At 38.2% G+C, this 1,153,433-nt stretch overlaps 43 protein-coding genes, 6 long non-coding RNA genes and 5 other non-coding genes across 104 annotated transcripts; 33 read left to right on the plus strand and 21 right to left on the minus strand.

Moving 5' to 3' along the window:
* Window positions 1-2,767: 2,767 nt before the first annotated feature.
* On the plus strand, window positions 2,768-11,517 carry LOC114150506 (collagen alpha-1(XI) chain-like). The gene is made up of 8 exons (XM_028026926.1): window positions 2,768-4,388; window positions 5,284-6,474; window positions 8,157-8,210; window positions 8,508-8,627; window positions 9,786-9,824; window positions 10,600-10,653; window positions 10,935-10,988; window positions 11,272-11,517. Exons 1-8 carry the CDS (start codon window positions 4,344-4,346, stop codon window positions 11,440-11,442), a joined length of 1,728 nt encoding a protein of 575 aa, XP_027882727.1. The 5' UTR covers window positions 2,768-4,343; the 3' UTR covers window positions 11,443-11,517.
* Window positions 11,518-11,885: 368 nt separating this feature from the next.
* LOC114150352 (collagen alpha-2(XI) chain) lies at window positions 11,886-30,385 on the plus strand. Its single transcript, XM_028026706.1, has 55 exons — window positions 11,886-11,937; window positions 12,133-12,186; window positions 12,263-12,307; window positions 12,421-12,474; window positions 12,642-12,686; window positions 12,788-12,841; window positions 12,924-12,968; window positions 13,050-13,103; window positions 13,766-13,810; window positions 13,901-13,954; window positions 14,043-14,087; window positions 14,237-14,290; window positions 14,375-14,482; window positions 14,556-14,609; window positions 14,708-14,761; window positions 15,349-15,393; window positions 15,476-15,529; window positions 16,471-16,515; window positions 16,722-16,775; window positions 16,879-16,932; window positions 17,427-17,480; window positions 17,585-17,638; window positions 17,956-18,009; window positions 18,108-18,152; window positions 18,272-18,316; window positions 18,489-18,596; window positions 19,283-19,336; window positions 19,447-19,500; window positions 20,301-20,354; window positions 20,487-20,594; window positions 20,758-20,811; window positions 20,899-21,006; window positions 21,164-21,214; window positions 23,227-23,280; window positions 23,414-23,467; window positions 23,581-23,634; window positions 23,718-23,825; window positions 24,013-24,066; window positions 25,324-25,377; window positions 25,500-25,553; window positions 25,650-25,703; window positions 25,790-25,843; window positions 25,938-25,991; window positions 26,069-26,122; window positions 26,355-26,408; window positions 26,498-26,551; window positions 26,641-26,694; window positions 26,841-26,858; window positions 27,047-27,109; window positions 27,797-27,958; window positions 28,061-28,190; window positions 28,289-28,395; window positions 28,499-28,573; window positions 28,672-28,881; window positions 29,823-30,385. The coding sequence occupies exons 7-55, from the start codon at window positions 12,939-12,941 to the stop codon at window positions 29,973-29,975; spliced, it is 3,321 nt and encodes a 1,106-aa protein (XP_027882507.1). The 5' UTR covers window positions 11,886-11,937; window positions 12,133-12,186; window positions 12,263-12,307; window positions 12,421-12,474; window positions 12,642-12,686; window positions 12,788-12,841; window positions 12,924-12,938; the 3' UTR covers window positions 29,976-30,385.
* A 1,044-nt stretch (window positions 30,386-31,429) lies between these two features.
* On the plus strand, window positions 31,430-38,896 carry soat1 (sterol O-acyltransferase 1). 4 transcript variants are annotated; one of them, XM_028027179.1, is made up of 16 exons: window positions 31,430-31,584; window positions 32,015-32,154; window positions 33,004-33,062; window positions 33,945-34,093; window positions 34,233-34,292; window positions 34,445-34,552; window positions 34,685-34,970; window positions 35,082-35,160; window positions 35,357-35,441; window positions 35,528-35,573; window positions 35,668-35,797; window positions 35,895-35,992; window positions 36,079-36,177; window positions 36,281-36,416; window positions 36,495-36,640; window positions 37,174-38,896. In XM_028027179.1, exons 2-16 carry the CDS (start codon window positions 32,016-32,018, stop codon window positions 37,261-37,263), a joined length of 1,710 nt encoding a protein of 569 aa, XP_027882980.1. In that variant the 5' UTR covers window positions 31,430-31,584; window position 32,015; the 3' UTR covers window positions 37,264-38,896. The 4 variants fall into 4 exon arrangements, with proteins under 4 accessions (XP_027882980.1, XP_027882982.1, XP_027882983.1 ...); XM_028027180.1 differs by lacking the exon at window positions 31,430-31,584 and adding an exon at window positions 31,649-31,771; XM_028027181.1 differs by lacking the exon at window positions 33,004-33,062.
* A 926-nt stretch (window positions 38,897-39,822) lies between these two features.
* Window positions 39,823-70,688, plus strand: abl2 (c-abl oncogene 2, non-receptor tyrosine kinase). 4 transcript variants are annotated; one of them, XM_028027175.1, is made up of 11 exons: window positions 39,823-40,499; window positions 55,224-55,355; window positions 59,716-60,011; window positions 60,112-60,384; window positions 60,540-60,624; window positions 60,728-60,905; window positions 60,994-61,178; window positions 61,457-61,609; window positions 61,961-62,050; window positions 62,282-62,440; window positions 65,514-70,688. In XM_028027175.1, the coding sequence occupies exons 1-11, from the start codon at window positions 40,283-40,285 to the stop codon at window positions 67,310-67,312; spliced, it is 3,567 nt and encodes a 1,188-aa protein (XP_027882976.1). In that variant the 5' UTR covers window positions 39,823-40,282; the 3' UTR covers window positions 67,313-70,688. The 4 variants fall into 4 exon arrangements, with proteins under 4 accessions (XP_027882976.1, XP_027882977.1, XP_027882978.1 ...); XM_028027176.1 differs by having other exon boundaries at window positions 55,227-55,355; XM_028027177.1 differs by lacking the exon at window positions 39,823-40,499 and adding an exon at window positions 54,819-55,036.
* A 1,650-nt stretch (window positions 70,689-72,338) lies between these two features.
* osbpl9 (oxysterol binding protein-like 9) lies at window positions 72,339-106,678 on the plus strand. Of its 5 annotated transcripts, XM_028027620.1 has the most exons (24): window positions 72,339-72,494; window positions 74,621-74,671; window positions 78,274-78,352; window positions 85,497-85,573; window positions 91,009-91,104; window positions 91,620-91,667; window positions 93,207-93,236; window positions 93,340-93,390; window positions 93,837-93,875; window positions 98,024-98,114; window positions 98,526-98,630; window positions 100,070-100,229; window positions 100,456-100,568; window positions 101,361-101,479; window positions 101,572-101,657; window positions 101,750-101,930; window positions 102,117-102,201; window positions 102,354-102,464; window positions 102,549-102,612; window positions 102,686-102,826; window positions 102,927-103,005; window positions 103,721-103,812; window positions 103,897-104,032; window positions 104,968-106,678. In XM_028027620.1, the coding sequence occupies exons 1-24, from the start codon at window positions 72,384-72,386 to the stop codon at window positions 105,040-105,042; spliced, it is 2,220 nt and encodes a 739-aa protein (XP_027883421.1). In that variant the 5' UTR covers window positions 72,339-72,383; the 3' UTR covers window positions 105,043-106,678. The 5 variants fall into 5 exon arrangements, with proteins under 5 accessions (XP_027883421.1, XP_027883422.1, XP_027883423.1 ...); XM_028027621.1 differs by lacking the exon at window positions 93,837-93,875; XM_028027622.1 differs by lacking the exons at window positions 72,339-72,494; window positions 74,621-74,671; window positions 78,274-78,352; window positions 85,497-85,573 and adding an exon at window positions 88,057-88,349.
* A 1,472-nt stretch (window positions 106,679-108,150) lies between these two features.
* Window positions 108,151-111,313, plus strand: LOC114150329 (uncharacterized). The gene is made up of 11 exons (XR_003596718.1): window positions 108,151-108,461; window positions 108,551-108,598; window positions 108,774-108,816; window positions 109,630-109,661; window positions 109,848-109,893; window positions 110,069-110,096; window positions 110,286-110,323; window positions 110,498-110,546; window positions 110,751-110,800; window positions 110,977-110,995; window positions 111,199-111,313. It is a non-coding gene; the product is annotated as an uncharacterized LOC114150329 (long non-coding RNA).
* Window positions 108,643-108,708, plus strand: LOC114151649 (small nucleolar RNA SNORD75). Its single transcript, XR_003596979.1, has one exon. It is a non-coding gene; the product is annotated as a small nucleolar RNA SNORD75 (small nucleolar RNA).
* LOC114151643 (small nucleolar RNA SNORD79) lies at window positions 109,700-109,781 on the plus strand. The gene has a single exon (XR_003596973.1). It is a non-coding gene; the product is annotated as a small nucleolar RNA SNORD79 (small nucleolar RNA).
* Window positions 109,931-110,004, plus strand: LOC114151647 (small nucleolar RNA snR60/Z15/Z230/Z193/J17). Its single transcript, XR_003596977.1, has one exon. It is a non-coding gene; the product is annotated as a small nucleolar RNA snR60/Z15/Z230/Z193/J17 (small nucleolar RNA).
* On the plus strand, window positions 110,134-110,215 carry LOC114151646 (small nucleolar RNA snR60/Z15/Z230/Z193/J17). Its single transcript, XR_003596976.1, has one exon. It is a non-coding gene; the product is annotated as a small nucleolar RNA snR60/Z15/Z230/Z193/J17 (small nucleolar RNA).
* LOC114151645 (small nucleolar RNA SNORD47) lies at window positions 111,054-111,130 on the plus strand. Its single transcript, XR_003596975.1, has one exon. It is a non-coding gene; the product is annotated as a small nucleolar RNA SNORD47 (small nucleolar RNA).
* A 2,765-nt stretch (window positions 111,314-114,078) lies between the features above and the next one.
* tor3a (torsin family 3, member A) lies at window positions 114,079-120,276 on the plus strand. The gene is made up of 6 exons (XM_028028877.1): window positions 114,079-114,422; window positions 114,525-114,647; window positions 115,763-116,028; window positions 116,759-116,934; window positions 118,242-118,366; window positions 118,932-120,276. The coding sequence occupies exons 1-6, from the start codon at window positions 114,257-114,259 to the stop codon at window positions 119,177-119,179; spliced, it is 1,104 nt and encodes a 367-aa protein (XP_027884678.1). The 5' UTR covers window positions 114,079-114,256; the 3' UTR covers window positions 119,180-120,276.
* A 1,624-nt stretch (window positions 120,277-121,900) lies between these two features.
* Window positions 121,901-128,813, plus strand: calr (calreticulin). The gene is made up of 9 exons (XM_028027061.1): window positions 121,901-122,180; window positions 122,647-122,748; window positions 124,952-125,155; window positions 125,291-125,385; window positions 125,607-125,816; window positions 125,895-126,008; window positions 126,145-126,288; window positions 127,443-127,535; window positions 127,633-128,813. The coding sequence occupies exons 1-9, from the start codon at window positions 122,087-122,089 to the stop codon at window positions 127,849-127,851; spliced, it is 1,275 nt and encodes a 424-aa protein (XP_027882862.1). The 5' UTR covers window positions 121,901-122,086; the 3' UTR covers window positions 127,852-128,813.
* Window positions 128,814-130,871: 2,058 nt separating this feature from the next.
* eps15 (epidermal growth factor receptor pathway substrate 15) lies at window positions 130,872-159,773 on the plus strand. 3 transcript variants are annotated; one of them, XM_028027058.1, is made up of 26 exons: window positions 130,872-130,965; window positions 136,175-136,216; window positions 136,911-137,000; window positions 137,091-137,138; window positions 138,323-138,418; window positions 138,520-138,582; window positions 138,859-138,984; window positions 140,206-140,265; window positions 140,680-140,910; window positions 141,158-141,303; window positions 141,719-141,875; window positions 142,446-142,525; window positions 144,454-144,525; window positions 146,296-146,368; window positions 147,745-147,906; window positions 148,042-148,239; window positions 148,496-148,888; window positions 149,044-149,121; window positions 150,465-150,627; window positions 150,741-150,785; window positions 151,608-152,011; window positions 152,842-152,911; window positions 153,030-153,100; window positions 153,846-153,981; window positions 154,074-154,267; window positions 157,685-159,773. In XM_028027058.1, the coding sequence occupies exons 1-26, from the start codon at window positions 130,912-130,914 to the stop codon at window positions 157,823-157,825; spliced, it is 3,393 nt and encodes a 1,130-aa protein (XP_027882859.1). In that variant the 5' UTR covers window positions 130,872-130,911; the 3' UTR covers window positions 157,826-159,773. The 3 variants fall into 3 exon arrangements, with proteins under 3 accessions (XP_027882859.1, XP_027882860.1, XP_027882861.1); XM_028027059.1 differs by having other exon boundaries at window positions 149,047-149,121; XM_028027060.1 differs by lacking the exon at window positions 144,454-144,525.
* A 942-nt stretch (window positions 159,774-160,715) lies between these two features.
* ttc39a (tetratricopeptide repeat domain 39A) lies at window positions 160,716-189,022 on the plus strand. 3 transcript variants are annotated; one of them, XM_028028033.1, is made up of 21 exons: window positions 160,716-160,969; window positions 162,644-162,694; window positions 162,841-162,891; window positions 163,195-163,251; window positions 169,910-170,014; window positions 179,169-179,300; window positions 180,446-180,486; window positions 180,733-180,800; window positions 180,886-180,950; window positions 181,106-181,205; window positions 181,482-181,547; window positions 182,878-182,986; window positions 183,072-183,139; window positions 183,217-183,276; window positions 183,616-183,777; window positions 184,057-184,148; window positions 184,788-184,908; window positions 185,479-185,590; window positions 186,131-186,245; window positions 186,405-186,521; window positions 187,223-189,022. In XM_028028033.1, exons 1-21 carry the CDS (start codon window positions 160,953-160,955, stop codon window positions 187,335-187,337), a joined length of 1,824 nt encoding a protein of 607 aa, XP_027883834.1. In that variant the 5' UTR covers window positions 160,716-160,952; the 3' UTR covers window positions 187,338-189,022. The 3 variants fall into 3 exon arrangements, with proteins under 3 accessions (XP_027883834.1, XP_027883833.1, XP_027883835.1); XM_028028032.1 differs by having other exon boundaries at window positions 160,716-160,965; XM_028028034.1 differs by lacking the exons at window positions 160,716-160,969; window positions 162,644-162,694; window positions 162,841-162,891; window positions 163,195-163,251 and adding an exon at window positions 164,698-164,868.
* LOC114151110 (uncharacterized) lies at window positions 162,898-164,540 on the minus strand. The gene is made up of 3 exons (XR_003596880.1): window positions 164,132-164,540; window positions 163,746-163,833; window positions 162,898-163,264 (listed from the first exon to the last, which is right to left on the minus strand). It is a non-coding gene; the product is annotated as an uncharacterized LOC114151110 (long non-coding RNA).
* LOC114151111 (uncharacterized) lies at window positions 166,868-169,902 on the minus strand. Its single transcript, XR_003596881.1, has 2 exons — window positions 168,033-169,902; window positions 166,868-167,938 (listed from the first exon to the last, which is right to left on the minus strand). It is a non-coding gene; the product is annotated as an uncharacterized LOC114151111 (long non-coding RNA).
* Window positions 189,023-190,283: 1,261 nt separating the features above from the next.
* Window positions 190,284-202,073, plus strand: rnf11b (ring finger protein 11b). Its single transcript, XM_028028479.1, has 3 exons — window positions 190,284-190,837; window positions 198,491-198,660; window positions 199,840-202,073. Exons 1-3 carry the CDS (start codon window positions 190,715-190,717, stop codon window positions 200,009-200,011), a joined length of 465 nt encoding a protein of 154 aa, XP_027884280.1. The 5' UTR covers window positions 190,284-190,714; the 3' UTR covers window positions 200,012-202,073.
* Window positions 202,074-202,388: 315 nt separating this feature from the next.
* cdkn2c (cyclin-dependent kinase inhibitor 2C (p18, inhibits CDK4)) lies at window positions 202,389-210,204 on the minus strand. Of its 4 annotated transcripts, XM_028028952.1 has the most exons (5): window positions 207,411-207,594; window positions 207,065-207,140; window positions 206,079-206,205; window positions 204,198-204,566; window positions 202,389-202,518 (listed from the first exon to the last, which is right to left on the minus strand). In XM_028028952.1, exons 3-4 carry the CDS (start codon window positions 206,202-206,204, stop codon window positions 204,204-204,206), a joined length of 489 nt encoding a protein of 162 aa, XP_027884753.1. In that variant the 5' UTR covers window position 206,205; window positions 207,065-207,140; window positions 207,411-207,594; the 3' UTR covers window positions 202,389-202,518; window positions 204,198-204,203. The 4 variants fall into 4 exon arrangements, with proteins under 4 accessions (XP_027884753.1, XP_027884754.1, XP_027884755.1 ...); XM_028028953.1 differs by lacking the exons at window positions 202,389-202,518; window positions 207,411-207,594 and adding an exon at window positions 209,993-210,204 and having other exon boundaries at window positions 203,712-204,566; XM_028028954.1 differs by lacking the exons at window positions 202,389-202,518; window positions 207,411-207,594 and adding an exon at window positions 207,601-208,311 and having other exon boundaries at window positions 203,712-204,566.
* A 10,269-nt stretch (window positions 210,205-220,473) lies between these two features.
* faf1 (Fas (TNFRSF6) associated factor 1) lies at window positions 220,474-292,036 on the plus strand. Its single transcript, XM_028028110.1, has 19 exons — window positions 220,474-220,533; window positions 223,413-223,481; window positions 226,213-226,259; window positions 228,352-228,617; window positions 229,147-229,238; window positions 229,501-229,592; window positions 238,311-238,416; window positions 245,822-245,908; window positions 256,896-256,991; window positions 257,093-257,216; window positions 257,308-257,371; window positions 257,485-257,566; window positions 265,926-266,080; window positions 271,588-271,724; window positions 271,803-271,891; window positions 275,610-275,690; window positions 276,851-276,928; window positions 281,008-281,223; window positions 291,090-292,036. Exons 1-19 carry the CDS (start codon window positions 220,474-220,476, stop codon window positions 291,171-291,173), a joined length of 2,025 nt encoding a protein of 674 aa, XP_027883911.1. The 3' UTR covers window positions 291,174-292,036.
* A 15,476-nt stretch (window positions 292,037-307,512) lies between these two features.
* On the plus strand, window positions 307,513-310,777 carry dmrta2 (DMRT-like family A2). The gene is made up of 2 exons (XM_028026798.1): window positions 307,513-308,691; window positions 309,494-310,777. The coding sequence occupies exons 1-2, from the start codon at window positions 308,232-308,234 to the stop codon at window positions 310,381-310,383; spliced, it is 1,350 nt and encodes a 449-aa protein (XP_027882599.1). The 5' UTR covers window positions 307,513-308,231; the 3' UTR covers window positions 310,384-310,777.
* Window positions 310,778-319,052: 8,275 nt separating this feature from the next.
* Window positions 319,053-780,581, plus strand: agbl4 (AGBL carboxypeptidase 4). 4 transcript variants are annotated; one of them, XM_028027774.1, is made up of 15 exons: window positions 319,053-319,161; window positions 319,264-319,408; window positions 435,635-435,747; window positions 475,301-475,423; window positions 495,854-495,978; window positions 593,010-593,104; window positions 637,658-637,874; window positions 673,712-673,751; window positions 742,367-742,456; window positions 743,587-743,701; window positions 747,615-747,726; window positions 763,245-763,397; window positions 768,454-768,616; window positions 779,104-779,197; window positions 779,286-780,581. In XM_028027774.1, the coding sequence occupies exons 2-15, from the start codon at window positions 319,335-319,337 to the stop codon at window positions 779,392-779,394; spliced, it is 1,623 nt and encodes a 540-aa protein (XP_027883575.1). In that variant the 5' UTR covers window positions 319,053-319,161; window positions 319,264-319,334; the 3' UTR covers window positions 779,395-780,581. The 4 variants fall into 4 exon arrangements, with proteins under 4 accessions (XP_027883575.1, XP_027883573.1, XP_027883574.1 ...); XM_028027772.1 differs by having other exon boundaries at window positions 319,110-319,408; XM_028027773.1 differs by having other exon boundaries at window positions 319,110-319,408; window positions 435,635-435,699.
* On the minus strand, window positions 375,700-468,156 carry elavl4 (ELAV like neuron-specific RNA binding protein 4). 7 transcript variants are annotated; one of them, XM_028027777.1, is made up of 9 exons: window positions 467,307-468,154; window positions 466,602-466,742; window positions 432,136-432,222; window positions 426,718-426,964; window positions 412,525-412,628; window positions 409,010-409,163; window positions 390,744-390,978; window positions 382,053-382,091; window positions 375,700-376,859 (listed from the first exon to the last, which is right to left on the minus strand). In XM_028027777.1, exons 1-9 carry the CDS (start codon window positions 467,352-467,354, stop codon window positions 376,532-376,534), a joined length of 1,383 nt encoding a protein of 460 aa, XP_027883578.1. In that variant the 5' UTR covers window positions 467,355-468,154; the 3' UTR covers window positions 375,700-376,531. The 7 variants fall into 7 exon arrangements, with proteins under 7 accessions (XP_027883578.1, XP_027883579.1, XP_027883580.1 ...); XM_028027778.1 differs by having other exon boundaries at window positions 390,744-390,969; window positions 467,307-468,153; XM_028027779.1 differs by lacking the exon at window positions 382,053-382,091 and having other exon boundaries at window positions 467,307-468,156.
* On the plus strand, window positions 694,580-711,502 carry bend5 (BEN domain containing 5). Of its 2 annotated transcripts, none has more exons than XM_028027784.1 (6): window positions 694,580-695,187; window positions 696,144-696,274; window positions 698,011-698,506; window positions 701,019-701,167; window positions 704,918-705,131; window positions 705,264-711,502. In XM_028027784.1, exons 1-6 carry the CDS (start codon window positions 695,004-695,006, stop codon window positions 705,458-705,460), a joined length of 1,371 nt encoding a protein of 456 aa, XP_027883585.1. In that variant the 5' UTR covers window positions 694,580-695,003; the 3' UTR covers window positions 705,461-711,502. The 2 variants fall into 2 exon arrangements, with proteins under 2 accessions (XP_027883585.1, XP_027883586.1); XM_028027785.1 differs by lacking the exon at window positions 694,580-695,187 and adding an exon at window positions 695,239-695,368.
* Window positions 780,582-781,229: 648 nt separating the features above from the next.
* spata6 (spermatogenesis associated 6) lies at window positions 781,230-797,351 on the plus strand. 3 transcript variants are annotated; one of them, XM_028027786.1, is made up of 12 exons: window positions 781,238-781,396; window positions 782,352-782,489; window positions 783,218-783,266; window positions 783,378-783,419; window positions 783,551-783,675; window positions 784,968-785,048; window positions 788,787-788,907; window positions 788,996-789,213; window positions 792,328-792,415; window positions 792,961-793,001; window positions 794,135-794,316; window positions 796,787-797,351. In XM_028027786.1, the coding sequence occupies exons 1-12, from the start codon at window positions 781,313-781,315 to the stop codon at window positions 796,890-796,892; spliced, it is 1,275 nt and encodes a 424-aa protein (XP_027883587.1). In that variant the 5' UTR covers window positions 781,238-781,312; the 3' UTR covers window positions 796,893-797,351. The 3 variants fall into 3 exon arrangements, with proteins under 3 accessions (XP_027883589.1, XP_027883587.1, XP_027883588.1); XM_028027787.1 differs by having other exon boundaries at window positions 781,328-781,463; XM_028027788.1 differs by lacking the exon at window positions 794,135-794,316 and having other exon boundaries at window positions 781,230-781,396.
* Window positions 797,352-797,803: 452 nt separating this feature from the next.
* Window positions 797,804-804,194, minus strand: dnttip2 (deoxynucleotidyltransferase, terminal, interacting protein 2). The gene is made up of 7 exons (XM_028027771.1): window positions 804,040-804,194; window positions 800,760-802,585; window positions 799,626-799,764; window positions 799,340-799,435; window positions 799,067-799,231; window positions 798,826-798,935; window positions 797,804-798,133 (listed from the first exon to the last, which is right to left on the minus strand). The coding sequence occupies exons 1-7, from the start codon at window positions 804,112-804,114 to the stop codon at window positions 798,040-798,042; spliced, it is 2,505 nt and encodes an 834-aa protein (XP_027883572.1). The 5' UTR covers window positions 804,115-804,194; the 3' UTR covers window positions 797,804-798,039.
* A 955-nt stretch (window positions 804,195-805,149) lies between these two features.
* On the minus strand, window positions 805,150-814,187 carry gclm (glutamate-cysteine ligase, modifier subunit). Its single transcript, XM_028027789.1, has 8 exons — window positions 814,049-814,187; window positions 813,730-813,913; window positions 811,480-811,542; window positions 809,997-810,081; window positions 809,582-809,638; window positions 809,294-809,496; window positions 807,225-807,339; window positions 805,150-806,368 (listed from the first exon to the last, which is right to left on the minus strand). Exons 2-8 carry the CDS (start codon window positions 813,865-813,867, stop codon window positions 806,199-806,201), a joined length of 831 nt encoding a protein of 276 aa, XP_027883590.1. The 5' UTR covers window positions 813,868-813,913; window positions 814,049-814,187; the 3' UTR covers window positions 805,150-806,198.
* Window positions 814,188-824,750: 10,563 nt separating this feature from the next.
* ccl25b (chemokine (C-C motif) ligand 25b) lies at window positions 824,751-827,529 on the plus strand. Of its 2 annotated transcripts, none has more exons than XM_028028516.1 (5): window positions 824,751-824,926; window positions 825,266-825,366; window positions 826,553-826,670; window positions 826,882-826,993; window positions 827,077-827,529. In XM_028028516.1, exons 2-5 carry the CDS (start codon window positions 825,303-825,305, stop codon window positions 827,083-827,085), a joined length of 303 nt encoding a protein of 100 aa, XP_027884317.1. In that variant the 5' UTR covers window positions 824,751-824,926; window positions 825,266-825,302; the 3' UTR covers window positions 827,086-827,529. The 2 variants fall into 2 exon arrangements, with proteins under 2 accessions (XP_027884317.1, XP_027884318.1); XM_028028517.1 differs by having other exon boundaries at window positions 824,826-824,918.
* Window positions 827,530-838,611: 11,082 nt separating this feature from the next.
* Window positions 838,612-847,192, minus strand: LOC114150478 (serine/threonine-protein kinase NIM1). The gene is made up of 4 exons (XM_028026882.1): window positions 847,014-847,192; window positions 844,171-844,473; window positions 843,611-843,879; window positions 838,612-839,981 (listed from the first exon to the last, which is right to left on the minus strand). Exons 1-4 carry the CDS (start codon window positions 847,033-847,035, stop codon window positions 839,229-839,231), a joined length of 1,347 nt encoding a protein of 448 aa, XP_027882683.1. The 5' UTR covers window positions 847,036-847,192; the 3' UTR covers window positions 838,612-839,228.
* Window positions 847,193-849,202: 2,010 nt separating this feature from the next.
* On the plus strand, window positions 849,203-851,394 carry pole4 (polymerase (DNA-directed), epsilon 4, accessory subunit). The gene is made up of 4 exons (XM_028026724.1): window positions 849,203-849,586; window positions 850,144-850,228; window positions 850,956-850,997; window positions 851,128-851,394. The coding sequence occupies exons 1-4, from the start codon at window positions 849,338-849,340 to the stop codon at window positions 851,139-851,141; spliced, it is 390 nt and encodes a 129-aa protein (XP_027882525.1). The 5' UTR covers window positions 849,203-849,337; the 3' UTR covers window positions 851,142-851,394.
* Window positions 851,395-861,628: 10,234 nt separating this feature from the next.
* Window positions 861,629-867,466, plus strand: ccl44 (chemokine (C-C motif) ligand 44). Its single transcript, XM_028027804.1, has 5 exons — window positions 861,629-861,785; window positions 862,439-862,568; window positions 864,023-864,170; window positions 866,426-866,502; window positions 866,608-867,466. The coding sequence occupies exons 1-4, from the start codon at window positions 861,722-861,724 to the stop codon at window positions 866,462-866,464; spliced, it is 381 nt and encodes a 126-aa protein (XP_027883605.1). The 5' UTR covers window positions 861,629-861,721; the 3' UTR covers window positions 866,465-866,502; window positions 866,608-867,466.
* A 943-nt stretch (window positions 867,467-868,409) lies between these two features.
* On the minus strand, window positions 868,410-886,169 carry slc1a6 (solute carrier family 1 member 6). 6 transcript variants are annotated; one of them, XM_028027799.1, is made up of 12 exons: window positions 885,982-886,169; window positions 885,780-885,869; window positions 876,016-876,282; window positions 875,771-875,908; window positions 875,393-875,600; window positions 874,189-874,231; window positions 873,968-874,090; window positions 873,681-873,865; window positions 873,297-873,530; window positions 872,012-872,206; window positions 870,598-870,732; window positions 868,410-870,314 (listed from the first exon to the last, which is right to left on the minus strand). In XM_028027799.1, the coding sequence occupies exons 3-12, from the start codon at window positions 876,236-876,238 to the stop codon at window positions 870,116-870,118; spliced, it is 1,683 nt and encodes a 560-aa protein (XP_027883600.1). In that variant the 5' UTR covers window positions 876,239-876,282; window positions 885,780-885,869; window positions 885,982-886,169; the 3' UTR covers window positions 868,410-870,115. The 6 variants fall into 6 exon arrangements, with proteins under 6 accessions (XP_027883600.1, XP_027883599.1, XP_027883601.1 ...); XM_028027798.1 differs by lacking the exons at window positions 885,780-885,869; window positions 885,982-886,169 and adding an exon at window positions 878,616-879,481; XM_028027800.1 differs by lacking the exons at window positions 885,780-885,869; window positions 885,982-886,169 and adding an exon at window positions 877,111-878,600.
* Window positions 886,170-889,707: 3,538 nt separating this feature from the next.
* Window positions 889,708-895,786, minus strand: tax1bp3 (Tax1 (human T-cell leukemia virus type I) binding protein 3). Its single transcript, XM_028028337.1, has 4 exons — window positions 895,566-895,786; window positions 893,573-893,692; window positions 891,213-891,290; window positions 889,708-891,088 (listed from the first exon to the last, which is right to left on the minus strand). The coding sequence occupies exons 1-4, from the start codon at window positions 895,602-895,604 to the stop codon at window positions 890,891-890,893; spliced, it is 435 nt and encodes a 144-aa protein (XP_027884138.1). The 5' UTR covers window positions 895,605-895,786; the 3' UTR covers window positions 889,708-890,890.
* A 1,147-nt stretch (window positions 895,787-896,933) lies between these two features.
* On the minus strand, window positions 896,934-901,784 carry hsh2d (hematopoietic SH2 domain containing). The gene is made up of 6 exons (XM_028028330.1): window positions 901,660-901,784; window positions 901,167-901,295; window positions 899,652-899,741; window positions 899,410-899,575; window positions 898,988-899,248; window positions 896,934-898,164 (listed from the first exon to the last, which is right to left on the minus strand). The coding sequence occupies exons 2-6, from the start codon at window positions 901,289-901,291 to the stop codon at window positions 897,718-897,720; spliced, it is 1,089 nt and encodes a 362-aa protein (XP_027884131.1). The 5' UTR covers window positions 901,292-901,295; window positions 901,660-901,784; the 3' UTR covers window positions 896,934-897,717.
* A 3,898-nt stretch (window positions 901,785-905,682) lies between these two features.
* On the minus strand, window positions 905,683-911,736 carry LOC114151242 (ras-related protein Rab-8A). Its single transcript, XM_028028336.1, has 8 exons — window positions 911,507-911,736; window positions 910,086-910,146; window positions 909,624-909,684; window positions 909,206-909,283; window positions 909,008-909,097; window positions 908,863-908,928; window positions 907,623-907,673; window positions 905,683-907,519 (listed from the first exon to the last, which is right to left on the minus strand). The coding sequence occupies exons 1-8, from the start codon at window positions 911,628-911,630 to the stop codon at window positions 907,430-907,432; spliced, it is 621 nt and encodes a 206-aa protein (XP_027884137.1). The 5' UTR covers window positions 911,631-911,736; the 3' UTR covers window positions 905,683-907,429.
* Window positions 911,737-912,361: 625 nt separating this feature from the next.
* Window positions 912,362-914,604, plus strand: LOC114151245 (40S ribosomal protein S27-like). Its single transcript, XM_028028338.1, has 4 exons — window positions 912,362-913,299; window positions 913,715-913,823; window positions 913,904-914,014; window positions 914,112-914,604. Exons 1-4 carry the CDS (start codon window positions 913,294-913,296, stop codon window positions 914,138-914,140), a joined length of 255 nt encoding a protein of 84 aa, XP_027884139.1. The 5' UTR covers window positions 912,362-913,293; the 3' UTR covers window positions 914,141-914,604.
* On the minus strand, window positions 914,404-941,615 carry tpm4a (tropomyosin 4a). Of its 5 annotated transcripts, none has more exons than XM_028028334.1 (9): window positions 932,545-932,843; window positions 932,265-932,421; window positions 921,223-921,356; window positions 921,003-921,120; window positions 920,467-920,537; window positions 920,276-920,351; window positions 918,426-918,488; window positions 918,081-918,150; window positions 914,404-915,488 (listed from the first exon to the last, which is right to left on the minus strand). In XM_028028334.1, the coding sequence occupies exons 2-9, from the start codon at window positions 932,394-932,396 to the stop codon at window positions 915,406-915,408; spliced, it is 747 nt and encodes a 248-aa protein (XP_027884135.1). In that variant the 5' UTR covers window positions 932,397-932,421; window positions 932,545-932,843; the 3' UTR covers window positions 914,404-915,405. The 5 variants fall into 5 exon arrangements, with proteins under 5 accessions (XP_027884135.1, XP_027884134.1, XP_027884132.1 ...); XM_028028331.1 differs by lacking the exons at window positions 932,265-932,421; window positions 932,545-932,843 and adding exons at window positions 939,055-939,180; window positions 941,313-941,613 and having other exon boundaries at window positions 914,414-915,488; XM_028028332.1 differs by lacking the exons at window positions 914,404-915,488; window positions 932,265-932,421; window positions 932,545-932,843 and adding exons at window positions 916,864-917,509; window positions 939,055-939,180; window positions 941,313-941,615.
* Window positions 941,616-946,539: 4,924 nt separating this feature from the next.
* LOC114151547 (uncharacterized) lies at window positions 946,540-952,691 on the plus strand. Its single transcript, XR_003596953.1, has 3 exons — window positions 946,540-947,483; window positions 950,179-950,287; window positions 951,733-952,691. It is a non-coding gene; the product is annotated as an uncharacterized LOC114151547 (long non-coding RNA).
* A 695-nt stretch (window positions 952,692-953,386) lies between these two features.
* On the minus strand, window positions 953,387-955,924 carry LOC114151545 (gastrula zinc finger protein XlCGF57.1-like). 5 transcript variants are annotated; one of them, XM_028028820.1, is made up of 3 exons: window positions 955,774-955,924; window positions 954,446-955,361; window positions 953,387-954,361 (listed from the first exon to the last, which is right to left on the minus strand). In XM_028028820.1, exons 1-3 carry the CDS (start codon window positions 955,835-955,837, stop codon window positions 953,818-953,820), a joined length of 1,524 nt encoding a protein of 507 aa, XP_027884621.1. In that variant the 5' UTR covers window positions 955,838-955,924; the 3' UTR covers window positions 953,387-953,817. The 5 variants fall into 5 exon arrangements, with proteins under 5 accessions (XP_027884621.1, XP_027884618.1, XP_027884620.1 ...); XM_028028817.1 differs by adding an exon at window positions 955,431-955,494 and having other exon boundaries at window positions 953,387-955,361; window positions 955,774-955,887; XM_028028819.1 differs by adding an exon at window positions 955,431-955,494 and having other exon boundaries at window positions 953,387-955,350; window positions 955,774-955,881.
* Window positions 955,925-960,633: 4,709 nt separating this feature from the next.
* On the plus strand, window positions 960,634-994,077 carry LOC114150800 (disintegrin and metalloproteinase domain-containing protein 10). 2 transcript variants are annotated; one of them, XM_028027498.1, is made up of 15 exons: window positions 960,634-960,867; window positions 961,357-961,504; window positions 962,233-962,351; window positions 962,663-962,815; window positions 969,499-969,578; window positions 970,368-970,487; window positions 973,287-973,379; window positions 973,616-973,784; window positions 983,499-983,662; window positions 987,106-987,277; window positions 987,357-987,501; window positions 988,173-988,356; window positions 990,328-990,427; window positions 990,707-990,927; window positions 992,326-994,077. In XM_028027498.1, exons 1-15 carry the CDS (start codon window positions 960,807-960,809, stop codon window positions 992,461-992,463), a joined length of 2,067 nt encoding a protein of 688 aa, XP_027883299.1. In that variant the 5' UTR covers window positions 960,634-960,806; the 3' UTR covers window positions 992,464-994,077. The 2 variants fall into 2 exon arrangements, with proteins under 2 accessions (XP_027883299.1, XP_027883300.1); XM_028027499.1 differs by lacking the exon at window positions 961,357-961,504.
* Window positions 994,036-1,002,227, minus strand: lpl2a (lipoprotein lipase 2 a). Of its 2 annotated transcripts, XM_028027501.1 has the most exons (11): window positions 1,002,112-1,002,227; window positions 1,001,306-1,001,424; window positions 1,000,219-1,000,412; window positions 999,925-1,000,104; window positions 998,681-998,792; window positions 998,344-998,577; window positions 997,146-997,388; window positions 996,821-996,941; window positions 996,370-996,582; window positions 995,362-995,466; window positions 994,036-995,284 (listed from the first exon to the last, which is right to left on the minus strand). In XM_028027501.1, the coding sequence occupies exons 2-11, from the start codon at window positions 1,001,403-1,001,405 to the stop codon at window positions 995,263-995,265; spliced, it is 1,524 nt and encodes a 507-aa protein (XP_027883302.1). In that variant the 5' UTR covers window positions 1,001,406-1,001,424; window positions 1,002,112-1,002,227; the 3' UTR covers window positions 994,036-995,262. The 2 variants fall into 2 exon arrangements, with proteins under 2 accessions (XP_027883302.1, XP_027883301.1); XM_028027500.1 differs by lacking the exon at window positions 1,002,112-1,002,227 and having other exon boundaries at window positions 1,001,306-1,001,528.
* A 4,724-nt stretch (window positions 1,002,228-1,006,951) lies between these two features.
* On the plus strand, window positions 1,006,952-1,008,436 carry LOC114151514 (piggyBac transposable element-derived protein 4-like). Its single transcript, XM_028028777.1, has 2 exons — window positions 1,006,952-1,008,084; window positions 1,008,159-1,008,436. Coding segments are annotated over exons 1-2 (960 nt in total). The 5' UTR covers window positions 1,006,952-1,007,125; the 3' UTR covers window positions 1,008,160-1,008,436.
* A 12,398-nt stretch (window positions 1,008,437-1,020,834) lies between these two features.
* lpla (lipoprotein lipase a) lies at window positions 1,020,835-1,029,190 on the minus strand. The gene is made up of 10 exons (XM_028028262.1): window positions 1,028,909-1,029,190; window positions 1,027,992-1,028,197; window positions 1,026,518-1,026,697; window positions 1,025,937-1,026,048; window positions 1,024,982-1,025,224; window positions 1,024,319-1,024,561; window positions 1,023,591-1,023,711; window positions 1,022,348-1,022,530; window positions 1,022,151-1,022,258; window positions 1,020,835-1,022,052 (listed from the first exon to the last, which is right to left on the minus strand). The coding sequence occupies exons 1-10, from the start codon at window positions 1,029,012-1,029,014 to the stop codon at window positions 1,022,001-1,022,003; spliced, it is 1,554 nt and encodes a 517-aa protein (XP_027884063.1). The 5' UTR covers window positions 1,029,015-1,029,190; the 3' UTR covers window positions 1,020,835-1,022,000.
* A 12,766-nt stretch (window positions 1,029,191-1,041,956) lies between these two features.
* safb (scaffold attachment factor B) lies at window positions 1,041,957-1,051,422 on the minus strand. Its single transcript, XM_028027732.1, has 20 exons — window positions 1,051,120-1,051,422; window positions 1,050,793-1,050,883; window positions 1,050,424-1,050,485; window positions 1,050,103-1,050,327; window positions 1,049,505-1,049,538; window positions 1,048,338-1,048,689; window positions 1,047,976-1,048,019; window positions 1,047,805-1,047,893; window positions 1,046,250-1,046,399; window positions 1,045,577-1,045,650; window positions 1,045,369-1,045,415; window positions 1,045,181-1,045,266; window positions 1,044,884-1,045,026; window positions 1,044,685-1,044,778; window positions 1,044,381-1,044,574; window positions 1,044,171-1,044,297; window positions 1,043,880-1,043,944; window positions 1,043,739-1,043,797; window positions 1,042,766-1,042,820; window positions 1,041,957-1,042,659 (listed from the first exon to the last, which is right to left on the minus strand). The coding sequence occupies exons 1-20, from the start codon at window positions 1,051,270-1,051,272 to the stop codon at window positions 1,042,542-1,042,544; spliced, it is 2,262 nt and encodes a 753-aa protein (XP_027883533.1). The 5' UTR covers window positions 1,051,273-1,051,422; the 3' UTR covers window positions 1,041,957-1,042,541.
* Window positions 1,051,423-1,052,600: 1,178 nt separating this feature from the next.
* malt2 (MALT paracaspase 2) lies at window positions 1,052,601-1,063,943 on the minus strand. Of its 2 annotated transcripts, none has more exons than XM_028028891.1 (17): window positions 1,063,752-1,063,943; window positions 1,063,261-1,063,429; window positions 1,062,920-1,063,086; window positions 1,061,528-1,061,658; window positions 1,061,284-1,061,440; window positions 1,061,015-1,061,193; window positions 1,059,813-1,059,909; window positions 1,059,568-1,059,618; window positions 1,059,298-1,059,393; window positions 1,059,013-1,059,216; window positions 1,057,862-1,058,039; window positions 1,057,713-1,057,787; window positions 1,057,486-1,057,613; window positions 1,055,827-1,055,976; window positions 1,055,575-1,055,732; window positions 1,054,133-1,054,270; window positions 1,052,601-1,053,367 (listed from the first exon to the last, which is right to left on the minus strand). In XM_028028891.1, the coding sequence occupies exons 2-17, from the start codon at window positions 1,063,380-1,063,382 to the stop codon at window positions 1,052,936-1,052,938; spliced, it is 2,463 nt and encodes an 820-aa protein (XP_027884692.1). In that variant the 5' UTR covers window positions 1,063,383-1,063,429; window positions 1,063,752-1,063,943; the 3' UTR covers window positions 1,052,601-1,052,935. The 2 variants fall into 2 exon arrangements, with proteins under 2 accessions (XP_027884692.1, XP_027884693.1); XM_028028892.1 differs by having other exon boundaries at window positions 1,059,298-1,059,390; window positions 1,063,752-1,063,942.
* A 1,522-nt stretch (window positions 1,063,944-1,065,465) lies between these two features.
* Window positions 1,065,466-1,067,726, minus strand: mrpl54 (mitochondrial ribosomal protein L54). Its single transcript, XM_028027966.1, has 3 exons — window positions 1,067,500-1,067,726; window positions 1,067,258-1,067,414; window positions 1,065,466-1,066,147 (listed from the first exon to the last, which is right to left on the minus strand). The coding sequence occupies exons 1-3, from the start codon at window positions 1,067,624-1,067,626 to the stop codon at window positions 1,066,015-1,066,017; spliced, it is 417 nt and encodes a 138-aa protein (XP_027883767.1). The 5' UTR covers window positions 1,067,627-1,067,726; the 3' UTR covers window positions 1,065,466-1,066,014.
* Window positions 1,067,727-1,067,811: 85 nt separating this feature from the next.
* On the plus strand, window positions 1,067,812-1,070,896 carry fam32a (family with sequence similarity 32 member A). The gene is made up of 4 exons (XM_028027967.1): window positions 1,067,812-1,067,969; window positions 1,069,186-1,069,333; window positions 1,070,416-1,070,469; window positions 1,070,686-1,070,896. The coding sequence occupies exons 1-4, from the start codon at window positions 1,067,896-1,067,898 to the stop codon at window positions 1,070,752-1,070,754; spliced, it is 345 nt and encodes a 114-aa protein (XP_027883768.1). The 5' UTR covers window positions 1,067,812-1,067,895; the 3' UTR covers window positions 1,070,755-1,070,896.
* A 77-nt stretch (window positions 1,070,897-1,070,973) lies between these two features.
* Window positions 1,070,974-1,073,019, minus strand: fh (fumarate hydratase). Its single transcript, XM_028027965.1, has one exon. It carries the CDS (start codon window positions 1,072,807-1,072,809, stop codon window positions 1,071,310-1,071,312), a length of 1,500 nt encoding a protein of 499 aa, XP_027883766.1. The 5' UTR covers window positions 1,072,810-1,073,019; the 3' UTR covers window positions 1,070,974-1,071,309.
* A 1,648-nt stretch (window positions 1,073,020-1,074,667) lies between these two features.
* Window positions 1,074,668-1,081,718, plus strand: hdgfl2 (HDGF like 2). The gene is made up of 16 exons (XM_028028561.1): window positions 1,074,668-1,074,924; window positions 1,075,344-1,075,420; window positions 1,076,330-1,076,471; window positions 1,076,825-1,077,016; window positions 1,077,255-1,077,377; window positions 1,077,474-1,077,542; window positions 1,077,646-1,077,820; window positions 1,077,933-1,078,017; window positions 1,078,129-1,078,426; window positions 1,078,518-1,078,648; window positions 1,078,750-1,078,817; window positions 1,079,231-1,079,301; window positions 1,079,385-1,079,486; window positions 1,080,169-1,080,325; window positions 1,080,396-1,080,513; window positions 1,080,651-1,081,718. The coding sequence occupies exons 1-16, from the start codon at window positions 1,074,853-1,074,855 to the stop codon at window positions 1,080,748-1,080,750; spliced, it is 1,980 nt and encodes a 659-aa protein (XP_027884362.1). The 5' UTR covers window positions 1,074,668-1,074,852; the 3' UTR covers window positions 1,080,751-1,081,718.
* A 1,044-nt stretch (window positions 1,081,719-1,082,762) lies between these two features.
* ap3d1 (adaptor related protein complex 3 subunit delta 1) lies at window positions 1,082,763-1,109,848 on the plus strand. Of its 5 annotated transcripts, XM_028027398.1 has the most exons (35): window positions 1,082,763-1,083,117; window positions 1,086,229-1,086,324; window positions 1,087,062-1,087,142; window positions 1,087,290-1,087,370; window positions 1,087,482-1,087,589; window positions 1,087,780-1,087,909; window positions 1,088,663-1,088,802; window positions 1,089,199-1,089,272; window positions 1,089,375-1,089,424; window positions 1,089,650-1,089,699; window positions 1,090,006-1,090,054; window positions 1,093,043-1,093,188; window positions 1,093,653-1,093,801; window positions 1,093,898-1,094,128; window positions 1,094,215-1,094,446; window positions 1,094,539-1,094,684; window positions 1,094,813-1,094,954; window positions 1,095,301-1,095,372; window positions 1,095,691-1,095,766; window positions 1,095,941-1,096,140; window positions 1,096,806-1,096,879; window positions 1,097,682-1,097,705; window positions 1,098,902-1,099,067; window positions 1,099,254-1,099,403; window positions 1,100,839-1,100,892; window positions 1,102,126-1,102,221; window positions 1,102,481-1,102,636; window positions 1,102,775-1,102,822; window positions 1,103,442-1,103,462; window positions 1,103,828-1,104,017; window positions 1,104,097-1,104,185; window positions 1,104,562-1,104,647; window positions 1,105,077-1,105,198; window positions 1,107,131-1,107,210; window positions 1,107,483-1,109,848. In XM_028027398.1, exons 1-35 carry the CDS (start codon window positions 1,083,022-1,083,024, stop codon window positions 1,107,576-1,107,578), a joined length of 3,801 nt encoding a protein of 1,266 aa, XP_027883199.1. In that variant the 5' UTR covers window positions 1,082,763-1,083,021; the 3' UTR covers window positions 1,107,579-1,109,848. The 5 variants fall into 5 exon arrangements, with proteins under 5 accessions (XP_027883199.1, XP_027883200.1, XP_027883202.1 ...); XM_028027399.1 differs by lacking the exon at window positions 1,103,442-1,103,462; XM_028027401.1 differs by lacking the exon at window positions 1,100,839-1,100,892.
* LOC114150754 (uncharacterized) lies at window positions 1,091,537-1,106,224 on the minus strand. Its single transcript, XR_003596830.1, has 3 exons — window positions 1,106,214-1,106,224; window positions 1,102,838-1,102,842; window positions 1,091,537-1,091,837 (listed from the first exon to the last, which is right to left on the minus strand). It is a non-coding gene; the product is annotated as an uncharacterized LOC114150754 (long non-coding RNA).
* A 704-nt stretch (window positions 1,109,849-1,110,552) lies between the features above and the next one.
* On the plus strand, window positions 1,110,553-1,124,774 carry cdc34a (cell division cycle 34 homolog (S. cerevisiae) a). The gene is made up of 5 exons (XM_028027993.1): window positions 1,110,553-1,111,016; window positions 1,120,408-1,120,494; window positions 1,121,038-1,121,135; window positions 1,122,034-1,122,168; window positions 1,122,263-1,124,774. Exons 1-5 carry the CDS (start codon window positions 1,110,834-1,110,836, stop codon window positions 1,122,483-1,122,485), a joined length of 726 nt encoding a protein of 241 aa, XP_027883794.1. The 5' UTR covers window positions 1,110,553-1,110,833; the 3' UTR covers window positions 1,122,486-1,124,774.
* A 4,087-nt stretch (window positions 1,124,775-1,128,861) lies between these two features.
* On the minus strand, window positions 1,128,862-1,130,472 carry LOC114151082 (uncharacterized). The gene is made up of 2 exons (XR_003596878.1): window positions 1,129,854-1,130,472; window positions 1,128,862-1,129,083 (listed from the first exon to the last, which is right to left on the minus strand). It is a non-coding gene; the product is annotated as an uncharacterized LOC114151082 (long non-coding RNA).
* Window positions 1,130,473-1,132,231: 1,759 nt separating this feature from the next.
* Window positions 1,132,232-1,144,316, plus strand: LOC114151384 (C2 calcium-dependent domain-containing protein 4C). The gene is made up of 2 exons (XM_028028553.1): window positions 1,132,232-1,133,659; window positions 1,136,591-1,144,316. Exon 2 carries the CDS (start codon window positions 1,136,643-1,136,645, stop codon window positions 1,137,900-1,137,902), a length of 1,260 nt encoding a protein of 419 aa, XP_027884354.1. The 5' UTR covers window positions 1,132,232-1,133,659; window positions 1,136,591-1,136,642; the 3' UTR covers window positions 1,137,903-1,144,316.
* Window positions 1,144,317-1,153,433: the final 9,117 nt, after the last annotated feature.

Here is a 1,153,433-nt window from a genome sequence, read left to right on the forward strand (position 1 = left end):
GCTTGATTCAGCTGCATCTCCTGGATCTCCATCTTCTCCTCATCCTTCATCGCTCTGTTCTCAATCAACTTTCTGGAAAAGCTTTCCTCAAAGTTTAGGAGTGTGTTTACAGGATTTTTAAATCGTTCTTTCAAAAGACCATTAGTGAGATCAGACGCTAATGTTGGACTAGAAGGCCTGCCTCATGCTCTTTGCTCTAATTCATCCAGCAGGTGTTTTTTTTTTTTTTGTTGCCATCTGTGCTGACCAATTGTTCCACACCACACTCGTTCACCGATTTCACAATTGTTTTTAGTTTGCTCTGGTTTTATGGGTTTATTGTGATTCTTTAGCTTTAAGATTCTTCATGCTTTCTGTTCTGCATATTTTGCTTGTTTTTATATTGTTGGTTTCCCTGATTCTCTGTGCACGTCAGTAGTATTTTGAATTTCTGTGTATTCCTTGGTTTGCCTTCTGTTGGCGTTCACAGTTTATTTATCCAGTACCTTCCTCAGTGCCTCGGCGTCTGCTGTCCATAGCTCATCTGCTCATTAACTCATCTGTCTTGCTTTCCAGTAATCAAACACCCCACCATAAATATTACTTGTTTTTTCTCATTCTGAGTCAGGTCCTCTGTAATTGATACCAGGCTGGTTTGTTTCTTGTTTGTAATTTTCCTAAGAAAAAAGAATGAAGCCATTTACGTATTTTCACCTGCCTACTTCTTACTTTCTCATCTGCTACCATTATGTCACAGTTTACGTATTTCCATACCTCGCTTTGTGAATCCCAATAATCATCTTGCCATTTCCAAACCATTCCTATGAAGTTGGCAGTCTTAAATTGTCCAACATGTCTTGTTAGGGTGAAGTATTAAAGATTAATTTAAACGGAATTAGGAGGCTGACCCAAACTCCTGAAAAAACACAATGCACACAAATTTTGTGCCTGAGTTGCAGTTGCTTGCAGTCACGTCACTCTTGTGAAAATTTCATGACTGGATTCGCTGCACAGATTGCGTTCTGTGCCATGTTGAATTCATGAATTTCCCAGTTGTTTGTAGAAGCAGTCTCAATGCCTTGATGCCTTTAATACTCCTACGAGCTGAAACGTCAGAACTCACTGACTGGGCTGGGTGACCCAATACTTTCAGCAATATAGTGTATTTGTTTCTCATTCTCAGCAATCACTTTCCACATACTTTGAGCATTGCAAAACTTCAAAAGGTTTGTTGTTCCCTCTGATTAAGATGAATATTTATATCATGTGCTGTTGTGTTGTTAAAATATAATGAGTTTGAAATGTGAACCCAGTACCCATTGAGACCAGGAGCTCTCTGAAAAAGACAAAACAAGTTTTAGCAGAAAAGTCACTGAAGTGTGTTTTACAGTAAACCGGTGAGGTTCACTGTAAAATCTCCCTGTAGTATATACATCGCATAGAAATGTCCTACACATGTACAGCTCAACTTAGGACTTAACTTGGATGTCGGTCTGTACAGACAGCCTAATCTGTGCCTGGGAAAGCTCCCTATCAAGGCTGGATTATTTAGATAGACAAGCCCTCTGGTAAATATGTAGTATAAGATGTACAAAATCCATCTTTCATTTATAATACCTTTTGATTTCTACTGTAATTATCATGCCTGTTTATGACTGTTTACAGACACATTAAAAAGATGCCCTGTCTTTTCTGTGCCGAGTTAAATTAAATTAGTATGATTTGTTAACACACCGGTCTGTTGACGTGTTTTTGTAATTAAGATCATGGTGATGCTTTTTAGGGTACAGATTTACGAAGGTCTTGCATTGACCCTTACAAAATAAAGCTGAAACAAAAAAACAGTAGAGCAAAATTTGTCTAATTTGTGTCATAAATGAACTAACTTATTTAGAAATCAATCCATCCATCCATCCATTCTCTTCCACTTATCCGGGGTTGGGTCGTAGGGGTAGCACCAACAATTTTTGCATGTTTGTAAATGTTTTTGTAGTACATATACAGATATAAAGCAATGAACCTGCGAAACAATTTTACAAACTTGCACTTTACAAAGTAAACAAATGATCATTTTATTTGTGGATTCTAGCCTTTGGTCATATATAGGCAAAAGATTTTCAGGCTGAAAAACCTTAATGTACTAAAATAGTTAAATACATCCAAAAATAGATTGACATATACTGAATTTTTTGTGACCTAAGCTAATCCACAAACACAAGTTGTGTTTTAGCACTGGTGGGAAGCTAGTTCATCTTGGTTTGCTGAAGGCAAACAAGAAAAGCTGAAGAGAAATTGGGCCTTGGAACTTAGAAATGAAGATTTCTGAAGATAGAATAAAATAAGATATTGTCAACTCCAAAATACTCCTAACAACCCAATTTTAGCCAACTTAAACTAAGCATCTTTTTAATATTTTTTAGAAAACTTGAATCACTGAGCATTTTGCTTTGTTCCATCACAATTGATGAAAATTCATCCCCATAAAGTTGGTTCCGTTTATTTGTGGGGCTGGCTCCAAAATGTTATTAGATTATGTAAGAAAAGTAGGCTGTCACCCATATCTTCTCTCTGGAATATTATCTTCACATGGCAGTGTTTGCAAACTGGAGTAAAGAGTAATTTCTTCTCTTTTTCCTGTAGAAAGTTTAAAACTGACCTGGGTTATTTACACAAAGCTCTACTGCCGTCTGAGTCTGTCAGCTTTGTGACACAGTTTACATTCACTTGTGAGTTGGCTCTATGTGGGAAAGGTCTTTAGTTTCTCAGAAGAATATTAATATATGCATTCTTAATCTGTCACATATCCACTGGCCTGTTTTAAACATTTAAATTCATGGTCCAGTTGGAACATTTAAGAAGCTGTATGTATAAGACTTTTGTCTTTTGACAGTAGGGTGGTAATATCAGATGCTAAGAAGTCTTTTTGTAGACATTCTACTCTTTTATCAAGACTGTTGAAAATAACTTGATTTATGTAAAATATTTTTATTCCACACGTTGTCACCATGAAGCCTTTTCATGATTAACTGTTTTTAGATACCTGGGAATACATGTTAAAGTATAGTGAAGCCCAAACCTATTCATACTCTTAGCAGCATTTAAAGTTATTTTACCAAGAAACATGTAGGAAATATTAAATGTTCATGTTACAGCCCTTTAGCATAAATACAGTATGCACAGAGATGTAAATTTGTTTTTAAAAAAACGTTTTTGTTTCAACACAATAATTTATATCCTTTTTAATAGTCAATATTTATTGGCAGTTCCGTAACAACAGCTTCTTCTTCTATTAGCCATACTATTCCATAGTTTTTACAATTAATTTGTCAGCGACCAAGACCAACTAATCCAGTTGTACTTTTATTACCATTTAAAACTCGGCATCAGCGTCCAAGTAAGGATCTCATCAAGGCATCCAGAGGTGAATAAATGCTGGCCAGTCTGATTGGTAACAACAGCAGTGTGTTGAGGTATTCCCAGTTTACAGTTTGGACACTTGTAAGTTCTTCTCTGTTGATCTTTATAAAATGCTGACCATACTCACCCCTGACCTGTCTGAACATTTCGCTTTTAAGTGTGATCCTGCTGGGAGGAGAAGATTCCTCTCATCACACACGCTTTCCTGTAAGCTCCAGCCCAACCCTACACACACTTCTTTATGTAGTCACCTATTGCTCTTCTGATGTTAATGTGACATTTCTCACCTGGACATCAGGGCTCCACGTCTCTCTCCTGACAAAATGACAAGAAAATGTGATTTAATGAGAATTTAGGTGCAAGTTAGACTGATTTATGAAACACATTGAAAAAAAAAAAACTGTGCTACATATCAAGAAAGTCTTTCATTTAATGTCTGGGCTAATTCAAGTCTTCTATGGAGGCTCCTTTAAACACTTTAGCTATTTCAAACTTAAATTTCTCCTGCTCATTCATGCTCACCCACGCATGCAGAGCAGTTGAGTTTCTCATCTCATCCGATCATGTGCTCGGATCCAATAATCTGCGCTGAATAAATAGAAAAGCATTCACGCCTTCTGTTTATCAGCATGCTCACATAAGTGTTGCTCACACTCTCAGGCGTGAGCCACTTGCAGATTTGTTGAAGAGGATAAACTGCTGGACAGCCACCCGTCTGGCACAGCAATGCTACACTGACGAGACGGCGTCCGCATCAATATGTGTCTGAATGTGCTTTCACCTTGGTCTCCTCTTTTTTTTTTTCTCCTGGTTGCGTTGAGCTGTAACTGTCAGGCCAGACAAAGTTTTACTTCAGGGTTTTTGAAGTAAAACGTGGAGTAGTTGGAGGTCTTACAGACACAAACGACTCCAAGAGAGGAAACAGTTTTTTATCTACACCAGAGGCCATGTCTGCAGCTCAAGTTTCGGTGCTGATATTTCTTCTGAATTATGTAAGTCTTGTTGTTGATATTTTTTTCCGCCTCACTGAGTCTCATTTAGAATAAATGAGATGTAAATAATGCTATCTACAGGGGTAGCATTAACAAAATGCTAAAAATGCTGAATGTCACTATTGAACATTTTTGTCTCAGATTTACAATCAAATCTAACTTAGTTATTGTTATTTTATCAAAGATGATACAGAACTGCCTTAGATACATTATTTTTAAATGCACATGAATGAAGCCTAGTTTTAATATTACAGTACAACCCATAAAGCCAAGAAGGCTGAGAGTTTATATCCGCAATTGTTTTTCTCATTTTTTATGTCAGTGTTTCCATTCAGTCTCCTCATTGTTGTCCTTTCCCCTAATATGTAATTAATAGACCTGGCCAAGAGTAAACAGGAGCAAGTGACATCATAGCTAAATTTCTCATTTCTTTTTTTATTTTGTAAGTCTAATCTATTTATGATAGGAATTTGTTTTGGATTTATGATCTATTCTTTGATTATATCCCTGGTTTAAATTGATTTCTCTTCAGTTTTCATGCTTTTTGTGAATTGTCTGTACTCACTGATCTTTTTAACCTAAAGTCAGCTGTTACTACTGTTGTTATTCTACATTATTGAGTTTTCTTCACAGTATCTTTATAGATTTAATGTCATGCTTGCTGCACAGTAAGGATTTCATGTTCATCATTTTAAAGTCAAATAAGTTAGAAGACAATGCAATCCTATCACATATTTTTCAGAGAAATTTTTCATTTGTGGCTTTACAATTCTGACCTATGTAGTAATTTCTGCATACAGCTGTTTTGAGAAATGTCCGTATTGTTTTGATTACAGTTCTCAGAAGATGTATGAATAAAACCTGAACTTCTTTATGTTAAAAACATTCCAAACAGGTCGGATCTTTTCACGGGATAACCACTCAAGCTGGATTCAAATCAAGCCCAGAAAACCGGACTGGTTTCTCTGAGCCAACCGTGAGAACTTTCCCTGCTTCACACATACATGATGGACACATAAAAGCTTTACTACAAACCCAGAACATTGTGGAAACAATGTCTATAAGCTCAACCAGTGGAGATGGCGACAAACCAGACATTGAAAGAGACAAAGATTATGAAGGCAGGAATCCTGAACCACATCCTGTGTCTTTGACTGAGGAGGAGCTTTTTAAATCTGATGTGGAGAACCAGGGGAGTCGATGGAGCTCTGAAGACAAGACCAGGAGTCCGACTCCAGGGAAACATCAGTATGAGTTTCATGCAGTCGATGGCAGCTTCACAAGTGGTATTGTGTCTGTCGCAGACAGTGTTGAGGCGACTCTCTCAAGCCCTGATATTCAATCTGAGAATCCCACAGAAACAATCATGACAGAAGTTTTTTCTAACAGACCGCATGTTGCTCCCACTTCTACTTCTGTTTCCACCACTGAATCAGGCCCTCTTGTCTCCAGCTCACTCCTCTCATATAAGAGTGGAGGAGACATGAAGGAAGTAAGAAAGAAATCACCATCATCACTTATCACATTGCCACTTTTTGCAGGCACAACCTCATCCCCAGAAGACTGCAGAGCGAAACAGGAGCAGGAACAAAAAGAAAAGGCAGAATCAAAGGATTTATCTGCACCTCAGAAAGATCCAGCTTCAAACCTGACCTTTATTACTAGCAGAATATTAAAGGGAGAAGAACTGAACACTACTGACTTTGACGCTAAGTTGGATAATACTTCAGCCAGTGAGAGAAGGGAAAAAGTAAAAATGGGTAATCATCTAGAAGCTGTTTATCCTAAAGTGAATGCAACACAACTTCCACAAGCAGGAGGAAATGAAAGTGCAGATACAGATTATGGTGATGAAGAGTTAAAGAGGGAGGAGGAAGATTTGAAACATCCAACAATGGAAGCTACAGTATTTGACAATGAGGATGTCAAACCTCACCATCAGTCCTCATCTGATTTAATCTTTAATTCTGGAGTCAAATCCCAGACTGAAACGCCACAACAGGCTGCTCAAGCAGCCAATCAGGCCTCAGACATCAAATACAGAGAAGTACAGGCAAAACCCAGACCAGGAATCAGAGGTCAAAGGGTAAGACTTTAACACAACTTTTCAAAAGAGGTTTTTAGAAATGTAAAGTTCATCCCTGATAAGCAGTTCTGAAATGCTAGGCACTGCTGTCTCAGTGCCTAGATGATTTATAAAACAGCCACTGCAGAGATTAAAGGACCCTTGTAATGTAACTGATTTTTTTTCTGATTTTAATTTTTTCTGGCCAGGATTCTGGCAGCAGCATTTTTGATGAGGTGCTGCTGCCTGGGGTGATTTTTATTTTTAAAGAGACTTATAAAGACCTGAAAACAATAATATTTTCCTCTAAATATAAAAGCATGTAATATTTTGTCTTGTTTTGAAAGGAAGCCTTTTCTTCTCTGAATGTTTTAAAGATTTATGAATCAGTATCATAGGGTAAAGTTAAGTGCTGATTTCTAAACCTTCCCTTTTTGGGAGCAAAAACAATAAATTATTTCTCCACTTCACTACACTGAAAGAAAATATAGCTCCACAGCAATACTTCACAGACTGAGGCAGGGTATCGTGTTGATGTTAAATAAAAGTACTTCAAGAATTGAAGATGTGACTTTTGCTGTGATTTAGTGGTGCCTCTCTATCACATAAAGTCTGACTTGGTTTAGATCAGTACCAGACAGATCACATCCACTCTTCCAATCTAACAAATAAAATGTTAGTTAATTTTCCAGTTTAGTTCATTTTAATTTGTTTTCATTCAGTTTGGTGTTTTTCATATTAATTTCAGTACCACTGTCAGTCCATTCTGGTTTAGGTTTGCTTGTTGTTTATAGAGTTCAGTTTAGTTTAAATTCAGAATTCACAAAAAATGCAAAAGAAACCGCACATCACTGAAAGGTTTTTGTAAATCCTCCACCTAAAAACCAATATTGAGAGTACATACAATAGAAATAATTAGAAACAATAAAACTATAAATATTTTATCTACAAATAGAAAGGTTTGTACACAGCAATCAAGTTCTTTCTTTTCATATTTTATGGGGAAAAAAACTGCAGTAAAATATGTACGATCCTAAAAAGTGGCTCGTTGAATTTTGTGTGCAGCAAATTAATTTACTTTTTTTTTATGCATTACTGAAATTTTCCATTGTAGCATTTGAAAATAAAAATCAAATGGCACTAAGACAGATGAAACCTTTTTCTTTTGGAGATTCGACGTTGTCAAATAAAGGTTGGGTTTGTTTCTTGATTGAAAAGCTTTGCCTCCCTCATGTGGTCAATCTTTGGTATTGCAAATGATTCTGACAGCTTTTGCCTTTGCGTTTGAACAACTACGATTTCCTCTTACATCTTAAGAGGATATTATTTATTAACATAAATAATATATAAAATATCTGCACTTCTTGGAAAAATCTAAAATTAATTTTTAATATGCATAAAAAAATCTTTATTCACTTTTTTGGCTTAGTTGGTGTTGGAAATGAAATATTTTGTAGTTTAAAAAAAAAACAAAATATGTAAGGATACAATAAAAAAAATTTTGTTATCACATACTTTAAAATATAAAAGATATTGAAAATAGTGTATAACTGAAACATTTATGAAACCAAACCATGAACAGGTGTGAAAAAAATAATTATGCAGGATTGAGATTTTTCTTCCTGTTTTTCCAGGTTACAAGTGAAAACATTGTTGTAAAGTTTTTGCAAGCAAAATAAATTTGTACCTTATTCTTTCTTTAGGGACAGCAGGGTTCACCAGGATTACCAGGGCCACCGGGAACTAAAGGAGACAAAGTATTGTGTTCATTTTAAACAGTTTGCTTATATTTGTAGCAATGTATTTTCTTCATACCTTATTCTAAGCACATTAACACTGGGTTAATGGCTCTGGATCATTTAGAGTCTGAGAGTCTTTTGTTGTACCATCTGAAACTTTACAGGTTAAATTTACATAAAAATGAATCTTTGATCTACTAAAAATCCAGCTGTTTTCTTTTTTTTCAATAGAGGCTCATCTAAATGATGACAACATGATCTAAAATTAGACATGTTTTCCTCATCAAAGAAACACATTGTTCTCTGGCTTCTAAGGGCTACCAAGGCGTCATGGGCAGGACCGGACAGACCGGATACAGAGGCCCAGTTGGGCCACCTGGGATGTCCGCCATTGTTGTGTTCAAAACCTCTGAAGACGAGTGGGAGGCTTTCAAGGTAAGTGTCCTCTGTGGATTTCCACCAGCAGTAATCAAACCCCATAAATACAAACAACAGGCAGCCAAAATGGTCTGGGACAGAACAGATAAACCGAGGCTGTGAGCTAAGTGAATATGAATTGAAGTAAAATAATAAAGATGTAAAAGATACAGCAGTGTGAATGGGTCAGTAGAAGCTACTGAATTACTGACAAAATAGATCGAAGAAATAAAACAACTAACAAATGTCCTGCTCATATCTATTTACTTCATTTCCATAGGATGCATTCATTTAGCAATCTTTGCAGTTCTGTTGGACGTCTTGAGGTAATTTTATATCACCTGCTGATTTATGACATGATGGAAGATGCCAGCCCTGCATTCATAAAACTGCAGGGAACAAACAATTGACTGATTTCTTGTAGTTTATCCTAAACTAATTTGACAGATTACATCAACAAAAGATCATTGAGGTATTTTAGACAAATGTGAGAAAGGTCTTTTGTTTGTCAGCAGTGGTTTTCACCTTGGAGTTCTCCAAGAGATCAAATTTTTGCTCAGTCTCTTTGATATTAAATCACAAATACTGATTTTGAAATAGAAAAGTGAGACCTGCTCTGTTTGCAGATGTTTTTTATATGGGTCTTTTTGTGACCTGCTGGATACATTAAGTGATTTTATGTGGCACCTTTCCAGTCATACTCACCACATTCACCCATTTTCTCTCACAAACACATTTATTCACCTGTTTGCGGATTTGTATGGGTACTTAATAGGCTGAAGCTGAAATCAAACCTACAACCGTTCAATTGCTCTGCAAAAGTACTACTCTAGCACTAAGCTACAACCACAGTGGATGGGCTAATGCTCTTTTAGAATAATTTTGGTAGGCCAGCCACTCTTGCTCCTTGTTTTCTCCATGTGTGGATAATGGTTCTCACTGGGGTTTACTGGATTCCCAGAGTCTGTTCTTGAATTTCTTTTACTTGAATTTTTACTTTTTTGGGATCTTTTAGCCTACTTTGTGTTGTCTGACAGATTTTATTTATAGATTGATTCTACAAGTCTTTTTCACACTTCTTCTGCCCTTGATAACTATATCATTACTTAACTTTGTTTGGTCATGTGATAATAAAAATAGTTTTTCACAACTGTTTTTTGTCTCATTCTCTTGCAGGAAAAAAAAATCTACAAGAAGCTTGTATCTTCTTGGCCGGTAGGCGACTGTTTTGTCACTAGGATGCATTTACGTTATACTACTATCAGGGAAGTGGCTAGTGCTCAAAAATAAAATCAAAGTATGGGAAGATAGAGATGGTTTGATGAGAACTGTCTGATAAACCCTGATAAGGAATTAAGGAATTGGTTTTATTTGCAGTTTTATAGCATCACTGACTGATCCAGAAGAAGAACTCAGTATTGTTTTGGGTTTTTTTAAGTTAATATGGACTGGACTGTATGAATGTCTCTGCACGATAAACTGAATGTAACAGATTTAAAGCAATGTACCGTATTGTTGGACTTTTAAAACACATCCATGTGTGTTTTAGGCATTTCAGAAACTGTGAAATGATTCAACTATTTCTGCTAAAGAGCTAACGTTAAGTCTGTCATCCTTGTTAAAGCCTTTCATGAAGATGTTTATCCACAAATATTACCTTCTACAAAGCACTCTAGTTCTGTACAAATGTAATCTTTCCTCTTTTATCATGAAATGCTTTGTTTTTATTGTACTTATCTAAGTTTGTTTGTCAGTCTACCATAAATTAGTCCGGCAGCAACTCAGCTGCTGATTTAGATGGTTGGTGTGATAATTAACAGAAAAATGTTTGGGTTTTTTTTTAACATTTCCTCTAAAGTAGTGACAGTTAGTACAACTTTGTGGATTCATATGCTATTTATCAGTACATTCAGATTTTTACCATATTTAAAATGTTCAGTAAAAGGAAAGAAATGTTATGCTTATAATTTTTGTATCCTTTGTTTTGCAGAAACGTAAAGGACCTCCAGGCCCACCTGGACTTCCTGGAGAAGAGGGACCAGTTGTAAGAAAACAATCAATTTTTTTCAAATCCTTATTACATAATCCACTTCCACTCAAATAACTTTATTTGCTTCCGAGGGGAAATTTCAAGACACAGGAGTAGCACAAATAAACTCAATAATGATGGCTCAGACAATAAAAATGATCAAATTCTCACATATACTAATGAATATCTAAATATACTGATAGTAAAAAATTCAGTGGGATTTTGTGCATTTTGCCTAATAAAATTATATCAAATGAAAAATAAACTGGAATAAAAAATGTTTTCTTTTTTTTCAGGGGCCACCAGGTATTGCTGGGAAGCAAGGACCAAAAGGAGTTCCAGGGAAAACTGTAAGCACCTGTTGTTAAACTCCTTGTTGGAGACTGATGCTTTAGTTCATAACCAAAACGTCTGTAGATCCAGAGCTACAAGTGGCATTTTAGCTCCTCTGGCTCCAAATAATTCAGATCAAAAGTATATAGACATGAGTTAATATATATAATTAATATTAATATTAATTATATATATTAATTATATTAATTAATGTAATATAAAAGTCTATTTTCGGCATTTGTTCAATATTAAAAATAAACTTTAGAGACTATTTTTTCTTGAAACATTTTGTTCCTACAGGGGAGACCAGGACCACAAGGTATGCCGGGTCCACAGGGTCGACCTGGAGAAGACGGCACCCCAGGACGAGATGCTGAATCAGGCCCCACAGGCTTCCCTGGAGAACAGGCACTGACGCTCACAAACATAAAGTTTCTGGATTGTGTTTTCGCTTTTCCACATAATAAGTAGAAAAATGCTTTGGCACACTGGAAAAGCTGCTGTGAAATGATAAATAGTTACAGTTAATTGTGTTACATGCACAGTATAAAAACACCCATTAACATGTTTCTCTTACTGTTTGACATAAAATCAAAGTAAACGTTTCCTGTTTTAAGTTGGTTAAGAATTCTCAAAATTATTTGCATTGGCTTATTAATTTGTTTGTGAATGTCCAGATGACGATGTAATGGCAAATGGATGATTTTTAAGGCAACCCCTCAAACACACTGCTGCCTTCTGTGATATTATAGAAAAAAAATCCAAAGAAATCAACCAAGAAAGAAAATGTGCACCTTCACAAGTCTGTTTCATCTAAACTCAAAAAACGTTAAATCATGTACCTATAAAACCTGTGTTTGTTTAGTTATGACTTTGATTGTTCTGTATGGTTGTTGGTTTTTTTTCATACAGGGTCTTAAAGGTTACGATGGAGAGAAGGGAAGCAAAGGGGAGCTGGGTGAGTGGGTAAGATTACAGTGAACTTCATGTCTCACAGACATTAAATGTCAAAATTGTAATATTGTGTTTTCAATATAACACAAAAAATCAAAGTATAAATGTTTGGGTGTTGCACATCTTAAAAATATCAGCTCTTCCTTACATATCCATTCATATTTTACTCTTTTCTTTCCATTTTAACACAATGTTCTCTTCCTCCAGGGTTATAAGGGAGAAGCTGGAGCTCAGGGGCAAAGAGGAAGAAAAGGAGCAAAGGTCATATTGAATATTCAACCCTTTAAATTTCACCAGGTGGACGTGTCGTCTGATTTGTATTTCTTGTTTACATCAGGGAAATAAGGGAGCCAAAGGCTTTGATGGGATTCCCGGCTACAGTGTAAGTTTTAGCTTGAAATGAACAGACTTTGTCTTTCCTTGCTTTTGCGTTGCATAATAACATCCATGACTGTACTCTGACTGTAAGTACAATATGTTGTGTTCAATGTTCAGGGTATACCTGGAGTCAGGGGACCTCGTGGTTTCCCAGGACCACCAGGACCTCTGGTTAGTGTCACACAGCTGACTGGATCAGTCTTATTGACACAGTACCTAAAGATCACTCAAAGTAAATGATTTGTGTCTTTCAAAAACTTTCACAGGATGCAGTGACTTATCAAAATCCAATCACATGTAAACTTACACCTTGATTACAATCACTGTTGCTTTTTTAGGGAGAAATCGGAGCTCCAGGCTTTAGCGGTCCTCCTGGTCCACCTGTAAGTCAGTAACGGCATCGATTCGCCACATCACACACCAGCCATCATCTGAGTAGTGCAAACTCGGTAAGATTCAGTAAATGAATATTCTATCTCATCAGGGGAAAATTGGCCCCATAGGATTAGTGGGACTCACTGGAGTTAAGGGGCCTCCTGTAAGTAAGACAAGTTTTAAAGCAGGTGATGTTGATATGGAAATAAAAAGACAGTCGTCAAAAGAACTGTTTATGCTTTCAGGGTCATCAAGGACAAATGGGCTCCAGGGGAGCAGCTGGACCACAGGTGGCGGGACATTAACATGCATGCTCTTCAGGCTAATGTTTAAGGAAATGTTATTTGCTAAAAGACTGTGGTTTTATTCAGGGAGAGCCTGGTCCAGATGGAGCAGTGGGGTTTCCTGGTGTGCAGGGCCCTCAGGTACAACATGTCAAACATTTGATTGGAAACTATCTTTCCGTAAAACAAGTAGTTGATTAAGCATAAGATATAATCCTGACTCAATGGTACTGGCACCTCTGATGAAAATTTGTGACAAGCATTTCATGTTTTATTGTAGTAACATGATTTCACACTGAAAACATAAGAAATATTCAATATAATTTTTTATCTTAGTGCATTTTTTCAGCAGGGGGAAAACTCAAATTAGGACATAATTTCAAATTGACCAGTAATCCCACTTTAGAGCACCTGAAATAATCCCTACAAAATAAATGTGATCAAACTCCTGAAAACTTGTTGGATGAGCTGAAGACAAGAAACCATAAGAGCAAAATGGAGGAAATGGATGGAAATGATCTAGAAAGTTTGTGAAATGTACTTACTGACAAGTACTGACAGCAAAAATACCTATGACGGTAGGACCATTGATTATTGATTTTTGTTAAAAGCAGCTACGTTTTTATTGTCCTAAGTCACTATACGCTTATTAAAGGTTTCATTTCTCAAAGGTTTTCAGTGAGACGATTCAACTGCAATAAATGTATATATTTTAAGGCTTTTCTGCATGTTTATCAGTGATACCAGTAAATGAAAATAAGGCTGTGATGATAGTAAGCTAACTTCTACTTGTTTCTTCAAAGGGAAACCCTGGACTAATTGGACCTATAGGACCTAAAGGTGATCCTGTAAGTATGTCTAAACAAGCAAGTGAAAACAAAATGAATGTTGTCATTGATTTTCACTTTGATTTTTTATTATTATTATTATTTTACCAGGGAGATCAAGGAGATGAGGGTGAAATTGGTGAACCTGGACCTCCTGGACAGAATGTAGGACAGCTTTGACAATGTTTAGAAGTGAAAATGTGCTAACTTTATCCACGAACTTGCCAGAATATTGTCTTATTTTCCTTTTTAGGGGGACATTGGAGAATCAGGAAAGCCAGGACCCTCAGGTGATCCTGTAAGATTACATAAAGCCATTTAATTTTTTACTATAGCTAAAATGGGCCCAACATGCATGTTTAATTCCTTCCTGCAAAACTGCAACAATTAATTTTTGAAACTTAAAATCTAAATGTGGACTTTTATGTTTGTGTTTGTTTTAATCAGGGTGCCAAAGCCCGGAAAGGTGAGAAAGGAAGCACAGGGTTTAATGGAGACCTTGTAAGTTTGACCCTTCCAGGGCAGGTCTTCTTAGACGGTCAACCAGATCAGTGACTCTGTTCTTGGACTTTTGTTTGTGTTCAGGGACCTCCAGGGCCTCCAGGAAAACAGGGAGTGAAAGGGCGAAAGGGCCCAATAGGGCTACAAGGACTGGAAGGACCAAGAGGACTGATGGGTCTTCCTGGACCCTCTGTGAGTGAAATTAATTAGATGAATGAAGCCAGAATCACTTCTGATACTAAAGTTGAATCTTTCTCTGATTAAGGGAGCTGATGGCATTATGGGAGAGCAAGGGAGGCCGGGAAAAGAAGGATCCAAGGTGAATTTAATAAAATCTCTGGATTTGGACATTTAAAGTGGAAAAATGAACATGAAAAATATCTTTATTTCTTTCTGTGTCTATGTTCTCTAATAAAGGGAGATCAAGGACAGAGTGGCAATCAGGGAAGTCCTGGTTCAAGAGGTGACAAGGTAGAACAAAGACGTATGCTAAGCTGTCATGATTTGTTCAGGAAGTGTTTATATGTAATAGTAATATTAATAGAGAGTAATAGAGATAAGATCAGACTTTGGGTGAGTCTTTGCCTTGCTGTGGCTATATAATGATGTGGTGTGTCGTTCAGGGCTCTTCTCCTGACTGCGCTCAGAGAGACGGGTCTTCGAAAGCTTTTGCCTTCGATTAAAGAAACTTGAAGACAAAGATTAATCTTTCTCTTATTATTGAAACAGATTCCCATTCCTTAATAAAAAATTCTACAACAGTCACTGCTAAAGAAAATCCTCCTGACAGCATGATACTGCCACTGCCATGTTTCACTGTGTTTTCAGAACGATTGCAGTATCTGTCCCCTACATGGCTTTCAGCTGACTGCAAATGGGATTTCTTGGTTTCTTTCCATACATTACTGGGGACAACTGTATGACCCGACCGAGCCACCCATAAAGACATTAGCCGCAGAAAAATCTAATCTGATTCAAGCCCAGAGCCTTTTGATGTAAAGTGAGATTACTGCGTGAATAATACATCCATGCGACTTATGGTTATTGCTGTGTTTTAGGGCCGAGGCGGTCGAGCTGGATTTTCTGGACTGCCTGGACCCATTGTGAGTCGGAGTAAGAGAAGGATTTGTTTAATTTAAATGCTGATGGCTGATCTGATGCTATGATTGTGCTTTCTGCCTGCAGGGAGAGATGGGCAAATCAGGAGAGAGAGGACCTGAAGGAGAACCTGGTATTAAGGTTCCTGTGTGGCCATATTTTCTTTGACTGTTCTCACACCTGACAGCAATATTCAGCCTAAAGATAAAGAACTGCTCTTGGCTTTTTTATATATATAACTTCCAAGAATCAACTGCTTTTATTAAACCTCTCTTAAATATGCAATGTAAAAGCATGAAAAGAAGTGGAAAGTTAACCATTTTAACTGCATAAGTAAAAGAAATGTTATCGCAAAGTAGAAATTGTGGCTGAATGATGAGTAATTCAGCAGAGCACAAAAATCCAAGATAACCTTATAACACATCACAGTTGTCAACATCAAGTTCATTTTTGTTGAAGTATGTTTCCTTTTGTTGTTTTTCTAAAAAATCCTAAGGAAGACTTTAAAGACTAAATATTAAAGGTTGCATTTAATCAGGAGATATTTTTTTTATATATTTCCTCTAAAATATAACAAAATACAAAAGTCATCTGGTACAGCATGTACTTGGTCTGACAATTACCACATCTGTGCACTATTACAAATATTCAAATACCATCAGTCATCTGCATAAAGTGCAGGTGGAATCCTTCTTCAGATTATAGTAAAGAAATTTCCAGTGTGGTTATTCAAATAGTTTTTAATTAAACAACTTAAACAACTTGGTTACAGAAGCAGATTTTATATTGTTTTTTTATTTTTTGTGCATTTTGATGAATTTATGATCATTTTTTTTCATCCAGAAACATTCACCAACTAGGGTACATGAAGAATAGCATCCCATATGTATAGAATAGGCTTTCAAAAATATGCTAATAAATGTGATAAAGTTTATTATGGAAAACGTAATAATCTATGCTTTCCATAAGCATGAAGATTTCCACACTGAAAATCTTTTGAATGTGAAAAGATTCATTAACAGATGTTTTGCTATTTGCAGCAAATGTAATGATTAAAAAGTCATGTTATCATGTTTGTGCAGGGATGGGAAGGCGTTCCAGGGGTTTCAGGACCAAAAGGGATGAAGGTTATTTAATTTAAAACTGTGTTAAAATTTTTTTTATTTGAAACTTTTTGCCCCTACAGAAAATATATCCTGACAAAGTTTTTGAAGCAACAACTGTAACCTGAAGATCCAATTTTTATCAAAAGCCAAGTTTCATCCACTAAATACAGATGAGAAATAGAAAAGTTAGTTAGATTGCTTATTGTTGCTGTCCTATCCCATTTTAGGGTTCTCAGGGTCATTCAGGCAGCAGAGGGCAGGATGGTGAAATTGGAGCAAAAGTAAGTCATTCATTAAACGACTTACCTTTAAGTCAATTTATGTTTTAAATTGAGAACTTGGCTTTTGTGTAATAAACTGCTAAATGGCTTTTTTATATTTTAGGGACCAGCTGGTGAAAACGGAACCACTGGGGATGCTGGACCTCAAGGACCAAAAGTGAGCTCACTCCCAACAACATGAATGTTACTTTACACTTGTTAATGTGTTGAAAGGTTAGCTGAAATGTTCCAGCTTCCTCCTCAGCTGGAACATTTTTAGCTGAAAATAGTCTAAATGATTACAGAACACCAGCAAATGCTGACACTTCAAAACATGAATTGACTGTACTATGAATATTTACACTGTACTGCTGAGTGATGTTAATAGTTCTGCATCCCAGCTAAAAGGTATTGGGTGTAAATCTTAACCTTTCTCTGTAGACTCTGCATTTTGTTCCAGTGTTATTGTAGGTTTTCTCAATGCGCTAAAACATGTACGTGTAGTGAACTGGAAACTCACAGCTGTTTTAGCATCATTAATTATCAAACATCTTTTTTTATATATCACTTATTAGATTTAAACGAGAAAGGCCTCTTTCTGGGCTTCCAAGTGATAAACTTCTGCTCAGCTGTTACTGAAATCATTGTTTGATGATTTGGTGTTTTCCACAGGGATCTTCTGGAAAATTAGGGTCTCCTGGCATTCAAGGGCCTGTAGGAAACAGTGTGAGTATTTAACTGGAAATAGAATTACCTGAAGTTATTTTCTTCATGAGAAATTATAGATCAAAATACAGATCATGTTTAAATGTGTTTGTTTTCATAACCAGGGAGAACCTGGCAGCACAGGACTGAAGGGGACACCAGGAAGACCTGGAGACAGAGTACGTCTGATCACCATCACCATTGGAAATCTATAGACGATGAAAAGCAGAGGCCATTGTTTTTTTAAATATCTGAGCTCTCATTGGTTAGCTAAATTATTTATTTTATTTTTCTATTTTAAGCTTATTTGATAGGGAAAGACACATCGACATAGACAAACGGAACAAAACAGCAGTCCCATGTTTGCGTCATAGTGCAATAGCAACAGCTAATTCGCAGCACTTGTCCCTAATAACTAAATTAGATTATTTTGACAATTTGTGTGTGCCATTGATCAAGTTGAAATACTTAAAAGTACATATGTTTGTTTCTTCAGGGGGTTAAAGGTAAACCAGGCCTCAGGGGGCAATCAGGAAATGAGGGATCAAAGGTAAGGATTAAGAACTCATATTTTAAGTATTCAATTACATATTACAGCCACAGAAGATAAGGTACATTTTAAATGTCAAGTGATTTTGATTTTTAAAGGGCAAAAGAGGTGAGAAAGGGCCAAGAGGAAAGCAAGGGCATCCAGTGAGTAATTTAGCTGAATTGCTGCTATTTAACATTGAAGTATTTTCAAAGGACAAATATTGAAAGTCTATTTGAGATTCTGAGTTTATTTTTTTATTAATTAACATTTTATACCTCAGGGAGAAATTGGCGCTCCTGGACCAAAAGGATACACAGGACCTCCTGTAAGATATTGGAGTTTCATTAATTAGATAGTATACATGAAATAAATACTACTAATCAATCACTGACCCACATCCTTGGGTTGTGCAAGCAATTTTTTTCAAAATTATCACATTTACCATAATGATTAAAAACCACAATCTCTCTGTTAAATTTCTGTTTTTTTTCTCACAGGGTATCCAGGGTAACATTGGGCGCTGGGGTGAGGAAGGACCACGAGGTCCTTCAGGTGGCACAGGACTGCAAGGTTCAGTTGGGCCAGATGGAGTAACTGGTTATCCTGTGAGTTTAATCTTTATTATCTACTGCTGGACTTCATTTATTTGGTTTCATTAGTTTCTTTCTCTTTCTGCCAGTCAAAATGTCTGGCTGTCTCTTTGACAGACACCATGTTGACCAAAATATTACTAGAACTAAATAACAAAACACTTACCTCATTTTTTTCTTTGAGCTCTATTCAAATATGCAAGAGAGTGTTTCTATGATGTAGAAACACAACCAGTGTATGCAGCGGTCAACTTCATCATTTAATCACTCTGTGCTTTGCAGAATCACACCATATGATTGAATGCCTCAGTCTCAGACCTGAGACCTAAGCTGGTTCAGTTCGGAGCTGAAATGTTGGCTGTGGGGAAAAGTCAAATATCATATAACACAACAGTAATTATCTTTAAATGTTTTTAATCCTTTGACTGACAGAATGTCTCCTAGGATATCTGCTGACAGCATCTTACGTGAACAGAAAACAGCATGTGTCTTTCATGTCAGTCTGCTGAAAGTCTACGATTTATCTTGGTTAGTCACCAGATCAGCTCAGAGCCTCGAGGCTGTAGTGTGAGAGAGGTTGAATAAAAGCAGAACTTTCTTATTTTTTTAATCGTCATTGCTTCACTAAATCTTAGTTAGTCATAGTGTTACAGTAAGCAAGATCTTTGCAAAGCCATATTAATTGTATTTTCCCCACACAGGGTAAAGATGGGCCTCCAGGACTCATAGGATCATCTGGTTTTAAAGGTGACAAGGTCAGGAATATCAAAGAAATTCTCCTCTATCACATTTTCTGTTTCTGTTTTTATTGCCTGTACACAAGACTAGCAGGGTAATGTAAAGTAATGTAATCATTGTATCTTAGGGACTCAGAGGAGCTGTGGGTCAGGAGGGAGTTTCTGGTCTCGATGGTGAGGAGGTATATTAATAAAACTCTGCTGATCACATGATTTCTTTTTATTGTACTGGTAATTTAACCACTACAAAAAATCTGAGTATCTTCGATGTGCTCCAGTCCGTTGGGATTTAATTGTTAAAACCTTAAAGTGAATCCAGATTTTATTCCAGTACTATAATCCCAAAATGAAAAAACAAAAATTGAAAAATTCAGCATTTAATTTTAGTCAATTTATTCAGCAGGCAACAGAATAAATTGTTGTTTTTTTATCAAAACAATCATCTCCACATGCTCACCCAACAAATTCCTACAAATTAACACAACTGAATCCTTTTCATATTTTCTACATTTCATACCTTGTTTAAGTTGATTGGAGTCAAATTTAAATTATTAATCCATTACCTTTTTTTTCCTGGTGTATAAATATAATGTGACAGACAGGTCTATGTCAATTAGCCACTTACTCAAATCAGGAAAGAAAAAAGTGCATGCCATTTTGAAGTGTATGATATGAGATATATGTCTGACAATCTTCATAAATCAGAAAATGGCAACAACAAAAAAAAAGTCGTTCTCCAAAACACACACGCTTTGGTGCGATTCTTTATGTTATTTTTGTCTGTTTCCATAATAAAGCAGCACCATACAGTAAGAATTTAACTGGTGGTGGAAACAGCCTCCTGATTACGTCAGACCACCGTAAAATGGCATACCCAATCACACCTGTTCACAGCTAGATTATACTACAGCATGTATTTACTTAGGGAGGTAATAATATTGATGCTTGTTGTATAACAGCAACTTACTACTTTTGTGATTAGGGTAATATTGGACTTATGGGACCCAGAGGACCAGCTGGCCAAAAAGGCCTCCCTGTGAGTAAACCTGAATGCAAATTTTAATTCACTTTTATTTATTTATTTATTTAGTTTTGGCTGATATAATATTTTGAGATTTGAAAATCCATTACAAAGTTCTTTTAATTAATCAATTTATGAACTGTTTAGGGTGACAGGGGAACAACTGGACCGACAGGGCCAAATGGACTAAAGGGTGACGAGGGCGAAAAAGGAAACCGAGGACCACAAGGACCAAAGGGGCCTCTGGGCAAGCAGGTTAAGATACTGATACTCTTGTTGCTCCTGACATCCCTGACACAGGATACAAAAGTTTTCAGGCCACAATGTCAGACATATTTGTTATGAGCAGTGCTCTGGATAATTGCATGAGGTTTAAATTATATAGTTCAGTTTTGCCATCATGTGTTGTCCTTTGCAGGGATACAGGGGTCCTTCAGGAGACATAGGGCAACAAGGTCTTCCAAGTCCAAAGGTTGGACAGTTTATGTGTGATAACCTTATAAATAATGCTGCATGTGTATCAAGTCAGTGATAAAGATCTGACATGATACATCCACAGGGAGAGGCAGGCCCCGGAGGTTCATCAGGAATCCCTGGACAGTTTGGACCTGGAGGCAAAACTGGAGCAGCAGGGGCCAAAGGGCAGAAGGGGACCCAGGGACAGGCTGTCAGTGTGATGATTTATGTTGTCAGAAACACTGAGAGAGACAGAGGGCATTGCAAACCCTACTGTTACATTTAGCATGATCTGTCACAATGTAAAGCATAAATGCATGTTTGGTTGTGAAACAGCAGAGAATAATAGCAGTCTCTTTCTATTCTAGGGCCCTCCTGGTAGGACCGGTCCCACTGGGAAAATTGGACTGTCGTTGTCTGTATGTAACATTGATTTTATTTATGATCATTGATTTATTGCCAATATAAGACAATGTCTATATTTTGTACTCCCATTAAAATATATGATGCATAGTTACTCTCATAGTTTAGATTTACTAGGGCATAATGACATTTGTAACAAAACATTTACAGAAAAAAGATAAATTAACTCATTAACTTATAAATTAATATAATATCAGAAATAATATTAGTTTTAAACTGTATATTATGTTTCCCATCACCTGCCTCAAATAACAACACAAACAGTTGAAGCCAGATATTTACATACACTGTTTAAAAGAAGTAAGACCCTGGAGTCAATTCAGACTGAACTTTTCTGTTTTGATCATAGGGTCACCAAAATAATTTCTGGTCAGTAAATGTCAGAATAATAGAAGGGGTGTAACCTTTTTCTTCAAATACTGTGTTGTTTATATACACTAAGATACTATGTCTTTATTTGGGAAACCAACAAGATGTCATGAATTTGTAGGCTCCCGATTGGTTAATTGATAACTTTTGAGTTTATTAGAGGTACATCTTTAAAGTCAGACAAGCATCAACCCCACTGCTTCCTTGTGTGATATTATGAGAAAATCCAAACAATTCAGCAAAAATATCAGGAAGAGAATGGAGGTGCTGGTCTGGTTGATAATTGGTTCAAACGATTACACCCAAATATAAACATCATTGGGGATCTTCAGCCATCGTGAGTTTAATAAAGATGTCAGATTCCTCAAGGAGAAAGAATCCATTTCTCCTTTAAGCAAAATAAAAACCAGTCTAAAGGATGCAAAAGTACTCAGAGAGAAAAATCCTAGTTTCTAAAAATAAGTCATATAGTCGGATAAAGCTTGATTTGAAGTGTATGTCATAATAATCATTTTTAAATTTTGAAGAAAAACAGAATGCAGGCCTAGGAACACCATCCCAGCTGTGAAGTATGTTTCATAATTCCATGGTGTTTGGGTTGGCATCTGTGTATGTATTTAGATTATTTCTTTGTTATATTTTTTCTTAAGCACAGAGCTGGCCTCCTTAGTTTATTTCCTTGTATTTAGTTTCTCTGTTTGTTCTTATTCCTTGTGCATTTAAATTTTCATTAGTATTTTAGAGTTCTATATTCACTTGCAGAACACTGCATTCCTTCCTCCATAATTACTTCCAGTTGTGCCTCGTCTTCTTGACAAGGCACAACTGGGTGTATAAATATTTTCACCTGCGCCATTGTTATATCTACTCATATGGGCTCCAGTGTGCCTTGGTTTCCTGAGTTGACCTGTAAGTGTTTTGGAGTTTGGCTGCCAGCCTCTTGTATGCACTTTAGTCTGCCACTCATTTGTAACAAATTGTGAAAGTACAAAGGTGGCAGCATCATGTTTTGTGGGTGTTTTGCTGCAGGGTGTACTGGTGCACTTCCCAGAATAGAAGCCATCATAAAAGAATAATGTATGGAAATATTTTAAGCAACATCTCAATACGTGACCCAGAGAGCTTAAGGTTGGGCTAAAGTTGACAATGATCCTAATCATAATGCTAAATCAGTCACAAAGTGGCTTAAGGACAGAATAGTCAAAGTTTTGGTGTGGCCGTCACAAAGCTGCGATCTCAGTCCCATAGAAAATCTGTGTGCACAGTTGAGCGCATATATGAGACCTAGACTGCATACAAATCTCACTCGGTAACACCAGTTCTGTCAGGAGCCCTGGGGCTGAACTCCAGCAAGCTGTTGTTTAATTAACAGCTTGTGGAAGGATAAACAAAACATATTCTGCAATTTAACAAATAGAAATTATTTGGTGATCCTCTTGCCTAAAACTGAAAAAGTTTGATCTGATTTAATGTGAAACAGAGGAAAAGGGATGTCTTTTTATAGTAACAGCCTCGTTTCAGCTGTATTTTCTGATTTCAGGCTGATTAGTAAACTTCTTCACTTTGTATGTTTACATCCATAGAATAATCTACTTGTAGTTCCTTAGCACAGAAGAAACATAACACTGTTTGTTTTCAGGGTTTATCAGGCATAAAAGGAGAAGAGGGTAAAGCAGGAAAGCCTGGACAAAAGGTGAAATGTACCTTTTATTCTCATACATCTTGTAGAACTTGTTAATCTACAAACATGACGATCCTACTTCTGTGAATGTGTCTTCTGTTTTCTGATTAGTTAGTTTCTGTCTCTGCCCTTTGCTTTAATTCAGGGCAGTCATGGGGAGAAAGGCATAACTGGTCCTCCAGGCATTAAAGGAGACATGGTGAATTTTCATCATTTCTCCCCCTGTGGCAACTATTTGACTGGTCAGGTTTATTTGATTGGTCTGAATGATGACAAACTGGTTCAATGATTCTGTAATTGTGTCTTTGCAAGGGAGCAAGAGGCCAACAAGGTGCAAAGGGTGAAACTGGGAAACATGGCGCAGTGGTAATTGTTTCCTTTTAACCGTGAACATGAAACCCAACCCACATGACAGTGTCCTCACTTTTTGTGCAATAATACTCTTTCAGGGCACTGTAGGAAAATTAGGATTTGTTGGGTCTCCAGGATCTAAAGGTCGACCTGGACCTGCTGGTCTTCCTGGTTCTCCTGGATCCAAAGGAATTCAGGGACCAAAAGTAAGACAAGTTTCAATTGTGAACCTGAATTAAAATAAAACAGATATATAACAATTACAATAAATAGTTTAGCAAATCAATATTTATATTTCACCTGTTTGGTATAACAGCTGTGGTTTTCTCATCCTGTTTGAAGATTGATATTTAAGGATGTGTTTGTGTGGTGTTTTTTTATATATATATAAAGGGAAAAATTGGCCAGTCTGGAAGGAAGGGAACCAAAGGAGCGCCTGGGAAAACTGTGAGTTTCATTTTGTTGAGGAAAAACGAGATCTCATCCAGTTGAGCTGATCCGGAAGTCAAAATAAATCTGCGTTCTTAAAATTAACATCAGTTTTTTCTTTAAAATGATCTTGTGAACACATTTATGTTGCATCCTACTGGTTACAAAATGAAAAACTTATCAAAACACAGAACTGAAGTAAACTGCGAGATTCTAAAATATTTTGATCTTTGGATAATTCCCCCAATTTTACTTTAATCTTAGTAAAATTATTAGACTTAATTTAAAATGTCAAGACTTAAAATCTATAAGATGTGGCATTTCTTTGGAAAAATGGCAGAATATCACTGAGACGATCAATGAGCAGCACCCCATCAATCAGGCAGAAACAGAAATATAAAATCCAGAAAGAAATAATTTGTCTCTTAAAATCCTAATATTTTTGTTGTGCAGTACACACATTAAAGATTATGACCTGATGAAACAAATTACATAGGCTCTATTCTTTTAAAGTGTGTGGGTGAAATCAGAAACTGTAGATTAGCTTAATAAAATATGTTTCCATAGTGAAACAAGGTGGTGGCAGCATGTTTCTGTGGCAATCCGTTGTTTCATCCTAGTCTCTAAAATGTACAATAATTTATGTTTTACAAAAATAAACAATAAAGAAACTATACTGTAGGTCTGTAAAAAATCCTAAAGCCAAACAGAGAAACTCCATGATTACTAATAATTACTTTGGCCTTATTAGCTCATGGGAGGATTACTCTGCTTAAGTTGATTTTAGAAAGGTGTCTATATAGGTTTGTGGTCAGACTTAAAGAAAAAATAATTTTGTTTACAAATTTCTCAAACTGTTAAGCCTTTCAGAAAGTTTTTGGTTGCATTATAACGGTGATGCAGTCTGGTGATTTTTATATTAAAGATCTAATCTGTGAAAGACAGACAAGCTTATGTAACAATTGATAAGACTTTTAAATGTTGTTTACACATCAAAATCTTATTACCTTCAGGAAATATTATTTGCCCCAAATCAATCATTGATGAGTATGAAGGGTAAATTATTCTTCATAATCAATGACCCATCTACTGTATTTGACCTATCTGAAGACTATGTGATGTGTTTATGCAGTTGCTATGTTTTTATGATGTAAAGCATTTTCAACTGCCTTGTTGCTGAAATGTACTATACAAATAAACTTGACTGCCTGATTTAACAAATTAGATATAGAGAGTTAAGCTCCATAATATATAAGTATAAAAATTGCTTTATAGGGATCTGATGGCCAAAAAGGGAGGCCTGGACCTCCTGGAACACCTGGAAAACCAGCAAGTATCTTAACTGAATAAAACACAAACACACATCTTTTAAACTGACATCATGCATAAATTCATTTAAAGTGTTACATGATTTGTCATGCAAATGTAAAAGCTTGTTTTTTACATGTCAGGGCTTAAATGGCTTGGATGGTTTGCTGGGGGTTGACGGAAATGAAGGGTATCCGGTGAGGAATGGTTTTTGCTTTTTACTTTTCAAATTTCTATTTCAGATGATGATTAAGGTGATTAAACACTATTCTTCTCTTCTGCTCATTCTAAAGGGGGCTATTGGTTTGAGAGGAGCTCCCGGGGCTCCCGGCAGCCTTGGAGAGACAGTAAGTCCTTGATAATGTTGAATCTGGAACAAAAAAAAGTGTGGCGGGGATTCTGCCCACTAGAAATAGTTTTATGTTTATTTTAGGGAAAACCTGGAGCTCCTGGGATTAGAGGACACCCTGGAGCTATCGGGTTTAAGGTATGTTATCCATACATATGCAGACTAATTTGATAATGCAATAACAATATAAAAACATATTTGTCTTTATTCTTTTTTTTATTATTATTCTCAGGGTAAAACTGGTTTAAAAGGAGCAAATGGACCACTTGGACCAGTTGGGTCAAAGGTAAGCGTGTTCCTTTTAAAGAAGAATAAAGAGATATTTCTGAGCATCTTTAACACTAATGGTCACTTATTATTCAGGGAGTCCCTGGGCTGAGAGGAGAAAAGGGTGAAACAGGCAGTGTTGGCACTGAGGTAGAAGACATATAATATAGATCTTACATGATCATCACCTCACAAGCAATAGGCTAAAATATTTCCAAATATACCTCTGTATTGTCTGCACTGCAAAAGATAAACTACTTACACTCACAAGGGTGACGTTAATACTGTTTTTACAAAACAGTGTATTGTGCATGAATAGATTCTAGACTTTCATTGTGAACCCAGATAAAAGTATGCACAAGATTATTATTAATATTTACAGGGTATTTTGGGTGAAATTGGGATACCAGGTCCGGTTGGTCCACTAGGGCCAAAGGTAATTTGAGTTTAATGCAAAATAATTTAGGTGCATCCTTTATAAGATTTTTTTAAAAATCCAGACTTAATTTCTAACTTTGTCTTCAGGGGAATCCTGGTTTGCAGGGGCTAAAAGGCCAAACTGGTCAAGAAGGAAATCGTGTACGTTTTTTTCTTCTTTTTTTTTAGGTTTGTTTTCTAATGTTTTAATAAGTAGTTGAACATTAAAAATCAATATCTGTTTTCTATAGGGAAACCTGGGTGCTTATGGTCCACCAGGGCAGAGAGGCTCTCCTGGATTAACTGTATGTTCTTGACATATTACACTATTTAAAAGTGAAATTTTGACTTTATGCATTGTAAATAATGTACTGGGGTTTTTAGGGGGGGGGGGGGGGGGGGGGTTAAATCTCATTTCTACAATAACACTATCTAACCATCTTTATCACAGGGTCATCTTGGAAAAAAGGTGATTTTCTAAAATATTTATTTATATTCTTACAGCTTTTAAAAAAAAAACATTATTGAAGGTGAAGGAATAGTTTGTTTTATCTTTAGAGTTTGCATTCTGTTATTTAGGTCGGATATGTACTTATATTGTTATCATTTGGACATGTTAATAGTTTCATTGCCATTAACTTAAACTGATATTTAAAGGGGATCAAGGGAGTCCAAGGAAAAAGAGGACCAAAGGGAGCTGAAGGCAAACCTGGACCTCCTGTAAGAGACATTGTGTTGATATATGCACCGTGCCTGGCAAAAAAAAAAAAAAAAAACTTCATACACTTTGAACATTAAACCTATGTAGGTGTTACAACCACAAATGTTAGTGTACAACTCAAAATAGTTGAATCATCACAGTAAACACACCATTCCCACAGTTCTACATGGTAGTAGCAGCATCATGCTGTGGAGAAGCTTATAAGAGTTCATAGATGAGTACAGCAAAATCTTAAAAGAAAATCTGAGAGGTTGCAAAGGACAAAGAATGGTTTAGATCGAAATGAGTTACAATGGCCCAGTCAAAGTCCAGATATAAATCCAATTGAGAATCTGTGGCTAGACTTAGAGAGTGATGTTTACTGGTTTTCTAAGTTGACTGAGAAGAATGACAAACTTTATATTTCTAGATTTCAAAGCTGATAAATATACTTTAAAAGCCTTGCAGCTGTATTTGCAGATAAAGGCGTTTCTAGAAAAGATGCATGCCACACTTTTCACTTTAGGCTGAAGTATTCGAAAACCAAATCCTAATAAAATGTGCTGAAGTTTTTGGTTACTAAATCACAAAACTGGAAAAAGTTCAAGGGGTATGAATAATTTTGCAGATTGAAAATTAAGTCTGATCATGGAACATCTTATTGTAATGCAGCTGAATTAGTTTGTATTTTCCTATTTTCTTCCCAGGGACAACCAGGATTACCCGGCAGACTCAGACATAAACAAATACAATCTGAGTCAGGACCTGATCTACCAACTGAGCAAAGGCACAAGTCCAGAACCAGTTCAAGGCACAGACTGAAAAATTCCCAGGATTCTCCTAATCTACTAAAAACAGATGAACAAAAGGTTGCACAAGCTCTCTTGTCATATAGATGCTGTGTTGAATGATCTTTCTGTCTGTCAGTCACTGTAGTTTCATTTGTAAGAAGGTTACTGACTCCTCTGCAGCAGAGCCGGTTGAGGTCACTGTCTGCAGATGAGCAAGCTGAGGAATCCTCCAGCTTGCCTTTGGGAACAAAAGATGATCCAGGCACCACCTGCTATGAATTGAAACTTATCCATCCACATCTGGAAGATGGTGAGCACCTGTAGGGCTTTAGAGTCATCAAATTCAACAATATGTGTCTGTTATAGGACTGATGAGGTTTTCTGTTTCAAATTATTCTGAGCGTCCAGGTTATTTTTATATGGACCCCAATCAAGGCTGTGCATGCGATGCAGTGAAAGTCTTCTGCAACTTCACAGCTGGAGGAGCAACCTGCATAGATCCTCAACATTCACAGGTTTGTCAGAGGAATAAGTGTTAACCAATTAAAGGTGTGTGAAACATATGTATAAGTTTAAATATTTGCCTTGCATTCATTTAAATGAGTGTCATTTCCGTAGATCAAAATGAGTTTGAAACCAGACATGAAGTCAAGAATGCCGGTGCAGTGGTTTACTCAATACAACAAATACGGAGTAAGTCTCAGAAATTTTCTTGAATAATCTGGACAAATGAATAGTTGCTTCTTCTGTCTCTTTCCTCTACATTTCTTTTGTTCTCTGTTTTTGGACAGTTGGAGTATACTACTGTGGACATTGTACAGCTGAGGTTTTTGAGGTTCCACAGTCACACTTCTTTCCAGCACATCACTCTCAGATGTGCAGGAAACCAGTCCAGTCCCACTGCCACTGCAGATTTAGCCAAGTGGATTGTAAACTTGCAGGGGGATTCTGGCAAAATCATCGACACAAGCTTCATTGCAGTGTCCAGGAAAACCTGTGAGGTGAGCGAAAAAAAAATTGAAATTGCTGCAGTCGAAAAGGCATTCTTTATATGAATGCATGTCAAGGCAGACAAAACAATATTTCTTGGTGCTTCTATTTAAAAGAATTACAATAATGAATTTAAAATACCTTTAAATGTGACTAAATGATGGTTACTGTATATTGTAAATAAAAGATGAGTTTTCTGGATTGTCAAGCATTTGAACACAAGAGATCCAATAGCAGTGAAGAAAAGCCTGGACCATCTCCTTCTGAAAAGTGAGCTGCAGAACGTTCACCACTAGTGCAGAGCTTGAATTGATAGCAGAGAGTTGTGAATGCACAGAAAAAAAGACAAGAAAACCAGCAAAGAAGCCACTTTCTAGTTTTTGGGGGAAAAAAACTAGAACTTCCTACATTGAAGTACTGTACATGGATGGACTGAAGAAAACTGGTGAAAGGTTATTTTCTCTGAGGAATCGTCCTTCTGTGTCTGGTGAAGAAAAAGTCTGTTACCATAAGCAGTGAATTATCTTTCCTTAATCATTGTGCAGATTGTTTCTAGTGTCATAATGTGGGCTTCTTTACAATTCTGATTGATTATACTGAGATGAATGAAGATTGGAATCATAACATCCCCCAAGACAGCTCCATTTTGTAATCAAATTGGGTGAAGCCATTTTATAAATACAGTCAAGTCTCAAAAAGTAAATGGGTGTGCAGAAGGAAACAATTAGTTTTTTCATAAGTTTAAAAAAATGGTTCACAATGTCTATAGTGACTTTTTGGTCACATTTGATATATTTGAATAAATGGTTTTGAGACAAATTAAATAATTTTTTCTTTAGTCACCATTATAACATGGAAAAAACAATCCGAAAATGCTGTAAAAACCTTTCCTTGTGTACATGTTTGTTTTAAGAAGAAAGCCAACATCTTTCCTTTCTGTCTGTTTTTCTAGGTGCACATGGTGGTGAAGGTTCGAGGTAGCACAGAGTTGCATCGAGGGGATATGGAGTTACTTCCTGTCAGAGATTTGGGAATAGAGTTGAGCAGTACACCCAGCAGTATCTCTGAGATCTTTGTAGTTTTGGGACCTCTCTGCTTCTTGTGAGCAGTGTTATGTATAGGATTATATTCCTCATGGGTCAATAAAATTATGTAAGTTATTGTATACAATCCATACTATATATGTCAAGAGGGTAATTTAGTTAGATATGATTTAGTTTCAATTGTTTTTGTATATTTTGTAAATATTTATTTGGATGTAAAGCTATTATTTGCTCAAATACATCATTGTTTGATATTTGATTGATAGTGTACAGTTATTTTATATATATTTTTCTCCATTCACATTGATATATTTAATCCGGATATACATTTTATGTATTGAAAGTGCTAACAATGTAGAGTAGATGCTGAACTTTGACAAGTTAATGTTATTTTCTGATGTTTATTTCACTGTTGGAAGTTGTTCCTTGTTTGTGCACACAATCTTGTCCAATAAAGCTGATTCTGTTTTTAGCTTCTTTAAACCACCTCATGTTACATCTGAATGCATTAAAAAGGGTTTTGTCTAATTCAATGGGAAGATATTTAAAATCTCATGTTTTTAAAAAATAAAGAATGAGTCTTTTTTTATCATTAAAATATAACATCCTTATACTGTAACTTCATTTTATTGCCATAATACTGTTAAGTGTTTCATTCCTGTCCAAAAACATACAACATCCATACATCCATGGAAAAGATTTGAAATTTTCTGCAGCTGTTTTACAAAAGGTAAATGCTTCATGAAAATCCTTTCTAGATTTTTTTAGTAAAGTGGTTTGTGAAATATATTCAATTAAATATTTTAAAGTAAACCTTTACCTTGTTGGTGACCAATACTTGTCCAGGCGAAAGACAAATTCATGTTCGTAAAATTATTTTTTGAATAAAACTGATAGGTTTTAGGTCGATGTCAATTACATACAGTACAGACCAAAAGTTTGGACACACCTTTCTAATTCAATGGGTTTTCTTTATTTTCATGACTATTTATAAGGCAAGAAATCCCACTTATTAACCTGACAGGGCAGGTTGACCTATGAAGTGAAAACCATTTCAGGTGACGACCTCCTGAAGCTCATCAAGAAAATGCAGAGTGTGTGCAAAGCAGTAATCACAGCAAAAGGTTGCTACTTTGAAGAAACTAGAATATAAGGGGTATTTTCAGTTGTTTTACACTTTTTTGTTTAGTGCATATTTCCACATGTGTTATTCATAGTTTTGATGCCTTCAGTGTGAATCTACAATGTCAATAGTCATGAAAATAAAGGAAACTCATTGAATTAAAAGGTGTGTCCAAACTTTTGGTCTGTACTGTACTTAAAAAATGCAGTAGCAAAATATGAATGCCTTTAATATAAATGTCTTTTTTCTGGTGTTTATATTTGTTCCATTATACTCTGTGACAGCCTGATAAAAAAAAGTTGGGATTGCATAAAAATGTATTCTCACTTTTCTTATGAAACCCCTTTCCTCCCCCGCCGCCGTTGTTGGTGACGTCAAAAGGAGGAGAGATTCCGGCCAATCACCATCGAGGGTCCGGCTCATCATCTGGTCGGCGTTTGCACAGTGGAGTAGGTGAACTCACGTTGTCGATATTAGACCAAGACAGCTGCCTGTCTGTTTAGTTGCCAGGGAAAGACTCGACAGAGAGGACCAGGCTGCGGAAGCGAGTAAGTAAGTAATTGAGGAAGTAGACATTTTTACACGTGTAATCGGTGTCAGGTCGCCTGTGGTTGACCATAGAAGGCTAATTTGACTAGCTCTGTCATTCATACAGCAGCGATATTGTTTCAGTGAGCTAGGTTATGGTAGTTGTCCATTTGTAACTGCATGTTATCTTCGATAAGCTGACGGAAGGTAATTAGTTAGCTATCTCTCTGTCCGCTATTGAGAGGCTGCTCATGTGAGAGTGATTTCATTGTGAACTGAGTTTGCTTTGTCCGTCATTTAAAATCCTCCTCATTCCTTTCACTGACATGCGAAAGGTGATATGTTTGCTAACTTGGCTTCTTTATGGTACCTGATCTCTCTACTTCAAAGCTGCCTCAAATAAATCCAATTTTTTTTTTTTTTTTTTTTTTTTTTTTTTTGCTTCTGTAGGATGGAAACCGGAGGAGAAAGTTTGCTCAGGTCCCGCAGCCGAGCCCTCAACAATCTGTCTACCTTCCCAGACCTGGATGGAGGATCTAGTCCTGGGAGACATCCGCATGGGAATGACGATAACCGTGTCACAAGCAATGGTGAGCAAATATCACACACACCCACACACACATCTCAGGCAGATTGTGTAAGGGGACACTAGCCTCTGTTGCAGATGATTCACATCCTTCTTTTTAGCATCAGTATATTTCCGTTAATGTTTTTTTTTTTTTTTTTTTAAAGACTGAATTGTGATGATCTCTTCCTTTTAAGTGAACACTTTTGACCTTTGGTACAGTTTGTGGTAGCATACAGTAGGAAGCAACAGTAGTCACACTACCTTGCAACGACTTCAACAATGAAGTCTTTAAAGTTTTTTCTGTTATGAGGCAAAACTTTACCAGTGTGGAAACAAATGAATTAAGAAACTGTTCTCATTGTGTATGTCATTCTAATATATTTATACCATCCTGGAACAGTGAAAACAACAAACTAAAAACATTGTATATCTTGTGTATGTCATTTTCAAAAATAATTTTCAGGTTTTCACATGACAGACGTGGGTGTAGTACTGCTCCACCCATGCTGACATCAATAAAAGAACAAATGTGTCAATCATCAGGTTGCTATTGACCTACAGTAACCTTAACTAGGAGAAGTTGTGACGTTTTGGGATTTACCGCTTTTGTTATGATTTATTTCACATTTTGTTTCCCCAACTCAAATTAATCATTGTTCCTCTGAACGGTTTTTTAGCTTAGCTGACTTTGATGATAACCGACTTGAAGGATTGCTCATCGGAAGCTTTGTTGATGATTGAACATGCCAAATTTAGGTCTGTTCACAGCACAAAGCTGAATTGATATTCCAAATGTGATTATCAAATGGTTCATGGTGTTCTTTTTTGTGTTTGTTTTTAACGGCATTATTATGTGTTATTTCAATTTCAGGGAAAATTGAAGTGGAGCATGTGATTAGCAAAAAGCTGCAACTAAAAAGGAAAGCAGAGGTTAGTTGGTTCCAGAACTAAGCAATATATTCATAATCACCACATTAACATCAATGGGTGAATTTTTTGCTATTCCCAAGGACCACTTGGATGCAGTATTTGGTTAGGCTTTTGTATTTCAGTTGCAATACATTCAGTTGAATTGACTTTGATTGAGCTTGATGCCCTCAAAGAGCAGTTTTTTGTTTGTTTGTTTTTTGGTAGATGAGCTGTGCTCCTGTCATATGAATGACCACAGATTTTTATATTCAAATCCTAAGACTGTCTTAGATTTCTTTCACAACAGACTGCGAGTTGAGTCGAGGTGTGGACCCAGCTTTGCTCACACTTGAGTTAAGATTCACTTTTGGACTTAGATGTACATGTGAAAATGCAAAATTCGTTATAACAAATGTGTTTGTGATTGTATTTATATCATTCAGTGGTTGGATTAAGTGTATATTGTAAACTGTAAAAATGGAATAGGAGCTTCAGTCACTTCTGAGCATCTATGAACCCTAATTGAGTCATTATGGATAATTTTGATTATCTGTCAACTTGATAAAATGCTATTGTGACTGAAACAACAGAAAGAGATCATTTATATAAACTGACATTCAGTTAATTTTCTGTTTTCTGCCTCATTTTTATAAACCAGCTTGATTAATGTCAAACCAGAGCAGAAATGCATACGGGAAGGATGATTACAAAAGATGTATTCAGTTTGGCTAAAGGTTGAAAAAGTCCATGACACACTGATCCGTTGCAAAACACTTCAAGTTATGCTGATTTAGTATGTCTGCTCTACTTTGTGACAGTCACAGTGACACCATGAAAGAATGTTATCCCTATCAGTTTAAGCACCTAAAAAGGATTCTTTATGTCTGCTTTTTGTTTGGCCAGGGCCTGAAGAGCGACCTGATGCGTCAGTTTGAAAGCCAAGTCCATGATTTCATGGACAGTCTTATTGAAGAATCAGCCAGCCTTGAGTCCACACCTCTACCTGCAGCCTTCTCACCACCACAGTCGGACAAGGAGAGGAGCAAACTTGGGTATTGCATTTCCTCATCAACCCTGAACCTATATAAATGTGCAGACCACTTTCCTTTGGCCTATTTTCTTGTCATGATGGTAATCCTCTGACAAGAAAATACAAATTTAGCCCTTTCTTCCCCACTTTCCCTTCCATAGGCACGTTCAGCCTCCTCAAGGCCACGGGAAGCACTTTGTTACTCAGAGATCCCTTCTAGAGTAAGTTCATACTTCACTATGTAAGTCATTCAAATGAGATTCTCTGTAATTTGAGTGCTGTATGGTAATTTGGTTTTCCTAAAGACTGCAACATCTTTTTCACGCAGCTGCACTGTGCAGCCACTAGATTTATGATGTGTGTTTTTCCACAGTGAGTTGTTTGAGGTGAACCACATCAGGACCATCTACCACATGTTTATTGCCCTGCTCATTCTCTTTATTCTCAGCACATTCGTGGTCGATTTCCTTGATGAAGGCAGGTAATACTGAATAATGTGAGCACTTTGTATTTGTGCTGAAAGACACTTTCTTTTGTTTTTTTTTGTTTTTTTATTATTCCTTATACATCATAATAAGTCATTTGCATGTTCTCTTAATCTCTTCTGCCTTAGACTGGTCTTGGACTTTGACCTGCTGGTCTATGCATTTGGACAGTTCCCTCTAGTGGTGTGCACATGGCTTTGCATGTTCCTGTCCGTACTGCTGGTTCCCTACACCTTATTCCATCTGTGGTCACAAAGCCAGTCGGGCTCCCATGGCCAGCAGAGGCTGTACACTTGGCTGTTTGGCTCTGCGTTCCTGCTGTACCAAGGCCTGTGTTTGGGGTTCCTACCAACATATGTGGTAGTGACCAACAGTTTGCCGCCTGCTTCTTGCTTTATCGTCATCATTGAACAGGTTGGTATTTTGGTGAAGGTTGTTTTTATTTGGTCTGAAATGTTTACCTTCATATTTGGTTTTCATATTTCGATGTGCATATTTTATCTTGGAATATTTCTCTTGTTTCAGGTTCGCCTGATGATGAAAGCCCACTCCTTTGTCAGAGAGAATGTGCCAAGAGTCCTAGCTTGGCAAAAAGACAAGACAAGTATGTTGCTATTTCACTTGCACTTAATTATTGTTGTGTAATTTATGTATTAACTTTGCAGTACAGACATATTTATATTAAGGTGAATTATTAATATTATTATATTAAGATGAAATGTTTACTAGTTGGATGACTTCAGAAGGACTTGCACTGGACTTATTGTCCCCTTTGTCATTCTAATTGCTGTCATTTATAGGCAATGGACCTGTGGTTCCTCAAGTTTCCCAGTATCTCTACTTCTTGTTTGCACCAACTCTTATTTATAGAGACAAATACCCTAGGTAAAGTGATTTTCTTAGTTATTTGTCTAGTTTCAATTGTGACTTCCTTCTAGGGCATAAAACAAATCATTTTTCTCTTCCACTAGAAACCCGGTGACCAGATGGGGCTATGTGGCCGCAAAGTTACTTCAGGTACTGAATTGTACTGCTGTTGCATAACATTTGAAGTAAAAGAAAAGTAAAAGAAAACTGTCTTACATTTCCGCCTTCCTTCAATGTTCCACAGGTACTTGGCTGTCTCTTTTATACCTACTACATATTTGTGCGGTTGTGCATCCCACAGTTTCGCAGCATCAGTCTGCAGCTGTTCAATCTGCGCGCCATGGTACTTTGTGTCTTTAACTCTATACTGCCAGGTAAATTTTAATCGGATTTGTATTGAATTAAACTATTTAATGAACTCTTGGCTTGAAATAATAAATTGTTGTGTTTTTTGTTTTTTTTGGTTTGCAGGTGTTTTGGTTCTCCTGCTGGGTTTTTTTGCTTTTCTCCACTGCTGGCTCAATGCTTTTGCTGAGATGCTTCGCTTTGCAGACCGAATGTTTTACAAGGTACTGCTGTCACTCTCAGACAGATGTTACCCAAGTACTCAAGTTATAAATAAAATGTGCATTAATTTTGCTATTGCACATTATAGGACTGGTGGAACTCAACATCTTATGCCAATTACTACCGTACTTGGAATGTGGTGGTCCATGACTGGCTGTATTACTATGTGTACAAGGACTTCCTTTTGGTAAGTGGGTTTTATGTTGAAATCCAGAACATTTTAGTATGATATGTTTTTAGTAAATGTAACATAGTATTCATTTCTTGTCTTTCTGTTATTGTCCTTCCAGATATCTCAGAAGCGTTTCCGACCAGCCGCCATGTTTTTTGTGTTTACTGTGTCTGCAGTGGTGCATGAGTACATTCTTGCAGTTAGCTTCGGATTCTTCTATCCGGTGCTTTTCTGCCTCTTTATGTGCTTTGGAAGTAAGAGGGAAAATAGTGTGTACGGCTCATTTATCTTGTTGTTTCCAAGCCTCCTCTTAATTTTTGTTCTTTCAACAGTGATGTTCAACTTTATTTTCCACGATCGTAGAAAAGGCCCCATTTGGAACATATTAATGTGGACGTCCCTCTTTCTGGGTCAGGGGGTCATAATGTGTCTGTACTCTCAAGAGTGGTATGCCAGACGGTACTGTCCACTCAAAGAGGTAACACCAGGACTTTGAGATTTTACACTTTACCTCCTGGGTATACATTGCTCATTACTAATTTTAATGGCATTTTATATCACCAAGTAGACCAAAAATATGTGTGGAAGGAGAAAAATATACATGATTTTCAAAGCTTTCCATCAATTTAGATTGATGGGGAGTGTCTGTGAACACCATTTTATAATCCTTACCTCAAAATTATTTTAGGTCTGGACTTTAACTAGGGCATTTTAACATGTAGAAGCTTTGATCTCAACCATGGGTGCCCCAGTCGAGGCGTAATGTCTTGCTACTTTTAGATGCATAGCTTTTCCAACACACCTGAATATATAATTTTCCTTACACGGTTATTTTGGGCAACTTTGTTAGTCTATCTTCCCTAAAATCCCAGTAAAAATCTTAAAGTTTGTGGTTTGTTACCTGACCACAGTAGAAGCAGTTTGAAAAGTGTGAACAGTTTTTAGAGGCACTGTTGTTGTTTAGCTGAAGTGTGAACTCAGTGCAGCTATTCATAATTGTTTCTGTTCCAGTCTTCATTCCTGGACTTGCTGAAGCCTCGTTCATGGAGCTGTCAGAGAGACCTAATGGCTGGACCTGATAAGATAAAATGGGACTATTGAGAGGAACCCCATCACCAATCAAGATGGACTCCACCAGCTCTCCTCTCTCTGTCATTCATAATTTATTGCATTTAAAAATTATGAGTCCTACAGTGTGTGAATGAATGTATTGGAGAGTATCTGCTGAGATGCCAAAATCGCACCAACAGTGCCTTATTTATTGTGTTTTCAGCTGCCATTTCTCAACAGAAGTTCACACACACATATACATATATATATATTAAAAAGAATTTGAAGTGCCAACTTGAATTTTCTTTTCTCATGGGCCCATAATGCTTGGGGTCCACTGTGAAACCACTCTTTGTGCAAACAATGACATGGTAGCTTAATACAAACATTACACAATGAACACATTATCTGCATGTGATGTAATGGTTAATATTTACCAAGGTAGTATGTTGTAACTGTGTTAAACTGTGAGTTATACTACAAGAAAGTACCTTATTTTTATTGCCAGTTGGACTTTTGTTTTGTTAAATGATATTTTGGATATCAAACATTCTCACTGGATATCTCTTAGGGATATCTCACTGTAAATGAGATATGGTGGTCTTTGTATTATTGGGTGACAGGAGTGTTGTATTTAATTATTAACTTATTAAGCAGATTGATTAAGCACAAATGAACTCCTCTGTTCATCTACAATGTCACAACAATAAGATGTTTTGGTCACTTTAATGATATTTTTGCAAAACTCAAAGTAAATACTTGGTTTACAAAATATTTAAGACATGAAGGTTGCTGTAACTACTGATATTTTGCTGAATAAACCTCTAAATTATGTAAGCACTTCAAAGTAACAGACTAGAGAACATGTTTAATATTTTTGATATGCCTTGGTTATAAGTATTTAAATCTATATACAGTGGTTTATGACTTCTTTGTGAAACAATTGTCAGAATTGCAGCTGGCTGTTTAACTGTCACAACAATATTGCAACTTGAAAACCTTGAACAGGCTTGCATTTTCAGATCTGTTTATTTTTTTGTAATGAAAATTTTAGTTATAAGAGAAATGCCGTTTGCATTTCTCTTACTAAAATCAGAGAAATGTTCCAGCATCCAACATGATGCTGGCATATGTTTTTAGGGTCGTTGATAAACTACTTTACTGCAGCGATTGTGGGTTTGGATGCTTGTGAAACGTGAGTTGCACAACTCAAAGTAGAAACCAGCAATGCAGAACTTGAGACTTTCACAAAGAAAACTGGATCACCACAAGGTGGCACTCTAGTAAAAGTCTTAAACTGCTCATTTGATCAAGAACAGATTCCTAGGATTATTTGGATTCCTTAATGTGTAATAAACAAGTACCAGAAAAATAATTTTATACCATGCATGGATTAAAATATTTAAAGTTTCTGTTCTAATTTAAATGTTTTTTTTTATAATGCCACTATAGGCTGCTAAGCAGTAGAATTATTGTTTACAATATAATTATTTTTGAAAGCAGATTTGGCTACATGCCACTTTTAACTTTAATTTGATTACCAGTAGTTTTTGATCTTAACATTGTAGACATGTCTGAATTGTTCCCAACACAACAAAATGTAAAAACTAAAGAATTTTCATACGTGCATGTTCTTTAAATGCCATTTGCTGTGTAAATTTATATAAAACAGTTTTGTGCAACAGTTTGGATTCATCTCTCATAGTGATTGTGTACATTCTGTGTTTGAAAGGGGTAGGAAGTTGCAGATTTATTTATTTTTTTACATTTTTTATTTTGCATTCCAGCAGCTGAGTTGTTTAAGCAGCATAACTGAATGAATAAGAAATTGACTGAACTCTACGGATGAGCCTGTGTTGTTTAAATCTAGTGGGGTGGAAATTTATAAATTCAATTACTTTAAATTAGATCTTTTGTGATTTTAATACCAGCTGATGAATGACGCATCTCTAAAGTTCTGTACCAACTTGTATTTTCCCCCAGTACGTCTCATGTTCTGTGCAGACGTCGAATATAATTAGATACCAGTAGATTGGTTTTGGGGGAGAGAGGCATCCTCCACATATCCAGATTTTTTTGAATTCATGCTGCACAACTATGGGGGAATTTTTCTACCATTATCCAAGAGCACACATGTTCAGTCTGAGAGCAAGTTCTCCTCTCAAAATAAACATTTTGCAAGCAAAATTTGTAAGCAAGAGTATTAAAAGTTTTGAGAACAAAATACATGAAATCTTGCTCTCAGACTGAACATGTGTGTTCTTGGATAATGGCAGAAAAATTTCCCCATAGCTATACCATGTGGGATTGAAGTTGTGTAATGGGGGTGTAGTATTAGTGTATATTAAGCATATCCTATTATTCCAGGTGACTTTCGCAGTTCGGTGGATACATTGTGGCTGCGTTGCATTTGATGAAATCTACAACGGATTAATACGCAAAAAACTTTTTTGCGGTGATCTGTATTTGTAGATGTCTGTGTTTAATTTAATTCTAATAAAACCCTGTTTCCCCTGTCTGATACTGTTTTATTCTGACGCGTTGCACTGACAGACTTGGCTATCTATCCATGCTACAATGGGGAAATCTGACGAGGTAGCACAGATAGTCAGAACACCGGTGTTTGCGCTGGAGCTGACAGGGGGCCGAGGCGAGCCCCCCGCCTTGTGCAACACATCCTTCTATTCTGCGGTAAAGATGGCGGCGTCAGAGGGGGCGCGCAGCGGCTCGACAACGGGAAAACGGCTCTGATTCGATCCACTTTGACTGCTTAAACTCTTCGGAGAGCCTTCGTTACTCCTCATAATTCATCTGGACCACCCGGATAGAGAAAATCGCTGTCACACGCCAGGGTTGTGATTTTATTGTTAAGAGGCAGGCTGGGTGGGTTTCGCTGGTAGCTGCTATCGTTAGCCGAGCCAGCTAACACGGGCTAGTTCACGTTCGTGGAGAACGCCGAAGAGAGGATTCGGGCTAGGCCGCTGCAGCTCGGGGGAATGTGAACCGTAGGGACACGGTGGGGGGAGGTTTGCTTGCTTGGTCCCAAACGTCCTCACGCAAAAGTACCGGGATGGGACAGCAGGTTGGCCGCGTCGGTGAGGTTACATCGACCGCACTCCAGCCGCCACAGCCCCATGCGTCCCAGCCACACCAGGGGAAGGGGAGCCGGGGGAGCGTCGCCGGGAGGAGACCCCGGGAACCCGGCTGCAGCACCATGATGCCGCCGGTCAGGACAACCGCTACCAACGCACCCGATCCAGGGATAAATATATTCACGCAGCATTCAGGTAAAGAGACAGCCATATCTGTAAAGGTGTGGGTGTTTTTTGTTTGTTTGTTTTTTTTATCCACATATTCCTTTTGCTGCTGTTAAATCACTGCTAGCATTTCCATGCTATTTGTCAACGACGCCTTAGCGGAACTAGCTTTAGGTTCCAACCTTAGCTTTAAATACATCCTCTATTTACTTCTGCTTTTATCTATTTTTTGTAAGTGTGGACCTTAAGCGGTTTGTTCCAGCATAACATAATAAGGCATGTGGTCTAATGATCCTCAAAGCTTGTGAAAACAACTATGGTAGTTCAGTGCTTTCTGCTGTAGGGTGTTCGCCCCTACAGTTCTTCAGATATCTGGTTGGGAAACACTGATTATTGCTTCCGGAGGTTGACATGCAATTCCACTCCATTTAACACACAATAGGATCCACATACCTCAGGCTTGTATTATAATAGACAGTGCTTTTCAAAGGGTCACGTGATAGTGCTTAGTTACTTGGTAGAAATGATGCCAAGTTTAATCCAAGTAGATCAGTAAAGCTAAATTTTGTCAAATCAAAGATTAAAGCTTTCTGAATATTATGTAATGTGTCTATGACACAGAAGACCACATTCTTAAACTGATTTGAGCAAAGGTAGGTCCAGTCATCTGACTCAAAACCACAGTTTTTCTGTCACAGTTCTGCCTGAAAGCTGTTTTTGTGCATTGGCAGTGAAATCTGCAGATCTTATCTACGGATGCATTGATCAGGCCTTTCCTGGTTGATACAAAGTTCCAGTTTTTGTTTAGGTTTAACCTTCTGATTTTCTTTTACTTTGTAAAAACATATTAAAGAGAAAAAAATTGTTCCAGGTCTTTGGTAGAGGTTGTAGTTTTGAATCTTAGTGAAAATGAGTTACAAGATTGGTCCTGTTTATGTATTAAGATGTGTCTGTAACTTTTATCTGGTTTATTTTAATCTTTAAAACTGTGCATTAGACTCCATGCTGATGGTTGCTGCACTTGTGGATTAAAAATTATTGGAGTTTTGAGTTTACACGCATAAAATAAGTTGTGGGAAAATATTTTTTGTAGGTGATGTACCATAGAGCTGATCAGGTGGAAAACTGTGATTCTGGTCTCTGGCTAACTCATTTCTGCATCTCTAATCTACAGGATTTTCTCTTTGAACTCTAGAAAAGCGGTGAAACCGCTTGCTCTTTTCACTCTGTGTTCTTCTTTGTTATTTTACTGTTTGTTCTAGGCTTTTAAGTGAAGATGACAAAATACCTGCTGCATGATTTGTGTTGATCATCATTTCATACAATATGTACAATCTTTCTCTTAACATCCTACCAATACATTTGTTTGCACATTTTAAGGATTCAGCCCTTTTTGAGTGACACGTTTCTTTATATAAATTATGGTAGCTTCATGTAAAATATGTAAAAAGACCAAAAAAAAGTAACATTTGGCATAATTTGTCTAGTTTCCACTGATGGCCCAGCCAGTTAGGACAAACAGAAAGTGCAACCTTTCGGAATGGAAAGCATTTTCAGTTCTTGGCTCTCAGAAGTCACAGTCCTCTCAGACGGCCAGACAAGCCCTCTCTGAGTGGAGCATGGCTCGCTGTCTGCACTGTTCTGTTTTCTCCAATGTTGAGGCGAGAGTAGCCTTTTTTTTAGCTACCGGGGTGCTGTCACACAGCTCCTCTGCAGAGAGACTGCAACTCTTCAAAGCACACAATAATAGAACAAAGGCTCTTTAAGTGGGGAAGCTTGCTACTGTGCACTGAAGCCTCCAATGCATATCAAACTAATGTTGTATTCTGATAGTCTATTGGTATAGCTGTGATTAAGCAGTATCCCATCCATCTTTGCAAGTGACAGCAGTTTCACTTTGGGCTGTAGTAAATAATACATATTTTATATGTGTTTATATATGTGAGTTTTTACTGTTACGTTTGTCATGTCAGTCACAAACACAAGTTCATATAACCTAAACTTCCAAAATAACCAGATGTATTTATGTGATGAGCGCAAGACAATGGTTGACTGTTCTTGCCCAACATACATTTAAATAAATAAGCCTGGCAGACAGGGGTAGACAGTACGGGGGTATTCCCAGGTAAAAAAAGGTGTTCATGTAGTGTAAAAGTAATATGCTGTATTTAAAGAAAAAAAATATATACAATGAATAGTTGCAAGTTTACATTTAGTAAATGTGGCATATTATATGCAAAATCTATAATGCTTGATGTAATGATTTCATGGAATTGTTTTATAATTAGGTTTTACTGTACAAAATTGGAATATATCATCTTAAAAGGGACTATAGGTGGCTTGAATGTAATTAAAATTTTACTCTAAAGCTGGATTAAACTATATTGTATTGATCTGAACTCTATGAGTTTGAACCAAGAGTGCATTGGCATTGATTTGGATTGCACTTGACTATTTTGACATCAGTTATGTTGTAAGTAAAGCAACAAAATATTGTGGAAATTATATGGGTATGTAGCAAAACATACAGCATTTGCATAATTCAGTCCAGGTTTTACTAGTACATAAATATGTAATGGTTTTCCAACTTGTGTTATTCTGGTGATTCTCCAATATATTGAAAATACAAATCATAAAAGTTAAAGTGGGGTCATGGGAAGTTCTTTAGAGCAGAATTATCCAGTTCAGACTTGATTGGGCAGATTTCTGTCTTTAGATTAGAGTGGCTAAGTTGCAGTTTAGATTAATTGAAAACACTTGAATAATTCTTGAATTCTGTACTGATGGAAAGCTTTGAAATGTACTAAATTAAACTCTGCTTATTACTAACAATTAACCCTTTGGCCTGCTTACAAACTGTTTATCCTATCTGTCACTGTTATCATTTTCTTCTATCAAATTCTCAAAATGCAGCCACCCAAGCTGTTTTAAAATGGGTGAATGCTTCTTCAGTACTTTTTTAACTACTTCCCTTTTCACTTCAAAATAAGAGTCTTTATGACCTGTCATTACCCTGCTCCTGACTTATCTTGTCCAGTTTGATCTGTGTGTGGTGTTGGCTGATAATACAGCCTCACTCTCTCCAACAGGTTGAAAGTGTTAAATTATTACAAACCCTGAATTTACAACTCTTGCACTATAATTGCGAATAAATACTGGATTCCAAGCAGCCATTTACGAAACATGTCGGTGCACACAATTTTCAAGACCTATTTGATTTAGTGTTTTTACATAAATTAACAGCTGACCCTACTCTAAACTAATTTTGCTGCTCAAACTCTAACATGAGTAGCCTTTGTGTACGAACTAAAAACAAGGTCATGCTTTCTAGCATTCCCAGCTAGAAAGCATGACCTTGTTTCCTGCTTGGGTTTGCATCAGTTTTTACTCAGCTCATCTTTAACTCAGCCTCTCTGTCTTCTCATTGTATTTACCTGTAAAGACAGACAGGTCAGTTCAAAACCACTGAGCTAAACAAGGACAGACGAAGAGCAGACCACCTCTGTGGTGAATCAAACGGCGCCAGTCAGACAGCACCCTCTTGGTGAATTGGGTCGATTGTTATTGGTGGCTCACGGGCCGCGACGTATTGATGGTTTCACTCCTTTTTGCATTGTCAGGATGTCACACATTTCAATGACTTCACCTGATATTGTCACTGCAGTGTTGGGAGACCTTTGCTATTAAAAGCAGCATAACTTTTCCTAAAATCATCTCATTAGCAAATCCTTCATACTTGCTCCCTAAGTTGTTGCTTTTCCTTATTTGCCACACTTGATTAGATTTGAAAAGAATCTGGATTTGTATTTAGGTACTCTGTCTGGATGGGTTCGGTAGTTGCAATTATGGCATAAAATAAAACACTTGTATGGTACAGGGTGGGTTTTCCTTCTTTTTTTTTTGCTTGAAAAATAATCAAGAGTGATTATGATTTAAACAGATCATAGAATTTAGGGCAGCTGAGTGGATTTTCATTTTTAGGCTCTTACTACTGAGCACTATACACTGTTAAGTCTGTCCAGAGGAGAAGAGAGGTTCCTGGATCTGGGTTTTAACAACCTAAGCTGATTTGCATCGTGGGTGAAATTAGATTAGTGGCAAATCCACTTTTCTGTTGACTCTATGGCCTGAAGCCCCAACTATTAGGATACGTATAGCCAGCAGTGTAGAATTAGGGAAGGGAAATTTCAAACACTTCACTGGCTACTGGGTAGATTGTAATGGACTTTATTGTCCATTTTTTTATTGATATTTTTTTTTGACTGTTAAGGTGTGGATAAAAGGACACCTATCTATCATTAAACAATGCCACCCACCCTCCTCTGGTTAGGAGTGATTAGAAGTTAGGGCAAAACAGGAGAGTCCAGCTGATGAAAACGGATAAGATCCACTAGCAGAAGCATAAATTGTTGTTTCTCACTACATAGTGTAACCCAGTGTTAAAAACACAAGCAAAAGTGAATAGATATTGATTTAATATCTTCTTCTACAATGAGATTAAAAAGTATAAATAAATAGATTTCATGTCTTATCCTACAATAAGATTTAAAAAGTAATAAAGTTCAAAATAAGTTCATAAATATGTTCATAAATATATATATAAAGTGTTAAAAATGGGACAATCAACCTTATTGGCTAATGTGAAATCAGACTGCACCAGCTATTGGTTGTTTAAGCTGTCACTAAATACAATCACTAATATTTCACAGTTTTTAAAGATTTTTAGCACTTTTTATATGTATTTATGAACTTGTTTTTAACTTTATTAATTTTTAAATCTTATCGTAGAACAAGACATGACATCTATTTATTTATACTTTTTAATCTCATTGTAGAAGAAGATATTAAATCAATATCAATTCACTTTTGCTTGGGTTTTTAACTCTTTGTTACAATAGACACTTGCAACAAAGTGAAATATGACTTATCTTTTTCTATACAAGGCATACACTAGTATTAGTTTGTTGATAATTAAGCCTTCATACCCTCTGCTGGCTTGCAGTGTGCAGGAACATGTGCATAAGAGGAAAAGCTGTTATTTGACGTTTCTTACAGACAAAGACAAAGAAAAACATCTGCTCACTCAAAGTTTCTCTGGCAACATATTAAGACATGTTCAATAGTGTGATTTTAGTGGATTTTAAATTGTAACTTTTAAAAACCTTTGCATTAAAAGTGTCATCATTTACCAAATGACACTTCATGACAAAATTCATGTACATTCATAAAGACTCCTTCATGTTCATGACAGGTGTTATGTCATGTTTCTGAAAGTGTCATGTCAGTCTTATGCACACCCGTCAAATAAAGTGTTACCAAAAATACTTCAAAGACCTCATGCTAAAAATGCTATAAATCAGAGTTTAGCTGATTTGCAGCTAGTTTGAACTAAATAATGGATACACAGTTATTTTAAGTTTTAAAGTTTACCTCTTTTAAATGCTGTAATGTTTTACTGAATGCATCCAGCAGCATCTCAGCCCCAGTTACAGCCTTAAGCCTTTGCATCTGCTATCAGTCGACTCTAATCGGTAGTTCGCAGAGCTGCAGATCCTAGTGTCGGTTTGTTGGCTTCGTCTCTATAGCTTTTTTATCATTAAAGAGTTGGGATTAATCAAAACACTTAATGATTGGCTGTGCAGATGGTATAGCAATGCTTCCATCTGTCAGCCTGAAAACACTCCAGGGTTTTAAACTTCGCTGGAGAGAACAAATTATTTGTAGTGGCCTCCAGTTTTCACTCTTACACTGTGGTAGTGTTTCAGGGCGGGAGTTAGATCCAGGGAGAGAAAGAGAGAGAGACGGTCTCAGTGCCAAGCCTGTTAAGCACTGGTTTGCTTCCAGGATGAGTACTCTACTGCTGGCATTATCACTGCTGCTTATCTTGTGGGTTGCAGGCTGAAGACTTGGCTGGAAATGCACTCTTGCACACACTTAACCGTCACATACATCCACAAAATCACACAGACGGTTTTGAATGTTCTTTAACTCCTTACAGTCTTTTTTTTTTTTTTTTTTTTTTTAAGGAACATGTAAAATAGTGCAGCTTTTGTTGAGGATTAAACAGCAAGTCCGGCTTCTAATAATCATCCAACAAGCTGATCAGTTGGAAAACCTTTAATCCTGTCACTGTGTGGCGTTACTGCGCTCAAATGTTCAGTGAAATGCTTGTGATTATTCTAATAGAAAAGGCTGTTATCTTTTTTTTATATCATTAATTTTGAAAAGTACTGGAGATATAAAAAGAACCATCCTTGCATAGAAGTAAGAATTCCCACCTTTCCATTTTCAACAGAAAACATTATGCACATTTTTGAATTTAAAAATCTGTTGGACTTGCGCTTTGTTGCATGAATAAGGATTACCTTATATTTTTTTGTTTTGGGCTCAAATCAACTACCTCAAAGAACCTGAAGCACATTTTTAATGTTTTGTAGTGCAAGGAAATATAATCTGTTAAAATTGGAATTGGCCAGTCAAGCCCCAAAGAATGCCAGAAATCTGTGTAAATCACTAAATAGTGCTTGAAGATAAAGTGAAATTATCTTATTAAAATTTGAGCTTGATCAAGGTAGAATAATGGTAGTTTTGCAGATTCACAAAGAAATTGTTCAGAAAAGGTTAGTGCTCTTATCTGAATTAGCTTGAGTCTAGTTTGGTGACTTGAAACTAGAACAGTACAAGACAAAAGTGAAGTGAAGAATCTTTGCTTGGCAGAATCCACATGCAAGATCAATGTTTTAGACTAGGAAGAAAGAACATGCCGCCATTCCCCTCACCCCGCCCTCCTTTTTGTGCTTTAGACTCCTTAACAGAGAAATCTGAAATGATCATAACCTGAATCAGCAGGTTAAGCCTCAAAGAAAAGGCAGTTGGAGTCAACTACTAAAACCTCATCTGTGAATCTTTTCACCTTTCATTCCAAGTAAATGTGATGATTTATTTAGTCACCTAAGCAAGTGATGTTCATTGAAAATTCTCTTTTACTCTATAGCTTGAGGCGTCTTTATTGTGTGCTTATTTAAAGGGAAAGAGTTCGCCTTTGACTCCAATTTTTTTTATGATGTTAGATACAGATTGATGGCTTAGAAAAGCTTCACCTCAGAGTTTGAAGATGCGTAACAAGGTGTGGAACATTCCTGCTCAGCCTTTGAATTAAATCTGTTGTGGTGAACACTCCTCTCTACCTGTGGGGACATGGCACCGTGAACACCCCACGCACAGATGTTTCTCTAGAAAGAGAGGAGGGCTTGTCATGTTGTCAGGATCTTTCAGATTTTTGGGAATGAAGACAATCTTACATTACACATTAAAGTTGAAAGTGCAATTATACATACCTGTCGTAAGAGCGGGAGTTGGAGGGTGGGGCGGTGAGTAACGTAACAGAGGGTATTTTGGGGAAGGGGCGTGGCGGCACAGTACGGGATATTTACAGGAAAATACTAATACGGGAGGATAGCTGGAGAGGGAGATAAAATACAGTAGTTTCCTGGAAAAAAACAGGAGACTTGACAGGTATGGTTATGTTAGGAGAAACTAAGCAAATGTTTGCTGCAAATACCTTATTTGTATTTGAGGGCTGAAAAAAATCCCTCACAGGGCTCAATTATAAACAGCTTTTTAGGATTGTCTTGAGGCAATGCATCATGTAATTCACAGGCTTGGAAGAAGATGAGGATTTCCATACATTTGAGCTTATCTCAAGGAAATGCTATGGCCCTAATATCCAGTAAGTAGGACAGAACATAGCATTAACCCAGAGCATAAGTAAAACTTGTATGTTATGTAGATTCATTACATGCAGAATGATTTTGTCCTTATAGCGAATGAAAATCCATAATTAATTTTCTTAGAGGATTCAAAATTAAATAAGAGAATTTGAAAAAGAAATTTGTGAAAAGTATGTTCTTGAAGACCCACACTCAGTACTTGGTCGGACTTTTTTTTTGCATTAATTACTGCATCAATGTAGTTTGCCATGGATTTGATCAGCCTGTTGTTCTACTGAGGTGATAAGGAAACCCAGGTTGCTTTATTTACAACGTGTAGTTTTGAAATTGACTTAGTTTTCCAATCCTCTCACATTCTGAGGGTGCCCCTGCCACTTGCACACCTTTTTTCCTTCCACTCAACTTCCCATCAATACAGTTAAGAGATGATCTGACATTGCATTCATAGATATACTGCTTATTGCGACAGACCAAAGCAGATGCAGGGCCCTGATTCATAATGTTTGAACTGGAATGAGGTGTTAAAAAAAAGATTTAAAATAATTATCTGCAAAATTGCACAACACAGATGAAACAGTGGCCATGTGTCATTATACAGATTATCCACAGTCTGAGAGAATAAACTAGGTTCGGTTTATTGATCCTAGTTTACTGTGTTAGGTCATGAGTTAGTGAACAACCTTCAAATTGTTTTGGTGTCAATGCGGTTCAGTTTGTTTGTAAAATGCTAACACATCACAGATTTCAAGACACTTGCAAGATGAATGAATCCAGTTCGTGTCTAAAAATATGTGAGTAAATCTGTCCAATACAGCCACATAAACATATTAAACTGTAACTGCACAGATTCCAGTTCAGTCACTTGTAACATAATGCAGTCAAACTTAGATTATAATGCAAGTTAGTAAAAACCTTTCTAAGAAAGCCAAATGAATGACGTCAACTTACTAGTGGCAATTTCTTCTCCTGAGCAAACATGTGCGACAGAAAGGAAGAACTTTGATCAGTAGATCCAGTTGTGAGCTGGCAAAGAAATATTTTTTAAAATTTTAAGAAATATTTTTTTAAATGACAAATGGAAGAAGTTTTGAATTATCAACTGAACTTTTGGACTCTGGCTCCTTCATTTGAGTTTGATGGTGCACCGTCATTTGACTTTGCCACCTTGTGTGAATAAACAAGAGCTCTTATTATTACAGGCATCCTCTTATCACCTCTCTGGATCAATTTAAGACCAAGATGGCTGTTGGCTCTTGTGTCCTAGTAAGACTTTGTATTATAAATAAAAAATAGTGACTTGAGTGTAGATGATGCAGACATACTGTATGTACGTTAATGTTGTTGTACTATGTTCTAATTTGTTCTGCTTGTGGATTTGAAAACTGGACCTTAAGGAAAAACTCTGATATCTGCTATTGGATGCTTCTCCAAATAATTGAGAAATTGTTCCTGGGACTACTTGATAACTAAAATATTCCATAACTGCAGCCTTGTTTATTTGAAACTAACTTTTGTGAGATCTTGGAGGAGTTTATTTTGGTTTAATAAACATATTAAGCTTTACATTATATGTAGATATACCGGTAATTTGTGTGTATAAGCTGAGTGGGTGAGGTTTTTTTTCCCTGGAAGTCATCATATGCTAGTCATACACTCTGCTGTCATATAAAGAAGCACTTAGCTTTGTTTCCAGCACACACAGAGGGGAAGCACTTAAAGCCCATTACTAAGCCATAACAGGCCCAGAGAGGGGCAGCCCGGCGAGAGCCGGCTCCTGTTCTGATCCACTCCTGGAGGTTTGCTCTGCCCCATAGGTCACAGCTGATATGTCTCTCCTCTCAGGCTTTATTTGTGTATTAACTTGTAGATAGCCGACGTGAAGGCCATCCAAAGGGCCTGTGTGGTCATGTGCAGCTATATATTTTTTTCCAGACAGGTTTGGAACATCAATGAGGGAGTTGTGAGTCTGCTCTAAGAAAGTCAGTGAGAAATGCAGAGGACATGTGCATACAGGTTTGGATGTGATGTTCATGCAGATCTCTAAGAAGTATTTTTCCTGTCTGTATTTCTAAGATTTGTCAGTTTCAGAATGTTATGTAAGTTTTCAAACTATAACCATGAAGTAGGTCTTTATTTGTGAAGTGGCTTTATGGAGACTATTGTCCTTTGTCTGATGCTCAACTGACTTCCTCTCAGTCGCTCTTTGTTTATCCGCTTCCCAAAATGCAAATGGTAATCTCATAGGGACTGTGGCAAGGTAATTGAAACCAAATAGTTTTTCTTTTTGTGCTTGTTAAATTTGGTTGCTCCATTTAACATCTGCAGAGGGTTTTGTGTCATTCTGAAGCAATTGTTTGACAATGTGTTAAATCGCTTTGTTCATGTTATCTACTGATCAGTTACTGGTAGTTTTTTCTTTCTCTTGGTTATTAAATGCACATAAACTTTTTAGCTCTACAAAGGTCACATTGATATCTGCATTTTTTGAGTTTAGCAAAAATCAAATAACAGATAAACATTAAGGACACATGGTTTGACATATAAGAATAATACAACACAAGTTTTGAGTTTGTCCATCAGTTTATGTGTCACACAAAGAGACAAAACCAGAATCAGCAATTTGTACAAAAAGGAAACTAGAAATTTTCATCACCCCGTATTAACCTACCCTAACTATTTTTTTTTTACTGGCACCGTTTTAGCTTATGAAATGCAACAAAATACACACAATAAAAAATGAGCACAAAAGGTTAACAAAGGGAATCTAGAACTGTTGTTGGATTGTTTCTTGCCACACATTTTTTGGCATGTTAAAAACTTTTTCTTCCATGTCTCTAAACTTTAAAAAGTAAAGTACACTTTGTGAAACACCAAGACCTGTAATTAGGGCTGAAAATTAACTGTTGTCACGACCACTGAAAAGACACTGAGTAGAAAATCTGGAAGTCACTCAAACCACAACATGATTATCTTTCTTGTAATATTTGTCTGGAATACATTAGAATACAAGTTTAACTGTTTTGTTGTAAAATCTTAGTCTGTTGTTTTGTTCTATAAATGAAACCCAGCAATATAAAGTACTTTAGGGTTCTGTTATGAACCAAATTAAGAAAAGTTTATATATATATATATATATATATATATATATATATATATATATATATAAAAACTTCAAGTTCAGTTTGTATTGTTGTTTAGGTTTTGCAGTTATTTCCACTGATGGGTTCCTGTAAACAAGTGGTACATTTCAAGAGTTCAATAAAAAATATAATTCAGCTCAAATAATTTTTGTTTTTTCAAAGCTCTTAAAAATGTTTCTCTGAGTATTTCTGTAATTAAAAAGTATTTTTATAGTTTAATATGAAAGTAAAGAAACAATACAAGAATTTGGCTTAAAATAACTCAGTCCATACATTTCATCAGTCTTGCAAATTACATTTTTATCTTTTATTTGTATTTTAACAGCAGCTGATATTTAGACCCCTCAGGGGTTTTTGGAGAACCTTCTCTGTTCCAACAGATAATTATTATGTCATTATCATGACAGAACTTGAACTAAAACACCAAAAGCTTTGTCTTTTATTCTCTAAAACCCCTCTGACTCGCCAGTGCACCTCCCTGAGCGTCCTCAGTCTCATGCGTCTCTGACCCACCTATATTTCTCTTCTACATTGTCTGTGTATGAGTAAGTGCGCGGATACGATAAGACCTGTCCATATAGGCTTATGGAACGTCTTGTGTACGTGGGTCTCATCCGCAACATTGTCTCAGGGTTTTTGTTCATGCTTCCTGCAGGCGGCCGACCGATTATCTCAGCGCCACAATCACTATGTGGAGAGTTATTTCTGGACGTCTTTGCTGCCATGTTTTCTTCTCGAGCAGCTAAAAATACAACCTTACCTCTCCACTCTGTGCACTTCAAATACAATCAGTATTGTTTTTGATTAGGGTGCCGGTGTTTTAATTCTTTTTCCCATGGCTGCTGCTTGGTGGAGTGACAGTTTTATTGGCACTGGGAGGCACCGACAAACAGCTGCAGGGACGGCCAGGGAAACCGGTGTTAGCGCTGATTTGTGCAAATGCGATGCAGGTATGTGTCTCTGCATGCTATGTGTGCTTTGGGAGCAGGGTCACCTCTGTCGCAGCTGTCCTGCGCGAGCGGGCCTGGCATTCCTCTCAGACTCCCGAGCACCCTCTTTGCTTTGTTCGACACAATACCGTGGTTTCTCCACAACACACACACACACCGAAGCACCCGGGCCGACACACGACAAACCTCACGCAGGCCAACTGCGCCCTCAATCAAATGTTTCAGCACATTAGATACCAGTTAAGAGTAGGTGAATGGCATCTTGCTTCTAATCTGTTTTAATATTATTCAAAATGAAAATGAAAAAGTAATTTAAATGTTGCTAAATAATCTGCGACAGAGCTTTTGGTTAAACCTTTTTTCTTTCTGTGATGACTGGAATTTAGATTCTTCAGATTGAGGCCTTTGACAGCTATGACTGGCACAATATCAGTATATCATTAAAACATTCTTGAGAAGAGTGTTGCGATATGTAGTGTGTAACGGGAGCAGCTCTGACAGTTGGCTTGGCATGGCTGCAGCAGTTGCAGGCGTGTGCAACACACACACGCGCACACACACGCACACACACACACACACACACACACTGAGAGAACAAAGCGTGGGTCAGTGGTACCTCTCCCCCCCCAGAGGACCAGCACCAGCCATCTGCCGTTGGCCACAGCACCACTTCAGCCCTTATACAATCTTACATGTGCACACGCTAATCACACTGGGCTTAGTTTTCCCAAGTCTGCACCCCCCACCCCAACCTCTGTGCACACATGCTCCCCTCAACCACACTTGGTTCAGCACCCTCCCTCTGCCACTTTCTGCCTCTCTGAGCGCATTAGACTTCAGATACCATAAGTCACGATTGTGTGCTCCACGTGGACCTTAGAAGTCTCACTGCTCCCAGGGCACATTAAAGCTGGAGAGGAGGCCGATAATCACTGCTGTAGTGTCGGATGTTTAGACGTCCTGATTCAAGGACATCTGGAAATAATTTCTTTCACACAGGGTGCCGTTGTGCTTCGCCATGAACAAAATGATCTAGAGGAGTGTCTCCCGCCTGTCATTTTTTAAGAAGACTGTTAAAACTCACCTTTTTTTTTACATGGATTAGTAGCTGATCACAACAAAACAGAGGATGTACTGGGAGTTGTGGCTGAGCCAGGTCACGGCCACTGCAGTAATAGAGTGTATGCTTCTTCAGAACAAAGGTGGGCAAATGCTGTGGTGACATTGATAAGAAGAAACTTGATTTAATACGTATTGATCTGCCAAAGAAGGGAGATCATTTTGTCTTTATGGTACAATTCACGGTCAGTATGACATCCTCACTCTAAGAGAACATGTAGCAGGCAGCCTTTCAGCCAGCTGAGTAACAGGGAGCAGCAACAGGTAGGGGAGGAACAACGCTATGGTAAAACTTTATCACTTTCTATAGGATATCTTTTAAAATGACTAAACCATAAGGATGTTATGTGGGAATCCTTTAGCTGTTCTGACACCATAACCTTTCTAAATCTTGGTTACTTTGGTAACCATTTTATATCTATACATGGTAAACTCTCTTAATTTCAGCTCTATGCTGCTACATACACTCAAGTTTAATTTCCCTCCTTTCCCTTTAGCTTCATAAATAGTTTTTTGTAGAAAAGTATGAATATGAGTGAGTATTCAGTATTATTTGTTATCTATTGTACTAGACACATGTTGGAAAAATTGCACAAAAAAATCAGAATATGTTCAAACATGTTGTTTAGCCTAAACCATGTCTGTCTTCAGCTCTAGAGTTCAATGTGGCTCTTAACACCCAACACTGATATTCAATCATTCTGTCCAAAAACAATACAGCAATATTAACTACAGATTCTTATTTCTTATTGAGCTTTTGCTGTACTCTGTTTATCTGCCCGTTTCAAAATAAACTTGGTTTTGTGAGCTCTCCATTGACGTAAAGGCAGATCAGCTGATCAGTGTTGATCAGCTTGAAAACAAATACGGTAGTAGCAAGATTATCAGGTTTGAAGATTACGGAATAGAGTTTGACTAATCGTCCAGCAGGAATCTGTAATGAATCAGCCGGTTTCAGGGTTGAACCTCGTTCGGTTATTGGTATAATTGTTGTTGGACTGGGACTTTGAAAGTCATTAAAACTTGTTCAGCAAGGTTGTGAGAGTTTTAACGGTATTCTTTGTATCTTTTAGTTATTTGGTTAAAAAAAAAAAAACAACACTTGTTGAGGTTGTGTTCTGTTGAAGGGATTATGTGGATGTGTTTGAGACATCTATGTTTGAGAAAATTAAACCAGTATTTCTATATACACCACTATTTATTTTTGCCTCAAGTAATTTGCTCTTTTAGTGATTGTTCACTTTCCTCAAATGCAGTCCTCTTCTAGTCATTGAGCAGCTGTTCAGACACGCAGGAACTCCAGCAGCTGCTGTACCAGCTAATCATCGGGTGGGTGTGTGCGTTTTGGCACCCATTTAGCGTTCTTGCTCCTCCCTTTTCTTTCTTCTTCTCTTATATACACACAGATGGAATACACTCCTACCTCAGATCTTACCTGGCTCAGGCCAGATGCAGCAGTCTTTTTGTGTGTAGTCGGTGATAACAGAGCTCTTTGTAGAGCACATTGGGTAAAGTGATGCTTTTGAGGTGCCTTCAGGCAAACAGCAGCTTTGAAGATGAATGGGCAGCTCTGAGCGGCCTGCAGCTTCGCACAGGGTTTAGTCAGGGGACTGATGCAGAACAGAAAGGTAGTCAATCAGAAGGAGAGTTTCTAAGGTCAACAGACTTCATACCACAGCTCTGTATTAGAGAAACTTACTGTGTTACGTTTCTCTGACCTTTTTCTACATTTTCAGCACCAGATGCTTATTTTTAAAATTTTTTGAGCCATTGATTTGTGCCACTTGCTAACCCTTAATTTCTCCTTTCTCCCAGAAGTTCTGACCGAGGCAGTGCGATGGAGCTCTAAGGAAAACCTGCTGGGGGCGACTGAGAGCGACCCCAACCTCTTCGTTGCACTTTATGACTTTGTTGCTAGTGGGGACAACACACTCAGCATCACCAAAGGTAAAATAATTTGTAACGTACACTGAAAATGTGTGTTTATATTGTGACTAGGGGTTCACCTACCAATATTTAAGAAGCCTGACCTGCCAATACCAATTTATATATATATATATATATATATTTTTTTTTTTTTTTGGGGGGGGGGGCTAAAATGTTGCTAAAGATAGCAAGAAACAGTGCTACAGTGGGGTGACTGTTAACTGCAGAGGTGACCTGGTGGTTCTGTCAGTCAAATCTTCCTTCAGCAGAGCAGAAGAGGAAAATGGCTGATTTTTAGACCTGTGCAGAGGTAGATAAGATAGTTGCATTTGATCGGTTTCACATGTAAGTATCAGTCGATCCCCCAAAATTAAGGAAACTAGAGCCTATTTATCAGTGCACCCAGAATAATTGTATTAAACTGCATCTAAATTTACAAACTGAATTTATTGTAATGGATAGAAACTCAATTCTCTCACCCTACGACATTCTTTGATTCCGTCATCCCATAGGTTTGGTACTTAGCAACATCATTGACATGTATTTCAGGTATTTGTTTTCCATGACTACTTTTGTTCAGCACCCCGCCCTTGTAAGAAACACATACTGTATGAATGTTGTTGCCACAGATCAGAGTGAAGCGTCATCACTGTAATCATCCAGGCTACAGTATTACAGTGTTTGCCATTTAGACATAATTATGTCAGATCAAGCTCAACTTAATCCAGGGGAATGTTCTGTATCAGTCACACCTACACCTCATTATATAAGCAGATAAGAAAACTAATGTAAAGCTCAATTTATTTACTCCTCCATTGAGCTTTTCTTTGTTTTATAATTTACTAAAGTTGAAAAAAACTTGTTTTTTTGAAGAGGTAATCATATATTCTCTATTATACATCCTTCAGGGTGTATAATAGAGTATATATACTCTATGGTTAGGTTTATGGTAATTTTCTTCCCCTTTTTGTTCATTTTAATCCAATAAAGGGTTGAAAATCCATTGAGATTAAAAACCTTTTTGAATGAAGCCCTGGCCAAGAAGCAGCAACAAATACAACACAAAAAGTTACCCAGTTAAAAGAAAATGACAAACTATGAAAAACAGGTACAGGTCGTTGAATTGGCCTCTAGAACATTTAGCAGTAAAGGAGTAAATAAAATAAATTCAGTAAGAGTGAGATGACTTAATTGGTCATGTTTTAGTACACATTTAATGGCATAAATGTCAGTTTATTTCTCCCAATTTTCTTATATTATCGTTTTTTTTGTGTGTATTTTCCTTAAATACATATACATGAAAATATTCTCCCAAAATCTGAGATGTATAAAGTGACTAACTAGAAATCAGTACTTGATGTTTTTCGTCAGTTGGCTCTGATTAGTTACTTGTGAAAAAGTTTATTTTTATATCTCTGAAATTCTTATCCATTAATTGGATCAAATACATAAATGTCTGCATTTTTATTCAATTGAACACCTTGACCCACTATATTTACTTCAATACATTTTCTTTGTTAAATAAAAATCTAATACTAATTAGTTATATATGTAGGCCTGTTACAAAATTGTCCCAGTAATTGTTGCACTAAACAACAATTGTTTTGAGACCATTTTCAAATAATATTAATAATGACATAGTAATGCTAGTTCTCGCTTTTTCAAAGACCAACGAAATATAATTTTATAAAGAGCGCTCAACACTGGAACTGGAATATATCTTAAATATTCAGAATTAAACATAAAAGCAATAATTAAAATGGAAATTTAAAAAAAACACAACTGAACCCACAAATAAAATGGATTATGAAACCTTTGTAAAAAATATTGCCCTTCAAAAATATTAAATCATTAGAATGGAAATTGAGCTTGTTTTAATTTATCATACAAATAATTGCTTATTGCATCAGGCTTAGATATGACTTAACGAAGAAAGAAGATCCTGCAGCAAATGTTCTTTTTTATAGTATGTTTTAACTAATAATAAGTTAACCTTTGAACTGGCCGGTTTGACCTCATAGAGATTTGCACACTCTGTTCAGTTTTCTCTGTAATTGAGCATCAGCAACAGAGATGTTCTGTTACTGATGCAGATTCAGTCAGATTCAAACACAGGCAGGCTCATGATACTAACAGATCTAAAGCCTTAAACGTGGCAGTCTGTTAATTCATCATTTTTAGGACTTTCTGTGCCAGCTGCCCGGGATGGAAATGATGTTTAGACCCTGACTCATGGAGTGAATCTGAGATTTCTTCCCACATGCCAGCACATGTGTCCTCCCAGGCTTGGCTGCACATGGAAACTGGCTGGCTCTAATGGCTGAATTAACATTAAATCAATTCAACTGTAATAATAACAGGTGAATGAGCAGTGGAGGAGGAGGAGGAGGACAGAGCGAACACATGTCTTCTGCTTATGATTTGTCTCTTCTTCATGCCAGCTGGGGCAACTCTTCCTTTTTGAATACAGGAGTCAGTAGTTCCACTCTCACAAAGTTAGCGCCGCAGACAGGAAACCACTGGATGGGGATGATCAGTTGTTAATTGTAATTTTCTATAGTCCTGGTACATGATCATGTGTCATCTTGGTGTCACTATGTGCACATTCCTTATATAATTGTGAAAAGCATGCAATATGATTTGTTTTCCAGGGTTGGATCAGTATGTTAAGAGAATAGAAATTTGATTTCCAGAATTTATTCCCTCTGCCGTCATCCACCTGAAACTGATCCATTCCTCCTCCTCTCAATCTGTCATTCATTCTTGCCCGTACCTCAATCCATACCTCTTCCAATCTTTGCTCTATCCATCTAGCATCCCTCCATCCTTTCATCTGTCTACCAGTTTGTCCATCTATTCTCTCAGCCTTTCATGAATCCATCTATCATCTGGTCCATGTATCCATCCTCAACATTTGCTTCTCAAAATTTGAGTATGGAAAAAAAAAAATTGTAAAAAATCTTGTAAGCAGCAGATACCCATAGTGATTTTTTTCTCAGTGGATTTATTTGCTTTATTAGAATATGTTGCTCTTAAAGGAGACCTGTTATGCAAAATAATTTTTTTTTTTGTACAATTCCCATTTGGGTTTCTACTTCTTCTAAAAACAACCTACTGTTTTATGGCAACAAGTTAATATATTTTGGTGCCTGGAAAACAAGCCGTTTCAAAAACCTCCCGATTGCTAAGTTACAATCAACGGGCACCGTGCCGTTACCTAGCAACCCCAGTTGAGTTCCTGCTGGTTTTACTGCTGTATGTGTTGTACAATGGCTACTGGAAAAGACAAATGTTGTACTGTTGACTTACTATTCAGGAACCACTTGGTACATTGTTGTTGGTTGTGCAGGAGGCTCTACTTTTGCTTTTCAAAGATGTACGGTTGTATAATTGTGGATCTGTTTGAGGCCATTTTCACATGCGAATATAAAAGTTGAGTTAAGAGGAGTGACCAACAGCGTCTTATTTAGATTTAAAAAGACAGGAGCTCCAAATAGGCAGAACTGATCACACTAAAATCAACTTATCCAAGGATTATTTTGTGCCAAAAATGTAATGAACATGGTTTGTATAGAAATATCCTTACCTGTTTAAGGAAGCATAATACATCACCTTTAAATCTCTTAAAAACTTGCAACTGCTGCTTTTTTTAAGGAAATACAAAACTTATTACCACAGAAGACTACTAAAAGTCCAATTAAGTAGAATGTGATAAATTACAGACCTCCTAATTGAATGAGGGCACTGAGTCAGTGTAGCCAGAACATTTTCTAAATGTCCTTTCTTTTTTGATATGTATGATAGTCATTGTAGATTTAATTGGATCTAAAAATTTATCATTTGATTTTTCCTATAGGATCCACTCAATCTGCATTCTTCTCATCTCAATCTATCTCTTTTAATATGTTTTCATTTTAACCTGCATCCAGCATGCATGTCCCAACCTCTGTTCCGTTGAGTGTTTTGGCTAACCGATGCCTCCTTTCAGCACATTGGCGTCTACACTCCCTTATATGCCCTGCACTGACGTCAGACAAAGACAACAAACAAAGTCGCTACATGCCTGGGTTTGCCTAGCCCTGTATGACTGATGTTCTGTTCTGCCATCTCCATTGTTGCAGCAGTGTTTGATCTAGTTTTACAGGCAGGTGTGTCATCTCCATGACACCTTCTGTGTTAGACTAGCATTTAAAATGTTATCACAATCTGGACTGGAACCACCTCCAAGGGCCAAAAAATGGCAGAAATAATTGATGTCTGATGCTGCTGAGACTAATTCAAATCCTGACTTGTTCTCTGGTATTTTTAGAGGTTGTTCTTGTGATGCATCCTGTAATCAAAGCTACTTTTGCTAATTTCACCTAATTTGTTTTGTCTCCAGGTGAGAAGCTGCGTGTGCTGGGCTACAACCAGAATGGAGAGTGGAGTGAGGTGCGGTCGAAGAACGGCCAGGGTTGGGTGCCCTCCAACTACATCACGCCGGTCAACAGTCTGGAGAAGCACAGCTGGTACCACGGACCGGTCTCCCGCAGCGCTGCAGAGTACCTGCTTTCCTCCCTCATCAACGGCAGTTTTCTGGTCCGGGAAAGTGAAAGCAGCCCTGGCCAGCTGTCCATCTCTCTGCGATACGAGGGGAGAGTGTACCACTACCGGATCAACACGGCCACTGATGGGAAGGTAGAGGCATGACTATTTTCATTTAATGCTCTTGTTTTTGCATCTCCAAATCGTATTTATCTAAATTCTGACCTTCGCTGCTTTCCACCCTTCCCCTCAGGTGTACGTCACATCCGAGAGCCGTTTCGCCACCCTGGCTGAGCTGGTCCACCACCACTCCACTGTACCTGACGGCCTGGTCACCACGCTGCACTATCCTGCACCCAAATGCAACAAGCCCACTGTGTACGGCGTTTCCCCCATTCACGATAAATGGGAGATGGAGCGCACAGACATCACCATGAAGCACAAGCTGGGAGGAGGCCAATATGGGGAGGTTTATGTTGGAGTTTGGAAGAAGTACAACCTCACTGTGGCTGTCAAAACGCTCAAGGTTGGAATTGAGTATTCATTCATATGTGAAAACTATTTGTAGTGTCTGAAGTAGCAGAGATGGATAGAGCGTCCTAAGAATAGCTATAGATCACCACCTGCAGGTGGTTGTAGGGATTACACATTTAATAATCTTTCCTTTTTCTTAATGTGCAGGAGGACACTATGGAAGTTGAGGAGTTTCTGAAAGAGGCAGCGGTTATGAAAGAGGTTAAACACCCAAACCTCGTTCAGCTACTTGGTAATTATTAAGCAGCTCGTTTGCTTCAATGTTTTTCATGCTGGCAGAAATGCCAAATTTTTTTCAATGAAAGATTGTGATTCGCTTATTTTTTTCCCCACAGGTGTGTGCACATTGGAGCCTCCTTTCTACATTGTGACAGAGTACATGCCACATGGCAACCTCCTGGATTACTTGAGAGATTGTGAAAAGTCTGAGGTGAATGCTGTGGCACTGCTCTACATGGCCACACAAATCTCCTCTGCTATGGAATATCTGGAGAAGAAGAATTTCATCCACAGGTATGGTTTGGTTCATTTGCAGATATAGAAATGGATGGATTGTTTTCCTGGCATATCCTCAAATTCTACTCCTAAACTCTTTCCTCAGGGACCTGGCGGCAAGAAATTGCCTGGTAGGTGAAAATCACGTTGTTAAAGTTGCGGACTTTGGTCTGAGCCGCTTGATGACCGGTGACACTTACACTGCTCACGCCGGAGCCAAGTTCCCCATCAAATGGACGGCACCAGAGAGCCTTGCATACAACACCTTCTCCATCAAATCTGACGTCTGGGGTGAGCAAACCCTGTGCATTTATCCATGTTTAGAGGATTTCAACATTTTGTTCACTTAGTTTGTTTTATTTATGTAGCTCTACAAATGCCAGGTCAAGTTTATTTCCAGTCATACAAATCCAGTTTAGTTTAAATCAGTTAATTTCAATTCAATCAAAGACTCAGATCAAGTTGCATATTGTCCAACCCAACTGTAATTATAATACTGTGCAATAAAGTTAAAAAAATAATCAATCTAAAGATGTGCTATGTTATCACTGACCTGTCTCTCTCTACAGCATTTGGTGTGCTGCTGTGGGAAATTGCCACCTACGGCATGTCTCCATACCCAGGCATAGACTTGTCTCAAGTGTACGATCTCCTGGAGAAAGGCTATCGCATGGAGCAACCAGAAGGATGTCCACCCAAAGTTTATGAACTAATGAGAGCATGTAAGTACCATCTGTTTTACATATGACCTGTTGGTTAAATGGTTGTGCAATACATTTGTAGTGTTGCACAAGTTTGAAAAAGAGGCACAGTAACAACTGCATTCATTGATTTTGCTATGCCATGCAACATCTGCAAAGCTGAAACAATAACATAAAAACTTGCAAAAAAAACTGTCTTTGAACTCAAAACTGTGGGTAGAAATGTGGGTTTACAGAAAATACTGAGTTTAGCAAATACAATCATTATAGTGAAACAATATTTTTGACTACTGCCTTTTTTGTATCTAATTTTCTACTGCTTATATCGCAGATTTTTTGTATTAAAACCATTTATTGTATCTTTTCTGACAGGCTGGCAGTGGAGTCCTTTAGATCGACCATCATTTGCAGAGATACACCAGGCCTTTGAGACAATGTTCCATGACTCCAGCATTTCAGAAGGTAATAATCACTTTTTCTCTGTTGCTAATCAATTTCTTAAGCTTGAAACTGGTTAGCTGAAGCCTTAAAGTCATCATATTGATTTGTGTAGATACAAAAATTTGATTCCATTAGTGTTTACAGACTATCTCTTTGAGAAATCTGGTGATTGGTCCATATTTTTTCCTGGAGAAAATGTACCAGTAGCAAAAAATGGGCATAAATGTAATCTAATTTCTTTTTCCTCTGCAGAGGTTGCAGAGGAGTTGTGTAAGACGGCGCACTCTGTGAGTCACGACATGCCCCTGTTGCCTTCCAAATCCCGCACACTCCACAAGCACACGGAGAACAAGGAAAACATCGAGGGTGGACTGGACGGCCACTCTGACCACAGCACCCACAGCCACTCAGGTACATCCAGGCATGCCCACGCTCTCCCCACACCACATTATGGTTCTGCAGGTATGCCTGACAACAACGCTGCCGACACGCAGAAGCAGCTGCAGCGCCGCCAAGCACGCCGGCTCAAAAGACAGGCTGTGATTTTTCTCACCAGCTCGTCGCTTTACCCAGAGTCTTTCAGAGCTTCAAAACGCCTTGATGACCAACACTTCCAGTGAAATACAAAATGTTGTGTTCAAACACACTGTTTTATGGTATCCAATCAACAAAACTACAAATCACATCCTAATGTGTAAAAATGTAACATATTTGATAAAATTGGTAAAGATCTGCAATAAAAGAATTGGAAAAGTGTTGAATTGTGTTTTATCCTTGGGATAATGGAGAGGAAAATGCTTTATGGAAGCTTCTTGTTCTCATTACCCTTTTAGAGCATATTAAATCAAAGCTCCCAGTAAATCTGAGGCAGTTTCTGTCTTACCAGCCTCCTAAAATTTTTGCTAACTTTTTCAGTCTTTTGGGCTGATATGTCTCTGCTGTACCTTAAGGGACTCTCATCTAAATCCTTGTTTAACTGAATGTAAAAATGTAAAAATCTCCATGGCTTTCCTAAAGTCCTCTACAATCTTTTCTGTGTATATTAAGCAGTTGAACAGCTTTTTTCTTAACAATGGTTTGCACACATGTATATGTTCTGTTAATCTAACTTGATATTTATTTGTATTTGTTGCATTATTTTATTCATGTTCCTAACCAATGCTTTGTGACTGTAACAAATGTGTTCCAGATAGCACGTCTAATATTTAATGTAGATAACTCATTGCTTATGTATTGTATTTAAATAACATTTTGATGATATTTGCATGTTTTTTCTGCTGGCTCATTTATGTGTTAATAACAGCTATTTAATATTCTTCCCTTTTATGCATTTGAGATTGTTTTTATAAAATCAAGTCAAGCACAAAACATGGCAAAAACAAATGTCATGTCTACTCAACCCCAAAATCCTAACACCCATGAATCAACCCAAATAGCAAATGATGGTTGGAGGAGAATAAGCACAGTAATAAGGATACATTTGCAAGATTTTGCCTTTGGTTTTATCTTTCAATAAATGTGAAAAAGAGCTACAAAGTTGTACAGAATGCTGATGCAGAACCTTGGATAGAATCTGTCCACTTCCATTTGAAATCCCGGATGTCTTTGTGATCCACTTTAAAAATCAGGGGTCTTCCCATTGAGACAGTCTGTCTTCTTGCTAGCAGGGTTAAAAAGGGACAGAGCTAGGTAGTGATTAAGCTAAAAGGACACTATATATAAACACACTTGACCTAATATCTCATATGTTGTGTAAACAGTTTGTCAGTTCTCTAGCACATATTGACAAATATTTTTCTCATGCTTATTGGGGAAGATCAAAATATAAAATGTACCCTGGTCCAAAGATAAACTATAATCTGTATAAAAATGCATTTAGAGTAAAGGCCAAGTATTTCAAATAGATTAATAAAAATATGTTAAATGCATGTTGTAAGAAATTTTCACTTGAAATATAATTAATTTGACTGGTTTGAATTTGATATACATTGCACAATTTTTAATTTGATTATCATATAAGAATACATAAATATAAACAGTGTTTTTCATTTTGATTTATGTGCCAACCTATCTATATATAATATATTTCATTTTATTTGCTTGCTTAAAAACTATTAATATCAAAACTACACAATGTTAGAACCTCGTATACTATCAGCTGCTTCTCTGATGAAATGTTTAGAAAGTCTCTTCTTTAGAAATTGGGGGTTAATGGCTAAGATGAGGGGCAAGGAGTGAAATGGGACTGTTTTGTTTTTGACCAGCGTCATCAAGGTAGTGTTTTAAACTCACAGCTTGTTTTTAGCTGAGAATTTCCCATTAGATTTATTCAGATGTTTTTCTTGTATCATAAAGTCAAATACACTAATCGTCATCAATGAATTTGCATTTATAAGTCACTACACCTCATTAACTCATCACTTAGTTCAGTTAGACCTTCACAAAGACAAATACTTCTCTTAAAGGGTTGCTTCACAACAATTGTTGCATTCTGTGAAGCATTACAACACAATACTTGCTTTTATTCTTGTTTTGAAACAGATGCTGCATTTATTGATATCATGTAACCGAAACTGGAAAATATGATCCTACCACTGAAGTAAGAATCTCATTTTATGGGGTTTGGAACCATAGTTAATATCTGCTTTTTCTCCATTATTATGAAAACTTCTCTTGATTACTACCTATCCCTGCTGATTTAGTAGTACATTTGCATCACTTTATGCAGCAGTTGAATGGAATAACCTAGACTTTTAGAGCACTATTTGTTGCTGCTAGGCTATAACTATCATTGTAAACCACTAATTATCTTACAAATGCTTTTGATTGTCACATTTAATCACTTGACATGAACCACAAACTATACTTTAAAAATTTAGGTCAGTATTGCCCATCACTCATTAATGAGCACCACCGCTGTTTGTGACTGGTTCTCCAAAATAATTGCTTATGTAATGTAGGATGATTCATAGTATTTGTATTAATGTAACAACATTATTTTGAATCTGCTTTAACCACATAGTTGACAATGTTTCTGTAAATATAACGGCCACATCTTGCAATTTCCTTTTGCATTTTCTCTGACTCATTTCCTGGCTAAGGCAATTGTTCTCCACTCTGTGCTTGCATAAAGGTCAGCGAATACTGCTGCCCTTTGGAAATGTTGGATCAGAATAACTCATCCATCAGATTTCAATTTTTTCAGGATTTAATTTGAGGATGTTTAACTTATAATGTGTTATGCGAACAATCTGTAAATCATTGAATTGGTGTACATGCAAGCTGGCGTTGATTCATAATTTCCATTCACTCTTCTGCCATGCTTTTTATTTGCTCATGAGTCCCAGAGAAGAGAAAAGCTTTTCCTAAAGCTAATATGAGTGACATTAATGTATAGACATCGACTAAAATAACTTCCCATTTCTTCCTTCTTCAATCAGATATGTATGAGATTGTAATTTATTTGTTTCCCCTTCCTCCTCAGGTTGGACTTCTTTGTTCGGAGGGGACGGCCGATCAAGCAGCTCCCCAGCTCTCCCAAGAAAGCAGCAACCTCGAGATAAATCTCCCAGCAGCCTCTTGGAGGATGCGCAGGACATCGGCACATTCACACGAGACCGCAAAACTGGCTTCTTTAGCTCCTTCATTAAAAAGAAGTCTACCTCCTCTTCCTCCTCATCCTCTTCGCCATCTTCCCAGGTGCAACAGAACCTTCCCACACCTCCCAAGAGGAGCAGTTCCTTCCGGGAGATGGAGACGCAGCCTCACAAGAAATATGAACCCACAGCCGACTTCAGCGCACCTCCGCCCTTGCCCCAGTCGGACAGTTTAGGGGGCTTCTCTGCCTCTCCCTCTCACTCCCACGGGGAGGCCACCCAGTCCCAGTCTCGCTGCTGTGGGGCCGCTTTCGGACAGAAACCTTCCGCCGGGGGCCTTGGTTCTCAGCTGACGAGCGGCAGCAGCTGGAGTGGACTGGCTGGTTTCTTCACCCCCAGACTCATCAAAAAGACCCTGGGGCTTCGTACTGGAAAAACAGCCTCTTCAGATGAGAGTGGTATAGTTGGAGGACCGAAACCTTTCCCTAGGTCGAATTCTACCTCCTCGATGTCATCTGGGCTGCCGGACCTGGAGCGCATGGCTCTGACTTTACCGAGAAACCGCAGCGCAAAGTCGCCTCTGGAGAGAACTGCCTCCACAACATCTCAGCTGGAGAACGGGGCCGCTCGTCCCTCCGAAAATTTGTTGAGGAGGATGGATGAGGGAACCGCGCAGATCAGGGATAGGCCAAAAGCCAAGCTACTACCCCGGGGTACTGCTGTAGGGGTGAGGGCACCTGGGGTCGGGGGGGAGGTCGGGGAATCAGAAAGTCTGTCTCGGGTGAGAGACAGCAGAGAGGAAGGTGGAGGGCTGGACAGGCAGCAGAGTTGGTCGTCTCCTTCCAAGAACTCCACCTCAACTCATAACCACAAAGTCCCGGTCCTCATCTCCCCGACGCTGAAGCACAGCCCAGCCGATGTGCACCTGGTCGGGCTGGACTCTCAGGGGAATCGCTTCAAGCTGCTGTCTGAGCACCAAGGCGAGCGGGACAGGCCACGGCTGGTAAAACCCCGCTGTGCTCCTCCTCCTCCCCCGACTCTACGTGGTCTGCAGCAGTCCTACAGCTGTGACAGCGAGGACCAGGTCAGTGGAGCCCCTGTGGAAGTGAACGGAGACGCAGTAAAAGGTCAGAGGTCAGGGCGAATGTCAGGAGGAGCAACGACAGGTAGACCATCAGTGCCACCGCCACAAGTGCCTCCTGCTTCTTCATCCTCCTCCTGTCCTGCGAGCACCAACACGACTCCCACCAAAATGGCCAACGGAGCTGCTACCACCGCCTCCTCCTCTTCACAAACAGCACCATCTGCTGGCTCCAAAGTGGCACTGCGGCGAACCAGGCAGCAGGTGGAGAGGGTGCCCCTGGAGAGGGCTAGCCGCGAAGCCCTGCTGGAGTGCGCTGAGAGCCTCAGCAGCGTGCTCAGCTCCAGCTCTGACAGCCCCTCCAGCAGCCAGGTTCTGGACGCCGGCCACCAGCTGCTGGACTGCTGCTCAGGTTATGTGGACTGCATCCCTCAAATGAGGAACAAATTTGCCTTCCGAGAGGCAGTGGGCAAGCTGGAGCTGAGCCTGCAGGAACTGAGGGCCTCTTCTTCTGGAGGCGGGTGCCTGAGCAGTGTGGGGTCCAATACTGTGCTGGACAACCTGCACAACTGTATCAAAGAGATTAGCGACGTAGTACAGAGGTAGCCACTGTGATCACACAAACCACCACCTCTACTACCAGGCAAATCACTTACAGTATATTCCAATTTTGTTTTTTGTTTTTTTTTGTTTCTGGTTCAGCTATTTGGGGCACAGATTGAAATAAATCTCTACAGTACCTCACAAAATTCACTACAAAACATGTTTTTATTGTTTACAGAAACCTGTTTCCTAAAATGCCAGTGTGGTCACTAAGTTGTTGCTCTTAGCTGTAAATATTTTGAGAAATATTTCACTAAACTAAACTAAATGTGGTTCAAGTCACACTTTGCAATGTTTTGCTACAAGTTTTTATTTGGCCAAAGAAAGCCTCTTTGTTACCTGAATGAGTGTATGAGCTGTGTGTGTCGTCAGCCAACCGGGTGGGGAAGAACTCACCCTGCTTCTCTGTTGCATACTTAGAACAGACAGGGATGGTTGAGGGCAGTCTTAAACTCATTGTTTCATAAGTATGTGGACCATCAGCTGGATGTATTGTTTCACAGTGAGGAATTGTGTGACCATAAGCCATTTTTCTAAAGCCATTGGGAATGTAAGGATGTGGAACCAGCATCAGGATTCAGTAGCATTCAAAACTTGGGGTGTCAAATTTAGTGTTTTCTTTATCAGTTTTCAGCTCTATTTACATTTCAATCAGTAGCCAGGATTTTGGGGGATTTTTTCCAACGTGTCATAACTTTTCAGAGCAACTGAAGGGACACTTACTTTATGCTCTAATCTAAGCAGGTCAAAATAAAGACCAAAAAAATAAAGTATGTCCTGATACACATACAGATCCCAGTGATTTAAGATTACGCATTTCCCCAGACATAATATCAGCCTGGTTCTTCTGCTATTATGAGTGATATCTTTAAAAGAACAGTACATTTCATCAGTTACTCACTAATGACAGACAAGATACTGAAGTCTGATCCGTTTTGTCTCCCAGAGGCTGCTCCACCTAGAAGTTAAGGTAATGAAATATTTTTGACAAACCGTCAAAATATGAGTGTGTCACTTGAAACACTCATAGCACATCTTTTGTTTATAAAGATATATCTGGCCCGATACATACAGGTACAGTTCTTTACAAAAGCTTGCTATTTTCATTTGGAGCAGTTTGCTAACATAGTAGCCTAATTTCCTGTTTTTATATGTCTCTTTCTTAACTGGGCTGGTAACAAATTCCAGTTTACAGAGGAAGTATTTTTCTGTACTTCTCAAATCAATGCTTTGCTTTAGACATCATAAATGTTAGGGACTGGTGTTTCAGCTGCTCTCTACTAAACTGTCTTTATGCCAAAGTTAACTTTGGATGCACAGCAGTCATGTGGCATAGGCAGAATGAGGGTGGAGCAGCAAATGATATAAAAGGTAAAAACACTGGGATTGTTGGTATGTTGAATCAAAAACATAATGTCCACATAAAACTGTGCATATGAAAACAGGCATAGCTCACTATTTTCTGAAGACTGTAGATCGACAGCTATCAACAGTTGAGTTTCTTTGGGGAATCCTAATATAGATCATTTAAAAATCACTGAGACAGGTAGAATATCTGAGATTGGATTGGGACTATAAAGGAAATCCCGTATTCATTATTTAACCATTATGACTGAATGTAACTGAGGTTTAGATGGTGACAAATCCTGAACATCCCTGAAATATTTCAATAAATTTTTTAAAAATTTTTCTTTATATTCAGATCACATAATAGTTGGGAGGTGGAAAGCACAGGATGGCAGCAGGTTGACCTGGACGTGTTTTCTTTAAGTGTCCTTCACAGGATGGGCAGTGCTGGATTCCCTGTAGCCTTGTAGGGCCCCAGTGCCTCAGATTATTTAATGAGTGCAGAGACCTACTTTACACCTGTCACACAGGACTGAACTCTCACCAGACTAAACTGCAGTACGTCTTTAGCACATGAGCGACACATGGATTTATTTGACTTGGAGAGAGAAATGCTTTTTAGAATGTATGAATTTTAACTAAATTATTTTTGTTCAAAGCACAGGCATATTTTGAGAGGAAAATTATGGAGATTTTTCATTTATTTCTTCAGATTTAAAGAGTATGTGTGTCGATGGCTTAAAGAGAAATGTTGTGAGAGATCTCTTTGAATGTATTAACCCTCTTTCCTGAACCTGATAAAATGTTTGACTTTTGTCTTTATTTTCCTACAGTGCCATGTTTCTTTTACACCTGCAGGCCCATACTCTTAATTATGACCAGTCTGAAGACAGCTGCTCTGTTTTTAATGAACACTCACAGCGCGCACACATACTTCACTTCTAACAGTTTTCTAACATGATTTGGTTTTGTTGCTTCAGTTCTCACCTTGATGTACACTGGAAAAGTCCTCACCAGTTGAGTAACAAATGGCATATAAATACAACTGAATCTATAAGCACCGAGCTGCATAACTCTAAATACTTTTCAGTAAACCTTAATTGTATTTTATGAGTTTCATTCTAATCCACCCATATCTTTGGGGAAATAGGATACTTTATGATAAAACTTTCATTTCTATTCACTGTGCGTTTTAAATAACATTTTTCATCATTTTTGGTGCCTTTTTGTAGGGGAAACAAATATGTAAAGGACACGATGATTGCAGCAAATCACAGCATATGTCTGCTCTTCCATTATGAATTATAATTAGATCATCACTACTTTTAATTTTATTACTAAATGGTCAGATGCAAACTGGGAACCAAATGGTGCTCTTTTTGTTACAAACACTTTTAATGACGCTGCATAAACAAATATACACACAACCATGCTGCACTAAACCCAAACTGCTGTTTTTGTCTCAATCTGAATACCCAAATTTGAATATGTATCAATATATTTCTGAATGACTGCCATTCTGGCTCGCTTTGCGTCCGTTACTTTGTTTTGTGGTGTCACCATGGAGCAGATTTTCTAAAAAGGCCTTATTGAAAATAGTCTGTTCATGATGGTTTTTTTCCCTTCAGATCCTACATGTTTAAATCTCTATATTTTTCCTATCCGACCACTACAATTCCGCTAATTGTCATCATCTGTTTTTATCTGTTGATCTTTTATGCAGTGTGTCTTTTCTTTTCTCCTGTCTTCTCTGTTTTTGGGATTTATCTCTAAAAGGCGTGCGTTCACATCATTATACCAAAGGCCACGTCTTCAGTTGGATGAGTGCAATGTAAAATTAACACAAAAACACCAGAGTGGAATATGTGAATCTAAACAGGGATAAAATGTCAGATGTTAACATGACTTTTTTATTGTACAAAAATATATTTTGTGTTTTTTTTTTTATTTTATTTAATGCTCACATTATATTACTGTGAAGTTCTGCTTATCAGTGTTAAGCCTATTGTAAATAATAAAGATATTGATGAATGCTGTTGTATTTTTCCTTTAAAATGTATTCAGACTGAGCTCTTTTAAAAGCAAAACATAACATTTTACAGTTTAACAAATTCTGTATGCTTAAATGTTATAGGTTAAAGAAGTAGAGAGATTTATCAAAAACAAAATTAGTACCAGTAATTACAGTACCTATACACCATATTCTTGAAATTCCTATTTCAATGAAATGATATAGAAAGGTAGTATACAATTATAATTATCCCAATGGGATTGATCTGCAGATAGCAGTAGCAGCAGACATGAAATAAAATGCAATTTACAAAATACTACATTAATGCATTATTACTGATATTTTAAAGGCACTATAAAGAGTGGTCAGTGTCAGGTTGTCTGCTTATTTAAAGTCACAATGGAAGATGGGAAAATCAGTGCTGGAGTTCAAACTGAGACTATCTTATTTTAGCCGTAATTAGCCCAGACTAGCATCAACCAGAACCTAAATGAAAGACAAAAAACATATCTTTACATACAGCACTCTGCACCAGCACTGGTGCAATTCATTTCAAGTAAAAAGCCTTGAAATAAATTAATAAATTTGTGTTATTGCAGTAGAATCACCTCACGTTGATCAAACTAGAGAGGGTGTCCCTAGTTTAGTAAAAATAGTAATTACAAAAATGTATCACAATTACAACACTTACAAGCACCCTAAAAATCACAATAAAAGTGAATCTTTTTCAAACTTACTATCATAAACATAAATTTTTCAAATCATTTCTAGAAATTGAACTTGCCAGGTGAAAACTAACATTTTCAGCTGTAGAGATGCAATGTGGCTCTAGACGAATAAGCGGAAAAGCACATTAATCCCTACTGTACAATGGTGGAAAGTCAGTGGAAGAAAAATTCAAGTAAACACATAGTGGCTACTGCCTGTATAAAGTAAATGGATTTTCAGCAGGATATAGTATACACGGACAAATCAATACAGAAATGATTCATTGAACCAAAACCGCTTACTAACTTAAATCTTATGGAAAGCCTGCACTATGTGATTTATAGTTCTATGATTCCAGAAAACCTCCAAAATTCTGAAATGCAATATTATTTTAAATTAAGGCTAAAACCCATTTGCTTAAAGTCATATTAATAAAAAATAGAACTTCATTTTAGTCTGCATTGAAACTTTTCATTACTTCTCTTTAGCTTACCACTGCAATCTAATGTTCTGGTCTGTTTATCATGTTGTGTTTATATTATGTAAAGCACTTTGAATTGCCTCATTGCTAAAATGTGATATAGAAATAAACTTGGCTAGTGGAATCATTAAGGTAATAAGCAGGTATCTTAATGTGCAATTCCCCCACTGAATTAATGTTTGCAAATTTTCTAAATCTACTATACATGATTATGTTTTTGCAATAAAACGTGAATTTGTTTCAATGCTTTTTACTAATTTTTTGCCAAAGTCAATCTGAAAATGTAATCAAAGTGTATCATCGCTGCTTCAAAGTATTTCAGAACATGCAAGTTAAAGTTAAAGTATGATTTGTAATTAAGAGCTATATAGCTCTACATACTTTTATTGAAATGTGGAAACAAGTGAGTTATCCCTGGGGATAATAAAGAAGTATCATCATCATCATAATCATCGTCACCCTCCTCTTCCTCAGCATCCTGGCCCTCACCATATGCGGCTCCTCCCCAATCGTAGCCTGTTGTAAAGATGGCGTCCATCATGGAGGGGCCGCTAAGCAAGTGGACTAACGTCATGAAAGGCTGGCAGTACCGGTGGTTTGTTTTGGACTACAATGCCGGGCTCCTGTCGTACTACACGGTATGTTCAATTCCACCGCTCGGTAACGGTTAGAGTGGCCGGCCGACGGTTAAACATGTCGCTGGCTGCTGAACAGAAGTGAGACAAGGCCTTATGTTTGTCAGGAGTTGGGAGTATCAGCTGGCTTGCAGAGGCGGGTCTATCTGATGACTGAAACGGTCGTTGGCTAATAGCAGTGAGCTTTGAGGAGCAACTGACGAGTAATGTCGAGCGTTTGGTTGTTACTTCCGCTAATGCAGCTGGTTAACAGGGCTAACAGCAGGAAGGCAGGCAGTAATAAAATCATTGCCAGAGTCATTTAGTAATAATAAGGCTGGTGAAGAGGTATCTGTTCTCAATAATTAGTTAAAAGTCCAACACTCACTGGTTTGGAAATATTCTATTGTTATTTTAATAAAGACTTCTATGTTCAACGACTAAGACGGTGGGAGGAGAGGCTAGTTAGTTTCTGATCAGTTTCATTTCAGTGCGCTTATTGTTTAGATTTAAGTTTCATAATTTCAGATCACGTCAGAGTTGTTAACCGTTTAGTTGTCAGATTTGTCCTTGCCGCTCAGAAAGTTCCTTATGTAGCCTTTTATCTTCTGTACACCGAGAACCACATTGGCTTCAAGAAGTACACGGAATACATAAAGATATAAACTACTGCATGGCAGAAAGGAGGGCAAACCAATTTGACAAAAAAGAAAAAGCCAGGTTAAACTTTATATTTAGGAAAATAACACTACAGACTAGAAACTAAGGGTCATTAGTGGCTTGACGTCTAAAGAAAATATTACAGCCAAATGTGATGATCTGTTGCTTTAAAAAAGGAATAAATATTGGGTGTACATACAGATAAATATATTGTTTCCTTGGCTTTTACTTTATTTAATCTAATGTGGAGTTTATTGGTGATATTTTTATTGACAAGTTTATTTGTCTACATTTAAGATGCCATTTGGTATAGAGATTGTGAATTGGGTTACATTTTAATTTCATAGTAAATAGGACCACAAACATTTTTAGAGATCTTAAGATGACCTAATTAAGTTCATTTAAAAGAAAACATGCAACAGTTAACTTTGATTCTACTAAAACAATGTAACATTCATGATTATAGTTGACAGTGTCATGTACAGCAATTTATTTGGACCTGCATCAATTGCTTCCATGCATTTTTATGCTATTTTATAACATCATAATTTGGTCATGTCAGTTGTATTAAATTATTTTAATGAATGCTGAATAGTCATTCCCAACAATAGTCCTCTTTTCTTTCTTTTTTTTTTTTTTTGCTTGAGTAACTGCAAACAAAAATGTTGCAGTAGTGTAAAGAAAGCTTTTGAGCATTTTTATTTATCATCCTTTCTTGAAAATGTCTCAGGAATTGAACAGGTTCTCTCAGGTGAACCTCAGCTTTCATTGATGATGTTGTTTACAGTTGTGCACAGCTTTACCCAAAGGATGTTTGTTTACTGTTTGTACTTTGCTTTTTGACAATAATGTGAACAAATCAGGAGTTAGAGTAGCTACAGTATGCAGTAAAAATGTGAAGGGTCATATTTAGTGTCTTATATTCATTTACCTCACTTACTTTAACTGCAAACTTCAAATTTCATTGTAAATAATGTCTAGTGCTGTCTAGAGAAAATGTGACTTTTATTGCATTGGGAAACACTTCCAGAGTGAACAATCATAATGAAAACATAACAAAGGTTATCTTAGTAATAATTAATGGTGGCCTTTTTATTTTCATGACACTTTATTGACACAAATACTTGCTTTAGAAGAATGAACTATCTATTTTGAGCAAGTGATTCACTTTTGCAGATTATCAAATAGGTCTTGAAGTGTGTGCTAATTGTTTTGAGAAAAGCACTAGCTGTTTTGTAAATGTTAATACTGATGTGATAAATGCACCAAAGCAAGTGAGAAAAATGAGTATACGATTTTAAACCATTGGAGTGGTATGAAGGAAAATGTTCTTGCCTTTTTGAAACAAGAGAGCCTTAGTATAGCTTACAAGCAGTCCATTTGAATGAACAAACCCAAGCTGTTAATCAGGTTTGAGCATCTGTTAATGGAATCTAAAATTGTGCAGTTTTTGTCCGATGCAGTAAGTTGTTTTTGTTCTTGTTTTCCAGTCTAAGGACAAAATGATGCGAGGATCCAGAAGAGGCTGTGTGCGGCTCAGAGTAAGATCCTCAAAGTCTTTTTGCTTTTGGCTGATGGCTTTTCTGTCTCTGCATGTTAGACTGCACTTTCCACTATATAGATTTATTAATAAAAAAAAATCCAGGATAAGAGATAAAGCCAGGCTTGACAAAACATAAGTTCATCCTGACTCGTTTCAGAAAGGTCAAACCTGGCTCAGGGGGTGTGACTATGTCAAGCCTGGTTTAAGTGAGTCAGGTGAATATGTGTCCACAGATTTCTTCAGAGACCATGAGATCGATCCCAGCTTCATTGATTTTACAACAGATAAATTGCATACACAAACCAAACGAGCAATATGTTTTAATGGAGGAATATGAGGAATTGAAGTATATTATACTCCCAGAAGGAAACACTGACACTAGCAAATGATAGCGCACCAACTGAATGCATAATTTGCCTTAAACATATATTTTCTAAGCACAACTTTTAGCTAAAAATGTTACAGCCATACTATTCAATGAGGTACCTGTCATTTGCTCAGGTCAAACTTAAAGTTATAAATAACCAGTGGAAGTCAATATTGTAATGTGAATTTGATAGCAGATTAATTAATGTCATTTTTTTTGTTACGCATCTTATATTTATACAGAACAAACATGACTGGACTACTAATGAGAGATTAAATATAACATTTTGCAATATATGGGAAGTGTGTGGATAAAATGTTGTCGATTAGAAGGTGCCTGTACATAGTAGTAGTAAACTGCTACTTACATTAGCAGTTTAAAAATACATTTTTACGTGTCTGGATACATGAACATTTGTTCAGACACAAATGGCACAAATCTTGACCACTCGATATTGGTCAAGATGCAGTCTGCATCACAGATGATCTGAAGCAATAGGATGTGTTAAGGTAACTTATTGCACATAATAATGGAACAGGTGAAGCCACGGGGTGTCGCTTTTAGTGTTTATTGCTAGTTTCACCTATGGTAAACTTCCTGTTTGTGTTTTGGTGCTTTTGTTTTGAAATGGCAACTTCCTGTATAACTGTTAACAAAGGCAGCTTAACGGCAACCAAAAGACAAAATAAGTTGTGTAAGGGAGGGTTACAAAGTGTAGCAACCCCTTGATAGAGGCACCAGGTATGTTCATGTTATAAATAAGTACTTATTTAAATATTATGTCACTTAAACTGTTGGTTTGTTATATGCCAAAACTAAAGTTATTTTAAGCTGTAAACGTTATTTTAAGTTAAGAGGGTTTATTGCCATTATGGCTAAAAAGCCGTCAGTAAGGTGTACGCTACAAATTAAGTGACTTGACTTAATTACAACTCCTTTGCTTCTTTTTCACGCATTTTTCAAATACTCTTAACGCGAAATAGTCTATTAGGCCTTTCTGTCAAACTTTGTCAAACTGATTTTTTTATTTTTAATTTTAGTTAAAAAAAAAAAAAAAAAAAAAAGACTCCGAAATCACTGACCAAACAGATTGAATCGGCGGGACCGCTGACTGAACAGACAGGGATTAACTAACCCTGGCTGTTTGCTTGGTCAGACACATGGACACATGATAAATCGTTAGTGTAACTATGTGGTACTGCTTTGGTGAAACCGAATCCAAGTTAATTGAGCCAGGATATCCGGAACATTCCGGCTTAATCCGCTCGCCTGGTTTTGTGAAACAGTCTCCATGGCACGCTGCAGTGTTTTCATGGTTCATCTTTATCCACTAGATGGCAGCAGATGCTTCACTACTTTCAATGTTTTTTTTTTACATAAGAGGATTTTTTTTGTTTTGATATAACACGCTACCAAGTTTTAAGTCTTACAAGAATGACTACTAAATGAATAATGACTGTTTCTCACCGATCTTCACTTGTTTTAATCTCAAAGAGTATTGGCAATGATTTAATAAAATAAAATGTTCGCCACTTTCATTGTGTTACTGTTTAGTGTTCTGCTTTAGTCTGGTCATCTCTGAGAATTATGTCAGTCATTTGGTGTCAAGGTGCCGTGTACAAAGATCAGTTTGTTAGTCAATATGTTGTGTGATCTAATTTTATCTATTTAAAATGCTTGTATACAGGAGTGTAGATCACATTCAGCAGAATGTCGGCCGCTGTAGTGTGTCAATCAGCCAGTCCACTGCAGTTTGTTGAGCTTTTTCAGCTGAACCTGTTTATACTGCATATTGTGTTGACACTACTTTGTAAATAAATATATCAAAGTTCAGCATCAACATTTAAAAGCTGATCATAAGCTGCTTTATCACTTTCAAATCTCGTCACTTCTCGTAAATGGGAGGAAGCATCTTCTGTAGTTTCTGGGAAATAGACAGTGTAATTTGTTTTCATTTTTTCCTGGGACAAAGTTTTAAGTTGGAGCTGTAGCAAAGGTTTGATACTCACCATTAACATTAGAGACAATATTTTTAATTACTCCACAGGAAGAAGAACTAATTTATTGCTTAGATACTTTTTAAGATTCTGGTTTTCTTGTAGGCTGCTAATCTCAGATCTAAATATGTAAGTTTTGTATTTGGAGGTGTAAAATATTGTTGTTTCTGGTCGTAACACTTCTCTTTGGAAAAGCTCCCTGAAGTAGCCTAATTTTGCTTTTAAATACTCTTGTTTAATTTCAGTTTTCAGTCTAACTACAAGAATCTTTAAACTGCACAGAATCTTAGGACTAACACGGATTGATTGACGCCTGTCATTAAAACAAGCTATTTTAACTGGGTGCTAGCTTTCCACACATTTTCTAGTTATTTAATAGTCACAGCATTCATTGTGATCTTTTTTTTTTAGCAGATTAAACACACTTAAAGAGGACTTTCCTCTCCACACCGTCACCACACGCTCGCTCAGAATGAGACATTGCTCCAAAGTCAAACAGTTGGTGCAATCAAATAGGCTTCCTCGGATAACCTTTTGCCACTTGGTGTTATAAAGTGAATTTAACTGTGTTGTTCTTATAGCTACAAAAGTATTGGAAAGTATTCATTTGAATTTGTAAATGTTTCTACACATACGAATGGGATGTGTCTTGCTATGTGAATTAAAGACATTTGTTACATACCCATTACATTTTAGATGTTTATTTTTGGTGGAACATTGTAGAAAAGTGAACATATTTTCTTTTAACTCAACCTAAATTTAAAAAATATTCTACAACCTTCTAGTGTAATTTCATCCACCGTGTCCAATGGTGCTCGATCCCTTATATTATTTCGCTTTGGGTCACACCCGCCCTGTTCCTATTGCAGAATTGAATGTCCCAGCCAGCCAGTGGGCCGGATCCCTGCGGTACTTTTTTTTTTTTCCTGCCACCGTCTGTACTCCTCCTCCCTACCTCTGCTTTCCTCCTCCTCCCTCATTTTCCCAAATCCCTTCTCTCTCTCTCTTTCTCTGTGCCAGGTTCCAAAAGGCTGCATTCATACGCAGAGAAATGGGAGAGAGGAAAACAGTTAAGAGTTAAAGATTTTTAGTAGGATAGAGCGCGTTGCTGAGAAGGTTAATTGAGTAATAGGAGCTAATAGAAGGCTGCTGGGACATGTGGAGGGAGGGCATGAGTTTAGGAATGGAAAGTGGAGTATTACATGACTGCCTGTGTTCCTCTTCCTATGTGCCCAGGGAGCTGTGATCGGCATAGATGACGAGGACGACAGCACATTCACCATCACTGTGGACCAGAAGACTTTCCACTTTCAAGGTGAGGTGTCCTCTCTCCCTCGCCTTCTAGCTGCCTTCTCTGCCTCGCTCTCCGAGATCTTTCTGGCATCCATCTGTGCTTTTCATTTAGTCCCTCTCTCTCTTTCTCTCTCTCTTTTTCCTCTTTCCCTCCCCACCTTCTAAAGACTTGGATTGGATTGCTCTAAAGCCAGGAAACGCGTGAACGCACAGGCATCTATACTGAGTCGAAGCGGGTTGCGTTTTGTCTGAGCAATTTCCTCCTTTTCTAAATAGCCGTCTAGGTCAGACTGGCATATCTTTGTAGATGAACAGGATCTTTTGAGCAAGTAAATCCTTTTTCCTTGTCTCCGGCTCTGTCGACCGTGAAGGAAGACTGCTGCTCATGTGTCTCTACAGCTGAGCCTGTGGGAATAACGAGGGAATAGTGCTGAGCCTGGAGCTGAGCTCAGGTCTCTCCTGGCTGCTGCTGATGCTGCTGCTCACTGTTTTCTGCACCACTGCTGCTGCTGCTCACTTTTGAACAACCATTCACCCCAAAGGAAAGGAACCAGCCCCTGCTGTTCCGTCAATCTTTCCCTTCTTTTTTTTTTTTTTTTGAGGCTGTCCAGTCCAGCACACTGCAGACACTCCGTTTTCTTTTCTTGTTTTTCAAACCCTAACGCTTTGTCAGGTCTTTAACTAAGTTCCTCTTAGTTTCCTTCATCACTGCCCTTCCATTTGTCCATCTGTATACATTTTGCCATCATCTTCACACCCAGCATCCTCTTTTCACTTCCCTTCCGAGGGTCCATGGGCCCCCGTCTCCCTCACCTCCTCCATGCCCTGTCCCATGTCTGTGTTCCGAAGCTGTATGCTGTGGTTCTACAAACGCAAGGGTAAGAAGGAAAGCGTGCACGTCTCATGGTCTGAATGCATGCCAGCGGCGGGGGACGAGGACATTGAGGAGAAGGAGGCGTTGTTTGTTTGTCTTCTGGGATGGGGAGTCAGGGTGGAGCGCAGAGTTCTGTTGCTCTTGGGTGTTTTGGTCTGTGTCCCAGGCTGAAGGACAATTTAGAGCACAGCGAAGCGGGCTGTTTAAGTTGGTTGTGAAGGCAGACAGAAACAGACCAGGTTAATTTAGGACAGGATAACTTGGGTTACTGACGCCTGTTAGCTGTGCTAAACAATGTTCTTGCAAATTGCATGCATATTATGAGACTTGAGGATTCATCTTAAGGTGGAAGTAGCACAAATATTGTCATTCTAGAAGTTTTTGCTTTTGTGCTGTAGTCATTCTGAGATGCGGTTCTGTGTAATTTAAGTGAATGTTGTGAGTTTTGAAAATTTGCCTCATCATTCTCAGTATGGTCTTGTTTTAGTTTGGTGCTCAGATCACAATGAGAGTACAGCAGTTGTTTTATACCGAGGCACTTCTTCAGTAATGCATCAAGCGGTCTTCAACCGCCTGATGCTGATTTCTGTTTTTTTTTTTTTTTTTTTATTGATGTCTTCCTTGCAGACTGTAGTTTTAGTCTATTTGTTCAAATAAATTGAAAGTTGTATCAGACTGCTAAAGTAAAAGTAACTAAGAACAAAACTGCTGCAAGATAGAGGAGTTTTAGCAGCAGCAGGAACAATAACTGAATAAAATAGTTGTTTTATTTTATTCTTTTAAACTTATAAGCTTGATTGACCATTGGTAACACAGAGTTTGAAATGATGGCAGCCTGTTGGGGATTCATTATCCAAAATTCTGATGCGCTAATGGCATTACTCGCTAAAAAATAGTATTTGGAAACCCTTTAAAAACATAATCATCTGTTCATGACTTTGTTTCACTAAAATAGATCTTACATCTCGGTATGTTCTTAAGTCTTGTGGATAAACTTGGTGTAACTTCATTTTAGCAAATGATAAGAAACATTTACAAAACAATTCTGTTATCAGGGCATTTTGTTAAAAGCTGGAAAACCTTGTTTTGAATCAACGTTTAACTTAAACCCCCAATTAAAAAAAGTTTTAAGCAGCAGCTTTTTAAAAGCAAAACAAATGTGACAACTGGACCGAGTTAACTCTGTATTAGCAGATGTTTCAATTTTTAAAAAACCCTGAAGTTTAGGTTCTCTGATTACAGCATTCTTACACAGGACTGCAACATATCCTATCCAATCTGTGTAAACATTTTAATTCAAACTTTAAATCTTAAAAACAAAACCACAGCAGCCTGAAAAGAAAATTACATGCATTTCCCTCTTGGATGTTTTCTAAGCTGTTTTCTGAGACAAAGTAATTTTGAATCCAACAGAAACTGAAGGGAGTACAAGATTTTTCAAGTTCATGGATCAAAGCATATGACCCTGAACTATCAGATTTTTTTCCCCTTTCTATGCATAAAACATGCTGGTTGTTAATGTGTTCATAGACAAAAAATGTTGACATTTATAGCATTTGGACGCATTTAATAAAATAAAAATTCAGATATTCAGTATTTGACCTGCTGCCCAGCAGTCAGAGCTGATAAAGGGAAAATTTACAGATTTCTGTCACTGACTGATAAGTTGGTGCAATATTACCACTATCAGAGTCTAAGCACTCAAGCGATCTCATTTCATGACTGTATCAACTTTGTAAACAGTATATCCTATGACATTCTGTTCATCATTTTGTCTGAAAAACAACGTAATGCCACCGTTGTAAATATCAGGCCTACTGATGATCATCTGGCCCACGTCCACTGGAAGATGAGCATGGAAAGTAGCTCTTAATGAATGTGGAACATGAGATTCTAGCTTGTACTGTATGGAGCAGTGCACAGGATGTTGAGCAGGAGCAGATTTCCCTGTTGACGTAAAAGAGTCTCAGTCATCTCATGTTATGCAGTCAGTCTCTTAGGATGGAAGCGCACTCTGGGTGTGTGTATATATATATATATATATATATATATATATATATTCTTCTATGCTATTATGTTTGGGCCGGTGCGTGGGCAAGGTGTTTTTAGATATTGACTGTGTGAGGAGGAGGACAGCAGCACTGCAGAGAGAACGAGGAAGATGGTTTAGAAAGAATCCAGACCTATAACAGAATTTCCTTTTCACATGCTGTTGTTCAACTCATTCTAACTGTAGCTTTTAAGTGTTAAGATTTACTTTTATCACATATGTATAATGTAAGCTGTAGTCTTTCACAAGGTAAAATATCTTTTAGAACCTGCAGGCCACTGTGCTGGCCAGTTCTTTCGCTATTTGGAGGATCATCCATAATTCATCAGGGCCGCTCCCCCAGCGGTGCATCATAGATGCCTGAAAGGCCTCTTCCCTCTTTGCACTTTGCTCACTTCGTCTTTTCTGTTGTACCTTACCATCGCTTGTCACTTCCTGTCATCATGTCTAGAGCATCAGACCAAGTTTAGACCTCCGTCATGTCTTTCGCTTCTATTTGATTCACTCTTTTCAGTTTTCTAGTACTCTATCCAGTATGCAGATAGTCCTTATTTTAACCAGATAAAAACCTCAGAGATCTACAATCTCTTTTTCAAGAGGGACGTTGCGAGAGAAAACCACTGTTTACAGTGTCAGCATTTCATTCATCCAGCGACATACTACTTAGTTTAAAAGCATAAAATGATAAAAATAAGAAAGCAATTGACAAAACTCTTCAGTCTTTCAGTAGTGCTTTTAGTTCACCAAGCGATTTTATGTTTCTGTCAGATGTACTCATACACTTTGAACTCCCGCATTTTGTCAGATTAAAACTATAAATGACAACATATTTAATGTATGTTATAAACCAATGCATAATTATGAAATAATAAGAAAAAGATGAATGGTTTTTCAAACCTCTTACCTATAAAATCCTCAAATGTGTGGTTGAATTTATATTCAGCCCCTCTACATCAACACTGAGTCACTTTTCACTTCAACTGCATCAGAAAGTCCTATTGGATTTGTTTCTCCCAGTTTTGCACATCTACAAATGGAAATTTTTCCCCAGATATATATATATATATTTTTTTACTTGTTTATTTTACAAAAAAAGCTCAAACTCTGTCAGATTAGATGGACTGAGTTGTGAACAGCAAATGAAGTTTTGCTACAGATTATCAATTGGTTTTAGGTTATCTTGACTGAGAACAACAACTGGATATGCTGTCTTCTATGAGATCCCAGTGAAATAGATTAAGGTTTGTAATTGTAACTTGAAAGGTTCAAGGAATGTGAATAATTTGCACATTTCATTTTGAAATGTGTCCAAACTCCAGTAGAAAGAGAGGGTTTGAAACTGGGTCACATTTTGTCCGGACCTGGAAGAAGGAAAAAGAAACGTGTCGCACGACTCGCAGAACTCTTTTTGATTATGGAGCTTCATGGAAAACAGTGCAGCATTTAAAAAGAAAACAAATATAATGAGAACCTCAGCCATTCACATTTATTTAAAGACTGTTTTTTTTTCAATAAGTCAGTCATTACTGATGCTGTTAACTGATGGGTCGGTTTGGATGAGTTTGTAAGAGCAGGAGCTTGTCTTGGATGACATTGCCCTTTGCAGAATTTATACCGTGGAACTTATAATTACTTCCATGTCAGAGAAACTTTTTAGCATTCACAGATATTAATTAAACACCATCTGAATATAAACCCCATATCGACAACAGCAGAAGTTCCTCCTCTGTATACCACTTGTATACCAAAATAGACAAATGTTCCACAATAGAGCTGTGGTGTACTTGGTTTTGCCTAAGAACAAAAACTGCTTAAAACTCTTAATTTAATTAATTTATTCCAATATTTAGCCAAAGACCGCCATAAACACATCAGTGATTTAAAATCTTATGCTGTCGAAGTAGAGCTTTGAACGATTTTAAACTAACATGGTTAAATTTTAACTTTGGAAAAAAATCAACCATGTTGATGTTTGGCATCGTCTTCTTCGCGACGCATCATATGTTCCTGCTGAAGAAAAACATGCAGCTTCCCTCCTAGCGGGAGTCTTTTGTTAAGGTAAATATCTATTTTGGAAGCTTATTGTTACAAGTTTACAGCACAGATCCATGTCACCAATAAACATCAGTGCAACTGCTACTGTAAGACATGCATTATCCTTGCATTAAACTGTGAATATGTAAAGTACCAGTAGTTTTTTGTATGATGTGTGTCAAACCACTATGAGGTTTATCTGTTTGATGTAAACAGTCTTTTCTTCAAGAGTTGAATTTGTAAATTTGGTGTAATGCCCTATCCGTCGTCTAGATCATGCCAGTGTGTTTGGCTAGTTAAGGTGAGATGAGTTGCATTCTGTGACAAGTGACATTAAACTCCTACCCTTTTAAGATGTGTTTTTGTGTCTGTGCAGTATCTGTTCCCCATTCTGCTTATTGAAGTGGGATCTACTGTAAGGGCATATTGAAGCTAAGCTCTGAGAATGAGAGCTTGATTTACTGCAGCATTCAGCTTTATAGAGTATTCTTAGTTTCTCCTGCAGTTTTGCAGTATTTTATGTTGTGTTTTAATTCATCTTGTATAATTTAGACAAGATTTTACTGTTTTACTGTCATTTTTAGGCAACTGTGACTGAAAACACAGTAGCTTCTCATGTTTTGTACAATTCTTCTTCTTTGTGTTCTTCTGAAAGCCTCACTGTACTTGTCTTTATCAGAGGGGCATCAGAGCCCAGAGTAATTGGGTTTACTCTGCACACAGTCCTCTGTTATGGCACTACTGCAGCTGGGCCTTAAGACCGCCTTACATACTTGCAGATTTAAAGCTTCACCTTAAAGCGCTGGTGTCTTGCCGAGGCAAAAATACTAAACTTGGTGACTTTAGATTTTTTTTTCTGCTCATATAATACCTGAATATTATTGCAAAGGACAAGAATGAAAACACACATCATTTAATTTCCTTTTTACCTTTGTGTGACCTACATCTGTTGACTAACGTTCACCAGGCTATTGGATAGTTGGGTCAAAGTTATAAATCTTTGGCTAAATCAGGTAAATGTTTAAATGACCCGTAATCTATTTGAATAAGTAACTCTTCAGGTACCCGGGGGTGCTTCTCGTGTTGCTGTCGTTTCTGACGACAGCAAACATGTAGGTGGTTGCAGTTAGCTACTTAGAGCATCAGTGCAAACACCTACCTCTGAAAGTAATTTGTAGAATGGATGTAAAACACAAACTAGATCATTTCCTGGAGTTTGGGTCTTTGTTTTTCTTGAATGGCAGTGCCACTGTCTCGTCTTTGCCATGAATAGCAGCTAAACAACGTTAGCTTCCCTAATCTGCTTCTTTGGTGAGTCTGTTTGGCAAAGGGGAAAAGTGAGAGGCCACTGAGGCAGTGTCTAAGTGGATTGGAGTGAGCCTCAGCTGCCTTTTAATGTCTTTAAAAGCTTTTCAGCAATAGCATGGCTCAGCCTCCATGCTTGCACAGTCATTCATCTGTTGTAGTCTTGCTTTCATTTGAGTGAAAAGTGACCTGTACGCAGTTATCCAGCCAGTGTTAGGGGCAGATTACAGCTTTCGAGTTGAGGTTTTATTATATTGGACAACCTCCTGCTTGTGGAAAAGCCTGATAAAAGCTGCCTTGGAAGTTTTACAAATATATGAAAGAAACATGTAAGATATGTCCTGTTTAATAAAAAATCCTGAGAACATTGACATGCATGAAAAATGGACAAAACGGACACCACAAAGTAGCCAGGAAGGGTGTGCAGTGAGCCCTGCATGTACCACAGCTTCCACAGAATCCCTGTTTAATGTCACCCGTAGCCTGTTTGGTTTCTGCTCAGAAGCTGCAGCCTATCCATGCAAACAAAGGATATATGTTAGAAATCAACACGGAGATTAGGTTGACTTTAGGCCTTTCCGTGGAATTTATTGCCATTTACATGCGTCACCAGAATAACATTTTGCTATATCAAAAAGTTACTTTTACTACTTTATTTCGGTTCAGAAAGTGACGTCCGTGTTTTATTTTGGGATTGGACGTTCTTCTGCAGTAAGAGCTAGAAAAATGCAAAGCAGATCTTGTAAATGTCAGCTATAGTTTCTTTTCATTTCAGTGTTCCCCAGTGTTCATATCATCTCAGTGTTGTGTCATTCCTGTTTGACTCAAACACAGCTTCTGATATGACCATCTTTATGGAAAATATGGCTCACAGGGTGTGTTTCTGTACACTTTTTCCCTCAGCTCGAGATGCAGACGAACGTGAGAAGTGGATCCACGCCTTAGAGGGAACCATCCTACGTCACACCCTCCAGCTCCGGGTATGTAGCAAACCACCTTGTTTGTATGCATATGGCTGTGTGCTGACAAGCAAAATCAACACTGGTGTGGGGATCCTTGATGTTCACTTGCCTGTCAGCACTAGTGTGTGCAGTTTGAAGGAAATGAAGCTGGAGGATGAACGTAAATGTGAGTTCTAGATATCGGTCTGTTCCTTTTTTTATATTTACTTTGGGCTACATACAGTTTATGGTTGTAATGTCATAAACATTTACTACCACCACAAAATGTGTTTAAAATGCATATCAAGGGAAAAAGGTTCTCTTGGCAAGACCTTGTTATCTTGCATCACTCGTGGTGAATTTGACAAGATGTCTAATGATCATGCATGCAATGTCCGAAATCAATGAAAAAATCTGTTTTTAATTCCTTAATTCAATATTTTTGCAATGCCTAACAGCTTCTATTAACTTTGCCTCGTTAAGGATGAACCTGTTTGGAGCAGGCAGTTCCATGATCCGGTTACCTTGATCCTGCAACTGGATCAAGGCAGGATCAGTTGCAGCAGTCTCGCCCACTAAATTGTGACACTTGTTGCGAATCGGAGCACTGCTGGGTTTGTTGGGAACTATTATGTGCAAAAAGGTGTTTCATTTCTTGTCACTTTAACCCTGAACCATTAAAAATAGATTGAGTCATTCCTACACACAAGGTTCTGCAGATACATTGTTGGAGCGCATACATTGCAGATTGTGCAAAACACAATCTTTTGCACAATCTGCAAAGATCGAAGTGTCGGTATGAGTTGCTAAAGCTGCTTATAGAAAATCTTTTTTTTTTTTTTTTCCTTAATCATTCTGGAAAAGTAGACAATATAACTGCACAGATGTTGTCTTGAGAGTCTTTGAGATTTAATTGTGCTTTGGCAAAAAGAAAATATTTCACTACAGCAGACCTTAATCCTTATAATGCTTGAAAGCAGTTGCAACTGAAGCCAAAAACCTAATGGAAAGAACTCGTCCAATAAACTGACACCAGAAGCAGCTTTTTTTTTGTAATGTTAACTATTAAATATGCTTTCAAAATGATGGGAGAGAGGCAGCACGATGTTACATTTTGGTGCCAAACCACTTGCAAACGCAGTGAAATAGTATAAATTAATATGAAAATAAGAGGAAATGTTATCTATCAACATTTCACTACCTTAACAGACAGAAAAAAGTAAATCTGCAACCTTTTTCATAGATAAAATTGTTTTGAACTAATGTATGTTTTCTTATCTGTCCCAAAATAGCAGATTCAAACATGAAAATTGTCATAGCAAATAGATTTTATGAAAGAAGGATTAAAAAAGAATATTTCAGGTCAAAATCACAAATAAAGCATCGCCACATTTACTGTGTAATTCATTAAAACTTTTAAAGTAACGCGCTCTCTCCTCGTGGTCTTACGCTGCAAAGTAACCAAAGTTATTCCATGGCAAAATGCAACATAATGCAAGTAATACTATAAATGACTGAAAAGTAGAATAATGTCACACCTCTAATTTTGCACGTCTTTACTGGGGCTATGGGGGGAGGGATGGTTGGGATTGTAATGATGTTTATTTTCTACATGTTGTCATTGGACCAATCAGAGCTGCACAGTGCCACTGTGTGCTTTCTATTTCCAAAGAAATGCTTGGATGAAGTATATTGCTGGCTCTAATATCTCATCTCGTGATGTGCATCCAAATTTTCACCTCTCTTTGTTGTATAATATGATCCAGTTAAATTTAGTATGGGTAAGCTGAACCTTGAACTAGTTGCTGTGAGGTTTTGAGTTTTTTTGGGGGGGGGGGGGTTGTAGCTGAACAGAAAGCCAAGAGGTTTTGAAAAGTTTGTTATATAGCGGCATCATGAAGGATGGTGTTAAGGCAGAACATGTTAAGCACTACATCATCTTTCTTTGTTAGTTTATTTTAGAGTCCGGTTTATATCTGACCCTATGCCTGCCTTGTTTTGTCTTCACTTGTGTGTTTTTTTTTGTTATTGGCTAGGCTGGTGTTATATTCTGCATCTTTACTTTTTCTCTTTTTTTAAGCTACCTCTCAGCTGTTCTCATTTAATTTAATCCATCCAGGAGTCTTCCCTCCATCCTCTGACTATATTCAGTTCTTCCAGCTCAATTTCTCTTCTTTTTTTATGCTTACAATCAGCCTTGTCATTTGCCCTTTCCCTTACCTCCTCTGTCTGCTACTCTCCCTTCTCCCTTCACAGCAAATCTCTCCGATGTGCTACGTATGTCTGCTCATTTACCGTACATGCACATACACAAACACACACGTACGTGCATTTACGCGAGTTGCTGTCGTATGATCATGTGGCCGGCGCTAACCAATCCCTGATCTGGTTGCTTGATCAACGGCACATCTGCCTCTGCTGCAGCAGCCAATTAGAGTTTCTCTTAGTGCTTGTGTGCTGTGTGGTTTTCCTTCTGCCTGTGAGAGAGGAAGTGTGCCCTTCCTGGCAGGGGAGGGTCTTGGATTAACTCAGCTCTGTCTGCCTCATACCAAATAGTCAGCTGATACCTGCTGCTGAAGAGTATTTCGTATCCAGACTGGCTGCACTCTCTCGAAGAGAAGGAGGGTCTTTGTTTCTGGGTCTGAGAGGAGGAGGGAGACATAATGCTAACTTCACTAGAGGTCCCGGTTTGTCGCTGTGGGGGAAAAAAAAGCTCATAGCGGAGAAGGTGGAGGGGGAAAAAGGCTTGTCAGGCTAAATGGCCTGAGAGATGCACAAGCTTTGATGCAGCATGTTCATTGGAGCGAGGCGCCCTGTAAGTAAAACACACACACACAAACAAAAACAACACACAACTCGATCATCTGCCGCGCGCCGCTGGGACAGCAGCGTTTTAAAGTGGGTCACACAGTGTGGAAAGATAAATACATAGTGAGGAGAGGTGGGGGGGGATTGAGCTGTGGAGGCAGGGTTGTTTTCTAAAGCCAGATTGGGTGGATGATTATAAGTGTGTGTCCTTGCTTTGAAAGTTTCCTTCTGTGGGACAGAAATGAGGAGCCTGGCTGGTGGGAATGAGTGGGAGTGGAGGTGCAGACGTCTGGGAATATTTCTGGAACAGTGAAGGAGTGACGTGGCCTTTCAGTGGCTGTTTATAAACCAACCACCTGCAGCTGACTTTCTGTTCCTGAACTTATCAGCTCTGTCTATAAAATACAACTTCCCTCCCCCCGCCTGCCGTCGTGCATGTTGACAAAACAAAAGGTTTAGTTTGCCGCATAATAATAGTGGTATATGTTTATCACGGTGTTTAACCTCAGAAGTTTCAACTTCCTGACCTATATAGGTTTGTTTTTATGTTTACATCCGAGGTCAGCACCCTTTCCAGTCTAAAGAGACATTTTAACTTTCTAAAGAAAATGTTCTGAACTCCAAAACCTTTGGAAACCATCAAGTGCCTACTAAATAAAAAAATTAATGGGTTTGTACTTCTGTTAGAGAATCTCAAATTCATTTCTTCTTTTAGGTTCTGAAAATAAGAAAAAGCATTCTTTAGACAAAAACAGAAGGAATATGTTTTTGAAATAGAAAGTTGTATAGTTCTGGAAAATTAAGAGAAAATTATGTAATTTGTTGCTTAATGTTCAAATGAACGACTTCGCAATAAAATAAACTATATCAAACTATGTTTTGTTACTCTATAAAGATACAGCATCAACACACACAAAAAAAATATAAAACTGGGAATGTTCTGTTGTTCTATACATTTCAAGGTACAACATTTAGAGCCAGTACTGATTTCTGTTGAAAGCATTACTTTACATCGGAGGGTTTTTTTCTTCTTCCACAGAAATAAGTGTGCTGAAATTGACATGATTCTCCTGAATCATGTCACACAACATGACATGATTCATGTCATGTTGACAAACTGAAGTTGGTTTCAAATTCAGTCATCATGCATTACTGGAAGGATTCTCCTGAATCATGTCACACAGGATGAGTTTATTTCAAGGCTTTTCCCACATTTTTGCCAGGGGTGCCAACAGAATTGTCCATGTAGTATCTGTATTAGTTTAAGTTGTGTTCATGGCTTTATTTGGATATTATACCAACACACCTAGAATCACCATTTTGTAATTCATTCTAGGTCACTTTAGTTCACTGCCTGCGCTTGTTTGATCACCTGAGATCATTTTTACACGGTTGTGTATTGATCCCTGCCTTGTTGGTTTCAAATTCAGTCATCATGCATTACTGGAAGGATTTTCGACTCGTTGTCATTCTTTAATGTAATATTTAGATTTTTTTCTCAGGTCCTCCAGCAGGCGGTTTGTTTTCTTATTTTGTAAGCTAACTGAACTAGCAAAACATGCACCTTTGATCCTTTCAGGAAGATTGTCATGAAAAGTGCATGCTTCAGGGCTGCAGAACGGACTTTGCTCTCTGTAAAGCTAGCAAGTTTAAACCTAAGCAGTTATCAGGCCTGGACAGATGTTAATGTTTTGCTCCGGTTTAATGGCTTTTCTTCATGTTCCCATGAAATCCCAGACTGTAAGAAGAGGAGATAGCAGGAGTATGCGACGCAGCAAGTCCCAGGCGAAGACGGCTGCTCTCTCAATGGTTTGATAAGAGCTTGACTTCCTAAGAAGATTTAAGATCCAGTTGATTCCCATTTACTCTGAGACTGGTCTGCTCTGGAATTGTCTGCTCTTTCTTTTTCATACCAAACAGACTGCTGTTGCAGTAAATTGCTCTGACACAGGCCTTAGTCATCACCGGGGTTGCCTGATGTACAGGGGTTATTGTTATCACTGCTACTAAATCCGGGTGTTCAGCCTCTGTAGCTTTATGCCAAGCGGATCTTCTTCCTTGTACTTTTACTTGTCAGACTTTTTCATGTCCCCAGTGCTTGGGTGAGCTTGGACGGATAGAAACTCATGTGTGGTCCTCTGTTTTGCCTGTAGTTCAGTAATTGCCTTTTAATGGATCTTATGTAATGAAATGTTCTCTGTGTGCGTGCATACGTGAAGGCTAGAGGCTATTAAGGGAAACTAATTAACAAACAATAAATTTGAGTGCACCTCAGCCCATTTGTGCTCTGTGGCTCGGCTCTGCAGCTGTGTCTGTCTTGGTTTTTAGTTTTGTTGAAGCCTGACAAATGTGGGCTGTCACATATGTTGGTTATTCACGCAGGCTCGCCTTTTGACAATATTCCTGGTATTGTATTTCAGGTAGTACAGTACATTGCTGGAAGATTCCCCTGAACTGTTGATGTTTCCACCGTTTTCTGCTCCCGTTTACAAAACCCGTCTGGTCATGAGATGGTGGAGTCGAGCCATTATTTCATGAAAGGACAGCTCTTGGTTATTGATCCAGGCTGAACATTTTGCTTTGAATATGCAAAACTAGCAGGGCTTTGCCACAAGTCTCATAGAGTTTGCATTAATTGTTGGCTTTGTTTGTTTTCCTGTCTGCAGGAGGCTGAGACAGGAATCGTTCCGAGTGTGCAAGACTTCGACAAGAAGCTAGCTGAAGCTGACGCCTACCTACAGATCCTAATCGACCAGTCGAAGGTAGGATGGAGCGTCCGAGCTGGAAGGTTTTATTTTTGGCAGAGATGTGACAATCTATCTTGAACTTTGTATATCAGACTGAGAAATCAATATGTCCCATTTTATAGATTTTTGATCCAGTTAGAATATCTTTGACCATCTAAAGTATCCTGAATGATCACATTGTTCCATAAGTAAAGCAAGGCTTTATTCTATAATTTGTTCATACCCTTTATGAACTCTTTCTCATTTTTAAAGCAGAGATTTTATAAAACAGAGTTGTGGTGACACAATGACAAGGCAGAAAGTAGTGCAGCTGTACAATCTCTCCTCCGCTTGTTCAGTGTTTTTATTAAGACCCTTTGTCTTTATAAAAACACTTCACGGCTCCTTTGTGTCAGTGACCACATTATCTAAAGTCATCTGCAGGCTGCAGATACTCTGTGATCCTTCTGAATACTCTGTTGACTGGAAACATCTCTGCTCATATCTCATCTGTCCCCTTTTCCACCTTTTCATCTCTTGTTCTCAAACAGCTATTTGATGAGAAGATCAAGGACTGCAAAGAGGATGAATCGCGCAGAGTGAGTACCAGCAGTGCTCTGTCTCAGACCTGTGCTCCTGTGTTTTCTCTTTCAATAGACCCCTGATGAATTACTTAATGCAATTTAGAGGCTGTTACACCTGTGCAGATGAGCTCTGGTCTCCTCTGTTGCAGGTTGTTTGGTAGCTTTGATAAAAAATGATTAATAAAATGTTATATTATGACCCATTTGCACTGACAATTTGATTGTAGAATAACTTTCAACAACCAGATATTATTTGGTGAAAGATTATCTGGAAGGCCTTTGATCACTGCGTTTAAATTGCAAGCATGTAGATAAATATTCAATTAGCTTATTCACGTCAAATACAGTTGACATATCGTCTGACCTGCCACGTTTCTCTACATCATTTGATGCAGAAAAAGTTGGTCTTTGACATATTCAATAATGTATTTTGAAGCTCTGTAATAGTTTTATTTTATTTGTTGCTGTATTTCTAGAGATAAGCAAACAGCTTAAGAGCTTTTATTTCTTTCTGATTTTTGTTTCCTCAGAAAAACCTGGTAAACATGTACAAAAAACCTTACATGTTTTATATATTCTTGCAGTGGAAAAATCTCATTCTAAAAATGTCAACAGTGAGCGTCACAATGTTTTTAGTTGATGTTTGTTACCTCTGTTACATATTCATACATTTGGGAAACAAGAAGTTATGTATTATAAATTAAGTTTCTTTGCACTTTTTTTTCACTAAATAAATATGCTCAAACATATTTTATTGTGAGATTTATGCTATTTCAGTAAAATATTGCGATACATCTTTACCAGGGATGACTTCTAGCCACAATAAAGTTTTGAAAAATGCAGAATTACGTCCAATCTTTATCACTTCAAGTTCGTTCAAAAAGGGAAGGAACATATTTCTTTTACTTTAAATAAAAAGAAGAGCTGCAAGTATATCAGACGACAATACCACAAATAAAAATAAACAGCAAATGAGAAGTGTTGGTCACAGTTTTTTGTATTTCACAAATTAATAAACTATTATGATTGTGACAGTCAGTGACTGTTGTCAAGACAGTTTTTGCCATATCTGTTTGTCTGTTTAAATTTTTACTTTTATGATCTAAAATTTTAAAGTTTCGCTTTCTGACCTAAACAACATAGAAATATCAGGGCAAATGGCTGCCATTTTGTTTGAGTTTATCCTGTTTTATTACATGCTTTTTCCTAAAATGTTATGAGTTCTGGGAAATGGTATTTAAAGTTGGAAGCTGTTCTAAGGAACCCCTCTTGTTGGAACCTTTATAATAATATTCTGTTTTTGGTTTTGATGGGGGTTCCAGATGTTTACCACTATTTTCCACCTGAAAGCTGTGAATAAGTGACATCAGATCTATTTTTCTTGAAAATTATCTTGTTGAAGCAAACAAAAGAGTGGCTGCTGTTGGACGTATTTAAGCGTGGGATTTTTCTCCAAATGCTGCCTGATGCTGCCGTTTCAGGTTGCATCAGCATTCCTTCTTTAAGAACCTTGTATATCTAACGGTATGCTTTCTAATTTCTTTTTTTTGTTAGAAAATAGAAAATTTGAAGGAGACTACTTGTGTAAGTTAACTCGTGCATATTTACTTTTTTGTATTTCCAAACTTCCTGTTAAGTTTGGAAGTCAGTTCCTTTCTAACGGATTTTTGCTTTTTCTCTCCTCCAGAGTATGGTAGAGTCCATCAAGCACTGTATTGTTCTGCTGCAAATTGCCAAGGTAAACCGCTTGACTGCATGTCTGAACACCTCTCTCTGTGGGCCGCCATGACATTGGTCTTTTTTGTAATCACTTCTCTTATGAAAGCACGCGGATGTGTATACTCTGTGTCCGGTCTGTAAGGTAGTTCCCCGCTCATAGTTGCTATCTGGGTCGGTGAATGACAAAGGGTGTGGCCCAGTGCTCGTTTCATCACATGTTCCTTTCAGCTGTATGAAAGGAAGTGGGGGGTTTACCGGTGTTTCATGTGGTCGATAGGTGTGACGACTTGTACTTTTGGAACTTGGAAAAATGGGACATTGCACGAAAGGTTTAAACATGTGATAAAATGATCACTGCAAACGACAATTTACTGAAGCTAAGATTCTCAGTCAGGATGCTTTTTGACTTGACTCTTGAACCTTTGTACCCAAAGCAGTCTAACGCTGTCTTCTTAAAATTTTAAGGACCAAAGTAACGAACAACAACACGCAAACGGACTTATAGTAAGTTTCAACGTTTTCCTGTCCATGAAAAACAATTAAAATCAGACGAAACTTCCGACTTTTTTTTCTGACATAATCTACCCTCTCTTTTAGCAAAGCTGATAAATCAGATCTTTAGAGCATGCCATCTAATTTGGACATAAGCTCTACCTTAAGCTCTTTCCCCTCATGTCTGCCGCTGCTATCTTCTTGATTAAAACTTTCCTGTTTTAATCTGAGTTTAATTCCTTTTAGCAATGGTTGGGAACTATCCTTCATCACAGCACGAAATATGCATGCATGTAACACTGAGTTTTTTTTCCCATATGCATTACCAAAAATTCCATAATCATTGAATCATTGTTTTGCTTTTTGTCACAATAAATCCTCAAACTTTCATGTAAATTACTGAGATTTTATATGGAAAAACTGACACCAAGTAGTGTTTAATCAGGTCCTGGATTTTTATTTAACTCCCTTTACTCTGATTTTGGAAATATAGCTGTGTTCAACTAAGTGGAAGACTTGGTAGAGTTTTGTATATTATTTGCATAATTGTAAAGTGGAGCAACAGGGATCCAGGTTGGGTTTTCTAGCACGTTTTTAGAGCTGATCATCTGACAAAATTTGCACCTGGTGCCACTGGATTTTATTTATTGCTGTTGTAGCTTTTCCTTCAATTTCTCAATAATGAGCTACATTTGTGTTGGCCTATCATATACAATCTCAACAAAAAATACATTGAAGTTTGGGGCTTAAATTTGACAGAATGTGAAAAAGTTTCTAATTTATGATCCTTTTACAAAACACTGTATGTTAGTGTATGTTGATGTGATGCATGCATGCTTTTTTTGTTATACCTGATCTGAGCATGTTACACATCACTTCACCTTGAAATTAAAGCCAGCATCATCCAGCATTGATTGAGCCCGCTCACACTGCTTGCTTATTGAATTTCTGAGCACTAATAGCCAGTAAAGCCATCCAGAGAGCACTTTGCAGGCTCTGCAGGTGCACCGTGTTCACATTCTAGGCCATTCCAGGACTCGGGCATGTTTACTTACCACTATTCTCATTAGTTTTCCAAAGCAATCACTTTAGGCTTTTAGACTGATTTCTCAGTCTACACGCTCAGCTTCATGTCCAGCCTCCTGTTAGGATGAAGTAAGGTGGAGTAAAAATATAATCTGTCACAAATGATGTTGAATTATAGGCTAGATGTGAATGAAACCTTGCTTACCTGACCATATATAGTCTATGTGGCTTATTGCATTGTTAAAGCAGACCTCAAAGACTACAACCACAGTGCTTTCAATGGGGAACTCCGAAAAGTGGATATTTTCCACTCTAGCTCACAGCTCACTTTCTATAATACATTTGTAAGAAATGGAAACTTTTTTCTATTCTTAGTTAGGTATCATATCGTATAAGGTGAAGTACCATGGAAAAGGGAGGGCAGAGAAAAGGAGAATCATCCAGTGGAAGAGACATGAAGGTGAGGGAAGCAGAAAATCAATCTGAAAGCTCTTTGAATGGTTTGGAAAATGCTAACAGTTTGTGCATAATAGTTTAACACAGAAAATGTCCGGTATCTTCTCTGATTTGTGAATCCCACAGAGGCTGGACTGCTCGTACTGTGGGAGTCTGCTCTTACAGCAGATATAATCCCATAGTCATTAAGTAAAGTATTATGTGATATAAATAGCACAGCCTAAGCTCCGTCTACCCCTAGATCTGCCCGTTTTATGTTTCCTAAGCTTCCTGCCTGAGATTTGTCTGCAGCTTTTTCACCACTAGAAGTATGCCACGTTGTCTGTGTTTTTATAAAGTGGAGAAAACAATTAATGCATTGCAGCTTGAAACACTAACAGCATGTTTGATGGTCCACGTTGTTCTTACACTGCAGGACATATGCTATAAATTTAAGAGATTCTTTAAACTAAAAGGAGAAACAGTAGATTGTATTTAGCCATCAACATCATATAGTTGGTTTAACTAGAGCTGCTAGCTGCGCTGATATTACACTCGCATCCAAAAAAAATGAATTATGTCATGGTTTATTTAGCTCTAACTCTACTTGAACTACACGTCTCCACCTGCTTTTGAGTCATCTCCCGCTTGCCGGAGCCAAAGATTGACCACCCATATCATGACAGGCTAATATTTCTTTGTTTGGCTATAATTAATAGCCCTTGACTTACTTTTTTTTCTCTCAAAGGCATCAGGACAAAGGCGTGCAGAGTGGAGGACGAAGCATGAACTCAAATGTGTGGAGCTCTGATCACATTTTGAGATCCTGGAGTTCTAATTATTTTTATGTAAAAACAAACAGGCATATAATATTGAGATATCACATTATATTTTTCTCCTCCTCAGCTTTATCTGAGGCAAAATCAGTATGGACTCACCACATTTGTGGCAGTTATTCTTTCTGTAAATTTCAACAGAAGAAAAAGCTGTTTAATTTGCTATAGGTCAAGTTAAGGCAATAACCTCTCAGATCGTAATGACAAAAGGCCATTTTATTTGTGACCAAGAGCCCTGAGGGTGAGCTGTAGCTGAATCATGGGTCGATATGATCCTGTTTTCCTGTTTGGGTTTGTCCATGCTCCAGTCAGTGAGGATATTGGATGCATGGACTATGTTAAACTAAGAAGGCGTTTCAAAGTATTATGCATAGTACTGTAGAATAGGTGGAAAACATCTTTAACTTAATTGACCCTAAATTATAGTAGCAAAGTCTAACATTGAAAATTTTGGACAAATCCAACCTTTAATTTGAGGATGATTGCTTACTGGATATATGGATGTAACAAAAATCTTTACTTAATTTATCAATTTTTTAAAGTTGATCGTGAGTTTCTAATAAATTATCAATTACGTTTTCCCTGTGGTATAAATATGACAAAACGGAAGAGTTCCTTGTCTCATTGTCAATTGCCACCAGACTGGATCAGAACCCATAATTACCGCACACAGGGAGCAGGACGGTAACATGTGCAAAATAAAACCTCCAAAACTCAGCATCACCTTCAGAGTCAAACAGTTATTTGGGATTAGTAAGCATTTTCTCTCTTACCATCAAAAACGTAAACGCTTGAATTTTGCCCAATTCTTCTTGGGCTTTAAATGGAGTTTAAATTACACAGTTTGAGCTTTTCAGCTACAAAGAAAAAAAGCACATCACCCCTTCTATCAAGTAAAGTGAAGGATCCGTGTTGCTGTGGGCCTGTTTCTCTCTAAAAGGCCTTGGAAACTCTGTGTATCACTATATGAAATCTTTGGAATACTGGGACACTTTAAATACCAATCTGATGAATTCTGCCATTATATGGTAATGATCCAAGACATGACCAAATCAACACAGAAGTGAAACAAAATCCACCTTTCATGATCGTCTCAGTCCTCAGACCTGAATCCTCTAAGATGTGAGCTCAAGAGAGGAAAGCATAAAGTGAACTCATGACTCAGGATGATCTAGAGATATTAGGCAAAGGAATGGACAAAGTCCCACCCCCTGAATGCTCAATCCTTGTGAAATTTGATAGGAGACTAAAGTAATGATTTCCGAATAAACATTCAAACTTTTTAAGTTTTAATTTTGTTAGATTTGTCATTGGAAGATCATGCTACTGCAGTAAACGTTGCACTTAGTTGCCTGCAATACATCTAACCTCTAGTCATCATGGCCACATGATCTGAAACGTGTTGCTGATTTTTACAACAGGGAAATTATGAGATGGAGTATAAAATCTCTTTTTTTTTTTTTTTTTTTTTTTACACTGGAGGCATCCTCGTTATTGTCCTGCTGGTTTCTATGTTGTCATGCAGCCAGGTTGGCTTCATATTGATTGCAGTAGTTAATCCCGTCATTCTCTCCAGTACATTGGATGAAAGGGAATCGATCTCTCCGGATTAGATGGGGCGTTTCAGTGCAGCACTCTTGTTAATGCTTTGGTCTACCAATAATCTGATCTATAACCAGCTCACATGTTTTGTCCAGTCAATATTAAGACACACGTGGTAAAATAATGCCCAAGTTGTTTAGCATTGTTTTAGCCATAAGCAGGTAGTGTTTGAGGTGCAGTCACTCCAGCAGGTAGTGTTTTGACCAGTCAGGCAGGTGTTTGTGTTGCTGAACTTGGGTTTTTATTCCCTTATTTTCGCAGAGCACCATCAACCCAGTGGATGGGATCTACCAGCCCCCCCTGGACCCTGTAGTCAACACCACAATGCCAACACAGACCACGCTACCTATAGGTACTCACACACAAGTCACACTCTGATAAGTGGTTTATATTGCATGATCAACTCAAAGGTGATAATACTCCCCCTGTTGTTCAGTTTTTAACTAAGCTGCACGCAAAATACTTGCTTTTTTTGATTTTACAATAAAATCGGTGAGATGTAAACTTTCTTGAAACTTGAGGTTTTTTTCTGGTTTTATTGTATAAAATGCTCGGATGCGACAAAGTTTAACTGGAGGACTCTGACCTGGCTGTTAAAACTGCTGTGAAAACAAAAAGCGCAAAATATCAGCTGCCCCAAACGCAGCTGGCGTCTATGTCTGCAGCGTTTCTCGTAATGAGATGCTGGTTTTAATATCATCTGGCTTCCTTCTAGGGCGTCTGTTCAAACTCATTTGCTTTCTTTTTTGTTTTTCTGCAACAGACGCTTCTCAGGTGTGTAAATCAGACCAACGACCCTCCACGTTGCCTGTTGGTCCCGTGGTCACAGTGATGGGGAGTCTGCAGACCCCAACTCCCAACAGCACAGGTAGGTTTTCATTGTTTGCCTATTCTCACAGCACAATTGATGCACAATATGTTATCAATTGTGTATCACTTGATAACATATCATTTGTTATGTTATGTAATTGATAGCATAACAATTATAACATAACAATTCCAGGTATACCTCCTGGTATAACCTGGAGTGTACCAGGTTTTAGCATGGTATTCCTCAGTAGCAAACAACAAAAGTGCTCAAAGTAATTCCATATTTTATTGAGTCCAAAGTTAAGAACAACAGAATGAGAATTGCAGTTTGTGCTCCTATCTCCTGCTCTCCCAAGTTGTGAAAATGAATACCATTACTAGCTTTAAACCTCAATAATCTTTTATTTTAACCTTTACACAATTTATAAAAATTCTGTTACCTTACATTATGACCATCAAATAAAGAGGTCATAATAGCCACATGCTAGCTCATATCCTGGTGACCTAAACTGCTGAATTAAAAATTTCTTTCTCGACTCTTTTTGGGATCATTTGGAATGCAACCCCTTTTACTGTAAAAATAAATAATGCATTAAATAAATAGTGATAACAATACATATTTCTGTGTGTTGATTGGTTGAGGAAATTACTGTATTTGAGATGCAGTTGTCAGGCTTTTTTTGGTCATGACTCTCAAGTGTACAAGTTTATTTTTTTGTTTTTCTACATTAAAATTATAACACAGATGAAACATTGAAAACTCTTATCCATGTTTAAAGATTTTAAAAATGTTAAATCTCTCTAACAAAGGGGTTTTCACAGTAATAAAATAAACGTAAACAGTGATGTCAACTTTTGGTTGACATCCCACCAAACTTTGAATTAATCATGTTTTTTATTTTTATTACATGGTTAAATTGCTTAATTTCTGACAGGTTATTTCTTTGGTGCTACAAATCAATAATTTTAATGTGTTTTTTACTAAATTTACTGAGTCTTTGAACATTCAAAATAACCAAAGCTCATCCAGACTTTTTAATTTTCAGATTTTAATTTTTAAACACCTGGATCCTCTGAGTGTTTGTTTCTTAAAGGATCCTACAGTGAGTTTATTTTAAAATATTTTCATGTAATGTGATTAAATCGTTGAACAAAATGAGAAGGAAACCACACGAGGAGAAAAACGGTTATTATTTATTGTTGCGCGCCGTCGGCGGTGAACATTAGGTAAATTAACGAAGCCACGTCCAGAAGCAAAGTTTGCAGCCTGTGTGTCTCCTGTGCTGAGACAGCAGTATTAAAACGCTGTGCTGTGCATTAAGGATGCTCGCTCCATGCCTGACTGTGCAGTCATTATGCTCTGCAGAGGCAGCAGTCACTATGTTAATGCTTCTGTGCGCTGCTTGCTCCTCTTCTAGCTGATTTATCCATCATAAACAGAGCCGAGCCCTCCATCATACCAACTCTGATGTCCGCTTTGTGTTTTTGGTCCATCAGGGAGTGGCCCGTCCGGCCCCAGCAGCGGCGTCGCCTCGCCAACTCACATGCCCCTGCCCTCACACTCAGTGCCAGACTTCTCCTATTCCTCCAGCGAGGATGAGTTTTATGATGCTGATGAGTATTACCAGAGCAGCACTTCACCCAAACACTGCGCAGAGTGAGTGTTTTTGCATCTTCCACCACCCACTGTGGATTTATTTTGTGCATTGAAAGCAGGATAGTCATTTCAGGTGGGGAAATTTTGCTTAGTTTCCTTAAAAGTCCCACTGCATCACCAGCTTCAGTATGAACGGCTTCCTCTAAGATTGCCTCGGTACTTCAGCTTAATCACCTCATTCCTCCATCTTTTTTTTTTGTCCTCTGTCTCCTCGTCTTGCCCCCAGTCCCTCAGGGCCTCCTGCTGCCTCCACCGCCACTAACGAAGAAACATCGTTAAAACGGCCCACAACCACAGAGTCCCTCATCTCAAGCATGTCAAATGGCACCACAGATGCAGGTAACAGACAGATAGTAGTGAAAAGATATTTAAAAATACATTCAAAATGTTCATTAAGCTTATAGCTGAAGCGCCTGTTAAGTAATGGAGGGTTGTAACAAATGTTGTTTTCAACGTGTCAAAAGTACAGGAGTAAAATAAAAATATTTTATACTGTTTGACCATTTTGACTTTTTTCCCATTACAACCACAAACTTCAATTTATTTAGCTACTATTTTTATATAACAAATGATCATGAAGTAGATTCTAATTATGAAAGAACAGGAAAAACACATGATCATAAATTTTTCTTTTATGTTTTTTTACTAACAAAAATCAGAAGTGTGGCAGACATATCCCAATGGACTGCCTGTATCTACTGACATGTCGGCCACCTTTTGCACTTCTGCTGGCTGAAGTTTTTGCTGATTCCTTTTTTACATAATGACTCAGGATCAGATTAGATGGCGAGTGCCTGAGAACATGAATTTTAAAGTCTTTTTAGGCTTTTATTTCCAGATTGCCCCATGTTTAGCTCAATACATTTTCTAATAAGCTCTCGCTAGTCTCCTTCTTGGGTGGTCACTCACTTTGTGAGGATGGACTGATGATCTATGAAGATGTTCGTTTGCATCCATGCTGTAATGGTATCCAGAAGTACTGCTTAACCAATCACTTGAGATACAGTCATGCTTGGGTGAATACTTTTTATAGGCACTGTATACAAGGAGATTTGCTAAACTCACTCAATAATAAGATAAAGGTAGATGACTGATGTTCCAGTCAACTAAGTGATCTGCTGCTGTTCTCAGACATGTTTGACAGCCATGACGACCGTGATGACGACGGTGAGGGAGAATCTGTGGAAGAGCACAAGAGCGTAATCATGCATCTGCTCTCACAAGTCCGTTTAGGCATGGACCTCACTAAAGTAAGCACCCGATACTCTGCTGCGCCATCCTGAAGTTTTGTGCTGTAATATAAATGTTAAATGTATCTCGTCCCTGTTTCACTCTGTGCCAGGTGGTCCTGCCTACTTTCATCCTAGAGAGGAGATCCTTGTTGGAGATGTATGCAGACTTCTTTGCACATCCTGATTTATTTGTAAGGTGCGTACATCGTGACGACTCTTTCTGCAGAGGAACCATGATGCAGAACTTGTAACGGTCTTTTAACCTTATTGTTCTGCATGCCTGACTAGTATCGCTGACCAACCGGAGCCCAGAGAACGCATGGTTCAGGTGGTGAAGTGGTACCTGTCCGCTTTCCATGCAGGCAGGAAAGGCTCAGTGGCCAAAAAACCTTACAACCCGATCCTGGGTGAAGTCTTCTTCTGCCACTGGGATCTTCCAAATGGCAAAGAAGAAGCTTCTTCACCTGCGGTGAGAAAATCCTGACTTTATTTTAGAATTTAAAAAGGCCTTGCAGAAATATTTAAACTTTTTAAAATTTTATCTACCAGGAAATTTAAAGTCTGTATTAGGATTTTATGAAATAATCCAACACAAAGTAATAGGTTAGTGTTTAATGTTCCTTCTGTCTGACTTGTGCTTTGTTGGACTTTCCAGGAGACGGTATCAGATGGTCCAGTTCCCTGGTCTTCTCCCAGCAGTGTATGTTTTGTGGCAGAGCAGGTCTCTCACCACCCACCCAGTAAGTCACCAAGCATCCTCATCTCAGCATTCTCTGCTCAACCTTTCAGTGATTAAGATCCAGGAAACTGAGACATTTTGCCTAAAGCAGATTTTTGTCTGGCTAGTTTTTCATTCACTTCACCATCATCTTGTTTTTTATTCTCCATGTAGTTTCTGCATTTTACGCGGAGTGTTTAAGTAAGAAGATCCAGTTCAACGCTCACATCTGGACGAAGTCAAAGTTTCTCGGCATGTCTATAGGTGTCCACAACATCGGTCAAGGTAAAGGAGACTCCTCCTCAAACACAACATGCTTGCACAGAATAATAATTATGTATTGATATTTATGTTCTGGTTGCTACCTAGGTTGTGTGTCATGTTTGGAGCATGATGAGCATTACATCCTCACCTTCCCTAATGGATATGGCAGGTATGTGCTGCACCATGCCGTCTCTGGACGTTTGTTGCAGTGGACCTCTCTGATCATTAGACCGTCTCCGCAGGTCGATTCTGACAGTGCCGTGGGTGGAGCTGGGTGGAGAGTGCAACATATCCTGCTCCAAATCAGGCTACAGCGCCACCATCGTGTTCCACACCAAACCTTTCTATGGCGGGAAGAAGCACAGGGTCACAGCAGAAATTTTGTAAGATGAATGATGAAGCTTTGTAACACCTTTCAAACTCATTTTTTCCAGAGGTATGGGTCTATATTTTAACATTTTTCTGCATCTTATTTTCTCCCAGTGCGCCAAATGACAAGAAATCTTTCTGCTCCGTGGAAGGAGAATGGAACGGAGTGATGTATTCCAAGCTGGCAACTGGAGTGAGTTGTTGCTTCTTTTTTTCTTTTGCTCAGGAATATTATTGTTGATTTATGATATTTGCTTATAGCAACAAATCCCCTCCGTGCTCCGGGTGGAGGGGCCGGTAAACTTGCTCATCATGATTCTTTAACAAACTCTTATAGTAAAGCTCCTTCGCAGTTTTAGCCCTCCTGAATTTATTGAACTCAAATTCTTGTCAATTTGGAACAATCTCGATCTGGAAAAATTTCCTTTTTTTCAATTAAGTCTGGAAATAAAGGAGTTAAGAGTTTAGAAAATCTCTTTTTTTGTGGACTGAAGAGAATAGTGGCATTTATTTAAAAAAATTGAAAGTATATATTTGTACAAAAACATGTAGCCATCCTTAGAAGACCACTTGTATTCAGGTGAGAAATTTGACAATTTCAAACAACTTGACACAGAAAACAAGAATTCATCACAATTGATGTTGCTGCTGATTTGTAACGTTTCCACCTCAGATAAAACCCAGGCAGCTTTGTATTTGTTACTTTTCTAATAAAATAAACTGTTACAACTTCTTTCCTAAACTAAAGACTTTATATTTATAAAACTGAATGCTAAAACAATACACCAGTTTCTGGCACAAAAAAAAGACAAAACATGGTTTCTCCTGCCAACAAATAAGCATTTATCCTGCCTTATCCCTCCATCACATTAAGTAACATCTACCATAAATGTTTTCTATGATCCCAGGAGAACACGCCATTCATAGACACTAAGAAAATTGGCATCATAAAGAAGAAAGTGAGAAAACTGGAGGACCAGCTTGAGTACGAGTCCCGGAGGTAAAATTGGCTGCAAATTTTAAGTGAACTATTTAAATATCTCTATCCAGACATGAGCATTTTTAACCCTGGTTTGTGCTCTAGACTATGGGGAGATGTGACCCTGAACCTGAAGCTTAAAGACATCGATGCAGCAACAGAAGCCAAACATCGTCTGGAGGAGAAGCAAAGAGCTGAGGCCAGAGAGAGGAAGGAGAAGGAGCGGCAGTGGGAAACTAGGGTGAGGCTTTCTGCCTTTGTTTCCATGGCTTCTTGCCACAAATCCACAGCTGTGGTCAAAACCTTTGATTTGATTAATTTATTTCAAACAGGACAGAGAAAACATGTGCATGCATAACCAAGAACGAAATAATTAGTTAACCACTACTTTTCTGTTTGAAACGGAGAAAAGAAGTGAACACTTATTTAATCCTACCTCTTATCTCAATTTGTAATTACAACCACATTATAATATTCATCTGCCTGTTCAATATACTGGGCTAAAGAGCCAACAAAATAAATTATATTACATAGACAAAATGGTAACAAACTCTCATAAGACAATAAAATCTATTGATAATAATAATGGTAATAATGACAATTGTAAGTAACAACCGGACATACTCAATCAGAATAATTACCAACTTTAATTACCCTGACACTTAGCAGAAATACAATCTGGATGTTTTACTGTCTGCACAACAGGAGGCGCTGTAGCGATCATCTTTACTCCTCTGGACAGTCCTTTTCCACTCGTTCTATACAAACATTGTACTTGGTAAAGAGAACTGGCTTCATTTGATTTTAGCCTTCTGGACTCCAGGCCCACATCCAAAAGTCCAGAGCAGACACACACACGCCTGTCTGCTGCCATTCCAGCCTAGCTTTGCCCTGGTGGCAACCCAGTGTCTTAGTTGAATCCATTTTATCACATAAAACTTCAAAGAAATATATTCAAATGTATGATTTGGATGTGAAAAACTTTAAGTTTTTTAATTCTTTTCCGAGCCAGTGACTACGCCGTTTTCTCTCAAAGTGATTGGTAAAAGTAAAATTTGATGTTTTAGTTGTACAGGAGATTTAAACTGTTGTAAAGTGTTTTTGTTAGTTGCCTTTTTAAGATGAGATCTTTATATAGCTGTTTAAAATAAATGATTTGCCTCATGTTTTCTCCAGCTGTTCCATGAGGACGGGGAGTGCTGGGTCTACGATGAGCCGCTATTAAAGAGATTAGCCTCTCAAAGGCACTGAGAACGCCACGCCGCTCTGATGAACACAGAAGTGCAAAAAGAAATCTGCACAGACACAAGAGTCTTCATAAGAACTCTTTTGCAAAAAAAAAAAAACAACACTTCTTATTCAAGCCTTGGGATGACTGATTGAACCTGTACACTGCTTTGCATCTGACTGTATAAAAAATGGAAATGAATGAAAGCATCAAAGATGTAAACATGAGCTCTTCTCCTTACTTGGGCAATTTCCTCTTCGCTGGCCATTGATCCCATCCCTTTCTCTTCTCCCTTATGTGAAACTCGGCACCGCTGAGAGGGGACACAAGAGTCGACCATCAGCTTTAGATCCACACTCTCGATGATCCAGAGGAGCACTTGTTTTCCAAAATACATGTTTTTTTTGTTTGTTTCATTATATAAGGGGGAGCAAGAGGTTTGTGATTGATGGTGTACAATTCAAGTGAAGCTTGATAAAATAACCGGCGCTCTACATCTCAGGGAATCTGACTGAGGAAAGAAAGCTGCTGCACCCTCCCAGAGTCTGACAGCCTTATAGCAGTGGAGCGGATCGATCCTAAAGCGGCGGGAGAGAATTTCTCTGCTTGCCTGCTACTAGTTCTAACTGATCTTTATATATAGATATACATATAAGGAAAATATATATTCTTTTTATTTCCAATTTTTTTTGTTCTGTTTTTTTCTGGCAATACTATAAAACTATTGGGGATATGAACTTGATGGCTTTCCGTCTTTCGGAGGCATTCCATTTTGCTTTTCATCGTTTCGTTTTCATGTCAGTGTGGCCAATTTAGTTTTTTTGTATCTTTAGTGTTAACCAGAAGCAAAACATGAGCCATGGCATCTAAATCCACTGATCAGGAGAGGTGAGATATATATATTAAAGGAATATATGCAATTCAAAGTTTCAGCTATGCCAAAAAAGAAATATGAAGTTTAAAGAAAAAGAGAGTGGAGGGATTTTGAGCTGCACAGCAAACGGTTACCTGAAGGCATTCCTGAACAAAACAGATTGTTTACATGTTGTTCTTTCTCCATAGTGAGGATGTAAAGTCTCCCATTTGTCCTGCAGATCATCTTCTCATCTTAAAGTGAGCCAACAGAGTAGACTCATCCGACTGGTTTCTGTTTAATATTTTTGTGTTTTTACATCCAGAACCACATGTTGGTCGATGCTAAGCCTTTTGATCACTGACTCACTGCTGATTTTAATATTTAAAATTGAATTTGGGGGTAAAAAAAATCATCAGAACATGCCGAACAATGACAAAAACTATGCCTCTTATTAGTAGTTGAAGACTTAATTATCAATTGATACAAAGACAATAAAAAAAACTTGAAATGATCTAAAAACTTACTGCTGATTCTGAAATTTCAGTAACATCAACACAAATGAAAGGCCTTTGTAATTGTCCACCTGGTCTTAAGCTCAATTTGAAGCTTTGCTTGTCTTTTTTTCTCTTCATGTTTTTTGTATAAGTTGTTGAATAGAGGCCTTGCCTTTCATTTCAGTGTTGCCTGATAGAAGCAATCAAAACAAATGTATTTCTTTTTTTTTTATTTCCTTCTCATCATAACCATTGATTGTATTTGACTCTCCTGATTATTGAAGCATTATATTAAATCTTTGAGAGTTATTTCCTGTCAGATTTGGTCTATTTATTTTAGGTCACCTTCTTTCATAACTGCTGTAAAGTTGTTTTTTATATTTTTAGTGTTGTAAGACGCACTTTCCTTCTCTTCCTTGTATAATAAGTTACAGCATAGGTCAACTACGGTAATTGGGCAATAATACAAATAGGAGTAGAAATAGGAACTGTTCAGGTTGAATGCTGTAGCCGTTGCTGTAAAACCCAAAATTATTTATGTCCTTGGCAGATTTGAAGTTGTTTTTATACCACTGAAAAGATGTTTGATAGTAAATGAGAACAGCATCGATCTAAAGATAATGAGACCATGCTTAAGAGGGATCATCTTGCCATTTTTTATGATGTCATTTACTTTGGTCTCAGTGGCTGAAAAACACCCACAGCCTTATGTTCCCACCACCATGCTTGACTGCAAGGATGCTGATCTGGGGCCTTTTGTATTTTAAATGAAGACCACCTCATTAATCAGCCAGACGGATAAATCTTAGCTTCCACTGACTAAAGACCAGAAGTCGTCTTCTTAGCCCAGGAAAAATTTCTCTTAAGTCCAACCAGGTCTTCATGTTACTCGCTCAGAAAACTGGCATCTTCTGATGTCCATTGGCCTGGTTGGGGAAAAAACTGCAATTTTTCTAAGGTGCTCTTGAAAACAAAGAAATATGTTTGCTTCCTTAGAGGCGTCTCTGCAGCATCACAAGAGTTGCCTCCATCGGCTCTTCACAATTTACTGGTCTAATTTTAAGTGCTCCAATATATTAATGTTGGTGTCACTGTTAATTACTGCTAATCAGTTAAAAAGATCTTTTTATGTAGAATATTTTAGCTCTACAGTATCCATGAGTGAGTAGTTTAATGCTTTCCAGTGTTTTTATTTAGCACTATTTCTTTTTTAAGCAAATAAAGAAAACGGTAGTATTTAATAAACATAGCACAACAGGAAAAAACTGTAATGGCTAGTATGTTTGTATTAGAAATAAACATATAAGTAATGCATAATGTTGGCATAATGTATGCTTGCATCAGTATCTTACGCGCATCATTGTAAGTATTTTTGTCACACTTCAGAGAGTCAACATATTTCAAATATAGACTTCCTTTTAGACTAGCTTTTTGTTCTTGTAGGAACGTCATGAGGGATAAACTTGTGCTTCCGCAGAAATTGTAATCGAAAGGCAGTAGATGGCGCTAAATGTCTTCCTACTTTTTTCCCATCAGCCTTTGCGAGATTATCTATATAAACCTCTCGCACCGGTTTCTTCCTCCCATTTCGTCTCTGTCCGAGGTAAGGATGTTGCAATTTAGCCGCTGCAGTTTTAATTTAATTAATTGACTGTTTGACCACATTAATTATTTGTTTGTAGTTTTGCTGTTGTTGATGCAGCTTTAAGTTTTTTTTATTTCTTTTAGTTTTAAGTTTTATTTTAGGGGGAAACTCCTGTAGGCCTCAGCCACGTGTTGGTGTTAGCATGTAGCTGACTATGCCAGCCTCGCTGCACTTCACTGTAACTGTAAATAGTCGTTGTCCCATAGATGAATGATGTAATTTCGTGTTGTTAGGGACATCTGAGTTAATGTGATGCGACACAACACTCTGACTCAATGGGACAGTTTGGCTGCAGGCCTGAGATGTTAGCCGTGCAGCTCCTCCTAAAGACGGGGCTTTCTAATTGATGCAAAAATAAGTTTAGCTCAGTAATATTTATTAAAATGCTGCTTTCTTGTTTGCAGGGCGGTGTACGGGATATGCCGAGATGGGAAGCCATGTGGCATGGTGAGCAGTTATCTTAAAGTTAGCTTAGCACGAGTTTGCGCCAAAGCTAAATTGTGTGACGATTTTAATTGCTTATATTTTCTGTTTAGGGAAACCATGGATCATCCGACTACTGTAAATCTGCACCTTATGCATAGGTGTGTACGTTTTCCCTCACTGAGTAGGGGTCATCCTGTGTGAAGGTCAATGATTAAGTTGTAAGAGTAGTGGACAGAAGTGATTTCTGAGAAACGTTAACAATGAGGCCTCATCAGTTCAGCTTTAATGTGTAATCTGCTAAATTGAACAGTGCTAATGAGAAATCATCCACAGGTTATGGAATAATTCAGACAGCTGAAGGACCAGTAGGATGGAGGTAAGGCTCTACAGCTTTGTAACATATTTGAAGGCAGAATAATGCATCTCTCTGGTGTGTACTGTGAATTTGAGCTGTTCCAAAATAAGTTGACTAGCAAAAAATAAATAAAAATATTGCAGACTATGTAACTGAACCTTTTTTATTATTCATGTCATTCATTCATCAAAATGCAGTGGATTGGATTGCTTTAACTGATTAATGTTCTGTGCTAGTTTGGGTACTGAGATCCAGTTAATCTCGGTGCCAAAGTAGTTATACAATGCATATTCATGTAATCTAGTGTCTCTAGCTAAATATGCTGTGAGTTTAGGCCACAAGCCTAATGAACACTGGCGTAAATCTGCAGCTCTGAAAGTAAAACGTGACCATCATGAAACGGTTCATTTCAGACATTGGATTAACTGATCTACTAAATGTGAAAGAACTGCATTCAGATTTTAAAAATGTAAAAACAAAATGTATAGGTACTCACCTGGACTAAACATTGTTAGACTAGGCTACATTTTGTAACTTGTTCCAATAAAAGTCAGTTTTCTGATTAAACTGTTAATATTTAGATGCAGTTATTCCTAGGTCAGGATTGAGGAAATTTCCACTGTAGCCTGGAGCAACACCTGAGTGAAGCATTAGTCTGCCTCTGATCACCGTCTCAATAATCTTGTGCTGCAATGATGACAATTATTTGCTACTCTCGACTGGATGGATGACGATACTCAACCACCTATATTTATGATCTGAGCCACAAAGAACTCGATGCATTTTGTCGTTGAATCTGAATCCTTTTTTTAATTGCTCATCTTTATCTTTCAGGTACGCTGATCGCTTCAACGACTGAGATGCAGGTAATGACCAAACTACATATACTCCATGTTTTCTGGATGACTGTCTGTGATGAATTTTGTTATAAAACAATGGGAATCTCTCTGAAAAAGAGTGAAAGAGGACTTTATTCTGACACAGCTTGAGCTGAAGGATGGATGTCTGTGCTTAAACCTCAACTCTTAGTAATCAGCCTGTTTCTCCTGCAGGTGTTTGGCATCCTGGTGCTCTCTGCTCCAGGTTTTGAATCTGTTGGTGAGTTTTTATTATAATTAATAAGTATACACTTTACCTGATGCAGTGATGATCTTATAGTTCAACAGATCACTGTGAAGAATAAACTTTCGCTCCTATCTGATGCACCAGCTTCCCTAACCTTCCATACAGTAGCTCAGTGACCCTTTTACTTAAATTTCTTTTTGTTTTTCAGGATCCAGGGTCTGCAGCAGCTGATGAAGGTGAGCTTTATAGTGAAGATGCATCTTTCGGTAACATGTGATACAATGATGACTGCATAGTTCAGCAGATTATCCCATGAAGAACTCGTATTGTCTTTCACCCCTAGCTGATGTATCAAACACAAATATCTGAATGTTCTGGTTGCTTAAAGTCGCAGCTGATCAGTTTTATCTCCTGCTTTCTGATAGGAGTGAATGTCATCATGCGACTCCCTGCTGCTTCACAGGTAAGATTTTTAAGTGCTGCAGGTTGAAGCTAAAGGAAGTTCAGGTGTGATGAGTTTGAATCAGGTCGCTGATCCCGTTGAGGAAATAAGTAACTCTCTGATCTGAAGTTAGGATTTATTTGAGGTTTGCACAGTGCCGTGTAATTTTAAGACATCTATTTTTCCCATTTATAGAGCCTCTGAGGGGAGTGGCAGCTCATATTGGAGGAAGCTGAACTGAAAGGTGAGTAAAAATGACATCTTTTGAGCACCTGGTTGAGGAGAAGCCACACCTTTACCTGGGATTGATCATAATCTGACCTGTGATGACAAAATGACGACTGATTAACCATGACGTGTTATATTAGCTCTAGCTGATGTGGTCAGTTCAGTGGTAGTCCTGTTCCTGCCTGGGTTGTTTATCTGACTAATGCTCTTGTCTCTTCAGGTCAACAATACTTTTGGACTGCAGCGTGAAAGCGGACACTTTAAACTTTGGTAAGGAATGAGTCACTGTTGTGAAACATTAAATGTGGGTTCGGTGATGTCCAAACAAATGTCTGACCTGAACTGTAATGTAGACAAATGCAAAATATTACTGAGCGACCCAGTGAATGGAAACATTTTAAAATCGGTTGCTGACCTGTAATAAGGTTCTCATTCATTCTTTACAGGAGATGAACTTAAGCAACGGTAAGGATTTAATTTACTTTTTTAACACATTTTAGGAGTTTCTATAAGCTGACCATTTAACCAGTGATGAAAAGATTCTGCCAAATGAATATAAGCATTGATTATAACCCTTACTGTTCCATTATTTCTGAGGTTTTGTGGTCAGTTGGAGACCTGCATGTTCATTAGAAGAGACTTTGGTCTGATGAGCTGCTTTCTTGCAGGCGCCGACACGAAGATGATTGGAACCTTATCCTCGATTTACTGAACTGATGCTGTGATCTGAACCTGTCTGAGCTTCTGGAGTTTATTTATAATTAAAGATTTGAAATGAACCCACTGTTATGGATTACTTGTCACAAGTCAATGAAGATATAAAATGTTTAACCAAGTTGTACTGAATTTATTTTTGATGGCACATAGGTGAAGCATTAACACTTAAGAAAATGTAGTCGATGCTAAAAAGCAAAGGGATAATTTTCCATTGGGGTTAAAAAAAACTAAAACAATGCTGAATGTGGTAAAACCCACCATTAATAAAGTAATAGAAGTCTTATGCAGTCCATGGTCTGGAAGTATTTGCCTGACTTGAACTAGTTTTAAGTTTAAATGAAATTAAGATGTTTAATGTTAATGAGGTTCCCTGTTTCTTTTTCTTGTGAATCACCACAAAAGTTTAAAGGATTTATGGGTTATGTCCTTTTTTACTGTAACTTCAAATTGAAATGATCCTGGTGTCAAACTGGGTTGATGCCTGTAGAGAAGGAAATGGCCATTTTGTAGGGATTGAGCTGGAAAGCTGTAGAAAGCTCTTTAAAGTAAATTTGGGAAAGAAATTTTAAAATGAATCTGGTTTAAAGCAGTTCTTCCCAAAGTGTCACAATGAGACTTTATACTGCTCAGATAATCGCTTTTATAAAGCCAGTGGTATACTGACAAGTTAATTTGATAAATGGCCAGTAAATATCTTGGATTTACCTGAAATTTCTTGAATTGAGTTCAGGGTCGGCCCAAGGCATAGGCAAACTAAGCAGCCGCTTGGGGCCACTAAGGTCTCACAGGAGCTGATTTTTTTTACTTTTTTTTTTTTAGTAATTTCTATGTCAACACACAATTTCAATATTAAGTGATTGGTTTCACCAATAATATATATTTGATCATGTATGTAGAAATCATTTTATGGATAAAAAGGGAAAAAAATGCTTCTGGGGCCCCCTGGTGGCCGCGGTAGGTACCACACGCTTTGCCAGTAACGAGAATGTCATGAATATGTTGGTATGTATTCCATGTTAAGTTGGGCTGCACCGATTGCAGTTTTGTGGCCAATCCCTGGTTACCGATATTTAAAAAGCCTGATCTTTTGATTTTGGTTGATATGAATATTTTTTGTCTGAAATGTCGCTAAATATAGCAAGAAAGTCACTGAGTTGGCAACAATGGGGGTGAATATTGTTAACTGCAAACTTGCAGACCTGACCTGGTGGGTCGGTCTGTCAGTCACACCTCTCACTGCAGAGCAGAAGAGGACAGAGACTGATTTTTAAATCTTTGCTCACAAAGATAAGATTAGGGGATAAGATGAGCTTCACATGGAAGTATCAGCCGATCACGATCCCCCAAAATGAAGGAAATTGGTGGCCAGAAATCAACTGGTCGATAAATCAGTTGGCCAATAAATGTATCCTATTATACATGTATAATGTAAACAGCACTGCCAGAGACGCAATAAGTTTATAGCAGGTGTGAGAATGACCTAATGATCGGACTGCTGATTGCAGCTGGTCCACATTGTTAGCAGAACTAGAGGGCCCCAAAACCACATTTCACTTAGGGCCTCATGGAGGCTAGAGCCGCCCCTGACTGAGTTCATGTCTTTATGAAAATGACTCAACAATTGATTCCAACTTCAAGAACTGAAGGAATTTTGTATTGGAAACCCTGGAAAAACCTATTACGTTAAATGTATACAAATTAAAAATATGCAGCTCTTAAGGTGACTTGAACTTAAGTTTTACGTATAGTTTTGTAACGGGTTACTTTTACTTTGACCTAGTTGCTTTGGCTCCACTTAGTGGCCCAAATATACAGGACGTCGACATTGAACAACATATAGCCTCTCCACAAGATATAACTAAACGAGCCCAGAGTTTAAGTAGTGACAAAGGTATTACAGTAATGATGGTGCAGATGGTTAACATGCAAGACCTTCTACATAAAAACTGTCTTGTTAAAACAAATACTCTGAAAATATCGTCATGGCAGAAACTTGATTGCTGATCAAATTAAAGGATTTGTTTATACAGTTAAATACTTTTAGGTTCCTAAAAATAGTTTTTTCATTTTATCTAAATTTCATGTTCCGTCATCGCAATTTTCCTAATAAACTCCAGCAAATCTGTCATGGCTTTTGGTTTTGGTTTGTCACCGTCGTTAAAGTAGTCCCCATGTAGAGGAGCCAGGCTCTACAGTGGTAAACAGTTGGTTGTATTATTGTAAACAATTATCTACAAATAAAATATTTATTTTAATAAGACATACACCTGGTTGAAGAATATGTAGAAATTCAGATTTTTTTCTAAGGATTTACAGTTTTGGTTTGTTATTTTAAAGCATCATATTAAAGTTTCAGTTGTCCATATTATTGCAGTTATCAAATACATAGGTGGAAACATTTTAAGTCAGTCAGTTATGATGGCCAGCATGAGGTCACTGATTATTATTAATCACAGTCAGGGAGGGGTTAGAGATGGTGCGTCATGACGTCTGAGCATGTCATAAAAATGAGTTAATTTGTACATTATTTAAACGTAGATGCAAATTGACATCTTTTTCATTGATATTCATAAAATAAATATTGCAATCAATATTTATCCCGGTAAGCAAAAGAGTAAAATAATACAACAGCAGCTTCCTTGTAAGGAAGTCTAGTAGTGAGGAAAATAAATCGCTGCTGCTGTGATGTTAGTGTTTTTCTGTACCAAATGAGGAAGAGAAAACAATACACCTCTTTATGTAAAGCTACATGTGGAGGGGAAGAAATCAATCTGCCGCCGCTGCTTTTCCCCTCTTTTCTGTGTGGGCGGAGTCAGGCGGAACCGGCTGGGCGAAGCTAGTGCTTTCCCGGACATAATTTACAACTGGTACCGTAGCGTGGGTGGAGACTGGACCTGTACGCACCCACAGCAGGCTGTCACGTAGCGAGCTGGTGGTTTAAATAAATGGGAGAGAAGCTCCGCTGCCCTGTATCTGCTCTGCCGCCGCGGCTCTCCGCCCTGCTCCCCGATGTTTGTGCGCTGGCTGCTGCCTCTGATCTGCGCTCTGTCCGCAGAGGCCGACATCTTCCCCCTCGATAGCATTAGCAACGTCTCCTCTTACTATTTCAACTACTTCTACTGCAACATCTGGGAGGGGGAGTGTCAGCCCCACCAGGATGATGCCACACAGCAAGGTGAGCAGGATTGCACAGAAGTTTCCGTCTTTGTTTTGAAAGACGATCAGCGCTTACTACAGTGTTATAAACCCGGGTTTATGTCTCTGTTGCTGTGTGAAGTTCCTGTCGGGGACCTCTGGCCAGGCTTTCCTCAGGACTACACCAGCCTGCTGCATCAGTGGTACTGTAGCCTGGGCCAGTGCTGTGAGTCTGGAGACTGCAGGATAACCAACAACATCACAGGTGATTTGTTTGTGTGTGTTTCACCTCTGCTTAGTCTGTGGGGAGAGACAACCCGTCCAACCACCTTCATTAGCAGTAATTTGAAGTATTGTTGGAGAGAAAGTTTGAGTTTCTCTTTAGCACCGTTTCTGTTGTGGACATTCCTTGAGTCTGGCTAGAACATTTTGCTTTTGGTATAGGTCTGAACTTTAATTAGGCCCTTGCAATATTTAGGGGCTAAGATTTAATGTTTACTGTAGAATAATTCTCAATGACTGCAAGTTGCTCAGGTCCTTGGCCCAGATGATCATCCCTCCACCAAACTGCTTGATTGGTGTTAAAGGTGCACCAATTGATCAACAAATTTTTCCTTTGATCAGATTGCAGATCATTTCATGCAGTTTTTGAGTTTTAAGGTTGGGGAGATATTTGTTGATGTGTAAATTAGTGTAATTTATTCGCTACAGAAGTCACACTGCCACATTCCTTTCAGAGAGAAAAACATTTCTCCTACCTAGTTGACTGTTTTTTTCTGATTGTGCTTCCGTGAACGTCAACATTTAACTTCACCAAAACTTCTGCTTTTACAAAGGCAGTCGTGCTCACTGACCATCAGAGAATCAAGTGTGTTTGGTGAGCAACACCTGGCTGCTACTTTCCTTAAAATCTCCCAAGGAAGGAGGAAGAGAAAACATAGTTTTCTCCATGACTCTCCTGACTGTCATGGAAACTTTTATCTTTCCAGTCACTGCGTTTCGTTCCAGCTCTAAGAAAGTTGGCTGAGCCTCTTTATTGTTTTCTGTTATCTCATTTTATTGTTAGTTTAATGTAGTGGTTTCTCGCCAACCAATCAGTGAACATATTTGTAAGGTCCCCAGGATGACTAATGTTCCTGTGATAATCTTACGTTTGAACAGGAAGCTTGATTGGGAAATAGGTGTTTAAACTGATTGGTTCAACATTTCAAGGTCTTCAAGAGACCATGCACCTTACATTTACAGAGGAGAAATATTAGTTTGTTAGTATATATTTTTTTAATCTAATTGAATTTGTAAAAACTGGCTAAGAAATAATAATAAAAACAGAAAAATAATTCAAGTGCTGTATTGTGTGTCTGTTGTTTTCTCCCCACTCAGGTTTGGCCAAGGACCTGCAGACGAAGCTCCACGGCCAACATCTGGTCCAGTCCGTGGTTCTTAAAGCCATCCAGGGTTTCATCAACAACCCAGAGTCCAACAAGCCTCTAACACTCTCCTTCCACGGTTGGACCGGAACCGGCAAGAACTTTGTGGCCCGCATCATCTCTGACAACCTGTACCGGGACGGGGTGAAGAGCGAGTGCGTCCGTCTGTTTATCGCCCCGTTCCACTTCCCCCACGCCAGACTGCTGGACACGTACAAGGTGAGACGTCCAGAAAACCAGTCGGCCCACGGAGCTGGACGTCGTGTTCCAGGAACATGGTAAACGTGTTCGTGGGTCGGCTCCCTTGCTTAATCAGATGTTTAGTCTGCGTGTTGAAACCCGGCTCGCGGGTGAACGGTCACAATCTGGACCGATGCTTCAGGTCAAATATTGGTGCTCCAACACCACAGATATGCATGGATTTTTGGAACCTGGCACGAGTCCAACTGGGCCACAATGGCTCAAATGGGTTCCTCATTTTTACCCAATATCTGTTTTAATACTAAACTTTACATAGTGGATTGATAGTAGGAAGAACAGTATTCGACTGGGTACTGTAAAAATCTACTGTGGCATGTATTGTCATGGAGATAAAAACATTGTAATAGCATGAGTTGAAAAGAAGGTAATTTATTTCCATTTGGAAAAGTCAGAAAAATGAAGGTCTGAAGGTATTAAGTTCTTCTCCTATAATAGCTTCATTTATCTCTCTTTTAATTCCTCGTTATTAGTAGTATCATTATTGTTTTTGTCTTTGAATTTACTTATTAGTTTTGTGTTTTTAAGGCGAGTGCCTTTATTTATTTTGTATGAGTGTCCTGTTAAAGCACTTTGTTGAAGACAACAAAGTGTCTTCACTTTGTATAAAGTGTAATAAAGAGTGATGTATAAATAAATTTTGATTGATTAAATGTGTGATATTGAATTTGCTCCTCTTCGCTGGGTCCAGGGTCAGCTGAGGGAAGCCATCCGAGATTTGGTGCTGCGCTGCCCTCAGACTCTGTTCATCTTCGACGAGGCTGAGAAGCTCCACCCGGGCCTCATCGATGCCATCAAGCCCTACATGGATCACTATGACAACGTGGATGGGGTCAGCTACCGGAGAGCCATCTTCATCTTCCTCAGGTTGGTGGATCAGGCTAAGGGATGTGAAATCTGGGTCACAAGCTCAGCTCCACTTACTGCTATTCTGACAGCTCATTTTCAGTGAAGGGTGGGTTTTCTTCTTTATGTATTTTTCATGTTTTTAGTAGTTTATGTCTAAAATCTTCTTGAAGTACTGACCAGCAGAGGTTTGACATCCTCAAAATGTTTTATTCATTTCTAATTTATTTTACTCCATTTTCATACCCAAGAAAACATTTCTCAAATTTTTTTTTAACTAAACATTTTGTAACACCCATCATACGTGAAACTATTTAAAGTCAACAAAATAACTTTTCTAAGCAAATATTCAGAAATTATTAGCATCTAAGTTAATTTTCCATCAATGTCTTCATTAAAAATTCACAAAAACATTGAATATGTTCTTCAGTAATTAACCCCACCCTAAGCTCATTTAGATAGTGATGTATGAGGTTGTGGGAGTTCTCATCTGCATGTTTTGGACATTCTTTGTGGTGTCCCTCAGGGGTCAGTATTGGGCCCAATCTGTGAATTAATGGAAATCATAGACCTTTTGAAGAGAGTTGAGTTTTCTGATTATATATTTCTATCTGGGAAAACTGATGAAAGCTAATTTTATGTGTCATTTAAATGCTCTTCTATAACTGGGAGAAAACTAGACTAATTCTAATACGGTACACATACTGAATTGCTCAACATGGAGAGAGTAGGAAAAACCAAATCCTTAGATAATATAGAAGACAACAAGCTCAATTAAAAATCCAAAATTCGTCACATAGAAACTAAACTGTCATAATTTCTTTCAGTGAATTTCACGTTGGTCACTAATTTGACCATATTTGACATGCAGCATTGAGGTCAGAGGTAATGATCATATTTTTTTAAATGACCTTCAAAGAAGAAAGTCTATATTGTTTTACAATAAATTATAGAATTATACATAGACTAGTATTGTGTTGTAATATATCAGGAAAAGTTTAGAATTTGTAAATGAAAACCTAGTAGGAACTCTGAGAGGTCACTGAGATCAACCAGGTTTTTATTAATAATATTCATGTTTTCATCAACACGAATAATCACCAAATACATTTTCACTAATTATTTAAGTGGATATTTATTTTTAAGAGTCTTTTCCTTAAATTGTGAACTTCTGACTTTAGCAATTGTCTTCACTATAAGCGTGGTTAAAAAAAAAAGAAAAGAAAATAAATAATACAGTTACAGAGTTTGTTTGTTTCCACTCTGCTATTCTTGACCCAAAGTGTGCAGAAATGCAATAAACATGCCACTGCTTTTCATCACTACAGCAACATAGGCGGTGCAACGATAAATGATGTGGCGCTGGACTTCTGGCACTCGGGTCAGAATCGTGAGGACATTGGTATGGAGGACCTGGAGCATCGGCTTAGAGCTGAAACTCTGGAGACCCAAGGTACGCGGCTCAGCCAGGTTAATGTTCAAATAGTCAACTGTTTGTTTTCTCTGCAGCTTGCAAACTGAGTGAAACTAGGGCTGAAAAGCGTATTAGCGTTTTATACCAGTCAATATTGATAATTATTGTTGATTAGTTTTGTGTTTTAAATATCTGAAATACTGCCAGTCTGGTGGAATGACATTTCCTGGTTTATCCACAGTTTTCACTACACTGTTTTTATTTTTAAGCAGATATGAGCAACAGGTTGTTGCTAGGTAACCAAAGAGAGGCTGAGCTAGTTGTTGCTAGGTAACCAAAGAGTGAGTGAGTTAGTTGATACCACCAACCTTGCTTAGCTGGCTGTGAGAGGTTTTTCTGCCTACATCCCCACAATGCTGTGCGGCTCTTGATCAGAGTTCAGCGAAATTATTGAATATTCTGTCACACATATTATCTGTGTCTGATTTATTGTCATAAATCAATCATTGCTATTGGTTTATTTTGTTTTCAAGACTGTAGTTAAATTTTAATCCTGTTTTTATTCTGATTTGGTTGTTTGTACTTTTATTATTCTCTTTCGTAGGGGGCTTTGCTCAGAGTGAGCTGATGGCGGACCACTTGATTGACTTCTTTGTGCCTTTTCTGCCTCTGGAGTACCGTCACGTGAAGCTGTGCGCGCGAGACGCCTACACAGCGCGAGGTCTGGAGGCAGATGAAGCAACACTGGATGAGGTGGCCAAGGCAATGCTGTACGTTCCCAAAGAGGAGAGACTCTTCTCAGCCCAAGGATGCAAATCCATCCCGCAGAGGATCAACTTCTTTCTCCCCTAGAAGGAAAGAGAGAGAGAGAGACGCAGCAACCTGGAGGAGGTGTTACGATTGCTTTTCCGGCCCATCTGCATTCAGAGCCACAGAGTGTCTCCTTCGCTCTGTTCTGTGCACTAACCCCCTCCCCACACAGAGACACGCCGTGTCTGTCCAGGTCCCTGGGAGACGGCCAGGCAGCAGGGCAGGTTCAGGATAAGAGGAGGGAGCAGCAGGAGCCGCCCTGCAGGGATCAGGAGCGTTGCTGGAAACACTCATTCCAGACGGTCGTTAAAGGAGGCATGGCTGCTCTCCCTTATCTGCCTGGTTTGAGTATCACAGCGTCAGGACGAAGACGTGAAGAAGTCTTTGACAGTGAAAACTGATGTATCCTCTCACTATTTATGTTAGTTTTTTTTTCTTTCTGCAGAGTTACAACTTGTACTGATTTTTATGTGGTCTTAAAGGTTCACATGTCATGTGTTGATATTTGCAGATGTGCTTTTCTTCACGCCGTTATTTATTGAAATCATTTGTGCCATAGTTGAACTTTGTTACTGTGCCATGTGGTGTTTCTTAGTAAAGTATAAAACAGACTTGAGATCATTTTGTATTTTACTCTTCTATCCCAAGGTGAATACACAGCACTCTATTACATTATTATCAAAGGTACTTAGCACCCTTATTCCAGTTCTTCTGAATTGTTTCTACCTTACTTTTCTCACACAACCCTTGTGTTTTGTGTAATCATAGAGCGAGCTTTGAATGAGTATTGTGCTATAAAGAAAATGCCATGGCTTATGTTCAAGAACAGTCATGTAAATGTTACTGAAAAATGTTACCTTAAGCTCATAAGTGGAAGCTAAAAAAAATCTATAAAAGTTTTTAGTAAATGTCTTTTCCTCTAAAGTGAAACTGTGAAAGGACTTTTTTTTTATGTGAACCCAACATATAATTATGCTTTTATTTATTTTATTTGTTTGCTGTCACCATGAACTACTCACTCTGATTTAGGTTGACGTAAAAGTTTTGTTGTTTGAAGTTGAAATCACTTCACATATATTGGATTATTGAAAAATGTAATAAAACATTAAAATATTAAAAATTGTTATTTTGGTTCTGAATTGGTGGTCAGTCATGATTTATTTATTGTGTGAATGAATTTCAAATTGATGTGTTTTTGTTTGTGCATAGATTTAGGAATAAATACAATTTTCACATTAAATTCAATCAGCAGTGTGGCATTAATTTATTGCTATCATGACACAATGTCTCATATAGTCTTCCATGGTTTAAAAGTATTCATTCTCACTGAACTTTTCCTGATTTTTTTTTTTTAGATTTCACAACTACAAATGTCACCGTATTTTATTGGGATTTTACAGGATAGACCAATGCCAAGTGGTGGGGGAAAATATCCATGTTTTTTAACAAATACAAATCTGAAAAGTGTGGCATCCGGATTTATTTTGCCTCCTTTACTCAATTGGCAAAAAAAATTAGGTGAAAATGTTTCCTATCTGAACTGATCAAATTAACAGATTCCATCTGTGTGTAATTTAATCTTGGTTATATTACATGTGCTTTGAAGGTTTACAAGCAAACCTTTGTTCTCCAACAAAGGTTTGTGAGAAAATCTTACAGAACAAACAGAATGATGACAACCAGGTGACACAGCAGACAGATTTTCAGTTGGTATGAATACTGCTGCAGGTACTGTAGCAAATTATTGTGAATTATTTACATAACAATTACACATTTCAATAAAAAGCTGCAGTCTTTTTACATTTGGACACAGTGGTTCCCCAGTATTCATGCGTTTTTAGTATTACAGTCTGCTGAAATCTGCAAATACTTCAGATTCCCTAAATACATTCCTATAAATAAATTCATATAAATATATTAAATATTTGCTACAAAAAAGTGAATAATATAAAGTTATGTAGCGTACCACACAAAAATCTGTCAAGGTGGGGGTTAATTCTGATATTTTCCAGTCTAATCAGACATAACATACAGAGTATGACATTTACTATTTTGTGACGAATATGCACAAAAACCGGTGAGAGAAAAAGAAAAATGTATACAGACTGAAACTCACATGTAACTAATGCTTCATATGTCAAAATCTGTCAAAAATAGTTTTTGCCTCTTGTGATGTCATCAACCCAAAAACGAACAAAGCGGAATTGTCACGAGTTTTCATCTGTGCATTTTTCAAGCGCTTTGTTGTACTTTGTTAAATTGTACAGAGAAAATCCATAATTTACTGTGTTTTGTCTTTTTGTTTTGTTTTTGAGAAACAAAAAAACAAATGTAGATAGTTTTAAGATAAGGATTAAAATAATTCCGAAATCTCGTAAGGACTGTCTCTCCCCCCCCCCAAGATATATATTTCCATAAATATTCTCAAGTGTTCACTTTTAAAATCGACCTAATTCTAAACTTTGAATATGCACGGTTTAATTAAGCATTATAGAGAATGCTGGTTTATCTTTCTATGGTTTATCTTTGATGGTTATTCTGGTGGAGAGTTCTATGGTACTAATAAAATCTATTCTTCCACCCTTTTCTTTTTTCCTTCAGCCATGTGATTCATCCAGGAGCATCATTTTCCTTGGGGCGTGTATCAAGCAAACGCGTGGTCTTCCCCTATTGGCTATAAAGCTTAGCGTTCAGATTTTCTCTCCTCCGATTGGCTGAATGACGCGACACTAGTTTGGAGCCACCGACCAATCAGATTCAGACATCTGTTCCGAGCAGAGAGGAGAGAGGCTGGTGCTCCTCGGTGGCTCGGTACCGTATTATGACTGTATGAGAAAGACTGGACCAGCACCGCCGACATACAGAATAGAAAAAGCAAGAATATCCACATAGGCGTGTATTTGTAGTTTGCTGTCTTTATTCCGGACGGAGTGCTTTTAGCTCGTAACCATGACAGCGCTGTCGCTGATTTTGGTGGCCGTGTCTGCCGCCTCTGTCCTGGCCGAGTCCTCTATGTATTTCCGAGAGCAGTTTGAGGATGGCGGTAAGGTTTTATCTTTATTTTAATATTATGTTGTTACTAAATATGGATTCTGTCCACTTTTCGTTTATTTTACCATTAAATAATAATAATAAAAAAAGATGCTTAATTGATAGAATGGGGGTTCATACTTTGAATATTTTTAATGCAATATTTTGCACGCATCAGTTGCTCGCTATAGGGATAAATCCCATTTAATCTATAAGATGATCAGTCTTGGAGCCCCTTCTTCTTCTGCCTCAGTCCTTCAGCTATAGTCCATCTGTTTCCTGCCCCCAGTTGTCTTCAAAGCTCTCCCCCCACCCTGCAGCTCATCCCTACCTTGGTCATTCTCTTATATCCACCTCATCCCTCAGTAACATGCACCTGCACAGATTTTATCATCATTATCATCAGCAGTAGCACAGGTGCTTTTAGCAATGTGTGATGCTTATCACAATGAATGCTCAACCTGATCTTGTCTGTGCAGATGCCTTCAATAGTCGCTGGATGGAATCCAAGCACAAGTCAGACTATGGCAAGTTTGTGCTGTCTGCAGGGAAGTTCTACGGAGACGCAGAGAAAGATAAAGGTGAGTGAGAAAAAAACACACAGTGATGTGGAGCTTGTCTTGTAAATGTAACTAATAAATGAAGGAGTTTAGATTATCTAACAGTGGTGAGCAGTTGACACTGGGTGAGCCACACACCTGGTCCCTCATTGACTCCATTCAGCAATAAAAAAACAAGTAAACAAAAAAAATCATTATATAGCAGCCACAGAAAGAACTAAAACAATTGATTTACCAATTTATTTTAAGAGATGGACAAATTGATGAATAGTATTTATGGGCTGCTATGGGATTCTCATTACTCTTTAGTAAAATCACAGCTGCATAATATTAGTTATATATAATGTTAACCCAGATATAACTTATTTTATATAAACAAAAACAATTGTTATTCCTGTTTTACTAAAATAATTTACCTTACTGTTTATTGCAGTTTAATTAATGTTACTTATCACATGTATTTCTTGTGATTTTTATATGTTGACTTAAGCAAATACATTGCATTAAAATCCTCTAACTTCAGTTTGCACAGAATATTAAATAGCTATTCTGCTCTTTATAGAGAATTACATATGTAACTAGCAGGTATTAGCTGGTTGGGTCGGCATGCTGCAGTCAGCTGCCTACAAGTTCTGAACCTTTCAGCTTGTTGGTTTTAGTTTTAAAACTGCAATACCTCAATAAAAATGCTGGAAGTGTTTTGAGGATGTTTTTACTGCTAGGAAATATTCACAAAACATCAGTCTTCTAAGAGCAAGAAAGTGTGGTTGTCTTTTTTCATAGAGCTGACTTGGCAGTGTGCAGCAGCTCTTGGCTGATGGGCAGTACTGCATTAGTATGTGCATCGTTCAAGTGAAGAAAAGGTGTGAGATGCATCAATAAATTCCTACTTGGAAACTTTTTACCTTTTTATTTGTAGTATTTTTTTCCTCTCTCGTTAAATATGAGGTATGTAACATTTATGTATACAGTATATATATATACAGTATATATATATACAGTATATATATATATATATATATATATATATATATATATATATATATATGGTTTTTTTTACATATTTATTAAACTGTCACTGTGTCCTGACAGTATATGATGAGACAAATAATCTGTGAATGATCAAATTCCTCCACCTCCTACCAGTGCTACTATTACTGTCTGAAGAAACGCACCGCTCCCGGTCAAAAACAACCAATAAGAGCCACAAAAATGGTCTTATCACTGTCAATCAACCTTGTGTACACAGTGCTAAAAGTGCTAATGGTGGAGAAATAGTTTACCGTTCCAGGAAAACAATTAATCCTCCATCATCAGTCGCAATGCTAACGAGCCTGAGCATTCGTGACAGGCTTTGGTGATGAGAATAAGATGCATCATGGAAGCTTAATTTGTCTTCACAGATTATCTGTCTCATATTATATTGTCAGGATGAAGGGATAGTTTTAACAAATATGTAAAACACATTTTTTATATATAAAAGTATACCTTTAATCTAAGTCTGATGTCGTCCTAATACCTATAGAGGAGTGGGCTCAAATCGCATTCTTCAAGAGCCAGAGTCCTGCAACTTTTATCTGTGTCCTTTGTCCCTCTCACTTGAATTAAATGGTAAAAATGCATCACTAGCATTCAGTCCAGCTCTACAGAGCTCTGCTGATGAGCTAATATTGGAGCCAGGTGTGCTGAAGCAGAGAGGCACCTAACAGTTGCAGGACCACTCTGTAAATCATTAAAAATCTTTTTTGTGTTTGTTTTCCACTTTGAAAATAATGTTTTTGTACAATTTACCTGGTGTTAGTCAAAAGCAGTTCAGACTCAAGACACGATAAAAGTTTTTTAATTTAGCACCGGATTATATGCTGAGTGGACATGACAGCAAGCTTGTTTTTGCCTTTTCACGCTGCCCTCTTGGCCATGCCGCCCTGAGCAGAAAACCACACGAGCCTATATCAGAACCACCATTGTTTGTTTTTTAAAATAATCAAATTTCAGATTTTCTTTTTAAATTTAATTTACCCAGATGGCAGCTTTTGATAATTAATCAGCATGCCACTGAAAACATTTCGGCCTAAAAATCTGCTTTTATCATTCTCGGCTCATAAAGCAGTGCCAGTGTTTTTCTGTTACTCATCATGAAAGTGGCTCTAAATAACTCGGGATCAGCCTATTAAATTCTGCCTCAGCCGGGATCTTTGTCACGAAGATGCTGTTTTTACCGCAGGTTTGCAGACGAGCCAGGATGCCCGCTTTTATGCTTTGTCAGCCCGTTTCGATGACTTCAGTAACAAAGGCCAGCCTCTAGTCATCCAGTTCACTGTGAAACACGAGCAGAGCATCGACTGTGGCGGCGGATACATCAAGCTGTTCCCCTCTGAGCTCAACCAGGAGGACATGCATGGAGACTCCGTCTACAACATCATGTTTGGTAGGACTCTGAGTTTTTGTCAGATTATGCTTCCTTAATCATTTACAACATTTATTTATGATAAAATGCTTTTACAAAGTTTTGTAAACATACTTTAAGGTACTTAAAACTTTATTTTCTTCATGCCTCCTTCAGGTCCTGATATTTGTGGCCCAGGCACAAAGAAAGTTCATGTGATCTTCAACTACAAAGGCAAAAATCATTTGATTAACAAAGATATCAGGTGCAAGGTATGGCATAGTTGTTTTTTTTTTAAACTTATTAATAAAACTAGTTTCAGTTCTAAGCCAATCTATTTTTTGGGAGGGGGGAGGGGGGGATAGTATTGAATGATTACCAATAATTACTCTCAGTTCTGACTAGTTGACCTAACAAGGAAGGAGGTAATTTTTAAAAGTTCAGTTTTTAGAGCTCCTCCTTCCCGGTTCTATCATCTCGCTGTCCTTTGCAGGATGATGAGTACTCCCACTTGTACACGCTGATCGTCAACCCTGACAACACCTACGAGGTTAAGATCGACAACAAGAAGGTCGAATCTGGCAACCTGGAGGATGACTGGGACTTTCTCCCCCCCAAAAAAATCAAGGACCCCAACGCCAAAAAGCCAGAGGACTGGGACGACAGGGAGAAGATTCCAGACCCCGTTGACAAGAAACCTGAGGTTAGTCTGCTGTAATAGTGGGATAACTTTGTGAAGGCTTTATATTCTCTTGTTTTAACCTATCTTCATTTTTTTAAGGACTGGGACAAACCTGAGAACATCCCAGATCCTGATGCCAAAAAGCCTGACGACTGGGATGATGAGATGGACGGAGAGTGGGAGCCGCCTATGATTACCAACCCTGACTACAAGGCATTCTTACACAGATTTTCCTACTGCTGTTATAAATATACCTGCCAAATAAAACTCTTTCACTTACATTTGTCCAGGATTATTTCTTTCAGTTTTTTTATTTACATGAGCCTTAATGTGTTTTTTGCACGTGCAGGGCGAGTGGAAACCCCGAGAGATCGATAACCCTGCTTACAAAGGCAAGTGGGTTCACCCTGAGATCGACAATCCAGAGTACACAGCTGACCCGGAGATCTACAAATATGACAGCATCGGCGTGATTGGACTGGACCTGTGGCAGGTGGGATGGTCTTGCTGATGGTGTTCAGTCAACGATAAAAATACAGCAGCTAAATTAGAAAAACTCTCAAGGTTCCTACAGAGACTGTAAGGAAAGATATAGAACTGGATTGAAGTATTTTAGCATGTCTGAATAATTACTTGCAAGCAAATAGAGCATAGAATATTTTTAAATATTCACTTCGTTCTCCGTCCATCATCAATCACTCAGATCACTTAATTTGTCCATTATCGGTAATTAACTCATTGATCGAGTCACCTGCTTATTCGTCCTTTCACTTATTCCCCCTAAATTGTCAAGTTAGGGGGCAAATGGCATAATAATGAAATTTACTCTCAAAACTAATAAACTTTGTAAAGAACACTTAACACTGGAAGATATTTTAAATATCCAAAATAAAACAAAAGCGATGAATAAAAAGGGAATGAAAACCTCTACAACCGAAACCCAAAATAGAATGCATTATTAAGCTTTTGTAAACAAAAAATCATCATAATGGAAATTGAGCTCATTTTTAATTTATCATGCAGTCAGTTAATTTATTAATTTCTAATTGCGACAGTCTTATCTGTCCCTCCGTCCCTCCAAAACAGTCTCTGGTTTCCATATTCAAACTCTGACCCCATAAATATTTGTATAACTAAACATAATCAATACATTTATTTATAACTCTAATATGTTTTGGCTGTCTGAAGCACATCTGCTAACTTAGCTATTTAATAAAGAGATCTTTGCATTATCATCATTCTTTGAACAAGCTTGGCAACCAAGACAGAGTTTTGTTTCCTCAAAAGTACATCCTGGTGGTTAAAAGCTGGCCTTTGTTACTGAAGTCATCGAAATGGGCTGACGAAGCATAAAACCACTCCATCCATGGAATTACATTTTTTGTAAATATTTTGTAAAGTGTGGGAAACTTGTTTGGTGGCCTTCTCAACATGCCTTGTAGGCTGAACACCATACTGTGGTGCATGACACTCAAATAAATAAATAATCAAATCTATACAGTGAAAATGAGCAAAAATAACTTAGAATAGAAGCTCGTATCTAAGTTTCTTGGAAGTGTTCTGCGTTGGGAACAAGAAATGCTCAGGATCTTTGTTAATAAAGCATTTATACTTGATCTGGACTGACTGACTTGTGTTTTTGTAAAGGTCAAGTCTGGGACCATCTTTGACAACTTCCTAATCACCAACGATCCCAAAGTGGCCGAGGAAGTTGGAAACGAAACCTGGGGAAAAACGAAGGTATGTTCCCAGTTCTGTCTGTTTGCAAAGACTCTTTGAATCTGACTTCATCAGTTTTGAATGATTTTTTTTAATTGCATGTTGTCTCCATTTCCAGGATAATGAGAGAAAGATGAAGGAAAGCCAAGAGGAGGAGGAGAGGAAGAAGCGAGAGGAAGAGGACAAGAAGAGGAGGGACGAGGTGAAGGAAGACGAGGAGGAAGAAGAAAAGGATGAGGAAGAGGAAGAAGAGGAGGAAGAGGGAGAGGAACCAGAAGAAGAGGAGGAAGAGGAAGAAGATGAAGGCACAGACTCTCAACTCAAGGATGAGTTATAAACTCAGGAACGGCTCTGTTTGAGTCTGTGGTTTGTTGAACGGAGACTGAAACGAAAGACCCTGATGAGCGTCACTTCAGGGTGGATCTGGGTGGGACGGACTTTTTAATTTGTTTGTTTACAAAACAAAAGGGATAGGTCAATAAGGGCAATTACTGTTGTGTTTCCTGTTTCCATGAGCCACTACTGCTACTATTAACATGATTATTGTTATATAAATTGGAATAATAGAAGTGATCCGCTGGAACGAATGTCAAGATTAGTAATTATAAAGCTGCAAGTTGTTCTCTGCAGAACCGTATAAACTATCATTTGTTTAATGAGAATCTAGGTTTATGTGAAGCTTTGACAGGAAAATGTAGTTGCTGTATGAATGGTGCCATGACAATGTTTTGTTTACCTCATGTGGTTTGTGTGTTATTTGTTTGTTTTTTTTGTACATGTTTTACACTAATTCATGTCAGTCTGGAAGGATTGGATTGAGTTCTGCATCTTAATGCAGGCAATCTGTCCTGCTTTAACGTTAAATTAAAACAAGGTTTAATGGGAACCACCATCAGGACTAAGACTTTGTATTTTACACCCTGCTCAGATCAGCCTTCTGTCTGCGGCTGGTTAAATAGGCTACTTTAGAATGAAGCCCCATCTGTAGTTTTCTTTCTAACCAACTCTTCCACTTTGGTGCACCTTCAGTCGTCTTTTTATCATAATTAAGAGTTAGTTGTACATTAGGTCCTCTCCTGTAGCAGTGAATCATCTGATACCCAAGATGATATAACGAGTTTCCTCCTGTCTGATTTCAGTACATCTGCACTGCTGCACCCCAGCACATTGTCCCATACACAATGCTCCAACAATGCTCCTTTTGTAAAGCACACATTTTGTACTAATGGTCAGAAATGAAGTGGGGGGTCAAATTTTATGTTGCTGTGCAAATAATAAAAACAATCTGGAGAAATCAAACAGACATGTATTTATCTCTAAATGTTACATTTGCATCTCTTATTCTTTTCTTCTTGCCGTTATGGCATAATGATTACTTAAGATTTTGTGGCTTTCAACGGTGACGAGTGTGTTTTTTCTCTTTTTAAAATCATGAATGTGTTTTTGAGAAAGCTAACTGATGGATTACAATGACGTAGCTTATTTCCATTCTGTGCAAGACTAAAATTCTGCATATTCTTCACATTTGATTCCCCTAGTAAGTTTTAAACCCCATTGCAGCACCATAACCTGACACTGAATAAATATTTAGGAATCCGACCTCCAATCTGACTTAATTTACAAAAATGAAGTCTTGACTGCATGCCTGACAACTGCTTTAAATCATTTTCATACATTTTTAAAAATGTATAATTTGGATGAATAATCCACAACTAAATGCTAGTGATTATTAATTATGAAGTTTCATGAAGGGTCATTTCCTTTATGGGAAACAAAAGAATATGTCACTGATGTCAGTCAAATATTGTTTTTCCCTGCTCACATACAAAGATGGAGAGCAGCAGTAAATTGAAGGATTTTGATCACAGTTTCTTTAAAACACCTATTTCACTACACTTAAAGTTGAAACAAGATATTTACTTGCACTGAAAGTTTACATATAATTCAATATTTACTTACATTAAAACATATATAGCCTTTGGTCAATCATTTTACCTTTAAATCAAACTGAACTTTTCTGGTTTTAGGTCTGTTAGAATGATCAAAATAATTTCCTTTTGCTAAATGCCAGGTCATTTTAGACCTGGCATTTAGCAAAAGGAAATTATTTTTCTGTCCCAAAAAACTGTCCCAAAATTATTTTGGGACAGTTTTTTGTAAGAGAATTTAATTTTATTTACTTGGATTGATAAATTTTTGTATATCTTCTTGGTATTGCTGACTCCCACACCGACACAACTAACACTGCCTTAAAATGCTAAGGGACAGTTAAGAAAGAGAAAAGATGAAAAATGCATATTCCACACCTGATATCGTCTGGAGATTGCTCTTGGAGAACTATTGTAGTACATTTGTGTAAAATGATAGTAATAAATAAGTGTAATTAATCTTAGACTTGTTTCTTGAACAAGATAATGAGTACTAACGGACTCCACAATTACTAGATCCTAATCCAGTAAAGCCCTGGATTTACTGGATTCTGGGAGTCCAGTAAATCTGGGAGACTGATGTGAATGTGAAGCCAGCAGATCTGAAAATGTGTGAAGCTACTGAAGCTCTGAGGAATGTGCTTGACACATTGTTGATTCTATGCCATAAAAATAGGAAGTTCTGAAAGACAAAAAGAGGGTCCAACTTGGTACCACCAAAGTGTCACTATTAAAGTGGTCTGTGGGAGATTATACCAATGAATGCATAACCAACTTGTTCGAGTGCAATGAAATATGAGTTTTGAATGTGAGATTTTATTCTATTCAGCTGCAGCACAGTAGAGGGAGTCATTGGCTCTGTTCTGCACTTTAGATTATCTCTGGTTTTGACATAAATTTGCAAAAACAAATCAAGAATATCCATGTCAAATGTCCCTACTGCAGATACTAAGATATATTTTAGTTAGTATTAATACTGAAGGTATCCTATAGTTGCGGGCAGTTATTATTTATATTTATTGCTACAATTACTTAAGTAATGGGGTAAAACTTACTTAAGAGTAGTTTTTACTGTACTTTTGACCTTTACTTGAGTTATATTATTATGAAGTATAGCTACTCTTACGTGTTTAATCCCAATTTAAAGGAATCTGTTAACTCTTGAAATAGTCTATAAAGAAAGGGAGTTCATACTTCCTCATATTTTTGCAAGGACCCTTTAGGGGCGTACAATCTTGTAAAGTTGTAGCGTATCATCTCACAAAGCCGATATGGAAAGTTGGGGCTTGGGCGTTTTCCCTGAGATGAGAGTGAGTAAGTCTTAATGATCCGGAGAGGGCCCATTTGTTGTTTTTTAATCACAACTTGCGTTTAAATATAAAATCAATAGGATTTCCCATCATTCCCTCATGTTTGTGTCCTGCTCCAGGTTTTCAGCGCCCCCTCTTGGTGTCTGGAGGTATCGCAGCATGAAAGCAGTGGGAAACAGAAACACTATGGCTGCCACTCTGTCTCTTACTCAGGTAACACTGTCTGTACAACTCAAATATATCGACAGCAAACGTCGCCGGCTTGTGTTTGTTTCTCTTGAAAACACCTCGGAGGCGTTATTTAGACGGGGCGGGTGGAAACATGAGTCCTTATCAACCGTGGTGGCTGCTTTTGAAGTTTAGTCCTGCTGTGACTGGGAAAAGTTTCTGCCTAATCTCTTTGGGGACTGCGTAAGGGCGTAGCTAGCCAGCTAGCCTCTGAGCTAACAGCTAGTTTTGTGTCACTGTTGGGCTTTTCTGACGCTTCTTTGTCAAACTGCACACTCGTCGTGTAGCTAACGTCACTTGGCTTCGTTTCATTTGTCGCTATTTCTCATAATTTTTTGCTGCAGGCTAGTCGGTCATTGCCAAAGTGATGGTAATACGTGACACCCATCTGTGGCTCAGTCTGTATTGTCGCTTTACTGTCACATTTCTGTTGATCAAATATCAGTTTTTTACGTTTTATATCCAGTGTTTAGGACTGCCTCGGTGTTCGTGTGGTTTCCCATATGGTTAGACTGAATCTCCAGCCTGAAGATGGCTATTATTAGAAGTAAACATGCTACAGGGAGATTGAATTAGTGTTTTCCTTATGAACTTTTTCAGTGGGATACTGTTAACTGTTAGCCCGTTAGGTCATTTTGTATCCATGGTGTAGCACTATGGCAAAAAATATATAACTGTCTAATGTTAAGAGCTGCTTTGCAAACATAAGAGGAAGTGAACCATAGCAGCTACTAGCCTTCCCTGCTGAGGGAAAACGGCCAGCCTGTTGCTGTTAAATGAAGAACTACAAATTTGTGTCATGTTGTTGGTTTAGAGGTCTGATCAGTAGGTTGCAGTCCCAGGCTTGTCACCTGAGCCACCGTGGGATGTAACTTCAGATAGGTGGTTTGACAGTGTTAGCTTATTGTTTGACTTAATACTTTGAAAATTACCCGTCTGTTTGTTGTTGGTTTTAAAATTGGAGTTGCACAATATCATGAATTGTAGTCAGCATCTTTAATGTGCAAAATCATAATAGCAAAGATGTGCTCACAAGCATTATTTGTTAGGCTTATAGTATTTCAGGTACCTTGCCTTCAATTTATGCTTGTCTATAATATATGAACAGTTAAATGGACTTTCACTGCCTTTTGTGCCTCCATTATATAGATCCTAGTGATCAAGATGCTAAAGCCCGAGGACAATGATGGGGACATCAAAATAAATCTTTTTTTTTTTTTTGCTTTTCTATCCCAGACATATCTGCTGCCTGTTTTATGTTTTGAGTCTTCAACAGACTACTGGACCAGAGAGGCATTTTGCTATGTTAAAATTTGTCTGCATCTAAGTTATACAGTAATCAGGGTTTCTACAAAGCCTTAAAAGGTCTGAAACAAACTTCATTTTAGACCTTCAGATGTTAGCTTTTCTCCCTGAAAAAATGTGGTAATTGTAATTGTTGTAAATTTGTACATTTGTTTATTCATCGGTTCTTCCATTGTTTGTTTTCTGAAACTTGTTTGTTTTATGATTTGTTGTGTCTGAGGAATAAGAGTGTTTTTACAGTCGGAGGGATGCAATATGTAAGCTGTAAGCTGTGTCAAATTGAATTTATACCAAACATACAGTTTTCTTTGCAAACCTGAAAAACTATATTACTTCTCAAACTGTCTTATTGTGTGTTTAGGCAAATAAATTGACCATGTTCTTGTTACTTTATTTGCTATTGGCTCCTTTGTGATGGAGCAATTATACATTTTCTGTAGGTGGCTAAAATCTGTTGTCAGTAAATTGTCTTGAGCTTAGTTTTCACTGTAGATGTTCAAATTAGGCAACATTAGTGTAAGAGCACCAACATTACATGCTTAAAAGCACTATTACATGTGTGTTTAATTAAATTATTAGAATATTATTCTCCATCATTCAAGTTGGTCTTACAAAGTCTCAAATTTAACTTTATAAAACTTGCAGAGACTCTGATAATTGAGGCGTTTTCTTGTTTCAGCTCTGATTTAAAGAGTCACCAGTACAATGATCACTGTGTTACAGCCGTCAACAGTTCCTGGCACACGATTTTGTGCATCCCATAGAAGAAGTTGCAATAGTGTGTGTGAGAGAGAGAGAGAGAGATGGATAGATATATGTGTGTGTGTCAACAGTTATCTCAGAGGCAGTTGAAAAAGCTGACAGATAACTGCTGATGACAGCCTTCAGCGTTCCTCCACCCCCTCCACGTTTCTCATTGTGCCAGGATCTGTTACAAGATTGACACCCGAGCAGATATCTGCTGTCGTCCTTCTTGTACAGTGGAGACTAAATTTGCACAATGGTTGTTGGCCTTGCAGTGTTGAAGAGCTCAATGGAGGCGACTCATTTTGTTCACTTCTGCTTTCCTTTCCTGCACCCGTGAATTGAAGCTCTCGATCACCATGTGTCAGGCCTAGCTAAAAGAAAGGGGAACGCTGATTTGTTTCCTGTGAAGCACTGAACCGGTCAGAGGAAAGAAGGGTGTTTACAGAGGTTTCGAGTGAAGGACAAATAAGCTGTTGCTCTTAATGCAAGCGTCTAGCGCTTTGGGAAGCTCTGAAGAGCTCTTTCTAGACAAATCAAAGTCATCAACATCGCAGTAAAGCAAAATGCAACAGATCTGTTCGGCCTCACTGAATGTTATCAGTCTGCACGATACAACAGTAAGTGGTGTCAAGTATCTAAAGCCATTTTCTACATAATGTGCACATACAGTATATCTATATGTAGAGAGGGACAGAATGAACTTCTGTCAAGTAAGAAAAGCAGCTAATTGGCCAAAAAGAAGAACAGCTGATTCCCAAAAATCAGGATGCTAAAAAAACGCTAAAATGCTAAAAAGAATCGCCTGTTCCTTTAAAATGTGGCTATATGACATGTTGCTTCCTTGTTACATTATTACCAAATGCATGTATTAAGGGTAGAGGCAGCTGTTTGGTTGTCTGTGTTTGAAAGGCATTTTTTATAATTTTGTTGGTCTTTTCAATTCTTGTGACTCACAATTCTGGAAGAGTTTTGAGTTGAATGCCTTGAGAGGAATTATGATAAGAACCTGACTCAAACAGTTCTGTCTGGAGTTGCTGTGTAAAATACTAATAAATCATGGACTTTTCATAATTACAAAGTCAAATAAGGATTGTTGCTTCTTAAAGATACTTTCTTTTGGCTCAGCAGTCTTAAAATATTTATGGACGACTGCTGTATGTTAGATTGGATATTTCAACAAGATATTTTAATGTTGTTTTTTAATCTATATATTTCCTTCTTAATATCCAGCAGTGTTTTTATTCTTATTTCTGTTTCTGGTACTATTTGGTTGCTTGAGTTGAAAAATAAGGTTATTTATTGGGAAGTTTTTCAAATTATGAGCTAGAATTCAGGAGGGCAAGTAAGTAAGTTTTGCAAAGCCTTTTCTTACAAGAACATCACAGTTAATTTGAATATTCAGAAGTTAGGTTTGCTCTTAGTAAGACTTATGTTAAACTGGTTTACTACTGCTACTGCTTCTGTGTTATCAAAACCAGAAATCCAGTCTCTCAAATTTACATGAGACAAATTGAAAAGGATTTTAATTCAGAAATGTTTTCTCTATTCCCTGCTATGGCCAGCTTTAGTATAGGGAAGGCTACTTTCGATCTTGACACCTTCTACAGGAAGGTTAAGCTTATGAAGTGCTCTATTTAAGTGGATTAATGGAAAGTTGAGTGAGAGAAAAAGAAGTTTTGTTTAAACAGATAAAAGTGCACAAGCAACAGTTGAAACTTAGCCCTGTAAAAACCAGCCCCTTGTTCTACGCTTTGCTTCGTACAGAAGATTTGGACCCTCTGCTACTGAGAAACGATTGCTTGCTGGAGGCATAGACTCTGTTAAAGTTTTAAATTTTACCCAATTGCTAACATTTAATGTGAAAGTTCGATGCTATGAAGCTTACTGGAAATTGGGAAATCGAGTTAAATGGGAGAAATTCCTGACGGAGCCATGAAGGGAAATGAGAATTGAGCGGAGTTGAGTAGGCTAGGTAAAACTGCACGGATTATTCAAGGATTATGAGACAACACCCTTTATAGAGTTATAGGTGGAGATTTGCAAGCAGGGAGCTGTGTTGTCGGCCCTTTAAGAGCCACCACAGTCAGGTGTGTCCATGGCACGGACTACGACTGTCAGTCCTTTGGTGAAGCGCCTTCTGAACCAGAGACAGCAGGTGCTGCTTACCTGGTTAGGAGAAAATGCTCATTGATCTGAAGTTCTATTTTTAGACTGAATTAAATTTTGCATTTTATTTGGAAATAAAATTCCCTAAGTTTGGCCAAGTGGTGAGCCCAGTTCTAGTGTGAATGTCCCACAAACAGTAGTGATTTGTGGAGCTGTGTAGTCGGCTTGTGTTGGTCCAATATGTTTTCTCAGTCTAAAGTTTTCCACGGATGCTGATTTCATTTCCCAGTAGGGCTTGGCGGCTGCCCACTCTGTACCAGTAGCTGCTTTTGTGACCATGGTATCGCTGTACTTCACTGACCAGAAAACCTCCCTCACCTAAATCCCACAAAGAAAACTATAGGGTATTGTCAAGAGGAAGATGAGTCAGCAGGCTTAACAATTTAGACAAGGGAAAAGGATGCCACTAACGCAGCGTGGGATTCCTTCACATCTCTGCAGAGCTGCTGGCCCTCCATGCATTATGCAATACTTTATGCAAACGGAATCAGTGATCAGAACATAGATCTACTTTTCAGAAGGAAGACGTTGCTCTGGTCTTGTAGATCTTACGTAATATCCCTTTTATCTACTGAATTTGGAGTTTTCATTCGCTGTAAGCCATAATCTCCAAAATCAACTTGAAGATGCGCTTGCTAATCTGAAGCTTCTTGTGATTTCAGATATGAAGCTGAACCAATGGAGGATTTAGCTTTTTAAATGGTTTTTAGTCTCTTATATTATTTGCATAATTATTTCGTGTGTTGTGTGCCTTTTAATCTGTTGAGTATATGTCTTACATTTCATGACTTTGCTGTGCAGTCTGATGGTTGGCAATATTGTTTTGAACTAAATAAGTAGTCGGGTTACTCCATGAAGATATCTGTATAATAAGTATAAATATGGGTTTCAGATTTAAATTTTTCTTACTGACTTTAATTAACTTTTTGATGATATCCTAATGTATCTAAACACAAGTTTTTTTTTTTCTTAACAGCTTTCCAGTGGAAATCCCATCTATGACAAATATTATCGACAGGTAATATCTTCCCATAAACAACAGCTTGTATTGCGTTTTATTGTATCAATATTTTTTATTTGTATTTTTTAAAAAGTTGTATTATGTATCAAAATAACTTAATGTATCTTTTTTTAAGTTGTATTATGTTATAAACAGTTTTTATGCCAATGTAAATGCAGATGGTTTCTCACTACCAACACTCAGAATGATGTTGTAATACATTCCTGAAAATGGAGACATTAATTTCTAGACTGTGTTACTGTTTAAACTCTGAACTCTCTCTTGCTGCTCTGATAAAGTGTTGTTGTAGTCAGCTCTGATCTCTGGTCTACCTTCACAGTCAAGCCTTTGTGTCCAACAAAGGAAGTATCATTATGAATTATTAATGTTTCTCTTTGCCAACCAGGGAGGGAAGCTTCCCCTGAGCTCTATAAAAGACTACTAAGCTAATAGACTTCTGAAAAAAAAGCTTTATTTTATTATTATTAGTATTGATTTTAGTGAGTCAAAGGCTCCTTTCTTCCAAAGAGTGACTCTCCCAGTTTATTTCTTCATTATTTCACTCTCTCTTTATGCAAAAGAATTGTTCTGTTCTGTTTTGTTCATATCATAAAACAATATAACTGTTAGATAAATTGCCACATTTCTACTGATATCTTGCTTATTGTTGTTCCTGTTTGTAACATTGTGAGCATGCTCATGTGTTTTTCAGGTGGATCCCACAGGGAGCGGGCGGGTGGCGGCAGCAGATGCGGCTCTTTTCCTGAAGCAGTCGGGTTTGGCTGACATGGTTCTGGGGAAGGTGAGTGAAGGTTGAAAATGGATCAGAAACATCACATGTGTCTTGGTTTTAGATTTAAAATTAATCTGTAATTTCTTAATGTCTCTGTAGATTTGGGATTTGGCAGACATTGAAAGAAAGGGTTTCCTTAACAAACAGGTAACAAACGGGTCTTGGAGTTGCATGGAAACCTCTTATGCCCCCTTTGGGTGTGTTTGTGAATTTCTTTCCACCTCCCTTTTTTGTTTGATTATTTTGTTTGTGGTTTGAGTTTTCACAGAAACTGTCGGTAATTACATTTTATAAATCCAGTCATTTAATCTTACATGTATTTTATGGGTCAGTGATGAATTTGCAAATAAATTCACTACGTAATTACCACTGAATTATTGTACAACACTACATTTTCTGCTGTATTTCATGAGCCATCTAAATAACATCAAACCTGCTCAAAACTACTAACACTTTTATCATCTAATGATTGAACAGCTGTTTAATTGCATGAATTATTATTGCAATTTATGTTGAATAAAATAAATAATACAGGAATGAGATTTTGGTGGTGATGAAAGTGTTGGATGTGTTAAAGATTCACAACAAAACTAATTTATTTGCATTCAGTAAGTCAAAGATTTTTAAAAAACATTGTTTCCAGATGATTGCAGTTTTTGTTGTGCAACAACAAAAAAAATCTCAAAATCAGGGGAAGATGTACTGATATTCACTCTATTGTAAGAAGGGCTTTAAAATACAAAGGAGGAAAAGAAGCAAGACAGCAAATAAACAGAAATAGTAAGTTTTTAAAACTACTTTTAACTCAAAAAGGCTTATAATCAACTGATCAAAAGTCAGTCTGTGCTTGAATCCGACTTTCATTTTATTTTGTGTCTGATATTCACAGATGTCTCTGATATTTGTTAGGCTCTGCAAGCAAGACCTGTCACAACATTCTGTCTCAAGTTTGATGCAACAAGACAGTCATTTTTAAATCTGAAGGTTACGGGGAAAAACAGTCAACGCAATTAAAAAACGCAATTAACCTGACCAGACTGCATCCTCGACCCAGATTTAGTTCTTTTCTAATGCTGACTATAACACAGTGACCAGATGACATAATCTGAGAAGGGTTAAAAAACCCCCCTCAAAGTCTGCATCCTCCCTTATTATGAGACAAATTTGCTTATTTGGAGAATCAAACATGGTATTAAGATTTTTGGTTAGAGGTATATTTAACAGGTAGCAAATCTAAAGAGGTGAATAAGTATATTTTTATGTGTTTAATATGATGTGGTTTAGTATGGCATCCTTCAGGGTTTACATGACTCTGCCTCTTCTCCCCTCAGCAATTCTTCATAGCATTGCGGTTGGTTGCTTGTGCTCAGAATGGCCTGGAGGTGGCGCTTAAGAGTCTTAATGTGGCTGTTCCTCCGCCCAAATTTGTAAGTTTGCTGCTTTGAATTATAATTCAGTGTTAACAATTTTTTAGTAGCATTAATACAAATTTTGAATATTAACATGTATTACTCTTCTACATCTGCAGCATGATACAAGCAGCCCGCAGTTGGCAAAAGGAGTGGCTGCTGATGCACCCTGGGTAGTTAAGGTGTGGAAGTTTTCTGTGGGATTTATTTGTTATTTACAAAATGGGAACATTGGTTTTATTTTGAGAGGTTTGTAATCTTTTATTGTGAGCATATGTAAAATAAAAAAATGAGGTAATAACGTTTTTTCAAGGTCAGTTTTAATTGTTTGAACTTGCTGTGAGTAGAAATATTATTTCCTGTTTAATTCCAGTTTAGTCATTAATTCTTATGTAAATACTGCCTAAGTATGAAGTTTTATGGTGAAATCATTGAACTTCTGTTTTTTTATTCTCTAGCCAGAGGAGAAGATGAAGTTTGACGCCATTTTTGAGAGTTTGGGTCCAGTTGGAGGGATGCTGTCAGGAGACAAGGTTAAACCGGTTCTGCTCAACTCCAAGCTGCCTGTGGACATCCTGGGCAGGGTAAGAACCAGTTTTAAACTTTTAAAGTTTTATTTTCTTATTTCTGAAAATGCACTGTAGTTTTTTTGTTTGTTTGGAAACATTGAAATAGTTTCTGCTCTGGTATTAAAAACACAAAGAAATTCCAATACTTATATTATTCAATTATATATATAACTTTAACTGAATTTCCTCCTTGTTTTACTTTACAATGATAGGCAGTACATATGAAGTTTCAGTAATTCAGTTTTCTTTCTTCATGAACTTGTTCTTGTCGTACTTTCTTCATGAAAGGCTGTGAAGCCTCTGGAAAAGAAGGCGTGGTGAAGGTTAAATGCTTTCCTTCATCAGTTTTTTGTGACAAAATTTGTCACACACCTCATCTTTTTAATCTGCTGTCTAGCCTGTGTTTAATTAAGTGTAAATTTCTTACCTTAAGTAAAAGACGTCAATATATGATGCACAAATTGTCTGCAATTATTTTAATGCTAAATTATCAAAACTATTAAATAAAATTTGTAATTCTGTATTTTTTGGACAATAAGCAGCTACTTTTTTCCTACGCTTTGAACCTTGCAGCTTATAGCCCGGTGCGACGTTTCTGTGGATTTTTCTTCATCTGCCACTGGACTCTTTAACAGGAAGTGAATCATTGGAAGTCAAAATTGGAAATCAAAGAAGAAAGTGCTTCTTGCTGATTTTCATTTAGAACAGGCACATGCTAGCAGCAGGCACGACAGAGAAATGTTTTCAAACTCATACACCCTCATCATGGAAACAGCACGAAGAGGTTCATATGATGGAGCTTTTGAGTTGAAAGCTATCGATCTGGTACTACAGATCGATAGCTTTCAATTGATAGCAGCGGCTATCGATCTGGTACTACAGATCGATAGCCGCTGCACGTAAGCTCGGCGTGAACGAATCCATGGTTTGGCGTTGGAGACGCAGGGCTGCGACCTTAATAGCAGATTTATTAAGTTGGAAAACCGAGAGCGGCGGAGATACCAGCGGCTTATATATGTACGTTTCCAGTTTTTAAAAAAACAAAACTTTGTGGGTGCGGCTTATAGTGAGAAAATACGGTAAATATTTTCAAATGGACTAACACATCAATGATATAGTTAGTAATGTCAGAAATGTTGATTTAAGAACCAGAATTGAGTCAGTGGTTTCATTGGTAAGTTAACATGTATCATAACATTTTTTAAAGCTGAGTAATGTTGTCTTTGTGTGTTGAAGGTGTGGGAGCTCAGTGACCTGGATAGAGATGGCATGTTGGATAGAGATGAATTTTCTGTGGTAAGACTAATAATAAAGATAGTAGAAATAGTAATAAAGAACACTTACACCGGAACTGAAACACTGACTTTCAAAACTGTATTTATGCCCTGAATTTTTATTTATTTTTACATTTGTCATGTTACAACAAACTTCTCTACATTTTTTATATCTTCTAAATCACTGTTTTGTAGAACCACATTTCACTCCAATCAAATCTCTTATATGGGATGTCTCTAGACAGTTAGAAAATAACTTTTCTTCCACTTTTTCTTTGCAACATTGTTCTGTTAATGTCTATGAACGTCAGTTTACAGGTTGTATAGCTGAATGGAACAAAATCATTGTGAATGGAAGAAATGCAAAGATTAAATCACTGCTAGGTAATTATTGTTTCTGATGGATTTTTCTGTTTTCTTTGCTACTCTTTCTCAGGCAATGTTTCTGGTTTATAGAGCACTAGAAGGCGAGTCCGTTCCCATGTCCCTACCGCCTCCTTTAGTTCCACCCTCTAAGAGGAAAAAACCCGCGGCGGCACCCATGATGCCCCTGTTACCCTCACCTCCCTCTGTGAAAGACAGTCGCTCCTCCCATACCAGCGCGAAGACCCTTCCCCACCCTCCCAAACCCGCGCCAGCTCCTGCCCCAACACCAGCAGCTGCCCCTGTGAGTACAGCCTCCGTCTCTCCTGTGCACGCAGTACCTGCTTTTGTGTTTTTACTAACAAAAAAAACTTGAGCAACTCAATTAAAATGATCTCAAACTGGCTCGCTCAATGTGTTTTTCAAAAGAAGAAGAGTGGGAAGGTGAGTGAATATTTGTTGGCTTGATGTACAGTGGTCGCACGATCATTCGTCTGTGGTGTGTTTTTGCTTTTCTGGAGCAAAAAGTGACGTTTTTGTTGCCTACGCAGTGGGTTGTATCGGCGGCAGAGAAAGCCAAGTACGATGAACTGTTCAGCAAGACGGATGGCGACATGGACGGCTTGGTGTCTGGAGCAGAAGTCAGAGATATTTTTCTCAAAACTGGGTTGCCGTCTGCCACTCTTGCACGAATCTGGTAAGCAGAGATGCTAACAACACACAGTTATGTGCAGACAAGATTTCAGCCAATTTTTATCCACTGATTTGTTCATTTCTTTCCATTATGGAAATAGAAATGCAGTGTTATTGATAAGTAGATTAAAATAGAAGAAAATTTGTTTAATCATAAACACTGTTTTAGTTGTAATTTTACCCTACAAAGGATCTTTACAGGGTTACTACATCCTGGTGGCACGTTTCTTTTTTTTTTACATAAGACCAGTGACATCATTGATTTTTACCCTCACACGGCTGGTGACCATCCATCCTGCCGTGTCCTATCGGTTTCCATAATGGCATAACATGATGGATCTGTTGGATCATTAAAAGTAGTTATTGCCTGAGGTGGAAATCATTGGCCTCTTACGTAACTTGTGTGTTCTTGCTCCCAGGGAGCTGTGTGACATTGGAGACATGGGAAAGCTGACTCGTGAACAGTTTGCCTTGGCACTTTATCTGATCAATCTGAAGCTGACAAAAGGCCTGGAGCCACCACAGACTCTCTCCCCGGAAATGATTCCTCCGTCTGACAGACAAAACAGCAAGCAGGTGAGGCCCACAAGTACACTCAAGTCTGTTAATACTATTAGAAACAAATACAGAGGGTTTTTGATTGATTTACAGAAATTTATTTTTCAAATTAACTTTTTATACCATTATGAAAGACATTTTTTTCTGAATAAATGCCCCAACAGAAGACATTTCCTCTTCTTTTTACTAAGTATTGTGCCCAAACATGTTTCTATTTCAAGTAACTGTTTGGATGCAGATTACTATTGAACACGTAAAGGCAAGAAAAATGGATGAAAACATCCAATAACCATGGACAAAGTTAAATATGAGCTTTGTAGGATATTTTCCTCCCACCGTAAGTGCTCTCACGTCATTGTTCTCTGAACCAAAGTTTATTTGTAACATCAATAGTTTCTTAAGAGTTTTTGTCATCAAATATTCATATAGTTCTTTCCATGGCGATGCTGTTTCTTAACTTTAAAATGTTTTTTGTGTCCCATCTTCTTCCATCAATAAAGTGGTTGTTCTTTCTGGGTTTAAAAAGTCCTTCCTTACTGTGTGTAGGTAAACCTATGCACATTTTGTGATGGTGTTTATGTTTTTCAGAACAATGCAAACCTGGCAGCTGACTTCTCTGCCATTAAGGAACTCGACACCCTCAGCAACGAGATTGTTGAATTACAAAGGTAAGATATCTTCCTGATATTTACATTAAAGAGATGTGGTGGACCTTCTTGTTGAACACATAATAGTGACGGATGTGGCACTGCTATGGAGGAGTAGAAAAAAATCTGATTATTGCTTAAAAAATAAAGAAATTAAAAAAACGTTTAGAACCCCAGGGAAACAAAAGTCATGGATTGTTGATTAGAAGTTCACAAATGCTCTTATCAACTTAAAAAGTAAAGAATAAGTTCAAAAAATGCTTCTGTTACATGTATTTCAACTTGATTAGTAAGTAGTAGCAACAGTTTACAAGAGTACCAATGTTTGAAAATTATTTCTTAATGTGGGATTGTTTCTGCTTACTAAATAAATCTACTTACATTAAAGGTTTGAGGTAATTAGAGCTTTTTCTGAAAAGTGGGGGATCATGTTGCTGCAGTACAGGATTGAGTTGTTTTAAGCCCTTCTGTGGAAAGCTAATAATAAATCTCCTGAATAGTTTTATCCTCAGTTCACCAGTAGGATGCGATATTCCTATCAAACTGCTAAGCTGGTTTGTACAAGTTAAAGTTTAAATTTGTGAGCTAGATTTTGCAATGAACATAGAGTTTAATGCATGATAAAATCCTTTAACTGGTCCAGACACTTTTTGTTCATCAGTGGAAATAAATAAACATTTTGTGAGGGTTTTGGGAGCTGCAAAGTTCAACATTTGCTTTTAAAACTAAATAATCTAGCTGCTTTTTGATTGCAAGGGAGGAAATGTAGAGTGAGAAACTGCAGAGAAATCAAGGAATTCACCTTCCTGTGCCTAGATTTGCATAGTTCCTCATTTCAAAGAACATTCTTGCTGTTATTTGCACATCCCCGTTGATGTTTGCACAGTATTTTTTTTCACTTCTAGTAAAGTGGTCGGTCGATACTTTCTATGCACAAATATACACACATTCAAATGATTTTTTTTAAAGCCCTGCTCAGTTATATCTGAATATGTTATTTTTCATAAATGTACAGTGTTATGCTGTCTTTTATTGCGTTTTTGTTTTCTGTTTACCTGTAACTTCCTGCTGGTACATCTGAATTTCCCAAAAGTGGGATGATAAAAGGATATTTTTTATTCTGTTTCTTATTACAAAAAATACTTTTCGGTCACAGCTGGAGTGGTTGATGCGTTGTTTGTGTTTGCATGAATTGTATTTCTAGAACACACTTTGTTTCGGTTGCTGGCTGCATCTGTTGTTTTGTTTTAAATGGAAAAGAGAATTCAAGTTCCCCAGTCATGAAAGTTGAGAGTGAGAAGTGAGAAACTGTTCAGTCCACCTATATTCTTTATGTGCAGACAGTCTTAAAAGTACACTTGTGGCAGCTGTTAAAGGTATTCATATGTGAAAGTTGAAACAAGCCAGAGATCAGATTTAGATCATCAGATCAAAACTAGGGAGCGATGTTGCGATTTTGCAGCTGCTTCAGATGTTGGCTGCAACCCGCTCCTCAAAATGAAGATGGCCGTCAAAATGAAAGCAGGTAAGAAAGGACGAGGTGTACAGCTGAAATATCAGCAGATAGTTTGTGTTTTGGCGTGTGGCAAGAGACAAAATGTGAAAATAGTTGCTGTGTTTGAAACGTATTTTTAGCTTGCATTGAAGACAGACAGCAAAGACGACTGGCTTCAGATTGATTTATTTTTAAATAAGGTGCCTACAAGTAAAACTAGTTTTCTTTAAAACGAACAAGTAAGTTGAGTAAATCTACTGCATGCAGATGTTGTTGGCTAAATTGTTACTAGAAGTCCATGCTGATATAATCTTAACATGACAAACTTATATCATGTTAAGCTTGTTTTTTTTTTGTTTTTTTTTTTTACAATCTCAGTTCTCTTTAATTTATGTACAGAAGTTGTGCTCACTGTTGCTTTCCACATATTTAAAAGAAATCTTTGTTGTCACAGTAAAAAGTGCAAAGAGTCAGGAGACATTAGACCAGAAGCCAGCAGCAGGACAATGAGGCAGGGATTTCTCAGGTAAGGAGGGTTTATAACTTGAGAAGAAGAGAGGGAAAGGGAAGGTTATGTGCAGTAATTTCAACTTTTTTGTAAACGGTGGAAGTTTTAACCTTTTGAAAAGATGCCGCAAAATTAGTCATTTTAAGCTGCAACAACCACAAAAAACATTACAACATCCTGGAGGGACTAATTAGTCTTTTTAGATGCCAATCAGCTCCCCGTGGTAAAAACAATAAATAGTTGCCACATCATAATGTGGCATCATAATGTTACACATCATAATTATGTGGATGTAAAAAAGTAAGAACCAAAATCCTTCCAGCTGCACATCATCCAAAACCAGAGGAAATAATTGTCCAAAGGTTTAATTAAATTATAGCTTTAGTTTAAGGGCTGAATCCAATTTTCCTTTTTTAAATTTCAGTTCTGTAGTTTCAGTGTTTTAAAAGAAAAACATGACTTCGTAGCATTTTTTCCTATTTTAAACTGAAATTTAGCTTGCCATTAGTAGGACGTCTTTATATTAGCTACTTCTTCAAGCTGTTGGTGGATAAAGCCACGAATAAGCTGGTCCACACCTCATGGTTTTTTGTGGAATAAACCAATTTTGATACGGCCAAAAAAAAACCTTATCCAAGTGCAAAAGAATTATAGAAAAATGAGGTTTTGCTACATTGGCGTGTTTCCATTAAGCTTATTTACTTTTAAAATGTCATGTTGCGCAATTATATGGTTTGATGATGATTAGTCTAGAATTAGGGTTTAATTATCCAAATTGCTAGAAAACATGTACAGTTAAAAGCGGTTGGATTCAAATTTAATAACTGAGCTTGGTCTAGATCAGGAGTGTCCAGCTGCAGTCCTCAAGGGCCGGCGTCCTGCCATTTTTATGTCTGCTGATTAAAATCCTTCAACTACCTTCCCATCATTTTATTCAGCTGTGTAAACCAGGAAATCATGCCAGACACCGGCCACTGAAGACTGACTTTGGGTACCACTGCTCTAGATATGACTTTAGGTATCTGTCCTAATTTTTCAGATCTTGTGGCAGACAACATGCCTACTCAGAGAGAGACAGGTGGTCCTATTGGTTTGACAGATGGATGTATTTCATGCAGTGAGATTCAAAGTAGTTAATTTGTAGTGTTTCTTTTTAGTGTTTATCATTATTGTGCTGATTCTTTTCAAGCTTCCTGCTTTAAAAATACACATATTGGTCTGTAAGTATCATAAAAAGCAAATCAAATTCGTACAAAAGGACCTGAACTTTCTGACAACACACCACCCATCTCTGATTTCTCACTCCTGGTAGAAATAGCAACATAAAATGGATGAGCAGCCTGGGAAGCACAAATGATAGATGCTGTATCACAGCTCCTCATGACTCATCTCTCCTCTCTCTCCGCCTTCCTCCATCCTCATGCAGCCATCTGCTTCTCGCTCCTCACTTCCCACACATTTCACTGTCCAAGCACATGCTCCCTTTCTAAAACACTTTCTCTCACTGCGATTACGGCACCGTGCCTCCTGGAAATCTCGCGCATTTGATCTGACACATCTCCACGCAGCTGCTTTCGCTCTGGATTTTTGTGCAGCTCTTTGTTCCGTGAAGTTGTGATTCGGGGACGGGACCATGGTTGTTCAGGGAACCGAGGTGGCGGTGTTTGAGAAGCGGGGCGCAGCACCCTCAGCAGACACCTGGCTGTGGCTGGGTGGGGTGGGGCTGCAGAGTTTAACCTGTCTGTCCTCCGTGGCTAACCACTTCTGTCTCCTCTGCTGGACACCCAGAGAGAAGATCTCTGTGGAAGAGGAAATCAAAGAGAAGGAGGAGGCTATCCGACAGCAAACAGATGAAGTACAGGTAAGGTTGGACATTTGCTGGTTTCCTGTGTTTTGAGTAAAAGAATATTTTTTAAGCAAATAAAAACATTTAGTGCTGGCATTTACTGATGTTTAGCTGGTGTTAAAAGCATGACTTTCCCCTTTTAAGTACTTTTTTTAATTAAATTGAAATGAGTAAATGATCTCTGCAGTCTGAGATGCTTCCTCTGAAATTCCTTTAATGTTGTTCTGAGTGAATCAGGTTATAATCCTCCTGAAGGTGTGTCCAGCCCCCTGAACCCTAGAGATTGTCTCTATTTTGGGAGCTGTCTACTTAAAGGGCTAGACTGCTCTACTTTTAAAAATTCAGTCTTGAAGCAGCGAGGGTAGATCTTAAGGGAGTCTCAAGCTGAAGCAGTTTGATTTGTTCAGCTGCATTTTGCTGTTTTTACAGTAATGAAAGTTTAATACAGAACAGCAGAGGCTTATAGTTGAAGCTTCTCATAATCCGAGTGCAACACTGTAGTGGACTTAGATTTACATCAACATGGAAAGCTAATCACACCCTGTTAACCTTTCCGCAACAAAAAACTACTTTCATTATATTTTATTGCCACAGAGTCTAAATTAGATATGGGTCTGGACTTTGACTGGGCCATTCTAACACATGAACTTTCTTTGGTCTAAACTGTGTGTAAGAACATTTGAGATCACAGGACTTAATTTCTGTCCTATTTTTTTGTGGTCTGTGACTGCAACTCAAAAATGATCGTTGCTGCAGTTGGAGACTCTTTTTATGGAAAATTAGTACAAAGTAAAATATTGGGTAGAACACAAAGCATTTTCTTTATCAATAAGTAGGTCCACATTTTTCCACTCACTTTTATTCAGAAGCTGACTTTGCTGCACCCAAAATCTATTTTTATTTGATTTTATTAAGTTTGGCCAAATTTAGGAAGAGTTTTTAGATGCTATTCTTTGCCTACAGAAGCTTTGGCTCAACATTGATTAACACGTAAAATCTGATTACTTTTTTTTTTTGTTTATTAAAATGTTGCATGTTGCAGGTAAAAAGTACTTTTCTTTTTCTGTGATTTTTCAAAAAACTACATATATATGTTTTGGAAAGGGATTATTTTGGTCTATGAGACATAAACGTTTGGACACCTCTGATCTAAAATATTCCCTTATAGCTCTGCTCTCAGAGTAAACAGGTCGCAATAAAAAAAAACAACCATTTTTATTTTTACAATTTTTGTTTGTAACAGCTTAAAAAAAACATGTATTGTTTTTCTTCCACTTAACAATTGTGCATTACTTTGTGTTGGTCTGTCGCACACTATCCCAATTCCATCAGTAATATTTCTTGCAGAAAAGCTGCACCAGTTAATTTTTTGATCTCTGCTCGGGTGTCAGGACCTTCAGGATGAAGTGGCGAAGGAGACCGAGGAGCTTCAGCGGCTGCAGTCTCAGCGTCAGAAGGTCCAAGAGGCTTTAGACGAGCTCGACCAACAGAAGAACACCTTGGAGGAGCAGCTCAGCCTCATTCGACAGCAGACCAGCCAAGAGACACAACTTGTACGGTTCACAGTTTGTAAATCATCCCAACTAAAAGTTTTTGAGATCCTGATACGTTTTAATGGAAACATTCTTCTTTGAAATCAGAAATGTCTCCGGTCCTGTGCAGCTTCACATACACTTACATCTTTCCAGATTTCGTCGCTGCAGTCTGAGCATGAGGAGCAGGAACAGAAGATCTGTCAGTACGAGGAGGAGCTGGTTCAGGCACGAGAGGAGCTTCTGGCCCTGCAGGAAGAGAGCCGGAAGCTGCAGGAGAAAGTCCAAGCTGCTCAGGAGCAACTCACCCCTCTGCAGGAATCTGTGCGGGACTCCTTCACTCAAGTTTCTCAGGTCAACTCAGTTAAAAAGGCTTAAGTAGTTAAATAAAAAATCTGCAGAATGGGGATTTTTAAAAAAAAAATTGATTAATCATCGAGAGAATACTTCCTAAAATAATCATTTGTTGCAGACCTAGATGCAACTCATAGCTACATGACATTTACTTATCTGGCGACATCTTGGTTTTAGTTTTCTCATCTATGTGCTTCCATTGAACATAGGATACATAGGATCACCATGTAATTGTTTTTATCTGCTTGCTCTTTAGGTTCAGCAGAAAGTACAAGACCTTCGCCTGGAAGAGAGGTCAGTGACGGCACAGCTTAGCTGGAAGAGAGCGCTAGAGGACAGCTCTCCGGTCATGGTCAATGGATCGGCTGGCTCCATGGCAGAGCTTGACCTCTTCAGTGACGACCTGCCCAAGGAGCTGAAGGAGGATGAGCCAGCTGCTGTCAGCAATCAGCAGAAAGAACATTCAGACAAAAAGGAGAGGGAAGGAGTCGATGAGAAAGAAGGACAGAAGGAGGAACAGAGTGCAAAGGCTACAGAGGAGGAGAAGAGTAAACCTGATGCCCTGGATGACCTCTTCTCCTGTCTGGCCACCACGGATATGTACAGCAGTCTGTCGTCCATCTCCAAGACTCGAGATAATCCAGTTGGGGTAATATAGTCACAGGAATTTATTACATGATTGTGTTTCAGATGGGGCGAACATATTTACAAGGATTATACAATTTAACATAAATATAATTTATCTGTCGAGTGTTATGTCTTAACGTTGCTCTGCTCATAAACTATGTTTTTGTTTAAATTCAGCAGGAAAACAATATTGTGGCACCTGATGTCTCATCTGACGCCTCCGATGTTGAGTCACTAAAAGAGAGTCCACTGAAGGTACAAAACTTGATTTTTAGTTCAGAGTTTGATACATTACCAAAGCAAAAGTATTGAAACATAAATCCCAGGTTTCTTTTTTCACTCCTCCTAAGCAGAAACCAACTCCCTCAGAGAGAGAGGAATTAAATAAAACCTTGCAACAGAGGGAGCTGTTAGCAGAAAAAGGATTTGTCAAAATTGAAAATAAAAAAAAAAGTTTATCCAGTTTGAATTAAATGTTGCCAAATAATCACATTTTTTTAAATTAATAACTGACGGGCCCCTTTCTCTCCTATAAAAACTAAATAAATTGTTTTAATTTTAACTGAACCTTCATGTAGCATAAAAGGTAGCATGAAATATTGAATACTGAAACTCTTAGTCAACTCTTTGTCAAGAACAATCGCAGCCCGCACAAAATTTGACATCACTCTTTGTAATTAATTATTTAAGCAATGAAAAGAAATCCAGTTGGGAGCTGAAAGAGTCGTCTGTCTTTAAGAAATCTGAGTCGTAAGAGCTGACTCACTTACAGATTCATTTTCCGCCACAAGTACAGAATTTAATAGGTTTGAAATGTGTATGCCGTTTCTCTCCTGCTGTGACTCAGTTTGAACAGAAGGTGGAACGTTTTAGAAACCGGGTGGCAGATTTGCTAAGTTTGTAAGGCAAACTGGTTGGAAAAATGGTCTGCTACATCAAAAATGTGGAATAAATACACAAACAGATTGCCATAAGTACAGTGGTAGACAATTATTTCATTTGTCATGTCTCCCTTATTCTCTACTGCTGCTTTATACCTAAAAGCGCAACAGGATTCTGTTCACTACTCATTTAGAAAAGGCATTTTTAACCACCATCATGTTCTTACCAGCAGTGCTTGCATTAGTTTGGTGTGAACTGCTATTAGAGTACCATTAGATATCCGTAGTTCTGTCAGTAAGAAACATTTCTCTATCCTTATTTTGCTCAACTGTTCAGTTTCCCATAAATATCGTCTCTACGTGATGTCACATTTACCCAAACATCAGATCTTTTCTTGATCTTCATCCTTGTCAGATTATCCCCTGTAAAGCTGTTTAAACTAACCACACATCATGTGAGGTGAAGGTCAGGCATTGTCAAATGTGTTTTTATTTAAGTGTGACTAGAGTTAATTTATGCAGCAAAGAAGAATTTGGAGTAAAATGAGACTAAATCACATCTGATAATCACAGATCCACAAAAAGATGTGAATGACTGAGCTGAACAGGCTGCAGAAGGCTATCTATTTAAGGGGTTTAGCAATGTTTACTGTAAATGAATATGGTATTTTGTGATGCCTACCAGCTTCTCCTCAGAGCCATGTGGCCTCCCAACAGGTTGACTCTCCAGAGCCAGAGAGCCAACAGGACCAAACAGAGTCTACAGAATCGACGCCCTCCCCGTTGCCTCCGCAGGCCGGCGCTCGCTCCCTGCCACCACAGACAAGCCCCCCCTCCCTGCCAGAGATGGACTTCTTCCATTCAGACCCTTTCACCGACCGTAAGCCTTACAATAGTCAAACGTCATGTCTAACATTATATATTTTAGGCAGTTAAGTTGTTTACATAAAGTGGCTCATGCTGGGTTACTATGTTTTTTCCTGTCTTTTCTAGACGATCCATTCAAAGAAGATCCGTTTGGAAAAGCAGATGTTGCAGGTGGTTCTCCATTTCAACATCCTCGCTTAAAGGAGACCTATTATGCAAAATTCCCATTTTGCATGATTTTGTATTTCCATTTGGACTTGTACTGCTTCTGAGAACAGCCCAAGTTCTTAAAAAAAAAAACAACAACAAAAAAAACACAACCAACCAGTTTTGGAAAAATAGTTAATGTTTTTTGGTGTCTGGAAAACGACCCATTTCAAATACCTCTGGAATGTAACGACACTAATCAGTAGGCACTGCTCCTGACCTAGCAACCCAGCAAAATTAAACCTGTTACCTAGCAACCCCAGCCAAGCCTTGGCTGCAAGCAAAGCTCCAGCACGTTTGGTCTGATGGTTTTATGGCTGTATGTGCTGTACAATGGCTGCTGGAAAAGACAAGTGTTTTGTTTCTGACTTTCCATCCAGAAACTACTTGCTGCATTCTTGTTGGTTGTGCAAGAGCCTCTACTTCTGCTTTTCAAAGATGTACGGTTGTATAATTGTGCATATTTCTGCAGCCATTTTCACGTGAGAGTTGAGTTGTGGAGCCCGGTCAGAAGCAGCTTATTTGGATTTAAAGTGCACCAAGAGGCCCTAAAGCAGCTTCTTCTGAAAGAATCTCAAAGTAGCAGAACTGAACAGACTAGATCTCATCGTCTAAGAATGATTTTGTGCAAAATATGCAATGGACATGTTTTGAAAAGCCTTTACACCTACTCTAAGATGTTGAAAGAAGCATAAAAGGTCACTTTTAAGTAGAACATCTGTTCATCTAAAAACTTTTAAGTAAGAAATCTTAATTAAGCGAATCTGTACTTTTTTTTCTCCTTAGATCCCTTTGGAGGAGATCCATTTAAAGGCTCAGACCCTTTTGCTGCAGACTCTTTCTTCACCCAGCCCTCCAGCAACACTTTTCCCTCAAAGGACCCATTTTCAGCCTCAGGTGACCCATTTGGCACTACTCCTGGAATACCAGAACCGGACCTCTTTGCAGCCAAGGCTAAGGATGAACCTGCAGCACCTCCACCACCTTCAACAACACCAACCCCAGACCCATTTGCCTCCAAGACCACCAATCCAGCATCCAGTGATCCCTTCAGCTCCACAGGGGACAACTTGGATTCAGACCCATTTGGAAGCAAACTGAACAACGCCGGGGAGCCGGATCCGTTTAGTTCACAAGACGGAGGGTCAGATCCATTCAGCTCTTCTTCCACGAGCTCCGATCTGGCAGTGGTGCGTATGGCCCAATCCACTGGCTGCCCAGTCTGATAATCTGATGGTTCAGTCTAACTATGGGTTGAATTTTCTAACCCATTCAGATCCAAAACTTCATAAGCTTAAAAAAGTCTCTAAAGTGTTTAATTTCATATTGATAATTGGGTTTGGGGTATTTAGGTCTGACTTTTTAGGCTTGTATCTCAAGAAGTTAAAAGAGAAAGGCTTGTTCCGATTTACAAGTGTTTGTAATGCAAGATTAAAGTTATATACAGAGAAATATTTGTAGCTAAAAGCAAGAACATACAGAAAAAAAAATCCTTTATAAAAAACACCTGCATGTTTACTTTGCTCTTTAAATTTGCTCAATCGTCCTTTAAAATGCTGTTAGCCTGGAGGTTGAGTGCAGGTTCTGTTATCAGAGTTCAAATTTGTCCACATTTAATTGATGCTAATATTTACAATTTGTTCAATAATTAATGCCTTCTAAAATCAATGCATGAATTATAACACTTATAATTAGAACTGCTTTGTTTCTCATTGACAAGCGTACCAACAATCCAATAAAACTTTTATGTCTTTTACAAATTACCACATATTCATGCCTCTGATTCATCATCATTTAAAATTGGATATGGAGACCAAACATTTCTTGTTTTAGTCAGGATGGGTATGCCATAAATGAGTAGTAAAAAAGGGGTTTATAGTGACAACAGAAAGCAACAGAAGATATGGGAGGAAATTTTATCTTGGCCATGTTTCTTTTCTTTTTGAATAACTTTCTAGTCTGGGACAAGAGATTTTTTTTCTATCATGGACGTTATGAAGTTTCCATGTTTCTGTTTTAGAAGGACTCGGCGCCATCCAATGATCCCTTTGCTCCAGGAGGCACCACAGTGAGCACCACCTCAGATCCAGGTATGGCTTATGAAATGGCGCCACCCTCTGGCAACAAAAATTATTCCAGTTACTACATTTAAACAAGTGTTTTCTGGAAACAGTGAAATGCACTCAGCCATTTTTGTTCACGTTTCAGATCCGTTCGCTGCTGTGTTTGGCAACGAGTCGTTTGGAGGAGGATTTGCAGATTTCAGTGCTTTGACAAAGGTGAGTTTTAGAGTTTAGGTAAATCCTGCAGCTTATAAGATGGAAATCTGATGTGCAACATATCAAGGGTTCTCTGATTGATGGTGCAAACAAAAGTTCTTCTCAAATAAAAAACAGAACTTAAAGTGACTTTGTGATGGCAAATACAGAACTGTGACAATAAAATGTGAATATACCATAAAGACAAATGTCTTGACAGGAGTGGGTGGCTGGAAAGATGTTCTCTACCTTGCTGCAGAAATGTTCTTCAGTCTTTCCAACTGTGATTCTAGCAACATATTTTTACATTTTGTCACTTTACAACAACAAACTTCAATGTATCTAATTGAGATTCTGTCGGGACAGAGCAGCACAGATCAACATAATCTCCTTTACTCTGAAGTCACTTAATCAGTAACCAGAGTCTTTCTGTTTGTAATTTAATCTCCGTATAAATCCAGCTGTTTACGCCTTAGAGGTTTGTTAAAAAACAGCAGTGAAAAAAACCCACATCACAAAGAACAAGGAGCACAGCAGACACGTCAACTATTCACCCAGAAGTTGTTTTACTTTTGTTATGCTTTCATTTTTCTGCTGCTGCTGTGTTGGTCTGCCAACACAAATATGGAAAAAATTAAGCAGTATGAATATTTTTACAATGCACTGCACTTCTGGATTTGCCACAAAATTACTAGCATAATGAAAAAGCTTGATGTTTGCGTCTTTGTAAGCATCGGGATGTATTTATGTGAACCATCTGTTCCAGGCAAACGGTCCTGACCAGTTTGGCATCAACAACAAGAACCTGTTCCAGGAGGACAGCCAGCCTGCCAACTCTGACGTGCCCCCTGCCCTGCCGCCTAAAACGGGTACGCCAACTAGACCGCCCCCCCCACCTCCAGGTCAGTTCAGAAAATCATCCAGATTTTACTCATAATTGGCTCCACCTCTGGTGTGGATGGATTAACACTGTGAGTTGTCTCTGCTTCGTCAGGTAAGAGAGCGTCCGTCTCTAGGACAGAGTCCTCCGACTCCTTCCAGCGACGAGGACACTTCCTTCAGACCTCTGGAGACTTCTCCTCCTCTTCCTCCCTGCCTGCCAAGGACCCTTTAGCCGACCCCTTCGCCCCCTCCTCCCCTCCTCGCCACAACGTGCGGGAAGCTGATCGATTTGCCAGCTTTGACAAAGTGAGCACCTCCCTCTCCCCATCTCCCTCACCTCCTCCTGAATGTCAATAGCCACACCCTCTTCTCTTTATTTTTCTGCTCATTAATCACATCTGGTTCTCCAAGAATGTGCAACTAAGCCTTCATGAATCGGTCCATTCACTGCCAACAGATTCCCAGAGAAGACAAATAAACATTTTATGTATCAATGCACAAGGTTGCCTGTATTCTTAATTATAGATATATTTTTATGTTTGCCAACATTTATTAAAGCTAGCTACAAAATCTTGTGTATTTTGAATCCTGCCTGCTGCTGTTTTTTATATTTTAGCTACCTAATAACAGTGCTGTTGCTTTGCATTGTTAAAAATATTATTTCTGATTTAGTTTTGGGATTCCACTTTGTTTAACTCTTATTTTGTTATAAAGATTATAAATAGTTTAATATATTTAATCTGCAGTTAGATTGTATTTATCTGTAGTCACAAACACAAGTTGTGGTGCCAGCAGTTATTGACAAACGTATTGACTCGTGTTTGGCAGTGAATGGAAAGATGAAAACCTGCTTGAATGTGACTTTTGTTTGCCATCCCAACTCAGCACATTGACTTTACACCATGTTCATGTGCGAGCAAGTTAAAGTTATTTACAAGGTAAAAACATATTTTGCATTTAAACTGCCTTTTTCAAGATTTTATTCCACTTTTATCCTTGAAATTGACTCGACTGAATTTTAATAGCTACAGTATTCATTCAGCAGGTTACTCTATTTTATGCAGCATCAGGTCAACAGTGATGAAAATGTTTCAGTAGTCACTAACCTACAAGCCTCCAGTTCGGCATGAGGGAAACACTCCCTCACACCTCAGCCTGTGAGCTTTGATTTAACTTCTATCAAAACCAGAGTAAAAAGCTTCACATGGAGCTGCTGAGGCTGTAAGGGCTGCATTTTTCAAATGAATCATATTTAAAACATTTCGAATTTTAAAAATAAAACGACTTCATTTGAGCTTTCACTGTAGCTAAATAAGTAATTTTCTAACTGTGCCATTTTACTAACTACAGCTCTGTTCCTGTAACGCAGCATAAAAATGGGTGGTCAAGCTGTGATTTTGGGATGGATGGCTGTATTTCAATCTTGATTTTTGATGCCTCTATTATCACATTACCCCACCTGCATGCCTCTGTCGAACCCTAACCTCCACACACTAACCGTCTCCGATTGGCTGCCTCAATCATCCCCCAAATCATTTGTTTTCCTCTTCACCCATGCTGCTGTTCATTGATTCATGCATCCCCTCTCGCCTGTCCATCCATCCGTTATCCATTCATCAACTTATTTCACTCTCAGCTGTCATCTGATCAGCATTGTGTGGTTGCTTGTATTCTTTGTGTGTTTATGTGTTTGTTATAAAGAAATGTTTAATAAAGTGTTGAATCATAGCCACCATCTCTGGCTTTTATGTGCATCCATCACCTCTGTACTTGGAAAAATCCAAAGTTTCTCTGCATTTTTAGTTTGTTTTCAGATACGTGTGCCTGCACTTCATATTGTTTTTCCAGAGCATGACCCAGGAAGGAATGTATGACGGTGACAAAACCAGAAGCTTGTTGGGGATTTGAAGTTGAATGATTAGATTTTCAACATGTTTTGTGAGTGTGGAGGTTAAATGAACGTTAAAAAACTCAAAATGAATTGACTAAAAAATAACAGCCTTTAATTAGAGTACAATTATGAAGAGAGGGAAAGTGCAATTGTTTTCTCGCAAATCCTGTAAAATATATTATACCCTTGGGATAAACTTGTGTTTTCTAGAGGATTCAGGTTTTGGTGCTAACATGGCCTTGGAAGAAGGTTGATTTATTTATTCATTTTTGTTAATCTGGTGATCCACTGTTGTATTGATATCACATTAGTTGAAAGACCCAATGTCGTCCCATTTTCAGTTGACTAGCGGAGTGTCACTTTATTTTAATTGGCTGGTATTTTAAAGAGGCTCTGTAGCCTACAAGAGTTTTTTTTAAGGGAAACAGCATCACAACCCTCTACCACATTGAGCATCACATGGTTTCCTCTCAAATTTATGCTATTTTTCCCAGACCAAACCCACCTGGAATGTTTCTTGCTAAAATATCCTGTCTTGATCTCTTCACTAAACCACACAATTAAAAAAAAAAAAAAAAATTTATTAAACTCTCCGTGTTTGTTTGTGATGGTTGAACAGAAAATTATTTTTTTTCATCTGATTAGTGTCTAATGGCTGTTCTGATGGCCACAGAATAAAATCTTTTAGAAGTGATACTTTTCTTAGCATCCTGCTCACTGCTGTTAGTCATAGTAAAATCAATCTGGGTTCTCATTTTTAAAAGCTTAAGTTGTTTTATGCTTTAAAACTATTGCTCTGACTGCAGGCACAGGTGTTTCCATTTCCTGAGCTATAAAGTATTAACATGCATCCAGAATGTCATGTTTTCTTGTCTTTTCTATTTTGAAGACCAGGTAAAAGAAATGTCATTTCATATTTAAAATCCAGGGAAACAGAAAGTCTAGGATTACAGAATGAATGTGCTCAAATTAGAGGTTGTAGTTTTCTGTAATTTGTATTGTGAGATTATGTAACCTCACTGAACAAGGATTTACTTTTAAAGATAAAAAAAAAAACAATTAACTGAGATTTGAGTAAATTGCCAGTACAGATAGAAAATAAAAAATCTTAATGCCATGGGTTTCATTTAGCCTGCACCCAGCACCCTTCATATATTATTGATCAATCGGATGTGAAGACTTTGTGAAGTCTGCATGATCTCTCCTGTCTCCATTTCATGTTTCCACCTCTGCTCATCATGCATGCTCTCTTTATGTTGTGGTCCTGATCATGGCTGCTGTGTGTTGGTGAACAGATTGGTCATTTTTCTTTGCATGCCTGGAAACAAACAAACACATTTCAAAAAAATGTGATGAATCTGTGGCTCCTTTCACTGAGAGTGATGAGCGACTCGAGTCCAATCTGGGGCAGTGACCTGATTATTTCTAAAGCTCCTGTCCAGCTCCCGTTGTGGATCTGTAAAGTGGGTGTGATGTTGATCATATGACTCAGTGGAAATCCCAGCTTGCATGCTTTTTACCCACATTTCGGCCTGTTGATTTTTATCCCGACCACATGTCTCTGTGAAATCCACGCTGACAAAACGCCCAAGAGGATGTCACTTGTGGATGTTTCTTTTTTTTCCCCCCTCCCTTCCATGAAAAGTGTATTTCTTTGGCAGCTGTCGTTTTTGAGCTTGTGATGGTGGTAATAGTTGTCTGTCGGTGAAAGAGAAGCGTGACCTTTGTGAAAATGAACATTTTGGGTTGACGAGTCAAAATGTCCACTTTGAGAAAGATTCTCCACCCAATGTGTCCTCTGTGTTTGTTCTTACTCTGTTTCATGGGTGCAGTATCCAACCGAGGAAGACATGATAGAGTGGGCAAAGCGCGAGAGCGAGCGAGAGGAAAAGGAACGGCTAGCAAGGCTCACCCAGCAGGAGCAAGAGGACCTGGAGCTCGCCATCGCTCTAAGCAAGTCTGAGCTCTCCTGAGGAGGCGGCTCCCCTCAGCCGGGCTGGCGCCGCACAGCCTGACCCGGCCCGAAAAGCACCAAAGCAACACGGGGGACTTGCACAGGTCTGATGCAGCAGCTCCTGCGGAGACTTCAAACTGTTCCCAGAAACATTCAGCGCCTCTCTGCCCCCTTCGACCTGCTCACTGTTCTCACATCGCAGTAAAACGCTTCTCCATTCTGCTGGTCTGCACGGGTTTGACTGAAGGAGAAGATGCAAGAGTTAAGAGACACGGAGGAGGAAAATGAACCGAGATGGCTACAAACTCCCCTTTAAGCCTGCAGAATCTAACTTATTTTAACATGCACTCAGAACTAAGCTGAGATGGTCCGTTTTCTGCCACTAACAACACTACTCCACTTTTTTCTTTTCTAAGGGATTCAACATTCGCGTACTGTAGTACCCAGAAATCCCCGACTTTTCTCTGCGCTCTCCAATCATCCTGTAAAAACCACATTTGGCTGTGAAAATTTGAGGTTTTGTGTAACAAAATGTAGCGTCTGTAAGTCTATTTTAAGTAGCCCTTTTAAACTGAGCGATCATGTATTGCTTGGAGATCTGATCAGTTTTTTTTCCCCTATAAGTGAACTTTTCTACATGTATTCCCTGAAATCCTGTGAAATGTAAACTGCATGTAAAGAAAAGAAGAAAAACAAACATGTCCATTATATCAGTCTTCTGCAGGAAATGATATGTTTCATGTTTTTATTCATTTCTCTTCTTTTATGTTTGATATGTTTGAAGATTAGGGATTAAAACTACTTCCTTACAATGGCATTTAATGTTTGGAACACTATATTTAGGGTTGCTGAATATTAAAAGAATCATTTTTGATATAAATGTAATCTATTCCTACCTGATTACTCAGTTTTATAAATGGTAGAAACATTTCATAAATGTGGCATAGCTGATTTTTTTTCCCCCCTTTAATTTTTGACACAACCAGAAAGTTTGGATGCTAACATTTAAATTTGAAACATTTAATCGTTTCTGGGTTTATGTTGGTGTCGTTTAGATTTTCTCAGTGAAACTGATCTCCCTAAGGGAAAGTCTAAAAGAAAAATTGTTTTAATTTTGTTTTGATAAATCTCTCATTTGATCAGATTTCAAAGCGTTGCTGTGGTTGGTGCTCATTCTCTTGGTGTTCCCAGGTGTTTTTCAGGAGATTTCCATCCTTTATGTCCATCAGTCGTTGCATCTCAGTGGATTTCTTTTATATTTTCAGCAGATCTTTCTCTGAGTCAATGTTGTGTTGGATCTCTGTGAGGATTTAGCTCACCAGCTCGTGCTGTGACGATAAATCCTCACATTTTACTCCATCTTCATGCCTTATCACATCCCTTATCGCACTAACAGCTGCCTGGGCTTTTTTTTTTTTTTTTTTTTTAAATAATCTGGTGTTTTCTCCCAGTAGAGGTACTTGTCACACGTAAAAGCTGGATTCTCGTAAGGGAAGATTTGGCTGAGAAACAGACTGCCTCCATTTCTTTTTAAATCACTTGTTGATCAAATATACCACAGCATTATGGATCGCTTCTGTTATGACTTTTACCATGAGTCCTGTTTATGTTTAACCCAACTACTATCTGTGATTAAAAACAGCACTTTTTAACAAGTGCAGCATCGTGTTGAAGTTTATTGTATATACAAGATTTGCATGTCTGTTTCCTGAGTCTGTTATGCCAGTGTTAATAGTTTGTTTCTTCTTTTTTTTTTTTTTATAAAGGCCATCTTACTGTCCTTTTGTACAGACAAATCCAGAACCACTAATGCTTGTAGACTTACTCTTAAAGTCTTTTTAAATCTCGAACTTATTGTATTTTATTTTGTATTTTCTAACTTGTAAGAAAGATCATTATCGGGAGGCTTAACCAGAAAAAGAATTGTAACACATTTAATTGAAACTGAATAAATATTAAAATGTGTAGTTTTGTATAGTTTGTGTGCTTTTTTGTTTTCTTTTCTTTTTGTTGTTGTTGTTGTTTTTCCTCACTTACAGCGACTCCATGCAGGGAAAATATCCAATTTCAGTGAGATGTTTACTTCGACTCAGTCTGGATGTCTTGTTAATTTGGTTTGTTGGTGTGAACACACCACAACTAAAGAGATTTACTCTAATACACTCAGAGTCAAAATTATACATGGAGGCTTAGATGCTGTATATATTGATTCATTTAAATTTTCCTTTTTAAGCTTAGTTTATACATTTTGAATTAGGTCCATGCAAATTCACCTCTGACGTGTTTTTGGGATTAGTATCCTAAAAATTTTTAATTATGTCCAAATTTCAACCACCTGACTCAAACTGACACCCTCAGATGAACAGAAAAGATTAAGCAGCTTAAAAGATCTTCAATACGATCCATAGTGAAATAAACTATCTATTCGACTCACTGTCTACCTTTTAAATTTGAATATTCTGACACCATCAAAACCACTAGTAGCTCTGTAGCAAATTAGACAATTTAATAAATTATTTGCACAGTCTGCCTTTCTATTTTGAATATTTTGGCAGTGTTGAAAAGCTGTAGCAACTAAAATAAAATTATAAAGCAAGTCTTAATAAGACGTCTATTTCTGCTCTTTTTATTACTTTTACATCATTGTAATAGGTTCCAGAGCTCTAATGTCTAGAAAATATGTGATATTATTAATATTATTGCAAATGCGTTAAAATATATCCATTTGTGTTTAGGATTTTCTTTTTATTTTAATGCTTAAATGAAGAATTTAGCGATGATGAGCTTTTTCTTTGTAGTTTAATCGTCTGTTATTAACAGGTGTTTTAACTTGGAGGGCTTTAGGACCGTGGAGCCACATTCCTGTGCATTTAAATCCAAAAGTCTTTATTATGGTGATGAGAGCAGCACACCTTTCTACCACGTCAGGAAGCAGGAAGAGCCTCAGCGGCTGCACTCCGCCGCTCGTGTCCGTGTGAGGTGACAGTGAGGCGGCCCCTGTCCCGTCCTGTCCGCCGGTGTGTGTGTGTGTCCCTCCATGTCCACTGTGTAAAAAGCTGCTCTGCTCGCAGTCTTCAGCTGTCCCACCGGACCCCAGCGTTGCGGGATGAGTTTCATCAACAGCTTGAGGCGAAGCGTGAGGAAGGATGACAGCAAAAAGTGAGTATAGAGACAGAAATCAGTGCAGGACCGGGCCCCGGTCATACGGTGTTTTATGACGCTCATCATGTGTTTGTCTTATTTAGTTTATCACACGGGAGATAAGACCGAGCCGCTGTGGACGCATCACTTTGAATATAAACTCCTGTTCTGCTGATTGTGTCTCATTTCGAGTTTTAAGCTTGAACAAGTAAATACGGCTTAAACTTTTAAACCATTTGAGGCAGAAGGAAGCTCATGAAAAATGTTTGCGTTTATGATTTCTGTCGCAGTAACCAGTCTGCAGCCTGTTGGACGGCATTACTTTCATGATGCGGTAAATGGGGATTATAGTCAGCAGTGCTGACGTAGATCAAATGGAAATGAACACAATGCTGTCTGGGTCAGTGGTTTTATACATCTAAATACATAAAACCACATAAACTGCAATTACTTCACCTCCCTATTGTGATGTAAATTTGATATTCTGGTTGACAGACTTTTTGAACGATAAAGTTGCCATTTTACCTCATAAATTAGGGTTTTGGCAACAAAAATAATAATTTAAAGTGTGTAATGTATGTAGTATCTTTGAAATGTTCTATGACTTTGACTAGCTGCATGTATCTGCATAACTAAAACAATTTATTTATTTGCAAATATTTTTTTATTAAAAAGATGTTTTGGTTATGTCAACAAAAACGCACCACGAAAAAGCATCTCTAGAAATACATTTTCAACATTTGATTTCTTAAAAATTTATTTATAAGAAAATTTTAAGTAATGAGAGGATGAGATATATATATGTACACTGCTCAAAAAAATAAAGGGAACACTTAAACAGGTGTTTAACACTTAAAGTGTTCCCTTTATTTTTTTGAGCAGTATATATATATATATATATATATATATACGTATATATATATATATATATATATATAAACTGATTTCTTGACAGGAATCATGACTTAATTCTTCTTATGTTTGTTGGACTAATGTCTTCTCAGCAAATCATTCTTTAAGTTTAACCTGTGATCCTTTTCAAAGTGCTGCACCTTGGGTTGGTTGGTGATCTGCACGATAAATTGAATATATTGAATTGCAGAGTCAGATTGTGCAATAAGACTACTCATAGCCACTATGGATGTTACATTTAAAGTGGCAGAGAATCGCTGTGCATATTGATAATATGTTTTTACTGTTGGATTGACAGTAATTGCCCTTAATGCCCCACCTGATCCATTTCTTTAGCGTCTGAGATGTTAAATCTCGGAGTGGTGCTCAGATCGTTTAATGATAAAAAACTGAAAATTATTAGAAAGATAGAGGCGATAATACCTGGTATTGATATTGAAATTTTCAGCAATAGCATAGTCATTTCATATTTTGCTAATTTCGTGATATTATTGGCAGTTTGCATGTTATACTTTGTGTGAAAACACTGCAGCCTTTGCAGGCATATTTGTTGATTTATAAAACAAGACAGGTTTCTATATTTGTGTGGCTGCCCTTTTTCTGAATGTTTCATTTTGTTAAAACCATTATGTTTAAGGTTTGTTGTCTTCCAGGAGGCTTTCCTTGTAAGCATTTGATTTATCTCCAACAATCTTGTAAATCCTTATTCCTGAGATCTCCTCCCTCGCCTCCTCCTCGCTCCATCAGGAATTCATGTCTTACATTTTCTGTGTTGTCTTCACAGAGTCGCTGAACAGGCACAAGATATCCCCGACAGCCCAGACTCACCGAGCCGGTATGTTCGCATTCATTCATTTCTTTTTGTTTCATCCAGTCACAATGAGGAGTGGAACTGCTAAATTAAAACGTTGCTTCTCAAAAGCAACCCCGTAATGATGATGCTCTGGAGGCGATGCGGCTGATCCTTTTTTCTGATTCCAGGTTGTCCATTTTAAGTGGTCCAGAACTGGACCCCATCATCACCGACTTCAAGTAAGTTTCTTCTGATTCTTCTGAAATATGTTAGTGAAACTTACAGAGGATCAAAACTAAACTAATAAACTAAAAATCAGGCCATTTTCACCCAAAAATGTCAAGTAAATATTATCTAAAAATCTCCCCTTAGATTGTTGTGAATACCTTTGCAATATGGGAGTGTCTGCATCTATCCCTGCCTGTGTTTCTGTGGCTCTCACGCTTGTGTTTCTCAAACAATAGCTGTGCTTTCAGCTGGTTTTATCCCTTGAGAGTTGCTGCTTTTCTCTGAACACCTTCAATTTTGTTCCTGTGTTTCAGGTTACAGCTGCCAGAGAACAGCGACACTCAGGGGTCAATGGACCCGTCATCAAATGGGTAGGGCTTCACTCTGAATGGGGAAAAAAAAAAAATCTGGGTTGGATTGCAGAAATTCAGGCAGTATTTGCTACAAATAAATCAGCAAGAATTGTTTTGATTGCAAAAAACACCCAGAGAATAAAGAAGCCAATAGTTAAAGAAAGCCATTAGAAGTTATATTTAAAGTTTGTGGGGCTTAGCAAACATGTGGAAGAGGGGTTTTTTTTCTTTGTGCAGCATTCAAAATGTTGTATGGTGGGAAAACTAGCATATGCTGGTAGCTTTGTGGTCAGCAGAAATGGGGAAGCTGGTCAGAATATATATAAAGATGGATGGAGCTAAATGCAAAGTAGCTCTGTTAGAAAAGCTATCAAGAGGCTGCAAAACAATTGAGGCTGGAGCAAAGGTTCAACACAACAACTAAACATGGAATCGGAGCCAAAGACTCCATGGTTTGGCTCTGACTCCAAACAACCACATCCTGATTCAGGTGTGTTGAAACACGAAGGCACCTGAAGGTTGCAGGGCAGTAGCCCTCGAGAACTGGAGATGGAGACCTTTGGCCTAGTCAAAGCCCAAGGAGCAGAAATTTGCAAATGTCTGTTCAAAAGAGATGTCATTTCAGTCTGGCTGAACTTGAACTCTTTAGTGAAAAAATATAATGAGCAGCTGTAACTGCAGCAGAGCATGGTTTGATGAGTTAATTTCACCAGCATGCCACACTTTTCAGAGTACTTCTCCAACTTTACACCATATTAGCAGTGAAGAGCTTTTCTTTCAGATATTATATTAGTGAATCTGACTGCAGCAGGATGTTATATTAACCTGAATCCTGTCACAGACAGAATCCAGGCTGTATAAAAACCAAACATTTGTCATTCAGAACATTTCTATTTACCAAAGCAGGAGAGCAGAACAGCCGTGTGAGGGTAGATGAAGTCAGTCTCTTCCTGCTCTGCTGTCTGCAGAGTGGCGGCTCTTCATTCATGACCAGTGGGAGCTGCTGAGCTGCATCTGTGGCCTCTGCTTCAGGACACGCTGCAGCCTTCACTCTGACACTGCAGCACACTGAACTATATAGAACTATATGATGTAACTCTAACTCTTTTTTTCCCATATTGCATAAAAGCCCTCAGGCTCTAAACCTATGGGCATTCAAAGCCCACCCCTCTGTTTGCTTTGACCAATCAGAGCAGAGACTGCAGTGAGGCCGGCGGCCAGGGGAGGTGGTCCCGGCTTTTTGTTTGTGTGTTTGTGTGTGTTTGGGGCAGCACAGACAGGTCGTGTATTCCCTCCTCATGTGTGATGGTCATGCCAATCTCATTAAGGGCTGCTGTTGCTGCTGCCTCCGACCTTTTTCTCCCTCCCTCGCTCCCTCCCTCGCTCCCTCCCTCGCTCCCTCCCTCCCCTCCTCTCTCATTCATTCTTCTCCCTCTCCTCTCTTCTGCTGCTTCTGCTCTAGACTCTGCAGCCACAGAAAGAAGCGCAGATCATTATTACTCTGCGCTGCCCCCGGTGAAGGCCCGAGGCTCACTTCTGCAAATCTTCTGTGTGTTGTCTGCTACCTCTGTGTCTTTCCTTTAACACACTGTGCCAGATGAAAATGTCACAAGAAGAAGAGAGTCTGTCAAATGGGTAAGATTTCTGCTGCATGTTGCATGCGCCGCTTCATCACATGAGGGGAAATGTCTTTTTAACTATGACGCTTGGGCAAATGGGCGAGATCACTCTTTTTTTTACCTAAAAAAAAGCTTTTGAAATTGTTATTTCAGCTGGAATGAGAAGGGCGAAAGCTCTGAGTCGACAAACTAATGCTTCGTCACTGCTGTGGAGCTGCGTGGGCGTGCGTGTTGGGGTGTGTGTGTGTGTGTGTGTGTGTGTAGGTGGGCGTGTGTGTGTGTGTTATTGCAAACTGGTGTTGCCAACCACATGGTGTGATGGTTTTACGTGTGCATCTGCCTGATAATGAAAAGCATTGTGCAAGTTGCTCTCTGGAGAAATTAACAGAATTGCTGACTTGAAACCCTATTGAATTATTGGGACAATGTGTGGTATGCACATCCTGAAGCAAATTGATTCTTTTTGTTCGTTTAGCCCCTTCTGCCTGCAGCTCTTTCCTTGTTTCAAAGGTATTCGTCATTCACTTAATGATGATTTTTTTTCTTCTTCTTTTTTTCATTTGCTGTGGCCTCAAGCCTGAAAGTGCCAGAAAGTTGTTTTCCCAAACAGGCAGTTCCAGTTCTGTTGGTTTTAGTCCTGATTTAGGTGACACAGTGACTTGCTGGTTTGAAGACGAGGAGTCATTTAAACTATTTAAATAACCTAAATAAGTTATCAAGCATCCTGCAAATAATCAGCCTTATCTTGTAGTTGATTCACAAGAGACTTGGAGTTAGAATAAACACGTTAAACAATCCCTTTACTTAAATTAAAATGCACATTTAAATCTACAGATTTGTGCTCATCTGGCTCAGGCTTGTTTCAGGTAATAACTTTGTCGTTTATTTAATGGTAGCGTTTGGTGTTAAAATTGACAAAACTAAAGAATGACTTAAAATCCTGGATAATGAATTGTTTCATCTTTTTTGGGATAAATAATTTCTGAACAGAATTTAACTGAATTGGACTAAACTGAAAAAAAGGATTTGACTGAAGATGATTTAATGACATGGGATTGAATTCAGTTGAATTGGATACATAAAGTGTGAACTGAACTTGATTGGTTACAAAGAACTGAATGGGATTGAATTCAGTTTAATCAGATTCAGTTTTATTGAATTCAATTTAATTGAAACCCCATGGAAATGTGAGATTTTTAAGGTGAGATAACTAACAATACATTTTTTGAGTCATATTATTGTAGCTGTGCAGTGTGCTTTCTTGTTCCTGTTCTGTTTAGCTGAGGTCACTGGTCACTTTATCCCTTCGCAATTTTGTACCTTTGCTGTTTTGCTCTTTTCTTTGCTGACTTTTATCAAACTAAATCTTTTTTCATACCGACTGTGCAAGAATTTGTACTGACACAGGAGAAGTTTTGACCTCCTTGTGCAACCAGCAACTTAAAGTAGAACATATAGTCCTGCAAGGAAATGTTTTTTTTATTTCAATAAAGGTATTATTTAACAATATAAACTTTCATATTTCATAAATCAAGTTGCTCAAAGGGATCCTGGATTCATAAGTAATACAAATGTATAAATGTTGTGAAAATAATGATTATTGCCGCTGTAATTTATCAAAAATATTTGGCTTCCAAGAGAGGTGAACTTCTCTGTAACAGTTAATTAAACAGCTATGAAATGTTTGAAGTTTGGCAGCACATGAACATTAAATGGGGATAATAATTAGAAAAGACACAAACTGACCTGAAGACTTAGCAGCTGCCTCTGATTCAAGTTGAATCTTTGTTGTGATCAAAAGAGGATTTTTTGCGATCATCATACAATAGGTTATTATATTGGAATGAAATGGTAAAAAATAAACTTGCAATGTTGCACACATTTAAGCAAAGATAAGTGTACATTAAGTTCAGACTGTGCCTGTGCTCTTTACATCTCCGAAGTGTTTAAAATAGTGGGCAGCTTTTTATTGCCATTAAGTTCTGGTCATTTTATGAGATATAGCATTTTTAGCAATAGCAATTATTCCTGATAAATCAGCTTTGCGATCTTTATGTCATTTGTGTTAAGTGGTAGCCTGTTTTTGCAAGCAGTGCTCTCTAGAGTCCAAACACTCTGTGTCCAGGATGTGTGGGGTATACAGATGTATTGGTTGCCATTTTCCTGACCCTAGGACTGTAGAAATTCCGTGTGAAGGGAAAAGTCAGCACTGATGACCTTCTGTGCAGACATATTGTCTGGTCCTGTCTTGTTTTGTGAGTGAGCCAAACCACACAGTGATCGACAAACACAGGATGGACTGAATGATGGTGTAGAAGATGACCAGCAGCTCCTTGGGTAGGTTGTTCTTCTTGAGTTGCTGCAGGAGCTACAGTTTCTTCTGGGTCTTATTCCAGCCAGTATCTATGTGAGAGAACCATCTCAGATCCAGAGAAAGGTTCAGGTGCCATCATTTGTGTGAAGAGAAGAGGAGTGGGGAGAAAACACAACCCTGAGGGACGCCAGTGCTGTTTACAAAGTCTGTTTACAAAAACTTTAAAACTGTTTCAAAGTTGTTTTCGAGAAGCATACTTTTAACACTTTGAAAGCTATATATGAGCTTTAGTAACTAATATGCACACACTGCATATCATGAATTTGAATATACAAAGCTTGTGTGCAGCGAAGAGAATTTGGGTATTGGCTGCTGTGTGGTTTCTGTTTGCAGCCGCGCTTCTTTCTAACAATCGCATTAGTTTACGCATAAATCCTGTGTGAAGATCTTAACAATGAAAATAAATTATCTAAGAAACAATCTGAAGACCCAAGGACGTATTGTTTATCTTCTTCTTCTTTTTAAGAAAAATATTAACAGTGAACAAACAAGCACGAGAGGTCACAGCTTCACAACTATCAGGTTACACTGAAAGTCAGAAAAATAAGAGCTTAGGTCAGCACACATTAGCTGATGAGTTCAGACTGGACTTATTGCAATCACATTTTGTAAGTCACTTTATCTAAATCAGATAAACCAAACTTTACTAAAAGCATGTAATACTAAATGAGGTGAAACTCACAGGGTCACAGTAGGCTCGGTTTATCTGCGCCTGTAGATCAGACCATAAATAATAAATTTTTACAGAGTTATAAGCATTAAGCGGTGAGATTTATTAAAAATAAAGAATGAAAGTAATACTGTACGTGTAAACGTTGCTGCACAGAGTAAACATGAGGGAAAGTGCAGGTTGGACAGGCGTGGTGACGTCTGTGGTCACATGTTGGAGGACATGTGACATGAGTGCTTGTTTTCTTTTTTTTTTACACTTTTAATGGTTGTGTTATTCATCCTGTAGAAAACAATTAATGGTTTAAATTGTTTCTTAAAATATAACATACTTGCAACACAAGCATTAATGCTTCATCAACACAATATGACTTCAGCTTTGTTGCCTGCCACACTTTGAGGCATATATATGATTAAAAAAAAACATGGTTCGTATGTGTGCGTCTTTACTTTAGAGCAGCTCAGTGTGTGTTTTGGTTTTAGGAAACTGAGCTTTTTGCTTATTGCTGGTCATACGGTGAAGGCGGCAGTCACCCGCATGTCATTAGCCCAGCCTGCACAGAGCTGTGTGTGCTCCTCCATCATAGTGTGCCTTCATAACATGACTTTATTGTTCCTCTGTGCGTCCAGCAGACAGGAATGTAAAAATTTATTAGCCACCACTGTTTGGGTCTGTCACATGACCAGCTCCTGCTCTGTTTTAGGTTTGTCACTGAGACTGGAGCTGTTTGTGTAGATCTGAATGTTGCCTTCACCGCTGACTGAGGCTACACCATATCATTAGAAATCAATTATAAAGTGGGGGGTCTTTGCAAGGTCTTGGTGAAGTCTCATTAAATATGCAATGCAATCCTATGGAGTGTGGAACAGTTTGGGGCAAGCAGAAGCTTCCTGTCTGTAATTTTGCTTACTCATTGTGCCTTTAGGAGCACATCCTGCATGGAGGAAGCTGATCCAGTGGCTTATCCATGAGGTGTGTCCAGCATGGGCTGGTCACACTGGTTACATTCCAAGAATACAACTTCATCACACCCTCACCAGGCCTCCGAGCACTCCAAGTGGCCTAACTTATTAAAAGGCTTTAGCCACTGCAGCTGCTATGTGCAAATGTGTCTGCTATAAACAGCTCAAACAAACAGTCCACAATCTGTGAACAGGCACAGTGCTGATTAACAATGATACATCCACAGGTGCAACAGGGATTCCAGCTTGGGAGATGCGTGCATACCCCCAAATCGCACGTATAAGTTGCTTAAAAACAGAGAAAGTTGTGAACCTTCCAAGCTGCAATTCAAATGTAAAATGTACTTTCCAGTCAAGTTTAATATGATTCAGCCATGTTGAAATGGACTCAGAGATTCTGCAGTCTTGGTCTGGTGTGAAATAAACCGGCTGTAATAAAACTGATAAACAGAAAACCTTGCCAGTGGTTATTAGTCATAACGTGTGCTCATTTGGAGGAACATGTTCATCTGAAAAATTTACCAAAAAGTGACTGGTTCGTGAAATTATATGACCAGCTTTCTTTGTATGTATCAGACTGGGGTCATGTTTGAATCTAAACCGTAAGTGTTTCTTTAAAAAAGGGGTAGCTTTTCAAGAGCTTTAATTTTTGCTGATTTCCTCTGTAATTTGCAGCATAATGCAAACCCATGCTTAACAACACCCTCATTGAGTCGGTTCATCTATCTGTCTCATGCAGCCTCTGTTCCTGTTTCTGTATCTTATGCACATTTACTGGTGCAAAATGCAATCAACAGGAAGAGCATACAGGTCAGAAGTGACTGTCTGATTTAAGGGAGAACACAGAAAACCTGCAGAAGAAGAATTGTTGCTGTTTTTGTCCAATAAGATGCAGATTTAAGTCACTGTTTTATCAAGACTAACGTGTTTGATATGTTAGTGAAATTGCTGTATCAAAAATAAACTGCTCTGCTGGTTAATGTAAGATAACACATATTGTAAAACATTTAACTGTGAGCTAGGTTTAATGTTGATGTGTCTGGTCCTGCAGGTGCTCTCGGTCCGACCTGTCTGTGGCCCTGGAGGACTGCATGGCTGCCCTCGATCTGTTCCTCAGAAATGAGTTTGAGGAGGCGCAGGCCCGCCTCTTGAGCAAGTAAGATCACAGCCTAAAACCGACTTTGACACATCTTCTGTACACACCAGGCTTTCAGCTTTAAAGGGGAAATATGTAAAAACTTTGATGTTTCATAGAGAAAGATGATCTTTGTCTGAGATTTATGTCCTGCGATGAAAAGCAACACTTTGAACAGCAGGGAGTGCATATGTGGACGACCTGAAAACTAACCTCAGTAGACAGGGAAGGTTTTGTGATTTTTATTGGACTTGTCCTCTACTTTTGAGGCTGTTGGTACTACTATCTGAATGAATTACTAATTTACTCTATTGATATGTTTCAAACACATGTTCTCTTCCTGGTTCATGCACATCCTCTGGATTTTACTGAAAATGGCAGCTCTGTCTTGTGGGATTCCTCAAGGTTTTGTTCTGGACACAGCTTTTATTTTATATAGAGATTAATATTCTATCTGCTGTTTTTATGCTGATGAAATTCATCTGTACCGTTCTCATGGGACCTGAGAGCTTTGGTTTAAGTGACTTCCTGACAGAAATCACGCAGTGGTTAAATGACATGACAGGATTTATATACAAAAACTACATTTTGGTGTGATGGCTTCCCATCAGAATAAGATATTTTTGACAGCTCGTTATCACTTGCGCATCATTCTGAAAAGCTGATGGATATATGAATGTATAAGGAGTGAAGATGCCACTCAGTATTTTATAAAGCAGCTGAAACTTTCTAAAATTAAGTTACAAAACTGTCATGAACACGAGTTAATTTCGCTTTTCAAAAACTGACTCTTCTACATAGTTTCCAAATGGATAAACATTTCATTAAGAAGTTGTGGGCAGATTCACTGGAAGTTTTTCCACTTTGAGTTTTCCAGATCTGAACAATGGAGATCTGTGGTTGTGGCCCATTTTCTCTACCTGCGTTTTTCAGATGCTACGTTTCCTCATTCCTTCTGCTGCTGTTTTATAACAGTAACCCTGTTATAAAATGGTCCCTAAAAGAACAAGTTCAAATGTGGTAAACATGGTAGGTTAGAAATGTTTTTTTTAATTTGAGGTTTATCTGAAGATGACTGTGTTTTGAGATCTCTGTAAGTTAAAGCTTAAATACTAAAAAGTAAATTTTTTAATTTCTAAAATGTTTGCCTGGTAGAGCCTGATGTACAGCATATGACATTCTATCTTCCTCATGAATGTCCACTTAATATTTGTCATACGTTTCTGTCTGTCGGTGCCTCACAGTGTTTAACTGTGCATTCAGAGGAATATTTCCTCTGAATGTGTCTTCCAAACAATGACAGAGATCAAAACCCAGATGAGAACAAGAGCTGAAATTATAGAAAGGACACACTGGATTATTCAGTTAATCATTTTAATAATATTTAAATATTAATTTTAAGACATTTCAGCTGCACCAAATAAAATATTGCATTCGTCACTGTGTGCAGTACCGCAGTGCTGAGGATTGCTTAAATTACATATTTAATAGGTCTTGATTACTCAGTTGTGATGCACTCAAGCTCTGCTGGAAAACAGATTTTTCCAGTTGGGGAGCGTTAGTTACATCGTGGTGACAGCAGAAATAGATAGAGAAACATGTAAGGTAATCACAACCAATGTTGTCATAGCAAAAGTCAAAATTCATGCTGTTATTTATGTAGGCTGGATTAATGGACCAGCACCAGATATTTCACTCAAAACTGGAAAAGAAGAACTTTTTGTGATTTCCATTATTCAGCAAAATCTAACTGGCAAGCAGAGTTTAAAGTGGGAGTTTTGACCCCATGTGAGGAAAGAAGACGCATTAATCAGCGAAAAATGAACTCATGTCACATGACTGCAGTAGCTGATGCATTTCTTTAATGACTTGCCTTGCTTGCATTTGGCTGTGCTGGCACATCGTTGCTTTTTATGACTAGATGGAGTGTTGCACCTGATTATGTTTTTGATCCCAGACCGTTTTCTGCAGTAATGTCAGGGATTGGCCAAATTCAGATTCACCTATAGGTATTTAATATTTCAGTGTGTTGTGTATTTGTGAGCTTGCCTTGATGGCCTCTGTTTTTATTTAGATAAGTCGAGATCACTTTGCAAACTTAAAGCTCTGCTATTGTGCTGTATTTGTTGCACAGCAGAGGTGTGTTGTACAGTCTGCTGTAAAGTCTCCAGTATTTCTGCTTTGCTTTTTCAAAATGAAACAACATTTTCTAAAGTTATAGCCAAAATGTCCTAATTAGAATCTTGGATCTCCTCTTTTTTTTTATTTTAAAAAAAGATTATTTATTTTATTTCAGTAAGTGTTGGAAGAGTCTATGACTTTGAAAACCAAAAACAGTCCTGGCCCTGTAACAGATACAGCAATGATGGCTGCAGGTTTTCCATGATTCCTTGCTTCAAGTTGCATTAATGAAGTTACAAGGACAGAGTGCAGTCCCACCCAGCCTCATGTTTTGTTCTCTAATTCTGTCGTCAAGTTACTCTACTGTTTGCTTTTTGTTCTGTGGGCTATTATCAAAACTTTTATCACACTGTAACTAATATATCCCTTTCAATAGAAGCTTTTGAGGGCTGTAGGCCACTCCTTTGTCCCAGTTTTTTTTTCTTTTTTTACTTTTCTGTCCTATTTTATAGTAAGAAGAGCTTTCTGTCCCCTGGTACTATGCATTTGTAATTTTGTCTTCATTTATTTTACTGGTGCAATTTGTTTATGCACAGGAAAAAATTTAAATACTACTTTTTCCATATTTCCATATTGTTAAAATTACATGTTTTAGATGAGTTACCACAATGTTTTCCTACGTAGCAGAATAATGAGTAAGAACAGAAAACAATGAGGGTGTCCCAAAGATGAATGTGTTGTGTAAATCCACCTTAGAACAAAAGCAAAAGACCTTGTAAAGATGCCAGCTGAGTAAAACAGCCACTCAAAACCATCCATCACTGAAAAATCTCAAATAGTCAAACTTCAGTTTACAAATTCACACAGAGACAAAGTTAATAAACAATATGACCATACTTGATCTTGAAAAGAAAAGAAATGACTAAGTACTTGGTGGCAGCATCATGTTTTGCTGCAGTGGAACAGCTACGCTTCACATAATAGATAGTATCATGAGGAAGCATCACTATAGGGGAGCATTAAAGCTGCAGCTTAAGACATAAAAACAATAAACAGATCTTCCAAATGTACAAAGAAGCTGCTAAATTAGTTACAAAATGGCTTGGAGACAAGAAGGTCAATGTTTTAGCGAGACTGTCACAAAACTCCCAAAAATCTCAGCTTCACATGTAATTTGTGGCCAAAGCTGAAAAGTTGCCTGTGAGCAAAGACGCCTACAAACTTATTTCTGTTAGACCAGTTCTGTCAGGAGAAGTGGGTCAAACTTCCTTTAAACTAAAACTATTCTTCCAGTTTTGCAGAAGGATACTCAAAATATTTGATAAAAGTCATTGTCAGGAGGTGCGGTGTGAGGTGGTGAGGCAGACGCTGAGAACCCAGGTAGAAAATAAAGAAACGATTTAAGGATGAATTCAGAAAAACAACAATCCAAAGTCCAAACAGCACAGATAAAGAGCAGAAGGCTAAGGCTCAAAAAACTGGTAGCAACTGGAAACTCAATGGACGGCAGTAACAGACGCAAACCAGACAGTATGACAAGACAGATACGACAAGGAACACAGGTGGGATTAAATACACTGAGGGTAATCAAGGAGACAGATATAGCTGGGAACAATCAAGAGGTAGACAGGACAACACAGAAACTCTACAGAACACAGAAACCTAAATAAACACACAGAAAACCCAAATCATTACAGTCATACAGTTTTTAAAAGGCAATTCTACCAAATATTAAGGAAAAGTATGTAAGATTTTGAATTCAAAGAACATAACTCCCAAAAATCTCTCATTGTTTGTCAAATAGAAGTAATTTCGGTAATCCTAAATGGCATAAAACAGGAAAAGTTCAACCTAATTTAATGTCAGAAAGAAAAACAATATTAGGTGCCTATTTACATGGTAAATAGTTTTTAACAACATGAATTTGTGCTTATTCATGCGTCATAGTTTAAAGCTTTTTATGTGAAAGAAAAAGTTTAACATCTATACTTCTTCATTTCTTTACTGTCAAAATAATTAAATAGATGTTCCTATGTCAAAGGTTTTATTTGGAAGTAAAGAGCCTGACGACTCAGACGACTTTGCTTGATGTTAAGTTGTGTTTCTGACAATATGAAAGAGTATTTTCTCATTTCTTGTTTTCCGATCTCTCGCTTCTCCATCTGTCCCCGATCAGCTGGGATGAGAGCTCACATGTGCACACACTCAGTCACACTGAAACTAACAACGCATTAAACACGCCGAGTTTGAACGAGTGTTCGTCACAGCTATGGTGACAAGAAGATGCAATGCACTGTCTTTAATATACACAGTTGTAATTAATAAATCAGAATATTTTTGAAAAATTCATGTATTTCAGTAACTCTGTTTACTTAGTGAAACACGTGAAATAATCATTTGCACACAGAGTCATGTCTTCAAGCCTTATTTCTGTTAGTTATGATGATTTTCTGCTTACAGCTAATTAAAACATGACATTTAAGATTATAGTACTACATCAGACCAATAATAAAAAAAACAACATTTTAATACAGGCTTAATTAAACTATGTTTAACACCTGCTTTGAGGTTTTTATTTTAAAAAGGAACTTTTAATCTGACAAACTTAAATATAACCATAAATCTGGTCTATGTTGGTCCTAAATGTATCAAAAGATAACTTATAAAAGATAAAATATCACAGATTGAACCAGAAGCAAACTAGTAAACTAAGGAAAACAGAAGTTTTTGGAAGATGAGACATATTTTATTGTTAAGCTGCAGTTTGGCTTGTAACGGATCTAAAATTATTCATACAGGCAGGATTTATTATATGTTTTAATTATAATAAATAAATCCTGTTAACAAGTTGGAGGTAACTTTAAGAACCGGCCGTTATGGGTGAAAGGTTTATTTTGAGCCTTTGTTCATCCTCATTAACTGTGTGCTTAACCATGTTACTTCTCACAGTTTAGTCCAGTTTGTTGATAGCTGATGTTTCTAATTTTTGCTCTGCAATTGTTCCACCTTTGACTTTATCTGCTATGTGCACTAATGTTAATAACTCTGCTTCTAACTCAAACTTATAAAATTCAATCTACTTTGATTAGATTTTCTTTATTTTTTTTATTGAAGATTGCTAATTGTATTATTGGCTTACATGAAAGCAGGTCATTTTGTGTACTGTAGGTTGATTTATTGTATTTCTTTCTAAGTTACTCATTTGTCAAAGAGAGGAAGTGAAGTTACAGTGATGACAGAGGTGCTGCGTCCATGTAATGGGAGGAATGAGTCATTAGTCCTTTAATCTGACTGGTGAAGTACTGCATTGAAGAGAAGAGTGAGGGGTTAATTCAGTTTTGCCAGAGCTAATTCAGTGAGCGTATAGAGAGCAGCCCAACAAGGGATAGTCAGCTGACAGGAAGGCTCATAGCATTACAACATGACAGGACGTACAAAACAGCAAATATTTGGATGGGTTTACAATGATGCTACCTAAGTTTATTTACAGGTCTGGTTGAAATTTAGCAGAGTTAGTTTTATTAAAAAGTTACAGTAAAAATATCGTGTGTCAATTGGGTTTATTGGCAAATTTGAACTGTTTAAAATGGTTAAATAAAACTAATATTATGAGGATTTCATTCAAATTAAGATCAAAATATTTGTACTTTTTTTTTTACTGCAGTGCCAAAATTATTGGTACCCCTTAATTCTTTACAAAAGCATTCATTGGATATTACGTGTGGTCTCAGACCACTGATTGAAGACTTCCTTAGTTTCATCAAGTGAGACAGATCAACTCCAGAACCTGGACTGAGTGATGGCTTATAAGGAATAGTTCATAAAATTTAGAGAAGAGAAAAGGATTTAAAACATAGCAAGCACCTTGAATATGTTTAAACATATAGTTGGAAGAAACAGACATGTAACAAGACTTGGCGACAGAGGACACTGAGGTTTCAGTTTCCACAGTGAGGTGCATGTTAAATAATGAAGCATGTACCCAAAAGCACTAGAAAGATCAGCTCCGATTTGCTCACAGCTGTATACATAAACCAAAGCAGTGACGAGATTGAACCAAAGCTGTAACTTTTTATGCCTGTGGGTTCGAATGAGGAAGACTAAAGCACACGGTGAAAATAACGCCCTGTCTGCAGTGAAACATGGCGGGATCTTGGTGGTGCTCTGGAGCTGCTTTGTCTCCTCTGACTCTGGAAACATGCAGCGTTTAAAGGGCAAAATGAATTCAATCAATTCATCAAGAAAATGCCACAGTGGTGGGAAGAAAGCCGAAACTTCAGTCTGGTTGAAGATCCAAACAATGACTCAAAGCACAAAGTCCATCTAGGCACATCGAGTGGCCTAGATGGACCACTCGACTCTGACTGTCAGAGTCACCTGCCTAAAACTCCATTCAGAATCTCTGGTGGGATTTGAAAAGTTGGTTTCATCACACAGAAATGTGAATATTAATGAACAGATTGCTCAGGAACTCTGCCATGAGCTGAAGTCTGGCTAATAATGCCATCTAATAATCACATCTAATAATCCCATCTAATAATCACATCTGCAGCAGGTTGTGGCAGCCCAAGGCTGCTCTCTTAGCTACTAAAGATGCTTTTCATGAGCAGTTTTCAGATTGCAGTAGTTTTGAGTATAATACGGAGAAAGGTCTGGTGATTTTTAGTTGAATTTAGTTTTTTTTTTATGTCACCATTATTTTTACGGTCAAACCTCATTTTCGAGGGCGAGGTGTTTTAAATATATAGGTTGTATGCGAAGAAATTCTGCAGCTGGGGATGAATAGTTTTAGGTTCGATTAGGGATGTCTGTGCACACATAATTTGATTTTGACTTTTGAATATTGTCTGTGCAGAATCAGGCAACATTCCTTACTGGGGATACATAAAAATCACACACAGTAAACAAACAGGACAAGATTATTAAAAATGCCTTAATTTGGACCCCGACCCAACATCTGGGATGAGATCAGAACTTCCCTAATGGGAATAGATGCAAAAATGTTTTTCAGTGGTTTCTTGTAAATAAATTGGACTGTGAAACTGTAATAGTTTGATTGTTAATGTACGGAAGGTCAGTTTAAACAAACAGCCATCAAAATTAATTCAGAAGAGGATGAGCTGCTGATCCAAATGTTTGGTCGGTTTTACTATCAGATACTTTATTTTCAGTCGTCAAATAGGGAGCTTTGCTATTTCTCACTAACGCATTCATTATAAGTTACAAAATTTTATTTTCTGATTTATTTCTTTTTTGCTTTCTACTAGAAACTTGGACAGTCAATTTACCACATAGAGATGTGTCCGAGTTTGGACTATTTTTGCTAAATAATCAGTGTGATCCAAGAGCAGGATTATCTGTATTTATGAGGTCTTTCTGATTTTGTATATTTCTGCTGTCTTAATTTCATCCATTTTGTAAAGAATGAACTGTCTTGCGCGTAGTGATGCTCTGACTGTTGTTACACTTCCTGAATCGAGTTGACGTGTGCAGAGCGGAGTCCAAGGCGTGCCTGGAGTGTTTGAAATAGATTACATTACAGCTCCTCCCTTGCATCATGGAACATTGTGTTAAAAACAATCAAGTCCCTGTTTTTAAAACCAGCTGTGTCAGACAGCTAAGTTAACGTCTAATACTTAAAGGTTTCTGAGTCGGGGTTGCCATCCTGCTTATGTTACTCTGGGAAAATGTAAATGTAAAGCAAATGCCAGTGGTTGAGCCTGTGGCCCAGTATTGTCTGGTCGCCTGCTGTTTTTACTTTCTGGTTGTCACACAGGTCTGACATGGTTGGAACGATTTAAAAGCATTTCAGATATTTAACTTTGCTATTTTGCTATTAACTTTTGGGCATGATTTATATTTCAGTTAACAGACATCTAAAAGTATGTGAAAGAGGACAAGGTTGTAGCTTATTCTTCCGGTTTACAACATTTACAAACAGAGCTCCGGTTCATTATGACTAACTCTGATGATGCAAGTTCTGCTTTGTGCTAATTTTCAGTGATCTCTGAAAATCAGTTAATGCAAACGTCAGTGTACGACCGGTTGGAGCTGACTGATCACATGGGCAGGTCACATGACTCTGTGGTGCGGTGAAGTGTAGTCAGAGCAATCCGACTGCATTCCTGGCTCAACACTTTTGTCAGCAAAACAAGCAAAACAAAACCACAACTTTTTACGTGCAAGCAGACTGTATGCTACACATACAGTCATGGTTGTATGCTACTGTATGCTACACATACAGTCTGCCACTGGGACCACCAACAAGGACTACTCCAGAGGAATAGCTCTGCGGTGGACCGTAATTCATTTAATGTATATTCATGTGGGAATTAGTTCTGATAATGGTTTAAAACTGGAGCAACCAGATTCTGAAAACCAGTCCAACAAGAAGATGCACAGAGAAAATGTTGCTGATGTTTTCACTAAAACCCATTGGGTCAATCTTTGTTGAACAAAAAGTGGCTCAGATTCAGTCAGACTTAAAAGATGTTTCTCTACTCTCATTTTTTCCCCACTATCTATCGTATCAAGAAGGCGCTCCAGAAGGTTGTTAGGGCAGCAGAGAGAACCATAGGCTGCCCCCTCCCCACTATGGAACAGATTTACACTTCCAGGCTCCACAAGAAAGTTTTGGACATTTGAAATGACTCTTCACACCCTGGCCATGGTCTCTTCCAGCTGCTGCCATCAGGCAAGAGATACAGAGCAATAAAAACCAGGACAAATCGCCTAAAAAAACAGTTTTTACCCGATGGCAATCATGGCACTAAATTCAAAGGCATAAGAACTTCTGCTCTTGACACCACTTTGTTAAAAATGTAAATTCTGGTGCGACACCTCCAGGCGCTGCAACCATCTTCTGATGTCTCTTTATTTCTCATTTTGTACTATTTATTTCTTTATCTTTGTATATTATGTACAGTATATACACATAACCTGCATCTTAACTCGAGTCGAGCAAATCTCAATCTCGTTGTAATCTGTTGATGACAATGACAAATAAATCTTATCTGATATAAAGTTCTTTATCTGCCCTGCCTTCATTTCACAGATCCAAAGACAGCATGTACCACGCTTTGACCTACGCCACTATTTTAGAAATGAAGGCCATGATGACCTTCGACCCCCAACACATTCTGACTGCGGGCAGTACTATGAAGGAGGCACAGACGCTCTGTCAGCGGTAAGGCTTTCCCACAGCTTGAGAGTGAAATACAGCTGTTTGACCTGCGATAAATAAATGAAAAAGCAGAATGTAGTTCCTCTCTACATTAGTCAGTAAACGAGGTGAATATTGTCTGGAGCAGAACACCTTGCCTGAAGTTTTTGTTGGATGACTGATATTAAGCTGCTGATGCTTCTTATTAACGGTGAATTTTGTGGTTAACGTCAAGCCAAAGCCAAAGAACAAGCTGAGATCATCCTGACCAATTAGCAGAAAAATGTTACAGAGATCTGTTAAAGATGGTCTTAAACTCCTGTGAGAATCCAGCATGACTTTCACACCAACACGAGATCAAACCTACACTTTTCTTTTTGTAGACTTTTAGCATTACTAAAGCACTTGACACATGAGAACTGAATGACAAGCAGTGTTGCATCACTGAGCATTTCCACATTTTGTCACATTACCGCCGTAAACCTTAATGTTTTTATTTGGATTGCACGACACTGCTGTGCATTGAAAGAAAACTTGCATGCAGATTTTCAATTATTTTTACATTTATTGGCAAATAATTAAAATAATCTGAAAAGTGTGGCATGTATTTGTATCTACTGATTGCCGTTTTCTGGCCTAATATGATCTTTAAAAAGCCTGACTTGCAAATTTCTATTTTGTCCTAAACCGATTGTTTGTCTTTAAATGTAGCAACAAAGTCACTAAGTTGGCAGCAGTCGGGTGACTATTGTTAACTTTACACATGCAGACATGACCTGTGGTGGGCCGGCTGGTCGGTCGGTCAACAGAGAAAAGGGGTGCAGTGGCTGATTTTTGATAAAACTGATGGATTGGTTGAGATTGGTTTCTCATGTATCAACTAATCTCCCAAAATAAAGAGAGTCTGGATCAACTTATCTACCCCTAAAATGCACATGAATTATTTTTATATTTGTAAATGCAACTGAAAACCTTGTTAACCTTTTATTACACTTGACAACAAGATAAAGCTCAGTTGTATGTCACATAAAATCCCAATATACACACTGACTTGCAGTTCTTATGCAACAAAATGTTAAAAAGGATTATGAATACTTTTGTATTATTCTGTGATTCCAGAGTGATTAGTCAATATTTTAAAACTTGGTTTTGCCTGCTTTCCATTTTAGATACAGAAGGAAGTCAAGCTTCTCAAAAAGCTTCACAGAAGGTCAGAGAGTTAAAAATGTCACCTCAGTTTGTCAGATGTTAGCATTTTGCATGTTTTTGTCTTTTGAATGTTTGTGTGTCGGTCTAAACTGAAAAAAGTGTGTTGGTTTTAATTGTGTGTGTGACACTAGGGTTCAGATGTGTGTGTGTGTGTGTGTGTGTGTGTGTGTGTGTGTATTCTGCTGCTACTCAAACTGATGAATTGCATTGATGAAGGTAATTTGTAATGCAATCATGTTCACCTCAGAGGAACTGCATGCCGAGGTCTGCTATGCAGAATGTCTCCTGCAGAGGGCAGCACTCACCTTCCTTCAGGTCAGCCGTCACCCATCAAACACAAACACTGCAGTGTGCAGCTGAATCTGTCTGTATATAAGCTTTTTGCTCCATTTCTGTCCAGGATGAAAACATGATTAGCTTCATCAAAGGAGGTATTAAAGTGAGGAACAGCTACCAGACATACAAGTGAGACTCTCAACCATATCCATACTCTGACTTTTAAATTTTCCTGCTTCTTTATGAACTTTTTGTTTTGTTTTTAAATGTGTTATTGCACACTTTTTGGCAACATCCGATAATGAGCATCAGTTCTGTTTTCCCGATTTATCTTGTCCTCTCAGAGAGCTCCACACCGTCCTGAAGTCGACTGGATACACCCACGGCGACAATCACGGCCATTTTGAGGGCGGTGTGAAACTGGGAGTCGGAGCCTTCAATCTAGTACGTGTGGGGAAAATACAACTATCAGAGTCTAAAAGTGAATGCAATGTTTTAGAGATCCGATCCAATGTTTAAAACACAGATTTAACATGTTCAGATTCTTAGAAGCAAAAAGCAAAGCAAAAAACCCCATAAAGAATCATTATGGTCTGACGTGACCACGTTCAAGTCCTAGTTTGGAAATTCAGGATTTTGTTGTGACTCATTCTTACTTTAATAACAGACCAATGTCCTGTGGTCATCTGAGCGTTTCATGTACTTCTCTGCCTCCTGTAGATGATTTCCATGCTGCCCACACGTACGCTCAAGCTGCTGGAGTTTGTAGGATTCTCCGGTAATAAGGTGAGTTAAACTTAACCAGTGACTTGGTTCCTATTGATGAGTCCATTTTCATACTCAACAAGGGCAACACAAAGGGCTCCACATTATATAGAAACAAGCTAACTAAATTAGATAACCAAGACTAAATTTAAAGTGTACAGTAATGTGAGGAAATATAATTTTTGCTGATGACGATCAGGAAACACCAGAGAGCATAAAAATCCTGAGGGGCATTGTTTTGTAAAGTACCAATGAGGGGCAACAGGAAGATCATAATTCATAAAAAGAGGAATAAAAATAATTCAAAGTAATCTAACATCTTCATTTACAGCATTAAAACAAAATAAATACTTCAAATACAATCAAAATATAGTTAAAGTGCACTGGATCTACAGGTATAATTAACTTTAAATTATAAAAAAATCCTAATTGTTGAAATTCAACCAAAGGCTAAACAAAAAAGATAAGTCTTGTGTTTGCTTTTAAACTCATTAGAATCTAAAACTCTTGTACCATAAAACTGTCTGATAAATGTAAGTGATTAAATCCTTTAATAATTTATAGTCAATAAACATTTATTAAAGCAGAGACTTAGCTGTGACTTGAGCTCTTTTCCTAGTGTTTGTTACAAGAAACCAGCAGATCATTTCATCAGACTGTTCTGTATGTAATGAATATGTTATTCAGTTGATCGAACATCCTTTTGGTAAAATTTTTTCCAGCTTTAATATCCTGTCTGACACAAGAGAATATTTGTTGTTAAGTTTTTAAAATTGCAGAGGATTCTACTGCTCTCTTTAACATACTTCTGGTCATTATGTAATGAGATGGAAATAATTAGTTTAATGTAGCAATAATAATTTAGTGGTAAATTATGATTTCTGGTGAAACAGACTGATGTGACGGTGTTGGACCTGACACATACAGTGAAAGTGTGAAATGAAACTCCTCAGCTGCAAAATTGACTTTGAATCTCTGATCATGATGAGTAATGAAAGTGCAATTTCATCACTTTATAAGTTTCTCTTTTTATGACTGATTCTTTCATGATTAGAATCAGTGCTACTAATGTCTCAAATTTCATTCACGTAACCAATATAAAAATCAACCCGATGATGTTCAGAGTTTGATTTGTGACTTGACTTCTCCAGCAGAGGGCAGCGGTGCAGCAGACTGGTTTATCAAGCTCACGTGTTTAAAACCAGACAGGCGGCATCCTCTGCCCTGCTGTCACAAAAACCTGAATCAGTGTGTTGATCATGCTTTGGTTTTACTGCTTGTATTCCAGTTGACCTTCCATTATCAGAAACTTGACTCACGTTTAGTTTTATCTTTTTCTGTTTGTGTGCAGGAGTTTGGTCTTCAACAGCTTCAGGAAGGCTGTGCAGAAAGCACCTTCAGGTCGTTCCTGTGTAATATGCTCTTGCTGTGTTATCACACATTCATGAGCTTCATATTGGGTAAAGCCAAGACACACAAACACCAGGCTGCAAAAAAAAAACTGCAAACAAACCAAACTGAATTAGTTTTGAATGTTTTTCACAGGCACTGGGGAAGGAGACGTTGAAGATGCAGAGAGACTTTTGCAACCATACCTGAAAAAATACCCCAAGGTTTGCAATACTACTTTTGATTATTTTGTTTTTGACTTGTGTTGTTCCATAGCATATTATATTTTGCTTTTCTACAGGGATCCATCTTTTTGTTCTTTGCTGGTCGAATAGAAGAGATTAAAGGCAACCTGGATGAGGTAAGTATCTTCGTTTTGCCTTAAAGCAAAGGTCTTAATATCACTAAATTACCTGCTTAGTAATCAGGAGACATATGGTGCTTCAACAAGACAACCACTCTGTTTCTATACTTTTTGTGCAATGCTCAACACTTTAAACACAAAAAAGTAAATAACTCATTTTACTATGTAGGAAAAATCCATTCAAATATGTAACTTTTAAAAATTAATTCATACAATAGATAAAATTGGTACTAATTAGCTTGAACCAGCGTAATGCTGGAAAGAATTTATTTTTGCAGGACTCAACAATTTACAAAATGCACAGGCTCAGTGAATTACGACCAGTGTTGTGTGCAGGCTATCAAGCTCTTTGAGGAGTGCTGTGAGGCTCAGCAGCAGTGGAAACAGTTTCACCACATGTGCTACTGGGAGCTGATGTGGTGCTTCACATACAAGACGCACTGGAAGATGGCCTATTTCTACGCTGACCTGCTTAGCAAGGAGAACTCGTGGTCCAAGGTCTGACTATGTACTCTGAGAAATATTTGTTTGGAAGAAAAATACTTTTTTTTTAATCAACTTCTGGAATTATGAGTGAATTATTTTCATGTTGATGCACATCTATAAATATTCCCACTACAGATTTAGTTAAGCTGTTGTGAATCTATTCTTAGCTCAGGAGAGAAACATGAAAAAATACATTCTGTTGAGATATCCCAGATCTTTGTGGGTTTATTTTTCCTCATTTCTAAAGGTCTGATGACATTGCTGTGGTAAGCATGTTTTATTTTCCCTCAGGCCACGTATGCTTATATGAAAGCAGCCTATCTCAGCATGCTGACTGAGGATGACTGCCTTACCTTCGGGGAGAGTGCGCTAACTCTTTTCAGGTATGAACCCAGATAATGCTCACATTACTCACAGCAGAGTGAAACAGATAATTCATCCTGATAGGTTAGAGATACGTAGAACCATAGTAAAGTTTTTTTTTTTTGTTGATGTGTAAAGCTGAGAAAGTGGATCATGAATTAATCACCTAAACCTATGGTCCTTAGGTTTGATTAGTTTAGTTTAGTGATATTAGCCAGGGATGTGGTTTGTTTTGTCTTTATTAGCATCTGTGGCTCTTTGGAGATAGATATATCACCTTTTAATTGTAGTCAGTACTCTAAATGTACAAGGTTTGGAGTTGGAACAATGGAACAGAGCAACCAGTGAAGTCCTGGAAAATCCTGCCTCTGTCAAGAGTTCTGCATCCAAAATGGCTGCTACACATGTAAAACGTAGTCAAAGCTGCAGGAATATATTAGTTATTTGCACTTCAGTTTGTCTATATTTAAACAAAAAAAAAGCTCGTCACCCTCTTTCTGTTAGGATGTTTCTTTTGTTCTTCAATATCCACAGTTAGTTGAAAAAAAAAAAACAGATTCAAGGATAAATGTGGGATATTTTAAGAAGTTCTGACCTACAGTTTTCTCACATGGTCTCCATGTTGCTGTTATTTATGTTCTTTTTGCATCATGTTTCAGGCAGGTCCCTGGGCTGAAACAGAAAATTGCAGGAAAATCTTTGCCAACAGAGAAGTTTGCGATCAGGAAAGCCCGCCGCTACTTTGGGGAAAATCCAGTTCCTCTCCCAGCTCCTCCACTGGTCAGTACTGGAAAATCAGTGTGCTGCTTTAAAAGTCCCTGTGGTGTGTCAAAAATTTCAACAGAGTTTCATTGGTGATAAAGCTTAAATGTTTGTCAAAGACATCCTGCTCGATAATTTTCCATCAGTAAAATTTCACACGACATTGCTCTTGTCCAAGAAAGTCATCAACTAAATGAATCAAAGCTGCAACCAGAATATTTGCTCTCATAAGCTGTCATTTATTCTTTAATGAGACCCAAATCTAGCTTCTTAGAGAACAAAAGTGCTCTGTAATGTTAGACCTATTAAACCCAGTTATATAAGCAGAGGTCCAGTCCTCCGATCAGTCAGCTTTTCCTCACTGGCATTATGGCTGTTAAGTCAAGATACTTATGCAAGGTAAATATTGGAATAAACCAGTCAAAAATTCAGATATCTGCAGTAAGCATTGTTGTGTTTAGTTTCTAAAGTAGTTGTAATCATAGTGAGTTTTGGTGAGCTGCTGACAACATACTTTGTTCTGACAATAGGAAATGATGATAATTACTACCTGTAAATCATTTTGCCTTTTTTTTGGATGATGTCCAGGAGATGATGTACATCTGGAATGGCTACACAGTCATTGGAAAACACAAAGACCTGACTGAGGGCATGCTGAAAACCCTGGATGAAGCCCAGGCAACACTTGAAAGCTTTCCAAGTATGCAAAACTCTACAGTGCCATAAAGTAATATCAGATTTAAATTAAGATAATTTTTAAAACTTAATTTTTTTAAAACAGTAGCTACAATTTATCCAGTATATTTCATGCATTGCCTTCTAAAGTTTAACCTTTGCATAATTTATGTTCCAACTTCAAATTCAGTTTAATGGTATTTCTATAGAATAACATCAAATAGTGAATGATTTCAAAGTGGAAGGAAAGTGATACTTGTTTGTTTATAAATTAAAATCGGAAGAGTTCAGCATGCCTTTATAATAAGCTCCTGTGAATCAATACATTCTAATTTATCCTGCAAGACTTTTTGGCTTCATCTCTCCCAGGTTTGCCTATTTGGATGAGAACTTTCTGCCCATTCAAATGTAAATTTTCAGATTTTTGCTTGTGAAAAATCTTGAAAACCACAGATTATTTTCTTTCCATATTAAGACAATAAATACTTTCATAAGGCACTATATGGATCGTTAAATAAATGACACGATGACTCATGTTGTGTTTTTGGTGCTTGGTCTTTGTCAGGGACTGAATACACCGTAGACGATCAGTGTCTGTTGAGCCTATTGAAGGGCCTTTGTCTCAAGCACCTGGGACACCGAGAGGAGGCTGAACACTACTTTATCCTCGTCCTCTGCAAGTAAGCCTCATACACAGATGAAGTATTTTGCAGCCAGCAGAAATTGAGAATAGCATCTTTGTGCAACTAAACAACAGGATCTTTCTAGAAGACAATAAGCATAGAGCCACACAACACAACACTTAAACTGTCATTGTTGTGTTTTGTTGTTGTCTGCAGTGAGACTCAGATAAAATATGACCACTACCTGGTTCCTAATGCCCTACTTGAGCACGGTCTGCTGTGCCTGGAGCAGGGGAGAAGAGATGAAGCTATTAAACTTCTAGAAACGGCAAAGTAAGTGTTTGAAGTCACCAAATATTTGCAGTAGAACCCAAATGATTTATTCCTGTGGCATATTTAGGTTCAAAGTAACCTTTTAATTTTAGCACCATGTTTCTTCTGACTGAAAGTAATATTGACATTTTGGAGCGGCCCAGCAAGAGTTCCAAATTGAAATGAATAGACTCTGTGCAGAAAGCTGAAAATTAAGGTGATGACAAGGAGGCCTTTCAACCTCAAAGTCTTGGAGATCATCACCAAAGATGAATCTAAAAAATACTAATGAAAAGCTGATCAACAATTATAACAATGGTTTGATTTCTGTTATCCGGTATAGGTTTTTTCATTAATTACTCAGAAAGGCATTTCTCAATAAAATATAACTAAAAACAGATCAATAAAATTTTTAAGTGTAAATAAAAACAGATCAGTAACCTTTTTAAACAGATAAACACACTGGCTTTTGAGAGAAATGCTTCTCATTACGAATAACATTTTTGGTTGATTTAAATACATTTGAAATCTAAATCTGCGAGTGGTAACAATGTTGGGCTTAGCTGTACAACTCATCTACATGTAAAGAGAAACGATTTAAATTACCTATTTTTGTCTCATTTAAACAGAAAATATTTTTATCCATTACATGCCTATAATTTACACAATAATATCATTTGACATATTTTAAGTTGGCTTTTTTTTCTCCTGCTCTGTTTTAGGCACAATTACAAAAACTACTCCATGGAATCACGGACGCACTTCCGTATCCAGGCTGCTTTGCACAAAGCTAAGGGGACTGGGGAGAACGGCGCCCATGTTCCTTCCAGTCCCTAACGGGTAGAGGAGGGCACACCAGCGCAGTGGCAGCTTTCTGCTTCTGCAACCCCACAGCGCGACATCCAGCCCGACCAGTTGCAGCCCGTTCGGGCTGACGTGTTTATTTTATTTGTTCATCAAATCTGGAGGCAATTGTTTATTTTCTTGTTGTTGATTTTTGGTGTTATGTGTCAAATTAGCGTGGACATCTGCAGCTCTGACTGGCCTTAACTGACATCTTCCTCTGTTTTCTACATCCTCTTTTAAGAGGATGTAAATATTACATGGAGCTTCACTTGCTGATCTGACTTGAAATAGAAACAAGTTTGGAAGTCAGTCATGTGTTTATAAAATACTGTAGTCTTCCATCATGGCTGCTCACTAAAAACATAAGAGTGGCAAACAAAGTCAAATTTGTTTATATATAAACATATATATACGATATACAAGCTTTCCCCCCACCATCATATAATGTACAAATGAACAAAAGTTTTTATTTGAGTTAAGGTAAGACGTAATTATTTGTTATAAGATTCCCAAAATCTTTTCATGTACATATATTTTGCTATGTATAAAAATTCAGAGCCAACTTGACCAAATTTTTTAAATCCTTTTTTAATAGGTTTGTGTGTGTATAATTATTGGTTCACTGTGTTTTCCAGAATGAAGGAGCCTTTTATTGGAAATTTCAGGGGGGGCTTTTCAGTTTGTCAAATAGTGGTTAGTAAGAATTATTTTAGTTGACTCATTCAGTCTTTTTGTTTCCAGACATGAGGCTGAAACTATCGGTTCTGAAAGCCTCTATTTTCTCTTTGCATAGACCAAATAACTCGCCAAAGTCAAAAAGCCAGCAAGACTTGCAGATGTCCTGTAGATTTATCTACTGTAAGCTGCACCTTTTTACACAGATTGTCCTGTTTTAAGAGGACAGATAAACATGTCTTTTAGAAAGGCAGACTCCCTCTTTGTTGCCTCATGGTGTGTGGGACTGGTTCCAGGGCTACTTGAGCTTGAACAAACCGGCCTTTCAAAGTGATCAGGGCTGTTTGCTTGTCTGCCTGCTGCATCCTTTTACATGTTGAAGGAAACTCTTATTCACCACAAACCACTCCAGCCTGTGCATATTGTGAGATTTATCTGTTGACACCCCTATGCTGCTCTCCGTTGAGCCAACTCCTTCCTAGAACTACCTGCAGAAGGAACCAAAGTTACAACCACATCCTGCTGAAGAGTGTCTGTGCACAACAAATATGGTTTCTCCTCATAATTGATTGGTGGATGGGTTACTGCGAAAGGCTGTGCACGTCTAACAGCCTTTCATGAACTCCAATGGGGTCTGAAGAGTTGAAAAAATTATGATTTATTTCTATACAAGAGAACATAGGGATATAATTTGATTACTTGGAGTCAGTTGCAAAACTTATTTTAATGGTGGAGGAATTGTAATCATATAAATGTAAATCCAGTCAGTTTATGGAATGTTTCTGTAAAATATTACATTTTACACAATTAGTAAAAAGTATATTTTAATTTTCCCTCTGATTTTACATATGCTGTAGATGGATAAAATTCTAAACTAAAAGTTGTAGGTGTTTACTCTCTGTATATTATATTGGGCATGGTTACCCACTGAGCAGAATGACTCATGTAAATGTTTTTGTTGTAATTTATGATGAAATTATAATGTCTTACTGAACACCCCATTCTAAACTGTCTTCTTTTTTCCATCTAAGATCATATTTGAAAGTACACAGTACAAAGTAGTATTTATTATAGAACAAAGAGGCACAGCTTGCGTCTTTGTTGTCTGCTTCTTATTTGTCTAAGAAGCCGACAAATATGTCGATGCTCTTGCTTAATTTATATCCTTACTGCAGTAGCATAATCTCAACTTTGAATTTTAGCAAAATCCAACCTTTTACTTAAGCTTGTTAATGCAGTATTGGGGGAAGAAGGTTTTAACAACATGTCTGCTGTTGACTTTCAGTTAACTTCTCATCATGTATTGAACATAGCCCTCACATTTATATGTGTGATGATAGAAACAGTTTGTTTTTTGCTATGACTCCCCAGTAACAGGTTGTCTAATATGTAGGGCTTGATGACCCCAAAATACCACTCTTTAGTCCTAGATGCAGTCTTCTAATAGTGAGCTTGGGAAATGCCTCTTTATCACTGTTTTCACTGTGAATCCAGCCAAAATTGGTTCCTCATCCAGCTTTGCAGCCAATGGCTTCTGTGTTTAATCATACTAATACCCCAGGGAAACAGAAAGTTGACAATTAGTAATAAGAGGTTTGTAGATATTCTGATGATGGTAAAAACGTAAAGTTTACAACAGAAAACATGTTTTAGATACAATTATTTTTAAATGTACCAACAATTGCCACCAGAGAATTTATTTTTTACAAATGTCAACCACCTTTAACCCTCACTGCACTGATTTTTGAAATTTCTCCAACAAGAGCATTATATTAATTATGAAGCAGAAAATTTCATCTCTACATCTAAACTCAACTATAACACGTAGCTCTGATTTTGATAGTGTGTTTGGCTTTTCAATAAGAAATTTCGCCATGACACCCTTAAACGCAGATAAGAGAGGGAAATTAAAAAAATAAACATATTACGATCTCTGTCTCAATTCGACAAAAGGTATAATATTCATCTTTAAACGTTGAGGTTTTTGTCACAAAGGTAAATATTGTACAAAATTTAGAATTAAGTCCCCTTATTTATTTAAAATACGGGTTTAAAGTCCGTCATTTCTTCCAATTCATAATAATAAACAGTGTATTCCAGAAAAACGACTCATTTACAGATTAAAGGTCTATGTTTATGTTTTCGACGTAAGCCAATGTGACCACAAATCTGATTGGTTGTTGCCAAGATCATCGTGAGTGTAAGTCGTCGCCTATTGGTTAGTTTTTTAAAGGGGCGGTGTTTGGCGTTGCTACATCACCACCTTTGTCGTTATTCAGCAGCTGCTCTCAAATTGGAAAGTCCCTCTCAAGCGGACAGCTTTCAGGCAGGGAAAATGCACCTTCCTCTGTCACTTACAACAAGAGACTGGAATATTTTCTTCTCTTGGTTGGCTTAGTAGATATAAAATATTGTCAAAGCTTTTTATTTCCTGTATCTTGCGTATAAACATTCTCGTTCGGAGTCGAAGCTGGTGTTAGCTGGCTAGCTTTTTGTGCGGCTAGCTGCTAGCTGAAGGATGTTTTGTTGTTGAACAGGCAGCCCTCCCATCGTCTGGGAGAGGATATTTCTCAGCTGTGAATGGGAAAAACGCCCCGTTGACGCTTCTGCTGACCTTCTCTGTTAAAAGTGAGCCGTGAAATACACCGACACAGACAGGGGGTGGAGGTCCAGTTTGACAGAAGAGGAAGGAGATGGGAAACTGTTTGAAATCTCCGACCTCGGATGATATATCTTTGCTACATGAATCCCAGTCGGACCGAGCCAGTTATGGAGACGGTGCTGACCTGGATCAGGAGCCACCGCCCCCTTATCAGGTAAGTTTATAACAAACCTAAACCACACAGTATGTTAAGTGCTGAACTTCAAATAATATATAATAATGTTTTTTCAGTTTTGGACCATCTTAGAGATCTGTCACTGTGAACATACCTGTCTGTAAAGCAGCTGATGGCTGTCTTTATTTAAACAAACATCATGTGGAGCTGTATCAGCTGTTTACAGATCTAACATCACCCTACAGGAGGAAATCCAACCCACTGGCCCCGTCCCTTCACAGCATTGAAACTAATCCTCTTATCCCCAGGTCCTTCCTCCGGGCGTAGTTTTAATAAAGCAATAATTCCCTTTACATTCATATGCAAAAGTCATTTTTAAAAAAATGAAACAAACCATACCACCACAGACATTTGGTTGAAGTGAAGAATCATAAAATAAATACGTGCTTTCAGTTTTATTATCTTAACATGGACAGTTCTGAACTTGTAATATTTTAGTTTTATAAAATGTTGACTGAAGTTACTCAACTCTTCATTTGACTGACAACCTTCAGGCACCAACTTTGTTTGCCTGGTGACCTAATTTCTGTAGGCTTATATGTTGTCATCTGTAGTGACAACATATCAGAGCATGTTGTCACTGCAAATATGTTTGTTGTTGTTCGTGTTATTATCTCTGTCCATTTTGGGATGTAGCTATATGACTTACTCAGTCAACCCAGACCTTATCATTGGGTTTAGAATACACATTTTTAAAGTATGGGAGACAATGTCGGTACAACATAAACTTGTTGTATTATTGATCATATGAAAGAGCGTTTCAGATGTTCAAGATAAAAGAACAAATAAAAAATGTTGAAATGTATGAAAAGCAGCTGTCTCCCACCAGACATTTCCTACCAAGTAGGGGAGCTTTACTTAAGTTTTTGTTGGCTTATTGGTCAACCATTTTGGTTACTCTCTGAAGAGTCTGGGGTTTTCAGACATTCTCCACATCTGAACAATCATAATCATATCGCTTTCCAACATGTTCTGCTGTCAGGTTTTGTTGTTTTTTTTGTCGTTTTTGTAAGCTTATCCGAATTTGTACTTCAACACCATCTCATCTCTGAGGTGACTTCTACATCTTCCTTTTTGATAAAGCTTACAGATAGCGTCTAAGATTATCCTGGGTGGTTGTTTACCAGTTCATACATAACAAGAACTAGTTAACTCTGTTCAGCCAGGTTTAAGTAAATTGACTCATGATCATTGTTCACCACCTAACTAATTTTTTATGATCTTTTTAATAAAGTTTAAAAAAAAGAGAAAAGAATCATGATGTCATTTAGCAGCACAGTGGAGTAGTAAATAGCACTGTTACCCTACAGCAAGAAGGTTTTGGATTCAAATCCCAGCCTGGTGTCTTCCTAAAGTTTGCATGTTCTCTCCGGGTCCTCTGGGTTCCTTCCATAGTCCAAACTCATTACTGTTGGGTTAATTGGTCTCTCTAATTTGAGTTTAGATGTGTGCATGATCTTGCATTTGATACACTTTAAAGACAATTTTCCTACAACATTTCTACATGTTTAGATGTTTCTGGTCCATGCAGGACAGGGCGGTTTGAGGATCAGGTTTGTTAAACACTGGATTATGCCACAGTCTATAATCTGTTTTTGTTCTTTCCTGCAGTTTCTGCTCAGTATTTTACAATGTCTGGATTTCCAAAATACCCAGGTGAATTCTGTGGTGTTTATTTCCACACATTTTAATAGTTTAATCAACAGAAGAAAAATTGACTGTAAGGTTTCTAATTGGACTATTTTTAAACTGAGGTCAATTTTACTCCCCTATTACCATCAAGTAAGTGCAGAGTGGATTTGCTGGGTTTTTCTCTCTCCTCCTTTTAATGTGTTATTGAACAACCCTCAGTATTACTGAATAATTACCAAGTACAGAAAGTTGCCATTGTTATAATTTCTTTACATTTCTTTATTTGACCTATTCTTTGGGATTTGCGTTTTAGGTAATAGGAAAAAAGTGTGACTTGACTATGTAGTTAAATATATTTTGTTTCAACACGAAATTACTGAACACACATCATGTAGTCAATAGGTGAAACGTTTCAGGCCAGAAGTATTGACTTCAGCTTTTTGTTTCATGTCTGTCAAAGCAATGTAGATGACGTTCCCCATTAGGAGAGGCTCTGTTTTGTTTTTATCACCCACCCGTTATTATACACGCATATCCCTCCCACTGTGTAATTAGGTCTGTCAGCTGTGGTCAGAAGAGGGATGACAAAATAAACACATGAGTTGTGCAGCTTCTATAACAGCCCTCTTATACAGTATTTATGTTCTTTTGAAGAAGTCTGTTTATAGTTTGGTCTGGTTGAACTGACAAAATTTCATAAGAGGTTTTCTGAGTTAAGATCAGAAATGCTCCGATTTCAACTCTGTCAAATCTGCCAACTTTTTAATGGTGACTCAGCACTTTCACAGTCTGAACCATGAAAAACTTGCACACGTTTCTCTGTGCCTAAAGTTCAGCTCAATATATTTAAGAAGAGTTTTTTTGTAGTTAAGAATCAAGTATTTTTCTTGTTTTCTAATTGAAGTTATTATATTTAGGCAGCTCCTCATTGTGCTCTTGATTCTGCCTCAAGACATTCAGTGGATCTTTTTTTATCTTACAATAATTGATTCTGAAAATCAAAAAGTAGCTTGCCTAAGCTTTAAATTTTCTTGGTATGATTCTATAACTGTGTTATTTAATTGTGTAGATTGCTTTTGTGTTTGCGATAGAGTTTCTAAGATATCAGGTGCAAAGACGCCCGCCCTCTTTGGGAGATAATCAAATTAGAAAGCTTTCAGCCTTTGTTGGACATTTTGCCAAAAATGCATTTGGAAAACCAAACATTATCTCTGTAAATGTAGGGTTTTAAGGTTTACCCAGAATTTGATAACATTTTTAACATTCAACCCATCACATCTAGGGATGTCTAGCTCTTAGGCACAAATGACCTAGTTTACTCATCAAAAGAAGAAACTGTAGTTGGTTTGATTTTATGTCAGAAGCAATACTGGTGTGATGGAGCAATGTGTAGACCAGCAACGTCTAGCAAGCTATGGTGGATTGGAGAAATGAGGATTATGTTCTATGTAAATTAAGCTTTTTAATGTATGTGCTAAAAAAACATAAATTAGTTCACTTGTTTCCTAAAACAAATTCAGATTTTCAGAAAATAAAAATGAAACTCATTTAGAGTGGCAAGGGTTATGATGCAGTCTTTTTGTCTTGGCTCACTGAAATTATGCAGTTAGCTAATCTGAATTACAATTCTAAAATAAAATGTAATCGCACATCAAAGAAATAAACCTTCCGACAAAATTACACCCCACACTTAGACAAATGGACCTTAAAATGATGCTACATCCAGGGATGGTGAACTAAGTTTCAGAGTCTGACCCAAGTCACACCACAATCACAAAAACAAATAATTTAGACTTGACTTAGGCTCGTCGTCTGGGACTCAAGTCTTTGTAACTATCTTTATCTCTTGTAATTAGGGGTAACAGTGAGCCATTATGTAAGCAACAGACTGCAGCTCATGCGTGTGTGTGCTGTCAAACGAGGGCAGGCTGCCTAATGATGAGGCATTATTTGTGTGACTAGCCTGTCACAGAATTTAAACAATACTAGAAATATGTTCAGACAATAAGGTGTAATGTATATAATTTACATTTGAATTATGTGCTTGACCTGCAACATGGTTATGTCACTAACTTTGTACGCCATTGCTCTAAAAAGGAGTGTACAGGACTTCAGATGCACATTTAAGAATTGTGCTGACATCAGTGGCCCTGTGGTGCCAAACTCCCAGCTTGTTCCTTCAAAATTTACAGCTTCACTTTTGAGTGACCAGAGGAAGCTCAGGACTGGCTGGTCTTGGTGGTTTTACAATAGAATAGTTTTGTGAAAGAGACTTCAGAGGAAGAAGATTTTCCAAGGAAAAGCCAGAAGTCGTTTTTTTGCTGAACGATTACAAATATGCATAGAATCTCAAGTCATAAATCAATAAAGACAGATCTGTGTGTTAACACTGTTGAGACTGCCTGGTTACACTGCTACAGTCCAGTTGCTCCTCTTAGTGAAATTAAGAGCATTTTGATTCTAATTCAGTGTTTTGGCTGTAGTGTGTTAACTGTGGTTTGACCATGTCTCAGATATGTTGAGTCTCTGATATTCATGCTGAAGTGACAGATTAGATAAAATTTTCTTTAATGTTGTGATTTGTTTAAAAGAGTCACCGCTTTCATCACCATCCCCCTATTTACATTACTATTTCTCAAATGAGGTTAGAAAAACTCTTCGTGGATGGCAAGGACATTGCGCTGCAGGTCAGTGACACATTTTCTGTCATCATTCAGGATGGATGTTCCAGACGAGGCCTGTGTTGCATTATTTTGTTCTCCCACATCTATCCATTGCCCTTCATCTGACATTTACAGCCCTCATGCAGACATTTGTAGCCTTTTAGTCATGCACATTAACCTGAACTGTTCTGCCAGTTTTAGCTTGTGAAAAGTTTTATAACAAAAATAAATTCTTTCTTCATATTTACTTCATATCCTCTCAAATAATTGTCTGTATTTTATGCCCAAGTTAAGGTTTGCATCATTTAGTACAACATAGTGTATACAGAGTGTGTATCTTTGACCAAGCTTCCTAAATAGATTATGTGATGTCATACCGTACTGTAATGGTATTGTCTGTCCTGTTACCATGTTGACAAATATTTCCTGTGACGGTAACGTCCGTGGGCTTTGCATCTGATTTGAGTGCTTTCCTTGTATTGTCTGCAGTGCAGGTGTCTTGTTCAAACAATCAGACTCTGAAGTGGCCAAACTAAAATTGTGGATGTCAGAGTTTGCAACCTCTTTATGCTTCAGTTGTTTCATTCCTTAAGTGCTCACTGATATAAATTATGAGGTTGCAAGAAAATATATTATTTCAGCAAATGGATTTTATTTTTTGCAATTGTATTTGAAAATTGAAAAAGATTTTTTTAAATTTTTTCAATTGAAAAAAACCTCACCCCCTGAGGTCTTTTAGATCTCACCCCATGAGGTCTTTTAGCATATATCTATAAAATGTATGGACATATGTGAACTCACCTCCATTATAAGCAGACGTTTAATGTTTTACATAAGTACAACAACATCATTTGGAGCGAGTAATAGTGTAAACTGGAAGGATTTGCATGCTTGAACACGATTCTTGGTTAAACTAAGTCACATTTCTCACCAGAGTCTTGCCCACTGGGGAAGGCTGTATCAGTTTGTTTTCCTTTCATTTTAACTGCATGCGTCTGCCCTCTTCCCACTCACCATTAGCAGCCCGGGTCTGGCAGGCTGACAGTTTCTAAATGTTGTGTGCTTGGTTCAAAAGCCTACAGCATCTTTAGCAGACGAGATCAAAATCTGCTCTTCAGCTCCATCCTTCACCTCCCTCTACCTTTCTAACTCCTCTTTGGTTACCCTGACGTCACTCAATTAGCAGCTGTCAGTACAGCTGACGTGCAAGGCAGTAAGTGGGACAGATATGTGACAATTAAACTGCTGACCGTCGCATAGTTGAGCACCCAAGCACAGCTGCTGCCCACTGTGAGGCCTTGTTTGTAGCTTTTATCCTAGCCATACTGTCAGCCTTTTTTTCTTCAATGTAAACTAAAGAAGCCGGGGGAGCAGTAGACAAGCTCAGCCAATTTAGAAAAATCTGCTGACTTGTAGTTTTAGATGCTCTGCTGCTAGAAGCTCAACTAGTAGCTGGCATGTTTTAACAGCTGACTCTAAAAAAAACTATTCCCCTCTAAAAGAGCATCTACTATAAATAAATGCTCAATTTGCTCAAAATAGCTACAAACATTACATTAAATTGGGATTATTGATCTGTGATTGGATGTTGGGGCCTTGCATTGGCATTATGTGTTGGTTCTGTAACCTGAAAAAGAAGAAGTAAACCGTCAATTCATTCAAGTGTAAGAAGAGGAAGCAAAACATGCACCATAAATAACAGCTGAGCGTTTGATTGTGTGTGAAGACGGAGGGGGAAAGGAATCGGTCCAGACCACAAAGTCAGTTCAGTGAATGGAAAACAAGAATTAAGACACTGTGTTCAAAAATGTGGATAATCGGTTTCTAGCAGAGAACACTGTGCTATGGCACATTTATCACTTTAATTTCTGTAGCATGTAAACATTACAACCACGTTGTTGATGCATTTTTTAATACATTATTGTAAAGTGGAAGGAAAAATATATATATATATATTTTCATCCGAGCAATACAGCATAATTTGGAGTCTTTCCTTTAATATTCCTAAATAAAATGGCACCAGTTTCCCCCTGAAGTCACCTAAATGGATTCCACCTGAACATAAATGAACCCCAGTATAACTTCAGCAGTTCTGTGGAGATTAGCGAACAAACGGCATCATGAAGACTAAGAAGCACAGCAAAGTGGTTGAAGAAAAATCTGTGGAGAAGTTTAAAGCAAAGTTGGATAATAAAACAATATCTAAAGCTTAGAACATCACATAGGTCGCTGTTCAATCTACTGCAAAGAGTATAGCAAGCCTACCAAAACATGGCCGCCCATCTGAACAGGCTGGCTTTCTAAGAAAGGAAACGGTGAAGAGTTCTCTGGTAATTCTTGAAAATCTGCAGATTTCAATCTCTGATGGGGGAATTTGTTGACACAATGGTTATTAGTGTTTTGTGACAATTTTGAAAATGTGTAAGCTTTCTTGTGTGTTTCTTTGTTGATCTATCAAATGAAGTGTCAATGAAATCAGTCTGTGGTTTTAAGCTGACAAAATGTGGAAAATGCTAAGGGGTGCGAATACTTTTGTGTGAACTGATTAGAAAGTCTTTAAAGATTAAGACTATTGCAGTGTGACAGTAAGCCAAATGAGGGCAGAGTGGCCACCGCTTGTTCAAGCAAGCTCTAGGGAAACACTACCACCTTCTGACTGATTTCCACCTACAGCCTCACATTATGACTGGAAGGTCTGTCTGCTGACAGCAGTGACCGAAAATATTTCACAAGTCATTATAGGACGGTAACGGTCATGCTTACAACAAAGGCTTTGTGTTGGGTTATGACACTTAAACATTCAACTGAGTATTTTCATTCGTTTGTAAGTTCACTCTAGATATTGAGGAATTTCACACATCAGTGCCTTTAAACATGTTTGATTTGTAGAGATATTACTGTGATTTTGGTATTGTATATTACCCAATTATACACCATTTTTATGCTTCATTTTACGCATGGCCGCTGTCTGTTACTTTATCTTTGTTGCCATTGTGAGTTTCATAAAGTGAGTAGATATTAGTAAACCAAATTTATTGTCAAGTTAGTCTAACCTCCGGTGATAAAGTTTAGTTTTGGAGGCTCACTGCCAGTTTAGCCAGTCTTGGCCAGTGGTGGGGGATGTGAGCCAAGCAGAAAAAGATTGCGGCTTCTAAAGTGTGCGTACAGGTTGAGGTGGAGGGATTATGGGCTACTTTGACTGGGTCTGTCTCTGAAAATTGACTGTAAAAATGCAAAAGCAACTTAATTTACTACAAGTCTTTCCCTTCACTACCCACATTTATCAAGACTGTTAGATAGTTGTTGGATATATTTTAATGAGAGTCTCTGTCTGCAGGAGCAAATCCACGTGCCTATCTACCACCCAACACCCAGCCAGGCCCGGCTGGCCACTCAGCTGACTGAAGAGGAGCAGGTCCGCATCGCTCAACGCATTGGACTCATCCAACACCTCCCGAAGGGTGTGTACGACCCAGGCCGCGATGGCTCTGAAAAGAAGATCAGAGAGTGAGTACAAACCTAACGCTGATCGGGGTAATATTCAGGTTACCAAACTGTAATAGCACTGCACATCACTTTGGTTAAACTATTGTTGTAGTGACACACGGTGGTGGTGGCAGCATCACCTGGTGGGGATGCTTCTCTTCAGCAGGGACAGAGAAGCTAGTTTGATCTCGTCTGCTAAAGATGCTGTAGGCTTTTGAACCAAGCACACAACATTTAGAAACTGTCAGCCTGCCAGACCCGGGCTGCTAATGGTGAGTGGGAAGAGGGCAGACGCATGCAGTTAAAATGAAAGGAAAACAAACTGATACAGCCTTCCCCAGTGGGCAAGACTCTGCTGAGAAATGTGACTTAGTTTAACCAAGAATCGTGTTCAAGCATGCAAATCCTTCCAGTTTACCCTATTACTCGCTCCAAATGATGTTGTTGTACTTATGTAAAACATTAAACGTCTGCTTATAATGGAGGTGAGTTCACATATGTCCATACATTTTATATATATGTATGCTAAAAGACCTCATGGGGTGTGTGTGTGGAATATGGTGGAACTGTATACAGATCAATCCTGGAATAAGACAGTTAGAGGCTAAAAAAGGCTTGGAAGGAGGTTCATCTTCCAGCAGGATAACAACCTTAAACACACCCAGAATGAGTATTGTTTTGGTTCAGTGGTTCAGTCAAAGTCTAGACCAAAATCCAATTAAGAATCGGCTAACGACCGTCATTTAATTACTGCTCACCTCTTCCTTGTGCTCTGAGAGTATAACTCTGCACCATCTATGAGCTTTAGAGGAGATGGAGATGAAAAGACTAAAAGCTGATCTGTATGAAAGTTGTTTAATTTTTTATTAAAAAAAATTTTTTTTTTATGATAAATCATCTTTGACAAATATTTCATGTCAAATGTGATTGATTTGGCTGCACCTGGTGATTTTCCCATTATATCGTTATTGCAAAATCAGAGTTAGCAATATTCATGTTGAAAAGACTGTGTGGATCTGGATTGTTGGCTAATATGTTTTAGGAGTCCTTCACAATATTTACCAATAATATCACCGTCGCAAGATTTTCTAATATTGTGCAACCCTAGAAACCATTCTGTTGCAGTAATGGGTTTGTCAACACAAACTCAGTTTAGTAAGCATACAGGCTGTTACCGAGATTCTGTGTTCACCTCCACAGGTGTGTCATCTGCATGATGGACTTTGTTTATGGAGACCCCATCCGGTTCCTGCCCTGCATGCACATCTACCACATGGACTGTATAGACGACTGGCTGATGAGATCCTTCACTTGCCCCTCCTGCATGGAGCCTGTGGATGCAGCACTACTCTCCTCCTACGAGACCAACTGACCGCCTCCTGGATCACGCTGGACCAGCAAAATCTACCCACACATTATATAACCTAAACCTCCTCACTTCTAACTTATATCCCGGATTAGTAAGATTATGAAGTTTAGGTCATGATTTGAGGAGGGTTAAAAATGTTGGCTCAATTCTGTTTCTGTGCTGATATATGTACTTAAATGTGAAGGCATATTAATGACTGTGTTTGTGCAACATTTCCTCAGTTAGCCTGCTGGACAGGACTGTATCTGAGAAAGGACTGATGGAGTAAAGACAGTAGTGCAGACAGCTGGGGTGAAGGTAGGAATCGGAGAAGAGAACTGAAGCGTGCCTGAGCAAATGTCATGATTTAGAAGACTTTAAGCATATAATGTGTGTGTGTGCATACACAAACACGCCCACACACACAATTCCGTCATTGACCTCCAGCCTCAGAAATGTGTCCACAAGAAGTGACAAGAGACATCTGACCTTCATCACTGGGCTGCATATTATGTCTCGTGGACTGCTGGTAACTGATAGAGTTCATAATAAAAGCTAAAAGAGATGATCTCCAGCAGATATAAGAACTGCAGAGTCACATTAGCTGAGAAACTGTTTCTGATGCAAAACGGACTGCAGGTGGGATAATTTGAGATGGACGTCCAACTTAAGACTACTGATGTTTAGTTCTGAGATACCACAGGCCTCCACTAGTCGTCTTCAGCACACAGGCCCAGTTCTGTTTGTCTGTACTGATCCTTTCTGTCAAACATGACTGGTTAACGGCTTGATTGACTGTCCTGTGGTTTTGTGAAGTGTTTTTGTTTTCCAACTTAAAGGGCTTTGTTGAATCTGTGTTCACCAAGAGTGTGGACATAACAAAAGGACATGCAGTGTATGTTCTTTATTTACTAATGTGATGGATTGCTGGTAAAACTGTCCTGTCTAAAGTTTGGATTCATCCCTCAGATTATTAGCGAAAGCACAACTCAACAGCTTTCTGGTTTTGTTGTTGTTTTTGTTTTTTTTGTTGCACATTGTAGTCAGATTAGAACAATAGACTCAACATTTTTACAATGTGATCAACAATATCTTCTATATGAAAATCCCCATAAGAGTTGTTGCATCTATAAACTGGCAGCAAATACAAGAGAAAATGTTTTGAGGCCTCATCAAAACAAAGACAAAATATGTTTAGTAGTTTGCATTTAGAACCAGTTGTCTTTTATTTAATCATATTTCTGTTTAAATGTAATTTTCCCTTGTGGCACAAATAGGTCTCAATTTTATTGATCTGCTACATTTTTACATTTCCATTCTCAATGTCCCCCAGTTTACCTGAAAGAGCACAAACAAATTAAATGACTTTGTTATATTCTCCTTCTGCCCTGCTTGTATAAGTTGGATCATGTTTTAAATAAGAAAACAAGTAAGCTCTCATTGAGAGTTAAAAATTATGTGTTACAGGCTTTAAGGCTTCCCACCCTGAGTATTTTTGGAAACCTTCATAGAAAGCTGATCAACCATCTGTACTTTTGTTTTTTGCACACTACTTTTTATCTTTGTTGTACATATTGTCCGCCATCCGCTAGGTGGAGCTTCTTGGCCTTATACTTTACACATGTGAGAGACTTCTGTATGGTGAAACTTTTCATTCTTTTTTTGGAAATAATGTGGCAACAAAATGCCCTCTGCTTCAATTTTAGTGCAGCTGAACTGACAAAATTAGAGGTTTTCCAGCTACTTTATCTCAAGTTTTGGCCCGGGATTGGAGTCTGTATACAGACTGAAACATTTCCTTTGTCTCCACGTCTTTGCACAAGACGTTGCTTAATCACAAAATGGAGTGCTGTTGGACTCTGACTCATTATTTTTGCTGACCTATTTATTGAAATTTCACCAAACTCATGTGACTGAGTGTTTTTAAGGTGGTTCCTTTTTAATTTCTAAATAACAAAATGGCAAGGTGTTCTCACATGTGGATGGAGTATGTATGTGTTTGTGAATGCTTGTAATAACTTTTCTTGTAAGATTACATATGCATATGCTCTGTATTAAAAGCAAATAAAAATGCAAAGAAGCACAACTTGCTGGGGGCGCTTCACTGCTTTCCTAAATTTCCGTTTCAGGTCATTTGAACACATAAAGCAGGGGTCTCATACTCCAGTCCTCGAGGGCCGCAGTCCTGCAACTTTTAGATGTGCCTCTGCTGCACCACCTGAATAGAATAATTAGGTCATTAAGGCTCTGGAGAACTGATCTACACAAGGAGGAGGTCATTAAGTCATTTCATTCCAGTGTTTTGTACCTGTGGCACATCTAAAAACTGCAGGACTGCTGCCCTCGAGGCCTGGAGTTTGAGACCCCTGACATAAAGGTAAGCACAGAACAGAGGGGAAAATGAGAACATGGCAAATTTTATTTGGTCTAACAGTTAGACCAAATAAAACTTGTTCATGTAATGAAGACAGATGCTCTGAAATAATTTTGTTTGGTTGCAAGAGCCAGGTCCTGGTCTTCACATTTCAAGTCTGTAAGAGAGAAAGAGACAGGGATTTATTTTAGATGTCTCAGTTTGCAAACTTCAAATTACTACAGTTACAAGCAGTCATTAAATATGCTTAACAGAAAACGTATTTGCTTGTAAGACTGCTTTAAATGCCGTCTCAGACGCAGAACAGACCACTGATAGGTCATCCTGTAAACACTCTCCAGCCAATTAAAACCCTGAACGTGTGAGTCCACGTCAAAAATAACTGCCATCATAGAAGTCCATATATGGCTGAACTCCTCCCCCTCTTTTCCTTTTTTTCAGATGAGAAATTTCTGCTACCGCCGCAGAATAAAGGGTCTCCGCACGTCAGAATATAGTAATACCCCGAAACGCGCTTATTACTAGAATTAGCTCTCTAATTTGCATTTATTTCATAGTTGTTTCTCCTTTACCTGAAGTAAACAAATGTTAAGTGAATGCAGCCGAAGTTTTACTCGAAATGAAACCGAGGCCTACAAGTTTTACTAACCATTCCAGGTCGAATTGCTTGCAAAGTCTTTTACTTTTCCTCGCATTACAATATAGTGGATCCAGTTCTGCAGTGGGACATGCCCCGTTTTCAGAAAGTTCATTCAATAGTGTGGCTATTAAATGACTGGTGGAGAGAATAGGAGGCCGCAAAAGCCATCATAATTCAAACAATACAAATAGACTTAACGCAACTAGAAATAGTTGTGATCTGCATGTATGGTGGAGAATCTGCGATGCAGTGGCTATTTTGTTCTTCCAAAGGCCCCCAAAAGATGGTGTATTTAGTTATTTTAATTTCCATTTCGGATAAATTAAGAATTTTTTTTTTAACTGAATTGAATTGAAAAGTGGTTGTACAATGTAATAAGAGCAGGGGTGCCAATAATTAGTTAATTGTTTCTACACAACTAAATAAATGTATTTGATGTTTTGCACAATTTTCAGAGTGAGATTATGCTCCTGCAAAAAAAAAAAAAAAAAAAAAAGAATATATTTTAAGGCATTTTACACATCTTTACAAAAATATGAACAGCGCTACCTGGTCAGACTTAATCGGCTTCAGAAAATTGCTTTTGTCTTCTTTGTTTGCGGCGCAGACTCGAAGAAGACAACTACTTATTGCAACATGTGTCACTTTTTAATTGTCGTTTTTAAAATTCAGAAAATAAAGTGATTGAAACGTCAATTAACTGTAGGCCCTTTTTTTTTTTTTACAATAGACTATATTTGAGAAAACTGAGCACAAAAATGACACATGCGTGTCAGTTTAAGTTTATTTCTTGTTTTTACAATCAGTATTTGATGTCACATGATATTTACAAAGCACTTCGGCACAAAGAAGAAGGGTGCTGTAGACCCAACAGTAGCTACAAACAAACTTTTATTTGAACAACCAAAAACAATGCCGCGCCTCGGCTGGAATCTTCACCTGCGTAAGGAAGTGACGTCTTGTTGGGACAAGTCGTCGCAAAAGCCCTTTTATTAAACATTAACGCAGGAATATGGTGTGACACTGAAGACTTATTCACCTCTAATGAGCAGAGTCTGGTCACCAAAGGTGACTCTGACTCTGATAAAATAACATTTTCATTTGCCTTATGACAATTAGACTGTTATACCTCTACAAGAGCTGCTCTTCCTCTGAGGGCCCATTATAATAAACACAAATTAGCAATAAGACCTTCCCTCACGTCACTCAGGGTCCAGATATTGCTCAATGAAATCAGCCGTCTCTGCGCGATTGAAGTCTCGTGCCAGCCACAGCGCGGTGTGTCCCTGCTGATTGGTCCTCCGGGGGTCCTCGGTGAGGTCCAGGAGAACCCTCACCACCTCCAGGTGCCCCTCCCTTGCGGCCAGATGCAGCGGCAGGTTGCCGATTGCGTCCGCGAGATTCACATCCGCTCCGTGATTTACCAGCTCACGCACGGTCTCCGCAAAACCTTCGCGTGCGGCGTCGTGAGTCACGGTGAGGTTTAGGATGTGGTCTCGCGCGTTGGGATCAGCTCCCGCCGCGAGTAGAGCCCGGACGAGCTCGGTGTTTCCGAGCATCGCCACCTGGAAACATGAGGAAAATAAAAGACAGACGAGTGAACTGGTGGGATGTTTCACAACTATTTTGTCAAACAACTTTGTAAGTTTATTTAAATTTTGAACTAAATCTAGATTTAGTTTTGACTCAACTCAGAACTCGTGGACACATATGGCATAAATATGCGAGTCATTTGCTCATGAGTTGAGTAACCTACGGCTTTTACGTTTGCCCTTTAAATAAACTGAGACGAAAAAAGTGGGAGGCACGTCAATGAAAATGAAATAAACACTGAGAACTGAGGTTTTTTATAGTTTAATTTGAATTTCTAATGTAAACTTTTTCCTGCAACATTTGCATGCCAGTATTGAATGCGGATTCTACAGAGAGGATACAGACTCCATATCTTTAAGTTGTCCCTTCTTTTGTATATGTCCAGACCTGTGAGGTTGTGACAGTATGTTTTATGTTGTTAAAGTTTTTTGAATATGCCAGTTATTTTCTTTGGCTACATAGTGCCCTATAGTTATTGTGCTTCCTTAGTTTATTTGATATTGTGAAATATCCCCATTCTCTCATTCATTAATTCATTAATTCATTCATTCATTCCACATTCCCCTGGGAAATGGGGAATGACTGGGGATGCCTTTCTCTCCACATTGCCTCAGCCACTGTGGCTAATCAAGTGGAAAAACACAGGCCTCCTGTCAGAGGTGAAGTTTTACCATGCTCTACCAGCCACAGAAGCTGGTGGGGAACATTTTTAATTTCCACCCCTAAATGAAAAATGAATGGAAGTCATTGTAAAGTCCCTGTAAAGATTGAAAGAAATATAGTGTGTGTGTGTTTGTGCAGATAGTTTAACGTTTACTTGTTGAACATGAAAAAAATAAAGATTTAAACATACGTTATTAATGGCAGTGCAAATGTTCCCTCCCATTTAATCTGGAGCATGGTAAGACTTCACCTCTAACAGGAGGCCTGTATTTTTCCACTGAGAAACAACTTCCTACTTTCTCTGTGCTGTTTCAGTCAGCACTAAAACATTCATCTCAAAAAATGTTTTAGTGCTGACATATTTTTTTATAAAACAAATAGTAATAAATAATAAAATCATTCTCTCTCTCTTTGTTATGACTGAGTTCACAAGTCTGGGGGGAAAAAAACTGCTAATTACTTTAGGTTAGACATTTTTCATTTGTAATATATAACAAATATAATAATAATATCGAATAAATATAACTCCAGCACACAGTTTAAAAAAAAACTTAGCTTACTTTTGAACATAGAGAGAGAAAAGGCAGGAAATGACAGAGTTAAAATCAACACTGTGCTGTGTCTATGGAGCCTTTAGAAATGGTATGGTTAGTTTCAACAAGTGATTGAGTAGCTTTAACTCTTTCAAGTGTTAAAACTACCCTCTCTTGTCAAAATAACTCTGAAAAAGTTACATTTACACAAATTTAAATACTCAGCACCGTGTTGATTTAATGCTGCCAGTTTTTACTAAATAGGAGAAAGTGAACTATTGGCCAAACCTGCAGAGGAGTCCTCCTAAACTCATTCAGTCCATTAACATCAGCTCCAGCTTTCAATAAATCCAACACCTCTTCCAGCTTCCCACACGCTGAGGCATTGCAGAGCAGGTCTGATCGGCACGCCATCCTGATAGAACAAAGAAAAAATGTCTGTCTTAGTGGTCCTATCAACCTGAGGCCACTCCTCCTGTCTTCCTCTCTCCCTTCTCTTTCTGCTGCTCTGATTACCTCAAAATGGCATATTTTTTTGTGTAAAAAAGAGGTTGAAACAATTTTAGGGGTTTGTTATTATTATTATTATTTTTAAATATAATTTCATGCATCCAAAGCTACATCCATTCTTCATCACAAGTCATACAATTGCAAACTATGAATTGGTGTAATTAACATTTTACTTAATCTCACAGTATACCTAGAAACTTATAGTGTTTTAGAACATAAATATAATATTTTTAACATGAAAATAAAAAGCAGAAGGCAACACAATGTTTGGTAGTGCACCACTCAGCAATCTATACATGTAAAAAAAAAATAAGCCACAACCTACTAAGTGTATTTTTTTTCTTCCATGGACTCTATATGTATGTATGTATGTATGTATAATATTAATTTGTTTCTACCACATTCATGTGGTCTTAAAATGTCTGCCAAAAGTTGATGGGCTCTTCCTGGATACATGTGCAGACAGACAGTGCTTTATTTGTGTTTTTCTCAAATGCTAAAATCTCTCAAATATGCCTAAGATGAATGCTTTAAATATATATATATTTTTTTCTTTAGCCTATGTTTTGCTTAACTATAAATTCATGTTAAAATTTTGAAGGCGTTGCTCATTTATCTTTGGAGAAAACACCTGTTGGATACGAGTTTACCACACAACAATAAATATGCTCTTTCTTTTGTAAAAAAAAAAAAAAAATTAAAATAGAAAATGGATTTTAAAAGAAACAAAACTACAAACACAACGAAAAAAGTGTGGAACTTACCTGAAATGAGGTTTGAATCGCAGCACATGTCTTCCTCTTATTCAGAAACTTTAGAAACTTCTGACATGTAAGCAAGCTAGTCAGTCAAACATGGGGGGGGAAAAAAAACATAAACTGAATTAAAATCAAAGACTTGACCAAACAATCCTGCACCATACTGTCATTAACAAACGGCTGACGTTGCAAAAATAAATTTATGACCGGGCATCACCAGGTACGACCAGCAGTCCAGGTTGGACTCAAATATCGCTGAATCATAGAGAAACACCTCGTTTCCAGAGATTACAGCGCGGAAAACCACAACCCGAACGAGAAATTGCAATATGAATGGTAGAAATAGAAATACCCTGTGATACAAAAACGGTGAATTTTAGGCTCAAAGTGAGGAAGAGAAAAAAAAAAGTGCTCCTTTTTGTTTTGACTTCAAAGACAAGTTTGACGTTCAGGCGCTTTGTTTTAAAAACTATGAAGTTGGCCTGATTGGGTGAAGCCCAGCTACAAGACAAAAAGGAGAAGAAGAAGAAGCGGACTCGCACCATTTTGTCACACAGAGGAGCGACTGTTGCTCCGGGTGGGTGTGGTCTGCGCCCAAGCTCAAACTGGACCACATGATTGAAGTGCATGATTGATGCGCTTCAATCATGTGACTGACATTAGCCAAACACAGCAGTGCCATCAGCAGTATACGATCAAATATGCTCTTAACTAGGATTCTGAATAAAGTCAGTGTATATGTATAATATGCTATAATAGCTGTCAAGGACCTCTCAGATTTTAGAAGTTATTTTTGCTCAAAACTCTTAACATATCGTGGTGTCTCTCTTTCCTCTTTGTCCTCATCCCTTCAACAAGCGCTACGTTACAGGAAAGCGATGCCGCCCCCGCTTCCTCGTAACCTCTAACCAGTTCAACCGCCGGCGAACTGTGAAGGAGCGAACCAACGTAGCAGCCACATTTTTTTTATTATCTCCTCTATAAACGTGGCGGGTCACGAACTTGATGGGAGAATAAAATCCGGAACACATTTCAAATTCAAACTTTACCGAATATGCTGACAAAATGGGCTCTGCCCGCCTAACACTCCGCACCTAAAGCAAGGATTTTAATGTATTTTTAATGTTCACGTTCAAGTTTACTTAATTATAAAGCACGTTTAATAATTCGCAAATGTGCTGCAGAGAAGTAATAACGACAGTAAAAGCAAAAATAGCCCTAAACAGTAAAGAGCATCCTCGCCCCTCCACCCACACACACACACACACACACACACACACACACACACACACACACACACTCTTTCTTACTGTTCTCTCTTTCCACAAAATGACTTTCTGCAGCAAGCAGCCCTCTTCTCCACATTCATCCTTTTTCAAATGGAAAAAGCCCCCAACAATCCAGGGTTTTGTTATTTCCTGCCGTTTGTCTTTATATATATATATTTTTTAACAAAGTGTGATATAAAAGTAGCATTATTTTAGGGCAAACTTTTTTTTTTTTTAATTGTGCCATTTTCAATTCAGCTCTTCGGGGCTCCGAATAGGCTGCTTAAAACATAATTAAAATCGACAGACTTTCTTTCATTTTTTAAAATTCATTTCATTAATTGTGAAAAAAAGTTAATTTAAGTCATTTTGGGACTTTATCAATGAAGGTCAAGCTACAGCCAGTTCCTGAAATGGTTGCAAAAAAAATAGTCTGCACACACAAATGGGCACTTCTCTCTTTTTATAACGCAGCTGTAAAATTTTACTTTAAAATAACCACTAGCTACATGAATGGGTGACTTCTGCATGAATGGGGAATTATGACTCTAACCATTTTCTTGTGTGTGTGTGTGTGTGTGTGTGTGAGCAGACTATACCAATGAAATTATTTCCGATATGTAAGCCTGCATCCACTTTGTTATTCATAGATCCCCTTTGTTTGCTACTCAAAATATTGTCCTCCAGTAAGTGTGAGGAGAAGATAACTGGAAAACGCTCTGTTACCAACAAATGAATCTGCAAGGGTGGCTTAATAAGACCTTGGGAATGAAGATGAAGTAGTTTACTTGGAAAGCTTTCATAATGTGGTAACTGACTAATTAGGCAAGAAACTCATAGCAAAATGCAACTGAACTGAAAATAATGAGTCTGTTATACATATTTCCTTTGGGGAGAGTAAATAAGGAAGCAGTCACTCATTACTTCCAATTTTTAGTTTCGAAATCAAAAACTAAAAATTCAGTTTGTCTCATTTAGATTCAAGCTTGTTTTGTTGCTGTTGACATTTAACAGGTTAAAATGAAGTGGACTTCTGATGGACATAATGATCTTCTTTATGTAAAGGGTGAGATGTATACATTTAATAAACTCTAAAAATCCTTATTTTCAGTGGCAAATGATCGTGTACACTGACATCAGTCTGCATATTAGTGTCTTAGAGGGTTCCTTACCTCGCCTTTACCAAGAGCTTTATATTTAGAGATGCATCCTTCAACAAACTAATCTGGGAAGTAACTTAATCTAAATCTAGACTGCATAGTGATTATTTGTAAGCTATATTTAAAAAAAGACCAACAAAGAGATGCTGTTCCAACAAGCAACACAAGATCAAATATTAGCAAACAGGAATGTTGTAATCACCTGCATGTGTTTCTGTTAAAGCTAAAGATAAGGGTCAGCTCGACTGCAAAACTTTGGTGAAATACCCACACGTACGCACACACAGCTCTGACATTTTTTATAATCTCAGCAGAGGAAGTCACTTTCACAATTCATCTTTCCTGTTGAATTCACAAGAAGTAAAGTTTCTCTATGCTAAAAGCTACAAGGCAATTGTCAGTGAACCTAATTTTTCCCTAACGGAATATGTTGCACTATGTATTTTATTAATGGAAAACATGAAATATTGTCAGTGATATTTGGACCCATCAAGTGACAATCGTACCTGATGATGATTCTTTTCTCATTTGTTTACGGCATTGTTGCAATAGCAACAGACGCATAGTGAAAGTTTCAATCTGTGGAGACAACAGAATATTTGTCACACGGTCTTGAGTGGGGAATGAGGTTTCACTGGTTCACTTCCAGTCTTCTGCTTCGCCTTACTGGTCCCAGAGCAAATGAAAACGTTCAGAGGTTGTCCGAGAAGATAGAGCTTATTATGGCTATAATGTCATAATGAGTGACATGATGACTATATATAGTCATTATAGTCATTATGACTATAATGTGCAGACTCATTATAGTCATGAGTCTACAAATCCACAGCAGGATTTGTTTTAAACTTTCAAAGATGTAAAAAAATGAACCTCTTGCTTTAATTTGTAAAACACACATTTACAGTTATATATTTTAATCCATGTGTAAATGTCAGAATGTTTCTGACAACAAACTCCACGTCCTGATCTTCACTGACCTTTTCTTAAGTCTGTAATAGAGGGAAAGAGAATAAAAACTGAATTAGATTATAAAACAAACGTTTAGAAACTATACTGTAATGCAGTAAGAAATACATGGGAAACATACGTCATTCATATCATGAACAAAGAAGAATGTTTTGCTTTTTTGTTGCTTATTGATCCCTGGGGAAAATAGAACAAGTTAATGGGAATGACATTTAGATCTAGATCTGACTTAACGGTTTATTATCTTTATTCCCTGCATTGCGACGTCGTGCACTGTTTGCTTTTAACAGACCAGCACTACGGAGATTAATTTGTAAAAATGTTTTTACATTATCAGACGGGAAGCCGCTCCTGCAGAGCGGTTGACCTCAAACTTTTTAAAAGTTTAATATATAAATATGTTTTAGCGCAACATTTAATATCGAATCACGTTATGCATTTCGATTTAGACTTTATATGAATCTGTTAGCTGGTCACAATCTGCACATGACGCTTTATAGATTAAAAATATCTCACCAGTAAATGGCGGCCACTTATGTAGCTGTGTTGATAATCACAGCCTAAAAAATACATAATCTTATCTTCCAGAATTAAGATAATTATATTCTCTACCAAACTTCCATTAAGGAAAAAAACCCTTTGCATGCGTGTACAAGTTTGGTGCGTACATTGTTTATATGTACATAAAGGTAATGCAACAAATAAATCGCAGATTTCTGCCCTGGTCCCTCTTACAAATGAGATCTGGATGTCAATGGGGTTTTTACCTGATTTAATAAATTAAAGAAAATAAAAGAAAACGTACCGCTCGCTTTAGTAAATGTCCAGTTCATTAAATTTATTAAATTTCTTTGGAGCCAGAATGCAGCGCAATAATCAAGGGGTGCAGGTCACTGCGACTCTCCACCGTTTCTAACCTTTGCAATGTTGGTCACTTTAAGAGTCGGCGGACAAAATTGACCACTGGACGCTTCTTACAGGCCAGTTCAGGCCCTCACAGCGAGTTTCGTACTTTGGCGACCAGCGATAAAGAAATATTCCACCTCAAGTTTTAATAATAATTTCTGATTTTTCTGTCATCTGACCCCTACAAGGATCAGAGCCACAAGTATCATTAAACACAAAGTACATGTCATAGTAGGTCAAAAATGATCTTACACTTCCCAAAATAAATTAGTTCAAGACGGATTGCCAGACACATTGATGCTGGCAAAAACCAGTAGGCAACTAGGTTGATCAATGGAGCGAAGGTAAAGGCACCAGGACATTTACACCAGGAAGGCGGTACGAGGGCTCGGTATGACTAAAAGCTGTACTTTCAAATTGAACAACACTGTGGCATGCACTACACAACACTCTCGTTTCCACAGAAATAGCAGCTTAAACATTTACATGTATTGGCATTTGTGACGGCCATTTGTTGTAGCATAGAATTATTTATTTTTCAAATTAAGGTTTACACTTTTTTTTTTTTAAATCCGCGTTTGTGACATATATGGTAGCTACCATGAACCTCCTTTACAGTGCTCGATTCAGCAGTTTATAAGTCTGGGCAGCCCCGTGTCCAGACGAGTTTAACAGGGGGGGACATCGGCTTATTTTTGGGAGAGCAAAAATTAATCTACGTAGCAAGAATAATGTTACTCAAGTAAAAGAAAAAGGTACAGTGCAGTAAAACTACTAATATAAGTACCTTTTTTCCAAAAAAGGTACTCAGATGAATGTAACAAGTACTACCCACTTTTGAACATAAACAACATCAGTAGCCTACAGGCTTAAGGTGCTGTATTGGTATTACCTCGTCATCATTTAGCAAACATTACCTGCATACAACAACTTTACTCAACTCAGTCGGTTGGTGTGTGTGTGGGCGGGAATGTGCAAAGTTCTTTGCGTTTTGTTGTTTTGCTGCCATGATTCTAACACACCTGAGTAGCTCTGCACAGCAGCAGGTCTCCATCGCTGCTGCACAGGTGTATGTTGCGTTTAAAGGCGGCTCGGAAAAGCAGGTTACGACGTGCTAACATTAAACAGTTCTAACAACTGAAAAAAGTGACAGAAAGCACAGACATGGTAAGTGCGGAAGCCCCTACTGTATCAAATCTAATAATAGAGAGTTGGCCACTTTAGGGTAAAAACAACAATCAGCTGACTTTGTGGGAGGGCAACGCTGAGTCTGGGTACATTTAAAATCACAAGCATCAAGTTTAGACCTGACCTTGACAATCCCGTTTCTCTGCACCAGTCACGCCCAAACGATAAGAAGACATGAGCTACCCTGAACAAAGAGCTACTGTCGGCTACAACACCAATGTTCAATGATCACCATTGTAAAAAAACAAACAAAAAAAATAAAACAGATTTTCTCCCCACTCAAATACCACAGCACCAAAATTCACACCCAACAAATCTGCTATATGATTTCATCTTAAAAGTGTCTGGGTGTTTTAATCTGCGTTTCAGACAGGCCAAACTGTGTGAACAAGACGAGCTGCAGTGTTTGCAGTAATAAAAGACTTAAGAAAACACACAAAACCCCGCATTATTTATATATATATATATGTATATAACAATAGTAAAGGAGACCGTGTTTAATGTATAACCAAATCAAGAAGAGGTACACACATCACCTAACACAGCGAAACGAGAGACCCTATTTTTTAAAACTGAGCTTAATGTATAATCCATTTTCAACTTTCCAGAAGCAAGTTGGTGAGGATAGTTGGAAAAGGAGGTCAGTTGTGACCAGAGAAAATATTCTGTAAGGACTTTTAACAGAATCCAAGTACCACTTCAAATATTTAATTTTGACCAAGTCGGTTCATACATTGGCGCAGTGGTGATAAAATGTGACGCAGTTTTGCAGCCGCAGCGAAGTTCGACTAGGGACATTTCCTGCTTATTCCGTTACGCTAAAGCCTATAATTCTAGCATCGTTTCATGCTTCACTGTCTTATAAATGAAAGGTGGATCTTCGCTGGTACATTTGAGACACTCATTCTCGATACTTTAAAGCTGCCTAACAATGAATGACAAATAGAAATGTAAAAAATATTCTTCCAGTAACAATTTGGAAAACTTTTCTAATGCACTTTTATTAAGTGTCGTTTATGTAGTTGGTAAAAATCAATGTTTTACTTTTTAAATATGCCAGGAAACATAAAAATCAACAAAGTACGCAGCCGAGGCCTCAGTGTACATACAATTGAGATTTTTGTGCCGTTTGTTACTTTATCAATTTTTAAAACTGATTTTACTGGTTCCTTTATTTTTGCATCATTATTCGACTAAACCGCGCTCGTTGTTTTTAAAACCGCGTGCATCAAAGTGAAATGGACTGAAGTTCAAAGTGTTCAAAGCTTTTCTATTTTAAATAATGTGTCAATTGCGGCGAGAAACCGCAACGAGCTGATAAACATGAATAACTTTACAGAATATTTGCGGCTCTTTTTTCCGTTTCTCTTTTAAAATTACTGCCTTTTTTTGCAAAGTAAAATTCAATGCACGCTAAATAAATACATTATTTTTTAAAGCCATGACGCCTCCGCTCGACAGCGTCCTTAAAAAGTTTTGGTCCAGGCCTTATGCCAACCCCAAATCACTCATTCGGGAACAGGAACTCTCTTACAAGGCATAAGACATACTTTCTTCAGCTTTTTAGACGTCTTTATCCCCCTGGAGTCCTGCGACAGCACCATAGGGTGTTCTTCTTGACCCTCCGAGGATCGGTAGTGGTCTCCAGATGCAGATTAACTACCACCAGATGTTCCTCCCTCGCGGCCAGGTGCGGCTGCAGGTTTCCCTTTTGGTCATTGACGTCAACCCACTTGTCAATCAGCATGCTATACAACTCTGGAAAAAAAAAAAATTAAGAGACCACTGCAAAACTATCAGTTCTCTGATTTTACTCGTTTGGAGTAAAATTAACTTTGTATTTTGTTTTTTTTTATTCTATGAACTACTGACAACGTAATTCTGAGCAAAAAATGTTGGATGTATTTGCGGAAAATAAGAAATGGACAGAAAAACAAAAAAGATGAAGCGCTTTTAGACGTCAAATAATGCAAAGAAAACAAGTTCATGTTCATTTAGAAACAGCAATACTAATGTTTTAACTCAAGAAGAGTTCAAAAATCAGTATTTGGTGGAATAACCGTGATTTTTTTATTCACAGCAGTCATGCATCTTGGCATGCTTTCCGCCAGTCTTTCACACCACTTTTGGGTGACCTTATGCCACTCCATTGAGCAGAATGAGCTGTACTTGGGCTTTAATTCCACTGAGACTGGAATGGAATGGCTGTCATACATGCAGAGATGCTGATTTTTGGAAAACCATTAAGTGGTTTCTTAATGTTTTCCAGAGTCCGGGATTGAGTCACGATTGGCCTCTGGCCCCGGTCGCGCGAGTTGGGGGCAGCCCCTGCTTCATGGAGCGCCTTGACCAGCGCGTTGTGCTCCAGCCTTACCACCTGGACACAAAGAAAAAATAAATAGAAATAGAAAAATATTAGATCACTTTTGCTGGGAAAAAAAAAGTTCGATAAAGCCCTAGGCCAGGGGTGCCCAAAGTCGGCCCTCGAGGACCGGCATACTACATGTTTTAGTTCTCTCCCTGGTTGTAGTAACAACCTTTTCAGCAGGTCATTGTTCTTCTTAAACCTTCTAATGAGCCATCATTTGATCCAGGTGCGTTAAACCAGGGAGAGAACTAAAGCATGCAGGATGCCGGCCCTCGAGGACCCACTTTGGGCACCCCTGGCCATGCATGTTTATCTGATAATATAATTTCAATCTCCATTACAGACACTATCATGACCCGTATTTCACTGCCAACAAGTACTTTCAAATCTGCAAATGAGTGTTAGCTAACGGTATGATTAAATGTGTTGGATAAATCCTGCTTGTGGTTTGTAGTTTCCTGTGAGAAAGACTTTGCCCTTTGTTTTCATCCGGGCGCGGCCGATCTGGACCCAAAACCCCCTCCATTGTCTCATGTGTGTTCCTCAACAAGAAGTTAGTTAAAAAAATAATCCTTAGCAGTATAGTTTTGGACATAATCATAGTTTGTTGGATGATCTAAATTTATATTGGAGGTGGTGCCTTATTTTGCAGTGCATTAGCAATTTATTTATGACTTTTAAAGTCATATTTCTTTTTTCCATACAACTAAAAATGCTCTGTATTTTAGAATGGATCAATTCAATCTTAATGTATTTTTGTTTGTTTTTACAGCGATAACTTCCTGGTTCATTTAGCTGAAATACTTTTTGTTTTATGGCATGTATATTTCCTATTAACCCTTTATTACATTTGACTAGCTCATCTGCAACATCACACTCTGTCTCAAAATAATTTCTTTACATAGCTACTTGGACGAATCTGAAAAATATATTCAATTTATATTTATATGCATTCATTTGAATTGAAATGAACTGACTTAAAGACATCTATCTTTTTTCAAACTGGTATAAAAAAAATAGGTTTAATGCTGAACAAAAAGAGAAATATCCCTTATATTGCAGCAGAAACGCAGGACGCAGTGATTCAAGTTTTCAGCAGGCCCAAAGAACACACACACACACACACACACACACACACACACACACACACACACACACACACACACACACACACACACACACACACACACACACACACACACATAATTATATTCTAAATATAATTATCACCAATAAAAATGAACCACACTGTTGGTTTTTGCAAACACTTGAAAGGGTGTACTACCGTCACATAAACCACTTTTAAGACAATAACTATAGCGGAGAGACAGTAGTTGTCCAAACTTTTTTTCCAAACCAAGCCGCACGGAAAAACATTCCCTTTAAGGATCCAAGAACTAAATTAGAAACACATGTGTTTCTACAATATACAACTGAGAAGCTTTCTTTTAATCTATTTTGGATGTAAAGAAAGACGTCATCAAGAACAGCGGAAGTCCAGTTGCCTTCTTAAGCATTTAGGATTTTCATGTCCTGAATGACAGAACACAAAGTCATTCAAATTGCTGCTTGCGTGATTGGAGGCAAATAACACAACACAAAAAAATATTCACACAAGCCATTAGGCCTTCAAATGTTTACACTGTAGGTTTTTATAGGTTTTATGTCCAACTTATAGACGTAATAACACCATAAACACAAAACAAACAGACTTTCACCTCAAATGACCCTTGAACGGCAGCACATGCATCCCTGCCCAATAAACTGTGAAATATTGTGACTCTACATTTAAATAGCTAAATGTCAAAGACTATAAACAGGTGAAAGCAAAAACAAACAAACGAACAAAAAAAAAAAAAGAACCCCACCCGGCTACGGTGACAGGAAAAAAAAAAAAAAGCTGCACCGATCACCAGCCAACGTGATGTCATTAACCGTCACTTCCCGCTCGTTTTCAAAACAGTAATCACAATAGAGGGAGCCACTTTCTTACTGTATTTGGGCATCATCGTCATGGGAGATCTTCACTTTGCGACGACGATATTGCTGAATAGGTTTCCTTTCATTTCCAAAAATGACTCGTCCGGGTGTCAGATGATGCTTTCACATCATCATCGGACTGAATTATCTATAATAATAAGGCTCACATCCCCGCTGAAGAACCCTCCTATATTTAAGATGAGCTAAAGAGAAGCTTGCCTCTGTCAAACGTTTAGATGCGTTTGAAATTGTCACCAAAATAGGCTCAGATGGCCTGATTGGACAGAGCAAATTTAAATAGGAGGAGTCATAACTGAAAACTATCAAAAAAAGAAAAAAAAGAAAGAAACTGGGAAAAGAAACCATCTTGACGCTACGTGACTGTGTGGATTTCAGCAAATGGAGGATCTTGTCCACAGAGCACAGGCCCCTCGCAGCTTGCGCATAGGAAGTTTCATCAACTCCCTATTCATCACATGGTATAAATACAGTAAGCTGAACATGTACTGCTGTGACGTTGGAGAGCTTTTCTCCTTTCTGTTTCTGTTTTAGCGTCACCCTCTTGTGGCCATATGTGGTATTACTCCCTCAAAATCTGTTTTACGTTATATCTATAAAACCTATGTATTGATAAAAAATAATAACTTTCCAATTATTCTTCATGTATTACTTACCGAGGAGTTCAAATTTAGCTTTTCTTCTGAATCAAGGAAAGCGGCCTGGTGCACCTTGAGATGACTGTACTGTCGGAGTGTTCTTTATCTAACCAGTCCAGTGGGCCTCTCTTTTTATTTCAGCGTGCTATTTTTGTTTTATTCCCCGTTAATTCGACTAAATAAATGAGACTTTAGATCCAGTCAAAATAGACAGTGGAATTGTATTCAGTCCATACCTTGTCAAGTTAACCTTTCACTGCATTTACAAGTGCAAAACTCACATACATTTTAGACTGGGTGTTTCTTCAACATTTTAGAGATGACATTTTCCCCCCATACCTTTTTGCAAAACACCTCAAACTTTTTCAGAATGGACGAAGAGAGTTTGTAAACAAAAAAGTGTTGCATCTTATTAAATACTCAATTGGATTTAGGTCCTTAGTTTGACTGGGTAATTTTAACATATGAAAATGCTTTGATCGTTGTAGCTTTGGCTGAATGTTTAGGAGACTGAGGCACCACTGCCTCAGTCTCCTTTGCAGCCTCAGCCTCCTAAAGGTTTTCCTCCAGGACCATCATGTCTGTGCCTCAGTCCATCTTCCCATATGATAACATATGATAAACATAAACATATGATAACACATATCGGTGTGAAAATGGAGCCCAGCCTAAAACTTAATTCGTTTGTCAACACTGTGGCTAAGTCCTTTAAGGCACCTGTCAGAAATCAAGCCTCTCCTGTCTGGATGCCACTTAGATAAGTCATCCATGCTTTTATCACCTCACGCATAGATTATTGCAAAAGTCTTTTGACTGGAATTATCTAGGTTTCCCTCTCACACCTACAGTTGATATAAAAGCTACTACATATCACAGGCAAATGAGGACACATTACTGTTTCCGAACTTCTTCTTCAGCTGTGAATCCACTTCAAAATTCTTTTAATTGTTAAGTTTTTTTGAAGGGTGTGTCCCAACTTATTTGCTTGAGTTACTTCACCCTGACATGCCATTGCATGCTTATGTCTGGTGACCCAATACTTTCGTTTATAACATTTTATAAAGCCACGGATTACAGAGACTTTATTGTTTTTCTTCGTGGTTTCAATCCAGTATGAGTTGTCATCTGCGTCTTCTTCTTTTACCCTTGATATGTATTTTTGCTGTGGTTAAATTTTCTGTGACTCCTCTGTGGAAACTTATATCTGCTTTTTGTTCTGTGGTATGGTGGGTTGGTTTCTAATCCAACAAATTCAAACATCCACTGAAAGCTGATTTTTATTATGTATTACTGATATTCAAATTTGCTTTGTGATCTGAAACAAGTGAGACAAAAAAAAATTAAAGCAGTTGGTATGTGTTTGCTATTTTTACAGCACAGTGAACCCGTCTTTCACCTTCCCCATAGCTTTGTCTCTGACCTGTGCATGCTGTGGATACTTTTCCATATTGAAGTACACACTTTGACTCATGAGAATGTAACAAAACTAGGAAATTAAACTAGTCTAAAATTGACATAATCTGTTTCACTTCCCTTTCTATAAGGCTTTGCAGATTAGGAAAGGAAAGGATGAAGTGACTTATCGTGTAATAAGTTCAGAAAAAAACAAGCATATGTAACTTTATGTATTAAAAGTTGTTTAAACTTATTGCTTATCCTGCTTTCACATGTGAGTTTAAATTTTATATTTTTGTACCATACAAGATTATGTTAATTTACACAGTTCAGCACATATTTTCTATATGTATTCAGCACTTTTTGTGGTCTCATTTCAAATGGGTTTAAATTCAGGATTGTCCAATCAGGATTTTTGCCCTGTATAGTGCTCTTCATCATACTTTACGGCCATTAAATGAAGCTTGTTATCTTATAGTAGAACAGGCTTGAGCTTCTACGACTTGTACAGCTCATACCGCAATAAAACAGACACCGATTATGGTTGATTTAATTGAGGGGGGAAAGGACAGCTTGAAGAAAAAGTCTATTCATACCATTTGTCCTGCATTTCTTTGAATAACATACAGCAGGCAGCAAGGTCATCATTTTAGGGGTATTTCAAGATTGTTTGTAGGCATTGGCTTTTACCAATGTTTAGTGAGTCATAGACATATTTATCTAATTAATGGTTGTCATGATTTAGTAAGGCAGGACAGAAGGCTATGAAAGCCAGCTTTTTCCACAATTTATTTTTTGCCTTAGGTTGAAATATAAAGGACTTTTCTTTACTGTGTGAAAAAAAATAACATTTCCACTGTAAGCATTAGTTTCATAGGTTTTATATGGTAAAAAGAAATCAAAATGTGTTATTTTTTAATTATGTTATCTATTTGTATCAACTTCTGGTCATTTGCATTGCCCATAACTTATACTTTTTTCACTCTTGAGTAATTTCTTTAACTTGAGTGAAATATGTTTAAGTATGTTCCTCTATTCATCCCAGGTTGCTGTGATGAACAACCAGAACCATATCATTAGTCGTATTAGTATTTCATATGCACACATACTTATGTTTACATATGAAGGTTATTTAAGGAGTGGTACTGAATAAACAGTTGTTTGGGAGGGGGAAGAACCGTCTCTTTTCATCTTTGGTTTGAGCAACATAATTCGAATCACGGAAAAGACCCGAAATTCCCATGATTTACTTTCAAGCAGTCTCTCGAACGTTTTACGACAGTCGAAATCACTTTACGCCAGCGGTAAAGCAATGGGCTAGCTGACAATAATGATTTGAGATAACCGGGCACTGTAACGTAACTTTCCTGAACTTTGTCTGTTTTGAGGCTGTTAACTCCACGTCCACTTTAATATCTACAAATAACTAACATCACACTGACAGCCGCCTGTAAGTCTCCATTTTTATCTGTATTCAGCGTCTGTCTGTGAGCCAGTGGAGAGGTATTGCTTTTAGCCAGTCATTGCTATGGCCTCCGACAGCGGCGAAAGCAACATGGATCGAGAAATGATCCTGGCCGACTTTCAGGTGGGTCCCCGTTTGTTTGTTTGTCTGTGGCATCGTTTACAGCTGGAAGCGTTTTGTCTTCCGTGTGCTGAATTAAATTACATGTCTGGCGTCAGAAACAGCAACCCTGCTCGTCGGAAGCAGCAAGGATCTCCGAGTTAGCACGCAGAGCTAACTTACTGACAGCTCGGAAACGGACTCTGAACACACTTACTAACCAAAAACTCGGTGTTTACGTCGCAGTCTGCCGAAACTGTCGGGCCAAGAATGGGACAGTACTGGTATTCAATTCCAGTTTAGCTGAAAATGGAGCTGCTGCACCCGATAAAACTATCAGCTTGTTTACATACCGTCCCTTGTTGTTTCTGCAGTTTAACACTTGACGCTAAACGTCGACACATTCAGGATTTCTATTTCCAGTCAACTCCAATCTGGATTCCTATTGTCTTCTTTTGAGTCAACTGGTTATCTTCCCAACAACCCTAATCTGTGATCTTCTACCTATAAGTGCTAGCGAGACAAAGGACTGATCGCTTAATGTCAGACTTATTTGTTTTTTTTAAAAAAGGGGTTTCAAAAAAATAAATAAATTAAAAATCCAGGACAGCAACATTTATAGCAGTAGTATTCACTTTAGTATTATTGCTTCCTCATAGAATAAAGAGCTACCTCTCTTCATATAGTCATAAAAAATCAAAAGTAGAACTCTATTCTAGGGCTTTAATACATTAAGGAATTGGCCAGAAATTGTAAACAGTTCTCCCATAATCAGCAAGTCAGCTACCTAAAAATCATAGTTTCTGTTTTTATTCATTTAAAAATGCATTTAAACTAAGAATTCCTATTATAATTTACAATAAATGCCTCAACTAACAGAAGGTAATTTAATGCAATCTTTGAGTTTAATAAAATCAGATAGGCTTTGATGTGTAAAATTGGAACTCTTGTGGCAAATTTACATCCACTTTATCAGACAATATCTCTTCTCTATTTGGTGTTAAAGTCCTTATTAAGCAGTGTGGGGGAAGGTGAAAGTCTGAATCATCAGAGAAGACATCAAAGAAAACCATAAATCAGAATCTGCCTGAAGAAAACCCCAGAATCTCCCAGTACTCTGTAGTTTTAGGATGAAGTCATAGTCTATTGGTTTGTGGACTTTGAAACACTGTTTACCCTAACTTTCTCTTAATCTATAAACACAAAAAAATAAGACTCAAAATTTGGATAGCCAGTCCACAATACTGACTCCATTATTACAGGTTCCTGTCAATAAATCTGAATATTTTTGAAAAGTTAATTTATTTAAATAACTCAGTTTATAAGTGAAACTCTTTATATAGACTAATTACTCTGAGATTGATGTTTCCAGGGCTTTGCTTCTGTTATGATGACTTACCCTTTTATGTTTTTACACAAGATTAGAATATTACACCAGGTTAGTAAGAAAAAATTGGTTTAATGAAAGTATGTTAAAATTACTAGAATCTTGTATCAAGATTATGAAAATGCCTACTGAGCAGATTTCACCATGTCATAAAGAAAAGTGAGATGAAAGTGGGAATGTTTGTGAAACCTTAGACATCAAATGCAAAAACGTAAGAATGATGAAGTGCATTTTTTTTGTAATGTAACAAAGGATCACTTGGAGTAACTACATTCAAAACCATTGTAACTAGATTATCTGCTGATAAACCACCATTATAATCACATAAACCCCTTAAAAATACACACATTTATATAGCAGTTTGACAACGCCCAATAGTTAGTGTGTTGGCACTGAAGTGAATATTCTCAAACGTCTGACATCATCTTCAGAGCAAAGATTGTAATTACAAAACATCACAAGTGATCAATCACACCTGTGATAAGCAATAATAAAAAATGTTACAATGGAAAGCATGTCCCAATATTCAAAAAGACAATATTATGGGACTGGTCATGGAGTGGTTATTGGTTTTGAAGCTTACCATCCTTACAGTTACAGTGTTACAGTTTCTAAAGATAAAACCAGTTAAGGCGCATAAGAGCGTAATTATTTAATATTTGTCAAAGTTGGCGCTAATTTGTTTGTTTAGATTCCCTATTATTTCAGGTTAGAGTTAAAAAAAAAGTTGTGTTTGAATAATATGCTTTCAAAAAGATGAAAAATGGAAATTTTCAACTTATGAGTCAGTGTTTGTTTCTTCTTTCACACACAACATTCTTTAAATGTTGAGTCGGGAATGTTTGACATCGACAGTCAATGCTTAACATGTTTTAAGCTTTTCTGGATCTGGATCCTTTCTTCACTCATACTTAATACATTTCAAAACCTCTCAGTTGATTTATAATGAATACATAATTGTTTCATGTGAAAATGACTTCAGTATTACAATGTAATATTTTGCATCAAAAAAATTCTAATGAGCTGAAAAACCAGTTCACGGAGCTGAAACAGGTTTTATTGCTGGCTACCTGATAGTTATGTGTGATTGAATCTGAAAAGGGCTTTGCAGTCAAAAGGGTCATTGTAGAAAATGAAACCTGCTGTTGAAATTACAAACAAAGGATGTTATTAAAAAGATCCTGCTGCAATCAGTTCATCTTATCCTAAGGTGGTAAGGTTTTTAACATTACTTCTGTAAGTATAGGTGTTTAGTCCGAGTTACAAAAATCCAAAATAGATGCTTGATTCAAGGAAAAAATCAGCAACTGAAAACTGATTCTTGCAAATTCCCAAGTCTCTGACAGGATCACCAAAGGCTAGATTGGACAGATGTTGTGAACTGTTTTTTAAATAAACATACTCTGCGGTAAAAAAGAGAGCACTACATTGCAGGGGACCTTAATTTTTCACGTTTCATGTATCAGCAGCTGAATTTAATACAACTTCAATTTTCCATTTTTCTGTCCTCTCACAGGCTTGCACTGGAATCGACAACATCGCGGAGGCAATCACTCTGTTAGAGCTTAATAACTGGGATTTAGTGGTAAGTTCGTTAGCTTCTGGCTCTGGGCTTTACTCTTGTACATTTAGTCTTCAGTTCATCTAAAGTGCAAGTTCCCAGAGAGGCTTTATCATCGAGGAACACACAGTTTGCAACATTCCCCTGTTTAGGGAATGCTTCTTGCAAGCAACCTTCATGTCAGCAGGAAGGTTGTTGTGAGACAAAAGTGTAAGTCCTGTATTGTGTGAAAGAGAGACTGTAGTGGCCAGAAAGATCAGGTCCAGTCGGGTTTAGATTAATTCATGATGAGCCCCTTGCAGTGACGTCCCTTTTGGAAGGGGTCAGTCTATAATTAGATGCATGCTGGCAGCAGCAGAGCAGACTGTGGGGACTGGACTTTCTGCTGCTGTGGATCTGATGACTTGCAGTTCCTCTGCAGTGGGTGTTGGTTTTTGTAAAACAAAAAACAAGCCCGTGGTCTTGGTGAGGGTCTGGAGTGCATTTGGGAAAACTGGATATGTTCTCATTTTCCCCCATTTAAGAGACCAGGAAACAATAAATGTAGTAAATTACTGAATTATTTTGTTTATAATCTTTTCGATCTTTAGTTGAACCAATGTCAGCTCCAAGGTTATTGAACGACAGTGTCATCGTCCAAAGTCCTCAGCTACACTCCAAGTCTATAGCATTGTTTGGAACTGTGAATGCCTCACTTTCTGAAACTAGAACAGCTGCTGCCGCATGATAAAGTCTTGTCTGCTTATCTCTTTTGACATAAAAGTTTACATGTCACTGTAAACATTTACTCTTTAAGACTAAAACTAAAATAAATGTGGCTACTTGTCTTAGTTAGGTTGCAACACAAACTCTACTGTTTTGCAGCATTGTAAAACCTGCAACAACTACATGTGACATTTTAGTTTTCCTACTATGAAGTCTGTGTAATTCTTATTGTTATACACACAGCTACTGCTCTCAGTATCCCAGTAGGTGAGGATTATAACACTCAGGCATCAAACATGCTTAAATAAAGCTTAAGCTTAATAAATTTAGTTTATTGTAGGTTATATTTGACAGTTTTTTCCTCATTAATTTACTTTGAAGATAACAGAGCCTGATTAGGCAAACAATAGGTTTAAAACTTCTTTTACTTCTAAAGTAGGAAATATTTTTAGATAACTGTGTCAGAGTTTAGGATTTCTCAGGAGGATGCCTGTTTATTTCTGGACTGTGTGTATGATTAATTACTACTGTTGCACAGAGAAGTTAATAGACCCACCACAAGATCATGACTAGCTTGTCAGGAGATTTAAGCAGGCAGTGTTGGTCTCTCTAGTGCCTAGCTGCACCCAGGAGAAGAGGGCTTCCTGATTTAAAGGTTTTTTTTTTTTTTTTAGAGTAATGATTTTTGTCTTCCAAAAACACACTGTGGAGTTATGCCAAAATCTCCAGCCTTGTTTACACAAGGGAGACCTTGAGCTCTAAAGCAAATGCTCTCCTAGTTGGGTTTGTTTAAACCTTAAAATTATTACAAATAACTTTCTCTTGCTCACTATTTGGAAACTGCCTCACTAAACATGTGCTTGTGCAGTGTTGTGTGAAAGGGGCATTAACATGGCCTGAAGAAAAGAGGACAAAACAAATATGAGAGATACACAAGATGCTAACAGGGTTTCTATGTAGTTTGGAGAAGTCTGGAATTTAATTTCACTTTTTTTAAGGTCTGGGTAAATATGGAGGGAAAAAAGTATATATTTTTTTTGCATTTTCAGACTTTTCTTCCTTGTACTTCCTTCCCTCATTTTGATCTTCTTTGTCCTTCTATTCATCTTTCCTTTTTTCTACCTTCCATTTTGGTCTCCTTCTTTCCTTGTGTCCTTCCTTTCTTCCTTTCGGCATCCTTTGTGTCTTTACTTTTTTCCCTAATTTTTGTCCTCCCATTTTTGTTTCCTTATTCATTCTTAATTTCTGTCCTACCTACCTTGTGTTCTTCATTCTCTCCTTTTTTGTTTGTTTCTTTTTTACTTCCTGCTTGTCCTCTTTTTGTGTCCTTCATTTAAAGCTTCCTTGTGTCCCATCTGTCTACATTCCTTCCTTCTTGTGTTCTTCCCTTTCCTTTCTCTCATGTCGTCCCTTGTTCCCTTCTTGTTCTTCTATTTATTTTATTACATGTACCCCCTTTTCTCTTTTCTTTCCTTAAAAAATAGACATTGGATTCTGAAATTGCATGAACATTTTACATGAAAACCTTCACCTGTGTTGAACAATACAACAATGAGAATGATCATCTTGGCATTGATTAAAAACCTCTTTCATTTTAATTTAGAAAATGTTTTTGCTTCACCTGATGCTTTCAAGCAGCACAGCCTGCTGCTGACGTTACATAACATCCCCCTGTTGTCTTGTGTACAACAGTGATAATTGGATTGAATCAATTGTCCATTGAAACAAAAGTTCACCTGCAAAGCTGACAGAGGTTATATTTGTCTTTTCAGTGCATCTTGTCCAGGCCAGCCTCTCTGAATATTCCAGCTCATACATTTTGACCTAGTTGACATTTCTGAAAACACTGAGCCAATGATGTCACAGTGTCCTCTTTCATATGACGACACACTGTCTCTCATCTTTGTGAAATAAGCTCCTTTAATAGTTGCTTTATTTTTTTAGATAATCAGATCGAATGTTGAGTGTTACACTTGGTGATTTGGACATTACATAAACACATTGATGTAATTATATTTATTTGTAAAATGTAGTTTTGCTCTTGTTACAGGCAGCCATCAATGGAGTGATACCACAGGAGAATGGGATCTTACAAAGGTAACGACTGCTGACTCTGTTAGAGGAAGTCAATATTCCTAAGAGTTATTGGTAGAAACTAAAATGATTTGCTTCAAGTTAATAAGGGAAATATATTTTTTAAAAATTCATCAGTCATTATTAATTTCAAATAAATTGTTAAACTCAGAACCTCAGATATTATATTGATTCATTAGGTAGAATACTATGAGTATTTACTGATGTTAAACTTTATGGTTATGTCTCTTGAAAACCTAAAATTTAGTTTTACAAGATTATACGAAACCTTGGATTGTCAAAATAAGTCAATATTCCAATACGATCGACACTATAAAAATGTATTTTACAAAGATGCTCATTTGAGTCCAAGTTGATATAAACTAACCCATCCTCATTTGCCCAAATTGTTGCAATTCTTCCATCAGCAGCACAGCAATAACAGAGACAGCCCTCCTGCTCTCTGCAGCCGCTCACCTGACCAAAACAAGGAAGAGATGACTTCAACAGAAACAGATTTAGGGTTGGATGCTATGGCTGAAAAACGCATCACAATATAAAAGTTTCATATCGGTCAATATTGATAGTTATTGATAATTTGTTTTATATTATATATGCCTCAGTAGTGAAATTGATTTGTATGAACATGAACATGACAGGCAAATGGAAGCACGCACTTAATATAAGCAAATATATTAAAATAGTTGTATGAATAAATCAAACACACACACTTTCATAAAGAACATTAACATTTATACTAAGTGTTACCTACTAGTTTGCAAAATGGGGAAGTGACACTTTCAAATTCTGCATTTTTCTAAGTGAGGGCTGAATTGCCCCTTACTTAATGGTGTTACCCTTATGAAGGTAGTTAAAATATTGTCATATTGCATGATTGCATAATGATATTTTAGTTGGAAGCAAACCTTGTGTTTGCAAATGATACTTTGACGGTATTGAGTATCTTTTTAAACATCGAATTTGACATTTTAGTATCATGACAACACTACTAAGATTGATGAAAAGACTTTCGATCTAACGCATTGGAACAAATCTGTGTTTTGTGATGAGCTGATGGCATTTTACAGTAGGTAAATGTAAATTACAGTAGGTCCTTTTCTGGCTTTCTCGAATGCATTGAAGAGATACTAATAAAAAGACATGAAGGGCTTGAGGCCATGAGAATACTGCAGCTCTCTGTCGAGGACAAAGATTACTTTGAATGGAGGCTGGTTGGCAGTGTGACTGGTGGGCTACACATTTACTAAATGGCTGGCTTTATTATGAGAAGACTGCTGTTGACCAGTAAACAGTGATGATGTCAGCAGGGGCCAGTCGTGAGGCACACCAGCACTAAAATCATTTCCCTTTCTGCCTGTGATCTCTTTTCCAGGCATTAGCAAAATTAGAAAAATGTCCTTGTTAGTACGAGCACTGAAATAGATTTTTTTTCTGTATAGATGCAGAAGGTTTGGTTTGCTTTGGGATGGTGACATTTTGAACTGTGAACTTGTACTGGTTACAGATATTTCCATGGCCTTAAGTTTTATTGTGCCAAGTAAGGGTAAAGGTACAGACTGGATATGCCTCTTTTTTCCTGAATCAGATGATTCAGTAAGTGCTGACCTAGGAACAAATTTTTGCATTAACTCAAAAATAATGAACTAATCTGCAGAATTCAAGCATATAATGCAGCTCATGACAATGAAAAGAAAAGTGTAGGTTAATAAATAAGTGTGTAATGAGTATGTAAATCTCTTGGTAGCTGTTGTATCATGTGGTTGGGTTTCTTTGTTGGTGGGTCTGTGAGTGGTGCAGATACACCTCCAGGCAGAAACATTGTTACTGAACTAAATAAAATGGAGTCTTTATGTAAAAATCTCTATCTACCTTCTTGGAATACAGTTCTAATAAATGTGAACCATTGATCATCTGAGAAAGCAGCCCCGACAAATAAACGTATATTATAACAGAAAATACGGGAAAAAAGAGACGTTTTGCCTTTTTATCACCTCTTCATACTGTTTTTGAACTGAGACCCTTTTTTTGTCTTTCTAGTATTATATAAATTTGACACTATAAATTACAGTATCAGTAAACTGTGATCTCTGTGCAGTGACTTTACCAGCGAGGCGAGCCAGGCCACCATGTACGGACCCCCCAGCCACTCAGAAGCAGCCGACGCAGCAGCAAGAAGTGCGGGTCCACCCCCTTCCTCGTCATCTTCCTCCTCCTCTCCTCCATCGTCCTCCACTTCAGCATTTTGTCCCATCAGCCCTTCTACCCGACACATTGTAGAGCGCCAACCTCGCATGATAAACTTCAGGGTGGAGTACAGGCAGAGATCAGTGGAGCTTGTCCTCGAGGAGAGCCGCACAGTTGGTGAGCACCAGAAGCATAACCTCACACTCTGAGAGAAAAGATTGTTTGATAAAGATATGTCAAATATATATCAAATATATAATTAAAGCAAATTCAATAATTTGCATGATTTATCGTTTTCCTCTTTTCTTTCTCTTTCTACCAAAAACTGGATGACAAAAGTCTTCAGTCTGGTGCTTTGGTCTCAACCGGCCCTGTTGTGTAACCAGAATTGAAGGATATTTTGGATATTTAAAATGTCTTCCACTTACAATGTTAATAAATGTTCTTTATCATTTAAAGTTTGATATTTGAGAAGGTGTACTTGTATTGCTATGCCATTACCATTATTTTTACTTGAAAATGATTTCAAAACAACATAATTGTTTATTGCAATAATTTCTGGGACAATTTATCAAGTGCATCTTATTCTATCAAATAGTGATTTTTTTGTAGAGCTATTAGTTTTGACTTCAGCAAAGAAAAACTTACAAGGTTGTCCTCATTTTTACATCCCTGACCATCCCTTGAATTATAATTAAATCCACAGGAGAAATTAAAGGAATCCTCCAGACAGAACTCGGCATTCCAGCGTCCAAAATGCATCTGAAGGGATGGAAGAGTGGAGACGTGTCAGATACTGTGAGTTCGTGATCTGGTTTTTAAAATTTGTTTCACTAGGAATTAAAACAACTCATGGTGGCAAGAATGAACTAAAAATGTAGCTGAAATGATTCAAATCTGCGCCTCCTGTTTGTCATTTTCGTGCATAGATTGGATTTCAGCGTTTTTTTTGTGACATTCATGTTTTTATCAATGCTAATGAAAACACAGTGAGGAAGAAAGAAGGTGTAATTAGTCTGCTTCAGTTAAGAGAAGCATTTTTGTCCTTATGTGTAATCAGACGGTGCTGAGAAGTTTACACCTTCCCAAGAACAACAGCCTGTACGTCCTGACTCCAGACATCGCCCCTACTGCCAGCACCAGCAAAAACAGGTAACGTTCATTACCATTGCTCAGCATCTCTGCTTTTTCACGCTCTTTCATTAGAAGTCAAATTCATTCCTCAATCCTGCCTCACAAGCAAAATACTGATTATTGTACATGCAGTACCTGCTAGTGAACACCAGGTGGCAATATTTGTCCACTTATAGAGCAGAATCCAGCCAACAAATATCCTAGTCATTGATTTATCAGGATACGTTTGACCCTGTGTTGCACATTCATTTTCTCCCATCCACTGTGACATTTTGAAAGGAGCATCAGCTGCCACAGTCCTTGTTATGTAAATAATCATTTCATCCCCTCCTTATGTACTAGTATTTTCTTTCAGCAGAACATTGTTTCTTGTGTCTAGCTTTATATCTTGCGCTTCAGACATTTTGTGCAATATCCATACAAATCACTAGTTTTTGCAGTTTCTTTTTTACACTCCTTTAAATTCAATTGTAGAAATGTATCTCTTTATTTTAGCCTCTTATTGTAAATTGATCAAGATGTGTTTGAACTGACAGTGAACAAATAAAAGTGGACTAGTAGATTACGCAGACCTCACTGACTGGAGGATAATTTTGCTTGTTTTTATGATCTTTTTTATTATTTTGCAATTATTACATAGTTTATGGCAATTTTTTATGCATTGAAATTCTTGTGCTGTTAGTCACATCAGTAGACATATTTGGTGAAATAAAAAAATTAGTTCCCAAGGACATGATCAGAACAATAATAATGCATTTTTATATCACACTCTATATGATGATAGTAAAATAGGAAATAATAATCAATTCTGTATATTAAAATATTGTTATTTTTAAAGTGGGTTAAATCACTATATATACCCAGCTCTTCTTTTATTTCATCCTTTGTTTAATAATAAAGTCATTGTCCTGAGTTAGTACTTGGATAGGCTGTCATCTGAAGCCATCCTCTTTTTGGCACAATATGTACAGTTGTAAGACAGTGTTCATATTTAACAGTGAATTTAAAACAACAACAAAAAATGCTCCTTAGTTCTCACCCAAACAAGCATCCTCATGTCAGCAGAACCCTTGTGTAAGTAATTTGGCAGTTTGCCTCTTTGCTTGCTAGTTAGGCTAAGTGGTAGTTATATTGTGTTGGCAGCTAATGGCCCTCATCTCCCCGGTTTTCCCTCCCCTGCGCTTTCCTCATCTTCTCACTCCCCCTCTGACTGCTGCGTCTTTTTAGCAGCGCCGTTGCCATTCCTCCAAGTGTTATCGATATCATTTTGGGTGACAGGAGCTCATTATTTTGCAGCAGCTATTTTAGCTGCGGACAGTTGGGGCTGAAAGGCCCGGGTGGGCTCCCATTGCGAATGTACATACGTTTGTGTATGTATGTGTGTGTGTCTGATGACCCTGCTGTCAAACAGGGAGAGGATGGGTGACAGATCACAGAAAATGAGGGGAGCGGCCCCCTTGGTGGGGGACCAAACAAGCTGTTAGCTTGGAATAAAAATAAACTGTTCTCACACCATATATCCACAGTGCGCTGACAATTAGTTTGCAGTGTCTGCAAATTTGTTGCAGTAAATACAGGCAGTCGGCTAAGCTTTCCAGGTAAACTGGGGCACATTATTAGCAAAACACCAATTCGACGCTCTAATGTGTTAGAATAAACATTATTTGGACTTTGCTAATAGTTTATCCCAGTTATTATTACAGCCATAATTAGTAAGCTCAATTCAGTGCTAGATATGGGGCAAGATAGCAGTGAAAATATCATGTTATTTACACAAAAAGGAGCTAATTTAACTTTCCAGCTGCTTGTAAATCATATACCATTAATTACTACAGTTTTAATGATGTTTTAATGACATCAAAATAGAAATGTTTTGATGTTAGTGCAAGGACTTAACCTATAGAATGAACACAAGCTAAATAGTAATAGTTTTCATATGTTTATTGTTCAGAATGTTGTACCTTTTCTTGTTCTGCTCTTTGTACAGTGATGCTAGGAGTCTACCAGGCTGAGTTAGCTGGTTAATTAGTCAGGCTATCTGCTCAGGTAGCCAGCCTGCAGTCTGTTTGACTGCTGCTTAGGAGTCCCTGAAATGTTTACACACAAGAACTGTCTGAGTTTTTCATGTCTGGGAGTATTTCTGTGTTTCTTGTAAGTGTTGGAAAGTAGCTGTAGGAGCTGGCTTTCATCCAACTGACTGGCAGTGTGCAGAAACAGGTGTGGGAGTGGCAACTCCATGTTATTCTGCAGTGTCAGTACTTTCTTTGCTTTCTCATTAAACTGACTTTACTCTGTGGGAATGTTATGATGAAAAACTTTTACTGGTTTTCAATGTTTTTATAACGTCTGTACCTAAAATCCAGTAACTTATTTATTCACTTGTCTCTTAATGTTTTGTTAAACAATACCATTAATGACACCTTTTTTTTAAATAAACAGCTTCATGGAATTTACTCAGCTAAGTAAAAAGCTCAAGTTGTAGTAACTGGTTTCTAAGACATCAAAACACCTTTGCACAATTTGTGTCGATGTCAGCAAATAGTTTTCACTGATGGCAAGCAATAAGACTGACAGCAACTCTTATTGTTAATGTTTTTAAAATATATCTGTATCCCTCTGATATCTTATATTAGACCATTTTTTATGTATTGTGTGATAGTTTTGCTATTTTAAATAAAGCATAAACCTAAAAGAAAGTGGTCAGTAAATGAGGATGTGTTGGCCTCTTGTGAAAAAGTAAAATTGGGCCAACAGCACACTAAAATTTAACAAAACTGAGTTTAAAAAAATCTATGCAATATCCCTGTAACAAGGCGGCCTTTTGCGGCTGGATTTTACAGTGAGGGTGAAAAGTTGAGGCAGAGTCAGGTGGAGCAGCGGTGGTTTATTCTTCTCACAACTTCAATAACCATTTCACAAGTGAAACTGCAGCCTTAAATAGTCCCAGCTGTTTCAGATCAAACCAACAGCTGGGAGATCTAAATTCACCGGGGGATCTAAATTCACCAATTTCCACCTATTGATATAAAATGCCTTTTACTAAATACAAACATTTCCATTTACTTTTTATAAATATTTTATGTTTTATCATTACACCATAATGAGACACCACAAAACCCTTTTTCAATGGCTTCTCCCGGAACCTATAAATGGTGTCTGGACCCCCGGGGTAGTATTTGTCCAAACATCCGGGAGAGGACACAGAAAAGACAGGTGAGTCACTTCGTATTAGCACTCCACACTTAACAGATTATGCACAAACATTTGCTCAGTTTTACCCATCAGTAGCTCATTAGTCTGAGTAACAATTATCCTCCCTTCACAGGCAACCACCTCACTTCTCAATGAGGAGCAGCTATGCAGAGCCCAGAACAAAAGGCTACATGCTAATCACTAAAAATACTCAATAAATACAATTAAAACTTCTTGTGTGCAAATTATTTATGCGCAAATCTATGCTTAAAGTTCAGCGCTAAAGAAAGTGCTTGTTAATAAAGTGCAAAAAGTGCTTTTAAAGTGCTATGCAGTGACTTAAGTAAAAATAGTCCCAGTAATGAAGATGTCTTCATTACAATCCCTCAAATTAGAATATGGTCACTTGTGGGATTATTTTAGGAAAAGTTGACTTTATTGTATCTCAAACATAATGCTTGTTTTCTTAAAATGTATTATTATTGTACAAGTTTTATTTTACTCAATGCATAAATACAAGGCTTTTCATGAAATAATTAGATGATGTAAAAACTCAGTTCCAGTATAAATTGCTGAGTTACTGTTAATCATATCACGTGAGCAAGCCCACTTTTTTTTGAAGTAAGACGTTACTTCCCAAACAAAGTTGTACATCTGCATTAGTAATATCAATACAATTACTCAAATTTAGTTTCTTGGGTTTAATTTGCTTTAAATTGTTGCTGAGTGACAATGAAAATGTCCCACGAACTGTGTCTCCGGTGATCACTTTCACTTTGTAGTGCCTGGTTCTCACCGCACACACCTAAACCGAATGGAGCGATTATACGGAGCTGCACTGTCATTACGGTCGCGCTGAGCAAACTTTCCTTGTTCGTCTTGTTTGATTAGAAATAAATCTAGAGGCTTTGGGAGATTTTCCTTTGAGCACCAATCCTCCTCAGGTAGTTATTTAGTTAGCGATGTGATGTGCAGTTAGCAGTGCAGTGTGAAAGCCCGGGGTCTGAGGACGGCCATGTCAATGACTCTCTGTGAATACAAGAGAGTGTTGAGGAGGAGCTAATCTCCTGCATTAATGATGAAGGCCTGATGAATATTTCAAAGGAGCCTGTTTCCTTTCTTGTTTATTCTTCGCTCCAGCTCCCAGCAGGCATGTTTGCCAATGAAAGGTTATTTTAATTTGAACTCGCACAGAAGTTTAAAATCGCAGAAGGACTCATTAGGTTTTATGTTTGTGTTTTTTTGTTTCTTTTTTAAAATTTGTCTTAGCTTCTTGTTCACTCAGCTCTGTGAGAGCGATCTAGATGCAGAAACATAGAGCTATAGAGGGAGAGCGCTTATGAAGCTTGATGGAAAGGATTCAACAATTAGCGTCTTATGTCATTTTCGGACAAAATGGCAGACCAAAACAGAGCAGAGCCTGAGTGGTTTCAAATTTTTCTGCTTTGTTGTGGATGTAAAATGTGGCGGAGGTAAGAAGACATCATGTGTACTTCTTGATGCCCTCTGTGAAGGTATGACAGGCTAGCTTGCATTCTCAGTGTGTTTTTAAGCAATCTGAGAAGTAAAAGCACATGTTGCCAGCATATTTATGAAAATTTAAGAGAGATCATGCGTAGTACAATCTCTCAGTGCATAGTGTGTGCTAGTGTTTTTCAGTCACATGTCACATTGTGTGCATGCGTGTGCATCTCTGTGTCTGGCAATACTTCTTTAATAAGGTCTGGAGTCTGCTCTGTGCCAGTGGGAGCCGCAGCTGAGACGACGGGCTTACCTCAGAATGAAACCAATCTGTTTAGCATGCTCTTCTCCCCTGCACAACGCTGCCTTTTTGCTGTCCATAAAGTTAAATGACATTTCCCTCCCTCACCCTAATGCCCACGTCAAGAGCCTCCAGAGATGTTGCAGGCTGACCTAGATGCCACCGACTATGTGTGTTGAGTGAGAAAAAGACCTCTGTTGGCAGAGGCAAACACAAAGACATCCGTATTTCAACCCTGGACTTCTTTGGGGGCCTGCTTCAGGGAGAAAACGCCCCAAACTACAGATGCATCGACCACAATTTATCTGTGCCAGGTTTACGATTTTCGTAGAACGTTAAACTTCTGATACTGACTGTAGATCATTCTGATTCATTGATTTAAGAGGACATAAGAAGAGTATTCAAAATATTTACTTATAGCGTTTCTGTCGTGAGTGGCTGTTGGTTGCATTGGAGAAAAGGAGATTTCACACTGTGTGTGAGAGAGAACAGTCACTGTAAAACAAGACTATTTAAAATATAAAAGGATTATAGTTTAATTTTTAAACTATCTTTAGGATTTTATATTTGCATCTCTAGTAAAACTGTCCTGGTGTATTCAATAGCTAAATCATTTGGACCCTTATCTTAACACTCACATTTCCAAAAGTCCGCCAGCATTTCCAAATCTTGCATTTTCATTGACAGACTGAGGTAAATACGTTTGAGCAAAAAAAATAAAAATAATTTGACGTAAAATGTTCTGTCGTCCTGTTATCTGCTGAGTTTTGCTCTCCATTGCAGCCTGAAAGAATCATAAACCTGTCTTGACATGTCATAAGAAATGCTGTTTCATCTAACTTTATTTTTTAGAGACCCCTCTAATACTTAAAATAGCAAACTGCTGAATAATCTCTCAGAACAACTTTTGAACTCCTTTGGGTCGAAGTTGTTAATAGTCAAGTCAGTGAGATCTGGCAACATTTAAGAATGTTGCGTTTTGAAATGCTTAAACTCACTGATTGAAAAAAAAACGTCAGACCTTTGAGTTTGTAGCCCAGCTGGACACCGGTCAGGGCTGATCATTGTGGAAATCAGTCGACTGTGGTGAACATCTCAGCTCATCTTTACTTGAAGCACGCTTGTCTGGTTCATATATATATATTTATTTATGCAGCAGACTTCTTTAAACAGATGGCAAATTACAAAAAAATGACTCATTATGTATGACAGATTTTTTTATATTTCCTGCAGAATGCATTTGATGTTTGAAGTGACTATATTTGTTGTATAGAACATAACAAAAAAAGTAAATCTTGAACAGAACTCTACCCACAAATGCACCAAATGTTTTGTCAGCCTGCCACAAATGACTGATAAGATGTTCCTTCTTTGCTCGGAAGGACAGAGTAACACTTCCTCTCAGTTTACCATCTATCTCTGCCTATTTAGGAGTTTAGCTGCCTGCCAGCAGCAGCTCGGGACCGTGTCCAAACATAATCATGATATTAGCTAGATCCTTATTTATGTGTCCCTACCCCTTCTATTTCTCCTCATTCTCTCTCTCTCTCTCCTTCTTTTGCAAGCACACATACACACCCATCCTTCATCCTTCTGCTCAGCCCCATTACATATGCATCCATCCTTCCCACTTCCCACTTTTCCAATCTTCTCCAGTTAGCTACAACAAACATTACATTTACATATTGATTTCGTAGTTTTAGTCAATGTAAATATGCTGTCATTACAGTAAATTTGAGCTTCTGTTAACATAAGCTCGTCCAGATCTGCACAGATTAAGGGTGTGATTGCATAATTAATGTGTGCGCTACATATTAATTCCCTCATCCTCCTCTTTCTCTAAAGTCTTCCTCCTTTCCTTGGTTTCTGAGCCCTGATTAAATGCCTGTTTCGGCCTTTAAGCCTCCCATTGCTATTCACCCTCACAGACCCAGCATTTGCTCAAAACGCTACTTAACCTCGCAGCTTGTTGTAAATGAAGCCTCCAAAAGTTGAATCCCCTCCATCTTCGCTTTTTTTGCTCTGTTTCTCAGACATTGCCGCAAGTTACTTGGCGAGTTATTGGTGCCGGTCCAGAAAGAACACATCACCACAGAGATTACCTATAAACACTCTCTGCTGGCTATATTCAGTATTTCTATTGGTCGAAACAAAAGCTGCAATATTTTGCCGTTACATTTTATTAGTAGAAGATCAAATGTTTTCATTTATAATAAGCAACTTAGAAATGTTTGATATTTTGCAGATGTTATTTTGAAGTTTTTTTTAAAATAAAAGCTTCAAAAGTTTTTATTTTGAAGTTTATTGGTCACCTTTATTGGGCACGATAAAGGTTTTTAAGCATTAAAAAAAACTTATTCACTCCAGTTCTACTGGATCCATCAAGTGTTCTAAAAGTGATGGCTCACAAGTTGAGACATATCCAGTAGTACTTTATCTACCAAGTATGTTTAAATTTTTCTAACACAGACTTCAATGCCTTTTGTTGGGATTTTATGTGATGGGCCAACAAAAGGAGAGTGTAAATGTCGCGTGAAAGAAAGGTTAGGTGTTTTTTAAATATTTTTAGTGAAAGTTATTTTAAAAAATCATTATAAAATCCTCTTTGCAGTTTTCCACAAAAACACAGGTGGCACAGGGGAGAAGATGCCCTGGCCAGGTGAGGCCAAAATTGAGCTATTTGGACTACATGCCAAACTAACATTACGCATCGCTTTGAACAAACCATTCCCACTTTAATTCGCATGATGCTTTTCTTCGTTAGGCAGAAGGTCGCCGGTTGGCGGTGAAGGTAACATAAATGGAGCTAAATAACAAACAATTATGGACAAAAATCTGTTGTGGTCAAACATACAATCAAAACTACAGTGGAATGCTTTAGATCAAATGTATTCATGTGTTTAAATGGCCCAGTGAAAGTCCAGATTCAATTGATTATCTGTGGCAAAACATGAGAAGAGATGTTCACACACGCCTTCTGTCCAATATAAGTGAACTTGAGCAGCTTCTACTAGAAGTGTAAAGGTAGTAGAGACCAATAGAGGCAATGTACCGCTCAATATGCACTCATAGGGATTGAAAAAATCCAAATAATAAAAAAAGTAAAACCATGTATTTTTTGTTTATTTTACTGACTGCTTTGAGTTCTCCTATGACAAAATAAATTCCACTAAAATTCAATATTTGAGGTTGCATGTGAAAATGTTAAAGGGGTGAAAACGCTTTTGCATGGCTGTGTAAGCAGATTTAATATATGTAAGAAGAAAGCATCAAATGAGCAATAATGCATACATTTCAATAATTTAACCTGCATGATAGTTGTTGGTGCCCCACCTAAGCACATCATTAAAAGATGGTAAGCTACTGTAGTTTGTGTTACATTCAAGTCTACTACAGAGGGATCATGGGGTTTTGGAGATGAATGGCTGAAGGCTCTCCTGGGTTTGTTGGCGGTAATACAGGTTGATGGGCTCCATGCTGTTACCGTGCAGGTGGTCATGTTGCGAGAGCCTGCTGTGCTGAACAGCGCTCCGGCCAGACTTGTTAAAACAAGACCAGTAAAATGGCTGACGGGCCCCTTGAGGAGGCACCCACTTTGCTGGGGGCCATCAGGTCACTCTTGCTCGACAAGTTTCAGCTTGCCTAATCTTTGTCTCAGAGATAATGTTTGTTTTTCTTGCATCTGTCTTTTTTTGTTGTATGTCATTATTATGTGTTGCCTCCTTTGGTTTAATTAGCTTAACAGTTTTTTTTGACAGCTTTTTGTTTTTCTTGTCATTCAGTGCACTTCAAGATTCGCTAAATCAGAACTTCCTGCTGGTCATCAGCCACCGTGAGGCTCAGAGGGACTACAGCCTCAATTTTCCCGGCTCCAAAACTATACAAGAGGTAAGACGCCACAACAGCATGCAAGCACCGACCGTGAAGCACCCTCACAGACTCATACAGAAGTTCTCTGTAACGCACCCGCAGGTTCTCACCTCCATAATATTATTGCACCTGATTCTCATTTCCCCATAACATGGCTTTCCTTCTATTTGCCAAACATTGCTAGTCTATCTCCGCCATCGATTCATTATTCATCACAAATGATCACATTTCGGAGCACATAATTACTCTCACAGCTGTGGTCTGGTACAGCCCCCTCTTTCCTCCTGCTCCCAGTATACACTGCGTCTTTTTCCCTTCTTCCTCCAACCCTGCAGACTGCTGAGGCAGAGGCAGTTTAAATGACTGAACATTGTTTGATCAAGGCATGCGGGAGCACTCGAAGAGTCCGTTCATTTTCTTCATCTGAAACTAAACAGTAGATTTGGCTGCTTATGAAATATTAATCCTGGACCCTGTGTGAAGGCACAGCTTGTTCTATCTGCATTGAAAGTAGTTTAAAGGTTATGAAACATGTGGGTCCATGTGCCTATGCAGATGAGTGTGTATTTGTGTGTCAGTGTTTGTGAGCTGAAACCGTCTTGCCTGCACATACATACATTACTGCCCTGGTCTCACCTCATCTGCAAAAGGGAGACCTGAGTAGACGTTATTCATAATTAATGACACATACTCTGCCGTCTCGTTTTTGTAAATGCACTTCACAAAGTAAAACCAGGTGGAATCATCACTCTGCAACACTAAATTAAGAAATTCATCTCTTTTTTTTTTTCTTAGAGATGCACCAATCAGAGTTCGAAGATTTTCTGTTATATGTAAAAAGCTGACCTGCTGATGCAGATTTTACCAAACAAAGTTTAAGTTTCAAAGTGTGTCCAGCATCTTATTCTAGCAAGTTGTACAGAAAGCATTATCAAAGCTTCTGTCTCTGTGTGCATGCACTGAAATATGTTGGTGTGTACAATGAGAGGTTGAAACTCAAAAGCCGAACCTTTGCTGCTTTCAGTTCAGTGTTCAGTGTTTTTATTTTCTGGGTCTCCGAATGAAAGCTTGGTTCAAAATGTTTGATTATTTTTTGTTTTGGATTAAATTGATTGATTGACCTGCGAAAAATATCAAGCGGTGTGGGATAGTCATGCAACATGACTGCTGCTCTAGCAGATATCTGATTATTATCCGCTTTTTCTAAGTTAAGAAACCTCCCACAGTTGTCTTCTTTTCCTCCTCTCTCCCTCTTTTTACAGTCTGAGTCTAATAAAAAGCAAAGATTACCTGTTACTTTGCTTCCCTCTCGTTGAGATTCTGTCTCTGATGTGAGTCTGCTTCAGCAACAAATCACACATTTTACATCTCCTGTTGCACAGTTTGATGTTTAACTCCCAAAATCATTGGAATAACACTGTGTGTACCAGGCTATAGAAAATGCTGTTTCTTTTAATATATCTACTTACATGTTTTTTGTTTCTGACTTCATTCTGAAACAACCTAATCAGCACTGAATATCAATAACTTAAGCACTGCTTCACTTAGTTATAACTTCCACTTTGAGGGTTGTTGTATGATCACTTCGGAACTGTCAAGCTGGAAATTGGCTAATTCCCATCGCCTGATATGTTCTTTCTCTGGTTAGTATCAGCTGCTTCTGTGTCTTTAGTAATATAATTAGGAATCAGGTGTTCTCTCTGGTTGTCATGTTTTACATCCAAACTAATTATTTAACCTCAAAGCAAAAGTCGACCATTCATCTGTTTTGCTCTGTGCAGCCACTGTGGTTAATTCATGGACCCTCCATAGAGCGGAAGAACACATGATTAATAATCAGGCTTCTAGCGGAGCCTGTAATGGTGCTAATTGATTAAATTAGTTTGACTAGCTTCTTAACTGGAGGCCGCCTGCCTCCCTGGACGTCCTTCACGCTCTACAATTTTCTCCCCATTTCATCATCTTTTACTTTTTTTTTTTGTACTTTCACTCTCCTCTAAGGCAGATGGTTTTGATGAGCACCCACTGTGAACCTTAAGTGTTTCTGCTGGGATTACAAACACAGGGGAGGGGCCCCTGTGGTGTGGGAGTGGGAGCTGCGGTCACAGAAAAGAGACCGAGGAGTGTTAGCTTGGTGGGGGGTGCCGTAAGAGGCAAGAGGGGACAGAGAAGGGACAATGTGGGCTTAAACAGGCCTCCATGTCATGGTCTTTTCCTTACACATGTTTGTCTTTAGACATCTGAAAGTCCCCTGCTGAGAAAATGAGACCTAGAACTTTAACCTGCACACATGAGATGTACAGGCAGCGTACGCATCGTCTCTAAAAATGCTGCTGCCCGCAAGATGTGGAAAAATATTCACCTCATGTAGGATCATGTTCAACAAGGTTGAAGCTGCTTTGTCTGACTTTTTTATGATAAAGATAATGGATAAGAGAAAGTTCTGACTGATAAACAAGAAAAGTAGGTACATGGAACTATGTTCTAGAGCTAAAGTTATTTCTTTTCGCTTCCATTAAAAAAGATTGTAACATTTTCAGCCTGTCTGAGTCTGTTTTTCCTCACCTCTGGCTTTGCCATAGGATTTTTTTCCCATTACTAGTTTCTTATTTTTTTAGCTTAAGATCTTCAGTCCTGTCTGTGCATATCAGTAAAGAAAGACTCTTATCTTCTCCTTTTATTTATTTTGGCCATAGAATCCCAACAATCTTCCCTTATCCCTCCGCTTTCTATTTCTTCTTTCTTTACGCCTCCCCCAGCGGCTCCCCTCAACCCTTTTTTTTCTCCCTCTTTTCCATCCTTTAAACCAAAGTTTGTGTTGGTTCTTGATTGGCATAACCAGACAAGAGTTTGGGGTGGGGTGGGCTATGTTGCTGGCTAGCTTCTGGGCTAAGCTGCAGAGCAAATGTTTGCCAGGGGAGTACCGGGTAGAATAGGGATGGCTGCTGGGTCCCAGTTTGTCCGTGACCAGACCAGTTGTACTGGGGATTCTTCCCCCATTCTCCCCCTGAGGCCCCATCCCTTACGCTGCAGCTGAGAGACATAGGGGACCAAACGCAGACAGGGGCTACGAGACTGAGAAAAGCAAGGCTGGATGGGAAGCAAAATGAAAGAAAGGCATCTGGTGCTGAGATGGGATGAAGATAAAGAACAAGAGAGACTGAGAGAAAGAGCTTGTGACTGTTTAATGGAAACCTTTCCTTCTCTTTGATTTGCTTCCAGCAAGGGATTATAGGCAATTGGCATTTACAATGATCGGATCGTTAATTTTGGCGTTGGGTGTATTGGCCAGATCTGAGTCTCCTTTATGTTGGAGAACTCGGACATACATACGGCTCTGAAATAAATACAGGCCACTATGCATCTATGCAGACATTTATGACGGCCATTTCATTTCATTACCTGCTGAATTCCTGCAGAAATGCTCAACATTTTACTTGTAAAGGGACTAATTACCTGAAAGACTGCATTCTGATGATAGCTGTGGAAGTCAGGAACTGAACTCTTTCTAATTGAATTAATACTTTGACTTTTAAATTATATCAACATGATTTGTTTGTTGTGGATCTGAAAACACTACCTTTTTTAATAATTCATTCATTTTTTGTTTTCAGCAAATGGACAAAATATTTTAGTTGCAATTTGATAGAAAATATAATTATTTATTGAAACAATAATTTTTTAGAATTCTGTTTAAACACCAATTGTGTTCAATTTGCTTTACAGATTGCCTTTTCAGATTGCGTAAATAATCACAAACAGTTTTCTTGAACATTTTATAGAATGCAGTTAGAAATATTTGTTCCACATTTTTATGATTTTTATTTTCAGGCTTTATTTTCTCTGATTGTCCTCTTTCCTTTTGATTTCATATTCTTATCAAGTTTATTTACATGTAAAATGTGTGTATTTTTATATTTTTTATTTTTTCAATTTCATGAACCATATTGAATCTCTTCATGTTGGAACGTGCTCTAAAAACGTTGAAGTGGAAGAAACAAAAATGTAAAATTTGTCTCAGTATGTATTTCCACAGCGTTATAAATCTGCATTTAAAATACCACCATAGACTTTTTAGGCTTTTAAAAAGTCAGTTTGACTTGTCGCTCTTGGTAGACAGGGGGCAGCATTAGACAGTATTGCTTCATTTATGGTGTTTGTAACAAAAAAAAATGCAGTTTACCTGCAGTATTTCAGAAAAGATGTCTGTCTGCTGTTGCGTTATTTTGTTCCAAATTCCTTTTTCTTAAATAACATTTTGTTGTCATATGGTCTCGAAAAACTCTCATAATTGCACCGTATTTTTGCACGTGTCAGGAGAGGACGGCACATATCCTCGCTGTGTGGTTTCAGGTGGGCAGGCCGGCTGTTTCGCTGTGTTTTCTTTCAGTGCTGGGATTAGATTGTCCTCCACCAGGTGTCTTTTGCTGTCTGTCTCCGCTCCACTCCGCCGCCACCTCTCACCTTCGCTCTCTTTGTGGTGGGCGTCAGTTTGTTGTTTCTCTGATGCTGCTTTAACCTCTGACTGCAGCTTCTTCATTACTAGTGTTTATGCCTCTCCTTTTCCTCCCTTTCCCCCCCGCCATTCATCGGCCGGCCAGCCGGTCAGTCAAATCCCTGTAGTCTGGCTGGTCAAACATAGATATTACACTCTGTAATAACACTGGCCACCCGCTTTGACCCCAGCCTGCTATCTTGGCCAGGATGTCTCTTCATAAGGATGGACTCGGAGCGGAGTGATGTGGGACTTACAAGAGAGAAGCAAAGTGCCACTCATTTATCATTGTTCTTTTAAATTGTCTCTCCTTGTTTGTACTGTAAATTGCTTCACGCTGTCAGGTTCAGCACAAATATAATATATTTTCTCAAAGGGATTGATAACTCAGATAAAATATTTACTCATCTCGACAAAAAGATATTCATATCCAGGTGTGATTACATGGACGTAATTTGTAATAAGAACAATGTTTGTCCCCGAAATTAATACATTGTTTTGCAGATTCTTTCCTTTACAGCCTAAATTTGCTTTCGTGTTTGTAGCAGTCTTTAAACTTCCACCTCCATGAGCTGCAGCCCAAAGTTCATAGAAGGACTTCTCTATCTTCGGTACACGTAACAAAAACAGGATTTGCTCCATGTATGGTGGGATCTTTCCTCTACAATAGGTAGTTTTTTCAGCGTCGGCGTCCTGCCCTGCAGGGCCCGAATGTCAGGATCCTCCCGAATAAACTCACCAGCACCCACCATCATCAGAGCTCAGGCGCTAACTTGGGGCTTTGATCTGCTTTGACTGGCGCACATTCGGGCTGGCGTGAGGGCTTTAAACCAACAACCCACCAGAGGGTTTAACACGGCTCTTGGTTAGAGAGCCGCTGCTGGCTGCTAACTGTTTAAAACCAAGGAATGTTATTAAGTGATGCTGATACAGGGTCTGCACATGAATGGGAGAAGAGAAATACTGTTCATTTCAGAGTGTGTGGCTGTTGTTGCTGGGAATTAGCTGAGGCATCTGAGGAATGCTGACAACACTGGCTCTATTTTTTTTTGTCTTGTCTTATCCTTCTCTGCTCTCTGCCTCCCCTCTAATTTTTCTATTTAACCTTTGAATGGCAGATTAGTAATAAAATCTGAACCCTATTTGTTTATTTATCTTCAGGAAACAATTATAGCCACACTTTCCAGTGAAAATTATTCATATATATGTATATGTTAAAACAGATAAAAAGGCATAGACCCAGAGACTTTACAGGTATGGAAATGTTCAGAAGTAATAACTCAAGTACAGTGTATTATAGTATTTAATCAAAGATAAAAAACCCCCAACTAAATTAACATGATTTTCTTTTTATATATTTTTATTTTATGACACTAGAGTTCCTTATTCATTAGTAGCTGAACAGGAAGAATAGCAGAGAGAAAAAGGGAAAACATGCAGCAAATGTCTCGGGGCCGAGTATCAAACTGGACTTTGTTTTTGGCTTTGGTGTAGAGAGCATGATTTATTTGCTACCGCTGCAAAAATAACCCAACATATTGGTTATTCAAATTGTAAAAGTGTTGTGATATATGTCTGCTAAAATAAATTCATATATTTGATCTAAAATATAGAATGAACACAGGAATAGAACAGCACATTGATCCATTTCAACACCTTAATTAAATGATTAGTGATCCAATTACATCAAGACAAAATGAAAATATCGATTGAATTGTAATCTTTAAGATGTTTCAGGATGATCGAACTGCATTTGCACTTTGAAGAAGTGATGGCCTTTGTTAGATTCTGTTCAGATGTTTTGTTTGAGGCACTAAAAATTGGTGAAGGCTGAAATTTTGCTTTGTCTATAAAAAGGGACTTAAGTGTTAATTTTTTAATGTGAATTCAATAAAGCTCATTATCTGTTTGTTTTTTTGACTGAAAGGTCATCAAGGGTACTTTTAAGTTAACTGATTACAAAAGTCCACTTGTTGCTGCATTTGTTTTAAAAGTTGGTTGGCATTTGTTGCCATATCCCAGCATCTCTTTTCATTGGCTAACAACAACATGTGATTGGGCTGGTAATTTGTTCACATTACCCAAATCCAACCAGATCCACCTTAAAAACTGTTCTCTGTCTGTTCATCTCTCATGCTGACTTTTGTTCCCTGCTGACTCACTGCAACTAGAGCAGACTGATGCAGACTTCCCCCACTTTGGAGCTGAAGGGAAAAGTTAATTAAAAAAACATGTTGTTTAGTTTTCCACACAATTATATTAACTCACAACCAGAAATGTTTCCAAATAACTAAATTTGTCTGTTCTGTAAGTAAGGGAAAAGTGTAGGAGCCTTCTCTAGACCATCTGATCAGCAGTGTGCAACAGCAGGGTGGGAATGGGCTTCATTCAGCCAGAAACAACTGGCTACCCTCAGGCATGTTCTCTGACATCTCAGTAAATGGAGCACAAATCTTAACATTGATTACTTTTTATACCTTTGGTAATAAAGCTCCTTGTTTGAAGTTATTAATCATTTTCAATTTAACTTGTCTAGGGTGCATGATATTAGAAATATGATTATGATCATATTTGTAAATATTGAGGTGACGATAACAATTGCGACATTTGCTTATTATCTTATCTGTGCTTCCATCACCCTTTGACCTTTAGCGTTTTGGGGACCATCATTTGTGTTTGGTGTGAACATCTGCAGCGGTAAGATTGCAGATTTAGCCCAACAGGCTAAAGATTACATTAACATGTAAAATGTGCACTTAGAACACTTTGAATAAATTAGCCAACGATTATTCCACTCCAAGCAGTCCTTTACAATATGAATATTGCAGTGACGAAATATTCACAACATAACCTGAAGCCCTGAGTCATTGACGGTGTGAGTTTTCCATTGTTCATATTGTTCTAATTTTATTTTATTTTTCTTTCTAGGTCAAGAGGAACATTTCAGACTTGACCAACATCCCAGTCAGGCATCAGCAGTGGGAGGGATGGCCTGCGTCGGCGTCCGATGATTCTGTAAGAGCCACACATGGAAACAGTAATTAATAAATGAGATTTATCAATTCAGTTCAGTATAATTTTGTTTTTTAATAAGCAGTTTACAAAGAAATGTGACTGTGTTTCCCTGGGATTATTTAACGGATTTGTGTGAAGTATTTTTAAATAAAAACAAAACAACTGCAATACTGTGATTTTTACTTTGTGCCTGATGGTGACTGTTCAAAAAGTTTATGCAGAGTGTGTGAGGAGTCTCTGATATTCTGAGAGCCCGTCTCTGAAATATATCCTGCACAAAGAGTTCAACACTCAACCACCTTTTCATCTACTTTAATATTGTTATCAGGCATAGATCGCTACAATATTCAAACCGTATGATCAACGTCTGGATTAAAATCAAAATGTATGAGATGATCTAATTGGTTAATATTTTTTGTTGCTTGTGAATTAATGTCAAGCACACAAAATATGAGAAAAGTAAAAAATAAATCAGTATTTTGATACATGTATTGTATCAATGTAATCAAAAATAGATCAAACATCTGCAACTTTGCTCTATAGAGTACGAGATAACCTGACTTGACCTCTTTCTATTGCAGCACTTTCTCTGGTCCTTGTCTATAAGGAATTTAAAACATAGGAACATTTTCAAACCCTTGAATATTTCAGTAATCATCCCACACCTATTCCTCCTATTTTTTATTAGTCGGATCTAACAATGTGGTTTTAATTGATATTTCTAATCTCGGCTCAAAGTTTTGATTGGTGTGTAGTCGTACATTGCTATGTCAAGCCTTTTTAGAGTAAGATGTTGAAGCTAATTAAGATGTCAAAGACCATTCCTGTCCCCTGTCCCCTATCTGTGGACATTAAAGCTCACATCATTGAGTCCCGCTGACCTCTCCGTCCCACGGTTGCTCTTCCCAGCCATTCACTCTGCGCAGTGTCAAGCTGATCAGAGGTCAGACCCATACAGCATGTTGAGGAACCTCTGACCCCTTTTGTCTCACCCCCTCTTTGACAGCGTATGTGTTCCCATGCTAATTGTTTGGGATGGTTTATCATGCCACATTGACAAGCTGTTGGACACACATTCTTGGGTTAACCCCCGGCTAGCATTTTCCCTTTAGTTATGCGTGGCTGCTGTTTGGTTTGGAGTATTGTTGTTGACTTTGCCGTCTTTTAAATTCATACTTTGACACATGTGACCTATGCCATAAAAACAGACTGTAATATCAGTTCACATTGTGATTAATAAGAACAAGCTGTTTCAGTGTATCCAGTGTTTTTGTTGAATACAAGCTATTTATACCTGGTACCCATTGTTCATATTTCTAACGCTCAGAGGAGAACAATAACTGCACCTGACTTTTTTGTTAAGCTTTGAGCATTAACAGTAAAAGCAAATACCTTTTATGGTGCACACATGGACTGAGAATAAAAGCATATCCACCCTTTTACTTTACAGAAAATTGTTTGCTGCTTTTTTGTCTATCAAAGCTATGAGAAGCCAATTGTAAATCCATCAAGCACCAAGCAAAATATGCTGCGACAGTAAAGGCTGATTAGCAAAAAGTTAATAATCCATGACTCTTCTCCGGATATTAAATAAAATGTCACAGACATTCCCATTCTTCCATAAACCTTCATCATAATGGCCAAGACAAGAGAACATGCTATTTGGTGAAAATGTGTCGATAGCCATAAATCAGCAAGAAAATTGCTCCTGATGTAAAGTTGCCTTTATCTACAGCTAGAGCAATAATTTAAAAAGCACAAAGGTTGGTGAACTTAACAAATACACACATTTATCTTGCCACCGCACACATTGAGGAGGTTGGCAGAGGGAGGAAAAATAAATTTCAAAACTCCCAATCAGAGAAATGTAACTGATATTTGCTACAACAAGGAAGCTGATTAATCTAAAGGATTTGTACATATCTTTGCCATGGAAGCCTTCAAATGTAGAGTTATGTGCAGTTTCTTTTACTTTCTCTTCAAATTGATAAACATAAGAAAATGTATTTTGTGCAACAAAATGAAACCTATTATTTCAACTTAAAGTTGAAAGTTTTGACCATTATCATTATCTGAATATTTTCTTTTCCTCTGTTAATCTAAAAGAATTTAAGACACAAAACAAAACCATGTATGTTTTCATGCAAAAACGTTTTAAAGCTATTAATTTCCAATTACTTGTTGCTTATTCACCAACAACTAGAAAAAAAATCCCTTTTACTCCCAATTTCACACTAAGATTTATTTGGAAATCATATATTATTTGACCAATTTCTTTTAGTTTTTGCTGGGACTTTAGCTCATAGCTGTAGATTTATTGGCCAAAGATTATGAATAAATTTGAGCTCTCTGTGCCAACAAAGGCCTGGTCCTTGGCTAATGCATAACTGCAGAGTCTGTTTTTTTTTGTATGAGAAGATATTAAAAAAGCACAGCGAAGAGAGAGACAGAAATGTAATAATGGCCTCTGCACTAGCCATAGCCCTCTTATTGAAACATCTGAAGGTATTAACAGAGAAAGCCCGGGGCTTGGCTGGCCTAGCGGGTGGATGGAGAGCCAATGTTAGTGTCTAGCTCATTAGCCCAGTCTCATCTCTCGGGGTTTGGACCAATAAACATGGCAGCTACAGCCCCTAGATTACTTTTAGACCCACATTCTCCTGATTAAAGTTGATTTGGTTGTCACTTTATGTTGATTTTCCATCAAGTAGGTAATATTTCTATAGTTTTTACATTGCTGTACCTTTTCAAAGCTTTCTGCATATGAGGTATTCCAAATATACCACTGGTTATTGATTCTAATGGTGAATATTGTACATCAGTCCATCACTACTCCATGTAGGGTCTGCAACAATAGTTGGGATTCAGAGTCGATGTATTTCAAATTAGATGGAGTTCAAGTTGTTAGGATTATCTTGAGTAACTTTGACGAACACTATTTAACCTAATGTCCATCATGTGTTTCTGTGAGAAATTATTCAATGAAGCAAAGCATTATTATTGAAGCGTTTGTCTGTCAGAGCTAAGAAAAAAAAAGACTATCTTGGTACTACACGAGGAACTTTGTTGTTCTATATGAGAATCGAGATTTCTTCATAACAAGAACTTTTCTTACAATAAAGAGTTTCTCTCTAATGACATACAATTATATTCCTTTAACAGATTTTGATTTTTTAAAAAGACACTAAGAGTCTCTTTCTCTTTTCACTCCTTCTACTCCTGAATTGATTTTAAAGCTCTGATGGCTAAACTGTTTTGTACATTGTTGTGAAACTTTTAGTTTCTGTAACTGACTAAATAATATATAGTGAGTTATATTTGTATGCTTAGATAAATATTCATAGGGTGTAATAATCAAGTATTTGTTGTATTAAGTTTTCTTTGTTTAGTAACGACTGCTGCCTGGTCCATTATTTTCATTTGCTGGTTATAATTGGTTGTTGCTTATTCAAACAAATGCAGTATTGCAAGAAATACTCTAAAAGACCATCTATGACTGACTTGCGGTGTGATTGATTTACATAAACTGTATCAAGAAATATGCGCTCACATCAGTCTTACTGCACGCTCAACACAAATAGCGCAACTATAACCCTATACAATAGCACTGACAAGATAAGGCAAGAATGTTTTGTGGTTTTAAGTGTTTTTTATAGGTTATTTTTTTTACTTTCTTTGCATTGTTCTACTACTTATTCATGGTTCCTGAGAAAGTTCTTAAGTTGGTGTGGTTTTAGTTTAATGAAGTCACAGATTGTGTGTGAAAGAAAAGAGGCTTGTAGAAACTCTCGTCTTTCAGTGAGACTGGTAGTTATGTGTTGCATCATCCCTTCTGACACTGTCCGCTAAATCTGTTTCATTGTTTATTGCGGTTGGAGTTTTTCAGGCCCTGATGAAGGATTGAAACTGGATCAGGATGCATAACGCTCAGTTGGCAGCGAACAAAACATTGGTTTATAGACTTTACTCCAGTTGTATGGGGTGTTGGACGTGACTGGTGTGGCTACGTTCAAGTGATGCTCATTTGGAGCAGATCTGGGAGACGTTGTAGCTTTAATGTGTTCTACTGTTTTTCTACAAATCCATCCCAATTTTTGAAATATTTAGAGCTGTTTTGCCATCTCTAGGTCTTTGACTTAAAGTACACTCAAAGCTTTTGATTTTTAGCTTTGTAGCTCTTAATGAATTTCTAAAATCTTCCTGTAGCTATTTAATTTCCGTTCCAATGTTGTCTGCTCTCTAGATTTGCTAGAAGACAGTTTATAATGTTTTCCAGAGCAGCCAAATAGAGGATCACGAGAAGACGCATGCTGTCTTTGTGTGAATGTTTACTTTAGCATTTGTTTTCATTTTCCTTGGGTTTACTGCATCACAGCGGTCTTGAATAGTTCTGGGAAAAAGTTCCCACTCAGATGCAAGTATTTTGGACTTTGCAATAGTTAAAACTTGATGAAGTTCATTTTACTCCAAGTAGATTAAAACAAATACTCTGGCATTATTTGCAAATACCACAATGTTGCTCTGCCTTCAAATTCCTCTTGATTCTTGAGGCTTTGGCAAAGCTGTGCTGAACAGTGCTGAGGATGACAAGAGGTCTGTGCAACAGCTGATTTGCGAGGCCAATGGGACGGTAACGTCCTCTGCTGTTGGGGATGATTTGAGCAAGCTTGGTCTGTTTCCAGCCGCGCCTCATCTCATTGGAGCTGCTTTGATTGGCAGCGCCTCCTTCACACCTGTTGTAGTGATTGACAGCCAGTGGGACATCCTTATTGCATTGCCTCATCCGTCCATGCCCCCTTTCCACCACCAACACCCTCCGTTCCTCCCGGCCTGTAATTGCTGACATTTAGGCAGTGTTTCATGGTGTTTGCTAATGTATTAATGCCGAGGAGCCTCTGAGGTGCCTGGCCTTGTAGGGCAGAGCCTCTCTCCGTTTCCCAGCTGGCATTAAAGGAATCCTTCTCAACCTGATAGGCGTGTGTGGAACCAAGGGTTTATTGAGGAGGGCCTGTTGGTTTCCAGAGCAACAGGGCTCAGCATTAAGCGCAGGCACTCCACCACCTGCCTTTCTTCAGGTGACATTCAGAGCTGAAGAAGCCCCTCTGACTGAATTGTTTTTTCCTTCTAAAGAAAAAAAAAAGTTTAGTATAACTCCTCAGTTGCTTCACTGTATCTTCACTTTAGGAGGTAGGTGTTTGAAACTGGCTGCTTTTAAACATCCTGTTGATCCAACAGATTTTTCTCGGTTTATTCATTCTGTGCCTAGAATAACGTTTCCTAAAATAATAAAGCTGGAATAAAAGACTTTTCTTGCTCTTCTTATGAAATGATTGTAAAATTTCGATATACTTTTTTGTAAGATAAAGTTTATATCGTGGCTATAATTAACAAAATGCAGAGGTTGCAAATTAGCATGGACCATACAGATTAGAAAAATGGAGAGTTTTACCTTCCAAGTTGGAGGTTTGGACTTTGACATTTTCAAAGCCTCTAATAAGACACAGATGAATCAATGGATGGGAAAGTTCACTATTATCAGAACTTCTTTTGGAAAATGTGTTTTTATCTCCCCATTTCTGCATTGACTCTTTTTCTGAAAAGTAAAAAACCACCTCAAGTAAACATAAAAAACATGATGCCACCATGCATGGCACAGGAAGGACCTGTAGCAGCAGCTCCTTCATCTCACAGCCAAAACGAAGCTGAGTGTGAAATATTGATGCTCCATTTATGTGCAGTGCAACCATATTGCACAAAATAGAGAAAATTACACATGACCCCGAGCAGCCTTAAGAGACTCTTATGCAAATGTCTTCAGTCAGAGGCTTCTTCCTCGCCAATCTGGCACAGACTGCTGCAGGACATCCTTTCTGCCCACAGCCATCAGCATCTCCAACAACTCTGAAGAAAATAAGATGATGAGTCACAACAATATTGAATTTTCCTTTTGGATTAATATAATACAACTTAATTTAATTGCATTTTAAGGCGGAAAATGTCTGATTTTAGATAGATAAAAATTAACTGGAGTACAATTTATTTATTTTTTTACCCCCAATTCAAAAGTCATAAATTCTTAACTTTCATGTGCAAATGGCCTGCAGCACAACGGTCGCTCTCTCCATCTTCTTTTTGCTTTGTATCTTCCTGTCAGCGTCTTGGTACAAACAAGTAAGAGGGGTATTTTTCAGCCTTGTTTTTCTTCTTTTCTTACTCTTTACAAACTCATTTCGTCTCCTCCTCGTCTGTCTCTGTTCTCCCCTTGCTCTGTAACTCACATGCTGGTGTGAGGTGGTTTGGTTTGCAGTGATTGTGGTTGCCTTCAGTGCAGCTGTCAGTGGTAATTATCTCACACTCATAGCCAGACACCTAATCCAAACACTGCCTACTCTAGAAAAGAAGAAAAAAAAGAAACAGAGAGGGAATGGGGGGGAAAGAAAGAGAAGAAGAGGAGCAGGGAGGGGAAAAAAGGTTGAAGGGAAGAGGCACAGGATAGGTAGGGGTAAGAGAGGGAGAAATTCTTTCCCTGTATCAGCCCTTGAATACCTAGAGCCTCAATGCAAGTGTTAATTAAAAGAATCCAAAAAAGAGGAGCCAGTTTCTTTTGTGTGGAGATGTGAGAGAGGGTCATTTAAGGGGGGTGTTACCCTCATCTTCCCCCCGACCTAATGCCCTACGGCGCTTCAACCTTGTTTCCACATTTTATCACTGAGCCGCCAAGCTGCACTTATGTACTTCAACATTGGTGAAAGCCATCCGGTCAAAGCAAGAAAGAGGACTGAGAGGCACTCAGCTCATTTTTTCCCCATTTTCAGCTCCCCTCTTGGCATCAATGTCAACTCCAAACCCCTCAGGCTGTCCTTTTGTGGGGAAGTGATCAACTTGATTTAAACACTTATTAGGTTGTTAGACAAGAGCCTCTCATTGTGAATAGCGGCGTAAAGGGTTTACAGAGATCCTCTCCGTACTCGCTGTCAGGATTCTCACATTTGATTGCCACACAATTCAAAGAAATGGTCTTGGGGCCACTCCTTGTCTTCCTCCAGGCTTAGACCTCGTATGGCTTTCATTGGCTCTGCACCTACAGCCATCTGCACTAATTCAACTCTTAAGGCTTAGTACATATGAGGTCCTAATTGGCCATGGCTTTTCTTCAACCCATTAAGACCTGATGCTACTTGTGAGAATACCTGTTCTCATATCAACGTCATGCTTTAAATATGGGTTCATTGCACCTAGTCCTTTCTTTTATAAATCGGAGTCTGTTGCCCACATACTTTGTTTTACTGTTAAAGAGATTGTACTTTTTTCATTAGCGATGCATAAATCAGAGTTTTGCAGTCCATTTTATTGGCTGTTTTTGCGAAGCTCTGACTTACCCATGGCCCCTTCCAGTAAGAGCTATAGTATAAGTAGATATCTTTATTTCAAATAATACTTGAGCTAGTCTTCCTTTTGTGAGTGGTATTAATAATTTAAATTAGTACAAAATGGCATCACTGCAAAACAGGGTTTTATTTTTAATTATTTTAAAAAGACAATGATTATGGGGTTAACATTTTTTCCTGACTTCATAATCTTACATGAGCAATTAGTTTTGTTTGCATTAGTAGCAGTTTGTTCCTTAAACAAAGCAGACTGTTAGCACAAGTCTTGCCCTGTTCAAATCATTTACAATAAATCACCACCCCTCCCTCCACATTACAGATCAGTTTGTCCTTTCACATCATACAAGGCAATCAGCTGGGATCACTGACAGCCCTTGATGCGGCGATTGCCGAATCAAAGAGTTAAGGCTTACAACTTGCAACTTTTGCCTGTGGAGGGTTTTCCCCTATGGGAATGATAAACATGTGTGGATCAATGATTGACAGAATTATATGAAATTGGCATCTGAGATCACCAAAAGGCTAATACACTTCAAAACCCAGCTCATTACAGATGGTTTGAAAGTTTAAAAACATAAAACAAAGCAACTTTACTCTGTTCAGCCTTCTTGTTAGTTATTAGTCTTGCTCAATCTCACTCTGTTACAGCCTCCTGTCTTTTCTTCCTTTGACATATTTGTTGTTGTTTTTTTATTTTATTTTTGAACAGTCTTGCTTGACCTGACAATACTTGTACATGTGTATCTGTGGTTTTCAGGAGAGAATAGCTGGTTCAATACTATGGTTCTTTAGTACTTAATACAGCTGCCTGAGTGAAGACAGACTTTGCTAGTTGTTGTTGTTCTTAGCCATTCTTGATTTAATTTACTACTGATCAATAGAAAATGGGAAACAGAAACTCTGATGCTTTTTTTGGTTTGTGTTGTTTAAATATTGTAAATGACCCTGGTCAATGTGCTCCATACAAGAGAACTGCTCACCAGGATATTATTCTGTCACTGATACCATGGGTAATACTAGTTTTCCTGTATATTATGCTTCTTTTTTTTTTATTATGGTCAGTGCACATCAGTCAATATTAGAAGTGGTTTCAGAGTATTCTCAATCAGTTTTCTTAAGACCCCAGAAAATTTGTTGCCTACTTCTCCAGGATCATTGTGATAATTTAAACCTTCTTAGTTTAGCTTAAAAAACCAACATGTTAACAATTGGATGGTTAGAAATTAGTGTGCATATGAAAGGCTGTTACAAAGTGACTGGTTGCATCTCAACTTTATTTTTTATATTACAGTGTTTATATATGTATTGTGGGATTTTAAATTTCTGTGGGGGAAAAGAAAGTGATTCAACCTCAGTCAAAATGATAGGATATTATTTAGCCCTTCTGAAAGACATATGCATTAATGTCCTTGTTTCACCAGGCAGGTGGTTCAAACATTTGAAAACATTTCTCTTGCTTCTGACTAGTGTGACAGACATGACAGAAAGCAGGGAACTTTGGCAAATATGTCTTATTTATCTATGCAATTCAAACAGCGGAACATCTGGGTCCATGTTGCATTCAAGGTCTGATGGCTACACTGATCTCTCCTATTGTAGAAGTTGAGGGCGGCATGGGCAGTCGCTCCAATTCAGAGAAAAGCTCTGTTCAGCCTGTTTGGTCCTTTTCAGATTCAATTGGCGTTGCATGTAATCGTCTCTTGATTCAGCCGTGTCCAGCTGGTCTTTGTGTGTCTTTGCACCTGACAATAGAGCAGATCACAGGACCTCTGCAGGGGACGCTCAGTTTCTGTGTCTCCCTTATCACACTCAGCTTGGCTGCCCTATGGCTCCGCTGTGGTTTAGAAGTGCACTCTCCCAGAAAAGTCTTTACATCTGGTCTTTCTGATGGACTCCTAACAAATAGTGCATCAGTGAAAATATATTGTTACTTTACGGTGCAGTATCTCTGCAATCAGGAACACATGCATAGACAATGAAAAATCCTACTTTCAGGCGTCACTGTTGATTAAAAACAAATATTTCTTCACTACCAGAAAATCTTGATATGAAGATACTTTCTTTGGTTTTAAAAACAGCAAAGTTTCTTTCTTCTTTCTTCCTAAAACCTGCTTGGCTATACTGTTGTCGTCCCTGGAGGCCAAACCAGGAGACACTAGCTGTAATGAGTCCCTGCTGAACGCCAACATTTTCAATGCCGGCTTCGGGTCTGGGAGCTAATTAGTCAGTTGCTCCTTTTCTACAGACACAGAACCTCAGTGGCGGCTGTTGCAGGTGTACAGAAACCACAGCATAGTCCCTCCTCGTTATGGTGAAGAGCATGCTTTTGATTTAATGGCAAGAAAAAAGTGATGGCTAGGTCTGAATTTATATGTTGTGTTTGGAAATATTCCTACTTCTTCAAAGTTTTCAGATTTTATGTTAAAACCACAAACATAGTGTATCCATTCTTTATGCATTTAACTGGATCAGTGTGGTAAAATGACATAAAGTGAAGCTTTTTTTTTTTTTTTTTTTTTTTTACAAATAAAAACCTTTGATGAAATCTTCTGCACCCAGTTGTCTTGGAAGTCATCCATTTAGAAAATGGTCAATTTAATATCAATATAAATGCAGTTGTTCTGTGAATGCCATCATCATGTTTTGTTTGTTTTTCTGTGTTCCGGTGACATTTCCTTGCCAATTTTACCATCGCCTCTTTGTGTAACGACAATAAAATAAGTGTAAATAGTGTAATAGTCAGCTCATGAGTAGGGTATGAAATAATTCAGTTTTCTGAGGCATTTTCCTAAACTGACAGGACAGGCAAGGGGAGTAATAACCAAACTAAAGAAGTAACTCTGGAGGAGCTGCAGAAATCTACACCTCAGGTAGGAACAGCCATCAGCTGGATTGCCCAGACTTGTACACAAATCTGACATTTTGTGGAGGAAGAGCAAGAAGTCATTATTGAAAGAAAAAAAAAACTGTTTCACCTAAAGCATGTGATGGAAGCGACTAACATGGAAAAAGGTCCTTTACTCGGTTAAGATTGGAGTTTTTGGCTTGCATTCAAAAAATAATCTTTTGCAGAAGGCTAACACTGAAAATAATTATTTGGACATCACTGTAAAATATGGTGTGGGCAGCATTGTACTGTTGGAATGCTTTTCTTTCCAACAGGACACTGGTAAGGTGGTCAGAGTTGATGGAAAGAAGAAGAAAACTATTACAAAAGACTGAAGTGGAGTAGGTTTCGCCTCGAGCAGGACACAGACTCTAAAACGTGTGTCAAGCTTTAGTAATCGAAGACAAGTTTCAGATGATCCAACTATCTTGGATAGTTGGAAAGTACAACCAGAGCTGCAATGAATAATAGATTACTCAATTAAATTCCAGCCTAAATCCAGAAGATAATCATGGAAAATGTTTAAAATTGATGGTCAAAGACGTCAAAGCATCTCCTGCCAGCCTGACTGAATTGGAGTTATCCTCACCACACTTTTCAGATATTTCTGCAATTTTTATAATTTTGATTTATTTGTTCAGATTAAGCTGGTTAATTGATCTGTAAAACTAATGGCGCTCCTTTGTCCATGTTCCTTTTTTACTACTTTTAGATGACATTAGCCCTGTCTGGAATCAGCTACCCATGCCATCACCTCAGTGTTTGTCGAAGATCTTCACCAGCCAACGCCCAGGAACCCACAGAAGAAGTAAGTCAACAGAAAAGATCTAGCCTGGTCCTCACCTCTCTTGATTACTTCAGCAGTAGTGCCTGCAGGTTAACTAACATTTAAAAACTGAATGTTTACAGTGCACAGATGTTCATATGATCAGTGACAGCGAGGGGGACGATTTTGAAGATGCGTCAGAGTTTGGTGTGGATGATTCGGAAATGTTTGGAATGGGCACAACAGGCTGTCGGAAATCACCTATGAGTACGTACAGAAAAACGGGTTAAAAATACATATTAGGCTCGTATTACAGCTTGGTTAGACAGATTAATTAATTTTCATTTTCATCTTGCAGTGCCAGAAAACAGTGAGAACGAAGCGGATGCCTTACTTCACTTTACTGCCGAATTTTCTTCAAGGTGGGCATCTTGTCAAGTGATGATACGAAGAACCGATCTAAGCAAGAACCAAGACTTTATTGTTGTAATGTCCAACCCAACTGATGAACTATTGTTTGTCTTGTGTGTCACAGATATGGAGAGACCCACCCAATGTTCTATATTGGGTCTTTGGAGGCAGCGTCTCAAGAGGCCTTCTACGGCAAAGCCAGAGATGTAAGTGAGCTGTTCTACTGTTCAGACCTCTTAGGAACAATTGTAATTTAAGGCGATACAGTATTTGGTTATATTGGACATAGAGTGTCCCTCAGCGCTGATGTCATTCTTACTTCCTGTGGTCTCATCCCAAGGTTATTGAGAAGTTATCTTTACTTGAAGTAACACAGAGCAGGATATTATTCATTCTACATCCATCAGGGGATGTACAGCTTGACTCATTTCTTTACTTTTGTTACTGAGCTCATGGGAACTTAAAGCTTAATAGTCATTGTTATAACTAAAGTCTGGACATAGCTGACTGAGTCTTTTACAAACCACAGCAGAGCTATAGTAAATTATTTTATAAATGTTTTGTAATTTGAGTGATGTTGGAAGTGTGACTTTGTCACAAACGTATGACATGATCACCACTGTTTGCTTCTGACCTTGTGTGACAACAATGTACTAACACTGTAGTATATTGCTATAAAAGTGGGGGAAAAAGCAAAAAGACAAAACTCTAAACAAGATTACTTGATAGGTTAAATAAAAACAAGGCAATTTTAGTTACAAATGCCATGTTGAATTTTAATCATAACAAATCTTGCAGAAGATTAAAAGTTCGCAAATTCTGGAGAAAAACTTCCTCTGTGTTTTTGCATAGTCTGAATTTAAAATTTTAATTATAAGAGCTATAATTTTAAATATTTTTTTTGGTTTAGAAGCAGGTTGTTTTGCTCACATGGCTAAATAGTTTCTGGAAAAAAAATTACAAAATACTTTTTTATTCCTCTACAAATTTAGGAACAGACGAAAGAATCCAGAATTTGTTTTTTCAGCTTCGCACATTTCAGTCTATTTTTGCATCTGTTCCACGTTTTTTGAAACTTGGTGCTTGGATTATATTAAATAAATATAGACAAATAAAAACCCCAGAAATTTATATTTTCATAATATTAGTGACTTTATATAAATTATATAAAAATTTTTGGAATAGAAGGTTGTCTGATAATCTCAATATGGCATCATATTTAATACAAATCTTAATAACTAATCATGTTAATATACATAACACACAGAACTCAACAAAAGCCCCATTATTAAACTCAAAGCAGAATATTTGACGGCTGTCCACACCTTTTTTTTCTCCACATAATGCAACATTGATTTGATTTTATCAGAAGTTGCATTAGCATTTCAACCTGAAAGTTGAGCCTTTGTTTTTGCTGCCTTCTTTCCCATCTTGTTTTTCCGCTTTTTTCTTTTTAAGGACGCCTGTATCAACTGACAGCTTGTGTGGATTACGGCCTTATTACACTGAGAGGACACAGGAACATGTTTGGGGAAGAGGGAGGGTTCACATCGTCAGGCACACAAAGAGCGATGGCGATAAAGATGACAGTGATGGCGCATTATTAAGAACATGTGAAATAAGAGAATGAGGCCAAAATGTCAGCTGGAAGTGAGTCAGATGGGGAGGACGTGAGTTTGGAGGATGAAAGATGGAAAGAGAGTGAAATAAACAGAGAAACTAAGAAAACATTTGGCATCCTGCCTTTTTCCCAGCTGATCCCTGCTTCTAAGCCAGCACAATATGGCTGATGTCTCTGGTGTTCGTGCGCTCCGCACCAGTGCTCTGTGCAGCGAAGGGGCATGAAGTATTTATTTTCACAGTATTTTCTGAGTTTCATTTAGCCTGCCAACTGTGTTGTGGTTAAAACGGTTTATCGATGGTGTTTATGTGCAAGACAGTTTCTGAAAAACTGAAGCAATTCTGCGTTTGTCTTGTTTTGTCAGCCTGGACAACAGGCCAACACATGCTCGTTTTAATGTTTTCATTACACCGTCTAGTGCCTCCAAATTACACAATTTCTTCTTCTTATCGATTCAGCTACGTCATCGTTTGCTTCCATTTAAAAGGAGATTCAGGTTTTTTGTCATCATGGGAGAAAAGCCTACTTCATTAAGAGGATATTAGAAAAGGGCAGATCTGGCTGAAGAGAGACAACGTCTTGCTTTATAAACAGAGGAATCAGTCTCAGTCGCTCATAGCCTGGGAGAGGCTAATCACTAAGCAAAACACTACATTTGATGAAGTGTTTCTGAAGGTCTGTGTTGGGGCACTGTTGAGATAGACTCAATCCATCCTTAATGAAAATGCTTTGGGCTGCAGAGCTGAGCCGAGCTGAGCTGAACTCTCTCGGGGATTGATGGTTAGTCGGAGCGTACAGAGTGATAGGCCACCCATCACTAACGGCGATCCTCGCTAAATCCCCATCAATGCAGTGGCTAATCACTCTAACCCCGCTCTCCTTCGCTCCTCTCTACTGTCTGCCACACACAAAGACACATAAAAATTCATAGCCATGAGGAAGAGGGAGGCTCGGGGATTTATCTCTGCCAAGTATCCACTTCAGATCCCAGCGATCACCTTGAGGACTTGAGAGGAAACCGCAGCAGTCAGGCGGAGCAGAAATATGGATCTTACATGTCCTTATATTCATCAGACGGAGAAGTGAAAACCAAACCACAGCACTAAACTGTTTAACTCCATATGAAAAAATCAAATTAATGAAATCATCGTAAATATAAACTTTTTTATCTTTCGTTATTTCACGTGGAGGGATTTTTATATTCCGTAAGATGCAACATGGAATTATTGCAAATTATATAAATGATATTGCTGTTTAAGATCAATAACTTGTAATAAACCTACACATTTTTTCCACCTTCTGACTTTTATCCATCATCGCAACGTTGCTGAGCTCCAGCATCTCTGCCTACATTTCTGTATCAGGTCTGGGCATCAAAGACAGCAAAAGTCAACCCAGCAGGCAAAATGCAAGGAACTTGAAATATGATGGCTAAAAATTGCATCCAAACAGTCTTTTGAAATGTGATGTTGCACTGAAGAAACAGATATATCGTTTACTTCTAATGCAATTCAACTAATTGTTTCATTGCAGCAAAGAGAAATGGTTCTGATTGAAGTTCTGCTTGACATTAAGTACTGTTAGTTCATTTAAGGTTCTTATATCTATGTGAATTTTAAAATAATCCTTTTTTTGATATCAGTCACAGATTTAGTCAACATTAGAGGTGTTCGTATGCATCTCAGAATTGACAAAAAGAGGCCAAATTTCAGCTTAAATACCAAAAATACAACATCAAAATTATAACATTGACAACATACTGTAAATGTTATTAGTGTTAGAGAGCTAGTAACTGTCATTTTTAAATGATTTACCGCTGGACAATATTCTTCAAATATTGTTTGGCTAATATCCTAGCGGACAGCAAAAAATGGTGAGTGGGGAGGCAGGTATTTATTTATTTATTGCTCCTAGATTAACAGCAACTCTTGAATCATTTGTAACTTTGTGAACAATGAGCTCCAGCCAACAAGTCAACAAACCATGAATGTCTCCACCAGACAGCAGCTCTGAGAGAGGATTTTTAATTTCTCTAGCATCTCTGCTAGAGATGTTAGGATTTTTTCAGGCTGTTCTACACAGTATATTTTGAAGACCCTTTTTCTTGCCCTAAAATCCACAGAAAACAATCCATTCATCAAACTGAAAGTACCGTAGTCGGTATAAAAAAAAAATCCTCCTCGAATCCCTTGTAAATACAGCTCTGAATCACACAAGTGTCAAGGAAAATATAGAGCTCAACACTTTGGTAGCGACTTTACAGCAGCTATTTTGATAAAAGAACAATATCAGCTGGTATTTTGGTTTCATTAATATCAGCTTTTTCTCTAGTGTAGTGTGGAGCGCCCCACCAGCCAAGATTGTGTTCAATAACTCGTGGTATATAGAGGGAGGTATTAGTTTGGCTGTATTGTGGGATTTATGCCATTTTTCATGCACAGTGTATTTTCTTGTCTTTTTGAAAAGGGCACTGTGTGGGTATGTATACGTAATAATGAAAGTTAGTACTGTAGACAAGAGGAAATCTAGACAGGTTTCACACCAAGTTTTAATGCAGCATGGAAGAAATGTAGTTTCCCTCACCATTAATCTTCAGAATAGCTCAGTGGGATACATTCTCATCTGCAAGGGAGTGTTTTTTTATTACACACTGTTTTCTGTTTGAATTTATTCAGGTTTATGATTAGGGATATTAAGAAAATATGCTATTAAAATAAAGCAATTATTTCTAGGTGTTTCTCCCAACATTCTCCCATCATGTTTTCCATCAGGAGAGAAACATTGTTTGCTGAAACATGTGACTTTTTTCTTTGTTTGTTTGTAGTCTCTATGTAGTCTAGCATTTCTAATTGCATAGGGCTGTGAAATTATTTCTCATTCGTGTCTTGTTGGTTTTCCAGGAGGCTGTGTTCACCTGCCTGCAAGCTGTTAAATGGAAATGATTTTCTTCCATATAAATGCCAAAGAAATGACAGATGTTCTCTCTGTCACATTCACTTCAAATAAAATTATTATTACTTACATTGAATAATTCAGTTTCTTGAGTCAGTTTGACCCACCCACCACTGAGTGGGGCTGGGTGTTGGTCCAAACATTTTAAATTATCTTATTTCATTTTCAGTAAACTCAAAAATGTGGAAGAATTTCGCATAAATTAGGTCTGTTGACAAGATACTCCAAAAATAAGTGTAAAAGTGCATATAATTAGTTAGAGTGAAGTTGACAAACGAGGTCAAACACAGAATTAGGTGATAATTTTATGCTACATTCTTCACAGTCAAACCACAAAGGGAACAGTGAACTGAAAAGTTTGAGTTTATTTTTTGAATACTCGTCTGTGACATTTCTGCCTATGGATTGTTTGTCTACCTTCTAGTTTTAGAAGGCAGATAATATCATGGCACTATTCATGTAGCTCAATCCCTTCATATAATCTTAACAAAAAATATTAATGAATACTACCTTTTTTATAATCAACCAGCCCTATAACTTCTGATATAATTGACAGTGAAATGGATTTAACATGCCATTTTTGTGATTTTTAAGTATGTTAAAATCCTGTTAAATAGCAGAGCTGTGTGACATTGGCTGCTCTCTCTCACACATTATGTCTCTGCATCCAATATAAAAAAATAATGACAGATGGCAGAAAGCCTTGTTAAGGCACCTGTATTGTTAAAATAAATATATGACGGGTTGAATACAACAAATTTGAAGTTGGACACAACTTAAAATATATGGTGCACTTCTGTATTATAAAGTGTACAAAAAGATGCAGAACTATAAGTATAAATGACCTAATGAGATGTGTGGTGATTGTTTTTGTTGGATTCTATTTGCATTAATACCTGTTGCCCATAACCTGCTTTAGTAGATCTCCTGGAATGAAGATGGAGACAACTATGTGACACATTATCCCTTTTGAGAAAATCAGTGTAAACATTATTAAATGTTCAATTTATCCACGAAGTAGAACAGCATTGAAACCAGTTAGTCAGTATCGGCAGCTTCATAAAATCAGAGGTCAGACTTTGGTCTCAAATTTTCTTTTTGGTGCAGAATCTTTTTAATGTAATCTCTGTGGCGGGCAACCAACCTGCTACCATTTCTCCTAGACCTGATGTAGCTGATATCTCTGTTGTGCTCTTAGCAAAACGTTTTACATTGAGGTGATATTGTAGTTTTGAAGTTTTTAATTTTCCCCTGGGCGTCTTCTTCACACCTGACCTCCAAGTGCCTTACTGTCCCCTACTGGCTGGAGTTTGTTTATCTGTTTTACCAGTGAAGTTAGTTTTCAGCCTTCAGTCTTATTTTTTTATAATCTCTCTAAATATCAGAATTACTCTTTTATTTATTTTTTTATTGATATACAGTACAGACCAAAAGTTTGGACACACCTTTTAATTCAATGAGTTTCCTTTATTTTCATGACTATTGACATTGTAGATTCACACTGAAGGCATCAAAATTATGAATAACACATGTGGAAATATGCACTAAACAAAAAAGTGTAAAACAACTGAAAATACCCCTTATATTCTAGTTTCTTCAAAGTAGCAACCTTTTGCTGTGATTACTGCTTTGCACACACTCTGCATTTTCTTGATGAGCTTCAAGAGGTAGTCACCTGAAATGGTTTTCACTTCATAGGTCAACCTGCCCTGTCAGGTTAATAAGTGGGATTTCTTGCCTTATAAATAGTCATGAAAATAAAGAAAACCCATTGAATTAGAAAGGTGTGTCCAAATTTTTGTTTTGTACTGTACATCTTCTGAGGTACATTTTAACTGAATGTCATTGCAATGTTGTTGGAAGTGAAAAAGGCCTACCTAAAGACATAGACATTTGAATTGTGTGATAAAGTTGTTTGGATTGATAAAACAGGCTTAGAAAGGATCATTTTTAATGAAATTTCTTCAGATTAATTTCTGAAAGGATGAAGTTTAAATTATGCACATAGACCTAAGCGTGATCAGCTCCGTACTGTGTGAAATCTTTGGTCACCCACTCTCACAAAGCGAGCTTAGATTGCGTTGAACAGGTGTGAGGAAGGGCTATGGGGTCGCTATCTCGCTCAGGTTGGACCTAGTAATTTAGCTGTACGGAGGGATTTGCTCCTCCCTGCTAAGACAGGCGACACAAAAGATCTCACTTTGAAAGTGGAGAGGGAACAGAGGGGTATGGACAGTTTAACTAAGATGAAGGAGTTCAGTTGGCCAAAATGCCTACTTTGATTAGTCTTTACACTTGGTCTAATTGAGCATGCATGTTTGTGAGCATAAATCCTTCTTTGCCTGTGGGTTCAAACCTAAATTCAGGTTGGGACACCAGTATTCGAGTGTGTATCAGGTTCTTTTTTTCCCCTTCCTCTCTGGTTGTAAAACTCTCACTATCCTCAGACTCATTCCTCCCTCTAGGCTGAATTTGCTTGTCTTCTCAGCATGAGTGTTTAATCTTTTCAGGCTGGTGAATCGGCCCAGTGAATGAGTCCCCAGGTCCTTCTCTCTAGGAGCCCTGGAGATTATTCTAAAGCACTAATCGTTGAGCAAACACAGCAGTGCTCTCCCATTCCCATTCTACACAGGCCACAGTATAGCACAACTTCTTCTTTCTCTTCTCTTCAAATCTTACGCCCTGTGTAGATTTCTTTGCTTTCTGGCGCACGTAGCCTAGATTACTGCTCCTGAGAAACAGGCCCCTTAACTCCCACCATCGCAGCCCTGCTTAAAATGAACCAGGCACAGATTGAGAGTTGTTCTTGTTTGTTCTTTTATACGGCGCAAAGTGACATGTAATTTAAAGAGCATTATTTCCAACATTGTCCCCTCAAACCTTTTACGTTTGTGGGTGTGTTTGTTTTTTAATTAGATTGTCAGAAGGGAAAATCTAGCGGGCTTATATGTTGGTGTCAATATCCTCGGATTTGGAGCTTCGTCAATATTGTCTGGCCTTGCTGCTACTAACCTGAGCAGGCTGCTGGCATTTGGTATAAAATAAATAGAGTGATTTGTCTGTTTTGTTTTTGCTATATCTGCCTCGCATCCAGGAGAAGTTTTATTTACACCGCTTTCCACTTGATTGTGTCTGCTATTTGCTGTTTTTGTCGGCTGTGCCCTTGTTATGAGCTGCTCAAATCTCTTCACCTAATTGTCTTTAATGTCGATTCATGTTCCCTCGCTGTCTCTTCAATATGGAGGCACCCATATGTGGTGAAACGATGGCAAATAATAGATTAACCTAATTTAGAGATGCACCAGTTGACCGTAGATTATGAGGGAGTAATATTTTTTTGATCAGTAATCAGCAGGTCTGATGCTGTTCAGCACATTCAAACTAATAAATTCCTGCCATTTTCTGTCTATAAATTTAACCAAAATCTGTGATGCAACCGGATCACGGTTTTGGTTGAGTGTAATAGAGGTTATAAAAATGAAGGACATGCACTATATGCATGAATGAGATTAATGTGTTTCTTCATTCATTTTCTCTTGGAGTCAAACATAGTATGACTGTAAGTATTATGTGACATCTCTGTCTTTGAACCGGTCAAAATCAGCCCAATCACTGCATCTCAAGACTAAAAAAAAACAAATTTATGACTCTGTGTCATTCTATTTTTTTTAATAATATATCCAATTGGGTTTTATTATGTAAATGCCAATGACTTTCTCTGTTTTCATGCAAGTTAAACATTGTTACTTCAGAATATTAGTTTTACTTGCTTTTTACAAATGAATAAAAAAAAATCTCTGCTGCCCATGGCCACTACACTGTGTATGTCTGCTTATTCTAAAAATGAGTCTTCTTCCAAATTAGAAAAAGAAAAGTAGTCTCATATCACTTAGGCAAATACCCTGAAGGCTTAAAGGATACACTCGGCTGATATTTTTTTGTCTTTTTCAGCCTCTAATTTCTTTTCTTTTCTTTTTTTTTCTTTCTTGCAGAGAAAGCTGTTGGCCATCTACCTCCACAATGACGAGAGCGTCCTCAGCAACGTCTTTTGTTCCCAAATGATGTGTGCCGACTCTATCGTCTCCTACCTGAGCCAGAACTTCATCACATGGGCCTGGGATGTCACTAAAGAAGCTAACAAAGCCAGGTATGGCATCAGAGTCTTCTTTGTTTCCATGGTTATGGCTTGTCCACTCAGAATTAATGCCATATATGCATTTCTTGTTTAAAGGTGATATAATTGATTTTCATTGATTTACTTGATTCATTTAATTTGAAAAATGTTGCATAAAAGATCTTAGTTTTGAAATTTTAATGAAAGTTTAAAAAGTTCACGCATTTTCTGGTAAGCTTCATAGCGTAGCTTCCTTTATGATCAAGCTCATTATATATGTCAAGGCCAAACGGTAAGACCGGATAAAAATCAGATCCAGTCGTTTTAAAGTTTAGTAAAAGTCATGCCTCCAGCAAACAGTCACATAATTTACCAGGCTAGTCCTAAATTGAAGCCTCTTTCCAAAACTTAAAGGGAGCTAAACTTGTACAAGCTGTGATTAAAAAAAAATCCTGATTTCGCTCCAGTGATCCTGCCTCCTGTAACAGATGGAAACTCAAGTCTTAGACTTGGACTCTAGATCCACTTAATCAAAAACAAAATTGAAGTCTTGACTTGGACTCATGAACAATCTTTCTCTCTACTGATCAGGGGGGAAAGTTACCTTCCACCTTATTGACAGACCATCGCTCTGATGGGAACACACACGTCGTCAAAGTGAGACGATGTGTTTGGTTAATCAAGGATGTTTGAGTATCGTTAGTGGCTTCCAATCATCTGTTTATGTTTTAATTGCTGCTTCAAAATAATGACCACACTTTTTTTCTAGTTGGACTGAATGGTAAATGTTTAGCTGTATAACTAACAGCTATACAGCTGTTCCTGGCTGCACCAGGAACTTTTGGGAATATTAACTCATGGACTGTTGATGAAACGTCAGGTGTCACAAAATGTGCAATAGAAATCAGTTAAGATGTCTTCACCAGTTTCACTCTCTCTTCAGCTTCATTCTGTGTTTTGAAGCTTGGAGGTTGCATGCTAACAAAAGGCGTTGTGTTTGCACGGCGAGGCCACTGATTGGGCATTTTGACTGAGCTGTCTGAATAGAGGGTCAGTGGGAGATGAAGGACTCCCTTGGAATCCAAACATCTCTATCACTTCATTTATCCTGAAAGTCCAAACTTCTGTGCCCTGTTTTAGTAAAGTGCTGTTTGGCTTTTGTTTCCAAATCTTTTTTTTTTTTTGTATTAGACAGTAGATTGTTTTTTTAAATGCATTTTTTTCTATTTCTCTTATTTATTTCTCTGGTCTAACATTCCTCCCCTCTCCCTTAAACTTGCTGAGTTAAGCCTGCCCTCTGGTAGTAGCCACTTAAGAAAGACTCGCACCCTGACCTTTTCCCTCCATTATTTCTTTTAAGGAAACTCCCTCCTTCCTTCATTCCGCTCTCCTTTCTCTCCGATTGGCCTCCTTTGCTTTTTGCCCCAGCTGAGCTTTTTTATCGCACATTAAAAGAGAGGCAACATCTGGAGCTTTTCAAGGCACACAGCTAGTCGCAGCTATGCCGCTAACGCATGCATGCACTTGTGCAGGCTAACCCGCTCACAAATGCACGGCTGCTCTGCATTCTCACGCTCTCTGGCTGATCCAGACTGACTGGTGATTGGCATTAGTCACACAGGCTGTTAGAAAGGTATCCTAATTGTGTGAGTGATAAACCTGCTGATACTGGAATGTGCTATTCTTCACAGGTTTCCTTGGCAAATGATTAATTATGCATAAAAGCGGGGCTGGTGATTGGATGCTGGAGTTTTTTCAGAAATGTGGGAAAAGAATTGTACAGTCAGTATTCTGTCTCACGGGGCCTGGCAAACACTATAATACCCCGTTTAAGGTTTTCACAGTTTGTCATGTTACTGCCACAAACCCCAAAAGCATTTTTCATTTTGTATAATAGAACTAATCAAAGTAGTCCATAATTATGAAAGGAAACTAAAACAATAAATGGGTTTCCAACATTTTTAATAAAAATCTGAAAAATCTGACATGCATTTGTATTCAGCACCCTGTTCCCTGTTTCCCCTGGACTCACTCCTGGTTAGCCAAATGGCTTCAGAGGTTTGTTGGAGAACATTAGTGAACAAGAGGACGGGTTTGGGTGAAAGACATGAAGACATTACATCAGAATTAGATTTTAAATAATATTCTAAGCTTTTAGCATTTCTTGGGTTAGGGTACACACTGAAGGACTCGTCGGGCAGGTAGAGTATTAATTATACCAGCAGCCTGGCGGCCCACCGTAACTCTGGAGGAGCTGCAGAGATTCACTGCTTAGGTGGTAGTATCTGTTCTAGGGGAAAGTATTAGACACAGACTCCACAAATGTGTGCTTCACGGAAGACTGGCAGAAAGAAAACAATTGTTGGAAGAAAGTCGAAAGAAATCCTTTTCGCAGATTGCCACCGACCATTAAGGGGACACGGCAGACGTGTGGAAGAAAGTGGGGTCAAAGTGTAATTTTTGGGTCATTTTTTTTAGTCTGTTTGGAAAAGCCACACCTAAAATATGAAAGGTAGTGATGGCAGTGTGGATGCAAGAGTTCAGCAGTGACATGGAAGGTCACTGTGTTGTCCACAGGACAGGAAGAAAACCTGAACACATGAGGCTGTGTTGGAGGTTCACCTTCTAGGAGAACAGAAGCCCTAAATTTACAACCAGAACTACAACAGAATGGCTCAAACCCAGAGCCAAAAAAGAGGTGAAAATAGTACAAAAATACTGTACCCATATTGTCACTTTGATTAAAAAAAATACCTCCTTTAAATGCTACTCAAATAAAAGTAGAAAAGTTCCTCATAAAATTTTACTTTACGTAAAAGATACTTAGTTACTTTTTTATGGGCAGAAAGAAGTTCTGTATGTGTATTTGACAAAGGAAAAGAGGGGCTATTGATCACACACTAGTTATAATTAAAATGCAACACAAAATAAAACAGTTATCATATAACTTATATGTTATATTAGTTATCATATAACTTCATGAATATGTGGGAGGTATTATGTGGGATTTTAATGAGACATAAATTTCCGATATCTTCTGTCAGCTGCTGCTGGTTCTGATCTGTGAAGCTTCTGTGGTTCTCTTCCTCAAACTGGCATTCTGATCTCATCCCATTTTTTGTTCATTACATCCACATCATCCCTCCAATCTAATAGTTTTAAAAACCTGACTGTTGCCTTTCTCATACTAATAAACAGGTCCTTTAATTACAACCATGGGTTTTCTTTTTCTCAGAGATTAAATTTAGCTATACTCAATGGGTTTTTCCCGGTGCCTCTGTCTTCCAATTGATGCAAAACCATGGGATCTGATACAAAGTCAAGACTTTGATCTTATTTGACTAAACATAAATTAATTTGCACTTAAATTAATGGAATAAATATCAGTCTCTAAGTGGACAAAGCTGGTAAATATACTATGATAAAAAAAAAGTAAATTCTACATAAGGTATTTCTGCAAAGAATATTACTAGGAAGCATAAAAAACATTTATTTACTTCACTGTATGTGAAGTAACTTGTTGGTCTAGTGATATAATAAAAAAAATAAAACTTTGCCATTAAAATTATAATCACAGTCTCTAAAAGTTCAAAGCTATAAATACTTTTTCAAGGCACAGTATTTTAAAGGCTCTAACAGGGATATATGTTCATATTAAAAAAAATTTTTTTTTTGTTCTTCCTCATATTTAACCCACACAGTCTTCTGACAGTGTAATTATTCTGTAGTCCTAAAGTGAAAACTGAAGGCTTCACTTCTCACAGACCAATTTGCACACCTGTTTAGTATACCTGACTACTCTTTTTGACATACGCCAACCTGAAAACATAACTGGTTTAGAGGGAGAACCAAATGTCACATTCAAATCAAAACTTGTCCATGTTTTTTAGCAAAGTGTGTATGACACAGTGAGCTATCGGAGCATCCGGTTCCCAGACTGCTCCCATACAGGTGGCTTGCAGAAACATTCCCCGCAGTGCTACTGTACTAACCTGATTCATCAGCTGCTCATTGGAGCAAACGTCAGCTGCTCCCTGTCAATTCATATCTTAATGCGTGAACTGGGCCTGATGAAATGTGAGGCGACAGCGCGGGGAAACATTAACTATTTTTGCTGTAGAGATAAGTACAAAGAAAATAAGATGGGATGGGGGACAAATTAGAACCTGTCAATCACGTTGTCCGTTGACACGGAGTCTTAAATACGCTCGCTGCAAGTTTTGTCAGGTGTTTTCTTTCATGTTTCATGGAGTTGTAGTGGACTTTCTATGGACTCAAATACCTTCTTTACCATGTTAGATTAATCCTGGATGATGTTGCTGAACTGCTCACCTCACTTCCTGGAGCAACTCTGCTTCCTCTTAACCTCAGTGTTGTGTCCGTACTTGTTTTCTACCCGAATACAAAAGTGTTTTAAGTTCTAGATGCAGCTTAAATCACAGTGGAAATGTAGTCGATGTCTGTTAGTTGTACAGTTTTGATGTTGCTGTTTTGTCTGTTTTCATTTGGGAAGACTGACTTTCTTCGATTTTGTGCTGGAAACCAAAGCAACTTGGCTTGTGCTTGGTTAGAGCTTTAAGATTAGGTTACCCTTCAAGTTGTTGTCCATTGTTCTCTGGCCTTTCATTACAGGTTAGAGTTTCCCTGTGGGCTATTGTTATGGTGCGGCTGGGTCGAGGGCTGAACAGGGACAAATGTCAGATCAAAATGATCCATAAGATTAGAGTGACCCATCTCTTTCATTGCAAGTCAAGGGTGACTCGGAGTTCATTTGGGAAAGTTCTGACTGAATTACAGCCTGAAGCACTTTTCTTCCCTGGTTTTTTACTATTACATCCTAGTTTTTGGAGATTATTACTATCACATGGAGATTTGGTGCTCAGTTTCTCAGCTTGAAAGTTGGTCAAGCAGCTTCTATAGCTGTGACTTCATCTTTAATGAGTTACACCCCTATCTCAGGCAGCTGCCTTTCTATCTATGCTCTCTCTCTGACCTGCCCCCCCTCCACCCATTCCATTACTTCTCCATTTTACCACTCAGTTATTAAAGTAGATCTTATTAAAAGGCGGGAGAAAAAGCTAATCTATATTTGCATTCAGTCTATAGCAATTCATTAATATTATGACATTTACAGGGAGCTTGGCGGGGCCCCGGCTGCCGGCTACCCTTTTCCCTCTGAAATGTTAATTTAAAAAGTTCTGTCTTTGTAATGGAATAAGAAATCCTCTCTTGCCCTATCAATTCTGGGCGCCTGGTGAGGAATACTAATTCATCTATGCTTCCAATTGAGATAGCATGTCACTCTGATGGAATAAGAAAAAGCCGAATTGGTTTTAAAGTCCTTAATACCATGAATTGTGTGTGTTTTTCATTTCTCAACGCAGCCTAAGAAGAGCGTACCAGTTCCATTTGTTGTGAAAAATACGTGTGCATACTTGTGAATTTCGTACTTCCTTTTCGTATTATTTAAAGTTACAAATTCTGATAAGATGATTGCATTTCTAAGCAAATAGGCTGGAGTGTGCTTCTTTGTTTTTCAGACTTCTCACCATGTGTACGAGGCACTTTGGCAGCGTGGTAACACAGACTATACGGACATACAAGACAGACCAGTTCCCCCTGCTCCTTATAGTTATGGGCAAGCGCACATCCAACGAAGTTCTAAATGTTATTCAAGGTGAATTAAAGAGAAATGTCTTCATTAACTTTAAAAAAAACATGTGCTGGAGATTTTATTTTCTTAATTTTTCTTCAGGCAACACAACGGTGGACGAGCTGATGATGAGGTTAATGGGAGCGATGGAGATTTTCACAGCACAACAGCAAGAAGACATCAAAGATGAGGTACGACTGGAGCTTGAGAATTTGATTCCAAAGTCGTCTTCGGTTTGATCTCAGAAGTGATTTTTAAAAGACTGAAAATTAATTACCGTACATCATTTAAAAAGCAAGTCTAAATTCAAGTTTGTTTGCTATTCTTCCAGTTTATGAAGCCTTAATAGGGATGTTTCAATTTGTTATGTTTTGGAGAAGTATTAAAGTATGTTGGGAAGGATTTAAGTCATTAACTGTGGTTCAGTCCTACATACACAACTTTTTGCCAGGCTTTCAAACTCATTCATGACAGTTTTTTAACTACAGTATCTACAGATGACAGCTTGTCACTCTGGATTAGTTGTTAAATATTAGAAGAGTCAGCCAACCAAACTGATTCACTAACAATGCGGTTGGGAGATTCATAACATCTTTGTTGCATGAGTTATGATCATCTAATGGGTCTCTCGCTCACACACACACGCCCACACGCATATGCACACACCCTGAGGGTTAAACTTGTTCCAGTCACTTCCTTGGTACTGAGCTGCAGCTTTTGTCTCTGTGTTGTTAATATTTGAACAATTTACTGGCTTCTTTTGGATTTGTCACTGTTGGTGAAAGACAATCATTAGTGACAGCTTATAGCAAGAGGAATGTACGTTCAGTGTCGCCTACGCCCAGAATGGTTAGTTTGAGTTTTATTATTATTGTTGCCAAAGGGAAAGCAGTTTATTGACATCAAGAGGATACTTTTCTTATTTTCAAAGACATGAGCGTGTTTTTCTACAATATCCATCCTCTTTTTGGGTAAAATGCTCTGCAAGCAAAAAGTCTTCAAATGTTAAATATTGTTCAAACACAAGCTGCTGCACCAGAGAAGTGCAGAGAGTAAACACTCTAAAACTGGCATGAAACGAAGACTTAGCATTTCACAGAATGGTTAAGAAGATCTTAGTAGACATTTGGTGCGGGTGGCACTTGGTGGTATGTACACATTTTTGTTTCAACCAAAGAGCTATTGACATGTGACATATTCAGTCTGGCAGATTTTTCAATTCTTTTTTTTCTCCAATTAATTTGTTTTGCATTTTTCTATTATTACTACTTCCTGGAATGTGAAAGCAATCAGTTTTTCCATGTTAAAAATGTAAATCAAAGATATTCTGAGACAAACGATTGTTACTGAGAAAGGATCTTCTTTGGGGCAGACGAGAACCTTTCCCAAGTTCAAGTGTTTTGGGGTCTTGTTAACGAATGAGATGGATGAATTAATGGATCTTCTTTGTATGAGACATAACTCACAAAATGAAATATTTAAGAAGATAAGTAACAATGACGAAATAGGTCATTGTTACTATGTTAATATGTTCATTAACCTTATTACTTCAGTTTCCTTGAAATGAAAGGACCATATTCCTTTCACCAGTGAATGAACTCATCTTCACCTTTGCTCATTCTGTCATTCTTGCCAAAGAACGTATTGGTGAAATTCGTTGTTTTCTTTGATTTCTTCACCTTCTTTTCCAGTGAATACTCAGACTGAGACTCACTCAACCCAGGCATAACTCCATGACTCTTCCTTCAGTGTCTGTCTGAATCTGTAGCAGCTGCACTTTGACTTCAAGCAGCCTTAGTGAGACAACAGTCATTCCTGGGGTTGTCTGTGTTTTAGCTTAGCGGTTACTAACAGGGTGACTATTCAGGTTTTGTGGACTCCATCTGTCAGCGCTACAAGTTTTTTCAGGTCATTCTCAGGTCATGTTGCATAAACATGTTATAAAGTGTGAAAATAGTCTCCACACATTACTCGGGAGGGCTCTTGTACTGCACATGCATATAAAAACATTCTCTGTTAAAGGAGTCTTAAGAAGTCATTTTTGTGATTTTATGATGTAAAGCACTTTAAAATGCCTTGTTTATTTGCTATGCAAATAAAATTTGATTGATTGATTAATAAATTACTAATCAGAACTTCTTAAAAATTTGGACTGACTTTTTTTTTAAAGAAAAAAGTAAGCTGGTGCTTTGTTTACATTTATTTTGAAGAATTTTGGGGGGTTTCAACAAATATGCAGCTGGTAGCTTTATAAAAAAGTGACGTGTCAAATTAATGGTTATAATTTGGAGAACGCTACATTTTTCATAGAGATTACTCTACCTCAGTTGTTTTGGATGAATGAATGAAAATATTTATTTAAGCTTTTGTTACACATCTTACCCAGAAATTGCAGCAAACTTGTTTGGATTTGTACATACACTAGAGTGCTTTGTTGACTCCACTCGTTATGAGAACAAAGAATTTGGGACCTGAAATTGATCTTTAATTCTGTTTCATCGTCATTTATCATAATGCATTAGAAACAATTTTTCAGGCAGTCATATGTGCTTTCCCTTCTATACTTTCTATACTTTCAGTTTTGGTGGTAAGCTGTGAATAATGGTATACATTTTTTTCTATCAAACTTTTAGTGTTCAGAGCTAAAGAAGCATCCTTAAGCAATTAGTGAATATGTCACATAAAAAAAGAATAACACTGAAAAAAGGCCTAATGTTGTTTTCCACAAAGTAAATAAAAATTTTCCAGATCGGAGTGTCATATGTACACTTTAAATACTATGCAAACCATTGTATTCTTTTATTTATTTACATTTTCTCCAGCATCCCAACTTTTTCTGGAAGCAGCTTAATCTCTGAGCCACTTGGTCCCAAAATTGAAAAGCAAATTAAGAAGAGCCGTTTAAATTTCTTATTTTGTTTGCAAACATTGAATGTGTGACAGCTTGATTTTTTTTTTCCCCCTCAATACCAAGTGTATCATCAACACTAAAAGATGCCACATGTTGTGCCAACTTGAACAGTAGCCATGATTTAATTGTGGAAAATCTGTTTCTTTTTTTTTCTTCTCCAAAGTTAAAGCTCTCAGAATCACAGTGTTTGTGCTGATACATGCTAGAGGAACATTATGCCTCATGATTCTTCTAATTAATGCGTTAAAAGCATTTGTTAACATATTTAACAAATGCTAAAGGGAGTATCGTACGTCATACACTCTGACCTGTTTGCGTGACTTGGGGTCAGTGTATTGATGGCAGGCACTTTTGAAGCTTTTGTCCCTCTCTGCCATTCTTTTACAGTTTCCTTTCACTATTCCTCTATTATGTCAACCCAAAGCACAAATGTATCGTTGCATTTTCTGATTCAATGCGACAATAGACGCTGCCATTTTGCTTAGCCGCCTAGCTGCACAGTAGCCATCTGATCGTCACAATGAGCGTACTTTGCCATATCCGGGTCGGCACACAGCATGGGCCTTCAGAAAACACAAAACTAATGGCTGTGCAGTGTTAACACAATGGGACACTCGTATTTAGACCGAGTCTTTATGAAACACTTTGTAGCCACAGCAGGTAGAAAGAGAAAGGCCTCCTGTCCCCTTCCCTCTGTACAAACAGGAAGAGAGGGGCAGAATGAATGAAAGAGAAAGGGAGGGTGAAACTGAGAATAGGAAACATAAAAGAGGTTCGGGGTCTGGTAAATGACAGCCCAGTCACAATGAAATCCCTTCTACTGCTACTCTTTCATACCTGATGTTTGTACGTAACCACACTTGACATGCAGCATTTTCTTTTGCCCCAGTTCTTCCTGGCTTCTATACCGGCACCTCAGCTTAGATGCTTTGTTCTCGTTGTGCCCTTTATTATGTTGTTAGTTAAACAGGCCTAACTCTCTTTCTCCCTCCACCCAGGACGAGCGCGAGGCCCGGGAGATGGTGAAGAGGGAACAGGATGAAGCCTATCGCTTGTCCTTAGAGGCTGACAGAAAGAAGGTACGTCCAGAACAAAGAGGATTTGTTATTTTCTGACTTTGAAGTGTTTCCACGTTTACTGTGTATTTGATTTTTTTCCCCCTGCCAAGGCACTCTTTTTGAGGATTTTGAGAGTCTGAATTTGTTGCATGATGATATGCAAAAATATTTATGCCCCTTATCATGTTTTTTTCTTAATAAAATAACAAATTTGAATATACTTTATTAGGATTATATATTACACAATTATTTTTAAAATGTGTAGTTAATAGACAATAACCCATTTTGTTTTTAAATTTGATATGTAAATCCGTCTGGAAATTTTTTTGGGTTTTCAAAAGTTTTCTTCAGGCAATACAAGGATGGACCAGCTGATGATGAGCTTTTTACATCTTGAGACAGCAGTTTTTAGATTTAACTTATAAAACATTCTTCCACTACAGTATGCATCAGAATATACCAGACCAGAAATCAAAATGTTTTTTGATTAAAAAAGAAATATTACTCAGTTTTTTTTTCTCTTTTCTTGTTGAGAAGTTAAACAATAGGCATATTTACATGGATATAAGTAATGCCACCACTTTTCTTTAAGAGTGCTTTTAGAATGACTTTCAGTGTTGGTTTTCTGAAATGCGGCACATTTTACATGTGGGCTGAAAAGTACTTTCTTCCAAATAATATGATCATTGTGTTGTTTGTGGCAAACTGCAAACAAGACTACTTACTGCTTTCTTTCAACAACAGCTTGCTTCTTGCCACTCTTCATATTTACTAATATGTCCACATCTGAGGTCAGTTGTTTGCACGTCGAGGTATCAGAGTAAAGGAAGCTAAAAAAAAAAAGCACATCCCATGCTTTTTCAATTAGTATTTGTTGAAATTTTGAAAAACCACGTATCATTTTTCCTTCGCGCCACTCTGTCACATCAGATCTCAATGAAACACATTGAAATCGGTAGAAATACTTTTGCAGAGCACTGCATTACTTCATGTGTAATTCGATTTGTGTATTCTGGATTAAGGACCTTGTGCATATCAAAGGGGACCAGGTGGTTCAGATCACTGATAAAACATGATTAATAATTAAACAAGGCAAAGTGACACAGTCTTGGGAGTCAGTATAGCAGCCACTTGTGTTTTGTTGACCCATTTAATGATTTTTTTTTTTTTTACATTCCCAGAGAGAAGCCCAGGAAAGAGAAGAAGCGGAACAAGTCCGTCTGGAACAGATGAGAAAAGAGCAGGAGGAGGAGAAGGAGGTGAGAACAGAGTCTTTCCACCTTATTTGTATGCGTTTCTGAGCGTGTGCTCTGATCGGTTAATTAGATTGTGGTTTCGGAGAACCCTGCCAGTCAATGGACCTTGTGTGGTGAGGTTTCACAGCCAGATATCTATTTCAAATGAAGGAAATATCCTAATTATATCCAGTGCTTGTTAATGTCACCTTCCATAAACACTGTCATTGTTCTGCATAACTGCTTTCTATTGGCAACGCAGACGACACCATATTCAAACCTAGTGGGACAAAAGACGGCAGCAGGTCGAGGAGACTGGCCGATGCACAAACAAATGCACAACCTAAGCAAACACGCATATTCACTTGAAAACAATTATTGTCTGTAAAATAGGGGCAAACACACACAGGCAGACACAATGCCATGCACACAGGAAAGTAATAATTGTCAGTAATGAAGGCAGCGATGTTGTTCAGTCCAGATTAATACAGTGTAGTCCTCACTGATTGTTGTTTACTCAGCAGCAGAAAACCCAAGGCAGGCACAGGTATTGGGTGACCCGGCTCGCTCAGTTGATTCGTCACTTGAGTTAAACAAATGACAACAAAAGAGCTCCTGACCGGGGCTTCTTAATTATATCACTGTAGTGTGCCAACAATGCACAGTGAAAACAGTACATAATACCACGAATGGTACACCTACTGTCCTTCATGTAGTTCTGCCGAAATTAATTTTCTCCTCACCCAACTTCAGTGGTATTTACTGGCACTGCTCAGCTGACAGACTATTAAATGGCTTTTTACTTTATCTAACCAGTAGACAAAGGGTTGTTTTTCTACATGTATTAATAAATCAACTCTACTTATGAGCTAGATGGTAAAAGTCTTTCTCAACCCACTAAGAAGTGTAGCATACATTTGATTACTTAAAACGCAGCATTAAATCACAATTTTAAAGACATAAAAACATCCATTTGGAATAAAGATGATCTGATCGGAGTTTTGTGATCAAAATCTCTCCAGTTTTGTAAACCTGCCAATACCAATTTTAGCTATTTATGATTTTTCTTTTAGAACAGTGTGCTGTAAAAACACTGTAAAACAGGGTTTGTTATTCTAAAACAGGACATTAACAATTAGCATAGTTAGCATAATTAACTGTAAACAATAGACTCTGTTTCTCTATGATTTTTGGTTTTTATATATTATATACAGGTTTAAAACTTTACTGTAACACATTCAGGATTCTCTGGTTGGATTTCATTCCCTGTATCTATTGTCAACCTGAGTAGACAATAGATACAGATACAGTTTACTGGTTGTCATACCTTTTGCATATTTTTTTAAACTTCTCACTCATAGTGAGAGTTGCAAACTTTGAGTCTTCAGTCAGTTACAACTTCCCTCCAAAGAGTGTTGTTATTGATACAACCTGTTAGTAACTGGATATTGTGTTCACTGATGGGAAAGTGACCTGATTGGAGTTTATGATCAGCTGATAGTCAGTGTAACTGAAAATGAACCGGTTCTAATCACCACCACAAGTCCCATTTATAATTCAGAAGGATTTAATTCATAAATACGGGAGGAAATCTATTTAACAATGATAGATGATGTTACAACTTTAATGGCTTTTTTCATGTTCTGCTCAGCTGAGAAATTAATCTGCTTTACGTTTTATTAAAAGACAAACCTTCACCTTAGTAGACTTTACATATAAAATAAGTGTATGTGAGTAAATTGATATGGCGACATTTTAATTAAATGCCAAATTTATTCTAACCTTTAATCAATGTAAAGTTGCTTCCCCTATCAGAACAATTAATAGTGGCTACTCTGTTGAAATGCTTATATTTTTTTTCTTAAGCAGTAATTACTTTTGTTCTATAATACATCTGCATTGTGTCACCTGACTCTTGAGAATGAACGAGTGAGGAACAGCGTGTTCCACCCTTTTATAATTAGCAATTATATATTTTGTTAGTTTATAGTTTTCATTTGAGCCTTATGAGGCTCCGATCTGGCGTGCTGTGGGTTGGAGGAAGTGCAGACACAACAAAAAGCTCAAGCTGCCACCAGAGAGAGGGCAATGCTAGAGGGAATGCTTTCTCTGTGATTTTGTGCCTTTGTGCAAAGAAAAGGGAGATGAAAGTAAGAGCCTCTGAATTATGGGCGGGGTTGTATGTGAGCTGGCATTATTATTTACCTCCTTCATGGGGTCTTAGCATACAGTTGTGTGGCTGTCTGGTGCTCCTCTTCCCCCGGCTCGTCATCTGTTTGCTCTCTGCGGTCAGCCGAGCGGAGCTGCTCACGCAGGTGAATAGACGGAGAGATGCTCCTGATTATTTGTGCCGGGCTTCCTGGGCCTGGCGATTGACCAAACGCGTGTACTGTGGTTTCTTGTAGGACGCTGTCTCCCTTGTGTGGGTGGATATGCTTCTCTGTGGTGCTCAGTCACTGCATTTAAATGTCCAAAATGCACACTTCTGTCTGCTCTGTGTGGGTGTGTGTGTGTGTGTGAGTCCGTCCCCGGGGACCCCTTTAACTCAGTCAGCATCAGTTCGTGTACCTGGGGGAGCTGATGGCGGAGCGGCACGCGCCCTACCCTGCCCACCCAACACCAGAAGCTGCTAATGAGCTACTGTTGTACACTCTTATGAAATATAATTGCATTATGGTGTGTAAATAAAGCCGGGGCTTGTTGTCACAGCGTATGCTCCCCGGCTGGCCAAACAGGAACAACAAGCGGGAGGCGGGTGAGGAGGAGGTGAGGGGTGAGGAGCAGAGAGAAGTGGGACGCTCAGGGGAGCAGCTGAAGCACGTTTTTCTGGAAACTCTGGAGAATTGATTAGCTTTGCTGTGAAAGATGACAGTTGATGTTTGTCTTTGTGCATTTTGATCCACACAGAGTCTGACGTAGAACATATTGCCACATTTATGTGTCTCTTAAAATGTATTTAACTGTATCAAACAAAACTCAAAACTGTGTTTTATGAAGAGATACTGAGCAGCATCAGTCTCAGTTTAGTAGAACAAGAAGTCAGAGAATGAAGAAAGTTCACAGTTGGTGCTTTTTTATCATACTTATTTGAAACTTGGCAACCTTCAGAGCTACACGAGGCTTTGGGGAACAAGGTGAGACACAGGGCAGCTAATTTAATAATAATCTAAATACAACAAGGTTGATTAATTAATGTCAATCTACAGAGAATCAAACAGACTTTGGACTTTATTTTACATGTTTTGATGTTTAAACGGGAAAGGCATTGTAGGCTGAACATCAAAGTAACATAAGATATTCCTAACTTTATAAATGAGTCTCTGCTGACAAGGTTTCACTGACAAAATTTGCCTAAGAAAAGAAACTTCACTACACAAATTACATTGAGTAGTGCTACTGTGCTGCTAAACACTACATATTAATTACTGTCAATCACATTTTGAAACGTAGAGATTTTATTTAAGTTATCATGGAGCAAATAGTTGAACAGCAAAGTAAAAACCCTGGACACGTTTTTGTTTTTTCAAATATTGTCCATTAAAGTTTATCATTATCCTGGTAATGAGTGGTAATGAGTTATCACAAAGTTTGTATTATTCACCGGGTACATGATGAACAATACGTTATTTCCCGTCCATATTATTGTTTGAACAGGTTTTTCTTTTTTGCTTAATTTTTTTCACATATAGGTTTTCATATTAAGTGTCTTTTTACATGTCTAAAATGTGCAACACCTTAAATTAGACCAGCCAGTCGTCCCTCACATGCCTGAACTTCGTTTGATATACAACTAAAGGTAAGTAAACGCTTGTATGATTGTAAAACGCTAAAAAGGTTATCAGTTTGTATAAATTGTTTTAATAATTTAATTGTTTTAAGTCAAGATAATGCAATCTATGTTAAAATTGCTCTTAAGCTGTTAAAATTAAAATTTCTCAAAACAAATGTGATTGGCTTGTAAAAATGGCAAGCTGTAGTTGAATCCAACAAGTACCTGAATGCAAACTTGTCTGCTCTCCTTGAGCACCGTCAATAAAATCATGTAATTACAAATTATAATAACTCTGAATTAATTTTTTGTTTGTTTGTTTGTTTTTTTTCAGGCGATTCGTTTGTCGTTGGAGCAGACTTTACCGCCCGAGCCCGATGAGGAGTCAGTAGAACAAATCAGCAAACTGAGAATCCGCACGCCGAGCGGCGAGTTTCTGGAAAGGCGTTTCCTGGGCAGCTGTCAGCTCCAGGTCCTCTTTGACTTTGTGGCCTCCAAAGGATTTCCCTTCGAAGGATTCAAGATCCTCACCACCTTCCCTCGTAGAAATGTGAGCATTCTGCATATTTCCTTACCAATGTGAAATAACAGTGTGGAAACTGACGCTCTTGCTCATCTTGGTACATTTACAAATTTAATTTGGAGATCATTCGCCACTATTTACTGAATATATATATATTTTTTTTTGTTAAGCAGTTTTAAATTGCAGGAAAGAAACAAAACAGAAAGAAACCCATTATATTTAATCGAGTTTATGTGTTTCACTTTTTAGTTTTTTTATTAACCTCAACCTCAACAAGATGGCCTTTCTATTCTCATATTGTTTTGAGATTTCACCTAAATTAACGCAGCATTATCATTTGATCCTTGTATTATATCGAATTTAGCATATTCAGCTGCAGTTTGACTTAAATAATGTCACATTTCTATCCTGCTGACCATGCTTCTCTGCAGAACAGTTTGCCGATGGACCTGGCTAACGTTGGTGTAGTACAACTTGATGATGATTTAGCTTGGTAGCAGATTTTAATGTGTTTCCGCTTAATTGTCTCTAGACAAATCTTTAGAAAACGTTCTCTTGTTTTGCAAACTTTGTGGGGAATGGGAGTCACGTTGTATAACTTTCATAGATCTAAACTTTATCTACAGCCTTAAATTTAACATGATGAAATGTGTAGAAACTGTGATGGCAGTACAACAACAAGAGAATTTTAAGTTTATTCAGGGATCCTGTTTCAAACGTTTAAAAATGTCTTTATCAGGACCCAAACTGGTTCAAAACATCCCTTCGGTACATTCATACGGTGAACATGTTTTTGCTTGCTGGAAACAGCTCAGATAAAATGCCTTAGTTCTTTTGTATCCTGCAAAATAAATAAGGTCTAGGTGTTTTGGCTCATCATGAAGCCGCAGAGGGAATTTGGCATTAGCGCTAAGGCTAACTGAGGGAGTAGCATGTTAAGCTGTACATTAGACATTACCAATAGTGCAGAAACTCAAATGGTTTGTTAAATTTGATTGAAAACCGCTATTACAAAGATGTAAGTGCTTTAATCCTCCTTTATGTTGTCCACTAGAACAGAGCTACACAGCAGGTTTTGACATATGTTAAGTTATAACGATCATCTCTGCTGGAAAACTCTTCCGCTGTAATTGGCTGTTTCAGTTGGACACGAGATAAACCTCGGGCAAACAGCAGGGATTATGGTAAAGATAATCCGCTGTAATTTTCTGATGATTCAATTTTTCTATCTCTTTTTCCTCTTTCTGCTTCCATCTTAGTCCTGCTGTTTTACGCCGTTGCAGTACTGCTGCACCGGTGCCTTTGTTTTCTTGTTTCTGAGCTATTAAAACGTTGAATCTGTCTCTGCGTCCTCCTGTGTCCATGCATTATTTAGTCAATATTAATTATTATCGGTCCATTGTCCCTGCAATACAATTTGACAATGTTAGGACACAGTTGTCAGCACTAACAGTAGTAGTTTCCTTGGCACTTCTGTTGATGCCTGGCAGCAGTCAGCTAGCTGCAACCAGTCATTAGAGGGCTTGGCCGCCACGCTCCGTGGTAGCGAGCTAATGAGCGCTGCTCTAACTACCAGTTTAATTAGCCATGCTGCTAGATTTCCATTAATCAGGACAGGAGTGCATGTTGAGGGGTGGTAGTTTTTGCAAAGAGATGTGTGAGCGTAGGCTTGCCCAGGCAGAGCGCCATTGCCGTCTGCAGAGACCGTCAGGGCACAAACACCTAACACACACATTAACGCGCAGCTCACACTCCCGTTTCGTCGGCCTCGCACAATTCAACACATGCACAAATATTTTCAGGCAAACACATGCCCCGCTCACAACTTTGTCACTTAAAGGATTCACAGTTGTCTCTTTATAATCAAGAGTAAACATGTGTTTGAGACAGAGATAAAGATGTGCCTGCGTCGCAGATGAAATTCCAGCAAAAACAGGATGGCAGGATTAGAGGAGAGCGGGGGGTGGGAGAGGAGTCGGAAGAGAATGGTGATTGCAGAGCTGGTGAGGGAAGAGAACAGAAAGGACAAACGCTTGAACAAAGAAAAGATTTAATCAGAGAAACAGTCTGAAAGACAAAAGGATAGAGAAGACAAGTGGCGGCGATATTAAAAAGTAGAAAACGGGAGATAATTCCAGAAAACCGAAAGGCAAGCAGCCGAGTGTTAGTGCCAGTAGGAGGCTGCGAACACAGGCCCCCGTCTAATCCGGCAGCTCTGTGTTGTAATTAAATGAGAGGGAGCATAGAAAGCTCCCATCCCGTCCAGACGCTCTCACTGTTGCTCTGCCAGGCTCAGAGGATAGAGGATAGAGCACTATTGCATTTGTAAGACCGCACAACTGTTGAAACCTTCTTTAAGTTTTCCGTCGCTCTTTGTGCTGCTTCACTATTTCTGTCTTTTCAGCTCATTTAGCTTTACAGAATCCAACTTTAGAAAATTAGTTGGAGCTGAATTATGATGGTGTTCTCCAGGATAAAAAGCTCACTTTAGTTTTGCTTATGTATATATCTAGTTGCAGACCTTGTTTCAGCTTGAATTTTAATGACTTGAATGTTTAAAAATGTCTGATTTACGCTTCTGCAACCTTCCTTCTCCCTTAGCCAGTGTCTATTAGTCTCCACATTTTGGACTCAGTGTCTTCGTCAACATTTGGTATCAGAGGCTTATCTCTTCAGCACTACAGCAGGCCTTACACTGGCATCATTTGTACCAGGCTTAGCCGTGCTCAGGGAACTAACCCTTCCTCCATTTCTATGACTGTCAGCGGGTTTGACGAAGAGCGGGAGGGGGGGGGGGTTGAACGGCTCAGTGTTTCAGTTTTCAGCTCTTCATTCAAGAATTTCCCCTCCTTTGATACTTCTCAACGAGAAAAAAAGGTCTTCTTCCTTCAGCATGTGGCAAAAATGTTTAGGCTGCCATTAAAACGGTTTGCAGTGGGCGCTTCCTGTGCGGACGCTCACACAAACCCAAACAATGTCAAACAAATGTATTGGGTTTTCTCAACATGTCACCTCATCGTAATACTCCATCCAGCGCTGGACTCCTATGTAAAACGAGAGATGGAAAAAAATAAACGGTGACAAAGAAAGACGCTGTTGTCTGTGCTGAAATAGGTTTTACATCTGCTACAAAACCGCGTTTTGTTTTTCTTGTTATCTGAAGGTGTCCTGGGACGACACATGGGAGGTTAAGCAGCCTTTACTTTTAATAGTTTGTTGTTTTTTGGGGGGGGGGGTTCTAACAGTCTTTCCATCTTATATCAACACCAGCACTAGCATAATTCAGTGTTTCTTTTTCTGAACATAAAGACGGATTTTGGTCTTAAAATCGCTTTTCACTCAACATTTCGTTTTGTTTATTGTTGCTTTGCTGAAAGATTTTTGGCAGTTTAGCACACTGTTACTGTTATCAGAGGAATCTGCGATAGGAGGAAGTTTATTCTGGATTAGAAGCCAGTAGATGGCGTTTTGTAAAGATTTGTGGATTTTAGATTTAGAGACACACCAACCAGTTGGCCAGAGATGGGACAATTTTCCTCAAAAATCTGATTAACTGAAGTTTTTCTTCACCATTTATTAAACACGTCAAAACTTAAGAGCTCCCACTGTTTTTGTTCTATAAATGCTTCCAGGACCATGGGAAACGTTTGGGTTCAATAAGTCATTTTAAAGTTTGGGACATATACTTTGATGGAGAAAAGAAGACTATCTACTTATTTATGTATTATTCAAAGTTACCACCTCTTTTAAAGAAACGGCAACACATTTTTTATGTGATAATGTTGTAAAGAAAAAAACAAAAACATCTGAATTGTTCAATATTCCAAATCAGTCGGTCATACCTCATTAAACATAAACAGAAGAAACCTTTGTAGGATTCTCTACCACTAAATTATAAGTAGTCTATTTACATCTAACACAAAGTCAGAGTTGAAAGCACAAACTTTATAGAGATTAAATGTTATGTAGCAGATGGTGTGGCTCATATTGCTCTCTGTTGTGAAGACTGTGACATCTGAATGTGCTTATGCGACTTCCCAAATCACTTAATTTTATCGCAATATTTTGTGGTATTTATTGAGTTAATGACAAAAGTTGCAATGAAAAGGAGAAACAGGATTTTTTTCTGGGAATTTCTTGGTGAACAGCAGCTAAATCAGGTGCATCACAGCTGAAGAGCATCAAAACTAAAACAGCAGAACAGATTCATCGTGTCTCCAGTGATTCTCTAAACTCTCTGTAAATCATCATATACAGTAAAGAATGCAATGTTGCCCACATTTCCAACTAAAAAAGACCAGATTTGTGTGAAAATATATCTGAAAATGTCTACCGTTTTAAAGACAAATAGTTATTGGGGCTTTGCTTTGATTGTTCAGTTATATTTTTGAACAGAAACATTGCGAAGAAAAATCGCTTGTTCAGCGCAGGTTATTTTAAAATATCTTTAAACATTTGTAAAGAGAAAATTAAGCACTGAACTCTGCGTTTTTAGCTTTTATTGTTTTTTTCCTCATCCCTTTAAACTTCCCCCAAACTTAGCTTCTTAGAAACACTTCTTATTCACCTTTAAGTTGATTATTTAAGAACAAGCTGCCTTCTCCTCGCTCCTCTTTCTTTCTCTCCTCCTTTTTTCTAGTTTTTTTTTTTCTTTAAATCTTCAGTCCTCCCCCAGTCAAGTCTTTTCCCTCCGTCCTTTGAAGTGCCGTACTCTTTTCTGTTCTGCTCTGTTCACGCCCCAGCACTACATGCTGTCAACGCTCCTGGCAGCAGATAATGATCTCCCACTGCTTTTGTAATTGGCCAAATAAACACTTGACAACACTAGTTTAAAACAGACAAGTTATTTGGTTTTAATTAACATAGCAGGGCCTGTAATGGCTTCATTAAAAATGCGTTATTTCAGCTGCACGTCTGATTGCGCTGGAAACGGACATCTTGAGGGCCCTGTGTTTATTTTGCCTTTCTTCTCTTTCACAGCGGAGCGTTGCTCGGTGTCGCCTCCTCTCTTATCGGCCTGCTTTATTCATTTCTTTCCAGTGACGTACAATCGTGCTGTTTATTTTAAAACTCACATTAATAGCTAATTATGCGGTTTTAACTGTGTTGAGACACCCTGTTCCTGTGGTGGTAAATACACAGATTTTATTTATTTATTTTTTTCTTCTTAAATAAGTGAGACAAGAGAGAGAAAATTAAAGATTGTGGAAAAGCCCCCATCTGTTTTCTTGTTTGGATCCAATTTTTAAGTGAGGCTTTGTAATGCAAGGTATCACATTTATCTCTCTTATTATCTCTTTAAAATTGATCTCAAGTTTAAAAACAAAAAGTTAATTTAGCTCTTACTGTTTTGATTTATGGGATTTATCTCCCCGTTGTTAATTAGCTCCAGATGTTATTCTTCTAATTGTTAGATGAGAAGCTCAAAATTCAGAAGTCATATTTTCAGCCCTCCTCTAATTCCACTTATTGATTTCACTGTCAGATTTAAAAGTCATATTGACTCGAGGTTAGATGTTATCTCTGTCCTGTTTTGTATGACTGCATGTGTTTATGAATGCATGCGTGGCTGCATAGGCAGGAGAAGAGAGAATATGGCTTAGGCAGAGCAGAGGAAAAACAACAGCTTTGTTTGTTGACAGATGCCTCCATGCTTATGGTCTGTTAATTGGATAACAATGTAAACAATCACCGATGGCGCCCGTCTCCTGTGTCAGTGTGGCATGTTGTTTCCCTGCTTCTCTTTTTCAGAGTCAGATGCTGCTCTCCCTCCCTGGTGCACTCTCAGGCACAAACCCTTTCCACCCAATTTTACTCTCAGAACACACGCGCACACACCCCGTGCCGATTCTGCACACACACCTGCTCCACCACAAAGCCTCATTTACTCCTACCTGATGCTGTGGTGTCACAACAGCCTGTCGGGTTCATTAGCATGGCAGCCATTTGTGACGCGCCGCTCCTGAGGTGGGAAAAGGAACGCAGCGATCCTGTTCGCCATTTTTCCTCCTCCCACCTTTGGAGGCTCACGCACGCAGGCTTCTCTCCACAGCCCAGAACCCTGCTGGGGAGTCAAGAGTCTAAATGACACATTGAAATGAGGACGAGGCGATGAAAACACGATCCCAACTTCCACACGGAGTGACATTTTCAAACACCTGTGGGAGATGGAGAGTTTATCTCACGCTGATATATCCTGCCAACCTTCCCCGTTGTCTCTTGGCCTCTTTCTATTTTCTCACCCTTTCACAGCCTAAAGTGGGTCAGCACTGTAGGAAAGGAGAGCATAAATGATAGGTGGCAAACTAATATAACAGTCAACTACATAAAAAAGAACATATGTTTTTCTCCTGAATGTTAAATAATCAATTGAACATCTTAGTTAAATACATGCTATTAGATGTGTCGTTAACTTATTTTCTACAATTCATAATAGTGCTTAGAAATTAATTCATAATTGTGGAAAAAAGGGTCTATAGGAGTATTAAATGTAACTTATTACAAAAGTCCTTGTGTAATATCATGCACTTTAAAGCTAAAACTATATTTAGCAGGTGTTTAGTCTAAATTTTTTGGTTAATCCTACATATCAAAAAACAAACTGCAGTTAATAAATGTTACACAGGTGAGCCCAAAATTATTCACACCCCCGGCAGATTTAGGTTTAAAGAAATTTTTTAATGGTACCAACATGTTTCTTCTCACTGTAAATAATATTTCTTAAGCGGTTCAGGTATAATCCTGGCTTGAATCTGATAGAGATCAGATCAAAGATCACAATGACAAACGAGGAGAATATTTTTTTTTACGCATTTGGGGACTAACGTTTATCAGCCGTTCATTCTAAATGTTTAACCCAGTCAATAAATTTGATCTATTTTATGATTTGAAAAGTTATATTCAGTTCTCCATATTCAGCAGATTTATAAGTAATATTTCCTCATTTAGTTTTAAATAAATGCTTGGATCATACTGTTTGAACTCGTTTTAAAATTTTTACCATTATTTTTATTAAAGATTATAATAGAGTAATTACCACATACCATCCCAAGCCTTTTTAGACACATTTTTTAACCCAGAAATCCTCCCTAACTGTGACTGATCCACAACTCTAACATTAATAATAAAGATCTGTGTAATTAGCCTGTGGCTGGTGAGAATAAGTAGAGTTGTGGCTCAGTTCACGGTCACTGCTCATATTTCTCTGCCTACGACTGTCTGTGTGAAGACTGTGACTTTACTTGTTGGGGGTGTGACCTTTACAGCACTCGGCTTGCCCTCTGACCTTTCTACAGCAGGTACAGGGAACCGGCTAATTATCCCGCTGCGAGGTTAGGAAAGGATTCCTAATCAGACGGAGCTGATGCAGCAGTGATCAGATAAGCCCCGGACACATCTCGGTGTCACACCACCTCGCCCGCTCGGCCCAGGTGTTAGATTGGCCCAATGTAACACTAAACCTCCAGTGATTAGCTCACATAAGCTAAGAGGCCCACAGGGGTGGCTGATGTCAGGGAGAGTCGGGTTGTCCTGTTTGGTAAAAAACAGCTCAGAGCCCCTTTATGTGAGCTAACCTGATCAGTGGCGCTGTGGGTGGTACAGCGTTATTCCTTTCTACAGAATTGCTTTTATGAGGAGCATTCAGCGCCGCTAAATGTTTCTCTCCTTTACACCATTAGCAATGCTTCTCTTTGACCTTTTTCACTGCTTAAATTAGTCCTTATTAGTCGTTTAAAAACACATTGGTTAATTCTCTCTCTCTCACTCGCCTCTCTTGGCCTGTAATCTTCATCAGTTTGTTCTGGATCGGAGCTCTTTTAAGAAAACAAACCAAAACGTTCTCTCAGGGTAACTGGAGTCTCACTGCTCACATTTCTGCTTAAACGTTTTTTTTTTTTTTGTTGTTTTTTTTTGCAAACATTATGTTAGAATAATACACACACACACACACACACACATAAAACTACAGCTACACTGTTCTCCAGTATAAATCCCAGCAGATCTCTGACCAGTCAGTCACAGAAAGATTTTAATGGCAGTGAATTGAATTGGCTGAAGCAGTTCTGACTTAATAAGGATAAATCTGAAGAGGCTTCTGATACGTTTTAGATATGGTGGGAAAAGAGATTTGCAGTCAACATTTAGTTATGTTACAACTTCTAATTCTAATGTGTTTTGTTAGGATTTATTTGTGGTGCCTATGAAGAGCAAGAGTTTTCACCCCCCCCCCCCCCCCCCCCCAATTAGAAACTATGAAAATTTTGTTGTGCATTCATATTTAGCCAAGTCCTCTTCCTGTTTATCACATCTTCAGTAGGGGTGTGTGATTTGAACTTAGAATACAGATGGACTCCAATAATTGGTTTGAAGACTTCTGAGGTCAAGTGGTTGTACTAGATTGTATTTTGGGCTGTCAGAGTAGAGGAGGCTTGGTAAAAAAAAAGTTTACTTCACTTCAAAGTTTTTGGTGTTTTTTTTGCAAAACTGTAACATCTTATTGTTGTGAAATGTGGGAATGTTCAGTTGGTATGAATAACTTTGCAAGCCTTTTGCGACTTTTATGGTCCAGCTTTCAGGGCAAACTGGTTTGAACTTGTTCTAGTTTAAAAAGTAAACACTCTAGGCACTGAGAGAGAGTATTATTTTGCACACACTCTAAAAAGTATATTTTGGGCTGTAGTTCATGTTAATCTCACTTAATTCTTTTGGTTTAGTGATGACAACTTACTTATTTATGTTGAATTATCTCAAAAGCTAAAAATTTTTAACTTAAAGAAACTTTTTACATTGATTTTATAAAAATAAAAAATAAAAAAAAAGTTTGATGCTGCGTTCATATTTTACATTTGATGTCATGACTCAAGCTTCATCAGGACAGATCCTGTACCAACCAGATTCTGTAGTGGCACAGCGTTAGCACGCAACCCACATAAGGACGCCTTAGTCCTCGACACGGCTGTCACAGGTTCTCTTCCCGGCCTGATGTCCTTTGCCTCATGGTACTCTCTCTTTCGTTACCCACTTTCCTGTCTAATTATTCTCAAATAAAGGTAGCCTGAGGGAAAAAAAACTTTTTTAAAAAAAGGTCCTTCATTAGTTTACTTGTTTATTTGAAGCAAACTAAATGATTTGAGTAATACTGACTTAAATTTGTCAAGTTAAACCAACTTAATAAATTATGTTGGATAAACTTAATTGAATTACTTGTTACCATGTGAAGCAATTCAGTTAAGATGGTTCGACTATTATTTTTTCAGTGTAGATGAGTATATTTATATTTAAAATGCATGGTAAGTGTAGTACATTCATTTTGTACTTTTATTTACATTTGCAAGAATTGTGTTTGGCAACACTTTATTTGAAGGGGTGTGACTAAGACTGATATGACACTGTCATAAACATGACATAACATCTGCTATGAACATGAAGGAGTCTTTATGAAAGTCTATGGCTGTTGTCATAAAGTGTCACTCGGTAAATAATGACACTTTTAATGCAAAGTTGGTTTAAAAGTTGCATTAAAAGACCATTAAAAGTGCCAACTTTGCATTAAAGTGTCATTATTTACCAAACAATGCAAATTTTGCACTTTTAATGGACTTTTAACGCTACTTTTAAACCAACTTTGCATTGAAAGTGTCATTATTTACCGAATGACACTTCATGACAACATTCATAAAGACTTCCTCGTGTTCAGAACCACTTCTTTGTTATATTTATGACAGTGTCATGTCAGTCTTATGAACAACCCCTTCAAATAAAGCGTTACCTTGTGTTTTAATTGTGTTGAAGTAATGTTGCTTATTTTGACCAGTATTGAAATGAACCACTGGCTTGTTCCAGGACTTTTAATCTGAGACGGCCCAATGTTCCCCACACCTGTTTCTCCTCAGATCACCCAGTTGGATCCCGGGTCAACTCTGCTGGAGGCCAAGTTGTTTCCTCAGGAGACGCTCTTCCTGGAGGCTAAGGAATAGGAGCGGACCCTCTGAATGCTGAGAGAACCCGCTCACTGACTAATGAACTGGCTGGACGCACACTAGTCGCAGAGCGTGGCCCCCTCCTCCTCACAGTCTGGGCTGACCATTCAAACACACATATGCTACCATCTCTCAGACTACCATACACTGGCATGCACATCCAGTGACACACACACACACACGCAAACACACACGTTCAAATAAGCTGTTCTGCCCACGGCCTGTTTTGTGGTACATGGAAGTCTGGTGTTGCACAGAGAAGAAAGGACAATGTCACAAGCACACAGCCAAATTTTCACCTTCCCCGAATCTCTGTCCATCTTCCTCAATTGTTCACACACCTGACAACTTCACAACTCCAAACTGCTGTGTCATGGTTCTCTCTCACAACACAAAGAACAATAACAGTGCTGAGAGACTAAGTAGACAAATCTTTGTCACAGAAAAAAAAAGAGAATAAATAAAAATTAAGGACTTCTTCCCCTGTTTCCTCATTTGACACACCAAGGCCGCTTTTTTTTTTTTTAGGTTTTTGTGTTTGAAATACAACTGAAATGCTAAGATTGTAATAAAATGAATATCACAACTAGATGTTGCCCTCTGAAGGTTGGGGTGCCTCATCTCCACCTGTATTTTACCCCATTAGCCTTTGCCTAACTCCATGTTTTGGCCTCTGCAGGGACGGGACTCGATGTCTCTCTCTGCTTCCTGGGGTTTTAACATGCACTGCCCCACACGCCAGGTTGATTCAGTTTTCTTTTTTTTTTCTCCTTAGTTTTAATTTTTTCTGACATTTTTCAGTTTGATGCTGTATTAGTTTTAGTTTGATATACATTATATAAAATCTATGAATACAAACACCCGTTTGTCCTGCCCAGAAATCTGTTTAAACTTGTCAGACACACACCCACCTATCATTTTACTTACTTAACTTTTTCAGGAAGACATTCATATATTTATCCTGATAATTCAAGTGGGAATGAGGGATGTTTTGTACACCTGTGATAGACATGAATGTCATTAATTTAGTCTTTTCATTATCTTTTGAGCCGTTTTGCTTTCAGACACAACTTCAACTTCTTTAAGACAATAATTGGGCTCACAAATAGAATTGATGGTTTATTTTCTCGAATGCACATAATATACATACTGTAGATCTTCTAATAAATGCATTGTTAGGGCACCAAAACAAAAATGGTCACACACTGTAATATTGCCTTTCACTTTGATTATAGCACATATTTGCTGTGGCATAATCCCAAAGTTGTGGTGTTGACTTAAAAGTTTTAAGTAGAAAACAAACCAATTAAATAAATACACAAACTCTCACATTTCCACAAAAACTCAGAATTATGCCGTTTGTGAAAAGAGAATGAACAACCTAAAATTTAACCAAATGTTACTGGATATATTTGAGGCTGAATGTCTGCTTTTACCCCTGTGGATTACAGAAACTTAATTGCAAATTCAAACTAGTGTACTCAATTTTTTTGTTGAAAAGCTACTTGCGTCAATTCACCCTGGAAAAAACCAAAATATCTTCAACGCATAAAAAACAAACGAATGGCATTCGAGTCGTGGAGGACTTCAAAATTCACCTGGAATAGTAACAAGGTTCACATTCCCAGGAACGTTTTAGTTTCCGTAAGATGACACAACTTCCTGGATATTTTTTTATGTTGATCTTGTTAATGTTGATGATAGTTGTCTGGGTCAGAGAACCATCATGCCAACTCTTTCTGGAAAGAGTAAACTTGTAATCATAGTCATTCTTATTTTTTACAATTATTTTCCTGCTTTAGTTTGCGCCAAAGTTTGAATATGCAAGACCACAACTACATGCAGACCTTTTGTTTACCTCTCTTAACAAATGTTTTAATATCCTCACTCTCACGCCACCTGCTAATATCAGCCACTACGCTCGATGCCTCCAGCGAGCAGAGATCACTGAGGCTTAGCCCTCCATCTGCAGCAGGGCTCCTCTGTCAGCCGAAGGCAAAGTTGGAGAAAGACGGGTCCAAAACTTCCTTGTAGAAAATGTAGCTCCTTCATTTAATAAATCCCCTCATCTGTAATATACTCTCACGTCTTAAATGAGGTCAAGTCATGTCCACTTTATAAATTATATAGCTAATTTTCTTCTCAAGTGTACTTGGGAGTGAAAAATTATGTTAAACAAGATCAGCGAGATGGACAAGATATAACTTTTTGATTTTATTCTGACACAATCTAGGGATATTTATGATTTTTAAAAAAAATAAAAACTTGTTAGTTAGCTTTTTTATTCTTTTATGCTGACTGTCAGTTTAAGATGGTTTTCCACCAACGTTCTCACTGTAATAAACATTTTGGCACTTTCAGTAACATCTCAGAGGAAAAGTGTAAATGGTGTTGAAGATAGGGGAAAACTGATGAGCCACTTTCTTTTATGTAAATCTTGTTCTTGCTATTTCTTAAATTATTTCTTTAAACTTCTAAAAAAAAAAAGAATAAATCAGAACGAGATTTTAATTTAAATTGGCAATAAATATTTGGCCATTTGTACCTCCCTTTCGTACCCATTCGGCTCCATTTCATGCCTATTTTTTTCTCTTTTATTTACCCATATCACTTCTTGAAAATGTAATTTAGTAGTAAATTTTTCTAAAGATTTTATATAACACCCTGTTTCAACCGATTAAGTGTCTGATCATGCTTTGGGTCAACTGATAATTACACAAATGACAGATTATGATCAAATCTAAGCAACCTCCTAGTGATGTGTATTTATAGTAATAGTAACACAACCACATTTTGTCGCTGTAGATTGTGTATAGATTGTAAAAACAAACGAGAAAAACCTTCAAATCATCATTTGTCAAAGCAGGTGTGACCAGAACTTTAGTCTCCACACTGATGCTGCAGTTTTCTGCTTTTTCTTCTAAATAAGTTCAGTAGCTTCATGCAGAAAATGGCTGAGTTAAATAATGCATCCCATTGTTACCCAATGTTTTTACTGTGTAATCTAATACACACTCCGAGCTCTGCATTTATTAATTTTTATGCATCAGTGCACCAATGAATGTCAGTCTAACTTCTAATGAGAGATCTGGTGACTTTTCCTCACTTCAAGCTGCTGTCTTGTAGCTCTAATGTTTTTTTCAGAGCTATTTAATATCATTTGTAAGGTTCTTCAGTTATTAGTGCATTAGTCAGTTTCTGTGTGGCTGTCGCTTCTCACGCAAAGAATGAGTCGATCTAATGCGCTCAGTCAGCCTCACTTCCTCGGGTTCAGTCAGACAACTTGTTGCCTTCAGGCCCAATTAATACACTGGGGTGTAAATCCTGATGATGCACAAGAAAAAAAAAAGTTTTTCACCTTTGCTAGAATCCATAGTTAATAAAATGGGAACTGGTTTTCATAAGTTGTAAAGGTTTGCTACTTTTTTCAATTTATACTTAAAGGAAAGCAGTTGCAGTGAATCTCGACTGATTTATCATTTGAACACTCAGATGATCAAGATTAGTTTCTTTTATCAATCATTTCCTACCAATAGACTTCTGTTCTGTGTGATTGTTGGACTGTCTTCCCTTTTCTACATGTTTGCTTGTTGAAAGCTGTGTGGGGTTTTAAATGCTTCTGTCATCACTTTTAAACTTTTTGTTTCGAAGCTGTAACTTTGGTAAGTTTCCGCTTTGTGTGATGATTCTTTACATAATATAGTTATCTAAATGTTGAGTTAGTAGCAGGGGAAATCTGAGAAACATTTTGCAAACCATTGGTGATGTGGAAGGACATTTCAATGGCATATTACTGCAGGAGCATATTTTACTGGTTTTGATCACAAACGTGCATTAGAAAGTTAAAGTAGGTTCAATTACTGCTGAAACCATTAGCATCATTGGGTCTCTTGGGACCCAAAACATCTGACAGGACTTGTTCATCTACAAATTGTCCCTCATGTCCTCAGATTTAGACACACCTAACACTTGTTAAGACACCAACATGGACGGCGAGATGGGAAATAGTCTGACAGCCAGCTCCACACAGAGTGAATCCAGTTAATGTTTTACAACTTCGTGTTGAACATAGAAAGCGTTACTCTGTCCGTCTTCTGCATGATCACACGGTGTAAAGAGATTTTAGATAAAATTCACAATTTTGCAAAGTTGCAGTTGAAAAAGTAATGTGGCTAAATGGTATTTGAGTGATTCAGGTTTTTTCGCAACGTTGTGCTGTGGCTGCAGAGGCACGCGCGGCTAGGGGCGAAGGCGAGGTCAGAACGGGCTGAGGAGTTCAGTGAGCGTGAAGCTGAATGTGGTTATGAAAGAGGCAGACAGGTGCATGTCTGCGCCTCTGTCAGAGTGCGTCGTCCTCAGGGAGCGGCACGCATAGTGCTGCTCCTCTCAACTGTGAGATTACAGTTTCATGCAGCTCTCTGGATGAATGTGCACAAGCATGTTTGCACATTTCGCTTTCGAACGATGATGGTGATGCAGTCGGATAAGCCCATGAAACATAATGATATTCCTCTCTTATACCTGACAAAACTTGTCATAATATATTTCTGTACTGCTGGTAGAAGTCATCAGGTTTATGTTGACGTTTATACAAAACAGGTTGGTCTATACATTAATGCAAAACAGAGATTTGATTCTCAAATTACAGGCTTCAGGTCTGCTTATGTGGGAAAGATGCTAGTTAATTTAGATCCATTTAGCTGTTGTCTTTTGCTCATCAGTCATGAATGGAGACCCTGATGCAGACCCACAACTTCCAAAATATTTATAATCCTTCCCCCTTTTTCTCATTTTTTGAATGAGATCCTAAGGTACTCCCAGGCCAGAAAGGACATTATTCATAACCCAGCGAGAAACTTCAATGTGTTTATCAAGTTTTTACATGATTGACCAACACAAATCATTGCATAATTGTGGACAGAAAACTATTCGTAATTTCCACAGTTTATTACCAATAAAATAAAAAATGCATTTATATTTAGCCCATTTTGCTCTGTCACTCCTAATATCTACTACGATAGAAGGGCACCACTTTAGCTTTGCAGTTTTATCTATTCCCTGTAGTCTTACATTGCAATGAACAGCATGCCACGATTTGAAGTAAAAAACAGGGAAAGAGACTATTTTATGTCCTGCTGTAATTTATTGGCTCAATGAGCTGAATCTAAACGTTTGCCACACTTTTCAGAAATTTTGCTGAATAAAAATGTAAAACCCAAATGTAATTTTCAACCCCCTTCAAGTGATGCTCTAGTTTGCGCTACACACAGAATCCCAGTAAGATACTTTGAAGTTTGCAGTTGTAACAAAAGCAGAACTTTAAGGATTATGAATACTTTTGCTCAGCTCTAAATTTTCCCTCTGGTGTCCTGGGAACGCTTTGAATGAGCTGGTGTGCTTGGGATCCCTGGGCTTCCATGTTGAACATGTTGTGACCAAAAGCCTGTTTTCATATAAATCTAAAATGATATTTAAGGAAATAATGTTTCACTTTTAGATCTTCAAGACTCATTGTTCAATTTCAGCTTGCACAAATGGTTTGTCTTTCAAAACCAAGAAACACACACAAAAAAACTGTACAGCACCAACTTTCACATTTCAGAGGATTTGAGCACATTATGTTGACAAACACCAGGCATTTTCTTTTAAAGTGTGCTCTGGCTTTAGATGGATGTCTCAATCAGTGCCTGCCTAAACTGATCGCCGTGGACGAGGGTCAGGAGAAAGCGTGATAATGAGCTCACTCTGCCGGCTACCCCAGCTGCAGATCCATGATGGCAACATCAGGTTGCTGTCTTGCCTCTGTGACGACAAAAGAGGAAAGCGTCGATGATGTTTAACCAGCCCCGCCGGGGTCAAGAATGCAGCCCACTGGCGACGAAACAAAATTCCCCGAGTGCTCTCCCCTCCTTCCTTTTGAAGTGAGACCCTCTGAAATCTCAGAGGCCGGCCGATCCTTGAATCGACGGATCCTTGCCTGAATCCCAGACCGGCCTAACCTGGAGGGTCAGCCCCAAGTTTACTTTCTCAGAGACGCGGGCCCCGCTCAAAGAAACAGAATCTATGCAGCTTAAACTGTTGTGCAGACACAAAAGGAGGGTCATCTCGACCCCTCCGTCTCCTTCTCTTCACAGCTCTGTTTGTCAGCGACACAATGGACATGAAGAGACTTTGATTTTTATCCTGGAAGGAAAAACAGAGGACATTTTATTCAGCCATGTCACAAATCTGATTAGGTTTGGCTTTTAAATGGCTCTAAATTCTTTAAAAGCTTAAATGTGTGGGACTGGATCTTGTTTTCACATTTGAAGAGAGACGTTTTTGTGTTCCAAGCTAAATTAATATAATTCAGTACATAAAATGAGAAATTATAGCATCCTAATTAAATTAAATACCATACAGGCAACAAGTAATGATTGCTGAAAGTGGTTTATTTTCTCTGTTGGTTCTTGGATTAGTGAGATATTAGCATAATGTTTTAGTAGCTTCAAATATTGGTCCAGATTTGCTGTCAAACTCTTTATTGTCCCTAATATTTTAAGACTCACTACCATCATTTATCATATAAATAGTAAAATATAAGTATTATCAAAAGATGTTGGACGCTATGTATAAATAATGAAATTTTATAGTTTTGTTTTAGCTTTAGGTCTCATAATTACTAGAAGTGGCATTTTGAAAGAACAGTTTGGATATGGTTTTCATTTCTGTTGGAAAAACTCAGTAATTTCCAACTAAAGTAAGCCAATAATTATTTCCATTTCGGACAATAAAGACTCAATATGACCATTTCTCACTTTAATGCAATTTGTGCCACAGTTTGTGAGAAGACATTGGTCACAGTATAATGGATTGGTTATTCTCATACTGACGACAATCTGGAGGCCAGCACTTTTTTTTATCAGAACAATATGTAACCTTTTTTCATTACACTTGAGTAGAAAAGTTAATATGTTGCAGAAATTCATCCGACATGTTTCTGTGCAGTAGAGTTTAGTGATTTTGTCGTATTAAATATTAGGGTGATGGCGAGGAGGCCTTCCAACTTCAAAGACAAAACAAATCATATAAATAGCAGTAAAAACGTGGATTCTTTTACTAGTTACTGGGAAGGAATTGCATTATTTTCCATATGCTTTAAAAAATGAAGTAAAATTAGTTAAATTGCTTTTATCAAAACTTCTTCTACTTTTAAATTGTTTTATTATTTTTTGAGAGATTTCTATCAGAAACAAATATCTTGGTTGAATAAAATTAACTTGCAATACAAAATTTGGCTGAGGTATAAAGAATTTGTGTATACAAATTTAAGATCAAATTTAAATAATACCAGAGCAAAATGTAAGATAATCATATAAAACAATAGCCTACAGTTGTGTTTTTTATGTAAATAAAGGTTTAAAGATAGTTAAACCTTTTGTTTCCATCAGCCCTGTGAGTCATTTGGTTTCATTTCACTGAACCATTAATGCAGCTCGCCCTGATCTGGACAAAGTACCAGCTACAACTAAATTACAACTAAATTACCACTTTCTGTAATCTTTCTAGTGAATAATAAATCTCCTTTAGGGTTAGCAGCAAGTCTGTTTAATGAAACGGATTGAACAGCTGCAAAGGTCTGACAACTGGAGTCAAATGTTTAGATGTCTTAGTACTCGTTCTTTAATAGCAAAACCTTTAACTTAACAACGGGAAGCTTTTTTGTGTCATTTTCACTTTTTATGGTTAGTAATGCTACATGTCTTATTGAAAGGGAAACTTGTAGAGATTCAACTTTATACCATGTTTCCTCCCACAGCATCAGGTCCACCAGGTTGAAACATCTAAAGATCCTGCATCCACCTGCTGATGCATTAAAAAAACTATAGAAAAAGACTCGTTTAAGCTATGATGGAGAATAAAAATACATTTTTTGGTTAGGCGCAGGATTGCTTAAAAATGTTCCTGAGTTTTTAATTCCATCCTATGTAAAATGCAAAATTACAGCCAGTTGAGACATCAGTCTTTTTTTATTTATGCAATTTAATACGATCATGCAAAAGGTCCAATGATAAACCAATAAAAATTGTCACACATTCCATATTTCATTTGGTGACATTTTCATTAATATTTTTGAGTAGAAGTTGAGTACCATTTAATAACTGCAGGGAATTTAAATAGATTTTATGAATCTCAGCTATTTTTAAAGTGTTCTTGCTCAACTAAGTTAAATTTATTTAAAATAAATAAATTCTGCGGTATCAGATCGCAGGCTTTCCCTATGTTTAAAGTAAAAAAGTGGGTTGTGCTGGTTTTGTTCCTGTAGCCAGCAGGATGCTGCCAGAAACGGTATACTGATGTGTATTGGTTACTTTTTTCATTAATGCAATTTAACTATTTCTTCTTCTTCTTTTTTTGTTTAAAGAGCTCAAAATACATTCAAAAGCTGAATTGAAATAAACAGAAGGAAACATGATGGAAATCTTTTGCCACCTGCTAAACTGAAACAGGAATTTTAAGTGCGGCTTCCACATTTGTACATGTATAATCAAAATTCATCAAATGTTTTAAACTTTTATAACGCATTTCAAGGGATTGTTGTGTAACAGAAGGCCATCCCACCGGTTTATTTCCCCTTTCATTCAGATTTTTCTTCCAGACATGCAGCCTTTCTTGAAATCCGGCAACGTTCCACAACATTTCGTCGAAACCTTAAGACGTTTTGAGTTTTCAGGAAACTTTGAGTCCTATAAATGTGTCCAACTTTATAACTGGACACACAATGAAAGTTAGAATAATGATTGACTGAGCAAGCACCTTCAATTAAGCTCGGATTTATGACCAAATAAAGTATCTCTCGGACTAACTAATAATCAACTAACAAACTAATAATTCAAATTTGAATTACTTTAATATTTAAAAAATAATTTTGGAGGTGTTTAGCCTAATTAACTGCTGCACAACCGAGGGGACACTGATCTCCTCTCAACTGTTATTAATGCGCTAATGGAGACCGGAATTAATAATTAAACGTTTAATAATAGCGTCTAACTTATTGTTGCGTCGCCTTTAATCTCTCAGGGCTGCATCCTTTTATTTATATCCATGTTCAGGTCCGTCTCCTTCAGCGCACCGCTGAGGCCCTAGAATAAAAAAAGGTGGTATTCGGATTATCAGCCGCATGGGATAAAGCAATAAATGGGCCGGTGGGGTCCTGAATGGGTGCAGCGGCGTGAAGGGGAGTAATTACAGCTTCATATTAATTGTGTTTTTTTCTCCCCTTCTCTCTCTCTCCGGACACACATACACACACACACACACACACACACACACACGCACACACCGGTGACATCTAGGAAAGCCCTGTCTTTGTGCCGAACACTTCAAGTTTCAAAAACAAGGCCAATTGAAGCGGCGCAGCTCAAAGCCGGCACCATTGTCGGAGAACACATTGAGTTTTGATTGGGGACAATGGTGTTTCTCAAATTTCGAGCGAAGAGAAAGCCATACTCCATCTGTGATCTCAATGAGCGCCTATTCATGGGCTTCCTTCTTTTCTGCGCCATTCGGCAGCGGAGAAAAGGAGGCAGATGTGGAGGGATAGAGCAGGGGAGAGTGCATTTTAATTGGCTGTAGTATGTAGCTCGCGCTCTCTCCCTCTCTCTCTCTCACACACACACGCACACACACACTGGAGTTATATGCCACTATAGTCTGTGCAGAATGGGAAGCGAGGGAGCCCAATAATCTCTCCGTGTTGATGAATACTTGTAGCCCATTCATTAAACAAAGATAATCCTTGCCAACCTACCTCGGGGGCAGAAAAACGTATTTTGTATTTGTGTGTGAGTGTGAGCAGAAAGTGGGGGGAGGAGGAGACGGAGAGGGAGAGAAGGGGGGTGCCGGAGTGCTGCTGGCCAAGAGCTTTGGCAGAGAGAGACCCTTCAAATCTTTGAAATATTCATACGCCTCTCTGGGGTTATCCCCCGTTTATAAATAAGTGTTATTCTAGCGGCTGAAGAGCGACGCTTGAGGGACCTCTGTCTGCCTCTTCAGCTCAAGTGCCTCCTCGTCTCATGGCCTCACAGCCCAGCAATCACAAGGACGAAGCTAAGGCCTAAATACACTATATATATATGTATACACTGCTCAAAGAAATAAAGGGAACACTTAAACAACACAATATAACTCCAAGTAAATCAAACTTCTGTCCACTTAGGAAGCAACACTGATTGACAATCAATGTCACCTGCTGTTGTGCAAATGGAACTTTGTACAGAACAAAGTATTCAATGAGAATATTTCTTTCATTCAGATCTAGGATGTGTTATTTGAGTGTTCCCTTTATTTTTTTGAGCAGTGTATATATATATATATATATATATATATATATAAATATATATAGTACAGACCAAAAGTTTGGACACATCTTTCTAATTCAATGGGTTTTCTTTATTTTCATGACTATTTATAAGGCAAGAAATCCCACTTATTAACCTGACAGGGCACCTATGAAGTGAAAACCATTTCAGGTGACTACCTCTTGAAGCTCATCAAGAAAATGCAGAGTGTGTGAAAAGCAGTAATCACAGCAAAAGGTTGCTACTTTGAAGAAACTAGAATATAAGGGGTATTTTCAGTTGTTTTACACTTTTTTGTTTAGTGCATATTTCCACATGTGTTATTCATAGTTTTGATGCCTTCAGTGTGAATCTACAATGTCAATAGTTATGGAAATAAAGGAAACTCATTGAATTAAAAGGTGTGTCCAAACTTTTGGTCTGTACTGTATATATATATATATATATATATATATATATATATATATATATATATATACATACGGTCATTCACTTCACACCGGGGAACGCGACTTTGAGTTAGAATAAATAATATTGCAAAATTTTTAACATTTTAATTGAAGGATTATGATCTGATTTGATCCAAATGAATGTTTAGACCAGGGACGTCAACAGGATTAAGAGGCCAGGGTGGCTTAGCCCTAAGGTTGGAAGCCATATGGCCAGAAATGCCATCCTATATAAATAGGACTTATTTTGTAAACTATTTACTGCTAATCAACTGGCAAGACGCAAAATAAAATGCGTTTCATTCGATCAGAAAGTTTGTGAGATATGAATTTCTCAGTGTATCAACTTTAAAAATGTTTTTGTTTCCGTTTTAATGAAAGTGAGACATTTAAATTCCCAATAGTTAGTGGAACAAAAATCCTTATTGGCACCACAGGAATCAGTCTCTCCTTATAATTTCCGAGAACTTTTCTACATGTTTCCACTGGTGAATTTTTTTTTTTTTTTTAGCTTTGATGCTCCAAATGTTTGAGGTTGGAAATCCTCCTCGCTATCACCCTAATCGTTTGCTCCCTCCACAGCCAATTAAATAGAAAACCCTGACTGAGCCGTTCCGATACGTTAATATTACTTCCAGTCAAAAGAAACATGATGATAAACTTTAAAGATTACTTGTAACTTAAATCTGCCAATGCATGAATAATTTGGGGCTTTCTTGATTAGAATATTAGAAAAGAAGAGTAGGTGAAAACTATCTGAGGTGATACTGTCAAATGCTCTAAATTGCCTAAATTAGCTGTTTTTGTAATCTGTTGTTTTGGCCCAATCAAACTCCAGACCCCAAACTGATCGAAATGCTGCATTGGGACCTTACCAGATATATTTAGGGACAAATATCTGCAAGCTTAACCCAAGATAATAATAAACTCAAAAATGATTAAATGCATAAAATAACCAACTGATAAATATTGCTGCTAAATGAGGACCCCAGCTGTTGGAACATAAGATGCACTTCTGACTTTATCTTTGTTTCATAAATAATGGCAGCGCCTGAACAGTTTGTTTTACTGTGTTCAAAGACTTAAGATGATTTACTTTCTTTTTCTCATAAATGTATGTTTTCATAATATTACATATCCCTATGCTGGTCAACATGTAGGCAGCATAGAAATACAATACAGTACAGTTCGTCCATATTTTATGATCTTCACCCAATGAATACTGAAATTCACAAATTATGGAGAAGTAGAAAGAGCACAAGAATGACCATTTTAACATAAAAATAAACTTTTGTGTTCTTTATTTAAATTCATAGTCTTGCTTCCTTATGTAAACTGCATGTGTGCATTAGTTAGAGACATGAAAGTCATATCCATCTATATTATTTTAGGGTACTAGCAGATCATCTTAGTGGCATTTTACTCTAGAAGGTGAGATACAAACTTTCAGGTTTGTGCTGAATATGAATGTATCTCCTAACAGGGCTGAGCTGCCCCTGTTTGGCTTTGACTGATGCCAGGCTTTTTAGCTTGTTTGTTTTTTTTTTGTTTTTTTTTCAAATGAAGAACAAATTAATTTATTAATCAATCACTTCCAAAATCGATCAATTTGCCTAAGAATGTGTTCTCTTCAATTCAGTTTATGAGAAATCAGACTGTCTACTGTAGAGTTACAGCGCCCTGAGTGACGCCACTGCACTTATTTTATAAGTGTTTGAATGTTTCAGTCTCTTTTCTAAAACAGAACATGAAATACATAATTATCCTTTTTCATTGTAAATAGGGATATTGCTCTTCATGTAATGCAGTGGAGGCACTTTTAGACAGATTCCACGTAACACATTCATTAAAAAAGATAATTCTGTTAAATTTTGTTTTGCACTGTAGTGTTATGTTTAGCTGCTTTAAGGGTAAATCTGTGGTTGACGCGCTGCCTGCCTGCCTGCCTGCCTGCCTGCCTGCCTGCCTGCCTGCCTGCCTGCCTGCCTGCCTGCCTGCCTGCCTGCCTTCTCCCCTGGGTCTGCCTTATTTGAAGGAATGCATTTATCCTGATCCATTTCCCCGGCGCAGTGGAGCTGGTGTGAAGTGGCAGGTTAACAGCCTCTTGTCTCTGAGCCCGGGGCCTGCACTCGGTCTGCCCGTCAAGCGTGTAAATACTTGAGTGAACCCCCGCCCCTCTCCTCCTCCTCCTCCTCCTCCCCCTTCTCCTCCTCGCCGCTGCTCCCCTCCTCCTTGTCTGTCCGTTTTCTTTTCTCCGCAGGCCCTTGTCTAACTGCTACTCTAACCTCTGCCTCCACGGGACAGAGGCGGCTGCAGCGGCGGGGCGACACGGGAGGGGATCCGGGCCCCGCCGAGCCGCAGGCGGGGCGGCGGCGGCGGTGGAAGAGGCCGCTAAAGAAGAAGGGGAGAAAAGCTCCACCGGGGTGCGTGGGTAGCGGAAACATGCTGCTACATATGCTGAGTCAAGCACGGCCTTTGTTGTGATCCTAAAGGGTGTTAAAACTCCACTCATCTGTGTAGCCTTCCTGAAAGAAATGAAAGCATTGCATGTTTTTTTTTTTTTTTTTAATGCATATGGTGCCTAATGAAGTGGGTAAAAGAATGTTGGATTTTCTAAATGCCCACAGTCACTTTTTATTGCATAGGGGGCATTTTTAATTGGAGCAGGAGGAATAGGGAGCTTAAACCTCATCATAATGCCTATTTCTCAGACATGAAATTTCCGTTGCCGGACCAACTTTGTTAAACCAAAGCTGAATTAATATTCACCCATTAACCCTCGCTTTTAATCACCGACCCTTTGTTTCTGAGGAACCGGGCGTTCCTGTTGTTTCAGTGCAGTAAGTGGAGGGTTAAGGGCCAGGACTCTTTAGCTCTTTGTTTTTAAAACAATTTTTTAGGGTCGTATGTGACGTTTTTTCAATTAACGTTTTTAACACCAGTATACTCAGCCAGCATTAAAATTAGCAGAATTTTTTTTTTAGCATCACAGTAGTGACTGGATGTGATGTGGGCTCTCTGCCCAGGGCGGTATAGTCTTGGGAGCAGCCCAGTAAAGTTTTCTACAGCTTATTTTTATGTCCCAGTGCAATCCACTTCCTCCAGTTTCTGGCACAGCAAGAAAATGTTACTATTTACCAGCTGCTGGCTTAAGTTCTCATAATTTTTTTATTTTTATTTTATTATTATTTTTTGTGTGTGTGAATTGAGACTGTATTTCATTGTCCAAAGTTCAAAATCAGAGGTCTGGAACTCCAGGCCTCAAGTGCAACTGTCCTGCAACCTTTGGAAGCTTCCCTGCTCAATGGGCCTGAATCAAAATGTTGAACGACCTCTTTGGCACCACGTTTTGGTCATCAACCATTAATTTGATTCAAGTGTGCTCAAAATTTTTTTCATTTATCCCAAAAAGAAAATTAAATTGTTAATGTGTTGAAGCAGAGATACAGCCAAACGTTGCTGTCCTGCGGCACTTCAGGACTAGAGCTGCAGACCCTCGTTCTATATCTAAAATGTTAAATCAAACTTGACCTGGGTTATTTATTGTTGTACTGAGGTTAATAGGAACACAGTTTAATATTTATTAACATTTTTTGTAAAGTCACAGACGCACACAAAACATTTTCGCTGCTTTTTGGCGCAGGAAAAAACCTCAAATTTGTGTGGGATCCAGGAAAACAAAAGCAACCATGATGTTGTGTGCTTTAATGCAAATCTCTACCCCCAGCCCCCACTCAAAAAAATAAAAAATAAAAACATTTATTAGTTTATAATTTCCAGTTTTTGTCAATCCCGTTTGTGCAAACAGGATGCAAATAAGAGGGCAATTAGTGTAGTGAAATAAAATATCTTAAAATACATTCATTCAACTAGGTGTATTTTTAGTTCCTTTAACAGTCAAAAAAATAATCATGCAACAAACAACACCATACGGAATGTGTCGACTTATTGAAGGAATTTGCTATTTCACAATATTTTAACCTCTGCATAGAGGAGGTGTGGAGAAAATGGGATTAATCCCACGTCAGAGTTATCACCGGGAAAAGCTGTTTACTGAGAAGATGAGACTCTTTTTCTTTCTCTTCTGTCTCAATCTAACACTCAGACCAAGTCGCCTTTTTTTGAAAGTTTCTATTCCTGAGTTGAAAATCCACCATCTTTCCAATAAGCGCCGGGCCCTCTCTGCGTTTTCCATCCGAGCGAGATCAACGCCCATGCAGATAATTACTTTGAATGTCAAAAAGATGTAGTTTTAATATCGTCTCTATTAGCCCGTTGGCAAGGTAATTAAGGTGCAGATGACAGCGGCGAGGGAAACAGATGGCATTTGCTTACAGTGATTCAGAAAGTAAACAATGAGCCTGGGAGGGGAGAGGCAGGCAGGCGCTCTCTCTGCTGCTGCAGCCATTTATCTCGGCTTTCAATGCGTTGATCACCAAGGCTGTTGTTGTCATCCTCGGAGGCATTGACAATTGTTGATTAGAGAGAACACCTAGAAGTTTGCTTTTAATTTAAAGTCCGACAGCAGCACGCGCGCTGTGCGGCTCCTGCGCGAGCAGGTGAGGGAGCAGGTGTTGCCCTTTGGAGGCGCGGCGCGTCGCGGACCTTTTAAATCTCTGCGAGCGTCGAGGCATTATCACTCGATAGTTAATAGTGGAGGTATAATCAGAGGCCAGAGCTCCCAGAGCAAAGCCGTTGTATAGGCGATAGTAATATATGTATTATTATTATTATTATTATTATTAAAATGTAAATAAAAATAAATATTAAATTAAATAATATCAAAAACAAACGAGCAAAAAAAAAAATAAAAAAAAATCCACAAATAGAACAGTGACAATAATAATTCAAACCAACTCTCATGCGATTTTTAAAGATCACTAACTTAAGATTGCCTTAATGAACTGCTTAAACAAACATGTTTATTTACTGCGAACTCTGCAAGTTTTCAATTTGATCTCGGCATTAAAATAGTTAACGAAACACCGTCGTCGTAATTAAACGTGAATTCTGCTCCACTCTTAAGTTTTTCCGTGGTGGTTTTGAATATTATTTTGTTGAAAAATGACATTTTAAAAAAATAAATATGTAACACAAAACATTTGACCAGCGTGTTTATTCAATCAACAAGCAGAATTGGACAGATTTCGTTTTTCAGCTTCCAGTAGCGTTAATTGTTAATATGTTAAGTTAAGCCGTATAAAACGTTTGTTAATATTATTATTATTATTTATGTTTGTTTGTTTTGTTTTACTTTTTTTGTTGCACATTCTTATTCATTTGAACGGTTTAAACAATCGCGTTAGATGAGCGAACCCTTGGACAACCATGCAACCTCTTCTCCAGACATGCAGTCAATAACTGGGAGTAAATTAGTTGTTTCCCCCTTCAGATAGTAAATCTGACCTTTTATTAAACCAACAAAATAATTAATACTTACCTCAAAGGTGGGATTAAAGACGCGCTTCAGGTTTAATTTGAATTCTTCTTGTTTTTTGTTTTTTTTATTTAATCTCTCATTGTTTAGACAAAATAACCTAAATAAAATAAAGTATTTTCAAGATAATAGACAAAAAAAAAGTAATTTAAAGGGATGTTAAACTCCCTTTATTAGATGGTTTAAATTGTCTTGTTTTGGACTCTTGAGATGCCACAAGGCTGCATCAGTTGAATTGATAACAATTGTGCTGTTTAAAATCTATAAAATTCATTTTTGGAGGCATAGTGCATCGATTTGAGCTTTCCGGGAACTCCCTTCAGATTCTTAACACTTCATATTTGGAAAAAGAACTCAGGTGGACACAGTTGAAAAAAATAAAGAGAGAGACAAACCAATCAGATCGCTCCCTCTCCCTTTGGCCAATGACAGACGCCACATTGTTGTCAAATTTGTCTAATGAAAACGTAGGCGCAACAATAGAGAGAGGGGAGAGAGGGATCTGTATCCACTGACGATCTCTGGAGGAAGTTAGTGTCTCAGGCTGCGGCTTCTGGACACTTTTTAACTTCTGATCGAAGAAGATTGATCTCTTCTCCTCTCGGCTCGGAACTAAACTCGCCTGTTTCTCTACATTTGTTTTCTGGATAGCTTCTACCAGAGATATATATTTTTATTCTGTCAGCAGAAATCGCTGTTTTTACTTGTTGAGCAGAGATGTTGCTGCAGATGTGATAAGCTCAGGGTCAGTTTAACTAAAACAGATCGTTCCTCCAGCGTCGCTCTCTCACTTAGTTTCTATTGCATCATTGACGGCATTGAAGACGGCATGGATCTGAGACCGGAGCTTCCCACGGTGTCCTCCGCCTCCCAGGTTCACCCGGGAGCGGCAGCGGCTGCCGCGGCTGCCTCCATCCCTGTGTCCATGGCCAGCAACCTGCTGCGTGGCCCTCCGCTGCTACTGCGCGCCGCGGACAAGTACCCGCGGACGCCGAAGTGCGCCCGCTGCAGGAACCACGGCGTGGTCTCCGCCCTGAAGGGCCACAAGCGTTACTGCCGCTGGAAAGACTGCATGTGCGCAAAGTGCACGCTGATTGCCGAGCGGCAGCGGGTGATGGCTGCGCAGGTGGCGCTGCGGCGGCAGCAGGCGCAGGAGGAGAATGAAGCCCGGGAGCTGCAGCTGCTTTACGGCACCGCCGAGGGCCTGGCCCTGGCCGCGGCTAACGGCATCATCCCGCCGCGTCCCAACTATGAGGTGTTCGGCTCTGTCAACAGCGAGAGCAATTCAGGTGAGTGGAGGGAAATGTTTTTAGTTGGAGCAGGTGGATTCACCTGTCGACAGGACGTCACCGATTCCTTGTATAATTTACTGTTTGCTGTATTTTTACTGACACTTTAAAAAGATGCTTATTTTACATTGAATATCGCATAGTTTTTCATGTTGCTGGTACTGTCCTAAAAATATTACGTCACATTTTCGCTGTTCCTTTTTCACTTTCGTACCTTTAAACATACAAATTCTAACCCTGGAAAAATACTTGGCTTTTATTTATATTTTTTATTAACTTTCAGAACAGTTTGCTGTGGCCTGTTCCCTATTTCCATTTATTTTGGATTCTGATGCTCACTTGGGCCAGTTGACTCTTACGAGATGCGACTTTGTGTCTCCTGAAACCACACTGACTATGAGCGACCTCCGGATGTTAGATATAATATTTGAGATTTAAGGCACACTTCATTACACTAGCCTGAGCAGATTGTAGAGAATTTGTTTAAATCATCAAATCAGACAGATCGTCCTCAGGTCGAGAATCAAAATGGACATTATCGATACGAAACAGACGACCATTGAAGTTCCATTCAATACAAAACGATCAAAATAGCAAAAGCACGAAATGGCAAATTAGCAAAATGACAAGCTCTCCTGAGGTTAAACTTCTTCACTAATTTACTCTGATGTGTTATTTCAAATCCTCTTTTCATTTCGCACCTATTACAAACATCTTCAAAGCCTTTTACTAAAGGTTATGTGAGCTGAAGAAAATCCGTCCTGGTCTTCATTGATCTAATCGCTGATATTCGTGTCTGCAGAGTCCAGTATCCAGAAGTATGAACTGTTTCCAAAGACACAGCTGTCCGGGTCAACCACCACTCAGAAGTCCGTGGGGAAACCAGCGTCCACCGAGAGCGACTCTGCCCCAGGCATGTCTTCCCCGGACGGCCGGCACGGAGGAGGCTCAGGGTCAGAAAACGGAGACAGTGAGTCCTTCATCAACTCGCCGGTGTCAAAGCCTTTGAAGGACGGAGAGGAAACTCCCGGGTCGGTCAGCTCCCTCGGATCGGACTCCGGTTCCGAGACCGACAAAGAAGAGCAGGAGCCCTCTCCGTCCTCCGCGGCCTCCCGACACATGAACGCCATCGACATCCTGACCCGGGTGTTCCCCAGCCACAAGCGCAGCGTCCTGGAGCTCGTCCTGCAGGGCTGCGGGAAAGACGTGGTGCAGGCCATCGAGCAGATCCTCAACAACAGCGGCGCACAGGCCCCCAACAAGGCCGGGCCGGAGGAGACGTGGACCGCCGAGCGGATGCTCCAAAGCGCGCAACAGCCTCCTGCTGGATCGGCAACCGCAGCCACCACGACGAGGCCGATGCTCCCCGGAGCCATGACGCTGAGTAACCGCTCCGCGTTTTCTCCGCTGCAGCCGAACGCCCCGCACTTCGGAGCAGACCCCGGCACCTACCCGCTGGGAACCCACCTGGGACTGAACCCGCTGCGGCTGGCCTACTCTGCGCACAGCCGGGGACTGGCTTTCATGACGCCCTACTCCACCACAGGGCTTATGCCCACCTTGGGCTTCAGGCCCCCCATGGACTATGCTTTTAGCGACCTGATAAGAGACAGGACAATGTTGCACAAGGAGCAAGGCTATGCCAGCGGCCTGTACGGGCCTTTAGTCAACAACACGCCGGACAAACAGTGAGACTGGTGGACATGAAAAACACATTTCATTGTATTATAATAAATCTGTGATGTGTTTTGGCTGCACTCTGTGTATATTAGAGTTATCAGACTTGTAGACAATTGTTCTAAGGCGGAGAAACTAAACTGAATTATGTGTAACTTTGAAGCTTATGTCAAATAATGTTAAATTACAACATATCTGGACGATTTTCCCCGCTTACCAGCCTCATAAAATCACAACGAGTTCCATGCTAAATCGAGCTTGGGGGGGAACTCAGACCTTTAACTTCAGGTTTTATGTAATATTATAATGAGATAAATATTTATCCCTGGGTTTGAATTTTTATAGCCTGTCTTATTTCAACGCTGCCGGGTACAACTAAAAATCGGACAATAAATGATGCAAAAATGAATAGTGTGTACAGACCTTGTTTTTTCTCTCTTTTTCCCCTATAATTCAGCAATCTCACTTTCTGTCTGTATTATAAACTATTGCCTTTGGCAGCATGAAATGCTGTTTGCTGAATTTATAAGTTAGTTACACCCCCTTTTCAAATGTTAAAAGATGTGATGTCACATAAATATGTTGAAAATAAATGTTATTTTAAAAATGTGTGTAACTTGACTATTATTAATGTTTCAGCGCTGTCCAAATTGGAAAACTTTTTTGCATACAAAAACGGCAAAAACAAAACCAAACAATTGTTGTAGCTTCAAACTTAGGTACATTTAGATTAAGTGTTCTAAAAGAAGAAACTAGAATAATTTATCAAGATAAAAATGAGACCAAAATAATATAAGAAAATCTTCAGGGTCTACTTTATTTTTTAAACATAACTAAATTAGACTGGACACCGCAGGTAAAGCGCTTAGCTTAAACTTAAAACATAGTTTTAGAACAGAACATTTCGAAGTTAATCTGGTTCAAAGAAATACCACACCAGTAAATTTGACAAATTTTACCCTCAGCCTGTTTAAAAAATACCCGGAATCTTCGACAAACGATTTAATCAATTTTCAGGACTAAAAATGGCGGAATACATTTTTTTTCCGTATTTTTGCACTAAATGGTCTCAAAACCATTTAGTGCTACTGCACAGTTGTTCCAGTAGCTGCTATTATTATTATTATTATTATTATTATTATTATTATTATTATTATTATTATGTTGTTGTTGTTGTTGTTGTTACTACAACAACTACTACTACTACTACTGCTACTACTGCTACTACTACTACTACTAATCATAATAATAATAATAATAATAATAATAATAATAATAATAATAATGTTGTCGTTGTTGAATGAAAGCCACCGTTTTTTCTGAAACGGATTAGTTTTATTCTAATCCATCTCAAATTCTAATAACACAAAATACGATTAGAATAAAAACAAACACAAAAACAAACAAAAAATGTTTATTTGACAAATTTAATAAATTCAAGGATGATGAGAATGTTAGTTTCTATGGTTAATTGAACAGTAATCACTAAACATAAAAATTAAACACTCGCTGAAAAAATAGATATATACTTGTTTTTCTCATTTAGCAGACAGTTGTTTTCTTTCTTTAACTAAAAGAAAGTCAGGCTTCACTTTGTGTGATTTTGCCGCATGATGCCGTCGATAAAACGCTGGATTTTGCTACCTGTCAGCTCTTCATCCGCTCAGGTATCCTGACAACCATGTCAAAGTGCATTGCGCCCTCTGCCGGTCATTCATATTCAAGGCAGCTCGATTAGAAAACGCGTTTCCACTCCGATTCTTTACTGATTAAAAAAAATATCCATTGAAACATGTTCTCACCTATTTTTTGTTGATGATCATCTGAACAGACGCGTTTGTGTAACACAATATTGGATTCAGATGGAAAAGTCAAAGGGAACATGTTGAGTTTATATTCTGCTATTAAAATTATGCTTCTGTCTTGCTGTGCTGAAATTTATTATCAAAGTGGAAATAAAAAATGAAAATAAATGTGACCAACATAATTTAATTCTAATTATTGAACCCTTATTATTGAACAATTTAGGAGCTGATTGTCGACACGTTCACTCAGAGTCCTGTGTGTGACAGACATTACCACTAGGTGGGAGTCTCATAAAAGGAATGGCATCCTCAGCATCACTAGGACGATGTGAAAGACCGGCATCAGCATGTCCAAACATGTGCAGGACCTCGCAGAAGTATTCATTAATCGTTTTTACGTTTTGTGACATCATAACCACACAATTTAATACATTCATTTGGATGTTATGTGACTGACCATTGCAGATTTGTCCACAGTTGTGAAGTGCAAGGAAAATTATACATCTTTTTTTTTAAGAGTCGTGGGGTTTTTTTCTGAAAGAGTTATGTGCATTTGTATTATTTAAACTCCATATGTGTGCAGTTAAATTTCAGTAAAATATAGCTGTTCTGTGAAGGCATCAGAGATTTAATAGAGAACATCGGAGAAGAAACAGCGTAATAAAGACCAAGGAACACAGGAACACAGCAGTCAGAAGTTTAAAGCAAGTAGCCTACAGAATTGCACAAATTATAATTTGAACAAGGACATGCATGGACATTTACCTAAATTGAGAAGCCAATCAAGGAGAGCATTAATCAAAGTTCTTGTAAGAAATCCACACCCATGGTTAGAAAATTTTAATTTACATCCTAGCTGTTAGTCAGCTATTCCAGAAATCTGAGTTTGGAGGAAGGGAGGCAAGAATAAACTGTGCTGAAAAAAACAAACAAACATTTGCCACAAGCCTTGTAGGTGACAGAATGTGTTTTGGTAAGATGACACCAAAACCTAACAATCTGACTTACATGCAAAATCATGTGAGTAGAGAAATGCTAACACTGTGCATCAATTTTGACTATACAGCAAGAGGCTGCTGGTGGTGGCAGCATCTTGCTGTGGGGGTATTTTGTTTCAGCAGGGACAGTAAAGTTTATAGGAACTAAGGAGATAGTTGATGCCCCATCTCTGAGGACTGAACATCTCCCACTGTACTTTAGCAGCAGGTTATAGATACTTTTTTATTTTCTGCCTTTCCTTTGGTGTTTCAGTAGAATGCTGAGTGGTTCTGATGAAGAATCAGAACTGAATTCGATTATCTCTATCTTAGACTGGTCTTCTCTAAACTGGATAAGTCTGCACTACACACAAGTTCCTGAAAATGTAATTTGACATGTACCAGTCTTTCTGCCAAATTTTTGAAAACAAACTCAAAAGTTCACAACTTTATTTGCATAAGGACAACCCTACATGTTTTTAGCCCATAGATTAAGCTCTCATACAGGAGGTTATGTAACTATATGGAAATGTGTAAGAATAGCACTTTCAAAGTCCAGACTGAAATCCTAATGAGAATCAGTAGGAGCAGGACATGGAAATTGCTACTCACAGACATTCTCCATTCAATCTGCCTGAGGCTGAAGTAGTTTATGAAACAAAACAGTGCAACACTTTTAGTCTTTGGATGGGAAACATTAGAAAAGACATGCAGCTGCAAATGCGAAATTACAAAATGTGACTGAATATACATGCATACCTCACTTTTTTCAGATTTCTGTTTGCAACAAAAATTGAAAGCCACATATTATTTTCCTTCCACCTACCAGAAATGCATTACTGCGCTGTCTACTTAAAAATTTGTCATTAACATGACAAAATTAACAGGACTGTCATTTACATATACAAAACATAAAGCATTATGTTTTATTCTGTCATGTATCCATAATTTCTATAAATAAAACGGCCACTGATTATGTCACACCAGCTTTCACCTACACTTACTGTGAATCTGGTCTTTTTAGGAATGGTAAAGTCTTATAGCACCCTCTGCTGGTCATCCATGTGCACTGGGTTAAAACTTTCCTTTTTGCAACATATTGAATTGCAGATTAGAGAAAAGCTTGCTTATCATGTGTGCATTTGCAGTAGCAGACAATAACTTCCAAGCATTGTAAGACGTAAGCATGTATTTGTTAACAATTCTGTTGCAATGTTATACCTCCAATAGAGATGTTGATGTGCAGATCTCAGTGAGTGCAAATCTATCTCCAAGTGTGCCAGTTGGTTCAGAAATATGGAAAGGAAGAGCCAGGAGCACCAGCTTGCAGAGCATTTCTGGTTTGTGCAATCATATATTCACTGCTCTTTTTTCTGTGTTTACTAATGAATAATTAGACAAAAGCAGATAAATAGCCACAGGCTTACAGAGTGGTGCAGAAAGACATGGGGGAATCCATTTATGTTATTACTCTATACATAAAATCCATTTTCATTTTCTGAAACACTGTTCGGCTTACTGCAACAATAACAAATAGATAACAGCAAAACAAACCCGCACCAAGACAACAACAATTGTGCACAGTGTGGAATGAATTTAGTGCCTCCAATCTTACAGCTCAGTAAACTTGTAGCAAAGCAGATAAAGCAAGAATTAAAGTTTTGTTTTGCTACAGTATGCACTAAAAGGTTTTATAGCTTGCCTGAATCACCAACAGTGTTTCATAAACGAGCTGCCAGTGATGAAAATAACTAAAATCCTTGCCTGCAGCTTCACAAATACCAACTGCTCAGCACAATAATAAAACAGCAGATAGATTAGCTGTAGTCTACCAGTTCTTACTCCTTTTACTTCCTGAAAAATAACGCCAAACATTCATGAAAACTGTCAAAGTGTTTTTCAGAATGCACATTCTGGCTTTCAAAGGAGCTCAAGCATATTTAAATCATAAGTTTAGTATTGACTGAAACACAAAAGAAACAAATATTTTTATAACATTTCTGTTAATGAAAGACGACAGAAAATTAAAAATCTAAAGACCCGTCCGTCCATCTATCCATTCTTACCACCACTACAAATGTAGTTATTTACAGACTGTTTCTTATAATTCCAAAATCATAATAAAACATAGTTATTTATCTGTTATAAAATATTGTGGTCAGTCATTGCAAATGCAACTTCAGGATTTTGAATCATTTTGGAGATTATTTGAAACTTTATGGCTGAATAGTTTAGTTATGGTCATGGTTGACTAATTTTTGGTCCTCACCTTCATTCATGATACCATCTGCAGCTAGACACCCTCAGCTAAAGACAACTTCATACAGGCAGGTCATTTTGGGAATCTGACAGAACATGCAGTCACAGTTTGTTGTTGCTGCCAATTTAGCTCCTTCCTCTGTTTCTTATACCACTTAACTATCATGGGGACATCCGTGTCCTCAGAGGCTCGTTGACTTGCGTGTAAGTGTTCTGAGGGTGACAGTAAAGGGGTTAAAAGAGATTACACAACTGTTTAAAAAGACAATAAACTGCTGATAGAGTCACATGGTCTTTTAATCAAGGATTGAAGGAATCATAAAATGCTCTAAGCTTTGTCTCTTTTACCCAGAAACCACACAACAATAAACTGCGTTTTAATGAAAAATGCAAATTAAGATTATTCTTTTATGACCAAAGAAATGATTACTCTGGTGCATTTCTATGTACATTCATTGGATAGTTAAAATGTTTTTCTTTGATTACAGCCTCTTTAAGAGACTCCTGCTTGAATAAAGGTGAAGCTGGAGACGATGCATGTGTTGTGTGCTGTGCAAATCTCAGTTTGCAGGCCAGAGGGTGTGCATGACTTTCCTGACACAGCAGGAACACACTAAATCTCCTCACGTGCAGAATAATAGTTAATACTGCTGGGACACATAAGGTGTGCTGAAATATGACAGTATTCATCTGTGAGCATGATCTATGTTTGCATGCTGTATATGCACACCATATTTTTTTAATGTGTATGTACAGCATGGCTGAATAAAATTCTTGAGGAGGTGGGGTGTGTTTTAGTTCTCCCTGAGGGCACTGCATTAACTTGGATTTATTACCCTGATAATTATCCACATTAGGCGTTCAGGTCATTTTCCTCCTAGTAGTGCCAACTGCCACGTGACTACTGGAACAGGAAAATGTCCCAAACAGCCCTGATAAAAAAAACTATCATGGAAAATAAATGAATGAATATTGTGAGATGTGAAAATAAGCAAATGCAAGTTCTCACACATACACAGAATGCGCAAAAAGCTGCAGTGCTTGTGAGTGTGAGTAGAAAGAAAAGCACCGACAGATCACTTGACACATTGTTTTTTTTCAATTCCACAAAAATGGTTACATTGTTAGAGGTGCATATTAGTTTTTACTCTTTGCATACTCACACTTATTGATGAGTGGGCAGTGAATGGGCTGCGGTGAGAAAAAGGTGTATAGCTGTGAAGGATACTCCAAGGTGATACATTTCTCTTTCTAAACACAGAACTGCAAGACCTTGCAAAAGCATTGAATCTTTTGAATTTTGCTCCATTACATTTTCAAATGGGCAACACAAAGTAGACTATAACTGTGAAGAGGAATTAAACGTATAAATAATTTTATGCCATTTTTTCAAAATTAATAAAAATTTTTTTAGATTATGGTGGGAGAGTCTGTTGTCACAACAAGTATCAGTCATACACTCTACAGTGTTACTCTAAACGAAGGAGATAGTTATTGGAAAAAAAATCCATTAAAAGTTCCATTTAAAGTTTTAAAACAGGAACAGTGCAAGCATGTAGAAGAAGATGATCAAGTCTGGTGTGAAACAAATGGAGCTTTCTGGGTTACATGCAAAACCCTACATTTGGTGGAAAACTAACACTGCATGTCACCTCAGTCAAACCTTTCCCACAGTGAAACACGGTGGAAGCAGCATCAGGCTACCAGCATATAGGGACAATCTTGGAAGAAAACCTTCTAGTGTATAAAACAAACAAAAAAAAAACAACAACTTGATACTTGCTTTCCCACAAGACTCATATAGTCAGAGCTATACTGTCTAGATAAATACATATTCATTTTTAGCTCGACCCAGTCGAATACAGACCTAAATCTAATTCAGAATGGAGGTAATTATTGACTATGATGTTGAAAGATGCTCTCCATCCAGTCTGACTAAAGCTTATCTTTGTAACATGAAAAAATGTGGAAATGTTGAAGGAGTGTGAATACTTTTCAAGAGACTACGTATACAAAAGAAGCACATGTGAACTTGGACTTCTTTGTGTAACAGATGATTGGCTGTTTTTATCAGAGTCCTTGTATTTGTGGTTAAGTAGCTTATTCCATCATGAACGTTTTAAAAAATCTGAAAAAGCTAACATTTCAAAGTCTGTGAGCTGCTGATCTTACAGTTACTAAGAGTAATAAAATCCATACACTCACTAATACCACCCCTGTCTGCACCCCCATAATATACATATAGAGCACCATATGTGATATGCTAATAAATTCTGAACACACATTGAAATGTTGCTAGCCTCTCCCTGAGCCCCCATTCCTCGCTGTTCCTCATCGGTGCTTTCTGCTGAAACGTACAATTTGCAATGTGCAGTTAATGAGTTGTTGAAGGCTGAGAATGAATCCCATTCTAGCCGTAATTGTGTAAGGTTTCCCAAGGGGGGCAAGGCAGTGTGCATGTGTGCATACAAGGAAAAGTTCTGCATGTGTAATTCAGCATATATGTGTGTCTGAGTCTGCTGCCTTTATGTGTGTGCTCGTATTCTCTGGTGTGTCTGTGGGTGTGTGTGTGTGCGCGCGCGCTATCATGTGAAAATACAAGAGTATTTAATCTACATTTGATGACTGTCATCAAGAGCAGGCAAGCAGAAAGTGTAGGAACGAAGGAAAGAAAGAAGGAAGGAGGTGAATCAATGCAAGAAGGAAAATTTATTAAAAAAAACTCTTAATGTGATTATGGCCATCAGGATTTGGAGGCATAAACCTTCCTATTTCTTTACAAAAACAATAAAACAAAAAAATCAACAACTATAAATATATTCTATATACAAATAATAGAAATATTAAATTTAAATAACAATAAAAAAACATTCTTTTTTTTCTATATCTGGTATTAAGTTATTTTAAGCTTTTTTGTTTTAGGTTAGTTCAGGTTGCAAAAATTATTTGTATTTGCTAATTGTTAAAATGATCAGGAAGCACATTTTACAGAATTTCTTTATTTCTTCAAAGTCAGAAGTTTGGCAAAGGCGTAGGTGATCATGTCATGGCTTATCACGCTTCTGATTGGTTAATACTCATAGTTTCAAACATACAGTCTCCACGTTTTTTTTTTTTTAGAAATATTCTGTAAGTCTTTGAACAGTGGCCTATTTTATCTTGCTATAAAACTGTGTGCTCTGGCTTTGGCCTCCTCCTGGACTGTCCAAAATCAGTTCTCAGGGGTCAGTATGCTGCATGTTTTCGTTCTCCCTCGGGATAAAAACCCTGGTAATTATGCTGCGTTCCAGTTGTAGTAAGAACTGGGAAATTCCAACTTCCCAGTCGGAGAAATTAATTGGAACGTCTTCCGAAGTCCGATTTCCCATTGGGAAAGTGGGAGCAATCCCCTCCCCACAGTTATGATAAGGAAGGCGGGCTTTCCGGGTTCAATATGGCCGCTCCTAGCATCAGAGGTAATGTGATGGAAACATGCATTTACAAGACACAGATGCAAAAATGCATCTTAATTCAATGTCACATAAGGGCCTAAACAGAAAAAAATACATAAAAATGGTGTTTGCTTATGGAAAGTAATGCTTAAATTATGTTTGTAAGAGCTATTACAAATAAAGTTTATGGGCGGCCATGTTGAAATTCAGACTTCTTAGTTAGAACACTGTTACCTCGGGTCTGACGTCAAACCCAGCTCCGAGTTCTCACTTCCCAGGTAACCGGAACGCACCATTACTACGAGCCCTCATTTGATGCAGGTGTGTTGAACCAGGAAGACATCTAAAACATGAAGGATAACAGCCCTTGACGACAGACTTCGGACACCCCTGGCCTACTCCATCTTATGAATCATGTTGCAGAAGCTGAATATCCAAGGACCTGTACCAGCGTGGGTCAATCTCAGCACCGAGTTAAACCCCACTGCACCGTGATGCTCCGTGTTGAAGCCATCGGGATCACCGGGATGCTTGTACTGCTTGCTGAAGCCTTCTACTCTACACCAAGGTCAGTGCTGCTAACTGAAGTTGTCCAAGCTGAAGCTTGTACTGTCTGAAGCCTTTTCTACCATTTTAGGTTTGTACAGCTTGCTGATATATTTCTGCATTTTGCTTTGTGGATAGTAGCATTTTTATTTGACTATATTTTGCTTAGTGATTGTGGAAGACTTTGAGACAATTAGTTATTCTAAGGTGAGTACATTTAATATTGTGTTCAGTCTGAGACATTGTGAACAGGTCCACTTGTATGATTGCTCATGTATATCATGTACAACTTTCAATTCAGTTGGCACAGGACATGACCTTATCACCTGACTTACCCAAAGATTTATCTCAACTTCAAAACCTTCATGCTTTGTGTGATTACCTCACATTTTATGAGAAATTCTGCTTAGCTGCAACATTCAAAAGTCAAATTTGGTGTATAATGTCAGACTACCGATTGTCTTGCTATTGATGTTATGTACTATTGTGCAACCTAATCCCAGTTCAGACACCATCTGAAGTTAAATACTCAATACTCAATACTTACGTCTGCTAAAGCTTGTTCATCTTAATGTGCACAGTTTATCCAAGATGTGTAAGGATTTGGGTTCAATTAACAGATATGAATATTGTTAAAATTTTTGAAATTTGGTTGTGTAAATCTATATTTGGTGAACATGTTTGGCATTGCTGGATACAATATCTATCATACTTTATAGGCTTAAGAAAGTTGGTGGTGTTGCTACTTATGTTGAGTCAAAATTTGTTGACAATATAGTTCAAATGCAACTTCTATTTATCATTTACATACACAATCTTGAACTTAGGGTGTGACAACTTCTGTATTTATGGTGATGATATAGTCATTTACAGCTCTGGATCCCCTGCAGAAGGCTTTTGTTTCTGTCTAGCACTCATTAATTTAGCTAGGGCATGTTCTCAATGCAGACAAAACAAAGCTGATGTTTTCCAATTGAATCACAAATGATTTCTTCAGTGATCCCTCTTGATCATAATAAAATGGAGGCGGTTCACATATACAAAATCTGGGCGCCTTGAATGATGACTCACTCAACTTTATACCAAATGTTCACAAATCTACGAAAGCACCGGAGGTAAAATTGGGTTTTTACTATCAAAGTAGTAAATTTCCATACAAAGAAGCGGCTTGTTGTTGCAGCAGTTTTACGGAGGATTATGGAAATGCATATAAATTCTTTCTGCTCATTGTCTTCGAATGGTATGTATTAGCACTAATCAAATATTTCTGACTCATCACTGAGTTATACTGTTGAGTATAATATCTAGCTCTGGCCACTCAGAGCATTCATTTGTATTGCTTTATATAAAAGGCAATGCTTGAATTGTTGTCATTCTATACATGCTCCTTTCTTCCAATGAAAAATGCTGGACATAATTTGAGTCTACAAGATCACTTGTTGTTTTCTGTTCCATTTGCATGCACTGAATTTGGTAAAAAAGCTTCTGTCCAATTAGCTCTCTTGGCTTGGAACAAGCAGCAGAATGTCTGGAAAATTATAGTTAACTTTTATTGATTTTTTATTTTAAATCAACACTAAGACTCCTTGAGGCCAATTCCATAACAGGCAAGTGTTTCATTTAGGTTGCTTGTAATTTTAATCGAATGTTAATATAATTTCTTTCCATTTTGCTTGTGGTTAATTGTGTATTTTTTTTTGTAACTTTGTGGATACTTGCTGCTGAATATCTTGAGTCGGTCTCATTTAAAAATGAAGTTTTTAATCTCAGTGGGATCTTTCAGTTAAATAAAATAAATGGTGTATTGATGCTCAATGGACTCTTATAGAGGCCTTGGCAATCATTGTGGAATCCAAAGACTTTCACAGAGTAGCCAAAAGCAGACTTCTATTAACACAAAGACATAAATCAGTAGAATTAAAACTAAATCAATCTTGATAATTTTGATGGTTTACTTTTCTAGACCACATTATTTTAAATGCAACATACGCTCCAAAAATGACATTTCAAAATCTGCCCATTTTTAAAGCTTCCAACATATCAAAAAGTTGACTTTCATTTATTGTTTGCCTTATATATTTACACTGTTTTTCTGACAGTTGCGTGGTAACAAAATAATTAAGATGTATGAAATTATGTCTAGCTATGACAGCTTATTATCGAGACTCGCACAGGAACTGTTTTGATGAGTCACACTCTGAGATTAGCACAAAACTTCCCATCAGTTCTACGCTTAAAGGCAGAAGATGTGAGGATTAACAGCATTGTTCACCCTTTACCAGGTGAAAGATGGGGAGGCCGCTCAGAGAGAACTAATGAGTGAAAAGTGAATATTTTCCACCTGCAGCACTGACTCTGCGTCATATCTGAAATCTGCTGGCATTGAAGAGTGCTCTGTGTTTACAGATAATGTTTTAGCTATTTACTGAGCTATCTGCACAGAACTTGTTAATTATTCCTATTAAATTGTATGTTGTTATAGTTGAAAGTGCATGTTTTGAGCTATAAAGATTTCTACTCAAACAGCTTCATTTTTTTTTTACTATACAGAGGTTTCCTTCTTGTGCACTTGCAATGAAAGTTACATTTGTGTCTCTTTCTGAGCATACAGACATGCGGTTTCACATCAACAGTAACATGGCTTGGAACAAGCAGCAGACTGTTGAGAAGTGTCTGGAAAATTAACTATAATTTTCCAGACACTTTTAGTATCTAAAAGTACAAGATGCTTTTAGTATCTTGACAGCTTCTTTTAGAGTGAACTTGCTTGTACATGTTGGTAAAAATGTTCTCCACCTGAGTGAAATGTCTGACTTAAGAGGCCTGAGATCTCTTGGAATACACTAGACTCGCATGTTGCCACAATTTTTTCTGACGTTCTCTGATAAATATCTGATGTTTAAATAGGGCAAATATCCTTCAAATCGCAGATTAGCACTGTTTTAGACATGTGCATTTCAAAGTTTCCCCCAGGAAACGTCCTAAGTGCCGTGGGTTAGGTCACTCAGCAGTCATTCATCCAGCGACTCACTGTGTTTCTGAGTTAAAAAATGTTTAAAATTGACAGGAAATTTGAAAATATCACTTGATAATTATGTGTTATTGGAAGATTATTATCTGAACACCAATTATAAAGTCTTAAAAAAATGCAAACATTAAAAGTAAATAAGCAATGCTAAGCCTGGTGGGGGCACAAATAAAGCCGGGTGGCCCGCCAGGCTCATAATACACTGGGGAAACCCTGGCGCTTGATGTGAGATGTTTATGTGATTTCAGTTATTTTAAGTGGGAATAAAAGTTTGTTTTATTGTCTCTCCAGCAACTGATCTTAAGATTTTTAGGTTTACTTGAATCTTTAAGTATTGTTGGACTAAATTAACATCCATTTGTTCAACATGTTAAGCTTTCACACAGGCCATCATTGGTTGTCTCAAGGAAAAACTGAGGTTTCACTTTTAATACTTGTTAAACTATTAAATAACTTCACGGTGACTAAATCAAGTGTAAATTGTAGCATATGCATCATCATCAGTAGACACATTAACAGTGATATGATTACAAACAGAAAAACAGACGTTAAAGCTTCACCAGGATAAACAAGAAAAAAGACCCCTGGCCCTTCCAGGCACGCCAACATAAAATCTGAGGGTAAGAGTGATAAATGAAGTTGTTGTGGTCTGTAGATCTTTGTAAATTGAACTATGAGGGGGAAGTGAGGATGGCAGGAAAAGTGAGAAGAAAGCAGATGGAAAGGAGGAGGTGAAGAGGAGTGAAAGAAGTAAACTGGGTCAGGCAGGAGAGTAGGCAAGAAGGGAGGAGAGGGCGATACCCAAGAAATTTTATTGACGTCCCCTTATCCCCCCTTTGGCTCCCTCTCCCACTGTCTGACCAGCAATTACAACTCTCCAAATTATGATCTATACCATCGAAGTGGACCTGACCACGGATGGAGATAGATGGAGATAGATTGAACTCTATCTCCTTCTTCCTCCCTGTTTTTTTCCTTTTAAACCCATCTCTCTGACTTTCTTCTCTTTTTCCCTCCCAATGGTGACAGATGGTGTGGGGTCCCCTGGCCTTGGCCCTAGCAGATTGATTATTGATCAGGGGGACAAAGATGGATAGAGGAGAAGGAGAAGACACCAAGGAGTGCCAGGGTGAGGGCTGTGGAGCTGCTGCAGAGGTGGGAAAGTGGGAGGATTTCAAGGAATTTATGTTTGAAGAGAGGGACTTAAAGTGTGGCAGGTTGGAGAGATGAGGAGACCAAGGATGCACAGCAAACATTTTCTTTCTCCTTCAGAGGGAGCTATTGACTAAGCTCTAGATTTATGGCAAAAGTGGTTTCGGATTCTGATCAGGATTTTGAGTTACCGCTTTTTTTTTTTTTTGGTCACTGAAAGTCACACACTGACTCTAAATAGATGTTAGTCAATAGGTGCCTACACAAGCCAGGCTTGCAAGAATGGAGGAAAAATACTGTACAGTAGCAACATGCAGTTTGAATTCTGATCAGTTTCAGATTTCATTGTGCAGATAAATTTATCCAAGCTTTCATTTCGGTTAGATAAACAAAAACGGCTCAAAGTCACTCTCAGAATATCTTCTTTTACTTATCGTCTGTAAATGCACATTGGATAGATATGAGTACCTGCCCTTGTGCTTGCAGTATGAGTGTTTGTGAGCGTGCTGATGTGTTGGAAAGGTAAAAGTGCCTTTCCTTTGCCAGACAGATGGCTATCAGCGAGGTTTCTGCGAGTGAGTGGTGCTTTACAGTGGAGCCGTGAGGTTAAGCTGCAATCTTCACTGTCTCTCATTCCCCTCTTCCTTTTCTGCTCAGTTCCTGTACCTTTCATCTTCTCAGTGTGCATCCATGTGTGTGTGCTCATTTACTCCCTTTGCACTGCTATGTGTGAGCAGAGTTGTGTGTGATAAAGGAACAGAAGGAGCCTGTTGGCTGCAGAGGGTGAGTGTGCTAGAGGCAGATACTGGAGGAAATAAATGGCATGCAGGCAGCACACAGTTTTCACTGGGCGCCATCGGTGATTGCTAAACCTGACTGTGTGTCCTCCAAAACTCATTAATTAAAATTAAAAGGACCAAAATTCACCCCCAGAAAGGATGAAAGTGCCTGCAAAGTCCAGAGATGTTTAAGACATAAGAATACCATTTATGCAGTAATTTTGGCTGTTAACTTACAGAAATGAATAATTTCTTCAACATGCGGTCCAGCCTGCATGCAGAGAGATAGAAGGATCCCATTAAGAAGCAGCTTTGTGAGTATTGTTTTCAGCTGGAGGAGCGGATATAGACAGGGCAGTGGTCTCATGGATGAGTTTGTCTTTTGGGGCTTTATTCAAAATCCTCACAGCCTGAAGGAAAGAAAAAGAATTGAGATATGTTTTACTGTTTGCCTACAACTCAATCTGATTATAAATGTGTCAAACTGGAAACAATTAATAGAAACTGCTAAGCTGAGTCAGGCAGACTACAAAGCCAATTTACTCATCTACTGTCACTTGCATATGAAGATGAGAGACATCCCATTCTTAATCCATCGGATTAGCATGATGTCAATCCAACCTCAACTCTTCTGGAAAGACTTTCCTGGATGTTTAGGAGTTTTTAAGGAAATTTGGATTTGGAGCAGAAGGCCTGGGTCACAGTATCCACTCAAATTCATCTCAAAGATGTTCTGTATTGACCAATTAAGCTCTTCCATATCAAAGTTGTGCCTTGATATGCAGTTATGTTCAAACTGCATGCTCCCACAAATTGGTTGCATGAAACTGCCCAAAATGCGTTTATATTCTGAGACTTCTGGCTAAAGCCAAACCCAGAGTTGTGAGCTGTATTGCCAGACATTGAGGCATGGTGCATCACTGCAGAGAACACATCTCCACCACTCTAGAGTCCAGTGGTGGAGTGTTTTAAACCAGTGATGTAACATTTGGATGCAACTAACTTTATTCTGAACTTGTTACATTGATCTGTACATTCATCCGCCATCCATCCAGCAGACAGTGATTATCTGAAATATTACAGCAGTGGATAGAAGCAGATGACATCCTACATTTATTTTTTTTTACCAATATCTGGCGTGTGTGTATGTTTTACACACAAATGTTCAACTGCACTACTGGAAAGAAACTGACAAAATGGTATTTCGAGGACAATGAAATACCAAGTTTCAAGTCGGTCTACAGCAAAACCTAAACATGTTGCCTTACAACATGTAACTATTAACTATGTATTATGATACATCTCATAGCATGCTGCTTTGCTTTAAAACTGCATTAAATCTAATGCCATACATGTGGTGGGTGGAACGGAAGTTAAAATAATGATACAACCATTGCTCATTTGGCTTGAAATTAAGTGAGTAGCTGTTACAGCTCATTATTCTGGGTAAAGAGGCAGGAGGAATGTTTAGAGAGAGTAATTTTAAAATGTTTTAATACAGTAACATCTTGACCAATTAACATTTTGTACTGTCAAAAACAGCAGCAAGGTTATGACTGAACTCAATTTAATACTTAAGAAACATTATGCTCACAAACAATACTTGTCATCTCTTTAATGGTCTGGCTTGCAGACCCACTATCAACTATTTATCATCATTGTGTATAAACCTTCTCCTTGGGCCTCAACCCTGGATTGTTCCTTAGCCTAAAGCCTATAAAAGCTGCTTTATAGTCCTAAGGTAACAATTATTTCAATCAGAAGAGCTGAATGAGATAAATGGCTTCTTGTTAATTTTCAGAAATCTCACCAATTTTTCTTGTAAACAACCTTAAGAGTTCTCACTCTATTTACTATATTGTTAATAACCAGCCAGATATTCAGCTACATATCCGCTCTGCACAAAAGTGTCTTTAGATGTTTTTAATTTCCATTAATATTTTGAAGATTGTTAGGTTGGAATTATATTCGACTATTAAATTTGGAGAAATAGGCGGATTCCCACCAGAACTGCCTGCACAGTCCCTGGGTTGAACCATTCTTTACCCTTCAAGACCATAAACGGTACCTAACAGTATAGATAATCAATAAATGTATTAAAGTTGATCAGGATATAGTGTTAAAGAAAGTGATTATTTACATTTCATGATTAATGTCCAAATATTCAAATGATAAACATTTATTCAGTAATTCTCTTTTTTTCTGGTTTTCCGATTTGTACCCTGTTGTTTCCCATCTTCCAACAGTAATGATGGCAGGCAGTTTTTTTTCTCATTAATTTCTGTATTTAATAATCATTAGCAGCAGGATGAAATTAGATTTAGGGGTTTCTTGAGGTTATTGGCAGTTAAATACCTTCATTAATTTTTACTTTCTTTCTCATCTCATATTTATTCTTACTGTAAATGCAGCACCAGGTTCCTCATGGAAGACTGTGAAGCATTAAATGGATAACGAGACAGATATTTCTTCAAATAAATGGTGACATCATGCCAAAATAAAACATACCACCATGATTTATTTATAACAGACGGATGTGCAAAAAAAAAAAAAAATCTCTGCCTGCACATTATAATTTCACAAAAAGCGAACCCAGGTTATTTGTTTTTACAGCTTGTTACTGTTATCCTCGAGGGGCTAAGAAACTATTGTGGCTAATTTGAATGCATTGAAATGACAAGACAGAACTATTACTGGGTTTACAACATTAATTTGTATTGCCTTAAATTTCCCCCTTTGGCACTTAAAGCAAAACTAAAGTGTTATATTAGTGCAATTGTAACAAATAAGTGTTTCGCAGACTGTGCGAGCGGGGCGAGTTTATTATTGCAAAAACTACACATCTGCATTCATGTCATATTTATCACGTACTTTTAAGATTTATCCACAGCCCATGAAACCCAGTCTTGTAGACGAGTTCTCGACAATTTACTCGAACTGTGTAATACATCCTGACGTCTAGCAAGTTGGTGTTTACAGCATTAAAAGGCTGCTTACAGCCACATTACACAAGCACATCTCTTGAAGTGGATGTGTGGCAGAGGGGTTAATGAATTTTCTCTCTGCTGTGCTGCAGAGGAGAATTATCTAGTGAAGCAGGAGGTGGCTGTCTCTCTGTCTGAATGTCAACAAACACTGGTGGGTTCTTCCACGAATGACAAGAAGCTGTTAAACCTCTGTCTAACCAGTATTTGGTAAAAATGTAATGATCCGTCCCTCAAAGATTCATATTGTTCTAAGTTCCCATTATTGGGACACATTTTCTGCATATTTGTGCCTTTCTGTGTAGATTTAGCACGGGGGTCTGCAACTTGCGGCTCCAGAGCCACGCGTGGCTCTTTACATACAAAATTAGAAATGTTTTTAGTTAAAAAGGCAACTAGAAAAGGTGGTTTTAGCAGTTTTTTGCATGTTTTTACACAATATCAGCATAGAGTTCCTGCAACAGAACGGCACCAATGACACAATGCTTTTAAAAGTGATTTAATGTTTCTCAGCTTCAAACTATGTGCTTTATATGTCGGATGCAAATTAATGTTAGCTAATCGGGTTGGATCAGGTTCAGATGCAATATTTATGGGCCAGGTTGGGTTTTATAGGCCTGATCTAAACTCTACAACTATTGCAATCAAAACATTTCAAGTTCTCTTCCAAAAATAATTGATAGAAATAGTTTATTAACCCATTATGTCACAAATTACATCTTTTGTCAATTCTGAGTCGTCTTTTAATCACTGCTTGCACGTGTTAACAATACTACAGAACAGAAAGTACTGAGACGTGCGCAGTCCCTCAGCGAGCTCCATGGTGCTTCACTTTCCTCAGAGGGTTTTTAGTGTCTAAAAGCATCATGAGTCGTAGCTTTATATCAAAACATGTTAAAGTGAAGTAGTAAACAAACACATGTGTGTATTTATGGTTGTTAATCCCTTTATAAGAACATGTCTTTCATCTTTTTTTACACATCATTAGTCTAACTATGTGTCTCCAGTGCCTGTGGTAAAGTGCAGGTAAATCCCCATAATTGGAAAATTAAGGTAAAGCAAAATTGTAACTGTTGGGTGGTGCAATTCTGAGCACTTCCTCTCAGCAAGAAGCCAGGGCTTTTTTGTGTGGATTTTCTCAATCTGTGTGCCTTACCTGCTTTCAGCTACCCCGGCTTCCTTCTCAGTCGTAAACATTTGCAGTATCTCCTCAAGCAGGACTGCCATGTTTTCATCTTTATAGGTCATTTAGTGGAAGGAGGATTTAAAAGAGTAAGGATCTCTTCAGAGAGATTCACACTGAAGACAGGTGAACACTTACATCATTTCTTTCAATAAACTATGCAACAAGAGAATGTTAGAGACACTCATGTTTTATTTGGCAGATTAACTTTTTGGAGATCAATCACTTGACCTTTTTTTTTGTCTCAAAAAGTTAAAGTGACCATTTTACTGAATCCAGCATCACAGTGAAGGAGCCTTGCTCGTACAAAAGACAGAAAGCCTTTTTTCCTTCTCCATCAGGGTTGTCATAGCAATACTGACTGATGTATCTACAATGTTTTACATTTTAAGGATAGTGGTCTTAAACTTAAAATGGATACAAAAAGGAGTTGAAACCTAACTCTTATCTACATTTTTAAAAATACAGATGATGGCTAAGGCTAGTTTCCTCTTGCTGCTGTTCTTTCATTTTCAAGCTCCCCTTGAAATTTCTTCCCCATTCTTTAGCTTTGGGTCAGGACTTTTTCAGTTACAGATAAATGCGTAATATACTAAATAATAAGTGAGTTTCGTAAATGTATTAATTTTAGAGGCTTAAACGTTGTTGGAAAACATTCATGCAAATGTACAAAAGTCTCTTGGATTTTGGTGAATCTACAATAATTAAGGACAGTATGCAGAATCTTCAACTCATGTAAGCAAAACAAAATACTCTCGTATTCCAAAAATATTTTAAATAATTTGATTCAACCTAAGACAATTGCATCAAAAAATAGTTCAACAGAAAAAACAACAAATCCTACGACATGTTTGTGTGTTCATGAATGGGCGTCTTGTACCTGACCCTCAGAGAGGACAAATTATTTCTTACACAAAAGAATAGTAAGAAAAAAAGGCTCCCTCAGGAAAGTGTGCCGTGTCAGGGAGAGAAATCCACTAATACATTCTGGATGAATACAGACTATGCAAAACTCAATGCATCCATTTTTGGAGAAAAAAACCCAGTAAATCTCCAGCTCACCATTCAATGCATTTAACAATAAAGATGATCCATTCTATAAAAAGGACTTTGTTTTGGCAAACCAAGGACTGGGGTTAATGTTCCTGAATGGACTATCATTTGTAACTGTCGGCAGTAAACGGTACACATGGCTGGATGTACACAGGATGGCTGCAGCACTTAAAGCAGAACAAAACAACCCTGATTGATGCTGCTGCTGCTGCTGCTCATCTTCCCCATGATACACCCACAGTGACGACGGGTAATGCTCCCCTCACTGCTTATTGTTGCTTGTTTTGGTAAACAATAATTTGACTGTAAACTCAAATCTTTCTGTAGCCTTTGTCGTCACATTTTTCCTCACATTTTTCTTTGAAAATAATTGTGATCAAATTACCGTAAATGGTGAAATCTATGCATATGCAAGCTGGCCTTGCATAACAGGTAACATCATTCTTTCCATTTCCATGCTGCATCTCTTCTTTTTTAAGTTGTTTTATTTATTTTCCCTCCATTTTACTTCTAGTAAAATGGAGATTTAAAAAAAGAGAGGTGCAGGTGTCCCTTAAAATAAACCTTTAGGAGGAGCTTGATGTTGTCTGTTTGGCTGGTGGAAAGGAAACCCTGTTGGGCTAATTACAGGTGTGAGCAGAACAGAAGAAAGGGAGTAAAAATAAATTGTGAATAATGTTTATTGCCGGACTCCTAATGCCTAGCTGTTTAATACCGACCTAAATCCCTCAACTTCTCGTAAAAACTTCAACAATTTCGCAGCCGAGTAATCTTCCGATTTAATAACCTTAAGCTTCCCGAGCTCCATAAATCTGACGTTCTTACGCCTTTCCTCCCCAACCTCGTCCCTCCTCTCCTCTACCCCCGTTCGTCCTCCCTCATTCCGAGCCTCTGTGCATTTTATCTCCATAATAGCACAAAGCGGAGCGAGCTGCCTCGAAAGAAGAGATAAGGGAAATTCCTGCCCGTATTTTAATAGCTTCGCTCAGCTATCTCTTCCTACCAACTCCTCAGGAGCTGCCAGCCAGCACACTCACCTTGGACGCAGCACCCAGAGGAGAATCCTACAGAAAGACATGGCTGCTGAATGCCTGCTCTCCCTCTCTCCCCCTCACTCTCTCTCTCTCTGTGTTACAAAAAGTGTTTGTAACATTTCTGTACATGTCTGTGGGTTAAAGTATGCCTGAATATTTGTATGGATGCCCATTTGTGTCAAAAAATGCATTTGAACCTGTGCCTACTTTGTATAGAATAATGACTCTGAATGCAAGCTGCAGCAGCTGAAGAAATCAGTCACAGGGAACAACAATGGATTTATAAAAGGAACAATCTGTGTGTGCAGCTAAACTGGATAAACAACTTTTACTGCAGCTAAACACAAAATAACACAGCTAACTAATATCTCCATCACCTATATTATAAATAGCTTTTCAGATATTTTCTTAAAAAGAAATGTTAGCAAAAACAATGCTGAAATATTTAGCACTCTGTGCTTTGAAACGTTTTTTAAACGTTAAAATCAGTCGTGATTAAAAAGGTTTTACAACGAAATAATTGCAATCTGTTTATCACTCACCAATATACTAAACTTTAGCCAAAGTCAGTCAGTTTAAAAAAATACAGTTTGTATTATGAGTATACAGCAATTTCTGCCATTAGTTAGTGGAAACTGGGATGCTGTGGTTAGGCTTTCATGCTGGTTAATCCAACCTTACAGATCCAGAATCAGCTGCATTCAAAATGTCTTTACGTTACACTATCTGGTCCTCTTCTACATGACAATATTTGGTTCTGGTTGTATTTTATTCATCGTGGCAAGGAAAGAACCGTTAATACTTTATGATCTTTTAACTTTTTGTAGTTTTTATTTCTCCCCTTTTCAATCAGCGGATCCTGAGGAAATACACACATAACTTAGTTAAAGCTAACTTTTATAAAAAATTGTTTTTATTTTTGTTTTGTTTTTTTACATTTGTTAAAGCTGTCACTATGTCTTGACAATATTGTATGAGACAAATAAGCTGTGAAAAAATAAGAGCTCCTCTGCCTTCTCCCAGTACTAACCACAGAAACATACAGCTCAGTCAAAAACTACCAACCGGAGCCGACAGAAGGGTCTTAGTGCTTTCAATCACTCTCATGTATGCGTTGCTCACAGCCTTCTCCTTGCTTTCTGCTAAACTACAACTTGTCCCCATCAGCAGAGCCTGCCATGAATGCTCAGGCTGTAGTTAGCATGGCCACCCATGATGGTGAAGAAACTGCTTTCCTGGAACAGTAAGTTGTTTCTCCACCATTAGCATTTAAAGCAATACTTACACGAGGATGATTGACAGCGCTAGGACTTCCCTACCTTCCTCATTTAAACTAATGCAAATTAAATGCATGATTGTTTCCATTTCAGCGCTTTGTGCGTAATTGAAACACACCCTAGTAAAATAATTCCCCCATCCAAACTATGGACATTCAGTGACATCTTTTTTAAATGGCTATTTAAGGATGTTATGACAATTTTTCAGCCCAGACTAACCTGTTGAAAACTTATTTTTAGTCTATCTCTCCTGTCCAAATTTACCCTGAACAAAGATGTCAAGTCAGGACTGCTTAGCCTGTTTGATGAACCCTAACCATGTTCAGACATCTCTACTGTGGCTCTTAAAAGCCTGGTGAAATGTCAGGTTTCATGATGTTGAAAAAATGAAACTTAGTGTATACACACACATTTTGTTTTTGTTTTATTCATCTAAGACTTTTCTGAAACACTTTTTGACTCTAATTCTAACATTCAGTCTTATTAGGCACACACCTAACATCAATTATAATAAATCATACCATTCGGTGGTCTGAGAAGGATTTTTCTAACCTTTTTTTTAATTTGCAGTTATATCTGCTGGTTACAAAGGAGGATGGACATGAAGTAGGAGTAAATCTCAAACCTGGAGAATATGTTATGGTCTGGTGAATTTAAACTTGGAGTCTGTCGGCAACTCATTGTGGACATTTGTTGGTGGAAAAATGACCCCTTATGGGCCCCCCAGTGACAGTGATAATTTTCTTTGATAGCCCTACTTAGCCGGATTGGAGTATTCCAGTTTTAAGAGTCAGTGACAGAAACAACAGAGTTACTTCATTTCTGTGCTCTTAAGGGTCAAGTCCGGATCAAGGTAAAGAGTATTTTCTCCCAACAGATTGTGCCACTAATGGTGTTGCTACCTTCAGGGGCCACTTAGCCTAAAAATGGCTCCTGTTTTGGAGTCTGGGAACTTAAATCAGTTTAATCTCCTGCACTGAGAAATTAATGAAATCATCAGAGACAAAATTGTGTTTTCCATTTTAGGAGCCCCGTCTAATGTTATTATCTAGAGTGGCTCGCAGTAGGTGGGAGGAGAGTGGCCTGCTAAAGGAGACTTTAAAATGAATGCAAACAGCTGAGCTCAACGGTATTCTAAAAGGTGACATCATATAGCACATCATAAAAATATAATTTAATTTTAAATACCAAAAAAAGGCTAACATTTTCTTTAAAATAACACCTTTCTGACGACGTGTGACTGAACAAATACAACCTTTGGAGTTTTATTTGCTGTAGATGACGCAGACTTTATTTACCTTGGCTAATCAAAACTTCAAAAGGAGGTTTTAAATCCTATCACATTGCTTTTATGTACGCCTGCCAAAAATGTGATCATCACACAAAAGCCCACATGTTCTAGTGAGTTTTAATCCGTCTGAGTCAATAGACATCAAGGTGTTTGTGAACGTTGGTGTCCTCGTTGTGGAGAAATTCCCTAAAACAGCTGGTGAATCGTTTAGAAGTGGATAAAGTTGATCAGGCTCACAGCAGGAAGTGTGGGCTGTTGGATTTTGATAGGCTGGTTGCCAGTGAGTGACAGAGTGAGATGCTGCATTGACACCCAGCCTCAGACAGGGATGCTGCAGGACAGTGTGTGTGTTTAACACTTTGCACGTTCAAAGGAACCCATGATGGTTTTTGCAACAGGTGTCGGCATAAGTTTTTAATGAAAGCAGTTTTTTTGTACATCTGAAGCATGTCTGTGTGTATTGGTTATAAAATGTACACAACTTTGTTTTTATGGAAACACAGAAGCCTGTTTTAAGCACGCACGTTTTATTTTTAGAAATGCGCCGATCAAGATTTTACTGCCCAATAAAAACTCCCATCTTCCTTTGAGGTCTGACTTGCAAATGGAGATTTTATGTAGCTTGACTACAAAATCTGACCTAATTTTTTTTCAACTATTGTGGAAAAATTTATTTATCCAAGCACTTATAAGTTGAAAACCACTCTGTCATGTTTATTTGGCACCTTGCTCAAGATGAGAGCCAGTGTCATAAAAGCTCCATCAGTGTGTCAAATTCAACTTGCAAAGTTTAAAACATACCTAAGCACAAATGCTTAGGATGAAGGAAGCAATGTTGTCAATTTATCTACTTTGATATATTTACACTTTTTTCAGACTCCTCTAGTGACTTTTTTCAAAAAAACTGTGTTGTTTGAGACTTTTATGGCGACAACACTCTGCAGCCTTTCTGTCCAGAGTGAGCAGCGAGAGTTGCAACCATTAGCAATAAATACATGTGTGATTTATTTATTGCAAATAAATCACACATTTGTGAAGCTGAGTAACGCTATCGATCAATGCTTGCCAGTCGACATGGCAACACTCGCTACTCCAACTCCCGTCTCGCCTCTGGGCGGGAGCGCTGTGCTTTTATACCCAGGTTGATGAAGTTGTACCAAGCCATACTGCTGCAACCAACAGGAAAATTCAACTCCCTAAGAACTGTTTGACCGAACAGGCCAGGTGTGACATGGTTTAAGATAATTGCACGAAAATGTATGTGTGTGTATATATATATATATATATATATAGTTTTACTTTAATCTGGCTTAGTCTTGTCAAACTTTCATACAATACTTATAATACCACTGAAACCTTAAAAAATGTCCAGGCCTATCTTAAGTAAATATGGAAAAATCTTTTGTATCTTATGGATAACCAGTTTCTTTTTCTGTTCATATTTATTGTTAACCTTCATTTAATTCAACTGTTAAAGGTCCTTCTAGGGATGGGAGCTGCGAATCACTCTTGGCTTTAAACACTGTGATACAGGCATCAGATTGTTTTGATCTATTTTTATTTTATCTGTCTCTATCAAATAGGATTAAATAACTAAATAAATGAGCACCCACCATCTACACCCCATTCTAGCTTTATTTACTTTCGACTAGATGTTTTTAGCTTTCTATAATTTTGTAGGAATAAAAAAAGAAAGAAATTAAGCCAACCAAGAAAAAAAAACAGAAGGAATTGAGTAAGGATTAAATGCTGTCGCTATTTCTTAGAGCCCAAAAATACATCATCTCTGTCTCCCTCTGTCTGGTTTGGCAGAGTCCTCTGGCAGTTTTGGGTAAAAAAGTGACTCAGCTCTTATGTAATAGTCATTTGCAGCTTTCTACAGAGGCATTTGTGAAGATTTGGTTAAACAAAATTGGAAAATTTTTAGGAGGAAGTTTCTGCTGGACAAAGGTGAGAGCGAAAGATGTGATGAAAGGAGGAATAGCTTAACTGTTTCTGTTGAATCAAGTAGCATGTGTAAAATCTGTCTTTTTCTAACCCATCTCAATTTAAAAGCCAGGCACTGGTCAGATATCTGCTGTTTTACATGAATCCTCAGCACTTCTTAGTTGTGATTGTTTTTTTTAAAGAACTTTTCACCACTTAGTTGTTTATTTGAACCTGTTAAGTTGCCATAATTAATTAACCCCTCCTTCCACACACACACACACACACACAAATACCCACCTGTATACATGTGTCATGCAGTTGAGGGGCATCATGTCTTGATATCTTTTTGCAATCTTTCGCTTTAAGGGCATCTCGTAAAGGCACCAGTCGGCTTTGAACAATGACTTGGCTGGTTAGAAACTTAACTTTGATCACTTTTGGCATCCCTGAATTTTAAATAAAATAAATCGGCAGACAGTTTGTGGAAAAAATGTGGAACACTTGTCTTAGATTGACGAGTAGTGATGAAATGTGTGCTTAGATAAACTTTAACCAAGATGTGTGAATTTTCTGACATGTGGTGAACATTTCAGTACTTACTAATTTGAATCTATTTGAAAGATTATGCTTGAAATGTTCAAAACCACATGAAGGACACACTCCAGCCTTCATGACAGTCACGTTAGCATGATCTGCAACCCGTCCTGCTAAATAAGATGGATGGCCTGAGGAGATGTGGGAAAAGAATACATATGAAAGCTTATTGTGCACATATGGTCCATTAAGCCCTTTCCTGCTTGTTTTTATGGCTGGTTTAATCTATTTTAATCTGTCAGAAAATCAATTTGTTCACGTCGCTGCCAGGTTGTAGAGTGGAGTACTCCATCACACGTCCACGGACCTTGCCTGCCTGAGCTCGGCATTGTTCTGGATGCTAGTCATCAGAAAAAAGCTATACAAAGATAAATGAATGCACTGATGGATGGACAGAGCGACAACGATGGAAAGAGACTGTAAAAGTAGGCTACACGTTTCTGTGAACGAGGGCGGAAAGAAACATTGATAGACAAATGGGGGAAAAAACTTCTGAAGAACTAAAACAGACCGATAGCCAGGATCTGATGTTTTAACGATGGTCGTTTCAATTTATTAAAACATAGCGCAATGCATATTAATGCACATTTACATGTGAGATTATAGCCAGGTGTCTAATTTCCATTGTCTTGTTGTTAGGCTAATGTTAAAACACAGATAATAAAAACAAGGATGGTAACTAGAAGAGCATCAATTTATTGGCCTGTTGATTTCCTTAATTTTGGGAGATCAATGATCGACCGATATGTACATGTGAAGCTGATCTTATACCCTGAACTTTTAGCAGTGGATGTCTAAAAATCAAATGCTGCCCTCTTCTGCTTTGCTTTAAGAGAGGTTTGACTGACAGATCGGCCCTCCAGTTCATGTATGCATGTTTGCAGTTAAAAATAGTCAACTCAGCAACTTTCTTGCTATATTTAGCGACATTTCAGACAAAAAAATTGGTATCGGCCAAAATCGGAATCGACAGCAATCGGTGCACCCCTAATGAAAACCACAGATATAACACAACTAAATAAGGAATATACTGTATAAGTGACCACAAAACTCATTACAATTTTTGGCTTTTCAATAGCCAGTTTTGAAAATGCTTTCTAAGTTGAATGAAAAGTGAAACGACTCTTATGTTGAAATTGGTATGAGTTGCATGTCTGGAAAAAAAGTGGTGTTTCTGAGCGGTACTGAACGATTGCCCCTCCAGTCTGCCCTCGTTCCCTGGGATTCTTTCGAATAAATTGCTGCATTAGCCGTGGAGCCAAGACAGAATTGTGATATTTTAACATGCTGCCCAAGTTAAGCCTTTTATGTTTTTGAAGTATTTGACAATGATGACACGATTTAGGATTTTTATCACATTTCATGCTTCTTTATAACTACCGTAATTCAATTGATTTTAAAATTGATTTTCTACTCGATGACCAACTTGTTATACAGTATGTCATATGAGTGGCAACTATGGCATTAAAACATAACTTGGTTTTCTCTAAGGCTAAATTTAATTCTTTTCATAATCCTCTGCTGTCTCCCCTCACAAAATTGAGTCAAATATGACCCCTATATTTTTGAACTCTTGTACCAATTCTATTTTGTTTTGGATAAAAATACTGGAATCACTTAGTATTTGTGTTTTCTGGGAAAAACATACCCACAATTTAGCATATGTTAAGATGCAAGTTTCTTAGACCTGTATGTTGGGCTTACCAGTGAATACCAGAAGGATTCAGAGAAGATCTGGTCAGGTGAGACCATTATCAAGCTCTTTAGCAAGAACAAGATTCACTTGTCAGAATTGTTATGTCCTAAAAAACAGCATCAGCATCCCCACAGCTCCGTGTGTGTGTCTGCACACATGGAGCTGATTCTAACCAGAGGTGGAAACAATTAGGGTTTAGTGCTGTCTTCTGGTAAGGAGTACAGGAGTTTATTGCATTGAACAGGGTCTGTATGGGATGGACAGAACACTGTATGCATCTGCATATTTCATGTTGAGCTTAAGGTCAGTCTTAATGTTTGTCACAAAAAAAAGAAGTATGAAAATGTCCTTTAGTGGGTACATTTATGTACAGTGAGATTTGTATTTATTTTTTTGAGTCTTTTGGTGGTTGCTATGTAAACAAGAATATTTAATTTCAATGAATTGCAAGCAAAACCAAAACGAGACACTGCTTCTGCAAACCCAGATCTACATCCTCGCTCTGAACTGGTGATTATCTTAAGTTGAGCAAAAACCAAAATAAGTCCTGTAATTTCTCCAAAGCCTTCAGTGCTAAGAAAGCTGACTTGACAGAACGACTGAAAGCAGAAAACATATTTTCAGCAATAATCTCTGGATTTAGAAAGGGAATGAGAGATACCTGGGTTAAGGAGGTTTGGCTAAATCCATTACACCACTGCTGTGGGATTATTAGCATAGCCAGGAGAAACTGGAACCAATAAATACCCATATGAAGACATTTCAGGGGCAGTGCAATGTGTCACTTCCACTCCTGATAGCACAGAAAGAAAGAAAAAACATTAAAATGGCATTTATTCCTCAGCTTAGAAAGAAGAAAAACTCTTATCTCATGGAGTTTTTTTTTTAAAGGCAGAGAGGCTATTTTCCCCTTGAGCTGCTTGAAAAAGGAATACGCCTTATTAGCCCCTGCGACACACAGAGCGTTATTTGGTTATGCAGTGAAGCCTAAAACAGTGTCGGCATTTAAAGCCGCCTCGTCTTCCCATCTCACTGAGTGATTACCTCTGTCAGGACTTCAACGAAGCACGCAGGACACACACAAATGCACCAAAACAGGCAAGAACGCGCAGACATTCCTGTAAAAACCATGCACATGCACACCCCCCCACACACACACGGAGCATTTAAACACCTGTCCCCTAAAACGCCCGAGAGCTCTTATCCTGCCTCTGTGCTGCACCTCAATGTGCAGTAATTCTGGAGAAAGACCTCTTTAAGATTTGAGGCCATAAAAAAGAAACGCAGTCAGAGACATTAAATGGTTGCTGTGGGTGCTGGGATGCATCTACAGCTCAGAAAGGAAACATTCCTACCATTATCCTAAGACTCGATTTGTAAGCAACAGGGAAGGAGTTACTTGTTAAAATGTATTTGCTTTGTGATGCAAATGTAGTAAATGTTACTGTGTAAGTGAAACATATTGAACAGTTTTTTTGTGACAAAGAAAAATAATGGCGCTGAAATAACACTGCATCGTTTACGGTTTCTGTTCAAACGTTGGAAAATGTTGGCCTGTAGCTCCTCTACTCGAACGTGACAAAACTCGCATTCAAGAAATAAACTCAAAGGTGGATGAAGAAATGTAAGCTATACCTGTTGGGACGCTGATCTACTGGCTAAACTTGTCACAATTAAAATGGCATCAAAAAGTGAGTAAAAAGCAGGGAAGTAGAAGCTGAAAATATTACACTTCACCGTTCTCCCTGTTTTCCATCCAAGGACATCCACCGAATGTTTAATTTAAGATCAGACAGTAGCATTTTAACGGATTTCCACTGGAAATACTAATAAACAACCAGCAAGGACAGAAAACCAAGATGGTAATAGATGGAGAGGAAAAGCATTGCAGCTTTTATTGTCCAGTGTTGTGCATACTGCACTGTAGCCCTAATAATCTTCTAACATATCATTCAGACTGGATTTAGGATGACATATTACAAGTAATTTTGCTTTATTTTGGTGTAAAAACACCCAAGCTATGTGCCTTAAAAGAAGATTCATTTGGCATCTTGGGAACACAAATGTTTAAGAATAAAATGAAACATTTTTGTAATTTTATTTGAACTTAATAAGAAATTAAGTTCAATTACAGTTAGCTGCTTTCAGATTTCATCACATTTTATTGTCAAATTTAAACATCTTCAGGGTGCATCCACCCAGTAGGAGGAGGAGAACAGCCTGAACAGAGTATTAACATTGTTTTGTCAAGGCTCAAATTATTTTCGCTGGCAGGATCTGCAAAATCATTAAAAAAAATTAACAGAACTTGTCTGACAACATAAACTAGGCGAAAATATCTCAAAAAGCAACATGTTATACACATATGCCAAGAAATGTTAGAGAGACAATACTTTAAGAGAGAACTGTTTCAAGCCACTCAATTCTTAATTACTGTAAAATACGGTATGGTTTTCAAACATGTATTGTGTATTTGGGAACTGAAATGTTGACGGCAGACTGTACCACCATCAGGCAACTTTAAATTGTTGAGTATGTATGTAGGCCTATGTTTGTTTTTTTTCTTAACTCAAACAAAGTATTTTACTATTTTAAAATGGGATTAAAAAACTTTCTTTCTTCACCCAACTTTCTTACATTTATTGTAGCAAATATATATGATTTCAGACCTTTCTAAGGACTTGGATTACAATTATTACTTTTAATGTCTATAGGGAATAAAACTGTGAAATTATATAGCTAATCTGCACTTATTTTGTTTTTACTCTAGGTGAATGATTTAAGGTAGAATTATATATTTAACAGTTTGCCCATAGCAGTCTCTAATGTAAAAAATAATTGACTCTAGATAGTTTGGGAGATCACTGTGTTTATGTTTAAATGGTTTCTACATTCATTAAAGTTTTCTTGTCAGTTTGAGAACTTGAAAAGATTTTTCTCATCTCTCTGGTGTATTGTTATGTGACCTCAAAAAATGACTTCATCATATTACACTTAAGTGAACTCTGGTTAGACACAATAAAGAAATGGAAAGCAATAGCGCCCCGGGTAAGACGAAAACTATGCTGAGAGCAGTACTATCATTAGCTGTCAGATGAAAGAGATTGTTCCTTTGAAAGAGGGGGCCCTGCTTCATATGATTTATGCTTATTTGCACCCTCATATCCCTGCAATTCATCCATCTCTTTTTTTTTCTTTATGCATTTTTCCCTCTCAAGTCTACTTCCTTGAGGCATACATTTTCTCCTCTCCATTCACATGTCAGTTCCTCCCTCCACAATCCTTTCCCTGCAGATTTATTCAAGAATACAAATGAAATCCTCTCCTACTTTTGACTTGTATTAAATGCCTTCGTTTAAAGGGAGACTTGTGAAAATACTCTCACAGAGAAGATGTCAAGCCCCAGAGTCCTTAACATGCAGAATGTACACTCAGCTTTGTCCCCCTACTCAACATATGTGACCGGACCAGTCAGAGGCCTGGATGAACAAAATAAGAGAGCTTGCTGACGTGAGGACATTTTGTACATCTTTACTTTTGCTACTGCCCTGCAAAAGTATTCACACCCTATGTACCTTTTTACATTTTTAAAATTTTTTATCTTTGATTCCCAAGGACGCAAATTTTACATAACATTTGTCCTCAACATCACAAAGCCAACTTCAACATTTGAGAAAAGGAGGACAAGTAGGACCTTATGATAAACAAAACAAAGATACAACTCCACTTCCCGGAGAAAGGAAAAATAAACAAGAATACAACCAAAAGCATATTGTTAAGTAATTATAAGGTAAGGCTATTATAGGACAGTGGACCATCAGGGTGGCTTCATCAAGTTTGGTCTCTGAAAATAAAATCAGATCTTTTAGTTTTTACATCGTCTAACCCAACTCTGTCACCATAGACAAAACTGTTTGGTCTGCTGAGGCTGTTATTTTTGCCATTTTATATATGTTAAATGTTATATCCATCCTCCAGTTGTCTAAAGTTGGATTGTCCTGTGATAACCATTTTATTGTCTTGTTCTTTTTATTTACTATTCATAAACTTTTCACATTTTGTAATGTTACAACAAACCTTATGTGTATTTTATCAGGATTGTGTCTACAGCCCAACACAAAGTGCAAAGTACAACACGGTGCATAATTGTGAAGTGGAAGTGTCTTCTAACAGGTTTTATTAAAAGATTACTTTCTCTGACAAGATTTTCCATTTCTGCTGTAAAAAGCGTCCCCACAGAATTATTTTGCCACTGCCATGCTTCGTCATAGGAAACTGTGTGTTCAGGGTGATGAGCAGTATTAATTTTCCTCCAGTTTTGAATGTAAGCCAGAACATTCAGTTTTTATCTCATCTTTCCAGAGCACCTGCTTCCATGTTTCTTTTTTAACCACAGATGCCAAATTTGTGGAGTGCATGACTAGTAGTTGGCCTGTCAAGATTATTCAGGTTGAGCTGGGGATCTGACAATTGTAAGTGCACTACTTATTGTTGGCCTGTCGCATATACCCCCCATAAATACGCAGCTGTTCATAGTATAAGAGAAAGAGGTGCAATTAGTGGGGAATGATTACTTTTGGGGAGGGACAGTAAATTTTTATTCAGGGTTTAGTTCGGTGAGACTTGAGGCAATGAAATGAAATGCCTGCAATTTTCTCCCACCAGTGGAGATTTCACATCTGGGTGGTTGTCCTTCAGAAGCAGAAGAGACAAGTCATGATTAAAACTATTCTGATTCACAGTGAGCAGTGGGAGAGAAAGGAGAGAAGTTTTCCTTTTCATTTTATGTCAGACTTTTAGTTCTGATCATTGAAGATTGAATTGGCCATCAGATTGAGTGTTAAGGGCGTATAATGACATTAAATCAAATGCACCCCTCAGTGGATTTATGAAACATCTGACTGGGACTTTAAGATGAGGTCTGTGTGAGAGACTGATGAATCGGCGTTGCATTCAGCAGTCAAACAGATGTTGTTCCCCTCCTGTTGCAGAAAAATTCCTATGGTGTCCTGCACGGGACATTTGGCACCCTGATGTCTGTCATTATTCATCCCGAGATGGTTTCCAATAACAAGGGCAGGCAGGGGGCATTTTTTCAGCATATTATCCAGAGAAATGCGTACATAATGCATGGCCCTAACATGGGCACACAGAGCACAAAGTGGCCTCGGCTCAGTATGCTCCCGCCTGGAGAGCTGAACCAAAGCGCTGCTCAAAGTGCCCTTGGAAAGTGAAAGTATTTGGATGCTGATACAGGCCTGTGGGTGGCGGACGTCAGGAGCTCTTAAAGCTGACAGGTTTTATCGTATTCCTCAGCATGGACTAAGGGCAAAAGATAGAAGAAGATGTGAAATAAACTTTATTGCTAGAAAAGGCTGTCTTTAAATTTTTAGTAGCTCAGAAAGTTTCTGCCAGAGCCGTGTTCACAGCGGTGCTCTGTGGGAGAAGCAGCAGGCATTCACTGCAAAGTGTGAGGGGAATATTTTACTTTATCCTCACGCTGCTTCCATACGACATCCAGAGAGCAGCAGCAACGGGGAGAAAATTGAGCAATGGACAAAAAGGGAAACTCAAATAGTATGAAATATCCACACATCGACACAGCTCCACTTTGAAAAAAGTTGTAAAAGAAGATGACCAGTGTCTTGGGTTTCTATCAGCTTTGGTATGCATTTATTAACATCAAACATGTTAGTTAGCCACAAAATATGCTAAATTAAAACTGTTAGGAAGGTTTGATTGTAGTTCAGTCTGCTTAATCATTTAAAATAAAAATAAATGCTCAGGTTGATGAAGATTCCGATTAGCCTTTGTCTCCTAATGTTTTTTTTCAAGCCTCTGCTTTATTATTTGGCCCTTGTCACCTCAGAACCAGAAGTCACATAAAGGTTTTTTCCCAGCAGTTTTTTCCCCCAAATTAAATGGAAATCAAGACGAACAAATAAAAGGAACACAAATCTAAACATTTAATGAGTTTGAACATGGATGCCTGTGTTCAAAATCTAGATTTTCTAATTGCATTTTTAATTGGATGGTAAAAATGCTCCAATTAAAAATGCTTAAATGACACAGCGGTAAGACAAAATGTTTACGCAGAGAGGTGTATGCAGATGTTGTTTGTCAGCACTAAAAAAATATTATTTTGCTAGTTTGTTTTGTGGAAACTACACCAAAATGTTTTGCTGCTGATATTTGTGCGAACATTAAAGGATGGTGTGAAGATACACAAACTAATCAGTGTCTGTCAAAACTCCTGACGCCAAACCAGCACCCTTCAATGTCAAGTTTGGTTTTAGCTTGTTGATGTGCTACAAATTCATGTCGCATAAATAAATATGCAGGCATACTCCCAGTCTGTCCTGTAACCTCCAAAAAATTGATTTGCAAGTTAACACTAAACCGCACAAGCAGAAAAAAAAGAGTTTGTACTGTAAACTGCCCTGTTATCCAGTGCTTTTAATACTGGATAAAAAGCCACTTCATTCAGTCCTTTCACAGTAAAATATGAAGGGCAATAATCATTCTCAGCTTATTATTGTTGTCCGTAGGTGTCCGGCTTCTGTCCCCAGCCAGTGTCCTGCCAGGTTGAGATGTCTCTGCTCCAATGTGGCTAATTTAAAAAGTCCCACAACTTCCTCATCATGTCAAGGTTCTGCAGAGAGACCTGCAGATGAACCTCCATTTGATATAGGTATTTAGAAACGAGGAACAAATTAAAACTTGTACGATATTGGCCCTCAAGGACTTACTTTGGACACCATTACTGTGGTCATAAAGAACAGAGTTAACGAGCATACTGTAAATGCCACTCGACTGTGCTGTATGGTTACATACATGAAAAATTATCAATTATATTTATAATGAAGTCTTTAGATATAAAGATATTCCTAAACACCTGTGAATCCATCATTTAGTCTTATGAAATTACTATAAATGGCAATATACCAATTAACAGGAGAATAGTATCATTCAGTTACTCAGTCAGCTCAAGTTTCCCAGTTTTGTGGCTCATATATCCCCTCATGTGTCCAGACAGCTCTAACATCCTCTTAATTTCTCCCGTTATCTCTACTTGTAGTATTCTAGCTGGTTTTCCTCCCATTGCTATAGTTTTAGCTGAAAGCCACCACAATGCCAAGTGTGCAGCAGTACTCCCTTCCTCCTGCTACACTGCCCCCTGATGGCGACCTTAGATATAGAAATTAGATTGTCTAACATTGTATAATCGGATTTGAAGGTGGCTGACTGCAGTGGACTGAGTTATACAGGAATAAGTTGGTTTGAAACATTCTTGCTTAATTTAATGTTTAAATTGGACACATGGAGATGAGCAAACAAAAAGTGTGCACCTTTTTGTTTTAATGTGGTGCAATATATTTGATAAGTTATTTTCAACTTTATTAGTTTCAGCAAACTGGATCCAAATCAATGTTAATTGTCTGTGTGAGTATAAATTGTCATTTAGACTTGATCAATTCAAGCCAAAGACAATTTTTTTAGTACTATACTTCTCAAAGGCAAGTATTGCATTTAAAGAGATTATGCTCTGCATAGGTGCTCCTCAAGATTAGAATAACAAAAACCACCAATTCTGTTTTATTGATACTTTGTTCAGTCATTTAAATAATTGGCCTATATTCTACATGATTATGACTGACAAAAACACACATTGACTTTGCCGTCATTGAATTGATAAATGAAACTCTGGAAGGTCAGCAGTGTGGTTTATTAGCTTTCACTCCAATCCCAAGACTTTCTGTTGAGTTGATTTTAAAGTTATGCATTGTAAGCTAAATGCTGCATTAGTGGAGCCTTGGGGAGTAAGGTTTGACATTGATGACTTTGTTAAGGGGAACATATGTTTGAACAGATCACCCCTCTTTAAATATAGGCTGGTATTGAATCCCCATGGCCTGAAGGCTGGCGGCAAAGTACGTCTGCATGACATTCTGCAGAAAGCGAGCGGGCTGGGTGGGTCTGCAGGAGTGGATGATGGAGCAAAGACAGAATGGGGTAAGAGAGGACGTCAGTATTAACATTTTAAGCTCAAATTGAAAAAGTATTGTTGGGCTGAAGTGATGCATTTGTTCTTTTTGACTTTGAAAATTATGACATTTAAATTTTACTCATAACTTTCCAGATGAACATTTAAAGACCTTGGTCTTAACTGTGGCTGTTTTTCATCTTTATGATAAGGTTAGGATCATAAGGTCATTGTTTACAGTGACCTTATGTCACTGTAAACATAAGGTTTACAGTGACCAACTCATTCCATTACAGTGGAATGTGTTGGTGCAGATTAGCTATTAACTTATCCTCTAATTTTTATATAAGAGTTATATGTGTTGAGAAATTGCACTGCAGCAAATGATGAAAATGGAAAGTGGAAAGAAACTGTGAAATAATATTTAAGGACAACTGTTTAACAGTGAGAGGTAAATAACAAGGATGAATAATTATGCAGGATTGTTTCTAGTAAAAACAATGCTGACTTTTGCACATGCGGTATTTACATGTTGCCTAACTGTTTCCCTGAGATTGTAATTTAGGCACATTTCTGTCAGCATCAACCTTTTCTTAGGAGTCTAGAAAAATTCAGACAATTTTCCAGCTTGAGCAGATGGTAAGCACTGAAGTGCCTGTTGACAGGTAGCCTATAGCGTGTTGTCTGGGCTGGCGGTATCACAGGCGCAACAAGGCACACACATAAAAATAAGGAGAAAACACACACTTATGCACACAAACTCCAGCAGCTTTAAGCCCTAATTGGTGCCCAGAAGGGTTTGAGGGAGATGGAGAATGATATGAAAGAGGAAATCAACATCAAAATGCCGACCAGCTGGTCTACCGTGCAAGCAGAGAAGAAAATATTCACATTAAATGTTCAGTTTCACTGAGAATGGAAGTGGAGCAAATTGAATTAAAGAAACAAATGTGTGACATGCAAGATGAACCATTGAGGTCACAAGAGAGCAGCATCAACAGAAACCTTTCTTCAAAAGAAATGTACATCTCATCTGCAGTACCTGTCTCTTGTTCAAGTTTTTAAGCAAGTCATTTCTCAATCATATTTGGTCATAACTGGATGATAAAATCTTGGGAGAGTATTTGTCAGTTAACTAGTGAGTATTTTTTTTATGCATTTCAATAAGGATCACATTAAAAATACAGGAGGGAGTTTACTATGGGAGCATATCTAAGTCTTTTGTTTTTTTTAAGTTTGCTGCTTCAAATCTAAAATCTAGCACAGATAATGTTAAATTATTTTTGACATCCATCAGAAAAATGCAGTTTTGCAGAAAGCGACAGCAGATCAGAGCTTATCAGAGTAACAATCAAGAGACCCCTCAACAAAATAAGTTACAACAGAAAACAAAATATGTCTACTTTCTTGTTTATGAAAAGGACAAAATGTGAATGAAACAGATTAGAGATGTGCAAAACATTCTGTATGTGATGAGTAGAACAATTATGGCTGAAGGTTAGTTAAATTAGTGTTATGAGGCTTCCTCCAAATGCAACAATGGTCTTCATGGCCAAACACTTTCATTTTAGTTTTGTCAGACCACACAATAGGTCCATAAAAACTAAGGGCTTTGTGCCTGAGTGCATTTGGAAACTGTAGTTTTTATGATTGTTTTGGGGTAGTAGCTCTGTCTGTTGCCCGTTGTCGCATATCTGTAGGACTTGTTTTACTGAGGATAATGACACTTTTACCAGCTTTAGACAACATCTTCATAATGTCATTTGCTGTTCAGGATGTGATGTGCACATCTTGCTTCTCAACAAGTTTGTTTCTGGGACATAGAAACAAACTTCCCAAACAAACTTTTTTTTTATTATTATTTTTTTTTATATCTTGTAACCAGGTTGCTATGTATTGCAAATTTTTTTGCCCAGGTCCCTCTTGAAAATGAGATCTAGATCTCAACGGGGTTTATCTGGTTAAATAAAGGAATATAAAATAATAATATAAAAAAAACAACATGATGGGTGGACATTCCTGCAGCCTTTATATTCACATTTATTCTGGAAATGGGCGTGGCACCTTCAGGCATCTGCGGGTTATGTTTGAGTCATTGCCTTAACATGCATCCGCAATTAGCGATTTTATGTTTTAAAACCATCAGTCCGGATGAAAAAAGTTATTCGTTTATCACTGTAAATCAGTGAGATTATTTTTCACCCAATTAAACAGAGCTAATAATTTCAGAAGCAACACTAGCACAAAACTAAAGCAGACTTCACACAGGCAGTGTGAAATGTGCATCGCATGCAGAATGGTTTGATTTTTCCACTTTGGCTTCCATGTTAGCAGGTTAGTTTTCACACCAGCAGCACATCAGGCACGTCTCAGTTCACCTAAGCAGCTTCAACTCATCATCTATCCTGACAGAGCTGTGAACAAAATGCTGCTGCCACTTTTTGAGCCAGTACAAGAGTAAGGTGTGACATATTGTGATGGGCTCTGCGAAACAACAAAAAAAAGTATCATTCAAGAAATACTTACAATACTTGCAAAAAACTTATATTTCAAAAAAATCACCATTTTCTAACTCTACTTATGTATTTGACATGTATAAATTAGATTGTATATTGTCTTTGTGTCCTTAGTGTTTGAAGGATGTTTGAATTAATGTAATCTCTTACTACAAAATCGGTGTATTAGAGTACTATAGCTATTTGTGGTGTTTTTAAAGCAAATTTAATAGGAATAATCAGCCACTGATCTCTACAGTCAAACTCGTATTTTTTAAAAAAGTGAAATCATAATCCTCTTCCACTGTAATATCAAATAGCCTTATATTGTTTTTAGAGTTATTTCAAAGATAAAAGAAACAAAAACTCTTTGGTTTCCCAGCTGTTAAACTGCAAGAGATCTGCTCTGCTTTCATGCCAGCTTCCTTGACCTTTGTCAGACTTTACAATTGTGTCTTTTGTGCAAGTGTACAAGTATGATTGCATTGACAAAAAAGTCAAACAGCGAAGCTTTGTGCTGGTTTGTCCTTTAGTGTGTGCAAGTTAGAACTACACAATCCAACCAATGGTCTGAGGCCAAATGGTGCATGGAGAGACTTTGCCAGCATAAGTGGCCACTGGGGGCAGTGTTAAGAGTCCTGGAGGGATACACCCACGCACACACACACCACATTTACTAATGTGCAGAGACGAACTCAGAAATGAGTGTGTGTCCTGGAGGGAGTGTGGGGTCGTTACCCTACTAATGGGGCCATATGGTCACAAAACAAACACAAACTGTTCCTCCTCTTTGCCTGTAATAAGGTCATGAAGATGCCGCTCTCATGCTGATGGAGAAAACCAGTCGAGGAAAATGTGCCACTGGATGTAGTCTGAACTCAATGGGTGGAGGGTCAATAACCTGCAGCATTACTCTCCCATACCAGCCTGAGCAAAGGGAATTCAGTTATTTAACAGATGGGACCACAGTACTTTTATGTGAATACTTATGTAACAGTACTATTAATAATGCTACAATGATACAGGGTCATTGAAGCACTTCTGTCCAAACATGCCAAGTTAGTATGCCAGGTTATTTTTTACTCTGTTAATCTTCATCTAGAGCACTGACCATAGTCAGATACTGTGATATGTTCTGAGATCTAATTTATTAATGTGTGCAGGATTCAATTAAAGTATATACATTGTCAAAGTGACATTATGATAAAGATTTTAACATTTTTTTTAATGGAATGACAAATTATTTGACTGTATTCTTTTATTTCACAATTTTTTTTTACTTTTTATTATTTTTCTGGTTGAAAATTGTATTCTTAGAATTTAATGCTATTCTCTAAAGTTGGTACTGAAGTGGTGCATTTGTTGCAACACTACGATTTGTTTGCGATGCAAACTGTACATCCATTTGTCTACATCTGTTTCTTTAATAATTTACTTTTTTTGCTGAAGGTGGCACAATAGAGTATTTGACTTCTATTAATCACAAACTATAAGATAATGTGCGCATGATGAAATACACACTCATAATAATGTTGAAAAGGAAACTGGTTAGAATATTCCGGAAAAACCCATGGAAGGTTAAGCTCATCATAAAGTGGAAGCTACTGGGACACCATTGTGATTGTCCAAGAGTGAAGCTCCAGCTCAAAATATCTCCTATAAAGAGATTTTATGGTCAGATAAGACAAAAACTGAGCTATTTATCCTGCAGGAGAATAAATGTATTCAGAGGACAACATAAGAACTGCCAAGAATGGTATTAACAGTATTGTTGTGTGTGGCTGTTTGTTTTTTTTCTTTTTAAATTGCCTTTCCCCAAACTCGACTCCACTGAAAAATTCTGGATCGTTTATAAACTTGGTTCACACCAACTGATTTAATCAAGAAAAAATTTGAAGTCTATAATAAAGAATGTGATTCAGTTGTAGGACAGTGAACAGAGCATAATAGTGTCAGTATATTTGAAATCATGCAACCCAGCTGTTTTTCAATTTAAAGGTCGTTTTTTTGTACAGGAGGTGTTTCAAACACATCGTTAAAAGCTTAAAATTAATTCCATTTGTGTATATTATGCGTGTAAGCATGCATCATGTCGATGTATATATCTGCTGTAGCTAGATTTGATCCATCTTGCAGAGGATGATGCCGTTTGTGTTGAGATGCTGAGTGGATGTGCTGTTAAAAATGGTGAAAGCGGGAATGTCTGCAGTGGAGAAAACTATCATCTATTAAACCTTCCTCTGCAGCACCTTTACAAGCTTTACAAGTATATGTGAAGCTAACTGAATCAAATTAATCTGCAGAGAGCAGCCAAGTAAAACCAAAAAAGTAGTGAAAAATGAATATTTTTATGCAACTGCATATCTCTACTTCTCTGCAAAAATCTTAAGACAGACTCATCTTGCCTCTTGCTTTTACTGTTTTTACTACTCTTTTTACGACTTTCCACATTTGTCTCGCTGTCTTGTTAGGAAACTAAACAATTCTTTGTTGTGTTTTATTTTAAATGAACACTGTCTCATAATTCACTTCATAATCCAAACATCATTTTGGGGTTGGAGGAAATCTTTCTGGAGATTAAAAAATAGAATAAGCTCAGACAATCACTGCCTTGAGTGCCTTGTTGGCGTTGAAACGTTGTATTCAGGACTGGACAGGGATCAAAAAATGGCCCTGGCATCTTTGGTCATGGCTGCCCCTGGTTCTCGACATCTATCAGAGAATATATGTGCACGTTGTGGTGTTTCAAAAGGTTTGGATAAAGCTCAGCAGCTTACATGGAAGAGAATTACCGTGTTAAAAATTGATCTGCCCTCTCACTACTCAGAGATTTTCATCTTAAGAAAGATGGTTTCAGTCTCACAATTTCCATCTTGAAATAAAAGTGGATGTCTAATAAACACTGGTAAAGATCTCTTTACAGTGTGTTATAAAATATACTGTTTAGACAAATTCACATTTATGCCCATAGTAAGACCATATATCCATGTGAAATAAAGAGCTTCTCATCAAAGTAGCATCTTTTAAAGAATGAAAAACAGAGACTTTCACTGCCACTATTTCAGCAAAGCAATGTTTCACTAATATTACATGATAACTGTGAGCTGTAACACCTGCAAACTGGAGCACATGTGACCTCTTCTTCAATCTGTCCTGGGAACATGTCTCTCTCCTCATCCTCTGACATATCCGTCTGACCCACCACTCCCTCTTTGTGGCTTATCGATTTCCACTCACTTCTCTCCAACTCTGGTCAGATCAAATCGCAAAATTTGATAACATTGGTCAAAGGGGAGTCAAGGAGTGGGCCAAATAGGGTTGAGAAATCTCATTGGAGGAGCCCAATGTAATTCAAGAACATTGACAAAAAAAAGAACTATAATTTTGTTTTCTTTTTGGTAAATTATTATTATTGAAAAATTATCTTATTCTCCAATAAATTTTTAACAGAGTCTGTCGGCTGTAAGATCAAGAAATCATCCCTGAGTTAGATATATGATATGTTATAAAACAGTTTTATTTATGAACATCAATACAACCTAAAGTGGTTTAATAAAGCTGCACAATCAGACGTTGTTTAGAGTTACTTATTAGCTTGGCTTGATCTTTAGGTGTGAAATGTTGAACAATATATGAAGTTATCCAACAGAAAGATAAAGTTTATCCAGCTGCACTTGGTGCAACTCTCCTTGTCAGTTTTGCCCCACCAAAACTTTGATTTCAGCAGCTTAAACCAACATTAGTAAAATCTTGAATTTTGGAAAGGGATATGACGCACCTTACCACTTGGTGGGGGTGTTAGTCCAGCTATCTGGAGCCAGGTGAAAGGGCATCGAAGCACTACATATAGTCCAGATGTGCTTAGACAGATTTTATTTAAAGAATCTCATCTGTTACCAAAGTGCACATGGAGATAAAAAATAAAATGTAATGTGATCACACAGTTTCTGTCCTCCAACACTGCAGGGAGTGTCCCATGAGTCACAGAACCAGAGAGCTGATTTTTCCCTCCTGAATAATTTTGTTATGGTGAATCCCCTGACATAAAAAGCCACATTACATCAGTTCATGATTATTAAGGATTTGTATCAGAAACGACAATAATATCCTCTGAGGAATACTTATTTAACAGCACTTGATACCATCTGTTTCTCCAAAACAAGGTGAGCATGGCCAGAAAGGACACACAAATACATTTATTATCAGACAGAGAGATTAGCAGTGATTAATGAGAAGTGACAGCAGATAATCATATTACTATTGCGCTATTCATATTCAGATTTTGTTCTGTTCCAGCCCAGGAAAACAAAGTGACTAATCACAAGCATGTCATAGGCAGACTTTAATAGATGCATTAGAATTGATATACCCCTGGGGTGAAAGGGTTATTGCTCATACATCAGAATAGTTTGCACCGGCAATTAAACCATACAGCCTCACAGGTTCATTTAAGAGACCTCTGCATCATGCAGCCATAAAAGAAAATGGTCAAATACGTGGTAATTGCAGCAAATTTAAGTGTTTGAGCGAGAATATGTTAACGGGATTATCAAAGTTGTCTTTGTGTCTGGAGCAGAGGGGAAAATCAAGCTGTGTTACGTTCGTGACCTTTCAAATTAGATTCACTTCATCCACAGAAGAGATTAGAGGAAAAAATATGACTACTGTATTCTTATAAAAAATGTTCTCTTGCTCTGTGGAGTGATCTTGTTTATATCATTTTACGCAACATGTTTGTGATATTCTAATGTCAAGTAAAGCTATATTTTACTGTACTTTTGTTATTTAAAGGAGCATAGAATATATTTAACATGCAGTACCTTGCAAAAGAATGTTTTACTCTTAATATCCTGACATAATAATGGATTGCAACCAGTTTTGTTCAGCAGCCAGCTAATCAGAAAATAAGGCCCAGCTATGGACCTCAGTTTAACCCAAACTGCTTTGTGATGGCCTCCGAGGTTTAATGGAGAACATTAATGAAAAAACGGCAACATGGGGTGTAAGATAAATTGGATAAGTCAACATGACACGCTTCAAACATCTCAGATCTATGTTCACTCCAGCATCCCGAAATGGGAGCAATACAGAGCAACTACAAACATCCTCAGACACGACCCTGAGCCTAAACAGACAGGACGAGGACGGCATCAGCCTGACAAGCAGCCAAGACCCACAACTCAGGTGGGATCTGTTACCAGGCCGACTATTTTTCATCTGCTCCAAAAACCTGCCCTTTACAGAAAAGTAGTGAGAAGAAAGCCCTTGTTGACAGAAAGTCCTTTTGAAAGTTTGCCATAAGCTATGTAAAATAATCCAACATCAGTTCTCCCCAGTTGGTCGTGGAAGATTGTGCTGAGTCCGGTTCTGGTGGAGGTTTCTTCCTGTTAAAGGGGAGTCTTTCTTCCCCACTGTCGTTACATACATGCTCAGTATGAGGGTTTGCTGTAAGGTCAAAGACACAACAAATATGATTTTCTGCTTTCGCTGTCTGCTTGTCCAGAAGGAATGAATGAAGCAAGTCGATGACTCAATGCAATCTGCTGAGTTTTAATACACTGATTTTAAGACACTGTAAAACCATTGCCAGGTAAATTACACTACATATTTATTTATTTTTTCATTTGTAAAGGGAGGAATTGCAGACTTTAGCTTATTTCTTGTTTTCCCTGGTTTATTTTTTTGTTAATGACATGCTAATTCTCAAGACTTGTTGAAAATGTGTGTGTGGTTACTACTGATGTTTAGCTTTTGCTTTGTCTAGTAAAGCTGTAACACACTGTCTTCTCTGTGCATGTGTGAGAGTTGAGGAGAGACATGCAGAGATGGGGAGCAACATTCAGAAAAAGGTGATCTGTGCGTTTTTACATTGGGAAGAGTAAATGTTCAAATACACTATTGGCATGCATGCGTGTGCTGCTGCTGCTGCTTTTTCACGGCAGATTAAAGCCTCCTGTGGTCAATTTGCTTTCCCTAATGTCAGGTCCCCTCCAAAGTCTTGAATCGCTCGTAGCCTAGCAACCGTGGCTACAGCTAAGGGAAGCGCAACCATGCATGCAAAATCCCACCTGCCAAGGTGTGTGTGTATGCGTGTGTGTGAATATGTTCTGTGCAAGCGTCTGAATGTATGATTTGCTCATCCTTTATGTATTCAAATACCAATTTGTGTGCGCGCGTGCGTTTGTGCCAGGTGAATAGCTGAATGTGGAACAAGTATGACCACTGCAGGTGGCTCCAGAGGTGATTTTTGTTTTTCCCAAAATTGTCTTTAGAGTTTCACATTTCTCAGTAATTCTGAACTGCACATATACAATTCCTCTCATGTACCAAATTCACTTCTGCTCTACTGAGAAACCAGCTTTCGGTAAGATTACAACTCTTTTACAGTGAGTCTGACTCATACAGGATATTATGTTGGATCTTTATGTTAATCAGGGTCACATTGTCATCAGATACTACAGTGAATCCAAAATGAGAGAGCAGGTGAGTGAGAAATTAAGAACCAGCATCAAAAACCTGTCACCAAGATCTAGCTAAATGTAGATGTCATTGTTGTAATTTATTCTTTATTTGTTCAAGCCCTGGTAACGTTGCTATGAATGATTTATAACGCAGATACATTTTAACAGTTTAACAAGTAGTTTTATCAATATTTTCTCCCACAACCGGCCCTTTGAGGACATTAATTATCTTTGATATGGACCAAAATGAAACAGAGTTTGACACGCCTGCTATAGAGCGTTAGCTTAATGTGTTGTGTCCTCTTCCTTTGGCTTTTTAATGGGCCAAAAATTGTTTCCAACACCAGCATAAGGGCCAGGACAGGAAAAAGACGATGGGTAATGATGCCCTTTGTTCAGAATAGTTTAAAACATGGCCAAAATTTAGACAAGCTATGGCAATACAAGGGACATTTAAGCACGTTTGATTAAAATATTATTAAAAGTACTTTTTATAGGGGAATTGACTAAAATCACGTGGAAATAAAAAAAACTTGTCCTTGTTTAATGCTGAATTAAAAATATTGCGATGAATGAAGAATGAAACGGAACATATTTTACGTGATTTGGGACTAATATTAAGAGTCTGTTTTCAAAAGACGGCATTAGATTGGACACTTACCAAATATTCAGGGGTTGTTTATGATTAATTAGGTCATATGGCTCCATCTGTGACCAGGGCAACATCTAAAAGGTGTCTCTGGCCATGAAATAGTTGAACAGTGAATAGGAGGGCGCTGCAGGGAGGGAGACATGAGCCAGCAGCAGCACTAGATTACATTAGCAAGGCATGAGGCAGCGAGAAGGTCAGTGAATCAGATACCGGTTCAATATAGCAGCCCGGCTGTGAGGGCAGGAGCTGAGCTGGTCTGCTATTCTAGCAGATTGCTGAGGAAGCCTTGTCTTTGCGAATCTGTTTAAGAAATTTGAGCATGCTGGGAACGGACAGAAGAGCTGACTCCTGAAAATGGCAGCACGTCCATTTCATCTGTGTGGGAGGAGGAACTTTTGTTGCTGAGTAGATATGTATTAGCAATACAGAAGACAAGCAGTTTCTGTCGTTTTTGTCTTTGTGTTTTGCATAAATCAATTCACACCTGCATACTTGTTTCCTACAGCATACACAGATATTTCCACAATTTTGCTTATTGTGTAAAGTGTCCTTTGCTTTTGTGAAAACTTTCTGGCGTTTGATAGATTACAGCATCACAGTAAAATGATATCCACAGCAAAACCTGCATTTTTGTTTTGTTTTGTTGCACTGCCATTTATAAAAATCAATTACAGCTACATCTACGCCGGAGCTGTGCTTCGAATGAATCTAAAATTTGAGTGGCTAATAGATCACACAGACTTAGATATGGTCCCTCTAACTTTTAATGGCTGGCACTTACAGTAGATGACGAGTTCAGCACTCTTAGCCCATTATACTGTTAGTGGACACACAGTGCAATCAGGAGGGTCAAAGATTTTAGTGTGCTCCATCAGTCAAGTGCACCACTCAGTTGGATTCTAATTGACCTGCTGTAAAAGGAGTGGACGAGCTAGACCTCTCCCAGTGAGAAGTAATAACTGTTAATTGGCAAATTGGCCAGTAGGGGAAGCCATACTACACTACAGTCCTATTAAACAAATGATGTCCAAATCACAGAGACAAAATTGTATAAAGACATTTAACGAAATTAGCTCAGAGTAAAATTCTTCGTGGCAGAATGGCACAAACATTAAACACGGGGATGTGTTTGGGATTCTTATACCAAGTAGCTACTAATAGCATATATTCTGCACAGCAAAAAGATAAAAACAGCGCTTTCTAATTTTGTAGAGAATGAACGATAATACGCAACAAGCACCCAGAAAAAATATACGGCAGACTTTTAAAATAGCTGATCAGAAATATGCCTGTAATACATAATGCTTAAAATAATATTTGATGTTCTTGGGTTGGTATTCTCTGTGAAGTCTTGCTTTACAAAATGGATTTAGCCTAAAATCACTGCCTTATAGCCTTCTGCCTCCTCGCTTCTAACTGAGAAAAGATGTGGGTGATCTCCCTTATGTTGACTTTAGCAAAAAGGGGTTGGCTTTGAGAGCCATCCCAAAGCCGTAAACTTTATCGTTCCCAGAAAAAAAATCCTTCTCTCATCAAAACCTAAAAGCAAGCTTGAGAAAGTCAAAGGCTTGGAAAATGCAGAGTAAGTGTTATCTAGAATTAAAGACACAACATTGTTAGACTAAAAAGTAAAAGAGAAATCAATGTCTTCAGACATTAAATTTGACTTTGAGATTTTCTCTGTTTAGGGGGAAAAAATAGTGCGTAAGTTTGTGTACAAGAAGTAGGTTAGACATTTCAAGTTGAAACATCTGCAATAAACTAAATAAAATCAGTAAAACTATTAAGCACTTGTATAAATATGTTATCCTGCGTTAAAAGTGATTAATGCAAAATAAAATCAGTACCACTATGTAAAGAGAAACATTTTTCATGGTTGACTCCCCAGAAATCCATCAGATGTCTTTTTTTCATACTTCAAAAGTAAAAAAAAGTAAGAAAACATTACTAGTTGTACGAAAATATCTCAGGAAGTCGTACCTCATCCTCTAACTCGTCGATTCAGAAGATGGCAGGTGTTTCACTGATTCATTGTTGTATTCAAAGATCAGTTCTTTCCTTGCAGTGTGATGAATTATTTGTGGTATGTCCCATCATCTGCTTGGTATGCCTAAATACATATGCATTTTATGATTAGTCTATTAAGTCCATGCAGCACTTTTGTTTAAGATTATTTATGGTAATCTGTGGTAAATATGGCTCTTGAAAAGATGAGCAGATTTTGCAACTGGAAAGTAGTTTGTCCACCAATAAAAAAAAAATTAAAAAAACGTTGGTTCACAAATAAATAAGGAATGCATTCTTATTCCGATTGTCTTTAAATATTCGGTATTTTGAAAGTTTGGATAACACATTTTGAAAAAAGTAAAACGGATAGCACATTTTCTTCACAGTTGCTTCTGCTTTTGCAACCTCTTTACTGCAAAATGTTGAAACCAAAGTTCATAGTGAAGGAACAAATTCACTGCTTAAGACGTACGTCTGCTGTCATGTCTTCACGTTCTGCGTCTCATCCTTGAGGAGTCATTGAGGATTGCACTGTCATGGAGTCACTTGACTTTCTTTGGTTTTGTGACAGAATAAAGTACTTAGTAAGTGTTGGAGAGTTTGACATTGTGTTTCTCTTTCACTTTGACAGGAATTCACATGTGAACACACACAGCTTTGCTATTTTACCGCCTGGATGAATACACTGACTGGTTGTTTTGACAGTATGGACAGATGGACCTTTTCAATGTCAAATCCTTGTTTTGGGAACTTTATAGGCCAAGCAATGTATTTAAGCTGCCTTTTACTTAATGAAACTGTTTATGAAGCAATTTACCTTTTCATTTATAATGAGCATGCGTTATTATAACATGTGTGTTTGTGGAATCAATGACAGAACATCTTTGAGGAGAATGAAACACAAGCATTGCACAAGAATAGAAACATTTTATGAAAAACAAATCCTTATAAAATTAATCTTTGAATCTTTGAAACCTCATGTACAGTCAATATGAGGTTTGTGCACTTATTTTATTATTTTCTTGAGAATTTTGACAAAAAAACAACTAAAGTTTGTGCTAATTGTTTTGTAGTTAACTATAGCTGACACACACAGAGAGAGCTGCAGTCTTACACATTTGTTTCATAAAAAAAGAGCATCATTAAGGTCAAAGTCTTTAAAAAAAAACCAACCCCTGCAGAACCCTAATTAAAGAAAATAACTATATAAATATGCACCTGCCTTAGAAAAAAGTGTTGCAGCTATGTTATTTTTTACATTCATAAAAACTTTAAAGCCAACAACATTTTTCTGAATTATCCATTTATTAAAAAAAGCAATGTTTTCTTGCTACTGCTGCTGGTCCTTTGTAGTTCAGATAAAAGCAACCTTTTCTCTAAGAAGAGAGAGTCTTCCACGAGTTCTCAAAGACGACTTCGCTGCAATTGTTAGGTATGTCTGCCTGCGTGTGTGTCTTCCTGCTGCCTGATAGGAGCATGTGGCAGACGTTATCGTTGTTTGTGTGTGAATGTGTATTTGGCGTGCCGGACCGCAGTTGGAAAGCGGAGCGAGAATCCTAGAAGCTGTTGGAAGGAGATGATTGGCTTCAGAACATGGTGGCCCCTTTGTGACAGATGGTTGGGTGCTGGACTAGCAGAGCCGAAATCACCCACTCACACATATGTGGGCTCCCACAAGCCTGCACACACAAACACACACATGCATACACAAGGCAACATTTTAAAATTCCCTTACATAATCCAACATGCATGTCTACATGTGAATACAAACACGAAGAGCATGTGGTCTTTACATACTTATTATTAGCACAAATGGAAAACCCAGAAATCGAAAACCGGATATTTACGGAGGTCTTCCAGTGAGTAAATATGGAATAATGACGCTCAAAATGAGGCAGATAAACAGGCACACAGCTTGACAGCTAGACAGATGCACAGACAAACGTTTAGGCAGACGGGTGTGAATTTGGATAATGGCATAAAAACAATATGTACTCTAACCAGTGCCAGTGTTTTGGTTTTACGGGGGGTTTGCAGCCTTGGGTCTAACACAATACAGCTTTGCTATGAGTCTCCCTGAACAAACAGGAGGGGATCTGCTGCCTACTGTTTCTGCTAGCCAATACTGCTCTCACTGTCACTGCCACCACCATCACAGCCATCAGTGCTGCAGTAACAAATAACACCACTTCGCTTGCCATAAAAGCACATGCTGTTAGAAATGCCAAAACTAAACATCCATTCAGATTTGGTGAGGCAGAGCAGAGGATTAAAGGGAACACTACAGCAGTCGGTCTCATTTTGATGACCCTTCAAATGTTGTCGACCTCACGCTTGCTGTTGTGAGGTGATACAAAACTTTAAAGTAGGTACTTGGTATAATATATCAATTTCATGACAGGATGTTCCCAGAAAGGAGAACGCTGCAACAAGATAAAGTTAGTTTTCCTTTCTGCCGCTCACAGTGGTATGACTGATTGTCTCAGTTTCATATCAGAAACTGCATCAATCTCTTTGTTAGACTTAGAATTTCAATGCTCTGATATGCAAGCTCCCTTTTTTGAGGTAATAGCTTATTTTTAAAAAATAAAGAAGTGCTATGGCCCTTTAGGATGTAGCTGCAAAGTGGAGGGACTCAGCAAAGTTTTCTGGAGTATAGAGCAAAATAAGTTGAGAATAAGTACCTCCTAGTTGTTTTGCATTGTTTTCAGCTGAATTTCTAAATTAACCACTTCCAGGTGTACTTTTTGCTCTGCATGGAGCGTTTGCAAAATGCCTGGCAGCTATTGGCTGCATGGATATTAGTGACGGCACACCACGACACATCACAAGCTTGCGGAGCTGCTTGCTGTGAATTTCTTTGCTTGAAGCAGCAGGAACCATTGTTGTCAACTCAACAGCAGCTGTGCTGTTGTTGCTTTTATAGTTTAAAATGCTCACAATTCTTATTCCAGGTGCAAAATTCCCAGCTGAAAACTGCCACAGTGCCTGGAAGGGTTAGCACTTTTTCGTAAGACCGACTGGACCACAAGAAAAAGAAATTTTAACCTGATCGGTTTAAAATCCTGTTCCTCTGGTTTAAAATCCTGCTCCTCTGCTTTGCTGAGAAACTGCATCAAACACGAAGAGTGGTACTAAGAAATGACATAATTTACTCACATTGATTAAAGACATTTGTGCAAAAACATGCAAATCCCAGAAAGACGAGGCTGGTAGTTAGAGGTCTCCTAAGTCCCTTCAACAAGACACAACAAAGAATATTGTGTGTTGTCTTCTCAAAAAAATGCTTCTAATCAGGTTTGAAAAACTCCTAGATGCCATTCTTTTTCCTCATGAGGATAAAAATCTGATTCATGGATTTTATCCAGTGATTCACATAATTGTTACTCATCTTCATCTTTTACAATTCAGAGATGGCGTAAAAATTTTGGTACATCTGTAAACGAGTCAGATTGTATTAATAAGGTAAAACTGTCAAGTGAGGAAGCTCTCCAAACTCTATATAGTGGTTTAGAAATTAAAAATAATGACAATATGAAGACAGTAATAACAAGTGTTAACTTAGACATCACAGAAGTGACAAAATACTTTGATTCATTCAGAAATTTAACACAAACACAGTTTGATCACTTTCTATTGTTGGTCTTTGAGGATAAATGCCTCTTTATATTTCTAGAGGGGCAAATATTATATTATTTATGACAAACACTACAGATTTGGATTTCTAGGCTATCAGTGCAGGGATAGAGGGATCTGAATACAAAGTGTTCATTTCAGAGAACTGAGACTTGACTGACTTGGGTGGGGCGTGGGGGGGACTTGAAGCTTCTCTTAGACTTGGAAGATTAACTTGTGAACATCTCTGACAACCACACACTGAAGAGTGCTGTTCTGTGTGCAACATGATAGTAGTTGGACAAGATCAGATGTTTTAGTTGCTGACTGGCCGTTCACGATCAGGGCCGATTACACTGTAAATATGCCGATTCCACTCACTGGGAAGGTTCTTGCTACATCTCCCTATATTTCTGTAGTAAGGTTAGGCTTTCTGAGGTCATCACTTGTATTTGGGGTCACTCCCAGTGGGCCATTTAACAACCTCAAGTCTGAAATTAATTGAGCCATCTGTCATTTTATGGTTCTTCTAATTAGTGTAAAATCTATGAACATGACTCTAGAAATGTGGTGGCTCCAGAAATTTCTTTAGTGTTGGTAAAATAATGAGCTTGGGGCTTATGTTGAGCCACTAAAAATGATCTAGTCTGTAACAAGTGCACGTTGTTAATAGAGAGAGAGCTACCGTTAACAAGAGTGGTTATTGAAGTTATGCAGATGCGAGGGCTACTCGGCTGATTGCTTCTTAACTGAAAAGGGTCATAACTCTTGGATTGTAGGTAGTTAAAGGCTAGATGAATCTCCCTCAACACCAGCTTAGATAGATTATCTCTCCTAGACCTGTCCCAGGGTAAGACTCGTGGGTTTAGAGATTTTCCGGACCCGTTAGACGGAGAGCTGGTCAGTAGTCAGTCCATGGGAGTTGTGAGGTTTAGCTATTGAGCAAAAACAATAGTAACGGCATGTTTATAGCTAAACCATGTCTGGCTGTTTACAAAGTGAAAATATGCATGAAGGACAGAGATCTAATCTCCTTCTGACTGATAATTCAGAATATTTTAGCATTGCCATAAATCTTGGCTAACCACTCCTAAATACAGTATGATTCATGCTTCCAGTCACATCACAAGATATTCTTCCCACAAAACTTTGATGTTTAAACTCATCCCAGTCTTCATTATGTAAATCCCCTCGAAATTATGCTTTTTTCTCTCTTTTTTACAAACTAACTCTTGTAGAGCCATGGCTTTTTTTTAATTTTTTTTTTTAATTTATTTTTTATTAGGTTTTAACATCAAAATACAAAATGTACAAAAATATATGAACAAGATATGTAAACTTTTTTTCTATAACAGAACCGAACATAAGTCGTACAGAACACATGGATAAGCCTTCCCAAATAAAATCCAGAGGAATAAGAAAAGAAAACAAAAAAACCCCAAAAAGTAGATATGTTAGAAGAAGAAATAAAAAAGACATTAGTCTTGTGTGCAAAGTACAATGATATAAATATAGGTCTTAATAGAGCCATGGCTTTTTGCACTGTAAAGCAGTAATGTTCGTCATCAGATGCCGTTAAGGCTCCATCACGACATAAAGGTGGGATTAAGGTGTATACACATCAACATAATGTGATTAAAATCAGAATAATTTGCATATTTTAGCTTGATAAATGTTATTTACCAAAAATATGAGCTTATTCAACATAAAGTATTCAGGAAATGCTGCTTACATGGAAGTGTGTTATTGAAAATACTGCTTTGCTTTGGTTAATACAGCAGTTTTTCCAACTTCAATTCATTCTAAATTAAGGAGAGAACTTCCATAAAATGAAAGGAAGAGGGACGATGACTAACATTGCTGTATTTACCGAATGAAAACTCTCAAGGTCAAGATCCAGAAAGCATTAGGTGTTTCTGAGCTCAAGCTGAATTATGAGACTCATGTTAAGGGCTGAATTCGACAAATTTGTGACCAAAATGTTAAGGCCACACCTGTTAGTCGGGAATCTTAAATTGATATTTTTTTCTTCCGACAATGTGAATTGTGAAATCCAGTTTGCTTGAGACATTTTTTTTTTTTCCCCACCATTGAAAATAAGCAGTTTTCACATCTACCGCGGCAGTGGTCTGTAGAGAGCTGGTTGTGTGTAGTTACTGTGTATAGAGACAAAAAAAATAAATAAAAAAATACACGTTGAGGATCTCATTACTGCTTCCATTATCTGTCCTGGCAGTTTGCTTTATTGGGAAACCACACTGTGACTGGAGAATGCCCTCATGATGACAAGAACCTACCCAGATGAAGTGCCCTTGAGAAAGACATTGAATCTTTGCCAGCTTTAGGCAGCAGGAGTGCAGCTCTGAACCGTGAATCTGCCCCCTGATTTTCCTTTGAAGCAAAGCAAATGAAAAGGGAATTTTCCACCAGGAGTTTCTGCGTGAGTATTTTTTTATTTATTTTTTTTCTTAAAGACGATGAAAAGCTCAGATCTATTAAAAACTACTGAAAGAGAGCAGTAAAGGTTATAATCAATACACGCCAAACTGGAAAAGTAAACATTTTTAGTGTAATCTTTTCCTTTCCTGTGAAGAAAAATGTGCAACAAAATGTTTTAATTTAGCATTCAGTCAGCTCTTTCATCAATTTTATCATCAAAAAGAGCAGTTTGGTTCAGTCTTCAGCATCCAAAAGGTCACTTTGTGTCACGGAGAGAGGGTTCGATGCATCAAACCAAACGGAGACAGACTCAGATGTTCCCATGAGACCACGTACATTATTTACACACCATCTGTTGGTCCAGTCATCAGCCGATGAAGTCCTATCCTGTTTGCCTCCGCTGCATGATTTACAAAACAGCTTAGTTAATTTGACATTGCTGGTTCACGCACACAAATCAGGTGAGTGAGTAAGAATCGTTAGAATGGTGAGCAGGTTTTTAATTGTTGCATTTATTTCTTTAGGTTTAATTGTTGTAGTCCATGAGATATTATTTGGACAAACTAATTGCTTGGCCTTGCTACCATTGCTTTTTATACTATAAATGTCTGCAGCAGTGGGACTAAGCCAGTAGTTTGAATATGCAGTAGGCAACACATTTGGAAATGCTCTGACTTAAACAAGCCACGATTTCACACACAGCCTATAAAGCAACAGCTTTCATCTTTTCAGAGCTGGCCTTTAGGAAAAATGCTTAACATGTGTTGCTCTTAACATTATTTTTTCATGCATGATTAAGTCATGAGTTTATATGTGTCTTTTTTGATTACTGTTTGGTTTGAGAGTCTCTACTTTAGTGGTCTTCTAACGTACTGTACCTCACTTGATCTGCTCGATATGTGGCCCACCATCACGCTGTGAGTAAACCCTTCTTTAGCATGTATCATGGAGTGGCTTGCTGTTTTAAATATCTTTCAAAGACATAAAATCCATTTTGATCATAATTTATTGCAATACACTGAGATTAAATCCACATGATACCATAATGTAATCAAATTCAGTTGATGCTAAATGGTGAAATGCATTTTTCTAATCTAAGGAAGGCCATCTCATTGCCTTGAAATAGAGTTTGCAGCCCTCCCGCCGTTTGAGGAAGCACAAGGTGACAGTGGAGAGGAAGAACTCTCCATAGATCGAAAGGAAGCTTTTATCGAAACCTAGTTAGTGATCTGCAAAACATTTTTGACAGCCTTTGGTCTTTTGATATAATCTTTGTCAAACTGCGAATGGGGAATAATATTTAATTTGAGAGGGACTTTCTCTTTGAAGTCCTGCTTTGCATGGTTTCATTTGGCTTTCTATTAACGATGGGATTGTAGGCATCAGACATATGCCCTTGTAGTCTTTCCTTTGTGAATAATAATTTGCTATTTGATTGATCTTTGTGGGTGAAAAGTATTCAGCTGAACAGAAAAGACTTGCACACAGCAGGACTCAAATCCTGACTGTTTTACTGCATCTTGTTGCTCTTCATCAGACTAGTAAACAACATATAGTTCCCTCCTAAATCATGTGTGATGGTTGAAGGAACGCATGGGAGCAAGACAATGCCTGTTCATAAAGGTTATAGCAAACATTAAGGGCAAAGCGAACTTTGTGATCATATGAAAAAATTAGGAGGGAAAGAGTTTTTGGTTAAAAGGCTGAACAAGTACTAAGTATCCGTTCAAATCATCAGATTTAATTTGAATTTTTTTTTAAAGCAGACAGACAACAATATGTACAAATTCTGGTAATTTGCGTAATAAAATAATGAGTAAAAATAAATGTAAAAAATCCAGGCAAAAAAAACATAGACGTATTAAAGCCGAAGTTTACAGTAGGGTAGCGTATATGTTTTAGAACAATGCAAAGCACTTCTTCTGACAATGTATACTGTTCATTCACTTGACCTCCAAATGCAGGCTCAACAGGTAGAAAATAACATGAGAACAATGAAGATTGTGTAAAAAAAAAAACAACAAAAAGCCTGAATTTGCATTTAACTTTATATATTTTAGGCCGTCTGATGCAATTCCACTTCATTCTCATCTCTCTTCAGTGCTCCATCAGGATTTTCTCCCATTTAGCTTGATTTATAAGGATTAATTTCATCTGAGCCAATCAGTGAACAGAAGGAGAAGTTGTGAACGATATTACGTCAATTTTCCACACTTTTTTTTTAGAATTCCAGTTGCTTCTCAACAGTCAAAGGTTTTGCTTTATCTGTGTAAACCAGGCTAATGGAAACACTTTTAAGATTAAACTTAATCGAATACTGACTGACAGTGTAAAAATAATTGTCAGAAACTTAAGGAAATTACTTTAAAGAAGAGAAACTAAGTTGTACAGTTGTGTGTTGCTTCACCATCTTTGATGTGATAAAAAAAATTCTACTTTTTCTACCTGTCAAACATGTGATAAGTGACAGAATGAGGACCCAAATATGCTTCACTCTTGCAAGTAAAATTCAGCATGCAGGTTTATTCAGAACTGTGAGGTCAAAGCCAGGTTATCAGTCAATGACATTACCTCCACAGAAAAACAACTTGGAAGAGACAGAACCCAGAAACAGCAACAGTATGATTCAGATAGGAGATGGAGGAAACAAGCTAAGATCACAAAGCTGTGCTTAAAGAACTTAATAAATAAAATAGAAAGTAAGTCATGACAAATGAGACATTTATATTAATGTATTGGAACTGGGGCTATGTTTATTACTGTTTAATTTTTTTTCTTAAAAAATAAAGCTTTCCCAGGTTAACTTTGGCAATTTTATTTGTCACTGGCATAATTCTACCAAATACAATAAACAATTTTAGTTTTTGCACCCACAACTGCGTGGAGATTTTACTGATTTAATCCACCTTAATAACATTACAATTACACAATTCACTAATATACTAAAGACACAAAATATCAGGCCATGGTATTACAGAGGTCCTGATCATCAACATCAAGTATCAAGTGATTGGATTTCAAGCGACCTGCTCTGAATTAGTCAGACCTGGTAAATAAATGCGTCTGGAGTGGCTGCACTTACTGTGCTGTACATGTTCTGATATTGTTTTGCACATACAATGATCTTTACACAGCAGTGATATTGAGGCGTGCAGAGAGGAGGATCCCACATAATTTATGCAGCGCTGTTTATTCATCAATTAGCCTACTAATAATTATTGTGTGTTGAGAGGGAATACCATCGTTTATTGAAACAAAGAAACCATGTAAGACGATGCCAAATCTCTACACTACAGTCACAACTGTGCCATGTATATGTAAATAACACTTTCAGTTGCTGGTTATTTCTTTACAGACAAAAATGAACCTCCTCTATTTACACAGGAAGACTTCAATGACTGTCACAGAGCTGATATCTGAGTTCCAGTCCCATTACGTTATTTTCTATGAAAATAGAGTCGTTTCTCCTGTCGTATTCCTGGATTACATTTTTATTCACTTGATGGCAGAAAATGCAGGTTGGGATGCTGGAATAGCAAGGCAATGCGACTTTACACACTATTTGTTGCTGTTTGCAGTCAATCCAGGAGCACCATTCATTTTCATTAGTGGTTACTGTTCTTAGATGAGGTCTTAGATATTATCAGTTTGTGAACCCAAACCCTGCAAATACCAGGGTATCTCCTTTCACCTAAAGTAAAACTGCATATGAGAACTTGTGCGCAAACATGAAACTTTCTTTCAGGTTCAGAAATCCCCAAGTAGAAAAGTGAGATGCAGCTATCCGATGAAGATGACACAGATGTTTTCAAGCACTGACATGATGGACATACTGCAAAATACCAAATGGACTTTATGATTAAACAAACAGCTCATTGAGTCGGATTATTATCTGAATACCAAAGCAGAAAATTAAAAGGACCACGTTCAACTGAGAGGAACCCAGTTAATAAATACCTTGTGGAGTAGCTGTGTCTCTTTTGATTAGGCAGTGTGAAATCAATAAAGTGGACAAAGAAGTGAAGAAAGGTATCCCATTAATGTCAGGAATGTGATCCAAGGAGAGCTAGAGGGCAACAACAGCCCCCCACTGCACTTATTTGACTGTGGATGATTTGTCAAAGACAAGAAGCTCCTTATAAAATAATATGCTTCCGACTGTGCGGCTCATGCTTGTCATTTGGCAGCGCAGCCTTCTACATCACAGCTCGGCAGGATGCTGACATTCACACCATGCAGTAAGCGTGATCAGCTCTCACCCAGGCAGACGAAAAGTGGGTTTATATAGAAACTGAGAGGCAGTTTCATATGGTTGCACCTGGTGACAGAATATGGTGAGAACTGAGCCATATTAAACCCAACAACTCCCTGGAATGAGAGCACTTTAACTTCCTTTGCAATTTAAGCCTCTTGTTTTCATTAGATATTTCCTCTCATGAAGCATTTTGGTTTTATCCCATTATACAGTAGATAAAAGTGTTGGCTTCTTTGCTGAAATTAATTTGAAGTTGAAATCTGCTGCAGTTGTGCTTCAAAGTAAGTGCGCCTTTTTAACTGCAAGTAATTTCAGAAGGATGAACAGGTTCATTCCCTATTGACTTTGGCCTCAGCAAGAGATGCAGATCATTAAGGCGTTTATAGGACATGGAAGAGGAGCAGCTGAACACATCACAACCTAACAACCATGATATTCTTCCCAACTGCTTTGACTTGCATCTCATAAGACATTACTAACTCAGAAAAGAAAAAAAAACTATTGAAACTAGACGTTTATACACACTGCATAAATAGACACAATACATTTTTTAAAATTAAATTTAGTCTGACGATATATCAGACTTAGCTATGTTAGGATTACCAAGGTTATTTTGGTTCCCACCTAGAAATGGGTTCTGTGTCCCAGAGTTGAAGGTAATATGGGCTGAAAGAAAACTCGGGGAGGAAGAAGCCATTACTTCAAAGCAACATAAAAGTACAATGTGCATATGCATCTCGGCACAAAGACATTGATTTGTGGAGACAAGTCATGTGGGCTGATGAGACTAAAATCAAAGTTAAGTTTGTTGTTATAGTAGGTGTTTTGCTGCAGGGGGTACTGGACACAAAAGAGAGCATCATATGGAAATATTGAAGCAACTTTTAAAAACATCGGCCAGGAGGTTAACGCTTGGGCATAAATGAGTCTTCCAAATGAACTATGAACCTAATCATAAGCAAAACAGCAGTGAAGTGTTTTAAGGACAGTATTTTGGCAAGTCTAAAATACTGTTGTTTGCTTGTAACACTTGTACAAGTTGGTGTCAGATGATGTTAATATTCTGAACGTGACTGCTTGTGATTTCTGTTATTTTCTACTATAATGGATAATTTTACACTGTGCTCCTCATTCCTTCTTTCTCTTACATTTTCTAAGTAGTCTTGGCAGAAGGTTGGTCATTGTAGACATTCCTCTACAAGGTCACAAAACAGTAGAGGATGGATCCTTGATGCTCGAGACTGTTACCTTCCCGACCCAGAACTTATCAGGATCAAAGCTTTCTTTTCTAACATCAGACAGACAACCTCCTTTTCTTAACAAAGGCAGACGGTCTGTGTTGAGCTCCACAAACGCCAGGTGCAAATTCACACCTGTAGTTCAATCAACTCTTTCTTTCCTTTGTTGGGAAACACCCACAACCAGTGACAACCTTTTATCTCAAGATCTACTGACCAGAACCTACAAAAGACAGCCAGAGTCAACTGTTAGCTACAACAGACTTGACAGACTGCTTTGATTTTGCATTTTTGTTCTCACATTGTAAAGTACATTACATTTGTTCCTACTTCTCACCCAGACTCTTGTTAAAGTGATGTCTTACACAGCAAACATAAGGCTGGGAATCTGCATCTTCCCAACTAGTTATCCCAACATTAGATTTTTCTTATTTTTCTGGAATATTCTGATCACAGAACAGTATTTAAATCAACCACTGTGGTCTTTAGACAAGACAAAGTTTTACTTGTTCAGGCGAGGAGACACTCCAAAGGTAACAAATAGGTTCAGTTTTTAAATGGAGACTTTTCAGCTTTTTACATAGTCCATACAAGAAAAGTGTTACGCAACAGCCATTTGCAGCACCGGTGAAGTTCAAATGAGGTCACCAAAGATGCTAAACCTGTTTAAAATCATCCTGCAAGAACAGAGAGAAACCAGAGAATACTTGCTGTTTCTGTAACCACATTGCCCTGCCTGTGTTGTTTATGATCACAGAAAAGGTCAAAATGGAACAGAAGAGAATACAGAATGAACATTAGATGCACACAGCCGGATAGGAAGACGGCGGTTATGTAAACAGCTCATGAAGTTCTTTGAGCGGCCCGGGTCTCTCTTGAACGAAAATAACCAACCTTTCAATTCTTAACATCACCAGTGCCACATCCATCTCCTTATATTGTGCAGGTCCCAAAATACACTGCAGAGCAGCATTAACCTAAGACAGGAATCACAACCAAACATAAGAAAACGTTAACTTGTGGACCAAGGCAGTGTTAGGGAGGGGTTGTATAAATAAGTGACAAGGCAGAAAATGTCCTCTGATGGACGGGTGACCTGTCCAGGTTGTAACCTGCCTCTTTCTCATTGACCAGCCCCCAGTAACCCTGCAAGGACAAGTGGGTAAAGATGATGAAGGGATTTTAATTAGTCTAATGGTGAAATGTTTATCATTGCACTTTTCTACAGCAAAACTTTCGATTTTATCATCTCTGATGAACATCATTTGCTTTCTGCTCATAATTCATGTCTCAGCTTTTTTTTGTTCACTTTACAAATAGACATTCATATTTATTTATTAAGAATTGCTGGTGTTTTTCTTCCTGCTGTCCCCCCAATGACAATCTCTCTATCCAAATGAGACTGATCACAATCCTTTATTTCCCATAAATGGATGGGGCTGCAGTGCATTTACAGTTTTGTTTATGGTTTTGCATTATAGTTATACAGAGAATAATTGGAGGATTAGGGACAACTGTGGGCTAATCTTAAATGATGCAGCTGCTGTTTGTGGGATTTTGTTGATTGCTCCATTTGTTGCACTCAATACTCACTGCCAGAAGAGTTAGTAAAACCTTATAAATAACTTGCGCGTCTTGCAAAACTTCTTCTCACCATCTTTTCTAATTAAGGATGAAGAACATGGTGGCACAAAGGTAGAAATGCAGGGGGCAGTGTTATCTCAGTGATGTAGCTGCACTTTATTTCTCCCTTTTGTCCTCCAGCTTCTCCTCAGAGGGCTCAGTGAGATCAGCGGTGCGTTTTATGTCTGCACTGTTACTACCTCACAATCATGACCGTCTCAGTAGCTTAAAGGTCACACTCAACACACATTAAACGTGTGATTTAATGTTGCACTTTTGGTGTGTGGTAAAACTAATTTCAAACCTTGAGAGACAAAAAAGGGTGAATGTAACAGGGCAGCAACTTTAATGTCTCCTTATTAACTTAAAAAAAAGATATTTCAAAATACCAGAATAGCTTTTAACCTTTAAACCGAGCCCTTAGCGTGATTGTTTTTGATTAAAAAGGTTTTTGGTCAGTTAGATGAACAAATCTTAGCTTTATGTTTTATCATTGTCCAGTCAAAAGTTTACATACATACTTAATCATCATGAATGTCATATTCATCTTGGGTTTTGATGATTTATTTGAACAAATAACTTCAAAGCCAAGATTAGGTGCAAACGTTTATTGAAGAGGTTTTCTTTAATCCAGATGGGGGTAAAATTATAGAAATGGACTTAAAAATACATTCACTGCCACTGATATTTGGATGAGTATCATAGCAACTTACAGAGAAAAATCGTGCTCTTGTATTTGATTTGAGGGAACTGATTTGGTTTGGGCACAGAACTGTTTCTTGATTATTGTCAGTCAACATGCAACATCATTAAGGTAGAAAACTTAATAATATTCTGTCATTCTCCATTGCAGACCAGTTGAAGTGAGTTTGATTTTATAACACTCAGTTGTGTGTCCGTATTTCAACCATCTTGGCGTTGATTTTAGGTGAAGTTAAATAATTTGTAAGTAGTCCTTCTTTTGCCCAACTATTTTGTGGACTGCACAAGTACCACCACACCACAAGGCTAGACAGTTGGTACAAGCCTTGTACCGACTGCAGGGAGCCTTGAATTCCCTGCAATTTAGTCCTAAAACATTTCTTGTCTTTGTGGCTAAACATTTTTGTAGCCTGTACATGTGAAAAGTGGAGATTTCAATTGTACAGTATAGTAGAGATCTTAACTTCTGTCACTAACTTCTGATACCTTGTAGTCCTACCATCTTACAAAGTGCTGATACATCTAGAACTATTAATCTGGTCACTAGCAGAGCTCTGTGAAAATAATGAAATGCCAAGAAGGTAAATCAGTCCTTGGTTCATATGTTTTGAACATATGTAAAAGGTCCCAGATTCTTGGTTTTGAGGACAGTTTAAGATTCATGCTTTGAGGAGTCTGGTTTGGAGCAGAGAGTTCATTTTTGCTCAGGTCACGGTTTAACTTCACTTCAATCTGGACAAAGCCGCTACTGCTTTAGCATCTCCTAGTTTACAACTTTGGGATGAAACAAAATTTCATCCCATCTTCTCAGGGTGATTTTGAAGCACTAAACAAGACTACGATCTACACTCAAAATTTGTTCAGTAAGTCTTTCAAATGACCTTGCCAGACACATGGGACTCATTAAAATTAAATAAAATTGTAGTTCGTGATGATCCTATCTTTAAAACTAAAAAGTACAAAAATGTTCAAAGACCAGAATTATTTACGCTCATACCAAGGATTAATGTATGCAACGTTTTCACTTGCAGTGTATTCATCATCGGATGGATTATTCTACTTAGAGGAATGTTTCTGTGAACTGATTTCAGTATTTTAGTTAGACTGAGATATGAAAAAAACACAACTACATAATGAGAAAAAAAATTTTCTGTGAAAACATAAAGATTGTGTCACAGAAATATCTATGCAATATCAGGGCAAATATTACCTGCAGAATCTACATTTTCATAATGTATTTAGCTACTTGCAGGGAATTTCACTAGCCTTCGTTACCACACCTGATCTTATGAACTAAAGTGCAAAAGCTCACATAGACTGAATAACAAAAAGAATTCAGAGAGAGAGCAGCATGTGATTAATCACAACAGATGCGGTCAATATTTGACACAACTATGGCAATCCAATGTTTTTTTTATTATTAAGATTGTTCAGCCCTAATGTAAATTAATGTTCTATTATGTAATGGTTGAATAATTTAAAATTGTTAATGACAAGCAACCTCCCAGTTTTTAACACCTCATTTTATTGTCCCAACATTCAAAAGTACAAATAATTTAAACACAACAGTTTTATGAAAAAGAAAAAACAAACATTTACAGCAAGATTTTTATTTTGTTTCCAGTTTCAGAAATGACCTAAACTAGCAAGGATAACATGAAGTCATTCATCGCAATAATTGGATTAATAATAAGAATACTAAGAATAATAGCAATAATAATCATAATAATCATCATTGATAAGTGTTAAGTAATAACATAAGCAGGAGAGAGTAGAGAGAGCCGTGGTCACGGGGCCCTGTGAACATTTTTTCATCTTTTTTGTCTTTAAAGATTTTGTTTATAGATTTTTCAGATAGTAAATAAACACATCTCAGGAGAAAAATGAAAACTGACAAGAAGAGCCTAGTTCCTCTGTTCACCTTCCCTCCTCCACTACTGGCAGCGTTGTTCCTACTGGCAGGCTGCCACTATAAGGCGCTACAGGGGGATGGTGTGAGCCATAGGGGTCGGGCATAGAGCGAGGTGACGCAGCCCCATGTTTCAAACACTCACACACACGCATACTCTAAACAATCACCCTTTGACATCTCCATCACATACTGCAAACACGCATTCAAGGGTGTGCACTGAATGAATACATTTAAAGCATTTCCACTTCACACATAAATCTACTTCGGTATGCCGACAGACACGCTCACGTCGACGTAAAGGAACATGCGTACAAACGTGCGCAGATGTGCGTCCACACAAACGTGCACACCGTGGTTTTCAGGCGGGAACACAGGCACGCATCCTAAGAGTTGAAAAAGTCACGCAGAGTACGAAATCCACACATCAGAACATTCTACTGGGGTCGTTGCATAATTCAGGCTCCCGACCGGCGGAGGGGAGCGTGAAGGGGTCTGGTTGGTCTGTTGCTGTTTAGACGTGATCGGAAAATGGGGATGACGATAGAGAGAGATGACCCGGTTTTTCCAGATGGGACAGAAGGATGTAGCTACGCGTGCGAACGTTTCAAATGCTCCCCAACACACTTCCTTCATGTTTTCAAGCCTCAACAACAAACAGAAAAAAATCCAATTCCTTTTATTTATACTTCTGGAACCTTTCCCTTACCTATCTCCTTTCAAAATATATAATATATATCATATTAGAGTATATAAAATATAGACTCAGCACAATCCCCTTTTATACCTCCAGAGTATTTCTCAAATATAGCAACAACTGCTGCAAATAGCAGTTTGTGTGCAATGGTAACAACTTTTTAAAAGATTTGTTGGTGTGTCATTTGAAAACATGATGAATATTCTTAAAAATAAGTTTTGACTCTTGAGTGACCTGTTTAGTCCAGTGCAATGAATGACAATCAAATAACAATTTCAAAAAATGTAAATCTACCCAAGCCTCTAAGAGCTGTATATTGAATAAAAATGTTTTTTTTTTTTTTTTTGTTATTTTTGTTTTTTACTGAAAACTGAAAACTATGCTTTCAGACCCACATTTTTGCATAAGGTTTCATCACAAAGCGGTAGTAAGTGGAGGGAGGGTGTGGACGGAGTGGCTTTTTTTAGAACTACACAAACTTATCACAGGTTATATTGAACCAGAACGACTGTTTATAACATTCTAATAAGACTAAACTTTATTGAAAAAGATCTAGAGATTTCATTTTTAACAAGACAAGGAAAAAAGCAATAGCAAATTTAACTATTAACTAGGTTATGCATAGCGAGTAACTGTTTCTAGTAATAAGGGAAGAGCGTCCCCCAACCCTCCAGACATTTTTTTCAGTTTTCTTGACTTTTAGGCTTTTTTATATTGTAATTTTGATATATTGGTACAAAGCACAAACGTACTAAAAGTTCTCTCAGTGCAGTGGACTACTGGAAGAGCCTCTCCACTAGTCGCTTTGTTCCCTTTTGCTCAGAAACGCCCCCCCTCCCTGTACCAGAACCACGCAAATACACAGACAATGAAACAAATAAATACATAAATACACAGATAAATTAAGCAGTTAATAAATATAGAATAAATACAAATAAATAGAAAAAATAAATAGTTTAAAAATAGATAAGGAAATAAACAAATACACTTCTATTCTTCAAAATTTTGTTCAGTTTCTTTTGCCGCAGTAGTTAACTTAAAAGTTAATCCAATTTTTTTTTCTCCACAAGCAACATGACAACAATTGAACAGTTTCCTCACAATTTTTTTTCTAAGTAACTGAACCACCACTTCATAATAAACTGTCATATGAAAAAGACAAGCTCAAACGAAATAACAGTGACAACTCAGATAAGTACAGTAGATATTGTAAAACAAATGTAGACTGTATATATTTATATATATCATCTATTTGTACACAGCAAATAAAGACACAGTTGTCATAGATCCTTTTTAAGGAAAATATCTAGACTAACAGAACTAGCTAATCATCATTAAGTTTTGACAAACGTTTCACGCTCAGCGATTAACCTAAAAGTCAGCAAGCCAAACGAAACAAACAAACAAAAATAAAATGTACAAATTTGTTCAGTGATTCTTACAAGGCCCCAAGCTAGTTTAATTTCCGCATAGAAATGGTGTCACCGGATTTGTGGGCCGACATTAAACAAATGTTAAACAAAGAACAGCAGCTCAATTCAATGCCAACATCAAAGTATTTTTTTTCTTTAAACAACACATAGAACAACAAAGTTGAATATTTAAGATATGTGAATAATGTAGTATAGCACCTACGGTTGATCGCTAAAAGGAAGTTCTCTTCATATGTTAAGTTCACAAACGCAGAGCAAAGGAAATGATATAGATAATGTATAGTAAGCTCTTTAAATGGATAGATGTGTATATATCTATGTACTGATATATTGACTCGTGACGAAACACAAGAAAACAAGTGGACAAAAGGGTCTTCTTGCTTTGGGCTCTGGACTATAAGGTTTGTTAGGCCTTGGAAAGACCCCATTCCCTTCCCTTTTGGGTATCGCTGTTGAATAATTATGCACTAGTACACATGTGAAAAAATTACCAAAATCACCTGCCTTGGTTTGCATCCTCTTTTTCACAAAATCCTCCTTTCTACAAAATCCCGACCGACTCGGCAACACCAAAAAAAAAAAAAAAAACAACAACCTCTGATCCTATAAAGTACCACAGCAGAACAACAAGACAAGGTGGTGCCCCCTCCCACCCGCCCCGGCCCCCCCAGTTAGCCAGTCAAAATATTTTTCTCTTTTTTTTTCAAATCCAGATTCTTGTAAAAATTCTTCAATAATTATTATTTTAATCATCATTTATAAAAATAGATCTTTCTATTTATTTTTATCTTTTTCTAAATGCATTTTTTTCAAGCAAAGAGATCTTCTCTTTGGCAACAGTGTTATTGTTTTTTTATTATCTTAAATTACTGAACATGTCATCAGGAAAGCTAACCCATCCCCTCCCTCACCCCATCTCCCTAAATCCCAGTGAGGAAAGACATTATGTTTTGTTTGCGATACAAAACAAAAACAATGTTAGAAATTCTCTTTTTTTTTTTTTTTCTATCTGAGTTTCAGGGATCGTAGAATCCCATCTATGATCAATAAGGGGAAGTTTTTAAATACACGCTACAAATGAATGAATGGTTTCACTAATTTAAAAAAGAGCCCCCTCCCTTTCATTGACAGGGGAGGTGTATATAATATTAACGACAGTGGATCCGGATTTATAAAAGAAAATTAAATCCTGAATCAAAGACAGAGAAAAGGTTCCGATCTTAAAAAGGACGACCTCTTCTCTGAAATACGGGGACTTGCTACTGTTTACACAGAAGAGAAAAATTTTTTAACAACCACAACAAATGAAAAGAATATACAATAAAGAGAAGCCTGCATTATCACAGGAGCTTCGAAAAAACTTGTCAACATTTTCATCATTTAATTTTTGTAATACTCAGGCAACATTGGCTTATAGGTCCAAAGTTATAATATAAGCCATTTCTAGTTCAATTTGTTAGATGGTTTGTTGGCTGCTTTCTGTTCCAGGAGTTTGATTCTGCTGTGTTGGATGGCTGTAGGAGGGTGGTGGTGGTTGGAGGGACCTAAGGGACGAGTGGAGGTGGAGGGAAGGGATTGGGGGGCAAATTTAGAGCAGACAAAGTCGCGGGGCATCTGCTTCTGCCTGTCGAGAGTTCAGGACTTGTGTGTCTTGTTAGTCTTGAAGGAGACTTGCAAGACGCGGTCACCCAACCTGTAGCCGTTGAGGCTGGCGATGGCCATGGCCGCCTCGTCATAATTCGTCATGGTGACGAAGCCGAAGCCTTTGCACTTGTTGGTGTTGAAGTCACGGATCACCTTGACGTTGTTGACCGCTCCGAACGGGCCAAACAGCTGCCAGAGCACGCTCTCGTCCGAGTCCGGGGACAGGTTGTACACGAAGATGCACCAACCGGTGCCTGTGTGCCCGGGGATGTTCATGCCCACCAGGCTTGTCATGCTGTCAATGGTGATGGGGGAAAACCTAAGACAGGAGGCAGAATGGTGGGAAACAACATAAGTAATAACAAAATAATTTAGAACCCATAAGGAAGTAATCTGCAATTAAAGGGATAGTTCAGGATTTGTGAAGGAAACTCTCTTTGCTTGTTTATACTAAAATTTACAACTGAAATGTTAATTTCAGTAATTCAGTTTAAAACGTGACATGAAATTGATTTAGTACACAAAACGTGCTGCGTTTCATTTTATTTGATGATGCAGCACAGCTAAAGAAAACTACAAATTCAGTTTCTCAGAAACCTTTAACATTATAGCAAACCAATAAAAAGGGATTTTTGATAAATAAATTTTATGTTGTAGCTATTTTATGATTTGCACAGTTGTCGGGAAGACTGTTTATGTGACAGCAGTTCAGCTGACAGTCCCTGACACCTTCAACAAGCAACAAACGAGTTACCTCTATGTAAACTGGCTATTCACAGAGATCTGTATCAAACATACTAATGGAAAGTTGAGTGGAAGCAAAAGGTTTAGTAGAAAATGGACAGCAATAACCAAAACCTTGAGAGCGCTGTCTGGCGAAACTCTTTCTAGAGATTTTTTCCCCTAGGTTTAAGATTTCTAACATGTTGACTTCAGCAGGTCAGAGTTTTAAAACCTGCCACATCCATCTACTAATGTCACATTTTGTGTGTTCAGCCTCTTCTTAACCAGAGAGAGTTCAGAGAAGCTGAAATACTTGAAAAATATCAATCTATTTGTAATATATAAAAACATATAAACAAATAGATATATGATTAAATTTTTGGCTTGAATTACTTGAATAAATGATTGTTTTCAAATATATCAAAAGTCATGATTGGGACAAAAAGAGCCCAAGTTGTAAGTTGAGATTAGCTGGTTTTATAGGATAAAACTAACGACTAGCATAAAAAGAGTAAAGTCCAAAGTGTATTTCTGATGTCTTAAAAACCTCCAACCTCAAAAATATCATAGTGGTTCATACGAAGGCATTATAACTGAACTTTAATTTACAAAAAAGCTAATAATTATTTACACAGAGGATGGCAGTAGAAGGCAGCCTGCCAGGCAGACGATCTTCCTGTGTGAACCATATGTTGAGTAAATGCCTGATCGAAAAGTCAGAAAGTGAGAAAACTTAAATGAGAAAACATTTCCCTGAGTCCCAACTCACAGCACTTTGCTTTTCTATTAGGCCGTTAATGGAAATGCTTTACATGTTCTGTTCTCAGTACTTTCTACACAGGAATATCGCTGATGGTGCAGAGCCTCCTACCTGCAGCTATGCCTAGTAAAACTTAAACAAACCCCTGGCAGATTTGGATAAAAAATTACGTTCATTTAGTCAGGAAGGTTGCTTTTGTTAGACAAAGAGGCAGGCCTCTCTAAGAAGACAAAACTATCTATAAAGGTGAGTTTTTGTGAAAATAACTTTTGTGCTTTTTGGACATTAAATTTTTTAAGAAAGGTATACGTAAATTTTTTATCTACTTTCTCAATAATTAGCGGAAAAGTCTTTCATGGCATTGCAGCAATAAACTGCTGACGATCTTTTTGCATATCTTCACCGATATGTTGATGATTTATCTTCAGTGATGAACTCAAAGTCCTTGAGGTTGGAAGACCTCATTGCTATCACCCTAATCTTTAGCTCCTTTAAAATAATTCTCTGTCACCTACCTGCTCCAAAACATTAATATTAGTTCCAATCTCAAGAAACATGTAGATAATACTGTTAGAAATGTTCACATTAATTCAGAATTTGCCATGGTTATGAATACTATTGTACCTACTATTGTAACTGCAAATGTGATGTTAAAGGGTTAAAACATACTGTGTGTAGAAATGAGCTACAACATTTCTGAGACTGAAATCGTTGTCAGACTGGAATTGTTTCATCTTGGAACATGTTCGGACAGATCTAATTGTTTTACTTTCTACTACTAGCTTATAATGGTTTTAAACAGATTATACTTTAAAAATTCTGAACTATTCCTTTAAAATTGTTATAAACTAGCACTAAATGCTGATTTTATTTTTTACTCCAACTGTAATAGCTTGGACGTTAAACTCTATGACATCCTTTTCTCAAGAGCCAATTCCTCAGTGAAACACATAGGGTCTGATTTCAGACAAATTCTGTTAAATTACAACATCCCATATAGATCATGTACGGTAATGTACAGGTTTGTAGCGTACGTACAAAGCTGTCACTAAAGCCCTACGGAGCTTATCAGATTTGAAAGCTCCCCTGTCAGCACTGACTGCAGTGCTTTCTGTGCTGAGCTGCACTTCTGCTGAAGAAGATGCAGATGAACGTTCTCTCTTTGTGTCCTCAAGTGGCTTCTTTCTGTGCCAAATTGCAGGAAGTTGTTGAATTAAACCATAGCCAGAAATTCATCAAAGATCATGCAGCAGCCTGCTAAATTTGGTCTCATTCGGCTCATAATCTTCCCCCTTTTCCTTGTGATGCAAGAGATTTGATTCCTCAGTTGACTTCACTTAATTGCCTTTCCGCTGAAAGGAAAAGGGGGAAGAAGAAAAGAAATCCCACCACTTTTAAATAAAAGGTAAATGAAATAAAAAAAGGTTCATTTCTTATTCCAGCTCCCTACAAGAAACTACTATAGGCATTATTGGGAGTGCTTTAATCGAGATTTCCGCTTTGCTGCAGCTGTCTGAGAGAAGGCAGCCTTCTCAAAGAAAAAAGGAGGGGGGGGGGGAAGGGAGGAAACTAAATGGAAAATGGAAGCACTTTACAGCCCAGTGGCATTAAGGTACAAAGTGTATTCCTCCCCCTCCTGCAGGGTGTTCTGGTCTCTTCTATTTCAGAGCTCGTGGCACTGATCGATAGCGCTGCTTGCCACTTGGACCCTCAAGCCTTCTCTCTCCCGTGTCTATATATGGTCGACAATCACTGCGACCTTCCTGCATGACTTTGGTCATGCAGAGTCTGCCTCTGGCCTTTTTGGGGTTGCTTAGAAATCTAAAGCATGCATTGAGATGGGGTCGCTCATAGGTTGTGCAAGAGAGGGGTTTTATGATGTAAGATCTTTTTTTAAATTATTTCTCTGTATGTCAGATGAGATGTAGTACAATGTCATTTAAGTGTATTGTATGTGGCTTGCTGGCAGATATTTTTGAACTTTGAATACAGAAAACACTATGAAATAAAATAAAAATATTATATGAAGTTGAATGTCTTTAAAGATAAACATTTAATTTCAATAATTCAAATCAAAATATAAAATGCACGTTATATTGATTACTCACGCCAAGTATTTCATTCTCTGTTTATGATAATTATGGTATACAACGCAAAATTTAGCTTCACAGAAACTAAGAGCTATAGAAACGGATCTTACACAGAAGGTGTACTCTCAATATTTAGTTGGGGCTTCTTTTGGATTAATTATTGCAGCAGTGCAAGGCTGCATGGAGCTCATCAACCTGTGGTTCTGCTGTGGTGTGAAGGAAGCCCTGGTTGTTTTATTAGCATATTCTACCTTATCTACATTGTTGGCTCTGCTTTCTCTCATCATGACAATACTCCACAGGCTCTCTGTAGGGCTCAGGTCAGGCAATTTTGGTGACAAATCAGTGATACCATGGTCATTAAAGCACCTACTGGTACTTTTATTGAGCACATTTATCTACAACATTTTCCCCTTCCACTCAACTTGTGATTAATATGCTTGACTACAACACACTGGACAGCCAGCTTCTTTAGCAAAGAATTTGACTACCTGTTGCTTGTTGACAATCAAGTCCTCAGCCTTACCTTGAATGTGTAGGCCGCAACATTGCCGTAACATAACTTTTTTCTGTTTTAAAAATCCCTTCTCATTGGTCTTTAGCAAAATTCTGTTGAATTGGATTCAAGTCATATTCATCAAATTTAATATAAATGATTAATAAATCTGTGTGAATAAAGAATGTGTATATGAGTTTCACTTTTTTGAGCTGAATTATTGAAATAAATCAGCTACTTGATGTTTGAATTTATGAAGTTTGATTATTATATTCTCCTAACTGAAATGTGTGGAGGCCTCTGAGTTTCAATCAGTGATGCTTTAGAGGTTTCTAAACTGCACTGCTGTGGGGATGTGGCATGTGCCTGGATGTGTATGTGGAAACATGTATGCAAGTATACCAATCGGAGTGGGACGAAACGCTACCCTATGTTACAGATGAGACCAGGGGTTGCATAGCAACAGTGTAGCTGACCAGATATCTATTTTGTCCCCTCTAACGCAGAACAATCCCAGCTCTTACCACTTTAGCTTACTGAATAACACGTCTGATTCTGACATATTTAGGTAAAGGGATTTAACATTTTCTCAGAGCTTTTCAGTCAACCGACTTCTGTCCCTTGTGCTTGCAGCATGCAAGATGGCATTGTCAGCACGTCAAACATCTATCACCACAGTAGCTGCTGCTCTGAGTTATGTAACACCACCTTTGGTAGCAGGACAGCAAATTGAAAGATGGGAGCCGAAAAGAAGGAAATTGAGAAGAGCGGTGCCGAGCAAAGCTTGAGCTGTCTGCAGTGAAACAGCATTTCCTGTTTCCAGCAGGGATCCAAGTTCATCCAACCTTATCTTGCGTCTCATTTCCTAACTTCTGTAGAAACTGCTAAGATGTAACAGATAGTTGTGTAATTTTCTTCAGTCGTACACAGTGCAGACGTAAGAGACTGTGTACAACTACAGATTATTTGCTTATAATAATAAAAAAGGGGCATCTTTTAGAGTTACTGTAAAATGAGAAGGTAGGAGAACCTGAATCCCCTAGAAGTAAAAGAAAAAATAATAAATGCACACACCTAGAAATTATAACCAGAGAACAAAATCTGTTGAGTACACAGAAACAACCCAAAACAATTCAAACACCACTAGCACTCGTCATAATCAAAACAAAGGGATTAAACACCACTGAAAACAAAGACTGACAGTTTTCTGTTCGTTACACCTGAGGGGGTTGATAGGGAATCAATTCAAACCGACAGAAGAAAAAAAGAAATCAAACAAATTTCAAAAATAAAAATGCTTTTGACCTTGAACAAATTCAAACTTAAAGTGACTGCAAAAACCACAAGGAAAACTGAATTAGGAAAAAGAAGAAAAGAAAAAAGGAAGTTGAAAAATCATTGAGTCAACATGGACATCTGGCATTGGGTGAAGTTTTTAATTACCTCTTTACGCCATAGGCCATATTAAGCAAATTGTCCAGCCTGTAAAGAGAAGGAGGGTTCTGGGGTTAATGGTGGGCAGATGGTCGACTCAATCAATGGAACTAATGTTAAGTCCCTGCAGGAACTGCATGGACCTCCTCACTCAAGAACAAACAAACCCATCTAAAGTTGGTCCATTACACTGAGTAGCCCCAGCAGAAAATGCTATCATCAGTCCATGAATCTACAGTATTATCAGTATGGCCTGTACTTGGTTACTGGCTTGCTGAGCAGGCACTGCACATGCTAATACCAAAGTAGTGTGCTTCAGGAACATTCAGAATAATTGTAGGAACTTCCAATTACTTATTATACAAGACTACACAGGTAAACTGGTAATTGTTTAGCATTGCAGTTACATACAGAACATTAACTGCAGGCAGAGTGTGAGCGCAGCATTGCATTAGGCATCACTGGCATGATAGTAAAGCCAGAATGCCACACCATTGCAAATCATTATCTCATTATACATGCAATAAATTGCATGTGGGTTTCTGCACAAGTTACGCCACCACACTGATGGTTTATTAGGATGGAGATAAATGAATTTTGATTATACAGGGTTTTTAATTTGTGCTGACTTAATTAAGAGAACACCTGAGATGGCAAGGAAATGATCCAGAGTTCTGTCAGTGTAATGGTTTGGCATTTGAATGATGGTGAGTGAGAGAGGCGATGATGATTAGTTGGTTTTCTGTGTGGCAGAACAACAAAAACATGACTGGATGTTAAACTAGCCATGAAATTGTGGATGTCTGTCTTTGCGGTCAGGGTCAACCCGTTAAGTGATAACAGGTCAGGTGGAAAAGCTGAGTGTTAGTCAGATGGTGTCCTCCGTCTAAAAGGGTTAGCTTTTGGGAGATGTTTTGGTTTCATGATAATTTCAGCCTGTGGGTTTCATCTGTTGCAGTCATCCAGTGTAAATTACAGTTTGTGTCGGCGCGCTGGGCTTCAGAAACCTGTGGGCTGTGTGAAATGTTGGCCCTGGTGGATGGATGCAGTCTGCTTGGTGACTCAATGACCTTCATTTTTCACTTGGGTCTGGCCTGTTTCATGTCTTATTAACTCCTCTGGCCTAATGGACAGAGGCCACGGCTTATTGAACAACAGCTGGGCAGCGACGCCTCATTCCTCTTAAAATCACTACAAACTTTGACTCAACCGTGAAGGTTGTTTCTCCTTGACTTTCACAGTCAACGATTCTTTACATATCTTCTTCAAAATTGTACTCTAACAATCATATTTTGCAACATAATCACACAATGGCATGTTTCAAATTGCTTCTAAGCTTTAAAATAAACTAACTTAACCTGGACAATTCCTCCTGTTTGATATTAAAACCCATGCAAGACAGTAATTATTTGCATTGTTTGGAGTGTACAATGTTGAATAAAAACATCAATATAAGGTAGATAGTTGGAGTGCAAATGACTTGATCTTTGGCTCCATAAAGTTTGAGTTATCTGGAAAGAAAAGCTGAGCTGAATACAAAAAGCAAGGATAAACCAACTATTAAAAAACTTCTAAACCAGCATCTTTTATAGTCTCTGTGAACCGAGACAGTTTGTCTTTAGCTCAGCATTTCATTTCGCCTATTGCAACAGCGCAATGGTTTAAGGTGATAATGTCCAGATCCCAACGATAGAAATTGGTGACACGGCATTTATTCCAATGAACAAAAAGGAATAGTTTATCTTGATTGGTCACATGGTTTGATGCATGAATACATCATTTTGCACTATGCTTTTAGTTTCCTTTGCATTTGAAATTTCTATCTCTATCAGGGAACTCGCAACTCTTTTTCTTTTACTGTCATTGTTCATCACATTTAATTATTAGACTAAAAGAACATTTAAACAAACAACTTTGCATGGGTTACAGAAATAAATTTATAAAGAGCAAGTCAGAACTCGGAAAATCCCAGACATTGGTATTGGCCACAGAAAGCCAGATTGATATTTGACTTAAATTGCTTTTCCGCAGCCAGAGAGCCACTGTCACAGAGCATCACAATGCACATGTAACAAGATTACCTAATATCCAAATATTATATTTAACATTGTTTTAAATAAATTACAAATGCTTCATAATTAACCAATACCAACAGGAAATTTAACCCAATTCCTAGAAGCCAATTTACTAAAACCACCTTGAGATATTTACAAACCATATATAAATAAACTGATCGTTTTAATTTGAAATTACTCCTGTCCATCTTCCTAGTAAGAGCAAAAACATGTGCTCCTTCAAATATGGATTAAAATGGAACAAAACATCTGACTATAAACCATATGGTGTTTTAAATCCAGCATCTAGGCATCAAAGCTGCTTCTACAAACATTTAGGTCACCTTCAGGAGCTCGGTGAATTCCAGGATTGTTCCTGAGAAGATGCCATCTGCACTCACAAAATTCTTTCCCTACTAAATTTTACACAGTCGGCTGTTAGTTGCTTTATAACAAAGTGTAAGCGAGAACAACTACAAATTTGCGCTAAAGTAGAAGGTAGCATAAAATCAGTCAGCAGGGTCAGCAGGCTTTGAGGCACATAGTCTGAGAAGTGGACAACTTTACGACGAGTCAGTAGCTACAGACCTCCAAACTTTATGTGGCCTTCAGATTGGATCCACAGCAGTGTGTAGAGTTTTTTTTGGATTGGGTTTCCAAGGAGGAACATTACATTCAAACCTCACATCACCAAGAACAATGCAAAGTACTGGATGAAGTGGTGTATCTGGCTACTCTTCAGCAGTGGGGACATGGTTTCTGGAGTGATGAATCATGACTCTTCAAGGATTCAAATGGACAAATCTGGTTTTGGCAGTTGCTAGGGGAACAGTTTTTCCTGATTACACTGTGGGAAGTGTAAAGTTTGGTATAGAGGGGATTATGTTCTGGGGCTGTCTTTTAAGTGACCCCTAGTTCCAGTGAAGTACTCTTAATGGTTCAGCATACTAAGACTTTCTGAGCAATTTCATGCTCCTGACGTTGTAGGAACTGTCTGGGGATGTCCCATCTATGTTCCAGCGTGACTGCACTAATTAAGATCCATAAAGATGTGGATGAATAGGGTTGCTGTGGAAGAAGAGTCCTGATCCTCACACTTTGGGATGAAGAAGAGACTGTGAACCAGGCCTAAGAGTTGAAGCTGATTTAGATTTCAGAGACACATAAACTCAAGTTACTTTGTGTGTCTGAAGGCTGACTAGCAAATACCTTTGGCAATCTAACTTAGTGTATCATACTTTGTGGGAGACATTTCTCACTTTGTGTGACTGTCTGGTTTCTTGACAGATCAGTTGCTTTTGTACAGGAAGGTTACCTGCACCAAACAAGTCATTGTTTCAGGCCACCCAGTGTTGACTCTGCTCTGTTAAATTTGAGACCAGCCCTAGTAAAGTTGACAACCCGAGGAGATGAATTCTCATTTGTTCAAAAAGGACCAAAGCAGATAACAGAATTATGTATTTAGGTGTGAACACCATTTGTTTCAAACTGGTTATAATCACCCAGTTTGATGGAGATGTGCAAATTAATAACAATTATATCTTACTATTTTGACTAAAACTTTCCTTAGAGAGAAAAATAGTTTAGCAGTCGTAATCTTTCAGGGACAATTTAATATTGATAGTTTTTCACTGTAATTAAGTGGCTTGCAGATTAGAAATCCTGCAGAGAATTATCTTTTAGCGTAGCAGTTAATTAAGTCAAATATTTTGAATTGTAAATGAATAATAATTAAACACGAACAATATTCGTGTTTAATTAAAGGGACAGGTTTGCTATATTGTAGCAAACCTAATTTTAACAGTTCAGTTAAATTTTGTGTTATTTCTAGATCTTTTTATTCCAAGATCATGGTATAGTTACTCTTCGTTGTAGCAATTTTTCTGCCTAGAATAACCGTAAAATATAAAAGCAGCCTGAAAACAAAGAACTACAGAGAAGAGAAGGATATGCGGAATCATTAAAACAGTAATTAGCCCATTATGTGGGAAGGGAACGAACAGCCTGCTTTGTGGGTAAATGAGTCAATTGGAGAGGAAACTCAGAGGAGAGGTGCTCCATCCCTAGGAGCATCAAGACATCTGCTGGCCGTGGGGCCACAACAAAACAACCTGCTGCTAAAACTCACTCCCTTCCCCTTGTTTCCCTCACATATGTATGAACACACGCGGATGCAGACTCACTGTGCAAACACTCTGCCAGCTCTTCACACTGCCTCTACAAGCTCCGCAGAAACAATAGGGCTTTTGTGCTCCCCATCAATGCAGTCTAATGGAGGAAAGGGCGCTTTTTTTCCTTTTCTTTTCTAAAACAAAAATCTGTTAAATTAAAATTGGCTCCTGCCCTGGATATAATGAGGCTAATTTGCTAATTACTAGCATTGGTTAACAACTGAGGATCAGAAACAAGCCCAGAATGTAGGGTTTGGTGTATTGTGTTGGAGTCGATTATGTTTTCTGTCTTGGAAATAGACTGTACAAGTACAATATACATTAACACGTGTTACAACAGGCCCATGTGATTTTGTCACAAACGTTATAGGTCCTTTTCGGAGCTTGAAACATTGTCTTCAAACCTGGGCAGAAGTCCATCACTACAGTGGATTTAATAAAGGGACATTTGTACATGTGACTTCAACTTAAAATGTTATGCTGCATCAAAGTGATATTTAGTGTTGTAAAAATATTAAACCTATTAAGGCAACAGTTACTGCTGTAAGATACTACTTTCTAAAAAGCAGTGTCTGATTAGCTTAAACTGAGTTAAAGCATTTATTATTTGCACAGTAATTAGAATCTTTTATTTAGATTTCTCTATGCCAAGCTGGATATATTTTAATGCTTTTTGAACTTAAGCATATCAGGCTACACAGTTTATATTCACCTGGCAAAATGGTCTAGAAAAGAAGCTGAACTGACTGAAAAGTCAAAAGTTAGAAAGAGTCTTTAAGGGGGATGTAGAACTCTAGAAGCTGTCAAAATATTGGGACTAATCACATAACCATCAAACACTTTGTTGTCAACAGGGTAAAAGGAGTTGAGAAAGATCTGATACAATCAAGAGTGAAGCTACAACAAACCCATTATTCTTCAGTAATAATGGGTGAACAGAATGTCAAAGTGTTCAAGGCTCAGACATGACCAGGTAATTAAAGCTGATAACTAACCACCACTGAAGAAGAAGATTCTTCAAAGCTTTTACGAGCTGATGAGATGAGTGACCCTTGACAGAGCAGAGTGATGGACCTCTGGTTGGATCAGTAACAGAGTTCCACTTAGACTCAGACTGGGAGTAGTTATAGGTCGGTATTGCTAAAGATGAGTTAGCGCAGTGTTTCTCCATTCCAGTCTTCATGCCCCCCTTAACTGCAGGTTTTAGGTGTTTCCCTTCTGCCACACACTTGGATTGGGTGATTATCAGGCTTCTGCAGTTCTTGATGGCCATGCAATCATTTGAATCAGCTGTTCTTGAATAGAGGCACGTCTAAAACATGCAAAGCAGGGGGTGGGCCTGAGGACTAGAATTGAGAAGCACTGAGTTAGCGGGACCTTTTTGTACAAAACCTACAGTTTTAGAATACACATTCTTAAGGCATTGGTACAGCAAAAGGTTAGTATCTTTCAAAAAGATCATGATTTTCTTGCAGGGTAGAAGGAGTCCACTGTGTGACTAGCCAATAAAGGGATTAAAGATGATCAAAATAACAACATAATGTCCTAAACCCTATTGAGAACTTGTAAGAATGTTTCTTACATGGAGAAGGAATGCAATGTCTTATCAGTGTCAGGGGAGGCTTTTGTACTGCTGCACAAATAATCTTCAACTGATCAACAAACTGACAGACTATAATCAAAGTTGTGACTGTTATTGAAAATAATGGTGCTCTGGTCAATGTTTATTATTCCAAATTCTTATTTTTATATTTCATTCTAACTTGTAACTTAATTAAAATAAACTGAGGTGGAACAGTTTAACTAGTTTCATTATGATGCTCCACGTTAAAAGTTGCCCAATAATTATTCAGAAATGGGTATTATAAGAAGCCTCAACCTCACTTTTATCTTCTCAAATATTCAGGTCTGAGGTTTATTAAGATCTTCAATTGACTGAGAAAACTGGGGTTGTTAAAAAAATGCAATAAAAATACAACCTGCCTGACATTTGTGCACAGAGTAGACAGTTGAAACTATTAAAAAATGTGACCATTTTTTTCTTACTCTCTGATGTTGTACCTGTTTCTAACTTTACTGATTTAGGTCCCTTAGGATTACCAAAATTATTTCTCTTTGCAAAATGATGAAAGATTTTAATTCATAACTTAAAAAAAATATTTTTTTTTACCGTACATTTAAAAAAAAATACATTTCAAACATTGGTGAAAGCAACATTTTCTATTGGGCTTAGATGGGGGCTTTAGGTTAACCACTCAAAAACACAGACTTTATTATCCTTAAGGCACTTTTTAACTAACTTGGTGGTATACGTAGGGTCATTATCCATTTGGAATACTCTGCTATACTGAAGCTTTTCCTTAGCATTGTATGATTTGAGATTTTGCTTCAGTATGTTCCATATATTCTTCTTTTCTTATGATTTAATCTGTTTTAAGTGCACCACTCCCTCCAACAGCAAAACATCTACACAACATCTACTTCCCATACTTCACAGTCAGGATGGTTTTCCTCAACATCTGGAAATTTTAGCTAAAGATTTTTCCCATGATTTCACACAAGAAAGCGGTATGTTTGAGGTGGTGGTCAAAAATCTGTGCACAGACACACATCCACTTAACAAATACTGTCAATTAACTGATTGAAAGCATATAAAATCCCTGATATAGTCATCTGGGCTTTCCCAAATTTTTTAAAAGTAACGGTATTCTTGGACTATGTGAACTTTTGATTTTGAAGAACATATTTAGCAAATAACTTGTAAAAGTCATTATTTTAGAATTTTGCAAGTGATTTGGTAGTCCCAATCGGTCCTTTAATATGGCTCTCAGTTTTAGTCGTTTTTAATAAGTTAAGTCATTTAAAAAAAATAAGACATTAAAACACAATAATACTTTTTTTTTTGCAGTTCTTTTGTTTAGGCATCAGTTTTAGAGAAAGGGTAAAGTAGTGCTCACCAAGCACATTTAAAACTTGTAAAGTGTTGAGGTTTCATTGAGGGGCTCGGGAGCAGAGAGCAGGAGCAGGAGGACACAGTGAGGAAGTGTCCTGTGGTTGTGAGTTGTGATGAGAAACGACAGCTCTCCTGCGGAGCCTGTAAATTGGCTTGGCGTATCACAGACACACAGCCACGCTACATCGCTCAGGTGTCGCACCAGGGAAGCCGCTGCAGAAGAAAAATACCTTCCAAGCTCTGACTTTGATGGAGAGTAAACAGCACGACCGGCTTAGTGTTATTGTAATGGAGAAGAAAATGTATAAACACATGTTCTGTCTGTAATTCTGAACCATGTCTGACGATGGAGCGTAATGAATGTCAGCGAGAAAGACAAAACCATCTCTGGATGTGGTGTGATATAAAACAACTAATCAGTTTCAGGTTAGTGTGAATTGTAAGAAATGATTAGGTGTGACATCATTAAGGCAGTGGGTTTGTGTATAGAAAATTAAGCCATGGCTTAGTGTGAAAGTGACCAACCTGTGCAAAAACAACTATTGGAGCTGACAACTGCTTAACATCCTATTGAAACCCCATTTTGATTTAGGAATAATTTTACTTTCAAATCTTCTGTTCGGAGCATAATAAAAAAAATAAATTACAGCCTGCAGGGCAGGAATTGTGCCATATGAATTTAAATTACCAGTAATTTTAATTCTGGCACTTGCATTGTCCTTTTGTGCAGCTAAAAGAGCGGACAACATTATTAGGATTCATTACGAGTGTGTCTGTTATGTTATTTATGACTCTAACGTAAAAGAAACGTGTGGCTTTTAAAGCTTTTTAACGCCAATACATGTTTTTGCCCAGGCAAAAAAAAAACAACAAAAAAAACGATGCAGTGAAGAAACTGTCATAATGGCAAGGAGGTGAAATGACAAGACATAGAAAGTTGTGAACGACAGAACCCCACAGTCTCTTCTCAACAGTTTCTCTCTGATGGGGGTGGACACACCCAGAGCTCTCATTGGTCTATCAGACACCTGCACCAGGTGCAGAGCTCACAGCTGCTGTTCAAACAGAGGACATATTTGGCAGAATGACTGTTTGCAGGAGGAAAATGAGCCTCGCTAGTGTAACAAAGAGATGAGTCATGCTCTCTGTGTGTAGGTGTTGCATCCTCTGTTTAAAGAATCTATCAATTTCATTTAATGCAAATATTTTCAAAATCATCCTATTATATATAGCAGATATATTGACTAAAAACAAATGTCAATATTGAAGCTTACTGCATTTCTTCTGCTGACTAAATATTTAATTCTTCTTGCATTCTCCTGGGTTTATATAATATACATCCCAGTAGTGATGAAATCCTTAAATAGACATACATTAAACAGTTTCTTCTAGGGTTGCACGATACATAAAGCACATATTGATACTGATAAATTTGTAAACTCTGCTTGAAGCACATTTTTAAAATCGCATTTACGGTTTAATCTGCCTGAACTCTTACCAGACCTATCCTGGGTCAACTCACCTGAACCTCTGAGCCTGGTGGTGAAGGGGGCCGGGGTATCGGCGGTTGGGTGACTGGTAGAGCTGTGACAGGAGGGCTTGGCTGGTCTTCTGACTTGGGTTGTTGGCAAACTTGACCGTGATTGGCTCTGCGGCACCAGAAGGTTTCTGGCCGTTCAGGCCCTTGATGGCCTCCTCCGCTTCTATCCTCTTATCAAAGCGGATGAAGCCCACACCTCGGGAGCCACCTGCGGGGCCAGCAGATCAAAAACAGACAGAGGGCTCCTTTTACTTTACAGGTATCAAACAGAATGTTAAAGTTTAACCTATGCATGCATGTATGTTTGTATCGTAAAGCAGGCATCACATTTTGCAAACTCTTGCATTCTCCTTTCTCACTTCAGTGATTTAATCACAGAATAGTTCTTTGGAAAAACCTTTTCTTTGTCTGCACCTTTGGGCTTGTATGAGTTTCAGTAAATTCAATCTAAGATTTTTAAGGTCATTTTGAAAAATGTCTAAATTAAGTGTCTTAGTAACTTAAACAAACATAAACCCCAGAATTCTAAATGTGTTTATTGGCAGAATAATCTGGTATTTGTTTGCAAACACAGATGCCACATTTGTCCTGAAAAAGAAGTCTGACTACAGATTACTTATTACTCATTTAAAAAGTACTGTAAATTTTTCAGGTGTTTAGAAGAGAAATTCATTTTCTGCGGATGATTTTTTTTGTTTTGAGGCATTGCCAAATGCAAACATAAACAAGCAAAATGGCATCTCCCAGAGTGAATGAAGTGACTGTGGACAAATCTACATGATAGCACAGCCACTAGCCAGTTAGGAGCACTTCATGCTTAACATTATTGTTTCAGTTTTGTGCTAACTTGCCCCTTCAGCCCTTTTACACTTGATTTTCATTCGGCAGCTATCAGGACAAATTGCTCATCTTCAAATACGCTTGCAGCACATTTCTGCTCTGTATGGATTCATGGTGCATCTCTGAGACAAAACCACACTTGATACCGGGATGCTGTTTCAGCATCAAGTGACAGATCATACTGTTCTTCAATATTCCAACAAAAAACAAGCAAAGCAAACTAAAGCCATGTTTTTTGGACATTCATTTAAAAAAAATCATGATCCCTCAAATCTTCTCAATTAGGACAGTCGGTTTTGTCTGCAATGTAATTTCCCATGTATTGTAGAGATGAGCGTTTTTCATACCATTCTTTAATTTAAATATGAATAAAATATTTGCTTTTAACATACTTATTAGGCCAAACTTAAGGTTTTGGCTGTGTTTTTATATTTTATTTATTTATTTCTGTTTGTGTTGTTCTTTAAAAAAAGAAAATTGTTTAAAGATGTGGTTTAAAGTTGGTCTTGTGTGAAGAGCCGGCATCTCCATTTCATAATTAATAGCAAAATGTTTCAATGTTTTTAACATTTTGAAGTAGGGAAATATCTAGGAGATAAATCCATCTCCTAGATTCTTATTTCCAAAAAATCACAAAAACTGATTTTTTGGAAATAAGAAGCAACTGGTAACTTTTAATGTATAAGATTTCACAAATACCATACCATGACTATTATAAGAACTCTATATTCCATAAATAAAAGTCTGGCTCTTATAAAGACCTGCTCCACTCAAGAAGTCATTTAGCATAAGAATAACTCGCACTGTAGACTAATTCCTCAGTTTAAAGCTGCATTGTTCACTCTTTTCTTTTACTGTCTGCAGTCACGGTCACCACACACTCTTCGTGCATTGCTCTCAGTGACATTTAAACCGTTTCCTTGGCGACACTTTTTTGACTGCCACCTAAGAGGAACATTTAGAGATGTGCTTCCCAGGAGGTCCTTTATTGGTGTCTGTGAATGCTTTGTGTGTTTTATTGACTGTCTACGTATGGATGTGTGTGTGCACACGTGTACATGCACACTGGTATCTATTAATGGATGCTGTGCCTCGTTTTAATGAGGTTGCCTGGATGGCCCAGAGGATGCTCACTCAGTGACAGCAGCACTCTGCCGAAGAGACTATTTACATAATACTGTGTGCACACAGACATGCCTGTGTGACTGAAGCTGAATAAAAGAAAGGCAGTAAGAAAGAAGCCAATGTTGTGTTTGAGGCATCATTGTGTACTGCCTCTTTCTCACACTTAAAAAGCTCTCCTTATTGTTATTCCACATTTTTGTACATGCCATCCCGCTCCCTATTTCTTTTTTATGTACACTTCCTGTTGGCTTGTCTCATGGCACTAGCTCCCCTGAATTCTTATTCAGAGAAGCACCTTGACCATCTCACTCTCTTTTGTTCTCGTTTCCTCAGCAGGGCGCAGGCATCACAAGGTTATTTAATTTCCAGCCAAGCTGCATCATAAAAATACACTCTTTGAAAGCAAGTCATTAATTAAATATGTCTTATCCTGTTTCCACTCTACTGCTGCACATAGTAATAAGTCATCCTCTGGTTTTGGATTTACTTTTTAAAGACATGAAATAAGAAAATTTTCTGATATTTTGGGTAAAGTAACGATTTTGTATTAAAGGATCATTTACTGACATTTAGTGGCAAAGAAGGTTCTCAATCTGAACCCTGGCCATGTTCTGGATTGAATTTGCATGTTCTCCATGCATACATTGGTCAACCTTAACTGTCCTTAAGTGTGTAGATTAATAGTTGTTTTTCTTGTTATCTCTGTTGCTCTGTGTGTGATAGACTGTCGACTTTTTCAGGGTATACCCTCCCTCTAATCCAATAACTGCTGCAGATACGCTTCTTTAAACGATGTAATATAATTGTGATATCAACATAAATATGTCACCCTGAGTAGTTGCCCATATCACCCGTATCAGAAACCACCACTAGATATGATTCAGTTCACTTCTCAATAATTATATAGTAGTCCTTCTTAACAGAGCGCTGTGACATGCTGCTGTTGTCTTCCTGAACTGTAGGAGGTGCCACTGAGAACATAATGCTGCTCCACAGTACCGCTGGCATCAGAATAAGACTTTTGTCAGTTCATTTACAAAGACAATGTTAATCAGTACTTAAGTGAACAGATTTTACTGATGTAAGAAAAAAAACAATGCATCTAGATGTTTTTCAAGAACTGAGTCTCATCCAAGCTTCATTCCTCTCATCCAAATTAGATTATCTCCACAGCTCTAGCATACATACAGAACATTTTTTCTGCTACAGTTCTGTTTTAGAGCAGATAAATCTTTTTAATATTCCTCCAATTTTTTAAAGTAAAAAAAAAATTATTTGGACAACAGTGCACAGTGGTGTACCATTTGAAAAATAAAAATAGATGTTTTAAATAGAATCAATAAATTGGTGATTAAATGTACTTTATGTTAAATATGAAATATGTAAAAATGCTCATAGTTGATGGAAGTTGGCAAATTTTCATAAACTGATGTTGAAAAATGTCATCCTGATGCTTTTCTTTAAGTGCTTTAATTTTATGATAAACTCTTATTGTGATTTAGAAAAATAATATTAGCCAGCTTATATCCGTGCATGTAAAACGGCTCTGCTGTCGATTTGCTTTATTCATTTATTTGAACACAATTTCTTGTTCTTCTAAACACTTTTCAAATAAGCACTAATCTTTGAGATTTATTTTTTAAAGTCAGCAAAGCTCCAGCTTTGAATTTCAGTCACAGATCTTACCAGAGCTGAGCCAAAGTATTTTAATTTTACCTGTTTGACAATTTCATTAGCTTTCCACTGCAAATTATTTTCTGTCCCACATTTAAAGATTCTGGTTCCCTCTTCTCTGACAGGCTTTCACAATTTCCCCTCCCTTTTTTTTTTATACCTTTGTGCCAGCTCTGTACCTGTACATTTTAATTAGGTTGTCACAAGTAGAAAATAACTATTCTAATGGGATCTGCACAGTGCAAACAACTACCACTGCTGATCCAACTGATTCATTTATTTATTACAGTTTTTGGCGAGTGTGAGCAGAGTGTGAGGTAAAATTAGGGGCATTGCTGTCTCTCTAGAGCTCCGTTTGGGCGACAGCCATTTACTGTCCTTGTAATGGGCATTTGTAGATTATTAGATTTCTCCTAAGCACTAAATACTTCCCTAGCAGCACGTTTCTCCCTTATAATTGGAATCAGCACAATTTCACAAAAGTATTTTGCTAAAAGACACTTGGACACTCCAAGAACCTTGCTCAAGGGCACCTCAGTGTTAGTTAAAGGAGTGGAGAGCGTTGCTCATATTCTTCCTCCACTGCGATGAGAAAGAAGAGAGGACTCTGTATCGTCCTTTAATCCTCATACTTGTTTGGCCTTGAGCTCCTCCTAAGCTGGTTCTCACTGGAGGCCCTCCAGATAAATGCTTGGCATACAGATGAAGGCCCGGCGCAAACACACACAGGAACACACACAATTCTGTTGCGACTTGAAGAAAAATGCTTCTAAGCATGACGTGTGAACAGAGAGGACTTGCATTTAAGGTTGTGTAAAAAAGCACACAATTGTATCCCTATTATGTGCTTATGTGACATAGATCCACATGTGAACCATTAACCTGCAACAGAAACTGAATAGTAAGGAGGCGAGCGAGCCAAAGTGGATAATAAACCAGGATTTTGCTCCACATTGAGTGTCCACTCACAGGGGTGATCATGTTTCTTTTGCATTTCCTTGCTTAGCTTTGTAACAAGGGCATTCTACAGCATGAATAATGATAAAGGTTAATTAGGAACGATGTACGACTTAAAGATCCAAAGGTCTTGGATGCATAGTGATATACTTTTACACAACAATGAGAAAAGGTCTAACTCGTAATTTTTCATTAAGATGTTCAGGTATGTTGGGCCCTCTGCATGGAAAAAAACCACAAAACTCCTCAAATCTTCAGAAACTTAGACATATTTAAACTTGTTGAAACCTCAGAAACATACATCTTCCACACATCTTTGTGCAGTTTTCACTATCTTTTGTGTTTTTATTGTTGGACAGTCTTTCAACTGAAGCTGTTTTTGAGCTGATACCTTCCTTAGTCAGAATGCTTTTGCAAAATAAGTCTTTGATCTTAATGAGTCCCTTTCTGGTTAAATAAACATTCACAATAAAACAAAATATCTAAAGTTTCCATAACCAACTGCAATCCAAACTGAGTGTATTCCCTTGTTGCTTACTGCCATCTGAAACACATGAAGTAGTGCATAGTTGTAAGTGGAAGAAAAAAGAAGCACGTTTTTCAAATTGTTCCACACAGAAAATATGAAAAGCATGGCCATGTATAGTGATGTCTCTAAAAAATATCCAGTACAAGCAAATGCCTTCAAAAGATGCCTGATCAATAACTGGAATCCATCTGCCTATAATTTCGTCTCGGTATAAATACACCTGTTCTACGAAGTTCACATAGGTTTGTTAATGAACATTAGTAAAGAAACAGCATCATGAAGACCAAGGAACAGGTTTTACATAAACGTTAGATTATGAAAAAATAACCGAAACGTTTTTTTGAATCATCCATAAAGACACAAGTATGAAAAAACTGCAAACAGGCCTTGAAGGGACAACAGTAAACTAAGAAGCAGTCAAGAAACCCCTGGTTACTCTGGAGGAGCTGCAGATCCAGAGATTAGGAGGAAGAATTGTTGACAAGACTACAATTAGTCACCCATTACACAAATTTCACTTTTCTGGAAACAAAGCAAGTGAAGAAGGTTATTCACAAAAGAAGCCACCGCATATGGTGAATCATATGGAGTGGCTGGTGATGGTTTTTGTCAGCAGGCACAAGAAACCTGGCAGAAATTGAGTGGAAAAGGGAAGAAGGAGCTAAATCTGGAAACAAATCATGTTGTAAGACTCAAAACGTGGACCTGCCAGTGCAGTAAAGGGTGATTCGTTAGAGTCAGGGGAGCTGAAAACAAATGCCTGCCACACTTTTCCAATTTTTAATTGTGAAAATGCATATGAAAACAATGTTATTTTCCAAGCCCTTCTTTTATCCAAAATAAATAAATATATAAAAAGAAGAATACATGGCATTTGAAGCCTTTGCATTATAAACCTCTAAACCCACAACATGTTGAACTCTGTACTTTTTCAAGCCTCTCACCATTTCAATGAGCCCCTTTTCTATCTAATACTAGTGTTACACATCAGTTGTATTTTATTAACATGTCAGGTTAATTCAGATTCTTAGAGTTTGTATCTTTTAAACTCTTTTTTCATTCATTTTTGCTGGAAACAGGCAATCCTGATTGTTCTTGTCATGTTTCATTGTTGCTTTCCTACAACTCAATGTTGGAGGTAGAAAATAGTTTGTCTCTACTGAAATTCAGGTATCAGACAAAAAATCTGTTTGTCGCAAAGAAAAACAAACAATTGTCAAGATAAGCACAAGGTTCAGGGCGTTGCGTTGAACCTTAGAAATGCCTAACATTTCTAAGGGGAACTCGCCTTTGTGCTGCTGAACCCATTTAAACTGTACATATTGCAAACATGCATAGTTTGAGCCAAATCTTCAGCAAACCTTGCCATTTTCAGAGAAATTGATGGCTCAGAGGTTGTCATTTCCCCTAATGATAGAAATTTTGAAAACTATAATTCCAGGAAGCAGAGGGGGAGGAGAATGCTCCCTAAAATGAGCAGGCAAATTACAGACTAATCCAAGAGATCAGCAGGAAGAAGGCTTGATATGATAAGACTACCTGAGGAGCTCTGTAAAGGAGCAATGCCGAACGGCAAGCATTGATGTTCAGAAGAACTGATCTGAGGCTGTTTGAGGAACTCTCTGCAAACTAATAATACATTTAGAGCTTTCAGTCTGATTTACTTTAGTTTATTTGTCTGGCAAAACAAATTTTGCTGTCTTCCTTAATCTCTTTGGTGTATTGCGGTGTAATTTGTCCCCATTCTCGTATGATCAAATAATGTTTTTACTTAAAGGAAAGTACACAATGCCCCTATTAGTATTTATACCCCAGTTAGCCACCATTCTGCTCCTTATTTCTGTCATCTACAACATATGAAAGGTCAAGAGGTCAGTTACCTAATGAAGTTTAATTAGCTGCCTCTAAATTTATAGTATGTATGTTTTACTATATTTATGTTGATGAAATGAATGCGCTTACTGTAGTGCCCAAAATGGAAAGATGGACAATAAGTATGTAAGGTTTTGTTCATTCAGAAGGACCTTGAACCATCATATGTTTAGGCTTGACAGCAAATATTTAAAATGTAGATTCAGAGCATAGTTACATATAACATTAAAACAATGTTAAAAATCTTCTGACTCAGAGAATGCTGAAGAAGACAATGTGAATACATGGATGGACAAATATTAAGTCATTAGAGGAAATAAAAAGTACAATGTTTAATTCATTGAAAATTCATATTTTGTATAATTTTCCTTTGAACATAAATTAATGGGACTCCGGAAGCAGCTGATGGGTACCGGCGGGCGAAGTGGCATGCGGCTCGGGCGGTTGCTGAGGCAAAAACTCGGGTGTGGGAGGAGTTTGGAGAGGCCATGGAGAAAGACTTCCGCACGGCTTCGAGGCGATTCTGGTCCACCATCCGGCGTCTCGGGGGGGGAAGCGGTGCAGCACCAACACTGTTTATAGTGGGGATGGTGTGCTGCTGACCTCTACTCGGGACGTTGTGGGCCGGTGGGCAGAGTACTTCGAAGACCTCCTCAATCCCACCAACATGCCTTCCACTGAGGAAGCGGAGCCTGGGGACTCTGGGTTGGGCTCTCCAATCTCTGGGGGCGAGGTCGCCGAGGTGGTTAAAAAGCTCCTCGGTGGCAAGGCCCCGGGGGTGGATGAGATCCGCCCGGAGTTCCTTAAGGCTCTGGATGTTGTAGGGTTGTGTTGGTTGACGCGACTCTGCAATATCGCATGGACATCGGGGGCAGTTCCCCTGGATTGGCAGACTGGGGTGGTGGTCCCCCTGTTCAAAAAGGGGGACCGGAGGGTGTGCTCCAATTATAGAGGGGTCACACTCTTAAGCCTCCCTGGCAAGGTCTATTCAGGGGTCCTGGAGAGGAGGGTCCGTCGGATAGTCGAACCTCGGATTCAGGAAGAGCAGTGTGGTTTTCGTCCTGGTCGTGGAACACTGGACCAGCTCTACACCCTCAGCAGGGTCCTGGAGGGTGCATGGGAGTTCGCCCAACCAGTCTACATGTGTTTTGTGGACTTGGAGAAGGCGTTCGACCGTGTCCCTCGGGGAGCCCTGTGGGGGGTTCTCCGGGAGTATGGGGTACCGGGCCCTTTGATAAGGGCTGTCAGGTCCCTGTATGACCGGTGTCAGAGTCTGGTCCGCATTGCCGGCAGTAAGTCGGGCTCGTTTCCGGTGAGAGATGGACTCCGCCAGGGCTGCCCTTTGTCACCGATTCTGTTCATCACTTTCATGGACAGAATTTCTAGGCGCAGCCAAGGTGTTGAGGGGATCCGATTTGGTGGCCTCAGGATCTCATCTCTGCTTTTCGCAGACGATGTGGTCCTTTTGGCTTCATCAGATCGTGATCTGCAGCTCTCGCTGGATCGGTTCGCAGCCGAGTGTGAAGCGGCCGGGATGGGGATCAGTGCCTCCAAATCCGAGGCCATGGTCTTGAGCCGGAAAAGGGTAGAGTGCCTTCTCCGGGTCAGGGGGGGTGTCCTGCCCCAAGTGGAGGAGTTTAAGTATCTCGGGATCTTGTTCACGAATGGGGGAAGAAGGGAGCGGGAGATCGACAGGCGGATTGGCGCAGCGTCTGCTGTCAAGCGGGCGCTGTACCGGTCCGTCGTGGTGAAGAGAGAGCTGAGCCAAAAAGCGAAGCTCTCGATTTACCGGTCGATCTACGTTCCCACCCTCATCTATGGTCATGAGCTTTGGGTCATGACCGAAAGAACGAGATCGCGGATACAAGCGGCCGAAATGGGTTTTCTCCGTAGGGTGGCTGGGCTCTCCCTTAGAGATAGGGTGAGAAGCTCAGTCATCCGGGAGGGACTCAGAGTAGAGCCGGTGCTCCTTCACATCGAGAGGAGCCAGTTGAGGTGGCTTGGGCATCTGGTCAGGATGCCTCCTGGACGCCTCCCTGGTGAGGTGTTCCGGGCACGTCCCACCGGGAGGAGGCCCCGGGGAAGACCCAGGACACGCTGGAGGGACTATGTCTCTCGGCTGGCCTGGGAACGCCTCGGGATTCCCCCGGAGGAGCTGGAAGAAGTGGCTGGGGAGAGGGAAGTCTGGGCCTCCCTTCTGAAGCTGCTACCCCCGCGACCCGACCTCGGATAAGCGGAAGAAGATGGATGGATGGATGGACATAAATTAATATTTTTTTTTATTTTTAATAGGGTAAAATGTACATTGTGTACATTTTCAAAACAAAGTAAAGCAGCTAGAAATGGGGGTTTACATGTTAAAGGTTGGATATTTATATATTTTTCAGCCTTTTCATAGCTGCCATATATACCATTTTTAATTATTATGAAACTGGTGTTTATATCAAGCATGATTTAAAAGAAATTACTTTGCACTACAGTCGTATCTGACTCCTTAACATTTTAGTCATTCAGTAGTTTATTAGGTAAAATAGGCTGGAGGCAGAAAACAAGGCATTCAAAATGTTTATTTAGTTAATTTCAAACTTGGATTTGGGAAAAATTACTTGTGATACTAATTTAATAACAAAACGTACATCACTTTAGTAAACATCTAGGATTAGATCTGATTATTTTGTTTAGAACTTTGACTAAAACCAAATGAAGCTCATATTATAATCACTGAGCTGCTTTGGATTAAAAAAAAAAAAAGAAACAAGCACAGCTTACAAAATTCAGTTTGTCCTGCCCTATGTTTGGTTTTTTTATACCCTTGTCATGCCTTATTAGTGTAATATACCATGAGAGCAGTTTATTTTCCTCCTTTTAAACACAACAACATAAACAAACTAGCAATCTAAAAAGCCAAATCCTGTGACTGTCCTTTCAAGCAGCCCCAGAAGCCTGGCTCTACTTATCAAGCACCTGCCAGCCATACCGCTGACATTAGAGCACAATGTACTTACTAAAGTACAGCAGTCTGTCTTTCTCACTCACTTTCTCCCCCTTCTCACTCTTTTTCTAGTCTCCCTTTCCTCCACAGTAATCAACAGGAGCTTACGTAACTCTCTCTACCTGTGCTTATCTCTCTATAACACAGACCGACAGGCACATTGTCTGCCTTACTAATAACACGCCACCTCAGACTAGGGCAAGGGGAAACAGGAGGAGAGAAAATGGGGGAGACGAGGAGTGAGTACCGGGGTGGGGAAAGGCAAGACTGAGAAGAAAAAAGGGAGAGTGCAAAAAGTGGAGACAGGGAGTAAAGGAAGGAAAGGACAAAAGGAGAGAGAAGGTGACAGAGGAGAATGTAAAGAGGTGACAGAAAAAAGGATGATGATGAAAGGAAGCTGTGCTATTCTTGCTCGCTCCTTCCCAAACAAAGCCACTATTTCTCTAAAACCCACTATCATTTCCCCAAACAGTGACTGACTGACAAAGAGAAATGACTGCTCCTCTGAGAGCACCGGAAAAAAGGAGAGGTGAGAAAAGTGGCTGCCGGGTAATGAAATACGCACACTTTCTGTTTCCTTTTCAAACACACACAGACCTTCATCCATCTAGTGAACTCTATCCTTGTCATCAGGGCCACACAATTAAGAAGACAGAAACAAGCATGAACACCTGTGTCTACAGCTGACATATTGTTGTTTTTAGGGGGTATTCTACTCCTTCATTTAAGGACTTTTATCTTTTATGTAAGAAACTACGGTGTGCCAACAGTAATAAATAATTAAACTTACCTTTCCAAAGCATTTTATAATATGGCAGAGTGAAAAAGAGACCCTCTTCCTGCTGGCTTCTAATTAGAGGCAGAAAAACTGCAATGTCCTTGTTTTAAGTAACATTAGTGAGCCTGGGTACAGATGGCATTTGAAAAAGCAACGCGAGGAAAGGCGAAGAGACTTTGAAGAGTGGAGGTGCCCTGTGCTTTAGCCTCTGTCAGAGCACAGCTCCAACCATCTGTCTGGTGTGTGCATATGTAAGAACTGATACACAGAGCAGTATGAGGTTTTTTTTGTATGTGTGTGTTAGCTTATTGCAGAGATAGCATGCACTCCAATGATTAAAGAAAAAAAAGGCAGAGATGGAAGGGACCTCTCCACTCATTTTACCTTGACCGCTTTTTCTCAGATACTTGGCCAGACAGAGTGGTGTCATTATTCAAACTGAGAAAGAGGAGAATAACTACTACATGAGAGTGATAATAGTCTTTCAGAAATCATTTTCTATCTGATTCACAACCACAAAATTCAGACATGGATTGCTTGAAAACCAAAGGAAGCGAGGAATCCAAAGAGCATGTAGACAATGTTCCCGTGTTCACAGCACTTGGAACAAGCTTCAGGTGTAATAAAATTCAATTCTGGTTAATCGTATTGCAATACAAGCTAAGACTAAGTTTAGGACAATCTACTACAGATAGGCTCTGGAAAGAAGTCTATATTGTATGTTAATAAATCATAAAAAGTTCTGTTCTTAATGTTTGCGTTATGCATCTAAAGTCATATTTGATTCATTCATAAATTAATTGCACTCAAACAATGAATGTGTTCTTCAAACAAGTGCTCAGACTTTACAGTATAATCCCAGATTTTGTGTTTAATAAACTTTAAAGTGATTACAGTAAAAGGTTTTGTCCTGTGGATGCCTATAATCATTTATCCCAATATTAACTGAGAGAAACTGCCTCTAAACAAAATACTTCAGGACCAAACCCAATCTAAAAAAAAAAAAAATAGAATAAAATGTATAACTTCTTAAAGCTTCTTTTTTTTATTTAACAGTTTACTTTAAAGCAGCTTTTCATTTATATCTCAGTCAGATCATTTGTAAATGATTTACAAATATTGATACTCCCCCCACCCCTTTTTGTTTTGAAAATTTTCTACTATTCATTTGTGGAGGTGTAAGCTAATTTAGTACCAAGGTGACTATAACAAGTATGTGAAACAAACTACACCTATTGGCAGCACTGGCAATGATCACAGTGAGCTGGTTTATAGTACGGATGCTTACCACTTGTTTCCATGGGAATCCTTCCCATTAACACCTTCCCTCTCACAAAAAGAATGTGGTTTCAGCCTTTTCACAGTCAATCCTTACACAAACTGAGCAGCAATTTAGTCTCACATTAGAGCTGTCGTTTGCAGAAGCCACGTCTGCAAATCGATTATATTTGCAGCCATTGATCAGGTAAGCACTGACCTCTGCGTGCATGCAGGTCTGGGAGAAGAACTGCGAACAGTCCGCTATTGATCGGAGGCTGCCGCTTATATTTTGTCTGTTTCAAATTGAGGCTTGCCTACACCAGCTGGAAGAGCACTAAATCACTGCCTGACTGCCTCCCTGAAGGTTAGAGAGACAGACAGGGGAGGGAATCTGGCACTATTTGCACCGATAAAGGATAGAAAAAAAATATGCTTATCCATTCAGAGGCAATCAATACTCAGAGGAAGAGAAAGAGGAGGGTAAGGAAAAGATGAAGAGATTCTCTTGTCAAGTCAATGTTGCACTCGCTCCCTGAGTCTCAAGGGCAATTTGGCAGTTTTAGTGGATTTTGTTTTCGGCATGCTTCTGACTGTGAAAGATGCTAAGAGTGATGCTCTTTAAGATGCTTCTGGTGTTTGCGAACAGAAGAATGACTGCAGGGTGCATCCTGTTGATGAGGAGGTCATTTAGAGAACAGACTCTGTGTTCCCAATTTAGCAGAACAGGAGCTGCGGATCATCAGCCCATCTGCCAATGGTCACTAGAGAGCACCGCCATACTTCAACAATGTTCTGTAGCATTGCTTTCAGTTTTATTCCTGTCTGTGCATCAATCCATTCTGAAGTCTCCCACATAGACAACTGTGTGTCTTTATAGGAAGTGTTAAAACCAAACCAAATTAGATTTACTTATTCACAAAATATGCAGAAACACGCCAGAGAGAATAAAGTTTTAATTACTTTGTCTTCTCAAGAGACGTCTATAAAATAGTCAGAATGGCGAAGCGGGTATCGGGTCATTTTGTGCACAATTAACCGAGCCCCAAAACAAACTGATGAGGAGGACAAAACATGTCATCGACTGCCTTTTCCTCTGTTTTCCTTTATTCCTCTTTCTTATTCAGTGCTTACATTTTTGGCAGTCGCAGGAGAGTATTAATTTGCAGCCCATTTCTCTCTTAATGGCAGTGAGTGTGTGGGTGGGTGTGTTTCTTCTGTCTCCACAGTATCGGAGAGAAGAAAAAGATGAGTCAATGATGCCAGCATACTACTCTCAGGGCCGCTCAAAGATCCTCCGTGTTTTTAATCACCAGCAACTCTAACATCTAATTAATCATTAACATTTCTCCTGCTGATCCGCGGCCCTCTGGGGGCACCTTGCAGAACACCCCTCTCTCACATTATCTTCGTCTGTGTGTGTGGATGTGCAGCGAGTGTGTGTTTCACTTCTGAGGCAGGTGGATTGGGTGGTTGTTAGGACAGCAGTGACTATAGGTGAGGCTATTAGTATGCTGAAAAACATCTCTTGCTCTGCAGCAATTCTGACCAACGGCACATGCTAACGTCAGGATTGTGTTGTCGCCAGTGACAGACAGGACCGCATTGCAAGAGGCGACATAAACAGAGGAAGGAAAGGGATATTTCATCTGCTAACTGAATCCACCTGTTTGTAAAACTTCACTTCTCAGCACAGCCGCCCAATTGCAGTCCCAAAGCAGTTTACAAGGGTTACGCTTCTTTCTTTCCAAGTTGAGTGGAAACATCTCAAGATTTGGTGACTGCTCACAACATTTTCAGTTGTTGTTGCTGTTATAAAACTATTCAAGCGTAAAAAGAAACTGTAAAATTTCTTCTATAACCGTTCCTATTATTGAAAACCCGTCTTGCGTTTCAATGCTGTAGACGCATGCAACACATGGGTTTTAAGCAAATAAAAACCCAGGACCCACTTTCTATGCATATAAATATAGTTGTAATCGAACTTCCAGTTGAGCATGGATGCCACATATTTTTGGGTAAGCATCAAACATGATTTAAGCCACATTACTGCATCATATATATCCTATTTTATTAATGTGGCAGTTTTGATTTTAGATCCCTAACCCAACTACACTAAACTCGTGGAAATCTGAAGGCCCGGTCACAAATACGTTTCAACAAAAATGAAGTTTGAATGAGGTTTGATATAGTGATCCTCACAGTATATATAAAACTGAATACCTCAGCCAGGACTACAAGAAAGAGAAATGAATAAACAAAGCCGAAGAAGGAAGCAATTAATAAACAAGAAAAAAAAAATATTTTAAAAAGGATACTTTAAAATGTAGATGTTTTAAAATTTTAAGATGATTCTTCAATGCTGTAGAAATATTGATAGGAGTCCACTAGCATTGCAAGGTTCCTAAAAACTTTGCACAAATATAAAGTCTTAAAGAGGTTAAATGCATTTTTCCATTTGATAAATTATGCCAATAAATATAACCTCCTGATAGATTAGCATGCTTTTAAACTTGGATCACTGAGCGCTTTTATATTCTTGAATGTACTTTAGCTTTTTTTCCTCTTGAATCATTTTCTTTGCTGGTGCATTCCTCCTGGTGTCACACAAAATTAAGCAAAACCACATACAGATGCACATCTTAAAATTAAGGCTTTGCAGTAGGTAGGCTGCATTCACTGAGGAAGTATTCGGATGTTAGATGTGGGTGGACACCAACTGGAATCAATGCTTAAATGTTAATGGATTTGGTTTCTTATAAATAAAAAAAAACACATCCTGACTGTAAAATGTCAGCATGTGAAAAGAACCTGCAAGTGAAACAGCTTTTTTTTGTTTCTTCAGATGAGCTCTCCATTTTTGTACTGAGTGTTCATATTATACTCGCTGTGTGAATTAAATATTGCAGGATTTTAAACAGACATGTGAAGCCTCTTCACTTGAACACAGTCAAGATTGAACACAATGAATTATTGAACCTCTTGTGAGCTGTAAATGAAATGAGTGCTTGAAAAACCTTGACTTTTTGTAACCAGGAGTGCTTGAGCTGAGCTGGTGTATTCATGGAATGTGACCTGCACCTTTAAAGCTAAAAGAAAAAAAAATGGATGTAAATGTGCTTCTAACTGAAAAATACGCCATAGTTTGGCAGTGGTAAGACAGTAGCATCTGTTGAAAATAGAGGGATAGGGGATTACCTCAAGTCATCTAAATATATTTAAAAATGTTTCTCCACTTCTATCATCCCCAGCTCTTTGTTTCCATCCTCCATCCCCTCATTTCCTGTTGCTCCCATAACTCTGCTCGTCGACGCCCTCTCTCAATTTTTTTCCTCTCTTCTTTCTCCTCTTCTCTTCCCCTTGCTCAGTGTGCAGAGGACAGGCATACACTTCACTGCCAGCAGTGATTTATACCGCTTAGGCAAATGAGTGTGGCTTACAGCATGTTGCTCCTTTTTCTGCTTCATCAGTACACATTGCGCATAACGCTGGAGCAGGTTGGAGCCTGTAGGCAGACATACAACCACTGAAATTGATCTAAGAGACATGCTGGAGGGGTTCCTCCGCAGCACAATGGGCTGATGTGACTCATTTGTGTGTTTTGGATGTAGTGCGATGTGTAAATGGGGGTGCCGGTTTTGTAGTTTGTTCTCAACAGATACTCGTGTTTTCCACCGCGACTAAATTTGCAAGCTAAGGTCACTCATTGACTGACTAGCTAATCACTAGCAGCACTAGAGTTGGTGAAAAAATTAATTTACTATACTTTCATCATAGATCAAAAAATTCTTCTGCTGGTGAAAGATTGGGGATGTTTAAGAAGTCAGATGAAGAAATATTAGCTTGGTATAGTGAGACTGGATGGCACAACAGATATGTCACATGGAAAACTATTGGGAAAACCTCGTATTGAAGGACATTACTAAAACTTTGGTATCACCTTTACGTGAGACCTCCCTCTTCTAACAATCTCTAAACCATTTTAAGACCCATTTGAAAGAGGTTCCTGCTCAAAACATTACTGAAAGAAAATTGTGAAAATATTTAATATTTACTGATGAGGAAGTAAGTTGTTTTGTCCAATTTTGCCAGCAAATTCCATCTGAATCAGTCTAATTGTTGCCAGGAATTAGACTGCACCACACCATCTGCAGAGGGCTTCAGTATCCCAAGTAAAGTCGTGGCTTTATGAAGTGCCAAAGTTTGCATAATCACATTCCCCTAGCAGTCCTTACTATATCTGTATAAGGGTACATGTATATATTATATAAGTCATGTTTCATTGTCAAAGTACGAGCATGTAAATATGATTGCGTAAGCATGAATACATGCAGTATGTGAAAGTACGGCTATGGTGTTTGTATGCACATGCAAACATATGAAACAATGAAAAAACTGAAAACACATAAGCTAGGCTAAGCTAGAATAAAATAAGTCAACTGAAGATTATTACTAAATAGAAGATGTGTGGTTAGGTAAAAATTAAACTTGGTAGGCTCCTTTAACACATTTTTGTACATAAAAAAATATATATATTTTTTATTTCACGTCTAAATAGAAAACAAATTCACTTATTCATTCATGTAAGATGCCCAGATCATTCAGGTTCAAATGACCAATTGTTAATGGACAGAGAGAATACTATCATAAAAATGTGACAATATTTGTTATTTAAAAATAATAATCTGGGCATGAAGCTGCATGCTTTTTCTTTTTAGATAACCCTGATTGTCTATAAAGGGTAAAACAAATGACTTATAATTCTTTAGTGCTTTGGGTGTAACAAGTTAGGGGCCATCTTTCTATTACACACAACAAAATACTTAGTTTTTGACTTTGAAACTAAGTAGGCAATAGCTCAGTGGGCTCGAGCAGACCTGAGCATTTTATGGCCCATGGGTCACATTTTATATCTTTGAACTACTAGCAGCAAATTTTTAAATCCAACAGGCACAAAGATGTACTTCTGCACCAAAATCCAGAATTGTTGCTTTTATTAAAAGTATATTTTTAAATCCGGAAGTTACATAAGCAACCTCGTCCAATCTTTCAGTTGAGCTGTACAGAGCAGGATCTGTACCAGTAAACAAAGAATAAAGTGAGAAATAAAGAAAGAAGTGTCAGCTTATAGCTAAAAATGAGAGCATGATTCAAAATGGAAGTCTGCAACAAGATTAGGACCCACGTACTTTCTTTTTTACTGAAGTCAAAGTTAAAGTGCTGAGCTCAGTTTTGTAAAGATTAAATATTTGTGTTAAATAAAAGCAAAGTTTCAGTGTAGGGGGAAACCTTTTATTGATCAAATGCAAAGCCTACTGTTATCAGAAGAATAAAATATATTTTTAGATTATGTATACATGGAAAAATTGTGTTCATCCTACAATTTGGTCTTGTCATCAGTTACAGATGCCTCTGTGTAACTTTGAAAAAAACATCTTCCCACTTCTGATGTAAAAGCATCCACAGATATGAGAGTTGACTATATTTTTAGGTTGCAATATACAGGGATGTTATCTTAGTTAGAGAAACCTCTTCACTTTTACAAAATAATTACAGCGTATTCAGTACTTGTTGTCTACCACCAACATTGTTTGGTTCTAAAAGTTTGGGTCTCTGGGTTTTTGCTATTATGTTTCTATATAGAAATAAAAGACAATTCAAAGTCTGATTAAAACAACAACAAAAAAAACTTCAGCAGCCTGGGAATTAGCTTTGGACAATACATTTTTCCGATAGAATCATTATGTGTCTAATGTGAAGAAGCTTTGTGATCGCATTATCTCTGTAAGTATTTGTTTTTAATGTTCATTTTGTAGAAGTATTGCACAAAGTGGAAATTATGTAATTTCTTTTCAGTCACATCGGCGTCCGATGCACAAGAAAATTTTTATATTCTTCTTAACTGCAGAATTTGTGCAGATTGAGTAGAGAAACTGCAACATGTCTGAGTTTGCTGCAAGATCCTTTGCTTTATTTTCTCAAAGATGCTACGCACATAAAGTAAAAATAATTTATGGTTTTATCGAACAAAGCTTTTTACAATTTTATTTTACTGTGAAATCGCAGCATTTTATAAAAAAAAAAAAAAATCAAAAACCCCTCCCAAAAAACCTGACCTGCAGGTCCGATCAACAAGAGGATGCCAATTTCATACTGATTGGTTGTGTGTGTGTGTGTTATGGAGTCATATAGTTGGGATGAAAGAGGCGCTGCCCCATGGATACCTGTGACCTGGTCGACAAGGATACGGGAGGTGATGATGCGTCCGTACTGGGAGAAAAGCTGCTCCAGCTCCTTCTGGGTCATGGTCTTGGGCAGGCCGCTCACATACAGGTTAGCGTCACGGATGGAGGCTGAGCTGGGCCGTGCATACGACACCTGGAGAGGAACACAGACAGGTTTTTAATGACTGCTCAATATCTTAAAACCAAAGTTTTAAATGTACTGATCTTGTGAGAGTGTGTGTTCTGTGATTGGAAATTGATGTAGATCATTAGATCCACAGGGAGGAAAATGAGACTTTATTTTCCTCCTTGCCTTGGGGATTATCATTGTTAGGAAAAGATTTAGCTGCTTTGAACCCCAGAGAGGAAACACTTCATGCCTCAGTCAGTTGTTTGCAGGGAAGGTATAGGAAACTTTGCCCTGAAGACAAAAAAACGCAGGTGGCTCTACTTTGAAAACACATCTCAGGATAACAACAAAAGTCTCACTTTACTATTTATTTTCGGCATTATTCTGAATGAAAACATGTCTGAATACAAAAGAAAAACATTAATTTCTTAGGCTGTTATATATCCTGGTTTATTAGACAACAAAGTCATTATTAGACCAATGCTTCATACAAATTATTGCATTAATTTTTTTTCTGGTGAGTTTCCATGATATCTTCTACGTTCTGGTTGTGATGCATCATGAATCCTGTTACAACTGCTGCTGACTGAAGCAGCTTTACCTTCAAGTACGTTCATAACCCTGACAAGCAGAGACACAAGTTATCAAATAAGGTGAAAATAAGACAAATATAGTGGAGATGTGGTCGTATCCTTGAGCAACAACATGGAAATCCTGCTTGTGAGAGAATAGGATTGGGAACAGCTGGCTTTCCCCAAGTCTCGCTTCTTTTTCACACATTTCCCTCTTCCGCCTATCTGCTCAGCTCCTCTGTTTTCTCCTTCCTCCCCTGCAGCTCTCTCCCTTTTCCCTGCCTGGTTATTTTCCATCGGCTTCCTTCCTGCGTGCTGCCTCACTAAACCTTTCCAGAACGCCTCTCTTTTTATCCCCCCCTACCCTCACTCTTTTTTTTTTTTGGTTTTTCCTCTTTTCTTCACTGTACAGCTCTCCCTCATTTTCTCTCCTTGTCAGCCAACTCCAGATGTCTAATCCATCAACACCTCCTCAAGCTGTGAGCAGCATTGTGCCGTGCGATGCATGTGTGAAACAGGAGTGTACGTGTGCTGCTTGTGTGCAGGAAAAAGTTTGAAAAACTAAGTGTGAAGATTAAAGTAATCACAAAGCAATCACAGGCGCGCGCTGGATAAACGTGTCTCAGATTGTGTGCACACGTGTCACTGTGAGCTCCTTGCATCTTCAGTGCGCAGCTTCCCCTCACACCTCGGCGGGAAAGCAGCACCGCTGACAAAAAAACGGAGGTGTCACGACGAAGGAAGCTGCATAAGTGAAACCCAGTCAAAGGCACATTGCCCGGGAGAAAGTGACTCTCCGGACTGAACACACTGGCAGCGAGTGGGAAGGGTGTGACATGAAGAATGACAAACATAATTTTAGAATTACTGCACTGCCTTTTAATTAACCTTGCTGCCTTCAGGCGGGAGGGGGGCTGAGTCTGTTGTGAAAAAGAGACAGTAAGGAAAGAGGGTAGTGGGAGGAAGGAAATTAAGTGTGAAAGAGTGATAGTGTCAGATGGAGATGTAGTGTTGTCTTCTGTCATGACAAAGAACCTCCTTTATCTCAGGAACAACTTGAGGCAGTGTCTTGCGTCACCGAGAGTGTAAAAGAGAAAAATCTGTTAACGCAGACTGTAGCACTGTGCAAACAGCCTTAAACTTCCATTTTTATCCACTGAAAACACACGTTTTCACTTACTTCTCCATGTTGACTGCTTTGCATTGTAACCCCCCTCCACACACACACACTTGTATGTGCTGACCACTAGATGGCAATTACATGCCTCTGCTTCAAACATTTTCTGAACTAAAATAAGTATCCGAGGGCCTGTGCTGAGACAGAGTCCAATATTAGGATTTTGTTTCTCATGGAAAAAATAAGAATTTTTATAGATTCAGATTTTGCTCTGCTATTTTTCATTTTATTCTGAATATGTTATGACATAAAGTACCCATGAAGTTGTTAAAATATATATTTCTATAGTGGTTATAGTGTAACCAGAAAAACAGTGATACAAACATGACAAAAGATTTGCAACAGTCACATGCTTTTATACAGAATGAATGGATAATAGACAAACTTGTGTCTCCATTTATCGATAGATGGTCAAAATGAGGAATAAATGAATGAACAAATGGACTGATGGATGAATAAATTTAATTTTCAGGCAGTTGAACAGAGATTGAATGTCTAAATTCATAATTTTTTTCTTACTCTTTTCTCGCATTCAACCAAACCTGAAAAATGCTTCAGTCAGACTCAATACTTCTATGTGCTTTTCCAGACTGGCCAAAGCAAATTTCACTAAATCTCTTTGAAAACACTCACAGTAAGAGGCAGATTAAGTTTGTGTCACTTGTTAATATTACTGTATGGCTCCTGAGACAACCTCAATTAAGTGCCTTTAATCTTAGTTCAGATTTGATTATATTACATGTTATGTTTCACAGAATTCCTGACATTCATTACAAACATATTGACTCATTACGAGTCTCGCAAATGACAAACAGCGACGTGAAACGACAGAATCCTTCACTGAACAAAGGCCAAGTCAGGCTGTTTATACTATCAAGGGATTGAAAGGAATCTCTGTGGGATTTCCCACATGCAAACAAGATAATCCCATCCTATTAGATTACATTAGACTGGACTAGACCAGATTAAATAGGATGACAGAAAGCGAGAATCCAGGGATTGCAGAAGAGCAACAGATTACGGCCCCTCTTAACTGCAACACATCAGCGGGCGCTGCTCACACAGGGATGTGAGATGGGAAAATTAGATCAGCCTCATGTTGTGACAGCAGCTGCAGAAGAAGTGCTTTCAGGTCTTTGCTTTTTTTGACATTAAAGTGTATTTGAATGCAGGACTGTGCTGTTTTGTTTTAGACCCATCCATTTTACCTCGGTGACAACCAAAACGCCAGGCTAATTATCCTGAAAAACACTCGGCGATAAAACAGGTTTAGAGTGAAATGGATGTTTGATACATTTCTTCTATTTCACTCAATGATATCTGTATAATTTCACCTTTACAGATTGACATTTAGGAAGGTAATTAGCACATCAACCACAGTCACAAGCTATTTAAAAGGTGTCACTTTGATTTAGATGGTCTTTTTATTTCTCTTGGCTAAAGCACATTAATCCAATCTTGCCCGGCAGCACATTCTATTCCAGCATATCGGAGAGGCCTCTCAGACAGAAGAAAAAAGCATTGCAATTTAGCATGACCTCCATAACTTTGTGAAGCGCATGCTAAATAAGTTGACTTCTTTTCGCTTTGTGACTTATTGTGTCAGATGTATATAAATGAAGACGGTGTTAATTACCTTGATTGTTTTCGTTTGAAGTCTGAGTCCATTTAATGTGTTGATGGCTTTCTCTGCATCCTTTGGGTCAATGTAGTTGACGAAGCCGTAGCCAAGACTCTGCCCTAAAATTAAAAAGAAAAACAATGGAAAGCAAAGTTTTATTGACATTTTTTGTTGTTTCTCTGACATTGAATTTAAAATGGTTAGTTCAGTTCAATTTATTTTGGTAAATTGACAACATTACAGGAAACAAACAAACAAATAAAAAACAATAGACAAACCCATTTACCCCCCGCCCCCAAAAAATTAATAGGCTGAAGCCAAAGCCTTTACTTATGTACCCTGTTCATTAACTTAGCAGCCTGTCATCATAACAGATATCTTCACACAAACACACATGTATATATATATATATATATATATAAATATGTGTACACATACACGTTTTACAAACATGATTACACAATACATATATACATCTACATAACAGTATAAGATTTTATCATTTTAAAATTTAAGGCTCTTTTAACCTAAATAATTTTTGAATGCCATAAGGAAGGCTTCTGTTCAGTGCTTTATTCATTATTTCCAATATTTAAATGGTGCCTCATCATCTTGACTCAGACCTGTGTTATTGCTTCTTCATTTCCTGTGAACCAATAATCTGAAGAAGGAGCTAAGATTATTGCCTTTGCAAAATTATTTTTGGCACATTTGTAATTTAAATGACTAATTCACAAAGGTAGAAATATTTAAACTCTTTGTATTGCACTCATAAGCTTCAGTTTTCTGTATTTGGTGACACTATTTGTAAAAATATAATGGCTCACTTTGAGTTAAAATAACAACTTTAGCTGTGTGATGAAAGATTTTACAGTATTTTGTTAACGTTATTGCCAAAAGAAAAAAAGCCAAATCCCACACCTCTTCTCCTCTGGAGTAAGTGTGTTTTAAACGGCGGACTCCCTCTGAGAGCCAGGCAGGCCTGACATCTCTCAGTGTTTCCCCTGTGGATCAAGCCTTTCAACAGGCTTAGGACTTTTAAAAGCGGACGCCTCCAGCCATCAGAGGCTTTCCTCTGCCGATTTTCAGCAAACACCCCCCCATTCACTAATGCCACACACAAGCTCCAAGATTCCCAGGCAGTTCAAGCAGAGCAGCATGTGCATATTCATTGCTAATGGGAACAGACAGCGGTTAGTCAGAGACAAAGTGAATCACAAAACATGGAGCATGGCTCTTTCACAAAATAAATACTTTTGGGCTATGGATATCACAGCGCAGAACAGCTCAGTAGAGAGCAGGGGAAGAGCCAGAAGGGACTTGTAGTCCTAACATCAAACAGCTGATGATTTTTCTCTTCTTCTTCTTCTTCTCCTCCTCCTCTCCTCCATCTTCTCTGCTGGATTAACGGTGGATTATCAGACACTCTATTGTTAATTAAAAACCTGCCATCCTGGAGAGACCACTGCTATTTTTATCGAGCCGTTCTTCGTTCACTCTTCCTCTTGGACTCTCGGCTCACTTCAGGTGTTGAGTTTGGCAGTTTAAATATAAGTCTGAGAGAGCCATCCTTTCAGCTTCGGGTTTTTATTAAAACATGCACACAAGAGCTGGGGAAGGACAAAGCAAGGGAGAAGAAAGAAAATCGTGCATAAGAATGGATGATTTAAGAATAACTGTTGAAAAGTTGTGGATTAATGTATGAATTTAGAGTTGGGTAGCAAACAGGATAAATGAATTTAGGATTCATTTATCCTATCCTAATTTATCCTTCTCTTTATTTGTTTAGTTTATAATAAAAATCCAGATGAGAACTGCTGAGTCTTTTGTCCACTACTTTGCACATTCGTGGCCCTTTCTAAAATTCTTTCTCCCGATTATAAACATCATGAAGTTCTGGACAAATCACTCCAATACACCAAAACGATGGACTCACTGGTGCAGACATTCTGGAGCTGCCCAGTCTGGGATGACTGTGGACAACACTGTTTTGTCTAAAAATATCCTCGTTATGGTACTCAGTACTGACATGTAAATGATACTGGCATATATACTTTATTTATGCCTCTATGTTTTATGAATGGGAATACTAGATGAGGATTTATTCCTTCCCCTGGAAGTTTAACACCCTGTAGAGCTGAAAATACCAGGCTGGCTGCTATCGTTTCTAAAGTAAAGACAGAGAGAAACATCTGCCTAAAGCTTCAGACCAGCCTACATCTAACACTTCCTGCCCATAATGGAGTGGCTCACAGTAGGGGTCCACTGGCAGACTACTTGCATTCACATGAATGAGTGGGAGATGGTACAACAACAATGGCAGATGTACACACATTCGTATATCTACTAATCATTTAAAAGGGTAGGAAACAATTTAAAATTGCAGTTTTGACACTAAACCTTCTCCAGGTCTGTGACAACAGGGACATGGTTAAAATTTAAAGTACAATGGTCTGTGAGGACCAGAGTCAGGAACCAGCAGGCTGCAAGGTCAGCGCAGTCTTTAAATGTTTTGTCTATTTCAGCCCAGGAAACATTGTCATCATAAGCTGATTGAAACAAAATCTGATGCATTCTGACACCTATCTGTGAGAAAATCTTCATCAATTTGAGTTGTCTATGTCTATATATCAGACCAGGCAGGCCAGCTTTTGTTCCCCATGTACATGAATATTCCTTGGATAGCCATTACAATGCTGCCGGTTCACTGTTGCTTCTTCCGTAGACTATTTTTGATGGACACTGACCACTGCAGACCAGAAGCACGGAACAAGAGTTACAGCTAGGGTCAATTATGAAGAGGAAATAGCCTTCATTGTCCCCAGAAGTGGAAATTCAGATGTAACAGCGGGACCAAGATGTGTAGATTCACACAAAAAGATCAAAAGGTGTCGAGAATATACATAAAAAGACAAAATTAACCATAATAATAATAATACATTCTACAAGAATATACCACTTAAAAACTATTGTGCAGTTATTAGAAATAAAAACATTCACAATCCATGGGATGTGCAACTGAGAATTACTTGTGCACGTGTATTAAACATTGAAAACTAAAAACTGTTTACAATATAGTATATCAGTGCAGTTCAGAAAAACAGATGTGCAGTAACAGCAGAAATGTTATTTAAAAGTGAGCAAAACAGTGCTATGCTAATGACAGTAGGGATGTAAATACATTGATTTGGTTGTAATGCTAATAGAGTCTAACAGCTGCTGGGAGGAAGGATCTACAATACTGCTCCTTTGTGCATTTGGGATTCAGCAATCTGTCACTGACGGAGCTGTCCAGTTCAGCATCAACTTCATGCATGAACTGAGAAACAATGTCCATCAGTGATGTTGTTTTAGCCAGAGTCCTTTTGTTTCCCACTGCATGCTAAATTTACTGTGGGAAACTTGCACATACAGCATGTGTGGTGAAATTTTATTATCTGAAAATTATATAATTGTAAATGATAAGAACCACACCAATACTTTATAATTACAGAAATTATGGCTGCATCTGAGGCGGCATGAAGCAGCTAATGGAAAGCCTTGATATATAGCCTTTAATGGGATTTTAGCTAACGGAAGACCATCCTTATGCTTATCAATTAGCTGAATAGATACATTAAGTTATATATTTTAATCATCAGCTGAATGGTAGAACTCGAATGAAGCTTTGCTCTTGAAAATGGCTTTTTAATGAGGTGAGATAGAGACTTGTTTTTGATTTGTTAGCCCTTTATGAGCATCATTTACAGCACCCTAGACGAACTTGCTCGGTAGTAAAAAACTGTTTTTTATGGGGAAAAAGTTTTAGACGTAAATATGTAAATGCACCAATGGTATAGAGGTCCTCAAATGGACCATGTGAAGTATATAATCCCTGAGCGTACAGTAGGTTGTTAATGATAGAGTGTGTGCAGTTCAGATACTGCAACAGAGCTGCAGTGCTTTATCACAGAGTGGCACATGTCCGCCTTCACTGAGAGACTAACCACTAGGGGCTGGAGGAGTAAAGAGGTGGGGGCTAAGCTCCACTCCTGTGTCAGACCTTTTGTGCAATTGGACGTAAATTGTAAAGGAAGGTGGGCATGTTTTTCAGTGGTAAAAATCACTGCTATTTCTAGTGAGACGCTCTTTGGTGTGTTGGCGAGGAGTTACGACTAAGCCATTATTTGTTTCCTGAGGAGCAGCAGGATGCCCAATGTGCGAGATGAGAAAATGAGTGTACTTTGAGCTGGTGTCCTGCCTGCTGGCACCAATATGTAATTTAATTTTTCCCCCCTAGTTCCCGTCTGTGTATACACACATTCATATACAGTAGGTAGGAAGGAGTCAGTAAACACTAATGCCACTTTGAAAAATCCTATATCTTTATATGACCGGCATAAGTAGATACATGCAGAGCTACGTGGGTATCCAATCAAGTTTTATACAAATAACATTTTTATGACGCTGTGTACTGTATAGTATACAATCTTATGCAAAAAAAAAAGAGATTCAAGCGCCTATTGGCTGTCATTGGTTTTTGCCTTTTGTTGTATTATGTGACTAAGAGCCATGAACTGCAGACATGAAAGCTTCTCCATCTCAAGCCATCATCAGGCAACACACTATACTCCCTTTGATCTAAAGTGGGAGCTACCAAATGAAACACACAGCTGCGAGAACCTATTTTACAGTGTACCTTACTGCACTCTATTGTTCCTAATAACGCTCCCTAAAATTGTGCAGCTATTAATCAAAAAAGTTCATTTGAACTGTAGATGCTGCAGTACAAACAGGTATTGTATGGCGCTGCAGTTGCATGTAGGTGGGAGAGGCAATTTGCAGTGCCATCGTGTTCAAATTGTATTTAAATTATTCATTTTGTACTTTCATAAAAATAAGAAATGCAACACAGCCCCTGCATGAATCTGCAAAGATGTTTAAAAATATATAAATATAAAAAAATCAATTTGTGAGACAGGATCTTTACAGACTATCTATTTCAGTTTCCCATTGATTCCCATGTGCTGTCAGCAGCTGAATTTTCTGTCACTCAGAGGTCAGGGAAAGACACACAATTGAAAATGGCAAAGAGGAGCAGCAGTGTGCACAGATCAAGAGAGCTATGAGCAAATGATGCAAAAGCATCTAATGAAGACCAACTCTGTTTCAATGTAACAGAATATCTAGCTGAATTGCTACAAAATTTTAGATTAGACCAAAAAAATTTTATGTCGCATTGCTTCCATCTCATGGTTTCCCCTTAGCAGCTTCAGCAACTCCAGGTAGAGCTATTTCTGATGCTATGAAGCTCTTCAAGATTTAAAAAGGTACCCTGTCACCAACTTTATGTCAAGCCCCATCTCACTTGCCTCAAAGACTCTCAACCTCATGAGAAATGGGAAGAGGGACTAAACACAAAGAGAACAAAAGACTGCAGGGCCTCCAATACCAGCAGTACAGTAAGAGCATCCATGTGGCATGTATTGAGCCCATTTAAATAACTAAATTCATAAACAGAACCGCATCCCCCGCACATGCATCTACTGTAGATCCCTCTCCCACTCACTCATTCAACACATCTTTTCCTCCTGGGTTGCCAAGGTAGCAGCCACTGTTGCAGTCAGGAGGCTCCCACTTTCAGTTCCCAAGGCCCTGCTTCCACCAACACAGACACACACTTGCCCACGCCGGAGCTCAGGGACAAACACGCACACACGCGCAAGTAAGCCACCCCCTCACGGTGGCTCCCAGAGCCTCGGGGCCAGTGGATGGCCGCCTGCAGTGTGTGGGCTTGCTGTTTAGCAGTGTAGCTGAGAAAAAGGAGGAAGGCAAGCTCACACACCAGACAGAGGAGCCCCCTTCGAGTTGAGGATAACCCTGTTATGTCAGGACAGAGAATTATAACATCCTGAACCGGCCTGGGTCCCCTCCGAGTCCCTTTACCCAATTCAGCCAACACTCTGGCCTCTCCAACTGCTTGCATAAAGTAAATTAAAAAGTGAAAGGTTGGAGGGCGGGGATCCAGCCTGGAGGCTGTCTCTGCCTTTAGGTCCGGGGCTAGCACAGGGGACAATCGCAACCCCTGTGCTCCATGTAAAGGCCACTCAGAGTGAAATGAAAGGGGACAGAGGCTGTCTGACGTGAGGGTCACAAGAGAAACAGTGCAGCCACGCAAGCTCAGGACGGCCAGTTCTAGGTATAAAGATAAAGCAGGGAAGGGAAACTGAAGGAGGGAGGGCGCTGAGAGGGGAGACAGGACATTCTCGGGACTCTGAAACTTTAATGTGTGTCTGCCTGCTTGTGCATGCACCTCTGAGCCTGTCAGCTCTCTTAATACCTGGCTTTGGAGATGTCAAATCCTTTTTTCATCTCTTTCCATGTCAGCTTTGTTCACACTGTCTTCAGCCTTCAGCCTATTTTCAGGCTCAGATAAATGCAGCCTATATGTGGGATATAAACACCAAACTAGATCTCACACAGCATGATTTCAGCAAGGATTAACAGCAGTTTGTAACAGTTTGTAGCTCCTGGGAAAAATATCAGATAGCTGTTTAAAAGGTAATGTTGGAGGAAATAGCTCAGATTTTAACTCTAAGCATGAACATACTCAGCTTCACTCACGATCATGGCGTGAATATTAATTTTTGATGTACCAAAACAGAGCTGCGTATCAGTGAAAGGATAATGTAGTGAATATTACCTCCACTGATATGTTATTGTACATCAAAACAAGATATGTTTCACTTCTAAAACAATTCCACAATAAAAACTAATTAAGGTCAAACCTTCATATTCAGTTTAGGCAAAGCAAACTGCAGTGCCTTAGTACTCATACCCACTGAACATTTTGTCATGTTACAACCACAAACATTAATATTTCACAGATAAAAATCTTAAAAACATTCTGTACATGTGTCTTCAAGCATACTTGGTCAGGCTGCAATTACAGCTGCAAGTTTTCTCTGTTTTCACCAGTTTCACATATTTAGACACTCAAATTTCTGCAGTTATTATAAACAGCAATTTGCAAGTCTTGCCACAAAGTCTCAACTTTGGCCATTGTAATTAATCAAGCTTTCAAACCAGATTTTCTTCCTTTACTTTTCTCTATCAGTCCATCAACACTGACCAGCCTAATTGTCCCTGCTGAAGAAAAGCATTGTAACAACAGGATGCTGACCATATATCCCAGTAAAGATGGTGTTTTCAGAAAACTACTACCAATGAACAGTGGTAGTTTCTCCATAAACATGGCATTTTGCTCTGGTCAGTTTTGTGTTACTGACCAGACCTTCTTCTCATATATGGAAGATGAATTGAGTAAAACTTGAAAATGTTTCCAAATATTTTGGTGTTCTTCTTTATGCCCTTGCTTAGAGACTGGATTTGTGATGTGAATCTTTAAAGGTTACAGATCACTGTATGTTTCTTTGTTTCACTTAAAACTCTCCTTGGCTGGTCTTGTTTGGATGCCACTCTCTGTCCATTTTTGGGGGATAACCTCATCATGCTTTAAACTTTTCAATAATTTTCTCCCTGGCCATTTGGGTGTGTTCACTGGACTTGAATCTAGTTCTCTAACAGACATATTTGGCCTTTACTGAACAGCTGCTTTTATGAACAATTACATTCCCACAGTTTGACAGAATTTTATTTTGGGGGTACTAATGGTGGCTGCATATAAATACATTCCACACTTTTCTGATGCTTATGAATCCCTTTTCTTCTACTTCACAATTATGTCCTTCGTTTTGGTCCATCACATACAATTACAATAATACACATTGCAGTTTGTGATTATAACATGACAAAATGTAAAATAACAGTGAATAGAAGAGTAAGAACAATATCTGTTAGAAGCAGTTTGTGCCCACAATAAATGAATAAAGGTTTTACCTGCCCTCATGTAAGAATGTATCCACTGTAGGTTTTCATGAAAAAGTGAAGCTGCTGTCTGTCAGAGGTGCTCCAGCTTGAACTACTCCACATCTGACATCACTCTCTATCTATTTTTCATGGCCAACATCTGCTTGGCTTGCTACATTGTCACTATAATTTGCATCAGTTCCCCAGGTTCCCTGTATAAAACCAACACATGGAAGGTGACTAGCGTGCACAAAAGGACTTCAAACAGTGGGCTTTTAGATGATTTCCTTACAGGGTTTGATGTAGAAATAAGAATTACTTCAACTGCAAAAACAGAATAAATGGTAAGTAGGCTTTGATGCAGAAGCTTTGTAAGTGCTATTACCTGAGGAACATAAAGGTGACATGAGCAGGCAGAAAAAGGTTATCACCATTGTAATTTTGTCGGGCTTTTGGCTCCGGTAATAATCAACAAGATGCTGGAATGCAAAAAACCGTCTGGCCATAAAACTACAAGCCCCCTTACCCAAACTGCTACTGCCCCATCGAAGCAGTCAATTCTCGCTTCAGCGTAAAAAAGTTATTTTCTTCTCCACATCATTATAAAAACAAATGTGTTCTTTTCTTCTGCAGAAATGCAGCTGATGCAGGAAAATTATTCCGTGAAATGACTTGCTGACAAGGATCAGTCAATTCAATTTCTGTGTGCACTGGCATATGTAGATGTTTGGCAGTGCTGATTCAGTACAAGGTCCACATGAATTTCTCTCAAGTGCTGAAAAATGTTTTAACTTGTGTCTAAATGAGATATCACTTGGATTTAGCTCTCAGAGTGGTTATTTATCCGTCATCATATATTTGATTTACTTTTCCTACGATTTAAAGACGGATGGAGGGGAATATGAATGCAAAGTGCTGTAAGGGGGAATATTTTAGCTCGCAGATTCTAAAAGCTGTTGCTGCTGTGATAAAAGTACATTTTATCACCGCAGGAAAACTTTGTAAATTCACAGCACTGTGTATTTATATTCAGCTACCCCCTACTGACTTTGAATGGGACAGATTCATGAAGTCTCCAGCTAGTTGCAAAATCAAGACATTTTTCTATCTGAGCTGTAGATCGCTGCAGCTCCTCCAGAGTGACAATAGCCAGTCTGTCAGTGTAGTTGGACAGTCATGTCTTGGTATGTTTGCAGTTATGCCATACAGACTCCACCATCTTAAAAAGTGAAAATGTTCAAGGGACCTGAATTCATTTTCAATGCACCACTGTGTCTTCTTCACAAGTACAGAGGCAGGCAAGGCATGGACAGGTGGAAACCAAGGGCCTGTGTGCAGGTGTGTGTTTTTGTGTGGATTTGCAGTAAGCTTGCTTTAAATAAAAGATTAACCTGCATGTCCCTGGCGTTTTATGAGAGCACCAGGCAGAAGTAGTTGCGTAAGCAGGCATGAAGGTAAGCGAGCAGGCAGCCGTGCAGGGAACAAGAAAGACACCCAGGGGTGGCTCTTCTACTGGCTGAAGTCAGCCAGGGTGACAGACAAAGCTGAAGTGTCTACGCCTGCCAGCACTTGCCTGAGCCTCACGCCATTCTGGCGTCATTGGATTTGACAAGAGCAAGTCCACAGGAAGCAGCGAGGATGCTGAGGACCTGTCTGTCTCGCATACCTCTGAGAAGTTCAAGTGCTAACACCTTGTCAGCAGGTTAGTCAGGACTCAAACACAGCTGGAAAAACAGAGGTGCAGAAAAACACATGCCAATTATCGTTTGCTTGAAGTGTGCCTGATCACATTTTAAATAATAAAGCTGATACAAAAGTAGAGCCGCTCTTACTAATAGTTAGAAAATGTACATCAAAGTGCTTTTGTGAATATTTTTGTGAATTTTTCTAAGAACTAAAAACCAGTTCTGTACTTTTCACTCAGAATAACAGAATAAGAAAGCAGACGGGTGTTATAATTCCCACCAGTATGAATAATTTGGAACTACTGAAATCCCTAACCCTAAAGATTCAACATAGCAAGAAAAATACTCTCCTCTTTAAATCTTGACACAGTCAGAAATTTTAAAAGAAAGACTCTAAATGTCGATCTTCCTCACATTCATTTGCACATTTTAATGATAGATGAGGAAAGGCTTCTAATGTACGCTTCAGCCTGGAAAAAAAAGAGAGATCTCTTTAGACTTACCACCCTCCCTCTCCCAAACCTGGCTTAGTCTGTTAATGATTTGGATGACTGTTAGAGAGCATGAAGCCTCTTGGCGTTCCCTGCTGGAAGGAATCAGTGCTTTGTTAGCCTAAAAGTTTGCACGGCAAAATTGCACCCATGGGAGAGCAAAACAGGCATACACCGCAGGGGGAAACAGAGGGAGGGCAGAATTTATTTATAACACTTTTTGCGTCGATGCTAAGTCATCACATAGTCCTTGTAGTGCAGAGCAGAGAAGCACCATAAACAGCTAAGAAGTGAGCGAACAAAGATTCTCATTCCTCTCAGTCCCCGTTTAGGAGCAGAGCAAATTTACAGCGATGCTCGACGTTTCTCAAACTCTCTCCAAGTATCTGCCGCTCGCTCGGTTCCTCGCTGTGCCTGCTTGGCAAATCACACTTGAAGCAAGGGAGGGGAGAAAAGAACCAGGTGGAGAGAGAACGCGGTGATAGCGATGATGATAGCATGTGGTATCCCGGGGTTATTTTTGCACACAACATCCACCATTATCCTGACGTATCTGACTCTCAGGCTCCATTTTGTGACCCATTATGGCATAAGAGGAAGATGGTCTTAAAGAGGAGCCACGAGCTGCAGAAATATGCTTCAAAGAGCGAGAGCCCAGGAGGAGGCAGCAGTGTTCGGCCTGCAGCAATCCCCGGTTAACAGTCAACCTGTCATTTCTGTTGGACTTTTAGTTAAGAGGAAATCAAATTTAATGATTTAGCTCACACAAGTATCTATGCATGGGTGTGTTTTTTCCCCCCTCCCCACTATGAGTGCCTGCTTGCTATCCTATGGCTTGGTGATCTTGCCTGCCTGCCTGGTACTCTTTAATGAGATTATCAGGAGTAGAGTGTCAGTAAGTAGGATCTAAAATGAAAGCCATTATGGAGCATTATCAGGGAGCTGCACCACCCCCCACGTCCCTCCCCCACACCCACCAAAGATCCATCTGCCGCATGGCCACCCACACAGCCACTACGCCCAGATTACAGCCGTGATTAGCACCGCAAAGTGCTGCTTAATTTAAACACCTCTGGAGAACATGTGGCACTTTGCTGCACGGCTGAGTCGCCATGCTTCAACACGCTGAGGACAAGGACGCAATGCGCATCGCTTAAAACAAATCTTCTCTAGCACCTAAACTGTGAGGCTCGCACACAAGTCCAATCAAGCCGTGTGACATTTGATTTCTTGAATAACAGAATCTTTATGTTAACACACACCTTGAACAAATGCAGCTTCTTACTTACCTTTTCTCAACCAATCTGATCAGTCATAAGGTTTTTGTTAAAATAAAATGCATCACTCTCCAACCAAGTAACCATTATAATACTTCTGTTTTAGTACAAATTAATACCATTTGAAAGGTAGTAGGTTTAGGAAAACATCTTTGCCTTTAAAAAGAGAATAGGATTTTGAACTTCAGTCCAGTGAATACTTTAGACTAAAAGTGCAACTCTTCAGCGTCAGATGGACTTTAACCAACAAAACCACCTTCTGCTAAACTTTCCTTCTCTTTCATTTCACCAAAGATGTTCTTCCATATATACAGTAGCTCTGTTCAAAATAACAGCAATCCAAAATCACTAACCAGATCAATCATGACCGTTGGTAGAAATGAGATTTTGACATGGCCAGTAACATAGTGGTAGGCAGAGGAATATAAAACCTGCAGTGTAGAGAGAACACGCGAGCTGCTGTTTTTGGACACCTAAAGCATTATTAAATACTAATTATTATGCAAAATAGTGGCAGTAAAAATGGAAAACAATGAGGTCAATCATTCTGTGAAAGAAACATGTAAAGAGAATGAGAAGCTGTTTAATAACTGGCCCGTATGAGGCAGAAAATGTTCTACATGATGGTTATAGTGCATTTCTCTGTAAATCTCTCCTTGTTTATCAAGGAGTCGATATCACATTCTACTGTTGTTATAAAGAAATGGGGGAAAGTACATTTTGGAGTTACTTGTCAAGTTTAAAGCAGTCAGAAGCCTCAGGTCTTCAGAGATCTGATTACTCTGTTCCAGGGATCAGAACTAAATGAGACAAAGCAGTTCTTAGTTTTGGTATTCCTCAACTTGACAACAAACTCCCTGAAAACTTGAGATGTGTAAAAAGTGTTGGTTCCGCTAAATCACAACTGAAAACATGTTTGCTTACAAAAGCTTTTGATCAAACAAACTGACTAATGAACTGTTTGGTTCATTAGTCAGATGTGGTTCTTTTATGCTTATGCTTTTCTTATGATTTTCTTTCCGTCTTCCCTTTGATGTCCCGTAAAGCTCTTTGAATTTCCTTCTGTATAAATGATTTTATAGAAATAAGCCTGCCTTGCACCTTATCCCTTATTCCAGACATTGATCAGATACAACATACCATCAGTAAAAATATGAACGAAGAGAGAAAAACAAAAAAAGCAGTGCAGAAAGTGATAGGTTAGACCATAAAAATTTGAAAACTAAGAAAACTATCTTTCTAATGAATTACAGAATGGCCAAGATGGCAAAGACTCATTATAAGCAGACTGACTGAATGTCTACAGTGAGTACGGTAACAATTAAAAAATGCATATGTGAAGACAAGCTTTTGATAAAAAGCATCTGCGAAACTACATTGCTTAAAAAAAGTGGTGGCGGAGAACACACTGACTGTAAGAAAAATGATGCAACGTTTTATGAATCGATGAAAGAGAGGTTATTTTTGTGGTCGAGGACCTACAGACAGTTTATCAGATGACACATAAAAACTGAATTCAAGCCCAAATGCACTGTTATGCATGGTGGCTCAGGCATTACGACATTGGATATTTATTGAAACCTTGGTATCTGGTCTATTTGTTCGAGTGATCAAATCATGGATCACTTTGAAACCATCAAAACACTCCAAAATGTTATTGCTTTACTGTTGCCTGATGCTAAAGGGGAAGCGCCAATTAAATGGGTGTTTAAACAGCCTGATTTTGTGGCTTTAGTTGAAAAGGAAATATGCAGGTTGACATAAAAATGATGTTTCTATGGCAAAATCAAGACATTTCGAGGAATCATTGAATGTCGTCTGGTCCTTTTGGGTTGGAGTTCCTTCTGTCTGGTGCAAGTTGGTCAACTCCTTACAACAAAGCTGTGATTTTACAACTACATGTATGATTTGCAGCCAGGCTTGCATTTCATTTACAAATTAAAATGTTTACTTCACGAACAAAAATGCTTTGACACTAAAATAACTTTCTCCTTAATTTTTGTACAGTGATAATACAACTAATAAACTTCTCAGTGGCTTGATTTGGCATGGATGTTCAAAATGTATTTGTGAGAAGGCAATTAAAAAGTTTATAAGTGTTATTGCTTAATTTTTTAACTTGCTGGAATTATTTCAAGTGCAGCTGTAAGGTAAATCAAATCATATCTTGGTTATATATGTTTACTGCACATAAAATGCAGAGATCAAGCACATCAAAAAGCACAACATAGTATTTCAAAAGTACAAACATGTTGTTCAAAAGTATCTTTAAAACTGACTTGTCCTATTGTTTATGTTGAGAAACTAATATATTGCAATCTATCACAGCAGATGTTTTTTTTTTTTACTCTGTTAAGGCTCCGCTTATGACAATAGCTGACAACAAACATAAATAAAGTAAATGCATCCAATGCTAGCTATCTCAAATACTTGCACTTACAACAATAGTAATTTCCTCTTCACTTCAAGATTTCTTATCATCTGAGCAGATGTATTTGTACTGAATCTTCATGTATTCTGAATGACTCGATGAGCTTAAATAAATGACCCTCTTGCTATTGGCAGAAGGTTAAATTACAAAAAGAAGGGCAATGCATTTACACAGACAACCTTTAATATGGCAAAATAGTCATGTACCTCTAAACAAACTCAGTGTTAATAATACTTTGTTTTCTTCTTAATGTATAACTAAATGTCTACCTAGAGTGGCATAATTTTTCTTCTACTTCAGTTTAAGCATGTTTGTGAATTATTTGTATCAAACATATAATTTTTATGTTTTTAAGACTTAGTTGAAAAATTCCCAAATTGCCTGGTGATTTTCTATTTTCTTTTCTATTACTTATAAATCTATAACCATAAAAAAAGCAATCCTCCAGTGTGATGCAGCCAGGACTCCTTCCATACCTGTGATCTTATCACGAACTAGCTTGCAGGACTCGATTTCGCCGATGCTACCGAACAGGCTGCGGAACTCCTCCTGGGTCATGTTCTGGGGCAGGTAGTTCACTATGAGGTTCGTCTTGCTGTCGTCGTTTGTTGGACCGGTCTGCATGGGCGAGGGGCAGCCACGGCTGTTGGTGGTCGGGCCGTTGGCTGTGTTGCCTCCACCGCTGGGGCCGTTTGTCACTGGAGCCTCCATGTTACTGATGATCTTTGAGAAAACGCAGGAGGAGAAAAGGGAAGATGAAAAGAGGTTCACGAGAGAGGAAGGACTGAGCAGAAGGAAGAGACGGATGGCATTCAATAGGAGGAAAATGACAAAAATGTCGTCATGAAAATCTTTTTACTTGCAAATAAGTTTACTTAATTTGAAGACAAAAACAAACACTGTAAATCAAGAGAAAAAAATACATATTTTCCCTACATTTTTCTCCTCATTTCCATAAGAATGGAAAGTTAATTAAATGTAAACTTTTGATCCATGAGGTTTTTAACAAATGTGTACCAGAAGCATTTGATCCTCTTTGAGTTAACTGCCAACCAATAAGTGCCACATATTCTACATTAAAAAGATGTCGAATAATTTTAAAGTTAAATTTATTCAACTCTTCAAATTCCTCAACATTGTCATACAACCCATTGTTCTTTTTTTAATTAAATCTCAGCTATGAGAACTTGCTGTCTAACTAAGGATTACCATCTTCTTTAACGGTGTTATTCTGCCTCCATATTTTAACCCAGAGTGAAGCAATTTTTTCAACTATAAATCAATGAAAAAAGATTATCTCCTTGGTGCAGAATGTAGCTCTGAACCATAACAGTTCCACCACTGTGGCTCACAATTGACATGAGATCCTTTTTCTGAGGCTGCCTTAATGTGTCTAGTGTATTACTTCAACAACATGCAGTATTTCCTATTGGTACACATTAACTTCTACCAGCTACAGCTGCAGAGTTACTTGCAGAATAAATCCTGGGAATGTTTCCATCTTCTGGTCTTGGCCTCAAGTTCCCTCCTAAAAGGTGATTTTATTTAGACTGGAAAGATTCTTTCATTGGTACTTTTTCCTAAAGCTTTCAGAGAGCTCTGTAAATCTTGGCATGGCAACACCTCACACTTCAAACGCAAAAAAGGAACACCAGGTGCTAGTTAGAGGTTTAAATAAGATGGGTTTCATCTGTTACCACATACGGAGGCTGTGATCACTGGCAAGTAGTCTGCAGCAGAAGCTTTTTGAAAGTTAAAGAGAAAAAGGTCTAGGATCGGTTAATTTTTTGTTAACTTTTTTTTTATTACTATTAAAGTGGAAATTACAACAAAATATTAGATTAAGCTGACCTTTATTTGAGAATGTCATTTTCAGTAAGAAGGCAGAATTAAAGAGGATAAAAAAAACTATATGCATATATGTGCATGTGCCATAAAATGAAACATCCTAACTCATTTAAATCTTCCCTTTATAACTATGAATCTTAATTATGTTAATGAAGGAATTAATATAATTCCTTAATGTTACAAAGGAAAATCTTCAAGAATGAATGTAAATTGATTATTATCAAATTGCTAAAAACTTTCATCTTTTGCATAAATACAGTAGCAAACACATAAATCACGCCACACACAGTACATTTACCATCTCTAAACATTCATAAATACAACAGACACAAAAAGTTAAACAAGTTATCCCTCATAATCTCTTTGTAGTTCATTGATGTCTACTGAGGACTGCAGGTAAGGACAGTATCAGAGGGAGCCCTTCAGCTGGCAGTCTGATGGCTGATGCTGCTGCTGTGACAGAGGGAGGTTTGCATATTTATATAGGAGTTTTTTGCAGAGCATCTCAGGATCAAAGTGTTCACAGAGTGACTGTGAGGTCGCTGTGAGTGTGAGAAAACGCAGACAGAAGTGCAAAGAGATGAGAGCCAGGGAGAGGTGATTTCCACCTTTTCACATTTCCTACCAAAACTGTCTGACTTTTGATTATTTCAACATTACGAGGAACTACACAAACAGTTAGATTAAACGTGTTCACGTGATCAAGTGAAACATCTGTTGTGTACATTAGGAAGAGAGTGTGCATAAGATAGTAAATAGCCTGTTTTCCCACTCAAGCAAAAAACAGAAGAGGAACAGAGACTATTTTTACCACAGATCTTAAATCCTCTGTTTCCCGTCTCTGATGGACTGCATTGATGGTGATTCTGCATGAAGAGTCACGAAAACTAAAAGGTGTACTTGCGTCCTGTCATAAAACAGCAAAAGCTCTTTCTGACCTAACATTATGACACAAAAAGCTGATGATGCAAACGCCCTTTAATCTGATTACATCAAATTTGTAAGTCATCGCTCAGATCTCTTCTTTCCCCTTGCTCAACTATTCAGCTTTCGGTCTATTTTTAACTATCCTTAAGTATGAGCAGAAAGGCTCCACTTGGAAGCTGGCTGGTTTTAGCAAAGGAGAAACGACAAGTCCTGCTTCTCTATTTCTGGATTATCAAAAGGCGGGGCTGGTGTTCTAATAATATAGCTCAAAGCACAATTTAAAAATTTCCTTCTGACTCCAGAAATAGTTTCCAGGGGAAAAAGACCAAATTACACACTTACTTTGTGCTCATTTCTTGGCTTTAATTACCTTTTATCTATATGTGATACAATAAATTATGCAAAGGATTTTATTATTTAACAGAAAAATGCTTATGCATATTTATATTTTTTATTTTATTTTATACTTTTTCTAACACACTTTTTCATTTCAGCACCTATTTGCTTGCATATGAGCACCCAGTAATTTTTAGCAATGACGTTTTCTGGTGTTCTTCACTGAATGTCTCCTGGACAACTGTCAAGTAATCTGTCTCTCCTATGATACCGTAGGTCATTACAGAATGTAATAATTTAGAATTTTCTGAAAAACAAAATTTGGGGTTTTCACTAGCTTCAAGCCATAATTATCAGAGAAATACAAATAACAATATCACTTTGTGTGATGAATATTGATGGAATCATTTGTGTTTCCGACATGACATGTAAAACAAATACAACCTATTCCTAATGTTTGGTTTATTATAACTAAACTAACCTTAAAATGAGTCCTTTAAAGTTCAGACAACTGCAGTAAACTTGTCGTCTAGTTTAATTCTGTCAGACTCAGATGATCTCTCCCAAATAACTACGTCAGCAATGTTACTCGATAGATTACCTGGGGCTCAATATCCATCCTTTCCCTGATTTCTGGAACAGCCTTTAAAGAAAGGCTGGTTTTTCTAACACCCTTCTGTTCCTCCACAGAAAACATGCCAGCCTTCTGCTTCCTGTTCCCAACACACAAATGCACGCACAGGTTTGCATCCATGTATCCGCAGTGAGTGGAAGAGCACGCACTCAAAAGGCAGCGCACACATACGGAGAGAGAACAATGGCTCAGGCCCACAGCAGAAAACAAACAGACAGGGAGATGTCTAAAAGCTCTTAAGATGAGAGCTGCATGCAAATTGTTCTTTTGACAGTATCCTTCCCTGCTCACTCACCGCTCTGCCACAACAGAGATACCGAGACAGGCTGAGAAAGACGAGGGGAGAATGGCGTCTACTGTAGCCATAACAGAGTTGATTGGAGAGGGCCTTATTAAATCTGTTTACATTCCCCGCTGAGCACCATTCTGTCAGAGAGACTTTCAACTCCATGGGACATATTCTGAGGAGTTTTTACACCAAAATGGCTGCCTCTAATTAACAGGGACATGCCGAGTCTCAGCAGCCAATTATATTGCTCTCCTCATCCCTGCCCACCAGCGTTGGTGCTGCTCAGCGGTCCACTTCATGTTGGTTGTGAACGCTCCAGCTGTCCTGGCTCTCCCACTGTGGAGCCTGGTGCTGGGGACACAATTCATAGCATCCACATCTTGCTGACTGTGCACAAATACTGCAGCTTAGCTTCAGGAGTTATATTTCAAGCCCTGCATGGGACATATGGCATTGGTCTTTTTTCAAAGTAACACACCCACTGAAATCCTACATTGAAACTTGACATAAAATATATGTACACATATATTGCTGCTCATCTTCGGAGAAATAAAACACCATTAGAACTATGAAGCCCTTAGGTTTATGGTGATCTTGAAAATTTAAATTGGACATTTTATCCCTTTAAAACCTCAAACTTCACTGTATTTTATCCTTTTATGTTGCATATCATCTGTAAAATGGAAGGAGGACACATGGATGAAATGTGCATTCTTTTCACTAAGAATACATTGTTAAGCTGCCTTTTGGTGCAATTACAGCTGCATGTCTTATGGTGTATGACTGTACCAGCTTTGAACATCTAGAAACTATAATTTCTGCCCATTTTCAATGGAAAACGTCTCAAGCTCAGTCAGATGGAATGGAGACCATCAAGTCTTATCACAGATTCTCAACTGGAGTTATGTCAGAATGTTGACAGAGCAAGTCTAAGGCATCAATATGGTTTAATCTAAACTATTTCATTAAAGCTCTGGCGGTACTTTTAAGGTCATTGTCCACCAGAGCTATTGATCTCTGCAGCCCCTCCAGTGTTACCATTGGGCTCTTTGCTGCTTCTCTGATTAATGCACTTCTTGCTCAGCCTGTCAGTTTAGGTGGACGGCCATGTCTCGGTAGATCTGTAGTTGTCCTGTACCTTTTTATTTCTGGATGATGGACTAAATTTGAAAAGCAACCCAACATGGAGTAACAGAGTAACTTTAGTTATTTTTATTTTTCTGCTGTTGTAATTTTTGAAACCATGTGTAATTTTGCTTCCACGTCATAGTTATGCATATCCTTTTGCTCGTCTGTGACTTAAAGCAACCCGAAATAGGTCAAAGTTTATTGCTGTAATGTGACAATAAGTTGAGAAGCACAGTAGGTATTAACATAAAGCAAAGCAGTGAAAAAGCTCTAAAGAAAAGTGCATCAGAGTAATACTAAGAGGTTTCAAAAGAACCTGAGTGCTTAAAAATAAGAACGAAAAGCAAAGTAAAAACTTGAGAAAGTTTGAGTGTCTTAAAGGAAGAAGATGAAACATCACAGGAGACATGTGTGAATCATTTTATCCACTTGAGCATGAATATGTAGAAAGAAATTTAAATTTAAACTAAGTGACTGAATATCTGCTGAACTCCCTCAAATAACTACAAATGCTGAAAACATCAGCAGCAGGAACAGCTTCCTCTGCCACACATTCTCCCTGCTGCCTGCACTATAAAGCCCCCATCCATCAATCTCTCCTCTAGTTCCAACTGTCTCAGTCAGCAGCATCACCAACCAGTGTGCGTTATGTACACAGTGAAATATCAGATCATATCACTTTATGTGTGTAAAATGGCTGGGCCATCCATTTGGCAGAAGTAGTCTCCTTACCATCTTTGGCTGTGTCAGCAATCCCTTCTCTGCCCAGCCCTGGAGCTGCGGGAGCTCTGCTTGACGCCACTGTGTCTCTGTCGACCCCTATGGAGCGGAGCACAGGGAGGGGGGGACGCACAGCCCGCCGTCAACATCATACACTCACTTTGCAACGTTAGGGTTATGGTGGGATTTGGGGAAGGGAGAAGGTGGGGTGACTAGGGTGTTGGGAATGTGGCATCGTTGTTGAAAAACACTCTTGTACCTTTACAGTCACCAGCAGTTGAACTAAAACAAAATCAGCTCAGGAGTGTGAAAATGGAAGTAAACACTGAGAACTGTAAGACTTAATTTCTGTAAATGCTCAGAATTTTCGCAGCCAAAAGGATAATAAACGTGTTGAAGCTTGTAGATTGGTGTTGTGGCTGCAATGACCTTGGCAGAGTTTATAATGAGGGCTTCCCTCTTGCTCTCTGAAGGTAAACAAGCCTCTGGTTGGAGAGACAGAGCCGCCACAAATGAGCAGGAGCTCCGCTCACTGACTCTCCAGAGCGAGGGGGAGCTTAAACGCCCGTAGCTACCTATGGATGCTACAAGAGCCAATTTAGCAAGAGAAGAGGAAGCAAGAAGGTATGACCTCTGCCTTCATTTACTCCCTCAGAGAGACGAGGAGCGGGAGTGAGGGATCAGTTGGGAGGATGAATAAAAAGGCAAGGGTTGAGTAATGGGGAAGACACTTCCAATTGTTCAAAGGAAGGGAGAGGCAGAGGTGGGAGAGAGGAGACTGAGTCTGTACATGTTCTGTTGTCAATGTGTCTTGTAAACTAAGGCAGGAATGCATAATGGAGGTCTAAATGAGAATGAACTGTCAGTTAGAGAGGAGGGAAAAAGAGAGGAAGGGGCAGAGAGGTCAAGGTAGAAAATAAGACATGACATCTCCGAGCTGACAGGTGGAGGTAAATATTGAGATATTTTTGGCATCATCACAAAGACAAATCATTGGAGCCAGCTCTTGTTTTCAGTGTTGTGAAGTTCAAAGGATTACTGTTGAAGTGGGGTCGGGAATAACATGAACTTTATTGGGACAAATAAAGTTTGGATTATTTGTGAGGATTTAAATTAGTGGAGAATAAAATTCTTCTTTGGATGAAAAAAAATCTATAAACTTCAGTAAAAAGCCAAATGTTTGTGAATAAATGAACATATTCACAAATGTCCTCCCATAGTTAAAGCTGTGAAAGGACAATTCATTTCAGAGCTTTTCAACCTTTAATGTGACCTATAATAAAATTGAAGACAATAAAACAAAATAAAGTTCTGCCTCTGGTTAAGTCATAAGTCACTCTTAACTTGATGTAAGCTTTTGGTCACCATCCTGTTTAAAGATGTAGTTGCTTTTCATCCTCTGGGTTACAGCTGAGGTTTCCTATCTGGTTTTGATTATTATGTAATCACAATTTTCTTCAGCATGAAAAGTCCTAGCTGAAGAACAAACAACCCTGAAGCATGATGCTACCAACACCATGCTTTACTGCGGGTATATTGTTTTTTGGTAATGCCTTTTGTACGTGTTTGTGTTTTTTTGGAAATTATGACCAGAACTCTCAACCTTCATATTTTTTAAAATAAACTTTCAAAAGTGCTGTTGAGGAATTTTGTTTGGCTTAGATGTGTTTGTTTATAAGAAAATTATAGCATCTTCCCACCATACCCAGCGAGGTCCCTGGCAGGAAAAGCTGAAATTTATTTTGAGCTACAATAAATAATGGCAGATATGTACTGAAGATTTTTTTATTTTTTTATTTTATTGCGTTGCACAGATTATTGATCACATTAAAGGGGAAAAAAAATCTGATTTATCTTGGTCTTCTGTTTAGATCAGAGGTATGTAGAATTTATGTGAGAGAGTGGACTGTAAACAATGACAAGGATAGTTAAATCCCAAGAGCCTAACATGAATTTGAATCCAAATAAATACAATATAGCATAACTGACCAACATCCTTTAAATCAAGAGGAAATGCAGGGCACCAAAGGGAAAGGCATGTCTATGAAGTATGCATATCAAAGAGATTTGTCCCATCCTTTAAATGTAAACTTGAAAAGCTACCCTGAAAAAAGGAAATGTTAGGCAGAGGTGAAACATCAAACACAATTTTTACCCACTCTGCAAAGCCGTCACTTTACATACTAAGTGAATGGCGTGCTGCAGCAAGCAGACAATGCAGGGGTTTGGTTGTATGTAGAAATGCGGTGATAAAAATGTAGGAAGCAGCAAGCAGATGCACATGAATCTCATTTCCAACATCTAACGTAGCACAGGGGTACAGAATGTCGGGAAAATGAAGCTGACGTTCTTCAAGGGAGAGTTTGTGAGACTGCATCTCATTTCGAACTCCTTTTTGATGCTCAGTGCTCAACCATTTGATTAAAACAAAACAGTTACAGGTGACACTCACACACAAACACCCACACACAGCTTAACCTTGCTTCATATCCTCGCTATCCTTGTGTTTATCTCACAACAACACACGCGTGCTGCTTCAGATAGAATCTGCAGTGCAATTACACAAGCCAACCACCGAGATGAAAACCCGCTCATGGATACATTTTCAATTATTCAGGGAATACATTTCAGTCGGCTCTCAGATGCTGGAAAAAAGTTATTATATAATCAATACACTCTATAAGATCGTTAATATTTGATGCCACAAAAGTGCTTCCTGTCTCCTTGGGCTTCCGGCCAGTGGGATCTGGGCACTGCCGTCAAAATAGGACAAGCTTTCTCCGCCTACAGCGAAGAAACATTTGCTTTCCTCTAATATTTAAAAAACTCTCTCACTTAGTCACCTGGAGCGCATTTAGACTAAAATTTAACATGATCATGGTTGAGAGAAGATCTGCTTTCCTTCCTTCCAGCGTGGTCAGTGTTGTCTCTACTCGTCTGCTTTTAGTCAATAAAACTACCATTTTATTATTGCTGGCCTGGTGCAAGCTTCCCTCTCCCCCCCTTTCTCCTACAGAGCTAAGACAATCAATTTACCCTGACTTGGCCAGGATAGATGGAGGCAGGAGAGACTGCAGAGCAGACGCTGGGATCACTTCACAGATAGACAAACTGCCAGGCAGCTACAATATGGAGCCAGTACTCAACTAATCTGACTTGATAGACTTTGTCTCCCAATCTTGCCTGAGGTTTTATTTGTGTGTTTTCATCAGTTTTTAATTAAACCTTGATCCTAAATTTATTGCAGGTGCAGAGATAGCAGAAAGCATGCGTCCCCCTTTCTCTGCACCCCAAAGCCGATACCCGCTCTCCTTTAGAGAAAGTGACTCTGAATTGCAGTTTCTATCAAACCGACTGAGACACAAAGAGATTAATACGACTTTACTATCTCAGTTCCTCGGCCGGTCGAGTTGCGTGTAATGCTCTCTGCGCTATTGATTTTTATATTTCTCTCTCCTCTCCCTCTCTTCCTGGCCGTCTCTCCCTTTCACCATCGCTCCACCTCCACCAGCCTCTTCCGAGCCTCTGAAATGTCCTGCGGGTCAGACGGATGCTGGGCCGGATCAATCAGGAAAAGTAATCTGGGACGCCTCGTGCACGCAAGCAGACACACACACATCACAGGTACTGACACAAACACACGCTCTTCCTGTGATGCTCTCTGGCCTGCCTGCCTCCACTCCCATCGATCTGCATCTACTTTACCAAATGGATTCTTCTCTTCTATCCTCCTCCACTTCTGTTCTCCCTGTGTGACTCAGAATAATAAATGTTCCAGACCGCGCAAGACGTGTATGTAAGCAATTTTTCATTTAACTTTGGCTTGACTTTTTTTTCCCTCTGCCTCTCCCTCCTCTCTTCTATTTCTTTTTTCCTTTTTGTGATGTTTCAGTCGTTTATCGGGATCGATGCAGCTTTCTCAAAGACTGCCTTGCAGTTCTTGGTAATACTTGCATGCTTGTGTGAGGTCAAATGTCATGATAGACTGAGTCCTAAATTACGTCAGGCATCCTAAACAGAATCCAAACTTACCTAGGTACTACAGATCTTGACATTTTATGCTTTTTTAGAACTAAAGTTTCAAAGGTCTCAATGTGCCATGTTCATTTTAAAATGTCAACTACAAAAACATGAATTTATGCCAGATATTTCTGCAGAGGATGTTCTGTGATTATGAAACCTCAAAAAAATAGGAAGGAAGGAAGAAAAAAGAAAGGAAGGAAGCTAATCAAGCAAGGAAAGAGGGACATGTGGAATGAAGGAACAACATCTCAAGGAAGGTAGATAGGTAAGGGTAGGCAGCGAGTGCTTGACATTTTGCCCTCTTTCCATTCTGCACTTCTAAAGTTTAACTTTTAAGATGCAAGTTTCACCACCCACTTTAAGAAGACATAGTTTATCTTCAAGGTAATATTTTATTACTTACTAAAGATTTTCCTCGCTTATTTTGGTTTCATCAGGGAACATTGTCACTTTTTAGAATCAGCTGCCTAAATCATGAATCACAATCTAAAACAATAAAAGCATGGTGTTAAATAAAATCATTGTGAAATAAATAATTATTTAATAAATTTACCCTTGAGTGGGAACTTTTTGACAGATATGAAATCGAATGAGGAAGCAATGGGGAGCCCGAATTGGCAAAGAGGTGAACTTACCCATAAGTATTATCAGCAGGCTCACACAAGCGTCAGTTTGTGCAAGACTCATGCATAACTCAACCCCTTACAGATGCCAATTTCATACTTATAGATTGTAAATTTGTTCTTTTCTGCTTCTATTTAAAACCTGTAAACTAATCATTTCCTATTCATGCACCATTTTTCCAGTTATGGAAATTGCCTGTTATTTTGTCTCTGATCCCTAATTGACATCAACTGACTTGCAAAATATGATACAGATCATGACTCCTGATCAAACATAAGTGATTGAAAGTGACCTTTTTGCTGGTAGGTTTAATTTACTGGAGGGTGGTAAGCATTTTTTCTACAGTACACTGTTGGATATTGATTAGCATATTACCAATATATCAGTTCATATCATTTCTGCAGGAACATCCTGCAGTACATGGCATCATTCCCTGAAAAGTCAAGTATGAAACGACTGAAACTACGAGGGCAAAATGACCAGGATGCATTTTTTTCTTTTTTCAGAATTCAAGATGGATAACCAACAGTTTTGTAGTAAATACATTTAACTCTTTTTACTATTTTTCTTGGAACCAAGACTGAGAGACCGACAAATTTTAATGGCTTATGCAAGTTTTCCACCAATGTTGAAAACTAAAAAGTATACTCTCTGGTGGGCAGTCAAATCAAAGAGCATCCGATGCTTTAAGCACAATGACCAGTCGTTCTATATGTATATTGTAAAGAGCCACATTATGTCTGTAGCACACACATATTAAAGCCTTCATTGCTCAGCCAAACTGTAGGCGGAACTGGAGCCATTTGTCCACTGGCTGAACCCCAACTCTGCACCAACGCAGGCAGAAAATTGGTGAGCATCTTGACTCTAGAGATGACACTTCAATTTGTGCAGCCCCAGTGACTGGTGCTCTGCAGTTCCTCCCCTGTGGGGGTGTGAGATCAGCTGGACACCTGCCTGGCCGCTTGGCTGGAGCCCGGAGCACAAGGGACCGGACCTTGGAAAGGAAGGCCTGGCCTCGCCCGTCAGCCCGATCCCTGTCCCTGAGCCCCTCAGCCCTGGCCTTGGCCTGGCCTCTTCGGCCCTCATCACTGTTCCTCTAGCTTCACTCCTGTGCCAGTAACAGTCCCTCACCCTCCCCTCTTTACTCCTAATTCCTGATCCAACTGTCAGCTGTGGCGCCATTCCTCCTCTCAGACATTAAATCCCCATCAACAGCTTGCCAGCCTTTGTCTCACTTCTTGCCGCTGCAGCTTGCACCTCGACTTCCAGCTCAAGCCGAATCAGTAAGATGTCTTTGCTGTGAATCAGTGTCTGTCCTGTTGTAATCCTGGGGTGTGACGAATGACAGTGGTCGGCCCAGGCGCTAAGGACATTTTGTGGATTAAAGAGGCTAAATCATTGTCCCCTTCCGCACTTTACCCGCTCTAATTAAATTTAAATATGGGCAAAGGTTTTAGTGGAGGTATCTTGTGTCTGAACAGAGCTGCAAAATACATAGAAAATGTACAGCAATCACAGTTATCAGTAATACTAATATCGCAAAGGACAATTTGAAATGCAAAATATGTCGTCAATTATATTCCAAACGTCATAAATTAACAATATGCATTGCACTACCCAGTCTGATGCATTCTTACTCTGGTGCATAAATCGAACAAACGTGACAGAGACTGATATACTGAAGGTCCAGATCCTAAACATCAAAGTAAAAGCATACAAAGAGAGGAATGATAAACAAAATATATATAAATAAAATAACTCAACAATTATATTTAGGGCTTAGTGAGCTTATTCCATGACTAAAAGTCATTTTTATTTAAATTTAACACCCATGTGAATTACAAAAAACAACCAGATGACTTACTCAATACTTTACTTCAATTTATTCTACTTAATGCTTTAAGTAGAATAAAAACATTGTGTTTTTATTATTCTGATGAGTTCCAGTCAACTATAAAACTGTTAAGTGGTTTTTTCAAGCCCAACCTAATAAAAAAAACAAAACAAACAATTTAAAGGTTTGAATAACAATTTTCTTAAGAAGAAAAATCTTTTTGTAAAAGGCATCCTGATATCTGCCTCTTGCACCTTTTGTACTGATTAGGGATTCTGTTTACTGGTTTTGTTTGAGATCTGATCTACCAATTCCAGCCAATCCATGAGTTTTTTTCAATGGGTGACAAATAAAACAAACAAAAAATATATGCTTCAGATAGATTCAGGTGTTATTAATTCAACAGAAAACAATAATAATGTATAAAAGTATATGTCTTAACTTTCTTTATTTATTTGAAATAAAACACAAAAGACACCATCAAGTGTTGGCTGATGTGCAACAATTGTGGGACAAAGTGTTTAATTAATAAGGAAAAATATTTATTTTAAATATCTGGCCTACTGATGATCAGTCGGGGACAATCAAAGGAATATTGGCATACTTTGATATTTTTGATTGAATAATGGATGCATATCTAATAATTTATTAGGTTAATCACAAGAAAAACATGATGGACAAATCAATAATAAACTAATGTAATGATTTAAGGCATAATTAAATTAATTGTAAGACCTAGCCTAAAATTAAGAAAGGACTTTTCATGAGTTTTTGAAACCTTGCAGAAACTCATCAAAAACAAATAATTTTGCAATATCCTTGTCTCTAAGCAAGATGCATGACTTATTATGTTTGTAACTCCATTGCTGTTATTATAAGTAAGATGAACAAGCAATACATCTAAGAGAGCAGATTTTAAACTGTAAGACGGTGTGCTGACTGTATCAGAGACACAATTTTCTCAAATTTTAAAATAAAACCAGGTTTTCCATCTTTCCACATTAATCAAAACAGAAAACAAACTTTTGTTAAAACTCCACTAAGATTAGGTGACACTTACTGTAACTGTTCTTTAAATAAACACAGTGTATGGAACAGGCCTGCACCACTGCGAGATGCATTTTAGTGAATAGCAAGCACATTTCTCCAGTGCTCATTTCTGTGTTGCGCTGAAGTTGCTTTTAGTTATAAGCTGGGACACTGTGTGGAGGATGTAAGAAAACAGCCTGCGAGGCTGGTCAGGCTGATCCGACTGAGTCAGCAGCATCGTGTGTCATGACAGAGGACACCGCTTCCACAAACGGCATGCAGGTGAATGGGGCTGTGCACCTGTGCAGGCAATCAGCCGTAAGAGCGAAGCTGCACCCTATCTTTAGTAAAACGCACCAAGATGCGCTGCTGCACATTATGCACATGTGTGACTATGCTCACAGTTACAGTGTCCCACTGCATGTTTTGGGTCAGAAATAAGCAATTCAGCAGGGTCGTGCTATTCTAGCCAACTACAAACATCCACACATTGCTTAAGCCTGCAGTTATGCTCATTTGTTGGCAGGCTTAACAATCCCTAAAGGCGAACAGAGCAGAAACAGAAACTTCCAGCTCCTCTGATTGAACTTAATTTTCAGCATAACACACAGTAGGAGTTCTAATTAAAACTGCTTTGAGGCTGGAAGTGGTGATATTGGATTTGTTGAAACAGTTGTTTAAAAAAAGAAAAAAGAAAAAAAAAGCTCTAAACAGCCTGAAGGTATACGATAAGAACAATACCTACAGCCCAGCTCTACTACTTTAGAGGACGAGAGTACGGCAGGAGCAAATATCTGGCTGCTTAGCAGAAACAGAGCTCTACCTAATCTAATCACTGCTCCACCATCAGACACATCCTGATTGTGTGTCTGTTGGTGAGAGTGTGTGCATGTGTGTCTGCCCTGCAGCAAAGGCATAGAGCTGCAGCACATAGACATTAGCTGACCATTGTACTCAAGAATTCATTTCACAGCCTTGGGTATTGTGTGAGTGTCTGTTCGTCTGTGCAGCAGTGTGTCTGTATAATCTGCTTATTGGTTTCCCTCTGAACCGGAGCTTAAATAATCTAATAGCTGCAAGGGAAAGAGGACAGCCGTCCGTCATTTGTCTTAATGACTTAAAATTTTGATAGAGGCAATGAATAACTCAAAACTACATGTAGCTGCAGAGAAAGCAAAGGCTTTACCAACAGCGCAACAAGCTGAGCTTTAACTCCCTTCCTTTCAAGTGATGTGATGATGCATCAAATATTCTAATCATAGTAGGTTTGAAAACTATAGGATTGCAGCACTATAAAACTGAGAGCAAAGTCTAAGATTTTATGATTTTATTTTAGCAAATAGGGTGACTGAGAGTCTCCATAAGTATTCCAAAGACGATACGGATCATCGCCGTAAATTATGTTTCATGACAGAGGTCATCTCAAAAGAATAAAAGTTTTTATATTTTACTGGTGAATGTCTTGCTCTCTCTTACTCTATTTCAGCATGAAATAATCCTAGAAAAGTCTCAGTATGTCATAGAAAATACAGCTTTTTTTAATAGCTTCTCTGTACTTAAACATCTCACTAATGTTGAAAATAAATGATTTTGGGTGTTCATTTCTGAGCAACAGTGTCTGCAGCCTACAAATGGGGTGTTCACTGCATTACTAACTCAAACCCCAGTAATCTATGCAAACTTTGTATCTTGAACGTACAAATGTAATGTTTTTTAATTAATATTTAAAACCAAATGAACAATATACTAATATACAATATTTTATTGAAATAAGGTAGTCTGATTTTTGTATAAACAAGATGTGTAAATCATTGCAGATCTGAAACAAAAAGTTTTTTGCATGTTTGACTTATTTGAATGAAATAAACAAAAGCTTTTGGTTTGATTATTTTTTAATGTCTTATTCTATCAAAAACAATTCTTTGTAACAAGAATGGCATATAGTTCAGTCTGTCTAAAAACACATTCTCTATTTAGCCTTAAAATATTTGTAGATCCAAGGCTTATTTTCAGTAATTTTACCTAGACTTTTGTTATCCTATTAATAAAGAATTTAAAATTAAAGCTAAAAACATAAACAAGGTTGATTAAAAACAAATACTTTTTCTTAATGTTTAACACTTTAATATGTCAGATACGTTTTCAGATGATCATTTTCTTTAAAAGTGTATCTGCATTCACCGCCTGTGGTGAAACAAAGGTCCCCGTAAAAGCCGCCTTTCCCAGGTTCTTACAGATTCTACTTATACTTCAACTTTCACATTTCTAACTGTAAGACCTTCACATTAAGTCACATCAAGTTTGAATTCTCACAGAAAAACCGATTCTGCAACAAGAGGAAGAGAGTGAGAAACAAAAGCTTTCAAAAGATGGAGTGTGCAGCTAACAGGCGAGGCCTGTGGCAGGCCAGCTAAACCATTAAGAGTGGCATGTATTCAAATGAGCAGATAAATCCCCCCTGCTGCTGTATAGTGCAGAGTAATTGAAAATGCCCACAGGAGGCAATCTCTGCTCGTATACTGTGGCGTATGCCATGGAGACAACACAGAAAGGTGGTGGTTGATTGCTATAAAAGAAAAGAAAAAGTCCTACAACAGTGTGTGATTCTGACAGCGAAAGCAAGAGAGCCTTGAGACACAGCATGTTTCTCTCTATTTTTCTCATTTTCTCCATCCCTGTCTTTTTGTCATCAACCCCAAATATCAATTTAACAGGTGCTGATCATGCCTGCTGGTGACGTTTATCTGAGGCGATAAGCACAGGATATCACTTTTCCTGAATTTCCAGCTTCATTTCCATGTGAAGGATGGGACACAATCCTCACAACTGGAAGTGGATATGAACTGATTGTTAATATTCCACATTCCTCTCAGAATAGACTCAACAACAATAAATATTCTCTGTTGTCTGATAGCCACGCAAACAACCCATGATCGTAGACTATATTAGAGAGGCGGAGGCTTTTTGATACAGTAGGATTTTCATTTTAAATTGAGTCAACTCTAGGATTATGATCTTTATACTGGGTGGACCCATCTTTACGAGTCATCGACCATAGTTTGACCTTTCATATCACTCCTACTGCTGTCACAGTCATAAAACTCTGCCATGATTTTAAATAGTATGTATTATAATTGTATTAAAACAAGAAGTTTGTTGGGGATAGGAAATTAGACAAGCATAGCCCAGCATTTAATAAAACAATGGAAAAGGAATATCATTTTGTAAAAAAGAAAAAAATAATAATCTGCATAATTTTTTCACAGATCGACCAGTTTTTTGCATGTTTCCACATTTTGACAATTTATCTTTGGGGTGAAGCTCCAGATCCTTAAAATTGGAAGGCCTCTTTATCATCACCCTAATTTTTAGTTGCCTGCACAGGTGTTAATCTTATATCTAGTCAAAAGAAACATGCTGGTAAAATTTAAAGACAGTTTTAAATTTAAACCTGCTATGGATAATTTAGAATTTTACTGTAGATGACGTTGAAAGTGTGAAGAACTTTCTGAAACACTCTACCATCACAAAAAATATGTGTAACTAACCGAATACATGAAAATACATTTTAAAATATATTTTTTCCTAAAAATAAGACTTTGTTTACCCACCCATTGTCTGAGCAACATCCAAACATTAAGCATCTACAGGTGCACTGATTGACATCTATATAACTCTCAACTTTAAGTTAAGGTATCCTGATCTGTGGATCTCTAACTATGACCTCATATCCTGGATGATTAATTTCATGTAAAAAACAATAAATTAGGATGGCCTTCACAGAAACTGACTATAGCAACAAACAATATTTCATCATTTCTTTAAACCGGAAAAATGTTTCAGATATCTTATTTACCTTAAAAACTAACAACCATCTTGATCTTCTCATTTCTCTGTCCTGTCCTGATCATATTTCAGCATGCGGAGGCAGCTCCTATAGGGTTTGGCTTTGTTATGACAATAAGCTAAATTATCTGATCCTAAATGAGAGAAAAACCTGAGTTCATCAGTCTGAGAACTCATCAGAAACTTTTTTTGACATCATAATCCTAGAACTTTTTCTCTCATTTTGAATCAGTCTGAAAGCAGGTAAGATCATCACAGCTGAGTTTTTCCTAAGTCAGACTCTTCTTGACAGGTGGCTCTGTATTACTGTCAGAAAAATGAGACTGAATTTCCGACAAGCAGTTCCCTAAATCATGATGCAAATCTGACTGGGAACCTGCCACAGGTATTTCCCACGTGTCTGTCACTCTCTTGACCAAGATGGATAAATCTTGCAAACCTTCTCTTCACTCCACACAAATCTGCATACATGTTTTTCACACCACACCCCTGCTCACATTATTTATAATTACTAAATGACTGTGTACTGCAGTTTACATCATTTACAATGCTTGATTCAGGACACTGCATCTACTTGCTGGTCTTACTGCAAATATTGATCTATGCCCTTGACTTGTGACATCTTAATCCGAAGCAATACAGTGTAGCTACATTTATTTTTACATCACTGGAACGCCATAGACACACTTGCTATAAGGTAGTTATATGTGTAAAAGTTTCTTTTACACTTTTCATCAGTATTTGGTATGTGTGCCAAACATAGCAGGATCTTTGACGTTACAGCCTCGCTCCACTGTCCAAGCTCTCCAGTGCTGGTCTAAGAAGGGCAGTGTCCACAGTTTGGGAACCACGGCTTTAAAGGAGCAGTGATCACAGCTGATGCACTAAGAAATGCAAGAATATAAAGTTTTCAAATTAATAATTGGTTGCCAGCATTTTTCCATCTTTACTTGAAACTAATTCTAGTGACATCTAGAACTACACTCTTTCTTCAATTATCTCCAACATTGAAGTTACACAAGAATCGAATGTCTAAATTCACAAACCTTTTAAAATCACCCATGAAAAAATGTCTACATCTTGATAGCTTCTATGTAAAAATGTTCTTGGAGTTAATTTTTGTTTAAATATCAAATACTAAAGTTCACCATGAAATAAGGAAGGAAAGAAGAACAGCAATGAGGGAAAGACAAAAGAAGAAAGGCTGCAGGGAGGAAAGGAAGGAAGGGAAACAGAAGACAGGAAAGATGGACGCATTCAAATATTTTTCCAAAGTCATGTTTTCTTTTTCCATGATTATCCAGACATGGAATACTGAAACCCAGTATCCTGGTGAATGTGCTTGGATATATGTTTTAGGTCTAATTTATTTTTCTACACACCAACTAGTGATACTACATAGAAGACAGAACACTGCATGCTTTCTTTGTAGGCCCAGATGTGTCTGTTACCAACCACAATGCTGCCATTTTGTAGCATGTTCAGTTGCATGGTGAATCTATAATTTATCCAGCTACAGAAATACATGAATGTTTAATACGTCAGAGGCGGCAGGGGCCTGTCAAATGCATGACCTTGAAACGTCCTTTAAAACATCACAAGGCAGCAGCGCCTGGGCCAGTAAAGCTGCCAGCGCCAAACAACAGGCAACACGACACGGTGGAGCTCTAACTCGTACTTGTACACACAATTCCTGTCTGTCTGCTCATCCTCTTCGCTGCTTCCTTGCCCCCGCCCTCCTCACTTTTTCTCTCTCTTTTTTTTTTTTTTTCCAGGGATGCAAAATGCAGATGAGAGGAGTCAGCCGTTTGTGCAGTCTCGGGAGAAACTGCCAGTCAAATCCAAACATCTGTACGAATACAAAAATGTGCAGGGTACAGTCAAGGATGCTAGAAAGGGAGCGGGAAGGAGGAGGGGGAGACAGAGGAGATGAGTGGATTGAGAAGAGTGAGAGGAAAAGTAGATAGGAAAGCCAGTGTTCCTCTTCCTTTATGTGTTTTTGACTGAACAAAGAGATATAGACACATTCCTTCCCCCGTATTTTCCATCAAGATATTTATTCTAAAAAGCAGCACTGCACAACAAGGGCTCGGTCCTGTGTTTGCTAGTGGGCTGAGGCGCTAACACTCCCCAGCTGATTATGTGTCTGTCTGTAGCAGTTTGAGCTGCTGCCAAAGGAATTAGGTTTAGTATTTGTGAATGCTGCTCCCCTCGCAGCAGAATGCCTCGCCGTGCCTCTCAGATTTTGAGCATTTTTAAAAGAGAGCGAGGAACAGAGAGGGAGAGAGAAAGAAAAAAAACATTTTAAATAAATGAAGAAAATCACTGTGGAAGCCTATTAAATTTTTAACGTAACCATTTTGTGAGTCTTCATGTGTGTTTAGGGTTCACACAAAAGGAATATTTAAAAACCAAAGCGTGCTAATTGGGACAGGAGATTTTTTTTTTCTCTTCAGCAACGTCTTATTCAAACAGGCTTTGGGCTCATTAACTGCTTCCATCCAGCTTTTGTTTGAAGGAAAGTGGAAAAGACATTTGAAGATAAATAATATTTTGCAATATCTACACTGACACTGTAGTGCTAAAACGCTGATAGGCATTATTTGCTCATAAAATTAACTAAAGCTTGCTTAAAGTTTGAGCAAAATAATCTCAGTAGATCGGTCATATTTTTGAAAATGCAATTTGTTATAGTAGTTGAATTTTTAAACACAAATCACACATATTACTAATGGGATACGCCATGCAAGATTAACATGTATTTTCAGCAAAATAAAAAAAATGTATCTAGCTTTATATCATGGCATTTATTTAATCATCAAATGAACTGACAAACTAGTTAAAAATTAATGTACATTAGATGTCGATGACTGTGCATCAGTGTGGGATGAACATAATCATGGATACATTTACTTTGATCTTTCGTAGGATTTTAAAAGCCACCAAAGGAGATGCAGCATTTCCATTCATTCTTGCATAACTTTATCGTCCATATTAGACATAATCCAACTAAATAACACAGGAGTTATCGTTGCCGCTATCTATAATCCGCTGTAAAGCTCTGCACAGTTAGTTGTCATTGGTAACATACCGCAGACAGACTACTGCCCACATGTGTCGGCTCCAATGAGTTCTTCAAACAAAGTCACTGTCATACACATACAGCTATAGAGACGGTATTTATAACAACTGCATCAATAACACAAAGGCACAAACTCACCCAATGTGACCATTTAAGTTCATTTAAAACTCGGTGCTCTTAACTCAAAGTGGAAGACTTCTCAGAGAGGGTGTTTACCTCTTGTCCTTGTCTGAGATGCACTTAGTGAAAGTCAGGAAAACAACTATTCTGCATGTTGATGAAACATTATCTTTGCTGCTCTCTGTGTATTGTGCATTAAGTCGAATCAACAAAGTTGATTTTGACAAGAAACATCCACCCTTAAAAACATGCCACTTTTCATCTCTGCTAATTTTTGTGAATTACAATTCAAGTCAGAAAAACACCATTCTATAATTTCGATGGAACAGATAATAAACCCTGAAGTAGTCTGAATGGAGAGGCTTAAAGTTAAGTAAGGAGTTTCTCATCTTGATATTAGTTTAGGAAAGTAGAACGCTTGGCTACATGGATTGCAAGTTAGTTTTATTATCAGAGGTCTGACATGGTGAGGAGGAAGATTTGCTGCTTTAACTATCTTAAGACATTGCATTTTCAAACTGAAATGTAAAAATTAAAAGAACTAATAAAAGGGATTTTCAATTTACAGATTGATTAGAGAAAACTTGTGTTATAATCCTTTTTGTTGTTATTCACTTAGTGGTGGTGCCCTGGGTTTATGTAGATCTCAGCCGGGGCCTTTCTTTGTTTTCAAACTTTAAATTAAAAGTGGAAAAAGCACCTACTGACCTGCACTGATCAGAGCTGATCAAGGAATCATTTTCCAATCTGAATTTCTGTTAAGTGATTGATGAAAAATACATCAATCACTTCTTTATGATGTCTCAAATCATCTTCATTGCTCCTCAAAACAAAACTCACCTTTGAAACAACACAAATGTCTACTGTTACCTGATATTTTTTTATGTGGGGTAACATTTAAATTTCTTAACAGCACACAGTTTGTGGGCAGCAGCTAATAAATTCCTAACACACCCCATCTTATTAGTTCTGATGTGTAACCTTGGAGCAGATGATGTTATGCCTGAGGGTAGTATAGTCAAAGCACACTTGTGTGTACATATATTTAAATAAATATATGAATAAATATTACAGATACTCACACTACTGGGTCCTATCAGTCTTCCTGATAGGAAGCAGTGTCCTATTCATTAAAGCATTTAAGACCAATGAACATTTCCTTTTTTTCCCTCATCTCTTCCACTCTTGATTCATATCCTGTTTTCACTCTTATTTCTGTCAAACACTGCACAATCTTACTGATGTAATCTTTAGATACAGCCTACACATTATATACGGTGTTCTTACATCAGTCTTGTGTTCCTTTGCATGCTGACATAAGGCTGAAGGCCTCAATGTTTCATAACTAAGTCAGCCCGAAAGGAATTGCCTTCATTTCTGTTAGCATTTCGATGGCATTTCACTAAAAGTAGCATGAGCACAAATATTATTCATTGGACAGTAAAAGTCAGCCACCCATCATGAAAACAAATGGATGCACACGCGATTCCAAACAATACTATTGAGTGCATTCAGAGAGAAACAAGGTTTTCTATTACAGGTATAAAACACAGGAAGATAAATGGTTTCTGGTTTTATTAGTGAACCTGTCACTTGGCGGCCAGGATGGAATGGATAGATAGATGTGACAATGATTCTGAGGATGGTGAGCGAAGCTGATAACTAAACCATAAAGTCCTCATGCTGGCAGTGGACATGGGCTGGTTACCACTATCAAGGTTTTAAAAAGCCACTAACATTTTTCAACAAATTGTTTAAAGCTTTTTTACTGAGAGGCTAGAGAAGGTGCTGCACAGATCAGTTTTTTAGTACATGAACTGAGCACAGAGTAATGCGATATTGCCCCTCCTGCACTTATTGCTGCACACTACAAGCCAGCAGGTTTAAAGAAGTCTATTGCACTTCTTCTTCCTGCTGGGAAACATGCCAGAGTGTGTTACTAAGCAGGTGACACCCATCACTCTTGCTAGACCTGCACAATATAACAAAACACTCAATTGCTGGAATATTGTTCACTGTTGTGATGATGTTATCAACTGTGGCTAACACAAGTTTTTCTCTCTCTTCGATATTTGACGATCACAATGTTAAACTCCTCTCCACAAACTTTAGTGTCCCACCATAATTTACATCAGGCGAGCATCAAGAGTAGGAAAAAAGTGAAAAAAATTGGATGAATATTTTAACTGAGATGCAGAGTGAATGCAGGGAATCTCAAATATTATATTCAATCCAGTAGTGGCTCTTGCATGAATACTGTCCTGGATGAGCCACTTTACACCAAAGAATGTAATAAGAGATTTGTTTATCTAACTTTAGAAAACAAACCACTACTTTTCTTTTAGGTTTTTACAAACCCAAATTGTGTGTGGTATGACAATGCATTAAGGTTTAAATGCTAGTCTCAATTTAAGGTTGTCTTAATGTCTAGAGAAAGGAGAGGATTTTTTGTGTTTTTTCACAAAAACAAAACATTTAACGAATCTCAAACACTGATGTAAAGAATATGTTGAACTGTAGATTAAAAAACAAAACACTTGTTTTAGTCCTGATTTGAAAACTAGATGCTGATACCAACTTTAGTTTGAAAACCAGCAGTCTGTTACAGTCATGTTTTGAATGAATGGACATAACAGTGACCAACAGAAAACTATTTTAGAGCACTGTTGCTAATCCTCCCAATTTTATTCACTACCAGATCTTTGTGAATGTGATATTGTAAGTATTATTGTTGCAACAATGGCAGTGATTCAATGTATTGTGCAGTACCAAGTCTTCTAAAGGTAATAGAAAGATGGCTAGCACAATAGACAACCCAACTGATAAACTAGCTAATATCAGCTTGTTTATACTCCCAGTGTTACTATGCAGATAGTGGGACAGTAAAAGTCAGAATACTCTAAACAAGAAGCATTCTTACTTCAGAATGAAATGCTGACAAACTTTGACAGCATGTCTTTATAATTTTGCTAAATGTTATGTATTAAAATCAAAATGTTACAGATTACATTATTCTAACTAAACTAATGAATGTGTCATAATATGTTAGAAGCCATATAGGTTCTATATATTGAATACACATTGGCTGTGTATTCATGCTTTTTAGTTAAAAAAAAACATGGTATTTTACTAAATGTTATCCTACCAGCCCAAGCCTACTGCCCAGTAGTCATGCAAACACGTTAACGTATTACTAGAAAAACATAAAACTTGAAGGCAGTCAGTGGATGTTCAAAATTCCAGCATATATATTTGGTTTTCCTTCCTTTGCATAGGCAAACAAACTCCTACTGTGTGCACATTGCCCTGCTTGGCAGCATCTCTACTCATGCAACTTACATGCAATACTTTGGATGCACTTTCTCTCACATGTTTAAATCCACCCAGTTTATTTATTTATTTATTTTTACAAATGTACAGTCCACAATGCTGCAGGGGAAAATCCTTCTTGCTGCAGAGTTGTGCAAAGGCAGCAAAGCGGCGGGGTGGGAGACACTTACAGTCATGGTGTTAACATAAAATGGGTGCTATCTTCTAGTTAAACACATCCCTTCCCTTTTTTTCTCCAGTTTCCCCATTCCTCTACACACACCCACACAACTCCTATCATCAACATTTTCTGCCTCCAGAATTTTGAAACTAACCCCCTGCTGCAATCTTCTTCGCTGCAAGAACCTCACACGCTGCATACGAAATAGTTGAACTGTGGCACTTCATTGGCTGCGTATAAAACACAAGTACTATAGACACTGACAATACATGTATAATAAAACCTGCTTTAGCTGAAGAGAAACGCTCAAAATGAATTGGCAGCCTTCCTTACCATCTTAAACCCATTCCACTCCATTTGGGAGATGCCAGCCGTTGTTTCACAGTCCCCTCTCTCCTCAGTTACACCAACGCGTCAGAAAGGAAACCCCCCTTCCTACACTGTTTAACTCTCTCCCTGTCTTCTCTGAGACTGCCTCCTTATTTTTTCACCTCTTTTTCTTCCTCTTCTTATCCTGAATCTTAGCTCACGGTGGAAGAATTCGCAGCTGAGCTGTGAGGAGCAGACATTGCCTTCATCCGCAGATGCTGTGAGGAGAATGATGAGTCTGGAGGAGAGCGCTGAGCTGCAGCAAGGCGCTCTCTCTGGTTCGCTCTCTCTCTTCCCAACCCTCCTTGCCCCCACACCCCTCCCTCACTACAACCTCACGCCCAGTCGCCTGCTCAGCTGGACGGTCAGAACCCGCCCTCTTCACTCCGGCAGCTCTCTCTGAAAGCCTGTAATTGGTTTGTGGCATTGCCTGTCACCTACCCCTCCCTTCAGCATTAACACCTTCGCTCTCTGGCTGGCTCCGAGCCCTCTTCGGCACACGCCAACCTCTGGCTGTTTTGGCAGAGAAAAGGCTCTCTGAATCCCAGCAAAGCAATCAATCGGAGCTGAAGTCTGTGCTTGAGTGAACTGAGCAGAGCAGAGCGGAGTGATTGCAGCCTCAGGCGTTATGGTAATAGGATGCCTGTGCAGCACAGTGTATATAAATTAGCTATTACCGGGCACATGTTAAATCCTCTGTACATTACACTGCTGTAGTCACAAACCATATCTCTTCATTCTATACTTCTTGTCTCTCAAAGACATAAAGACTTTGATCAAACAAATGGATTTTCTTTATTGCAAAGCAACAAATTAAACTCTGTCTTCATGTCAATTGTTTTGGTTGCTCAGTAATAAAACAACCCAAATAAATTCGAGATAAACATGATGTATCATTGATAGGCAGATTGTTTCTAGTTTTCCTTTATTTCACTTTAATGTGCTTTCACTTTCAATGTGCATATTTGTCCAAGCAGCTTTAGTGACTCAATATACATATCCCCATTTCATACCCACGCATTGCCATTTCATTCGGAACATATTTTCATAAATTATGCAAATAAATACAGGGGCGCCTCCAGAAAGTTTTCAAAGTGATAGCCTGTTGGGGGCCACTTTTAATGTTGAGGTGAAACACCAAAATGAAACGCATTGCGATATACAAATACATGCTGGGGTAGGCTCTACAGTTTTAAGCTAAAATAAGGCAAAACTCAAGCTGTAATAATATGACTGGATGAAAATTACTGTGTCCCTTACTCACCATGACTATTATCAGTCAGCCAGCTGGTTGTAGGGAGCAAGAAAAAAGGCCGTTCCCAGCCCACAAATTAAAAAAAAAAACAAAAAAGCTAGTAAAAGGCGAGAGAGTGTTGGAGAAGATGAATGAAGTAAACTGAACAAAAGCGTGGGAGTGGATGTCCGTATAGCCCCGTCCTGTGATGTACAATAGGGAAAAAAATATGGAAGCACTAACCAGAATCCACTTTTTCTCATGAAAGCTAATTAAGAAATGCCTAGCACAGCTCTGTGATTGGCTGAGGAGGTGAGGAGGGGGGGTGGCGCTCTGGGATGAGCTTGGAGGAGAATATGTGAGCAGGCAGTAGCAATGCATTATGTGAAGGGGAGCAGTTAAAACTATTTTTTATTTGTGTATGTGCAGAGTAAGTGTCACCACGCTGGTTGTTTTTATGCATAAAATAGATAGTTTGGTCGCTTGGCTCCATGTCAATTTTTTTTTTGTTTCACAGAAGTTGCATGGATTTATGCTCACTGTTACTGTAATTCACGGGAAGCCTCTTCTTTCTTTTCACAAGTAATTCATTCTGCTTCTTTGTAAACCAAAATCTAGGACCAGTTCTGATTTGGCAGCCGACCTACTTTTCATTTTATTCCAATCCAGTTGCTCTTTGAAAACTGTTCCTACTCCTATAAATAGAGAACCACGCTGACCTGTAAATGTTCTCTGTTCATTTAGTTGAACTAATATATTGTGATTAAAAAAAAAAATCTTGAAGTCATTTTTAAAGAAATCTTTCATAACTTGGGTACAAAGCTGCCTTTCACTGAAATCATCCACCTTCCTTTTATCCCATATAGACAGGAAGAGGGAGCTGTTACCTCCTTTTACAGTTATATTCTTGGCTGAACCTTGAAATGTAGATTTGCTCACATGCATAAACCCACAAGGTACTGAGACGTATGTCGCTTTATGTCCTTTACGTTACCAAATCATGGGAATTAAATTACACACCGGTTTACAAACAGATGCATTTAACCTATAAAAGCTATTAATAGAAACAGATAGTCATTTGAGTTACATACAGAATTATGCAGGCATGGTATCAGTCTAACACCAAAGCAATAGTCAAACAGAAAATTTGCCAATACTACCTTAATTCTGAATATTAACTTTTAACAATAATTACTATCCTTCTGTAGACCTACAAAAATGTTCAAAAGTCTGAGAATGTTTTGAAACTTATGGTAGAGTTGAAATTTCAAATCACATGTAAAGGTTATTTGTATCGGGGGGAACAAATCAAAAAACTGAACTGCAGCACCTTCCACAGTTACAGACACCTATGGTAAAGATGGGCGAAAAGCATTTAATACAATATTTATAGATAGCAATAGCTAACGCTATCAAAGATTTTTACACACCTTCACTTGGGTGCAAATAAATATGGGAATTCCTTCAAACAATACACTCCTAACTTAAAATTGTCTAATTGAATATTCATCATCGGCTGTAACCCTTCATAGTGATCCATACTCCTATAACACACACACTGCATGTCTATGTAGTCCACAATTAACATTTCATCATGTAGCCTACAAATGTAGGAAGTCATGTATTTCCCAGGGTTCAATAAGCTACTCAAATTAATTCAAAATGAGCAAACAAAACCTGGCAGAAAAAATTGGGGCAGACAAAAAGGCAGCTCCACAATGCCTCTGCTTCCTCTCTGACCTCTCCACCTGTCTGGTTAGCGGCAGCTAGCAAGCTAGCCTGGTGGAACCATGTCCCTCACATACTAATGAGACTCTCTACTACGCCCTCAATTAGGGCAGAGTAGTACACACACACACACACGCTGCCAAGGGAAAGGCGGGTTGTACAAGCTTCCTATTGTTTCATATAGAAAAAGGGAAATATGCTGGCACTTGTAGTCTAGAGGCTAGTAGCGATCGTACTTTATTTTGACAAAATAGAGGGAGAGTAACGCGGAATGAATCTCAATGAAAATGGATTAAAATAGAAATGTGTCTTTGTCTCGCTTTCCTTTGTCACACGCTTCTTTATCTCCTCTTCTTGAGAGGGAAGCTAAATTTGCAGCTGAATGCTACAGACAACAGACCCTCAGCTTTCCATCCATCTCTTATCCGTTTTGCTCAGACCTTTTTGTTAAAGATTTGGGTTGGACCTGAGAAGAAATAGACTTTGTACCAAATTCCTTCCAGACTCATGTCTTGTATTGCTTTTTGTTTTTTCTAATTTGATTCTCCAAAGAACACATTGACTTAGTCACACATCACCTCGGATAATTTTGTTTTTGTTGCGTCTCTCTTTACAGTAACATAACATGGGTGATTGTTTTTCTATTTCATAATGGACAGAGTTGTGAGGTTGTTTTCTCTGCCTCTGATGTGATCTAAATAGGCTTTTTTCTAAATGAGAATATGATTTGAAAGGGAAAATAGTCTCTCACAGTTTTCTTGCATGGCGTGTTATTTCACTAGATTGCTCCGCAGGATCGTGATTTTAGAAAGCAACAACAATGACTGCCACTACTCAGTAAATTAGCTATAAATGCAATCTGTTCCCAACAGTGTGTCGCACTACATAGTGCTTGTTGTCGTGACATAAAGTTGGAGTTATATTAGTGCCTGTGCATTATAATGGAACAACATGGGGACTGTTCCATTAGAGGAATCCATGTTGAGATACTTACAAACTTCAATGTCAGTAACACTGCAGTATAGGGCTTGGCTACTTTCTCCTCCTTTGCATGATCAAATGCAATATGGCAATGAATAAAAGCAAAAATGTCAAATAAGTAATTAGGCTTAATGATTAAGAGGTCCACTCGTTTAGTGGTATTTCCATTTAATAAAAAAAAGTGCATAGCATTGATTGGATGCATTATTTGGCCTTTAAGATGATGACTGAAGCTAAATCGGGTTTTTTTTAGAAGATAAATTATATTTCTTTGCTCCTGCAGCAATACGAAAGTTAAAAAGCTTTTGTGGCTATAGCCCAGGAGAGCTGGACACCCTGTCAGCAATGTGGAAACCCCATCTTACTTATTGGCCCTGGCTTAGCTCCACAAACACACACATACATAAGACCAAAGCATTGCAAATAAATAAATAAATACACAAACACATGCACATGATTCAGTATGAGACTCTGATATAACCTTGAGAACAACATACATAGACTTCAGTAAAATGAACACCTGCCACATTTAGGCAAGTTTTCTAAAAGAATTATTATATTTACACATTGTTGCATTTCCTACCCTTTATAGACAAACAAGTTTGCTGCCCTGCAAATGTAGGTCTAACAAGCTGTGATTAGCAAGGTAATAAGTCAAGTTATCTGCTTGGGGAGCCAAGGCTGCAGTCTGCGGTTTTCTTGACCCCAATTATATGAAAACAGACACATTTGTCTTTCTTGTAAGTAAGGCAGAAATATAATGGTGGAGACCTTTTGTATTCACAAGATGGATTTTCCTAATTCACAAAAAAACGAACAACAATGGCCCTTGACATGAGAATTCTGACTGGGAAAGTCAAAGTTCACTGGGATGCACTGAGTTCAGTATCCATTATGGCTGCCACCCAAATAGAATATAGTTGATGGTTTTAACCATTTATAGGCACAATTGGTTTATATCTCACTAAACCTGTGAAATACACTGTAGAAGTAATTAGCTCCATAAAAAGTCCTAGTCAAGTAAAACATCATCACTACATTCAAGCCCAAACTTTTAAGACAAGGCAAAAAAAAAAAAAAACTAGCATAAGCAGACTTATTGGCACATACTTAATTATGGATAAAAATACAGTCATCGCATCAGTAAGTGGCATCACTTAAAGTACAAAGTACTTTAAACCTTAGGAACAATATGATAGAAGCATTATGCATATATTACACAGTAACTATACCTACAGTTTAATTAAAAAAAAAAGATTTCTAAAATGTTCACAGCTTCCCAACTCTCTTTGTAACATCATCTTGTTTTAACATCTGGATGTATTTCACAAAAGCCAAATTTGTCTTTCTCAAACATGAAAACATAGGAACCTTTCATAGAGTTGATGCCAGCGCACAGAAATAGGGGAAAAAGGACATCGCTCCATTATTCTATTCCCCACAAGCCAAAGCCATGGAGATCTCACTGCCCTTTGACATCTGATTAGAAAGACTTTAAACCTTGAAACTGTTTTTGAAAGTCATCATCTTTTAAAACCTCAATATACTTTGAAACTGCTAACCTGTCTTTGGCTAGCCCTCATTTTCAACTCGTGTCGTTCCATGACACTTGTAGCAGCTGCCAATGTGAAGCATTAAGGCCAGGATCATAAAAATGCTTTCAGCTTGTGCTTCCAAGATGCTGCTTTGGAAAACAAAGTCCCAGCTAATTGTCATGAACTCCTCTTGCCCTCCAATCGCCCCAGCTTCCTTAAACCTCCCAATCATAGACTTTAATGGATTAACTGCAGGCTGTGTTGTTCCTCTTATGCACTGAGATGCTCTTGCACAGTATATCTCTGTCACTTCCTGGCAAATTGGTTTGTTGATACTGAATCTAAAGGTCTGAACTGTGGTTGTGCTGCTTGGGTAGCAGCCGGTTCTGATAACAAGTGTGAAAGAGAAGGTAAAGAATAGCGTGTGCAGTGTTGCAGGTTTGCTTTAAAAAATGCAGAGTGCAGGCAGTGATAATTGTGGGCGCTCCCGGTGTGAGTCTTGTTAACTGTCAGGCGCAGTGTTTCAACACCTGTCTTATGTTTCACTCTGCATAATAAGGCTTCTATATAAAAAGTGAGGATGCCGGTTGAGGTGTTACCTCAGTCCGCTGAAAGAAAATACCTCAATTATTAACAAGGGGAATGAAAACTTTTTACTTGGTTGATTATTTATTTATTTATATTTTTGTTTCGCGAGAAAAGCTCATCTTTGCAATTTCATATCTGGTTCAGATGAAATTAATGCAAACAGGGACATGAGGCCGAAAAACACATTTTCAAACAAAATTATCACCATTCCACAGAAAGGCTGCAACACATTCACCGGAGACAAAACCATATTTCAGCAGAGCTCAGGAGAACAATGAAATCCTTATCGGGTCTGAATAATTTCATTTCAAAATATCACCTAATTTACAGCAGCTGATGCACCAGAACGGCTTCATACATTTATTAGTGCAGTATTTTCTCCTTTACTTGTTTTTTTTCTTCTAATTCGCCCTTGAGGGATGGATTTAGTTAGTCTATTGAAGTTCTGGCAGAAGTAGCATCTTGCCGGACTACTCAGACTGATGACTGCCCTTTTTCCTGGCAGGTGTCCACCCTCTGCCGGTAACAATCAGCAAATGAGAATCACAGACTTCAATGTGTCTGCGTCCCCTGACAGTGTCGAGCTCAGCGTCGCCGAGCCCCAGACACCAAAAAGCTGTTCACATGATAACACGTCGCCTTCTCCGCACAACAATAGCTTGTTTGGACTCAGTTGACTTTTGTAAATAGCACATTTACAATGTTTCTTTAGGTAGTTTCATGATCAGAGGTTTGTGAAGCAGCGGCTTTGGTGATGCGTGTTGAAGCTACAGCCTTTCTTCTGCTTAAAAGCACAGAAAGATGGGCGTGTTTCTGCCACAAAAGCTGCTTTTCAAAGGACATGATGTCCGAGATAGGAACATGTTCGAGAAGAAACTAAGATATTGTGGTTAAAAACTAGTCAGGAGTGCATGTCAAGCACGAATGCCTTAAAATCCATTCACAAAACTCAAATTTTTCTAAATGGTAATAATACATTTTCTTTAACATTGAGGCTCACTATAAATGTCACACTTGATGCTCTAATTAAAGCCTTCCCCTGGAAATTGGTCCACTATTTAATAAAATCCAAGAATTTTCTTAACATTTAAAAGCTATAGATTTGAAGCTCGTACAATCAGAAACATCCTGCTGACTGAAAATATGCCAGTCATTATTGACAATGCAGGCACAATTAAACAGCATCAGTGTATTGTATGCAGAACAAAAAGTGGATATATTTCACATTTTGGATAGTCTATACACAAAGAAATACACAATAAACCCTCACAATTTACAAGTACATCTCTGATTTACATGTTGTATAAATCTACACTCCTTTAGTATCTTTATTTGGTAATAAAAAATAAAGCTAATCTAGTTGGAGCGCTACTCTGCTCTAACATCCTATTTCCTGTGTGACAGTGGGCATGACACACAGTCAGCTTAACCCCTGCCTGTGTCACTCTCCCTGCTAGAAACTCCTTAGATCAGAAGTGAATTCTTCACGCTGATCCCAGAACAAGGCTCCGCTGCATTTGTCACAGCCACTTTCTTCAACTTTAACTCAAAGCTGTTTGCTTTGGCTGGAGCTCTGCAGACTGCGCATATGTGACAGGGGGCTGTTTGAAAGCCACGACTTGAAAAGCTGTGTTTGATAAATGGTGAGCGAATGCTTCACTATGTAGGTTCTGCGTGACGTCCGTATTTAAAATGGGCTCTTTAGGCAGCTGCTTTTTAAAATAGTTTGCCTAGTTGGATTTAGTTGAATTTGAATCATATAAGAAGGGTAAATGAATGCAGATTCTTTGTTGTTGTTAGGTTTTATTACTAATAGTCTAATAACAGTGTCGTACATCTGTATTCCGCCACTTTTACTTGATTACTCCTGAATAAAATGATTTCCAACAGAAATCCCATAAACGGTGGTTTAATCTCTTTTTAAATACAGCTGCTCTGTCGAGGCTTAAAATGTTACAGAATAGGTTTCTAACAATGTAAGCAATTAAGAATATGCAGAAGAAATAACAAGCTTCAGCAGGCTGAGATGGAAGAGATGCTGCATTTAAACAACTGTTGCCAGGGTTCTTCACCAGTCAAACCTTTATGGAAAAGAGAAAGCCACTGTTGAAGAAAACTCAAATCAAGACTAAACTACAGTTTGGGAAACTCCATTGTCAAGTGGAAGAAGAATGTTCTTTGTTTTTTATGGCCACCAGACAAGATGCTAAGTTTGGTCCTTACAAACACTGCACTTCACCAGAAACACACTATCCTCACTATGAAGCAGAAGGAGTGTCACATTTATTTTCCAGCAAGACAATGACTCAAAGCATCCAGCTAAAGTTACACAGAGATGGTTTGAAGACAACAAGGTGGACATTCTGGCCCAGTCAAAGCCCAGACTTCAATCTGACAGAATTTGTGGCATAACTTGATAAGAACTGTTCACAACTGATCCTGCAAGGAAGGGCGGAGCAAAATGGCAGTTTCCAGATGTGGAGGCCTTACTGTCCGTGCTGTGACTGGAGTTAAACATTCATCTACTAAATACTGACTTGAAGGGAGTGAATATTTATACAATCACTTGTTCTATGTTAAATATTTTTATGTAATTGTCATTGTTTTGGTAGAAATTAGTTTTAAATTTGACATTATAGGGTTTGTTTTTGTAAAAAACAACAACAACAAAAAAACACGTTGTTGTTTGATTATTGATTTGTAAAAGTAATACGAAGGATAAAACATCCAAGGGGATGAATACGTTTTATAGACACTGTATATGCTGAAGCAAAGTATAACCAAAGCATAATTCTGCCATTACCGTGTTTCACCTTGGTATTGTTAGTTTTTTCCATAGATTTCTGTTTATAGAGATATAACATTTTAAGTTTGTTTAATCACAGTACCGTCTTGCACATATAGGCTGTGCAGTTGTAGCATAGCCTTTCCATTTTTAGTTGACACATTTAACAGTGGTCTGTGAGGTAATATATGCTTGGGATAGTTTTTAGATATTAATGGTTAATGACAAGGTCTTTACAAAACTCGCTGACACCCAAAGCAGAATTTAAGCTTTTTGATTCAGGAGCAGGAGCAGGAGCAGAAATGGATTCAAAAGTTGCAAAACTGTGGTACTCAAGGAACGGGGTCTGCAAAAATATCACAGTACTAAAAAAAACTAACAAAAAACCTTGATGTTTATGGTTGTAATGTAACAAAATGTGAAAAAGTTTAAGGAGTATGATAAGTATTGCTGACTATTTTAAACAACAGATAATAATGTTAATAGCGTTTAAGGCTGTAACCGAACAGAAATGCGAGGCGGCTTGTGTGGAGCCCCGGAAGGCTTAGAGATGCATTCACTGTTAGATCTGGCATGTGTTCTGGCACCGAGTGTGTATTCTCAACAGGACTCTGGTGGATTAGCATCCATTTGGACGACAGAGTGGTCCGCAGCTTGAGGTGACATTCAACTTCAGGAGGCCAGCAGTCCTCACGTGGATCATAAAGTTCTGTCTTGCTTTTGTGTTTTAATTACATGTCATGGGCATACAGGCAACATTAGCTTCATTCTGATTCACTTCAAGTGTGATGAAAAAGAGAACAAACATTTTACTGGAACGTCTTGTGGTTTGAATTGGGTGTATGATAGGTGGCTGTAGTGCTGTGGGTCAGAGGATCATGAGGGTTTACTGGTGGGCTCGGGGCTGTGAGGACGGCAGCCCGTTTCACGTTTGATCCCGGTTGGGGTACATCCATCCTCACAGGGTGACTGCTGTGGTCCATCTGGTGCAGGCTTTAATCACAACTCCCTCAACTTACACAAACACAAACACACAACACTAACACTAAACACCCAGAGCTTCCCACCCGAGACTGCTGCTCTCTATAAGATGCTTTTATTTACATTCTTTGTTTTCTGATCTCTCCATAATTTCTCTATGGAAATGATTCCTATTTTCCTCTTTCATAGATTCTATTGCTTAGACCTGAAGCTGAAAAAAAGTAATACCTGCTATCTGTCATGGTGATTTAGACCCCATCAAAAATCTTGCTATCAGATCTGCATAAATGACTGCACCGTGTGGCTTTTGATAAGGGGTAACCTTTCAGAAATTAGACGCATCCAGAGTCCTTTACAAGGCTGGCCATCGGCACAGGGGACCACAGCATGCCCACGCTGCAAAAAAATCCATCTCTGAAAATGTCACTTCATGCTTGAAGAGAAAAGGGTGTAATGCACCAGAAAAAACTCGACTGGTTTCGGCTTAAATGCCTACATGCTTCTAGACATGTTTCAGTTATTTTGTGTTGTTGAGATGTTCGGTTGATTTAGGGAGGAGTCAGGGTGGAAAGCACACACTGTACTATGCAAAAACTGGTTGCACTCTACAGTACAGATAGATGGACTTTGTACAAAAAACCTCAGCAAAATTTTATTTGAAATTTGCTATACCAACAACAACATATTTAAAAGGGTGGTATTATGTATTTTTCAGAATGATAATGCTCTTTTATAGCACAATCAAGTAATCAAGTAGGTAACTATGTTCCACCAGGTGTATGCTAATTTCTGTGACGCTAGTCTGGTGGAGCTGTGAGGGAAGGCCCAGGGGAAGGGTTTTCACCTCAACTATATAGAGCACAAAATAATGGCAGACCTCGCTCCTGTCACCATTAGGCTTGTTAGCTGGCTGAAAGAAGGCATCTATGTTTTTCTCACAGTAGTGAACAAAAGAAGTACTGATGCTCACGTTCTAAAACTTTCTGATGTACCGTTCCTTCGGACCGAGGTCCTTTAATCACAATGAAATGTGAGTTTTCTTAAGCTGTACAGCTTGCCAAAAGAAGGCAGACATACATTTCTAGCGGTTAGGAAATATTTACATTACTCTAGGTTACCATGGATGGCTGGATGGATATTTTAAAACTAAAGCTGGCAGTTTATGAGAGATACAGTATGTGTCTCAACCAGCTGACTGCAAGCTAGCTACCAGAGCACATAGCCCCACTAACTGACCAGCTAATATTGGTTTGCTTTACCCCGTGTAAGTCTACAAAGAGCAGAAAAGCAAAAGGGGAAACTATTCTAAGAAATATAAAATGTAGTTGCAGTTCATTTTTTAATTTTTACTTAATTCTATCTTACAAGATCAAAATAACTACATTATTATTATTGTTATTTTAGCTGAAAAAAAGTTAAGCTTTTGCTTCAAATAAAATTAAATAGATCACATGTATATATATTTTTTAAAGAAACATTGATTACCTGTATACCTGTACTTTGAGTACAGGTACACAAAATGTTGGATATGTTTGAGGGCACTGCAAGTGGGTTGCAGTGACTTTAATGGTCTCCCTTTCTTGCACTAATGCACAAGTCCTCTTTGCATCATTTATTCATGGTAACGGCAGATACTTTGCCTCATCCCCGGCAATTAAAGAATCAATGAAAACGAACCCGGCATTGGAACTATCAATTTTAAGACGAAACAGTGTTGTTCATCAATGCGCCACGATCGCATACGCAGACAATCGCTCATCTATCGGCAGTATTGTCAGAGCCTCTGCTTCAACGCGGCGCTCAGCTTTGAACAAAAAAGCAGGTTTTTCTTCATGTGACTGTTTTTAAAATGACAGTAGTGTATTTGTCTGTTCAGGCGTGACAAAAAAGAGCATCTGTTATTAAATAAGGGAAAAAAAGACCACGTAATGTCCTTTTAGACAGGAGATTGTGTTTGCACTGTGGATTTTTTGGTCTGAAGGAGAGGGCTGAGCAGAAGCCATCTGAGTGAGATTATCAAAGACGAAGACAGGTCAGTACAGGGCTTGTACCAACCAATACCTCTTTTGTTAGGGTCTGAAAGGTTGGCATACAGACATAAAGCTGTTTTGAAATCCCTGTCAGTTTTACAAGAAAAGCTTAGTGATCTAATGCATCTTACAAAAATGTCTATTTTATTCAGGGAATAGGACTGTCTAAATGTAGCTGTAAACGTGTCAAACAGTCGCAGAGATATTGTTTTCATAACCAGTTTTTGTAGATAAAATATCTCGACAGATTTGCAAACACAGTACTATTTTTTCTTCCCAGACTTATCTGTTTCATTATTCTCTCTGCATTTATTCCCTTTAAACAAAATAACTCCAACTGGATGAGAAAACATTGCTCCATGTTGGCAACAAATTTTTTCCTAAAATTAAACGTCTTTTCTTTTCTAAGACACTAAAACAAGCAGCAGGAAGTAAGGCTGTTTTTTTCCACCTATTAAACTGCAACAATTCACAGACACACTATGGACGTTTAAGCCGCTACTACATAAACTGTGATAATCACAAATTAGTTATGTTAATCCATACATTTAAAACAAGCTGTCAGTGTGGAACTAATATCAGATTGACTTCTACTTTGGCAGTTGTTGGTGGATGTGACCCTTTTGTTCAGAGATTATAGATTGTGTTTTTTCTTGTAAAGCACAATCTTATTACTTATAAAGAAATAAGTATTTCTTTATTAAAGATATATTAGTTTGTTTTAGTTGTCTAGTTCTGAATACACATTTAATCTACTAAGAATTAAATGTCTTTGATCATTTAAGAGATGATGTAAGAGATCTTTCACTGGGTGTTGAACCTTCTGTTCATGGCATCTCATACTTCCAGGTTCATATACATAAATCACAGGCACAACCTTTGCACTATCATCCACAGAGCGGATCAACATAGAACATAAAGCAAAATTGCCACATGTAAGAAATCCCTGGGGATAAAGTGGCATACTGAAAAACTACAGACAAACGAAAGGAGAACGTATAGCCGGCTTGCAGCATTTATGTACAGTATTGGAAGAAAAGGTGTACATGAGCATGCAGACACCTGCTTCATTCTGTAGTGATGGCTCCCAGCGGGACGCAGGCTCAGCTGCTGATCACTAGGCCCTCCCTGCAGCACTGGTGGCCAACACGCGCACATCTTCCAACAAATGTGAGCCCCCTCCCCATGCCTCTTTGTAGCGAGTGTCTGTGTGTTTCCCGTGGCCGACACACCACATGTGCTCACATCAACCATAAACATGACACGATGCACTCGCACAAGCTGCATAGCCCGAGCTCGTGTGATGCTGAATGTGAACTCAAATGTGAAGCGGGGTGGTCATAAATCGCTCTACTGTAGTGGGAGATATGCTATAGGCGTGATATGGTTCAGTAGCGTATCTTCTTTTCTTTTTTTTTACCCCTCTACAAACCCTGTAGCTGAAAGGTTTTTGCTGGACAGAGAGCACTGCATCAAATAATTTGCGACTGAAAGCAGTAAAAAAAGACCATCTTGTGTTTATTCCCTCCAACTTTTCAACTTTTAAATTTTCAGCCGATCACCTAATCGCTCTCATCTCACAAAAGCCACGTTTGTTATTTTATGTGCCAGCACTGTGTTAATCAAGCGCCATTGTGCTCATGGCCACGATTATCATTTCTGATCCCACAATTTGCACATATCTCCATTTCTGTGTTTCTCCGTCTCTGAGCGTCTCTTTCTTTTCAGTGTCGCTGTTCACTGTGCTTGCACCTGTTTGTGCCTCGGTGACAGCAGGGTTGTAGAGCATAAATGAACTAATTTCCTGGATACAGACAACAAGGCAATCAAGGAAAGGGGAAATGCACTGAGAAGCACAGATGGAAGGAGCTAATTATTGTTATGAAATAGAGATGACCTCTAACTATCTCCTGGCTGCTGAGATTCTGTGGTGACAAATGTTTGCCGGAGTCTGTGCCACCAACCGCCATTTTTACCTCCCCTTTTTTGGATGGGGTTGTTGTGGGGTTTGTGCAAGCCTTCGTTTTGAATGTTGAAACAAAAGATTGTAGTTGTCAAACAAAGCCTAGTGTCACATGGAGAACGACAGCTGCCTGCAGTGGGTAATCAGTGGAGCTTTCCTTAAATTAACAGCATTCAGCTCTGAAGCATGGAGCACACCATGTTCATAGATGTGAGGTTATAAAAATTGGGTGTCAGTGTCAGCAGACAATTTCGCAATTAGACTTTTTATCATTAATTTCCCATAAACAAATTTAACTTCTTCTTTTAAAATAGTCATCGTAATCTCCCTAAAGCTACAAACTGAACCTGCAAATGCTCATTGTGAATGCTGGAATATTTGTCATTAATCATGCATATCTCCGTGTGCTACCTGTTAATCGCTTTTGAAATTAATTTCTTTGAATGCTCCTTTAAATGCACTGCCCTACAGCTGTGACCACAGGATGCCCACACACTTAATAAGCAGCTTGTTGCACAAACACACGCGTACTGCCGTACAAATCTCTGAAGAAAATGACATTTTGGTGTTTGTTCAGAATACCTATGGATCAAATGTAAGTCTCAATAAATTAACAGACATCAAAAGTGTTTCCTTGACCGAAAATGTGCTTATTTATTGATGCGCCGCAATATTTAAATGGTACTAAGCAATATTGCACCATCTTAAAAATACAATGAAATCCTGCTTTTCAGACTCTGCACACCAAAGCAGCCAGAATCTTCCAGCACATTTATCTAATGTATGCAAATGGTCTTGCTATGCTTAATGAAGGCACCATTAATCACTTTAACGATGCTCTTTTTTAACCAGAGTAATCATCCAGACATACACACACACACGCACACCCACCCCAACACGCACACATTTTTAAACAAATACACAAACAAATTCGCTTACACAAATGCTCACACAAAAACGTAAAATAAATCCCCAAAATAACCCATTAACAAGCCTTTTTTTTGCCAAAAATCTAACTGTGCAGTTACTAATAACAATGGATTGAAATAATGTTATCCTACTTTCGTCTAATCTGTTTATGATGCTCCACCCTGCTTAGTCAGTTACCTGAAAATATTATCTGAAAGGTTTCTGACAAGATTAATCAAAAAAGTATGATCTCAAATGCATTTATGCCATAAATTCAGCTAATTTGTTTCGAATAATTTATGATCTAGCACCTTTATGAAAACAGCTGATAACAGTGGGTCAAAGTAGGCAGTCGAAAGCACAAGGCTTCCGACAAAACGCCCTGCACCGATGTGCTCAGATTTAAAGAATTTTAAAGCAAATGTATGGTTTCACTGCCAATATTTCACCGCGTACCCTCACCCATTGCATTTGCATAGACTTGACGGGAACCCCTAGGTACAGTCAGCAGCAGCAGCATGACGGTGGGTTATGAAGGCTTCCGGGAGGCTCCAGGGTGTGGATCTGAGCCAGTTTGAAGGAGAGCCCGAACCAATGAAGAGCTTGCAGCAGATTAGACACCCACAGCTTCGTGTCGCTTTTTATGCGGCCAGTCAGGGATTTTCTTACAACGCTTTTTTTTTTAATGCCTGAACACTGAAGATTTTCCCAAGCCGCTTTTCCCTCAAGTAATTTTCTTTTTACTGTGTAAATTGCAGAGTAATGTTGACTCTGGTAGCAGAAAACGTTCCTGTTTTTTTTCTCCTGCTTGGTGGGAATTTAACTGACATGAGAGTTGCAATTAAACGTAATTGGAAATCCGTCATCTTGCTGATGTTTAAAGGTTATTCTGTTATTTTATGTTTTACTTGAAGTTTTGGGAAGCAGATGCATGTAGAAAGATCTGTAACATTTTAACAAGGACAGAAAATAAATGTTTAACATATTAACCCACTCATTCACACATGCATGCTCACGCAAACACCTCAAATTCCCCTGATAACAAGCTGACTGGCAGAGGCTAAAGACGGAGTAGGCGGCCGTAATTGAACAAACATAACAATGTAAATATTTGCTAATACAATCCACTGGGGATACGGGCAGAATCCCACAATTGATTTGCTCTCTTTCTACCTTTTGTTTTTTGCTGTTTTCTTCAATACACACAACCCAACAGTTTTTTTTTAATCTAAACTCCTATCTCCCTGTTTCTTTTGTGGTAAATATGCTTCCCTGTGTTCATTAAATATATTTAGATACATTGTTCTGTCTACTATCCTCTTACCAGGGGTGACCTGTAGCCCATCTGGGCGGGCGATGACAGGGGATCCCTGGAAAATAGCGGCGAGTGCGTCTCGGGGACGGAGCCCACGCCACTGGCTGCCAGTCCCGAGAGCTGCCCGTACCTCGCCATCATCTTGAGATGCTGCTCACAGAACACACACGCTCATACACGGATACGGGAGGAGAGGGGAGGACAGGCACAGAGATAACAAAAGGGAGGAAAGAGAGGGAAGAGGGGTGTGAGAGACGGGAAGGAGAGCAGATAACAGCAGGTATGGGAAGGATGGTGGGAATGCTGGAGGGGGGAAAAAACTGAAACTTGGAAGAAAAAGAGGGAGGTAGACGGGGATTTACAGAAGACTTTGCTCTCGCACAGAAGCATGTGTGTGAATGTGCACACTTACACTTGCACACACAGTTTCAGCCCAAGGTGCGCAATTTCACAAGCAAGCCTATGTTAGATGGGCTCGATGGCTACCTTGGTTTTGATGTAAAGTCTAAGCACTGGCTCTCTGTTTATGATTACAAAGCAGAATGAGTGAGACCCCCCATACCAACCAGCGTACTGCTATCAAACACCCCCCCTCTATCTTTTGGGTGCAAAGACACACACAACACACATGACAGAATGGTTGGCAGCAGACGTACACAGGTGAATGTGGACAATTGTAACGACAAATAAAGGAGAGAATCCAGAAATCTTTACCTCGTTGCTCAACAAAGCAGCGTTGAGTGTTCGGCTTATTTCAAACATGTTCAGATTCGATGAGGTTTTTGTTCTGTCCTTTAATTTTTTTTTTTTTTTTGGATTCGCTTGAGTTTCTCTGCTCCCTCCTGATTTCTTCTTCAGAATCGGGAGTCAGTCTCTCTGTCCCGGGAACACAGAAAAATAAAGAAAAAAATAAAATCAATTGAAAAAAGAAGAGGATATAAAAAAAAAATCCTCTTTAATTTTTGATGTGGGAGCTGTAATTTTTCAGTCCTGTTTTTGGGTTAGTTTTTTGTTGTTGTTTTGTTTTTTTCTTTCGCTCCCTTGTCTGCTGATGCACTTCTGGCTGGGCTGTGGCTGTTAGTTGGAGGCGTTTGAGCCCAGGGTCTCCGGCGCGCACGCACAAACACGCGTCTGAGGAGTCAATACGCTGTCTTTTAAATTCTCCCCAGAGTCAGCACATTAAAGGCAGGCAGTCGGTAGGTCTGTGGGTCGGGCTGGCTGGCTCCCTTATCTGTCCCCCGCACACTGGCTCATACAATACGCTCCGATCCTCACACTGCTCGCTAGCAGATTAGCCTGTCCCAAAACATAGCACTTAGTTTAAACTCCCCTCCCTTTTTGCTCTCTCTCGCTCTCTCTGTCTCGCTCCTTCTGGCTCCCTCCCTCTCTAACTCCATCGCTCTCCTCCGCATCACTCTCTCTTCCCCCAGTTGCTCATGCGTTCAGGCAGCTACAGTTCACTGTGTGACCACAAGGTGGGAAGACTGTTCTAGCAGCTCCGCCGCCACATCCTGTCCTCTCTGGGCATCTCCCGTCATTTAGATTTTCCTCTTTTCCTCCTTCTTTTGAAGCGTCAGTTCCTAAGACACGCAGGAACACCGCACGGACGCGCTCTAAAGCTTACCTAACAAGTCATAGGGTTTGCGGAGCAATGTTGTCAGTAATTGGTAAAAGTGGAAGTAAAGTAACCACCTGCAACCACGTCACAAGGAACTCCAGGAGAGTTCAGTTTTAGGATACCTCTGAGAGAAAATCTGGCTGGGCTGAGCGTGAAGGTCAGGTGGTTGTCCTTTCTCCTCAGCAGGGTGTGGCGGGGGATGACGAAGCAGCCAGTCACAGCCATGGCAGGAGATCCCAGCTCCTCGACAAACAAGCATAGAAAAAACATGAGTCACTCTTTCATTAAGTTAACACCTTTGATATTTTTAGAGCTCTGATTTCATCTGCATATCTGCAGACTCCCATGGTATGATAAATCTGGGCAAAAATGTCATGGTTTTAATATAATGTTTATGCTGCAATGTATGACATGAATTAACAGAAAAGAAACAATTACTCCTTAAACTTAAACAAAATACCAATAGTGTGTACATTTGCACATGCTCTATTAAAACATAATCCCTTTTCAGACTGAACCTTTCCTGTTTTAGGTAAGTTTGGATCACCAAAACTATTTGTCATAATAATGACAGAGGGAATGGCAATTTGTTTTTAGAAAACTGTCAGATTCATAAATTTCCTTAGTATTTGGTAAAGCTGAAATATTGTGGATCTTTAAACAATGGTTTGCTGCAATTTCACCCAGTTTCTTTTGAACATAGCTTATGTAGCAGAGATGGATCAGTTGCCTTTGCCTAGACAATTTCAATGGGGCTGGAATCAGAGCTTTGTGATGGCCACTCCAAAACACTGAGGTTCTTGTTGTTTTGTAACTAACGTGAAGGCATGCTTAGGGTCACTGTCCATTTTGAAAACTGATTTGGGTGATGTCTTGGGGAGTTGCTTTAATATCTGTGCATAGTTTTCAAAGACAACCAAACAGCATGATGTCACAGCCCCCATACTTCACAGCTGGGATGATGTTTAAGGATTGCAAGCGTCCCCCCCTTTTCCTTCAAATATAACAATGCTCATTATGGCCAAACACTTCAATTTCAGTTTCATCAGACCACAGGACATGTCTCCAAAAATGAAGTGTCTCACACATTAGCAGTATCAGACATGTGTCAAAAAATAAGAACCTATTATTTTCAATCCACACTTGCTGGGTCTGGTCATTGCTGGGTGTTGTGCTCCTAGGCACAACACCCAGCAATCCTTTAGAAACCTGTTATATTAGGAAGCATCAATACTACTGATAAAGCTATACACAGCTGGAGTCTAATACTCTGTTCTTTCTTGGCACAGTGTGTCACGACACATGTAACTTATGCCAAGTTTGCCGAATGATGCATATCATTGGATGAGAAAAATGGAAGCGCTCCTAATGTGTGCCCCCCTTTAGAATATTTGTTCCTGAGTGCATTTCCAAATTATAATTCATCTTGTTATGTTGCTTCTGGAGTTATGGCTTCTTCATCACTGAGTGGCCTTTCAGCCTATCTTAGTAAGGGGTTGTTTCACTGTGAATAATGACAGTCTCTTACTACCTTCTGGAATTTTCCTCACATTGTCTTTAGCTTTTGTTCTGGCTGTGATTTGCATTTTCTACCAAAACACATTCATCTCTGGGACCCAGAATCGGTCTCCCTCCTGAAACGCAAAAAAGATTTTGTAATTATGCATACATTGTATGAACAGATGAACCTGGCATCTTCAGGAAAATTGGCTAAAACCGACTTTTGAGGGTCCTTAATTCTTTCTCCTTTAGGTTTTACTAATTATTGTCTACATTTGTCCTGACCAGAATTATTTCTAGCTGTATTTGTATTTATTTTAAACAAAGAAAAACAGTAGTACCTTATTTCAGCCAGCTGACCTTCAGGTGGGGTTTTACGCTCATATGAAACAGGATTGGTTTACTTTGATGCTAGAAGCCAACGTATATCTAATCTGCTGCAGGAGAAAGTAAGTATAAATGTTCTCGAAATCAACCAACACTGACTAAGGATTATATTCTATAAATGTTAATAGGATCATTTTCACTAATCAAACCTTTGACCTGTCTTACTCCTAACTTCATCTACATGGCAGAGGACTGGTTCCCAGTACTTTAAATGTGCTTTTCGCTGTCTTGAATTAGAGTCAGGGAAGTGGCCAGTTAATAGCAGCCTATTGACACTGGACCATCTGTTTAGGTGGCTGCTGTCCAGCACATGTGATGGAGGAGGGGGTTGAGCAGAGGGATGGAGAGACAGAGAACATGATGGACAAAAAAAGTGAAAAGGATGAAAGGATTACGGAATTACAAACTGAACTGTTAACAAATTGCTGGTTTAACCAACATTTATGTCAACAGAGAAGGTGAAAAATATCACAAAACTCGCACCATATAAAAGTGTTTACACGTTTTAAATTAGCACGTAGTCCTGTTTTTGTAGCATTTTCATCTGCTGCAGAATATGTGAAAACATAATCAACATCATTGCTGTGTTGTGGCACTGTTGTACTGATTCGGCTCCAATTCAGTGTTTTTTTTCTTTTTTCTTTTTCACTTAGAAAAGAACTGCTTTAGCCACATCTCTGTCTCGTAAAGCTCATGGTCTCTGGGGACAGCTGGTCCGGCACAGCCCTGGGGGGAGCTGTCAGTTGAATCATCCAAAGTGAGGGCTGATTCCTCAGTCAGCTGCCTCTCAAGCCTTCCTCTCTGACCCAGCCTCACTCCCCTGAGCTCCCTGATTGCTGTCACCATAGTGATTCTCTGTGTACCGCCGCCTGGTCTCTGCACCCCAACTGATCCTGCCACAACCCCCCATCCCTCACACTCTCGACCAGTCTCTCACAACAGCCTGTCTCCAACTCTGTGCCCCTTGTCCTCACTTGTTTTGATTTTTGCATGACTTGTTCCTTCATTGGTGATGGACTTTAAGTGTGAAAAGTGCCCAGCATGGCAGGGTAAAAGGGTTTCCCTGTACTTGGTGGAATATAAATGCTAAGACACAGATTTGCTTCCTTTAAACACACAAACACACTAGGCCTGAGGACAGAGTCGTAAACGGGACATTCTTTCTGATTTTGCCTTTTGACGATTATAAAGAATGATCTATTTGATCATTTTACAATTTAGGAGAAAGAAATTTCGCTCTGAAAGAAATGTTTGCTGAGCCAAAGCTATGCTTTCCCAGAAGGCTTTATTTAAATGGATTCTTCACAGGATTGTGATAATGCTGAGCACCCTCCAGTCACTTGCAACCTGAGATTAAAAGTGCCAATATTTTTTTTTATTGACGTTAGTAGAGATCTTATTTTAACCACAAGATGTGAAACAATGTTCCAAGTAATCAGTGGTTTAAAAAGCTTTTATGAATGGGAGTAAATCTTCTCGCCTGAGACACAATTAAAATGTGAAAAACCATGTTGTTGAATTTACTTTTTATACTTCTATAAAAAGTTTAGATTCTGTTTTTATGTAAACCCCATGACAAGAAGTAACCACTACAGCATTATGTAAGCTCTTTATGTTATTACGTGTATGCAGGCTGATTTGACCGATTCAAAAATTTATATGCTCATTTTTATGCAAGTTTTAGCTCATTTAGCGGGTGATAATGGTTTATACATTCAGAAGAGGCTAGGAATAAGAGAAGAGAAAAAAACAGTATAAAGTGTCCTCTTTTTGTTTCTTTGTTGTACTTTTCCTATCCCCATTATCCAAATCTTGTTTTCTCCAAGTGCTGTGTGCCACTCTCTGACTGGGGTTACAATTACCCATCATGAGCCATCACGATGGCTGCAATAATCTGGTCTGTACATGGACTTCTGCAGACACCCCTCGCAGACCTTAGTTGACTGGCACATATCGCAAACATTTCAACGCATTGGCTTTGAGGTTAGTAGAGCAAAGTAGGATGTATGAATGAGACGTATAATTTGGTTCCGGTGAGGACCATCTAATTTTCAATGGATTTGAAAATTAGATGGTACTGTTCAAAGTATTATACGATGATGTAAATCTTTAACAGAGAAGTTAAGTTATTTGCTTAAAGTGAAACTTTAAGCAAATAACAGTGATGCACCAATCAATCAGCCAGAGATAAAAATCAACCAATTTCCCACGATTGGGTTTGATGGAAGAGCAGGATTAATGCCCTGAGGAGCCCCAGGGCATTAATCAAAACTCAAGGGCTTCTAGGCACTAATACTCGGGTACTCGGTATAACATTCCATGTTTTATGAGCTCATATAAAATCCTCCCAAAAATAATAAATGTCATATCTATCAAAGAGAAAATAATAAACTCATCTATTCAAGTCGAGAATCAATAAACTACAACTAGGAAATCACTGGAATTATTAATTTATTATGCTATTTGACCTCTGATTCCAGGTACGCTAACAATACATTTGAAATTCTTTTATATATTGTGGCTCCATCTTTGTTAAACAAATACTAACATCTAGCAATATGATGTGCATTTTGAAAGCGTAATATTCCGTGTAAATAAATTTCGAACTTTGTGAAATAACAATAGATTTTCATTTAAAGGAAAAAGATCAATTATAATGTGCAGAAATGGAATTATGATACTAAGGGAACCAAACAAATATATTACAAAGGTTGAAACTCGGCACATAAATAGCTTTGATTACAGTTCAGAAACAAAAGAACTTGTAGTGTATCTAATTCATTCTTCTCATGCTCCATAATTCAATTTCAATCTCTCTTGAAAATGAATGATTGTACCACCACATAGCTCTTTAATAGGCACAGCGTTAAAGGAATGACATACCACTGAGGACAGCTATTCAATTTTCAATTTTAACAAAATATTACACAGCTGCTCTGTATTCTCTTTCTGTCATCTGAGAAATAATCATACAGATCCATCTACTCTGTGGCCCGTTGATGCTTGCCGTCATATATAGATCACACGCGCTAAGAAAAAACCTTGCTCTCTCTCGGCTCTTATTCATTTGCTCCTGTTACACTCTGCTTACAAGCTGAAAATTAGCAGCAACCTGTATGGCTCTTGCTCCAGGAGCTACGCGCTGGCTCATCTGATGTTCTTAATCAGGTGCAGCCTTTGTAATAGGAAAGGAATAGGGCCAGGCTTGATTGGCCCTGATGACATCTCTGCTCCAATTGTCTAGAAAATCTTCAGCTTTAACACTAGAATCTACTGGATAATTCCCAATCTCTGACTGCTGCTTGCAATTATTGGCTTATTTTTCTCTGAAAATATAATTAAAATGGGTTTTATTTCAGGTATGGCAGTGATAAAACTGAATTATGGCCAGTATACAGATTGCCCTGCAGTGTCAATGGAAGCCTTGGCTTGTAATATTGCTATGTGCAGAATACTAATGTTGCCAGTTTCCGACACAGTGCTGAACATTGACATTACACACTGATTCTTCAGTTTACTTTTGGAAAATAAATCAGAGCTTTATCGCGAAATTATGTCACTTCAAGTTACTATAATAATTTCATAATAATGTCACTTTGAATTACACTTATGTTTCAGGTAAACATGCCGCCATACATATTAAACACAACCGAACCGTCTTTTGTTATGTTAAATCAATTGTGCATTTTCTGTGAGGGCACAAAATGATCTACTGAAGGGAATATACCTGCACAGAGCTGCTTGCAGTACAGACCGACCTCTCCCCTCTTCCTCGTTCTCCGTTGCCGTAGCAACGCACTAAAAGCGTCGGCTGTGCGGATGGGAGAGGAAGATGGAGGAAAACACTGACAGAGACGTCGAGTCTGGTGTGTAAATACGAGCTTTACATTGCTTTATCCTCACCTCTAACACAGCAGAAAGGGATGCCACGCCACCCTGCTGCCTGGCGAATAGCAAGCGGGTCTTTGTATCCCTCGGAGAGTCTTTAAACGTACGCTGTGGCTCGGTATGCTAATCGCCAAGCTAGCAGGTGAAAAGATGTAAACATGGAATTGTAATTCTAGCAGTTTTGAGCCAACTTGGCCACCAGCCATTTATTGCATTGTAGAATATTCAAACCGTTTAGTTACTTCACGAAAAAAAACAGTATCACAGGTGCAATGAGCATGGGTGCTAACTAGCTGGATTACAGTGCAGCTAATAATAGCAAACGGTTGCTTTTATGCTTCTAAGTTAAAAGCCACACTAAACGATATTTTCTGTAAAATAATAAGTAGACTTCAAACAACTGGCCACAGTTTGTGCTGTCACTGCAACTTACATGGCATTTGCATGTCTTTCACCGGCTGAATAGTATCTTTAGGTAGACTATACCTGTGCACACGTGTGTGTATTTTGACCCCTCTCATTTTGACACAGGAGTTAGCAGAAAGGCGTCCTTGGAGAAATCCACAAATCTCGCAACGAGACAAACTGTCTTTCCTTATCTGAGATAGCTCTAATTCAAGGAGTTTCTGTAGCACCCCTTTAGCACATTATACATTATATATATATATTTAATTGGGAGTGGCCATAAAATTGTATTCCAGTAAAAACACTACTACAACATATTTATACTCAAGAATAGCAAATAGTAACCATCAAGGACATTAGTCAAGTAAGAGTAAAAAAGTATTTTGTGAAAGGTTACAAAAGAACTGAGAAACAGATCATAACATCTAATAAATATTTTAAAATGCTGTCATTGGATAGACAAAAATATTAAGTTTAGTGTACATTTCTTAATTTCAAAGACTTAAAAAAAATTATAATGACAAAGCAACAAATTCCGGCAGACCAAACACTTTTCCAAATAAAAAGATAAAACTAATACAATTCTACTTGCCTCTGATCATATGTAACTATGTGTTGCTTAAGTGCTCATATAGGAACTGGGAAGTATGCATTGACATTATTAGTGGGAATTAATTAATATGGGCATTTTTTCATCATAAATAAACAAAGTGATGCAGTACGTTTTCTACACAGATTCTTTTACTGCATATTTTAACATTCAAGAGCTGTAGTAAATGATATAAAAGATAAAATCATGTATGAATAGTACATTTTTATATAAAATAAATCAACAGCTGCTGAGTTTTATAGAAAACCATAAAGCAAAGTTAGACTTATGTAAATTCAGCATGTTTTGCTTGTTCTGCAGGAAATGAAGCTGGAGGGGAAGATGCCTTAGTAGGGAATGTCAACAAGCTGACAGTAAGCCCACCTGGATACACAGGACCTCTACGGAAAGGACATCTGATTTTTGATGCTTGCTTTGAGAGTGGTGAGTAGCAACACCGAAAAACAATATCTGAGAATGTTTAACAAATCTTTCCCCTCCACCAATTGCGATGGATCATTGGCTTTGGAGAATGCTATACTACATTAAGACAATTTGTATGTAGCAAAATAAATAGTGCCAGATAATTACATACACTGTATAAAATGACAGCTTTTTTCATCTTCTGATATTAAATTAGACTACATTTCCCTGTTTTAGGTAAATTAAAATTGGTAAAATTATTTCTGTTTGCTAAGAGCCAGTAAAATGAAAGAAATAATTCTATAAATATTTCTATATTTCATAGAAAAATCCAAACAAATCGACGAAGTGTCAGGAAAAGAAATGTGGTCCTTCACAAGTCTGTTTTTTCTTTGAAAAAATTAGTCAGATTCATAAAATTAGTATAAGCATAAATATAAACCCCCTTCATAAAATACACTTCAAAAATACAAAATCTTATCAAGCATTTTTGTCTGATTTCTAGTACAAATCTCTTAGTACACTTGAAATAAGACAAAACTAACTGACAGATAACTTTTCAGCAAAACATAGAAGCTTGTTTTAAGTCAATAATTCTGTAATATTGATCTTAAATTATTCCTATGATACATTGTTTCACTTATAACAGCTTTCTTTCCCATTTAATTAGGGAAAAAAAATCTCCCAGAGGAACTAGAACTTTTTCATGTATGAAATAATTCTAAAAGAATCCTACAGTGTGGTTTAAGGATAACAAAGTAAATGTTTTGAAGTCCCACCACAAAGCTCTGATCTCAATTTCAAGAGAAATTCATAGTCAGAAATGAACATTTGGTTTCAAACAATGTTTCCAATGTGATTCAGTTGCATCAGTTCTGTCTGGACGCATGGGCAAAAGTTCCAGCAAACTATTGTGAAAAGTTACCTGAAATGTTTGTCCCAAGTCAGAGTCTAAAGGGAAGTTCATCAAATAGCACTTGCAACCTTTTGACTATAAAAAAGCAAACATTTTTCACTGTTATTCACATTGATAATGACACCAACTGACCTTGGTGTCATTATCAATGAAAACATGGCCAAAATAGTTAGTATTCTGAAAACACAATCAGATTTCCTTTGTTGTCACTTTCGGTGCATGTTGTCTGCATAATGCATAAAACTAATCAAGCAAAGGCATCAAAGGGATAAGAAAATGCAGAAGCTAGCAATCAGTTTTGCACAGAGAAGAACCTTGCGAAGGTCAGTGGAAATAGATAGCACTACTGCATAAACATCTAAGTATGTTACTTTGAGTATCAGTGTGATTATTGCCCTTTTTATAAATTTGCCTTTTCCTCTGATGACATGGCCAGAGCAGCAGGGACATTGATTAATAGGTGCATAGCTCCCACACAGAGATCAGCTAACATGTGAGTATGCCTCGCTCTGGTTGTGTCTCCTGAATGATTTATGGTATTGATATTAATCTCTTTCCAATAAATGCATTACCAAAGTCATAACGGGGTGTAAATTGATATTTTTGAGCAAATGTCAAATTAATATTCTGCGACTGTTTCATTTAATCATCACTGGTTTTATCCACATTACTTCTGTGATGCTGTGTGCTTTTCTGTTTCTATTTACCCACTTTTGTCTCACCCTGTAACTAAGAGGTCTGGACAATGGACTTGTATAATCCCCCTGTGTATTTAGAAGGCTTTTGCTGCTTAATACAGTACTGGGTCTGTCCTCTAAGCAGCCATAAAACATATCCTTATTAAATAAAATTGTGTTCCATATTTACATGTGGTTGAATACAAATGTTAAAAGTTCAAACATAAAGCCCCTGAAAAACTTTTGTAGCCTTGTCAGTGGGAACGGTAGATGATAAAGTGTGAAGAAAAAATATTCATTGTGTCATTGTGATGATGTTACAGTTGTTTCATAGGTCAAGTATATTAATCAATACAAGGTAGTGCAGATTCTGGATGCTGTCATGTCATATCTTAGCAAGTTTGGTACTGGACCTCTTTAGGTACGAAAGAGTACCAACACCATTCTTGAACTGACCATGCATCAAATAGTATACTTACCTGCAAGGGGGATGTTGCATATTTGTTTTGTTAACTGATGATTTTTGAATTTGGTATTTTCTATTTTCTGTATGGTTTTCTGTAAGAAAATTGGTTTCATGGATTACAAGAATAATATCCATAAAAATAATCTCAGTTGATGTATTGGTTTTACCAGGGGTTTCAATCCCCTATGTCAAATTTATCAAAGCCAAAAAAGTAATAAAATTAATAAATTTTAAAATCAGAGAATACAAATGGATTAAATTCTGTGAAATCTGAGCTTTTTTATAACCAGTTTGTTTCCATAAATGATAAAAAAACTGAAATGGACCAAAACATAAGCTCATAAAGCATAATTTGAAAAAATGGATAGAAAATAGTCTGTTTCATGACCATTTGTAGGTAAGAAAGGGGCATTCAAAATGGCAAAGGAAGAATTGAAGAACATACACCAAAATGGTGAAATGCCCACCTAAAATTACAGGAAACCTTGTAGAAATGAGATGTGATTTGTCACATGTTCTGTCTGATACCTGAGATACGTCTGACAATCATTATATTAAAGTTAATTGTGTAAGTTTGAGGGAATTTTATAAATTTTTCAATCAAATGCCACCTTGTCTGCACACCCACAACTTTTCTCTAAGACTGAGATCAGGGCATTGTGATGGCTACTCCAGAGCTTGTAGGCTTGTCTTTTTTGATTATCTTATCTATTAGCTAATGTGTAACTAATTTAGTGATATGCTTAGGTTCATTTTCCATTTAGATGACCTATTTCTGTACAAGCTTTAACTTCCTGAGTGATGTCTCGACTCAAGCTGCTTGCTTCAGATGTTCTTTCCTCTTGATGCCATCTACTTTCAGAGCACAAACTGGCCTGCATCAGCCACACAGCATGATGCTTCCATCTTGGTACTTTGTTGTTGGGATGATGTTGCTAAGCTTGCAAACATGCTCCTTTTTCCTCCAAATGTTCCAATGTTGTTATTATTTTCACACATTATTTATACCCACTGTGTAGACCATTGTTATTGTCAAACATTTTAATTTTAGGCTCATCAGGGCACAGGACATATCTCCAAAACTTAAGGTATTTCTTCTTAAGATCATTTGGAAACCATGACTAAATAAGCTTTCTTCTTTAATTTTTTCATTTAGCAAATTGAAATATTTTTTATAATTCTAACCGACCCTTAAAACAGGACAGTTTCAGTCTGATTTACTGTCAGAGAGTAAAAGAAAAATGTACATGTCTTTTATTAAAATTTCATGCTAAGATAACATGAGGTTTAATTCCTCCCTCATGTTGCTATCACCGTCCTCTGCACTCTTACAATGCGTAGGTTTTATTTTGTTGTGTTAGCATAAAAAGAATAAATATATATTTATTCAAGTGGAAACTGGTCATATACATTCTTCGCCTAATGTGTAAAACCTCATTTAAATTTAGATTGTGCTCATCTCCCTTTTTTCAAGCTATGTGCTAAAGAAGTCAGAGATGGCCACCAGACCGCCATACAGCAAATGCATAATGACTTTGTTAGTTTTGGGTACTGAAACCTTTAAAGATCTGTTTTTAAACTGACATTTTACGACAACTAATAGAGTTGTGTTGCTTTTCTTTATATATAGTAATGGAATTATATATATTCTAATGGAATTTGCTGAACGAATGAGGAAATGATTTCTCACTATAGGACAATAGAAATGAGAAGATTTTCCTAATCGTTAAACATTAAGTTCCAGCCTCTTGTTTCCTTTAGTGGCGTAGATATTCATGAAGCTGCTAATTATTTTGTATAATTATTATTTTTTGTCTTGAAAATTGAAATTACATTCTTATCTTATCTTTTCCTCACCACCAAATATGCTTAAGCAGATGTTGGTGGTGAGGAAAATTGAATCAAAGTCTTGACAGGAAGCAGACAGTGGTGGCTTTGTTTTGCTTCACCTCTGGACTATTCTTCAAATGTAATTAAGCCCTCATTGATTTGCCATACTACTCTCTGTCAATAATGACTTACAATATGAAAGAAAGTCCTCAGGTGGCAAGTGTTTAATGGGATCCATTGATAAGCTCAGCTCATAGATTCATCCCTTCTTGCATTAAATTCATGAAGACCTCAAACTTAACCAAAAATTTGGTAATTTTTTTTTTTATATAAAACTTAACCAAATTTTTTGGTAAGTTTGAAGTTATGGGAAACAGAAATACCCTTTTCTATTTTTTCAGCACTTATGGTTTAGAATGAATCAAATCTCTCAAAGTTTTAATTCATGATGGAAACATGTCCTGAGTTTGTTCAAACCAGTCAGTGTTGTTACCACCACTTACACCATTTTGAGTTGTCTGACTTATTAAGTTTAGTATTTGTGTTTGGTCACTCATTTAATTCTTTTATCCAGTTCAGTTTTCTTTTTATGTTGTCAGTTTCAAACATGTTGTCTCCATGCACTTTTGAGAGAAAAAGGCAATTCAGTACAATCCTACAAGCATATTTCAAGGCAGTTATACAGTACAGACCAAAAGTTTTTAATCCACCTTTTTTAAAAGTTTTTAACACACCTTTTAATCCAATGAGTTTCCTTTATTTTCATGACTATTGACATTGTAGATTCACACTGAAGGCATCAAAACTATGAATAACACATGTGGAAATATGCACTAAACAAAAAAGTGTAAAACAACTGAAAATATCCCTTATATTCTAGTTTCTTCAAAGTAGCAACCTCTTGCTGTGATTACTGCTTTGCACACACTCTGCATTTTCTTGATGAGCTTCAAGAGGTAGTCACCTGAAATGGTTTTCACTTCATAGGTGTGCCCTGTCAGGTTAATAAGTGGGATTTCTTGCCTTATAATATTCCTTTATTTAATCAGGTAAACCCTGTTGAGATCTAGATCTCATTTTCGAGAGGGACCTGAAACAAACTTCACTCCCGTCGGGGAATCGAACCCCGGTCTCCCGCGTGACAGGCGGGGATACTCACCACTGTACTAACGAGGAGATATAAATAGTCATGAAGATAAAGAAAACCCATTGAATTAGAAGGTGTGTCCAAACTTTTGGTCTGTACTGTATACATTCTGAATTTATCCTAGTTATCAAACACAACAGTCAAGTTCAGTTTATTATTCAAATTGGTTAAAAAGTTTCTGTTCAAGCAAACCCAGCAGATTGCATTGAGTCACTGACTTGCATCATTCAAGTCAAAACTCCCTGGTCAAACCACAGAACCACTGTGACAGATTGTGTGCTTTCGTCAAGGTGAGAATCAGTCTACTTTTATAAACTAGGACAGGTACTACTAAAAAAGCTACTTTTTTTCATGTACATTCACAGGATATTTTTCATTGTCTGCTTGTTTGTATTCATTCCAACACGTTTGTTTTTTCTCTGTGAACTGTATTTGATGTATGTGGCCTTATCTTTTTTTTTTTTGCTTGCTTCATTCTCTGAAAAAACAAGAAATAAACAGTTATAACTTCACAGAGGAAAAACTCATGAAACATAGAACTTATGCATGTCAGATAGAAAATAATTTTGGTAGTACAGATGAAAAGAAAACTTGGATTATTAGTGGGATGGTTGGTATTTGGTGTATGAGAAACAGCCGGGGTTGTCAGAAGATATTTCTGTACTCCAGCGTATGCTATGAATCAAGATAGTCAAGTTTCTATTGATTAAATAAGAGAGAAAGAGGTTTTTACAATGAAGCTTGATACTCACAATGACTGACTTGAAGAGTCTGAAACATGCTGCAAGTATGCAGGTCTCTGCAACACCTCATTTCTCTTTTTTTTATGAAACAATTCTGATGGAAAAGCACCCCGAAATTGAAGTGGCACATTTTTTATTAGCATATTTTTCTGTTTTGTAAATCAGCAAAAGTGAAATCAAGAATTTTTCTTTTGCCCTCTTTCTACCTGCGCATAAAAAAATCCACTTTGTATTTTGCAATGCAAAGTTATACAATCCATGGATGTTTTTTGTTTTGTATTGCTCACCAGTCTCAGAATGACTCGTCTTTATGGGCCTTTCAAAGGCGGTGCTACTTGTCTGAATCACTCCTGATGTCTGATGTATTGAGAGACTCTTCCAGTCTCTCTCTCTCTCTCGCTCTCTGTTACATGTCCTTGGCAGCAGAGAAGTTTCACCGCTCAAATCACTAAATGGCCTCTCTAGTTTTCCCTTTTAGCAGTTTTCTCTTCTCTCATTCTTTTTAGTCAGGAACAAAGTATGGAGATAAATTGGAGCTGTCTTGGGACTGCTGGAAAGACCATTGCTTCTGATTTATGCTATTTACGGACCATTTGTAACCATAAGAGATTACTCTTTATTATTATTGTGGTTTTTTTTGTTTTCTTTTTACTCCTCTCATATCCCATCTTTGACTTTCTCCGGACAGTATTGTTATTTTTTATTACTCTATCCATGTCCTCTCACGCACTGTCTTATATTGAATTAACCCTTACAGTAAGCTCTCGTCAGAGTTCTGGAAAGTGAAAAAAATTGCTCATGTCATGTGTATTTAAAACATTTATTATTAGTATTTTTGAATAACTGTAGAAGGGATAACTAAGCTATATTGTGTTGTGGAGACAATCCTAATGCATCTAGCTGCATGCTGGTTAAACACGTGTTCTATAGGTTTTTAGCTATAGCACAGTGACCATGTCCCCTTTGGGGTAAAAGTTGAACCAATGAGTCAATTGCGAATCAGTGTGTTATTTTTGTGCAATAGAAGCATAAAATTAACAAACAAATGTAATTTCTGTCCAAGTACCTTGAGTTTTGTTTAACATGGTTATATCTAATCACTGACTGAACACATTGGCTCAGTTTTAGTGGCTGAGGATGCTGCGAGCAGAAACCAGAACAACTACGTTAAGGACTACAGGACTACCTTTGCGCATGGTGTGTGTGCTCTACCAACTGAGCCACCCAATGCTGAGGGAAAATATGCTTAAAGACTTTAAGGGGAAAACTTATTTTCACTCCAACCTGTCTTCCACTGTGGTTCTTTATTGAATTGAATTGAATTGAATTCAAAAATTCTTTATTAATCCCAGAGGGAACTTAAATTGTTTGAAAGTCTTTCTATCTAACTTTGCTAAATCAATCACTACAATATAATTGTTTGCTTTGTGTGGGATGATGTCCAAACACCTTGAGCTTCGTTTGCTCCAAATAGCTCAGACATTGCATTGACTCCCATTCAAATCATAGCAGATATGTTTCCCCCAAAGAAGGCATGGTCATTTCTTAGAAGGAAGTAACACAAAACTGAATTCATCTGTTGTCTTTATCATGTGGGCCTGGCGGTGACGTGACAGTGTGTTTTGCCATGGAACATATCAGTGTCATTTCATAAAAAGCAGAGTGATAATCTTGTCTGACATTCAGGGCTGTTGCGCATAGTTATGTCTAATCACTGACTGAACACATTGGCTCAAATTTAGTGTTTGGGGATGCCAGGAAGTAGTGCAAACAACCTCTGTGTTTTGTAAGTTAATTGTTGATGGCTCTGATATGGTCTACCCGTAAGAAACCCCGTCAGTACCTCATCTTTTCAAAATGTCACTAAATGCTAGCAGCAGCAAGCTGTTTTGAAAATTTTGAGTAATGAAAGGATTTTATTATCAACGATATACACGGTGTGACAATGAGATTTAGAAAGGTTGACGGGAAGAAAAACTCGCACACTTGATATTATGGAAAATGGCATGTTTATAACTCAAAATTGGCATTGTTGTTACTTCGTCTGTACCGAGGGAGGTGGTCTGACTCAAATGAGTCCAAGTTTGTTTTTTTTTTTTTTTTTTTAAATCCAGCTCCAGGCTGTTTTTGTGTTCTATTTGTTTTTGGAACTTCACTACTCATTGGCTCAAAGCCTGCTTCTAGCATCATAATAGAAGTGTGTCAAAAGTGAATATTACTGCAACCTGATTTCCTCATTGCACAAGTTATGCTCGCACACCAGGCTCCAGTGATTCATCCAGTAATTTATTTCCTTGCAATTCCTGACACCATAAACACAGTTTCTGAGCAGGCGCCTCATTTTTCTTCTGAGACAAGATTGTGCAGTTTGGGAAAATGGTGAGGATTTGTAATGCTTTAGTGGTTCATGTTTTTCAAGCTGCCTGTGTTTATTCTGCTGATTTATGTAGACAACGATCTGATCTCTCAGATCAGCTTCATTGATGTGCCAGGGTTTGTTTGATAACACATATTCATGTACAAAAAATACTCACACAGTGACGGGTGAAACACTGACAGGAACAGCATTGTGAAAGAATATAGGTTGCTTTAAAATGAGGCTCATATGATGTGGGGGTTCTACTCAAAGTAAAAGGCATATGTTTCCACAGCCATTTCCAACACCTTGTTTTTAGTGAATGCGACGGGGATTTGAAAATAGCCTATAGTAAGTTTATAGCAATCATGTAGATTACAGGCATGTTTGCTTTAAACTTCCTTACAGCCAAATTGGCGTATATATACCATCCAACACATAGCAAGGATTAGACTGAAAACACCACCTACTTATTAGAGTAGGTGGCAGAGTAGAGTAACTTAAACTAATTTACTGATTTGCATGCTAAATCTCTCGAGTTATATTAGTTTGATGTTCTATATTCAAATTAAGAATCACTGCTTAATTTAGAAAGGGTTTGAGGAAAAAAAATACAAACAATTTACTTTTAATAGAGTTGAAAATCACCTCAGACAATGACAGGTCAAACAGTACTGGTTTTGACACAGTCAACCTAAAATGGTATACCTTGATACTGGTGACGAGCCCATGGTTACCAGTGCTATGTGAAGCTGTAGTAATTTTAGTGACTTTATAAATATTGCTCTGTTTCTGTTTTAACTGACACATCTCTTTCAGATGTAGGGACATATTGGTAACAGTAGTTATAATTCTTGGAGTGTAAAAATCATTTAACTACTCTACTTAGATATTTTACATCCTCGCTCTGAATTTAACCCTTTCATGCGTAGTGGACAGCTATCTTAAAACCATTTTCTTGTGCTTCTGGTGGATTTTTATGTTATAAATGCATACAGACAACTGAAGTGGACACTAATGCATCATAAAATACACTATCAACTACTGGCCATCAGCTGCAAATGCAAGAAATTATTTTTGTTAAATTCAATATGGCCGACAGACAGAAAAGCATGCCGACCTTCCCTGTCCCTCCTTCTACTGTAGACGACTCTTGCAGGTAAAAAAATTATTGTGACATCAGATAACCCCTAAAGAATAATACAATACTACTGATGTATTTTTCAAATAACAACTTTGTATTTGGAGAAAATTACAATTGATCACCTAAGAAAAAAAACAATTACAAATTTATTTTCCCTATCTTTTGTTTATGTCTTAAGAAAATAAAAAAAGGGAAAAAGTTCTGACACATAGGATCGTAATTCATGCATGAAAGGGTTAATTTATTGACCGTATTTCATTTGCTGAACTGAAGATTCAATTCTTGGAGTGATTTCTTTTTTTTTCTCCTCCTTTAACTGTTGTTAATTTACCCTAAAATTATACTATAACAAACAGATATTTGCCTAATAAAGTTATTTACCCCATGCAAACAAGAGATCTGGTACCACATTACAAGATGAAAATGCTTTTAAGAAAGAATCTCTTTTTTATCTTATCTGATGAATTATAAATAAATACTTTATCTTAATTTGCCTGTTTTATGCAGTAATTATGTTGTCATTGGACTGATTTTCTGAAATTAAATTTTCACAGACAAACAGATGTTACTTTGGCTTTATTATATATAAATAGTACCTGTGTATTACTTTTCTTATTTTTTCTGCATTGCACACCATTGTGCACTGCATTGTTTGGAAGCATTATCAGGTAAAACAAAGATTAGAAAATTCACTGGTTTCCTGCCAAGCATTTTGAACAGTGTCCAGCACTGCTCGCTTTATGGCTTGGCTTCTAGCCACTTCACTTCTCTGCTTGTTTAATATAAAACAATCTGATCAACAATGAAAAATTAAGTTAGGGGGCAAGCAACAAAAATAAAAATAAAACATAGATTGAAGGCAGGTGTCTTATGTACCAACAGCATTTTCCCCTTGAGGGTCAATATTTCAGATCAGGATCCTTTTATTAGTACACTTGCTTGCATGTTCATACTCTGTAAACTGTAAAAATGACTGTTTTTACTTGAATGACAAGACTCCTTGGCACATGTGTAGAAAAGGTGTTTATACCAATTTGGTTTTTGACTTACTGGTTATTGGCAAGTGATTTCTTGCCTCTTGTTTCGCTTCTTGTCTTGCATCGGCTCCCTGTGTTTCTAAACTCATTATGGACCAATCAGCCCCAGGCCTTTAAGTGTGCACCCAGAGGGAGCAGTAACTGTAAATAAACACTACTGCAGACTCTCCGATAGCATGTAACCAAGATGATAACAGCCCTTCTTAGCGGGCCTGTTGACCTTCTTCTTGCTTTAGGCTTGCGAAGGACTCTTCGGCTCTTTGTGCTTTTATCTCCAAATTTCTCTCCACCTCTAGAACGTCTACTTATGATGAGAGGGAAGCAAGGAGAAGGTTACTTCAAAAGAAGAAAGAGAAGAGATTTGGAAAGGGGAATGTTTTGAGTGCAAAACATAATCAAGCCAGAACAGCAAAGGACCCTTCTACTTCATCTGACTTTGTAGTTATTGTTGGGCTTAACATAATTAACACAGATATATTTATTCAGTGGTCACTGACATAGTAGATCCAAAGAGGAAAAGAAGAAGAAAGTTAGAGCAACAGTGACATGAGGGCAGAGGAAAAGTTTGTGAAAAAGCAGAGAAGAACCGAAGATGACAGTGTCAAAAACTCTGATAAAACATCATTCAGTGAGGTAACCTAGCTTCCTAAGCTCAGAAAACAGATGAGAGTGAAGATTACACTCCTGCATGGCTCACTATTCAGTACTAATGCAGAGTGTCTGACAGTAGCATGTCCAGGGCTGTGGGGCTGAAGCACTGTCTGGATGAGATTGATAATACAATTAAGCTAGTCCCAGTATGAATGCATCACTATGACCCATTACTACACCAACCTCTTCAGATGGCGCATACAAGTCTGGCTCTAGGGCCTTTTGGAAGGAAAAAAAATACAATTATGAAAGGCTAGCTGGAAAATGTGTTCTCTTTAGAATGTGCAGGCAGGCCTGTTCATCATCAGATATGTGTGGGCTGCCTGCATATCTCACTGCTGTCCTCAGGCCGAGCTTTCTTCATTTATATTGAAACGAGGAGCTCACTGGAGCATGGATGGACTCATAACAATATGATTTTTTCCCTTATTGTCTCCTCTTATTGTCTGCTCTTATCCTTGGTTTGTTGTATATTCAGATTATTTTCACAACAATTTCTACATATTGTCTGCGTAAGAACTGCATGCATTTATGCCTTTCTGTGTGAGTGCATTGGATGTAGGAGTTGATTTAAATATCAAATTTCAATTTGGATCATTGTACTTTGAAAAAAGGTTTGAAAGCACCTGAACTTAAATATATTTTAACACAAATGAGAGGAAAAAACGATTCATTATTTTTTTTACATTATACACAAATAGAATATGTAAGTTTGTAATTTTTTTAAACTCTTCATACATAATCACAACTTTCTATTTAGAGGTACTCAAATTTTTAAGATGGTCTTTGAAAATGGCTGTGAGTGCTTCCTGAAAGACATTCCACATTCCTCTTCTGGATGTTCCTGCAGTTTTTTAGTTCTACGTTATGATTATTATGCTGTATTAAAAATGTTGAATCGTAGGTAGTCAGTACACTAGCATTGAGTCAACTACTATTAAATATTTAAAGTTTAAGTTATTATAATGTTAAAAAATGTTCTTTTTTTTGCCCATGTTCTAGGAAGCTAGCTTGATTGCTTCCCTGAGGTACATACAGGTGCATATAGATAAATTAGGGTGTCATTGAAAAGTGTATTTATTTTACTCATGCATGAAATTCAAAAAGTGAAATTCTAATATAGCTTAATTACACACAGTTATATACTTAAAGTAGTTATGTCTGTTGATTTGGATTATTATGGATTAATTAATAATTCAGTCTCTCTGAATTTAGAGTCTGTCATTAAAACAAACAAAATACATTTTAAAAACAAAAATGTGAAGTTTTGCTCAGGTATTGAGATCAATGGTTCTTGTGTGACAGTTTGCCAGGGATAAACAAAGTAGCTCGGCTAATTTGTTACTGGCCTCTTATTTTAAACCTATATGAAATATGTTTATATGACTAGAAGTATAAAGATTGCACTCTAATTGTATTAAGAGGAAACTATACTTTAAAAACAAATTCAAGGTGTCTGTACAAGCTAAGACAGCCAGTGTCACAGTCACCAACTTACTACAAAATTACAATTTATTTATTTTTTTATCATTGTAGATTAACATAACACAGAAAGAAAAATATTTTGAGATTCTTTATGGCACCATGCAGCTGTTTCATAAATCTTGTTTTCTTGGTGTTTTTTGTAGAGTTGTGTGCTGTTTGTTCAGATCAAATGCTATGCACTTGACCAAAACCTAGTTAATGGTATTTCTGCTGCATATGCATACGTGGGAATTTGGACAGTGGACTCTTAATTTGTACTTCCTTTTCCACACCAGCTCATAATATGACGTTCTTCATTTGAATAAGTAAAAAAAGTAAAGCATCTTCAGATATAGCATTGGCTGTGTTATTTGAATAAACCTTACATGCTGTTCTAATCCTGAAAATGCAGTTACAAAAATTGTAAAACTGAAATAATCTAAGAAGCTATTCATATTCATAGTCCAATAAAGAAGTTTGTAAGTTTCTTCTTGTTGCTTTTTAAAGACTTTTATAGTTTTTCTTATTTATTCTGAAGGAAAGAGTGAGGTGCTGTGTTATCACTTGTCTGTAATCTGTGTTGCTCTATGTCATCATACACACTCCACTGTGTGTATGATGTGAGTCATTGTCATGTTGTCAGATGAGTAACTTTAATTTTACGTGGATTAAACAACTCAAATATAATGTGTTTATAAATCAGCATCAGTGCCTCTGACAGGTAAGTTTAATATTTGTCATGTTACATTTTTGACAGAATAGAGTCAGAGCCCATCCATTAATATTTTTATATACAGTACTTTTCTTTACCTGTTGGGTTTAGAAAACTTTGTGGTGACCTGTTTAATCTTGCCTCCAGATGATGTGATAAGGCATCAGGGGAAAAGGCGTGTTGTATGAAGTCATGAGGCACGAGATTGATGTCGCCTTAGTGACATCTTGCCTTTAGACAAGAAAGAGGGAGACGGAGTAAACCCAGACGTTTAGCTGTAGGACTAAACTGAGCCCCCCTCACTGTTGCTGCTGCTGCTGGCTGGAATCAATTCTATCTTTATCAGTCCCACTCTTACGTGTCCAGGAATCCTCCTTACGCCGCAGAGCAGCCGGGGGGAAAACTGATGTGTTTTCCAATAATGAAATGGAACACAGCAAAAAAAATACATTTAAAAAGTGCCTAGCTGGTCTCCCTGATCTGTACAGAGCTCTTTGTAATCTCATGTCTAGTTTTTAAGCACACTTTTTTTATTTTTAAGACCAGGAAAATAATGAATTTATTTTTGTTTTCCTATTTAGTCAAAATGAGTCAAGAATTAGAATTTTGAATCTTTTTGTCAGTTCATTCTGGACAGAAAATATGAATATTAATGTATATAATGCATTGCTCTTTCAGGATATGCATCATGAAACCAACTAGGTATATCTTTTAGGTACAATACATTGAAGCTTTTCTTTTATAAACAATACATATTTTACATACTTGTTAAAACTTGCCCTGCGACAGACTGGCGACCTGTCCAGGGTGTACCCCGCCTCTCGCCCGGAACGCTAGCTGGAGACAGGCCCCAGCACCCCTCCCGATCCCACTAGGGACAAGGGTGTACAGAAAATGGATGGATGGATATTTGTTAAAACTGTCACCATGTTGTGACAGTATAACATGAAACAGATAATCTTTGAAAAAACACTGAGATCCTCTGCTTCCTCCTTGTGGTCTGACAGCCATCTGCAGAGATACTCTGCTCGCGGTCAGAAACAACCGGGAGCAATCAGAGCCAGGGGGAGAGTATCAGCACTCTCAATCATGCTTGTGCACGTGCTGCTCATTGTGTTAATGCCAGTGAAACAACTTACCATTATAGGAAAACTGTTTATCTGCCATCATCGGTGGCCATGCTGACTAAACTGAGTATTCATGACAGGCTCTGATGTGGAGAACTAGCTGTAACCTAGCAAAAATCAAGGGGGAGGGTGTGAATGGTGTTGTCTCATATTATACTGTCATGTTATTTTGACAGGTTTAACAAATGTGTAAAGAAACATTGTTTTTAAAAGTTAAATACTGTACCTTTAAAGGGCCGCTGAATACTATATTAAAAATACGAAAGGCACCAACACTCAGCAATTATCTTCTAAACCAAATAAACATATTCTCTCATTTTAGTACCTTAAGTTGAATTCTTGTTTGGGTGATATAATTTAAAAAACAAACAAAAAAAGGTTTCATGCCTCACAATATGGGAAGTCCAATTTTTTTAACATGGTCTACTTTATCTGGCATTTCCCCCAGTACTTCTTATTGTTGGTATCGATTTAAAAGTCATTGGTGTAGTACAAATAGTTCTGCTTGTGTGGAGAATTTTTTTAAAAATTAGTATCTTCAAAAAGTTCAAGGCATGCCTAGTTGAGTGACAACCTTAGCTAACACAGAAATTAATTTTTTGTTTGAAAAATTTGGATGTTGTTTCAGGGCTGTTTAAATCATACCCCACAAAGCAGAGTTTTTGCTTTGGGGGCTGTTTGGAGGCTCTTCTGTACTTTTGTGTGTTGCCTTTCTTGTCTAGATTAGGAAGCACAAGATTCATTTGTATTTATTAACAGAAGGTTGAAATGGTTATTAACTACAATTTCTCAACCTCCAAAAAATAAAATAAAAATAGGTTGTTTTGGGGATGTAATCTACTCTTCATTTCAGCTGGTTCTTTTTGGGACAGCTGTTTAAGTTGACTTAGGTTACAATAACCTTGTGTTTTTGTTCTAGCTGTTTGTATTTTACACCTGTTTATCCTACTCCATGTTTTAATCTTTATCTTTAGCTGTATGTAATGTCTTGTTTGGCAAAATTCTCAAGCAAATCAAGTTTTGTTGCCATTAAATTTACTATCCAAATCCAAAGTTATTGATTTTAAGTAGTTTGCAAAGTTTTTAAAAAAAGTTTTTTTTATTCACAAAGCTATTTACTGTTTATTTTAACAACAACTGACCCTTATTTAGGATCTTTTGTATATAGAGCTTAGCTAATTTTCATCACTTGTTTTTTTATTGCTTAATGTTACTTGGTTTGTTAAAATGGTGCCGTTTTACTTTGGGCAAATTTTTAAGAAATGAGTGAATGTCTAACAACATATTGACATTATCTTCCTTTTATCTTGCATCTCAGATGAAAACCTTATTTTTCATTTTCTGAAGCAATGAGAAATCTAGTGACACACCACTATAAGTACCTTTGTTGTCTTGTCCGTCTAAACGAGCATTTGGATAGTGGACAATACACTATTCAAATGCTCATTTAGATAGTGAAATTTAAGACACTTTAATTTCTTTGCAGATAATACAGCTGACAATAAAGTGAACTGGCACATCATACATTACTTTTTATCTCCTAATTGTATGGACTATTGTACTTACCCATCTTTAATTGCATGATTGCTTGTGCATTCCCAGATGGCCTTTATCTTAAATTTGTGTTATCTAAAAGAATTGTGTATTAATTTATGGAAAATACATTTATTGTTTTCGGGATTATTGAGAACATGATTATACATCTCTGTGATTCAAAACCTTGCAATGCTTAGGATATGACAGGCCACATGTCTGCAGAGTAGAAAGCACTGTAACCACAAAGTCTGTCTCAGTGTGAAACAACTGGCTATTACTGTTTTAATGGCTGGCCACATGAGTGAGTTCCTCCTCTGGCCCGTGGCAGGCAGACTTGCACTTGCAGTGCAATGATCCATCTGCATGGCAGAAACTATCCATCCAGTGGATAGCTACAGGCTGCAGGTTGGGCCATTGTGTTGACTGAACACTATGACTGCTCCCTCTTGTACCTCTATAATGGGATTATATTAGCCAAGTTCTTTTGCGCCCTCTTCATCGCTCTCATCTCTGTCCTCTTACACACACACACACACATGCACGCACCCCAACAAGCACGTCTGTCTCTAATTACCCATGGGAACCCTATGTGTATATCTTGGCCTTACCCTAACATTAACCGTCACAATTGAATGTCTAACCCCTAACAGGTACATAAAACCTAATCATACCCTAATTCTGCTTCTCATCTTGCAACCTAATTTGTAAACGGACCTCTATCCTATATTTTCAGTGTCATTTGGTCCTTAGTTCATTGTCAAAAAAAGATTAATATTATGCATTATAAAATAGGAATTTTTAAATGAAATCCAGTATGTAAATTTTTTGTCAATTCCATACCCTTAATCCCAGTATCTCAAGATCTACAGTAACAGAAGGGAGTCAGATACTTCAAAGATATGAAAGGACTTGATATTTCATAAAAATGTCTTTATATCCACATACAATATATCTCAGACTAACAAACTACACGTTACCAAGGTTATTGAAGCTAGTAAAAGAATATTAAACAAAGAAGATACTTACATTTACATTTCAGAGCATGATTGTCATCTTTCTGAGGTTTACCTTTGCAACACAAGAAGAATTTGGACACATCTAACCTTTAGTGATGAGAATGGCTGGCCACTCTCATCACTAAAGGTTAGATGAGAGTAAAGGTTCATCACTAAACCTTCTGGATGATGAGAATCATAAGCTACTTGTGGGAGATGTAATTTTTCTCATGAATTGAAAGGAGGTTCCATAAGCTGACATCCTTTTTGTTTTTGTAGTCCACAATGATGTAAAAAAATACACACACTAACCTGCATATTCATTCTTTAGGAGCTTAAAGGGTGAATTAAAAGCCATTTACTTTATAAACTAATTGTTGCATTCTGTGTTGATGAAACAAACATCTCAAACTGCAGAAAATACAATAGTATTTGTCCTTCCCTCCTTTCTGTTTCTTTAATGATTTCCATGGGTGTGGGAGGGAATGGAGGAAGGGATAATCAGAGGAACACAGAGGGTTTCTTTTTCAGGGTTTTCCTCAAGGAGACCTTGTCAAGTGTAAAATCTTGTTTAGAACGTTGCAATTGCTGCATTGGGCTGTGGCAGCAGGTCTAAGCTGTTCATTGAAAACCAATTTGTTAATGTCTAAATGTTGTAGTAGTTTTCCCTCAAGGGCAAAGATTGATATTCAGCATAACCTGCTAAGACAGCAATGAAGAACAATATTTACAGGAATGATACTCCAGAGGAATTATGCAAAAAATCTCTAACATTAAAAAAAATGTCTTAGCTCTTAGTTCTCATAGTGTGTTGTTCATTAGCCTCACTTAACACAATTTGTCTGTGTTGTAAACAAACGACTAAGATATTTCTTGACAAATCTGATTTACTGTGAGTGTCTTTTAGAGCCTCCACGGATTCAAAATGAAAAATCTTAGCTTTATATAGTTTGTCTTTAGTGTCTTCCATGGCCGTTTCAAAAAGATTAGCCAGCCATTAATGTTATTTAAATACTAAATGATATGGGATTGATTAAAAGGGTCAGGCTACCACCCCACCAAACTGCTTGGATCTGGAGGTAGCCACCATAAAATTAAAACGGGGATCAACGGCGTGTCATATCCCTGCTGCTCTGCGGGCTGAACATGTAATTCTAACCTTGAGGATGTGGCCATCTTTCACGTCAGGCCTTCCAGCATCAGGCTCAATAACCCAGTCGCCCATGGCTACTGTCTGATGCTATCCAAGGTTCTGTATTAACAACCAGAAGCAACCAGTAGTCTCCTTCCTCCATGCCCTATATTTATATAGCTGACACCATCAAGAACAGACTAGGTTACTTTGGCTTATCAATCAGAAACCTCTAGGAAGGGTGGATGAAAGGTTTAGTGTTAAACTGAAGTACACTCAGTGCAGCAATGTACAGTATATGCAGTATATATGCATATCAGATACAGGATTATAACTGGTACAGATAATGTGACTAACACTGTTTTTCTCTTCATGTTACCTGTAAGTGGTCAGATATATTAGGCAGTAAATTAACATTTTGTAAAAATGTGACAAAGAAAAGGGGGACAGGCTTAAAAATTTGATGAGGGGGAATTTGTGATGCTTTGTCACTGGGCCAGAGGATGTCCAAACTTCAGCTCACGCGGGGTGTTCCTGGTCCTACAGTGGCTAGTATTTATGAAAGGTTGTTTGAGGTAGGAGCAGTGGTGAATTACTGACAGACTAATGCATGGACATGTCTAGGTTGTGGTGTGGGCAATGAAGACTGGCCCATGTGGTCTAATCCAGATGAGCTACTATAAATTAAATTGTTGAAGTTAACAAAAATATCAGAATTTAAACTGTTCCAGTTTGTTGTGCATAGAGCTACATTGCTGCAGAACAGTCACTGGAGGTAGTGTGATAGTTTGGGCATTGCTCTGCTTGGAAACCTTTGGTTCTGCCATCTGGATGCTAGTTTGACCTGTGTAAAGGTTGGCTACAGACCATGTACATCCTTTCACAGAAAAGTAATTCCCTGATGCCTCTGGCTTTCAGCAGGATATTGCACACCACCACAAAGTAAAATAATTTATTTGTTAGTGTTTAATTGTAATGTTTTAATTGTAGACTTCACCTCCTAAATCCCAAGATCTCACTCAAATCACATGGGATGTGCTTGTTAAATCAGCGACATCCATTCATTTTTCTGTAATTAATAATTTATATTAATTAGTTGAAAGAAAACAAGGATGAACACACTTTCTAGTTTGTATTTGTCAGTGTCAGTATCAGGAACTTATTTTATGTTTACATTTTTAACACAAAGCAGCTACAGTGGTAGCTTGACTCTGAGATAGTGAATGTTGTATATAGTGTTGTCCATCATCATAAAATAGATTTTTTGTTTAAATTTGATGATGCCTTTTCATTGGATATTTTTACTGTAGCAGAGCAGATTGTCAGTTTCTACTCTGAGTACTGCAGACTCACCTGTGGGTTTTCTATTCAAAGGCAGAAAAAGAGGAATCCTCTTTGACAGTGTAGTAGTTAGACCATCTGTTTGTAATCACTTGTATATCCTTGGATACAAGGATGCATGCTGCAACCTGTCACCACGTGGTCAACAGTACCTGGATGTAAAGTTGTTGGGGAGCACTGGGCCTTGTGGCCCGCTTAGTGTGCCGGCAATTCTTACGCCTGAGCCTCTGCTTGTTTTAAACCAAGAACTTTAGTTAAATATTACGATGAAAAATTGGACTGCTCTTTTGTTGAGCTTTAAAAAGGCGTGATAGTAATTTCTAGGTACAGCTTTGTGTGTCTACTCACACAGGGACACATGTTTATTCATTCATATCTGTCTCTACTCTCACTTTAATAATACTTGCATGCACAGAAGTGTGAGTACGTGACTCAAAAATCAGTTGAAACCAGGACTAACATTTGGAATCTCCCAGATTAGTTAAAATTTTACATTTTGATTCCCAGTCTACTGTTTGAAGAAGCTGCTGAATCAGAATCAATAGCAAGTCTGTGCACAGCCATGGGCAGAGTGCAGCAGGTATTGAGAGTGGGCTTCAATTTAATAAAACAACTGCCCAGTCAGCTCAGTGCAACATTTGCAGATAACATATATGATGCAAAGGACCACCTCTGGATTCATTGTGTGGAATTCATCAAGTGCTCCATCTTTGAAGTTGCGCTGACCTTCATCCGCTTCTTCTTTCCCAATGTCTGACCAACTGCCTAACTTTATTAACTGTTTATGATTTTATACTGTAGCTACTGGTAAGTTAGACTTGGTTTTTGTTCTTTTTTCTATGTTTGATTTTCTGCAGGGGGTTAGTCCATCAGTGTGATCTCAATAACCTGAGATGGCGCCTGACTTTGCCCTTGTCCGTCATTTTGACTGACAGGGTCAGAAAATTCTGTCGTTATCTATATTTACCCATCACATTTTAAAATGATAATAATGACAGATTGAATTGCATTTATTTTTCATTCAGTTTGATTAACATTCAACAATGTGAAGAGAGAATCCACACATCAAGCAGATGCATGCATGTAATCAGGAAACAAATGAAATTAAGAATCATGTTTTGTGAAAACACTTGTGTTCGTCCACAATGTGATTAATGTAAGCTATTTGTTATTGTAGGGAATCTGGGCCGTGTAGACTACATCGGTGATTTTGAGTTTGACCTCTTCATTCGACCTGACACCTGCAACCCACGCTTCAGAGTCTGGTTCAACTTCACTGTGGAAAACGTCCGGGAGACACAGGTCAGAATCATCTGATCTATTTGTTGTTGCCAGTCTTCACTGTGATTTTTCAATTGCCTTGTTCACCCTTTCACCTCTTTGAGGTGAAACATATGCTGTGCCAAGTATTAGGATTTAAGAAAAATATGTGCATTTTAATTATATCTACACACTTAATAACCAGATTTTTAACATTGATTTTCAAAACTTTAAACAAATGCATATTTTGTATTGATTTAAAGGAACTTTGTTCCCTAAATACACTGTAGCTTATTGAATAATTTTTTTCTCATACACTACTCAGAAAGTACAAAATTATGTTTAAGTTGTAGTTTGTAGAATATTGCAAGAAAAAACTTGCTTTAAAGTAAAGGTCATCTTATGAGCAAACTGTTATTGATAGAAATATTAGTTAATACTACTTCTATCTACTGGTATTACTTTAGTCAGATGTCGCACATTTCTTTTGTCATATAATACCAGATTTTGTATTTCCACTAGTATAATGTTGTTCAGCAACATAATACTATGTGTCTTTTTAGAAGAGTGGGAAATTGTTTTGTACAGTGTTATACTTTCACTGACCTTATGTGCAGCACTAGCTGTCAAAATATTTTCTGAATGTCCTTTGCCACATCTCACTGGATTTAAAATCTGTTTTCATAACACCACTTGTTTCTCCTCAGAAGTGAAGTAGTCGTCTGTTTTCTGCCTCACTTCTTGTCACAGTTTCTGAACCTCAGTCAGCCACTGGCAAACTCAGAGCATGCGATTGGCTGACAGAGGCAGTCACATGCCTCAGAGATACACTGGGTGGCTTCCAATACTTGAATATTTTTGTTGCAGTACAAGCAGGCTTGACAGTGTTGGTATTTAAGCCTGGGTAACATCTTGTAAGTTTTAAAATAGCAGAAAAGAAAAGAAAACAATAAACAGTCTCAAATTGGTTATTTACACAAAGAGATGTGAAATTATCAAAATGGAACAAAAGGTAGATTTACTAAAACGAATAAAAAAATGAAGTGACAGATGAACAGGAAAAAGGAAAATGAAAGTGAACGGTTGAGGAAAATTCAGTGTTTTGTTGCTGCTACTGTTCTGTTGAGTGTCCAGCCCTGCCTATCTGAGGCTATCAGGCCTATCAGCCCATCTCCCCGCAGTGCTGTAGTCAGCACTAATCACATTTTATGGCACTGAGATGAATGGGAGGCCTCAGCTCAGTGCCGAATTGATCCCAGGCCAGATAGACCAGTACCATCAGGCTGACCGACAGGATATTTGCAGGCAAAATGACAGAAAAAGTGTAGGTGAGAAATAGAGGCTAACAAGGCTGAGGAATAACAAAAATCATTGGAGATATTTTATACAATATGTATATGAAAACATAATGTAACATAACATAATATGAAAACAAATGGAAACCCCCAAACAACACAAACATGGGTGGTAGTAACAACTACTGCTGTTATGCTCTCATGTTGTCCCTACAGGACTTTTAACAAGCTTTTTTATTTGAAGCTGTTTTTTATCTGCCCAATTTCCTTTCTTTAAAAGGTCCTCTGTGATTTTACTCTAACCCTGTAGAAGGTGTTGTTGGTAAGTGCTGGCTTTGCAATTGTTCCAAGGTGCGTTTACAAAACGTCTATAGGCACTGTGATTAGATTTTTCAATATCCCTAAATAACTAGAATTCACATGAATCTCCTTTAGTGTAAGCCAGAAAAGAGCATATGAAACAAAAAAGCAGAAAATTAAACAGTCCAAAAACGATAGCATGAATAAATAATCCAACCAAGTGTAGCTACAGTATAAGCAAAAGGCTGTGTTATAAAGATATCAGTGAGTTCCAGGGAAGAACTGGGCTGTTGGAGTGTTTCATCCAGCTAAGCCTTGCTAACTCTCAGCCTGAGCCAAGGGAATGGGGAACAGTAAAAGCCCGTGATATTGGAAGTGAGATGGCCATTTTGAAGGAATGTAAGCTGGTGAAACAGATTTGGTCTGCCTCAATCAGCTTAGCAGCTTTGTGAAAATTGGCTTCACTGTAGCACCGGTTATGATGGGTGGCTGGATGGATAGATGTCTTTTTTCTGTACGTCCTTCTTTTTTGTGTTTATCGAACCACTCACTTACCTCAAAAAGCTAAGACTAATTCTGGTCAAGTTTGTTCCATTGACTGAGACAGACTGACCACTTGACTCTTGGGCATGCCTACATTTAAGTCACAGTTATGCAAAAATAAACCTTATAGACATACATGTTTCATTCAGAGATATATTTGTACCCCAGCATAACAAATAGCTGTCATGAAACATTCTGGGTTTGTCTGACATCTTTTGTCCTCGTCGGACCGTCACCTTCAACTTTTAGATATCTGCCTGGTCCAAAATACTTAAATCAAGCTATTAAATTGTCTCCTAAGCATTCAGACACATTCTCAAGGTGAAGCTTTTGACTTACTTCTTTCATTGTGGTATGTTGAAATAGAGACACCTTTAAAAGGAACAGGACTTAAGTTGACATTCTTTGTCTGCATCAGTAAGTGAATGTCTATAGAGTCTGCTGTTTAGTAATGCTGATTATTGATATAAGATGCTAAATGGAGTTTAAAATAACTACAGGTCCATTTTGTTTGAACCTAATCGTCATGAGGACACCGGTGTCTTCACAGAACCCAGGTATGGCATGGAAGTGTTTTGGGGGTGACAGTAAAGGGTTTAAAACTAAGACTAACATCTTCTGATGGTGTTGGGTTAGAAGGTCAGATGTATTTATTGGAGTCTAGAGTGTATCATCTTGGTATGGTCTGGTTGTCTAATAAATCGTTATTACGACTAACGTTCTCAGCACAATACATTAAATTATTTTCAGACATAGTCAAGCTTTATCTAAATACTTTCTTTTTGTAAAGAAAGTATAGAATCTTTGAGAATCACTTAAACCAGTATTTCACAAATAAGTTAAGTATATTCTTAATTTTTTCCTGTTCAAACGCAAGTAGTGTATGTGTGTGATTTCTTTGTAGAGACATTCTTAATGTAAGTAAGAACTGTTCAAGCACTGATCTGGATATAAGATATCACTGCAGACTTTGTTCTCAACTTTCAGTGTTGTATTGATATAGTAATTTAGAGAAATGTCTATTTTAGTTTAGAATAAATTGAACAATGCTCTTAAAATGGGATCTGTGTAAAGAAAAATTGCATCCAGTACTAATACTAAAAGAATGTTGATCTGACTTCCTTGAACCACTATTTCAGTCTTGCTTTGCCTGGCCCATGCTATGATCAGAAACCAGTTGGTGAATAGACATAATACCCCTCTAAGTAAATTGACATTCCTTTCCATTTTGCTTTAGGGGTGTGCTTGATGTCAGAGTCTGTGAAGGGCATGGCTGTGAGCTATTATCATAGGAGCCTTCGGGGAGCCATTCATAGAAGACGAGCAGTAAAACCTTGCACCGTGTGCCTTCAACTCCTCAAACTGCTGCAGAAGTGATTTGTAAGCCTCACTTACTAAGAGAAGGCACAGTGTAAGGCAGCTACCCTCCATAATGAGAGAAAAGAATGAACCAACGAAGAATAGGCCAAGTGTTATGTAGAACTCCCAAAGAGTCATCTTTGCTTCACCTTTTTTTGACAATGCTCTCCTAAATGTATGAGTTGATTACTCCAAAGAATGTTACAACTATCATGAAAGCATTATAGATCCCCCCGTTGGTGATATCAATCAGTCAATGTTACTTTCCTACAGCTGGTGCTTTCAGTAGTACGGTTTAGGAAATTGCCATAAATTAAACAGTGGTCTGGTTTCGTTCAATAGTGAAGTAAATCTGAAGCAGTGTCATAGAAATCCACTGAAAAACTGTAAATGTGCAGTGACTTACCACAGCCTGGTTGAAGATTTCTGCAATATTATGTCACCTCTGGGAAGGCACCAACCACCTGTACCAATAACTGATGAGTCACATATTTTTTGTCACTCTGTAGAGGGCTTTATATTAGCTTTTTTCACTTTAGGTTTGAGTTTAAGTGTCACGTTTGTTTCTTTTTCTCTTTCTGGTGGATTCTTCGACGTTCTGTATGTTCTGGTGAGATATTGTTTCCATTGTATGCCTTCTGTTTTGGCATTTCTTCCAGTCACGCTATCTGAGTTACCCTTCTTCTCCTGTTCCATTGTTACTGCACGTTAATAACTTCAAGTTTTTATTTTCCCAATTTTCTTCAAATTATTCAACATGTTCTTACCCACTGCAGCTCACTTAGGACTAAGTACTTAGAAAAAAAGATCAAATAAATAAAACAAATTACACAAGTAATAATTACTCTTTCAGAGCCGTTAGTATAATTTGATATGCAGTTGCAGTCAGAAGCAGACATAACAATCACCATGGATTTTATATTAAAAATGAACAAATGTATATTAATTAATCTTACCACTTTTGCAGTGTGTTTAGGCTACATTTTGACTTAAGCTTTTCTTTTAGATTTATTTTATAGTTGAGTCTTACTTTTTCTTTTTATAGACAACATGATAAGGTGCTAGTCTTAGCACTAAGGTGTCTATTGTACAAACACCTTAGCATGATGTTTGTTTCTGAATTTTGTTGTAGTTTTTCTTTGTTAGTTTTTTAAGTTCTAGTTTTTGTGATTAGATAAATTTTGATGCTGCATCTGCCCTCCTTCCTGTCTGCTTACATTTAAACTCTCCGTTTATCAAACTTTATTAACAAGTCAATTTTTCTGAACTACTTATGAGTTAACTTCTGTGGTGACTACTATTATAATAGCAGAAAAATAAAGGAGAAAATTAAGAGCTCGGACATTTCTGACCAACAGAAATGAAATATTAAGGTCTTTTTTTTCTCAGATTCATAAAAATACTTTAAATATATTCACTGATCTATATTTCCTGCTTTTACTAGTCAGCAAAATCAACAGTAGATTGATAACCGAACAAGCAGTGTGGAAAAGACTGCCTGTATTGCAATCTAGCAATTTATCTCTTTTAAGGAACATGTTAAATTTCCCTCATTTGTTTCCCACTCATTTAATGTGTACAGGGGTTTACAAGTTTTAATAAACTATTTTTAGAATATATACACGATAACAAAAGGCAACACCAGCTTATTTAGAGTTCTGCAGTACAGCAGTATCGATTTTGTACCCTGTAGTTGTGGTTTGCAACACTAATAGCCTTTATAAAAGTAGTCCTTACTTGACCGTACTATTAAATTGGCTGTGGTCAATGTTCTGGTTTGGAAGGCCTGTTTCTGCCATGTCTGTGTGGTTCATCATATCAAACTCCTCTCCTGCTCTCAAGGTGGTGCAGGATTTAGAGTCACATCACCTCGCCCACCTCACGCCTGTCTGCTCCACCTCTGTTCGTCCTATCTCCCTCCTGTGCCCTTTTCATCCCTCTGCCGTCATGTCTGGGTTGTGATGTCCTTCATCCGAGAGTGGAACAAGAAGATAGACAGGTCCCCAGAGAGGACCATTGCCTGAACATAGGCTAATCATTGCTGGCGTTGAGTGGCTACAGATATGGACAGCATACAGCTGGTAGATGGCAGTTGCTTGTGGCAGGATGGCACTGAAATGTCCTCTTGAAGAATTTTTTTGGAAACAGCTTTGGGATTAGACTCCAGGGGACAAACTCACATATGTGCTTGTCAACTGGATTTCTTGTCCTTCTTGCTTTTTTTCCCCCCTTAATTTTCTTATTTGCATTTTCTTTTCTGTTCTTTATGCCCTGGCAGCATATGGCTCAAGGTAGATAGGCATGTATCCATTGCATGTTGATGCATTCTTCGTTGGAAGTTAATTTCTAAGCTTCCCCTGTTGACAGACTAAAAATGGAGTGAATTTACTTTGCCAAAGGGATTATTCAACTTCAAACACACATCACATAGGCCCAGAAACTTGACAATTGTAGTTCCACAGCATTGAAGAGAGTAATGCTGTGGAATAAATTGGGGTTTAAAAGTCCAAAACCTGAGATATTTTGTCGGGGAGGTATGGTCTCACAAGTAACCTTGTTCTGTTAAGGCATATTTCTTAATTTTTAAAGCTGATGCTCCCAAGATCAGTTCATAAAGGCCTGAACAAAAGGACAGAATGAATGTCCTCCTGATAAAGGAATACATTTTCCCTGGGTTATCGCTGCTGATGCAAGGTTCCTTATCAAAATTCATTGCCTTATTTTTAGTGTGATTTGCTTTAAAAGGAGGGAGCAGAGATTAGGGGCATACTTTGAAATAAAACAGACTTTTTTATAATGCATTCAGATATCCTTTATTCAACAGCAGACACGTATACTAAGCTTAAAGCGCTCACTTTCTAAAGAGTCAAAAATATAAAGTAAAAACTCTACTGAATACTTATTCCGAATACTTTAGTTTGGTAACCATGAAGTCTACGAAAGCTATATTTGAAAAAAAGAATCAGATAACCCTCCAAAACAAAATAGGAGAGAATACAGGATAGCAGAAATGATTCCAGGCTTGTTTTTTTTGTTGAAGTTGGGCAAATTTGGGCCCCATTTACCTATATGAACATCAATAATTATTTCTGTTAATTAGTTCAGTTGCAGCTAAAGTGAGCTCATTTCTTACAAGCTGAAAGAGCAACCAAGTGATTACATAAAACCACTTGCCAAACGTTTGGTGTTTTAGGTATTTTGGATGGCTAAGGACTTAGAGTACAGAACTTGTGTCTGCATTTAAACGTTAGATTAGTGTTTATTCCTATTCATGTTCACTAAACTTGAAAATATTAATAAAGTTTTTCCACAGTTTTTAATTATCTCCCAAAATAAAATATTCATAAAATACCCATCCATCCATCTTCTTCCGCTTATCCGGGGTCGGGTCGCGGGGGTAGCAGCTTCAGACTTCCCTCTCCCCGGCCACTTCTTCCAGCTCTTCCGGGGGAATCCCGAGGCGTTCTCAGGCCAGCCAAGAGACATAGTCCCTCCAGCGTGTCCTGGGTCTTCCCCGGGGCCTCCTCCCGGTGGGACGTGTCCGGAACACCTCACCAGGGAGGCGTCCAGGAGGCATCCTGACCAGATGCCCGAGCCACCTCAACTGGCTCCTCTCGATGTGAAGGAGCAGCGGCTCTACTCTGAGTCTCTCCTGGATGACTGAGCTTCTGACCCTATCTCTAAGGGAGAGCCCAGACACCCTACGGAGAAACCCATTTCGGCTGCTTGTATCCGCGATCTCGTTCTTTCGGTCATGACCCAAAGCTCATGACCATAGATGAGGGTGGGAACGTAGATCGACCGGTAAATCGAGAGCTTGCAGAACGATGTAAAATATCAAGATCTATATTTTGTATTATTTGTTATAATTTATGCAGAAGGTTTGACTGACTTTGAACTACACTGAGTCGTACTCCTCAGTCAATCTGTGTTATATTCACTATGTAATTTTTAAATCACTATTTGCAGAAATGGAGTTTGTTATTCAGCTATGTTGTTTTGTTTTGGTCCATGTTTGATTTTCATTGAGGCCTTTTCTGTGTGGGATTTGTATGCTTTCCCCATCAATGGGTGAGTTCTCCCTGGGTACTACAGCTTCCTCCAACAATTCTAAACCAAAACCATTTTTTGGTTAACAGACTTCTCTGAATTACCCTTAGCAGTAACAAGATTTCAACATGTATCAGTGTATCAGTTTTTTTCATCGAAGCATAGGGTGCCAGTTTTGAGGAAGAAAAGTGATCAGGAATGAAGGAGAAAGTTATAAGAGAGGAAAAGAGGAGGGGGAAAATGCTGAGGTTCCAGCAGGAGGCTTTTTATGGGGACTCTGTAAGGGCCTTGTGGAGCTGCTGTGCATCTGCATGAAATGATCAGCCTGGTGTCAGGACATGGATCATCCTTTTACACCGAGTAATGAATACAGATTGCACACCGGATAGAGAGGCTCTGCAATCTGCTGCACCACAAATGAAACAACTGCCGTTCTAATCAAATAGTCTTTTCATGCCAGCGCAGCCCTCAACTTGGGCTAAATTCAATTCCAGATTCACAGATTTCTGGGTAGGTGGTTGGGGAGGCGCATGAGGCAACAGGGAGTTATAAATGTTGTAATTAGAGTATTGTTTAATGTGTATGTGAGCAGACATGTGGGGCATGTGCACATGTTTCTGTTAAGGGTTCCTAGAGCAGAGGGAGCTTAGGGTGTTTGGGGCATAATGTTGTCGTTAACCACTTGCTTATTTTAGATAGCAGTTAGAGAACTGAGTCCAATCAAAGTAAACACGCACACACTGACACAGACTCCTGAAGAAATGCACACATTTAGTCAATTATGCCAACCGGTGGCTTGGGAGAACACATTTTGTGTATTCTGTATTTAGGGAACAGCGAGGAGCTTTGAAGGAGAGACGCAGCGCCTCTTTGATGCTGCTTTTGTCTTTTGTTTGTGTGGTTTAATAATTTAATCAACCCAAACGTCCTCCTTCTCTCTGTAACTGTCTGTTGGTGGAGGCTAATTACTCGGCAGATTGTTCTCCTGGTGCTAGAAATGAGAGTTTAGATCTAGAGCGGGGACGGGGGGGCGCTGATGGCTGTAATTTAACAGTGTGCTGATGGACCAAGCTGTCTGTTGGATGCTGCTTTATTGTACGGGGATGCTGCTGACAAGTTGCTATTTTAATATACACCCTATGAGGGGAAGGACTGCAAAATAGTCAAACAAATTTTGCCTTGCAGTTTACTCTTTGCCTGTATGATGGGGCATATTGGAGTATTTCTGCTTATATCTAAGGTTATTCAGGGAGACAAAATGACAATAGGTTTAGTCAACAAGTGGGATAAGTCAAAATTAAGGTGAAAAATTTTGCTTTTTATTCTGAATAATTAATATTGAAAAATGGCTGAAATTACTCGTTGAATGTATAAAACATGCTTTGTTTTAATTTAATTTGATTGTGCGCTTAAATAAGTATAAAGAGATGATGAGAGATTAAAGTTTCCAGCTACTGGTGTTACAGTGGCATCTTCAGGAATAAAAAGGATGCCTTTGGTTTTTATAAAGTTTCCCGAATATCTGTCCTGTTTGTTCCAAAATATTAATAAAGCAAACAATATTAGAGTGAACTGTGGATTTCAATCCAGAAATCACATTCTAATATGTCTTATCTTCATCTGCCTCTAATCTGGAATAACATTTAATAATTTTCTCTAATATATGTGCTTCTTTTTGAAATTCAGTTGTAAATAATTGAGCACTTAAATTTCCTGTACAGCCATTGTCAGTCAGCATCAATGACTATCTTATGAGATTTTATTCCTTATCTAAAGTAAAGTCAAAGTCTTGTGACCCATTTGATATGAGTGTTGCTGGTTTAAATCAGTGATCTTGGGATGGAATCAAGTGGGAGATGAGATTGAGATGTACAGCTCGTCTATATGATGTACTGCAGTGATCATATGCAGTTCCATCACAAACACATTTTTATTATACTTTATAGGGGGATACTGTGAGATTCAGAAATCTGAAACTATATTTTACAGTTCCTTAGAATTCCAGGGTTTATCTCATCTAACTATCTGTTATGCCTATTTCAATCATAGCACAATTTTGGACTTTCTGGACCTCTCTTACAAGTTTTGACAGTTCTTCGAAGAGTGTCTCATAAAAATGTCAGTAATGCTTGGCTCAGTCAATCTTTTGCTTCGTTCAGACTGTCTTTGAAGTCAGAACTCACATCTGGGAATGACATCACAGCTGAGTTGCAGAAGTCCCAGTTGCAAACCTGGAAACCAGTAGGACTATATAGTTGTAGCCTGGCTTACTGCTGTTAACAACATTACCCCCCCAAAATACAGCATCTTTTAATTGCATGGACTGTAAAACTTTAAGTGACTTTTATAGATACAAAAGCTAAAGATTTTTTTAACATTTGTCATGTTGTAAGCCCGCATGTGCAGGTCTATGTGTACAAGTGCAAAATTTCATTATACTAATGTCATCAGTCGCTTGGCTGGTGGAGGGTTAGAAATTGTCGCCACATTATGCAAGTTCTACAGAAAATGAATAGAGAGGAAGTGACATCGCCTACTGTACGCCTTCCCCTTTGAGCGCAAATCACTAGTTGGCTGTATGATGTTCATTTTCGGCACTGGCTAACTTGTTGCCAACCTATACAGGGTTAGGTGCATTCTGTATAAGAAAAGAATTACCGTAACTGTTGAGCTTGGCACTATGCGTTTTAAGGCTGTAGAGCTGTACACAGTGTTAGAAGGACTAAGCCACCACCAAGGACCATTTTGCAGCAGGATCCCCCAACCGTCTCTTATATCCCTTATGTCTGGAGAGTTTACATCAGGTATGGCAGTGTAATATATAGATTGTTGGCTTATATGCCTCTAAGGTCAACTAATCCTACAGTACATTGCTAATTGTTTATTATTTAACAATGAAATGTATGTCTTCATTTACTGGTTTATATCAAAAAATAAAAAATCTATTATTATAATAGTTAATCTCTGTACTGATATAAACACGGTTTTGTTTTCTTTTTTACTGTGTGCATGTAGAACCCAAAAAGATAGCAGAGTGATGCTGCAGCATTTTGAAAGAGACACTTTCAGACTGTGCTTTGACCCCACATGGCAAGGTCAGGGCAGTAGGGCTAATTTACTCCATGTGCTGTCAGTAACACTGGGTGGGGATTTAGCTGCAGGTGGCGTGCTGGCACAAAGAGCATGCTGTGAAGAGCGACATTTATAGTCACTCCAGTGGCGAAGATACACACACTTACTCTAATACACACATACAGTACAGCATGAGATTATGTGCTTGCCTTGCTGCTACAGTAAGAGTGTTTCTCTGTTTTGTTTGTGACTATATGTGAAATGCAGTAGTTCATGCAGAGTTCTACCTCTCAGCTTCATATTGTAGAGATGGTTTCAGCAGGATCATTGCATCTCTGTGTGTGTTTGTGTCCTGTTTGTCATTGGTGCCTGTAGGTGTATATCCCAAAGTCAGATGCCACTAAATAAACCTCTGTGTATTCAAGCTGGTTGTGCAAAGTGTGTGCATCGGAGCCCTTGGGGGATACAACTTCTTGTTCTGAGATGAAATGGTCACATCTGGTGTGAGTGTTTTATTTCTCAGTGACCAGAAACATCTACATATGGACACACCAGCACAATGATACATATGCAGACATTAAATTAGTTCAGTAGCACATAACCCTCAGTACTGCTTTGATCATTAATCTTTAATAGCACTTAGACAAAACTGCACTAACATTGGGAAGTTTATCATTTAATACAAGCAAGCAGATTAAATACCAAGAGGTCGGGGCATTCCAGACTTTCATAAACTGAAATACAATACAGTTTGATTTGCATGACGTCAATAAAATTAGATCATTTAGGACAACAATGTGATGCTGAGAGTTTTTAAAAGACCCCGGTGCGAAGCTATTTTTGGAAAGTGAACAAATTTACTAACTAAATGAAAACCAAAAAGGACCTGACAGAAAAGCAAGGCATGGGCTGAAACAGCAGAATGTAGTGAGAACTGACTGAAAATAGGAGTCTTAAATACTGGGGAGTAGATTTCTGACAAGATGGAGGTGGGTGATTGCAAACCAGCTGGAACAGGAGGCAAACAGACTGAGGAAAAGGGGACAAGGGAATCTGAGGAGGAAATCAACAAAAACCAAAGTGGTGAATGCTAAACATAATCTAAAGGAAATATGCAAATAACATAGAAAAGTGAACTCAGAACTAAATACAAGAAATATAATAAAGAAGCAAGATCAAAGTAGAATATAAAAATAATATAAATGGTCAGAATACTACAAAGAATTCCAAAAAACGCGAACAACCATTGATTGTGAAAAAAGTTAAATAAATTGGCTTTATGTTTCAGCCTGATAAATGAAAAGAAAAAGTCCACACTGTGTTTCTGGAATGAGGAGGGTCTGTAGGGGCTTGAAGTTTTTTTGCAGAAGTCATTATGGCTCCTAAAATGTTTTTTGTCACATCAAAACCACAATCTTCAAGGTATTGGGACTTTATCTGATACACCAACACACGGTGGCAAATAATTCCTAAATGAAAATAAAATGACAGGAATTTGAAAAAATAAAGAAATATCAACTGTGCATTCATTTGCATCCAGTTGTCCCATGTTAACACAACACATCAGATTTTCTTGAAGTAACAGTAAAATCTGTTACTTCAGGAAACAGATTTTTGGGGAATACATTTTGCTATAGATTCTCAGATAAATTTAGACCATTTTAGCAAATGAGTATGCTTTGATCTAAATTATTCAATTGTTGCACAGGTTGTTGAAGGTCATCATGCTACTAGAGGGTTAAACTCCACCCCAGTCTTTTGTTTCTGTAGTCTATAATAGGTTCTTTGTATTGCCCTAAATTAATATAGATGAATCAACATTCATCTATATTCCCATGAACTCTCACTAGCTTCTCTGTTCCTGCTCAAAAAAGTATCCCTGCATCATGATGCTGACATCATCATGTCCAAACATGATCATGATGTCGTGCTGAGGGTGAAGCACAGACTTCACACCTAATGTTTTGGATGTAGGTCAAAAAGTTCAGATTTGGTCTTCTCTGAGATGAATAAAGCACGTTTTCTTACATGTTTGATCCATTCCCAACATTACAGACGTTTAACGTTTTCCAATGGGTTCACATTGATATAGACTGTCTGTCGCCCAGGACATGATGATCCTGAGTGTTTGCATTAAAGGCAATTTGACTTATTCTCATTTCACTTCACATCCAAAAGGAATGTATAGTTGTGAACTGTAGAAGTATTTTGAAAGCTACTGGACAAGCTTCAGGCTTATAATCTGTAACCATTTAAATTCACAGAAGTAAACCAATAAAAACAATTGAAGTTTGCGGTTGTAACAGGTTTAAAAGTTTTAGGATCATCAATACTTTTGCAAGAATCTGGACAACAAATGCACAGCTTGGCTCTGCTTCACAGAGGAGTTTTCCTTTCATAGATTTTGAACAAAATAAACTTTGCTGGGATTTTAAACACAACTTTGATTGGGAGGATCACACAGCGATAAAGACACCTCGCTGCTCTGTGCGCTCTGCATGTGTGATATCTGCACCATGGCGGCGGCTCTGCTAGAGAGCGTTGTGTTTGAGAGTAAACAGATGTTGTTTGTCTTTCTGATGCCATGATTTAGCATCTCCAGGGAAGCAGTGGACCTGCGCCTTCCTGTAAGCTCACAAAGGAATCCAAGATGGAAATAGATCAAACCGCCAAGCGCTATTTCACAACAAAAGTGAGACGAGGGCTTCTTTTACACAGCGGTGCTCAGAAACAATATGGTCTTGTGGTTTTATCGCAAAAACACATGAGGTTCAAAGGCTGGTCTTTTCTCTGTGTGGGATGTAATCTGATCATGTTCACACTGAGACTGTACTCTGTTCACATAGTTATGCTTTAGTTTTCTGTCACTGCTGCTAAAGCTTCAAATGAAGAATCTGCAGAAATGATTGCAGATATATCCCTACTTAACTTGAGCTATTTCTTAATGTATTAGTGATTCACTGCTTCAAGAATAATGAACATATTGTCTGAGTTAAATTAAAAGATCCCCCTCCTAAAACAACAGGGATGCTAGGAATGATGATAGCTGGAGAGGTAGATAGCAAGAAACTCAGTGTTCCTCTCCACTCTAATTGTCCTGTCATCGTTAGCCAACTTAGGACTTTGACAGCCTCTGTGTGCTGTCAAATCCCAAATCCCAAAGGAAGAGCTTGCCTCTGTGGCTAGTGGATCCAGCAAGCACATAGACACCAGTATTTGCGAACGAAAAGCTGGAAATGTCAAGGACCAAGGGAATGAGAGAAGAAATTGAATGGAAGAGAGGATACTGATAAAATAGACAGAGAGGCGTTGAAGTTTGGTTTATAATGAGCAGTTAGATGTGAGGGTTGCTCAATTAATCAGACTGCCATAGCTCAGAGAAAATAGGTAGAATGCTTTTCATGTGACAAATATGTAATTAAGAATGATTTTTATGCAACCCCCACCTCTTTTTCTCAGCACATACACAAACACCTTTGATGGACTATAGGTGGGTGGGAACAAAGCACTGCTTCTCAGTATGTGTGGATTAGTTTTTTTGGTCCAGGGAGTGAACATGTATGAGAGTGAAATGGGATAGATGGCTTTAATAACAGCCCTATCAAAAAAGCACCAGCTCCCATCCCCCATAGAGTGATGGAATCGGATGTTTTCCTTTTGGCATCTTTTTTGGCTCTTTTAGGAATTGACTCCATATTCTACAGCCAGAACATGTGGATTTTTAAGATTATCATTTATCGCCCACACACAAGATGTTTGTTATGACTTCCCATTTAATCATTGACAGCAGAGATGTTTGATCAGTGACTCCAGAAAGCCTGCCTACAAATTTAGTTTAATCCACTGTAGTTTGGCAAGATTCAGATTTCTTCCCTTTTTATAATTAAAGCTGTAAAAGGGTGTGGATCAAACTTTCAGACTGGATTGATGAGACTGAGCTTTGACACAAAAATTGAGTCTTAAAGCTATGTTGATGATCAAAGGATGCGGCCCTGCTGCAGGAACTCTGGTAAGAACAGAGAAAGTGGAGTGATCCCATCAGTTTAGGTCAAAGTAATTCAGTAAAACAATCTAAAATGTAACCTAGAGGTAATATTTTTCACATTACCAACAATTTTTGTTTCTAAGAATATTAATTTATCCATCTGTTGCCTTCTTGTTACTGAGATGGCGGCATGTCCAGGAGGAAAACCTAGCCAGGCCTCTCTCCAATGACACTGTCCAGCTTTTTCTGGGGATCCCAAAACATTCTGATGCATAAGACATATATCGTCCCTCCAATTTATTCTGGGCCCATCCTGAAATCTTTTCCCAGTGGGACAGAAACTTTTTATATAGAGAAGTCAGAGCTTTATTCCCCCTGGATGACAGAACTCCCCCTTCAATGTCATTTACCAAGAAAGGTTAGGCAAACCTGTAAGAAGTGGAAAAAAATTTCAATGGATTATATTTTTATTTGGGATGGTTTGGCTATTTTGGCTTTGATTGTATTGTTTGCAACCTTGGAAATAGTTGCTTTATTTATTTAATTTGATCTACTGGCAAGAAAGATCAATAGAATTTTACAGATTATAGTTTATAAGTTAATGTAATCATAATCCTTCAGTTCTCGCTCACTATGATAACTTGCAAAAATACTGTCACCATTTAATGGTGTGAAAAATGGCTTAAAACATTAGAACTGACAAAACACTCAAATGTACAATGTGATTTAAAAAAAATATATATTTAAAGTTTTATCAATAAAATATTGTGTTGATGGACAATGATAGCTCAAAGGGTTAAAGATTACATAAGAAATGCCATCCAAACACATGATGCAGGATGTGGAGGATTTAAATAATACCGTAAATACCACTCGGAAGTAGTGTTTACTTTATGTGTGACTTTGGACATCTGATCTTGTGGTTCAGTCTTAGGTAAAATATCATCGTATCTTCTTTAGTCGAACTTCTAAATCTTTCTATAGTCTATTTTTTTCTTTTTATTATTACCATAAGGCCCCTTTTAACCCGCAGGATTTAAAATTATGTTATTTCTAATATGTAATGAGAGCAAGAGGGAGAGAGAGAGACAGAGAAAGCTGATGCTCCTGCGGAAACCTCGCTGTCTGTCATCAACCCAACTGCATTAACCTCGGCCTCCATGCCTGCAGGGCCCACCACTTGTATTCCTCTGCAACAAATACAGGTCCTGGCCGAGGGCAGTCTGGCAGCAAACATAGTTAATGACTTATTTACTGTGTAATGGTCGTATACCACACCACCACAACAATTAATGAAAAAAAATCACATTCACAAACAGCGGGGGGTACCAGGTGGTAGATGTTATTTTCTCCCTCTAACTTTATCTGAGCACTGCCTTCTGCTCTACCCTGATAAACTCTTGCAGACCTTACCTGGAGACAGGCAGGCTGGCAGCTGCGAGGACGTCTACTTTTATAGACTTTGTGAAAAGTAAATGTATTCTTTAGATTGGCTTATTATAGTCAATTCCAACCAAATGTTATGAATCTTTCAGCTTAATATTATCATAGTTTGTTTCTTTTTGCCAGGTTTGACTCTTCTACATTTTCCTGTGTCCCACAGTCATCGTAACTTTGTTGTCATCTGCTGTTGTTCTCCCCAGCTCCTTTTTTGCCTTGTGAATACCATCATTCAAGCAGTGAGATGTTTCAGGCACTTTGTTGCTGACCATGATGCTGAAACTCTCCTGCCTTCCAATTACCAGTGTTCATTTCATGGTTCATATACCCAGTTCTCCATTTGTCAGGGTGCCATTAGCCCCAACACTTATTTCTTTAACCCCTTCTCATACAAATAACAACAAATCAAATGCACATTTGTTCTCCCTCATAGCCACAGCACTCCTTCGACTTTCTGACTTTTAGTTAAGGCAGACAGACATGCTAAAGGGACGTTTCTGTGGTTCTGTTGTCTCATTTTATGAAGCTTTGTTTTTTTTGTTTTTTTTTTAAGTTTGTGTACTGCCTCCATCTGGTTTTTGATTGAGGCAAGAAACACCTAATTGTTGATGTTTTATCAAAATTAAAGCCCTGACTATATTAAGTATTGAATGTATGGAATTAAACATTTGATCTTTCATGTATACCCCTAACATCATGTTTTTAAATTGTCTTGTGGCAGCACAGATCCATCAATATCAACTGAGATTCTCCTTATAGTGGTGACTTTGTAGACCGTATGCATACTCTGTTTATATTAAATTAGGATTTTTCCCAGCAGTTGTATTTTTGATGTTATTTAAATTGTATTCATACTAGATTTTTTTAAATAATCAAATTTCAATTCTAATTACAATTTAAAGTAAATTTATTTAATAAAAAAATACTCTAAAAATAAACTGTATAGACATTCTTTATATACAGCATACACTGCACACCACCTATTTTCTGTTAACTTTGATGATTCATCTAAAAGTTTGCTGGCCGAACCAGCACGGTGTTATGGTGTTCTACATCCTTTTTATAGGTCCTATGTAACATTCCAGTTTTTATATTGTGCTTGTTGCCTGTGATCTATAATCATTAAAATTAACAGAAATAAACACTTGAAGTTTATCATTCAGTGAATTAATATATGACATTCACTTTTGTAATTGAATTACTGAGATAAATTAGTAATTCATTGACAATATTGACAATATTCTAATTTGCTCAGGTGCGTCAATATATTTTTCCAATACGTTTCTTTATTGGGGCCTGCGTTACATAGAATTAAAGTATTGAAATGCCTTGCGAAAAATGGCGACGTAAAAAGCGAAAAACGATCAACATTTCTAACATCCGAAACACAGAGTGTAACTGACACCAACTACCGCTCCGTTAGAGTGTGAAACAGAGTGGATTTTTGGCCCCCAAAATAATTTTGAAATCGCCCTCACGTCAGCGCACACCATCTCTCTCTCATTGCTGCTATTACTGTGAGAGAGCTAGAGATATGAATCACAGTACTATCAGAGACGGGAAATAGTCCTCTCATACGCTTCAAACGGTTTTCGAATACATCTCACGGTTTCTGAACGGGAAGGAGTTGTTCGGACTGCTTTTTTCAGAAAAACCGACTGGGTGTCTCACAAAGATATAATTATTTCTCCACCTTTCTGTCTCACACACACATGGCAGTTGGCAGAGGGCTTAGCTCCCCTTTTGAACTACACTCATGGCTGAAGGTTAGAACTACAGTCATGGAGGAACACTCAGTTACTGCAGAGGAGGACTGCATTGGCAGTTAAGAACTACAATGATGGTGGAACTCTGAGTTACTACAGAAAGGAGGCTGAGCAGAATGTTAGAACTACAGACATGGTGGAATGATTTGTGTATTATATAACTGATTTTGACTTTTACTGAATGGAGGAAGTCAAATTGAGACAACATACTAGTGATGCTCCACATTCTACTGACAGCATTTAGGCTAACATTAACATTTTGGCTAATTTTAGCTTACACACTAATTTTCACATATTGAATGGCATAAGTCCACATTTCTCAGCATGCTTGTGACTCTCCACATGCTGTCGAGTACATTGCAGCTTTCTTTAGCACTGATGCTAATTTTTAGCATCAGAACGCTGGGTTCCAACCGACGGGCACACTTTGGCAGGCCCAATTTAAATTTCTTCAGAAATTTTCTAGTTAAGGCTATTCTATTTGCACTTGGAATGGATTTTAAAAAGCAGTTATCATATCCTTCTTGTATGCTCAAGAATATCTGAATTTATTTCACCTGGTGTAAGCTCCCCACTTAACTAATGTAGTAAGATTATTTTCAGTTTCATCTTTATAGATGACCTTGAATTTTAAACCACTTTATTTTGCTATCAAACTGTCTAGTATGTCAAGCTGGATTTGGTAGCAGTGCTATGTCAGTCGCTAACTGAATGTGTTTTTCAATTTATCTGCTCCCTCGCCCTCCCCCTTTTTGTCCTTCTTCCTCTGTATCTGGACTCCCTCGGTCCCATGTGTTTTTGGGGCAATCTCTGTGTTGTCTTATCTAGCTTCCTGCTTTCCTACCTGGCTGCCCACCTCTCCTGCCAGCATTCCTCTTAGGTCTCAATAAATAACCTTGCACCTATCTGGCCCTCAGCTTTACTGGCTGTTGCAGGAACACATTTGTTAAAATATCACCTGCTGTAGAGGGGAAATTGATACTACTGCATTGTGCTCCAGGCAATAGAGCTGGAGTTAAAATGCCACAACATAGGCAGTTGTGAGCAAGTTCACAGTTTAGCGGAAAAAAAATATTAATGGAGAAACATCTCTTTGAGCACCAATTTTTTGGGATGTCTTAAACAGCTCCTTAGATTTTGTGGAGCAGTTGTCTCAAGAATTTTTGTCCTTTGACATTATCTTAATAGGAAAACAGCAGAGAAAGAGAGGTTACATTTGCAGGGATACAAACATTTACTGAGCCTCAGTAAACAGAGTTGCACTTAGAGCTGCATGTTTTACAGTCTGGAAATTGTAATTCTGTTAGGAAATTACATAAACTGTCAAACCAGTGAAAAATATACAGTTTACAGAGAAACAAGGCCTTTGACAGTATCAAACTTTTGAGTTAGATAATTATCTGAGAAACGATATCAAGCTTGTCATAAAATGTTCAGTCTTTTGGAGCCCCCCTATTGAAAATTGGTGGGTTAAGTCTTTAAAGACATATATATATATATATATATAAGTAAAACAAATAAGCAGTGAACTTTGAAGCATTGGGAAATAGATCTTTTAACAGCTTTTTTTACTGCTTTTGTTGTATGACGGGTTTCTTTTTTATTTTTAGCTGCCAGTTTTTTACTGATACATTTAATCACACCAAAGTCTGAATTGAAATCCCATTAAATATTCAGTTTATCAAAACATTTTGACATGATGTTTATTCTTTATCTATTTTCATTGAAAAGAAAATGAAAATTAATCTTGTTTAAAATACAACTACACATGCATGTTCTAACAACATAATTATTGAAGAGACTACATCACCTAATAACTAATGCCACCCCACTGAGCTGAAATCACTTTTGTGAGAAACTTTTAAAAGCCCTTTTACCAGACCATGACCTTAGTTTCAGGATAGTTTGCCCCACTGTGAGATGATTGAGAGGTTTTAGGGTCCACTTCTGGCTTCAGCTGTCAAAGGCATCCTTCGCTCTGGTAATCCCCTCCCCCCCAACCTAAACCCCCACGACCTTACAAGTATAAGGAGGTATAGACAATGAATGGATTGACAGATGGATGGTATAAACATTGATCAATAATGCCTTCAATTCAATTTCTTTGAGTCAACACAGTCTTGGCATTTCAATTTGAATTAACCTACTAAGTGAACATCCCTTCATAAGGTGGTTGTTATTTTGGAAGCAAAAGAAAAACCTAACAAACAAAAAAAAGCTTGCTGGCTAGTGGCCCTCTGCAATAAGGAGCTTCATTAAAAAGTGAAAAACTGCTCAATCTTTTTTGTTCTACTCCATTTCTCCAAAAACAGACCAATGATCTGATGAGACATTCCCATATGACCAGGTAAGAGGAAGAAGCAAAAGTTCCTCTCAGAAATCTGCTATTATCCAGATGGCACCATTAGCGATTAAGCCAGAACATTTCTCCCCTCTTATAATTGACTCCATAGGCTATTAGGCAGGTTGGCACTAGCCTAAGTCCACTGGTGCACACTCCAGATGTTGTCTTTGTGTGTGTATGGGTCTTTGTGCGTGCATTTGTGCACTAAGTGAGGAAAAAGTGAGACAGTTTGGCTTCTGTTGCGGGTGGTGGTGGGTCCAAGGCTGCCCACAGATGGACACAGGGCTGGGTGGGTGCTAGGAGCAAGTCACATTCAATTATATCAACATCTCTATCAGTCTGTTTGTTTGCAGGCTCTCCATCTCCCTATCATTTTGTCTGTCTTTCTTTTCTAGCCCTGGGAGAAGAAAGATTAAAGTGTTCTGTTTTCTGTGCAAGATCTATGTCTTTGCTTTTTGGTTTTATCTGAAGATTAAATTATCTCTCATCCGTTGTCTGTCTTTTTAGTTTTTGTGAACAAAGTGATGTTTGACAGACTGCATCAAGTGCTGTTACTGTTACTAAATTGCAAATAATGCAAGGAGATGCAATACCAAACTGAATTTTCGTGGTATATGCCGTAGTTAAAACTCCACAGTTTTCACCCAACCTTTAAACAATCAATGAATGCTACAGAGTTCCTAAGCAGTCTGCTGAATTTGAGTTGATCCTTTTCCAGTTCTGCAGCATGTGGGAGAGAAAATATAGCATGTAAAAAGAATTGCATATCCAAATCTTATTCCCTACCCCATTGTCAATTTGTCCGTCTATCCATCTACTTTCCATTTGAATACGCCATGAAAAGACATTCGCCTCCTTGTAGATTTTCTTTCTTATTTTGCTTTTTTGCCACCTTAAAATGTTTCAGATTCACATAAAAACTTTAATTGCAAACCATGACAGCCTGAGTAAACACAAGACACAATTTTGTATGATAATCTTCTGTTATTATTGAAAAAAAAAAAAGCTAACCAATCTGGCCCTATGTGAAAATGTAATTGGCTGATTGTACCAGCCTGCCACCCAGAGATAACTAGCAATGAGTAGCTTAAATCATTGTGGTGAAATGTAGCAGAATTGTTTTAATTCAGTCTTACTCGAGGCTTTTTGAGCATGAACACATTGTTTAAAGCCCATTCTACAACATCTAAATCAACTTTAAATCCAGGCTTTAACCAGGCCATTGCAAAACCTATTATTATTATTCTTTGAGCCATTTAGACAACGGCTTGCTTGTGTCCTTTGGTAATTGTCCTGATGCATAACCAAGTGTTCCTGACCTAAATCTATAGTAGCTAAAACAGCTGATAGTCAGACCCCTCCCATCTCCACCCCTCCAGGAATGAAACCAGTTTTATCTAACTATCAGATAAACCATCCTAGTTGATAGCAGCCTGAACCTTCCCAGAGCATTTGATTGTAGATAAGATCTTCTTTTTTGAAGTCTTGTTTTTTTTTATTACACATTTAATAAAACACACATCCAAACTTTTCTATTTTTGTGTAATTAGTGCATCAAAATCTAGACGTCTTGGGCAAATTTGTAGATTGACTTTTGTGTGCTTGTAGGTGGAATTGTTTTTTTTTTTTTTACCTGGGAACTGTTATGAATGCCATTTTTGTCCAGTTTCTTTCTTATTGTAGGATCGTGTAGACCGACCTTAGCTGATACAAGTAAGGTATGCAGTATTTGACAGCAAGTCTGGGTTCTTTGATGGCCTCCTATAAGACAATGGTGTACTGTTTGAGTTGGTTTTGGTAGTTCAAGTTTTGGATAGTTGGGAAGAGTCACTGTTCCATTTCTTCTCCATTTGTCTAACACTTTCAACCTTCTTCATGTTCACAGACAGTTTCCATTTAAATTATTCAGGTAAGAGAATAAACTAAAGAAATTATAGTGAAATTGAACCATGTTTTCCAAAATGAAAAATAAGGTATTTAAACCAAGTTAAATTGTAATTTAACCAATGGTGTAGTTTTTTTTTCCCACATGGGTGTAGGTTGGGCTACACCCAAGATTACTTCCCCCACCCCCAAGGAATTAAACCAGCATTAGAAAACTGGTTTTCTATTGCTGATTATAAAAGGTATTTGATAATCTGGAATACAGTAAAGGAAATGCAAAAGATGAAATGTTTTTAGAAGGGAAAATACTTTTTCATGACACTTTGTGTCTCGATTGTTCCAACAATCTATTTATCCCACCTCACAGTCAGTGCAAGATAAATATTTAAAGCCAGACCCATATAGAAACACCAGACATAAATTCAAAGTGAAGTTTTGTGTTTTACTTCATAAATTTGCTAATGAAAGGACTGAAAACTCTGGGAAATGTTTATAAAAAAAAGTTTTACACTCTGTCACGGAAATGCGTAAGAACCCTGATGCTGATATTAGTCATGTTCGTTGTTCTAACTTTATTAGTGCCATCAAACCATTTAAAAGGTACTTCATATATTACCTTATTAGAGTTACATCTCAGAACATTGCCCAGCCTTAGACCTTTTTTAGGTTTTGTATTACATTACAGAATGGACTTTCAGTAATTGTTTTACAGCTAAAAAAAGAGCTCAAATGCTATTAATTATTCATCTCCCCATGGCTGGTGGTAAAGAGAAGAGGTGCTCTAGGGTTTCCATCAGCTATTAGTAAACAAATCAATGCACAAGGCTGAGCTCCTTGTCATTACAGAGCCATCTGCCCTTTACCATGACTTTCAAGAGAGGGCCAAAAAATGCAGGGTGCCTCTATGTTCAAGAGGGAAATTAAAGTTTGTTTCAGGGAGGAGTTCATTAAGTTATCAAGTTTGGCAAACTTAAACAGGGATATTACATTCACAAAATAGTTTCTCTGTGAAAAGGTTTTGCTTAAATGTGATGTTAATTGAATTTGTAGTTAGAGTGCTATTCCAACGGGGTGGGTTCAAGACATTTTGTTTATATAGCAGACATGCACAAACTCATCCTGAGCCCCCAACACAAGGTATTTGATGTAATCAAAGAACTCAGTTTCAAGTCTCTAATCAAGTTTCTTCTGCAAAATACATTGTAACTCAACATAATCATAATTATGAACTAAACAAATCTGTGGAGAAACTGAATAAGCCAAAAGCGCAGTAATATGATTGGGAACTAGGAGAAATCAATACAGTGAAGCTCATCATCATCTTAACACTGACCTGAATGTGAATCTTTGGGGGATTAATTCAATCTGGTGGAACTAACAGGTTCTCTGGTCCCTCAACACAGTTGACAACAGTTCTGTCTTGATTTAGGCCACCGGGCCGACGTCCTGCTGGGGCGAAACAGAGCTCTGCAAAAAGCAGCTACAGCTTCATTTAATCCATGTGATGGAATGAAATACAACATAAGAACTTCAATTTACAGTTGGCCGTCTCTGTTAGACAAAAAAACACATACTGTTATATTCTTTGTATAGTTTTTGATAAGAAAGCCACCTGAGGCAGCTCTCGGATGAGTATTGCACACTTCATCACGGCATTTGACAAACGACCCTTCCATGAATCCACAGCCATGTTGACAAATGATTCTACTGTACAGAGATTCACAGCCTCGTGGGTGCAGCTCACACATAATAGCACCACCCAGATGGAGGTGGTAGGTCTGGAAGATGGTGAATGCAGCAAGCACAGCAGTTCACGCAGATGAATGAAGGGAGAAAACTGAAGCACATATTGTGTGTCCTGCTCTAATGCTACAGCGCCTTGCAAAAGATAAACAACCTTAAAATCTTTTGCTTTGTGTCACTTTTAAGCCGCAAACATTAACGTTTTATTTCACTGATGAATAGAAAGAAGCAGGCAATTGTAAAGTGAACAATTTACAGGTTTACAGGAACCTTTAGACTTATACCCCTAACCATGTTGCTCTGAACCCATGTGCCTTCAGAAGCCACCTAATTATTAAATACCGCCCATGTGTGTGCAATATAATTTCAGTATAAATACGGTTGTTTTGTGAAAGCTCAAAGTTTGTTAAATAACATTAGTGAACAGCGAGTGTCATGAGGAGCAGGGAATATAACACAAGTCAGATAAAAATGTTAAGAAGTTTGGAGCAGGATTAGGTTATGCAACAAAATCTCAAGCGTTGGAGATTTTAAGCAGAAATTTTCTATCCATCATTTATGATAGAACACCAAGACTACAGTAATTGTTAACTTTCTGACTAAAGTTGAGGCCTAAATACCAAATTTGAATCTGTGCCCAGACCTAAGATTTACTATCCAGGAACTCTGTCCATCCAGTCTGAGTGTAATCTATTTTGAAAAGGAGAATGGACAAAAATTCCTTTCTCTATGTGCAAAACTGGTAGAGACACACCATTAAATACTTTCAGGGGGCCTGAACATAAGTGCATGCCACAAACGTTCTTTTGTAAAAATGTTTTACCCATATGTCATTTTCGTTTTATTTCACATTTTTCCTTACGTTCTGTTGGCTTATGACAAAAAATCTCAATAGAACTGGAGAATGTGAAAAACGTTTTTCAAGGCATTTAAATTATAGTGTGCAGAGCTTTTGCATTTCTCTTTATTCTCTCTTCTGTTTTTTAAAAAGAGTTTTGAACATGAAGTTAAAAAAAAGTAAATCTTTTATTGTTTGGAATATTTATTTATTTTTATACTGAATGCCTGACCTTCCACTATATCCTACAACTCTTCTTAGACCCTGATAAAAACTTGATAGCTAGGTAGACATGATGCCTTGTGGTAGAAGCTCTTTTTTTACCTTCATTTTATCTTTACTGATAAGATAAAAAAGCCCAGCTTGCTCTACAAATAGGTAATCAGAGCTGAGAGGAAAGAGCACCTCTGATGGCAAGGAGAATCCAATGTCAAGAAAATCAATATATCTACCTCTTCCCAAAATCAAAGCATTTCTCTCCTCCATCCCAGTTTACACAGATAAAAGCTTTGTCTGTCTTATCCAATCAAAGCAAGCAAAGCAAATGTCAAATAATTGCAAAATGCTTCATTGGGTTGCTTTAGATAAAACTCCTTAGTGCTGTGACAATTCCCTTAAGCAAACATCTAGATAATTTAATTCTAGTTTTGTTTTTTTGTTTTTTCATTGACCAATGTCTTTTGTTTGATGGAGTCCTATTTGATTGTGCGTATTGTGCCGTTTGTGAGAGGAGCTCATAAAGACTATATAGTCCAGTAAAAGGCTATCTCATCCACCGGTAGCAGAGGATCATGTCTCCGGAATCATGCAGAGAATGGACTCAGAAAACAAACAGCTCCTGCTGTCTTGTTATTGGGGATGCTCTGATAAGGTGGATGAGGGAATGCTGAGGGATAATTGTAGGTGTGTCTCCTAACAGACTTCCTTGTGAAGATGATCAGCCATTGTAGTTATGCGTTGCCATTGTTCTGCACCAGCTTTGTAAACAGGCACCTTAGCCTTTAGCAACATCACCTCCTGCGCCACGATTCGCGGCGCTCTGTCTGTCATGATACCCACTTAATTCCAGCAGGTTATTGCAGATCCTTCTTGTCGAAGTGTGTGCATGTGTATGTGTTTGTGCACCGAAAGAGATCATTGCTTGCCTGGGAGAAGGGAAAAAGCTATTCAACAGGGGCGCCCACGGTGGCAAACCCATTTCCAATAATGTCCTCTTTCTGCTACAACAATTGTGTTTAACCCCAGTGGCTCCAGCTGGTCACTATTTGTCATCCCACTGCTTCCTCCCTCACCTCTCTCCATGCCTTCACACTCAGAGACACTAGAAGTGAAAGCATGGTTCATGACTGCATACCACTGGCTTTTGTCTGAATTGTATAGTTGGCTCTCATTTTAGATGTTATATCAAACAATAAATACATTAACAATTTTCTGGCTGCTATGATTTGAGAAAAATAAAAGTTTGTCTACCTGCTATCTTTGCTGTATTTCTTTTGTCGTTTCCACTTTTTCTAATTTTTTCTCGTCCACCCCTCCATAATCTCTCTTCCACCCCCATCCCTCTGTCCCTTGGCTGGTGATCTGCGTGTGGAGGTGATTTATGTCTGGCACTCACTGAAGTCCCTTTACTGTGACACACACTCACTCACAATCTCATAAACACATTCACAAAGGCATACAGAGACACACTCGAATACACACAGGTAAGACTGCAGCTGTGATACATTTTAATTACAGTTTTAGTCAGAAGTAATTATGGTTTTATTTCTAGAGGGACAGCTCAATACACATCCCCCCACAGGCGTTTGAATGTGCACGGACACAGACGTGAAAGGCTATACAAGAACATAAGACACACCTTTTTTTGATTTTTTTTATGTTTTGTCCTCTGTGTATTTTTCTGCTGTTTTTGTTCAACTTTAAAATTGTAATTACAGCAACATATGAAGGCCATGTAGTCTGAAAAAAGTATTCTCACCTTAAATTATTAAGTGTACAAAAAAATCGGTTTTGTGGACAGTCGGATTCTCTAAATATTATTTCTATAATCGATCCAAAACAATCTATTCTTTAAAGATTCTCATTTGCGTCAAAATTTATACAGCAGAGCTGCGAACAGACAGACAATTAGTCCTTCTCTTTACCTGCAGCCACTTACCTAAACAATAATGGCCGACAGTCATTGCTGCCTTATCTATTTTACCTATTGGGGAGGTGATTGGGAAAATCTAGTGCCATTCTCTTACCTGTGCTGCAGTGTAGTGGCTACAAAGTCATGTTGCTTTACAAATCTGTGGGTGGGTTAAGCTATAAACCTAGCTCAACCCATCTTTGCTATCACTGTTACTAGTGTATAAAAAATCTTTTTCAAACAAATAATCTAACGACTCATAGCTTGGAGGGAACAAGTAAAGCGTGGAAGCCAGCCGGGTTTATAAAACACTGTGGGAAACTGTGATATTTCGACAATTGATTTGTCATATATTGTGTAGACCTATTGAGTGTTTTTCATAGTATCTGAATTAAGTTTGACATTTTGTATTATGATAATCCCAGTACACTGTTGTATGGAACATTTTAAGCAACAGGATTCTAGCACTCACTTATAAAGCAATCATTTGTCATTATAGAGAGAGTCTGCAGGCATTTTATAAGCTACGGTGTTGGAGGGACAACAGATAGAAGCAAAAATATGAAGCTGCAACTTAATGCATTCAGTACTTCTAACTTTACTCTACAACCATTGTACACGTAAAGATAGCAAAAAAAAAACAAAAAAACAGTATAGATGTTTTCTTTCGTAACCTTATTATGCAGCCTTATAATGATTTAAAAGTGTATTTGATTAGAGGTAAAATATCAAATGGCAAATTTTACTATAAAGAAAATCATGCTTATTTTGGTTTCTTCTGACTAAAGGAGAAAAATTGTAATGGAAGGACAGCTTCATTGTGAATTTGGCTAAATGTAGATGCAATGTGTTTGCACAAAATAAGTCAAGAATTAAATATATGTAAATTAGCTGCAATGGTCAGATATTAAAAAGGTTTTAAAATCTATACATATTCAAATATTATGAAGGATGTAAACAAGTTCATTATGTGAATTGAGAATTTTTAGGTTGTGAACTATGAGCATAATTTTATTCAGTTTGAAATTGTGTGAGCTCAATTTAGAGCAAATTCTTGTTAAATGTGAACTTTAAGCAACACTTACAAGATGTTTAAAGGTTTTCTTATTTACCATGTAATTTATCTTCATGAACAATTAGCCAGAAGATAGCCAGAAATACATCAAAACTGTGGTATTTGTTATTTTTTGGGACTGAAATTTTAAAAAGGCACAAATTATAGTCGAATATTTGTGCTGATGGACAGCTGCACATTCCCTAATACGACTTTTAAAGTAATTTCTCTCTGTGTGCACTTTCTTTTTTAGCATGCTTTTTCAGTTTCCACTGGCAATACTTCCATCATTTAATAAGGAAGACATGTCATAAAAAAATGAGTCGGTTTACATTCTTTGTCAGACATATTTTTTTTAAGTTCTAGTAATTCAAGTGTAGTTTGACAGAAAAAAAGTTTTTTTTCTCTTGCGAGTTGTGAGTTGGAATAGAATGTGCGAGATTGAAGGAACCATGATAAAAAGGAGAGTGTGCAGAAGGATGAAAAAGTGATTTGCGCAGAAACATATAGGCTTTGCACTGTAAGCTCAGTTGAGGAGCAGATTTGGAAGCTGTAAGACTGTTGTGCTGTCCTAGAGTGCTGACAGGGATAGCAAGCTGAGCGTGTGCAAAGGAATGGGTGCGGGGGGAAATCGCACAAGTGTGGGGGTGTTTACATGTGTGTATTAGTATGTTGTGTGTTTGATGTGCTTGCATATGTCAGGGTGTATATACTCTGCACAGATGGAGAGACTTCTCAGGGATTACTGAGTAACTGGAAGAGGAGAGAGGTGGTAATTGCATTTTAATTACAGTGTTGATGATTTTGGGCTCTGCCAGATGGAGGGTTCTTTAGATATAAGTACAATATAAATCAGCCGGCTGGAAAATAAATCAGGTTGTTGGTAACTGGTTACCTGCCAAACCAGGTTTCTAACCTTGAGCCACTGGTGATGGTCATGATTAACTTAGGTCTTTACATGTTTAAACATTTAGATTTTTCTAAAATTTTACATTTTCTTAAATGTAATGTAAATACAATGTAAATAAATGTAAATAAAAAAATTACTTAATTGTACTTTTAACTTAAACAGTAACCTGAGCAACCTACAGTTGCAGGCTATTTCTCTGTTCACTTTACTCCTAGTGCCACAGGACAATGCTTGTCCATAGTTTTTGGAATTGTCCGTGCACATACTGTCACATTTCTTTAATTTTTGGTGAAAAAACAACAAAAAAAAACCTAGTACTCTTCTGTTAGTCAGCTGATTAGCAGTGTGCAGCAGACGATGACAAGATATTGCTTTGATCTTTGCTCTATATAGCTGGAAGAAAATTGCTGTCACTCTCTCTAGTATTTCATTCAAAGGATTTAAATCGCAGGAAGATTATAAGGGGAAAATTTCAGCAGTTTTCAAACTGTAACTCTTAAAAAAACTTTGTATACCTTTATATCAGTGAAATTGTTTGAGAGAACAAAGAAAGAGAATTATATGATTGCATGTGCAGTATCTTGAAGAAAGGCATAATAAAACAAAATGCATGAGAACATAGTTGAAAAGAAGCAAGCAGGTGTTAGGACTGATATTGATAAATGAGTAATTTAAAGTAATTTTTAATGCCATCATAGATATTTTAATTCAAAGAGTTCTTACAAATATCTTTATTTCGTGTTGTGTTACACTTCAGTTGTACCAAAATATTAATTTTGGTTCATACTTCTTAGCTGTAATACTGTGTGATTAAAATAATTTCATCTTACTTATTATAATAGTCATGGTCATGCAGAACTCTAAAATTTGCAATTAATTTGAAGGTAAAATCAAAGTCAAGTCAAATAGAAGGAGGATAATTATCACTAGGATTTCTATTTCTGCTAAATATCATAAACCTTCCAGACTACTCATTCTCTTCTCCACGGAGGGCCAAGTAACAAAGTACTTACAGAGCAGGCACCAGGAAGCCCATAAAACCAACAAGGTCTGTGCCATTCCTACTTTTCAGTACCACTAGTAAAAAGAGAGACAAGATAAGGAATAACAAAGTGCATCACCAAAATCTTTCATAAAACCCCACATTGAGCCCTTGCAGTGAAAAGTAACCTATCAGATAAATATATGATGCGAGTCACGTTTTGAAACACCAATCAGTGTGTGACACTTTGACAGGAAGTATCAAAACTAGCAGTTTACATAGTAGCTTGTAAATCAACCAAATAAAATGCTATAAAATTTGTTATTATTGGTTGTAGTTATATTTTAAGAGTTTTAATGAATCTTTTTTGTTACTATCAATTGTTTCACTGTCAATACAAAAGTTTTCAGTGCCTTTTTGAAGTTAGTGATATTTTTCTCAGTTACAAATATGTATTTTTAATGCCAATATTTCCCTGTAATATCAACATTTATTTTCAGTTACATTTAAGCTGTCAATATTTTAGCTCCATATGACATCAGCTTTAAATGTGGCACCTGACAAATGTTGAAGCTTTTCTCCATCATTCCCATATCCACTTATCTTCAAAATGTTACCGAGACTAATGCTGACCCCCCAAAAAAACACTGAAGAATTTGATATATTGCCCAATATTGAAGGGCATAACACAAATATTGCCCTTCAGTAATGTTGATATTTTAAGGATTGCCAGAGACAAGGATCTCACATCAGTTTGCTGGCACTAAAAGCAATGGTGAGTTTGACCTCTGTTGATCCCAGGAATTGGGCAACTGCTCTTCATCAACCTTAAACAAAATTAGGTTGGTATAAAAGAGAAGTCAAAAGATGTGCTTTTCTGAAACATTTTCAGGACTATGGAAGGTTTCAAAAAACTGTAAAAATTAATGAAATTTTGAAATGCGGTGACGGGATGATATACAGCAAATAATTATTTGGTTGATGTGAGTTGCAGCACTAATCATTGATGCAATGAGAATTTCTGACTTGATCTGAGCAGCCTTGGTCACTTTATATCTGCTTTTTTGCCTTCTAGTTCACACATTTTTATTATTTGTCTGTAAGACAAATGAGTAAGTTTGTTTTTTGCTCATAAACAAAAACAAAAGGTTTTTTGTAATACCTTTGTGCAGCTGTAGGAACAGATTTGTGCTTATTCTTATGATTGTTGGTAAGACATTTTGCTCTCACCTGCATACGAGCAAGTTTGAGACTGACCTTTGCCAACTTCCTCATTCGGATCTGCGTGCCAGTTTCTGAACTGAAGATCTCACCTTCTCTGCTTAATGAAGCAAGCATTGCTGCAATGTGATACTGAGAGTCAGCAATTTTAGAAGTCATTCTTGCTGCCAGGGTCATTTGTTTTTATAATTGTGACTTTTCATTACAAAGGCAGACCGCATCATTTATTATTTCATATTAGCTCAGGCACATTATGGCGCAGTTATCTAAAACTATAAAAAAGCAGTAATGTGGGTGGGGAAAAAAAGACATTTGTTACTAATTAGGAATTTGACAAACATAGCTACAAAGTACCTATATAGAAATTTTATGACTGCAACACTGAATTGCAGAACTGAACTAAACTGAGTTTTAGGTCAGGTGAAAGTAGAAACTGAAAATTTGAGCTAACTTTGTTCCTCCGATCAAGGTGAGTCCCCCAGCTGTGTGCTTTGTGACAGCATGACCCTTGCAGGGCTGTGAATCTGACACGACCAGCAGCCCTGTGGCTTTTTTGACCTGTGGCTGTTTCCATTTCTTTCTGTCTGTCTCTCCTTCTCTGTTTTTTTCTTCCTGTGCCACTTTTTGTCGCTCTGTCTCTCCTGCTTCTTTGCACTTTGCATACTGTCTGAAGAAGATAAGGCAGTCCTGATAAGCCTTTGACTTCTGTCAAAATGCTTTCCCATCTCTGCAGACCTGTACCTCGGAGGAGAAAATGTATTTTGTAAGTCATGTGCTCACATGCCTGCTTCTGGTATGATAGGGACATAATGAGTTTACGATACACTGGAAGAAAATTTGTGCCGTCTTCACCTTTCACAGTTACTCTGAAAATTAGAACAAGAAACACGAATTGCGTATTGTTTGTGGTGACTGGATAGAGAGTTATTAAGATAACACCAATTCTCATTTCTTCCTCTTTAGCAGACTCAAAAATATAATTTCCATCATACAAGAGTTTATCCGACTTCTTCAACCATTTGCGTATACAACACATTCACAAGTTGTTTTAACCTTTTAATTAACATTGCTTAGAAGCACACATGTGGTGGTCAGTTTCGCTATTACTCTATCTGCGTGCTTATGCATTTATTTGACAAGCAGCAGCAGGTCTGCTGGCTTAATGGTGCTGGTGTATGGGTCATTTTAATAAATTTACCAATTATCAAGAATTTAATCCAATATAGCCCATAGCCTGAATATCCCCTGTTGTGGCATTTTTGCAGTTTTACACTTCACCCAATATGGAAGCCATTTTGGATAATTTGCAGATAAATTAATATTTTACAATGTAAGCACCGGAGCCCAATTTATACAGCAGACACAATATTCCCAGCCGTAAATTGACCAATTTTGTTCAACAAAAGCTGGTCGTAAAGTAATGAGCTCTTACAGTTAAACAGCAAAACACAGGTCAGATTAAATCACAAATTATAGGCGTAATGTGGGATATAAAAATCTTAAGAAATTTTTCCCTTGTAATTTTGACTCATCACTTATGTATTCAACACTGTAAAAATGTTTACAAGAATTGTATTGTTAAAGAAATATCCGAAAATACAAATAAATCCCGACAAGTTTGATCAGTGAGTTGGATCCATAGCTCCTTTTCTTCTCAATCTGAGCAGCCACCTGTTGGTGCACTTGCGCTCATATTTTGCCAACACTTATTTGTAGTAGGATCAGATAAAGAAGTTAGATGCCAAAGAAAGTTTTGTCCTGGTTTGCAGTGTTTTTTTAACATTGATTTGTCAATAATGGATCAATAGTGTGGCAGATCATCGTCTTCAAATCATAAGACCAGGCCTGATCCTTGGGAAAAGTTGTGAATCATTGCTGCATGAAGAAGGTAATTTGTGCTCTCATAGTTTGCAGCAGCCTTTCACTCTTAAGTGAAGCTTCTTTTAGCTTGTTTGGTTAAAGAAAGCCATGATCGTTTCAACATTTGCTGGATGGTAACATTAGTTGAAAGCATCTCACTATAAAGTGTAATATATGAATGTTGAACCCATCGCTAAAATTTAGAGATTCATATTTGAAATATTGTCCAACCTCAGTGTTTGGACAACGTTGATGTAACATAACTTTTAAACAGTTATCCAAAAGACTTACAAAATAAATGTATCCACAGCAGAGTTCCCACTATGTTAAGTTTATATCATTTACATCTCTTTTCTAGAGAGAAATGTTTGGAGACATTTCTTTTTTGTTTCATGTTGTTTTACTTATCAAAAACAGATAAAAGTTAGAAAATCCATCTGACCTGGGAGGCATGAATAGTTTAAATAGTTTTAAAATGTTTTTTTCAGGTAACTTTGAATGTTAAAAACTCTTTATTTTCAAAGATGAAGATATTGCTTTTTATCAGATACTTTTAAACAGGATTACACTTTCTACAGTTTGTTTATTAAGGGAGTAAAGGAAAAAATTAGATCATAGAAATCTTTTTGAGGCAGACATCTTTCACGTTTTATTCCCTTGGTTTTTTGTTCTTTTCAGTGTTGTACACATCAGCAGAAAACCTACAATCTATTATGTGTGCACACACACAGAAGGCACTTTCATTCTCTGTCTCCGATGTGCCAGTGGTTGTTGTTAATGAGATTCCTACAGGACGAGAAAACTCCAGGGAGGCTGACTGACGGCCCACTTTAAACATTACAGTCCCACTCCCCCTTTGTTGTCCTTTGAGACACAGGAGGAATTGAGAAAGGGAAGGAGAAAAAAGACAGATTGTATCACATATGTATGACTCATGTGTACACAAACAGATTAACATGTTAAAATACTAAGAGTTATGAGGAGCTATTAAGGTTTGTTAAACTAATTGTAATTCAAGAATTATCTTTCAAGGTTAAAACATAAAGAACAGTGTTTTGTAATCACTGTTTTCATGTTCGAATGAAACATTAAGGACAAATGGATGCAAGTGACTAAAATGGCATTGCTTCCATCCTTTTGATCAACCTCCTATACTTCACTTTATGCTTCATGTGTGATCTCTGTTGGGATCTCAGAGAGGTAATAAATAGTTACATTGTTTTCTGCTCTCTTTTCAGTAGGTCTTTTCATAGTTATGCACAGCTTTTCCAAGCACTCACAGGTGGTGTAACATATACAATATATTTCTCAGATACAAAGGTTTGATGAAGTACCTGGTGCCACAGAGGACAAACAGAACTCATTTCCTGTCACTGCCTTTGGACTTCATGTCTATCTCATTTCCTCTCTTTGCTCCGAATACAATAAAGGCACTTTATGGTGCATCCACAGAGGTATGATGTTGCTTAATGCATTTTGCTTTCAGAAGACGACGGTCATCAAACCTGCAACAAGCCACATGAATCTGTGAGAATTTCAGCTGTTCAGTGGTGTCACTGATTTGACTAATACGTGCACTGTGTCAGGGTACCATGTCTACAGCCCAAATAAGAACTGGATATTACGGTTTTGTGGTGTCCATTTTCAAAGCTAATATACCATTGTGAAAAATACTGTGGCAATATTCATAGATGGTATTACTGTCTAAGTAGACGACAGTGTGAGGATGCGTTATGTCTGCACCAGTTTGAGACTTTCTTATGTATTTTAACTTTCCTTAATTGATGATGTAACAAGCTGATCCAGTTTTGTTTACTTAGATTGGGTTATGGAAAAAAGGGATTAAAGTAACAAAATGACAAATTTGGTGGCGTAGCAAAGTAAGGTCATAGAATCAGTATCTCAGATCTAAGAGTTGTTTAACTGTTGTAAATGCTTCAGTGGGTCTGAATAGGAAATGCGGCAGGTTGCAAACTTTACAGCTGAAGACCAGATAGGTTCATGTATAGTACAGATTCATTGTTTCATTTCTGGAATGTTCTGCAGTGTAGATTGTTTTTTTTAGCATAGCATGCTGCTTTAAGTAACTTTTTATGCTAAGGTAAGTTCTTTGAATGTCATCCTCCTTCAGCTGGGCACAAATGTTCCCTTTTAGAGCTCGATCTGGAATGTGCATGTAAAACTCTATGTATTGAATTCCAGTCGGTAAAGCTAAAGTAGGAACAAACCACCAGAGCACAAGCAGAGATGGCTTTTCCATCGCCTCTAGTTGGATTTTTTTGTGATGCTGCCTGTGCTTCATGATCTGTTTTCTATGTGATTCTCCTATTTTTAAAGAACTGTGTTTTGGCTTCAATCTGTCCCTGCATTTGAGTCCTTTACTAATCATACAATCACATACACATTTGTGAACTGGGTAAACAACATAGTGGAGTTACTGTTTATCTATCCCTTCTGAATTATGCAATACATGCAGTTCCTTAGTTGACTGGTATTTCATAACATCCCCCAATGACCTTTGTGTTAATAAATGCTTGTGCTGTACAATCAACTTTAGTACTGATAAGTTTTCCTTTAACTGTCACAGTCTTACAAGAAGTTAAGTTTTCTACAAGTTTAGACCTGAGAAGAAAGATAGGGTAATGTAAGATGATTATCCAATTGATGTTCTCCTCGGTTCTTAAGTCATATTCCCAATGTGAGGTGTGCATTCTAAAGTAATAATCCTGCCTAAATGGAAAACATGGCTTGGTCATAATCCAGCTGCCTCTCTGTTCCCCAAGTGTCTTCGTTAAACAATATACCGTGGTAATGAAGTGTTAATCTGCTCAGCTCTTTACACAAAGCATCTGCATGTCTCCTAGAGGCAAGAACAGGTACACAAAGGAGCACTTCATTCTTTGTTTCGTTGTAGCGCTCCAAAAAGTAAAGACACTCAAATGTGCAGGGGTAGACTTAAATGTAGCTGCAATCGCTTTCCAAGGAGAACCTTGGCAGTTGTACTTTGAAAAAAAGTGTAGCTACTTTTTGACATTTGTACTTAATGTTTAAAAGCTAATTTGAAAAAAAAGATCTGCTTCTTTGCTCAGGTTTGCAGTTGTCACTTTTAGGATGGAGTCAAGTTGTAAATCCTGATGAGATTGAGCGGGTTCCGTCAATCGCTTTTCCTGTAGCAACACATGCATTTCATATTAAGCCGCTGTGGTTTATAATCTGGGACATTAGGTGTCTAACTGTATTAATCCATTTGCACTTTCCCCTGTTGATTAGAGTGCATGTGAAATGTGACGGTAGTTTGGCTGGTATAGGGCACCAGTTGCCTGAGGTGGCAGCGAGGGTGTGAGGTTTCATACAGCCATGTCCACATTCGGATCATGATTTATTACCCTTCTTACCACACAGACTCTCAAGTATACACACACACACACACACACACACACATGCCCATGCACGCCAGCATAGCAACAACAATATTCAGAGAAGCAAACACACACACATTCAGTGTCTGGCATTTAGGAGCAGAGACCATAATATCAGTGGCAACAATAGAACATGACACCATTAAGTTTGCAACACATTAATCTATACAGTGTAATGTAAAATTTGAGCTGTCAGAAATGTGCATTTGTATGCACATTATAATTCATCACAGTCTAAATGTTAAGACTTTTCATTTTTTTAAATTAGATTTTTTTTCAAAGAACATGGCTGCATCTGTAAAACAACCTGTGTCCAAGAGTTTGCGTTCGTCGCTGCACTTTAATATCATAGACAAAAAGAAAAAAAAAATGGAATGAAGCTGATAAGAGAGCAGCAAAAACCGAGGAGAGAGATCAGAAATCCCATACAGTTGAGAGCACTAGTCCATTGCAAGTGTGGCAGAGGTCACAGTCAATTTCAAAAGGAGCAGGTCTTGTATATTAGAGTTTGGAGAGATGGGAGACCCCTCCTGCTCTCTATCATAAAAGGCCTGTGCCGGAGCAGGGCCACTTGTGATCAACATGGACCTTGTGGAAATCCCCACTGAACTGAATGGTCTTATTGAAGGTCTATAAGGAAGATAGCAGCAGAAGATGCACACCAAGGCCTGGCATTAATCACAATTTACAAGCCCAGAGGAATCACTTCCCCAAGCTGGTTGTGGGGAACAGCTTCATTCAAATCTTAAAACAGGAAAGTTCTCTGCATTGTCAACAACATAATTCCAGCTGATCTACAAATATAAATATTTTCTTTTTGTGTTTTCCAAAGACATAGGTTAATGTAAGAGACTCCCGTCATGATAATCTTCAGGAGAAGTACCACAGTTCATGGTATCATAGTTTTAATACAAAAAAGTAACGTGCATAACAAGGTCTGATTGGTTTTATCTTAAACAGAAAACCATCAAGTATTTGAATGCTACTATTTTAAAATACATTCTATAGTTATAGTAATGTTATCTGTAAGATTTTTTTCATAGTTATTTTGATTTTTATACCTAGACAAAATGGACAGTGACATTGCCAGTCACTCTGTATGAAATCTGTCAACTATATCATATGTTCATATCCAGCTTAGGCTGATTTTGTGTCTGTTTGTTGTGCCAATTTTACTTAGAAGTGATTATAAAGATACAATTTTGTCCACAAATAAGCAACACATAATTTCTGGTGCATCTACACATTATTGCATGACAGATCATAAATTAAAGTACTAATAAAGGATACACATATGTAGGCCTGTCACGATAGCAAATTTTGCTGAACGATTAATTGTCTCAAAAATTATTGCGATAAACGATAATATTGTTTGAAGACCTTTTTACACTGAAAATGATGTAATAACGCATGCGATTTCTTGCCAAAGTTAGATACACTTTATTTTCAAAAGAACACTAAACACTGGAACTGGTAAACAAAATAAACAAAACAACCAAAAACAAAAATAAAATGGATTGTCAGTCTCCATTAACAAAAAATGTACTGGAAAAAAAACTAAACATAAAGCCAAAGTGTAAATAAATACTGCATTCAACCAAAAGAGGGCAGATTATGAAGTCTGTATACTATGTTGCCCTTCAGTAATAATTAGATTTAAATAGAGAAAATGGGCACATTGACTACCTGATGCAATAATTCACACTACACGATTTTTTGCTCCTATTTTTCCCCTTACAACAATCTTAAAACGTTGGTCTTTCTAAGATTGTGTGGTGTGTTACGGTAGATCATCGTTGCCGCTCCGATTTAAATCAGGGGTTTCCCCCGACTGGGATCTTAACGCAGCCTGTTGAATGTGACAGGTAGCCAATCAGAAAGCGTGGATTCTCCTCTATGCTTTCTGAGGGGAAATTACAGAGGGGAATCCCAAACAGCTGACACGGCGCAACCCGAAGTCCAGCGGACATTGGAGATGATATGTGGAAACAACATTAATGTTTATTCAACATGCAAAGAATATAGAAATGACAAGGGGAGGAGTTGGAGCGAAACCGGTAACTTTTCAGCTGTTCTTCGTTAACGTGACATAAATAGGTTATAATGATTTTCATTCAGTCAGGACTTTACGCTGACACTAGCCACATGCATTGCAGGTAGATTGTAGTAATGCATTGATTAATGCCTGGTTTTAAAATTAGTTCACTGGACTTGTAGCCATTATTTTGTGCCCATTGTTGGACACCACACGGCAGGACCGAACCCGATCAAACCGTTATACCTAGGATTTCTATCGGGTAATGTGTGGCCTGTCAGGTTTTGAAAATGGGCCGACAACCGGCTGACAGCTCTAAGATCCTGTCGTGTGCGCTGAGCTTTACACTAAGGAAATTAGGAAGAGAGGAGTCAGTGGAGAGCACCGGAGTTGAGCCTTTTTTCTTTCGGTGTCAATAACAGAAAGAGGAAAAGGCCGGAAGAGACGATAATGCCGATAATTAAAATGACGTCAGTAGTTTTAATTTATTGTACGATTAATTGATTTATCGTTTATCGCGACAGGCCTACATATATGTAGTTCAGCCTCTGCTCCACAAGAAAATGTGTTTTCATCGAAGCAGAGCCCACTCATTACAACCTTACTGTCATTCTCATTTTTGGAAACAGTAATATTAAATAGGCAATACTCCTACATTATGTAGATATGTTTTTACTTTCTTTCTTCAGAATGTGTTCATAATGGCAACACAATGAACTGTTCATATGTTGACACTTGCCTAAGCTATACTGATTAGCTTTATGTGTGAAGGATGACCTAGACCTGTTTTGAAAAGCATGCTTTTCCTTCGATTGCTTACTTTCTGTGTCTGTGTGTAGTAGTGTGTATGTAAGTTAGCAAAATTAAAAAGTCAATTGATTATGATTTTGGACAAGTATATTTTAATTGAATTGTACTTTGCACTATAAACAGAAAGTTGAACCAATAGCCTCATGTCTGCACAGCTGCTACCCCCTAGGATCAATGTATTTGTATATTAAATTAAAACCACTTTTAGAGTGTTTAATGAAATAAAGTAATGCTCTCTTGGTGCATCCGTGTAGCTGTTTTTATGTCTTCCAGTAGTTTTATGAGTTTTATAGCTGAAGTACAGTGAGCTATATTAGTCCTTTGCTACAAAGTTAATATCTGGTTTGGTCAAATCGTTTGACCCTTTCCTTTTGCTCTCATAAGGCAGCTAATGTTAGAAAGATTTATTAGGAACACAACCAGTAAAAGTTTTTAAAATAATGTCCTGACCAGTGTCCACTTAAGCTTATTAAACATATGAAATTGTCACTGAATTCAGTATGAATTTTTTTGTTTGATTTTACACATGAGACCCCTTGAAACTCGTGTAAACTCAAAACTTACAATATTTATGTTTTTTTAATGGTTTGAATAATTCAAAATGGCTTGGATGCTCAGTCAAAGGCTCAGGGAAATTGTTTGCAGGGGAAGCGATTGTGGCTCAGAGGATGTGTAGCGGCTCTCACAGTTGCTATGCAAAGGTTGAGGAAGTCCTAGAAAATTAGTCCTTATTGCTATTTCTGAGATACTCATCTTCTCTCTTAACACTGGAAGGCAGATGGCAAGAGGTAAGTTGGAGATGTACTGGAGAGAGTTGGAGGACTCTTGTTGTTCCCAAGTGAGTGTTGCAACGTGGTTCAAAGCAGGAAGGATCCTCACGAGAGAAAAGACACTTCGGTGGAGACGTAAGACCAACGTCAGGTTCGTGATTATGGACGTCAAAAAGCAGACCTACATTAGCACAAGATGGACAATCTGGCATTGTCTGGGAGTCCTGCTGCTCTTATTATGCAGTAGCTTCATGACTACAAAAAGTTACATTTGATTCAGTGTAGATAGTATTAGTTTATCTAATTTTGTCTTTCTCCCCCATTTTATTTTACATTACCTTTTTGGGCTAGCTATCTCTCTACCTTCTTAGAGGTCAGTAATAAGGAGAGACATTGTTCTGTCTCCAAACCTACATCCAAAGTCACTGTAGAACACAATGGCTACAGTGACAGCAAGAAAGTGCTATCTTGCTGTCAGTCAGTGCTATAGTGCAGGCAGGCTAGCAATGAGTGGTAATTGATGTGAGTAGAGTTGACATCCTGGGCAGAGTGCTTCAGGTTGGTCTCTGACTGGGACCGAGCAGCCCATCATTGCCAGTTATTAAGCAGCTTGTGCTCAGCTGCATTCGGTCAGCTGGGATCAGAGTGTGTTTGGGTGTTTACATACAAATGTGTGTATATGTTGGAGGGACAGGAGTGTGGGGCAATGTGTCCTTTGCCTGTATCTTAACAGAAAAGTACCGTACCTAAAAACAATTATCGTAAGGACTTCACGTTAAAGTAGGGGTTTGTCCGTTGTCTTTGTGGTACCCTTGAGTCAAAGGCAGTTTTCTTTTAGAATGATAAATATTTTCTGCTGTTGCTTTGCTTTTTTTTATCCTTGTAATAGTTCACTGATGGTTTGCCCCCATCTAGCTGTGAGGTCACATAAAAGAAAACCTCCAGAGTTTAGGCCTGATTGGCTACAGTCTGTCTGTACCTTTCTGGCTGGCTTGCTGTCCAGTTGGCCCACTTGTTAGCTGACTTTATATTGTTGGCTTGAATGCTGTGCGGCGCTCTGTGAATGTCCTGATAAAGTTATCTTTGTTTTGCAATGGGCTCGAACATCTGCCCTCTGCAGAGCCATTGTTGCTGCAACTGCACTTTAACATTTTTCAGAGTTATAGTGTTTATAAGCACATCTGACTTAAGCAAGAGAAAACAGTCTGGCTGTGGATGATTATATATGTGTCAGTTTTTGACTTGCAGTACATTAATTATTTCGTTGTAACTTCTTACAGGGTAACTTTGCCAAAGTTTTATTTTTTCCTATATTTCAGGATTCACATTGATTTTGGTGTTGTACTTTTTTCATCATTTATCTTTTTGCTTTTGTTTACATGCAGTCTCCCTAAGATTGTGACTTTTATACTGCCGAAAGTTTACTTTTACATCTCATGAACAATGTCTGTGCTGACAACAAATGGAATGACATGAAAAACCCCTATGCATAACATGGCTAAATAAAACAAGGGTTTTGAAGAAACAGTAGCACATATCCTGTTCAAATTGATGAAAATACACACAAATAATTACAGACCATGTGAGGTCGTTTTTATGTTTTAGATCTGCATTGCAACATGAATGAGGCTAATTTACTTGTTTAGCTTAAATATTGTGTATTTAGTTTATCGTTGAGCAGGTAAAAACAAAAAATATATAACGATTATTTTTAATTACTATAAATAAATAATATATAGTATACATTTTTGTTGCACGCAACAACTTTCAGCTTGATAGTTACAGGCTTGAAACAACAGCAGACAGTGCTGTCCATGGTGCTGTAATGTCTGTGTCTCCCCTTTGTCAAAGCACAGGTCTTCCCTATGTGCCTCTCGACTCCCACATCAGATCGCAATGATAACCTTATGAATATTAACTTAGCTTTTGTCATACAGTGGGGAAGCCCCGTATTTCATGTTTAATATTGATGAGCTGTATTTTTATTGAGAGTCCATTTTTGATTGGTACTCTATATTCAAAAGTCGCTCATGTGTCAGGGGACTACATGAACCTTGCATAACAGGCTTTAAACACATAGGGAAAATCCACATAACGCATGCTGATTTTGTACCAGAGCCAGGGTGGATTTAATGTCCGGACTTGATCGTGGTCGGAGTCTGCACTTTTAGCTCTCCGTGGTGCTGAAATTGCAGCTGGTCTGCCCGGGGAATGGTGAGCACCTCCTTGTGATTACTGCACTGGTCTTTCCCATTGTAAATCACAGCACACTCAGTGAATATTAATGCTGGCAGCTCAATTAGCTTGAGGAAATATTCACGGCTGTAGCAGTGATCTGAGGCACCCCAAAGAGTCAGTGAATAATATGATCTCCTCCTAACACCTGTCCGCATGGTTCCTCTATTTATGTGCAGAGATTAGGGAATAATCACGTTCTGTGTTGTATCACTCATGCATGAGGAATAGATCAGCAGTTTTACATTACAAAAGTCCAGGAAAAAAAACTGATATTTTACACCCAGTGCACCAACATGTACACTTTCAAAAACTGTGCATCTGGTGCTGACAAATTTGGTGGCTAATCTAGGCCTGGTGGAGTGTGTGAAGGCACTGCTCTGTCTCCCTCTCTATAGATTGTGGGCTGGTATGGTCCAGCTTTTGGCTGTAGATTCCACACACTGCTCCAGACTCTGTCACTCAGCCTCTGTTGTCCTCCATGGTTGAGAGAGACAGGACAGCAGAGCAGATTTCTCTGTGTTTTCCTGCACTGGCGAAGGCAGCATCTGTCAACACACATCAGCCTTGCAGCACCTGAAGGCAGTTGACTCCCTTTTCATTACTGCAAGGCGAACAGCTTGTTTTGGGAAGGATATGTTTTGTGTGGGCTTGTGTTTGCATGATTGGATCACAGACTGTTCAGAGATACATTTAAATAGATGACCTATAGTTATGCAAAAACATTTTACTAAGAAATACATTTGTTGTAATAGCTTATTTTCAAGCAAAATTTAGGGGTTATGCTGATCTTTCATTTAACAGACGAGAATTAGAGATATGCATGTCGTCTTGCTTTGAATTCTCCAAATTTCTCTAGACAACATGACAGTGTTTAAATTGATAAACATTAAAATATAAAACCAGACACATTTTGATGGTTTCTTGATCCGGTCTTTGTTACCTGAAATGTCAACTGCTGGACGGCAGCTCTTGTTTTTAATCTTTGTTTTATTTTTTGTATTTTTGTCTTCACTGCAGGAGATCTGGGGGAAAAAAAGAAATCTGAAGTCAGATGAGGAGTTATTCCTCTATTTCTGGATGTCAATAAATATTGTTTTGCACACTGTCACTCTTCGTAGTCACCCCATCTCTATCCTGCACCTATTTTCTACTTCTTGACACTCTTAGGAAATGTTCCTTTTTGAACTTAGATAAATGTAAAACTGCATGGAGAGCCAACAAAAGGAGCTGTTTTTTTAAATGATACCTCTAAGGTCTTCTTTTTTTATCACTCTCACTCTCGCCCTCGCCATGCTTTTTCTCCTCAATGTCCTTTCGATCCGTAATTGGAAATTTCCCCCTGCTTAGCCCTGTCGGAGTGAGGGACAATGTGGCATCCATGTTCTGTCGAGCATGGTCGAAAGAAATAGAGCATTGTCTCATGGAGGCGATGCAAGCATGGTCTGGGGACTTATCTAAATTGAATATCTGTCTTGTTTTTTGGACTTGTAATGAGAGTGACGCACAGAGCATGGGGGTCTGACAGTCCCACTCTCTTTGAAAAGTTGACAGATAACATAGAGGGGAATACACAAAAGGACATCAGTGGGAAAAGTCTGACCCAGCAGAGTAATTGTAAAGGAAACAATGTTCCCACCCAGATGCAGAAGAACATTTCCACTGTATGTTGTAAAGTTCGTCTGAATAATCAAGACAGACTAACATTGTGCCACTCAGGAGTTTACATACAGTCATCATCGCTATGAACTTCATATGGATTTGGGGTTGGGAAATGATTTATTCAAAGCATCCTTCTTTTTTGGGGGATTATACAGCAACAAACTTGGAACATGTACAAAAACAAAAATTATGTGTATAAGTTTGAATTTATTTTAGCTTTCCTTCAAGTCGCAGATAAAAATGATATATATATACTCTCTCTAATGGTTCTGAGCAAGTTGCAATTCAACTGTACATTTTTTGTAGACATAATTCTGGCTGAATACTTGACCACTTTTCTTGGCATAATTGATAGAATGAACTTTTGTCTGGCTTATTTACTTAGAATGTTTTCAACGTTTGTTAAAATTTAATAATAATAATAATAATAATAATAAGAATAATAATAATAATGCATTTTATTTGCCATCACCTTTCAAAACACCCAAGGACACTTAACAACATTAAAAACACAAATTCAAATTCAACAGTAAAGAAATGGCTACAAAGACACAAAACCACTTTATAACTACTTTTAAGTCTTTGTCATGTCTGTCAACCCTCAACAAAAAACACTATTGTCTCAGAAATTTATGGTTTTTATCTTTTTTTTGTTTGTTTCTGATCAAACCATTTGTTCCTGGTTTGCCGTAACATGTCACATTTACGGATTAGAAAAACCCGCACCCTAAATTCAAATGCATACCCTTAAACTCTTCTTTAAAGATGCATATTGTCTCATTCCTTTAATAAAAGTATGGTTTAATGCATCACCAAAAGCTGAGCTTGTTTGACATTTATATCTATGATGAATGTAAACTCCTTACTGTAAATGTCTTATGGTTTTCAGTTATTTTGAACATGCTTTATTTCTTGTGTAAATACTAAGAATTTCAAAGACATTCTTACTTCAGAGGCTTGCATTTATCCTTCATCATCCAATAACATAGTTACCAGTATTTTCAACAGCATCTTTTGAGTTGTCTCTTACATGTGGTATTTATGGGCTTTTCATTTAGTTTTAGTCCCGATGTCTTTCCACAGAAACTGCAAGGCTTGTAGCAATTTTTTCTTGATCTTGTTTTGGGTGACTGCTTCATCCTCCAGTTGGTAAGATTGAGATTGTTATTAAATTGGCTCATACTTTTAACCTTGGCTTCTGATTATGTCGTCTTTTAGAGGAAATTAAAGTAGCCTGTGAAACCACAGAGATATGAGAAATATGGCCCTCCTCTACGTTTTTAGAACTATTATTGTGTCTCTCTTTTTAACTTTTATTTTTTCCCACTTGTACCTGACACAAAATACATTGTGGTCATTTGTTTTTCTTTAGCTATATCATATCACAGTTTCACCCTAGAGAAAGAAAGTTTGTCATGAGCCATTATTCTGTCTCAAAGTACGTCTAATGGGCAGCTCTTTGGAAGAGAAAGAGGACGTTTTAGCTGTGATGAAAATGTCGATGTAAAGAAAACATGTCAGTCCAGAACAAGAGTCCGTGTATAATGAGCAAGGAGCTGGTCTTAAGGAGAATACTAAGCAATGGTGATGACAGACAGGCTGACAGGCCGGCACAGACCCTGCCACTCATGAGACTGGAGGAGAGGCCAGGGCAGTTTCTATCACTGTCAGTGCCCTCGCTGCCTCTTTTCTTCTCACTGTCTCTGCATGTTTGTGTCTCAGATCTCTCTCAAAAATTAGCATCACATATTTTGTTTTCTAAGCAATATATATGCATGTTTTTTTCCAATGCATAGAGATCATTTCTATGTAAGGAAAGGTGCTGGTAGGACGGCATCTGCATGAATGTCATATTTTTGGGGGCTGTGGATAATGATTTTTCCTAGGGTCAAAGGGTTTTATAAAATACAACTCAAATTTTCAGAACAAGAATATTATAAACTATCAAATTTTATTTATAGATAATTTTTCTTACAACCAAATATATTAAGTGCTTTACAAATCAGGGATTTGCATAAAATACAGTTAAGACTCCATGCAACAGGCTAGATATTAGTCTGCCATGGAAACTGCAACACAAAACATCAGGAATCCAACAATTATTACTTTACGGTCTTTAGCGACATTAATATTGTGATGACATATTTATGATTTTCAAATTTTGCTGGATGATAAATTGTCCCAGTAATTATTCTGTTAAAAACAGAAGAGCAGAAATAAACCACTAGACACACACATGAAAATGATCAAGCAAACAGGGAAACACATAAATATAGTTAATACACAACAATTAAGAATTAAAAGACAGGGCTCAATCAATCAATCAGTGGAAAAAAATATGTGGACAAATAAGATGCAATTTGAATTAACTGCAATTATTTTTTTAAGCCATACCCTTTATACATATACAGCCATAGATGTAACTTGACTAATATTTGGATAAACGTCTCTTTGTGAGTTGCAGACTTTCACTGCCATCAACAAAGTCCTGCCATAATTCTGGCTGGATATTTGACTACTCATCAGAAACAGTAAGGCTCCTTTACTTTGCTAGCAAGCCAGAGTACACTGAGAAAACACACATGTTCATGGAGAGAACATGTAAATTCTGCGCATAAAGAACTCAAACCAGAATTTCTAGGGTCACTGTGATTTGTGGAAACTTCTTACATGTACTGTACATGTTCTGTCTTTATATTTTGGAATCTTACATATACTCTTTAAATTAATTAATTACTAGTTTTTCTTATGCCAAGGCACTGAGGAGATGATGTTCTTTTGCTTGTCTTAAAAGAAACCCCACTATAAACCCTCCATGCTCAAAGAAAATGAGGAGTAGTGGAAAATAAATGCTCAATATATGTTCTCATGGCTCCATGATAATGAGGTTGCTAATTAACACCAGCTAAACTAGATAAGGTGAGAAACTCTGGCTCTGAATAGATGTGCAAGGTTTCACGAGTTTTTCCCATTTCCCTCTGCAGTGGTATGGTGCACCTCCATGTGCAAGCTTGCTGTACATGTAGTCACATTTAATTAAACTAGATTGTGGGAGCTAATGTATCTGAGTGACATAATGGATGTTTATAGCAACAAAGTTTCAATGCTGTTCGCCTCCTAATCTGCTGCATTTCACTGCTCAGAGTCATCTGTCTGTGTCAGGAGAACACAAGCATCAGGTCTTATATTTGTGATGGTAAACTAATATGATAGAGCAGCCCCATAGAAAGTAAGCTATATTTAGGACACTTTGCTTCCTGTGGCGGTTCCTCTTCTGACCTGTAATGGACCTCATATTCACTTTTGTTGAGCCACCCGAGGTACAAACCCTCGCTGTTACACTTTAGTGAGTTATTGAACTGATGGATGCTGCATTTCAGTGACAAACAGAAACTCTTATTGTTAGGTTTATATGATGAAACACAGTATCAGAAAAGATACTTTATACTGCCGTATACATTTATGTTTGTTCCAAGGGCATCTTGTTTTGCTGTCTGACATTAATTCTATATTTCCCGTCACCCTGTTGAATAATTCAAGTTGTTTTACCTGTTTTTATTCTTTCATACTTCTTTCAGTGAATTTCTTCTTACCAGGCTGTATTACGTAAAATGTTCTGTGTTTGGTCTGAGACCTTTTAGACATGAAGTGATAATGTCTGCAATATAAATAAAAGTACTTATGCATCCTCAAATGCCTTTGTGCATGCACTTTCTTATAGGTTTGTCCTTGTTTTGCTCTCTCCTGTGCTTGAGTGTCTTCCAAACAGTCCTCTGTGAAGGTCATCAAGTAGAACTGGAAAGTGCTCTTTGCAGAATCAAACAGATATGAAGTACAGATAGTGCATTGTTTATCTAATCTTGTATCAGTGCTGTAACGAAGTACAAACAAAGTGGTCACACAAACAGATGAGGACTCAGAGGCCCTTTGCTCTGTCAAGGACTTGATGTATCTGCCTAGGTGTGTGAGTACACGAGAGACTTTTGGCAACTGCTAATGTCTGACTTTAAAAAGTCCAGAGTCATATATGGTACATAAAACACATCACTCCTATGGTTTCCCTGAAAATGTTTGTCTTATCTTTTCTCTCCTCTGCACTGCATGCTGAGAGTTTGCAGAGGAGAGTGGATGACTCAGTGTTTGGAGGTGTTCATGTTTTAAGACATTTGTTTTGCATTTTTGAATCTTTCACATAGGTTTATGGTCAAATTGTCTAAGTATATTTTATCAACACTAAGGATTGTAGATCCAAGAACACACCTGCATCTTAGATTACATTTATGCTTCAGTGAAATAAGAACTATGGTTTGGACTGGCTGTATTTAGCTTGCTGGCAGCTGTCTGTATTACATCGAAGTTGCATTTATGTAGCTGTATGACAAGTCAAAAGATACATTATTTATTATTTTATAATTTGTTAATGCTGATTTTGTTGACTACACTTTGCAGCAGTGTTGGATGTAAGAGTTCTTGAGTGGATGGGTGGTAATATCAGACAGCTGAATATAAATCTTTTAAAAAAAAATTCAAGTTCACAAAAAAGCATAGAGAAAAGGGACAAAATGTTAACAGTTATATGATATATGTGGACATTCTGTTTTATTTGTTAAATTGTATTATTCCATTCATTATTTTTTATATGTTGCAGAAATTGTATATATCTGTGGTAAACTTAACCTGAATAACTTTTTCCCTTTTTCGGGTGGTGACGAGGTCAGACAAACGTTGCTATTTTATAATATCTCCTTCAAACTGCATGCCATTTCTGGTACCACAGGCTCCAGCTCTCTACTAAATCCATCTGTGCTCTTTCAATGAACAAATAGCCTAACTGATAAAGAAAGTCTTTCATATAATTGACATGGATATGTTGCAGATCTATTGTTTTACCGGTCTGGCCTCCATAATTGGAAAAACTGGATTAAAAAAACGGACAGATGAACTGTTCAATAAAAACCTTGGACAGAATCTTGTTTTTATAGTTCACTCATACCATGTCATATGCTTAGATCTGAAAGTGCGCAAAAAATCTTAATAAGGATTTGGATAATGAGTCTTTAAGATGCACAGATAAGCTGAATTTTAGGTTTAATGCCCAAGTAAAGCTTTCCTTGGAGATCATGGATGGTCTTCAAGGGCAACTCAGATAGAAATTCGTGATGAAACATCAACTATCTAGGCAGAATTTCTAACTTTAAAGGATACTATCTCAAGACTTTTCTAAAATAAATCTATGTCTGTGAAGGTACCTAACAGAGCTTGCCTGTCTGGTATCAGTGAGTCATGGTGGTTTAGTGGGTTGGTTCAACTCTATACAGCAGCTGGAGGCTCGTCTACAAACATGTAAAAAATGATCCATTGGAAGATGCTACATGTAGCTGTGGCTACATGACAATGTAACAGACTGAACTAACATTATAGTACCTTCAATCCTTTCAGGTTTTAAGGTAAATGTCAAAGCATTTGCCACGGTTAAAAATGTAATTGTAATATAAACAAATTTTTCAATATTTCAAAGTGTGGAGTTTTTATAAAATGTTATGTGTGCTGGGATTTAAAAAAAATATATTTGTAGATATATAGAGAGATAGGGTGTTTTAAAACCTGCTATTTTGCATCATAATTATAGATTGGCTTAAAAAAAGATCTCATCAAAGGTCAAAGTTCTTTTTTCAGCTTCCTTATTTCATTTCTTGATAAGCAAATGAGATTTTCAGAAATTGACTGCGATTTCCCTTTGCTCTGCGAGGCCCCTGAGTGATTGTGTCCTTCTCTTTAGCTGGAGTCGGAGCCCAGGCACTCTGTGGGTAGAATAATGATGGCAGTACATTGACTGAGGTCTTAAATTAAGAGTACTTATCTTAATTGAACATCTGAAATAATGTTTTATTTACAACAAAGGGAAGGTGGTGCAGAAATGAAATAGTCTGAGCTGCTCGATTGCTGCCTGCCTCTCTTGTGCTCTCTTTCGCTGTGGTTGGTTAAGCTCCACTTGCTGCAGTATACATTTCTGATGAGCCTCTCATGGCTTTGATGTGGGACTCAGGAACGTAAAGGTCATCATATCATTACGATTCAAATCGTATGAGAATTCAGAGGTCTTGCATTCTCATTACCTGTTATAGATTAGGTAAAACTTATCTGAGACTGCTTCAATGTTTTATTACTTTTTGATTAATTTTCTTTGCATAAATTTATTTTTATTCTGCTCTGTGCATTAATGCTTTGTTGTAATTTCCTAGATGCTAATCTATTGATTTCATTAAAAAAAGAAAGAAAAAAAAACACCCCTAATGAAACAAATAAAGAATTTCATCTGATGATAACTGTGCAGGTGGAATTTATTGCTAAAGCATTTTCTGAACTGTTAGAATGTTATTTAATTAAAAATCTATTTTTGTGACTCCATCCAGTGCAAACTAGGAATTTGCAAACATTATAAAAGGAGAACTAAATTTCCATTCAACTTTTGATATTAAAGTAGATGTAACTTGTCTTCAAGATATGATAAAATTTTAGGATTATTTTCTTACCTCCTTGTTGATGCTTCCATATACAACAATTACTGTGCATTTAGGTAATTTGGAAAAGCACACATTGTGATTGTTTCAGAAACAAATTGCCTTGTTTCTGAAACATAAAAGATTTCCATTATTCACAATAAAATATGTTTGGTAAAGTCATTCAGGGAGGAAGAAGCCATTACATATAAATCTGATTCCGGTCCAACGCACCACTAAATTAGTTACCGTATTAGTTAAAGACAACAAAACCCATGTCTAACAGTGGCCATCACATGGTCCTGCTTTTAGGCCTGTAGAATAATTGTGAGCGAAGCAGAACTCAGTATCTATATCAAGAGGAATGGACCAAAACTCAACATATCTATAGTGAAAGCTAGTGAAATGAAAGCCAAAATGTTTGACTCAAATCATACAGTTCAAATGACAATTCTAATCCCAAATATTAAGAAAATTATGAATTGTATGATTTTGAAATTGTTCTCTAAAATAATCTATTCTTTTATTCTTGTATTTAGCAGTAAGAATATTTTTAGTACTCCTGGCTGTCCTAAAAAAAGAAAATCCTGATCTGGTTTAATGTAAGACTGAGGAAAACAGTTTGTGTATCTTTTTATACAGCTTATGTAAACCAATAGATGAAAAAACAAAAAAAAAACATTTAATTTATTTTGTTTTTGAGGAAAATGATACTGAGTTCCCCAGTCTTTCCATGGCATTGTTGAAATAAACTACTGTGTCTGAGAGAATTTTTCCAATGATCTGCTTTTACACAGCAAACAGTTTTGCATGGCCTATCATAACATGACCTTGCAATAGTTAATTAGCTCAGATCCCTCCGTTGGAGTTCACAGGGAGAACGGTTTGTGTGTGTTTGAGAAAGACAGAGAGAGCGCTAAAAACAGAAAGTAAAGTCGCTCTCAAAAACTTGATTATAACGATGAGGTTTTCCCACTGCATTAATCAGTCGTATTGTTAAAGCTATTGCCATGATTGGCTTCCCATCAGAGTGATTATGCTAATTTCAGCCAACCAAATGTCACGTCCAGCCTCCAGGTACACCTCTCTTCCTCTTCCAAAGGCTATTCGGCTGGCATGATTGAAATAGCTGATATTTGACTGAACACTGGCTTACCTTCTTTTGATCACTTCAGTGATTACATGAAATTACTAGTTCTGAGGAAGAATGGCTGTAGATAGCATTTAGCCCGCATGAGCGAGAAAGAGGAAGGCTTGGGGGAAATTGATTGAGATTTTCAGCAATTACCCCTCATTCTTTGTGCAAAACATACTAGGTTCTACCTACTGCGTCCTGCTTTATGTAGAGTGGAGCATTTGAGCAAAACTGTTTATAATTCAGGAACTTTTTAATGGCATGAGAGTTTTTTGTTTACGTAAAAATGTTTTGGGAGCTAATTTAAGAATCTGATATGAAAGCAGGATGGAATAAAGATGGCAATTTTTCTCGACAAAAGAGAGCCCATTACAAAGTCTCATACTCACTATGACATGTTACACATACAGGTGTATCTCAATGAATTAGAATATAATTGAACATGATTTTTTCCCCAGTAATTCAATTCAAAAAGTGAGACTCGTATATTTTAGAGAATACTCACATTCACAGTGTTTTATTTCATGTATTTATTTCAAGTTATTTTGGGTTATAGCTGATTCTCAGAAAGTTACGGTACATGATGTTGCATAACAATTGCATATATTGATCGGGTGTGCCTCATCATCTTCTAGACAATATCTCACAGATTCTCAATGGGGTTTGGATCAGGAAAATTTGTTGCTTAACCAAGCACAGTGATACTGAGCATCTCCATAAAATTTATTCCCACATCATCACTGATTTTGGAAACTGTGAATCTCAAGTAACTGAGATGCTGAGTAGGTGTTCTGGGACCTTACTATCCAAATGGAATATAAAACGTAATTTCATCCGAAAAGAGGTTCAGTCTTTTTTTTCCTCAGTCTTGGTAAAATGCTATATTGTTTTATCAGTCTGTGTGTCTGAACACTGGGAATGGGACAATAGAACCCTATGATCTGGATATATGTTTGTATCGTGATTTATTGAATCTAATATATGGGATTCACTTTTTGACTTGCATAATTGAAATAAATTAACTTTTCCGTGGTATTCCCATTAACTGAGTTGTACCCATACTCTCTTCGAAAGTACATAAAAACAAATTTTTATTCCAGTAGAAAATATATTTTTAAGTGTCTGGTCGGGTATATCCTGTTTACTGTAATTACTCCAAATAGAAATTAGCATGTGTGATTGTTGCAGGTCTGTCTTCCAATAGGCTTGCTTGTGCATGCATACATTCGTGTGAGCGTATGGCTCCTCTCCAGTCATGTGTGCCATCTGCTGCCTCTGCAGGAGGTGCCACCAAGGGCTGATGTTGTTGATGCATCATCACACCCTTCTCCATCACCTGTCCCACGCTATTACCACACGATGCACTGACTAATGAACCCAGCAGATACACTTTTTCTTGTGCTTCCCTCTGTGTGTGTGTGTGGCGTGTTGCATAGGTGCTTTTTCTGATGGGCTCATTTATCATTATTAATTGTTCATACAGACACGGGTCAAAGAAACCAAATGTCAACGAGTTTCTTTACAGAAATTGCGCTCTTTTAGTTGTCTGTGTTTATCTCCATCAAACAGAACAATTAAAAGAGCTTTCAGCCATTGTTCCTCTGTTTTAAAAAAATAAATATATAAGCACTAATTCACCACAGGGAGAGATCATATGTAATTGATGGCTGCCCTGTCACTACCGTTTAGTCTTGAGTACTTGGAACCCTCATCAGAGTTGAAGATCAATGGTCACTTCTGTCGGTGTGTTGTCAGTCAAAGTGGTCGTCCTATGGAGTGACACATTACTTATCTGACTAGCTGATCATTAGGGTGCTGTTAAAATTGTAGTAATTCCAATATGTGGTTTCTAAAAGGCATTTTCTCAGTGTTTCTGCTTTCATTTAGTTTTTTTCTGAAGTTTTCCTTTTACTTTCAAATGCTTTCTGAAATCCTTTTGGAAATAACATATTTTTCCCAGTTTCCTGGGGTAAATCTACTTTCTTTTTTAGAGTAGTTTCTTCTTTCTTTTCTTTTGGTAGTGGTGCTACTGATAGACCTTGTTTCGCTTATCCACTCTGTATTATCCTGACAGTATATCCAGTTAGCTTAAAATATAAAGTCAAGTCGCTATGTGTCTTAGACAAACAATTTGTAATGTCAAACAAAACAGGAGATATATTTTTAAAGGACATCTTTAGTCGTTACTTGAGCAATAGTTTAGCCATCCTGAGAATATCTTCTTCATTTGAGTTTTTGTTAATGTCTAAAGCGTTGCCATCTACTGGTGCAGAATTGGTGTCACAGTCTTTCTCATTGTGATCCCAGAAACTTCTTAAATCCAGATTAAAAAAAATAAAAAATGCTCAGTTGGCATATAATAAAAGCTCATATAAGCTGGCTCATATAATAAAATACCTCATATTGTATATAGAGATGCTCTTTTGACTTTTTCTTTCCTGGTTCTTTCCTTTCCTTTCACATTCCTTTTCCTTTCTCTTTCCTTTCTTTTCCTTTCCTTTTTTTCCTTTCCTTTCCTTTTCTTTTCTTTTCTGTCCTTCCCTTTCTGATCTTGATTTGAGATTACGTCCTCCATACTGCTCAGGCAAAACCTTGCTCAAGGGCACCTTGACACAGCACTTATTACATGAGAGTCGCCTGCAGTGTTGCTCATTTCCTCTCTCAGCCTTTTTTCCCCCCAAGCCACTTGCAGCCTTTGAATCAGTGACCGGTTCACATCATGACCTCAGCTATGTATGCACTTGTCATTAAAGGAAAGTCTTAAAAACCCAGCAAGTGGCATTTTTGGCTTCAGTAAGATTTAAATTCCAACCCCGGGGCCACTCAGCAGACACTCATTGCTCCAGAGTGCTTAACACCAGGAAGTTAGTTCCAAACCACTTCTTCTAATTAACCTCAAATAAGTCCAGTGTTAATGTTGCAGAGATGCTCACTTTTTTGTGGTTGAGTGGGCAAAAGAGTTAGTGGGTGTGCAGGGGTAGGGGGAGTAGTGTATGTGTGCGTGTAGGAATAGAGCACAGGCCAGTGAAGAAAAAGACCATCTTGTCAGGCAAAAATGCAGTTTTAAGCTTAATACATTATCTCTCCTTAACATGCTCTTTCTCCATCTCCATGTAAGGCTCATTTTCCTGCATCCCTAAAGTTGCTATTTCCATGTGACCATTTAAATCAGTACTCTCGGGCGTGAGTGTACCAGTGTGATGAAACATCTTTGAAGTAAAATGTAATTTTTTTAAGAATAGTTTTATTATTTTAATAAACTGCAGTTCGAATTCAAGCCACATAAACAGCTTTAGAAAAAAAATGTTTTTTATACGTATGGTTTATTTCAGAAACCTAATACCCATGTGACTAAACTGATGCACAGTTCTATTCTTTTCATTGTATGGAATTGCAAATACTTTGAGCAATTTAGTTTGATCTTGCAACAATTCAGCACATTTCAACCTCCTGTCTATCGACTCTGAATCGTACAAGTAAGAGATAACTGCATTTTAACACATCTTCATTTCACTTTGGTGAAGTTATGCTGTATAAGAAAAATATGTTAAGGTTCATAACCTCTCAATGTGAAACTGAAGAGTGAACACTTTTCCTTTCCAGGGAACTATTTTTATAACATTAACAGAAGCACAAGAAAATCTACTCTAAATTGGCTTAAATCAACCCACCAATTACGCCTTTAAATTAAAAATGTAGAGATTGATGTGAGCAGGGAATCACTAATATGAATATTTAAATTTATCGTCAACTATTCTTTACACTAATTTTAATCTACACAGTATTTATTAAAGAAAGATTAATGACCAGGAAAAACCCAACTATGATTAAAATACTTATTTAGACTGATTAAATGTATTGGTTTCACCAGGAGCTCATTACTTTCTCAGAAGCTGAACGAAAAAGATTTTGGTCCCTTCGAAAATGAATTTGAACACCTAAATTTAATCTAGAGAAGTGTGGGAAGAGTAGATTCCCCAGTAGAAGGCCACTGCTTTCTTGCATTTTGAGACTCCAGTTTCTGTCAGTGTGAAAAAGAAAGACAGTAATACAGTCCACGTCCAGGGTGAGTGTGAATCGTAAAAGGATACAAGTATATGTTGATATCATCCTCATGCTTTTTACTTTCTTGATGCACATATTTTACATTTCTTCTGTTTAAATACTGAAAGCTTAATCTTTCAGATTTTTTGACTTTTTTTTTCAGTTCTTTTTCTAAATATTCTGCCTGTAGGAGTAGAAGTCAGCAGACATCTGTAAAGTACAAATGGCCTTAAAACCTCTACTACCTGTGCCTGCTGTCTTCAGCTCGGGTTATTCCTGTCAGGCAAAGATCTGGACCACTGCCACACATCATCATGGACTTCCTGCACCCCTATAATGTTAATTATCTTACTAAGCATAGAATATCCAAAAGATGAATGTAAGATAGGTGCTTTACTAAGGCTGGAGGCTGGCGGAGCGAAGGGAGGGATGGTGAAGTGGGAGGAAGGATATAATTATTACTGATAAGTATCGATCCTGCATCTGCCCCTCTGTTTGCCCTACTCGCCCTCCCCGCCCTTTGCTGCCTATTGAGTTACGGGTCTGCAGTGCCTAAGTAATTTGTAATGGGCATTCACTGTGGCAGTGCAGAAATCCTATTTTGTGATGGCCAGCTAATGTGATCAGGACCATTTTAAGCTGTTTTTTTTTGGAGCTCTGAAATTACATCTGTTCCTCAGAGGGCTCTCTCTCACTCTTTGTCTGCCTCACTTTCTCCTTGTCTTTCGTACGCCTCCTCTCTGACTGATGTGATTAGATTGGCAAACTACGCTGCTTATTTGGACTTCCTTCCTGTATGACACCCAGTCACCCACGCACCTACACAAACACTGACCAGCATTGATGCGGTAACCTGTTTGAATTTTCTACAACCAATCTTCAATTATTACCAGTCGCTGCTGGACTATTGGGTTGTCTTACAGTAGAGACATCAGAAATTTGACTTTCAAACACCCCACCCATAATATAATGTGTTTTGTAGATAATATAATACTTCTCAAAAGTCTAAACACCCCTGGATGGAAAGTAAAGGAAGCTATATTAAATCTTGTAAAGCTTTTCCCCTTTTCAGACTTTGGCTTCATTGATCCTACGGTGAGGAAATTCATTTGCTTTGGCAACATATGCAAAAGAATAAAGTGTAGATGAATGACACAATGACCGTAATACAAAATAAAAAAAATAAATACAGATAAATAGAAGGAATTCACAAAACTGCATAGAAATATACAAGTATCTGTAACACATCCTGTACAATTCAGCTGAAAAACAAATCTGTTAATTGTCAAAACATACAAAAAAAAAAAAGAAAAGCCGCAATAAGCTGGTTGAATATTTGTGGACACTCTTAAACCAATATTTTGTTGGAACACCATGATTTAATTTCAGCATTCAGTCTTCCGGAAGAGTTTCTTAGCAACGCACATCTTGATGTGACAATATTTGCCCATAATAATGTAAAGAAGTTCCCCAGTATTGCGCTACATAGCTCAGTGGTAATGCAGGTCCAACATATACAAAGTCCACAGTTTTTGTATATCGACCCAGTTCAATTCTTTGATGTCTTCAATAGTAGTGACACCTGGTTGTCGATCATGTGACTCGTATCATGTGAGAAGTGTTTCCATTGCAGTTTTGCAAAATACATCTATTTTGATAAGGTTGAAAAACCACTCCGTTATAGCGCAAAAACATTTTATTGAAAACTTAGTTTTTTAAATTGCCGTGTTTCTATTAAAGCTGCAGCATGTAACTTTTTATAAAGAATGTTATTTTTTTACATATTTGTTAAAACTGTCACCATGTCATGACAACATGTAATGATTGGTTGTTTCTAGATAGACAAGCTGTCATGACATAGTGAAAGTTTCAACAAATATTTAGCTAATGACTATCCCAGACATACTCAAGAATCTGCAGCAGGATCATCTGAAATAGTGAATTGTTAATGATGTTACAAATTCAAGTCAAAATATAGATTTCAAGCCAAGAGAACTCTGAGGAAACTTGAATGTCAACAAACCTCATTGAACTTAAGTAATGTGGGAGAAGAGTGGGAAAAAAACTACTCCTTTCCTTTTTTCAAGCTGTATGAAGAGTAGATTTGGCCTTCCCATTTTCAGTGTTCCCTTTTGTGTTTTTTATTCAGATTATTTCATTGAAGAAGATAAAAATATAACTCTTAATATATGCACTGGTTCAATAATCCATCGAAAAGCCTGAAGATGTTTGTCATGATAATGAATAGGTTCATCAGTGGTTCCACAGCCAGAGGAAACTCTTCTGAAGGTGAGAAAAAGGCCTTATTGAGGCACAGTTATTAAACTCCCAGCTTGGGTAGTTGGTAAGCAGCCGCAGAAGATTGTTAGAACAAACATACACTTCCAGTTCACGCTTCCCTCTGCCTGTGTCTGAACACAGCAGCCTGGTCCAGCCCAGTGCCAAAGTGCTGTCAGAAAACTGTTCTTTCATCAGGAAACATACTTATTTCCTTTTTGCCAGCCTGTCTGCCAATCCCCACGGAGCTGTTTGGTTAAGGCAGAGATTTGACAGAGTTGAGACAGAGAGGGGGAGACAGAGGGCTTTTGCACATTTATGTGTTAAAATCAAAGTGCTTTGTGTGAAATGGAGAGTTTGTATGCTTGCGCGTGCCTGCGTACATGTGTACGGGTGTGTTGCTGTGTGGCAGTGATAGCTGGCAGCAGGTCTGTGTCTTGCTGTGTGGTAGCTCTGGGGTGCAGCTCACACTGGTGGGGGTTACAGGAGGAATAGGAGGAGGAGGTGGGGGAGGGTGACAGCCAAACGCTCGCCCTTGGGCTCCCCAGACGCCTAACTGCTGAGGAGGAGGAGGGTGAAATATGTATGTGTGGGTGTGTGTAAAAAGAGACCCGGAACGTGGGTGCACACGCATACGCGCACGTGTGTCTCTAAATGCTCAGATTCTGCTGATCCAGCAGCCTCTGCTCAGCTCCCCTCACTCTCTCTTCTACCTTCTCCACCTCTTCTTCTCTCCTCCACTCCCCTGCTCCCTCTTTATGGCAATGCACGTAGGTCACCTTCTCAGTTGCTGAATTTAATACTCAGCTTGAGAGAGGCCAGAGGAAAAAAAAAAAAAGAGGCAGCAACGGACCGGCAGAAGCGTGGATAGTGGAATTTTTCATTTCTTTCACAGTGAATTTTCAGATCATTTATGAGACAGATTGTGAGGACATCCACAGAGAAAAACATATGAGCATCTGCCCGAGCGGCACAAATACACACACGGGGACACGCATAGGCACATGGTGCGTCGAGGCTCCGGCGGTTGATTAGCAGTCGGGTCACCTTTCTCCAGCTGTGAGTGTGGTTCATTTAGATGAGAGTGATAAAACAGGGAACACACTATAGCTGCAGGCTCACATCAGATAGCAACGGTGGCCACTACACAGGGAACACATCAGCAGTGGCGCAAGCTAGCAAACTCCCCAAGCAACCGGCAGAATGTCTTTGTTCCTGACTGTATGAAATTCTGGGAAGTACTGATTTAATACCTGGGCTTTTTGTTGCTTTAGTGTATTAGTTGTAGATTTCCAAATAGAAAATCTTTTCATCCAGTTCTGCGCCTCCAGCAGAGAACCTGATTTCTGTTATAGACCAATCAAACCAAAGGCATTAGGAACAGATTGTTATTCATGGAACTCATAAAAAAATGTTTCACAGGTTGTATTAGAAATCTTACTTTTAAATGACTTCTTGAATTGAATTATTATGCCAAAAAAAGTTTATTCCTGTACCAGTGTATTTATGCTGTGACTAATGCTGCATGCCAGTAAGCTGTGAAAAATTGTCTTTTAATGACTTTATAGCGCGATCAATGTGAAATGTTCCATTATTTTTATAGAAGCATGGCAGATGTGACCCTAATTTTTTTTCAAAGGGTTTTAACTTAATTCAATTGATACAATTTTTAATTCTGTTTAGATGTTTCTTGCATTTCTCTTTTTGCATTATTTATGCATGACAGAATTTAGTTAAAAAAAAAAAAAAAGTGACAAAATATATCACAGTTGTCTTTATCTTAACAAAACAAAAATTTCACTTCTAGTATTTAGTGTCTTGTAATTAATATTACAAATGTTGGAACCAACACTAAGTTGGTTCAAATAATATTGCAGCTCTTTCCGCATAATAAAACTTAATTTCTTGTCCATTTTTATTTTAACAAAATGGTTCAGGCTCAGCCAGTTAGGATCAAGGGCATCTCTGTACAAGAATTTTCAAGCCTTACCACAGTTTCCTAATTGGATAGTTTTCTAAACTTTCACTGGGCCATTCAGACCAGTAAGTCGGTTTTAATCTGAGTTGTTCTGGAGATTCATCATCACCTCCACGTCTGAATTATTTATCTAACAGGTTTTCTTGAGCTGTATTCATGACACTGAATTTTGTGTTTTTAACAAATTTTTAGCACTAGTTTTTATTTAATGGTGAAAAAAATAAACACCACAAGTGTCCATTTTTTATTTGCAAATGTTTATGTATTACTGTGTATAGTTTTCTTTTTCCTTCATAATTGTTCTTTATTTTGTGTTGATCTGTCACAGAATTACAGTGGATTACATTGAAGTTTTTGGGTGGAATGTGACAAAATTCTAAAAATAAAAGTGCATGAGATATAAACACTTTTTCAAAGCACTGTATAAAAGATTAGAGCTAAATAAAAAGAAATGGAGCAATGTTTGAGGTGAGATATCAATACCCTTATGTATGTATGTGTTTTCCTACTGGACAGTCACTCAGCATTAAGCATTGTGCTGCTACTGAAAATGAAAATGGATCGGGTGACAGAGCTTAGTCTTTCAGCTCCTCGGGACTCCTGCCACATGGGGGCATGCCTCGTCTAATGTGCGGCCAGGCTATGCTACTGTATAGCCGTGAATATTGGTTAGGGTTGCACCTTTGTGTGTTTGGATGTGTAGGGGATGAAGTCCTTGTCTTCACCTGGCTGGCAGAATGCCTCCTGTTCAATCTCTGTTCTGTCAAACTTACTTACCTTCCACCACTAACAACAGATGTCTTGGCTTGCAGAACCTGCCCCTTCGGTTGTTGTTTGTGCCCTTAGGTATCACACAGACACACATTCACAGAGCTGGTTGTGTTAGCCGTCTGTCAGTCAGCATCAGTAGCTAGAACCTTTATTACAGCAGGCAATAAGTCGGTGAAGAGAGGAAGACTTTGATGGACTCAGCGACAGAGGACAAACACAATCTCAAAAGAGGGTCAAGATCTGGCGATAAGCTTTGTTTTTTCAAGCTAGTTTATTGAGGTCTTGCAGTATATCAGATTACATTGGTTAATTTACATTTTTGATTTTATTAAACCATCGGGGACAAATGTAAATGAAAACACAGTGATTTTCAGCTGCCTGTTGTCATGATACTGTTAAGTTGTCATTATTTCAAGCAGAAGTAGACTTTTTTGTTCTCCGTCATTTTGACTGACTTCATTAAAAAGTATCAGTCATGTACTATTTTACCCGTCAAATTACAATCATATTAACATATGCTATTTAGCCACATTTTTGTGCGGTTTAGTTAATATTCACCTAGTTGAACCGTGAATCCAGATCTAATCACACATAAAGCATCTACGGTAACTTTTTCTCCATGACAAAAATCACTGACTGTGGCCCCAATAACTTATAATAAATTAAATTAAATGACTCCACTTAAATTAACAGCACTTCACCTGCTGGTGTCCTCCTGGTCGCATCTGCAGAGAAATATGCGCTAGTTCATTGGTCAGTTGGATCTGTCTGATCCAAACCGATCAATTGAACTTTTTTTAAATTTTTTTTTTACCCTGTGCGCGGTCCAGGCGTGCGCTTTTACGAGAATTTGTTTGGCGTGGTTTCGCCTCCCCGAAACGGACTGATGTTACGTCTGCCGCACTTCTGAGCTCTGCTCTCCTTCTGGGTGTAGGAGGGTAATGTCTTCCAGCTCCATTTGTTAAAACCGCAGGATGAGTTAAGTTTAATACTTTGCAGTGGCGGAGCCACGTCCGCATTGGTTGCAAAGCGAACTGTGCATGTTACGTTATAATTAATTGCTGCACCTTTATTTATTTCCTCAAGATAAACTGCCGACTCCTCTGTTTAGACTATAAATAGATTAACACAACATTGCATTCTCTTTAGTTTTCTCTGTTCTGTATGTAATGGAGACTGGAATTAAACGCGCCATTTTACCAAAGGTTTGGAATGCGCTTTCTAACCCAGACGCTCCAAAGCGACCCTTCAACACACTGTCAGCTCCCGGTCAGAAAAACGCATTTAGTTCAGTGTCCATGAGATGGTATTCAGAAAGGATTTTTTTATTGATTGATTTTAGTTGCCTCTGCGATGAAATCTTTGCTTAAAGTCTATAATGTCTGCCCATGCGCACCAATCAGGGGTGTTAATCATAACCTGTCAAATGACTGACAGGCTTCAAATTTTCCGGTCATTTAAAAAAATAACCGGTCAAATACGAAAAATATTCCATTAACTCGACCTCTGATTTCAAGGCTTCTGCACACCAGCTTTGTCAGTAAGCAAGAAGCTTATTTGCTGGGCCAAAGTATGCATCACCATAATGTGATTTGTTACTTAGTAGCCACAGTAGCATTTTGCATATATTTAAATGCATAAGAAAATAAAACTACCTCTGGTCCGGATAATGCTGATGAAAGATAGCACCTGTTGATGGGTTGGTGGTTTTTACTACTTTGGGATATAGCTCTGATATTTACTATTCTATAAGGGTATATAATGTTTTGCTGCCTGGACAGAAGGAGGTTGGCTCCCAGCCTTCGAGAACATCCAGCTAAATTCAGGGAGATTGCTTTGGAGCTGATGAAAAACATGTTTTTCTAACTTGTAGGTAATTCAATCACATGTACAGGTTTGAGTACACCGTGTTCCAAATTATTATGCAAATTGGATTTAAGTGTCATAAAGATTAAATTTTTTGTTGGGCTATTAAATTTATAGATGGTATTGTGTGTCAGGGCTCTTTGAATCACTATAATTAATTTCAGAGAGCTGGGTTGATTAGTTTGTCTGGTGAGCTCAATTAAAGGAAATCTACTTAAGAAGGATGTTCCACATTATTAAGCAGGCCACAGGTTTCAAGCAATATGGGAAAGAGAAAGAATCTCTCTGCTGACAAAAATTATCAGATAGTTGTATGACAAGGTATGAAAACATCAGATATTTAATGAAAACTGAAGTTTTATCATACTGTGAAGATATTTGTGGCTGATTCAGAACAAAGATGGGTTTGTACAGATAAAGGCATAATGAGGAAGGTTTCTGTTAGACAAATTAAGAGAGCAGCTGTTAAAATGCCCTTACAAAGCAGCAAACAGTTATTTGAAGCTGCTGGTGCCTCTGGAACCTCAAGGTGGAGGATCCTCCAGAGGCTTGCGGTGCATGAACCTACTATTCGGCCACCCCACCCCTGCTCACAAGCAGAAATGGTCGCAGTGGGCCCAGCTGTACATGAAGATTAATTTTCAAACAGACTTGTTCACTGATGACTGCTGTGCAACCCTGGATGGTCCAGATGGACACAGTACTGGATTGGTGGTGGATGGCCACCACGTCCCAACATGGCTGTGATGTCAGCAAGGAGGTGGTGGAGTCATGCTTTGGGCCGAAATCATGTGGAGAGAATCATTGGTCAGCCCCTTCAGAGTCCCTGAAGGTTTGAAAATGACCTCAGCAAAGTATATGGACTTTCTGACTGATCACTTTCTTTCATGGTTCAAAAAGAAGAGTCGTACCTTCGGTAGCAAAATCATCCTCATGCATGACAATGCACCATCTCATGCTGCAAGGAATACCACTGTCATTGGCTGCAATCGGCATAAAAGGGGAGAAACTCATGGTGTGGTCACCATCCTCCTCTGACCTCAACCCTATTGAGAACCTTTGGAGTTTCCTCAAGCAGAAGATCTGAAGGTCGAATACAGTTCATATCAAAACAGCAGCTCTGGGAAGGTATTCTGACATCCTGCAAAGAAATTCAAGCAGAATCTTTCCACAAACTCACAAGTTCAATGAATGCAAGAATTGTGCTGTGATGTCAAAGAAGGGGTCATATGTTAACATGTAACTCGGTCTGTTAAGATATTTTTTATTGAAATAGATTTTGATTTTAGTACATGTGACCACTTAATGCTGCACATTCAAAGAATGACCATTTGCAGTACTTTATAATCCATAAAATGTTTATAAAATCTGCTGTGCATAATAATTTGGAACAGTGCATTTCGAGTTTTTTATTTTTGAAAAAATACTGTTCTCATGGGGAGCTTTGTTCAGTAAAATTTTATTTATACTGTAATAATTCATGACTTGAAAATTATACTGACCATAATTTACATTGACCATTTAGGAATAACTGAGAAAATATCACTTGCATAATAATTTCAACACGGTGTATATGTAATCAAACCTGTAAGTTAATGTCTTATGCAGGAGAGGCACATGCTCTAGAGAAGGCATTGAACTACTGTAGTTGTTTTCGCCAAGTCACCTCTGAGCTATGCCTGTCATATCAATCTGTTGCTCATCTTATGAACTCCAAGTACACTGCTGTGCATGCAGTTCTATCAGCTTCTGCTTTGTGATGCCACCTGTCAAAGAGTAATAGATATTTAATTTAGTTACCATATATCACCTGCTGCCAGTAAAAAAAAAAGAATATAAAGAATATAAGAATATAGTAACTTAATCCCCCATAATAAGTATTGTAAATAGTTTATTTGGAGAGTTTTAGTACTTAATAATGCTGGGTTTTACCAACCTTTGTTTGTCATATGAAAAGATATAATTTCCCACTGACAGTCATGTTATTTGGCTTTTGCCTAGGATGGAGTTAAAACTCTAAGAAGACTATCTCCAAACAAAATCAAACACACAAAAATTCCTTCGCTCTGTAATAATAATAATGAAAAAGTTGATATTTGGATGTTCACAGCAGAGGTTTCTGGTACTCTGTGTGGTATTTGCCTATTTCTTTTTATGGGGCTCAATAAACACATTTTATTTAGTTATTTTATGTGTAAGACACCATTTAGCTGCATAACTCGTCTGTTATCCCATATTGAATTTCTGCAGCTCAGTTTTCATTCGATGATTGTTTTAAACAACAGTTTTGGATATTTCCTGCTTTCCTGGATCGGGTAAGAAAAGGTGTTATCTCACATTTATTATGCTGCAAGAGTTTACATTAAGTCTACTCTTACAGGTACACACAAGAATGCATGGGGAATTTTAAACCTTGTCATTGTCTTGCTTTTAAATGCAAGTTTGGATATTCTGCTGGGTATATTGAAAAGTAGGTTTTCTGAAAGGACTATACTAAAACAAGTTACTTAGTTCCCTTAAATTACATTTACATTGTTATATTTCTTATGAAGCTTTTCAACCTAAAATTTATTTTAGTCTTATGTTGCACTGTAACTTACTTGACTTACTTGTCAGTGATAAATTTTCCATCTAATTCTCTGTAGTTTAAAGATTAATACGGCTTCTTCCAGCTAAATGGAAGAAGCCGTAAATTTATAATGTAATGTAATGTCCTTGTTCAGGGTAATATGTAAATTATTTGCCATGCTGCAGAAAGTCATTCCTTGAAAGCAAAAGTTAGACACAGGTACCACATAACCTGCACCAATTTTAACAACAGCAAGCTTACTTTAACTCACTGCCAAGACTGTTTCAAGGTTAACATATACTCATTGGTTTCCGAATCAGTACCACTGCCTAATTACCCACAAATCCATTTGTTTCCCCTAGTGGCCTGTTTCAATATTTCATTCTTGTAAGGCTATGTCTAGAAAATTAAACCTAAATTAAACCATTGTAAATGTCTCAGACAGCAGCAGACCAGGTTTCTGTCCCAAGTTTTACTTCTTTTAACTTCATTGTAAATGTGTCTGTAGACTGTGACTTAAGATGCCACCAAAGGGTTTATTTAAAGAACTACAAGTAAAAGGTGGAAGAAGTATTTAAATTAAACTTTCATAGGTATATTTTTGGTTAATTTTCTACAACCAAGCCTCTTATATTTATGTAACTACTACTGAGCTAAATTTTGTTCTTTTTTAAGATGTGTTCATTATGCTAATATGATGGAGTTTTATGATTCACTTTGTGAGCGCTTTGAAGATTTTGGAAATTTTAATTAACTGAACATGAATCTAAAATTTCCTCAAACAGTAAAAATCAAAAAACAAACACCAACAAAAACCCCCCAAATAAACAAGCATGTTGATATTTTACTTTTTTTACTGATCAACCCCACTGCCCAAAGACCAAAACCTACACCCTGTCTATCAAGCACACACACACGCACTACACACACAAGTGCACCCCAACACATCATCTCAGTATTGTAGAGTGGAGCAGTTGAACATCAGTAGCTTCCCCTGTGGCAGCTTGAAAGCTGCTGTTTTACTCTGTTGTTTCATGTTTGGAGCATAGTGGTAAATTTCTAACAAATGAATTTACAACTATTCAAATCTCACTTTAATTTCTCATAAACTACAACCCTGCTCTGCCTTGATTCTAACAAGACTCTGCCTGAGCTGATTCATTCAGGGTTATTGGCTGATGATTATGGCTCGCCTTTGTCTTAGAGTCTATGCAATAACCGCAATGTCAGGCATTACCTTTGTGTTTGAGTGTACCCCTGACTGTTTGATTTATTAACATGGTTGCTTACATGGTGTGGGGTTCCTTCCTCACCAATTTCTTAATTCCTTACCAATTTCTTAATTAATTCCACACTATTTTCATACAGACATCTATTGCCTCAAATTGATAAAAAGTGCCATATTTTTTACAGCTAACTTCACCCCAGGCAGAATTTATTGGTCCATCTAATTTCTCACTCTTGGTGCTTTCCGTTTCTCGTCCCCTGTCACCTCCTCCTCCCTCAGTGCAGCCTCTGATTAATGCTAAACTGTTTTATTTTGTGCAACTCTCTCTAAATGATTTCTCTTTGTGCACACCAGAGATGGGCCTTAGGTTTTACTGTGTTTGTTTTCACCTGAAAGGAAACGAAAAAAACTAAACAAAAAAAACATCCTAAAACAAATTTTCAGTGTATAGTGCCTTGCAAAGCTATTCCTATACCTTAAAATCTTTTCATATTTTATTTTATTCATATTGTTACAACTGCCAGCTTTTGTATATTTTACTGGGGTTTACTGGGATACTATGTAGAAACTGTACAACAAATGAAAATGTGAGGTCATGTGGTATTGATTACAGTCACCCTGGGTTTGGTGTATGTCTCTAACAGTTTTATACAACTAGAGGCTGGATTTTTGCCCATCTTTATTTACCCCAAACTCAGTCGTATTCGATAAAGAGAAAAACATTAAAACTTGCTACAGATATTCAAATGAATTTAAGTCAGATCTGATTGTATGTTTAGAGTCATTATTCTGGCAGGTTTTAGCTGGTTTTATTCCAGAATCCTCTTTATTTAGCTCCATCCATCTTGTTTTAAACCCTCACAAGCTCCCCCACCCTGCTGAAGAAAAGCCGCAACAGCATGATGTTGCCACCACTGTGTCCCAAGAGATGTCATTGGTAGGGCGTTTGCTTTCATGCTACTAACATGACTTCATTTGGCTGTTCTGAACATTGACTGAACTCATCAATAAAGGCTACAATTTTCTCACAAATTTCCCAGTCTGAGCTGTAGATCTCTGCAGCTCCTCCAAAGTATTTATCAGCTACTTTTTGTTGGTCTAACACATGCGATTCAAGTCTAAGACATTAAAGTTTATTAATTCTACGTGACAAGATGTGAAAAAATTCAAGGGGCATAAATGTTTCTGCAGGAGCAAAAAGTTTTACATCCCTTTTCTTCGGCTATGATGTGATAAGATAAAACTATTTTTCTTTCTGTGAAATTGCAAAGATGAGCCATATGAAAGCTTGCATCTGTGTAGTCATTTTCATTTACATTCTGGGAAGGTACAAGACAGATGACCAAATATATTGTGGTCATTCACTCTTAAGCAAATAATTTCTGCATGTTAACATGTCCATTAACCTCTGCTAGAAAAAAAATCATAATTTTTTTTCAGTGAGTACATTACTCATCAGTTCTGTCTGTTGCTGCTGCAGCATCAGAGGTACAGGCTGGACGACTCAAACAGAAATGTAGGAACTGCAGCGGACAGTGAAAGTTAATATGTGTTTATTATACACAGAAAAACATCAGCCCTTACATACATGACCATTCATACAAGGGCACACATGCATTCAAACACTAGCACAGCTTGTTCTGTCACCAGGCTTATCAAGACTTTCATTATGCCTCACAGTCCCTGGTAATTAGGTGTCCTCTGCTCTGCCTGCCTCTCTTGCCCACGGTAGAGAAATAGACCTGTCACTATTTGGCCACTCGAAGATTCAACAAATGCTAAGCAGTAATGGCTTGCTTTCTATCTTGAAATGCATTGCATTGACTGCAGGGACATTTTAAAAATAAGCTATTTTTTCCATGTTCCTCTTCTTTTTCTCTCTTTCATTTGACTTTTACTTCCAGCACCTGCTTGAAACTTTGGCATAGCATATTCAGGTTACTGAATGGGACAAGTCAAAGAGGTTTTGTCTTCATGGAACGGTGAAAGGACTAAAAAGGGATACAGAACCATGGAAGGCAGAAAGAAAAATTGACAAAGGAAAAAACAGATAAGGGCGTTAAAACAGGAGAGATTATATGTGATTGGACTAGAGGAGAAGAAAGGAGAATAGAGACAGAGTTTGTGGCCTGTGGTTAATCTCTGTTTTACTGATCTGGCAGTTACATGGCAGCTGAGACCAGCACACTGCCAGGACTGAGTCTCCAGCCACCTCCCCTTGCCCTCACTTTTCATCTGAAACAATTATTCATGCCACTTATTTGTTGTTCTGACCTGCTTACTCTAAATCAGAGATGATGGGGTGGCTGGTTTGGATTCTATCCCACCGTATGCTGGGCACAAAGCACACCAGTCTGTCACATGGCCATCAAGCAGGTTTTCCACCAGCACAATTCTTGTCCTGTGATTAAGCTGCTTAAATAATGCCTAATATAACATATCTCATTAACATTAACAGTAGTCAAGGACAGAGTGTAGACATCACAGATGAAATGTCTGTGAATCTACCAAGGAGAGAGCAGAGGATTTGCCGTTAAGTAGTGCGGGTGTGAATGGACTGGTTATGACTTGCATCAGGGAACTCATTCCACAGACCGCATGCTGCATGATGCCGTCGGGTCGCGCTGAGCTGTCACGGACCAACGATCTATTTCTCTACCTGTCAGCCACCTCAAAGAGGATGGGACAAGAATGAGTAGCCTTACTATCACCTCCCCTTCACTTGTTCTCACCCTCTTTTTTTTTGCTGGATCCTCAACAGTATGACATAAAGCTGAGTTTTGGTTAAGTTTATCTTAACCAAAACTCATCTTGTGGAACAGCTAACTCTAACTTAAGTTAGAAATTCATTCTCATTGGTCTTTTGATTTTTCTGTGTACCAGTTAGGCATTTTTAAAATATACAGTTGTATACCAGTTTCCTATGTCTTGACAACAGATGAAAGAGTAAAATTGCTTAATTATTTGGCACAGTGCCAAATAATGCTGCAGGAGGTTCTGGTGCGAAACATCCACACATCTTGATGCTACTACCCCTGTATTTCACACTTGAGGAAATGCTCTCAGTCTTGCAAGCTTCATCCTTTTTATCCAAATATACCAATAATCATTATGACCAAACACTGTTATTTTAGTAGTATTAGATAAAAGGGCCACAATTGTGCTTTTTTTTTTTTGTCGCTAAACACATTTCCAAACGCTAATCTGGCTTTTGTATGTCGCTTGTTGAGAAAATATAACATGCATTCTTAATAGCCTTTCACCCTCTGTTGGTAAAGGACTTTTTCCTTGTGGATAATGACACTCTTCTACCAAGTCCAGGTAGCATCATCTTATGGTCCTATGCTTTTGTCCTGAGGTTTTTATGCATATTTCTCACCAATAAAGGTTCCTTGCTGGGATGAAGAATCAATCTCCTTCTTGAATAGTTGGATTGTCTAACATAAACATGATGTTGTTTATGTTAGACAAATTTTTGAAAAGTGACACTAATGACGTGATGACACTGATGACGTCACATGTCTATTAGTGAAAAGATTGTCTTCTTTTCATTAATATTACTGACTATATGCTGGTTTCACAAACCAGCACAGTGCACATGCATAGATATTAAGAAAGTAAACATAAACATGCAGCTTGACAGCAGATTTCTATACAGCTTTATCCTTAGTGGGAGACGTTGTTAAGTGTTTGATGCTCTCAATATTTTAAGCAATGACTTTAATTGAGTAACTGTTTTTGATTTCTCTTTCCAGATCCAGTAAAATGGCTGCCATTTCAGAACATTTGGGATTTGCATGGATAATAGTCAATACTAGTAAAATATTGCGAAAATGCTTGATGTTGGCTACCTGAAGTGCTCTTCCTAAGTTAGTAATTGTAAACATCTTTAACCCTTTTAAATCTTAATTCTTGTTTCACAATTTGTTTCTGTTTTTCCATAGTCCACAATGGATTAAATTCATGGAGCTAATTTCAATTCAAACCCTGTGAACGGCTGTTCAAAGGCTTCAATCACTCGGGTTTCGTTCCATCACAGAGTGAGAGGGCAGTTCAAATGCACGGAGGCCTCTGCCTGCCGGATAAATAGGGCTGCTCTGTAGTAGATAATGGCTGAGTCACATATTATATTTATCCAACTCAATAAAGCAGGAGCAGGCAGGCAGATTACTCTGCCCTGAGTCAAGGAGATAATGATATCTGGCTGCTAGCTGGCCCAGAACAGGCTCCAGACAGACCAACCGGTAGGGAGACTGACAGAAAGCGCTGCTAAAGGAGCTGTACAGAGATGCTGTTGCCATGAGATTTTTGTGGCCTTCCAAAGCCAGAGGCTGCTTGTGTGAAAACCTCGGCTGTGCTATGAATGTCATCTTTCTTATTACCTTCCACCACCCGTATATCTTCCTTCTACTTTTTAGGATCATTAAGTTAGCTTGTGCAAAGGTTATTTCCCAAATCTACACTGTGCAGAAGGCATATTTTATTTTCGCTGGACACAGATTTAGCTCTTTTTTTTTAGACATACCATGATGGTCATGTTATGTGTGGTCCCCATCTCCCAGTGTATCATTATGTATTTTAAAATTGACAGTTTGTAAGTCCTGAAATGGGAGTTATACTGTATATGTACATAGGATACTAATTTCTACATCTTTGTACTATTTACAATAATGACAGGGGTTTTGGGTGGTCATCAAATCCTTACATAAATTAAAATGCTGCACCGTCATACAGGTTGTACAACTGACCATTCTAGATAGGACTTTAACTGTTTTTGCTCATATTTTTCACCATTGAATAATTACCACTGCTTTGGTGAATTCCTCAATATTTTTCAGTGCTTAAAAGCTCAAAAGAGGAAGTCACATATGCAACAAAGCAACACAAATACCCTCAGATGTACAAGCTCTGCAAAGACAACTTACTCAGTTTGGGAGAGAGAGACACTTGAATCTCACTTTGTTTCACTTTATCTTGTGAACGCCTCTCCTTGGTCATAAAGCTCTCCATTTACCCAAGTCCATCCCACAGTCCATTCCATTTTCTACCTCTTTGAAAGTGACAAGTGATAAGGATGGATTATCGTGAGAGCCAAGAATTCCTCAGGATAATCCTTCACAGACAAAAGACTGGGACATGCTGGCTTTTTTTAAGAGGGACTAACAGTGCTGGTTTGTTGGGCACAGCTGTTTGACTTTCTAAATTTGCTTTATTCAAGGCTCTAGAGAGACATGATTTGAGTCGGTGCGTTTTTGCGCTCTCTGTACAAAGTCTCGTCTCTCTTTCCCCGCTCTCCAGTGATTGCTATAAAAATGTCTCTGTGATTACTCAAGCTCTGATTGGGATGCAGCAGCTCAGTAAAACTGTCTTTGCAGAATAATGCAACTGATCCATTCAGCTGGAATTAAACAAGTTGTTTTGACCGTTTGCTTTGCTTGTTGTATTTCTACACTAATCATTTAGGCCGATATATTGTTTGTGTGAGTCGTAAAGTGAATAAAAGTAAATAAAGTTTTTACTTTCTGTGCTAAATAAATAGCACAGAGAAAACTAGAAACCAAACTCCTGAGTTGCTAAAAAAGATTCTAATCTGTTATGTTTCTGTTATTCCACACATTGCGTTGTATTATAATGCATATTATTAATCTTTTTGTAGCAGTGTTATTTAATCTTGAATTTGAACTCAGTTTGTGTCAGTGCTGCAGTTTTAATGCAGCACTGACACAATGCTGTGGAAGACATCAAGTACTTTTGTGGTGCCTAATTGAATTTAAGGTTTCTGTTCTCTTTTTTTGCTAAATGTATTCTTCCATATATAAATATGAACTCTATTAAGCTCAGTAATGATATTTGATGAATCAGATGTTTACTGCTGTGAGGTTACTAAATGGAAGTTATGAGGATAGTGTCCTGTAAGTGGTTCTTGTTGCTGGGGATAAACCAAGATAAAAAAGAAAGTAGAAGAAATTAAATCATCTATGGAGATGTTTAGAATTGATTGTTATTTTATACACAATTGATCCCCGTTCTGAAAAAAAATACTATAGTATTTACACATTACAAAATATTTCTCTAAATTGCTACCTGCCTTAATCCACAACTAGGCTCCGTATATTATCAACTTAAATAACAACCAAAATCAAAAAGTGGCTCCCGGTCCTTATATTGTTATAAACATTACAGTACACATATATATATTTTTATTTGAAACATATGCTTTTTTTTGTCATTGTGCATCAATTTAAAATTACCAATTGACCAAAAGGTTTTGTAAAGCTGTGGGAAACTGACATACCACGAGAAAATCTACTCAGAGTAGAAAAAAGGTTTTTAAATTGTTCAGTGAGCGGTTCAATGAATTAGTAATTCTTCTGAGTTTCAGTGTAAAGTGTAGAAAATGTAGGTTCAATGTCTTTCAAAATGATTTTGTTGTTGATTTTTTTTTGTTAATAGCAGTAAGAGCAGCACTTTGGTAATATTAGCTTCTCTAAATAAACATATTTGTAGCAAGGCTCTAATAGCAGTTACTATGGGCAACATAAGTTGCTTGAACTCTACAGATGCACCAATTAATGTTTTGTGACAAAACTCTATGTCAGAAAGAGGTTAAAGTAGCAGAAAGACAAAAAACAGTTCAGAACAACTTTGCTGTAACACATACAGCCTTCCTGGTATTTGCTTTAGATCTTGCACTCTCCTGGAGCCAGAATAAAATTGCTGACAATTTGCTGACAGTGCTGACATACCATTGAAAATGTGGCTTCATTTTTAAAAGCTTCCTATTTCTTTATTTCTCCTGACTCCAGTTTAAACGCTCCACTTATACTGAAAATAACAATAATTATACTCTATCATATTTGTAACACCTTCCAAAATGGAAAGTGGTGTTTGTACTGTGACCTGGTGCATTTTAGGACTGCACAATATGTTGGAAATTTAACATCATCACAACATTACTGCAAAAAAAAAAAAAAAAAAATACTTTCATAAAAAGTGTTAGCTAATTATTTAAAAAATATATAAGTACCATGCATATTTTCATAACATCAAGCTGCTCTTTTGAATTCATGAATAATAAAAAACGAGATCAACCTTTTAAAAAATGTTTTTAACCAGGCAGTCATCAATAACGGCCGATCAAGCTGAAAATGCTACAATCCCAGTCACCAGCTGAATTTTTGTTGGTGTTTTACTGTATCTTCATTCATAGTTGTGACTGTACTGCTTATTGAAGCATACTGACTGAATCAATACATTCAGTCAATACGAAAACCAATCACTGTCTTCAGCTTTGAAATTATGAGTTTGTAAATTATAACACAGATTCTTTAATGACTGTATACAGAAATCTGCTGAATGATCCATGCAGCAGAGTGTCATGTTTGTCACCAATACTTTTTGTATTTTGTATCGGTACATGGCTAAAGTCTTATAAATATCACCTGATCAAAGGTGTATTTTGAAACACAAATTGAGTGCAGGAGAGACGTCTCTGCCTTTCAGAGCATGGGATTCCTACCCGCCTTCTTCTGCCCCTGGCAAAAGGCTCTGATCCCCTTGGAATATTTGACAATTTCCATTTATCTTCTTGGCATTAAGTGTCTTGTCATCTCTACTCAAGATCTTCACTTTGTCAAATAAACCAGGGTGAGCACTTCTCTTTGCCCCCTTGTTGCTCGTCTATTTTTGTGATGAAGTCACACAGAAATTCATCTATGACTTTCTTTGACAGTGTCTCGATCTCTCTTTCTGTCTTTCTCTTTGTTTTTCCAATGATTTTGTTCTGTCTTTCAATTTTCAAATAACTGAATTCCATCTGCCCCTGTTTTTACGTCAGCTATTAAAAAGAACATCAAAATAGATTATGATCTCTTGAAAACACTGTTAGAGTTTGGAAAACACTTTCTTACACCACAAGTTATTAAGACTGTGGTTCACAATCTGTTCAGGAAAGTTTTCAGGACAATTCTTTACTAATGAAATTATTTCTCTGTCACCAAGCCGAATTTATTATTTTTTTAAAAAGCAAACAAACAAAAGAAAACTGCGAAGGAATAACAAACAGAATTCATTGAATTCATGGAACAGCCTATCAAAGTCCATCAATCAGACATAAAACAGATATAAAATACTTTTAGAAAGAGCAGCTGTTGGAGAAACACCCACATCCGCGACTGTTAGACCCAGTGTATTCCAAGTATGTTCCACAACCTTTGCTTCTGTCTACCTGATTGCTCAAAGAGCTTTTTTCCCAGTCTGCACTGAAATCAACACAGTCTTCACCATTGCTTCTAAAATTAGCTGCTTCCTCACACATTAGCAGTAAAATTTGACATTTTTTGCCTCCTAGAAAACTGTTCTCTTGTTCTCTGAGGATTTTCCAGTACTTTTCAATTGTTTTTTACTGTTAAATTAATTTCAGATATGTTGCTGCTTCTAAAAAAACTCCTCTGGTGGGTTTTTTTAAGTATGCCATGGGTTCCTGAAATGCCACTGAGTATCTGAATGTCTCATCTGCTGTTCTGCATTTGCCTATCAGCTACTATAACCAGTATACAACCCAAGTGTCTCTTTGGCACAGAGTAATTTGCTCTCTGCGACTCCTTCTTCCTCCTTTTCTCTTCTGGCTTTTACTTAGTTCAGAGCAGATGGTTATTAGGTCTGAGCTTCCCCTCTCAAACCTATTTTCCCCTTCTTCAATGTTTGTGCTAAGTGGAGACCTTGAACACTACGACCAGTTCATCCGCCTCACTGCAGTCCCTCTCGACTCCTTTTAAAGGTGCTTTCATTTAATCATTTCTTTAAAAAGATTTTTTTTCCAGGGCCGTACGAGGTCACAGATCACATCAGAGCTGCTTTCCGACTCAGTGACCATTTAATCAAGCCGAGGTCCATTTCTCAGCTGCTCTTTTCAGACCACCCTTTCTTCCTGGGGCTCAGGAATGAACTTTGTGGCCCTGGTCCTCAGATTCCTATTCCTACTGAGGCTTTTGAGGGGACTGGGTAACTTACATCTATTCCCAAGGATTTAGAGCTTCACTGGGTGTTCTGTATAGGCCCACAGGCCAACTTGAAGTATTGGACCTTGAACCAAACATACAGTCCATTACCAAAACAGGTACTCAATAACTTTAAGATTGAAGTACTCAGTGCAGAATTAGTCTTCTGCAAAAGTTTCAGTTACAAACTAGCTAATTATTTAGATCGATTGTTTTTTTTTAGATTTATTTTACAAACTTAATAGTAGACACTCTGCTGTAAATAAAACCACAGCTTAATCCAGTATGTTATAGCTGTGAGAAATTGTCTTGAAATCAAATAGTATCTAAGTCTTTGCATTTCAGGCTTTTTATTTCTATTGTTTGTTTATATGCAGTGCCAATTTTAAACAAAAAGTCCTCCTAGAGCTCTTAACATATAAAATTATTTCATCCAGAACTTCATGTTAATTGTCAGCAGAGAGACATTTAACAATCTTTACATGAAAAAGATGTTGTTCTTTTAACAATGTGTGAACTGTGAATTTTGCTCTTTAGTAGAAAATCCTAAAGGAGATTGTCCATCCAGTTTGTGACCCTAAATTTAAGTACACATGGACTATGTAGCAGAACAGTGATCGAAAGCACACCAGCAAGTTCACCCCTGCAATTCTCAGAGAGATCAGTAGGAAGGTTTTGGAGTGTCCCAGTTAAACTCCAGACTTAAGCCAGGTTAAGATGTTTTTTGTGGTTTTAAACAAATCAGCTGGAATGCTGCAATGGCACAGGGGTAAAGCACAACTCATGTATGGAGGCCTCAGTCTTTGAAGCGGCTGTCCCAGATTCGAGTCCTGGCCTGAAGACCTTTTTTGCATGTCTTCTTCTCTCTCATTATTATCCACTTTCCCTGTCTGACCACCCTCAAATAAAAGCCAATACAGATAAAAAAAAAAAAAGAACAGTTGAGCTTAAAAAGCAAAGAGGGGTCCAAATTTTCACCACTGCAATGTGAAAGGCTCATAGTAAATTCTTTATGAGCCTTTCACATATGCCATCACTTATTCACATGCAGTCAGGTTAATTTAAATAGTTTCAATAAAATCATATCTTGAAAAGAGCCTTTAGTATTTACCAAGGTCATCTTTGACACCTTTGATATTAAAATCAGTTTGATTCTTGATTAGTTTGATTATATTCTAACAACAGAATAGATTAAATTTGCAAGGCACAAATATTCTTTTACATTACCGTATGTCAGACATTTTCTTACTGTATTGAAGATTTTCTTTTCATAAAAAGTGTCATGCATTCAAACTTGGTCTTTAGACAAAGACAGCAGTAAAATTAACTGTTTCTACAGAAGCTAGTAAAAAACTAACAAGCTACTAGGTTTTCTATCAACTAAGTAGAGAAAGAATGACAGAAAATTCTGCTTGCTTAAGCGCAACCAGCATGTCCTTTCACTTTATTCTTGTGCCAAATAACATGTTATGACCTGATACATTACTTATCTGTCATATCACTGTCTTGTCTTGTTTATTTACTGGTATTTAGATTCATGGAACAACTGATCAAATGTGTATAAATTCTCCTGGACCAGATGTTTTTCAGCTGCTCACATTTTTTATAAGAGTGTGTGTGGAACAAATTGATTTGTGGAGAGCTTCCTGGATTATAGAGCTAAGTAAAAAAAATATGACATCAAAAAATAGTTTTTTCAAGTCATGATTTTAAGAGATAATTTAGGTCATAGTTGCTGGTGTCTATGAAATAAGAGTTGTTTAAACTGTAAAGAACAACATCCACACGCTCTCAGTAATATTTCATTAAATATGATGGAAATTCTTAAGTCAGTGTGCAGTCAATGGCTGAGTGAGATTTAATAATTAGTTCAATAAAGATTCAGTTTTTCATTTGTAAAGTGTTTTAGGTTTTAAAATGTGCTGTGTGCTGTATTCTGATCTGTTAGTCTCCACCACGTGTGTTGGTGTTGCTTTATTGATCTGTTTTGCTGCCAATCGATGATGGGTGTGGTGTTTTCCATGCTTATCAGATCGTAATCAGTCAGCTGAAGAAAAACTATCACATTTTGTTACGCATCATGTTCCAAAAGTTACTTCTCAGATTAATTCTATCACCACTTCAGTAGATATTGGAAACATTTTTGTCTCTTTTTTTCTTCACTTGGTGATGATGCATTTCCCAAAAGAAATACTGAAACGATTTTTCTCCTGAACCATTAGGACTCGAGCAAGTCATTGTTCTCCCCTGTCCCTCCAATCGTCCTGTCAGTTGCCTGTTTTCTTATCTTTACTATGCTTTCTTCTAGTCAATGCAGCTAAGTTGTCCATTTTGATGATTTTTCATCCATCGACAATAAACAGACTAATCATTTGAGGCTGATAGAAAATGCCACAGCTAAAATTTTACATAGTGCCATATTTTAATTGACCCTCTTGGAGAGACATAAGGCTGTGTAGTCGTGTGTGTATGTGTATCTGTCCACATATGTTGATGAGCTCAATAGAGAAGATTGCTTTTTCAAAACATCTCAGTCACAAAGACGCCACCAAACCTCAGTGCTCCTTTAATGACTGGAACCACTTTGTAATTACTCTTCTACATCTGTTTCAATTCTTTTTTCATCTCATGATACAGCTCAGTTTTATATTACTCCTTTTCTGTCTTGCTGTCAGTGGGGACTGCCACATCTGAGATCCATTCTTCATTCTTTGTCAGCCTCCAGTATATTTTGTTCATTGGTTGTTTGACATGAAGTCCCACCTGTTTTCAGCTTTGTTTTTTCCCACCAAATTTTGTGGGTTGCCTTAGCATTGCCGAGATTCTTGAGGAATGCCTTTGCAGTTTCTGTCGGTCATTCATGCCCTACTATATTTACTGCCTCTAACCTTACACCCAGCCACATCTCTTGGCAGTTTTTTCGTACTTGTTTGGACTTTTATATGTCAACAAGCCTCCTTGTTTGTCTCTGATACCTTTTCATGGTCTACCCACTGTTTCCTCCTGCCTGAGTCCTCCTATCCCTGGGTTCTGCAGTCTGTGGCTTCTTTGATCCTCCACAGTTATTTTTAATAATTTTGAGCAAAAATGATAAAGAAATATGTTACATTTAATATGTTGTAGAACTACCACAACATAACAAATTGCATGCATTTTATTTTCTGTTTATTGTAATTAGGTTGGAAACTGTTTTTTTTGCCTCATTTTTCATAGCTTATTTGATTTATAGAAGATAATGTATTCCTAATATTGCTTCATACCAATATTTTTAGTAATATATTTTTCCTATTCCTTGTATTGGAAGGAAGCCATCCACAAAATGTATTTTTTTTATTGTAGTTTCTGTCTGGGTGACTTCAGGAACCGTAGACTCAAAGGTTTTGAAACTATACATAAATATTAAATATGACTAATTTTAGCAGACTCGTCAGACCAGATTCTCTGGGTTCTCAAGTGTTTATTTATTTATTTGCACTAAAAGAATTTCATGTGTAGCCCCTCTCTGTCAAAGACAGGTCTGGCAATAACTTATTCCTTGCTGGTGGATTCTAAGGTTTTAATCTCAACTCCAAACTTATATGCCTTTGAAATTACTGGTTTAATTAGAACAAAATATATTTTGATTTCACTGAATATATTTAATTTACACAATTATTTTTCTAAGCACAGCAAATTTTAGATCCTGTGCTTCATGTAATCTTGGAAAATGTAACCTTGAATCTGGAATTAATGTTACCATTTTGACCATGTATTTGACCATATCTCTTGTTGAGTAAGCTTTATTTGTATGTGCTGGTCCCCAAAAAAACTGATTTTGGTTATGTTAGGTGATGCCTTGGCTTGTGACAGTGGTGCCCCCTAAACTCTGAAATCATTCTGATGAAGTTTTGCTTACAAGTAGCATGCTAAGTATGTTGAGTCTTAATTCAGTTCAGTTTATTTGTATTGCACCAGTTCACAACACACTCAACACTCAGCAGTTTCAAGGCATTTTCACAAAAAAGATCCATTAAATCCAGTCAGCCATTACTCCTCCTGGACAAGCATGTAGTGACAGTGGACAAAGCTGTAGACTTTGAAGCAATCCCTCATAACGTGCATGCACGTAGCAACAGTGGAAAGGGAATATCCCTTTTAAAGAAAGAAAAAACAGAGCCTGTAGCCATCTGCTACAACTGAGTAGGAGTTGGAGAAAAAGAAACAGAGTCGCTGATTTAGGAGTACTTTCTATCATAAAAAAGAGTAACAAGTTAATGGTGGTAGTAGCTCCTTTAGTGGCTTCATTTAAGAGAGAAACACGGCTCTACTATAGAGATTTTTTTTTGAATGAACTGGTGTGGGGTTTTCATGCTCACTGGTTGAGATCTGGTCATAGATAGGGGTGAGCAATCCTTTTCCAAGATGCTGTTAACCTGCAGTTTTACATGTTTACCTGCTTGAACACCCTTAAATCACATGAACTGGTCATTAGTGACGTAAAACAGGTGACTGAGAAGATAAATACTTTCTTTGTGACAATACATTCAGCTCACAAGTCAACATTACATACAGTTGTATGTTCTCATCCAAACTGGTTTTGGATGAGAACCAGTTTGTTGTGCAGATGAGGTCTAGTGGTGCTTAAATGTATTCTGCCGTCAATGGCTACAGGTAATGCCTTGATTAGACTGATAAGCTGCATCTGTAACTTGGTGCGTAGGATGCAAAAACATAGATAGACTTGACATGAATAACATGGAGATGAGAGACTGGGCTTTTAGAAGAAAACCACTTCTTTAAAAGCAGTAAAAAAGTGATTGTGAGGAATACCCACCTCTTTAAAGCTGAAGTGAAAACTTCAGGCTGGACTCGCTGCCCAGTAAGGCCGTGGATGGAACTATTTGGTGCAAATGGATGAAAAACTGTTTCCAGGAGGTCCAATTCACAGGTGAGCAAACCTTGTCACTGTTCTCTCTTACCTGCCAAAACTAGTCCCTGTAGCCATTATTTCCAGTGCGATTCTCCCTTGACTATTTTTGTTATCAAGCAGATTATTTTTTTAACCTTATTAATAAATTTATACAATAAAGCGTAAGCTCAATATTGTGGTTGTGAGATGAAATGTTGACCATAATCTTGGGAAAAAAATCTCGAAGTAGAAGGTCAAATTTGTAACTGATCTAAAGTTATGCAGACTAGGTTTGATCAGTCTATATTTTGCTCATCTAAATCTGTCTAGTTGTAAAAAGCACAAATATTTGCTTTTAAAGAATCTTTTATCAGTGTAGATTATCTAATTTAGATTTGATCATTCAACATAGTTTTAGATTTGAATGAGAAATTATCCAATTTTGTCCAATGCACTGTGAAATAACCCATTAGTTTAGCAAAAATTCAAAACTACAAACCAGAAAACAATTCCAGCTCCAATAGAACCTAATGTTTTTTATCTCTTGGTAATCACACAGTTCTCACAAACCATGCATTTTGGTTGACAGTTTCATATTCTACCTAGTATAGAAAATGCTGCCAGAAAAACAATTTAAATAGTTTTTAAATGTCTCTCCAACTGTTTTGTAAGTTGTCAACCAACGCAATGACAAATCTTTGTCAGCCAAATCCGTTCACTCAACTGGCCAACTCAGGAACTACTTCCATTCTTACTTCAGAATAAGAGCCTCAAATATAGTCTCAGCACAGTGTACATTTCACCTTGAAAGAAAAACATCATGATGATCTTGTCAAATCTCTAAAGATACATCTGTAATGCCTGTTCTATGCTGAACAACATACATTATCTTGTGTATAACCAGTCAATGATTGATACAGATAATGCAGCTCTGTCTTTTGGACAAACTGCAAGCTGACAAGTGCGTATGTTTTCATCTGCTGTCTTGCATCCTAAACAGATTGCTTGTAAGGCTGGCATGTTGGGGAATATTTGCAGAAAGCAGATGATGCTCTTCTGTGGCATCTGGTATTCTCAGCATTCTCCCTGAATGTAGTATCTCAGCGTTCTGTTTTTCTCACAGGGTCGATGGGTGACGGCTCTCACTAGGTCTCAACACTGACCTGTGACATCACTTCCTGCTGATACAGCACAGCTGTCATAAATAAGACTCTGTCCTTCAGCCTAAATCATATCCTAGTGATGTTGCTGCTGTGAAAAGAGACACATGCACACACACACACACTCCCGCACCTCCTTTGATCTTCATTTTGCTCTGTATTTTCAACAAGCTTTCAAATTAGTCTAAATGTGTTCGAGTAAAGACATGTGGAAGCTGCACCAAAAGAGGAGACTTTGAATATGGGCTGCCAGTTGTGCTGGACTCTCATTAACCCTGCCCACCTCCTCTCTCTTTGCCGAAGTCTCCTTCATAAGCTCGTCTAGGCCTGAAGTGATACATGGGCCTATGAAGTGTCAGTAGCGATAAAGATGCCACCACTTCACTGTTTTAATTGGAACCTTTGCTGTCAATGTGTGAACAGCTGCAGAATTGAGAAGGGCAGATCTATCATCCTTGCCCTCCACAGACCACCTAAGGTTAGATGGCAACAGATACTGTGGTGGAAAACCCCCGAGGCTGCTGTTTGTTTATGATTCAATTTTTGCACTTCTGTAGCTGCGTGTAAATATGTGGTGATAAAATAACGAAGGTACGAGTACACTTGGAGGAGTAGGAAGTAGGTGAACCAAGTAAGTAGAAAAGGGTTATTTATAGACCCGGTGTGGAGTTCACACAGTCATACCAGTTGACACTGGCTGACTCACACAGTCACACAAATTCAGATGCCCATGTGTGAGTTCTTTAGTCTCCCTGCAGACACAAATCCATTATTCATTTCAAAATGACTCATATTTTGCCCTGTGGCATCTGGCAGTAATGTGGCACCTGACCAAAGGGGAGTGTTTTTCTAATTAATGCAGATTCTGCAAAGAAACGATAGGATCTTGGCTCTAATATGTGGATGTAAAACAGTAGTTGTGGCCAGATTTAGTCCAACCTAATTTTATCCTTTTTACTCAGTGCAATAACATATTTCTGAAGGGATCGATGTGCTATACCTTCCTTGCATTGCTTAACTGGTAATAAATTTGATAATAGCAGGATTTTTTTTTGCCAAGTTTTACATTACAGATAAAATCAGATTTCTAAGTTTAGATAATTCTTCTTGACATAAAGATCTTCTCTCTTCTAGTTTTTGTATCCACAGACATTTTTTTCTACTCGCCACCAGAAGAGACCTAATTGAGCAAATGGCTTAAGATGCAGATTTAGGGAAAGCATGAGCTTCATACTATGTTCTCTGAGTTCTAGAAACATGAGCAAATGTCATGATTCAGTACATACCTTGAATTTCAAGTCACAGCTTTATACATTGTTACATTTAAAATTGTGAGTGTTATGAGGAATATTTGATTAAGACTGCCTGCTGATAGTTTATAAGAATTATTACTTAAATCCCTTTGGGGTTGTTTTGATATTTATATAATTAGATGTACAAATTGCACCTGAATGCACCATAGAAGCACATATCATGGGAAAACTGCTTTTGCCAGACAAACTTCTCTTGACACAATACCAGTGTGTGGTCTCATGTCTGCTGCTAAAGACCGCCATGTCATGAGGTGTTGTTTGAATACAACAGGAAATTCAGTAATGGTGTTTCATTCAGCTTCACTTTTTTCAGGTGGTGTACATTTGGTGAGAGTAAAGAAAAAATGTTTTAGTCCACGTTTCTTTTCTCACATTCACTGATCTGAATTAAACTCCTTCATGTTACCAAGTAGTGGACACACACACTTTGTTTTTGCCACTAAAGCTGCACTAAGTAACTTTTATAAAAAAAATGTTTTGACATATTGGTTAGAACTGTCACCATGTCCTGACAGAAGAACATGAGACTGATGGTGTGAAAAAAATTGAAGCTCCCAAGGGTCCTTTCAGTGGTCCTGCTGCCATCTGCAGAAATATACAGCTCAATCAATCAGAACCAGGAGGAAGGTCTTAGTGTTGTCAATCACTCATGTACATGCTGCTCACATCCTCCACCCGAGTCTGCTGTGCTACAGCACCTTTCCCACAGATGAGACTAACACGAATGCACAGCCTAGTTAGCATAGCCACTCATGACGGGGGATAAACAGTTTTCCTGTAACATTAGGTTGTTTTTCCAGTGTTGGCATAGCAACAGCAAACTGGAAATCTTGAGCTTATAGACACTGCGGTGTGGAGAAAGGTTTTGTGCAGATTGTACATGAGTATGATTGACAGTGCTAAGATATTCCTCATAATCCAGCCAGGATTTCACTGTACGTAACGTGAAAAGGGACATTTAGCCAAATTTTATTTTACATTTATATTGAATCTTGTATTTAACTGAATAAATTATAGAAAATTGAAACAAATCAAATATTTGTGAATAAATGAATTAGTTTGTTAAAACTTGACTGTTGACTGTTTTTAAAATTCACAATTTTCATTTTTTTGTATAATATTTCTAATCTGAAGAAGGTACAAATTAAGGCCTTTTTTTCATACCTTCATAATAATGCAAGCTTCTCACCAAAGCTTTCTTTGGCATGTGACCCAAATGTAGTAAGCACTCTGACTGTCAATGCACATATTTGTACATTAAAGCAAGAAGTTACCATAAATTACTTTGATAGATGTGCTTGACATACAATTAGGCAAAAAGACAGTCAAATTCACAGCTTCTACTTTTCTAAGCAGATGCATTTCTAGGCGAAACTATGTCATCTAATTCAAGTATTTAATAGGTTGAGACATAGTTCTGCTTTGCAGGCTATTAAATAGCAATCTAAATAACATTTACATGTAATTTACGTTTATTACATTTTTTTTTGAAGAGTGGTGTCAGCATTGTGTGCATATTAAAGCTCATATTTATTCTACTAGCCAGCATGATTCCTCTGCAGGATTTGCAAATGAATGCAAATATGAGGCACCTTCCTAGACTACTTTTGAAAGGTAGTGGTTACAAGAAATGGTTATGAAGTTTGAAGATAAGATTATTTTCCAGAAATGTCTTATTTGGCTTAGTCATAAAATATTATTTGAGGTGACGTGATGCCTTTCTATTTGGGGTTTGTGTTTTCCTATCTGAACTTGCATGCTTTCTATCAGTAAATGCCCTAATTTCCCCTGATGGTTGCCTACGTTCTTAATCATGTTATGAGTATGAGTGTACATAGTCGTCATCACTATTTGCTCTGTTATCAACCAGCAGACATGTCCAGGCTGTTCCTTTCTTTATCCCCGAAGCTGTCTAAAATATATTCCAAACAACATTATTATTGTCACGTTACAATCCCAGTCTCTAATCAATGTTATCTGGCGTTTCGCATAGACCTGCACATAAAAGAATTTACATAATTTTCAATTATTTTCGAAACAAATTTAAAGCTGTGGTATAATAGTAAACACTTCTGAGTCACTGCTTTGTTGAACCAGCTTCCACAACAATTATGTATGGGGGTATGCGTCTACCAGAATTTTTGGTTGCTTTCATGTCCATGCTGTCAGTGGACAGTTTGCCACAGTGTCACACTCCTACATACTACTACTTTTTTTAGATGGACAGCAAGACTACATGGGCTGATCAATTAGTTTTTTACCTAACCCCTAATTTAAACCTCTCAACAATGTTACTCCTTTGTGCTTAGACTGTGTATGTTCCTTGGTCTTCAAATTCCTACTCGTTCTCTATGAAACTTCTGATGTCTTTAGACAACAGATGCATTATATCATTAAATTGTTAACAGGTGGATTCAGTTTAGTAAACAGACAATCCTTTGAAACCAAAGGGTTGCACCAGATATCATTTATTATTTAAGTAATAGATATGCACTCTCCTGTTCATAAGATCTGTCAAATTTTGAAAACCAAGTATCATAGTTATGTGCTGTGTCCGTCACCTAAGATCCTAATAACCTTCACTGAAGTTGGTGATTTTTTTTTTAAAGGTTTTATCGATTCTAGCAACTTTATTTGACAATTTCCAGACAGAAAAGCAGGTTATGAGAGAAGGATAAGACATGCGGCGAAGGTCATGGGAACCGGTGATGGCCACGTGGGGGACTAAATGGATTGCGCCCGTTATCCTTATGCCATTCCCAGAGTTTGTGATTTTAACATGAAAGAAATATGAAAGTTCAAAGGTTCAAAATACTTTTGTAAGGCACTATGGCTGTTTTTTTCTTCATGACTTCGTGCGTTTTTTTTGTAAAATACAATACCATTTTCCAAGTGAAATTACGAGGTGCAGCATGTATTTTAAGAGAGTCCTCCCTTTCAATAGGCAAGATGTTGTTCACGATGCACTGGGACTTACAGGTACAATTATTGGTCTAATTTTATTTTTATTTGACCAACAATAAAAATAAAGTCGAATTCAAAATTCAAGAATTTTGAATTCGACCTTATACTTGGCTCCAGCCTGACAATATTGTCTTTTCCAGCTAGAATAATAATGAAAACATTTAACTGCATTAACATAAAGCCTTTGAATGATCATTACCAAAAAATGGTAGTGATAATGAAGCAATTACTATTTTGAGACAGCAATTAGCCTGGCACCTTCCTCCAATCCTATAATTACCAACAGCAAGAGGGGTGTGGATGGATGTATTTGTTGGAAGTCTTTGAAGGAGCTGGAAGCAATAGAGAAGATGAAGATGGGGAAGATAGGCTGTCAAAGACCAGGCGTATCATCCCGAAACATGCTATTCCCTTCTGACACCTCCACAATAACCTTAGAGAGGAGCAATTGCTTTCCTCAGTCCGCACACAAATTTCAATGTTGTTTTGCACACATCTCTCCATTATGAGTGTTTTTTTTTTTCTTCTACTTCTTTTTTTTTATTTTTTATTTTTTATAACAGAGCGGATGTTGAAATTGAGGGAGTGAGATGGAAGAAGCGAGGCAGGCATGGATGGAAGAAGGGGGGTAAAAGAATGAGAAAGAGAGATTGGTTTTCATGCCTGGTAGTCAGCGAGCCTGTAAATCTCCCAGGAGCGTAGTGGAAGACAGCAGAAGGTTGATAGTCATCCATCACTCCTGACAACCCTGGTGCTCTGGAAGGGCCTGACAGCACAGCCCTGCCTGAGAGAGAGTTGGGGGCCGTACAGAGATGGAGGAGGAGAACAGCAAAAGAAAGATAAATAGAATGAGATGCTGACTATGGAATGAGCAAATTAACTCTTCCATGTTTAAACCAGGCAGCCAATTGGGAAAGGAAGGTAAGAAGATAAATGGGAGGAGAGTATAGAAGTGGGAAAAGGCAGAGGTGCAGCAGTTGGTTTTTATGGCTGCTCTGCTCAACCTGCGTTGAGTGAGTTTGATGGCAGTTATGCTGATGATGAAGTTAAGCTGGACAGGCTGGAACAGGCTCATGAATTTATAAAGCTTAATATATATATATATATATATATATATATATATATATATATATATATATATATATATTTCTTTTTTTGTTCAAGCAAGAACTTTGTTTTTGAAAACTATAGAAGTGTGCATGCATAGCTTTTGGAACAGCTGACTATTTTGCTGTGAATAGAGCTAAAATGAATATTGCAAATGGCTCTCATTTCTCCAAATCAAACTCCGTATCATTTTTAATGACCTCTCAAAATTATTCCACCCCTTCTTGACGAGCATCTTTAGTACATAGTGGAGCACTCTTTTGCTGTTATGACCTGCTGCAGATGCGATTCATAGCCAGACATAATCTCCTGGCTGAGTTCCTGAGGAAGTTTAGCTCATGCCTTATGGGCTGAAGCCTCCAGCTCAATTTTCTTAGCCTGTGATAGCCAAATTCTCAAAAAGTCAGGCAATTATGATGGCCATTCTATTCTCTTCCAGGACTTACCTTTAAAGTCTTCGAACTTTAGCATATTAAAATCATCATTGTCCTGCTTGGAGTTCCAATGAAGCCTAAGCTTCAGCTTCCTCACAGACACATCATTCTCCCCGTAGATTTTCTAATATTGATTTTCCCCTCTTCACATTGAACATTTCTTGTCCCACAGGAAGCCAAACAGAATGAGTGTCACTGACTTCAGTGTAGGCGTGCATCTCTACTCTGCCTTATTCCTCCTTTTCAAACATAACTATTATCCATTCACCTGAAAGTTTGAACTTTATCACCCCATAGAAAAAATCCAAACTTTTTTTTGGTCTATTTGTTTAGATATGAGCAAATTAGAGTTGATTTTTCTTTTACTTTTGGGTCAGTTGTAGTGCATATCTTAGACTTCAAGCATGGAGAGATTGTTTTGTATGCACCTTGCTATGGGAGCTGAAAGCTCAATGGCTGTTGCCATCAAATATTTCTGCAGGTCTTTTTTAGTCAGTTTAGGGTTCTGACCAACTCCCTCCTTGAGACTTGGTGGTATCTGTTGTTAACGTCATATTTTTGCCACATCCAGATAGCTTAGCCATGTTCTTTAATTTAAAATTTGTGTACCACAAATCCAGCTGTATCTCTAGAAAAATGCAGGGTCTTCAGTATTTTAATGTCCTTTGTCTCACTTGTGTGAGGCAATGATATCAGTGAACAAATGTGGACAATTCACTTGACTTAGCCATGTTTCTAACATGCAATGAAATATCACTTTCAGAAGTAATGATATCTGAGAGGCTCCATCTTAAGCTCCCCTGATGCATCTAATCAATGCTGTATCTTCATTGATTGTTTAAAGCATGCCTAATGTCACCTATGAATTGTTCATCTGTGCTTTTATGAAGAATTATATTTAAGAGGTTAAATACAATAATTTTGAGACTGCAATCTCAAAATTGCAGTCTCAATTTTAAGGAGGGTTTAGTTTTGAATTGATCCGTATTTGGCTTATACAAAACAACCTCTTGGTATCCCAATATTTATCTTCTTGTTTGTATATTAGGCACAGGTATAACTTAAACATGTTTAATTTTTTCATGCAATTATTATTTTTTCTTTAATTTTAGGTTAGATCAGGGGTGGGACAGATTGAACAAAATAAACATAGCATCAGGTAGAAAATACATCAATTATTCATGTAAATGCATAAACTACAATATTTGCTTGGTGTGAATAGGATAACTTTGTATTCAGAAATGTCTGATCTTTATATTTAAGATAAAGTGTAGTATGCACATGATGTGTTGTATTTACACCAATCTCCCAAAAAATACATAAAAAGTTTTAAATTCACAACATGGATTCCATGATCCAAGATTTGTAGTAAAGACTTTTTCAAAGTGTAAACAATGTTTACTCTTCCATTTCACACTACAAACAATTTGTGTGATGTAATATCAGTTCATTGAACAGGCTGGTGTTTCACACTTCTGGAGTGCTGTTTCTAGATTTTGAATATATAGTTGTCTGTGGGTCTCTGTGTGTGACCTTTATTAGTGTCTGGAGGTTATTGGCCCTCTGTCGTCACTTTGTAAAGAGGAGCCCTAATTAAAGGAGTTCCAGTTGACCATTATGTGACAATGGAAGGAAGAGATTGCCTTTCAGCTCGGCGACCAATGCAGAAACTTCCTCCTCCTCCTGTCGAATAAAAGAGTCCGATACAGAAAGTGATGAATGCCTAAACCAAACAAAGGCTCTTTAAAAGACTGTCGCCATGCTATCTGATATCTCCTGCACCAGCACTCCTTTGAATAAATCTTTTTCACTGAAGCAGGGAGAAGGAAATTAAAAGCTGACATTTAAAAGGCTGCTGCTAGGGCTCAAGGCCCCCAGGATCAATACCAAGGTATCTTAGAAGTTTCCCCACATATTAGCTCATGTTTCCACAGGGCATCACAGACCAACTAAAATGAAACCAAAATCACTTTTTGGAATATTACTGTTTTGTAAATATTCAGTGGAGGTGAGTGAAAGCTGACTGAGTTGGGTAAAAGTGCCAGGGCGTGTCTTCTGTTTCTGCGCCTGTGTGTTTAGAGGCTCTCCTCTTTCCTGCATCAGCACCTTGAGTTGACATTGTTCATTGGGGATTACAAGTACTGTCAACAGCATCATACTGGAGAGAGAAAGAGAGGAGGAATCAGAGTAAGAGTAAACAAGAATAGTAAGGTGTGGGGTTGTCTGTAGGGGGAGTGAAAGGGTTACTTTAAGCAACATTCCTGAGATTTTTGTACTGGGTGACATTGTCAGCTTGCAACTTTGTGAACAGGTTGTCAACTCATGTGTAGCAGCCTTACTCAAGGTCATTTATGTTCTCCCAAAGGAGTTATGGCTGTCCCCTTTTTCCCTGACATGCAAACATGTGTCCCGCCCTACACATATGAGACTATGACCTCCGTCTTCTCCCACAGCTCCTCAAACTTTCCCTCTCTGCAGCCTTGTCACAAAGTTACCCTCACCTATTGTTGCCTTGTAACCTTTCTCTGTGTAGCCCTGCTTTAAAAGAGCTTAGCCACAGCTATACCAATACCAGTACTGGGTGTTACCTGCTACGAATAAAAGAGCTCTGGTTCCTACACTACTGCTAGAATAAATAGGCAGCACTTTAAGGGCTCATAATCAGTTTAAGTGGTCTTCTTACCTAATGCACTATTATGCATGAGATCATGAGCACCAAACAGGAATATAAAAAACCTGCCATTAAAGAGCTTATTAAATTATTTTACTATATCTCACAGTAGCAATCATTCTGTTTCTATGTCTGTCTTTTGCTTTGAATCTATGTGTTTCTGAGGCTACTTAGGGCTTTAGCTTGTAAGGTAATCCCTCGTACTTTGGAGGATGGGCACGATGTGCGTCAGTGATCAAACTGATCAAAGACAACAAGACAAGAACAGGCAGAGCTGTCAGCAGCCATCAGCCTGCCTGTATCTGATTGTTATGGACAGAGCTGACAGATCTACTAGCTGGTGTTATGAAATCAGAGAGCAGGTGAAAGGAATTGGTAAACTAAAATAAACTGAGCAGTTACTGGTAGAAATGCTCTGTTATTTCTTTTTTTGTGGTTTAAACTCCTTTTATTGAAAAGACAACCTGTTGAAGTGACCATAGTTTTTATCCAGCTTTGTTGAAGTAATGCGTAGCAGCCTCTCCCTGTCCTTTTACTGCCCACTGCTGGTCGGCTGACTGAATGTTACAGCTTTATTTGCTTACAAGAAAAAAAAATATGTCCCTGTTTGGAAATCTTTCTGATTATGCATAATACAGTCAGTTTTTGACGTAAAGAAGCAGCTCCATTTTATTTGGACTACAATGTTTGGAAACAAAGGAGGAGAAATATGCAAGCTGGATATCAGAGCTCATAGCCTCACCAGTTAATGGCCTGTTACACTTGTTCTACTTGTGTTGGTTCATAAAGAGCAAAAATTCAAAACAAACACTTGAACACAGTAAATTATAAATTATTTTAGACATAGTAAGAATAATTGTTTATTTTCAATTGCAAACAAAACAGATTCTGTTTTTCTTTTATATTTTGTTATACTGTGATACCTTGGTAGTTTTGTCTGGTTATTGTATGATAAGAATCTCGTACTGGGAAATGCCTCCTTTCCCTTGTCATGAAAATTATACCAGCTTTTAAGTATAAACTTTGTATTTACTATTTTTTTAGAATGAAAGAGGTCTGGAAAATAAAGATTGTTAGAAAACATTCCCTTTTCCCCTCAGAGCTTGTTTGTGTTGTACAGAGCTTGAACCTTTCACACCTTTCCTTTGGCGAGAGAACAGTTCAACTCAGAGCCACACAGAGACAAACACACACACACACACACACACACACACACACACACACACACACACACACACACACACACACACACACACACACACACACACACCCACACACACACACACACACACACACACACACACACACACACCCACTCTCTGTTCTAAGTTTAATTTAAAAACACCAGTCATCCTTGTTTCTCCATTCTGAGAGAAAACTGATGCACCTTAGAAAAACGGCACACCCATAAAGATGCAGCCAATCTGTGATATAGTAATATTGTTATATACTCTGGTATCAAAGCAAGTGTTTTGCTTTGAACCGCTTTATTAAAAACTCTGCTTAATGCGATTTGTGCAGGAATAAACTGAAACTCTACATGTACGTCAATATGACTGTTATATCAATATAAATTCAGTTTGTACTCACTGTTAGCATAGGGGTTAGGTTTATGCTTTTGGGCCTGACAAAATATTTTGACAGATGTCAAGATGGAGAAGACTCCAAAAGCGGAAGAGGTTGAGAGCAGTGTTTGCAAAATGAGAGTTCAGTTTTATTTCCGTAGAGTGAACATCTTCTACAAATATTCTCCTGCTGTCATTCCTGCAGCGCAGTGGTAATTTTTATAGTGTGTAGGAGGGAGATTGCTGGGACCAAGCTTCATTTCTGAGTATAAACAGCAGGGGCATCATGCATAAAAGGTTTCATAGCTAAAAGTTGGTGTAACTAGCTACACATTTTTATCAGTTCAACACATAAAAACACTCTGATGCATAAAACTGTGCACACACATGGCTGTGCACCTTTCCTTTATGCATCTCATTTTGTTTGAAATGTCAGCTGTAGGTGTTGCACCTTTATGAAGCTGTTTATGACCGTATATGATTGCCTATGCCATGTCCACCTTAACAATCATCAAATCTGACCTTCTTTTCCCAGTATCCAAATCTCTTAAGTATCTAGGACTTACATTTGACTCCTCGTTAGGCTTTGGCACACACATCACAGTTATTTCCCGGTCCTGTTTCCAGAACACGAGATATGGTCTCCAGAGCCTGAGATTATTCATTATTTGATGTTGTAGTGTTTTGACTATTATCATGTTTTTGTCAGTCTGGATAGGCCACCGGTTTCATGTCTGCCAGGTGTCCAGAACGCAGCAGCCAGACTTCTCACTAAATTTAGTAAATACACTGAAATAACTCTGGTATTATACTCTCGACTTTGACTCACATTACAACAAACAATTACGGTAGATTGTCCTTTTTTGATACAGCGATGTGATGATATACTGTAATAACATCCTAAAATAGGGTTGTTACATTTGTCTCCATTTTTGTTTGAAGCAATGTACAATCTAACTTTTATGTATCGAAGGAAGTAAACTTGCAAGTATTCAATTAGGGATTTTAGAAAGTTGTTTTGTCAGCATTTTTCCAATCTTGATACTTTTCTAACATAATCCCTCAAGGTTTATCTACATATTCATGCATTACGTTTTAGTATTTGGTTGAACTACATCCAGGAAGCCAAACACAGGATGGATATTAATCCAAACCGATTTTCCGGTTTTTAATGCAGTCTTGTCCCAAAGCAGTTACAATGACATTGTTTTATTGCCAGTTGCTGTAACTGGCAAGTCATGTTAAAGGTTAACAAGGAGGCCAGAGTTAGAAATCAGTGGCTTAATGTTTTAAATTATATGTCTGGCCTTCCTTTAACCTTGATATTTAGCTTAGATCAGACTTTTTTTTTAACTCTATGTAAAATGTTTCAAAAAGAAAACTGCAACTTGTAGAATAACTTTTTTTCCTCCTCCCTGTTGGCTTCGTAAGAAAGTATTTTGTGACTCACTGGTTTTGATCAGCTACCTCATTAATTCCCTGCAGATCCATTATAGTTAGTTTCTATCCTGAGAGATGTGAAATCTTATTCATTGCACAAACATCTTCCAAAGTTATAAATTCATGTTCATATAAGCAAAGTTGAATTCAAACTGATATTCATAACGGCACCAAGAGTGTATTTACTAGTATTTGGTGTTAGTGTGTTAATAGCATGTGTGCATCGATGTTGTGACACCTGTTCCAGCATGACGCTCATCAGCGATGAGGACTACACAGGGTTTTGACACTCCCTGTCGATATGACAGCTCTGACAACATGGATGTTAATCTCTCCTAACTGCTTACAGCCTAATTAAATCTTCCAGAGCAGCACACATGTGCAAATCCATGCACACACATAAAATACATGTGAGAACTTCTAATTTGGTCCTGGTTGTGTGGTAATTTTTTTTTCCCTGTTCTCTAGAATTAGAGAACAGGATTATTAGAGCTTGATTATTAGAGCTAGTGTTCGACAAAAAGATGAAACCATTAAAGTTCTTGCTAAGCTAAATATACAATGTTTATACACACACCATTCTTCCGCAGTGATGGGTTTTATATTGGTCATAAACCACTTTTCAGTTTCCATTGGGTCTTTTTTACTGTGTTTCTGGCTGTAATTGAAGGACGCCTTTTATTTGTAACATTTTCGTTTCGACATTAATTAAAACATGTTATAAATATTGCTTTTTAGTTGTATCTGACCAATATTAGTTTTTGAGAGAAGTTTTCTTTTATTTTGCAGATTGTGTATTGTTGTCCTTCAAATCATTCTAGCCCCTTTCACCCTTTTTGTGAGCTATTTCTCTGCTACTTTTCTGCTATTCCATCGAAAACTGTTTCCAGATATGATGGTGCTTGGACAGATCTCCTCTATTTCAACTTAACAACTCCAATTTGACATCAAGGTGCTTCGGTTTTCTTTGTGCTGTCCCGCCACATGTATCAGCTGAAAGACTTTAGCATGTGAAATTCACACTTAATTACGAGTCTATTCACTCCATTACTTTGTTGCCTTAGCTGTACCCAAACTCTGCGATTTCATCCCGACCCTTCTACAATTTCTCATCCACAAAAAACAGTTTTCTTCCTGTGGACTAATACTTCTATTTTCATCTTGTTGTTTTTTTTTAAGAATTTCATGGGAATTCAAGAAGGAAAATAATCATAAATATTCTTAAATCTGAAAGGTAATCTAAGTTTATATTTTCAAAATTTAAGTTATTGTAAGCTGACTCTGAAAGAGTCAACTGATCTGATCAATCCGAAATAAATTTGAGTCACCTCCTCCTAATAGGTAAGGCAAGGCAAGGCAAGTTTATTTATATAGCACTTTAAAACAGTACCACTGACCAAAGTGCTGTACAATCACAAGATTAAACAAATAAAAATCAAAATTAAAACACATCAAAACCAACAATGCAGTGACGTAAAACACTCTATATAATACATAAACATACCCAGATAAATACAGAAAAGCAGCATCTCAAACTGAATCAAAGGCCAACCGAAAAAGGTAAGTCTTAAGAGCAGATTTAAAAATTGCTAAAGAGGGGGCCTGTTTTACCAACATAGGTAAAGAATTCCAAAGTTTGGGAGCTGCAACAGCAAACGCCCTGTCTCCTCTCTGCCTCCTGGAAGTCCTCGGCACCTCCAGGTTCATTTGGCTCGCTGATCTAAGAGCTCGAGGAGGACAGTGTATATGTAGCAGCTCAGAGAGATAGGAGGGAGCAAGGCCATTTAAAGATTTAAATACAAATAAAAGAATCTTAAAATGCACTCTGAAATATACCGGCAGCCAGTGCAGAGAATATAAAATCGGGGTAACATGTTCTCTCTTCCGCGATCCAGTTAATATGTGATTAAACCACAATGAACAATGAATACATGATTCAAATTACTGTAAATAATGTAAATAACACAGCAGGTATAAAATGACATACACCTGCCCATTTTATATATCATTTAACATATAAAATGACATATTTGTTTTGAATACCTTGCAAATGGTTTGTGCAAAAAACAACCAAAATGATTTAACCAAGAAATGGCAAAGAAAAAGTGGCAAAAATGACCACCAGATGCATCCACATAGGAAAATAGCCTGGTCCCTTTCTTCCATTTTTTTAGATCCACAAAGTTTGCGATTGTTTTTACTCTGCTTTGTTTACTTAAATTTATTCAAAGAACGACGGAATGACTGTGTATCTGGTGCTTCCTTTCTAAACACTTCACTTGTTTTTTGTCCTTAATGCCCTTCCACAGACCGAGGAACTCCATTTACTTCGAGTTTCTTCCCATAATAACTTTTCTCCCTTATTTATCTCTGTGCATCTGTTTTCTTATCTATTTGTCTGTTTGTATATTACTTTTTTTTTTACCTTACCACCTTTTCCCCCGCTTGACTGTTTGCCACCTTTGTTCCATGTATCATTGTGCCTGTGATTCAGTCTTCTTTTTTTTTCCTCCATCTTTGTCATCTGTCAAGAGTTGGCTCCCTCAGAGTTAAACAGGCTAAACAAAAAGATTACAAACAGTGGGTAGAGTGAATCTAAAGAGGAAGACAATTTGAATTTGTTGTGGATAAAGAATGAGGAAAGGGCTGTGCAGTCAAAGAAAGGCAGTGGAGTCAGAGTAAGGCTGTATTTGCCTGAGGGGAAAAGGCTGAAAAGTAGCTCTCTCAACAGATGTGCGGGGCAGTAAAGTGTAATTGAAATGCCAGCAGCAATGGTCTTATCTCCCTGCTACAGGAGCCTGCTGCCAGTCTCAACATCAGTTAGATGTCATTTTACCTAAGTCTGAATCAGCCTGCCACAATCCGCAATCCCCATTCCTCTGATGCTAGGCAGGAGAAAAAGGCAGAAATGGATGAGGGGGAGGAGAAGAAAAGAGAGGGAGAGACAGGGTGGGGGATTTTGTAATAGGATTTCAGTAGCACCCAGTTAACTTCCACCACCTGGACTTAGTTGGTAATTTGATATGCCCCATCAATAGGATTCATTTACACCACCGCGGCATTACCATTGCCATTTCTTTGACTGCTTAAAAAAAATATATAAATCGATTCATTTCTTCCCACACATTTCTACACTTGTCCTGATCCTAATCAAACTGGAGGTGGGAGGAAGGAAGTGAGGGAGATCTGTTCCAAAGTTTCTAGCTATATACAAAGTCTTTACACCCAGAGGAGGGTTGCAGCCAGACGGCCATCCGCTGTGCTCCAGGCCAGGCTTTTTCTTTTTGGCCAGGTGACATCCCTATGGGGAGAACCATAATGTCCTCCCAGATTAAAGACTGGCACTCCTGAGCTGCTGCCTTTTATCAGAAACTTTGCTTCCACAACATGGGATCATCTGTGGGACATTAAAGCTGACTTATTTCTAGAATGTAATCCTAACGTGCCATGATTTTTGTGCCAGCGGTTATTTTTGTGGTGGCAGTGACAACTACTCTACAATTCTACTGAGTTATAGAGTAGATTATAGAGTTATATTTTCTTTCAGGTACCACAAGTTGACATGAGTTGTAGCAAACTGAAAACAATAATAAAAAAATACTTCTGAACTATACTGTACCTTGTAAAAGTACTTGTACACAGTTTTCAGATTTTTACCAAATTAAAATCTGTGTTATGTTTAACGTGTTAATGGTTTTCTGCCACCTGCTTTTTTCTTGCCACACTTTATTTTAGAAAATTGATAGACTTGTGCTTATACAAACTCTCCTATCTGAGCTGAGGATCTCAGTAGGTCCTACAGAGTTACTAGTTCCCTTATTACTGTTTCGGGATTATTCCTCTCCTCACCCGACTTGTCAGTTTAGGTGGAGGCCTGTGTTTTGGTATGTTGGTAGTTGTGCCATTCCCCCTCCACTTTCAGATATTAGATTGAGCAGAGCTACATGAGACATCGAAAGTTTTGAATATGATTTTATCACTTAACCCTGTTTTAAGTTTCTCCACAACTTTATCCCTCATCTGCCTGCTGTGTACCTTCATCTTCATGGGACCATTTGTTCAGTTTTGTTCTCAAATAAATCTCAGAGGTCTCACAGAACATGTGGATTTATAGGGAGATTAACAGACTTATAGATCTATCTTTAGTTATTCCATTATTTTCAAAGCCATCGGTTCAACTGTAAACTTTAGTCTTCTCAGAGTATAGAAGGTTGAAAACAAGTGCACACCAAACTTTTCAGGTCTCTGTGTGTAAAAATCTTCTAATACCATTAGTCACTTCCCACGACACAGAAGAATTGATACATTAGTGATTAGTTCTCATCAAATTAAAGTTTTGAGGCTGTATTTGAGTCGATTTCCAAACATGTTTTTACTACATTAGCTGAATTACTTTACACTTTAATTTGAAAATAATGCATTTTTAAATCATCTGTTAATTTATGTTTCATTTCAGCGGGTGATTTTCAACGTGGTTAACTTCTCAAAGACCAAGAGTCTCTACAGAGATGGCATGTCCCCTGTAGTCAAGTCTACCAGTAGGCCAAAATGGTAAGTAAAAATGTTCATCTTGCACATCTCACTTTGCATTTTGTAATTTTTATCTTTTTTAATAACTCACAAACAGAAGTTATGTCTTTTTATATTACTTTTTCCAACTTTGAAATATGTCTCTGAACTAGTTTACTCTCATGTTCCCTAACAAACACACACACGCACACACAAAAGCTCACCTCATAAACCGAAACTTTAGCTTTCCAGATTGGATGCATCTGGGTGCATTAGCATGTGATCCTATGGTTTGGAGTCTGATGGCTGTCTGATGTAATAACGCTTGACTGATGGATGCAGAGATGTGTATGCACGCGTGAGAGTGAATGAATAGGTGGGGCAGGAGGGAATGGGCATGGTGCAGTGAGGTTGGGCACGGTGTCTGCCAAGCAGACTGGTGTATCCAGCGGGGCAGAGAACAAGGGAGCATGATGAAGTGTTGCCATCCAAGAGGAGCCCTGACATCTGTCATCGGTTGATGGAGGGCATCGGCAAAAGCGGCAGGCATCTGCCACCCTGAGCTGTGGCACCCGGCACGCCGACGATGGCGTGCCGGGTGCAGGCTAATAGGAAGAGACAATGGGCACGACACCGTAGTCAGGAAAAATGAACTGCTGTCTGCAGTACAGCACAGTGCAGCGTGGTGCATCTTAACTTAACCTCCTTGCTCTCTTTGTTTTCATTCCTTGTTTAGTTACAGCTGTCTGTTGTTTGCTCGTGCGGAGGTATGACTGTTTTCTTAGATTCAGTGTGTCTCCTTGTGTCTGCTTGCTCCATCAATTTATTCAGAGAATAATATGCTTTGAATTTTGCTTTATCTTTCTGATGAAAGTAGTTGCTCTGATAGTTTGTTACAGAACCAGGAGTATGTCTATGTCATATGACATCTATGTACAATAAATCTCTATGAATATCTAAAGGCATCTGGAATATTCTTCCCCAACCTAGTTTCCTGGAATCTCCTATTTTATCCAGGCAATTTATCGTGCTGTTGATGTAATCATATTTGCTGATGGTGAAAGGACCACTCCTTCTACTGCTGAAGTGCTTCTGTATAGAGGTCTGGTTCAGCTGTTGAGTTTGTGTGGAACAGAGACTGCAGCCTTAAAATAGTCCTGATTTTTACTAGTAAATCTATAACCTGAGTCTTTTACAGCAATTGCACTGTTTTGTTCTGACAAATGGCTTAAATTTCAGTGAAAAGTTTAACTGTAGCAAACTGTAAATTTTGCCGAGACACAGTTCTGTTTTATATGCTTTTGAAGCACAGCAGAGGTCCAGTCAGGGTCACAACTTGGACTTCTGTAGCGATGAAGTCTGATTAGATTACGTTGGATACAAAACATAGATTAATTTAAATCACTTCCAAGTCAGATCAAGCTTTTAAAATGTATTGATTTATGAATTATTAGTCTAAAATCTGTAAATATAACTCTGGGGTTTGTGATTAATTTGTACCTCTGAGTATAAATTCTACAACTTTACGAGTTGGCCGATAAGTATGACTTTGACAAGCCCATTTACTTTTTACATATAAAGATGGAAACCAAAATCCCTACTTCAATTTATTAGGTTAATCACTACTTTCTATAAGTTTAGCACATTTTTTATGAACCCATCTGTATGTTCTTTTAGGGTGCATTCACACCAGCCCGGAATTAGAGTCTTGAATCAGACTCTAATTCGTTTGTCTAGAAAGTTCGATTTGTTTAGGTGGTGGTGAGAATATAAATTTGAATTACAAAACGGACTAAAAAAGTGAACTCTGATCCGCCTAAAAACCTATGTCTCGATAGGAGAGTACATACTCTCCCTACCTGTTGAAAGCACCTTAGCATATTAAATTGCAATTTATGTTCTTAATCCTTTTATATAAACCCTAATATGTTTAAGGATCCATGCTTTCTGGGTTCATGTCTCTTTATTTTCTTATGTAGATGTAGTAGAAGCTAACATCGCTGACACCTGACTCTGTTTTCCTCCAAAGGCTAAACTTAGAGGAGTGGAGGCTTAACCACTCCTCTCGGCACCATGCCATCGAAGGGGCAAAAAGTCTCTTGCACTTGTAAAGCTATTTTCAACTGTTTCTAGGCTTCCAAGACCGCAGCTGTCATTGTGTGTGTCCCCAGAAAGTGGTCAAGATGCTTTTAACACAACCTCCTCTATTTGACTTTCTATGAGCACAACAAAGCACAGACAGCTCCCTAAACTAGCAATCTTCTTTTTGACAGTTACAGATATGGAAGAAATAAAAGTGGCAGAGTGGAGAGCTTCACCTGTCTGGTCCAAACTCACACAGCTTAGGTTCGGGAGGGATAAAAACGAAGAAGAGAGGGAGGGAAGCTGAGACGTCGAGACAGACATGGAGGTTGGAGGAGAAAAACACAAAAAAACAAGACAGAGATTAGAGACAGGTAGACACCGAGAAGAGAAGTGGAGAGAGTGAGCAGCAAGACATTGCTCCCCACCGCCCACCAGCCTTATGTCTGTTTTTATCAAAAGGATCGTCAGTTTTAGCTAAGGAGATGAAGCCTTTATCTCCCCATGCAGGTGCCTTATGTCCTGGGGCTCCGGATTCGTTTGGTGCTGGAGGCTGCAGAGCTCGACTTGCCTTGGCAAAGCTGGGCATCTCGGAGAGAGACAACTGCCAGATTACAGTCCAGTGGGACATTCACTGCTACAGGTGGAGGGATCTATCGTTTATCCCTCACTCAATCCCCTTTTTCCTTCAGTCCATCCCTTCATGACTTTTCTAGCCAGGAGACACCGGAAGCCCGTATCATCCCACATTATAACACAGCTGCAGGCTGAATGTTTGATAAGAAAAAGATTTACAGGCAAAGAATGAATTACTTTCTGAACTTTGCAACAAATTAATGATGAAGTTGTCATGAGCAGATAACTAAACTCATCTCAAGGTTTTTTTTTTTATTCTGCGCTGTGGAAAAGAAAAACTGACAACCGCAATATAGGAACAGCTGGATGCAAGCAGAGCTGTTACTTTGCACCAACATTAGTACCATATTCATTATTCATTGTGACTTCTAAAAATACCAATCGGCACTAGAAACTGGGAATTGACTTAACATTCAGAGTGAAAAAGTGTGAGTGTTTGAGTCAGAGAAAAGAGAGAAAACCATATTTTCTTGTACTAGTCTGTCGAACACAACAGCCCCCTCGGTGACAGTAAGTGCCAACCGAGCTCCCTGCGGTCTGCTTGTTGTTAGACTGCTAGAGCAAAGAATTGCTCAGGATCTTTATTTTCCGAGATAAGCTAATTAGAAAGTCAGGGAGTGTGGTGTAATGCAGCTGTTGGAGGCCAGAATGCTGTGACTGGGATAATGGCCAGCAAGGTTGCACGAGACTACATCAACCATTAAAGACAAGGGAAAAGTGTGATAGAATTTGTACAAATAGGCTGTAATAATGGGTTGTTTTATTAGTTTGTGTGCAAAAGATTGAATAAACCATTTAAAAATTGATAAGTTTTGCTTTAATGCTTATGCAGGCACTGTACATGGTGAATCAGCTAATAAAATGCATGTTAGCATCTAGATGTGGTTGGTGAAAGTGAGCATTAGATTGGGGAAGGCAAACAATTTAAGTGACTCCGCATGGGTCATGGTTGTTGATACCAGACTGGTCAGTGTTTCAGAAACTGCTGGTATACTGGGATCTTAATAAGCAACCATTTCAGTTTTGTTTGGCAAAAAGAAAACATCCAATGAGTGATATTTGTGTGCAAGAAAGTACCTTGGCGATGTTGGTGGACAAAAGGCAGACTGGTTCAGGATGATAAAATGGTCCACAGTAGCTCAAATCACCAGCCATTACAAACAAGATATCCATTATTTCATCTCTGAGCACACAATATGTGGAAACTCAAGCAAATGGGCTTGTGCAGCAGAACACTACACCGGATACCACTCCTGTCTGCTAAGAACAGGAAATTAAAGCTGCAATTTGTGCAGGCTGATCATATAAGTTTTATGGTTAATCTAACTGACTTCAACTAAATGCAGCAATCGACTCATTTACACTTTGTGTGTTTTTAAACCTTTTAGAAAAGCACTCTATTTAAACCTTTAGAAAAATGTAAACCCTACTTGCTAATTTAATTACAAAGAGGACATTTGCAATAATTTCTATATCAAACACACTGATTTGGAGTGTCTCCTTTAATTAACGTTTCACTTTTTTGTTTAGTCTGTAGGTGTATGGGTAAAAATAGCTTCACCTCTAACTGAGCTAACGGATGAACAGTCAGAGACGGGTGGGGTGGGGGGGATTAGTTGCCAAACATTGCTTCTAAAGTTGGAACCAACCAACCTTGATGAAGGGTAAATCTGTTTTTTCCCTTGCACTTTATTATGGGGCACAACAAATAAAACCAAATACAGTTTTTTTTTGTTTATTTTACGAGCAGCTGTGCACAGCTGCTTGTCTGACACACACATACAGTCAGTCAATCAGTGAGTCAGTCTGGTAGCTTTTGCATCTCGACTGAAATCCCTCCTGTAAGCAGGTGATGCAACAGCAAAGTGAAATTCTATTTGGAAGTGTCTGCCTCCCCATCGAGGTGCATGTTTGCAGTAATTGTTCTGTCAATCAGAAATGCTCCGTCCTGTGTTTTTATTTTTTATTTTCTGACTTGCCACCTGTTAAGTTCTGGCAGAGGGAGAGGTGAGACAGAGGTGAGAGGAAGACGCTGGATATGTCCGCTGGTCTGTGTGATTCTTCCTGCTCATGTTTTAGGTTGCTAAGGTGTGTGTGTGTATGTGTGACTCAGTGAATTCAGTGATTGTTTATATGTTCAAATATGCAACTTTAGCATTAATTTTTAGTTATTCCTTATGCAGTTTATTAAACTTGATGTTGCCAGTGTGTTTTATTCAATCATGGATTGTAAAGGTGCTACGAATAAACAGTCCAGATATTTTAGCCAGTCTGGTTAGGCTGTATACCTAACCAGGAAAATATAATAAAAATATAGCATCTGCAATTATTTTACTTTGCATAATGAAACTAAACTTGACTGCAGATTTGATGTTTTATTTTGTTTTTCAAAAGAGGAGCTTCTGACTAATCAGAGTTTAGCAGAAAGTAGATCAGAAGTAAATTGTAGTTGTAGTTGATAATAAATCAAACACCTTTACACATGGACACACAAAAACAGTAAACTCTCTGGAAATATCAAACAATTTGAAATATGTCTGTGGCATTTTACAGTATGTTATCTTTTGAAAAGTTAAACAACTCTAAAAGGTTTTTTATGCTTAAAATGTAGTGAATTGGTTTCCTTTGTCATTCACAGAGGAGTCTCCGATCTGGTAAAATATGAAATTGCATTGTTTACCTGCAAGGGCGGTGAATGGAAAATAGATTTTTGATGTTACTTCAGTACTTTGTGTGTCAATGGCAAAACATTTCCCACAGAAATGTTCTCATGCCCAGCAGTAGGCCGCTCGCATCGAAACAAAACTCACCTTTGATTAAAGAAATCCAAATGGATGTGAACTTGATTCATGGTGATAATTTATGTGGAAAAGTTTGCTAATGTCATGATGTTATTGTTATCATCTCTGTCTCTGTTGTGACTTTTTAAGTTTCAAAACAGTAGTCTTATACAGTCAAAAATATTTTCTTAAAATCCAAAAAGTTGGGTTTAGTTCTATAGTACCAATTGAGAATGGATCTTTTCCCGAGACACCTTTTGGCACATATAGGTCCCATTCATAGCCAGATATGTAGCATCTAATTTGCTCAATTTCAAAAAAAATTTAATCAGATTTATTCCAAATGAAGCAAACAATATAATTATATTGATGGGATGATTATGAATCTTAAGAACTGGGACTTGTGTATCATCTTGACTTTTAGAATGTCCAAAATGTAGCTAACATATCAGCCCTTTTTAATAAAGGCAATTGTCTAAATAATAATCATACAGTTTATTATGGAAATATGTCATAAAAGTGGCCAAACAAAAAAAAAAACCTCATTCAGCACAGCAGATGAACCAGATCTCCTTGTATTTGTTGTATGTTTTACTCATACGGCTTGAAGTGGCGGAAGAAAATTGCACTTGTCAGCCTCAAAGAAACCTCTTATCCTATACCGCACGCCTCCCTTCCTCCAACTGCAGCAGTGCTGAGCAGAGCCATCTGACTCTGAACACGGGCAGTGTGTGATGATGGTGAGGGAGATGATTTCTCTCCATGGGACGGAGTGTCAGGCAGCAAATTGAAGACGAACAAAATGTAAAGGTTGTATGATAACTACAGCAGACCTCGCAGACTCCTCCTAAGGTTCGGCACGCATCTCGCTCGGCTCCTCGCCTGCCGCTGAGCCACTTGCACAATTAACTGTGTGCCATGCCTTTTAATAATAGACATTTTAATTGCCGACAAATGAAGAGTGATGTAAAATAGCTAATAGCTTGTGCTAATTAATAGGGGAATTGAACGCTTGTTAATTAAGGGCAAACAGGACAAGGACCGTCTTGGTTAATTTGAGCAATAAAACCGAGACGAACGACTGATTTCTTAACAGATCCTCTGCAGAAAAACACCAAGCGACCCTCCACCCTATTGTCTGAAAACACTCGTGGTCTCAATTCTTGCCTTTACCTCTCTGTCCTTTGGTTGGATTTTGAGACACATGCATAATCTAAGCATACACATAAGTAATATAAACGAGAATGGCCTGGCCTCCTGCATATGACTCCCCAAAGATAAGGGGAAATGAAACAAATCCTACCTATATGGTGTCCTTTGAATGTAATAAAGGCTATTAGCCACAAGTGTTTTGGTGGTATAATAAAACGCTTGATTTGTTTTCATGTCTAGCTGATAATTTAAACAGAAACCAATTTCTGTTCATATTTAGGACGCTGTTCTGCTTCAGTTATGTCTTTGTTTCCTCAGCTTCCAAGGCCAGCTTGAGCAGTAAACTTAAAACCAGTTTACTGTCTTTTCATACCCGTCTTTCTCTGTTCAAAAGCTTTACTGCCATGTTGTTCTGAAACACATTTATTACACCTGCAGTCTACTGTGCCTCAGGCCTCCATTTCAATGAGACCTGAGATAATTTCAAAGGGGCTCAATGCTTTCTTGATTTCATTTAGCAGTGGAAACTTTAACAATCATGTGAATCTTCTTGAGATTTCATTTTAGATGCTAAAATTAAAGAAATATGATGTTCCCTCCCAATCACCATTGTCTAATGGAGAAGTGGACTTTTTTTTTCCAAACTAAAGTAAGGACAGAAGTAAATGAAGGTAATGACTATGGCTTTCAAGCATCTATACCCTTTTAATCTTTTAACATTTAGTCACATTACAACCACAAACTTCTGCTTCAAAAACAATAAGGACAGGGAACCTGGTCAGTTGGATCAAACTAAATACAGGGAAGTCCTTAAAGAAAACCTGTTGGGGGCTCCGAAACACCTGGGATGGGTGTTTTGGAACAACTGTTGTTGTTCATCTTCCAGAACAACAGCAGTCAGAAACATACAGCCAACAGCTACATTTCCAGAGCTACAATGCATTACTTTAAACCAATTGTTTTGAAACATCGAAATATGTATGGCTGGTAGAGACATGCCTAAAACGTCATGTGGTTCTGTAAAAATATTAACTCAGAGAGGCTGAGCAAAAAGGCAGGCTGCACTTTTCAGATTTGCATTTGCTAATTTGAAAGCCAAATTAGACTCCACTTTGTGTTGGTCTATAACATAAATAAATTGCATTTGGCTTTGTGGTTAAAATATGTTTGAGATGGACTTTATAAACACGCTGTATATATTACTGCCTTTTCATCTTAAAGGAACTGACTGGAATTAAGAAAAAGTAGACAATATCAAAATGTTCACATTCGTGTCGTTGTTTAAAGAGTTGAGAGAAAAGAACTGTTCTTTAATATGAAAGGCCACTTTTCTGTTTCCATTTCTCAATGCATTCTGCAAGTCTTTATTCTTTTAGGTAGAACAAATTAGGATAAAGAACAAGAGAGGGAGAAGCTCCAACTGCATCAGTCAACAGCTTGCACATGTTTCTTGTTCACAGAAACTCATTAGTATGCTGCCAGAGGTTGTGAAAGAGGATTATGTGGAGGAAATAATGGGACAAAATGTAGCAAATAGATTAATAATCTTCTGGCTGATAAGGATGCGAGGTGTGTCTGTGGGTGTGCACAACACCACATATGCCCAGTTTTGCAATGAAACAGTAAGTGTATCACGACAGGGAGGCACGTTGCCCCTGACTCTCCATTCAACCCACAAAATGACTTACCTGGACAGTTTTATGTTTGCCTGGAGGAGAATTAAAAAGCCACTTCATTTCCTCTTTTACAGGCTGGGTAGGCATGTCAGCACAGCCCTCCCTCTGAAAGCGCTCTAATCTAAATGCTTTTGTCAAGGGAGATTTGGTAGATTGCAGTAGACAGAGGTACAAATTGGTTGTGTCATCTTATAATGAACTAGGTGAGGCGTTGCAGTTTTTCTGCAGCCAACAGCCGGATGATTACTATACTGTAAGTCCAAGCTGTCTTTAGTATTGCAGGCCTTCACCTCCACCTTCACCCCATCTTGTTCAGGAAGTCTGTTCTTATGAACTTGGCAAAATATTTTATCAGGGTAAGCCCAGTAAATCCAAACACATTTTACAGCTGCTTATTCTTGAGTTATGTTATACATAAACTACATAAGCTTCCATTATAAAACACCTGCCACTATTGTGTGATGAGTCCTTATATATATATATTTTGTGCATGGTTCAAAAATCTAAGATCAAGAGCTCAAGGTCAGGTTGAACCCAACAGGTCAGGGGTATTGTGATGGATCCTGTCAATTGGTGCTTTTAACACACAGTGGACACATCATACTGAATTGCACTGGGACAGAACAGGTCACTAGATTTCAACGTTGGATGGTTTTGTTAAAAACATACACACGTCTGAACAGAACAGGTTAGAAAACTATTTCTGGCCCACCTCACCTTGGAGTGTTGACCACGGAGCACATTGAATATGGTCTACCAAAATAACATTTTAAAGGTATTTTTTAATTCATTTATTTATTTATTTATTTTCAATGCAAGCCCTGCAAAGCCAATCTCTCACCTTTATGGACTGAAAACCAGCTGAGCCCTAAATAAATACTTATACATATGTTTGTTATAAACCTGTCACAGATTACAGAAGTGTTGTAAAGAAGTATTCAATGATTAAGATTATTTTGCAGAGAAAGCTAAATATCTGTGTTAGTAATGCAATAAAACACAATTTCAATTCAAGTCAAACATATTTAATTGATTCATAAAGGGAAAGTAATTATTGTTGTATATGATCCAAGTTTATTCAGAACTGTTCAGAATAGTGATGGCTGTGGTCAAGAAGAATCTCCTGTAGTGGACAGTATTACAGCAAATCTGAGAAACCCTCTGACTGAAGATACTGTATACCAATCTGATCGAGAAGATGCGCTGGGTTGGATGTGATATTCTTCATTTTATAAAGAATCCCTCTTTGAGCAATCATTTCCAGAGGCTCCAGAACAGAGACAGCCTACTTTTTCAATTTGTTGAGCTTTTGAACTTGGACTGATGACATTACCTCACAGGTGATGGCAAATTACTCTTTTACTCTGACCTTTCTTTCAGACAACTTCACTGTTCCCTTCAGACTGTTGTCTTGGTGAAGTTTGGATTGTAGTTACACGATTATCCTAACATAACAGACTTAGTGTCACGATTGCTAGCTTGATGATTACATTCATAGAGAAAGTTGCATCACACATATGCAATATCCATTAACTGTCAATCCTTTGCCTTTATCAGGTTTCTTCTGCGCATGTTCATCTCTGGGTTTTCAAAAATACTTAAATCTGTGCCCTTTGCTTTGTTTTATTTGGTTGGGATGAGGAGGAGAGAACACAGGAGGAATGGGTAAATATTTTACTGAAGCTGTTTTCCTGTCACTTTTACTTAAATTTTTCTAGGCCTTAAACAAGAAAGTAGTGAACTGGAGCGTAAATCTTGGGGAACTGAACCGCATCAAAACTCAGGACTGTAATTTAAATCCTGGCGCAGAGTTTGTCACCCTACATATTTTCCTGTTGTAACTGAGATGGAAGTATGACATATTGATAGAAGGATAATTTGTTTGCTTTCTCAGTCCTAGCAGGTGATACTAGCTATTTGCCCATGTCATGTATCCGATATAATGCCAAGTAAATTGCAGGTATTTCAAGTATCTAAAGTTTATTTGCAACAGATGTAGTATAAAATTGTAGCTATCACTGGAAGCTGAAGCTTTTGTGTGTTTGAAGATATTTATAGTGTTGATGTCTGAAAATGTCCATTGGACCATTTGCAAAATTGCCAAAGAAATCCCCCCCTCCATTTCTGTCCAACTCACAATGCCAGATGAAAGCTCGACCTGACAGCACAAACTTTGATGCCCCATAAAAGCTATTGTGTTCCTGTATAGAGCAATGCTACCCAAATTTGTGTGCCTGTATAGGTTTTCTTCTGCCTGTGTGGCTTTGGGTGTGTGCACATGGCTTGCTCTATAAATGCGTGCATGTGTTTGTACTTGCTTGTGTTTGTGTTTGTCAGCAAGTTTGTTGACAACACTGTAGGACATCAGGGTGGGTTTGCTCTGACTGCGAGGAAACAGTTCATCTGAATATAGATGGGTCCCATCTGGAGGCGGTTGGCTTTGGCCCTTTATAATTTTGTAAGCAGCTAAGCATCTGGGGCCCGCTAATGAAACCAAAGGCACAAGAAAAGGCCCTGGGCTACTGCAAGCTGCCTGTAGCTGTCAAAAATGTAAGACTGGGGATAGGGATAAGAGTGGAAAAATGGATGGAGGGAGGCATGAGCCAGGAGGAAGGAGTGTGTTGAGAATATTGGATATCTTAAAAAGACCTCGATGACTCCTGTGAGACAACATTCAAGAAACCCAAGTAGGCCATTAGAAAACTGAGCCATAAAACGAAGACAGTGGTGTCTTTATTGTGGCCCATTAACTTGGATGTTCATGTGGAGATAGCTGCTCAGTGTTGTAATGTAATGAGCAATACAACCATGCCCCTGCAATGACTGATGCTTTAGGTTAAAAAAGGAAGAGGAAAAAAACACCTTTTTGTAATTAACAGAATTAGCAAATGTCAGCTTTTGTGCAGTTTGCGACCAACATGGCTTGCATGGTTCTTCCATCAGGCTTATGAATATTTGCCGGTCTTAAAGGGTCACCTTATTTCTTATCTGAGGGAGGAATAAAGGGTCATTCTCTAATTATGACTGACCTAAGAAGAGCAATTTAGAGCAGTTTATTTATTTAATTTTTTGCAATCTACAAAGTTTGCGCATCCTATTAAATGCACATGCAAAAGTGGTGCAAACTGCTGTCTTTTAATGAGAATTTTGGCTGTCTTCATGAAGAGTGTCAGAGAGTGAAATGACAATGATGAGCAAAACAAATCCCAACACTCCCTTCGTATGCTCTCTGTTGGCCCTAAATTTATTGTGCCTGCTATTCTCTTCATAGTGCTAATGCAATCCTGTTTGTGTGTTTGTGGAACAGGTTTGCACGCGCTATAAAATTGGTTGTATTTGTACAAGCAAACATGTAGAAGATCAGGCTGTAAGAATGGATTTTTTTTTTTGAAGATTTTTTTCACTAGTGGCCTTATTTGAACAGTGATTTGATAGGAAAGAGGAAGAAGACAGAAGGGAAAGGCATGCAGCAAATGGCCTGAGAGCCCAGGACAACTGTGCCAAAAACTATAGTCTATGCACATGATGTTCCTGCTGTAACAACTGAACCAACAACTTAAAAACTTAAGACTTGGGCTCTTTGACATAAGAGTTGAAAAATACCCCAGGCAAACTCTTTTTAGTCCAGTAATATCCCAGCAGTTTGCTTCACTGTACTGAATTAAGCACTTTTACTTTTCCAAGGTCATAAATTGGTCAAAGTGTAAAAAATATATTATGTCACGGACACTCTGAAAAATGCAATGAAAAGACCAAAATCAACGCCGTGGCTGCAGGCCATAGAAACCCAGAAATCTAGGAAGAAAACATTAAAAACGTAAGAAATCCCAAGGAATAAAAGGACTGCTTTCTAATAGACCTTTTATAACCATGATCTAGGGGTACTTTTCAGATGTAGATTTCTTTGCACAACTGTGGTGTTAAGGCCCATATTTTTAAAGGAATTCAAAGAGTTATGTCTAAAAGTCCAGCTTCTTTAATGTTAAGTTAGATTATCTGCAGGAGGAACGCATAATTATTTCTGTAAAAATACAATTTCTTATAAAAGTTTAAATCATACCATAGCTCCAAGTTTTTGAAAAGCTGACTGAGTGAGTCAAGAGGTCCTGAACTGTCCTCACACACATCTGACTCTTTTGTCTCTCCTATTGTTGGACTACTTTGACAGCCTCATTAGTGAGAGGCTGGTAGTTACTCAGCCAGGTAGATTTAGCATGATGTTTTTCATTCTGTCTAATAACAGATAAAACGTATGTGTGCTGCAGCCAGATCTCTACTTTAATTTTCATTCATCAGTGTTTTGTTCTTTTCCTCCTCCAATGCATCGTAGTGAAATTAACTTAGGATTGTCATAACAAAACATAATAAGCCGAAGTAAAGAGGTCTAAATCATGCGGAAATGTTTTCTCTTTTCAACACGACAGTTACATCATTGCAAATGAAGCTGAGATTTTCTGCGTGGTATTTTTTTTTTTTTTGATCTAGCAATCCAACATCCTCTATCTTCACTAAACTAATATACCCTCTGGTAAGTGTTTGAATTTACAGAGGTTAATTTCTTGCACTCCTTTCTTCGGCGGGAAAATAAGTGTCCTCATTCTAACAAGTTGCTCGCAATTTATATACAATTAAATTCTAATACACACAAAAAGAAAACATATTTTTACACTCGCAAAATATACTTTTTTTGTCTGGTTCACCCATGGTTACAGTTTCCAGATGCCTGAAATTGGTTAATCTGTTCAAACAGTTATGTCCAAGTATAAACACCGGGGGAATGTCCAGCCATCATTGGGGGCGGGTGTGGCTCAGTGGAAAGAGTAGTCGTCTTGCAAAGTGCTTCCTGCCACATGTCGATGTGTCCGCAACCCCAAGTTGCCTGCTGTTCTGAATATCTGTGCATATACTGTAAATCTGAAAGTGTTTGAGTTTGACTAGATGACTGCGGTTCTTGGAAATCATTCTGAGTTATTATTACGACCACACAAGTGCCATAGAAACACAGTCGACTTACCATAGCAGAGAGTGGTTCTGTGCCCCAACAATGAAAGGATTTGGTCTGAAAACAACTTCAGAACACCTTGATGAAATGACATTATTTGCAGTGAAACAAGGTCTTTGTTGATATGAGCCAAAATTATTCCAGTATCAGGATAAAAAAAATTGTTTGCAAGCCTTGACCTGACAGCAGTCACGAAAAAGTCAGATGTGGGTCGCATATGGGCAAAGAAATTGGATTTGGATCACATTTGCCTGCTGTATGAACATATTAACCTAAAGCATCAAACCGACCTGATAGTTATCCCATTTGTTTCATGAGGAATGGTTGAAAATGTCAGGAAACAATTGCAAGAAGTTTCTGCAGGATATATAAAACCAAAGACTTACAGTGAAAATCTGGTTTTAGCTCAATTTGTGACATCACTAAATCAGTGTCTCATCTTGGTTTCCCTATAAATCTGTAAAAAGTGGATCATAAAATAATCTATATTTGTAAACATCAGTAAAGTAGGAGATTTAATGCTTTGATTTATTTCTCCATTCTGTGTCTTGAGACTAGCCATTCTTCTCTTTTCACATTCTCACCTTCACTCCAGTTATATGGATGACCCTGAGCAACTGTACAGTCCACAGTGACTGGTGCTAGTGGGTTGCTTAGGGGATGGAAAGCCATAGGTCCTTTTTCCTAAACTTTATTATTATAGCCCCTTTATTACTATGTCTGCCTGATTTCCCAGTGGCAATGAAATGAAAAAGCAATTGGTTCTCCTTTTTATTACTGTCATCTTTGTTTTCAGACCTAGAGAGTGAAATTTCCTGAACTCAAAGAGTTGCACTTTTACCCTTGTCTGAAAGCAGGAGGAAGAAAAACAATAACTGGGACAATAACAATGGAGATCATAAAAAAATGACCTGTCACAAAGGCAACTGAAACCAGAGGGCCACCAGCATGTTGCCACCCACCAGTTGTTTATGACTAGATGAGTCAGTAAGAGTTGGATGGTGGCCTTCGCTATCTGCCAACTCCCACAGTCAAGGAAAAGATGTTTTAGAGGAGATTAAGATCACAGATGGTGAGGGAACAGGGATGTAGAGAACGGAGGCAGAGGTGGAGGGTGGCAAGAGAGAGATGGATGTTTCAAAAAGAAGAAAGCAGAAGAGGAAAAATTTGCACACAAAAAAAAGAGTGTTTTAAAGGATAAAGGGGGAGATCAGGAGGATCACTCCCTTGGGGTCTTTAGTAACCCCGTGGAGACATGCTGATGGGAGATCAGACAATGCCTCAAATCATTTATTCATCTGCTTCATTAAGGGAGAATGGCAAGGCTGTGTAGGGACCCGCAGGTCACTCACCGTTCAAAGAAAGCTTCAACTGTGTCAGCTATTTATGGGCTTCGTTATGAGCAACACTTAAAGAAATATTTATACTCTTTTATTTGGACTCGGTCTTGTTCAGCATTTTCATGCTGTCGTTTTAAATCAGCTCTGCAGTCTGTACAGTATCTCCTGCATTATTATTTTTTTACTTCATCTAATTGCAGATACAGCAGAAGACAGTACAACATCACAATGCCTGCCCTGCAGACCTCTACACGTGTAATTATAATCGAGAAAGATAATTAAGAAGGCGGAGAAGAAGACAGATCTTGTCATTTGGAGAACAATGCTGCCCAAACTTCTCATGTGCATTCTTCCTGAATTATCAGCTGACGTGTTAGTGCAATCAGCCAGAAAGCTTGCTGCTCTGTTTGAAAGCCATAAATGTCAACACACAAACCTCTAATTTAGTTAAGATTCAAAAGTTAATGACATCAGAATGGTTGTTATGGGGGGAGAAAGATTCATGTTGGTATGATTCCTCACTGATCTAATCATCTTCTAATCATCTGTCATGCAAAGACTTGTAGTGTGATTCTGCACATTATTTGCTGCTGGCTCTTCTCAGACACAGACTCACAGGGATAGCCATTGACATAGTTTTAATTTCAACCACAATTTAACTCACATTTGTGCTCATCAAGCTTGTTACAGAATTATATCCCCTTAATCTGCACAATGCAGCAAATAAGGGAAGATCTGATCTACAATTTCCTCCCCCATTATAATCTGACTCCTCTGTCTGTATCTCCTAAACATTTGCCCTAGTTCTCTTACAACTACCAATGCATAACCTCCTATTTGTGTCATAGTTTAACTTATTCGGTTTAGTTTTATTTGAGTTTATTTTTAGCAAGTTAACTCAAGTATTTGCATGCTGCTGGTAAGGGAGATACATAAAGAAATACTCTATTCTTAATAAACTCAAACAGCTCCCTGTAGTCTTGAAGTCTGTCTGTCTGCAGAGAAGACTGCCAGTGGTGCTGGAGTTATCTTTAAAACTGCTGCTTGTGCTTGTTTGTAAAGGTCAGACCAAACAAGCTGCATATGATTCTTATGTAAGAACACACTGTAGCAGAAATCTAGCACTTTTCTTGGATGTTTAAATTAGCCATTCTGTACATTAATGAAGTGTTAGTTCATGATTAACAAAGATTTGAGTCAGTGTGTGTTTTCCAGGCTTCTAAAAATATTCATCTATACTTTAACATGTTTTAGAATAGAATAGAATAGAATAGAATTACTTTATTCATCCCAGCAGGGAAATTATTTCACAGTTACAGCATAGAGACAAGACACACAACAACCACCACTGAGTAGCAATTGTAGACAAAATAAAAATAAAATATAACATGCTGTCAATATAAAAAGCAACTTAGAGCAGTCCTTGCAAAGATTCAAAAAATGCAGATACAGTATGTATATGTAAATATATGTACAGCAAGTGTGCCTTTTAATAGACTTAGTAATGCTGGTTTGACAGTAATGGTCCAAAAATGCACTGATATGTTTAGATGCCAGTAGGTCTGCCACCACATGACAGGGGTGTGTGTGTGCGTGTTTCCATTTGTGTGTGCTGGGTCTTCACTCACTCACTCTGGCATCTTCCCTGCTCTCCTGGCCAAACTAGCAGCTGGCAGATAGAGATTGCCCACTCATCAGGCCACTTTATCACTTGGCCCACAGAGTTCAAGGAGGCTGTCAAAGACCAAGCTCAGGAGCCTCCTCACTTATCAAGTGCACATACACCCCCACCACCAGTTTCAAGTGGAACAACTTTGCCAATGAGCTCTTAAAAAGACAGCTAGGTACTTGACATACCACAAATTGTTTGTCAAAGAATTAAAAGAAGAACAAGTGCTCATGTGCTGGCAGCAAGGCAGGCTACTAAAACTTTTTTTCTGTCCATTTGGGGTTTCTTGGCAGGGCAAAATGTTCCCTGCTTGTCCAAAACCACAGTGAAGTTTTGCTGTTGACAGAAACACAGATAAGCAAGACTTTTTTTTTTTTTTTTTTTGTTAGGAGCAGCCTTAAGCCCTAACTGAATTATTAACTAGCAGAAAATACTGCTTGTTACCTGGTGTTAGTGGATAGTATTTTTAGATATTTCAATGTTTTGATTTGGGACCAACCTGCCTCATAAATTACTATTAGAAGTGCCAAACGGTTTTTTGTATTTGTTTTGCACTATCACATTACAGATGAGATTGTGATGTGTGTTACGAACCCTGAGATGTTTGTTTTTGTCCAATATTTACAACTTTGCCTTCTACAGGACAATCAAGGGACTCATTTTCTTTTTATTTACATTCACTTTTATTTGTACAAAACTTTAAAAACACACACTTGACATATGGCTTGTAAATACAAATGGAAAACCGGACAACTACATGGCCACAAGTCAACTCATTTAGACTTTAATGGTGATGGAAACTACAAACCAAGCAGCAGAACAGAGAAGTAAATAGAATAAAGTGAATTTTGGACATGGCATTACTGTTGGTGCCAGTTAAGAAAAAAAGCTGATCTATTGTGATTTTCACACAAAACCATCTCTAAGGTTTACAGAGAATTGCCTGAAAAAGACTAAATATTCATGTGGAAATGCCTTTTGATGCAAGAGGTCAGAGGAGAATGGTTCTAGTTTATGGAAAGGCATTAGTTACTCAGGGTTACAACCAAGGTGTGTGGAATAAAATCTCTGAATGCTCAACATTTTGAATCTTGAAGCAAAGGACCACACTGGGTCCCATTTCTGTCATCTAAAAACAAGAAAATTGAGTCTTAGTTACATAAACTTATCAAAATTGGTCAGTAAAAATGTTTTCTGCTCCTGAGTCTCTGCAACCTGGTGAGGTTAGAATTTGGTTCTTATGAATCCAACCTGCCTCAGCTCAGGTTGGGAGTGTGATGATGTGAGGAAAGTTTTATTGCTGCATTTTGTGTCGTCTGCTACCAAGTTAGCACAATTTTAATATTATAGCTTATCTGGGTATTTTTGCTGACCATATGAACTCCTTTATAACCATAGTGTGCAAATTAAAAAAAAAAAAAAAATTGTAAGCCAACAAGTGCAAAATGATGCCTTGGGATCATGTCCAAGAAATGACTAAACTTGGAATAGCACTAAAACTAAACCTAGACACAAGATTAACTTTTTCATACCACAGAGAGGCTAAGTTTGAAATCTAAGTTCAAATTTTGTTACACCATTGCATTGCAAATAAAAACTATTTGAACTGGTCAGACTCCTGGTCAAAGTGGTTTCCTCCTCTGCCTTTCCATCTCTCTTCCTCCCTCCCTCCTTTGTCCTACATAGCCAACTACTGCAAAATCACTTATCTTCACCTTGCTTCCTCTGTCTCCTGCTAATACACATTAGCAGCCAGCAGCCATATGTAATAGGGCTTTGCGTGCCCCTGCTGGTATAATGGCTTTGCTGACACGTTTCCCATTAAATTTGGCCAGGCAGTGCAGCCCAGGAAGCCGCTACACATTTTAAAATACCATTATGTAACTTCCATAAAAAAGCAGCCGGTTATCAGTAACTTTGTGAATAGCTGAGAGACTACTTCTTGTTTGTTGCTCTTTGCCATTTCCCTCTTGAAAACCTTTCAGTGGCAAAATAAGGAGTTACGCATAGCTGCATCACAAAGCTCATCAGGTTACTGGGTAACTAATTGAACATGTCTGCTGTATCTAATAGGCTTGTTTGTATCTTCCAAATCTGTACAGCACCACATACAGTAACAGGATAGCATCTGTTACTTCATCATCATGTGTAGAGGAACTGGGGCCCAGAGCCAGATTATGTGATCATCAGAAGCATCCGTTACCGTGGCGAATGAGAGCGCCGATCTCACCCGATAAGTGACATATTCATTTGTTTAATTAAAACAGTTTGTCGCATCGTGGTGAGGGGTCATTTTAGAGAATGTTAGAATGAAACCAGGTAATTAAGCAAAGCCCCAGATAAGAAAAACCCACCAACGTGGTTGCTTCAGCCAGTAGGGAAGGCAAACTTAATCTATCCTTTCTGAAGTCCCACAAGGTCTCTCACTTTATTAAAGTCTGATGCCACAACCGCTGCCCACCACCCCAACATGATGAAATATTTTCTATAGCTGCTGGGAAGGAGGAAACAAGGGAGGAGATAGCGAGGGAAGTCATGATCGCACACAGTGAAGTCTATAATACCGCTACTATGCAAAATTAAGGCAATTAAAGACTGCTTGTTATCTTGTCTGAGAACAGGAGAAGAACTTGTACAGCAACAAGCACCTTGACAAAGAGATTTGTTTGGCCAATGGAGTGTGGCGTTAATTATCACAGCCTGATTAAAAGCACCAAGCTGGAATGGATGTCGTTTGTCTTTCCAGCCTTAGCCAGTACGGCAGCCAGCAGGGTCATTATTTTGGAGGTCTCATGGGGGTATTTTTAGGAGTAGGACGTTTTTTCCCAAATGTTGAGTGAGGCAACTGTACAGTAGGATATTTATAGAATTAGTAGGGTAAAAGTCATTTTCCAGTAAGGGAGGATATAATCTAAGATTCCACTGGTCTTCTTGCCTCCTGGCAGAAAGGACAGGAAAAGCTCACATTCATCCAGCTGGTTTTAACAAAAGGGCTAATGTCAGAAGGTTATTAGAGAGAATTCCTGCCAGATTTCTAGTGATCAGGAAAATTTCTCATACTGTTAAGGTCCCCATGAAGCATCTAGAGCATATTTTCTACCTATTTATAGTTTAAAACTCAAGACAGGGAGGCTGTGATTTTTGGGCTCTGAACAATCCAGATTTATACATTTGAAAATCCACCAGTCTTTTTTTCTGGTCCAGAAGGTTTAGTATACCTGTTCATTTTGTGTTCCTTTAGTCCTCGTGTTGAGTAAGTGAACAGGGATAAATTACATCACCTTTGCCAGCTATAGTTCTGTAATTTGGGCCCATACCATCAACAGTATAGTTAGAAAGTAGATTATTGCAAAATAAGCCCCAGAATTATTCTTCCTTATTCATATCACTGTCATCTGTATAGTTGCCAATTTGAACAGTGATTGAGGGGGGTGTAACAGGGCCAGATAGCACTACCAGTTCCCCCTCCCAGTTCGTCGCTCAAAAGATATGGAAAGCTTGATTCCCTGGCGTAATAGTACAAAATACAGACTTATGAGAAAGTTTAACAATGTAAGAGGGAAAGAAAGATAGAGCAAAAGAAATCTCATCTGTTGTAAAAGGGCATCACCAGTTTACCAAAGTAAGGCAAAAATTGACAATACGTGCTTTTCTTGCAGCATTTTTAGTAAAACATAACTTCATATATCTTTCAAAAACCAACATCACATTAACTAAATAAATAATAATAATAAAAAAACAATAACTGTACCGAGTGTTTTTGTTTGCTTTATCTCAGTTCTTTCAGTGTTCATTGAGAACATTACATCTCTTAGTTCATTCATTATCATCATCACATTAGCAGCAAAGCCCAGATGTATCATGCAGTATGGGTCTGAGAGCTCTGGGAGGTTCTTGTCCTTCTTCTCTCAAAAGTCTCGATTCTCTGCGTTCAGATCCCAAACTCTTGGGACCTTGCTCAGGCTGAGCCATCTCCCAGCTGTAACCAATGTCACCATGTTCACTGTCATTCTCCTCCAGCAGTGAAGAAGACCAACTGTGATTCAATTCTTTTGTCCTGATTTAACAAACTATTTTAGTTACAACATCAACAATGTGGCTAATTTTTGACTTGCCCATCATCTCCTGATGAATGATTTAATCCAGAAATAGTAGTTTGTGTTAGGGTTACTTCAAAAGTTCAATCTTTTTCCCTATCGGATTTGGACAGCCATCAGCTGTAACATCTTCTAGTTTTTCTCACTTTAGTCCATGGATACTTTTACGTCTGTAAACAAATCACTCCTTGTTGCAGTGCCTTTCATTGATCGCAGGGCTGCCAACTCCTCTGTCATCTCAAAGTCCTGTTAATTCATGTAAAAAGATAACTGGGCTGTACATCACAACTCTTGTCCTGAGCCAAAGAACACAAGTCAAAACTGTCAATTTTCTTTTGCAGCTGAAGAACCAAATTCCCCTGATGTTCTCAGTCTGCCTCGTTACGGTGCGCAGAGAGAGACACATTGGCCAAAATGCCTTTTTTCTAATAGTCTATTTGGTGGCAGACTCCACCAAATCTGAGGATGGTTTACCATTTCTTGCAATGTTGTGGACTAGTACACAAATGCCCATGTCTGCCTAAGAAGTTTGTAACAAAACAAGTAACAAAGAACAAAGAATTTGGTCTTTGTTCAGAAATTTACCCCAAACATTAATGTATCAATATTTGAGAGCTGCTGGTCATTTCGATCAGCAGAAGGGATACATTCTGGTGCAAATAAAAGAACTGAAATCATGTTAGGTCAAAAACCACGCTGGTTTTTAGCTTAAAAACATTTGCTGAGCTTTATGATAACCACAGAGACAAGTCAGAGCTTAGCAACGTCAACCAAAGAGTTTGTTAATGAGGAGTTTGTTAAATGAGAGCATAAAGAGGTAATACTTAACTGCACATAAGTTACTGTCTTATTAAGTTACAGCAAATGCTCTCTGTAGTGAAAGTACAAAGTCCCAGTGAGAAAGGTGTTAACAAGACAGGAGCAATTGATTTTCTTTTTTATCGTTTTTTGAAAAACTAGGCTTGTTGCCATTACGATAAGAAAATGAACAACTTGGTGCATAACTCTGTTGTCACTAACATTAAAAATAGTGTCAAGAAAACTGGTATGGGGTTTGAGATCTTTCCAGGTACACGCAGAAAAAGGGCATAAAGGCCTGGGAGAAATAAAGCAATCTTGTGTTTTGATTTATAGTGAATAAGTTGAACATGTATAAGTACAATCCCTAATATGTGTATGTGTATAAGTGACCACTAAATGATTCTGAAATGTATTTCTGAATAATGGCCATAATGACCATAATAGTGACAACAAATAATTATGGGTTGATGACTTATAATCTGAAAGAGAAGTGATTAATTTTTAATGTATATCAGAGCTGAGATGATTTGAATGATTTACAGTTGATTTAAATGATTTTAATACCAAGTTGAATGTGGTTGATAATGTTAACAGATAAAGAGGGGAGTTATAGGAAAAGAGGAAGTGGAACAGTACAGTCAGCAGGATGGGTGAGGCCCGGCTGACAGGAAATGTCGCAAGTTAGAAAAAGGAGGACAGGAAATGTCGCAAGTTAGAAAAAGGAGGAACTTTTTACTGGACTCAGCAAACAGGATGGGGGCCGGGACTTTCTACCGGAGAAGCAGCAGATGTTCAGGAAGTCACGTAGACCAAAAAGCTCTCCACAAAACACACTCACACACAGTGGAGAAAAGTATAAAAGGATGCTGAAATAAGAGAGCAGGGTTCTTTGTCCACGGCGCTGGATAGGAGTCAGCACGGGGAAGCAGATTGAGGAAACAGCAACGGACCGCACCCTGGAACCACGGGAGACTTGAGACTCCGCGCCGCCAAGAAGGGACAAGTTCCGGACACCCAAGCCCTGGTTCCTGATTCGACCGTCGGTCTTGCCTCAACCCAGAGATATTGCAACAGACTTGGAGAAAAGACAAAGGTCCCGGAAGGATAAAAGAGTTGGGTTTTTAAAGGATTTAAACCCGTTCTACTTTGCTACTATTCTAAGGAGGATTTTTCCACATAAGGACAAAGATTCTGACCAAGGCTTCTGGATGTTCCTGTTGCTAAAGATCCATCAGCAACTGGGTGTGAGTTGAATCTGCCCCCAAAAATTCATCTCAGAACTTGCGACATAAGTTAGGGAAAGGAGACAGCATAGTATGGTTATACATGTGGATTTTATTATACTGCTCTTGAATTATATACAATTGATTATTGATCTGTATGTCACATATCCCTGCTTAAGCTTGCTTAATAAATTCATACTCTAAAATTCTAATGAGGGTTGTGGACATTGGAATTAATTGAGTCGTTTAATCATTTTTCCGTTCTTTTAATAAAGGTAAAACTAATGTACATGGTTCCAGTAAATAGGAGGCTTCATAATTTCCTTTGGTGAGAGTAAATAATGACCCAGGGACTTATATCCAAGTTACTAAATTTAATCTAGCCGGTTCCAAGAGCAAGTTATATTTTAGAAAACGAGCTACCGTTAACAGAAGTGGTTATTGGTATTATGCAGCTGCGAGGGCTACTCAGCTGATTGTTCCTTAACTGAAAAGGGTCGTAGCTTCTGGATTGGAGGTAGTTAGAGCTAGACGAATCGCTTTCGACACCAGTTTAAATAGATTATCTCTTATAGATCTCATTTAGGGTAATACCCAGGTCTTAGAGATTTTCCGGACCTGTTAGACAGAGAACTGGTCAGTAGTCAGTCCTGAAGAGTCGTGAGGAGTGGGCGGGGCTGGCTAGTGCAGCATAACAGACAATAGTTTTCCACAAAAGTACAAAGTATCATCAGGAAGACTTATATTCCAGATTTTTATGTTATTGTCCAGCCAGGTGTTGCTGAATCAACAACATAAAATGCCAGATTGATAATATATAGCTAAACATCAAATTTGATTTCCCAAGAACTAACTGTACCAGTTTTTTTCTAAGCTTGCTAGATATGGTGTCAAAATGACAAATGTCTAAAAAGATGGTACTAAGCTACTACCAAACATGAACATTTGACCTGACATTTTTATAGGTTTATTTACTTTTCAGTACAAAGTAACTTGATATGAGGCTGATGTTCAAATTTATGACTGCTTTACAGACAAAAAATTGCTCATTATCTGTTACTATTATACAGTGGGGAAAAATAATGCATTGGTGTGTATTTTAAAGCCATCTCAAATAAGTTTATCCTCTGAAGGACACACAAAGAACATATGGAATTTAGATTTGTAAAGAAAAATGTACTTTAACCTTTGCTCAAATTTAAATTAAAACAAGAACTGTTTAGACCTTTCATACACATTTTTGGTTTTGGAGCTTTGTATGTCAGTTCAGTTATTCTGAACCGACATATCATAAAAGATTTATGATAATACATAAAAGTGCAAAGATTCACCTGTATCAGCAGTTTGTTCTTAAGTTCTACCAGTTCCTTTCCAAACATCCTACTACATGCCAAAGCAACTTCTGTACTGATAATTAATAGTGTGGTGGATTTGCCCATAAATACCTGATGTGTAAGCCTACATCTTTTCTTACAATTATTAAGGACAGCATTCGGTTATTATGTTTTCTCATATTAACTCAAAACACTTACAGAAATGTATTTAGGAGTTCATAGGAGTTCACAAGTTGGATAAATCTGAATCTGACACCACAAGACACATCAAGTTCTTGTGGTAATTTTTTATACATTTGATTGTACAGACATGAAGTAGCATAATATGGAGATGCTTAACGGAGAAGTGAAAAGTATTTTGAGAAAGTGTGCAGTTTCCCACCATTACTATCCCACCACTTTGTAAAATGTAAAACAGATGATAGAACGACTGAAAAGTATTTGTTTCAGTTGTAGATCTTGAGCAGTTAAGCCATCCATCATATCTTCTCTGCATTTGTCTGGTCTATCAGCCTGAGGTTACTTTTTTGCTCCTTCTTTTGCTGCGTTTTTAACTCAGAATGTAATGTGCACAACACGCACTCAAACAGAAACATACAGCCCTGCTGCTCAAACCCTCTCAAGGCCAGGAAAACAAATATGCCCATTTTCCTATTTGATTGGCTGACAGTGTGGGGAGGAAGGGGGACAAGTGTGATGCATAAAATGACCCTGTGACTCCATCACACACACGACAGCTTTATGGTGAGGAGGTGTTTCAATCACACAACTGCCCTGCGTGGCATCAATCAAGACGCACACACATGCTGCAGACACACTGGTTTACACTCCCATCATGATGACAGAGAAAGGGCAGCAGAGTAAATGAAGTGGACTTGATTTAACAGGCTCAAAATCAGTTTACATTCACTTGAATATATTTAGTTTTTCTTTATTTCTTTTTTTAATTTCTTAAGCTGCTTCTTAAGCATGTATATTCCTCAATATTAATGAGATTTAAAAGTTTTGTGTAGATGTAATTTTTGAGGGAGTCTGTCCATAACTCTGTAATTGTTTTGGAAACATTTCTGATTAATGTTTAACTCTTAATATGGAGGGTTGATAATCCAGTGACACACATAGTACTGTATAACCCCTATGCTTAAGATGGCAATTCAAACATAAAATAATACACTACTACTACCTTTACAGCTACAAGTGTCATGTTTCTGAGACAAAAAGCAACAAAGTACAGATAAAACAAAATAGTTTTTTCAAAAAAAAAAATTGTTTCAGGCTTTTTTTGTTTGTTCATTTGAAAATAAGTAATTTTTTTCTTTTCAGATTTTCTAGGTTTTCACCAGCTTTCTCAGTCATTTTCTTAACAAATAAAATGGAAGAAGTCAAAGTATTGCAGTGGTAAGTGGATTTTTCTTCTTTCTTGCCTTTTCCGATGTTCTTCTGGCCAGGAGGATATAAATAGATGCAGAGCTTCTCTGAGTGGTTTTGTCAAAAAGGTTGAAGAGCTTCAGATATCCTACTTGTGTAATGATGTGGTCATTTTGCTGTGGTGTCCTTGAGTAAGAATAACTCTCCACCAGCCTAATATATGCTCTTCTGCTGGTATTTTCCACTAGTGAGATGTTCTTGTACTTAGGGGCATCCTTAATCTTCATTTGTGACTCATAAGGATGTTGCCTTATTAGATCCATTTACCTTCTCTTTGACCCATGCTAGATATAAGAAAGAGCAGAAGTTATAGACTGTCACAGTATCATCATTTTGTTTCTGCATATTGAAAGGGACAACGCCTTTATTCCCATGTTGCTTTGCAAAGCCTAAAATGAATACTGAGAGCTGTTTTTGCATAAGAAAAACAGACAGAGGATGGATCGTCATGATACATGCAGGAAAATGTGTGTGAGCGTGTGTTGTGAGGGGTTAAATGAAAGTCAGTGTGCACACATGGGACATCACAAGCAGACAATGAAAAATGAGAGTGGAGAAGCTGTACAGCTTATTTCCCTATGGGAACAGCTACAAGCAGCCGTACGTACCTTTGGTGATAATCGCTTTGTGTATGTGTGTGAGTGCATGTTGTTTTGTTTTTTTTTTCTTTTTTTTTGAATTTTCTGTGTGTAAGTGGCTGAGCAAATTGAAAACGGCAATACATGACAAACTCAGGCAGTACCTGGGTGTGTGTGTGTGTGTGGATATCACATTAACCCTTTTCATTTCTCAGAGACTGCCATTTGATTAAAGCAGGAATCGATTTCTTGGGAATGTCATCCTCATAAGGTATCAATTCGTCATCAGGCCTGCAATAGCTTCTGTGTGACGAATGTTGTGTTTAAACATCAGTTAGCTTCAGATACACCTATTTATTGCTGATTTCTTAGCTTATTTTACAGCAGCGCATTTGAAAGAAGTTTTGCTCTTTGCAGAAGATTAAGCGATTTACAGTTGCTAGAAGTAATCAGCTATAACTCATATTTGTCTTGTTTAAAGGAACAGCAACTGATGTCGGTTCTTAACATCATCCTACGGAAATTGCTTAAGCCAACTAACAGCATTAATTGTCTTACCCAAAACATGAACTTATAGGATGGACTTGATAATGTTCCTTTCTATGAATCTGTTGGGGTTGACCCAAATGAACTGATCAGACTGCATCTCCCAGCATTCAGTGTGCTGGAGATATCACTGGAGTTTTGAAAATGAGAACTTGACAGGATAACTATTTTTCTTGCACTCCACAAATCTGGCCTTCATGAAGGAGTGGCATGAAAACCACTGTTGAAAGAAAGCCTTAGGAAGTCACGGGAAGACACAGCAACAATGTAGAAGAAGGTATTCCTTTCAGATGAGGTGAAATTAAATTTTTTGGTCTATGTGTAAAAGCCTTTGTACATCAAAAAACTAAGCATATTTTTCTAGGCATACCATACCCATAGTGAAATGGTGTAAGCAAGAACAGAGAAACAAGTCAGAGTGGATGGGATGATGTAACTGAATGCAGGACAATATTGGAAAAAAAAACAAAAAAACTATTAAAGTCTGCAATAGATGTATTTGAGACTGGGGTGGAGGTTCACCTTCCAAAAGTAAACATCTAAATATACAAGCAGAGCTGCAATTGAAAGGTTAGTCCAACTTCTAGCCTAAATAAAGTTTGGATTCTGTGGCAAATGCTTTAGATTCATATTCTTTAGACAGTCTTATCAAGCTCTGAATATTTTGAAAAGAGAAGTGGATAAAAACGTCAGTCTGTAGATGTGCAAGGTAGGTAGAGACAGGACATGATTCTGCAAGATATTCAGGGGGCTGAATATTTATGTTGGACTTTTGACTTTTCTATGCAACAAAACTTCTGAAACATTTCAAGACAATCTAAACTTCAGCCCTCTCTTGTTTTTCGTCAGTTCCCGTACAGACTCGTCACACTGTGTAATATGTTATGACCTTTGGATGTTTTTGAAAGAAAGCACAATATCATGTTTAAAAGTTGTTGTTTTCAAAGATGTTTGCTTCGTTGCCCTTGAGAGGAATTGAAAGCCAGGTGGTCAACATCTACTTTCTCCACATTTACTCTTTTTTTAAGGCTTTTGTTCCTTTACATGGGAGTACAGCGCACTGCACAGCTCTTTGTCTACACACCAGCTGTGTATTGAAAGGAGTGCATCAGCAACACAATGAAAGCAGTTGTAGATCTCTGTCGGTCACTATATCGCTACGTTTCCTTTTTTGTGCCTCTGTGTGCTCAGGAGCAATACAGAAATGTTTAAACCTTTCCATACAATAGTGTACAAATTTAAAAAGAGGTTTTGGCTGTACAGCTATAAATGTTTTGTGTTATACAAGCATAATAGATTGGTGGACAATTGAAAGACGTGGTAGCTCATAAATCAAGGACAAAGTAGAAACCTTAAGGTTCAGCTTGTGTTTTTAATTTTGTTAAGCACTTGGGTTCCATTGATTTTTTTCTTTTACCATAGCATTTATTTGAGCCAGTAGTTGTCATTTTCCCCCACCGGTAGGTGTAGCAGCTTAGATTTAAGATCCAATCTTTTATGCACTCAAGACGAGTTTATTTATAATGCACATGTCAGCAACAGATGAATGATGAAAACAAAACGACAAACAAGAAACATTACATTTCATCAAATGGCATCATCAGAATCATTGAAAATCATAATTAAATATTATAATGAAGACTAAAATAATACTGTTAAAGTTATTAAAAATCAAAGACAACTCCAAACAAATGTTTGTTTTTTTTTAACCTTTTTTCAATGGAACTCAGTGGTTCAGCAATTTTTACTGTTTTCTCATAGTTTATTCCAGATTGGAGGAGCATAAAACCTCGATGCTGTTTTTCCATATTTGTATTTTATTCTGAGAATGCAGATTAAACTTGAATTAAAAGAGCCGAGTGGTCTGGAAAGTTGAAAATGACAACAGCTTTTTAATGTGTTTTGCTGCTAAGCAATTTAGGGTTTTAGAAACTGGCAGAAGTATTTTAAAGTCTATTCTCTGAGCTACAACGAGTCAGAGACTGGGGGGTGATGTGTTCAACTTACTTAGTTTTAGTGATCATCCTCCAGTCATATCACAACTTTCCCTTTAAATATTTTTCTGTTGTAGTTTTGAAATCAGAAACCAAATTTGTCAGGTTCGTCCTTCTTTATCATTTCCCACTCTGAATAATGAGGTTGGTCTCTGTCACTAATCTGTCACAGTTACATTTTGCACCATGCACTTTTTTTTCTTCTTTTTTTTTAATAAATGATGTTGTACCCACTTGTAAGGGAATTGTTCTTTTTTTAATTACATTTTCAGTAACTGCTGCAGTAAATCAACACAATGACTTAATTAATACAATTTAGTTTTTAATTATCCTAATTACGCTTCCCTCACTTTATATAGCCACCATATTTAACCAGTCTCAGTTTATTAAGATTATCTCTTCAGACTTGCCTACCTGGTCGGCTCTTCAGATTTTAGAAAATAAGTTTAGATATAGCTGCTCACTGCGGGTCAGCAACCATGTTTTGATGTTCCGTTGAATTATTCAGGTCCATCCTATAAAGCACTGCAGATTGCTGTCTTGCAGTAAGTACATTTATATTATACTTAGTTATAAGCTGTCTCTGTTCTACTTGTGCTTGTTCAGTCTCTGAGGGAGATGTTTGGATAAACAGGGAAAATAAACTTTTTAACATTTCAGCTTTCTATTTTAGATTTTCTAAAAGGTTCATACCTTTGTACATGCTTTAATATAACAGTGGGCCTCTTCTTTTGAAGAGGCCCACAATTGCCAGGCAAGTTTCCTTTCTCATAGGAAACTTGCCTGGCAATTGTTTTCTAAATGGGCTGTACAGTGGTCCAGTATGTAGCACTGTTGCCTTGCAGCAAGAACGTCTAGAGCTAAAATTTTGGCCCAAGGTCTTTCTGCATATAGTTTGCATGTTCTCCTTGTGCCTGTGTGGGTTTTCTCCAGGTAGTCCAGCTTCTTCCCACTGTACAAAAACATGACTGTTAGGTTAATTGGTTCCTCTTAATTGTCCTTAGCTATGACAGTGTGCATGGCTGTTTGTCCAATGTGTCTTTGTGTTGCCCTGTGGTGGACTGGTGACCTATCTAGGATGAACCCTGCCTCCTGACTTTTTTAGATGGACTGTGACCCTGTATGGCCTGCATCTACTGTGTTTCACTGTTATAATCTTGTACGGTATATTATTATTGTTGTTTTTATATATTTGTAACACTTTATGATTTTTTGGGTGAACCTGTCTTGATGCTGCTGCTACACCTGAATTTCCCCAGCATGGAAAAACACAGGATGCTTTTATTCTGTTCTAGAGTTTAATATCCCGTCCCGTGTTTCTACAATGTGGAGCTCAGTATTATGTCTGCTCAGTATTTTTGAAATCACAGGCTTATTCCACAGTCCAACAGCAGCATCTAACTGTCTAGTTGGTCTGTTCTTATCTCATGTCAGTCCAAACAGCACACTCCTGACAAGTGGTATTTGACTCCGTCAGACTCTGACACACACAGAGAGAGGCAGACAGACAAACGGAGAGGATGTTGAAAGGGAGAAAGAGAGAGAGAGATTCTGAGAGACGAGTCATTCCAGAGCAGCAGGATGTGATTCACTGCCAATCTTTTCATCACATGTGGACCTCTTTTTGTCTGATAGAATAATCAGCGCACACTCGTCAGGAGAGGGAAAATTGCCATTCACGCTCAAAAACATGGCAAGGATAGTCAATTATCTGCAGGGTTTGTTTTTCTTTCTGTGCTATCCATTTGCATACCGTTCCTACGAGAAGGTTATTTTGATGTGCTCAGACGATTATTGTCAGTATGATATTATGCGAATGTGTCTTATTAGCCGGCAGGGCATTCAGACAGGGAAAAGGTCATAATGTTTCTTTGTTCCCATGGCTCTTTTTCCTCAATTAAGACTAATCACTGGAGTCTAGCATTGATCCAGCCTTTCAGCCTTTCTCATAGCTGGCTTCTGATGCTCTGTGTGTGCGTGGGCGTGGGTGTGTGTGTGTGTGTGGGTGAGACAGAGAGATCAAGTTCAACGCCATAGACAGAAACTGTGTAAATCCTGCTCATACATGGAAATGCGTGCGAATATAAACGCCACTCTCTGATCTCCAGCACATCGAATGATTTACCTCTCAGGTGTAATAGAGTAATTCCTGCCTCTTTTTTCTCAATTTTCCATCTCTCCTTTCTTGTCTTTTTCAATCTGCACTAAAATATTCTCCCCATTCAGCTCTGTGACAAGTCATCTGTTACTCAGAACAGTGAGAGAACAAGCCCATCAGTCGGACAGGCTTCTGTATTTGTGTATTTGGGAAGGTGTTTGTGCTGTTTATTTGTTTTATTTTGCTTTCTTTTTCGATTCAGGCTGGAAATCCAACTGCAGTAACGCCTTTGAAAGGTATTGAGTCGTAAGATAAAAGCAAATGTTCTGTTTCTCAAACACTAATGATGTGTAATGATAAACCTTGGACACAGATTAAAAACACATATTTACAATTGAATATTGTCATTGACATCCTACTGCTCCTCCATTGCATTGACTGGCTGCAATGAAGTAGTTCAGCATGCAATTAATTTAGAGAGAAACAGTGGTATTTTCTTAAATGCAGCAGAGCAGATCCTTTACTGCATGATTTATTTTAACTATTAATTAACGAAGACACAAATTACTTTTAAACTTGTATGTGAGTGTTTTAGGCTAATTTCCACTCACCTTTCACTTGAGATGAAAGGGTGTTTTAAGGTCTGATGCCACAAGATCTTGTATTATTAAAACTCCATGATATGTCTTGTAAAATGAAGTGTGTTCTGCAAAGAGCTTTTTACCCACTGCTAGAGTGATAATCTTGTAAACTAAATATAATATTTTGAGGTTATACTATCCCAAGTACTTAAAACATATTACCCCATTGAGTTGATGCTCTTTTTTGTTGATTAAGAGTCCATCAGTCTATTTAACAGTAAACATTTACAAAATCTGCTGTTTTAATATTTTTTAAATCATTTTGGGTATTAGGTAGAAAACAGAAAATGCATTTAATGCATTCATCAACAAATGATTTACTTTTTAATTTAAAAAGAACAGAACAGATAAACATCGAATTCAAAGTGAAAAGAAACAATAAGCACCATGGGCAGAGTCCCGGTTTCCTAAGGGTCAAACAAAATCTCTGATCCAGATGGCAGAGAAGTTCATTGACATCAGAGGACATCTACAGTTTATAAAAGCGATCGGATTTGGAGTGTATCACACAAGTCAAAGTCCAGAGGAATGTAATCCATTATTATTCTCTACCACCCAGAAAGGCCTTGCAAGAAATTCAGTTTAGCAAAACACTTTTTTCTTTCCACTATATATAAAAACACAAAATATTAATACATAAAACCCCTCCAATCTGGAAATGTAAAACAGTTTTACATTGTATAGAGAAAACTGCAACTTTGCAGCAAATTAAAGGTTTATTTCCAGTTATCACAAATACTTTATTGTAGTTGTTCCTGCCGTAGGTGTGGCATAAGCATTATGTAAATATTTTCTTGACAGTCTGAACTGCATTTCTTGTGCATTGAGTGAATCTTTGAATGTTCAAATGGCAAAAAAGAAAAAAACAGATTTTTCACCACAAGAGGGCAAGTACTTTTTCACTTCTCTGAATGTGCCAGTGCTAGATTGTCAGCATACTAAATTTAATATGTCTCTCTTTAAATTGTTCATGCTTTTTTGTCTTGTTTTATGCCGACTGGGACTTCAGCATAATCGAAAATAGTCATTTGTCCTTTGAGAAAACAGTTTCTCAACCTTGCAGCCAAGCCTTTTTTTTTTAAACTTTTTTTTACTTTCACGAACTGGTAGCACTTTGTTTTCAAATGAAACTGTAAAATAGGACTACTATATCTCAGTGTAGATTCATGCTTGTTTTATATATTTATATCTTTGACATTCAGCAGGCAGCTGTATGCTGTGGCGGGAATAATAGGCTGCCTTTTCGAGAACCATAAGCCTTTAAGGGTAGTAAAGCTCTGGCTGCTGCGGGCACAGGCTCTCTTCTGTAATAGCCTGTAATTCCTCCTGCCTATTATAATCACAAACACAGCCTGACAGCATCCACACACATCCAAGAATTTGTAAATGTACACTCTACTGCCTGACTTTCATTTTTTAGGATATTTTTAAATCCAGTTTGTTGTTCCATCGCCTCTGATGGAACATAAATGCAAAATAAATTTTACAATAGAAATCGCCTCTAATCTTTAGTGTAAAATTTTTTGTTGTAGAGACATGAAGTCATAGAAATGTTAGGTACTTTTTATTAGGATACTGAGAAGGCATTTACAGAGCTTTGTGAAAATATGCGGAACACACATGTTGTTACATGTGCAACATGCACACAACTTTATTGAGACTATTCATTTTTTAAGCCCCCATTTACTCTAAAATCCCAAACAATGTTTAGTTTATCATAAGTCATGTAGAGGACACAGCAATCATGTGGAACAAAGAGCCAAAACTTTAAGTGGCCATGTGTTAACTTTATAGGTTAACTCTATGGGCTCATAGGGGTGTTTGGTAAAAACCTAACAGCTCTAGGAACACATTGCCAACCCATGATAGTGGCAGCATTATGCAGTGGGCTTTTCTTTTTATAAGCTGGCAAAGGAACATTGGTCTGATGGTCAAAGGGATTGAGCTAAATGTTGGGGAATCATGGAGAAAGGACTTCAGACTGGGAAAGAGAAAAACTTCCCAGAAGCAAAGCAAATGTAAATACACATTCAGATTTATAGTGGAATATCATGTCAATTGCCTACAGACTATAGATCTAAACCCAGAAGATATGCTGTTATTGCAGCAAAAGAGGCATAATGCCACAACTTTCACATTTCATAAAGTATTGAACCTTTCTTTTCACCTTATATTATTACACTACTTTGTGTTGATCTATCCCTCAAAATATGTTGAATTTTGTGGTTGTGATGTAATGAGATTGTGGAACAAGAATTCTTTTGCAAGGTACTTTAATGGAGTTTAAACTGATTAACAAGAGAAAACAACTCCCATTGTACCTCATTCTCATGTCTTTCCTCCTTTTTAGATTGACTTATTGTTCAGTCTCTCCTGAGACTGAAGGACTTGAGGATAATTTAGGCAAAGGTCAAAACAGTTGAGCAGTTAGTGTACCATAGACCAGGTGTCTTTGTATTTGAAAATCAGGCTCTTAAGAGAGATGTGGCCCTGAACTCATCTTCTGTGCAGTCTGCACACATAAATTCTACTACCTTCAGACACAAGAAATGGTGTCTTTGGGCGGGGGATTGGATGGTACAGGTGCCAGACTTCTTTCCCACAGCCCCCGTGGCGGCCGGAGAAGTTAATTGGCAACATCTGGCTGTCTGAGAGGCCGAGTGCCCATCCGTGCTTCTCCTTTTCCCGCCCCGCCCTCCTCCGTTCCATCCGTCCTTCCCTCCAGTGGGTGCTGCTACCCTTGGCACTCATGTGGTGACACCGGTCTTGCTGCAAGCTGTGAACGTGAAGTGTGTGCATGTGTATCCGTGATATACTGGGGAGTATGGGAGCAGACAGAGCAACCAGGCCCCCAGCTGCTCCCTCTGAGCCAAGGGAAATGTGGGCAGACAGGCTGGCATCTTTGTGCAGGGCCCTCAGGGAGGATCAGAGGGAGAGGAGGACACAGGAGAAGGGAAGGAGGGGAATGGGACTGTGAATGAGTATTGTTTTACAGATCAGTGTCAGGCACACCATGCTGTTTTAATGCTGATCACGCTATGAAATTTGAAAGAGCTTTCAATTTGGCTTTTGAGTGAAATTATGTGTGAAGTGCTTTAATAGTAATCTCTAAAATTTAGAAAATGAGATATATTTTTTAAATAGAGATGTGTTAGTAGATTTTATTTTTTTCCCCTGATACCATTTCCATTTATTCAAGAGCAGGTGCTTGTTAATACGGATTCAGCTTGATAACATATAAGCTTAACTAATTGCAAGAAAATAGCACCGCACATATGTTATCTTATTTAACTCTACTCATCAATGTCCCTAGCGCTACAGTCCAGAAGAAAATAAATATTGCTACTTCGCATGATGATTTAAGCTAAAAAGTTAATGATGTACCAACATGTTAATGTGCTGTTTTCATGTGACTTGTTGATAACTTAAGCCAGTGGTTCCCAAAGATTTTCTTCTGGCCCCCCCCAGTGGTTCCCAAAGATTTTCTGGGCTCCCCTATGAATTACAATAACCCCTCTCCCCCCTCCCCCCCAAAATCAACTGGGCACACACATCGTTATATTTTGTTTTCAAACTCCACTGCAGTTTATTTCACACTTCCGGGTGCAACAAAACAAACTTCAAACCATCTTTAAAGTGAAACACTTTTGTTTGTAACTGGTTTTTTTTCCCATCCTGCTTCCCACACCCCCCCATGCAATGGCACTGCGCCCCCCACACATTGAGAACCACTGATTTAAGCTCTTGTGCGGTTCCAGTTGTTCCAGTTGTTTATGTATAGATAAATATGACAGAACATTATTTTCCTTCTTCATAAATTTACACTCAACACCTTTTAAATGTATTAAAATTCAAATTCAAAAATAATTTATCTGAAAGGGAAATTAAATGTTGTTGTAACTTATGTAAATTCATATCTAATTTGAAGTATTTTACATGAAATCAAGCAAATTTTGGATAACTCTGACCATCCTCTTCATGAGACTGTCTTGGAAAACATATTGTCTTCAGTCAGAGGCTTCTTCAAATTTGCTGTAATACCGACTGCTACAGGAGGTCTTTCCTGCCAACAGCCACACTATAACTCTTTGTCAAATTTCAATTAACATGAGTTACAAAAACATTTAATTTCGTTTTTGGGATCAATAAAGTATTTTTGAATTTGAAACATAAAGTCAGACACATTTCAACAAACATCAGGAGCTACATGTAAGCAGGGAGCTAGACACTAATTTTGAAATGCCCTGATCGGGACACAGCTCCAATATTTGGGATCATTTTGGAACACTCTCAGTTTAACATGAAGACTTTTTAAAGCCTGTTTACATTATATCATGTCAATATGTCTACAAGTAGACATATTTAAACTTTTATATTAAGTTGTCGGTTGTGTTTACTTGTGTTGACGAGGCTTACAATATCAGGTGAATTCAATCAAAGGCAGTGGCCCCAGTAATTTATTTGCTGATGTTACATGTTATGTTAGTTACTTTGTGGTTATTTTTCCCCAAGAGAGTTAGTCTGATCAGCAAGGTGGTCTAAAAGGTGACCTCATCGCTGTGTAGAATTTAATAACGGATTTCAGAGCGTTTCGTATGAGTTGCATTTCCTTTCACTGAGTAAATTCTCTAAACAGAATGATCTCATCTCTCCGTTGGCCTATTCTCCAAACACACACTACAGTAAGCGTCTGTGATGTTGCTTGATCTAAGATCAGCTGTCTGTGTAACAGGGTTGACTCATCGTGAGATCAGACGATGTTCTCATCTTGCATTTTTGAGTCATATACTGTATGCATCAATTACCTCAGTTGCTAAAACAAATCAAACTAAAAACAATGTCGCAAAAGTGAAAAAAGCCACAGTTGCCATATTTTTACACCCTCTGGATGGACTTAAAGAATCAGAAATGTAAAGATTATTAGTGGTCCACTTGGTCACTGATCCGTTGTGTACCACATGATTACTAACTAACTGTAAGTGTATTAATGTGTCAGTGCATACATCTTTTGTGTCTGTGCACTTATCTGTTATTATAACGACTTGCTCTGGCGCCGGTCTGTCTGTTCCATTCCACACTCTTGTCCACACACATGCTGTCGATAATGTAATGGGAGTATAATGTTGCACTTTGGGAAATGCTGCATCACACAATTATAGGTGGATGGTCTCATCTTTCTACTGGCTCAAACACGCTAACGCAGAGGGTCTACTGCCCGCTCATCTCCTCCCGGCGTACCCTTCCTCTCCCATGGGGGCTTAACGCTGAGATCATCGCATCGGTGTTATTTTGATGGTTTCTTGTATGTACTTTCTCCGTACCCCTCCTTTGTTCCAGACAAACCTGCACCTGCCAGGTTGCCCCATAGGGGAGCTTTGGTGCCAAAGTGGTGAGGGCACAATGATCATCTGCTCTCTACTAATTGCCCTGCTGCCCCACAGGACATGGGGGATTGGGCTCAGCGTGTTTCCTCTAGCTGAGACCCCCATTGGGAAGTGTTTGGGCTCTTGCTTTATCACAGGATGTTACCTTTAAGTACTTTCAAGTGTTTTCTATTGCATCCTCCTCTATTTTTCAGCATTTTACTATGTTGTGCACCTCTAAACATTGTGTTTTTTTTATAAAGTGATTTAGTTAAAGTAATATTTGCTTAATTATTCTGCCATATTTTAGGGTATAATGCTTTTTCTCTGAAGATTTTACTCTGCTTCAATCCCAAAGGTCACCTCTCACTTAATTGTGTGGCCCTCTACTGGTACATTCAGGCACTGCCACTCTTCTCACAGTCTAAATGACACGCAGCATTTAAAACAATTTATATTCATATTGAGATATGACTTTAAGAATATGCATGTATTCATGCATAAACAATAGCTTTGAAAACTTTTATTTGTGCATGGAAGCTACAATAGAGAGTTAGTGAAGAGATATTTCAGAAAAGCAAGTCAGATTTATTTATTCTCTGGATATTTTCCTCATTGTCACTATCTCTGAGAATACCAGCTAGAGCTGCAGCTGTAAATCCTCTTCCAATTTCCTCTCAGTGTGCCTCCTCGGAGGTGATAAAAGCATCCCATGTGAATGTTTGCATGCTGTACATCTCAGGAATTTCAATCAGATTCAGTGTGGAAGAGATTAGGAGTTTGAGTTAGAGGCTAGTGTTCCGTCATGTTTTAATGGGAGTCTGTATTCTTGTTCTTAGAAGTGAATGCAACATGAGATTATTTCATTTTTCATACACAGATCAGGCACAACATTATGACCAAGCATAGTGAATTAGACTTAAGATCTGTTTATTATAGTTATGACTTGGGTATTTAGGAACATTTTGGTCTGAGAGACAGATTTGAGAGTTGGGAGAAAAATATTAGCTCTTGTTTAGAGTTCCTTTGTTTTTTTTCCCCCATCCTTAAATGTTTTAGGTCAAACAACTTTTAAAATCAAACAAAGATGGTCTGCAATACAAATAAATCTTGTGATTTTATTTAAGGGGACAAATACCCTACCCTTGATAGTTATGTTTTTTAAATGATCTTTTTGTTCGAAAAAGGCAAATTGACATTGCAATCACATCTTGTGTAACATTCTCTGCTCTTTTTTTTAGTTTTGTTGTAATATTAACAAAAATAAAATAATGGGAAAAAAAACTTTACACATGAGCCAAAGCACTTACAGTAGAGGAAAATCGATCATGAAAATGAGAAATCTGAAATTGAAAGAAAAGGCACAAGCCTGGAGGAATCATATGTCTGCTTGAGTGGGAAATATGAATGTGATCCATTTGCTGCAGATTACATAGAATTTGTCTTTTTTGATTCTTAAAAAATTGATCATTTTTTCCCTTTTAAAGATTTCCAAGATAACTTGGAACCATTCTTCTATTTTGGAGGCATTGAGCTCAATCACCATCTCAAATTTATATCCTTTCTAGCTGCTAAGAGGGCAGTTTAACATCTCTTCTTTTTCCAACATTGTTACCTAATCCAATATAGTATACATGTAGAAAATGACATGTTATTTGAGTTTAAAATTCTTCATTTAACATATTATTAATACCAGCAACTTTTTAATTTGTAGAAAATATGATAGTGATTTGCTTCTGTCCTCAATAATAAATCTAAAGACATAAAATAATGAATCACATTTTAGGTTCAAATTCACGAACTATCCCAGTCCTGAGTACTGTGAAGCCTTGGGAATCAAGAAAACACTTAGATAGAACCTGTCTGACAATATGGCTTAGGCTGACAAAGTAAAAGAAAAAACAAAAAAAACCCCAAAACATCTACTTAAAGAAATTCAACAACAGTGGAGAAATTAATGCATTGGTATCTTTTAGACTGCAGTTGTAACGTTTTAGATTTTTGGACTCCAGTTAATTATAGTGAGGACATATTATTCACAACTGGTAGTCCACAGTCTACCGAAATCATCCAAGAGTCCACAAAAGATCACAGAACATTGGAAACATTGCAGACCTGATTTGCATCAGCTTAGATTGGAGTTTATGGCTGCCTGGGTGAAAAATTGCATTGATAGGAGCGTCTCGAAGCCCAAACTGCTGCTGACCAAAGAGAACAGAAAGGCCCATCTTTTTGTGTCCTGTTAAATCTGGCATAAAATAAGAATAACATAAACCCACCATTAAGAATACAATAGTCTTAAACAGGGTGGTTGTACCATTGTTGCCTTCTTTGCTGCTTCAGGATATAGATTAATTCTGCTTGCTACAAGGAAATCCAGAAAGAGTCTTACTTGGGTTATGTAGCAGGACAATGGTAAAAAGCACATCAGCAAGACCACATCGAAATGGCTAAAGGAAGACAAAAAGAAAGTTATGACGTGGACTACAGTTTGAGTTTTATCCTTTTTCTCCTTTTAAAGCCATTTTTCAAATACCAAGGCCCCATAAGAAGTAGTGCTGGTAACTTTTAGGCAATAGAAATAAATGAAAAATGCAGGGACGTCTTTGTGACGACAGAAAGACATGTATATATGGACAGGGAGAGAGAGAGAGAGAGATCTTTTTGGAGATTATTTGTAAATAACTACGTATATTTACCACACAAATACATTAATCCAAACAGATACTTACATAAAGTGATTATCTCTGTATTAAATATATAAACAGAAGAAACTTATAGCTTTATTGCTGCATTGTTTCTTGGTAGATGAGCCTCCAAAATTTCCACCCACTGGTCTCAGTGTTTTATGGAAATAACGTTGCACTTTATGTCACCTGCATAATATAAACTCAAGTGAAGCGCTGCAGGTATGATCTGATATTGACCGAGCTGATTCGGCTAACTCACCTTGAAATTCATTGAGGTCTAAAAGCTGCCAATCCTGTGACAGATCAGCTAATGAAATTCCCCAAGCAATACATGAATATCAGAGCTAACACTGAGGGTTGGAGATAACAGCTCTCCGCTGTGCCTCTAACAATAGGCAGCGGGTAAAACAGCCACCTGATAGAAGAACACCTTCTGGGTGTTTTGATGCTGAAATCAGGTGAGTGTCTTTTACGTGCACATGTTTCAGTCTCATCAGATGACTGTTTCTGATTTGAGGAAGCTGCTAGCGCTGTGGTGTGTCCACAGGTGGGCAAAATTCATCTCCCTTGTTACAGAGAAGTCCATAACTCACAAGTGTTATTGTTTACCTGTAAATCCGTATGGCTTCTTGCCAGAGGATTCAGCCACTGGCATTAATCCCTCGTGGCGTTATTTTTGTTTTGCGCTATCAGAGCTTAGTCTTATGCTCTTGTCATTGTGTTCACATGCTCAAACTGAAATGTTCCTCTAAGAAACCCCAAACTGAAAACCCCCAAAGAGACTCAAATTTTTGTGTAAAATTTGAGTCTCTGTATGACTGGATTAAATTGACTATATATTTACGTATATAAATTACATAAGTTCCTTCAGGTATTTCTTTTGAATTTGCACTATATTAATAAACTGATTTCATTTGACATGCCAGACACAAAGAAGAAAGAACAGGATGCATTTCAAAATGTTTGTAAATAAAATCTGAAACGTGTGGCATGCTCCTGGATTCTGCCCTCTGAGCCACTATTTGGAAAACTACCTTTTGCTACACTGATATGTATAAGGGTTTTGGAGCATGTACTCATCATGTTTGTGAATGAAACAAAAATGAACATTCTGATTTGAAGCCTTGCTATATTTTCTTAGTTGTATTTAAATGTTGTTAATTCTAACATGTATACATGTTTTGTTATAAATCATTTTGTTAGACATCTGATTGTATGTTTAGGTTAATTTTCCTGCTGGAAGGTGAATCGCTATCTGCTCTGTTTTCATGGCCTGTTTATATGGACAACCAGGTTTTCAGTTGTGTGAAATGCTTTTTATTTTAGGATGATAAATAGACTAGTGCTCTCTGAGATGATCAAAGCTTCGGATATTGTTTTGTGTTCTAACCCTGCTCTTAACTCCCTGACCTGTCTACTCTGTTATTTGGTCTTTGTGGTGGTCTTTGTTTACTAATGTTCACCAACAAATCTCTGATTTAGAAGTAGAAGTGTAAAGGAGGCATAATACAAATACAATTCACAATTTTTTATATTTCCAACTTTGAAAACTATATATTATTTCACGTTTCAATTATGTTCTGTGTTGATACATAAAATTCAAATGAAACACCTCTGAGTTAGGGGTTTGTGATGTTAGTGATAAAAAATGTTTAAGGCATGTGAATACTTTTGCAAGGTACTGTAAAGGGCACATTTATGAAGCCGCAGTCAAATAAATACATTGTACGGTCACATAAAATATACAGCGACTCAACCAAATTACAAAGCCAGCACAGGTTGCCTAGTAACTGTGTCTCTTGAAAGCTTTGTTGCAACTTGATTTGCATCCAAAAAAAGTGGTGGCTCCAGGAATATATATGCATGCCAATATGCCTCCACACACATGCACAGAAACACACATGTCCTCTCTTACATATGTGAATATGAACTCCTGCGGTGATTCAGAAGCAGTTTTCTGCTTGACTTAGTATGCAAGCAAAGGCACGATGCTGTGCTTTAAAAACAAAGCGCCTATCTAACATCTGGTATCATTTTTGAATGCTGGGAAATAATGCCTCTTCAATTATTGTTGGGGTAATACAGACAGGGTGAAGAAACCTGTCATCCAGTGCAAAATGTTTGCCAAACGGACTTAGTATTTGTCTGAAATGAGTTGGTGCGACTGTGTGGAGCTTGACAGTTATATGGCCACACTGGGAGACATTTAACCTTCCTAACAGTTGACGGGATGACAGGCCTAAAGTGACAACAGCGATACAGGAAAATAAAGGGGTCTGTGAATGTGTATGTGTGTGTGTATTGTTTTAAGGCGCTGTGAGTTTTGTCCTGCAACTTTCTTCCTCTGTCAGTGAGTGAGCTCCAATCAGCCGTGTTTGGCGTGTCCTTTAAGCTTGACTGATTTGAAAATATAGACAAAAGTGTCGCCTGTATAAAAGCTATCAATTTAGAGCCTTCATCTTAGCGCCATAAGAATCAGAGCAGGAGTTTGTAGTAGCAAATATTTCTGAAGTAGAAAAGCCATGGCACACAAGCTGACACGTCACTTGTGTGCCATGGCTGCTAGCTCTCGGCGATACAATCCCTTTGTATTGTCCTCTTGTCTCTTTATCTTTGACTTTGTCTTCTTACTTGTCCCGTTCTCTATTTGTCTTCCACTTTCTGCATTTGCCTAGTGTTTGCCTCTGCATTTTCTTCTGTTCCTCATCTCTCTTTAGTCTGCATGGCTGTGAGGAGATGCTCTGGAGGTTAACATGTCCCACAGCTCACTGCGAAAGGAATGACCTTGATGTAGCTCACATATGGTTTGAGTTTGTGCTGTTGTTTCTCTGTGCGCCTCAGTGTTTGTTTGTTTCTGTAATCACTGAATTGTAAAACGGGGTGTGCAAGAAAGTGTTATCATACTAGTGGAGGTTCTCATGCACCCCCCCCCCCCCTCCCCACCCCCTCCATCTCACGCAATGATAATTCTGTTTGGCAACGACACCTCTGTGCCGAGTCAAGAGATGGGCAGAGGAAGAGGCACAGGGAGGTACCATTTAGATAAAACAAATTGGCAGCTTCAGAGCAGGAGCGCTGACTGCTCAGATAACAACCAGAGAGAGAGACTGTGAGCACCGATGTGCATATGCTGTAGCTTTCTTTTCCTCCATGAATCTGTGGTGTCTAAATGATGCAAAGCCCCCTTCTTCAGCCAGCTTCTTCCTTCCATCCTTTTTTTTCCCATAGTAAGAGTCACAGAGCTATTTTCTCTGGCCTATAACTATAATGCTGTGATGGGACAAGCAGCTTTAATTAAAATCAATAGCCAGGACTGTTCTAGTCTCTGGCAAGGTCACACATCTCCCAGCAGGGAGAAGGAGAAACAGGGAGTAGTGGGATTGCATGGATGGACGCAGGCAAACAGGGAAATATGTAAAAAGGTGAGGTGTCATCATATTTTAATTAACCCACACCTCGGAGGGCTCGTACGACAAAAAAGCACCAGTGTGCTTTTCGAGCCGAGGGTTGAAGCTCATTGGTGTCACATGTACATTTAGTTTGTCCTTCCAAGTTCACTTGAAACTAAAGTGGTCGTGGAGTTTTAGAGGGAGAAAAGAAGAATTGAATTCATTGTTGTTGCAGTATTTATATTTTCCTTTTAGCTTCTGTTCATTTCTTTTTGCCCAGCTTTGCAGGCTGTTGGATAACCCTGGTATGCAGGCTGTTGTTGGCAGCCGGGGTGTGGTATAGCTAGCCACTAGCTGCATTAGTATTCTGCTGAGATAGCTACATGCAGAGACGTTTTCTTTTCTCTACTTCTGAAGGAATAATCAGCCCTGGCGTTTGCTCCTTTTTCTCTGTAAAAAAGCTGAGTGGTTTAGCTTTTTTGATTCACTAGGTACCTACGGAGATATTTTTTCAAGTTTTTGACAATGTTTGTGTGTTCACTACAGATGTCTGTTCTAGATCTATGTAAAACGTGATCCATTAAGATGTCTGTTTGGTGCACAGAGACGCCTGGCTCTCCTGCTTGCTTCTTGCCTTTGTGGGTGAATCATGTAAAGAAGTAGACTCTATCTGAGCTGGAAAAGAGCGGTCCATCCTGTTTGGTTATCAAGTCTTGTTTCTATCTTGGTCCTGATAACATCATATCTGATCTGTTGCCAGAGTCGCCACAGAAGCGGCCACACTGCTAGCCACCATCCGTTCCCGTATATCTATGTATCAGTTCCAGATCTGCCGTCACCCTGCTCTCTCATCTTTGCCTTATCTCCTTATTCCACCTTTCTCCCAGATCCCAATGTCCCAAACACACCAATCCATCATCATCTTCATCTGTTCACTGCTTTTACACTGCAAATTTTAAGATATCAGTTTTTGTGCTGTTGTTTCCTGAGCTTAGACTTGTACATTTGCAAGTCATTGCTTGTCAGGCCAAGACTAAAAAGTATGATTTCACAAAAGGGAACAAATACAGTTAATTGAACAAATACATGTTTTCTCTCTGTTTTATGAATCAACAATAAATGAAGAAAGAATTTGGACTAAAACCAGTGAAAGTAGATAAAAATAGATGATCTGTGAAGTTCAGTGGACTGAAGTACTTCTATCCTGGACACAACAATATTGACTGGAGGTCCAGGGCTTTTTTGATCCGGACACAACATAAAAATAGGGTTTCCTTAATGGAATGCATTAAAATTGCTATATCAGCTTGTTACATACACCAAATGCTTACAGATTTACTGACATGCTTACTGTGGAAATGTGAACGTCCACTCTTTGCTCTAAGGAAGTTTGGAAATACTTTTCTGCCTTTCTCTACTTGCATATCCAACTTCCTCATCACTACGGTGACAGGCAAAAAATATGGGTCTTAACATTACCCCTGTGGCCAGTGATTAAAAGAAATGCCAGTTCAATTAAAGTTATAATTTGTTTATTTTTTTCAAACTAGCTACATAGTACAAACAATTGTACTGTTGCTGTTATAAGCAAATATCTAACATGCAACATGGCCCCATTTTGTGTGAGATTATACTGCTGCAATAATAGATGAATTAATTTGAAATCTTTTTACACATCTTTCCCTGGGGTGTCAATAAATGTGTTTGTGTTTTCTTAATTATGTGTTTCAGTTAAATGTTCTCCTTTTTCCTCCTCATTCAATCTAATACCTGCTCTTATTCCTGGTTTTTACAAGTACTTTTTTAAATTCAGTATGATGAAAAAGTTTATTTTTTGTCAATCAATTCAAAAACTTTTTTTTATGTTCTGTTAGGCAGAATAATTAAAATTACAACAATTAAGGACTTGAAATATTCTTCTATGTGAAATATTTAAAGTTAGATATATTTCAAGACAAATATAGTTAATATTAATAATAAAAAAAATTAATACCATAAACTCAACATTCTTTAACCTCTTTACATTTGCTGTCAGCATAAATGGCCGCCATCATCGCCATGTTTTTATTGTTGCAGGCAGAGGCTTCCACCGAAAAACGTCTACTACTACCGTTGCCCTGACCACAGACGCAACTATGTTATGTCATTTGCCTTTTGCTTCGACCGAGAAGACGACGTCTACCAGTTTGCATACTGCTACCCCTACACCTACACCAGACTGCAGCATTACCTTGCCAGCTTGGAGCGCAGAAACCTCCCCTACCTGCAGAGGGAGCAGCTTGGACTCAGCGTGGTAAGTCCCAGAATGAAAAATGACACAAGCAGGTGGACAAATGAAAATGTGAGGTGGATGAAAATGTCTAGGTTTGAGACAGGAAGTTTAAATTATGACGTGGATTAGACACGGAGGAATTACGGGACATGGTGTGTGACTTTCTTTTCTCTTTTAGCTGTAAGGGACCCAGAGTGGGAACTTAGGTGTGCCTGCTGGTCATAACTTTGGCCTCATGTTATTATTAGTATTGTTACACTGGGAGACAGCGTGCTGAGACAAGCTACGTGTGTGTGTGCGTGTGTGGGGGTGTTCATGTGATCAGCGGAGCTCTCACCTCAGCAGTGGAAGCCAGTGTATCATACATGCAGCCTGCAGTCTTGTCTGCTCTTATCAAATAATTGTATGAGAAAAACTCATTAGAAATGCTTGAGAGATTATGACTTTTTCTTCTGTCCTCCAACATTTGTCAGGGAAAGCTTGCTTCAAGGGAGATACCATAAGAGTACAGGTACTTTTGCAAGAAGCACTTGACCATAAAATGCAGAAATTACTTTGAAATTTGAAACAGCTGATAGCACATTTTTAAAGGTGTAAAACCTTTATAAATTAAAGATGCAATGAGTAGTGCTAATAATGAAAGTATAAAATAGTTACAATTACTCATTTTCTTTACTCTTCTGTAGTAATTCAGCATTTAAATTTTGTATAGATTTTTTTAAAGTTTTCCTTCTGCTGGTAACCCCAGGTGCTGTAAGACATTTTGTTTCTCATTCAGAAATGACTGACGATGTTATCAGCTGAAGATGAACAGCATTTCCATCCACACACAGAAACAAGCCACAGCTAAATTTCTGATTATTTTATTGACATAGATACAGTACATATTGAAAAACATCAATACATTCAAATGTTCCAACTAAAAAACTTGTAATACAATAACTTGGAACTTCAGATGTTATGCAATAAACCAACAAAGCATGGGAAATGAAAGGAAAAAGAACTGTTTAAAAATACATAGACACTAAATAAAATAAGTGTTAAACCCTTTTTTTAGTAAATGAAAGTTTGACAAGTTTGGTTTGCATTTTAGTCCCCCTGAGTGTGAGAGAATAGAACTACTTTTCCCTGCAAAGTCTGTTTCTACCAGCATTTTATAGTTACAGACTAAAATAATTTTTCTCATTTTTCTCCATAGCTTAAAACATTTTTCAGTTACACTTGAGAAAGAGCCTTTGCCAACATCAATTGTCAAGTTTTGCCGCATATTTTCATTTGGATTCAGCTTTGTACTTAAACTGGGCTCTGACTGTATGCTTAGTGTCGTCCTGCTGAAAGGTGAACCTTTGATCAACCTCAAATCTTTTGCAGCCTCTAACAAGGTTTCTTCCAGGATTATCCAGATTCCCCTTCCTGCTAAAAAACATCTGCACAGAATGATGGGGAAATACTGCTCTGTTTACTTGTGGAAATTGTGTGTTTTGGTGATATGCAGCGTTAATATTTCATTTCAGTGTTTTGCTTCAGAGCCTTCAGAGGTTTAGTTTTGGTTGAATCTGACCAGAAACTTTCTTACACATTTTTGCCTTGCCTTCTCTAGCTTGACAGTACTTCTCATAGCTTTCCTCTTGCCAGTCTTCCATAGAGACCCTGTTTGTCTAGAGTATTACTAATGGCTGTGTGGTCAACAGAGCTCCCACCTGAGCTGTAGATCTCTGCAGCTCCTCTGGAGTTAGCATGGCTAAATACTTTCCTTGTCCAGCTTGTTGGTTTATTACAGACACGTGTTGTTTGTGTCATACTCTTTCTATTTTCTGTTGATGTGTTCTGATATGTGAAAGTTGATTTATTGTTTTATAACCTAACATCAATACACAGTTTAACTGACAGTAGCAAAGCTAGACTTTGGAAGAAAAGGCTGTAAATTTCACTTAGGCATAGAAATGACACAAATATTTATTGTATGTAAATAAAATCCCTTTTAGAATTAGACAATTAATGACACAGATAAAAGCCCTGAACTGAAAAGGCGTTTGTTTTTCCCTGATTTAATGTACATTTGTTCTGTTAATGTAAAGCATTATTGCCTTTAAGTAATACAAAGATGAATTACTTGTTTTGTTGTGGCAGTTGCAATGAATGGTGAGACATAAATCTGATAATGACTCTTCTGGATCGTGGCTACAACATGACAACTAACTATAATATTTCACTATGGTCTTTGACAAAACGAAGAGCAATTTGTGATTTTACTTTCACTGTTTTGCAGTGTTATGAATATAGTAAAAATCCCTGATGTTCAGTACGTTGTAAATAAAGTTGACCTATGCTATGATGGCTGAAAAAACAAAGGCTTCGTGCATCTCTCTGGTGCTGATAACAAATCTTCTTTTCTTCAATCTGTGCTACTGTTAATGCTGTTGGAACTAAGATATACAATTCAGGGTGTGCAGCACACTCTTTTCACTTTATTTTTAAGCTGCATCATTTCTCTTCGCAAGACAAAGGGGAACAGGGAGAGGACAGACTTGGTTGGTTTGGCTCAGAGTCAGTATTAGTATTCATAGTCATAGAGAGGTTTTATGACCGTATTTTTCTTTTTATGTTCTCTGGGCCTTGGTCGCAGACAGCTTAGCCCCACCCTCTCATATCTCTTTCCCTGACTGCTCTTTCTTTCTCTTTCTCTCTCTCGTTGTTGCCATTTCTTCCTTCTCCTGCGTATATACATATGCATCTCCACACACACGCGCACACACACAGGTCAGAAGGAAAGAGATGAGAATGGATAAAGGGAGCTTTTCGACTGCATCAAAGTTTAAAGACAGATTGCTGTAATTTCCGAGGCAGAGTCTTTGGCTACGACAGAACACGCCTGGGACACCAGAATAGCTTTAACCTTCTAATGGGTACAGTTATCTCATGAGGATGGAAATAAGATTTGGGGCCATTTGCACTGGCATGCCTCTGTTGTGCTGCCTAATTTGTTTCCTGTAATGTATTCCCACAAATAATAGACCAAGCAGTCTGCATGCTTAAGTTAAGATACTTTAAAATTTTGGTTTCTGAAATATTTATTCCGGTCTGCAATACTTAATAGTCACATCAAGAATAACCTGTTTAACTGAACACAAAGTAACTATGAATGAAGAGGAACAATAAAAAAACACATTCATAGCTTTAAGTTTGGATATACATACATACAAATAAATAAATCAATAAATATGGTTTTGTTTTTTACACATTTTTAATTGTCCTACTCAGTGACCCATTCTTTGACTCTGCTAGTTTAGTACCTGTATTGTTTTTTTAATTATTATTATTATTATTATTATTAAAGTTCAAATTTTGCCTTTGCTGTACAGTTTCTTATTTTTTGTTTTTAGATTTTTACCTGTGTGTGAGTCTGGATGCTTCTATTTTGCCTGTCACTCAGTAAGGGATATTTCTCTTTTAAATACATACATACATGCATATACAGACAGACAGATTTCTGCTTTCAGCACCAATTCAACATTTATCTCAGTTGTGTCACAATTCCACGTTGTACAGCTATAAATGATCCTCAGAATGAGCATGGAGGAAGGAATAAAGTGGTGACGCGTACGTTTAAAATCAGGGTGTGGACTGGTGATGGGTTAAAGTGACCAGTAGTAACAATAACAGGAAAAATTGGTGGTTGTGTTCTGAACGTGAAGCTACTGCAGAACATATTTTTATTTGCTGCATCACCTGCTGCGTCAGTATCTACGCCATCTTCCTATATAACTGTGGCTCTTGCGTTTACCACTTCACCCACTCGTGTGTCCTGTCTATAACATTATTACGGGTTCTGTAGTATTCTAAATTACTGAAGCAGTGACTCTTAGTCACTACGATGATCCTGGGATTCCCTTATGTGTGGCAACTTAGATATGTCCCTCTGTTCACCTCGCTTTGTATGTTCACCTACTTCTGTGTCAGTTTCATAAAAAAAGAGGATTGTGGTGAGATCAGGACTTTAAACATTAAAATTTAAAGTCCTGATCTTTAAACTTTAAACATTTAATGTGACATTAAATGTTTTAATGTCACATTAAATGTGAGTTTTAATTAAATGTTTATTAATTAATCAGAGGCTTTTTTTGGACAGTTTTTATATTTGCTTCATGTTTGTTTTGTTCCTTTGCTGCCTTTTTTAGGGAAGGAGAGGGATTCACCTACAAGAAACCAGCTCTGGTATCTGTAAATAACACTAGAGGGAAGCTCCCTACTATCCTGATCCTTTTTCTTTTTCCATTTTTCTGCTCACTGTTGATCATTTGAAATGTATTTTATTTCCTTCTTATCATGAAAAGTGAAATAGTGCTCCAGTCAATGAAACTGAGCTAGATTGAAATTATTATTTAATTGAATGATTACATTAAGATTTTCTTAGCATGAACAAAAAGTAGCCCCAATTAGTCTGAGTTCACATGATGCTTTTTTCTAAATCTAAACCCATAACATCGCCTCAGTCAGCTCTGCACTAAAAGTTTTACGTTTACTTTCTCAAGAATCTTTTTTTGCAGTATTTTATATCTTCATTTATATTCATTCAGAAGCTCGTCTTTAAAGGTTCACAAACTTTGATCTTCAGATTTTAAATTGAAAAGCTTTGGCTCTAGAGTAAGGAGCTTTGTCATCTGGGAGCTCTGAGTAGAGTTGCTGCTCTTCCCCACTGAAAGTGGTTGATTTAGGTGGTTCAGGCGATTAATCAAGATGGCTGTTGGCATGTCCTTTTGAAGTTTTTTCAGGATCAGATTGAGAACATGCTGTGTGGTCTATAGGATCCAACAGAATGAGCAGGGGAGTTTCTCTGGGGTGAGGAATGCTTGAGTTTCCCCCCTGGACCTCAGAGAAGTAAAAGATAGGTTGAGGTTTTTGGCATTATTCATTTAAGATCTTTTGTCAGGGTGGTATATTTATTCACGTATTTGTAATATGTGCCAACAGTTGTTTTTTTTTCTGGAATGTAAAAAGTGAATATTTGTTTCAAGCTTTGTTGCAGTTTCTAAGTGCACTCCAGTCCCAACACAGAGAACTTTAAAAGACATACTCTCACAGACACCCGGATACACATCACACACAAACACTAAAAGAAAAATACCAGAAAAATCCATCTTATTTCCCAATGGAGAAGATTTGATTCTTCCTGTGCTTTCTCTGCTGGATTCATGGACTTATGTCTGCTTGTCAGGTCCCCGTCTGTCTGAACATTTCCTTTTAGAAGACCATCCTGACAGTATCTGAGAAAACCGCTTTCTCTCTTCCCCCGAGGCATCCGTGTCCACAGAGGTTCAGAGAAAAAGACAACAGGCTTTCGACCTGCTACAATACTAACAAGGCTCTTTGAAATGACCCCTACTGTCTCTATCTTTCAAGCTATTTCCTCATTTCTTTATGCTCCTCAAGTTTCCCCTGGCCATCGAGAATTGAAAGCACCTTATTTGCCCAGCCTGCCTGTTGACAAAGCATTTTTCTTTCCCCCTCACCAGCAGCCAGATTCTGCCCTGGAGTTGCGGAGGCAGCAGTTTGAGGTTTTTCTTGTGCTGGCCCTGTGGGGAGGGAAGGGCTATGACACTATTAGTCACCTCTGACACAGCACAGCCTCTGCCTGTAAACCAGATGGAAAGAAAGTGTAAATGAGATAGCTGCCTCATGGTGGGAGAAAGAATGTGCCACCTATAAGCCTTCATGCCACTTGCTCACCACCAAGTGGGAATTTGGTTTGCAAAGTCACAAAAAGTAAAAGGTGTTGATCTGAACATCACAAAGCTGATGTGTAACATGCTCTCAGCTCTGTTGTTCTGGTGAAATCCCACAGATCAGGTCAAGATTGTGATTGATCACTTGTACTGTGCTAAAGAAAAGCAGCATTAACGGTTGACTGCAGTGATTTAACTTTGCTTACACTGTCGTGATTGAATGTGAGACTTAATCCCGTGTGACGTGAATGTTCATTTACCATGTCTGGGCTGTCTGCTCAGTAAGAAAGCGGTCTTCAGGAACCCTCTGTTTTTTTGGGGCTGTGTCTTGAACAACAGGAGAGGAGTAGAGTGGACGCTGCGCCTATATCTGCCTGCCTGCCTCTCTCTTTCCTTATCTCTGTGTTTGTACACTGTGTGCCAAGATCCAATCAATAGCCACTCCAGCCGTGGAGAGAGAAGAAGGTCAGCAGCCACACTGGAGGAGCCTGGGAAGGCAAACAGAAAACAACATGCTTCAATCTGGGCTCAGTGGACTGCCGTTGTGTTAACGGGAGACCTTTTCCACCTGGACTTTTCACAGTCAAATGTAGTAATGGCTTTTGCACGCGTCATGCGTTGTCATCGACTCTCAGACCAGCATCTGCTGTAGCAAAGTACCAGTTTTAATTACCCTGTCTAATTAATGGCAGCCTTTTCTGTTAACTGACTCCAGTATTTGAGTTCTTGACACAGACGCAGTTCTGTGAATGGCTCTGTGATAGGTTTGTAATAAAGAGAGCCCTCCATTTACAGAGTGTTATTCAAAGACCAGCTGCAGAATGGTCATCAACTCTCTACTGTGTGGGTGAGGTGGTAGTGCAAAGTGAAGCCACGTGGCAGACTATTTTTCTCTTTATTTCTAGACAGTGGCCGTTCTAATGTGGCTCGCTGACCAGGCCAGCAAAACCCGGGGGACAGCCACAGAATCAAAAATTGAGACTAAAAAGCTTCTGTAAGTTTTGGATCTGCGGAATTGCATGGACTTTATGCGTGATGCGGTGGTGATGAGGGTGATAGTTATAAAAAGTTTTTAACTTCAAATTCTCAAGTTTACCTTCTGGTGAAAAATTGCCGGAAATTATCCTTCTCTTGGCAATCATATTGACTTTGTCTGAAAACTTAAGACAGATAGAAATTTAAAAATAAAAAACAGGAAAACAATATTTTGTAAACATATCCGTAATATCACCCTGAATTTCCAATTGACCTCTACGTTAGAAGCGTTACTCGTATGAATAGCAAGGGTTTCTAACTTATGCTTTTAGTTTGTTTTCTTTGTGTTGTTAGTGTTAACTGAACCTTGCCATTTCATTTTTAGACCATATATTTGCCATCAATTTTTCTCTGTCTGCCTAAGGAATACTAACATTTTGCATGTACGAAGCTAGTTTGCATCTGGAAGAAAAAAGTCCCTTTATCGTCTGGTTATATGTTAATCTCTGCCTACAGCAGCTGGGCATCAGAACTGTGAAGAAATTCTTTGTACATGGAAAGGTCATCTCTGTATTGGTACATGTTTCTTGGCAACTGATTTTTTTTTCTTCCTATTTAACTTAATTAGCGAATGACCCCTAATATATCAGATACATGCATGTGAATATCTTTAGGTTATCACAAGAATCTCTGAGAAAAGGTTGAAGCTGCAGTAGACTGTCTTTTGGCTTCAGACAGCTGAGTAAGAAGATGATCCAGGGGGAGCCAAAGATAAGCAGGTTTATGATCTATGTCCTTATGTTATAGTGCTGCATGGCATCTTATCTCCAGCTAATGGTTCCCCCAGGATACTTGCTGCTTTGTTACGCATCTCCAGCCTTGCATCTCTCCCATCTCTCTGGTGATGAAGAACGCAGTAATGAAGGAGAGGACATGAGGGCTGGAAGGAGGTGGGTGTGGTGGTGCGTTAGCCAGGCTCCTGATGTGTAGCTCGCTGTGTAAAGGAGGAAGTGCAGTTTGGATTTCTGTGATATGTTTAACTTTACAGCACATCTCAGCTGTGTGTGCACAAAAAATAATATGCTCAATAAATAGATTCAAAGTACCACAGGTGAGGGTGAAATTGTTTTAGGTGATGATCACTCAGTCTTGACCTCTTGTTGATCCTTATAATGCTGGCGTTAAAGCACACACATTTTGGGCTACTCAGACAGAGATAATATTTATTTAGGGAAATGGAACATATTCACACCTTAATGGCTTCGCAGTCTGTCTCCGCTCTATCCCTCTCCCAGCTTCTTTTGTCCTCTTCTGCGTTTGCATGAATAGGAATTAAGCTAATGAAAAGATCTCTGAAATGGCTGCTGTCTCGGGGCCTGCAGTTCATTGAAGTGGAGCTCTCTGGTGGGTTGATAGTTCAGAACCCGCTTCATAAAATTAAATAAAAAGATTAACATTATCCCAAACTGATCCTTTGTGGCTGATAGCAGACATCTTTCTTTCTGTCTCTCGTTGTCTCCCCTCCTTTTTCAGCGTCAGAGGAAAATCTATTCCCATCCTTGCAGCTGTTACAACCATCTTTCTGTCCTCCACTGCCAATGGAAATTTACTCTCCCTACTTCTGAGATGACTCAATGGATGGAGCATTGAGCAACCAGCACTCACTCCATCTCATTTGGGTGTCAGGACTCAGTTCCCAAAGGGGACACAATGAGGAGCAAAACAGATAGCATTTAAGTCGTTTAATAAATCAGAATACACCTTTCTGACAGTGTAATTGCTTTCCATTGCCTGGCCCGAATTCAACCGCACGCCGGCAAGAGGGGAGAAAACAAGAGCGTGAGTGCTGAGTAACGTAGAGCGGGCTATACAGTAAATCATTTGTTGGAGGGAAAAGAATGAAAATTAATGAAAAAAGAGTTGCCTGCCCACCAAAAGCAACCAAGCTTGAAATTCACTTTGAGGGAAACTTAATTTGTTGTAAATGGGCAAAAAACATATTACTGCGAAACGCGTGGCAGGGGGTGCACGGTGTGTCCGTCTGCTGCGTTTGTCTGTCGGCATGTGTTTGTGGCAGATGAGGAACGCTATGCTCTGAATAGCTCAGCTGAGCAGGGGGAGACACAGGAGCCTGTTAATAACTCCAGTAACAGCATTCTCTTTCTACATGACTGCTCTCCAGAACTCACTTCGAGCACGTCTGAATACAACTCAGGGATGTGGAGGAGAACTTGTCAAAAGTTACTTGAGAGGAATAAACTTAGGCCTGTTCACTTCTGACTGGTGCATCAGTTTTGGTTTTTATCTGTGTGGATGTATATGTGCAAATACACAGTTTTGTTTATGCCTCACATTTCTTCTTTGCTTTTTTGCTGAGACTGTTCTGACACAATGCTGACTTTATTGGTTGGACATCCAGCCAGTACATGGAAGCTGGCAGGAGAAATGTTTTTATAGGAATACTTGTCAGAAAGTTGTCACCAAAAAAAAAAAAAAATGTCAACAACAAATCAGATCATCAAAGTAATTTTAATATCAGACAATGATTATATGAATTTATCCACTCAGCTGTTTTCAGAATTTGATTTCACTTAATAAGAGGGGAAAAAGCTATCATAACCATTTTGATCCTATGGAAAAATATAACTTTCCCTGGTTATATTTTTCGAGCAATGTCAATGTGGCTAATTAACTATGATTAGCCACATCTTTTTTATAAATTTCACTTGGTCTGAGTACTTTCTGCAAGCTGCAATAAAGAAATCAATTTAAATAGAGCCTGTCTAGCAACATCAGGCAGGCTAAAGCACATAAACAATAAAGCTAAGAATAGACGAGAAGCAAAGCAATGGACAACTAATGATCCTGAAGTGGTTAGAGTCAAATGTAAGCTTTTGGAAATTCAGTGGACTAAAGAAAGGGCCATAATTAATAAAGAGCAAAGACTGTGAATGTTCCCACAGTAACAAGCCTTCCTTATTTCTTCAAGAGTATGAACAACACATCCAAATAATCACTAAAGGAAACTATCCAGTTGTCAGTTTCACCTCTAGCTCAAACCTTCATCGGTTATACAGCAAATCATATTGACCTTGGAGAGCTCATAAAATATATTTGGAGTTGACCTAGTCAAAGTCTGGACTTGAATCCAATTGAAATTCCATCCATCCATCCATTTTCTGTTCACCCTTGTCCCTAATGGGGTCGGGAGGGTTGCTGGTGCCCATCTCCAGCTACGTTCCGGGCGAGAGGCGGGGTACACCCCGGACAGGTCGCCAGTCTGTCGCAGGGCAACACAGAGACATACAGGACAAACAACCATGCACACACACACTCACACCTAGGGAGAATTTAGAGAAACCAATTGACCTTACAGTCATGTTTTTGGACTGTGGGAGGAAGCCGGAGTACCCGGAGAGAACCCACGCATGCACAGGGAGAACATGCAAACTCCATGCAGAAAGACCCCGGCCGGGAACCGAACCCAGGACCTTCTTGCTGCAAGGCAACAGTGCTACCAACTGCGCCACTGTGCAGCCCCCAATTGAAATTCTATTGTGAAAATCCAGACTCCTCAATGTGGCTTAATTAAAATTATTCTGCAAAGAACAATGGACAGTTTTGTGGAGACTAAATCTGACACAAACATGTTATTCTCATTGTTTAGATAACTGCAGTTCTTTACTGTGAAATTAAATCCTATTACTTCTGCATAGTCAAACAACCTTCAGGACTCCTGTGAAATTTTGTGCTTGCATTTGTACTGTCAACATGGTCTGAACACGTAGGGCATTTCTGCAGGGTTAGTTTTCTTCTGAATCCCAGATACAGGGGATTGATTCAGTCCAATAAATTTAGTGATAAGCTTGAGCTGAAAGCCAAGCATGACTGACAGGTCAGGGTTAAACTGTAGGATTGCAGACTTGCTGCAGTTTTATCCTTGCCTGCAGCTATGGACTTCACTACTCTACAACTGCGTGCGCTACAGATTCTGTGTGCAGCAGATCAGGAGTCACATATGATCCAATTATTGACCCGAGCCGCTCGACTTCACTTTTCTCAACGTTCCCACTTCATCTCGGACGAAAGGCTGTGAATGCTTTACATTCTCACAAAGAGTTTACCTGTAGTTTGTATTGTCAACATCCTCAGTGATACTATTATCCATGGAATCCCAAAATAATCCTTGTTTTTATATGAAAAACAATACCAGAATAAATGAAAGGTTTTCCTACCTTTAATATGACACAACAACTAAAAGGTTATGTGGAGAATATAAAAAGAAATGTTTAATTGAATTTCAGCATTTAGCCTTTGTTGGTAGGAGACTGTCAGCATCCAGCATCTTGACTTGGCATTATTTTATCACTCTAGAAAAGTTCTTCAAATGTACTATATTGCAAGGACATCCCTTGTCCAGACCCCACAGATTCTGCCTGGATCAGGTTAGCCCAAGTCTAGTTATTGAGAGCTATCCTGTAATCTTTGGATGTGTTCTTTCTCCTACAACATCTGAAACAAGTGGGTGGATTCCCTCTTCAGTGTGTCAGGTCTGCTAACTAGCTATTCATTTGGAGAAGGGATCCCTTGGAGAAGGGATTCATCCAATATTTGCAGAATATTAGCACCTGAGGACTAGACCAGGCCTCCCATAAACTATTCCAAACATCAGTTTTCTTTTCTTAGTCATCCCTGCAGCTCCTTTTGTGTTCCTGGACACCTTCTTGACCAGTTTGTCAAATGTAAATAGCAGAAAATGTTCAAAAAAATTTAGGGTAATCATTAACGCAATTACATATTTTCCTAATATCATGCAGTCCAGTTGACTCCATTTCTAGAAAGTCACATTAATGATGTTTACTAAAGGAGACTGAGTTCTCTTATTAGATCAAATCTTATTCCAAAATGTTCCCTCTTCGATTCTACAGAATAAATTTCACACCCAAGATAGAAAAGGTTTTTAAATTGTCTGTCATAGTTGAGTGTTTGTACTTTTTTCAGAAAATGATGTATGCATCTGAGCAGGTGGTCTATGTTGAACTGTACTATTCTTGCTAAATAAATTGATTTCATTGCTATTAAGGCAGGAAACGACCAGCAGTGTCAGTATTTGCAGATTTAAAACGATCTTGCCCATGTAATTTGATCAAACTTTTGCTGCTCTTTCCAGTCTGCTGCCCTGTCGCCCATCCTTTAGGAAACGCTTTGACTCCCCAGCCTCCCCCAGGCAAGGCCCCTCTGACTTAGTCCAGCAGCTCAGCATGCCTGGGGGCCTCAGATAGCAACAAGCCCTAGCCAGATCACTGACCCTCCCACGCTTACAGGGACTTTTACCCACCATTCTTTTTCTCAAAACATGTCTTTTTTTTTTTTTTTTAAATCCTTCTTCTACAAAATATGTTTTTACTTTGTCTCTTTTTTTAAAACTGAAAACAAAAAATGAGGAAAGCGATTGAAGTGGTCCGATTTTTTTTTTTCCATCAGCTTTACAATTTCTCTTAAAGTTTCATGTTCTTACTTTGCCACTGTAGTAAGTGTGTCTATGTGCGTCTTTCCCCTCACGGTTTAGTGTAAGTGTGAGGAAGATGGATGCCAGAGTCTCTCTCTTTCTCCTAGGGTACCATGTCTCCCTTCTCTCTCCTGTCTGGGCTCGTCTGCACCTGCATATTATGATATAGTGCCTGTGTTCAGCCAGTCGATTGCCTTTAACAGGGCTGGGGCTCACTGGCCAAATTGAAAGGAATGGGGGCCTCCTTTTTATCAGAGTCACAGCAGAGCAGAGTGCAGGGCCCACAGGGCGCTCAGGGACATGGAGGAGATGTGTGGGTTCTCTTTCTCTTACACTCTTCCTCACAATTGCTGCCTCTTGTAGTCCCTTTCTTTCATTCCCTTTTCTATTTCTTTGTTTCATTGTTTGATGCCATCTGATGGCTGTGGAAACATTTCACGGGAAATGAGTATTCTGTTTCCCATCAATCCTTTTCTCCATTTCTATGCTGGAGTTTCCTATTGATAGTGAGGGGAAAAGAAAATCAACACTAGTCTCAAAGAAAAATGTCTTAATTTTCCATTTCTTTGCCTCATACTTTTGAGACATGTCATATGTGTATTCCTTTCCTTTTCAAGTTTGTCTCCTCGATTCTTTTGTTGAAGACTGAGCTTGAAAGGAACCATCTCTTTAATGAACAATTCCTGTGTAGGTCTGCTTTAATGAGAAAGCAACACTCATATACTTTCAGCTTGTTATGTAGTGTGAAATGGCAGCTAGATATAAAAAATGTTCCTTGATGTGAAAGGAACACTGAGAAACTCATTCTGATTCCTGTACATTAACACAAATACTGTTTGATGGGCCCATGAAGATGGGCTAATTATTTCAAAATGAATTAAACAAAGCCCACTGAAACCACGAATATGTTGTTAAACTGGCCCAAAAGAACTCTAAATTTTTAAAGGTGTTCCAGATTGTGCTTTCCTTGCCTTGCTATATTCCTCACAATTTAATTTTCTTACATATTTTTAAAGATACAGCAACAAAAGGTTTTAGATTCTTTGCTTTGAGATTCTTTTACCAACTATTGAACCATTCGACTTCGGCTCCAGCTTTATCAGTTTTATGGCAGAGGCATATGCTCTTCACTGGAGACCACCTTGCCTAACTGAACTGGTTTAAAAGACAAATAGCTCATCTGTCTGAAATCTAAAATGCGAGACAGTGCTAGAATGAACCAACGCACAAAGATGAAAGGAGTGTTGGTGTACTTGTGCCTGTAATTTATACTATGCTCCTTGAGTGTTAATGCTAGTTCCTTTTTGGTTCTTCTCCTTTGTCAAGTCTCAGTCTAGTCAGTTAATGTCTGGTTCAGCTCTAGCCAAGCTGGTGTGTCTCCAATACTGTTTGTTTCTTACTACTGGGGATGTGAATGTGGGCAAGAACGTGGGAACATGGGCAGGATGGGAGCACCCAGGAGCTGAGACTGACATGCCAATGGTGTCATTTGCAGGGACGCTGAGCAATGGAAAAACTCAACGTTCTGTTTTTGATGGACTCAAATTATCACATATATTTTATTTCGTCATAGAAGTTCATTGCTGGAATTAGCAATAGTTACAGCATGTGCAGCTAATCAGCTAATCTAAATGAAAAAAACCTGATTAGATGATAAGTTTGCTTTACTTACAAATCTACCTACATTGTGAATGTATTGTAACACAACATAACATAGTGAAAACCTGGTGGATTGTAATTATCTTGTCACTAAAAGTGTGTTTCTAAAACCTTTGATTAGTTATGTCACTTTTGTGTAGTGGGATCCTGTTGCTGCCTGCTGGCTCAGTTTGAGTTTCACCAAATCAAATCACTTTCCTCTAATGTGATCTAATAAAACTATTATCTAAGTTTGCACCTCCTTGCTTCAACAGTTAGAATAATCTGTTTGTCAAATGTCTCACTATCAATGTTTTTTTCAGTATTTTGAAGTTTTCTTCAGCTCTCTCAATCATGTGAGGCAGAAAATGAATGATGGTAGATTGGCGGTATTGAAGCAGACATGGAAGCAGCTGATCTGACTTTTGTGTGCTAAATTTTTAAGATAATGCCTTGAAGATCTGTCCTGGTTGGTTAGATTGTTGTGGCTCCTAACTGCTACACCAATCTGTCTTTTTCTCAAATGCACGTTTATGAAGATTTAATTTCTATACACTAAGCATTTTAATGAGACACCATAGGTGAATGGCACAAGGGATTACTCGTGCTATTTTTATTGAATACAATAAAAACAGGGGGCAGACTAATAACATGAAAAACTAAAGATGACATGATGAACCAAAAAAGGCTCATACTTTTTTGGCCTAAACGCACAAATAAAAAAATTCAAAAATAAACTAAGGAATTGAACACATAGAACAAACCAGTATGACAAAACCTTTTGGGCAATAATTAATTGAGGAAATGAACAGCATATGAAAAAGCCTAAAGAGATGTAAAAACACAGTGGACCATGATAGAGAAAAATATTCTGGAAAGTGAACACAACAATAAACTATGAAAACAGACCTCAGAGAAAGAGCTAATATGACAGAAATCATGCAGATGTGGGTAGAGTAACCAAAAATTATACTCAAGCAGGAGTAGTGATACTTCATATTGATATTACTCATGTAAAAGTAAAAGGCACGAAGTGAAACCACTTCTAAAAATACTTTTTTTTCCAAGTAAGTGCAACAGAGAAAAAGTAATTAGTTACTATATGCGCTCAAAGATACTTTGAACTGGACTCAATTGGATTTGATTTACTGAATTTACTGATTTACTTATCTGTAAATCAACAGACAGATCTATATAAAAATATTATGTATGTTTTTGTCCCATATTTTTATGACATTAAGGGGACTGCAATATTTATTTTTTCCCACTTATACAACAATGCAAAGAAACTAAGCTTTTTCTCAAGCTTTAGTTTCTCTTTACTTCAGCAAAAAAAAACAAGAAACAACATCAACAACGAGGGTATCAGAGGACAAAAGGGAAGATCTCTTAAACAACAGTCCAGTTTTTCCTGATTGCTGTGGGTTGGATAAACTCTCCCTGTAGCATGCCAGCTGTCAAACTGCCTCTATGAATTCAGAGAAGACACTCGAGAGGTACATAACGGCTTGTCAGGGTCTCTGCCAATGTCCATCTTCTTTCATTTATGGATCAATAGTTGTCTTTATTTTTGATTCTTTCTCCGACTTGTTCTTCTGTCTCTCTACATCCCTCTATTTGTCTTTGACAGAGCAGCCTTAAATGTCTGCTTTAACTAGCTGCTCACAGCCCTCCTCAAAACACATTTACATACACATCAATCATACTGTCAAAGGTAAAGGCATGACGCCGTGTAAAAACCTGAATTGGATTATGGCCTTGTCTCATCCCTGACACTGATTGCTTGGCTGGCTGGCTGACAGGCCTGTTGATTTGCAAGCTAAACAGCCTGAAATGTTATGGGCTGCATTTTTTTTTCTTTTTGTGGTGATTGTTTGCTGCATGCATATTTAAATTAGAAAAACAAGCCATACAATTCCAAGAAGTAACTTATGCTTTTAACTATTAAATTAACTAGATGCATTAAAATATTGAGAAAATACAGTAACTGTTCATGAAATACAATGTACCAAATTGGAGTTACAACATTAAATGAGTAAAATAATCAAACTGCCTACACACAGAAAAAATGTACCTTCGAAAACCATAGCTGAACCCCTTCACAAGATTCACATGAAAATATTTCATCCTCTGCATTAAAATTCTCCCAGTAATTCTTATTTACATACTGTTTGTAAATAAATATTTTGAATATTCATTCAACTGTTTTAGCTTGTTTTTTAAGCCGACAAAACGTTATGGTTCTTATTGTTCTGCTTCTGTCTTACTGATGGTAATGGATGTGCCGTCAGCCACAGGCAGAAATGATAAATGGATAGGTTATAATTAACCTCTTTTAGAAATTATCCCTGTCTTTGGTGTTGGTTGTCCTTGGATGTCTGGTTTAAAGTTAGACTGTGTCAAACAAACAGGGAGGACAATGTATATTCATATGACTTAACTATAAATTATTTCAGGCAATAAGTGGTTAAGGCTGTCCTCTACAAAACTCTGATTGGGACAAACTCAGTTACTGTAAAAAGCTAAAATTATGACAAGTTATTTTAGCTAGGCTAATAAATATATTCTATGAATAATTTCGGAAATTTCTTCTAAATTTAGAAGAGTTTTTTAGTCTTCTAATATTATGACATTATTCTCGTAATTAATTTTTTCTTAATTTGGCTTTAATACTCCATCATAGAAAATGAAGTACCCAAAACATCATTGGGAGTTAAAATGTACATAATCATATCTTCTAGACAGTGTATTACTAATGAAAGGCTGTGTTTTTTCACTGCACTTAAAGCTACTGGATTCAGTGTCTGAGATGTTTCATACCCAAACACAAGGCTGTGATGAAGACATTAACCAAGCTGTACCGCTATGACAAATAGGACAATTTAGCTTGACTTTAGGCTGGATATTTTAGAAATTTACATGAAAATGTCACAATTTGCATAGGAATCTGAAGATAACACACTTAAGGACCAATTTACACAGTTTGTCTTAGAAAAAGTTGATTTGGGGTTTAGCTGCTCTTTAAGTGACTTAGATCAATGTCAGGGAAACTTATTCTGAACCTGATGATACTGATACTGATTCCTGGAATCTGCATACGTTTTACTTTAGTCACAAGAAACCATAGTTGCTGTCTAGGCAGCACAGAAAATAAGAAAGATTATATATGCAGGAGTCGTGGAAGTAGAAAGTGAGTAATATAATGTTGTGACATAACTGCTTGCCTTAATGTGACTGAGGATGACCCACTAAAATGTATCTTGGTGATGTAAAGCAGTACATGCTGATGAAATGTGATAGAAACTCACCTGGCTAGAATCCCAGTTTTCTATCAGTCACACAGTGTCAAACCAGCCCACCACACATGAATCCCTAAACATTCATACAGCTCTAATGGCAGCATTTTCACTGCTTTTATCAGAGATAAGTCACAATTAGTCCCACTATAAACACTGAGAAAGATGTGATGTGTTTTCAACTCATCTTAGGCACTTGAAAATATGTCTGCATGTTTCAACAGGCCCCTCGTTATTGGTCAATGTTAAAAAAGCCAATTAACCAGCAGCATGTGGCCTAATGAAACATTTTTCATTAAAATATTTAAAGGTCCTCTGAAGTTGAGTTCAAACACTCGAGCCTGAGGTTAAGGGCCAGAAATGTGAGAAGGAGGAGGAACGGACTGGCATAAGAAGCCCTCTGTGGCTGAGGCTGAGAGGCAGCAGCGTGTATCACCAGACTCATCATCACGGCTCATTTAAGTGTTTGATCCCAGCAAAGGCACTCAATCCTAGACGAAAAGTTCATACCGCCCAAGGGTGGCATCTACGTAGCTTATGCTGGCAAACACAGTATGGTGAGAAAAGGAAGCTTAACCCCCAAGAAATTACCATCTGCCAGCCTTATTCCCTCTTTCAGACGCTGGTAATTACTCTGTAGTGTAAATGCTATTTTTGCCGTATATTTGTATTGAGTGGGAAAACATCATGAGAGCTCATGCTTCCTAATTAGTGTATATTTATGGCAATTAAATGTTCTGCTTTTGCGGCTTGGATGAGATTAACTAAAGGAATTCTTAATGTCTGACCCTGAGATATGTACTTTTTAACTAATGCTGCTTTGAATACCAACAACAACATCTGTCCTAACCATTAGTAGCTTTTTTCAGTGTAATATCCACACTGCTTTTACGCTACAGCACAGTTGCATAAAGAGAAGATGGTTCAGTCTACAGGTGGAACCAGTAAGTATGGAGTCATAAAAAGTTGACTGATTTCACATTATTTTCACCATTAATCGGGACGATCTTTGCAATGCTTTTACTCACTTCTCTGCGTTATGCCAGTGTCTTATGGCAGAGAGCTTGACCACGTATATTTCACTATCCAATTATCAGGTGAAATTGGCTGTTTAATTTTACAGCCTCAATGAGGGCGCTTTCTCTCTCTCTCTCTCAAAATGACGGCAGTTCAGTTAGTCCCTGAACATCACCCTGGGCAGCCTGCTCATCTGAGACGGCGTTAATGTGTGTACGTCTGAGTCTGCACAGGTGTGTGTGTATTTTTGTAAAGTGTACTGAAACCACCAAAGAATTATAAATCAAACAAGGTGATGATAACTTTGGTGTTGACATTGTGATCCATCGTCTTTCCTCCGCTCTGACTGTTTCGTTTTGGCCACTAGCAGGCTGCGACTGAGAGGCTTTCTACCAAAATATAATTGTTTAGAAGTAATGAGGTGGAAAAGACAGAGAAGAGGAGAAACACAAGGGAGGGAGCTTGGTGACTAATATATTGTAAGGGAAAAGGATGAGGCCATTGAGGTAAGCATATATGTAATATTCTGAATTCAATTTAATTCGGTTAATGCACATAATAATGCTTAATATTTTAGTCTAACCTTTAAACAAGTAATTAAATACAGAGCCTCAAGGATCTGCAGGTTTGTTTGTGATTGAGGAGTCCTGGTGCATTTTTTCATTTTATTGGTTGCATGATATGTCGACCAAACAAAGTCCCGCCTCTGCCTGCATGGATTCTCTGCAGAGCTGAGGAGGAGCAGTCGAGGATTTGACTCTCCCTGTGGTGAGTTGACTCTTAGTGTGACACATCCTACTGTGGAAGGAGAGCACACAAAGCAGACACAGAAAAAACACAGAAGCACCAGACTAGTAGGAGTGTATTTTAGTTTTTTTTAAAAAAGGGGGGGGGGGGGGGGGAGAATTGAGTAATTGACAGAAATAGCTTCCATAAGTAACATTAAAATAAGAAGTAAAAAAATATATAATTATTTTGTTTTGCACATTAGTGACTAATGATTATATTGTTGAAATGCAATTGGCCATCATTGCATTCTCTGTAGCAATGTCTTGGGCCCACCTTTTCCAGACACAACTTTTAGTTCAAATTGTTTGATTTCTATGGAAACTGCCTATCTTTTTAGAAACACAATATTGATTTAGGCTTAGTAATTCAAATTTGGTGAATCGTTTTTTTTTTTAGGTGTAGAAAGTTTATAGTTTAAACAACAAGATGTTTTCTTTCAAAATGGGAACTTTGGATTGTAAATCATGAGTCTTGTTAGAATCGTGTTCATGAAACAAGCATTTTAAGTAAAATTATTTAAAACAAGCATTTGACTCTGCCAGATCTAATGAACAAATATGTAAGGAATTAATCATGATGCAGATACTGAATGCACACAACACTGAGGCAATTCCTTACATTTTAGTAGGAGGAAATGATGCCAGTAAGCCATGTAAACAACTTTGATGCTATATGAATAAGCACAGAAAACAGGCCATGTATTTACTTTAATATGGCTAATTCTGATTACATAGATGCCTCAGATGGTCGATGACGGTGAGGTGTACTCATTGGACAGATAACACTGATTCTGGAAAAGTCCAAGGGGATGAGAAGAGCTGGATCAGGAGGATGTCTGCAACACTTCTACCTTTCTACTCTTTAGATCAAAATTACCACCTTAGATGGGAATGAGAATTTTAATTAGAACTCGAGGCTATCTCATCTCGGAGAGTCTGTGGAGCTAAAAGACTTAATTCCCACCACACGCTCCTGTATACCCCTCCCCTACCTTTACCGGCCACTTGGTCCATTATTTAATAGGCTCTTTGTTATCCATCTACTTGGGCTTGCCAGGTACTTAGAGCCCCTCCACTGGAATATTAGGTATTCTGATGAGGCAGGCAGCTGTGTGCTTTACACAGATGGTGCTGTCTGTAATCAGCACTCTTGAAAGAATGGCTCTGCTATCTTCCCCCAAACTTATTCTTTATATGATTATAAAACCGAGCTGCAATTTGTTACGAACAAGATAGATGAATTAACTAGGAGCATAAAGTACAATGGCACCCAGCAATTCAGGACCTTTTTGGTTGGATTTGTATTACTGGATGCTCTCGTTGATGATGACTTGTAATTGGACTGTTAATAGGCAAGGAAAGGCAATTGTATTGGTATAGCACATTTTCAGCAACCATGCAATTCAAAGTGCTTTATTGGCAATGAATAGCATTCAAATTCATGCTCTCCAAATATAGTGTAATTTGTTGGAATAGTTAGAAAGACCTTGTAAAAAACTGTACAAGACATTTATTGCGTTTGTGAGGCAGATCAGAATCAGATTTATAACTTTGTCCCTTCAAATGCATGAAATCTAAAAATGCTTTAATGTGTTTAAGAGGTCATGTTCTGCTTTATGTAGATGACTTTAAAACAATATTTTCTTTTTATATTTGTTTTATAGCTTTTACAGCTATAGTTGCAAATTGTCTTAACATCTATTGTGTCTCATACACTGATTGGCATAATGTAGCTTATTGAAAGGCTATATTCTATGAATGGTTGCTTGTACTAATTAAGTGCTTGGTGTATAAGCCTAAAAATGTCTAGGACAGAAAGTAAGAGATTGAAACAGATTTAAGATGGTTAAAAATTTGGCAAAATTTATAGCTTCTACACAGTTTGCCAAAAAAAAAAAAATACTATTGATTTTAATGCTACCCTCCAAATTAGTTTATTTTATATTTTTACACAGTTTTAATAATATTGCTCTTGTGCCACAATAGAGGTCTAGCTTTGGCTAAGAATAAATATAAATAATTTATTATTGCATTTACCAAGAAAACTAGTAATTAAGTTCAGTATTACCAATTTGGAGCATCGCCTATATCAGAAAAATAATAATGAAAGTCTCAGTTATTCTCTATAAATCCCTCTCTGATAAGGCTTAGGTTTTAAAACAAAGATGATGGCATAAATCCAGCACTGACAATATTTGAACTGGAAGATACTACATGTATATAGAATAAATAGAGACAACGTCTCTCAAAAAGACAAGTTTATTGACAGACGAATTAAAGTGTGACATTAAATACTTCATTCAGCTTACTTACTTACCATCCATTTTCTTACTTACCATCCATTTTCTGTACACCCTTGTCTCTAGTGAGGTCGGGAGGGGTGCTGGTGCCTATCTCCAGCGAACGTTCCGAGCGAGAGGCGGGGTCACCCTGGACAGGTCGCCATTCGCACCTAAGGAGAATGTAGAGAATTTACAGTCATGTTTTTGGACTGTGGGAGGAAGCTGGAGTACCCGGAGAGAACCCAGGCATGTAGAAAGACCCCGGGCTGGAAATCGAACCCAGGACCTTCTTGCTGCAAGGCAACAGTGCTACCAACTGCGCCACTGTGCAGCCGCTTACTTAACTAGTAACAAAACTAAACTAAACTTTTCTTTTTTTTTTTTACTAAATAAACTAAACTACTGGGAAAAGATAAAAAGATGAAGCTAATAAACTACTAAGGTAAACCCTGACCCCGGCTCATTGTCCCATAAATACAGTGAGGTAAGTTCCTCTAATGTAAACAAAACATGAAAAGTCCTGAATACTACATACAGTTAAATATTTGTATTATGACAGTGAGTTAGGGAATAATTCATATCAGGTTTGGGTGGGGACCTTATCAATGAAGCAGCTCAGACTGTAATTAGCTATATAATCATCTCTCTAATTCAACCACTGATGAGAATCTCATCCAGTTTCATTGTTTAATCACACTCCACTATTTTTTTATTTACTTTTTCCTTCCTCTCACATTTTTGTTATTCGGATACCATTCTCTCTCGATCTGTTATGCATTTATCATTTATCTCTGACTTGGTCTGCTTTTCAATAGAGGAGCTTACCATCTTTACCCATATGAATGAGGCCAAATCAATGGATCCTTATTTTAAGTGCAAAATGCCCAGAAGGAAACTCTGTGATTGTGCGAAATGAAATCCCATTTCTTGGAAATGGGATTTCATTTACTTTTTCTCCTACTGCCGAGAAGTTGCATATAATATAAAAATATGTATACATAAATGTACCCACTCAGCCATAGACTCATAATACCTTTTATTAGAGTACAGTTCAAACATTTAACGACCTCATTGACTGTTTTTGCATCATTTCTGTAAACAAAGTCTGTCTTAATAAAAGACAGACAGTGCGTGAGGTCTAAAAAAAGAAAGATAGCTTTAGTTTTTCTGAGTTTACTCCACAGAGCTGCTGCAGGGCTGCACATCCCCAACAGTCCTCAGTCATTCTTTGTACACAGCCATGTTCACTATAACTTCATGTGCTCCCTTTTTTTTTTTAAAGGAAATACTTAAACTGAAGACCAGGTTGAATGCAGAATGCTGCTTGGTATTTATAATGATGCCACAGCCCAATAAGCAATTCACTAAGTTAAAAGAAAAAAAATATATAGTTACTTTGCAGTACAAGCTTCTCGGCAAATTGCATACATGCTGATGAAAAAATATTGGAGCACATGTTTGAAATAAATAAAAAAGGTCTACCCTGAGGGAAGAGTGTGTCTGCCATGAATGCTCACAGCATGACTTATCCTTCAGATGAGGGAATCTACTGAGTATAAATAATGCAAAATGGGTGGAGTAGGTGACTGACTCAAGATGTATAATCAAAGTATGATTTTCAGCTTTCCTCTCCGAACGCTGACCAACATGAAATAAATATTCTTTGATAAAAGATTCCTGACTGGAAACTGTGACTGTTTGTCAGTGAGAGTTTAAAGACGCGTTCAACTTCCAGGTTTATTGTCCCGTTGCTGCACTTTGTGCTTTCCTCTAAATTTATAAAAGTCAGCGTTTGAGTGTTGGTATGTTTGTTCCTTATCTAGCAGGTACATTTAAAAACTTTATAACGGCTTGGTGTCTTTAACATGGCTGAGTCTGCATCCGGAACAAATGCAACTGTCAATGGCCAAAGATCTTTTTTATGATTGTGCCAGATTTGTGAAACATTTGAGGAAACAAGCACATTTATAATTTTTTTTATCTTTACTTACGTTCACATCTTCATCTGAGGGGTCCGTAGTAGCAGAGAGCTCTATATCTTTCTTCAATGCAAAAGGTATTACTCTGCAAAGCAAACACAGGTTTAAACACACGTAGCCTTTCTAGCATTGCTCTGTAATGTGATTTTTCCTGTCTGTTAATACCCCAAAATGCCCTGTTCTTCTGCCCCTACCCTCTCGTTAGCCCCCACCCAACCCATTTCACCCCACCTCCAATTTTCACACTAACCCAATTAGCACCTCGTCAATAATGCTCAGCATTTCATTTTGCCGCTTTAATTAACAAATTCAATTTGCTTGAAACTGCTGTGAAAACAAATTAAAAGCGCAGCAAATTAAAAGCCCTCAGTACCAGCGGATACAGCTAAGGTGATTACAGATGCGTGAGGCGACAGTTTTCTTGTTTGTTTTTTCTCAGGAGGGGTGAAGAGACTCTTAAGAGAAGGGGAGACCTTGAGTGAACTACCAGTATAGGATCTGAAAGTCCAGGAGAGAGCAAAGAAGCTGTTAGCCTTTATGATGGGGATGGGAAGAGGCTAAGGTAAAATTTATGCCCGTGCATCATTAGCTACATAGAGGTTCCACTACCAATTAACAAAAACTATTCCATCGGAGCCGATGACGCGTAGGTTTGCACCAACAATAACTGCTAATTCCAGTCACTTTCTTTAATGTTTTACCTCCAGTCTTCACCATCAGACAATCTTTTGTTGTTGTTGTAATTATTTAAAGTTTTAAAACTATAACTTGTATATTTAAATTTTTTAAAGAACCTAAATGTAGTTATTTCACTGAGGATAAGCCTAGTTGTTAGGAGGTACAGTGTCCTAACATTTTCTAAATTGGAATACATATTTTGAGATTTTGTTTAATGAGTAAAACAAGGTTAATTTGGTTTACCTTTAAATAAATCATCTTCCTTTCCAGAGATAAATTTTTAAAAAGATTAGATATTGATTGGAAACAACAGCAGCACTCGGTTGACTTGAATGCCCTCCTGGTCACCTTGTTCCTTCCGAAATCCCACAAACATGACCAGAGGTTTTTAAAATCCCATCTTCACGTGTTTTGAGAAAGGAAATTATTATGAACGCTGATGAGTTTGTGTTCTTCAAACAAACAGTGTTTGCGCACCTTCCTGCTTCATCTACATTTCTCTCAGCTCCAATCTCACTCAAAACTGTGATTAAAAGTTTCCAGACACCAAACAGTGCCTCCATCTGGTCCACACATCAACATCTGTAGAGGGTGTTGACTGTTTTGACACAGAGAAGACACACACACACACGCCTGCACACATCTTGCCATTTAATTGTGTATTTTTTTGAGTTACCCACCGTTCCTCCCTCCCCACACTTCCATCCTTTCTGTTCTCTCCATGCAGCTAATTATTGTCCTGCTTAATTACCAGTAAACTCAGCGGCCCAGCCTGCTTCAGCTTTAAAGAACTGCTCAGCCCTTCATTCCAGTACCTGATTGAACTCCGCTAAATGGGAAAAGTTGTGCTGGAGTAAAAGGCTTTAGTCACACAACATTTTGTTTCATTTATTTTCTAATGCGTCTCTCACTGTCTGCTCATTTGAAGATAACAGGCATTTAAATCAGTTTAGGCCATTATCAGAAAATAAAATAAAAATAACTGGTTTTGAATCGAAAACTAGAGGCAGAGAGACACAAGCGAGCAGAACAGTTTTAGAGCTTGAACGCCTGCACATTTACTACTGCTGTTGGATCCATCAAGGCGATAAACCAATAGAAAAATACATGTCTCCTGACCTTCAGCTCCAATTAGGCCCTGGAGGAGATACGGGTGAACTTTTCAACCTTGAGTCCTGTCTATTGATACGCCAATACAGTTACTGTAGAGATGAAGGAAGTGGCAAGTCAACATACAAGTTCATTGTTGTTAGAAGCAGGAGCAGGAGTTTCTGTCACACAAACATAAAAAGTTTGTTGACATCTCTGAAGGCTTGAGCTCCAAGTCCCAATGGAGGAAACTCAGTTCCATTTTCTCTGTCTCACATTTGATTGAACCCACCTGATAGAAAATAATGGAAATATAAAACCCCCAAAGCTAGGTGGATTTTCCACTATGCTGCTTGTATTGTGATGTTTCTTAAAGATAACAACTTTTCAACCCACACCTGAATAGACAACACACCGTAATAAAAATGGAAAGGTCACTCTCTTAAACGTCCTGATGGAAGACTGTGCTCAGAGCTTGAAAATAAGGTAAAAAAGCATCCATTTGGTGCTCTAATTCAATGAAAATTCACCATATTGTTCGGGATTTTCTTCACATTATTGCAATCAGTCATGTCTGTTGAATTTGTAGCTGATTGAAAGCTTATTATGTCGACCAGGATGTAAAGCAGTTCTTCTCTCTTTTTTATTTTTTCCACAGGTCAGGATCTTGTGACGTCTTGTTAAAATGCACATAATGTTGTTTGGTGAAGACACAAACACACCTGTAACCCATCACCACAATTTATTTAAGTAGTATAATCCCAACTTGAGACATTTAATAAAACATTGACAATCAGGAAAACTCAAAGTATACATTGTAAAAACCTGGGTTGCATTTTCTTTCATATGAAGAGAGTAATAAATGTGGCTTCTATTGTTTTAGAAATAAAAATTCTTAGCTGAATAAATGTACACGTATTTGAAGTTTGGTTGTTCAAAATTTGTAGTTGTAGGATTATGCTACTTAAAATATTTCAAAATTTTTAGAACGTCTTTACCAGAGGTAAAGATGTTCTTTAACTCTGGTACCTCTGTATGAACAGAGCTAAATACAAGATGGCTTAAGAGTTATTTTATGCAGCTTATTTGAGAGTTTCTTCACAAATAAGAACCTAGGTATTTAACCTAGGTTCTCTAGGTATTTCACAAAATCCTCTAACCCTCTTAACCCGACCTCACTCACAGATAAACTACAGTATTTAGGTGTATTAAAACATTTCTTATTCTCAGATACTTGGTATGTTTAGCTATATGGTAATAGATCATCTTTAAACCAGTTTACAGTTTAATCCACATCGTATGCTAAACATTCTGCAGTAACTGAACAGCTTTTACACTGGTCATACTTTAATTCCTCCAGCACAAAATAGTAACATTTTTCATACCAAGTCCTATTGTTAATATTTTCCCCTCTGCTTACAGTCAGTAATAGCAATGACAGTCCTTAAACCTAAGTCATAGTGCTGCGGTATTGTGTGTCTGCAACTTGACGAGCATTGATTCGCTGTTTCCTGGTAAACATCAGGTCACTCCTCCATCACTCCATCAGGCAGGGGTCAGTCACAGTCCAGTGGGGATATGATGATAGATAGAGCCCATCTGTATGTGTTGGAGTCTGCTTCAGTCCGCTTGTGTGTGGAAGTATCAAGTATGCTATCAGTGTTCTCAAGTCATTGATTGGTCCCCAGTGTCAAGATGCTTCCATTGATTCTTTGCCTGGTCAAGCTGAAAAGTCGTAGCTCAGCAGAGGCTCTTAAGTTACTTATCTACACACTCCATGGACTCCTAAATGCATGTATGCAGTGGCAGGTGTGCACTCAGGCATGCACAGACTTAAATATGAATTGGTACGGCAAGTTGAAGAAGATGCAACCAACTGATAATTAGGTCAGTATTGACCATTTTTTAAAAATATTGGCGTATATTTGACCAAACTCCAAGTACTGTAGGTGCATCTTTAAGTAGCATGAGGTTGCATCAAACAGCCAGATACAGACCCCAGAGTACCAGCAGCAAGCCATTAGGGTCTTTTTGTGTGGTTGAAATGTCTTTGTGCTCCTGGATTAATGGTAAGTATTCAGTCAGATGTAGCTTAGTGAGTTCTGACGAGCAATAAGTCTCAGAGCAGAAAAGATGTCTTATGCACAATGAAACTGACATAATTCATTTGTTAGTTTTTCTTTCTTCAAAAAACATATGTAGTTCAAATGAATAAAATAGAAACAACTACATTGTAATAGTTGTAATAAACAACTACATTGTAATGAAAATACCAAACATTTTGGTCATCCATTCCTCCAATGGATGACCAAGGTCAGAACTGCACAACAAGGCAACATAGAGACACACGTGTACATGTTCTCATACATAAAGGCACTTTTAAGAGACTAATTAACCTCAAATCAATGTTTCAGAATGTATAAGAGAATCTAGAGAAGATCATCCAGGTTTTAAATAATGTGTGACCAGCTAATAAAGGCACAGAATAAATGCCTTATTTTATGGGATGCAAGAATACAGCAATACAACATCACTATCTTAGTTTATAGTTCCTTTTTTGTTGTTGAAAGCAACACTCCCCTGACATATCAAGTTGTTTTCTTTAGACTGACTGACCATTAATAGCTTTGTAAATAAATAAGGAGATCATGGTGGTTGTGCTTTGTGGAGTCTAGAGTTAGGGAGTTCTTAATCAGAAGGACTTCTGACCTGGGAGAAGGTTAGAAGTCCTAAAACTCAGTCACTTTTTATTTTTAAATAAATATTTAATAATCAAGTGGTTTTTGGGGGTGTGGGGGGGGTTTACATTGTGTGAGCAAAGATGATTGAATGTGCTGTCAAAAACCTACCAGTTGTTTTGGAAATTGACACAATACAGCAGTTGATGATATTCCAGGTCATGGAGTGAAAGTGGAAGAAGAAAAACTGTGTTCATTGTGCAGGTGGTCGTCCTCTCCGTTCCCCTGGGAAGAAGCTGATCTCTGCTCTCTGAAGGAATAATTTTTTAATATAATTTGTTGTATTTTTAACTAAGAGCTCCCGGTCACGCAACATCGATTTACATCCCATCCCCGCTGCGCCCATCTTCTCCCAGCTTGTCTTTGTGCCACAGCTAACATTACTTGACACTCCTGTGTAAGTAGAGAGATGATCTCTTCTTCTACTGGCAAGCAGCCATTTTCACTACAGTTGACAGTTATTGTAACCCCTGTGTCTTTACTGCCTGTATTTCTCTGACTTCATTATGTATAGGATTTCAGTAGGGCAGACAGCTACACCCAGAAATAACCTGAACAGCTCATCCCATTAGCTCATTCTTACCTCACCTCCGCTCTGTGTTACCAAGGGACAATGACTATGATGACTTTAAACACAGTCAGTATTTTTCTTTTTTTCCATTTTAAAGCTAAAGTGCATCATATCATTTCAGGTGTGTGTGTGTGGTTGGGGTTTAGCTTAAGAAATGCCAAAGTGAAAACAGTGACTCACTCCAAATAAAGTATGCAGAGCTGATACATGATGAAAATGCCAGAGGAACCTGGTTTAGTCATACTGTTGACAAAGATGCTCTCACTGTGAATGGCATCAACCAGTGACCCCTCCTGTAACCCTGTCTACATGATAGGCAGATCCTTGCATGTGATTTTGGCGCTGCAGTGTGTCTCTGTGGACAGCTAGGACCTTTTGATGGAGCTTTACTCCATTCTATTGTACCTCTGCCTTTATGTTTAGGTTTCCTGTCATGCTTGAAGGTGAACCTCTGCCCCAGTCTCAGGTCTTTTGCAGCCTCTGACAGTTTGAAGCTAAATACTGTAGCCCAGTAGTTAGCGTCATTCATTTCTGCAAAAACATCCCCACCTTGTCCCTCATAAGGATATTTTTTTCATGTTAAAGTGCAGATTTAGTTCTCTGTCCCACAAAACGTTTTGCCTGTCGGCTAAAAAGCTTACTTATGGCCTCATCTGAGCTGAGGGGTATTCCAGAAAGTTGATTCACCAAACTTTGTCTCTAAAATTTGCATTATTTTATCCTTAACCAAGATACTCTGGGTTTTAAGTTACAAAACAGCTGACTTGATCGAAGCTCAGTTATCCTTGAGTATCTTAAACCTGAGTTACGTTAATATAGGGGTGCATGAAAAAGCAGTCACTGGAACTCTTATGCGTTGATTCACCAAAGTGGCCACTACATAAAAAATGTAGTTTAAGGAGGAATTGCACTTGTCCAACTGTCTACACAGAGTTATAAACACTAACAGAGGCATTTATGCATGCAGGGAGTACAACCACTAATTAATGTGAAATATTTGTCCTTTTTCTTGGTGTGGTTTTTGTTGTAGACGCTTTAATCAGCAAAAATAATTATTTAAAGTTATATTCACCTAACATTTTGTGTAGTTAATTTAGTCCTCAGTTTATTAAGGGATAAAACTCATTCCATAGTTACACCTATTACTACCAAAAATAATGGACAAATACAACAACTATCATATCATTACTTCAGTCTCTAAAACAACAAAGTTTTCAACCACTTACTAATGTTTTGTTCACATTCATTAACAGGACTACTATTTGGTAACCAACCTGAAGATTTTTTGATATTCTTTATGAGTGCTCCTTTTATCATATTCAAACATTACTATAATGAATTTGGACCTAAAGTGTAGTATCTCAGTGTTTAATTTTAGTTAATGTTCTGCCCAAATGAAATGAAAATGACTGGTTTTAAAATAAAGTGTCTTCTTCATGTCCTCAAATGTGTTTCACTAATCAATGTCGCTCATCTTTGTATTTTTTTTATACTTTTGTGCAAACATCAAGCTCTTGACATCAAGGGTTTCAAATATAGATAAAATGAATTTATTACAGACTTAAATACACCACACTCATTTAAAAGGTTTACAGCTATAAACAAAGCCAAGTGATTAGGTGTAAACAATGCAAATGTGTGTTGACACAGCAGGGATGATGGCGTACCATTTATATCACTGTTTGGGGTTTGTTTCTGCATCTGTCTATTCTCTGATGCACTTTTTGCTTAATGAAAATCAAAGTTAAAGCGAAGCTACTTTTTTTCACATTACAATATATCCTTTCCAAATAGGGTTTCACTTTATGAATATCCATATTTAATAAGATTGTTCTTATATGTATAGTTGAGATTTATTTACTTATTTAAACCGAGAAAGTTGCACAATGCTTCATGCGGCAAAGTAATTTAGTCATATTGACTCAGAATTAATTTTAAATGAGCTACAATGTTGGCTGGGTTTTTGTTGCTCATCATTTCTGTCCCAGACAGCCTTCTCCTTCCTCTGTCCTTCTCCTCCCTCCATCTCTTTCATGTGTGTCAGATAAAAATCACCAAATATGAAAAGTAAATTCTGTAGGAAATGTTGGCAAACGGGTTTGGGCTAGATTGTGTATGAATATTTAATTTAGTCATAAAGCAGGGATTTAGTGCATTAATGGTTTTATCCACCTCTGACACTCCATTTCACTCTCTCCTTGTTCCTTTGGTTTCTCTCAGATTAGGTTGTTAGGACAGTCTGCTGTCTCGTCTGCAGATTGGTTCTTTTAATTACCATATTTATACTGATTAAAATAGTATGGATTTCTTTAGAGGGGTGGCAGTTGGGGCTGCACAGTGGCGCAGTTGGTAGCACTGTTGCCTTGCAGCAAGAAGGTCCTGGGTTCGATTCCCGGCCGGGGTCTTTCTGCATGGAGTTTGCATGTTCTCCCTGTGCATGCGTGGGTTCTCTCCGGGTACTCCGGCTTCCTCCCATAGTCCAAAAACATGACTGTCAGGTCAATTGGTTTCTCTAAATTCTCCCTAGGTGTGAGTGTGTGTGTGAATGGTTGTTTGTCCTGTATGTCTCTGTGTTGCCCTGCGACAGACTGGCGACCTGTCCAGGGTGAACCCCGCCTCTCGCCCGGAACGTAGCTGGAGATAGGCACCAGCAACCCTCCCGACCCCATTAGGGACAAGGGTGCACAGAAAATGGATGGATGGATGGATGGGTGGCAGTTGCCAGATTCATATTAGAAGACAATTTGTTAAACCGAAAATGAATTCTGCTTACATTCTAGAGAGAATAATAGAAACTTACTATAGAATCAGATAAAAACATTAATAGAGAAACAATGGTATGTCATTTGGTCAATGAAAAAATATCAAGTTTTCATTGTATGGAAATCTTTGCAAAGCTGATCTTTTTCCAGTTGTGGAGGTAATGGTCGAACTTTATTATGACCTACAGTAATAAAACATCCAGGAATAGAAGCACTGATCCAAGCTTTCTGCTCAGATTTTATGTCTAGAAAAAGAAAAAAAAATTTCTCTGCTGTAACTTTCAAGGCATTGTGGGTTAATTTGTGATTTCATTCTCCTCGGACTGCATAATTTCTGGCTAGACAAGAGAGACAGCTGGGCGCTTTTCACCTATGACTCTCATCTGTAGTATTTTTGACCTGATAACTGGCAGGTCCAGTCAGGAGTCACTTCTTGGAAGTATCTGTGGATTTTGGACGGATAGATTTTCAGCAATAATTGTTGACTAATCAATTCTATTCAAGTTTGGTTTAAAATCAGTAACGAGTCAATCAAATGTGGGTTAAAGTAAATGTTTTTTTTAAGCTAATGTAATGTCTTGGAATCAATTTTACTTTTAAACAATAATCTATTCTTTATTGATAAAACAAACAAAATAACAAACATTAACATAGAATTTAAGCTAATTAGGAGTTAGGAGGAGGTTACTAGTTTACCAGAATACAAAAAAGAAAAGGTTATGTCTCCTAATTCTAAATTATAAGGCCTAACTTTAATAAAAGACAGAAAGTCAGAATGGCAGATGAAATCAAATTCTCAGAATCATATCTCACAAAGGAGGAACAGTAAAATACAGTGTGTCCCCTGGTTGAGGTCCAATTCTCATTTCAACATCCTTCTCAGAGGGATCAACATAGAAAACTCTTTGTCTGTAAAACTTAGAAGGATCAGTTATCTCAATTTTTTCATTAAATTGTATTGTGTTTTGTTTTTATGATGTGGTTCCTTATTTTTTTATTTATTTATGTAGTTATATTTTTTATTTTTATGCAACCAAACCAGAGAAACATGTTGCACATTAGATTTTCTTATCATAGACTCCTTATGCTTTCTTGCCCCAATCCTGGTTTGACTTAATCTGCGGTTCTACGAGGCCATTTGGACTGACATGCAAAACAATTTCTGAATGTTAAAGTTCTGACCCGGGTAGAGGGCGTTTTATTACAACAGTCGGTGAAGCTCTCTCTATAAAAGAATAAAAATGCATCTCAAATTTTTCTCTTCTGAAAACTTGCCTCCAGGCAGTGAAAGACAGTCGAGCTTAAATGGTTTCAGGGTTGTCATTCACATAGCAGCTGAGGTTCTTTGTATTTTCAGTAATCTGTTGCTGTGTATGTTCAGGGAAGTGAAGCTGGGCTGACTTCACCCAGTATGGGATTCCTCTGCTCTCAGCTATGTTCGATAAAGATTAATTCAATCCTATTTTCTGCCCTGAAATGCTTTTTCCTAATATTATTCTGTCTGAGTCAGTTTCTTCCTTCTTTCCTCTCTCTGTGTGAGCGAGTGTCTTCCTCCATAGGAACACTAAGCACCTTATCCATTTTGGGACTAACAAAAGCAGCAGGAAGAGAAAGTGGTGGTAATGTGTTGTAATTCTCTATCACAGATTCATTATCTGTGTTTAGGCGGTCCCAAAATGAACTCCGCTCTCACTTTTCATTTGCTGGTTTAAGCGCAGTGCCACTGTTCAAGTCCCTGTGTGTGATGGCAAGTCTGTGAGAAAAGAAGTGTTAAAAAGTAAGGTAGTGTCTTGGAGAATGTTTAAGTTTTATTATGTGCAAGTGTGTTTACTATTTATTACACTAAACCTGTGCTGATAAAAATTAGAAGTTGGTGTGCAACGTTTTATTGCTGAAATCCTCCAGAGGAATGTATGGCAACGTCTCAGTGATTGTCTAATCAAACTAATCTAATAAGGTTTCAACAGGTCACATCAGCTTTCCCCTCTAATTTGCCATTTTCTCCTTACATTAGTCTACCTCAAAGCTTTTTGCTTAGCTGAAACAAAAACTGAATTTTGGCTTTATTTACATTATTAAAAAAGTTTTTGATTCAATTTGTGTTGGAGGAACGTTCATCTTTATGTGACGTTACAAACTCACATAGAGATGAGTTTGCTATTTGACTTTAATAGAGGCTCTATGTAAATGCATGATAACTGATGACTATATTACGGTATTTAAAATTAACATGACAAATGTTTAAATGTTTAAAGAGGAATACTTGGGTTATTAAATTATTTGAGTCTTGTATATCCCTCTATTTATATTACCCAAAGTAATAACTAGTATAAGGCTGTTTTTTATTGTAGTTGTGTTATATCAGACTGAAAACTTTAGAAAATTCTAACCTTACTGTGTTATTTTATTAAGTTGGTTAAAAAATCCGTATTACAAGTCAGGAAATATTTTTTCTTTTCCAAAATTATTGTTTTCCCAATTTGTTGAAAAACGTCAAATAGATGTAACTGAAGCATTTTTCAGTATTCAGCATTAAATTCATGCTTTACTTTTTAAGTAAGTAACTGATGGATATGGTTGAGGATCTCTCATGGTGGGGATTCAATACAATCCAAGAACTCATTTATTGTGCTTAAATCACACTTTTTATTTACATAAGTGCCACAATTTCAATGAAGAAATCATTCACCAAACACAACCTGCTTCACTATTTTATCTTAGTCATTCTGAGTTACCTACTTAGTCACTTGTATATCTGTCTTATTTCTCAATTTTCAAACCCACTCTTCAAGATTATGTATAATCCATACATTTCAAAACATGCAGACTTTAATGTTCAGTTTTTTGTAAACCTTTGCCTAACTAATCACGTCAGTATGTTTATGTCAATCTTTACATTATCTTAGTTCTGTGGTCATACACACAGCAGGAAGAAATACCTTTTTAATAAAAGAAGAAGCATGGAGAATGGCCATCTGCCTTGCACCATAGGGAGATTTAAAAAGGATTTTCCTGAGAAGATATAGCATGTTTCTGCTATGAACAAACACATTATTAATTACAGGTGATTCTTTTTTTGGTGTAGTACCAACACCTGCTCTGTATTTATGTAGAAGGTTGGTGGGTTAAAGATATGTGGGTATAAATCTGTGTGAGCAGAGTGCATGATCCCTGTTTGAGTCTCGTGTTGTCACAGTGACCTCTGCTGCTACGTTGTCACCAACCTCAGCATCCTTACCCCTTTAATAACCTGCAGTCTGACACTGGTTTCTGTTCCCACATACCTAGTAGCCCATTTAGGATGAATGTTTTACAATTATTTTAGAATTGTTTTTTCTGTATTTTCTTTTTGTGACAGGTTGACAGCTCATTTTGCAGAGGAAGAAGAATGAGGCTCAGTTTAGTCTGTCCCTAGTTCAGAGTTCTGTGTAGTGTTTGTTTTTTAGTCTGGTCTTAATTTTAGTTTAGCCTTTTTTCCTGCCCCTCGATAGGGACAGATTTGAGGGGTATGTGACTTGCTGTGACTAATAGATTCTCCCTGTCGAGCTGGAAATCTGTGCAGCTCCTCCAGAGTTATCCCGGGCCTCTTGGTTGCTTGTCTGATTAGAGAGTTGTTCCATGCTCTTTTCTTTTTTTGGCTGACAGTCGTCTATAAGCTGTCTTAAGCTTGGGATATTTTATAACCTCACTCTCCTTTAAACTTCTGCATAGCTTCATCCCTGTCTGCCTGCTTTTCTGATTGGTCTACATGATGCTGCTGCTTGTTCAGTAATGTACTCCAACAAACCCCTGACGCCTTCACATGGCTCCATGTATACTCAAATGAAATCACAAATAGAATCCATTTACTGATGAGGTGACCTTTCAATGTATTTTCTTTAAGACTATGAGAGAAACGGCAGCTGAACAAAGTCACACTATGTGTTAGCTATAGGCTAACTAATAGCTAACTAAAGCAAGTGTCTAGCAGCTTCATGAGAGGATTTTTCTCTACAATGCAGAGCTGTCTTCAAGGAGAAAAGCCTCCAAGTGTGCTGCTGAACATCTCTTTGCTCTCTCCTCCAAAATGGTCAGAATGGGGCTTGAATGTTAATGGCGTCCATTGTTGTAAATGTTGCAGCTGACTTTGACCCACCCGCACTGTGTCACACACTCACTGTCACACTCCTTATACATAAGCACAGACCCTTCATCCTCTCCTTGGATGTGAAGATCTTCTTGGCTCAGAGAGTGGTAGATGAGGAACTCTGAGGTGTTGATTACTTACAGTGCTCAGCAGTCAAGTATCTGTCTACGATCTGCTATTGTATATCCATGTGGGCTTGCAGCAGATTAACAAGGGGAGCCAAAACCTAACACTTCCTCCAGACTCCTTACCTGCAGGAGAGATCAAGTGTAAAATTGGACACTTTATTGAAACACAACACCATACGTACAGATGCTCAACACAGAAACACAGTAATGGGCAAAGAGTCCTTTCAAACCAAGGCTTATCTTAACGGTTCTACCATTTTCTTAAGAGGGTATTTAGAGTTTGATAGTTTCTCCTACAGTTTTTTTCTTCTCTTTGATATTAAGATTCATTTTCAGTGACCACAATTTTGCTAAAATGACCTGCACTCTATGAATAAATTTGTACACATTAAGTCCATGTTTTACTATTAAGCAGATGCTAGTTTTATTCAAAGGTGTAAATCAATTTCATACATGTGAGATAAATCAATATACTTCTGCAATACTAAAATATTAGAATTGATGAAGGTATTGATTACCGTTTTGTGACATTTATCTTGCCTTTTCTTTTTTCTTCCAGCAACAAAGACGTCTGGACCTGCTAACCATCACCAATTCTGGTAAGTCCCTGGGATTTTGTTTCCCTGGCTTCATTCTCACCTGCAATCGACCCAACAGAGCAACACCTCGATGCAGAAATAAACATAATTTGCTATGATCTCCCCCCCCCCAAAAAGCTCAATATCAGCCAATGCTCAGAATCATAAGTTGTTTTTTTTCCTGCTCTAAAACTTGGTTTGATATTGATTTGAAATGATGAAACGTGCCAGCAAAACTGTGAGACCCACTTTGAGGTGTTAAAAGGAAGAACATGCTGTTTTCTGGGTGCCGTCTGCACATATCTGCACAGTTGGACGGAGGAGTAAGAGCAGAGACAGCTTTGCTTGTGCTGTGAAAAGCCTTGCAGCAGGACCACTGCTGAGTTGATGCCTCCTGATCTGGTTTTTGAGCCTGTTTTAAGGGGGCTGTCTGTGGCTGTGATGTGGTAAATGTCAGAAGATCGCGGATTTTTAAAGTCGCAATGTGCACTGCATACATTTTTTGAAAAAAAAAAAAAATCTTGCAGTATTTTTCCACTGTCTGTGTTTTTGTGGTCTTTGTGGGTGGCATATTTAAAGCCTGACTACTGTTAATGTACAAGAAATCATTATCATGAACCTTTATGTCTAAAAACTGGGTTTAAAGGATGGATGACCCTTTAATATTGTCAAACTCTGTATTTTAAAAGTTTTGAATGGGGCGGGACATAGACCTGCCTCAATAAGCAATAAATCGATTCATCGCGTGATAAATTAAAATAAACTCAATCATTTCCTTTTGCATAATTTATGGTTTTTCTCTTTTCTTTCTTTCTAAAGAAATCTGGATGACAAAAATCTTCAGTCTGGTGTTTTGGTCTCAACTAGATTTTGAATAACAATTTTGCTCAGAGAGACTTCATAATTTGTTTTAGTTATTATTTCAATTGTTTTGTTTATTTATTATGGACATTTAAAATGTCTTCCAATTCCAGCATTAAATTTTCAAAAGAATTAAAAGTTTATTGATCTGTTAGAGTGTGTTCTTGCATTATTATTATGTGGAAGTAGGGCAGGTGCCATAATCTACAGAAGCTGTTAGTCCTTGTCGCAGCTGTCCGTAGTTTAATTCTCAATCTTGGGACCTTTGCTGCTCGTCTTCCTCATTTCTCTCTCATTTCCTGCCTCACGACAGTCAATACAGGCCACTTCTGCCACAAAATACTTAAAAATATATCAGAATTTTATTAGAAACTTATAGGAACACAAACTTTTAATACTTGTCAGGCTTTGCCTGGACTGATACTTGTGTTGAAATATATTTTTTTCTCACTTAACCTTCGCTTTTATCATCTTCACAGTCAATATATACAAATATGGCGATCTGATTTAAGCCACGTATTTGCATTGCCTTCTTTGTGTCAATATTTAATCAACAGACACACAGCCTAAATCTCTCCTTAAACACCTGCTCGGTTTCTGTCACACCTTTAAGGAACCAGGTTCTGTAAAAGTAAAATAAAAATAGTTCTGTGTTACATGGCTTCCTTCTGAACTCACTTATGTCAAGGGATTATGTTAAGTTGTGAATTAAAGATGCTTTTACATCCAAATGTACAAATTTCCATTACTCTGAAATTCGTTGACATGCCTTCACAAAAATACCAGAGGTTTTGACGATTTGTTGAACATGCCCTGTTCTCAGTTTGCTTTTTACATAAATCACTCCTGCTCCACTATGTATTTATCTTGAGTGATGATGAGCAGTACATGTTACTATGACAACTTCAAACAGTATTTGCATGAAGATAAGAAAAATGTTGCAATTATAACCATATTTTTCCCTGTACTTTAACAGATCTCGTTATGACTCAGCACACAAGCCTGTTGTTTTTGTTTTGTGCAAAGTAGTTTGAACTGTGTCCAATGTGCAGCTCAGAAACACATCATGCAGTCAGCCATGTATATGGTGCTTTAAGTTTGACTGAAAGTGGGAACATGTCACAAAGTAGCTGCTCAGTTAGAAATTGTTGCCAGCTTCTTAGAGAGGCAGCTGTGTGAGAGAGGGATCCACTGAGATGGAGAGCGAGGAGAAGTGGGGAGAAACAGATGGCAACGGCGAGGAAGATACCGAGACCCATATGTCTAAAGTATCTGGATGATCTAATATGCTTTGATTAGAATAATGCGTATGTGAGGCTCATGGAGACCCAGTTAATTTAGCATGTTTACGTTGCAGCTGTTCCTCAGGTCCAGGGCAGAGGCAACACTCAGCTGTGGCCTTGACTGTTTGACAGAGGGCAACAAGGAATTTGGGAAAGTTTCTCAATGTTTTATTTGTGACTGAAAGTAATTTTGACTTGATTCTGATCGAGAATCTGTGGAGGAAGCCAAAGATTAGGGTGATGGCACTTTTAACCCTAAACATTTTGAGCTCATCACTTATATAAATCATGAAAACTCCAGTGGAAATATGTAAAAATCTGTTCAGTAACAATAAGTTTTTATAGGATTTCTCTCTGTAAAAAACAAAAATCTCTGTAAGAAAAAAATCGAAATTGGTACTTTTATGAAGGTTTACATTTTTATTATCTTTGAAATTCCTGTGTTATTTTTGGTTAGAATCAAACTTGTTTTGTTGAAAGATAATTTCAAATCTCCCCCCAAAAAATCCTTGAAAAATAATAATTTTCGGCTTAAGTGCAATGTTTACTATTTTGAGCTTGTCGTACCTCAAAAGATTGTGAGTCATATCAGAAGTGGTTCAGATCAAAGCCTTTTCCAGCCAGGCCGTGTCTAAATCCGCTCCGCACTTTAAAAGAACCTGAATCTTTTTATATGGATCGATGGAGCTGATAACCTCCTCTGAAAGGGCACGCCATACTGCGTACGGCCAGATGGCCAATCTTTGGAGTTTTGGTAGTTCAGAAAGTTTTAATATCTGAGATGTAGTTGTCCTGGCACAGTTTCTCATATATGAGTCACTGATCCTGCAGAAATAAGTGAGTCACACTGATCTATCTACCTCACAATGAAATATTTTCTACCTGTCTGGGTGAAAAATTACAGCTGTTGTAATATTTTTGCAATTTATTTTTAAAGTGACTGTTTTTTGGACACGTTTATTGGAACTGGAAGTTTGAATTGTACAATTTATAACAATGTCTAAGTTTAATTTTTCTCAACAATTTAGTCTTATTTGTGTTTTATACTCTATTTATCTGATAATGTTATTCAAGCCTTAATGTGACTTTGATCGAGAACCTCTTGATTTTATAATAGGAAAGAAAATATGCAACGTTATAACTTCTAATTTTCAAATCAATGAAAAATTTTCTTTCATTTGAGTGAAACAAATGCTGAGTGTACACATCCATATTTTATATTGGTACAAGTTGCAGTTTTACAGATGTGTACAGTGAATCTCTGGCTGAAATCCCTGATAATATGAGACTTCCTTTATACACACATGTAACTGCTTATTTTAACAGTTTGAACTCCAAATACAGCGTAATACACACGGTGGAAAGTTATTTCACACTAGCTTAGGAGCTAACATCCGAGGTGATATGGATCTTCAGTCTTGGGTGGGTACAGCCAGTCACTGCCAAGGAAAACAAATGGTGCTCCTGGATTGGCTGGTTTGTAAATTCCAGCTGATGATGTGTCAAGTAGCATTGCATTTGTGAATAGCTACATTTTGTGTGAATTACATACTACAGAAAAAGCTGCAAATACTGAATTAAATGAAAATTCTCAGATCTGTCACCACAAACAATTACTTTGATGTCCAATTTGCTACATTTTCCAACTGGACCAAAAATATTGTTCAACTATTGCTTATGAAAGTTGAACCTAACCAACTGGGAAAAAAACAACAACTCAACGATGGTTTAAAAAAGAAAAGAGGAAAATTTCATCATTGTAATGATGAAAATTTGTAACACATTATGTGATAAATTGATCCCGTGTTGGGCTGCGGATCCAGCCAGAATGTACTTCCTGCTTTTTTGCAGACACAACCAGAATAACCTGCAGAATTTTAAATGACTAATTTATAATCCTTATTAATCGTGACTTTAATAACCTTTTAACCTGTGTGCTGTGGCACCGACTCTTCACAAAAATTTGTCACGAATTTTACTTCAATAAGAACATAGATTAATTATTTCTTACCAACTATAGCATAGCTTATTATTATGTTATTATTAACAGAATAAGTTAGTATTTTTAGTCTCTCTATTTTTTAGTCTCTCAATCCACAAATTACAAGTCTTTCTGAGTATGAGTGAAACTTCTGCATCAAAGCATTTCCACGTCAAATTTAAATGAATGAATCCAGTTCATCTTTTTGAAGTTCTAACTTTTTATTTCAGTTCAGTGTTTGTGGCAAATACTTACAACCTATGAAAATACATTTCCACAATACAGAGCTAACTAACAACAAACTTCTTTTCAGATACAATGGTTTAGGTTAGTACAGTGGCATGATTGTGCTCATCTTAGCTTTGTACTTTTTTGAAGCACGCTTCATGAGTTGACACCTGCCATCAAAGAAAAGCAACTCCAGTTAAGCTGAAATAAAGTTAAACTGTAGTACCAGCTCGATTATATTATTTAGGAAAACGTGTAACGTTTAGTGAAGTCGCAAAGGGTCACACACAAGAAGTATACAAAATGTTTTTAGATCATACGTGCTCCTTGACACAGTGAAGGCAGTCACCAGTAATTCAAGGAAATGACTTGTTTAACATTTCAAAATGTTCAACATGTTCTTCATGTAGAAAAAAACTCCTGTGTTCTCCATACGTAACAGTGTCATTAGACAGAATAAATATTGTTCAAAGGAAACTTGAATGAGTTGTGACAAAATCAGAATTTTAAATGCGTTATTTGACCCAAATCAATTCAGGACCAGAGAAAGAACACTGCATCCACAGTGAAAGAAGGTGGTGGAGCTTCACGCTCTGTCATTACTTTTCTGGTGACGAGACGCAGGTTTTTGTCAAAGTGGATAAAATTATGAATAGTTTGATGTGCAGGTGCAATATATTGCACCTGCTTCAATGCAGGAGTAATATATTACAAATTTAAGGAACAGATTGGCTTTTCTTTCATTTCTGCTGTATAATGGAGTCATGAATGCTACACCTTGCTCTCACATCCTTGATAGTTTTAAATGACAAATGCCCAACATGTTTGCATGCAATCACTGAATTTGCTTTCCTTTGTCTTTAATGCCTGACTTTGTTTGAAAGGCTTTGAAATGTTGGCATTGCAGCACTGCCATCATTCAAGGCTCAGTCTTCACCCTCCACACAGGATGAAATAGCTTTCTGAATATTTCTTTGTTAGAATCTCCTTTCTTTGGCTGCTGTGGAGCTCGGTGTGTGGGTGTGTGTGCTGCGTAAATGATTGCAGGCCATTTTTCAGCCTGTTGTTGTGCGGCCTTGAAGAGAGGTCTATTATATCCTTAACTTGGCAGACATATTTCATCCTGACCTGCTTTATTACTATTCATTGCAGGTGAACGGACATGCTTACGCACACACTGGGAACACAGTAAAGCTTATTATGTTCCTGTATGAAAACCAGGTGATTGCCTTAAGAAGAGTGACTCTGATAGGGAGACACAGACAGGACAGCCTCTCTCTCTCTACCTACAGATTAAGGAGTTCTCGCTCCTTCGCTTCCTTTCTTCTCATCATCCCCACACCTGTCTTTCTCTCTCTGTATGATGCTTCGTTGTGCTTGATTGGCTCAGCAGCATTCTCGTTAGCCGCCGTTATTTATTAATGATCTTATTTAATCACATTGCTGTTGTTGTGTGTTAGCAGAAAAATGCTGGATTTTTTTTCCCCCTCTGTACTCGATCCATCGTTACCTTTTCACCATCTTTTCATCACTGCATGGGCAGCAGTTGGAATCACAGGGTGTGAACAAACTAATAGGCTCTAGTGGCTTTATAACGCACTGTGTCCGAGAGGGAAAATCTGATTTGATGAGGATTCTGCCCCTGCTGTTCTGTTGGTCTCTGTTTCTAATGGTGTTCATTAGCTACTCTAAAGAATGAGTCACCCTTAAACATCTATTCGCACAGGATATAGCTGTAGAAAACTGAAATAAAACTAACTTACAGAAGGAAAGAAGTCACTGAAAAGCATTAGGTGGCTAACTTTATGTATATGTTCAAATAAAACCAGCATTTTATGTACATAGTATTGGTACCCTCTTTTTTTGTCTAAATCTGCTTAACTTTTCCTGTTTATTTGTTATGATTACCGAAATGCCAAAATAAAGAGGGAGAAAGATATTTTCAGATGTTTTCTTATTTCCTTTCAAATCAAAATTTCAATCATAACTTTTTCACAATAGTTTGAACTTTGTTCTATCCATTCCATCCATCCATCCATTTTCTGTTCACCCTTGTCCCTAATGGGGTCGGGAGGGTTGCTGGTGCCTATCTCCAGCTACGTTCCGGGCGAGAGGGGGGTACACCCCGGACAGGTCGCCAGTCTGTCGCAGGGCAACACAGAGACGTACAGGACAAACAACCATGCACACACACACTCACACCTAGGGAGAATTTAGAGAAACCAATTGACCTGACAGTCATGTTTTTGGACTGTGGGAGGAAGCCGGAGTACCCGGAGAGAACCCACGCATGCACAGGGAGAACATGCAAACTCCATGCAGAAAGACCCCGGCCGGGAATCGAACCCAGGACCTTCTTGCTGCAAGGCAACAGTGCTACCAACTGCGCCACTGTGCAGCCCACTTTGTTCTATCTTTCTTTTTTTTTTTTTTTTTTTAAAAAAAGTTAAATTTAAGGGACAGCTTGTTTGCTCTCACCTTTCCATCTCTACCCACAAATTTTCTGTTGGATTAAGATCAGAGTTTTTTTGATGGGCACTCAAAAACATTGACTTTGTTATCCGTTGTAACTAATTTGGTGAAATGCTTTGTATTACTAATCTGTAACTGCCTCCTTATATTTTGACATACCATTTCTTAGTATTTGTTGTATTTCTCAGTATTTCTTAGGCTTGCATGTTCCTTTAGCCTGGTAAAATCCCCTTATTCTAAACTTGGCACAGAACGTCTGGATCCTCGGCTTTTGAGAAATGATTAGTTGCTGGAGGCGTGGCAGAAGTTTTAAGTGATTGGATCTGATTTTACCCAGTGGCAGACATTTGGCTATGATATATGTAATGCAGCAGCTGCATGAAGCATGCAGTATAAACTTCCACATGGGGAGTTAGACCACGCCATCTTTGCCAGCAATAAGATGTCTTATGCTTTCCTCTTGCTACAACTTTAATTATTCAATATTTTGAAGCGTGGCCAATATGGAATGAATGGCTTCATTCACTTCCTCCACTGCCATTGTCTACAACCACATACATAAGTAGGCAGACTACAATTCTTTAACAGCGCAGAAAATCGACATCATTGTTCACAACTCCTCCTTCTGCTCACTGATTGGTCCAGTTGAAATTCTGCTGGAGAAATTCAGCTCAATAGGAGAAATCCTAGACTGGTTTCGAGAGATAAAGGAACCAGACTTGTGTGTCCATCTGATAATGCAGAGGTATTAGCTCATCTGCTTTGACAAGCATATGACCTAATATTGACCCATCCTTTTCAGCTTTAACAGCTTCAACTCCTCTGGGAGGTTTAGGAAGGTTTTATGCAATTTTTAACTATATTTCAGAAGCTCATCAGACACTGATCTTAGATGAGAAGTCTCTGCTCTAGTTTATCCTGAGCGGGACCACCCAGTCCATGTCTTCCAGGTCTTCACTCATCTATGTCTTTTTGGGCCTTTCTTTCTGTACTGTTGCACACTGATGTTGGAACCAGATGGAGAGTTAATCCAAATACACTGGGAGTAAGAACTTCTCCAAAATGTTTTTCTTTGCTGAAAAATTCAGACCTTCCTTCACTCAAACTAAGGATGAGAACTGAAAAACAGCAAGGCAACGTAACCACCTCTCCAATGAATGTAATACTTGACACAAATCTATCAAGTAATTGCTTCAGCAATTTTCTGTATCAGTTGAGTAGTTGTTGGCTCCCTGCACACTATGCTTCAACATCTGCAGTTACTGTTGTTCCCAGTTGGTCACAATTTGAGATAGTATAGCTAAAAGTTGAATGTGGGATAGTTAGTTGTGTAGAAATTTCCCAAATAGTCCTATTTCAATACCACGTTGGAATTCACTCATCTCCTGAATGAACAAAGTCTTTTACAAATATTTATAAGCAACCTTTGTGTGCTGCGACATGTGAATTCATTGATTTGGATAGGTTAGCATATACATTTGGCAACATAGTGTATGTCGCCAAAAAGGCATGTTTCCTTTTATGTATGGCTAGCAAATGACAAGACCCTGTTGATCTGTTTAATTAATAGCCAGTTTCATTGGTTGAAAAGCTAACTGGAGCATGAAAACTCTCTGTAAAGTGTTAATATTCTCCACACATGCCATAGGACTAATACTTGCAAACACTGATAAAAAGCCACAAAAAAACACACACACACTGCATCTCTACCCTCCCTCCTTCTCATTTCACACAAAGTTGCACACACACTCCCACACGCAGACCCACTCAAACCTCACTCGGCCCTCTTTAATTGGACACTTGAGCAGCGCACGACTGCATCTGGCTCCTGTTGAACACAGCCTGACATTTCAGACTGCTGACCTTTCCAGCCTCGCCACAGCTAAATAATGATTAGTCCTGGCAACTGTTCCACCGCAGCACCATACATGTACAAATAACGCACGCTCACAGGTGCAAACTGCACAAAGCAAAACAACAGCAGCACCTGCACTGGAGCCTTTGTCTTTTCACAGTGAGAAAATGGGGTGCAGACATTGATTTGAGAGGTCATTGTCATTCTTTCGGTTTATCGGTTAGATTGTCCTTTTCCATATCTGCTGTGAGCACCCAATAATGTGTTGTTCTAAATTAACTCTGCTTGCCTCTGTTTAGTTTCACTTTCCCCCTTTATGCACCCTTAGCATACAGTGGAGAAAAAAAAAAGGTCAATCATATTCATGAGATCTGCGCCAATTGGAGAGGATGGTTGTGTCTTGAGTGTGTGTGTAGGCGGGCGTGGGCGTGTGTGTGTGTCTACACACTAGCCTTCTTACTTTTGGGTATAGGCGCAGAAGCATGCAGTGCATGTGTTTAAAGCTATGAAGTAGCATGGAGATAATAGGCAGTCCTCAGATCTCCTGCAGTCTTTTTTTCTGCCTTTCATTCAGTCTTTGTATCTCCTTTCCCCTGCTGATTCCATCAGATCAGAATAGAAATATTCCTCATTAAAGCTTTTCTCTTTTAAAGATGTGTTTTGTGTTTAATGCATGTTTTCCTCAAGGGAAAACCCATCGCTGAGGTCAGAAGCCACATTCTGACCTATATTTGAATTTGAGATAAATAGACTAAACATATTTTAATGTAGTAATATTCTAACTTGAGTTAAAAGAACTTTCTTAGACTATTATAGTTCTCACAATGAGGGCTTACATCTGCTGCAGTACATAAATGCGCTAATTGAAATGCATGTCTTCCTACTGGATGTTCAGACACCAGCTGCTTGTCTTTAGGACAGAAAAAGGCTAAGGAGGAACGTTGTAAATGTCCAAAATGTTCATGGTTGATTGCCACAGCATCACAACACATCTTTGAGCCAATTTGAGATTGTTAAAATCTGTTTAAATTTAGAAGCAGCATATTGTAGCACATGAACTCTAAAGCAAAACATGGATAAAACCTTCAAAACACTTACTGATTAACCACAAAAACTTAAATATGAAGTTCTTCTTTTACTTAATTTGCCACTTGGTAAAAATAAAAAAAGATGTTTGACTGGCACTGGTTGACCACATCTTTAGTAAAACTCAAAAACAATATCTCTTTAAACAGTTCAGCTATATATGTTTGATAATGTTGAATAATTCTGGTTTTCTACATAGAAAAGGTTCTGTATAGTAGTATAATAATGAAGGACTGCTCTAAATATTGCCTTAACTTTTCTGTTACAGCTGTTGTGTCACAATTCTACAAACTAATTTTCCTATCAAAAACAAAACAAAAAAATGTACGTAAAAGATTGTGTAGTGTGGCCCCAGATTTGTTTTATAATTGATTCAATTTTGTTAAAATTGCTGTTAGTTTATTGTAGGCAAGTTGTTAAAGACAGCAGTACAGTGGAGTGATAAAAGCTCTCACTTAGCTGAGCCACCATTTTTTTTCTACCCCTGAGTGCGAACATTTAACATAGAAAATATTAATGAACATTTCTTAATAACGAACATTGCAAGTGATTTAATTTTAGTGATTTTGCTCAGGATGCGCTCAGTGTTGTCATGCTGAGAACTAGACTTGACGCCCTAAAAATCTCAAAATACACTCTTACAATTAAATTGAACAGGAATAAAAGTCTGATCCAGATTATGCTTTCACTGGAATATGAGATACAATAGGGGGTTTCATACCAGGTTAGCTCTTAAAATTTATCAGATTGCCAGGAGGGGCAACAGTTAATAAAAAACACACTATTAGGAATATAAGGAGCTGTAAAAAATGGTTGGGGCTCAGCTTAGTTGTCTTGTTATTGTCAGCTAAATCAACCCCCTGAAGCTAAAAACAAATCTAACCCATTTTTGCCACTATAGTGAAAATAAAGCACCTCTTTTATTTTCATTTGTTTTAAGTGCAGAGATAATTTTATTTCCTTGTATCCCGACTTCATCTTTCTCTTTGATGTCTCATCATCACTTTCACTTTTACATTTTGCAGGATGTCTGCTTGAAAACAGCATAGTTGTTGGTTACTTTGAACTAAATTACCCTGACATGTAAACATTGCTAATGCATTGTTTTATACAATTTCTCCACCAATATCTTTCTATCACTCTTAGATAAAATTCTCAGCCAAACAAAAACATTCATCTATTACATCTATACATCTGTACATCTATGTCTGTGTTTGTAGTAGTTATAGTAGCACCATTGCTTTTCATAGGATGTATATTTCTATGTCTGTGCTAATTGCATTGAGGTTTGTGTCATTGCTTCTGCAGGAGCTGCTTGTATTAACTTCTGAAACCTTATGAAATACAGATCCATCAAGTCGGTGTCATTATTAACTTTACTTTGATAGAAAAAGATGTCTGTGTCAGTGCATTAATCTTTGTTTCTTCTTCCTGCAGATAGATGGAAAGTTATCCCCTTGTGCGTTAGAGGCTTTTTTTTTGGTGTCTAGACTTTAATCAGCTGATCTTTATCAGCCAGACCAATTCCCCTTTGAGTTTAGATAAAATGGGGGGAAAAAACCATACATTTATTCATTAAGCTTTCATTTCCTATTCATTTACACATCTTTTTGTAAAAACACATTTTAAAGTTAAGAAAAGCAAAGATCTTGATGGAGAAGTTGCAGTTTTATTGCACTTTTTACCCACCCTTGCTATATAATGTGGAGTTTCCCATTTATACTGGTCATTATTTTGTGACTAGTTTGAAATCTCTTTTCTTATATATAATTTTGCTTCCAAATGCATTTCTATTTCTGACCTGTAATTCATTAATAGCATTCTTAATGTTTCTTTTCTTGCCTTCCTGGCCCAAGCAGTCATTAATGTTTGGGGCAGATATGATGTCACACTGTGTGAGAGAGCAGTCAATGTGAAACAAAAGGTCTTATAATGGAAAACAATAACTAAATAGTTAAGAAGTTTAGATTTTAAAATATAGTTTATTTAAATATATTTTTAAAATAAAATATATTTATTTTATTTAATATTTAATACTTAATTAACTTGCATATGGCCTTCAACTAACTAGAAAAATATCAGATATTTAACTTCTGATCAGGCGGCTCCCAATTGAAGATGATCAACCTAACATTTGTCATTTTTTGATCATTAGCCAATTTCCAGGTACATTTCTATAATAATAATTTATCAGGACACTGTTGTGTTGATTTGAGTGATTTGTAACTTCAAAATGTTTTGTTTGTTCAAAATTTAAAATGTTCATAAATATATATTTAAAGTAATTTACAAAAACAAAACTCCATGTCATCCACCACCCAAAGATTTATCTTCAACAAAAAACAGGAGACAGGAGACGTGTAAACATTGTGTATTTTCTTAAATACACAATGTTTACACAGCACAACATACAAAATTGTGATAGTTTCACACTATAAAAGTTGAAAGAACGATTCCTGCAGACACCAAGTATTGTTGAGTTGTGTGTCCCTCCATTATCCTGTGCTGAACATAAACGGTCTCTCATAGCTAACTATAATTTCAACCTACAGAAACGAAAGAAGTAGAAGGTGAAAGAGACAAAAAGGAAAAGACTTAGGTGGTTCCAAAAAAATTGGTTGCGGTAAATCACCACACCCTGATCAGATCCTGAATAAAACAGCAAAACATTGGTTCCTCCTCTTCTCCAACATCACAGCTGGCTGGAGGAGAACCAGCACCTCATCCAGCAAAGACCCAAACCCAAAAGCCAAAATCTTCTTGTACTTCTTTGGGCCATAAATAAAACTTCAGTAGAATAGCTCTGGCTAATCTGTACCCTGAACTGCAATCGCAGATTGTAGAACCCTCCAAAATTAAAAAATGATTCCAAACACTGTTTTAGTTGATTCAGATTTTTTGATGTTGTCCACCTGCTGGTTCACAGAACTTAGCTGAGGGATAATTTCTGAATGGTCGTTATAGATGCTGTCTTGTTTCCCTTTTGTACACATGTAGAGATGTGGATAGCTATTACGGCAAGAATGAAAGTATTTATATGAAAAATAGCTATCAGCCTTTTGTGTAAATGAACAGCTGTGAAAACAACACTTCCCATTACTTGCACTAATTATATCCTTTCTTGGTAAATTTGCATATTTTATCTCCCTCCTCCTCATTATAGGGAGCCATGCTTCCATTTTGATGTAGTAAAAAAAAAACATAAAAAAAATATAAAAGATGGATAGATGGGAGGGTGAGGGTGGGGGCAGAGGATGGGAGATGGGTGCGCGCTGCCCGCCTCATATTGAGTATTTTCCAGTTGATTCTGTTGAAGCTTTCTCAACAGCGTAGCTAAATAAGCAGCAGCATGCTAATGAATGGAGAACGAGTGTGATAATTTACCAAAGAATGGAGGACTGTGAGAGATAGGAGTCAGAGAGGAGAGGGGGAGGACGGGGCGGGGGTGTTAGAGGCAACAGACTGCTGAAAATATTTATTTTCAAACAATTATTTAACACCTGTCACCCGTCTATATGCCTGATGGTTCTTTTCTGTCAAGCCTATATTCATAATACTTAAAGTAAATATTCCCTGTGTTGCAAATGTGGTAATTTCACGGACTGTACACACAGCCGGCCATGTGTTTCATGCTTTTCCATGCATAAAAGGGAGAGAGAGAGGCAGAGAGCGTTTAACTGAGAGGACACTGAAATGACAATATACTTTAGAGGCGCAGACTGTTCGTCCTCCTTCTAAAAGGACGATGTGATGGAGGCAGTAAACAGTCTGTGTGCCGGCTGTGGGCTCTGAGATTATTTCTTTGTCACCAGCAGAGCCACCAGTGTTGCTAAGCACTGCTGTGGAGAAAATCCTCCAAGAGAGGACTGATTGGATTTTTGTTCCAGGGAGCCTTTTGTGTTAGCAGCATAGGGACTAGATAATAGAGGTTGATGCCACTTGGTCTCTGTGTTACGGCTGAGGATTGAGTTTTTTTTGGACTCTTGAATGTGTGTGTGTAGAGGTACAATGTCAGTCCTAACAGCTACTGGATCAATATTTGCAGTCTTTTGCATCATCTTAGCTCTGGAGCCCCTAGGATGCTAATTATCACAACATTTGGGCACTTGGCTAACAAACTTTTTTCTGTGAAGGAAAACTTAGTAGCCTACAAACTTTAAGGAAAATGTGTCAATTTTCTGAAGAAAAGAAATGCTTCAGATTTGGGAGGTTTTTTCTTCTCTTCATAATTAGATTTGAGTATCTGCAGTTAAACACAGAATCTACCTGACCTGAAGTTTTTCATTCTATGTTCCTCAATCACTATTAGATCTGTGTACATATCCTCAACTATTCAAAAGAAAATTAATAATCATCAGAATATTAATGAATCTAACTGACTTTCTGTGGGCAGTCAGGTCAGACTTTATCTTCAACAAATTAATAGCAGACAGAAAACAACCTCCACAGCCTCTGTTTTAGTCCCTTCAATCCTGGAAATTCTTCAGCACGCCATGTCCTCTTGCTGTCTTGTTTGTGTCTGAATGACTTTGTACTGACCTCTGTTGGAGACAAAGGAATGATACAGATGTATATGTTTTTTACTGTCCAGTCATTCCTTGTGTTTGAATTTTGGCTGTTTTTGGAAACATTTTTTACCAGACATGTTTCTGTGGCAGAGAAAAGGAGGCACAGTTGTAAAGCTTTGTGCCTCGGGCCTTACATATGCTGCAGCTGACATAACAATGATGCACAATACACCAAAGGAGATGCATGGCTTGTGACACACTATGCATTCAATTCATACCCTTTACACTACAGCATATTGTGTCACATTCAAGTTGAAAACTTAAGTGTGTCTCAGAGAAATTGTGAATGAAAGGCCAACATAAAGTAGTTGTTTTCAAAAGCTGGTATTAGAGGGAAAATGACTAATTACTTTATTTTTTCCTAATCAAGCTTTGGACAATGTGCAGTGTATTTCTTTTTTGACCCCCTTACTGTGATACCTCTAAATAATATTCAGTGCAACTTAGTTGTTTCAGAAATCAGCTAAATAGTAAATAGTCCACTTGTGTGTAAATGATCTCAGGATGAATTCTGTTTTTTTTTTTTTTCAGAGAGCAGAGAGATCAGAAACAAACATGTGGAGAAGTTTAAATCACTGTTAGGTTAACAATAACCCAACCAGTGAGCACCTCATTAAATTCAGATCATTTTATAATTTCAAAATGAACAGATTATGGCAATAGCTGTAAACCTGCGAAGAAATAAGTGTCCACCTAAACCAATAGACAAGCAGAAATCAGAAAAGTATTCAGATGCCTGCAGTAACTCTGTAGATATCCACAGCTCAGATGAGAAATATGTTTACAGGAGCACTATTAGTCATCCACAACTGTGTTTTATGAGAGAATTGCAAGAAGAAAGCAATTGTTGTGGAAAAAGCTAAAAAAAAAAAAAAAGACAAACTTGTACTTTCCCACATGCCATGCTGGGCCCTCAGCAAAAGACATTGGTCTGTAATGATGAGTTCAAGACTAAAGTTTGTATGGGTATGGATACACTTTGTATTTGAGAAAAAAGTTATCAATTCATTTAGACTTAAGAGAGGAACCAAATTTTGGACTGGAAAATAAACTTTTAAAACAAATGTTGGCGATGGATTTGCTTTTCTTAGATACAGAAGTCGCAACAGATTCACTCTGTATAAGTGAATCTGTACAGGTGAATCAATCTTCACCTCCTCCAAGTCTACCGTTAGATGAAGCAGTGATTCTGTGAAGGGATTTGAGATCAGAGACCTTGTCTGTCCTTGACTTCAGTTTGTGTGTGTTCCTGCTTGCATGGTGGTCAAATACGGGCCATTAGTTGTCAAATCACATTGCCCCTCAGTGTGCCCCCGCCCCTTATCATCCAACCCCCACCCAGCTTAGCCCACACAGATCTCCAATCACCCCAGTGAGAAGCAAAAGCAAGCTGCTGGTTGGCGCCGATTTTATCCTCTATTATCTGTCAGATGCTGCACACCTTTGAGCTTGGCTACCCCTCTGGATGACGCGCGTGTTGTGGTCGCCGGTCCAATCCCAGCGGCTCCCTGCTGTCAGCAATGGCAGCGGAAAAGAGAAGGTCTCTGGCTGCTGGCATCTCTGTCTGACAGCCTCCTTGGAGGAAGAAGTAAGAGAAAAAAGGAAAAGGTAGCAAAAAAAATGGCATTAAGACGAACAGCATCCTAACACACCAAAGCTGCCCACGATACATGTGCTGCAGCTCACCTGGCTTCCAGATAAGTGAAGATTAGAGAAGAGACAGTGGGAAAGATTTTACAAAATTCTTTCTAAAACTTGGTGGCAGCTTTGATAGTTTCCGAACTTCTCGTGATTTGTTTGACATTTTTGTTGCAAACATAGAAAGGAAAAAGATGGATGTTTTTTTACCACAAAGAAGCCGTTTTTTTTATACAGGTTTAATTCTTGTCTGTATCCTGTGGTCGATTGTTGACTGCATAAATAACAGTTTTGCAAGTTTTCTATCTAGTTAGCAGAGAATAACAGTCTGGTGACAGTGGTGGGATCAATACAGGTCTGTAGCAGGAGGTAAAGCGGCCCTAATGAACTGAATTGATTGGTGCTGAAATATGATCAGTATTTCTCTGGTGGTCATTATGTCCCTTATGAAGAAGATCAATGCCTCTGGAGTGAATCACTAAGTATCCACAGCATGGCAGAGGGGCCACTGCTGATGCTCTTCTAAATACATATTGAAGGATTTATTCACTGAGTCTGTGCCTCTGTTTCAGTTAAAGGTTTGTTTTCTGTGCTCGTGTGAGGCAGTGGTGTTCATTTCATGGACTATCACTTTTTAAATTGGTGAATGCTTTCTTCATGGCTGATTAGGAAATCTTGAACACCTAATTAAGAGGCATAATAAGCAAAAGTCTGGGATGCCTTTGAATAAGGCTGAAAAATGGACGGTAAACAGTAGTGATGGATTCTGAAAGTGAACTCATCATGTTGAAACCAGACAAGCACGTCTTCATGTCGCAGCAAACTCAGAGGATCCGTCGGGAAAGTTCTCCCTGCACGATTTTTCATTCCTGTCGTTAAATGATGGTTTTGTCTCACTGCTGGTTCTGTTTGCAACCTGCCTGGCTGAGAGCCTGTCATGCCAACAATCCTCACGCACCCACCTGTACCAGCATCTGTCCGGTCTGCAGACTGGAACAGGTGCTTTCTCTCCATGAGCTCTCTCACATTGTACACTTCATGCTCACTTTCAAGCACTGTACTCAGAACTGAGACTTTATCTTACACTTCATTTGTCTGTTTTTTTGTCTCTCATGCGACGCATACAGGCGTTGTTAACTTCAGCTGTGCTTCCATCTGTCCGTCTGTCTGCGGGAACCCTTTATGATTCCAGTCACAAGGCTGCAATGATGACGTGTGTCTAATTTCATCATCGGCATCATTACTGCTATTATCCCATGTCTCCCTTTAATGCAGGCTAATGGATGACCAATAAAGATAGATGAGCCTGGCAGTGTGGAGCTAATAGACAGGACATGATGTCTGGCTTCTGTCCTGACTCGAGCTTTCAGCCGATCAACTTCCTCACGCAGATAAGGCTGCTCAATTTTTATCTTTAGTTGCTGCTCGCGTTTTAATGAATAGCTTTATCATCGGCTAATTAGCATGCCAATATTTTAGAACAAAATAAGAGTGGATTCTTTTTTTGTGCATGACTAATTATTGAAAACGGAGCATTTGGGGTTTAGTAAATGAACAGCAGCTGGGAATTTAATTCACGTAATGGAGAATAACAAACACACAACACAAAAAGAGCACACAGCATCTGACATTTTGAGTGTCTTTCATTTTGGCAGGGAATGGAATTTCCATTTGATGAAAATCTTCTAAATAACCGAATGCGGGAAGTATTAATTGCTCAAAAATTAAGCCACTCTATGACAGCTTGTGTGTTATAAGATATTTGAACCTATGGATATTTAATAAATAAATAAATATATATGTATGTATATATATATATATATATATATATATATATATATATATATATATATATATATATATATATTATATATATATATCAATTAAAATTGAACAAAACCTTTCAAAGAAAAATTTGTGAAATATAAGTAAATAGATTGACAAGGTATATCTTGGACACTTTTGATGGCTAATATACTCAAGTATATATGTGGCACATTTTGTTTTCCCTGTTTTGGTTGGACATTTTGGTTGGTGTGCTCCTGAGTGTTGAAGTGAGAGTGAACTTCATGGTATCTAATCGACTATTTAATTCCTTCGTGAAGAAAACTGAATCAGCTTGTGAGCTTGTTAAGGGGACTTAATTGTTAAGGGGACTTAAGATTTTAAATAATTTAAAATCAGTGATTCCACTGTATGTAAAATAGTAAACAAGTGGAGGAGGACATTCAAAACTGCCACCATGCCCAGAACTCTCACCAAATAAATTCACCCTGAAAGCAAATTCACTCAGTAAGATGGTAAAGAAACCTCCTCAAGGGTCATCTTCCTAGAACTTACAGCAGCCTCTTGCCCCTTTACTGTTGCAGTTTACATTGTCATTTCCTCTGTGGGGTTAACAGTGTTTGTCTTTTTTTCCTTATTCCAAAATGTTTACATTTACATTATATTTTTTATCATCTTATTGTTGAATATGCTGCATAACTCACATGACTCGGTCCGTTTAGATTGAGAAAGGGTGAAATTTCAGATTTCACCCTTTCTACCCTTGATTCAGCGTGTGAATATGTGTGTGAATGTGTGAATGACTGAATGCAGTGTAAAGTGATTTGAGGTCCTTTGGACTTGATAAAAATAAAGCGCTATACAAGTACAAGCTATTTACTATTTGATGTAGCCTTTGTAATTTTGTTGTACTTGCAGGAAGTCTTGCTTCTATAGAAGGACAGTAAAGGCATTTTATTATTTTGTATTCATAAACAAGCTCCCTAATTTCTGCAAAATTGTATTTCTCTCAAAGAGAAATTCATAATTTCATGTTTCTTCAGGTTATTTTCTTACAGTTCTAGATGTTGGGTAAAAACATCAACTCTATAAATATGAAAAATACAAAAAATAAATATATACTGTATATACCTTCTGTGATTGTAACTGAATGTGTTCAGTTATAAAACTTCAACTAAACGACCACTGCTCAAAACAACCTAAATTGCAAAAATAAATAAGACATTTAGAGTAATTAAATCAACATTTTCGTTTTGTTTTTGAAACTCTCTTGTATATCTGACTCTTGGACCTGTTACACAGCACAGTGAACAAACATTATGACGAAGTTGGCATTTGAAACTGGAATAATCATAACTAAATAAATGCCTGAAACCACAAAACACATATCAGAGAAAGGCAGAAAAAAACCTCTATATTGTTCTGCATCAGTTGCTTTTCAATTACAGCAGCCGAAGCAGAACGAAATTGTTAGTGTCATTTATCGACTGTGGTGCCCTCTATTAGAGTAACAACTGAGAGAAATCCATCCTGTTGTAGAAACCACCTGGCTGTCTTACAATAACAAAGAGTTCATTTCTGTCAGCTGTCTTTAAGTGTTTTGCGTGTGATACAAGGGACAGATGAGGAGCAGGAACCACATGAATGAACACAGGGACCAATCACATCTAACTGGGCAGGTAATCATCCTGGGAACTTTTCTCACTGAAGTTCCATTACATGGTTCCCTTAGAAGACAAACTGAGAGGTAATTGGTGTCCAGATAGATTATTTTTAATGACTCCTGAGTTTGAAATGTCCTCTCTGATCACTAAAATTATTTGATGTTTTTAGAGAGGACATTTTATCAAAATTTCAGCTGGTTTCGTACATTGTTCCACAATTGGTTCTAAATCATGGGGTTTCTACGCTGTTTGAAAAAGCTTGGAATTATATTTGAGCATTTTTATGTCCATAACGAAAATGAGCAAAAGTTAATTATAGGGTAATGTTTGTATTTCCAAAAATTATTGCTCGTTCTATTATCTAAAAAATTCAAATGTGCATTTTTAAACACATTTAAGTTTAACCCACATGAGTTCATTAATCATTGTGCTGAAAACCTGCAGACAAATGCAGTTATATAAAAATAAAAAGAGTCATTTTATTTTATTGTTCCAGTCTGATTGGACATACCTGCAGTTCTTAAACAGGGTCCACTTTAGTTGGGAAACAAAACATGAAAACGTTTGTGACTTTTTACTATCTGTATTTGATAAAAAAATAAATAAATAAATAAATAAATAAAGTTTGGTTCTAATTTTTCTTTAAATGGTTTATAATTATGTGACTCTAAGCAAAATGAAGCAGAAAAACAGCCCCAAATTAAAGGCCAACTTGGAATCTGAGTAACCATCGGCCGTTCACCATTACCTAGGTGTTAACAAGATAATAAAAAAATAACACACAAAAAACCATATTATGTCAAAGAAGGTGCTTTCTAATGCTGGATTTAGCATAAAGTGTTGCACTGCTGTCTTCCCTCTATTTATTGTTGGGTAAACATTTCAATGGCTTAATAATTTCCTGTTATATTACAAATCCATAGTATTCTGGTGAATAAGCACTTAAACATTTTGGTGATTAGTGCTTATTTTTTTAGCTGTTGGGTCATTTTTTATTTTACTGATAATAAAAGTAAAAGTATGGACATTTTTTGGTAATAAATGTTCTCAACAGAAACATTTTATTTTATGTCTTATTAACGTCTCATTTTCTATTTGAAATTAATTTTAAAAGAAAAATGTATAGATTTTAAAATTAAAGCTATTAAAATCAATTGTTTCTTAGTAAAACAGATTCTGTCGCTAAAATATGTGCTTTATTTTTTTATTTCACTCCACCTTGTGTGTGTGTTTTTTTTGTCTCACCTCACATGAAATAAAAACATAAAAAGTGAAATGATTCTCCTCATCCAAACTCATTAGGTATGTTTTACTTGATCTTTTTTGTCCATTATTATTTGTCTTGCGGTTAAATAATAACTTGGAGAGGACTTTTTTGTTCTGTGGTAATCTTCAAATAATTTGAAACAGAATATAAAAATTTAATTAATTTAAATTTTGTCCATGTTTTACAAGATAAAGGGAAACGGCTTGTATTACAATTACAATTTGGTAATTGTAAATAAAACGCGTAAATACCTAAATCGTGGCATTTTTACTTCATGTTATAATATGGTGAGAATCTCATACCTGTTTAATACTTATATCCGAGAAAATGATGTCGTTTTAAAATAAATATTTGTAGGAATCCTAGAATTAACGAACACAACAAACATGTAAAGGTTTATTACTAAGATTAAAGTTACGTCTATTACTTTTGCCTTGATCTACCCTGGTGATGTGGACCAGGCAAGAGTAGCCGAGCGCCGACACCATCCCCAACCCCCCATGAGTGTATTCTTTTTTTTTTTAATACTTTGTGAGGAAAAACTGTCAACCATATCCAAAGTGTAGGACCAAAGAGAACTAAATAATGTATGCTTTTGTTAGGTTCTTTGAAGACGATATGTGCTACGCGTTACCCGTTTCAACCATCGAAGATTTCAGACCTCTGCACAGAACAGATTTTGATAATCAGAAGGTGTATCTGGTTCACAGAACTGAGGAGAATGGCTGCGCAGGCCAGCCGTGCGAAGCACAGATCCTTGCCCTTGCAGGTAAGTTACTCCTCCTGACACCCGGGCGACATCGGGTTTAATGCTCGTTTTATCTGACCGAACAACTAACGATCCCATGCGTGCGGGTGGCAGAGCTGTCACAGCGAGTGTTTTCGGTGGATCCGTCAGGACGTGATCAGCTGGAATCTGACAGCAACAACAACGTCCTCCGCTCTAGCTAGTAAGGCATGCTAGTAATGCTTGCTAACTTCAGGAGGCTGTCATAGCTTGTCGGTGCTTTGCAGGTTTTTATGCGTGTAGTCCCTCATTCTGCTGTTAGTCTGTTCTTCTTCTGTAAATGATAATTAGTGGTTTATATTGGTATTATTCGACGCCGTCTAGCCAAAGCAATTGTTTACACCAGGAAGCTAACCCTGCTAGCTTGCGTTAGCATGCTAACTACGAGACGCTGAATGGAAGATGACATGGTATTATCACCATATTATGAGCGCATTCTTTTCTCTGTCATTTTATGAGAGCTTCCCGTGTGGATTCGTGACAGCCCGAAAGCTTTTGTGATGTAGTTAGCCCGTTAGCTGCTGAGGTTTTGTGCTACATAGTTTGCGGCGCTGCAGTCATTTCCGTGTGACACGTCTGTCCATCAGTCAGCATGACAAAGTCCTGTCCGTTTGGAAACATGATGATAATGCGAGAGCAGTACAAGCGGAACGTTATCCTGCTCTAGTAAAAAAAAATAATATTTACACACAGTCGTTTTTCTTTTGCATTAGAAGTTTAGCTGCGTCCTTATCCTGAAAGTGAGCTGCATGGGCTGAGAGATGAGAACAATGTCAAAGCTCATACCGCAGTCCACCGAAAAGCTTCCCCTCTATACTACTGAAGTTAGTTTTGTGAGGTCAAAATAAGGGGCAAAGCAACGCTGGGGTTGTTCTTGTTGATAGACTACTTTCAACTTTTATTACAAATACATGCAACTTTTCTAAACGACTTTGCAGATACAGTAGAAGAATTTGAAGACAGTATAATCCAAAAAAAGATGAAAATTCCCAAGATGTCCATCAGGAATTCAGGAAAGTCTATCGAGAACAATTTCGGAGAAGAGAGATTACCACTGAGGCATAAAAAGGTAGGTAGCCTGTATAAACTGGCTGATTTGTATTGCATCAGATGTTTTTGTAGATGACTAATTCATGTATTTATACCAGGTCATTTAATAGAAACAAGAGCATAGTTTTGTCCTTATTATGCACTTCCAGTATAAACCTATAAGTCTTAAAGCATTAAGATAATAAAATATGAGAACTATTAGTCAGATTATAGTTAATTATCACTCTTTACTTCACCTAATCAGTTTTTAAGTCATGGCTGATGTTTACATATTTGACATTGCCATGTATAATTGTCTTGTCTTTCTTCCATTTGTCTTTTGATTATTTAATATTACATTTCCATAAACTTGGCTGACATCCAAAATCCCCTACTCTATTTTTACCATATGCTGGATTAACACAAATTCAGCACTCTGGACAGCTGCCCTTTCACCGGCAAATCCGCTGAGCGGCTCATCACAGAACTCGGTGACTCCTCTCCTCTGGTCCTACTGAGATCTGCAGTCAAAACAAACAGATTGCAGGCTCTTCCATGTCTCTGTATAGGCTGATGTGGATTTATCATTTTTCTTATACGTCCTATGTAGTAAATTACATTAAAACCTTAATTTCACAAAAGTATTTTATGTTTCTAGGCCTGACCACATTGGAAAATACAATATACCTTTTTTTATTGGCTAAGATTTTTTTTAAAGAAATGTTTTAATTCTGTCAATTTTATGGGATTTTGGAAAAGTGGAAATTCATAACAAATGTCATCTCGAGGCACTTTATGAAAAAAAAAATTCTCATGTTACCTACTGGACTTCTTGAGGAAGCTAAGATCCTTTTGAGGTTTGCAGCAAGATGCTGCATATCTTCTGTAAGTCTGTTGTTGAGAGCATCATCTCTTCTGCTGTCATCTGTTGAGAATCCTGGTTCTGTTCTGGTTCTGTTCTCAGAGTGACTCTGGAACCTCTGGAAATGATTATGCAACAAAGGATTTTACATAAAATCAAGAAAAGTATGGACAACCCTGACCACCCTCTTTATGAGACTGTCTTAGAAAAACAGAGTAAAGCTGTTGTAAAAGAATATTTTAGTAATCGAGTACTCTATAGATCAGTTTTACGATTAATCAAGTAATCCTCTCTCTCTCGTCCTGCGCTAAATAATAAAACACAATTTAATGAAGCTTTGAGGTAGATAAATTTTTCTCGAGGAGTTTCAATAATCGAGGTACTTGAATCATTCGAGAAATCGTTACAGCCCTGAAACAGAGCGTCTTTAGGCAGAGGCTTCTTCAAATTCACCTCAATACAAACCGCTACAGGAGGTCTTTCCTGCCCACAGCCATCACACCATCTGCAATAACTCTTTGAAGAATATTGAGTTACAATAACATTTAATTTCCCTTTGGGATCAATAAAGTATTTTGAATTTTGACTATAAACACCTGATATGTAGTTGAGTGACTAGGATGCTAAATCACAGGGAGATCAGTGGGGACAAAATGGTGATGGAAAACATAGAGGAGGGAGAAAAATCTGGACAATCAAAACAAAATACAAAACAAATATATTGCAGAGTCAGGATTTTCTAAAATCATCCATCTCTAGTATAACCCAGTTCTTATATCGGACCTGACCTCTGAGTGTTAGGATTGCACTTGTGTCATTACAGTTTCATATCTATCATGCTCAGTTTGCCTTTGGTCGCAGTTGAAATGTCCTGTATCTGTCCCATGCCTTTTCTAACCTGCTATTTCGTGTAGGCCCTGCCTCAAGACCATGGAAAGCCTCTCTCTAACTCCTCTAAGAGCCTCGCCGCAGTAGTGGCTCGCCTGGAAAGAAATGCTGCCAACTCCTATATGGAAGGTGAAGAGGACTTGGATGAGGATCGGTTAGCCGAGGAGGGAGAGGACGCAGATGACGAAGAGGAAGAAATGGAGGCAGAGCATCGGCAACATCATCATCATCACCATCATCATCATCACCAGCAGCAGCAACATTTGGAGGTGGACACGCATTGTGTGTCGGAGGTAGTGGCGGCAGTCGTTCCGAGGGTTCTGTACGAGGAGCTGGTTCACAGCTACAGGCAGCAGGAGGAGGAGATGAGGAGACTGCAGCAGGAGCTGGAGAGAACCCGCAGGCAGCTGGTGCAGCAGGCCAAGAAGCTGAAGGAATACGGCAGCTTGCTGACAGAAGTCAAAGAACTGAGGGACTTCAACAGGAGGCTGCAGGATGTACTCCTCATGAGACTGGGCAGCGGTGAGAAAACAAGAGCATGTGCTCAGACACACAGTCGTCCACAACATGTGGTACTCTGATGATTTTTGTTTTTGTCAGTAAAGTTAACGCAGCTGTTATTGGAAATTTTCTGTCAAACTCAGACGAATACATTCTTAGTTTGTGTTGAGAAGCCAATTCTGGCTTTTAAGGCATATGATGGATGTGTGTGCAGTTTGGTTTGTTCTGCAGGAAGGTACTGGCAGTCTGATAAGTTTTCAGCTTGATTTGGGGAATTAAAAATAAATGTACTCGATAACACAAAGACATTAACAAGGACCAGAAGAAAAAGTATCTGAAAAGAAAATAATGCTGTCTGCATGTCAGAATAGAAGTTCTTTATATCCCAAAAATGAATGGATTTTGGATTCTATTTTGATAAACATTTGCTTACTATTAGTCAGCAATACATTATTTTCTGATTGGATAGAAGATGGACATCTCTGAAAAATAAGATGATGTACCTGGGGTATCATTGTGGAAAGAACAAGTTATTTTCCAACTAAAAATGTCATGTAAAAAATTATTCATACCCTTTGCAAAAATCACTGTAAAAGCCTTTATTAGCCATTACATTAACTAAAGCCCTAATTACTGACCAGCTTTTTGTAGGTCTCCATTATTATCTTTGACCATTAATCTTTTTCAATGAGCTCCAAGTCTCTAATTTTTAGCCCCTTTCACATTTTTCTTATTGGAATACTTTTTTCTCAGCTAACAGTTTCTTCACCACTTAAGCTTTGTGTTTTGGGTCGCTCTTATGATGAAACATCCACTGGTCCCCAAGACAAAGCTTCTTTGCAGACTAGCTGATGATGATGATGATGTTGTTGAAGTAGTCTTCCTTTTTATGATGTTTTACTTTGGTTAGATTCCTATTTGCTGAAAAACACACTCAACGTTTCGTGTTCCCACCACCAAGCTTGACCAAGCTTGTTTCTTGGGTTTGATTACTTCTTCTTTGTCAAGGCTATGTTATTGTGTACAGACAATAATATTTTTGCTTCATCTGACTATAAAAAAAGGCCCAGCAGAGTTTTGTGTTGCTCACTCAGAGAACCAGGATCCTCTTTGGTCTGTTGCTATGGAGTCCAGCAGCATGCAGTATCTGCTTGGTGTCTGTTCTGAGATGTTGCCACTGCTTTGGCCCACATCCTTCTGAAGGCCTGTGACAGTGGTGCAGCGTGGTAATTTTTTACACTGTGGCCACTGTACTGTACATACACAGTCCTTTGAGTGGTGAGCAGCCACAGGTCCTCACTGAGCCACTGCAGAGAAATGGTGTTTGAAGAAAACAGCTGTTCCTAAAATGCCGTGTAATTACTGAGCTTTAGAACAACAAAGACTATTCAGAGTTGCGTAGAACATTTTCATACACACTCACAATGTGCAGTGGTTATGAATACTTTCAGCCATGCTCTCTTTTTTTATGAAAAATATAAGTCAAACTTCTAAATTAAATCTTGCTGTAATTTACTGCATATTGTAATATTACATTTGAACGAGCATCTACATTATTTCCAGTCAGAAAGAAAACATGTTGGTCAAGTTAAGATTACGTTAAATCTAAATCTGGCCAAGGTTTGAAAAATTTGTTTTAGCTGTAAGTATTTACAGCACACAAACTGTGCTGTAAATACACAGCATTTACAGCACAGGCTGTGCTGTAGGTTGTGCTGTAGGTTGTTGAAGGGTCTGCTCTAACCGTGACAAACAGCATGTGAAGGCATGGAAAGAAAGAACTGGCTATTGAGAAATTATTGAAAAGCAGCACTCATCCATTTAAAATACATTTAAAAAAACATCATTAATTTGTATTTTGTTTTATTTGTTACAAAACATTCAAGAATCCCGTAGTTGTCAAGCTGAGACTTCAATAAGTTGATTCACTTAGGTTTGAATATTTGCTATTTACCTCTGAATGACATTTAGTTGAGTGAAAAACTAACTTAAAAAATAGACGTTTCAAATAGATTTTGTTTGAATTATCACAAGCCCGTACAGGGCCCTTCTTTAAGTTTTAAGTGAAGTATTTATGTAAGATAAGACTTGCACCAAAAGATTTTAAAATATACTTGCAGTAGAGATATTAGTGGTGTCATAAAGCAGTGTGCAAAGCTAAGCTGGTGTTTAGATTAGACTCCCTGCATATGCAAACAGAAGCTGGTTGGACCATCTAATGGTTTGGCTACAGATTAGAGCACCCTGGGAGTCTGTCAGTCCGGGAATAAAGTGCATCATTGACTGATATTAAAACTCATCAGCTGCAGTGGAGCTTAGTGTGGCGTGGCCAGCTACCAGCACAGCTTAGCTACTGTGTCAGGCCACGGGGTAAACCAAAACAAAAACAGGAAACAAACAAACGCGCTGTACCAAAACTTCTTTCTTTATATGTTTATATTCACATATACTAACCATCAGGAAATGGCTGATGGCTGGAAATGAAGATCCAGTGATTGTTTCTGTGGTGTTGAATGTCACCTTTGTCTCCTAGAGCCTATGCACGACAATGGCACTCAGACAATCAAGGCTGAAGTGGTCGAACCTATAGTTGAGGCCCAGGAGACATGCAGGGAAGAAGCTAACACAAGTTCAAGCTATTCGCCCTCACCCAGAACTGTGTACACCTGCAACGATGGGAAGGTGAGTCCGACTGGGCCAAAAGTTTATTTCAGCACTTTAATCTTCACCTTGGTGCCACTTGTAAAGATTTATATTTTCATCTAATCATAAATTAAACTAATCTTTTACAAGGAATTAGAATGTTCTGTGTAAAACTTCTAGTTTTTTGTTGCCTGCTCATCTGTCCCCTACATTCATCATTTGGAACTAGGAAGACGTTGTAGAAGCAGTGACATGTTCTTTAGTAAGATAATTAAACCCATCTGAATAAGAATATACTTGCATAAATAATTTATTTAATTTATCATTTAGCAAATATGTATTAAGAAATATTCTATAAATAGAATATTTCATATTTGTGATATAGTGTACATTTATGAGCGTGTTATTCATGAATTTAACCAATCAAAGCCAGAGGCTGAAGCTGATATGACTCTAGTGAAGCTACTTGGTGTGAAGTGGACTTACTCTGCTGATATGCATTTAGATGTTATGTGGAGCCCTGCAGAAAATTATCAATAAGATTACTTAAGAGATACTGAATTAATAGGATTATTCAGAATTTAATTAAAATTTAGATCTAATTAGTATAAATTTGATTAATTGTGAATAAATTCTTTTTTTTAGGTTGATTTATTTAGTTTTAGTTTACATTTGGATAATTTTGCACTTTAAAAGTCTGACTTCAATGAAGCCGTGGTAAAGTTGAACATGACTCTAACTACCCCTAAGAACTTTCCCTTCTTGATTTGGTATTCTTGCCCATTTGCTTGTGCGTGACCGTAGAAAGTGGGCTGACTTCTGCAGGAAACGCTGCATTCCCTGTTAACAACCACAAACTGTGCAACATGCTGTCGTCGCTGATCAGTCCTTTCCCCTTTGCTGCCCTGTCCTAGCAGGTAAACAAGGTTGAGAAGATTATTATTGTTCCTGCAAGCCCAGCCAGCATCATCAGTGTTTATTACCCTGTTAGGGTTCTTTACTTCCCCCCCTGCTGTAACTCAACCAGCCGCCCTGTCTCTGATGATGGGAGGGGAAGAACGAGGGGGGCACTACAAGCTCTTGGGTCCGTGGCCACTTGAAGCGTGAAGAACACTTGCAAATTAGAACGCTCCTACATCAGGGAACCCATATTAATTATTTGCACGAGAAGACTTTAAAGTGACTGACAGGTTAGACCTAGTGAGAGTGCAAAGGGAGGTTAGGAAAGGAAAGGAGGAGGGATAGATGGTGAGAAAGAGATAAACGAGAGCAAAAGGGCTGGGAGGATGAAAACATGCTTGTCTAACTTAAGGCCAGTAAAAAGCTTGTCTGCTGGCTTGCAGCCTAAAGCACATTAGCCTCAGAGGGAAAAGCTTTTTGGACTCTGGCCTAAAGACTTTACAGCGATAAGAGAATAGAGAAGGAAAACAGACACACATTTGCCCCCTGCTGCATTAGCTCACCTTTAAGACCAAGTCAGTCCCCCTAGCCTGGCAATCGGCTTTCACTGTTTTGCAGCGATTTATTCAATGTTCACTCACATTGTGTGGAGAGCGACAGGCTAAGTGATATTGTAGGTAATCAAAGCTGCGACCTGAGTTTGCTTACTTTATAGCAGGTGAAATTGGCCTCCCTTTAAAACAGTCTGGTCTAAGTGGATACATTACCTACAGCAACTTTAGTGCTGCACAGATCAAGTAGCAGAACTCCTAAAACATTTAGTATTGACTTGATGTTGTTGTTCACTGTTTCTAATTCAAGTTCTATGTGGGCCTCACAATATTTATAGTGTAATTGTAAAGGTTTTGATTCACTGTTTGGTTTAATCTGCACGTTATTGCATGCTCACAACAATGAGATAATAAATTTAAAGTCATTTTGACAAAGAAATAATGCTAAAAGTTTGTTCCTACATTAAACAGAAGAGGCAGTTGTACCCAACTATGTGTCAGAATGACAACAATGTTCAAACAGTAAATGGGTCACTGTTTAGTTTTTGTTTTGACTGGCTGCAATAAATAAAACCAAAAAAATAATATAATAAAATAATTTAAAAAACGTTGTTTCAGTGTTTAGAAAATTAGGTTTTAAATTTGGCAACATATAACAGATGAGATGCATGTTTTACTAGTTTAAAGGTGTTTATTTGTAGGTTAGACTTATTGTTTACAAGTCCCCCAGAGTTTTAAAGAAACTATTACGCTTTAAAACCATAACTAGCCTTCGATACGAGAGGCATATCATAAAATAAATGAAGTTGCTGATACTCTGGAAGCTCGACTGTATCACAGTGGATTTATTTGAGGCCGGCGTTTCAACATCAGCTCAGACTCTGCTCTCCAGGATTCTTCAGGGCTGATTTCTCTTAGTGGGATTAGTGCCAGTCGAAGAATTACAAACGAGTGTTGGTCCAACAACAGGACAACACACTTATCATCGCTGCTTCACTGGTCCATCTTGTTTAATGCTGTAACCTGAGCTGATACCAAACCCTTATAGATTTTAAATTGGTCACACATCCAGCCTTCAAGTTTCTCAGTATGAAGAAATACTTGGAAACTGCTTTTTTTTTTTAAACATATAGTGTCTGTCAATGGCTGTTGCAGCATTTTCTTTTTATTTTAAAGAAAGGTAAAAATCATTGCTAGACTGAAGTGAGGGGAAAAAATGAAGTGACATCTTTATAGGAACTGTAATGTTGGGCTCACATGGCTTTCTGCTGCAAATAGGCATAATAACATGTGTTGCCATAATGATCGTTAGCTTAAAGCAGCTTCAAGTATTCAAACCACTTAAAATTTTGGACATTTATTCATGTCATAACTCAGCACTAAAATTTTTATGATAGATTAAAACAAAATAGTAGGTTGTTATGAAATAAAGATAAAGTGATACAAGGTTTATAAAACATTTTGCAAACAAAAATTATTCAGGCTCTCCGGATCAATACTTTGTATAACCAAGTTTTTACCTTGAAGAAAAGCTGGTGCAAATCTTTACAGAAAATTTCAAGCTCAGACGGATCAGATTTTATGCAGCTGCAAACATGAGTCTTTTCAACAGATTTGTAAACTGGTGTAGGTTTGGAGTTTGACACTGACACATACTTGACACTGTTTTCTTGTAGATTTGGTGTACAATATTTGTGGTAGCTGTTTGCCCCAGTCTCCATTCTTTTCCAGCCTCTAACACGTTTTCTTCCAGAATTGCTCTGCGTTTTAATACCATCCATTTTTCCGTCAACTCTGACCGGCATTCGTGTCCCTGCTAATGTCCCTGCTAAAGAAAAATATCCCCCATAGCAAGATGCTGCCACCACCTTGTTGTTTAATGAGAATCAAAGATTTGATGTGATTTTACAACTTAGCTCTGTTTAAAATTTCCCCATAAATTTATCCCTGACTTGTCTGTGTTCCTTGGTCGTCATGATGCTGTTTATCCCAGCAAACGTCTGAAATCTCCATAGTACAACTTTATTACTGATTAAGTGCTTTTTGAAGGCAGTTGGTTGTAGCAAATTTATTTAGGGTTATTGGTATAATGGGGCTGAAAACTAATGCATTTCACGCTTTTTAGATTTTTATCTGTAACATTTGCATCCTTTTCTTTCCAGTGGAAATGTTTGAATACTTTGCTTGAAACTTTAAAACGTGCATCATAATTGTGTTTGCTATTTTTAATTCTCCCATTCACCCAAAAACAAACCCAACATCACTGTAATTGCTACTGCTAATGACAATATTCATTCGTTGTTTACTTAAATCTGCTTTTTACATATGTTGTCTGCAGGTACATCTTGGGGGTGGGATCTGGGTGGAGGAAGAGAAATGGCACCAGCTTCAGAGGACCCAGGGAGATTCAAAGTTCACAAAGAACCTCGCTGTGATGATTTGGGGCACTGAAACCCTTAAAAACCGTAGTGTCACGGGTGTGGCCACTAAAAAGAAGAAAGACGCCCTGCCCAAACCTCCACTGTCACCCAGCAAGCTGAAAATAGTCAGAGGTAAGCTCAGTTAAAGTCTTAACTTTAAATGTTTTAAAGTAAATAGGTGAGTACGTATTTAGCAGACATCAAAAATAAGATGAGCATCTTCTCATCGGATGCACTGACCCCCTTGACTCGCTCCTTCCCCAGAGTGTCTCTACGACAGAGTGTCTCAAGAAACGGCCGACAGCGCTGAGATCACGCAGAGATTGTCCAAAGTGAACAAATATATCTGTGAAAAGATAATGGACATCAACAAGTCCATCAAGAACGAGGAGCGACGGGAATCCAAGCTGCTAATCAGACAGACAGTCAAGATGGAGAACTTCACCTACGATGGCATATAGTGATCAACTGTCACGTCAGCGCCTTCTGCCCCGCGTGGCCCGCAGGATGTTTAGGGGACTTGCTATGGGAGGGTTGGGGACTGCTGTCACTGTTCCAGAAGCTGTCATATTTCTTTCACACAGGTCCTATCCCACCTCCCTATAGGTCGAGCATCACGCTTATCATTTCTTTTATTGGCTGCCAGGCAGCTTTACCCACCAGTACATGAAATAGTTTGACATGAGCTGGAGTGAGTGATTTTTTTATAAGCTTTACCATTGTTATGGAGGTGTGTGCATATGTGTTGAGAGAGCGAGGTTAGATATGATAGTTAATTTATTGTTCTGTGTCAGAACATCATTTTGAGTCCTGGAACTTTTAAAAAGTAAGAGATTATTCCTGTAGGTAGAGTCTTCTGATGCTGTATAATTGACGATGCTAGCTAACGCCGGGTCTTATACTGTTGGGGATTGGAGTGTCGGTACTAAATGCAAAGAATGGGACGTCAGGGTCTCGAATGCACAAGTCTTAATTAGTAACAGCCATATGACGGTTTGCTCCAAGAGATTACCTTTGAATGTGTGCTGTCTCTTAACTCCTTTAACACATCTGCTCATGAGAAGAGGGCTTAGAGAGGGTTGTTGGAAAGAATGACTCCAACTTATGAGTCAGTAAAGCTACATTTGATTTTTTTTTTTTATTTTTGTACCTTTCATGTTAACACATACAATTAATGTATGAGGACATGAAAGGATTGAAATATATTTAAGAGATGCACCAATCAGACTTTTTCTCAGCCAATATTAATTTTTGTTTACCTGTTTTCCAAAATATAGTTAGGAAAACATCAAGCTGCAGGTTCTTTGACAGAGGTAATTGTTTTGAATCCAACTAAAAATTTAAGGTTATTCCTGTTTAAGCTTAGAGACATATTCCCCTAAAAGAAGCTGATGTCAAAGAGTCAAAGAAGCTGATGTTGGGGTGATGCATTTATAGACCAAAATAGTAGTAAGAGTTCTTAGTTTGGACTTAATGAACAAGCAAAAAAACAGATTTTTTAGTATCTGACTTTGGGATTAAATAAAAAGTGGTCAATTCTGATTCTTCCCCTATTAATTGGTGCATCTCTAATATTTATGCGTCAGTCTTAGTCATTTGAATAAAATTGAGTCTAGAGTTGTTGCGGTACAGGCATGTTGATGCCTTGAAAGGCCTTAAATGGATTCGGCAATCTCCAGGGACATGTATGTCTCTGGGTTTTTATTTTTTTATTTTAAAAGTAAGCTGTGATTGTAAATGTTTTGTAAGCTGAAGTGATGAAGCTTCACCTGCACTTTGCTGTGAGAATGTAAGAGTTGGCCAGGTACTATTATTATGTGTGGTTTGCACCGTTCGATTGAGGTGAGCCGGACTAGCGGCCAGGTGAAAATCAGAGCACAGCTCTGCGCAGTCCAGGTCATCTTGTTGTGAAAGCTGTGGGTAAAGCTGTCTGCAGCACTATTTTGCTTTTCTTTCTTTAAGGTTGTCTGGCCCTGCTGAATCCCATCCTAACCCTCTCTTCTTTTTAGTCACACCACTGGGGAAAATAGTAAGGTTGCTCCAGTGACAATTTCCTCTGAGCTATGCCATCAAAAGTTTTAAAATTTTCTTTTATCGTGTATGTTTATATATATATATATAGGGTTTTTCTCTCCTGTTATATTGTTTTGATCTGAAACGGTTTGTGTGGCTGTCTGCAGGCTGGAACTAAATGCTGCAGATTGAAATCTCAACTGTGACCTAGCTGTGGCTAACTGTGAATCTGCTGCAGAGCTGCCCATCAAACCTTTCTCCTCTTCACACTCGTAATTCCTGGATGTCTCTCAGTTTATTTCTCTCCATTTTTTGTTTGTTTGTTTGTCTTGGTTTGTGTCATATCACAACTTCATATCAGCCTTTCGTTAAGCTACTTTATGTTCCAAATAGCATAGAAACAGATGCACATGTTTGCCACTAAAGTTGGTGGTCGTATTACAGGTTAAAGGTTCTGATCATATTTGATGCAGTGTTTTTCATACTGTATTTGTTATCCATCTGTTTCCTGTTTTGTTTTTTTTTACTTAGTTTTTTTTATATGAATCATTGGCTTTAAGCTAGTTGTTGTATCCAAATGTTGATCAGTTGAGTCTACCAACAGAAAACAAATCCACCTCATTCATAGCCAAAGTTATCCCATAGGAACAAGAGAGAGAACGGGTTTATTTACCAAGTCAGAGCCAGTAGATTAGAACAACATTGTGATATTTGGTAAACCTCACTTTAAATCAGTGAAAATCTCTATTCTTAACTCTTAAATATCAAGATGCAGTAATTATCAGCTCATATCTTTTACATTGAATGCACTTTAAATTTTACTGCAATTTCTTCAATTTTAAACAATTGTTTGTCATGATAGCTTTATTGTTTGGGCCTGACTGTCATTTTTATTCTCATGAAGCACCTTATGACATATTGGTTTTTATTTCTTATCATTAAAGCAAAATTGAGTTATTGGAGTGACTCTGGCAAGCTGACACCCCATAATAAGCTTGGTAAGTTAAATGTTTAGCTGTAAGGTTTATTAGATCTGCAGATTCGTAACAAATTGACGTTGAAACTGGAATCATCTACTCCATTATTTCCTCCTGGATATTAAGCCACGACCTTGGCAGACTGGCAAGCAACAAATAAGTTAGTTTAAAACAGCAATGTCCAGTTTAAAGACTTTACCTTTGAAATGTTTAAGATGACTGGAAATTGTGCTTTAGCTTAACACATCTACATGCTGTTCACGTGTACAAATATGACTTATATAGAGTTCCAATGGAGTATTTTTTACAATTGAGTTGTAACTGTGAGGACTGAATGATGAAGATGATAAAAGTTGGATGCAGACTGAGGAATCAGCTGGGTTTGCACAAAAAAATGGCCCATGCAAAGGTATTGGGGCTTAGTGAATAACAAAGTCACGCAATTGTGACAAATGTCTTTTTATTTTATTTTATTTTTTTTGTAAACCAGAGTCCCCTTTTTTGTTTTGTTTATTCTATGTACAAAGTAAGATAAGGTTCACATGTTGGAGCGTGTATTGAAAATACTTGCAATTTAAAAGGAAAAAAAAAAGCTTTCTGCTGTGCAAAGCCACCTTACTGAAATTCAGATGCGTTGTTGTGTACTGTGTTTGTGTTTCTTTGTTGTTCGATGCCAAAAGAGGGCGTGGTTGTAACGATGCTTAAAGAGAGCATTTATAGAGCTATTACATCATCATTTTGAAAGGCTGGTTTCCTGGAGAGAGATTAAAACCTATAATCCCTTAACTAAAACCATCTTCAGTGGATGAAAGCTGTACCATCGCAGATTTAGCCTAATCTGCGGTGACACGGCCAATCTGACAATAGAGTGCCAGAAGTTTTGGCAGCCGTCTCGTAACATACCGGGCATATTACACAACCTGGAATAGAGAGTCATGGATATTTTAGGCTAGTTTGACTCTGTAACACAACACACCACCATAGCAGTAGTTGTAGGAAGGAAACCTGCTGGACATGATCCTCTTCTTGTGCCACTTCTTGTTCCTTACTCACCTGCTTTATGGCTTGCGCTGTGAATACCTGTCAGAAGCTTCTCAAAACGATGGAGCTTTCTTTTACTTTTTCATAGTTCGATTGAGGAAAGAGTGATCCGAGTTTTTAAGCTTCACTCTGTTGAGCAAGATGGATATCTTGCAGTTTGCAGAGCCATACTGTTAACCAGACATGTTACTGTTTGAGCCTCAGATACAATATAAAACAAAAAAAATACAAAGATATACATTGTTAAGCATATATTTTTCTTAAAAGTATCAGTAACTTTGTATACGATCCACAAACCGGTTCTACTTCATCCAACTTCACCGTCCTACCTCATTGTTACTCTGGTGTTTGTCAGTAAATGTAAACTATATGTGTGTATATTATTAAAAAAAAGAAATCTATAGGAAAAGGTATAGCTGGTTGCTCTCAACATGTACAGCATATAAAACACGTCAATACACAAATATCATTCTTCAGCAAAATCCGTTTTCTTATCTGCTTAAAGATGCTGCTGTAAAGGGGGTTTCTGTGTGAGGGGGTTGTCTGAATATATATATGGATATATATCTTCGCTCTTTGCTATGTTGTGCAGTTGATTGATGGTTGTGTTCTGTCTCTGTACTGCAATCTGAGATTTTTACTGGTTGACGGTGCTACCAGCAAACAGTTTGAGAAAAACAAAAACTGATCTACCGGACCTCAAATGGTGCTGTTTTTCTATGTTTTTAATCGTCATACGGCTCTGTGTTATTCAGGTGTGTTAACCGCCGCTATCCCCTCAACTAATCAAAATCCTAAAGCCAAAATGTTTTTGCAAGGCTGGTAACCCTGCTATTACTGTATCAAAATATATGCTATCCATCCAAATATTGTAGATAGTAGTAATATTCTCAGTTTCAGAAGTACCTCAGAAGTTGTTGATTTTAAGTGGGTGCGTCTGCTTCTGTCAATTTCCTTTTGTTGCAGTGTGTTTTTTTCAGAAATATGCATTTTTACTGGTTAGATCAGGTTATCTTCATAGATGGTACATGGTTAAGGGAGCAGTGTGTGTTACAGTAGCAAAGCCCTCGGCAAAACCATATTCCATTTGGATCAACCTTGCATTGTGTATCAGGGTCCATTTGTATTCAAGGTTTTTACCACACCTATATAAGCAGAAATTAGGAATGTGTAAAGAAAAACGTAAATGGGGCTTTATCACACTTGTTTTGTTTACTTTGTCAGTCATAACGGTTGATTTTCCTTCACTTTCTCTGTATTTCTCTGTGTATCTTTGTAAATGCTTTCCTTCAGTTTTATATCTCTGGATTTTCTCTTTGCAGAAAGTGCTTTACATCCTCTTATATCCTGTCCCCTGACCCGCTGCGCTTCAGTGTTTGTTTTCTGCGCCAAAGTGTTTGAGACACGTTAGTACACGTTTCGTTTCTGTCTTCTTGAACTTAACTTTGTCATACTGACGCCTCTCTACTGTGAGTAATGTGTGTTCTTAGACACAGCAGCTGGTTTTCAAGGAAGCACTTTTAAGCCATTCTTTGGACTGTTTTATAACGATTAGCAGTGAGCTTTCCTCCGGCCTATGGGGAGAGTTGAGCCCAGAGAGTTTTGTTTGTAATTCCTATGCAGGTGTAGAATAACTAACCTGGTACCACATCACTGTTGGTATGGAGGCCAACCCCCAAGGTAAAGAGCAGGAGAGAACTGAATGTGTCTGCACAGCCTTGAGATTGAGTCAAATAGGACAATGGCGATATGACAAATCTGTACTGAACTATAATTACGTTTAAGCTCTTTAATTTGAATTAAACTGAGCTATACAGGGCTGCTTGGTATACCTATCTGTAGAATTTAATGCATTGCAGTTATAGTTGGGGAAAGACAGGGTTTCTACTTTATGGAGTATTTATTGTTGGTATAATAATGTGACAAAAAAATCTCAAAACTCTTACAGTAAACACTTCCTCTACCCTATTGTAGCCTCCCAGTGGCAAACCACATTTACAGAAAATCTTATAAATATAAACGATAGAGTGTACATGTCTTCGCTAAACCGGCCACACCTCTGCTATGCGAGCAACTCTTTGACGCTTAGCATCCTGTTCTGTGTTTTTTCTCTTGCTGCATTCAGGAACACCCGTTTAAATGTATAGATAAACAGAAATAAATCAAGACTTTTATTCTATCAGCACAAACCTCTGGTCTTGCTTTTTGTGTGTCATTTCCTGCCACAGAGTTTAGGCTTGTTATGCTGTTGTGTTAACGGTACAATTATTTAGTTCAAAATGTTAAAGTTTGTTTCTAATGTTAATTTTATTCCTTTTCAGTCCTGCTTTGTTCTACTGCAAACACAATAGAGGCTACAATTAATCATAGGGGCAACACATTAAACATTGTCTTCTGAGGTTTTGTAACCTCACATGCATCGTTTTTCACTTTGTGTAGAAGAAGCCAGAAATTAAATACCTTGCAATTGCATTCATACTCTTTTATCTTTTCCACATTTTGTTACATTACAACTATAAACTAAAGTATTTTATTGGAATGTTATGCAATACAAGACAAAATTGTAGATAAATGTCAAGTGGAAGGAAAAATATGTGGTTTCACAAATGAAAAATTGTATTATGCATTTGTGTTTAATCAGTTTTTGAAAAAAATCCAGTGTTAAGAACTGCTTTCAGAAGCAACTTAATTGGTAAATATAACCTGCCTTTTAGTAATAATTTTATGAATAAAACTGTTCTGGGAGGGGTTTTTTTTAGAAAAGACTTAAGTACTACAGCAGACAGGTCAGAGATGTCGTGTAGGTTGTATCCCAACCTACATATGTCTAACAGAGTAATGCTCTATCCATCTAAAAATGCGTAGATAAAGACACAACTGCAATCCTGCCAAGACAAAGCAGTTTAGCTAATTTGACAGATAAGGAGAGCATTAATCGGAGAAGCAGCTGAGACTACCAGGATAAGTCCAGAGGAACTGCAGAGACCCACAGCTCAGGAAGGGCAGAATAACTAGTTGCTCTCTGCACAATTCCAGTATTTATAGATTAGTGAAAAGTGGAAATCAATTCTTGAAAGAAAGCCATCAGATGTTTCATTTGAAATTTACCACAAGCCATCCTCAGAACACCAACTCAATTCTAATAGAAGAAGGTTCTCTGGTCCAATGACTCCAAAATTAAAATGTCAGCCTACATCTCATATGCATGGTGGAAAGCTGACTTTGCAAATCAATGAATACACAATTCTGACAGTGAAACGTGGGAGTGTTATGTTGTGGGGATGCTTCAGCTGGTTCTGAGAAGAGGGTTAGAATTGTTAGCAAGACAAATTATGCTAAATACAGGGACATTTTGAACAAAGATGGAGAGCTGCACCTCCTCAGTGTCAGTTGGTAACACTCAGTGTTACTCTGAAAATCTGAGGATTGAAGGCAAGAAGCCAAAACGCTGAAAAGTTTTTTTTTTCTAAATAGAAAAAAACCCACTAAATTTCTGTTGAAAGAGATCAATTCAGTACAGACATTTCATTGATGAGCAAAACTGTGGGAACCTTCAGATCATGGTGGTGTGTGCTGCCAGCTTTTTGCTACAGGCACATTTTCTTTTGTTTGCTTACGTAATTTAGTATAATTTTGTCGTTAACATGATGAATAAGCTCAGTACGATATCAGAAGCGCTGATTGTGGAACATCAGTTGGTGCTGATCTGGAGTCAGTAGTGGCCATCAGTCTACCCACCTCAGCAGCTCAGTGAAGCAGCCCCCTGATCAGAGCGTGTGGTGTTTGCTTGGGGTCATGAAATGTGCATTGGATACTGGTTAAATAAGACATAAAATAATCTTTCAGCCAAGGTTTAAACTGGGTATTTTTTTAATGTTCTCTGGTGTCACGAGCAGTAATTATAACTCCCACTAGCTACAGTTATTCATAGCATTTGTTTATGTGATATGTCACATTACAAATTAGTGGGTTGTGGAAACACCTAAACGTCTGTTTTTCATGAAATGCATCCACGTTGAAAACTGCGATCTTATATTATCCCTGCTGCCTCAGCTTTACAACTGCAGCTCTGGTGATGGATCCAGCTTTGTTTGCGAGGCACAGCCTTGGTTCATGTTTGATGACCTCTAACGTCATTTTCATTTGAGTCTTCTGATATTAAGATGTAGCAGCTCTAGTGTTAAGTGATGATACCTATAAAGTCTGACAGTTCTCAATGTACAAAGTTTAAAGAGTATAATGTTTCAGACTGGTAATGAAATTTCCAAACTCAAAGTCAATTGCTGAGGTCATGAGCTGAGCGTTCATTCAGTACTGGATATATATCAGGCAATACAGAAAATTTAACACAATATTTTAAAAGCAACACCCTCCAGTACAATAGGCATGCACTGAAATTCATAGATTAAACATTAAAGTGTTTGTAAAATACATTGAAGTTTCTGGTTGTGACATATCGTGGAAAATAAAAATTGCTCTGAATACTTTTCCAAAGACATTGATGGGTTTCAAACCAGAGACCCTGATCTAGGCAGGGCAATGTTGGGACAGACCAATATGATATGAATAGATACAGGTAACTATGCAAAACAATACAACTATATATCAGAAACAAAATAATACACTTTTTACATTTTAAGAAAATATTGCATCTTGAAGCTGTTCTATATTCATCACCCTGACTGCTTGTGCAAATAAAGCAAACGAATCCTTCTTGTAATTGCTGTTCACATTTTCTCACTGGTACATTGATGATTTGTCTTCAGTGGTGAACTCCAGGTCTTTGAAATTGGAAGGCCTCCTTGCCATTACCCTCATCTTTAGTTCCCTTCACAGATCCTCAAAGTCAAATTGAGAGTTAATTTCAGAGTTTTACAATTCTGAATTTCTAATATCACTTCAAGTCAGGCTATTGGTAAAATAAAAAGATTACTTTAAACCTAAGCCTACCAGAAGTATGATTACATTTTGGGCGTAACTTTGAGGCAGTCAAATAACGGCAGCAGAGTTTTCATTTCAAATCCTCCGATGCTTCAAAGCCAGTTCGTAGAGGCCATGCCTGTTGCTCTCTTACACATTTTCATTAGTCTGAAGTCTTCAAAGAAAGCAGTAACTTCATTTTCACAGATGGTATTTTCATCTCACTCTGTATTTTAATCAGTTCAACCTGGTCAGTAACTTAAAGCAAAAACCTATTTCAGACCTTGAATGTGTTATTTTAACTTCTGAATACATCCTAACTGAAGTCGAAGGAGTTTTATTATTTTTTAAATTGTCGCTCTGTGCGCTGAAAGGATTTCATAAAACCTTGGTGACCCCTCGGTTAATGCAGACTTCTCAGTTTTGGAAGCCCGGTAAACTTTTAATTTAAATCCCGAAAGTGAAATTATGGTTTCAAATTGTCAGGTGGGTGCCTGGATTAACTTTTCCAATGTGTCAGCTGGGAGAATAGCATATCCATTAAAGCTCTCAGTATCTTTTCAGGCCATATCTTTTATATGTGTAATATGCACAGAGTTCCTAATCAGTCTGGAAAGGTACAATTTTTAACTATTTCCCTGGTATGCAAAAGCAAGTGTACGGGGAAAAAATATATTTTGGAAATGTATTCCTTGTCCTGTTGTCTAATGTGATTCCATTTCTTTGTCCACCCATCATTTATCCATTCTTCTATCCATCAATTGGTTTGTCCAGCATCCATCAATCCAACAATCATCCATCCGTAAACCTGTCCAGCTCTCCTTTCAAATATTCATCCGTCCATCCATCCATCTTCTTATCCATCATCTATTATTTTTTCTGTCCAGCCGTACATCGTGTCATCGTACCTCCTTGGTAAAACTTCCTTTCCATCCATTTTTCCATTTGTTATGATTGTCCATCCATCCTACCCATCCATCTTTATCCATTAACCCATGTGTAGCTACATCCACATATACATACATATTCAAAGCCTGACCAAACTGGAGCCTGTCTTTCACTTACTGCAATCGTAAACACGTTTGTATGAAGTAGAGGAGAATAACAGGACTGTTAATGTCTGTCTTCACAGCAGCATGGTAGACCTGCTGCTAACTGTGATGTATTTGCTCTTGTATCTGTCATGAGTATGGCCTCCTTCTCTGCGCTCTATCTAGCCTATCACATGTCTAAATCATATTGCGGTAGCAGCTGAGCAGTATGAAAGCGAGATAAGGCAGAAATGGAGTGTTGGCATATCAGATCGGTTGTAACACGGCTGGTTTGTGGAGGCTTAAATTTAACACGCGCCTCATCATTGAGTCCTAGATTTGGATGAGTCCACATTGGAAATGGATGAAGATGCAGCCACTGAAGGCTACTTCCTCCTTCTTTGCTTGTAAAGTGCCCAAGCGTCACTCAGCTCTCCCGCCCTCCTCCGGTCCCAGTCCACTCCCTTTTCTTGCACACTGATGCATTTCCATATATTATTGCTTCTGTAAGCAAGAGTGTCGTGAGCCCAGGCTTTTCCGACTGCCCAAGGAGAATTCTCAATGTCATTATCGCCAAAGGCTGCCACATGTCTGTAATGTATTACCGCCTGCCTTTATTGACAGCGCGATGATTCAGTGGTGGCGATGATGGATTAGTGCCGGATGGGTCAGGCTGGGCTGGGCTGAGCTGGTCCAGACTGGGCTGGGCTCTGCAGCCTCTGCATCTTGCCTTTCTGTCGCATAAACACCATCTACACTGCAGCATTCTGTTAAATGGGTTGTATTAATGTCACACATGCACATTTTTTTTATCGCTTTCTAGAGCTCCATGGAACACTGAGTCATCTAGTCCATCTTTTGTGTCTTGTTGCATATGAGTTGTAAATGTTAGTAAACAAAGTTTTCTGTTTAGTAGGAGCATGGAATTGCTTTTGTTACCTTGTGGAAGGAGAATTGCAGAGGATATATGCTCCATGTGGTCTTAGTTTGTCAAAATATATACACACACAATTTGGATCAAAGACACTAAGAACCACATTTTTCATTTGAAATATAAAATTTACTTTAAAAAACAGCCACTGATGCTGAACTATGTTCATTCAATAGTCACCAACTAGCAAACCTCACAAGCTTTTCATTATCTCCACACAGGCTTGTTTGTTGTTCAGTGTAATTGTGGTCTGTCTACATCCTCACTTCAATGAGATAAATGACATTAGTCTTAATTTCTTACTGCTTCCTGCAGCAGCTGACCACCACAACTGCTGCTCTTAATCGTCCAGATCTCAGCAGAGAGGAGAAGTACTCCCAGTGTCCTTGGTAGAGCACATATTTACCCTATCAGAGCAACACCATTCAACCAAACTGGACAGCGTAAAAATGATTGCATGTTTAGAAGTCTAATTTAAATGCATGATAAATATTTAGTGTTGTTCATGAGCCTATCTTTTCATTTATTTTACTTTGTGGATCACTGCTGCATGCATTAAAAGTAATATTGAGCTTGCACAAATATAACAAGAAGAGAGATGTGAATAAGATATAAATCTTCCCTAAGTAAAACATAAAAAACAAACTGTTGGGCCTAAAAAGCTACATCCAGGAAATGAATAATATCTTAATCTCAAATATAACACAGACAACTCAAAGACCAATCATTCTTAAAACCATCTTAATTTAATTCAGTTTGTCTATGCAGCACTAAATGTGAAGAAGAAAATTTAATCTCAAAATACTTTACAATGTTGGTTCCCAGCCCTGTTTCAGAAGACCCCACCTGTCCTGCCTGTGTTAAGTGTTTTCCTGCTGTTGAACAAAATGGTTTGAATAAATAGGTCAATAAAAAGTTTCTGCAGAACGCAATGATACGCTGCAGAAAGACAGCATTCTTCTAAGACCTGCTGGACAGCACTGGGGAACTCTGTTTTACAGGACTTACTGCTCCAAATCAAATCCATGTATACAAAATCCACATTAGGTTAACTTTGCTCCAATACCGTTCAATGATATAGGAACACTTAGCCCCAGTTACCTGCAATACATGTCAATACTAATTATAATTCAGTGCCGTCAAAGTCAACTTATCATTCAATTTATTTTGGTAAAAACTTGTCTGTTTGGGGAAACCCCCTAACTGAATCGAGTCACTGACTTTACAGCAAGCCCTGCTCCTGAGCAAGCACGTGGCAAAAGTGGGAAGGAACAAGAAGAGGGGAAATACAATTTTAAGAGAAGCACTGAGGCAGTAGTTGTTGCACTTTTAGGGATGAACAACAAAGATTAACATAGTTGATGACAGCAATAGCTTCTTAAATTGTTTTGTCCAGGAAAACGTAGTACTTAAATACAGAATAACTTCCACAGAATAAAGAAAATCAGAATGTTAATGGTAGTGAAAAACAATCCATAAATGTAGACAAGTTGTCTGTCCCACAGGTTGTAACTGGGAGCTGTTTTCATGGAAGTGGAATCTGAAAAATCACTCAAAAATAAAAGTTAACCTTGCAGTCTGAAAGTAAAATGTTCTGTCGGGAACATGTAGAACAACCAGGTCTCAGTTTTCAGACGGACCTTTACAATTCAGGGTTTTAAATCTAACAAGAAATATTATGAATCCTTCTGGCAAACGCAGTGCTGAAAAATCAAGTTAATCTATCGACCTTACACAGATACATCCCTGGAGTTTAGGAGAATTATCTTTCCGACTGATTCATACGTCAGAGTTAAGTGGTTTAACAACCAATAAAACACTTTTCTCTGAAAATAGCAAGATACACAAAAAATGAGGGAACATTTATATGGAAAAACTTTTAGACACCTTCAAAATATGTGAGCAAATACCAATTGAGGCCATGTTCAATGATTAGAAGAAACTCTGGTGCCCCGCAAGGAAAATGTGAAGCAAAGATGGTGCCTTAAAGCCTCGGCTCCGTGCTGGAGAAGAGATTTCAAATATTGTTTGACTGCATTAATTAAACCACTTGCCGAATTTAACCAAGAAATGTAGCTTTTCTGTAAACGACAACATAGCACTGATGATTTCTGTTTTTCACACGACTAATGAGTTGGCTTTCTTCCTCTCTTCACCTGCCTGTTAACAGATTGTAACCGAACTGATAAGATATGCTACCATGTCTTAGCTCAACATGCTAATTTCCCCTCTGCCTTCAGCCATCTTCAGAAGTCCTTATCACTGATAGGTGCTTAGTTGCTGCTTCAGTGCTAAAAAAAAAAAAAAAAACTGACAAATGTTGGACTTTATCACCCCTTCTGGGGGATGAGTACAAAACTAACCTCTCTTAACATAAATACACACTCTGATACACACTTGTACATGCCCCATGTATGCAGAGCTGCTCACCCGCATGCATACTTAAACACAGAACATCCAAATGGCCTTCTATTAATGCAGATGGCTCCCCCAATTAACAGGATTCAAAGCGATGATGAATTTTTCATTCTCTGAACAGTTAAGCTAATTATGGCCCAAACGAAGCAGGTTCCAGTGAATCGCCGTGGCAGGGAGTGCCAATGGCAGCCAATGTCACTGTCACAGTGCCACTCCACGGCACCTCCCTAATCACTACAGCTGCTTAATATTCAGCTCCCGCTGCTCTCATGTCGCCTCTATCCTTCCTGACTCACCTCTCCTCTCTTCATACATTTTTTCTTCCTCCTTCTCGCTCCTTTGTGTCTTGTAACTTTTCCTTCCCTCTCACGCTGAGTGTCCTCACCACCTCCCCCACGCGCCTTTGTCTCTTGATGCCTCTCACTGTAGAGCTGTTGTTTAAAATGGAAATCAACTAATTGCACTAATAGCATTTTAATGATAATTTAATGTAGGAAATAAAACTTGTTACAAGCTAAGTAATTTTGTTGGATTTCAAGGGCAATCAATCTGTGTCCGATACAATCTGCTCACCTCCTTGATGATGGGCCCATGATGTCAAGTGTGTTTTCACTCATGTAAGCTAACGACGTTCATGTCAGCATCTATAGGTGTGCAAAATCACCACAAATAAGAGGAAGGACTTCATCAGCATATACATTTATCCCCAATGCAAAATACAGTCTGTTGGCCTGACTACTAGGAGTTTAACTGGAACCGTGTGCTTTAGTGAGATGAGATTAAGGTTGAGCTTTTTCAGAAAAAAAAAAGCATTCCTGGTGAGTCTGGCATGAAGCAAAGGATTAGTGTGCGCAAAAGCTTCTAACGCCCGCTGTAAAGGACAGACCCATAACATCTGTGATACTTTGGGCCTGTTTCTCTTCCAAAGGTCCATTTGAAATTTGTGTTAGTTCGTAGAATTGTGAACACTTTGAAATACCAGCAGATTTGTAAAAAAAACAGGATGGGTTCTGCCAGAAAACTGAAAATCGTGTTATTTAAAAAAAGATTATATCAAAATCTCAGTAACATATTTGAGCTTAAGGCCTTTATGCCTGGAGCTTAGACAGTCAAAGTGATTTATGCTGATAAAGACAACTGCTTTTCCTTTTCTATGGACACATGACAGAAACAAATGACTAATCAGGCACAATTTGGACAGTGTCACATAAGAGTTTATTCACTTTTGTTGCCAGTTGTTTAGACATTAATTTGTGTGCGAGTTTATTTGAGGGGACAGGAAATTTACACTATTATTCAAGCTCTGCACTGACTGTTCCATAAACCGATATTAAAAACATACTTACAAAACAGTAAGACAATGAAATTTTACCCTTTCTACACATCTTTACTGGGTGTGTCAAAAAATGTGAAGGGCTGTATAGCCTTCAGTGTATGTCATTAATCCTCATTATTAAAAATGAGTGTTAATTGTTTGAATTACAAGTTTTCCTCTAGAATTTGCATGTTCTTTTTAATTTGTACTTATTCACTTCAGCTGCAAATGTTAAAAATTGCCATATACCATTAGCTTAAGCTGCATTTTGGTTTTATTGTTTTTTATTTGTCTCTTTTTTTTAAGTAAACAAATAATTGAGCGCTGAAAGTATACATGGAGTTTATAGAAGCTGTGCCTCATAGCTTTGCTTTGGTTGTGATTGATTTGATGCAGTTCTACTTTAGGACGTTGCTCCTTTTCATCATAAGGTCTGATATGAAACCAACCTAATGCCTTGTGGTTATCCCTGCCATTTTCTTTGTTTGTTGTCGTCTTGGCTTATAATCAATTCTCTTTGAGAAATTAACACACCTGTTTGTCTGAGTGAGTCATTGTTCTCTGAACAGATTAGATTTCCTCCATAATCCCTCATAATCAAAGATGAATAGATCCTTTTGCATTTGGACTTCTCTCCATATTTTTATCAACCATACCCCCCTCAGACCAAACAAATTAAAAATGATGAGGAGCTCAAGCTAGAAAGAGAAAGACAGAAAGTGCCCTGAGAAAGAAAAACTATTTAATTTGTCTTTTATGTTCTCACAGTGGTCATTTAGCAAGCCTCTTTATTTAAATGGTAATGTGAAGCTGACTAAACAGACGTGGCAAATCAGCCGGAGCAGGAGGGGGCGATTTCAGAAACGTTCTGGGAGTTTATCTGAATTTTTCTCTCTGTCGGGGAGAGCCAAGCAGGGTTTGGAGTTGATTGAGCAACAAGGTGACTTCCCAGCGTTGGGCTGTTATATTTAGGTGTGAGAGATTATCCCATTCTTAGCGAACCTGGGCAGAGCACTTTCAAATGCCCTTTCCGTATCAAATACATGTGGACTGAATGGAGAGACACAAGCAGGTTCGCAGGCATGTATGCTTAATTGTACCTGGCGATATTGAGACTGGGCAATTATCTAAATCAGTATGTATAACATTGATGGCTGATTATTTTTTATGTTTTTGAACACAGAGCAAAAATTATTATGAGAGATTATTGGAGAATAAGATCCGTGGAATGAATTGTTATGTTTTGCCCCTGTTTTTACACAGATTATTCAAGTTGCTGTTGATGGGCATTCATCTCTCTCAGTACTTATTATTAGGCCTGTCACGATAACAAATTTTGCTGAGCGATTAATTGTCTCAAAACTTATTGCAGTAAATGATAATATTGTTTGAAGAACATTTTAAACTGATTTAATGGTAATGACATAATAATGCAAACACATCCTGCCAAAAATACATTCACTTTATTTTCAAAAGAACACTAAACACTGCAACTGGTAAAGAAAATAAACAAAACAACCAAAAACAAAATGGACTCTCAGTCTCCATTAACAAAATAAATGCACTTGAATTAAAATTAAACAACCTAAAACCAAACTGGAAATAAAAACTAGATTCAGTCAAAAGAGTGCGGATTATGAAGTCTGTACACTATATTTCCCTTCAATAATCATTAGCTTTAGATAGAGAATATGGGGATATCCGACTACCTGATGCAATAGTTCACTCCTCCCTTATGCTAAGGAAATGAGGAAGGCAGGGGTCAGTGGAAAGGGAGAACCTTTCCACTGACCTGAGCCTTTTTTCTGGAGTTTTAACTCACATTAACCCAGTTGACAATGATGATTTCTGACAACTTTGTCGGAGGTGGGTGTAGTTCCTCCAGGTAAGGGGCGGCAGTACCTGACAAGCCCACTGGATTGTTTCACTGGTGGCGTCATGTCAATTCACAAATGTCATCTCAAGGCAATTTACAAAAGAAAAAACTCAGTTCAATAGAATCCTACATACCAGGTCAACGTCATCCTTTTTAGTCGATCCTGGTCATTACACAATGCAGTAAATTTGTTTGAGTTTATTATTTAAATGGATTAAAAAGTTTTCTGTCTAAGGAAACCCAGCAGATTGCATCGAGTCACTCCTGGACAAGCATGTAGGGACAGTAGACAATCGCTTGAGTTGTGTCGTTGACCTTACAGCAATCCCTCATTCTGAGCAAGTATACAGCAACAGTGGAAAGGAAAACTTACCTATAACTGGAAGAAACCAGCAGAACCAGTGTTAGTGTGAATCTGCCACCTGCCACGACCGACTGGGGGTTTGAGAAGACAGAGCAGCTACACCAAAAGAAGCAGGAAAACTGATCCAGCAGTACTTTCTATGCTCAAGAAAAGCAAAAAGTTAATAGCAGTATTACCCCTTTTTTTCTATAGGTAATGTTTTTTAGTTCACTCTATAGTGCACTATTCAGACATTTGGTAGTGAGGTTAATAGCCTTAACTTTCAATGTTCAGTTGCTGACCTGAGCTTACTTGGTATGCTGCTAATCTAACTTTTGATAAATATTGCTAAAAATTAACAAATGCAACGATTCTCCTCACATCCCAGCTGGTAACAGTTGTTCTTCTTCTTGTCATCCCGAGTTACAGGATGTGAGAAATTATTAGACCAAATTTATAACAAAGAAGAAACATTTAATTAGATATAACAAATTTTGGCAAAGTAAGGAACATGTCAGGGTTTGCTTTTGCACACATTATTTTCACACATGCATTTCTCAAAATACTTGTTATGAGATATTTAATAGCTTTTTATATGATGCTGATTGTTTATATTTGAATACTTGAGTAGATTAATAAACTCCACTGATAAAGTCTACTGAGTAAAATCATATTAATGTCATTAAACTCGATGCCTGTTAAAACATTCAAAACATGTAAAAATCGAATCAATCGGAGTTAGAAACTTCAATGTTTCCAGTGTATTCTTGTATTACCCTCCTGGTGTTTATTTATGCAATATGTAACTAGAAATACTCATTGCATAAACATGAAGTATTGCTGCGCGCAAGTAGTGTTCAAAATGCTAAAACAGTCAGCTACTCCTGTCCAATAGTTGATCCTCTTTAAAGTGAACCCAGCATTCATCAGCTTCTGTCTTCCTGTGAGAGTTTCTGCTAATCATGCTAGCACCAATCAAAACAAAACTACATCATAGAAAAGTTGTTGTTTAACTTTTAGTGGACAAAGAATGTTGTATTTTTTTTAACAATAGGCTCCAACAGCAAAGTAAACAATATTAGCATAATACAATATCCCAACATGTGAATCTGAGTATGTTAGACTATTTGTTCTGGTGCAGCTGGAGTTACTTTTTGGGTTGTGTAAAACCAAGCTGCTCAGTCTTTGTTTGCTAAATCCAGAAACAGAATTACTGTGTTTAACAGCCCAAACTGATATTGATGTTTCTTTAAAATGTCTGCTCTGCTCCATCAACCTTGAAATCCTTAGACAACTCTGTTTCTAAGTGTACTTATCGCTCTGACGGGATTTGTGGCTGAAGACCAAACTGACACCTGTCTCCCCTCCTCAGTGTCAATGTGCACCCCCTTGTCAATGGCTATGCGTTACACACACACACCCCTGCACACACCAGCCTCTACCAGCAGGTGCTTTTAATGGGCTGGTGTTAATGAGCGTCTTGTTTGGAGCTGTCAGATGACCCTGGGCGATGCAGACCAGCACCATCTTCATGTTCGCAGCTATGGAGGTCACCACTCAGGCCATGTATGTATGTGGAGGTTTTGGTTTTTGCATTTTAATGTTTTTCAGAAGATCACATATTTATATAATCTGAACAAATATATTTTTTGACTTAGTATTTAGTCATTTTGTGGTTGTTGATCTTAATCCTTATTAAATCTCTGAGGCTGTTACAACTGCAGAAGTTGTTCTATGTCATCTTTCTTTTGATATAAAACACAGGGGCTGATCTGTAGGATATGAAGCTAAATAATGTCTCATGTGACAGAAAAAACATCCTGATGGTTCTGACATCTTGTTTTATATTTGTGATGAAAATATTAGAATTAGTGATTTTAACTTTACAGATATAAATAAATGTTGATTTTTCAAAGGAATAACAACTTATTCATTAATGTAACTTATTGACAAGTAGACTAGTAATGTCACTGTACTGGTAATGTAACTTTCAGATGGTAAATATGTAAGATTTCAGCATTTTGAAGGATCTGTGGCAACCCTGTCTTAATTTATTGATAGCAGTGCTGCCTCTCCCCCAGTAGCTGTTGCTCAGCATTTTTAGTCAGCTTTGTAAAAGAAGTCTAATAGACTTTTCCCAAAACTGTAATATTTTTTCTAGTCAGAAGAAACTCTTTGGTGAAATATGAGCGATTACTTTGAATTTTAATCTGTTAGGCATTTATGATGGATTGATGGAGTTAGTGATGGGGGAATTATCAAGTGGTGAAAGATATGGAAACCTTTATATAAGATGCAGCAGTGGTGTGCTGGAAAAAATTCATGTTTTTATTCTAGCTACAGTAGGAACACGGGCGTTTCATTGTTTTATCCTGAAAGAATCTATTTTCCTTCCCTGTGCCCAGCAAGTGTTTGCCAACCTTTAGCGCACTCACTGCTAGTCTTTCTGTACGTGTTGACAGTGAGACTGTAATCTAGCTCGCTGTGTGGAGACCAATTCAAAGAGTGGGAATCGCCTGTGTTGGAACCAAGCTGCGGGAGTGCATGTGTGTTTAAGTAAAGGAGACTCAAGCTGACAGTTTGCCGGCAGCCTTGCACCTGCACTCGGCAAGGTGTTGATCTCAGATGGGGGGCGAAGAGAGGAAGGAAGAGAGACGGGAGGAAGTACAGCAAAGGATCCAAAGCGAGGTGTTGAGGATGAATTAAAAAAGACTTGTGGATATAAAAAAAAAACACTGGATGGGAACCCTGAGAAGCAGCATAGATGTGGCATGTAATCCCTTTTGGTTTTTTTTGTTTGTTTTTTTACCTGGAACTCTCCTCGATGTGGCTGAGTTTATGCATGCCACAAGTTAGAGAAAGGGTGCAGCTGTGCAGTAGGCGAGGCAGGAGAGCCAATTGGACTGATGAATTCTTTCATAAGTGAATGCCAAGACCGGAGTGCAGCCAGAGACTCATTTGTCAGAACAATACCATCATGTCATGATGTTTCACTCTGTCTTTGGCAGAGGAACTAACAACTCTCTGTTTCTGCATGGCTAAAACCTCCACTGATGCCAAGATTACCCCGGGGTTAATTCAGATAAAAAGATATTAGTATTAGTTTACTATAAAAGTTTGCAATGCACATGAAGTATGCTCATAACTTAATGGGTTTGTCTCTTTTGAATTCATTAGTTTTCAACCTCCTAGCAAAAAGGCGGGTTTGTTGCTGCCTGCGGAGGAGCCAGATCTCCACAGTGTCTCTGGAGGACGCTCAGTAGCAGGTCAGAGCACTCCATGGCACTGTCAGCGAAACACACGGCTTCGCAGCCTGAATTATTAAATATGCCGGTAATAATAATTTAATGCATCATATCTAATGTGACAGGGAATAATTAAATCAAATATTAATAAAAAAACTTTGAATTTAATCAGGCACATGGGAGGCGGAACAGTCCCTTGTCTTGAACGAAGGCTATTTCTTGTGACAATATTTACAGTACAGTGCTGTCTGGCCCAGTTTAAATGGTATAAAGAGAACCAGAGACAGACAGATGGGAGGGGGTTAATTGGAGATGACATGTGTCCATTGTTTTTGCGTCCTCAAGTGACACATTCCTCTCTCCCATATGCTTGTGTTGCACAACTCACTCTTCAGATCAACAGCATCAAAAGTCCATCAGGAATAAAATGGAATTGGGTATTTTTTCTTTGTATCTCTTTGGTTTTATAATTATACAACTTTGCATGCATAGTTATTTCGGGGAGCGAGCTATTTTGTTTAGTTCCTATAAACCTACTTTTAAAACAGTGTTGTCCTTTTGCTTATAAATGGAAACCAAATGAAGCCAAATTGAACAGGCCACCATGCGTACTATGATTCAGTAAAAATACAATGGCTCCAAAATTTTTAACAAAAATTGTTTATCAAAGAAAAGAAACAGTTATTCTTAATCTTATTCATTTAGCTCTATCAGAAATAAAAGTAAACAAATTAATATAAAAATTACTTGTTGCAAATGACCTGGTGACCTTGATGGTGTTAGTTTAATTCTCCTTCCAACCAATGGAGGCTCTTAACGAGGCAGAATATTGATGGATGGGGGGAAAACAGGAAAGCAGGGTAGGTTTTCGCCTTCCTTTCATTTTGGATACCGTCTATATTTCATGTTTGCCTTTTATTGTGGAATTCATTAATATCATTAATAAGGAAATTGAAATATATCAATTTTTGATAGTGTTTTCTCTATCACATATTTATCTGCTTTGGATAAATAGACTTTAGGATAAACACCTGCTAATAGTTGCAGTAAAAATATTTGCTACAAAATTATCTGTATTATTTTTGGCCAATTTTCTCTTTATTGTGAATTTTAGTGGAATTAATCTATGTAGTGCTTTATTAGTACTGACAAATCAAAGCACATTACACTAAACCCACACTGACTTACAAATATGCAAAAACCAATACACAGGAAGCTGAAAGGAAGAAGCTGGAATCAAACCCACAACTTTCTAATTGTAGGGCCTCTGAGGAACAGTCGGTGTGTCTGTTCAGCTGGTTTGCTGACAAACATCTGTTGAATCGACAACCTGATTTTTTTCTTAACAGAGATTTCTGCTGGAGTAAATTGGTCAGTTCAATGTTCTTTCTGGCATCTCATTAAAAGAAATTCACTGTTGAAAAGTAATGGACTAAAGGTTTGGAAGTGTTGTGAGATGTTCAGTTTGATTATTTTTAAGATGTATTTGTTATTTAAAATTTGTTTCTTGGTAAAATACAGTGAATGCATTGGAGCACACACATTATTTTATTTTTGAAATAACTATTGCAGAAAGTGCTTTTATTTAGTAAAATAGGAAGTACTGGCTGTTTTTTGTTGCAGTGTCTTAGCTCAACTGTGAGGAATGCTATGTCTGAGATGAGCTGTTTGTTTAAGTTCAGTAATAACTTAAGCTCAACTATTAAAGAGTTGAGTTAGAGCAAGGTCCTTGTTTTCAGTATTGATAAACTCCAGCTGTAGAACAGGAGGTTTAACGTCATAACCATTTAAAACCTTGGCTGTGTCTTGATACTGGCAGTAGGGAAATTAAATTATGACATTTTAATGATGACATCTTTAAACTACACTGTGATTTGTAAAGCAGGAATAATGCCTTCATACAGACATATATTATTATTTTGTAGTCTATAGAATTTAGGTTAAATTTTATGTAGATTATGTGTGTGTCTCATTCTTTCTGTTTTGTCCCTGAAGGCTTGCCATACACTGGCAAAGTGTTGATCTGAGTGTCAGTAGGTCTCCTTTCCCAGCATTCCTCTTCTCCACCAGCTGACAGACAAGGTCAGAGACTCATCCTGTCTGTCTTCTTCCGATCCTGACAGCTTCTCCTTTGAGAGACAAACCCTGCACAACCCTGCGCTCCGTGGCACGCACCTTCACCAATTAATATTGCATCACCATTTTCCAGGCTGCTCCCCATGGACTTCCTTCTCAGGGTTTGATTGGGCCGCCACTGACCCTTGTTTCTTGACCTCACTCAGCCCCTTTGAATAACAGGGAAAAGTAGATTACACAATGCGCTGCACACATTTAATGTGATATTGAGCAATTAGTGATCTTTTACATTTAAAATTAAGCAAATTAAGCAAACTCATTAAAAACTGACTTGACTGAGATGAACTCTTGTACAACATAAATTTATTTAGTTCTTTTCTGCATATTGTTTAGATTTTCTTCAGTCTTGTCAGTAGATTATGAGTTTAGAGTGACAATATTAAGCTTTCTAGTTAGATTTACTTTTGTAAATACTTTTGTTATATCACAAATATAACATTTATTTCCAGTGTTCAAAACATGTAAAATAGTGTGAAAGAAAACAAACACAAAACCTTAAACTTCCTGAAAGTTGACAAAGAATGACAGTGTTGTACAAGAAGCATAGAGATGGTTTCTTGAATAAATGATGCTTTGGATGAGCCACTCTTTCTGTTGCCATGCCCCCAACCAATTAAATATCCTAAAAATTCCCCATGGACGAGATAATATGCAATGTGGTCCTCATGAGGCACCAATCCTAGTTACCCTGTTCTCAGCTGCACAGAGTGCCAAGTTCCTCTCTGAAACAAGGGGCTTGGTTTCCCTAAGATGAAAAGCTCTTCAGCTTTTCTCAAGGACACTTAATTTGTTTACAACTTCCATTGTGTTTAGAGTTTTGATTTAAATAAATCACTCTCTTGAGGTTAACTGGAAAATATTACTCTAGGCCCAAAAGTTACGTCTCCCTGCAAATTGAGTAGACACTACGCCAACTTATTCAGAATATCAGCTGAGATCACAAAGTAGGTCTTTTGATGCGTTTTACTGCTCACACCCGATAAAATATTTCAAGCTCACATGTTGTGCGGGTAACATTTGAAACTCCAGCTATCTCTGAGGAGACAACGTTTTTTTTCTTCAATATGCATTGCTAAAGCTGATAAGTTATTTCTAAGAAGAAAATATAACAAAGTATCCGTCTTTTCTCAACATAAGATGCCCAGGACAGGCCCATCAGAGGGAGATTACTTTATGGATTTCTTCAGCATGTTGCCGCCTTCTATCATTCTGATTGTGCAGCTACTGTTACAGGCTCGTAGCTCCATTTTTCAAACTCCGAACTACTTGCAGTAAAAGACACAACACCTCCCTGTGACCTTAGCGGATGACTTATCCTCCCACCTTGGGGACTGAGTAATGTGTTTGTGGCTCTGAGAAGCGATATGGTGCTGTCCATCTGGGCTGGGGCTGGGAGCAGCTCGAGCGGTGAGGATGTATTTGTCTGAATCACAGCTCCTGGTGCGCCCATTTGACTTGTCCTCTCATGCGTGCGCGCTCATACAGTTTGCTGACACGCGGGCTCAAATGCTTCTTAGTATAGCTTGATGGAGGAGCATGGGGAGGTGGTCACACCTTTGCTGCTAAAGCACTCACCTGGCATCTCCTCAGCACTGATTTAACTTGACCTGGAGGTGTGAAGCAAACACACACACACACACACAGACTGTGCTGTGGATCACTTGTTCTGGTGTGTTTCTTGAAACAGATGAGCATGCCGGGTGTGAAGGAGAGGCAAAGAACGCCGACATGTCAGTCAGCAGATATGGCTACTTCTTATTTTCCATCACACTAGAAGGATAGAAATAGTGTAATTTTCTGCTCAGGAGCTGTCTGTGTCTGTGTTGCCGATTTCATTTTGAAAGCTGACATTTGCACGGCCCTTCCGCCGTGTGTGTGTGTGTGTGTGTGTGTGTGTGTGTGTGTGAGAGAGTGTGTGTCTGTTCACAAATTGCTAATCTCTCTAAAGTTGTATTTGTTCTCCAGGTTTTCCCCCCACTACAAACATTTCCCTGATCAAAGCTGTTAAAAAACCCCGCCACTTCAAACAAGTACACACACACACCCACACACACCCATGCATTCCACCGCAACTCAACATGTTGTCATGGAAACCCTGTTAATCCTAAACCAACCATCACGCAGTTGTTGCATCAGGCAAGCCAATCAGGAGGAGGGACACGATGAGCTGAATTACTGTTTCACTTCTTGTTTAATTTCACATCTAAAAGTTTATTTTCATCCCTTGAATTATACACCAACTGAACGTCTGTATTTACTTGCTGTTCGCTGCATTTTAATTCAGAGGCTGTCATGCATTTTACCCAGCTTCCCCAGTGAATATTTTCTGTTTTCTTTTACAATTCAGAACTGACTAACTGTGTAACCGGCACTATAAAGGGAAGCTTAAATAAATAAATAAAAATAATGGAAGACCAATGTCAACTGCAAAATTTAATAAATTAAATATGAAACATTCTACAAATGATTAAACTTTATTAGTTCACTTTCAGGTATTTAGTGTTACTAACATCAAGGTACACTAAGGTTTTAAACAGCTTTGGTTCCAAAACTAAAACTAGTTTTAAGTCCTTTTAATGAGATACAAGTTAAAGTCTCTGAGTAATCGTAGTTCTATAAGCATGGAGTAGAAAAGTCCTCTCACACCTGCCGCTGTGCACTGCCAATCAGCTGGTTGAAATCAGACTACTGCAGTTTGCTTTCGATTACAAAACAGACAAATCTGGTGACTTCTGGCTAGTCAGAGCATGATCAAAATGATTGCAACAAAGTATGTTAACTGTTGGTCTTTCCTCAAAACATAATGCTGTTTAAAATCAATTGCATTTTTTGAAATTGACTAAAGCACGGTCAGATTAGCAACAAAAGCAAAACATAAAACACATACGTGTTAATCTGAGTGAAGAAGTGAAATTTAAAACGCAAAATCATCATATCAGCATAGTTTATTTGCAATATAGTAAATAAATCTAGACAGGAGAAAGGTCATTTGTTTGCTTTGGCCCTTCCAGGTTGAAAATCATAAATAAAACGGCTTAATAGTTGAAAGATACCCATTGCCTTTAAAAAAGAAAAAAAACCTGTCCTAAGTAGTAGCTAAAAATGTTCAATATGTACAAAATGTAGGGAGCATCATGGAAACTTTCTTTTCCAAAGGTTTGTTTTCTTGTGGATTTTTGGTTATTGACTTTTTTAATTTTGCATCATAGAAATAATTCTTAATATTTTCCTCACTTTGTTCCCCACAGTGAGATGAATTTCAGCTACGAATCCCCAGGATTTTTCACGGCACTGTGGCAGAGTTAATTACTTTCATGCATCTGTACCACAGTTGTGCTGGTCTGATAGTGGCATTGTGAGAAGATTTTTTGTTGTTTCTGCAAATTAAAATTAAAATGTTTTCCTAAATTAATTCGATAAGAAGAAATAAATTGTTTTGCGCACTAACAAGCTCAATTTATTTGTCAATGTGCTGAAAAATGGAATTCACTGAACATTCTTGGGGAGAGATTTATTTATTTTTTGCTATCTAAGTTAGAGACTCACTGAAATTATGAATCCTGTTCCACATAACAGAGATCAGTAAGGAGCAGACTCCACAAAACTGGCTGATGGCTCATAATTTACCAACCATTTTAAACATGGTGAAGAATAAGAAGCCATCCAAAATGGTCTGCTTTCATGAGCTTCTGAAATGAGTCTGTGTTTAAAGGAGAAAAAAGACAGAAGAAACCCCAATTAGCAGAACTGATATGCAGCTGAAAGCTTTGGAAATCACTAAAGAGCTGAACACAGCCACAGCCAAGTTCAAAGTCTGTTTAAAAGATTGATGCAACCAAATTGACTGTGAGAACGTTCCAGGACGTCTTTTCCCCACGCTTCATTTAAAAGTTTGGAAATAAGATACGGATTCTGAAATACGTAGTTTTGCAAAAAGTATTCACACCCCTTTTATTTATTTATTTTTGATGTTTATTTTTGTCATGAAGAAGAAAAAAAAACAGATCCTTTCTACATACTGTAGTCAATTGAATCCAATCTTATAAATATTCAATGTCATTCATATGCAGTCCTAATCCATCCTAATTATAAAACAATATGGTTAAGTTCAGTTTATTATGCCAATTGATTAAAGGTTTTCTATCGACAAAAACTCAACTGTATCAAGTCCTTAACTTTACAGTGATTCCTGATAGTGAGTCTGCATGTGGTGACAGTGGAAAGGAAAACTAGCCCATAAAACAATATCCTAAGCTGATATCATAGATAACTGTTCAATCTATTATCTGCACAAAGACCGATAATAAACTCACAGGCCAGGCTAAGGAGAGCTTTATTCAGAGAATCAGCCAAGAGGCCCATGGTAGCTCCAGAGAAACAGTTTAAGTGAGACAATCTGTAAACAGCACAACTACTACTACTTGTTTTACTGCACATAAGTGAGACATGGTTGACATGGCAACAACTGTCACCTCATGTAATAGCCAATAAACGTGGCCATTTTTTGAAGATGACCAACAAAAAAGCCACTTTTGAAACAAAGCTATTAAACATTCTCTTTCCAATTTGTCACAAACCACTGAGATCCGCCAAACAACAAAAGCTGAAGATTCTCTGGTCAAGAACAGAACAGCTTAATTTTTTTTTGGCTTCATGCAAAGTGCCACATGTGGAGTAAAATTAATACAACACATCACCCTGAACACATCATCCCCATCCTCTCAGTGAGACGTACTTGTTGCAGAATCATATTGTAGGGAGCCTTTTCTTCAGGAACTGGTCAGGGCTGATGGAAAAATGGAGGGAATAAAATGTAGGGCAATTTTGGAAGAAAACCTTTTAGAGGGTAAGGGTTCAGCTTGGAGCAGGACATCGACAGTAAACATGCAACCAGAGCTGCAATTAAATGGTTTAGATCAAAGTGTGTTTAATGGCCCAGTCAAAGTCCAGACCTAAATTCAATAGTATCTGTGGCATACAAAACGGATGTTCATAGACACTTTCCATCTATGGTCTATCACAAAATATCTGTATAAAATATTCTAAGATTTTTGGTTTTAAAATATAAATGTGACAAAATTCAAAATGTACACCTATATTTTCAAGGCAGTGTAAATACTTTTATGGATGAAACATGGTCTTAGCGTAATTCTAATATATGTATGTCACCGTGAAACGTGATTTCAGGATGTTGGTTGTTTCTTGAATACGTTTCATACATATGGACTCAGGGTTTGTGTGGATCCCTGATTTTCATTTTTCAAGCATTTTGACCAGTGCTCACAGTTTCTGGAGGAAAACACAACTCTTTTCGACAGCACACTGTTGGAGCCATTGTCACACTGTTCTTTCTTATGTGAGAACACAGAGTGCAACCCTCACAATATAACACACAATTGTCAGGGATAAAAGTGTCAGGAACTGCACTAGCAGTGGCAAAATACTGCTGTTGGGAGCAAGCAGAGGCAACAAAACCCTGTATCTTTTGATTTATGTCTATGTGTTAGCCATGTTGTGAGGGCATCAATCTTTTTCTACAATTCAAGGAGAGGCACCTTCCTCGAGTAGACAAAGTCCCTTTAATGTAATTCATTACATTTTGATTTAAAGACTCGGCCATAAGGTGTGTGTGTGTGTGTGTGTTTACATTTAGTGTGGGGTTAAACCTGTGTTTATTGTACAGAATAGATGAGTCTCTTGAAAATTTATTTAGGTGATGTAAACATGCACAGTGAAAAGTGTTAAACAGCCAAAGGTATCACTGCATCTACTTTCACACACACTTGAACTGAGCTGGTACCACATTCTTGAACTAAAGGTTCTTTTTTCCAAGGTTTATGTGGCACTAGTGGACTTTGTTCATTATATCTGGGCAGAGAGAGAGAAGAGGAAAGACATGGACCAAAAGGTCTGGGGCTGGGAATGGAACCGAGGATGACTGAGTTGAGGACTGCAACCTCTGCATATGAAACATCCGCTGTGCCTTTTGGCGCCCCGAACTACAGGGGCACCACATGTGCACACAGCAAGTACCGTTCACAAAGTTCATGTTTTCATAAAGCACAATATTTCTTCCACCATAGACACAATGGTGGGAGTTGATGTATAAATGTTACCATGAAGCAGTTTCATCCTGTAACTTCGCATTTATGTTTAAAAATAGCAGAATATGTTGAACCTACGCAACTCTTTCTTTCTATTGGCCAACTTAAGATGTTTTAGACCATTTACTAAATTGTAGACTGGTATAACACCAAGAAAACAAAACTGCTTTACCATACAATACTCCTTTTAACATTTTCCACATTTGGGAGCTCTTTCATGTGTAAATTAAGGAAGAAATGTGCTCAGCTTTTTTGTTAATGAAGAGTGCATATTATCACGTTGTCTTTTGTTGCTTTAATGTTGTTTTGGTGCGTCCCAGCGGCCTGTTGATTCGAGTCGAGCACTAAGTGGTTGTTAATGGCACAAACATGGCTGTGTTTTTAAAATAGCAGACTGCCCATTAGACTGGTATTAACAAGGTAATGGACTGTTACTAAACTGCTGAATGACATTGCCGCTACCACCCCGGCCGAGGCGAGCCGTGCCACGCACACTCATGTGCCGTATTCAGTCAACAATAAATAAACAATAACAAATAATTTGAGCAAAACCACAGAGAAGGAGTCTGATTTCAAACTTAGTGTAGCAATGGACAAGGAAGAAAGCTTTAGGTAGGACCTTCCAGAAGTGGAAAAAGAAAAACTGACTCAAAGACATAGCTAGGAGGCATGAGTGTGGTTATTAAAGCTGGGATGCTCTATGGATGTTTACTTCAGCCCAGCTGCTTTGTTGTGTCTCAGAAATTATTGATAGGTATGAAGAGACAAAGTAATAAAGAACTACACATCAGTTGTGTCTGTACATTGGACTCCCCGTCTGTACAGTCTGTCAAATTAGTTTTAGTTACAGCTTCTTTCTGCCATCTCACTGATATTCAGGACCAGGCTCCAACCTCTCGTTTTATCAGACGCAGAGGGACATGGTCATGTATTTTGTGTCAGTTTGTGCACATGTAGCCTTTTTTTTTTGTAGTTGATTGTGTCCTGCAAATACACAGTCACGTACGTGCTCCAATGCACACATGCGCACAAATGCGCTCTTACAGTGTGGTGTGGCGATAGGCCAGCACAGCGGGGGGTATATCCCAGGGAAATCATTTCTCTCAGTCCTTTCTTCCTATTTGTAACTTGTCCTTTCAAGCAAGACGGCCCTTAAAGTTCAGTGGTGCATTCTTCAAAAAAGGCTATTACTGGCTGCCTCTGATTCTGTATCATGCTGCGCACAGACCAGCCATCCCTCCTTTTTATGTGCCTCTCCTCCTGTCATCATTTTCTGAAGCCAAGAGAGGAGTCAGGGTTTCCGAAAGGCCTGTGACCAATGCCTTGAAACCCTAAGCAATCTCCGCCTCTGACTTTGCTCCAGATGTCCGTATCCTATCGCTAAAAGGGGCCTATTGCTTTTGATACTTGACAGAGCTCCCGCTTTGTCTCTGTGTTTGTGGATCTCTGTTATGCCCTTTATGCTGACTGTCTATCACAGTAATTCTGAAGACTTAGAGGGCTTTTAGAGAACAGCGTGAGACTTTAGGAGATATGGGTGGCATCTAAAGTGTATGAAGAAAATTCTGATGCTGTTACTGGCTCTATGGAGAAGGAATAAAGATGTCCATGCAGACAACAGGCTATAATCATAGAAAAAAGGTCTCCTAGATTCTTATTTGTTTGGAAAGTGGCTTGTCTCACAATTCAGGATTGGTTGTAGCAGATGTTAAAAAAAGAGTCAGTTTGATTTTCCATAATTTCAAAGCCTCTACAGAGTAGAGCTAACATGGTTTCAGGTAGGATATATAATTAGACACTGTCGCTATTAAAATAGGGTGGCCATTTCACCTTTTCAGTATTTTGTACATTTACAGTTTTGTCCTTTTAATACCAGACTTTTGAATACATAATTGAGCCATATGCAACAGCCCATTTTCTACCCACAGTATGGTAGCGCAGTAGCAGGAACGTTAGGCGAGCACTATATGACATAACTAAGTAAATGTACCCCTGTTCATCGCGCTGCACCCTGCTGATACAGTAACGTGCGAAAACTTTTCTTATCTTAAGCAATTTGATTATGTGTAGCCAATTTCCAATCAATAAATTGTAAAGTTCTGGTAAAGTTTTAATCTGATTCAGAGTTTTCTTTTAGAACAACAATATCAGACAATAGAGGAATAGTGTTGAAAATACCATTCTTCATTCAGTAACATACACTAATCCACACTAAAGAGAGTTGTCAGCTTAACTTCATAACACTCAGCATGACGATTTCATTAATTGGAAAAAAAAATAACTTTTGAGTTTCTGACCGCCTGCTCATCAGTTCGGAGCGATCGAGCTGAAAATCATCAGTTTCTGGTCACCATCTGGTTTCTCTGTGCATCTCTAATATTCATGCTATGATGATTGAATACATAATCCTTCACAGATGGACTCCATGCTTGACATGTCCCCAGCTACTCTGCAATGGTTAAGAGTGTATATTCATGAATTCATGTTTATTATGTCAAAATAACCGATGCACTCTTTGATCATTTTTCAGTCTTAAAGCTTTAAAATACATAATGTTGGAATTCCTGACTGATTTCTGTCCCCAGTGTAGTTATGCTGTGAAATGTTGTCTTTTACTCTATATAAATATGCTATTAAAATCTATATAATTATATTAACATAAGTTAAACGCATGTTCTAGAAAAAGGACCAATTGAAAGTGGTGTCAATTTAGCAGCTTTTTGCTCTGTGGACTGAAGCTGCTATTTGCTGTAGTGATGTACAAGAGCACTCCAGGGTGTTTAACTGTTGGGTGTTATCACCATTACAGCAAAACTCACATCTGAATACATGTTTTAAAAGGTTAGAAGCTGTGAATCAAAGAGACCAGCTCTTCTTTAATATCATGGTAGGGGATTTAATATGACGGTCATAGTGTATTCATTTATGTCACCAAAATAGTCCCACAGCTCACAGTGATAGCTCTCTGCTGTGTGGTCAATGACGGCCAAAGGCCTGCATTTCACCACCATCTCCCCATTAACATAATTAGAAAGCCCTTCAGCTCAGGCCTGAATACTGATGGCGGGATAGCACCTTGTTTCCCCTCCTTCCTGTCTCCCCAACACTCGTCTCCCTTTGTCTGCGCGTCTCAGTCTGTCACTCCCATCGTCTGTGACCTCCACTGTCATCACGGTTGCCCTTGAGGAACAGAAATCTCTCCATTTCACAGGGACCAGCCATAAGGGGCTTGATTGTAGCAAATTGATCCATAATCACACAGTGCTCAGAGCTTTTTTGTCCTGTCGCCTCTTCATCTCCACTTGAGAGGCACACTGTTGGCGTATTTACATGCTTCCTTCTCAAGGGTTTCCTCTGCTCCCGCCCTTCTATCATTTCCTTTTTTATTCCCCGTCTCTTGCTCCCTTCAAGTCAGTGCTTTTATCACTTTGCCAACCAATTTTCTTTGCCCTCCCTTTCTGTTCCTCCTCTTTCTGTCTGAATGTGATGCCAATCACTGAGTCTCAACATGGGCATTGTAATCCTCTCCTTACCGACCGCTGACCAAAGCACCTCTGCTTTTGATTGAGCTCTCCAGCTGCACACATAAACCTGATAGTCATGATAGAGGAAATGAGCATGTAGGGGTGACTTCACCTGAAAAAAAAATCTCATCAGCTTGTCCTCTTTTATTTTTGCCACTGGTTTGTGTCTTTTTCACAGTAGACACAAGACCTTGCACAGCACTTGAGTTGAAGAATAATCTTCGGTGAGTTTGCCTCTTGGCTGAGGTTACACAAGCACTTAATAAATTGTATAAGTAAAAGAAGAAAATATAGCAATGCCTTTTCCATCATTATAATTCAGATTCGGATCGGTCATGACATCAATCAGTGGCTCATCCAATTCAATTAACATTTCAACTTTGTCACTACCAGATTAGTTTTTAATCCTTTTGTCTGTACCATGTCAAATTCAAGAAACTGCAGACCTAATCCACTGAGATGAGCTCTAGCAGTCATCTGCATTGCTGGCTACAAATATATTACCGTCGTCTTGAAAAACCACTTGATATTTGGAAAACATCTTAGCAGTCAAAGTCCAGACAATCGAGCCACTGAAACAGTTTTTGACTTTACATGTCTGTCTGTCCATCCAGCCGACCCTTGCAGGGTTGCGGGGGTGCCAGTGTTCAGCGGTTATCGGGCGAGAGGGATGGTACACCCTGGACAGGTTTCCAGTGTGCATCGCAGGATGGGGTGAAGATTGATGAATTTTGTTTTTCACCCTGGCAATCTGCTGTCACGTCATAAGTCATCTTAAAATGTCAGCTAGTTAGGCAAGGATGGCAAGGCATTTTTCATCAGGATAATTTGCAGCAAGCAAAACAAATAATTTTTATTCGCAATAGAAAGAACATCACTTGAAAACAGATTCCCTTCCCAGGTGTAATACCACACAACAATAGATTATGCTGGATTTGACTGAGTGCATTTTTAAATTACAATTACATCACTTTTGGTGCTTTGGTATTGGAAATTCTCTTGCTGTTTGTGTCCCTTTCACTAGTAACGTAAATTAATTTATTCATTGGCGCCCATGGTAAAGGTGTGTAAAAAGCCTTAAAACTAACTTTACTGCAGTAGCTAACTATCAAAATCTTCATAAATACACGTAAGTTACATCTATGTTTCAGGGTATTGGGCTACCCATGATTGTTTGAAGTCATTATTTATTAACATCTATTTTATTTATCCTGCTGCATAATGTACCCAAATTAAATATTGGATTATTTTTCAGGATGACATTTTGCTAATGCAAGTGAAAATCTATTTATTTTAATGGTTTTTTACGCATCATAACGGCGGCTGCCAAAAGAATTTTCCATGTTTGTATATTTAATGTACACTAATGTACACTAATGTTCATTCTTGTTTGTCTCAGAGAAAACGAAGGCTTTATTGTATAACAATTAGCTATATTTCTGCAGAGCTTCCTGCCTCCCCTCTCTTCGAAGGGTTAGCTGTGTAATTTGCGGTGCGTTTGGTGACAGGAGATGCTTTATGAATGTGTGTGGAGGCCTTGGCAGAACCCTTGCTTCCCCACAATAAGATGAGCTGAATAAATCTGAACCACACCACAGGCTCTCCAGCACCTACACACATGCCAGCACACAAAAATTTAAGTCAGGGGCCTGGTCAATTCCTGGGGAAGAAAACAGAATCATAAAACTCTTATCACTTTAGAGCCCTCTACACTTTGGCGCACATCCCCAGCCCTCTCCGTCTGCCTCTTTTTTTTTTTTTTCCCGCTTTCCGCCTCTCTGTGTCTGGTCGTCCTTGAGGTGGGAGCGGGCTCTGGTGCTACAGCGGGTGGAGCGAGGGCGTGTGTGTGTGTGTGTGTGTGTGTGTGTGTGTAACGGCTGGATGCCCATTGAGCCTCACTCGGCTGGTCAGTGCACAGCGCTGCCTCTCATTTCAAGGCTCTGTATAAATACAACGTCAGTGACAATTTACGGCTCAGGCCCATCCTCGATGCTACGCTGCGAGCAGAGCGTCGAGCGTGGCTTGTTGCCATCTCGCCAAAGTGAAGCCAATTTATTACAGTGTAGAATCCGCAGAACAGAGATATGGGGAGGCCTTGGTTTTTGAGACTTGCAGTGAAAAATTGTGTTTATTTGTGATGAACAGGGCAACCGTGCCAACTGGGCCGTAAAGATTTTTAGATTTTGTTTTTATCTGCTTCAATTTAAAAATCAATGCTATGTAAGACTTGTAAAGTTTAGTGTCTTCCATGTCAAAAAAGCTTAGACACAAGTGAGATTTAAAAGCATCTTTTTGATTAAATTTTCTTTTAAACTGGGTAGTTTCTTATAAATAAATGCCTTGTCTTCAGGAACTCCTGACAGGGCCTCCTTTGTACAGGCTTAAGAGAAATGACGACCAAGATCTCAGTTAATTACATCATGTCACAACTTATGAGAGCGGGCCCAAATTTCCTGAGAGGGCTGTCACAGAAAGAGCTGATCAGCACAATCAGGACTGACCTTCAGAATCCATTTGATTTATGTTGTATTTTTCTTTTTTTATTCACCAGCATTTTCCTTCGTCGACATAATTTACATATTTATTTGAGCTGATCTGAGTTTGACATCCTTTATTTATTTATTTATTTTTTCTTACCCCCACTTCCTGGCAAGCGGCAGTAGAATGATCTGCACTGTGCCGTGCCGTGCGGCGCATGACATTGGCAGGTGAGAAAAATGCTGAGGGAGCACTTTGATTTGGAGGTGTGGGCATAAATTTTGCTTCTTGCTGCTTTCACTCACTCATTGTCACCCACCAGCTCCCGCTCCCCGCCCCAGCTTCCATCAATTTTTACATGCACACTCATTCATATATTTATTTTCCCTTAACAGTGAGATGTTCTGATCAGCAAGGAGGCAGTGAAGAATTCACATCACAATGCGCTTAGTAAAATTAAGAAACAGAAGGAGTGTAACATAAACTCCAGGAGAAAATGACAGCATCTCCTGGACATGAAGTCACACTGTGGTATGAGGATTACTTCTCCTGTTCTCTTACAACAATTTCTGAAAACTGTCAAGAAAAAGCCTGCAGATTTTAAGGACTGGTGTTGAAAGATTTCCTTCAGTCTCATTCCTTACCTTTCTATTTCTTTTTTCTTACCTGCTCTTTTTCTTTCAGCGTCTCTCCCCCTCTTTCTCTTTAATGCCCCAGCTCCTGATCTTCACTGCCACCTTGGGGTCAGGAGATGCTGCTGCATGACTTTGCCCTTGAGGGTCAGCTGAAACTTGACCCCAACCTTTTCTTGTGAAATGCCACCCTCACCTGAGTCAAAATGATTTTTTCTTTCCGTACCTTCACTCCATCTATAGTTGTTGTTCTCTGCAGGTTCCCTGAGGATGTTGTGGGGAGCCTGCATGGAATAGTTGGACTTAATTTTGTGCTACAATGCTTGGCTGCTCAGCAAAGCAGAGATACAGGCACATAAACACAACAACTGCTTGGGGAGCATTTGTTAGCACTCTGAGGAGACATACTCACACAGACACACGGAGCGATGTGGGATAAAGCGTACATCCTTTGTAAACTCCAAGAGCCTGCTGGAAGAGATAGTTTTGATGAAGCAGCAAGGGCACACTATCGCTAAGACTAAATGTAGCATGGCCATAATGGCTGGATTCCCAAAGAAGTCGGGACCTTGGCAGCTTCCTCTGCTCCAGCTTCCTGGTTTAACGAAGGGATATGTGTGTCTGTCCATTTACTGCTTTCCTATGCTTGCTGTGTATGTCACTTCTATGTTCTTGTTCTTCGGGTACATGTGGTAGCCTCCGCTTTAAGGCCAAGGCAGAATTTCTGCGGGATGAAATCTCACAACCAATGTGCTGCCTGCATCCGGTCAAGATGCAAGCGCTCACATTTACAACAACCGGCCCGCTCCGCCCCACAGAGACTCCTGAATGGCAAACCCATTTGTCTCTGTGAAGGGCAGAAAGAGGAAAAAGCAAAATAAAATCTTTGGCGGAGCACTTTAATGGAACAAAGCAATTTTTTTTTTACATCTCCTAACTACTTAAACAGACTCAAATGCACACATCTCTCTGAGGTTAAATTGGAATTAAGGAGAAGGAAAGGAGCCTAGCCTGTTACTAATTAGCATTTTCTCTGCTCAGCAGAAGAGAGCGAAGGGGATCAATAAGATATTAAGTTTGTGTATAGCAATGAGGTGCACAATCGCTTTCATCTATTAGCAACAGCAGATTAGAAGGGAAACACTGGCAAAAGAAAAACACAGCAACAAAACTTTGACCTTTGTGGATTTCAACTGGACTTGAGATGCAATGGATGGATGCTGCTTGTTTAGCCTGTCTGCAGTGGTGCTTTTAAATATTTTTAGAAATTATCTTCAAACTGTAAACTAAACCATGAGTGATTAATCTGGTAGTTTAATATTTGCAATGTTATGTGGTCTTTGATCCCAACTTCAGAGAGAAAATCTTCTGAAATTCTCTGTTTCAACTTAAAACTCTTCCTGGCCTATAAGGTCATCAGTTCATCAGAGGGTCAACACAGAGACACAAAAAGACAAGTTACACACTCTTCTGCAAATTTCAGAGCTGCCTTTATCATTGGTGGCATAGATTAAAAAAAAATACATGGTGGCATTACTCTTGCTGTAGATTTGCAGGTAGCTTTATTGATAATCTCTGTTTCCTCCAAATCCTAAAGACATATTGTACTGACATGTGGTGACTGTGGATTAACGCTGCCGTAGTAACAGCCAGTCTGAGATGAGTTGAGCTTTGTGACATAATGCATTATCATGTTGTAAGTAGCCATCAGAAGATTGGTGCACTGTGGTCTTAAAGCTGCAGTATGTAACTTTTATAAAAATAAAGGTCTCTATGTCACAATGATCGAGTTCCTCTGCCTCTTCCTTGTGATTTCCATTTGCAGAAATGCACCACTCCCAGTCAGAGACAACCAGTCGGAGCCGGTGTACATTTTTGATCCTTCCTAAACATTATAGCATTTAAATTTACCTTTAAAAAGGGAAACAAATAGGAACCAAGAAAGAAGACGAGAAGGGAAGGAAACAGGGAAAGCATCTGTCCATTATTCTCTATAAAGTCAGAGGCCAGAGAGAAATTCTTAGCAAGACATGAAGCCTTCTCTCTCTTTCAGCTCACACCTGTTGCAGTCTCATCCTGACCCCTGTAGATGTATAATTCACCGTTACTTTTGAATATTCTGTGCAGTGTTGGTTTGATGTTTGATTCATGCGCTCCAGTGTGAAAGCAGACATCCGAGTCTGAAGGTTCTGACCCACCCCTTTAATTAAACTACAATATGGTAGACATATCAATATGACAAATTGCCCTACCCCGAGCTGCTTCATCTTTATGCATTGACTAAACCATCTCTTTCCATTTTTTATGCCCTTATTTGCTTTTACCTTACTTCAAACCTGCCTCCACTGTGTCTGAATTCACTTTTTGCTGTTTTTTCCCCCAGAAAATGTGAGGTCAGAGAAGGAGAAGAAGCTGGTTTTTCTCACTGCTCGTGTTCACCCCGGAGAGTCTCCGGCCTCTTTTGTCTGTCAAGGTAAAATAATAATTTCATTTTGTTGTCACTTTTATTTGATTGGTTTAAATTTAACAATGCTTCACCACAAGGTCTGTTACTGTGCTTTGATGATTTAAGTATGCATATTTTAAAGTGTATCATAATAATTAACCAGTATTTCATTAGATTTTGAGCTTTCTTTCTAACACATAAATCCCAAATTGCAAGCTTACATTAGATAGAGTGTGGGTTTATTGTGCATTGTACTTGTAATGCACAAATACATAAATTAGATTAACCTTAACTGCTTGAAACTGTTTCTATATTTATTTCTCAGACATTATTAGATGGTGAGACTAGTAAATGCAACATTGCAGCTGAATGTGATTCAGGTTAAAAATCTGTCCATTTGGCTCTTTTGGTTTTAAGACACATTAACAGCATACACACATTTACAGTTTTACCACTGTATATATTTTTTCTAAAAGGAAAAGTTATTTCAGCAAAGTAAAATATTTACTGAGTGCAAAAGAAAGATGAGCTCTATGTCCAGTGACGTAGCAAAGCAACATCAATTTAGGATGTTTAAACACCCAAGATGAATGAAAGTTTCACTACTAATATCTAATCGAAGGCAGTCACTCTAATAAACCATGAGGAATATCAAAGTCAGACAAAAAGTAACTGGTCTGCTCTTCTGCCCATTCATCCTTCCCTCCTTCTTTCCATCCATCAATCCCTGTCAATCCTTTCAGGTTCAGATTAAAGACTGGCCACTGTCAAAATATTTGTAGTAAACTCATTGAACCTCTTAGTTTATGCTAATAAATAGCCCGAAAGACTTCATCCATCCATTCTGTGCTCCCCGCTATCTGTTTGTGTGTGTGGCTCATTATGAATTAGATGATTTGGCTTTAAGCCCGCTGCATGCTGTCTGTTTTTCCACCGTCGTCAGCTCCATTCCATTTGCATCGATTTAGGCTTGACGTCTCCCATTCCTCCCCTGATTCTGATGATGCCCCCTCACCGTCCTTTTCTTTTTCCTTTTGTTTCTCAAAACTCAATTAACTGCGGAGCTCGCCCCTGGTTTTCTTTTCAAGTCTTCTTTTTATTTCCTCCCCCTGCTGCTTGCGTATGTGTCTGTGTGAATTTATATGTGTGTGCAATAGGTGTCATTGACTTCCTGGTGAGCCATCATCCAGTTGCCCAAATCCTTCGTGATCACGTGATCTTCAAGATAGTACCCATGCTGAATCCTGATGGAGTCTATCTGGGAAACTACAGGTACAAATGAATGCAAAATTGTGCAGTTTGTATGTAGTCTTTTGTTTATATCATCTAATTTTAATTTTTTCTCTTTAACTATACTTTTAAGAAGCCTAATGAATTCATATAGCCAACAGCATTGTATTTGATTGGAGAAGGCATTTGGCTTCAGGGCTGTTATTTCTGCCAGCTCTCTGTCCATCCTCTCCTTCTCTCTGTCTTTAACACTGTTGCTGCTGCTCTGTGGGTATCCTCCTCTCCTCAGTTTTCCTCTCTTCTCTTTCCCATCCTCATAATTGCCTTTTACTTAATAGGCTCAGCCCCCAGAATACTAATGCTTTCCGAGATAGGCATCAGCAACACTCTCCCACTGCGTTTGTGAATGCCATCTAGTGGTAATATGCCATCACTGCTTTAAAAATACATCCACCAGGTTGGCCGCAGCTTAAAGACAATTTACATTAGCTTGTTTTTACTCTGAGTGGTGATAAGGTTCTTATTGACAGAAGGTAAATTGCAGTGTTGTATAGTAACGAAGTAAAAATACTTCACTACTTTACTTAAGTATATTTTGGAGTACTTCATACTTTCCTCAAGTATGAAAATTTTTGATGACTTTCACTTTTACTTCACTATATTTCCGAACTTAATTGCGTACTTTTACTCCGATACATTTTCAATGTGTGGTTTAGTTACTCGTTACAAAAAAGCGAGAGAGAGAAACAAAGTGTTTTGATCCCACCTACTGATTAGCAAGTAGCAAGCAGGCTACCGAACAAAGTCCGTAGCCTGTTCATCACCACCAATAGGATACACCTTCTTCTTCTTCTTTTCTATTATGGCGGATCACAAGCAACTTTAAGGTGCATACCGCTACCTACTGTACATGAGTGTGTAGAAGCATTACTTCATATCTATTAAATTCTACTTTTTAATTTTGTATTCTTAAGATAAATAAACAATGCTTTCCTTACTTTGTGAATATCTGTTATGTTTCCTTCATTTCCTAATATACCTTTAAGATTCCATTCATGCCCCATATTAACTATTCTCTTTAATTCTTCCCTTTCGAGTTCATTTGACTTACATTTCATCAAGATGTGTTCTACATTTTCTTTCACTCCACATCTCTCACAGTTATCATTATTTTTCCTCCCTATTGTATAAAGCATGTCATTTAAGTAGGTATGACCTACTCTTAATCTACTAATTATTATTTCTTCTCTTCTGTTTCTTTCATTAATGCTTCGAATTTGAACTGACTTTTGTACTTCATATAATCTTCTTCCTTTCTTATCTTCATTCCACATTTTTTGCCATTTCTTGATTTCTTTACTTTTAATTAGGATACACCTGTTTCACTTCTCCCATTAAACACAAAGCAAGTCTCGCAATCAGTAGCAGTCACATGGAAATTCTATCTTACAAAAACTCCCCGTCCAACTTGAAGAAACACATCGAGGTAATGTCTTATGAAATGGTTATAATCCTCCTGTTTCAGTAACTATAGCTTGGTCACTAGACACTACTGTATTGTGAAATCTTGACCATAAATGAACTTTGTTTGGCATTGTTTCAGTTCCACACGTGGTGTATTTAGCTTAGGCCTAATGTTGACTGTAGCAGGCTACCTAGACTCCTCTGTTCAAGGGGGACAGAAGCCATAGCGATAGCAATTTAGACTAAATTTAACGAATATAGGAAAGGCATGCAAGTTCAAAACCAGGTTTACAGATGCCAATAAGCTGCATTTCCCTCCCAATTCTTTTTTTCTTTTGCATAATGACCAGTTGTGTGCACCACCTACTGACTGTAGCATTGACTGATTCACTGATTTGTGAAGTAGAGTAATCGTAACAGATCTTTTTCTTCATGTTGGCCGCATTTTCTGTACTATTTATTTTTCTCATTTTCAGCACTGACCTTACTTGAAGGGAAAACTTGAGGCTTACAAAAACTTTGTATTTTCTGTCCTGGAGGGTTTACTAAGAAGCTGGTTCAGTTGTAAAGCAGGTTAAGTTAACCTTGTGCTATAGGTAAAGCACCTAATTTTCTTAACTAAATGATGCCTGCAGGTATATCTATTAGCAGGTTTAATTTTGCCTGCACTTGGTTGTGTACATTATTTTAAGTGTATTTGACAAGTTTACCAAAATATAAAAAATGTCATTCAAACTGCAGTTGCTTTGTTTTACTTTTTACTTGTACTTTTCATTACATTACTTGAGTACATCCATTTTTACAGTAATTTCCATACTTAAGTACAAGAAGTTTCAGATACTTTAAGACTTTAACTCAAGTAACATTTCAGTCAGTGACTTCGACTTTTACCAAAGTCATATTTTGGAGAGGTACTTGTACTTTTACTTGACTCTGAGATTTCAGTACTTTATACAACACTGGTAAATTGTGACAGTCACCTCCTCACCAATCACACGTGCCAACTTATGGACAATTGCATGCTTCCTTGCCCTCACAGAGAAATATAGCATCCCAAGCAGTCATCTCTGCAGGAAACAGCAGAGAGCAGGCTGGAACATGCAGAGCAAATAATCAATGGCAGTTACCCCGGGATGAGTATCCTGTTCATGGCTGGCTGCTCTGCTGTTTCGGGGTAACATTAACACCTGTGTTATTACCGGCAACTTGGGTAAATGTCAAAGATCCAAAAGACAACGAGTTGGGCAGATCAGGGTGCATCCCTGCATGTCAGCATCCCATTAAGGAAGCTAAAGGTGGCTGTAGGCAGCGTGTGTTTGACCTCATCACTGCCTACCTTTAGGCCAGACTATTACACATTATAGGAGGTTTGTTCAGACCTTTTCTAGACTATTCATGCTCCTGCTGTTTAGTCCCTCCAGGTTGTTGCCTGAAGCAATGTCTCATTTGAGATTAAGTCACTTTAACAACATCACTGAGATATTTGGCTGTTTAGGATGTAGGCCATTATTGGTAGGCAGGGCAGGTAATTTTGGGTAATCTAAATCCCATTCATAAGAAAAATCCCTTGTTTTCTAATTATACACTAGATAATTAATGACTAGCTTAAAAGGTGAAATAGATCCTCTGTGTTTGCAAGTTTCTTTTCTTGAAAAGTTGTTCCAGTGTTGCCCAGGCTGGTCCAAAAACCAGGTCTGAATACCAGTTTGGGTTTCCACATCCTCAGAGAAAACTCAGTCTTGTTTTTACACCACTTATAACTTCTGTGTTTGACACTCACTATGTTGTACGTTTTGCCGGAAGAATTTGAACGACAGTTTTCTCATCGTCTCTGCTAATATCTTGAATCCTGGGTTTAAATATGAGGAGGTAGATGGATTTATTGTGTTTGTGAAAGTACTTACCAATTTTAACTTTCATTTCTGACAATTGTTCTGTAAAACAAAACTCTAAACAGATGACAGCCACACATTTTTAAGCAGGATTTATAAACACCAGTTGACAATGTTAAAACACTGACTGTTGTGAAATTGACTATTACCTGCTATGTGTAGTATATTATAGCTGACTGAAATGTCAATATTTCAGTAAGCAGGTTTAGTCTTCTTGCTTTAGATTTATTGCAAACAAACATCCACCTAATGGAAAAACAATTAAATTCATCATGTCCTTCTCAGCCACTAGGTAATCATCTGGCTATATATCCTGTTTGGGCAGTGGCACAACTTAGTTGCAGTAATTTAAATAATAATTTCAGGATATTTAATCTGCCTTCTTCCTGCTTGCATTTAGGATCTTATTCTTTGGACTTTAGAACTTATCAGGAATTTATTATTGCAAAAATACCTACGTTTGCTCTAAGCACAATCTATAATCCTGCTGCAGATCTAAAGCTGGCTTATTGGTTACACATAATTGTGTGTGTCAGTACATCCAAAGGAGAAAATCCAGGAGATTTTTCCACTAAATCTGTGTGTGTGTGTTCATACAGGTGTTCTCTGATGGGCTTCGACCTGAATCGCCACTGGCAGGATCCCTCTCCGTGGGCGCACCCCACGCTGCACGCGGTTAAACAGCTCATAGTGCAGATGAACCAAGATCCGGTGAGCATGTTTTCACCAACACACACATTTCTTATTTTGCGCCCCGTATTCCTTGACTACACCAGTGTCTGTTGGTCCCAGGAACAGTTTTCTGTCTCCCTGCTTGGTTCAGCATGTTTCTAAAATCTGTGTGTAGGGCCTATGAGGAGGAGAGGTTGGGGAGGCCAGTCAGCACCTCCTGAATGTCAGCCACCCTCTCTGGGGCATTCAAAACATATTAGTGAAGCAGGACTTTGCACTTTGAGTCTTAAACTCCACTTTAACTTTTCTCCCTCTAGTTTTAGTCTTTGAGTCAGAGCAATGCTACGCTGGCAGACCAGGGGGGCTTTTCCCTGTGTGTTCCTGATGTTAATTATAAGCCGAGCGTCAGGTTGGTGGGATTACTGAAGGTCAGTGCGTGTCCTGGGAATGCTCTGCCCTTTTGTACTCTCCTCTAATCCTGATAAGAGAGGGAGCAGGCTGGGACGGGATGCAGGGCAGGCCAGAGATGTGGCGAGGCGAGGAGCTGGCATCGGGCAGATTAACCTTTTCCCCAGGCGCCGACACGCTGATCGATAGACTCTGTCATGGCAGGGTGATCCACTTATGCCTGTCATTCACACACAAACCTACTCAGAGTAACACACATGCTGCAGATGACACAAAAATCACACAAACAAATGCATCTACAGTGCAGTGCTAGTGGATAATACAAAGTGACTTAATTACCTTGCTTTTTTTTCTCTTTTTTTTTTTCTTGTGTCTACTCGTGAAATTTAATTAGATTTGTCTATATCTTGTTCTAGAGCAGTGTACTAGATCAAGATGTGGACTGAATCTCCATTGCAATGAGCAGAGATATAGAAATACTCTTCATAGAAAAATAAGTATTATTTAACAAATTTAGGCCAACAAAAATCATCTAGGGACAAAGTTTAGCTGTTTTATAAATGTTTTTATGAAAACATCTAGCATTGCTGTACATTTCCAGACATTGAGGGATAGATGTCTACAGTTGATTACTAAATCCTCACAAATCTGTGTTTGCTTCTGCTTTTATTTATAAAGCTATATACAAACATAGATCTGCTGCTAAATTTACCTCACCCAGCAAATAAATTTGAATGGGGGAGTGGGGATCCTTTAAAGGGAATCCTCACTCGTACTTATCTATATTTAAATAACCCACAATAACAAAAAATCACAGCACTGTGTACCTTAATCTTCTCTCTTGATAAATTAAGCTCCTTGTCACAACGGTATTGCAGCATATTGATCATAAACAGAAATGTCTATGGTAGTGGAAAATGACAACATCCCCCTCCTTGTGTGAACTCTCTTGACTCCTCAACCACAGATGACAGTGCCATACCCTCTCCCCTGCTGCAGTCCCTCTTCTTGTTGACGGTTTCCTTTAATTTTGCAGAGTTAATTTGTTAGCTTAGGCAACCTCTGCCTTTCCCGGTTCTCTCCTGCCACAGCCAGTTAATCCCATCAGACCCATTATTGATGTCCGGGGCTCCCTGATGCCAGTTTCCGTGCCAATTCTGCTGCCACGAGTCCTTGTGCTGGTGTCCCTTCCTTCCCCATTCATAATCATTACACAGTGGAGTGGGCACTGAGCCTAATGAGGTGGACAAAGGTTGTAGGGTTCTGCTGCCACAGAGAAAAAGTTAAGTAGCAGTTGTTTGCACCACCTTGCAGTAGTTTTGCTACCTCTTGAGCCTTTTTTACATTTCCTTGTGACACATCAGCAATCTTCAGTGTATTTTATTGGTGTTTTATGTATGACAGACCAAAACAGAGTAGTGTATACTTTTGTAGAGATTTTTTTAAAAGTAGTTAGCTACTTTACTCTGACATCCATACATAAAATTCAGTGGAACAAATTGCCTTTTGAACACACATAATTAGTAAAAGTCTCACCCTAAGTGTAAATTAACCCCAGAATAAATTAAACTGTTTCTCTCTGAGATTTTTTTAAGAGAACACTAGTGAACAAAAAGCATCGTGAAAGTCAAAGAACACCCCAGGCAGGTCAGGGATAAAGGTATAGAGAAGTTTAAAGCATGATTAGGTCATAAAACAACATCCCACTCTTTGAAGCACTACCTAATCCATCATCTGGAAATTGAATGAGTATGGAACATTTTTGTGCAACTTGTTGGCTTGCATACAAAGCACTGTGCGTCAGAAACTGCCACTGCACATCACTCTAAGCACATCATTCTTTCAGCAAAGCAGAGAGGTGGCAGCAGTTAGAATTGGTGGGTAAATGAATAGCGATAAAACAGAGCAGTCCTACAGAAGAATTGAGACTGGTGCAGAAGTCCCAACAATAGCTTCAAACTTTCAACCATCTTATCAGAGTTGGTGATAAAAATGGATGGAGCTAAACTAAACATGGAGAAATCCTGAAAGGAAACTTGAAGGAAGCTGCAAAAGACTAGAGCCCAGAGTAAAGGTCCGAATCTGTGATCTTCAGAGATGCCATCCAACTGATCTGACTTGGCTTTAGCTATTTTGCAGAGCATTTTGATATGTGAAGCTGCTTGAAATGTACACTCAAAAATTTACAGTGGTAACGATTGCTCTGGAAAAACACTTAAATCCATTTTATGTTTCCCTCCCACTTCCCCCTTCTGTTCAGCATTACTTTTTGCCTTTTTAAATAAAGAGGCCAGAAAAAACAAATATCTACTAATATAATCAGGGAAGAGTTTTCATTCACTATAGGTGCCACCACATGTTCCTTATTTTTCAGTAAGATTTAGGTCCCAGCTAAAATAAATATCAGTCAAAATACCTTGCCTTCTCTTTTATTTATTCTTTGGCACAGCATGTTATTTAGGGGGGGAGCAATTTTAGAATACATAATGTACATTATATTAATTAGATAAAAGTTATAGTATAAAGTTGCAGCGAGCCATAAGCATAAATCAGCCCCCAAGGCTTTGACAATCTCCTCATTTTTTTTTTCCTTTTACATCTTTAAAGTTCTGCAGGTCTACGCATAAGCATCATAAATCAGAGTCACGTTGCCATCTGTTCCACAAAGGAGCCATTTTCACTTTGAGACCCCATCACGCATTTGAGTGAGAGTCACTTTAGTCTCTCCAAAGTGAATCCCCATCACTGTGGATTCAGCAGCTTTCTGTTTCTGATGGTAAAAGAGCTTTCTTCTCCTGTTCAAGCAATAACTTCCCATTACTGGCTGTGAGCTCTTTGACAAGTGTCATTCGAATCAAAGCTTGTAGCAGAAGCAATCTGTTCTCCATTATATTAATGTCAGAAGATCTTTTTTTTTTTTAACCAATAATTGTATAGATGTGAAATTGTGGCTCACAATGTTTCCACTTACTACAGTAGTTTTAATGCAGAAGTTTGACCTAAACAAGAACTGATGGTTTAAATTGGCAAAATGTATTCCAACATTCCCACTCACCTGGAAATATATCATTAACATTTGATACAAATAGGTTTTAAATGTTGCCTGTCAAATAGATTTGGAGTAAAGATTACAATAACAGAAAATTTGATCAAAAGCTACTAGTAAAGTGCAGACACAAAAAGGCGGCTTTCTTTGGAGCTAAAAAACAACCTACAAATGGTTGACTTTATGAATAAAAAGTTTTTTAACAATGTATTTTAACAAATGTCATTCCTTTCTTCTAATCTAGGTTAAATAGTTGTGTGCCCATTCTTCTCCGTTCAACCCAAATTCACAAAAGCACACACACAAACACGCATACACACATACACACCAACAATCCCTCAATAAGGTGCCTCATGCCAAAAAGGAACAAAAAGAAATTTTCTAATACAACTTTTTTAGGCATTTGCTCTTTTGGCATTAAACCTATTTAATCGTAGAACTCAACTGATTGGAAGAGTAAAATAATCATTTAAAATGTGGATCTGGAACAGAAAATATACTTTATCTCAGTCACTTCTGGCATTTTGTCTAGAACTAAAAACCTTAATGTCTTTAAGGTACTATTTGCTCCTTGTTTTGAATACTACATTGGCTGGTGTATTGCATGGCACCATTACCTGTGTAGAGATATCATGCTCTGTATGGAAATGTTGTCTACGAAGAACTCAGATTGCAAACTTTTTATCCATCCGTCTGGAGAGAAACTTGCTTAAACGGTTTTATAAAAATGCCAGCATTTGCCATCTGTAGCTGAACATTGGTCAGCAGGGAAAATGGCTGAAAGAGTCAGTGATGCAAAGAGCTATAATCTGTTCCCAAGCCACCCTGTTGTTTGTTTTGAAAAGAGAGAAATGGACAGGGAGAAAAAATAGGGAAGGAGACTGAAGAAACAAATGGACCCATCTTCTTCCTAAAGCAGTGTTTTTCCAGCTCATTTATCAAAAGCAGAAGAAGAATTCTTTTTGATTGGCTGATTACCAGAAGCATTCATCACTGGGCAAATGTATCCCCAGCAGTCTGACACTGCCATTTTGGATAATTTGTTAAGGATGACAAAGAGGTCATCGTTTCCTTGGCTTATTTTTGACCTTTTTAATATTAGAAAATTAATTTTCTATGTGGAACAAATATATTACATCCTGTCACAGCGTCTAGATGGATTTGGTGCCCTCAAAAGTCTTCCTAATGTCCTTCTTCTATGTCTCCTGCAGTGCTGCCTCACAATCTTCTTCTGCTTTTTTCTCTGTCTTTCTTCTCCTTTTGTCAGATTTGCCTCGTGTGAAAAGCTGACTGACTCTGCATGTTTTTGTATGAATATTTGTTCCTCCCTTGGTCACCTGTATTCTCTCTTTGCTCTCCATGTGCGTTTAAGTGTCCTCTGGTGTCATCCTACCATTTCTGATCCATTTCTAAAATATACAGCCAATTTCTCCCCATCACCCCACGTCGTTTCAATCCCTCCATCGGCGCTCTTTATTCTCCCTCTGTTGGAGCCTGAATTGTCTACTTATCACAGGAAGATACAGATGAAACTGTCCCACTTTTCCAGTCTTTTTGCTAGCTTTCTCAGCTTATCTCCAAAAGGGCTTTTAATTGTTCTCAATTATTCAACACAATATTTCAAATTATTTCATGCTTGCTCTCTTTCTTGTGACATTTTTCTTTTCTGGTGCCTATTCTTTTCCCCTTTTTTTTCTCGATAGATATCTCAGCTTATGTTTCTCAAACAGGCCTGAAACACAGAGCTGGTTGTGTCTGTTCTGCCTGATTACAAATCACCTCACTGTCCATAAGCAGACAAATACCACCATTAATTTCAGTGCACTGTGCAGAACGAGGGAGCAAAGAGCAGGAAAAAGTCAGATAAATGTGATGGGAAGGCTAGAGAGAGAGAGAGAAAGCGGAGAGTTTTGTCATTTACTCTCGTCCATGAAGCAGGTCGTCCCATCTGCCACCTTCCTGTCACTGGTACATCATTTCAGGGTCATTGTCATGTTGCCCCTGTGGCTTCTCCAACTGATGCTTTGTTAGTTTTACAATGTAAATGCACTACTTTTTGGATTTAGAATTTTATTCTGGAAAATTAATTATTTGCTTGTTCTGGTAGTTCTTGGATAATTTATTTCTAATGCGGTGCCTTGCAAAAGCTTGTGTACACCTTGAACTTTTCCAAATTGTGACTTTGGAACCACAATGTCAATAGTATTTTATTGATATCCCTATTTTCAATATTTTTTTATGCGTGATAGAATAGAAAGTGCAGCATGATTATGAAATAATGGTAAAACGAGTTTTACAAATAAAAGTCACATAGGAACATTGTGAAAAAGTGTAAGGGGTGTAAATACCCATGCAAGGTGCGTAAAGCTGCACAATTCCAGGAATAATCATTGTAGCAAAAATATTTTTCACAATTATTCTTTCTTTTCCATCATCTTCTGTGGGCTTCACCATCTTTGTCACTAAAATTCATAACAGGTGCATCGAGAAAAGTGAGAATCATTTATCTGGCCAAATATCTTATTGCCTTCCAGGGTATAAATGTATGACAGATGAAATATAACAGATTTCCAAATATGGCATCCAGACAATATTGTGTAGCTCTACTGATATGCAGCAGCCTCATTCTTTAGTAATATGTTATTGCCACATTATGCTGGAGAAGATGTATCACGGATAAAACAACAGGATTAATCTTTGTTTGGCTGAGACACAACTGCTGTTGTGAAGCTACAGCATTTTAAGGTCGCACTGTTTTTACATTTTATTGAAGAACCTATTTTTTGACAACTGACCTTTCATTGAGGTTAAGGTTTGTGGATCTACCAGTTTTTCTTTAGTTATGGTGGAATATACCACACTTTGCAAGGACTGTTACATGGACATGGTTTTGGGAATACATTGTGATCACACTTCTTATTCGTGACCTCTTTCTAGGGCAGAATGGTTAGTAAGTCCATTCCCTTGCTTAAAATGTAACTCCACATTTGGAAACCTCACTCATGGCACAGTGTAGGGCTTTTTCTTCTCCAAACATATTTTCAATATTTCCAAATTCAACCACTGATGAAAGTTACTTTCATCAAAGAAAGTAACTTTTGTCCAGTCTTCTGCTCTCCATTCATGTGCTTCCTGAAGATTTTCAGTTCGTTCTTGATGCTATTCTTGTGCTGAAGTGGGATTTTATACCCTTCTTGTCACAATGACTTAGTTCTAAAGTCTTTATTCACATACAGTCAGATCCTCCCATTGCCACTGTTGAACAAGCTCTGCTCTGGTGGTAACATGCTACTGTAAGTGCATTGCTCAGGAAAATACTGTCCTGTTGTTTACACTATTGGACATATTCCAACACTGAGTCCATTTTCCAGGGCAACAAATAGACTGAATACAATTAAAATATTTGTTTAGCATAAGAAGGGTTCTTATAATAATAAATCTGAAAACTTACAAATAAAGTAGGGCTCTAGCAATGGGGAATCAGGAACAAACAATTTAAATAAAAAGGTAAATTATAATTTTAATGGAATAAAGAATAACTAAACACAAAGAATTACTAATAAATCTGAACTAGAACATTTCTGAAGAAATGTAACCAAACGTGCATATTGGTAGGAACCCAACATTCTGATGGTGAAAATTAGCAACAATGCTAAGGTGAATTAAAATGTAGTCAATAGCATGTGGAGTATCTTTAATATGTTGACGAATATGGACTTACTCCATTTAGTATGCAAATATTATAATGATATTATAATCATATTATTATTATTATTATTATTATTATACTTATAATATAGTTAGTATCTTATAATCAATCAATCAATCAATCAAATTTTATTTGTATAGCACATTTCAGCAGCAAGACATTTCAAAGTGCTTTACATCATTACAAACACAGAAACACAATGCAATATAGAATCAATAATCAAAACAAAGCATTAAGTCAAGTTCCATCCATAAATTTGTAATTGATTACATTTCAAATACAATTCTAAACAGGTGGGTTTTTAGTTGAGATTTAAAAGAAGTCAGTGTTTCAGCTGTTTTACAGTTTTCTGGAAGTTTGTTCCAAATTTGTGGTGCATAGATGCTGAAAGCTGCTTCTCCTCGTTTGGTTCTGGTTCTGGGGATGCAGAGCAGACCAGAACCGGAAGACCTGAGAGGTCTGGAAGGTTGATACAATAAAAGCAGATCTTTAATGTATTGTGGTGCTGAGCCGTTCAGTGATTTCTAAACTAACAACAGTATTTTAAAGTCTATTCTTTGAGCTACAGGGAGCCAGTGGAGGGACTTTAAAACTGGTGTTATGTGCTCTATCTTCCTGGTTTTAGTGAGAACGCGAGCAGCAGCATTCTGGATCTGCTGCAGCTGTTTGATTGATTTGTTGGACAGACCTGTGAAGACGCTGTTGCAATAATCAATACGACTGAAGATGAATGCATGGATGAGCTTCTCTAGATCTGGCTGAGACATCAGTCCTTTAATCCTGGAAATGTTCTTCAGGTGATAGAAGGCCGACTTTGTAACTGTCTTTATGTGGCTCTGGAGGTTCAGGTCAGAGTCCATCACTACTCCCAGGTTTCGGGCCTGATCGCTGGTTTTTAGTTGTAATAACTGAAGCTGTGCATTGACTCTAGATCGTTCCTCTTTAGGTCCAAAAATAATAACTTCAGTTTTGTTTCTGTTCAACTGGAGAAAGTTTTGGCACATCCACACATTTATCTGTTCTAAGCATCTGTTCAGTGATTGGATGGGCTCTGAGTCACCTGGTGACATTGTAATGTAGAGCTGCGTGTCATCTGCATAGTTATGGTAGCTAATATTATTTCCTGTTATAACCTGAGCTAGTGGGAGCATATAAATATTGAATAAAAGGGGTCCTAGGATTGAACCTTGGGGTACCCCACATGTGACCTTTGACCTCTTTGATGAAAAGTTTTCAATTGAAACAAAGAAATCCCTGTTCTTTATGTAGGATTTAAACCAGTTAAGCACTGGACCGGAGAGTCCGACCCAACTCTCCAGTCGATTCAGTAATATATCATGGTCAACAGTGTCAAAAGCTGCACTGATGTCCAACAGAACCAGCACTGTGGTTCTGCCACAGTCCGTATTTATATGGATGTCATTGAACACTTTTACGAGGGCGGTCTCTGTGCTGTGGTGAGCACAAAAACCAGACTGGAAGGAGTCAAAGAGGTTGGTTATAGTTAGGAAGCTAGTTAATTGTTTACACACAGCTTTTTCAATAACTTTGCTGATGAATGGGAGGTTGGAGATCGGCCTGTAATTCTGCATTAGTGATTTGTCCAGATTGTTCTTTTTTATAAGTGGTTTGATTACTGCTGTTTTCAGAGCCTGGGGGAAAACGCCTGATGAGAGCAATGAGTTTACTATTTGGATCAGATCAGCAGCAATAACAGGCAGGACTTTCTTAAAGAAATTTGTGGGTAAAACATCCAGACAGCAGGAACTGGAGCTTAGTTGACTTATAATTTCCTCTAAGGTTTTAAAATTAAGTAGTTGAAATTGGGTCATTTTTCCTGTATTTGTTTTGTTTGGGCACAGCATTGGTACTGACTTTATAGCATGCTTTATAATAATTATATCATAATGTAATATTATGATTATTATTAATATTATTGTATAATATTATACTATTGTATATTATTATTGTAATAATATTAGAATTAGAACATTTCTGAAGAAATTTAAAAGGGGCCTGTCAAAGTTTGCCTGTCAGCATTTTGATCTGACACGAATCAGGGGTACTGATCCGGAAAATTAGCAACAATGCTAAAGTTAACCATAGGAGGCAAAACAATGCACTGCTGGCTCTTCCATGCATGGCATACCCCAACTAAAACAGCTAAGAACAGATGGATCTAAAGTAAAACAGAAACATGGCTGATTGAAATGGGAAAAATACTTTTAACAAGGACAGGTGAGGCAGTTCTTCTGAGTCCTGAGCCTGATTTCTTGCTGCAAGAATGAGAACAGTACATCATATCCCTCTGCACTCTGAGTTCTGCTCTGATCAGCTCAAGTTTCATGCAGTCTCTTTACACTTTTCTAAACACTCCCACAAAGTCACACAGTCAGCTCTAAATTCCCAACAGAGGAACAGCCGACCATCCAACAGCCTTCCTGCCTCAGAGTAAAAGAGTGTAAAATACTGGAAACTCACAACCTCTGTAATGAAAAGTCAATTCTGTGCGGTCTCACAACACAAACTAAATGGTTCCTTTAACCTCTTCCTCTTTGCATGCTTTGAGCATACATATCCCACAATCCACTCAAAATCATCTCACATGTCTTAAGATGTCAGCATACTATTGATTTTTGCAACTTATTTTGCACAGAGAAACATACAGCATCCCCACCACACTGATTTAATTAAAACAAGAATATACAGTATATATATATATATATATATATATATATATATATATATAGAGAGAGAGAGAGAGAGAGAGAGAGAGAGAGAGAGAGAGAGAGAGAGAGAGATGTGAAATTTAATTTACCAATACACTAATTTATTGAAACAATTCATTAAAAAACAAAATTAACATAAAGAGGACTTTTAATAACTCAAAGGGAAACTTTCAAAGGGTTAGAGAATGAATGTTCAGATTTTGTTTAGCTGATATAACACCTAACTTTATCAAATAATACAACTCTATTTTCTGAAAGTGTAAGCTCACAATTCTCTCCACATAATTAAGATTGTTTACGTACTTGTCTTAACTTTAGGAATACTTTGGAAAAGAAAGAAATGCAAGAAGGGATGGCTTTCAAAGTCAGACAGGTTCTGATGCCAGAAGACAGCCTTATTATAGGGCAGATTAGGGAGTATCTCCGGTGGGGTCACATGTTTATTTTCTCTGAACCAGCTTGGCTTCTGCTCCGGGTCCCCTTGGCTCCGTCAGCTTTGTCTCTCTCAGCTGGAAGGATCATCAGCCTGGAGTCAAAGCAGTCTGGGGAGGTTACACTGAGGCAGGAAGGCTGTCGAATGGGCGGCCGTTCCTCTGTTGGGAATTAAGAGCAGAATTTTATGCAATCTAAAAACTATTGGCTGAAAGATTTTGAAATGCTGGAGTGACTAAAAACATGAGTAAATTTAGACCAAGTTACTCCAGCATTTGTTATACCATGTGAGCACAAGTTCTGTCTTCTGTAAATTAGTCTTTATGTAGCAAGTAGTATTTGCCAGGTGTTTTGTAGGATCTCACAGATCTCACTAGCTGGAAGCAGTTCGCTCAAGATTCACTGCTACCAAAATATTCTTGGTAAATTATAATTTTGGTTGTCATAAACCTTACATTTTGAACCATTTTATGAGCTTGGTTTGGTCTAGAAAAATGTGTTATCTTATGTCACCTGGAAAAGCCTTTTCAACAGCCTAGTGAAGTGTTTACATCTATTCGAGAGTAAGTATGGTCAAGGTCAGTTTTTGTGTGTTTCTGCCGGCTACAGCAAGAACAATCTTTTCTCAAACTCACCCTCTAATTTGCATATGTAAGCTGTTATTGCAGTCAAAGTAGGACCAACTCAATATAAATTATTAAAATGTTCATTTAGCGCAGTGTTGTATCCAATCCCTGTTAGTTTAACATTGTATGTTTAACATTGCATGAATAGCAGAGGCAACTTTTTTTTTTCCTGAACCAGCAGCTGTCCTCCTTCTTTTCAAAAGGTATGCTGCTGATGCAAAGAGCTTTTTTCAGGGGCCTGTAATCCTGCTTCAATCAGCTACTTTTCCTTTCCGTGTACAGATAAGCCCGCCATTTACGGCCCCCACTGCACTTCCGCACCCGGCTCTAATTAATATGCAGCAGATAAGTACTTGTCTGACAAAATTCATTCGTTTGACCTTCTGGGTTTTACACTAAACTGATTGCCGTCGTTGCAAGTTCACGCCGAGTTGAGAGTTCTCTGGAGTTTCTGCAGCAAGACGGGGCTTTTATTTTTCTCCGAGAGGCTTAATTTGGACACTTGCACTCTCTGCACTTCTATCTCTCCTTCTCCTAAATTGTCTTCTGACTTTCATTCAGTAGTCTCTGTTTCTTAATTGCCCCTAATTGCTTAATTACAATTTCAAATGAACAATTCTGGAGGTCAGAGCGGGTTGTTAATTGAAGCATCAATCACAGTGGCGGGGCCTTCAGAACCGTCTTGGTTTGATTGACAGAGCATTAACTAAGCAATGTAGTAGACTTGGACATGACATTGTCGGCGCTCCTTGGCTGTTGCTACAGATCCTCTGATGTCCTTCAAAGAGACCTTCACAGCTTCATGTGAAAACTTGCAGGGTTGGGATGAGGATTACTTTCCAGAAAGTGAAGGCTCAACCTTGTATTTTTCAGCTTTTTGTTTAAAGACAAAATCTAACATCCACAAATGTACACTGAGAATAAAAAAACAAAGCTGGACGGTAAAGTATGTACTCCAATGGACAATTTCACAAAACAATTTTTAAGAAGACCCCTGCAGAGAAAACTGTCTTCTAGTTTGAATGTATTTGGGTTGATGATATAACCAGAGGCACAAGAATTGAAGTTTTCAGCTGAAGTTGGTAAAAATTCTGGTGGACAAGAAGCTTTTGACCAATTTTGATTCTTTTAAGTTGTAAAGCGTTCAGCATCATGAGTTTTAGCCACAGTTTAATCCATAGTGTTTGTCAGCCCATCCTTTGCAGTCAAAACAGCTTAAACTCTTCTACATATTATGTTGAACATATGAACACATCCTTTACCTTTCAGTGGGATAGCATGAAGGCAGGAGCTAAATAATGTTTCTCCTCCTAGTGTGTTCTTTGATCATGTGCCTGTCCACCTTTCTTTAACCCAGCCCTCTATTGTCGGCTCCGTTTTAACTTTCCCTTACCTCCACCTGAGGGGGAGCCCTTAGTGATTATTAGCCTTGTTGAGACCCTGCTGGTTGGATCTTTTGCTCTCCACCCTTTTTTTCTTTCTCTAATAAACTTGAATTGCTCTACCTGTCTTTCCCATCTTCCTACCTCTTGTCTTTTCTTTTTCTGCTCCCTTTCAGTTTTATTCATTTGTTAATTAACCTTTTTGTCTCATGTTATTTTTCTCCTCTCTACCTCACATCACCACTGCTGCTCACTTGACTGCATTAAGCTTCTCTCCCCTCCTCCTGTTCTCTCGCTTTCATTCTCTTTCTCTTTTTGTTTTTCTGTTGTTTCTCCTCACCTAACCACCTCACAACCCTCTCCTCACCCAACCCCACCTTCTCCGGCTGCTGTTCCTCTCCTCTGGGGCTCCATCCATCAGGTTGTCGGGGGCTGCTAGCGGCCGACTCCCAGCCACCATATTTCACCGCCAGCCAGCCAAGCAGCTGACAGCACAGCCACCGCCAGGAAATTGCTTTGGCTGTGAGCAGAATTTCAAACACAGCCACACTGCGTCGCCTGGGCCGCCCAAGCATCACTTCCCTCTTTCTGTCTCACCCCTGCCAGTCTCTGCGCACACATCTTTGTTTCTCTCTCTCTCTCTTTCTTTCTCTCATTTCCTCCCCTCTCTCTCTCTGTTTGTCTTCATATACTTATTGCCTCCTTTTTTCCTCTCTTCGTCGCCCACCTCCTTTTTCTGTAAGCTCTTCAATCCCTCCTATGTTACTTCACAAACACAAGTAACTACAAGCATATGCATCGTTTTCCCTTTTATCCTTTTTCTCTCTCTGCTTCCATCCCACTATCTTTTTCTCTCTTTTTCTCTCCTCACATTTCTCCCTCTCCTCCTGTTTATGACCCGCAGGGAACAAGGTGTGGAGCTGAATCTGTAATGAGCAGAGAGGGAAGGAGATAAAAGAGGGAAAGGAAGAAGAGCAAAAGGATAAAACCGGGAGAGAGGCAACACATTGATAAGATAGAGAGAGCAGGCAAAGGCTATGGATGCTGGTGGGTGTTAGTCTGTTGCTGCGGGTCAGAAGGTGTGGCGGGGTGTGTTGGTGTGTGACGTCGTCTCAAAATAATTTAACACATCAATTTTACTAACCTTGACTTGCTTACTTCATTTGATTTTGTGATTGAGGTTAAGGGATATTGGACCAGGAGTAAACATTCATTTATAGTGTGTGTTCAACATGGTGGCCAAGTCAAACCTTAGATGGAGAAAGGTTAATGTTTAACTCTCTATTTTAGATCACAGGGTTTCTAAGGCAGACATATTTTTGTACTTTTATGAATGGTTATGTATCTATGAGTGAGCAACAGACCTATAATTTCCTCTGGATTAATAAAGCACCATCTAACCTGACGTTTTATTTATTTAGCTATCTCTGTTTTTAACCCTCTCCTGTCATGGCGTAGTTTCAGACAATGCACTTTATTAAATTATTTACATAAAAAGTAAATGTTGACTTAAGAGGTTTATCTAATTTTGAGGCATACAAAGGCTCTTGGAAGTTAAATGGCCCCTCTTAAATGGCAGTTTTTCTGTGATTTAATTAAGTGAGATCATGATATATTTAAACAAAAAAATCCTTCTTCATACTTAATGGCATTTATACTGTGTATGTAACTAGAAGGCAAGTACACCCATTGTAAGGAAATAAATTAAATGAAATGCTTCAACAACCTGGTTGTTTAAGTGTGCACACCCTTACATTGATACTTGAAGCACGTTATGATTTAATTTTATTTTTTAATTTTCTTTGGTAAGCACTTAAAACTAGCTATAGATAATCTCATTAATATTAAAGTTTAGCAGCCCTTGTTGGATTTATCTGACTTTAGGTAAAGCCATAATTTGCAAAGATTACAACATGATGTAGGTGTGATGTGTTGCTTTTTGAGGCTGCTTCATGTTGTCACACAGGTTGAGGCAGGTAGCCATTAATTAACAAAATCCTTTCTGGAAAACCATGTTTTGCATTTACTGTGCCTTTCTTGTTTATTTGTTTATATTTTGGTTGATCTGAAACATTTAAGTGCAACAAAAAAATTAAAACTCAACAAGTCTTTAAAGAGGCAAATGCCTTTAGCAGATACAAGAACTTTCATTGACTAAGTTTCAAGCAATTATAAGGTGAAATACAATGGATTATCACAGAAGTACAAATTATTATTACTAAAATTGCACAACAAATGATAAGATGTTCAACAAAACAAATGGGAGGACAAAAACAAGCATAAAATAAAAGAAATTGTAATAAAATCAGTACCTTAATCAGGGCTGTCTTTAGTGACTAAAAAAAAAATCACCCATTTTAATATCACAATGTGCCTGTTTTTTTTTTTTTATTTAAATTAAGCTTACTGAAGACTTAAGGTTTGGTTTGGCTGAAACCCCATAGCAAGATAATTTTTGTCCTTATGCTGAGTGATTTTTGCTCCCACAAATATTTAGGACATTTCTTCTCTGGCCATTAAACTTAATATGATAATTTGTGTTCTCTTTTTTCTGTAATTTCTACAATTAAAAAAAAAGCTAAAAATGCCAACTGTAAAAAAGTAATGCAGAAATCTCAAATGAAACATTTGTAACGCTGACATTAACGTTAACATTAATGCTGGATCTTTAGTTTGATTTCAACAGCTGACAGGAAAATATGTGAGTCTTTTTTTAATTAGGTCTAAAAAACCTAAACTATTTCTTTTTTATATCAGTGTAAGTTGAATACTTGTTGCTCTTATTTTTTTTAAAGTTCTCCGTAGAGTTAGCATTTGAATTTTTTATCAAAGGGTTGTTAGATCTCACCAAATCCATCTGTGCAGAGTTTACGATTGAAAATGAATTCAGAATTAACCAAAAAATGACTTTGGTGGATGTAATGAATCTTGGGTGTCCAGATGTGTGTTTGTACCATATTGCTCTCACCTCTCCAAGCCATGTACTTATTTACGGTTTGCCCTTCAGAAGGACAGCATGATTGAAGTTATGCCTGGGTGGCTAGCTTCTTTCAGGTAGGGCTCTAATCTCAGTCCACAGTGTCCAGAGTGGTCATAGCGTTCCCATGGGTCAAAGTCTTTCCTAGGGGAAAAAATCTGTTGTGGGCCATTGCTCATTGATAGAAAACTATTCCAACTAACCCTCTGCTCTTTCGTCTGTTTCTCTTTTCACTTTTTCTCCATTAGAGTGTTAGCTTGGAGTTCTACATCGACATCCATTCCCACTCCACCATGCTAAATGGCTTCATGTATGGAAATGTGTTTGAGGAAGAGGAACGTGTTCAGAGACAGGCCGTCTTCCCCCGACTGCTGTGCCAAAATGCACCGGACTTTTCCTTTGTAAGTCAGACTAACACAGAGACACACAGACACCAGAGTGAACTCAGAATTTCTACTACTTTGCTTAACAGCGTGAAATAGTCTTATCTCAGCAAGTCCTGGTGAAGTGGTGTTCGGAGAGGCACTGAACTGCTGCACTCTAAGTGGCAGACACTTGGGAGCATAGTTTGGACTGTCTATCTTTGAAGTGTAGCTGCATGCATCCAAGGTGGGTGTTGATGAGAAGAAAACATTATGCTTCAAGAGTGTTAGAAAACTTCCCCATATAGATAATAGACACATTTCTTAAACCTGCTGACATCCAAACGGGAAGTTCATTTACTGAAGAGGATAAATGAAAAGGTCATACGTAAAGATTGATCCCTTTGATCCCAGAACAGAAGTGAGATGGCTGAAAAACCATGTGAAAATAACAATAAATGCAAATATATACATACAGCTCTGGAAACAATTAAGAGACCACTGCACTGAACCCAATTGAAAACCTCACGGTTATTCCACCAAATATTGATTTCTGAACTATTCCTGAGTTAAAACATTAGTATTGCTGTTTCTAAATTAATATGAACTTGTTTTCTTTGTATTATTTGAGGTCTGAAAGCAGTGCATTTCTTTTGTTATTTTGACTATTTCTCATTTTCTGCAAATAAATGCTAAACTTTTGCTTGGAATTTCTGAGACATGTCAGTAGTTCATAGAATAAAAGAACAATGATCATTTTACTCAAACATATCCAATAAAGAGTAAAATCAGAAAATCAGAGAACTGATCATTTTGCAGTGGTCTCTTAAATTTTCCCATATGTATATATAATTTAGATTCCATTGAGGTAGGTTTTTCATTTTTAACTTCTTTACTGGGTACCCAGGCATAGGAATACTTGGATGCATGTAATAGAGCATTGTTCTACATTAAAATCGTAAATCGTTCTTCAAAGATGCAAACATCTTCCTGTTACAGCGCTTGAAGAAAAGAAAGTGTCTTCTTAAAAACCATCTGTCAGAATTATGTTTTTACAGATAAATTACATCTAGTGCAGTGAAACCTTGACGAGTGAAGTATGATTGATGACATGTACAAAGCTGAGACTTCCAGCTACTTCCATTCACTGTGCTGCTTAACTTTAGACAGAACTTAAAGGTTTCAACAACATTCTTATGTTGTTTACGAGATCCACACGTTGACACAATCCCGTCTCACAGGCTCATGGATTTTTTTTCCTGACCTCATAACTTGGTTTTTATAAAGACAAACACCATCAACTGTGAGACCTTCTGCAGACCTTTCCTGATTACGTCCAATTAATTCAGTTAAGTTCAGGTAGACTCCAATCACAGCACAGAAGCCTCTCAAGGATCTCTTCTAGCTGTGGGATGCTCCACCACCTAATTGCGAATGTCATAACAAAGACTGTGGACACTTATGTTAATCGAATACTTCACTCCTTGGGTTTTTAATTAATTAACAAAACACTCCAACACCTTTGTCATTTTGTCCTTTCAAAGAACGGTCTGTATGCAGATTAGAAAAAATAAATCTATGAATGTCAAAAACTCTAAAGGACTTAAACACTCTCCCAGTTTTCTGTGCAAGAAAGTAGAAGGTCAAACTGCAGTGTTTGACTGTAGAAGTGGGCCAGGATGATTTGATTTATATGGATGAAGAATTGTGAAAATCTCTCAGTTTCACATACAGACTCCTTTTTAAAGAAGGATGCATCTCCTGCTTCCTTCTGCTGAACTTTATTTGCTTAGTGATGTTGACATTTAATAACAGAGCAACTTAAATATATAATACAAACAAATCTTTAGACATCCCAGTTTGTCGATGCAATAAAGAAAACTTTACGTATTATTCGTGTCTGTACGGTGGGGACACACACACAGCGAGCAAAGCTCCGTTTCAAGAAAAGGTCTTTCTGTACCCAGGATGCCTTGTGTGACAGCTGGCCCTGGGGTCATCTGCCTGCCTGCACCATTGTCCCCATGCCCATTCAGCACTACCTTAAAGCCCAGCCCAGCCCAGCGCAGCAGCAGCACAACACAATCACGGCAAACTCCCACCGGTGGCCAGCGAGTCTGCATTTCAGCAAGTCCACTCTCGCTGCTGTGAATTCATAGTGAATGGAAAGTTTTTCCACACTCCTCCCCAGACGGCGTCAAATTGTGTGTTATAGCTGACACGCTCAGAGCTGAAATAGATTTTTCTCCCACACTTTGCCCATTTACAGCCAGGGTTTGTAATGACATTGTGTAAATCTGCTGAAATGAACTCCCTTTTGCAAGTTGCTCTGAGAGAGAAATCCCAGGACATAAACACATTTTTACTAATGAGACATGCCAGTCAATACTTATCATAGTTGTTATATTTCTTTGCTTTGCGTCGAGCCAATGCAGTCTCACAAATAAATATTTTGACAATGTCTGTAGGTTTTCTGTGTTTGAAATACTGTAGGAATATTCCATATTGTTTTGTGGAATGCCCTGCTTCCAAACCATCTGAGATAGGGCTTTGTCAATATTGACTTTGTTGTTCTCAAGCCACTTTGTAACGAATTAGCTGGAATGATTAGTCATTGTCCATTTGAGAGATCAATTTGTGCCCAAGCTTTAAATTCCTGACTGATGATTTGAGATGTTTATCTACTATTTCCACATAATTAACAATTCCAAAAATCACTTAGCACACTGAGTTTACGTAATCTGTTTATTTAAACAAAGCAAGTCTAAGTACACTTTTTGAACACCCATTTATTGAACAAACAGACCTTGGTCTTTGAGATGTGAAAATAAGATAATTTTTAGGAGAAGAGCAGATTGATCACAGGAAATGAAGCTAATATCCTCATAACGATGTTTAGGAACATTTTACTTATAATATAATATTTTATAAGATCTGATTAGATTAAGAGATTTTGTGGAGTCAGAGTATAACAGCTATTCAGGTTTATGGCCATTTCCATTAACTTTACTTTTCAAAGACAGCAGCTGCATCCACTTTTATGTATCATCAATACATAAAATTGGCACATTAAATTGAACTTATAACAATGCTCTTCCTATAAAGGTCTGTTATAGACATGACATCTGCGATTATATGAACAAATAGAGCATGATTGTCCATTGATCCAGTAATCACTCAGATTTCTTCTTCCTAAGCATTCAGTGAGTTTATTACACCCATCTGGACTTTCCCAACTTTCCTCTTCTGCAGATACTTTGCTGTCTATAATTTAAATATTCAGTTCCCTTTTTGACCAATTGTGTATGACACAATACATTCCTGCAAACTTGTTAGCAAACACTTACCTAATAAAACATCCTGCAGACTCTGAGCAGCATTCTTGGTCTTCCTTGAATCCTTACATATGCATATATGGCTCATTACCTGCTAAATGTACCCATGTGTTTGCAAACTGCATGCTAAATTGGCTGTTTGATGACTGGCAGGTGGCATTAGGTTGCTTTTTAGAGCGCCGTTTGCTGAAAAACAATGCAGATGAAAGAGGCGAGAGTGAAAACCAACAACAAAGTGACAGACCACTGGGTAAAAACACCAAGCTACAAAGACTGTGAAGCTCGGTAGTTTAGTATATTGCAAAAGAGAAATAGACTAAACATTGTATTGTAGTCAGGAATAAGGCAAAGGCATAAATTACACTAGACTGATGTCCTAATAAAGTAATCTTAAATAAAATTCCATGCTAATGCTCTCTTCTCTTCAATATACACTGACGGTTTTCTGTATCATTCAGCTATGAAGGCTGTGATGACCTTAAAAACTTTATTTTGTGTCTGATCTTTGTTGATTTGACAATATGCTTTGACTGACTGAAATACCTACTGATGACTCATTTTCGGTTTTCTGGCAGAGTTCAGTAGATCCTTATGTAAAATGTCCTGATATCTCAAACAGTTCAGGAACCCAAACAATCAAACAAGGTCTTCTTGCACTTTAGTAGCAAAACAGGCTCACAGCACACAAAGCTTCCACCATGTGGTGTTCGTAGTACAGATAGAAATACTACGACCATCATTAATCTTTGGAGATCTCCTTCACAATCCTCCTCACTATGTGAGTGGTGGAAAACTAAATATTAGTCCTCTTGCAGCTTTGTGGACAGTGACTCTGTGTCATTTCTCAGGTAAAAAATAAAGTCATGTATTACCAAATTAAAGTTCCTACTTACTCTAACTTAAATCCCAACTTCGCCACTGTTGAATTTGCTAAGAACAATTATTTTTTATATTTATTTTTATTCATTTTTTCTTCACAGAATATGTCAATTTAAACTAGGGATTTTCTAAAAATTTCAGTGTGAAGTTATGCATCTTGGAATAAAAGATTAATTAATTTTAAGGCTTTTTACACATTTTTACCAGAGGTGCCAATAAATGTGTGTTTAATTAGCAGTTCTTACAGAAATAGTAACTGTCTCACTGACTTGCCTGTGTGACTCCTGCTGTAATATAGTTAGCATCCACTGTTGCTCTTCTTACTGAGAGTTTTATGGCTATAAGGCTGTAAATTATATTTTATGGTAATTGTGTATTCTTTGTGCACCTCACCTTACAAATCATATTGCTTTACACTTGTACTTGGAAGGTAGTAGAAGAATGAGACTGTTTTAAATGTTATGCACGTCTATAGGTGACACTTCAGCATCTGTAATTTGGATAAGATGGACTAATATTAAAACTTTGTGAGAAAAATTCATGATTTCTTGTCATAGTTGTCCAAAATAAAAACTAATCCAAAAGTTTTTAGATAGAAATACTATCTAAAAAGTATTTTTTAGTCAAAAAAATACGAAATGAAATATAGAGTATTTCATAGTCCAAAAAAAAGGGCTTTTTTTGACTATGAAGTATCAGTCTTTCAGATCTCACACCAAATGTTTTAAAGAGGAGACTTTAGATTTTGTAACTATAGTTAACTTCACAGATCTTTAATTGAGGTGGGTGTTCGCTTGTAGAAGTACTTCACCCCAAATCTCAAGAGGTTTTGTATTTAGCTCACCTGCATTTTATTTTTTATTCTATGTTGTTTTTTTCAGTCAAACACTTCATTTAACCGGGACAAGGTGAAGGCCGGTACCGGTAGGCGCTTCCTCGGTGGTCTTCTTGATGATACTTCCTACTGCTACACTCTGGAGGTGTCCTTCTACGGCTACATGACGTCTGTCTGCACCGCTGCTGTTCCATACTCTGAGGAGATTTGTATCCTTCATATGTGATCCGTGAGTCTCAAAATGCAGCGTACAGCAACAACTGTCTGACGTTATTTGTTCTCTCTTCTCCTCTGACACACACTCTGGCAATAAGCAAGGTGCTGGAATCATTATTTTAATGTTTTAATTGGAAGTGGGAGCATGCATTTGTGGCTCCGCATGACAAGTCGTTTGTACTTGCTTGAGAAGCAAGTTGCTCTTTCGTTGCCTTTTGTTGCAACAGATGTGCAGTGACAGAACGCAGATGATATCTGCATCTATTGATTTCATTTACAAAAAAAAAGAAAAAAAGAGAAGCGCTTGTGTCGGCATGTGTAGCGCTGCGTGTGTGCATGGCTGAAGCTGTCACTGGAATAAACAGTCGAACAAACAATACTCCCATCAGCTTCCAGCCCTCACATACAAACATGCATGGATTTTTAGCACTGGAGCCGAAGGTCACAGGTGCCTTAATGGAGCCAGATAGGAAGGAAGTTTTCCTTCATCTGACCTTCTCAGAGGTGAGGACCTCCTGAGAGCGGGCCGATAGTGGTGCGATCTTACCGATAGTGTGATCGAGAAGAGGGAAGAGATTTTGAAAGCGACAAGGGTCCTACTTATGAAGAGTATGTGCTCTCATGCACTTGAATTGCAGGTGGAGGGGCAGCTTAGCATTAGCGCAGCCCTAGTGCCCTCTAGTGCCTTGTACTGGAGGTCTTCTTCAGTGAAGATGAGGTACGATTAATTAGCACACAAGTAGAGAGCAATACAAAGATCCATTCCACGTATGGATCAGCAAAATGTTTTGAAAGACTGGTTTTAGTCATTATTGTTTCAATAAAATGTATTCTGTAGGAGGAGGAAGAAGCAATGTTCAAAATCAGCCAGTCTGCTTTTCGCAGGCTTATAAAAGTTATCAGATCAACAAATTTTATTTATGGTCACCATATTATTTCTCTATACATTGATAGGAGTATAGAGGAGCAATGAAATCTACATGTTTGGCGTTTATGTTTACATATTTTTAACTTAATGATTCTCATTACTAACTTGCTTTTCTTATAATTCTCAAAACTTTATAAGTTCTTTGTCAGACAGGGAGCCCTAATTTATACAAAGGAAAGAGAGAAATATTATAATTAGTCTTAGGTTTCAATTAAATATTTAATGATTATATTGGATCTGATACAATCAGATACAATATCTGATTGTAATCTGGTAGCTCAGGAATAGCTCCAGAGATCCATAGCTCAGGTGGGAATATCTATCAAGAAAACTAGTAGTTGTATACCAGCTGCTGCCATTCATGAGTGGGACCCAAGAAACCTTTCAAATATGACAAAAACTGAACTATTTTCTTCCGACTTAAATTTTTCACAGTTTTACCCTAATTTATGTTGATCTTTCACATAACATCACATAAAATACATTGATGTTTGTGGTTGTAAAGTGACCACAAAAAGGGCTAAGAATAGTTTTGCGTGGTGGCGTACCTGTCTGTGTTTGCTGAGCTGCGAGAGGGGACGTTTCTGAGGAGGAGGAGCTCCAGAGGCTGGGCAGGCAGCAGGGGACCTGATCTGCAGTGGAGATTGGGGTCAGGCAGGTTGAAGGAACAGACCATGTCACTTTTTACGCCCCAGTAGTTTGCTTGATGGAGCATGTAAATCATCAACAGAGACCTTTAGCATCTCCTCCACCCTCTACCTGCCCCTCTTTCCTCTTTTCCTCATCTCACCCCCAACACACACCTCCGAACTAATTCACGACAAATAAAAACCTTTGGCCCATGACCAGAGCCGCCTTCCAAGTGTCTTTCTTCACCTTTTCATCTTTCCTGTCCAACCTTCCTCACCACGGTGACTTGCATCCACCGAAATTGAAAACTTAACCTTTTGAACAGCTGACACTTTTGTCACAGTTTGAATTTGCTCAAGAAAACGTGTGATACACTTTTAGTGGCTGTGAGTGTTTGTTTTTGATGTCTCCTCTGCTGCAGTCTTTTCTCCTCTACGATGTCCTGTCCTCTCTCATCCCATCAACCACAACATAACGGCTCATTATATCATCTAGTCAAGCTGAGAATGCTCCTCTAAAACAGCAGGGATATCCTCTCTTGTGTGTATGACTTTTTATCGTCCTCTAATCATTCATGTTTGTTTGTTTCCCATAGTAACTGGTTGTCAGTATGCGCCGACAATAAGTCCTAAAGAGGGCTTCACATGTATTTATATCCCCTCACATTTTGTCATTTTACAATCAAAAAACATGAATGTGTTTTAATAGGATTTAGTTATTCACAATGTAACACAAAATTATGATGTGGAAGGAAAATTATACATGGATTTCAACTATTTTTACTAGGAATGCATAATATATTTGCATCAACGACGATATCGACCGAACACATCACCACTGTAAGACTGGCACTGGCAGGATTATGATGTGGGGAAGAAAATCTGCTAGAGCTTACAATGAACTTGGAGGTTCACAGTCAAATAATGTAAAATCTTTGAGTTCAGAGCCAGAGCTATCAAGAAATTGTTTAGCTCAAAGGTTATTCACTTGCCTAATCAAAGTCCAGACCTTAATCCAACAAAGAATATGTTGCAAGACCTTAAATTTCTTCACAGTCAGAGACTGTCCCCACAAAAAATGGAAACGAATGCAACCTTCTAGATGTAGAGCTGGTAGAGCGGTCCATATAAAGACCTGTGGTTGCAAGGATGGTGGTTTGACAAAGAACTGACTCAGGATTTTTATTTTTTTTTAAAAAGTATGTCCAATTTATTTCACTGTCATTTTATCTCAAACAAAATAAAATGGCAGTGAAATAAGAACTGACTGTAACAACACTACACAGTTGTTGAACTACCTCAAAACAAGATTTTATCTTCTAATGTGACAAATATAAAAATGTTTGTGATATGAATATCTGTCAGTTATTTATAGTGCAGCAACTCAGGTTTTTGCTGCCCAAACTGCAAAGTTTGAATATGAGTGTAGAGCACATCAAGGTTGAACAAATCTGGGATCTTGTTCAAAACACAGCTTGGTGTCTTCTCTGTGCCTGAGTGCATTTACATGGGAGGATACAGTAGATGTGTTTTTATTTATGATTACAAAGCCTACTTATCTCTTACTTGAATTCATGTTTTGTTTTCTCAGTTCCTTTGGAGAAACTTTAAAGCATTTTGAAAGATTTCGAGGACGTTTTTGTTTTTGCTGCAGTCAGTTGAGCATTTTCACCTTGTTCAGATTTTCACCACTGAAGGACAACTCACTTTTCTGCCTTTCCAATTCAGCAAACTTGCAGATTTTCATCAGAGATGGTCACACGCAGTCTAATCAAGCAGAGCATTGTCGGGCTGCTCACCAGCTCTGAGTGACGTCACAAATTGATGGCTGCGTCAGCTCCCCGCATGTGTGTGATGTTGGACTGTCGGCTGTCGCGGCAACACTTGACGTGTGCGTCGCCATAACAGTGGGACTCCGTGAATGCCAGAGCCACTGGTGGAAAAACAGCATGCATCATTGAACCTGACACCCAACGCACAGGCTGTGACAAGTATGCAAATGATATAGCTGGGAGGCAAATATGCTTCACTACCACCCATCATGCACATCACATCACACAGATATGCACAAATGGATAGGTGCTCACATATGCAAGCAAATGCACACAGAGACACACATCTATGCACCCCATTGATTGCACAAATATTGTCGCCATGCTCAGATGAACAGGTGTCCTCACATGAGTTGTCCCAAAAATGTAAAAGCTGACATGTCCAAATCCATGAATGTTGTTTCTGGACATACTGATAAGTCCGCCGTTCTTGGGAAGTTGAAAAAGTTTAGAAAAATCTTTGGAGAAGGAAAAACTACAGTTTCAGAAATAAGTTTAATTAAGCTAGCTGCTAAAAATAATTTAAAGCAGAAGGTAGTAACAGAAAAAATACAATTACTAAAAGAATGTTATACAGCAGAATTGAAATATGTTTGCATTTACATAGAGGTTAGTTAAGTCTTGTCTTTGAATAGATTAATGTTGGGAATGAACATAAGCATATAACTGTGTGACTTCACATTACTTATTAATTTATTTTTTAAAAGAACAAAAGGCCTTCTCACCCTTCCTACACTCCTTATTTAAGTTAGACAGCTTGTATATCTAACAGGGACAGTCCGTTCTATCAGGGATTAAAATCGGCTCTATTTTGTCCTCTTGGGCCTCCGGACGTGAGGTCTTTCACTCTGTTGATTTGCTATTGGGGACAAAAATGTCCCTTTCTGTATTGCTGTTGTTGACTATCCTTGTAATTAGCATTGATAATTAGCTCTTTACGTGTCAGTGCACTGACAAGACCTGCCAGTCGCCCATATTGATGGCTCGAATGTCCTCTTGCTTGTCTCCTTGTTAACTCCCATCCAATCTAGACAGCCTTTTCAACGTGACCTGTTGATTTCACCACTAGGGGACTTGTTGTCTCTTCGTCACGTTGTCTCACTGTCTGGGAGGACGGGCAACGAGGAATGAAAGAAGCTAAATGTGTTGCTGACAGCAAACAGCTGCAGTAAACAAGTCATGTCCCACCCCCGTCTCCTTTGTCTCACATGCCCCGTAATCTCATCAGCGTCTAACCTGGCACGCCCTTGAGCCATGACAATGACCTGTGATTGATTAGACAAGACCATTATTGTGTACAAAGAATACATTTCAGTGAAAGGCTGGAAAGATGCTGATGCACTGCATGCCGGCCCCCTTTGACCTCCCCAACAGTGACTAATGATAATTCTGATAATAAGTTTATTACACAATTTAAACAATATTATTAGGAAATGTCAAAGTGTATATCTAGCAACATCACAAATGTTTCAGCTCATTAGGCAAATTTTATGCCCAACAATGATAACCCGAGTAAATTAAAAAAAAGCTATTTTCAAATAAGGATTTCTTTTATAATCTCTTAAGGTTACAAGTTATCCAAACTGGAATGGCTCTGTGAGGAAATATACTTGCTATTCTTTTTAAATAATCAATAAACTTGGATCAGGCACATTTTCTGTTTCTCTGACCAGCCACACACAAGCCTAATTTGTGGTAGACTTGTAGAATTGGTAGATCATCTAATCATAACTATAACAAAATGAAGCAGGCGAAAAGATCTCAGTCATTTGCCTCAGTTCAAAGAAATTCCAGGAATGAAGCAATTTCTGAGGGTAGTGTGATGGTCAGCGACTGTCTGCAGCTTAAGGTCCAGGACAACTCACCACAATTCATACAAACACAAATTCTGCTTTACCAGAAGATCCAAAAGGAGGATATTGGCCGTCCCTTGGTGCCTTAACCAGGAGTGATTGGGTTTAGCAGCCGGACAATAATCCAAAGCTCTCCAGCAGGTTCAAAACGTAAAAGAGTAAATACAGGTTTTGGAGTGACTTAGCCTAAATCTGGCTTTAAACCTGCATGTCCAAAGACGCTGCAGCATGACTTTGGATATACGAAATTCTTCAGGGTAGCAGTATTCAAACTTTTCTGGAAAGAAGAGTGGAAAGAATTGAATCATTATGCAGGAAAAGTCTCATTGCCAGTTATCACAAATGCTTGGCAGCAGTTCTTTCCGCCACAACCAGTTATTAGGTATAGAAGGCCATTACATTTGCATAGGGTAGGTTGGTTAGGATAGATTTTATCGCTTAATAAATCTAATAATAATTATTTGTGTCATCTCTGATGTTATTTTCTTTTTTAATCTGAAATATTGATGTGTGGTTAAAAAGGAATAGTTGAAATCTATAAGGGTGCAAATACTTTTTTTTTTCAAATCACTGTAGCTATTTTAAGCATCTCCATGCCACCCAACATTGTAATCCTAGCTACAGCTTTCCTGGCTGCCAAACACATAACTTCCTGCTGCATCGATGGCCTCATTCCAGAACCCACGGTTTCCCTCGGCACCAAGCCAAGCTGCAGTCAGGGCATCCTCCGTGTCTCCGACTCCAAACCCAGCGGAAGAAGTTCTCCTTCAGAAGCTGACCGTCCATCACAAAACCTCCTGTAATAGACGGTGAGTCGTGACGAGACAAGCTGAGAGGCCATCTGCGCTCGGTGGGGTCTGGGAGATATTTTTGTCACTGAGCGTGCCTGGCTGAAGAATCCGGGACTGGCAGCAAACTCTGCTGATGAGAGAACGCTGTGGAAAGCATCAAAAAACTTTCCAGAGGTCACAGTGGAGACATCAAGGATGGAAGAAGGGTTTAGCATGAAAGCTGGTTTTCTTTTGCAGATTTTTAAGTGTCAGAGGGCAAATTAGACATTGTTTTTCTTGTTGGACTATTTAAAAATAAAACTTAAACGCGAAAAGAAAGCAAATTTTTTCAAAGCATGCAGACTTCAATTTATCTGGAGCTCATGTAAAGATGGTCTATAAAAAGTGGAACACTTTAAAAATAACATTTCTGTGTGTGAAATTACAAACAGTTTCATCATCCAAGGTGTGTAATCTTACTAAATTATTTAGAGAAACCAGGGAAATCTTTGTTCTAAAACAAATAATCAATTAAGGGAATGATTGCAGTGATCTTAAGCCCTCAGGTTGCCCCACATCAAAAACAAACAAATGGTACAAATTCAGGTTGAAATGCCAGGATGCATTTAAAGAAAAAGCATAAAGTGTGATGGAAATCTGCTTCTTAAACTCCTGGGGTGCCTCCCAGAGGGCGGTAGTGTACTGTCTATGATGATGCCTCTGGTTTTGTTGAGGTTTCCTCAAGTTGGTGCTATCATTGCTATATCCATCACAGACAAAAAGGGGACAGCCAGTGATTGTTTCTGGTCTTTGTGGCCCCCTAGAAAGCCTTCAAGCTAGCATACCACATCGTGACACACTGTGCCAGTTCTTGTTTACGCTGTTGATGTTTCAAGTTTCTTTCGTTTTTGTTGAACCTCTCCACTACCTCAGTGGGCTCTCTTCTAAGGCACCTGGAGGTCCAGCACCATTTTCTTGGTTTTTCCGATAGTGAAGGCCAAGATGTTGATTTTGCTGCATATTGACAGAGTTTCTTCTCTGTGTGCTTGTTCATGTCAACTTGAAGTCAGACCAACCACCGTTGTGTTGTGTCATCTGTCATCTGTAGACTATTTGATATTGTATGCGGAGTGGGTTTGGGGCCTATTATGACTATATAGAGGATAGGAGAGGGAACTTAGCACACAGTTCTGCATGGAGGCACTGTTAAATGTGAGGATGGAAGAGATGTTTTGGGGCAGTTGGGGAAAATCTTCCATTCACTAGTGTTCCTACACAGTCTGGAAGTCTATCTTGTCTGTCCTTCTTTCCTTCCTTGTCTTTCTATCCTTCCTTCTGTACTCCTTTTGGTTGTCATAAATAGGGCTATAATCAATACAAAAACATCCTCCCTAAAGTGCCGACTTTCTCCAGTGCAGAATGCAGAAGTGATGGCCTCTGCTGTGGATTGGTTGGCTCTGGAGTCAGAGGTTAGAAGATAGATTTTAACATACTGTGCTATGAGTTTCTCAAAGCACTTTAAAACAACCAGTGTCCACTCTATTTGTCATTATTCCTTTAGATCACAGGCTTTTGGGGCGTAGGAGTAATGGTGCTAGATTTTACATAGGAAGGAATAGTGGTGTCAGGGAAAACAGAGCATGTTCACGCATGGGAACTCCTGCTGGTCCTGCTGCTCTCACCATTTTCAGCATCTCTTACTTGTTCCTATAGGTTGGTTATGTGAAGAATGGTCTGTTATAGAAATGTGATGATATGTAGAGCTGGAGTCCCAAATAGGGTAAAAAATAAATGGTTACATTTTACTTTCGGTGAATAACTAGTCAAAGTAGGAGGTCCATAAACAAACACACACACACGCAGCACACACCCACACACACATGCAAACAGTGCAGGTTTCACTTAATGAAATGCTCCCAGACAGCCAGATGGTGAATAAACTGGAGTCTGGAGTCATGTGGGGAGTAATGCCATCAGCCTGTGGTGTAAAGAATGATGTCCAGTGCTGACTTGTGAACATACAAAGGCCAAAAGGTGACAGACTAACCACAGAAGGGATTGCTTGCTCATTCACAGTTCTAATTTACTAAAAGTGTTAGCGGTGTGTATGTGTTTTATGAGGTTATATGAGGAAAAGCATTTTTCTTTGACTGCCTATTACAACCATGAGTTTAATGCAAATAACTAGGTAAAACAACTATACACTTTTTGATTATTTAAGGGGGGAAAATCTATCTTTTTTGGTTTTACTTTTGTTCTAGTCACACAGCTGAGACAGATGGACAGTTCCTCAGATGACAGGCCAGATCTGAGTATCAACAAGGTGATGGCCAAGAGAAAGAAAGATTATGACACTCTGCTGCTTCATCATCCTCCAGACGGATGAAGAATGGGAACAGCCAAACATCAATGGAACAAGATTAGGAAAACCCCTCATGGATCTGTTTGTCCTGTGTCTGGATCCATTTGAACATTACATATGGATTGAAGATGATTGAAAAGGGTGGATGAGATGTATTGAGACAGACTGGCAGCTTGTATTAATGTGTTTTTCTTACAGCACTTACTTCAGCAACTCAATGAAATTTATTCCTTGTAGTGGCAATGTTCTTATTTATTCGTATTCACCGTGTCCTCACTCTTGATGATTGGGAACATTGTTGGCATTCAGTGTTCTTCTGTTTCTTCATTATCTGAAACTGACTGGCATCATTACTTGCCTTGCTGTCTTAATAATCCCAGGCTTGGCAAAAGCACTCATAGACACTCGGCTGTTTTATAAAAACATTCAAGTTATTGATGGGGTCCCTAATGTAGTAAGGGACAGCTGAGATGATGTGTGCACTCACCTCTGAATTTAAATTAGGTCTCAGTTTGTAAGTAATTGCTTTGTCTGATTCATACCAGCATCATACATTTGTCTGATGTGAGTGAAATGCAGTCAGTTTAGCTCAACTTATTTTAGCCGTGTGTTGCAGCCTGAACATTTGCACTACTCATTTCTCCAGGTGCTTGTCTTAAGTTGTTTATTACTGATCCCCAGGTTTGTTGGCAAGGACAAATGCCGTATTTTTGAGCCTGTTTCATATTCATGCTGCTCGTGTCTGAAGATTTATGCCTGTGAAGCATGCATCATTGATCTAAAAAAATGTATAAGGCCTTAAATACTCATACATTTTTGAAGATTTTTTTTATATTGGGGCTGTGGGTTTTAGTGTGCTATTTTTCTACTTGTGGTTCACAATGTTCTGCCCTGATCTGCTGATTCTCAGGAGATGTGAAAAATAAATAAATAAATCACACATCCACCCATACCACCCACTTTCTTCACCTTGTCAAAAACACGTAAATTTTAGACCTTCCTCATAGGATCTGATCATTTTGTCCCTTCACCATTTAATTCTTTCTGGGGATGTTTGATATAAACTATATGTCCAGGGGGATATTTTGTACTGTACAAATAAAAAAATTCTAAGATTTCTTCTTATTATACTATGAAAAAATAGGATTATATTCGTATAATAAATATTAGCTATCAGCAAAGTTCCACTTAGTTATTTTGGTTGAATCAGGGGTCATCATCTTTCACGAAGCAGTAAACAGGTCCATACAGGGTTAACAACTCCAGGTGTATTTTACAATTTTTTGGAAGTACAACATAATATCTTGAATCTAAGTGGTATAGGTCCGTTCCTGACGTTTTGTGTGAATTTTAAACTCAGCAGCCAGTTGATTTGATCAGTTTCATTTTGCTTCCTGCCTTAATGAGACGACCAGCTTTGCTTTGACACCAATCAGAGAAAAAGTCTTGCCTTTCTTCAGTGTACAGTTGAAAACTATTTAGATGCACTGTCTTGATGGTTTAGTGCATGAGTTCAAAATTGTTTTAGAAGTAGTCAGTGAATAAATGGCAGCCGCCTATAAGTAATAAATAGTGAAGGGATGAATTGACCTGGAGCCCCAGAGCATTCTGACTTGTCCTTCTGAAATAAAGCACATGTGGAGTACAGTTTAAAGCCAGCCATTTTGCTCTTTCTGGGGGATAAGAGAGGGGTTTTTTTTCTTTGAAATATTTGCCAGCTGATGTTTAGTCTCCAGGAGATATTGCTGTGAAGCTTTTTAAGTAAAACAGCTGCCTCCAGTCCTGCCAAGAGCAGTCAGGGAAACAAAGAGAGAGCTACAAATTATAAAAATTGCAACACTCAACTACAATATGCTAAAAGGTTTCGTTTGATAGGGGATGCCAGCTGAATTAGTCAAGACAAGGTTCTTTGAGGGTTCACAGCTAGAGACTTTTTGTTTTTACCTTGCATGGTATTTTAGATCTTATTGTTTGATTTTTTATTTATTTATTTATTTGTTTGCTTATTTATTTATTTAGCCATATATTTTCACCACATTTTCCATTTGGCCATGTGTGTAATCTTCAGTTTCAGAAGCAGAATAAGCCTTAATTCCCTATCCTTAGATATGAAGCTGGGTAGGAATGTGGCTCGAACCTTCCTGGATTATTACAAGCTTAACAACCTCACCAAGGACAACAGACCTACTAATATACACTGGTAAAACTTTATTGCAATTTTTTTTGCTTTTGTTTTGCTGTTTTCTGAATTAAATACCACAACTTTGTTGATATGTTTCTATCTGCAGCACTGATGGGATTTCCCAGACGGGCAAAAGCAAGATTTTGAGCAGCACTGGTGCCATCAGAGACTCAGGCGACGGCAAAAAGGAGAAGAACCAAATTTTCGGACACTAGTAGACCTAGGTGGAGCATATATTAAATATAAAGCAGGAGGATCAGACTCCATCCTGTCGATCCAAACATGTATTTTTTTAGGGTCTCCAGAACACTGGGACCAGTTACCAATCTAACACAAAATATTTTCCCACACATTTCACGTCAACATATGAATCTCAAGTTAGCCTAGCGCATGTTTTTGTTTTTAGACTGTTGGAAAAAAACAAACACACACACACACAGACTAACAGACAACAAGTAAACTTCATGCACAAAAGCTCTTGTTTTTCTGATCACAAAGACTTATATAAAAAGATCTATAACAGTGACATGCTGGACATTCAAACCACCTTTTTGTATATGTGTGCCTCTTATAAAACACATAGATATGAAAGCTGTATGTAGGTGTTTGGGGGGGAGGATTATTAATTTAAATTAATTTGAAGGCCTTCATCTGGCAGCTTTATGTTGTACTGAAAATATGTGTTGATGTTACAATTGATTTGTTTAATTTATTCCCCAGACAGTGTTATGTCTTTTGTTACTATTATTATTCATTAAATATTTAACCACTTCATACATCTGGTCTGCTTGATGTAGTTTTGTAGCAGAACTGCAAAGCCTGTTGTTCCATGATTAATGTAGACTGAAACAATGTACATGAATGTGTTCTCTATATTCATGATTCTAAACCCTTGGGCATGCATTGTAAAATACTTAGAGCCATATATGTCTTAATGATGAAAAATATTAACACCATTTCAAGTTTTGTTGCATTCCATCTTGTTCCAACCATAAACTCCACTGTATTTAACCAGGGTTGTGTTGGAATGACAACATTAGTACAAGTACATGATTGTGAAGTGTAAAACATATGTTTTAATCACATCTGACAAAAACTCCCTCTTCCAGCCGTTTGCTGTGCTCTCTGCAAGGCTTGTGTTGCAAATGACACTTTTTTGTTTTGTTTTCCTTTAGCAATGACTTTCTTCTTGCCGCTTTTTCATAAAGAAGAAATTTGAGGAATTTGTCACAAAGATGAGTGACATGACTTTCCACTTCACTGATTGTCTGTGTTCTCAGTTTATGCAGTGCTTTACTACATCTCAGACGGCTTGCATTTGTGCCATACTCTCCATTTTATGTTGAACTGCACAACTGATTGTGAGCTGGGAATATTGTTTTATAAACAATGCACCTCCACAGTTGGTATTAGTTTGAGTCTTTATGGTGTTTGTTCTCTAATCTTCTCTAACAAGCATCTTGGATAACCAGAGAACAGCTGGATTTATGAAATCACAATAAACAAAGGTTGGTTGCATTATTTTTGTTTAGGGCAAGAGAGCAAATACAGACCACACTTTTCAAATTTTTGAAAAGTATATATATATATATATATATATATATTCCTCCCATTTTTCCAATGTGCACTCCTTTGTCTCACTTCAAATCCAGAAAAAAGCATTGCAGATTGTGGTTGTAAATTTAAGTGACAAAATGTGAAGTTCAAGGGACATAAACACTTTAGCTGTTCGCTGATTTTTAAATAGAACTATGAATATGCATCTGTTTGACTCGCAAATATGAATAAAGGATATCAAACTTTTGCGGATATCCAAAACGTATGGTGCAGATGCACGATCATTTTTGTCATCATTTGACTTCCTCCCCGTTTTTTTTTTTTATTTCAAGCTGGTATTAGATTGAGTTTTACTTTATTGTTGGTGAAGACAAGACACCCTAATAAGACCGCATAGAGATGACTGATTACTAGGATATTCGGTGCCAATCCCAGCTGTTACACCGGGAGACACATTCAGTGATTATTTGAGAAAGCAAACAAAGTGTTCTGATTTGCTACTTTGTGGTCACGTGACCCCACATCCGCTCTGTGGTTGTTGCTGTTATGACAACGAACTTTGGAGGGGGCAGATAAATGGTAGCAACGGAGAAGATGGTCAACTCTCACAAAAAACAGAACAATTCCCTCCGATGTACAGTGTATCTGGACATTGAGAGAGTAAGTGTGTCCTTCACGCGTCGTCACAAAACCCCGGAAGCGGACTTGTTGCTGGAGGTTTAGGAACGTAAGCTAGCTAGCAAGTTTACACCCTGTTTTCTCAACAATGTTGAAGATATGCTTTTATGTTTACCTTAGTCACACAGTGCTGTTCGTGTTTTACAAAATTCAACAGTGTTACGTACAAATATTTTAAGACATGACATAGAAGAGTTTATAAAAACCTAGAACTGAAACTTCGTGAAAGTTTTTTGGTGTGTGTGTAAGATTTCTGTGAATTTTTTTTAACAGTTAAATGTTTAAACAGAGTGGTGCTTTGTAATTAGATCACTTGTTTGTGTGGTTTATTTTAAATTTTTAAGTCCAGCTATCCATTCTAAGTGGTTTTTACAGTGTTAGTCTGAAAATGTGTTCTATTTATTCCTCCATCCTCCTTGCAGCCTAATGTTTTGCAGGATCCGTTTTACAATCTGGCCACTGTCAAAATATTGATGGTAACTGCATTGAATTGTTTTGTTTATACTATGAAATACACACATGCAACTTTTGATTTCAAGTGCAGACTAAATTGTGCCATAATGAATGTGTAGGAAACCTACATTTATAAAGCAAATAAAAATTACCAACTGGATTTACAGGAGATTATTTACTTCAGAATGCCAAATATGTCTGTCCTTTGTGACATATTTGTCTTTGACTTATATTTGTCTTTGACTTATGCCAATTGGGATCAGATATCTGCCACCTACCAATAGATGTTCACTTAAGTTGCAAATTTAAAAAAAGGTATTTTGAAAGTTAAATCAAAAACATGAGCAATTTGTTATACTATTAATTATATTTCTAATAATGCCAGATGTAATCTAAACATAAAACTGTGACTGCAAATTTATGAATTGTTGCTATATTGAACTAATCTGTGGGTTTAGTGACATGATATACTGTTTGTTTGCAGGTTACATGCCCAGGAGTCCTCCTTAAAAAAAAGTATGGCATCTACATCAGTGTGCGTATTATGGGCCAGTACAGGAAGACTCCATGTTTGCCTCCTGTTTTCCCTCTAGTGTTCAATCACAGAATGGTTTTTGTCAAGGTGAGAATAAAACAGCAAACTGCTTGCTACACTCTGTTTCCGTCTGTCTACAGCTGTTTATTATTAGAACGAGTGGCTTGTGTTACTGCTGGAGAACTTAGTCGTGTATTGACTTTTATCTGCATTGGGTCATTATGAACAACTCATTTAAACCGTTGTTCATTTATACCGTTGTTCTTCTTTCTGAAACCTTTCTCAGCTTTTTATTCATACCTCTCAAACTTTTCACAATTTTGCACATCACCATAAACTTCAAAGTGCATTATTGTAATTTCATGTGACCAAGACAAAGTATTTCATAATTATGAAGCAGAAAGATTTTCAAGTTTGTTTTTCTTTTTGCTTTTTTTTTTTCAAATACAAATCTGAATCATCATAATCTGTGGCATAGATTATGATGACTCAACAAAACCCTGGGCTTATATAAAACATGTTATACCATTGATATTCTTTCTTTCCCCTCCAAAATGATGCACTGCTTTGTTTTTTGTCAGTTACTTAAAATTCACATTATGCACATTGTAGTTTGCAGGTGAGAGGCTAAAGTTTTTTCAAATACATTCTTGATATTCTCACCAGCATCATTTCAGTTTGACTGAAATGACAGTTCCTGATAAGTTAGCCTGTTTGCTCTCCTGAGGAGAATGGCAGAGGTAAATTCTGGCCTGTCAGCCTAATCTTGTTATGATTATCGATTTGTTTTGTTTGCTCTCTCTCTGTTTTACCAGACTTTCTCTGGCATTTTTGACCCTGCTGATGTAGCTGACCTCCTCGAAGGTAAATGGCCATCTGGGATCTGCTTGCTCATCTCCTAGTCCTAGATTTTATTCTTTGCTATTAGCTGAGATAGCAATCATTACAGACTGTTTATGCTTTCCTCCTCCTCAGCTGACACCACAGTTTTTGAGCTGATTCAATTGGTCCCTCCAGGTATGCTTTCTGATGATGCCATATGGGCACGTTAAGCTCAACTATATCAAGTCATTGCACTGTGAAAAAGGACCTTTTAATGTGAATTTAATGTAACTGTATGTGTTTCTGTTACCGTGCATTGCTTTTAGAGGGGGATATTCTTGCCACAGCGGAAGAATGCAGCAGAAGTTTCCTGTATCCGGGTCCCAGCATAGTTTCCAGTGAAGGATCTGCAAAAAGAGATATGATGATGAAAAGAACCTCCTTGTATCCTGTGAGTTGGTCATGTTTTTTCATTTGTGTAATGTTTTTACGGGATTAGTTTTGTATAGGTCAGACTTAATGCAGTTTATTTCTGTGTTTATATAAAACATGTTATACTATGGATAGTATTGGAAGCAATATCTTTCATTATCAAGGAACTTTGTTTCTTCTTTCTTGTGATCAGATGAATTGAGTAAGAGCTCCATCTGCATATAAACTTCTTTAAAATTATTTCTTGAAATCTTTCAGAGGAATACTATTGTGAAAAAAGAAAAACGTCTGTCCAAGAAAACCTCACATTCCATGTATTAGTTTACAGCCATCTTCTTTGACGTTGTGGTTTTTTCTGCATCTTAAATGCTGACCGCTGTCAAAATATCAGCCTTAAATTCATCACTAACATTCTTTAAAACTGGATAAGGAGGGACTGAATACTCTGGAAATACAAGTCAGGATGTAAAGGAAGTTGAAGGTTGAAAATTTGTTCTGTTTTTTTGCTGTTGCTTCTCGTTTGCAATAAGAAATATTTAGGACAGGGTCACATAAAAAAAGAACAGATGTGTTTTTGCAAATCCAACTACATGGCTGCAAGATTTTGCTTTTACTCTTTTTCTGTTTACAAAGCCAATAGATTTAAACTGCACACCTTTACACCAGTCAAGAAAGGAAAAAATCATTTGATTTGCACCTTATTTAAATCCCCATGACATCTACAACCATCAGGACCAAGACATTTATATGTGAAATAATATTTGTTACTTCTTTTCTCAGTGGCTCTGATATCTGTACAGCTGTGATTGGAACAGGCAGTTAAAATCAAAAGCAGCACTTTGTCTTTGATAAAGTGTTTAGAAAAGATAAGGTTTTCTTGAAAAGGAGTTAATTCTATCAAAAAAAAGTTTAAAACATGCATTTATTTAATGTTTTCCCTTCTTTGCACCTACTGCTTTCATCCCTTCATCTTTCCCTGACTGCTGTTTGTTTTCCCATCATTCCCCTTGTCCTCCAAGGCACCAACTGACATATTTAAATGTCTTTAAACACTGTTCCCCTCACCAGTGCTTTTATGTGTTTGTGTTTGAGGCCTACATAGCAATTTAGATGTCTCTCCAAAAAGCGGCATATTATTTAAACATCACTGGAGCCTTTCTGTGTTTCTGCTGTTTGTTGTTTTCCTTGACTCAGGAACAGAGTGAAGATTTGTGCTCGTAAATTGGTGTCCCTTGCAGAGCTTTTATGTGTCCTTTTGTCTTCCTCTCGCTCTTAAAGGTGTTGTTTTCTCTGTTGTTCGTCTCTTGCCAGGGAATCTCCCCGAAAGTGGAGTTTGCGACAGTGTCAGTCATAGAGGAGAGTGATTGGAGAGACAGCTGGGTTCCTTCACCTGTAAGTGTTTCTGTTTGATACGTCTTTGTGTGTTTGTTTGCTCTTGGCATAAATATATGATCCCACATGTCCTGAGTGCTAAAGATTGATCTATAGAAGACCATAATGAGTGGTGTCGCTCGCCATCACATTTGTCTGTTTTCACTAAACATACCCAGCCTCTGTTGTTGCTATGACGACTGTCCATATGAGCAGCATTTCGAGGGTGTTTGTTCCCTCTTTGTGAATGTAATTATGGGGAGGCAGATCAGTGGTGCTGATACGGAGGCTTCTCTCTCATGTTCCTAAGTTTTCACACAATATCACTTTCCATTTTCATTTTGGAAGTCTTCATGTCCAGATAATCATGTTATCCTTTCTCAGATTTTTTTCTGTTATGATTTTTATGCCTCTCCTTCATTTTTCTGGTTTTCCTCAATAAAGTAAACTTCAAAAATTCAACAGTTAGAGTATAACTTGATAATCAGTTCATTTGGGTAATGGTTTACAGCTAAAATGTTTTTTCTCAGATTATTTAAAAATTGCACAAGAATAATTTACAGGTATATCTCATTTATGTATATCTAAAATTCACAGAATCAAAGTCGAGGCCTATTTTGAGATTTCTTGTCTGTGATGATTTAGGGAGTCATGTACTCTTCTACTGTTGGTCCATTGTCAGACTCAGCGATGTTGTGTGGCAGAAAATTTAAGAGCACTTCAAACTTTTCTCTCTTGAAAACCTTGTACAGAGATTATAACTCCATTATTCTCACAGAACTTGGTTCCTCTCCAAACAGTCGGTACTTTTGGTGCTTGATTAGCAAGCAAATTTGTCTAAACCCAGTAGAGAATCTATCCATCATGGCAGTAATTGATGAAGTAACTAATATTAATGATAATCTGTTGTACAGTTTGTTTTACATCAGTCATGTTGTTTGAGCACAGTTGATCTCATTCAAAGGGACCCAAGAAGAGTTAAAATCAGCATGAATGTAAATTTGTCAGAATCTCTTTGCAGCATATGATCTTTCACACAGTGGTTGGCATGTTGTGCCAAACAGACTACCATGCATCTCCCAGGTGCAGTCACCTAAGCTAAACTATTAGTTTGAATGGGATGTCAGTGACAGCGAAGCAGATTGTCACAGTGTTGTGCAGCGGCCCCTCGGGGGGATGCCTGGATCAGAGCACCGCTGTGGCTGTCAGACAGTAGGATTTCTCCGTTTTCTCTCCTAATGGCTTCTCAGCATAGGCATTTTCCTGACTACATGTCTCCCCTGCTGACAAGCCATGTTGTTTACTAACACAGCTTCAGGAGGAAGGCGTCTCCCACAAAACCTCGGTACCCGTCAGTATGAACACAATCGTTACCAACATTTTAACTTCAAAATAACAGTGCCATCTTTTGATGTGATTCTTTTGTATCAACGGTTTATAGTCTTTTTTTCCTTCTCTACGATAGCTGAATTACCGCTAATTTGCTATAATCAAGGTGTGTGTGAATCAAATTTTTGGGCTAAATTATTGCTGAGTATATGTGAATAAAGTAGGTGAATTTTTCCCAAAATGTTATTTAAAAAGAATCCCCCAAAAGAGGTTTCAACCACCATAATGTGCACATTTGTAATTTGAGTATAAACTCAATAAGCAGATTTTAGTGGAATAACAAATTTACCACGGACATGTACAGTATGTCCTTTTCAGGCATTTTCCGTTTCTACTTTCGTCCATGAAATTAACTTAAAATAAATGTATCTTTTATTGTAACAGCATAATATTACATTGAAATGTAAAAGAAATGTGCCTTTGAGTACATTATTTGGTCTAGGGAAAATGTATCTGCCTTGCATTACAATGACATTAAGAGACATGCCTTGCATAAATATTTGCAGAGAGGAAGAAATTTGAGATAACAATAAAAATATTTATTTTATCTGATGAATTTTGACTTATGTAAAAATATCAAATGCTTGCTACGGCTCCAACGAAACGGCCACTTGACCTATTTTTTGATCAATTCAGCTCATTTTTAACCTCTGGGGTTGCTCTTAAACTGTCTAGTGAGCTTTAAACTTTCAGTCCAAGATGCTATGATAATCTTTAAGTAGAGGAAAAAGAAAAATGAGATAGTAAACCAGTCTGTCCTTGTGTAACAGCACATTATACTGTACATCTTATATCTTTAATATCAATGCACACACTTTAAAAACGGGGGTTGGAAAATACTGCAGTTCATGGACATGATTTCACCTAATGCATCAAAAATGGGCTTGATTTATTTATGCTTCGACCCACAGGTTGGGATCCTGTGCAGCTGGAAGGAGTTTAGTTCTCCCTTTCAGACAGTTCTTATGTGCAACAGTGGCAACAAGTATTGTTTTACCTCTAGGAGGCGCTGACTAGCATTCCAAAAGCCTAAATAATACTTGAACTATGACCCCAAAGCTGTTAGTGTGGAATATCGTCCCTTCTGCCTGGAAATTGATCTTAGTTTTTGAATTTTAATTGATTTATAAAAAGTCATTTCAGATATGGTCACGGTTGTTGTAAGATTAAGAAGACTAGTCAGACTAGTTGTATAATTATTTTCATCAAAATGACAGATACCACAGTCATTGTCCCCCCCATAAAACCTAAAGTATTACTGAATAACTTTACATTTATATTTTACTTTGTATAGGAACTTTTAATATGCAATACACAACTTCCTTTCCCCCCGGGTTATGAATAACAACCAACGCCCATTTGTCCTCTTTAAATATGAGCTCCTTTCAGTCAGGCACAGTTCTGCTCAGTTTTGTCTTTTCTCCCAGAAGTTGTCATTTTCAAATGATCACCGCTTCGTACTTCCATGTTTGCTCTGTGATTGTGGGGATTTAAACATGATATAAGGATTAACACTGAGACAGAAGCAGCTTCACAGAGCTTCGAGGATAGCTGTAGACGTTAACCTTCCTGTTATTTATCAACATGCCAAGCTCTGTCGAATGATGTCTTTATCCTCTAAAAACCTGTGGTGAAAATCACAGCTAATCACATTAGCCAAGCCTTCTGTTCGGAGCTGGGGACTGGAAAAATAACTCTCTTTCGGTGTCTGTCCAGCAACGGAAAAACAGATAGGAGTCACAGATGTGGGGGACTCAGGGACGGGGGCATATGTCCTAATTCCATTATATCAGATTATTGTCAAATGGCAGCTTTGATGATGATTTATTCATCGTTTGGTTTCTCTTAAAAATAGTTCCAATGTGCTGTGATTTTTCTAATTAGCATTTAGATTATCTTTGTTTTACAGCCAGCCAATGTCTCTTTATCATATTAGTCTAAGAGATGGCCATCAAATGCAATTAACATTTTATCTTAACTTATTTATCCCTGGTTGGCATTACCTGCAGGAAGTGAGATATTGCTTTAGAGAATGATGTTAGTGGCCATTAGAGTTATTGGAGTAATTCTGCAGAGGTTGTCTCCATGGCAGTGTGGTCTGCCAGAGCTGTTTTCTTATAACACTTAAGTGGAATCATTTAGCTAATGGTTTAATGGTTTTGTCCAGCGAGAGCAAGTCTGTCAAGACTGAGAGCAACGGCCTTAATGGCTAAAGTGGGGGATGTTGTCATAAAAAGGAATAAATTATGGTCTTCAGAGAACTTTGAACTTGCTCAGATGTTGTGCGTTACATTAACATTTAGACGAGTGTGTCAACATGTTAAAAGAAAGTTAACAGCCTTCTCTCTCACTCTCGGTTGCCAAAAACAGACCTGTCGTGTTTCTCCTTTGAGGCCGTGTGTCACCCCGTCTCCGCAAAGATCAACAGGGAGGTTTTCACCACAAAGGAAAGCATATGATGTTGATCCAGACCGCGTTGTGGCCAAAGACGGTGAGAAAAAGCTGAGCGTCAAGGCCGTGGTCACCAACTGTCCTCTTGACACCAACGTCTAGACGTTCTCCCTTTGCCTCCCCATCAGACTCTAGTCCTCAAACAAACAAGAAGGACAGGAAACAGGGAGCTTCTGAGGACGTTGGATACCGACGGCCTACAGTTTCCTCCAGGTCACGAACTCTGTCTCCTTACACGCACCGCAGGATGTGTGAGCTGACCGAGGAGAGCAGGCAGCGGATGAACCACCTCCGCCTTGGGCCTCACCTCTTTCGCAAGTCAACGGAGAAGCAGCCGCCCTTCTTGGTTTGTGTTAGTTTTGTGTGTTTTCTTCTTCCTTTTTTTCCGATTTCTTTTAAATCGCATGGATGCAGTATTTACCAAACAGGCAGTAAAATTCACAGCGTGATTCTGTTCAATTGATCTGTGCATGTAGAACCAAAACAATTGAACAGACCAGTTTGTGCTCAGAAAATATAAAAATTGGAGTACCTGAGCAAAAACATGCAGTTTTGTCATAATGTATAATTTCTGCCTCTTCTGGATTTCCTCAAATTTTCTCAGTAAGAAGTGGATTTTATTTTGTTCCCACAGCAAAACTTGTGAGCAATTTCATCCCAATCTTCTGTATCTATAGTTTATATTAGGCCCGTTTTCTTTGGATGGCTTTTCTGTCTGCAGTGCTTAATATTTTAAACTGGCATTTTAATTTATTATTATAATGGCAATTTATTATTAGTCTGGTTTGCAGAATAAGAAAAGCCCAAAAAGATATTTTTATGTAATAAGTAAAACTAATAACACTGGCTGTCTCTAATAAGTAAAGAAATTATAAACTAATTACTAATCTAATACTATTTACAATAATAAAAACATAATGTGTGAGTTAATGAATGAAATAATCAATGAATCATATTCACAAAACAAAGACACCAAATTTAATGTTTTCCAGGATCCAGATGGAAATTTAGTGACTGTGTCTGTAGACGTGTTCATCTGTCAAACTGGGTTGTTTGATGAATCATTTTCTATGCTCTAATTTTAGATTTAAGTTTCATCAATGAATGATTGTTCAAATATTTTGTGGGATTTCAGAAAAACTCTTTAGATTTTATAGTTTAACAATATATGAACTATACGTTTAATAGAACTGTGTTTAGGTGTTTTTTTTAGGTAGGGAAAATGTACCTACTATTCTAGATCCCATTATCTTTATGTTTTCATTTTCTTTTTTTTCTTGTATTGTTTCCTCTGTCCCTTCTCTCTGCCTTGTGTCCTTTTTTCATTCCTTGTATACTTTTTGCTCCTCGTTCCACCCTTATTATGCTCCTTCTGATCTTCCAATTTTCTTTTCTCTCTTCCTTTTCTGCTTGTGTCCTTTTTCCTCCATTCGTCATCTCCTTCCTTTTTTCTTGTTTTCTTCATTATGCTCTTAACTTTCCCTACTTCTATCTCATTTTTGCTATTGCGCTGAAAATGCATTCTACCTCCCTTCTCTCTGTCTTTCCATCATTGTGTCCCAAATCTCCTCTTTTTGATCCTTTCTGACCTCATTCCCTTCCCTTCTTTGTGTTATCATATCCTTCTTTTTCTTCTGCTTCTATGCCTGTATGCAACCTTTACAGTATTTAACTAGGTGATTCTCATTGAGATAAAACGGATATTTTTCAAGAGAGACCTGGTCAAGACTGGCAGCAGCACATTGACAACTACAAATCAAAATTACACATATAAAAACCCAATTAAAGTACAATACGGATAATAAAGAAAGAAAAATAACACAGCGCAACCACAGCCATAAAAGTAAAAATAGGACTAAAAAGCAGTTTTTTACCTGAGGTGGTAAGGACAAGTACAAAGTTTGTTATAATCAAAACATTTCCTGCTTCTCCCAAACAAAGGTGCATAATAAGTCCTGATAGGTCCCTCCCTCTGTACCTTTTGTAGATTATAGTTGTCAAACACCAAACAAGAGTAAAAAATAAAGGTTTTGCCCAGCTGAAGTGTCAAGAACAAGCTGAAAGAACAGAATGATCTCTTCCTGTTCTTAGAGCCCTGGGAGAGAGAACAAATATTGGCCTTTACGCGTTGCTTTACTTTTTCTCTTTCTTGCACCCTTATTTCTTTCCCTCCTTGTTTTTTTGTCTCTTTCTTTTTTCTTTTTGTTTTTCTTTGTTTCTTCCTGTCTTTCTTTCTTTTGTTTTTCTCCATTTTTTTCGAGTCTGAAATTACAAGATGAAAAGTCTCTCTAGGATATTCTGGGTCTATGCTAGGATCCCTTTAATTGATCACATTCAGCAAAACTATTTGTATGATGATGAACATAAAATATAAAAAGTTAAGTTTTCCTAAAACCATGATTAAAACAGAAACAGCATGCAGTAAAGCCCATAAAAGCAGCATCAAGCTTGTGAAGTCAAGGTCTTATGGGACCCAATTCAGTACCTTTCATTCCTTCATCTAACTTGGTTTTTAAAAATCTTAGAATTAAAGACAGCTAATAACTTAATCACAGTTCTCTGTGTTTAATAATCCAGCAGTAGACGTGTCCTAAGCACACGGTTTAGAAGATTAATAAGAGCCTGAGTTGCTGCGGGTCACACCTCAGTGGGAGCTTCCCCAAATTTCACTTAATCATGCAAGCAGATTAAGTTAAGGATGTAGTAATAAGGCTATGTTAATCTTTTTATCTTAGCTTTTAATGGATTTTGACATCATGAATGGATTTTGACTATTTGTACTCAGTTGTCCACACTGAGGTACCTGGACATGATTTAAAAGCTAACATTCAGATTTTTTTTAAAGAACAACAATTTGATTAAAGTCACATGTTTCAAGAAAATACTCTTCACAAAAGGAAGAGTTTCTATATTACTGTCGGAGGCATCTTGCACACTGTTAACAGATCAGATTATTAGATGCTGGTTTGTGTTTTTGGTGAGACTCATTAATGAAACTCACTTGATGATTACTGTTGTTTTATCTGAGGCAGGAGCATGCTTTTCTGCCTCCGCATTTCCTGGGGGGTGATCCTCTTCCTATAATTAACCCCATTAATTGAGTGTCAGGCCGCAATTAACAAATGAACACCTCATGAAGTAGTTCAGCTTTGTGAGAAGAGAATAATCAGCGCTAGTTTCAGAGCTCCAAATGCTTCCCGTGTGCCGAGGAAAGTCAAAGTGTTAACGCAGAATGCAATTTGCTTCCAAAAAGTGGAAAGGAGGTTAAAAAATAGTTTTGCTTCATTCGAAACAATGTGGACATGTGATTAATCTACTTCATTTGTCTTTTGTGTTTCCACAGTGCAGCAGGAGGAAGTCATTTTTTTAGCATTCAGAGTTTTGTGAGACAGATTAAAGAAAACATGTTGAAGTGTTTCATAGTAAACATAAATTATCCTCTTATCCTGTTATGTTCCAGGTCCCTCGTCACAGTGATCCCACTGGGATGGGAACACCGGACCGCAGCATGCATCGACATACCGCCAGTTTCTCAGCTGATCACATAGGTAGGCCTCATATTACTGCAAAAACTTATCTAGGCAAACTATTACACATTTATTACTTTGCAACGTTTGGTTAATAACAAATTTTTAAGTTTATGTTTACAGGTGTCAGATAGAAAAACAAACTGAATATATTCAGATTGTGTACTTTCTGATTTTAGACATTTAAGTTATTCCCCCCATTTAGACACCCTCATTATAACTGTAAAAGATATTTATGATAGGTTTTAATCTTCTTATATTGATACTCTGATTTATATTATAGGAATATTGAAGGCTTTAAAGCAACATTTAGCTCAAAATATCTTGGGTTAAAAACTAACTAGTGATTTCTCATCTGGCAAACAGGCTGCTGTTTTCCTCAGACTCAGCACTTTAGATCATAGCATTAGTTTATGTTCTATCTCTTTCATACATGTTAATAATATTCTGTTGAAAATTAACTGTCTCATTTTATTGTTTACTGTTAGTTATACAATATATGGATGTGATTGGATCCTTTTATAGCGTCATGCTGCACTTCTAAGTTTTACTTTGTCTTTCTGTAGATGCTTCTCTCTATGGAAGCTACAGACAGAGGACAGAGCAAGTAAGTCTGATTATTATCTTTGAAATTGGGACGCCATGCCAAAGTTTAAAGAATGAATGAATGAATGTGCCCCATCATGGTTGAGACACAGATGAAACACTATTCTTTTTTTTGTATTAGTTTATGTCTAAAGGATTTTTGTAGGGATATCAGATTAAATGGGGCTGGATACATACTTTTTAACCATTTTTAAAAAGCAGGTTCTCCCACTTCCTGACTAGGGCTGTATAATTTGATCAATTCTACAAAAAAAAAATCGATATTTCTTTCCTCAGAAAGTACCGATTTTTCATCTGCGAGTATCAATAAATTAAATCCTACTTTGAGTTTTATGTCAAACCCACATGAATTAAATGACAGTTATCACAGATGACATTTTTTACCCAGTTGCACTTGTACATTAAAAATGTAATGAAGCAACCAGTTACAATTAATTAAATAATGAAATAGATAAGTTACCTTATCTAAGTGAGTAAGACAAAAAAGATTCATTTTGTGCATAACCAAATACAAAAAGCCGCATAATTAACATTTAAATAAAGCAAATGTATAACAAACACAACATTTATTACACCAGTATTACACCATCAGTTCAATTAAATCAATCCAAGTATATGGAACAGTGACACAATGTCACCAAAATCACTCTGTCCCTCTAAAATCTTTCAGAAAATCTTAAAAATGTATTGAATCATATCGTTTGCTGAATATTGTAACATATATCGTACTGTGAGCAGAATATCGTGTATCGTATTGTATGAGATTAGTGTATCGCTACAGCCCTATTCCTGACACCTCAGTTATGAACAGAATTTATGTTCTACTGCGTAAAATCTTAATACAATAGATTGTGTTTTTAACCTGACAAAATATGTAGTTCAAGATGTTTGAATAGATTTTAGAGGCGTAGTCGCAAACATTATATACACTATTATCAATAATGACAACCTGGGAATACAGATAAGTTCTTTGTATTAAAGTGCGCTTTAGGACTAGAGCTAAAATATGTATAAAATAGATTGTGCATAAATTCCTCAATTGCTTACATTAGTTTGTTTAAAAGTTTCAAGGTGAACACGGCTCACAACTTGAGTGGCAATTTTTAATTTTTATTATTTTATTACTTTTTCTAGATAGAATCGGCTCCAGCGAGGCTCCAGGCGTCTCCGGAGACACGTTCCCGACATGAACCCGAGATCAAAGGCCCAGGCTGGACCGAGCTGCGGCGGACCCGGTCCGTCTCAGCTTGCTCCGGCCTGGCAGTGTCAGAATCAGGGAGGCTTCTGAATGTCAGCAGCTGCTTCCTCAAAGACCGGTAAATCCCTTCTCCTCACAGGGTTTTTACGTTTTATTACAACTTTTTAAACCTGGAAAGTGTCTCAAGATGAAACTATCTTTGGTTCAGTCTTAAAACAATTTCAGTGACCAGAAGCAGCTGGCAGAGATTAGTCTGCGTTACTAATTATCAAAACATTCTTAGGGAGTTTGGAAAATGTTGGAGATTTAAGTTTAATCTACAATAAATTGAAAAAAAATCTAATCAAATTCAAGAAGGAACATAATATTTATATCTAACTTTTATTTCTACGTGTTAGATATGAAAAAAATATTTCATTTAAACGCCGATGCTGCTTGCTGCAGACCGTCCTCATTGTCACACTGAAGCTGGAGCGACAACAATCCTCATTTTTTCCTGATGTTTACCCTGAATTTGTCGAGCTCCATCTGTGCGCATCGTTTGTGTTTGCCCAAAAGATCTCGAAAGCAAAACAGGCACCTGTATGAGTTCCCAATTACCGTGTACAGCAAATAAAGGGAAATCCCAGGAGGTGTCTGGATACGCTGCTGCCGGGCAAATCTGTGGCTGTGTGTGCTCATGTGCGTGTGTGTGTACATATATATCTAATCTTTAATTTTGATCACACTCGACGGGAGGGTTGAATTCTCCTCCACCTTTTAAATTACAGAAGCTGATGTCTTGTCATGTTTGGTCATTACTGAAGAAGGAGGCAGCAAGAAGGGAAAACAAAGAGGAAATGGTATTGATTTGTGTTTCTGCTTGAGACTGATGCATTTGACCCGATGCACACTTTAATACGTTCAGTGAGACCTTGTCATCAATCACAGGAGATGTGAGCCGAGCGCGCCGATGCGACCGACATCCCGTTTTGTTTGTTTGCTCCGCTTTGCTCAGTCCATAAGTAAACATTAAAATCAATAGACAATCTTAAACTGCAAAGTAAATTGCAGGAAATGAAGAATACTTTTCTCTCATCTGGAAACGCGGCAGGATTCGCTGGGTGGGAGATTAGACTTGGCCTTTGTAGATTCCCTCTGACAGTGAAGGGGGCACGTCTTCTTCACCAATCTATGATCTATAAAGAAAATGACAGATGCCAGTGGCAGCTTTCTGCCCCCTAAGCCTCTGAGTCTCAGTCTATTCATGTCTCGGGATGATTTGTCCTTGATGACTTTTTGATGCAGGTACCGAGTTTATCTGATTACAGATGAAAAGCTCCTGTTCAAACACTACCAGCGAGGACGAGACCCGAGTCAATCTGTCACTTATCACCCCTCCAGTACCAACAAATGGACGTGAATGAGAGGCAATACAGGAGGATTTGTTTTTATCAGTCCAATCTTTTGTGTCTTGACTTACTGTAGAAAATATTTATTTGTAAAGCAATGGTAAAGATAAATTATTGCTTTAAATACCATACACTGTTGGTCATTAGTATTAGTTACTTTGTTAAAATAACAAAGAAACTGAGTTATTTCACAAGAAAAAATCATAATGGTTGTTTAGAGAATGTTTAATTGCTAGTAAAGAACTGAAGTGTCAGGTTGTGATCTCAACATCATCGCTCATGTCTTATCTTTGGTTGGAGCACAGACTAGTGGACGCAACTTACATTACCAAAATATATATCATAATATTAATATAATTTTTAAAAAATCTCGGTAAATTTTAATATATCTTTTGAAATTCTATTCAAAAAGGGGAAAAAAAACAACAACTTTTTTTTCTCCCTTTAGCTTTCTTGATTTTTTGTTTTTGGTTAGAGTCTATTTTATCATGCCTGAGTGTTCATATAGCCAAACAAATGTTGCTGTCAGACAAAGATAACCTAAGAAAAAAGAAAAAAAAACAAGAGGGTGTTCTCAGTCAATTAAAAAACAAAAAGATAATCAATAAAACATTGTGTCCTGATCTAAAAAACATAAGATCAAATGAGAAACACAGTCATTGACATCTTCTCAGTCTGGAAAGGGTCACAAACCCATTTCTACAGCTTTGGGAATTCAAGTTCACTTTGTCTGTGGATAACAAAGTGAGTCGTTCCCCAGAAATGGAGAAAATACATTTAGCGGTAAATAATGAGTGTCCAGAGCATCTAGGAGTTTTTTTTAAAATATTTTTAAAGGATTTTTTTGGCTCTTTATTTGACAGTGAGTAGATAGGAAAGTGGGCTGTGAGAGGAGGAGGTCAACAGGTGGGACTCGAACTTGTGACAGCTGTACCTCTGCACCCATCTAGGATTTTAAAGAACCCAGAACGACATTTAAAACACTGATGGCCTCACTGTCTCAGTTGGGTTGAATCAGGCCTGATCCAATCCGAGTGGCTGTGCATGCATGGTTCTCTCCCTCGGTACTCTGGTTTTCTTCTGTAGTCCCACAAACATGACTGTCAGGTTAATTCGTCTCACTAGGGTATGTGTGCATACCGTGAATCTCGCCCAATGAAAGACTGACTAAATGTTTTTGTTTTTTGTCTTCCTCAGACTTCAGGCTCGTCCATCCTATGGGGAACAGATCCACAACCGGATCCAGAAGATTCTGCAGACGCACAGCGTCACCTATGAGTATAGAGGGAGCTGTAACTTTTAATCCACCGCATGAGTGTTTATACAGCAAAACCTAAATGTTAATTCTAATGCATCCAGTGTTTTTCCACTAAATTGTATGTCAAGGGACAGCAGAGCAATATATATAACAGTAAGGTTTTCTAACATGTCAGATTCCAACTTGCAGTATTTTAATAGAAATCAAAACTAAAAGTGAAGAGTCAAACCATCCCACGCACGTAAAGTATTCCCTTTATTATATTTAACATTTTCAAACATCTAGAGCGTGTGAAGGCCGTTTCTTTTCCCACCTACCCATCTTCTGGGCTCCACTGGATGTTTGAGCCAAACAGAGCCGTTTATTAAACTCTGGCTCGGGTTTACAGAAGCCCCATTTTGCGTGTGTGGGAAGGAGACGCGGAGGATGTAAGCTGCATCTGTTGAGGGCTCGCCTCTTATAGCACAAAAGATAAGGATGAAGAGCCACTGCTGCAAGCCCATATAAAAACAGACTAGAGATTTGAGCAAGAGAAAAGGAACAAAAGTAATCCTGAATGAAGGACACAAAGAGACTGAGACACGACTGAAATGCAAACATAGCAGCTTCAGAGTATTACATGGAAATGTCTTCATCATTGACAAAGTTTTACAGAACATCCTTCTGCTATGGGATAGTATGTAAAGGTACAGTATTTGCCACAGCAAATCAAATTATAGCTCTATTATGAACTCTTGTAACTTCAACACTAGATAATAGAGAAGCAACCGTTTTCTGCATGTCTGCTTAAGTTCAAAATTATGCTACCTAACAATCTCCATAAAAGGTCAAGCTGAGTTTTTCCTTTGTCACATCAATGTAACTTTTATTCTGCACTCCCGATATTATCATAGTTGAACAAAATGTATGCATTTTAAACTTTAACTCTACAATCTTCAGAATCACACCAAAGATGGTCACAATGAAATCATTTTATTTTTAGGAAGACACTCTAAAACTGGTTCAGATTTCATTAAAAAGCCAACTAGTAGCAAACAGAAGCAGTATTTATTAATCACTGTACAGAGTTATGAAATCGTCAGATCAGGACTCCGTGAGGATTAGTGTTTCACTGTCGATACACTCGTCTCACACTCCTCGATGATATCAGTGTTCATGGAAAAGCCCCTCAGGGTCAGAGTTCACAACTTCTTCACTTCTTACGTAATTTCTTCTTCTGGCTCCTCTTCCCAGCTCGTTGTGCTGCTCTCTCTGCTATAATCTGCTGGTACTTCCTTTTATTCTTTCTGCATCGAGAAAAGAAAACTGCATTTCATGTTTCTGTTTTTAAAAGTCTGAAACAATAAAATCTAGAAAAATGGGCATTTCTTGTGAAAATGAAGTGTGAATGCTGTAAGCAGAATGTTTTTGGAGAAAATCGGAAGGAGTGATAGAATGAGGGTCTGAATTGGAGTTTAAATTCATCATTCCAATTAAATTGACCAAATTAGAATCAATTAGTTCATTCTGAATTAGTCCTCTAATTCGGAATGAACCAACTCATTTCGAATTAGTTATGAGACATATAATCTGTGGGGAACAAAAGGTTGTGCTCCTTTGTTTTCTCCCTGTGGTCCAGCTGCAATCTGTGGAAATACACCACTTGTTCAGAAACAACCAATAAGAGACAGGAGGAAGATCTAACGCTGTCAATCACACATGTGTACACGCTGGTCATGGCCTCCCTCTTGCTCTCTGTATGCTACAGCTGGTTCCCCACACTGACCTGGAGCCCGGCTCTGATTGGTTGTTTCTGACCGGGAGCGGTGCATTTCTGTTGAACGTGAGATTTTTTTCCAACACGTTTTCAAAAGTTTACTCTGAGATTTTACCTCCGCAATAAAAGATTAGGGGTTTTTTTCCACACGGTACATTGTCAAAACAAGAAAAAGAAGTCAAATGTAACATTGAAGTTTATTCCTTCGTGAGTTTAACTTACTGCCTGAACTCGGCATCATGCAGCAGCTCCTCCACCATGGTTCTCTTCCTCTCTTTCTTAGGAATACGGGAATGATAGAAATCAACGGGGCTGTCCACCACGGTGCCCACCTGTCAGACATGTAGAATGAGATTAAAAAATCTTATCGCCACAGATTGTGACATTGTAGAACAACTACTTGAAAGATTAATGAAAGTGTGTGCATTTTTGTGAGGAATCTGAGACGGCAGTTAACAACGACCTGGAAATATTTGGGGAAGCCATCTCTGTCGTTCTTCTTGTAGAACCTCTTGGGATCCAGGGAGCCTCTCATCTTCAGGACCTGAAGGTCCCCTTTCAGCTCCTGGGTAACCTCTGGAGCTTTCATACCAAACCAACCGTCTCCCGTTGATTTTGCCCTCTCTGCCTAAAAAAATAAATGATCGGTTCAAAACAAGCTTCATTGATGGAGAGCTTACCAGACTTCAAAAATGCTTTAATTGTTCAAACTGAGGGCTAACTTTTTAAAACTTACTCTGTGTTTCAACTTTAAGGCTTGTTTAGATTCACTGTAGGGAGGCACTGCATCCTTCTTCTCAAAGTCCGGGCCGATCACGCTCTTCTTCATCACCTGTGGAGAAGCACAGAAACTGCCATCCTGAACACGTCTCTAAAAACAACTCAGAGTAAAACGGGCCAAAGTCCAAAAGCTTGGACAGAAACTATAAACATTATCTGAATAAATATGACGTTCATTATTCATTCTGCACCTCAGCTCACCTTCAGAGAAACAGAGTAAGAAAAATCAATCAGTAATTTACCTCACCCACACTCTTCTTTTCCTTCAGTTTTTGCAGCAAGCTGGAGACGGGTTTTGATTTGCTGCCATCGAAACTGATGTATAAACCCCCGAGCTCCTTCACCCTGATGCCGGGGTCAATACGGCTGGACATCTCTGTCCTGAAATTAATAGGCATAAAGAAAATTCCTCAAGAGGAGCAACCACGTCTCATTCCTCACCGCTGTACGGCAGTGATGTAACCAGGAGGCTCTGCAGTCCTTTACATGACCAATCCATTTAAGACAATAATAAAGTCCCCAAACATATAATCAAGTGAGCAGGTTGCTCTCTGAATGAAGCACCTTTCACAGTGACAGGTAAGTGTTGCTACAATTCAGTAGAAATCTCTATAGCATAAACCGCTCTTGCAAGGATGAGTAGCAAAAAGTGAGGTAAGCATTCCCTAAAACTTGGATAATTAACCCTAACCTCCACATTTATTGGTAGCTGCTGGTCTATTATCTACAGAGACCCGAGTATCCAGGTATGAAGCTTTCGAAACAACAACAGGGACATATTGCAACTTAGATGAAAAAAAGTATTTGACAATTTTGAAGTAGAAAATGAATTTAAAAGTGATAGAAATGAGATGTGAGTTAATATATTACAAAAACTGCTAGTAATAGTCTTTAAAATGTTTCCTCTGGCGTCAGTGGGTAAATGGACCTTTTAGTCATCATGACCATTCAAAGTGCTTTAAGCTAGAGCCACATTCTCAAACATGCACACATTCAAACACCCTACTGTATCTTTGCACCCTGCTTAGTGTAGCTTTTCTTAAGTTGAGACTTAGAGGTATTCTGATCTTTACGCTCATTAAAGACTCCATAATTTGTACATTTTGAATTTCTAAAGCCTATAAAAAGGTATTACGTTAACTCTAAGTTATATTTTTCCATGTTGCCTGAAGTCAGAATTAGAATTTTTTTTTTGTGGTTGGATGCGAGTAAAATTAAAATCTATAATCTATAATGACTGCCTGAAGTCCCACCCCCTTCCTTCATTGAGCCTTGGGACGGTTTTGACTCTGTGCAACACAGAAAACATCAAAAAAGATGATGGTGATCTTTTTCTTCACCTCTGCCTTCAAACTGGAATAATCCGTTACACTTACAACTGAGAGCTTCTGCTGGAGAACAAGACTTTTGAATCCTCGTCCTCATCCTCGTCCCCCTCTTCGTCGATGAACTCTTCATCTTCAGATTCAGCTCCTTTATCCACAGCGTCCTCTTCCTCTCTGAAGTACTGCTGGTCAGCATCTTGTCCGGGTCGAGTGTCGATCATAAACAGACCCTCCACCGCGGACGTCGAGGCTGCCTCGGACATGTTGGAAGGCTCTCTTCGTCTTTCCTCTCTGCTCCCCGAATCGTCTTCGTCATCAAAGTCATCTTCGTCATCGCTGCTGTCTAGCAGGCTGATTGTTTTCTTTTTCTGGACAACAATGTCCTTAGATTTCTGCTCCGAGTCAGACTCTACCGTGACCTTTGCCTTCTGGCTCGCCGTCACCTGGACCTCCAGTTTTTCCTCCTCACTGGGCCTGGTTTCCTCCTTCAGAGGCTCGTCTGCCGGGGTGGGATGGATCCCTGCAGCTTCCTGCTTCTCCTCCCTCTCTGCCATGTCAGAGTCCATTTCTCTTATTACTGGAGCAGACTGAAGACTCTGCTCTGGCTCTGATGGTGGTACCGTTTCCTGCATCTTCTCCATCTCTGAGGCCTCTCCAGCTTTGCTATCATGAGACAGCTCCTCCTGCAGGTCTTTGGTGATCACTGCAGGCTCACTCTCATCACACACTGACCCAGGGAGCTCCACATCTTCTGATGGATCCATTTTCTCCTTTTCTGCTTTCTCCTCATCAGCTCCACTGGAAGTGAACTCCAAGCTTTCCTGTTCTCCAGATGTTTGGATCGTTTCTTCCTCTACCAGAGTGCAGTCTGTATCCTCTCCAATCACGGTGCTTTCTAACTTAGAATCATTCAACAAGCTCTCCTCTTCAGCTGCTTCTTCACTTTTTTCTAAAACGAAGCTGCTGGGCTTTGTGGACTGTCTGGATGTAGGAGCTCTCCGACTGCTGGACTCTTTGCTTCCCGCTGATGAATTTGCTTCCACCTCCTCAGATTCTGAATCCACAGTGGATTTAGACACAGCAGACTGGGTTCTGGTGCTCAGACTGTAGGTGGGCCCAGACTCAAACCCGTCAGAGTCGCAATATAATTTCTTATCTTCGTTCCCAGTCAAAGCTGCTTTCCCTCTTGTTGGTTTGCTTCGTCGAGTCGTCCTGGTGGGGGACTGGGAGCTTTCGGACAGCTCGTCCAGGTGGATGGGAATAGGACGGAGTTGCCTCCTGAGCCTTCGTCCTGAGATGCTGGATGTGCCGCTCTCGGCCTCTGAGAGCTCGGAGTCTTCGATGTGTCGCCTTGCAGATGATCGGGTGTGAGCAGATTTCCTCTGACTTCTTGTAACTCTCTGAGATCCGGACTCGGCTCTCGGTGCCATTTCCTCTTTGCCGTCTGCTGCTTTCGCCGAGCCAGATGTCTGAGCCGGCTTTCTTCTTGTGCTCCGTCTGCTGCCAAGTCCAGGTCTGGCTGCAGACACAGCAGACGAGCTCGACTCCACCTCGGACGTCTCATGGTCCTGATCCTTCTCAAGAAGCGCTCTCGTCCTCGCTCTGGTCAGCGTTACTGGCGGCTCGGAGTCCGACAGCGCAGAGCAGAGGGACTCCACGTCAGACGTCTCCTCTTCATGGTCGGAGCCCACTGGAGTGCAGGGCTTCTCTGGGCTGTGGAATCTGGAGGCTCTGGTGCCTCTCCTCTTGTTGGAGGTGGCAGGAGTATCTAGGGATTCTCCTTTGTTCTTCTCCAGCTGGCTGGAGGTCTCTGTGAGGGTCTGCTGGCATTCCTCCTGCTGAGCCCTCCTGGTTCTTCGGGCGGTAGAGGGCGTGGCCTGTTGAGCACAAGAAAAACAGCTCATAGCAAACATGGTTTACAGGTATATTGCAATAAATTAGATTATCATTGAAAACTGTCACTCAGAGTGATACTCGTATCTTAATAGGACTGGAACAAGCGATTATTTTTATAATCCATAATTAATTAATTGGGTAAAACAATTGGCACATTCTACAGATTTAACCAATTAAACCTTTTTTTACACAATATTAGAAACACATTAATAGATGCAAAATAAAAACAATTAAATTTCTTTTTCAAATAAGAAAATAAACACAACCAAGATTCCTTTAAAAAATTTGAACTCGGTGAAACTAAAACTACACCGCTTGAGGAGGAGTTTTGTGTTTTTATTGTAAATGCAAAATATAGATAATTTTTCTTACAGGTTTGGCCCAATTACTGTTCTGAGTAAGACCTTTTCGGAAAATTGTCTTTTTTAAGTATACACTCCAGTAACAGACTAATTGATTACTGCATTAGTTGATTATTATTTCAATAATCGATTAGTCACAATTCATCCGGTTAATCATTTCAGCCCTATATCTTACACATTACACACTTACAAATTCCACAGAATTAGTTCTATCAATATAAATGATTTTTGTTAACAGCAAATTAATCTCAAAATATAGTTTCTCATAAAATGGGAATTTAACAGTTGTCCAGCAGAGAGAAGGTAAACCTCAAAACAAGGTTTCTATACCTTCTTTCTTGTACATATTGCAGACTTTTTCCAAGTTAAGCTTTCTAGACTTCTCTGTGTTTTATTGATAAAAGCAAGAAGGGAAAGAAGGAAAGAAAGCAATAAGGTAAGATGGATGCAAGAAAAGGAAAAGGAAGGTAAAAATAAATAAGAAAAAATGGAGGATAGGAGAAAGGAAGGTTGTCAATTTACTAATTAGAGTCAAACTAAAATTTTAAGCTGAAAGAAAAATATGAACAAACTGACTTTGATTTTAAACAAACCTTCAACACCATCGCCTGGGCTCTCTCGCTCTCAATAAATGTGTCCATCACTTGTTGACAAAACAAATTTGTACGTTTCTTTATAAAGTTTTTCCCCTAATATTGCAGGAGATCCTCACTTGGTACTTGTAACTTATTTATAGCTCAGTGAGAGGCATGTATGCTGCAAACTGGGGGAAAATAGTGAGGATGAAATAATCTACAAGGCAGGTAATCAGAGGAGCAGCTTTAATTATTTTCCGAGACAAACTCTTCACATGAATCGTCAATCTGAATGGGTTTTACCACCTTTGCTGTTTGGTATCCAACAACTTCTGTTAAAAAAATGTTTGTAAACTCAGATCACCTCCTATCGCTCCACGTGAGGCTTCGGCGGAGCCACACACGCGAGGACGCCGGCAGCCACGTGACTGCTTTAAATCACCACCGATCAAATATCCACAGTTTCCAGCCTTACATACACATATCTACTGTACGCACCTGGACAACTGACTGCTTTTCCTCCGCTCTTTTAGGGGCAGAGTCCGCGTATGCTCCTCTTCTGGTGGCCACCATCTTGGACGCGATATTCTACTTTCACTTCCGGTCCGGGCCAGACCTGGGTAATCGATGCGCGGAGAAAAGCAACAGGCCTAGTAGACAAACGCATCAGTTTTTGTTTTCCTCTGTTCAACAATCCAGTATTCTTATTGTTATAGGACTCTGGTTTACTTTTGGAAAATCTGGCTTTATAATGTACAAACTCTTGATGTCTTGTAAATCCACTTGATAATCATAGTAAATTGTTTATTATTCTGCTGAAGTCTGAATATGTGTTTTTCTGCCAGCAACACAATGCCAAGTTTAAATAAAAATACTTAAAAAATGAGGCATGAACAAAACTTATATTCGGATTTCCCAGGTCTTTTTTAAAACTTAAATATACTAATAATACATTCATGTGGAGATGTGTTCAAAGCAAAGGCGCTCAAAATACTGAACCTGTGAGTAGCAGAGAACGGAAGGAAGAAAATTAGGACACAAGACATACAAGGAACAATGGAGAAAAAGGCAGAAAAGAAGTGAAGAACATATACAAATTTAGGACAGGTGGATGGAAGAATTAAAAGGACAAAACAAGGAGGAAAATAAATTAGTAAATATGGAGAAGAGGAAAGAAGGTAGAAATGTAGCTCCTGAAGAAAGGAAAGAAAAAAGGATTTATTCAATTGCCTAAAAATAATCAAGGGAACACTAAAAGAAAGGAAGAAAAGTAGTAAATAAAAATAACGACAGGGACACAAACTTAAAAAAGAGGGGGAAGCAAAAACATGGAAATTAGGAAAGACAGTAAGAAAATTACAGAAGCAGGAAAAGATGAACAGAGAAAAAGAAGGCTGGACACAAATATGTAAACATAAAAACAAAGAGACAAAGAAGGATTCCAGGAATGAAGGAAATTAAGAAGGTTAATAGGAAGGACACACCACCACACTGTGTAGGAGCATTGGGAGTAGTGTCAATGTTTTAACACATCTTTAAATAATTTATTATACAACTTGTTATTGTTGGAAACAAAGTTAGTGTAAAACAAGATATTAAACAAGTTGATTAGGATAAATATATCACTTTATAATAATTGCATTTCATACAGATTTATTTCTCGCTTTAAGACCGATGAGTCTTAAAGCTAAAAACACACTTTCATCACTTTAATAAAGCCAATTCATAATATACAGATAAGACATTTTAAATATGTTGATAAAACTGAATTTTCAGTCATGGACCTCGTCTAAGTACAGTTGTATTTAATAAAATAAAAACAGATTGTTCACATCTTCTTTGTGTGACGTCTCCAGTACTGTAATCACAACATATAAAGGACACAAGCCTGCTAGTTAATCTGGTAATATTGCTTTACTTTGCCTCAGATTAGTTTTCTGTGTATGAGCTGATTGAACATATCATTATAGCTATAAAAACATCTCGAAAGCATAAATTACACATTTCTACATACATAGCTGCATACTTACCCAAAATCTAACCATGAAATAAACTCAGCCACTGCATTTGGGTTTTTAATCTGTGCGTTTTGCTTAATAATGGAATGATAATTGTCTAATCCAAAAAAAATAATATAATTGTTCTCCAAATCTGTTAAACTGGATTAGATATGTTCAAAAGTAGAGAATTATTTATTTATTTCTTTACAGTACCAATAATAGTTTTACTCCCCAATATTCATAGCTGCATTCCTACACATTAAGTAGAAAGCAGGCAAGTCTGAGAACAGAAGGGGGCAGTAGAGAGGCACTTTACATCAAGACACAATTAAACAACTTTCATATTGAACCGAGGTTTAGCAACCAACAGTTTCCAGTAATAAAACATCATTTACTGCGTTTCTGAGCGGCTGTCAGTGCACTGCTGCTGCTGGCGATGATTCACCGAAAGTGTTGGGTTACTAGTAACCACCAAGTGCTTCTGTTAAAGTTAGAAACAAGGAAGATGTGACTTTATCAGGGAGATAAATTACTTTAATTACTTCATGACTTGCAGCGTCCATTAATCGGAACTGGAACTTTCTGTGTGAGAATGACAGCTGAGGAAAATGGCTTCATCCGTGTGTTTTCCTTCCCCCCTTTCTCTCTGTTTGAGTGCTAGGGGCTCGCTCTCCTCGCGCTGACCAGGTAACCCTTGGATTTGATGATGCCGCGGCTCTTGACGATAACGGAGTAGCGGAGGACCCACTCCAGCCTCCATTCGGTGGCGGTCAGGCCCGACGCTCCTTCCTGCATCGCCTCCTGGAATGTGGCTGTCGACATCAGCTCTAGGAGAGAAATATAACATATTAGGCTGACCGCAAATCATAAAGATAAAAGAAAATATACTTTATGACAATGTCATAACGCAGTCAGTGAACATCACTGAACAAAAACAATGCCACCAGCTAATTATTCAAGAACAAATGTTGATGACAAATTGTTGAAATAAAAAAAAAAGAAAGAATGAGCACACAGATTTAAAAACACAGCTAAATATAATTTCAGGTGTAGTTGGGAAAAATTGGTTTGTGCTAAAAGACATATGTCCTAAAATGAAAATAATTTTTAAGATCTTGCAGAAACTTTGTGTTTTATACTAGATCAAATGTTTTCAAGAAGTTAAATGATGCATTTTGAAAGCTTCAATATGATTGGTCAGGATAGGAAAGACAATTACAGTCATCTAAGGAATGTTTATCTTGCATGGAAGTGAAAATGACTGAATGTTTGCAACAGATTGTTGCAAAGGGTTTGAATGGGTGTCAAACTACAAATAAAAATGTAGTTTGTGAGTTTCAGGTGCTCAGATTTCAGGGCATAACACTGAATTCTGTTCTCTAATATGCAAAGTTATATAGAAAGAAAGTTAAAATTGGAATACATTATTAGAAACATGCATTTATTTATTTATTTATTGAGATCGTTACATTTATGTGTTTGATCTACTACATAGTGAAGGTTAACTTGTGTAGCTTGTTTATCCCCAACCTGTCTTGCATTTTTGGGAAAAATATGATTAATAGTTTGTTGTAATTTATGATCTACCTCATTATTTTATGTTCCTTATGTGACATACACACTGTGAACTTATGTTGTGAGTTCAGTGCCTGACTGAAGAGAAAAAACAAAACCAGGTTTCACCTTTGGGGTCGCTGTGTGTGAGCAGCTGGATGTCGAACTCTTTGGCGAAGGCTGTCAGATCGGGCGGCATCACGCAGCAGGAGGCCAGGTTCACCTGATTACTGCTGGGCTTCACCTGGTTCAGGACAGGACATATGGTTTCATTTCATACGACATAAGGGAAAAAGAGACAGGATTGCAACAAGTTTTTCAGAAACCAATTTATTTTCAAGACTCCATTTGCTAAGAAATTTCACAATTTTATTTTTAAATCTGAGTTTTGACTAATAGAAGCTTCTGACATAGTCAAGCCACAAACATCTTGATAAATTACAGGCTATAAAACAAAAATAAAGAAGATCAAAGTAACATTTCCAAAAGAAAAAAATAGTAAGTTTATACTTTAAACATAACATGATTTATTTTTGCCATTACTTGTTCAATCATTTGAACAATCTCTCTAAACATTACAAGTTTTATGATCATAGTTTAGAGTCAGTAACTCCAAACATAAAAGATTTATGAAATTAATATTTTATGTACAAACAGTCTGTGCTCATGAAATGTATTGTTACGCCTCTTTCCAGATGAAAAGTTCAGATGAGTTACTATCAAGTGTGGAAATGTTCACTGCCTCATAGAAACATGTTTCTACACTTATTGGACCCGGCGTCCATGTTGGGGAAACTGTCAACGATGTGAAAATTATTGCTGGCCAGATCCGGTTCACCCGTAATTGGAGGTTTGAGCTGCTCACATATTTCTATGGTCTTCATCACAGGATGTTCATGCTGATAGGAGGCTTTTCTGTTCCATCCAGGTACCATAAAGGTTTGCTGTGTGCAAAGGCTTTTATCCAACACTGTGTTGATGTAGCCTGACACGATTTAGTCAAACATTGTGGTTGGGAGCAAAACAAAAAGCTGGCACAATGTACATGAATCATCACATTAATGATTTTCTACAAAGTCTGAATAGTTGCTGACTCGGTGTTTTCACACGGCTCAGTTAAAAGTGTCTTCAACTCAAGTTCCTCTTCTTTCCTCGAGAATACATGACATTTGACCATGTAGCCTGAAGAATCGCACACACTGAACGGGTTTACATGTATTTGCTTAACACTTTATGTAAAAAGTGTTTGTGTGCATGGCTGTTTATTCTGGATGTTTCCGAGTTGGCCTGTGCTGGACTGGTGAGCTGGAGAGTGCATTAAAGAAAACAACTCCTGCAGGATAAAGTGGAAGTAGATGATGGACATGCATATTTCAGCTTCACGTTGACTGGGGTGTAATGTGCTTGGATCTATGCATGCTTAAAGTTTCCCAGTGGTTTTCTTTTGTGCATGCACAGTTTTCTATTTTAAAACATTCACCAAGTTACTGACTCAGCAGATAAAGTCTGGAAATACAAATGTTTCCCATTCTTTCTTACCTTTTTCCATGTAAGTGACATGAAAATACTTAAATAAAATTGTAAACTTTTCTAGATTAAACAAACACCTATCAAAGTCCATCTATTCCTTTTTGAGTTGCTTAGTTTTGGTATTTTAAATTCCTTCTTATCTCGTCTAAATTACCTAACATTCGTCCTCAAACTGAGATAATTCTGTCTGTTAGGTGTTTTTGGAACGGGATCAAAAGAAGGAAAATTAACAAAGAGTGAGCGCTTTCAGTGTTTCCTTTGTGGATTTTATTTTGGAGGACTTGGGTGAAGTGTCTCTATCAACCTTTCAGTTTTTATTGACAGTTTCCTTCTCTCCCAGGCTATCATGTACTTCCACACCAAGTTTAGTCTTGTCCAACCAGAGGGAATATTTCTCCTCAATCAGCCAAACTAGGACAAAACCTTTTATTTGGTGATGACTGAATTTTTGTTGCATTTCAGGTGCAGGACATGAAGCACTTGCCATGATTGTTTTCTCCATACTTGTATTGTTGCAGTAGGAGAGTTACTCCTGCTGCTACTGACATCAAAATTAAATTATGTGTTTAAAACAATGCAGATATCCTTGCCTGCTTTGGAGGTTTCTTTCTGCATCTTTCTGACTTATTACCACTTTCACAGCTCAGAGACAACAGATTCTCAGCTACCTGGGCCCAGTTGTAGAGCTGCTCCAGCAGCTCTTTGTCCAGGTCAGACGTGCCGATTGCTGCGATCTTCTGCTTCCTCACCAGAGTTTCCAGCTCCTCCCACGCCAGCTGCAGGTGAGCCAGGCTCTGGCTGTCACCCTCCACAGTCCCAGGGGGGGCTATGATGACAGAGTCGAGCTGGGAAACTGCCAACGTCTGGCAAGCTGTAGGTGAGAAAAATAAAACCGATTAAAAAAAAAAAAAGTCTGTGGCATTATTAATATCTTATTGAAGCAATATGAAGCTCACCCATCTCCACGGCATCCCTGATGGCCGACTGACCCGACTCACAGAGAAAAAGCTTCGCTGCAAAAACAAACATCAGTCAGCAGATCGTCCTCGACCAACTGCAGCTGTTTCATCTGCTGAGCTCAAATTTGTGCCACAGATATTTGTAGTTTTCATTTACATACAGTATATACACAAATTAAAAAATTATGCTTCATGCGTAGAGTCTTTATGAAATTGCCAGCAATGATTCCTGACTGGTGATTCATTAGCATTTGGTACAAAAAAAACAAAAGTGAAAAAATGGACAGCTTTAGGTTGGATTACATTTTTAGGGGGGAAAAGCCTGAATTTAAATGCTAATCTAAAACAGAGTCTGATTACTCCAATACTTCTGAGTTCGACAGCAGGTGGAATGCAGCAAAACAGCGCTGACCTGAAATCTTCACCTCGTCCCTTTCTTCAGGTGTGATGGCATCTGTCGCCTCAGGAATGGAGCAGTCCAGTGTGTCTGGAAAGCCCTGTTCAACAGGAAATGTCTTATCAAAAACTGCATGTAAAAATGTTTCATTTGTTACTCATACAGAGTATTCAGAAAGTTCTCAAAAGCTACCTACATGGGGAAAAAATATAAATTTTCTCTTTCTTCTAGACTGGAAAACTTATTATCCAAGTAAATTAAAATCCAAAACTTTAATTATATTCACAAACAAGAGCATCTGGCTACTAAAGTAATCAAAAGTAGTACATATTATATTGTTAAAATATTAATTAAAAAAAAAAAATTCTGCACTGCAGTGAAGCAAAAAGCTGGAACATTGAATTCAATATTCAGTTATTAAGAAAAGAGATTTATTTGCAATCAAGTAACAAAGACATTATATGTTTTAAACATCGAAAACAAAGACAAACAAATGTGTTTTAATGTACCTTGTTCCCCAACAGCTGGTTGGCTAAAATAGCCCTAGTGAGACACTTCCTGCACCCATCTGAGATCAATCTGAAGAAGGCAGGATACTTAAGGGATAATCCACTCTGCTTAACTTGCTTCATATTACAACCCACTACTGTTTTTCAGATAATGAAGAGTAATAATGTAAAAGCAAAAGAGAAAATATTGAAAATAATTTTCTGATCGATTCAGATGCCATAAGTTTAAAAGAAAAATAGCACAAGTAAAAGCTCTGGCAATGAAAACTGTAAATAAATGTGTATGAGAATCTTCTGAAGCTGCTAAAGTGTTACAACGTCTTACACACACGTTGCTTAATACCAAGGAATAGACAGACGAGTGAAACCAGAACCCATGACTGGCCCTTAGTTATGCCGTTCAACATTTCCCTACAGGAAAAGAGTCACGTGAGTTTTTCGGGGGTATAAGACCCCTCACCGTCCAGACCTCCCCCATCTCTGGCTGAGTCTGCTGGGTGAGATGATAAAAGCTGAGGCAGATTAGGTGAGATCAGCTAAACAAGCAGAGCTGGAGCAAGTTCAGCAGGGCTCATACCCTGCAGCCTAATGCATCTGGTTTTATTCTCCTCTGAATATATTTGATTAACAGAATCACTATACAGTAAAAGTAGCACCGTTTAATGAGAGCCTCCGAACCTCCTGTGACAAAAGATTTCCACCCTCACCTCTTCCTTTCACCCAGCAAACAGATGCATGTTTGGAAAGGCGCCTTTGGCAGGCAGTGCGGCATGAACATCCACTGTGACAGCTTCTGTTCAGAGAGCCCACAGGCTTCCTTTGACAGCCACCGCTGCTGTTATTTTACTTTAACAAACACTGCGATCCAAATAGCCGAGGCAGCACATCGTTCACATGCAGTTCATGTGATTAATACAACACAATCAATGCAAACAGTTATTTCTAAACAAACAAACAAACAAAAAGAAAGAAAAAAGCCGTCTACTCACCGTGTTTGTGGGTTTGGCCGTCGACAACCAGTCACTCAGCGTGGCTTGGATGCAGTCTCGAAGCTAAATAAAATTAAACACAGAGTTGAAGCTTAAATATCACTCAGAAAAATGTGTGAATCTATTTACAAAGAGAAAACACGAGTAGGATAGCTGCATCAGACGTCACTGATGTAGCACACAAAGTCACGTCAGAAAAGTGAAACTGCAACGCTCTTAACGATCAAAATATTGACAATATTAACCTGCTGTAATAAAAATTACAACATAATTATAAAGTAGCAAAACAAAACTCATGTGTCTGCTCAATAAACTAATGTAGTGTCACTAAATTTGACTTTTAGTGACCCGGTATTAAAAGATTAAAAGTGCTGTCTCATTGTTTTGAGCACTACGTCCAAGTGAGCACATTCCAACCTTTGCCCTTGATAATGGTTATTATAAGCCTGAAGAACAACTTATCCCCAAGGTGTGATGGGGACTGTACCTGCTGTGTCATGGTTTGGAGGATAAACTTCAAACAACATTAAGACAATGAAGGGAGCTGGAGAAACTTCAGCCAAGCCCTCTTTGTAAACAGGCACCACATAAAACCTCAATATACCCGTCAGCAACGGCTTTAGCTGATTAATCTAAGGCAATGGTGACATCATAAAAAGATCACTTGCAAAAAGTTAAACATTAAACATATAGCTACTAGTCTCAGCTTATCTCATCATACATTTTAAAATGAAATTTCGAGAAGCCTTTATGGAAAAAAAGAGTAGCATCAAAAAAAGGTGTATTTATTTCAGTAATTTACTTCAAAATGTAAATTTTGCAGTAAATTTACATTTTATCATACTGATGCATTAGACAGAAAGGTGGATTTTAAGGGTTTATCTCTGGACATTTTTATTGTTATTATTGTTTAAAGCTAGCATTAGCTCAAAATGTGGCTCCTTGGAAAATTAGAATATTACATAAAACTATTAAAAAGATGTTTTTAAAACAGAAATGCTATGTTATGGACTAAAACAATAATGAGAATATCTGCTGACTTGTCAGCTGACCACAGCCTGGTGCATTCAAGAGGTCTGAGAGAAATTCACAGTGAATCCACTATTGCAAGTGGATTTACAGCTTCAAAAGCCGACACACACACGTACCCGGGAAATGGGCTACCACTGATTGACTGCTGATGCTAAGCTACTCTTGAATGAGAAGATGTGTTACCCAAGTTAGCCAGGCGAAGGAGGAAAAAGAACAACATGGTTTCTCAGTTGTTCACCTTTTGAACTGAGAAAGGTTGTTCAAAACCTTTTGCAAGTGATCTTACCCCTTTGTGTTTCGTTTAAAACAGAAGTCAACGTCTCAGAGTCTGGAGGACGAGTGTACAGGCACAGAATCTAAGTAGTGATGATTTAGGGAGTCGTGTTGTTCTGTGCAGAGGTTCTCACTCAGCAGAAGTAAGGCAGCTGAGATGGCTCTTCACTGTGACCCTATAAAAGTTGACTATCAGTCTGCGTGGGTGCTGTGCCTTCATCAGATTTCTGTAGGATAAAGTTTATTATAAAGAGTATTTTTTTTCCTAGAAGAATTAGAAATCTTCTCTCCCTTTCTCTCAGTAACATGCTCTACTTTGTTCCTGTGGGTTTCCTTATTGTCAGGTGTGATTAGACTTACCACTGATGTGTCAGCAAATTATACAATGAAGTTTAATTATTCTCTGAATAATGCAAAGCTGACAGTGCTCAGCACACAGCCTTGAGGAATTCCTGTATTTCCAATAAGAGTAAAGACGACATGGTTGGAACCTTTCAATTGATAAAATATTTAGAAACTTATTACTTTGCTGTCTTGACAGGATTCTTTCATCATACTGGACATGTTATTGGACAACACAAACTCCCAGTCCTAGCTTGTTGGCCTCACTTGTAATAACGTTTGTGCCAGATAACCATTTATTTACAGGTGAAATAAGTCACCTGCTTGGTCTGTGTAGCTCTACACTCAAAGTGTGCCTACAACAATCATTGATAAGATACTGCAGTCTGTAAACTATTCACTTTAATGGTTTATCATAAATATTCTCATAAAATGTTTCATTCATGACCTGAAACAGCTACAAATAGTACTATTGTTTACCTTAACCCTGCTTCATTCAGTCTGAAACAGCAGTTTAAATATTTAGTAGCCTAGCCTAACTTGGAAGCTAAGCTAGTAGGCTAAGTAATGACTTAGCAGGTTTTTCTGCGATTCTTCCCTTACCTCCTCGCTGGGAGAGCCGGGACACTTCTTCTTCAGCCGGCTCCGGTTCACTAAATTCCCGGTGTGGAGTCGGAGGGTCTTGCCGTGGTTCAGCAACTCCTTCCCCTCATCGTTAGTCTTGGTGTTTTGAAGATCCATGTGGCTTTCGGTTGCTAAGCTAACGAGTCGCTAAACAGTGTTTCTGCTGCGTCGAAACGTGACAAAGCCGTTTCACTCAGTGACTGAATGACTGACTACAACTCTCATCAGATATAAGGACAAAAAGGTCCTGCTGCTGCCAAACTGCTGAGTTCAGGATGACTTGCAATCAGCCACTCACCTGCTGCTGTAGAGCGACATCAGTGGCTGTTATGGAAGCCTAGCCGGTCGGTCACGCCCACATGGAGGAATCCGTCCAACTCCTCAGACGTGTATTACTGCGCTGCTGCTGTTAAACCACTAGATGGAGCTGTTGTGTTTGCATTCACTTGACAACGCCGCAGTATTAATGGAGTTAAGGTGAACGGCTCCTGAATTTGATCGAAACAATTTCATTTTTATGGTTATTATCGTACTGACAATTTTTTTTGCTTCTTTTAATAGAACTGTGTGTACCGGTGAAGTTTTTATGTGCTTACATGTCTTAAGACAAATTATGAAATGAAGCTATTATGCTAATTCCTGCATATTTGCATTAATTTAATTTAATTTAATTTAATTTAATTTAATTTAATTTAATTTAATTTAATTTAATTTGAAGTTGGCACCTCTGCTTGTTACCGGGAGATGGGTGATTAGATTACTTGCTTTGCGACTTTTATACTTCATCAGCATCTCAGATTTTGTCTTTTAATTGGTTGGAGGCAGTAGAACCAACCAATTCTGTAGGATGGTGATTCCCCATCCCAATCACAATTCAGCCTCTAATGAGTTTTTAAAAATGTATTTAGCTCATTTCCTTCTCCAATCAACTCTGACAGTCTTCTCTGTTCCTGCTAAGGTAAGGCTTAAGGTGGTCACCACAAATACAGTTACATTATGTCAAAAGGTGACAAAGCCTTTGTACAAGCAGAATAATTATTGTTCCTTCAGTAAACAAAAAAACAGCTGTTTTTTAAGGTAATTCTTTGAAGTGTCTTAAAATTGTTAGTGTACCTACTACAATGAAAGTATTGGTTTATGCACATTCAAAATATTCATATTGCGGAGAACAGTAATAATATTATCATCATTAATATTGTGGAAAGAAAAATTAAATTTTATGAGAAAAGCAGTTTCTTAAAAATGTTATGCAGTCAACTTTTCATAAGGATTTATTTGTTTCAAATAATCTATTTTGAAATAGACATCACATTTCTAAAAAGTGTAACCTTTCAAAGTTTTATTTTGTGGATATTTTTTTTTCTTAGCAATTTTGTCTTTTTGCCTGCTTTCTTCTGTGTTTAAAGTGTTTAGAATTCAGTTTTTCATCTCATCCCATGTGTTTGTTTTAACATGTTTTAAATACTTCTTAAATTCTTGAAATATTTGTTAAAATACTACTGTAAACCTTGCAATCTGGCCATACAGTACCATGAAAGAGAGGGAAGCTGTGCTGTGCTGCTTGCAGTGAATACTGCTTGGTGCTCCTGAGCTATTTAGGTTACTAATTCAGGCAAATGGTTGCACTGAATTTTATTTAAGAGTGGTAGAGTAAAGAGACTTAAGATGCCCACCATATTCTTCTGATTTTTTAAGCATTGGAAAACTTAATTTTCCTTCTTCTTCAATATCATCTACCACTTTATACTGACTTGTCACGTGAAATCCAAACTCAGTACATTGAACAACTGAAGACCAGATGTGAATAATCAGTATTAACAGTGTTGATTCCTTTTCTTCATAACTTCTAAATATGAACTTTTGGCAAAATCCTGACTGGTCTATGTCAGTATTGGGCTTTAAGCAGTTTTATTTGCTTCTGTGTGTCTGTTTAAAAAAAAAAAAAAAAAATTACCCCAAATTTACAAGGATTCCTGGAAATTCCTGGACAGTAGTCAAAAATTCCAATGCTATTAATGTGAGCCACTTCTTTATCATTTTCGCTTTGTGATTAGGATGGGAAGAAGGCAGATCGTCTCAACATAAATGGTGAAAGAATTTGCTCTCAGAGGATTTCTGGATACACCTCCCAGTCCTTGCCATTGTCTTGTGGTAAAGTTGTGAGTAAGTCTGCTCCGATTTATGGGAAACAACCACACATGGGATGCATCAAGAAGCTTCACTTTTTGGCAGGACACATAAGTCATGGTAATACTGACCTTTTTTGCCAGATAAGTGATTTTCCAGATGTTCTAAACAATTATTAGGGGGATTTATTCGTTTATCAGGGAAACAACTCTGGACCAGTTTCTTTTTATCCATTATCTGTCTTCCTGAACAGTCTCTGTCCTTGATGTTTTTGTTGGACAGAAGGGGTTACATTGGTGCCTTCTTTTATCACAACGCTGTTGTCCAAATATTTTCACTTCTTATCAACCTGCTGCTGATGTTAAGCAAGCTCTGCAATGGTGGCACCATTCTGTAATGAACCTCTTAACTTGTAGCTAGATGTTGAAGAAAACCTTTTCCAGGTAATAAAACCTCCACCTCTTTAAATAATAGTGCTAGAGAATATGAAGGGATTTAAGGGTGAACTATAATGTGTTTTTTCATCTGTTTTTTATCAGGTCTTTAATATCTTGAAACATTTTATATTACTAAGTAAACTTTTTGAGCTAATGGAGCTCTTTGCAATTATTATAATACATCAGATCAATCTGTAGAATAAATACAAAACTGTCATCTTAAAAAGCTGAAGTTACAAAGTTTGCCAAACACAACATTTGCGCCAATGCCAAAACCTTTGGCCATTATTGTACTCTGAACTTCTTTCCCCAAGCAGTCAAAACAAACAAAAGGCCAAAGAAGCTGAGGTTGAGGAAATCCTTTCCCTAAGCACAAGGAGCCACAGATTTTTCATTGTACTGAAAACATTTAAAAGACAATTGCTTAGGTTCAGTGATGTTAGAAAGTTGGACAGATTCTCAGTTCTCAAATTGCTCAAGATAATGCTAAATAATAAGAGTATGACCTGGCCCATTCGTCTTTGCAGAATTATTTTTAAGTTAGCTGCAATGGAGGGATTTAAATGCACTGCTCAAGGTCACTCCACAGCATCTCAAATGTTCATCAGGATGTGTTTGGCAACTGTGAGAAGAGTCGTTAATCAGCAGGAGGTTTACACCTTGAAACTCTAAAATGGACGTCATTTTGGAGGCAAATGAGATCTGCAGTGCTTTAGGTGTCCTTCTGCGACCTTTGGTGACCTCTGGGTCTGGTCTAAATCTGCTTTTTGAGTGGTTTTGGCATGTTCGCAATAGTTTCCTTCATTTATGCAGCAGAGAAATAAAAGTCTGACACTTATCAGGCCTGAAAGTGGTTTAGTGAAACTACTTCAGCTTCCCATTTAAGCTTTAAAAAATATATTTATAAAAACAATAAAACGAAAGAACTTGATTAAAACTGTATGATAAAAAACATTAAAATGTCCATTAAGCTTTTTTCACCGTCATGTTTTTGTACATGTATTGCACAACATGTTTTCTTTTTTCTTCATATGTGCAGCACATTGTTTAAAACGTACTGTTAGATTGAGTAAGAGAAAAAAAAGACTAGAAAACACTGTAAACACTGCTTTTTATTGCAAAAAAAGGTTTTATGTGACAAACAAAATTTAAAGTAAACCACTATAAACCACAGTGCAGGAGCATGTTAAATCTGTTGCTTTCAAAAGCCTCCAGATCATTTAATACATGGCAGCTCATCAACGGGTGCTGATTACTGCAACCTGCTCAGAACGCTACAGTTCATTATCATACAGAAACCCCAAATCTGATGCCGCTGGAATCCAGCCGAGATATCCAACAGAGACATGTCAGAGTGTCTTCTAATAAAAAGGCCTGTTGCAACAACCCAGCATCAGAAGAGAGAGAAAAAAACAGGGTATTGAGTAAGATTCAGAACAATTACTTTCACTCTCTGTTCTGTCCTGAAATTGCCTTAACAGCAAAGTCAAGAGGAATGTCCTTTTCCCAGTGTTATGTAACCACTGGGCCTATCAGAGGGTAATTGTTACCAAACCTACTTCAGATGTAACCATATCAATCACTGGGAACGTTTGGAAATCTGTGAAAAGTAATTCTGATCAAGGAGCCTACGAAATGTTCCTGGAGTGAAAACTATCCTTAATGCTGCCTTAAGGAAAGTTAACAGACCACTACCATAATGGAACTTGGGTATAAGGCATTGCTACAGGTTTCATATGCAGTCTGAGTGTAAGCAAAAAATAAAATGTTTAAAAAAGAAGTAGCAAAAAAAAGTTGAATTCTCTGAGTTCATTTGTTATTTTATTGTTTGTTTAGTGGGGGTCTCCAACTCAAGTCTACAAGAGCATTTTCCTGAAGGTTTTAGACGCATCCCTGCTTCAACACACACTAAATTCAGATTTTATTCAAATTCTAAAATACTTTAATAATCCCAAAAGGAAAATTAAATGTTTTTGTAACTCTTTAATTTCGATTCTTCAATGAGTTATTGAAGATGGTGGTGACTGTTGGCAGGAAAGATCTTCTGCAGCAGTCTGTACTGCACTGAATCTGAAGGCACCTCTGACTGAAGATGCTCTGCCTTTGCAAGACGGTATCATGAAAACTGATTACTATGTTCTTTGTTAATTGTTAATTAGCTTTCTCGGACGAGGTTTCCATATTAGTTTTGTGGGTAGAGTTTCATTTCCGTAACAGTTCTGGAGGGTGATCATCAACTTAGAGACATGGAAAAAAAATATTTGTATGTTATTATGGAATAAAAATGGCGGATGCAGAAGCATGATTTTATTAAAATATGTATGGTTTTTACATTTACACAGTAATTCAAATAGATGTTTAAATATGTTGTAATCCTGGAAAGCACGGCTAACTCACTTAAAATAACAAAAAAGTTGGGGGAATGCTTAACAAGCAAGTGAAAGTTGTTTTCTGTTTCTAAATGACAGCATGTTGAGCAGTTGAACATAGTACTGGGTAAAGTGGGTCAAAGTTTTTGCAAGAATGAAAACATAGATCCCTTCTCTCTGAGCGTTGACTTTTCTAACTCTGGCTACAAGCAAAACCTTTTCATTCCCACATTAACGGCCGTTCAACTGCAGGAAACCTCTGCAGACATGAATAAAAAATAGAAATCTGATACTCCCGCTCCAATCTGTGAGAAAGACACTTCGCAGTCACATGTGAATGTGCAATTTGTGCTACAAAGCTTCAAGGCTTGTAATTCATTACACATGGTGCTGTAAATCCTCCCCATGCGGTGAAGTTTTTGCATAAATATTCAGCGGATTTGAACATGCACCTCTCCATGAATACTGAGCTGAACGGATTTACCATCCTGACTGAATTTTATGCTTCTGACAACATCGCTTCAAAGAACAATGTTGTGTGGAGGTGATGACAGACAACCTTAAGTGGAAGAAATGAAATAGGCCGCGAAGTTTTGCCTCATATTTCACAACATATTCGCACAGTGAAAATCTAGTTTACAATGTTGTTGACAAAATTGACTGTGTGGTCAGATTCTTTGTGTTTTTCTCTACGACTTGCATGTTTTCACAACCTCACTCTGCTTTCCACATTTGGGCAATCAGGCTAAATGGAAACAAATTTTACTGTTTGACTTTGTGAATCAACCAGTTGATATAAAGGAATTCATCCTTAACATCAAACTATGTATAACTATAATTTATTTACCTTTACACTAAACAATCTTCCTGGCATATTTAAGAACACGTCAATGAGAATCAATACTAATATATAGACCTCAGCTAAAAAATTCAGGAATAAATTAAATTAGTAGCTAAACGTACTGTAAATCCAATTAAAATCCATTCAATGATGATTAGTTAAAGCTAAGAAACACAAACTACCATGTTTTCCAGACTGAAAGTTGCTCCAGGAATATAAGTTGGATGAAACAAAAAATGCATCATAGAGAGTTAAAAAAGCACAATTATTTCAAATGTGAGGGGATGTTATTAATTTTGATGATGTGACCAAGTAACATGCTCTGTTCAATTACCTGTTTTTCAACAAACTCACAGAAACTGTCAACTTTTGCCTGGAAGTCTCAGGCAGTTTGCATTTCATGAAGCAGTAGTATACATTCACACAGCGGTTTTTGAAGTTTAATTATGATTTTTTTTTTTTTGCTGAAATCCAATATGTTTTGCTTACTACTAATTAGGTGCAACCACATTCCGACTTTTGTGTTTAGTTTACATCCCAAAGTCTGCTTGGATGCATAATCTAAACCAGGAGTGGTGGGATTATGATGTGATGCACTTTACTGACACAGACTTTTAGCATGATTTTAATTTTCAACCATTGTTTACGTTTACGTGTATTGCTTCTTCTAGTGCACACCTATGAGGCATGTCTCATGTCAATGATGGAAAAGTTGGATAAAATGTAATAAAATGCAGCATAAACATCAAACCAATCTCAAAAGTTCAAGCCCGTCTCCGACTTGTTTAGGGAATGCCTTCTGGTTTGTTCAAGTCTCTGCTACATTCTAGGTTCAGCTCAGATGCTTGTGGGGGGAAGAGACCTCATCAGGGTCTGGTTAGCCAATCACAACATGTCAGCCATGTCACATTAAACAGCCAAATAAAAATATATCATACTTCTTTAAAGAAATTCTTTAGACTAAGAGAAACATCTCTATTGAACAATAAAACAAATTGTCACTTTAAGCATAATAACTCAAGAGTAGGTTGTTTCAAAACTACTATTTTTCTGACTAATTAACTTAAATGAATAAAATACATATTTACATTCAAGGAACAACAAAATCAGCTATTCATTTTCAAAGTTAGGGCTGATTTTGGATGACTGTGATTAAAAAAACAGTCATTTGTTTTAAGAAGGACTTTGACAACCATTTGCATAAGACCTTAGAATATATTCTGATAACTTTGAATTTCACCTGCATTGGAAAAGCATTTATTTTTACAAGACATAAATTCTGGTGAGTCCATCTTGATGTTAAATTAGAGATACTTTAGGTGAAATATTTTTTGTGTGTCCACTAAAGTAAGAAAATGACAGACATAAACAAAATAAATGAGCAATATTTGAGGTCAGACTATTGTTCTTATGTCAGACTTAAGGCTAATGACAAACGTAGTCTAGAAAACAAAGAAAAAAGGCCAAACTGAAAAACAAAATGAAGTATGAAGAAGAGGCTTTCAGTCTAATAAACATTTTAAGAGCTGGGTCTGGAGATGTTTTACAAAAATCTCATGTGGCCGTTTAAGAATGTTTCTCAGGTTTCTTTGTTGTTGTTGTTGGTGTTTCGCCCCAAAGATTCTCATAAATGACATAAACGACCACCAAGAGTTTAATCACCAAAACTCACACAGCATTTTCTCTCTCCCTAAAGAAATTAAAACTTCATCTAAAAAACACTAACTATGGTTTCATTCAAAATAAAGACAAAATGAAACAAAAGTTAAACCTTGAGAGACTCACACGAAGAGATGCAATTAGAAAGTTTTATTTGGCATGATTGAAGTAAGGATTAAGGCGTTCGGACCACGGCAGAAGACATGGGTGGTTTGAATTGCAATAAACTTGGATGAGCAGTTTAGGATAAGGATTAGAGACGTCGTTCCTCCAGGGCTCAAACGCTGGTGGTGGAGAAAGGATGGAAGCCTGGAGGAGCTGGGAGAGCAAGGGCGGAGAAGGGGTGGAGGTGGATTGAAGTTCAGTGGTGAGCAGATGGAGCCATGGACGGAGGCTTGCGCGACGACTGATTACGTCGAGGCCGATGCTGATGGGCTGCAGCAGAAAAGCATGACGCAGTGACTGGGTGATGCAGGTGAGGCTTCCAGTTCAAATTTACGCCTAGTCTTCATTACTATAGTTTCTTTTTTAAATAATGGTTCTACCAACCTCAAATTCTAGCAATATCTTTGGAAAGGGTAATAAAAGACAAAAAACTAAAATTCTTCCAAAGAGGCATAGTTTTAAATATGTTAAAGGGGGATATTATAAATTCAATGCACATAGTGCCATTTTATGAAACAACCAAGTAACTATATTACCTTAAGTTGTTATTGAAAAGCTGTAAAAATAAAAAAAACAACTTAAAAGAAATTTGATTTTGAATCGTAACCTAATCTGACACCTTGAAATTGGCGACTGTCTCTTTAAATCCTTCCTGCCCTGTCTGACACGCCCCCTTTAGCAAGTCATCAAAACAGCGCTTCTCCATGCCGTCCATTGATGCTGCTTACAAGTTGTAGTTTATATGTCAAGGTTAGCAGATGTCCAATTCCACCATTTAGCAGCAGCATTTGCTAAATGCTGCTGCCGCTAGTCTGTAGGATCTGAAGGGGTAGAAGAGGTACTCTGTGGGGCCGAAGCTAAACTGATGCCTGTCGCTCCAAGATGGAGCTTTGGATAAAGAGTAGGGGCGTTGTATGAGCAAGTGTTTAGATGTCAGCCCTGAATTGCTGCTTCAGGATGTTCAAGGATTTCTCAAACATGCATGAAAGAATCAAAGCAAAAGTCTGGGTATGTGTTTTGATGAGGTAACATTATTACCTGATATAAAGCTCAATCCACAGTACACTTTAAGACAAAATGTTTTCTCTGTAAAAAGTTATGATATGAAAGTTAAATTTAAACTTTTGAGTGTAAGAAATTGTGGATTTTAACCTCATTCATATTTATATTTTGAGGATGCCCTAGCTCATATTTAAACACTAATCACTAATGCTTCCATGAATCTATTGAAACATTCATCAGTACAGATGAACAACAGATTCTAAAGCAGCATGCGCTGTCCAGATTTAGTCTGCATTTAGTTTAAAATGCTACTCATATTACAACAATATTGAGCTTGGGGAAAACTCTGGAGCCAGGGGAGGCAAGAATCCAAAAGTGGATAAGAAAAGTGAGCGGCTGAAGGGAAATAAGCATGAAGAACTAAAGCCATACAGTTCCGCGATACTGTAAAAACACATTCTAAACAAAATAAGAGCTTTAAATAGCTGGTAATACTACTTTTGACGTTCTGCGGCAGTCTATTTGAAGAGGCTCGATTGCTGAACAAACTGCAGCTGCACACACTTGTGTCTTCCTTTGTAATTAGTAAAGAGAAGGGGAGTACATCTTAGCAATCAGGCAAGAAACAGGAAACATTTAATTCACTGAACTACAGCAGCTCAGTAGTACTCAACAGCTCAGTCACGGATGAAGTGATGTCAAAGGACAAGTGATGCAAACATTTCTTTGTTTACATATTTTTTGGAAGATTTTGCTTGTTTCAAATGGAAAATTCTTCATTTGTATATATATATATATAAAAAAACAATTTTCACAATTTCTACTTTTGAATGTTGCCTTCTGACATGTTCACCTAAATAAAAGTTTTAATTAGACTTGCACAGAATCTCAGTTTTCTAAAAATGTGATTGATTCCATTTGGCAATGGCTCCTGCAAGCGATCACAAATGTTCAATTCTTTTTCAGGCTTGGTTTTAGTTTTAGATGAACAAAAACCTGAAACAGCCCACAGTCTCCCACAGAGATACACAGGAGAACAGATGTGGTGTGGGCTGTCTGTGGTCAGCAAGCGGACCGTGACCAATGTGATACATTTAGGAGTATGACACGTATTAATGAATAGCTTAGAGATTTAAAAGAAAACAGACATGAATCATTTATTCAGTATCCATTACAATACTCTTATTGCTGTAAATGTGGTTAAATTATGAAAGTGCTGCAAGAATTTACCTTATCTGTGGGTTGAACTGTTCAACCTGAAGACAGAAATCGTTTACTGAGAAATATGTTTTAAAATAAAGTTTTCCAAAACGCAAATAACTGAATTTATCATTAGAAATCTTCAGTGTTTTATGGATCAGATGTGTGAGCAAAATGAGACTTAAATAGTTAACATTTTACATTGCACATCTGGAGTTGGAGACTTCACAAGGATCCCATCAAGCAATCAGAAGCAGATGGCTGTCGTTTTCACATTTCTATTTTTTAAAGCATGTAATCGTTCCATCTAATAAAAGACATTCAAGGTTTGTCATGACAGAAAGTATTAGTATTGTATTTCAGTGTTCACAGTGCAACTTTCAACATTTCTAAATCATCAAAATACGATTGTTGACGTAAGTAGGACTTTGTTAAGTGTTAGTCGGCGTTCAGACAAAAGATTTTTTTAATATCAGTTCAGCAAGGTAATTTATTTCTCATATTTTGGAGAGAAATATGAGAAATAAATAATTCTGTTCTTGAACTATGTGTTTACTTTAGTCCACACATAATTTTTCTTAAAAGTTTAAGGGATCATAACTATGTGTTTTGTTTTTATGATAAATATTAGAGGCCTTTGTGTCTTTTTTTTGTTTGATTTGGTTGAAATAGTTTTAATTAGATGTATCCCTATTTAGGAAGGTTCCTCACTGTTCTGCATTGTCTTCATTTGATCATGTCTGTCGATGTGGTGCACTGGAGCATCAAAGTTTTACTCTGTGACCCTATCCAGATGTCAATAACTTGTCCATGATCTGTTCTTGAACTTCTTAGGATCAGGGCATGATGTTTCACAATATGAGATCTTTAAGTCTACTTCTTGTTGTCAGAAGCATTTAATTAATGTCTGAGGCTAACAAAACTGAACCAAGAAAGTAATTACTGTATTTACAGCATATCAATGCTTCAACTGTTTTTTCATAGAGTCAGGACGATTTATCATTTGGAAACTTTTTGTTAAAAAATTTGATATGAAGTGTTATCAATATTTAGCACTCCATAGTTCCATAACATAGATATCCAATTCATACATGTTGGAAAAAACAGAGGAAATCGATATTCCAGTTTTACGAGAGGGTGGAATTGATGTGTATTTGTTTGTGGTGATGTGCTTCATTGTCATGACATGACTCATTTTGGAGGCTCACACTCCACAAAGATCAAATTGCAGATCTACTGATAGCATCTACGGAGGAGGTGTGGTAATGACTGAGCAAGGGGGAAGGCAGACTATAAGAATACGGACTCAAAGCAAACTGGGTCAGAGCAAAAGATTTTCTTTTCAAGACGTCGTGTGGAGTCCTGAATGTGAGCACGTGAGTTTTAGCTCTTCTTCTTCTCTTAATTTTGCAATCCTTGGTTTTGCAAACATGTTGTAAAAGAGACTGAGTTCAATTCTGTGCCATAGATAAGTGGTGCGAGGGAGTTGGAGCTGTAAATTTTTCAGATCTTGCTAGATTTCTGTAAACAATACTAAGTGTGCTGGAGAAGGAACAGCTGGACACAGCTGGATCCCAGACAAATTAAATATACTTAATCAGAGGTCAGAGCATGTTTAGTGTAGGAGGACAGATGTGGGGGGGCTTGTGATCGAAATAATTTGTCTGTGTATGAAAGGGGAGTTGTTTGATTTATTGATATTCTCTCTTTTCCAGCGAACAGCAAATAGCAACAGCGAGAACCGCAGCAACCATGAAGTTTCAAACTCTTGCCATCCTTCTGCTTTTCACCTGCATGTACCTGAGTGTGGCGCAAGGTGAGTGGACAATATTAGCCGTAAGGGGGATGCAATTCTTCTGAATTCAATTTTAAATTTGATTTTAAATGTCTGAGTCAGTGTTGGGCAGATTTATTTTATTTAGACCATATAGGGTTTGTGTTTGCAGAACTTGAAAAAAAGACTAGGGGAAATTAGAGGTTTTGGTGAAACAAAAGTTGAAATCTTATTGAACTGATCTTCAAACCGCATGTCTTTGAAGAAGACATGCGGTTCGAAGACATGTGAGGACATTTGAAGACATGTGGTACCCCCCCAAAAAACAATTGTTTTTCAAAGCGATGGCATCATTTTCTTGAAAGGCTTTTACCGCAGCACGTTAAGGTTGTATCTGTCGGGACTTGTCAAATGTGGATCACTTGGCGGTGATAACAGATGTGATTAATGCAGGAGAAAAACTGCTTGCTCTAAATACCTGAAGCACTTGCTTTTCAAAATGACTTTCTCATGGGGAGAGATGCAGCAAGCCTGTCGTTTAATTTTCGTACGTGTCAGAAAACAGTTTGAGGTACTAAATTTGTTCAATCGAGATGAATTTAATAGATATTATCAAATCAAACCATTAGACTTCAGATCTCCCTGAAATATTTGAACTATCACCTCTCAGAAGTAGCAGGCACACATGACAAAGCTACTAGTTTATTAAAGAAATTTTATTATAAAAACATTAATAATGTTACATTAGCTGGAGTGTGCAAACAATGTTTGGTTCTAATTGTTGAAACATTGATTAATTTATTTGAAAGTCTTAATGCTCACAGAACATAGATGCACAGCAGAGCAGGGCAGTAGAAATAAGCAGAATAAAAGATTCAAAGTCTAAGTTTAAATATGCATCCACATTAATTTTATATATGCATTCACATTAAGTTTAGATATGCTTTCACATTCTGGTGTTATTTTTTAATTAATTGCCTTTTCTTAAGTTCATGATGAGGATCTTGGGGGAGGAGCTTTCCCGGATGGTGTTGGCTCAGATCCCCAATGTTTTCACAACTCGATGCCAAAAAAGAAAAAAAGAGGAAAGAGTTCACAGCAAGAGACTTCATGTTATACCAAAACATTAAGTAAAAAAGTAAAGATCCAGCCAGCTGCTAAAAAAGTTTGCATCTCTTTAAAAAATGCTTAACATTTTGCATCTTTCTTCATTGTTCACCTCTTCCAGGCTCCTACGACAACTGCTGCCTCGGCTATGTTAAAGAGGTTGGAAAAGGTGTAAAGAGGAACATCGAGAGCTACAGGATACAGGAAACAGATGGCGATTGCAACATCAGAGCGGTTGTGTGAGTACCAAATGTTGTGTCCTGTTCTCTGCCTGCCTGATTGGTCTTTGGCTTAGTGGCATTGTTAGAACTGGCAGCTTCTGGGGGGAAAATGCAATAACATGTTTAATGAGCAGGTGAACGGGTCCAGCGGCAGATCAAAGCAGTGCAATCTGAAAAGAAAAAAGGTGTGATGGTAGAAGTACATATAAAACGTTTCTGCTGTGTGCAGGTTTACGATGAAAAAGAGGCGCAATGGCATTCAGAAAACCCTTTGTGGCAATCCTATGGAGTCCTGGGTGCAGGAGCAGTTGAGAATTGTGGGTAAAAGAAACCTGAAAAAGGTAAGAAAAACAATACAGTCCTGCAGTTTTGTCCTAACGCCTACCAGACAATTTTACCATTTGTAAAACATTTGTCTTTGCAGAGTCCTTAAAGGAGAAATACCAGAGAGAAGAAAGAAAAGGGGTCATTTCACCTCCCTGTCAGGCATCGTTTGTCATCTTTAAACACATGGATTGTGTTTCCTTATTTTTATATTTCCTGTTGCTGAGAGTGAATATAAAACATGTATGCAGTCCTTTATAGCACAATCATAGTTTATCATGAAAGTTATAGCCAGTATCAACAATTTCATTTATATGAGCCATTACTATGATACTGTCCATTTCTCTATGATGTGTAGAACCTGCTAAGAATGAGCCACTCTTTGGCAGCTTTAAAATGTGAGTAAATCTGTGTCAAAAAATAGAAACACCTTTGTGATAAGCTGATTTTCTTTTTTATATAGATATATGCATATATACAGCAAACTATTTTTGCATCCACACTAAATGTACATTGTTTTTCCTACAATAAAAAAGTGGATTAAAAACAAAAACTGTGTTCCTACTATTTCTTAATTGAATCAAATACGAACAAGATGTTTTAAATCAGTTCGGCCCTGACCTGATTTTGAGCCAGTAGTTGATAGAAGTGAAAGACAGAAAGAAAAAAAGAAAGTCCTGCTTTCCCCCCAGGGATCTCGTATTTGTGTTGTTAGGCATCAGCATTAAATAACTGCACAATCTCTCAATTCAATAAAACTAAAGCCTGTTTTCCAAAGCTTGATGGTACGGTTAAAAACGAACTGCATTCTGACACAGGTAGTCAAGTGTGATGTGGATGGATTAAAGAATGACTTCCAAACTGTTCATGTGTTAAAACCTTGCATGTTTGATGAAAGTGAAGGTTTCTCATTAAAATTTTTAGCAATATAAGGGATGAGTATTTAAGTGAATATTAGTCATAAAATATCATTAACATATTTTGTTAATTCATCGCTATTAGCACATTATTTATCATTTAACATATTGATTTATGATTAGTAAATACACAATTATTAAAGTTATTTAATGTGTTATAGCTGTTAATGTGCATTTAAAATTAGTTGATGTAGCTTTATTTTCTCATAACTTATGTTGTAGATTTGATCATTTTTTCTCTTTTGCAAAGTTTTATTTCAATGTAGTCTTGATGACTTATTTTAAACTATATTGATATACATAAACAGTCTCATAATTTCTCAAACAGCTGTCTTAATGATGTACACTTCCCTTCTTATTGAACATTTTTATGAAAAATTGAAAATAAGAAAGTGAGTAAATCTGTCTTAGATTGAGATTTATTAAGATTCTTTTCTCACTACTGTTAAAAAAAACTAAGCATCTTTCACTGATTGAACAAACCACCAGGAGCAGATAACTAATGTAGAGATGAACTAATTTCTTTACTCGTCAGATAAATACTTTACTTTTGCATCGTCAATAACTTGATGATGCAAAAGTAAACACTAAAACAAAAAATAGAGGTAAAAGAATACTTCAAAGTTATTTCTAATACTCTACAGATTACTAAAGAGGAAATAAAGCTATTCAAAAAAATGAATGAAATTATCAAAATGTTATTTAAATGTTTAACTTTTATTAAATGTTTATCCACCACCCAGGAGTTTAAAGAAAGGAATTTCCATGGCTGAAGTTGAGTTTTATTTCAGAATGGTTATTTGAGGAGAAAATGAAAAAAGAGGAATTTAAAACCACCTCATAACGACTTTTAAGCCGTTAGCTTCTCACTTCATAATCCCCAGGGACAGAAATGGAGAGAGTGCCTCACTGATCAGACAGACTGTTTTATTTTCTTGTATGTATCTTCCAATAGCTGCATGCACTGCAGCTAATAGCTGTGCCTGCTACTGAACTCCTCGGATTTGGATGACAGGTTTCAAGAATGTCACTGAGAGAAGTTGAACACCTTCCAAGCAGGGAGGAAGATGAAAACAGAAAATTCTTAAGGAATTTTTCACAAAAAAATATATGAGAATAGCAAAAATATTTAGGAAACATATACATTTTTACTGAATCTGGCTGAATCCAACCGGTTGGATAACCACTTGAGTGTTTCTCAGATGGTTAGATGATTGGATTAGGACACAGTGAGGGACAGTGTGCTGATTCTCACTGGTTCACTCTGAACATCAGAACTCCGCTGCCGATGAAACTTGAACAAATCATCTCCAAACCATGACATGTTCACCTCCAGGCTGATAACTAGTCTTAAACTAAAGACTTACTTGTGTGACCTTTTCTGGATGTATTCAAATCATCAGATGCACAAACAGTAAGTGCATTGAAAACATTTTATGATTTTAGGAAACATCTATTATATTCTTTCTAGGATAATTTGCTTTCATTTAGGTTACGTTAGAGAGATGGAAGTAAGCATGTTGACATTTGTTCTTAATGTCTTTTTCTTGTAAAGTATTTTCCTTTCAGGGGAATAGTTCATTTCAAACTCTCTTGAGACCTCATCAAGTTCTTCACCAGTGTCTTAAGTAGTTACAATCTTCTTTCAATCGTTCCTGGTGTTCACACAGTCAGAAGCCACCAAACTACATGTGCAATGATTAAATAAGGCACAATCTCTTTAAGATGTTTATTAAGGTTTAAAACTAGTGTGTCACCTTATTCACTTTAGGTAACTGTTCGGGTGCCATAATTTATTCCTCACCATGGCATTTATGAAACCAATTTTAAGCAAACTTTTAAGTGATAAGATTTAAGTTTTGTTTAATTGCAGATTAATTACAGATTTCACCCAATCCTGCTAAAATTGCTAATAAATATGCCTATGGATTAAATACCCACAGATCTAAGTACATTCAACAGTGTCCAACTTTTCCACACGATTATTGGTCTAGGTTTCAAACGCATAAACCTTTCTTTTGACCAAAGCCAGGTTGACGTTTTACAGTTTACCATAATAATCACTGTTTAACAATAACTATCCATTGATTATTCATTAAGATTATTCAATATATGCTTTCAAACACATGGATGTTTTCAAGAAACATTAAACACATGGTGTGTTTGTGTACTATACATCAGTCAGGATTAAACAAATAAATAGTCCTTATCAGGTTAGGTTAAGATATTATTATGTGGCAACACTAGATGAAGCTCAGGAATATTGTGCAATTTAAATTTCTGGACCCAAATAAGTTGCTCAACAACACCACCCTGGGAATATTACCTTCTTTTTAAGGCACACAGGTTCAGTTATGCATAGATTGAAACCTCTGACAGTTTCAAGTGCACAAAAAGCTATTAAATTCTTTTAAAACCAGTTCTTTATAACAAAAAACTAAGAAAAACATAAGAAACTACAGTAGCTGAGGTTACCAGCAGAAGGGGCCACTATAGGGACAGCATCCACCAAACAAAAACCCTTTAAAGCACCAGACAGCGAGACAACCCAAACTCCGGAATCACGGCACACAGAAGAGGAAAACACCGTCACCACACCAGCACTGGACCTCAGCAACCGCCAACAGAAAAGACCATTAATAAATGCAACAACCTTGAACCTAATACAACAAAAGAAAAACAATGTCAGCCCAAATAAATAAACAGTTATATAAAGAAATGAAAGAGCTGGAAACAAATAATTTTAAAAAACATAGAAAATACAAGTTAAAATATCAGAACCAGGTGTGGCCCTCTGGCCACGCCGCAGCAGGAGGCGAACCGGGCGCGCCGACGCCGCACCCCAAACACCACTTTAATTGGGGGTGTGACCGCCACCACAGTCCGAATTTGATCGACTAAACGTGCAGAAATCCGGAAGACAAAAGAGCAGCAATGGTCTAAATATGGGGAGACCTGCCAATCCACACAAACGCACACACACGCTCGAAGAGCGAGGAAGACGAGTGCAGCTCAGTTGCGTTTTACCACCAGCAAATCAGAGCAGCATGCCCCACACTTGGCGAAATGTTACCGTTTTACCGCCAGAACCCACGGGACGCGAGCCACACAGTGGGAGCACGAGGAAGACATGTGTCCGACTGGACGCAGCGGTTTCTTACATACCACGCCCACTTTACCCATCCGGAACTTCTCACCTGGAAACTAGTTGTGTAGAAATATGTATATTTCTACACAACTACAATTACATAACATTTTTGATTAATATTTAATAAAATATGACCCTCTATGTTTTACTATATTCCATTTGTGTAAGACAGGAAAGTCACTAAATTAAAAGAACGTTGTTGAGATAAGTTAACCTAAAAGTGTAATAATTAACACAGATAAATATCATCCAGTCAGCAGTATTTGATATACTGAAGCAGAATATTTTAAAAGAGTTGGGATTAACATATCCTGATGCATTTGATTTAAGAAATCACATTCAAACCTCACCACATCTGAAATATTATTATGTTTCCTGTCAATACTTCTGTCTGATGGATTCAGTTCAAAGTAAAAAGAATGTTTTTATTCCCTTTTAGCCTGGTGAAAATTAAAACTTCTTCCACATGGTGAGTCAGATCTTTTTTAATATTCCGAGGGATTAGCTGTTCCCTCTCGGCTGGAGAAAACATTCCAGCTTCTTGTCCTAAATAAGCTGTTTAAAATCCCTCTAGGGAAGCTGGAAAACTCAGTGTCACAAAACAGATCTCATGATAAGCATGACTTTTGACACCTTCTCATGATCTACGTTTCAAAACACTTTTTCCTCTTTACTTTTAAACAAAATGGCTGCAAATCCAAACACTTGCTCAGTTTTCACATGTTTCTCTTCCACAGAGCTTTTAGTGTTTGAATCAGTTCACAGAGAAAAACTAGATTAAAAAAATATCTAAGATAAACTTCTGGGACATCACAAGATCTTGTATTTTGTCTGGTTAGGATCCCACCCTGGAGGAAAGTTTTGAGTACATTTCAAGCCTCGAATAAGATGCCAGTCATTTAGCAGATTCTGATGGACATGTTGCGAACTGCCTTCAGACGCCATTAACATCATAGACTACGGGCTGAGATTTGTACTGTGTAAACAGAAATGTTATTTCAGGTGCCGTCCTCTAGGTTTTGTTGAACAAAAAGCTGAAATGCATTGTGTACTCTGAGTGCCTGCATTGCTCAATAAAACTAATCAAACATGAAAATTTTTTATCTTGTTTACTTTTTAAGTGGCATCACATTTGACTTATCTAATACTTAATCAAAACATTAACAGGAAATGTGAACATAACGCCCTTTTGTACATAAATGCTGTAGACCATAACTTTGTTTTGTCCTTTAAATCTATTAGGCTGATTCATCGCTAAGTGATGAATCACTCCTTCACATATTAAGTTTATTGCAGTTAGTCTTTTCCTGACTTAAATCATCTTAGTTTACTTAGTCAAATTTTTGTTTAGATTAACTTTTCTCATCTGAGATTAGTTTTAGTATAATTCATTTTAATTTCTGATCTTAACTAACTTAAGTTGATGCCATCTTGCTTTAGTTTATTTAGTTTATCTCAGTTCATCAGACTGAACTGAGATAATTTGGCAAAGGTCAAATTTTTTTCTGACCTTTGCCTAATGTGATGTTCTTCTCAGTTTAGTTAAGTTTGTCTGAGCTACAGTTGGAACCAGATATTTACATACACTACCTGAAGTTAAATCAGATTAAGCTTCTCTTGTTTTAGGTCAGCCATAATTACCAAGATTATTTCTAGAAAACCTTTTGAAAAAATGTTGTGTAACCTTTTTTAAATTCATAAGGTCAGTATCAGAGATGTTCCTCCAAGTTAATTGGAGGAACATCTGTGGTTGTATTTCAAGACCACACCTGAAACACACTGCTTATTTTGTTAACACGATGGTAAAATAAAAACAAATCAGCCAAGATATCAGGAAGAGAATTGTGCAGCTGCACAAGTCTGGTTCATCCTTGGGAACAATTTTCTGATGCTTGAAGGTGCCTCGTTCATTTTTTCAATCAATTAAATGCAAGAATAGTCATGATGGGAATGTCCAACCATCATTCATCTCTGTATACTAGTTGAATAGGTTTGGGTCCAAAATGTGCAGACTGACCCCAGAAGATACTGGTAAGACCTTATCCACAGTGAGAGGAAACTCAGTGAGGAGGAAGCCATTATTCAAAAAGAAACATAAATATCCAGCCTGCTTACTACAATGGTTCCCTGGAATGAAGCGCTTCATTTTTGGAGAAATGTCCTGTTGTCTGATGAAACTAAAGTGGAACAGTTTGGTCACAACAACCATTGTTACATTTGGAGGAAGAAAGGGGATGCTTGTACCATCCTAACCATTAAGTATGGGGGTGGCAGCATTATGTTGTGGGTTCTTTTATAGCAATAGGGATTAGTGCAGTTCATAAAATAGATGCAATCATGAGGAAAGAACATTGACTGAAATATTAAAGCAATATTTAAAGACGCTAACCATAAAGTTAAAACTTGGGCACAGATTAATCGTCCAAATGGACAGTAACCCCAACCATCCAGCCCAAGTGGATGCTTGAGGACAACAAAGTCAATGTTTTGGCATGGCTATCACAAAGCTGTGGTCTCAAACTAATGGAGAAGTTGTGGGTAAATCTGACAAAGGTGTGTGTGAGTGAAACGACCTACAAAATGGACTCAGTGATGCAGAAATGAGGAATGAGCCAGAACTCCAGAAAACTGATGTGAGAAACATGTGGAAAGAAATTCAAAAGGTTTGATCCCAGTCATACAGTTTAAAAGAGAGTTATAGCTGATTCTGACCAAATGTATGTAAACTTTTGACTTTGAATGCTTTAAAAGTTGCCAAAGAATCTCTGAAAAAATGTCAGAAAACTTTTCTGGCATTTAGCAAATAGAAATAGTTTTGGTTATTCTAACTAACCCAAAACAAGAGAACATTGATTCGATTTAACTTCAGACAGAGAGAAGAAAAGTGTATGTGTCTATTTATTCTGTGTATGTAAATATCTGGGTATAACTGGGCTTACTTTAGCTGAACCGCTCTTGTTTTAGCTGGGTTTAATTTAACTGCGTTTGCTTTACTTCTGCTTGATTTTCATAGCATTTATAAGATAATGATATGGGGCAAAGAAAACCTGACATCATAAGAGCAAAAAATTTGTGCAGTGTTTTTAGTTTGTGCAAACTGTTAGATGTAGTCTGACCTCTTGAAAATTTTTAAATGTTAACCGATATAAATAGGTATGAGTGTATTTTCAGCAATATATGATCAGTCGTGAAAAACATCTAATCTTGTGAAGAAACAAAGAGTTTCGCAAACACCAGTAGTGCAGTGTGTTTTAAATCACTTGTATTTGTCAGGCTGAAAATCCAACAAATAATATGTTAACCGTGAGAGTTAGATTATACTACTTTCTCTCTTAATGAGTCACTGGGTTCAGATAGGGTTACATACTTTAGTGAAAGTGTAATGAATCTGAAAAGACAAACAAATTCAAGTCAGAACAGATTTTGATGAAGAACAGTGAAACAGTCCATGAAGTGGAAGTCATCCCAAAGACTATAAAGAACTTATCAGAATTGTCTTTTTGGCTCAGATCATCAGTGTGAAAAAAAAAATCAAAACTTGAAATAATATAAAAATTGTGAAATGAAGCAGCTTTTGCCTGAGGCAAAAAGTTCTGGTTCTGATAGTGAAAATTTTGATGACTCATTTGAAAGAATATTCATATATATTGGTGGGAGCTTAAAAACTGACGTGTAATTGTTTCTGAATGCAATCAATATTTGACAGAAATGTTGTTGCTTAACTTTATTGCTACATTTAGATTTTTATAGTCCTTGATTCTGCATCTTTATTTGCCATGGTAGAAAAATGCAACTAAAGGTTGCAGGATGCTGGCCCTTGAGGCCTGGATTTGCGGGCTGCTGGGCTACGGTTTCCATCCCTTCAGAGGACAGGAAAGATAACTTACAGCCTTCCCCAACAATATGAATGACAGAAAGCAAACGGCATACATCTGAACTGCGAACCAGGCCCACTCGTAATCAACCGAGCCCTTAAGCAATTTGGCAGATGTCAGAAAAACATCTACAATGTCAATGTCACCGACAGAACCGAAACTAACAGCAGCAAGGCAGATATCTACCTGACAAAGTGATGCAATTCTGGTTGAAAATAGCACAGGCACTTCGCGTCTACCCATCTGACATTCATGACACTTCTTACAAAATGCCATAATGTCCTTCCGGAAATGCCACATAATCCTGGCGTTGGTCTTATTAATGCCCAAGAGGCCTGAAGTAGGAATTTTTAGAGCTAATCTCATAATCTCTTCCTTGTAGCAGAAGGGAAGTGCAATCTGATGATACACTCTCCATTCTCCAGCAGCTGGACGTTGATGGTTCCTCAGATTTCTCATCAACACACTATTTTCCACATAAAAGCCTTATGGCTCTCCTGCCATAGGTTTCAAAGTATCAGCACTAGACAATGCATCAGTAATTTAAGGATCACAGCTATGCTCCCTAATCAATCCTCCTTACTGAAATTTTGTTTTAACGTGAATCAGCTTTGGTTCTTCCTGATCTCTCACCATCTCTGTGGCTTCTCCCTGACTGACTTGAGACTGGGAACGAGTAGCTACAGTAGTAGGATAAACCCCCGTGAATTCCCTTCCCTGAAAAACGTACGGGAGAATCTGCAACCAGAGGTGCAACATTTTCTCTTCGTAAAGTGCCCTGTAAAGCATGTGGTCCCATTCAGATTCTTATATTGTTGACTTTTTATATCCTTCCATGCTTACATGATTCATACCACCAGAAAAATAAAAATTGGACCTGCCATACAACATGAAGTAGGCAAGAAAATCTAAAAAAAATCATCATACCCCAGCTAAAGAAATTCAAGAAAAGGTGAAAAACAAAATCATCTATTTCTGTTATCAGAATGGAAACAGTTATGAAGTCATTTTTAAGGTTTGACCTAAGATGAACAGACTCAACTAAGAGCAACAATCCAAAAGCACAGTCTTTGCAAAATGTCTCAGAAAAACTAAATTAAAGTTTATGGAGTGGCCAAGTCAAAGTCTGGATTTAAATCTGATTAAGATGTTGTGGCATGATCTTAGACAAGCCTCAGAACTAAAATAATTCTGCAACGAGACGTGGGCCAAAATTCCTCAACAGTGATGTTAAAGATTTATTGCCAATTATCATAAACACTTGGTGGCAGCTGTTGCTGCCCAGGCTGGCACAACTGTTAAGGCAGTTTCAGAGGGAAATTACTTTTTCACATTAAGCCACTTTATTTTCCCTGAAGAAAATAAAGCAATCATTCAAAAGCTGCATTTTCTCAGAGTATTTCTTTTTCAAATTTGTTTGATGTAAAACCAAAAACAGAAAACATCTGAAAGGGGGCAAATCTTTTCTGCACTGCACTTTTGGTGCGATCATAACGTTGACCTATTTAGGTAGCCTATTGAGGAAAAGAAAAATAAACAAAGCAGCAGAAATCCTCCTTAAACATCAGATATGAAAGCTTTCATTTTTCATTGTGTTTAGCTAAGCTTAGGATTTTATAGGCCTTTATGCCCATCAGACCATTTTAAGTAATCTCTTTCTCAAGGAAATGATTGACCTAATTTTAAAGGGTTTGGCAAGTTTATCTATCCATTTTGTCTCCCACAGTCTTACAGTCCCATTGGATTCTCCCTTTGAGCAACTTGTCCATATAAGGGAAAGTGAACAGTATTTCACAATCACATCAGCCTTGTTTTGTTTTATGATCCGAGCACATTAATCAGTCATTAAAAACTTAAGGATGGCCCGTTTCTGCCAAATATGGTTATAGCCAAAAACAAGCTTTCTTATTTAGTTGACATTCTGGCACAACTTTATAATTCAAAAGTGAAAGGACAGAAAGGGCAAAGAGTTGTTTATGAAAGAAAAGCAGAGGACTTTAGGTTTTCAGCGTCTCATTTTATTTTCAGTCATGCATTAGTTAACATGATCAAACAGATTTACATTCCCTTGTAGGTAGTTTATATAAGTATATCCCTCAAACTTGCAGTCAGGCTAACTGATCTAATGTTCTTACTAGTTTAATTATCTAGATATAAAGCTCTGAAATCATTACTTCCATTGTCTTGTACTTTTTTTGCAAAGAAATGCTGAAGATAGATGCTGCTATCTCTAAAGTTTGCTTTTCAGTGACACCACATGAAATCATAACATCCTGGCTAAGAATGATTGTGCAGACAATACTGCAGATTAAATTTTTCTGAAGTCGAAACAACATTGAGCAAGAACGAGTTTTTCTAAATAAACAGCTATTCAAAAACATCTTGGCACTTAAACAGACTATGATAATATCTCAGTATTGGCTCCTACCATTGAGATGTTTACACGTTCATGTGTGAACAGGCAGCAGGCTGAAGGATTAACACTCCATTGCGAAACCCAAAGTCGCTACAACTGGCTTTATGACAGAACAGGTGCCTGCGGACCCTGTCAGAACTGGCAGTAAACTGGGGGCTGATGATTATGGGAGGGAGTCACGCTTGGGTTAAATCCCTGAAGGCAAATCCCAAATGTGAGGTACAAGAGATGTGACGGAAAGAACATAAATTTAAAATCTAGAGATAAAATTTGGAAGAAAAAAGGACTAAGAAGACATACGTTTCCTGTTTCAACATTCAGTCCAAAACTTCCGAGAACTCTCTCCACAAGTATCAAGTTTTATTGATCCTTCAGGCTTAAAGCAAAAACTGAAACATTTTACATCCTAGAGCAAACCATTTTGATGAATGCATCTCACTTCTGTCATGATTATAATCATGTGGAGATGTGGCATTGAATACAATCCAGTTTTCAAAAGCATTCATCAATTTTTACTTAAAACAAAAAACAAATGGCAAAAAAATGGATCAAACACACAATCACAGAACAACGTGTGTGTCCCAGATGTGTCTGTAGCTGCGAGGAAGGTTCTGTCTTTACTCCCGTGCATGCACAGGCATTAATCTGAATCCATGAATTGTTAACTCATATGATCTGGCTCGTTTCCTGGATGTGTTGTAAACATCCAACTTTCATTTGATTGGAAAAAAGCATGTTGTCTGTGTCTCCCCTATTAACATTACCTGTGGCCTTGCATTACTCTGAGGGTTTATGTCCTGACTAAGAGGGATTGGAAGATGCTGATAGCCATTCAGAGATAATGTTCTGAGTCAGTAAGCTTGTTGTAATCAGAACAGAAAGCTACAGCTTATCACTTGGGAGACCTCATCCTCCATGCATTGGTCAATTTGATCCACATGTGACAAAACTCTGATATGTTTATATGGATTTTTTGGGGGGCAAAAATAACATTTGTTCCTTCACAGTGGATCCCTTTCTATCCATGGATTCACCAATTGGTGGATTTTCTGTGGAATGTAGCTGCAAAGTATCTGCAGAAAAAACAGCTCGTTTGCAGTTTTTATTTTGTAGAGCACATCTATAATAGTCAAAAGAAAATGCAGCATTGGAAGATGATGTATCTAATAAATATTTGATGCATTATTGGTTGTCATCCAGGAGCATCATTTCTTTTCCTTGGCACAGATCGACTATATCCACAAGAGGGGAAATAAGAAAGACAGTAAATATTAGTTGATGCTTAAGTGCTAAGATAGTTTCCGCTGTGCAATATGGTGTATTTGATATGTGTGAACTATTGAAATAGGTAGTTTTAAGCATTTTTAGAGGGAGTCTCAAGTATTCATTGATTTTAGTTATTTGTAGGCAGCTATGGTTCCTAACTCCCATGAATACTAGGCCACTGTACTTCCCATTAAAAACATTTCAGTCCCTGGATAATGACAACATCAACTACATTCATTTAAATTTAAAAGAAGAAGACCCTGAGCATGGAAAAGCAGTGCTAAAATGCTGCAGTTGTCTCCAATAACAACTGCAGCTTGTGTTTTTTGACTCAGTTTGCCCTTTATTCTCAGCCAATAACTTTTTCAGTTCAGTTTGAAGGTAACAGAATCAGAAATAAAATACCTATAAATTGCTCTATTGTTGTGGATTCTAGCACAAAAAGCCAGAGTAGGCATGTGCAAAGTGGGCCTCTATTACGCCACTGAAAACTGACCTCCATATTGAAAACAGATGACACAAATCTCAGACACAGAGGAAAAGAAAATCTCTGGTTTGCAGATAATCCATGTTAGTGTGGACAAGGCCTGAACCAACATCCATCACCAGGTCCACTACTGTTAATGTATATTACAGTATCACACAGACAGCAGAGGGAAGGTGTTTGCCAACAGATGCTTCCGACCATTTGCTAGGACTCCCGTACTCATCAGGGTGATGCGCCGAGTATCCCACAGCCTCCACAAGCCTCCTCTTCTGAGCCCGATGCAGGAGGATCCTATAGGTCCCCGTCAGAGGACTTCTACAGTCTAAACATGGATTGTTTTCCAGATGAACCTTTGAAATGCCTAAACCTGAGAGGAAATTCTTTACCTCCTGCTCCTCCATACTCAGAGTCTGATTGGCCTGGGCAAAGTGGGCTGGAGATGTGGGTAAAGAGACATATGGGCGAGGATACTCTATCCCCTTCAGCCAAGTGCTGTTTGTAATCTCTGTGATGGAGGAGCGGTCCACAGGCACAATCCGCAGCATGCCCTTAATGAGAAGCTGGCACGGATCAGGTACAAACGAAGGAATGCTGTAAGACCCCTGCAGGATGCAGCGCTTCAGCCTCCCAAGGTTGTCTCCATAGAAGGGTAAAGTTGCTGTCACCATGAAGTACAAGAGAATACCTAGAGCCCAGATGTCCGAATAGCGTCCGACGTAACCTTTCTGCCTGAAGAGTTCGGGTGCAGCGTAAGGCGGGGAGCCACAGAAACTGGTGAGTAGCTCATTAGGGCCGCATTCTGTACTGAAACCAAAGTCCCCAACCTTGATGCAATAGCTGGTGGTGTAGAAGATGTTCTCGGCTTTAAGATCCCGGTGCACAATGTTGTTGTCATGCTGAAAAATCACAAAAGACAAACATTTTAAGTACAAAGAAATAAATCTCACTAGACTCAGCTAATAAAAAAGAGAATGTTGCAACAGAACCTCTATTTGCCATATTATGTTACCAAAACAAAACTAAACAAAAACACCTGAAACCTTTGGAGTCATTGGCATTTTTTCCTCTGAAGCACATGAACAGAAATGTTGCTTGAAGCCTGGGGAAGTTGGTTTCTCCTAAACCCAACAGCTGCTATAAAAATGCTTCTCTAGATTTCAGACAATTTCAAACTAACATATACCACACACCCAATAATCTTCCTTGGTTAACTTGTTACTACAGTGTTTGAAGTAACAAAACAAATTCATTTTCAGCTTCTTTTTTTTTGTTGCTATAAATATTTATGGTGGATCAGTAGGAGGAATCTTTAGCTAGTAAACAACAGGATATGAGTTTGATTCCTGCCTCTTCACTGCATGTCTAAGTATCCTCGGGCAAGGCACTAAATCGTCAGCTGACAACCATGAATGTATAGTGGTTGGGAGTGCAGCTGGGCGAATGATGCTGGTACTGTTAAAGTCCTTTAGGTAGTTTTTAATAGGCTCAGCACATATACCACTTTACATGTAATTGCATCTGGGCGTCACATGTAATCCCAGAGGTTTTTACATGTGCTTCACATCATCAAAAAGGTTTCAAATTACACGTGTTTCACTTATGTTGTTAAATGTAACATGTGAAATGTGGTAAGTCACACTGACATATGACCACCTGTGATAAGATGTTATTTTGTACATTTTGTCTCAAAGAGGAAAAATTACACTGTATAATCAAACTTTATTGTCAAAACATGTCTGAGATTTTTCTTGCACAACAGTGTGGTTTTATGGGCAAACTTACACAATCTAAAGTGCACAGAAGAGCAGACAATGCTGCCCTAAGCTGGTAAATGTTTCATCTTTAGTTTCATTGTTGGCTGATGTACAAATGTAATTTTCCATTCATAACCTTATTAAACTGGGGAAGCTGTAACTACCTGATTATAGCAGCCTGTATTTATGATTTAGAGAGGGTCAGAGGTGATTTTTCTGACATAATTTTCTCTATTGTAGGATAATTTATAAAGTTTTTCAGCTGGTTGGCAGTCATCTATTATTTTATTTACATATCTTCTTCAGTTTGTGCTACTTTGGGTTTATTTTAGTGTATGCGGTATTAAGGTTTACCTCGCCTCAGTAACATGTACAAACCATGGACGGATGAATGGGTTGGTGGGTTTATTCGTATTTTCCTTGAAGTAACACCATTGTAACTTGTGCCACAGTGTAAAATCTAACAGTTAAAACCTTTTTGGGAACGTGTTCCTGGTTCAGTAAATATCCATATCATGCCTAATTCTGTCTTTTGTGCTTTCTGAACATTTACTTAAGATGCAACATTTTTAGAAGAGAATCATATCATCCCACTGTGTACAATTAGGCATCTGTTTAGAGACAAATAGTGGAAATTTCCAGACTTCAACTAAGTGAGGCTTGCCTACAATTTTTCCATTCCAAGGAATGCATAAAATATTACTTATTTATTTATAGAAAATTAATATTGATACAAAGAGAGGAATAGCCAGTGCCTCCCTGGAGGAGGTTTTGGACCCATCAGTCATCAGGGGGATATTTCAAGCCTTGTTGACCTCAATAAATTACATATACTAGCAGAAGTTTACTAAGTTATTTTGATTTGATCACAGGCCAATGACTATCATATTTCATCAGAGCTAACTGGTCCAAATAGGGGTCAGAACCAAGTATAGTCCAGCAACATGATTCACATATGAATTCATCTGTGTGGTAAAATCCCCTATGGAACTGTGATGTTCTTTTAGCTGCTCTAAATTTGTGAAATTTCTGTTGTTTTAGAGAAAAAAGTATTAAAATTAAAACCTTTCCTGATACTAATTTTATGTCATATACACAATTTCTCTTCTTGGTGTAATATCTATTAAAATAAGTTTGAAGGGAAAATGATTTTCCCTAATCAGAGAGCCTTGACTTCTTATTTTAAAGAAAGGAATGAGATTTATAAAACAGAAATGTTATTGTTGTCTTAAAATCACACGATTAATATTTCATCAGAAACTGAATGATTACAATGGAACTTACCTAATAAATTATTTACCTAAAGAATAAATAATTGACATATTAGTAACTGAATTAACATGAAAACATAAAATCTATTGTTTATCAAAAGCATCATCAGCTTTTTGTGTACAATTGTGAGATCTAAAGACCTGTCCTAACCTTCAAGTAAAGGTTTGGAGAGGAAAAATGAGAATTTAAATGGACAAAGGCCTTTGAGGCATGGCAGGTTTCAATGCCAGAAACCTTAGATAACCTTAGAAAACTTGACAAGACGTGTTTTAATCCTGCCACATCAGTTTGACACGGCCTCAAGGTTGTCTCTCCAGGGAGGCATTAGCTGATTTTACCTGTCACTGCATGGGATGTTCAGCGGCTCCAAAATTTATAGCAAATCACAAACAGCAGCAAATTGTTTGATTAACTAGGTTTCGTCTTCAACACTGGGGTACAAAAGGCAATAAAAGTTGCTTTAAATTTAGACCAAAGACTACTATTAAAGAACTTGCTTCTACTTCCTCAAACTATTGTTTTTGTTTAGGTTTAGAGACCAAAACCCTGTATAATATATACCTGGCTAGAGCTGAGTCCTCCTGTTGAGACATACAGAAAAATGAGGCCATTCACTTCAAAAGCTAACTGAGTCCTAAACTAGCAGGAACTTTTTGACACATTTAAATAAACTGTCAATAATTATAAAAAAATTAAAGCCCCAAAAGTCTCAGGAAGATAATCTGCAGAATGATACATCATTCATGCTCAATTCATTGGCTCTTTGGACCAGCCTTGGTGGCGGTAACTGGGTCATGCCATAACATGTACCAACTCTGACGATCTCAGGATGCGAAGAAGTCATAAATCTTTGCCATTTCTCCAAACTGTAATTGCACCGAGTACTGCTTGAAGAACACCAAGAGCTCTTCAGCACATCAAACAGCATCCACAAAACAAACTATCACTTTTATACTTCAGTCGTATGCCAAAAAACGTTTTGTTTGTTTCGTCTAGTCTTATTTTCCTGCAGGTAATCTAGCCAGTACAATTTCAACATAGAGCAGAGTTGTGTTGTTTGAGGCTAAAGCAATGAAAATCACTGAATTAAATCCAGGTTTCAGAAAAAGTTTGAGCGTCTCTTCAGACTTCCTTAATCCGTATTTTTTAGTGGTTTTGATTAAGAATGTCTGTAGAGTGTTTAAGCAAAACTCTTAGATTACATTTCCCAGAGCTATTAATCTTGGCAAGCTGGTTGAAACACTATAGGTTTGGTTTGACTGCAGTTTGCAACTTTTATTGCGACTTTCAACTACCTCTGTCTTAAAATTAGAATAATTAAAAAAAAACTTCTGCTCTGCAGGTGAAAGTAAGAAAAACAACAATCAAGTCTTTAAAATAATTTAAATTATTTTCTCATAACTTAGTTAAAGAGTAATGGGTAGCAACAGTCCCTGCCATGTGTGGCGTAGAGTAGTGCCGGGTAGTAAATGATGATTAACAGTGACACGAAGGCTCACCATGTGTTTCACAGCGGAGATGATCTGTGCAAACACCAGCTTTGTTTCCAGGTCGTTCAGCTTCCCCCTGCTGGTGATTCTGGAGAACAGGTCCCCCCCGCTGCCATACTCCATCACCAGGTACAGCCTTCTGGTGGTCTCTATCACCTCGTAAAGGCGCACTATGTTGGGGTGGCTCAGCTTCTCCATGCAGCTGATCTCACAGGAGGCCAAAGACTGGCTCTTCTTGTCTTGACGCAACTTGTCAATAATTTTAACAGCAACTCTCTCTGCAAACAGGAGATGAGAGGCAGGAGTGGATTTGTGGTAAAAACGTCCAGTGAATTCAGAGGGAGTTCACGTGAGAGCAAAACACTTACTTTGGGACACTGAGGGTTTTTATATTAAATCTACTGAAACAGGTTTAATTTTGATGTAAAAATATAGGACTTCATGTTTTAATCTAATCACATAAAAATCACTTGAAAGATGCTGAGTTGTACTAGAAAAAGCTACCAGCATTTTACAACTTGGGCAATTAAAAAACAAACAATTCTTGAGAAAAAGGTATTAATTCAAACCTTTAGTCAAGGCATGGATGCCCAACTTCACTGTAGAGAAGTTTCCCTGGCCGACCTCTCCACGGAGCTCATAAAACCCAACCCGCCGACCGAGCATCAGGTCCCTGACTATCCTCTCGTTGTGCGCCATGTCATAGATGACCCTTTCGATGGGAGTCTGCTTGACTCTTTCTGCCTCGGTGAGCTGTGGAATGACACTGGTGGCAGCAGAAGCCAGGGGAGATGCTGACTTTTCCACTTTTGTGGAGTCGTCTGTGGCATTTTTGCTCATTTTTGGCTTTGGCCATAGCCGTGTTTTGATGCCTTGAAAAATTAAGAAAAGGAGAGAAAAAAACATGAGATGATGACAGCAGAGAGAGTTGCATTACAACAGTGCCTTTGAAAAGTTTTCATACCTGTTGACCTTTTGCTACCAATGAAACTTCTGTGCATTTCATTGAGATTTTATGAGGTAACTCAGTATAAAGCAATGCTTTAATGTAAAAGGCAGGGAAAATAATACCTAGGTCTTCAAAACGTTTCACACACGTGAAAATGTGGTGTACTTTCATTTTCAGTTTATGAATCAACACTTTGTAGACAGTACTTTGTAGAACCAGATTATGCTGCAACAATGGATGAAATATTTGGAGGATATAAAATTCTGCCAGTTTTGCATATCTATGACATTTTTGCTTATTCTTTGTTCCTAGACGGCTCAGGCTTAGACAGATTACAATATTAGTGTGTTTAATAATCCATTTTCAAGTTCTGCTTCAGATTCTCAGTTGAATTAATTTCCGGACATTGACTGGGCCGTTCTAACACATCAACATACTTTGCTCTAAACCATTCTGTAGGAGTATTTTACAGTTATTGTCCTGATGGAAGCTGAACCACCACCATAGCTAAAGGATTGCCCTGTATGCTCCATCCATCTTACCATCAACTCCTGCCAGCTTCACAGTATCTGGAGAGCAAAGCATCCCACAGCATGATGCTTCCATCGCAATATTGGGATTCTGTGTTCATGGTGAGGTGCTGTGTTATTTCTATGCTATGTGACAATTTTCAACTACTACTTTGTGTTGGTCTATCACATAGAAACCAAATGGTGTAATGCCGAGGTATCCAGTCCTTCAGTCCTCAAGGGTCAGTGTCCTGACATTTTTAGATGTGTCTCTGCTCCAACACAGCTGATTGAAATGCTTCAACTCATGTCATAATGTTCTTCAGATGCCTGCTAATGAACCATTATTTGATTAAACTGTGTTGAAGAAAGGACAAAAATTAAAACATGCAGAAACCCTTAAGGATTGACCTTGGACACCACTGTTATCATGTAAGAAAAAGTTTAAAATGTCTATAGGTACCTTAATAAAATACTATAAGATAACCACTGACAAATAAAGGGCAAAACATTTTTTTCCAAGCAGCACTTACTTACTTACTTACTTATATAAGAAAGATATTTGCTGCTCTGCCATCAGTGTTTGACTCTTATGGGAAATCCGCATGGAGACAACTAGTAAAGCCGTTCCATGTCTAGAACATTGGTAATGGGATTATCCTCCCTGTCATGTCATTTTGTCTTGTGTGACATAAAACGTCTGCCCTCTTTTACATAATTCACAATGGAGGTTTCATCAGTGCTTAATCTCAAGGTTAAACTTCAGCACTGAATCTAGAAACAAATGAAGTAAATTTTAAGGAGTTTAATTTAACATGTTATAGGGTGACCCCTGTTCTCTGTCCAAAAAGCTTAATCTTAATTCTCACACAGTACATAAAAAAAGCTGATCTTTTAAAACTTCAGCTTTCATTTTTGTCAAACAGGAACCTTTTTGTACTTTCATGCCAAAGTTGCACAATGTTCCTTTTTACAGGAAGCAGGAATCAACAGCTTCAGTGTTATGTAAGGAGCTGGTAAAAAGGGGTCAGGAGTTCTGTTCATTTGTCAGCACATTCAACCTCCCAAAACAAACTGATAAATAATAGACTTGCTGATCCTAAAATATAAACTCATTTCTTAGATATTTCATTTTGTGCTGTCAGCTGCTGTTTCATCACGCTGCTTTACCGCCTGGTCACCGATGGCTAAATTTAGTCCATGCTTGGCAAATTTCCCAGGATAATGAGGATTACTTGCCTCTCTTAACCCATGGACGTATTTATGGGTTACGTCCAAAGGTAGAATGTTATTTTTAAGAAACCTTACTGGCCCTATGACTTTTTAAAGAGCTTCCAAATTGAGGTCAGTGTTGACCACTGGGATCTCTCCGAACAAAAGTTGTTAAAATATTAGCAACTTTTGTTAATATTATTCCAGTTTACTGACAATAAAAAAAATGTTCCTTCATTTTAGACAATGTATTTCACCATATTTTACATATTATCTTAGCTAATTAAAAATACAAATAAATAAACTTGCTTATAAGATCTAAATGATAAATTTAACCCCTGAATTTGTGACATATTTTCTCTATATATAAAATTACATGAGAATTACACTGACAGTTTATGTCATTTTATTCACTGAATAAAATGACATAATTTTATGTCGTGAATAAAATTGTTTGTGCATTTTATTCACTGAATAAAATGACAAAGTGTTATAAAACCTAAACATTTTCTCCAATTACCAGATATGCTTATATGAAAGTTTAAAAAAAAATCTTAAAATAAAGTTAATGTCCAATAAGCAAAACTTCTCTTCTTCAATTAAACACAGCATGCCATAAAGGGATGATTTAAATATCATAGTTCATGATCTTTAACCTACTAGTTAACTTAGTCCAACTAAAATCACAAAAAGCAGTTATAAAGTTGAATTTTAGATAAATTAGTAAAGTAGGAAATCTTACCAGGGAGTTGTGGGTCCTTCATGTCTGTCCCAGAGGCTTTACCACCTGACTGTGACCAAACATGTGAATAGAGCTTCAGAGGACTAATTCACTCCTCACAATCCTATTAATACGATGTACTAGTAGACGGCTCATTATCTCCCCTGGCACAAACTGACCTCATGAAAGTGCTGAAAACATACGCCCAGAGTTTAGAGCAACCATTCGTCCATGTTCATGCAGATTATAGAGTCATATTTGCAGTTGTGATGTTAGAATCGGAATATAAATTAAGCTGTTTGCATTTTAAACCGTTGGACCAAACTTCATTTAGAATTAAAGAAAGTATTGAAGATTCATGTTAAAAAATATCACAATATGGTAAATTACTGTGTACATTTTCCCACCAAATTGAAATATTAACTATTATACATCTCAATTTTTTAATTTAATTATATTTTCAACTATAAGAACTAATTATTTGCATTATCCAAAGGAGCAATGAAGTGAATGTGTTTTGCAACAGATGGCGAGTGTCTTGAATGCAAAAGGGAGATGCACGTGGACAGGATGAGATAAGATTTATCTTCCATTTGTATCAGGAAGTTTTCATTTTTAAATAAGTCAGAAAAATCCACTGCAACAACTGCAGATCTCAAACTCCAATATTACTACCACATAAATAAAAGTATTAAAAGTTGCCAGTGATAACACTGAACAATTTTTTGTAGTAAAATATATTTCATTGTTTGTGCAAAAAGATTAAAAAAAAAAAATGTATTGTTATTGTCTTATAATGGTAAACTTATGGGTCACTGAGCACAATGTCTAGCAAATTAAACTGTTTTCCCAGCTGGCAATGGGAATGCACTTAACTTTGATTACACAACACTGAATATTCTGACTTCTGAAATAAAAGCAGCATGCCAAGAGTATACTGGTGAACTGAATTATATTTTTTATTTCAGTTATTTTTACCTCGCTCTATTTTAGCTCTTTCCAACAATAACCTTGTTGTTTAAATTAAACACAATTTTAAAAAAAATGTTTTACAGCTGTATAGAAGGCAGACTGCATAATATTGTTGACTTCCTAATATTTAGGGAACACAGCTGAGTCAACCTTTGTGTAATTTAAACTCTGCATAAATCCAGCTGTGTGGCCTACATGCAAAGCACTATTTGCAAAGCTGGTTTAAGAATTAATGGAAAATGGATGGAGCTAAATCTGGAACAGTCCTGAAAGAAAATCTATTGCACCTGCAAAAGATGAGACGGTGGTGAAGGTTCACCTTCCAGCAGTACAGCAGCCCTAAACATACAACAAGAACTAAAACGAAATTGTTTAGATTGCAGCAAGCCCAGACCTACGTCCAATTGATAACGTTTAAAAACTGATCCTTACAAGTGGTGAACTGAGCTTGAGTTATGTGCAAAGAAATATGGAAAATGTATCTGGATGTGAAAAATTGTCAGATTATATTTTCATATTTTCCTTTGCAAAAGGTAAAACAATGAATAAAAAAATTCTCTCCAGTTCACTACTATCGTATGGTGGTGAAAGTTCACCACCATAAGAACCTTCACCACCATAGGTGAATGCCACGTTCTTTTTATCACGTGGCATGATGAAAATAAGTTTTACACTAAATACTTTAACAAGAAACTGCACAGGCTATTACATAACAAACTAACAAAATAAAATAAGTAGACAAATGGTTGTGGTAATTTGTTGTTTGTCTTTGTCACAATGATATTGGCGCAGGTATATAATGGAGATAATTAACAATTATTAGAATAACATCCCAAATTACGTCTCGCTTAATATTTTTTATTTGCGTGCTCTTGTGTGTTTGCTGCTATCTACTTCAGCGGCGTAAACAAGTACTACTTTATAGCTTTCGTTGATTTTTGCTGCCCTCTAGTGGGTAAACCGTGAAGTGACTTTAACAACTTTTCTTCATATGTACGTTCAAAATTTCTATAGCCAATGAACATTTAATCTTACCATTATAAAATTAAAATATATCGCCATATTCATACAAAAAAGTCTGAATCTCGACATTACTGCAGCATGTCCATCTGAATCTTCGGTGGCGGTAACGTGGCTTGAAGGACATTTCATTCCAGCCAATAGCCTTGCGCTAACTCACAGCTGTCCAATCAGAAACGAGTATTTGTTGGCGGTGCCTGAGCTGACGGACCAATAAGCAGAGGTAATTCACCAACAAGCCGGAAGCACATGCTGGCGCGCTGCTGCTAGAGATGTTTGTGTTTTGACATGAATACACACTTTCACAGCTGAGTGGAGTTTAAGAGAAATAAAGTTACGATCACCTGTATAGAATGGCAGCTACTGTAGAAGCGCCTGTCCCAGCGGAGCAGGACTCTGCGCGGTGCGGGACTGAAGAGGAGAACCGCGGGGCGGCGGTGGAGGAGAAGAGCCAGCAGCCGCAGACAGGCTCCACCGGGCCCGCCGTGCCTCACAGCCGCCTGTCCAAACTCCCGCTGACCCGCATCAAAGCTCTGATGAAGACCGACCCAGACGTGTCCCTCGCCAGCCAAGAGTCCGTGTTCATCATCGCTAAAGCCACGGTACAGTCACAGATGCAGGGAATAGAGAGCAGTCGCATCATTACCAAGGATTTATGGAAACGTTGCTGTTGATTTTATTATGTCATACAAATGACGTTCGCACAGCCTGATGAATTTCAAGCATTTTATTTAGCTAATTTTGACTATTATGGCTTCCATCTAATGAAAACCCACGATTCAGTCAAAGTTTCCTTTACATAAGGCTAAGAAACAATAATATTAATACAGAAGTGTTCCTCAGTGGATAAGACAAATGAATGGACTGTTTAGCACATAGACATTGACTTCACCTGCAAGGAGGAGCTCAAGAAAAAATAGTAAAAAAAATAGCTTATGTTTATTGCTATAATTTCTCATCTACTCTTTAGTTTTTCTCAATCTGATTATTTGTTTTTGGAATAGTACAGGGAGAACACTACTACAGTAAGAATTTGGTCTGAATAAGGAAGATAGACATAAATTCTAAATAAATTAATTGTTTGGATAAGCATAAAATGTTCATTTCATGTATAAAATGAAATGTTAAATATTTATTTACATTTTTTCATATCTCATAGGAATTGTTTGTTGAGATGATTGCCAAAGATGCTCTTGTGTACGCCCAGCAAGGAAAGAGGAAAACATTACAAAGAAAAGACTTGGGTAAGTCTTGTTACGTTACATAAGCTACTACAGTATAGTATGAGATATTTAGCACATCAGTGAAACTGAAATTTGTGAAGTATGTTGATTTTACATATAAACGATAATTTACTCTTAAAGATGCTTTTTACAATTCATGCAGTCTGTGACAAAGGCAGTGTGGGCCTGATACAACCACCCTCTATGCTTTTCAATTAAGGTTCTTATTATGTTTGTAGAATTATGTCATTATCTACTCTTTAAGCAAACTCTTTCACTCCAATCTCAAAGAGCTCTAGCTTTGTTTATTTATCGTAGTTGATATCTATTCAGCTTCAGTGATTAAAGGGAAAATCTCAAAAACAACGGAGGGAAACGGAGGCTCAGTGTCACGAGAACTCTGGGATATAATGGGAAAACTATCAAGAAAAATCAGAAGATTATTCTATTGTATGACATTATGGAACCTGGCAGAATATTATGTCTATATCTCAATTTTCTGGTTAAATAGGATGAAATCAATACCAGACACCTAATATTGCTCATTCAAAATGTCTGTCGTTGTAAATAATTTGGTTTCTCCACAACTGCAGTTTTCATTTTATATTTTAAATGTAGCTTGTAGATGATTGGTACATATTTATGCATTTTAAGCAGCTCTGGTGTTTTTTGTCAACAATATTATAGGATGTAGTAGACTGATATCAGTGATGAAAATGTTAAAACATGGCTGTATTTTTGTTCACAGACAATGCTATTGAGGCCATAGATGAGTTTGCTTTCCTAGAAGGTAAGCCTTGTTCAGACAATACACAAATCAGCATAGCGCTCAGATTTTAGTTATTTACCTTTCATCAGTGTAATTTGAGCACTATCCTAACTCCATAAATTAGAGACACCCTCTCCTGTTTTCTCTGCAGGTACGCTAGATTAAAGAGTCCTTTGCGAGACCAGTGAGCAGACGTCATTTCTGCCATCATACAAGAACCTTCCTTTGCAGAAGCAGCTGTCGATAAATCTCTCTGGGACGTTTCTGAATCAAACTCACACATTCAGTGTTTATTGACAGCTTTTATATATAGCTGATCCCTTTGGATTTTCTTTTAAGAATATAATGTGTATATTCTTCTGTAAATATCTGGGTAATTCTACCATACATTGAAATAAATTTTATGTTTTAAACAGCATTCGTTTGTCTGCATCAGATTTCTGTAACTCCCCTGTTTCTTTCATGCTAAGCTGAAATCACAGCTTAACATAAAGTTGACCTGCTGCTGTCAAGGAACAATCTCAGAACCGAGTTGGCAAGCACAAAAAATTATTATTTTTTTATTCCTCCATCCATTTTCTAACACTTGTCCCTAATGGGGTCAGGAGGGGTGCTGGTGCCTATCTCCAGCTAACGTTTCGGGCGAGAGGCGGGGTACATCCTGGACAGGTCGCCAGTCTGTCGCAGAGCAACACAGAGACATACAGGACCTACAACCATGCACACACACTTAGGGAGAATTTAGAGAGACCAATTAACCTAACAGTCATGTTTTTGGACTGTGGGAGGAAGATGGAGTACCCAGAAAGACACAGGGAGAACATTCAACATACGGGAATCAAACCCAGGACCTTCTTGCTGCAAGGCAACAGTACTACCAACTGAGCCACTGTGCAGCCCCCTTCTTTTTGTGGATGTTTGATGAGCTAGAACAGGTTCTTCTTTATTTGATCCCAGTCTGACGATATGTTAATTATTCCAGCTGGTGGCCAGCAGCTTATTGGCTCTAGTCTAGTTTTTTTTTCTTATCCTCCTGTATGCCACTAAACCAACATCTAATACAAAATGTCATATCAGCTGGCATTCAGACCCTCCGGTGAGGTATGTTCAGACTTTATGCTATGTAGAAATCCTTTTTTTTTCAATCTTTTAAAATTATTTTTAAGAAAATATTTGAGGTATCAAACAGTGGAGAAATGACAAATCAACATTCAACCCAGACACCAATACTTTGGTAAACATCGTGACAAGTTGGTTATGCATTTGTGCTACATAATTTTTCTAATTAATTATAAACATGTCCAACAAATGTTGATATGATTGTAGGGGTTTGAAATATTTGTTTTTCAAATATTCAACTAAAACGAGAGCAAGAGTCTTTGAGTGTCCTGAAAAGCACCATAGAAATGTGTGAACAAATTGTATCTTTCTGACAGGCTACAGAAAGTGCCAAAAGTTACAATTTACAATACCTTCACTGTAAAGTTGTCGATTTGATACTGACACAACATTGTCCTCCTACATAGAAATCTTACTATCCGATTCCTAAGCTGACGTCAACTTTAATGACAGTTAAGAAAAGCCTTTCTGAAATGGTGAAGAATTAAAGAAGAAAATACAGAAATCCAAGTAAAAACTTTAGACTGAATTTGAAAAAGGTGAAAAATAATAATATAGGACCTAAAGAGATTTTCAAACCTCACTCTCTTTGTGTAAGCTAGTGTAAAGGAAAATGATTATTTAAGTGCTAAAATACTTACAACATGTGTAAAGGTATAGCTAACACTTTTATTGGAACAGTTTTCTGTTGAGCATGGGAGAGCTGACAATAGCAGACATTTAAACAAGCAGGGCTTTTTCCTCCCCCGCTGAAGACAGAGTAATAAATTTACATTCCGATAGGGGGCAAGAGACTTCTTGGCGCCTCTCCTCGTGCCAGACAGAGATGAGCACGAAGTGGCCAATACTGAGATAAGAACCAGACCTCTGAGCTGTATAGGGGAGTGTCCGGGGTTTCTTTGGGGCCGAAAACAGGTCTCTGATTGGTTGAACAACGGAACGCCTTCTTTGCATATATTAAAATACGGAAACTCCTCTTTGATATAAGATTACTACACGGAGCACGCGGAGAGAGTTTTTTCCATTTTTTCCTCTCCACGTTGGGCGCCGTTGTCTGTCTATGTGTTCTGTGTTCGTTTGTCTTCCCCTGGTGTGTCTTTATTTTATTTTTATGAGTTAATGCATATCTCTGTATCTCTGCAGCTTTGTTGATGAATTAAACTCTGTGATCTGTGACGTCAACACGCTGTGTTAGTTTCGTTTTAGCAGGACGCCGCCACTCGCCAAGGACTCGGGAGAAAAAAGAGGAAAGAGCCAAAACTTTTTGTCCAAAGCTAGCATTAAATGATCTTCTTCCTCAATACTAGCCATGCAAAACCTTAAACTTTGCTTAACAGCTTAATTAGTGGTTTCACAAATACTTTTTATTAAGACCAGAGGGGATAATAAATCCTTTGGAGTTGTAGATTGCATTGCCTCAATCTTTTGACTGTCTTCATTCTGCAGATTCTTTTAAAAAGCAGCTAAAGACTCATTTATTCAGACCAGCTTGGATTTAGGCTACATGATGTTAAAAATTCATCTTTCTTTAAAACAATCACAGTTCTGGTGAGCTTTAGAACTGGAACAGGAAAAAAAAACCTGTTAGTGGAACAATTAAAAAGAAGAATTAGGAACAAAATACATCTAATCACTTTTTGAGACAAAATTAGGGATACTTTATTTTACATGACTGTGTGCCATGTCAGGAGAGCTGGCTGGTTCTTCTCTCCTTTTGTTTCTTGGCTGCACATAAAGTACATAAAGCAAGCCCACAAAGAAATACTGAGGTTCGAATTTCTCCCTCTGCACCGTGACACTGGGAAAATCACATCGCACCAGGAATGTACGAGAGCCTCTCCAGATCTGAGATGTGTGCTGTTCTTCCAGGCAGCACTTGTAAAACACATCCAAAGTCTCTAGTTTCAGACTCCAGGCTCAGTCGAGACCCTGAAACATGTTTGTGGTGGAGATTTCTAAAATAAATTCCTCAGTGTGTTTAAGGTGATTTTTCAGGGTCTAGTGTTTCGGGGGGCAGTGAAGCGGAATGATGGGAAGCTCAGCTGTTTGGTTTCAGGAGAACAACAGTCTACTCCCTGCAGAGGAATGCACACTGCTCTTTATCCCCACACTGCCCAGTCCTCACATGATGAAGGACTGGGCAGTGCTTTATTTTCACAGTAAGAAAAAAATGCGAAAAATTCAATGCTGAACATCTCTATTAAAATAAGGTACCCGAGTCATTCATTCAAGTCTCCAAGTCATGATGGATTTAGTGCTGAACATGTGGCCTTGCTTATAAAAATATTCATATTTAGTTGATAAATTTTTCAAACGACTGACAGACAAAAGAAAAAAGCCAATTTATTTTATAAATAAATAAATAAAATAAAACAACCAACACCATATCTGTCTTCATCTGGACCTATAAGACAGATATCGTTTTAACATTTTTTCCAGTAAAAAAAAAAAGAGAGCGAAATCTGTACTTTGTTGCAATCAAATAGTAAACTGTCATGGGACTGAGAGTTCATGGCTTTTCCAGCAGCTCTGAGGCTTTCCTGACTGTAAATTCTTTATATAACTACCATGATATACAGCAAACTCTTTGGTTTATGGAAATGTTTAAAATGCCTTAAAAGTCTCACACTGAAACATTCAGAAACAAATTTAAATGTATAATTTCAGATTATTTCACACCTTTAAATTTTTTTTTTTTACCAAGTCACTATTTCCTTTAATAATACGTAAAAGTTCCTATAAAATGTACATTTATTAACTAAAAATTGCTTGAGGGTCCAAAAATACTGTGTAAGAAAACCTCAAAAAAGCAATAAACACTTCATTTTGTTGTATACTGTCTTTCTCTACTCCAAGGTAGTCAAAATGAAATGATTTTAATTAAAAATTTTACCAGTGACAACAATAGTGAAGTGTGTCGTAACCTACTGATGTGTGTCTTGCAACTTTGCAATACACAAATTTATACACAAACGTAACATATCTAAATTAGTGCATTTGAACCATTATTTAAAAAAAATTTTGATTAAATAAATTCCTTTAGCACAAAAATAATTAAAACGATGTTTTTAGGCTTCTGCATTCCATGAAGCTTTTTGTCTGTTTGCCTTCATTTAAAGATTATGTCAACTATTCCCCCCCTGCATTTTATCCGTCAGTAATCCGTTTCAGGTACATTAAGAGTCTGTGAGGCTGCACGTCCAGCTCAGCAGGCCAAACTTTCCATCAACTCCAGGAGGGCACAACATCCCTCCTTACATCCCCGGATAATGTTTCCCCGAGTGAGGGAAGCATTAAATATCCTTCCCATGGCTCCTGGGGTTGTTCTTTATTTGTGATTCACCATATTTGTGGCTCAGCACGACATATATTTTAATCAGGGCAAAGATAAACAGAAAGATGTATCTGGCTCACAGGCAGGCCTGTAGTCATGAGAAAGGTATGTTTGTGCAGTTTAGGTTCCAACCTGATTTCTTGGGTCAAATTCTTTAACCCACACCCATCATGCACACACGCTCACATATACCCATATGTATACATAGTGCACGCTTTTACGCCAGCCGCACCCCTCAGCACAGACTGCATATTTTCATACCTTGAATTCCTTAAGGGCATATGGTTGCCTTCATGTCTGGACAGCTTTTTCCCCTCAAGCCTCACAAAGGCATTAAACGCTTTCCTTCAAGAGTGTGTTAACACAATACCAAGAAGAAATGGCATCAGCCACTACCTTAGAGAGGCATTTTCTTTCTGCAGGTGAGGATTGCAGGGAAGTATAAATGTTTTCTGATAAGAAAATGTATCGCTAAGGTTTTAGTGTTTATGTGTCCTCTGCCAGCAAAGCTGCTTGCTAACATCCACATGTCACTTTGTTAAGTTAAATCAGAAATTGCTATCTCCAACGGTGATTTTTCTTGCAACCACAGAATGTGTAGTATTAGCTTAAAGTGACTTCTCAGAGACTGTTCTCAAAATAACATTACTGTAGTGCAGCTAAGACCTCATGAGCGGAACACAAACTTAGAGAAAAGTGAGACTTTTAGTTTCTTCGATTCACTATAAGGCTTATTATAAAGTAGGCTTTTCTTGTGACTGTATGTTTGAAGAAATGAAAGGGGTAGCACACTCATACTGCAACATTCACCTCAATACTGATAAAAGTTTGGTTTTCAAAATAATAGAAAATGTTTTGATGATCACTGAGGTGACATGTAGATTGCTTTTAAATTTTTGGGTAGGGTACTCGATTGTTAGGTCTCCAACAGTTTCTTATTTTTATGTGGAGATTTGTTTGGATGAATCTCCATATAAATATTTGCCTTGTGAACTTTTGTCTTGGATGGCTATTGTGGTTTGCACTGATGTGGAGGCTTGGTGTAGGATCATCCCTCCAGGACATGTTATGTTTGTGTTCTTGTTTTGCATTTTTTTTTCTAATTACTTGTGTTTGGGCATGTAAATCCATTCAGAAATTGTGAACTACAATCCTGCAATCCTAAATACAAATAAAACTGAAAAGTTGTAAAAGTGATGTCTATTCATAGCAATCCAGAAAATTCATTTGTGGATCCATACCAGCTGTCTTACGGAAAACGTTTTATATTTTTAAGTGAAGTCAAGACAAAAGAAAGCAGGGATTTCTAACCAAACATAAAAGGTTTGTTACAGACTTTTTGACTTTATTGGCAAAGTATGCTTTATAATCCTGATAAATTACCAACCATAAATAACAAGGAATTTAGTCTGTAAAAAAGTACTATTTGTCATCTCTAGCAAATAGAACTCTGGTTCTATTTGTTAAATGTGTTTGGTGCAAAATATCTTATGGATTACAATTTGTAAGTGCTGTCATAGTTAGAGATCTAAATTTTTGGAGACATGCCTAGACGTTTCATGAAATTGAAACGGAATTGTTTGGCCTTAATAACCATTACTACATTTGAGAAAAAGGTGGGATGCCAACAAGCCTGAAAACACTGTTCTAGATATTGAAGCACATGCTTCAATATGCTGTGGGGATGTTTTTCTGCAGGAGGGACTGGTGTAAAACAGTCCCTCCTGTTTTGCACCAATAACAGTCCCTCCTGTTCCTGATGCAAAACCAGGAACAGTTTTGCACCATTTTGAACCATAGAATGGTTTCTATTCTTCACAAAATAGAAACCATCATGAGGAAAGACCATTATGTGGAAATACACTGTGTTCCAAATTATTATGCAAATTGGATTTAAGTGTCATAAAGATTAAATTTTTTGTTGGGCTATTAAATTTATAGATGGTATTGTGTGTCAGGGCTCTTTGAATCACTATAATTAATTTCAGAGAGCTGGGTTGATTAGTTTGTCTGGTGAGCTCAATTAAAGGAAATCTACTTAAGAAGGATGTTCCACATTATTAAGCAGGCCACAGGTTTCAAGCAATATGGGAAAGAGAAAGAATCTCTCTGCTGACAAAAATTATCAGATAGTGTAGTGCTGTATGACAAGGTATGAAAACATGAGATATTTAATGAAAACTGAAGTTTTATCATCATACTGTGAAGATATTTGTGGCTGATTCAGAACAAAGATGGGTTTGTACAGATAAAGGCATAATGAGGAAGGTTTCTATTAGACAAATTTATCGGATTAAGAGAGCAGCTGTTAAAATGCCCTTACAAAGCAGCAAACAGTTATTTGAAGCTGCTGGTGCCTCTAGAACCTCCAGGTGGAGGATCCTCCAGAGGCTTGCGGTGCATGAACCTACTATTGGGCCCCTAACCAGAGCTCACAAGCAGAAACGGTCGCAGTGGGCCCAGCCGTACATGAAGATTAATTTTCATACAGACTTGTTCACTGATGACTGGACTGGATGATGGACGCAGTAGTGGATTGGTGGTGGATGGCCACCACATCCCAACACAGCTGTGACGTCATCAAGGAGGTGGTGGAGTCTTTTTTTGGGCTTAAATCATGAGGAGAGAATCATTGGTCAGCCCTTTCAGAGTCCCTGAAGGTGTGAAAATGACCTCAGCAAAGTATATGGACTTTCTGACTGATCACTTTCTTTCATGGTTCAAAAAGAAGAGTCGTACCTTCAGTAGCAAAATCATCCTCATGCATGACAATGCACCATCTCATGCTGCAAGGAATACCACTGTGTCATTGGCTGCAATCGGCATAAAAGGGGAGAAACTCATGGTGTGGTCACCATCCTCCTCTGACCTCAACCCTATTGAGAACCTTTGGAGTTTCCTCAAGCAGAAGATCTGAAGGTGGAATACAGTTCATATCAAAACAGCAGCTCTGGGAAAATATTCTGACATCCTGCAAAGAAATTCAAGCAGAATCTTTCCACAAACTCACAAGTTCAATGGATGCAAGAATTGTGCTGTGATGTCAAAGAAGGGGTCATATGTTAACATGTAACTCGGTCTGTTAAGATATTTTTTATTGAAATAGATTTTGATTTTAGTACATGTGACCACTTAATGCTGCACATTCAAAGAATGACCATTTGCAGTACTTTATAATCCATAAAATGTTTATAAAATCTGCTGTGCATAATAATTTGGAACAGTGCATTTCGAGTTTTTTATTTTTGAAAAAATACTGTTCTCATGGGGAGCTTTGTTCAGTAAAATTTTATTTATACTGTAATAGTTCATGACTTGAAAATTATGCTGACCATAATTTACATTGACCATTTAGGAATAACTGAGAAAATATCACTTGCATAATAATTTGGAACACGGTGTATTGAAGCAAAACGTCAGCTAAGTATTAATGGGTATGGAAATGGATGGTTGGATAAAAGGAAGAAATGTTGAATGATGCTGGAATAAAGCAAATATGTTCAAAATTGTCTTTATTAAAAAAATGCCATTAGGACCATAGGAACGCATGATATGTGTGAAAAATGTCCTGGTGTCGAGCATGTATGGTATTGTAACAAACCTGCAGGAGTATTTTTTAGTATTTGATGTATTTATTGAAAAGTTACATTACAAAAGCACAAAAATACAGATATTACCAGTGAGAGAATGAACAAACCCAGTTCTCACTATTATCTGAGCAACTTAAGACTGTAAAACGATATATGAATGTATATCATTACTGTATATCACCAGATTGAGTCATATAGCTAAAAACTATTTCTGGACCTGTCAAAAGGTTGATTTAAAAAAGTGTGATTTTCTCCTGTTTAAACTGGACAACACATCCCACTGGAGTATTTTTTAAATTGAAAGTAATCTGTTAATGTGACAAATTACACCTCCAGCTTTGATTTATAACGCTTTAATTAGTGCAGCAGTATTTCTTCATCCATAATGCTTTGGGAGATTTTATGATTGATCATTTTTCACTCTGCTGTTGTTGGATGTGTTATGTTTTCGTAACCTGTTTCTGTTGTTTTTCCCAGCACAGACTAACCATATTAATTCTTATCGGAAACAGATGCAGGGTTACTTTATTTCCTCTGGTTTTTATCATGTAATCAGGCTGCGCTGCTGCTTTCCATTGAAGCCGCCAGGCTGCAGATGAATACACTTTACTGGCATGTTGAAGCTCCACGTTACTCTTGTGCTGTTTGATTATGGAAACAAAGTCCCAACTTTATTATGATTTATGCGCAGTAATGGAGAAGATGTAGAGCTCTGGCACTGAGCTGTTATTCAAACATCTGTATCATTTGTTATAAAAATACTTTCCATTTATTTGGTGACTTTAGTGCTGAATGGGCCAACATTTGAAAAAAGGCAGTGTGCTCAGATTAGTTTCATACTGATGTTGGACTTCAGGGTTTGCTCTGTTAGCTGCAGCATCACTCAGAAGTTTACACCTGTGGCAGAAGTAAAAATTTGATAAGTTCAAATATAAACACACACTCACACTAATATATTAATAAATATCCTTTAGAGTTTTAACTACATGCTCTTTGAAACAAAATCATGGCATAAATCTGGCTTAAACAGGAGAGCTTCCAGGCACAAACCTAAATTTTAACCAAAGTTTGTACATTTTCAGTAGAGTTGAGGCCATTCCAGAACCCCAGTATCAGCTGGTTTGAACGTGTTCTGGGAGTTAATTTTCTGACTGGAATGCACAGTTGTGTCAAACTTTCCATTGGCTAATAGTTGGGTTGGAACAAGCTGAATAGCTGGATGCTACTCTTCAATCTTTATTATTCCTGCCACTTTGTGCTGTGCAAGTTCACATGCACAGGAAGGGGATCCCGTATGCAGAAAGACCCCAGGAGACAGAACTACCAACAGTGCCACCATGCAGTCACTTCAATTCAATTTAATTCAACTTAATTCAGTTCAATTCAAAAGCCAAACATATTGTATTTTGACTTCGAAATAGAGGAGAAACCTCCATTTGAATGGCAACCTACAGTGACTGACTGGGAGTCTGGGTGTACTCTCTACATTGAGCAAAAAAGAAAGACAAAGGCTGCTTTTGAAATGGTTTCACCAATAAGCCAACTAAACAGATGAGCTCTGAGCCTGAACCATTAAAAACCGAGAACACATGTAGATATTAACATAATGTTTCTTTATCCATGAGAGGCAAAGGGTTTGACATAGAAAGACAAATTACAGACAATTTATATCTTCTATACTGGAAGAATATTAGGCTATTAGTGGCACATACTGAAATACCCTTACAGTGTGTTTAGTTTTAAAGACCTGACTCCTTCAAGCTGTGCAACTCTAGAAAATTAGCTCATTCTTTATCCCCCCAATCATAACTGTTCTCTGAAGGTATTTAATTTGTGCGTTTTTTTCAGCTGCAGAGGTCAGTCAAGCTTGAAGGTGTCGGTCTGGGAGCAGCTAATTCTTTTTCAGTCACCACTGCCTCAGTCCACAATGATGTAAAGCTGCTTGCACAGGGAGAACATGCAACCTCAGAATACAAACTCCCAGCTGGGATTCAAACCTGTAACCCTCATGTCTCACTAATGAAATACCAACAAATTGAAGTGGCAAACGACTCAGCCAGAATTAGTCCAGAAGCTATTATAAGCTCATGATTAAGGTGCAACCTGCTAAGGGACATTTAATCAAATATTGGTGGGGTGTATGTACATTTTTGAGCCTGTAAAATTCTGCTTACAGAAAATGTGCAGATTAAAAAATACGCTCACTGAAGTTGTTTGTTTGGTAAACAATATTTAAAATGCATAATTACACATTATTACGACATCAGTACACATAAGAAGTGCAAATGAACCTAAATAAATCTTAAATCTGGAAAACGAACCCTGTTTTTGCCAATTTGCTTGTTAAATAACTGGACAGGGAATGTGATTAAACGTGATAGCATGAGCATTGCTATTTGTTCTTATCACTCTTTTGAAATCTATTCAGTCCTTAAGGCAAAACATGCAGCAGAGGAGGAAAAAAGAAATTTAAAGCCTCAAATCAAACAAATTGGGTTTGGCATCCTGAGCGAGGACATGAGAAAGGATAAACAGAGGGTGGGAGGGAAGGACGGTAAGAGAGAAAAAAGAGAGGTGGTGAAAGTGAGTGAGTGAGAGATGGGCAGGGAGGTATAAAGAGAGGGAGGGAGTTATCTACAAGAGGCAGCCATAGAGGGAGAGGTGACAGAGTAGATTATCCTCTCCTCCCTGCCAGTCTCACCATGTTCATGCTGCAGACGCTGACTGTTCTCTCGCTCACTGTCATCTTCCTGGCATCTGTAGAAGGTAGGACACAGCTATCTTTTGAATATCTGTGTGTTTTGCGTCTTGCATGTATTGCATGCACCCTGCAGGTGGACAGGGTGGCAAACAGAGCGATGGCGAACACAACAAAAGGAAAGAAGAGGGAAAGAGGCATGGCAGCAGCAAGGATGTAGGCATGGATGTAAACAGAGGGGCAGAACGCAGGATGAGCATCTGAAAATCACACGCATGCAGAGCAACATGCCAGCCTCTTCTATCAAACACAGCTTAGGAAATGCTCTGATTCGGCATCACCCATGGTATAGCGAACAGCTCTTTCCTTCTATTATTATTTTTTTTTACAGCTCACATTGCTCCTAGTGTTTCAGATCTCACTTTGTTTTGTTTACACATTGGCTTTGAATGAGGGGACATGATGCCAAACACACACTCCCCCTCTCCTCATCTCACTTCCACTCATTTCTCACACTGAACAGGGTAAACCAGTGCATCTCCTCTGACATTCCTCTGAGGATTATTTTTAGGACAGATAATGTGGAAATAATGCAGAATTATTCTGTAGCTGACATTAAGATGATTCTTGGCTATTACCAAACTTTTTTAATTGCATTTTTTGTGTTGATGCTGTGATGTAGTGCGTAATATATTCTAAGGTGTTGTTTTCTGTTTCCCAGGAAAAGGCGTGCAGATGCAGAGGGATGTCCAGTGTTGCATGCTGTACTCCCAGGGTAAGGTGCGTACCAAAGATGTGCTGCGGTTTGAGGTGCAGACGGAGGGGCCCGACTGCAGCATACAAGCCATCATGCAAGTATTTCAGCTATCCACTCCTGGAGCTTAAGAGCACAGAGCAATTTGGAGGCATGGAAAAAATGCTTCTCGTTAGCGTCGGAGCAGGGCTGCATGGCCCGAGAGGCATTGTCTTCTTTCCAGGTCAAATTGTTATGGCAGAGCTGCTTGCTGTGATTGCCAGGGAAGTAAAAGAGGAAATATGTGGGAATAACAAGCCGTCTGAAAATACCTTTCAGGCGAGCTGAGCCCCGCAGCATTCAGTCACTCAGTCAAAACAGCAGGGTTTAGTTAAGTAAACGACACTGTGATACCGATCGCTGCCAGCAGTTCACAGAAATCCGATGTAGCAAGAGAGTTTGCTTTTGCACACGATCCAGTTAACACAAACACAGAAGTCTTCTCACACACAAAATATTTTTACGGCACCTTGTAAAAGTTTTCATTCCCCTTTTTATTGTACAACCACAATTGTTCAATGTACTTTATTGAGATTTTAAATGATGCTCAAATACTAAAGTAGTGAGTAATTGAGAAGAAGGTTTGTATTTCTTCCCCCAACATGTCCATGGCGATTATTGGGGAGCTGCAGAGATTCACAGCTCAGGTGGAAGAATCTGACAAACGCAAACACTCCTCAAGTCTGTCCTGTTGTGGAGTGGAAAGACAAAAGTGTTGATTGAACAATATAAGAAGTCTTGTTTGCCACAAACCACATGGAAAACACATCAACCATGTGGAAGACTGTGCTCAGCTTAGATCAGACCAAAATTAAACTTTTTGGCCAATATGCAGAATGTGTTTTAAAAACTAAAAATCCTGAATAAGCCTTTCACATGGTGGTGGCTGCATCATGCTGCAGAGATGCTTTTTTTCAGCAGGAAAGATGGTCAGTAGGTGAGCTGTTGAATACAGGGCAAGAAAACTTATTACCTGCAAAAATCTTGAGGTTTGGATGTAGGCTCACTCTGATAAGAGGTTAAAATTGCTTTTCCCAGAAGGTCTTCACGCAAAAATTGGACAAAAATCGAAGTTTTTAGATGTAAAATAGTGGTACAGACATAATCAAATTGACTTGCAGCTACAGTGTGGCAAAAGGTGATTTGACAAAGTATTAAGAGGAGATCAATGGAAGACGACAGGTTTCTGATTTGTATTTGTAAAAAATCATCTCTTTCACAATTGCGCAGTACTCTGTGTTGGCCTTTCTCAACAATGCCAATAAATCACTCTGACGTTTGTGGCTTTAAAGTGATCAAATACAAAAAGACTCTAGCGATATGAACATTCTTAATTTACCAACTCAGGACTTTCATCACTTTGTTCCCATGTCCAATCGTGTTTGTTCTTTAATCCTTGACAAACGTATTTCTGATCTTACATCTTTCAAATTTGTTTGAAATCTGTTGAGTGTTGGGTCGATCCAAGTGAGAGATTCTGTTCTGCTTAATGCAATATGATTCTCTCTCTAGACTTTACACAAAGAAGGCAGTGAAATGTGCGGACCCCAGAGATCGTAAGGTGAAGAGGTTGTTGAGGAAGCTTCTGCAGAGACAGAGATTGAAGAACCACAGAACAATGTGGCTGCCTCCTCGCGACAACCTGCCCGCCATGTCAGAGGTTAGGTTTGAACGTCCTTGCAGCTGCTTTTACTCACTAACCACATCTTTCACCAGAGCCAACTATCTTCCCCATGCATACAGCTGTAGTTGAACGCAGGCCTCCTTATGTTTCAAGGGGAAATCTGTTTGTAAAAGCCCAATAAGCAGTGGAGATCTGTAAATCAGACCTTGAATGTGTGCATGCCATTTTGGCATGGGCCACTATAAGATTCTCACTGGAATTAAAAATACCACAATTTCAATTTCAAATGTCACAATTTTAAAAGCAAATTTAAAACAAAATGTAAAACATGAAACAGAAAAGCAATGATTAATTGTGCTGCTGTAAAATAATAACTCCCCCCGCCCCCAGTGTCTGCTGGTTTGGGATACATTACTCTGAAAGTCTGACATGGTCTCAAGAGAACAGTTTAAAGTGAAATACACTTTGATTAGATCAAATTATGAACACATAGTATCTAAGTCTGTCTCTCTGACATAGTGACACGGATACAAGCCCAACATCTAATCCTTATCTCTGTTGTAGTCTCGTCCAGTAATGGTGGAATAACGCGAGCAATATTACCCTCCATCCTCCGGGTGGAGAATGGAGGGTAATATTGGGCACAGGCGCATTTGTCCTACCCAAATATTTCACCGCATTTGCGAAAAGTATTTGAATTTGAAATCTTCCACTCGCGTGCTTTTATTTTAATTTAAATCAGTTGTTTAAATTCTCATTCTGTATGATAAAAAAAAACAAAACATACTCTTTAGTTAGTTCACATTCTGATACTGTACATTACTGCAGTCTGCTGCAAATACATGAATGCCATGCAGGGATATCAGGATGCAGAGAGGGAGAGACAGGAGCAGACCAGCAGGTGAGAGGCAGTAATACACAACAGTAGATATTTTTAATTAAATGTTTGTGGCTGAAAATGACAGGAGGAAAAAAAAACATTTTGGATTTCTTGCCTCAGTCTGTGTTTCAATCTTTTGAGAGCCATGGCTCATGTTTGGTAAGTTATTAAATGGAGGGCTGGAAAGTTAACAGTGAGGAGCTACAGTAAGGTGTCTGTTAGATGTAAAAAGTATCATTTTTATTTATTTTGTAGTGCAAACTGTTGCACTGATGTAGAGTTGTTCATGAAGTACAGCACTTGTTTTATAGACTATTTTTGTTGGTCAAACTGCTGTATTGAGTTTAAAAATGCTGAATCCTATTTTACTATATCTGTTTTTTACTTAAGGTTTTAGAAAGAGGCAGAACCAGTTCAATTGCCAGTCAACATATGTAAATGGATTTTTGAGAAATAACCAAATGTATTTTGACCAATAAAATGCAAGAGGCAAATAATAAAGTAAGCATTCAGTCCTGGAATGACAGTCATTATGCTGTTATTAGAGTTACGCGTTACTAAGTAACGTGTTCATGACACCATTGTTTTTGACATTTCTGCTCAAGCTATTTACGGATCTATCAGATTTCTGATATGTGTGTCCCCTCAATGATGCCCTTTACCGAGAGCGTCTCCGACTTTACCATCTAAGCTGCACTTCCTTACCCTCTCCAGTGCACTTTCCTACACTGTCTCCTCTGACAGAGCCTGACAGAAATAATAATCTTTCTGTTAACCAGATCTCACCCTTCAACAATATCCCAGTAGGCTGAATTTGTCCCTTTTGCTGCAAATCTTCTGCGACAGCGCGCTTGATCGCATCTCTTTAGCGTAAATACAGAGTGAAAATGTAAATAAAGTTCAGCTAAAAGATATTCATATACCCTTGGAAAATTCTGATTTTACTTTTACCAGTTTGTCTTATCTGAATGAATGTTTTATTAACATTTTGCAGTGGCCTTGCCACAGTCAAAAATCAAATCTGACATAAAATCTAAAGATTAGGGTGATGGCAAGTATGCATCTCAACATTAAAAGTTTAAGGCTCATCCCGAAAGATTAAATGCCACAAATACCAATGCAAAAAGCTGGTCAGCAAGTATAACAATCCCTTCATTGCTCTGATTGTTTATGGAGAATGGTATAAATAATTTAACATGTTGATTTTTGTTGAAATAAAAACAGTGTTACCTCTCTTACAATGCTTTTTTGCTTTTTGGAGCACGTCTATCTGATTTCCAGTGTGAAAAATCTTTCTTGGTTGAATGAAAATATTTCTTGGGTATGAATATTTTTGAGCTCAACTGTTCCTCCGTTTTGATTCTCATATATCTGCTCACCTGTTACAATTGTTTTCAACTATTGTGATCAGGACAAAAAAGACAACTGGGCAGTTCTGAATGTGGAGTGATGAAGCACCATCAACAGTGGAGTTAGTCGTAGTCATACGTAAGGCTTCTCTAAGTTTAATAAAGTTTTACTGAAATTAGTTTAAAGCTCATATTATGTTAATGTCTAATCCAAAATCTTTTAAATTCTCCTCTTACTTTGCAGGCCAAGTAATCATTCAGCAGCTCGTCGGCTTTAATCTGCGACGCTCGCTGACGTTCCAGTCATCTTGTGTCTCTCTATCCGTCTCCTTGGGACCAGACCTGGGCAGCAATACTTATTTAAATGGTATAATAAAATATTCCCAATATGTGAGAGGGAGAGTATTATTGTAAGATAAACTGCAGTGATTTTTATTTAATGGCTTATACTGTTATTTGCCAGAGCCTGCCTGAAAGTATCGCCCTCTGAAATAGTGTAAACACTTGTGGCTGATGTGAGATCAGTGAAACAGCATTGACATTCATATATTATATCTGCAATATACTCTGTGCTTATTTGTGACTCGTACTGCGTAAATAATGTAATGATGTAGTTGGGGTTTTGTCAAAATCAGCTGAGTGTGCAGAAATTTGAAAAACATGTTTTTAATATTAACTTGCACTTTGCTCTTTTCTTCTTTGGCTTTCTTTTGAAGTATTTGTACTGAGGCTTACAGGTCTTTGTTAAGGCCAGCATGGGAAAAAAAATCACAAGGTGATGATTTCCATGGGCTTTAACATACTTTTTAACACATTTTGTCTACTTTATATATTGACTGTTTGTAAAATACAAGTAGATCCTTTGGATTTTGACCCACCGGTATCAACAAATCATCAGATTTAACTTGGCTTAAGTTTACTTTTATCTTTTTAATTAGTAGTTTGACAATGAACTATGCCAAAGCACTCATGAGTTGATTCATTAAATGACAAGGCTGTTAAAACTTAGAGGGCTGTCTTGTGTGTAAAGCACACAAGCATTGTAACGTAGAGGAATGCACTGTATCTCAAGTGAATTATTTTATAAATTAATCTGAAACATTGACTACAACTGGTTTCGTGCATTTTGTTGGGGCTGGGTGGTCTTACGTAGAGATTATACAATGTTGATGTTTGTCATGAAGACAAATGCAGGGAAGGTGGCAAGAAAAGCAGAACAGGCGTGTCATAACATAAAAATATAATTTATAGCAATGTAGCTCAAGGCAGAAAACACAATCCAAAAATCAGGGAGTGAAGCAATAACAGATTAAATTGAAAGAACACAAGTATGTCGACAGAAGCAGAATGAAAGCATAAAAAATAGTACAAACATGGGAAGCAGAAGGATCTCATGTTTAACTAGAGACACAGGAGATTTATATGTTGGGTGGGTGATTATTTAAACCAGAACAGGTGAGCGTAATTAACTGTGTGGCAACAGCTGGGATGAAGGAGGAGAGAAAGGTTTCACAAATTGTACGTCATTCAGTGCAATTTCTGAAACTGGGTGGGCTGGACAAATCATATAAAAACTTTGTGACAAATAGTAATGTTAAGGAAGTAGTCTGAATCTAAACCAAAGTAAGAAAAAAAAACATTTGTTATCCAGAAATTATTCATTTTATCCTTTGAAACATGAAATAAAGAACATGTTTCAGAAAACCAGGTAGCCGACTTACTCTTGTATTCTTATTTCCTCCTGTTGCCATGGTGAATCATGTTTCTAACTTGATGAGGGCTTATATACCCGCTTTTGTTTCTGAGACATGACTACTGTCTCAATCTGTTTTTGTTTTGAAATCATAATTAATTTTTGTTGTTGTTGTTGCTGGTTAGTTAGGGTGCTGTAATTAAATAAATGTAACTGAGCCCAGTGACAAAATATTAAATGTAGAGCTATATCTCAGTGTCCCATGTTTCACAGTAACATGGAAGAGCAAATAGTATCTTCAGGATAATATCCTCCACAAGGGGTAGCCACAATCACAATAATGAGAATTACAGTTCAGTTCCTGAGACATTTATTCATCACATTTTTCATACAACCTCCGCAGAAAGGTAGCTGCTCTTCCATATAAAACAAAGTTTTGTTTGGTAACATCAAGCATCAGAACTACGCCATATTTCTGAACAAACATTGCACAAAGTCAGAAAAGCCTTCAAGTAACCGATAAATAAAAGCACTTGTCAATCACTAGTCACACCACACTTAAAAGCTAATTTATATTTAAACTCTCACAATATGTCTTCACAGTACTCGTTCACAAACCAATAAGAGGAACAGTCAATTCAGATTTTTCTGTTTTCATGTATCGATCTTAAGTTACTGGCTTACTTGGTACAATTCTAAATAAAAATACAAGAAGAAAACAATCTTAGTCACACAGTGTTGTAGATGGACAAAAATAAAAAATAACAGCATTTAGCATCGTTGCAGTTAATTCTTTGAAATTACCGGGTCGCAATAGCACCAAATAAATATCTGATATCAAATAAACACCTCTAAGAAAGCAAAGTGTGAAAAATCATTTACCCCATGTTACTAGACTTAAATCCTTTTTCCTGATTTTACCTTTCAAGCAGTAAAGTACATCCAAAGACTTAATTAAACTGTGTAGGAAAGCTCACATAATTTTTACCCCCATAAAGAAAAAAACCTCAGTAATTACTATTTACAGACTGATGAGCTTGAGTCTTTTTCTGGTGGTTTGTGAAACCTTGTAAAACCTTGTAAAACTCCCAAAGAGAGGGAGTCAAGATGAAAATGACAAAAGAGGGAATTCACAAAATAAATAATATTTGTTTTAAATATTGGTCTTGTTAAAGAAATGGCCTCACTGGAGGCTAGATGTAATGCTAGTTGGGGGAAAAAACAACACATTTAATGTAGCAAAATATTTTCATAGTGGATAAATAAAGCTTTGGAAATGAGAAGGGTTCTGAACTTTATGTGGCCTAAATTTATTTTTATATTAATGTTCGAGGATACAAAGTACCTAGTGACATTTTATACCACAACCAAGAAACTATGTTACCTTTAGTTGTTATGAAGATGCTGTATTTATAAAATATAACAAAAAAATTTTTTATTTTACAATTTGATGCCCTGAAACTGGCCCTCTGTCTCTTTAAGAAGCTCCTGCTCTCTCTGACACTCCGCCCTCAGCACATCATCATAATGATGCTTCTACATAATACTTTACCAATGCTGGAGCTTGGAAGCTGTTCGTATGATGAGCTCAGCAGAGCTCGGCAATTCCTAATTGTCGCTGCCACTAGTCTGAAGGAGCTGAGTGGGGGAGTTGTGACTGAGGAGTGCTCTGTAAGGCAGAAGTTTGACTTTGGGACTGCTGCTCCAGGGAGGAGCTTTGTGGAAATAGTTGGTGCATTGTGGGAGCTAGAGTTTAGGCAACCCGAATGACGGCCACAGGAGATTGAATGATTCCTCAAACATGCATGAAAGAATCGAAGCAACTCTCCGGATATGTTTTAGATGAGGGAATAACATTATAACATGCTATAAAGTTCAAAAAGTTGATTTTACATAATACTCCCTCCCTTTAAGAATGCCTCATTTGTTGCAGAAAATGGAGTTTATTTAACCAATTTCAATTTAAGGTGTTTAAGAAAGTCCTCTATCTCAATAAGCCTCACTTTCTTGATGAAATGTTATTGATTTGTTAAGTCCTTTCAGATGAAAACTAATTTTCTCACATTGTGGTCTCATTATTGAGGTGGTTCAGTGTGTCATTGTCCTGGCAGATGAGCTGGTATGGCTTCTCATTCTCCTCAATCACAGAGTTTCGCAGGTCAGCATCTTGATTCTGCAGTTCTTCACGGGAGAGATATTCCACGATGCCGGCACCGAGCGAGTCGCCCAGCACGTTGGTGGTGGTGCGCAAACGATCTCTGCAGCGGAGACGGAGACAGAAGATATTAGATGATAAGTGGAAGGAGGAGAACCTGGGGCACACCTGGGGGGTTGATTATGCAAAGAACCAATTCAGCCAGAAACATTGGCGTACATCAACTACAAATATCCTCACAGGCTCTCTAATCTGTTGCTCTGCATTATGTATCAATAACCTTTGTAGATGTGCAGCCTGTAGGCTCTCTGAAGCTCGACAATGACATTTAGGCTGGCTCAGTCCCAGACCAATCCCCATCAAGCTGACATTTAGTGGGAACTCACAAGAACCAATCCACGGCGATGATCAGTGTAATGTCCTCTGTGGGCAGTCCCACCGATGTCAATACGATCACCATGGTCACCAGGCCAGCCTGAGGGATGCCTGCTGCTCCGATGCTGGCAGCCGTTGCTGTGATACTGAGTGGGTGGGATGGAGTGGAGAGTGGAGACATTTAATGAAGGGAAACAAACAAACAGCACATGTGCAGTCATAGTGGGAGTAGTAGAGTGATGAAGCCAAACACGGAACTATTACACTACCTACACTACAAACTGTGTTACACTCCACATTTAACGTAACTTAATAAGAAGACACTGCTTAATGCAATATGTTTTCAGAAAATCTTATACTGGAGCCATAAATCAATTCTTCTATATAAGAAAGTCAAAGGACAAAACCAGATTGAAAAAGAGAAAAGGTCTTTCCTTTTCAATTCACCTCATCTTCTTGTTCACATCAAAGATTTTTACCAAACATCATCAACCTCTAATAAATCTCTACTCTAAAAATTTTAATTAGTTATGCTTCAATAAATATTGTAAATCTGAGCAAAATGTCCTACTTTCCACGACAAAAACAAACAAAATGTTTCGGTTACAAAAGCTTTGATGGATTACATTTTAAAAGTAAAATATATACACCACTGAGGTCCACATCTGACAAATTTCATCCAGCAGACTCAGTTTCTCATTTCCATAGTAAACTCATCAACCAGTTTCAGACTAAACCTCACATAATCTCTGATGTCTTTCTCATTTTTAGATCGATAAAATTATGCTAAATTAAGTTATTTATAATCATTCACTGTAACAGTCATTTAAAAATGTTTCTTGACAAAGCATAGAGCTTGTTGAGTAAGATTCACTGTTAGTCCATGGTGATATATCATTGCTTTAGTGCAGTGTTGTGTTTGATTTATAAACTTCAATAGGTTTTGCTCAACTACATAAAAGCCTGCCAAAACTACAGATTATTAAAAGTTATTAATAAGCAGATTGTTTGGATAATGTGACACTTTGCCAAAGTCCCAAGATGGCACTGTAAAATTTTTATTTGTAAGCATAGTGTTTGAAACCAAGAAATATGTAATAATTTTCTATAATTTGATGATGAAATGACAGTGGCTTTTTGTCACAAAATGTGTTTTTTAGGTCTGCTATCCAAACTTAGAAAAATCAAAAATGATACAATGTATTTGTTCTTATATCATATGAGCTTAACAGATGTGTTCACATTTATTTTTGAAGAAACTTCAGACCTTAAACTGAAAGGTCTGGTGACTTGGCTTAAAATATCCTTAGTATTAAAAGACAAATTGTACGAAAAAAGATAATCATTTAGGTAAAATATTAATTCCACTCTTGCATTCATCATGCTTTAAATTCAGTTATTAGAGGTTAATAAAAACTTGCTAACCTGATGGTGAGAATCTGCCCAAAGTTTAGCTCCATGTCATTGACTTGAGCGATAAAGATGGCTGCCACAGCCTCATAGAGCGCGGTCCCATCCATGTTGATGGTGGCGCCCACAGGAAGGACAAAGCGAGTCACTCGTTTATCAACATTGTTGTTTTCTTCAAGACATCGGAAAGTGATGGGCAGAGTAGCAGAACTGCAAGAGTGGAGAAAAGGCAAAAGATGTAGAGATTATAGCGTCTGTGATCAGAAATTGGGTTGTGAAGATAATAATATTCGCAACAATTTTATGCTCCTGAGAAGAGTTCAGGGGTAGCAATGTCTCCATTCAATGTTTTGAATGGAGACTTTCAAAATGCTGTTCTGGATTAATGGTCAGATAGGTTACAATATGAACTTTGTAGGCGGTCTTCTGAGCGGACACTGATGCAAATGGTGAGTCGGTGCTATATTGAAGTCTTTGTCTCAATATAGCTTCATTAATACTAGAATGAAGCCTATATAAACACATTAAATTTTATGTGTTGATAAAGGTAGGTGATGTCATGCTTTTGACAATATAATGTATGTGATTAATCAAGATGTGTCCAAAGACTATCTGTGTCTAACTCCTGTCCTATAGGTGTTGTGTGCTGCATTTAAAGATGTATTGCTGTGCTAACGTAGCTGAATTAAGTCACAACATTCACTGAAGTCCTGCAAAGGCCAGGTGATTAATAATTTATTAGATTCAGGAGGTTTTTTTACATCCAGATCTAAGATGAACCGGTCAGAAGGACTGACTTTGGACATTACCGATCAAGGTGTGTAACAGTAGGATGGCAATAAAACTGCTGAACCCTGGAGATCATTGGAAGAAGTTTCTGTTAGAGTTTTCTGGCTGCAACTTGAAGTCAATGAATCAAAACTATTTTGTGGGAAGTTTAAACAAATGGATAGAAAATACATTTATTTTTGCAAGAACAGTCTGCTTCTGGCATTACTGTGCTGTTGTCATTGTGAGCACAAGCCAACATTTCTTTACATGCCAAGACGGACGCTCATCAGAACATTTCATTCTAAAATTCAGAATGGCTGTTAAGCATTTTAGACAGTAAAATACAAAGCCTTTTCAAGGAAATAGTGTTTTTTCCTTGACTTAGTTTTTGGTAACAATGAGTATGGAAACTCTTGACAGAAGATAAGTCCCTACCCAAACCAGGCAGAGGGACCCATTAGGTCCTGATGGGAAAGGGATGGAAGAGAGAAATAAGATCAATGAGAAATATTTTCATGGTGAAACTCACCTAGACGATGTCCCTAAAGCGGTGATAAGGGCCTGCAGCAGGCCGCCGATGAAACTGTAGGGATTCCTTCTGGTAACCAGAAAGTAGAGAAGCGGCAGGACGAAGAGTCCGTGGATTAGAAGACCCACAATGACAGATACTGTGTACATCCCCAACTGACCACCCACTTCTGCTAGATCCTTCATCTCCACTATTTTTCCAGCAATCAGAAACATGATTCCAACTGGTGCGTACCTGCAGAAGGAGATGATTCAGGAACATTGTTTACTGTCACAAACAAACATGACAAAATGCAAGCGCAATCTTCATTATCTATATAACTGTTTTTCAAGTAAGTTAGAAAATCCATATTGCAGAAAAAGCAGCATTTCTGCTGTTATTTACCAAATGATGACGGCTACCAGCCTCATTATGGCCTCGTTTAAGCAGTCAAAGAACTCTTTAAGAGCGTGTCCCTGTTCTTTCATATTACCAATGACCAGACCAAAGCACATGGAGAAGACGACCAAACCCAGAGCGTTCACTCCGGCAGAGGAACCAGACACAGGAACCGTTTCCTCCACTGTCTCCTGCAGATCACAACAGAAACAGTAGTTCGTAATCTAGGCGTAGGGCTTTATTCTAGTAAATAGCAAGATGATTATTATTTATTTATTATTATTGAAATTCACCTGTATGGTGTGTTGCACCCTAGTGAGGTTTTCATTCAGAGGAGAGTCTGTTATGTTAAACAAGTCGGTGAGGTTCAGAGTCACGTTTCTTGTATAAACAATCTTCTTGTACACAGTTTTATGCTGCAAATAAGCCCACATGTGAAGTTATGGAAAGGAAGTGAATACATCTGCATGGCACATTAAATGACAGAAACTGGAAAGAAATTAAACAGATTTACCTGAATGAAGCATGCTTCTACCAGATTAGGGGGAAACATGTTCCTAAGTGGAAAGACAAAAGCTCAAGTTGAGTCAAAACTAGTTTGTTGGAACTGTCTGAAATATCACAAATAGTCCTGTAATACTGAGGGGATAAATAGTGCACAGACCACTTGTTGAAACTGCTGTTTTTCTGATGTAACAATAAAATCAGCCTTCAGTGTGACGTATATCCTGTACATTTGAACTGAAAAACAAACAAATCTGTTTGACATTTTAAAAAAAGGAAATGCTAACATTGTTTAGTTGCATAATTGTGCACACCCACAAGCTAATACTTTGTTAAAGAAAAGGTCCTTTGATTCAATTTCAGCATTCAGTCTTGGTGGTTTCACACGCCTGTCAACAATTCTAGTGACTAATTAATTATGTTTAGCTGTGCTATTAGGATTTTATTTGCATAGTTTACACAGAGATTACAAAAGGATGAATTGGACCTCATTGGACATTAAATGACACTCAGAAGAAGAGCATATTCCTGCACCGTGGCACAGTGAAATTTGGGAAAAAGACAGTTTCCAAAGCTGGACATTTCTCCATATTTGAGAAGAAGGCAAGACAGAAACTGCACAAGAAACTGCCAAGAGACTGAAAATAACCGGCACACTATTTTATTTTTTTTACCTCAATACAACGAATTCTCACTGGGCAGATGGCGGTAAGCCCAAACGCCAAACGTTGTGTCATAGACTTTAAAATACTGTTGGTAGTTTATAAATCACTGAATAGCACCAAAATACACGAAAGATCTGCTGTTGTTGTATCAACCTTCCAGACCTCTCAGGTATTCTGGTTCTGCTTAACCAGAAAAAACAAGCAGAATTCAGCTTCTATGCACCACAAATCTGGAACAAGCTTCCAGAAAACTGCAAAACAGCTGAAACAATGAGTTCCTTTAAATCTAAGCTAAAAAATCAACTGTTTAGAGTTGTTTTTGAAACATGATAAATAAAACTTTAACCAACATTTTTACATGTAATGATGGCACTAGGCAAAATGTAATATTTCAATTGTTGCCTGTGTGTCCTGACTTTTAATTTGGAAAAACATGGTTTTTAATAAGGGTGTGGAAACTTCCCAGGTTTTTTTTTCTCTTTTTTGTGCAACCTTCCACATAGCATTTTAGCCAAACATGTTGATCTTACTAAACCTGTGGGTCCTCACCTGATGAGGTCCAGAAAAGCATCAGTGGCCTGAATGGCTTCAATATTTCCAGTTTTCACCGCAGGACTGTCTCTGCTGCCTTTTCCCGGCCGGATGATCATGACAATCACAATGCCGATGAACACTGCGATCAGTGTGGTCACCATGTAGTAGACCACCGCACGCACACCCATCTTTCCCGATGCTCTCCTGTCCAATGAGGAGATACCTGTGACGTGGAAGAAAATTGTTTGTGAAACTGCCAAATGCTCTTAACCCTAACCCTAACCCTAATGGTATCATTACTTTATTTTTGTGATTTGAATAAGACATTTTCAGTAAATAAAGAGATGGGATTAAAGCACTAGGACTTTGTTACTTTACTCATCAGAAGCTAACCTGTGACCAGACTGGAGACAATCAGCGGCAGCACTAGCATCTTCAGCATCCTCATCAGGAGCTCCCCAGGAAAGGAAAAGTATTTTATCTCCCTCATGGACAGGTTATGGGGTCGTAGAGCAAAGCCTAGGATTACACCTGAACAGAAAGTAAACATTCCCACACATTCAAACAAATAAAGAAATTAATGTGGACCCGAGTAATTGATAAGTCCACCAACATAACATGACTTTATTCCCACTCACCCAGAGCCACAGAGGCCACTGTGAACAAAACGAACAGGTTCCTCCTGAAAAAACCTTTGAGGCTTTTCCTGCTGATGGAGCCGATCCTCTGCCTCATGCTGCCTGCTCTCTTCTCCATGGCTCTGCGAAAACGCCTCCTGAGCTCAACTTTGTCCGGCAACGTTGGTTTTTCTGTGTCCTTGTTTAGAAAACGGCTTGCACTGTTGGGTGGCTTCTCATTCATAATAAGCTCCAACACCTGTTCCAGCAAGCAGGTCTCGTGTGAAACTGAAAGAGGATTAAAAAGCAGTATCTGTCGCTGTTCCATGTTCTGTCTCAAATGGATGAAGAAACCAAGAAGCAGATTTCAGCACCTGTCCAGTGCTGCAAATCAAAATTAAACGGTGACCAAAAATCTGACAAAAACATGTGAAACTCTGGAGGCTGTTTTACCATTGGCCTATGCTTTCTTGTTAATTAAATTAGCTTCATGGTCAGAGTTCTCCACAGTATAGCATAATTTCTAAACCAAAATGTCAGTCTTTAAAGCAAAAAGAATTTAAATTAACTTTAAATTTTATGTAAATTTAAAGTTACGTAAACAACTTTAAACTTAACTCTTAAGCAAGAGTTCACACATTATTATTGTGCAATAAACTAAAAATGTTGCTTCAAAATTGATGAAGCAGCAAAGAAAAGCATAAAGAAGAAGTAACAGGTAGTTCAACACAAGCCTCTTCTCACTTAAACTAATGTGTCCTGTTGCAGATTGTCACTGCCAAACACTTTCTCCATTCAACTCTTACTTTACTTTGAAAGTACACAACTTTAGTTTTACCCACTACAGAACTTGTTGAATATCTCACAAAAACTAATACATTGTTTTAGCTGTGGCAAAAAGAACAAAAAAACTACCTTGTGCACCCTGATTCTGTGAGTTTGCAAACTTTTACTGACACTGCAAAGCCTCAAGTTCGGTTTCCTAATTATGACTAAAGCAGGAAAAACTTCTTGTTTTGAAATTAGATAAGTTAAAAAAAATGCAAGTGTCCTTTTTAAATGTCCTGAATGAAAAGTGCTGTCAGTGTTAAATTACTGAACTTTCTTAAATCTTACCGTGTTTCTCTCTTTTCTTTGTGCGTGTAGTAACACGTGGCTGATAGTTTTACGTCTTCCTATCTGCCCCGGCTGCTGACCTGCTTCCTCTTAAAACATCGCCCTTTGCAAACAGACTAGACTTCCCGCGCTTTGACTCAGTGACGTATTCATGTGTTTATCTACACTCCCAAGTCACACAGACATGACCTCCCTTTAACTAAACACCTCACAGCAGTAATTTCACATTTCTGCATCATTCTCGCCCCATATATATGTTTACATTTCTGGTGTTTTTTTGTAACAATCTGTTTTTCTTTAATTATCTTCCTTGTTTTCTAGCTGCTTTGACCACAGATGATTTAAAGTAATCGTTCTTTACCCAGAGTTTGTTATTATGTGGCCTCACTAAATAGGCTAATTTCTTCCCCTTCGATTTTATTTTGGTTTGATCAGGGATCATAATGTGACATATTTCACAATACTTAACTGGCCCAAATATGGGTCAGAAAGAGAATCAATGAAAATAGTCCAAAATTTAAAATCTTGAATATTAGAGTCAAATTAAATGAATCACTGATATGTGATGCGTAAGTATATGCATACAAAATATTTTAGGGATTTCTTGTATATGAAAGAGTAGCAGGTGGGCATGAGATCGCAGCGATTACCCAGAACCAGTTTATATGCTGGTGTCCTCTATCTTAAAAGCATTCTTTTTATTTCAAAATAAAAAAATATATGTTGCTCCAGAATAAAAAAGGTGAAAGTAATAGGTTCCCTCTGACTGCACAGTTGAGAAGACGGACCAAATACAACTGTAACAGAGCACATTCAGCTGCAAAAACAATATGCTATTAACATCCAGACACAGCTAGCAGCATCATGTGTGTTCAACTATAAACTATCAACTTCAAAGCCACAAAAAATTTACAACCATACTGATTGGACCACCATCTTGGCTAACCCTTTTGCATAATGTCAAAGGAAATTCAGTGATTTACAGACAGTGCTGTGCAACAGTTTTAAATCCGACCTGTTTTAACAAAAGATTGCTTTGTCCAACTTTGTGGATTATGATTTAACAGAACAGTATGAAACACCCCTGTTTAAATCAATACCAGTCATGCAGAATAAAATTGGCATTAGTGTAGATGGTCGTTATTTTTTATAAGCAACAGTTTACACAAAAACATAAGATGTGTAAATTGCTACAGATTTGAAGAAAATCAATCCAAAAGTAACAAAACACATCTGAACTTGCAGATAAGACAAAACACTAAAGAATGTTAACACTGAACATTGAAGTTGTAGCCTTAAACATAAAAACACACACCTATGCCTTGTTTCATACATTTAAATAATATAAATTTAAGATTTATCCTTGTAATACCAAGTACATGCTGCCTGTACAAGTAAATACACAACAGTTTCTGTAATTCATTTATAACATTGAGCAAATGCTCTTAATAAATATCCCTCTGCGATAGAGGCAGGTGTAATTCAGGTGCCCTATGATTACTCACCACTCATGGTTTCAGTCTTTGGGAGCGGTTAAATTAAAGTCAGGTGACGATCAGAGCTCGACCAGCACACACTGCAATGACCTTAAGCTGTATTAGTGAGCAGCACAATGATTACAGCTCTGCTCTGCGCTCATATACAGACAGACATGAAAAGGCCTCTCCTATGGTCTGACCTTCTCACATTTCCACACATAAGCCTAGAAAACACACACACACACAAAGGACAGACCATCTTTTCCCGAACCCATTCAATAAAAGCCTATTTATTTCAGGAACTTTATCAGGAAGTGAAACCCACATATATGTTAATTACACACAAATGGCAGTTTGGAAGACATTATTTCTGACTTACCATTTATGTAAATTATTTTTAAATACTCTTTATGCAGAATTTAACTTTTCTGAGGTATTTTCTAAAGCAGAGAAGCTTGTCAAAACAAAGGTAGGATGAGAAAAGTCTCCATTTATCAAGTTGTCTGTGCATTGAAGCTGCAGTATCTAACTTTTATATAAAAAAATATTTTTATACATATTTGCTTAAACTCTCAGTATTTTGTGACAGTGTGGTATGAAACAGATAATTTGTGAAAGGATCGAGTGCCTCTGTCTTTTCAGCGTGTTCCCAGTGATAACTGGAAACAACCAATCACAGCCAAGAGGCGGGTCTTGGCACTGTCAATCACAATTTCATGTGGCGCTCCTCATCCCTCTTCCCCACTTGCTCTCTGCAGAGAATGCTAAAGCTAGATAGCAAGGCCAAAGATGATGGCAGATAAAAGGTAAGTTATTTCTCACCATTAGTACATGTAGCAAGCAGCATTGATTGACAGCACTAAGACCCTCCCCCTGGCTCTGATTGGTTGTTTTTTGTCGGGAGTGGTGCATTTTTTTAAAAGTAGCTCAGGGAGGAGGTGAAGGGAATTGGTCTTTTCACATATTATCTGTCTCATAGCATACTGTCACAACATGGTGACAGTTTTTTTTTTTTTTTTTTTTAAACTTTATTTTTGATCAGATTTTTATACATGGCAAAATACAGCCACAACACAAAAAAGGTAAATAAATAATAGTAATAATAAAATAAAAATAAATCACAACAAGTACAATGAACTATATACAGAACTGAAAGGTCACCAAGGGAGGGGGACAGCAATACTACACACACAAAATTAAATTAAATTACAGACAGAATTCAGGTGAACAGGTTACAATGCATGAAGAGATCCATGAAGAGTCAAACAGGTGAGAGTTTCTTTGCATAGTTACCAAGTCCTGCAAAACGTTACGGCACCAAACCTCAATTACCACCCGAATAATCAATTAATGATACTCAACTTGCTTTAGCATTCCTATAAGTTAACCATTTCGACCAATATTTTTGAATTTTGTTTTCCTGGAGTCTTATGGAGAAGGTAAGCATTTCCATTTCACGTATTTCTTCTACTGTGGCTGACCAGTCACACAACGTCGGTGGGCTTCCACTAAGCCACTTTCTTGTTATTGCTTTCTTTCCTGCTATCAGTAGTATTTTCAGAAGGTACTTATCTTGAGTGTTGAGTTCAGTTGGTAAATAACTTAAATATATAATTTTAAAATTGTGCTCTATTTCAAAACCAAGAATTACTTTTATCTCTTTGGCTACCTTTAGCCAATAGGGATAAATCAATGGGCAGTCCCAGAAAATATGAAAGTTGTCAGCCATTATATTGTTACATCGTCTCCAACATTGCCCAGATTCAGCTCTTCCGGTCTGAGAAAATGTTCTTTTGGGGGTTATAAAAAACCTAACAATATTCTTCCATGAAAATTCCCTCCAGTGTCCTGAGCTGGTGGTGGTGGAGTTTGTTTGGCAAATGTTGAGCCACTCATCCTCCGTCAGCGTTATTTTAGCCTCCTTTTCCCATGTATTTTTAATATATAATGTAGATGTTTTTTTATTATTTTCTAAACACACATATAGTCTGGACAGCCTCTTCTTATAAGATTTACCTTTATAAGCATCAATAAAAATATTAATGAGGTCCTGATCATTTTTTCCCAATCTTTTAATGTTTTTATTAAAGTGGTGCCTGAGCTGCAGGTATCTGAAAAAGTCTTGTTTATCAAGGTCAAATTTTTCCTGCAGTTGTTGGAAACTTTCCAGATCAGTTCCAGAAGAAATCACGCAGTATGATGTCATGCCTTTTCTGGTTAGTTGATTGAATTTTGAGTCAAGTTGTGCTGGTACAAAATCCCTATCATGTTCAATCCATCTTAATAACCTAGTTTTCCTCTCTAAAAATGGGTTTCGGAACTCTCTAAACCAGATGCTGAGAGGGACTTTTGTGGTAACACTCAACTTATCTGCATATATAGTCTTGAGGTGTTTGTCCCCCAGCAGAGCTTGCAGGGGGATGTCAATTTGACTTAATTCTAGTTCTTTCCATTTTGCTTCATAACCCTCTTCACACCAGTAAACCGCGAATTGCAGTTGTGCTGCTCTGTAATAATTTTCCAGACATGGGAGCGACATTCCTCCTTTATCTCTTGGTAATTGTAACGTTTTATAGCGTACCCTTGGTTTCTTATTCTGCCATATAAACCTGGAGATGATCCGATTCCACTCGTTAAATTGCTTGATAGGAATTTCTATTGATAAAGATTGAAAAAGGAACAACAGTTGAGGTAAAATTATCATTTTTATGATTTCTATTCGGTTGTACAAATCGAGCGTCAGGGGAGCCCATTTGTTCAGGTTATTTTTAACTTTATTAGTTATAGTACCATAATTTGCCTTGTATATTTTGATTAAATTTTTAGTAATATTAACACCTAAATATTTCATGGTTTTTGTTTTCCAATTAAATTTAAACCGATTACTTATATCTTCTCTGGGTGAGTAGTTAAAGCACAGGGTCTGAGTTTTTCCAATGTTTAATTTATAACCTGAGTAAAGTCCAAATTGGTAGAGGCAGGACATGAGGTTAGGTAGACTGGCATCTGGGTCAGATAGGGTCACCAGGACATCATCGGCGTATAGACATGACTTGTATTCTTTTCCCTTAAATATGATTCCCTTAATTTCTGGGTCTTCCCTAATTTTTTGGGCAAGTGGCTCTATAAAAAGTGCGAAGAGAATTGGGCTCAGAGGACATCCTTGCCGGCATCCTCGTTTCAGAGGAATTGTGTCTGAAAGGCCTCCATTTATTTTGATCCGGGCTACTGGCGAACTGTATATTGATTTTAAACAATTTATGATTGTATTATTAAAGCCAAACCTCTGCAGAACCAGATATAAGTATTCCCATCGAACAGAGTCAAAGGCTTTTTCAGCATCAAAACTGATTGCTAAAGATTTCAAATTATTTCTGTTCATGATGTCGAATAAGTGTAACGCTCGCCTCACATTATCCTGTGTACGTCTATTTTTGATAAATCCTGTCTGGTCTGTATCAATCAGTTCGGGGATAATATTTTCTAGTCTACTAACAATTATTGAAGTGAATATTTTATAATCAATGTTCAGGACTGAAATAGGCCGGTATGAGCTACACTCACTTTTATCCTTTCCTGGTTTTGGTATAACGGATATTATCGCTTGTTTCCAGGATGGTGGAGTCTCCCCTCCTTTAAGCACATGATTAAAACATTTTAACAGCAAAGGTGTTATAGATCTCCTAAAGATTTTATACCATTCAGCTGGTAATCCGTCTCCTCCTGGTGACTTACTTGCTTTCAATTTTGAGATGGCTTTATCGACCTCTGCTGGTGTTATATCTGCAGATAACCACTTATTTTGCTCATTGCCAATTGAGGGGAGATCCAAAGAATCTAGAAACTGTTTTACTGAGGGTAGCTCAGTTAATTCGGGTTGACTATATAAGTTCCTGTAGTATATTTCAAATGATTTATGTATTTCGTCTGGGGAGAAACACATCTGGTTGGAAATGGGGTTTCTAATTTTAAAGATGGATCTGTCAAGTTGTTGTTGTTTTAGTCGCCAGGCTAATATTTCTTTCGCTCGGGGTCCATTTTCATAGTAAGTTTGTTTAATATATTTGAGATTAAGTATCACTTTGTCGTTGAGCTTCCGATTTAGGTCTACTTTTATTGCAGCTATTTGCTGTAGTAGAGCAGGGTCTTTGGTTTCAATATGTTTCTGCTCTAAAATGTTTAGTTGTTTAGTCAGGTCATTGAATTGCTCAGATTTTTCTTTTTTCTTCCTTGATGCCCACATTATAATTTTTCCACGTAGTACTGCTTTTGCCGCATCCCATAATATACTTGGAGATATTTCTTCGCTGTTATTAAATTCAACATATTCTGTAAATTCCTTGTTAATGAATTCCTCAAATTTGTTATCGTTCAACAGAGCTGTGTTAAGTCTCCATATTGTTGTCTTAGGGTGAGAGTCTAAATGTAGCTTCAAGTATACCCCCGAGTGATCCGACACATCCCTAGTACCAATAGTACAGTCTAGGACCCTGTATCTGTCTGCTCTAAATAGGAAAAAATAATCAATTCTTGAGTAAACGCCATGAGGGTGGGAGAAAAAGGTGAACTCCTTAGCCAGTGGGTGGCATTCCCTCCAGACATCCAATAAGCCAATCCTTTTAATCATTTTGTTTATATACAGGGATTCTGAGTTGATTTTTTTAAAAGGGTTTGAAGAATCCAGGGAAGGATGCAGTTGTGCATTCCAGTCCCCTCCACATATCAACACGCCAGATGTTTCAGTCAATATAAGATCAAATATTTTATCAATAAATGTTTTGTCATGTCCTGGAGGCCTATATATGTTAAATAAGGTTACTTCGTTTGAGTCTAGTGTTCCCCTCACCAAAACGAAACGGCCTTCCTTGTCTGTAATTTGTTTGGATACCTGGAAGTCCACATTATTTGCAATTAATATTGCCACGCCCCTAGTGTTTCCATTTGAGTGGGAGGAATAGAATGTCTTTTTAAACCCCATTTTTTTAAATTTTTCATGATTCTGTTTTGTTAAATGGGTTTCTTGCCAGAAGATAATTTGTTGCTGTTCTCTCTTCATCTTAGCTATGAGCTTTCCTCTTTTAATTGGATTCTGTAACCCGTGCACATTAATAGTTATAAATTTATATTGCTGTTGGAGCATAAATCTTTAAATGGATAAATCCCTCTAACTTACACATCCAAGGTGACCTTAACAATAAAACATTTGTAGAAATCAAAAACAAGGAACCTGAAACTTGAAAACATACTAAAGGAACGACTTCCAAAACAAAATGACTCATTAAGGAGTCCTGGGTGGAGAGAAAAATCCCCATGAGACTCTCTCCATGGGGGGTCTCTCAAGGGATATTATAATGTCTGACAGTGTCTCTATACAGAAATATTCAGTTCTTAGTCCGCACGCTGGATCAGATCACTGATTGCTCATCTTACCGCATGGTTTTACCGAGTGGCGCTTAACTTGGAGAAGCGGCAGCGTCTCCAGCCTCATGGCGAAATCCGCTGAGTTTTTTCCGCGCTCTCTCTCCGTGTGCATCGGAGCTCCGTCGTTTGGCCTCCACCATCACCCAGGACAGTCTGTCCAGTTTCTCCATCCGCGCTGCCGTGGGATAACCATCGTTGCTATTGCCGTCGGGAGCGATACCTCTCTTTCGCAGGTCCTTGATGGCCTCCGCCGCGCTGCTATACGTGACCGGGCCGCCGTCGAAAAACACTCGGAGCTTCGCTGGCTGCGGGGTTTGGAAACGGAGACCTTTTTCTTTCAGAAGTTTTCTGATAGGGGCGTAAGCTTTCCTCTTCTTTTGGGTCTCTGTCGGGTAGTCCTGGTCGAAATAAACCCGCTGCTGGTTGAGGTGTACCTCTCTTTTCTTCCACGCGGCGCGAAGCACCAAATCCCTGGTTCTGACTGCCAGAAAGGCGATCACCACGGAGCGGGGGCTCGCATTCTGCGGCGGTTTGGGACCCAGAGCCCGGTGGCAGCGTTGTATAGCTAGATCCGTATCCTGGAGTGACAGCTCAGCCTTAATGAAACCGTCCATAAACTCCAACAAATTGTCTCCCTCTGTGTCCTCCGGAATCCCGTACACACGGATGTTGTTTCTGCGTGAGCGTGCTTCTAAATCAGTCAGTTTGGCTTGAATTTGATCTTGGTTGCTTATAGTTTGAGACAGCACCTCTTTCGCCGCCGCGGTCCACTCCTCAATTTCTGCCACACGTTTTAACGACTCCTCCGTTCTCTTCTGGTTCTCTTTTATGTCCGACACGATTTCGTTTAGTCGTCCATTAATCTCTTCTTGAAAACGTCTTAAATCTCTCTTCATGTCGGCGGAGAAGTCGTCACGAAAGCAGCTCAGCTCTTCCTTCACGTCTGCCCGGATAGCTCCGATGCTAGCCTGAAGCCCTTCCATAGCCACGTGCTGGTCAGATTCGCCTTCGTCAAACAGTGTTTTAAAAGTTCTCTCGTCTGTTTGTTTTGATTTACCGTTACTTTTTGATGCCTTTCCCCTTTTCATCATAAAATAATCGATTTTAGAGGGTTAATTCAGCTCTGGCAGGGGGAAATTAGACGACCGAGTTGGGAGCTCTGGTTCAATGCGTCTGCTCACCTCAGCGACATAACCGGAAGTCAACATGGTGACAGTTTTAACAAATATGAAAATAATATATTCTTCTACAAAGAATATATATTCTGTATAAAAGTGACATAGTGCAGCTTTTAGCCAAAATAGATGTCATCCCAACCTTATTATTTTTACTCAGATCCTTTTTTACTCAGAGTGAAAGAATGAAAGAGTATAAATATAAAACATGGATGCAGTCAGTGTGACAGCTGCAGTTTGTGAACTATAATTACAAAACCTTTGAGTTTATAATTGCGTTGTCATCATTTTGACTTTTAGATATCCAGGGGTTACTATATCTGAACAGGAAGTTAGAGAATGACACATGAAATCTATTTCTCTGTCATCACTTATTTAAAAATGCTAATCCTGGATGTTGACACAATAATGTATATATTAAAATAAATGGACATATGTCTAAAGAAACTGCTTGACTTTTTGAAAATTTAGTACAGCTCTACTTTACAAACTCGTAGGAACACGTGAAAAGATAGATAGATAGATAGATAAATAGATAGATAGATAGATAGATAGATAGATAGATAGATAGATAGATAGATAGAAACTTATTTACCCTGTAAGAGTCTCTCCTTCCTTATGTCAGACTTTCATGACTTGTCCATTTTCTTCGTTTTAACTTCTCCTCCTTGCAGGTCTTCAGAACCTTTACAAAGTCAACACACAAAAATGTGTTTCAAATTTCATTTTTAACTCTATATTCTGTTATCAGCTGAGTAAAAAAGATGAGAAGCTAATTAGAAACAAGTCTCGCCCACCTGTTTGTCAGAGACGATGCTCTCTCCATCATGTGGATCTCTCTATCTTCGCTACACTGCTTGCTGCTGCTAATGAAGCAGTGATGCCCACTCACACACTCTTCCCTCATCATCCGCACTGTAAACTCTCGATTTACAACGTAAACCGATGTAGCACGTCGTGCTTTGTGAGGAGGCGCGCCTGGGATGTGTGCATGGGTGGAGAGGAGAGGATGAGGAATCTTCAGGGGTGAAAATGATCATTTATTTGTATCAATAAAACCTGAATTTGAATGAGCCTCTTTGTTCTGGGATTAATCTAAATCTGATTAAATGATTCTAGTAGAACTTAAATAACATAAAAACCATCACTGTTCACGTAACGTCTTTGGGTCCTGGTGCTTGTAGACGGCACACAAGGGTTATTGCTATGACAACAAGCATGTGCTCAGCACTGAACTCCAGGGAACTGGTTGTATCTGTTACCCTGCTGGCATCCAGCTGCCCAGCTCTCTGCTCTCACACCCACACATCACACTCGTCTTCACAAAACTCCATTAACATGCATGAACATAAAGTGTGAGGAGAAAGAAGCTCCTCAGCAGCCAGTCACACTACACTGTGTATTATTCAGAGGGACGTACAGTAAGCTAACACAGGAAAAGAGACACAAAACATGGAAAAATGTTTAGTTTTTATTTTCTGTGGCTAAAAAAAGGTTTTCTGTTCTCTGATATTTTCAAAAATCTCAGAAAACATTTTCACAATGCACAGAGCAGAGGGCTGTAGAATTAAACTTAATGAATAAATAAATCAGTAAATTTATCTTATCTCCATAAGGTTTAATTTAGTGGCTCCTCTGTAGCTCTCGAAGGGTCCAGGTTTGTTATTACATGAATACATATAGCTACCTTTTACTTTTTTTGTTTTTTCAAACTGTCAAATTGTTCTACGCCTACAACTGAGCGTCCAACATAATGTTTTAATTTTTATTTTTAAAAGTATTGTCAAGGCTTATTTGTATTAACAGTAGCCAGTTATCTTGCCTGGGATGAAATGTGTTGATCTGCAACAAGCAGGTCAAAATTGCAAGCAAAACTGGGATGTGAAGGGATTTCAGAGAGGCAACTGAACGGCTTTCAGTTGACTTTGATAAAGTTCTGGAAAACTGTTCATTCAGAAGGAATAAAAGAGGGAAAATCCCTGAGGTGGGGATGAAAGTGTGATCACAGCCCCAGATTGATGACTGTGGAGGGTCTCCTGAATCCGGCCACCACGGTCCCTGCTGTGGCAGCAGAATCCTGTTCTGTCACCAAGCTAAAATGAGAAAGCTAAAACGCTCCACAAGGCTAGCACAGCAGAAGTGGCGGAGATTTCTCCTGAGATGCTGAACGCTCCAGAGATTGTTGGACTTTAATGGTTGACAAGACAAGTTTAAAGACAAACTGCAGGGGTGGTTCAAAGTATTAAATAAGGAGAGCAGAGAGTGTTTCAACTACTGACGAATCAAATGAGACCATCAGAAAGAAGCTGATCCATTAACGGTGGTGCACAGCAACGATTCAGCAAAGGTGATGAAGGCTGTGAAGTTCATGGGAGTTCACAAACAAACCTTGACCTGGTCAGAAAGAATTGGTCTCTGGTAAACAGCAGTTTCTCTTCCCATGCAGGACGGGATCAAATCTTCCTCCTCCCATCTTCACCTCCTTCCAAAAGAGCACCCAGGCCAAAATGACCTACTGTGTGGCGCAGCAGCTGTCTCTCTTCCCCAAATTTTCATACAACTCTGAATTAAAATATTGCATACTGTTAAATTTTTTAAATCACATGACAGTCATTTCAGCCATAAAAGCATAAAAGGGTGGAGGTTTTTATTTTAAAATGGGAATTATTCCACATCTTTTATAGAGCCTGACTTTTGGGTATTTTAAAGACCTCAACGTGTCTTGGCTAGATTTTAAGTATGCTTATGTTGTAAAGATAAAAACAGCAGCATCTACTGTACAGCACAATAAGAGGATTTTAATAAATCTTACCTTTACTCTCAATTAAACATAGTGTCATCATTCTAATCTGCTCTTAATTATCAGGGTAAAAACAGAGATGTCCACTGAATGCTCAAAAATCAACTAAGTAGTTCCACCGTTTTTTTATATATATATTTCTGATGATCCTGTTCCAGTTTGGTGTAGGAAAAAGTGATAGAGGCAGATTGCATTGCCATGGAAACGCAATTATCATGCCATAATGTAGGAGGCATGGATCATGTATGAACCACACTTGGTGTAATTACTAGCTCGCCCACAGAACAAAGACTTTTCTCAGTGTTTTCTTTGAGTGTAAATTGCCTTTTTCTTTCTTGCTCTATTAATTACAAGTGATTTTCATAGAATGCCAACTTGAAATTTCCTTTAATTTAGTACATTGATAAAGTAATGAATATATAAACAGATCAACCAAAATAAACATGATTATTTTACATAATGCATGTCAATTAGATTACTTCAAACAGTGCATCTTGTAATGAATTTAGATGCTCATTGCTTCCACTTACAAACTGTCCATTAGTTACCCAGCAACATGCCATGTGTTAACGCCGCAGCATCATGAAGCTGCAAGTCTGAGCTTTGTCTCAGATGTTTGGGCAACCATGTTATTGTCTCTAAACAGTATGAAGGGCAGAGAAGTGGAATGAAGCATGCTTCCCCATCCCTGAAGCGCGCACACATACACACACACACACACGATGACGGATCGCTCATCAATTATTTCTCAAAGACAGGATTTTGGCTCAGCATCGCTCCAACTCTCACCCAAGATGTGGGAGGTGTTACTTTATGACTATAAACGTTATGTAGGAGTGTTAATTCTGTCCTCAGAAAACAAACACCACTGATCAGATTTTTAATAATTACTGATTGAACCGGAGTCAAAATAACAGGTATTCATTTAAGTAGTACTTGGGGTTTCACGATATCTTAGACGGCTTCATTTGGTATAGATTTCCAATATTTAGGAGATGAAAGTGCAAAAAGCTCTGTACATCAAAAAGCCACAGGATAAACAGAAAGGTCAGAGTATAGATCACTCTGCTTTGAAATGTCAGCTGATTATTCAGACCTAGGACCATAAAAATACTCGACAGGCAAAAATATACATCATGTTAGATTTGTGTGTTAGCAATATTCCACATATGGAAAAAATACATCAGGATTGTGCAATGTCATGAGTGGTAGACTGGAGAAAAAAAAAGCAAAACATTGATGAGAAATGTCGTCTTATTTAACTTGCTAAAAGTTATCTTCTTCACAGAAATTAGAAATAAAACATCTTCAATAGCTCAATATAGCAAATTGGTGTATAAAGTGAGAAAAGTAAAACAAAAAAACATTTTGCCTCGGATTCAAATCAGTCTTAAATGGGGAGGTTTAGAGTGGATACTTTAAAGACTTCAAACTCAAACTTAATTATTTCAAATAAGTTTTTATTACATAAAATCAAACATGCCAGTGAAAAAAAGACATACATACCTGTTTGTTTTACTCAAAATCAGAATTTAACAAAAACAAAATATTGTCACGCAGGCATAAATGATTAGTGTATATAATCCATAATTTATATGGATTATGGATTGTTTTAATGCTAAACTAAATATTAATTAGTAGAAGAATTAAATCTGAACATTATTTTCTGTCAGCTATGAGCTTAAATAAGTGATGTTTAACCCAGACAACACAAACAAAAGAGAAAATTGGAAACACAGTTTGTTTTAGGTGTTGATTTAATATATTTGAACTTGTTTTTGTATCTCAAAACATTTCTTGATTTGATTTCATCTGTACAAAGCCAGTTTTAGTGGGAAATATTTCTAATAAAACACATATTTCAGTCTTAGAGACTACAGTCCCCGGTTTGATTCCCGATGCATGTGTTCTCCTTCTCTAGCTGCACTTTTTCCTGTCTAGCTTCTAATGAATAAAAATATGACAACATGATTCTCAATTCTGAACCTGATAAATGTCAAGGGGCTTAAAATGTATACAAAGAATTATTGAAAAACAGTGACTGGTGCCATCCAAATAAATATAAAATGTATTAAAAAATGGTGTTTGTGTAAACAACTTGTTATAGATTTTCAGTCACATTAATCAGATCTAGAAAGTTGATCGACTCAAAGCAAGAAAATGACCAGTAAATAATAATAAACTATGATACTGACACAGCATACTCTATCCCATTTTTCTGTCTTTTTTTAGAAAGAAAAAAAAAATCACTAACCCTGCATTTTGGCTTTAACTTTGGCGTTTATTCTGGATAGCAGAATATTGGTTCTTTGCTTTAGATAAGAGGAAAGCTGCTTGGTTAGTGTGATCAATATGATTTAGTTATAGTACCCGGTATCTAAATGCTAACAAGATTAATTTAACAAATATCAGCTAAATCAGAATGAAGGAATCATTTTGTTCAACACTCATTCACACAATCAACATTTCTGCTTTCCAAGCCTTTGTATTTGTTCTGCCAGTGGTCAAAAATTACCTGGTATTACATTCGTGTGCTGTAGTGTGAAGATCTAACTCACTTCACTGTTCAGGTGATTTCATTTCTTACTGAGCTACAATAAGTATAAAAAAATAATAATAAATTGTTTAAGTATTTGATGTATTGGTGCTGTGGGAGACTGAACTACAATTTCCCTGAGGGTAAATCCCAAAGGGATGAATAAAGTTTCTATCTATCCATCTATCTAGCAGTAGAAACAGGTCTTAAAGGGAAAGTTGATAAATTTATTGTAATTGGGATTAGACTCAAGCCTCAGATAACTCAATAAGTCACCAAATGTTAAATGGATGGACTTGAATCTGTTTTCTTTGTATTGATGTAGCTTTACAGGCCACAGGGCAGCTGCATTTGGAGATGTTTGTAGCGTTTATAAAACTACTCTGTCTTTTGTTGTCCTCGCATTAGTCTGTGCAGGCAGATGGCTGGGATGGCTCCCCTTTGAATGTTTAACCGCTTCTTCCAGGGACTTCCTGGTTATCAGTAGCCTCACCACATCTTCCCTCTTCTTTGTCAGTTTTTTACGAGCCTGGTCATGAGTCACCATGGTCATATCCCAGCCGTTCACCTGGCAGGAAGGAGGACAGTCTTTTCAAGGTTCAGTCCAGGATAAGCAATAAAACTTTTTTACTGCTCCCTACAGCGCCATCTTGTGGCTTTCGCATCCAATGATGAGAGTTGTTACTACCCACCTGCATGATTTTGTCTCCCATCTTCAACCCTGCAACTTCTGCTGGTCCTCCTGGAGTTATCCTGGTCACATAGATTCCCTGCAGACCACACACATTGCTAAATACAGATAATATTTTCTCTTCTATTTGTGTACTAAGGTTTTTGAGTATTCACTCAAATAATGTGCATTTTAAATACTGAAATAACTGGAACAGCTCGTGTCATATTTACTCTTGCTTTACATTCAGTTCACAATCTGAGAATAAGCAATCGCTCTTCTAAAATAAAATTTTATTTCTCACATTTTTCTTCCACATTAACTGGAAAACAGGGATTATTGAGATAATTAAGCTTTCTCTGACAAGGTTTTACTGTAAACCCTGACTTCACTGTGTACCAGGCGTTGCAACCATCTTCTGATGTCTAAGTTTATTTCTCATTTTGTACTATTTATTTCTTTATCTTTGTATATTACGTATATACACATAACCTGCATCTTAACTCGAGTCGAGCAAATCTCAATCTCGTTGTAATCTGTTAATGACAATGACAAATAAATCTTATCTTATCTTATCTTCTGGATAGCTGGCTGAAAGGCAAATTTAATTGTATGAAAGTATTTCCAGTTGCACAAAAACTTGGAGCATGCATTGAAAAACTACATTTATCCATGAATAACTTCTGATTTTTTATTATCTGTTAATCACAATAAAAACATCATAATCTAAATCTAAATCTTTTTGATCTTCCAGCCATCACACAGATTTCTGGTTGATTATTTGGACAAAATCAGTTAAAAAGGTGCAATGATAACAAAAACACAATCAAAAATACAATAAATTAATTTTATCTTTGGCACCGTTTTTATCTCTTCTCTTTGTAGCACAAACATACTTCTACCATAATTATGCATGTTATTTTGTTGGGTTTCTAAAAAAAGGATCTCAAGACCTTTCACTTGTTGACTCACAACACCAAAACTGATTTTGGGAAGCACTGTTTTAGATTCCTAAAATAAGGAATAAACATCTTTCCAGTTTTGAGTAAAAACAGATTGATCATGTTATACATGATTGATTAGAAGTTTTGTTTAATGAATCTGAGGTATTTTTACTTAAGGTTTTGATGATGTGATAATTTTTTTATCAGCTCTGTTTTCTAAGCAAAATATCAACAATCAATTAGATGATTTATCTAGTGTCTGTAAACAGGATCTAAACAATACCCAGAAATAATTAAGATCAACTCTGTTTTAGTGCTCAGTATCTGTCATATTAAATTCTAACATTGTATCTCAGTTTCCTGTGCAGAAATCATTGGAAAAGGAAAGTCCTCTGCCCTGAATTTCTGCCATTTTTCAAAGCAACAATGTTCTTCAGAAACTTCTTTCTTCTTCACATTGTGTTGCAACCTTATGGTGTCATAGTTGTTAGTAAGTTATTGTTTATTCACCCTCTGCTTTGAACCTGAGCTGCACATTTACCATACAGTGGACTGTACTGATTAATTATTAAAACTATGTGTTTCAAATTAAGAAAAGGGAATTAAATTTTTTTTATATGTTTGTGCTGCAAACATCTTTGGAAAACCATAATTCCATCTCACTTCTCCTGTTTGTATTTTTATCATCTGAGTGTTGTTTTCAGTAGGGACAGGGAAGCTGGTCAGAGATGATGAGAGGATGGTTGGAGCTAATTATCTAAAACATACAGCCAGACCTACAATTTCAATTAAAATATATTCATGTGTTAAAATGGTCTAATCAAAGTCCAGACCTAGATCTAATTGAGAATCTGAGGCAAGACTCGAAAAATTATGTGTACGAATGTGACACATTCAATGCGACAATGAACAAAAGTTTCAGACTCCAGATGTGAACAGCTGATAAAGACTAAAAGACTCATAGCTGTAATTACTCCAAGGGTGTTTCTTTTTTTTTTTTTTTTACAAAGCACTGAAGGTACAGACACTTTAGCTTAAAATACAGACACAAACCTCCAAGAGCCGCAGCCGACTGCGAGTTAAAGTTATCATTCATCTGTAATAGGATAAGTGGAAACACATGACTAGTTCTCAAACACTTCCACCAGCTTAGAGAGTTTATGCAATAATCAGGTAGTACTTGAGTCTGCATAAACCTGCAGTACGTCGTTCAATTACACACATATTTGGGTCTGGCTTGTTCTCACATGAGGCCACTAACAATACGTCCAGGCCTGTTCTTTACTTGCAGCTCACCGGTATATGCCAAGTTAAATAACAGGAACTTTTCTGTTCCTCTGTAGCATAAAATAATATGTATCTTAGTTTAACTCAAGGTTAAAGAGCCATTATAAGAAACAGTCAGTAGATATGAGTGCTTAGATGTTTGTTTTCTGACCTTATCTGACTTGTCCTCAGAGAAGGGGTTCTGCCCGGGGTCCTGGTCGATACCGCCTCCGATGCTGAAGCCCAGAATCAGGTTTTCTCCTTGGCACAGCTTCTGGATTTCAACTCTTTGCTGTTAGAAAACAACCAGACAAAATCAGATATTAAGCAAAACATTCAGTATAAGCCACTGACTTACTGGGAGCTGTTCTGCACATATGAAATCTTCACGAGTGATCTGGCATTGTTGCCCAACTGTGTCATTACTGCGCTGTTCAGACATGAGCACAAAATCAGCACAAATTGCAGCTGTGCCATTTTTTTTCTGCTACTACAAAGAAATGTTTGTGCAAAATAAAACTTGTTGCTAATTAAAGCATTCAATATTCCTACACCATCAGGGAGCATCTTCACAACATAAGAGTTGATTCTGAGACATTTCCTGCCAACTCCATGGAAGATGGATTAATAAGTTCCCTGTAGTGTGATAATCAGCTGCAGACTGATGGACGGGTTTGACTCTAGAGCTCCTCCAACACAAAGGCCGCCTGTGTGCGGTGATGAATAACCACAGAGTCTCTCTAATACAATGAAGTCTAGAGATGACTTCACTGATGTTGTCGATCAGCCAATGAGTCAGGATTTCCAGATAAAAAACTTCTCCTTTTTAGAGCTTTGCAACCACGGGCAACAACAGCAAATAGAAGAAAACATGTAATTGCAGAAAGAAAGACAGATGTATGTTGCAGTTTATAAATTGGAAATGGTGACCAGAAGACGGCAACGCACCTAAACAACTAAAACGGTGGAGAAAAAAAGCCTGGACAACAATGTAAGCTTATCTTGCCACCATGCACAATGAGCGGGACGGTAACGGGAAGAAAAGCTTCAAAACTAACAGTACAAAGCTGCAACAGGAAGTGATTTGGGACAAAAGTATTTATAACGGTAATTAGAAGCTACCTTCTTGGCAACTGGTTGGTTGTTCAGCAAGCAAGACTAAAACATTTAGAGTTTTCTAAACTCTTCTGGGACTCTAGCAGGAACTGGTCAGATGAACCTCAAATCAAACCTGAGAGAAAACTAAAAAAACAGATCACTGCTTGACTGTTGAGCAGGAACAATTAACAGAGTAATAATCACACACTGGACTAAAAAAAGTCCACAGACATCAAGCCTATAAAAAAAAATAAAAATCAGTGGTGAGCTCAGGAAAAGCTGAAAGAGAATGCAGAGATAAACAGGAATGTGCTAAAACAAACAAACAAACAACAACAAAAAACATTTGAATTGGAAAATGAAGAAAAATGAAATGACCAGCCCCACACAGTCCTGCAAGGGAAAGCGGGTAAAAACAATGTCACATAATAATTAAAGGCTTTTTTGTTCTACAAAGAAAAAGTTAAATACATGTTAGAATATGACAAAGATTGTAATTATTTTTTTTTTCAGTTCTCGAGTCATTTCATCACATTGATGTTAGGAAAAAAAGAGAAAAAGTAAGTCCGTAAATTAACCACAGAGAGAACCACTGTAGTGAATGATTCATGCTGATCTTCCTAGTTTGCGATACAGTCAAAAAATATAAATAAAGCCAGGAATTTAAAAATAACGGGTTAAAAAAAAATACTGTTTTGTTGCGTTCACGGACCAGGAAGAACTCACACACCTAGCGAGTGACGTACCAGTCAGGACATTTTCAAACTGTGTGAAAGTAACAACTGTAAAAATAGATTGTTAAAAATAAAATTAAAAATCGACTAACATCTTCGATTATTCAAATTACCTGGCTGAATGTAAATGAGTAAACTACAATTTAATCTGACACAAATGTTCTGATTTTCACTAAACAAAGAAAACACTAACACCGTAAACAAGAACTACCGTATGATAGTTAATTCGCGCTTATGTTTACACATATCTACTTAGTTTAATCCCTAATGTTGGCCAAAAAGATGAACAATAGATACCAGTTCAATGAAACACAGTCGCTCTCCTAAACTCACCACAACTGCAGTCACTGGCTGACCGGGGACAAACGACATCGTTTAGCTGTGATTTAACAAAACAAACAACAAAAACGAGCCGAGGAATGTTTAACAAAAGCTTTCGTAAAAGTTTTCAAAATGTGTTTTTAGTGGAGGAAGAACTTCCCCCGAGTTACTAGTAGGCTGATCCCGAGCTGAAAACCAGCGTCTTCCCAGATGACGTAATCTCGCCTCTCAGGAAACTCAGATGTGAGTGTTTCATTCACCCTGGCAGCTAGGGAGGGCGGTGTTAATTGGCTGGCCGCTGCCCTTTTACCTCCAGACATTTCTTTCTGCGTCAGAGAGAGATGAATGATTAATGTCCTTAAATGGACAGCAGGGCTGAGCCTCTAAAAACGAAACTATACTCCTTTAAGGCACAAAATCAGTCGTCTAAAGTACTGCATTGACTATAATATGAAGTAATACTATGACCTAGTTATAGTATTATTACTGTTAATTTAATGATTATTATTGCTCAATGAACTAACAAAAAGTCAGAATAACTCCCTGTGGATCACATGCTATGAAACTGGTTTAATAATCACATAATCTGTGTCTTAATTTAACTTTTAATAAGCACATGTACCTGTCATACAGACACTAATAATTGTATAACTTTCCTTACTATAAAAAACACTCTTCCTCAGAGATGGTCAAAGAGCTTATGCAGGACTTGTGCCCCAGTTCCAGCTGCCAATCTCTCCTTCCAACATTAACAGTTTATGTATGTTTTCAATTATCAAATATGAAATGTTTTATTATGACGAGCAATGACATTTGGGAAGGGACTAACATCCAATATCTTGGATGTTGCTGCATAACCCTTGTATCTCTGTCGTATTGCACTATTGTATTTGCTTCCACGTTTACATGGTGTTCACGCTTACACATCTATTTGTGTTTGTATCTTAGAGTGCACAGAATCATACCCTAAAGGTAAACTGTGTGAGTAATCCCATGGGAGCTGAATACCTCCCCACAGCAAGCCTTTTATTTATACAGGCCTACTGTGAAGTTGCAAATAAATTACAGTGTTTGTTTTGTTTTCTGTAAAATTCTCAAATTCTAAAAATAGTCAATCTGCCCAGTAAAATATTGTATAATGAAATTTTGTATTTGCCTAAAACATCTTCTACGATAAGCCTTCTTCCAAGCTTGATGATGAGTGTAGAACATGTGTTTCCTATTAAACTGGAATGGAGCGCTCTGATCTGTCTTGAAAAATGTAATCTACATACAAGATCTGAAACTCTGGCAGGGACAAAACACCAGAGCGTGTACTGACAGGCTCTTTGTGTTTAAAAATTAATTATCTACTGCACAGGATTTGCAAATACTACAATGTGCATCTCTTAAAGTGCTTTATTTTGGTCATTTAATGATATTACATCTACATATCAAAAGTATACATGTGAAATAACGTGTTTTGCATCCACCAAAGTCTGCATTGAAAATACATTAGAAAGTTACAAAGGTACATATTATACATTATACATACAGTATTTCAATGAAAACTGTTTGCAACAACTGTTTTAACTCACTTTATAGGTGTAACTATAAACTATAACTATAACTCACCAGCATGACCAGTATTATTTTTCTCTCTTTTTTTCAGTTGCACCTTTTTGATAACAGATGTTATCAAATGTATCACCCATTTGTCTGCTGTAGGACTCAACAAAAGATTTTTCACAATTTTTCTTTGCAGGGATTTGTTGCTTCATTGAAGTGTAAAACATTTATGGAAAGTTAATGCCTAAAATTGCAGCAGGTTACCTTTATTTACATGTGTTGCTTTGTAGGTTGTCACAAAAAATTCAAACAGTGTAACAGTGAATCTGACTCTGTCTAAACGGAACAAAAATATATATTTTTTTAAAGCCAAATTAGATCTGGATTAATTTGGATCATCAGTTTTCAAAGAAAGATGTCATATAAGTTATATATGGAGGTTTATGTTGTGGAAACAAAATACACGCCTGCATTTTATTCATCCCCTTTCTACACATCACAAATTTGTAGTCAAGATTTCTTGATCCGGCGATTTCTCCTTACTATCTACCGATGGGGTTGCAGTGTAATTCACAACACAGTCAATAGGGGGAGCTTTAAAATGAATGCCAGTATCTCAGTAGCCTGGAGCAAAAGGTGGAGGTGATCTGTACTCCTGAGGTAGCATTTGATCGTTTAGTCTCGCGTCTGTGTGGTGTTGAGGGGGAACACGAAATGTGAGCTCTCCTGTGATTTCCTGGTATTCGTTTTCTATGACTTCGCTGCTGTCATTTGGCCCTTTAGTAATCTCTGCATAGACGTTTTCCTGTGGGTTGCTCATCTTCTTCTGGAATTTCTTCTTGAGGCTCTTTAGGTTCACAGCTACTGATGGCCTCAGATCATGTAACTTCACTGGCTGGATGTTGGTGAAGAGTTTTCTCTCGGTGGCTGACGGTGTAGAGGAGTTGTCGGACACCGAGGTTGTTCTGCTGCAGACAAGGTTTTGCTTTTGGACAACATGATTCCTCAAAGGGACTTCAGGAGGCTGGATACAGGGAGAGCTAGTCCTCATATTTGGTGCTGGCTGCAGATCAGAAACATAAAGCACAGGACACATGGATTTAGATTTTAAAATCTCATTCATGTCTCTTAAACATAGAGTGCAATAAGTTGGCGATCAGTCTCGTCTCTGGTTTAAGGTAGAAAAATATTCCAACAGGCAAAGAAATTGTAGTCTCTTCGATCACTTCATTGCATCTGCAAAAAAAATTTAATAGTGGATAAACAGTGGTCCACAAACTGTGGTGTCTAGTTGTTTTAATTTTCAAGAGGAACAGAAACATGAAGGTGCGCATTAACCTCCAACACCTAACTTAGCATGCATGTTTTAGGAAGCCAGAGTACTTGCATGCAGGGTGAGAACACAAAAACAGCACAAAGAAAAGCCCCAGCTGGAAGTCAAACCCAAGTTGAGGCAGTAGTGTTAATAACCTCACCACCCTGCAGCTCAAAACTGGTTTTTGCCCTGCAGACATGTCTGCTTTTGTAACTAAATGTAAAGCAGAAAATGCTAAATGTCCATTACATTGTCTGGAGTAAAAACTCATCAGACTAATTTCAACTGTGCTAAATCTCTGTCTTGTACAATATGTAACACACCCTCAGCAAAGGCAAAGGGTGCCTCAATAAAAGTTAAAAGGGAACCAAAATGCAATGTAAAGAAAAATCTGTAAAATAAAAAAAAATAGATATTAAAAAGTAAGAATCATCATTTACCACAAAATGTAAATAAAAAATGTATACATGAACATTCTTCTTGAAACAACAAAACTGTTTCCATCTTGGCAGTTTGACCACAAAACATTACCGAATTAGTTGAAATTCGGTAATGTTTCTTGTCACATTACCGAAGCAGGAGGAGGAGAGGTGAAGTGTTGGAAATCGTTCTCCAAACTAGGGTAAAGTTTGTTTGGTTGGCTGTTTGGGAGAAAGAGTGCAGAGTTCCTCAGATTGTTGGGTCGATAAGGAAGGGCGGGTGGGATCTCGTCCGCTCGTTGTGGGTGACTCGGGTTGGACTGTCGGAGGTTATTTGGTAGCAGACTGGTGGTGTAGCTTCGGGGTCTTTGGGAGAACAGTATTTCTGCATAGTCTGTACGGTCAGCTGATGACTAAAATAAGATGAGACAAAGCAGGCACTGATTCACTTTTGGACTTAATTCAACTTGCACACAATTGTTTGCAATTTTTTTCTTTTACAATATTCATAAAAACCATATAAACTTTGAGGATGCAAATCCATATCAAGAAGAAGAGACACTTATATTCTTACCTTTCCACAAGCAACTGTGAGCACCTGATTGAAAGGCATGATGGGATTCCGGCAGTGAAAGTCCACCAGGTCCTGCAGACTCCTGTGAGTCCTGTTCTCCCCTAATATGATGTACTGGCCGTCCTCCAGGACATCAATCATGAAGTGTCTGCAGTGTTCGTCTTCACTGAGGTAGGCCCACAAAACAGAGTGATGATTTTGACCTCTTAGTCAAATGGCACTACAAAGCTGTGAACACTCACCGATATGAGAGGGTGTAGCCAACTCTGCTCTCGCTGACTCTGATGAGGAAGTAGCCGGGCGGCTTCAACGTGAGCCGCTCTTCTGCTGTCCTACACAAATCAGCGCAAACAAAGGCCTCTTTCACACACACACTTTCAGCTGGAAATGCATTTTTAACTGCGCCACTATTGCATTTTCAATTTTTTAATGGCCACAGAAAAAATACTTTTACATAATAACAGCATATTCTCTCATTCACAAATTATGGAAAATAAACTGTCCAGAATAATAACTAAATATAGAAAGACTGTGTTTGTTTTGTTTTGCTTCGAGAAAAGATTTCTTTTAGAATCGTAAGTATCCCAAAGTCGTTGTCAATACAGTAAACTGAAACTTATCCAATACTGATTAGCTTAACCCATTGTCTATTGTTTAAATTGGGTGTGGGCAGATCTGTTGAGTGTGAAAGATTAATAATTTGTAGCACAAGTAAAGGTCAGGACTGAGTAAATATTGCAGCAAAGCTGTAGCAAATAGAACTATTGTTTTTTTTAATAGGTCAATCAACAGATGTCCTTCCTTCAAATTGCAAACAATCATGGTTCACTTTTATGCTGCACGCACCATAGGTCTGCAACAAGCACAGAACAATGAAAGGAACTAACTGAGAAATAAAACGAATGACAGAAATGTTGCTGTGCAGTTCTGCATCTTTCTCTTGCTGATTCTGATGATTTCTGCTTTGTATGAAACTGACCCTCTATAAATACCAATACCAGTGGGAGTCATGTCTGCAGATGCAGTTATAGGAAGAAGTATATTAACACAATGCACTAACTGAAAACCAGATGCACATTATGACTTTCTAATAAAACTCAACTTGCATTTCAGCTGGTAATTACTTGCACTGTTGCAGCAGGAGGAAACGTCTGCTGGAGTAAATGTTTTGTCACGTCACATCCACCAACTTCAATGCATTTTAACGTGATTTTATATGTTGTTTTCTTACTTTTTGTTCCTCTAAAGGATTGTTCTGTATTTAACTCCATTCACCTTGCCCCCAACTTTAATTAACTTCCTTTTTCCTGCTGAAGAAAACCGCCCCCTACCATAATGCTACCACCACCATGTTTCACTGTGAGGATGGTATGGTAGTTTTAAAGTGGCACTATGTGATAAAATATTAACACCTGTACAGGGCCGTGCTGACCACTTATTTCCTGTTCAGTAACTGGTGAAGATTCAAAACTTGAAGTTTTAAGCAAAAGTCTCATTAATTGGTCCTTTTGCATTTTTTCTTTTTTAGCTTTCTTTCAAAACTGTATGTTTTGTATTTGATTGTTTTCAAGAAACTCATTAAATCAACCTTTAAATAGCTTGCGTTAGTAAGCTATTTTAAGCTTACTAAAACAATCGCTGCACCTTGTGACACTGACATCATTCCTGTGTGTGATTGGTAAGAGCCCAGCTCTCTCCTGTACATTCCTACTGCTACAGTGGCAGATGGCAGATGGTGATAGACTTTGAAAACTTACTTCCTCGTAATGATCCCATGAAACCAATCTGGAACCGAGCCGTTCCCGAACAAAGACCAGAGCTGGGACTCCGTGAACCAGGTAAAAGGATCCTGTTGACCCTGTGTCGCCTGACTCCACTCCATCGTCCTGACAAAATAAAAACATCATGTAGTTCTGTTGTAATGCACATCCAAATTACTTATTTCACTGACTCATTACATTAGATATTTTCTACGCAGTGTTCATTAAACCACAAACTCATTACCCTTCTCGGTATTTGTTGTTCCTTCATAAGGAAGTGTTTTCATGTAATGCACTGAGAACATTTTTCCTCTCTAAGACTTTTCACAAAAGCAAACTTTAACTTCTAACTATTTTCATTCAAACCAAAGAAAACAAGTTGCTTTTAAAGAGTAAAACAGAACTCTGCTGCAGTTGATGACAATGAAGATTCACATCAGTTCTTTTTGCTGCGTAAATCTAAGCTCAGAGCAACACAAATGTGACTCACCTTCTTTGATAGCTTCAGGGTGAAATGACGCTGCAGAACTCAGTCACCTGTCAACACCTGCGTGGGGGCGGAGGCAAAGTCTTCCTGTGACAGCAGCACATTCAGGGACACATATTTGGAAAGAAACAGAATGCAGTGTTTTACATTTGCAAAATATTTGCAAATATTTGCAGTTTTCTTCTACCATCCATCTCTCCTATGACCTTTGAAGAAGCTTCCCCGTCTCTGCTGCAGAAAAGCAACCCAACAGCAGGATGGATACTTGCACCACTTTGTTTCACAGTTTTTGAGGCTGATATTTGATATCAGTTTTCCACACAGCATTTTGTTTGTTGGGCAAAAGTTCAAAGTTTGGTCTCATCTTACCAGAGAACCTTGTACCAGATGTTGCTCCGCTCCATATGCGGCTTAAAACATATCGCAAATGGGATTTCATTTGTCTTTCTTCCACAACAGTTTTCTTCTTGTTCTTCCCTGAAGGCCACATTTGTGAAGCGCATAACTTGCTGACCCCTCCTCAAATTGCCCCTCTTGAGCCGTAGATCAATGCAGGCCCTCCCGAGGTACCACAGGCCTCTTGGCTGGTTTTCTGATTAATGCTGTCCTTCCATCGCCTCTGAGTTTAAGAGGGCTGCAGATGTGCCATCCTCTTTCAGTTTTAGGATAATGGATTTAATAGTACTTTGTGAGATGCTCAATGTTTAAGATACTGTTGCAGGACTTAGCACCAGCTATTAAACAAATTTATCCCTGACCCGTCTGCTGTGTTCCTTAGTATAAATGATGTCTTGTTCTCCAAGTGTAATGTCCTCCAACCCCCAATCCTTTCACTGTACAATTGTACTATTATTGAGTTTGACTTACACTCAGGTTGACTCTATCCAACAATTTATTGATGCCTAAGGGCAGCTGATTGTAGTGAATTTTATTTATAGGCATCAGAGAAAAGGGGCTGACTATAAATACACACCACAACTTTGAGAATTTTACTCATAAAAATGTAAAAATCCAAATTTGCATGATTTTCTTTCAGTTCCAATGATTATGAACTACTCTGTGCTGGTTAAACACACACCTCTAGACCATCTACTGATGTTGTAATGCTACACATTGTTTTGAAAAAGTTCAAGGTGGCTGTAAATCCCTTTACAGTGCACTGTTTGTATCCAGATGTCTGATGCTTGGTCAAACAGAGGGTTAAGTCACCTCTAAATGGGATTTCTATTTCTGTGGAAGCAGATGTTCTCATGTGTTTAAGATTATGAGTGGAAAAAAACAATTGAGTAGCTCATGACTTGACTTACCCTCCTGTCAGTGTTACATAACCTACAGCTGCTCAAGTCTACAAAGATAAGAGGTTATGTGAGTGTTTTTAATTTAGTATTCCAGTAAATCTTCAGAGTCATTTTTTTCCTGAATTGAAACTTGGACAATGACCCCAAAGCTACAATAAAGCAACGATCCATCACAAACTGTCGGCATCTGGAGCCTGAGTAGTATCAGTCTTCATTTATTGTTCTGGCTTGCCAGGAGCCAGATTGTGATGTCAGAACAAGCTGTTTTTTGTGCAAATCTTAGTGGTCAGCTCTGACAGGCTACACACAAAACTCCACCTTTTGCTGTTTTCAGTTTGAAACTTCCTGGATTTAATACAAAAGGAAATTAATCATCCCTACAAGCATTACCAGAGACTTTGTGGAAGACAATAAAATCCCAGTCAACTAATGAATTAGTCTGCTGTGTGCTTTCGGTGACAAATTAACAGCTTTATGATCTGATTCACTGAACTTCCACAAAGGTGTTTCAGAACAGCCCTCCAACTTGACAAGTGACTCAGTAGATGCCTGAACAAAGGTCAAAGCACACTGATTTCCCTCTGTGACTGTTTGTAAAACAGAAGTGTTGGAATGCCACGGAAGTATTTTTTCGAGGACTCTTCTCCATTTGCATGTAAATGCTCTCTTTACAAGCATTCACACATTTGTTTCCACAAAAGAAAGGGAGCCATTTTATTTGATAGATCGGGCTGTGTTTTTGCATGAATGGAGGGGGAAAGCAAGTAAAAGCTTTGTTGTAACCTGGTATTTGTCACTTTGTGGTCTCCCTTCACTTCTCTGTGAGTTAATATATTTTAAACAAAACAATTGCAGGCTGCAGCTTATAATACACACACATTTGGCCGACTTGCAGGAAGAGGAAGTGTACCAGTGGCCAGTTTTTTTGTTAGATTAGTTATAGGTGTATACAAATTAGTGCTTAAAATATTTAATATTTGCACAAAACCAAGAAAATACCAGAGTAGAAGGATAAACAAAATGCAAACTCTACATTCTTCAGATGTTGAGCAAGCTGTCGGGAGGTGAGAGGTGTGGCTCACCTTGGAAAGGTTGCCTGGCCATCATCACACAGAAAATCAACTATGAACGAACTCACTTTTACCTAGAGGCAATTCAGAGCTGGGAATTAACCTGTCATGCGTGTTTTTCATCTGTTGGAGGAAGTGTGAGTACCTGGAGGAACCGACACACACACATGTCTAGTAGCCCTTTCAAATGTGAACCCAAATGAAAAGTGGACCATTAAGTACTCTGTTTCTTACTCTGCCATGTTACAACTACAAGCTTCTCACAAAATTGCATATAGTAAACCCAAAGTATCACATAAAAGCAAAATGTAAGGAAAATATTGCATGGTTTTCCTTCTTTTTTTAACAAATATTTACAGATCTTCAAAAAATGGCATTGACATTTACATTTAGCCTATCTTACTTTGGTATCCCTGAAAAAAATAAAACTTAATGTCAGTATAAAGGCTGTTTAAAGGCCTCACAGATTTACTGGAGGAAAAATAACTAATAAAATAGCATCACAATGACCGAGGGACGTAGAGATAAAGTTGTGGAGAAGTTTAAAGCACAGTTAAGTAATAAAACAACATCTCAAGTTTATCATGATATTATTGTCCACCAAAACTGACAGGCTGGTCAAACAAATGAGAAAGGCAGCTCAGAGTAACTCTACCAAATGCTATTGGTAAGTCTCTCCACAAATATGACCACTATGGAAAAGGAGCAGAAAGATATCATGGAAATAGAAGCACTAGAAAATCCTGTTTCTTGTTTGCTAGAAGACATTTAAGGAAGACAATCTTCTGGTCAGATGAAACCAAAATTAGATCCTTTTGTCAGCAAGCAAAATGCAAAAACTAACATTTCAGGTCACCGTGAGCACATCTCCACCAACGGAGCTTTACACAGAACAATCCAGGAGGCTCCAAAAGACTTGAGACTGAGGCAAGAACTTACTTTTCACCAGTACAAGACTAAAACACACAGCCAGAGTTACAATGGAGTGGCTTATATCTAACAATATTCATGTGTTAGATTAGTCCCACTAATACTTAGCACTAAATCCATTTTATAATCTGTGGATAGAAGATGGAAATGCAGCAAAATGTGGTTGTGATATTTATGGAGTTTGCATTCAAATTTGAATCAAACTTGTCAAATCTTATCTGTAAATTATGTTTGAAAACCAGCATCAGTTTCCTTCAGCATAAACAAGCATGAATGTTGTACTGATAATTGATTAAAATCTAATAAAAATACATTTAAGTTATGTGACAAGACTTTTAACTGATTTATCATAACTGATTTTGTGTATGTTGTCCTTGAAAGAAATGTAAAGAATTTCCAGGTAAAATGTAATGAGATTCAAGGTAAAAATACAAGCAAGTTGCGTAACCCAATCCTAGTAAAGTACTTCTTTTAATCTTGTCGCCAATCATATTAATGATTGCTGAGATTGACGTACAGTATATCCAACCGATCACATGCTCCTTACTTCCTTAAATGCAACAGAACTTATACGCAAATAAATACCAAGTTGCAAATGGGAAAACCTGACATTAACTCACCTAAAACAGAACCTCATGTGATTTCTGATTGAAAACTGCAGAAAATCTGAGTGAAGCACTGCACTCAAAGAAAAACCCAGCTCCAGATACGCAACAGAGAACACCAAAACATGTCAAAGAATCTTTTTAATAAATCAAAGGTACATATATCTACAAAAAGTGTAGATCAATAGGATTTATGAAACTACAGTACAATCATTGAAGATCTTATTTACAATTGCTGATGTATTTATTTTATGTATTCCACACCGAGTCCATCGATAATCTCTGAGGAAATCCCAACCTGACTTTAGGAATGTTGAAGATATGAGAACACTGTCAAATTCAGAAAGACAGAGAATCAATTCACTAATCAAATGGTGCTTTAATAAAATGGGTCTTCAGAGAACTGCTGAAAACAAACCAAAAGCTCAAAAGTTAACCACAGACTAAACATGAAGTTACAGGTGTGATTCAGTAACTTTTATAGCACTACGAGTAATTAAGAGACTCTCATTGGAATAACCTCTCATATGAACTCAGATTTCTAATAATTTCCTATTTTTAACCCTGTGAACAAAATTCTGGAGATCCTAATTTCAAATAAAGCATGTTGAATCACATGTGCAAAACAGTTGTTTTTTTTAGGTTTTACCATGAGCAGACAGAATGCTGCGAGGGCAGCTTCACTACGACGCCGACCGTCTTTAGCTGCTATCTGCAGAAACATTCAACCAGCAAGTGGGAATGCTTTGGTAAAAGACTAATGGGACTCGATGGCTTAGACGACTGAGGCGTCACAGCTCAGGTGTTTTTCAGGAGGACCAAAGAGGGTAAATAAATCTCTTGTGCATTAATATCTTTTGTTTCTTTCAGTTAAGACTCGCAACAGTCAATAAATGTTAAGAACTTTTTTTTTTGTATAAACAGGAAGAACAAAAAGGAAAAAGTGCATACTCAATAAGAACATAAAAAGGGCACTTTGTCATTTTGGTGCTATGTCTTGTTTCTCTCCATAAATACTGCTACAGCACAGCCCCAATCCAAGGCCCAGGAAACTGTCGAGTACGTATTCCCCCATTGGAACGGACAAGTGGATCAAGTAGAAAAAAAACCCAAAAGCGTAAAACAATGATTTCATCGTCGCTGCGATTCCTCCTGCACTATCCTCCAGGTGTTTGGGTGTGAGTACGGCTGTTCGTCTTACTTTAACTTAGACTGCACCGACTACAAGTCAACCGTCTGCGTACATAATAAGCGCAAACCAGAGGCCCGACATACGTCACATTGCACATCAAAGTGTTAACGAGAAGCGTGGAATGTTTCAACCCATGAAGAACGATAAAGACGGACAGAAAATGTAAATCCCACGAGGAGGTGTGATGAGTAAAAGGTACGTTTTCATAATCAGTGATACACATAGATATTTACATGCTGCATTTTACATGTCGTAGATGTAAAAACAAAAGAAAATTTTGACCAAGCTGTCAGTGCAAACATGTAGAAGAATCCGGGGTCCTGTTGTCTAGAAGAATGAAATAAATAGACTTTGTAAAGTCAGATGGCAGAAAAAGTGGGCAGAAAAGGTTTGATCGTCTTCAATGTCTCACCAGGAGACAGCCTTTAAAAGTGAATAAAATTTCTGGATTCAAGTCGAAGCTGTCAGTGTGTAACCGAGGCCGCAGCTGCTAAATCCACAGGTAGGTAGACTAGGAGGGATTTTTATTTTTTTTTTTATCTAATTAATCAAAGGATAAATCAGAAGAAGGAAGACGAGGGAGGAAGAATAAAACAGGCATCAGAGTGTGCTCTGTCCAGTTCTGTCCAGTGGGGGACGCAGTTAAGGCGATGGTGGATGTCGGCGCTTCCGTCTTTCTCACAGAAGAGTGCAGCGGAAGAAGCTGCTCTTCTTGGGCTGCTCTGAAATCTTGACTCCCGGGTTGCTGCTCTGAGGGTTGTTGCCCTCCTGAAATAGACAGACGAAGAGTTTCCAGTTTTGAGAAAACGGCAAAAACAAAAATTCTCCCCAACCGCCAGTAAACTGCGTCGCACCGTGTTTTCACTCTTACCAGTTTCTTGTCCATCTTTGCCTTAATATCTCTGGCGAGGGTTAGGAAGGCCTGCAGACAAAAACAAGCATGCACATTAGTTGTGTCTCAGATGAATGCTTCAGGAGAGGTGGGAGTGTGCAGTTGTGTGAGAAGACGACCTCAGGGGGGAAAAAAATAGAAAAGAAAAGGAAATGGTCTGTTATCTTTCCCCCACATGAAACCAGATGTACCACAGACGTGAATCATGATTAAACATGTAGTCATCTAGCCGTGTCAATCCGACACTATTACATCAACAAATATGCTCATCCCTGTGAGGGAGTCAGTTTAGACAAATGCAGGAGACGGCGTCTCCGTTTATTATGCTCATTAATTATGCAGCAACTCAGATACATAGACTCTGAAGAGTGTCAGATGTAAACTTTTTAATGAGGTTATTGTCACCATGTCTAGGATTTCAAGTTCTCCAAATTGTAAACCAGAGAAAGTGTCAGAGTCAGAGCTCTTTAGCAGCCAATAGAGATACCAGTTGCTGCACGCTGCCGGTCAGCTGCCTGAAAGAAGCATTTTTCCTACACTAAAAGACATTTATCAACTGCTTTAAAATATTTCTGGCAATATGGCTGAAAAACGTAACACAATATAAGATATTTATATCGGTTAATATGGATAATTACTGATTTGTTTTTTTTTTTATTTTAAATAACTGAAATAGCGCCAAACTGGTGGCGGCATTTCAACCTTTATCTGTTCTTTTTATTTTAAGTAGTTATGAGGCATGGTAGTGAAATTTTAAAACCGCCGATGCGCAAGTTGTTGTTGCTAGGTAGCCAGAGTGAGACAGTGGGTGCCTCTAACCTTCCCGATAAAGTCTTTCCTCTGCCTACATCCCCCAGAATGCTGTGCGGTTCTAGATCAGAGTTCAGTGAAATTACTGAAAACTATCAGATGTATTATCAAAATTGATCACGTGTCTATTGTGAAGTATATTATTATTGATTTATTGTCCACCTAAACACAAATAGTGTGGAAATTAAAGAAGCGCCACTCTATTGATTAAGCTAACACTATTTTATTTCTACAGGTGACAAAGTACAAGCATAGAATCTGGCAATGCAGCAGCTTGTTGCTTTTCAATAATCGCAAAACTAAGTAGCCCCAAAAGATTGAAGCACTTGTACACCATCCTGTAACATGTGGGCTATTCTCACTGATTTTCTGAGTAATAAAAGTAAAGAAAGAAAAGGAAGGGACTTACATTCTCCACATTGATGTTTGCTTTTGCACTCGTTTCCATGAACTTGATACCGTACTCCAATGCCAGCTGAACAGGTTCAGAGAAAAAAAAGTCAGAAACGATGCAAAGGGAAAAAAAGACTCCATGACATCCCAGCTATTCTTACTTTCTCTCCTCTGTCTTTGGACACTTGTCGCTTGTCATTGACATCACATTTATTCCCCAGGACCATCCTCTCTACGTCTGCAGAGGCATGCTGCAGGAAAAACAAAATATGGTGAGGTAAATAGGTGATTACAGTAGTGAAGTACTTTCACTACTGTCATCTTTGCAGAATATTGTCACCAAAAATCTAAGGTCTTACCTCTTCTATATTCCTTATCCAGTTCTTGATGTTGTCAAAGGACTTCTCGTTGGTAATGTCATACACTAACATGATGCCCTAGAGAAGTCAGAAAAAAACATTTAAGAAAAAAAAATGTTAAAAACTGATTCCATTTCCTACTTATCTGATTGCTAGATTAAATATAATTTTCTGTAATGTATGTTTATCTGACTCATCTGTATATTTTCAAATTAAGACATAGGCATGCAGCTAAGCCTAAACTAAACAAGAGGCGAACAAAACACTCCTCATTTTCAGGTGTGTAGAGCATAAACAAGAACACCAATACGAGGCGTGTTTCTGAAAAGGTAAAGGATTAACAGCTAGCAGCTAAATGAATGTCACTGCACCTGTTCAGTTTCAACGTATCATCAGTAAAGATGACAATGCATCTTACCATGGCTCCTCTGTAGTAGGCTGTTGTGATGGTCCTGAATCTCTCTTGTCCCGCCGTGTCCCTACACACAGGAAAAAAAAATATTCTGTAAAGTTTCCTTTTTTTACTGCTGTGGCTTACAAAATTAGATTGCATTAGACAGTTCTCACTGTCATTTGTTTATACACTTATTACAGCTGAGGGCTGTAAATAGAATAGAATAGAAGTACTTTATTCATCCCAGCGGGGAAATTACTTCGCAGTTACAGCATAGAGACAAGACACAATAACAACTACTACTGAGTAGTAGTTGTAGATAAAATAAAAAATAAAATGCTATAAATTGTAAAAATATAAAATGCTAAGTAAACAAGTAAGTAGCCACTTTGTCAATAAAAAAATAAATAAATAAGCTTATGGTGATAATACATACTAGGAACTACCTAGAACTAGTGTTAAATATTCAGCATTTGTTCGTCTCACCATATCTGTAGTTTGATCTTCTTTCCATCTAATTCTATTGTTCTGATTTTGAAGTCAATACCTGGGGAAAAAAACAAAGAAAAACAAACAAAACCTGAGTATTTTCATAAAGCAACAAAACTGTGTATGTTGTTTAGGAAATACTGAAGTATTATTTTGCAACATCACACTTAAACAACAACATTTAGTTACTGCATTTTAAACATCCATCCAGCAATCAGCTACATCCACTCATCCATGTTGGGACTGATGCCACTTAAAAAAGTGTTAAGTTCTAATAATTTTGAAATTTTTAATGTGTTTCTTTGTTAGGAAGGTTTTACGTTGACTTGCCCAACCTCCTTTAGCAAACATATGGTTTTAAATTGTACTGGCATGGCAAAAAAGGCTCCCATAGATCTAACCATGAGGTGCCACAGTCATGTCTATAGTTGGCATACTTTGTCTAACATATGAACAAACTATGCCAATGAGTGAAGATATTAAATGTCAGGACATCTTGCGACTGAATTCATTAGTGTATTTTACATTATAATAGTAATATATGCCTTTTATATCAATCACAATATGTACTATTTATGGTTTAATTATTTATTATTTAGGATATATTGGTCTATAAATTTGTATTTTATTATAATTCCTTTATTTCATATAGGATTTAAAACTAATGCTGATTGAAATAATAAAAATAGGTGGCCAGAAAAAAGCCTGATCAGTGCATCACTATATTTTCTTTTACTCATCTTAGGTGAAATACCCAAAGAGTTTATTCAAGTAAAATAACACTACTTCAGCTAATTTTAATTCAAATAAATATTGTCCTATAGCTGCGGCTCTGTTTGTTTGCACAAACTGCGTGGCTAACCTGGATTACAGATAGAAACCGGTCGCTGTGGTTAATTACGGTACGTTTTACAAGTTGCGCTAATGTTTATTGGTGTAATAATAATCCATATTGTTCATTAAACACGGTCAAATAAGCCAAACTGAATGGCCTTTTATGGATGAACTTTAGATAAATATTCGTGATGTTCAGATTAATGGAGACTTTTTTTTTTTATTGCGTTGTCAACAACAGATCGAAGTACAGGCCAGCTGGTCATAAGGGAAATGACACTGCCAACTAACTTGCTTTAGCTTTTAGCACGTTACCTCAGCTGTCAACGTCTGTGTAGCCTATAAAACAACCACAACGGGCTCGAAGCGAACACAAATCAGTGATATCCGTGCTTACAAAGCATTCAAGTCATGTTAATAATCAGTGAAGGTCTCCTAAAGACCTCTCCCTGAAGCCGGTTGGGCATTTCCTGAGTCGCTGAATGCTAGCCAGAAAAGTTAGCACCAACTTAGCATGACGGGATGGGCAGCTCCGGCGCCGCTTTTCAGTCAGCTGAGGCGTTAAGGATGCGAGCGCCACTCACCTATAGTTGAGATAAACGTTGAGTTGAAGGCATCTTCTGAAAATCTGAAAAGCACGCAGGTTTTCCCGACTCCCGAATCACCGATTAAAAGTAGTTTAAACAAGTAATCGTAAGTCTTCGCCATGTTATTAGCTAGCTTACTACTGCGGATGTCCCGCCCGTTGTGCAGACGGAGAGGTCGCTGCTGCTGCGGGGCGTCCTGTTGGTCAAATCAACTGTCACTCTGCGACGTCGTCGTGGCTCAGGAAGCCTGCTGCCGCCCGAGTGGGTGTGTTCGTTTTGGAGACTGTTGCCACCCGGATTAACTACAATAAATTTGATATGTTTAACCAAGAACTCTTTATATATATATATATAAGAGTATATATATATATATATATATATATATATATATATATATATATATATATATATATATATATATATATATACTTTTTTTTTTAACTTTATTTAAACAAAGTAAGCACAAATAAGTACAGGATGTTTAACTAAGAACTCGTTCTCCTCAGAAGGATGTGAAAAATGGCGTTGACTGATGTTGCGACGGAAATGAGACAATCCAACACGATCAGTGACAAGTCAGAGGCAGCAGGCTAAAATTAGTTTCTCCTTCAAAGAGAAAGGAAGCAACGACTACACTGGTGATACTAGAAATACCAAACATTCAAGGCTTTCTAGAGAAAAGTCTTTAAAAGTACTGGAGACTAAAACTAGTTATTTGACATTCAAGAAGTGTAATGAAACAAGTCATCGTATTTTAGTACATAATATAAACATTAATGCTCATTCGTAAACATTTTTTCCAAGTGTAGAAAGATTTTACAACAGCATAAATTAAATAAAAAGTAGAATTGAACAAGCTCGAATTTATTGTGTGTGTTTTTATACCAAAACATAAAAAATATCAAATCTATGCATTTCCATTAGTCTGTAATTGGCAGTAAAGGTTTTAAAAGTAGCTTGAGCAGACTATCAGCATCGGTTAGGGAGTATGATCAACTACAGCTGATTGCATTATGATGGTTTATATTTGGTAATGAGCTCCAAGTAATATATTATCAGATTTCTGGCTTGGGAATCTAAAAGTGGCAGCTTTGGTAGAGACCAGTCTCTACTATAAAAAGTTCAACAAAGATGCTATTACATTTGTTATATAAGGACTGTAGACTTTAAAAGCCTCCCTGATAGCCTAGACTCCTGTAGCAACTCCCAAATACACAACTGGGTCTGCTAAAGATCCCCAACACACATATGGACTGGGCAATCAAACTCCAATGAGTCCCTCAGCAGTTCTACAAGGACAAAGAAGATGCTCCAGCGCCTGGACTAAGCCACATTGCTTTTCTTTAACTAAACAATATGGTAAAAATCTATAATAGATATGGAAAATATTAGACACACCTAAACACCAATAATATCCTAAAAATGAACCCTGACCTGCAATGAAGTTGAAGTACAAAGAAAAAGACAGAGATTCTAAAGGATACTGGTTTATGCACTAAAAATACATCAGACCAGATCTTGCTTTAGATCTATTATGACATAGTATTCTCCTATACAGTATTCTTTTGGCATCTCCACTTACTGTTTTGATTTTAACCAACCCTATAGTTCATTCTCGGATCCATAGCCCCTCCCCTCCACAGACAGACCTGCCTCTACTCAGCCTCCTTCAGCACCAGACCTCAAGAGTTGTGAAAGGAGCAGGTGAATCTGGGAGCAGATTAGTCTCACTTCAACTCGCCTCTTTTGTATTGGACAAAACATCTGGGCTGATTTCAATAACCATGTCTGTAAGTAAATATGTATCCAGTTTTATCTGTTTTCTTACTAGTTTGAATATGTTTTACAGTTTGGTTTTCACTGACAGAACATCACTGCATAAATATTGATATATATGAAAATATTTTGATAACAAGCAAATGTAAAGTGACAGCATAAATTAAAGATTTTTACTTGCGTTGTAGTAGGCTATTTTTCAAAGATATGCAATTATATCACATGTGTTGTTCCCATGTCTGTTACAGATGGTTTAGGAACCTGTCTAGACATGTTTCTTTGCTTCAACTAGTAATTCATTCATCAGACGGTAGAGGGCAGTAAACCTCAAATATCTAGGGATCCTGTTCAGTTACCACAAATCTCACCTCAGAATATTAAATCAGTTGTAAAGACCATTATTTGGGAATGCTCTGTTGAACTTTGCAGCTGGCAAAGGACTTGTTGTACCCCAGTCTTGCAGACGAGAGGAGGAAACACAAGAAGAAGAGGCTGGTGCAGAACCCCAACTCCTACTTCATGGATGTCAAATGCATAGGTAGCCACCTCCTAGTGTGACAGCACACTGTCACACAACAAATCTCACAGATTAGTAATATTCTTCTTCAACATTATTAGGCTGCTACAGGATCTCCACCATCTTCAGCCATGCCCACACAGTGGTGGCCTGCCCCGGCTGCTCTGTGATCCTCTGCAGCCCAGGAGGGGGGAAATGCAGATTGACCGCAGGTAGGTGCAGAGCCACAAACTGGTCCTTACAATAAAGTACATCATTTACATTTTTAAATGACTGGGGGTTGCCAACATTATGTTGTTCTCCACTTAGGCTGTGCCTTCAGGAAGAAATGTTCCTGAGATGCAATTTGCCAAGACATCCACTAGGAGGCAGCAGAAGGGACCATGAAAAAATCTGATCAGAGCCACTCCGTGTGGCTTAATAGAGACATCACCTCTATACGATCTGCAACTTGTAATTTCGAGATATTTTCACCCTCTTGTGGGTATTAATTACAACACGAATAGAGGACCATGCTTGTACACTCCATTATGCTCAATGTAAAATGTATGAAGGCAATTATAGCATAGAAAACCTCAAAATGCAAAAGGAGTCAAATCAATCAGAACTTCTGTAAAACATTTATTGAGGGCTGAACATGGAGGGGGTGGTAAATGAAACAAAAAGAAAAGGACCTCAATCAAATTTTTAGGCCCCCTCCTAGGCCTTGACATAAGCTGAGACCATCACAACAAAATAAAATAAAACATTTAAAGAATTAATTGTCTGTGTCATGTGTTCTTTGGTCTTTGCATTTCCCTTGGAAAATAAAAAAGTGGCATAAAAGCAAACAAAAAAAAAAATTCAGAGCATTACCACTTGTCACATACCTAACATTCTCCTACTATGTACAATAGTTATCAATGGTTGATGAGACCTGACTGAGATCCTGATTTGGGATTTTGCTCGCTCAAGTGTTCTGATACGGTAGGAAAGGTAGTGCAGCCTGCTCAGACTCTCATGATACCCAAATTATCCAAAGTTTAATGCACTGTAAATATCCAAAATGTCCTCAAGTTGGTCAGAGCTGCTCTGAAGTTCAGGACTCTGATTAATTGTAAATAAGATTAAAGTGAAGGAGCAGCTTATGCCTTAATAGTGTGTTTATTACTGAAAACCTTTCCATCAGCCACGCAGATTAAAACCCAAGCAGATTTAGGAGGATGCGGATCAGACAGGCACAGATTAGTAAAATGTCTTAAATTGCATCCTTCTAAAAGCAAACGAGTGACTTTTATGTCAGCAACAAATTGCCTGAGCAATTCAACCTGTAGGACTTCCATCAAAACCCATTTCTCGGGGCGAATTTATCACGGTTCTTTCTAAATAAGTGGTCAAAAATCTTTTTCGAAATAAATTCCTGCAATTTCAAGTGGGAATAAAAATCAAGCAATAAGAAAGAGGATTGGAAAAAAAACATTACACCAAGGGACAAGCATTAAGTTAATCCTCCCCGCTTTATGTGAGGAGAGACGATTTTACAGCTTGAAATGTGGAATGGAGTCGAACGTTTTAATGGAATGTTAATGACGATCTCATCCTCTCCATCTTCCTCTCCAGGCGTTTATAAGCTGTTCAGCTCCTGCAGGGTCTGGTCCAGGACTTGGTGCATTCCCAGGTTCTCCTCTTTGGCATGTGATAATTTCTCTGGAAAGAGAACAAAAGTGACATGTTGAGCTCCTAAAAAGCAGATAATGATGCAGCAGCTCAGTCAGCACAGAGGACTGTTTTCCTGGGTTGATGTTTTGAATAGGTACTCGGGTTAAGCTGAGTCACATGCAAAAATTTAACCACAACACGGTGCCTGTCATGCATAAAGTGGCTGCTTGACTGTTAGAATATATTATGGCTATATTAGAGGACTGCAGAGGTGTTTTACTTAAACCAAGCGTCCTAAAGGTCTACAGGGGGCTGCAATTTGTATTAATTCAAACTAAAATTACAGTAAATATAACAGAAGGCCTCACCTTGTATACATGACTCTCATATGTGCTAAGTACAACAGAAACCAAATGCCTTGTTATAATAAAATCAGCAAAACTTTTTAACAGTGTGTTCCAAAAGTATCCACACCACTTAAATGCTTTCATATTTTCAGGTTACAGGTTTCAAATTAGTAAAGTAGTGCATAATTGTGAAGTCTTTACAGAGTGCTTTTGATTGACACATTCAAATACACAAAAATGGTTTCCACTGCAGCTCTGGCTGAATGCGTAGTGTCGTTTGTTGTGCTGGATTACGAACCTGGCCCCAGTCTTCAGTGTTTTACAGCCTCCAACTTGAAGGATTGTTTTGTATAGTTAGTCCATATTTTCACAAACTCTGACCAGCTTTCCAGTTCCCATCTACAAAAGCAGCATAATGCTGCCACTGTAGGGGTGCTGTGTTCACGGTAATGTGCAGCTTTAGCTTTCCACCAAACAAGTGTTTTGTATGCAAGTCAACATGTTACTGTAAACTTTGGTCTCGTCAAACCAGAGTATCTTCCCACACATGGCTGCAAACGTTAGCGTGTATTCCAATAATACTTTTCTCTCAGCACTCTTCCATAGCATCCAAATTTAGGTAATGTGAGAATATATTCTCCCCAGCCATGCTGGTGATTTCTGCAGATCCATAGGTACCAGGTTGTCTGATTAATCCTCTTCTTGCCCAGCCAGTCAGCTTAGGTGGACAGTGAGGTTTGTAGTTGGGCTACATCTTTTTTGGATGATTGATTGGGATATTTTTTCAATAACCTAATCTGCTTCAAAGTTCTCCATAATTCTCTATATGAGCTACTGGCTGTTTCTTTATCTTTAGGGTTGTCCTTATCAGATACTGTTAGCAACCAAAAAAAAACAGTATTGGTTCCCACTGGCCTGCGTCTAAGATCTCTGATACGTGCATTCCGATAGAAGCACTCTGGTGCAGCAGCGAATGAAGACCCATTGGCTTAAATAAATGGGTCAGTTGTTCTCATAGCTGTCGTTGACTATTTGTCTCTGAGTAATATCACTTGATCAAGTGTAAATGTATGGTCCATGCTGACATCGTATCGAGTCAGTATCGGTATTGGCCAATACTAAAAGCTGTAATATCGGTATTGGAAGAGAAAAAGCTGAATCAGGACCCCTTATTCGTCTTCATGATGGTTTTTGTTCACCAATGTTTCTGAGAAACCCTGAGACCTTCACAGAACAGCTGTGTTGATACTGAGATTAAATGACACACAGGTGGACACTTTTTATAAATTAAAGGTATCACAGTAAAGGGAACTGAATGCAAAATGGGCACCATATTTTTCATTCAAAAAATGTTCAAACCATATATGATTTTATTTCCACTTCACCATTGTGCACTACTTTGTATTGGTCCATTCACTGAAATCACAATGAAAAAAGTTTGAGGTTTTACTGTGACAAAAAAAGGAGGAAAAGGTTTATTTTACATAAAAAAGAACAGAGACAAATGCTGCAAAGTAGGAAATAAAGAGACTTTAATGAAACAGTTTAGCAAAGCAAGCTGAGCAAAAGGCACATATGATCTGTAGGGAAAAAGCTACGCAGAGTGCGACAGAGGAGAATCGGAGCGAGCAGAAGACGCCTAAAGAGATGTCATGTCATTGAGGGCATGGTCCAGCTCCTCGCTAATGGCCTTGTACTTCAGCTTCTGAGCATACAGCTCGTCTGGAGGTCACAGAGGTCCACAGCCGAGTACAGACAGGTGGCAAGGACAGCAGCAACACAGACAAGCCAAAAGCAGCATGAGAGACATGTGGAGGCAGGAAGGAGCAGAGGAAATATGGAGAAGACAAGGAGAAAAAAATTAGGTCACGCTTTTACAAAAGAGATAGAATGCTTGGATTAAAAGAATGATGCATGTCTAATTAGGCTAGCAGCCCTTTTTGCTGGGTGAGCTGTGGGCGTTCCAGCTTGCTCTCAGTGTCTTATAAAGCTGCTCCAATAACTCCATAAAGTGAGTTCCCTGTGGTTCATCAACTAAATAATGCTGACCTACAAAACATGAAAGCACATACTGTCCTCTTTGCAGCCTCGGAAAAGAGGATCTCTTCAGATTTTGTGGCCAGTTTTTATAGCTTTTGGACATATCATTGTTTCCCCACTCCCTCAAAAGGATGTTTCCACTCCTTCAAGATTTCTACCAAAACTGTAGCTGCTTGTATTAAAAATGCATTAACTTGAGCAGCGAAGACCATAATCCGTCTACAAGTTAAGCAGACTGGTAATGCTTGCATACCTTCCAGGTCGTCGATGGACTTTTCCAGTTTGGCCACTGTTCTCTCTGCAAACTCTGCTCGGGTTTCAGCCTGGATGGAGTTCACACACACACAAAGTCAGCGAGCCTTGACAAAGTAATCCAGCATGCACCACTGGAAAAGTTTTACACATTCTTTTCTGGGTGTTTTGCTGTTAGAAAATGTCTCCCTTACATAACTCAGACAAAAAAAAATACATAAATGATACTGCCATAAAAATAAACACACATTTGTATTGTTTTCGTCTTAAGGGATGTGAAGAAGTGAGGAAATATGGTCCTGCTTTGAGATGACAGTATAATCAGAGAGGAATGTCTGGATCTCACCTCCTTCAGTTTGTCAGTCAGAACTTTGATCTCCTCCTCATACTTGTCCTCTTTTTCTGAGTACTGTTGAGGCAGAAAAACAGAAAACTCAGTGGCAGAAATCGAAACATGTCTCCACATGCTTTCACCTGCAGATTAACTGAGTGTGAACTTTAATTCCTCCTTCTTCAGCTCCTTAGACAGGAAAAAGGTTAAGTTCCTCGGAGGCAAATACGTTGCTATGCTCTGGGAACAACCTATTGTGCCGTCAACCATGACGGGCCTGACTGAGTAAAAGCATAACGTATTCTGCAACGCAAAGCAGAAGTAGGCATGCGGTTAACCTGGCATGCTGTCATACTGCATGCCTTACCTTGGGAGGAAAGCGAAGACAAAAGGGCAGCTGGCATTCGCATAAACGCCCTACAGTGTCTTTACCTTCAATGTTTGTCACGTTACAATCACACACATCAATGTGTTTCATTAGTTTTTTATGTGATAGGCATGATTTTGCACATCAACAGGCTGACATTTCTGATTGTTCATTATGAAATAATCCAAGATCAGTCATTTTAATCTAGATTTACATTCTAAGTTGTCTCCTCACAGCATTATGCTGCCACTATTTTGTTTCATTTTTAGGCCATCAAGTTTATTTCTGGTTTCTTCCAACCAGAGCAGCCTTCCTCTCTGTCCCCTCTATGCCTTTCACTTCTTGTAGCTTTTTTTTTTTTTTTTTATCCAACAAAGACTTTTGCATTGTGGCTCTTAAATAAACCCCAGATTTGAAGATTGAACAACTATTTGTCATAATGTCTACAGATTCTCCCACCTGAGCTCTGAATCTCTGGAGCTCCTCCAGAGTGACAAACAATTGACTAGCTGCTTCTTTGACTAAAGACATTTTTTCCTCTTCCTTCTCAGCTTGGATATCTGACTAGTTTAGAAAGCTGTGCTTTGGTTTGTCCATTTTGAGATGAACAGACCTGACTGCTGCCTTTCCTTGGTCTTCATGATGCTGTTTGTTCTCTAATGTTCAAATAAATCTTTGAGGCCGTCACAGATTAGCTGCATGTAAAAAAGATCAAATAAAACATGGGTGGATTCTATTTATGCAGTTGGATGGTTTAGATTTCATTTATGGGTTTTTGTGGAAAGACTACAGAATGCAATTTTATTAAACAATTAAAATTTTATCCGATTAAGCATCAGAATAATTGATAAGATAATGGATTACTGAAATAATCATTAGTTGCATCCCTATTTGCCCATAAACCCTAAAAATGATTCACTCTAATCTACTTTGTGTTTTGTTATTACATAAAACCCCTTTAAATCACAATGATGTACAATGCAGTGAGAATACCTTTACACGGCCCTCCATCTAGGCACTAACAGCACAAAGAAAAATGTCTTGGTGAGTAATTGTGTATAAAATCACTACTTTCATGGGTTTTGTCTCCACAAGAAACAGGAAAATACATGGTTGTACAAAACGGAGGACGTACTGTAGTTATACTAAGCAACAACAAAACTGGTATTAAACAACACGTTAGTGATGTAACACAGTTTGCCTGAATTACCATCTACTGAGCCAAGTGTGACCCAAATGACAGGATCCATGTTCTCAGAGTCGGAGACCTTTGTTTATTATAATGATTCTTTTCCATATTCAGACTTTTTAAACTTATATTTTGTGCTGTGATGTTTCACGCCAGCTCTGCCGGATTCCAGATAAAACTTGTTTTTTAATCCGCTGCAAGCTAAAATTGGTTTAACAATTGCGTGGATTTTTAGTTCACATGCACAACTTTAGAGTGCAAAAGTTACACTTATCACTTGAACATGGTGTTTTTGTTGTCCACTCTCACCTTCTCCGCTTGGGCTTCTAAGGATTTCAGGTTGTTGGTCACATTTTTCAACTCCTCCTCCAGGTCACTGGCTTTACTGCACACAAAAAAACAGAAGCACACTTAGCTATATTAGACAACAAAACATAAACATCCAGATGTTTCTAAGTACATATGCTGTAAATATGTTTTACAGTGCATTTTTGTCTTACCATTCAGCGAGATCAGCCCTCTCCTCAGCTCTCTCCAGATCCCCTTCCAAGATCACCAGCTTACGAGCCACCTGACACAAACGGGGTACGTTTTATTATATTTTGGAGTGGGAGGACAGATTTCATTATGCTGCTTACATTTGGGATGGACTACCAAACTTTGCCCACATTAAAGAATAATAATTCTGGAAAAGGTTGTAAGATTGCTGCTTAAACCACCATTATAAATACTAACAGGATATGAAATTGCTTTCTTGGTCAACTTCAATCATATCCTTCTAGCTGATTCTCACATTTCCTCCACATCATCATCAGTGAATGTGGTGCTAGTTTTTTTTTGACAGACTGACAGGTCCAAGTTGCATTTCACCTGCAGTGTGAAAACCTCACTACTTTATTTGGTCAACAGACAATCACTATCTGCCGAGTTTAGGCACAATTTGGAGGTGTGGGCAATTCTCCCCGACTCTGCACCCTAATCCACCCTTACCACTTCCTAGGTGGAGCAGAACCAAAGGAGCAGGAAGCAGTTTTACCTCCTCGTATTTACGGTCAGCTTCCTCTGCGATGTGTTTGGCCTCCTTCAGCTGCATCTCCTGGATCTCCATCTTCTCCTCATCCTTCATCGCTCTGTTCTCGATCACCTTCATCCCTCTGATGTGAAAAAAGACAACAGATACATTTTTCAAAACAACTCCTACGTTGATTATTTGTAACGTGAAAGCCAGGTATATAATTAAAGGAAACAAATCTGACCTCTCGCTCTCATCTGCGGCCTTCTCTGCCTCTTCCAGCTTCTGCAGCGCTGTGGCCAACCTCTCCTGGGCTCGGTCCAATTCCTCCTCCACCAGCTGGATCCTACGGTTAAGAGCTGCGACATCACCTTCTGCCTGCAGGACAAGATGGGGAGGAAGAAGAGAACTTTAGCCAGACATTTCTGGAAGAAAACATCCAACCTGTGTCCTATCAAACCAGAATAAAATGACAGGAAGAGGAGAAAATTTAAACAAAAACATGAAGATGATTTGAATGACTCCATATCTTTGAAGTCTTGTTTCCGGTCTTTTGTTTGTTTTATTTTGCTTTGAGAATACTTATTGTGACATTTTGCTCAAGAAATAAATGTTGGTTTCAACACATACTTTGTGTCAAAACTCCATATGTTCCCAGGTACAAATTAAAGCACTTGAATGCAAAATTTTCCTAAGAATTTATGTCAGATATTTCTAAAATGGCAAAGTTTTCAATATGGAACCTCCAAAAAGTTCTAAAGAAGAGGAAGAATGGCTGAACAGATAGGCATATGAATGGATGGATACTTTAGAATTTGAGAGAAGGAGAAGTCTGGAAACATAAATATCTTTCAATAATTTGTTTTCTTTTTCCATATTTATGGAAAATCTAAATATATGACCAAACATGAACATTAGGGAGGATTAATAAGCATCTTAAAGGAGAGCAGCAGTCATCACTGACCAAGTTCCTCATGACTATGACAAGTTTCCACCAAACCACTTCTGTTTTTTCATAAATCAGAAAAATAGGCAAAGAGTTTGCCTATTTTATGCTTTATTTGACATAAAAAAAGGCAAAGATGGAGCACTGCATGGCTTAGTATTAGAGCAGGCACATCCTAAATTAAGGGTACAGTCTTCAACGCAGTTGTCCCTGCCCTGCCCTGCCATCTCTTCCCCTCATCTCTCTGCTCTTCTGTCTGTCTGTGATGCTACGGTTGATTGAAGGCCACTACTGCCATAAAAACCTGAAAAAAAAAAATGTCAAGGACAATCGCCCCAACTGTACCCACGCGCTTAACTTGGCTCTTTCTCACAAAACATCCGTTAAAAGATATTCAAATACAACCACAAGAGCATGACCATGGCGCCATGACAACAGGAAAATATTCAGCTTTATCATTTAGGCATTTTAATAATTCAACACCAACTGTCTAAATCCAAACAAAGGCAATGCTCAGCTATAGGTGGACTACAAAAACACCATATGTTAGTGAGCTGCTCTTGCTATGCCAATCAATGAGTTGATAAATAACAGCTGGAACAGCATTGCTGTCTACTGAGCCAAGTGTGACCTGTAGCGTAAATCCTTTGCGGTATCTGAATGAAATGCCTAGTAAAACTCAATTTCCAGGGTTAGTGGATGCAGAAATCAGCCAGGCAGAGAGAACAAATTACTTTTTCCCCCTCATCTGCTCTCTGTAAACAGAGGAGAAATGTGGAGGCAAAGGTTTAACTAAACAAGAATCTCCCCTGCCCGAAACAACTATTATCTCCTAGTAATCTGCTTTCAAACTGAGTCCACCACAGAGGGCGGACCTTTGAATGGTCACAACCATTCATAAATGACACAATTACGTCCAGAAAAAGCAGCTGAAGGTGCACCACAGCAGTTAGTAGGTCAGTGACTCATTAGCTAATCATGAGTCCAGAAGTCAGTTCAACAGTCAAATGGGTTTTGTCACTCAGTTTGCAGGTTGGTGAGTCATTCTGCAAGGCAATGGCTGAAACTGAAGAGAAAAGACTCAATGAGGAGAGAAGGAGGAACCGCAAAGAACAGCTAAGATCTCAGTGAAGAAGAAGCATTCTGTGTGTTCGTGTTCAAAGCTATACTTTCTTTCATATTCATATGTAAGGAAATGAAAGTGTCTCATCTTTCAGCTTTGTTTTCTCCTTATTCTGACTCAAACCAAATTGTCCCCACTAATATTTAAACCATTTCTTCTCTGCATATTGTGCCAAGGGAGGGCCACTGATACCAGACAGGAAATGCCTGTTAGAGAATCTTCAGCATGTCTCAGCACACCGGTGAGGAAAGACAGCCCACTGCAGAATGAATGAACGAGAAATAAATCTCTCATAGCATCTTGAATTCTCATCAGCATCCATCGCCACACCGTCTGGGAGGTGAGAAACGTTGCACAGGATTAAATTGCAGCCTGAAACAACAGAGCCCGTCATTTCCCGGCGTCCTGAATGAGGCAAGAAGGACGACCTCGACAGAAACAAAAAACGTCACTCATGAGCTTCAGGTCAGCCATGCTGCCACAGACCCTGAAAGGCTCCGAAAACACACAGATATAGTTCCCAGCCTGTTGCGTTCCCGTCTGTCACCAAGAGTAAGAAAAGAACCACACAAACCAGTTCACACTACTACCGTGAAAACATGCCCTTACACACAATCAAAAAAGTGTAACCTGGTGGCTTATCCGTCATCAGGCTTTCATAAACATGAAAGGGGTGGGGGGAGCCCCTCATGCACACTGACAGCTTTGTGTTAAAATCAAAAGTTTATGCGTGTACAGAGCATATTCTCATTCTCATATAGGGGGGAGCCTGAAAACCCTCAGGGTGCAGCTGTACCTTAAGAAGCTGCTTTCCTGAGTCTTTGCAAAATGATTTACCAAGAACAAGAGCTACCTGGAATGACCAACCTCACTGCTGTCATTGCTTCAATATGAGGATCTTAGAAAAGATGACAGGAAGTTGGCAGCCCACCATTCTTTCATTTCCTCCCTTTGATTGTTCTCTCCTTCAGCGATGCAGAGATCTGGCCACGCCTCTTCCCTTAGCACCCACTTTGCATTCTCCCACAGCAATGGAGTCACTCTGCCTTATAAGGTAAACAAACTCTGGAGAATGCTTGTGGTTGAGTAGGATTGTGACAATAGGCAAAAATGTCCACACACACACACACACAGAAAGAAAGGTATTCAAAGGACATTAAGGCTGAATCACCATTTCCTAGGGTTCTTCCAACACCCTTCCACCCTTTCTTTTAAGAAATACTACTTTAAAAAGAAAAATTTCGGCATACATGAAACTACTACATTTTAACAATTGTTTAATTGTGCCATTTTGTATCATTACATTGATAAAATATTTAACAGAAATCCTTACATTTCACAGTGGGTCTTTGTGCTCTTAAAAATATGCCAAGTGAAAATATTTCCTGTAGCTCTGTTGCTATTCCACAAACACTGGGACACTTTAACCACTTAGAAAAATATGGTGCAGGTCTACAATTTATGGGTTTAGAGTCTTTCAGCCAGTGAGAAGCAACACATGGGGGAGCTGCGTTACTCTGTGCTTCACAAAGCCAGAGAAAATGGCAGCAGCTTATGTTACAAGTTAACATTATGATGGAAAAGTGTTAGCAAAGTGAAACAGTAACGTGAAGAAAATTTATAAAACTTGGCACAGGAAAATACCTCAACCTATTGTCCAATCAAAGGTCAGAACCACTCCTTATTCAGGCTCAGAGATAGTTCAAAGCTCACAATGAATCCTGAAATATTTCTTAGCGTTACAATCTGAATAATCTGCTCTTAGCCAGAAAAATTACTTCTGGATGAGCGCTGACTCTTTGCTAGTCGGATATCACACCAAAGATTAACTACCATGTTGTGTAGTCTTAATTACATTAAAAATTGCAACAATGATCATAAAACAACAGTTCTGATTGGATATAAGATCACTTTCCTTTTCAAACAGTATTTATAACTAACTATACACAAAAAACATTGATGGACTGACGAACATTTTATCAACTATTCCTAAAGAATTATTTTTTAAATTGTGTACAAATATCAAATTACATGTTGAAGGCACTGTACGCCCTGTACACTATCATCTTTACACAACTTCTTTGATATTTCAAGTAAAAGGTGAACATAGTTTGATCTCTTCAGATACTTTTCAAAGAAATGATTCACTCCTACTGATTTAATTGCTCCTAAATCTCCAACCAGGTTATTAAAACACAGGAAGGCTTCTCAGAAGGCCAGAAAATATGATCTAGAAATTATTTTTTATTACCTGTTCAATAAATGCACCAAGCGTAACATTTTCCACCATTCTTAGTCTACAAATGTATAAACCAAGAGCAGTTACTTTGACTTCAATTTAGTTGTTTTTTTAATTTATCAAACTACTCCAATCAAAAAAAACTGCAGCAGAATTTTTATTCCGAGTTATTTATTATATTCTTTATAAAGCTGTAGCTTCAACAGAATAGATCAAATTCAACATAAGCAAGTCAAGCTAAATAGGAAACGTCGACTTTGACCTGGAGAAGCCTGATCAGTGCATCTCTAATAAAAGGATTAGCAGAAAGAGTGTAAAGGTGCATTTGTTCATCTTCATGTACACTGGTTCAGATACAGTTCAAAAACAAGCCTGAAAGACATGTTACACTGTAGCAGACTGTGTATTACTAAGTTAGTTCTGTAACACTTGATTAAATCTGGATTCTTTGATTTATCTTCTCACTAAGAAACATGCATATAATGCAACTGCTGCAGCGTTCGTTTACTCTCTGGTTAAGTTCAAACTGCTTTCATAATAATCACATAGAAAATGCAGGTACACAAGATGAACAAACAACATCTCTATTAACAGTAAAAACTGGTTTTGAAGCGATCCCAGCACTTTCTCCACCTACTTTTTCAGCAGCTGAAAGTGTTGCTATAACGTGAATGAATAGCAATGCAAACAACACAGGCTTTTTTCCCTGCCATATTCACTACATGGTACCAGGTTAAATGTAAAGTTGCTGTATCATAGCTGAATGTTATGACCATATTTACCACAATTGGCCCACATTTTTCTATCAATAGTATTTACCCACGAGTTGTTGTGTGCCGTAGCGTCTACCCATGTGCATGGAGTTCAATTAGAAACCACTTAAATAGGTAAATGTATTACTGTCAGGCGGAGTGAATCCATTTCACTTGAAATATGATCTCTAACCAAATATTGCATTCAGGGAGACGACTTGCACTTGCCAATACAATACTGAGGGAGTGTTTTGCGTCATTGTGTTGTTGCTGAGCTTGGTGCATGACGGCTGAGTAATAGCTTTAGGTAATGGCATCTGTAGAACATTTAATCAATAAAACCAGCAGGTATTGTCCCGATTTCACTCTTTAGACGCATTTTCTTTTGCAAGATAAGCAGTGCTGAAACCTCACCACGTGGAGACACGGCACAGTTCAGCTTAGAGGGACTTTCTTAATACCTAGGTGCATTTTATGCGCTGCAGTCCAGATCAAGGACAAATGAAAGAAGAATCCAATTAGCGGGCGATTTCAGGGCAGTGGGTTAATGAGCTGCACGTTGCTGCTGGGGTTCTGGGCAAGTTATTCCTGACACAGATGGTGGCTGTGCTCAGTGCGAATATGTGATGGTAGGAGAGACAATCTCCGTCTGTAAAGACCTGGCATGCAAACGCAGCTTCACTGAGTATAAGCTGCTCTGTTAGGAAGCATGATATGTAAAAGAATGTCATTAAACATCCAAGACAAGCTCATCCAAGAGCGCCGTCTCTGAGCTGAATGTAATCTGCCATCACTGCTCAGTATCTTATCGGACTTTCAAGAGGTTCTTCCTTTGGTTTTTAATGCTGAGCAGAGGCCGCTGCTTTTCTCTGAACTAATAGAAAGCTCTTACAAGTTACACAAACAGCTGAACTTTCTGCAGTTCTTTCAAGATAAAAGAAAGAAGCAAATGTCCTGCAGGACTCTCCATTCCTCAATGTTTCCTGTGCTGCTTGACTGCCAGGTGCCAAACCATTACTCACAGTTTCTAAATACTATTTAGTGACACTGTGACAAATTTAGTCTTGCTTGCCCTAAATGCACAAATATATTCTGCTCTTCACTCGAGGGAGAACCCACAGCCTTGGCCTGCATAATCAGCGAAGCCACTAACATGGGGGTGTTCCTCCAAATGCCACGGACCGCCAGAAAGTATCAACATGTGGCGTTTATATTTGGAAAGTTGAGCTATTCCCAGGGAGTAGGTCCAAAGAAAACATTGGAATCAGGAAATAGCCTTTTCCAGAGAATTTGCAAGAGTGTTAGAAGGCCAGCTGAAAAACTGCAGCAACGCAGAACTTAATTGCAAAGTAATCGCACATTTAGAAAAGTACACTAGAATTTTACCTGAACAAAAGGGCTTTTAAATGCAAAAATTATCCAGACAAGCTTTTATCTTTGAGGGTTTAGTGAGAAAGCAGTGAGAATGACGCTCCGCTGCAGAAACTAGATCTGAGGAATGCATGCAAACAGATCACAGGGTAAAAAAGCAGAAGGTGTGTTCGTTAGCCTTTCAGAGCAAAAGTTATCAAATCAAAATTAACCACGTTTTGTTGCAAAACTGGAACTAAAGATAACCTGATGGAAAGTTATGATATGATAGCTATCGACTCGATACTGCAGTTCACCAGACAGTGAAAGCATCTGGAAGCAGTTCAAGTATCTTGGCGTTCTGTATGTCTTACATTAGGGAACGTTTCATTTTTCTATAAGAAAATAATCAATGAAATTGTTTTAAGGAAAAAACTGCTAAGACCTGCATTTGCCATTTTATCTATGTTGAAACACATTAGTTGTTTTTTTAATTACTTTTATCCAGTTATTAAGTCCCAATTTGAAAGGTTTAAAGAGTCACTTGCAGCTCCAGAGCCGATATATAGTGCTTCCCTAGTTCTGTGGATGATTCTTGGTGACTAAGCATTAGGCAGTTACCCACTTCAAGATACAGTATATTCAGGTATTGCAAAATTATAAAAACTTAATTTTGTTCCTATAATTTGTTTAAAATGTTGCTAAATGCCAGAGTGACGAGAACAGAACTGTAGTGCACCTGCTGCTCCAAGCTGTCAAAAGAAAACTGTACACTTTTCCCATGCTTGCAGCAAAAACAAGATTTATTTATGATGAGCAAAATAAACCGGCACGGCGTGGAAACTAAGGGAGCTCTTATTAAGATAGTGATGTGTTGAGGCTTGATGTTAAATAGCTGGTTGCAGAGTCTAGCCGAGCAGATAGTCTGACTAATGAATACTTCCAGTCTCACTCAATAAATATTAGAATAAAAAATGTATAATATTCTGTGGAATAAGCACATGAGAACCTCTGCTAAGTCATAAAGAACAGTAAATGTTACATATACTCAAACTATCATAATCCATACATCGTATATTTTTTTCCAGTAGCAGGAATAATTGTTGTTGCTCTGTTTTAGATAAGAGAAACCAGGTCACGCAATTTTTTTGTTTCAAAACTGTGTTGCTAGGAAACCGCAGTGTTTTTACTCATGGTTATCATACCTGAGATTCACATTCTGTCTACTTTCAAAGAGGATAGTGCGACAACTTCTCATTGACTAGTGCTTTAATACATAATCCATGTCAGACAAAAAGGACTTGTGTTACACGCAGAAATTACTCAGGATCTTTTCCCAGCTTCAAATAAAAGGGCTGCATGCACAACCTTCCTTGCTGTACACATTGAAACGAATATCATATGGAGATACAGACGTAAGAAAGCTGACAGACATATTCTATCAATTAGAAAATTCACTGCTTCCCTGTTTTGCTAAATCATAACACCTGAAAGAGATAGGAGTGAATACAAAGTCTTGAAGCTTTGCCAAAGTTGTACACAACTATCTGAGATCCAATTTCAACTCAAACACTAATCTTCCTGTTGATCTGGGCTGGAGCTCAGGGACAGGAAGCGTTAGGAGTAGAAGTACAGGAAGTGCTGGACCAGAGTCGCCAGACGACATCCTGGGAGGGGCAGTGAGGGCGGGGGAATACATCAGTGAGGGTTGGAGTCTCACTTCCTCTTTTTTTTTTAAATGAGATTTTAGAAATAGATCTGAGAGGACAAAAACAAACCGTCACCATGGTGAACTGTGTTCCTGCTTCCCAACATAACCGCACTGAACAAGCAGAAGAACTTTTTAACTTCAAAAGAGGAATTGCCTGTTTAATACTGCTCTCCCTCTGATTATTCAACTACTTAAAAGCATCACAACAAAGTTTCATGCTGCTAGAAGCAGCTAATCTGGTCCAACCGGGTGTCCCAAGCATCTCTAACAGAGCGCAAATGATTATCTATAGCCTGCCCTGGAGTAACCACAGAGAAAACTGAGCAGCTCATTGAGAATGATGGCTAGGAATAAACAAGTCTAATGGACGAATCACGACCAGATCACCTCTCTTAAAGTAGCTTTAAAGTTTCACCCGAGCATCAAATCCACATGAGATACATCAAGCTATTACTTTACTTTTTTCTTTTTTGGAGGGGCAGGGGGTGTGACAGATGTGGTAAAAGGTACCCTGATAGCTCCACATTTTCACGTTCATTGTACTCAGCGAGGGTCCTGTTTTTGATCTCCCCATGCCGGGATGAAAGGGTGTTTTTGTGCAGAAGAAATGACTCCAGGTTGTCCTAATTACTCGCATATGGGACCACACCGACCTCGCCACACAAGTGTGCACCGGAATGGCTGACTCTTGACACAAACGGACACAAATGTGCAATGTCTGAAGCCGCCTCTGCAAAAAAATCAGCAAACAAAGTCGGAGGACACCCTGTGGAAATCATCGACAGTAAGACGGAGCTGATGCATCTGTGAACTTTGATTTGGTACCGTCTGAAAAGAATAACTCCTTTGTTAATATTTCTAACTTGTTTTTATTGCAGTCCAAACGCAAGATTTCTATTAAGCAATGACAAAATTCAATTAATTTAGCAACATTCTGAGAAGTATAAAGTCAGACGGGATATAATTCTTTGAGATGTCAATATTTACGTCTGCACCACAAGCCAGGCAAACGCCCAATTGTCAAGTGAAAAAAACGGTGCCCTGTTACCTAATAGGCAGCCTAACAAAAGGAGGTAAGTCCTCTGACGGGTCTGCTCCTTTCATCAGCTCAGGAGCCATATCTTTAGAGCCACACCTTCCCCTCCTCCCACTCTTCCTTGAATCTTCCCTCCGGTCCCGCAAACCAGAAGGTATGGCACTATAAAACCATACCCAACTGTGCTGCTAAGCAGTTTTTCCCCTTGTACTACTTTTACTTTTGCTGCTTTAAGTTATAAAACTCAGATGTGGCCTGATTCAAAGAGGCAGTGCGGGTGTGAATATTTCTGACTTGTCCAAACAGGCACATTTTGTGGAGCTTCAGCCATGACGTTTGCCAATTTCAGACCAAGTTACATAACTGCAGAGTGTTGAAATGTAAGCACAAGTAAGCTGAAGTTCTTGCTATTATTTCTTTTGCCTTGACAGTTCAAAGCTGGGTCAGATGAAGGCGGGTTTGATGCTAAGGTTGGATTTTCGATCAACTAGAGGATTTTGTCAATAACCAAACAGTTTTTTAGTTCATGTTTTCAGGCATGTATGAAGTAAGAAACAAAAGTGTATATAATTTTAAAATGCTGAAAAAATACATTTTTAACCCAGATATATGTGATCTTCCTATTATTTGACAGTTTAGTTTAAGTTATTTTGATTTGACTAACTAGTTCTACCAACACAGGAACTAGTTACGGTTACCAAAGTATGCAGCACTTATAAAGAAATTACAGTATCTGAATTGCTAAAATTTTCCACCACACTTTTCAGACATTTTGTTTAAGCAGAATAACCCACCCCTCTACCGGTTCATGCACATTGCTGGTCAGCTGGTAGAGATAGGGCTCCTCATTTTTACCATGATTACAAGAAAGACTAATGTAGTCATTTGAAAAAAATAAAAAACAGAAGACATTTAAATATGGAAACTAAAAGATCATCACTCTTTTTATATAGTTGCTGAGAAGTGCTAGTCAGCTGAAATCCAGCTTCAAAACTTGTTCTTTGCTGACACAGCTCACTAATCTGGTCACCCATTACTCTTATTAAGCATGATGTGTTTAGAAACTACAGTGTGGAAGCTACAAACATCATGACTGGTAAACAGCAGAATGTAGGCTAGATAATTGTGCAGCTAACTAACCAGCTAATACCAGCTGGTGTTACTCTATAGGGCTAAAGAGCAAAAAAAATCATATTGACTTGGAAAATACAGTTAAATGTAGCATGTTTTCTTTATATGTTTGCTTAAATCTGCCTGAAAATTGAAAACAACAATAAATGAACACCAGAGACATTATGGCTGTACTTATAAAGTACTTATATATATATAAAAAAAAGCTATTAGACCATTCTATGAATTTCAATTTATGTTAAAACAATGGGAAACTGTGGGACTTTTACTCAAGAATCTCACACAGGCCCACACCTTGTTTGGCATAAAACCCTTTTAAATTATGCTAATACAGCTACTGGTCACATACACCAGCCCATCAACACAATATATTCAAAAGTCAGCATGATTAGAGAAGGCCAGCGAAAATAATTGTCTTGTTTAACAAGCTGTTTTCTTGCAACGCTTGATAGAAAACGCTCACATTTTTATATATCAGGGGAAGACCTTTTCCAGCAATGTGTTTTGTATTTTCTTATCTGCTGCAGTGAGAAAGCGTCCAAACAGCTGATGTGCTACTGCCAGACCAATGAAGTTTGAAAAACAAATAAATAGAAACGTAGTCAAAACTCGTGAAACTTGATGAAAATGTTACCAACATCATAAGAACGTCCACATATAGATTAAACTTTTGCATGTGAATGTCTACGTGGTTCATTCACTTCAGTTCTGCTAGATAACACTGCGCATGCGCAAGAAGGAATCCAAACTTCTTTTTTTTTTTCCATTTTTTTTTTCATTGCAGACCAACGCCTTGCACTGTGGCACAATCACGCCCGCGAGTGAATCAATGACATGGTCTAATGAGACGCTTTACACCCGTGGAGGTACATGCGAAGCCTGCCGAAACCAGTTCAGCAGCCTGACAACATTACAGCAACAAAACCAAAAGTATGCGCGCAGCGGTGGGGTTAAAAGCGAGAGGAAAGAAGTAGAGCAGGAGGAGGAGATAGTCTCACTTTTTCTCGGAGCTCCCGTTCACCGTCCAGTTCTCTCTGTAGGACCTGAGCCCGGTCCTCTGCGTCGTCGGCCTGCTGCTGCAAACTCTGAATCTTCCTCTTCACAGCTTCCAGAGAGTTCAAACCTGCCATTGTTCCCTGTTTTTGTTACTTAAGACTAAACGTAGAGGGAAAAAAGAATTGGGTTGTGCAAAAAAAATAAAAAGGCGTGAGCTACAGCTTCCAACTTACTTAGTCAACCCAGTTGAATAATTTAAAATGTTAGTAAAATAATAATTACTTTGATCGCTTGTTTACAGAGACAAGAAAAACAAAACACTAGATGTACGTCCCTGACTGGTAAAAAAAAAAATAAAAATGATTCGTTCAAGTCCGGTAGGGGGGACAAAAAAGTTAAATAAGTGAGAAGTGTGAGTGTCCAGGTGATCTCCAAAGATGGCTCCTGGTCTGTGGGAATGAAAGGATCATGAGAAGACCAGATAGTCGTCCTCAGGAATGTGCGCAGCAGGTTTTGGTCCCGGGTTTGAGGAGGATCACAGACGGTGTGCGGAGAGGAGAGCAGAAAGAGCCGGAGTGAACAGGAGGGAGAGCGATGATTGGTGAGGTCAGAGAGGGGCGGGACGTTTTTATGAGCGTGTGTGTGTGTTTAAGAAGGTCTGATGTGAAGTAAAAGGAAAAACAGGACTAATTAATTAATCTGTCAATAGTAGGTTTATCGTTTTGTCATTCAAAGCTCCACAATCTGATTTTCTCTTCAGTGAACAACAACCTTCAACATTAGAGTAAAGCTAAATATCCAGTTGCATCACAGTAAATCAGAATGTCATCCGAAAGGCAATTCATCTCGATATTTCAGTTAAAAAAAGTAAATCTTGGATATCGATTCGTTACGCACAGAGTTGTTAATTTCAAGTGTTTTCTGTTAATTTTGAAGATTATGCTCGCATCCTATCAGCTCCTCTGAAAAAATGAATTTTATTTAAGACCAGTGAAAATATTCACATACAGTAACAGCACCCTTGATGGTGGCTCTTTTTGCATTAATTACTGCATTTACCTACCCAGGTAATTACCTCTTAGCCCAGGTTAATGACTTCTGACATTGCTCCTCAGGAGGAGTCACTTAATACAAGGATATGTGACATTTGCAGCCCATTTTTGGGATACGGGAGGCTCATGACACACTCCCTCTACCTTGTGAATACCTGCATACTCTGGAATGGGCTGTGATTATCATAGTTGCCTATCCACCTTTTTTTTTTTTTTTCCACCTTCCCACTTCTCCAGTCAGAGGCTTCTTCAAAGTCGTTGCAATACAGACCGCTACAGAAGATCTTTCTTGCCCACAGGCATCACCATCTACAGTAACTCCTTAATTAAATGAGCTACAGGTACATTTAATTTCTCTTTGGGGTCAATGAAGTATTTTTAAGTTGAATTTAATTGAATTACCATCCTTGCAGAAGGTGTTAATGATTGTCATCTATAGTCCCCGTTATCGTGTACCATAAAATGGACATATACACATCCCCAATGTTCAAGAAAAAAAAATCCACAATGCTCAACGTTGGACTTGTTGAGTTTAGGATGATGTGTTTTCTGACCAACATCGTATTTTACATGTAGGACAGAAAGTTCAGTTGTTTCATTTCTCTCAACCGTGGATCACTGCATTTCCTCCAGTTACTATGGACCTCTGGGACTTTACTGATTAAAGTTCTCCTTGCCTGGCTTGTTGGTGGACAACCACGACTCACTCCATAAACAGCTATGCCATGCCGTTTATTCACTCTCACATGAAGGATTCAGCAATACAATGTGAAGTTGTTTAAAGTTTGGGATGTTGTTTCATAACCTTTGAAACTTCTTGCAACTTTATTCCTGACCTGTTTGGTGTGCTCACTAATATTTTCTGGCAAATCTTTGATGTCTTCATTTAAAGTTGTCATTATTCTGAGGTTTTGTCACACCTGTGTGGAATATATTTATAAGAAATAGTCTGTCTGGATGCTCTAACTAAACTTGGAAGGCGTTGGATATTTGAGACACTTGCTTGAAACAGTTTAGCTCATGGTAGTAAGGTAATAGGGCTGCACAGTGGTGCAGTTGGTTGCACTGTTGCTTTACAGCAAGAAGGTCCTGAGTTCCATTCCTGTCCTGGGGTCTTTCTGTTTGTATGTTCTCCCTGTGCATGCGCGGGTTCTCTCCGGGTACTCCTGCTTCCTCCCACAGTTCAAAAACATGACTGTAAATTCTCCTTAGGTGTGATTGTGTGTGTGCACATGGTTGTTTGTCCTCTCTGTCTCTGTGTTGCTCTGCGACAGACTGGCGACCTTTCGGGCGAGAGGCTAATGTTCCGCCTCTCGCCCGAAACATTAGCTGGAGACAGGCACCAGCACCCCTCCCGACCTCATTAGGGACAAGGGTGTTAGAAAATGGATGGATAGTAAGGTAATATTAATCTTTTACTGTATTAACAACTTCAAATATTCAGTGTAAATGGTTGTGCTTTTGAGGAACCATGCGGAGTGTTTGGCATAAAAGAGAGAGCAAACATCCACGAGTCCCCCACCTGCCAGCACAAAATGATGGGCCTTGAGTTGGTGTAAATCTGATTGATGCCCCTCCTCCCCCCTTCATGTGTCCCTCGCAGACTTGCCTGTGTGTTTACCCTCATCGTCTCCTATTCACATGACCAGCCTGGGAACAAACAGTGCTGCGTGAACTGGACAGGGAGGCAGCAGAGCCCAGCTCAGAGTCAAACATGTTTGCAGAAAGAAGAAAATCCTCTCAAATCAGTCTCATGTGTTGATCGAGACTCCGCTCTCTGATTTGCCCCTTGCACCGGAAAAGCTGGAAGCCCTGATATTTATTAGACACAGGAGTGTGGGACTTTCTGTTTGCCTTAGCTGCATTCTTCACATACCTCTACCCCTCTCCAACCCCCTCCTTCTCTCTTTCTGCTTTCTCCGCCGCCACAGCAGACTAGCTTTACCGCTCAGACTGTAACTGTTGCTGCTGTGAGTTATAAATCCACACACAATGACTGAATGGTGCCATCTTTATCTCCACAGGCTACACAGAGGTTGGGATCTTGCGCTCAGAAGTACGGACTCCGTCTGGTAGCCTGAGCTAACAATAAACAGTCATGACCTAAATATTGGCACCTCTGCTCTGGTTCCCTTTTAGAAAACACAACTTTTTTCTTTTGCTAAAGGCTGCTTCAGAGCAGCTTAGAGGTTTTCTGGACAGTTCTCTGAATTCACATGTGTAATGACTTGACTGCTGCCTCTAATGAGTGACATGCCGAGGAGAATTTGTGCAAGTGGAGCAGAACATCTTTACTTCTTGTTATTGTCTTTTCACTGGCTTCACTGGGAATGTCATACATTCAAAGGAAACATCTGTCTTTCTACTTAAGAGTTTTAACTCCAGACAGTTCGGGTTAGAAGTTTGAATCCACAGATTTTTATTATTTATTTCTTCTTTTAGGGAGGTGAAATTATTACATAGCATGCAAAAGCAATATTTGAATTTATCGCTGATTCTTTCTAATCCAGACATAATAAAGATTATTAATCAAATCTGCAGCTTCTGACTTCTATTTGGGTAAATGTCCTTAGGGAAGTCTCATGTTTTTAACCATTGAGAAGCTTGTGGAACAATTCTGGCAAAAATGTTTGACCGCTCTTCAAGACCGAATTGGTCGAGTTAATTTACTTAAATTTCATTAGTTTTGTATAGACTTGGCTTTTAAGGACATGTAATGTCAGGGCTTTTGGGAAGGATAGAAAAGAATCAAAATGTTTTCATTCTAAAGCTGATTCCAGTTCATGTTCCTGTTGGAATACCCATTCGTGTGCAAGTTTCAGCCATTTGATCCAAGCTGACCAGAAATGGAGCTTCTGTACTGAAACCACTAAAGCTGAAATATACAGTAATTTACTGTTATGAACATGGACAAGCCAAATGTCTTTTGAGAAAAACGGAGTACAATAACATCAGATATGTTCAGAGAACTGAATCTCTCAAACCAAAGAAGACTAGAAATGAAGATGGTAGCATTATGCTGTGGTTCTTGCACTGCATTCTTGCATTTTCATAAAACAATGTGAACAGAATCTTAAACCAAACAAGATTGAATTGAAACAATTTGAAAGCCCTCAAGTCAAATAAAATAAAACTTTGTGGATTCTGCTTAAAGACATGAACTAATTTCAAATGAGCTCCACAAATTCTACCAAAAGTTATGGATGAATTGCAACATCCTAAGATATTTAGAATCATACTAGGGCTGTGTGTTAAAACTTCGACCTGTATGCTTAATTTTAACTCTGCCTGGATCAAAGACAATACACCACAAAATAAAATTCATGTAAACAATACAGTTTTTCCTCATGTTGTGCATTTTTCCGTCTTAGAAAAACCATCACAAAACTGATGTGATATTTATGCTCATGTGGAGTGTTCGCATCCGATCTGTGTTTATGTTCAGTCTGCAGATTTGTAAACTGCCCTTCAAGAGTGCAGTTTATAATTTTTTCCTGTGAGGCTTCTCGGAGTCGTCCTCAGATTGTGTTCAGTCACTGCGTTAAGACAATCCTGCATGGCCCGGGACACCAGCTGTGAGTGCGTACGGCAAGGCCCTCCCTTGTCTTTGTGTGCACACAGAACAAAGCTGCATTTCCCTGGGATTTCCTCCACATGAGGCTCTAACAATGGCACATCTTGAAGAAGGTTAAAGGAGTTTTGTCCTTAACTAAACTCTCTCTGCTCAGCTTGCTTTGTTTTTTTTAAATTTATTTTTAAATTTAAATCATTGGATTCTAATTTGTTTTTGTTAATATGCCATTTTACCAACAAACTATTTCGTCTTTGGTGTGGATGTTAACAATTTATTGCCCTTGACTTAGCCTCTTTTCTTTGCTTTCCACACACACAAACACATAATTACAGACTCAGGCAACAAAACACACTCTTGTGCACAAGCATGCTCTCTCCCCAATGCCAGAGGAACCAACACTGACAGAAATACAGTCTTGTGGTTTGTGGTGATGCTAGCAATCTAAAATATGGTATTTCCACCCAGATTGTACTGATTAAGCTGCATAGTTTAGGGTTTTTACTTCTACACCAAGTTATGTTTTATAAAAAGGATTTTTTTTAACCCTGAAGGTTTTTGGACAGACCCCTTAAGTCTGTTTAGGTCAATATTGATTTATTCTGAGAACTGCAAATACAAATTACTAAAAAGAAAATTGAAAAAAAAAAAATGAAGGAAGCAATTTCATCAGATTTGTTTATGGTCCCATTCTCCAGTATGTCAAATGTTTATCATTTTGCCTCTAATTGCTAAAACTAATGCCACAAATAAGAAGATGTGAAAACAATCTATGTGTAAATTTAAGCCATTTTACAATCTGTGGTCACTTTAAATATTTATATATATATTATGGAACCAGAGTAGCTGCAAGAACTAAGACTCATTTATCTCTGACTTGTATTCGAATCATTTACAGCAAGGTTTAGCATTAGACAATATCAAGTAACTTTTGGGTACTATTGTACCCAAAAGTATCCCGTAGGGGAGTCGTTCAAGTCCGGAAGGGGACTTGAACGACTCAAACCTTTCCCTAACCAAAAACGTTTTGCAACGTGAGGTTCAAACACAGAGCTAAAGAAAACAACGGTATTGTTCAGACAACAGCTCCTCTAAAAAACTAGCACAATGTAAAGTCACATACATAACACCAACAACGGGAGTCAGAAGTTGAGTTTAGTCAGAGACTTCTACACCAATCATTGAGTGAAAAATCTAACCTTTGGGAACAAGACATCTCTTAACTTTAATATATATTCTGTCATTTTAAAAATAAATATTTTTATTTTTGAACGGAGCACTTTGTTGCTGGTTGTTTGGTGGAGTTAAATCTGATCCCGATATATTATGTACAGTACAGACCAAAAGTTTGGACACAAAAGTTTGTGTGTCCAAAGGTTTGGACACACTTTCTCATTGAATTCAATGAGAAAGTGTGTCATTTGGTCTGTACTGTATATTGAAATGCCTTGCTGCTGAAATGTGCTATACAAATAAAATTTGATTGATTGATTGATTGATAGTTTTATAGCTTAAAGGTGCCGGATTGTGATGTACAAACTGATGTACAGTTGCTCTGTTTAAAATTTTTTCAGGTATTATTTTTGAAATTTCCCATCTAAATATTTTCTGTAGCAACATATTTTCTGTTTTGTCTATGAAGGAAAGCGTTGGATACATGAAGGTATGTATATTCTGGAAGGAACTTTGAAATAAAAATTTTAAAAATAAGCACCTTATAAATGTCTCACTGAATGCCAAAAGTAAAAAAAATAATTTTACTGTTTAATAATGACGATCTGTGTTATATTTTGCTTTTTTTAAAAAAAAGATCTGGGTGAATGTGTGTATTTGACTAAACGGATTGCAGGTTAACCACTCGTTTATCTTTTCAGAGTGCTGCACAGGAATGTTACAGTTTCCGAGCGCCAAGCCATGGATCAAAGTAAACCTACAGCTGCTGACGGACCAGCTGTGGAGTAATGGGCCTCTAGTCTCAACTGTTGCCAAGGTAATATGTGTGTAAGTGTGTGGTCTGTTTGTTAACAGAACAAGTGGTTGATGATAGGAGCAGAAGCCTCATGTCTGTTTTCAAACTTTGGCTGGAGGTTCAGTTTAGCTTGTGATGCCAGGTCTGTGTGTGAGTGTGAGTGTGTGTGTGGGTTGGGAGTGTGGGGCTGTTTTACTCACATCTGCAGCTTTCTTCTCAGACAGTTCCAGTTTTTCCTGAGCATCTTTGAGGCCCTCAGAGAATTTGTCCAATTCATCCTCCGTCTGCTTCAGCTTCTTCTGGAGGTCCAGCAGCTCATCCTCCAGCTGCAACAAGACCAGAGGTTACTTCTGCATTAGAAGTTTCATTATTTACAAAATAATGTAAAGTTGGCACTTTTAATGGACTTTCAAGGCAACTTTTATAGCAACTTCGCATTAGAAGTGTCATTATTTACCGAATGTTGTTTCATGACATAGACATTCATAAAGACTCTGTTATGTCGTGTTCATTACAGTGTCAGGTCAGTCTTATGCACATCCTGTCAAATAAAATGTAATCCTATGCTACCTTGAAATAGTTGAATGGTGAACATTTTTAAAACACCTGAAGATATAAGCAAATCTTGCAGCAGCATGACCTTACACTGAACAGTATAGATAAGTACGTACTTAAGCACATTTATTCACAGGGAAACAAATAACAATAAGCTGCATGTTTGTTTGCCTCCCCAAGAATCTCTTAAATATCAACATCACAAAACATTTTTTAGAATTCAGCATAACATTTTTTACGTTGTTCTTACTATCTAGAAGTTTCCAGCTAGTAATCAAGGACTTCCTGCTTCCTTTAAATATTACATATTTTTATAACACTTTTTAGCCATTAAGCTGAATGAAGATCTATATTTGTCTTGCCACCACACAGTCAGCAAGGAAGCCTTACCTGTCCTACCATCACAAACACAAACATATAAACAATGTATGAATATGTAGAAAAGCAACTGATGCCTAGTGTTAAGTGTGGGAGGGGATCTGTGATTCTGTGGGCCCGTTTCTGTCCCAGAGTCCCTGTAAATCTCGTTAGAGTGCAATTCATCATGTCCCGTTTAACTACCAGGAGATTTTAAACAAACATCTGATGGACTACATTAGAAAACTTTAAATAGGTCATGATTGGGTCTTTCAGCAAGGTGATGATCTAAAACATGTGGCCATATTAACATAGAAATTATACATTTATTTATCAATTCCTAAAATTTTTTACTAGTCGTGTTAATGCATCGAACTGGTGCTGTGTCTTCAACACCTCTCCCAACTTATCTTTAAAATAGAATAAAATTATACCTCATAAGTTTAAGCAAAATGTCTCACATCTCATCGCCAATTGTAATTGAGTTCCTGACGTCAGTGAAGCCAAAGTTTTGAACATTACTGATAGCAAAGCGGTGGCTGATTTGAGAGTCTAATTGTGTTTATGATGTAAAGCAACATTTAAATGGCCATGGTAGCTATCAGTCTCTCCTGACAAGAGTGCCAGTGTGCAGCTGATACCTCCGTTTCTCTGTTCGCACAGAGACAGAGACTCAGTTGTTCATCCTAATCAGTGTCACCCTGAGAGCTTGTGAAATTTGTCTGATAATCCAGCTATATTCCACTCGGACGTTCTCTCCTGATGCTAAAAATACAGCCGTTATCGGCGAGAACAGACATCTGGAGCTGCAGGGCTACTGTGTCTTTCTGAGAATGTGTGTGTTTATGTTTAAAGCACCTTTGCAAACACGTTGTGATATCTATTAAATTAAAAACGCATTTTAGGAGCTGGGAGAGGTGGAATGTTTGAGCCAGCTCCTGGGTGGTCTCTATTGATAACCCTTCTTCTTTCAGCAGCTCGAATCAGAGGTTTAAGACAAACGTTTTCAAAATGTAGCTGGAAATGATCGTTAGTTTCTTGTTGCTGACCTAGAAAGTGATTTGTGACCATAAAAAGACACACGATTCAGTATTTGTGTGCAAGATTTGTTCACGCAAAGTTCAGTTTTTCATTTTGGTAATCTTTCCCTTATTGATTATTTCATTTATTTTTTCACATTTAATCATGAGGTTCTTCAATGCAGAAAATGCAGGTCATTTTCTGCAGGTCATTTTCTCAGAAGAACAGAAGAAAACCACTTTGTAAAAGAAAGTAATGATGCCTATAAAAATGTTTAATGGCATCAAGATAAGAGGGATAAGGAAATACTTCACAGTCTATAAAAGTTTTTAGACTGATTCTGTGGGGGAATGATAGTTATTGAAGATAATCTGAGCTCAGGAACTCAATGAAAAATTATTATTTCAGACTGCAGCTCTAAAACTGCAGATACTTTACTTTTAAAACAACATTTTTGATTAATAATAAAATAAAGACTGGGCCATATACTGTTATTAGCTTACTCCCAAAGCTGTATTTTTCCCACCTGTTTGCATTTGTCCTCGGCCGCCTTCTTATCCGTTTCCGCCTGCTCTGCTCGGTCGATGGCATTCTCCTTGTCCAGTTTCAGCATCTGCATCTTCTTCTTGATGGCCTCCATGGTGTCGACTGAGTTCCTTTTTTCTCAGATGTGGGGGAAAGCACCTTAAAAAGTGTTTTTAATGACTCCTGTTGCCTTTTGATGAGGGGAATATGTTCCAGTGGGGCGCTGCTGAGGAACAATAAAAGGGAAAGAGACAGAAAGGGAGAGGACAGAAGGAAGGAGACAGAAAGAGATGTGGAAAGAGATGGAGAGCCCAGCCCTATATGGGTAGTTATTTGGGCTGCAGCAGAACCTGCCTCCTGTCTCCAATCACCCTCTCCTCCTCCTTCATCTCCTCCCATGGTTCAGTACTCCCTCCCTCTATCCAGCCTTCCTCTCCATCCTTTCTCCCCTCTTTTCATTCCTCTCCTCATCCCTCCAATCAGCACTCTGCTTTCACTCCATCCTGACTCCCTGACTATCAGCCTCTCAGCAACTCTCTCCCCCCTATCAAACTGAACCCTCTCTGTGAGGAACGGCCAGGCTGCTCCACTCCACTTACCCTTCACCCTGCCTGATCTCCTTATTTGGGCTGCTGGGTTTTCACATACCAACAGGTCTGGCTTCTACATATAACCTCCTGCAAGTTTTCCATCAGTACACATATCTGACACTTACGTGACAAACATGCGCTTGATCAAATAACGTAAACATACAGAGAAAGATAAGTTGCGATCATATTCTTAACCTTGTATGTCACTTTGTATGTGGCCGTGAAGCTGCATCAAGACCACAGAACTATCTGGTGTGGAGAGCATTTGAAAGAACATTCAGACTGGTGCAAAACTAACTCTGAACATCACCCAAGAAAATATCATCTTTACAATAAAACATGGTGGTGGCACCATCATGCTTTCCTTAAAGGGGCAGTATTACAGTATGTGTTTTCCAGACACACAGTGACATTTTATGGCACAATCTATTGGGTATTTTACCTTCAGTTGTTATAAAAGTGTTGAATGCATCAAACTTGACTCAAAAGACATTTAACTTTGGAATTTAACACATTGATCTTGGGTCCCTGTCTCTTTAAGAAACTCCTGTTCTTTCTGAGACTCCGCCTTCAGCATGTCATCACAAGAACATTCCTCTCATAAGGCTTTAAAATTGTTCTTAGGAGTGTTGCACTGAAAAGTAGTTTGCATGGTGAGCTCAGCAGATGTGCAGTTCCTCCAGGTAATTGCTGCTGCAGCTGATAGTCTAGCAGAGGAGGAGCTGTGTGGAAGTTGATTTTACCTAATGCAGCCCCTTTAGCGTAGTCCGAGATGATGGGAAGATGGATGGAGGTGAGGTAAGATGGAAGAAAACCTCCATCAAGTGGAGGTCAAACTTTCAGAGAGAAGATGCTGAATGGCAGCCATTACATTCTGCAAATGTGTCCCAATACTTAACAAACTGTTTTGGTTTCATAACTGTAGAATGTCATACAGCTTTGTTACACTGCTGTGGCTGTTGCAAGTGCAATTAAAAAAGTGAAAGGAAAGAAATATGATCAAATTTATAGACAGAGTCTGGAAGAAGAGGTTTCTGGTCCTCTGTGCACCTTGTATTAGATTTTGATGAGTGAGCGATGAAACCAGAGGAAATATGGGAACATTGCAGAACAATTTACACAGTCAGCCTGTAAAGAGTGAGAAAATATGCAAAAAAACCCAAAAGAACACATCAGTAGGCAAAAATACATTAGCATGGATGTGTACTGTGGAACTGGACAGCCATGTTGTCAAAAATGATACAAAAGTCTGTTGATTTATTTTAACCAACTTGTTATCTGCATCTGTACAGACTTGATCATGGACTTAAACCATTTCATAAAAAAACCACTAGTAAGTGATTAAAAACTTCAAATAATGTTTGTGCTGGAATATATTTTATAAATGTTTATACAACAGTGTTATCTCTCATAAAATCTAGAAAAGAAACATTCTATATAGCCATAATTTATACTGATATAATATATTTTATGTTGAATAATTACACAAGAGTTGCAGCCAATGAGGTTTCAGTTTTCTCTCTAAATGGAGCCATACCTGAACTACAAGGTGGACACCACTACTGGTCTAAAGACACAAGGAAAACCAACTCCAATTTGTAAATAATCCAATGACGTTTAGAGAATATGTTCTCTAAACGATAGTATAAATTTATAGGCTTATGGTTCAGAGGTATGTTTGTAGAGGAAGCTGAAAAGATCACGCTGGCTACAGTGAAGCCATTACATTGTAATGGCTTTGTTAACTAAAGTGGCCATTATTGCCCTCTGAGTCTCTGTCTAGAGGAATTAACCAAAATTCCAGGAAACTATAGAGAAAAGCTTGTGGACGATAATCCAACATGTTTAACCCAAGTCAGGTGGCTTAAATTCATTTCTGCCAAATATTAAAGAAATATAAGTGAAGTTCTGAATATGAGAAGGTAAAAACATGTTAGTATTCCTATGTGACTTAAAACAGGGATAGGTTTACTCTGATTTAGGCCAGAAAAAAAAAAAAAAGATATAGTCTTTTTATACAGCGTAAACATCTGGTTTCATCTGAAGATCTGAAGTTGCAGCTTAGAAGCTGAAGAACAAATTTAAAGTCAGAATAATGTTTAGCTTATGATGTAGATTGTCTGTATGCCAAAACCACACATTTTCAGTGATCAAACTAGTTTTATTTGAGAAATAGAAATTACAGTTAAAATTGTGAACTAAATTTTATGTTTATCTTGCAGAAAACATGATGCTGTATTGGCTTTTTCCGTAAGTTATTCATTGAAAAAAGAAAGTTTAACCTCTTTTAAAGAAAGACCAGCCTCAGCATTACTTTGCTCTACTTTTTTAAGCAGGTGTTGTTTGTCTCCTGTGTCTGCTGCATGAATGTCACAGAGTTTGACTCAGTGAACATGAGTGATTTCTTGAGTATTTTGCCTTATTGTTGCAAGCGTGCTTCTTTCAGCTCCTTTCCAGCCACAGGAATGCAGCGGATGGATCTGGACTGAAGAAGAATAGCATCCGATCAAAGGGAAATTGGTTTTTTTAAATTATTTATTATGTATGATGAATAACAGATCATGTTGGGGAAGAAGATGCAACCACAGAGGAAAACGTCTGTCAAGCAGAACAAACCTAACAGTCTTCCTAGAACCAAAACAGCAAATCCTTTTACTAAGGGTTCATCAGTGAACTTGTGCGCCTTTGGGGTGGAAACCTAAAGCATGACTCATGTCGGCTGTGAAGAAACTCCTCTTCTGCACCTTTTTGCACCCTTGTAGACAGAAGCACATATTTTCAGTGTGACGTTAAGCTTCTGAACTGCCTGTGATGACGTCGTGCCCTCCACAACCAGCCCCACTTCCCCTCTCACCCTTTCCCCTCAGGCTTAACTGCTGAGGCTGAGGCTTGGCTCTGAGACTGAGGGCAGCATGTTTGAACATCTTTTTAAAACACATCACTGTGGCACAATCTGCTGCACAGTTACTGTTTCACAACTTCAGATGTCATCCCAGATGTACTTAATTAATATGTTGTAACAGACAGCTTGAGTCAAATGACTCCAGTACAGAAAGTGCAGAACATTCAACATGTTTTTCTCTTTTGTTTAATTGATCTAAATTGTTTCTTCCAGCTTAAATGACTTATAGGTTCAATACACAGCTCTAGCACTCTAGGACAGTTCTAACACCTGAACGGCACCTGAAGTTCAGGTGTTAGAAATTAATCAGGTAAGAAAAATAAAAATCTCACAGTTCGAACATATAGAAGTATTCTTTATGGCCAAGAGAAGGTTACAACTTCTGTTGACATTCATCCCAACAACAAAACATTAAGATGTTATATTCAATCTGCTGCTGGACATGGGTTCAAGTAAATAATTTCATGGTTTTTGTTTACTTCAAAACCGTATTCACTCACCATCAGTAATCATGCCAGTGTGGATTAGCTTCCTATGAGTAAAAAGTGAGAACATTCCTGAAATATGTAAGCTTTAAAGTAATGACAAAGGCAACCAGCTTCCAAATGTAGCATTAAATGTATGAAATGCCAAGGCAAGACACCTGAAAAAAGAAAGAAAGAATGACATTACTAATAATATTTTCACATGAGAGGATGCTTTGAATGCTAATTGTTATATTAATCCTTTTCAAGGTAACATAAAAATAATAACTGTTAGTATTCAAATGTAACAGGAACATTGAGTTCAATTTACGTTTTAAACTCAGACAAAATCAAATGTAGTCATTTTCTAGGTCCAAGTTTTAAAACTGGGTGGAATTAGCGACATTAGCGGCCTGCGGGGGATTAGCTAATTTTTGAGCTTAGTGATGCACTGGCAATTAGCAATACAAGCTAATAACATCAATGTATTTCTTTGGAAAATGAACTTTAAAATTGGGAGAAGTTATTTAAACTCAGTTAGATACAAATAGAAGCATAAAACATGTGTTTCCTCGTGTCAATCGATGTCAGTAATGGAGCCATACTGGGTGCTGAAATCAGGGTTGGGAGAATCCTGCAACTTCCCTATTTAGCACTTCAACTTGAACATTAAACTTTGAAACTGCAAGCAGATTGTAAGATTTGTCATATTTGAGTTCACAACTGAACTCCTTTACTCAGCAGTGTCCAAACTCGGTCCTCTAGGACTCACATGTTTTAGGCGTGTCCCTGCAAAACTGATTCAAGTGGATAAATTGTTTCCTAAGCAAGTCATTAAATTAACATATGTTTTATTCAGGTGTGCTGAGTCAGGGAGACATCCAAAACTTGCAGTGCAGAAACTATTGAGGACTGACTGTCTAGACGACTGACTTTATTCTTTAGGAATGTTTTTTTTTTTGCTCCTTCTTTTTTTTTTCTTCTACAAACTTAAAATGGCAGTAGTTCACAAAATGAGCTTAAAAGTTTAAGATTCATGATCAGTGTTTCATGATAAATTTACAAATCAGTTCACCCTGAAATGCAAGAAAATAAAGGTAAGGTAAAATCTTAATATAATGAGATTCGGCTTTTTTATGTAGTTCTGATTCACAACACGTTGTGTCAAGATACTGACAGTAATCTGACAGGAAGAGGGGCTGTAGAGAGGCTTAATGACAAATCTAAAGACTTCTTTCCACAGCTACTCTCTCCAACCGGTTTAGAAAGTTATGCTCTGGCCTGACCAAAGGGTTTTGGGTGTGGCCTTTGGTCTCATCATGTCCAGAACCCCTATGGATGAAGGTGATCACATGACCACTTCAGTACCCGTCCTGTCCTTCTGTGGAACGACCACCTTAATGTGGTTCAGGAGTTTGATTAGCCCTACGATGCTGGGGGCTTTTCAGTCCGCAGCTTTGCCCTTTGGATGATCTCAGTGATGGTAGAGCACAGTGGTTGGTAAACCTTAGAGAGATTAACCAGCCCTGGATCCAGAGATAGTGGGGACTTTGCCAGTGGGAATCTGGAGGTTCCATAATTTCCTGGAATTTGGCCTGACTTGGGTCAGAAACTATAAGAAGCCCCTTCAAGGAAGAAAGATCAAATCGGGCAGAGTGTGAGCTGGGTGGCAAGCAGGGCCCTCCATTTTAGGTTTTGGAGAATGGATTCTTTCTTACCTTTTCTGTAAATCTATAACTTTTCACTAAATCACAAAACATCTTTTATTTGATACTGTCAGCTATCTCCTTCAGGATGGTGTCAGTTTAAAAGCATTGCATGATTAGTGGAGTGTATTATTACCGAATTTGCTCCTGTATACAATACAAAAGTTTTAAAAAGTCTCATAGATTTCAACAATAAACTGACTAAAACGAAAAGGAAAGTGCTAAGTACACAGAAGTGCAATGTAATAAAATCTCCTTAACACCCAGTAGCTTGCTGTAGCTACAAATACAGGTCAAAGGAGACACAATTACATGGTTAAAGTGTGTGATAAAAGTCAATTCATGACATGCTGATGACACACCAGCTTCAGGAACTCTGTCCTCTTCAGACCTTATAAGGAGATTATTCCTTGGAGTCGCTATCAGACAGACTGACTGACATGCTGACGGCTCACAAAGAGGATGTCGGGTAGATGAGACGTTCAGTCAACACAAATCATCCGGCGCTTGGTAAAGCTGCAGTTATTATCACTGCTCTGCACTTCTTCCCTATTCACGACGGCTCTAATTTAGTTCCTGTCTCCTCCCATGCTTCAGTCCTCAACAATGTTTTTCCTTTCTTTCCTGCTTCCTCCTCTCGCCTGCTGCCTTTACTTCAGGTCTCATATTACAGAGTTTTCCTGTTTGACCGTGTTCTCACCTCTTGTTAACTGTGTGTACTCACATAAAGAGTCATGCTCATACATCTGCTTGTAGCTGGATTTTACCACTTCGGTCACAGTGTAGAAAATGTGTGTGTATGTGAATGTGTTTATGGAGAGGGGGGTTAGGGGGTGGAGGGTTGACTTTAACAGGCAGGGTGAGTGAGGATGAGGATGGGCTGGACTTCCAGCTCCAGAGTAAGAAAGAGGAAAACCCTCCCACAGGAAACCAGCACTCCACTCCACATGGCCTTTTAAGGTAAAAAACTCCCCAAAACCTTTCTCGCTGGGGAATATATAGTCACATTTAAAGCTACAGTAAGAACAGGGGAGGAAACCAGGCAGTTTTGAAAGATTTTATGAGAAGTTTGCAAATAATTTCACATATTCATAATCAGAGACTAAACTTGGACAGAGGAACTTGTCCTGTTTCTAATTAACCCAGCTGTTTGGCTTTTTTTCAGAGCTGTGTGGATAGTTAAAACACATTTGCATAGCATTTCACTATCACAGCATTTATGACTGAAATTAAACATCACTTCTGGCTCTGTCTGTATCTTTATGACAGAGTCATTGGACTGCTGCTGCTTACACTGATGAGGCACTCATCTACTGTCTGAGTCACATTAAGAGGAGTGTGGGAAACAGGCCTCATTGGTCTTTACCACATGGGAGAATTATCTACAACTGGAATGCTCTGTAAACAACGGAGGGCATCCACAAACTGCACCACTTAGTTAAGTGTGCTCTTTGGGAAATTACACGTTCACATACATTCCAGGTCTCTTGATATTTATGATGTTGCATTTATGCTTAAAGGCAGAAAAAACACTGTGTAGGTTTGCTCTTGAGTTTAAACTCAAATAATAACATCGCTTTCAGGGAGACTGATGTTTTGGGGCTTGATATAGTCTTGTAGCAGAATGAAATGATGCCATTTTATACTACCAGATAGCATGGATTTGTGTTATTGTAATCTTTCTGAGCCACTATACTTCTAATGAAACTTTAGGGACTTTAACTTTAGTGACTGCATTTTACCCTAAACAGCGACTTAAAATGAATTCCAGTGTCACACTGTTACTGCCCTACCTTACTGTAAGAAAATAACTGTTTGAATATTGCATTACTATGTTTCAAACTCCAGCTAAGGCAACATCAACCTCTGATGAGGCAGAATTTCTTTTCGCACATTTAAAATCTTTTTGCCTGCCTATCAGAACTCTGAGATACAGTAAATGTGGTACACTGCCACGAAATGAATGTAAAAACTGGCCAAACATTACAGAAATGTTAACTTTGTGCTATAAAGACATTCTCTGCTCAGATAAAAATTCACTCACCTCGGCATGCTGAACCCTTAAAGTTCCTGATCTAGAATGAGAGCAGGATCTACTTTTAGATTAATTAAGCAAATTGTTATTCAGCCGCTTGGGGAGGCCCTAACCTGAAACTTTAAGCCCAAGATGGTCAAGTAATCATGAAGTATGGAAAAGGAAAAACATAGGACATGTATATCATGGCAAAAAGTCACATAAGAAAGTGAGCAAACAGCATGCATACATGACAGGATTTAATGTTTTACTAAATGTGGTTTCTTTGCATTTGGACCCACACAAAATGTATTTTTAGCTACTCCAACATACAGCACACAAGATTCTCAAAACTGGACTGAATATATTGTGTGAAAGGCCCATCAGAAGGTTTGGTTGTATTTTGTTTCATGCCTATCGTTGGCTGGAAAGTGTTTGGATGACCCATATAACCTGTTTTAACATTTAAAACAGCTGAATCTCTAGATGTGCTTCTCCATCTGGTAAAAATATGTGCATATTGGAAATTATGTGCACCTGCATATTATATCAAATGTAATGGAACATAAACCAAAAAACATTAACACAACCAACGTATCATTTTGTTCCTGTCTGTCCCTTTCAGTGTTCAATATTCACAATACTGTAGGTGTGGGTTATGGAGGTAAAGCCTCGTTGGATCATTCATGTTCTGGAGCTTCCTGCTGATATTTGTGACCATGCCACAAATGTGGCAAAGATCTGGGGATCTTTGTCTGTTTCCTCAAGAAAGGAAAAACATTGTTAAGGAAACAGAATCCTTTGCAGTGAGGCAGTCTTTATTGTCCTGCTGGTTGAGGAAGCAGCCGTCTGAGTGGGTTATCATGATGCATGGAATCTGTCAGCATTTAAAGTTTGTCACATCCCAAAGATTTCTGCTGCTCTATGTTTAAATGACAAAAATCAACAAACATACAGTAGCTCTCAATGTTGTAGTAATATGGTGCAACCTGTCTGTTGTTCTAAATCATTGTCTTTCTCATCAAAAACACTGGGTATGTGCATGTGTCCCCACCTTGGAGTTGTCTCAACACGCCTGCCATTATCTTCACCCAACATTTGTCTGTTTGACATTGTTTACGGTGGTCCTGTAAATAATGACCTGCAGATGAACAGCTATCTTTTCACAGTTAGACTTTATCTCCTCATCAGGCTCCCTCTCAGAAAGATGGGCTGACAGTGAGGGAGGAACGAAGACCTGAGGTTTTCTGTCCAGACCAAAAAAAAGCAGAGTTTGACGTTATAAGATTGATCTAATGTGGTTCGTGTAACTTCTTCAAATAATACGTTTAAGCAATTAATAGTTACTCATCCTTTGCAAAACCATTATTATCCCTTGATTGAAATCACAAACTTGCATTTTGTTTATTGGGACTTTATACAATAAAGTTGTGAAATGGAAGAAATGTATAAAGAATACCTTTGGCTGCAAATACAGTTGTGAAATGTGACAGCTCCGTCTCGAAGACAGCTCTCGGTCCACCCACGACATTTGCACAGCTGAATGGTTGACACGGGAGATTAAATGATTTCTCAAATACGCATAAAAGAATCAAGATAACACTCTAGGTATGTTTTTTATGAGGGAAAAGGCAATATAGCATAATGTAAAGCTAAAATATGTCTTCTTTTTTTTTTAGTTTTGCTGTAAAAGAAATTTGTATCCACTTCACAGTTATGCATTACTTTGTGTGGTCATAAAATCCCAATAAATACATCAAAATATACTAAACATAATTGTTCAGGATATATATACATATATTATCGTTAATTTCTGCACTTTCTAACTAACTGTAAATTCTTGCAAACAATTAAACCTTACACCTGAACTGAAAGCCAGACTACTTTACCTCCGTAGGCCTTCTCCTGGGGGTAATATTTAGCTCTTTAGCATCAGAATACTCCAGATTCTTAGTTGGCTGCCAACTTGGTGCTGAATTACTGAGTCTGCTGGAAAAGAGGCTGATGAGAGTGGTGAAAGAGCAGAAAAACTGTAACGATGTGGGCTGTAAAACCAAAACAATTAGCTATAATGAGCTATAAAGCTCTATAGCGCTGAGGAAAGCCACAGAGTTTGTATATAATTAATCTCTTCTGCTTTGACGGCTCCTGTCCGTCAGCCTTTAGGATAAGACAATGCTCATTAAGAGATCTAAAACATTTAGTTGCCTTCTCTTTTTGTGTGTTTGTAAGTGATATTAGGCTTGACCTCTTGGAAGTACTCAAAGCCAAAGCTGTTCCCATTTAAACAAAGCTGTATTAGAGAGGTTATCTCAGGGCCAGCCTTCAAGATCCTGAGTAGGAAGAATGCATGACGTGAGCCCAGCAGCAGCAGTATCATTCTGCTGATATGCTGCTGACAACTGCCAGCACTGCCCTGTGAAGTGAATCATGAAGTGCTGCCACTGCCATCAAATCATGTGGGGGGTCAAAGGTCGTACTGTGATAGATCAACACCCTTCCTGGATTAGAAATGAAAGCCAAATTGTAGAAGAGGTGGTGTATGAGAAAATCCCCTCTGCCGATGCCTGCAGCCAAATGACACTGAACAGCTGTTACAGATTTACTTCTTGAGGCAAGCTTTTTTATTCACACAGAAGTCTTTACTGTACGATTCAGCAGCTCCCTGAGTCACTTTTCTAAATTCTCTCTTCCCAAATTTTCTAAATTCTCTCTTCCCAACCCCCTCTTGTTTAATTTCCCCAGGCTGCTAATCTTCATGCTGAAGATTAGCTTGCAGAAGATGACCATCCTTCCCCTCCAGCCACTGTGAGGGCCGAGTTTGCGTCTGCTGGCAGTGCGGTCCTCCCACTCTGTCTCAACCTGGGCTTTAATCCACCCAGCCAGGCCTCAGAAAGTCCTCCCAGCTGCTTACCCAGAGAGGGCGTGAACTTCCCAATGACATCTGGACAGAATAACAGCTTATTAAATAACTTAATGATTGTTCTGCTCCTGTTCAGTAGATTTGTTCCCACAACATTTATATTGTCACTGTTGTACAATCCATAGTTAGTGTAAAAATCTATCTGTAGTTTACTTTTCTGCCCTCTTGATCAGAAAGTGTAGCTGTGTGTGGAGACGTCTACTGCCATACTCATGCACTTTTTAACATATAGTTTCATTTAGGTACTAATACAAGAGTCATTCTTCCATGCAAACAAAGATACATATATCTATTTATTTGTTTCACATGCAACTTTTCAAATTTGTTTGGATTTTTTTTAGATTTTAACATAATCCAATTTCTCCACTCTTTTGCTGCACCAGAATGACTTGCACTGCAAGATCTCACTTTTGGCATGCCACACCCATTCCCCCTGCCTCCCTGGTAGGAAATAATTTTGGTTTCTACTTGTGAGGGTGTCCCTTTAATATTGGGCTGCTTGGATGCCAAGTACAGTAACTATGTGTGAGCAGCTCCCTCTTCTGGATTACCAGGATATTATACTGATTTTACACCAATTCTTTTTCTTGTACACAATAAACATTTACTCTTTCAAAATTGTTACTATACTTTCAAATTGCCCACATTCTTATATTAAACTTCAAACTCCGATGTATATAACAATATAAAAAGTGTAGTGTGCAGGTTTTCAGCCATCCTAAGACAACATTTGATACAATCATGTTTTACGGTACAGCTGCATTTCTTTGACTGTTGATTCAACCAGCTTAATAAAATCTAGTCTTAAAAACTTCCTGATTCTTCTTTGTTAAACAGCTCAAAGTCAGCCAGATGTCATATATAGTTTTGTATACATTGCTTTTGTAATGTTTCAAATTTTCAGTAGGATTTAGCAAAGCTATTCTAGCACATGTAGATAATTTCAATATTTTAAGGCCTGGATTTGAAGACCTTTGCTCGAGATTACCAGTAGGATATTTTTTAGCCTTGGTAAAATGTTTAAAATGGTAAATGGTTCCTGGACCCCAAAGCACTGTACACTATATTCAGTCATCCACCTATTCACACACACATTCACACACTGATGGTGGCAAGCTACTGGACAGTAGCCACAGCTGCTCTGGTGCCGTCTGCACCGGCACCACCGGGCTCTCTGACCAAAGTGGGTGAAGTGTCTTGCCAAAGGACACAACAACAGAGGCGGACAGAGCACATGAAGACGTGACATTGTGGGTGGGTCTGTCAGTGATCCCTCATCACGGCGGAGCAGAAGGGGACAGTGGCTGATTTTCAGACCTTTGTGGAGATCGATAAGGTCAGTGGATAAGATCAGTTTGTCATGCAAGCATCAGCCAATCATCGATCTCTGAATTTCCCTGGTTTAGATCTTTAAATAATCTGATCAGACCATTTTTTTATATTACTATGATGCATATTTAAGCCATGAAAGTAAAATACAGCACATAGACATTTTACTTTATTGAACAAAAAACATCCACAGCAGGCAGGCTTTAACCTAAACATCCAAATTCTAAAAATTTAATTAGCAAGTAAACATGCTTCCGCTATACAAATAAAGTATTCTAAAGCTATAGGTCCTCCAGAGTCAGTGTCCTGCAACTAAGGACAGAGTGATTAAATGTAAATGAAAAGCAAGTGGAAGAGACATGAACAAATAAGTAAAATTATCTTTAACACCACAACATATCTGGAGACAAACTCTAAAACATGATTCAGTTTCCACCCAGTGTACTTTTTTTCCTGAACATTTTTAAACAAACATCACAACTGAAATATTTCTTTCCAGAGTAGATTGTCATGTGTGAGTTCAAATCATGTTTGTGACTAAGCATTTACAAACAAACATCACAGATGAAAGATTTCTCTCATGTGTGGACTCTCATGTGTGAGGTCAAATTACTTTTCTGACTAAACATTTTCAAACAAACATCACAGCTGAAAGGTTTCTCTCCAGTGTGAATTCTTGCATGTGAGAGCAAATTATGTTTGTGACTAAACACTTTCGAGCAAACATCGCAGCTGAAGGGTTTCTCTCCTGTGTGGACTCTCATGTGCGAGATCAAATTATTTTTCTTACTAAACATTTTCGAACAAAAATCACAGCTGAAAAGTTCATCTCCGTTGTGGATTCTCATGTGTAAGGTCAAATTATTTTTCTGAGTAAACATTTTCGAACAGATATCGCATCTGAACGGTTTCTCTCCAGTGTGGATTATCATGTGTGAGGTCAAATAATGTTTGTGGCTGAACACTTTCAAACAAACATCGCAGCTGAAGGGTTTCTCTCCAGTGTGGATTCTCATATGAGAGGTCAAATTATATTTTTGACTAAACATTTTAGAACAAACATCGCAACTAAAAGGTTTCTCCCCATTGTGGATTCTCATGTGTGAGGTCAAAGTATTTTTCCTACTAAACATTTTCGAACAAACTTCGCAGCTGAAATTTTTCTCTCCTGTGTGGATTTTCATGTGTGAGGTCAAATTGTTTTTCTTACTAAACATTTTTGAACAAACATCACAGCTTAATGGTTTCTCTCCAGTGTGGATTCTCATATGTAAGGTCAAATGATGTTTGTGACCAAGCACTTTCGAACAAACTTCGCAGCCGAAAGGTTTCTCTCCAGTGTGGATTCTCATGTGTAAGGTCAAATGATGTTTGTGACTAAACATTTTTGAGCAAACATCACAGCTAAAAGGTTTCTCTCCATTGTGGATTCTCATGTGTGAGGTCAAATTATTTTTCTTACTAAACATTTTTGAACAAACATCGCAGCTGAAAGGTTTCTCTCCAGTGTGGATTCTCATGTGTGAGTCTAAATTTCTTTTGTAGCCAAATGTGTGTCCACATAACTTACAACAGAACTGGTTTGGTTCTGAGTTTGTTCGCTTGTGTCTTTCTGAGTTCAGATTTCTATTACATGTTTTACCATTGTGACCAGACCTAAACGTCATTTCTACCTGACCTTTTCTCATTGAGTCTGTGTTTTTATTTGCTGTAAAACATTTGGTTTTATCCACAGAGACTGAAGAACCTCTGCTTGAGGGGCTCCCCTTCCAGTCATTTCTCCTGTCTTTAGCTTTTGGCCTAGAATCTGGCAAGTGCTTCAGTTCTTCAAAGCTTTGATTGTTTACATCATCATCATTATCACCCTGGTCCTCAGTGACTTCAGTCTCTGAGGAGTTGGAGTAATCTGCACAACCTTGATTTCTAGTGGATCCTGCAGCTCCACAGCGGTCTTCTGGAAATTCTCCATCTTTCATTTGGTGTCGACGAAGGTGTGAAAACAGAAAAGACTCTTCATCTTCTTCGCTTAAAGCTGGCATGAGGGGCTTTGGACCCTCCAGGTCAAAACTCAGGCTGTGTTCTTCCGGAGCATCTTCTTTCACCACTAACATCTGCTGAACATCTGCAGGACCATTGAAAATCATTAAGTACATCATAAACCACTGCAACTTTATATTCATATCAACAATACATGTGCTGTGTTAGCAGCTCTGAAACCAAAATGTTTGACTTCGGCCTGAACTGAACGGATGACACTGGGTGAAGCAAAGACAGCAGCGCCAGTTTAGTTTTTATTCGTCTCCTCATTCTGTACCCTTCCTAAAAGCTAGTGCAATCAGTTTCAGTTTGTTTATGTCTGACTGGCGACAGCCTCGTGTGATTATGGTTACGTAAGCAGCAGCAGTGTGCGTGTAAGCAGATAAAGGAGTTAAAGGGAAGACACGGAATCCATAACATTCCCTCTAATGGGCTCGTCTATCCAGTACCCACAGAAAACTGTTCCTAAACCATTACTGAGATAAAAACGTACAAACCTAATCTGTACAGAAGAACTTTGGGGTTGAAATCTGCCTCCAGTGCTTTTCCCCGCTGGTTCATTTCTCACGGTTGACAGAAGAATGCGTCTTTGTTGTCGTCTGCGTAGTCGCCTTCTTCTTCTCTTTTTTTTTATTGTGGTTGGTAAACAACTTTTTGGTGCACTACCGCCATCTTCCAGATTGGATTATGGATCAGATGCTTTTACTACTACAATCTTCTCAAAAGTTGTAAAATGTTGTATTTGATGAAGTAAAGACAAAAACGTTTTATAATTGTAACATCACCAGAGGTCTAATTGAATGGAAATTTGTTTTAGGGTAGATTTGATCATGATTAAATAATTACTTACTTCGAAAATGTAAAACAAATTTTTTTTCTGTGTATGAGAAACTATATTTAAAATTAATTTGACTCATTTTACAAATGAGTCTGTCTAATAGCTAGTAATAGTAATCATTGCTGACCTAAGCATTTAAAACTTTAGAGATAAATACACAACCTGAATCAAGTGTTTTGTTGTTGTTGCTTTCTTTGCATCTTCTTCCTCTAGGGGGCAGCATTGCATCATAATCTATTTCCAAACCTGCTGTGCTCCAAAAAAATCAGGCTATAAAATATATTTCACCTTTAGATTTTCCAAAGCTAAAGATTTAAAAGAAATGAAAGCGTTTTTTTTCAGATTTGCCAGTTTTGGAAGGTCAGCATTGAGTTGTTGTAACTTTGAAATACCTTAGCATGTAATATTAGTATCTATCTGACAATTATGTAAAATACCACATTATGGCTGCCACGCTCCTCACTGTCAGAGTCCATGCAAAGAAATCAGATGATGTGCAGACAGAGACGGATGGCAAATCTATGTCAAAGCCTCGGCTATAATGTGCTCATTATGAGTGTGCCACAGGGTGGGTATTGTGCTGTGCCCACATACAAAAGAAGGGAAAGGCTTGACCTTGTGTAAAGTAGGTCAGGCCTGTGAAGGGGTTAACACTTGGCTGTGTCAGCAGAACGATTTGATTTGATAATTCTCATAACCTGTGAACTCCCAGAGAAGCAGGAAAAAAAACTATCTTGGGTCGTACTAATTGTCCCATGATCTTCGTGTGGCTCCAAATACCAGACATTTGGAAAGTCAGATTGGATGACATGAGTGGTGCTGGCTTGAATTAGCCTCAAAAGAAACCAAAAAACACAGAAAAATATCGGCAAGTAGATGCGAAAACCTCAAGAGAATTTTACCACCCGCAGAATGAGAGGAGGAGACAACAGCATGTTTTTTTGAGCAGAAAATATATACATGGACTGGGTCCCAGAGCTGACAGGATCAATTACAGAGATGTTTTTCTTTGCTGGCAAATATGTATTTGCCAAAAAGTAACATGAGCTCACGCCGAGGCATGTCTGAAAAATTTGCAGTGATAAATTCCACATGAAAATGCTTCAGATGTATCAAGGATTTCATTTTGTAACTTGTATAAAAATCTACAATGTGTGTAAAAAATGAAGTATTTTTTTGAGCCTGAGACAAAATCACATCTCCTAAAAAAGCCTTGAGCTTCAGTCACCCTTCTGTCTGAAGTCAACGTCCTCCAGAAATCTCATAGCACTTGAAAATACAGATATTAAAGGTAAAGTTTTAATGATATTTTGCAGGTATTCATTGTGCAAGTGAGAGAGCTAAATGTATGTACAGTAGTTTGAGATATTAAAATAGATAACTGAAAACAAACTTGTAATTGCTCATCAGTGGAGCAAGAACAAAAACATGAATGATGAGATGCATTTCCTTTTTCCAAAAGGTTACATGAAACCACTGAATGCTAAAATATAGAATCACATTTTTACATCATAGTGATTATGTGTGTGGGGGGTTGCAGCTGGGTAAATGTGTGGCTGTGGGTGTGTTTGAGTGTGCGATGTCATGGTCTGGATCCGGGTGATTCCTTCTTGGCCAATCAGATTGAAGCAGGAGGGGTTTTTTTGGGGTGGGGGGTTGTCAGTAAATGATTAAAGGCTGGGGGAGGTTAAACTCTAAACCAGGCTGTAAAACACCAAGCCTAAAAAGGGAGAGGTGTATTATGACGTATATAGAAGTTCTCAGCTGCCAACATCTTGTCTCAAGTTTTAAATCTGTTATGAGGTTGATATGTCTAGGTTGGACACCAGCCTTTGTTGATACAGTGCGAAAATAGTAGCGTTGTAGATGTGGATGTTAAATAACTTTATTTGTGATCCAAAACAAGCCAAGTCCATTCAACTGGTTATCAAAAATTTCAATCGTGTGAAAATGGAAAACAAAATTTCATCATAACTTAAAAGTAGGTTGTATTATGAACAGAGCTACAATTTTGTTCCAAAGATCTAGAACGTTTTTACAAACTTTAACCTTGATCTTTGAAACTTTTCTGGTTAATTTTAGTGTGCTTCACAAATTGTCTGTCCAGGCCGACTTGTGATCTTTAAGGTAAACAGTGTAATGACATTTTTAGCAAGTTTATAAATACTCTAGATTTTCTAATCCGGTACATATTCCTCATTTGATCATGTAATTATTAATTACAAGTAAATCTCTGAGGGAATAAAAAAAATCCTGCAAATTGTTTGGTGGAAGAAAGTCTATCTCTTGCTTGAGCCCCAGATTGCTTCAATAACATAATATTGTATTCAACAAGAGCAATGGTCGTTTTGTTTTGATGTGACTCCCTGCTTAGGGCAACACTCTTTAGGGGACGGCGTGAGCACTTTGAAAAAACTTAATGTCAAGTCACTTCAAGAGCTTTTTAGGGCTTTTATAAGAATGGAAAGTGCAAAGGTGTGACTATCCTTCGATCATCTCAATTTCAAAACGTAAAACTATAACCTTAGACCAAAATCCTAACTTGTCTGTTTATTTCTGGCCTAATTTAGCAAGAGACATCAATAATCCTTCATCCAAAGCTTGCTTTGTTCAGTTCTCAAGAAAACATGTAATATCCAAGGATGTTTTATTGCACATTGTGTGATAAACATCATCATCAGACTTTCTTAGTCTTTGAAGCTCTCATCTTTTTTTTTTTGCTTTTTGTTTTGACACAGGAGTTGTGTTTTTGAAGACCGTCCAGCTCAGCTGCCTGTGGTGTTGATGATTTTACATTGCAAGCCGCTGCAATTTAGTGCCTTTCAGTGAAGAATTCGTTTAATGTGGGGAAACTAGGTCTGACACATTTCCACCCTCACATAAACACATCAGAAAGGAGCCCATGTCACACAAAGCATCGTTTTAGAAACATCAAAAGTACTTAGCATGATCTGTGAGACAAAAGTCTGCAACACCGAGCCAGTAAAGCAAGACAAAGGAAATATTTGACAATGGTCTCCTGCTATAAATGTTCAGATATGCCGATCTTACTCCTATGTATGACTACATATGTCCCAGAACAGAATAAACATACATTTTATTTTATTGGACGCAATATTCTTCCTATTGCTGTAAAACATCTGTTGTGTTTTCTGGCAGAATGAAAAGCGGTTTCATTTATTTGAGGTCAAAAACCTTTGTCTTACTTTTTCCTTCACTTCCTTCTTCTGTCAACTGATGTCAAAGTTCCTCCTTTCAGGATATTATTTTTATCCAAAACAGTCACGCTCAGTTTAAAATAAGGCAATATCTTTCACATAGTGTGAATAACACAAAGTAGTACTTCCTTATTATTACATTTACAAGCACTTTTTGCACAATTCCTCAGTTATTAATCAGACAAGTGGGAGGCCTTTTTGCTTGAGGCGGTTTATATGGGGAAAAATAACTCACAATATTTAACTTTTTCATTTCTAACGTAACCACCACTTTCTTTATTGGATTTAAAATATAGGCGTGTTTGTACTTGCTATGAAGCCATAGATGTGTCCCAGTGAAGTTTCTCATGACAACAGAAGTCAGTCAGTTGTAAAATGTTTAAGGATAACAAACATGTGAAGAATAGGGCCTGATAGTTTGGAATATATAGTTTCTGAATGGTGATTGTGATGACTGGATGACATCTTCTGGACAAGTAAAACTATAAATCTTTGAATCCAAAATGGATATTTTATCTCTATTTCTACTGTGTATTTGCTGGCACTTGAACGATGAAACAAGGCTTCAAGTAAACAAGACTTCCGATGAAGCATATGTAATTTGAGCATCAACTCAGTCAGAGATTATTTGAACACACCAGAAACAAAATTTTCTATGTTCTCCACACACAACCCCACTAATAAATGTACATAGATGGTTTTCAAATGTAGAAATAATCTGATAACTTCTTCTAATCTCATGCTGCGTTAGGCACTGTGTCTGCATTGATAAAACATTATCTCACCTCAGCATGCTGTTTGCTTAAAAGTGGTTCACTCAGCAGGACAGAGACAAACCTTTCTAATAATTGAAAAAATAAATATCTTACCACTTGGTGGCACTCATAGACTGACTGTAGTGCATCGACCTGCATAGTCAGGTGATCACAGAAATAAAACATACACATATGGGGACATAAAAATGTTCTTTTTGTAAGTTATACATTTTACAGATCTCTCTGTGTGTTCGGACTATTCGGAACAAATCTTCTTCAAATTACCTATCCAAAAAAATATTGGATAGGTAATTTGACTCTCATAAAAACATTTTGAGATTTGCCAGAATAAAAGGGAAGATAAAATTCAATGACAATAGTTTCAAAATTGTACGTCTAATCTCCTTCTACTTTCTTCTGTTTCTTTGAAGGCGTTCCTCCAAGTTAATTTTCGAAAACATTCCTATGACTGTGTAACATGCAGAGAAACAAGTCTGAGTATGCCCGTCCACATTATGATTGTTCATTGCACCAAGCTTGGCTGTGGCTTGAACCTCCTATCCAGACACATTCCAGCGGAGTAAGACCGCAGGTATGAGACTGTTGAACAGAGAAGACAGGAGTAAAGGGATGAGAAAGGAAGGCAGGGACCAGTTGAAGATTAAGAGAAAAAATTATGCAAAAAGAAAAGAAGATAAAAGCACTTTATTAAGGAGAACATGGCGGCCCAACACTACTGGCTGATGCTGCTGTTGGTCAGCTGCCATGAATGGATTACAGGTAGGGTGGAGATTCGTGTGTTTGTCTGAGTGTGGGTTTTAACCCACACTTCATCTTGAATAAGTGAAGTTGTTACTTGCGTCCATCTACCTCTATTTGTGTCCATTGTTACAGTGTCCATGAAATTATTGTTTTGCTTCAACTCTTGCTGACTGGCCTCTTCTGGCCCTGGACATGTCGCAACGTGTCCTTGTAGGAATGCAGGGGGAAAAATACATGCAAAACCTGTCAACAGCGCAGACGGTGCTTAACCAGCTTAGCTAGGATCCATGGCGGGTGCATGCTTATTTAAGAATGCCTCCAATAAGCCACCACCATAACAACATGGAGAGGAGCGAATAAACTATTTTGAAGGGTTTTTTCCCTGGCTGACTAAAAACAAATCTGCCCGGCAGTTTCAAGACTGACATAAATATTATTTTCCAACAAGTTTCCAGCTTGATGATACATGTAAATTCAGATTTTTTTTCTCCCTATTTTTCCCTCCAGGTGTTGGGATAAGCATCAGTCCTTTTATAAAACATTACGAAGTCTTATCGTATGACAAAGGGGATCTCCACAAGAAGCACATAAGAGCCAGGAGAGCCTCACAGCCTCAGGCATATACGCTGGATTTGGATTTTACCGCTTTTAATCGGTAAATCTCCATTTAATGTCACTTTATTTCTATTCGTTATTTCATCTGGGCTGCACGGTGGTGCAGTCGGTATCACTTTTGCCTTGCAGAAAGGAGGTCCTTCTGCATCAGCTCCCCATGCATGCGTCTTCTCTCCGGGTAATCCAAAAACATTACTGTTGGGTTAATGTGTCTCTCCATTCAGTACGACGGCATGTGCATGCTGGTGTGTCCTGTGTGTCTCAACCCGGAGACCCTGTGGATGAAGACAGAGGGAGAACTTTAGTTTTCAATGGCATCGAGGCACATCCTATACAACAGAATACAGAAAGATTTAACAATTGAAAATCAAGACAAAAACACTTTCAGTGATTAAGATTAGACACTGAAAACTGAATCTGACAGTGAAACCCATTGATATAAACAAAGTTCAAAGCGTTGTTGCAACACATTCCAGATGTGAGGTGCATACAGGAAACTTCCCCGCTCTGTCTGAAATTTTTGGATTTTGTATGATGAGCCAAGATTTTGAATGACTAAAATGACAACTAACATCCAGGAAAGCAGCTCTTTAGGATCTTGCTCTGAAAAAGAAGCCTCAAAGTAAACAGTCTACATTTTTTGTACATCAACAGATGCAATTGTTGTTATTATCCCTTTTTCCCCAGTTGCTAACTGATTTGCATGCTTGGCGTTGCTACAAGGCTTTGACCACATCTGCGAACCTTTCGTGTTTTTGTTGTTATCAGAACGTTCCGCCTGCTTCTGAAACAGGATTCTGCTGGGTTTTCCGAAGAATTCACGCTGGTCGATGAAAAAGGCCCGACATCAGTCGATCTGTCCCACTTATACTCAGGAACAGTTGAAGGTTAGTCTGATATGAAGCCTGCAAAATGTTTACCTGACCCTAAATACAGGACAGTTCACATGAAGAGAGACATTAAAGTCAGTGGCGTTTTTGGACTTTAATACCGCAGTCCTCCTCCACTGAACTTCTTTTATTGCTTGGATCTGGTTGGAGAAGTTAACAATTACTAACATAAAGTACGCAATACATACAAAGTCCTATCTCAGCTATTTGCTTTGTGAAATTAAACTCATTAAATCAGCCTACATGGCTGCTACCTCTCACTATTTTTCTGGTGCTGCCTTGTTATCGCCCATTACTCTGTCTTACAGGCGAGGATGGGTCATCCTGCCATGGCTCTGTAATGCTGGGACAGTTTGAGGGAACCATCCACACACAGAGTGGCACTTACCACATAGAGCCTCTGCACAGATATGACAGCTTGACAGATCATCACTCCATAATCTACCATGAGGAGGATTTAGGTAAGGCTGATTTTATTCAAGGGGAAATCGTTTACAGATGCTTCAGGTTCCAAATGGCTCTGCAGCGTCTATCACTCAGCATCCAGGACTGATCAATGTGTGTCTGGAGGGAGAATGTGTCCAGACGCTTTGCAGATGATGGGAAAGTACGCATAGAGAAACTATTTGCTGCATTAAATGTAATTTATGATCTGCTGCATACTTCACTGTCTCATTGAAAAAGAAATAAGCAGACCAAAACACATTTCCCCACTCTTCGTGAGATCTTTTAATGTTTTGGCCTTTTGTGAGATCTTCATCTTGTTTTCTTAGAATCTTATTTGACAAAATGTGTAAAATGGTGAATATTTGTTTAGCTTTAGGTTTAGTGCTTGCATCCTCTAGCTCCAGTTCAACTTGCAATACTAGAGGTCAGTGAACTGGGAAGTATGAGGAGCTACAGAGTGCCAACAGTGCCTGCAGAGGGCTCTGAATGGGCTTTGAGGTTCTCTCCACTTGTATTCTGGCCAAAGAAAAGATAAGATGTGGATGCTGAGATTATTGAATGAGGTGGAGACTATGAGATTTCAGAAGTAGTTATAAAGAGAAAGAAGGGAAAAAATATATAATGTGAGTTGATACAACCAACATGAGAAGAATGACACAAGTAGCGCTTCTTCAGCTTTTCACAACCTTAGAGACACTTTCCACAACAAACTGAAATTAAATCCAACTTTAAATTGTTCTCGTGATTTATCCGTATGAAAATAATTAGAAATCATCAAAATGTAAAAGTGCATGTCTGCTTGTACGTGCGTGCGATTCTTTGGCTGCATGTTTGTGTTAGCATAACCTGAGCTCTACGAAAGCGTTTTACTGGAAACGCAGTGTGGATTGTGCCAGAACTCCCCCCACCCCCAACTCCCACGTTTGTTCCTCAATCTACTCTGCGTCTGCCTTCCTCTCTACCCGTACCACAACTTCTTTTCGCCAGGTGTAGTAAAACCTAGCTTTGGTTCATCAGCGGCATCCCCTCCCCTCAGACCCACACATATCTGCAGGAAACTGGGAAAGATTGACCATGTGATACTACAGTAGACAATCAGGGCCTCCACAGAGAATGCTTGATTAGGACTTTAGGTGGTGACATAATGTGTGCATTTTTCCTTCCTGCGGTTGTCGTCTGGAGCCCTCGGTTTTGATTGATGAACTTTTGTTCTCCAGAGGGAGCCTGGATGTCATGTGGTTCACTAAATGGCTACTGGAAAAATATCCTGATACCTGGACAGATTGTTTTAGTGTGTATTCATAATCAACATTAAAAAACTAGTAACAACGAGGCTATAGTCAGAGGAACCACATAATTTAAGCAGGAAGATGTGGTTTTTTTGAAGTTATTATCCAGTAAAATAGATAGAGATTAAGTAGGCCGTTAGCTGTAACTTGTTCTTCCTACATTTGGTAGTAAAATTCCTAATGTCCAGCAACATTTACTGGGTTCATACATATTGCTTTTGCTGATTTCAAAACATATTTTTATTGCTCTTTCTCTGACTCAATTAGTCTCTTTGTAGATATTTTAGACATTAATTATGACCACAAAGAGTCCTGTTATCAACTCTGTTCAGAATCCTCTGATATAATGTCTTGAGATTAATTGTGTTGAAAATAGTGAATCTAGAATAAATGAGAGTAGAAGTCAAAGATTCAAAATCTCTGATTAATCAAATATTATCAATGTTTTGTCACAATATGAAGGAGACGACACCATTGCAGTTTGACCACAGACGTTAATGAGTCTTTCTCCTTCGTGCTTATGGTGATGTTACACAAAAGGGATCAAAGATTTGTGTTTGATCAGTGAAGTTTTAAGTCCTTGCAGTTTTCTCTGTTGAACATAGGCATATATACAGAGGCTACATACTTCACTCTGCACTTAAAATCTCAAAGTGAGCACGGTGGTGTCAGCAGCATACTGAGGGAATTTTGCTGATGGTTTTTCTGCTATATTGCAAAATCTGGCTGAAGTGAAAAATAAAGAGGGTTTCCAAATTCTTCAACTTTATTTTGAATCTATGCCTACATAGTTGAAACTTTAACACAATGTGTGATCAAACAGGGAAATGATCCCAAAAAATAGCTTTTAAGTTTCTGGTTCAAACCATAACTATTTGAAAAATATACAAAACAGCTTTAAAAATTAGCTACATGCCATAAATTTAACTTGTTAAAACAAATTCTATAGTTTAAATGAGATACGAGGTCAAATATAAGATTGTGCCCTGTTTGGCAATGAGAGGATTAAAGCAAATCCACATTTATGCACCAATTTTGTAAGGAAAATAATTCATTTTATCCTTCATAATCAATTAATCTAAAAAGTGGCTTAAATAATTTATTAAAACACAAAATGAAATGGGACATGTTGTATAGGCTTGTGAATAGAGCAGTAGCCATGTATCCGACACCGTTAAGCTAATAAGCAAATAAAGGAAGTGATTTTATCCAACTCAGAACTAACCTGTCAGTTCTTTATTTTAACAACTGTGTCAAGACTTTTCACAGTCCTACACCATTTGCTTCTGACTGTGCTTGAGAAATGATTCAGACTTTGCTGCCCTTTCTGTGCTGTAAGAACAAGGATCTTATCAGAGTTTCTGGAGTTTTTCCCAACACGCTGCCAGACATTGGCAAGACAGGGGAATCACACTCTGAGAGTTGAAGGACATGCAGACCTGCTATTGGACAAACTGGAAGGCAGCTTTAGGAAATCTCCACACTATGACTCAACCAACACCTGCACAATTTTCAAATTTTATTTTTGAACTGTCAGGGTGAATTTGTGTTTATCAGAAAAAAAAAACATTTTCAGACAGAAAACAGCATCTTAGACAGAAACTTGTTTTCCTACAGTTCAAGGTGCTTATGCTGGTAGTAATGAAGTATAGGTGGATTAAATGATGGGTCATTTAAATGGTTATCCAGACTTATTAAATAAACCCCTTTCTCCAACAAGGAAAAGTGTTTTTGCTTTTTTTTCAGTATTGAATAACCCTTAAATATTGCATAATAGTGTTAATTCCTGTTTTTTGCTGAGTGCTTTGGTGAGGGATTCTTCAGATGTCACAACTAAAGTTGTCTTGAGACTTGAGGCTTTGGCATCAGCTTTCTGCACCACGGTGCTCAGCGTGAACCGTTTCCAGCAGCTGCTGCAAACACGACTCCGGAGGCTCAAATGTGGCCAATTCCTCACATGGGAGAAATCCTTTTTTCTTTTATATTTCAAAGAAACAAATGGACTCCTTAATTAATCTCAGTCGGGCCGGCCAGGTTTGGACAAGCTTTCCTGCTTTTCAGAGATCAAATATCTGATTTATTTGAAAATATTTGGCTTCACAAGACAGAAAGATTGAATTTCTAATGCATGGAAAAGGGGGGCAAGCTGACAAAAAGAGAATATGAAAGTGGACATGAAGAAAGATCTGGAAGCAATTCTGTGTCAACACCCAGCGTTTAGGGCCTCCACATTTAGCCCCCTCCCCCACTCAGGCCATACTTAGACCTTACGGTGAGGTTTGTGATTGGCTGAGGGACCTCAGGAGGATGGCGTGATTCAGTCATGTGTTGCCTTGTCTTATGCTGAATGAATCGGGCCGGGAAGACTGAACTGACTTTACAAACTCTTTGCATTAAACCTTAAAACTTCTTTAAGTCTGATTTATTCTAGCTTGAATGCATTTAATAATGTTACGCATAAATTATTAATTTCCTTCAAGTTTCTGCAAGGTTTCAGACCTTGAACATAACCCTAATAAACTCTGTTACAAAATCATTTGACTTCTTGCACTTTTGTGAAATCTTTCTTTGGGACATGTCTCTTCAGACTCCAGTCTTATCGCTGTTGCATCAATTTTAAATAAAACACAAGTCTCTAGGGTATTGCAAATTGCAGACAACAGTTTGTTAATAAAATACAAGCAGTAGTGCATCTCCACAGCGAGATCTGTCAGAGCTGCCGCTTTAGTCTGCCGTGCTGATTTCATAATGCTGGAGTTCAGTTTTTGAATGTCTGAGAATGTGGGGATCAAGGCATCTTCTCTCAAAGGGTCTCGCCTTTAATTGCCCTTTTTGTGTCAGTTCTGTACATTAACCCTTGACTTTTTTAAGTGCACATCGCACTTTTTACATCCTCATGTAATGCGGATTTATTGGCTAGTTATCCATGATGCTAAATCTCAAAAGTAATCTGTTTTCTTGAGAAGTAAAATGGTCAAAATAAATTATATATCCATATAATCAATATTACAAAAATGACACTTTTGAATTCACTCATTTGCTTCAAATTCAATTTCTCAATGTTAACTAACCGTTTCACACTAGCAGCATTGCAGACTAAGAGACTTTTAGCCCCTTCCCTCTCCTGTAGTAACTTGCCTGGTAGCTGACATCAAAACAGTAGGTCCAGGTTTATCAAAGAAGTTACTTTGTGACCTCTTTGGTCAAAGAAAAATGAAACCAAAAGGATGTTGATGATCTCAGCTGCTGGCTCAGTGTTTTATTGGCTGCTGGGGTCATGGCAAACAAAGCCAATAACATCTACAGTTTGTTCACAGCCAGGCATCTTGAAGGCAGACATGTGTATGAGAAATTTAAAAAGTTCAGTAAAACTCGAGCTTCACCGTCAATCAAACATGCACATTGCTAATAATTCTGCATATCTATTTAACTTTGCTTTTATAAGGGTGAGAGAGGGAATTTAAATGTGGCATTAGGTAGCAGGAAAAATAGAAAACTGTCTGCTTGAGGACCTAAGATTTACAACCACTCAGCGTGAAAAGAAATCTTTCTTGGCTACGGTTCTGTGGACGTTTTGGACTGTGTTGAGGCTACTCTCTACCTTCAGTTTACTTTTCATGCAGACGCAGACTGTAAAAAAGAAGAAGCTGGTTCTAGATAAAGTACCATCCATCTTGGGAAGTCTTGGGAAGTATTAAAGATGAATTTTTCCCAATAAAACTCTCAGTTGCTTCTGTGGAATCTCAAGTGATTTTTGAGCCTGAATGAAAAGGGGAATCACTCCAGCGAAGCATTTTTGAAGGTCACCTGCTATCTGCATGTGCCTGTAAAAACCAAATACAAGCAAAGTTTTTTTTTCCCAGAGCTGTACCTCATGTGACCCTGCTATCTGCTTTCTGGCACAATGAGCTTGAAATTTCATTCATTTGGACACTGAGTGTAAAAAAAAAGTTTTAAATGTTCTCTCGAAGCAATTTCGACTTTTAGTGAGACACATATTGTATATTATTCAACTGAAATCTAAATCTAATACAGGAGAAAATAAAAACGTATTGACAAAAGGGGCAATAATCAGGTGTTCACATCTTTAAAGTATTCATTAAAGCCCATTTTTAATTAGTCTTAGCATTAAGTTTGTGCTTTGAGTCTGACAGCATCCTCTATGTTGCCATGGTGAAATTTGCTCACTCTACTTTGCAAAGGTTCTCCTAATCTATCAGATTGGAAGTACATTTTTCTTCACTGTCCTCCTCAAGTGACCCCACAGAGTTTGTGTTGAATGTAGTTCTAGTTTGGCTCCGTCAGTCCAAAGCTTTGGTTTTAACTCACTGTGATGCTTAGAATCAAAACTTATTATATCTTTAGTTTTATTTGCACAAAATGTAACTTTTCCTGTCAGAGTGAACTTGTATTTAGACCTTTTCTGATCTCGGATGACAAGAACTTCAGAGTTATTTAAAGAAACAGTAACCCCAGACTATGATACTGTCACTGCCACACTTTATGGTGTTCCATCAGACGACGATTCATCCTTCCGCAAGGATTTTGGATATTTTAGCCAGGCTTGGACACATACTTTGGAAGAAAAGGCTTCTGTTTCCAGACATATGGAAAACACTTTTAATACTGTAAGGAAAACACAACCAGGATTTCCTGCAGTTGCTTCAGTTTTGTTTTTGATCACTTGGCAGCTTCATTGACCAGTTTCCATCATGTTTTTAGGTTAGTTTTAGAAAAAAACATTCAGTTTCTTTAATGACATGGTTTTTGTAAGTATTCTCTAATTACTGAAAATCTCCTTTTCTGTATTTATGGTGGTTTAGTATGTAGCATTGTTGCCTTGCAGCAAGATGATCCTGAGTTTTAATCCTGGGTCTGTCTGCTCAGACTTTGCATTTTCTCCCAGTGCATGTTTAGGTTCTCTCTGGTTACTCCTGCAGTCTAAAAACATGACTTTTAGGTTAATTGTACATAAACTTGTCTTTGAGCACTGTGTGTTGTAAATAAATGATCTGATGTAAACTTGAAGATAAACCATGTTTACATAATCCTAAACTAAAAGTAAAGATGCTGAAAAGCTGGCAGAAATTGAAAATATTTGCAGCATATTTTAATACAAATAAGCTTGTAGCTATGAAAGACATTATCACATTATGTATCTATGCTCTTATTCACAGTTGTGTTTTTCTCCACAAAATTAACAGTTTTAGCTGAACTAATGTCTCGTTGGTTCTCTGCTCATGTTTTCGTCATGGTTTGTGAACTCTAACTCAAAGAATATATTCAAGGTTTTACTCCAGGCTGTTTACTGTTCTGGCATATTTGTGAGAAGAATGAGGAGAGGAAATATTTCCAAATGTGCGCAATTTTGTGTGCAACTTTAAACATCTGTGTTTTGTTTCGTCTAGTTCTTCCACATGCGATGTCCCGCTCTGATGGATTCTGTAGTTCAGATCATCTTAACGCCCTCGCTGGAAACCTCAACCAGGTACAAAGTGGCTCTCTCCGTATTTTCTCTGTTTCATCATTGACAAGAGTTCCTTCTTCAATGCTATTAATAAACAAAAAAAAATATCAACTCATTGATGAATAATGGAGGAAATTCACTTGTGTGTCAGATTCATCATTTGCACCCGATTTATGCACACATCCATTCATTCGGTCACATTTATTACCCTCGTTGAGTCACCAAGAACAAAATGTGGGTAGAAGCTGCAGCAGGATGTTGTGCCATAGTCACAATAGCGTGTGAGACACAAAACAGAAACCTGGCTCCTTGCAGACAACCTTGACTATGTGGCAAGACGATAAAAACAACTCCAAAAACATCTGCCACATGTATTAGGCAAATATTTCCCTTGGGTTCACTCCTAATCATTAACCTTTGACCAACATAGGACGGGGGGCCTCGACGTCTATTGTGAAAAGTGGATGTTGAGACTTTGCTGTGGATCCATTTTTAACTACATACCTGCTGAGGCAGATCATTTCCCCTGTTTGGTTATGAAATGCCCTGAGCAGATGTTTTTTTTTTCTTGATTGCACTCCAAGAAGTGTTCCTGCTGCACATACTGACGCTGTCAGTATTTATCTTAGAACAGGCTACGGTTTTTCATTTGTTTTGATCTGAAGAGTAGTCTGGGGGTTTGCTGCAGAAAAGTATTTCTATGACTTGAATCTAAACAGAAACCAAAGCTGCATCATCTTACAATGTCTAAATCTAGACCCAAACAAATGGTTGTGGTTCTTTATGTTCTTCTTTTTTTCCCCACATGAGGCACCAGTGAGCCGTTCAAGGAGAAAGGTTGACAACTTGAAGACCAGCTGCCTGCTCCACCTCCACGCCGACCACTTCTACTACAAGAAGTTCAAGTCTGTTGAAGCTGTTGTGGCTCAGGTCAAATTTCTTAATATCACATTTTATATGTAGCTGAAAAGCTAATGTTCCATTTTTAGATATACCGCGGTTCAACATGTGGTCAAAGGATCACAACATAAAAAGACTTCCCGTGTTCTTGTAGAATTAAACAGAGCTCACAAAATGAAATTGGATGTTTTTTATTATTTTGTGAGAGGAAATATTGTAAGACTCACAATAATAGAACTTCAAATAGGAGCACAGTTTGGTGCTTCTATTTGAAGTCTATAAATTTACAACCTTGGATTGCTCCAATAAAATTCACATAATCTGTTCCCTAATGCTACAATCTCTTGAGCGTTTGTTTTTTTTTTAGTTAAATCAATTGAAAAAAAAAAAATACCCCATCTGATACCAGATTAAGGATTTTTTAATTATTCTTATATATTTTTAAAGAAAACTTATTATAAAAAGTCACATTATGCACATTTTTGCTCTTCCATTTAGGTCTCTTCTGTTTCTACAAACAGCCAGAGGATGTAAGAACCTGTCAGCCGTTTTTTGGCAATAAGTTGATTTTTGCTAAACCTCCGAAGTATAACGTCACAAATCAACAGGCACTGCCCCTCACCCAGCAACCCAAACAAAGCTCCAGCTCAGTTATGAGTGTTTTGTACTTGACTTACAATCACTTGCTGGATTGGTATGCAGAAGGCTCCACTTCTGCTTTTCAAAGATGCGCATCTGTTTGCATCGGTGTTCACGTGGGTGTAACCAGTGCTTCTCAATTCCAGTCCTCAGGCCCCCCTGCTCTGCATGTTTTAGATGTGCCTCTATTCCAGAACAGCTGATTCAAATGATTGCATGACCATCAAGTGCTGCAGAAACCTGTTGATCACCCATAGATTCAATCCAGGTGTGTAGCAGAAGGGAAACACCTAAAACATGCAGGGCAGGGAGGCTTGAGTACCGGAAATGAGAAACGCTGGTACTAAGCACTGAGCACTGCATGGTCAGTGCAGTCCAAGTCAGTGTGCAACCCAGCTTTAAATATTTTAAAATACATACATATTTTAAGGAATATTTTTTTAAAAAATATATAGATTTTAAAAAAAAATTATTTTTATATATATTTTAAAAATATTTATTTATTGCCAAAATATGTTATTTTCATAATGAAGCTAAAATTAGACAACAATAATGTGGTCTAATTACAATAGTTACAATAATGACATTAAAGTTATATGTTTTGGGGGAAATCTACACCACACCAATGGTAAAGTGAATGTTTTTGCACCTTTGAACCGAGAGTGAGGGACACTAAGCTCAGATACGACTGTAAAGTTTTTTACTGATGTTCTGAACCACAACGGTCCAGTTGGAGTTACTTCACAGACTGACATTAAGTTTTCTGTCTGAACAAAATTGTGTTTTGCTTAAAATGTTTTATTGATAGAACCAGTAAAGAGTCTCACCTTTTTCATATTTGCACAGAATGATAATTGCAGACATTTATTGCTATTTAATTTTAATCTGAATCAGGGTCATTCTCTTGATACCCGAACAGTTTATCAAATACATGATTTTTGATACAGTGCGTTGCAGTGAAAGCAGTCAGTGAGTGAGTCAGGTGTTGGCTGTTTTCTGTGGTCAGACTGATGGCTTCCTCCTCACGCCTGTGCTTTCATCAGCTCATCATGTCATCTTCATATTCTTTCCACTTCACTCTTGTTGTTGTTGTTGGTACAGAGCCAGACTGCTGTTGGGCAGGACTGAAGAGTGAAGTATAAATAAACAAGCTGTAGTTTTCAGTCTCTACTGACTTGGTTACAGATGCCGATCTATAAAGTTGTGGAAATTTCCCAGCAGACTCTCCTATTCGCACATATCTTGCTGCAAAGAGACAAACCTTTGCTTATGACATGTTAGCATGTGCATCTAGTGGACGAAATGCACCAGCCAGACTGAAAATGCTCAGATGATAACCTTTCTTTAGGAATTACATTAAGAGGTCTGTTTTATGACCCTAGAGCAGGGGTGTCAAACTCCAGTCCTCAGGGCTGGTGCCCTGCTACTTTTAGATGTGCCTCTGCTGCACCACATCTGAATAGAATAATTAGGTCATTGCAAGGGTCTGGAAAACTGATCTACACAAGGAGGAGGTAATTAAATCATTTCATTCCAGTGTTTTGTACTTGTGGCACATCTAAAAACTGCAGGACACCGGCCCTTGAGGACTGGAGTTTGACACCTGTGCCCTAGAGTGATTATGCTATTTTAAACCACTAATGAAGAGGCCCATAAAATAAGCAAAATATCTTTAGGAAGCATAAAAAGCCTCATGTCCTCCATCTTTGCTCTTGGAAAGGACCAACCTGATTTCCAAAAAGCAAAGTTATACTTCTGAACAAGAAACTATCTGCACAGCATTCAATATATACCAAAAAAGTAAGAAATGGATCTTGACATCACTGTAGATCAGTGAGTTGATTAAATCTTTCAGTGCATATATTACCATGCAATACTAGAGAATTGAATAATTATACAATTCCCTAAATACTTCATGTGCATGAAGTACTATAATCTATCATTAGTGAGTTTGGCTAGTAGCAGTTAGCATATCGCTATTAGCATGTCAATAAAGTTTTCCCGTTTACAATTGGAACATGTTTAAGGTAGTTTTGGTATCAGTCAATACCTAATTATTCAAATTCAAAGGCGTAATAAGCCACTTTTCATCATTACATTTCATACCAGAGGTTCTTGGAACATTGTTCAGTTTTGGATCTAAAATCAAGAGGGGAACCTATTGTTGATTGGTTGACTTGTTTTCTGCAGGTTTCCTCTTATATGTGGGCCGTGAACGACATCTACGACAAGGCTGACTTTGATGGAATCAAGCTGATCAACTTTAAAGTCAAATCCCTCAAGGTAAGTTGGAGAGTTTTCTGCAATTTTGCACGATTAGAACGCAAAAGAACTACTGTAACATGATTTACTAACACATACATTTCTAATTCTAACATGTCGAAGTTATTTATGATGCACATTTAAATCTAATTACAACACAAAAGTCACTTTGAGGGACATTCTCTCAGAAGCGTTTTCAGTTATTGGTAGTTCTTGTGCTTCCCTGTACAATTAATTTACTGCCTTTGTTTCTCCAGGTGATGATGACAGCGAATAAGACGGATCCTCTGCATCCTCTGTTTATCGGACCGGAGAAACTGTTGAGTCTTTTCTCTGAGAAAAACTGGGGAAACTTCTGCCTGGCCTACATGCTCACTAACCGAGACTACAGCGGAGTGCTGGGGCTCGCCTGGGAGGGCAAAACCGGTAAGCTGCAAAAGTAGCACAAGGAGTCAGAAGCTGTCAAACTGAAACACTAAAAATAACATTTATGTTTTGGTTGTATTATGTGGAGAGAGAAAAACACCAGGCAAGTCTTTCATTCTGCTGTGTAGGCACGTAAAAAAATATACTTTTCACAAGAGAGATTTAACACAACAGATTGCTTGGATAACAAGTGAAGTCACTGACTTGAGCTGGTTCTTTAGCATGACTTTAGCCTCATGTTTCAACCCCTACAGTATGATAGAAATGAATTTAACAGGACACTTCCTCTGCTCTTTTAGGTATTATCAATGATTAATTGTTGGTACTTTTATACTATTGTTAATATTAGGGTGGTTTTTGTCCCAGTGATAATATTGATTAAACTATGTCAAGAAGGATGTTTTCTGATCAACTGTCTAAATAAAAAATTAACTTGTGACCAGATTTTATGTATTTTTGAGAAACTTTAATATCATAATATTTTAAAACATAAAGTACCAGACAATAACACAGGAGCCTCCCTCATAACATTTTATTGGGTTAGACTTAAATAGACAACACCTAAACTGCTCTCAGTCCAGACCAACGACTCAGCATTAAAGCATTTATAATTTGATTTTAAGAAGTCGAATCATAATTTATTGTGGGTTTGAGAAGAGACACACAAAACCACAGATGCCCTTGCACGACATTAGTTCCAGAACATGATGTTCTGGGCATAAAAATAAGCTTTGTGTTGAAGTGTGTGCTCCATTTAGGACAAACCCGACATCCACTTATGCAAGTTCATTAACAAGTTTGCTTAGACAATGTTGTTAATGGTCTTTTATTTACTGACAAATTCCTTTAGCTTTTTCAGCAGTTGTTCAGCTCTTAAGCACCCGTAGAAAAAAAAGGATGGATTAAATATATATATCACTTTTATCAAAAACACATTGTGTTTTGATAACATACAAAACTGTGTCAAGACCTAAAGCCAGAGCAAACAGAAATGTGAGACAAAAATGAGACACTGAATTTTAAGCTTAATAAAGTGTATCATAGTTTTCTGTTGTGCTTCTCTGTGGGAATCTCAGTGTGAGTCTGTGCAGATCTCTAAAATCACATCATTGTTTTTTACTTACAGGCTCATCTCAGAAAATAGTCATGGGTTTTTCTTCTAACATTTGTCGTTTTTCAGTTGGTATCAATCACTTACTTGAAACAGAAATCATCATTGCACTTATGTCTGAAACAAATCTTTTACTACCATGTTAACTATAAAGTTAACAGGGCAAAAAACTGTGACGATAACAGGGCCGTGAAACTACAGCATATTTGTTTGTCTGTGGCAAAACACACGTCACATTTTAATCCTGCTACTGGGGAAGTTTTTACTCAAAAACCACCAGACACAACGTGAGGGGAGCCGACAATTAGGACTCCTGCTGTGATTTGCATGAAAGTCATTTAGCTGTTTCTGTTTCCTTCCACAGAAATTTCTCAATGACTTTCAGTTATTTGTTAAAGTTAGATTTTGTTTACTTAGAGTTAAAACCAGAGTCAGTAAAGGTCAGCTAATATAAGACAAACAGTGTTCCAGTGTAGCGTTCACATCATGTTGAATGAACTCCCAGTTCCCCAAATGTACCTGCAAGAGCTCAAAGAGTTCAGGAACCCAAACACGTAAAGTGAACAAAAACAAGTATGAAGCAATCCCAGTAACATCAGCCAGTTCTGCAGAGGGGACTCTCTCGGCGTGTGGGCGTGTGTGTGTGTAGTATTATTTCTGTGCAGAAGGGAGTTGTTTTGGTTGGAGGTCCTTCCTCCTTGTCTTTCACTGTCTTAATCTCACATGCAGTTTTCCATTGGTCAAACTGGGGGGTGTGGAGGCAGCAGACCCCCACAGGGACATGTGACCAGGGTGCAGCAAACCTCTGTTACACACGCAAACACACACACACACACATGATCGTCATATGGAGCTTCTAGGCCTCTTACTGAGGATTGATGGCTGCATTCCACAGTGCTGTTACCATGGAGACGTCTCACATGGTGGGCATGCACACACATACACACACGCACACACACACCCCGCATGCACACAGTGAACGTGTTACTTGAAGTGTTGTGACTTTTCAGCCTCACATGAGTGGATTATGTCTGACCTGTGGAAACCAATACGCCCACAGTCTGTATCTTTACTTACTCTGGTTCATTAGAGGTCTGCAATAAAGAAAGGTCAAACAACAGGACCATAAACCCAAAGACCCTGAAGTCCACATACGTTTTCCACTGAATATGCTTTAACCTTGAGATCCTGGTAACCATAAGTCGTTCAGTGCACTGCAAAGATAGAAAAAAAAATACAAAAACAGAAAACTCAAAGCACATTTGGACAGATATCAGAATCAGGTTGAGCACTAAAACAAGGAATGTCACTTTGGTTCCACTTCGCTCTCACTGAAGACATTTTCGAAGCATATATAAATTCATTGTTTTTACAAGAGAGGAAGATCAGGTTGAATTGGAAAAAATCTGTCCAAACCAGTGCAGCAGAAATGCAGTTTGACTGCGCTGACACTGCATTTCAGATAAATATAAGAAAAAATTACATTCTGAATTCATGATTCAGCACTGAGGCTGCTGTTTTACCTTCAGTCTTATGTCAGCTAAGAAACACTGACAGACCTTTGAGACGTCAAACACTTGTGGGATGAGAGACCAAACAGCACAGAGGAATCTCTGTATTTACTTAAATGCAACCAAAAAGTTAGCAGTGACTGATATTAACCTTGCTTATATTCATTTTATAGCATCATGCACATGCTCTACCTGCATAGATGAAAATGACATCATGATATTATGAAGCAACTTTCTGAGTGTTTCAGCTTCTGTCGTAATGTAGCGTTACCTGGCGTTTAGAAACAAATTTATTTTGTGAACATTTTCTCCTTTCACTCATTCTGTAGCAATGCATCTCTGAAGAGTGGATGTGTGTTGGGATCGAATGGGTTAAATTGACAAAGTTCCCTTATGTTCCTGTCTTATTTTATTTACTTATTGATTTATGTATCAACAAACCAAATGGTAATTCAATTCCAATGTCTGAGTTCTCCAAAATATTGGTCAAATTAATCACAAAATAGTTCCAGCCATCAGTATTGTTTTTTTTTTTTTACATACATTAAGTATGTTTAGGTGAAAGAATAATAGTATAATGCATCATTAAGTCATGTTATTATTGAGTGCTAGCCGTCGTTTTTGAGTCGCAGTTTCACCAATTCTGTAGCAAATTTGAGAAGAGACAGTTTTTTGACATGTCTGATGAATATCAGAAACATCATTGTAAGGAAATTTCAGACGCCTTAGTTTAATTTAGTTTCATGCCATTTGAACTAAATTCAGATAGGAAATAGTGTGGCAAGTGTAATAAACTGAAGCAAGTTAACACACTTCAACCCGAAACACCGGCACTCCACAAAACAGTACCACAGCGTTAACGCTACATAAAGTTCATATGTGTGAGAGGAATTCATGAAAAACCCATACAATTTATTCACACGCACACAAACATCGTTCCAAGTTAAGAATCTGCTTCAACCATCTTCTCTGGCTACACAGAAATATGCCACTCTTTGTAATTTGGCAGCAATGCAAATCAGCAAGCATGTCTAACCTTGAAACTATTTTTGAGTGTTTACAGAGTGACTTAGAAGCTTTGTCTTCAGTTTCCTGTTCACACATGTACTGCACAGCAGGAGTTTTTCCTTGTAATGTGCATTTTAACAACCTGAAGAACTCCATAATGTACAGGGAGCAAGATATGATGTAAAAACTATGCAGTGGATTTGCATAAATTTGTTCACCGCCCGTAGAGGATGGCGGGCCGTAAATAGCTGGCGGGCCGTCTGAAAATAGCTGTTTAAGTGTTTGTTTTCAACACACTTTGTCCAAGCCTGCCCACGGGGCAACAACAGTCCTCCATTCCTTAGTGAGTTTCCGATGCTTACGTTTCCCACTTTCAATTAATTTTAGCCATCCAAGCTACGTGGTTACGATTTGAATTTTTTTTTTATTTGGGCTAAGTAATCCTTAACAGCATCTTTTAGTACCCAAACGTAGAGGCAAAGTAGTTAGTGTCAGGTTTCCTCTGTCTAACATCAACAGTTTAGCCTAATTTCATTTCCCCAGTCACCTTGGGACATCTCACCAAAACCTCCGTCCTGGCATCATTAGGGACATGTGTGGATCATCAGTGAGCCAAATATTGGACTGAATAGAGGGCAAGGCCAGTGATTCACTTGTCTCAACAGTCCCTCATTAACAGGATTGTTCTGGCTTCAATTTATTAATTTTTTTTTTCCAACAATGTTCAGAACTACAGAAGCCTTAGACGAGAGGTTAAATGTGTCAAGAAACACGAGAAAAGGTTCAGATGTCTTCTACTTCTGCACTGGTGGAGAGTCCAGCCTGAACTAACCTACCTTTTGTGGCTTATTACGAAATGAAACCATGATTTGTTTGTGGTTCAGTTATTGCAACATTACCGAGATCAAACACACAAAAGGAAAGTTTCAAGTTGAGCAAGACCTGTGATGCATTCCAGGCGGATTAGGTATTTTGTTTTAAACACTGGAAAGGTCAAATTAGCTTAACAAAAGGGCAGTTTAAATCCTTTTGAATTATTTTGCCGTGAAAAGGTCAATGGACTGCAGAAACAAAGGAGGGCTGTGATGGGAAGCCACCGGATGCAGTTACATTATTTACAGTGCGTTCGGGTGATTTCCAGAGACGAACTGAGGTTTTCAAAACGTTATGTTATCAGTAAGACGTTTTGCTTTGTCTGTTTTATTGTCAACTGTTTTATTTATGGACTCCAACTTCCTCCACATGTAGCTGAGGAAGCACTGCCATTGTTTGCACATATTAAACCATTTGAGTGTGAACTGTTTTATGTTTAACCACCTCTGCTGAAGTAACGCATGTTCTCAACTGATAAGTGAGCAGAAAGTGCAAGTGATGCAGCTGACTGACTGTTTACCATCAGAACTAATAATAGGGAGCTGAGATTTTGGCTCTTTTCTGTGACAAAGACAGAGAAGAAGACGAAAATATACTGCAGCCCCTCTCTGCCAGAGCTGCCAAAACCCACAGTATCTGTATCCAGAAGTCTCTTTCTAAGAATCCCAGTTCCTCGAATGGTCCATTTGGGGGTTGTTTTAGGGTCAAAAGTGGGATTTAAGTGAAACACACACAGATTTCTCGCTAAATGTGACCAAAGGAGTCTCTCATGGACGCTTGGCTCTTGATGGGAATGTAATAAAGCACTGTCTTGTTCTGTTATGCTCCCAAAGCTCAACTGTTTGAGCACGACTTTATGCCAAGAGAAGTTCTTATTGTCGACCTCTTCCACATCATAAATGGTAATCGTATTTGTACGACATGCGATAAATTGAGCAGGTTATCGTTTTTTTAATCTCTAATTGTTTCTGTCTGTTCCTGAACGTCATTCTTCTTTCCACTGTGCAACTAAATAACATGCTGGTAGAATAAAATAATCCATATACCTGCAGCTGGTTCCCACAGAGTAACCCCTGGTGAACTCAGTTTCCTTTAAATACCTAAACACACTCCTCACCATCATATTGACTGTTAACCACAGTACGTAAGAGGGCTTATGTAAAGCTCACGTGACTCCTGCTGTGACCTCTGACCTGAAGCCACACAGGGGCTAAAATAAAAACAAACTTAAATGGTCATTTTATTATAAAAGACTTCTTTGTCATGATCTGTGTTTTTCCTTGTTTATTTAGAGTTTTCTGTGTCGTTAAGTCTCTTCGTTGTCCTGTCCTCCCCTTGATTGTTCCCAGGTGTGTCTCGTCTCTGTGATTACCCTCCCGTGTATTTAACTCCACCTGTGTTCCTTGTTCGTCGTCGGGTCCTCGTCAATGTCTAGCCTTGTTGTCGTCAATGTTTAGTCTCTTCGTGTTCAGTGTGTGTTACTCCTGCTCGTTGTTTAGACTAAGTTATTTTCATTAAAACATCATATTCATCATACCTGGGTCCGCTGCATCTGCCTCACCACTCTCACCACCCGCATTTCCTGACAGAAGGACCCGACCAGACCGAACGGTGAGGCTCGCTATTATGGACCCAGCTGGAGTGAGGTTCCCTCCGAAAAAGCAGAGCGGACCGAGGCGGAGATCCAGCAGGGAGGACAGGGAGCTAGCTGAAGCTCTCGCCGACCTGCAGCGGGAGCTTTTCCGGGGAACAAGGCTGGTGTTAGCACCCCCCGGGTACGGCCCCCGTCGATTCCTTCGTCCGGGAAGCCAGCGACCTGAGCCGCCGGTGGAACCGGCCCCTCGTCGCTTTCCGGAAACACCTCCTCCGCCGTCTACCCGGAGACAGCGACGTGAGCCGCCGGTGGAACCGGCCCCTCGTCGCTTTCCGGAAACACCTCCTCCGCCGTCTACCCGGAGACAGCGACGTGAGCCGCCGGTGGACCCGGCCCCTCGTTGCTTTCCGGGAACACCTCCTCCGCCGTCTACCCGGAGACAGCGACGTGAGCCGCCGGTGGACCCGGCCCCTCGTCGCTTTCCGGAAGCACCTCCTCCGCTGCGAGCTCGGAGACAGCGATGGGAGCCGCCGATGGACCCGGCCCCTCGTCGCTTTCCGGAGCCGCAGCCAGCCCCAAGGTTTCGCTCCGGCTCGCCTCCGCAGCCGGTCCCGAGGCTTCGCTCCGGCTCGCCTCCGCAGCCGGTTCCCAGGCTTCGTCCCGGCTCGCCGCCGCAGCCGGTTCCCAGGCTTCGTCCCGGCTCGCCGCCGCAGCCGGTTCCCAGGCTTCGTCCCGGCTCGCCGCCGCAGCCGGTTCCAAGGCTTCGCTGCGGCTCGCCCCCGCAGCCGTTTCCAAGGCTTCGCTGCGGCTCGCAGCCGCTTCCGAGGCTTCGCTGCGGCTCGCCCCCGCAGCCGTTTCCAAGGCTTCGCTGCGGCTCGCCCCCGGAGCCCGTTCCGAGGCTTCGCTGCGGCTCGCAGCCGCTTCCGAGGCTTCGCTGCGGCTCGCCCCCGCAGCCGCTTCCGAGGCTTCGCTGCGGTTCGCCCCCGCAGCCGGGACCGAGGCTCCGCTCCGGCTCACCTCCAGCCGGCGCACCCGAGGCAGAATCAGCCGGCGTTCCAGCCGGCGCACCGGAGGCAGAATCAGCCGGCGTTCCAGCCGGCGCACCCGAGGCCGAATCAGCCGGCGCACCCGAGGCCGAATCAGCCGGCGCACCCGAGGCCGAATCAGCCGGCGTTCCAGCCGGCGCACCCGAGGCCGAATCAGCCGGCGTTCCAGCCGGCGCACCCGAGGCCGAATCAGCCGGCGTTCCCTCCGAGACCCCGACTCCCGAGACCCCCTGTGTTCCGACCGAGACCCCCTGTGTTCCAACCGAGACCCTCTACGTTCCTTCCGGGACCCCGACTCCCTGTGTTCCTCCAGAGACTCCCTGCGTTCCTCCCGAGACCCCGACTCCCGAGACTCCCTGCGTTCCGACCGAGACTCCCTGCGTTCCTACCGAGACTCCCTGCGTTCCGACTCAGACTCCCAGCGTTCCACCCGAGACCCTGACCTCCAGCGTTCCACCCGAGACCCTGACCTCCAGCGTTCCACCCGAGACCCTGACCTCCAGCGTTCCACCCGAGACCCTGACCTCCAGCGTTCCACCCGAGACTCTGACCTCCAGCGTTCCACCCGAGACCCTGACCTCCAGCGTTCCTCCAGAGACCCTGACCTCCAGCGTTCCTCCAGAGACCCTGACCTCCAGCGTTCCTCCAGAGACCCTGACCTCCAGCGTTCCTCCAGAGACCCTGACCTCCTGCGTTCCTCCAGAGACCCTGACCCTCTGCGTTCCTCCAGAGACCCTGACCCTCTGCGTTCCCTCCGAGACCCTGACCCTCTGCGTTCCCTCCGAGACCCTGACCCTCTGCGTTCCCTCCGAGACCCTGACCCTCTGCGTTCCCTCCGAGACCCTGACCCCCGAGACCTTGACTCCCGAGACCCCGAGGACCAAGACCCCCTGCGTTCCTCACAAGACTCCCAGTGTTCCGACTCAGACCCCCGGCGTTCCCACCGAGACCCCCTGTGCTCCACCAGAGACCCTGCCTCGGGGGGCTCATCATCGCCACCTCCCGGGCCGCGGACAGCCGCTGGACCGCCTCCTGGGGTCCCGCCTCCGTGGTTCCCGCCTCCAGCCCCGCGGACGGCCGCCGGACCGCCTCCGTGGTTTCCGCCTCCAGCGCTGCGGACGGCCGCCGGACCGCCTCCGTGGTTCCCGCCTCCAGCGCTGCGGACGGCCGCCAGACCACCTCCGTGGTTCCCGCCGCCGCGGACGACCGCCGGACCACCTCCGTGGTTCCCGCCTCCTTTGCCTCCGCCCACCCTGTGGGTAGTTTTTTGTTGTTTTTGGACTCTTGGCCCTTCTTGTTTTTCCGCCCACGATGGTGGGTTGTTTTTTTTTTTTTTTTTTTTTTTGTTGGTTTGGACTCTGGCCCGCCGTCCGGCACCCCTCCACCCACCCTTGCTGGGTTTTTTGGTTGTTTTTTTTTTCTTGGGCGTCTGGTAGCCGCCCTTGAGGGGGGGGTACTGTCATGATCTGTGTTTTTCCTTGTTTATTTAGAGTTTTCTGTGTCGTTAAGTCTCTTCGTTGTCCTGTCCTCCCCTTGATTGTTCCCAGGTGTGTCTCGTCTCTGTGATTACCCTCCCGTGTATTTAACTCCACCTGTGTTCCTTGTTCGTCGTCGGGTCCTCGTCAATGTCTAGCCTTGTTGTCGTCAATGTTTAGTCTCTTCGTGTTCAGTGTGTGTTACTCCTGCTCGTTGTTTAGACTAAGTTATTTTCATTAAAACATCATATTCATCATACCTGGGTCCGCTGCATCTGCCTCACCACTCTCACCACCCGCATTTCCTGACATTCTTTGGATTTCCATCAACCCACAGGAATAAAATCCCACAATTTGATGTATTTTGTGGATCTTAGAAACATACAATCTGACAGTGAGCTGGTCAGATAGAGATTGATTGCATGACTGAGAGGGTCTGCTGCTGTGAATCTAATAGCTGGTCTTTTGACAATAATGTCACGTGCCATCCATCGTTCCATGTGAATTTATCCAGCTGTTTGTTATTGTAAGGAGGGCTTTTGAACCCGTTGCCTGACTGAAATAGAAAGAAGACGGGCTGGGGCAAAATGGATCTGCATGTTTTAATGTACCGAGTAGAAGCCCGAAGCGCGGGGCCTGGAAGGATTTTAAGTCTTGTTGGCTTAGGGTATTTCCAGTAGCAAAAAAATAAACACTTATCCAACAACTTCTCACTCTAAAACAATTATTTGCTGTGTCTTTACTGAATTTTAGTTCTGCCTTAGAGTTTGCACTGTCTGTGTATGCATGACTCTGCATATAGATCTGCTCAAAACCTGAAAAACACAAGATGTACAGTACAGACCAAAAGTTTGGAAACACCTTCTCATTGAATTCAATGAGAAAGTGTGTCCAAACTTTTGATCTGTACTGTAGCTTGTGCCTTTATCTGCTTAAAAAACCTATAAATAGAGTCTGTTTTTTTTTTTCATTAATTATTGTATTCTGTGTTCCTTCAACCTAGAAGTAGATCTGGACCAATGTTTTAAATTAAATTTACTAGAGGACCTCAATGTAAACACATGTTATGTTTCTGCTTCTCCTTCTTTCATATTAGGTAACTGGGGAGGAATATGCTCCAAGTATACTGCCCTGCGTAACGGCGGTAAGGCCACCCTGAACACGGGACTGATCACGATTCAGAACTACGGACAGTTCCTGCCTCCTCGACAGGTCCAGCTCACCTTTGCACATGAACTGGGTCACAGCCTGGGATCTCCGGTCAGTCCTCCCATCTCCCGTTACACCCATCATCTACACCAGCCCAATACTCTGATATTTGGGTATTGAGTCTATTTGTTCACTGAGAATATGAACAAATAGATTATACCAATAATAACCAGGTGATAACGCTCCATGCTTGACTTAATTTTAAAACTCCACCCGTCTTGCAACTTATTGACTTGTTAGCCACGGGTTAGCATGAGGTGTGTACACTGGGGCTGCACAATATTTTATTATCTTGTAATTGTGCTGCTACTGGTAAATATTGTGATGAGAATATCAAGGTTATGATCTTCTTTCCTCTCATTCTCTTCTCAGTTTCCTACACTCACCTTTCATATTTTGAGCAATGTCATCTGTGACCATTGTGAGGATTTGCTGCTGTTGTGTCCAACCATGTAAAGCACAAGTTGATAATGCTTGGAATATATTAGCCAGAAATATTGCTGGGTTAGGTTTAATGCTGGGTCATGCCACTAATGTGAAGATTGCACACATAATATCGCAATGATGATATACTTGCAATGTTTTGTGCAGCCCAGGTGTATGTTCTGTTGCAGAACTTTTCTTTTAAAACAGGTTTTATCTCAGTAAGTGAAGTGGCTTCATTTTCAAAAGCCTGATTTGTTTATTAGCACTTTAGGTTTATACCTAAAACACTTTAAAACTTTAGCAAATACAAAACCAACTTACCTGTTTACAAGTTTATCCTAGATTTTTGCTACAGATATGAAATGTATTTTTTAAATATTGTGACCTTCATGATTGACTTTCCTTAATCTGCAAATATTTGTTGCAAAAATAGTCAGTTTATTAGATGTTCTTAATCTTTTCTTATTGATAGCATAAAATGATTGATCCTAAAAAGCTTTAAAAATGCCTTCATTTAGTGTTTTCCTTTAGTTTTACTTATCTACTTTCATGGTTCATTGTTCATAAATTTAATAGGTTTTTTTTATCCCTACATTTCATGTGTCGTCTGTTTTTCTTTCTAGAGCTTTCCTTCCTGTCAGCCCACATTTTGCATTATTAATGTAGCAACAGTGCTCATTTAATATTAGATAAGATATAGTTATATGTCTCCCATGGGAGAAGTATGCTTTAAAAAGATCTTTAATCTGTAGAAAATCTGCAGGTGAAAAGAAAACTAATATTTATTTTTCATCCCTTTTCCTTAACTTACACTACCAAACATGCCTAAGTGGATCTGTGGTGAATGGGAGTAAAAACCTCACAACACAAAGCTCTACCTGAAGCTGTGGATTGTGTAATTAACACTACTCATCCCTCTGATTAGACTCAAAGTAAATGTTTCCATTAAACATGCGTGCGTATTTGCAGCGTACTTGAACAAATTGTACCCGACCTGTTTACCAGAATAGACTTTAGAGACTTTGGCCTTTATTGATTGGATTGTCTGAAAGGGACACCAGACGAGCCTTGATGTCGCTTACATACACTGATTATTAAATCAGTTCAATAGTCATGGTGGGAATGACACATTTACTCTTTGCTAAAATAAAAGCTGATTGCACATAAATGTTCTGCCTTACACACATCAAACTGAAACCTGTAATCTTTCCATCTGCTTATCAAACACAGATAAAAATAGCATTCAGGAGATTTAAAACAGATTTGTCAGGAGGGAATCACTAGAGACTGATCCTGATAAAACATTTTAAATATATACTGAAATTATTTTCATTTATATTTATTTACTTTTTGGTGAACCTCTGGTTTTAACTGTACTCAGACCCAGAGAAACAGGAAGTGATGGCTTGTAAATTAAAATTTCAGATACATTTTTATGAACTCAAAGTGAAATAAAGATAAAATATGCTATGTTATATATTTTTTAAATACTTATTTCCTGCAATGATTTTTTTTTCATTCTGAATAAATAAACTTTACTGCTATCAAAAAAGGACAAGTTCATCTTAAGGCATTTTGCAAATCGTTTTTGTTATTTGTGGAGGGCACAGTATGCTCATTATGACTCATAAGTGTATTTTTATAGGTCTACTGGATAAAAAAACAACTAATTTCTGCTTCAGTTGACTATTTTTATTCTTTAAAGCCCTATTATTCAATAACTAATGTAATGGTTGGTGTCAAAGGACACCGTGAGTTCAAAGGTCATTAGGCTACATTTTTGCACAGATGTGTTTTATTGTGATAAATGAAACAGAGTCACAGTAAAATCTGAAACCACCAAAATGGGAAAAAAGACAATCTGAAAACTTTCTACATGTTCAAAAATTACATTTATTACGTTAAAATAATAGTAAATTTCCAAAAATGTGACCATGAACTCTTTAGAGAACATACTAACATATAGAGTATGTTTATATTCGAAGTATGTCTAGTACACACATAGTTCTATGTGTATTAGATGTATATTTTACATCTAATACATTTAACATTAGACAGTCTGAGTGTTACAAACATGTAAAAAAACCCTGAATTACATAAATGTTATGTCTTCTCTTGTGTTTCTCACTAACAACCATTTCGATGTTGAACATTTGTAGAAAAACACGTATAGAAGCCGTAAAGATGTGTAAAGCCAGACATACTGTAGAAGAAAGCTAATAACATTGAGTAGACATTTTTATTAGAATGTGGTATTTCTAGCAGCTTAACATAATTTTCCCAAATCCATAAAAATGTTGTTTTCAATTAAGTTTCACACTGAGCTGACGTTCTCTGAAAATATAAAATAGAACCACAAGGTGCAGTAAAATTGTCATTTAGGTGGCTGTGTTGAACCATATAATGGGAAATAATTCAGAATTAGCAAGAAACAAAACAAAGGAACTATTTTAAGGAAAAAGCACAAACATCTTTTGTGTCACACCGCCTTCTTATTACCCAGAAATTTAGGCTCTGACAGATGCAGAAGAGGTCATAAAAGTGCCATTTCTATCATCCATCACAGTAATCAGAAGCAGATTCAATAAAATCCACAGACTTGTTCTCTCAGCATGTGTTTATGTTTATTTTAAATACTTGGATGTCTTTAGGAACCCGCCTAGGTTTGATGCACAGGAGAGGATGAGACTTTTCCAAAGAAACAGGAATCTTCTGTTCTGTCCTTGTTGTTCTGCATGAGGAACATCACATTCCCTCCTGTTTTCTGTTCAGAAAAGTCATATTTAAATGTGACTGCTAAATGCTCAGAATATGCTTCAAATTTCTGATAACCAAACAAGTGGTTCAGTTCTCACCACACGCAGCTGCAAGCATTTTTTCTGACCTTTCGACAATTTTGAGGTCAACAACACAGGGACTTAATTTCCCCATCTGTAGTAAAAATGTGGAGCTGCATAGTTCCAGCTTCAGTTAGATGATTTGTTTTCGCCTGCTGTTTCTGACGTGAGCTGATTAAAGAGAAATTTATAAGACAGAAAACAGGGTCTGTCATTTTGTTTGTGTTTCAGCATGACGAGGGTTCGAACTGCGGCAACCTTGGCTCTTCTGGGGGGAAAGGTCGGTACCTGATGTTTCCACACGCCACAGACGAGGTGCGAGAAAACAATGACAAGTTCTCAACCTGCAGCGTTAAACATATCAGCAAGATCCTGAACCTGAAGAAAGACGACTGCTTCGTGGGTGAGACACTGATACCATGTTTAGGCTTGGTCAACATACAGGCTTTAGGTTTAATTTCAACGTAATTTCTTTCCCTCAGTCAGCGATGAGCCCATCTGTGGCAACCTCATCGTGGAGAAAGAGGAGGAGTGTGATGTCGGTCACAATGACACAGACCTCTGCTGCTACAGTGCTAAAGAGGCCGCAGGAGTCCAGTGTCGACTCAAGCCTGGTAAACTCTGCAGGTACTTGCTGCTTATCTGCCAGGTCAAATTCTCCATCATCCTCTATAAGTGTGCTTTGCCTGAAACATTTTGATAAAATTATATACAGTACAGACCAAAAGTTTGGACACACAGTTGTGTCCAAACTTTTGGTCTTATATATATTTAGATATCTATATATATATAGATATCTATATATATATATACTGTATACATAGACCAAATATAGGTTCTATATATACTATATATATATATATATATATATATATATATATATATATATATACACTGTATATCTGTATATCTGTATATATATACAGTTGACCAAAAGTTTGATCAAAAGATCAAACTTTCTGTTGATCTGTTAGCTCTGCTCTATTAGAGAATTAATATTCCCTAAGAAATAGGGCTTTCACAGTACAGCTGCATTTATTCGGAGAACTAAGTTACAAACATGCGGACTCTGTTTGTCAAATCAGATGATTTATTAGGTGACGTCTGAAGACACACTTTCCAGATTTCCATTCGTAAAAGATCTTGAAAATGATGTGTTGAACTACTGCATATAAAAATCCCAAGGAAGTATCCTAAACTTAAATTTAAAGTGACAATATATGGAAATGTCCAAGATGGTATGAAGATTTTTGTGACGATGTGAATGTGTGTGAAAATATTTCATTTCCCTCCACCAGTCCGAGTCAGGGCCTGTGCTGCGGTCAGAACTGTGAGTTTAAGCCTTTGGGCCAGATGTGCGACGAGGAGACAGACTGTGTGAAGGAGAGCGTGTGCTCCGGCCTCTCCCCGCTCTGCCCCAAACCAGACCCCAAGGAAAACTTGACCGTCTGCAGCCAGGGCACGCGCGTCTGTCTGAACGGGGTGAGGCTCAGCCACACTTCAAACTGTGACTCAACACACTATTTCCATTACTCAACAAATCAGGCAGCATTTGGAAGTGTGCAGCAATCCTGCAAAACTGGTCTGCAAAGGCAAATGCTTAACCTTTGGAGCTGCAATATGGGGGAAAAAGCCCCCCCGCTGTCATGAGCACATTTTGTTACTTCCAGGCTCTGGAAGGTTACCCCATGTATGTTAAACATTAATTTTAACTTTTTCTGATTTGGTTATGTTTTGGTTTCAGCTTGTGTGACTTCAGACATTTGGTATTAATTAGATGAAGCAAAGCAGCTTTGTTTGCAAACAACAGCCTCATTAAGCAGGAAATTACTGAGAAATTACCGAATCCATCTTACCACACCTCCAATTCCTCAAACTTTTCTCTAGCATTCAATACACTTTTCTTTCTTGGGGAATTTGCTCCAGCTGTGGTTGTTGCGCCATCTCTCTTCAAATTGTTCAAATTTATCAAGACCTGAATAAAAAATGCTTCAGGGAAACATAATTTATATAGAAATAAAGAAATAAAGCAAGTTTTCAGGTGTTCAGTTATGTTTTTTAATAATAATTTTGTCTGCAATATTCATCTAGATGCGATACATTTTGGTTTATCAGCTAATTAGAACCAGATTAGGAACCGAAGCTGAAAGAAACAAACCAGGGAACAGATTGTGGAAAAACATCAACATGGAAGATGAAACCAAAGCAAAAAAAACTAAACAGAGATGATCCAAACAAAAGCAGATGATTAATTTATATTCATAAAAAACAATCATCAGCAAAGACAAAGAAATAAATGAAACTCTTCAAATTCCACTATTTGATCAAATGGCTTGATCCCATACAGTGTGATTTCCTATCTTCCTCTTTCCATTTCGGTCAAGTAGAGAAACAAACCACCGCACATAGTTTCTCTTTAGTCATGCAGTTATGATACTCCACTGAATATTCACGCTTTTAATTAATTATTTTGGTTCATTTAGTTTGTGTTTTCTATAACCATTGTGCTGTATGTGGGTCTGATTTGACTATTTTGAGCCATTTTGGGACTTCTTTAGCATTTATTTTGAAAGGTCTGGTTGGTGCTAGTGGCCTTTATTTAGCTGTTGTGGGTTAGAGAGAAGACCTGTGGCCAAGGTCATCGGAGGTCTTTAACCCGCATTGAGGTCTGAAGCCTCCATCCATGGGTTGTGCTTTACCACCATCGCGCCCATCCTTCAGCATTTTTATACTTTCCTGTCTTGATTTTTTTATGTTGTCTTTTGCATTCTACATTTAACATAGCTGGTTATAATTAAAGGGGAAGTAAAAAAAATAAATCAAAATTTGCAGAATGTATTTTATTTGACAAAGTCTTCAAATCTTTCTTCAAAAACAGCAATTAGAATAAAGCCCTCATTTCAAACATTATTTCACATATTTTCCATTTTAAGTCACAAAAAAACTGATACTGTTAATCATAGATTTATTTCTAAACTGCTGTGGAGTATATAAAAGTATTTCACAGCTCAGACCTAAGCAGCAGAAATTTTAAAAGAGTTTTCAAACAATTTAAAGGTTTCTCTTAGCATGTTTGCGACTGGTGAATTTGTCAACATGTACAGTACTGTCGGGAGTTGAGCCTAAGCTTTACCTCCATTACTGTGTATTTGATGTACGATCAGCAGAAAACATAAGACAAAAACAGCAAAACAACAACATGGTGGAGGGATGAACTGACAACATCTGGTTAAATTAACCAGATTCTTGGAAAATGTCGATGAATATTGAACATTTTCTACAATCTGTTCAATGCATGATGGTGTAACCCGAGCTTGAGGTGCTGACCTACTCTTTCAATCGGCGTGAATGCATTAATGCGTTAAGTGAATAGAAAAACCGGACCGATGGTTTACCATCCTTACTTTTCGTCACCTGTGCAGATGAGGTCTGAGTGTGTGTTTCTCTCCGCAGGTCTGCGCTGAGTCTGTGTGTGTGAAGCACGGCCTGCAGCAGTGTGACTGTCCTGGAGTCAGCATGAAGGAGAAATGCCACATGTGCTGCCAGCAGCCCGGTAAACACAGAACCTTGTGTCCTCCACCGCCGAGCAACATGTTTACAACTCTGTGTCCCAACAGCTCGGACTGTGTCAGTTCATCCAGATGTTACCGCCATCTGACCTGATGTTTTATGGGCAATAAAACAAGTTGTGTTCCTAATGGAGCTGTTTTTGTATGGAGATTTGAAACCATACAGACTGGATTTAGATCTTAACTCTGAATGTTACAGCATGTAATCCATGTTGGGACTGGCCTGCGTAGTGCAAATAAAGCTAACTGTGTGTATGTTTCAGGTAAGCCGATGACGTGTGCCAGCACCTCCTCCTCTGTGCTGTCCCGTCACTTCCAGACGAAGTTGTTGCCCCTGGTTGGCGGCGCGCCGTGCTCAGGGAACCAAGGATACTGCGACAGATTCCACGTGTGTCGCCTCCTGGATGCGGACGGCCCGATCGCCAGACTCAAGAACTCTTTCCTTCATTTGGATGATTTTGATGATGTGGGGGAGTGGATGAAGGTGAACTCTTATTAAATCTTTTTCTTTTTTTCAGATGATAATGACACCAAGCATCTAAACAATAAGCAAAAGAGGTTGAAAACTGACTACACATCAGTATAAAGGCTGAATGTTGTAGAAAGGTTTCAGCGAAAAACTGAATCTAACCAAATCTACAGTTTCTAGTGCACATATTTTAGTACACTTGAAATAAGACAAAACTAACTAACAAGCAACTTTTCAGCAAGATGTAGGAGCTGATGTTAAGTCAGTAATTCCTGAATATTAATATAACATAGTTATTCCACTGGCAGATGTTTTCACTTGTAACAAGTGGATTTAATCCGCCTTGTACTTTTAATCAATATTCAATAATTAGCAAGCTCCTTTATCTTCTAGACAGAGTCTGTTTTTCATGAGCAAATACACCTGCAATATGCCATCATGTTTTTTTTTTTGGTTTTTTTTATTGAGCAACATAATGTAACTTTTGAGGTCACATTTTTGAGTTTTTCAATGTAAAAATTGAGAAGTGGAGCAACATTTCACTGAGCAAGTCTCTTTTTGCTGTTCTTGCCCACATTACAGACACTCCCAAATTTATGATAGACATCATGACGACTGATGTAAACGCACAATTATTCACAGGGACTGGTTTACCACTTTTAATAATTTGGTGTAGATGAATAGCTAAGCTTTAGTTTTCCTATATTGCCTTTAAGTAACAGATTGTCAGCGTTTGTTAATATGTTTACATGTTTTCAGTTTTGCTAGGTCAGATTTAGAAGAAAATGAGCAAATGTTTGTTTATTGTTGTGTCCTGAGCCTGTTTGTTTGTGTCGGTTCTGTTGCAGCTGTCGTTGAGGTTTAGTTTTACGCCACAGTGTTGAGAATCAGGAATGCTCATTTAGGCTTAAAGGCACTGCAGGGTTTCTGTAACCCATTTCTTTATCAACTCTTGGTGTTGTTTTACCAAAACTGTTGTTAAAATAAATAACCAATGGGGATTTAATAAAGAGTTTTCAATTAACATGTAATTCCAACTGGTAAAATAACTCATTAAGTGTCAAAATAAAAAACTGTTGTTGCATCATGCCTATTTTTGTTTAGACTGATGGTTTATATGACAGAAAAGTTACATTTGGCAGATATGTCATCCCATAAACATGCACTGCCACATTTTAGCCATGCGCCTCTTTCCACCTGCAGGGTGAAAACGTGGGCAAAGTGCAGACATATAAGCAAGACATAAAAGGAGGAAATGGGTGAAATTATATGTATGCCATGAAAGAATAACTAGCCTGTTTTTAAGATTTTAATACTGACTCATCCTCTTCTGCAGACACAAATTGTTTGGAGTTAATAAAGTATGCTTCTTATACTTAAACCTGAACAAATGTTTTCTTCTCTTCTCTGCAGGCTCATTGGTGGCTCATCCTGATTGTTATCCTGGTTCTGTCTGGAGTGATGGGCTGCATAGTCTGCCTGTGTGGCAGTCCCTTGAACACTCGTAACCTCGACACACCCACAACTACTCCCACTTCAAGAAGTACTTAAAATATAAAAATATATTTATTACTCTTGTTTGCTGATGAGGGGGCAAAATAAAGTATCTGAGCCGCACTAGAATGATGCATTTAGACAGCCTTGTGTTGTGTTGCAATCGGAGATCTGTAAATGACCTCTGTGAGGGCCAAACACCTGCTCAGCTCCCCTCATGCCGGTTTGTAACCAGAGATCTTTGTACGTCACAATGTTTCTGCTTTTGCTTATCCCTGGAGGGGCTGATTCTCAGTAAGGCTCCTGTGATACATGTGATGTGGAAAATGTTTCCAGCAACCCTGGGCATGTGCAGGTTCCCTCAAAGGCTGCCGCATGCTGTGACTCTGAAGTCGCAATGTAAAGGCACCTGAACACTTTAGGGGAGAGAGTGTACCTTTGCTTTGGATGTCTACCAGCTTTCCATCTTAATGCAAATTAATGAGCACATGAACAGGACGTCAGGAATTTGTGCTTCTAATTGTGTACGAGGGAAGCGGGTGGCAGAGCTGTCCTGGTTTATTCTGTGTCCTTGTGTGTATTCAGACTTTATTTTTTCACATTTTTCCTCAAAAGAAATTGGGATTTCACGTGAAAAAACAGAAAGTAGCCCGGTATAACTGGAAGGAAACGATGATACAGTTCTCAACATTCTACCTAAACTGCTGCATTTGTCTTCAACCCTCTTTACTCCCAAATGAAATAAAATTAATTCTAACAGAATTCTGGCTTCAATCTTCTGAGATAAAAAGTCAAAATTCTAAGAAAAATGTCAAAATTATTACTTTTCTTCTCAGAATTAGATGAAAGTCAGAATAATTCTGGTAAATGCTGAAAAAAAGTCAAAATTCTAAGAAAATTAATTCTGATTTTCTATACAGTGGTCCTAATTTTCTTCCGGTGGAAACTGCTTTTATTTGATTGACAAAATATTATTTAAACATGCAACTATTATTTTCAAGGTTCTATGCAGGTGTCCTTTTGGGCCACATAAAACTTTATGACAGACTGGATTTGGCCTCTAGTTTGACCTTTCAGATTTTTATTAGTAAAAAAAAAAATCCAAGTTCGATTTTTCCTTCCACTTCACAATATTGCACAACTTTCTATTCTTAACACTGCATAAATTCACAAGAAAATGCAGTAATATGTGGAATACGGGAACAAAATGAATGCATTTCTCAAGGCATTGTATAATACATGGAAAGTAACAAATATGAGAAAATAACCAGGGAATAATTTGGAATAAAAACATCATTTTAGGTCATTATGACTACTAAAAAAAAAAAAAGTTTCCAGGTCGCTGCCAACTCAAGTGTCTTAGTTTGACTCCTCTCTATGTCACCTTGAGACAGTAGGGAGAAAAAAAAAAACGTGTTTGTCACAACAGTAAGAACGTGAAGAAATAATGCATCCCAGTTTGGGTAATCTCAGGCTTTGTTGCTCTTTTACATCAGAAATGGCCATGTGAGAGTTTAACCTGTTCTTCTTGAATCAAAAACAGATTTGTTTTTGTTAATAAAGTGAAACTAACTGTTGGCAAAAAAAATAATGATTTCTCCAACACAATGTCAAACTGAAGTAGACAGCTTAACTTTGGCAAATATTGTTTATTAAAGAATTTATACAGCACAGTGTTTGACTCCTTTACAAATATGTACAAAAATTTTAGAAAACCATTAATCTACAGACAAAAATATAAGACAGTGGTTCTTAATGACAACATTTTTGTTGTGGTATTTAGATAGATTTACAGTACATGACAAATATTCTCTGTGCAAATGTATAATATGTAATATGAAGTCACAATGATAACAGTACCGATCTCTGTAGAATGAATGAAAAGGAACCAAAGAACAGAAAATACTCAAACTAGCATCACATGCTTATGAAATATATAGATAGACATTATCAGTTTGCCACATCTTTGTGTCACAGCAGCAGCACAAACTACAACACAAAACAGCAGCTTTGGCTGCTTCAGTAAAAGTCACAATTCAAAATGACAACTTTATTGCACACCGAGGTGAAAAACTGAGAAAACCATAGAGAGAATATGAGGCGAGTGTTCACACTAAGCAGTGGTAAATCCTCGATTTGAAGGCTGGGCAAAGCAAATACAGGAAAAAGAATGTATTTTTATAAAGACCCTACAGGAAAAAATAAATAAAAACAGGATTGTATATTTCCCCCTAACTTTAGAGACGGGAGCCTGCCGCCTTTTTTTTTTTTATGGTTTCTGCATCTATATATTTTATGGCATTACTACCTGCAGATCCAACCTGGTAAATCCAGTCAGACAGCTCAACTTGAGCGATCCTTTAAACTACATCCAAGCTTGTAAGTTTCCATTTGAAAACTTACAACCTTTACCCTCTTTACACCAAACAACCATGTTTTTCCATCTGTCTATGACCCATAAAAATAACCTCTTAAGTCCTTGGAAATATAAACACCCACACTGATTAGGTTTTATCAGCCACTACGAGTCTTTCCCAATTGTTTTCTAAAACAAAGATATTAGTTTAGGATGTATAGTCAGGCCTGAACAGTAAAGAAATGTTTTGAATTCAAATTATACCACTGCTGTGCATCAAGGTGTAAGAGTACCATAAATAACTTACTTTATTTCATTGACAATAGTTATGCATCATAAAAAAAACTGCTTTTTGCAAGATATTTTACAGCATTTACATGAATTACACAACATCTATGGATATGTACAAAGGTTTTTTATATCTGGAAGATACAAATAGTGTATAAATTATGTCCTAATTGGTAAGATTTTAAACATTTATCAACATATTTTCCTTATTGTCAGTCATTCTTCAGAGTTACTCTGCAGGATAAAAGAGCTCATGGTCACTGTTCAGCTTTCCAGAAATATAGTGATAGAAAAAACAAAGACTAACTCACCTCTTTGAAATTGGTTTACGTTTCATTCTCCATTCATCTTTACATTTAACAAATGTGACCAAATGTGCGCTGTGGGCATCGGGGTCTTTCAAACAGAAAACCATCCTGAAAAAGAAAGTTAGTTGATTTGATGTGACGCTTTATCAATCTTCATTAACAGGTTCCAAAGTAAAGTAAATGCCAATACCGACTTTATGACAAAGCTGCTTTGCTATTGTGATCCATTTCTGTTCAGGAGTTTTACATTTCTGACTTCAACACAAAGCCCAACATGCCATTCTCTCACTTTAAAAACTGAAATCAGCAGCAGTAACAAACTCTCTACAACCTCCTCTGTTACTTTGTATCTAACTGAATCAGTTGCATCCATTGTCCAGTAAAAACATTTTGAATTTGTACTGTCAAAAACCTAAAAGTGCTTAAATGAACTGCTTTCTAATATTATGTTACTGTTTTTTTTTTTTATCTAGCTAGTAAAAGTTGCCTGATGATTGACGATAACTGGAAGCTAATCTTTCTTCTTGTCTGATGTATTAAATTGCATCTAAAGTTGTTCTGAACTCCAACTACCCAGATAAATTAAACCCAGCGTATGCTAAAAGCTAATGCTAATGGTTTTCTCTGTGTACTCCGGCTTCTTTGCACAGTACAAAAATATGCAAGTCAGGTTAAGTGGTCTCTCCAAATTGCCACTAAAGGTAATTGTGCACCAGTATCGCTGTGTCCTGTTTGTTTGTGAATTGACTTGTGATTGGCTGGCGACAGGGTTCATGTCCCACCTTCCGACCAATGACAGATGTAGAACCAAACACAAACCACTCCTTTCGCCAAACTAAATCTTCTTAAAAAAAAGAAAAAATTATTTATCAAACAGCAAAATGAAGGTACAAATTATTGGTACAATTTTGTAGACAGAAAAAAAATCATATATAGATTTCAATAATATTTTAGGAAAAAAGATATTTCATTTTTGCACCAATGGAAGAAGTTTCACAAATCTCAACTTACTTTTGTTGCGTCTCGCCACTTTTGATACGGATTTTGTGAACCTCCACACCGTCGGCGTTCCCAGACCACCAAGAGGAAACCATCTTTAAGAGGTTGGACACCGACCAGCTGTTTGTCTCCGTCCACTTAAACTTCAACATCAGCAGGTCGCCGATATCCGTTTCAGTGACCAGAAGAAACGAATGTGTCCTGTTTGTCTCAAGTCTTTCCTTCCTAAAAACACCAAAAGGAAAGCCACTGCTAATAAAATGTTTCCTTTATCTCCGGCTTGAGAAACGGGCATCATAAAACATGATAGCGCTGATAAAGCAAAACCAAATGAGGTTAGGTTAATGTGTGTATGATAATGTTACCGTCTCAAGCTACTGTTTAGGTGTTACAAAACTCCACATGACTTGCAGTCATGGTGCTATAAATCCCTTAGATGAAGCATTTACAGTTGCTGACTTACAGCTTAAGCTCCAGGTTTTCAGCCTCTCCTTTGGTTCCATACAGAGAGACGGTGAGAGACGGCTCCATCTCTGACATGTTCACTTTACTGGAGAAGTGGATCTTCAGCTGGTAATGGTAAACTATCAGGACATCGAGAGAAGGTGACATTTAGAAAGATGAAAATGTGCAGGGGAGTAAATTAAGCTTCAAGTAATCAGAGTTTTGCAACCAAAATCTCAACAACTACTAATCTCTTTTCCAAACAAACATGTCTTGCCTAGTTTGTAATATTATTAGCACCCTTAATAACACTTGCACCCTTGTTGTTGACCGGTTTTACTGACCTCTGAAAGGCATGGAAGCTCGTGTCTTGGTGTACATCTGAATGCTGTGTGGCCTGCGGATTTGGCTTGTGCTGTAGCCGACAGTGTTGCAGCGGCCCTTGCGACAGCTCAGACACATGCCGCGGTCGAACACGTCGTTGCTGCCGCACTGGTAGGCCTTGGCAGGTTCCTGCTCGTTCAGCAGGGAGTCGATGAAAAGATGGATGGAGCGCTCGTGTTCGCACTTCACCGCATCATTGATGGCTGAGGAGCAAATGAGAATGAATAAAGGAACACGTCTTAACAGGTAGAGATAAAACGATAAAATAAAGACAGTTTGCTTTATTGACAGACAACGGAAGGTAAAGAAAGCAAGTAAGAAAAAAAAAATATCAGAAAATGTGTGAAGTACACATGCTTGTGTTTTGGCCTACATGTCAAAACACAATATGTTGGATTGATGCTCCACTGGAAGGTAAATCTCCACCACAATGGTCAAGAACACTTGATTACTAACATATTTGTTTACAACAACCCTAAATACAATACATTTAGATCAAATTAATTTCTCAAAACTCTGACCGTCTCCTCTGTCCAAGCTGAATAAAACTGAGGGGGAAGCATGTAGACAAAAAGTGTCCCCGTCTGACTAATGAACTTTTTTAAAACATTAGTTTCTTTTATACCTTTAATGTCTGTATGTTAGCATCTCTTTCTTTTCTGACTCTTTTTGCTAATACTTTAGTTTTTCTTTTCTGTCCTGTAAATATTTTCGAATGACCTTGTGTATGAATGGCGTTACATAAAACTCGTTATTTCTCTGACCTGTCTACTTCATTCTTTGGTCTTTATTATTCTGTTTGCTCACTAACAAGCTTGTGAGGCTTTCACAGCAGAACTGTAAATATATTAAGACTAAATTGAACACGATGACTCTGTTAGCTAACTCTTCTAAAAATCAAATGGTAGCACTGGATTTCATTTTGGGGTATCAGAACAAAGGGGCTGAATAGATGAGCACACCACACCTTTCATATGTATATTGGTAGAAGTTGGTCTGTCTCGTAAAATTTCTCTATTCAACTTGGTGGCTGGTTAAAAAAGTTTAATATTGTATTTCCTGTCCAAGACATACAATGTCAACTTGTCTTACTGAGAACAAAATTGTTTTGAAGACAAAAGTGTTTTTAAAAGCCCCAATATCAAACAGAATCTTTACCAAATATCCCAAAGTTAGCGATTTTCTCCAAGGCGCCCCTCATGTTGCAGCCCGGCTGGAAGCTGCCCCCGTTGGGGTAGATGTCCACATGGCCGATGGGTTGCTGTATCCCGATGCTGAGACCCAGCGGACCCCGAGTGTAGGTGTGGAGGACGTCCACGAAGTGGGCGTCATCTGGAGAGAGGCGCCTGTGGGCGTGTTCGCCCTCAAAGTCAGGTCCAGCTGGATCCAGACCTTCAGAAAAATAAAAGCAATGCAATGAGTGGAATTAGCAAGATTTCACTTAGTCACTTTGCTCATCTTTTCTTTTTTTTTTTTTTGTAATTTAGTTGTTTACCAGTAATCCGTCCAACTTTGTTGCTGGCATGGTTGCCAGCAAATCCAGCCACATGCGCCCCCAGGCTGTAGCCGATCAGGTGCAGCTTGTCAAGAGGCAGGTTGGTGGTTTCCTTTAAAAATATAAATATTTAATAAAAACCTATCAGTCTGGAATGACTTACAAAAACATTTCTAAGGCTTAGGACTCAAGAAAAATCACAATGAGGGACATTATCTACAAATGTAGAAAACTTGGAACAGTGGTCAATCTTCTCAGGAGTGGACAACTAACTAAGACTACAAGAGGGAAGAGAGCATCAACAACTCATCTTCACAAAAGAAGAGGGAAAAAAAACACAAAACAATGTCTAAAGTTTTGCAGGCTTCCCTTGACTCAATTAAGGTCAGTGTTTGTTATTCAACAAAAAGATGGATGAGGCAAATTACATCAAGGAGAGACCAAAAGAGACCTTAAAGATTCCCAAACACCTTGGGAAAATATTTATTTATAGACTGAAAAGACACAGAGGAACTTTTTGGTATATGTGCATCCCATTACATTGGGCGCAAAACAAATACAGTTTATTAAAAAAACATCATCAACAGCTAAAGAAAATAGTTTTATGATGGTCTTGGAGTTGATGGAACCATGAATTCTGTTCTCTGGCAGCAAAAGTGTTTAATGTCTGGATATCAAACTGATTACTTAAAGCTAAAAAAATGTAAGACAATTATTAGAGAAACGCCAGAAACTCCACCTCTGAATGGTAAAAAAAAACAAAACATGGCTTCGGAGTGGCCTACTTCAAGTTCAGACTTAAATCTTAGCATAAACTTGATGAGACTTCAAATCCCTCCAATATGCCTCAAAACAAGGAAACTGGCCTAAAATTCCTCAACCATTATGTTTTAGGTTACTCAGGACCAGGTTGCCAAAGAGCTTTTTTCCCATTCAATAAGTCAAATCTCTATTTGCAGACATTGTTTAATGTCTGCATTTTGGTGATTTGATAGTAAAAACTATTTAATCATTTGAAACATTCCAGTTTAACAAACAAAACAAAAAAAGCAAAAAGAGAAGAAAACGGGAAAATACATTTTCCAAACACTGAACATTTTTAAACTGGTGAGAAATTACATCAAGATTATTGGAGTACTTATTCAACATCTTTCAATTGATATAATAAATATTTTCAAATGAATTATTCACAAAGCAAAAATCATTTTTAAAAAAGTGTAAAAAAGAAAGAGAGGACCACTCACCTCGATCCAGTCAATGAAGCGTGCAATCTCTCTTCCCACTGCTTTGGTTTTCTGAACTGCGACCACATAGTGGTTCTGAGCCGAGCTCAGCCAGTCCACCACAACAACGTTGGCTGTCCGCTCTCTCTCGTACAGCGCAGACACCAACTTCGGCATCCAGCTTTCAAACATACCGCTCAGCTGTTAGCAGAACAGTTCAAATGTTTAAAAAAAATTTAAAATAAGTCTAAATTTACTTAAATGAGTAACTTTTAAGTAATTTATAGCATGTGTTTTAAAAGCTGCTGTGCTCACCGTCCATCCGTGGATCACCAGGAAGGTTTTGGATGAGCTGTTGAAGGCGCAGGCCGCCAGGGTCTCTGGTTTTCCGGGAACAATGTAGCAGAGGTCGTCGTCGGGATGGGACGGATTACGCAGGGAGAATTTTGCGATAGCCGAGTGATGTTCATCCTCGTCAAACAAATCTTTCAGAGGGTCAAGGAAGTTGCCTGAATAAAAAGGTTAAAAGGATTTACTTTCAGCAAATCATAAGGGCAGAAAGGCTAACTAAATAACTAACTACAAAAAGTCCCAGAATACAGAGTTGCTAGATTAGATAAAATCGGACAGTGGTTCACTGGGTCTGGACAGACTTCCACATTCTCTCAATTTTTTTCCCCACCTTTGTTCTTGCTGTCTCAGGCTATAATTACTTTTTTGGTCGCAGAGATACTTGTATGCTCATTTTACCCAACTCAGCTCATGTTGAGCTGATTTTCAGAACAGCAACCTCAGACAATTGTAGGTAAAGTCTTGACTTCAATAACTTGATCAGAGCTTTCCAACATTATTAACCTTCTTTGACCAGACGTTGATCCTTCTTAAGAATTCCCACAGCATGATGCTGCCACCACCATGTTTCACAGTGGGGATGGTGTCCACAGAGTGACTTAGACCAGCACAGCTTCTTGGATGTCAGCAAAGCAAGTAATATATTTTTTTTTTATCTTACCTTATCTTGGAGCATAATTACAAAATTAATTAATTAGGTTATTTTAGTTAATTTACCTTTACTGGATGTAATTTTTCAGGATTATTGGAGTAAAGGGACCTGATCATAAGAACATCCCACATTTCAGATTATGTGGAATTATTCAGAATGATTTACTTTGTTGCAGTTTGCTACAAAGTATGCCCGCTACACTGAAGTTATTAGGATGAAGATAAGGATTTGCTTAGGCATAAAAAGTTGATTTAGACGCGGTTAAACTTTTCTGCACGATAAAGTAACATGCAATCCTACAGACATTTAATCATTACTTAATGAGTGAATGATTGCTGGGCTGTATGCTTTATTGCTCTGCAGACTCGTTAATATCCACCAGAGTAAACGTAAACTCACCAAACGCAGCATCAGTGAGATCTTCTTCCAGGGAAGTCACTTTTTGCGCATCCGCATTCAACACCACGAAGCACAGAAACCAAAGTTGCCAGGCTCTCATCTCTTACAGCCGCAAATCCTTTGAGAGAAAACCTCTAATTAATGTGAGTCCGACGCCGCGGCTGGTTGTACAGACTACAGTTTCCGTCTTGGTGGGCGTACAGCGCTGTTATCTGAGCCACATGGGACTGAATGCGTCTTAAATAGCGCCTGTGAACTTCTGCCTCGTCATTGGCTGCGGACCTCCGGGCGGAAGGTAAATGATTGGGCTGCGTCATGGGAAGACTTTAGCGAGCGTCTTAATTTCATAAAGACCGTAGCTTCATGAAAAATAGCTGCTAGTCAAGGTTTTAAGTTACATTCAGCAACAAAACAGGCCAGGCGTGAGGAATTTATTTAATTTCGGGATTTCTTTACCAACTATGCTCATTTGCAGTTTCACATGTAAATTAGATAAACACTGAGCCGTATACATTATACAGAAACTACACAATTTGTTTGCAGAAACAACAACCTTGCTTTTGTAGGATTAGCTTAAATAAAAGTTTGGTCATGTTTCAGGAATACAATGGAGTTATATCAAAACATAGTTTCAATTTTAAAACCTTTCAGACTATTCTTGTAATTGCTTTAGTAGTGTGCAATTACAAGAATTGTAATTGCACACTTAAAGAGATACTTTGACATTCTTTAATAAAGTGTCAATTAAAAGTGATGGCAACAATCACAAACGCACATTTTCTGGAGAGAAACAGGCCATGCAACACTGCATGTTGGGGAAAACATAGTATCTCTCTTCCAGACTGAAAGTCTTCCTCCATTTGGACAAACAAAGCTCTCTGAAGCATCTGTTCTAGGGACTCAGTGTTACATAATTCAGATGACTCAATACAAATAGCAAATGCATGTCATCAGTCTGATATCTCAATGTAAATCACTGGCTCTGTACAGTTTGTTGGTGGTGAGTCTGGACAACAGAAAAATCCTGGCATCAAATCAGATCCTCATTTGCTTTTATCTGTCACTTCCTGACAGTGACGATTCTGCAACCACCCAGGGCAGCATCTGGCAGGGAACAACATGAGATATGAGAGATCATCCACGCTCCCCGCTTGTCTCCCTGGGTCCTCAAATCGTCCACCTGAATATTATCTTTGATAAATCAAACACATTCTCTCATTTCCTAGCTGTTATCTGCCTATAATCAAACAAACTTAAGCTATAGGAATTAAATGTTTTTCTTATTTTCCAGTTCAATTTGTTTGCACAATAGACAGTTTGAAGGGTTTCATTCAGCTTGTCCTCCACACACATTCTTTGAGAGAAAATGAGGGCAAAATCACAACAGCAACAAACTGCCAGTGTAAAAGTTGTTTTTATGATGCATTTTGCTCCAAACCAGCAAGCTGATTATTGTTTCTACTTTCTGAATGTTTTGTTCTGAAATAATTCACCTCATTGTATGAATAGCTTTGAGCAGGTAAAGATCCCAGCTTATCCATATTACAGATACAGATTTTTATTTAATTTAAAGTCCAGGTTGATTGAAGTGAATAAGATTAAAAAACAGCTGTAGTTCCTAGTTTGCATCAACTTACAACCTGAGACCATTGATCTACTTCAGAAAGCATTTTACTCAAGGCTAAATGTAGTTGCATGCTGTTGAAAGACAACATGCTCACAGATGAGTGAAGGCACTTTAATTCACTGCTGCTAATTTCGTTTCCCAGAGTTCTGGCACTGGATGCAAGACAAGCTGGGCAGGAGGCCAATGAGGTGATGGTTGAGGTCCCACAGTTATTGGTCCAAAGTTCAGCTGAACATTAAAGTTCTCATAATTACGCCTACATGCTGGAAACAGCCTTCATGTGACTTAAACAGAATAAACAAGTTAAAATTACAACAAAAAAACCCCACTATGTATTAATGTGTAGTTGTTACGCCTCCAAGGTCTAGGGGTTCAGGGGCAGACACATAAAAAATGCTTCTAGCTTGTGTCAAAACAATCTAGAGCAGACACAAACTGCTTAACTGAACAAGCAGAAACAAAATATACTGCTCAAAAAATAAAGGGAACACCCAAATAACACATCCTAGATCTGAATGAAAGAAATATTCTCATTGAATACTTTATTCTGTACAAAGTTCCATTTGCACAACAGCAGGTGACATTGATTGTCAATCAGTGTTGCTTCCTAAGTGGACAGTTTGATTTCACAGAAGTTTGATGTACTTGGAGTTATATTGTGTTGTTTAAGTGTTCCCTTTATTTTTTTGAGCAGTGTAGTTCAAAACTGCCTAAAAGCAGTTACAAGCATCAAAGGTGGGGGACAGTTTAACAAAACCTCTTCCTACTAGCCACCAGAGCCGTTTATATGGTGCAGGGGGGGCTCATCAACATCTGATTGGCTTGACAATCATCTGCTGGTCCAATGGAGTAGCTGCTCTCCTGCAACAGTAGTTTAAGAATCAAAGTAGCTTTAGTTAATATCAAGGTTTTAAGGAACATGTTTAAAGGATCTCACATTACTCAAAACTGTACACATTTACACTGACTAGTAGCTTTGATGAATATATATAGTTTTAACCACAGCATTTTGATTTTATATACACATTGCTATGTTTTATTTAAGAACATTATAGTAATATTCTGCGATGGACTTGCAACCTGACCAGGGTGAACTCCTCATCTCCAATGACTGCTGGAAATAGACACCAGACTCTCTGCACTAACGCAAGAATAAACAGGTTTAGACAATGACTGAATGATTAGAAAGTGATATTCTGCCAGTTAGTGTCCTTGATAAGACACATCAGTCTTTATGTATAGGGTTTGCACACCAACAAAGTGATAAGAAGACAGTGAAGAGATTTTTAGTGAGCTCAAAAAAGAACTTAAATGATACAGACTGAATGAACCACAGAGGAAAAGTAGGAGAGAAACCACTGGGAGAGTTACAGGAAGATCTGACTGAAATGGCAAAAAATAAATATAAATATATAAATGTTGTGTAGGTGACGATTAGAACAATGAATAAGTGAATGATGAACTGATGCAGAAAAGCTGTGAAGGGAGAAAAGAGTTGAAACACTGAGACAAACCAATGAAAGATGACTAATAATGTAAACGTCATAAGAAATGTGGGAGCAGAAAAAGATTTGCTCACTTAAAGAGTTATGTAAATAAATCTAAAATACATATAAACAAGAAAAACGGCAAAATACCAAATCCTAAACGGAAACTCAAAAGAAGTTCTCATGTCCAGTAAGGACATTTGTCTCGAACTTATTCTGGAGAATCCTAAGGTGTTCACAGTCTAGAGGAGATTAATGTTCTCTTCAGAAAGTTCTGGTTCAGGTCCAGAACTGAAGGGTTCCCTGAAAGCCTCCAGAGATGTGTGTCTTCATGTGATGCAAACTCCCAGTGAATTACCCCATCTGCACTGATAAGGCCAGTCAACCTATGAAAGGAGTTGATTTCAGCGGTTTATATCCAGGATCCATTTCATTCAGGCATCAACCGAATGTGAGCTGGACTCTGTCATGGCTGACAGAGGAGTTCATGGCCTGGATATGAAGACAAAGTCTGGCTTGGGAACCTACAACTTGACTACATGAAACATTTTGCTTTACATATAAAAATATGTGTGAGTTTGTTGAGATGTTAATCCTAGAAAGTAAACTTTGTAACTTTGGCTGTTATAGCCTGAAATAATTACCATGCTGTCAACACAGAATAAATGTTTGCTTGGTTTAGTTTGGTTAATGGAAAGAAAGTTTTCTTTAAACCGAGAGTCCTACACAATTTTATTCACACCTGAAGAAGTACAGGTCACAAATGCAAGGCAGTCTTCTTCCATTAATGTAAGTAAGTATACTTTTGAGATGTTGCTCCCGGTGAATGCTAGCTGGCTGAAGAGCTGTTATCCTTCTTCGAACATGTCAACACTTTCTTCGAAAAGTAGTGACAGCATTTGTTTTTCCGCCCCTGGTGCTGCAGTTCAGATCCGATTGGTCTGGGCTTTGCAGGGGAGAGATTCTGACTTGAAGAGGAGAGGGAGCCGAGGAGGAGCGTGAATCCGACGCCAGAGCTCTGCGGCGAAGATTTACAGGCTCCTGGAGAGGCTCTCATAAGTTTGCAGAAAATGTCTCTTGATTTTATGATCTTCCAGGACTTATTTCCAAATCTTATTTCTAGGAATGGCTTATGGTGTTGTTTTGCGCAAATCAGATACAGGGAGAGCAGGGAGAAGTAAACAGTATTTATGGGTTTCATCCTGCTATTTCACACAAACACTTTATAGAAAGAAACCAGTTTAAACATTTCTCACATGTACACAGCTGTAAGTTTAGTTCATGTGGTTTTCTTAATCAGATGCAGTTGAGCCCAGAATTATTCATACCCCTCTGCACTGTTGATGTACATTAGAGATATTTTTACGTCACTGTTTTACTCCTTACTCATTGACATTTTTGCTCAGAAGACTTGTTGCTGTTGCAATTAAGAGCAACAAATTTGTATGACATATTTCAGTAACAATTCAAAGTGCTTTATATTGTAATGACGTCAACACCGGAGATGTAGTCCCGCCAAACAGGGTTTATTAGAAATAGGTACAAGCTGCTATTCCTGAGGCTGCAGCTCACGCCTCTAACAAACGGGCACACTCAACTGTTAGCTTCATTGCTAACTCCCCTCTGAACTCTCCCCCACTTCCGGTCCTGGTACTCCCGCTCCACCGATTCCCCGCCCACATGACAGGCCTATTACATGAGAGTGGGAGCCAGCAGAGTCAGACAGGGAAAGCCCATAACACTCTAACAGAAAGGATCACAATGCAACTTATAGCAAATACAAATAACCATATGAACCCCAGCAGAACTAAAACACAGAATCGTTACAATATGATGAAAACATAAATATTACATTAAGATCAACTTTATGTCTGAAGTATACAAACAGGTCACCAGTCTTTGGGGGTTGATGCGGTCCGTCCAGACAGCTTGAACTTTTCCGTACACGTGGTGATTTTTCAGTCCGGTCTTGTTGTGGTACACTGAAAAAAGTGATTTTGGAGAGTGGTAAATATGATCTACACAAATCATATAAAATTTAATTAATTTTTTCAGTCAGCCAAGGAATTATAAAATAATGGGTAAATTATACAGATGCTACCCATTCGTTAACATTAAAAACCTATTACATAGGAAAATACAGTAAAATATACCCCCGAATCTTAAGTACGTTGCTCCAAAGTTGCGCATGCGTCAGACCGCGTTTTTGAACGAGCGGGACAGGGAACTCTGCATCGTTTCTGCCATCTCGCGTTCTCACTAAAACCAGGAAGATAGAGCACATAACACCAGTTTTAAAGTCCCTCCACTGGCTCCCTGTAGCTCAAAGAATAGACTTTAAAATACTGTTGTTAGTTTATAAATCACTGAACGGCTTAGCACCACAATACATTAAAGATCTGCTTTTATTGTATCAACCTTCCAGACCTCTCAGGTCTTCCGGTTCTGGTCTGCTCTGCATCCCCAGAACCAGAACCAAACGAGGAGAAGCAGCTTTCAGCATCTATGCACCACAAATTTGGAACAAACTTCCAGAAAACCATTATTTACTCCAAAGAAAGACCCAGGACCTCAGATTGACTCTACAAAAAGTTGGTCACCCCTGAGCTTGTTCAAGCTTTTCTTTAGTGCCTACACCATTCGGGAAATAATCAAAAACACAAATGAAAATGCACAGCGTTTACTTGCAGCTGGAAAAAAATTCAAATGGTCACCTTTGACAGTGGACGATTTTTACAAATTTTTAGCCATAATTATATTCAGCGGACTGGTACAAGTACCGTACCTTCAAAGCCAGACTTCTGGCGAACAAAATGGCCATATAATTTTCCATTTCCACGTAGCTGCATGACCCGTGACAGATTTGAGTCCATCCTTTGGTCCCTTCACCTGTCCAACATCAAAAAAGATGAAGAAAATGAGCAAAAAAAGGGAACTCCTCACTATGATCGGCTATTCAAACTGAAACCACTTTATGACGACATCAGAGTTGCCTGCAAGACTCATTTTCAACCAATGCGAGAAATATGCATTGATGAACGGATGGTGGCCAGTAAAGCACGAATTGACTTCAAGCAATTTATGAGGGACAAGCCTACCAGGTTTGGGTATAAACTGTTTGTTTTGGCTGATTCCAGGACTGGTTATACTTGGAATTTTTTCATTTACCAGAGGAAGTCTGCCGTTGTTCGGGAAGAAGGTCTCAGCACCACATCAGTAATGGACCTCATGGATTTTGGACTTTTAGGAAAGGGCTACCATTTATATGTGGACAATTTCTACAGTAGTCCTTACCTATTTCAAAAACTGGCTTCAAACAGCACTGCTGCATGTGGCACCATCCGGCAAAATCATGTGGGATTCCCCAAAACAACACTGAACAACCTTCCAAGATCTGCACAGAGGGGAGAGATGCGGTGGATCAGAAAAGACGGACTCCTATTTATCAAGTGGAAGGACACCAAGGAGGTGACGGTCTGCAGCACCTTCCACAAATCTTTCAGTGGAGCAACTGTAAAGAGGAGAGTCAAAGAGGCAGGGCACTGGGTAGTGAAAGATATTCCCGTTCCTGACTCTGTGAAAGACTACAATAAATTTATGGGAGGAGTTGATCTGTCTGATGCCCTGATCCAATACTACTCAGTCAGAAACAAGACAATGAAGTGGTATAAGACTTTTTTTTACCATTTTATTGACATTTCTGTTGTAAATAGTTTCATTATGTTCAAAATGCTTGCAGAAAAAAGAGAGGAAAAGGCCATTTCCCAACGGCAATTCAGAGAGAAACTCATGGAGGAGCTCATACTGGAGTCCAAAGGAGAAACAGCTTGTCCTCAACCAAGCACATCATTTTCGGCTCAACCCGGTGCATTCAAATGCCCTGGGTCAGTTCCCAGATACTTTGGGGGAACAGCAGAGGAAAAGCGAAGGATTTGTGTGTGGTGCAAGCAGAATGGCAGTAAGAGAAAAACACCACTGTACTGTCCCAAATGTAACGTTGCCCTCTGTCTTCAGCCAGACATAAATTGCTTTGAGAACTACCACAAAAAGTTGTAGTTTGTGGTAGTGTATTTTTTTTTTATTTTTGAACTTTTTTTTTTTTTTTTTTTGGTGGTGGTGGTGGATTTTCAAAATTGTTTATTTGTTCTTGGAAATTACTTCAAAAAGTATTTTTGACTGTTTTACCTTGTTTCAATAAAAGTTTTCTATTTGGAGTCAAAGAGCTTTCAGTTCATCATTATTATACATATTATACTGTGCACAATGGTACATTTTGCATATAAATGGGGTAAATTTCATGACCAATGGTTATATTATATGTAGAAAGTGTCATTAGATGGTAATAAGCTATTTAATTTTAACAAACCCCCAGTATTGATGTAAAAAACACATTTGGCACAGTTTGGTGACATTTTTGGATAAATGTGCCAAAATGGCCTCTCCGCCTAAGAAATTTCTCACTAATACCATTCTAAAATAAATATGATTCATCTGATTGAGTCCAAATTTGGTATACTTTTACACAATATTTAGATTTAAAAGTCTGTACTACTTTTTTGTGCTATAAATAATATTTTGGTAGTGTTTTGCAATGTTTATTTCAAAAAACATTTTGGCGAGGTTCAAAAAATGCAAAATATTTTGTCCCTAATATTTCAGGCAGGGTCAAAGCTACAATGGTGCTGACACCAGAAAACCATTCTATGACATCTTACCTTTACAGAGGTACCAAAAGTTTCTTCTTAAATCTAATAGCTGTGAGGCTATAAGTGATTTACTTTTGTGTGTTTTTGTCAGGCAGAAATTTATTTATACCCCCTGAGGGTCTGCAGGCCTCTGCTCCCACATCACGCTGCACCGAGACACAGGCAGTAAATTATGGAGTGAAAATAGTGTCAAAAAGATTTGTGTGTGCGTAAAATGATTTGTGCGTGCGTAAAAAGATTTGTGCGTGCGTGTGTAAAACGATTTGTGCGTGTGTAAAACGATTTGTGCGTGTGTAAAACGATTTGTGCGTGTGTAAAACGATTTGTGCGTGCGTAAAAAGATTTGTGCGTGCGTAAAAAGATTTGTGCGTGTGTAAAAAGATTTGTGCGTGTGTAAAACGATTTGTGCGTGTGTAAAACGATTTGTGCGTGCGTAAAAAGATTTGTGCGTGCGTAAAAAGATTTGTGCGTGTGTAAAAAGATTTGTGCGTGTGTAAAAAGATTTGTGCGTGCGTAAAAAGATTTGTGCGTGCGTAACAGGATTTGTAAACCTTAAAAATAAAATACATGTTGAAAAAGTACACACAAATCACCTGGTACGCACACACAAAACTGCAGTTACACACAAATCCGGTTACGAGTGCACAACTATTTTTGAGACTCATTTCACGCCTCGGTGGAAGCTCCAAGATTTGTGTGTAGATGGTGCGTTTACATGCTAGTAAAAGCTGGGACATCTGAGTTTTCTTCGGAACTGTTTCTTTTTTCCACAGTTCAATACATATTTCTCTCTTTACTTGTCTCGTGGCTTAGACATATTTTTGTGAGAGAAAAATACATATGTCATTACACCCACGTCTACTTTTTAATACTATAAGATTGTTTATATATGAATCCGCATTTGGGACCTATTCAACTGTAATTACTTGGGTAAAAAATTCAACCACTAGGTGGCGGAAGTTTATTCCGCTCTGACTGGGAAAAGCCTTCATTCAAACTGAGAGAAGAAACAAGAGAATGGCGGGTCAGCCGAGTGATCATGTTCGTGGTTTACCGTCCGAAGTTAGTGGATGTTAAAATTTGCACGTTTTCCTGACCGTTGTAATGCGTATTTGTTAGATTATTTCAGATTACGTTTTACGTTTCAAGTAGTTCGACCCAAAGTTCTCGCCCTTCTATAGCAATAGCTCATGTCTACGTTAGCTAAGCTACTATTAGCCCTCGATTAGCATCGGTCCAGTTTAAAACAGAATCTTCCTGGCCCATTACAGCCATGTCTACGTTTATCACCATGCTCAGCTATTTTTATGATGCCGACAATAATGTAGGCTTAGGTGACGTCTTTTATTATTTGAAGGATTCATCCCAGTTCTCCTCACTAATTGTAGTTTTTGATTTAAATTTTTTTTTAGTTCTGCTACAGACTTATGTTTCGTCTATCACCTGTATATTTTATATCTTACTGTAATCACTTAAGATTTACTCTTCTCTACATTTCTTCGTGGAATATGATGGTCATTGCTTTCGTACCAGAAATAAATACGTAGAACATCTCTTAACAAATGTACAAATGTATTCTATGCCATACATATACATCTGCACCGTTTTTTTATATTAGTTTCATGCAGATCATCAATATTTCAAATTTTGAAAATATAACCTCATCCAACACTGAAGCCTTGTAAGCAGCTGAATATAAGTGTAGTAACTCGGCTGAATCTTTAAAATATTAATATTTCTGTTACTTCATTATGAGCAAACCACATTTCTCATTACTTCCATGTGATGACTTACATTTTTGGACAGATAATATGTTAAGTTGTGCTTCACATTAACTAAATTGTAATTGTAGCCATCTAGTGAAATTATATTTCTATTGTCCCCAAAAAGTGCTAATAATGTATGTGTTTTCCACATTTCAGTCAGTGTTCAATTTTTCACTTTATAAATTGCATAGTTGAAAAAGGACATATACAAATTAAATATGGAATATTTTATTAATTATCTGCCAGATAATTAATAAAATATAATTATAATAAATTATAATAAAAGACGTCACCTAAGCCTACATTATTGTCGGCATCATAAAAATAGCTGAGCATGGTGATAAACGTAGACATGGCTGTAATGGGCCAGGAAGATTCTGTTTTAAACTGGACCGATGCTAATCGAGGGCTAATAGTAGCTTAGCTAACGTAGACATGAGCTATTGCTATAGAAGGGCGAGAACTTTGGGTCGAACTACTTGAAACGTAAAACGTAATCTGAAATAATCTAACAAATACGCATTACAACGGTCAGGAAAACGTGCAAATTTTAACATCCACTAACTTCGGACGGTAAACCACGAACATGATCACTCGGCTGACCCGCCATTCTCTTGTTTCTTCTCTCAGTTTGAATGAAGGCTTTTCCCAGTCAGAGCGGAATAAACTTCCGCCACCTAGTGGTTGAATTTTTTACCCAAGTAATTACAGTTGAATAGGTCCCAAATGCGGATTCATATATAAACAATCTTATAGTATTAAAAAGTAGACGTGGGTGTAATGACATATGTATTTTTCTCTCACAAAAATATGTCTAAGCCACGAGACAAGTAAAGAGAGAAATATGTATTGAACTGTGGAAAAAAGAAACAGTTCCGAAGAAAACTCAGATGTCCCAGCTTTTACTAGCATGTAAACGCACCATCTACACACAAATCTTGGAGCTTCCACCGAGGCGTGAAATGAGTCTCAAAAATAGTTGTGCACTCGTAACCGGATTTGTGTGTAACTGCAGTTTTGTGTGTGCGTACCAGGTGATTTGTGTGTACTTTTTCAACATGTATTTTATTTTTAAGGTTTACAAATCCTGTTACGCACGCACAAATCTTTTTACGCACGCACAAATCTTTTTACACGCGCACAAATCTTTTTACACGCGCACAAATCTTTTTACACACGCACAAATCTTTTTACACACGCACAAATCTTTTTACGCACGCACAAATCGTTTTACACACGCACAAATCCTGTTACGCACGCACAAATCTTTTTACGCACGCACAAATCCTGTTACGCACGCACAAATCATTTTACGCACACACAAATCTTTTTGACACTATTTTCACTCCATAGTAAATACACTGCTGTCAATGAGGAACAATTCATTTAAGTCCCGTCTTAAAATACTACTATACCAACATGTCGCCAACATATGAAATGACTGACGTGTTTTATGTTGTTTGCCTGTTAGCTCCATTAGCTCCCTTAACATGGCTGCTAGAGTCGGTGTCCGCCGCGGTCTGTTTAAAAACAAAATCATCCGCTCTCCAGATTACCTGCATGCCTGCGTACGTGTGTCTCTGTTGTTAAAGTTTAGCGTTACTTCTCAGTGTTTTATTTTTACAATCGGGACTCTGAAGACTCATGTAAAGATGACGTGTCGCACGTCTTTTCCGGTCAGTCGTCATGGAAACAGCGTACTGATGTGGACCAGAGTGGAAACAAACATGTTGTAAAATGAAAACAAAGTACCACTGTATCCAACCTTTATGTGTGTAAACACCCACTGTTGCTGCACCTAATTTTTTTAAAGGAATTGTGTGTTCAAGTAAAACATTTTAGAATTGATTTTATATTATATTGGGTATTGTTAAAATGTCAGTGCTTAATAAATGTTTTCAGAATCTTGTAATATTGTTTATGAAGCATATTACATCTATGAATATGATCTATGAAACTAATTCTATGACGAATGAATATTAATCTATGCAATTGCATTGCCTTTATTTTAGTGAGGTAAGTACAGTTATTTCTGCACAACAGAACCCTGTCAGACAGACAGACCGCTCTGATCAGAGGGGCACAGAGAAACTATGCAAAATATTTACCTTATGTTTAGTTTCTACCTTCATTAAAGAGCCTCAGACTAATTGTGATGTTAGATAAATGACTTGTAACTTGTTGGTTGTTAAAGGGAGAGTGGAGGCTCAATTCCACATCATGATTTAAAACCAAACCTGCTTAATCAGAACCTTGGACCCGGTGTCACAGTTCTCGTCTCTGCAGCATCACAATTCTGGGCCCCGTAAAGCATAATCTCTTGTTTAAGAGGTTGTTCATGAGGTTAACATGAAGATAATTACTTCTGAACTATACATTAGCCCTTATATATTTCTTCTCCCAGGTACATGTCTGATCATTTCTTTTTCTCCTATTTCTGTTGCAGCCAGAGTCTTTGTATGTGGACACTCAGTATTTGCCCTCTCTTCAGTTCCTCTTGTCTGTCCTCCACAAGCAGGGACTCACTGATAGACCACTCTGCTTCCTGTTCTGGGGCTGACACACTCTCCCACGTCCCCACACCTAGTGTATCCTGTACAGGTATGCAAGTTTGCTAAATAAAATAAATAACATTGACCTTAAAGGTGCAGTTACCTTAACCAAAGACCTCAGTTATGGGAAAAGGAACTGGAAATGCAAGTTGTGCAACTTCACAACATCAAAAAGATTAGACCTGCTGAAACACAGCAGGCTAATGCATGGACATTTTGGTCGAGTCCACTCCATACCCTGCCTCTATGCAGATTGTCCTTGCACCATCAAGACATGGGGTGCATTAAGAACACATTTATCAAGGCATCATTCTCAGTCTGTCATTTAAAATTTTATTTGTGTCCTTTTATTTCCTAGATCAAGGAAGAGTTCAGACGTATCACGACAGTTTCCTTGGAGGAGACATTCATGCTAAAGCTTGATGAGTACACACCAAGTCTTATGCAGCTTATGCGTGCTAAAGGAGGGGCTGCTGGTTCCAAGATGCACCCTCTGTTGGAAACTTTAAATGACGTATGTTATTTAAATTTTTTTCACAAATATGTCATTATTGATATACGTGAATTAAAAGTCAATTAATTTGTAAAGAATTGCTTTGTTGTGCACAAAGTTGAGCTCCTTACCAACTTAAACTACCCTTTGGTTTTTAAGCAATTCGGTGTTAGTGTATGTAATTCTCTCCCCACTCTCCACTAACAGTCTTTTCACTAAATTGTATCTCCCTACAGACACAGAGCATTGAGAAAAAAAGGGATGCAGTTGTCTGCTGCCTCATTAACTACCTTGGTGAAAGACAAGAAGATCTTTTCCATGATTGCCAGGTATGTCATTGATAACAGATGATTGATTAACTCAAGGGATCCTCTCCTCTCCATTCCTTTTCCCTCTCTCCCCTTTTGATCACTCCCCTCTGCTCTCCTTTAGATAAGTTGAAATGTATTGAAACAGCATATTCAATAAAATTAAAAATGTGTATCTTTTTTGTTTCTTTTTAACATGTAGGAATGTGAGGACTACACAGACAAAACAATGAAGGTGATCGTGATGCACAACATCATGGCTGAGGAGGATCCATCAGATGTGTCGAATGTGATTGAGGGAAACCAAGTGATGGAAGGATGTGGAAGCCGAACAAAGGCGTGTGTACTGCTGATGGGACTGATATATGCCCTCAACCTTGACTATCCAAAGCAGCTCAAGAACACATTTGAAGCTTTTCAAAAACTTTTTTTGGAACTTGACGGGGCAAAACTACTGAAGAAGGTCCACAGCCTCAAAAACAAGCTCATGCAATAGACATACATTTCCCCTCTTGTTCCAAGAGGATCTTTTGTCTGGACAGAAGAGTTTTAATGGAGTATAGTTTTATATTTTTGTTCTCTTCCCTCTTCTGCTCCACACACAGACACAGAAATATATGTACAGATGGATACATAAGTATGTTGCAGCCTCTCAGTTTTTTGTTGTGTATAAATTCACCTGCAGATTTCAGATTTGCTCAGTCACTGTTGTGTGAGGCCGAAGAAACACAAGTAAGAGTTTAGATACAAGAAAATCTTCATGTGATTGGACATCCCTTGCACCTCCGCTCTGATCACCTCACTTCTCCTTTTCTCTGATCCACTCCTTTCTTATTGAGCAGTCTGGGTGTTCTAAAGCAGGGATATGTTTTATTGTCCAACATTACTGAAACAACAGTTCAAGTTGTTAGGCTCATTATTTGAAATGTTATGTGACAGTTTATTCTGTGTTTTTGTTTTTGATGACTTTATGGATTAAAAACATTGAGAAGGTGTACGATCTGAATGTCTTTTATGGGGGTACATCTTACCTTTTCTGAAAAAGTAATGGTTATTAACTGATTTTAATTAACTTTGATTTGTAATTATCAGGTATTACCTACTAGCAAACAAGACATAGTTTTACCTAATTTAACTGAGTAAGTAGCTGTTGAATATATACATAAATATGAGGTAAAGTTTACCCAATTTCTTTAAGTATTTCATATATTTTTTGTTCAGTTACTTTATACACAATATATGGAATTGAATTTACCCCAAAAGAGTCAATGCAAATTGTTACCTCAGATTTATTAGGTAAATTCTATAGATGAATTTTTTCAGTGTAGTTCAGTAGAGAACATGAGCATGTGTGAATGTTTGTCTGTGTTCAGCTTCTGTAATAGATTGATGATTGGTTCAGGTTTTGCACCATCTCTGACTCCAGAGTAAAGAAAGATCAAAATGAAAAATCCTCCATTGTTGAATCCCATTATGGTGGTTTACAATAATGATACTTTGTCGTCTGACTCTTTGTTATGCAGGATTAACAAGGGTGCATTGCACTCACCGGAGATGGCAACTTACGGACTTTTATGGCATCCACTAATGAACTGCCTGCAACTTGAGGTAAATTTATAAAGCTTTGGTGTTGCTCACTAACTCGGGCCAATAACTGAATCTCCAGACGTTTTTTCTTTATGTGGGATAGTTGTTGTTTGCGGTTGGTCTATGCAAACCTTTTGGAACAAGGAGATGAAACCATTTGGCCCAGTAAGCCTTTAGTCCCACTGCCTTTTGGAAGCACACATCCATAGAGACAGATGGGAATCCCTGTTGCTGGAGGAGACGCATGCGAGTCAACTAGAGGGCAAAGGAAGAGAAACTCGAGCATCTTTGCATCTTTATGAGTATAATCAGCCTGAAAATATGTTTGGCTTACATCTTCTGGCCAGCTTTCTCTTCGACTGACTTCAGCTTCCTTCCTCTGAAACTGTGGATGTTTACTTCTGAGCAGCGAGTTTGTGAATTTAGCTCTTTCTTTTCACTTGTAGAGATTTTGATGAACAGATAAGGGTTTTATGTGGTGTTTATTGTCTGGCAATGTTTTGTGAAATGCTATAAACTAATAAAATCCCGATTTATAAAGAGTGAAAGAAGCAAATAACTCAATGGTAAATCTCTCAGTGCTGATAATACGACATGGCCAGATGTCTTTTATCATTTTGGATTTACTCTCCTGAGTATTCAGTCTTAGAAAACTTGTCAGTCCAAGTGAATGTTTTTGTCTGGATGATATTCTCACTTGAGGATCTGATCAGCTCCAAAGCATCTGTCAGCTGAAGGTTGGATCTGACTTTGAGGTGCCTGACACCACATTTTGCCAATGTAAATAAGTTTTTAAAGACTCTTTCATCTGATTTCAGTTCATTAACTTCATCCAGTTTCCAAGCATTACTTGGTAACTTTCCGTTTTTTTCTCAAGCCATTAGAAATCTCTTCAACAGGAGAAAATGGCTGACAGCAGTCCTGGGGTTTCATATGGCCTTTTTTGCATTAAACCTATTTTAAGGCCCATTTGTTTTCAAAGCTGTGGTGAGATTCCAGAAAAAAAAATATTTAAAAAAATAAGTGGTGTTGAAGCCATCTGACAAAACAGGAGAAAAATCAAGTTACTTCACAAAATATATGAAAAATCAGCCATAGTTGAACATTTAGATGAGATTTAAATTTGACTTCAAATAAAGAAGAGAATCACATTTATCAGACAAAGTCTCTGTGATAAGAGCAGCAGCCTTTGACAGACAAAAATGCTTTTTTTTTTATTATTTTAATTTTTTTTACAGTTTTGCTATATGTCACAAATTGTTGGAAATAAACAATAGTGCCTAACAATAAAAAACAGGAAAATAAATGGACCAAATTTCTTGTTTATTTCACATTCATTAAAAACTCTCCCCTGGTGCAACATTTTTAATATAAAATCCTTTAAAACCCAGACCAATTTGTTGAAACTAATTCAACTATTTATGGGCCGGGATGAATCCCAGATGTTTCAGGATCATGACAACATGAATCACCGAAGGCCTATTATCTCCTGGTGTGACTAAGAGTGTCGTGAACTGTGGGTGGTGGAAGCGGTGAGGGAGACGCAGCAGACCCAGATGAGATGAATGATGGAAGTTTAATGATAAAAATAGACTTAAATAAGTCCAAAAGTCCACAAAACCTGGCAGCACAGTTGAGCGGAAGGCTAGGGCTCAGCACTGGTAGCAACAGGCTACACGCATGGACAAGACACATTGACAAGGACCCGACAGAGACACTGAGACACAGGTGACATTAAATACACGGGAGGGTAATCACAGAAACGAGACACACCTGGGAAACAATCCAGGGGAAGACAGGACAACACGAAGACTCAGGGACACAGAAAACTCTAAATAAATACACAGAAAAACACAGACCCTGACAAAGAGTTGTTAAACAACTCAGCACTTAACACCACTTATTTTGTAAACTTTATCCAATCAAATGTTGTTCGGGGAAAAATAGAAAACAATCTTTCCCAGCCCACAGCTGGAAAAACACGAAGCTTGAAATCACAACTTTAAGTGATATTTTGGTATTTATTTGCCTGAGTTGTTATGTTCTTAGATTTTTTTATTTGTTTTTTTATTCTTTTTTATGAATGCCACACTGTGTTTATAACTTTTAGAGGTATTGTTAAGTCTATTATTGTCCCTGCAGTGCCTCAACTCCTATTTTGTGCCTGGTTGAAGTTTGCAGAATTTTTCTTTTTGCTTTTTCTGGTCTATTTTTATGTTGTCCATCAGTTACCTAACGTGTTTTTACTTTTGTTGATACACAGGATTCTGGACCATGCACCTTTGCTCTGTCTGTTCTGGTTTCCTGATTGTATTATTTTCAGGGAACATGATGAACATGTCAGCTGCTACGCTGATGACACCCACAATTATTAATTAATCATTCCTTACTGACCAAATGAATTAGACAATCTTTCATCTGGTTTTATAGGTTCAAATTATGTTTCAGGATTTTTTTCCCACTCATATTTGTCATGGTACAGTTCATTACTTTTAGATAGAATTGGTTTTCTGGACCTCAGCGATGAAACGTTGGACATGGCATTGTCTTTCCGTCAACAGGCCTTTGGAAAAGCAGCCTTTTATCAGCATCTCGAGCTTCCTGCACCAAGCAAAAGCTAAAAATGTAAGCTTTCATGTTTGTTATGCTGCTTTAGGTGCACAAAAATCATCTCTTAATAAATAGTGCTGCAATGGATCTGTCAGCTTACAGATTTTCTGTTTTTTCTTCACATTGTCGCTTTTGTCACATTTAAATGATCATCAAAAAATTATCAGATAAATATACCCCAAATAAATACTAAAGGTTTTCAAATCATCATTTAACTTCAGAAAGAAATGAAGTTATTTAAGCGTTAAATTGGTCCCATGTGAAAATGCAGTCACCACTCTTGGTAAATCATAAATAAGTTGTAATTAACCAAATTAGTTGAGTTCAGTGACACCAGCCACACGCAGGTTTGGTTTATTGAGATTGTTACGGTCTTAATGGGTTTTTTATGGTTTCTGTGGTTTTGTTCCGTTTTTCATGATTTTGCATATTTGGGCCTGTTTCCGTCTTTTTGTGCAGCTCATCATAATTTCTGCTTAGTGCTTTTGTTTCATGTTCTTGTTTTCTTTCATTTTCCAGCTTTCCTTTATTCCTGGTTTATTTGGGAGCTGCATGGTAGAGCTGCAGTCTTCTCTGTGGGCACGAAGTTTTTAATTTGTCTTGTACCATCCATAGTTTGTCCTATTTGCAAGTAATTTTGTCTATCAATAGTCTTTTATTATTCACACATTGTTTGTTATATAGTTTTGTATATTAAACAGATATGGAAATCTATTTAGCAAAGTTTACAATTAATGTCACAATGTTTAAAATTAACCTTGAATGGTGGTGCACTTCTTAAAACAGCTGCTTGGCATCAAGAAGGCTTTGGGTTTGAGCCCTAGGCTGGCTTTGTAGGTTCTTTCTCAGACTCAGACTTTCTCTCACAGTCCAGATATTTGCATCTTAGGTTTCCTTGTCTCTCTCCGTTGTTTCCTTGTAAGTGTGTTTATGTTTTTTTGTGTTATCTTGTGATGGACTGGTTACTTCTCCAGGCACCAGGAGAAAGGCACTGGGCCCAATGTGACCTTACATGGAGAAGTGGGTATAGGCAATGGATTGATGGTTTGCATATATGAAGTGCAAACCCTTGTCAAGAGGAAGCTGAGCACTGACCAAACCATGAAATAACCTCAAATAACCCATGTATCACGTGACTGAGGAGGGAGATTTTTTTTTTTTTAAGTTCAGACTTTCTTCTGAGTGAAAAGCTGGAATGAAATAACCCCAGGTCTTGCTTCTTATGAAATGATGATTGCTTAACATTGATGTTTTCATATTTTTAACATAACTGTGAACCAGTCGAACTTTAACCCATTATTTACTTGGCACCAGCTACGGACACCAACACATGGTACTGACTGTCCTGACTGCGAGAAAATGGTGTCATTGAGCAGCTGAAATGAATAACCCAGAATCTCTACACACCAATTAGCAAAATGCCAAAATCAGGCCATTTGCACATAGAAATTAATATCTGGTTCTGATTGGAACCAGGCTCTCAGAAACGTTCACCCATATTGCACATAGTGATCTTTAGTACTTCCTGTAGTAAATTTGATCTGTTTTGACCCGCGATTCTTAGCCAGACACCCGTTTTGGGTTCGTTTCAGAATCTTGGCCTGCTGGAAATGGAAATAAAGCATCTAGTGTCAGGATCTGTGTTTTTCTGTGTTTATTTAGAGTTTTCTGTGTCCTTGAGTCTCTTCGTTGTCCTGTCCTCCCCTTGATTGTTCCCAGGTGTGTCTCGTTTCTGTGATTACCCTCCCATGTATTTAACTCCACCTGTGTTCCTTGTTCCTCGTCAATGTCTAGTCCGTTCGTTGTCAGTGTGTCCATGTGCCTGTTGTTTGGACTGAGCTTTTATCATTAAAATCATCATAATTCATCTGACCTGGGTCCGCTGCGTCTGCCTCACCACCCTTCACCGCACCACTTCATGACATCTAGTTCTTCAATATTTATGAGTTTGTGTGCATACTGCAACCACCTTTGAAATCTCTGGAAGAGACTTATGGCCACATTAGTATCTTCAGGGAGTCCTTCATGAACCAAGCCTTGGTGAATTTTATTATTGGTGTTTGGAGGTCAATAGCTACACAGCCTCAACTATTTTACAGATTACATGAAATTGTCTTCTCGAATTTCCTGATACTGGATAAGAGCTATTACCCTCATTATCATGCTCAGATTTGCAGAACCTGTTAAGTTGTTGAGAGGTGAGTTGAAAAGGCATGTATATTCATATTTTGTTACAATTTAGAGCCTGTCTTTTCAAATATGGAAGAAAATCAGGATCCACCTGATGAAAACACCACTTACACAGGCCGTAGGCAAACGTCTGTGCAAGCCCACAGTCCAACGTATTTATAAATTCAATCATTTTTCAAAAGCAACTTGAGCAGGAGAAAATATCTTGATCTGGGGTGTAGCTCTTTATTATACCATTGCTGGGCTCATTCTGTGAAACAGTGTACCGGATTCCGGTTCATTAAAAAAGTCATTGCTCTCAACAGCTGGCTCTGTCTAATCAAGCTTTTTCCATGAAAAACATTTAAAATTGCTTAATTTATAGAAATACAAGCAGCAATGCAGCCTGCCAACATATATTACAGCTTCATATACAAATATATAAATGTACAATCAATAAATACAGTGTGAAGTCGTCTTCTTGAAATGTATGATGAACATTAAGGCTTGCTTGGTGATTTTTTTTTTTCTTTTAAGTTCTATTTGTGGTTCTGCGTAAACTATGAGTTGGAACTCTGTTTCTGGATAATTAAATGAATCGCTGTGACTTACAATACTTAAAAATACTGAAATGAAAGAATGCAAATCACTAATACGGTGCAGTTTGACCATTCTTGACATCTTAAATGCTGACAAATTACACAAAACGCAGCAAAATCAAAGAACAAACAACACTTCAAGAGATTAGGTGTTAGCATGTGGCTCATGTTCAAAACGAAAAGATCGCTGATGCTGATTACAGTATTTACAAGGAACACTATGATCGACTTCAGTAGATAGCAAAAGTTTCTTTGGTCCCTGTCGATTGTTGGTAATTAGTGGTTAAAAAAAGTAACTGTGGGCACAAAATGGTTGATTAAAAAACAAACACAGAAATGTGCCATGATTATGCCTATCACTAAGAATCATTTACAGGTTATCAATAATCCCAGTTCACATAGGCAAAGGAAACACAACATTTCAGGGTTCTGAAATTACATCAAAGTGAATAAAAACAGCTCATACACGATACACAAGCATAAACAATGATTACAAAGCAGCAGTAGCTACTTAAAATGGACAGTTGTTTAAAAAAAAAAAATAACAAGCACATCCTCAAAACTGAAACCAGTAACTTTTTTGCTGCAGCAGAATTTGAGGAGAGACACAGGGAGTCAGAAGAAGACTGATTTCATAAACTGTGGATGAGGTTTGGTTGGTTTCAGGGCAGAAGTAGGAAGACAGGAGCATTCACTAAGTGTCCAGGTGTCCTCAAATGGTTCCCCAGTGTTTCCGTGTGCTGTCCATCTTTGGCTGCGCAACTAGAGATGGATGAGGATTCAAGTTTTCTTCAAGCCTCATTCTGACCAAAGAGGCTACCCTGCGTCTTGAGTCTGTGCATCCTGGCGGGAAGAAAAGATGAAAACATCAAATTCAATGCTGATCAGGGTTTAGGTTCATCAGGATTGAGTCTGTTGGGAGATGAGTGACGGTAACTTACTGTCTTTCTTTACGGCTCAGTGTGTCTTCTTTTGACTTGACAAAGACTGCATTTTCCCCTCCCCTATCAAGGTAAGCAAACTCTCCTTCCTTTGCGTTAAAGATCACCCTGCAATCACACAGATAATATATGTTCAGTCAACAATAAACATTTAATTCTTGAGTAAATGAATGTTAGTATAAAGACATAGAACTCACTTGGACTGAGTCTCGCCACATTTGATGCGGAGCTTTCGGAGGTGAAACTTGCTGCTGCCCCAAAGATCGGACCAGCTGAAAAGTGCGTCTTTCTCCCAGCGAATCTTGACGATCATCAGGTCACCGATGTCCACGTTGGTGGTGATCAGGAAGGACGAGGTGCTGTTGCTATCAAGGATGGGCCTGATAGGTTAAAGAAGGAAATATGTTCAGAGATTGGCAAATTTGATTAGTTTTATTACATGTAAAGATTCACTGAGAAACTGGCTGCTGACCAGAATTCTCTTCACAGTAGAAGTAGTGACTGAAGGAAGGAGGTTGAAAGTTAGCTCTTTTTAGTCCCACTGAGTTGTTGGAGTCATAAAAGGCCTAAAAGCTGCAGGAAGCTTAGGTAAAGTAAGGGTGTACCTTTGCTACAGGGAAAACAAATGGACAACTGGTTGCATTTTGTTATGCTAACTAAGATAACTCTGATAGTCGCTCTAACAGAAGATGCTAGAAAACCATTTAGATTATCCCGTCTGCAATCCTTTTGTCTTTGTTTGATGATATTAATTAAATCCTGTTTAACTGTGAATCTGTGAAACATCACCCATTCTCTAACACACACACTGTGTCGTCCCCTTGGTGTCCTGCTGTACATTATTAATGATCGACCGTAGAAACACTGCTAAAGGAAAGAGCAGTTTTACTATCTAACATAGGTGTAAGATCACATCTCTTTCCTCTCAAATATTAAGTTGTTTTTAATGTTAAAACAGCAATTATTTGTTTTAAATGAATATAGAGGGAAGAAAGGAATATATTTTGTTGCAGTCCACTTCTGTATTTTGAAGTATACAAAATTTATTAGCAAACTATAATTTGTATGTAAAGGAGTAAATTAAATACACTTTTTTGTATTATTTTTGCTCTGATTTTATTTATAGATACCCTTATCCACAAACATATGTCCACATATATGGATTTTCAATGATGCAAATGAGAATTTTGTTTATTTTAGTTTACCGTGAGCATTTTATTATTAGGACAGTTGCGCGTTCAGTTTAGTTTTCTTGGTAAAAAAGCTGCTCATAGTTTTTCAAAAATTATCTAAAATCAGAATTGGGATGTTCTCACAAAACCTGAAACCTGAAATCGGTCTCAGTCCCTCATTTCCACCAACATATGCAGATGAACAACACTGTTGCTAAGTCGCATGTCTCTGTGACACTGTGTTGTATGCTCAGCCTCATGTACGTACAGGACAAGCGGGATGTCCTCCTTCTCTCCATGGGTTCCATACAGGGAAATCTTGATTGGCTGCTCACTGAAGCTCTGTTTGTCCTTGCTGAAGAAGTGTGCCTTCACTTGGTAATGGAAAACTGCAAGATGGAAAGAAGATTCACTGTCAGTGAAATTATATATTCTTACTTAGGCTTTATTTCACCTTTGTTTAGAGCTTTAAACACAGATTAGTATATTCTGGTTTGGCTTCTAGCATGCATGTGCAGACCCTTAAAATCTCTTGAAACAGCTTGCTATTAAGTAAATGTTTACACATTTGCTGATTTGTGACTTCTTAAAAGCAAAACCTTTCCACTGCCAAAGTCATGCAAAGTCACCACTTTACTTCAACATACTTTAGCAACTAAAATACCCATGAGCTCATAAATGCACTGAGCTTGCTGTCCTTGTGAAGCTGTATTAAGTTTCCACAATCACTGTCGGGTCCAAGGAGATGCATTTACTCTAACCGTATCGAGCCGTGGTAGCTAATAATCTGAGGATTACTTTTAATGAAGGCATGTGCACAATTTAACTCCCAGTAATGCAGACTAAAGAATGTAAATCCAGGAAGACTTTTCTGCTTTTCTTAGGTGTTACATAGATCTCCTTTCTGTACTTGCAGTCAACATTCAAGTACAAATTTCCCTCTCCATGAAAAAGTCGGGTTTACTTTAGTTTTACACCGTTTCCATGGAGATTTACCTTTGTAAGGCATCATATCCCGAGTCTTGAGGTACATCCTGGCACTGCGGGTCATCCGGACCTTGTTGATGTTGTAGCCAAGCTTGTTGCATCGATTCTTCCTGCAGCTGAGGCACATTCCCTTGTTGAAGGCGTCCTTGGAGTTGCAGCGGTAGGCCATGCTCTGCTGCTGGGTGTTCAGCAGCGAGTCGATGAACAAGTGGATGGAGCGCTCATGGGAGCATTTGATAAGCTGATCCATATCTGCACACAAGAAGGCAAGAAGGTTCTTTGGTTTTTGCAGATAAATGCTGGTGAAGGCAGAAAATTACTTCCTGGTGTTTGTTCTCCTTTTTTCATTCATAGATAGTCACAAAAGAGGACCCAGAAGGAAAGTTCTGGTTTCTAAAAGCATGAAGCAATAAAATATCGAGGAAATACACTTGATATTTTGCTCACTTTGTGTTTTTAGCTTGGAATGTTATGAATGGAGGCATAAACACTTTAACCTGCAACCATTTGTTTTAGCAAGTACCTCACTGACTTCTGACAAAGTTAAGAAACTGTTAAGAGACAAAAATCTCTTAACAATATAGTATTCCTAAGACTGGTAAACTTTTTAAAAAAGCTAATTTATGCACATCTCATTATCTCTAGAAGCCTGGGAGGTTTTGAGTTACATACTTTGGAGGCCCTTGATCCCTTCTGATGCAATCCCCAGCAAGGTATTCTGGATGTCACAACCCGGCTGGAAGGTTCCTCCATTAGGGTAAATGTCAATATGGCCCACTGGCCTCTGGATGCCAATGCTGCGGTCTGGAGAGCCTCTGGTATTGGTGTGCAAAACGTCCACAAACTGGGCATCGCCTCGGGACAGAGTACTCTGATCGTCTGCGTGCTCAAAGGTGGGACCGGCGGGATCCAGACCTGGGCACGAGAACAAAACGATCGATTAGCTGTGGAGATAAACATTACTGGAGATAAAATGCTACCATTTGTAACACGTGTTTCAAAGCATTAAAGGCTTGAAAGTCTGTACTCAGTTTGACCTCCTTCTGATTTGTGCAGGCAAAAAAGAAAACAAGTCTGATGGTGCTTAATGGCCCACTGCTCTCTGATCTAGTAAACACACCATTATTTGAAGGAGGTCAGAGAGATTTTAAAGCTGGATCAACTTTATAGAAGCAAATTGGAGCTCTAAATCTGACACAAATTGGCTGCATGCACACACACAATGGAGGCCTGGAATGTAGAGGCTGACAGACTCAGACATATATACATGAAAGTATGCATCAATAACCTTAAAAACTCAATTTAATACTAAAATAACCAAACAGAATGTTAAAACAATTTTGAGTTGCAACATTTTCACAACTTTACCGAGGTCTTTTTTTTAATTTAGATTATAATCCAAGGTTCCTAATATGTCAAAATTGAATTATTTCCCAGTCAATTTTTCAAAGTTCTCAGCCGCCTTTAACCATTTTTAGCATATAAATAGCATAAATCTAATACTTTATATGAAGTTATGTCATTAACGGATGGATTGATACTACATCTAAACTGCAAAACCCTTATATCAAACTGCTGACTTTTTCAAACTGTACAGGAATCCTGGTAGTCATTTAGCAGGAGTCACCTGTGATCCTGCTGATCTTATGGTCAGTGAGATCTCCAGCAATGCCAGCCACATGTGCTCCCAGACTGTATCCCAAAAGATGAATCCTCTCCCAGGGCAACTGCAGCTCTTTCTGCAAAGCAACAAAACAGGTGAGATGTGTGCAAGAAACGCCTTAACACAATCCAAAGGGAGGCCTGCCGAAATGCAAGCTGTACTTGGCCAGGCTTTGAAGCATTCTGCCCAAGGAAGGATGTGGGAAACAATCCAGAAAAAGGATTTGGTGCAATTTCATGCTATGCCAAATTCTAGACTGCTTTTAAAGTTTGAAGTTGCGTAAATAAAGGGAAAGCTTTAGGCTGTTGCAAAAGCCGTGCCCTCGCTAACACTAAGCCTCGCAACGATAGCCGCAAACATGACTATAAAATGTGTTTATAGCCATTTAAAATCTCATAGCGTAGACAAGCATAACCACATGGCCTCATTGGAAAGAGAGGCCATGTGGTGGCCGATTTTAGTCGATGATCTGAACTCAACATACTCACATGTTATATTTACAGCACTCAAAAAGCTAATGCAGAGAGGGTGATCCAACAGCTCACCTGCAGCCATGTAACGAACTTGGCCACATCTCGGCCAACCAGCTTGGTGTAGGCTGCGGAGGTGGGGTAGTGCTGATTGGCGCGAGTCAGCCAATCCACCACGATCACGTTTGCAGTTGGCACGCGCTCATACAGGGCGGACACCAGCTTGGGCACCCAGCTCTCAAACATCCCTGTTACCTGCAGGGAAAAACATAAAAGCAGCAGGTGAAACTGTGATCTGCGTATGAACAAAAAAAAGAAAGAAATATCTCGTCAGGGCATTTTGCAAAGGTTTGCAGATAAATGCTGATAGTCATGTTTTGTGCTGTTGATGCACAAAACATGCATCAACAGCACAACAATCTTATTGTGCATCAACAATTCAAAGAACTGTGAAACATAAGATTGTATTAATGTAACCAAGTAACATCAGTTTCTCATCGAGTTTGCACTGTCAAGGAATCGACTGGTATGAGAATCTTCACTGTGCTAAATATGAGTAATAATCCTGAACATCAACATGGTGTAGTTGCTTTGAAAAGGGAAGCAAAATCACTCAAACTGCTGCTAAGATTATATAGCATATAATAGTTTGAGTATTGCTATCACAACTTTTGTATTTTGCATCATAAATATTGACTGCGCACTACTTCCTAAGAGGTTATTGGACAGTATTTTATCCCTTTTGGTTTGCCATTCTGCATTTTAAATGCCTCACATGAAGTGAGCTGGTTAATTAGTCAGGCTATCTGCTCTGATAGCCAACCTGAAGTCAGCTTGTGACCAGACATGCTGATCACAGCAGTGTGTGACTTCTTCATTTTCCACATCATAAACTGCCTGTGTTTTCTGAGATTTTAACCATTTCTGAAATATTCCAAATTTGTCTTTCTTGTAAGCAGAGGTGTAGAAGAATTATTTTCGTCATCTGACAGGCAGTGAACAGCAGCAGGTTAAAGGACAAAGCAGAGCTGTGTTTTCTATATCTCAAACAGCTGGAGAAAACTCAACCTCTCTTGCATTTACTATCAATATTTCTTATTAGCACTGAGCGAGATCATGTTTTCATTCACGTATATGTAACAAAAAGTGTTTTCTATATAGTAACCAGTTTTGTTTTTTTTACTTCCATAGTAGTTTAGCTTGTGCTGCAGAAAACATGTGGGTGACAATGCACACATGGTCAGGTTAATGTCTGAGGTCAGCTGCCATATGGCGTGATGTATCCAGCACTGCCTCTGTGTTCTGTTGGAGACTGGCCAAGGTATCATCAGGTTCAAATTGTGCAGCATGACTGGTTTTAAATCAAATTACAGCAGAAGATGCATGCATGGACTGTGTGCTTTTCCCCCTGCACAGCTTGTGTTTTTTGCCATCATATGTTGGAGGATTTTTTTTTTGTCTCAGTGTCTGTGATGCAATTTTAGCTTGCACTGCCCAAACATAGCTGCGCAGAAGCTTTGCGTACAAATTTAGTTTCAGTGTTACTTACCGTCCAGCCATGTATCACAATGAAGGTCTGGGTTTCTGGGTTGAATGCGCACTCGGTGATGGTTTCTGGTCTGCCGGCCACCATGTAGCACATGTCATCATCCGGGAGCTCGGCGGTGCGCAGGGAGAACTTGGAAACGATGTCAGTGAAATCCGTCATCCATTCAGTGGTGGTTGGCACAGGTGCATCGGTGACTGTGCTGTTTGCTGTTGCAAAACAAACACCAACGGAGAGCGCGGCGGATCATTGGGGTTAATCTGTTCTGTCAGGTTGGACAATTAGGATTTGTTCACAGAGAAGCATTTTAAATGCTGGTTGGCTGATTGCTATTAAAGTAAATGTGCGTAAGTTAATTGTGAACGACATGGGGGTTTTTTACGCAAAAGTGACTGAATAAGGCGTGACAGTGTCGCCCCCTTTTGTCCTTTCTGAATCTTTACCGGGAAAACTTCATTTCTTGACACACGATAGCATTCCTACATTTTTAATCAAACCAAATAACTGAATGCGGGTTTTTCAGTTTCCCTTTAAATGAATCGTTCTTTATGGATCGGAGCGAGTGTTAAAAAGAGTCGGTCTAATTAAAATTCAACGCCCAAACGGTGCTCCAACAGTTGTGTTTTTTATTATTTAAAGACGAATAAACCTTAACCTCTAAATCAACTTTAACCAACGTTTCCTCCCTCTTCTTATCTATTCTCAGACACACAAAAAAAAGCTCCTGCCTGCTGCTTTTCGCCACGCACAGATGGAGCTGAATGCAGATCTGCGCTCTTTTTACAGACGGATTATTACCGGTAAAAAGTGGAGCCGCATGCAGCAATAAACCTGCGATCCACATATTTATCCCCTGCACCTGTTTCTCGTTTTGTTCTGTTTGAAACTGTATGTCTCGTCAGAATAAATATGGATCTTACCAAAAGCAGTCGAGTTGGCGGTGGGTTCAACATCTGAAGAAAAAGTTGCATGGATGTTTCCCAAAGTTATCCAAATAGTCACAAAGCAAATCATTTCTTTTCCCATACTGTTACTGAGTTATTCTTTTGATTTGGATTTCCTGATTTTAAAGTAATTAATATTATTATTATTATTATTTTGGTTGGTCGAATAGTTGTGGATCCACTTAAACCCAAAGCACCGGTGACAAAGTGGTGTGCTGTTTGCGGTTTAAGGGTGAAGTTGCTTATGGTCTGTAACAGTTGCTGCTGCAGGTCATCTTAATGGGTGGCTTATTTGAATACTCAAGCGTGATTGGCTGGAGTTTTTAGGGGGCGGAGACTAAACTCTGTCCCAGCTCTAAAAAATAAAAAAAACCTAAGGAGGTTGGTCATCCTGCTGTGAGGAAAGCGGGGCCCCTGGCAGCCAAGCAGAAGGTTTCATTTACAGAGCACCATTAATGTCAGCTCCCAACTGTCCGCGTGTCTGGTTTTAGTGATTACAAGACACTTTCCTTTGATCTGCTGCCAAAATGATGTGGTAGTAGGTATTTTTTGTCATGCATTAGGATATTCAAAGGTTTATAACTAATTTAAAAAGCACTTTTTAAGCAAGTTAGAGAAAGAAAACCTAATTCCTTGTGTTTGTAGGAAACATTTTATTTTTAGGACAGCAAGGTTTTTAGCACTGCTGCATTGCAGCAAAACAGGATGGAATCCTGGCCAAGACATTTTCTGCAGCAGGTCTAGTTTTCACCTCCAGTCCAAAAACATGACTGTTGGGTTAAATGACCCCTTGAATTGGTCCTTGGTATGAGTGTGAGTGTGTGTGGTTTGGTTGTTTGTTCAGTGTATATTTAACTGTCCTGTGATGGACTTGTGACCTGTCCAGGGTGAAGCCCAGCTGAAACTTTGCAGAGATACAGTAGTAGGCTTAGACAATGGATGGATTTACACTCAATTCTTTCATTTTATAAATATCTAATTCTGACAAATTTGACAATGCCAGAAGAGATGCACCCAAGAGACCTGCAGCTATAATTGCAGCATATGTAGCACAGATTTTTATTTGGTTTAAAAAACACATACAGTATGATCATCTAGATACTGGACACTACTAAGTGTCAATAGTTTTTGAAAGGCACTGCAAAGATGTGCAACAAGCTCTAAGCAGAATCTTGAATGGTATTAAGAATTTATTAGTGGGAGATTATGTCATAAGGCAAGTTTTCTCTATTTATTCAGAACTATTTCAGTTTTCTGTTTGGTAGAAAAATCCAAACACTGAACAGCCGTAGTAATTCATTTCTTCTGACCCATGTTCACCACCAGCCTTGGACCCAACCCATCACCCACCAGCCACAACAGCAACACATATTTCCCTCATGACGTATGCTGTACTGTTCATCTAAATTTTAAAACTCATTCCTCTGTAGTAGCTCAAAGGTCCCCAAACCCAAGCAGAACAAGTGATGGACATTTTCTGACAGAAAGCTGCTCCACTTCCTTCGGCTCCTTCATGTAATAGAAGGGAATCAGGAGTTTGGGGAGTCCGCTTGGTCAGATCAGCTTTAAGCTGTGAGCCATGATGAGGAGACATGCAACATGAACCCATCAGAAAACTTTTATTGTTAACCATCTGCTAGAGCACACTTGTCAAACTCCAGTCCTGGAGGGCCACTGTCCTGCAACGTTTAGACGTGCCTCTGCTGCAGCACACCTGAGAAGAATACCGTAATTAGGTCATTAGCAAGGCTCTGGAGAACTGATCTACACAATGAGGAGGCAATTAAGCCATTTGATTCCGGTGTTTTTTACTGTGGCACATCTAAAGTCTGCAGGACAGTGGCCCTTAAGGACTGGAGTTTGACACCCCTGTGAATCTAGAGTGTGGACACTAATCAGAAGCAGTCTTCTCATTCTGAGGAAAATATTCACGGTCCAACTGGCAAAGCTCCACTGCTCTGTGGGGCCTCACTGTAAGTGTGGGGGCCCCAAGCAGCTGCTCTGTTAGCGTGAGCATCATGTTCTATGGCATACGCCGCTGTAGTTGCATTGTTACCCACTGTAGAAGGAAGACAGATGTTTCCTGTGTACATTGAAAAGAGGAAAAGGTTTAACATCACTTTTTCATGTTGAGAGAACTGTGTCACCTGAAACACACGATTTATGACTTTTACTAACTTCAGAAATTACATAGAAGACAAAGCTGAGAGCAACAAAAAAAGATTTTTTTTAAAAAACTGTCTGTCTTTCCCCTTTGTAAAGAGGATGGGGCATTGTTGTTGGTGTGCTTTCAGACTGGGGCCCACTGTCTGATAATCCGTCCATACATTCAGGATCTCTCACATACATGAGAGCTGTGTGGGTGTGGTACCCAGTTCCACTTTCTCATTGGCTGACCAAGACTGAAAAGTTTTCCAGAAGAAACCCTCATACCTCTTGAGAAGGACATTCTCTCCTCATATCAGGTCACGGGAAATAAAAACAAGATGTGGATTCAGACACCATGCACACTCTGCCTGAGCTTCAAGAATTTTGCCCCGTCAGTTCAGGGAGTCAGCTTCAGTACAAGACGTGAGTGTGAGTTACGAGATTTTGAGTTTAAAATTGACTGTTGTCATTACATCACCCTGAAAGCAAAAAGCATAGACTGATGGAGAATATAAAGTAGAAGAAGCACTTTTATGATATTGCTCAGAAAGATGCCATGTTTCTTAACTGTGATAATAAAGTGAAATGTGTCAAATGTGTTGTGCAGAAACACAGACATGTGACAAACCCTATCCATCACAATAATTCAAATTCAAAAATACTTTATTGATCCCAAAGGAAAATTAAATATCACCCTCTTGTCTTGAATGCTGCACAAAGCTTTTAACCCATGCCTCTTTCATTTTAGTCATTCAAAACCCCAAATTTTCTTTTTTAATCTTTTCACATTGTTTTTATTCAAGATTTTTGCCACAGAAAGTCCAACACAGCTACCTTTTCTAAAAAGTACCGACCTCAAAATTTGGCATAGAATGGATTTGCGACTCGCAAAACCTTGATTGGGAACATACTTGAGGTGACAAACTAAACAGTTTTGAGATCTTTAGAAATAATCTCAAATAAGAAAAATGACAAAAAGTAAAAGTTAGAGAGACACTGATCCATGAAGTCAATTCTTCTTCTTCTTTGAGCCCATCGGAGGACAGTGAGGAACAGTCATATTGTAGTAACCATTTTAACACTATCTGAGCTTTGGGACATGGTGCATTATCCTGCTGGAAGTATCCATCAGGAGATAAACTGTGTTCATAAAGTTAGCAACAACTCTCAGATGGGCTTTGAGTTTAAATGAGGGTCACTTGGTACATAGGAACCTAAGTAACACAAGAAAATTTCCCCCACATAATAACACTACCAGCAACTGCCTGAACTGTTGCTACAAATCAGGATAGATTCATCCTTCCCTGTTGTTTTATCCCAAATACTGACTCTACCATCCAGAAGATGCAGCTGAAAATGAAGTTTTCCACACCAGGCAGTAATCTTCGTGAACTTTTGTGAATTGCAGCAGCATCAGTTTCTGGTTGTCTGCCAGCAGTGGCTTTACAGCTGCTGTAGCCCATCTGGTTCGACATGTTCTTCATTCAGAGCATATCCATTCTGCTCCGACCTCTGACATCAACAGGGCGGTTTTGCCCAGTTTGAGTTTCAGCGAGTTTCGCCTCATCGAGATGCCTAAATGCTGTAATCTAATTGGCTAAATTGCTATTTGTGTTAGGTTGATCTTAGGTAGCAAGACTTCTTGCCCAATAGCGTGTGAGTCAATTCTGTTGGCAAAACATTTCTGACCGGTCAGGTCATGGGGTCACTGTGGACTTGTTTTCTACTGACACACATCAGAAGTCGAATGAGCAGCTCACACAGGTTGATGTGAGTTACCAGCAGTCATGTGAACTCAGAGGTCCAAGCTGCTTTGGAGGAGTCAGGGGACACAACGTCTAGCTGTTCTGTGCATCTACTGTAAATGACTGCAGCATGTCTGTATGTGTCTGTGGAGAAGTTAATGCTTATGGGCCGAGCAAAGGGTTCAACCCAGCGATTAGACAAAAGAGAAACGCCCATTCCTTAGTTTGTGATTCCAGGTTCGGTCTCTGCTCAGCTACATGACCGAGGGAAAGGCCAGCAGTGATAACCGGCTAGGCAGAAATCCTGCGACACACACCCAGCCACCAATTTATGTTGAACTTCATAGACGTGTTTTTTTTTTTTAACTACTTTACCCAGACCATTCTCAGCTGCTGGGAAGTTGTTGTGGCTCAGAAGAAATCATGTCAGATAAATACGGTGAAAGCGAGCAGGTCAGAGATAGCGAGGGCCTCAGAGGCCAGCAAAGACAGCTTCGTTTTTAAGCTCACAAATCACTGTTTGCTCTTCCTTGAAGGAAATCAAAGGGATCTTGATGGGAAAAAATACAGATTTCCTCCTCTTTCCTGTTGCTGCTTTTGTCACGAGACGCTCACAAACCCAAAGAGAGCGCATTTGTTTCACATTTATCCCATCTGCTCAATCTGACTGTCTGAAGCTGCTTACCAGATCTGAGCCGCACATCCAGCCTCATAAATACTATGTCGGCGTGTGCCGAGAGTTTCAGATCTAGTTGCAAATATTTAAATTAGCAATAAATATTTTACATGTGTCTCTTTGTTGCCTCTCTCATGCCTGCAGGGCTTCCATGTGTTTATAGGATGTTAAAATCCTCCCAGGAGCCACTCAAGCTCTATAGGTGAAGCTGCAGGTGCGGCTGAAGTCTTTGTGACAACATAGTTAAGTTAAGTTATACGTTTTTAATGTGAAATGTAAACCTCAAGAACCTGTGTTGACGAACCTGCTGCCAACACACGCAGCTTGGAGCAAACGTCTATTTTGAAGAGATGATTCTGGGAGAAACTAAATAGGGGTTTCTCAGAATGATGCAGGTTGATTTTTTTTTTTTCTTCTTCTTGTGTGTTTGGACACATGGAGTGTCTCTGTGCTTTAAATGCTACTCCATCCATCCAGCTTTCTTCTGAAAGGCAAAGCAAAAGATAAACTTCCAACTTGCTTCCCCTTTTTTTATTCTCTGTCAGTCCATGTCAGTATTGTAGGAGGGTGAATTCACACACACACAAAATTTGATATCTAATTTGCGTCCTTGACGTAAAACACTGTGCTGCATGTGCAAGGCCGACCTCTGTTTTTATTCTCCTGTTGGGACTCTTGACACTGCGTTCCTCTTTATCTGTGGCGTCTCCGCCTTCATTTCTGTCTGCATATCTTCCAGGACACAACAGAAAATGAAAAAGACCTTCAAGAGAGGAGGTGTTGAGGTTGCATTTCCAGTGTTTGCTCCAATTAGCAGCAAACATGGTCCTTCTTCCAAATGGCTCATTCAAAGAGAGAGAAAGTCCCTCTGTGGGATTGAAAAGAAAGAGCGTCTGCACAGCAGGAGTTTACAAGCCCCTCACTAAAGACTCAATAAGGCTGTAAAATAAGTTGAACAAAGGCTATGAGAGAACATACCCATATTTCAGTCTTTTATTCCTGGCTCATGCGAAGACATTTTAGGAGACACTTGTGCCGGCAGTTTAACAGCCGAGCTGCTTGTTGCATGAAGTTTACTGTGTGGGAGCGCATGGGTTGATTGAGTGCTTCAGAGTCATTTTTCTTTCTTTATCATCTCACTTGTCAAGACTTTGCAGTAAACAAACCAGCTTTTCAGGTGGAAAACGACTCACAGGACACGGGAAAACAGCTCAGACACATACACACAGAAAAACTGGTTGGTAAACGTCCAAACTAAACAAAGAAAAAAAACATACACGCAGCCATCCTTGAAGCATGTTATGATATAGTCACAAATTTCATGTATTTTATTGGGATTTAAGACAAAGTAGAGCAAATTAGTAAAACTATTAATGTAGCATATTTGAACAGGAAAGTAGAGAAAGTTTTGCTTCCTTTAGTTTTCAGGGGCTTTTTTTGTGATTTCTTCTTATTTTCTCATGATGTCTCAAAAAGAAGCAATGTGTTTGAGGTGTAGCCTTGAAAAACATCCACGGGTCTTCCTCCAGATCATTAAAGTTGTTGTGATTTATCAGAAGCTTACAAAGCTAGGACATTATCAGCATCATCATCATCATCATTTGGGTTTCCTGATTTACCTAAAGCGGTGGTGTCAAACTCATTTTCATTTCGGACCACATAAACGTCACAAATGTTCTCAAAACATCCCAGTGATATGGCAAAATGTTTTGATGAAACCACCTGTTACCGAACTGCTGAAATATTATGGCTCTCCCTTCATTCGATGAGTACTTCTAAACATGAAATAATATTAAACATTGAAGTAATTTGGCACTATACAAATAAAAACAGATTTGATTTGACTGAGCTGTCCAGAGACAAGCTGGAGACTTTTAATTTGGCACATTTGACCTAAAGGCGCAGTAACATTATGTAGACTTCTGAATATGAACCAAGTAAAATGTGTAGTCATTTCAATTCCATCAGGCTTCAAGCAAAGTAAAACTCTTTTAGTAATCCTAACTAACCCAAAACCCAGAAGAGTTAGGTTGATTTAATGTCAGACAAGTGGCAAAAAAAGGTCAGTTTACACGGTGTATGTAAAATATCTGGTTTCGTGAGCAAACACACGGAGTAATGTACATGTTTCTGGCTGCACGTATGTTGTTCAAACATCTGTTGGCAATATCTCTCTCAGGACACACAGAGCTCCCTGTGTCCTTTACCCACTGTGACCAGTACACAGATACGTTTAACACACTCTTGCATACATATCGATTGTACAAGCAGTGTAGCACTTGTGTGGGCAGACCATCTGGATGTGCAGCCTGACCACTGCCCATATTTCATCAATGCAGGCAGCTGTGCATGCATGCATGCAGCCCTGAGAAACCGGAGTTTCTCAAGCTACTTCTGATGTCACAACTGGAGGACAAAAGGACATTTCGTAAACACTTTGGTTTCATTTGCTCCAGAGGATGCCAGCGTCTGGGAGGCGGCGGTGGGCTAAGATTACACGCAAGGACCTCTGACAGGCCTGATCAGCTATGTGGAAACTCATCTTAGCTGAGTTAAAATTTTACATAAGCAGCTCATTTCCTTTTTATTCAGTCAAGAGTGACATGTTCTTAAAGTTCAGGCTAATCCATGTGTGACTCTGGGACTGATTTTGTGTCTGGGCCTTCCAGCACAAGTGGTTTGTTCAGAAAAATACTTAGAGGGAAAATAATACCTACAAATCAAAATAATCTTATGATGGAAAATGTTAGGTACAAAACATCTTTTTTCTCTTTTAATAAGCATGATTTATACATTCTCCTTAAATTCTTGGGGAAAAGGACCACATTTATCCAGGGATTTTTACTCAAAGCAAATTTTGGTGCATCCAAATCTGCTTAATTAATTAATTCACTTATTAAACTTGACTAAATCCACCAAGCATGGCCCAAAGAATGGGTGCAAATCCTCCTCTTACTGGTGAGACAGTTTTCAGGTTTTGTTGTTTTTAAGTTCTTGGGATGCATTTCATTTCATAAGGCAAACATGCAAAACAAGTTTTACATTTTGGATCAACAACAATTTACACATCCCTTTCCTACAAAAAATAAGTTTTACTTAATCCTTGTAGGCTTAGTTTATTCCTGAGCAGGTACAACAGGTCAGAATATATTTTTTGTGGTTTTTGGAAATTACGCTCCTCCCCCCAAAAAATAATTTTAACCTGACAATTTTGGACATTATGACAAAAAGTTTGGACAGCACTGTTACAGTTCCATTGAAGAGTTGAATTTTATATACATTTACATCCATAGACATGATCAGAGCACACAGCTTCAGATCTTTGGATGCAATGATGGCTGAATAGTTTATAGAGGACATCAGAAATCAGTTCTCACTGTGGATCAATCTTTTGGTGCAATGTGGACAAAAAAAACAACAGTTCCCTTTTCCGCATGAAGTCATCATCAGCGCACCCAAAAACAATGGGCTTGCAGATATATACACATGCCAGGAAGACAACTGAGCAATCAAGAGTGGGAACAGGTATTTAGGTAAAAAGGAAACATCTGTGTAGAGTACTCAAGGATAAACAACAACCGACAAGAAAAAAACAAAAACATTCAAATCAATTAACGCTAGATGAAAAAATAAACTATAAAGACCATTAAGAATAGCCCAGCTTTAAATCACTCAAAAAATTACAGGCACCTCTTGAAATTAACCAAATACAATATAAAGTTTAAAAAGGATGCAGCTTTGGGTCTCAAAACTAGACAAACCAGTAACAAAATGAGGCAAAAAAAACCAAAAACTACTTTACACATATATTTTGACAAACACTTTCAACAATTCAAATGGAAAATAACATCTTGGATTAAATGTAACAAAAAATAAAAAGGTTTTCCACTGTATCTTTTAGCTAGAGTTGTAAAGAGATTATAAATAATCTAAAGGATTTCCTGAAAACAAAGGTACCAATTGGGAGGAGGACGGGAAAAAAAATTCTTACAGTTAGTTAGTAAAGTCGAAGCAAATTTTTGTGTTTATTTTGTTCGCCAGGGACGACTGGGGAACTCTTCCAGGGGGTAATTTTCCAGAGGTGGCCTTTCCGGCTGTTTCACATTCAACTGTGAACTTTTCCAGTTAAAACCGGAGATCAGGCCTGCCAGCTCCGACCGGCATCCTCCTCCATCATCAGAGCCAACTCACCATCAGGCAGTGATCAGCTGACAGATCCGGATCTCTCTTCGCCCGAGCATCCACGACACGGATGAGACAATTACAAAGTCTGTGAGCAATTGTCTCGAGAAAATCGGATTTATTCATGATGAGTGATTTTAAATTGGCTTGTTAACTTATAAATCCTTTCAGAAAAATCTGTGTTTTTCTGATTTCAGGCATGCCAGCAGCTCTTCCTGAAATGATCTTCCTCAGCTGTGGGAACAGCAGGTTTGAATCTCAAAAGAATCTAATGAGCCAGTTAGTCTGAAGTTTGCTGTCTTATTCTCACAGCAGGAAGTTTGGCTCGCATTATCCTTCTTGTGCCACTCCAGCAGTCTGTCACAGGGTTCCCACAAGAAGTACTTTGACACTCAAATTAGACTATTTGCTTGTAAAAAATAAATTGGTGTGTGCTAGTGTTGTGCCCATCTAAAAACTCTGATGAATTTCTCGTTTTAAGGATTCAAAAAATCTAAAGTTCTTAAACTCAAAAATCCGACAACATTTTTCAGCATGTAAGGAGCTACTTCTTCTATACTGTATGATGAAGATCCAAATGTTTCTAATTTCAGCTTCACTGAGATATTTAACTTATAAACTCCCAGAAAACATTAAATGTGTGAGAAAAGAAACTAATTTCTGCGTAGGCTGTTCATTTCCACCACTGTCTCTCATGGAACAGGCTTGATTTGGAAATCTTAGGATTAGGATAACAATCAAAACTCTTTAGGTCTGCGTTTGTGAGGCTTACCATATTAGTGTATAATATGAGATGCTAAACACATTTAACAAATATCAACCCTTTAGCATTTTGCCTTCGTTTTTAAATGTTAATAAAGCCTTGCTTACCAACAACAGAAAGCTGGCAAAACTGAAATCAGAATCTGCCTATTGGTAGGTTGAATTTTTTTTAAGATTTTAGATTTGAAATCAAAATCCAGATCAGTGAGTGTCAAATAAAAACTCACAGCTCAACTTTAGTTATTCTTCAATGGGAAAATACATGTCACAGCTGCAAATGAAAAAACTTAAAAAAACAAAAAACTAAATGTAAATTTGTTTAGAAATCATTTCCACTTGGCTTAGGGTGAAGAAGTGAGCTCAGATTGTACTCGATCCCACGCAGACCACATGCAGCTGATGCTGTCATGACAAATGTGCATCTCAGACTGGGTGAGTCAGAGACACCACTGCATTTTAGGTAAATGCATTTTCCCTCCTTCGTGTACAGTTAGGAGCCAGAGGACCAAAGTCTTTGCAGCGCCGCTGCTCCTCTGAACTCCACCTGTGCTGGAAAGATGTTGTCTCAGCTTTGTTTTGGTTCTGCCGGTGAGGAAGCTCCGGGTGGATCCTCCTGCGGTGGATCACACTGGAGTAACATTTAGGGCATCAGATCACATTTCAGCAGATTCTGCCGCACAGTTCACACATGCCCTGGGAAACAGCTGAGATCCACCCAAATAGTTTCAGAAAATTTTATTGATATAATGATACCAATCCTCGCATACAGCTCTAGAACCTGCTGAAGATTTCAGATTGGGCATGCCAACATCAAATATCATCTTTTTAAATAAAGTGAACAAAAACATTTATGCTGCAATAAATATCTAGCTTTTTGGATGACTCGCATCAGCTTCCCACTACTGTTGCAGATTAATCCATTGCACAGAGTTAAAGAGGTATAATTAGAAGTGAGCAACAGGGAGTCATGACCAAATTAGGCTTCATGTTTTTGGTTTGTCTCTTGAAGAGAATCAACTATTAACTATCCTATATCAGTTTGGTTTTAATGGAACACAAACATTGTTATTAAATCCATATGTGCCTTGATAGCCCAGAACAATTAAACCAGACCAATGAAAACACAAAACAAAAATAAACTATGACACATGAGTCACCACAGCTGATTATTCTTAATTAATTCATTAGAAACCATGCAAGATGTATTTTTGCAGCTGCAGAAAATTAGCTCTTCCCCCCCCCAGAATCAGAAGACACATCAGAGAAAAATAAACACAATCATGTTCAAGACAGCAGGAATCTGAGAAAATGATGTTTCACAGCGAGGGGCCGACACTGATGATCAGTGGGGCCTCTTCTTTGCTCTGACCTCAGCTTGGCTCAACGGATGGACGCAAATTTCTGTCTTGTACCTCTGAGGAATCTACAGCCATTCTGAGGATCTAGCTGGTGTTTTTCTTCTCCCAGTGGTGCTTGTCATGTTGACCCTCCTACATCTGGTGGGTTATTTGTAGTTGAGGAGTGGTCAGTCAAAGCCCTGCTACTAAAAACTAACACTTTGTCGTCTTCATAACATGTCTAATGAGCCCCCAGACTCATATCTCCTTCTTTTCTGCAGAACAGTTGCAACCAGACTGGCGTTTTAGAGTCGGACACATCGACGCCATGAATTGATGCTTTTTCAGGCATAAACAGCATAATTCTACAGTTCAGCTCATCCAATATATTTACATCAGGTGATTCCTACAAATATATGCTTGGTTGGATATATATTTATGGTCGCACACTGCTCTCTAGTGGTGGAAATAGGAAGTCAAACAGGAAATTTTATGGAAAATAAATATAAAATAGAAAGAAAGAAATTTGCTTTACTTATTCAGTGAATACATAAATAAATCCTTGTCTAATTATTTAATTGTTCGATTTGTCAAATAAGTATTGAATTATTTCAGTTTATTTAAGTAAGTTTATTTCTATAGCCCCAATTAAACAAATGTTATCTGAAGGCCCTTGAAAAGGATACAAATTATCCTTTTCATATATCGAATTGTATTATTGGATAAATCCAATAATTCATATTGACTGATTAAAACTCAGTGACATACATTGCAATTCAGTCATAGTTATATTATGACATATGTATTTATGTCCAGACCAGTTTTAAATTGTTTGTGACACATCAAATCATTTATTAATAGAGTTGCTTATTGATTAAGTCCTATTTTCTCAATACTTTGTGGATGCAAACATTGAAAAGTGTATGATGTGGTTCAAATGATTGTCACAAATATTTTTTGTGTGCGAGACAGATGATACCACGATGCAACGCATTTGATCATCAGCAAAGACAGAAAGAGCTGCAGGTAAAAAGCTTTTAATTAAACTGAGTTGAACCAGAACAGTTTTTAGATAGAAAAAGCCACATAGCAGATGTGGCTTTTTCAGAAGCCACATCTTGTTACAGTCTTCTGTAACAGAAAGACTGTTACAGAAAGACTTCTGTAACAGTCTTTCATCTATTTTTGAGAAATCTCTCCATAACATAGCATTACAATTGACATGGAAAGTCATGGAAAGTCTGAAGGAGACATTTCAAACTTTTGTTGATGAATTTTCCATTTGTATTTCAAAATAGGAATTTAGAGGAAGTTATAGAAATGACTAAATAAGGTTTGATCCCTTTTGTGTTTGTAACTTGTGCAACTCTATCTGGATGTCATTACAAAGCCAGCGTTCACAAGAATGACTGAGACCAGAGGTTGACATCGTTTCCTGCTGAGACTATTTTTCCAGTCATAAACTAACTTCAAAAAGCACCATTTTGTTTATGAAAAGAATCAGAAGGCTGGGTTAAATGCAATGCTAATTAATTTGACCACATTTTATCTACAGGTCAGCATTGACCCAGACCAATCCCGGTTTCTGGCACAAAATGTATTTCTACTTGGGAAATAAATAATATGTTGCTGTGGCACAGCTGTAATAAAAACAACAGCCCTGACAGTAATAACACATGCGCAGTCTGATGCACTTCAATAATTCAAAAGGCCAGATACTGAATCTAGCAAATTCATCTTTGCTTTAACAAAAATAAAACTTATGCCTGAGTCTTACTTGTTGGGAAAAAAGCATGGAAATATATATTTTTTAAATATTCAAATTACATCAATTACATCTCATACTTACCTTGGAGGGGAAAAAAAACAAAAACATTTTCTTGCATGAGTACAAAGAGCCACATGTGAGCAGGCTTAGAGTTGGAGACTATAAAGTGAGGATTTGGAATCAAATGCTATTACTCAAATTCAAAAAGATACGTGCACCCAGATCAGTCTCACTTGGTGGCACAAAAATCACACCATCCATAGAAGGGAAAACATTCAAGAATCGAACCCAAAACAGCCTAAAAATCTACCAAGCTCCACCATCTGAGCCACTGAGCAGATGAGGAACATTATTGTTGTCTCAACCAAACCTGGGAGAATTTTATTTTCAAGCAAGCGCTACTAAATTGATGAAAATGTTTTTATTATTTCGCCCTGTAAATTTAACAAGACATCAGCTTCTCTGAGCCGATTCAATATTAAAACAATCTTTAATGAGTAACGGTAATACCCAAGCACTACAAAGTCAAAACAATCTTGACTTAACATTTTAATTCATAATTCAGCATAAATTCCACTTGCAAACGGTGGAAAAAGCCAACAAGTACAGTTTAATGAATTGTGACACTTAAAACTCCTCATAAAAACCTGTATTTCCTAGACGCAAAATAAAAAGCTCCTCTTTCATAAAGAAACTTCTACTGATTAAAAATAATAAAACTTTAAACAAAAACAGGGAGGATACAGGTGCTGAGGTTAGGTCCATGAAACCCAGATGTTATAAACATCTGAATTTATTACAGTCGGGGTGGATTCACAATGAAAATAGTCAATTTGTACAACTGACAAGTACAGAGCAAAGATCACTACCAATTAAAATAAGACGAACCTACCAGGAAAAAAAATCAACAAAAAAAAAAAAAAATACAAAAACAATGTTCTGACATCCATGAAAAAAAAGACCATTCAAAAACTGTACAACATCATAGGAGTCAGTAGCGTCGACCGAAAGCTCCTCCCTGGATGCCGCTGCCCTGCATCATCTGGTTCTGTCTGTTCAGAGCTCCAGACAGAGACTGAGACGTTCCTGTGTTCATGTAGCCTCCACGACTGCAACACACGAGACACACACACATGACTATGTGCTGGCACTTTTTAAGCCTCTGGGCTGCAGACAAAATTTAATATATGGAGTAAAAGCTCATGATCTGCTCACCCTGCCATTCCTCCACGTTGCATGTGGCTCTGGCCTGGAATGCCACCATCTCTACCTGGATTCAGGAGAGTAAACATCCATCAGACGTGTTGGTCCAACATGGTAAAACTACCATAACCAGAGGAAGTATTCACACCCTTTACCATTTTTCACGTTTTGTCATGCAAGAACAGAAACTAACATCCTTTTGTTACATTACTAAACTGTCCGCATGTAAATAGGTTAAAAACCCTGTATAACATATATAATTATTTGACTACAGTTACAAATATATGAACTACGTAGCCACTTTAATATTGACAAATTACATGTCAGTCATTAAAGATAGATGCAGGCAGTGTTGACTGAATAGCCAGGATAACCTGAATATAAGTAAGATTTATTAAGAATTTAGTTCCTACTTCTCCTCTGGACTGTTGATGGATACATTTTCTTTTCTTTATGTACAGCACTTGTTACAACAAGGTTAATCTCATTAGTTTGACACACGCTAAAAATCCATAGACTATTTTTAAAAGAAAACCATGTGACAGAGCAAACATTACTTTTTGCAGAAGAGGCAAAAGCCTGCTGGATGCAGAAAACAATGAACATTAATATTTAATTGACAGAATCATGCAGTGGGATTTGCTTTTCCTTTGCACGAACATGGACGCTGGTCAGAGACCGATGGATTGAGCTAAATACATAAGAAGAATCTAAGAGCGGCTGCAAGAGATTGGAGTTTTTCCATTTCCAGCAGGACAATGACTAAATATACAGTCAAAGCCACAATGTGTGTGTTCATGTGCTAGGACGACCAGTTGCAGCTTAACTCCAACAACAAAGAGCTGCAACTGAATTAACATGAATGAAACGGGTTGTTTCTTTTCTTTGTTGTTGTTTAAGTTTTCAAGGTATTGAAAATGCTGCCACTTATTTTACATCATGTTCAGTATCAGGGTATGCAAGACATACAAGTTCACCATGGTACCTTGCCATGGTCTGTCTCCATCCATCTTTCGGCCAGAGTCCCAGTCGCGGCCACCGTCCCTGAAAGAAAGACAGAATTGACATGGTGAACATCAGATCAGAACTCAACCAGAAGCTGGGGCCAGATCTGAGTGCTGCTCACCTTGGGTTCATGCGCTTGTCGTAGCCTCCGCCCCACGAATCTCTGCCGTGTCTGTCTGAGAAGTGCTGCACAAGACACACAAGTTATCACCTTGATGCTCCCTTTGTGTTTCTTCAAACCAAACCAAATGGTTTCAAAGACAGCTGTTTGTTTTCTAGTTAAGTGTTCACAGCACTGCTGTGAGTTTAAAGATTTAGAATGAAATAAATTTTGTGATCAGATCCTCTGAACCTCGTTTCCTCCTGTTTTTAAAAGTGTCAAACTACAAAATGAGAATCTCGGTCATCTCACCTGTCCGTCGTCTTGGAAACGGCCACGGTCTCTGTGGTCAAAGTCTTGATAGCGATCCTGGCGACCGAAGTCTGAGCGGCCGAAACGGTCATCCATAGCCATGCGCTTGTCAGGCCAGTCGTCCTTTCTGGAAAAAAGAAGCAACTACTGTGAGATGCATCTCAGCGTGTTGACACAAATCCAGCTCCAGATGATGGCGGTGCTGCCTACCTGTCCATGTCGTACGGCCTCTTTACAGGCCGTCTGTCCTGTTCAAAGCGCAGCTGCTCCTGCTGCCTCCTCAGCTCCTCGCGCTCCCTCATTATCCTCTCCTGCTCACGCCGCCGCTCGTACTCGATCCGCATCCTTTCCCGCTCCAGGAACTGGCGCTCCATCCGGTCTGCCTCCAGCCGCTGTTTCTCCACCTGACGACACAAACATCCCCCATCAACAAACGGGCTTTTAGGATTTCATTATGAGGTGAAGTACGACTAAGATGTAAGGACATTTTGTAAAATTGTTACTCTGATCGGACCTCCAGCCAGCGCCGATTATTCATCAACTTTTCCTCTCTTTCTCTGAACATTCGGATTCGCTCGCGCTCTGACGGGTTGTCACGATTGCGATCACTGGAGATGGAATGGAAATAAATCTTACCTTGTATCAATGATGTTCAAGCTAAATAACGCTCTTATTATTTTATTTATTGATTTCTTTTTTTTACTTATCCTTACTTGAATCTGAATCTTTCAGCCTCCCTCATCTCCCTCTCTCGCTGCCTCTGTTTCTCCCTCTTTCTCTGCGCCTTGATCTGGGCAAACGTCAGGATGTCTTTTCTCTCTTTGCTGGAAGAGGCACGACTCCGACTCTTAGAGCTCTAAAGAAACGCAACATGAGAAGCGTTAAAAATAAAAAGTCATTATCTGTACACCATGAATTTCATAACAGACGTTTTCAAAATGGCAGAGGAAAAAAAGATCCAGAGTTTAAATGTCTTTCAAAGTGAAGCAGCTGAGGGATCGTTTTCTTACCCTCTCCCTGCTTTTGCTTTTGGTCTTGACGCTGACAACAGGTTCTCCCTTAGACTTGTCCATGACAACAGTCCTCTCATTTTGATCTGTAAATAAAAACAAATTGCAAAACTTTAGATGCTAAGTGACTTTTTATTTAAATTTGGTTAATTTGTATTGGAGTTTTTTTTTTTAAATAACAAAATCACCTTTGTCATCTTTGCCTTCTCCTTCCGTTTTATCATCCTTTTCAGACCTAGACAAATAAATAAAATCATTTTCAGCATCAACCTCATGCTTGACTTCAGTTTTCTGTAACTCATTCTTAATTTCTTACAAGATAAATAATTGGTAAAGCATGCTTTAAATAAACATCCAAGACAAAGTTAGCACACCAAATGAATTTTGTATTCTTACTTGGAGTCAGTCGAGTGTCTCCTGTCGCTGGCAGTCTTGTCAGCCGGCTTTTTTCCGGCAGGCTCATTTTTAGCCTAAAATGAGAAAATACAAGTTCTTAAAGAAGTCTTTTGTTTGCTTAGGAATAGTTTCTACTGATTTGACCTAAAATCATAAATATTCTTATTAAAACACAGAGTCAAATAGTGAATATTCATATAGTTCACAGCAACGTATGAGAAGAGGGGAAACTCCCTTCGGGCATATGATAGATAATGCATATTTAATATGTGACATTTATCCCCATGTGAGGGGTTGGTGTAAACATTTTATTGATGTTTACAGATAGACAGGTATAGCCCGTTTCTGGGTATCATCCATGAAGTTGAAGCAAAATACTTGAAACACTCATCAACATTTGTTAACCTTTTGTTGAGATGTTGTCAATAGGACACTGTTTAGTTCAAATAAACAGGAGTTTAATGGTTACATTTCATTCTAAAGTAACCATTAAACAAATTATACAAAGACTGTCAGAACATCTTCAGAGAGATTGGTTTGTGTGTTACTAAGGGGGCGAGGGGTTTAGAGTGTAAAATTTGTTTCTGTTGTACTAATTCAAACCCGTACAGAGATGTGCAGCTGTCCAAACTACTATTTCAGTGAATGATAAACGGGACATTCGTATTCTTACCCGCTCCACAAAGATCATCTTGCCATGCAGCTCGGTCCTGTGAAGGTGACTGATGCAGATGGTGGCCTCCTCTGAGGTAGACATGGTGACAAAGCCAAAGCACCGAGCCCCCGGGCTCTTAGCATTGGTCACCACCTTTACGCCAACAACCTGCAGGGAAGATAATAACGCCAACAAATAATTACAAGTTTTAGTTTAGTTACATTTCAACTAATGAAGGATACACAAAATTCAAGTGTAGAGTGTAAACTTTACTGGTTGTTATCCTTAAAATGTTTTGTCTGAATGGTTGTTGATGGATTTTCATGTTTATATAGTATCATGTATTCAGAAATACAGAGAGCTATAAAATAATTCATAATTAGCCATAATTTCCAACATCTGTTTAATGTGTAAAACATTAAATTTGTACCCGTTAGACAGAATGGGAATAAGTTTAAAAATTATACCCATCTGTCATAAGATGGGTATCATTGGCTGAAGTGATTCAAGTAAACATTTCAGAACAAATAAGTCTGAGACTCTGAGAAACAGGGAAAAACTTTTATCTTTCATTGTTTAATATGACAGCTCTCACTTTACACCCCAGTCTAGTTCTGATTGGTCGAACAGTCTGTAGAGATGACTCCTCTCCCAGAAGCACATTTTTTCCAAGGAGTTAAGTTCTGAGACTCAACCAGAACAACACTCACCTTACTGCCTCAGGCAGACTGAAGAGTAATTTCAGAATCCGTTGCAAGATTTTGGTTTAGTTTTTCTTCACACACACTGAAGCTTTAGTAGCCTAAACAAATAAACCTACTAAGGAAAGATTTTCTATCTTTAGTCACTTGATTCTGCTGTGATCCAGAGTGAGGAACCCATAGACATCCACAAAGCCTGTATCAGGAGAGATAATTAACCTTGTAGCCTGGTGAGCACCCCGCCTTACGCAAACCAAAGCCCTGTTGGAGCAAAAAGTCAAATACTAAAAGTTGGTTGTAACCATAACAGGAAACACAAGAGCTGATTCTGTGAGTGCTAAAATCTGGTTAAGTACGACATTTTTTCCTATTCAATTGTGTCGGTTCTGTTGCTGAAAGCTGATGGTTTAAAGTTGGTTTCAAGGATTAATCTTCCATTTTTCACCTTTCTCCCTTTTAATTTAAGTAGAAATAAGAACTCAGTCCTTTACGTCTTGAACAGTTTAGATAAAACATATTTAAACATTCATTTCAGTTTACATTTTCAACTCATACAGAGGTTCGCAAATTAATTTGCATTGCTCATCTTTAGATTTGTTTGTCAAATTAATTAGTGCTTGATAATTAAATCTAATGATTGATTCTATTAAGGATAATCTCTCAACAACACTTCCCTTTTAATTTCCCCTTGAATTGCCAATTATAAATGAAGTCTAAAAATATGCAGAATTCTCCGGATTCTTCATTCAATGTGTAACAGATTGCTCAAAGGGAAGGTAGTGAATTCATCCTTTAGATTGACTTTTTATCAATTATATCCCTGATTTTTGGCCCCGAAATAATTTAGCATGTCTTTGCATCGCTACACTCACCTTGCCGTGTTTGCTGAATAGTGCCTTCAGATCAGTCGCTCTGCTGGTGGAAGACAGACCACTGACCCACAGATTTCTGCTACTGCTCGCTGCAACAACAGATAAAAGATAAGTGAGCTTACATACACTAAAGGCTTGGATGACGGAGAGAGAGGGAAAAAAATCCTTCACCTTTTTCATCCTTTGTCTCTGTCTTGGCGTCTTTTTCTTCAGAGCTGGAAAGAAAGGAAAAAAATGTGAATAAACAAAAATAACAGAGCATACCGGAACTCCTGACATATTTACACTTTTGTTATTAAACGTTCATGTTTCAGTAAAGTGCTTTAATGGTGAATAAATGACAATACACTCTCACATTCATTACTCATAAAATAGTAAAGAGGGACAGGTGAGTGCAGGGAATGACAAAATCATCACAACTCCGCAGGAATTTTTTTTTTACCTCCAAAGAGCATCCAAATTTTTGAAATCACAAAAGGGCCAATGCAACAGAGATAGCCATTTTGGTTTCTAGTAGACAGAAAGCAACAAACCTCTTGTTCTGATCATCGCCCTCTACTGAAGAGGACTCTTTCAGTGCTGAGGTTGAATCCGCGGCAGCCTTATCCACAGTCTTCTCGTCCTCCTCACCCTTCTTAGACCCCTTTTCTGAATCAACAGATTCACCCGAGCCGCCCTGTTCGCTTACACTAACAGCCTGTGAGCTTTTGTTTTCAGAGTCAAGTGTCTCTTCTGGGACAGTATTCACATCCCCGGTCTCTTTGGCGTCATCCCCATCTGCAGATGCAGCGCTGCTGGACTTGGCACCAGCGTTGGACACGCCGTCTTCCCCTCCGGCAGCTTGCTCTTCTTCGGGGCTCTGGTCCTGGTCTTCTTTTAGTGGCTCTGATAAACAAGACCCGGCTACTTTGTTATTTTCTACGGATTTAACAGGAATAGAATGGCACAGAGTTTAATCACTTCTGAAACACATCAATGCTTAACGAGGAACTGGCAAGGCCTGGATTACGAAACTCATGGCCACCTGGCTGTGCTCTTAAAATGAAGTATTAAAACGAAGAAGAAGACCCTAACAAAGAGACTGGAAGAGACCCCAAAGGCTGCAGAACAACCAATCAACTAAGGTGCAGCAAACACTTTGGTTCGTCTCTCGAGGAGAACCTCCTAGCACTAGTCACCTGATCCAAAACACACAGATCGTGTTCAGCGCTGACAAGAGCCACAAAACCAGCTATGCAGCAGCAGCCAAGGCTCGCTGCAGATCCATCTTCTTCCAGCAAGGCGCATCCAGGGATCCAAGTTTTTTTTCAACAGAACTTCAGCTCAACTTGAGTCGTTTGGTCCAGATCATTTATGAATCACACAAATCTTATGGGATCTTCTTCATCTTAGTCTTCATGTGGCAAACCTAGAAACACTACAAGCAGCTGCAATGGCTCAGTCGGCCCTGACCATAAGGAAAATGCAATTGCTGACCAAGTGCCTAAGATTGTTAACCACAACTGTTTGAACAAATCAAAACAAATAAACTGTCCTTTTCAAGCAGTGTTGATTTTTATTTCAATAGGTTAACAAACCTCTGGCACAAAGTCAGCAATTTCCTTTGGGCTTCCAGTCTCTCCTTCTGGTTGTAACTAAACTGTTTGCAAATCCAAACTTGACACTAAAAAGATCCCTTGGTAGACCTTCTGCTACAGTACCTGTCAGTCCTTCTTCAGCGCCGTCATCTGGATTCTGAAAGAAAACAAAACAGACTGATGAGGTGCTGATCACTTTAACATCTTTTCAGAACTTTTAGATGAACTTTAAACCAGGTTCTTCAACATTGTCAATACTTTCCCATATTAAATGCATTACATTTTTCCAGAGGTTGGTATAATATTCTGGAAATGTTTTTCAATACACACACACAAAAAATGTTTCCTTGTTTTCTTTACCATCTATACTGGACAAAGTTTTATCACGTCTGATGTGGTGAAATGAATGAAAAACAGAGGAAGCCGTGTGAATATAACAATAAAAATCTTGCTTTCAAGAAGTTTTGATTTTTATCTTCAAATAAATTGAATAAAGAACAGCCTGAAAACGAACAGTTTTCCACATTCAGTTCTCTTTCCTGCACAATTATCCACACAGTTGTAATACTACAGTGGCAGATCTCATGCTTCCAACTTAATTTACTAGATCTTCATCCCTTTTAAACATGTCGACCTGGCCAAACTGATAAATGAGAAGTAAAATCTGAGTCGTTCCGATAAAAAGTCTTTGTAAGTTAAGCGAATAATCATATAATCTTACCTCTGGACCTTGAGCCTCTTGCCCTGACCCAAACTCGGTGAAGTCGTTTTCATCCTCCAGCAACGCGTCGTCGTCTCTGTCATAATTTCCTTCGACGTCCATTGGGTCCCCGGTTGGCATCCCGCTTTCATTCTCGGTCTCATCCAGAACGTTCATGTCAAGGATGTCCATGTCCTGCATGCTTTCGTGATCGTCCTGCATGTTCTCGTGGTCCAGAAAGTCTTCCTGAGAAGGACATATAAAAATCAATCACACTATTTCGGCAATAAGAGCAGCATTTTAACTCCAGTAAAAACAATTACTTTTCAAACATAAACTTACTTGTCCATCAGGTGAATCCTCCTCCAAAGGAACTTCTTCTGCTTCCTCGTCTTGCCGGGAATCTGGGGAGGAAATGTGTTTTTTCATGCAGACATGAGATGGTGGTACAGTTAGCACTAAAACAAAATAAAACAGTACACCATCTGCAAATTCTAAGACTAAATTGTATTTTAGAACAAGGTAAAAATCAAGGTTTTTGGAACAATTTTTAACACTCTTCACATCTACATGTCTGCCAGACAGAATACCAAGTGTGTAGGTGGTTGATAGCTAATATTCCCTCAGTGAATCAGCAGCTGCAGGCCTGATTGATTCAATCAGTTGAATGAGGTAGACGTTAGCTAGCTGCGCTTCTAGCAGCTGTCTCACCTTTGGCGGTTCGCTTGGGTGCAGATTTTTTAGGGTTCGAGTCCGGAACGAGGACAATCTGATCTGGATCCCCCCCTTCTTCCTCAATTGCCTGTTTGTGAACAACAAAGTAAAAACAGATTAATAGTGTGACTCTATGGTAACACCTTTGCAGACTGTCGAGATCAGCCCAGTTAGCCCAGCAAGCTAAAGGTGATAGCTTTCCGTTAAGGTTTGCGTTTCGAAAAATGCACTTGGGAAAAACTAACAGAAATACGGAATCAAATACTGAGCGCGATGCCCTCATAACACTGCGCTACAGTTTCGTTGAACAGGACAGAAGCGTACCTTTTTGAGGCGCTCCGACAGCACGCTCTTAACGCCAGTTGTGTCCAGGTTTCTTTTCTTGAGCTCGGCCTTTAGGTCGATGACTCGCAGCTCAGACAGCTTGCGGACCTCTGCGCCCTCCGGCATGTCCACGTCACCTGACGGGTTTGCCATAGTTCTGCGCGAAAAATATTTATAAACCCTTTAAACAGTCCTCGAAATAAATGTTTGTGTTTTGTTTTGTTTTTTTTAACGCTGCCTCACAAATGGAAGCAGCGGACTTGCAAAACCCACAGCAAAATGGCGAACGACTGAAGCCGAGATGACGTCAGTGCGCATGCCCAATCCCGAGCTGTTGCGGGGAGACCGTCTGTCCAGTCCAGACATTCTTCTTCTACCTAAATAAAACTCATTTAGAGCGGCAAATGACTCCATTTTATTTACTTTAAGTTTTTTAAATAAAAAAAATACACTTTTGCAAAAAGTGGACAAATATATTTTTCTACTGTTGACATTTGTGGAAAATTATGTAAAGAAATATAGTTCTCAACCTAAGATAAACAGGTCTAAAATATATATTTGTGGCACTTTTTGTATTGTTTAAAATTCATGCAATTACTTAATTAAAATAAATTTGTTTTCTATGTTTAATTTTTTTTTTTCTTTATCATTTTTAGCCAAAGTCATTAAGAGAAGGTCAAAAGATTCCTGCAGGTTCCTTTGGGGACCCGTAGTCTCACTAAGCCAGGGGTCTCCAACCGCATTCCTCAAGGGCCAAATGTCGCCCTGCTCAATATTAGCTCATTAGAGGAGCTCTGCATGCTACTGAGACAGTTTCATCTTTTAATACAGGCGACATTTAACAGTAAATATAAGCTAAAGGTATAAATAATCCAAAATTGTGGCAGAAAGAATGGGATGAAGACAACAAAGGATAGGATTCGAAAGAAAAACAGAAAAGAGGAGAAACTTTTAGTTAGATTAAGATTTGGATACACTGCACTCAACAGCTCACTGTTTAGAATGCAGCAACATAATACAGGAAATTATCAATACTGTGGAGAAAATGAAACAATAGAGCGTTATTTTAATTTGTAGAAAATATTAGATAGAAAGGAGATTAATGTTGGAGTAATTTAATAAAAATAAAGAGAAATATACAGATTTTAATTAGTTTTATTTGTAAACAAAGTTAATTAATATATGATAATGTAGTATAAAAGACATTTTGACCCATACACAATATCAGCAGGTGGCGGTAATGCAACCATAAAGTTTATAGCCAACCAGCTAACTAAAATAATAAGCTCTTTCGGCTTCTCATTTTTCCAATAGGTCTCAGTTGGTATGCATAGTACTGAATTATTTTATATACATTACTGTATGTGTTATGATCCTGGTTTTGTCTCTGCATGAAAAAGGGTATGCAACAACATCACACACAACTTCCAATCAAAATGCATAAGAAGCTTGTAAAATGATGATAAACTAAACAAACCAGATGAAGTCATACTACATTTTAATTGTTTAATTTGATCTTTAAATCTGTGTATTCACATGTGTAGTATCCTACAAATAAGAACAGACTTATAACAAAAGAGGGGAAGTACATTTCTGTTAGCACAAAATATCAACTAAATAAACACATTAACTAAATGACAAAAATATATATATGTAGATTAACACCATACACAAAGATAATATTTATCTTTTACTCACAGTCTGTTTCATACATTTCATATTTTTTATATTTAGATGTAAAAAAACTCAGTCTTAAATAGTTTGAAATGTTAATTTGCATAGAAAAACATGGAAATAATCCCCTAAAGTAAGATGCTTATAAAGAATGGAGGTTGTACATGTCACTAAATTTGTAGTTAATTTCATTGACTTGGCTGTGGGGCAAGCTTTTGCTGGCAGTCAGTGGTTGACGTGAATCCAATTCTCCGGGACTGTCACTCTCCTCTGGTAGGTTGGCACCCCTGGAAAAAGTCAGAGAGTCAGATTGGGAAACTGCGCTGCCAGTGTCTCCATAGTGTGGCCACGTGTTTGACGGAGAATCGATGGAGGCAAAGGAGGAGCTCTCCGGGTAGTTGAAGGAGTCGAGGCTGGGGCTCAGGATGGCAGAGCAGCTGCTAGACGTTCGAGATTCGTGGAGATTCAGTTTGGAGACCAAAGGTTTGCCCACCGTGACTGGCAGCCGCTCCACTACCTCTTCATCCATGTTGGAATACGTGTAGTGAAGGCAGACGGTGAAGGTGAGGTCCCTCTGTGAGTTCAATGAAAAAGCAAAATGTCTTCTTTAGGTAAGAGGCAAAAAGATAGAATAACTTTGTGAAATTACTCAAACAAAAATCTTTAACGGTTTGTCTGTCTTTCTGAGAAGAATCATCCTGGGAAAGGCACTTCTAATTTTGCATCAACATTATATCATTTATGCATTTATTGTGTGTCTATATTAAATTATTGATTTTTTCACTTTACACAATGAATGTAAATTTTAAAATGTCACACTGTTGTGCAAAATTCTTGAGTCATCCAACTTTTTAAATAAATGTATTATGTATTATGCTTAAAACTTGCAACAATTTTGCAATTTTTAAGCATAATACATTTTTGAAGTATTTTATTTAACAGAGACAATAAACTTAAGGGACATAGAGTACAACAAATGTTCTGCACAAGGAGTATACAATAGTTAGCTAATTTGCAACTCCAGTCCCTGGCTGGGTTTTTAACAAATAATTTAGCAAAGATCCAAATTTAAATTAGATCTTAAGGCCCTTTACCACAACCTGTATGTCAAAAATATCAGTCTTTTCTTTATTTAAATGAATAAAACATAGCCATTGTCCAAGGAAAGCCTGGATAACAAATTGATTAAGTCAACATTTAAAGATGATGAGAACGTCCGGGTCCTTGAAAGTAATGTATAACTAAATTCAAGGCTGAAAAAAAGCTGCTGCAGATTACTTTTCAAAGTAGACATTTTAATGTTTTCATCAAGATATATAAACGTAAACAGGTGTCTGACCTTGAGTCTCTGCAGACTGCGGATGCGTGTGTAAAGACTGCGCTCCTCCAGTGAGGGGAGTTCCTCTTTAATCAGCAGCAAACAGCCAGCTTCAACCAGAGTCTCCTGGTTACTCTTCTTCAGGTCAATGTCCACTTCCTGTGAAAGGAAAATTAAAAACATTGTGAAACTCCTAACCCAGTGTTTGCACATCTTAAAGATGCACATCAAGTCTTTAAAGATCTAAGATTAACCAAATGATTTTTGTTTTGGTTTTACTGATTTTAAGAAGAATAATGTTACAAAACTCTGTCTATACACATTCTTCTCAGAGTCATTCTTCTGTCATTTAAAAACAGTTTAATGTTGTTTTTATGGGATGCTTAATATATTAGTATGAAATATTAAATAAAATCAAACCTTAAATCAGCAGAACCAATGTGTGTAATTTTAAGTTTCTGGCGGTGTGGCGGTCATATCAAAATTCTTATCTTGGTCAGAAAAACCAACAGGAAAAATAAAAGTGTGGGGTTTTTTTTATTCAACTATAAAAACTTTATGATTATTTGTTTACCATGATAAGCTACGGTAATTACTTTAAAAAGGTAATTTTGGGTTTTGTGGCCCAAGATAAAATTGTATTTGGTAGAAGCAACACCAAAATGGCTTTGGACTGAAAAGAGTACTAACATCTGCTTTACTATAAATTATCTTGAGTGGTCAGTATGTCTAGAGGATGGATGTTTAGTAACAGTTTATTAAGATACAATAAGCTTTTGGAGCTTACTCTTTGCTGCTCTGGTTATTAACTTTACAAAATTGAGGTTTATAGAAGATAGGGGAAAAAAATCCAACACAAGGTAACAAGAACTGCTGTTAAAAGGCAACAAGGAAGTTCATAAAATGATTCACTTTACAGTGAGTACCGTACAAGAGAGAGAAAAAAGATGCTCATAAAAATAACCTGATGAATTTAATGTGTAATTAGGGGGCATTCTGGGCAGGTCAGCAGGTCTCTGTCAGAATGAAAAAAACATCTGGTGGAAAATAGAAACTATAAAACTCCTTTCAAGTTACTCTGCATCTGTCTCCCCAAAGTCTTATTCATTAACCTCTTTTTGACATTAATTCATTAATATTAAGAGGCTCTACCAGCAACACAGGATCCTTTTACTGGTTAAAAAGAAGTGCAAATATTTATTTTAAAAATACCTTAAAAGCAGGATTTAAGCATCAAACTGGAAAAAAACAGCAATTAGTATTTTATAAACTTCCATGAAAATAGAAATGGAGGACATTACATTACTAAAGGTGGCATCTTCCTAATACCCACTGGTTTTGATGCTTTTTATCATATCACTGAAACTTGATGCAAATAAGATATAGTTTGGTGTTAATTTAGCTTCATTTTAAAGTGCATAAAAAATCTTGGATCAAAATAAGTCACCCCAGGAGTCGCACACCTGTGGGAAGTCTGTAAGCTGAGCGCTGCAGGAGTCTATTTCTGCAGGTTTCTCAAGTATCCGAGTGTAGATGACCATGATGTTGGAGAATTCTGCCGCAAACCCAAGCTGGACCTTCACACCGCAGTCAAAATTGAGGGAGCTACTCTCAGGCAGAACTGGTAAAACAAAAACATCCTAAAATTAGCTGATCTAAAAGTATAATGAGTAACTTTAGTAGCATTTAATCAGATGAGTTTTTCAATTTTTTACCATGAGCGATGGCCCACTGCAGATTCCGAGCTGAATCGGAGGCAGAACTGTCCATTGGCTGTATGCGGTCTGTGAGGGAACGCCGCTCAGACAGGTTGCTGCGCAGCTCCAGAGCCTGCCTTCCTCTTGTAATCGCACAGCGACCCATGTCTGGAAAGAATCATCAAGTTTGAATAAAATGAAAATCTATATCTCACCACCAACAATAGGACACAGGAAGATTAGAATTTATATCCAGATTAACCTGAGTGAGACAAAGATCCTATAAGCCTTGCTAAAAGTTTTTAATTCACAATATATGATTAACATATTGAATATATCATCATTATTAGTATTATTATTACAAATTAGAAAGAGCCTCACAAAAACAGTGTATTTATAATTGATAAGAATCTTAACTAAGTATGTGCATGTTTGTCTAAATAATAAAATATACTATTAGATGAGACTAATTATTAATTATTCAATAAATTCTAATTGCCCACTTTATTGAAAGGAACAAGAGAATAATATATTTTATAATTATTTTTTCTCAGAATGATAATACGGAGACTTCAATTTAAATTCTTAATGCTTAATAGAGTAAATAACCAAGAACAAACTAGCATTAACTGATTAAAGGTCTCGCTTTAACAAACTCTGTTTTTGAATGTTAAAAAAAATCTTTTGCACACGTTTTTAAATACTTATCTTAACTCTCAGGAGCGTTTGAAGAGGGAAAAATTGGCAGAAACAGCCTTATGTAAATTGCTAAAACACCTCACGCCCAGCCTGGTCTGAACCAGGTACCGGGTACCTGGACCTGTAGTTCTAAACATTAAGCTCAAGAGCAACGGGGAAATTTAGATGCAGCATCTGTTCGACCCAGCTTTAAGGTTCTCCTTTCAGGTAGAGGCTTTGACTGATTTTTATGGATGGATTTTTGAATGCAACACCATTTTGACTCAAACCTTTTGTAAATTAAGTTACATTATCTCTCTATGAGGTCCATGAAGACTAAACTAACGTAATTTGGAACTCTAGAGAAAACCCAGAAATTTGCAGTGAATTTTAAAACAACATCTGGCCTCACTTTTTATGGAACAGGGTTAACTCTTGCTTAGTTCTGACCCCTAATTCTGTCTGTCTGATTTCCGCCTCCTATGACTCAGCACTAACTAGAATACAGAAGTCCACCCATTGAAATAACATGATGCACTTATTATGGACACATTAGAGGAACATTATTATCACAAAGATCGAGCAAGAATTAGAGGATTTGCAGAAGTCTTTCACTAGGTCACCAACATGCAACAGGAAGACCTACTGCATTCATTTGAAACGCTTCTTGAGTTTTTCAATTAGCTGACAAAGGATAATAACTTAATTTGCCTAGTTTGGTATGCATTGACCAAAGACATACCAATAACAAAATAAAGTTTGTTATTAGTGATTTATAGTCATAAAACATGTATTTAGATGTGGTTTAACCTCTAAAGGATCAATACCTGCAGGATACAAATCAATATCAGATCAATGTAATGTCATGAGGAACAGTCTTGGTCTAAGTGTGTTTGCAAAAACATCAGATATCAGATAACACTACATATTACACTATTATTACTATTTTGTAGCATAAGATCTGCAATGTGCAAGCAGTGTTGACTGAGAGAGCTCTACCTTCAGCAACTTTGTCCAGCATCACGGTGACCTTCTCGTCCTCACACACGTGCCGTTTGAGAAAGCTGATAAAGATGCCATTTGACACATCTTCTCTCTTTACCTCATACGCTTCAGCATCAACACATCTACACATGGTAAATTACACACAAGAATGATAAGAAAAACACGCTAAAAAACAGACAACAATTTTGGGTCAGAACAAGAGATCAAAACCAGCAACTTACGTGGCATAACCAAACACTATGTTGGCTGTGACTTTCAGTATTCCCGGTTGTACGATCAACCCATCGTTTGGGTTTCTAGGAAAAGATGGGATTTTGAAAATAAGCTGCATGGCATACACACATACTTTAATGACTAAACTAAGGCATACCTTTTGCGACACATGTCCAACAGGAAGACATTGAGTCCAGTCTTTTTCTCTTGCATCCTGGTCAATATGTTCTGCACACACAAGCAGTGTTTCGATGTGTAGGAAGCCGGAGCATCAATAGGAACCATGAAACTGTTGCCATAGTTCTCATAGCCATGACCGGCAAAATACAGCAGCCCTGCAGAAGTAGAGAACAATATCAAAAACATGGAGCTTAGTTAAAAAGTTTACATACAATTATCGTAGATATGGATGTCACAGTCATTTTAGCCTTTAGCTTATTTATGGGTTAGGGTAAGGTTGAGTAGTTATTTTTGATGGGGAATGATGGTGCTGAATTTTTGCTGTGATTCTGGGGTGCTTTGAATGATTTGGGTTTCTGCTTTGTAAGAATTACTTGAAGAAAAAAAGTGATTGGAGGACTGAAGGCGAGGCTTTGGAACCGAAGGACTTTGTACAACCTGTCGAGCACAGTGGTGGTAGTATCATGCTGTGGGACAGTTTCACTGCTAGTGCTAATGGTGCATAGCATAGAGCTGGTGGGATAGTGAATGAGGACATTGGCTGTTATTTTCAAGAATTCTTTAATTTGACCAAAATAACAAAAATGATCTATTCATATTCATAAAAACAAATGAATAAGCAGGCATTAACGTTCTGGGACCAACTTTAAAGCAGTAAAAATTTTGGGGTCTACGTTCAAATTTCTACCAAACATTTTAAATAAACTGTAGCAGTTTTACCAAGAACTGGTACAGTTTCCATTCAGCCAGATGTTTATTGATGCCTACAAAAATACAATGGTTGAGGTGCAATTTGCTTGTGAATATTTAATTAAATACGGGAGGAGATGTATTTGTATTTTTGATTTCGTATTTACACTTTTCACCAGGTGTTAAATAGAGAAAATCCATATTAAATTCCAACTAATTCTTCTTTTGTAGATCATTGCAGCTGTCTGTTGTATTATCAATCCAGGTAAAAAAATAAAAATAAACAAACCAAAACACAGTTCAAATAAACAATGAGTTTTACTTTTAAATTAATCTTGTTTTAAAAAAAAAACAAAAAAACTCACCCCACATTTTATTTAGCTGGACACAGACTTTCTAAGCATCCATTGCAGCATGAAGAGAAATAAGCGGACTGACCGTAAACGCCCTTGTCGAGCAGCAGCAGGAACTCACTAACAGCGCTGTTCATCTCCTGGCAGTTGAGGTCCAGCAGGGAGACCACTTTAAAGTCCATCTGCCTGAGCAGGTTGGTCAGCTCATGGACGTCAGAAATGGGAGCACTCAGCTGCTGGTGGTAGTGGTAGTGCATGTTGCCAATCAGGAGAGCAACTTTGTCTGTAGCTGAGTAGAATATGATTGTGGACCCATGAAACCCACAACTTTTAATGTGGAGATACTCTGTGTAGTTTGCGTAAAACTAACCAGAGAAATTCTTGGCTGCTGGGGGAGGACAGGCCATCTGCTGTACTGGATTTACTCCTGATCTGGTCGTCGACCTCTGGACTTCCTGAGACTCTGCCGACATAAAAAAAAAGGAAAGATGCATACCAATATCTGTGTTACAGTTTTGACAAACAGAACATGAGAACAGGAATAACGGTATAATGAAGGGCAGAGGAAGTACAGTATATTACTGATGTACAGTAGTTCCTATATTTCCCCCTCAATATTCTAGCAGAAAGTACAACATACCAAACCCCCGATCAACTTCTACCCAGGAGGCGTCTGTGACTGAACTCGGGCCTGTGTGACAAAACAGGAAGAGCTAGCTGTTACAAAATGGTTGAAATTCAGTGTGAAGCTGAACATGTGTAATGTCAGATATTCACTGCACTACTTGACGACAACAGTATTTTGTTGAAGTCACTCAATCATAATAGCCATTGGAGTTTTTTAATATAAGTGATAGATGAGAGAAAGGAATATCTATGCCTCACCAATTGTCACTGTTGCGGTGTCGCTCCAGGCCTCATGATACAAATTGAAGACCTTGCATCTGTACTCCCCTCTGTGCTCTGTGGTCACACATGGGATCTAGGAAACAGTAACAACTTACAGAAACAAGCTCATACAGAAACAAAACCATTGCGTGACTTTAGTCTGGAAAGTTTTTGCTATTGCCCCAGACAATCAGTCCAAAACCAAAACCACCTTGGACAAATAACATAACTAAACAGGTAAAAAGAAACAATTTGAAAGCCTCGAGAAAATGGAGAAAAATCCATTAACAACTATCAAGTCTTTCACAAAAGTTAGTATTAGAGCTACAAAACTTGGAAAATATTTTGGTTTTTCCAAACTAATTTCAAGTAACAGAAACAAAGTTTCTGACAACTAAGCTAAACTTTTTACCCACCAATATATCCACTAGTTCGAAATGTAGACAGTTTGCTGTCTAAAACAAGATATGTAGCAAACTTAAAGCTCAGACTCAGCATGAGAATTTTGCCCTAAATGTTGCTCTGGGGTCTGAACACAACTAAAGCTGTGAACTTATACCCAAAAGACGAATTATGCTTTAAAATATTCCTTGACTTTTTTTAAATTAAAAAACATTTGCTGAACATTGAAAATGATTTCCTACAGATAATGGTTATTCTCAGTGCTTTTTAGGTAGCTTTTGTTTCTTAACAACTACAACCCGATTTCTAATTTACCGTGGCTAAGCTTTCCTTATTTTAAAAACAAGGATTTCAAACCAGTTAAACCTTTTTTTTAAAAATATTATTACAAGATAATTCCAGTTCGTTCCAGTTATGAAACATATCCAGGATCGTTAATTATTACGAAAAGGTTAACCTGGGTTTGTATTGGTATTATTGATCTTAATGCACCAATTAATTCAGTCAATAAAAACATTTTACTTCATAGACTAAAAATAACTGTTTTTCAGTCATTTAAATCATATCTCACAAAAAACTGTGTCATACGCATGGAAAACTCGGCCTCTGTAAGTAAAATTTCCAATAATTAAGTGTCCCAACTTTCAACATTCATTTGTAACATAACAGCTCAACGAGTATTAATACTTTTGCAAGGAACTATAGTTCTAAAAACCTGCTCTTTGTTGTCCAGCTGAGAAGCATTCATGCGCAATAATTAAACTTTATCTCATTGTTGGTTTTCTAAATGAACTTACCCTGAGGGAGCATGCTTTTTGTTGAGACATGGGCATTTTGTTGTGATACCACTCATACTGGGGAGGGGGGTTAGCCTCTGCTCTGCACTTCAGGACCAAAACATCCCCTTCAGATGCTGCTTGGGAGCTGGGCTGCTGACTGATTTGCAGTCCACTTACTGGAAACATACTGCTGCAGCCTGCCACGACAGTTGTTTTCCATCACAATGCACCACATGCCGCGAGATGGGGCAAAGGCGGGAAAAGCAGGAAGTAAAAGGAAGGCATACCTGGGCTGGAACCTGCAAAGTGAAGCAGTCGAATACAAGCCCACGTGGAGAAGGTCCAATTTTCTCCATAGCTGATCCTGCAGATGTAGTGACCCTGGTGGGCTGGACCCAAAGGGCAAAGGACCAACTCTGGCAAACTTCCTGTCTCATGTAAAATCTAAAGCAAGAAAATAATCCACAAAGACTTAGATGCAAACAAGAAACAAAGGAGTTATAAAGAGGATTTAGAAGCCATTGCTCTGACCTCCTCTTTGCCTTTGAACCACTGGTAGCTGAATCCAGAAGGTCCAGTAGCCCTGCATGTCAGAACCACCCTGCTCCCCAGAGGAGCCTGTTGAGACTGTGGCTGGACTGTGATCTTAATCTGCTCCGACACTAAACAGTAGCACACAACATGAACAGCGAGGATTACGAGAAGGAACACACTATTTCTGTTAAGACATGTTCCAGCATAAGCTAGTCAAACACACCATTACGCATAGCATGTAGTAACTTGTAAGTGGTTTGATGAAGCAAGTCTAAAAGTCAAATTTCACAAACTATAAAGGAGCACAGGATCTAAAACATTTTCTCTTTATGTTGTTTCACTCTGGAAGTCAATAATAATTCAATAAGATTAGTTTGTAAATTTAAGAAAGTTTACTCTAAAAAAAGAAGGCAAAAGACATTGGGCTTGAAACTGAAAGTATTTTTCCACAAATACTTAGGGGAGAAATGTTGATCCTCTGGCTTTAAAAACGCTCTGGTGCAGAAAGGATTTTGATCTACTTTCTAGGAAATGTCTAAAAGAAATCTTTATATGTATATATATATATATATATATATATAGATAGATAGATAGATAGATAGATAGATAGATAGATAGATAGATAGATAGATAGATAGATAGATAGATAGATAGATAGATAGATAGATAGATAGATAGATAGATAAAACAGAGATACATTTGGCTATTGGTTATCTTGCCACAACACACAATGAGCAGGATGGCAAGGAAGGAAAATATTAGGAGCATTAACCAGCAGTAGATCTTATCCACTTTTGTGATAGTATGACTTTTTTTGCACTAGTATCACAAACAAATGCTAATTTTTTTCCACAAATAAGAATCTAAAAAGCTCCTTAGAGTCAATTCTTTGTAGAACTGTCTCTTTGCAACAGAGCAAAAATGCTTGCACAATTTTGGTTTCAAAAAAGCTCAAACTGAGAAAAATGTAAGCGTCTGCAGAGGGGAATTCTTCTGGCTTTCTTTCACTTTTCAGATTAAGGTCAATATAACAAATAATAGTTGTTGTGCCAACAAATTATGATTTCCCCAAGACTCAATATTTCTCCCCAATCAATAGGTCACAGGTTTACAATTGTACCACACTCGCTACATTTTTAGATGATTAATTCATGGGTGAGATGTTTTATAACATAACCCTGCTCGACCTGGCTGAGTACAAATGGATGTTGAACTTTTTTGATTTTTATCTGTGCAAAATATGTGTCTGTTCCACTTCTATTTACACTACTTTGTAAGTCTTTATCACATAACAACAAATCTCTAAATATTCCAATGGAATGTGTTAAGTTTGTGGTTGTCAAAATGTCCAAAAGATCTTGAGTGAACCGCCTGCCCTCTCCGTTTTACCTGCGGCGGTGAGGAACTGCAGAGCTTCCTGGTGGTCCATCTTCCTCAGATAGTGCTGGAGGAAGTCAGTGGAGCAGCCACGATCCGCTAACCATGCCAGGAATGTGCGGGCAGGACTGCCTGCAGCGTCCAGCACCTGAATGGAGCAGCTGGTCAGCTCCGTTTCACTGCGAAGACAGAATTCAGTTGAAAGATGATCAGGGTCAGCAGACCTGGAGCGGCAACGCCCTCGAAAATGAAGGAACAGATGTTATAGAAGAAGATGACAGAAAGACGGGTTTTTGGTGAAATGTTTTGATCATAAGAGGCTGCTGATTCACGATGCCTTCAGGATCTCTCACCTGCAGCGGAATTGCGGGTGCTCAGTGGCCGCGTTGGCCAGCTGCCTCCATCCGCAACTGGAGTTGTCCAGCATCTTTGACAGCTTGTTCAACCCTTCTTCACCGAGACTGCTGATGTTCATTTTTCCAATCTTCTAATCCAGCTTTTTTGTTGTTGTTTTTTTTCACCCTTCGCAACAAAAATCCAGACACAGGCACAGATTAGATTGCATGCGTTGAGTTCACAGGAGACGCTGTACCTGGCAGCACGTAGAGAACTGTAAATATACGCAGCCAGAAAAACTTAAGAGTTTATGAAAACCCGCCTGTAAAACACTAAAGAGCAAGAAGTCAGGGGAAATAAACACATGTTAACGCAATAAGACAAAAGTGTTAACTTGAAACAAGAACGAACAAAAGAAGCTGCAGTCCGGATTTACAGCTGAGCTGCCGCTTCCGCCATGAGCTGCGCTGAAAGCGACGAATGCTGAGGGAAATAAGTTTGAGTTTACCAGAAAAGTCCGAGCTGGAGGTAAATCTCGGAGCGAGTGACTGAGGAGCAGGTAGCCTTTGAGTCACACAGATATCCGCCACATTTTTTTTTTTTTTTACACCCTGTCGCTCTCCTAATCTAACCCGATTTGGTTCCCCAGATAGTTTGCTTCTCATTTCGGTTCCTCTTTTTTTTTTTCTGCCATCCCTGGCACGTATTACGGTCATTTGCATGAGGCGTTTCCATGGTTACGCCATTCATACGGTCCACCTTTAAAAAATAAAAATAAAAAACGTACTCAAAACTGTCCTGTTTGATAAAAGCATTCATTTTTACGTCGTATATTTTAGGACATCCTCAGGTCTTACGAATACATCTTCACACATTTAGAACAAATGGCGCCTGATGTCAGACAAAAAGCCAACAGACCTTCGAGTGAACGGTCAGAATAAAAAGTCTCAGCAAAAACGGCTTCAGAAGTAAAAGCGTCTGAATAAACGGCGTCAGAACAGTATTTGTAATAGCTATCCATATTTATACAGGGCTTTGTGTAATTATGCGCACCCTCTTTACGTATTGCTGCGCTTTTCATAAACAGTATGAAAAGTGCGGCGTGCATTTAATTCCTGAGTCAATACTGTTGAGCTATCTGCGGTTATAATTGCTCATTATTTTGTTCACACCAAGAGACTGCATTTTTGCCATTGTTTTTCTTTTATTGAGTAATTCTAACGCACTGAACTGCTTTTATTGAAACCATTCCTCTATAGCCGTGGCTGAATGCGTAGTTAGTTTCATATTGGAAGATGAACAATTCTTTCGCAACCGTAAAAAGAAGTTTTCTTCCAGGATGGACTCGTATTCAGCTGTGACCAATTTCACTGCCCCTGCTGCCCCTGCTGAGTAAAAAAAAAAAAAGACTCCCACAGCATGATGCTGCCACCATCATGTTTCATCTGAATGATGCTCAGTGTTGCTCTACAGCATTTTTGCACAAAGCGCAGAAAGTTTAATTTTGGTCTCATCTGACCAGATCCTTCTTTCACACTTGCCACGTTCCCTACATGAAATGTGGTAAAACACAAACAGGACAGAGGTTTTTCCACGACGACGAGTTTCTCTTGCCACTTTTTTTTTTATGAAGCCAGATTTGTAGAGTGCATCTCTGCAGCTCCTCCAGAGTTGCCAAACCTCTTGACTGCTTCCCTAATTAATGCTTACCGAGCCATCGTCATTGAAGAGGGACGGTCAGGTCTTTCTGGGTTTGCAATTGTTCCACTGTTTCTTTTCTAAATGATGAACTGAACAGTGCTGGGGATTTTGTTTTGTAATTTAACTCTGCAAGTTTATCCTTGACCCGTCTGCAGTGTTACACACTATTCCTTATGTTTGTACAACAATGTTCTCCAACCAACCTTTTGAGGCCTTAACAAGCAGATGCATGTATAAAGTACTACACAAGTGGTTTCTATTTACTAAAATATGACATCTCTGAAGTTAAATGGCCGCACTTGATTTAGAGGCATTAGAGTAAAGATGGTGGCAGAGAGCTGGAGTGTGTCAATACAAAGATACAGCAGACATTTTAGATTTCGTAAAAAAGTTAAGGCATCTGTGTTTATTCTTTTTCTTTACAGACATGCACCACGTTGTGTTGATCGATTAGTCCCCAAAATGCACTGATGTTTCTAAGAGTCAACAAGCAAAATGGTAAATAATTCCAGGGGTGTGTATGTATTTGAACTGGAATTTATTTTCGTATTGCTATGAGGACTAACAGATACCATACACCAACATTTATCTAATTTACAACTATCTGGGATATTTGCAAAGTTCTGTGCAAATTAGTGAGACGCAGGCAGAATGGTGCCGTCAATATGATTTATAAAAGAACATCAAAACACAAGTACAGAAATGAAAACATATGTTTTTATGTCTCATATTTTATTATAGCAGTAAATCTGAAGTTTTGTTATCCAACAGAACCTTTCACTATTTTGTACTGAATGTCTTTAATTGAACTGGACTCCATTGTCACTTTGGGTAGAGCCTTTCCTCAACAGCAGCAACCTGAAAAAAAATTAACTAATTTGTTCAGTTTTTCACTACAATTTCCATGTAGCATGATTTCAGCTAACTTGGTGAGTAAATGGCATGTGACAAATAGTCCTTATCATTACAGACATGAGTTGTGAACATGAGTCATATCACTTTTATTCACTCCAGAGTGTCAAGCAGGTCCCTAAAACACAGACAAGCTGCAGATTAGTAGAGTCCATGTTCTACATCTTCTTCCCCTTGTGCAGTTTGTTGTTGTGCCACATGTTCTCCTTCCTCAGACGCTTCCAGTACTGCCAGGTGTCAGGTTCCAACTCGTGAAGCTTTTTGGCTTTTCCCAAGTTCAACTGGAACAACCTGAACAAGTGATAAGAGAAAGAGGAAGAAGTTAACACATGACCAAACGATGTCCAGGAATGTCTATCTGCTGTAAACAATACAGGCTCAGACGGCACAGATTTTGACATGAGTAGAATCAGAATCAGCTTTATTGGCCAAGACTGTGTGCAAGCAAGATGAATTTGACTTCTGTTTTACATGCTCAGTGTACATATGTTAGGCATTAATATATGAACTTTAGAGGAAATAAAAGGACATTATGTGTGTGTATGTGTTTGTACAGGCATTTCTATGAAGAAAAGCAGGTTGTGGTATTGCAAATAAGCAGATTTTATGTAGACTGTAAGGCAATCACTATGTTCCTCAGAGACAGCCTGGGGGAAGAAACTGTCTCAGCGGTGGCTGATCTTTTTCACACAGCGGGTGTAGCGCTGACTTGAAGGTGACAACACTTTGTGTTAAGGATGTGTGGGATCTGCAGAGATGTTAGCTGGAAAAGTTTTAAAAGATAGTAAAATGGCACGATAAACTTTTCACGGGACTGAAAGGCTAAAAAACACCTCACATGCCATCTTACATTGTTTAACAATGTTTGTCAGTATTCTGTATAGCTCTCTCCGATAACAGGACACAGACGCAGATTGCTTTACTGCCCTCAGAATAGTCACGATTCAGAGGTGGAGAGCCATCGAGGGTAATTAAGAAATCCACCATTAAAGTGGCCAGGGGTTTCTTCATCTTCTGTTTAATTTTTTTTTAAATCCACAGTTATCAAACATCTTGTGACATGCTTTTAAAATGTGTTATGCGTGGTTCTTTTCACGAGGGTGAGGTTGATCAGACAAGTCATTGAGCGGACTCACAAAGGAAATCACTAGAAAAAAGACAAAGTCAAAACCTGACAAAAAAAGAAAAAAAAAACTCCAAGGAAATTCTCAAATTTGAATTTAAAATCTTGTATGGGGATTTGAAACCCGGACACCACAAAAATATATATTTATTTTATGGCTTAAAGAGTTTTACGAGGAGAAAGACCAATATTGCAAAATGCAAAACTTTTTTTTTAAAGTACTGCACTGATCAAAATCATATCTAAACTGTGCAGAAGACAGTGACATGTGTACTCACCACTCGGGATATTCCTCTGGAGGCTTTATTTTAGGGTCCTCCCCTTGTTTGTAGATGTTAACTCCGACTGCATATGATGTAAGTCTGACTGGGTCTTTACACACCTCTGGACCTTTCAGTTCTTCTTTCGCCATGCCTTTACCTTTTCCTTTGGAAACTGAAAGATGGTGAACAAGACCCGATTAGATCTGATGATATTTGACTAATAACTAGCATATAGAAGAGATGCTGCATTTACTCACCAACTTTCTTAGCATATCCACACGTCTGTATCCTGTTTACCGTGCTTATTCTGCTCAGAAACGCTCCAGCATTGCTTTTTATGCACTGAGTGGACGGTGCTATCCGAAATAAACAGTAGGCGAACATTTTTATTCAGGGTTACCTAAAGACACAGCACACCATGCTACTATTTGACATTCATAACCGTATTCAACTTCCGTTTTCTGCGTTCTTTCCTTGGCTCTGTAGGGACAATATACTGCACCCCACTGGATGGGATGAAACACTACAGGCAAAACTACTCGGATTCATGAGCATAACTGTTCCTATTTTAAGTCACCAGGTGGCAGCAGTGATGCGCTCAGCTGACTGGCATCATAACAAAGGAGGAGAAGAAGAAGGAAAAGTTCTCGAACATGTCCGAGTACGATCAGACCCAGAAGAGCTCCCTAAAATTAAAGGGAGTAGGAGATCTTTCAGCAGGAAAGAAGTAGGTGTTGTAGAGCTAATGAAGCATTTTCACAACTCAGCAGCTGGTCGCCGTCTCAAAAACAGCTGGTGTTAACACGTTAGCCTCTTTAGCCAGCCAGCTAGTAAGCTAGTACCACATAGTATTTTTGTTAACGTTTGTTATTATTATTATTATTTGTAGGCATAAAAACGGCATTTAAACCAAGAACATATACGTGTTAATATGTCTCTCTATGACAATATTATGAATTGCTTTTATGGAAAGCTTAAATTTTTGGATTTGTAGCATTAGCACTAGCAGTCACTCATGTAACAGAAGTCGTAGTTTCGACCATACGGCATAAGACAAGTTTCGAAATATAAACAATACACTTGAGTTTTCCTTAAAATGAACACAAGTTTGATTAGTGAAACTCTTCCTCTTTTTGCTAAAACCTCTAAATGACATTTGAATGCTTTAGAAGAAGCTAGGCCTCGAACATTCTTTTACAATTATGCGAAGCTTCCGATTCGGCATTTCCACCTAATTTCTCACTACCTTGATCAGCTATTGTTTAAAAACTACAATATGTAAACTCTTCAAACTTGGACTAGGACATTCTACACAATTATCAGAATAATTTAAAACCAGCATGTAATATGTGAAACATTTGATTTTATTATTTACCTTACACAATTTAAAAATGAAACTAGTCACCTGCTCAGTAACTCCCATAAATCAAGCCTAGTACTATTGCTTTTATTATCTACTTTAAAAAGCAGATGTTTGCCCAGACAGTGTTGTGTTTTACATTTTTGTTTACTAGAAGCCATAAACAATAAAATATTTTCAATATGCATCTCTTAAAATGTAACAATAAATTACATGAAAGCATTTTTTAAAAAGGGAAACCATCTTACAGAATCTAAATCAATTAAATAAATAAATTTGACCCCAGCCTATAGGGTCTGTGCTAAATATGGAGTGAATTTTGGCTGAAGTAGCATACTGCATGAAACTTATGTACTTTTTTGCATCAACAACACATGTGTTTTAGTTTCCTCAACAACGTTTTTATATTTTTTGTTGTAATAAGTTAAGAGACAACAAAAAAGCAACAAAACACCTTTTTGTTGTTTTTTGGCAAAGTTGTTTTTGTCAAAAAACAAAACAAAACACATACCGTAAGTTATCTGTTATGTGGTTCAGATAACTTAAGAGTTTTCTAATTTTTATTTTATGTTTATTTTGGAAGGAAGAAGAAGAAGAGTAAAGAGAGTAAGCATCGCCTGGAGCAGGTTGTGACGAGCCAAGATGATGACGAGGAGGTGAAAACAAAGAAGGCGTACATCAACAAAAGGACGCCAGCACAAATCGCTTTTGACAAGATGCAAGAAAAGAGGGTAAGTGAAAATCCTGAGTATCTCTGGGCTGCTGTCACTGGTTTTGGGACATAAACAATAAAAACACACAGCAAAAATTGGGTTTGGTAGAAAGCCTTTTTGGTCTCCATTGTCTAGAAAATTGCTAGCCCTAATATTTGTGTAACACATAATTAAATAGGTGAATGTTACAGTGCCTTTGTAGAAAAAGTGATAGCTCCTGAACCTCATAGCAACCACTTTTTAACAGGTGTTTGAGTTTACCAGCAGTGAGTCTTACTGTTGAGGAATTTTTGTCCACTTTTCTTTGCAGAAATGTTTCACCTAAGCCGTATTGGAGATTTGTCAAGCATGAACTGCCTTTATAACGTCATGCCACTGCATTTTAATTATATTGAAGTAGTGAGATAGACTACGCCAAACAAAACTGTTTTTTTTTTGGTTTTTTTTGCAAGTTAAAGGGGGACTAGCTCGATTGTTTTGAATCTTTCCCATGCACATAACCCAAATGCATCTGAGCTAAATAATAAAGTATAAACTGCACATAAAAAAAAAAATTCAGGTTATTTTTGTTTGATATCAACATTTGTGTCACCTGAAATCTGACAAGAAAGCAAAGCTAAGAAGAAAATAATTATTTACTGCAAAGTATAGCAGTATGCTATTGGATATTGTCAACATTAGTCAAACAAACCCTTTTGCCCTCCCAAAACCAAACAAGCACTTTGACTGGCGCAATCGTTAGGAACTTTGTCGTTTTGCAAACTATTGACATATTCTACAGGTCTAAGGGTAGAAATCATGCAACAGCTGATCAGTTTTATTTAACTTAAAGTACCTGCACATGCACAAGTATAAGTTCTGAAACAAATACTGATGCATTAGTTTACCAACACACACACACACACACAACTGTGTGTTTAAAATTGTCTCATAGTGATGAGATAAAAAAAACTGCGTAAACATTATTAACAAAATATTTTGGCAATCTATTTTTTTAGGTTGCGTCGTAATAAGCTTGATGAGTGTGTAGGAGGTATCGCATTGGGAATAAATTGGTCTTTTGTTTTAAAGCTAATTTTGCCATCTCTCTTTTCTTGCAGCAAATGGAGCGAATTTTGAAGAAGGCATCAAAGACACACAAGCACAGAGTTGAGGTGAGTCGTCTCAGTTCCATCCTGCTTCCCAGGCATCTAAAATGGACCTCAGTCAGGTTATTTTTATTTAGAGAACTATTCATCATCACGTGTAGATTTTATTGCCAGTATTTTTTTTTGTTGCTTTGTCATATAGAGATATAAAATTGTCTTGATTTAAATTAAGTGTAAATGTTAAGTGTATATCTTTAAGGCTGCTGCTTTATTTCTGCGCAGGATTTCAATCGCCACCTGGACGCTCTTACGGAGCATTACGATATTCCAAAAGTCAGCTGGACCAAGTAAAAAACAAGCTGCGTTTTTTTTCCCTCAATTCTTGTACTTTAAAAACAATTTTTTTTGTGTGTTTCTAAAATGCCATTGTTAGGCTTAAACTGGCATTCATTCCTTGGTTGTTACTGTGCACAATAAAGTATTTAATATCCTTTTTAATGTGCTCTTTTGTTTTTAACCTCCTAATACTTCACTGGTATAATGTTTTAAAGAAAACAAATGTAATCAGGATAAATATATATTTTTTTAATCTTTCAATGGGACCCTGCTAATATGGCACATCTGCATATTCTTTAAACATGAAAAACTTTACTGAATTCATATTTAAAAGAAAAACATTGTGAGTCAAAACGTACAGAATACAACTTTGTACATTAACGGATTTACTGACACCACATTTTGGATGCTGAGGTCTTTAAATCAATAATACATAAGAGGTTAAGTCTCAAAGTATGCAAAACGGAAAACAACAGAAATCTTGCTGTTTTTATTAAGAGATGTAAGGATTTAGAAAGTTATTTTCATCGAGTTCAACAATTTCCAAGGCTGTGGTAGTGTTTTCACAGTTCACTTTGGCCCAAGCATTTCACTGGGCTTTACCCACTGATCAAACTGCTCCTCGGTCAGGTAGCCCAGCTCCACGGCCACGGCCTTCAGCGTGGAGCCCTTCTTGTGAGCCGTCTTGGCGATGGTCGCGGCTTTGTCGTAGCCGATGTGCGGGTTGAGGGCGGTGACCAGCATGAGGGACTCGTTCATGAGCTTGTTGATCCTCTCCGTGTTGGCCTGGATGCCCACCACGCAGTTGTTGGTGAAGGAGACAGAGGCGTCGCCGAGCAGTCGAGCCGAGTTCAGGACGTTCTTCACCATCATGGGCTTGAAGACGTTGAGCTCAAAGTGTCCGTTGCTTCCCCCCACTGTCACGGCCACGTGGTTCCCCATCACCTGGGCGGCCACCATGGTCATGGCCTCACACTGGGTGGGGTTCACTTTGCCCGGCATGATGCTGCTCCCGGGCTCGTTCTCCGGTAAGATGAGCTCCCCCAGGCCGGAGCGGGGTCCTGACCCCAGGAATCGGATGTCGTTAGCGACCTTCATCATGCTGACGGCCACCGTGTTCAGAGCTCCGCTGAGCTCCACCAGCGCGTCGTGAGCCGCCAGGGCTTCAAACTTGTTGGGGGCGGTGATGAATGGGAGGCCGGTGAGGGAGGCGACTGTAGCCGCGACCTTCTCTGCAAAGCCGATGCGGGTGTTGAGTCCTGTCCCGACCGCCGTACCCCCTGCTGCCAGCTCGTACACCCTGGGCATGGCGGCCTTCACCCTCTCGATGCTGTACTTCACCTGCTGGACGTACGCGCTGAACTCCTGTCCGAGCGACAGCGGGACGGCGTCCTGGGTGTGGGTGCGTCCGATCTTGATAATATCTTTGAACTCTTCAGCCTTGGCAGCTAGGGCATCGTGCAGGGTCTGCAGGCCGGGCAGTAGGACATGGTGGACCTCTGTAGCCACAGCTATGTGCATGGCAGTGGGGAAGGTGTCATTAGAGCTCTGACTCTTATTGACGTGATCATTTGGGTGAACTGGATCCTTAGAGCCCAGTTTTCCTCCTAGTATCTCAATAGCCCTGTTGCTGATCACCTCATTTACGTTCATGTTAGTCTGAGTCCCTGATCCGGTCTGCCACACCACCAGAGGGAAATGATCATCCAGTTTACCTGCTGAAACCTCATCTGCAGCTTTTACAATGGCATCTGCCAGCTTAGGGTCCAGGCCGTAGTCTTTGTTTACCTCAGCAGCTGCTCTTTTCAGGATCCCGAAGGCCTTGATCACTTGGATTGGCATTCTCTCACTGGGTCCCCCAATCTTGAAGTTCAGGGTGGATCTGACTGTCTGAGCGCCGTAGTACTTGTCAGCGGGGACCTTGAGCTCGCCAAACGTGTCCCGCTCAATCCGGAACTCCGAGCCGGCCATCTTGGAGGTACAAATGGAGAGTTTTGAGTTGGCGTGGAGTCTCTGAAGAGTCAGGAGGTTGCAGTTAAACTGCTGGGCGCTTCTTAACAAGCGAAACATGGCTTCTCATTAGAGGTGAATTTGGGGGGAGGTCAACTGAGCTTTCCACATTGTAACCTGTCATTGGGCGACAAGAAGCCAAGAAGGGGAGTCAACCAATCGTGGCGCAGGAGAGGCGGGATTTCCGACTGCTTCATTCGGATGTGAAGCTCTTCAAAATATTTTACATCTGTACTTCCTGTAGTAAAGGGACTATTCGACTGGAAAATAAATCCGAAGTGTTTACTGAGTGTAAAAGTCCGCAGCTTTTACAAACAAAAAAACATTTGCTGCCTTCTGTCCTTCTAAATAAAATTTTAGAGTTTATTTTAATTGTTTATTTTAATTTAGTTAATTTTTTAAAAGACTTTTCATAAACATCTCTGGCTTTAGAAGTACCAGAACTTTATTTCTATTTTTAAGTAAAACAAACAAACAAACAAACGCAAAACTTTTGTATAGAGGATGGATACATTTACTTCTATTTCTGTCGTAGAAATAAATTATTTAAATAAAAAAAAAACTGTAAAACATCCATTTGTTTGTACATGTGTATTTAAAAACAGATGGTCCTTTATTATTTTAGCCTAGTTTTTAAGGGCTATTGTAGCTCAGAAGTGAGCAAAATGTATATCATAATCGGCTAAAATTATGATACACATTTTACAGTTTTACTTTTTTTCGCTCTGGCAGAAATTAATCAGCAACTAGCGATAATGAAGTGAAGTACAATTATGCCAAGTTTCTTTGTGACAATAGTTTAAACTTAGGAGCCATGCGTTTCCTTTAAATATTTTTTCTTGTGACAGAATATCAATCACACACTCAAGCTAAGAAATGACAAAACATTCGATCACCTTTACATGTCTTTCTGGGTTTTGTTTGTTTTTAAAGAGTATACTCACCAATTTTATCTTTGATTTTACAGTGTGTTCAATACCCTTGAAAAACTCCAAAAGTCATGACCTTTAGACAGGACCGCCAGGTTTTACAAGAGCAGATCTTTTTAATTCTTTAGGGCAACTAGTGTGACTTATTTATTTATTTATTGAGACAGTTTTTGTACATTACATACATGTTATTAAACTACTAGACTATAGCAGTTGCTAATTAACAAATTTATGTACTGACTTAGCAAGTTTACGTTTAAAAAACATTCCTATTCCATGTGTTTTCAAAGTGAAAAAAAAATCTAATGTTCCGGGAACGTGTGTAAAGTAATCAATTGGTATTATCCATCCATCCATCCATCCATTTTCTGTTCACCCTTGTCCCTAATGGGGTCGGGAGGGTTGCTGGTGCCTATCTCCAGCTACGTTCCGGGCGAGAGGCGGGGTACACCCCGGACAGGTCGCCAGTCTGTCGCAGGGCAACACAGAGACATACAGGACAAACAACCATGCACACACACACTCACACCTAGGGAGAATTTAGAGAAACCAATTGACCTTACAGTCATGTTTTTGGACTGTGGGAGGAAGCCGGAGTACCCGGAGAGAACCCACGCATGCACAGGGAGAACATGCAAACTCCATGCAGAAAGACCCCGGCCGGGAACCGAACCCAGGACCTTCTTGCTGCAAGGCAACAGTGCTACCAACTGCGCCACTGTGCAGCCCACCAATTGGTATTATAAATACAAAAATGTGTGTATATGGCATTCATAATAAATGGTGATAAAAACAATGTAAAGCGCTTTTGACTGCTTTTGACAGTCTAATAATGAGTTTTAAAACTGAAATGTTGTAAGAAGAATTCTCTATTTGTGTTTCGATTAAATTAAACCAAAGTCAAATCTGCTTTACACGAATTTATCAAAAGTCTTTTATTTTGAAGGCAATTTATGTTCCCTAAGCGGAAGTATTTGCTACACTCCTTCTCTGCTGTTCTCGGAGTCTCTTCTCGCGTTAACGCCGAGCTCGGTTAGAATGCAGCTAGCTCGTTAGTTGACTCCATCGTTTCCAGGTTTCATGTCAACCTGAAAACATTAGACCAAGAGAGACACAAACAGCAAATTGACAGCCGAACGCTTTTAAAACCCAGGCTGCACGGAGAGGTGGGACAATGCCACACAACTTCCAGGCCGGAGACCTGGTCTTCGCTAAAATGAAGGGATACCCCCACTGGCCAGCTAGGGTAAGTAAGCAGCCGGAGGAGGAGGGGGTGGGCTGTTCTGCATGGGACGCTGTGGAAGCCTCTCTTCTGTATCTCTTCAATATCTGAAATACATAAATAAACACATACGTCACTTAACTTGTGAGAGCTAGCAATTGCTTTTTTATAAAAGCCTATAGTCAAGATTTAGGACGGTGAAATTTGCATGTGATGCTGGCCTAATCTGCTAGGGAAAAATTTACAAGCGGAGCTAACGTTGTTAATTTGGAAATGACGTTTGAGATAACTGTGGCTTGTTTCCTGGATCATAAATCCCTCTCTATGGTGTCCAAGCGCGTATATCTGAGCTCTTCTCCAACAGCACTTTTTATTGATGGGGATTCGGACATGATGACAGAGTAATGTTTGAGTTGTTGCTTAGATATTGTGCTTGGTTACAGATTGAAGATGTGGCTGATGGAGCTGTGAAACCACCACCTAATAAAATCCCTATTTTCTTCTTTGGGACTCATGAAACGTAAGTGCATTGTTCAGTATTATTATACCTTTTGATATAATATTGACTAAAATTGTAATTATTTTTAAAGTTTTCTTCTAAGTCTTTCATTTAATTCATGAAAAATCAGCTCTGATGCACTGATGAAACTTTTTCTGGCCATTTATGGTGTTCTGTTTTTTTATTTATTTACTTTGGACTTAGTCAGATTTCCCCCCAAAGAACTAGCATAAATAGAGAAAACATGTTTTAGATGTTCTTTGATAAGGGTAATTTTGAATCAAAAATAAAATTAAGAAATTACTAGATTACAGCTACTTATTCATTGAAACTTCCGTATCCCATTTTTAAAAAGCCTATCAAAAACACAATCATAGTTGGTGAGTTTGTACATCAAAAATGGAGGGAATGATTAGTTTTGATATTTCTAATGAATGTTATCGTAAAAAATATATATTTTAGTATCTGAGTGTAACGCAGATTGGTCAAATCCAATTTCTGCTATATTGATTAGTGGATCTCTAAAATTAAAATTTGCATAGCTAAATATGGTGCATTTATAAGATGGTTCAAGTAGCATTAGCATTTATGCCTTTTAGATAAATTTATTACAACTGTGTTTAATTCTTTTAAGTCTAAGCCTGTAAGGTATAAATTAGATTTGATTAAATCGTGACTTGTGATGTATTGTATTAGCTGCTTAAGTGGAGTTTTAATGGTGGAACAAGAGATTTTTTTGACACATTATTTGACAAGATGACACAGGCAATGCATGAAGTCACCAGCAGGGGACAGAATATCTCACTTTAAAGTCTCAGCTGTATAAACCTTTCTGTATGCAAGTTGAACTATTCTGTCACCTGAACTGCTAGCATATTTTTCAGCCATTTAATTTTAAACTGATTTTTTTTGTGTGTGTCTGTGGCACAGAGCATTCCTTGCAGCTAAAGACCTTTTCCCATATGAAAAGTACCGAGAGCGCTACGGCAAGCCCAACAAAAGGAAGGGATTCAATGAAGGTTTATGGGAGATCCAGAACAATCCACATGCCTCCTACAGTGCTCCACCTGCAGTAAGTCAGCTGGAACTTTAAAATCTTGAAGCTTCCAGAAGTGAGAGTGGACTCTCATATAAGGAACCGGTTGTTTTTACTACTGCGAAAACAATATATTGATCATTAGAATTATTATTAGGTTGTCTGCCACACTTTAAGCCATAGTACCTGAATAATGGAAAATTTTAATGGTTTAAAATCCTAACTTTTAAAACTTTAGTACCTCCCGTAACTGATAAAAATGCCAAGCCTAATGCTGACTTTCCATAAGAAAAAACAGTTTTTGTTAGTTTTAAATATTCTCTGAAGTTATGTTGGGTTGTTTTAGGACATACATGTTAGTTAATGTCTTTACTGGTGTATTTCTGCAGCAGGCTAGCTCATCTGATAGTGAGGGCAATGAAGCAGCAGGAGGAGAAGGAGGGGGAAGTGGCGAAGAGGATGACGACGAAGACGCTCCAGTTCCTCAAAAAGCCGACTCCGGCAGCGAGGACGAGTCAGATTCTGGGAGTGACGACAGAGGGAGGGGAGGTGGGATTAAGCGAAAGCCACAGGCTCCCAAGGTAAACAAAGTGTTTGAAAATTTATAATGGAAATACTTTTCTAATAACGTTTTTGAGCTGAAGAGAAAGTGGATATGATTTTATAAAAAGGGGCTTGGGGCCCCATAAATGCACTAATTTGAAATAAGATTTTTTTTTCCCCCACCGTTATTTGCTTAAAGAAGAATATACACACGAGGAAGCCATTAAAAAAATCTAATTAATTAAAAAACAACTCTTTCTTAATATTTATTTTAAGCGGCCTCCTCCTCCAAAAAAAGCGCGAGGCTCCTCCAGCGACAGAGACGAAGAGGAGAGCAGGTCTCCGTCTGAATCAGAACCGACGGCTTCAGAGTCTGACTCTGGCAAAAACAGCGACAAGGTAATTTGGTCACTCGTATACATCGTGCTATGAATGCTAACTGTGGAGACAGAGTACTTTACAACATGAATTTGGCCTTTATTTTTCATTCTCTAGGATTTTACTCCAGAGAAGAAATCCGGTGGACGAGGAGGAAAGAAAGCCGGTGGCAGAGGGAAGAAGAAGGTGAAGCATAAACCCTGTTTTACTCGTGATTTTTAGTTTTTTTTGTGTTTATTATCAAGAAACATTCTACTTACTCTCCACCGTATTCTCTCGGGTTCTACAGAAAGGTTCTTCTGACTCGGATTCAGAGTCGGAATCAGGGTCAGAGAAGAAAGTCGCAGACAGCGACTCTGAGGACGAGAAGCCACGGCCGGCTCTGTCCGGCTCCGAGTCCCAGTCTGGCTCAGAGTCAGAGTCTGATCCGCCTCCCCGCAAGGGCCCGCAGCCTCGCAAGAAAGGTACGAATTCTGAATCCATTTCATACAAAATACTTAGGAAAAAGATTCTAAGCTTTTCTTATTTGTGAATTTGATTTATTTATACTGAGTGCTTGTTTTCCTGGATTCACAGAGAAGGCCTCTCCAAAGCCTCGAGTAAGAAAACCCAAACCTGCCCCAGCTAAACGAGCACCGTCATCATCCTCCGACAGCGACAGGTCAGGCTGCTCTTTTTATTTTTTTGACAAATTATTAGGTTAAATTGCTGATTATTTTTAATATGAAAATCAAATTAAGCAGCTGAATAGTTTCCCCCCCACTGCGTACAGTGACAGTGAACCGGACCGCATCAGTGAATGGAAGAAACGAGATGAGGAGCGCAGACGAGAGCTTGAGGAGCGGCGGAAAAAGGAGGAGGCTGAGGAGCTCCGCCGGCTACGTGAGAGAGAGAAGGAGGAGGAGGAGAAAAAGAAAAAAGACAAAGAAAAGGCCAAAAAAGAGAGTGAAAGTGACAGCAGTAGCAGCTCGGATGAAGGTATAGACGATCATCCACTGAAGAAGTCCAAGAAACCGCCTCCGCCCCCGATCCCCGCACCCTCTGACTCTGATTCTCCACCTCCAGCAGAGGTAAGCTTCCTTTGTGAATTACCATGAATTATTTTCTTTTATTGCATAATAGTTTAGATAAAACATTTTCTTTCTTTTTTCTGTCAAAAAGGTGAAAAGAACATCAAAGAAAGTAGACAAACAGAAGGCAAGAATAAAGAAGGAGAAGGAAAGAAAAGAAAGAAAGGAGAAGGAGCTGAAAGAGAAGAAAGCCAGACGGGCGGAGGACAAGTCCAGAGCGAGGTGAGCGGACAGAAAGGGAATAGACCACAGAATGCAAATGTCTTTAGAAGAACTTGATTAAATATTAAAGGACACTGATCACGCCATTGTGTCTGACTTAGGTCTAAGCCTGAAAAGCCCAAACGCCGATCAGAGGGGCCACCCGAGAAGAAAGTGGAAAAGAAAAAAGGTCAGAAGCAGTCATAGTTTAATCTGCTCTGCATCTGGTTATCACTCACTGTTATTAGGCTAAGAAAACTGCAAATTCTTCTTATTAAAATCCCTTTTAAAATATTCATGCCCACTGGAGCTCTTTTCATTTAGTGATGTTATATCTGTAAACGTCTCCTTCCCTTTATTGTCACGCTGCTCAATCAAATCTAGTGCATGATGTAATTATCTTTAAAAGTTACCTATTTATTAAAGAGTCCTGTTAAGAGAGAAACAGCATCATGAAGACCAAGGGACACAGCAGACAGGTCAAGAGGAATCCTAAACACAGAGCTACACTGGGATGGTTCAGATCAAACATATTAATTTGTCATGGCTGCTTTTTCATTCTTTTCACAAGTATACACTATTTTTTTCTTTATCAATATCTAGAGCCATCACCAGAGGAAATGCTACAGAAACTCCACACAGACATTAAATTTGCACTTAAAGTGGACAACCCAGTAAGTGGCACAAAATGTAGCTTCCTTTATATCTTTGTGTTGCCATGAAACATTAATGGATGGATGTTTTTGTTGCATTCTAGGACATTGAGCGTTGTCTAAAAGCACTCGAAGAGCTTGAAGCTGTACCTGTCACCAGCCAGATTCTCCATAAAAATGCTGAAGTTATTGCCACACTAAAAAAGGTGCTGCTTGCTGTACATTTTCTGTGGGATAATTCATTCTGCATTCATACATAAAAAACTCCACAATGGCCTCCAGTTGAAACCAGATATTTACATACACACACAAAAACGTAAATAGCCTTTTTGTCTAAATATTTTTTTTATATAATTTTTTTTTTTAACTCAGAATATTTCAGTTAAACAAAGAGACCCCAGTGAAGGCATTTTTGAAACCAAACCTCAAACGTACTGCTTCCTTGTGTGGCAAAATTATAAGAAATTTTGGACATATTGGACAGATAATTCCAGAAGTCTGAAGATTTCACATTGAACTTATAAACAAGTATAAATATCATGGGAATGTCTAGCCAGTGTTTTCTTTGCAAAGGAAATGGGTCCTGTGTCCCAGAGATGAACACATTTTGGTCTGAAATGTGTGTTTTCACCCCAGAACAATAGCACACATTAAACACCTTAAAACCAGCCCTGTAATGACATGGGCTAAAAGGCCACACAGAGAGGAAGAAGCCATCACAAAATGCAGTTTGCAGAGGCAGTAACATGCAGAACGCATGTAAATATCTAGTTTCAGCTGGATATGCATTGTTTTTATGCTGTATATTTTCATCTTGTGCAATTTGACTGATTCTTTCATAGTAATCCATTTTTCTCTCAACATCTTAAATAAAAAATCACTTATCAGATTCGGCGGTATAAAGCCAGCACTGCAGTCATGGAGAAGGCCAGCGACGTCTACAACAAGTTAAAACTTCGCTTCGTGGGAAAACCAGAGCTGCCAGCTAAGCCTCAAATAGAGAACAAAGAAACGGAGAATGATGAAAAGCAGTCAGAAAACACTGGTATGAAATACATTTCAGATTGAGTTTTACTCTCACTGCAGCCGTTTCTAAGTCTGAATGTCTTTTGTAGAATCCACACCTGTGAATGGGGAATCGGAGGAGAAAAAAGAGAATGCAGAGGAAGACGAAAAGCCCAAATCGCCTCTGAAAGAGGAGAACAATGACGGCCAAAGTTCAAGTCCAAACAGGTTTGGGTCAACATGCATCAGATCGCTCTTATTCATTAATGCCATATTGGAACATTGTTTTAAAATGGAAACAGATGCATGGCTTAATTTTCAGTACACTTGCTGCTGCTGCTGCTGAAGTGTTATTTTCTCTCTAGGCCCAGTTCAGACAGCCCAGCTCCACAACAGACACCCACATATGAGGAAGCAGACGGTTCGGTCTCAGCAGAGCCAGAACCGGCCGCTGTAGAAACCTAAAAGACTCTCTGCAACCACTGGCAGCGGACCAAGTGCTAAAAGACGGTGGCCTCTGCTTGACGATCGGACGCCGCTCTCGGCTCAGCAGCATTGCCACACGCACCCAGCATTTCCTGCAGCACCTGTTACAAAAATAGATGATGCTTTGGACTTTTTTGTGGTACACTGGTATCAAGTCAGAAAGCCATCCACTCAGTCTGTTGGTCCATTGTTTCTCACCGTTAAATGAAAACTTTCTTTTTATTGTTAATGAATTTCCTTCTCATTTTGTTCAACGTTCAACTTAAACTCCAGCTCCTGCCTCGTCAGCCGTCTACGTTCAAACTGCTCCCACATATTAAAAAGAAATCATCACTTTTTTTTCTGTTTTTTTTAGCTCTCGCAACCAGAATGAAATGGAACAAACTTATTTTAAACAGAGACCGGGACGACTTGGAGAGAAAACCTTTTTCTTTTTTTCTCTAAGGACTTTTTGTGTAAACCCTTACATCTGTTTACTTCCTTTTATAAAACCTGCCAAACATCACCAAGGCCTCTTTTCTGTGTGTGGCATTGCCAGAGTGGTACAGTCCTGTTTATGAGTCTTCTGTGTTAACTATTTAAATATCTGGTCTTAAGTCCAGTTGATACAGTCTGAAATGTAAAGAGTCACTAAAAATCTGTTTTTTAACTGAGGTCCACCTCCTTTTTAATTGCCTTTGTTTTCATAGGATCACAGTTTTGTCTCTAAAAATAATTGCTGTGCAGTTAAGCACCATACACTCTCCTCTGTAGTGTCTGCTTTCAATGGATCATGATGAATTGGGGGAAAAAAACCTGAACGCTGCCCTCTGAAGCTATTGAGATCTCATGTAGCTGCAGCCTATTTTGACTTTTTTATGTGCATACATCATGTGTTTTTAGTGCTATGTAAATTGGTAAAGCATTTCTATAACGTAGTTGAGACTTGAATAAAAATCTCAGCATGGTTTTGTTCACTTTGCTTCTTCTCTGCTCGTACATCACATTGAGGTTATGATAAATGACGGAAATAATTGTGCAAACTGAGGAGTTGTTGAGACCTGTAGAAAAATTCAGAAGAAATCTTTTACTATATGTTAATCAGAAACTATGGCCTTTTAGGATATATTGTAATACTTTTGATGGTTTTTCTATTGCATGAATAGCTTTAATAAGAAGATATGAAATATGTGGTCTAAAAATAGGTTTTATTTTTAGGCCTACATTATTTGAAAATGTTATTTTAATGAATAATCTAGTATTTTTATTTAAATCTAAGTTTTATGGCAGTGTTCTTTCTATTTCTTTTAAAATATGTTGTGCTATTGAAAAGAGTCACTAATTGAATCTAAAGATAAGTAATAGAGCACTAAAATTATCTTTCTATAGATGGACCTTTGGTGTTCATTTTAATATAGCATAAACATTTATGACAAAAATAAAAATACCTAGTTATTTAAAATGCATTTGTATTCTCTAGTAAAAAAATATACAAATAAAGTCACTCTATGAAATATATGTTTATATGCCTATTATTTTTGAAATATCTCAAAATTAATTTTGAGATATGACACTTTCTTGAACTTTTTTAATTTCATGAGTATTTCCTTTGAAAATATTGGAATACAAATTCTTAACTTTATATATAGTTCCTTTCTCTAAATTTTCAACAAGAACATCAAGCTAAAATGAAAGAAATGCAGAATAATTCCAAATGCATATGTATTAACTTTTTAAAGAAAAAAATTTCAATTGTTAAAAACAGTTGTAAACAAAATGTTTTACTCATTGGCTCATTCTTCAGCTTCAGAAAATTTGCAAAATCGTTTTTCCCAATATGTGAAATTTCCATTTAAAATTAAATTACATATCCTCTTGTTTATTAAACAAAAGCACCAAATGTAATAATACCCATCGTCAAACGAAGCAGGCTGATTTTTCAGGGCTCTGGATCTTTAATTCCTCTGATTCCCACATGAGAATCTTCAACACTCCAGTCAGCTGACTTTAGACGCCATTTTGTCAGCCATTTCCTACGCTGATCCATTGCCAGCGTCTCTGCACAGCTCAGGACGCCCCGTCCGGCCTCAGCAGCTTCACCTACCCACCCGGGCTCGGTAGACTGTAGCGGACCGCCAACGCCACTGTACCCGGGTGGATGAGAGACTAGCCCAGCGGGTCGGTCGGTTCGATCTGCACTCAGAAGGACCGTCACTGCAAGGCGCTTAAGCCCCGAGGGACAGAGCGGAGCGGCGCAAGTCACAGGCAGACATGGCTTTGAAGATTGTCAAAGGCAGCATCGATCGGATTTTCGATAAAAATCTCCAGGATTTAGTACGTGGCATTCGGAATCACAAGGAAGATGAGGTAAAAGGAGCACACTCGGCCACCTGGAACACCTACTAGCAAACATTTAGCAATGTTTTTTATTATTCAACTCATTTTAGCATCACCGTTATACCGCGACTAGCTAACCAACGTTAACGGCTAACAGTGGGTAAGTTAGCCAGACGTTAGAGCCAGCGGTTAGCAGGTAAGCAGCCGGGGTTAGGCAGCTGAGTTAGCTTTGCTTTCATGACTTTTTTTTTTTTTTTTACAGAATGAAACCCACAAGGTAGTTTTCAGAACCGTGTCAGGTGTTTGACGAGGTGGCTTATTGCAGGGCTGATACTGCCAGCTGGCTAACAGATGGAGGAAGAAGATGTCAATGAATCACAGTTTACCAGGAAATTACTGCTCAGCATAGCTGAGATCAAAACACACCGAAGGATTACTGAACTGGCCTGCAGGCCACACACTGGGGGGCAGAGCAGGCTTCCCACTGGCTTTAATGCTATTACACGTATGATTGGGGAGAAAAAAAACCCTAATTAATAACGTATACTAATATGTTGGTTCGGCGTCTAAATAGCAAAAATGTAAAGAAAACATCACTCCTCAGTTTCGTTGTGCTGTACCTTGCAGCCAAAGCTGAGGAGGTTTGTGTCACGTCACATTTTGACCCCCTTGTAGCTACATTACTGTATATTCTTATTTAACCTTCAACCCAGGGCGAAACACATCCCCATTCTGCTAAAACAGAATAAAATCACAACAATTAAACCTTTTTCGTACACATAATCTGCCTCTGCGACGAATTCAAAGGCAAAAGTCCTAAAAATGTTTCAGCAGTAATTTCCTGATAAACTGTGATTCATTGCCATCTTCTTCCTCCAACTTGTTCTTAAAACGAATGAAGTGAACCATTTTGAAGCAGTGGCTTTAACATACACAGAATGACCTAGCAATGAGCCTGACTCTGTGCTCGATGATATCATCCATGTTGCAGCTCTGTGAGCAAAGGCAGTGGGGAACTCAAACCGATCTTTTAAATCATCTTGTGCTGGTGATGCTTAGCCTGGTTGTTGATGTTGAAATGCTTAGTGGGTACCAGGTAGTGTAATTGGTATATGCAGTCGTAACTAGTGGTTGGTGTTGGATTTCTGTCTAACTTTGGCCGCCTCACAGTCTCATCAATGTTTTGCAGCAACTAAACCAGTAGATTCTATTAAAAAGAAAGAAATCAAATGTTCTAAATAAAACTCTGGGACCTGCTGTGGCCTTCAAGCCTGTTTGGGTTTGATCTCTTGACTCGAATCGTGGTTTTGTACTCGCCGTCAGTTGTAACCTAACCCTGGTCGCCCAGATAAGTTGCTGGTTGCCCAGCCGACAGTGGACAGTTTGCTAAAATATTAATACTATGTCTCTGTGTTCCTGTGAGTGTGTGCTAACCGTGGGCAGCCTGCATTTTCTCTTGCTCTCCGTTTGCTTTTCACATGTGAGCGACATCTTTCACACGGTTTATTCATTCGTTCTCCCTTTGGTGCTTATGCACAGAGAGCAAACGGAAGAAATACGCGGGGATGTCGCTGAACGGTTTAAAGAACTCATAGAGGAAACGATTTTGAGCTGTTTGTTGGTTTCTTCTGTTTAAAGGAAGGAAATGGGACAACTTGGGAGAACTCGCACGCTCTAGTATAGTTCCAGCCCTGTTTAGGTAGAAGCCACTGGCATCAGTGTGTTGGCGTTGCCCCAGTTATTTGAGTTATTTTGATCGGTTCTGAGCGTCATTGAATAAGACTGTCTCTTTTTGTGCAATCTCTGCAAAACGCAGCGTCTCATGGATCGTCAGCAGCAGAGCTCAGCAACCCTTGCCCCCCTCCTCTTGTCACTGTTCCGTCTCATGACTGCATACACATGACCAGCACACTCCACATAGCTATATGTGTTTGTTTTGTGGGGTTGCCCCTCTCAACAATGGCTGACTTGGTTTCTTGCATGAAAGCTGTTGACTCCACACTGCTGAATTAAATGGGTGGTTGTATAAATACTTATTGAATAATTTATTCTATTTATTTGGAGATGATCATTTCAGGATTCTAATTGTTTTTATTTCTTGGTTGGTTCGAGCTTTTTGCAGTTGCATCTGAATGATTCAGAGTATCACATGAATGGTAATTATTTCAGTAGGTGAAAAAGTTAAACTTGTTGAATTGACCATTGTCTAGCAGAGTTGCTTATCAGCCCGTCATAAAAAGTGTAAGCCACAAAAGCTGTTCCTAAAGAAATGGACTTTTCAGTGCTTTGTCCAAGTATATGAAAGGAAAGTTAAGTGGAACGAAAAGATGCTCTACCACCCAGGAGTCAGGACATTCACCTGGATAGATTGCTGATGTGTTGTGCAGTAATTCTCCAGTCAGAGCACTGAGGTCAACTTCTCAGTTGCTACTGAAAAGACCTGTGAAAAATGAACGGTAGTCAAGATTCTTCATTCATCATCATTAAGTTATAGAAGGCTCTGCCTCATATCATGTTTTTTATATCTCTGCTTAAGAAACTCTGCTTTGTGTTTTCTATTTATTTGATTATTATTATTATTATTATTAAATTGTTGGAACTTCAATTCCAATTATTCTAATGATTTTATTTCACTTTATAATGTCTTTTGTTTTAAATTCAGGCTAATTTCACTCATTTGACCCATTTAGTAATAAGCTGCATTTCAATGTGTTTTTTGAAAAAAAAAGTTAACATTCGACACCAACAGCAGTAATAAGTTGAATTTTTGAAGTAATAAACCAGACACAGATTAATCGATGTCCTCTTCCATGTTTTACTGCTTTTTTTATTTGAAGTAGTTCAAGACAATTGTATTTGATTACAGCTTGACGTATGACTCAGCTGCCTCCCTGAGCCAACAGTAGGCGCGTCAATAGATACAATCTTGGATGGAGAGCAACATAAAGGGCAGGACTTGTGCAAACTATTTAGTTCCCCCTTCTGTCGACTGGAAAGCGACAACAGAACAACCAGGAACATTGCAGCTGGCTTTCTGTTGCTTGGTCGAAACGTGCCGCTCCGGATATTGCTCTACCTAATCTGATCTGGTGTCTGCTTTTGTCTATTCTCCCCTTGCCCGCTCCTTTTGTCTGTCCGCAGGCCAAATACATCTCCACATGCATCGACGAGATCAAACAGGAGCTCAAGCAAGACAACATTGCTGTCAAGGCCAATGCTGTGTGCAAGCTCACCTACGTAAGATCCCCTCTGCCTGCACACCCTGCCACCGCCTGTCACTTCTGCTCCGCACATATACACTCATGCACACACAGATGAGACACTGTGTAGCGCTGACGGTTTAATCCATTCCCTCCCTGCTTCTTCTGGTAGAAGACCATGTCCTCGTTTTTAAGCGCCTGCTAAAAATGAAAGCGTTGCTCCATGCAGTTTGCAGGGTTAAGTATTGATGTGCATTCCACTGCAAGACAAGTGAGAGAAGCACAGAAAACCGTAGTCAGTTTTGTTTTTGTCTTGTTAGACATTGTGCACTATACTGTTAATCAATTTGCAGTTTTTTTAAGAGAGGAAAAAAGTGATAGAATTTGATTATGTTCAGTTATTATGAATATATGGTGTTATTTATAACTGGAAGGAATGATGCAGATAGATTCACCTTGATATGCAAAACAAAATGATGGTGAAATATTTTTCATGGCTTCTTGTAAAACTTCGTCAGGTGAACTCTGTGATATTGTAGCTGCTTGTAATGTGTAGCAGCTGGAGATTTCACCACTACTAGCAGCAGAATTTCCAATTAAAATGTAATCAGTTTTGTATTTGGAGATTGCAGACGCATCAAGGTTTAAACCTCCATTTATTTTGCCGCCTTTGCTCACATTCAAAGCTTTAGTTTCTGTATTTATCACAGGCACAGTTTAAAGCCGCCCTCTCCTCCTCTTATGCCCACCGTATCCATCCCGTCTGTGTTTCAGCTTCAGATGCTGGGCTACGATGTCAGCTGGGCTGCTTTCAACATCGTTGAAGTCATGAGTTCCTCCAAGTTCACATACAAGGTAGGACTACGGTTTTGTTATTGCTGAGCTCATCTCACAACAGAAGGCTTCTCTGAAAGCAGTACCATGAATTGTCTCTGGAAAATGTGCTGTTCAGGTACATTTCTGTCAACTTGCTGATGAATGTGTTTGCCTTTCTTTTTGCAGAGGATTGGTTACTTGGCAGCCTCGCAGTGCTTTCACGAGAGCACAGATGTCATCATGCTGACAACCAATCAGATCCGAAAGGTCAGCGATGCACCTGTTTTGTGCGCCTTGATGTTCATGCTTTATTGTGAGCTGACTGGTTTTCATTAAATCAACAATTTTTCTTTCTGGTTTGGCCATTTCCCCCCGCAGGATCTCAGTAGTCCCAACCAGTATGACACAGGTGTTGCCCTAACAGGCCTGTCTTGTTTTGTTACCCCTGATCTGGCACGGGATCTCGCTAATGACATTATGACACTGGTGAGTCACAGAAAATGTCAAGTTTATTTGGATGGTTCATTCTCCAGTGTCCTGTCTTTTTTTTCATGCCCTGCATGTCCAGTTTTCCCTCGAGGCCTTTTTTTTTCAGAATAGATAAGAAATGTATATTCTTTTTAAAATTTGAATAAAACTATCATATTTCTCCTTTCCTTTGCTGTTTTTTACTCAGATGTCCCACACCAAACCCTACATCAGGAAGAAAGCTGTGCTGATCATGTATAAGGTATTTTTAAAGTACCCAGAATCTCTGCGCCCTGCTTTCCCAAGACTCAAGGAGAAACTGGAGGACCCAGATCCAGGTAATTACCAAGATATGCATTTAGTTTGTTGTACAGAAATGCATTTTCCATCAGTTTGTGGTGCTTATTGGAGGCATATGTGATGGCACTATGATATGTTGCCATCTAAAACATTTTTTCAAATCATAGATGAATATAATCAACAAAATTATGGGAGCCTGGTGTGTCTTACCAGGACTGTTTTACAGTGAATGGGAAATAAAGGTTACATGGTGCTGCTGTAGTGTTAAAATTAACTGGGGTGTGACATTTTCAAGTGTTAAATCTCATGTCAGCACCCAGCTGAGGGCTGCAGCCTCACAATATAACACATTAAAAATACTTGCAAACAATGTCCCAGGTTTCAGTCTTGCTGCTGTGAGTATTTAAAAAGTCAAACATGAGCTGTAATGCTAAACATTTATATACTTCTACCCATCCATTATTGGAACTTAGATTAAAATGTGGATTCTATTCTATTCTGCAACATAATTTTTTACACAATTTAAAAAACGGTGTAAAATATTTAACCAATTTTTGTGTAAAAAAAAAAAAAATCGGCTGTGCCTGCTACACATAAAACATAATTGTTGTTCTAAATTTTGTTTTTCGTTGTTCTTGCGTTATCATTGGTTTTTTTCCCCCCACTATGCATGATATACACCTTTGAAATAGTCAGTTAGTAAAGGTGATTGCATTATAATGCAATCGCATTGACATTGCAATCACATTGGCTTTTTTCCCTTTGTTTAATTATTTTCTGCTCTCTCTCAGGTGTCCAGTCAGCAGCCGTCAATGTGATTTGTGAGCTGGCGAGGAGAAACCCAAAGAACTATCTGTCTCTCGCCCCCCTTTTCTTCAAGCTTATGACCTCCTCCACCAATAACTGGGTTCTCATTAAGATCATCAAACTGGTAAGTGAACAGGACGACTGGAGCAGCTGCAGTAAACGGAAAAACTAGAAACACGAGAATTGTCAACACCAGTAGGTCTGGAGCAAATAAATAATCCGCTCCAGTGCTTTTTGTTCTGGTGTATTATTTTTTTGTGTGTGTGTGTTATACTTTTTAAGTATTTTACTATTTAAAAGAGCGCATGTACACTGAGAAAATGATTCCTCTTCTTCCCACAAGATCACATGACACTTTGGATACAAGAGATAAAGGATTTCCAACAGAGTTGTGTTGTTTTTAGCTTTACAGTCAGGTTTAATGTGTGCTGAAGCTTCCACATGGAAAACTGGCAAATTCTAACACTGTAACTCCAATATTTAATTTGACAACATTGTCACCCTTTTCCTCTCCTAACAGTTTGGTGCGCTCACACCGCTGGAGCCAAGGTTGGGGAAGAAGCTTATTGAGCCTCTGACAAACTTAATCCACAGGTGAGATCAAAGTCCTGCTTATATTTTTCCTATGGATGCTAAAATATTCCAATTTGAGGCAAATTAATCTGTTGCTCTTTAACTCTTCTTTCTCTCCCACAGCACCTCTGCCATGTCTTTGCTGTATGAATGTGTCAATACTGTAATTGCAGGTCAGTACTGGGAATCTGTGGGGAATGCATTCAACAAATTGTTGCTGTGTTTCTAAGAGATTACACTCCGAGATTTAAACCACAACTCCTACTGTTGAGTTTGTAAGCCCTGAAAGTTAAAAATGCATTTTGCCATCCAGTAAATCCCATTTATCCAAATGTGTAAGTCAAACTTCTGTAAAGATTCCAGACCTGAGCTAATCGCCTTGTTGTCCTTCATTGCAGTGTTGATTTCTCTGTCCTCTGGGATGCCCAACCACAGCGCTAGCATCCAGGTAGGGAGCTCCAGTTTTCCATCCCTATTTAAGTTGCATTGGAAATTACACTCAATGCAATCCTTTCCACTCCAGCTGAATCATAATGCATGATGAGCAAATGGTCTGTCTGATTGGAAAGCCAAAAGACATTTTTCATTCAGTCAATTTTTCAGTGATCCAGAAAGTTAGGTGCTCCAGATTTTTTTGCATGATATTTCCTTTTGGGAATCAGTCCTGGTGTGGAAAGGTCTAGAAAATCATTAATTCCTCTGTTCCCTTTGTTTTTCTCCTGTTTCTTTTTTTCTTTCTCTCTCTCTCCCACAGCTCTGTGTGCAGAAACTGCGAATCCTGATAGAAGACTCGGACCAGAACTGTGAGCCCTCTGTCAATGCCTGCAGTGTGTCATTTTCTCATTGTCTGTGTGTTTCTGACTGTGGAACAGTCGGCCCCCGTAGACGACCAGACCGTAGACCTCCTGACTCTGGATAACTCGAACTTTATTGCACTTTTACTAAATTAGAAGGCCTGCTTGGAATACCATTGTTCCTAAGCAGCATTTGCAAATTGCTGAGTATGACTGTGAAGAAGCTTGCAGTGTTCATTCTCAGACTGCTTCAGTGCGTAGCTCAATAACCATCCAGTTTGAGGGGGAAAAAGGCTTTAAGCTGGAGTTGTGTATTCACAACAGTTTTGGTTTTTATATTGTTGTAGTCAGCCATTCGAGTTATCCGGACATCCATTTCTAGGTAGGTGTGTGTATGTGGTGTAGACAGTGGATTTTTGGTGGTAGTATGTTAGAATTTGAGGTTTAACGTTTTGTTTATCCTTTTATCTTCCGCTGAAAAAATATTCAAGATATTTTGATCAAATGTGGCTTGGTTTTAGAGCATTGTTGTTGGTCCTCCGAGTCTGCTACGTCTAAATAGCGGCCTGTACTGTGATGCAAAACGAATGCCTTCTTATGGTAACTAGAGGTGGTAAACCTCGCTGGAGACTGAACCTGTTTTGGAAATCAGAATAAACATACTGACTGAGAAAGCACTGCCTATCAACCAAAAATGGAAAAAATGTAAAGCATGCATGAACATCATGACCTTTTTTTCCCTCCCTCCTCTTTAGAGCTGGGCTTTGTTTTAGCCTTGCATCTTGCCTTTATCAGAAATTCTTTGAGATATTTTACAGCAGAATGGACACTGAATGCTCTAAAGTTATCAAAATGAGCAATTTTTACTCTAATTTGCTCAGTTTTGTGATCAGCAGGTCAAATAGTAAACAATTATGTTTTCTAATGTATTAAAATTAAAATCCCACAGATTATCAACAATAAACACGTCAACCAACCGCTTAGTTGCAGTTGTTCATAAGTGTCAGGTAAAAGTTAGGTAAATGAGCTTTTTATTCATAAATGAGGATAATCTTAAAAATCCTCACTTAAGTATTGAAAACTCCTTCTGTGGCCAGACTTAAAAAAATATATAAAAATTTGAAATCTGCATCTCTAGTATTTTGTTAGAAGCAAAGATTAGGCTCTAACATTAATTTATTTTTACTTAAATTCTGAGCTTTCATTTTAGGAAGACTTGCAGAGCTCATAACCAGTTTTTTGATGCTAAATAAAGCGATCTTAAGTGTTTTGTTTTCAGCTCCATGATGAGAAATGGCTCAAATGCAGAGCTAATGCAGCATTCTAAAATTATTACTTCCCCTTTGGGAAAGTGGTTTTAATGTTTACAGAACAAACTGGCACACTAACAAGCGTGTAACCAGCAGGCTGGCAAACTTGTGTCTTAAATATAAATGGACAATGACAGGGTAAATAAACACTAATGCATAGTCAAGCTGTGTGGTTTTTTTGAGTTACACTTTGAACTTTTCAGCTTGAATTTAAAAACTGAGGTTGTGTCTGCAGTATTTCAATGAAGATGAGTAAGAAATGACAGTGTGGAAAACTGACTAAATGACTAGCCTTGACAACATTTTAAATCATACCGAATGGTGCACGTCCGCCTCGCTTAACGTTCTTGCGGTTCTCCGCGTGCCACTGATTACGTTGCGGCGTTCTTTAGCGTCGATGCCGATTTGTAGCGAGACGACGCCGGGCCCAAACCCCCCGGGCGCGCCTTGGCAGGCCCCGGCTAAATTTCTTCCGAAATTTTCTAGTTTATTTTGTTGCTCACAGTAAAAGAAAATGCATTGTGCAAAAATAGATACCGTTGCATCATATAACTTGTCAAAGATGGTATTAATCGTTATCTGCTGTTTTTGTGAAGTAGCGACGTCAGTGGCTGGCCGTTTGTGTGATGGCGTTCACTGCACCTAGCCTTTCCTCACCCCAAGGTCACTGCTTCACGTTTATTGATTGAGAAAGCTGAGAGGCTTTATTATTCTCTGCCCAATACGATGACTGACAGAATGTCTATTTTAGAAAATCCTTTTGGTGTGTGAGGAACATCTGTCAGGGACTTAAAGGATAAATCAAAACAAAACTAGTCTCCTGTGTGTACGTGCGTTTGTCCTTTCCATTGTCCTGTGTGTTTTGTCTTACTGTTTTCCCTTTTTTTTTTTTTGTTTTTCCTTTTTGAATCCATAGCTTGTAGTAGGACTTATACAGGATGATCTCAGTGAATTAGAAAATCATGAAGTTAATTTATTTCAATAACTCAGTTCATAAGTTCATGACAAAGTGATTCAAGTGTTTATTTCTCCTTAGTTGTGATGATTATGGCATACAGCTAATGAAAACGGAAACGTCTTGAAGAGTCTTTCCTTCACAGTCTTCTTGAGGCTGCCATTATGCTGTTACTTATGCATAGTTTTCTACCACACTTTTTCCATCCACTAATCTTTCCAGTAATTTGCTTTTCTACAAGAGGGTGTGGGTGACTGCAAAGTCATGCCTCTTCCTATTATTGTGCACATGAGTGCAACATTCCTGTAAAAATTCTTCAATTGCTCTTAGGTGATATTCACATTTTCTGAGAAACTTCACTTTAACGTTTTCCTCAGTTGTTGGCCATACTCATTAAGAAGAACTGAAATATTTTTTTATATCAGTCTTTTTCTAATTATTCTCATCAAGCTGAGTTTTATTCCTTCAATGGAATCGCTGAAGTATTTAAACTTTAAAAAGCCTATTTTACCTGGTCTAGTTCAGCCCTTTTAGGGTGAATGCATTTACAGCTGGACTGGAATATAGCTTAAAATTTCTGAGATAAATAATTAAAATATTAATATCCACATAAATTAATAATTGGCTGTCTAAACAAATTGCTAATCAGCAGACATAAGAACTAGTAAAACATTCGGAGCTGTAATCTATCAGGTTCATTGTATGAGGTTGTGTGTTTTCATCTTTGTGCAGTGAAATACTTGGGCTTGCTCGCCATGTCCAAGATCCTGAAGACGCACCCCAAGTCTGTCCAGTCTCATAAGGACCTTATCCTGCAGTGTCTCGATGACAAAGATGAGTCCATTCGTCTCAGAGCGTTGGACCTTCTCTACGGCATGGTATGGAGCTGAAACGACACTCCACACTGTTTGACCCTTGTATGATATATGTAGTCATGCTTGTAAAAGCTATTTTCGTCTCAGTGAAATGTGTAAAATGAAACAGGAGGGAGCACAAAGACGTGGAAGCTGATCTTAATATAAATGAAAGTTGATAACACAGCAAGATGGTTTGAAGAAATTAGTGCTTATCTTATCCAGAATAAGATTAAATCTGTATCGTCAGCTCAGAGTTTTACAAAAATTGGAAGCTGGCAACAAAACCGAGTGCATCTTCAGTTAATTTAGTTTCCTGCATTATGACGCTTGTTCAGGATGAATAAACGGGAAGCTCATAGAGCTCATGCATGAAGGAAAATGTGTGTTGTTAGCCTCAGCAATTTGTTTTTATTGTCTTTTTAAGGTAAGAGACTTTAAATCAAACCTTAATTCATCATTACGGATCGCATTTCTGCTTTGTCCAGGTTTCTAAGAAGAACTTGATGGAGATTGTAAAGAAGCTGATGCTGCATGTGGACAAAGCTGAAGGAACCACTTACAGGGATGAACTTCTCACCAAGATCATCGATATCTGCAGCCAGAGCAACTACCAGTACATCACCAACTTTGAATGGTTTGTTTTGCCATCTGCCTGCGCTCTTTTCTGCCTCATTCAGAGTTTAACTTGGTTGGATTGAACGCCACTCGCTGCCCTGTGCGTGACTGACAGGTACATCAGCATTCTGGTGGAGCTGACCCGATTAGAGGGCACACGACACGGCCACCTCATCGCCTCTCAGATGTTGGACGTTGCCATTCGGGTGAAGGCCATCCGAGCATTCGCCGTCGCTCAGATGGCCACTTTGCTGGACAACGCCCACCTGCTGACGGGCAACACGCAGCGGAACGGCATCTGCGAGGTTCTGTACGCTGCGGCCTGGATCTGTGGCGAGTTCTCCGAGTGAGTTCACATTTCCACACACAAATGTGCCGAGCGGAGGACGACTCCGAAAGCGGGCAGTTATATAAATCGTATCGTTTTGGTAGACACCTGGAGAACCCGATGCAGACGCTGGAGGCCATGCTGCGGCCCAAGGTGGCCACGCTGCCGGGCCACATCCAGGCTGTGTATGTTCAGAATGCAGCCAAGCTGTTTGCAACAGTGCTGAAGGGCGAGGAGGGGAACACAGACGGCACAGCTGCGCAGGAAGCCAGCCAGCTAATGATAGACAGGCTGCCGCTGTTCGTACAGAGCGCCAACCTCGAAGTCCAGGAGAGGGTGAGGCAAACGGGGAGCTGAACAGGTCACGCCCGGACAAACTAATCTGGTCAAGTATGTGTAATGCTGACTGGCTCACCTTCTGTCCTCAGGCGTCCTGCATCCTGCAGCTGGTCAAGTACATCCAGAAACTTCAGCAGAAGGACGTGGAAGTGGCAGAGGAAGTCAACGCGCTGTTTGCAGGAGAACTCAACCCTGTGGCCCCGAAAGCACAGAAGAAAGTTCCTGTTCCTGAAGGGTCAGTATGTTTTTTTTTGTTTTTTTTTTCTTTACCATGTACCGACATATTTAACTACAGCTAAAATTTCAGCGCATTCATAATTATTTTGACTACTGAAGTGTGAAAATCTTTCTATGTTTGTAAAGCCTGGACCTGGACGCCTGGATCAATGAACCGCCTTCTGAAAGTGAGTCTGAGGACGAGCAGCCGAAGGCGATTTTTGCAAAGGAGGAGCCGAAACACTCCAGACCCCGTCACACAGAGGTGGACGAGAAAGAGCTCGCAAGGGTAAGCATGGAGTAACGCAGCAGCTGCACATTTTACTGGCTTCATTTTGTTGCAGAAGATTTTACTCCTGTTATCTGCGTTTCATTATTTAGTGCAAGGCGATGGTTAATACAAATCTCTTCATTTCACCTTCATTTGCATGTTCTTTTGACATTCTCAATTCTCAAAGATATAGCCTGAATATATTCCTGGCCAGTGTTTGTTTTATAAAAAAAAGTATTGATCTTTAGCTCAGGGTTTAAGCATTATTTATCTGCCTTCCCCTGTGGATCCCTGCTTGTTCTAAAACGGAGTAAGGAGGTTATCCATGGATTAATTCATGATGCAGATTTTATTTCTTTCCCAGAGGAGGGAAGCGAGAAAGCAGGAGCAAGCCAACAATCCGTTCTACATCAAGGCTTCCCCGTCCTCTCAGAAGGTATGTTGGTCTTTTCACTCATTTTTTACAAATAATAGTGCTTTGTTTTGCACTCTTTAAATGAAACACTGAGTTAATAGGCAGGTTAGAAACTTAAGGATATTTTTTTATCATTGTTCTTTTGTTCAGGATGATTTTAGAAGAATGTAGAGTATGAAAAAAAATATTTGTATGCCCAGATTTGATTGCGTCTTTAGTCGTCAATGGAATATATCCAATGTTCTGCTCATCCATTTGCGCATCTCGTTCATCAAATTAACAGATATTAACTGCACTGTAATTAAGTTTTTAAAAAATGTTTCTTTTTTATCTCTGTAGGTGTATCAAGAAGCTCCTGGAGTGGAGCACATCCCAGTAGTGCAGATTGACCTCAATGTGCCTCTCAAAGTCCCAGGTGGGGTCAAATATCATAACATTAATCAAAGAAACTTTAAAAACATCTTAATAGTTTAGTTAAATTAGTCACCAAAATCATATTTAAAATGACTATTCCACAGTGTTTTGCCATTCTCTTGCTTCTTGCCTTCTTTCATTTGTCTTATTTATAAACGACGCCCCTGTTGGTCAGGTCTGCCTATGTCTGATCAGTATGTGAAAATGGAGGAGGAGCGCCGTCAGAAAGAGAGAGCAGAGAAGAAGAAGAAGGAAAAGAAGAAGAGGAAAGAAAAGCGCAGCGGACGAGGGAAGAAACACGATTCGGCTCCGGAGAGCGAAGAGGACATCACTCCAGCTCACATGGTGGACATTGTTACAGAGGAGATGCCAGAGGTAGGCATGCTGGGAGATTGCAATGGTCAATTAGAAACGCCATGAGTTAAGTATTGACCCAGACATCAGTTACTACTACTGTTTTGCTTTTTATTTAAACTTTTCGCTGCTATTTGAGTTGATGCATGAAGCCACTAGTAATTTAGGAAAACGAAACTGATTCATCGAGCTGAAGCAGAGCAGTAAATTCACTAAGATACGAAGTAGTGCTTTCAATACGTTTAGGTGCCCTAAAAACCTGGAATATAATAAGAATCAGAGTTTATTTTTTATTTTTAAACCACATCAATGCAGCTAAATCATCATGACTAACCACTACACAAATGGATTTTTATAAACTTGTATTGATGTTACTCTGAATAACTTGTGTAGCTTAGTACCTCTCTGATTGGAGACAAAAATCAATGTAGATGTCTGAGATATTGGGGAAACTCTGTTTAAATTCCGTTTTAAATCAAAAGTGCTTTCGTTGTTGACATTTTTAGGCATATTTCATATAAAAGAAAATACTCTGGGGAATAAATTGCATCGGTTTTCTTAAGTTAATAATTACTGTTACATTTGAGCCTTACAGGGTTATAGAAATCAAGATTTCTTGTTAAAATTGATATTTTGCCAAGGTACTAAGTCTTGTGTTAATTGCTGCATCCTCTTCCTGCCTGCAGAATGCCTTACCCAGTGATGATGATGAAAGAGACCCCACTGACCCCCACAAAGCTCTGGACATCGACCTGGACAAGTGAGTCCACATGGTTCTGATCCTGCTTCAATTTATGTACTGACTAGTTTAACTCTTCATTTCAAACTTCCAACTACATCTACAAAACAATCAGCCCACTTGGTTTTTGTGTTTGTTTTTTGAGGACTGGGAGGCAACTTGCCAGGAACTCTGTATGGTTTTTTTTTTTCCTTTTCTTTTTCTGGTAATTTTATCTTAATCTTTTATTTTGAAGTTCTTTGTTTTTTAGTACAGGACTAATTACAGGACTAATAATTATCAAATTCCTACATTTTTTGTGTTAAATTTGTCCTAAAAATTTTTTTTTTCCATTTTCTTCCCACTTTAACTCCTGTTTCCCAACATACGAAGGATTTTAGCCTTGAAACACCTGATTTATTTTTTCTTAAATACTGTGGGACTTCTCTCAGTGTTCCTGGATGGCTCACCTTTGAATCTAATGGACATGATTAAGAGGCACACAGACGTCAATAATACGGCTCGACAGTCTGGAGCAGATTTGAAAATCTCAAAGCGAATGTTTTCCTGCAATAAAAAAGCTGATGTGAGAACCACTGAGACTATTTAAGCTCAAAGCTGTTTGACTGAGCTGAAGCTGTACATGTTTAAACAGCCAAGCTAAAATGCCTTTAGAGAAGTATAAATAGCCTGAAAACTTTGACTCTGCACTTTGTGTTGAGATTTCTGACCAAAGCATCAAAGTTGATGCCACTTGGTCCTGTCCTTCCTCACACCCTCATTGCTTTCTGCTTCCTCTTTTCTGTGCTTGCACACAACCATCACTGTCTCTCGGTGTGGGCAGTTTGATGGAGTCGGCTGGGCGCAGGTGAGTAGAACCCCAGCCACAGGAAGTGGGCTCTGACTGCACACAGACGGGTTTACCGGCTTTGTCTTTCCGCTAATAGATGCCTATATACTTACAATGCAGCTGCCTCATCCTTTTCTAGTCGGAGCTTGCCCTACCTGCTTCCTTTCTTTTCTCTGCCTGCCTTGTGTTTTCTATAACTAGCTGCTTTGGACAATTTATGCAAGTCCTTGTTCTCTTACCCTGATTCCTCCTCCCTTCTTTCACGCACCTTTGCACTTAACTTGACAATATCAGCATGTTTTAATTCAAACAAATGTTTTATTTTCTTTTTTGCTCTTTAAACTAAGACTATCAATAAAGCGAAGCATACAAACATTCATTGGCATGTTGGTGCTGATATTTTCAGGTCTTACAGATCATTAGTAATCTGTCCTGCTGGCATAGGCTCCCAAAAAGCTTTTTTTTCTTGTTTTGTTTCCTTCAAATAATGATATGGTGCATGCATTTAGAGACCTTATCACATGTGGTACATGCCTTAATGCTTCTGTCCACAGTTCCCAAGTCATACCTGACTGCTGGTCCTTTGATGTGCCCTTTGATCAGTGCTAGTGTGTATGTTTGAAAAGCATAATATCAATTGGTTCTCATAAAATCTTTCTATTAAACCCTATCTGTAAGTCATCCTGGGTGAGGTTAGATTATTTAGTTTTAGGAGTAGAATGTACCTTCAAAGGAAGTGAGCATCTTGTTGGACAGTTGTTTACGGATGGATGGGAGGCTTACAAATAAAATGTGTTTCAAGCTAGAGCAGTATGTTTTCTGGCTTCTAAATTTGGATTTTTACAAAAAAATTACAAAATGGTGTCTGACATCAGACAGAAAGCGTTGTCTGTCCATAGATCTTCACCAGCAGGGGGACACACTGCATGCTGGCCTAGCTTTGAGGGTGAAAAGACATGAAGACTTCTGTGGAGAAATGTTCTGATGTCTAATGTTTCAGGCTTAGAGAAATAGCACAGCTCTGCATTTTGGAAAACCGGAATGTGCCTGAGTATTGCTTTCTGTTCCACTTTAGTATGTCTTGTATTGTCAGCTTGCAAAACAAACTAATACGCATAGTTTTCCAGGTCTTGGCACCAAATCCAAGTGGGTCAGTAGTAACAAAGTCTTGTGAGTTAAGTGATGGGGTTGTGTACATTTTGCTTTTTGTCCAGGCCACTTGCAGACAGCGAGAAGCTGCCGGTCAGGTCACATCGTGCCGCTGAGGCCCAGAAAAGCCCAACAGATGGAGAAACTGAAAATGCGACATTGCAGGAACCCAAGAAGAAGAGCAGCAAAGAAAAGAGAGAGAAGAAGAAAGACAAAGAGAGAGATCGGAAGGTGAAGGAGTTGTTTTGATCATAAAGACCCACACTATTCAGGTTATCTAGTATCATAAGACAGACAGAATATTTAAAATTGTTAATCAGATTTATAAAAGGACATCAGCAAGCTGTCAGCTGCTTTGACTTTGTTCTTTAGCCTGACTGAAACATGAATCTTTTTTTTTTTTTTTTGCTTTTGCAGAAGAGCAAAGAAGAGAAAAAGAAGAAAAAACACAAACATGAAGACAAGGAGGAGGATCTTCTCGGGGGTCAGGCTGACGAACCTGTGCTCCAATCAGAAGAAACGAGTCAAGTGGCAGATCCGCCCACTTCCTCCTCTACCACTGCTGAGGTACTTTCAAAACAAGTCTAAGCCAAAAATGGCTAGCATCTAATAGAAATGATAAATTATGGTGCCGTGTAAAAGTTTTTAAACCCCTCAGCCTGGTTTGGGGTTGACACAATACAGAAAATGTCAAACTTGATACCAATACTAAGAAAAATACGCAAGACTATATCACTGCAACTATTTTTCTTTCTTTTTTTAAATTCAGGGTTCTTTTTATTAAAGAGCAGAAAATATTATCAAATATAAAATGACAATGATTTCATTGTTATGATTGGGGGGAAAAAACACAAAGTATAAATCAAATCAGCTCTGACTTTAGAAAAGCATCAACTTAAAAGTCACCTTTTTTCAAAACAGTAGACTACTCTGACGAGTTTCTGCTCCAATTGTCGACTTCAGTCTGGAACCACTGTGTTAAAATTAAGTTGCTTTATTATCGGTCACATTGGCTTCCATCTCATTTGTCACTGAATAGAGTAGTAATGAAAGGGACGTGCTGATCATTTCGTCACTTAACTACTAAAACAGAGTCTCTGCTGAGGCTCGTTACCCTGTTAAATCATACCTGCAGTTATATCACGATGTGCAGGAACTTTACAACTTTATTATAGCAGTATTAGTTGTAGCGCTGTCCCTCAACTTTTTTCTATTTTGCTGTTTGTATGCCTTATGGGCAAAATGAGCAATGCTTCTGCATTTGCTCTGTCAGCCAAAGAGGGCTGTGAAGACTCTACAGTAACAACCTCTGGCCAGGTTGTTACTGAAGTTTTAAACTTCAGCAGCAGCAGCTCAGTGTTTAGATTCTTTGACCTGACTGTTCTGGTGATGCTCAGAAGGATCTAAGAGTTTCTGTAGCACTGCTGTGTGACAATGACTTGTTTTCTATCGATTTTGACACAAATTAATTTTGTAGAAGACTGTTTTTTTTTTTTAGTCTCTATTATATTAAAATAGCTCTTATTTTGACATCCCCAATTTGATTACATTAACACACTGGTGGACTCGGTTTTCCTTCCACTTCGATATTATGCACTACTTTGCTGTCCTGTCAGACATTAAACTTCTCTAATGTCACAAAATATGATGAGGTTTAAGATGTATGAATACTTTTGCAAGGTGCTCTAAACAAACCTACTTAATCAGAAACACTATAACATAAATATTACAGTTGCTGTGAAGAAGATCGCATGTAAACAGATGTTTGATCCTCTTCCCTGACTCAGCACTTCCGTTGCTTCTTCCTAGCCTGTCTTTCAACCAGCTCCTCTGGTCTAGTATCAGCTTCCTCATAGCTGACTGCAGTCTCTTGCCAAATGCTTGATTTATTCATGAAATAGCACAGTGTTGTCTCTTGTCTGTTTTCATGAATAGTAGTACAATACAGAAACTGTGTGGCCCTCACCTCCTGCCCCCCTTCTCCCCTCCCTTCCTCTTCTAGGTATCGGATCTGGATTTCTGGCTCTCAAACGCTCCAGTGCCCTCTAACACCCAGGTTGAGTCATTCCCACCCTCCCTCTCTCCACATCCTGCCCTTCTGTTCTCAGTTTGCACATCCCTGTTTCATAATCCTGTGTCTCATGGACCTTCCTCACATGTTGGACCAAACACTGTTTCAGTGGCTTCTCTTCCCTTTTTGTCTCCCCCATCCCCCTCTTCCTACCCACAGGTCATATAAAAGTCTATCCACTCCCACTTTTAAGCGCACATCTTTTTTTCTAGCATGTATGTCTGTGTACTGTCTGTGTGTGCTAGTGGTTCACGTTAGTTCCTGTTTTGCCCAGCGGGTGTCCTTCTATTATTGAGGTCAAAGTGGGAATTTGTTTTGTTGGTGTCCGCGCTGCATCATGATGCGTCTATTGAATCTTCCTTAGCAGTCATGTGGATTTTTGTTTGCTTGGTTTTTTTGGGGGGGCCGGGGGTTTGGTCCGTTGTGTGTTTTAATATTAGTCCTGGGAGTATCACCTAGTGAGAGGAAATTCCTATTTGTGAGACTAATTTTGTAGTTAAAAATTTGTCTGGGATTTTCTGATGAAGTCTTTCATGATCTGAGAAAACACCTAAGCAAGGACTTACCTTCAGAGTACTCTGAATTTTGTGTATATTCAGCCGTACAATAGGCATGTTTACTTTAAAAAACCATTACAGCATTTTGCAGGTGTTTATTTTATATTTTCAGGAACATTATTATAGCTTTTATAATTCTTATTCTTGGCAACGTATGAATAATTGTTTCTTTAAAGAAAATGTAGTTCATAAAGTAGAGCAAAAATGTACAATAACATTTTCAGGTAAGTGTGCCTTTTGCACAGCTTGTTATTCCTATTTGACAAAGCAAAATTAAGTCAAGTCAAGTCAGGATCAGGTGCTCCTTGTTACTGTGACGACAGCCTGGTCACTCTTGTCATTTTTTTCAAAGGTCTCACTAAAATAACTTTAAAAGCATAGGAGTGATATGACAGAAAATCTTAGCGGTTTTGAAGCCGTAGCTCTTTAAAACCTTTGTCCACCCGTTCTGCTAACTTTTAAGTGTTTTCACCGTAGTTTGTGTCGCTGGTTAATGCAGCAGTTTTACACAGCATATAAGGCAGCGAGGCATGTTTATCGTCCTCCCTAATTCACTTGCCTCTTCCGACACAGATGTGGCAAACTCGGCCGTATGTGTTTGTGGTTGCTCCTGCTAATGCATTAATCTGGTGCTTTATGTTTGGGTGTGTGTTCTGAGCAGGAAGCAGCAACAGTAGCAGCAGCAGCCCCAGAGCCCTCCGTCACAGCGCCAGACTCCGAGCCAGATGAACCCAAAGACACAGAAATGGAGGAGACGGTGAGTCACGCTAATAATGTGATCAAAGTTAAACGTTCTGCCGCAGCCCTCAAGATTCCAGTTTACAACACCCTGGCAGGGTTTGTCGCATTGGCAGCTCTCCTTCCAACAAGCTGGGGTGAATGATGTGACATAAACCTGATGGCATCTGTCGTATTCTTCTGCTTCAGCCACTTTCACTGTTCAGCTTTTATATATATATACTTATTTGTCTGGTCTAACAGTAATTCAGGGCTATGTTCTGTGTTTTAATGATTAGAAGTCCTCAAAACACAAGAAGAAGAAGCAGAAAAAGGAGAAGGAGGAGAAGGAGAAGAAAAAGAAGAAGAAGCATCACCACCATCATCACCATAGTGACGGTGCTGGAGAGGAGTCTGTTCAGAATGGCACCGTTGAGGAGGAAGAGCCCCTCCCGGTCAGTGTTAAAGCAAATTTATCACCATTGTTTTGCTAGCTCTGTTCAAACTCACTTCCTGCTACAATCACACTTTAGCATATTAAACATCAGTGGCACAGAATGGCTGATGTGACCTGAGCTTTTCTCTCCTTTCAGCCAATGTCCAATTACTGCCTGCTGGCTGAGAACTCCTACATCAAGATGGTGAGTGTCTGGGACGTTTTCTTTTTAAATTTCATTCACCGTTTGGCATCAATATGTTATTTATCTCCCCAGTTTGGTTTCTAATGAACATGAATGATTCTCAGAAGTTGGATTATGTTTGACCTTAAGAAACAGTCAGTACATTTGTCTTTGTTGCTGAATGTTGTTCATCTTAGTTTTTTTGTGTCATTAGCTAAGATTACCCAGCTTTCAGCAGCTGGTATTTCATGTGATAGAGCTACACAAAGTGGTAACTGTGTGAAGTGGAATGAAAAGGAGACATTGTTTTCCACAACTTTTCATTCCACTTCCCTATTGTATGACATTTTGTGTTAGTCTGTCTAATCCCAATACAATGCATTGAAGTTTATGAAATATTAATGTTTTTTCCCCGAGGCTCTAAATTCCACATTGGATTAAAAATAATAATCATTTATGAGAAATACAAAACTTTTCCAACACACTGATGTAAATGAGCTGTTTTCATGTGAAAATGTTACCAGTGGTATTTATGTTCTGGATTTTCCAATTATGGCCTAAAAAAAAACAACCAACTATTATAAAATAAGAGGAGAAAAAAAAGCCTAAATTACTTTCTGGTCTCTTGCTCTTTTTAAAGATGATGGAAGATGCTGACGAGGTATTGCTCACCATTCTGTCAGTGACAGAATATCTTCTAAACTCCTTCCTAGATGTGCTGTTCTCTGTCCTTGTTGTTTCTCACAGACTTGCCCTCTGGGTCAGAATACATGAAAGCGTCTGTGGAGTGTTGCTTCAGTTTCTAAGGCTGATGTTTGTCCCTGTGTTTATCTTATTGTGTTCAGACTGGTTCTATGAAGCCCTGCGTCCTCTCATTCCAAACTAATTAATCTAATTTTCTGTGTTTCTTGAAAGTCTTTTTTTATCAAATTTTTTTTCCAAGTTCTGAAATGCTTCGCAAATTAATTGGGTATTGTGACTATGACGTAAAAACCTGTTTGGTTACCTGTCCTGTGTATTCTCAAGGTGTATGACATCCAGGGGAACCTGCAGGATGGCAGCCAGGTGGTTGTGTCTGTTATATTTGAAAACAAGTGCAACAGCTTCCTCAAATCCATGGAGTTCAACGTCTTGGACTCTCTGAACTCCAAACTACAGAGGCCAGAAGGCTCGGGTCCTCACGATGGCCTCGTCGTCCCCTTTCAACTTCCTCCAGGTCAGAAAGGATCTGCAGAATGCCTCCTGTGAAAGTCGAGTTGGGCTTTCTAACAATTTCTTTTTCTCTGTTGGTGAAGGAGTGTCCAATGAGGCACGGTTTGTCTTCACTGTGCAAAGCATCGTAATGCCACAGAAACTGAAGGGAACTCTAACCTTCATTGTTAAGGTCGGTATTAATATTCACACGAACAGCGCTGTATCTATAAATAAAACAGAAGCATTATAGAAGAACCGCAAGAACATTTCTACTGACGGTGCTTAACTTATTTTTGTCAAAGGTTTTTCTAGAAGTCTTCATTTTCCTTCTTTTTCATTTTTTAGAGCCAGTCATGGTCTATCGATGAATTTTTGTTGTTGTTTCTACATTTATTTACACAAATTTCTAATTCAGTCCTCAGACTTTTCAGTATACATTTTAGAACTTGGTTCATTTCCATTTGAATATGAACTAAGTTATTCTTATTGAATACCATAGAGGATGTAATTTATTAATTTTACCAAAACAATAAAAATATATTTGTGTATTGTTTTTATTTTTGCAGAATGAAGATGACTCTACTCATGAGAAACTGGACTTCAAACTGCACTTTACCTGCACCTCCTACTTAATCACTACTCCTTGCTACAGGTGGATGATTTAAATGCACACATGAGCAAATATTTAAAAATGATTGATGTCTTTTCTCAATTTAAAAATAAAAATAGTACAATAACAAAATTCCTGATTCATTTGGGCCCACAAAGCACTTTAATGGAGACACTGTCTGATGTCCATGTGTTCAGCTAAAGCTGGAAAATAAACTCTCCTCACCTTGAGCAAGTCGCAGGGTCGTGAACTCTGTGTGCTTGTGGGTCATTGGTGCTTTCACACAGTCATGTACACGGCCTAAATGTTTTGTAACCTCAACAGTGTTCTTCATGCTTTAGGGACTTTTTGTAAGTTTAGTTGTCTCTCTTTGCTTTGACACTAACACTTTTGGAATGTGCTTACCGATAACTGCTGAACATTTTGTCCGCTGTCGCAGGTATGCTTTGTAATCTGGTTTGTTCTTTTCAGCGACGCTTTTGCAAAACTGTTGGAGTCGGGAGACCTGAAGAGCAGCTCAATCCGGCTGGAGGGAGTCAACATGCCCTTCCACCATCTGCTGGCCAGGATCTGCTTCCACCACCACTTCTCAGGTAGTCTTTCTGCTTTGGTTTTTAAAAGTTTAAATCACAGTTTTCCATTTGTGTGAGACCATAAAAGCACCCACTCTTGAGTTATTCCACCAACTCTGTTGTAGTCTTTAAGTGGGCAGGTGCTTGCTTAGCACAAGCACCTTCAGTTTCTACTGCCATCAGCATTAGCTGCAGCACTGACGCTTCAGTGCTGCAATAACTCCAGTCGGGCCTGAGATAAAAAAAAAAACAAAACATGCAATTGTTGAAGACTTGAAGCAAGTTCCTGAAAAGTAGTTAAAATATTCTGAGGTGAAAATTAAAATCTCAAAGTAGTTTTAGTTTTTATTTAACAGGAGAATAATAAGAACTCTGAGCTTCAGCTTTAATAAAAGTTATAGAAGAATAAGAATAACTGCAATAATGAGCTCTGTGTCTCACATTGTAAATCCACATTCAGCTCTTTCTTATTTTATCTACATTTGCCCCTGATGTTTTTTTAACTGAGTTTATAAACATAAATATTGAGATTGTTTTATGTCACAGGTTGGTCTTTATAAATCCCACCTAAAATGACATAAAACTCCAGTTCCTCAGTGCTATTTATCAGTTCAGAAGTAACAATGTATGAATATAGATTGTTGTTTAAATCAACTCTTTAAACTCATTGAGCATTCTTTAGTTGAACTATGGCAAGAAAAATTTTTTATTCTGGCCCCTGATGTCGTCGTACTGGTTAGACATGAACTCCGAGATGCATATTACTAGAAAGGAACCCGCTCTTCTTTCTTTCATCTTAGAAATATTGCCAACGCTGGAAATGATCAGTTTCAGGATCCTTTTAAAAAAATTCTCATTAATATAGAGCTCTCAATGGTTCAAAACCTTTATATCTGTCTGACTTGCTTCACTTGCATGCTCCAAGTAGGTCCCTGAGGTCAGCTGATCAGGGTTTTCTGGTTTTCTCTTGTATCAGATTTAAAACTAAAGAGGACGGAGCCTTTGAGGTCCGTGGCGCTGAGATAGTGGAATGCACTTCCACTGTGTGTAACAAGATTCAACAACTTCAGACATTTGTAGAAACGATTTGGGACTTTTTTTTTCTAAGGCGTTTATAAATAAATCCCAAGTCATTGCATTTCACATTCTTTGAATTGTTGTCTTTGTTTGCAGGACCTTTTTTATGCTTGTATTCTATATGTGTCTGTATTTTAACTTGCACAACGCTTTCATGTGTCTCCTCTTTGAGAAGCCCCATATAAAACTTTTTTTACTCGCTTATAAGTGAGACGTAAGATCTTGAGACGTCTGTTTGCAGGGATAACATAAAGTTAAACTTTAGGTTGTTTTGAAAGTAGTCCCAACCCCCATCAGCCAGTTAGATTCTGCTCTCTGTGGGCACTTACCTTCACTGTCCTGGAAAACATCGCCTCTACCAGAGTTTGACATACTGTTGTTACCACTGAAAGAGAAAACATGTAAGAGTTAAACATTTCTTTCAATTTAACAATCCAAATATGAAGAAAAAAAAATGCCAAACAGGGACCATACCAAGAAGTAACTACAGAAAGTTTTTTTTTTTCTTCTGAGCTAAGAATCTTGGCACAAGTTTTACTTGTCTTTACTAGGTGTTGGTTATTATCAGTGCCCCCTAGTGTTTCATGTATAGTAAACTTTGTAAGTAGGCTTTGGTTATTAAGAAATTATGAAGTTTATGCAACTCACCACACAAAAGTCAACCTTTTCCTGTCTTGTCGACAGTATTTCAGTATCAGGCTTTTACAGGGAGAGATGCTCTCATTGACATAATGAGGCTTTTGTCCGAAAAACCAATTAAAATATTACCTATAAGACCAGTAAGGAGCAGCCGTGGGTCCACCACAGATGCCTCTTTAATGGGAAACAACCTGAACAATGCTGCTAAGTTTATTCCTCTTGTGATTCTTTGATTAGTTGTGGAGAGGATCGACTCTTGTGCCTCCATGTACAGCAGGTCCATCCAGGGTCACCATGTCTGTCTGCTGGTCAAAACTGTAAGTGACTCTTTGCTTGTTAGCTGTACCTTCATTACCATAGTTAATTTATATGTAAAACATGTAAACAAAAGAAAAAAAGAGATGATTAAAAACAGATGTATTTTTAGAGCAACCACTTTTGTTTAATGTGTCCAAAACCTTTTAGTTTTTGTACAATTTAAAACAAAATCATGCTGATTTGCTTTTCTTGTAACTAGAGCCTCCGATCTTTGTTTAAAAATGTTAAACCTCATCATAAAATGTTATCTTTGTTGCTTGTGCTCTCCCAGTCTGCTCAGACGGTGTCCATCGACGCAAAATGTGACGAGCCGACGCTGCTTGGGAATGTGCTGGATGAGATCAAGCAGACCTTCTCTCAGTGCTGATTGTTTCTGACGGCCCCAGGGTGCACCCGGCCCCTCCATGCCACCCACTCCTTCATTATGGCAACACAATCACATTACGAAACACTGCGACTGGCACCTCCAACTTCACCCTATTTATTAGTCCTCAAATTTTCAAGATTTCTTTCTCCTCACATCCACTCCGATTCCTCTACACTTCTCTCTTTTTTTTCCTTTTCAAATTATTTTCCTCTGCACTCTCAGCTCTGTGGTCATTCAGCCTCGCTGTTGTTTTACAGACTCACTGTCTACATGCATCGTCTTCTCTGTTGTGTACCATGATTTTTACTTGTGTTTTCCAGCTCCTCCTTGCTCTGGATTGCCTCACGTTCTCTTCTCTCCCAGGCCTTATCCCTCCTCCCTCCCGCCCTGCTGGCAGTTCATTCTTTGACAGTCGTGTAATGTAACAACTGGATGTTTGCTGTTGATGGTTGAATTGTATTTTGAGGTTGTGTTTGAGGTTTTATGTTTTCGTCTGTAGTTTGTTTTTGTTTGACGTATGGGTCTCTTCTCCTCCTCTTTTGTTTGAAGCCTGTCTTCGCCTTTGTCTCGACTCCCTGCATCCCTCTTACTGAACATTACTGCAGCTCTGCTCTGTGGGCCTGGAAAAACAATGTGACTGACTTTTTTTTTTTTTTCACCTGGGTCCTAGCTGGAAAAAATGTAGTACTCTAACTTAGTCACCTCACCTGGTGTATGAAGACTAAACATTTGGGCAGCTGCATTGCCGATGGAGCAGAGAGAAAACCAAAGCTAAATACACTAAAAGGCAGGGATGTTTAAAGGTTTAATAGAAAGCTTTGTCCCTGATTTCTCATTGGTCATGCTCAGAGCAGATGTGGTGTTTTTAGAAACAAAGAAACTTAGTGGGTCAATGGTTCTTTTTTCTTTTCTTTTTTTTTGCTCTGTGCCTTTTTTCCTACAGTCTACTCAAGCTCTTCTGAAGAATTGACATACCGTTCCTTCCATGAATTAAATGGATTTAAATAGTTGATAATAGTAAAACTAGCCACCAGGAAGGCGTATTCTGTGCTAGCAGACGCCGTTCAGGCCCTCTATAGTCCAGTATTGGTTAAATTCCACCGGGAGGAAGCACCTGCTTCGTCTTCTTCTGTTCTTGTGAAATATTTCCGCCTGTGCCACTCGAGTGTTTGCAGCATGATTGTTCCACCCATGTCAGCCGGCACCCAGGTGACATCCCCGATGTTTCCCTGCCCTTCGGAAAACCGCCTTGCCTCTTTTCATGCTCCGTTGTCATTTTGGGGGTTTTTTTCCACCCCAAGGAAGAATTTGCCTCCTCTAACAAAACCTTCTTTTTTTTCTTTTGAATTGAGTTGTTCATTTTTGACTTCTGACCTTGTTTATCAAGATAAAAACTAGTTTGTTCATATATACTGTTAAGGCCCTTCTTTGCATCAGTCTGCTGTTGTAGATAATGTTGATGTCTGTGACCATCGGGTCAGCCATTCCACTTGATATTCAGTCTAGTCTGAATACAGAGGTGATCTGTTGTTTTTCAGGAATGTCAAAAGAAAACGATCATGTATGTATTCCTTGTTCCTGAAAACAACTTCGCTGAATCCAAGAGAAATTGTCTCCTCATTCATTATTATGATCATTGTGTGCATAATATTAGATTAAAATGTGTATATTGCATGATTAGGAATGTAATTTTTTTTCTGTTATTGTTCTATCACAGGACATGCTTAAACAAAGTCATTCCATACTGTCCTTTTTTTTTTTTCCTTTCCCCTGAATATGATTTTGTTTACTTGATCATGCTCTATTTTCGATGGCATTGTGTTTTTACCTGTTAAGACGTGATATCACTGAATGTTTTAAATTATTAAACACAAGGGAAAGAAGGGGTTTGGTGTCATGAACACCGAGGGCACGGGGCTCAGAAAACCAGTTTAAAAGTTCACCTGAAGCAGTGTATGGAGAAGCAAACCACTGTCTCAACTCTCTTTGCTTAGCTCATTGTGAGGTCTTCTTCCACGTTTGGCTTGTTACAATGAAATATACGCTCGAATGAAAGATTTTCAACAGTTATTTTTGTTTTCCTTTTCTTCTCCATGCTCAGCTATCAAACATACATTGTAAATGGTCATGATGTCAAGAGGACAACATAAATTATATACTCTCCCTTTAAAGAAGGTCCATCAAAACTAGAAATAAATTCTGGGAGAAGCTTCTGTAGTCTTTTTTTTGTGTTACAAAAAATAAATCAATAAAAACTTGCCTATACCAAATGACTTTTTTTTTTGTTGGTCTTTTGACTTATCTGAACCCTGTCTCTCCCCAGGTGTTACTCCAAAGTTGCTAGCAATTGGGGTTACTGCTGGTGTTTTTTTTTCCTCTTTAAAATAAGTGTGATACATAGTTGCACAAACTTTCTAAATGAAACTTTTACCAAATTGTCAATTTGTGTTCTGAAAAAATGTTGGCCTTACAATTGTTTTTTGCTTCTTTTTTTTTTTTTGTCACCAAAATATTTCATATCAAAAAACCAGAACTTATTACATAATAACCCACAACATGTAAAGGACACCTCACTCGCCACAGTTATGGTCAGTGTTCGTGATTTTGCAAGAAAATGGTTAAATCCATGGTGAAAACCAGTGCGTTCCAGCACATTTGGTGTAAAGGTAATACATTTATAAAAATTACTAAAATATAATACATTATTAAACTGACAACAGAGGACATAGCATGACGGTCTAGACCTGCTTTGTTGCTTCAGAACTTGGATCCATCCATCCATTTTCTTGCACCCCTGTTCCTAGTCGGGTCGGGAGGTGCTGGTGCCTATCTCCAGCTTAAGTTCCGGGTGAGGCGGGGCAGAACTTGGATGACTACAGTAAATCAGATGTTTACGCTTTATTTTGAAAAGTCGTAACCGGAAATGAGGCAAACATAGTGTCTGACTTGATTGGAGCAGGTTTATTTAGAATGTGCTGAGCTCCCCGGGAACCTTCACAACAAGAGAGGAAGAAGGCGCTCCAGCTGTGGCCAAATAAAGCCCACTCGTCGCGGTTTTTTAGAGCCTGTTTTTTTTATTTTTTTATTTCCCCTTTCTTTCCCCGAACAACCAACGGAAACCAACGTTCACTAACACGCTCGGGGGGCTTCGTTGTTCCGTTGGTAGCCGTTGTTTCCCACCGACCTAGCTTTGTCCTTCGCAGGCATAGTTGGCAGTGGGTTGCCGAAATATATTAATATTATTCGCTGTGGAATATGGCTCAGCATGGGCACCATGTAGCCAGTTCACAAAAAGCACTGATGCTGGAGATGAAGAGCCTCCAGGATGAACCGGTGGAGGGATTCAAGATAACTTTGGTGGACGAGTCGGACATGTACAACTGGGAAGTGGCGATATTCGGACCCCCAAACACGCACTACGAGGGTGGTTATTTTAAGGTGAGTGGCTAACGTTAGCTAGCTTCACATCTATTGTTCTTCGGCGAATTTTAATTTTCCTACCTTTCCCAAATAAGGAGCGGCACTCTTGTTGGCTTCACCATTTATGTACCAGTTCCCAACATAAGCATGTTAAAGTTATTACTGTGAACTCATTGTTTAATTAGTAGTTGTTTCCTGTTTCATCGTTGCTGTGATACAACACAGCTCTTTGTTCAACTTTAAACCAACTCTGCTCAGTCAGATGTCTTCAGGTCTGATGGTGAGTGCTTACTTCTAAAGAAGTTCCTTCTTGTGGCTAATTTTTCTCAGAAAATTCATATTTATGGACCTTTACAGTTACAGTCGGGATATGATTGATACCTTTACTGTGGAACAAAAGGCTGTGATGTACACCCGCCTCAATGGGACGCTCCTAACTAATTCAATCATCTCCTTTGTGCTCAACACAACCCTGGTTGCTTTACTTTGAAATGTAGATAGTTTACCTGGCAATATTATAACCTAATCAGTTTTAGCACACCAATCTGATGTAATCAGGATTACTTTAGCATCAATGTACATTTAACTGTTCCCTATTCCTCAAAATGGCTTTAACTACACAGCAATAAGTTCAGCAAAGATCTATTTCAAATTTTAGTATGTCAAAGAGCTTAAAATGCATTTCATTTTTTCATAGTCAGCATTTGCAGTTTGTAAATGAAAATCGATGTCACAAATTACACATATGCAGGAACAAAATCAGTATTCATCGTCAAAGCAAACCATCCAGACATTTACATTAGGTATGCCAGCAAACATTTCCAATAGTTTTATCACAAAACAGATTATTTTATTTGAATACTAAAGAGAATATATATTAATGAAGTTACAGATTTTTAAAACGTGTACACTCAGTTTTGCAGAGGCTAAAACTATGGTTTGTTGTGAGTGATGCACTGGATTTTTGTCCTTACTGGTATCATTTTCTGGTTTTCTTGGAAGGGTTATTTTGACGCATTTCTATTATTATTTTTTTTTTCCAGGAACTAAAATTGATAACCGTGAACTACAGGTAGTATTTCTCAATCCACCAACCCAACTACTTCTTTTTTTTTTAATCAAACTCTAATCATTTACCAAACTGAAAGTCCATCCAAGTAGACTTTGTTGGTTATGGATTTATAGACCAAACATAGAGGCAGTTCTTTTAGTGAATATAAAACTATATATGTATAATTTAGCCCCTGACCTGCTGATTATCAACTAAAGCTGATCGCTTGCCAATTAATCGGTTCATGTCTTTTATGTATTTACCTGAAAACATGAACTACTGGGTTGTTTCTGAAAATCATTTAAAAGACCTAAATCTCTGAAGGTCTTCCATCATAACACAGCTATTACTCAGTTTAGTTTTACTAATAAGTTCATTGTAATACAGTATTTTCACCTGTTTGAAGAAATGTTCATGGTTTATTGAACATACCTCTTAGGGTAAAACTGGGCAAACCAAGTGACTTAAACAAAAATATCAATGCATTGCCAACACATCCACTTTTAAAGAATTTTCTCTTTGTAAGAGTTTATATTTGGTCTGGTGAAAATGAATCTCTCTCAAAACATCACCAATGTCTTGCTTTGGCTCATCCTTTAAAACTGTAACCTTGCAAGTCCATCTGGATTGTTTTCATGTGCAATCAGACGTAATCATACTTGTTTTTTTCATCTGATTGCGTTATCTGTCCTCTACTGTTCTTTATGCTGTACCCAGTAGATAAACTTGTCAGCTCACTAACTGATTCAATCACTTTCTTTGTGTTCATTTTAACTGAAGCCTTGAGAAGGATAGGCTGCTCATTTTCTGATTCAGATTCACTTCCTGCCAAATGGTCCCAGTTTTATGCATACATGATCCGTTCAGATTTTCCCTTTCTGTGTGACAAATAACTTTGTTAGCTGACATACTTCCTCCTTCGAGAGTAAAGACCTTTAACAGATGTTCTTTCTCTGCTTATGTTTTCGATAGTGATCAACTTATCAAATATGTTTCTTGAAAGATACTCTATATGTCTGAGTATTCAAAGTTGACACCCTGTTTATGTACACTGTAACCCAACAGTTGAAGCTAATTACAATAGCTGACTCACTTTAAATCCCACTGAAAGCTACACACCTACTTTGTAAAAGGTGCTGCCATAACAAACAGCTTTCTGTCAATTCATCTCAAACTTAATAAATAACATGATCATCAACTATAGATTCAACAGCAAAAAGATGATCATATTCTGTTTCTGGCTGAAACTTGGCACTGATGCTAAATAAAACATGATGGCCCTTTATTAATCTGGTGAAACAGCCCAAGTTTGAAAACATTATTACATGAGTGAATCAGCAGAAGATTTAAATTTAAACTACTGCTGTAATGGCTGTGTTTGCAGTGTCCAACTTAGTCTGATGGATCTGTTTTTGTGAAAACACCCCTTCAGCTGTTTGGGATTGAGTAATTCCAGTACTTGAGAAGTACGCTCAGTCCGCCTCTGTTTTTTTTGTGGAGCCTGTGAACACAAGCAGAGGGCCCCTGTGCCTCTGGGGACGGTGTTTCTGTGTGTCGGTGTGGGTGCTACAGGATTCCTTTGTCGGGACAGGAATGCACATCCCGACTGTGAAATCCACTGCATGGTTATGACTCATTGTTCTTGTCTGGGTTTCCATCCAACCAGTTTGCCCTACTCTAACGGGCAGGAGGAGAAAAAATTTTTTTGGCCGGGTTACCTTGCTCAACTGAAAAGGGGCAGATACTAATGAAACCTGGCTGAGTCAGCGTTTGTCTTTTTTCTCAGTGGGTGTTGCTTTCAACTGCACCGTCACTGTAGGCCACACAGTGGATTGAGACATATTATAATATCATTCAATCCTGATTAGGTAACTGGGCTGTGTGCACGGTGACTGGGGCATTAGGATTATAAACTGGCCGTTGGCCTGCAGGTTTCAGGTGCTCCTCTAAACGTTCGCTGTGCGCAGCAGACACATCTCAGGTTTCTGTTCGTCTTCTGCCTTGTCACATGAGGTATCCCCAATCATCCACCCCTTGCTCTGAGTGTTTGATTACAGGCAGAGGACCATTTTGTTTCATAGCTGGCAGTGATCCTGGGACATGTACAGGGCACACCGGCTGACTTGGCTACTCTTGTAGTACAAGCATGCTACCCCAGGTGGTGATTGATTTGAATGTTTCAAGGTTCTTAAATGGAAATGTTTCTTGTCAGATAACAATACACTCTTCAGGTAAAAATAAGAATAGTTCTGTTGAGTGGAAAAACTGCTACGGCTTTAAACTGGATAAATATTTGGCATACTGATCAAGAAAAAAATGACTAATTCTGATCTCTTGCCCACTGATTTGTGTATCTCTGAAAGCAACAAATCATTCTCACAAGGGCTGCACAATATTGGAAAAACTTGACATTGCATTTGCACAACATGTAACAATCCCATTTGTCAAGAATAGCATCAATTGAAGTAAATTGTGCAACACTGTTTCCAGTAGAGATGTCTGCTAACTGGTTCAAGTTTTTATTCTGCACTTTAATAGTTTTAATCAAATGACAAACAATGCTACTGAACTGATGAATCACCTGGGATTAAGTGGCTGTTCTCACACTTCCAGCTAATATTAGACAAACCTGTTGCCTTGCCTTGTCTGTCTCTCTTTCCTTCTCCACCATCACAGCTGAATGACTAAGTTTGTGTTAAGTATGTTTAAAAAAAAGTCAAACCACATGAAAAAGTATTAAAATTTAGTTTTAAATGATATACTTGTTGGATAACAGTTACTGGATACTTGTCTGATCAGACTTAGATAAATCTCAACATTACTGTGGTGTAAAGATATTTAAACTCAAGTGTGTCACTGCCAAGTTCATTGTCTGTTTTATGATTAACCATCTAGTTAAACACATGATTAGCTACTGTCTGAACAACAAAATAACCACAAACAGGTTTCTTTTTTCCTTCTCATCTGTTATATTGTAAATATATTCACTTTACTAGAAGTAATTTCAGCTGACCTGAATATTTCCTCGCCTTCTCTTCATACACTGGCATAACTTGACTCTTGTTTTTAAACCACTTTGAAAATCTCTACATCTTCATTCTCTTCACTCTTCCATTTGTTGTTACGTGCTCCCGAAAACATTTTTTTCTGCCTCTCCATCTTTTGCTCCCTGTCATCAAATAACACGATTCAAATGAAAAAAAAAAAGTGTCCCAACTCTTTCTTGAAGCCCCTATTTTATTGACGAACATTATACACACACAAATGGCTGGTAAGTACAGAAAATGTGGACTAGAACTTTTCCGCCATTGCTTTAGCGCCTAGTAGCGCTAAAGCAATGGCGCTACTAGGCGCCATTGCCTAGTAGCGCCACTACTAGTGCACTACGTGTACCATGTACACATGGTACACACATGTACCACGTGTGTCAGATGGTACATGCGTCATGAGGTGCATGTGTCATGACAAAACATAACATAGCACCTGAGGAGCTATTGTGGCTACCAAAAAAAGGAAATGACAGCAGTCTCCTCCACAAAAGTTTTTTTTTTTTCCCGAAACAAAGCAGTGTATTTAGATTAGTAATGAATTTTACAGTTTTTGTATGTTTATTTTCAGTTTCTCTTATTGATCAGCCGTCCAGGACATGGCTGAGAGGCCCGGGTCTATTGTAGAGTGAAGTTAAGAAAAGTGCGTGTTCTTTTCCGAGCATTGTGAGGTTTCAACATCTCGCACTGTATACGGAAAATCTTTTATCACAATGATGTATTACTTTTTTTACATCATATACATGTGTTAACAACATAAGAGAAGAGTATTTGGTTTGGCTGATAATGGCAAGCTCTAATAATTACCCAACAGCCACCCTTTCCTGTCAAACAGTTGTCTTTGTTTCGTCTTAGCTTGCTTTCTTCTTCAGCAGCAGTCAAGGGACGGGTACAGGCAAGACGACCCTGCCCAGCTGCACGAGGATCGGCTGGGCAGAGTTTCCAGAGTCATGTTTCCCCCTCTGGCTGTGTTACGGCGAAACAAGAGCAGGGCCGAGGAAAAAGGAAGGAATACTGAAACGGCTCACTCAAGAGCAGACAGATCCCTTCCTCACAGTGCAGCCCCCTACCATTAGAAAGCAGAGCTTGGTGCAGGCAGGGGTGAGTGTGAGGCCCCAGCTAGTTATAATTGTCCCCCGAAGCACTGGCAGTGTTTTTGTTTCTTTCCTGTTTAGGCTAGCTGTGTGATAATCGTATCTCTGAAAAATGGCTGTTTGTGCAGTTCAATGTCATAAAAACCCTTCTGACCGTCAGTTCAACTTAATTTTTTTTTGCTTCTTTGTTTTTAGAATTTAGATAACGAGTTGGAAGCCTGTTTGATTAGCTATACTGTATACTCTGGAACATGTGTGCTTGACATTAGCTCTTCTCTCTCCTCAAGGTCCGTTTTCCTCTGTCATTGGGGATGACCATAAGCAGTGTGTATGTGTGGTTAAGGTCTGTAGAGACCTTGAAGAGGTGCAGGAGAACAGAATGAGTTGTTCCTCTCAGGGTCTCTTCATTGACCTGCTTTACTCTTCCTTGCTGCCATTTTTCAGAGGGTGGGTGTGTTCTCTGTCTCATTCTTGTTTTGTACTCGAGGCAGTTTTTTAGGTCACAGTCCAGGAAAGATTTTCATAGAATGATCCAACTAAGCTCACATTCTGGATTCCTAGTAGCATTAGTAGAAAAAATCTTTTCTGAATCTTGTTTTTGAATGTTTGTCTCATGTATGCTGCTCTGATTTTTAACCCTGAGATGCATAAGTGGTTGAATCCTGGATGCACTCTTTCTTAAGTAGGTCAACAATTAAGGTGTTTTTTTAATGCAACTTGTATAAAAAAGGTGCATAAAAAAAGAATAATTATTAGCATTATGTTTGGATTTCTTTTTGTCCAACATAAGAATTTTACTATTTCACAGTTCACAGTTTAGCAATTGTAAAATTTTTAAAACTTTAAGTAAGTTGACAAATTTTGGAATAAAAACAATATTTACATTTAGTTTTGGGGCTTTGTGTGCATGTGTGTATGTCTGGGTACATGTATCTTTTTTTTTTTTCTCCAAAGAGTTTTTTGTGGCTCGTATTTTTTCGACAGTAGGCAGACAGGAAGGAGGGTGAGGAGAGGGGGGAAGACATGTGGCAAAGGCTGTCGGGACCGGGAGTTGAACCCGCGACGTCCACGTCGAGGACTAAGGCCTCCAAATGTGGGGCGTGCTAACCCCCTGCGCCACCACAGCATGCCCCGGGTACATGTATCTTTCTAAACATTTGCCTCCTCACTGTACGCTGTTTGTGTGTCTAGCTGTGATTCTTGCCTACAGGTTCATTGGTTCTGCCTCTCTGTCTATTGATTTCACAATCTTTGTTTGACCATTCCAGCTGCACACCTTGCAGCATAAAGGGAATAGAACGCTAAACAACTGATCAATATGTGGCCATATATATTGATCAGGTAGTGACATTATTACCATAGAGATCAAAAGTTAATACTACTCATTATCAAGCTATTGTCTATATCCTTTCTATCTTCAGCAGTCATTGGGTGAAAGGTGGGGTAAACCTTTAGTAGTTCATAATAGCACCTGTTAGTGGGTTGGCCGTATTAAGCAAGAAGCAAGAGTGGACAAACATGACTTAAGCAGTGTGGTGAAGGTTGAATTGTAATGACTGGTTCCTTGTCTGTAGTGGTCTTTATCCATCTAAGGTAGAGTAAAGCAGGAACAGTGATGGACCAGAAACATGGTCTTAGGGTTAAAGATTCAAGGCATGTGGCTCAGTCCAACAGATAGGGTTAAGTTTCTGAACAAGTTCATGTTGGTTTTATTCTTTTGAAGGCTCAATGAAGGGGATTTCTCAATGAAAGTATTGGTTGCCTATTAAGGAAAATATGTATGCAGATTATTCATGTTCGACAAACATGCAGGAGCCCTTGTTTTATATCTAAAACTGTATTTTTTATTATTTTTTTATTTCCTATCCTGTTTGCCAAGTACCGAGGAAGCAAATACAAATTCCATAGTGTTGTGTAAAACAAATGAGCCAAGTAGGCTGCCTGTTGCACTTTTAGCTTCTTTACACCATCTCAATCAGTCTTAGTGTCTGCTGGGCATGAGGGTTATTAAAACCTAAAATGATAGAAACTTATATTTTGTAGGAAGGAGGAAAGAAAAAAAACACTAACTAGAGAAAACTCTAGTACTTAAAGGAATCATTTTTGCACCACTGCATTTCTCCACTTTACACAGTGTTTGCTTGCGTTTAGTCTGGCGGGGTTGTGATGAATGAGGCCTTTTTCACAAGACGCACTGTGTAAATGTGCACAGGCATTTCCAGAAAGAAGCCAAAAGAGTGAGATATTGGCCCTTCTATGAACAGATATCTACAAAAATAAGTTTACTCACTGATGCACAAATAAATACAGAAAAACTCACTTTGCCCTTCAGTAGACAGTTGTGTAGGGCTTCTGGCATTTAATGCACGTGGCTGTTTCTTTTCCTAATGTCTGAGGAAATTGGGGCTTGATTTGTTGACCAAAAAGAAAGGCAAATATGTAAAACGTTGAATATAAATTCACCTCAGCTTTTTGTATTAAAACATTTAGAACAGAAAGTTAGGTGGTTAAATTTGATTACTTTTTTATGTGTGTTTGCTAGTGTCTAGACAAACTATTAATTCTTGGACTGTTTTTGTTTTTGAGGACCACCATCCAGCAACAGCCCCTGATGCTGTACAGTTTTTGTCCGCCTCCCCTGCAGGCTCTCCCCTCTTTGCTGCATTGCTGCCAGCCTCTAATGTGTTCAGTGTTGCCTTGAACCCTGGCTTCTGCCTGTCGGCCAGCTTTCTGCCAAGACCAGTCAGAGCCAGGGATTTAATGTTTTCCATATTTGTGATCATGTCAGCATTTTCTCTCTACTGCTGTTTCATGAGGAAGAGCAGATTATTTCTCCTGATTGTTGATCCCCTTTATGTAATATATGCCAAATGTTTATATTTTACTGTACACTGCCTGGATCAGGACACGCATACACACAGAGTTTTAGTCACACTTGTAGAGCTGCTGAATTAGATTTTTGCCTTAATTTGGCTTAAGTTATGCAACACAGTCAAAGAAGGCTAAAACCTTATTATATATAAATATAACCCAACCCCCTCTACTCACTTGTTTTCACCCCCCAACACACACACACACACAGACACACACGCCATCTGACCATGCTAAATCAACAAATGTAGGCAACTGTGTGTGTGTGTGAATCTGACATGGGTATCAGCAGAACGGTTCCTGCTGCGTTCTGTGCATACGTGTAATCGGTCCCATTGGTGGATGATCCCCTGCTGTGCCCGTCTCTCCTGACACTGTTTGTGTAGAGGAAAGGGTGAGGGGGGCTCTCTGCACACTGGTTCTCCACATTACTTGTTCATGTGGCAGTGCTTCACTGTTGGGACATATAATAGCAGAACATGAATGCGAGTAGTGGATTGTTTTGAGCCGTCTTTATGTGGACCAATCTCCCCTCCTCCCAGTCACCGCTGTTTCCCTGAGCTCCACACGCTGTGCGAGCCTCCATCTCTCCCTTCCTCCACACCGTATTCCATTACCGTCGTTAGCTCCTCTGTGTGCAGCCACCTTGGAGTGGCTTACAGTGACTCCACAGTTACTATTTTTGTTTTTTCTCTAAATTGCTGTTGGAGGTGACTGGCAACATATTCAAGAGTATTTCAGCAGCCTTTTGTTGACTCTAGTTTTTGTAGTTTGACAAGAAAACAGATTGAATCCTTTTGTTCTGACTGCTGGATAAGTGTTTCTAAATGTGCACTTACTGTATATGGCTGTCTTTGTACATTTTTGAAGGATTAAGGCAAATAAAATCAAAATCCTGATGTAAGCAGCAATTTTAAGAAAGTGGTTTCTTTTTAATGAAGGAAAAATTATTCCAATCAAACCTGCAATTAAAGCTAAATATTGCTCTGGATTTTCACCTTATTTACAATGTCCTAAGCGCCCTTCGTGAACTTTAGGATGGTAGACTCTACCCAAATGGCCAAATATATCATCATGCAGATTGCAGATGCTTTAGAGCAATCCACCAAATATAGCCTCAAATCAGTTCATTTTGATTGAGATATTGTACACTTTTTTTAAAGTATTTTTTTTATGCAGACTGCAGTTCAATATTTTGGACAGTTCAGCCCACCTCAGCTGGTTGGAAACGTTTCCCAAAGTTCTTCTGTCTGGATTCTGGAAGTACTTGTGATTTACTTGATGTCGGCAAAGAAGGATAACTGAACTTCCTGTTACATCACCTATGTTTCTTCTCTCGTCCTCAGGCTCGGATCAAGTTTCCTATTGATTATCCGTACTCTCCACCTGCCTTTCGCTTCCTCACCAAAATGTGGCATCCCAACATCTATGAGGTAATGAATATTAAATTAATTTTATTTTTACAGTTTGTGAACTCCACTTCGAATTATGCTCTTTATCTTCTTTATTACTCGGTAATAGTGAAGTCAGTGTTCTTCTTAAATCTGATTGAAATTCTGTATTTCTGCAGCACTGAAAAGCCACGTTGGGGATTGGCAGAAGGGTTTCATGTTAAACAGGATAGCATAGCATAACTGGGAATAGCGACAAAAACTTGAAAACACAGCCTAAATTGTTTCTGACAGATATAAAAAGATGCTGTATTTGCTGACTGATATTCTATGCATTATCACAGATTGGTTTTCAATGCTTCAAATGTATTGACTCATGTCTACACTCCCTGTGCTCTAAGGCTGCAGCCCCTCATATTGCACAATAAGTCAAGAGAATCACCACTGTAAGGCTGCGTCTCTACAGAGAAATTAGCTCAAGGTCTTTAGAAATAAACAAGCTAAGAAAAAAATATTTTCTTCAATTGCATTCTCTGAATAGTTAAATTATTTGTGTAAGCAAGCTGTGTGCTGCTTTCTTTGCAGAATGGAGACGTGTGCATTTCTATCCTACATCCACCGGTGGACGATCCTCAGAGTGGAGAACTCCCTTCAGAGAGGTGGAACCCCACGCAGAATGTCAGGTAATCCTCAGATGCAAGAAATAAACTCATCAAATTTCTTTCAACAGAACATATTTTTGTTAGTTAAATATTTAAACCTAAAACTGCCTATTTGGCAAAAATAAATGGTTAACTTTCCTGTTACATGACTAACAGGTTATATATCAAAAGAATAAGTTACTCATGAATGATGATTAAAACAAAACACTTTAGTTGGTTTAAAATGAAGGACCTGATGCTGATCTCTTCTAAATAAGATGAGCTTTTGTGCTGGTGGCAGCTTCTATGGCTACAGAAAGGCAAAAATAAAATCTTACCTGCATGTTTTTACTTTAATATACTTGTGAGGAATTGTTGAATACAAATTCATTGGTGGGGTGAGACTGATTGACTGTAGTGCCCGGAGAAGTCGGGGTTCTTTTAAAATAAACATGTCACATCATCTGACTTACAGTTGGCTAAAGAGATATTTATAGAAGGTAACACTATCAATTAAAATTTTAGTCCCCTTCTAATCAATCTGTTGCAGATTATAAGCCATGTTCATCCAAAACTGCATAAATACGCTCCAATATTTTAGATGATTTATGGTTGAATTATTTTGAGGTTTTAACAATCTTTAGCTGTTGTATTTTTTCCACTTAGTTCAGACATAATTTCTAACTACCTTGCAGAAAAATAGTGTTTTACATATTTCTGGCTCTGTGCTGTACAGGCTGCTGATGACCGATTACCATCTCTAACGAGAGGCTGTATGAGCTAAAATCTCCTGCTTGTTCTTTGTTGCTGTTTATTTGTTTAGTCCTGTTATGCGTTTTTTTTTGTCTTGTTTTACCTCTCTGTCCTCTTCGTCTCAGTTTTCTACTCATTCTGCATTACTTTTCTGCATGTTAATCCTCCTCCTCTGCCTGTTCCCCAGGACCATCCTGCTCAGCGTCATCTCGCTGCTGAACGAACCCAACACATTCTCCCCAGCCAACGTGGACGCCTCTGTGATGTACCGCAAATGGAGGGACAGCAAGGGGAAAGACAGAGAATATATCGAGATTATAAGGTATCGGGAGGGGAGAACACGCAGCGTCATTCAAACCAAATCTTGCTGCACAGTGCTGGCTCAAAGCTTTTGTTCCTCCCCCCCCATTTCAAAGGAAACAGGTGCTGTCGACCAAAGCGGACGCGGAGCGGGACGGCGTCAAAGTTCCCACCACCTTGGACGAATACTGCGTCCGCACTCAAGTCCCACCCACAGACGACGGCTCCAACCTCTTATACGACGACTACTATGATGACGAGGAGCTGGACGAAGATGAGGAGGAAGACAATGAGGACTGTTGCTATGACGAGGATGACTCTGGCACAGAGGACTCCTGACCACGCCTCCTTGTGACATCACCCACCCCCTCCCCTGACCACGTCTCGATCGTACCCACACACACTCAAGCCTCCCTCTCGTGTCAAGGACCGAACTTTAACCCCCTTCCTCCTGCTAATGGACACACTTGGCACGAGGCTGCTTGTCCAGCGTCTGCTGCGTGCAATCACAGAATGCACACTAAAGCCTGGGTCATTGACGACACAGCAGCAGAGTTATTTTGGATTCTTTCATGTTCTTTTTCATTTTCATTATGTTATCCGAGTAGAGGTTACACATGATACACACAAACAGCAGGACAAATGTAAAGGAATACTTCTGCACTGTTAGCTGTTAAAATGTCCAGAAAAGTCTCTTAAAGCCCTGAGACTTATTTCCTCCACAGATGTCAAGTTTCTCTCTTTCGCAACAGATCAGATCACTGTAAAACAGGAACGTGTCTACAAAGGAAGCTAATTAAGGCAAACTGTTCTGCTTGAGCCATATTATGCGCGACCTCCATTTAGCACGAGGTTCAAAGCCCTGACACGCTTTCACCTTTGACTTTTAAAGCCGCGGGGCTTGGGCTGCTCCGAACGGGGAAGTTATCCATTTCAGCAAGCTACTCACACTTCCTTGTGCCTTCCTTTATCCTAGATCTAGGTGACCAGTCCAAGCAAGCCTCGACCAGAAGAGTGATATTCAAGCTCTGACTTAAGGGTTCAAACTTCTGTCGGATAACCTCGCTGCTTATTTATAGAGGCACCTGTTAGATTTATCCGGGGTGTAAGCTGAACTCACGAGTCAAATGTAGATCATGCTACCAGTGTGCTGTTTTAAAAATGAAAACAAATCTATGCAGTCAGAGCTTGAGTTGGTGTTGCATGCAGTGCTTTCAATGTGGCAGTAAAGCAGAGCCTTGCAGCAGTTAGACCAAACTCCAGTCGGAAAGGATCTGAGGGTTTTTTTTTTTTTTAAGTGGCGCTTGCAGCTGGATCCGTCTTTATGTTCAGTGTTGGTTCGTCATTCCCACTCAGAGTAGCACAGACGTCCACAGCAGAGGAGTTGCATTGCAATCTTTCGCAGAGCTTGCCTCCTACTGGCGAGTGTGTGCACAAGCAGGATTGTTGTTCTTTTCTTACCCCTGAACTGCTGGACTGGGCTGCAGCCATCTTAACTCACCTGAATCAATGAACCCAGTCGTCTCAGCTGAGATCGGGCAGAAAAATGAATGAAAGTCGGTTGAATTTCTAGACTTATTGGTTAGTTTTCAGCCTCCTTTGCGCCAGCAGAGGACTGGAGATTGTACACCACTAACAACCAGCAGTATTTCCAGTGAAAAGCTGAACTTTACTGTAACCGTTTCCGTTGTATGAATAGCCGCAGATCGTTTCAAAGATGTGCTGAAAAATGTGAAAAGGAAGTTCAGGATGGGTCTTTATCTGAGCATGAGCAGGACACTGGTTCTTCACTAGCATGCTGATAGGTGTTTGTGGTTTTAGGTATGATTTAATGGTTGGGAATGTGTGCAAGGTAAAAAGGTCCTTGAAATTGATTTTTATCTGAAACTGTCACATTGTGAATGGCCTGAGGGTTCACTTCTGTTTTAGTTGTACTTTTTTTTTTTTTGTCTCCTCAGATTTTGATATGAGTTGCAAAGATTTCATAAGTATTTTGATTATTGACTTGATCTTTTTTTCTTTTGTTTTACCGTACTCAAGTTTGTTCATGGAATTGTGGAGAAGTAAAATGTTGAAGCAGAATCAACCAAAATGTTGTATCAATCCAAAGGACAAAGCACACAATATTTTAAGAACCTTTTTCTCCACAATGAGTTATTAATACTGGATCACTAACCGATTCCCATTTTATGACCTTTAATGGTCTCCAACCCTATATTACGTTTTTGGAGAATGGAATTTATTTGTTGTTTGTAAGACTACTGTTTTTTCTTTTTTCTTCTAGTCATCTTTCCTTCCCACTCACCCCCTGAGTTTTATGATCTCTGATTGGTTGAAACACCAATGAGGGGAAACCCAGCATTTGATTGATTAAAAAAAAAAAAAAACTAACTAAGAACCTCAGGAAACACGACCACCAACAAATTGTATTCCAATTGAGTGAACCTGACGAGGTGGGGATGGGAGGAGTACTTACTTTTTGGCTTCAAAGGACTGTTTACAATCTCTACCTTGATATGCACTTGTGGATAGTTTGACGATCATTTGATGTTTGGTTTTCTTGTTTATATCTTCTTTTCTTATGGTTTGTAAATCTATTTAAATTCTGAAATAAAACTCTTTATTAGATATTGGTGATTTTATTTATTTTCAATACAGTTCATATTTTGTTTTTTGTAGTCTTTTTTTTTTTAAACAATCTTTTCATTTCCTGTGCTCCTTTGCAGGTGCTGAAGGGGATGAATGCGTGAAACCCTGAGTAATCTCTGACATGTAAGAATTGGATCTTTCTTTCCTCTTTTTGGATTTTCAATTTGTGTCAGAAGTTTACATTTATAATTCCCTCTCCTTTTGCCATACAACAAACAACTTTAATCAACGTTGCTAATCTCTGACTGCTGTTTTTGGCATGATTTGCTGAAGTTCATTTCAACTTTTTTAATGTTCTGTCCACAAGCTAAATGTCGGCATGCTTCAGACATTACTGATTTAGTTTTTATCTGTGTTGGGAGTCGTAATGCTCTTTAAGCAACTTGTTGTGTTCAGGCTTCAACTATTTGACCAAACCTGGCAGTCTGAGATGAAAATCAATGGCTTGGGATATTCAAGGATCCCCCAACCGCAACGCTTACAAAAGGTCTGGAACCGTTCAGGGAGCCATTTTACCCTCGCTCCTACTGAACGAAGTTTGTCAAGCTCCAGTCCTATAGATGTCCTTGCAAAGTTATGTTTTTTCTGGTTATAAAACAAAGAAAATCATGAATTCCTTACAATGTGGATAAAAAAAGTGCTTTTTTAAAATTATCTGTTTCATACCATACAAACTTGTAAAAAGTCTTTTTTAGAAAAGTTACTTACTGCAGCTTTTAAACAAAGGGAAAAACAAATCTCCATTATCTCCATGTTGTTTTTTTAAGCTTTTATTTGATTCCATCTAAATTTTACGTTTATATTTAAGGTCTGTAGGCTGTGAGTGTGTGAAACAAAGTCAAATCCTTTTCTTGTACATAAAACCTTGGTCAATAGACTTGATTCTAACATAGACCTGCCTCCAAATTCACCTTACATCAACATTTAGGTGATTAAAAGATCCACTCGCCATTATCCATTAGAACAATAATCATGCCTCCCTCCCACACAACAAAATTGGCTTTGGAATGGATTAAGTCAAACATTATGGCTTTTGGAAAACCCAGAGCTCAAACAAATGGGAAATGTGTTGGCTGACTGCTAGCCTGATGAAAACCAGCCCCTTGTTCTGCGCTGTGCTCCATACAAACGGTCTGGACCTTTGGCTATTATGATTCCCTGCTGGAGGCGTAGAGTCAAAAGTTTACATTTACTTGTTGCTGAACGTAAATAAATAAACTACACAAATAAACTTGCCTTGACTTAATAAAGGGCAGAATATTTAACGGGTGTCCTAACGTTTCACATGGTGTGTCTATACGTGTTTGAGTTTGTATGCATACTTTTGTCTCTGTGTGGATTTGAGCTCAAATTCAAACCTGTGCACCCAGTGCTTCAAAACTGTATTAAAGTTATTTGTTGTATGAATTGGCAAAAGGATCAGCTCAAATAATTGAAGCATCACATAGACTGTGTTTATCGCCATGGGGACCGTGTGTAAACATCTCAGCAGAACTGTATTGGTGCTGAAAGTGCATGACGAGGCTTGTGCCAGCAGTCACCCTGCTACAGGGTGGTGGAGACTTTAAAAGGATTTTCTGATGCTTTCTGTGTTTTGAGTGGCGAGAGGGAACATGCGAAGCAACGTCTCTGATTTTAGATGTTTTTTTTTTGTTGTTGTTGTTCTTTCCCCACGTTTTTCCCCACTTTAGGAAGTTTTACTCTTTGAGAAAGCAAAGGTAAGATTTGTGAAGCTTTAAGGCTCAGGGTCCCTCAAGAAAACTCACACAAATCTGTCCAAGAGGTTTCTGTTGGAAAAGTTGCTGTAAGAGTTGTATAAATGTCATTTTTATCATTCTAGCTCCTTGCTTTACTTTGAAGGACACATTTTATGAAGGAGGACTGAAATGTTTGTGATGGTTCACACATATTGTGTTGATAAATTTTATTTGCAAGAAAGTGCGTCATGTCTAGTCTAGACCGTGCCAGAAGCTTTGCTGCCAACTAGTGGTTAAACTTGTATTTTCATTGAAGGTTTTAAAAGTCTTTTTCACTCAAACGCTCAGATTGAAAAACAATAATTATAATTGTATCAATTTAATTCTGTTTATAAATAAACTGAATTAGCAACAGTGCCTATGTATGCAGTGATCATATAACCTTTACGCTGTGAAGGAGCGATGACACTTTTTAATCTTGATCCATATTATTAAAGTCTGAAAAAACTTAGTATAAACACAAAATAATGGCTACTAAAAGTAACACTTGGGTAAAAGGATCCAATTTGCTTCTCGCAGAGCAAACTTTTTGAACAGTAAAATTAGAATTTGATGTTTTTCAGATCATCAGCATAGCTCTAGGTTATAGTATCAACAGATTGTTTTCTTCAGCATGCTGAGGTACATGCAGACATTTACCAGGTTCTTTAGTCGTAGTTCTCAGCAAAACACATAATGGGTACATTTGTAGTGCCAAGCACATAGCTTCCATCCCCACTTAAGGATATTTGTGTAAATACTTTATGGTGCACATTTAATTGCAGCAGCTTAATCTCCCACTGAAACATTTTAGACAATCCTACTTTTGATTTCTTTTCTATTTATTTCTAGGCTTGTCGCACATCTTCATTGTTAATGCCAGCAGATGTGGCCAACAGAGAAGGCTTGACAGTTTTCTAAATGTGTTTCTATTTTTAATTTTCCTTTGGGATTAATAAAGTATTTTTGAATTTGAAATAAGAAAAAGTATGAGTAGATGTTGAGACGTCTGCAGACATTACTACTTGTGGTTACAAAAGAGTGTTTCTGGTTAACTGAGCCTTGCATTGTTTTTATTGTTTCTTTGACTGTCAGGGAATTGTGAGAATTGTCAGATGTACCTTCTTGTTCCATTTAAATTTTGAGTGCTGTAAATATTTTTGTCACCGGGTGTTTTTTATTTTTATTTTTTCTTTGTATTATAAATACAGAAGTGAAAGGTTGAGGTAAGACAGAAATGTCCTCTGGGATGAACTACACAAACAGCACAGACCAAATCGTCTTTATTAGCTAAGAGAAATTAGTTTCTACTAACAGTTTTCCAGTTTGCTACTTTAACTCAACCAGTTAAATCTTTTTGTAACGCAGTGTGATCTCTGCTGTTGCAACGATCCCACAGCCAGCCATTTTGTTGCCTCTCCAAACAGTTATTGACGAGACAAAGTTTACAGGTCATCATCCTTAAGTTGACTGTCATATTGATGTTGGGCTGGATTTCTTTACCTTTCTTTGTTTTTTTGGTTTAGTTTTTCCTTGAGCGTTATCGTCTCCTTTGTTTCAGTTAAACGCCTCTAGGGGGCAGCAAAAGGTTGTGCCTGGTTACACCCAGCACTCTGTCCCTCTTCTCTGCACAGGCGGGAGAAAAAAAATCCACACGCATGAGTCAGAAGCAACTTGAGTATGAATATGGTGATATAGTTTGATCTTCTAGAAAGTAACACTTGGTTTTCTTTCTCTTGTTTTTTTAGCTCACGCCTCTGATTAATCCACCAACCTGCTTTAGCTGGAGGGTCTGCTCTCCGCTGGAGGATAGAGAGCAAGCAGAGCTTTATGAAGAACCTTCTCAATGCTGCATGATGTGCCAGAGTGAAAGCAAACTTATCTTACAGAATGTGCCCTTGTATCACTTCTGAAACTAAGATACAGGCTCCGGTTACTCCTTTTTCTGCCTCTCGTATTGGCCTGTAATTTACCACCTGAAAATGAAACCCATTAATCTGTGAAATGCTATAAAAAAAAGGAGGTTGTATCTGGCAATAACACACACCAGTAATCCATATTTTAGGGCTTCAGGCAGATCATAAGTGCTCACAGCAGTGTGCTGTCCTTTCTTGGGCTATTATTGTATTTTCCTTCCACTCTTCTAACTTACTCCTCTCGTCTCCCCGTCGCAGGAATGTACCTTATTTCTGTGGAGTCCATCAAATTTGCTTCCTGTTGCAACAGTTTTGACCTTTGCCCTGCATGTGTCCATTCCAAATGCCAGTTCAGTGAAGCAGAGAAAGCAAGACTCTCAAACAGTCCTGGCATTTGCCAAACTGCGTCCCTGCCTCCCTCCTTTGTGATTTTTATTCATACTGCACAATGTTTTTTTATATATACATATATCAATTTATTTTGGCACTTTCACACTGTGACCATGAGTCACATGTGTTACTATGTCCTGTGTTCGCTGGCAGATTGGCAGGAAATCTCCGGACCATCAGTGGCTAGAAGGCAGCTGAGTCCGAGCCGTCGGTGAGCTCCAGGGAGAACGAGGGACCTGCAACAGACTGGAGAGATGAAGAGAAGTGAATTGAGATGGAAGGGGGGGTTAATCCATATGTCAGACTATGAGATGTCTCCAAGGCAACAGAAGCTGTGATAAAGGTGGGAACGGGTTGGCTGGCAGGGAGAAAGATGGATGGCAGCAATAAGGGGATGGGAGTAAACAAAAGTATGTGTTTCACTTCTGTTGTCCTTATTTGATCATAATGGGTGACAGCAAAAGCAATAGACTTGATAAAGATGAGTGTCAGTGAGTCCTGTGCAGGCATGGACTGAAAGGCCACTCAGTGAGGAGGAAGCCATCACTTCAAAAACAGCACAAAGAGTTAGAGACGGTTTGGAACTGCACAAAAGGGGATTTATTTTTACAGACATGTCCTGAGGTCTGATGAAACGACAAAAAAGAAGCATTAGGCTAAAATGAGCCATGTTGTATTTAGAGGAAAAAGGTGGAGAACGCTACCGCAACTGTGACACACGGACGTCAGTTAAAGCAGTTCTGTCAGGAAGAACGGGCCGACTCATTCTGTTTAAAAGATAGTTTTACCAAAATCGAGGAAATTTAAGTAACTGTATAACGCAGAATTAAAAAAAAAAATTCTCTAAGACATTTAGCAAACACAAAATGTATGTAATTCTAACAGACCTTAAACTAGAGAGGTTTAGTCTTACTAAATGTCAAAAACTGATATAAATGAGGTTGTCTTTTTAAACCTGTGTAAACGTCTGATAGGCTGTGTGAACATGTAGTACTACAGTAAACTTGAACATTCACAGGATTTCTTGCAAAGCTTTTTGTTCAGCCTCCGTTCTGAATCCAGGTCCTGACCACTTCTTCCCCGTCTGTCCAGGAACCCGATGAGACATCAGCAGGAGTAACGATTCACAGTGATGCACATTCTGACTTTTATCCTCCAAATGATTTTCCTTCCTCCTTTTTAAACGTGTCATTGTCTTGGTCTCTGCCTGCATCGATTCAGGTCAGAGAGGAAGCGCACTTTTTCACGTTGGTCTCTCTAGTAGCTGATGTGTTCCTCCTGCTCTGTGACAGACAGAGTCGTAGGGAGCGGCCTGCGTTAATGGGAGAAGAACAGACGCATTAACCTTTTCTCTGAAGACCTACTGAAGGTTCTGTATCGATCTCATTATTTTAAAACTGTTTAATTCCACAGTTCTACACAGAGATCTTCTGTTCACCGCTCTTTTAAAGAATTTAATAAAACATGTAAAATTGTTGTTAAAATTCTATTACATTCTAAGTAATAACATGACCCAGTCCATGTCTAGTGTATGTCTACCTCCCCTGTAATATGATTTTGATTTTAGACTGAACTAAAGTTTGTCTGAACAATTCAAACACCCATTTTTAAAATTTCTGTAAAAATTACCTTTTTTTTTTTTAAAGCTTTATATAATGTTATAATGCTATTCCCTCAACAAAAGCCTGTGTGGTGTACTGGTGTACTGTTTTGATTCTTGAGAAATCCTTCAATGACAACCTTTGCCTTTCTACTGCTCACAGAGCTGTTCTCCCACACACCTTTTCCCCACTCAGCTCCTTCAGACTAGCAGCAGCAATTAGCAAACGCCTGATGGAACTTTGCATCTGCTGAGCTCATTATAGGAACTACTTCTCAGGCCAACACTCCTAAGAGTGGTGGTTAAAGGCTCAATGAAGTGATGTGTGAGTGTTGTGATGACCTGCTGAAGGCGGAGTGTCAGAAAGAGTAGGTGCCTCTTAAAGAGACGGAGGCCAATTCCAAGTCATTGAATTGTAAAGTCAAATTTCTCTTAAGTCATGTTATATACATATGTGCAGCCTTTTTATAACAGCTGGTAACACAGTTACTTGATTGTGCTATAAAATGGCACCATGTGCCTGGAAAATACACGGCACTGCCCCTTTAACTCCGGTTCCTGTTCTAAAACTGTAGCAGGTCGATTTCTGGCCTCTCTCTTCAGGACAAACAGCAGTTGGTTCAGATGTTCTTCAGTAATCCATATAATAAATAGATTTTTCCACAAGTTGATCGTATCAGGCAGAAACATCTGAAAGTGAGGTATATAATGTGCACCAGGTTCAGGAGTAATGTGCCACTGAAAGCCTACAACCCCATCATCTAGGTCATACACCAGGAAATTCTTACAATAATTTTTTGCGTATACATACATGTATACTGTGCCATGCATCTTAACTTTTTCACACTATAGTTACAAGGTTAATTTGCATTTATTGTTTTTTGAGCGGATTTGGTTGTAAAAATGGCACACAGCATAAAATCTGAAAGGTCTGATGAGCGTTTGGGTTCAGCCTTCAAGAGTCTGACATCAACCAATCAGATTTTATTTGTTTAAACACAGGAACCAAAGTACTTTCCATTAGTGCAGTAATGAAAATAGAGAACAGAATAGAAACAAGACGAACAAAGGGACACATTAAAGTGTCTCACTGCAACAATGTGCTAAAAGCGGTTCTAACCATGAAAAAACAGAGGCATTTTTCCATAGTTCTGGACCATCAAACGATGGTCACCTCAGTGTTTGGATTTTGATCTGGAGATTTCCTAAAGATGTTGGTCAGAGGACCAAAGAGCTTTGTCTGGGCAATGTCCTTGGAAAAGATTTCATAAGTAAGAAGGTACAATTCCATGAAAAGTAAAAAAAAAAAAAACAACTAACATTAAAAGTTAAAAATCAACTCTAAAACAAACTGGGAGCCAGTGAAGGAAGTACAGGAGTGAGGTCAAGGCAAGCAACAACATTCTGGGTCATTGAGGGTTTATTCCAAGATAAATAGATAAATAAATATATAAAATCTGATGCCAACCATCCTCAGAAATAAACTAATTAGTAAACTGAAAGTGAGTCAGTTGTGTGTAATTCAATTTCACTGTACATTCAGCCGTTCTCTGAATGCCTCAAAAGTTTGTTAGAGCTTTAAGAGAACAACCACCATCATGAAGACACTTTCACACAGCGGAATGGTCGGGAATACGTGTTGTGTAGGCATTTAAAGCAAATTTCAGCGAATCGATTGAAAATGGAAAGAGTATTGCTGACAGGCTGGATAAGAAAGAGCACTAAAAGTAAAGCAACACATGGTAACATTGGAGGAGGCGCAGAGATCCACAGCTCTGTCGCCCCTTCACAAATTTATGGATGTGTTGCAAAGTAGTGGAAACAGTGAATGTGACCAACTTTGGTCAGATGAGACCAAAGTTAGGTCTTGTGGCCTACTTGCAAACATAATCATATGAAGGAAATCAAAGACCAGATCTCATGGTGACACATGGTGGTGGCAGCTTAATGCTGTGATGCTTTATACAGCAGGGACAGGAAAGTTGGTTAGTGTTAGAAAAACTGCTGTTCACAGAGACCCTCCATCTGATTTGAACGAGCACATAAACTCTTTAGCAAAAAGCACTAAAAGTTCATTGTCCTGTAGAGATTTTTCCCATAAAAACTTTCAGCAAAAGTGGACCTACTTTCATACCTTTTCTGTCAGCCGGCACAAACCATGCACTACTTTGTGCTGGGGTGCCATATAAAGACACAATTAAATAGAGCTAAGCAAGAAGTTACCTGTTGTTTGGTAAACATAAATGCATCTTTATTCAGTTTCTTTTCCAACATAAACTTAACAAAATAAAGCACTGCAGCTTGCCTTTGAACGAGTTGAAAACGTGTTGATTTTCCACTTTCCTGAAGTTCAAAGCAGCTAAAATTCCCGTCAAGCGAGCACAGAGGATTTGGTGATCTGTGGCGAAGCAGATGCTGCTGCGCCACTCTGAGTCCGCGTAATTCACGACACTTGAGCTCTAAACCGGGCAATCTGGACAAATAAAGTGCTTTTTTTGTTCCTCAGATCAATGAAGTCATGGGGCCCATCCTGTTTTAGACAAATGTAGGTTTGTTGCCATAGCACAGTTACCTGGGAAACCGATCAGCTGGTTTAAACCCAAAGATGGAGAGACAAAGAAAAAGACAGAACACGCAGCACTTATTTTCTGCTGCGCTGCGTGTGTATTTATATCCTCCCGAACACCAACCTGTTCTTAATCTATGTGTTGACGCACAAAAGCTGAAGCCATTTGCAGCCTGCAGTTTTTTTTTTTTTTTTTTTTATTTGGGGACGCTCTTACATATCCTGTCTTGCCTCGAGAATCACCGATGCACTCAAAAATGGATGCAACAGAAACAAAATCAGAAACATTTCCCCGAAAAAACAAATAAACAAACAAAGAATCACAAAGATGAAGTAGAGTTTGGGCTGCATAAAACAAGCTCTATTCCACTTGTGTAACTTCAGACGCAACCAGTGCTCCTCTAACTGGTTCTACTGGGAGAACACGGAGTGCCACAGGTGGATCTTATTGGTCAGCCGAAGCTTCTGTGCTGTCCATAAAAACGCACCACAGGAGCTCAGGAGCGGAGACCGAGCGTAAGGGCGCAGAGCAGCCGCGCCACGGAGCTCACAACACGGCCGTGTGTCCAGAGAAACACCTGTCACTGCAGGACTACACGCAGAGGAGCGCAAAAAAAAAAAAAAAAAAAAAGGACGCCACGCTCTGAAACAAGCTTGTGAGTACATCCATATGAAATATGAGTTGATTTAACTTGGCACCGAAACGAAATGTGTACGGTTTGGGGAGCAGCGGAGATGGAGACAGGAACCATTTGCGCACCTGTTGAGCCGCTTTGTCGTTTGTAACTTTTTAAAATAAAATACTTTAGATATGGCAGAAAGAAAACAGTTAGTTTATTTAACAATCCCAGTTAATAAAATATGCTTTTACTCAGACTAGTTTATCAGAATTAAATGAATTTTGTTCTGTTATGTGAAATCACTAAAATAAAATAAAGGGAACACTGGTGCAGTGGCAGACTTTTTCTTATTTTGCCCTTCTCTCGGGATAATGTTATTTATCCCCGAAGTTAAGTTATTCCCCGTTTTGATGTCGATATGCATGAATTTAATCCAGATATCTTGTAAAGTGCATTTTATTTCTCTTCGCTCCAATAACATTATTCTTCTGCATGTCCCACGCTTTCGAACTGAAAAAGGGAAGCAGGCATTCAGTGTGTTGGCCCCCACAGCGTGGAATCAGTTGCAGTCTGAACTTAAGATGTCGGAAATGATTTCACTGGACTTATTTCGAGCAGTTCTTAAAGATAGGCGACAAGATTCTATGAAACAGTGTCATTGTTTTTAAATTGTTTTTATTGTTTTATACTTGTGCATATGTATTAATTGTTTTTATCTTGTAACCAGGTTGCTATGTAAGGCAAATTTTTGCTCAGGTCCCTCTTGAAAATGAGATCTAGATCTCAACGGGGTTTACCTGATTAAATAAAGGAATATAATGCAGCTTACCTGATCTTTCAGAATAACCGGAATAGTTATCTTATTGACACCGTTTAAATTGTTTAAAATAATTTCACATGTCCAGGGTTTCATTTATTCCCCGTTTTGATGTCGATATGCATGAATTTAATCCAGATATTTTGTATAGTGCATTTTATTTCATATTGTCCATTGCAGCCACTTGCTGTTCAAGTTGCAACCAGATTAAACGGATCAAATTTGCATTATATGACTGTTTATTCTCGATATGCATTTAAACAGAATGACAGTTTTTAAACATGATAGTCACATGAAAAAACGAAAATGAGAGAAATGTCCATTTGTTCTTTCATGTATAATAAGTGCACATTGCATTTAATTTCATGCATATAAAAAAAAATCACGTGTTATTCACATAAAACGATGCATATAAACAAAACTGTATTTTTTTAGTTTAGGAAAAAGTTTGGACACTCTTCTCCATTAAAAGCTCTGTAGCCTTTTCCTGAATTTGGCTGAAATAACTTCAGTTAGATGCTTCTTGTAGCATCTAGTTGCCTCTGCAGGCTCTGACATCAGTCTGAGGAAGGTTTGCCTCATGTTTGAGGGTTTTATTACACATACAGCCTGTTTTAAGTCTCCCTACAGCCTCTCGTTGAGATCAATATGTGGACTTTGATTTGACCCAGGACTTTCCTTTGCTCTGTTCTTTTCCCGTCCTCAGTGGGTATGTTTAGAGTTATTGTCGTGTTGCAGGACCAGTTGGTGGTCTTTTATGTTTTTCTTATGAAGCAAATCCTTGCAGGCCTCAAAAGTACGTCAAACTTGTTCAGTCTGCTTCCGATTGTAAAGGCACATGAACTTCTGTATAAACAACACCAAGAGTAACCTTTTAGGTGTTTTTGGAGACTTCGTTTAACACCTTGTAGTTTGCTGTTGGAGTAAACCAGATCCAAGGTTGGGTGCCTTTACTGAGCATGTTGTTTTGAACATGCCTCTGCGTTGGACCGTTTGCTTTCTTGGTAATGGCTGATTCCAAGATCATTGGGGACCTCATTAAACATTTTACTGGTGTTTTAGGGTGAAGGTGCTACAACCTTCTTTCTGAAGGCCTTTGTGAGCCCTTTCAACTTCACCATGATCTAATAGTCAGAAGCCCTCCAAGCTAAATGTCTGAGGTTTAAACCCGCTTTAGCGATGAGGAGCACCGAGTTTCTCATCATGTGGACCTGATGTGATCCACTTCACTCAGATTTAGCCATTTTAACAAGGAAGAGATATGAAAGTGCTGATTTATAATTGCTTTTTCATAATCTTTCACCAGAATGTTTAAACTTCTGCTCTGCAGATTAATTTGTTTGATTATTGATTTTAACATTTGTTTGTCTAAAAATGTGAAACTTTTAAAGGATTTCCTATATTTTTATTTTTTATTCTTTTTTGCTGATAGCTGATTCTTTGCAAATTGCTGCTGAATGCAACAATTTTTTGTGGCATGGAGGCTGGTATTAGATAACCCCAGTTTGCTTTAATGGAGACCTTCATCATGTCTGCATTGTTGGGTTTAGTGTCTCCCATGTTATTTTTGACAATACCACATAGATTTTCTTCAGGCTTTGGGTCACACAGTCCTGCAGAGCAATAAATAGCACTGATTGAGGGTTACTGGTACATGTGGAAACATGCTGAGTTGTCCTAAATTGGCTTTTTAAAAAAAATAAAAATAGTCCAAACTCTGCTGTTCTTTAAACACTTTTTCTTAATTTAATTTTTCATTAATATGCTTGGAAACAACTCCTTTGTCAATTATCTTTTGTGTTTTTTACCTCTTTCTGAAGGAACTCAGTGACTGTCTGCTGGACAACTGTCAACTCAATAATCTTGTCCATTATTGTGCCATTATGTAACTATAACATGGCAGTTTCTGCTTAAAAATATATTTTCTATTGGCCATATCCAATATTCAAAATTTAAGAGAAGTTAAATTTGGGGTTTTCATAACTCATGCCCATAATGAAAACGACTTTATTGACATGTTTCAGCAAATACGTGGGAGTTTAATTGCAGACTGTGTTTCAGCTTTTCAGCATTCAGGTGTTTTCATCCCCTCTCTCTGTTGGAGTGCTCATTTACACTTCTCTCCATTCAATGTGTGTTATTAATTACAGAGGCTCCTGAGTGAAACCTGCTCCCTTGCTCCTGCCACTGTCTGGTGGGAAAATGTGGGTTCTGGATAAGATCCGTGGCTCGGTGGAGACCAGTGTGCTGAGACAAGGAGACAACGGTGACAGAAAGGCTCCAGCTGCGCCGTACAGCAACGTGCTCACTCCCGACAAGATCCCAGACTTCTTCATCCCCCCAAAGCTGGTCAGCTGCCCTCCAGAGCCCGAGACGCCAAGCATCAAGCCCAAAGAGGGGCTGCAGCCGTCCACTTCTGAGCAAACCATCAGCAGCAACAGGAAGATCAGCAGTCCGAGGAGCCCTCGCCTGGTGGCCAAGATCGCAGGAGATACAAAGAACCTGCTGAGAGCAGCGAACCGCCACATCATCCAGATAGAGAGTGCGGATGACGTCGTGGCTGGGGACACCAATGCAGACCCTCAGTCGCAGACTGCGATGTCTCTGCCGTATGTTCCCAAGACTCAGACATCTTATGGCTTCGCAACCCTGAAGGAGAGCCCCCACACTCGACGCAAAGAGTCCCTGTTCCACTGCGAGCTGACCAGTCCCATCACTTCTCCAAACACCCAGAGGAAGACTCCAGGGAAGGGCAGTGAGACAGGGAACCATCTGACTCCCGCTGACTGCAACACCTCCCACATGAACCCCTACCGGTACTTCAGTGGTGGAGAAAGTGACACCTGCTCTTCCGCTGAGTCCTCTCCCTTCAGCTCTCCGTTGCTGTCCCGCTCCGCATCCCTCCTCAAGATCTTCACGCATGAGACGCAGGCCAAAGTGGTGAAAGCCAAGCGGACGCTGGCTCGCCACAGCTCCCTGTCAACAGACGAGTGCAGCTCGGCCGAGCCCAGCCCCAACATCCAGCGGCGGCTCCGCGTCCCGTCCCTTCACGGCGCCGGAGGAGCGTCTGACCACGGCCTCCAGCGGGAGCACACCATCAACCTGCACAAGGGCGGCACGGTGAGGATCAGCGCCAACCACGACTCCGGCACGTCACGCCTGCTCATCCGAGTCCTGGTGGCTGAGAGTCTGTACGACAAGCACGTCGACATCAAAAGCATCAATTGCTGCGTGTCTGTGTACCTGAATCCAGGCAAGCTGCAGAAGCAGAGGAGCAACATCATCAAGAACAGCCGCAACCCAGTCTTCAATGAGGACTTCTTCTTTGACTCCATCAGCTCTGTTCAGGTGAAGAACCTTTCTGTGAAGTTCAAGGTGGTGAACAAGGGCACCAGCCTGAAGAGGGACACGCTGCTGGGAGAGAGGGAGGTACCACTAGCAAAGTTGCTCTCAGGACTCTAAAACCACAGCAGATGGAGCTTAAGTTGATAACTTGGAATTTTCAAAAAGCAGTTCTGATAAAAGTTTACAAGCAGTTACCATCTGACCTACTGTAGATGACTCTTTAGGCATCTTACTTTAGTTTAAATCCAGATCAGTCAGTCATCGTGGCTGAAGCTGTTGTTGCTAGTCTGAAATTAGCGACCAAAGTGGATTTCTACAGTCTTGAAACAACTCAGATCTCAAAAACAGCACTGTGGTTTATGAAAACTTGATTTTAATTACAGAGTCATCTGTGATTACTTACATTTTACACAGGAAGTGGGGGCAGCACGTCTGCAATGATCTTCCTGTGTGAAACATAAGAAGAGAGAAAAACACAAAAAACTGAGATCTATTTCCTTAATTTGCCTCGTTTTTCCATCCCGTTAAAGCTCTGAGGTTCTGGTACAGTTTTGTGTGGGTCCTCTCCTGACCTACTTCTGTCAAAGCTGCTTCTGACCTGAAACATGCTTGGCCCTGGTTAGACCAGCTGTTAGCTTTAGGCTCTGGCACCAACAAACTTGGGTTCATAATTAATAAAGATGCCAAGAGTTATTTATTGCAGGTAAGCTATTAACCGCTTGTGACCTTTCCACAGAACCTCTTCTGACTGAAACTGTACTTTGGTGTTTGCACTGTTTTCTCCATCACTCATTGACTTTAAGGAGGAAGAATCTATGAAGAAGAAAAGTTTTTACCATAAGCTCAGAGAACGACCTCCCTGGTGTACACGAATGGAGGATTTACTTCACTTCTTCTCCTAAAAATGGATTCTCATCGAACCAAACTGAACCCAACAGCACCAGATGAATGTGGCAGATGAAAGCTCTCCATTCTGAGCACGTCTCCCGGCCGAGTGTCCCGAGCCAGACCCTGCTGGTTCAAAGGTTGGACGGCACCTGTGCGTCAGGCTGTCTGCTGTCCTCCAGCGCCAACGTCCTCATTGTGGTTTTATTATTGTAATGTGACTGAAATCCGCAGCAGCGCAGGAGTTTTACATCGCCTCCACCATCTGCGAGCACAGAGATGCTTTTGAGAACGAGTGCGCGCTTTGAAGTGGCCCTAGATCCTGATGTGCAAATGATCCTTTGATCTGCACGGGGAAGGCAAGGAGCGAAAAGAGTGCCCACATTTACATGCACATCAAAAATGGAATTACAATATGATTGATTAAGCAAAGGACTGCAATGATCTGATTAAACTTGATTAAAACATCAAAATTAGAAATGTTACACAACAACCAATACCTGCTTCTTCATCAGTACCGCACTGTCTCAGTTTTGCTCTCACAGACCAGATCCAACCAAGGTTAAAGGCTTGCCTTGCTTCAGAATAATTAGTTTTCTCTCCAAAACTGATTATGCTAATATAGAGATGCCTGTTTAAAATCACAAAATAGTTCTTCCTTTGGGGGCTCCCAATAAAGTTTTAGTAGAATATATTTTGACAAACTGAAAATTCACTATATAAAAATATATGAAGTAAAATGCTGGCACCAGTAATTCTAAATCAATTAATGCCAGATTATTACATAAATGTGCAGTTATTTTATTTATCTGATTTTCAACATTGTGAAAAGAAATGATAAAAAAACCCACTAAATCTAAATCGATATAATAAAAAGTTGATAAAGTAGAAGATTCAAACATCAAGGCAGACAGGAATATGTCATGAAAATACAATTGATTTTTCAGATCTATTGTGAAATCTATTGTCTAGATCTCTGCAAGCAACAGATCATGCCTGGATGCCTGATGTCCAGGCTTCAGATTACATGCTGAAAAACATGCCTACATATCAGAAGTTTATGCTAATATGTAAACAGCATTTCCTCAAATAAGGTCGTTGTCAAACCAAATGTCATTTTCTGAGATTCTGTGTTAGGACAGATTTAGAAGGGTTTTGTGATAAATGTGTCTCTTTTGATGCTGAGTTAGTGGAGAACTGGACAGGACTGAAAGAAAAACAAAGAGATGCATTGAGAGCCTGGATTAAACTTGAATAACAATCTGTTTTGAGGAATAATAATATTATTAAACCTTTGTATATTGGATAGCAGATAAGCTCAAAACTCTAAACATTTCTGTATGTAAATATAGTTTTAACTGCTGTCCCTTAAAAGGCCCAGTATAAACTGTCTTTAATTTTTTCTACAGTTAAATATTGTAATTACAGAACTATTTTAAACAATATTTCCCTACATGAAACCCTAAGAAAGCAAGTGATACATGCCAGTGCAAAAAATAAAATAAAATAAAATAAAAAATACACAACCACACACTTCTGGTGGGTCAGGAGACATTTTTGAGATTAAGGGTTGGCAATACAAAAAAAAAAAAAAAAACTCTCAGTTTTACTGAAATTACCTGTAAAAGTAAAAATGCTCTGAGTGAAACGTAGGAGAAGATTTATGCCCAATAACATTCCTGAACAAATGTATCCCATTGTTTGAACTATTGCAATCTTGTATCAAGGACAGTTGACATAATTTGACCCTAAAACATATTCTTGTTTAAAAGGTAAACAAAAAGGCCACCACTCAGGTAAAGTGCACTCTAGTGATATAAACGCTAGTTTAAAGGAAGAGGAACAAATATCAAACTGATGCATTTATTCGAGAGCATAAAACAGCAACAGGATCAGCAGCAAGATGCATCATGATCTTGCTGCTTCGGAGGATTTCACTTGAGTTAAATTCCGTCTTGCAACTCCAATGGTTTGTTCAAATCCATCATTAGAATCAGAAACTATTTTATTCAGATTCAAACAGCTTTTGGAAATCGCCAAGGAAAAACAAAAACAAACAGTTGGACGCTCTGATTAGGATTTTTTATGGTGTGGGTGAAGGTGGGTGAACAACAGATGAGTGTTTGCAGTAATAAATGTAACATATCTATCTGTTTGATGAAGCTTGTTTAACCACATGATTGATTTTCCAGCTGCAGCTGCCCAGTGTGGGCAACCTGATTAAATCTTGTGCAACCAAGCAACAGGCACTCACTAAATTGGTACATGACTATCATCAGTCTGACTGCTGATACCTTATTGGGCTCTCATATCAGCTTAAACGCTCTTAAATGGGCAATTTTTCTCCACTTTAATCAAGCCTATTAAATTAGCACATGTTCGGTAAAACTTTGAATGCCGCTTAAGCACATTTTGAGTGATGTTGTTGGCAGGAGGACAAAAGACAAGTTCATTAAACTCATTAAACCGTGTAAATGTTTTTTTAAAAAGTCAGTCGTCGACGTATGCAACCAGTCTTTAGCCGTAGTGCCTCTGTATTAGCAGTGTGCATGTAAATGTGTTACTTTTTAAAATATATGACATTAGAGCAATGGCGTCAGTGAGTACCAGCAGCATGGTATCAACAGGTCACTGGTGTTTGCATGACATGCTCAAAGTTTTCTGAAACCCTAAAGCCTTACTCTGTGTGTGTGTGTGTGTGTGAGAGAGAGAGAGAGAGAGGGATGGTGAGAATGATTGGTGAGAATGATTGAGCCGCATGATTTTGTCCAGAGTTGTTCACTTTCTATGTATGAAATGGAGTATTTTTTATTTTTTTGTAAAATGCTTTTGAAACTTGCCGTACGTTGGATTTGTACTGTATCTATCTACTCACTGTAAACAGGAGTTACGTTTGTCGAATGACTTAATTATGCACCAGCTAGCAAGTGCTGACGAGCAAAATCCGAGTTTCAGCTTTAACGAAGCCCGTCGGTGAGGGAGAGAAAACAACAGACGATACAGACAGCAAAGCGGCACAGAAAGCAACATGACTCTGTGCTCAGGCGTGAACGGCAGCCCGATCCTTTTCTGTGGCTTCTGGAGGAATTGCAAACCATTGCAGCAGAGAGAGAAAACGAGTGATGCTTCTGTTAAAGACTTTTCCTCTGCCCACCTGCAGCTCCCCTGTTGATGTGCTCTATATTACTTCGCTTACAGTGATTATGTTGGCCGTTCTCTGATGGAGTAGATTTGGTGAAATGTTGTAATCTCTGCTGCCTTCTTGTGTTGAGCTGCTCGTAGTCTTGCTGTACTTTGGATTCAAGCTCCCGGTAAAAACCAAACTATATCTCTGAGGTTTCTTCTAGAATGCCTGAACTTTCTCAGATGTGGCTGTGCTCAATTTTAGCATTTTTAAAAAAAATTGTGCTTTTGTACATTGAGGTAAAACTTTGCTTCACTCAGAATGAGTGATTCTTATAGTAATGCACATGATAGCTGTGATTTGCTGATTGTTTGATAGTGTCTTTCTTTTAAAGCTGTACAGTAGTGCTCTGCCACGTTTTAGTCCCTGTTTTCCGAACAAACTATTGCTATTAATGGTCCATTTTACATGAAAACTACTTTAAAAGAAAAATGAAAGTTTAGCTTTTATTTTATAGGCAATTGAAAGTGTAAGCCTCAAAATAGATAAAACATTTATTGCACCAGCACAGTATCAAACAGAAATCCAAACTTTAACTCCGCGATGCTTACTCAATAATGAAAACAATGTGCTAGTGAATAATTGATCTCTTCAAAAACGTTCATAATTGTTAATGTACACTTCAGTTAATAAGCCCTTTATTTACTTTTAATCAGCCTTTTATTTAATCAGACTTTTGTGACTTTCAAACTTCTTGTAATATTAAAATGACTTGAAACAGGGGCCTGTTTCTTTAAGACACTCTTCAAAATGGGAAAGACAAGAGAGCATGCCATTTTTAAACTAAACTTCTTAACTTTAATACATGATCAATTTTAGGCTACTTTTTGAATATTTTATTTTGCCACCTATTTTTACTGATAATGGTTCTGACCCTGATTGAGCACATTGACTCCTGTGAAACATTTGTAAATTATGATCTTTAATAATCACAATTTCGGTACGAGTGATCTCATGTTGGACACACATGTTGACTGACAGATATTCACGCAATTTTTTTCCACAATAATACAGATTGGGAAACTGGAATACCAAGGTCCAATGCTACTTGACTCGCTATTGGCTGGTGTTTTCAAAGCAGCCAATCCTCGAGTGCCATTCATTTTCCTTATTTCCAGAAAGAAGGAAGACTATAGATTTGAGCTTTTCTGGAAAAAAAGACAGTTTTGACTGAAATTGGCAAATATGAGTGTTTTTAGAGGATTGAGGTATTTGAACATTTTAAAGTTCGTAGAGACTGCGGTCCCAAACTCCTGTGAATGCCTGGGGTCCACATACCTAGGAGCAAGCAAAAAACACGCAATCAAAAAAATGTTCAAATCCTCAGACTGGTACAAATTGGTGCCTGGCAGGAGGAAAGAGTCCAGGCTTCTTTTTGAGAAAACCTCAGTTTTTAAATGTTGACATGACCAGCAAACAAGGCCCTTCACTGCCTTTGCAGAGACAATTAAGTTACAATGTCAAACACCTATTTAGCTTTTTAAAGAAAGTAAAAGACTGATTGGATTATCTTTTGCCAACTTTTTATCTTTTACAACAAGTTAGCGCCACGGTCTAGATGAATATCAGACACAGTGAAAGCAAAGCAAAAGTTGCAGTTTTAAATCTCACTGAGTTTTGAAACAAAAATAACATTGTGTCCTTCCACGATTACATTGTTCTGCACCAGAGGTAACTGTAGGACATGCAGAAAACTCTCAGGCAACACGGAGGGTTTGAGTCACGAGTCAGTGATAAAGTTGTCAAAGGGTGGTGTTGAAATAAACCTGAAGAACCACAGGTTAGTTCTCCACTCAGTTTCCCCTCAGTCAGCAGAGTTCACAGCTCTTCTGTCTGAGTCCCTTCTGCAACGTTATTTAATTTTTTTATTATTTGGTGTTGTTTGGTTTGTACTTTCTGCTTATTTTAAGCACCAAAAAATTTTGTATTAAGGAACCTGGAAAACAAAAACTGCTTTAAACTCAAACCTGAATCTACAGAGGAATTATCAGCATTAACTTTCCTTAATGGCCATCCTGCTGCTGTGGTTCAACTCTGTCCACTCAACAGATTTCTAATTAGATAAAGGCCAAAGAGGCTCTACTGATGGCAATTTAAATAAGAAACCCATCAATATCCATGTATGTGTGTTATACTGACGGTGACTTTGTTTCCTTTCGGCTTGTTGAGATTTTGTTTTTAATGAAAATGTAAATGTGCTGATGTTTTTACTTTTTTTTCCCTGTCTCGAGAAGTTTGCTCTGACAGATGAAGCTGAAAAAGTGCCAATCCTATACTTGACTCTTGATCCTTAACTTTTCTTTAAACATAGACCAGTTGCGTAGTAGTTACTGTTGTGTTTCTGATCTGTGTGGTTTGATTACATTCACACTGTGATGTTATGACAACTGACAGCTGTTCTCTGTGTGTGTGTTAATGGGTTGGAGATGCTTTCAATAAAACGTCACTGCAATCACTGGTAATGTCGTTGTTGACTTTTACTGTGATCTTGAAAGAGAGAAACACTTACCGTGTTTGAAGACCAGCTCTAAAGTTGCTGGTGTTTTTTTGTGTAAAACATTTATTCCACTCAAACTTTTTCATATTTTCTCCCTTTCAAACATTTCACTATATTTATTGGCATGATAAATAGAAAGTGCTGCACAGAGGGTCCTGGGTTTGAATCTCACACTGCTGTCTTTTTGCATGTTGGTCTTGCTCTTCAAGATGCAGTTTGTTTACTAATTATCTTTAACAAACAACAAGGTGGTTGAAATATTTGAATAGGCAAACATTGCGTCCTTGGAAGTGCTTAAAATTGTATATTTTTGTCCATCTTTCAGCATTGCCTGCTCTTTCCAATTACCTGTTGAATGCTGTTTTTTGCTCATGATGTCCTGCCACTTAAAATAAAAAAAAAAAATCTAGCAGAGTTGCTGGGCCTTATCTACTTCTCATTTGGTATTACCTGGAATATAGCATCAGACGTGCGCACACAAATGGGTACATAAAAATATCTTATCACTGCCATACTATCAGTAATTGGCAGGAAAAAGCAGCACACAATATTTTTTTTTGCCTCAGGGAGGAATTAGTCTTAAACCTAAGACTAATTCCATGTTTGAGACAAATTGTGTGGAAGTCGAGGTGAAACAAGAAGTAATGAGCACAAACAGACCTAATAATGTCAGCATCTGTCCTATTTTGCTTCCCTTCGTTTGTTTTGACATCTTTTTATTTGGAGAGAGGCGTCTGTTTCTGCAGTGGATATGTCTGTCGTCTCAAAATCAGGGAACAGAACAGCACTCGGTTAATGACACTCCAAGGAGGTTATATTGTATTTAAAGCTCTATATCCTGGTGAACCTCACAGTCAGTCCATTACAAAATTCACAGCTAATTCAAACGGAAATAAACCAAGAATGACTCAGTTTCTGCTGGATTTAGTTCCTATATAAAACAGGAGTTTGATCTGATAGTTAGATTCTGATAGTTAGATTAATTTTTTAAAATAGGCAGTTACTGTATGTGGTTGTTTTAAAATAAAGTTTGTGTGCTATAATAGGCTGCCCTGCGACAGACTGGCGACCTGTCCAGGATGTACCCCGCCTCTCGCCCGGAATGTTAGCTGGAGACAGGCACCAGCACCTCCCAATCCCTCTAAGGGACAAGGGTGTTAGAAAATGGATGGACGGATGGATGGATGGATGGATGGATGCTATAACAGGTGTGATGCATGTAAAGCTTTAGAAATGACTCATGTAACCCAACAGTCCCAAACTCAAGAACTCAAGACCACCTCACATTTATTATTGTATGCTAAGAAAGGGAAAAGCTGTGCTAGGTCTACACACACACTCACACTCACAAGGATAATTTAGGGGTCAATTACCTTAACGGACATCTTTTTGAATTGTTGCAGGAAGCTGGAGCACCCAGAGAAGAACAAATACATGCACAGGGTAAACTTCATGCAAAAGGAGACCAGGTTGGGATTCAAACTCAGGACCTTTTTGCTCCAAGGCAACAGTACGTCACCATGCTGAAGAGTCTTTAGCATTAAGATTTTTTTAGATTGTTTTTCTTGTATCTGGATCTGTCATTGCCTCCAGATACCTTTCCAATGGGTTTGGCTAAAGACCTTTGTTTCTATGTTCAAGGAACTTCCAGACATGTAATTGATGGGGCATCATCAGCCTTAGCTCTAAAACAACCTATTTACTGTTCTAATTTTGATCATTTAACAAAATGTAGTCTAAAACCACCAGCAAACCAAGACTGACTGAAACGACTGAGTGACTATTGGTAGAATATTGTTTACATAGAAATCTGACATTAATTTACACACATTAGAAAATATCAATAAATTGGCTGTAAGGATGTTTGTCAGTAACAGAAATAATTTGCTGAAGTCCTGACTCATCGGTGTGGGAACGCTGCTTTTTCTATAGTTTCAACTTAATTAGGTTTGGAGCTTTGGTCTTAAAATAACCGTGTCTTTAACAGATGTAAATGAGGCAGAAACCATCCAGATGATGGCTCATTGGCACTGAATTTACTCCATTAACAGAAGAAGTACATCTTTCTCCTCATACATCATACTTACATGGTTTGAGCTACTCTTAGAAAAACATGTAGTGGAAACTTCATGCCAATTGTTGCTCCGCCAACTTTACTTTTTGTTTTAAATGTCTTTTTAAACCACACTATTCACTGAAGTGACATTGATGCTCTCAGTGGTTCTTAACGGATTTTATCTCATGGATTGTATTCATGTTTTTATTTCAACATGTTATTTATATTAATTTTATTTAAGTTTTATGTGAATGGTTCTGGTTATATTGATCTGTGTTCATACCTTTTAGTGTGTGTGTGTGTGTGTGTACATGGATTGTATGCTACATGCCACTGCAAATCTACCTTTGGGTATAAATAAAATAACCTAACCTAGAGTTCAACCCGTACAACCAGGTAAGCCAACCTATTTCTAGTGTATTAATGCAAATTACTACCAAATCAAATCACTTTCTTTTCTCAATGCTTAGAGGTTTTCAAAAATAGAGAGACACAGAGAGAAAAGGATAAAAGTGTCAATTTGTAACCCAGTTTTTCTGTGAGAAGTGGGTAGACTGTGTGAGATTATCAACTATTCAGCACAATTAGCTTAGCTACAGACTACTGTATGCCTTCATTTCACTAACATTTAATGAATTAAGGGAAAAAAAATTCCAACATATTCATATATTGAACTTGTACCTGTACCTTTTACCACAGTTAACAACAGGTGAGTCAGTCACCAGCAGCTTTAGCCCACATCCCTCCTGACCTGCCCTCTTCTAGTGAAATTAAAGCTGCAGTATGTAACTTTTATATTTATTTATTTATTTTTTTACATATTTGGTAAAACTGTCATTATGTTGTCACAGTACGGGATGAGAGATAATCTGTAACAAATCTATTTCCTCTGCCTATCTAGAAACAACCAATCAGTGGCAGGAGAGTTTGAGTGTTTTTCAATGTATTTCAATGGGTCTGAAATTTGCAAACATAATGAAATATTTTAAAAAGTACAACAGTAAAAATTATGGTGATGGCAAGGCAGTGCACTAACCTGAGAGAAAAAAGATAATAAAGGCTAATATTATTCCTTCGCAAGGCATTTCAATGCTTCTCCTATGTATTGCTATGGCAGGCCCCAATAATATCTTTTCTTCTAGTTATACATATTATTACAGAACAGATCATGAGAGGGTAGCTTTTTATTTAGGAAAAAATCAAATGAGTTGATCTCGTTATTAGTCCACCCTATATTCACAACAAACTCACATCGATCTTGTGTTGATCTGCCTGAGGGTAATTCAAAGTGGAAGCCTGTTGGTCCCTCATTTACCAACACATTCAGCTGATTCTACCTCCAAAAACTTTGGCTGACGCGAACATTTTTATGATTTGATATTGTTAAAATGCAAGCCAAGCACGAGATTCACAACTCTTTAACCTCTCTGGGTCCTCGCCGTCTCCAATTCATCACCTTCGAAGCGAATGCACATGCAAACATACTATTAGGTTTCCTTTGCCAGCTGCACAGGAGATGTTGCCGCTGCACTTGGCGGGGGAAGAAAATGTTTTCCAATATCCTCCATCTGCCACTGTTGATTTCCATCCGATGCTGAACGTCTCCCACAGCTTGTAAATTGATTTATGCTGCCGTCTTCCTCTGAGTCAGGGAAAGACGGCGGAAACATGAGAGCGGCTGAGGGTGAAGGGAGTCGATTCTGGACGCTGCGCAGCATCATCAAAGAGAGCAGATACTCTGTGGGGCAAATTTGATTGGGGCAATTTTCATCCACGGCTTTCCTGACTTAAGAGGGGAAAGGTTTAGGGCTGTTATTGGCTTTCGGATTACTATGGCAACCATATTGAGGAGCGCTCTCAGAGTGAAGGAATGAGAGAAAAGAGGGTGCGTGTGTGTCTTGTGGGGGAGTTGATAGCAATGTTGTTAAAATTGCCATTTAGTCCAATGGCCGCCTGCTGTGTTTATACCTTAACAGCAATTTTCTGACAACTTTAAATGGCGTTCCTCAGAATCCGTGTTATTCCTTTGAAAAATATGAAGGAAAAGGCAGTGGGGAATACTGCTGTTTGTACAGCACAAGTCAACAAGTTTTACTTAAATCATAGGAAACTGAGATTTTACTGATATTAACCACTCATTAATGTCTCTAGTGACTGGTTTCAGGAAAAATAGAGTTTTCTCCATTTTCATTGTCACTCCCAGTGACAATAGATGTGTAAGATGCCTTAAAATTAAAGTGACTTAGATTACATCAACAGAATCACCCACTGGACATTTGAAAAACTATTTTTCAATTGGACAACATTTCTTTTTTTTTACCCCTCCAGGGGGTCTTTTGTGGGCTCTAGTGTCCCTTAAATGACAGTAGGCTGACAGGAAACGGGGAAGAAGACATGCGGCAAATGTCGTCGGGTCCGGGAGTCGAACCTGCGACAGCCGCGTCGAGGACTCAAGGCCTCCAAATACGGGTCGTGCTAACCACTACGCCACCACAGCATGCCCCTTGGACAACATTTTTACTGAGAGCTGAAAATAATCCCTCAATAATCTGATACAACAGCTACAGTTAAAAGCACTTCCATCTCTACCTCTACAGCAGTCTTATTTTCTGCCATCTTACTTATATCTAAGTGCTCAAAGGAAACTCTAAGTAGCTCACCGCTGTTTGAGTCAAGCTGTAAAATTATACTGTAAATCACAGGCACAGTGATTGTTGTACTGATTATCATGAAAAGTCCAACTTGCTTGGCCTGTTAGCAGGTGATAGGTACAAAGCCCACAGTACAGCTGGCTGATTGTCTGTTATTACAAGCCTTTCCTTTCCTTATAGTGTCTCCTTAGTGTTGAAATACTAAAGTCCACACTATATACAGTACAGACCAAAAGTTTCGACACACCTTTCTAATTCAATGGGTTTTCTTTATTTTCATGACTATTTATAAGGCAAGAAATCCCACTTATTAACCTGACAGGGCACACCTATGAAGTGAAAACCATTTCAGGTGACGACCTCTTGAAGCTCATCAAGAAAATGTAGAGTGTGTGAAAAGCAGTAATCACAGCAAAAGGTTGCTACTTTGAAGAAACTAGAATATAAGGGGTATTTTCAGTTGTTTTACACTTTTTTGTTTAGTGCATATTTCCACATGTGTTATTCAACTCGTCAAGATGGCGCCGGCGCAGCTGGCTGCCTGCAGATGCAGCTCCCGTCGTGTGTGTTTGTCTGTGTATATTTGCTGTAACCGATTAAAGATCCGTGCTTGAAGAACCCATGGATCATCAGTTGGGCTTTCCACAATGGCTGGATGTGGTTCTGTCGATGTTCTCCGCGTTCTTCTGCTACTTTTATACTCTTGGTTGCGGAGAACCTCGCCGCAACCAAGAGTACCTATTCTATTCTATTCTATTCTATTCTATTCTATTCTATTCTATTCTATTCTATTATTCTATTCATAGTTTTGATGCCTTCAGTGTGAATCTACAATGTCAATAGTCATGAAAATAAAGGAAACTCATTGAATTAAAAGGTGTGTCCAAACTTTTGGTCTGTACTGTACATATAAATACAGTGTGGAAAGCTTTGTAAAATGGGTCTCCATGACCGTTTTACATCTAAACCTTACACCATCAACTGCAATGCATGTTAAGAGATTATTAGACTCCAGAACAGAAAATGTGTGTTATCAACAGTCACAAAATATGCTTTTCTATCTATCACTCTGCATTTGGTAGTTGTCAAGAAGTCAGCATTAGAATCAGTCTAAAGACTGTGAGCCACGCCGTCTCATCCAACACCAGCGTCTGACCTCACAAATGCACTAATGGGATTAGGGTTAAAAAAAAGTCTCACTCTTGAAATCCTTGTGAATCCAAAACAGCTGAAGCTGTTGTAGATTAAAAATGGTGGTTCAACATTATAGTAAACTCTACGGATTAAAAATGGGATGTCACTAAAGTTCATTAACTTTTGGTAAAATAATGTAGTTGGTTTTTAAAGTTTATAAGGCAACAAAATATATTTTTGTAATCTATAGGGTTGGATATTAAATAAGGGACTATCTTCTTCAGCAGTGAAAAATCTGCACTGCAAGACTGTTTACCGATTCTTCAGAAACCTTTGATTTATAGTGCATAAAACAAAACTGAACATTATTCAGAAGCAAAATCAGTAAATTATGTTTTGCAACATGTTTGCAATGTGTTTCCATCAAGTTGCAGAGCTGGATAATTAATGTTGTATTATGGTCTCTTTCGGCATTAGTACTATCTCTGAAAAACAAAATTTAACAATAAAAGACTCTCATGTTGCTTATAAAGCATGTAGCTTCTTTTATCTACCAAAACAACCTTGAAGTTTTTGAAAAAAATTATCAGTGAAGTTTATGAAGTGGTCATTAAAAATAAAGTACAGGAAATGCCACTTTTGACAGTGCAAGTGTTGATTTTAATCACGGAATCCAAAATGATCATTTCATAAAATGAAATGAAATAGCTTACTATTTCATTTCATGAAAAAACGTCTAAACTTTAAGATAGGAAATGAAAGCAGCTACATTAAACAGCCATTAGACCCTGCAGATGACGAGAGAGCTATTTTTCTCTTCAGTCTCTCGTCATTCTACGATAATCTTGAGAGAAGCCCTGTACTGTTTGTTCTCTCTCCGAGCAACAAATTATTCATCTCTTTCATCAAAGTGACAAGATCCTGACATGGTGTCCTCATCAATAAACACAGCTGACACAGTTTCAACTCTGTAACTCCTGCTTCATCTCCAGCCTCTTTCAGCGTGTCGCTCTTTAAAGATGCATCTCCCATCTGTCAAAGCAACACTGGTAAAATAAGCGTCACACATGACTCTTTGATTGACACTGAAAACGTCCACAGAGCTCCACAGGTAAAAAAAAAAAAGCGTTGATTTTAAGTCCATGTAATTCAACAACACATTGGCGACAATAAATGTGCTGTGCTGGTGTGTAATGCTCACACATCCATCCGTCCAACTCAACAAGTATAACTTTTGGAGAAAAGTCTACAAATGGAGAACATTTAAGCCAATGGCCAAAATGTCCAGGTCTAATAGTCTAAACAATCTTAGCCTGAGACCAGACTGCAAGATGTGAAATGGCCAGGCAAGTTTATATGTATATACGACCATTCACACACAAGATATTGCAAAGTGTTTATAGGGCATCAGAGGCAGAAAGAAATGAACAAAGCACAGCATCAATCACAACAGAAATCTTCAAAAATGCTGAAATGTCACTAGGGGACCTACAGCAGCCTGTTGTTGCAGACGATGGCTCTACAGTGAGAGAGAGGCTGCTCAAGCTTATTGTTCATGAGACGTGGGCATCATCATCAAAAGAAGTCATTTTTGGACACTGTGGCTAGCACTGGATTTTAGCCATGGTCAGTTTCTACAGTAACAGCAATGGCTGGAAATACAACCAAACCAAGGAGGGACGCCGTGTCAGGGAGAATGGTTGGTCTGCTGTGTGGATTGTGATCATTTAATGTATAACACAGGAGCTTATTCTCTTTAATTGGCGATGTTCACCACATATTTTATATAGTGTGTCTCTATATTTGAACCCTGTTGAGTACTACTGCACACCCTTTGTGTTTTACATGACATGGTCAGCTTTATTGGTGATTAATGAATCAAATGCAGGGATTTATTTGAGTGCATCAGTTTCGTACAATAACAACAAACAAAAACACATTAGTCAACATGAAAAGTTCCACTTGGATTATTTTTATGTCCTTTGTAATCCAGAGAAACAGAATGGAGTGAGACAGGATTATCTGCAGACTCAAAGTGGACGTTTCTAAAACATAGGCACTTTTACAATTCAAACCCTGATTGGCTACTTCTACTTCCTGTGCTTTTTTTTCTGCTCACTGCTAAGATGCAGAGGAACTATAATTGATGGAAATGCAATCTTCAGTCATCAAGCTGATTATCAGAATTATATTTTTAAGGTTGTTAATTTGCATCATGTAGCCTACATGAACAAATTAATTTATTAAATAAGAGTGAGTCAAGAAAGGAAAAGAAGAGAAACCAGAGTATTTGTATTTTAAAACTTTTCTCTGTGACGCTGAATAATTTCAGTCGTAGAGAAAAAAAAAACAAAATGGTGATTTAAATTTTTTTTTACATTTTAGAAATTAATGATTTAGATTTTTAAAGATTTTGTTGAGGTATGCTATTAGTGTTTCACGATAGCAAAACACTTCCTGCTTCAACAGTGAAGCAACATTTAAAGATTGTAGTGAAACAAGGTCACTTACTACAAAATCAACACTTTATAGTTTTGGTTTTTTTAAAGAAACGCAGTCGTGATGTTTGTTGTTTTGACTGTAAGTTAATTTCTAAAATATAGATGCCACAGCGGTCAGTGGTTTTCATGATTTTATGCAGCATGAAAATCACTGAGTATTGGCCAGTGGGCTAAAAGTGTGTTTTCTTACTACGCCTTTCCTTATTGTTGGGAAATTTGAAACATTTCTTATGGACAAATGAGACAACACTAATTTACACGAGCAAAATTAAGGTTTCCAAAAAAAGAAAGTTACATTTGCTGCTAAATATGAGGAGACTCTGGTTTGTTCTCAGGTTGCTCCTGGCAAAGGTTGGCTTGAGTCTGCGCTGGGTTCAATGAAATATCGAGGCATATGAAGTGAAACCTGCTCCCATTTGTCAGAAAGCCGGGTCCCAATCAAAGGTCAGGAGTACTCCTACGAGATAATGACCCAAAACAAAAGCTAACAATATAACTTGCTCTTTAAAAGTGGGTTTCTATGAGATCTGATCCATGAAAGGAGCTGAAATGTGGAGTGGAAAGGAATGACCTTTAAAACCTGAGACAGCTTGAGAAGTTAACTAACTATAAGGCAAAAATACCACCTGCAGAAACTGATGGGAATGACTCCTCTGCCGAGATGGCTTTGAAAAGTTGAACAAGAAAATAAGTTAAGGATAACATCCTTTATCTGAAGGCCAGGTTAGATAAAATCATGT

The sequence above is a fragment of the Xiphophorus couchianus genome, chromosome 9, assembly GCF_001444195.1.
Source record: "Xiphophorus couchianus chromosome 9, X_couchianus-1.0, whole genome shotgun sequence".
NCBI classification, from domain to species: domain Eukaryota; kingdom Metazoa; phylum Chordata; class Actinopteri; order Cyprinodontiformes; family Poeciliidae; genus Xiphophorus; species Xiphophorus couchianus.

Bases quoted from the DNA above. Each gene is read 5' to 3' on its own strand.
- LOC114150506 (XM_028026926.1), top strand. From the start codon at position 4,344: ATGTCTGCAGCTCAAGTTTCGGTGCTGATATTTCTTCTGAATTAT. The intron at 8,628-9,785 runs GTAAGTGTCCTC...ATTCTCTTGCAG, and splicing joins ACGAGTGGGAGGCTTTCAAG to GAAAAAAAAATCTACAAGAA. The intron at 9,825-10,599 runs GTAGGCGACTGT...TTTGTTTTGCAG, and splicing joins AGCTTGTATCTTCTTGGCCG to AAACGTAAAGGACCTCCAGG.
- LOC114150352 (XM_028026706.1), top strand. From the start codon at position 12,939: ATGGGCTCCAGGGGAGCAGCTGGACCACAG. The intron at 16,776-16,878 runs GTAAGTCATTCA...TTTATATTTTAG, and splicing joins ATGGTGAAATTGGAGCAAAA to GGACCAGCTGGTGAAAACGG. The intron at 24,067-25,323 runs GTGAGTTTCATT...ATTGCTTTATAG, and splicing joins AAGGAGCGCCTGGGAAAACT to GGATCTGATGGCCAAAAAGG.
- soat1 (XM_028027179.1), top strand. From the start codon at position 32,016: ATGGAAACCGGAGGAGAAAGTTTGCTCAGGTCCCGCAGCCGAGCCCTC. The intron at 34,293-34,444 runs GTAAGTTCATAC...GTTTTTCCACAG, and splicing joins ACTCAGAGATCCCTTCTAGA to TGAGTTGTTTGAGGTGAACC. The intron at 35,161-35,356 runs GTATGTTGCTAT...TGTCATTTATAG, and splicing joins TTGGCAAAAAGACAAGACAA to GCAATGGACCTGTGGTTCCT.
- abl2 (XM_028027175.1), top strand. From the start codon at position 40,283: ATGGGACAGCAGGTTGGCCGCGTCGGTGAGGTTACATCGACCGCACTC. The intron at 60,625-60,727 runs GTAATTATTAAG...TTTTCCCCACAG, and splicing joins AAACCTCGTTCAGCTACTTG to GTGTGTGCACATTGGAGCCT. The intron at 62,441-65,513 runs GTACATCCAGGC...CTTCCTCCTCAG, and splicing joins CAGCACCCACAGCCACTCAG to GTTGGACTTCTTTGTTCGGA.
- osbpl9 (XM_028027620.1), top strand. From the start codon at position 72,384: ATGGCGTCCATCATGGAGGGGCCGCTAAGCAAGTGGACTAACGTCATG. The intron at 93,876-98,023 runs GTAAGTTTCAAC...TTATTTTCGCAG, and splicing joins AACACGCAAACGGACTTATA to AGCACCATCAACCCAGTGGA. The intron at 101,931-102,116 runs GTGAGAAAATCC...TGGACTTTCCAG, and splicing joins AAGAAGCTTCTTCACCTGCG to GAGACGGTATCAGATGGTCC.
- tor3a (XM_028028877.1), top strand. From the start codon at position 114,257: ATGTTTGTGCGCTGGCTGCTGCCTCTGATCTGCGCTCTGTCCGCAGAG. The intron at 114,423-114,524 runs GTGAGCAGGATT...TGCTGTGTGAAG, and splicing joins GGATGATGCCACACAGCAAG to TTCCTGTCGGGGACCTCTGG. The intron at 116,029-116,758 runs GTGAGACGTCCA...CGCTGGGTCCAG, and splicing joins GACTGCTGGACACGTACAAG to GGTCAGCTGAGGGAAGCCAT.
- calr (XM_028027061.1), top strand. From the start codon at position 122,087: ATGACAGCGCTGTCGCTGATTTTGGTGGCCGTGTCTGCCGCCTCTGTC. The intron at 125,386-125,606 runs GTATGGCATAGT...TGTCCTTTGCAG, and splicing joins ACAAAGATATCAGGTGCAAG to GATGATGAGTACTCCCACTT. The intron at 126,009-126,144 runs GCATTCTTACAC...TTGCACGTGCAG, and splicing joins TTACCAACCCTGACTACAAG to GGCGAGTGGAAACCCCGAGA.
- eps15 (XM_028027058.1), top strand. From the start codon at position 130,912: ATGAAAGCAGTGGGAAACAGAAACACTATGGCTGCCACTCTGTCTCTT. The intron at 140,266-140,679 runs GTAAGACTAATA...ACTCTTTCTCAG, and splicing joins ATAGAGATGAATTTTCTGTG to GCAATGTTTCTGGTTTATAG. The intron at 148,240-148,495 runs GTCAACTCAGTT...CTTGCTCTTTAG, and splicing joins CCTTCACTCAAGTTTCTCAG to GTTCAGCAGAAAGTACAAGA.
- ttc39a (XM_028028032.1), top strand. From the start codon at position 160,913: ATGAGTTTCATCAACAGCTTGAGGCGAAGCGTGAGGAAGGATGACAGC. The intron at 163,252-169,909 runs GTAGGGCTTCAC...CTGGTCCTGCAG, and splicing joins ATGGACCCGTCATCAAATGG to GTGCTCTCGGTCCGACCTGT. The intron at 183,778-184,056 runs GTCTGACTATGT...ATTTTCCCTCAG, and splicing joins AGGAGAACTCGTGGTCCAAG to GCCACGTATGCTTATATGAA.
- rnf11b (XM_028028479.1), top strand. From the start codon at position 190,715: ATGGGAAACTGTTTGAAATCTCCGACCTCGGATGATATATCTTTGCTA. The intron at 190,838-198,490 runs GTAAGTTTATAA...CTCTGTCTGCAG, and splicing joins AGCCACCGCCCCCTTATCAG to GAGCAAATCCACGTGCCTAT. The intron at 198,661-199,839 runs GTGAGTACAAAC...TCACCTCCACAG, and splicing joins TCTGAAAAGAAGATCAGAGA to GTGTGTCATCTGCATGATGG.
- cdkn2c (XM_028028952.1), bottom strand. From the start codon at position 206,204: ATGGCGTGCCGATCAGACCTGCTCTGCAATGCCTCAGCGTGTGGGAAG. The intron at 204,567-206,078 runs GTTTGGCCAATA...TCATGTTTCCAG, and splicing joins TTAGGAGGACTCCTCTGCAG to GTGGCGATGCTCGGAAACAC.
- faf1 (XM_028028110.1), top strand. From the start codon at position 220,474: ATGGCCTCCGACAGCGGCGAAAGCAACATGGATCGAGAAATGATCCTG. The intron at 228,618-229,146 runs GTGAGCACCAGA...TTAAATCCACAG, and splicing joins CGAGGAGAGCCGCACAGTTG to GAGAAATTAAAGGAATCCTC. The intron at 229,239-229,500 runs GTGAGTTCGTGA...ATGTGTAATCAG, and splicing joins GTGGAGACGTGTCAGATACT to ACGGTGCTGAGAAGTTTACA.
- dmrta2 (XM_028026798.1), top strand. From the start codon at position 308,232: ATGGATCTGAGACCGGAGCTTCCCACGGTGTCCTCCGCCTCCCAGGTT. The intron at 308,692-309,493 runs GTGAGTGGAGGG...TCGTGTCTGCAG, and splicing joins CAACAGCGAGAGCAATTCAG to AGTCCAGTATCCAGAAGTAT.
- agbl4 (XM_028027772.1), top strand. From the start codon at position 319,248: ATGAATCATGTTGCAGAAGCTGAATATCCAAGGACCTGTACCAGCGTG. The intron at 319,409-435,634 runs GTCAGTGCTGCT...CACCTCCACCAG, and splicing joins GCCTTCTACTCTACACCAAG to CCTCTTCCGAGCCTCTGAAA. The intron at 768,617-779,103 runs GTATCCTTCATA...CCCTATCCTTAG, and splicing joins TCCATACTCTGAGGAGATTT to ATATGAAGCTGGGTAGGAAT.
- elavl4 (XM_028027777.1), bottom strand. From the start codon at position 467,354: ATGTTTGAAATAAGCCGAACACTCAACGCTGCTTTGTTGAGCAACGAG. The intron at 466,743-467,306 runs GTAAAGATTTCT...TTCTGTGAGCAG, and splicing joins CTGCTTTGTTGAGCAACGAG to CATCTCAAGATGATGGCGAG. The intron at 376,860-382,052 runs GTAATTAAAAAC...CTCCTGTCTTAG, and splicing joins ATGGCCTATGGCGTAAAGAG to GTTTTCCCCCATCACCATTG.
- bend5 (XM_028027784.1), top strand. From the start codon at position 695,004: ATGTATGCTTTTGTTAGGTTCTTTGAAGACGATATGTGCTACGCGTTA. The intron at 695,188-696,143 runs GTAAGTTACTCC...ACGACTTTGCAG, and splicing joins ACAGATCCTTGCCCTTGCAG to ATACAGTAGAAGAATTTGAA. The intron at 705,132-705,263 runs GTAAGCTCAGTT...CTCCTTCCCCAG, and splicing joins CAAGCTGAAAATAGTCAGAG to AGTGTCTCTACGACAGAGTG.
- spata6 (XM_028027786.1), top strand. From the start codon at position 781,313: ATGGTAGCAACGGAGAAGATGGTCAACTCTCACAAAAAACAGAACAAT. The intron at 783,267-783,377 runs GTAAATGGCCAT...CCTCCTCCTCAG, and splicing joins TGTAGCTGACCTCCTCGAAG to CTGACACCACAGTTTTTGAG. The intron at 783,676-784,967 runs GTGAGTTGGTCA...GTCTCTTGCCAG, and splicing joins AAAGAACCTCCTTGTATCCT to GGAATCTCCCCGAAAGTGGA.
- dnttip2 (XM_028027771.1), bottom strand. From the start codon at position 804,114: ATGGTGGCCACCAGAAGAGGAGCATACGCGGACTCTGCCCCTAAAAGA. The intron at 802,586-804,039 runs GTGCGTACAGTA...TGTGCTCAACAG, and splicing joins AAAAGCAGTCAGTTGTCCAG to GCCACGCCCTCTACCGCCCG. The intron at 798,134-798,825 runs GTAAGTTAAACT...TTCTCGATGCAG, and splicing joins CATGATGCCGAGTTCAGGCA to AAAGAATAAAAGGAAGTACC.
- gclm (XM_028027789.1), bottom strand. From the start codon at position 813,867: ATGGATCTTCAAAACACCAAGACTAACGATGAGGGGAAGGAGTTGCTG. The intron at 809,497-809,581 runs GTGAGCTTCATA...TCTCACCTACAG, and splicing joins CAGGGATGCCGTGGAGATGG to CTTGCCAGACGTTGGCAGTT. The intron at 807,340-809,293 runs GTAGCTGAGAAT...GTCCTGAACCAG, and splicing joins AGCTCTACAACTGGGCCCAG to GTGAAGCCCAGCAGTAATCA.
- ccl25b (XM_028028516.1), top strand. From the start codon at position 825,303: ATGAAGTTTCAAACTCTTGCCATCCTTCTGCTTTTCACCTGCATGTAC. The intron at 825,367-826,552 runs GTGAGTGGACAA...CACCTCTTCCAG, and splicing joins GTACCTGAGTGTGGCGCAAG to GCTCCTACGACAACTGCTGC. The intron at 826,671-826,881 runs GTGAGTACCAAA...TGCTGTGTGCAG, and splicing joins TGCAACATCAGAGCGGTTGT to GTTTACGATGAAAAAGAGGC.
- LOC114150478 (XM_028026882.1), bottom strand. From the start codon at position 847,035: ATGAAGGACCCACAACTCCCTG. The intron at 844,474-847,013 runs GTAAGATTTCCT...TAATTTTTCAAG, and splicing joins GAAGGACCCACAACTCCCTG to GCATCAAAACACGGCTATGG. The intron at 839,982-843,610 runs GTGAGCCTTCGT...GTGATTTTTCAG, and splicing joins TCTCCGCTGTGAAACACATG to CATGACAACAACATTGTGCA.
- pole4 (XM_028026724.1), top strand. From the start codon at position 849,338: ATGGCAGCTACTGTAGAAGCGCCTGTCCCAGCGGAGCAGGACTCTGCG. The intron at 849,587-850,143 runs GTACAGTCACAG...CATATCTCATAG, and splicing joins TCATCATCGCTAAAGCCACG to GAATTGTTTGTTGAGATGAT. The intron at 850,229-850,955 runs GTAAGTCTTGTT...TTTTGTTCACAG, and splicing joins ATTACAAAGAAAAGACTTGG to ACAATGCTATTGAGGCCATA.
- ccl44 (XM_028027804.1), top strand. From the start codon at position 861,722: ATGTTCATGCTGCAGACGCTGACTGTTCTCTCGCTCACTGTCATCTTC. The intron at 861,786-862,438 runs GTAGGACACAGC...TCTGTTTCCCAG, and splicing joins CTTCCTGGCATCTGTAGAAG to GAAAAGGCGTGCAGATGCAG. The intron at 864,171-866,425 runs GTTAGGTTTGAA...TATTGTGATCAG, and splicing joins ACCTGCCCGCCATGTCAGAG to GACAAAAAAGACAACTGGGC.
- slc1a6 (XM_028027797.1), bottom strand. From the start codon at position 876,322: ATGGAACAGCGACAGATACTGCTTTTTAATCCTCTTTCAGTTTCACAC. The intron at 875,601-875,770 runs GTTAGCTTCTGA...TCCACGTCACAG, and splicing joins TGTCTCCAGTCTGGTCACAG to GTATCTCCTCATTGGACAGG. The intron at 870,315-870,597 runs GTGAGTTCCCAC...TCTCCGCTGCAG, and splicing joins ATCGCCGTGGATTGGTTCTT to AGATCGTTTGCGCACCACCA.
- tax1bp3 (XM_028028337.1), bottom strand. From the start codon at position 895,604: ATGTCGTTTGTCCCCGGTCAGCCAGTGACTGCAGTTGTG. The intron at 893,693-895,565 runs GTGAGTTTAGGA...GTTTTCTAACAG, and splicing joins AGCCAGTGACTGCAGTTGTG to CAAAGAGTTGAAATCCAGAA. The intron at 891,089-891,212 runs GTGGGTAGTAAC...CCTTCCTGCCAG, and splicing joins TGGGAGACAAAATCATGCAG to GTGAACGGCTGGGATATGAC.
- hsh2d (XM_028028330.1), bottom strand. From the start codon at position 901,291: ATGGAGTGGAGTCAGGCGACACAGGGTCAACAGGATCCTTTTACCTGG. The intron at 899,742-901,166 runs GTAAGTTTTCAA...TGATTTGTGTAG, and splicing joins CATGGGATCATTACGAGGAA to GACAGCAGAAGAGCGGCTCA. The intron at 899,576-899,651 runs GTGAGTGTTCAC...GGCCTACCTCAG, and splicing joins GGCTACACCCTCTCATATCG to TGAAGACGAACACTGCAGAC.
- LOC114151242 (XM_028028336.1), bottom strand. From the start codon at position 911,630: ATGGCGAAGACTTACGATTACTTGTTTAAACTACTTTTAATCGGTGAT. The intron at 909,685-910,085 runs GTGAGACGAACA...TCCTGTGTGTAG, and splicing joins AAGATCAAACTACAGATATG to GGACACGGCGGGACAAGAGA. The intron at 907,674-908,862 runs GTAAGTCCCTTC...TTTTGTCTGCAG, and splicing joins CAAACATCAATGTGGAGAAT to GCCTTCCTAACCCTCGCCAG.
- LOC114151245 (XM_028028338.1), top strand. The intron at 913,824-913,903 runs GTAGCCACCTCC...CAACATTATTAG, and splicing joins CATGGATGTCAAATGCATAG to GCTGCTACAGGATCTCCACC. The intron at 914,015-914,111 runs GTAGGTGCAGAG...TTCTCCACTTAG, and splicing joins GAAATGCAGATTGACCGCAG to GCTGTGCCTTCAGGAAGAAA.
- tpm4a (XM_028028331.1), bottom strand. From the start codon at position 941,426: ATGGAGGCCATCAAGAAGAAGATGCAGATGCTGAAACTGGACAAGGAG. The intron at 921,357-939,054 runs GTGAGTAAAACA...CTTGTCCTGCAG, and splicing joins CTGAGAAGAAAGCTGCAGAT to GCAGAAGGTGATGTCGCAGC. The intron at 915,489-918,080 runs GTATGCAAGCAT...TTCTCTTTCCAG, and splicing joins GTCCATCGACGACCTGGAAG to AGAAATTATCACATGCCAAA.
- LOC114151545 (XM_028028816.1), bottom strand. From the start codon at position 955,837: ATGAACCAGCGGGGAAAAGCACTGGAGGCAGATTTCAACCCCAAAGTT. The intron at 955,362-955,773 runs GTTTGTACGTTT...ATGGTCCTGCAG, and splicing joins AGTTCTTCTGTACAGATTAG to ATGTTCAGCAGATGTTAGTG.
- LOC114150800 (XM_028027498.1), top strand. From the start codon at position 960,807: ATGGCGGCCCAACACTACTGGCTGATGCTGCTGTTGGTCAGCTGCCAT. The intron at 961,505-962,232 runs GTAAATCTCCAT...TGTTGTTATCAG, and splicing joins GATTTTACCGCTTTTAATCG to AACGTTCCGCCTGCTTCTGA. The intron at 969,579-970,367 runs GTACAAAGTGGC...TCCCCACATGAG, and splicing joins TCGCTGGAAACCTCAACCAG to GCACCAGTGAGCCGTTCAAG.
- lpl2a (XM_028027501.1), bottom strand. From the start codon at position 1,001,405: ATGAGAGCCTGGCAACTTTGGTTTCTGTGCTTCGTGGTGTTGAATGCG. The intron at 998,793-999,924 runs GTGAGTGGTCCT...ATATTTTTAAAG, and splicing joins GCTTCATTGACTGGATCGAG to GAAACCACCAACCTGCCTCT. The intron at 995,285-995,361 runs GTGAGTTAGTCT...TTTATCCTGCAG, and splicing joins CGTAAACCAATTTCAAAGAG to AGTAACTCTGAAGAATGACT.
- LOC114151514 (XM_028028777.1), top strand. From the start codon at position 1,007,126: ATGGTCACCTTTGACAGTGGACGATTTTTACAAATTTTTAGCCATAAT.
- lpla (XM_028028262.1), bottom strand. From the start codon at position 1,029,014: ATGGGAAAAGAAATGATTTGCTTTGTGACTATTTGGATAACTTTGGGA. The intron at 1,025,225-1,025,936 runs GTGACTCCTGCT...TCTCGTGCCCAG, and splicing joins TAAGATCAGCAGGATCACAG to GTCTGGATCCCGCCGGTCCC. The intron at 1,022,259-1,022,347 runs GTGAGTTCTATG...GTGTGATTGCAG, and splicing joins TGTGGCGAGACTCAGTCCAA to GGTGATCTTTAACGCAAAGG.
- safb (XM_028027732.1), bottom strand. From the start codon at position 1,051,272: ATGGCAAACCCGTCAGGTGACGTGGACATGCCGGAGGGCGCAGAGGTC. The intron at 1,049,539-1,050,102 runs GTAAGATTATAT...GTTTTCTTTCAG, and splicing joins AAGAGGCTCAAGGTCCAGAG to AATCCAGATGACGGCGCTGA. The intron at 1,047,894-1,047,975 runs GTGAAGGATTTT...CTGTTGTTGCAG, and splicing joins AGAGACAAAGGATGAAAAAG to CGAGCAGTAGCAGAAATCTG.
- malt2 (XM_028028891.1), bottom strand. From the start codon at position 1,063,382: ATGAACATCAGCAGTCTCGGTGAAGAAGGGTTGAACAAGCTGTCAAAG. The intron at 1,061,194-1,061,283 runs GTATGCCTTCCT...CTGTCGTGGCAG, and splicing joins CTTTGCAGGTTCCAGCCCAG to GCTGCAGCAGTATGTTTCCA. The intron at 1,055,977-1,057,485 runs GTAGAGCTCTCT...GATTCTTTCCAG, and splicing joins GCTGGACAAAGTTGCTGAAG to ACATGGGTCGCTGTGCGATT.
- mrpl54 (XM_028027966.1), bottom strand. From the start codon at position 1,067,626: ATGTTCGCCTACTGTTTATTTCGGATAGCACCGTCCACTCAGTGCATA. The intron at 1,067,415-1,067,499 runs GTGAGTAAATGC...ACCATCTTTCAG, and splicing joins TGGATATGCTAAGAAAGTTG to TTTCCAAAGGAAAAGGTAAA. The intron at 1,066,148-1,067,257 runs GTGAGTACACAT...TCACTTGTTCAG, and splicing joins CCAGAGGAATATCCCGAGTG to GTTGTTCCAGTTGAACTTGG.
- fam32a (XM_028027967.1), top strand. From the start codon at position 1,067,896: ATGTCCGAGTACGATCAGACCCAGAAGAGCTCCCTAAAATTAAAGGGA. The intron at 1,067,970-1,069,185 runs GTAGGTGTTGTA...TTATTTTGGAAG, and splicing joins GATCTTTCAGCAGGAAAGAA to GAAGAAGAAGAAGAGTAAAG. The intron at 1,070,470-1,070,685 runs GTGAGTCGTCTC...ATTTCTGCGCAG, and splicing joins CACACAAGCACAGAGTTGAG to GATTTCAATCGCCACCTGGA.
- fh (XM_028027965.1), bottom strand. From the start codon at position 1,072,809: ATGTTTCGCTTGTTAAGAAGCGCCCAGCAGTTTAACTGCAACCTCCTG.
- hdgfl2 (XM_028028561.1), top strand. From the start codon at position 1,074,853: ATGCCACACAACTTCCAGGCCGGAGACCTGGTCTTCGCTAAAATGAAG. The intron at 1,077,543-1,077,645 runs GTGAAGCATAAA...CGGGTTCTACAG, and splicing joins GTGGCAGAGGGAAGAAGAAG to AAAGGTTCTTCTGACTCGGA. The intron at 1,078,649-1,078,749 runs GTGAGCGGACAG...TGTCTGACTTAG, and splicing joins GAGGACAAGTCCAGAGCGAG to GTCTAAGCCTGAAAAGCCCA.
- ap3d1 (XM_028027398.1), top strand. From the start codon at position 1,083,022: ATGGCTTTGAAGATTGTCAAAGGCAGCATCGATCGGATTTTCGATAAA. The intron at 1,089,273-1,089,374 runs GTGAGATCAAAG...TCTCTCCCACAG, and splicing joins CTGACAAACTTAATCCACAG to CACCTCTGCCATGTCTTTGC. The intron at 1,095,373-1,095,690 runs GTATGTTGGTCT...TTATCTCTGTAG, and splicing joins CTTCCCCGTCCTCTCAGAAG to GTGTATCAAGAAGCTCCTGG.
- cdc34a (XM_028027993.1), top strand. From the start codon at position 1,110,834: ATGGCTCAGCATGGGCACCATGTAGCCAGTTCACAAAAAGCACTGATG. The intron at 1,111,017-1,120,407 runs GTGAGTGGCTAA...TCTCGTCCTCAG, and splicing joins ACGAGGGTGGTTATTTTAAG to GCTCGGATCAAGTTTCCTAT. The intron at 1,121,136-1,122,033 runs GTAATCCTCAGA...CCTGTTCCCCAG, and splicing joins AACCCCACGCAGAATGTCAG to GACCATCCTGCTCAGCGTCA.
- LOC114151384 (XM_028028553.1), top strand. From the start codon at position 1,136,643: ATGTGGGTTCTGGATAAGATCCGTGGCTCGGTGGAGACCAGTGTGCTG.